The 1153433-nt window shown below is 45.2% G+C and overlaps 15 protein-coding genes and 5 long non-coding RNA genes across 97 annotated transcripts; 8 read left to right on the forward strand and 12 right to left on the reverse strand.

Moving 5' to 3' along the window:
• The first annotated feature begins 44507 nt into the window (after positions 1–44507).
• KIRREL3 (kirre like nephrin family adhesion molecule 3) lies at positions 44508–608009 on the forward strand. Of its 6 annotated transcripts, none has more exons than XM_019710496.2 (18): positions 44508–44805; positions 46924–47329; positions 481943–482020; positions 514367–514516; positions 519043–519192; positions 566839–566996; positions 575362–575512; positions 581945–582050; positions 587204–587352; positions 588561–588688; positions 589752–589878; positions 593942–594042; positions 596104–596302; positions 597772–597807; positions 601206–601388; positions 602788–602897; positions 606031–606117; positions 606719–608009. In XM_019710496.2, the coding sequence occupies exons 2-18, from the start codon at positions 47275–47277 to the stop codon at positions 607160–607162; spliced, it is 2412 nt and encodes an 803-aa protein (XP_019566055.2). In that variant the 5' UTR covers positions 44508–44805; positions 46924–47274; the 3' UTR covers positions 607163–608009. The 6 variants fall into 6 exon arrangements, with proteins under 6 accessions (XP_019566055.2, XP_074177289.1, XP_074177291.1 ...); XM_074321188.1 differs by having other exon boundaries at positions 44508–44698; XM_019710497.2 differs by having other exon boundaries at positions 44510–44805; positions 601206–601313.
• On the reverse strand, positions 562773–574783 carry LOC109433911 (uncharacterized). Of its 3 annotated transcripts, none has more exons than XR_002135745.2 (6): positions 573047–574783; positions 570786–570967; positions 568165–568208; positions 566912–567003; positions 563182–563280; positions 562773–562989 (listed from the first exon to the last, which is right to left on the reverse strand). It is a non-coding gene; the product is annotated as an uncharacterized LOC109433911 (long non-coding RNA). The 3 variants fall into 3 exon arrangements; XR_012492572.1 differs by lacking the exon at positions 570786–570967 and having other exon boundaries at positions 573047–573293; positions 573462–574781; XR_002135747.2 differs by lacking the exon at positions 570786–570967 and having other exon boundaries at positions 573047–574781.
• An 8671-nt stretch (positions 608010–616680) lies between the features above and the next one.
• Positions 616681–652744, reverse strand: ST3GAL4 (ST3 beta-galactoside alpha-2,3-sialyltransferase 4). Of its 30 annotated transcripts, none has more exons than XM_074321192.1 (12): positions 652547–652744; positions 645337–645423; positions 624698–624773; positions 624318–624426; positions 623817–623897; positions 623475–623572; positions 623188–623248; positions 622558–622653; positions 622272–622461; positions 621395–621553; positions 617657–617800; positions 616681–617351 (listed from the first exon to the last, which is right to left on the reverse strand). In XM_074321192.1, exons 3-12 carry the CDS (start codon positions 624711–624713, stop codon positions 617265–617267), a joined length of 1041 nt encoding a protein of 346 aa, XP_074177293.1. In that variant the 5' UTR covers positions 624714–624773; positions 645337–645423; positions 652547–652744; the 3' UTR covers positions 616681–617264. The 30 variants fall into 30 exon arrangements, with proteins under 30 accessions (XP_074177293.1, XP_074177296.1, XP_074177294.1 ...); XM_074321195.1 differs by having other exon boundaries at positions 624318–624402; positions 652547–652741; XM_074321193.1 differs by having other exon boundaries at positions 624330–624426; positions 652547–652739.
• Positions 652745–653023: 279 nt separating this feature from the next.
• On the forward strand, positions 653024–656311 carry LOC141569150 (uncharacterized). The gene is made up of 2 exons (XR_012492573.1): positions 653024–653709; positions 653828–656311. It is a non-coding gene; the product is annotated as an uncharacterized LOC141569150 (long non-coding RNA).
• Positions 656312–656751: 440 nt separating this feature from the next.
• DCPS (decapping enzyme, scavenger) lies at positions 656752–697941 on the reverse strand. 5 transcript variants are annotated; one of them, XM_019710479.2, is made up of 7 exons: positions 697701–697941; positions 696311–696485; positions 675024–675169; positions 668024–668137; positions 662816–662926; positions 658491–658548; positions 656752–658134 (listed from the first exon to the last, which is right to left on the reverse strand). In XM_019710479.2, exons 1-7 carry the CDS (start codon positions 697908–697910, stop codon positions 658022–658024), a joined length of 927 nt encoding a protein of 308 aa, XP_019566038.2. In that variant the 5' UTR covers positions 697911–697941; the 3' UTR covers positions 656752–658021. The 5 variants fall into 5 exon arrangements, with proteins under 5 accessions (XP_019566038.2, XP_019566036.2, XP_019566035.2 ...); XM_019710477.2 differs by having other exon boundaries at positions 656792–658134; positions 658475–658548; XM_019710476.2 differs by having other exon boundaries at positions 656792–658134; positions 658472–658548.
• Positions 697942–704000: 6059 nt separating this feature from the next.
• On the reverse strand, positions 704001–718665 carry TIRAP (TIR domain containing adaptor protein). Of its 5 annotated transcripts, XM_074321288.1 has the most exons (7): positions 718515–718665; positions 711040–711275; positions 710189–710307; positions 709824–709982; positions 708093–708229; positions 707404–708003; positions 704001–706838 (listed from the first exon to the last, which is right to left on the reverse strand). In XM_074321288.1, exons 6-7 carry the CDS (start codon positions 707963–707965, stop codon positions 706819–706821), a joined length of 582 nt encoding a protein of 193 aa, XP_074177389.1. In that variant the 5' UTR covers positions 707966–708003; positions 708093–708229; positions 709824–709982; positions 710189–710307; positions 711040–711275; positions 718515–718665; the 3' UTR covers positions 704001–706818. The 5 variants fall into 5 exon arrangements, with proteins under 5 accessions (XP_074177389.1, XP_019566049.2, XP_019566052.2 ...); XM_019710490.2 differs by lacking the exon at positions 708093–708229 and having other exon boundaries at positions 718515–718663; XM_019710493.2 differs by lacking the exon at positions 708093–708229 and having other exon boundaries at positions 711040–711253; positions 718515–718646.
• A 2230-nt stretch (positions 718666–720895) lies between these two features.
• FOXRED1 (FAD dependent oxidoreductase domain containing 1) lies at positions 720896–728228 on the reverse strand. 3 transcript variants are annotated; one of them, XM_019710489.2, is made up of 11 exons: positions 728050–728213; positions 725937–726157; positions 725097–725207; positions 724720–724838; positions 723566–723660; positions 723162–723263; positions 722729–722805; positions 722386–722546; positions 722131–722260; positions 721803–721907; positions 720896–721575 (listed from the first exon to the last, which is right to left on the reverse strand). In XM_019710489.2, exons 1-11 carry the CDS (start codon positions 728132–728134, stop codon positions 721321–721323), a joined length of 1461 nt encoding a protein of 486 aa, XP_019566048.2. In that variant the 5' UTR covers positions 728135–728213; the 3' UTR covers positions 720896–721320. The 3 variants fall into 3 exon arrangements, with proteins under 3 accessions (XP_019566048.2, XP_074177381.1, XP_074177380.1); XM_074321280.1 differs by having other exon boundaries at positions 723566–723656; positions 728050–728143; XM_074321279.1 differs by lacking the exon at positions 725937–726157 and having other exon boundaries at positions 728050–728228.
• A 129-nt stretch (positions 728229–728357) lies between these two features.
• On the forward strand, positions 728358–742918 carry SRPRA (SRP receptor subunit alpha). 2 transcript variants are annotated; one of them, XM_019710426.2, is made up of 14 exons: positions 728358–728647; positions 729246–729329; positions 729618–729781; positions 729961–730121; positions 730373–730523; positions 730661–730814; positions 731021–731112; positions 731218–731336; positions 731471–731557; positions 731883–732055; positions 732155–732368; positions 732747–732910; positions 732992–733090; positions 733246–734348. In XM_019710426.2, exons 1-14 carry the CDS (start codon positions 728531–728533, stop codon positions 733372–733374), a joined length of 1908 nt encoding a protein of 635 aa, XP_019565985.2. In that variant the 5' UTR covers positions 728358–728530; the 3' UTR covers positions 733375–734348. The 2 variants fall into 2 exon arrangements, with proteins under 2 accessions (XP_019565985.2, XP_074177379.1); XM_074321278.1 differs by lacking the exon at positions 733246–734348 and adding an exon at positions 742897–742918 and having other exon boundaries at positions 728388–728647.
• On the reverse strand, positions 734605–782351 carry FAM118B (family with sequence similarity 118 member B). 8 transcript variants are annotated; one of them, XM_074321284.1, is made up of 8 exons: positions 782233–782351; positions 756240–756332; positions 752331–752583; positions 742883–743110; positions 740144–740272; positions 738654–738939; positions 735397–735453; positions 734605–735135 (listed from the first exon to the last, which is right to left on the reverse strand). In XM_074321284.1, exons 2-8 carry the CDS (start codon positions 756323–756325, stop codon positions 735122–735124), a joined length of 1053 nt encoding a protein of 350 aa, XP_074177385.1. In that variant the 5' UTR covers positions 756326–756332; positions 782233–782351; the 3' UTR covers positions 734605–735121. The 8 variants fall into 8 exon arrangements, with proteins under 8 accessions (XP_074177385.1, XP_074177384.1, XP_019565990.1 ...); XM_074321283.1 differs by lacking the exon at positions 782233–782351 and adding an exon at positions 757313–757425; XM_019710431.2 differs by lacking the exon at positions 782233–782351 and adding an exon at positions 757313–757425 and having other exon boundaries at positions 735397–735456.
• A 14-nt stretch (positions 782352–782365) lies between these two features.
• RPUSD4 (RNA pseudouridine synthase D4) lies at positions 782366–793984 on the forward strand. Of its 2 annotated transcripts, XM_019710528.2 has the most exons (7): positions 782369–782598; positions 782950–783115; positions 784242–784443; positions 787366–787459; positions 787536–787680; positions 789153–789250; positions 789876–793984. In XM_019710528.2, the coding sequence occupies exons 1-7, from the start codon at positions 782410–782412 to the stop codon at positions 790113–790115; spliced, it is 1134 nt and encodes a 377-aa protein (XP_019566087.2). In that variant the 5' UTR covers positions 782369–782409; the 3' UTR covers positions 790116–793984. The 2 variants fall into 2 exon arrangements, with proteins under 2 accessions (XP_074177382.1, XP_019566087.2); XM_074321281.1 differs by lacking the exon at positions 787366–787459 and having other exon boundaries at positions 782366–782598; positions 784242–784358.
• Positions 793985–854667: 60683 nt separating this feature from the next.
• LOC109433884 (uncharacterized) lies at positions 854668–855852 on the forward strand. The gene is made up of 2 exons (XR_002135740.2): positions 854668–854935; positions 855557–855852. It is a non-coding gene; the product is annotated as an uncharacterized LOC109433884 (long non-coding RNA).
• An 11775-nt stretch (positions 855853–867627) lies between these two features.
• Positions 867628–870658, reverse strand: LOC109433888 (uncharacterized). The gene is made up of 3 exons (XR_002135741.2): positions 870546–870658; positions 869062–869141; positions 867628–868871 (listed from the first exon to the last, which is right to left on the reverse strand). It is a non-coding gene; the product is annotated as an uncharacterized LOC109433888 (long non-coding RNA).
• A 12679-nt stretch (positions 870659–883337) lies between these two features.
• LOC141569254 (uncharacterized) lies at positions 883338–884644 on the reverse strand. The gene is made up of 3 exons (XR_012492763.1): positions 884532–884644; positions 883853–883981; positions 883338–883442 (listed from the first exon to the last, which is right to left on the reverse strand). It is a non-coding gene; the product is annotated as an uncharacterized LOC141569254 (long non-coding RNA).
• Positions 884645–915177: 30533 nt separating this feature from the next.
• On the forward strand, positions 915178–1010268 carry CDON (cell adhesion associated, oncogene regulated). 7 transcript variants are annotated; one of them, XR_012492771.1, is made up of 23 exons: positions 915406–915721; positions 948555–948691; positions 950218–950490; positions 951889–952035; positions 952877–953020; positions 953670–953957; positions 955206–955475; positions 961037–961390; positions 967461–967750; positions 969065–969239; positions 971735–971860; positions 974939–975142; positions 976630–976811; positions 977307–977412; positions 982349–982471; positions 986213–986434; positions 988524–988804; positions 991458–991537; positions 999883–1000136; positions 1000230–1000256; positions 1000364–1000635; positions 1003584–1003615; positions 1003703–1003966. XR_012492771.1 is itself a non-coding variant. In XM_074321820.1 (20 exons), exons 2-20 carry the CDS (start codon positions 948616–948618, stop codon positions 1006332–1006334), a joined length of 3777 nt encoding a protein of 1258 aa, XP_074177921.1. In that variant the 5' UTR covers positions 915178–915336; positions 948555–948615; the 3' UTR covers positions 1006335–1010268. The 7 variants fall into 7 exon arrangements, 4 of the variants coding, with proteins under 4 accessions (XP_074177921.1, XP_019566067.2, XP_074177920.1 ...); XR_012492769.1 differs by having other exon boundaries at positions 999883–1000256; XR_012492770.1 differs by lacking the exons at positions 1003584–1003615; positions 1003703–1003966 and adding an exon at positions 1005302–1005439 and having other exon boundaries at positions 999883–1000256.
• Positions 1010269–1010925: 657 nt separating this feature from the next.
• On the reverse strand, positions 1010926–1021155 carry VSIG10L2 (V-set and immunoglobulin domain containing 10 like 2). 3 transcript variants are annotated; one of them, XM_074321823.1, is made up of 13 exons: positions 1021043–1021155; positions 1019218–1019547; positions 1018688–1018963; positions 1016889–1017164; positions 1016099–1016347; positions 1015138–1015398; positions 1013521–1013811; positions 1012780–1013076; positions 1011994–1012116; positions 1011675–1011699; positions 1011529–1011581; positions 1011288–1011399; positions 1010926–1011164 (listed from the first exon to the last, which is right to left on the reverse strand). In XM_074321823.1, exons 1-12 carry the CDS (start codon positions 1021122–1021124, stop codon positions 1011302–1011304), a joined length of 2361 nt encoding a protein of 786 aa, XP_074177924.1. In that variant the 5' UTR covers positions 1021125–1021155; the 3' UTR covers positions 1010926–1011164; positions 1011288–1011301. The 3 variants fall into 3 exon arrangements, with proteins under 3 accessions (XP_074177924.1, XP_074177923.1, XP_019565973.2); XM_074321822.1 differs by having other exon boundaries at positions 1010926–1011173; XM_019710414.2 differs by having other exon boundaries at positions 1010926–1011399.
• A 15983-nt stretch (positions 1021156–1037138) lies between these two features.
• On the reverse strand, positions 1037139–1065275 carry DDX25 (DEAD-box helicase 25). Of its 4 annotated transcripts, none has more exons than XR_002135751.2 (14): positions 1065109–1065263; positions 1064299–1064365; positions 1063997–1064038; positions 1063339–1063474; positions 1062052–1062144; positions 1061836–1061938; positions 1060188–1060302; positions 1059034–1059211; positions 1047918–1048155; positions 1046726–1046888; positions 1044179–1044367; positions 1042749–1042873; positions 1040510–1040659; positions 1037139–1038207 (listed from the first exon to the last, which is right to left on the reverse strand). XR_002135751.2 is itself a non-coding variant. In XM_019710530.2 (12 exons), the coding sequence occupies exons 1-12, from the start codon at positions 1065169–1065171 to the stop codon at positions 1042812–1042814; spliced, it is 1449 nt and encodes a 482-aa protein (XP_019566089.1). In that variant the 5' UTR covers positions 1065172–1065275; the 3' UTR covers positions 1042604–1042811. The 4 variants fall into 4 exon arrangements, 2 of the variants coding, with proteins under 2 accessions (XP_019566089.1, XP_074177509.1); XR_002135752.2 differs by having other exon boundaries at positions 1037142–1037829; XM_019710530.2 differs by lacking the exons at positions 1037139–1038207; positions 1040510–1040659 and having other exon boundaries at positions 1042604–1042873; positions 1065109–1065275.
• A 93-nt stretch (positions 1065276–1065368) lies between these two features.
• PUS3 (pseudouridine synthase 3) lies at positions 1065369–1076237 on the forward strand. 10 transcript variants are annotated; one of them, XM_019710515.2, is made up of 8 exons: positions 1065369–1065598; positions 1066346–1066814; positions 1067894–1068025; positions 1068405–1068538; positions 1073312–1073732; positions 1073845–1074410; positions 1075281–1075471; positions 1075616–1076237. In XM_019710515.2, exons 5-8 carry the CDS (start codon positions 1073358–1073360, stop codon positions 1075897–1075899), a joined length of 1416 nt encoding a protein of 471 aa, XP_019566074.2. In that variant the 5' UTR covers positions 1065369–1065598; positions 1066346–1066814; positions 1067894–1068025; positions 1068405–1068538; positions 1073312–1073357; the 3' UTR covers positions 1075900–1076237. The 10 variants fall into 10 exon arrangements, with proteins under 10 accessions (XP_019566074.2, XP_019566075.2, XP_074177139.1 ...); XM_019710516.2 differs by having other exon boundaries at positions 1065378–1065598; positions 1068405–1068509; XM_074321038.1 differs by having other exon boundaries at positions 1065409–1065734.
• HYLS1 (HYLS1 centriolar and ciliogenesis associated) lies at positions 1068564–1080560 on the reverse strand. 3 transcript variants are annotated; one of them, XM_019710520.2, is made up of 5 exons: positions 1080451–1080535; positions 1079188–1079224; positions 1077914–1077963; positions 1072185–1072300; positions 1068564–1069890 (listed from the first exon to the last, which is right to left on the reverse strand). In XM_019710520.2, exons 4-5 carry the CDS (start codon positions 1072196–1072198, stop codon positions 1068963–1068965), a joined length of 942 nt encoding a protein of 313 aa, XP_019566079.2. In that variant the 5' UTR covers positions 1072199–1072300; positions 1077914–1077963; positions 1079188–1079224; positions 1080451–1080535; the 3' UTR covers positions 1068564–1068962. The 3 variants fall into 3 exon arrangements, with proteins under 3 accessions (XP_019566079.2, XP_019566080.2, XP_074177146.1); XM_019710521.2 differs by lacking the exon at positions 1079188–1079224 and having other exon boundaries at positions 1080451–1080560; XM_074321045.1 differs by lacking the exons at positions 1077914–1077963; positions 1079188–1079224 and having other exon boundaries at positions 1080451–1080528.
• Positions 1080561–1089361: 8801 nt separating this feature from the next.
• On the reverse strand, positions 1089362–1091194 carry LOC109433881 (prostate and testis expressed protein 3). Its single transcript, XM_074321793.1, has 3 exons — positions 1091146–1091194; positions 1090005–1090127; positions 1089362–1089486 (listed from the first exon to the last, which is right to left on the reverse strand). Exons 1-3 carry the CDS (start codon positions 1091192–1091194, stop codon positions 1089362–1089364), a joined length of 297 nt encoding a protein of 98 aa, XP_074177894.1.
• A 19090-nt stretch (positions 1091195–1110284) lies between these two features.
• Positions 1110285–1111796, forward strand: PATE2 (prostate and testis expressed 2). The gene is made up of 3 exons (XM_074321794.1): positions 1110285–1110339; positions 1111174–1111302; positions 1111660–1111796. The coding sequence occupies exons 1-3, from the start codon at positions 1110285–1110287 to the stop codon at positions 1111794–1111796; spliced, it is 321 nt and encodes a 106-aa protein (XP_074177895.1).
• The last annotated feature ends 41637 nt before the right edge of the window (positions 1111797–1153433 follow it).

Below are 1153433 nucleotides of genomic sequence, written 5' to 3' on the forward strand. Positions count from 1 at the left end.
GCTAATTGCTACTGGAGTTTATTGCTTCAAGGCTTTTTCGGTGGACAAACCTGAGTTCAGACTGACTCCTTTAATTCAAATCCAACATTGCAGGATTCTCCCTCATCTTTTCCTGTTCTAAATTTCTAGAACTTTCTTCCTGGTTCCTGTCATCATCAACATATTTACTCCTTTGCTCAGTCCTTCAATATATTCAAAATTATTGGAATTACTGTAACAACACTACTACCCAAAACAAACCTGCCAAGTAAATTCAGAGTGTCTACAGTTCTTTTTATAACTCCCTCAGGATACAGTTGGAACACTGTGCTCAAGAGTTTTTGAATTAATTTTTTTTTTCTGTATGGGTATGTGGTTAGTTTCCTTTGTTTGATTTTCTTATTCAGTTTTTATTTGCTTTTTTTCATTCTTATTGATTTAATTTTATTTTAAAATATGTATATGAAACATTTACATAAGTCAAAACTATATGACAAGGTATACTCAGAAAAGTCTCACTATCATCCTTAATACGCCTGAACTCCCCACCCCTGCCACCCATCCCCACATATCCTCTAAAGGGCAATCATTTTCCTCAGTTTCTGGCTAATGCTTCCTGCATTTCCTTTTGCAAAAACAAGGAAACAAGCATACGTTTTCTTGTTTGTTTCTTATATAAAAGGTAGCATATTATATGTACTCTTTCACACCTTACTTTTTGCTCTTAACGAAATATCCTGGAAATCATTCCATTTCAGTTTGTAGAGAGCGACTTCATTCTTTTTCAGATTGTATGTACTCTCTTGTGTGACTATACCATAGATTATTCAACATATCGTCTATAGAATGGCATTTAAGTTGATTCCAATGTTTTCTTACAATAAATAACACCATAATAAATAACCTTATCACAAGTAGTTCATATTGGTGGAAATGTACCTCAGGTAAATCCCAACAAGAATAATGGCTAGCTCAAAAGGTAAATGCACAGTTTTGCTCAATATGCAAAATTCTCCTCCACAGAGACTGACCATGTTGCTCTCTCACTAGCAATATGAGAGTATGTTTCCCTGCAGCCTCGCTGAAGGTGTGGATTGTCAACCTGCAGAATTCTGCCAATCTGATAGATGAAAAACAATACCAAAGGGTAATTTTATTTTGCATTTCTCTTATTAAGAGTAAGTTTGAGCCATTTCTTATGTGTTTTAAGACCATTTGTATATATTTTTCTGTGGAGTATCTATCATGCTCATGTTTCTTTCAAGTGTTTGGACTTTCATTTCTTGATTTTCAAATGTCTTTATGTATTAGGAGACATTAGCCCTTTATCTATGTTGTATATTGCATATACTTTCTTCAAGTTTGTTGCTTGTCATTTGACTTTGTAATGTTTTGGCCATGCAAAAAATTTGTCATTTTTTTAAATATAGTCAAATTTGTCAATGTTTTCTCTCATTAAATCTGGATTTTGAATAATGATTAGAAAAGCTTTTCATACCCAGATTACAAAGAAATTCAGTCATGTTCTCATCTAGTACTTGCACATTTTTTTTTTTACATTTAAATCTCTGATCCATTTGGAATTTATTTTGGAATATGGTGTGAGCTATGGATCCATTTATAGCTTTTCCTAAATGCCTATCCAGTTGTCCAATCCTTTATCAAGAAGTGCATCTATTTCCCAAAGCTTCTTGAATTTGGAGGGCTTTTATACTACACAAGTCCTACAGTCATTGTTAGGTATGTCAAAACAGAAACCAGCACCTGCAGAATCTTCTTTGTATGTCTGTTCAGTATGATATTGCCAAACCCTGAAAGAAAGAGAAGACACTGAAGGAAAAAAAAAAAAAAAAAAGGAGCAAGAGTGAGGAACTCAGAGTTTCTAAATATACATATTCTGTATAATATTTTTAAGAAATACATGCTGATGACAAAAATTTTGAAAAGTACAAAATGTTGTACAATAAAAAGGAAAATCAAACGCCTATATCAGGTTACAGGTTCTCTAGATGCAGCGACAGATGCCAGTTTCTTACGTATTCATCCATATAATAATAAACCTATGTAGACAGGGATAAAATGAGAGAGAGAGAGAGAGAGAGAGAGAGAGAGAGAGACTGCTCATACCTATTGAAAAGCTCTTACGTGTCAAGCATGCATGGGTTATCACTCTTCGTCATCCAACATTCTTCTAGGTTTTATATTTTCATTCCATTTGACAGGTGAGAAACTGAGTTTCAGAGAGGTCAAGTGACTTGTCTAAAGATCTCAGCTAGCAAGTGAAGGGTCTGGATTAGAATCTACACTGTCCTACCTGTTCCCCAATGGGTGGTCACCACCTATAAATGGCTGTTTGGAACTCATGGAAATCCACTGAGCTCCGTGATGATAGCTCCCAAGAATGACTTGGCAGTTGGAGCAAATGAATACCCAGGTGGTCCCAAGAAATGAACATGTCATGTCAAACTCATGTGCTACTTGACAGGGGGCTTTCCGCGATGGTAAGGGGGATTCATGTATCAGGGCAAAATCTCCCATCCTCAAGCACTTTGAAAATTTTTTGCAAACCCTGCTACCAAGAGAGAAAAAAAGAATCAAAAGCAAAACTGGATTGTTTTAAGAAATGTTAGCAGTGATGACTCAAAGATACACGGAGGGCAGATCTGTTGACTCAGAAGGGTCAGCGTCTTAGGCACTTAGCAGCTTTTACCACACTTTAATCTTTTAGAGAAAGAAAGTGATTTACAAAGTGGGAGGGGGGTGAGGGGGAAGGTAAAAATAAAGGATTGCAACAGAAGGATTTGCTTCACAGCAGCAGTTCGTGGCAGCCTGCAAGGAAAATATAGAGGAGAAAGCACTGTTATTCTATTCCAGAGAGAGGGTTTATGAATACCGAAGTAGATGGGTGTCAATTTCTGTATATTAAAACATTCAAAACACAGCTCTGTTCTCACAGAATTTACCTCTATTGTAGTGGGAATGCATTTTTTCTCATCTTTAGGGATTACAGCTCTGTAGAAGTACACATGCTCAAAGGGGGTGGGGGTCGGGGTTGCTGCTTCCCTGGAAAGTACACAGGCTGGTTTTTGGTTCCCTGGAGATTTTACTGCCTCTGGATTAGCGTCCTTTAACTGCCCCATTCCTTGGGAAACTGGAATGTTTGATTGGAATGGGACAGTCCCATGGGCACTTAATCGGTACATGACAGAGTTCTAGTTCATACTCAATCCTATCTATTCCCACCCTATCCCTTTTCTACTACCCACCACTGTCACCACCACAAGAGTTTGGAGGCACTTGAATTCTGGATTCTGTACCTGACGTAGGCATGTGAACGTTCTATCTTCTTTTTTGTTACCAACTGCAAACCTGCACTTCCCTTGCAAGGATGTTATAGGCCTTGCATAGATGCCTCTCTTTGCACGGTGACCATCTTTGCAGAGATGCCCATTCTTGTATAGATTCCCATCTTTGCATAGATGCCCATTTTCAATGGAAATCCATCCTTGCGTGGATGCTCATTCTTGCACAGGTGTTTAAGCAATCAGCTGTTTGCTCCCGGACAAGCTCCACCCTAACACCTAACCTCTGACCTCTCAGCCTCCATTAATTCTCCTTCTCTCCATTCTTTACTTAATCCCCTTCAAAGTCTCCTCTACTCAGATTCTAGCCAAGGAAATATGCTGTTCTTACTCAAATTTTGCTCATCTCTACAGTCGGGAGTATTTCACATCCCTTCTCATTTACAGATTCTATTAAAAATCCATGATTTACAGCAATTCTCCCTTGAGTTTTTCAAATGTTTCAAATAACTCCATTATCACCCCTTTAGCATCTGTCCGCCCATCCATCAATGAGTGTAATTATTAGACACTTGCTCTGTGCTACACGTTCTGTGCTAATATGAGGGGAAATGACATTTGTATAATGCTGTACAATTTACAAGGCATTTTTACATCTGTTTTCCTCTATGATCCCTACAATAACCCCTAAAGTAGGAAGGGCAAAACTAATGAATAATCCCATATTGCAGATTAGAAAACTAAAGCCCAAAGAGATCAGGTGGCTGTTAGGAAGCGACGAGCCAAAAATTCAAACACAGATTGTATTTGAAAGTTTAGGCACTTTGTATTAACCATGAAGCTTTATGCATATACACGTGCATGCTTCCCTCTCCTCAGCACCCCCTCCCCCCACACACACATAGTCTATCTCATAGTCGTGATTAGTTGTAAGCATGTTTTTCTAATGTGTTTGTTCTGTCTTCCTTTTAGTTGACAAGGTCCCCATAGACTGGAGCCCAGAGTGGATCTCTGAGCTCGGGCTGAAAGGGGAAAAGCAAATCCAATAGATCCACAATTGTTAAGCGTAAACCTGGATAAAAGTTTTGACGTGCATAGACGCTGTCCCACCCCAAATTGCAATGAGAAGTATTCAGAGCCCATGCAGGTGGGCTCCCTGGTGCTTAACCAATTTAATAAGCGTTCGTGTTTTTTGGAGCAATTTCCATTCCACAAGCACAACACTAAAGGAATCAGCTCAGCAATCTCCATCTCAGTCACAGTCCCACCCCTCGACACAAAAGCAGTGTACATGAAAAGCCCCCATAGTAGGCATGTAATCATCAAACCGCAAACCCATTTCTCAAGGATCCTTCCCCATTGCTAGAGACCTGGCTTAATCAGCACGGCTCACAGTGGTTTTTGCATCTCTTAATTTACACGTACTACCAAACACTCCTTCTCTCCTGAGAGGAGATGTTTTGTTACATGTAATTAGACCATGTACGCAATCCTATATGGGACTTGTTATTTTTGCACAGAAGGATTACGGAGCTGTCTCCAGGTGGGGAGTGGTGACATGCTGTAGGAACAAAGGTATGCTGCGTGTTCATTTGCAAACCTCCACCAGAGTGGAGCAGGCTCGGTTGGGGAGATGTTAGGGCTGGAGGCACATGTGGGCTCAGCTCCTCTGACTAATTGTCTGGGGCCCAAAGGTTCAGAAGATAATGGCTGAAGCATATGGTGTCTACTGCTTCTAAGGTTTTCTGCCTCCTGAGAGTGAGGCCAGCATTCGTCACCACGGCGCTGAAAGGCAGTGACTTCAGAGCCCCTTCTTCCAAGGACACAGGCAGGGGACCAGGAAACCTCTATGTAGAGCAGCATCGGAGTTTAGGGAACGGAGAGGTGGCTGGACTTTGGAAAATGAGTGTCTCTGAGAGCCCTGAGCTGCAATCTTGGGCTTCTCCTTGTGAAAGCCTGATCCCCTATTACTCGGCATCACCTGGAAGGACACTCTCGAAACTCTCTATTACACCCGAAGCAAAATGAAAAGACAGCACTGAAGCACCGTCTGGCCTAGTTCAAAAACTCTCCGCTAACCCAGTTGGAACCTCCACTCATCACTCAAATTGTACTAGAAAAAGCTGGTTAGAATTCAAGTCAGTTTGTGAAAAGCACATTACGTGTACTCTTGTCCTCAGCTGTCTGTATTTTCCTGTTACGGATGGAGAAGCAGGGCCTCTTGGAATTACTTAGGGTCAAGTGTTTCACCGAAGCAAGAAACATGCTGGACAGTCAGGAGGGAGATATGGGGCATCAGCCACTAGACCGTGGGTAGGAGGCCCTAGAGTGTGGATATGCTTGGATCAGACCTTCCCGTTTCCCAGCTTCATCCCTTATGAGCTCTGTGACCTTGGGCAACTCATGAGCTCCCTGAGCATCCGTCTCTTCAGACATCAGAGGATGATAACGGCGATAATGGGTGACCAATCTCCCGGTGCTTTAGTAAGGATCAGATGAGATATAATGGACGTGGGGGTTGTAAACCATATTCTGCTATGCAAAGCGAAGTCCTTGTTATTAATAATAATGACTCTTCCCACTGGTAACCGCTATAATCTGGGAGTTGAGGGGGCAGTGGCTCTGCCAGCACTGCAGCTCTGTTCACGTCTTCTGTGAAGGAACCTCACCAGGGAGGACAAGCAGTGCTGTCACTCCCCAGGAGACATCGCAGGGGACTGCAGGCAGAGGTGCTAGAGGAGAGGCGCTGCAGCATCCTGTCCCTCAGGTGTGACACGGCATAATTGTTTTGACATATGGTGAAATTTGTTCTCGCATGGGTGAGAAGAAACCCAATACTGATGTTTTTCATCTAATTTCAATTACAATCATTAAGACCCTTACTCCAGAGTCAAACCTTTCCAAAAAGCCATCAATGACAGTCCATTATAGATGAGTTATTTATAGCGGTGCATGTTAATTTTACAGGACCACAGACGAATGACTCATGGCTTGGCATTTGGGACAGACATCATTCACTAGGCTGAGTGATCCCTGACATAACAAGCACTGCTCTCCGGGGACTATTCAAAGCCTCAGACTTAAGAGGCCAGACCCTGGGCAGAGATGGATAATCTGAGCATCTTGGCGTTGGCTCATTCCACCCAAGGAGACCATCTGTCCTGTGTGGGGAAGCAGGGTACAACCTACCCTGGGACTGAACTGTCATCTATAGGATTTCTGACTGAGATGATACTGGGCCTGAATCAGAGTCTCAGCTTTCCTTCCTTATATTTGCAGCTATTGATATGGGCATTTGCTGCTATTCAATAACTCTGAGTGGATATCTGATACTCACCTGGGCTTGATGGGAAAAGACGGCCCTGGGACCATCCAAAGGCCAGCATCCTTTTATCCAAACGGCTTCAACCTCAGGTTCATAAGTACCACTTTGAGCGATCAATATTGGGCCTCTTGATTCTTGGTCTATTTGCAGCTGAATTTCTCCTCCTTGATTAAAAATTCACCAAGAGGCAGCCTGATGTGACATTTATAGGTTCCTGGAAGTACATAAATGTTGAATGTTAGAAATTAGCACCGAGTTATTTAGACAATAAAAAGCAATAAGCCAGCAAGAGGGCTAATACTCAACACTCCTATAGTTTTGCTGTCTATCTGTAGAACCTCACGGCAAAGCAGAACTAAAGCTTCATACAAAGTACTCCCATGTTTGATGTAAGCTTTGTACCAATCCCTACATCTAACTTAAGCTCCCTCCCTAGTGAAGCTGAGTAGGGCTCAATGAAATGACTACCCTATTTCCTTCCAACTTTGTAACACTTGGAGCATGAGTTTGCTTCCCCATGTTCCCTGCTCTATTTTAATACAGGCCATAATAACAAATAGTGAAATTGGTTACTTTGGTTCTTTATTCATGCAATCCTACCTCTGAAATCATTGGGAGAATAAATTGGTAAAAAATAAATTTGTGACCTCATTATTTTGGAGTTTTCAACCACAGGATTGTTTCATAGTCTATCCATGATTCTTTCTTTCCCACATCCCAGCACTTTTCTGAGCCTCTGTTCCCTTCTTTTAAGTGACCTCTTTAGACTTCCTATAATGTTCACTTTGTAGATGCTTCTGGGCCATTGATCACAGTTCTGGGAGTCTTGCACTATTCCTGGGAGGCCTGGTTGAGTCTAGGCTGGAGTCAGTGAAGAGACAGAGAAGGTTAAATGACTAAAGCTCTAATCAACTAGACTGAGTGCCATTCTGTTTCTTTTACCGCAGTGCCATCCAGACAGCAATTTGTAGATAGAATTTCAATTCTGTCAGGTTGCTGCTACATTTTACAAAATACATTGATACCTTCTTCTTGACTCTTAAATGGGGAAACCTAGAAATGTGCTCTTATGCATGGAAAGTGGAAAGTACACTGGTAAAAGGACAGACTCTAGAGCCAAGTTGTTTGAGTTGACTCCAAGTTTTCCTATTTATTAGGTTTAACCTCTCTATGCATCAATTTTGTCTTCTGGGTAATGGGAGTCGTGATGGTACCTGTCTCCGAAAGTTGTTATCAGACAGTAAATGAGCCAATATTTGAGTGCATTGCCAATCACATAGTAAGTGAGGTATCAGTGTTTGTTAAACAAGAGACTTTTTAATTAAGAAATATTTATGGACTACCCACTGCCCACTTGTAAGACATGGTCCTAAGCAATGTGGGAGTGCACAAAAGGAACAAACTGTCAGCCTTTGAAGACAGTCTCTGGAGTATACTTAACTAACAGAGTGGAGTGTGGAGGTATACTCAACTAACTGAGAGAGTAGGGCTGGTGTGTGCCATACGAAGGTCTCCTCACACAAACGCAACAGGCGTACAGAGCAAGAGGAACCACTCTCACTGGGAGGGAGCCAAGGTTATCAGAGGAGATGAGGTTTAAATTGTTTCTTAAAGGAATAGTTGTATTTCCAAGGGTAGGTAATGTGGAGCTGTTGACAGAAGGCTGTCCCACTTGCACCCAGCACAAAGCCAACTTGCCTCCCTCTATGTTCACCAATCCTGCATGTTTCCTCTGTGCATCTCATCTCCCAGGTTCACGTGCCTTTCTTCCTCTCTTCCCATCCCTTCCTCCACTTGCACATTTCTACTACTGGCCTGCCTTTTCCTCCAGTTACTTTCTTCTTATTTTATCTCTCTTTTAATCTCTAAAGTAATGCAAGCAATCTATAGATAAATCAAATAATATATAAGGGTATAAAAGGACAAGCAAAATCTTCCTCCACTCCTTCTCCCTGGAGGTAATAGTGGTGTGGTGGGTATGAGACATGGCAACAAATTCTTGATGCTTCTCCCTCTGAAAGGGGGAGTTTATATCCACCCCCCTTGAATCTGAATAAGCTTGCAACTACTCCCACCCACAGAGAAGTGCAGAAGTGACAGTATATGCCTCTAAGAGTAACGCACGAAAGGCATTGCAGCATCTATCTGGTTCAGCCAACACTACCTGTGGGAGCCCTGAGCTGCCATATGAGAAACTCAGCCTCCCTGAGACAGCCTTGCCAGGATGCTATATTCCAGCATTCTGGGCAATGGTCTCAGCCGGGTCCAGCCTGTCAGCTTTCTCTAGTACTTACAGATCTCCTCTCTTAGTTAACGCATGCCATTGCACAAATAGGACACAACATATTTAACCACTCTCCAGATGGTCTATTGTAGCTTCCAGTTTTTTGGCAATACAAAAAATCCAGCAGTGAACATGCTTATCCATACATCTCTTTGAGCATCGTATGGGTGTTTCTGCAGGCTAAACTCCTAGAAATAACATTGCTGAACCAAAGAGTATGTGATTAAAAACAAGGGTGTTTTTTTTAATAGATATTACCAAATTGCCCACCAAATAAGCTAATTGACTTTTCCTGTCCGTGTATAAGAGTTTCCCTGTAACCTCACCAACACTGAGTATGATCAAGCTTTTTCACCTTTACCATGCTGATGCCATCTCTGTCTTTGTTATGGTATGTCCTGGCTGTATTCAGTGTAAGTGAGTCATCCCAAGTGTGATTGTCCCAGCATGCAAACCCATAGGACCTAGGTGCTGGGAAGTGGGAAGGGGGCACTCAGGAGGGTAGAGAACAAAGATAATGCACAAGGGCTGGTATAAATAATTCAAGTAGGAGAGAACTAATTTAACATAAAGGTGAGCCACAGATATGCAGAGCAAAGGTGACAGAACATAATAGTGGGGGCAGAGCCCCAGAAAGTAGTTTCCAGGCTCTCGGCCTCACATAGACAGGTGCTGGCTCAGGTAGCAAATAGCCATCAACTGTGATTGCCTGGCCATCAGCTGTGGCTAGTTGGCCATCAGCTGTAACCAGTGAGCCATTGGCCACTAATATAACTGCTGTGGCTAGGCTAGCAGAAAAAAATGGGGGATAGCAAGAAGATGGTGGCTGAGCCTGCAAGCAGCGCAGTGAGGGTTGAGAATTGTGTGGCTCCTGTTTCCTGTGTCTCCAATCCAGCCACCAGTGAGAATATAGTGGTGTGACTCCCCTGCCTATGGCTCCGTGGGTGTTCCTTTTTGGCCTCACCATGTCCTGCATTCTCTTGTGGGGAGCCTGAGCAGAGACCCCGCAGGCCTCCCTGCATGACAATAATGAAATTCAGCTTGATGACATTCTGCTAATGGCAGGTGTTATCTGAAGTCTAGAATGACCCAGGCTGGAAGGAGAGGATTGGGGGATTATGGATGAGGAGGGAGGAAAAAGGAAGTTCTCTCAGCTAATCAAAGTGCTCATTGGACAGCTGGCTATAAATAGAACATTTTTAAATGATTGATTTCAACCTGGATGGTTCCATGGTATAGGTCAAGAATAGTGGTTGCCAAACCTAGCTGCCTAGCAGTATTACCTGGAGTGGTTCTTTTTTTCAGAAAAATATAGATAGTCCATCATCTTCACCATCACCCCCAAACACATAGACAGTCACCATAGATTCTGATTCAGTTGATCTGCCTTTTTAACCAACCCATCAGGTAATTCTGAGGAAGAGCAAGGTTAAGAGAAATGTTTCTGGAGCAGGGGTTCTCAAATCACCCTAGGGCCTTATTAAAACACAGATTGCTAGGCCTTACCACAATGGCTCCAGATTCTGTAAACCTGGGAAGGGCCTTAGAAGTTGCATATCTAACAAGCTGCCAGGTGAGGCTGGTGAAGACCCAAAGCACGGGAACCTCTGCTACAGCTATTCTAGCGCAAGACTGGGGAGCTTGCTGCAAAGGCAGATTCATAAGCCCCAGCTCAGATCTAATGAATTAGTTTTCATTTAACAAGATCCCGCAGTGATCTGTGTGCACACTCACGTTTAGGAAATGCTGCCCTGCGTGTCTTGCCTCTATTGCCTTGCATACTATTCAAGGGGCAGGAGGCCTGCGACAGTGGGAAGCTGCAGGGAAGACCTGGGTTCTAGTTCCAGCACTACTACTGATAGGGTAGGGTTTGTGATAAAATAAATCAATTCCCCTCTGATGGTTTCTAATTCCTTATAAACAAAATGGAGATACTGACCTAAGTAACCTTTTATATCCCTTTCTTTCTTTCCTATAATCTACTTTGGTAATTTACATGTTATTATGGGCTGAATTGTGTTTTCCCCCAAGTACACATGTTGAAGCCCTAATCCCCAGTACCTCAGAATGTGACTGTGTTTGGAGATAGGACCTTTGAAGAGGGAATTAAGGTTAAATGGGATCATTAGGATAGGCTGTCATCCAATATGACTCGTGTCCTACCAAGAAGAGGAGACCAGGACACAAGCATGTACAGAAAGAAGACCATGAGAAGACACAGTGAGAAAATGACCATTTACAAGCCAAGGGGGCCTCAGAAGAAACCAACCCTGCTGACACCTTGATATAGGACTTCCAGCCTCCAGAACTGTGAGGAAATAAACTTTTGTTGTTTAAGCCACCTGGTCTGGGGTACTTTGTTATGGCAGCTCAAGAAAACTGATTCACACACATTGAGCTTTTATAACTAAATCCAGATGAGAGTCTAAATGCAGAAATCTAATTTCAGGGGCCGGCCCGGTGGCTCAGGCGGTTAGAGCTCCGTGCTCCTAAAGCAGAAGGCTGCCGGTTCAATTCCCACATGGGCCAGTGGGCTCTCAACCACAAGGTTGCCAGTTCGATCCCTCAACTCCCACAGGGGATGGTGGGCAGCACCCCCTGAAACTAAAATTGAACATGGCACCTTGAGCTGAGCTGCCGCTGAGCTCCCGGATGGCTCAGTTGGTTGGAATGCGTCCTCTCAACCACAAGGTTGCCGGTTTGACTCCCGCAAGGGATGGTGGGCTGAGCCCCCTGCAACTAGCAACAGCAACTGGACCTGGAGCTGAGCTGTGCCCTCCACAACTAAGACTGAAAGGACAACTTGACTTGGAAAAAAGTCCTGGAAGTACACACTGTTCCCCAATAAAGTCCTGTTCCCCTTCCCCAATAAAACCTTTAAAAAAAAAAGGAAATCTAATTTCATACTAGATCTCATTTCACTATCAGACCGATTAGCTCCTGTATCCAAGTTCTCCAACAAAGCCAGGGCCTTTCCACACTGCAGTCCCTCAAGTTTTCTCGGCAATGCCCAACACTAGTGGCAATTTATTTCCCTGAGCTCCATGTCCAAGAACCACGGAATCCTTGTCTGCTCCTTCACACTCCCCCCACTCCCCCCAGTCTGTCACTACCACAACCTCACCCTCCACTCACTCCCATTCCACCGGGACGTAGCTTTAAATGTTGTTCTCTGGCTTCTGATCTCCTTAATCACCGCTTTTCACAAATCAGCAGATTACCCTTTGTGGGGGCAGAGCCCCAGAAAGTAGTTTCCAGGCTCTCGGCCTCACATAGACAGGTGCTGGCTCAGGTAGTAAATGGCCATCAACTGTGATGGGATGGCCATCAGCTGTGGCTAGTTGGCCGTCAGCTGTAACCAGTGAGCCATTGGCCACTAATATAACTGCTGTGGCTACGCTAGCAGAGAGAAAAGAGAAGAGAGAAAATGGGGGCTAGCAAGAAGATGGCGGCTGGGCTGGTGTGGATGGCGGTTTGCAGACAGTGTGGATCCAGCCTCCAGTGAGAATATACTGGTATGACTCCCCTACCTATGGCTCCGTGGGTGTTCCTTTTTGGCCTCACCATATCCTGCGTTCTTGTATGGGGAGTGGGAACAGAGACCCCGCAGGCCGCCCCACACAACAGACAGTGGCAGCGAGCAGGGTCCCCCGCATGACAGTCCCCCACACGACACCCTTCTACACCCTGGTCCTGGTCGTTTCATAATTCATTTTCTGTTTTCTCAGCTAAAGCAGGGTTCTCTCATCGTGCCAATATAAAGGAGATAGACGATGGGAACATGAACTCTCCAGTGTAGGTGCAGTCAGATCGTTTCCCCACTTCACAAAGTTGCTAGTGCGATGCAGCTAGAAACAAGGATTCTACAGATCCTCTAGTGCAGGGGCGTCCACACTGCGGCGCGCGATCCATTGTTACTTGGCCCGCAGCCAATTCCAAAAATATGTTTACTTTACTTAAATAAACCAGGTGAGGCAATACGTACTTCCCCCCGAGTGAGTGGCCCGGCTGTTTGTGTATTTTACCGCATATGGCCCTTGGTGAAAAACGTTGGAAAAAGTTTGGACACCCCTGTCTAGTCCAATGTAAAGATAGACTCAAGCGCCAAAACGTTAACATAAGAAGTGCCACCGTTTTGAGAGCTCTCCTGGTTAGCCTATTTTTCACAAGCAAAGGATGTAGATACCTTGGGCATTTTTCAGTAGACACACAAAGTAGTCAAATTTCCACCAGAGCAAAAGATTTTCAGACTTTTTCTCAGCAATGGGAAAAACATCAAAACAGTTTTTTTTTTCTTTTCCCCATCAAGGTAGTCTAAAACTGTGTTTCTCAAATATAAATGAGCCTACATGTCACCTGAGGGTCTGGTGAAAGTGTTGATTCTGAATCGGTAGGTCTGGGGTGGGGCCTGAAAATCTGCATTTCCAAAAATCTCCTAGTGGAAGCCCATACATCAAGTTGACTAGACTTTGAATGGCACAGATCTAATGGCAATGAGATTGGGTCTATGGTTTCTGCAGCTTCATCTCCATGTAACTGGAGTTTAACTTCTAAGGTTTTCTTTGGATGGGTATGGCCACCTCACCTTGGCAGGGGTGGGAGTTTGAGAGACACAAAACCCTGACTCCATTCAGTCAGGTTCTTATCATCACCTGAGCTTTGATGAGTCAGTAAGACCAAGAGAAGGCACCCAATTTGTTAACTATTATAATAAATGGGGTGTCCCAGCTCACTCTTCTGCACTGACATAAATAACAGAAAGCAGATGATTGAGGCAACCACGAGTTTAAATTTTAGAGCCTTATAAACCTCCCTTCTTTACTTTTTCAATGTCCATGGAGACACTCTGGTCCTGGTTGTAAAAGCTCAGAAGATTCCCCACCTAGTCCCTGAGGGCACAGGGACCACACTACCATAACCTGCGCTATGCACCAGAAAAGGCAATCATAGACATCCTTTATAGTGCTACATTTCTGGGCAAACCCATAGAGCAGTGCTTTCCAAACTTTGTACATTGCAGTCACCTGGGAAGCTTCGAAAATTGCTGATTCCTGGTATAACCCCAAATACTGTAATTTAATTGGTCTGGGGTATGTCCTGGGCTTTCGAATTTTTTCTAAAAACTCTACCCCCTCACACCCCAAGGTGATTCTAATGTGCAAACAAGTTTGGGAATCACTGCTATAGGGTAGTATATAGATTAAGTGAGGTGAGAGAGAAACTGTAGTTATTCTGAAGAACTCAAGAGAGCTGCCTCTCAGTTGATTGGCAATTAGTTAATTTATTTATGTATTCATTCATTCATGCGTGCATGCATGCATATATGCAACGAATAATTACTGAGAACTGATTTTGTGCCAGTGCTCTGCTGGGTCCTTACAATTCAAAGAGGAAAGGCACAGGCCTTGCCCTCATAGTGTAGAGGAAGAGCTGCAGGTGAGTAAACAGACAACTGAAGTACCGTGTGATAGTTCTGTGGTAGTGCTGTGGGATATAGGAGGGTGACACTCATGACACAGAGCCACCCGTCTCGTGTACAATAATCTGTCTCAGATTCAGGAAACCAGGTAGTAGTTCTGACAAGACGAACATACTGTATGCATTCATTCAACAAATATTTAGTAAGCACGTCTCCTACACCTACCATTGAGTTAGCTGCTGAGTAAATTGCAAATAAAGCAGTAAATTCAATAAACTCAAATGTATGTGCTCCTCTCAGAATTTTGTGATTTCTTACTAGGGTAACTATTTCTTGTCTTTACCCGCTTGTAATTCATTCTCCCTTCTGGTAACAGTACGGAGAACTTCCTTTGAGGAACAACTTCTCCACCGCTCTCAGTCCACGTTGGCTGGGGGGATTCTCCTCTATTTTCGTCAGAGCATCCAACGGGCCTGCCTCTCTGATTTTACCCTTGCACTTAAGCAGGCTGTGTATGTGGACATGGAGCTGTTGGCTGCCATCTTGTGACCAGTGGCTAGAAGCAAAGGAGGAAGCCATGCCTTTATTCCTGCCACACAGGCTAATAAATTCCCTTGGAGGCCTAACCCAGTTTAAGTTATCTTTTTGTTATTGACAACCCAAAGTGTCCTAATTGCTACAACTAAAATGGATTTTTTTCTATAAGTGTTTACTTTTGTGATTAAAAGAATAAATAAACCCATTAATATCTGTTCATGAATGACTCAGGTTCCTGTCTTGTGAAGCTGTGTTTTTCAGAGACTCAATTCTGATATATTTTTAGATGTATACATGGAATCTGTAAAGTCAGTCAGATCATGAACTCCACATGTTCTTCCGAAACGTATTTAAATGGTGCTACACTCAGTAAACAGCTGCCAGGTAAAGGCTCGAGGAGCAGATGGAGAGAAACAGTCCAGGTTGTTCTCCTCGTTTTCTAACAAATGCCTAAGAAACCTTCTAGGTTTGAGAGACCAGGTTGGGAGTTTTCCCGTTCTGGGTAGTATTGCTGTGTTACTGGGAATTAAAAATGAAGAGGAGGCAATGAAATACTGCAAAGGTTGTGAGGTGAGCTGAAGGAAGAGTTTCAAACTAGGGCTACCTCTCACTAAGTATCGTTGGTCCTTCTAAATGTCTCAGATTGACCTCTCGTTTGCAAACATCCTAACACTTTTATTCAAATTTTCATGATCACTAATGCAACAACCTTGTCATTGTTCTTCATGCCTGGAAGAAATAGTATTTCCACCTCCAGACACACCCTCAGCCCATCCTCTAGGCTACTGCCAGGCGATGCATCATACACCTACTTAGAGACCTTCACACTTGTCCCATGACCAACAGAAAACGGTCCAGGATTTCTGCTGAGGTACATTTTGCCTCTGTCTACATATATCCAGGTTCCACATCTATTTCCTAGCATGTGTTAGGCTGTTGCAAGTATTTGTGCCCCTGCTCACTGCCTTCTTTGTGTCTTGAAACCTACTAGGAAAACTCCTCTTCATCCTTCAAATCCAAATTCAGATATTCCCTTCTTCAGGAAGCCTTTCCTAGAACCCTCCCACCTTGGAAACCAATTCCTCCCTCCTCTGTACTATATTTATAATTCCTACTTGCTTTTATCCCCTAACATTCTATTATTATGTTTGCCTTTCTGTCGAAATTTGAGCCCCTTTAAGATAGGGCCAGTTTCTTATTCAACTCCCTATCTTTAATACCAAGTATTGTGCCTGACATACAGTAGGCATTTAGTAAATATTCCATGAATTGAACTGATTGCCCTTGTTTCCAAGTTGGCGTTGTGGGTGATTTAGAGAGAAGCACCCTGATAATCAGGGATAAGATCAGAATTAGGTGGAGACGTGACAGATAATTGCTAAGAATTAGTGATAAAAGCTTATCCGCACATTGATGTCTTCTGGAAAAGATTATCTAATGTAATACGTAAGGCTTACCATGTTTAGCTTTTCCATTAAAAGTAATATACTGTGACTAATATCTGAAAACCACATATTTATAAAGTGTGTAGGTTTGAGTTGAAATCTCTACAGAAATCTCAAACGCAAACACATACTTATATCCAAACACCCTCTAGTTCACTCTGGGAGAAAATAGGATTCTAATTACCTACCTTGAATTAAGTAAAAATGTCTAAGAGGAAATGCAATTCTTTAAAAAAATAATAAATAAAAAAGACATTTTCTAATTATACAGAACTAAAATTAACAAGTTGAGACAATTCAGGCTGAATCCGGAAGGGTCGCAGTAGGCAAAAGGAGAGAGCAAACCCTCGTCACCAGCCAGCTTCCTGACACCAATGACAGGATTCCTGAGCAATGATTTCCAAATAATCCGGCCCAGAGCCAGGGACACACATCAGATGGCCCCTCAATTTTTATTTTCTGAGTCTACATTCACCCTTCTTGGATAAGCCCTGCTGGATATGGGTTGTGTTTATTCCTGGTAACCATGCGAGTTACAGCATCGCTTTAAACTAGCTACATTGAAAGAAGAAAAAAAAACAAGAGAAATTGCATTGCAAAATTGGCAAGGATTTTCACTGTTTTTTTGCTTGGAGCTATTAAATTCAAGGCTAGTTTCCACATTCCAGGAGCCCTGTTTTGTTACTAATTAACACTTAGCAGCAAAGGTAGGGGATTAGGGGGCAATTTTGCCCCATTTTACCTCTTTGTTGAGGTAAATCACAATTTCCTCATTAACCTAATAAGATTACTCTCTCCCTCAGTGGGTGTAGCTTCCTCCAAGCCAAAGCCACCATCATATTCATAAGTACAACATATTCTTTAAAAAAAAAAAATCCAGACATCAAGAGACAAATGTAACAGCCTGGAATTTCTGGATTCTCCACCAATCTAATTTCAAAGGCAGTGAAAGGACATGTACCTAATTAAACTGCCAATCAAGCCAAACTGATACACATCCTGTTTATACAAATGTTTACTCCCGGGCTTAACTGAGCCCCTTGGCAGAGGAGGCATCAACTGGTGATCAAAAAACAAGTGAGATCAGGTGTCTCTGCAAAGTAACTTAGCTTTACTTGCCGGCTACAATATATCCAATCCTTCCTTTTTCTTAAAAAAACCTTGTAATGAAAATACACATATAAATGTGTGGCTTGATCAATTTCCCCATATGGAATACATCCATTTACTGCAGCAATCACAGAACACGGTCAGTACCCCTCTCCTCCCAAGAGTAACCACCGTCCTAGCGTCTATCCACAAAGCTTAGTTTTGCCTGTTTTTGTCCATTGTACAGAGGGTGCCAAAAAAAAAATGTATACACATTTTAAGAAAAGAAAAAATTATTAAAATTGTAATACTCAATATATACCAATAACAAACAATGAATACAAGTCACGTTTGACTTCTGCAATTAGAAGAGGTGCTCAAAGTGGTTACCATCAGCGTCCAGACACTTCTGATTATGGTGAACTACTGCTTGAGCAATATTGACCAAAGTGTCCACTTGTATACATTTTTTAGCACCCCTCCCCCAGTGTGGGGACAGAGCCAGGAGTGCATTTTCCAGGCTCTCGGCCTCACGTGGAAAGGTGCTGGCTCAGGTAGTAAATGGCCATCAACTGTGATTGGATGCCATCAGCTGTGGCTAGTTGGCTGTCAGCTGTAACCAGTGAACCATTGGCCACTAATATAACTGCTGTGGCTACGCTAGCAGAAAAATGGGGGCTAGCAAGAAGATGGTGGCTGGCAAGCGCGGATTGCACTTAGCGAGGGGAGTCGGCCAGTTGGCAGAAAAGCGGACAGCAGGTCGCACGTCCGGTGAACCCAGCCTCCAGTGAGACCATAGTGGTAGGACTTCCCTACCTATGGCTCCGTGAGTGTTCCTTTTGGTTCTGGCCACATCCTGCATTCTTATGTGGGGAGCAGGAGCAGAGAGCCCGCAGGCCGCCCCGCACGACACCCAGTATAAATGGAATCATAGGGAATGTCTTCTTTAAGTACTTCTTACTCACAACACGATGTTATGAGATTCACCCACAGTACTGTGTTTTATATTGTTCTGATTGCTGGGTCACATGACTGTGTGACCGTATGTATATATGGTCACCACAATTTGCTGATCCATTCTACTCTTGGTAGAATGGATCTTGGGAGTTATTTCCTATTTGGGGTTGCCATTAACATTCTAATACATGCTTTTTGGTGAAATATGCTCATAGACCTATTGGGTGCATATGTTTGTAATGCTGAATCCTAGGTTATGCCCATGTTCAGCTTTTGTAGATGCTGCCACAGAATTTTCCAAAACGGTAGTAGCAATTCCCATCCCTACCAGCACTGTGACACTAGCTGCCCCACTTGAATGCTCACCACGTGACCTGGACCAGGCATTATATTACTTAATCCTCACAGCAGCCCCATATGCAGAGGAGGAAACCTAGGTTAAGAGACTTGACAAGATAATACAAAGTTAATAGCTGGGGCTCCAACTGGGTCCTTGTCACCTGAAAGCTGGAGCTCTTATTCTCTGTGGTCATGCATGACCTTGAGATGTTCTGATTTGATGTAAAGTATCAGATGTACCCTATTGTTAATGGAAATCCCAGATGCCTTTCTCCTTTCTCTCATGTCCTGGGGCTTGGCCCTTACCAGTCATGACCATTCTCTGAAGCTTCTAAATCAAGACACAAAAGCTTCACTTGACTTTCAGGGAACCACGTTCTCTTCATTTCCTTTCATTCTCCTTGTTTGCTGTTTCCTTCTAACTCCCTCAACCTCTGAATGCCCCAGTGCCCCAGGGGTCATGCTTTGCCTGCCTTTCCTTCTTCCCCAGGGATTGTGGACACCATGACTGCCCAGGACTCCAGATAAATCAGCCTCTCTGGCTTCCAGGTACATGGTAGGAAGGCGATCACTTCACTTCCTGACACCTCTCAGACTTAAGTGACACTGTGTGGCTACTTCTGGCCAGTGATTGTGAGCAGTAGTGACACGTGTCTCTTCCAAGCCAGAAAGAACATTCTATCACTGATGCAAGCCTTCCCAGAGTTCTCTTTCCCTCTGCCTGCTTTGTTAGCCTGAGTTCTGGAATGAAGAAACATGGAGGAGAATTCACAGATGACCCATAATGGACAAATAACATAAACAGGAAAGAAAAAGTTCAAGTTATGAGCCACTAAGTTTGGGAAAGTGAGCAGTGTTTGTTACCTAGCATAACCAAGCCCATTCTAACTGCTACAATGGAAACGTTTAGTTTTGTGAATTTTGTTATAACCTATATTTTTACAGCTCCAAAATTTTATCTTGTGGCTGATCCTAAGCCCTGAACTCCAGATTCATTTATCCTACCATTTTCTCTAAGTATTCCCTCAGAAAACTAATATACATCTCAAACTAGACATGTCCAAATAGAATTCCTGATCTTCCCTCTCCTTAAACTTGGACCATGCACAATCTTCCATATCTCAATTAATAGCAGCAGTAATATTCCCATGGCTCAGGCCAAAAGCCTTGGGAGTATTCTGGTCCCTTCTCTTTCTTTTAGACTCCACATTGACTCCATCATACCTACTGACCTTACTGTGTTACATATATTATTTTTTCAACTATATCCAGAATCTGACTCTCCTTTGGTTATCTAATTCTAGACAGCATGGCTTTTTCAAAAATATGTTCTTCTAGATATTAGCATTTTTTACCACCTTTTCTTTCAATTTTTTCACCACAATTCTCCCCTCTGACTCTGCTCCCACCTACTTGCCATGACATGATATTGTCCCAGTTCTCCTGTACTTCTTTCTTTCTTTCTAATTTGCTGCCCACTTTCCTCCCCTCACTTTAGCTTCCTGATTTTCTTGCTGGTCTATTTCCACGAGAAAATCAGTGCTTCTTATGACTTTAATTTTCATTTTTATCCATGTTTCACAAAATGTATGTATAACGATGGTATGAGGAATGATGTTAGAAGCTATATGGATGAATACTTTTATTTTAACAGTGACGATTTTATTTTAACGTGTATCAGACAAATTATAATTAGCACTAAAGCCTGAGATTTCACAGATATTGTTGCTTAGATAAAACCAAATAAATCAATTTAAGTCAAATTAAACTATTAAATAAACCATACTATAGGAGGTATGAAATAGGGGGAATGTAAGTCATACATAAATGAAGTTTAGGAAATAAATATGGACCTTCGAACAATAAATGTAGTCGGTCCCATTCAGTTGGTGAATACTTCTGATGGCCACCTGGAGAGTTCCACGTAGATGGTCCACCTGACCCTCAAAATTAATGAATAAATCTCAAATGGATTCTTCCCCTAAAACTAGTTACTTCATTTATTCAATGATGCTATTATTTTAGCAGGGCAAGCCAATACCTGGATGTTATCTTTTATTCAACTCTATTTTGTTCCCTTTATTCACTAAATGTTTAAATCCTGAAATGACTGTCACATTACCCTTTTCGTTTTATTCTCATTAACATCATTCCGAGCCATGACCCAATTACCTCATCCCCAGATCATCGTGACGACCTCCAAACTATTCTCCTGTCTCCGTCTAAATTCAGTTGCATTCTGCTATTGCTTTAAAATCATTGTTCCCATGTTCAAAACCTTCAGTCGCTTCCCCTGAAGGCAATGGCCAGGATTTCCAATGCCATGCTAATCGTGACTAACACTTATTGAATTTTCTGTGCTAAAAGCCATACAGGAAGTTTCTTATTTAATCTACATGACCACCCTATGATGAAGAATTGGGTTCCTCATACTATAGACAAGAAAACTAAAGTTTAGAGGTTAAATGAATGACTTGTCAGGAGCTAATAAGTGGCAGAGCCAGAATTCCATCCCAAGTAGCCCTAATACCAGCATCTTTACTCTAAACCAGGGGTGTCAAAACTGCGGCCCACGGGCCAACTGCGGTCTGCAATCCATTGTTAATTGCCTGCAGCAAATTCCAAAAATATATTTAGTTTACTTAAATAAACCAGGTGAGGCAATACGTACTTCACCTCGAATGAATGGCCCAGCTGTTTGTGTATTTTGCTGTTTGTGCATTTCACTGCATATGGCCCTTGGTAAAAAAACGTTGAAAAAAGTTTGGACTCCCCTGCTCTAAATGGTCATACTACAACTGCCTATTGACAAATTTCACGTTATCATTATTTGTAATTATATGTCATGTTTGTGTCCTCTGTTCTATTTCCTTTCCCCCGTCATTTAGGTGAGTCTCGTTTCTGCATATGTTGGGCCTTTATCCAGATGCCCCTGGGATCTTGATCTTCTACCACCCCCATACAGTGCACACCACCTTCTGATACAATATCAAACTTGTACCTCTCCTTATTGTGTCACTGAAGCCAGAATTACCACGGGAATAAATAGACGGCTGTCCTTCCAGATCTAAAACCTATTTGACCAGGCCCTGAACTGTCCAGCCCCAATCCTATAAACAGGAGATCCCTTTGTCTTGAATTAAGAGCGTTCCCAAGTAATTCAAGTAGAAGCAGTTCAAGGCACTGCTTTTCGAGTTTTTATGTGCATAGGGCTTTTCAGCTCCCCAATCTTTGTGACTAATAGACACTCAGTAATAACAATAACACAAGCTGATTCCAAATGTGCCAGTGTTTCAGAGAACAGTCAGATATGAGTCCTGCCCAGAGAAACCATGGCTGCACTGGGCAGTTGGCCCAGCAGGATATATTTTGCTCGCTGATATTTTTTCAGTTGGTCAGTTCATTCATCCCTTGAGTTGTTGTCCACAGAGAAGTAGGAAAAGAAATAGATTGTAAGCATAAGCTGTCTCTTGTGTTCTTCTTTTTTTCTTCTGTTCTTTTTGTATAATAAAAGGCCACAAAAAGAGACCTTAAAATTAGAAGCAGATTTCATATCATCTGGTCTCATCCCTTCATTTCAGAGATGACAAAAGGAAGGCCCTAGTAGGCAAAATGACCCACAGAGGATCACCTAACTAGTGGCAGGTCTGGGATTGGAACCCGGGACTCTGAGTCCCAGGGCAGCATTAAATCCTGGCTGTTACAGCCTTAAAAACACAGACAAGCCCCTCACTATTTCTGGGATTCAGTTTTCTTAATTCTGCAAGGAGGATAATATTAATGATTGCATCTATTTTGAAGGATTGTTATAAGAATCCAAAAAAGTCAAATGAAATAAGTAGTGAACAAGCATCTAACACATAATCGTTGCTCAAAAGATGTTCATTTATTCACTCAAATGGTTACATCAGCTGACATCCAGGAAGAATCTAAAAGAGACATATTTTAAGAAGATGACTAAATCATTAAATATCTAATCCCACAAACTTTTTGAAAATCTGAGAGCCTTGAAATCAGGGTGGGGAGAAGGGAGGCAGCAGTACAGGGGGAGATGTGCAATGGGAAAGGTGTCTCCGTTGCTTGTTTTTTAAAGTAAAAGGTGTGTGTCAGCTGAGTGACTCATGAAACACTGATTACATTTTTATTCTTTTTATCCTTTTTACATCTTTATATCTTGTTTGTGAAAGAAACAAACCATTTTTAGCAATGTCGAGCTTTCTGGAGACCCAAGAAAACAATTGCCTGAGTCTATCATTAATTGCTTTAAAATCAGTTTTTAAGTTTCAGTTTTGGCTTTGTTTTTCAAGATGTTAAGTGTGTGTTAGAGCCGAGCGGTACGAGTCATACGTGGGGTGCTGACTACTAATCCAGAAGGAATAGAGGCAAAGCTGAGGGGAATTGCTCCGACCCCTTCACACTGTCTGAATTTAAGATCTCAGCCTCCTTGCTGGGTCTCTGTTTAGCTCTGGGTGAGCATTGTGCCACGTCCCAAAGCTACAATGTCACACCCCCGTTCTACCCTTGACTTGCCAGCGGTCCTTGGATGACAGTTTCTCTGAGTGCCTCTTTCTGCCCTTGTCTGTTTGCTCTGGAGATGACAAGGTTTAGACAGGGGCTCTGAGTGCTGATAATAAAGGATAGGATAATTCTGAGCTTGCAAAATGTTTTGAGTTTTTAAGTTATGAAAAATGTATGTGCAGAAAAGTACAGAGAACCATTTAACAATTAGCCATGCCCCATCCAGATTTGATACATGTTGTGTTATTTTTTTTCTGTCTGCTTTAGAAAAACATTTTTTAAACCCAAAATTTATGGATATAATTGAACCTCCATGCCCGTTTCGTCCCTCCTCAAAGGCAATCACCATCTTAAAGTTGGATTTTCCTTTTATATCTATATTGTTTATATTTTTTCCTATTTATGTATTCACAAGCAATGTAATACTAATTTTTCCTTACATTTTATGTAAATGATATCATCATCACATATATTTTTGTAATTAGTCCTTTCACTTGACATCATGTTTTTGAGATTTATATATATATTAATATATTTAAATCCAGTTCATTTTGTTTTAACTACTAGAAAACATTGTTTGTATAAGTGGACTACACATTATCCATTGTTATTGATGGGCATGTAGCTTGTTTCCAAGTTTTTATGATTGCTAATAAGACTACAGTGAATATCTTTGGTCATAAGTGCATGTGTACATGTGTACGATTTCTCTCTGATATACATCTAGAAGTCAGTTCCTGGGTCATAGGGCATATATCGCTTCAACTTTACTAGATATTGACAAATTGTTCTCCAAAGAGGTTGGACTAATTTGTACTCCTATGTTCAGTTTATGACAATTCCTCTTTCTTCTTCAGTTCTTGATATTATGAGACTTTAACATTTTTTCCCCTAATCGGTTAAGTCAAAAAGTGACCTCCATTTTAATACGTATTTTCTTTTTACTGACAAGTTTACACATTTAAAAATGTTTATTGGCTATTTGAATTTTCTGCAGATTTATTGTTCATGTCCTGTGTCAATCTCTCTCTTGCTTTTCTTTAAACACACTTGTTGAACAATAGTCTTAATATTCTGGAAATAATTCCCTTGTTGACTATGCAATATTGATTTCCATGTTCCTGAACACTCAGTTATTTCTATTGCGCAGACTGTAATATGAGACCAGCCATGGAAAAGCCCTGATACACAGAGGTGCCCAGGTGCAGTGTGTATTGGGCAATGACAACAGATCTCTAAAGCAGTAAGGCAGAATGGCTGGAGCACTGGGCTAGAATTTAGAAGCCCTAGTTTCTGGATTCACTTTGACCCTTGATTATTTGAGAATTCTCGGGCCTTTTTTCCTCATCTGTGAAATCACAATATTAACACCAGCCTCCGGGGCTTTTGGGAAAAGCAAATAAGATACATAAAATCACCTTTGAAAATACCATACATATACTCATATAGGATTAGCAACTCAAATACAAGGTCATCGAGATAGTCTGGTAGGCTGCCATAACAGAATATCATACACTGGCTGGTTTAAACAACAGAAATTTATTGTCCCACAGTTGTGGAGGCTAGACGTTTAAGATCAGAGTGCTAGCATGGTTGGCTTCTGGTGAGGTCTTTCTTCCTGACCTGTAGACGGCTGCCTTCTTGATGTGGTGGAGAGAGTGAGCAGTGGTTTCTCCTCCTTTTCTCATAAGAGGCCAGTCCTCTCAAACTAGGGTCCGACACTTATGACCTCATTTAGTCTTTATTACCTCTTCAAGGCCCTGTCTTCAAATACAGTCACACTGGAGGTTAGGGCTTCAACATAAAAATTTGGGGGAGACTCAATTCAGTCCATAGCATTCATGGTACTTTGGTATACATTCTTTAATTTCCAAATGGATCTAAGTTGCTTAATCTTCCATCAGGGCTTGGAGACCTAAATGGGAACACCGTTAATTTTGTGAAGTTATCTCTGCTTGCTCTATTCAAAAGTATTACAGTTTTCAAACCACGGTTTGATCATTTCTGTGACTATCATTCATAAGGGGCAAACCCTTATTGCCAGTCTTGTTCCTATACAGTGTCAGCTTAAAACGAATTGGGTAAAAAGACTCGACCAGCGCTGTCCGATAGAACTTCCTGTGATGCTAGAAATGGTCTATAAAATCTACACTGACTAGTATAGCAGCCATTAGCCACATAGAGCTACTGGGCACCTGACATGTGACTAGTATGACTAAAGAAGTGTATTTTGAATTTTATTTACTTCTAATTAATTCTAGTTTAAAGAGTCACACGGGTACTTCATCAGGCAGTGCAGGTTTAGATCATTTGCGCTGCCTAGTCATGAAATGACTTCCGACAGCTGATTTCACCTCTTTTTGTGTGTGTGGTCTTAGACCCCAGGCTCTGTGCAAGATGGCGCCTGGTGTCTTCCTATTGTCTAACAGGGCTATCTAATGATTTAAAAAGAAGGAAGAAGAGGATGAAGATGAGGAGGAGGAGGAGAAGAAGAATGAATGAAAGTTTGGCGTTCACACCAAAATTCCAAACTGGGGTATGGATGTGAATGGACTGAGGCTTCGGAAGTCAGAGAATGGCATGAATCCGGAGTGGTATGAGGCAAGGAAGGAAAGGATTCTGAGGCGGACACTCCTACCGAAAGGGCAGCGCTGGCCTGTGTTTCTCAAAGGTCAAGCATTTGGAAAACCTCGAGTTTTCAGCTTTCCCAGTTTTCTTTTACTTTCAGGAAATCTGCAAAATAATCCTTGACGATAGAGGGTTTCCAGATTTACGAAGGAGAGGTCCCCTGGCAACCCCTCCAGACTAACACTCAGCAGGCCTGAAATAAGAAGATAAAAAAGCAGCCGCTTGTTACTTCAAACGGTTTCAGCTTTTTAAATTATTTTCCCTGGGTCCCAAATTGGAGCAGTTCACACAAGGGCTCTCAGGGCCTTGACAATTCGCAGCCAGACTGCGAGCCCTGCGGACGCTGGTTCTATTTGTCTCAGGTTTGGTATTCTGCCCCCAGCTCTTATGAGGCGACCCACAGGTAAGTTAACAAACCAAGTTCCCAGAAGTGGGAAAGAAGAACAATTGTTCCAATGAGCAAGCTCCCCTAGGCTCATTGGTAAGAGAACAATATCAAAGATAATTACGGGAAGCCAGGATTCAGAATTATCCCTCAAAGCAGAAGATAGAGGGGTCCAAATCTGCTCTGGAAAAGCAGGCTTGAAAACACCAGCTTTTTGATACAATGTTTAGAATCTTGGAAGCTACTTCTCCAAGCTGCACTTGAACTCCCGCCCGCCCACTGTCTCTTCTCTTTGACCCACCCCTGCCACTCCCACATTCCCAAATTCTGCTTACTGTGTTTGGGATTAGCAAATGCCCTTTGTGTGTCTGACAACATAGGCCTTCAAATTATGCTCAGATCAATGGGCCAAATCCACACTTTCTAGCTCAGAAAAAGCTTTCCATGCCCCCCCCCCCAAATGGCCTTTAACATCTGTGTCAATAACCACTACGCCAGGACTAAACGCCCCAGAGCTTGAGCAGAGGTGGGACAGGAGCCACTGGAACGAGTGCACCTTCACATGACTCACCAGAATCTTAAAGGTTTGCAGGTCCCAGAGGAAACCTCGCTCTCTAAGTCTACACTCCTTCCTGAAGTCACGCATCCACTCCCTCCTTCATTCAGCAAACACCTCTGAGGGCCACCCCTGTCCCTTTCCCTGTGTCTCATGTGTCATCATGGCTTTCCAAGACATGTCAGGATCCAGATTACCATGGTGACACAAGCTGGGCTCACATCAGAGAGGAACAAAGCAGGGGGGAGACCCAATGACTTTTATTTCAAAGTCTGTTCTAATCCTATTACTAGTTGTGCCCAACTGCTATTGTCACTCCTCGTGATGCATCTAGTTTCCTGCCTCAGAATATGAGTAACAAGCAAAGTTTGTAGAATCATCTACAATTAACAACACACTTGGTTGAGAAGGGGTCCCCGCTTGGCCTGGGGATGGCCTGGGGAATCTGGAGAATTCTCCCTCAGCCTCTGTTTCTCTTCCGTACCATGGGGATAGTGGGGTTATTGGGATATTTGAATGAGAATTCTTCAAGGGGCCACCATAGGCGCGAGTGTTTGCGGAATTTGAGACTGTGTCTATAAAAGTTACAGCAGAGTGAGGTCGCATATTTTCTCACCACCTCATCTCTCACCTTCTCTCAATAACAACAAATCATAATAGGTTTAACACTATCCATGGTGCCATTGGGCATGTCTTGCACCTACACATTTGAAAAAGGAAAGAGAAAGTCTCACTTGGGCTGTAACACAGAGAGGGCATGGAAGAGCTCAGGGGGTGCAGTGTCTCCGCTGAGCCCAGTCTGGGTGCCTTCAGCATTTCTCCCTTCCCTAATCCCCTTATTAATTTGCTTTTCAATCTCACCTGCAGGACAGTGTGGCCCCTTCAGAAAGTCAGTCTTGCAGGCCCCAATGCCTTTTCCACGGTTTGCAATGACTCCTGAGCCTTTCCCTAAAATCCAATGTTTCCCAATCTTACCCACAAATCTGCAAGCCAAGAGCCCCTCCAGGCTTTGTCCTCTCGCCCTTGCTCATCTCACAGCAATAAGCAAAGACGGCTGGGGAAGATCGGAATGGCGAGGACTTACTTTTTTTTTTTTAATTTATTTTTTAAATTTATTGGGGTGACAATTGTTAGTAAAATTATATAGATTTCAGGTGTACAATTCTGTATTACATCATCTATAAATCCCATTGTGTGTTCACCACCCAGAGTCAGTTCTCCTTCCATCACCATGTATTTGATCCCTTTACCCTCATCTCCCACCCCCCTTACCCTCTGGTAACCACTAAACTATTGTCTGTGTCTATGAGTTTCTGTTTCTCACTTGTTTGTCTTGTTCTTTTGTTGTTTTTGGTTTATATACCACATGAGGCCTTAATTTTAAAGATCGTGTCCCCGTGGCGGTGAGCAGCTGCAGGACTGATTTTTCTTTGGAAGACTTGGAACTCATCCTTCCCAACTCTGATCACAGGCTATGGGGATCAGCGACCAATGGCTGCTGTGGTAATTCTTCCTGGAGATTCCTAAGATTGTGCAGGGAGGACTAGTGAACCTGCTAAAAATCCTGTCTGTGCTGAGCAGGACTGTGTCCACCTACTGGTGAGAAAGAGGAAGAGACCCTCTGAAAGAGCCCAGCAAGGCAGGGAAACTGCAGGAAACAGTCAAGAAAATCAGTGTAGCTGCTGACTACGGTAGTAACATTATACTACACATTTTGTAACTTGGTGGGGTGATGGGGAAGCTAGACTTACTGTGCTGACCATTTCCTAACGTACACAAATATCTAATTATTATGTTATACACCTAAAACTAATATAATGTTATATGTTAATTATATCTCAATTAAAAAAAGAAAAAAGAGTGTTAACATCACAAAAAGAGAGCGTTATCATAATACCTCTGGATGAAAAAACAAGACACAACCTATATTCTAGCTAAAAGGATGGAACCTGAGTCTGTTCAACCCTATCCTGCTGCCAGTTTGCAGGAAATCCCCAGGAACGTCAAATTGTCCCATGAGTGTGCAAATTGTGGGAACCCTACAGGACAAATGACCAGGTTTTTCAATAGGTAAATGGTAATGAAAAGAAAGCTATTGCGTGGGGCTGGGTGAGGGAGCTGTAGGTTTAAAAAGACTGAAGAACACTTAAGCATTTTTAAATAGGCAAGTCTAAACTGAAGTGTCTAGGAATTTTGCCTCAGTGATAAAAATATTCAGAAACACAAGGAAGTGATTTCTATAAAAGTCAAGATTGGGGTAACTTTGGTGGGAGAAAGGATTTAGATTGGAACAAGATTAGTAAGGATTTGGCAGTGATTGACCATTTCATTTCTTTACCTGGGTGGTAGTTACAAGATGTTTGCTTTATAATGCATTTATTAAGAGATGAGAGAGAGAGAGAGAGAGAGAGAGGAAACCAGCACTAGAATCTTCAGAAGAAAGAGAAAAACAAAGAAAGGTGCACTTTTCAAAGCAAAGATGGTGTATTTGGAGGTAGAATTTGCTTCGAATTATCATTGCACTTCAGAGATTTAGCAGGAATATCTTTTCAAAAGGCCTGAATTTAAAACGTCAGATTCAAATGTAAAACACAAAATGGATGTGGGGAAATCAAGCAGCACAAAATAATCATGGGTTTTAGAAAAACTGATCTTATTGTCTCAGATTTTTTTACTCTAATGAAAATCGGATGTAACTTTGTTTTTATGGAAGAGTCTGGCTGCAGCAATGATTTACGCACCAGTCCAAAGGACCCCGTGAATGTTTATTCCAATCATTCCACACCTACAGCGTCTAGGCAAGGCCCATGCCCAATCACGGGGCTGCCATAGGAGAGAGAGCTATTTTTCCCTCCGTATATGTTTATATGTAGAAAAGAGGACAGCAATACTTGCTGCAAGCTATTGAAGCCTGGTTTCCTGTCAATCTTCCTTTTTTCCCCCCATGAAGCTTTAATTTTTTGCCACAGCACTTTTTACATTTTAGTTTCCTGCAAACCTCAGGAAATAGACTGAAATTAATATCGTCAGATGCTTCTAAAAGTGCTGGCTTGGCGGCATTGCAGAACGCTTGCAGATGCCATTTTGGGATTAAAATATACCAGTTATGCCCCCATTGTTTGTAAGAGAGATCTGTGAAAGGAATTGTGTCTGAGATTGGACCAAATTGAAATGTAGGTTACAAAAAATTGGAAATGGAAACCTGAATTTTCAGCATAGGCAAAGCTGGCCAGTGAGCAAAACTGGAAACGCAAGCTAAGAAGAAACACACGTCCTGGAATCACAGTGCTTTCTCAGCACCCCATCACTGTGCAAAACTGGGGCCAAAACACCTCACTTTTGTTTTCCATGAAGAACTTTCAAGCTTTGGGTAGGATATCCATATTCTAGTGCCTCTAGATCTGACTCCAGAGAGAAATGCAATGTGTCATCAGAAATTAAAAGAAGTAGAGAGCTCATTTATTTGAGTATGCATTCTGGAACTGATGCCGGGGGAAAAGGGGGTTCTTGTATGGTCACTGGAAAGAATTCAAGGATGTACCGAATAGAGCAAGCAATGAATTTATTAAAACAAAGGAAATAGTGCACTCCCAAACTATTGGGAATGGGCAGGCCAGGAGGAGGGCAACTGCACCCAAGAACAAAGAGGCTTAGGATTTTATTAGGATGAGGGTACGAAATATTCAAGTTTTAGGAGTGGAGTTGTTGGTACTTCCAGGTCGGTCCTTGCTGTCCTCACTGACCACTCCATCCTGTATTTGGCCCTTGTTGGAACTGTCAGGGCCACACAGGGGCTGGAGATTTTTTTCCTGCCTGCCATGCTAATAGTATTAGAATCATTACAAGTAGCTATAGCTGCACCTTTTCTTAAGAATGCTCTCATCTCCTTTTTCTTTTGTTTCCCACACTTCATCCTTACCTCCCTTCCTGCTCTCTCTCTGTGGCCCCATTCTTTCTGCCTGTGGTAACAGAACTACTAATGTGTCCTGGGGTGGCAGCACCCAAATCTTGGGTTTTCTCACATCTCCCGGGCACTGAGGAGCCCAGGTCAGCGGGAGGTACACTTAATTCTGAATGCCCGCTCTGCCCTACTCCTGCAGCTGCACTTTTTCCATCAGTCTAATGGGGAGAGATGACATATTCTTCCCTTCTTCACTGTGCAAGGGCATTGCAATGATAAACTTGTAACAACTATACAAACATGCTTTAGTTCTTGAGGGGGAGAGTGTGACATGAATTGCAGTTATTTTTATTATTGTTGGCTTCTGCATCTATGACTTCCTAAGAGTGTTAGATGAGGCCACGCTATTTCAGCATCCCCTTGTAATATTTAAGAATACTCAGTCTTCTTACAGTCTTTGTGTTTTATTCACCTTTGGAATCAGTCGCTACAGCTTCTCCCTCTGTACCACACAGCCTTCATCCAGTCCATCCAGGAGACCTACTGACTGCACAGCCAACTCCTTCTACTGTATCTCTATGCCCCTGATTCAAGCTTTGACTACCTTCTTTCTCTCCAAATCTAAGAACCATGTCACCGGTTTTCCTGCTCTCGGCTCTCCCTTCTGCAAGCAGCCTCCATATTACCTCGTGCCATCTTCCTAATATTTTGCTCTCGTCAGGAAACCATGGAACTCAATGATCCTTTAGAGATCTTCGAAGAAAAGCTCTATTTTATAAATGAGGACACCATTCCCAGAAAAGTGAAGTGAGTCACCCTGAGTCAGCTTGGAAGTCAGGGGTAGAGCTGGACTAGAAGCAGCCAGATCACCAAATACGAGATCTGTACTCTTATCGTGTCCAAGGCTGGAGCTGGACTAGAAGCAAAGTCTCCGAATACTAGGGCCGCACTACTTCTCAGCCTTTGGTGGTTCCACACATCCTATAGAACAGACTCAAGCGCTCAAGCACTAGATGAGTATATGCAGTTTCATATCACAGAAATGTGACTACAGAGGCAGAAAAAATAACAAGTCAGGAGGTAGGCATTTCCAGACAGATGCTGCCATTCCAGGAAGTCATTATGGACTCAGATTCTTTCTCATTCCTTTTCTGCCCTCCCAGGCAGGAGCCCATGCTTCAAGGTCACAAGATGCTGCTCCACCTCGAGGCCTGAAGTTCACATTCTAAACAGGAAGAAAGAGGGAGGAGCAAAGGGCAAAAGGCATGGGCCAGGGGAGTCCCTTTTGGTTGGTCATGCAATAGCTTTCCCAGAAACCTCACCTAGTAGACTTCTATTTACATATTGTAGGTGAGAGTGAGGTCACATGATGCCCCTCTAGCTGCAAGGGAGCTGAGGAGGTTCATGGTTTTAAATGGACATAATGACACTGAAAAAATTGGGATTCTGCTAGAAAGGATAAAGAGGAGATTGAGTATTGAACAGGGAACTGGCAATCTTGCCCCATATACCTTAGTGTTGACATTCAGACATTCTCCAGTTCCACCCAGCTCACTCCTTACTACCCCCTCACCCCAGCCACTGGCTTCATATTCCCGCCGTCTCAGAGCTCTCCATGCCCTCCCAAGCAGCTGTGGTGCTTTTCTGCCTTTCTGCTTTTACCCACCTCCTTGCCCACTATTTCTTTAAGCTCATCTCTTCTTAAAACCCAGCCAAAGCACCACTCTGCTTTTCCGAATGCTCACAGTGAAAATTAACCCCTAACTTTTCTATTCTTCCTAACGTATTGTATTGATCTCTATTAAAGCACCAAAGCACATCTCACTTTGAATTATAATTTGCCATGCATATATCTGCTTCATTCGCAGAATGAAAGTTTCAGAAGATCAAGGACCATATCATGTTTATCTCCGTCTCCAGTGCAAAGCTTAAAACGGTGTATGTCCCACAGTATGTTTGTGACTGAAATGATTTTTTTTTCTATTTTGCCTGCATGACTAATGATGGATAAAAATGAACAGCTCATAAAACTGTGTACCGAAAAAGGTCGTGACCTCCCATCTCCCCGGAATAGTCTGGTACTACCCTCCTTGGAGGCAGGAAGATGAATTGTGGAATTCTCTCGCAGCTTGTGGAGCGTATGATGGCGTTAATACCCAGGGGACCAGGACTCTGCACATGCAGTGAGTGGTGGGTCACCCTGCATCCTTCAAATGCTAAGCACGCCAGGGTGACAGGGACAACAGTTTCTTTGCCCTTTTGATTTGATCCAGAGCTTCATGAAACTTCCACATTTCTCTGCCTTGGCGTGTTTCAGCTTTCAGTCTGAATCTCCATTCAGCTGAAGTGCTGGCTGTTCTCTGGATCCCGCCACCATCACCACCACCGGGATTCCTTCTCTGACCTTCTCCACTTTGCTCTGTTCCCTGAGGTACTGACTCTGTGAATTCATCTCCAGATTCCTTTTCCTTCTGATTCCGAGTTGGGTTCAGCCATTAAGAGCCACCAAACGGAGATGAATGTGCTGAAAGAGAGAGAGAAGTGTTAGTATACACTGGTCCCTTCCCTCGCGGTTTCAGGGCTTAGGGTGGTAATGGCTTAACCACTGTTCTTCCTCCCTGAGTGCCTGAACATCACCTCTTCTCGGCTCCCTTAACCCTGCCCATACCTCTGTGCATAGCCTATGAAATTTCCTTCAGAAACCTATCTAAGTGTACGTTATTTAATGCCAGGGTACAGACTGGCATGGTTGCCAAGGCCCTTGCTCCATGACCTGCATTACACTTTTTCAACACGATGGGGACGAGTCAGAATTTTTAACTGTTCCACAGACATCTCTCTATGCTAGCCTCCAGAGGCCCTGGGTTGTGTATTCCTGCATTCTCCAAGGACTGAGTGAATCTTCACCAAAGCCCCAGGAGTTCTGTTTGTTTCTCCAACTGCGCTACAACTTGCACATTTAAGAATTAATCTCCTTCTCTGATACAAAAATAACACTTATCCTGTCTGATGTGATTGTTAATGTTTGGGGAGGTGGGGAGAGGTGTAGTAGATAAGGGCCCAATGGATATTTAAGTATCTGATTAATTGCCACCACCACAATAAATTAAAGAATGTTTCCCCAAAGTCTTCATCTCTCCAGAGTTGGAAGGGTTGAATGTGGCAACCTGATGTAATGAACCCAACGTGGTCACACTGTAAACTCAGAACAAACCCTTTCTGCTTTGTTTGCGTGCTCCTGGATGAGCAGAGAGAATGGAAGCCTCTAAACTCGCCCTAGAGGGGTCCCTGAGACCTCAGCCTCAGGCCTCTAGGGAGCAGAGACATCTGACTTCTGCCTTTTTCTTTCTGTCTGTCTTCCCTCCTTCCTTCTCTTCCTCCCTCCTTCCTCTCTTCCTCCTTTCCTCCCTCCCACCTTCCTTCCTTCCTTTCTTTCTTCAGAAAAGGGGCAGTGATGGAAAGAATAGCACTAAAACACTTGTATGGTTTTGCACGTAGGAAGTGATGAGTGAATGTGGGCTTGATAGTGATTGATTTGAGATCAGACTATCTTGCTCCCAGAGGCCAGCTGGTTATTGTTGGCATACACGTTTCAGGAGTTAATTTTTGCTCCTGTTTCCAGTCCCTGTATTTGGACCAGATTTAAAAAGCTGGAGATTCAGTGTGGCTCTGATTTTCTTTTGTGCCCTCATCTTTCCTTTCTGCCCCCTCTCCCTGACAGAGATAACAATCACTGCTTCACTGGGAGCCTGGATCAGATACAGGTGAAAGAAGCAAGTCTTCGCTTGGAAAGCAGAGACCAAAAGGAAATGAATGCTTCAATTTCTGTTTCCTTCAGGCATATTAAAGCACACTATTATTGGGAAAATCTATGAGGTATATTGGTAGAATCAAAAAAGTAATTGGAGAATAGCATGTCATGTGCAATTCCATTTGTGCATATGTATATAAAATGCTTGTTCTTATTTATGTGTGTGACCACATAACAAAAGACTAGAATGGTCCATACAAAACTGCTAACACCGGTTGACTCCAGGAGGAAATTTGGGGTGAGGGCTGATGAAAGGTGTTCACATTTGACTCTATATGCTTCTGTAATATTTGATTTTTTTTAAAATGACATTATCTTGTTTAATTTTTGATTACATAAGTAATGCATGGATTCAGTCACCAGTAGTGAATTTGTTAACAATTTTTTAGGTCATTTCTTTCCCTTATGTTCTACAAGGAAGAACCAAATTAATTTTTCGAAAGTTTAAAAAATTGAGATTTTTTTCATTTAAAACATATTCTCTGTCTTTGTGGTGTGTCACTGTGCTTCCTGATCATGATTTAAAATAGATAGTAATGAATCATCTGCCACAGCAAGTTTGACTCAGTCAAGTAAAAATGGTTCAAAAGAAATCAAAATTAGGAATTAATCTCCTCCTCTATTACCACAATAATGCTTCTCCGATTCAGTTTTATTGCTTATGTTCCGGGAGATGGAACATGAAGTGGAGACTAAGGGGGCAATAGGTGTCAGAATCTCTAATTGAACCCCTGTCAGATTTGAACCCAGTCCCTTCTGCTCCAGCTGAAGCCTTTTGTGAAACCTCCCTGCCCAGCCAGCATGTGCACCCCTCCCAGAGTATCTATATCACTGGATCGCTTCCAGCTTATCTCAAAAGCTTATACTGTTGTTCTTCATGTCTCATTAGACCAATAACAGGTTCCTTGAGGACAGAATGTAAATCTTTTTCATCTCTGTGTTGCCAGTCCCTGCATTGAGTGCCTGACACAAAGTAGGCACTCAGTAAATATGAGGTTGGACAATTAAGTTCATGAACTCATCCTAGAAAAACTGCTACATACCTCATTGCTGAATATCACTATGGTCACCTTCGAAGCACTCCCCTAGGGAAGCTATGCACTGATGCCAGCGCCTAATCCACCCTTCAAAGCAGTTTTGGAACTCTTTTTCTGGAATGGCCATCAGAGCTGTCTTGATGTCTTACCCTTGATGTCCTGAATGTCATCAAAATATCTTCCTTTCAATATTTCCTTTATCTTCAGGTAAAGAAAGAAGTCATTGGGGGCCAGATCAGGTGAGTAGGGAGGGTGTTCCAACACAGTTATTTGTTTACTGGCTAAAAACTCCCTCACAGACAGTGCCCTGTGAGCTGGTGCATTGTCATGATGCAAGAGCCATGAATTGTTGGCGAAAAGTTCAGGTCGTCTAACTTTTTCACGCAGCCTTTTCAGCACTTCCAAATAGTAAACTTGGTTAACTGTTTGTCCAGTTGGTACAAATTCATAATGAATAATCCCTCTGATATCAAAAAAGGTTAGCAGCACCATTGCAACGAGTTTGCCAACTTAATTGTTAGATCTTGTATGTGTCTTATGAACATTTGATAAATAAATAAATGGTTGGCTGAATCAAATAACATGTCTATTTTGTGTCTTCAACTGCCTTGGAAGGTGCTTTAGGCCAGGGGCATATGTCTTACATCTTCTGCTTCCTCTCTAGTGCCGTAAGAAAAGTATTCAACAAATATTTCTTGATCGATTCCTCCTATTTCAAAGGATAGTAAAAAATATTCACAGAGATTCATGTCTTGATTTTTTTTCTTTGCCAGCCTATTGACAAACAAGGGAAGGAGAGGCGTATTTTTTCCTTCCTTTTGTAGATAACTCAAATGACGCACAGAAAGGTGAGGAATTTTGAGAAATGAGAATGGAAATTCACCTCCTGACATTTTCAGGATAATTTCTCAGGACTTTTCTGGCCCCCTCAAGAGCCCCAGGTTTTCTTATTGTGTTCTGTTCCCTCCTCTTCAGGGAGAATGCCAAAACTCTGTAGAAAGCCCATAGCTGAGTGATCTCTGAATTTCAGGTAGTTAAAGTAGAAAGTGGCACTTCATAATTAGAAAGTAATAGCATAATTATTCGAAGGCACCTTATAATTACACCCTTCTTCCCCAATCTCCTTTAAATGCTTCAGCTGCTATTTTTGGTCCCTGTCCTCTTCCTGTCCTGTGTCAGTGCAAAGCCACTGGCCCTATATTAAGCACTTATCAGGGATGGCTGTATCTTAACAAGGAAAGATACAATGGGTATCTCCAATGGGTTCTCTCAAAAACACAGAACTCATGGGCGATCGCTGCTACTATGTGGCAAATTCTACTTCAAATCGTTTTGCACATGGTACCAAATAAATGAGAGGAGAGGTTGAGAGATCACTGTGAAGTCACTAAGTCTAGATGCCTCTTCAATACTTATCTTGAAGGGACTCTGTGACCACAGTACGTTATGCTGAGTTTCCCACATCACTGCCATATACAAGTCTTTCTTTTTTGTAACTTCCAGTCCCATGACAAACAGATTTCCTATCAGTCTAGCCTTGAAAGGAAAGAAAAATCACCACCACCACTCTCCACCAAAGAAAAATATCTGTGCTTTTCCTTCCTCTTGGGGTGGAGCCGAGCTCTAACTGACTGCCTCTGAGCAAGCAACACACCCAAGTATAAGGACAGAGCGTGAAAACAATCAGCTCAGGTGGGAATAACAAGGGAACTTTCAGTCAATAGCATACATCACCCACTTTGAAAAATGGCTGACTGAACAAACACCTTGTCTCAAGAAAGGAAGGGCCAAGGGAGTCATTAATGAAAGCAAGAAACTCAGTTTTACATCTCATTCAAAAGATGGATTCACTGTACTCCTCTCGATCCAGGTGGGTGAGTTAGTTTAGTGTGGAATTTGTCTGCCTTCACTGAAAACTCTGGTTAGGCAATGAATTATTCCAAGTAAATTAAGTGTATCGATCGCCTCCCCTTCCTGACACTTTGCAGATAGTGCTATCAAATCATGCCCCATGCAAGTGTCAGTTTTTGCCACAGACATCTGAAGGTGGGGGGGGGCAAATATTCTCTTGAGTTTCTCAGTCTAATAAGCACTCGTGGAGTATAATGGGACTTGAGGGACAACGCAATGGCATAGCCCTCTGATGAGACTGGCTGGTTAACTTAGATGGCTTGCACACTCAGCTGATAAGAACAAGGGGAGAGGTGTGCTCCCTTGCATTTTTCAGGTGATGTCAGATCATGGCATTATCTCTAGTCATGATTGTGTCTTATCTCCAGCCAATTTTCATACAAATGCCAAGTGGACCAGAAAGAAGACCAGAACAAGAATATGGATAAAACTTGTGAATCTATCACAATTCTGGGAAAACAATTAGACCACACACCCTATGAACAGAATGTAGCACAAAACTTCATAAACTATAAGGAGTCAGCTCTTTCAAGATGAAGGTATACATCATTTTGTTTGGGACCTCAGTTGGGGCTTTGATGTTCACTTTTCTTCCTCATTATAATGACCAGGCGCATCCTTTTCTAAATAATAAATTCTTAATCCAAAAAAACAAACAAACAAACAAACAAAAACCTTTGTCTTATCTAGTTGAGCTGTCTTTTTTTTTTTTTAATGAAAATTACCATATTAAGGCTGTGGAGGGTATTCTAAGACTGAATTGTCTAAAGATGAATGGTCTGGGTCAGATATCTAACAAATTATAGCATAAAGTATTATTTTCATCCACATTAAAGGCCCTTATCACATACGGAAATATTTACAGATGAAAGGATATGATGTCTGAATTTGCTTCCAAATAATCCAATGAGATGGAAGGAAACAAAGATGATACATACAACAGGATTACCATGGCTTGATCCTTGTTGAGGCCGGGTGACAGTACATAGGAGGTCTAATAATTGTAATTCTCACACATTAGCATGCATCAGAATTATCTGGAAGGCTGATAAAACACAGGTGACTAGGCCCCACCCCAGACATTCTGATTCAGGAGCCATCTAGAGAGGGGCGTGAAGATTTGTACTTCTAATAAGTTCTCAGGGGATACTAATGCTGCCAGCCTAGAATCCCCTCATTGAGAGCCACTGTATTGTACTATAGTCTCTGTTTTCAAGTGAGGCCTAATTGGGCTGGCACAACAAAGCAAGATGGAGGAGGAGGCGTTTCTACCTCTGCCTGTTCACACCGTCAGACAGACAACAGGAAAAAAAAAAAAAAGACAGATACAACAGAAAAAGCACTGAACCACCAACTTAATTCAAATGGGACTGTTTGGGAAAACTTAGTGTTGATTTTTCTCATTTACTTTGAACCTATGTCCACATAATTATTATGGAGTGTGTGAGCTTCTCAACTGGTTTGCCAATAAGCAATATTAACAAGCAGGATTTCTAACTGTTCTTGTGATACTAGAGCTGGCATTCGGTTGTGATTTATACTGATCGACAGCACCGCTTCCCATATTTTCCTGGGTTCAAAATGTGTAGTCAGAAATCTTTTCCTCGAGTCCATCTAGTTCCAGAAGATGGATATGGAATTTTCTGGATATAGTTAGATTTAAAGGTATCAGATAATGAAGAAAGAAAATTTTCTGCTTGAGATTGGACAGTAACAAGGACACCAGGACTTTGGGGCTAACTTTATCTCATTTAAACTCCATTTAGCACATCATTACTATATGCCAAGCATTGAACAATACTCTCTGGAATGTGCCAAAATAAATTCCACAAAGTTGTCCTTGACCTGGAAGATCTCACATGTAGTTTGGAAGGTAGACATGTAATAAATAAATAAACAACTATAAAACAACATTAATACAGAGGGTGCCCAAAAATGCATGCACATTTTAAGAAAGGAAAACTGTATTAAAATTGTAATACTCAATAAATACTGATAACAAAAGATGAATACAAGTCACGTTTGACTTCTGCAATTACAAGAGGTGCTCAAAGTGGTTACCATCAGGGTCCAGAAAACTTCTGATTATGGCAAACTACTGCTTGAGCAACATTAACCAAAGTGTCCACTTGTGTACATTTTTTTGGCAACCCCGGTAGTTATCTAATAAAAGATGATAAGAACGCTGTGGAAACCTAGATGTACAGCTGTTCATTTGTGACTGAGGGGATGAAGAGGTAAAGCAAATTTCTCATGGGAAGATAGTCCAACTTCTTCTTGAGCAGGGAGCACCTGTTTACCAGGCAACGAGGTGGGGGAAGGGGAGAAGGCATGCCAGGAGCGAAAAATAGCATGAGAAAGGTATGGAAAAGTGAAAGTGGCTGCTACCTCTCATCAATGAAGTATAATCTGAAAGGACTAAAGTGTGAGCTGTGAAAGAGGGGGCTGGTGATGAGACAGAGAAGATACGTTTGTTTGACATGCCCTGTATGTCATGATAAAAAGTTTATACTCCATCTTAGGGACCATCTGTGTTTTAAAGCATAAGGAAGATAGTGCAGAACTGAATTTCAAACAATTTGGTGGAACAGTGGGATAGATAGTGTGGAGGGAGTTTGTTAGTGTGTAGACTAAGCAATGAGTTGAGGAGGCTATGAGTTCAGGCAGAGATGATGAAAACCTGGTCTAGGGCTCAATAGTTCTGAATATTTGGATAGAAGACCCATTGCTAGCATGTTAATGGAAGTTTTGTATGTGTGTGTGTAAAATTTTGTATATACACAAACTTAAATAGCTTTATAAAGATAGATAAATATAAAAGTTACATGTGTAACTCTTATATCAATTTATATATACAGAGGGTGCCAAAAAATGTATGCACATTTTACAAAGGAAAAAAACTATTAAAATTGTAATATTCAATATATACTGATAACAAAAAATGAATACAAGTCACGTTTGACTTCTGCAATTACAAGTGGTGCTCAAAGTGGTTACCATCAGTGTCCAGACACTTCTGATTACGGCGAACTACTGCTTGAGCAATGTTGACCAAAGTGTCCCCTTGTACACTCGTACATTTTTTTGGCACCCCTGGTATATGTTTATTATATGGAGAGAAGGAAGAAAAGAAGAAAGGGAGGAAAAGAGGGAGAAAGGAAGGAAAGAAAAATACTGTAGGTAAAAACCAGAAAAGAAAAAGTAAAGTTTGTCATCCAGGAAGAAAGCTTACAGGGACTTCAAGTGAGATGCAGCCACTCCCTGGGTGCCATAGAGGTTTCCTGATTTATAACAAAGGCCGAGGATGTGTGCATGTTTGTGTGGCGAGGGGGTTATGAAAAGAAAATGGAGGAAAAGAATAAACGCAGTCTAATTTCTAAGACTTTGAACACCACAAATGAGTCATAAACTGGAATTTCACTTGTCTTCCAATATTTTCCACACAATCAGCCTATTCATATACCCAAAAAGAGCACACGGCATATTCCAAATGACATAGGACTGGTTCTGAGCACTGAGTAGGGATGCTGAGACCTGTCTTCCGTGCCATCCCTGGAGCACGGATGAAGGTCCTGGCTTCCAGCCAGTGATGAGACAAGGCATGGGGGGCACAGCTCCCTCCTTTCATAACGTTTTCATATCTTTCCTTCTCTGTAAATTATACACTTTCAGGCTTTTGCTGAGAGAGATAATGCTGCTCCCGTGTGAATTGCATACCCGGTACCCTGCATGCAGGAGAGTGTCAAGGCTAAACAGGTCTATTGTTCTTAAACAGTGCTGCCGTAGAATTGTCTCCTTGTGCAGAATGATGCTGAAGAGATAAAAATATCTTTCATTTCTATACTGCTATGCATCTTAAAGTGTGTTCCACATTTTGCAGACTATATATAGGCTCAATTCATTACCCATCCCCATAAAATACAGCCAGAGCAGTGGCAGGCACATGCCAGATGTTTGACAATGGTTTAATAACAGAGTGAAGAATAAGCTAAATTGGATTCAGAAAACAGGAAATGGGATATGGGGCACTAGGTAAAACATTACCATTCATTCAACATTACATATTGAGTGCCTACTTCCTACCAGGGTAAGAGCTGGGGCACAGCTGTGAACTGGAGACGCATCAAGAAAGATGCACAATCAGACAAATTTAACAATCAAATATGATTCATGTTAAGATTGAGTTAAAATGCAAGGTGCCATGGTCCCTACTGCCTTTAAAGGGAGTCTGTATAATTAGCCACCCTGGGACCAGCATTCCCATACTTTAATAAAAGGTTTGCATCCAATACAATTATGAGTGTATTGTAAGAAGAGCTTACAATGGGAAGAAGAGCTCTTCTGGAACCCAGAATCCAGGCTGGATGTGGGGCATAGTTCTGGGGAAAATAAGGAGAGGAGGGAAATCACAACTTAAGCAAGTTGGGTCAAGGCTGACGGCATTTAGAATAGGATGAATATGAACTGGTTCGGAGAAAAGTCGTAACCAGTGAGAGCAGAGGGGCGATTCAGATTCCAGGACCATCTCTTAATTTCTTCCAGGTGGGGACCATCACTGGCCATAATGGGCCCTAACATTTAGGGCACTGGGGAGGAATTCCAAATCTCTCCAGGCTGAGAGGCGTGCCCTCTGGAAAGGAGACACTAGGAGTTTAGAATGGGTAGGCATTCCAGAGAGCCACTGTCCCAACCAGTCTTTTTTATAGATGAAGAAAGATATGCCCAGTTTCATTAAGTCACTACAAAAATTGGCAGTGTCCAGGCCAGAGCTTATGTGAAAAGGTATCGTGTCCCACACGACAAGGGTTGTGGGGAGCGAGGAGGGTGGCTCAGGGTTAATAAAGACAGTAGCCAAGAACAGAGTGCAAGCGGGACCAAGGGACTCCAGCCTCAAGGACTGGGCCCCAAATCGGCCTACCATTAGCTTTTATTAGTTAGGTGGGGAAGCAAAGGAGATAAAGCTTGTCAATCTCGAGATCTGTGAATCCCACACATCATAATAGGAAACTGATTCAAGCCAATCACCCTTGCCTGCAGGCAGCAGAACCTTAAGTCTCAGGATGTATGTACTTCCCCAAGGGACAAAACCTATATGCATATGAATAGATGGAGAGCTTATCATTGAGTCACTTTCCCTGCAGGTTGTGGGAAGGAATGCAGCCACAGAGACAGAGGCTCTCCTTAGCCCGGGAAGGTGGGGGGCTGTGCCCACCTCTGTGAACCCCGTGGGTTCTCCTGTTGGTCCCCTCACAACTCTGCCTAGCTTGGGTTGGCCCCACCGTGGGGAGTCATACCTGTCATCGGCTGACCAGCCGTCGTTCTGGGGTCAAACAGGGAGACATAGGTGTAAGCACAAAGGTAAAGCAAAGTCCCTGAAAGGATCCGTCTCACAGACTCTCCTTTCTTTGGGGGCAGGTACGAGGAGACAAACCAGTAGGCTGCTGGGTGGTACCAGAAAGGTACACCATGAACTCTCACTCAGGCCTGGCCTGGGGTGAATGGGTGCTCCAGCATCCCTTTGGTGGATGCTTCTGAAAGCTGAATCCTTGGTTTGGGGGGCCCTTCTACACTGACCACAGTGAGCATGGGGTAAGGTCTTATAATCCACTGGCACAGATGTGAGCAAGAAATGTGGTTCATACAAATGAGAAAATAGGCTAGAAGATTGTGACTGCCCAGGTCAGACAGGCTGTCACCTGGGGAGGACCTCTGAAGACTGTTTGGTCTTGGGAAGTGTATGTAGCTCTGTGCCCTTATTAACTTATCCAGGATGGAGAGTCAGATTACCCTGAACTCCCAGGAGGGGCCTGTTCAAAATGTGTTTAAATCCCTGGACAAGGAGATTTTAACCAGCAGTGGCAGGATATATGAAAAAAATGAAAGGAAATGTGGTTTATAATGTATCTGTGCAACAAATGTTGTGATGAGGCATTAAACAGGAAATTCTGTATTTGTGATGACTACCCTCCTCCTTACTTGTGGCAGCAGTCCTTCCTGAATACAGGAAGGCAGTGGGAGGGCACCTGGGCCCCTCCCCTCATGGAAAGTGCTAGAGAAAGCGAGGAGGGCAGGCCAACAGAAACCCTGGACTGAAGGTAGGATCCTGTGCTGCATCTCAAGACTTTCCTGCAAAGCCTCAGGCAAGTGGGCTGAGAAGAACAAACGTAGAAAGGATTCAACCTGACAGATGACCTCCAGGGCAATTTGTCTTATTAAAACGCCAATGAGATGTTTCATAATTTTTTTCATGTATTCACCTGCGTATACTTCTCCCTAACTGGAGGACAAAATTTCCAAGAACAGGAATTGATGTATTCATTCCATATGTCTTTATTAAATACCCCAAACAGGCCTTTGTACAAATCGAGGGAATAATAAATGTTACAGATGACAAACAGCCCAAATGAAGGTCACTGAAATGTAGGAACGATTGGGGTCTGTATGGTCTGTCTGAACTAGGGCCTGCTCAGGTCACCGAAGGACAGTACCCCCAACACTCCTGCACCTGGACCCGGAACCCCCTGCCTCACTGCCCCAGATCTCAGGAAACTCTAGGGGTAAGCCTGCTGCCAGAAGAGCAGGGTTTGGAAGCTATCGGGTGGAGACTTTCCTTTCTGAAACTTCTTGGCCAGCAGGCAGCAGAATCTGGAGCCAACCTTCACTCCATTGGCGACTGGGCTCCTGCTCGCACGGTGGAGTAGTTCAAAGGACAGAGCCCTTGGTACCGAAGGCCTGGAGAGGGAGTCTGGGACCTGATGAACTGGGCCTCCTGGGCTGCACGCCAGGAGAAACGCTAGAGAGGATGCCACCTGCTGGTGAGGGACCTCGGCTTGCAAAGTAGGAGAACCTGGAGCCTGAACGTGCAGAGAACAAGAATTCAGGTGGTTTTCTAAGTTGCTACTTTTCTGCTGTCTCTTTAGGGCTGCCACCTCCACGGACGTGCCTAAAGACCCTGTCCACCGCGCCGTGCTGCGGACGCGGAAGTGCCCACCAAGAGTGGCGGTCTCTCCTCCCCTCCCACCCTTTCCCCTCCCCTCGCAGAACGCTCCCCTCCCCTCCCGGAGTGCTCCTGGGTCTAAGACTCTCCGCTCTTCTCCATCAGGTGGAGCCGTCACCTCCTCGCGCCGCCCTCCTCCCTCCTCGCCGGGAACAGCACAGGCACCTTGCAGCGCCAGGAGGTTAACCGAGCCCCCAGAGGAGGTGAAGCTCAGGAGCAGCAGAGCGGAGGTGGCGGGGCCGCCGTCGGGGCTGGCGCCAGGGCCGGGCCGGCTGCAGGTACTGCAGGCACCGCTGTCGTTCTCACTGCCCACGCGGTGGCTGCAGAAGGTTGCCGTGGTTTTTCCGGTCCTTTTAGAGGCAGGCAGCTCATGACTTAATCCAAGGTACTACCTTTCCGCCAGAGACCGGGGGCTGCAGAGAGGGGTGGAAGGGGTGGAGAAGGGAACAGGCCCAGCTGGCTGAGGATCACGAGGTCAGTCTCCGGGAACAGCGGGACAGTTAGCCAAGGAACTTCCAACCTCGGACTCCCACCAACCCTCTCCTGTCCCAGAGTGAGTGTGTGGGGTGTGCACACGTTGTACCTGATTTCGCGTATTGCACAGTTCACTGGACTCGTGACGGGTTTTGTACTATTTCCTTCCTGGCCGAATTAAGTAAATCTGAGCCCCAGGCCACTTAGGAATTAGCAACCAAAATTAAACAACAGTTTAAAGGATAAATGTTAGAACATCAAATGTTGCTTTGTAAGGTACACTGTACATTCTAATATTAGTCTTCTGCACTACAAAGCTTGACTTCAGGAATTGAACCCAGATCTTAAATTTCTCCCCACCCACCCACCCCATAGATTTAATGGAAGGGACTACTAAAGCTACAGCACTATAAATGCCATATTTTCACTCTTAATATGTTATTTGACGTATGTTGTTTAGAATTAGTCATCTTTTGCATGTGTTTCTGATTTGCCTCTTCTGTTTCATTGCATTGCCTATTCCAACCAGTCAATGGACTAAGGCTGTGCAGACACTGCTTCTGAACCTTGCTTGCTAATTAATTGATTAGGTGCCTCTTTTGGATCCTCTTAGTTTCTGTTGCTCAGTGTCTCTTTTTCCCCCCCCAAAGCTTGCCTACAAATTTCCATTTGATATGTTTAACAGCCTCTAAGGGGTGCAGTTAAATAAACTATTACATTAAGAATAGAAAAGTCAACACAGCCGACAGGTACTAATTTGTAGGCCTTTGATGTGAACCACCAGATGTCAGCTCCTGCCAGCACCTCCCAGGTGCCCCCACTTCTCTCTATCTTGTTCCTAAATACCAAGGGATACATCCACATGGAAACGTGGAGTTGGAATGCTTTGCAATCAGCAAAGTCACCAAAATATGTAATAGTGATGGAAGAAAAGACCTCTCCAAGGTCCAGTGACTGAAGATAATAATGGTTGATTTTGTAATTGAATGGCACAGATGGAGAGAGCATCTTTCATTTTCCTCTCTTTATTCATTACCTCCCCTTCTGTATAATGCTGCATATTTTATACATTGTTTTGTAACTATCCTTACAGTTTCTTATGTGTATACTCTACTTTCACATTAAATCATGAACTCCTGAAGGCATGGTCTGTGCCTATGACTTTATTTGCCCCAATTCCCTGCTTATACCAGACTTATCTAATGTCTATCAAATAAATAGACCTAACTAAATTCACTTTGATATCCTGGAAGAAACAGAGTTTGATTTGAATGTGGGTTTCATGACAGGTGAAAGACGATGGTTCTCAGGAGGCAGTTCCCTATGACCTTGGCCTCTCCTTCCATATAGGAATCACAGCACTTCTTAGAGAAAAGACAGAGGGGTGGAGCGCTTGTGAGAGGAGAGGCTGCAAATGCAAAGACAGGCTTCTCCCCTATCCTTGGTAGGAAATGCACAAACCATAATAATAATAATAATGATAATGATAAACGGGCGTGTGTCACAAATCTACTTGGTTTCCCTCTAGTTCCTTCATTTTGTTTTCTAGGAGTAGCACAAAGCACGCCACGGTCCAACCGTTCAGGTTTTATTACCTACCTACCCCTCCGAGGAAAGTCCCAAAAATGCAAAGCATGCTTGTTTCTTCCCCAACTCTGAGACTCCCGCTGGGTACATTGGCCAGGTCCTTTCTGGGGAAAGATGCATCCTCCCTTGCCTCTCTCTTTCCCCTTTCAGCCCAGTTGCCAGTCCCTTGTGCACGGGAGAGGCGTGCATATTTCAATGTGTGCATATAGTCGTCCTTAACTTCACAACCGTTAAACAACATTACATCGTGTGAACAAAAAAGTCACAGCTCCACTCGCTGTCCAACATGCCTTTTGATCATGCACGGTGACAAAAGCTAAATTTCCCCCTGTTTGGGGACATAAAGAAAGAACAGAGCCTCCCCTTCTCCGTTTTGCGTAGATCTTTTCCAAGTGTTTCCTCTTTAATTATGACCCGTTTCCCCTCCCTCTCCCCTCCCCAGATCCAGTGAAAGGAGCCCTTCTGTCACTGGTCCCTCGCTCGCTCGCTGGCTGGCGGTGGGAGGAGCCGGGAGGAAGCTGTGCGCCGGGGAGGCCGGGAGCGGAGATGGATCTGCTCCGAGAGGGGACGCTGCTGACGACCCCGGCTTCCCGAGGCGGCTAGAGACAGGCCACTTGTGCCGCTGGCTGCGGAGACCCGAGGCGCAAGAGCCGGAGGCCGCCGGGACCGCCGGACAGACGGCTGGTGGGCGACCCCGCGAGGACCGCGGCTCAGGCTGAGCCCCGAGAGCCGAGGAGGAGAAACTCACTGCGAGCCCAAGTTGTCCACCGGCTCGCCCTCGCAGCGCCGAGGAATGAAACCTTCCCAGCTCCACCTGCTCCTCGTCTGCTTCTTCCTTTTCAGTCAAGGTAGGACCCGGGCCGCTGGAGTTGCAGGGAAAGTGGCGGGGCTGCCAGGGCGCGGGAGGCAGAGGGCGGTAGGTGGGAGGCTCCGCAAACTCAGCTGATGGATGCGCCTCTCTTGCCCGGTCGAGATGCTCTGGCATTGCTCCTTTGCCTTTGAAAATGCAACAAAATGGTACTGTGTATTTTCCTTTGGAAGGAAGGGGTATGGGGCTGGGGGTGACTTTTCTCCTCTCACTTGCGGTCAACACCCAGCTCAAACTCTCCAATGCAAATGAGCCCTTTATGGCCCTGATATGTTAATGAGGCAGGATCTGTGTGGCTTTGCCGCCCTGAACTTCTGGGCACCTCCTCTCATTCAGACCCGGCTGGAGAGGGAGCGAGCAGGGAAGGAAAGCTTTGTTTAGGTGGATTTTCAGCTCCAATAGGGTCTGACTTCCATGAGCGTGTTCAAAAGCAAGTGTGTTCAAAAGCGAGTGTGTGCGTCGCACAGTTGCAGAAGGGGCTGCAATTATGGAATGTACCGTGGGGGTAATTTGCAGTGCTTGGGAAAAGCTTGTAAAGAGTTTCATTGAATTTAATCGAGTTCTCTGAATAAGACTGAATTCTGAGTCCTCCACAGCACTAGATTCAGGGTATGAAATGGAATTTCGCCCCTGGTACTGATTGTTTCCTTTCTGCAGCCTAGCAGGGGCAGAGGAGCTGGTGAATGTTCAGAAAAGAACTTTGCCATTCTGGGTTCCCTGCTACTGGGCTGAGTGGGGCTGGGAGTGGCTGACGGAGGGGAGGGGAATTTGGGAGAGGGATTGTGAATGCCTACTTAGCCCAAGGCCTCAAGAGTCACCTGTGGAATTGAGTTCCAAGGGGACAAGTAAATCGGCTGCTTCCCACTGTCTCGGAATGCCAATGCTGCCTCTGCCATCTGAAGCAGCATTTGTGCCAGCCTGCACAGCTCTGACAGGGACAGGACTCTCAGAAAAATCCCCAACAGACCATGTCCATCTGTTGATTAAATGAAGGGTAAAAGTTTACGAGAAAGCAGAGTACTGCCATGGGTGGCTGGCTTTGCAAGCATACAGCATGGCTCCCTTTCTTCCTCTGTCAGGGAGAACCCAATGTAGGCTGCATCCCAGCTGCCTTCCTTACCTCTTCTGTTGGTACTGTGATCGCTGCACATTTCCCCTTATCAAACTTTGCTTATGATCACCCTCATTAAACCCGAGGGGGGTTTCCCCCCATACGAGCATGTTATACCCATGGCTGTATGTAGTTATAATGTACACACACACACACACACACACACACACACACACACACTCTCACTCACTCATGTATTCATGGGGCTGTATGCACCTAACCAGGGCTCCCTACAGCAGCAGGAAGATAAATTGCCTTCCCCAGAGTTTTCAGGCTGAATGAATAAGAACTATCTCAGAACACTGGTATAGAAACAGTTTGGTTATATTACTGTGTGCGAGATTACCCTCTTTCTTGGATGTGTGCGCACTTGTTTATGGGCAAACATCTCTCTCTCTCTGTCTCTCTCTCTGTCTGTCTCTCTCCAGTCAGGAAGTTGCCTGTGGACTCCTGGAAAGGAGGATCCCGCCTTGTCCCCTACACAGAGTTCATGAGACTAGTGAATGTGTCAGTCAGTGTTTCGTGTTCTTTTGTGGCACATCCATGCGATTCTTCCCTAGATTGGCATAAGAAGTCCCTAGGTCTCTAAGTGCCTCTCTGGCTGCCTTAATCATCAGAGCACGCATCTTCTACTTCACTTATTCCTTGCTTAGTACAGAGCTATTTCTTGACTACATCATGTGAATATTTAAATATTTACCTACAGAGGTTAAATGCTCTGTTTCATCTGCCCTTAGCCCTGAGGGCACTAGGAAGAAACCACAGCATCCTGCCATCCATAATTCCTTCTGATTCCTGAGTGCCCTGAGCTTGGCCAGTGTTGCCACCCTGTCAAATGGTAGATGCATAGTTCACGGGACTCCAAATCGGTCTAAAAGAAAACTGAAACCAAAGTGGATGTAGCCCGTCAGAATACCCTAAATCACTGGACCCTGTAGGTACCTGGAATAAGACAGCATCTGACTACAGGAAGTGGGGTTCAAGGGGATTGATGTTTTATGGACTTCATTGCAATTGAATGCATTTTGACTTGATCTGTGGACATTTATTTTAACTTGGATGTTGTTTTGAGTATTGTAAATTCCCCAGAGGAATCTATTTTACTCTCTACACATACACATATGCTTTGTGTATAGGCACATACAGTGCCCAGCCCCTACCTACCTGGTGCCACGTATTTATCAAGTTATTGAATAGAGTGTATCCACTTTCAACGGGTCATGAGAGGTCTGGCCCACAGGCTCTAGATGACTCTGGCTGTCACCCTCCTGGCTGAGGTTGCATACCCCAGCCCCCCAGAGCCACCTGTCTGACCCCAGCCTCCTGGATGCTCTTCTTCATAGGATGCTTTCCAAGGAAATGTGCAAAGACTCAGGGATGGCTCTCCACTCGGAGAAGGCGAATGTCCAGGGTTCTATTTAGGGCCGTATCTGGCACTCCGAGGGTACATCCATCTGCTGCCCAACCTCTCTCACAGTGGGAACCTGCATGTCGTCTTGGAGTTTCTGGAAACACAATTCTCAAGCTTCCTGCTCCCTCCTGGTTGTCTTAGTTCTCATACAGAGGGAGTGTTCCAAACAGTGCTCTGAAACGGGTAGGAAAACCCTTAAAGTCCATTTCAATCATGAGTTCTCTCCCAATTTGTCGAATATTTTATTCACCTTTGTTTTTGTTCATAACCCTTTAGAGGATGAAATTAAGGTATGATTAATTTCAGTGCTATGCTGTGCCCCTATTCTTTTACGGTTTGGGCTTTTCATGGAGATTAAGTATTTATTTATCTTTCCTAAGGTGGCAGCAGAAAGGCCAAATGGCATTCCCCCCTTTTTGTCCCTGCCAGCTTGCCTGGCCTGGCTCCCCAGGAGGAGATGCAGAGCTGCCAGTATACTGCTTGTAGGTTTCCTCTTGCTGGGGATGCCTCCTCCCTCAGCTGTCAGGACTGCATGCTTTGTATGGAGAGGGATAATGTCACAGCACAATTTGCCTCCCGTAGAGAAGAGGCATGTTCTGCCCCGGGGTGAAAAGGAATCGATTCTCTTGTCATCCATAAACTTAGAACTTGCTCTATTTTTTCCCTTTACCATTTCAGTTTGCCCACAACTATTTCTTTCTGTGCCTTCCTTCATCTTCAAGACCCATTTCATCCAGCCTGGACAGCCACATCCTAAGTGGCTTTGGAAGAATCGTGTTCTGGCAGGACTGATGCTCCCACCGGGTCTGGAGTTCCAAGACAGTTTAGGGAATGTGCAGTGGCACGAGCTTAGTGCCTTTTACTTCAGATCCTCTAGGAAATGTGTTCTCTTCCCCGCTCTCTGGCGTTTTGCTCTAGTGTTCCCAGGGTGTCCTGTCCTGCCCAGTAATTTTGTGGGTCTAAAAGTTCTCATTCTGGTGAACCCAGATCTGTTGTCGGGTTTACCCGTGTGCCATGATGCTCCAAGCATGCTGGGGTGAAAATGAGAACATGCATGTCACTGTCAATGAAGTCCTTGAGTTGAAGATTTATCCGGGATGTCATCTACCTATTGGGAAGAATTTAAGCAACGTGCTCTCTTGACTTGCTGGCAGAAATCACCCAAAGGGGCTGTCAGATGTCCACTCTAGGGCCAGAGGTTCATGGTGAGGTGCATCTCCCTGGGAATAGAAGAGCATCCAGAAGACAGAAGGCTAAAATAGAATGTGAAAGGGGGGAGTTAGCCAAGGTGAGGGGAGCCTTAGGGATGACAGGAAGCCTGCAAAGGGAGGAGCAGTGAGAGGGTTACCTTGCAGAAACTCCCTTGGGGAAGGGGGGGGCATCAGAAGATCTCAAGAGCACCTCAGAGGCAGCCAGAAGAACGAGGGGGGTCCTAGGAGGCACAGGCTGAGAAGACACTAGAAAAGGCAATGGGAGTGCCCAGAAACTTTGGAAACATTGATCCTTGCCCAGAAATGTCATATAACAAAAGAAGAGGCAAGAAAGAAGTGTGATGCTCCCCTCACTGGCACCCCAAGTGGTATGACGTGTTGTCTAGAGGAGGAAGAATCGCTGCTTTTATGCCGGGAGGTCAGTGCCTAGCTGCCAAGAGTGTGGAGCCACTTCTTTCGCAAATGTTCTGGGTGAGGGGAACTGGGACACATCTGTTGAGCACGGGGATGGTCGCCGTGTCTGCTGCCCAGCAGGGAGTTAACGTGCCAGCCAGACCAAGTGCAGAGGGAAGAGTAGCTCCCCAGGGGTAGAGGGGCGTGAAGTGGGGTCAACACCTTCATACTACACTTAGAGGACACTGCGGGTCCTCCCTCCTGGGTCACAAAGGAGGATCTCGCTGGGAACATGGCAGCAGTGAGCTAGGCACAGGACCAAGGAGAGGCTCTGCCTGGTGTGCCTGTGTTGGTGGGAGCCAGGGCCAGCAGGAGCCGGGGTGGAGCAGGAGATTCGGCCTGAAGATGCAATTTGTCTTTTTTGTTCAACCCAGTGGGGGTGATTTAGGAGGCATTATATTGCAGACCCAAAAAAAGCACTTGAATAATCCAGAGTGAATTCAAGAAATTTCAATAGCAAAATAGTAACAATACTAATGATACCTTTGATTTGCAGAGTGCTTTTCTTCTAAGGAGATAAAAAGATAAACTGTTTTGGAAACAAGAATGAGGAAAAGAAAATTGCCTGTGATGGAGGAGTGGGGAGGGGGGCCAAGAACATTCATTTTTGGGTCTCAATGTAAGTGTGGGTGGGAAGGGGGTCACGTGGTCAGAGGCATCATTTTTCAGCTACAGCCCTTATCCTTGTAAGATGCTGAGATGACTTTAGGATGAAAAACCAGTGTAGGGATTTTAATCAGGGTCAACCTAGAAACACAGAGGCACTGAATTCCTTCTTCCTGTGCCTGGGAGCAGGGACACACTAATTCAGCAGTGCAGAGGGTCCCCAAGATCCTGAGCAAGTTGGAATCCGAGACTCTGACTTTAATGGTGGTTCTTGCAGCAGAGTGATTGGGGCCCAACCTCCCGTCAAGGACAGTGGACAGCCCGGCATTCACTGAGTGGGACCCACTGGAGCCGCTGCTCTGGCGGTGTCTGTCCTCTCGTGTTTCACAGCCCAACACTGCGATCCACCAGGAAGCAAGGTGCAAAGCCAGCCAGTGTCCTGTGCCCAGATTGTAATGGCTTCACCCTGTATTCCAAACAGAGTGGGATTTTATCTCCAGTTAGGGGCAATGCAGACAGTCTACTACATTGAGACATTACTGCTCCATATGTCATTCATTGCATGTCATTTTCTTCTCCCCAGGGGAAAGCCAGAATCTACCTGGTTAGGTATGCGCGTCAAATAAGAAAATAGATACCTTATAGGTCATTGGAATACTTCTCTCACATTTGTGAAAAGCATGCTCTGTCCTGCTTTCTGCCAGAGCGTTGGGATTAAGCATGGTAGGGCCTAGGACTTCCTTCCACACGCTCTTGGAACCCACACAGTATCTGTAGAATAAAGATCTCTACCACCGCATTTAACAGTAAGTTACATTAACTTTCTGCTTGTAACCCACTGAAGGAGCTCGGGATCAGACATTATGCATTTTTCCTTTGCCTCTTCTCCCAATGGTAAAAATGAGTATTCTGGCTGTATACTTCTGGAAGTCAGTAAATGTCAATATTGGATAAGAGTTTCCTTTATATCACTGCAATTTAGCATAAGCTGCTTGGAAACAAATGTCTTCCATAAGCATACAGTGTTTCTATGAGTACACAGTCACCACCACTATGAGGATTAAATAAATGTCAGCTTTCCCTGGGTACATTGGTAACAAGATAAAGCCATGGAAATAGAGGCCAGCACGGGTGAATCCTGCTCCTTGCAGAGTTTTTCTGAGGTGTGGAGGGTAGGAGGTGGACACTCACCCAGCTCCTTCCTGGAAATAAACACAAGGAAGTAGCCACCTGCCCACATGCCATTGGAAGGTTTTCCTGGCAGTCTGGAAGCCTTACCCTGCCCACTCCAAGCCTCCTCCATCCGTGACTCTACACACACACACACACACACACACACACACACACACACACACACCACTTATTGCTAAAGTGTAGTGATATCCAGAACTTAAAACAAATCACACATCAGCCATTGTCTTCACATAGGAGGTGAGAACTCATTCTAACCTTCAAGCTGGCCTTGGTGGCCTCATAGGAAAAGTGAAGTAGATTTACCTGCAGTGTTGAAACCAACACTGCAATGGCATATGTTTGTCAGTAAGAAGAGGACCTGTGCATATCAGGCTGGATTATCCAGAAGTCTACTTAGCCTGTGTCCATTCGACAGTTGTTGCAAGTTCACGTTCTTTCTAATTTAGGCCTAGAAGACAGGAATGTGAAATCTGACACTGAGAGTTGTGGCAGTGAAAACAGGACATCATTTTCCCCTTTCTCCCCTTTTTCCCCAGGTGTTTCGTAGAGTCTGGTATCTCAAAGGGCCACACTTATACCTACCCCCTTCCTTTGTGATCTAGCAGCATTTTGTGACACCAAAGCTCAGCCCCTGGCCACTCAGGTAGCATTCCTTGTGGGTCTACTGTGTGTGGTAGGCACTGTGCCAAGGGCTTTTGATGAAGAGATGACTGAGACCATATTTCTGCCCCAGGGGAGCTGTAAGTCTGCTCAGGGAGCAGACACTTCAACTCGTGGATACCATCTGATGGGTTCAGAGTTGTCAGAGTGTTCAGAGAGCAGCTGGAATGGCCATGGGTATCAGGAAAGGCTGCACAGAGGAGGTGACTTGATTTTGAAGGACGTCTAAGAGTTCTTCTAATGAAGCATGAAGAGTGTGTCTGACTGTACCTTAGAGTGTGTGTGTGCAAAGATAAGAAGGCAGGACAGAATGCGACATGTTCAAAAGCAATGGGTCCTGTGGGTGGTTGGAATGTTAGTGTGTTGAAAGGAGTAGGAGAGGAAGTTTGGGAAGGGAAGGGTCCGCTTGCAAATACCGTGCTAAACGTTCTGAGGGTGGATTGTCAGAATTAAGTCTAGGCTTTAGAAACATTATTAGTAGCTTATGGGTCTATACTCCTCTCTATACCATGAGTTCCATGGACAGAAAAAAAAAAAAAAAGGAAGGATCAACATGTTACTTATTCTTCTTGGTAATCCTGTGTTTCCCCTGTAGACGTCAATGGAAAAATATACCTGTTCTTTCCAGTTTCTTTTCCTTCATAACTCTTATGTAAAGGATGGGAAAGTGAGCAATAGAGTTAAGTATGAGCAACTGGCCTTGACTGCTGTTCTGCATTCCAGAGGGAAGACAGAGAAAGGTAGTAGGCAGATGTATACTTAGGAGTGATGTGTTGGATAACGAATGTGGAAGGGAACGTGCATCACACAGAAGCAGGCATGGCTGAGTCCATACTGGACGGTTCGTCTGACGGAGTCACTGAGCAATGGGATTTGCCAATGTCTAGGGCCCTGGACGGCTAGCTAGAGATAGACACACTTAGTATTGAAGATGAAAGGTAAACCAGAAAGGGAGAAAGGGCAAGGGTGAGATAAGCAAGAGATGCGTAGGGACATTTTGCTGATGATTTCTTTCCTGTTCTCAAGAGGCAGCTAAGCTACACTGGCTTTGGGGAAAACAAGGCTTCAAGCAAAGTGGTTCTACTCAGATGTTAGACCTGTTTACAAGTCTCCAGTGCCAACTAACCTGTCATTCTACAGTAAACGATGTTGTCATATCTACCCATGTGTGCCACTCTTTGGCCTGTTCTCATTTCCCCATCAAAAAATGGTGGGGACCAGTAGGGCAAGCTCAGTAGTGAAGCAAAAACCTCATCATTCTGCAAGAAATAAAACAGTGACATTTCCAAGACTATCTAACCCTTGTGTCTAAGGCTGGCCCACTGAAAGTTCTCCCACTGCTGAAAAACTAAGAGTGGAATTAGGGCCATCAAGAATGAAAGTGTCAATTCCTAAGAAATGTATTGGAAAGTAGACTAGATGACATCCAAATTCTCTCCAGTACTAAGATTTCCTAAATATTATCTGTTAGCAATAAGCATTCTTTTGGGATAATGAATTCCTAGAAGGTAGAGGATGTGTTATAGATCTCTTTGTCCTGCACGTTTTCTTATAGGTGCTGGACATTTCCTCTTGTGTTTTGCTTGTTGGTGGAAGGGGCAGCAATAATATGTTCTTTAGCATGATGGTCATTAATATCCTACAAAGCTTCACAAGTTACCGAGTGCCTCTCTAAGCACTACTTGATTTCATCACCATGATAGCAATGAGAGGTGGCTGTCATCACTGCTGTACCCTCAGAAAGGTTGTGTCACCTGATCAAAGTCACTCCCAGTCCAGCTCACTCTTTTATGGGCTTTGACACTCCTCACGATGCTGGTAGATCCAGCTGCTGCAAATCAGCAACCCTGAAAAATGAATGAGCAGGTCCTAAGCTGTGGCGTAAGCTGAGTCATGGTCTTAGAATTATGGGAATCCTCAGTGTCTAGGCATAGAAGGGGGTTTTAGGGTTCTGATGAAAATTGGGGAGCTGGCCTTTGAGTAGCATTATGGCTCTATCTCTTCTTGATTCCAGACTCTTTATGAATTGGTTCCTTCGTCTTTCTGGCGTAAGCTTTATCTGGAGGGCACAAGGTTTCCAGGCTACTCCCATCCTGGGGAAATGACAGGGCAGCCTTTTGGGCTGACTAGCAACAAGAACACATTGCTTCGGCAGCTTCTCTTGTGGCTGTTCTGGAAGGAAAAAAAAAAAAAAAGCAAAGGCAGGGATTTTACTTCTCTTAACTGGTTGATTAAAATACCCATTTATTTTGTACCTCCCGGTGACTTGCACACTATTTGGCACACAGGAGGCTATGAATAAATATTGAAATGTTGGAATGAAACATGAGGAATAAAGAAAAAAGGAGAAGACGGCAGTGCTTCTGACCTCACCACGTGCACATGCTGAGAGGGCTCCCACAGGAGAGCAGAGGAAAGAAGCCAACTAGTGAAAGTGTGGTCTTGCTCTGTAGGAAGTTGCTCCTCTCTGAGTAAGGCCTTGAATGACCATTGAGAGACCAGGGACACTGCCAAGAGAAACATCCTCTGACAAGCCACCCGCTCCTTGGTTTCAGCAAGAAACAGTGGCACCCTTCTGTTCTTTAATGCATGTCAGTTCCCATTCCTGTCAGTCACCTGCAGATGTCACAGGTGACTCAGCTCTGGTGCAGTGTGACAGTCCACCTGTCACCCTTGGCAATGCTGGGAGCGATGACAGCTTCAGAGTGACACTGGGTCCTGATTGGCTCATCACACAGGTATTCAGGAGACAGAAACATAGAGCTCTCTCCTGGAGACCCATCCCAGGCACCGCACAAGAAGCGACTGCCTCCCTCCCCTGTCTTGCTGCCCTTTGACAAAGAAAAACTGCCAATGAATGTCCCAGTGGCTTTGTTCCCCATGTCCTAGGACCCGCACTTTTCCACACCTCACTTACGTATGCTGGGGTCTACCCCGCATTCACAGGGAATCCCATTTCATCAGGGAGCTGGACTCTGAAGTCTTTTGTTACATAGGCTGCTGCGCCTGTGTGAGGGGCGACTGGGGAAGGAGGGCCTGGTTTGTTTGTTTGTTTGTTTGTTTCTTGGCACCACATCAAAGCGGAATATTTCTGGTTGTGAAACCAGGTGAGCACTGCAATTCCTACATCTGCCTGATGGTGGCAGCAGCAGCGCTTGCAAAGCCCAGGAGTGAGCTGCTAGCCAGAGGCCCGGGAAGGGAGCTAGGTGCCTGGGCCCTTCTCTGCCCCAGACAGGGAGGCTGGGGCAGCTGAGCATGAGGCAGAGGGCAAGGAAGTGAGGAAGAAGCCTTTCAGATGGCAGCAGCTCCCCCAACAGGCTCGGTTCCTTCTTTCTGATGGCTATGAGGCAAGAGTGTTAAGGGTACCAGTGAAGAGTGCCAAGAGGTAGGTGGGTATGATTTAAAATGCTTCAGGGGCTGGGGAGACCTACAAAGAGAATGAGTGAGAGAATCATGAGTTAGCTGAGTCGGTTTCCCTGCAGCGAGGTGTTTCCCTTCGCTGATGTCTCTCCTGTGGGTGATGATGGAATGTCCTCCCAGGAGGGTGGCTGCCAGCCACAAGCCCCTCTCCTTCCCAGTGACCCACTCCTAGGCCTGGGCCCACTGCCTCTCCCCAGGTGTTTGCCCCTTTAATGATCCAGAGCCAATATTTCTGCTGCAGCTCCGCTCTCGTACTGAAAAAAACAAAACAAATAGATGCTAAAATTACTCCTCATTATTCCTGATCTCTTGGGCAGGCTGAAGAAGTACTTCTCTGTTTTTACCTGTGGACAGAAACAAGTACCATGAAAAAAAATTGCCATGAACCGTGGCTATGTGTTTGAAAGTGAGTCTTTCCAGGCAAAGTATCCAGGTCCTGAGGCAGGCACTGGTACCTGATACCCTGTGGTCTGCAGAAGGGAAGAATCCCTTCCACTTTCCTTTATCCCCTAGGAGGTGGAAGCTCACCCTTTTTCACCCTTGAGAACTACAAGCGAGATGGATCTAAGACCCCACGCTTGATCCCTGTGCAGCATAAACAAAGATAGTGGGACATGGGATGAAGGAAGGCTGAGACCGCCTTGTCTTCTCTGTGTGGTCTGAGTGGCTGGTAGAACTGGCCATTTATTTGGCCTGAAGTCATCAGACATTATTTGACTATTACGTTTTGGTTGCCAGTGCAGTTCAGATAAGGTTTGCTCAAACCCGAGCAGCCTCCTGTACCTGACTCACCATCACAGTCTCCTGCTGCTGTCTCAGGAGCAAGGTGAGCTGCCACCTGCCAATCCATCCGTCCTTACACTGTCTTCCTGTCTTCCTGGTGGGGCTGGAGGTACAGTGGAGCCAGGGAGAAGGTAGAATCGTCTGTCCTTTTTATTAATAGTTCTACTGGTAAATGGGAGGGGACATCTTGAGCAGCTCATGTCAGTGAATAAAGCTCTTTGCATAAGGTTTGAAAAACCTTATTTGAAACTGCAGATGTGTAGCTACACAAATCAGAGAGGAAAAATATCAAACTGCAGAATTTAAGAATTTGTTAAAAATAATACAGCTAGACCTCTTCCGCATATGAAGAGATGGTATATCAATGTGGTCTGTGCCCTTGGCCCTGCTGCCTTCCTGGCCCCTTGATTTGGTCGCCTGCTCTCCTCCTTTCACAAACATGACTTCCTTAATGCTTGGGGATCCCTCAATCGAAAGCTGCCCGGGGAGGAGGGAAATGTGAGAACAGAAAAGAATCAAACCCTAACCTATATTGGTCTCATTGTATTTCTTTCTCCACTCCTGTACCTTGTGGTTGTGGAATTAGAGCCAGCCGTGGGGAGTCATGATTGGGGCCTCTGGCCAAATCCTTTGCTGAGCTTTACGTGTGGTCCCTACTTAATCCTCATAGTGACCGGATAAAACGGGATTGTCATACACATTTGCAGATGAGAACTACTGAGACTTAGATTCCATAACTTGTCCAAAAGTCACACCCCTGGTAACTGATAGAATCGCCACTCAGCCACTTGTATGCAGACCCCATCCCTTCAGGAGGAATTTAGTCACAAGGATGCCTTGGTAGCTGTGTGACTATCAAGAAGCCACAGAAACCTCTGGCCTGGCCTGTGGTCCGCCTTCTTCATAACTTGTAGGGCTTGGAAAGAAGAGCGGATAGAAATGAGAAAAAAAATAAAATCGAACACAAAAGCATGAATAAGAATCTGAGAAGATTTACTACATGGCTAGGGGCTGCTCTTTTTCTCCACAACTCAGCTCGATTTGCCCTTAACATTCCGAAAGCCAAATGCTGATTTCCTAACAAGAATCCATTACCACCTAACTTTCCTTCAGTGGATTAAAAAAAAAAAAGTTAAACCCCATTCTGCTGGAGGAGAGGTTAGCCCGGTGTTAGCTGTGCGCTGTAAGAACAGAGCTACTCTACATGAAAAGGCATTTCAGGACATCAAAACCTTCCTTTTTGTCAAGTCTAGAATAGTAAAAATGTCAGGAGACCACATGGTTCTGAAATGATTAATAATGGTCGTTAGGGAGAAATAAAAAGACTCTTAGAATATAGGAGAGTCTGAATGCCGTTCAGCCTCCGATGCGCCTCATGTTGGCTCCAGCTGGTACATCTTAGCTCGTGTCAGAAATCATTTCTGAAGATGGCACGTACCTACCGAGGCCGTGCTTAAATCATAATATTGCTTTAAGATGGACACTTATGATAAACTAGCAAAACATAAAAGTTCTCTGAAGTTTTCAAAGCTCCTTTAGATAGAATCAGAGGAATACAGAGGAGAACTGCAAGGTAGATAGATCTCTGTGTGGAAGACATAAAATTCCTTCTTTTTATTCCACAGCCTGAGCCCTTGAGTAGAACACACGATCACATCAGCAGTGCATTGTCAGCCATTGCCAGGGCTCCAAATCCTTGTGAATGCCTGTTTCTCTGGGCCTTAGCTTTGCTTTGGGTTTTCTCTTCATCAGCCCAGGGCAGCGGTATTCATGACAGAATCCATACTTTGCAGGTGAAGCAACTGGTTGCTGAGCTGGTTAGAATCAAGACACACCATCCAGAAAAACATATGACTTTCTTCCCCTGTTCTGTTGCTAATAATAAGAGGAAATCTACATTTGCCTTTCGTTTTTAACAGATATTTATTTTCTGAGATCCATATCACTGCACTTGCACTCTTGCCAAGGAGAAAAGTATATATAGACTGCTGTATGTTTTTAAGTTCGTCTTCGTCTTCTTCTGTTGTCTTCCTCAACCATTTACATGGTCAGGGCTGGGATATTTATATCTTTCTTGAGGGCTGTGAACAACCATATGAACTGAAAAAAAGTATTTCCTAATGCAAATATGAATACCCTTTATACCAAGCCATTTTGCTCCTTTAATTGAATAGCATTCATAGTACTTGAATGTGCAGCAGGCAGCAGTGCATAAGGCCTAGAGGTCACGAGTTCCCTCTCAGTAAATATCAAGGTGCTTTAAAATAACTCCTTAGTAGAGATTTGTCCAAAGAAAGATGACAAGCTTCTGGGGGCGCATTTTCTGGCACCGGAGTCTCCTGCATCCGCTCTACACCCTCCCACACCCCATCGTGGCTTCACCGCCATGTGAATACAGTTGACCCTCGAACAACACGAGGTTAGGAGCGCCAACACTTTGCTCAGTCGAAAACCCATTTAACTTTTGACTCCCACGAAACTTAGTTGTCCCTCAGTATCCACACAGGGGACTGTTCCAGGAACCCTCACAGATACCGAAATCCACGGATGCTGAAGTGCCTTGTAGAAAATCATGAAGAACAATGCATAGAGTTGGCTCTCCGCATCTACAGACGCCCAGCTACAGATCAAAAACAGTACAGATCTTTACTGAAAAAAAAAATCCACATATACGTGGACTTGCAGATTTTTAACCCATGTTGTGCAAGGGTGAACTGAACCACTTATATTAACTAGGGCTAGACAAGGGGTCTGAGAGCAGTTTTTAACCAGAGGAGTTAAGATGCACATGGGAGCTGCCACTAAGAGTTTTCATGTCACATTGCCCTAGAGGGACTCGCTCAGAGTGAATGAACTCAGAAATCACCGTGGGTGGTAAGCATAGGAAGCCACACACGTGATAAGGCCAAGAACATGCAGTTTGGAACATGGTGGCTTTGCCAGTGTGTCACTGACATCACTGCCTTCCTCACATCTGAGAAGAACTCTGAGAATCGTTCTTGGCCAGGTGACTCTTCAGCCCTGTCCCACCCCAGGAGAGCCCAGGAAAGCCATGTGGTCATCTGTGCTGTCAGGAAAGGCAGCTAAGAGCAGCCATAGATTTTCTTCTACTGGCTCTTTAGCATGTTTATTTTAAAGTCAACGCTGTACACCAGAGATGCTCGTGTCCAAAAAGAATGGATTTTTCCGCTTTGCACAGTGAAGAGATTCACAATGTACATAGTAATGCATCCGGAGAATTCTTGTTCTAGTTTCAAAAAATCTTCAAGGTCAATACAATCACAGACATTGATATTCATTTCATTGTGAATTGGGACCTGCTGGCTGCTTACTGTCATTTTCCAATTCATAAAAAACATTTTCTCATCACTAGGCCTCTGGGCCTCTTTCTTCAACCCAAACCACCAATGGGAAACCAGCTGCTGGAGCTGATGAAAACGGAGAGAAGGGGAGGAGAGGGGCGGGGAGGGGAAGGGAGAGCTGGAGCCAGCGCCAGATTTAAAGCCACCCTCAACCCACAGTGGCTGCTGTGTACACATTGTGCACGCTCCCAGATGTCTCAATGACAACACTGGTGACAGCAGAAAGGAAGGCGGAGAGAGGCACAGGTGTGTGTGGCTGTCAGGCTAGCAGGGAGAAACAGAAGGACAGAAAGGTTGAACAAGCTGAGATGAGTATGAGAGACAGAAATTTCCGTCTCTCAGAGATTACACTAAGACTAGAGGGTTTAGAACAACAGCTTTAACTCTCCCCAACCCAGACGGGGAACATGAAGGCACACGCATTACGCACCAGGTCTTGAAGTTTCCATTCATCAGTGAAATTCTTGAGTAGCTTCGCCATGAGGATATCCAGATGTGCCGGATTTGGGCACAGAGGTCTCTGTCATTAGATGGTAGTATAGTCCTTGGATGGTATCCTAACACCTACAGGACAAAGATCGTCAGGCTGGAGGTCTGGCCTCTCCTCCCCCGCCCCGCTCACACACGCCCTTCACTCCTGCCAAAGCGAGCTGCCTGCGTCTCTGTGTGTCCTCTGCTCCCTCAAGCCTCCCAGCTCTCTCACCTGACTTCCTTATCCTCTGAAGGACTTCCCCTCCCCACCGTGTCGTTCCAGCTGACTTCCACCATAAGGACTAGCTCTCTTTACCTCCTAGAGGAAGTTTCTTCCTCCTCCCTTCTCACTCACCAGCAAATTTAAATGCCCTTCCCCACTCCTTCCACAGCCCTCTGTGAAAACCCCTTGTAGCGCTTGTCACAATATATTGAAGTGGCTTTTTCCTACCTGCCTTCCCTTCTAGATCTGTGATGTGATTTGTGCAGCTCCTCTGTTGGACATGGGTACGTAGTCAACACATGACCAGTGTTTCTTTTACTGAAAAGAGTATAACGTGTCTGTGACTCAGTGATCCTACCTTGTGTGCCTGGCATTTCTCTTGCCAGTCCACGAACGTGCTTGATCAGAGAATATGCTGAACTAATCATTGTGATTGCCTTCTGCAACTAGAGTGTCTGTGAGCACCAAGTATTCCTTGGGGGAAAGATGATAGTAATTTAATCCCTCCTTGCATTTACGTAGTACTCGGTGGTTTCCAGAACCCTCTCCCATTTATTACAATCAACTCTCATCCTCACTTTAAACAATTAGGAAAATGAGACCATGTTATGTGAAGTGGCCTCTCTCAGGTCACACAGGTAGTAAGAGTGCAAGTCAGGATGAAAACGCAGGAGTTCCAAATCCAAGTGCAGTGGTTCTTCCCCTCCCCCTCTCCACATCTCCTGCCTGGGTTCCTGCGCCTAAGGAGCATCTATTTAGACGTTGTTTGGCTGGCAGAGCAGGCCCGGGGGTGTTTCCTGTGTCATCATGCAGAGCAGGCAGAGCATGATAGGGTCAGTGCGTCCTTTAGATGCGGGTAGCCACTCGTGGGCTTGGGCAAGGCTCCTAGCAATGTGGTGATGACTGGTTCCAGGGGCACAAGGGTCTCCGTGCAGAGGCTGGCGAAAAACTGCTCTTGACTGGGGCTGTCTCTCTTGTAAATAGGGCATAATAAAGACAACATTGTAGCTCCGTCATAGTAAGGACTTACCGGTGCCTGGCAGGGCCTGGAAACTCCTCCTAGAGCCACCCTTCATTGTGCATGTCGGCCACAAGCCTCCCCACAGTGTATCTGCCGTGAAGTGTCAGTCTGTCCGCCTGTCAGCCAGAAAGGACTTATTGAGCATCCAGAGCACCCACCACATGTCACCCTGCAAGCTTGTGACATGGGCCCTAAACTAGAGGCCAGGGGATATTTACTCTGTCCAGCTCCTGTGGCGTGGTTCTGGGTATGGCCCTCATATGCAAAGGGGCCTCAGGCTTCCTTCCTCTCCTTCCTGCCTGAAAGCTGTTCTGCACTGAGGAGTACTTTGAATCATGTTGAAGACGCTGTGCACAGGTGAGGTATCTGCAGCTGTCCAGTTCAGTGTTTCCAGATGTGTCAAGCAGGTGCCTGGTGCCCAAGTTCAGAGTAGATCTGCTCAGTTTCCTTCTGCAAGAAAAGGTGAAGCCACGCAGCCTCTCTCAGCAGTTCATCAGGAGAATTAAACTCAAATGCCTTAAAAGGCATCCATCGTATTAATGAATTAAATTATTTCCTATGCATCTAAAATGGTGCTAGGTATGTGCTATCCTTGGGAGCAGGGCAAAAATAAATTACTCATATTATTCTCTGGGTTCCCTTGTTCAGGTGAGAAACCTCAATTGAGAAAGGCTATATAGCACTCTATTAGTTTCCTATGGCTGACGTACAAATTACCACAAATTTTAGTGGCTTACAATAACATATACCATATTTTGCCATGTATAATGTGCACCCAAGTTTTTGGCCCAAACTTTCAAGGAAAAAAATCTTTTGTTTTAATTTTTTAATTCAAATTTTTATTTGTTTACATTTAGGTATTTGGTTTTTGTATTATACAGGAATTTTAGCATTTATTTTTTAACATATTATGGTACAAGACATTTTATGTAACAAATAATTACAAAACACAATAACAGATACAAGGTACAAGAAATTTTATGCACTGGTGACAAATTTACGCTATTTACCCATCATAGAAGGCCAAGAACTCTTTGTCGTTGCAAGTTTGTCATAAGTTCAACAAAACCAATTATCGTATTCCAGGGTATTATTCTGTATACGATATCATTATTGATGTCTAGAGATACACTTTTAACTCACAAACATAAATAAAAGAATAAAAACATTTATGTAGACACAGAATTAGTACTGCTCATGTATAATGCACATCCTTATTTTTCCCTCACAAATTTGGGCAAAAAAAAGTGTGCATTATACATGGCAAAATATGGTGTGTATTATAGTACAGTTCAGGAGGTCAGAAGTCTAAAATGAGTGTCACTGGGCTGAAATCAAGATGTGAGCATGGCTGGTTCTTTTTGGAGGCTCTACGGGACAGTCTGTTTCCTTGCCTCTTTCGGCTTCCAGGAGCAGGCCACCTGCTTTCCTTGGTTTGTGACCCCTTCCTGGCATCACTCTGACCCCTGGCTTCTGCCATGACATCTACCACTACTGAACCTGCTCCCTCTGCCTCTCCCTTATAAGGATTCTTGTGACGACATCAGGTCCACCCAGATAATCCAGGATAATCCCCCATCTCAGAATTTTTTAACTTTATCACATCTGCAAAGTCCTCTTTGTCTCTTAAGATAACATATTCAAGAATCAGGACATGGACGTCTTCGGGGCTCCTTATTCCACTTGCCACAGGGGCCAGAGACAAAAGGGGGCTGGCAGCCCCTCTTTCCCTTAGTGGAAAATGCAGGCGTTCCCATCCACGTCTCTGTGTGAGCAATTTGTGCCTTAGTCTCCCTATCTATAAATTATAGAGAAGGATCTTCCTCATTTATATTTACAAAGTACTTTGGGATTATAAGTAAAAGGTGCTGAGTATGAAATGGTTATTATAATATTACACTATAACTTGGTATCAATTATGCTTACATTAATCAATGGAGCTACTTACTAGATGCAACTACTATTGGGTCCCATAGGGAAGAAATTAGGGGGAACATCTATTGGCGTCTGTAGTTAAACCTCGCTAAATGATTCTTAATAGCAATTTACTTTGGCTTCATTAGCATGGAGTATGGGAACTCTCCTTTAAAACACCATATAGCTCCGTCTCCTCCTGTCTCTGGCGTAATTGAAATAAAACAGAGATAAACAGCAACAATAGTGTAAAACAAAGGACAGATGGACACTGTGCTTTTCTACATATGATTTGTTGTCAGGTAAGAGGTTTACTGCCTGTGCTGATTTTCTCTCTTTTCCTCTGTCTCTGGTTGAGTTTCTGACCTTTGACTGAGCATCTGGCTAGGAAGGAGACACAGGGGTATAAACAGTATGTGGAAGGAAACGTGGGTTGCAGACTCAAGGATGAGTTTGTGTGTCTTGCCGTGTGCCAAAGCAAAGGAGAGTGTATATAATGATAGCATTAGACCCCACTTCGGACCATTTAGACCTTGAGAGTCTGTTGATACACTTCAAAGGCTTTATGAAGCCTCCTTCAGGTTAGATAAGGTTTAAGAAATTTGGAAGCTTAGCCTCTCTCTGCCTACCCTACTGCCCGATGCATCAAGACTCCATAGAAGGCGTGGGGCTATTAGGTACATGGTGAGGGCCAGAGCAACTGACCCTGTTCCAGACCAGCTCTCGGGCCTCTAGAAGTGGCAAAGTGTGAGGCCCCCAGACAGGCCTCTGAGTCTGCCCCATCCCACACTCTCCCCAAAAATCCACCGCAACTCTGCCTGGGAAGCCCGGTGAGAGACAGAATCAGTAGACAATGATAGCATCTTTAAGTAGGTTTATAAAATGTTCAACGCTGGAAGGGCTCGTGTCCAGGAAAAGTTCTGTTGCTGCTAAACAGTCCCGGGGGAGCATCACAACCAGCTCTGGGCCTTGGGGCTCTGGGGAATTAAAGGAGAGAGACAAGCCCTGAGAGTGATTATAATCCCATTATGCAGAGCTCCCCCTATTCATTTCTTCATATGGATGAATTTGTATATATTTGCATTTTATTCTATTTGATAATATGCATAGAATTCAAATTGAAATGACTTGAATAGATTTGAATATTAATGAGGTGTTTAAAGGCTGCCATCCCTGCCAGAGTTTCCCAGCCAGGGAGTATGTGGTGTAGAAGCTCAGAAATCTCCTCAGGCACCAGCACCACCGGGCACTGCCACCAGAGACGCAGGGCCAGGAGGAGGGACGTCCTCTGGGATGGAGGTAGAGATGTCCCCCACAGCCCCAGGACACCAAGGCTAGAGCCCATTCTATGGAGGGGGTACATTGAAAACAGCTCCCCAAACATGTATGGCTTGAGGTCTCCTCTGACATCCAGACACATAATTTCAACAATGTCATAAAGGGCAAGATGTTTTCGCATATTGAGAAAAGGCTAATTGCCTTTCCCTCATAGAATCGGGTAGCAAGGGGCAGAATCACATTTCAACCAGACAGGTACAAGTGTGTGTAGCTCTTCTGCAGCGATCAAGGAAGGTGCTAGACTACCTTCTTTCTGGAGTCCTTTAGCTATAACGTATATACCCCTCCTGGTTATTTTCCTATAGGATAATGGCAGTTCGTCAATGTGCTCTCAGTGGGCCTCAAGGCCATCAGTCCTTTTCCAGGCTCCAGTCGGAAATTACTGGATACTGGTCACTGGAGCACATCAGCATTGACATCTGCAGCCTGCGTAGGCCCTGGGCTAAACTCTAAGAATAAGTAAGATAGGGTGGCTTGTAAGCATAAGAAAGCCCCCACTGACGTTCAACTGGCCATCTTTCCTCTCTTTGTCTAGAGACCTGAGTAACAGCTTGTCCTAAGAGGTGGGCCTGTGGCACCAGGCTCCGAATATAGAAAACTCAGCATCAAAATGTGTGGGCCTGTCAAATAAGGATAGCACTTTGTGGCAGTTGATATTGGGTTAATGGTAGTTCATTGTATATAGCTCTAAATATACCATTCTTCATTGCTAAATTACTAGGGATTAACATTTCTAAGTGATCCCCAAATTATTTTATTTTGTCCTAACTGAATCTTGGTTAGTTCTAAGTTTGTACTCCTAGTACCCATTCTGGTGGCTAATTATGCAAACAAGTACTAATGAAAATATATTTGTGTATCATTTACGTTCCTACTCCACATGGCTCTTGTGTAAACCCATCGTTGCCTCTAATTCAACAATCTGAAAACTAAATCATTTTATTCCCTATTGTGGTCCTAATTGCAGTGAGGGGTACCCCATATTCCCAATATTTGTTCTGAAAACTGAGTCAGCACCAGCCTCTTTCTCATCACCGGTATCCAGTCATCTCGTCATGACATTTTATCTGCACTGTCTCCCTGTTTTGTCTTCTGTTGCCTTATTTATTTTTTCAATTTTCTCCCAAATTATCAGAGCATCCTACCAAGTTCCTCACTTTGTTCCAAAGTCATCCTTTACCATTTTCATCTTTCAGTACTTGTGTCGTCCTAGGTTGCAAGTCAGATTTACTCTTCCCACCTCAGCCAAGTCCTCTGGCCACCCTTTGCCTATAAAACAGAGCCCAAGCACCTGCAGCTGGTCTAAGATCTACACGGTCCCTCCATATTTAATGTCCTCTGCAACCTGGCATCCACTGTCTTTCCATCATCGTCTTTGCATTCCTCCTTTTTCTCCAAGCTTCAGTCCTCCCCCTCCCCAATTATTTTTGTTGTTGTTCCCTGGATATACTATGCCTTTATGTCTTTGCTTATGTTATTCCATCAGCCTAAAATATTCTTTCCTCATTATTTATTGACGTACTCTCTACATTTTAAGGCTCGGCTCAAGCATCGCCTCTTTCATGAAGTTACTTCTTGTTTCCCACTAAGACTTCCTTCTTTCTCTGTCCTTGACATGATGTATATATTCTATTTTATCATGTGTTCATTCCTGTCCAGCTTGTTGTTTATATGCTATCTTACCAACTCCATTGTAAGTCCCATACAGAGAGAAACTTGAAGTTCTAACAATTTTTATATCCTCTGATCCTCTATGACACTGCTCAACAAATGTTCAATGAGTAAGTGAAATGAACACGTAGAAAAGACAATATAGTTTGGAGCTTGTCCAGTTTTCTGCAGCATCCTTTTCCGCTCTTGCCCCCTCCAGCACCTAGCTGTCTTGAAAAAAACACCGACATTTATTAAGTACCTGCTGCATAAGCCAGGTGCTTTCTCATTATTTCAGTTAATCCTCTCTAAAAAGACAATGATGAAAAGACACTTATGTCCATTTTGCAGACGAGGAAACTGAGTCTCAATGAGGTTAAGAAACCTCAGTTAAGTGCCCCAGATCCTATCTCCAGTGAATCACAGACCACCGTGAAGGCTTCGGCCTTTTGACTCCGATCCTTCCAGTTCCTCAAAGCTGCTTCTCAAATCAGCCAGACTCTCAGCTTCCCCAGACTGTCAGGCTTCATTGCTCGGGGAGAATGAGTTTCCTTCAAATCAATCTTGGATGCAGTTATTATTTTATAGGGATGTTGTAAGTTGATAAGGTAGTTGTTATATGTTAATAGCTATTGTAATGTTGTTCTTAAGGCCTATTACTTGTGCTAGTTTGTATTTTAATGTGTGCAAAGGTGATTACAACTTTAATATGAATGTTAAACAGATTAGCTGATTTATACATAAAATAAATAAATAAATGAAAGGCATACTCTCATTTCTATTCATTTATCTCTCCCTCTCTCTCTTTCTCCTCTGTCCAAAAGCATATATGGTCTATGGACCACTGACAATGGAACACAAAGAGAGTGTTTTCTGCGTTGTAAATAATGGTTATAGATGGGTCTTTTGTCTGGGTGAATTTGGACTCTATGTCTTTAATAGCTGCTTGTCTGAGAGTTTGTGCTCTTGACTGTGTTTGGGAGCTGTGCACTCGCCATTCTCTCCCTGAAATTGTGTCCCCCACCTCTGGTAAGACCCTGCTATTTCCTCAGCACTGACTGTAAAGTGGGCCAAACTGTCAGAAAGGCAAGCAAACCCCTGTGTGCCCTGATGAATCCAGGAACACAAGGCATGGAAGGGAAAACAGGTAAGAAAACTAAAAATTCAAGTGCAGAAAGGTAGGGGCCAGGGACAGGTCTACAGAATTATTTCTGTGGCAGGACACCAGTGGGGCACTGACCCACCTGGTGGGGAGAGTTCTCAGAGAGACTCCTTCCATGAAACAGAGCTCCAAGAATGAGCCCATTGAAGACAATGACCAGGGTGGCATAGGGGACAGGGAGGGAGCTGAGGGGATGGAAAGGGCACTCCAGACAGAGGGAAAGGCATGTGATAAAGCCTGGAGAGAACGTGGTCTACTCAGGGAGCTGCAAGGAGCTCTATGCAGCCAGACCAAGGGGTGTTGAGGCCACTGGTAGCACCAGTGGTTTAATGGACTGTGCATAGAACCAGAAGTCACGGAGCTTCCTGGCCAAGGAGTATAGATATTATGTTGGACAGGAGAAGCAACAATGGGTGGGAGGTTGCCAGGGTGCTTTCCTTTAGGCTATAATTGCTACAAGGGACAGGGAAAAAAATAAAGAATCAGGTTGGTTACAGAGATTCTGTTTATACGGGAGGAGGAAATCTAATCAACAGTGATTTAACTTAAGTTTGAAGAGGAGGATGAAGAACATACATGGTCTGACAATTAAGTTCATGAACATGTTGTTACCCTTTTTTGATATCAGAGGGATTATTCATTATGAATTTGTACCAACTGGACAAACAGTGAACCAAGTTTACTACTTGGAAGTGCTGAAAAGGCTGCGTGAAAAAGTTAGACGAAAATGACCTGAACTTTTCACCAACAATTCATGGCTCTTGCATCATGACAATGCACCAGCTCACACGGCACAGTCTGTGAGGGAGTTTTTAGCCAGTAAACAAAGAACTGTATTGGAACACCCTCCCTACTCACCTGATCTGGCCCCCAATGACTTCTTTCTTTACCCAAATATAAAGGAAATATTGAAAGGAAGACATTTGGTGACATTCAGGACATCAAGGGTAATACAGTGATAGCTCTGATGGCCATTCCAGAAAAAGAGTTCCAAAATTGCTTTGAAGGGTGGACTAGGCTGTGGCATCGGTGCTTCCCAAGGGGAGTACTTCGAAAGTGACCGTAGTGATATTCAGCAATGAAGTATGTAGCACTTTTTCTAGGATATGTTCGCAAACTTAATTGTCTGACCTCATAGTCATCTCAGAGGACAGGTGTGACACAGTAAGAATGTTCGTGGAGGAGGAAGTACATAGTAACCCTTCAAAGAAAATAGTGAAAAAAGAGGGACGGAAGCAATAGTGAAAGAACCATGATTTATTACCTACACATGGTGCATAATAATAAATAAAGATAGCATTAAAATATAATACGCCAGTGTGTTAACAATTATCCCCTGGGCTTGATGTCACACAGTTGGTAGAAGGCACCTGTGAGTGGGTCAGTGTGAGGAGAAAGATAGCTGTCAGCAGACTGGGCAGTATGGCTGTAGTAAAGAAATCTATGCTCTAGGAACAGGAGGCATGATGGGCAGAATGTGAGTGAGGATGAAAAAAAAAAAAATGAAACTGAAGTGATTATTCTGACTGCGTAGTATACTGGATACTGGATAATTTCCTAACACAAATTATAAATTGGCGCAGCTGTAAGTACAGCCATGGCAGGGAACCTCAACTACCTGAACATTGGCTGGAAGGCTAGTCCTGCTAAAAGCAGAGCTCTTGACATAATGTTTAATGGGTGCACAGATAGCTTGACCACAGGCAGCTGGGAAAAAGCAATGAGGGGGTCGGCCGCTCTAGGTTCAAGTCTAACTCAGTTTTACTTTTTCAACAAATAGTTATCAAACACCCAACTGGTGCCAGGCATAGTGCCAATGACGCATAAACCTCTTGATGAAGAAGGCAGGCACATAATAGGCATTCAATGCATGTTTGTTGAAAGAATGCAGGAATGAATACGTGAATGAAGGAAATGGGAACCTTGAAGGAAAACGAAACTAACCTTAGGAATAATAATAAAAATGGGACCCTGGGCATGGTCAGACATCTATCCTAGGATTTAGGACCATCACTGAAATGCACAGAAAAGAAAATATGAAAAGAGGGAGATTGAAAGGAAAGGTGGCTCCAGAAAGATGGAAGCTTCAAAAACAAAACTCACTTGGACAGCATAGAACAAATTACATATCCTGATGAAAAAGGAAAGGGGGCAGCATCTAAAGAACTCATTGTGGCCACACAGACAGCTCTTCGAGGAGCTTGGGTTGTAAAAAGACATGTGGAAAGGATAGAAGGTGGGGCATGTAGCACAGGATGGGGGAAAGAGAGGAAAAGGGGCCTGTAACAAAGGCACCAGGTGACAAAGTCCTCGAACGAGCCAAGCTTGCAGAAATAGAAGAAAGAGAACCACAAGAAATAACAAAAGGGAGATTTTTAGGTTCCAAGACAGAAGGAGAATTAAAAGGACAGTATTCCTTGAGAAATGGGCATGGTATTATTCATTACAGACAATGTCTCATGTGGTACTGTTTTTTCTATAATGCTTTCATGTTTGAGGGAGAATAAACTTGACTGAGAAAGAATGGAAGCCTGAGATAGGTTAGCGCGATGGTAAAAGACTATATGAGGTAGTGGTTTAGAGTCACCGAGATCGAGGATTAAGCCCCATGTCTGTCACTTAATAAACTTGTGCCAGGGGTAACCTCTCCTGGCTCAGCTTACCCTTTTGTAAAAGAGAAATAACAAGTGTGTGTAAGTCATATATTTGTTGATTAAAAGATATACTGCAGTAAAACACTCAATGTCTGAAACCTACAAAAAAAAATAAACAAATGTTGGCTATCATGATGAAGATGATTAGATATTTAAAACAAATCTGGTTCCCAGACGCAGCAGAATTAACCCCTCAGGATAATGAGACAATTTGAAGATATAATCATAGAACCATTCTGGTGAACAATAATCGAGAAATATTGGAAAAAGCAGAATGTGGAAAAAATACCATGATTTTTAAAAGTAGAGAAGCAGAGGTCAGTAACTTCTGGAAACAGTGGACAGGTGGCATTCAAGTACAACTCCAGAAAAAAAATCTGCAAGAGATTAATTTGATGATTTTTAAACACCCAGAAGGTCATTATGGTCACTACCGTGTTTCCCCAAAAATAAGACCGAGCCAGACCATCAGTTCTAATGTGTCTTTTGGAGCAAAAATTAATATAAGACCCAGTATGATATGATATGATATGATATGATATGATATGATATGATATGATATGATATGATATGATATATAATATAATACTGGGTCTCATATTAATTTTTGCTCCAAAAGACGCATTAGAGCTGATGGTCCAGCTAGGTCTTATTTTCAGGGAAACACAATAGAAGCCACCTTGGGCTTGCAAAGTCATGTTAACATTTCATTTAAGAAAAACTGGCATCACAATTTCATAATCTGTCTCTTTTCTGTATTATTCACAAATTTGATAAACAAGTCTTCCTCCATCAGGTATATTCACAGTCTTAATTGAAGGATTTCTATTTATTGAAATCTCAATATGAGCTAACAGTGTAACATACTTACAAATAATGGACTCTGGTTTCCTCAGTAGGAAGCGCTGTGTTCATACTGGGGACCCCAGCAAGCCCCCTGTAGTCTGCTGAGGTGACCTCATCTGAGCGAGTGTGTTCCACCCTGACAGCCACAGCTTAGAGAGCCACAGACAGACAGGGGTGCATATAGAAGGCTAGGAGAGCCAAGAGGGTGAAAAGCCTGGGGATTATGTAATATGAGGAAGGGTGGAGGAAATTAGCATTGCTTAGGCAGGAAAGGTGAGAGTTAGGAATTCTCCAGCTTTATGATGCATGAGAATTACCTGGGGTGCTTGTTTAAATTGCAGATCCCAGTGAGTCCAATCCTTAGATTCATAGAGGAGATTCTGATTCATTAATCCCAGGAGGAGCCCAGGGAAATTGCAACTGAACAGACATGCCAGGTGATTCTCAATCCAGTGGTCCAAGAACCATATTTTAAGAAATGTGACTTAGAAGGAACAAAATAACTGTCCTCAGATAACAAAAGTTAGACTCTCCCATGTGGTTTAGAGGACAGAAGCCTAATCAACAAGTCCTCAACTCCACTGTCAGCCACTGGAAGGCGGAAACCCTAATAGGCTCATTTCTGTAGCTCTAGTTCCGGATCTGGGGTCTGACACACAGTAGGGGGTCAGCAAACACTTGCTTAATGAAATGACAAGGTAGGAGAAAGAACCTTGCAAGTATGAAAGCTTCTTGAAATGAGCAGGTGGCCCTGTTAGACAGCCAGCCTCCCGTCAACAACCATCTTTATGGGAGACTGGATAATAATGCGTGAGAGACGGCATAAAGGATGTTGCTGTATCGGAAGAGAGGTGCGACTAAGGTGACCTCCAGCACTTTCCACACTCTTAAAACTCAGTTGAAGAAATATTATATGTTGAAAAATTATTTGACTGCAGTACAGAGATAAGGGACTGAGCGGTATAGACAGGAAGAGGGTCTATAGACAGGAAGAGGGTGATGAGCTCTACAGGAAAGAGTGAGAAGCAAACCTTTGACACACACAAAGAGGTGATCAACTCTGAAGACGCACCCAACATAAAGCACTGAATGTTTCAGCTGTGGAGATGGCACCTGCAATGTGTTATGTTGTATGTAACTTACTTCAACCTCAAACATTCATTAAGCACCTACTATATACATATAGGAAGCAGAGGTAGAGTCGGTCTCTGCCCTCAAGGAAATCACAGGATAACGCTGGCAGAGATGAGCCCTAGTTCAGCCCCCAGTATCACAGAACATGAATCTAACTCTTCTAGTAGAGAGAGAAAATGTAAATAGCACAGGGAAGGACATTATCTGTCATATAAATAACTATACCCCCAGCACTTACAATGTACCTGGAACACTGGAAACATTTATAAATATTTGTTGAGTGAATCAATGAATCAGTGAATGAATCAATGAATGAATGAAACCGGCATGTATCGAATCCCTTCTTGCCACACAGTGTATTGCATGCTTTGTATATATCATTACTCTTAATCCTTGTTTTATGGACGTTACAATGGAAGTGCTGTTGCGTTACTTGCCCAAGGTCATAAAGCTCATAAACGACAGAGCTGAAGTTCCTGAACTTGAGTGATTTGCCTCCTAAATTTGCACGATTTCTACTACACCAAATTCATCTAGATAACTCTGTTTTCAGACTCAGAGAAGTGAAACGACCTGTGCAGCACCACCCTGATGATTTGTGACAGAACGAGGTCCAGACCTCAGCTCTGAACAAGGACTTCAGCAGAGCCAGAGCTCTTCATTACAGGGCAGCAGCTGACCTCGCTCCACCCCCTGACCCTCAAAGACCCTCAGGGAAGCCTGTGCCTCAGCCAGCTCTCCCTTTGCAACTGAGTGGGGGGCTCCGGAGGCCACCTCAGCGTTGGTTGGGTCACTTTGAAATTGGCAATGTGCGACAGATAATTGTGGTGATACAGAAATCCCGAGAAGACTCTCCCACCATAAAAATGAGCTGATTTTTATGCCACAGGACACCCGGCCTATTATTCAGAGGGCCTGTGACTAACGTGCCCATGCAGTTGGCCTCAGGAGTCAACTTCTGCCTCTTTTTTTTTTTTGCAAAACTTAGAGTTGGCAGTGGAATAAATTATATGCTAAATTGTTCTCCAGTCTCCATGGGTTCAGTTCTGCCCTTAGTTATACAAACATAATTCCCACTGACTTCGGCCAGGCCAGTGTCCTGCTTGAGTGAAAGGAAGGGAAAATTTAAGGCTATCCACTCAATCAGAGCAGTATATTGTTCTTTCTCCTCTTTTACTTTTTATGTAGATGAGGAGGGGCAATGAATAAAGAGCTTTCTTTTCACTCTTCAATTGTTTTCAGCCAGCTGTACCATACACTTTTCAGCTAAGAAAAGAATACGTGGGGAAGGAGAAAGCATGTATGGTGTGGTGTCTGTATACATGTGGCTTGCATGCATGCATACGTGGGCACTCCATCAGGCAGGGGCCTTTGTCGCAAGCCACAGGAGCATCTGGCTCATATAAACAGAAATGAATATTGGGCAGGTCTCAGAATTGCTAGGACTAATGAGCTGGGCTCTGAGGTGGTCTGAATAACACCCCAACCATCTTCAGAGCTCCTGCTCCTGTCAGCAAACACAGCTGACCCCTGCATCGATCTTGCCACAGCTGCCAGCGCTGCTGGAAGGGATGCTCTGCTTAACCTCTTCTCAGCATCGCTAGCTCTGGAGGCTGCGTCAGGGAAGTGGGTCAGGTTGGCAGTGACTAGGTCCTGGGCCTGCAATCCTATTGCAAAGGAGGTTGGGAAAACCAGGATCTGGAATTCTGCAACTTCTCCCTGGAGCAGGAAGGATCCTCTGTTTCCCACCAAGTCTCACAGAGCAGTGATTGCTCCCCCCCCCCACCCCGCCCCAATATAGGAAAGGTTACTATAGCTGGGCAGCCAAAAAGACTAACAAGTATCTACTACAGGCAGACCTGGTGTGGTTCTCAGTCTGACCCTGGGGGAAATACAGCGTATGAAGTAATGTGTGTGCACAGTCCTCTCTCACTACCAGCCCTTTTTTGTCCAATCACAAGGTCAAGGAAATGTGTACAAATTATTATACCTTGTGATATATATATATATATTTTTAATTAAATTTATTGGGGTGACAATTGTTAGTAAAATTACATAGATTTCAGGTGTACAATTCTGTATTACATCATCTATAAATCCCATTGTGTGTTCATCACCCAGAGTCAGTTCTCCTTCCATCACCATATATTCGATCCCCCTTACCCTCATCTCCCACCCCCCACCCCCCACCCCCCTTACCCTCTGGCAACCACTAAACTATTGTCTGTGTCTATGACTTTCTGTTTCTCATTTGTTTGTCTTGTTCTTTTGTTGTTTTTGGTTTATATACCCCTTGTGATATTTTTCAATGCAAAGTGCGATGAGGTGTCCTACCCTCTAATTCATCTGGAGTTCTCAACTTGCCAAACAAGGAACCCAGATGAGCTTCTATGTCACTTCTGCAACAGTGGGTTTATAATCATAAACTAGAGAAGGGGCCGTGTAAATTCTCTGTCATGAATCTGTCTCTCCTCGACTGATTGAATTTCCAGACGCTGCTCTTACCTCGCTGGGTTCAGTTGCTGGTCATCCTGTCTGCACAACGTAGCGAGCCCAAGTCACACAGAACAGGCATATTTGGAAAATCACTGCAAATGCATCATTAGAGTCTTTTAAAATAAATAACAAGGTTTCTCTGCCACTGACCTGTAAACCTTAGAGGATGGGCCATAGGGAAGATGCAGAAGTACTGCCTCCACGCCCTTTGCTAGTTTAGGTTCGAATGTGTTCTTCTGTAACACCTGAGGCTGAGCTCAAAGCAGAGAAACAGACTGATTTTTTTTTTCACTTCCATGGTTCTTTTCAGGCTCTCACTACTGTAAATCCCTCTCTTAGGATTACTGAGCTAAGGTAATGTGATCCTATTTTAATGGGTACAAAAAAGGGTCTCAATGATATGCCAAAGGTCAGTATGGGAAGAGAGAACATAAAAAGCTCATCCGGCTCCCAATGGCTTCTCATTCTCATTTTCACATCTAGCTGTTATCTCTTGAGAATTTCCAAGCAATTTTTAATGATTACAATCTTTTAGATAGAGATTATTGTTCTCAGGTTATAGCTGGGAGAACTGGGGCACTGAGTGAGTTGCCTCTGCAACCCCTGTGCATTCAAGAATCAGATACATGCCTTGATGATTTCTCACTAATGGTTTAACCTCCCAAGTGTTGCCCTTGTCATGGTGTTGATTCAGTTTTGTTTCTGGAATCTATGTCACCAGAAATGTAGATACCACATTCTACTCATAAATAGTCAAAAACCACCTAAACAAGAATCTGCTTCTTAGAGGAAGATGACAGTACAGAGATTAGAAGGAAGGCAAAAACTGTTGTGTTGAGGAATAAATGGTAGATTAAAGGAAAACTGAGAAGCAATATTTAATATTTCAAATCTTAAAACTACCTGAGCCCTTCACAGACACTGTAAGGGAGGTAAGGAAGACTCGAAGTCAAGGTAGAGGCCACAGCCCCCACCGTACCTGTCTCTCCACTGCTGAGTAGACACCGACTAGTGAATGGGTCTCATTAAACACTAACTTGAAAGTGTTTCTACATTTCCTTAGATGTCATTGATTTGAAACTCAGCAACCACTCTTTTTCATAAAAGCAATGTTCTAAATTAAACTGATTTCCTTAGCCAATCCACAAAATTTTACTTAACCAGGAATGTAGTTGAAATGCTATATGTTTGTAATTTTACATATAATGGAAAATGCTCCTGTCACAACATCAGTAAACTTAGCAATTCAGTAATTGAATAAATAAGTACAATCAAAACTATTCTGTAATTTGGTATTTAATAAAAATCAGGTTTCTTTAGATGACAATATATTCGTACAATACACGACTTTCCTGGACCCTCTGAAAAGTTGACAGGGCATTTTGAAGATTGATGGTACTGTTGAGTGGTACTTTATGCCTAATTTTGCTCCAAACCTGTGTTTTTTCTATTTAATTGATAAAGCTATAAATGCTGTTTAATAAAGAGAATGAGAGAATAGAGGAAGAGGAAAAAAAGAGAGAACTTCCTGGAAGACTCAAATTAATTAAAATAAAAAAGAAGACAAAGAGAAAGTGTGTAGCTATGGAAAACAGAGTGCTGGAAGTGGGATTAACTGAGCTGTGAACATACTAGCCCTCAGAGGAAGCGGGTGATGGCAGAGAAGGCTTTGTTCCCCTATTCGACCTCTAGGTGACAGTGTCAACCGAGGGCAGTTTGGCTGTTCTGTGACTTAGATAAAAGAAGGCTAATTTCAGCCAGATTTTCTTTTGTATTGTGTTGTCTTAACTCAGGTAGCATCTTCCATTAATCATATTAACACAAAACATTCTTTGTTTCCCCTCATTGGTTTTGCTGGAACTAAATGCCAACCCTTCAAAGCTATTTTGTGAATGTCCTTGGACCCCATCATGTTGCAGTTTCCAGGCAGTGGATAGGAGGGAAGAGGTAGAGGAGGAGAAGAAAATGTGGAAAGGCAGTGGTTCTCCTGCTGCCTGTTTCCTCCACCCAGCAAGAGAGTCCTGGAAGGAACCAGTCTCCAACTTTGATAGATCCACAAAAGCTAGCCCTATTCAGGGATGACATATCCATTACTAAATTAGCCTTGGTATGAAAGAACATCAAGGTATAAAACAGCATCCAGTTCATCACCATTCACTGAAGGCTCTTTCATGACCACTCTTCCCTTTACTCACGTGGGGACCTTGCTTGTATTCTAATATGGGATTGCTCACATTGCCCTAAACACACCATGCTCCATCATCACCCTACTCACAGCCCTGCAACCCTGAAGATACTCATTCCCTCTGCCCTGGTTCATACCTGCTTCTTCTTCCAGACTCTGCTTGGGTGTCACCTCCTCAGTAGGTTTTTTTTTCACTCTTTCTGTGAGTTCCCATAGCTTCCCTCTAGCCTGGTACTTGCTACACAGTACTGAATTGCCAGTACATTTTCCGTGGTGGACAACCCCTTCTCCCTGGAAGACTGGGGTTCCTATAGATAGAAAATCCACCTTCTCTCTCCAATCCCTGGACACAAAGGAGGCCTCAGCAAGTGTTTATTGACAAGTGAATGAAACGCCTCTCCCTGACCACACTGCCGTCCACTGACCCTTTTGCCCTCAACCTGTTTTTCACAGTTTAGAAGTGGCTTAATTGGCACCCGAGTGCCCTCTTCTGTCCAAGCAGAATTTGCTGTGCTATGAGCCTGGTTCTCTGTGGGTCACAGAGCATTGGTTCTCAGACACAGCCTGAAGTCACTCCCTTCTGAGATCCTTTCAAGGTTAAGGCCGAGGTTTTCTGTATCTGATAAGATTGTCAAAAGCACATCTAGTTGTAACCTGTTAGAGCCAAAGGGACCTCAGAGATCATCCATCCATACCCTGCTTTTTACAGATTAGGGAACTGAGACCCAGAAAGGGTTAGTCCCTGGAATCCCACGGCAAGCTTGCTGACAGGCCCATGACTGGAACATTCACCTTCTACCCCCAGCCTATTTCTATTGCAAAGTCCTGTTGTGTCTAGTCCCTGATTCTTGGGCTCCTGAAATCCCACTTCTGGGATAAAGTGAGCAGAAGGAGTGTAGTCTTATAAGTGGGCTAAATAAATAAATACAACAGCTTACCGTCTTAGGGCAGTGTTATTCAGGAGGAGTTTAATGCTTTTAATAGGGTGCTTGTAACAGGAGCAATTTGAATAGTCTCTCTGGCACACTGTTAACAGTTCTGTGTGCCCCATTTCATCTGTAATCTGCTTTTACAAGGCACTGGTGAGACTTCGATGGCAGCAATGAACGACCCAGACAGCGTCATCCCAAATGTTCAAACCGAGCTGAAAATTTGGGAGAATCTAAGGTACTAATCTCCATAAAAATAAAAAAAATTAAAAAATTAAAAAACAAGCACATTGACTAAAATTGCTCTTCTCCATCCAGATACATGAACTTTTTCTTCTTGTTTCCGTTCTTTCTTTTGCATTTTGCCATTACCATGTTCTGGTTATTGCCCACATCTGGAGCATGACAGCTGTCCTGTAATGTGCAAGCTGCAGTATGTAATTTGGAGAACTTGAATACAAATATCTGTTAATTAAAAAAAAATGCAGAACCATGTTTGTCAGCTTGTAATTATGTAAAGAAGAACACCAACTCCCAAACTAATTTAAACAGCAAAATGAAAATAACTTTTACCAGCGGCTTTACAAAATCCAACAACTCTAGGTTTAGTATCCCAAAGTCCTTTGCAAACACCTACTGAAGTTTCTTTGGGGAAAATACGGGGGTCCAATAGTATAGTCACGGAAGCAGGACTGGGCCCACAGTCCGGCCACTGGGTTCTGTGACTTGACCCCATGTGATAAGTCTAGGGAAGGGTTTTTCAACTTTGGCTGATGTTTTGTGCTGGATCATTCTTTGTTGTGATGGGTTGCTTTTTGTGCACTGTAGGATGTTTAACAGCATCTCTGGCCTCTACTCACTATTCATCCTCTCTCCAGTTGTGACAAACAAAAATGTCTCCAGACATTAACAAATATCCCTGGGGAAAGAGCAGGGAAAAATCGCCCCAATTTGAAAACCACTGTCATTTTTTCATTTGCTGTGTAATATGAAGGAAAGCGCACAGGGCTTGGCCTTGGAGACTTGGGTGTAAGTGGGCATTTCCTTCTTCTAATGAGATGGCCCTGGCCAAATCACCTGGCTTTTCTCTTCACCTGCTTCCTTGTCTCTGAGGTGGGTTGCTGTGAAGGTCAAATGAGATGTGGGAGATTTTCAAATATAGAAAGAGGGCATTACGAACGTACGTTTTATTGTTATTATTGCAAGATAGCTCCTGAAGTGAAAGTTTGCAGGGAGGCCACAGGACAGATTTGCCCCTTGGGAAGCCGTTCCCTTTTAGGACTTTGATGACCACATTAGCATGGAGCTGCCCTGCACTCCAAGTCTTGAAGAGCAGGTAGAACTTGCAGTGTTCTTTGGAGCATCTGTGGGCCCAGAGAAAGATCACTGAGGAAAGTGAAATCACTGAGGCACGGCTAATAGAGATGGAGCAACTTCACACTCACAAGAGGACGTGCTGAGCCTGGGGTTCTGGTCTCCTCTCCGTACCCTCTCTTCTCCCTGTAACAGGTCAAAAGGTGTTTGAGCTACTCCAGCTGCTGTGGGGTTGTGGAAACACTAGGCTCCAGGTCGGAGAAAGTTTCAGAATCTTTTCAAATGGTGTTTTAAAAGGAAAGAGATTGTCAGCTGTCTGGGCTGTTGGGAACACAGTTGGGTAGATGAGATAACTTCTTGAGGGCCCTTCTAGCTCAAGAATTCTAGGATTCTGTGTTTACGGCTGGGTATTCTAAGGATCGCTCTGTGCCAGAAAGTGTGCTGATAGTTGCAATTTATTATCTCATTTCATCTTCCACAGAGTCCCGAAAGGTAGATATCATCCCCATTTTGCAGATGAGGAAGCTGAGGTGTTTATAGGTGTAATAACTTGCCACCGAGCAAGTAAGTGTTGTTAGTAAGAGCAAGTTTGTCAGTGTCTCATCGAACGAAGCTCATGAAGAGAAGGCCTGTGCCATGCCTCTGGCCTCCAGGCACACAGGCACCTGGGTGGGGAAGGAGCCTGTTAGTGTACCCAAGACGAGCGACACTGAACCTCCACTCGTGGACAGAACTCACATGTTCCAGGCACACCCCAGGTCTCCTGCACTGAGCAGTTCATGGCCCTGAAGTTTGAAGGCCAAGCAGATATATGAGGGCTTAGGTGGATGCCTAAAAAATACTAATGTAAAAAATAAAAATAAAAAATAAAGGCAGGAGGGAGAAGCTGACAGCTTGACTGGAACACATACAATCAATACACCCAAGATAACAATTTCTGCAGAACAGCGTCTTCCGTATCCAGACCCCCAGGAGACACAGGATGCTCTGACAATCGGCAGAAATTCTGACTCTCTACGCATCTTTTCATCTCCCGCCTGCTTTTGCCGACTTTTTCATTTTACATCATTAAATATTAAACCAGGTAAACACTTTCATTTGTCTGTACTATATTGTCAGTCAAATTACCCTTTCGTAACAGTATCAAATCATATTGGCATCACTTACTTCCCTAGGCAATTCCAAAATCCTGTTGCAGAGTAAAACAATGATGTTCCTAAACGGCTGGGGGTCAGGACTCCTAAATTCTATTTTCAGATCCTGGCACCAGCTAACCATTTACGATCTCGTCACGTCCAAAGTATTTCCTTTCCAAGTGAACAGAACGGGCATGCTATTAAGCCCCACTCCTTCCCTCCAACAGATTTAAAGTCGATTGATTTTGAAAATTCTAAATTCTGAAAGTTAAGCCCTGTCAATTCAAGTACCTGTCTGTGGATTATACAAGGCACACCATCAAGACTACTGTCTCGATACCCAGAACGTGTCACTTTCTGTCACTTCTCTGGCTGTCCTTTGCTGGTGCTCTGGAATTGCTCATTATTTTCCAATGTTAAATATCCACTGAAGAACATAATGTGGCCCATGTAATATTAGGAAAATCATGTATTCCAAAATCAGAAGGAAATAAGATTGTAGGATTGGCTAATATTTTAGGTTATCTATGTCTCTGTTTCTCCGTGAACAAAGATAACCAAAACTTTATAATATCTAAAATTTAATTTTGAGATAATACAAAAGAAAGGATCATTGGATCCATGCATTTAAATGCCAATTACTTGTGTATTTGTATTTTATGACAATTCTCAGTACCAGCATTTCAGGACCTCACTGTGAAAGCCAAGGAATTCCTGCGAGCTGCCATCTAATGATAACTATTTTGCAAATAGAAGGCTAGACTTTCCCTCCCAGTAACCACCAATGTACTCCCCATTGCCTAAGAGTTGAGTACCAGTATTCAAAAAATGAAGCTTATGATGTATAAACACCCAAAAGTATCACTGTAAATAAGCAATACAGTTGACCAGCTCAAGTAGATTTGTCAACAGCAGGAAATACATTAACTAAATTAAAGTGATTAAATCAAGTGGACTTAAGATTTTACCAGGAACTTTAATTTATGCACTCTCCTGGAGAAAGTCCCCCCAGAGCTCCTAACCCATCTATATCCCTATCCATCCTCCCATTGTTGTGCTGCCTTTTCTGTGTGCTAGGTAAAATTATCTAACCTTTTCTTAGCCATAATGACCCATCTGTTGGGTTGGGAGTACAGCACTCTTATGCATCTGGCAGAGGATGGTATGCTTTAATGAATGTTTGGAAAGTACTTTGAACATGAGTGCTCAGTATTAATATTGCTTTCCAATGCTCTAGACAATCTAATGAAATGGTATCTTAATCTATCTCACAGATAATTCATTTTGGAATTGAGTCTACTGAACACAGATTTCAGTTTGGGGGTCGCTGGAAAGGTTTATTTTTCCTTGGGGCAAATATTGACCTCCTGAGCCTCCATCAATATTTACCTCTTGGGTCAATAAATCTCAGTGTTGACCTTGATAAAAGTCAACATCTCCACAGAACCTCAGGGTCTTTTTCATCTGTGCTGCCTTAGTTTCAAGTCTGTCACTTGATTCTGTTCTAATGAATCCCTATTTGCAGGAGTTAATAACACAAGCTGTTGGTGTTACCTCAGGGATGAAGTTTCTGGGTGTATCCCTGGGCACTTGTGTAGAAATGCTGAGGTGAAACCATCAGAGAGCTTCTAAGAGAATTTCTGATCTTATGTTCATACTTTCTTCTTGCAGGGAGGGACTTTCTAGGAGGGCCTACCCAACATAGAATAAAGTATAGATGAAGCAAACTCCTAACAGAGTCTGTCAAACTGGACAATAGCAGTCACTGAATATTTGAAGGCTTATCTACCTGTTATATTGAGGAGAAGGGGGTGCTGTGTTCATGCACCCCAGTATTGTGTCTGCAGACTTGCACATTGGGCATTAATCTGAATATGCTGACTGTAGTCAATAATGCTCTTCTTGACCAAAGAGACCTTGTAGCTTTCACTCCAGAACATGAACATGCTTGGAATAGTTCATGAGCTGGGCTGAAATCTATTGTTTTATATATGTAGATTTCATCATTGAATAATTGTGTTCGTTGAATATTTTTTGAGATATTACTATGCCAGTTCCTTTGCACAGAAGTCATTGTTCTCGCTCATGACCTACTATTGCCCACCACGTGGTAGGCACTGAGAATACAAAATGCATGAGACAAAAATGCGCTCATACTGGGGGAACTTTATATCATAGTATGGACGAAGTTGAATGGCTTCCTCATTTTATCGATATCCCATCTCTTGCAAATGCTCACACCCAGGCCTCTCCCACTGTGAAGAAGTGCAGACGGGGAAGATGGTGCATGTATAAATCTTTAGCCTTGGGATTAGAGGCTGGTAAGACTGAGGAAGGTCTTCCCTCAAGTGACAGCACTTCTAACCACCTTCTGACATTTTGCCATGATCGTGTCACTTGGCGTCTTCAGGGAATAGTCAGGGACTTTGCCTTGGTTGAAGACATAGGAAACATGTTTCATAAAAGTAGGAGGGTCTGTCTTTTAAGGCCTCTGGAGAAGATGATATACAAGAGGGAGAGGGGCAGTTGGGAAATGCCAAATCAATAGCATGGCCACTGCATTCATCACATTTTGTCTTTGGAGTTTGGATTTAATTGCTTTCCATATAGATTCCAGTAGAGAAAGTGGTTCATCACGAAGTATTTTGTTCAAAAATGTTGCACAGATAAACAGATTTCCAGAATAAATGTATGTAAAACTCAAAATCCTGTTCAACATGTCTTATGATAAATGAGACCTTTTTATGCATTGCCTATTGATTTATCTGCTTTTAATGGGCCCATTTGCAAGCAGCACTGCTTCCAAATTTCCAAGGATATTGTGTGTGTGTGTGTGTGTGTGTGTGTGTGTGTGTGTGTGTTTCTGTTTTGTGAACGATGGTCAGGGACAAGGCTAGCAGTTCATTCATTTCAGAAAGCTAACTGTTGTAAGGCTGTCTCTCCTATAACTGTTCCTTGTTTCTCCATTATTTTGTCAGTCCTATCACTAATTCAGGCTATAGAAGCCTATTTTTTATTTGCTTAGATATTTTCAAATAGTTGAGGAACATAGATCAATGAGAATATGAAAGGGGAGGAGGCTTTAGAATTATTCACAAGTAGGGTTTACGTGGTCTGAATTTTTAGCTTAATCATCAGCTTTCTGTCCCAAATTTTGCTGGGTATCCCAGGCCACATTGCCTCCATCCAGGAGCCAAGTCAGCAGTCTGGTCTCTGGACTGTTATCAGCTTCCTGGAACCACATTTCAAATCAAATCTATCTTGATAAGTTTGATTAATGGAGCCTCAGGAGTTTTGCTCTGTGTTGGTCCTGTGAATCAAATAGATCCCAGGTAGTGTGTGTTGGGAGAACTTTTAAGTATAGCCTAGGGCCTCTTAAAAAGATTGAGATAGCAACAAAAAGGCAAAGAAACAATGGAGACACAGTCCTACCAGAAAACCAAAGATAGAATGATAGGAAATCCTCATATATCAATAATTACCCTAAATGGAAATGGACTGAACTCACCAATAAAAAGGCACAGAGTAGCAAATTGGATCAAAAACCTAAACCCAACCGTATGCTGCCTCCAAGAGACACATCTCAGGTAATAGGGAAAATATAGATTCAAAGTGAAAGGGTGGAAATTGACACTCCAAGTAAATGCTATCCAGAGAAAACCAGGTGTAGCCATACTGATATCAGATGAAACAGATTTCAGGATAAAAAAGGTAACAAGAGACAAAGATGGACATTTCATAATGATAAATGGGACTATACAACAAGCAGATGTAACAGTCATCAATGTTTATGCCCCCAATCAGGGAGCACCGACATATACCAAGCAACTACTAACAGAACTAAAGGGAGAAATTGACCAAAACACAATTATAGTAGGGGATGCAAATACATCATTGACAGCTATGAATAGATCATTCAAACAGAAAATAAATAATGAAATATCAGCCCTTAATGACACATTAGATGAAATGGACATAATTGACATTTATAGAGCACTTCATCCTAGAACATCAGACTATACATTCTTTTCTAGTGTACATGGAACATTCTCAAGGATAGACTCTGATCACAAGGCTTTGAAATTGAATATCAACTGCAAAAGAAAAGCAGGAAAAACCACAAATGTGTGGAGATTAAACAACATACTTTCAAAAACAACTGGGTCAAAGAAGAAGTAAGAGGAGAGATCCATAGAAACAAATGATGCATAGAAAAAAATGAGAATGAAAACGCATCCTACCGAAATTTTTGGAATGCACCAAAAGCAGTTTTAAGAGGGAAATTTATACCATTACAGGCCTATCTCAAGAAAGAAGAAAAATCTGAATACCTTAATGAACTAGACAAAGAAGAACAAATGAAACCCAAAGTCAACAGAAGGAAGGAAATAATAAAAATCAGAGCAGAACTAAATGTAATAGAGAACAAAAAGACAATAGAAAAAATTAATGTGACAAAGAGCTGGTTCTTTGAAAAGGTTAATAAAATTGGCAAAACCTTAGCTAGACTCACTAAGATAAAAAGAGAAAAGACACAAATAGAGTCAGAAATGAAAAAGGGGAAGTTATCATGGACGCCACAGAAATACAAAGGATAATCCAAGAATACTATGTAGGACTATATGCCACCAAATTCAACAACCTAGAAGAAATGGACAAGTTCTTAGAAACATATAGCCTTCCTAAGCTGAATCATGAAGAACTGGAAAATCTAAATAGACCGATCACCAATAAGGAAATTGTATCAGTCATCCAAAACCTTCCCAAAAGCAAAACTCCAGGACCAGATGGCTTCACTAGTGAATTCTACCAAACCTTCAAAGAGGATCTAATATCTATCCTACTCAAACTCTTCCAAAAATTTGAAGAAGAGACAATACTCCCTAACACATTTTATGAGGCCAAAATTACCCTTACCAAAACCTGGTAAGGATAACACAAAAAAAAGAAAATTACAGACCAATATCTCTGATGAATACAGATGCAAAAATCCTAAATAAAATTCTAGCAAATCGAATGCAACAATGCATTAAAAAGATTATACATCACGACCAAGTGGGGTTCATCCCAGGGGCACAAGGATGGTTCAGCATACACAAATCGATCAATGTGATACATCACATAAACAAAATAAAGGATGAAAATCATATGATAATAACAATTGATACAGAAAAGGCATTTGACAAGATACAACATCCATTTATGATTAAAACACTTAATAAAATAGGTATATAAGGAAAATACCTTAGCATAATAAAGGCCATATATGACAAACCCTCAGCTAATATCATAATTAATGGTGAAAACCTGAAGCACTTTGCTCTACGTTCAGGAACATGACAGGGCTGTCCCCTATCACTTTGGCTTTTCAACATAGTGTTGGAAGTCCTTGCCAGAGCAATCAGGCAAGAGAAAGAAATAAAAAGCGTCTAAATTGGGAATGAAGAGTTAAATTGTCACTTTTTGCAGATACATGATGCTATATATAGAAAACCCTAAAAACTAAAGCTATTAGAAACAATAAACGAATACAGTAAAGTTGCCTGCTAAAATCAACATACAAAAGTCCATTGCATTCCTACATACTAACAATGAAAACCCAGAAAAAGAAATTTTTCAAAAAATCCCTTTTGCAATTGCAACAAAAAAAGAATAAAATACTTAGGAATAAACTTAGCAAAGGATATGGAAAACCTGTATACTGAAAACTATGACATTTTTAAAAGATATTGAAGAAGATACAAAGAAATGGAAAGACATTCCATGTTCATGGATTGAAAGAATCAACATAGTTAAAATGGCCATATTACCCAAAGCAATATACAGATTTAATACAATCCCCATCAATATCCCAATGGCATTTTTTAAAGAAATAGAACCAAAAAATCATCAGATTTGTATGAAAGACCCCGAACAGCCAACACAATCCTAAGAAAAAAGAGCAAGGCTGGAGGTATCACTCTCCCTGATTTTAGCTTGTACTACAGGGCAACAATAATCAAAACAGCATGGTATTGGCAGAAAAACAGACACACAGACCAATGGAATAAAATTGAGAATCCAGAAGTAAACCCACATAAATATGGACAGATAATTTTTGACAAAGAAGCCAAAAACATACAATGGAGAAAAGACAGCCTCTTCAATAAATGATACTGGGAGAATTGGATAGCCTTGTGCAAAAGAATGAAACAGGACTGCTATCTATCACCATGTGCCAAAATTAATTTAAAATGAATCAAATACATAAATGTAAGACCCGAAACAATGAACTGCATAGAAGAAAACATAGGTAATAAACCTATGGACCTTGGATTCAAAGAGCATTTTATGAATTTGACTCCAAAGACAAGGGAAGTAAAGGCTAAAATAAATGAATGGGACTATATGAAACTTAAAAGCTTCTGCACAGCAAAAGAAACCATCACCAAAATAAAGAGGCCACCAACCGAATGGGAGAAGACTTTTGCAAACAACGCCTGCAATAAGGGCCTGGTATCCAAAATATATAAGGAACTCATACAACTCAACAACAAAAAAAACAATCCAAGTAAAAAATGGGTGGAGGACCTGAAGAGACGTTTCTCCAAAGAGGACATAGAAATGGCAAATAGACATGAAAAAATGCTCAATATCACTAATCATCATAGAAATGCAAATAAAAACCACAATGAGATATCACCTCACCCCAGTTAGAATGGCTATCATCAAGAAGACAAATAATAAAAAGTGTTGGAGAGGCTGTGGAGAAAAAGGAACCCTCATACACTGTTGGTGGGAATGCAGACTGGTGCAGCCACTATGGAAGGCAGTGTGGAGGTTCCTCAAAAAATGACGAATAGAATTACCATATGATTCAGCAATCCCTCTCCTGGGTATCTACCCACAAAGTCTGAAAACATCCATAATGACATATGTGCTCTAATAATCATTGCAACTTTATTTACGCTTACCAAGTCATGGTAACAACCAAAGTGTCCTTCGATAGATGAATGGATAAAGAAGTTGTGGTGTATATACACAATGAAATACTATTCGTCCATAAGAAAAAATGAAATAGCACCATTTGCAACAACATGGATGGATCTTGAGATTATGATGCTGAGTGAAATAAGTCAGACAGAAAAAGTAGAGAACCATATGATTTCACTGATATGTGGTATATAAAACTGAAAACAACAAAAGAACAAGACACACAAAAAAAGAAGAAACAAAAACTCATAGACAGAGACAATAGTTTAGTGGTTACCAGAAGGTAAAGGGAAGGGGGGTGGTAGATGAGGGTAAAGGGATCAAATATATGGTGATGTAAAGAGAACTGACTCTGAGTGGTGAACACACAATGTTCACCACACAATATATATATATCATATATGCATATATATGATGTATTACAGAATTGTACACCTGAAGTCTATGTAACTTTACTAACAATAGTCACCCCGATAAACTTTAATTTTAAAAAAATTTAAAAATTAAAATAAAAGATTGGGTTTGCCACAGTGTCTGGGGTCCCATTTCTGAAAATAACAAACAAACAAACACACACAAAAAAAAACAAATATAGCCTCTCATAGCAGAGTATGTCCTATCCTATGGCAGCTAGTTTGGATATCTTAGTCTTAAGATAACTGTTGGCTTCCATTTTCCTCAGTTCAAATTTAATCACAGAGTTTGCCTTTTATTTATTTCTGACAAGGAAATTAACTTCTCTTTCGGTTTCTTGTTTCCTGAATCATGCCAAGATCTTATCAGATACTCTGCTTCCCTACTTCCCATGGACTTTCAAGAGAAGTCATTTATTCATTCAACCATTCATTCAGACAATAGCCGTTTATTAAGTATTTGATATTTGCCAAGTACTTTACGAGGAACTGAGGGATAAAAAAAAAAGAAAAAAAAGAAAAGAAAAATGGATCAATCAGTGTTCCTGCCCAGAACGAAGAAGACAGGATCTAGAATAGAAACACAGGCCTAAACAAGCATGTGCAATAAACGCTTAGACAAGATGATGAAAGATGACCTAAAGCAGTGCTAATGGACATAAAAGGGAGGGTTTAGATATGAGGAGAGTCAAGAGGTCAAGTCTACTGTCCTTGAGCATTAGTCGGATTTCGGGGGTGTCAGATGGATGGCCCCAAGGTCCAGTATCAGAGTGGAAGGCGGGGCATTCTCTGAACGAGGAACCAGTGCAGTGGAGGCACATCAAAGTGCTGTCATCATCTTTGGACAGGCTGACTGTGGGGGACTTTGGAGACGTCCATGGCAGGATATAGAGTTAGCAATTGAGTAGGTGATATTGGAGCTTGGAGCTTGGAAGTGACCTGGACTAAAGAGAAAGAGTTGTGATTTTTCAAAATGTGGGTGGTGGTTGGAGCCTTGGAAATCTGTGAGCTTCTCCAAATGGGTACAGCATGTGGAAGGAGAAAAAAAATGCTAAGACAGAGCCTCAGTAAAAACCAATATTTAGGGGTATATTAGTCATGGTTCTCCAGAGAAACAGAACAAATAGGGTGTATATATACATACAGAGAGGAGGTAAAAGAGGTAGGAGAAATAGTCTCATTTGTATGAATAATCCCCCAAACCACCATCATCTCCTTTTACTGGGGAGGTTTTGCATGCGTGTTTGCATTCATGGGCACATACTAACATGATTGAGAGAGAAAGCTACGTGTGAAGGACACTGCGCTAGGTTCTGTAGGAGAATTTATGGGCTAAGATGATTCCTTACCTTCAAATTTAGTGAAAAAGGCAGGCACATCCCTGGGAAAAGTGAAAGAATGAATGAACACACCCATGGGACAGGGATAGGGCTGAAGAAAATGCTGAGTGAGGCTGAATACCAGGTCGACCAGACTCAGGGTCCTGCATGTGGGTCCCTGTTATACCTCGTCACTTACGAGTGGAGGAGGGGTCCCCTGAGCCAGAGGATAGGAGGTGGGCTCAAATGTGGAGCTTCTTATAGACTTTGCTTGCCCAGTGCCTGAAGGAGGCTATCTCCATGGAACATCAGTCCACCTACATTTCATTTCGGATTTGGGCTCCTCTGGGGACATCCCCATGTCCCCATTCTGGCATAGGGCTAGATAAATGGTCACAGCCACACAATTATTCTTTCATATTCACACTCCCAGGTCTCCTTTTATTTTTTAAAATTCTCAACTGCAACAAGTAGAAAAGGTAAATTAACATTGGGTACATGCGAGACACTGCTCTACATACACTGTCTCTTTTGTCTCTTCCAGCAATTCTTTGAAATAGTCTGAAAAACCTAAAACTTCAATCCATTTGAGACCATAAGAAGCTGTAAGGCTTTAGAGACAATAGAGGAGCTCTGCTCTTTATTGTGCTTTGTAAACTGCAAAGTAGCACACGATGGAATAATATTCATACTAAATGATGTGGCAGCCCTCTGTAAGCCCTGTCTGTCTTACAGAGAAGGAGACAAACGTTCCTTGAGACTGATTTGCTGATGAGTGGTAAAGCTGGGAGCAAACCCAGGTATTCAGACATCTAGGTGTGTTGACACCAACCTGATACTTCAGGTCACTCTACGGTCCTTCAGGTTGCCTATGTAGAAAGAGACTTGGCCTCAGATCTCTTTCTCTTGGCCAGGCAGACGTCAGCACTGACTCAACAGCCTGAGACCTACAAACAGGCCAACCCGGCCTCTTGCTTCTTAGAAACTTGTTCCATCCAAGAACTTACTAGATTGCCGTGGTCCAACCTTTCTCTGCTGCAGTGCTGTTTCTTAGACTCCGAAATTGCAGAGCTGGCAATGTTAGTGGCTCTGTTCTTGAGTATGCTGAGCATCAGGTAAGATGGGTCTGCGTTCTCACCTTCCTTTGGCAACCTTTGACAAGCTTTCGCAATAAAAAGAAATTAAATATTAATACTTGACAATTAATCTCTGACTTGAAGGAACCCTATATACCATATGTGTAACCCCTGGACATTTCAATTTTCAATCTGCGCAAGTAAGATAACATCCTGAAAATGACATGGAATCATCAATTAGCAGTTCCTTAGGAGAGACTGATCTGCAGTGGTGAGCGGTTTTCATCATCTCAGCAATGGCTGATGACGAGCAAGAAGCAGGAGCATCTGAGGAAAAAGAGAGATGAGCCTGTGAGCCTTGTGGTAAGTCACAAAGGCTGGGAGGTGGAAGCCCAGCTTCCATGAACACTGGCTAGCTCTGTCCTCACTGGGCTTAGCTCTGTGAATTCATTCCCAGCAGCCATTGGCACCTCCACAGTGGGGTTGATGGGGCACGGAGACATCAAAGAACCAGAAGAAGCGGCCCCTGCTGTGAAGGCTTTGAAATGGTGTTTCATACTCAGATCATATGCACGTGAAGTGGGTTAAGAACACCGCATGAGGGGCACGCACGCAAATGCAAATTAACATAGGGCTTCATAGTCCTGGGCCTGTTTCCTGAGCCTCTGTGTCATCAAGGTTGACAACTAGAATTGCCTGGCAGCAATCGTAAAAAGTGCTTGCAGATCCTTGGTGAGAAGTCATCAGACCAGAGCAGGGCTTTGTGATTTCTTATTATATTTAATGGAAAATTGAAGCACTCGGATATTTTCAAAGTGTAATTTGTTCTGATGGGTAGACCGACAGTGAGTCGGGCTGCTTCACTAGGGAGGAGGCAAAAAATAAATTAAACAAATTAATGACTGTGACGCATTCCAGGGCAAAGAAAATGCAGTGGATAATCCACCCCCACTACCACCCCTAACAAAAATCATCATTTTTATTGCAGTCACATCTCCAGGGGCTGTTCCTGCTTGTGGGTATTTTTAAAGAAAACTTCCCCTCCAGTCGTTTTCTTTAGCCCAATAAGCACAGTTGCTAATTTTCTCTCATTTGGAGATTCCCCCCTGGAACCATATGCCATTAAAATGCTTAGACATGTGGAAATGGACTGAAGAAGATATGAGGAGACAGGGAGTTTCAGACGAGGAGAGACTTTGTCAGATGGAATGAGTCCGACATCAGATCCGCTAACCAAAAGAGAAAGGTCCTGCCATGGGAGGGGAAGAGCGCTGTGCCCAGTCTCTGCAAGGTCCAGAAGGCATCTCATTCCCAGCGCACCGCTCAATGCCTGACCCCTAGCAATTGCTCGTTGGCTGAGTGAGTGACTGTATGACGGACGGAAGGAAGGAAGGAAGGAAGGAAGGAAGGAAGGAAGGAAGGAAGGAAGGAAGAAACGAACGAATGAATGAACAAGACAGATGAGCAACTGAAGCAGCAGGCAGACCGGAGTTTGGGAAGCTGGTCACTGGGATGCAGGACTTGCAAGCAGGTGGGCGTGTGTGTGTGGGCCTCAGCCACACAGGACAGCCCAGAACACAGCATGGAGGCTTTGGCATGTGTCCCTGCTGGCAATATTCATCCACAGTTCCATGTCCCCTTCCTCATAGAACTTTTCACATTTTTTATTTATCTGTATAAGTATTCAATTCATGTTTCTAGGGTAATCTTCAAACTATTTGCGAACTGGTGTATCAATGACACCAAACAGCCAGAGTAGGTACAGTCAGAATGGATGCTGGTTGGAAACCCAGACTGCCATCCAGAATATAGATGCTGAAGGTTCCTCTCTCACCAGCCCTAAGCTTTCTGAGCATGAGTATCATGTTAGTTTTTATGCCGCATTAAAGCCTCAGCACCTAGTTCAAACCTTTGATACAAGGTGTGATCATAAAACATGGTGAATGTTTAAATTTTAAAAAATTATTACTTCGTTCCTGGGTTTCAGCACCAAAACAAAAAACGAAAAACAAAAAAATTATTACAGTAAAAGACACATTGTCATTAATCCCCCTCAAAATACTCTCCCTCGTTTTGAACACACTCATCTCATCGTTCTTGCCACTTTCTGAAGCAGTTCTGGAAGTCCTCTTTCGTGAGTGTCTTTAGTTGCACTGTCGTGGCTGCCTCAATGTCCTGAATCGATTCAAAATGTTTATCTTTCATGATCATTTTGACTTTGGGGAAGAGCCAGAAGTCTCATGGTGCCAGATCCAGTGAATAAGGTGGAGGAGGATACACCGTAATGTTTTTATTTGACAGAAATTGCCGTACTAGAGTGATGCATGACATGGAGCCTTTCTCGTAAATGTAATTCCTCAGTTTAGACACCATGCGTGCTCTGTGTAGAGTAGCTTCTCAATAAATAGCTGTGGGATGAGTGGATGCATTATGTAAGGAACAAATGGATTGGGGCAGAATGGAATGACATTTCCCCAAACTCAGGACAACTTGCCCTTCCTCTGGGGTCCACATAGGACCACCCTGGAGTCTTGACACATAGGCAAGGGAGGGGAAAAGCAGATCCAGACCCACAGGCAACTCAGGCATTTCCTCCAAAGTGCTTTCCCTGGTTTGGGGAAGTACATCTGTTAGTGCTCTCCAACCTCCTCCCCTCTACTGGGGAGCCCAGTGTATTAATTAAAAATTGCAGGCAGCTTTAAGTATCTTTAGAACAAGGATTAAGCCAGCATTCTGTCAATCGTTTTCAAAGCAATTGCTATTTGCTTGAGAAATTTTTTCTTTAGGGGTTAAAGCTCTTGCGTTTCACTTTTCCATCTCCTCCATTACCTCATGCCCCTGCTGGCCCCTTCCCCTAATTCATGCTTTAAACCAACTGCAACAGGAAGACGGCAATGAATGCCATGTGTCGATTGCAGCACCCCTTGGACAACGTGGCTCTCTGGGTGCTCAGGAGATCACAGCAAGGCCGGTGTAGTCAGCCGGTCCAATCCCCCTGCTCCTCCCCTCCTCTCCACTCTGGCTGTTTTAAGGCACCTGTAACATATGTACGTCAACCATGTTAGGGGTGCTGAGGAAGGGCCAAGCCAAAGATGGGGTTCTTTCCTACATACACGTGTCTCAGTGAACTGTTCTCTTATGCGCCCATTACGTAAGAGTTGCTTATTCTATGACAGTGAGCACACCAGGAGAGGCATTTCTGCCTCCTACACGTAGGAGGAAGAACTTTCTGATACAGCTGTTCAAGGGGAGCCACGCTGTCTAAGGGAATGAAACCTACCATGGCAGACACTCAGTATATGACGGTGAAAATGACCTGCCCGTGAGCTTCAACTAGATGGCCTCTCAGCGCCCTTCCTAGGCTGAACCTATAATGTTGTGACTCAAGCTGTCTTATGAGGGGGAAGATGAGTTGAGAAGACTCCTCTATGGACAGTCAAGGTAGGTTCTGGCCCAGCTGCTCCACGTGGCCTGTATAGAGAGGGGCATGGGGATGGGATAGGAGAGCACAAGGAAGACAGGGCAGAATTAAGCCTTTCTGAGCCCCCAATTTGTACTTTGCAGGTATTACATGTTATCAACGATGAATATTAAGTAAATCAGTAAGTTCTCCACTGTAGTGATAAATAATCAGCTATAATAGCACAAAATATGTCTGAACTCAACGCTAATGTGACTATAAAATAAAATGTAAAATCTGAGGCAGGCTTTTTTTTTTCCCAGAGAGAGAGAGCTGATATCAACTTCCCAAATTCCTCTCTAATCCTCACTTGGGTGCAGGCAATGGCCGACTCTATATCCTTAGGTACCTACTATGATGACTTCAGTACCTCAGTCTCCTTCATTTGGAAACCTCGAGGGACTACATAATATAGGAGAGCTATGCAAAGCCCTGGAAAGAAATTAGACTCTGCGTGCGCACAAGCATGCACGCGCACGCACACGGACATGCAAATACACACGTCTGGCAGCCCTGTACCTTATGTGTATGCCACTCAGCAAATTGTGCTGTGAAACCCAGCCTCCGCAGAGAGAGAAAGTGGACAAGAAAAGATTTAAATCAGGATAACGTAAATAAGCCCGTGGCAGGCAGAGAAAAACTCAAACAACTAATAGCACCAGGGAAAAGTCACTGCAGAATTTATATAAAAAACAGTATATTAGAAAAGCTGTTTGAGAGACCTCTGAGAGGCAGAAATCACAAAAACTCTTTCCTGCTAGCCTGTGGTTTAAACGTATAAGAATTACTCTTCTCTGAAAAATTGGTGACCAGTTTGATTATTTTCTGTCAGCAATCAGCCTTTTTGTTTTGTCATCACACTGAGTGGCTTGGTGGGTCTCTCTCTCTCTCTCTCTCTCTCTCTCTCTCTCTCTCTCTCGTGTATTTAACTCACATTGCATCTTTGATCTTTTCTTTAGACTATCAACATGTTCAACTCATAAACAAATAAACAGAATTACAGTTTTTCTTAAATTCTCATTCCTCTATCTTGTGTCTTTTCCAACCTTTTACAGGACAAATATATAGGATAAATATATATTTATTTCGTGTCATCCTGTCTATCTATCTATCTATATGTATATTTATCCTAGATAATTCTGAGCCTTGAGCTCATGATTGGCCTTTTTTTTTTTAAAGCACAGTTTCAGTTCTTCTTTCCCTTTTCATTTGGTCAATTGCTTCTTTCCTCCAGATGAGTTGCTGCAGACTTCAGTAAAGGGGAAAGGATATCCAGGGAGCATTTGGCCAATTCTTCTGTCTCTCTGCAGGATTGAGTGGACTAGTCGATTTGTGGCTCCTGCCTTTCCTTCCTTCATTCATAGGCTTTCTTTTCCTTCTGGTTGCTTTGGTTCCCGTGTCTCATATGCCAACATAATGATTGGCACAGCTGTCTTGACACTCAGGTACAATTAGTCTGTCTATGATGATGAGGAAATAGGCATGTGTTCCTCCTGGGGACCCCAGCCCCAAATCACAGACCCATGATCCAGCAAAATCTTCTTGTTTGGGACTGTCCACAGGCTGAGTCATTCCTAACTAGAATGCACCCCACTTCCAGTAGCAGGCACCCCCATAACTTCTTCCTGTGCCCAGCACTCACATTAGTTTGTAAGGCATTTTGAGCATCTGTATGTCCTGCGATGAGCCAGATTCTATGGGCAAAAACACTGGAAAATAGATGTGGTTTCTGCCTCTCTGAAGCGCATGTTCTAGTTAGAAAAAATCCGAAAATATGAGAGTCCATTATCAAATGCTCAAAGCATTTCTATTCAAAGCATGTACTCCCCTCTCTTTTGAACCTCAGGTCCCTGGATGGTTAGTTAGGCCTTATCTGTTTCTTCTATTTTGTCTTAAAGCATAAAGTATCTGTGGCTCCTTTCTTCCAAGGCTATCCTTAGCATATGTGCTTTATCTCCTCTGATGGGCAGATGATGGCCCCTGAAGATGTCCACGTCCTAAGCCCCAGAGCCCGTGACTATGTTACCTTACGTGTTAAAGTGCCTTTCCCTTTGAGAATTGGTTAAGGAACTTAAAATGGGGACATTGTACTGGATTATGTGGGTGGGCCCACTGTAATCACAAGATTCCTTATACGAGAGGGTCAGAATCAGAGAAGGGGATGGGAAGTAGAGGTTGGAGTGAAATGGGAGCCATAAGCCAAGGGATGCAGGCAGCCTCCAGAAACTGGAAAAATCAAGGCAATAGATCTGACCCTTGAGTTTTCAGAAAGAGCACAGCTCTGCCAACTTATTTTCGACCTCTGACCTGGAGAAGTATAAGCTAATACGTACACTGGTGTTTTCAGCCACTGAGTTTGTGGTCATTTGTTACAGCCGCAATTGGAAACGGACGCACCAACTGTGCCTTCCCTGTCATGATTCGCCTCTTTCATCTTCTTTTCTAGTCTATGCACTGTCTGTCTACGTCATAAACAAATAAACATGTTTAGGTCATAAACAAATAAACAAAACTGCATTTGTTTTTACACCCTCATGGTTCCTCTATCTTCCATCTTTATTCAAACTTTTACAGCCAGATTACTTTAAAAAATAGTCTACAGCATTGATCCTTAAATCTGTCTGTCACCAAAATCACCCGAGGAGTTTTTAAATAATACTTCTGTCCAGGCTTCTCCACTGACCTGCTGAACGCCCCCCACCCCCGACCCCATCCACTTACTGGTCTTTGGCACCTACCATGCTAGTGAAATGATTCTCAAGAAAGTTATAGATGTTACCCCTCCTCCCCTGCTTCTTCATTTTCACTGAATCCATTGGCTTTTCCTCAGTGTGCATGCTCTACAACTGCTGCATTCAGCTGTTGCATTGATCAGCTTCTGTCTGGAGTCTTTCTTGTCTTCTAAATCTCTTCGCTAGTTGGCTCTCCTAATTTCTCCTGAACTGCCCATTTGTTTTCCTTCATAACCTTAAAGGTGAGCCATCGTGTCTATCTATCTATCTATCTATCATCTATCTTTCTCTTTATCTGCAGTATTTTCATTGTTAAATTTCACTATTAATCTCCTCTCTCTCTTTCATGGAACTCAGCTATTCTCATGGCCCTGCAGTGTCACCCCCTCCCCTGTGTGGAAAACCTCTAAAATTGTAGCTTCTGCTCTGACCTGTCTTCCAACTCAAGCATCACTTTCCCAACTGGTTGCTAGACTCTTCTATGTAGTAGCTACCATTTGCTAGATGTTTTTAGTCTTCACAAACACTCCACCGGATCTTTGCCCTGTTTTCACAGATGAGGACACTTCGGCTCATGGAGGTTATGCCATGACCCAGCAGTCATATCGCTCTGTGAACCAGATCCAAAAGGTACCCTCAGCATTCACCAGCATGCTCAATTCTCCTTTTGACAAGTGTTCAGAATCTATCCACATAGGGAACTTCTGTCTGGGGTTCTGAGGACCCTAAGTCCTTACCATGCCTATGTTTCTTATTAAAGCAAAGAGTGACTATAATCAATAAGTACATCTCAGACATGAGCTGTTCAAGAGAAGATTCCAGGTGTTCTCACAGTGAGGCTCTCCCTATTTTTCCATTTGTTTAAAATGTACCCTTCCTTTAGCACTCAGTTGGAACACCTGCAGTCACATGCGGTCTTCCTGATCGTGCTCACACCGCACAAATGGCCACTTTCTGAGCCAGAGGTTTCCAGGTCAGGGACTCCACAGTAAGCATTTTTGTCCACATACCCATCCCAACCCCAGATATTTGGCAGCAAGATTTCAGGGCTTTTCCAAAAAGTAATTTGAATAATGACACACTCTATTGAACTTGGGAACATTTCTAGATGGATTTAACCTATCCAGAAACTGTTTTCTTTCTGAATAGAACACAAATCTTTCAACTTTCTCCTATGTCTATGTCCTTTACCCTCATGGAATAGGAATCTTCACTCTGAACTGGGCTGGTCTTGGAAACGCCTCTTTATTTAGGAGGATCAGTCTTTGTTCCGTAAGAGGAATTTCAGCCCAGATCTACTCCATCACTTTTCCTGTGAAAGAGGTTAGGTGCTCTAAGCCAATGATCCTTCTGGCATCCCATAATTCCAAAGATCAGTATGCAGATGGATGGTTCCCCACCCCCATCTTCACCTGTGTTTAACGTAAGGTAGGAGAGGAGAGGGATCAGCCCAGGTCAGCACCAGCTGGCCCTTAGACAAAGATACATCTTCCTACATGGAAGATAACTGTAGAAGCTTCTTTTGTAATATGTTAAGCATGAGTAGAGACCTGAAGGTAGAAATAAGAATGAGTGATGGGAAAAAGGTGGCTACAGTGAGGAGACCACCCTGGTTGAGCTGAAACATTTACGAGACAGGAAATTAGTTAAGTAAATGGGACCAGATTCTGAAGGGTCTTAAACACTAGCCAGTAGAGATTAGCTTTGTTGTAGGGACATTGGACATCCTGGTATATTTTAAAGCTGGAAAGTGAGCTAATGCTTAGGTTTCCATAAATAACAAACCAAAAAGAAGAAGAAGAAGAGTTGCCAAATGTCTTACGTTCCTTTTGGGCCTATTGCCTGATTTATCTTGGACCCTAAACACACAGACATGTGCAGATTTTCTTGGATTATTTATTTTGGTTTTATTGTACACAGTGGAGAACTCGATGTAAGCTTGGCTGGATGCTTCAGAGAAAAGGGCTGTGTTGTGTATGCATCTGTTGATGCAACTGGTACCCAGACCATCTGTGGGTGGTTCCTGCCATTCTTAGCAGCCCTCTTTCTCTCTTGGAGAATGAAGACTCCTGCACTGAGTCATTGGGTGGCCACTGAATTTTATTTTAGGAATGTGTCCTAACTAGTGCGAGCTTCCCACTCACTATGCAGAAGAGAATGCCCTTTGAGAAGAGGAATCCCATTTGTCTAACAACAGCATACTGCTTAGGCAGTCTCCCTCTCTTTTGTCACAGGCTGAATGAGGAAATGCTCAGCCTTTGATCTCCAAGGGCAAGAGCATCCCGGGAAGACACTAAGCAGCCTATTATGGTTTGAGTCTGAAATACACCTTTATGTTACTGCACGTGAAGATGCATGTGGATCCCCTTTTCAGTGTTCCAGAAAAATCGGTGTCATAAAAGTTAAGAACTGGGAAGGACCCGAGAGTCCACTGCCTACGTATCAGTAAGCTCCTGATACAGTACTTCTAATCAGGAGTCATTCTGCTGCGTCTTGCTTGCTTCTTCCGAAATAAGATTCAACACCACACAAAGATTTCTAATCCATGGTACCCAGTGAGCTCATACACTGCCTACGTACAGCACTTCTAGAGAGATGGAATTGTATGTCCTAACGCTCACCAAAAATCATATCTGCACGCCTGGCAAATTTATACCCAGAAATTGACCTAAGGAAATAAGTGAATAACCCAATATGTGTATAATACACTTCTCAATGCATGGTACTAAGGAGATTATGTAAGTTAAAAACTATGTTGTAGAATAAGAAATATTATTGTAGAAAAAGTAATCTGTGCCAGTTGTAGCTTTTCTGAGAGTTTTACATGTAAGATTTCATTTACACTCAGTGCTGTATGTTTTGTGCTATGTGTGTATACATGAGTGTGTTTTGGAGGCTGGGAGGGTGGGGGATTCTGTGTGAACACTTTAGGGTTTTTGACAACAAGCTTCCGAGGTCTAGTTCTTCACGTCCCCTACCTGGCTGTCCCCACTCCCAGCCATGTGCCTCCCTGGAGTTGAACAACTGTTTCCCCACTTGGCTTACCTTATAGATGGGGCCAGCCACCATTTACTCCAAGACAATCAAGGCAGGTTCCCTGAAAAGGAGGGATTTTAGGAAGGCTTTGAAGAAAAGGGGAACTAGCATTGGGCAAAGCTTTGAAGAAGGAAAACTCAATATCATGGGTCTTTTAGGTGCATATTAATGCTAAACCAAACCATTTTTGAACTTTTGGGAAAGCCTGAAACCCCTTCTGGTTTTCTTGGTCTCTTAACCCTAAGGAAGGACTATACGGTCGGGACACTGGACTGTGAACCAGGGTTCCTGCACGGTAGTTCTAGCACTATTCCACTGTCTTCCTAGCTACAAGCATAAAATTTGACTGTCCTAGACCGTAGTTAATATCACAATGTTTAAAACAGGATCTAGATCCCCTGAGCTCTCAGTTGCAATGAGATCCTTCTGTAAAGGGCAACAGAGTCATGCCAGAGAGTTTTTGTTATGCCGTTCTTGAAACTTGACCAGTTTTTTTTTAATGATCAAGTATAATTTCGATAATATTGAATTGGTTTTTTATTAAATCAAAGGAAAAAGATATCAAGCGTGGTAGGTATTGTACTTTAAGTTGATTACAAAAAGCATTTATCGAGGGTTAACCACTAGGCAATGGATAGAAAATCAATTACACGGTAGTTAAACATTCAATACTATGTGTTTTAATGAACAATTCATATTTAACACCTCTTTTGAAATAATGAGCTGTGTTGGAGTTTCGGGGTAGCCAAGCCACAGCTGGGATATCTCAGTTAACCCCTGAGAAGCCTGACACCCCGGTTTACCAAGCAATGTCTCAACAGCTTCATGGTATATGAGGGCTGGTTCACTTCCCATTCTAGTATCGTGCCTCTTGACAGCTGAAATGACCACACAACTTCTAAGCATGTCCCACCTAGACTGGCATCAAAGACTGTAACTGGCATCAGATTTGTCTGAAACAACAAGTCATTATTTTGAAAAACACATTATTTTGACAAACTCAAGATGATGCTATGCATTATAAAACGAACACATCCAGATTAGTTTAGGTAATGTAAAGAGCCACAGGATCCTTTCTTAGTCCCATCTCAGTCTATGGAGACCCATCTCTCTATTGTGTGCTATATCATATCGTCTCCCATAGGATATGTGAGAACCTGACTTAGAGCTCTTTATCTTCAATGGTGTTTGTATGAACTCTGTGTAACTCACCTCAGTTGGTGTTCATGCTTTTCCCTTTCACTACACTGTCCAATCCAATGTAGTTTCAAGATAAGAAGAGGCCACCCAGTTTCAAAACCTGCCAAGACACCCACACTTCTGGCTTCAATGACAGTTGTTCCGGAATTCTCCTTCTGCTCTGGGTTCTATAATGTGCAGCTAGTATTTTCAAAGGAGTTCGTAGTTTGTACCTCTAGAATCAAACCATGGTAGGGTCCTTCAGTTTAGCCAATTCAGACATATTTTACAGTTATAGGAGAGAGGAAGGAGAGAGCAAAGAGTGGAAGATAAGAAGAAAATTGCATGTTCAGGTGGCAATTGGAAATGAGAACCAGTGAAGTGGGGAGAACATAAAACGGCTATTGCATAGGGTTCTGCTGTGGGGAAGGTTAGCCCAGGAGTGAGAGAAGTTGAATGGGAAAAGGACAATAGGAGTGAGTAAACTATTAACTCAGAAAACACTGGCTTTGGCTGACATTACGAAGATCATCGAACCAAGCTGAGGTAGGTAGGACAGTTAATAGGTAGGAGCTGGGGCTCAGAGCCTGGCAGACCAGACATTCGGTTCTCTCTGCCATGTGGCTGGGAAGCTGTTTAACCCCTCTCCACCTATAGATGCAATACCTGTGTGTGCCAAGTACCTAGTACACGGCCTGCCACATCTTAGTCATACAGAAATTGTCACTTGAACGATGGGTGTGCAATGACATCTACCTTATATGGTTGTTCTGTGCAGATAAATTCAAAAGCCCATGTAGAACATTTAATTCATTGCCTGCTATATAACTAAACATTAGTAATAGCAATCATCATTATTGCACCTATTGTTAGGATTTCAAAGCATTTGATATTCTGTAGCCATTTAATCTTACTATCTAAGTGATGTCCTTCCTGTTATGAATATTGGGACGTATTTTATGAGCTCTTATTGTAGTGATTTATATGAAACATGTTCCCAAGATATATTAAATAAATAAATTGATTTGTAGGATTTTAGAGTAGAAAGCCTAAAACCATTTAGTCTACCCTGTAGATTGTGTAGGCATTGCCTATAAATCCTTTTCTGACCATGTATAAATAAAGAAAGCAGAATAGTACTTAATGAGGAAACTGAGGCTCAGAGAGGTTAGGCAGTTTGGGCTGGGTGACCAAATGAAGACCAAATTAGAATTATAGTCCAGGTCTTGTAATTTTTAGTGTGGTGGCATGTGATAGCAACCAAATCTTCCCTTCCAGGGGTCGAGGGTGGCTGGTCAGTTGCAGAGCCTGGAGGCCACTCTCTGAGGTGTGACTTTTCATTTTGCAATTGCAGGGGCTTCACTGTCATTTCAGGGGAAGAATTTCAATTTGGGTCCTCGCATCTAAACTTAGGGTTCTTGTTCACACCAGGGGATTGAAATGCAGTTGTAGGGCGTTGGGTTCCAGTTCAGAATTCTTGGCAGTTCTGGTTAGGATTCCTGACTCTATCTGAATTTCTAAAACACCCAGCTCAGGATTTGAGATTTTGAGAGGCCCCACTCTGGCAGCAGTCACCCTAGGTTTTGGGAAGAGAGCACAAAGAAGTCTAGGAATGAGATGAAAGAGGTCAGTGCCATTTCTAGAGGGAAGTGGTAGTTCTCAGACAGCACATTCCTACTTTTTATGGCCGATGTGCAGGGTTGATCCAAGGGAATTTGCATGGAAACAGGGACTATGGGGCACGCTAAGGCAGGAAGTGAGGAGGCTGTGTGAGGACCTGCATCCAGGAAGCGTTAGGTCTCATCTCCCCTTCTAGCCTGGTTTACCACAGCCCAGTCCCCTCAAGACTTCAATTCAGGGAACTCTTAGCAAAAGCGCTGACACATGCCAAGTACCCAGTATGTGTTTGAAGAATGAATGAACCCATTGAAAGAACAATTTTAGAGCTGAAAGAAACTTTAATGGACCTCAAGTGATGAATATAACCCATATTGTTACAATTATAAATTTCGGTAAAGCAACTCTTAAAGCACTAATAGAAGCTTGAAAATGCAGCATTTATGGTCATCAATATGCTTGCTGTTGTCACCATCATGATGGTGACCTACCTGGGATGTTTTCCCGTTTTCCAGCTGTTCTAAGGAGATGGGAAGGCTTATGTGTAGGAGCCCAGTGGTAGAGTTGCACATCTGTTACGAGTCTAATGAGGCTGTTAGGGTGGAGATAGGTGAGCAGCTTCCCCTGAAGGCACCAGAGGACCACTGAGAGCTGCTTCCCCACAGCCTGGGGGAACGTATCTGAAGATTTGCTAGACTGCAAGTACAGGTTAAATAGATGTTGAACAGCCCCAGGCCACATTCTTCTAGGGACCTTGTAGAGACTGGAGGGGAGAATTACTTCTTTCAAAAGGAATGGATGTGCTGGCTGGAAGGAGGGTGAAGAAAGTAGGCTCAGAAATTGTTGCAGGTCCCTCTAGGAAGTAGGGGGAGGTGTTCTCCCGCCCCCTCCACAGCCTGTCAGAGCCGAGCTTGTGGCTGAATGTTGCTGCTTTGTAGCTAAAAGGCTGTAGACATCAGGATGCCTAAGAAGGATTGCAATGGTTTTGTCATTACAAAAACCACTCTGGACAGCAGTGAGGGGTTGGGAATGGGGGTCATCAGAGAGCAGGGGCCTGAGAATCTGCAAACATGTCAAAGCAGTTTTGTCACCCAGAAAGCAAACCAAAAGCAAAGCACAATGGAGAATTCTCAGCAGATAGCATCTGTCAGTGAGATTTAATTTGTCTCAGAACCAGAGAGAGTCGCCAGGGCCCCGTTCCTGATCGGAGTGGACAGCAGAGCCGTGGCAGCTTAAAGAGCTGGAGTTATTCATTCCAGATAGGATTCTGGTAAACCAATCAGATAAATCTCTTCATTAGGGTCTTGAATAAAAGGCAAGTGGAAAGAGGGCAGAGCACAGCCTGTAGATTAAATTTGGTCAGAGCCAATATCTGACAATCCCCCATGCTGTTACCCAAATGAAAGCTAATGCAACTATGAATTAGCAGCCCCAGGAGCAACAGAGGAGGGAATTTGATTCTCTCAGACTCAGCTCCAGCCCAGACTGAGGCTGGCGTGGCTTTCTCCAGGCAGGCAGGTGCGGAGAGGAGTTGGCGGGGTGCGGGGAACCCCGCTCATGTCTCAGAGAGTGGGCCCCAATCATGCCTTGTGGAAGCTCCGCCAGCTCATCGAGGCCCACGTGGAGCCCTACCTCTTCTGGAAGGTTTCGGCAGCAAAGGAGCCCCATCCCCTCAGAGAGAGTTTGGTTTCTTTCTCTCGCCTGCCCCCTGCCCACCTTAAGCACCACTCCTTTTTCACAGTGAGCCCTGGACAAAGTTCCCTGGCCTTGATAGCTAAATGAAGAAGTCCTCACCCAGCCTGAATTCAATGATAACACGCCCCCCCCTAAATCTTGAGGCTGGCCACTTTCCCACTTTGTTTTCCCTCCTTCAAAGCAGATGTTAATGAAACCGAGAGGACCAGGGGATGAGGACTGTTATCCTCTCACTTATGAGATTGCTCTTTAATGCTTCCCTTAGAGGAAGCGCCTGCCCTTGACCCCTCACATCAGTCATTCTGGTCCAGTTGACCCTGCAGTCATGCCCTTTTCCCAGCCTTCTGCCCCACATGGCACTTAATGCTCGGAGATGTCTGGGATGTTCATGCATTACTGTTCATTTATCTTTGGTTGTCTGACTTACTCCTGTCCTGGGCTTCTCCTTCATCCGTGCTCTGTGCCGTTGTCTGAATGTGCTGTGCACTCCTAATAGGCAATGTCGGCTGTGTGGGGCAGTTCAGTTTGTGCAATGCAACCTTTAAAGGGGACTTCTTTTGATGATGTGGGTGATAATAAAATCAGATTGTACGGAGAAGGGCCGAGAAAAGCTGTAACTAGTTCCAGGACTGAGGCATTCAGTGGCAGAGATGGAATCTCCACCCATTCCTCCCTGGGACAGGACTTTCACTGGAAGTGAACGGGCGAGAGGAGCAAAAGGATGAAGATGAACGTTTCACCATGAGGGCCACTCAAGGCCCAAAGGCATCTCGAAAGCTAATCCCGAGACCCCCAAGGGAAAGGCCCAGTGGAGTGGCACCAGGGCCTACGGGACTGATGGGAACATTTATCAGAAAGCTGTGCAAATGGGTGCTCCAGAGCACAGGAGGACCCCAAGACATTTGTCTGCAGTGGGTGGGGGCTGGAAGGGGTATGTTAGCATAAAATCTTTTAGTGTTCCTCTCCACAGCAATATGCCTCCTTAATATGACAAATCAGAGCTCCTGCTGTACTTTACTGCCTGCATGTTAATGAGCCGAGCCCGTGTAACAGAGCTGTTTGGTGAGGGGCGTTTACAAACAATTTGTCTTTGAGATATTCAGAAAGAGAGAAGGAAGATGCGGTTGTGTGGAGAGCAGGAAGCCCAGAGAAAGAGGCTGCTGCCTCCCTGTGAGGCTGGGACTCCAGGAGAGTCCCCAGGGAGTGGCCACACAGTGAGAGCCAGGGGAGGTCTCTGAGACTGCATTCCTCTGAAGGACTTCATTGATTAAAATAATACACAAACACCCCTCCAGCACATGTCATAGGATGCCCAGGATGAATGCTGGTCACTGTCCTTGCCTGGCCGCCACTCTGTGGTGCTTGAATGGCCCTCTCCTGATGGCAGAGCAGGGGAGAGTGTGGGACCTGCGCTTTCACAGAATGGGTCACCCTGTTTTCTGAATCCAGGGTTAGGGTTAAGCCCTGATCCTTTGTTCCCAGATTCTTGAGGCCACTTTATTACCTTGACAAGGTGATACAGCGGCCAGTGTGAATTGAGCTCTTTGGAATGTGGGGGATCGTGCCACTGATGACAATAATGATGGTAATGATGACACTGTATAACACGTACTCAGTGCTTACCATGTGCGACGTGTGGCATTAGAGGATTTATATGCATTCATCACTTAATCCTTACTTAACCATGTGCTTGATAATACTATTATTCCATTTTTATTAATGAGTAAACTAAGGATCAAAGATCTTAATAACTTGATCACAATTATAAAAGCTCCTTAGTGAGTAGAGTACAAAAGTATTAAGCATTGGAAGAACATGTACAGAACTCCCCAGGAGTGTGTTATATTACAGATACTTGAACTGGAAGGGAATCTAGGTATCATCTGGCCCGACCGTTCATGTTACTCAGGTGAAAAAGCTGAAGCCTGGAAAAGTGAACTGACTTCCGCAAGGTGAAACCACCAGAAAATGGCAAAGCTGATATTAAAGGCTAGTTCTTCTGAATTCAAGTCTTTTGTTCTTTTCATTTTAGCACACTCATTGTCTTTTAGTATGGACTATTGCAGTATTTTTTAATTTTTAAGTAACTTGCTGATGGCTTGTGGTGAATTAAGTGCACGATAGAACTAAAACATCTAATAATTGGAAAATAACCAAGGGGGAAGGCCTGTGTTGAACTCTACCTGAGTAGGTAGAGTTGCACAGAGATAGCTACCTGGGAAACCCACCGTCTTCCCCAGGGTGTACCACCTGACCTGGGCAGTCACCCCCACCCAGCCCACTCGGGGAAGGCTATGAGAGTTGGAGGTACCTGGTTCTGGTCCTGGGATCCTTGTTCATACAGACTTATAACTGAAGGCTAAAAAAGGAGGAAGAAGAGAGAGTGGGAAAATGTCCACCTGAGTGTGCACAGCCCATGTGCTGGTAGAAATGTCAGTTCACACACCATGCTGTCCTGGCTGCCTAAGAATACCCTGGAGAGTAACTAACAGTCAGATACCTATATCTTACTCCCAGAACGTTTGACTCAATAAGTCTAGGTTGCAATTCATCTATACTCATATATTTTTTAAGTAATTGTGATTATCTACCAGACTTGAAGCCACTACTGAAGGCTGTAGTGTCATTGGGCAAACACAGTGGAGGCTATAGAGATCAAATGACAATGATGACCAGTTAAATGAAAGAAGGTGGTGTAGACTTGTGAATTTTTTCTTTTCTTTTTTTTTTTTTCCCTACTATAACTCCTGGGCTACTGCCAAGAATGACCCTGAGGATGATTCTGACATTGAGAAACAAAAGAAAATGGACGTAAGGCTACGATTCATTATTTTAATGCAGATGAAATTTTCAATAATTACAACTTCTTGTCAAACATGAACACTCCATTGAAATAAAATCATGAATGGTGTCTGAATTTTCTGGATCAGTTCTCTTGTATGTCAATAGATAAAGCTTCCATCGTGCTACATAATTATCTGGATAAGTGAGGCACCTGCTGGTCACAAAACCAACCCCAGAATCATCCAGCCATCAGCGAATTCACAGGAACAATTCAGGCAGGTATAGCTGGAGGAGTGGGGGGACCAGAGCACAGTCCAACGAGTTGCATGACAGTCATGGCCTCATCTGCTGCTGTTGCATGAGAGGACTGAATTACAGCAGCAAAGAGGTGGGGACAAAGCTGAGTTAGAATTCTGTGGTCATCCCTCAGTTTTCCAGCTGGTAGGCTCCAAAGTGAAGTTATGATGAGCCAACACTATGGCAAGTTCAACACTAAGAATGTGGCGTCAGACATAAAATGATTCTCTGGCCACTCTCCGGTGCAGCAGAGGAGAGTGAAAACTCACATGTTTGTATACACACACAACACAGAAATGGGGAAAAGTTACTTCTCTCTGTTGTAAATTTAAATGAAGTCCAGAGAAGTGAAGGCCATTTGTAAGGTCTGCTGAGCTAATGGATTCATAATGACTTTTAAAGCTTCACTCGGGTAAGAAATACTGTTCATTTTTTTAATTGCATATAATTATACTTTTTCATAATCTAGGGCAGCATAGCAAAAGTAAATCTACTGGCTTAATTATAAATCTTTCTATTCTCTGGAACCCTGCTGAAATAAAAGGAAAAAGAAACAACTATTGTTTTTCTAATCTAGAGCAAAGGATTAAAAAAAAAAATACCGTCAATGTTAAATGAGTTACGATGCTTTTGATGGGGGAACACTGGTTTGTTTCACCTCTGATACTCCTTTGAAGGAAGGCTGTTTGCAGAAGTTTCAGGGCATTCTGACCTGCCTGTGGTCCAAATTGCTTTTTGTCCTGGGGGTGGGCATTTGATGGTCTGTTCAATAAGCTAAAAAAGTCTGTTTTTATCCCTAGAGGTGGACTCTGGGAAAATCTTCAATCCTGAAGGGACAGGAGGTTGGGGATGGGGATGGTGAGAATTTGGAGGCAGTGAAGCTCCCAGGAGCATAATCAGATTTTTCTTTCTACTGTGTTTCCCCCAATGATTTTCCCAAAGCCTTCCTATGACCCAGTGGTTCACTCAGAGTGACCCTGGGGAAGAAGGTGCACCTCTGGGGTCATAGGATGCTAGCCGCAAGATTCTTTGCTCTCATGGAGGTAAGATTTGCCATAATCTCAGTTTCTTGTAAAGTAGAAATGCTGAGTCTGTCCTTATAGGGAAACAGCACCACCTGGGAGGGGTGAGGCCAAGGTCGGGCCTGCACGAGGGTGTCTGAGGGAAGGGGAGACTCTGCTCACAGCGGCACAGTGCAGCTCTCCAGTGCGTCTCATCTCACAAATCAGAGAGACGCTGGCAACCTGTCAGAGGCACTGAGCTCTAGGAGGCAGCAATCAGATGCACAGGCCCCGTGAGCCTCGGAGCCTCTGAAAGTGTGGTGACCTCCCAGCGGCCCATCCAAGCTCTTGCTGAGCCGTCCTGAGGGCCTGTCTCTCCCTGGCGCAGGATGTCATGATCCCTTGAAAAGGCATCAATTCTGGGTGCCACGTGTTTAAGTGAATCAATTATCCAGTCATTGTTGGGGAGGCAGAGAACCCAGAAAGAAAAACTAATGAAGCTCTTAAAGGTTGAACCACCCATTGGGGCCTGTGGAGATGAATGATGTTGCAGCCAGTCTCATAAGGGGGGATTACTTCTTGTGAAGAGACAGCCTTTAGCACTTAATATCTCTAAATCCCTCCGGACTACTTTGACCACCCTCCCAATTCCAACCAACATCCCAACATGCACAGACCCCCACGGCTACTCAAGCACAGTACAAACTGCTGATATTATGCCTCGAATAATACTGTGCTTCCCCGAAAATAAGGCTTATTTTCCAGTTAGGTCTTATTTTCGGGGAAACACGGTATCGGTAATGGAGTATGTGCCTGGTGTCGCTAGGAGCTGCTTCTCTGTCTGAGGCCTTTGTTCTGTCAGGCACCTGGGCTGGTCTTCACTTTCCATGTGAAGAACCTCTTCTCTTGCTTATTCTGGGCCGCAGAGACTGCTGACCTTGTGCTTGGTGCTGCCAAAAAGCAGTGTTTTCATTTTTACCCCCTCTCTGGAAAAAAGCAGCATTGCATATCTCCCGTTGAGAGCTCCCTTAATGCCCTCTACATGCTGTAATCAGGGGTGGGTTTCCTGGCAGAGATGGACTTTGAAAGTGTAAAAGTGGTTGTAAACAGTGAAAGACAGTTGTATCCACAAACTTCCTTTATGTTACAATTTAAAGTATGAACAGTGCGACACACTCAAGCATGATGAGTTTTGCTAGCTAACCGGAGTCCTACGTACCCATTTCCTAGTCCAGGAGACTGTTTTTAACCAGTGGAGACCTAAAACAGGCAGTCACTTAGTCCTAGGGAGCATGTGCTGTTCCTTTAAACTGCCCTCGTAGCAGACAAGACACATACAGTTTATGATTCTGGCCCGCCACTTACTAGCTATGTGACCTTGATCAATGTACTTGACCTTTCTTTACCTCATTGTGCTCATTCATGACATGAGGATAATGGTGCCTCATTTGCAGAGTTACACCAGCTACAGAAAATGTAAGTCACGTGCCTAGTAGAGTCAGCGGCCTGGCACCTACTCAGTGCTCAGTAAGTGATTTTCGTTGCCACTGTTATTACTATTATATGAGTTGACCCAGCAGGCGAGGTGCTGGTCCCTGCTCTTCCACTTGCTGGCAGTTTGACCTTGGATAAGTTGTGTAGTTTTTCAAATCCTTAGTTTTGACATCTGTGGAGTGCAGCTAATAATTTCTCCCTCACCAGAGAGCAGTAGTTTGGGCGAAAACCAACCACAGTGGTTTAAACAAGTGGGAACATGTTGGTCTCACTTCACAAGCCTTCCAGGGAGATGTGGCTGGATGGTCCAGGAAGTCCACTGCGTCAGGACCAGCATTTTCCTTCTCCATGGGGTTCTCAGGGCCTTTTCCCCCTGCTCTTCCTTTTGTGGTCTCAGTGTGACTGCTGTCCCTTTAATCCTTGTTCTAGGCATGGAGAAGGAGAAGAGGAAGGGACAGGAGATCTGTCTCCTTGTGAGAAAACCAAAAGTTTTCCCCAAGACCTAGCCAGCAAATTTGGGCTCACACCTCAAAGACTGCAACCAGGATGAGGGTGAGACCAGTCAACTAACCAACAGCATATGCCATGTCTACTAATAGGGTGGCCGTGAGAATAGATAAGCCAACATATGTTAAAGCATCATGTAAGTGCTTTACAAAAGTAAGTGCTTACCTTTACCCTAGCCCTTGGACAAAGGAGAGGCGAGACAACTGGTAAGTGATAACTTACATTGTGCAGGCCTTTTAACCCACACTAAGATAAATGGAGGGCATTTGGAAGGTGATGGTTGTTTTAGCACTAGCCAACAGGTAATAAATATCTTCTTTCTGACCAAGCTGAAGGTTATCTTGTTTCATTCTGCAGGTGAGATCATGTTTGGATTGGGTTTGGTGGCTTCAGTTGTCTCTGCTTAATATAAATATGAGTCTATGTCCTAGATAAATGCAGTGAATTTCTTGTACCAGCAGGAGGTATTCCTGAAAGACCCATTCACCAGTAATCCTGTAATGGTAAGTTAATCATACGTAGTCTCCTTAATGTGTGCCCTCCAATTTATGGACCCTCGTGACATCCTTAATAAGCGTCTGCTATTTTTTAACAGCTTCATTGAGGTATAATTTACATACCGTAAAATTCTCTAAGTGTACAACTGAACTATTTCTAATAAATTTACACAGTTGTGCAACTATTACTACAATCCAGTTTTAGAATAATTCCATCTCCCCACAAAGATCCCTCGTGCCCATTTGCAGATAATCTCCACACCTACCTCCTGCTCCAGACAGTTACTGAGCTACTTTCTATTGCTCGATTTGCCTCTTCTGGACGTTTCATGTCAATGGAATTGTACAATATGTGGTCTTTCGCACCTGGCTTCTTCCATTTACCATGTTGTTGATGTTCATCCATGTTGTAGCATGTATCAGTGGCTAATTGGGTTTTATTGCTGAATAGTGTTTCATGATATGCACGTACAGTTGATGGTGAACATTTAAATTCCCTCCACTTGTTTGCTTATGAAGAATAACGCTTCTGTGAGCATTCATGCACACATCTTTTTTGTGGACTTATACTTTCATTTCTCTTTAGTAGATATCTAGGAATGGGACTGCGGGGTCACATGATAAATTTATGTTTAACATTTTAGGAAACAGCCCAACTGTTTTCCACATTTTGCCAGAGTGGTACATTTGTTACAATCTGCAAACCTACATTGATGTGTCATTAATTGTTACAATCTATACACCTACGTTGATACATCATTTTCACCCAAAGTCCATAGTTTACATTAGGGCTCACTCTTGGTATTGTACATTCTGTGGGTTTGGACAAATGTATAATGACATGTATCCATTATTACAGCGTCACCTGGAATAGTTTCACTACACTAAAAATCCTCTGAATGATTTCAGTTCCACCTACTCATCCCTCCCTGCCACCTCCCTAGCAACCACTGATCTTTTTACTGTCTCCATAGTTTTGCCTTTTCCAGAATGTCATATAGTTGGAATCATGCAATATGTAGCCTTTTCATATTGGCTTCTTTCACTTAGTAATATGGACTTAAGTTTCTTCCTTGGTTTTTTTCATGGCTTCATAGCTCATTTCTCTTTAGCACTGAATAATATTTCATTCTCTGGATGTACCACAGTTTATTCATATACGTTCCTACGGAAGGACATCTTGGTTGCTGCCAAAAATTGCCAGTTAGGAATAAATTTGCTTCTGTAAACATCCATGTGCAAATTTTTTGTGTAGACAAGTTTTCATCTCCTTTAGGTAAAAACTCAGGAGTGTGATTGCTGGATCATATCAAGAGTAAGAGTATGTTTATTTTTCTAAGAAACTAACAAACTGTCTTCCAAAGTGGCTGCACCATTGTGCATTCCCACCAAAAATGAATGGGAGTTCCTGTTGCTCCACGTCCTCACCAGAGTTTCGTATAGTTAGTGTGCTGATTTTAGCCATTCTAATAGGTGTGCAGTGGTATTCATTGTTGTTTTAATTAGAAACTTCCTTAGGACATATGATGTTGAGCATCTTTTCATATGCTTATTCACCAGGTGTACATCTTCTTAAGTAAGGTTCAGTTCTCTTGGCCAGTTGTCCATGTTCTAAATGTGTTTCTTTATGAATTATGTTTTCAGTTTGTTTCAAAAAACTCTTTGCCTAACCCAAGTTTACAATGGTTTTCTATTATGTTTTTTTCTAAAAGTTTTGGCTCTTGCATTTGGGTTTGTATCAATTGGGGTTAATTTGTGGGTGTGGTGTGATACAGGGTCTAAATTCACATTTCTGTATGTGACTATCCAACTGTTCCAGCACTGATTGTCTAAAACATTATTCTTCTGCCATTGAATTGTCCTGGCATCTTTTTAAAAAATCAATTGACCATCAATGTAAGAATTTAGTTCTGGACTCTCAATTCTGTTCTAGTAATCTATTTGTCTATACCTCCTGCCAGCACCACACTGTGTGTGTTACCTGTAGCTTTATAACATATTTTAAAAATCAGGAAATCTAAGTCTTCTAACTGTTCTTTCTCAAAATTGTTTTATCTAGTGTGGGTTTCTTGCATTTCTATGTAAGTCTTGGGATTAAATTGTTAATTTCTAAAGGTGACATCTCATTGTGGCTTTAATTTGCTGATATTTTGATAAGAATTGTGTTGAATCTAAAGATAATTTGGGAAGAATTAACATTTAAAATGTTGAGTCTTTCTATCTGTGATTATGGAATGCCCCTCAATATTTTAGAACTTCATTAATTTCTTTCAACAATGTTTTTTGGTTGGCAGTGAATGAATTTTTCACTTCTTTTGTGAAATTTATTCCTAAGTGTTTTATTTTTTTGATGCTATTGTAAATGAAATTGTTTTCTTAATTTCATATTTGCATTATTTCCAATATATAGAAATAAAATTAATTTATGTATGTCAATCTTGTATCCTGTGACCTTACTGAGCTCATATATTAATTTGTAGACTCTTTAGGAATGTTTACCTACAGGGCCATCTACAAATAAAGACAGTTTTCCTTCCATCTTCCTTTCAGTTTGATTGCCAAGTATCTGTAATTGAATTTGAAATTTTATAAAATACTCAAAAATAGTATAGAGGAGATCTCTAGGGAAGATAATGTGGTGACTTGGAGGATACAGGACTTGCAAATTGGGGCTGCGGTAGAAGGCCCCAGGGAGTCCCTGCAATGAGTTTGGGCTCATTTACTCATTTCCCAAGGTGCTCGGATGAAGGAGCTGCCATGAGAAAGGTGTGCCCATGTTTGATGGTGACACAGAAGATGTATTATTCTTGATCCCCTTTCAGAGAAATTGAACTACTCTAGTGTTTCTACTTTTTTCCATGAAGAAATGGTTTTTTCTCTTCCCATTAATTTGGATGTCCATTTCTGCTAAGCAAGGACTGGATGTACCTTACCCTTTCCAAATGAAGATGGGGAAATAGTGACACAAAGGTAGCCAGTTGAATAGTCAAGAAGACCTTGTATACATGAGTTTGTCTGCCACCACAGCAGTAATTCCCAACTTTAACAATCAGGCTTCCTCCTCTCCAGTGAAATGCCTTTTAAATAATCCCTCATTATTTAACATGCAATGGCTATTACGGTTATGTGAGCTGTTATCTATTTATGTTGACTATTAATAAATTATTAGACCATATTGTACGGGTTTTAATAACTCCAAAGGAAGAGAAGCGTGGCCGGGAGGTGAAATCTCAAGCAATTACAAATTCATAGGTTGAGTTAATTTTTTCTCTAATGCACAAAGGCTGTTCACTTACTAGTAAATTAAATGCACAGGCTATTGCCCTTACTTAGGATTCTGGCCCTACAAAGAGGAGGAACTCACAGCAGGTGCACAGTTCCTGGTGGAAAGAACCTGCAGGGAGCACGCCTTCACCGGGACTGCCCAAGGCAAGAAGCTGATGCTTGTGAGGTTGCTTGCAGTGAGCCTTGCCCTTTGGTGTGGGCTGGAAACCTCCACTAGGACAGGAGTGTTGACAACCACACTCCTATCTGCGTGAGGCTAAGCAGGGCTTTTAAAATGTGTTGTTCCAAAGCAGCCTCGTAAGAGGGCCCCCAAATGGGCCTGCTTGACTGTTGTCCAGATGAGACCTGGGAAGCCACACTGCGCTCCTCAGAGGCACGTCCTTGGTTATTCTAAACAAACAGGCAAGAGGCTATTTGAAAATCAGGATTAGAGTGTCAGCCACGGAGATTCTTGATGAACTCTGCTCTGGAAGGTCAGGCAGAGGCAGAGACAGCACCAGGCTTCAGCCACAAAATGGAAATGGATTCAAATCATTTTCTTGGCAGGCAGGATTTTAAAATCAATACCAGGTCTCCTTGATACATTCTTTTTCTGTTTTCTTCTTTTCTTGCTGTCTGCTGAGGAGGATGATGAATTTCCTTCTCCAGGTAGCTGTGGAAATAAAATTCTTATACTGCCCTTGGTACAAGGGTGCTTTGTCCACACCCATCCAGGTAACAATACAGGGTGTTTTCACGGCACTCCCAAGGTGTCCGTGTGCCTCAGCTCTTTGCATCCTGTGTCACCATCTTTTCTCTTTGCTGTAAAGGGATGGAATGCACCTTTCCTGCTTCACTGCTACCATCTGGAACCTGATGACAGTCTTTCCTAGGATGTTGTAAGGAAGAATGATGGCGGCATGTGACTGCTTCTACTCTGCATTTGAATTATGTATTTAGACAACTAGTACTAAGGGTCCTCACTCTTATACTCGCTGCTAGAAGTAGATCTGGATGTAAAACAAGCTCATTCTTTGGCATGGCTATCCTAGAGGGTTTACTTAAGGAATTACTCAAAAGAGGCGTATGATAAGATTGTCCCAAGCCTGGATCCCATGTCACCCCAGGCTCCTGGGAGAAAGGGGGTTTCTTCTTTGTATCCCCTTTTCTTTCCCACAACCAACAGTGAATGCTTGTGGAACTACTCAGAGGAAAGGAGCAAGACAGTGGGAAAGAGAGGGACGGAAGGAAGATGGACAATAGATTCCAGTCTATCCATTCATCATTGACTCTTTTTTTTTTTTTTTTTTTTGAGATTTTATTGGGGAAGGGGAACAGGACTTTATTGGGGAACAGTGTGTACTTCCAGGACTTTGTAAAAAAATTTTCCAAGTCAAGTTGTTGTTCTTTCAGTCTTAGTTGTGGAGGGCGTGGCATAGCTCAGCTCCAGGTCCAGTTGCCGTTTTCTAGTTGCAGGGGGCGCAGCCCACCATCCCTTGTGGGAGTTGAACCAGCAACCTTGTGGTTGAGAGGATGCGTTCCAACCAACTGAGCCATCTGGGAGCTCAGCTCAAGGTGCCGTGTTCAATCTTAGTTGCAGGGGGCGGAGCCCACCATCCCTTGTGGGAGTCAAGGAATTGAACCGGCAACCTTGTGGTTGAGAGCCCACTGGCCCATGTGGGAATCAAACCGGCAGCCTTCGGAGTTAGGAGCATGGAGCTCTAACCGCCTGAGCCACTGGGCCGGCCCTCATCATTGAATCTTGATTTCAGCGCATACCATTTGCCGGGCACTGCGATAGGTGCTGGAGGTCAGCAGTGCCCAAGAAACGGGCCCTCCCTTCACAGAGCTTATTAAGGAGCTGGTGCGCAAACAACAAATATAAGCAGGCAAACACAGATGGTGCACATAAGTTCTGTGCTGGGCTAAGCACAGGGGGCTGTGGGAGCTCCAAAGTAAGATGTTCAACTCCCCAAAGTTTTCTGAGAGAAGGTAACATCTCCACCTGTGTGGGAGCGGGAGATGGGGGGTGGGGGATAGTTGGGCGGAGGGAACATAATGGATAAAGCCTGGAGAGAAATGACCAGCATAATCCAGCACTTCTGAGTTGTTCAGTGTAGAGGAGGGTGGTGGGCCATCAGGCTAGCGTGGTTCCCAGTCTGCACATCATGAAGTGTCTGGGAAGAGTCTGTGGGAAGCATCTAGGTCACAATCCCGAGAACAAAGGCAGGGGGTGGCAGGGCACTGGGGTTTTGAAGCAGGGGAGTCACAGGAGCAGATAGGACACTGAGTAAGACCCCTCTGACTGCGCTGGGGATGGGACAGGTTAAGGGAGCCTGGCTTAACACAGTGAGATGCTCAGGAGGTGCTTGTGACGGAAGGTGGCCTGGACCCAGGGGTGGCCTGGGAATGGAGAGCACCCAGTGACCCGCCCCTTGTCAGACAGTTATGGCAGAGAAAGGCAGAAGATTTAAACCAAGAAAGTGGATGTGTGCTAGAGAAAGTCTGAGGAGAAAATTTGAGGGAGGAAAGGGAAAGTCCTGCCACGGAGCTCTGCAGAGCTAGGAAAAGTCAGAGAAGGCCTGCACCAACCTCCACAGTGGGGCAGAGAGGGGATGAGCATCAAGCATGGGTTTGGGGACAGCTGGGGGCAGCCCAGTCCCCACGCATTGAACACGGGGCTCCCCAGGCAAGGGAAGATGCAAATATTGCAAAGAGGAGAGGGAGACAAGACTTTGCAGAGCACAATGGGCTTCATTCATAAACTTACCAAGTTGTTCCTGTTACCACAGTAACATTTCAAGGGTTTTGCAGATCTGGGAGAAAAAAAAGAAAAAAGAGAAAAAGAAAGAAAAACCCCGAGTTACAGTACTCAAAGCAAATTAGGTCACTGTTACGAGTTATTAATTTTAATGCATTAAGAAAAGTGTGGAGGGGGGAGTGAAGGGTTCTTTTTAAAAAAACAACACAGTAAATGGGAAACAGCGAAAAGTACAACAATAATTATGCTGAAAGCAAAGTGAAGTGTTCCATAAAATGTAAGAAATGAACAAATTACACACTCCTCCTTCCTCCTCCCTCAAGTATGGTTAGGAGTTGGTGAGAGGGGGTGGGGTGTCTCCCTCTGATGCAATTATGAGCTTGCATTTCATTTCTTTGTATATGTCAAGTGATGTTACTTAAGACAAGCTGAAATTCAGCTATGAAAAGAAAGCACAGAGGGGCATTTTTCTGGGCTGAGTTATGTTTAGTGTGGAATTGCTCTTAGGCAAATGTGCAAATCTGATGAGGGGAAATTGGAAGCCATGAATAGATTCTCCAGGAACTTTCATACCCAAGGGGACTCCAGGCAGGCTGGTTTCTTGGTTTCTGGGCCTGGTTGACTCACTCTGGCAGCCTACGCCCCTGACGGAGCTCTGGGTCTCCTGCCTGCAAAATTGGGTCATGTGCCGCTCCAGCCTGAAGAGGCTTTGTGTGCTTCTGTTCTGTCTTATTTGACTTCCCTTTTGTTGTTGTTGTATTTTAAATGTGTTTGTTTTCTGTCTGTTTGGTTTTGCTTTGCATCTTTTGGAGCAAGTCAGAAAAGCTGCATTTCCAGGTGGTGTCATGTGTGGAATTGGCCTTCTTCATTCTACCCACAAGAGGTCTCCCCCTCACCCTGACACTCCGTCTCTCTTCCTGAACGTACACCCTCATCACCCATGTAACCCACACCTTTCCCCACGTCGCTCCCTGTCTAGGTGGCACTCAGGTCAGCAGGTGCATTTCAGACTTGGGAGGAGAAGCTAGGACTGAACTCTCTACTGTGGCCATATCACGTCACGAGACTTCATGGGGACTGAACACCCTGTTGTCCTTGAAACTCTCTTCTCCTTTGGCTGTAAGATAGTTTCCTCCTGTGCTTTTCTCCTCTCTCTGACCATGCTATACACCCTCCCCACTCTCTGAACCCTGCTCTCTGCCCACATTCATAAAAACTCCTAAAGGATCCATACATCTGAACTTAACAACTCACCCCTTTCCCCTCTCTCCTCTCTCTCTCCCCTCCGCTCCCTCCCTCCCTCTCCCCCCACTTTCTCTGGGTGACTTCATTCATTCTTTCTCATAAATGTACCAATCGGTGATTTGCTCCTGACTCCCAAATCCCTAATTTGGTCTTAAACTTTCACCTAAGCTCAGAGGAACCACCTAGATATCACCACCCATGTAGCTTATAACCACCCCAGAAACATTTATTTTAAAACTAAACTCAATTTTCCCATCTCCTCAGTAACCTCTTCTCTTGCCTTCAGTCTTCCCAAGCCAAACAATAAGACAAAACAAAGCAATATAAGAAAAACAACTCTACTTCTCTTTTATTCCTTATTGACATTAAAACATAATATCCCAGCCAGTCATGCAATGAGGGGCCCTTGAGTTTGCACATGGATAATACTTCTGAAATAGTCCACAGTCCTCTCTCTCCTCCTATTGCCACTGTCACTGCCATGGGCCCAGCCTCTATTCTCAGACGGGTCAGTCTGAAGCGTCTCCTTCTCTAATATATTCTCTACACTGATTTTAGAGTTGTCTTTCTAAAACTCAGACCCGGAGAAGTCATTCCTTGCCTGTGGACCTGGAATAGCTTCCCATTGACTAAAGGATGGAGTAGGAAGCATTGTCAGGCCCCGTGAAATCTGACCCCAGTCAATTTTCCCACCTCATTTCCGGTCACTCTTCCCTACGCCATGATTTAGAACACATCCGCTATTTCCTGCATGCTCTGTGCACTTCCATATATCAGAGCCATTTCTCCTGATCTTCCCTCCGATGGAATCCATCCCATGTCTTCTCTACCAAGCAAACTCCTACTCATCCTCAGGGCCCCTGAAGCCCCTATGCGCAGTGAATCTCCCCGCTCAGGACTCTTGAAAACTACGTTTACTGGAACACTTCCCACAAACTTCATGTTTGTGGATTCTGATTCCCTCATTAAGTTTGAACTCCTCCAGGGGCCCCATCTTTGAATTCTCATCCAACAGGCGAAGTTTTCATCTTTTTATTCTTTATGCCTGTTTTATTCTTTTCCTCAACTAAATTCTCCCCTTATCAATGGAAAAATTCTGAGGTTTCATTATAACCTATTCAAGACTGTAGATCCAAAGGCAGCAAAGCCTAAGTGAATTGAGAAGTAGAGGTCCTGGAAATACTGCTTGAACAGTGTCCTCTGAATGGTAGTCTCTCCAAGGTCACACATTCTGAGAATGGATCCTCTGAAATTCTGAGACATGGGCGTTCCAGGTGGACGACACAGCAAGCTCCTGTACCTGGCTCTCATATGAAGTGTCTGGAGGGTCACAGGGTAGAGGATAGGGAGAGGGTGGGAAAAGCATGTGAAATTCCGCTCTCTTTTTCTATTGTATTGTTAGGTGGCTGTAGAAAATTTCATGTCTGCATTTTCCTATAAAAGTAGTCCAAAGGGAGCGTGGTCAAAGAGAACGTTCATTTATTAAAGTAATGTATTATTTTTATAATAAAGAGAGAAAGAAAAATGTAAATCTAGTAGAAACTCAGAAGTCTGACAGATCTCGCGCCAACATTGCTAAGTAGCAACAAATATAGAATGACGTATATAATTGGACAGAACATATAGATATATGTGTGTACACATGCAATCAGAAATTCAACCACTACTTGTTGAGTAGCCACCGTGTACCAAGGACCATGTGTGTACGCCTGCTGCAGTAGTGAGCTTTTCCTCTCTGCAATTTATATGACTCCATCTCATCTGACTTTAGTACATTCTGGACACTGCAGAGGAAAGCAGATTTTTTTTTTCAGAAGCTAATTTACCTGGTGAATGGAAAGCTCCATTTTAATTGATTGTATCTTTCGAGATCCAAGTAACCTGTAATCTCAGCTCAGTTGTCAATATTTTGCTGGCACCGTCCCTCAGCCTTTCACATGCAGATAGGGCAGGCACAGAGCTGTTGTCACAGCTCAGGATGAAAGGGTAGTAATCTGCTTTTGATTTTTTTCCCCTCACTTTCCCTTACACCCTCTCTCAAATCCACTAAAACAGGGGGAAATCCATAGAGATTAGAAAAACTTCTGACCGAGACATCTTTCTCCCTTTTCTTTCATTTTTTTCCTACCCTCTTTAGTATTCAGAAGCCACCCAAACATCAGAGGTTTCCAGGATGGTTGACTGTGCACAGCATCCCAACCAGGGTGGGAAAAGAAAGGCTCACTGGAGATGTTGCAGTTCCTTTCAGGCTGATGCCAGGTGGCTTTCGTCATATTCCCAAGCATGATTCTGGCAGCAAGTCACTGGGGCAGTGATGGCGACAGTTGAGGACCTCCTACAGAGGCAAAGAGGGCATGCAGAGATATGAATTAAGTGGGGAGCAGCCCCTGGCTGTACCAGCTCCTCGGGGGAGTCTTTCAACAGTCCCTCAGAGGCATGGCTCTACCTTGGCAGAACTGGGGAGGCATGTACGCAGGACTTCAGGACGGCTCTGCAGAGAGCCTCACCATCACCATGTGACGAGGAAATGAACTCCCATCACTGGCTTCACTGAGCTATTGGGTACTGTGTTAGGAATGCTTCATGTGCACTCACATTCTCACAACCCGCTACCTAGATAGTCTTCTCCCCATCCTACAGACAAAAACAAAAAAACAAGCAAACGAAAACACTGAATTGCTTAGCTGAGGTGGCACTGCTGGCAGGTGGTCAGTCCAGGTATCAAATCCTGGCATGCCAGGCTCCCGTCCATTGTCACTGATGGACAGTGAGCACCTCTAGTGTTCATTTACCAGTATCTTCTCTGTTGCTGGAGAGGTGGGCCGGGGCTGCTGTAACATGGGGACAAGTGTCTGAGGCATGGAAACATGGTGGAGGGGAGGAGCATGCAAGATGGGGGTCCTATAAAAGACACTGAGGAAGAGAGCCAGGGCCCCTCAGCCCTGCGAGGGCCTGCACAGTACAGCTTATACTTCTGGATGTGGATGTCCCAGATGCAGCAGTGTCTGTTTTCTGTCAGCCCCCACCTAGCAGAGAGCCTTGCTCTCTGACCGCTCACATTCAGGAGCCTGGGGATACACACGGTGGCTGAAGGGGGAGGAGAAGATGGGCTGGCTCTGTTGGGGATGCTGCTGTGTCACCACCACTGCTTGGGGCCTTCGCCAGGGAGCAGTGGAGAGGGAGGCTGGGAGGGGCAGCCGAGGTGATTTAAATGCTCTCCCTGGTGGCGACTCTGGGATGTTGGCTGTCTTGGGTCCTATGGAGAATGAAGATGGGGGACTGGCGGTCATTGGTAGCAGGATGACATAATGCCAAGGAGGCCAGGGCAGGCTGGGCAAGCTCCCAGTCACTGACATCTGCTCTCCAGCTCAGCCCTCATGCTGTGCTCAGCGCCCCTGACAGCCTCTTCCATTTAATCCGTAAATCCCCCCTGTATGCCTCAGGCCACCTCTGTGATGGCTCCATGCCTGTGTCGTGGGGCAGCCACTGCATTTTCCTGCTCTCTGCCCTATCCCTTCTTCATTCCCAGGCTCCCATCACTGATGTATGTGCTGGAAGGAAGCAGAGGCCTGTGGCTGCCTGGCAGCCTCATCACGCGTGTGCAGCCCCCTGTCACCTGTCAGGACGTGTGCATGTGCGCAGCAGAGCCCAGTGGCATCAACAGCCTAGGACAAGGGCAGGAGAGCCTTCCAGTTAGTAGTGGATTGTGAGGTGTGTGGCAGGTGGAAAGATGGCAGAGGTGCACTGGGCACACCTTGGCAAGGGCTTCTGATTCTGTAAACCTCACTCCCTGTCTTCCTGGTAGAAGGAGGGAGCTGTGAAAAGAGCATAGACCTTTTCAAGAGTGTGTGCACCCCTTCCCCTTTTCCCTGAGAGCACAGCTCCTAGAAGTTTTCTTTTATTCCGTCCCTGTTTCCTCTACCACACTACACTACACACACACACACACACACACACACACACACACACACACACACACAGACCCACAGTCACACTGAATATCCATGCTTCTGGGAAGTGACTCATGCTAATAACAAGTTCCATCCTCAACAGCCAGAGAACGGTGTGCAAACCAGGAGGGGTGGGGAAACGAGGTGATGGTGTTGGTGGGACAGGTCGAGCACACCGCCAGCATCCAGGTCCTCACCATAGTCAAGCAATCGGCGACTGAGGGTGAGCACAGGAGCAGCCACAGTTGCTTGGAGAGAGAGGGGCTTCAATGAAGCAAAGCTGCTCCGTTAACCCTTCTTCCCAATCCCCAAACGCCCCGCCTTTCAATAAATGCCACGCTGGGGTCGGTTTCCGGGAGGGAATGAAAAGACGCTGCAGAGCGGTCTGTGAGTGTGGTAGGGGAAGCCGAATGTGCTCCTCATTGCAAATGGGCAGAGACAATAATGACGTAAAGTGCATGGACTTTGGACTTGCAGGACGCCTGGAAATCCTCTTTGTTTCAGATCTCAACCATTGTTTTCATTGAACAAATATTTTTGGAGCACTTGTTAGGTGCCTGGTGCTATGCTGGGCACTGGAGAGGGCTCTCGGAAGGGAGTAAACAGGGCAGTGGGGAGACCTGATTTGTGTTTTGAAGGATCACTCTGCAGTGAGGAGAATGAGTGAGCTAGAAAAAGAAAGTAGGACAGGAAAACCATCTGGGTGGATTCATCCAGGTGAGAGATGGTGGTGACCTGAACTAGGAAAGTGGGGAAGGAACAGGAGGAAAGAGTCCAGAGATGTCTAATCCTCCAGCCATAAAGCCACTATTCATCAAGTGTCTACTATCCAGAAGGCGCTATGACATATGCCGGGAATGGAGTAATGAGCAATATTTAGGAGTATTCAGTGATTGGTCGGTCTTAGGGGCTGAGGGAAAAGAAGAAGCCATGGACGACTGCCATTCTAGTTCCTGGTTTGAACAAATGGGTTGTGGTTAGGGAGGGAGAGTCACAATAATTTGGACCATGTGAGAAGGACGTTTGGGGGCAAAGCCAGTGAGTTCCATCGTAGACATGGTGAGCGGGAGTTGCTTATGAGGCCCCTAAGTAGAGATGCCCAGTAAATATTTGACTATGTGGGACTGGACCTCACTGGACCTTAGGGGAGAAACCTTCTGTGGGTTTATGGAAAGAATCTGAGCAGAACTCTCAAGGAATACCAGCATTTCTGAAAGGGGCAAAAAAATAAAAAAAATAAGAAAGAAAGAAAAAGAAAAAAGAGGAGTCCATAAGGCAAACTGGGAAGGAACATCCACAAGAATAGGAGGGAAAGCAGGAGACCATGCTGTCACGGAAGCCAAAGCAAGAATATTTCACCGAGAGACAACTGACTCTAGTGACATAAAGACTGACCAGTGGCCATTGCAATCCAGAGCAGCAAGGTCATTAAATCTCAGAGAAAGACATTTATGAGGAAGGGTAGACCTGATGTGGGCTGAGAAATGGTTGGGGTCAGAAATGAGTACAGTGAATGTTGGCAACTCTTTCAACAAGATTGGTAGTAAATTGAGAGGAAAAAATGGGGAAGCAGCTGCAGAACAATACGGGATGAAGGGAGGGTATTGTTGTTGCTGCGTTTTATTTGCTTTTAACATGGGAGAGACGTGCATATAGTTTAATCCTATGGGGAAGAAGGAGAGGGAGTAAAATTGACAGGACAATGTTCCTAGAAGTGGGAAGGAAGAGAATGCCCGGCGTGTAAGTATTAGCCTTACATGGTGTCGTACATGCTTGTCATGTACCAGGAGGGGAGGTGGAAGGAGAACAGATAATGTCAGGATGATGAGTTTGGAGACAAGACACTGAGAAAACACTTATCTGTTGATTTCTTTTCTCTGGGAAGTAGGGAGATTATCTGCAGAGAGTAGGAGCCAGGGAAGGCAGTGGTAAAGTTTAAGAGTGGAGAGGTGTGTTTCAGCTTTTGTGGACAATGGCAGACATATCTGACCACAGAAGAACAGAGGCATTGGAGATGGGATAGAGGGGCAAGTTGAGGACTCAGACTTACATACAAATGGGGCCAATCTGAGTGTTGGAATAATTTGCCTAGCCACTTTCAGCATCCCAGAATTAGGTACAGGAAAGGCGGGTCTTGAAGGGATCTGGGTTTGGGTTTTCTAGGAAGGTAAGCTGTAAGGATGAGGGGGGCAAATGTAATATGTAAGTGCCATTGGCAAAGCGATGGACCATGGGGTCTGAGCTGGACAAGGGAAAAAGTAAGTGTGCAGGTGTCTATAGGATAGAGATAAAGTAAAGGGGCCAGAGAGGCGAGGTTTCAATGATGCCCAAAAACATATCTGTCTTAAAACGTATTCTGAGAAATAGCCAAGCCAGGTCAGGAAAGTTAGGAATCTATGATCAGGAAACAAAGTATATTTATTTTTTCAGAATAAAGGGCCATGGCACTGCTCCATAAGGAAAAAAAAAAATGAGCTCCAGTAGTGTCTCTTCACATGAAGACTTTAACTGGAATCCCAAATCTAGATCAAATAGATGAAATTCCACAGTGAAGTGAAGATTTTTGCATCAAGAGAGATTTAACTTTACCTTTCGTAAGTCAGTACAAGGATTTGGTATTTGATAGCATTGTTATGGTGCTGGGCATTTATTTCCATTTAATCGGTAGCTCTCTTGGGATCTAGAGATGCATCTTATAGTGATTAAAACAATACGTTTTTTAGGTAGAATCAGCAATGGGGATGCAGATCAGACTGTGTAAAGGCAATAAAGCATGGTAGTTAAGAGCATGAATTTGGGGGTCCAATTCCTAACCTAGCCACTGATTGCTAGTTTGACTTTAGGAAAGTTATTGAATTTTTCAGTGCTTTCATCTATACAATAGGGAGAATAAGTACTTCATGGGATGATATCAAGAGTAAATGCTATAATTAAATGATGAAACTCAATGACAAATACATTTAGCATCATGTCAAACTTGTAGTAATTATTCAATGACAATCAATGATAATGGTAGTATTGTTACTGCTTAAAGTGGAAGGATGAGTTAGACTCCAGGTACCTCTCTAGATGTCAGCATCGTACCTGCATTTGCTGTCGCCGACTAAGCTGGTCCCACACATCCTGCTCCAGCTGGTCCCACCTGTCCTCTTAGGAACCTTAAACTCTAAACTGCTCAGTCGCTAAGCTGCAAGTCCTGTACTCCTATTTAGCCCCTATCAGGGAAAGCGTTTTTCTTCCAGATCACAGCTGACTGTGTGAGTTCAAATACCTTCTGCACAACTGGCCTCACTAAACTGAAGCACATCCTCGGCCACTGCAGCTGGAGCCACCAGAAGAGCCCAATCTCAGCTCTGTTATCTACTCCAGCCAGAGACTCAGGTTCGCCTCGGATGTGTTGAGGCCTTGGGTGGTGGCGCCACATCAAGGACCTGGTTATCAATTATTCTCATTGCTATTCCTCACCACGGCCAGAACTGCCAAGGTTTAAAACGCTTTCCATCCTCCGATCCATAAAGTTGCCCTTGGCTTATTGAGCCAACCATACTAGTTTAACAGACATGATTTTAATTACTCAACGGGAACTACAGAGAGAAGGAAGTAAGGGGAGAAAGTGGCTGTGATCCGTGTTTCACCAAAGGGCCTGACACTCTGCTGTCTTAGGGACAAAGACATTACTGGTGGCTACACCCACCACCGTGCTCTCTCTTGCCCACAGCACAGGAGCATCCAATCTGAGGAACTGGCTTATGAAACCCCCAAAGTTCCTTTGCCTCAATTCTGCAAGTTACACATTTATTTACTATTTGGAAGGCGTGGAAAAGTAAGCCGATGCTCTAAAATTATATATCCTTTGGCCTGTAACAATGCCCCCAGCCTCCCTATTTCATGTCATAGAAATGCCTACAAGTCTAGTTCTCCACTCTCTCTAATGAAAACAGACCAGGAAGACCTCGCATACACTTACTGCAATCAGTTGGTAGTGGCTGCCTGGCATTCAATGTAGGAAAAAAAAATGCTGAGCAAGGACACAGTGCTTAATTAGTAATGTCTGCCATTGGTGCAGGAAGGAAGAATGTAAGTACCCTTGCTATGTATTTGCAATCCCTATCGTAAATTTCTAGGAGGAAGGGAATATATCATGATAGTTCTCTGTGTAGATGTACCTAACAAATCTCAGTGAGTTATCATCATCATGATGGCAAAGAATGTTCATGCAGAAATACAATAATTAGTTAGCAAAAATCTGACGATGGCCCTCTACCCCATCAGCTTGTTCATCACCGTGTCAGAGATTAAGCAACTCCATTTACAAAGACTTCGCTCCCTACACGAAGACTGCTTGGACAGCCTAAGCACTGTCATAAATATTAGATACCAAATTGTCAAAAGAAATGAAGGGGAAATTTTTGTGGTACGGCAAATTCTGTTCTTCTACTATTAAATCATGTTTATTTGCTTACTTACAATGCACTGGATGTCCCCAGCATCCAGCTATGTTTGAGGCTCCGCTGGACGCACACAGGGGAGAGAGAACAGTATTATGAGCAAATGAATGACAAATATTCCTTTTTTCCCAGTAACATCCATCTCACTCAAGTCGTGTGTCCTTCAACTGCTGTACCGTGGGCCCGTGTCTTCCCTCTGAGAGGCATGTATATCATTACGTGCTAACCTCATATTTCTCGAATGCACAAAACTGGTTTCCCAGACAGCAATAAACATCTCCGCCAGAGATCAGTGTGGACTCTTACGGAAGCTCAGCTTGGGGAGATGAGTCACAGAATCTAAAATCGTCCCTGTCCCCGTCCACTGTGTAATCACACATCAAGTGAAATAGAGAGTTTAGCCATGACCAGAGGCACAGCCAGGAACATGTACCAGGGCACAGCTGGGTAGGAGGGAGGTCTACACACCCCGCTGCTTCTAGCATCCCATTCTCCAGAAACTTCACCCCGACTCTGAAGTCCATCCCTACGCATCGGAGACAAGTGGAGGGCACAAAAATGGGTGTTTCTTGACAGCAGAAATTGTGGCAACCACCCAAAATCCCATACTGGGAACTATATTGCTCCATTCATCATTACCCATTACCCATAAAACTTACATCTGTAGGGTGACCAACTGTTCCTGCAGGAGCAGCTACAGGAAAAGCCCTGCCTCCCTTTGATTATGGCCTATAGTGAAGCATCACCCATAAGGAGACCCTGGGACACTGAGCCAGGCATAGTTACCTCTCGAAAACTTCACTTTCTTTGTACAGACGTAAAAATGAAAAGGTTGGACCAGGTGATCCCTAATGTCCTTTCCAGCTTCAAAATTTCTATTTATTTAAGACCTAAATTCATAGTCAGTAAAATTCCAGTTAGCATTCATTCTAAGTTGAAATATCTCTAGGCTGGACTCTCCCATCCCATGATCTATATTAGTAAGAGCATTTGTTTTACTTTTTAATTAAGAAGGAAAAAGTCTTCTGCAATTAAACCACACATCCTAGCTTTCTGCACTGATCAGTTGAATTTGATATTCTCGTCACAGTCTCATCCATTCTTGAGGGTTGTCCCAGCCTCAGAAACATCTATCGCTCTCATATGCCTGTTTTGCTCTTGATAAGATATGATCCTAATGAATGTTTCTCCAAGTGTGGTCCCAAGACCAGCAGTATCAACATGACCTAGGAACTTATTAGAAATGCAAATTGTGGTGCCCACCACCCCAGGGATGAATTTACTTGTGTTACCCACTCAGGGTATCAATAGAATAACAGTTCATCAGTAGGTGTGGAAGTGCTGTGGAAGGCTGAAGTGTTTTACATATGATTAGACTTTTATTCATTAATTCATTTAACAAATATTATGTATCATCCATATGTGCCAGACACTGGAGAATGACACATGAAGAAGACAGATGAAGCCCTCGCTGTCATGGAGTCTTCATTCCTTACCGGATCCTTTGTGAAATGTTTTGATATTTGCCAACAGTTATAGACTCTATTTCAAGATTAGGTTCAGATCTCTCAAAAGAATGGAAAAATGTGAAGTGCTTTTACCTAAGAAGAGTAAGATGAGGTTATGTCAGGCATAACAAAGAATGAGTTCACTACAATGGGACTAAAGCATATCAGCCACCAGCACAGACTTGAGGGAGAAGTTTAGTCCTTACCAAGCTGGGCCTTGCCTCGATGGGGTAGGAGACTTGGATGGATGGGACTCTAGGTCTCATCCAGCATATGGTACCACAGCTCTACCCTCTCTGTGTCAATCAATTATCCTGGCTTGTCTTGAGCAAAATTATATATTACACGGACGAAAGCAAAACCTATAATTCCCAAGCTCTTTTCTAGAATCAGAATTGGCTGAATCTCTGCCATCTGAGATTTGGGACCAATGAGAATACACAAATGTTCATCAGATGGAAGGACTCCAGGACAAATTTTTAGAATTGGGGTTTTCATCCTTAGCCACTATCATTGACAAGCAACTGCTTTTTTTTTTCCTTTTTAAATCCAGAGCGAACATTCAATTTCCTAAATTTTATAAAAAGAAATGAAAAATATCCTGGGGGTGGGGAAAAAGTGGCTCAAGAGAGATTTTGGACTTCAAAAACCCTCAAAAATCTTTTAATGATATAAGCGTAAAGGAATCAGAAACATACAGATGAAATTTCCCTTGATATCCACATGGTGCTTATAGATTCTGGAGGGAAGATTCCAGCAATGAAATCTGCTGTTATTTGTCAAACCCAAACCATTCGAGATGCCTGGTGAACTCCAATACGGTGTAATCATACCTTTTCCGTAACTATCTGTTTTCTCCAAAGGCAGAAAAACAAGGAAAGGCCTAATTAAGGAACATTGGTTTTTAAGGTCAGAGTCTTAGGGGAGGTGTCAAGTTATCATATTGCTGAGTTGTTTGTGATGTTTATACTGACCCACAGATGTGCCACGAATATACAAAATGAAAATGTTAATTGTCTAATCTTGTGCTACTTTTCACAAGACTGGTTGCATGTTAAGTTTGAAAACAGTAAATTTCCAAGCTGTCATAATATTGAGGTCTCAGGGGTATTGCTTGCTCTGCATAATTAATTGTAAAGTGATAATTTGTACACTAAGATATTTTCATTCAAACATGAAAGTAAAAGTCTCAGCATCATTGCCTCTGGCAGGCAGAAGGAAAAATGGTGTGTGTTACCCAGGTATTTGTGGTGCCCCTTCTTCCACTGAGGCAAACTCACAAGGTCAGCATAGAATCTTCAGTTGTTCAGGCCTTGGCATCTCCATGTTAGCCCTATCCACTGCCCCCCAAGTCTCATCCATTCTTGAAGGTTGTCCCAGCTAGTGTAATCCCCTCCAGTCTCCCTCCTTCCGAATCCTGGGGGGCCCCTGGGGGCCCCTCTGTGTACACAAGTTATCCTTGAATTTACTACTCTCTATAATTCTTTCTAGTGCTCACTGTGTTGGAAAACTCTCAGAGAACAGAAACCATGACTTCATAATTCTGTGTTTTCCAAATCACTCTGCAGAATCCTAATATATAAGGTCTGACAATTAAGTCGCAAAAAAGTGCTACGTACCTCATTGCTGAATATCACTACAGTCACCTTCGAAGTACTCCCCTTGGGAAGCTATGCACCGATGCCAGCGCCTAGTCCACCCGTCAAAGTAATTTTGGAACTCTTTTTCTGGAATGGCCATCAGAGCTGTCATCATATTACCCTTGATGCCCTGAATGTCATCAAAATGTCTTCCTTTCAATATTCCTTTATCTTCAGGTAAAGAAAGAAGTCATTGGGGGCCAGATCAGGTGAGTAGGGAGGATGTTCCAATACAGTTATTTGTTTACTGGCTAAAAACTCCCTCACAGACAGTGCCGTGTGAGCTGGTGCATTGTCGTGATGCAAGAGCCATGAATTGTTGACGAAAAGTTCAGGTCGTCTAACTTTCATGCAGCCTTTTCAGCACTTCCAAATAGTAAACTTGGTTAACTGTTTGTCCAGTTGGTACAAATTCATAATGAATAATCCCTCTGATATCAAAAAAGGTTAGCAGCATCGGTGCAACAGTTTCACGAACTAAATTGTGACACCTTAGTTGTGCTTGATAGATATTTGTATTAGCTTGGCTGCTGTAACAAACCACCCCAGAATCTCGGCGGCCTGCAACAAGAACCACTTACCTCTCATTCATGTCACAAGTGGGCTCTGGCTCTACTCCACATGACCTTTCCTTTTAGGGCCTTGGTTGAAGGAGTAGCACCTACCTGAGGCATTCCTTTCTCAGGACAGAGAGTAGAGCCACCCTGCATTCAAAGTTTCTGCTCACATATGGCCTCCATTACTTTTACTCATGTTCCATCAACCAAAGCAAAGGCCAATGGAAGCTTGACAAAGGGGTAGGGAAGAAAATTCCACCTAGAAGCAGCACAACAGATCATGTGGCAGTAGGTGGAGGGAGGGACAAAATATAGTCTCCCCTAATCCTGCTGATCCGTTGTACTCCAGGTGGAGAGGGATGACTATTATTCATGACCATGAATTAATGTGCTGCCTGGTAACAAGGTCCCCCTGAAGCATGTACTGAGTACAGAGACCTCTCCTTTTCTCTGCAAACTTCACAGTCCCTGTGCACTGTACTCCACCGTTCCACTTCTAGGTCCTTTCGTCCACTCTAGAGTGATGGCTTCCTCTCAAGCTGACTTGGGAGGAGGTACTCTTTCTTATAGAAAGCATTCTTTGGCTTCAAATTACAGAAATTATTCCAATTGGCTAATGCCGTAACAAATTTTGTTGGTTAACATAGCCAAAAATCCAGAGTTAAGTACTGATGAATGAAGCAACAGGGTCTATTTCTCTATCTCTGTCTTAATCCCTTCCTTCTTTTTTTGGGGGGGGTTGCCTTTCCCCTAAGCTAGCCTCCTTCATGGCACAGGAGAGCTGCCAACAGCAATCTAGGCACCATGCTTCTGGGTTTATATCCCTTGGGAGAGAGTGTTTGTCTTTCTCCCACTCCCAGAGTGAGATAAGTTCCCAAACACCCATCAGCGTCCTCTCTACATCTTATGCATCTTATTGATCTAAATAGGATCACTAGCCCATTTCTGCACTGATGACCTATGAGGGGCTGCACAGCCCTTAGAACAATCAGGCTTATCCAGGGAGCTGGGCATTTCCCTGAATAGCACTGCTGCTATTCAATGGAGGAGAGATAGAATGGATTTGGGGGAATAAACTGTATTCCCCAACCACAGCTGGAAAATCTGGTATCACCTGCAGTCCCCATTGACCCCAGATATCTCATGGAGGACGGCTATGGGAAGATGGGAGAGATGAGCCCAGCCTCCCTCGCCCATGTCACAGGGGTTGGAAGACAGCAACATGCGAATCTCTGGGTGGTTAAACCAGAGGTGCATTCTAAATTCCACCAAGCAAACTACATTTTCCTGGCTGAGAGCCTTTCCAAGGGAGCTGGCGGTTCCCTAAGGTGCTGCCTCTCTTGCCTGCTTTGAAAGATCGGTGGACCCCAGGTGTCATAACTCAGGACCCCCTGAGTGTCATCACGATAAAACAGTATTGGTAGTTGTGATAATGAATGAACCTAGTTCATCACTAGGTTCCAATATCACATCACATCTCTCTTGGCTACGCTTCACCTGCCTTGCCAGTAGGAACAAAGAAAGGGAGGCTGGTAATTAGGTTGACAGCAGGAGGTTTTATGGTGCCTCAAACTAGAAACAAAGACCTGGGAAACATAATGAATGGTGGAGGCAGGAACCCCATAGCTACACAGCATGGCCTCATGGAGCAAGGCAAAGTTCTTCTTTCTTCTTCCGTTCATCAGGGTCTTATTCCAAACTAATAGACAGGATGAGTTATTTCTGTCTCACAGCTCGTGGTGGGTCTCCTGTGTGTATATGTGTGATGTCTTCTTGGATGATGCCTAGCATGAGAGGTGATCAGGGCTGGGGCCACTGAAAATGCTGGAAGCTTTATACAGACTCACTAGCGGAGTTTCGATGGGAAGCGGTAGTGTGGAGAGAAGGGAAGACATGGTCCAGAGAGGTGAAGAGACAGGAGGGAATAGGGAGGGAAGATGAGCCCAGGACCTGCGGGAAGCACCTTTAGGTCAGCGGAGACACTCTGGGCCAGGTGAGCTTGCTTCTTGGACATGCAGACCGTGAATACATCTTCAGGGACAGTGGCCATGCTTCTGACTGCTTGTGCTTTTGTCTTACCTTGTCTTTACGAAAAGAGAGTGGGTCTCCAGACTAAACTTCTGGAAGCCTGACTCACTTCATCCAGGCCTCCTGACTTAGCTTAGCTCTTGCCAGGGTCCTGAACAATGATGTGGGTTTCTGCAGAGGTGCCTGGGGCTAAAAGCAGCTTTGCTGGACTTCTTTCCCAATCTCTACTAAGGCCTACCTGCTGTTCTTTCTGAAACAGCCCACCATCTGCTGAGGGCCAGAAGAGGGAATTCCTTCATAATAGTCTCTCTGCCCCCATTCCCGCCTCCTACCCCTACCACTTCCTGGGAATGTGTCCACATGTCGTATCAGTCCTCTTGCGGTGAGAAGAGAAGGGCAAACAGAAATCTGGGCTGAGTCTTCCCTTCTCTAGCCACCAGTGGCAAGCAAGGCCACGGAGATTATTTAATGGCTGAGCAGTTGTAATACTAGAGTGCCCTTCTCTGTCTCTGCAACAGAGTACACATTGGATTGGGCCATATGGAGACTTTACCACCAGGTGCATTGGCTACTTCCCTCTGTCTGCAAAATCTCCATTAGGTTTTTTTAATTAGACAAATGTCAGTGTTTAATTCGAGGTGAGGAAACTGTTTCCTGAGTTGGACAACAATGCCATTTTCAAAGGAGAATCTCAGCATGGTGACTGCCATTTCTTTGGTTGCCTCCTAGCTTTTTCGTGGCTCCTACTTGGAGAAGAAGAGGGGACCTGGAAATATATAATCATCATTGTCATTCCCAGCATCGCCCTCTCCCTCTGTCATCCCTGGGAGCTCCATGCTTCTTGTTGCTTCCCCTGCCTCTCATCCCCTTCTGCCCCATCCCCTCCTGATCACAGTGACTCTCTCCCCCACAGAAGATAAAATACAAGAAAAGTCTCTGTGGCCCAGGACAGTTGCAGAGGGGACTTATAAAACCCACCGTTTCTTCCACCTGGTAATTGGAACATATATTCTTTCTATCTTGCTCACTGCTAAGCCCAAGGTCTTGGTCCAGAGTCACTGCTGGACTTCAGCTGTTGACATCATCTGATATTGTAAGGATACTTCATCAGAGGCCTTGCCTCTACCAGCTGCATATCTCAGAGGCCTTGCCTCTACCAGCTGCATATCTCAGAGGCCTTGCCTCTACCAGCTGAATGGGGCCTGAAGTGTTGAGAATTTACTCCATTACATCAGAATAAACATACTGTTTCCTGGGAAGAGGGACGTGTGATGGCTAACATGTTCTTGAAGATTGGTTCTTTGGGGCTTGTGCCCTAGCCTAGTTGCCTTGTTAGTCTTGGAGAGGCTGAGAAAGTTGACAATTTCCTCATCCATAAAGTGAGCATTCTATTATTTACCGCATGGCATTGTAATAAGAATCAAATGGGTTAGTTTATGAAAATCCCTTAAAATGGCGTCTTGATCTTAGTAAGCTCTTAGTAAATAGTGGCAAGATTTATAGTTAAAACTACCTACTGACTCATGAGTCTGACCATAGTCCTTCTCAAATCCTTGCGATGCCCCTTGTCCCCATATAAACAACTACAGATTCCCAATCAAGGATTAGAGACCTTTTCTAGTTGCTAGCCACCAACTCCAAAGAGGCGTTAAGATTCCCCAGGGGATCCCTTCTCTCTGGACAAAGTAACAAAGTACTCCTTGTTTGACCTCTTCCTCTTTTTTCAAATGAAAGCCTTTATACCAAGGGCTGTGCATCCAGCACACAGCTGCCTCCTTTTGCTTCTTGAGCTCACAAAGTCCATCTCCTCCAGGAAGATCTAAGATTGGTTTTTTTCAAAGCCTGGGTGCTTCTGAGAGTAGAAGATTGAACAACGTGTCAGTTCCATGGGCGTCGAAACACTGTAAAGAAAAGATATCTAGTGATAGACTCAGGACTGAGCTAGGTTTGTTGCTTTCAGTTCAGATAGACAATTTAGGGTGATTTTAATGACTCTGAAATGTTTTATCTTTTACAACCCCTAGAACGGCTGCTCTGCAACCTTAACAAATTGCCAGCTTTCCATTCCTCACTCCCTGTCATCTTCAGTTAATACAGGGTCCATTAGGAGTTGAGAAACTTATTATTGCAATAAAAAAATATATCCTATCCATATCACAGACCATATATCTGAATCTTGCATAACACCCTCCCAGGGATTAATCCATATTTTAGCCAAGTGTTTTATAATGGCTATTGCTTCAGCCCGTGTACAACCATTTCCATGCATGCTGAGACAATAATAGCAAAAGGTCATCTCTGAGGTCAGGAGAGGGCCTCTTCTGGGTTTATGGAGAACAGAGATCATTTCCCTCTCCCCTGGCAGGCTTCCCAGGAGACTCCTCGCCTACTGACACAGTGGAAGTCATCTCAGAGATGGGTGCTGTTGTGACCCCAGTCAGCAGAGCCCATTCTCGGTTATAAATTACGCAGAGGGTGTATGTTTATGGGGGTGCATATCTAAAATTGGAACACTGTCTTTTCATCAGAGCCACACCTTGTGAGCTGGGGCTTAGCAAGTGCCGAAGGAACAGTACTGCCTTTATTCTGGGGGAACCCCAGTTGCATGATGCACTATGCCAGGCCTTTTGCACAACTATGAAGAGTCTTTCATGACTACAGAGCTCTTGCTCTCTTGCCTGGAAGTAATACCAGGCTAGTGAATAAGTCTACACTCAATGCCATGACCATATACCTATGATATAAAATGCCCTAGGCTGAGACCTGGGTTTCAGTTTCCTAATTCCTTCTTCTCCAACCCCACCCCTTCCCTGCCCTACCGTGGCTAATTTCTACTCAGCTGCATGTCTCAATCTCTAAGGATGCCTTCCCATTTCCTCTCAGCCCCTTAAGTATACAGATTAGGTCCTCTCTCCTTCAAGGCCATTGGGCCTTATGTTTTCATAGCACCCATCGAGATTGTAATTATATATTTGCACGACTGTTTGTTCAACATTCATTTCCCTACTTAGATTACAGATTCCATACAAACAGGAACAATTCTCTTTAGTCTGCTGCAGAATCCCAGTTTCTGGTATATAGGCGCCATTTAAATGTTTGTTGAGTGACTGGATGAATGAATCAATGAATGAATGAATGAGTTTTTGTTTTTGTTTTTTAGCAAATTACTTATCTCTTATGGCCTTCGGTTTTCTTAATAATAGTAATAACAGCCAATGCTTCTGTGATGCTTATACTCTGCCATACCTGTTCTAAGTATTTTATACAATAATTATAATTAAACTTCATAACAACCCTATGAGAGGGTCAGTATTATTTCTCCCAGACTACATATGAGAAAAATTGAAGCATAGACATGAAGTGACTTGCCCAAGTCACAGAGATGGTAAGGGATGGAACCCAGGTTTGAACCCAGGCAGCCTGGCTCCAGAGCCCCTCCTTTGCTTGGACAAAATAATCACAAAGATCTCTTTCGCTCTTGGTATCTATGAATTTAAAAGCTACCACTTGGAATGTCCACCTAAATTTATTTATTTAATAAACACTTATCAAATGTCTATTATGTGTCTGGGAACTAGAGCTACAGCAGGGAACAAAACCCAAATATCCCTGCCTTCATAGAATTTACTTTTTGATGGGAGGAGTCAGGATACTAAACAAAACAAAGAACAGGTTTGGTATGTTATATAATGATAAGTACCTGGAGGACAGGAAGGCAGGGAAGAGGGTTAGGGGGTCTTGTGGTGGTGGTGTCATTTCATCTAAGGTGGTCAAGGAAAGTCTGTTGAAAAGGTAACGCATGAGTCAAGATCCGAAGACAGTGAGGGAGCCAGCCAGGTACCGGGGGGAAGCGCTTCCCAGGCAGAGGGGAGAGCAGGTGCAGAGGGAAGAGACTGGATATGATGAAGAAACTGTTGGGACAGAATGAGCAAGGAGAAGATGGGAAGAAAAGAGGTAAAAGGGTAGCAGCAGCCAGATCCTGCTGGCTCATGTTTATCTCTGTTGCTTTATTCTAATTTGCTGTTTACAAGTCCAGTTCATTGTTCCTTTAGACTAGAGGAAAGGTGCTTTGTGGCTCTAGAGTTTAGCTCTGAGCCTCGTTGTAGCTGGTACTCAGAATGCTTTGTGAGCAAAGCTAGAAGTGTTAGAAGAGCTCCAATTCTATACTTTCTAAAATGTTTTGTGGCCAAAGTTCTCCTATACTTTTCAACCCATCCCTCCAGCAAAAGGTTTCTTGCCTGGCCTGGCATCTGCAAGATGTCTTTTTCTTATATTTCGCACTGTTATGTGCCATTAGAAATGACCTTCCATTTCAATTTCCTCTGTACTGTAGTCATCACAATGTGTTGAGGAAATTATGATATTTTCTGGTGAAAATAATCATAACTGTATTTGACTTGATAATGATTCGATAAATGCCGACCCTTCCCTCTCAGGAGGTGGCACAATGTTCAGGGCAGCTGTAGGGCAGGTGTGGGAGGTTCAGGGAGCTCAAGCTCACTCGCGTATCCAATCAATGACGGAGTTTGGGGAAAGCATTCAAGGGACATTTTCAACTGGCAGAGAGGTAGCTTTCCGCTCTGATCAAGTCTCAGTTTGAAATTCTAGTGCTCCAACAACAGGAAGAGTGACACCATTTACTGATTAATTCAGTGATCGTCTGCCCGGCCCATTTGACATGCATCAGAGAAGTGCCCCCCTTTGAAAAAATAAGGAAAGTGAGGATTCCTTCATGGGTTTGCTTCCCTCTTCTCCTTGGATGTCCAAACCATGAACCATTCCTCGTGCTTGTCCTCTGTGGGATAGAATGACTCAGAAGCAGAAATTTGGGGTTCAGCCAAACCAGTCTGACTATCCTCCACGGCACTAAGGAAGACAGAACAATTCACACTATCCCAGAAGGAAGCCAAAGGAAGCCTCATTCCTGGGGCTACTTAGGAGGGCTTTGGGGTCTGAAGGGATTGTAAACTTTCAGAATCTAATTTGTTTTATAATGTGTGAAGTTCACATCATCTGTTTTTAATACTATTCCTGATTATTAGTGAATGTAATGCTCCCATGCATGCTAAAAACAGTGAGAGGAAATGAGATTTGAAGCAAAAACACTGCTTCCTGTGGCAGGAGAATCCCCAACCACTTATCTGCTGGAAAGAGATTCAAGTTATTGGGCAGGGGCATCAGGGAAATCATTTTTAAGGTTCTTGCTGTCGGGTAGGGTGGGTAATTTGTCTTCTTCAGAGCAATCTTGCTGTTCATACTTTCCTTTTCTGAGCCTCAGTTTCCCTCTATTGATAAAAGACTAAGGATTAGGATTTTCCCCCACACTTTTTACCTTTTAATGCTTCCCTTGAACAAAATCAACACCAACAACAAAAGCACCTCTGCAGCCGTGCAAGGCAGGATAACTTTGATTTCAGAGGCTGGGAGCCCTGTCTTTGAACCCGCTGCCTCTTGAGTGATCAGTGGGCAGGAAGAGGGCCTGTCAGAAAGTCTTCAAAGGAAATGGAGAGCATGGGGAGAAGGAGAGCCTGGCGTCTGCAGCGAGCAAATTTGGAGAGGAGCGGGCTGGGCTGGAGCCTGCTGCAGTGTGATTGGAGCCTGGGGCTCGGCACACCTCCCGGCCTTGAAGTTGGCCTGGCATTTTGTTCTGCCAAGCATCTGGTTTAGCAGATAAAACGATTTTTGACCTGGAGAACTGAACTGACAACTTTGTGGACAAACCCCAAACAGAATCACTCTGCCTGTCAGCCTGCTTCGTTTTCATCATGCCCCCCACACCCCCGCCACCTCCAGTTTGCTCTGCTGCATCAGGCATCTTGCACGGCTGGGTGTGGACAAGAGAACCCCTGGAGCACTTGGGGAGTCACATCCCCAGGGCACTCCTTAGCCGCCCAGCACAGATTGACAGCCAGCACATGGGGCTCTGTTGTCGTGCCACGGAGGTGGGCGATAACTCTATTCCTCATATGTCTCCGGTGTTTTGTTAAGAGTTCACAACCAGACAGGTTAGAGAATGGTGAGATACCTTTTAGCACCTGAATCACATACATATCCAGCATGTGGAATGAGGCATGCCATGAGCTTGCAGGTCACAAGTCCAATAAGACTTAAAAAGACCCTCTTACCCTTGAGCGATGAACAGTGAATTGTCTCCTAGGCTTAGAATCCCAATTAGAAAGGGCATTATGGAAACACCTACCTAATGTGTGCTTCTCAACCAAGTTGATGAATTGCAATTATTTAGGGATGTTTACCCCACGATACCATTTTGCAAATAAGAAAACAAAATGGTTGAAGGTTAAAGGTTTTCTTTTCTTTCTTTTTTTTTTCTTTTACAATTACCATTGACATACAATATTATATTAGTTTCAGGTGTACAGCACAGTGATTAGACATTTATATGTCTTACAAAATGATCACCCCAATAAGCCTAGTACCCATCTGACAACGTACATAGTTATTACAATATTATTGACTATATTCCCTATGCTGTATTTTACATCCCCGTGACTGTTATTATAACTAGCAATTTGTACTTCTTAATCCCTTCACCTTTTCCCCCATCTCCCCAGCTTCTCTCCCATCTGGCAACCATCAATTTGTTCTCTGTAGAGGTTTTCCATTCATCTCACAGGAAGTCTGTATACCTGATTCAGACCCTCAGCTAGCCACCCACTATATGAGCATCTCCTTCACTAAAAAAGCATTAATCACCTCCCACCCCGTGCACAGCAATTTTCTGGGAGTAAACCAAGTCCCAGCTTCAAGGCAAGAACTCTCTGAATCAAGCCTAGTTCCCGCTTTACATACTGAGTTGTGTGGCCTCAGAACCTCCATTGATGACACAACAGTGTCCTGACGACCCTGCATAGACATCAAGCATAATGGTGCTCTTTTTCCCAAACCAGGAAATGATCCAGACTTCCCCAGATGGCTTTCCTGTCTGAAGCATTGCCGCAAATACCCATATGAAGACAGGTATTTATGTTACCTGCTAGTTCTGCGTCATCATCATCATCATCCTCTACCGTCAATTATTTATTAGATACTTAACTATACTTGGAGCTGTCCTAGATTCCTTCATACAACATTTTCACAGTTTCTATTCTCTGGGGTCTTAATGTCTCAGAGGAACAGCATTGATGCTTAGAGACGCAAAGAGAATGTTACAAATAGTGAATGAACGTGGACTAAAAGTAAATAAGGCGCGATTAAATATGTACATGATACCTACCTCCTCCCTTGACCCCTCTTCCCGAAACGATAGCTGTGCTGAGCAGTAGCAGGAAACAGATTTTCTTGGTCCCAGTAGGAACAGTCTTATAAGACAGATTATTTCTTTCCCTGCTGTCACAAACATATATTTAAAGTCATCAGTAGAAAGCCATCAGCAGCTGAGCTACGAAGTTTAAAATAAAAATTATTAGGAATGACCCCTTAGTCATAAAAGATTTTGAGACCAAAAGTCGGCCATGTTGATGTTGGTTCAGACCCAGCCCCTTTTATTAGCTGTAATATTCCTATGAGTAATCATCTTGATTGGAGCCAGAGATGCAGTAAATATCAAGGCACAATTTAACCAGCAACAGCAAAATAGCCGGTAATCACCAGTGCAGGGGCTTTCGCCATAAAAATGCAGATGTGTACCTTGAATGTTGATTTAAGCCACCTAGATTTTCTGCCAAATGAAGCTTGTAATGTATCATCTGAAGTACAGTGTCCAAATGATAAAAATAGTCCTGAAAGCTTAGCTGTTTTGTTAAAATGAGGTTTCAAAGGGTGTTGTCCTCAGAGCCATGTGCTATGCCATCTTTATAACATCACAGCATTTTGAAGTTACAAAGGACCTTATAATCCAGAGTCTTATAACACAGCCTCCTCCCAATGCAGAAATTTCTCCTCAAGAATTACCTCCAGGCCAGCTTTGAAATGTGCCATCTACCCAAGGCAGGCTATTATAGGACCACCTTGAGGAAGGCTGGTTCTGTTCCAGGGTGAACCAAGGGACTGCATTCAATGTTGGGCACCTGAAGCTAATGTGAGCCAACAAAGCAAGGTGCCCAAATAACTCACTGTTCTAGAGGGGCTGGCAGTAGGACTTGTGATACATTGAATTTTCTTTGATTTAGGACCGTCTTCTTATTTTTTCTGCCAGCAATATCCATTGTTATGTTGACCTATTAAGGTGATTACAGAAAGTGTTGGTGGCCCAACAGATCTCATTTTCATCATTGCCAGCCTCCTGCAATTGCAACCTTCTGAACATGTTATAAATCCAATAGACTGAATGGCTCCAGGAGCTCAGCAAAGAGGCTATAGCTTTTTTGTTTCCACTTAGGCCAAGGTTATGAGTAGTAATAAACTCAGCAGTCAAGGCCAGAAATGTGATAATGGGGGGAAATGAGAAAAGGGTTAGAGCAAGAAAAGCAAGCCAGAAAAATATTCAGCTCTCCCTGCTTTGCTGAGTTCCCAAATTCATTAGCAACCTCAATTTTAATCTCTAATTGAACACTGCCACAAGACACTGTAGCTACAGAGGGTAGAATTTAAGAGGGCTCTTCTTAATAATTGTACAACGATGACCCCTGCATTGTTAACCCAGAAAAAAAAAGAGAAAAAGTTTATCAAAAAGAGAGAGAGAAAGAAAAATGTGAGTACCTAAATTTCATACCAAATGGTAATTGCAAATGGATGTTATTTTCCCTCTAAATATAGCAAAGATGACTACAAGACTTCCAGCATTTTTCTATAATAATTTTTTAAATCTAAAGCCTATTCGCTGATAAGAAAGTGCTTTACCATAGCTATTCTTTTTGGAATAATTAGGCAAGCAAGGAAACAAAAGTCAGACATACAGTGTGTTGCTAGGTGAATGATGATACTATTTTTTGGCTTATGTCACAAGGTTGGAGATGGGCTTCCTTTTTAAAAAATTATTCAGATGAGGTAATGAAATAAATATAGGAAAAGACATTGAATGGCAGCATTTTGGTAACCAGATGTCTGTTTATTTAAAGAAATCCTTCCTGAGAAGGCGCATACACATATCCTCCGAAGGAATGTGATTCAGACACAGGTAGAAGGAAAATAGAGTTCAACATTACATCTCTCCTTGATGACAACCATTTCAGAATTTGGTGTTTCCATGCAGAATATTGGGAGTCATGCCCTAGTGCTTGCCCATCATCCTACCCACTTCCTAACACAATACGTTGTAGTTGTCGGTTTTCTCATTCATGTGCCCCAATAGATTGTGGACTCTTGAGGAAAAAGAGTGCACCTTTCACGTCTGTATCCACGGGAATTAGCACCTTGGGTAGCACATAGCAAGTACCTCACAAATGTCTGTTAAACAAATTTGCTGCATTAGCGTGGAAGGTATGAGGGCATTCTTTTGAATTCCCTGTTGTAAAGCCTTCAACTAATTTCCTAAGAAATGTACACTTTACAGTCATGAATGGATATATATTATGTAAATATGTATATGCATGTGTTTGTGTGTGTGTGTGTGTGTATATATATATCACACAAATTTCAAATAGGTTAATTAGTTTGAATCCAAAGAATCAAAGTAAGAGTAAGCTGTAATTTTTAAGCAACGGGTAGGACCTCTTCCTCCATAGTGAAGACACAAAAGCATCTTCCATCTGGCCAGGAACTGGGTCTCTCGTGTCAGTTATCGAGACCCCTCCACACAGTGGATATTTACTTGCCAGTGTCGACCACAGCACCTTTAGGTGGGCCAGTGATTGATCCATGGGCGTGATCCATGATGGTAGTACCAACACCAGAGCAAGACTCTGTGGGTGTTTCTGATGGAAGGGTAATACACAGGGGCCAGGATGTGCTTTTCAGATCTCAGAGGGCTGGGCACTGGGGGTGGTATCTGTTGTCCTGTGGAAAGAGAGAATGGAGCCACAGAGGCTTTGCTCTGCTCTTCAGACATCTCACACTGCAGTGGAGGTGTCCCTGAAAACACGTAGCAACCAGCAGGGGTCACTTTAGCTGTGAACTCTCGGATGGCATCAGTGTCAGGCAAATTTATTGGTTGCCTCTTTACCTAAAGGATAACCAGTTATTGAAGGAGTTTGTACGGGGTACCATCAAGATAAATATATTTTATTGAGACTGGCAAGTGAGAAAAGGCCTTTTGCAATCTCTACCGTCAAGAAGTTTACAGTCATGTAGGGGAGATGAATTAGAATAACAAATCCATGTTTGGGGGTATTTGTCAATTTGTCAGCATCATATTTGATGGCTTTACATCAAGTTGTGACTTAAATTGTGCCATGGTTCAGATAATTGGATGGAGTATCAAGGGCTTTTAGCCTCGTTAAGAGGTTCTCTGCAGGGCCATAATTGTCCCAAGCATCCCCATTCTTTGTCCAGTCAATATCCTATTCCATTGCTAATTGAACGGTCTCTGGGCTCCCTCTGACTCTTGCATTGCCTTCTCAAGAAAATGGGGCTGGAGTTGCTGAGACTGAGAGATTTTTCATAGTAGCAACTAGCAGTTCCACTTCGAAAAGTCCCTGGCTCCCCAAGAGAAAGCAGAAAACTTCTTACCGCAAGGGTGAAGATGACTTCTTTGTCAGCTCTTTCCAAAGAAAAGAAAAATGATGAGAGCTGAACACTGAAAAGAACCTGTAACTTGAAGCAGGTACCATGTGCTAGTTTGAGCCAATACCCCGGAGCCTGGCTATTGGTTCCATATTTCGGTCTTTGCCACTGATTCCTACCTTGGGTCTCCTCCAGGTTCCTTTCTTCTCTCTCCTCCCCTCCTAACTAACTTACCTTCTTTTCCTATAGTTTCCAAGACAAAGCAGTTACTTGACTTAACCTGCAACTGTTTTGAAAGTGTCTTTAAATAAATGCAACGCATTCCCTCCAAAGCATACTCTGAGAAGAGCTCAACAGCCCTGAAGATATACAATCAATACTTTGCTTGAACCATTGATACCCTTGCCCATCACTTAAATATCATTACAGGAAAGATTTCAACAAGATCATGGCACATTATACTTTAAAGTTTGACTTTAAAGGATGCCTGAGCTTTGCTGAAAGGCATTAGTAATGGAATTCTTTATCTCTAAGCTTAATTTATTCTGAGGAGAATAGGGCCATTATCTTAAATCTATTTTTTTTCCCCAACAGAGAAAACAGGCCTCAGAAGTCCAGCACTTATAAAGAAATCATTGTTTAATTACTTTTTTGTTTAACCCTTTGCAGAAGTAAAGGGAGTGGGAGTGCATTATTGGAAAATGAATATGCATTCCTATTGGGTTGCCATCAATAGACTTGCAATATTTCTTTGTCATTTCTATTTCTATGCTTTGCATTTCTCCCATACAAGAACCGTGTAGTCAAGGAAACCTTTGAGTAATTCTGAACCTGAACTGAATTCACTTTCCCATTGATCATTGGTGATGAAGGGGTCTTTGGTTTGAAGAATGCAGGCAACTGGTAACTGAAGGAATCATGTTTTGGTATTAGGCTACTTGCTATAAATTAGGTACATGAGAGCTGTGTGTTTACATACATGGGAACAGACACACTTGAATTTAGTTCCTTGACTCTGGCAGTGTGACCTCACTGTGCAAAACAACTGTTTTAAAGAGTAGAGAAAATGATCTATCAACTGACTACAGCCCTGTGTCATTTAACAACAGGGACACCTTCTGAGAAATGTGTTGTTAGGTGACTTCTTTGTTGTGCAAACATCGTAGAGTGCCCTTACAGAAACCTAGATGGTATAGTCTACCACACACCTAGACTCTATGGTACAACCTGTTGCTCCTGGGCTACAAGCCTATACCGCCTGTTGTGTACTGAATACTGTAAGTGAATGTAACACGATAAGTACATACTGTACATAATTGTATGCACTATAATTTTATATGACTGGCAGTGCAGTAGGTTTGTGTACACCAGCATCACCACAAACACGTGAGGAATGCATAGTGCTACAACATTGTGACAGCTACCACATCACTAGGTGATAGGACTGTTTCAGTTCCATTATAATCTAATGGGACCACTGTCATAGAGGCAATCCATTGTTGACTGAAACATCGTTAGGCAGTCCGAGACTGTATTCCTTTTACAAAATACTAACCACCAAGCAATGAATATGACTATTTGTTGCTTTCCCGACTGGCAAATTTGCTTAACTGAGGAGTAATTATGGGTTTTTAGGAGATTTGAGCTCTAGGAGCCTCTAAGAAGATGACCTCTTCCAGGGCCTCTACTTGCTTATTTTTTCTGTTCTAATATGTAAAACTCAACCACTGGGCCTCCATGATATACTGTGGGCCAGGTTGGAGGATTACGTGTGAACTAAATGGTGTGCTCAAGTGTTACCGGACTTTAGGAACAGCCACTTTGCTAGCCTTGAGCTTCGTCGACCTCCCGCCTCAACCCATTTGCTTGAACCTCAGACCAAGGGTTCGGCCGGTCAGATATGCCAGTGGGTGAGAATGGTGTGATTTTCCAAAGGCTTAGGGATGATCCATCTTTGAGGAAGTTTCTTTAAAAAATATTTATTTATGGAATTTTCAGTTACAGTTGACACAGCTTTGAGGAAGTTTTGTCTTTCAAGACATACTTGCACATTGGTTAAATGGAAGGAGGAAAGCAAGCAGCACTATAGTTCCAGGAACAGGAAGCTCGGGAGCTTATCAGTGTCCACATCTGACTGTCAGCTCCTTCCTTTCCTTTATCAGGATAAGTGACTTTTTTTTTTTTTTTGCTGTTATTATCAGAGATTTTGTGTTTAATGGTTACTGGGTCACATTTTACAAGTGCAAACGACTTTAACGACCTCCATCCACTTCTTCTAACCATCTTCATGTCTACAAGGAGTGAAAGGCTACGAAGCATTCAGACAAGCTCTTATTTGGATCAGCATCTCTGGATGATCATTACGCCCAAGTCAAAAAGTCAATGTACTTCCCAAATTAGAGCCATATATATAAGAAATCTCCATTCTGCACGATTGTAGTGCATCTCTTGGTTTTTTGTGTTTTTTTTCCCATCATGGTGGATCAGTTAGTTTGTAATTTATTCTAATTGACCTTCCACCTCTGTTAGTCTTTATTACCTGCAGTCACAGGAATGAGAAAGGTGAGAAAAGCTGCTTTAGAGTCACCTCATCTTACAGCATCTCTACTAATTATACAAGATGAACAGGTTCAGAGGACAGTTGGAAAAGGGGTCCTGGATAGTAACTGTCAGAATCACCATTTCTTTTGATATTTACTCTGTGTTCTAACTTACATGCTATTTTTTAAACTGAACATAAGCTGCAAAGACTTGGGTTGATCACATTTGTCAGCTTATGGCACATTATAACCTATTTAAGAAGAACTCTCTTTTCTGTATTTTCCACATTTATCCCTGGTCCTCACTCCTAGTTCCCTTCCTCTTCCTCTAGGTAACTACTCTATGGTTGATATATGTCTTTGAACACATATGTAAAATATATAGCCTTTCCTATATGAATAATTTTAATTTACCTAAATGACATTGTGCTACATATATAATTCCATTTCTTCTTCCATCCAACTCTGTTTTTAAGAATTATCCATGCTGCTAGATATTTACCCAGTTATTGTTTCTAATTGATACATTTACAAAGTTGTATCAGGTGGATATACAAAGTTTATACATTCCCTTTTGATGGAGCTCAAGATTGCTTCTAATTTCATTTCTCACTCACATAAACCTGTTTCAAAATTCTGGCCTTCATACCACCAGACAAGATTTCTGGGTCATTGGAGACGTAATTTCATTAAGTAATGCCAAGTGTATTCAAAAATAATTGACCAGCTTATGTTCTTACTACTAGTTCCTAGAGGTTCCAGTCTCCCCACATGGTCCTAACCCTTTTTCTGTACTTTTCTGATTGATACTAACGTAATTGATACAAAGTAGTATTTCATTGTTATTTTTATCTTCCTCATTCCTAATAACTTTGATGCTAAATCTTTAGTCTCAGCTATCCACGAGATAGGAAGGAGTGAAATCAGAGACTAAAACTGAAACCGGAGGCCAAACCGGAGGCTCATGCTGCCTGCGCCACTCAGCCATTAGACCGACACAGGAGTTGGGTCATAGGATCCGCATTTATTGTCAGAGCACCAGTGGTCTGAGAAGGCAGCGGGCTAACATCCCCTAAAACCGTCTTAACATTCTCAGACCAACCTGGTATGTTTCAGGGAAAATCTGCGCGTTCCTCCGGAGGCTACATGATGGTTCTGGGGGTCTGCATGGAGCCTTCCCTCAGGTGATGTGGCTCTCCAACGTGGTCATCCACCCAGGAGCAGTGATGACAGTAACCTGGAAAGAATGCTGGGCCTTAGAGGTTGTGATCAGTAAGCAGAGGATGTCAGTAAGTTTCAGGGTAATTATCTAAAGCAGGGAACTGGGACAGGGGATATTCCAAGCTCAAATCGCAGGGAGGGGTTTTTTAATTGTTAAACTCTAGGCCAGGGAGAGGTGAGGCCAGGGACATTGGAAGGCCTCTTTTGTGAGGGTCCCAACTGGGCCCTGTTTCAATTCCCCTGTCTTATGCTGATTTCATTTCTGTAAAATCAGTAAGGTTAGATTAGAGATTTTTAAATCCAGGGCTATTAGATTTTCAAATCCAAGGATATGAGCAAGGACAGCTCTTGCTACTTCCTACAGAGAGTGGGAGTGTCCCTGCTACAGGCACCAGAATTCTTTGTTTTTCTATTACAGAGGGGAGGGGGCTGTGGAGAAACTACAAGAGAAAAAGCCGGTTTTCTTCGTTAAGGGGCTGCTGGCCTCCTTGTCATCCTCAGGAGGGAGAGTTGGAACCCTGGTGGACAACCATCTGTAGATGAAAACTGTTGTGTCTCAGATGACAGGAACTTGTCTGTTTGAAGCAGAGCTTAAGGTCTTTAATTGGCTCATACATACAGGAGTGACAGTCTTCCTTCTGGGGGAGTCCTGGAGAGACTTAAATGAAATAAGTTTGATTTGAGGGAAGTGAACCCAGCCTTTGACTCTCTGAAGCTCAGCCACAGTTGGGGTGTTTCAGAACACTGTAAATGGTCCCTTCCATTTAGGAGTTAACTGGTCTGTTAGAAACCCCTCCCTTCTAGGCTTTTAACAGTACATGGTCCCCTGGCTTTCAGGGGCTGCAACGTGTAGAGGGGTTGGCCTGGGAGAGGTGCCAGTCCCCCGTATTTCCTAAGTGCCTGCTGAACCTCTCCCAAGTTAACAACATAGGAGACAACAGAATTGAGGTTAGAATCAAAACAAGGAGCAGCAGTTAGAGCAAAGGCTTAGAGGTCTCCTGACAAAACTTCTCCAGAGCCCTTTTTAAGTCTGATTTGCTCGTTTTACATTTCCTCTAAGGTGTAGATCAATAGTGAGGAAAAGGCTGAGTAAAACGAGCCCAAATATAGGGGCTCTCTTTATACCCAAGCAAATTTTAAAGGACGAAATAGGTCTAGAGGGAGTAGTCAAGACAGAATAAATGGCCCCCATATCAATCAGGGAATTAACAGGCTTACCTGCCATGTCAAGGGGTCACCTGCAGTTCCTCCCCTGTGATGAGCATGGCCTCTTTCTTCTCAGGAGCCACTGGGCACTTTAGTTCCCTCAGTCAATTACAGCCATTTGTAGGGAAGGAGTTGGTCCCAGCTCCCTTCAGAACAGGGGACAATCCCTTCTCCAGTGCCCTTTAGTTTGCACAGAGGGCACAGCTGCTTTGCAGGATTAGGACACTTCTTACCCCAGTGGCCTGGGCTTCCACATCTAAAGCAGGCTCGTTTTCTTCTTCTGGGGCTGCTGGGGTGGCCCTGAGGTGGCCCTGAAGTGGTCCTAGCCTTGGTCTGTCTATTGACAGCGGCCAAAAATCTGGTCTGTCTCTGTCCTCGTCCTCTGATCTCACCGTTCCTTTCTTTCCTCGTTTTCCCTGTCTCGGTTGTTAAAGACATTTTAAACAAATTCCCTGCCCTTCTCTAGGATCCAAGCCTCTTTGTCAGGTAGGTAACAGTGGGCCAGAACCATTATAAAGCCCTGCCAGATTAGCGAAAACATCAGGCCACGCTTCTTTACTGGCCTATATCTGACACCGAGGACACGTGAACTCTGACAGTCCTAAAATACAGAAGTTTACATAACTATTCGCAAAACTTAGTTGTCAGATTTAATTTTCTTGAGTAACCAAAGACCTAATTAAGATAATATAAAACATTATTCTGATGACGTAAAATTTTTTTGTTTTTCAGGTAGAAAACTTTTTCATAATATTAGTAGTAGACCAATAGTCTAACAAACTTTGTTTTATTTAACAGAGAGAGAAAACTTAACTAATTTTGTACCAGCTTACTTTTGATATTTAAATTTACATAATAGCATTCGGCTTAAGCATATATAAAATTTCCTCAAGATTTTTCTTCACAAACCTTTTGTAACTTTCCCAGTCCCTCTTAGTTTGTCTCCTCTCACTTGTTCAGAAATAAGCATCCTTAGGACAAACTACTTTCTTCCAGTTCCTTCAAAAATGTATTTCTATACTTCTGCCTTCCTTGAAAACACACCTAATTTCCTTTTATATTAATTAGAATACATAACCTTCAGAACCTTAATTTTTACTGACAACTAAAAGCAAGTATCCAATATTTCTATTGGCAAATCCATAAACACATTTTGCAACCTTTAGAAATAGTTAGCAATATATCTACCAATTTTTTTTTGTTATATTTTAAAGAAAATACAAAACACATTTTCTGACAGATCTTAAGTTATCTTTCAGATTTCCTGTGACAAGAAACCAAAAAGTGGGTGAATTCAGACTCATCCAATAATTAATATTTCAGCATTTTGTTATTTTGAAATACCTAGATATTTAATAATTTTTATCATTTAACACAACTTAGTAAAACTGAAGTTACCAACAGAAGCTGATAAAAGACGTCCAAGCATCCACACTACATAATTATTACTGAAACGTTTCATCTAAAACCTTATTTTAGTTAACATTTTATTAGTTTTTAACTCTATGAGATTTCAAAGGTAATTATTACCCAAGCTATTTTCTTGACAAATTTTATAACAGAGATAACATAATTTTTATAAACCCAGGTAAAACGAAAGATACCATATTTAATGTTTAATAACCTTAAAAGACATATCTATTTAACCAAAAGTTAAACCAGCCTTAATATCAAATATTTTCTTAGATCACATGCTCCTGATAAATACTTGAGTTAGTTTTTTATTATTTAAATTTATAAGTGCTTAATCTTTTTTTTTAAGCCAATCAATTAGAAACTGGCAATACATCTGGAGGCAAAAACATTATATATAAAACGTACAAACACACATATCACAGATAATATACATATGAACAGAATCATTAACAATTGCAGAGAGGTCCTAAGATCTTACAGTTACCCTTAAAATTTCAAAGATGCTGGAACAAAGGGTGGGAGGTCTGGCTTGAGAATTAGCCACTTGGTTTTAAAAGTGTCTTTTTTTGCTTCCGTTACCTCAGCCTCAGCATTCCTGTTCATTAGTGGATTAGGAGATGGGTGGAGTCCCCTTTTCTCTGAACTACCAATTTAGTTCCCTTGTTTTCAGAGTCTACCATAAGGCTTATACATAAGAAATTTCATCCCACTTCCCAGAACTCTAACAGGACAATTCCAGTTGTAAAATAGTATAATAATTCAATGAACTATTGAGCGACCAGCACCCTCCAGAATGTAATATATACATTGGCCAAGCAGTACTGTAATAGAACATTAATTTCATTTTGGTCATGAGCTTATAGCCGTATTATTGTCAATGGCCTAATATTTTACCCAAAGGGCTCCTGGCCTGGATTGAAACCTTAGATCCCATTACTGAGCTGGAACAAATGCAGCTGCTCTTAATACAAACTTACACACACAGACACAGATCCAAGTATTCCCTGGACTGGACAGACAAACAACAGAATAACCAGATTGAGATCCCAACGCCAGATAAACCAGACCTAGCTAGGTGCAGATTTGGACACCACTTCGTCTTACTCCATATACATGGTCCGTTGATAAACAGACAATCAGCCAGTGGGCTAAAACCAGAAACCAGATGTGGCTTTAAGACCACCAGATGCCCAAAGGCTGAAACCAAACATAGTGGCCTCTACAGTGCAGCAGATGGGCCCCACTTCCCGGGGAACATTGTTGCCAACCACAAGCGTGCTTCCAGAACCAGAGCAAGCTTGCAACCAGAGCCCCTTACTGGTGGGGGTATTATGCCTTGCTGAATATTGCAGCCTCACCTATTGGCACCAATGGGTCAGTATGACCCATAGATGGCCCTCAAAGAAAAGCCCCAGATGGTGAGTGCAAAATCCTCTGGCTGCACACGCCGGGGGCCACCCCACTTTCCGAACCAATAATTAGAGGCAGGAAACAGAGCAAACACTTATTGTATCCTAACTGAGCATAAAAGGTGTCTGTGACGGGCGGGCCCTGGCACAAACCCCACCTCAGCGAGCAAAATCACTCGGCAGCTGCTTCCAGAGGTCGGTCCTGCGCCAAGGAATCTGCCCAGTCCCAAGCAGCCCCTGAGATCCTCCGCAAGCCAAAAGACACTGGAGGAACCCTGAGGCTGTCCCATCTGGAGGCCAAACCGGAGGCCAAACGAGTCCAGGACTCATGCTGCCTGCACCGCTCAGCCAATAGATGGACACAGGAGTTGGGCCATAGAATAAGCGTTTATTGTCAGAGCACAGGTGGTCTGAGAAGCCAGCAGGCTAACACCTCCAAACATTGCCTTAACATTCTCAGACCAGCCTGGAATATGTCAGGGAAAATCTGGACATTCCTCCAGAGTCTACGTGATGGTTCTGGGGGTCTGCATGGAGCCTTCCCTCAGGTGATGTGGCTCTCCAACTTAGTCGTCAACCCAGGAGCAGTGATGACAGTAACCTGGAAAGAATGCTGGGCCATAGAGGTTGTGGTCAGTAAGTTTCAGGGTAATTATCTAAAGCAGGGAACTGGGACAGGGGATATTCCAAACTCAGGAACTGGGACAGGGGATGTTCCAAACTCAGGAACTGGGACAGGGGATGTTCCAAACTCAGGAACTGGGACAGGGGATATTCCAAGCTCAAACCGCAGGGAGGGTTTTTTTCAATTCTTAAGCTCTAGGCCAGGGAGAGGTGAGGCCAGGGACATTGGAAGGCGTCTTTTGTGGGGGTCCCAACCTGGCCATTTCAGAACCAGGGTAAACACGACCTAAAAATGCCTGAAATAAAATGTTTGGCTCTATAAGGCAAACATCCCAACCTATGTGAGCTGCCGGCCTCATAATGACCACTCTGATTTTATAGGAATTCAGTGACTCAAAGCCATTGGACTGGCTTAGACAACCCAAGCGTCCACTCCTCCTTCCTGAACAGAGACAGTTACATGTCCTCCCCAGTCCCAGCTGCAACTCTAGGTGTCACACGTCAGTAGATATGTGCAGACTCACTTAGTTTAACATTTCTGTCAAAGGAGCCCACAAGTGCCATCTTATCAGAGGATCAAATTTATATCAGAGGGTCATTAACTTCTTTTTCATGAGAATAAAATGGGCTTTTGCTGCTGCATGTTGTACTACTGCTTGTCTGAAACTGGAGATGAAAGCAAAGTCGAAGAGATTTAACCAAATTATCCATCTTCAGAAAATAAGCTCCACTGCAAATGTATTTTTGATGTGGTATTGTACAACACAGAGAGAGGAGAAATAAGAAATGCCCTGATGGTCCCGTTAGACACAAACAGGGAGGCTGTGAATGTAACCCTCTCTGGAAGCAGGAGTTCACTCTCCTTTCCTGGCAGTGCAGTGGGGAGAGGTGTTGCTTAGGAGTTTGGTAGGTGAATGACAGATGCCTAAAGCTCACGATAGACTGTGCTGAGGTCCAGTTGAATTGCACAATCATTTGTTATTTTTTTTCCCAAAATCGGAGAACACTTGGGGAAGGCTTTTAATTTTCTGTGAAGGTTTGAACACCTTCAGGGGAAGCTTATCCTGAACAGTGAAATCTCCCCTCATATTCAAGACTGACTTCTCTTCCTGAGATCCCACCAAACTGAGAATGCTTGGCGGATTCCACCCCCACCTGGTTCATCTGGTGCCAAATCACTGCTCTTCCTTGTGGGGCCACCTGTGCTCCTTGAATCCAGTGTGGCCAGAGAGCTTGTTTTAGGTGTGGAGTTGTTTGCAGCCCATATTCATGAGATATTTCCTAAGTGGATAACTTGGGTAGTTGCGAGAACAGGGAAGAAAGAGGTCAAGGTCCCATGTTGGGGGAGTTTAGCACAAGAAAGACACTTGGGACCCATTACCTACTACTGCTACTCCCTCACCAATCCTAGTGTCCTGTGACTGCAAAGTCTTAGAGGAACAAATGGAAGGAGCTAGAAGCATCAAACAAAAGCCACAGAAATGCTTATTAAAGTATCCACTGTGTGTGGAATACATGGTTATATGTGACTGTTGGTAAGGGTGTCAACGAGAAAAAGGAAGGAGAAAATGTGCAGATAAGACCTAAGTAGGCAAATAATGATAGAGACAAAACATATGGTGAAAGTGACTACCCAAGTGTCAGAGTGATGCTCTGACCATGCCTCCCCCACCGGATCTCTGAGCAGAGTCAGGGCTCTTGATGGCATTAAACTTTCAGCCAGTTCACTCAGTCTCCCATACTCTGAAAGGCAGCCATGGAAAGCCATGGGTTGGCCCCACATTCTCCACACAATTTTCCAGAGTATCTGTGCCCTTATTCTACCCACTGGGAACACCCTCACATCTGCCTGCTTTTCAGACCTTGATGTTTTTTCCATTCCAGGTAAAAAAAAAAAAAAAAGCAGGAGAGACTTTAAAAGCACGCCTGTCAGTGGTCTGAGAAGGTCATGGGTGCCTGGAGGGAATATAAAGGGGAGCCATGAAGCGAGCCTCAGAGCCCAATGCCTGATGCTGGGAGGACTCGGAGAAGCCTCCTGACCAGCTCCAGTTTGCTCTGAGCCGCTGCCATTTGTCGGGGATCATGTTCCTTCTTGCAGATGAGCAGAGGCAGTTCTGCAGTGGATGGTACGGGGTTAGTTCCTTGGATAACCATCCACCTAGCAGTGGATTAGAGGACTCAGAATGTCCTGGAGAATGACTTCCCTGTGATTAACGGACGCCTTGCCTTTAAGAGGCCCAGCTACATTTTCTATTGGCCATAAGCCATGCATGTGCTCTTCAGCGAAAACAAGAATCAAAAAACTATTTGTAAGATAAGTAAAGAGAAATGTAATCCCTGAGTGGAATGAAGGGTGCTTTGAAACGAACGGGGGATAATCCTTTTGTTGTCTATTACAAATACACTTTATTTCTGCATTATCGGGCTATGAGAATGTGCCATTCGCTCTAGTTACAAAGCCACTGCAGTTTCGTCTCTTTATGGCCTATGAAGTGTGTGCTGTGAGCAGTGTTTACTGCCTGAGGTCTGAGGCAGCCTCCCCAGTGGGGGCGGCTGGGTCGTGTGGCCACTGCGGCTCCTGAGAGAATGAGTTGTGCATCGGGCTCAGGACAGTGGTAAAGGGTGGCTCAGGGAAGTGAGGGAACCGATGTCCAACCCCCACCTGCCCCAGAGGCTGAAAAACCCAGTGCTCTATTCATACAGCCTTTTAGTAACCAGAAGAGTCATAGCTCAGTCCCTTGCTCAGTCTGAGACCTGGGACTAATTGCTCTCTTTTATGATCCGGCTTCAGTTTCCTTAAAGGGACGGCAGGGACATCCCAAGGATTGGTCAGAGAGCATTGCTGCGGCAGTTCCTGCCCCCCCACCCCCTAATTTCTCCGCTCGAGTCCCCTCTCCCTTCTTCCCTCCTTGAGAAGGAAGCCCCTTGTTAGCCGGCAGATCGCATGGAAGCACTAGAAACGGTCACAAGCTGTAGCATCTGAGCATCTCTCTTCCTGAGAGTTCCTTTTTTGAAAGTTCAGTCTTCCCGGTGCTGATGTATCAATTACTGCGGGGAGCTTTGGAGCCCTGCACCCTGCACATTCACACAGGAGCACATTGTGAATGAGCCACTCTTGGTGGGTCAGATGACTCTCTAGAAACTTCAAGAGCTCTTTTCTCATCACTGGTTAAGAAAATACATATCAGGGGGCTAGATTAAATAATCACGTCACTGTCCTGCTTTAAATGCTGCAGAGGCTTCCCATCGCCGAGGGTAACAATGCAGTTCGAGCTCTCTATGCCCCACCTCCAGTGGCATCCTCCTCTCCGTCTTTTAGCTCTTCACTGTTTTCTGCCCTGCAACCCTGACACATGCTACTCTTTCCACCTGGCGTGCCCTTCCCTCCCCATTTGTCTAATAACTTCTATTCATCCCTCAGAGCTCATCTGAAATATCACTAATTCAAGAAATGCCCTGCATCCCACTGAAAAGATGGGGCCAACTCTTTTTCCATAGCACCCTGCACCTCTTTTGTTTTACTTATCATGATTGAAAATAAAGAATCCCTTAGGGAATTAGCTGCTTGCTACGGCGCCCCATACAGGAATGTAAGCTTGGGAGGCTGGGATCATACCCGTTCATCACCATCTTCCCACACTGGGATAAATACTTACCAAGTGCATAAGTAAATTAAGACAAACTAGTTTTCTCTCATTTCATCACTTCCCTTCACTCCCTCACAAGGAAGGCAGGAAGTCTGATTCCCTACGTGTCTCGCAAAACCCCACCATCCTATGAGGTCGCCCCAGACACGATGACTTCGGCATGTCAGCCGTAGAAATATATTTTGTCATGTCTTCCAGCTGCACCAGGGAAGAATTCTTAGATAACCTGAATCTCATCCTTATCATTTTCAGCATCTCACGTTCTAGGGCAGCCATCCAAAAGCCCACATAGGAAACTGAGTCACATATGGATAGACATTTATAGAGACGATCTCACGGGTTTGTATTCTGCCTCCTGAGAGCTTACAGTCTAAGAAATAGAAACTGAATCCAAAATATATCCAGAATATCCTGGCAGCATGATTGAAATATGGAACCATGAATGTTAAAGTATTTGTAACATACATAATTTAATAACATAACGTTTTCCTGAGTGGGAAAGAGCAAGTTTAACTGCACTTGAAGGTAGGCGATGCAGGTTGGCTCGCTGAACCAATTGTCAAAGAGGATGTTAAGCTTCTGAGTCCAGGGAAAAGCAAATGATTATCTCATAATAACCCAGATAGCCAGGCCTTACATAGAGTCGATTCCACTAGAGTCTAAAACTTCTAGCCGTTCAGGTGGCTGGTTCACTGGTTCCATTTAAGGCGTAAGTTCAGCAACAAATTAAGTAAAGTGTCTGTCCCCAATAAATGCTAATAAGCCCCAAGAGAAAATAGGGGCATCTCGTGCATACCAAATGCACTCATTAGCATCCCTGCTATTATGTAGAATAGCAAAATGACCTTGCAATCATTAGAAGCTTAAAATGCTATGACTTAAGTTTAGAGGGACACATATTACATTGTAAAACCTAATTAGTGTTACGGTTGCTAATTGCTGCCTAGCACTGAGCTGGATACAATAACTACATGATGGACGTTCTGGGGCATCAGATATAACCAACTTACATTTTTAAAGGAAGTGAAATTATAGGAGAAGAGCCATTTGAAAGGTGTTTATCTGAAATATTGTGAGTGGTTGAAGGGAAGTGGGGGAAGCATGGGCAGGCAGTGTATTTATTTGTATGAATCCTAAATACTGAAATTTTCTCCTGAGAACAGTGTTCTTCTCCTATACCTGTACTTCTCTAATGTGAATGCAGGCATGCCAAACAATAGGGGAAAATTACTGTGGCACCAACATCCATCCCCAGCATGAAAACAGCTGTGCAGGCACGCACTGAAATCATATCCCACTGGCCATTACAATACGCAGCACCATCCCAGCCCGGACCTGCAGCCAGGATGACAGGCAGCGCTCTGGGTCCAGGAGAAGATGGCCCACTGGATGCGCTCTGCTGGAGTCTCTCATTCCTGATCACTCTCCAGGAGGCCCAGGGTGCAACATGCACACACGGGGATGTAAGGAAACACACAGTTCCTTAAGGTTCTTGGGCCATCATGGTTACAGTGCCAGGGGCACAAAACTCAGGTCAGGTCACAGTCTGTCTTCACCCTGCTACTGCAAACAAAGCCAAAAACACCAAAAAGGGTTGCACCTCCAACCACACCCACCCGCGAGAAACACACACACACACACACACACACACACACACAGCTGTGCCTTGCTTCCAGCTGTGCTCAGCATCCATAATAGGTTGTGGAAGGGAAATAATTTTCTCAGGGTTGTTGGTGTTTTTCTCCTCCTTAAGGATAAATGATAGCTGATATTTTTCAAAAAAAAAAAATTGTCTGTCACTTGTGCGTCTCTCAGGGCTTCTCCTGAGTATGTATCCTAAATGGTGCAGTTTAAAATCAAATCTTAAAATGTTATAGCCAGAAGCAGTTGTAACGCTAGTTTAGAGCTTTGCTTCCGTGTTGGGATCTGAGAAAGGCTAGCAGTCCTCCAAGGTCCTTCAGCCTCTGCTGGGGCCGGAGGGTAGGAAGGGAACAGAGGAAAACCAGAGCAGACAGGGACCTCCTTCTGTGGAGGCAGCCCGCTCGGCTATGTTCAATATTGAGTTTGCATGCAAAATTTCATCTGGAAAAGAAAAGGCTTCCACTGCTAAAAATAGTTGGGAAAATTACCAAAAGGCCACCGAGGAGCAGGGCCTTTTGGTAACTGGCCTCCCTGTGGCCTCCCAGGGCTGCTCCCAGACGCAGGTGAGGCCAGGATTGAATTTAAGGCCTTCTGAGTTCAGGGGCCTGTCTCCAGGTTGCGGTGGAAGGAAAGGAAGGAGCACCACCCACTTCCAAAGTTGGCGATGGCTTAGAACCTATAACAGGCGACTTCCTAAAGGACATCAAGTCCCAACCTTACTTCTGAAGATATTCTTAGGTGACCTTAGATAAGGTTCCTTTCCCTGGGTTAGATTTCCCAAGCACCATGTGCCTCTGTACCTTTCAAGGAGAACAGGGACTTCACTGGGGTGGTTAGATGTTGCCTGTTGTGCAGCCCCCGTGTTACCTTCACCTCTGCCACAGCTTTCGGGAGAGCAGATCTTGGGACCCATTTTTCTTTGACTTCGCTGATCAGGGCTGGGTTTTAGATGCTTGGTGACCTCAGTGTAATTTCTGAAATCTATGCATTTGCGTTGATTGTTAGGCCACGTGGCTTCTGTAGGACAGGCTGTTGCCATGTGCTGCCTGCCAGTGTGAATGCGAGCGTGGCAGAGCAACAGCTGGAGCAGCGCCCACCTGCAGCCCAGGGGTCCCTCCACATAGGAAGGCGGGGACCCTGTCACAGGCAGCCACGACGCAGGGCTTTAATGTCACTGTTACCTCACCTCCCTCCTCCTCCTGTTCTGTCCTTCCTCCCACCTCCCCTGTCCTTTACAATAGCTGAAGATTTTTTTTTAAAAAAAGAGAGAGAGAAATGGAGCTGCTGATAATTAAAGTTAAATCTTTGTTCCACCAATGTCTGAAACTCTGGGAAGTCATTATCAGAGTCAGACAGTGATATTTTGATTTCCCAGAATCCTTTTGATATAAGAAATAAAGTTCTAAGGGAGGAGAAGGTAGAGTGCCGTGCCATTTCCTAATCACCCTTTATAACTTGCAGTATCTTGGGATGCTTCTCAGATGTTTCCACTGTGGCTCATGTACACTTCAAACCCATGTGCGGTTAAATGCAGAAGCTAGGTGCTGAATTAATGAAGGCAGCTTCAAAAGCCCACCTCTTTGGCAGGCTGGAGATCTAAGGGTGGACTCAAAGAGGGTGAAGGGACTTTGAAAATTACTAAGCACAAACAATAAACCTCATTAAAGTCAGTAGAGTGGGCTCAGAAATGCAATAAGGCAAGTGTGGGACAGAGGGGCGAGTCAGCCTGAGCACTGACTCTGTCAGGGAACGGAGGTTGGGTTGAAAGGACTGTGTTATGGAAAACCACGTGATCCAAAGAAGAGCAGTGCTGAGGCAAGTCCTCAAGGGGACACGGCGAGCACAGGGCACAGGCCGGCCACTGCAGGGATGGTGACACGGCGGGCCTCACGTGGGAGAGGGCGCAGCAGGCTGAGGGCCACTCGGAGTTCCACAGTCTGATCCCTGGCTCCCCTTTACTCAGCCCAGCAGCTTTGGTAACATTGAACGAAGGCAGAGTTTTTGAGCAGGGCCTGTAACTGCAGGAGAGAGCTGATGGAAACTGCGTGGCCATCAAAAAGAACTCCCTAAAGCCCTTTGCTAGGATATGCGGTCACTCTGTTGAACAGAGGGTGAGCAGGGACTTCAAGAACACACCTCAGGGTACCCTGCCCACAGCCAGGGAGTAGGAAACTCAGGGCTCAATCACTGCTAACAGGAAAACCTCTTCAGGAGATTCAGTGGAAACACAGCCAGCCCATTGGGCAGTCCTAGTGCCAGGCCTGTGCATGGAGTTTTCAGAGTGAGATTGGGGCTGCTAGATAATACGTGGAGAGGCTACGTTAGCACACAGCAGGGACACATTTGGGTGCCATGCTTTTCCCTCTACAGGTGTCCCACAGGGAGGTTGACGGCACTGGGCATGTGAGGGCCAGAGCAAACCCCTTCTCAGCCACCACTGCGGTTCAGGGCTGCCCATCGTAGTTGCTACGCACTTTCTGAAGGCTTCCAGTGAAGCGACCAGTTCTCTTTCGTGCAGCTGCGAAGCACCACGTATCATTCTCCTCCCACTGCCTCCCCTCGGGTTTCTCCTGTAGCCCTCCCCCATCTAATAATGATATCTTCATTTTAATTCAAGAATCTCACCACAGAGATTACACTGACCCTTTCCCCTAGAATGAAAGCTCCTAGGATCCTCCACCAGGTAGTTATTTGTGATTGTGGCTGTGGGTTTACTTAAACTAATTGTATTATTCACAACGCTGACAATTTATGCAGTGAATGCAATTATAGGCTATGATTGGCTGCCACAGCTAAAGGCTGAAAGTGCCACTTCCTTGGATATGCAAGGAAGAAAGGCGAAGAATGTTAGAAAAATATTCAGTCACAGCAATATTTTTTTATGAAGTAATCCCCCTAAACCTTCATTTAAAAAAAAAGAAAAAGAAAAAAAAGCTGATTTAATTTCCCAAATACCCTGCAAAAGATATCTAATTATCCACTCCTAAATTGCTCTCGTATTTTTTCCAAAGCTCTCCACTGTTTATGCCTTTGTGAGTTCTCCTTGTCTACATGCAAAGAAGCTGTTGTCTTAACGCGCAGCTCCCCATCAAACCGACTCAAGCCGACTCCTCCTGATGCTGTGCTCAGAAGTCCCGATGCAGCAGCCTCCAACTCGTTTGTCCATCCAGTCAGGAAATATCTAAGAGACAACACTCACATTTTCATCATCTACAGTTGTGGGAGGAGTAGAGGAAATTGACCTTTTCTTAAATTTTCCTTTTTTTCCCCCCCCAAAGAAGAGCAGTTAAAAAAACAAACAAACAAACAAAACAAAAAAAACTGTCGGGCATCAAATCAGAACAAATTGTGGTGCATCCATGCAGTGGAATACACCTCAGCAGGAGAAAGTAGAAAGGAATGAACTACAGATATATGCAACAAGGTAGATAAATCTCAAAATAGTTCTGCTAACTGAAGGAAGTCAGCCAAAAAGTAGTATGTGATTCCATTCATATGAAGTACTAGAAAAAGCAGACTCATTTTTAGAAACAGAAAGCAGATCACATAGTTGCCTATGTGGGGGAGGGCAAAGGGGAGACACGACAAAGGGGCTTCCGAAAACTGTCGGTGGGGCTGTGAGGGTGGGTTGGAAATGCTCATTTTCTTGATCATGGTGATGGCTTCATGGATGAGCGCATGTCAAAATTAATCAAATTGTACACTTTAAAGATGTGCAGTTTTATTATATGCTCATTAAACCCCAATGAACCTGTTAAAACAGATACACACCCGTTAGTTAAATTTTGGCTTCACCATTTAGTTAGCAGTGTGTGACCCTCCTCCCTGGATGCGAGCTTACTCATCTGTAACATGGGAATGATAAGGCCTTCTCTGCCTACCCCACAGGGGTGCTATGAACATCAGTATGCGAGAACAAGGTGTACACATACTAATAAATTCACGAATAGACTTCATCCACTTTTTTGTGTGCCTTAAGTCTCATTGTATTTCTTTTGTTTCAGTTGCAGTTGACATTCAATATTATTTTATAGTAGTTACAGGTGTACAGCATAGTGGTTAGACATTTATATAATTTATGCAATGATCCCCCCGAATGGTCTTGTACCCACTGGACACTATACAGAGTTGTTGCAATATTATTGACTATATTCTCTGTGCCGTGTTTTGCATCCCCATCCCCGTGACTATTTTGTTAACTACCAATTGGTACTTCTTAATCCGTTTACCTTTTTCACCCAGCCCACCAACCCCCCCTCCCATCTGGCAACCATCAGTTTGTTCTCTGTATTGATAAGTCTGTTTCTGTTTTGTTTGTTCATTTATTTTGTTCTTTCAATTCCACAAATAAGTGAGATCACATGTTATTTACTTTCTCAGTCTCACATATTTCACTTAGCATAATACCCTCTAGGTCCACCCATATTGTCAGAAATGGCAAGATTTCATGCTTTTTATGGTCAAGTGATTGTATATATGTATCACTCTTCTTTATCCAGTTGTCTATTGGTGGGCATTTAAGTTGTTTCCATATCTTGGCTATTGTAAATAGTGCTGCAGTGAACATACGGGTGCACATATCTTTTTGAATTAGTGTTTTGTGTTTCTTTGGATAAGTGCCCACAAATGGAATTGCTGGGTCATAAGGTAGCTCTATTTTTAATTTTTTGGTGAACCTCAAAATTGTTTTCCTTAGTGGCTGTACCAATTTGCAATCTCACCAACAGTGCATGAGGGCTTCGTTTTCTCCACATCCTCTCTAACACTTGTTATTTGTTGATTTATTAATGATGACCATTCTGACAGGTGTAAGATGATATCTCATTGTGGTGTTAATTTGCATTTTTCTGATGATTAGTGATGTTGAGCACTTTTTCATATATCTATTGGCCATGCACATGTCCTCTTTGGAGAAATGATTATTAGGGTCCTCAATTTTTTAATTGAATTGTTTGTATTTTTGGTGTTGAGTTGTGTGATTCTTAATTTATTTTGAATATTAACCCCTTATCAGACGTACCATTTGTGAATACCTTTTCCCATATAATAGGTTGTTGTCTTTTTGTTTTGTTGATGGTTTTCTTTGTGGGCAAAACTTTTTCGTTTGATACAGTCCCATTTGTTTATTTTCTTTTCTTTCCCTTGCCTGAGGAGATAGATCTAGATCAGAAAAAAATAATACTAAAAAGCAATGTCAGAGAGTTTACTGCCTATGGTTTCTTCTAAGAGTTTTATGGTTTTGGGTCTAAGATTTAAGTATTTAATCCATTTTGAGTTTATTCTTTTGTCTGGTGTAAGAAGATGGTCCTATTTAGTTTTGTTGTTTTTTTTTTACATGTATCTGTCCAGTTTTCCCAACACCATTTATTGAATAGTCTGTTTTTACCCCATTGTACAGTCTTACCTCCTTTGTCATAGATTAAATGACCATATAGGCGTGGGTTTATTTCTGGGCTCTTTATTCTGTTTCATTGATCTATGTGTCTCTTTTTATGCCAGTAACATGCTGTTTTGATTATTATAACCTTGTAGTATTATATAGTGTGATGTCAGATAGTGTATGTAACACCTTCAACTTTGCTCTTCTTTCTCAAAATTGCTGTGGCTATTTGGGTTCTTTTGTGGAGTCATATAAATTTTAAGATTATTTGTTCTAGTTCTGTGAAAATTGCCATTGGTATTTTGACAGGGATTCCATTGAAGCTATATATTGCTTTGTGTAGTATGGACGTTTTTTTTTTTTGTTTGTTTTTGTTTTTTTGTGTTTTTTTTTCTTTTATTAAATTTATTGGGGTGACAATTGTTAGTAAAATTACATAGATTTCAGGTGTACAATTCTGTATTACATCATCTATAAATCCCATTGTGTGTTCATCACCCAGAGTCAGTTCTCCTTCCATCACCATATATTCGATCCCCCTTACCCTCATCTCCCACCCCCCACCCCCCGGATGTTTTAATGATGCTAATTCTTCCTATCCACGAGCATGGCCTGTGCTTCCATTTATTTGTATCTTCTTCAATTTCTTTCTTCAGTGTCTTACAGTTTCCCAAATATAGGTCTTATACTTCCTTGGTTAAATTTATTGCTAAGTATTTTTTTTAATGCAAATGTAAATGAGACTGGTTTTTTTTTTTACTTTTTCTTTCGATAGTTCATTATTGTTGTATAAAAATGCAACGAATTTTGGAATGTTAATTTTGTATCCTGCTACTTTACTGAATTTTTTTATCAGTTCTAGTAAGTTTTTGGTGGAATCTTTATGGTTTTCTATATATAGTGTCATGTCATCTGAAAATAATGATAGTTTTACTTCTTCCTTTCCAATTTGGATGGCCTTTATTTGTTTTTCTTGTCTGATTGCTGTGGCTAGGACTTCCAATACTATGATGAATAAAAGTGGTGAAAATGGACATCATTGTCTTGTTCTTAATCTTAGGTAAAATGCTTTTAGCTTTTCCTTGTTGAGTCTGATGTTAGCGGTGAGTTTGTCATTTATGGCCTTTATTATGTTGAGGTAGATTCCCTCTATTCCCACTTTGCTGAGAGTTTTTATCATAAATGGATGCTGTATTTTGTTAAATGTCTTGTCTGCATCTATTGATATGATCATATGATTTTTATCTTCTATTGTGTTGATGCAGTGTATCACATTAATTGATTTATGGATATTGAACCAACCTTGCATCCCAGGAACAAATCCCACTTGATCATGGTATATGATCTTTTTACTATATATCTGAATTCAGTTTGCTAATATTTTGTTGAGGATTTTTACATCTATGTTCATATATATACCTTTGTCTGGTTTTGGAATCAGGGTAATGGTAGACTCATAAAATAAGCTTGGGAGCTTACCCTCCTCTTGAATTTTTTGGAATGGATTGAGAAGGATAGGTGTTAATTATTTGAATGTTTGGTAAAATTCATTTATGAGGCCATCCAGTTCAGGACTTTTGTTTGTTGGGAGTTTTTTGATTGCTGATTTGATTTTGTTTGTAATAATTGGTCTGTTCAGATTTTCTGTTTCTTCTTGATTCAGTCTTAGAAGATTGTATTTTTCTAGGATTTATCCTTTTGTTCCAGATAGCCCAATTTGTTGCCATATAATTATTCATGATATTTTCTTATAATTCTTTTTATTTCTTTGGTGTCAGTTGTCATTTCTCTTTCATTTCTTATTTTATTTATTTGGGGCCTCTCTCTTTTTTTCTTGATGAGTCTGGTTAAAGGTTTATCAATTTTGTTTATCTTTTCATAGAACCAGCTCTTGGTTTCATTGATGTTTTGTAGTGGGTTTTTTTTAGACTCTATTCCATTTATTTCCACTCTAATCTTATTATTTCCTTCCTTCTACTCACTTTGGGCTTCATTTGCTGTTCTTTTTCTAGTTCCTTTAAGTGTAAGGTTTGATTGTTTATTTGAGATTTTTCTTGTTTCTTGAAGTAGGCCTGTATTGCTATGAATTTCCCTCTTAGGACTGCTTTTGCTGTGTCCCATAGATTTTGGGTCATTTTGTTTTCAGTTTCATTTGTCTGAAGATATCTTTTGATTTCTTCCTTCATGTCTTTGTTGACCCATTCGTTATTTAGCAGCATGTTATTTAGCCTCCATGTGTTTGTGTGTTTTTCAGGGTTTTTTTTTTTTTTCTTTTGTAATTGATTTCTAGTTTCATACCATTGTGTTCAGAGAAGATGCTTGATATGATTTCAGTCTTCTTAAATTTATTGAGACATGTTTTGGGCCTAACATGTGGTCTATCCTGGAAAATGTTCTATGTGCACTTGAAAAGAATGTATTTTCTGCTGCTTTGAGGTAAAATGCTCTAAAAATATCAAATCAGTCTGGTCTACTGTGTCATTTAAGGTCGATGTTTCCTTGTTGATTTTCTGGAAGATCTGTCAATTGGTGTCAATGGATTGTTAAAATCCCCTACTGTGACTGTGTTACTGTTGATCTCTCCCTTTATGTCAGTCCATGTTTACTTTCTATATTTAGGTGCTCCTATGTTGGGGCCATAAAGTTTTACAATGGTTATATCTTCTTGTTGCACTGATCCCTTTATCATATGTAATGTTCCTCTTTATCTCTTATTATAGCCTTTGTTTTAAAGTCTATTTTGTTTGATATAGGTATTGCTACCCCAGATATTTTTTCATTTCCATTCCCATGAAATATCTTTTTTCATCCCTTTACTTTCAGTCTGTGTGTGCCTTTCAATCTAAAATGAGTCTCTTGTAGACAGTATATGTATGGGTCTTGTTTTCTTATCCATTCAGCTACCCTATGTTTTTTGATTGGAGAATTTAATCCATTTACATTTAAAGTGATTACTGATAAATACATAGTTATTGCCATTCTATTATTCACATTTATGTTCTTCTTCCCCCCTTCTTCTTCTTAAAGAAGTCCCTTTCACATTCTTTGTAACACTGGTTTGGTGGTGATGAACTCCTTTAGTTTATTCTCATCTGGCAAGCTGTTTACCTGTATTTCAATTTTAAATGATAGCCTTGCTGGGTAGAGTAGTCTTAGATATAGGTCCTCGCTTTTCATCACTTTGAATATTTCATGCCACTCTTTTCTTACTTGCAAAGTTTCTGTTGAGAAATCATATGGGAGCTCCCTTGTAAGTAACTAGTTGCCTTTGTTTTGCTGCTGTTAGGATTCTCTCTTTGTCTTTAACCTTTGTCATCTTAATTATGATGTGCCTTGGTGTGAGCCTGTTTGGGTTCATCTTGTTTGGGACTCTCTGTTCTTCCAGGATTTGTATGTCTATTTCTTTTGCCAAGTTAGGAAACTTTTCAGTCATTGTTTCTTCAAATAGGTTTTCAATCCCTTGCTTTCTCTCTTCTCCTTCTGGTATCCCTATGATGTAAACATTATGTTTGATGCTATCCGAGAGGTCCCTTCAACTATCCTCACATTTTTATTCTTTTTTTTTTTATTTTTTCTGTTCTGATTGGGTATTTACTGCTACCTTGTCTTCAAGTCACTGATTTGATTCTCTGCTTCATCTAATCTGCTGGTGATTTCTTCTAGTGCATTCTTCATTTTGGTCATTGTATTTTTCATTTCTGACTGCTTCTGTTTTTATGGTTTCTATGTCCTTTTGTATGCTTGCTGTCTCCTTGTTGGAGTTCTCACTTAGTTTCTTCAGCTTCCTTATAACCTTTGTTTTGAACTCTGTATCTTGCTTGCCTTTATTTAATTTAGTTCTTTTTCTGGAGTTTTCTCCTGATCTTTTATTTAGGACATGTTTCTTTGTTTCCTTATTTTGGCTACCTCTCTGTGTTTGTTTCCATGTATTAGGTAGATCTGCTATGTCTCCTAGTCTTGGCCATGTGACCTTATGTAGTAGGTGCCCTGTGGGACCCAGTGGCTCTGCCTCCCTGATCACCTGGCTCAGGTGCTCCAGGATTGTGCTTGTGTGGGTTGTGTGTGCCTTCCTATTGTAGTTGAGCCTTGATTACTATTGACGCATTGTTGGGTTGGATTGACCCTCCAACTGACTGGCAGTGGTGTTTGATCATGTCCACATCTTACAGGCTGCTCTGCATGGGGCATGGGGCTTGCCCCATGGTGTGGGATCTTCCCGAGTGGACACTTGTGCCAACTGAGACCATCCTTTGGGTGTGCCACTTGTGAGCCTAATTGGGTGGTGCTCTGCTATGGTCTGCAGCTGGCCTCCAGACCAGTTCTGGGGCCTCTTGGGAGGGGCTCCAGTGCAGTCCCAGGTCATCTACTGTCTATGACTGTCCAGGGACTACCTGGTAGGAACTATAAAGCAATGTGCAGCTGTTTCCTCCCTGTGCTGGACCTGGAGGTTCATGGGAGAGACCATGGTGCAAACTGAGGATGGCTGCAGATTCTTCTCCAGTATCAGACCTGGAATTATTTTGCCAAAAGCAAAGGGCACCCCGAAGCCTGCTGCAGCCTGCTGGCTTCCTGTAAGGCTCAGCCTCTGATAGAACCTCGGGTGGTATGGGAGTTGGGTGAGGCAGGGTTTCAGGTAGTCACCAGGATATGGTGAGTGGTGTTCACCAGGTTAGTGTAGATTCTGGATTGGCACCAGTGCTGAGCCTGGAGCTACTCAGCAAAAGGTTCAGAGCACACTGAAGCCAGCTGCCCCTTGCCTGGGGCCCACTGACCCCTGAGAGTTGTCCAAGAAAGAGTACAATGTGGGCAAGGCTGGCTGCTGGCCACAAAAGTGCCTCCAGTGGTGTGCAAGTTGAGGCTGTTGTTTGCTGCTGAAAGAGCCATATGGGGTCTACAGGGCAGGGCTGGTGGAAGATCACTGAAATTGCCTCCAGCATTGCACAAGTTAGGTGGGGCAGATTTGGGTTTCAGGGTGAGCAGAGTTCACCAAGCCAATATAGATTCAGATTTGGCCATGTGGGGGAGGGCTCAGCACAGGAAGGATGGCACCTGCCTGCCCACTACACAGTAGGAAGGCTCAATGCAGGGACAATGGCGACTGTCGCTCTAGTCCTTGCTCTGAGGACCCACACACACAGTCTCTCCCTGTATGTCTCTAGTGCCTCCCAAGTTACCATTTCTCCACTGGAGCCCCCAGTGAGTAAGTCTGTGTGTGGGCCCTTTAAGAGGATGTCTGGGTTTTCCCCAGCCTTCCTTCCCACCAGGATGGTTGGAACCCCACTCACTGTTCACCCCAGCCAGAACTTGTGGGAACTCCTCTTTCTGGCACTGATACTTCAGGCTGGGAAGCCCACCATGGAGTTGGGGTCCCTTGTTCTTCTGGGGGGAACCTCTGTGGCTGAGATATCCTTCCTGATTCTCAACTGCCACACGCAGGTGTGGGGCCAGCCTGTGTCACAACTCCACCCCACCTACCAGTCTCAACATGCCTTTACCTTTATATCCTTAGTTATAGGACTTCTGTTCAGCTAGTCTTCAGATGGTTCTCCAAGTTGATTAATCTATAACTTAGTTGTAATTTTAATGTGGTCATGAGAAGAGGCAAACACAGCATTTATCTACTCTGCCATCTTGTTCCCTGCTCCCCCATCAACTTGAATCACTGTGGAAGCAAGAGGGACCAATTCTATTGTCCCAGGGCCCAACCTGTTACCTTGCACATAGGCAGTACTCAATCTTTGTTTAATTGAGGGGAAGGGGGACCTCTGATGTTTAACACTTAGTAAACCTCCATTGGCACCACAGAGTCTAATTATTATTTATTCATTGAAATTCTAATAGGGAATCATAGAATCCTGAAATGGTACATCTTAAAATGGGAGGGAGTCAGAGAGTCTTGGCACCACATCCTAGCTCCAGATGGATGAGACCTAATGAGTCTAGTACCTGATTTACATCCTCTGACCAGACCTTTTAAAAAGGATGCTTAATGAAGGAGAGAGTGGTGCGTAGGTGATCAAGATGAAAGTCCTAGAACTTTTGGTCTGTTCTCCTGCACTTTTTCTACTATGGGAATTGATCTGTAGAGAGCCTCGTAAGAATCTGGTAACAGCCCTTTAAAGTCATAGCACAGCAAAGTGGAATTGAGGTGGGGGAGCTGAAATGAACTCCCTCACTTCAAATACTCTTCTAGGCTCCAGATAGCTCTGAATTGTAAGTTGTCTGATAACAGCCTTTGTGGCTGATGTCTAAATTATCATCCCAAACTCTTAGAATTTTCTTCCTGGCTTCTTGACAATCAATTCAGACCACTTGATCACACACCTGCCTCACTCCAGCCTGTGTTGTGCATGTGTCTCTGTCACCCTTTGCAGATTCCAAGGTACTTCCACATAATTATCACACTTAGTGTTCCCCTTGGTTCTGTGGGTGTATAGGATAGGTCCTATTAGGACTCCTATTTATGGTGAAAGGACTCGATGCCCACGTGCATACAAGATTTGCCCAAGATCCCTCACTGAACAATGTGTGGAGAGAAGAATCAAGCCTCCACCTTCTAATATATGTCCCTGTTCTCTTTCTCCTCAATGCCATCCCCTGGGAGATGGATGATCTCACCTCTGGGTAACTGATTCTGAAAGCAACTCTATGCCTATTCCCATTTTTTTTAGATGCAACAGAGAGCAGTAATGTGATTTACATAAGGTTATACTGTGGCTGAGTAGAGATTAGATCCTGCCAAATGAAGCTGTCTTTCCACTGTACCAATTTCATCTCCAATATTTGGTTCATTTCAAACATTATTTCAGCTGTGTTTATGTCATTCCGTTGCCTTTACATTCCTGGCCAAGGTTGGGGCCCCCTGGTGGGGGTGGGGTGGGAAATGGAAACCTACTCGCTGGACCAGCCCAGATTCCTGCCTCTCCTTCTCCCTCCCTGCAGTGATGGATAGGCTGCAGAATAACATGCCTCAGAGCTCGCTGAGGAAAGAGCAGTGATCCTTTTGACTTTCTGAATTTGGAAAAAGAACAGCACAGAAACTAAATTTGGGCAGATGGAGAATCTTTGGAAAGTACACTGACCGTGACCATAATCTGTAATGCTTCTTACTCCTTAGCCTCCAATCCCCAAAGCATCTCTCCAACGTTCCACTGATAAGACATGCTTGTCTTTTTGTCTTAGAGTGATGAATGCAGGCTCTCTCTAATATTCATGGGCTACATTTAACACTGAACCTGAGCAATTATCAGGAGTTAGACTCATATGTTGCAGATGACATGATACCTCAATTATTCAGAAGCAACAATTTCCAAATTGCCTTCTGTAATTTTGTGTGTAGCTCACCTTGCATGTTCCCATCCACCAATCACCCTCTCTGCCTTTCCCAAATTATTCTGGGAGGTAGTCAAGGTGAAGAAGAATGGGACAGGGAGACTGAGCTCTAACTCATGTGTTAACCTTAGATTTTGACTTTCCCGAGCCTACTTGGAACCATTATCCGCTTTTCTGAATGTTGAAGATTTCTCTTTTCCCCTAAGGAGACATTAATGAAACTGATCACCATTGGAATGTGAATTTTCCTGTCAAAGGTGGGACAGAAAAAAGAATGGGACTATTATTCTCTGCTTATAAAAGAGACCTCCTTCCACTACTGTTCAAAAACAACCCAAACCCTCCAGGCTCTGCGTCACCCTCAGCCTGGCATTGCTCAGTCAAGGACCAGTCCAATGCTCAGTACATGGGACCAAGCTGTCGACGGATGGCAGAGCTTGGCTCTCCAGCCCAACTGTTCAATAATGCTCTAATTAACTACTGCAAACTTCAGAGGACCCAGCTAACTATAATTGAGAGATCAACAGAGGCTGCATGGAGTTAGATGTGCATACTAATTACTGAATTATCCAACACCTGTTTCGGAATGTAGCACTGAAACGTGGCCATGTTTTCAGGCAGAAGGCCATCAGTTTAAGAAAGTTTGTCTTTAGTGATAAAATTGAATCCCACTTCTTGTCTGATGAATAATACCCTTTCATTGGCACTGATAGGTGATAAAGTGGGAGCCGAGGTCGTACAAATGAAGCCAGTAAATGATATATCCATGCACTTAGATATCAGGGACAGATTCTGAACAGGAAGAAAGAGGCTACTTAAAATGAGTATTAATGAGTACATTGAGATCGTGGAGGAAACTCTTAGGATTTGTGTATTTCAGGGCGGTACCCAAACATTGCCTGCAACCTTCGCATCTGGCTCCCTCCCTCAGAACTGGGTTTACACCACCATCTAAATGCTATTTAATGGGACAAACCACTTCGCATCTTCATTAAGATGTGTAGGAGTGCTATGAGGGCAAGCAGTGTCAAAGGAAAGTGTAGAGGAAAGAGTATAAAATGGGTGAGATCTCACGCTGGAGAAGAGCAGAGAGCAAGGACTGAGGGAAGCAAGAACACAGAACTAAGGTGAGAAACAGCTTGGACATGGGAAGAAAGAAAACTCTCAGTCCCATTCCTCATTTTTACTGATTACCTTCAATAACCCACAATCAGTGAATTCAGAGAGTGGTGAAATCATGTTTACCCTGGAATGCTCACAGTGTTTTAGATGAAACATTTGTTGCCAAATAGAAAAATGAAGCCTTTTTTCAAAACCCCAAATACCCTAGAATTAGATGGAACAATGGGGCATGTCTGAGGCATGCAACTTGAGACATCTCAGGAGCCAGCCCACTGCCCTCTGCTGGGCTCTAGTACACTGACACAATCTTATGCAGAAAAGAGGGGTCTCCCAGATGCTGTGGAAGGGTTACCTGCAAGAAAATAATAAGTCAAATTCAGTATCTCTGGCTTTTTCTCAGTTGGGAGAACGTTTGATGAAGATAGTAATGATATTGACAATAATGGTGATAATGATTAATATGATGAGTGCTTTCACAATCAATACAAACAAAAGTCTGAACAATTCTGGGATGTTAGGGTGATCTGTGCTTACGCTGTCTTTCCTAAGAAATTCAATACATTTGATAAGCACATGCCTTAAAATTTCTAAGAATTTCAGGAACACACTCTACATTTTCACGTCTCTGTCCTTTTTCCAGGAAGGTTGTGCTATTAATGAAGCCTACGTGGACATTGAGAAGAGGACACCACACTAAGGTGCCTGTCGTTTCCCACCATGTTATTACTTTAGGACCAGGCACACTTGAAAGTGAATCTTTTCACGCTTGACACACCTCTGCATTTGGGACCTTTCTCACTGCTGAAATGCCTAAATAAATTGATGGTTGTCCAAGACTGAAGAACGTAGTACCCGTGGTCATCTATTGGCATCATATTTCTCTGCCATATTCAAGGCCTTGGCCGTCTTAGTCCTATTTCCTACCACTACCCAATATGAATGAGGGGCTTCTGTATTAACATTGAATCCATGGATGGGTTTTTATATTTAACAACAATATAAGACTTTCTGAACCTGTTGCCCCTTCACCCAACATGTATTCACACAGGGTTATGTTAAATTATCAACTCAAGATGATGTTAAACTTTGCAAACGTTATCATGTTGATTAGACAATTTGAAGATGCCCCATTGCCAAGCAACCACTGGTTGTATTTCTCATATATTTACTGTCCATTCCACCTTGTGCTAAAAGATGTTGTTGTGCTTTTCTAGAGGACCTTTTCTACCTCATTAACCTCTACGGGGAGGTGACATCATGGCTTTTGAGCTTGCCCTTGGCAAATCTCCTTGTCTCATTTCTCTAGGAATAGACCTCAAAAATCTGTCATTTAGTTGATCAGTTAATTAGTTTCCTGGGTTGTGATCCTTGCCTGCTCACTTATTTGTTATTTTGCTCCACGGAGCGCTGTGCTGTCAGGCCTGTACCACTTGTGTGCATGTGTCTGTTATCAGTCTGCCCAGGCTTCCTCAGGACCATCAGGTATGCCTTCCCTGGGACAGGCCTTTCTCCCGACAATCTGCCTTTGTAGACCACCGACACTTCTCTCTGTGCTGGGATGTTGAGCCCAAATTACGAACTTCTTCACACGTAATGTACTGGGAGATACCTGAAGGTCAAGTCGACTTCATGTCAACATAAAGGAAGATTTGTCAAATAACAGAGTTTAGGGTCCATTGACTGGCACCCTCTAGAACCGTGTTTCTCTAATGATAGTCCTGGAACTACTTCCAACAAAATCATCCAGAGTGGTTGTTGGAAATGCAGATTCTCAGTGACCAACTCCACATTACTGAACATAATTTGTGGGAGTGGAGCCCAGGATTTTTAACAAGCTTCATAAGTGAATCTTAGACACACCGAGCACCATGGTACTGGAGGATTTTCTTCTACCTATAGACCTGAACAATTGTTTATTCATCTCTCTAGGCCTAATGTATCATAGACTCCATTGTAAAGTTGGAAAGTATCACAACAATCACTGAGGTCATTTATGCCATCTCCCAAGAAGGCCAGACAACGCCCACTTTAATACTTGCAGAAATCAGAAACCCACGACTTCAGGAGACTTCCACTGCTGAGCTGCTCTGATTTTCAGAAAGTTCTTCGTACCAGTTCAAAGCCTGTATCTTCACCTCTCAGTTCCAGTTTTGACTCTGAACTAATACACAACAGCCCTTCTCTTTTTTTTATACAACATGCTTCCTAATATCAAATCATAAATTCAGATCAACAAGCATTGTTGAGCACCTTTTATGAATCCATAAGCCAACCTGTTAGGCCCTGGAGTTCCAAACCTAAGTTTTAGGCCCTAATGCTTGTCAGTGAGATTTTCATAGTGTGATATGGGGAAGAGAAAACTATATGTGTGGGACAGTGAATGCTGAAATTAAGGTATTATGGGAGTGCTAAATTGAGAGCCATGAATTCTTTGCCATAAAAAAATTTTAAAAATAAATAAATAAAACCCTTCATGAAACTTGAAGAGAGGGTTTGATTTTTTTCCAGTTGGAGAAAATGAGTAGAGGACATTGCAAGCAGAGGTGCCAGCACAAGTAGAGCATGGAAACCGTGATAGTGACTTTGCACTTAGGGAACAGGGCAAAGTCCTATGTGTATAGGAAACTGGTGGACAGGGATACAGGAGAGGAGGTGACAGGAAGTGAGAGTGGAAGCATTTGTTGGGAACAGATGGTAAAGGGCTTTAAATGCTATGCTGTTTGAAGATATCTGTCTTACCATCTCTGGTGACTTGCTTTGCCTTTCCAAGTTGCCTCCCTTTCCCCTAAACTACCACTGGCTTCTCAAGGACTCTCTGCAGCCTGTGATGATTCTGCCATCTCCATCTCCGGGGCCAAGGAGTTAGGCCCAGATTCAGAATCTGACTCAGTCCCTCTTTGGAAGAAAAGAGCAAAATAAATTAAAGTAACAAACTTTATGCATGTTCACGTAAACAAGAGGTTAGTTATTACTTTTAACTAAAACGACATGAGCTCTTATGAGAGAAGCATGCATGCACAAGGCAGTTAGGATGTCAGCAGATGGGCTCAGCGGGCAGACCTTCGGGACTTTCTGACTCTCACCCCTTGTCCAGCAGGTTATATCCAGGAAGTTGAAGGTGTCTGAATCTATGGTTCCTACCCCTAGAAACTCCAAAAGTTTCTTTGTTTGGGTAACTTTTTAAGTTTCGGCAGAATTGGAAATCTGCCATTCAAAATGCACCCATTAATTAATCAGTCTAAGCATGTGATAGAAAATTCTCCACTGGTCATCGTAGTCACAGAAGGGGGCTAAGAGTGGCTCTCTGCCGCCTTTCAGGCAATCAAGAAACAAGAACGTGAAAAATTGGCTGCTGCCATTGTAACATCTGTTGGCATTGCCAGAAAGCATGAAAAATCTTTCATGGAAATAAGATTGCTGAAGAGCAGAGGGCATAGGGACCTCGTTTCTCCCTGCATTCTGCTTTCTGCTGAGATGCCTCCCCTGTTTCTCTGTATTCTGTGACCCAGAGTGTTTGCCTGGTTACAGTCACACACTCACACAAGGGCAGGGTAGACAAGCTGTCCCAGCATTTGGTAACAGCAAAATGCAAGCACATTGGTCTGGTTTGCGGTGCGCGTTCAGGGAACTAGGGAGGTAGATATTGTGACTATAGGGTTAGAGCTATTCCTCCCAGTCTGCCCTATTGTGTGTAAACAACAGGAACTTCTACATGTGCCCCCTCCTGAAAAGAAGGTCTGGAATTACTCATCAAAATAAGAAAGTTTAGGTGTGCACCTGCTCATACATGAACAAGTGGCTGGCAATTTTTAGATACATTTGAAAACATCCTTCAGTGAAAAGTGTTCTCAGAGAATGTCAAGAGGGCCTGAGTCAGGGCGAGCAGAAAGTTTCCAGAACTTAAGTGCTCATTTCCCAGATGCTCCAGCATACAAGGAAATGATATGGAAACTGACCTTATCACGGGCCTATTTAGGACTTGACCCCACCCTCACACCCCAAGAAAGCTCCCGAGTGGGTTTTCTATTCTCCAAGTACTGCTTAGCTTAACCTACTTTTAGGTAAAAGTGATAAATGAAATTTCCCTAGAAGTTTTGGCACTTGTTTTTCAAACCAGGCACTTTTCTTTCTTTCTTATCTGCATGAAGAGCTTTAAGCAAAACCAGCTCAGCCCGTTGCTGAGATAGGTGCTAACCTAAGACTTCCTGTCTTGGTGACCATGAATGAGCAAAGTTTACCAGGGCTTGTTCTTAGTTGATTGAACCAGGCCCCTTGGCTGGGAAGCCTGGTGTACATGGAGTTTTCATAATGCCAGCCTTTAACTGGCATGGGCTCTGCAGGCTTTAACAATGGCACTGCCCTGCAGGAGCATGGAGAAGGGAATCGGGTCAGCTGGCATCAGAGAGAGCCCCCGTTGGCAGAACATGGGGTGAGGGGAGGGGTCCCCACACAAAGTTCAGCCCATTTACGCCACTTGCTTCCACTCTGGCTAATAAAAGATATACTCCTTCTATTAGGTACATTACACGGACACTGTGATTGGTGGAGGGAACAAAATGCTTGTCAGCTGAGTGAGTATTGGCTGTCACCCCTGTTATCAAGCTGCCTGCTTATTTGTGATTTTATTTTCAGATGTGATTGACAGCTGGATGGCTCTGAGATTCTCAGCGAAAACATACAGCCTGTTATTATGCTTGCATTAACATTTTGATAAACACACGGTGCAGCATTGGAAAAGTAATTACATGTCATCACTTCAATGCTTCATCAAAGAAAAGTTTACTATGTAATTGCTCTGTGATTTACCTAGGTAAAATGTGTTGCATGCCACAAAGGCTCTCTCTATTTAATAGTTTACATTTGCTCTTTAAAATACACAAAATCCCTTTCCAGGGGCTTCCTTGGTCTAAAATAAACTTGGCAATATAATTTAGCTTTCCATAAATATTCTTAGATATTACTGTGGAATACTTTTGCATAATAGTTATTTAATGCTAAGTGTAAATATGCATTATATTGGCTGAGCTATCAAAAAAAAAGAACTTTCTGACAACAGGGAAAAATAGGATATTGTTACCTTGGTTTCTGCATTAAGAAAAGGGACTTTTGTTCTTATATTTATATCTGTGCTTTTCACAATGACATCTAATTTTACAATAAAGTGAACTGAGCTGAAGCGCCTAGCCGTAGAATCTAAAATATTGGTTCTTGTTAGCGTTTAAAGAGCTCTTCTGATGTGGCGCTGAAAGAGGTATATTCTAGAGACAAAGCACAAATGATTGCAGGGTACTTGGGAACTGGAGACGAACGGACGATTTGACTGATGTTCACTCAGTGGGATCTGTCTGAACCATTGGATAGCTAGGGAACAAAAGGTGGGGGTGGATGGTCCAAAGCAAAGAGTCGTTGGAAGCCCCCAACAGAATCTCAGAATATAAATTGCTGATATCTGTAGGGCACTTTGTGTTGTCATGTGCTATATAATTATTGATGAGCACATCCTTCCAGTGGCAGCAAGGTCAAGTAGACAAAGCCTTTCTAGGATGCTTAAAGATCATTTGCACTCTAGATTAGCCTCCATCTGAGAAAGGATACGTATGGAGAGGTGACCGAGAAGGTAGGGTGGGCCCTGTTACTTCCACAGGGTCTTTAGCTTTTCCACCTCACAGCTCTTCTTAGGCACAACACTTCTTAATAAATACCATGGCTTCCTTCTTTAAAAACTGAGATGGGGAGTAGAGGGACATTGGCCTATTCTGAGATGCGAGCACAAAAGTGGGCCAGCCACTCAGTAAGGCACGTGGTGTGCCAGGTCTCTGGGGACAGAAGCTTCTAGGTCATGAGATCAATCGAGTCCTTGAGATGCCCTTTACCATTAATCTTAAGTGGTCTCTTTGCCAAAAGATTATTTCCTCAACCATCCATCCGGCTCAGTACCAAGGTTTAACCTCAGTGCCCAGGCTAAATGACTGAATGACAAAAATCTAGGTGAAATGCAAAGCCTTTCAATTCTTGGGCTTTTCTCCGTTCTTTTGGGGAAACTCATGACTGCATGGAAAGTGGCTTGGCAGTGAGAGAAATGGGGAAAAGGGAAGAGATTCCAGCCTAATCTTGAAAATGAAGGTGGGAAACATGTTTAGACAAACAGCAGTGAAAGGATCCGAAGGGAGTGGGGGCCATGGTCTAATCAGAAGAGGCTGTAGCTATCCCAACAGCATGCCATCTATTCAGCTGGGCCTAAAAAGCAATGGCAACTTGATCAGCTGCTTCTCCAGTGCAGCTGGCAGCCACAAAAAGGAAACAGTTGAAACTCGCCTTTCCAGATGTGTGTAACAGTGCAATAATTTCACGTTAGTGTATATTAATCCTCTCTGGAAATTGGCATTAACTCGGCTTTAGCACTAGTCTAAATAAACACATCAGCTCTTAGCGCAGGAGCTTCTTTGCATAACAGCTGCATATAGCATCTGCATCCTGCTGATAGGTTCCCTCTCCATTACCTTGGGAATGAGCTCCACGTTCCCGCTCTACATCTAGCTGGACTCGGAATATTTCCTCCTTTTGCCGTCGGTGATGAGAAGAAAGATGCCATTGTAATTGCCCGTTGGCCTGCAGAGTAATGCCCTGTAATTGACAAAGATTGCTTAGCTGCGAGGAAGGAAGATACACTGATTAGGAGAGATCGTCTTTAATATTGTATTTAACCTGCGCTCTTTTCCCCCCTTTTCTTTTCACCTGAGCCCTGTCAGGGATGTCTCACAGTCTCTGCCTTGCCATTTCTCTTTGAGGGAGAAAAAAGAGAAGCGCAAGGAGGTCCACCAGGGAATACTTGGTTCCTGGGGAGTCATTTCACTGAGTTTGGGAGGCTTAAAGGCTTTAATATGGATATCTGCTGAATTATCCAAAAACCGAATTTGTTCCCCTTCACATTTAATGTATACTTTGACCTGCCAATCCCTGAAGTGTCAAAGGCATTCACCATTTTTTATCCATGCCTCAAATTACTAGGTCAGATCTTTAAATCTTCATTATTCTTGGGTGGTTTTTTTTTTTTCTTCTGAGTTCAGAGTTGTGTTGCTTTTTTTTTTTTTCCTTGAGAATCACATTGACCCTGTTTTTCAGAGAGCTTTAAAAAAAATTGCACTGTTAGAAAAATATATATATATGGGTTAAAATGCATTTTTCATGTCCTTTCGTGCTCTATTGATTTTTTTCTCTCGTTTTTCTTACAAAAGAAAGTTTTAATGCAGTTTTTTTGGGGAAAAAAGATAGTCAGCAGTTGCTCCCTCCCCCAGGAGTAAAAATACTAGACACCTTGCTTAGAAATGCAACATTGTATATCTATATCTATATCAATATCTATATATATAATGGGGGTGGGAGGTGGTGAAACCCCATTAGTCATCTGTAACACAACTCTTCTCACTACATACTACTTTAATAGCTACAAGAGATTTAACTCTCCACAGTTTTTAACTCTGCAGTAAAGTTTAAATGTCCTATAGGGAGTTTTTGATGTACCTACGGGATATTCAATCTGAAGACAGAGTAATTGTATCTAAAAACTAACACTACCTAGAAAATATGTGTTTATCCATCTATCTCCTATCTACACACCTTCCTATCTCTCTCTGAATGAAAGGTCATATATGGTGTGGAAAAGCACTGAGTTAGGAGTCGAGAGTACCCGGGTTTGAATCCTTGCTCTGAGACTTTGGACAAGTCATTTCCACCTCTTTGAGTTACCCGTGAAATGAGAAGCTGGGACTGTATGTCTAAGGAGAAGTCCAGCCTTGACACTGCTACTACTTAGCACCTACTATGTTAATATCTGTTTCTCGTGCATAAAAAATATGAATGGTGAATTCAGAATCTCTCAGTTATTACATACTGCTGTGTGTCGCTTCCTCTGTTACATTTTTTTGTCATCCCTGCGTTTTTGTTCAGTACTTTGTACCCAGAGATACTTTAGCAACAATTCAACCAAGCTCTCTTCCTGTTCAAAGTTATACTTGCACATACATAGATTATGCTAGCCAAATAAAACTGATAAATTGGGATTATTTTCCCCAAAATAATCATTTTTTAAAAATGCTTTTCCCTACATCAATTGATGCTGAAGTTATTTTAGCTCTCAATGTAATTGACTTAATTTTTCTGGGGGAGACATTGTGTGCATGTAGGTGTGTCTGGGGCTTGAGGAGGGAGGTGAGGAAAGGAGAGAGACTTTCCAATGCAGCATCACAGACCTTAACACGTTGCGTATGGATCACGAGAATCTTCGTTTTTTTCTGAGCCATGGATAACAAGAATTCTCGTTTTTACTGTTGACTCTTTTTACTTTGCACATTTTATTGAATTATTTGTGTTTCGTTAATAACAAAGGAAGCTGCTTTCTGCAGTATTACACCAGGAGGGATTACTAACATCATAGGTGAGTAAATCCTAAAAAATTCCATAGAAAAATAATAAATGACATAGAAGCATTTACGCTTTAAAGAGAAGAGTGCATTTTAAAGTAGTTTCTTTTAAAAACCTGCCGGAACAGAGTGGTATGAGGGATTTAAACCCCGCCGTATGCAACTTGTTAACTATAGACTTGCATGGGTTTCCTAGACCAGATGCTCTACTTCCACTGTCTCTTTACTGACCAAACCCTGTCCATTCAGACTTACTATTTTTTAAATTTTTTTTAATTTATTGGGGTGACAATTTTTAGTAAAGTTACATAGATTTCAGGTGTACAATTCTGTATCACATCATGTATAAATCCTATTGTGTGTTCACCACCCAGAGTCAGTTCTCCTTCCATCACCATCTATTTGATCCCCTTTACCCTCATCTCCCACCCCCCACTCCCCTTACCCTCTGGTAACCACTGGTTACCAGACTTACATTTGACTTGAACTTACAGAAGCCACAGGAAGATTTGGAAAGTATGTGTACATATGCAATCTACTCTCCATATCTGAGCCCAGTTCCAGGTGTGATTCAGCTTGGCTGGCTTTCCCAGGAAGAAACCTCTTCCCTCCAGTGGATCAGGGCCACTTGCTATCAGCTAAGAAGCATGACAGCATTCCTTTTCAATCCATGGTCTCTTAATAGAGCTGGACATCTGCTTGACTTCCCCCCTTCCCATTAGGAACATCTGCCAGGCCTCCTTAGCTGCCCAGCAAGGGGTCCCCAGCCCTGCCTTAGCCAAGCACCACAAGTAACTTTTAGGTTTATGCAAATTCAAACAGCTTCCTGCCCATTCTTTATCTGTTGTTCTTTTTCCTTGGTCCTCATTAATACACCTCTTTTTCATCGTTTCAGTGCTAGTCTGTCTTAAAGGTTTCCATGATGTAACATAAGAGTTATCAATGATTAAATATTTTGGCTTAATGAGAAAGCCATTCTTTTTTATCATCATTATTCTTTAGAAACTATTCACTGAGTGTGTACTGTGAGCCAAACACTACGATAGGTGCTGTAGGTACAATAATGAACAACACAACATAATGTGTGCAAACTGACCAACTATGCACTTAGTTTTCCCTGAGTGTAATAGAAACTATCCAGATGTTAGACAAAATGCTTGCTAGTGCTTGACATGACCAATACCATCTTAAAAAGCAAGTAGCTCTCAGTGACCCCAGCCAGTTCACCCCGGAGGGGTGGGCCCTGTATCACCTGAAAGGAATGTTCTTACATAGATAAATAGGCCCATTAAGTTGTTTACTGCTTTGGAATATACGGCTCTTAACAAGCACATATCACTTGGCTAAGGACACCTGTGTTCCTGGAGGATCTATAGCTCTATCTAGTCTCCATCCCTTTTCTATACGGAGATCTACCATTTGTTGCTGCCCAAGACTCTGCTTCTGCACCTAAGTTCCCTTAATAAACTCCTCCTTTGATTCTAGAGTTGTCAGCCTCTTTCTCGGGGCCCTCAGCCCCATTCTCCTTTGGAGGTCAGTTCCGGTGCACCTCGGGAGTCCCAACACCAGATGCTCATCAAGCCTCTTTTTACCACATTGATGCCCCTTCTCTAGTGAATGCCTTTAGCCTGGGAAATTGATTCTAGTGATTCTTTCATCCGGCAGATACATTTCTTCCTGGATGACGCTTCTGTAGGCTAGCTGTAGCAAGTCTTGGCCAATGGCGAGAACTTGCCAATGTTTATTCTTTGGAGAAAAGACCGAGCTTTATCTCAGTGGTCTGGTATTTAGGCCAGAAAGTTCTAAAGGGTAGATAGAACAAATATACTTTGAAGTGACTATTTCCAGCGTGGGGTCACCTAAGCATGCCCCATTCTGGACCCCTCCCATTGCAAACTCAAGCCGTGCCATGCTCTGCCCTTCACCTCTAGGGAATCAGAGATTTAATTTCAGTTTCACCTCCAAGTGTGTGCCTGTTTCTAACATCTTATGATATAGGGACAGGTTCTCCCATGAGATGCCATGTTTTCTCTCAAAGTATTCCATTCATTAATGATTACACTGTGTTGTTATGTTTTCCCTGTACTATTCCATAGATCATTTTCATTACGTAGATACAAACTCTTTGATATTGTAATTGTGAAGTACATATTATGAAGACAAATGTGTTGGGCATAATGAGAATGGATTGCCAATAAAAGTTGAAAAACAATGAACCATTTTTAAAAGCTAACCCTTATCCAGAGCACTGTCACTTTGAATGCTCGGTAGAAAGGCGCTTAGATGGAAGGAGCTTATTTTCAGTCTAATGTTGATAAAGGTTTGACTTTGGTAGCATCTTAATTATCTGATAAAAGCCAGAACCCTCTGCCCTGCTCACCTCTAATGTCTCATGCCTTCTGCTGGCATTAAAATTATTGCCACAACTTCAGAGAGAGAAACGAGAGATAGCAGCATTGGATTTCCGAGATGTGAATTAGAGTTTAAAGAGTCAGTTGGTTTTGTTTAAAAAAATTACAAAAATAATGGGTTGCCCTTAAAAGGTCTGTTTCATATATTGTTATCCTTCACTTGTGACACCCCTGACAGCGCCGTTCCCAATATTCCATCTCCCATTAGTCACTAGGGGAGAATAGTGATTCCTGGGGGTCTCATCTGTGCTTTTTCATTTTGACTCTGATTCTGAAGAACAGAGGGGGGGAAGATGAGGGAAAAGTGAGCCAATGGTTCTATGCCCTAAACATTGGGTCAGATGTGGAGGTGTGCTAAAGAATATAGTGGTTGATGGGTTGCGCAATTGATTGATTGATGATTGATATAAATTCACAACTTCTGAATTCACCCAGGATTGGGAGAAAGTGAAAAGGGGCCAGAAATTGAAATGCGGTCACCTATAGGACAGTGAGTGCCCTAGACATTAGGAGGCTTCTACCGGTTTAGGAGAAGTAAGAAGACAGGATGATATAGACTGAGCTGTTAGCTGTGTGACCTTGCGCAGGTCACTTCACCTCTCTGGACTTCTGTGTCTTAGCTACACAAGGAGGAGGCTGGATTGGGTATTTTCTCAGGGGGCTTCGTTTTTAACATTTCATGAGCCTCTGGGGGCTACGTAGCTATGACTGTAAGCACTGCCAACAGAGAGGCTTAATTCTGAAAACTTCCCCTCTCATAGAGAAAATGTACCCGTTTAAGTATTCAAGGAAACATTCTGTAGGGTTGACCCAAATCCCATATTAAGAAAATAATGCCTAGGCGCATATGGCTAATTCCTTCCCAAACTGTTTGTTTGCCATCATGCAAATCTACCCTGAAAATAAAGTGTCTAGTTGCATTTCAGAATCCAAATGGAGCAGCATGCAAATGAGCAAGAAAACGGTGAAAAGTATACTTACTCTGAACATTCTTTTGGGTGCAGTTCATCAGTGGCAGAGACGCAAGGACTGTGGATTTTAAAATTATGCTGCTTCATGATTCAAACATGTAATTTTTACCTCTGATAAGAGGTGCCTCTTAGTGAATGCCTCTCCCCACTCCATTTTTTAACATTTTTGCTTGGACAGGCACCTAGCCCGGCTCATAAGCATGGGCAGAGATCTGAACTGCAGGCTATTTTGTTGTGTCTCAAAGGAAAAGAGACACATTTGCCCCATTCTAAACCACGGCCTGGGCCCCAGAAGGTGAGGGCAAGTTCCTGAAGACCATGTCACTACTTCATCTCTCTGATGCCAGCTGGGAATAAGCAAACGAGCATGAAACTCATGTTCGGGAAATACTATCAGGCCAGAAGCGTTCATTTAAGTAATGGTTGGTGCGGGTACCCTTGGATCACCTTGGTACATCAGGTATACACAGCACAGTGCGATGCAGAACTGTGGACATTATTGGGTTCATCTTCATGATGCAAACAAGGTTGGAAAGATGAGGTTCTTCAGGGGAATTTTGGGGGGGAGCAGGAGAGAGTGAAAGGTGGTCTGTGTGTCGCAATCTATGGCCTTGCTCGTTGGATTAACCTTCTAATTGCATATCTTGGCGTCCTTTCATACTAGGTAAATGGTTACTGTGTCTTTGCTTGAAAGAACATTTCTGTCCAAGCACGACAGTAGCTAAGTCAGGCTGGACAGGTACTTAGATCCCTCCTCTCCGGGAGACAGCGGGTCTATGAGTACACGGAGGTGTCCTGAAGTCCTTTGTTTTAGATGCTAGTCACTCCTCTCCTGAGCTTTTAGTGCGTTGAAAAACAATTTTCCATGGGCTGGTAATTATATAAAAATTGCTTTTGCTTTAAACAAGAATTATGCTTGAACCTTTTGAGCAAGAAGAAAAATGTGCCGAAGGAATCATTAATTTTGAATAAAAACACGTACTTTCCTGTAGCCAACAAGGGAGGGAAATGTGAAATTGGTGTTTTCTACAAACTGCGCAGCACCTCACCCCAATCCGTTTGCTTGATCTATTATCCAGTCACCTACAAAGTTGAATGCCTTGGTTGGCCTAAATCTGACTTTTATTCTTTTCCCTCTACCTATTTTTTAAGGACTGTGTTATATGCATACCCCAGCCTTCATTTGCATCACATTAAAGTAAAACATGTTAAATTTCTTCACAGCAGAAGTAAATCTGACAGACTTTATGAAGCTATTATACCTGCAGGTATTTTATACTTTTAAAATACATTCTTGTCAAGCTATCTTAATTATATTATTATGTGTACTTTTGAACTTGTATCCGCTATTCCATGATATATTACCCTTTTGACAGAGCCGTCCTAAAAAGCTACAATTTATATAGGAAAGTTTTTTTGCTGCACAAAGATGTATCTGCTATGGATTCTGGAGGAATTTGTTAATATACATGCTAAAGTGTGTAACTGTTGATGGAGCAGGCGGCTTTCATTTTCCATTGGGGTGATTACGGGTGGAGGTGATTGCCATAGTCTTCAGTGTAAGTGGGGGAGGGTCGCTGATCTCCAGCTGCTTGATAAGTCAACTTCAACAGGTGAACCCTGGCCTTCACCTAGACACCCATCACCTAGACACCGATGACCAAAAAGGCCCTGTTCCCTCTAATAGTCTAGATTCTCTCACACCCCGTCGACAAGGTAGCTCAGCTGTACTGATGAAAGACCAGGAGAATGATTATTTTCAGCTTTCTTCAGAAGCCTCCGACCTTCCCTTAGATAAAAGGTCTATTCCCTTCTTTTTCATGGTCTCCCAAACCCTAGGAGATATATCTGTATCTGAGACAGTTGAAGTTTCAGAGAATGTAGTGACTTACCCAAAGTCACAATGCATAATGGAGCATAAAATGACATACACAGCCCAGCTTGCCTGCCATTCATGCCATGGGCCTCCCCCTTGATTTCCTTTGAGATCAGAGGTGGCCCTACGTGTTCCACTCCCACTCACAGAGTTAGAGGAATCTCCTGTTTTTGCTTACCCTTCCTTCTCTAGAACACACGACCTAAAACCGGGCATCAGAGCTGATCGCAGTAAGCTCAGCTCTGCCCAGAAGGGCACAGCTGTTTGAGGGATGGACATTGCTTCTGAGGAGTCAATTTGGACTGTTTTAAGCATCATCTGCTCCCTTTACCAAAGACGTCTCCACAGATGCTCTTGACGTCTGCCCCTGGCTCCAGACCCCACACCCAGGCAGCTTCCAGGTCATAGGCAGACCAGCTTCTTTAAAGAAATTGTTCCATGCCTCTTGAGGCCAAGTAGAACACTTGGGGTCCCATCTCTCAGTGAGGAAGGAAAAAATCCCATGCCCTATACAGAATCCCAGTTGTTACCACACGCATCCTGTGGCCCACGCAGCAACAGGCCTCGAAGCCCTCCTTTGTTCACTGCACAGAGCTTTGCTTTGGGTGGGCAGAGCTCCAAGGCCTCACCTGAGCATGGGCGGTGGAGGGTCTGCACCAGCTCCTGCTCCCAGCTCTCCTCCTCGGTGATAGCAGGTCACCTGCAGTTCCTACACACGTTATTGCTGCTGTCCTTGCAATGGGTAAAAGTGGAAGAAAGCTTGGGGGAGCGTCTGTCTATCCAGTGTGGGGCCTGCCAAGACTGGTACGGTGAGGGTATCGGGGAGCCAGGAGAGCCCACCATGGGGGGTGGGGTAGCACGAGTTAGGCCCTCTAGTGAGCTGCTTGCCTCTCACAGGTGGTGTCTGATTTTTCATGAAGGACCACCCTCCAGGAGACTTGCGTCTCCAGGGCCAGGGAGGAAGCCTCAGGGAGAGCGCTCCACTCTGGTTTAGCCCTTTGGCTCTGACCTAGCAGAGGCAAGCCGGCTCTAAGTGGCCATCACTTCACCGATGGGGCCTCCAGCCAGCCCGGGTCCAGAAGCCAGCCCTTGATAATTATATCCTCAGCAAAGCCAGCCATCCAATGGATCAGATGTCGAGTGATTGGCACTGCAGCCCTGGCATCGCAAAGAGGGTGTGCATTGTGGGCCAAGCTGCCAGGGAGTAGAGGGAGATGCACCCTGCTGCCCTGGCAGAGATGAGGCTGGGGCCGAGAGGGCGTGGGGCTTGGCTTTGGCCCATGGACAGCGCTCTGCCCCAGGACAGCGACCACACACTTGCCAACACTCATTAATCATGGTGCTCTCAGGCCCCAGTTTCAAAACAGGTCCACGTCTGCACGTGAACTGATGAGCTTTACTCAAGATGAGAAGTCTGTTTAGCAGCATTTGAAACTGCTCGAGGAAAGGATGCTTGTGAGACCATTTGAAAGGCCACTTAGGGTGGATACAACAGGATAAATAAAATAATGAACCCATTACGAGTAGCTTTGAGAACTGAACTTTTATCACATTGGAGGCAAGAGAAAGGCACAGGGATTAGCTTGCTTTTGGACAGAGAGGTGTGTTTTTCTGCTTAACACGATCATGTATATTCGCATATATACATGTATAAGCATGTATATTCGCTTACTGCGAAGACTCAATGTGACGCAACCCCTGCTTTCAAAGACTTAATAATCCTAGATGGGAGCGGGGCGAGGTAGCGGGCTGACAGTCAGACACCCGGATGAGTAGACTGTAAGAGAGAGACCGTCAGTCTCTGTGAGCAGCTAAGACACTCAGAGCTAAGCATCTAGATATTATGAATGGGTCGACCTGCTTTCCTGTACTTGAGCAGAACCCATCTGGATGAGGGGGGAGAATTTCTATATTAGTAAATATGCATATTTCTATAATTAATAAAGACTACACAGCCCTACTTTGGGCTGTCCCAAAAATAGACCCTACGATTCCAGTACCTCTAGTCCATCTTGGAGATGATCCCTAGAAACACTGTAGATGAGTAGGAACTGGGGACGAGGAGGCAGCCAGCAGGTCTCCACCGGGCCAGCCAGAGCTTCATTCTGCACAGAATAAACCTCAGAATCATCCCAGCCAAAGGGCGAGAAAGTGGGAGTATTTATCCCTCTGTCCCCATCTGTCTTTAGTTGAGGACAACTTCTGCCTTGTCCTACTAGAAAAAAATCCCTCAGGCAGAGGGTCCCACCCCAAGCGGTGTCTGCGTGTAGAGCTGAATGCTGCTAAGAGGATAGAGTAGGGCACTGGCAGCATCAAAGACAACAGAAAATAATGATTGGACCCTACGTGCATCCAGAACCTCCACTTCTGCACTCTATTCCCATACTTTATCATGCTTGACCCTCATGTCCAACCTATAAGAAAGGCTGAGCAAGCTTGGTAGCTGTCGTGACTAGTGGCAAAGTCCAAACAAATCCCAACCCCACCATTACGTGGTCACTGAGGAGCAAAGGTGGTGAATCAGAGCCAATCTCTTTGCCGTGACCATTCCTCTCCTTTCTCTCCACCTGAGACAGGGTTGCCTGTGCCCAAAGCCTCACTGACCCCACCTTCCTCACAGCACCACCAGCCCCACTTTCTCCTGAGGCTTCCTCCAGCCAGGCTGTTGACCCACAGCGATCCACAGACCCCTTCCGTTTCCTATGCTCTGGATTACACACCAAGCCCTCCCTGCAGGCTGCCCTGCTCTGCTTCCTGCCTGGATTTGCCTTCAGTTTGAGCTTTGCCTCCTTCGTGACATAATTCTCTCCTGTCCTCAGGCCTTAGCATGTGCTAAACAGACATCTAATTAATTAATTTGAAGTAGTCCATTATTAGACTGTCCTAAAGAGAAACTGGCTGTGTTCTCCCACCCACCAGTCTTCCTCGAGCACTGTATTACTTAGGCTTTTTCGTACTGAGAAGAGAGGGACGCACCCAAGTCTGGAAGCTGTCTGGCCAATCAATGAATGATCAAGTTTATATTGAGTGCCTACTGCCTGTCTAGCTCGGAGGTTAGGTGCTGTAGGGGATACAGACATATAAGGCATGCGTATTCTCCTTAGGGAGCCCACAGTTTTATTGCGGAACTAAACTAAAACCTAAAAATCAATTACCTCAGAAGTAATACTGGACTAAGAGGCAGTAAAGGTAGTGGTTAAAGGCTCGTAAAAAAAATAAATAAATAAAAGGCAGAAAGTCCAAGTTCAGATTCTGGCCAATTTACTTTCCTCCTCCTAGCTGAATGTAGCTTTAAATAATTACCTCACAGAGGCTCAGCCTCCATTTCCATCCCCTGGAAATATTAACAGCGCATTCTAACGGGGTTGTTGTGAGAGTGGGAAGAGGCACTGCATGGAAATCACGTGGCACCCAGCAATCGCTCAACAAAGTTTATGAGTATTATTATCTAATAATAGTTTTATCTATTCTCTAATTCGAGTCCCTGCTGGCTCAAAGTGCTATGGAAGCTTAAGCAGGAAGGTTTGGCTTTGTCGTGGAAAGAGTAATGGGTGAAGTGGGTGTTAGGTTGGCCCTTGAGAGAGTTTTAGAAAGGGGAGAGAGGAGGAAGAACATTCCAGGCAGGGAGGACAGCAGATGGAGAACTCTATGGCTGTGGCATGCGGTGTGTGGGCATCTTGAGGCACCGGGACCCACGGGTGTGCAGGGTAAGTGAGCAGGGACAGGAGAGCAGGCAGGGCCCGAAGGCCTGGCACACCTAGCAAAGAAGGATTCAATTTGCCTTGAGAAATGGCTCTAAGTACTTAGGCAGGGGAATAGCGTGATAAGTGGGGTTTCAAGATCATTCTTACAGGGATGTAGGATGGGCCTGAGCAGGAACCTAGGAATGAGGAGAGCACACAGGTGGTGGGGAGAGAGATCCACTCTGCCTGGCCAGGCCAGGCAAGAAGGGCAGCAGATTCTCCCTGCCAGACGTAAACCACGGCCCTCTCATTCTGTTTCTTCCTGAGTGCTAGGTCATCTTTGGCTTCTGCACGGTACTCAGACAAGGAGAAACCTCAGTCTACTGCGCTCCCCTGGTCCGTCAGTCTCCTAGGATTCCAGTCCATATACAGAACAGAAGCATGCATATTTCTCTTTCTTCTCTTTGTGTGCTCCAAAGATGGCCTGACATTGGGAAATCATTGCAGCAGGCTTTAAATGATGTATGAAATGAAAAATCCCTTCCCTGCGTGTTGGGAGCCTCCTGCCTAGCAATGGTTGTCTCTGCTGGGCTGGCTACTATATTATTCAGCTCAGAGGCAGCCAGAAATCCAGTGAAGGGGAGAAGCTTGGGATCACATAAAACAAAGTTAAAATTAAAAACGAAAAAAATATATATGTACTGAAACATATACAATTCTTTCTTCCTGGCTCTCGCCATTTTTTTTTAATGTCTGCTAAGTTTTTTTGGATAGGAAAACTTTTTCTCTACTTCCTTACACATTTCTTTTCCCCATCCATGTCCTTGCCCGTATTTCATTACTTCACCAAAAGGCACAAACACAAAGACTTTGTCAAATGCTTCAGAGTCCTGTACAACTCAGATCATTTCTGTTCCTTCCTCAATGACCATTTTCAGTTTGACCTGCTTCTGTGAGTGGTCAAGGTGGGAGGACCTTCTGTGATGGATCTGCCCTGAGGGATTCCCCACCCCCAGAGCATCCTGTGGCGTGTCCCTGCAAGGTGTGCAGGGATAGTTACTGTGGCAACCTGGGTCTGTTTTGAGAAGCCCTGGAGGGAGTTGTTTACCTAACCTACAGCACAGGAGCCACCGATCCCAGGCTAAACGCATGTATGACCCACTCTGAGCACCATCAGGACAGACAAGCGTTCAGAGCGGCCGCCTCTTGCTTCTCAGACTGAACTACAAATACGCTGAGAGCCCCCTTCATGTGCAGGGAGGGTGAGCTTGATCAATTTGCTTTTTAGCCGATGGAATAATCATTGACGTTTGGATGGACTTCTAATCTTGGCACAGAGCAGTCAAGAGGCATTTTAGCTATAGATGGTAAATGGGTTCATCGCAGGATATATTTAGCAGTGTGGCCTGGGGGCAGAAGAGAACAAGTTCCTCACTGGGCCTGTTTCCTCACCCATAAAATGGGAACAATAACCCCATCTTCTTGACTTCACAAGAGAAATAGATGAGGAAAAGACTTGTAAACTGCATTGTGCTCTCCATTTTGTAATACACATTATCTGGTCAGCCCCTCTCTTCAATCAAGTGTTTAGTTTCAGGCAGGATGCACAGAGAATGAAGAGTAAGAAAGTCAATACCCACTTCACCACCTGTATCACCAGAACCAAACCAGCCATCAGTGGATTAACAATAGTGCCACCAAATGAGAGCCGCCCCCCCAAGGCTTCTTGCTCCTGACCCCCTGGCTCCAGGAAAGCTTTGGCATCCAGTGCAACATGCAGCCTCCCGTTGTGGTGTGAGCTTTCGTGTAAGAGGGATGCAGAGTGAGGAATAGCAGCTACTTGGGGTTCCTGAAAAAGCAGCAAACAGTCTCCTGAAAATCCAACTGGAAGTTTGATTGCAAGGATCTGACTATTCTTCCTCTCCCTGCCACTTCATACACACACACACACACACGCACACGTGCACACACATACACACACATGCACGCACGCACACGCATTCCCCCCTCCATTCACATTGGAGGAACCCTAACAGGCTGAACTCTCTTCCTGGGCAGCTGGGACAGGATGAGAAGGATGGACCCGAGCACAGAACAGCAAGTGAGCAGTCCTCCAAGCTTTTCCCCCAGGTACATTCCAAACCAGCAACCCAGGTGCTGCAGAAATACCTCTGTACTTCCTTCCACACCTCCACATAGGGGAGGAAGGCAGTAGGCCACTCCGCCAGGCATCAGCAGGAGTTGCTGACAGCCTTTCAGACAGAAGAGAGTGAAACAGAAAAGGTGAGGCCAGTCCCTAACCGTCACACTTCCTACGCCTTGAATTAACACCTTGTCACTCACAGCTCTGGTCTCCCAGTACTGGCTGTCATGGCCACCAAGCAGGTGTGATGCCCAAACTCTCCGTGGTCAGAGAGCCACAGCGAGAAGCTGCCAGCAAAATTCCCACTCTGTCTGTTTCTTGAATGCCTGGAAATGTAGACTCACTCTCAAGGGTCTCCCTTGTCAAATGCATCACTCTGGCAAGTGGACTTCTCAATGCCTTCTCTATCACTCGGAATCATGGAATGCAGAACTGGATGGGAACTTTGGTGTTATTGATGAAATAATGAGGTCCAGTGGGGTTAGTGTATCTGGTAGGAGCAGTTGATAGTAACTGGAGACCAGATGTCAGATGCCTGCGTCCTGGTGCAGTGCTCTCTCCATTGCCCCAGCACGGAGACTCTCAGACCTCTTCATCAGGGCTGCTCATAGCCAACAGGGGACAGAGGCCAGAGCCTGCCTGCCAAGTCTGCTGCCTATGTGCCTGTACCTGTTAAACTAGCACACCTGGCGTCTGCTCAGATGGGTTCAGACTTACCCAGTGGAAAAGAAGCAGCTCCCAGGACGAATGGGGTTTTTGTCAATACCCACAGCAGAGAGCTGGCTTGATTTCCAGTAAGAGTCAGTAAAGCTGGGAAAATTACTCATTACAATTTTATTGATATTCACTTTACTCTGCAAATGACGTGGAATGGTTCTGACAGGATGTCTTAATGGGACTGGCTGAAAATCCATTTGGGTGGATGTGGGTTCATGGGGCTAAAGAGACTAAAGGGTTTAACTGCATCAGCCCTGCTCCCAGGCGTCGCCGACGTTATCAGGAGAGAGTGACATAGTATCGTGCCTAGCATGATGCTCTAGGCAGACCTGCTGCTCAGGAAATTCTCAGGTGTTTCCTCTACTCTCTAGCATCCAGCCGCCTCAGAGGGCTGCTAACTGCCAGGAAGGGCCGGGGCTGGAGGGACCCTCTCCAAGCCTGATGCCCACCCCTACGTGTATTAAATTAGTCTGATCCGAATGAGTTAGAAACAGGTGACTAGAGTTTCATCATCTGCAGAAAGACTTCCTACCACCTGGTACAATACAAGTGCTCCCAGACATGTGGCGATCTGTTGGATGGATATGTCCCATGAACTAGCCCCAGGGAAACGCCATCAATCCAGGTCCAGGTGGGGAGAGAATTAATGACTGAATAATTAAATGTAGATTTTCTTTGACTGACAGACAAGACTCCAATATACAAGAATAAATAAGTTCAGAGCGACATTTGGGTAGCTTTCTGTAATTTACAAGGGGCTTTTACACATATTCCATTTGATTCTCACCAATATCCTGTGAGACAAGTAGAGCTAGCGATTTTTTGTGAATTTCTTATACTTTTCGTTTGCCTATTGACATGTTCAGGTCTATTCCCCACCCTTGCCCTGAAAAGTTCACCTCCCAGACCTTCTTCCAACTGGCTTCTGTGTAGGTTCAGTCAATGAGGATCTGTAAGGGGTGAGAAGGTGAGAAGCTATGGCATCTCACCCTTTTATCTCAGCTCTTCGTGGTCTTTAAGATGCTAGTTGTGTCTCCTGGGTGGCCCCAGTTCACACATGCACGGGCCTTCTCCAGCCCTGGTTGGCCACTACTGTAGCAAGCCCTCACTCTCCGCTATTAGACTACGTGGCACGAGCTCTGGTCACCTGGCTTCGGGCTGACTGACACGCTCCCAGAATCAATGAAACCAAGCCCAGGGCAGCACAGCTACCTAGTGCTGTGTCCTTAGTGCAAAACAAGTCTTCACATTCTAGACCCCTGTCCTTCCCGTTTTATGTGAGGGCAAAGAAAAAGAGATTCAAAGTAATCTGTATCTAGGGAACCCAGAGGGAAAAAACACAGGCACGGAGCAGGGGAGCACCAAGGAGGCAGAATTTCTTGGCAGATGGGAGCTTTGTGGAAGAGGTGGCATTTTAAATGGGTAGGGTAAGAAAGAATAGGCCAAAATTCTTACCTGTGGAGGAGGTGCTGTTTCCAAGCTGCAGAGAAGGAGCAAGTGTAGGATCACTCCACTTTCAAACTGTCCATAGTGTTGTCCTGCACTTGTCCCTGTGTCTCCCACCTTGTGACTTCCAAGATTCTCATCCTCTCTCACTTGGACCAACGCAGTGGTCTCCTCACTGGTCAGCCTGTCCATTCTCCAACCACTGTTAGAAGGAATCTCTCTGAAGCACATGTCCCGCCAAACCGGTCTCCAGTCTAGAAAACTTTGATGACTCCCTGATGCCTATAGAATTGGCCCCAACTCCAGAGCCCTGGATCCAAGGCCCTTGGCCATGTGCATCTTCTGCCCCCATACAGCCTGCTGTCTGGCCACACCAAAGCAATCGGCAAGTCTTGAGTAGGTCATACCTTTCTCTTCCTTTGCTAAAACGCTTCCCTCTGCCTGGAATGTCCTTCCTCCCTACGTCAGCAAATTCCTTCCTATCATTTAATGCTCTTCGGTGCTATTACTTCTGTAACTCTCCCTGGCATTTCTGCCTGAAACATAAATAAAGGCACCCTTCTCTGTGCTCCCAGAACCCACTGCCCACCCTTTTATTAACTTTTCTGTATTAAATTGTCATATCATTGTACGTTTCTGTGTCAGTTCATACAACTTAAAGCTGGCGTGCAAGAACATGTCTTCTCCCTTCCCAGCACCAAGCACCCAGCATATCATAAATGTGCGTTAATGGTGTTGCATTAAAGTGACTTCCAGTGTCACCCCTCCTCCTACTCATCTCCTCACTCCTGTCCTGAGTTCACTCTATTTAAACTGTAGGTAAAAATGTCTCTTCCCTTCCAGACTGGGACATCCTCTCTCAGAAGCGTCTGTGGGGCTGGGTGATGACATAAACACAACTCGATTTGGGGGTTGTGCTTTTCAATCAGTGGTACATGATCAGAGTTCAACATAGAACTCTCGAGTTAAGTCATAGCAGGGAAGGATGAAGTTAAGAAGATTCCAATCAAAGAAAGATTTGTTTTCAAATGAGCTGCATGGAGCTAACAAAGGGATAGTATTGGTAAGCGAGAAGAGGTGATGTGCTGTGTGAAGCAGAAGTAGCAAGACTCAGGTTGAGGTTGGTACTATGACAAGCAATCTCTGCCACCCCATGGTCACTTGGTTCACTCTCCCTCCTCTCCTCAGCACTGGTTTGGCTGAAGTCCCTTCCTCTTCCAGTGGGCTGGGCTGAGCATGATGAAGAAACTTCTTCCCACTACTGTGTTCTTTCTCAGGATTGGGCAGTAGTTTTATCTCTAACGACAATTAGATTGATGGATGTTTTAGTCAAAGTTTAAATCATTTCCATGTGTATTTATGCGTATGGTTCCCCATTAGATTATTAATGAGTTTCTCAAGCTGAGAGGGTCTTTTGGGGCAGTCCCTTCCCCACTGCCTCTTGGCATCGCTTCCTCTGTATCCTTTGAGACTGCTCTCTATTGTCCAGTCGAATGGTCCCTTTGATTACACAAAGGTTTATACAGCACCATGGTTAGAATCATGGACTCTGGAACCAGACTGCCATGCTCCATATCCCAGCTCTACTAAATGCAGCTCTCTGGACTTGTGTGAATTCCCATGTCTCAGTTTCCTCATGAGTAAACCAGGGATGATGACAGAAGCTTCCTCATGGGCCCATTATGAGGATTAAATGAGCTGACACATACAAAGTGCTGAGAATACAACCTAACACAAGATAAGCAGTGTGGGACTATTTGCTGTTATGTTGGTGATTATTTTTTGCCTGCAGACAGCCTGTGTTCCTCTCCTCTTCCAGTCTGAGGAGCAGAGCCAAGGAGTTCCTTGTCTTTCGTATTTTATAAAGTCTCCTTCACATGGCTCTGCCTTCAGGGGTAGCTCAACAAAATTCAACAGTGATCCTTGCACAGCTTCTTTAAAAGCACGTTGGTGCCCCAGCAGCTCATCAGGTACATTTGAGGAAAACCAGAATCCCTGTTCAAGCTTGATTCCTCAGTGGCTGAGACCTCTGTCCTAAGAGATTGTGGCCTTCCAGCCAAATCCAGGAGCCCAGCCAGGAGCAGTTGACAGCCTTGTTTAAACCATGCCTCCCTCCTAAATTTCTCCCCAGGAGAAACCACAGTCCCTTCAAGCAGCCTGACATCTAACTGAAGAGTGTCCTGCCTCTCTAGCCATAAATAAAACTATGACTGAGCTGGCTTTAAAGACAGTCTTTCCTTCAGCCTCACTTTGCAGAAGACTGCATATCAGCTGTCTGTACACTGGCCTGTTTGCACATCCTCCAACACAGCCAATCCCGCCCCTCTTCCTTCTCAGAACCCACACAGAGAACAAAACACACACACATACTCATGTTCACACACACACACACGCACGCACACACACACACACACACACACACACACACATTCACTACTGCTGACCTGACCTCCGAGGAAATCAAAGCCAAAATATGAGTATGCCTTGGGGATGACAGGCAAAGGTCACACTTGCTGTGTGTGTTGGGGTGAGGGGGTGGGGGGACATGCTAACCTCTTAGGAATTCAGAACTGAGAGATAACTCTGTCTTCCTGAAGACAAGCATCACCCAGTGGCAAGTAGTATACACCTTGCCACATCATTCCAGCCTTTCTGCCCCTCCCACACCCCTTTCTCAGCATTGATGATGGATCTCTAGTGTATTGAGAAGGAAAATGCATTTGGTAGTGCTAATGTCTGCTGTTTAAGTCCTATTGCTTCATCGACTCAGGACTGGCAGCCTCTTAGAATGGCCAATTGTAGAACAGCCTTCGACAGGATGTGCGTTGTCCTTCAAGGTTAATGAGGGAAAAGCTCCTTTGGATGAGTCTGGTCTATATTTGTGTATTTCACTGCCATGACATGAGAGCTGAAATGGATCAAATTGCTTCCCAGCATGAGCCCACAGTAGTGTTTCTCTGGCTTTTGCACGTGAGCCTCCTGGCCTGTTTGGCTAGGGCCGTTTGCGTGGTAAGTGAAAACCTGGCTGGGTGCCAGCAGGTTAGAGTTGTGTGTCTATTGCTTATTTCATCTTCAGCACGAGCTCTGCGCCCTTTGGCTGTCTGGAGCAGGGCTGGGGCACCCACACACTTAATTTCCCCAGACAGGGTTTTGGGGGCAGGGAGCAGGGTTTCTCTGCATCTCTCTCAGAGCTTTGCACTGCCTACAGCTATCTGCAGTTTGTTTGTTTTTTTAATTTACATCCCAGGCACAGCTAGCAGACCCAGGCTCACCCCTGCAGCCTGGACCACCAGGGCTGTCCAGAGACTCTCCTCCCACACGTATCTGCTGCCTGCTTGGAATCAGGCAAGGGGTTGTGATAGAAAAGTGTCCACTCTGAGGGCTAGGAGATCTCCATTCAAGTCCTGGATGTGCTGCTTATGAGAAGCGTGACCATGGAGAAAATACCTATCTCAGGTCAGATTCCCCAATGTAGTCCCTATGCAAGGACTCCTGGGCAAGTGCTCCCATGAGAAACAGGCAGGAGGAAGGGCAGCAGAATAGAGAGGGGAGGAAGCCACGCAAGAGTGTGATTTCAGGCAGAGCTCGAGTCACGGCTGGTCCTGCACAGACAGAAGCTCTGAAATGTAAATTACACCGTGGACCCTATCTGACTCTAAACAAATCTCTCGCTCCCACCCCAGTCCTTGGCTAAAGGCCTAGAGGAGCATAAATACTCTTAAGCACTTAATTTCCATTCTCTTCAAGTTTGGGCCAACAGTGGGGCAGAGTGTCTTCCTGGTCTGAGAGCAGTAGTGCACAAGAGTTGCAGGGGTGGGCCAGAGGACGCAAAGCCCACAGGTGGGTAGAGATGGGCAGGTGGGACCAGTAGAAGCAATTCAGGAGGTGAGGATGGACCACCACTCATGTCTCCTCCATCCGCAAGCCCACTGAGCTTCATGGCCCTCGGTGTAAAGGGAGGACACCCATAGGTCTATCGTAAAATTGATGTGAGACTAAAAGACGGTCACGGATGCAAATGATTCCACCCCTGTAGGTGCATCAATGTCAGCTCCCTTCTTCTCCACACACCTATCAATATACCTCCTCCCGTCGACAGTTCCACTCAGTTAAGAAGCTGAATGTTCATGATACAATGTTAAGTGGGGAAAAAAATTCAGATATCAATGTGTGTCCCTGGCATGCTTACCATTTTATAAAATTCTAAAAAAAAAAAAAAATGTGTACTTAAAAATATTATTAGAAAACACTCAACATACTAATAGTGAGTCCTGGAATTATGAGTTGTTATTTAACTTTATACTTTCCTGATTTTTCTACCATGTGCAAGTGTTATTTTTCTTTTAAACACATACTTTAAAACACCAAGGCTTTTTACTAACAATTGTCACCCCAATAAATTTAATAAAATAAAATTAAAAAAAAAAAAAGCACCAAGGCTTATAAAGATCAAGTAGTTTAATTAAATATGGTGAGGAAAAAATGAAAGGCCATCTTGTCTTCACTTGTTCCCAACTCCTATGTTTAGATGTAGAGGTAAACTCATAAGGCAGATGGATTTTACCTTTGTTTCTTCTTGGTAGATATTACAGCTTAAATAAACTTGAACAGGTTTCTTTACTGTGGAATTTTCCAGAGACTTCAGTGTATTTAAGTGCATCATGATTCTTCTAGAGATAGATAGCTTACCACAGGTACCCCAAACTTACCTAACACTGGAACCCTTTTTTAAAGGAGTATTTGAGGGGCTTTTATCCCAGGGACAAACTTTGAGAAACACCAGGCTTAAGTCAAAGGGCAGGTGAGGCTCTCAGGTGCCCTTCCAGGAAATGTTTTGAGACAGGGACATCTTTTGGTGCCTCTGAATCTCCCCATGTTGGTACTTGCTGGGTCCATAGGCCCTGCCTCTGCCCACAGCTCTGACCAGGTCCAGGAGAGAACAGAGGCTGATACGTGAGCCATTAGTGCATAGAGATGGTGAGCCCGTAGAGGTGGTGGGAGGGAAGAAAGCATGGCTATCACCCTGAGGTGTGGGCTGGTGGTGTCATGTCTGGATGCTGGACCTCACCCAAAGGCAGGTAGAGAAACCATAGGGGATGAGCCCTCAGGACTGGAAAGGGTGGTGACAGAAGAGCATGAACTCCTCTCTCTCTAAGGTCACCCACAAACTATGGGCACGACGCTGCTTTTTAGAAAGCAGTTCTGAGTCATAAAATAGCAAATTTGGAAAATAAGGTTGCAAGAAGGGCTGCCCTAAGGTCACTTTCTCTGAGAGCCACTGCACCACGTGACGATGTGCCCAGGCTCCTGAACCCGTCTGCCCTGGATGCGTCCTGCCTCCACCAGTCTGAGCCCGTGGGCCAGGACTGCCTTCTCTGCCTCAGACTCATCCATAACATAGGCATTACTTAACGACAAGGATGTATCTTACCTCTCTCTGTAAAGCATGATTTTAATAAGGGCTGTGGCTAGTTATTCCATGTGGAGAGAAAAAGAGGTTGAAATAACTGCAGAGAACAAATTGGAACCCTGTGCATTGCTGGTGGGAGTGTAAAATGATTCATCCACTGTGAAAACAGTATGAAGGGTCCTCAAAATGTTAAACATAGAATTACCATATAATCCAGCAATTCCACTTCTGGGTATACCCTCAAAAGAATTGAAAGCAGGGACTCGAACAGGTATTTGCACACGCATGTTCATAGCAGCGTTTTTCACAATAGCCAAGCGATAGAAGCAACCCAAGTGTCCGTGAACAGGTGATTGGATAAACAAAATGTGATATATCTATACAATGGAATATTATTCAGCCTTAAAAAGAAAGGAAATTCTGATGCATGCTATAACATGGATGAACTTTAAACACATTATGCTAAGTGAATAAGGCTGCCACAAAAGGACAAATATTGTTTGATTCCACTTATATGAGGTACTTAAATAGGCAAATTCATAGAAACAGAAAGTAGATGTGTGTTTGCTAGGTGCTAGGGGTAAGTGGATAAAGGGGAGTTAATGTTTAATGGGCACTGAGTTTCAGTTTGGGAAAATGAAAAAGTTTGGGATATAGGTGGTTATGACGTTTGCACAACACTGTGAATGTACTTAATGCCACTAAACTGTACATTTAAAAATAATTAAAATGGTCGATTTTATCTTGTATATATTTACCACAATAGAAAAGAGAGAAGTATCAACATTACAGATAAAAATAGAATTAAAAAGAAAAAAACTTGACTGCATGAGGAGTCGAGGCGATATGTTGGAAGGAGTCTTTCTTACTAGGAAAAGCTCCCCACTGAGACTGGAGGGCCCTCTCTCCTTAAGTGCTCTCTAAGCAGACTTGTGCAAGACAATTCCTGGGCCTTGTTGATGCAGAAGGTTGAACTAATTGACCTTGGCGATCAATTGCCATGTATTTATTTTCTGCCCCACTATAAATATCTTTAAGTAAATACTGAGAAATAAAATTGTTAATCTCTGACATGTAAAGTCCTGTCATATATCTAGACCAAAACACAGAATCAAGTTTTCTGCAAAACAGGTCTATAGATCTGGAAGGGAGGTCAAGAAAGTGGGGGTTTTTTTGTTGTTGTTGTTCTTTTAGTTCGAGTAAAAAACATTTTGAAAATTATTTTTACAGTATTGTTACTACTCCATTAAAAGCATATGCATCCTGACAAAAATCTGGAAAGCATGGATAAATGTGAAGAGTTGTTTTGGGCTAGAGGAACTGTGGGCGGATGTTTTCATGTTTTAATATCTTTTGTGGTATCAAATATTGTTTTAATAACAAATAAAATTGACAAAATGGTAAAAATAACATTTGAGGAACTGAACACATGAAAAGCGTATTAAGACTGACATCACTTTTTTGCCCATTTAAAAACTCAGAAATGGGGAGTGGGATGAGATAAAAGCAGAATGCTCTGCTTATTATAAATGAAAACAGTCTCCTCATAATAAAGACTCAAATTACAGCCACAAGATAACTCCATGAGATGGCAGTTCACAGAATCAAAACTCCCGTTTGTTTTGAAAGCCAAGTTGCCTATATGCCAAAATACATATTTTGCAAATTGCTTAATTTACATTTGAAAGGACCCAACCTTAATTCTTCAAGAAGCTGAGTGGAAGGATTGAGCGAAAGCATAGAGAAAACCCACAACACAGCAACGTAAGCAACCTTTTTTTCCGTTCTGCAATATTCTTAATTTGATTGAAATTGATAGCATTTGGAAAAGGAATTTTTTTTCCCATTAAAAAAAACAAAACAGCAACAATGCAAAAAACTTTCCAGAGTTCTGTGAAGTTTGTGTTGCAGTGAGCTCTTCCTGATGCTAGGACGGAGACAACACACTCTCCAGGAGGAAAAACAGCCCCGCAGAGGTACCTCCACTGTCCACAGGTGCTCTTGGCAAAGGGTGTAGAAAGAGCTTCTGTCCCCTGAACTTTCTCTGCGGGTGTCTTTGTCCCAGTCCAGCCTAAGGACTTGCTGCTTCTGCTCAGGGAGTCAGTCTGCCTCTCAGAGCTGGACAAGGAACAAAGGGAGCAGAGACAGGGTGCAGAGCCCACCACTGCTTTTGCTGGGGGACCTTCTGCACAGTGCCTTGACTTGCATTCTTCATTTTCTCCTTTGAAAATCAATGCAATAAAAGCACAATAGATATTTTGAGCTCAGAGATAATGTCTTAAGTTTGTATAGGGATTTAGAATAATAAGCTTTCTCTCCTGTCACCATGTCATTGATGCTCCCAATTCATCTTATTAGTGGAGAGAGCTGGTTGACCTTATTTCCAGACGTGAATGTGCTGGCTGTGGCGAGAATTGAGAGGGGAGGGGGGGGAAAAATTATATATATATATATATATATATATATATATATATACTCAATATATATATATAACAAAAAAAATGAATACCAGTCACATTTGACTTCTGCAATTACAAGAGGTGCCCAAAGTGGTTACCATCAGCATCCAGACACTTCTAATTACGACGAACTACTGCTTGAGCAACTTTGACCAAAGTGTCCACTTGTATACATATTTCTGGCACCCCCAGTATCATTTTATTTTGCAGATGGGCTTAAGGGACATGAGATGATTGGTTTCAGGTTGGATAGCCCATAAAGAGCAGAACTGAGGCTAGAACCACAATTTTCTGAATCCAACCAAGCCCAGTGGTTTGTTCTACTCATTTTCTCCTCTCTCTTTTCCCTAAAATTCCTGAAGAGTTGTGCCTCATGGAAGAACGGCAAATGGAAAGCCAGTGAGGTCAGCGAGGAGATGGTGGCTGCCAAGGCCTCCATCAGCCCACCCTCCCCCCACAGAGAAGCTGTGGCCTGCTTTATAGCTGCTTGTGAGTCTCCCAGCCAGTTTACTGGAGACACCTGCCCACATGGACTTTGATGGCCCTGAGGGAGCTCAGAGGAACGATCTGCTTTATGCTAGCCCATCAAAAATGAGCAAATAAATAGCTTGCTTTCCTGCCAGGATGTCTTCATTGCTCTCACTGGGGCCTGAGTCCACAATTCACATCCTGCAGGCCAGAAAAGAGAGAAAACTATACTGGGGAGAAAGAGTGGGTGACCTGAATAAAGGCACCTTGGACTTGGCAGGGCTATGTATACGGTTCCCAGGTTGGATGAGAGGAGGCTGAGAATGTTCTCTCCGGCTGAAACAAACTGTGTGGCCTGAGAGAGTAGATATTACCCAGAGTGACTCCCACAGAATCCCACTCAGAAGTCCCAGCAATAAATCACTTCCCCTGATTGAACTATAAATATTTGTTTGTGTAGCACCAAAGTACTATTGCTGAGAAACTTCCAAGCAGCCATCTAGAGAGGTGCCTCGCCAACATGGACTCAACACATGTGCACCTCGAATGCCTTGAACAACCTTTTCAGGTCCAGTAGTTTATAAGAGACGTCCTGACTCCTGGTCCAGGACTTTTTCCAGTGTTCCACCAGCATGTCATCTGGAGCTCCACAGCCCGATCACCCTCAGACATTTAGGTGGCACTCAGATATCCAAAGCTCAGTTTGTTCATTCAATAAGTCACCTTAAAACACAACACCACAGACACACACGCACACACACACACACACGCTCACCGGCAGTCTGGTCCTAGATGTAATTGGACATGGGCAAAATAATTTGAAATCAAAGTCTGTTCAGAATCCTTCTCCTTCCCAACACTGGGAACTCTTATCCGAGACAGCCCAAGGCCCTGTCACCTTCAGAGAAGGGCACCCAGGAACCCCACAAGGGCTGGCCATATTAGTTATCTGAACTCCCAACAGCTAGTACTGCTCTGCATTTGACTCAGTTGAGGGTAAGGCTTTTCTTTGCAGTGTTTACGTGGCTCGGGTCTGTTTTATTCCCTTATCTTCTGGTCTGACTGCCGCTGTGACCTGACTTAGGATGTGGGGGTCTCCTAGTGAACCAGATGACGCTTTCTCCCAGTCAGAATCCTCCAGGCGCCTCGTCCATCAGCCTCAGCTCCCTGCTTTCCAGCTCTAACATTCAACCTGGAGTTGCATCCTTCCATTCATTTTTTCCTTCCAAGTTTGTTTTATTTTTTCCCCGGTTTTAGTGAGATGTAATTAACAGAATGCACTGTGTAAGTTTAAGGTGTACGGCATGACGTGACTTACATATATTGTGAAATGATTACCACAATAGGTTTAGTTAACATCGGTCATCTCGCATAGATAGAAAAAGAAAAAGAGGGGGAAAAAGTCTTTTTCTTTGTAAGGGGAACTTTTAGGAACTATCCTCTTAACAACTTTCAAATATACCACAAAGCACGGTTACCTATAGTTGCCATGCAATACATAACATCCCTAGTACTTATTTATCTTATAACTGCAGGTTTGTACCTTTTGACCACCTTCATCCTTTGACTTTGGTAATAAACATTGGCTGAAATACTGTCCTCTGAAGTACCTGACTGAAACACGGGAAGATGTTTCTCTGTTGGTAGCAGAAATGGTACCCAGGGCAGCCCTCGCTGTCACCCTTGGACTTTACTAGTTTATAGGTTAACTCATGGAAGGTGCAGGGAACCTGACCCCAAAGCAAGAGGATACAGAGGAGGCAGCAGTTTGGGCAGAGGAGGGTTTGGGAGTGCGCAGGGGGACAGGCCTGGGTTAGCTTGGTCTCCAGCCCGCACCAGAGGGCACCTCTGTTGGTGGTTCATTCCTGACGGGAGGGCAGGCTGCTGAAGACCAGGCTCTCGGCTGCAGAGTGCCACCCCAGCTGTACCCTCTCTCCAACTGCACTTCCTCTTCTCAAAAGTGGAGATAGGAAAATCCTCCTGACAGGGTAGTTGTGTGTCTCCAATGAGATAATGCAGGAAAAATCTCTTTGGAAATTCCAGAGTGCCCTGCAGATGGCGGCTGTTGTAACTATGTCATTTAGCTGTTTAACTCTGACTCCTACAGCCCAGACCCAGGCCAGCCTATCGCAAAGGCCTCACCTTTACTGGTGACTAAAGAAGGATGCACTGTTCCTACCTGACAAAAACAGATTGTTTGTGATTACTATTCACCTCTTATTTCAGAGAGTGAAATGAATAAAACGTATGCAGGTCATGGACACTAAAGAGCCTTTTCATATCTATTTGGGAGGAGTTGTCAGCTTTGATTTATTAAGTAAAGTTCTCAGACAGGCTGCCGGTGTGCTGTCAGTCTCCTGATAATGGATGGGCCTCCCTGCTGACCAACCAGGACAATTGTGCGTCCCAGTCCTGCACTGCTCAAGAGAGGCAGCCACTAAGAAAACAGCACAACATTGAGACGGCCTCACTTCCATCACCCCTCCACCTGTGGTCTCTTCCCTTCTCTATAGTGCCCTCACATACCAGTACGGCTTCCTCAGACCCCCTTCCAGGAAGAGTTTATGACTGGACAGCATGCCTGGGGGGTTCCAAGCCTATCTCCTTCCTCACTTGATTGAGGTGTCCCATCCGTCAGGAGGAACAGGTGGTTAGGAAGACCCCATCTGAGCAGGCTGTCTTGTGACCCCCATGTCTTTGCCAGGCTCCATGGTCTCACTCATAGCAGTCGGCACTCCTGTTGTCAGTTTGCCTCACTTCCGGTTCATAGCACAACTGACAGGACTGTGAAAAACCACTATTGGGTAAGCCTGGGCAGATCCAAATTGAAGGCAGAAATTGGGGGTGGGAGTTGGTCCCTGTTGTAAAAAAACTATAGAGTGAATGTGCTCGCCGACTCCAGCACCTCCCATGAAATCTCTCTCACTGCAAGTATTTCACAAGGACCTTTGCACTTGGAGAGCTTCCAAATTCCCTTTGACTTCTGGGCAAGATCAAATCCTGTCTCTAGGCCTGCACACTTGCCGTTCCTATGGTGGGGATGCAATGTAAGCTGCATCAGTGGGTTTTCCATTAGCGTGTTCTCTTGTTTTCATCTTGCTCAGAAACTGTCTCTTCCTCCCAGAGAGTGGCTCTGCAGCATATCCTACTGCTCTGATCGCGTAGAACATTGTCCGAAAGAGCAGGAGAGAATGAGGGCACTGCTGCCCAGAAGTGAGAACCAGCCCCTCAGCGTGGCTTTGCATTGTATACAATTAGGTAGGGAGTCCGCAGAGCAGATTAACTCAACTCTCAAGTTCCTCATAGCACCAAGTAAAAGCCTTGCTTTTGCAGAAACAGCAACAAGAATCTGTGATGCGTGATGCTTCTGAGCTTGATCCGTATTCTCTCTTGATTCAGAAGCCAGCTCTGAATTTGACTGAGAGGATGTCCCAGTGAGTCAAACTCATGGACGGCCCAGTGTCTGCCTATGACAGGGGACTGTATTTCTGAGTATACAGTCCACTTTCTAAGAATAATTGTGTTTCCTCATCACCAATGGCTTGCCTACACAGCCCCTTAATTGTAGCTCCTTCATCTTTGAGCCACCTATTACGGGATTGAGTTCTTTACCCTTGTTGTACGAACCATCACCTGTAGGCCAGAGCCAGGTCTGACCATGAAGCTCTACAGATTCTTGGACCTGAGCTGGAGGGACCACCGTTTCCACATTGGCACTGTGTCCCAGGATTAGATCCCAGGGGGAGGTGATCGTGAAGGTTATTAGAGGACTTATTCTAGAAAAAAAAAGAAGAGGATGAGACTCATATAATCATGGTCTTTCAGTGGATAAGTATTTATGACAAGAAGGAAGGGGCCCAGATGTCAGGCCTCTCCACTTAGAACAGAGTAGATAGAAAACAGTTTGCATCATAGAATCCTGAGGAATTTACACTTGATACAAGGGCAGTTTCCTCATGACTAAGAGAGTTAGGTCCTGAAACAAGTACATAGAAGTTCTTTAGAAGTCCATACAGAGACAGTCAAGCAGAAGGGTCCACGTGGCAAGGAGCAGACTGGATTCAACATCATGGGCAGGATGTGCTGCCTCAGTCCCTTGTCCTGGAGGCAGAGCCTGGATACAGTGCCTGAGGGAGTGGAGTCTCCGCACAGCAGTCCCATCAGGGCAGCTCAGCTATTCCTGTCCCCCCACCCCCACCCTCTCCTGAGGGCACTCTCTTCTCTCCTTTGTCCTGACTGTTCACTGCGGAACTCAGTGGAACCTGCACACGCCCAAACACTCCTCACCTGCCCCATCCTTCCATGGCCCAGAGCCTACCCATGGAGATACAGGGCTGGGGGAGAAAAAGAGGAATGGAACATAGATCCCTATGACTGCTTCTCAGTCTTCCTCATTTCACCCCAAAGGCCCACCTTGACTGTATATGCAGCCTTCGTCTTTTCCCACAGGACCTAACTAGAAAAAGATAAGTGTCCGTTAGGTACACATACAAGGTCTTTGTCAGATGTTGCTAACCTTTTGTATATATCAGAGGGATTATTCATTGTGAATTTGTACCAGCTGGACAATTAACCAACTTTACTATTTGGAAGTGCTGAAAATGCTACATGAAAAACTGAACTTTTCGCCAACAATTCATGGCTCTTGCATCACGACAATGCTCCAGCTCACACATCACTGTCTGTGAGGGAATTTTTAGCCAGTAAACAAATAAGTGTATTGGAAAACCCTCCCTACTCATCTGATCTGGCCCCCAATGACCTCTTTCTTTAGCTGAAGATAAAGAAAATATTGAAAGGAAGACAATTTGATGACATTCAGGACATCAAGGGAAATATGACAATAGCTCTGATGGCCATTTCAGATAAAGAGTTCCAAAATCGCTTTGAAGGGTGGACTAGGCTCTGGCATCAGTGCATAACTTCCCAAGGGGGAGTCCTTCGAAGGTGACCATAGTGATATTCAGCAATGAGGGATGTAGCACTTTTTCTAGGATGAGTTTGCGAACGTAATTGTCCAACCTCGTATAAAGAAGACCCTTTTGGCCATTTAAGAGACTCAGGAAGACAACTATCAACAACAATTAAAAAGAGGGTGCTCACACACTTAGCATGGCTCTGAGGCGCCAAGATGATATTGTAGGGTACACAGGAGCTAATAAGGTTCAGGTTTATTGCTGCAATTAATTGAGATGTAATGGCTATAACTTCCTTTCCTTCATTAAACAAACTTTTATCAAGTACTTATGGTGCTTGGTCTTGGGAATACAGATCACTAAGGTAGGAATGTGGCCATGTAGGAGACTGGACTCAACATGTGTGCAAATAACGAAGTACCGCAGTCTTACCAGTGCTATGGAGAGACGTACGCAGCAAACAGGGACACCGGTGGTGGGATTTACTTTGAATGTCTTCTACATCCTGGCACTGTGCTGGGGATACATGGCAAAGAAGCAGCTTCAGGCCCTATTCTCATAGGGGCTTACGCTCAGGCACACACCTGCCTGGGGAGCTCAGACAAGGTTCTGGGAAAGGTAGCGTCCGAGTCTGGAAGAAGAAAGCTTCACTTCCCTTGTTCCACGGAACACAAAGCGTATGCGGGCTCTCTACACAGAAGGAGCAGGAAAAGCGTAAGATGTGAAAACACATCTTAAGGAAGTTTGAAAAATTTGCCTATGTGTTATTTTGTCACCCCGGCCCTACAGGCCCTTTCAACTCAGATTCTCGGATTCCTTGAATCATGGGAAATAGGACCATGTTGTTGGGACACAGTCTGAGAAACATTAACTGAGATTCTTAGGCTTGTCTCTGGGCACTGGAGCGTTCTTGAAAATTGTGAGTAGGATGAAGCAGTGGTCATGGCCACAGGGTTCCTACAGAAATCATGTGAGCTGTGAAGACACTGGCCTCGCTTTAAATAAGTTCTAGAGTAGGGGTTTGCATGAGTTGCCTCTTTTCACTAATAGGAAGGATAAAAATAATAACGCTCCCTTCAAAGTCTATGTCTCCAAAATGGTGTGAAAAGGCAGTGATTACCAGAATCAGTAAATGCCCATATAATTTAATCCCCATGTTTTTTTAATGTAAGATGCTTCCAGGGAAGATTTGTCCATGTTCTTGTCGCCAGTGAGAAGTCAGTTTTGTTGTTCTTGCTGTGTGCCATTTCCTTCCTGAAATCAAGACTAGGAAAGCATTCTGTAAGACACGCAGCAGGAAGAGGATTCATTCTTGTCCACTTAAATATTCATGGCAGCTTGCATTTTGGTTCAAAAAGACACTTGTTTATTTAGATAAGATTTAATTTATTCATAATTTACCTAAATGTGCAGGAGCGTGCATGTACATTTTAGCGTATAAGTAGCATAATACATAAAACATCACTGAAGCATGCAAATTGTACAGTGGCAGTCGTGGAACCCACCTGGATGTTTTCAGGTGATAACACATTTCTAGCAGAGCAAAGACCTTAACACAATGGCCTGGGATTGTTTGCCTGTACTATGCTGACTCAGCATTATCTTTTTACCCAAGGCAAGCTTCTCATTAAAAACAAAATGTATATAATATAAAGTGATGTTGAAGCACAGCTTTCTGGGACCAATGTTGTTCTTTCTCCTCTTCTCCCTGGACAGGAGTCACTTCTTTCATTGTTATACAGACAACTGCTTCTCCTCCCCCAATCCTCCAAACAAAACAAAACAAAACATGTCAACACCTTGTACATTTTCAGTTAATTAATGGCAACCTTCCATTTGCATTCATTCATTCATTCAACCAATATTCGTTGTCCGCTTGTTGCCTATAAGGACAATTCTAGACTGTTTCAGCACCCTTGTAGAGTACCTCATCTACAGCTCTATGAAGGCAGGTGCTGTGTATTGCAGTGCCCAGCCCTGATGGTGTATGGTAGGTGATCCACACGTATTGCTAATGATCTTGATTTCAGCAGCATATGGAAATTCTCAGAAATAGACATAAAAAGTAACTTTCCATGCGAACTTTCTCATGGTTTATCACTGGCCGTGAGCCTGACAAGTTCTTCCTCCTGACCCTTACCAAAAAAAAAGGTTCTCGCACAGAACCAGCCAGGCTGGCCGAGGGGCACCTTCTCCTTCCTGGGATGCAGTCTCTCTAGCCAGAGCCTCATTCGTAGGCTTTGGAGGAGGAACTGGAGAGACACAATCTGAAGAGAGCGTAATAAGATTTAAAGGAAGTGGATTTGTTTGGAGTCTATGCTACCTAACAGCATTAAAACTTTATAATGCCAAACAAGTCCCGTTTTTCTTTATTTATGGATCATATATTTACCCCCTTTATTACTGCCATATATTTTTCCAACCTGACAGCTGATAACACCGAAAATTCACTGCTAGCAAAAAATTTCATTTTCCACACTCTCCAAGATAATAATTTTAGAATTAAAGGAAAAAAATACATATACATCTATATGCAAAAATATCCATATTTATTTTTAGCCCCTGAACTCATACCCCACACTGAATATAGATTTGGGGTCTAGAATCACATTTTGATCAAAATTCAGGGGGATTCTTTTAAAAACATAACCCTCACACATCTATTCTTACCTGTTAACTCTTAACTTGAGGAAGAATGTCAGAGCAGGTCATCTTGGTTTCCCCAGAGTTGGTGCAATTTAATTTCAATTTGTCAAATGTGGCACTATGGCAGAGATTTATTTTTCCCCTGATTTATTAAAAATGTTCTAACAGGAGCAGTCTGTCATTCAGGTTATTTCAGCCAATCCTCCTGTTGGAAGTTTCTTTTTCTTTGGCTTACTATCCAAATCCACAGGAAAGAGAAAAACAACCTAAGAGATTAAAAACCACAAGGGGGAAAAAGAGAGAAATCAATGTGTTTTAAACATGATGACAGGATGGGTTGTTTAAATTGCTTCTGCACATTGATTTAAAGCATGCCCAGTAGAAACCTCTATTATATTAACAATCTTTTCCCTTCATTTCAATCATTGTAGTTGCTGTATCTTATTACCTTTCAGACAGATGATGCCCAAATATAATGTTGTGTATGATTGTTTTTATTCTTTTTTTTATTATTAGAGGAATGATGGGCACTGACTTAGAGGTCTAAGGACAGGATTAGTAACATAAATAATGTGAATTCCAGATAAGCCCAAGATAATGGTAAATCAGCTGTGCATTTAACTATAGATTATATCCTAGATGCATTTCTATAAACGGCATTTCTTTCAGGCTCCAGAAGTGTAGAGAGATAGGATGTAATTTTGACCATAGACAGCAAGTTGTTGGAAATGGATAGCAAGTTGTTGTCTTGTGTAAAATAAGTAAAGTGTCCATATGAAAGACTGTGTTGTGTTTTGACAAAATCACCTTTAATGTCAATAATTTGTCATTGGGATACCATTGCCAGACTGCTGACACCTTTTGTAAAATTACTTTTAGTTAGCCTACCTATACTTCAGTTCAGAGGAGGTGAAACCGTTATTCTTCCTGTTTCTTTGATATTTTCACACCAGGGTGATTTCTTGATGATCGTTAGGATTGGTAAGCGTGGGAGAGACCCATGTGCTAGAGGAGATCTGGTGCCCCTGTAATTATTATAGAAGTAACCTAATGAGAGCGAATCCAACCCGCCAAGAAGTTTCTGTTGCTACTCTGAGTCTAGGAGCATCCTTGGATACGAAGATCATAGTTTTTCATGCCGGGTTTTAAAATGTTATCTGAGTTATATTTGGAAGGGTTTTTTTTGTTTTGTTTTGTTTTCAATTTCATTGGGGAACAGTGTGTTTCTCCAGGACTCATCAGCTCCAAGTCGTTGTCCTTCATGCGGGAACTGACTGGCAACCTTGTTGCTGAGAGCCTGCGCTCTAACCACCTGAACCATCTGGCCGCCCCTCCAGAAGCTCAGCAGCAGCTCATTGGAGGGCACAGCTCACTAGCCCATGTGGGAATCGAACAGGCAACCCTGTTGTTCAGAGCTCACGCTCTACCCAACTGAGCCATCTGGCCGCCCCCTCAAAGTTTTGTTTTCTGCATACTGAGCAAATGTTTTCACATGGGTTGTCTCCCTCAGTCTCATGAGGCTGGTTAGATTAAACCCAGTTGAAGAAACTGGGTTTTAGACAGTGTTGTCATTTACCCAAGATCATACACTTGTTAAAGATTGAGAGTAGATTTGAGGGAGCAATTTTCACTCCAAAACTTCTATAGTTTCCTCTATACCACACTACTCTACAGCTGTTGTTTTGTTTATTCATTTATTTAACCTAAAAATAATTATGGAATACCTTCTACATGTCAGACCCATTAATGTCTGAGGTGCTGAAGATACCAAAATAAGGACCCATTGGCCCTGCTATTAAAGATCTCAGGTTTTGTCAGGGGGCAGTACACAGATAAGTTAGCTGTGCTGTTATAAGAGCTACAGCTAAGGCAGGCACAGGGTGCCATGAGAGATGTCTGAGGTCCCCATGACCACTAGGCTCAGGGAGAGCTTCCTGGAGGAGGGGGCCTTTGTCAAAGCTTGCAATGAAACTTGCATGCTTCCTCCCCCTGGACAATGTCCATCGTGTGCATTAGGAGGTCACAACTGATAATTAGGAGGTCTATTGACCCACTGTGTAATGAGGAAGTCAAGGAAAAAATCTCTGAGCATTTTTACTTCCCTTCACAAGTCATATGCACAAAGAGGAAGTTGGCTTCCTCGCTACCTTGTTATTTCATGAAGTTATAAAAAAAAAAGAAGAGAAAAGAAAAACAACTCCATCCACTAGGAGCCTCAGACAGGCATCCTTAGGCAGATTGTCAATACAGTAAAGACTTTGTGAACTATTTGGTTTAGCTTAAGTTCAGTCTGTTCATCTTCCTTATATCTGCTTGGCTCCGATTCTTATCATTTCCCTCAGAATCCTGGTAGGGAGAATCCTGGCTGTTTATGAAGGCTCCATTGGAGTCAGGATTTATACCAGGCTAGATAGTCATACTTAATAGTTATTCTGTAGCACCTTTCTTCTCTGCCGACCAAACTTCCATTCATCCTGTTCAGTCAGAGGGAACGGTCCCCACAAGAGACTACCTCACTTCTGACATCAGCTTCAAGTTCAGGAGAGTTCCCAAACCACCCTCAGGATGGTGATTTTCTAGAAGGACTTACAGAACTCACTAAAGCTATTACACTCATGATTAATGTTTATTACAGGGAAAGATTAAAATCAGTCACAAGAAGAAAAGCACAGGACAAATCTGGGGAAGTACCAATGCAGAGCTCCTACTGTTCTCTTCCCCTGGTGTCAGAATGTGTCACTTTTCCTGGTATAAGAAGACACATAGAGTGTTACCAGTCAGGGATCTCCCCTGCGCCTCCGTGTTCAGAGTTTAAGAAAACCTTTTAATAAGAGCTCCATTACATAGTCATGATTGATTGATTGATTAATTGATGGCTCACATGCTTGAGCTCAGTCTGCAGGAACATTGATATTATGCAACCCAAAGCCCCCACCCTAAATCACATCGTCACACTATTCAATGCGACACAAAGCCGGCAGGCAAACAAAGACACTGGCAAAGGCACTGACCAAGGACAGACCTCTTTTTGGGCAAGGTTGAATTCTTAATGATAACCAGAGCCCAACCCCCTGGTGCCCTCCTCCATGCAGAATCTGCTTTTCTGCTCTGGGCCCTTTGTCCATGCCTCTCTTTGCATTGATTGTATTGTACAGTGAAGTCTTCACTTAGCGTTGTCAATGGGTTTTTGGAACCAGTGACTTTAAGCAAAATGACGTACGCGTATAATGAAACCAATTTTACCATAGGTTAATTGATATCAACAAGAGTTAAGTTCCTATGGCATATTTCTGGTCACACACAAAAAATTACCAAATTTCTAAATAAAGACCCAAAACACTTCTAATATTAAACATTGAAATAAATGGGAGCCATACATACATCTAAGAAAGATTTAAAAGAACATGTAAGATCATTCTTTTCCAACCCACTTATTCCAATGTGGGGTCGTGGATGGCTAAAGCCTCTACCCGCAGCTCTGGGCACAAGGTGGGACCCACCCTGGCCAGAATTCCCTCCATCGCTGGGCACACTCACACACAGCCACACTCACTCAGACTAGACAACTGAGACAGACACTCACCTCACATGTTCATCTTTGAGATGTGGGACAAAAAAGGAGTCCCCAGAGGAAACCCATGCAAACATGGGGGACAACCTGCAAACTCCCCTCAGACAGTGGCCCCAGCCTGGAATTAATTTTTTTCTTATCAACTGTTTTAATGAAACAGTGTTATTCAAGGATCTGCTGTAAACTCTTCAGGGCTGGGGACCACATCTGAACACCGATTCTGCCTCAAACACTCAGCACCTATAGGGTCAAGCACATAATGGGTGTTTAATAAATTTTAGTTGGATTGAATTTTTCTATTTGAATTATTTCTATTCTGTGAAATCCATCTTTGTTTGGATTTGTAAGAAGTTTGGATCTTACTGGCTGCCTTTCTTTTGCTTTCTGGCTAATATTTACTTTTTAAATGTAAGTCTTCCCTCACATCCAAGAGCAGAACAGCACACATATTTGAAGGTTCTACCAACCTGTAAAACTCATGGCCACATCTCAGCTTCCACTTATGGTCAGAGAACCTTCTCAAGCCTGAGCAAGTACCATATACCTTCTTGGGCATATCGATAATGTTTATAGACAAGCATTATTTCCAAAACCTGGTAGGAAGAGTCAAAGGCAGCTATTCCTTGTTTTGTATTATTTTTCATGTGGTGACATTATTAAAGATAAGTCTGCAGGAGGATTCAGGCCACTGAGAATCAATCACAGGATTTTGGTTAGAAAATTCCGCTATGGTAGAAAAAGAAAATTTCAAACAAAATATAATAAGTTGAGAAGCGGCAGGAAAGCCACTGAGAAATGCACAAGTGGGTGCACCTGTTTGTTTTTTCCCTGGTATCTGTTTGTTGTCATGTGGGTGGAGCTGCTGTGCTGTGAACATGATCAGTAGGAGGATGGCTCACAAAAAAAAAAAAAAGCAATGATTTGCTTGCACTGAGCTTCTAATTATGTGCCAGCTGTGGAGTATTCCTAATGTGTCCAGAATGATGGCACAGACTAGGGACCCCTCTGCCAGCTGTGCATGTGAGAGTATCGTTGGCAGTGACACACCGTGCAGCCTGCCACAATGTGCATTAGTGAGGAAGGGCTGCAAGTCAGGGGTTGCTGAAACTCCTGTCATGAGAATTCTTTTCTTTACAAATTGTGATAGGGCAAGACTCTGAGATGGCAGAATTTCAAGCCAACAGCATCTCAAAATAATATTCAGTAATGGCATTCAAATTGCCCCTGAGTGATCTAATTTCTGATTTTTTCTCAATAGTGAGCTGCTGAGATGATCTACGGCATCATTGGTTTGTTCTCTCTCCTGCCACAGGCAGAGTCTGATAGAGAAGATTCTTGGGGCTTCTGAAAAGAAAGCACGTCCACATTGTATCTGTGATGCAGGCTTTTCTCTTAGCCCCAGATTGGATAGAGTGTTAACCGCTATACCAATGCATAGTTTCACTCTAGCTTTCACCGGCTCCCGTGGTTATTGTCATCTGGAAGGTAAACTCTTGAAAGAAAGCAATCCCCACCCAAATTCCAGGGCATGTGAGCTGTGGCAGCCTCAGCACCCAGCTTGTAATAAGAGGTCACTTAACGAGCTCAGGAGGCACTACAGAGTGACGGCAAGAATTGTACGTGATCCAACTTCAAACTACAATTTGAAATTGCCAGAGGGTAAGGGGGGTGGGGGGTGGGGGGTGGGAGATGAGGGTAAGGGGGATCGAATATATGGTGATGGAAGGAGAACTGACTCTGGGTGATGAACACACAATGGGATTTATAGATGATGTAATACAGAATTGTACACCTGAAATCTATGTAATTTTACTAACAATTGTCACCCCAATAAATTTAATAAAATAAAATTTAAAAAAACAAAACAAAACAAAAAAACAAAACAAAAAAAAAGAAATTCTATGTATATCTACAGGGGGTGCAAAAAATGTATACACATTTTAAGAAAGGAAAAAAAAACTATATTAAAATTGTAATGCTCAACATATACCAGTAAGAAAAGCTGAAGACAAGCCATATTTTTTTGGCACCCCTGGTGTATATCGCCACCGATTTAATGGTTGCATTTCAGCTACCCCGGTACAAAATTATAGTATAGAAGAAAATCTTAAAGAGACAGAAAACAAACTTTCTTCCAAACACTCGTATGTTTGGGTGGATGCATTCAGGGGAGCAGATAGTGAGGGCAAGAGAAGTTGAAAGAAAACATATGATGAACCCTGAAGGCTGAGATAAAATGTCGACTTCCAAGGGAATAAAATCCCAGGAAGCAGAGGGTGTTAATTCTTCCTTGCAAGTCTGGAGTCAGATGTCGGCTGAATATCATTTTCAAGGGCATAAGACCTCATCAGACCTGTAAAAACAATGAGCAAAGAGAAATGTGAAACTCAAGAAGATGGGGCGATGTGTGTATGATTTCCAATCAGGGTTTGTTGAACACGGCAGAGAGCTTCATGTGTCAGCAGCCTGTTCATCTACCTGGAGACACACACCGTGCTCAGGGGCTAAAGGTGTGAGGGCACACATTCCTCATACACAGTAACATGTCACCAATGTCTTCACAAAGGAATTCCAATTTGCGAATTTCAGTGTAAGGAGACACTTTTGTGACACAGTCTGTGGTTCTCCCAATGGAATGCTGTGGATACTCAAAACGGTGGTTATGAAGTGGGACCCACGGATGAGTAGATGAGACAAAATTTAGCGAACACAGCAAGTGCTGTGCAGGTAGAGGTCATCAAATACATGTCTTGGTCAACAAGGAAGTGGCTGCACGGCCCTGCAGTAGGCAAACCCATCTCAGGGCCACCCATGAATCCCGCTTCCCATCAATTATTTTAGCTTGCACTTGTGTGTGCCTTTTTGTAATATGTGGGTGTTCCTATTTCTTGCTTTTAAGGGCTCATTACCTCTCTAAGTAAAACACTTAACTGAGAAAAAGGGAAGATTAGGCCCCGCATTAAAGCAAGCTTGCCTCATCCTATGTTTGCAGCAGGAAGGGTGGTGCTGTGGGACAAATCACTTCTGTTTGAAATAGCTGGAGCCAAGCATCGAGGAAACTAGATAAGAGAACCTGAATGATCCTATTATAAGGATAACAGCAGTGAGAAGAGTCTACGGACAGCCGTACATGGGCACATTCAGTTGATTTAAAGGTGGTGTGGCAGCCTGAAACGCGAAATTCTCTGCTTTGGATTGCTTCTGTGCAGACCTCTAACATTATTTTAACATAGCTTGCTTAATCTGTACACCACAGTCGAGTGTACTTGAACAAATCTGTGTTCAAAGTAATGTGCAGTCTGTGCACCAAACAGAATACAAAAGCAAGCACTGTTAGGTCCTTGACGAGTAAGAGTGTGGAGAACGGGTCAGACTGAAAAGGGAGAGATTATCTATTTCCCCATTTGCTGCGTCCTGGACCACACTGACTCTCTCAGAATCTGCTCATTAAGACATTCCCAGCGTGCAAGCCCAGTGCCACCTGAGAAACCCTTTCGGAGCATACATTTGCAAGAGTAATATCAGGGCACCACGGGTTTCTCTCTCGATCTGTTCCTGCCCTAATGAGATATGCACTCTAGCTCTGAGTAGTTGTGAATGTGCAAGGGTGCTGCTGTCTTGAAATAGGCTCCTGCCTCAAGCTTTGCTTAGGAGAATTTCAGGGAGAGGAAGGAGGGTGTCCTTTATGAATATGCTCTTCCAGGAATCTCCGTATAGAAAAAGGCTCATTTTAAAGCAATTATAATTTCCACATGGTCATGTATTTATTTTCTCCGTCACCTTCATCTCCTGAGAGTATAATCATTGCATAAGCTTCACTTTCAAAACAAACATGCCCTGACCCCGAGGCCTTACCTTAGCAGGTGCTGTTTGGTCTCATTTAATGCAGCGCTGAGACAAGGGAGAAGCATCTATCTAACACAGTGGACATACCTATGATGATTCAGAACATGCCATCACACATGTGAATAACTCAACCCTGCCCTCACAGCTGTGGAATCTGGGGCACGTGGTTCATTTTCCTTACATTAGAAGAAAATGCAGAAATATTTGATGGAGAAATACGTTTTGATTTTTCAGATTTTCCAAAGGTTAAGTGGGATAAAACGAATTAAACATAAAGACTTAAGGAATGTATTATTTGTACGATGATAGAAAGAAAGACAGATAGATAGACAGACGCCTTAATATCTGCATGTCAACCAGTTATATGCCATTGAGGCAATTTCTCAGTAATGTTTTACAAATAATAAGGCATTTCAGACACTCGGCCAATAGTGTGAATTTGTCCTCAGTCCTCTACTGTGTCTAACCATCACTTTGAATTATTTCTCTAAACTTACAGCTTGAGGTTATTGCTTTACTAGAAAAGTATTAGGACCCCCTCAGGAAATATTCCAGGCCCAGGACATGTCCAAAAAAAACTCAGAAAAGTCATATTTCTGTTATACGAGTTCGGACCATGACGTTCGTGAACTCATCCTAGAAAAAGTGCTACATACCTCATTGCTGAATATCCTAGGTCACTTTACCTCTGAAGTACTTTCTTTGAGAAGTTATGCACCTATGCCAGCGCCTAGTCCACCCTTTAAAGCAATTTTGGAACTCTTTCTGGAGTGGCCGTCAGAGCTGTCGTCGTATTACCCTTGATGTCCTGAATGCCATCAAAATGTCTTCCTTTCAATATTTGCTTTATCTTCAGATAAAGAAAGAAGTCATTGGGGGCCAGATCAGGTGAGTAGGGAGGGTGTTCCAACACAGTTATTTGTTTACTGGCTAAAAACTCCCTCACAGACAGTGCTGTGTGAGCTGATGCATTGTCGTGATGCAAGAGCCATGAATTGTTGGCGAAAAGTTCAGGTCGTCTAACTTTTTCACGCAGCCTTTTCAGCACTTCCAAATAGTCAACTTGGTTAATCGTTTGTCCAATTACAAATTCATAATGGATAAACCCTCTGATATCAAAAAAGTTTAGCAACATCGTTGCAATGAGTTCACGAACTTAATTGTCACACCTCGTATATTACCCCAACTTACAAATTTGGGGTAAAAATTATTGAGGGACGCATTCACCAATTGCTGAGCCAATTAAGAAGCATTGTATTTGTTGCTTCTAGGATAACTTGGACCCTTATATGTATCTACTTGTTTTTTAAAATATTGTATGTACCTATTTGTTTTTGGGGGGGAAAGTTCCAAGAAAATGTTCTCAGGCTGTGGAGATCATCTGATGGCTTAGATGGCTATTCAGGATAGAAGAAGATGGAGGGAAGGAGGGAGGGATGAATGGGTGAGGAGAGAGACAGAGACAGAGAGAGAGACAGAGAGATTAAACAAGGAATGAACATACCCTCCCAGAAAGCTGTACCCTGTCTTAATTTATTGATCCCAACATTTCTCTAGTCATCTCTCTGCTCCTAAAACATTATCCGGGTGAAGGTTATCTTGCAATTTTGCACCAGTGAGTAGATAGAAAAATGGTGATCTCAAAATTGAGCTTAAGTTAGGAGCTATCACTAAGTATCATGCCAGGTATTTGATCCCTACCCAGCAACCCCAAAGTGAGTATCACTGTCCCTGTGTTATAGATGCAGACAGTGAGACCCGTACAGAATGAACAACTTCCTTAAGACCAGAGAGCTAGCAAGCGGCAGTGCCAGAATTCAACCCCAATTTTGCATGATCCACGATCCATGTTCTTCACTGTAATGCTGAGTTTAGCATCTGTAAAGTCTGGGGATAATAATACCCAGGGTGGTATTATTCACGTATGTGAAGACGTTTATGTATGTACTCTTTGGCCATAAAGCAACATTCCAGTCACTATAATGTGATCTTTCTTCTGATTGCTCCGCTGAAGGACCTGGGTGACAAAATGCATGAAGGCCCCAGGATCCAGTCAGTGGTGACTTAAACAATAATTCCACTCCTTGGCACAGGGAGGTGCACACTGTTTGGAAAGAGATCATTGCAAGAGCTCTCCCACTTCAGCTGCTATGCTAAGTTAGTTTTGCATCCAGGCAGTTAGACGACGAATGCATCTGGCACCAACACCTTTCTAAACGCCTGCCTATCCAATCCCTGCTTAGCTGGCTCTTAACAGCTGCACTAAAATTGAAACACTCAGAAATGACTGTCACTAAGCCACCTGTAGAATCCAGGGATGCAAAAGGATAAGTCCCTCATTTAATTGTAAATGTGAGCTCCTTGCAGTCCAATTCAGAGGGCTGTCACTTAGAAATGTTAATACTATTTATTGTAGCCTGCACGGGATAAGGGCCTTTCTCAACATCTGTTTTCATTTAAAATTTCCAAGTTGCCTTTGTGTTCCATTCTGTGGGTGCCACTTAGTAATGATGCTGTTCCTTCTGAGGAGGAGAGAAAATGGCAAGTGGGAACCCAAACAAAGTATTATTAATGAATATTTGCACCTGCTGGTGGGACCTGGTGAGTAGCTACCGGCGTCGATGACAGAATTCATCTTGTAAAATGTACCTATGATAAATATCAACTAGGAGTGATTAGCAAAGGCTGTTAATTCATGAATGACTTGCAAGCAAAGCAGCAGTTTGATTGCCATCGGTAACAGGACGTGTTTTTTCTTTGCAAGGCAACGGGGGGGGGGGGCGTAAGCTCATAACATGGCCATTATTGCAGCCCTCTTGGCTTTCGTTTTGTACCTTGAGAGGTTTGGTCAGGAAGGAAAAAAAATAAACAAAAGAAGCAGAAGTGTTTACATGTTTAGGGAAACAAATTTGCAAGACCAGGCACATCTTTCAAGGCTCCGGTCCAAATACTTTTTCCCAACAGCGATTTTGGCAATTTCAGCCCTCTGGAACCCCGCCACCCAAGTCCCCACTGCTCTCCTCTGACTCTGTTTCACTCATTCAGCATGTAATCATATTTTGCCTTTTTATGGTAAAGCCTTTTGCTTATGCATTTCTTATCTTCCTATATATACTGCAAGTTCTTAAAGGGTATCCATTTTTACCTCTTTTCCCCCAACTTGATGCCACCACAGCACCCATGCTTGGTCCCTGCACCTGGTAGTTCTCATTAACTATTACTTAAGTAACTGTGTAAATGAACACATGGATAAACAGCCTTCCCAATGCCAGGAGGTGACCTACATGCCAAGGATTTTAAGGAACTCTGGGATGGGTAAGAAAGTATTCGTACCTTGAAGCCTTTGAAATCACACCTTGAAGGCAAATCACTGACCCTCCCTCTGATCTGGATGCTTAATGCCTGTGGAATCTAGTGGATGACTCTTCATCAAAAAGATTGACCAAAATCTTCTCAATCACCTAGGAGTGAATAGCAAAGGCTGTTAATTCATGAGTGCCTTAACACATAAATTTTTTTTTAATTAAATTTATTGGGGTGACAATTGTTAGTAAAATTACATAGATTTCAGGTGTACAATTCTGTATTACATCATCTATAAATCCCATTGTGTGTTAAAGAAGTTGTGGTATATATACACAATGGAATACTATTCGGCAGTAAGAAAAGATGATATAGGAACATTTGTGACAACATGGATGGATCTTGAGAGAGTAATGCTGAGCGAAACAAGTCAGACAGAAAAAGCAGAGAACCATGTGATTTCACTGATATGTGGTATATAAACCAAAAACAATAAATTTTTTTTTAATGTGTCTGTTTGGTGGTTGCCAGAGGGTAAGGGGGGTGGGGGGTGGGGGGTGGGAGATGAGGGTAAGGGGGATTGAATATATGGTGATGGAAGGAGAACTGACTGTGGGTGATGAACACATAAATTTATTTATTTTTACAAATCTGATTGTTCATCTTGTGATTGTTATTCTTTGCCTTTTCTGGGGGTAAAGAACATTCTTTTAACTTCCCGGTGCCCTGTGACACATCCCATCATTCTACCTCTGATTTTAGTCCAGACTGGCCTGGACAGTGCCATGGCCTCTCAGACTCTCCTCAGACCTTCCATCCTACTAGGTGACTATTCAGAATACAGGACTCCTCAGAGCCTTCATCAATACCATGGAGTCTCCTCAGCCTGCATGCAAGTGTGCCTGGAAGTGTCAGGAAGTTACCACTCCTGGGGGCACCCTCCACCAATGGGGCACAGGAGCAGGTGGATAAAGCCTCCAGACACCGTTTGCTTTGGGGACAAATCTGGGAGGCATTCTGCATACTTCCTAGGAGGGCCCAGTACAGTGCTCATAGCACTGACTTCCATAACGCTCTCTGTCCCATCCTGGCTTTTGTTCTTTCCTCATCTCATGTTCCCCACTCCTTCACACCCACTCCCTGGAATGCCCTCCCATAAACCACTCACACTCAAGCCCTGGTCCCAGACGCTACTTTCAGGGGAACCAAACTTCTCAATCTGCCTCAGCTCTGATCTTTAAAAAAAGAAATATAAATAAATTAAAAGTCTCAGAATTTAGGCATCCACATGAAGACGCCTTTCAAAGTCACCACCTTTTAAGGGCTGTAACTCGTGTCACAAGATGCCACTGGCCTAGAATCGCTGTACGAGGGTGCAGTGGTGAGGCACGTAGCATGTCGAATGCAAGTGTGCAGAGGTAGAGTAGGGCGGGCTCCTCAGGTGCCTCCCATTCCTCTCCCTCCTCCTGAGCCAACTGTTTATAGAGCACATTAGACGACCACTCCTAGTGTTAGAATCTCATTTCAGTTTAAACTGTCACATTCTAAGAAATCCACATCCCTTGTGCAATGACTTCTAAGATGACTTTATAGGAGAGCGCAAGGGCAGTTGTGGGGAAAGGTGCCCCACTGAGGCCAGGAGAGCTGTATTTTAGGACTTCTCTCCCAGCCACTGGCGATGCAACCTCAAGCAGGTCATACCTCCTCACTATTCTCAACTCTCGATGGGGAAATAATTTCCACTCTGCAGGGTGGATGTAGGGATGTACTGGGATCCTGTATGGCAAAGCACTCAGTGAACTATAAGTAGTAAACCAGGGTACGTAGTGAAGCAGTGGATGAATTACTGATTTACAAACTCCTGCCTTTTAATGAATGTTTACCATGTGTCATACACTGTACTAAATGCTTCCGGTACTTGATTTCATTCAATCCCCATGACAATCCTTTAAGTTGTGATATGATCCCCATTGTACAGATGAGAAACTAAATCAGAGAAGATAAGTAACGCTACCTCCAAGGTCAAAAGCCAAGTAAGTGTGAACCTAAGTCTGTCAAATTCTAAAGCCCAACACTCTTAACATTGTGTAATTCACTGGGATTTTATCCAGTGGAGAACATATGACAAGGCGATGCCAACTCCTCTTTTGGAGCAGTTCAGGTAAAGATAGGGAGAAAATTGTTCCTCTTGCCACGTGTGACTTGAGGGTCTCCTTCCCACACCTGGTACCCCTTTAACTTCAGGTACAAGTCAAAGACTACACGTACCAAAATATATACACCCCCTTTAAAGCCGTCACTTTGGGATACGCCCTCCTATTTAATGGTGTAGCCACACCCTTACACAGTGGTAGAAATCCTTACGCATCACTTTCAAAAATGATTCAACAAATGAGTATCCGCTAAAGTACATTCCTCACCCCCAGCGGCAGTGCTCTCACCCTTTAAAGTAGTCCAGATCATCCAACTGAAGGAATTTTATGAAGCATCTGAATCTGGGGAGACCTTCAACTCTTTCCTCAAATCAGTTCCTAACGTTTGGGGGCACAAAGGGGCAGATGGCATTTGGTTCTTCTCTATTATTGATCTAAATGCCAAGCCGTCAAACAGGAAAATACCGACAAAACTAAAGGCAGCTTGGGTGAGGAGAATCCCAGAAACAAAGGAAAGGCCATATCCCTACTATATCCTAACAGACTGGGAAAGGAGGGTGAGCCCTGCTTCAACTGCTTCATTTTCAATGTAATAACAAAGAAGCTGTGACAGAAAGTCTGTTCTCTGCAGGGAACGATGCTCCAAGGTCAGAATTAAATGCCCTTGCCAAAAGATGTTTGGGGAAGCACTTTAGGCATCATGATAGGTCTCCATTTGTTCCCTTCTTGTCTCACAGCTACATTCCTGGAGGTGAGTGAACAAGGTGGCTTCAGGTTGAAACCACACAGGCTCCCACCTTTCATAGACCGGAACGCATCGCTTTGGAAGAAAGCCAGCACCTGTGCTGAGTGATATCTTGCAACACTACAAACAGGTCTTTTCCAGGACATCCAAGTTCTGGAAGTTCTAAGTAGAAATAATGTTTGCAAAACTTGGAGGAGATTCAGAGGAGAGAAAGAATGAGGACCCAAAGGCCAGGGAGACAAAAGGACCCATTTGATGCACAGTCATAAAGGAAACTATCTAGTGATTGGTCACATGGCAATGTGGGGGGAGGAGTCAGGTAAGTCACTAGTCAAAGCCAGGAAACAGGTGAGATCTCTAGGATGACTGATTCACTCATTCTCCATTCATTAATTCTGCAAACAGTTACTGAGCATCAATCATTGTGCTAGGCACACAGGTTAAGGGTTGGGATATACTTGTAAAGGTGATCCAAGCCAGGCAGAGTCCCCACTTTATGGCACTTACTATCTAGCAAGAGAAATAGATGTTAACTTAATGATCACAGAAACAGACATTCCTGTGCCATGGTGATAAGTACTGAGAGGAAGAGGCCTTCAGAGCTATGGATGAATGTAATGGATGGTGGTCTATTCAGGGAAGTCTTCTCCGGAGAAGGAGAATCTGAACGATGCCTAGGAGTTCACCAGCCTAGGGAAGGAAAGAGAACTCAAAAACTTGGCAGGAGGGCTGTGACTGGTAAAGAAGAACAGAAAAGACCTTGGGAGGGAGAAAGGGCAGTTGCACCGAGAGGAGGGAGGGGCCGTAGGCGTCCACCCTGCCATTTTCCTCCTGGGCCCCTGCCCTGGTGAACTGGACAGAGGAGAACTAGTAAGGCTCAGACACTGAAATACACCTGTCAGGTTGAACCCAACTGGGGAAAATCCAAAAGGAATATTTCTCTTCAAAGGATATTTCCCAAGAGGGCTGCAGAATCCCCACTGGAAGAAAGGAAGAAAAACTAATGACCCATATCAGCTATAATGACCTTGTGTGACCTTGGATTTAACCTCTCTGTGGCTCAGATTTTTTTTCATCTCTAAAATGGAGATAGGAAAAGAATCTGCCTCATTAAGGTGTTGTGGGGGGTTAAATGTATAAATATACCGTGTCTTCACTGAAAATATGGACCTAGCCAGACAATCAGCTCTAATGTGTCATTTGGAGCAAAAATTAATATACAACCTGGTCTTATATAAGACCCAGTAAATTAGAGCCTTAGAGCTAATTGTCCGGCTAGGTCTTATTTTCGGGAAAACAGGGTATGTAGACTGCTTAGCCTGGGAGAATCCAAGTGGAGTCAATGAACTTGGATGGGGGGGGAAAATCACATTTTATTTTTAATGACTTCTTTTTTTTTTTTAATTAAATTTATTGGGGTGACAATTGTTAGTAAAATTACATAGATTTCAGGTGTGATGTAATACAGAATTTTTAATGACTTCTAACAGGAATTTATTACTCCTTTTAATTATAAATATACACAACAGTCATAGTGGTAACAGCAGTGACCTATGACTTTGTCATCATTAAAATCTGCGATATTTTCATATAATACTGATGTTTTTGCAGAAACCTCAAAATATCATTTACACTCGTCGCTACTTGAAACTACAGTAGTTAGTAGATCTTTGCTTGATCTCGTTATTCATTGTTTTGATGAAGAAGCACATACTTTACTGTACCACAAATTTGGGTTTTGATGTTTTTATAATTGTATTTTAATGTAATTGCTTTCTTTTGTAATCCTATATATTTTGTTTTATATTTGAAAACATTATTCTGAGAAGAGGTCCATAGCAACCCCAGACTGCCAAAGAATTCCTGTTCTAGTCAAATGTTCAGACTCTGAGCATAATTTTGAGGGTATTTCCTACCTGAGAGCCCCATTTGTATTAGTCTGCTGAGAGCCACAGTATATGCAGCTACTGGACGGTGGAAAGCACGCAAGACTAAGAGTCAGAAGGCGCATATTGACACCTGGAAACTTCCCAGGGTTAGATATATGACTTTGGGCAAGTTATTTACCCTCTGAAAAAACGACCCTTATGACAACCTTAGGTAATGTAATACCTGCCTCACAAGGTTATCATGCGTATGAAACGAGATCATTTATGTGAAAGCACCTGGCACAGGTTAGCCCTCCATAAACGTTGTATGAATCTGATCAAGGCTATGGACGCTTCAGTCCGTTTGCATATGCAGACAGCAGCTTGTGGGATGAGAATGCGTTTTGATCGCCCTCCAGCTGGGACTGGGGGCTGCCGGGATGTTCAGGGATGGCTTTGACAGCTCAGTGCCAAGAGGAAACCTGTGTTTCCTTTTCCAGCCCTGTCCCCATGGGCGAACCATGCTGAGCTGAACAGTTCACAAGAATCGGCATGAAAAGGGAAAACAATTTGTTCAGGGGCCCTAGAGTCAGACACTCGACATGCTGGGCTTGTGGGGTTTTTCAGCTTTAATCAGCATCAATGGATCATATTTTGAGAGATGCTAATGAATTTAGAATATCTACAGGTAGCTCCAGCCAGACACCCCTGCTTTCCACCTGCTCCCTGCCCATTCCTCCCTGGCCTCCAGAAGGCTGCTTGGCACTGGGGTGCCAGAACTGCTGTTCTAGACCCAGTTGTCAGCCTTCACCTCCATGCTTCAGCCAGGGGCAGCTGGGGACAGCAGAAATTCTGTTTTCCCTTTCAGGCTTGTCAGATTAGTTGTTTTGTTTCCCCTCCTTTCTCTTCTTTTGTTAAGTTCTTTTTTTCTGAAAATTAATTTATTGTGACTGAAAAGACCACAGACAGAGAACTCTGGAGACTGATTTCCCACTATTTATCCAAGGCACCAGCCTGGTGCTAGCAGTGACAAAGCGTGTTCCCCATTGCAGGGTCCCACCAGTGAGACCAGCCAGCCTCTGGAGTTAAATGGCTTCTGTTCTCTGAGGAACTCAAGCCCTTTAGAAACATGAGCTCATTTGGGGTCCATTCTGACCTGGATTCAAAGTGCCCCAGGATCCTCCCAGGACACAGATGTCTAAGACAGCCTGCATTCCTGCTGAGGCCATTCTGTCTGCCTAGAGTCAGAAAAATGGAGGCACAAAGCCCAAGTTAGATGAGCCTGTAATGAAAAGCAAATGCCCTAGAGGTTAGATGAGCAACTTTCAATCGGCAGTCCATGTCCTCTAGGCTTTGGTTTGTGACTTAGCTGAAGCATAAGGCTTTCTTTTGGAAGGAGCAAAAGAAATCGTGAATATGAAAGCATCTAGCCTAATGCATCCCAAATAGTAGATACTCAGTGAATGGTCATTGAATCCAGAATGTTTAGAGTGATGCAGGCCAATGGGGTCAGTGCTTGTTGTATTGCTCAGGATGGGAAATTTAGTCCCTTACACCCTCCCTCCACTTCTCTTTCCCTGGGTTATCGCTAGTGAATGTTAGACATGTGCAGTGGATTAGAGAGGGCCACAAAGTCCCTCACATTCTGCGCATTGAGAGGTGGGGTCACTGAATCTCAGTGGGACCTCTGACTGCTTTGACCCATGGGGTATGGTGGGTGTAATGCTGTGTATTCCCTGGCCCAGCCCTAAGAGACTACCTCTGCAAACATGCTCTCTGGATGTCCTGCTCTGAAGAAGTCCAAGCTAGCCACCTGAAGTGGTCAGGGAAGAAGCGCGATGCCAGCCAACACTGATCAGTCAAGTCTTTCTCACACTGCATCATTCTCTCATGAACTCCCGGCCTCCCTCTTCACTTAGAAGGACCTTTGTGATGACATTGGGCCACCTGGATAACACAGGGTTATCTCCACATCTCAAAGTCGGCTGATTAGCAGACTTAATTACCCCTTTTATGTATCATAACATATTCACATGTTCCAAGAATTAAGACATGGACATCTTTTTGCAGGGGTTGAGGTGGGGGGGCATTATTCTGTCTACCACACCCAATAAGATGGGAGTGATTATATCTCCACTTTTATAAATGAGGGAGATGAGGAGCATGGTAGTTAAATAATTTTTCCAAGGTCACACACACCAAATGCCACTTCACCTGAAAACTGTTAAGAGTTTCAGACTAAAATGCTAGAGTATTCTGGAAAATAGCCAGATAAGCCCTTCCCGAAAGCAGGGGGGTGTTGTTTGGCAGTGAACTTGAACAACCACTAGGCCTTCCCACCAACCCAAGGAAATATAGTTTTCTACCAGCTTTATAGTGGGGAGAAGCATTACTGGGGTTCCCCCTATCAGCTTCTGCAGCCCTAACAGAAGAGAGAAACCTTGTCTGCGAGAACCCCTCTGAGATTGCTGCTCACTTATCTGTCCCTGAGAATTGGAGAAACAACATTTCTCATATCCAGTAAAGCCTTCTGATAATGAACAATGTGATAAGGGAACTACATTCATTGTGAAGCCACAGATCATTCCAGTGCATCAATCCTTTCAGTCCCAGGAGAGATAAGGAGGGAATGTTTTGGAGCTCTTTAAAAACACTGTGTGTGCCCTGGATGTCTCAGACCTAGAGAGCTCAAGATGTGTCACACAGGCTCAGAACCTCACTCCAGCCAGCTCAGCTGCCCTGCCTTCTCTCCTGCAGGCACCATGACATGGCGGTCACTCACCGAGCCCAGGCATTTGAGATGTATGACCTTTGATCCTCACAAAGACCCCTTGAAGTAGATCTTAACCTCCCTTACCCTTAGTTTCCACATCTGAAAAATGGGGATAAGCTGTCAACGCTAGTAAATGACAAAGGTAGGATTCCAACCCAGGCCTGTTTGGCCCCACCCCATACCCTGGCCACTTAGTGCTGTGCTCCTCCCCTTCCTGATCTGCCTGCTGAGCCTCTGCTCAGTACTTGACCTCCCAGAGGCCTCTCACCACAGCCCCCGTCTATCAGAACCTCCCAGACCCTCCACCCCCAACCCCACCCACCATAAAGTCTGCCCCGGCTGCTCCTACTTTGCTCCCTCCTTTCACCAAAACCCGACACCTCTTACACTGCGGTAGCCCGTAACCATACGAGTCTGTTTTCTTCAGCTCTATTCCTGGGTTTTATTCATTTTCCCAGGATAAACTGTGACCTGTCTGGGACCCACACCTTATACAGTGTCTCCTTGGGGATCATCAGGGAACCCCGTGGGATTAGCGGCACAGTGTGTGTTAGGTGTATCTTGATCTACAGGTTGACTTCCTTTACCTTCAGAGCTGCTTGGTTCTCAGTTTAAGAGACTGACCGTAAAGTTTCATTCAGAAAATTAAGGCGCCATCTAGCTTCCATAGCAAGTTCAGAGCTGAGTGAAACGTGAAACTCGGATGTCCTGACTCATCATTCTGTCTACCCCATGGGCTAGCTGTCACCTTTGTCTTAATGAAAATTACCACGTGAGTAAAATGGGGCAGGCGTTTTTTATGTTCTGTTCATTGCTGCACCCCCAGCACCTAGAACGGTACCTGGCACTGTATTGTATAGTAGGTTCTACATTCATACTGCATGAGTGAACGGAAGTGTTGAAAATATTTTGAATACAAACTTCAGATGAGTGCCTTAATGACCTATGAATTAGACAACCAACTGAATCAGTCCTGAGCCAATGGAACCCAGGTGTTCTATACCCCAATCAAGTGCAGAGTCCAGCTCTGGATGTTTGCGGTGAGGTCTAGATAATGATCTTTGTGATACGCCAAAGTGTAAGGACCACCGCTTTATAGAATTGTTGTTGAACCCGGCCAAAGGCTCTAATTTACATTGATAAATTGTCTGCAGGTAGAATCCTTTTGATAGGCCGAAGGGTTGGCCCAACTGATGCATTCATCCTGTGCTTAGAGAGGCATATGGAGGACGGCATCCTCCCGATGGTCTTCAATCTGACCCACCCACTGACCCCTGCTATTGTAACTGCAGGAGGAGACCCACTGAAGGGCTCCTAATTAGGGCAGCTGCATGTGTCTAATTGGGAGGCTGCCTGAAAGACCCATCTATCAATTCCGCCAGAGACAAACCGCAGGAAGGAGCAGCCTTCCACTCAAGGGGCCTGCCCACCCCTCCTCATCCACACCTCATTATGCCTGAGAAATTTATATTCCTGTTGCTTTGTTGTGACAAGCAGGGTGGAGTTATGTCAGGTAGTTGCTTCCTGTTTCCTTGTCCTCTTTCTTGATGTTGCCTTGAGTAGCACAAGGGGCCGTACCTGTACTCAGGGGAACTGGGTGCTTTCAACGTGGGAGAGAACCGTGCACACAGAGGGGCCCTCACGGGCAAGCCCGAGCCTGGCAGACCAGCCCATCACCCCAGGCTGCCCTGCACACTCGGGACCCCAGATTTCTATGACACCCTTCTGTTGATGTCATCGGCTTGGGACCCTGCCTCTCTCCCCCTCCTTTTTCCTCCTTCCAGTGTGCCGGTGGCGGTCCAGATGCCTAAAGCTGCTCACATGTCTTCACCAGGCACTCTGCATCTTTTTTCTCTAGGTTCAGTTCAGGTCAATAAAAGGTACTGAGTGTTCACCATGGACCAGGCCTGGGGCCAGGGCAGGGATGTCCAGATACGTTCCCTGCCACTGGGGGACTCACAGTCTAATAAATCGCTCATAACTGAGGAAGTTGAATGGCTATGAAAATCCCTGCAGAATTTGGGAACCAGACACCAAGTGATGGACTCGAGGTTGAGGCAGACCTGGAATCAACAATTGCAATAACTTTGTAGAGTCCATATAGTGGGGGGGAATCCTGTCAATCAATAAGGATGTATTTCTCTGTAGTATTTCCATAAGTAAGCTTCCATTTGAGTCTAAAGGACTTCACACACACACACACACACACACACACACACACACACACACAGAACAGTTTCTACTTTAAACAGCTCACATAGTAAAGTGTAGTTAACATTTTATTGAAACCTTATGGTGTTCTAGGTGCTTTGTATACATGCATTTAATATATGCAACAACTCTGTGAAAGAGATGTCATCAGAATTAGGTGGAAGCTGAGGCTCAGAGAGGTTAGGTAACTTGCCCCAAACTACACAGCTAGTAAATGGCAGAGTCAAGATTCAATTGTCTTCTGTCTTACAACAAAGCCAGCTAAGCTTTTCATACTCTGCCACACTGCCTCCCCAAAAACACTTAACTTCTTTCATTGTTCACCTTCCTAAGTCACATTTGCCTTTTTAATGAACCAGAAGCAATTGCAAAGAGCTGGCCTATGTAATCTGTGCCCCCCTCCTTTCCTACTGGAGGCCCTCCCCAACTACCCAACTATGGAAGCACTACATCTGGCACATGGCAGACTGCTCCCCTGGCTGTGCAGTGTTCCTGGCCCTAGACATTTACCCTAACCTCACACTGATCTTTGGCACATGCTCTTGCCCCCGTGAGAGCCCACGTGCCAGTTCTCTGCTGAGTCACAGCATCCTTGAAAGGTCCCCACACTCTCATCAAGATGGATCCACACTTCTGCACAGCATAGTGACTGTCCTCAATCAGCTTGGGTTCTTTTGAGGGTCTCCTGCTGAAGCCACTGATTGGAGAGCTAACTGGCTCACCAGAGGTATTTGTGAAGAGAACCACACCAGAGCCAAGCAGAAGGGGTGCCAAGATCTGGAGTCTGCACACTTGAACTGCTACGGGGGAGCAAGTCAGAGCTTCTCCCCATGGGTGACTGGTGGGTCAAGAAAATGAACCCCTCAGTCCTCAGATCAGGCTGGGGTTGGGGTAGCGAGAGGCCCAGAGAGTCAAATCCAGATGTCAGCCCATCAACTGTTTATTCCATAAAATTATTGTCATTTTCTACATGTATCAGGACAGGAACAGGTTTGGGGAGCTCAAAACGTGTTGCTTGGTGAAACTTCCCAGTCCCTTGGAGACCTGACATTGGGTCTGATTGCTCTTCTGCATGTCATTTCATGAGTGTCACTTTGCTGTCTCTCAGACTAGAAGGATGAGAAAGCAAAGTGTCTCCGTCTTGTTTTGGGGGGCTGGGTGGTAACTGATGCAAGAGTCCCAAAGAAAGGACATCAGACGATTGGTGATATGGTTACCTGACTGTCAGAGGAGTGGGCAGAATTGGTCCATCCCTCCCTCTGGCCCTTCCACTGAGTGGACCAGCAAGCATCATTGCTATCCCGTCTTCATATGCCTCTGGGGGCCAGGAGGCAGAAGCCCATGGTCACCTGCAACACATGGCCAGCAATGGCATCTAAGTCACCATCAGTTTTTGCTAACTGGCTCTGCCATTACCTCCACTCCAGCATGCTGGGTCCTCCCTCCTTGGAAACTCATTCTAACTCAGGCAAATCCTTGTTTCCTTCCCTTTCGGCTGACAGATGCGAAAGTAAACATCCTCAACACAGTGTGAGCTGTTTACCCTCTCGGCCTCCTCCAGTCTTAGATGAGCTGTTTTATACACTTAGCTTTTTTGCTGTATCGATGGTCCAGCAGGTTAATTTCTTCCCTTTTTCCTATTAATTTCAGGAGTGTTGGCGTCTCCCTGTTTGGTCTTTGTCCCCTGCACTTCTACAATTACATGCTCTTTACCTTAGCCCTATTTTTAATGCATCAAGCTCTCCCTTCTATCAAGCAGCATGTTCCCTGTAACTGCTCTTGATTGTGCCCGGTATATCCACCTTTATTGAAGGCAGCTCTGCTCAGCAGCCCCTTAAGTGCTAAGCCTGTGATCAGAAGGAATGCCATGCGCCGGCCACTTCCGGATGTGTTTTCAATAAATCACTGATTTCTCTTCTCTGCGTTTGTTTCCTGGACAATTATTGATTATGGTGAGCCTCCCACTGCTCCCAGAGTGGCTTCGGTCTCTAACAACATGGAGAGCAGGCCTGGGGGCACAGAAGAAACTTAGATTTCCTTTCATGTGGCCGCTGACCTCCCTGGTGGGGTACAGGAGGGAGGCCTGGGGGTGAAAGAAGATTGATGAGCATCCCTAAAACTTGGGAGCTCCCTGGTTTGCAGAGCTGTACTCAGGCTTGACCTTAAAATCTGGCATCAGGGATTATAAATGGAACCATAGCCAGGACTTCCTTTCTCTGACTTTACAATTCTCAGCAGTGCTTACACACTTAATTCAGAACTGAGGCGAAGAAGCCAGACCACAGAGAGATGGAACCTGCCACTGGCCCAGTTTTTTTGTTTTTTTTTAAATGGAAGTTTATTGGGGTGACAAGTGTTAGTAAAGTTACATAGATTTCAGGTGTGCAATTCTGTATTACATCATCTATATATCACATTGTGTGTTCACCACCCAGAGTCAGTTCTCCTTCCATCACCATGTATTTGATCCCTTTTACCCTCGTCTACCACCCCCCACCCCCCTTCCCCTCTGGTAACCACTAAACTATTGTCTGTGTCTATGAGTTTTTGTTTCTTCATTTGTTTGTCTTGATCCTGTGTTGTTTTCAGTTTCATGTAGCACTGTTTATTATAAATTATTTATTATTATAAAATTCTTTTTCATAATAGACAATAAGAAATTATAGCTAAATAAAGATATTGACGCTACATGTTTATTCTGATTTCAGGTTAAATTTGAATAGTCCTGCATTATTTCAGTAGGGTAGCCTGTAAACACATGTGACTAGTAAAATTTAAATTAATTTAAATTACATAAAATTTAAAATTTAGTTCTTCAGTCACATTCGCCCCATTTCAAGTGCAAACTCGCCGGATGTGGCTGGTGGCTACGGTGTTGGACAATGATGGATGATACCCACCATCACAAAACGTTCCACTGGAAAGCGGTGCTGCTATAGACACTACTCTGGATAATTAGTGCTCTCCTCCTAATTTTATCCTTTATAGCATGTTGTTTTTTATTAGTTTGAGGTGCACAAGACAAAGCAATACTTAAACGTTTATCATTTATATCCTCACACTGTGTGAACCCCCCTCCCCCATCCACTACCCCTCTGACATCACACAGAGCCGTTACATTTCCACTGTGTCTATTCCTAATGCTGTACTCTGCTTCTTGTAAGTATATACATATGCATGTATACATACATACATACATATACATACATACATATATATAAACTTGTAGTTGACATTCATTATTGTTCAGCTTCAGGTGTACAGTGCAGAGATCAGGCATCTACATCTTCCCTGAGGTGGTCTCCCAAATGGGACAAGTGTCCATCGGATACCCTACAAAATCTTTATAACATTATTGATTACATTCCCCAAGTTAATTTTCAAAACCCCGTGTCCATCCTGTGGTTACCGACTGTTTTCTAATCCCCTCACCTTCCCCCTTATCCCACCCCCCTCCCATCTAACAACCCTCAGTTTTTTCTCTATGTCTCCAAAACTGTTTCTGATTAATTCATTCACTTATTCTTTTCTTTAGATTCTACATATAAGGGAGATAATATGGTATTTGTCTTTCTCTGTCTGACTTATTTCACTTAACGTAATGTTCTCTAGGTCCATCCATGTCGTTGCAAATGGTAAGATTTCTTTCTTCTTTATGGCTGCATAATACTCCATTGTATAAATGTACCACAGTTTCTTAATCCAGTCATCTACCGATGGGCATTTTGGTTGTTTCCATGTCTTGGTTATTGTGTATAGTGCTGCAATAAACATAGGCGTACATAAAGATTTTTGAATTAGAGGCCACCGGCCCACTTTTGAAGACAGTGGCCATTACCATACTTGTGGCTTGTCAAACAATGGTCTCCTCACTCAACCCCTGGAAACAAACTCAAAAAGAAGTCTTCCCCCAAAGGAGAAAAACAATTTGCCTGTTGTCTGTGCAATTTTAAGATAATTGAGCTGACATACATTTGAATGATAATAAATAAATACGGTTCTTTTTTATTATTTACCTTCTTTCTAATTTTAACAGGTAGCACTAGTGACAATTACCAAATTCTATAGTTATAAAAAAGCTGACTCTTACGAATTCAGTGGAGCAACTATGTCCATAATGTACTGTCAGTGCCAAAAAATGTACACAAATGGACACTTTGGTCAACGTTGCTCAAGCAGCAGTTCACCATAATCAGAAGTGTCTGGACACTGATAGTAACCACTTTCAGCACCTCTTGTAATTGCAGAAGTCAAACGTGACTTGTATTCATTGTTTGTTATTGGTATATATTGAGTATTACAATTTTAATACAGTTTTCCTTTCTTAAAATGTGTATACATTTTTTGGCACCCTCTGTATATGCTGTTTTTCTATAAATTGTTGAAAATTCAGTAATTATCACTAGAACTCGCTGTGGCATTTTGAACACAGATCATAATAGGAAAGAGGTCGCCTATTGATTAATATTCAAAACACACACAAATTCCTCCTCTTCTGTGGTGGATGAGCTCAGCTTTGGGTTTTGTAAGAACTTTACATAAGCCAGTTAAAAACACTGTTATCGTGTGGTTTTTGTTTATTGAGAGTTGATAAGAGCCGTATCAAAGGGAAAATAGAACAGGAAATGCATCTTATAGAAATAATAGCTTCTATTTATTATGTGTCAGGTATTGCGTGATTTCAAAATCTGTCCTCTTCATTCCCTCAGTACCTTTACAAAATAGGCACTATCCTTCCCCCATGTTACAGAGAAGACTATTAAGGGTTCAGAGTAGTTAGTGATGTGCGTGAGATCATCCAATGAGAGGAGTGAGAGCCGTGAGAGCCAAGAAGAGAAGCAGCGTCTGTCTGGTTCCGTGGCCTTGTCTCTTCCACCAGGAATCGAGAGTAGACCCAAGGCATTTCAGTGGCTGAGGTGAAGGCTTGGTGCCTCAGACTTGACTCAATTTGGAAGTGTTGTGTGGTCAAGGGAGTTGTGGAATTGAACTTGCAAGGACCACTTGCTCCTGGTCCTAGAGAAGAATGACGAAGTATAAACCAGAAACTTTAGTTATCTGTTTCAAGTAAGCCAACACCATCAAGTAGATTTTCTTTTTCTTAAAGCTTTAGAGTCAAAAGAAGGGATCAACAGCTTTGGGTGCTTCCGTGTCAGTGATTAACCCTCTAAATTTAGGGTATAGTTGCAGGAAGGTAACCTAAAAGAACGCACTCTGTTTGTTTGTTTGTTTGTTTTGTCTTGCCTTTGTTTTATCAGTTGTAGGTTCTGAATAAGAAGCTTTGAGGTAAGAACCCTATTCACTTATGATTGAGACGGCTTTGCTTAAAACTCATCATATATGTAAACCTCAGTACCAATTATCTATGCTCATGGGTTCTCATGGCAAAAGAGTTCTAATAGCAAAGGGTTAATGTTAGTCAAGATGGTTGTGAAGACATTAAGCTCCAAATGAGCAAGGGAATTCATTCTTCCATCATTCTTTGGGCAGAATTCCCACTCACTGGTGGAAGTCAAGTGGACAAAATTTCAAGGTCATATTTTGGTCCAGAAGGTTTATAGCTTTTTAACCAAAAATATCATCTGTGTGAATGTGTGATAAGGAGATAAATAAGGGACTACCCAATGAGCAGCGGCAACAGAGATCAGAGGGTCTACCATTTTGTATTTATGTATTTGCTTCACACACAGGTGGTGAGCGGGGCTTTGGACTAATGAACTTGTTTTTAATGATTTTAAAGAGAATCCCAGAGCCTTGTTAATGCTCCAGCCACAAAGGGAAACGGGCTGCAAGTGCCTTCATCTTCATGAGTCCTGGTGTCTATAGGCATAGTCCTTGAGTCAAGTTATTTTCAGCTCAAACCCACTGCTGAATTATTTTTGCTAAATTTCTTCTGCCTCCCTAAAGACCTGCCATTATTAAAGGAGAGGCAGATCCTATCTCAATGATGGAAGTCACTTTATGAGTCTGAATTGGGGGAAAAACAGGACCTGACACACAGTGAGCTGCGGCTAATGAAATGGAAAAACGGGCATTATTACCTTGATCTGTTCATTACATTCTGCAGTGAGGTCCCACCTGGCTATGATTCCAATGAGAGCCCCAGCTTCCCGCCAGAGTCTGGGTAAGCTGGCTCCCATAGCCCTCTTTCCCCAGGACCGAGCTGTGGTCTCAGGCAAGTAAATAAAGATTGTTCACACAGGATCTGAGAGACAGCGCCCAGCCCAGAACTTGGATTATGGTGGAGGTTGATTGAAATGCATTGGCTGATTGTTTGAGCCTAGGTCTCAGTAAAACAGTGACACAGCTGCTCATCCCAACAAAAAGACCCTGAATATCCAGGAAGAGGCTCAAAGTCAGAGCAAACTAAGAAGCTTAATTACTGAATATTACTTCTCATCTGCAGTCACACAGCTTGGAGTCTAGTTGCCAAATTGTCGCTGGCATTTGTGAAATGGGTATGGTATACCGGACACCGTGCCGAATACCAGAGATACGGAATTGACTCCTGTGGACGTGTTGCCTTACCTTTCTAGTGGGAAGGGCATTTAGAGAGCATCATTCTATTCACTGGACAGCGTTCATTGTGGAGAGCTAGCAGAGGGCATCAGGAAGTGCTGTCATAGGTGTGAATACATTCTGAAAGGAGCTCTGCTACCTAAACCGGAAGTGATACCCGGGGCAGTATGCCTCATCCCCCCACTCCCTGCCACTATCAACATCGGGGGCATCTCCAAAACAATATTATTGAGGGCCCACTACATACACAGCTCTGTCACAAATGTCCCAAAGTTCCAAAGTAGGGACAGTAAAGGTCTTTGGTCTTCTATTTCTTATGATCGCAATAGAAAGAAGGGGTTAAATGGTAGCAAATGGCAAACTCTTTGCTTAATAGATAGAACCTATTATATCTGGTCATCAGGATAAATGATTCTCATGGAAATCAAGTGAAAAGTTCTCTAATCCTGAAATTGCCTTAACCTTCCCATGTTTACCGATGACAATAGAAGGTCTGCAATGTGTCAATAGCAGTGCTGGAGTAGTAGGAGGGCTGGATTCAGAAATAGTCTCTTGGCTGTAAACTAATGTGTCGCAGGCTTGGTCTGATTTCTTTAATCCTAAGATTAAAGAAGGTCATTGCTGATGTTGAGTGCTGTAAGAAGGCTTAGCTGTAATTGGCACTGTTCCTGTCCAATGCACACTGGTTCCTATTCATTTGTCCATCCATCCATCCATCCATCCATCCATCCATCCATCCATCCCTCCATCCAGTCAGCCAACGACTATTGAGAGTTTTCTCCGTGCCAGGAATTTTGCAAAGTTCTAGGGACACAGCAACAAACTATGCGGACATAGTCCCGCCATCACGTTTACATCAACCACATGGAAAATTCAGACAGGGACCACATGGTTCCATAAGAAAGTTATTTGGTTTCTGGTTCTAAGTTCTCCCTGGAGAAAGAGGATTCTGGAAGGGAGGGGAGGAGTGTGCTGAGGAGTGTGCTAAGGAGCTCCTTCCTGAGAAGAGCAGGTTTCTCAGAACAGGAGAACAGAGGCAATTATAAACTTCCAGGTGCCGAATGGGCCATGGTGGTACACCAGGCATGGAGTTGCTTGCTGGATTCCCAGAGCCTGGCCACAGCAGGAGCTTAGAATGGGGGATTTAAACGCTCCAGATTCAGCCCCTAGCAGGAGGCAGCGCATGCCCAATGCAGGCAGGGCGCCTGGGTGGAGCAGATGGGGTTTGTCAGATGGGCTGTGTGGCTCATTACCGTGCACACACTCCGACATGCACGCAAACACCACAGCTGTTGGGGAAAGAGAGTGGGACTTGGGGGGCCTAAGACAACTTCCAGAACAGCCATAACACTCTCTGGATTGCAGCCAGGACTGCCACAAAAGGTGGAAACTACTTTGTCTTGCTCACCCTCCCTGATTAATTTGGTGTTTCAGACTCAGTAGCCCATGAGGTCTTCATCTCTTGCAGTTACTCCTCCAACAGATGTCCATTTTATGAGCCATTCCTGAGCCTTTCCTTGGAAGCCAATTTCCCCTCCTCCACATTAATGCCTCAGGTTTCAACCAGCCTCCAAAATGCTCATGATGCCCAGGTGTCGGGATGAACACAGAGAAGATCTCTGGGCTTGTTGTTTTCCCCTGTGGTTCCATGCTCCCATTTATGGGATATTTGTAAGCTATTCAACCCAAGGAGAGAAAGCATGTTACAGCTTGGAAACATGGGAAATAGACAATCTAGAGGGACCCTATGGGATTTACACAAAATATTTTTGAAGTGCTGTCCAGGAGGGCCTTGGGAAAGTCCTCACGTGTCTGCAGAAAGCTAATATATGGTAATCAGGCAGTGTGGAATGGTTGTAAGTTTCGACAACATAACAAGGAACTTATCGCTGTTTTCTGCTGTGGCTGCATATTCTGGAATCCTTGCTTGCTGGAGAGGCGTGAATAGAAGATTTATTTTGTATTGTTAGACTGTCAAGGCACTCTAGAGCAACAACTTTCAAATGATAAGTTCCCAAGCTTACAGAAGTTGTGAATTACATGCTTTTAGTCCAGCATGAGTGAGGGGCTGACAGCTCTCCCCCTCCCCACCGTCTTTCCCTTCACCACTCAGAGCTCTTTATGATCAGTGACTCAACATGCTGCCCTTCCCAAACCCAACGGGGCCATTATTAAGAATGACAGAAATCTATTTCTAGCCATGAAACAAGCTGAGGCGACTGACTTGTCATCACAGAAAAAGAACTTTTTCACACGTAGGCCCCCAGAGCCTTAGGAGAACATTCTTTGCCAAAATTCAGTCCATCTCAAGTTAACTAGATGTGAGAAAGGATTTCAAAGTTGGGAAGGGAAGGGCTGTTTTGTCTCTCTCCCATCTTAGGCCACTTACGTCTTGGGGACAGCACAGCTATTCCCTAGCAGCAGGTGTGATTGCAAAGCTTTGTACAAGGCAAAACCCAACACACTTTGTCCTTGACCTCTAAGCAGCTGGAGACCTTGGTGAATCCCCTCACCTTTCCAGTTAGCATAGAAGGATTGAGTTAATTAATGAGTTAATGAACGAATCTCTCAAATGGGATTACTGATAGATTGTCAGTTTAAAGACAAAGGATGGGGCAATTCAATTTTTCCCTCCGACTTCTCCTTCCCTTTGCCTGTGAATCACATTCTTATTACTCCGCCCAGCACTGCAGTTACCCACGTGGCTTTCTTCCCCATCTGCCTGCAGGATTCTAAAATCCTTTGGGGGCATGGTCAGTGCCTTGTTTGTTGTCTTCTGCATCCCCCAACACACACTGCACTCACTCTGCACCTAAATACGTGGTTATTGGTTGCATTAGGGTCCCACTGGATAATAAGGCCCATGACTTTCTAGTAGTCCTTCTTGAGCAGGGAGGAGATCAAATTTTGCTGTCAGCCACCTGCCTAAGGCATGGGAGTCGGGTTTGTGGTGAACCTCGTCTCTCCACTACCCCTTAATGAAGGTTCTGAAGACGCCAAGGGCTCCACGTTGTGAAACTGTTGTATTCGTGTTGCTGATGACGGCTGAGCAACTAGCCATGTATTTGGGTTTATTATTAGAGGCCGACACACAAGGGCTGGCGTCTTGCCTGGTTTTTTTTTTTTTTTTTTTTTCCTAAAGCTGCTGAAAACAAAACAGTTACATTTGTTTTGAGGGGGGGACAAAAAGAGATTTTGTAAACAGTTATGCGAAAAGCTAATTTGGTCCATTTTGGAACTTCCCGACCTTGACAGTGTCCCTCTAATGCTATATAAACATTTGTTTGGGATATTCAATTCAAGCTGCCAGCTGACAAATTGTGGAACTTTTTGAAAGAGCCCCTTATCTTTTCGAGAACCACTGAGATGGCAAAATATATTCTCTGTCTCAACAATTCACTCTATATTTGCATGTGGAAATTGGAAAGCAAGTTGTTTTTCTTCGTTTGCATGACAAAACTCAGCCCCCAAAATACAATTCAGCATTTAATTTGAGCTAGTTAGAGAGTGCAGGAAAGGGCCCAGCCCACTGGCTCTGTTTTACTGTTGTTACAATTAAAATGGATTTATAACACTAAGGACATAACGTACCTCCTTGGGGAGGGTGGCAGTGAACCTGGGGAGCCTACTGCCTCAGGAGAGCACCTCGAAAAACACAACCCCCATGAAAACCTGCCTTTATTGTAAGGCCTTAATAACTCTGTTACAACTTGGCAGAAGCCTCCTCATAGCCCGAGCTGGTGGCCAATCTACCCTGGGACAAGGACAAGAAGAAGCTGCTAGAGTGACCCCTTGGAAGCTGCTCCTGATCACAACTTTCCACAAGCAGATTATGCAAAAGAATTTAGGACACTTAAGTACAGCATTCCCCCCACCCCACCCCACCCTTAGCCATGGTTTCGCTTTCTGCAGTTTGAGTTTCCCATGGTCAACCACGGTCTGAAAATATTAAACGGAAATTTCCAAAAATAAAGAATTCATAAGTATTAAATTAAGCACTGTTCTGAGTAATGTGATGAAAACCTCCCACCATCCCACTCTGTCCCTCCCTGGACGTGAATATCCCTTTGTCCAGCATCTCCGTGCTGTCTATATTCAAGTCATCCTTATTTTACTTAATAATGGCCCAAAGCCATTCACATAACTTTTATTACAGTATGTTGTTATAATTGTTCTATTTTATTGTTAGATGCTGTTAATCTCTCAGTATACCTAATGTATAAGTTAAACTTCATCATAGGAACAAACACAGTATATATAGGGTTTGGTACTATCTGTGGTTTCAGGCATCCACGGTGGGGGTGGGGGCGTGGGGGTGCAGGGTGTTAGAACACATCCCCTGAGGAATAGGGGGGCTACTGTGTTCTCCTTTGCAAATGGCTCCCCCGCGGGGTCATCTTATTATACTGATGTGCTATTCCCTTACCCTCCCAGCCTTAGGAGGGAGTTCCATTCTCCAAATTTCAGGTAGCTGTTCCTCAAGGCAAAGCTGCATGCCTACTGTTTGCATGGTGTGGAGGGCACCGGCACTTGGCAGTGGGTTTTCCTTGCTCACCCTCTTGCCAATCCACCAGTTGGGACACTCATTCCACCTTGTACTGGCTGGGAGCCAAGCACCAGGCCAGGCACTAAGGACACAGATAAAAAGAACACCCTTCATGCCCTTGAGTTCTCATGAGAGAAACCGGCACTTAAATAGGCCCTTAAAACACTAAGCGAGAGTCTATGAAGTGAAACTTCAGAATCAGAAATTCATTCAAATTCTGTCTGACACATAGAAGCTCTGTGCTGGGGTGAGTTCCACACATACCTAATTTCAGTTTCCTTTCATTATCTTCCTCAGAGAGCTGTGATGAGGATTATTTGAGACAATACATGTGAACCATCTAATAGAGCCCCTGGCATTTAGTAAGTACTAAATAAATGGAAGCCATATCCATACCAATAAAGAACCATGGGACCTCATAAAAGGGGTCTTGACCCATATCACAGAGCAGACATGTAGAATAATCTCCAAAGCCTTCTCCAAAGGCCTGAAAAGAATGTTTTGCAAAATCTAGGTGATAGGTGAGGGGAAAAGACATTCCAGGCAAAAGAAGCAACAAGTTCAAAGACATGAGATGGGAAAGAGCACGGCGTCACTAGGAACCTGCAACTGGTTCTGTGTGACCAGGAAAGGGGCAAACCTAACGCTATTTGAGCTCCCTGTCATGGAATTCTACAGTCTTAGGACTGGAAAGGACTTATTCTCCCACCAAACCCCCAGTTTACAGATGGAGATCTGCAGGAATAAGTGTTCCTAGCCCAGGGCCCCAAGGTAACTAGGCGAGGGATTGTATTTGAAGACAATATATTCTTTTTTTGTTATTGTCATCACTATTAGTGCTCATATTGTTGTTGAGTACATGAGGGAGAATATCCTTCATGTTTTTATTATCTCCATGAGGCTCATCAGGCTGAAGAATCAAGACGATAGCTTTCCCTGAAGACCTTGGCGTGGTGTTCCTCTTACTCATTCCCCAGCCTCTCTTTTTGTCTTTTTGCTGCTTGAACTCAAATTGGGGTTCAAGATCTGGATGCTTGTACAACTGCTGGGCTGGTGACTGGTCAGGCATTTAATTTGGCATGTGACAAGTTTGGTGTGGATTTTCAAAATTTGTTGAAATAGTTGAAAAAAGGAGTTGGGGACACAGGCACATTAAAAAGGACAGCCAGCGAGCAAGTGGCACTAGGATACACAACGCACCCACCCCGCTACTGCCCAATGGGTTGGATTTGAGCCTCTGGTCCTGTGGAGGTGGGATGGAGGCTTGGATGGAGACGCTGAGCTGAAAAACTGAAAGATTGAGAATACCAATCACTCCTTCCTTCCTTCCCTCCCTCTTTCCCTACTTCTCTCCTTCCTTCCTTGCTTCCTTCCTCCCTCCCTTCCTCCGTCCCTCCCTCCTTTCCTTTCTTCCTTCTGTCCTTCCTTCCTTCCCTTTTCTTCCTTGTTTCCCTGTGTCTATCTCTCTCCCTTCCTTCCCTCTGTCTTTGTTCCATTTGCATAGTAAACAAAATTTAATGGCTACTATCTACCTTGTACTGTGCAGTCACTCTGCAAATAATTGTTCTTCAGGTGACAAGATGACAGTGTGGGGAAGTATTGTTTAATTTGTTCTTTAATTAATGAATGGCAACTTAGACATGATGGTGTGCAATCACATCCAGGTTTCTTTTCTTTTGCTAGCATACCACACCTGACTAAACATTGGCGTTCAGAGCAAAGCCAGAGGAGGTGGGGCGAGGCTGGTGAGGGAAATTGTCCAAATAGTGCACGAGGACCTTTGAGGAAGATAGGAGAACGTGTGAGTGGTTAGAATCCCTCCCCAAGAAAAGTCCACCAGTCACTAGAATGTGACCCTCAACCTTTCTCGTATCAGCGATCCCTTTGAAAACCTGATTAAATCCCGGAACCCGTTCCCTAGGAAAACACACCCAACACTTGTGGATGGTTTCAGGTGGCCATTCACTCAGAGCTCGATGCCTCCCCAGATTGGGAACCCCTGCTTGGAGGACTTTTCAATGACTTTCCCATTTCTGTTAGTAAATGCCGTTGTAAATGTGATCTGTCTATGACTTGTATTTTTGTTCAGCCTGCAAATGTCATATACCTTTTAAACTAAAAGAAGCGACAAATTAAAGCAGGAGCTATATCTCATTTCACTTTCTCCTTTACTAACGTGTTTTCATCAAAAGGTGTTTACCCATATATCACCTCCTCCTCCTCGTCCTCCCTAACCAGAGACCAGTTTCAGACCTATTTCTGAAGGTGAAGTTCACCAGAGGACTGAGATTCACTTCCTCTGACATCTGCCTATAACCCCCTAAATGGACCACTGTCCTCTGCTTTCCACAAACGAGGGACATTAACCATCGGGGAGCATCTTTCAGTTTATGGACATTTTCCTTCCACCCTTATATGTATTTAAGGGAAAAACCTGTCGTTTATTTGTACAGAGTAAATTGGCTTATGTGCCATAATAGGCTTCTCCACTCTTTCCTCTGCCAGGAAAAGGTCATTCTTGGACTTTCGCACTCCCCAGAACTCAGATTCTTGACAGCAAGTAGAGAAATCACATGCTCCTAAACTGTAATTTCCTTCATGGATTAAGACCTCAGTGGTCACAGGTTTTTGGTTTCAGCAGCTTTATTTCCTAGAGTATTGCTGGCTATTGCCTGTGATGTAAATTGTACCTCATGTGCCCTTATCGAAATACAGCCCGAGTATCTGAAACACACACACACGCACACACTCATACTCACATACACCATCACATACAAACATACATGCGTAGTCCCAAGCAAACATACACACATATATACATACTTACAAACTCACACATACATGCATGCACACAAACAGACACACACAGAGACATAGATACCGCGGTTTTTGCTCTTTTCAGTTTGGATAACTCCTCAATGTACCACTCAGCTATGTCCTATTGGAAAGGGCCCTGTTGCAATTTGATGTTATTAGCCATTGCCTTGGCAACAGATACAGATGTTGTCTGTGTGGCAATATGACCCCTGGTCCCTGTGGAGCTCTTACCCTAGAGTGTATCTAGTTGATGGTTGAGACCAAGTGCAGTTGAACAAGCAGGTTGGAAAAGAAGGCCCCTGGGAGGGAGAGGGGAGCACGGGACAGCCAGCCATTGCCCAAGGCTGTGTGTGGGAAGTTAGCTCCCATCAAACTGGGATGTATGTCTCCATCTGCTCCAGCTTACCTTAACCTCTGGACTTAGTAATTTAAAGGAGAATTTCCTGGTAGCCAAATATTACGATATTTATGTGTTATAAATCCCACTAACAGTGAGATTTAGAGTATATATTCTTCCAGTCCTTCAGGAAAAGGTAGCAGTTTCCTAACCTTCATTTTCTGTTGATGCTCATGGGACTCGCTCCGTCTCCACCACAGAATCAGGAAATTTCAAACTTCTGCGCTTTGGCAGAAACTGTTCCCTCTATTAATAATGCTGTTCCTTTCATTCTGTGCTTGGTGGTCTGGGTTTCTCCTTTTTCCAGGCCCAGCTCAGTTGTGCTTATCTCTGTGAAGCCTTTATACCGTCCTCTAAACAGAACAGGTGTATTACGCTTTCTCACGGTCCCACTGCACTGTGAAATGTGTCACGGTGGGAGCACATTTGCATTTAAGGAGTTAAATCTGGACTCCTCAGACTGGGCGCTTCAGGGGGACCAGGTGTGTCCCTCAGAGTCATCTCTGCTCCTCACAGCACCTGGCATCCTGTCTGGCTGCCACTTCCTTGTCACATACTCAGTGTTTCTGAACTGATGAATGAAGGAATCAATTAGATAATTGTGAAATACTCATTTAGGAAGCTCCCGGGAACACAGCTCCCTTCCACACAGAACCTGTTTCTCCATGCCACGTGAGTGATGAGCTGTAACCCTGATGCTGTCTCCGAGGGGGGTCCTCCTTCCTTTCTGCTCCCACCTGCCTTAACCATGCCCACTCCACATGGAGGACAGTTAACTCCTCACTGGTTAACCTCCCTGGATGAGGCAGGCCCAGGGCAAAGAGAGCAAGAGACACCACAAGCAGATGATCGAGGCAGCAGGTAAAGGGGAGTCGTAAGCGTGAAGCTAAATTTCTGAATATCTACTATCTTTGCTATTCTTTTCCATCACGGCCACAAACCCATGGTGGGTAACTCATTTGCCTGTGCAATAGGAATTCATCAGGTCATAGCCAACCGATCAGAATGTGGGGTGTTTGGTGGCAGTGGAAAGGGATCTTGTTTTATGTTTGCTTCTCTTAGGTTTCAAAATGATTCGACTTTTTATTTTAAACAAATATTAACTAAGAATGTATAGCCTGACAGGCGCTATGCTCGGCATGTGTGTGTTTCTCACTTATTCGTGTCCCACACTGTAGGGTCGGTGTGATGATTACATCTTACAGATGACAACAGGTCAGGGGGACAAAGTGCCAACCCAAGGTCCTGCAGGTGGTGAGTGACAGTGAGGATTTGAACCCAGGGTCTCAGAGTCAGAACTTTATCCTCTTTGTACCTCATCCTAGTGTGGCTCCTATTTGGGGAGAATTGTTCTCTCATCTGACTCCCACATATTAGAGGTTTACCCCACACAGCAAACCCCATGGCTGCACGCTCAGGGGCTCCATCACCCACATCTGTGCTGGTACTCATGGCAGCGTTATTCCAGCGCCTTGCCTGATGTTTGACTTAAAGCGGAAACTCGAGAAACATTTGCATGAATGAACTGATGGAAAATGATGTATTGTCTGATGTCCCTGAAGACTCTGAAATTGTCATTTAAGTTAACTACACTTTCATTCTTAGGATACAAAAGAAAGCAACTCCTTTTTTTTTTTTTTAAGATTGTCTATAAAAATTGAAATTTAAAAGGGTGGAGTTTTTAGTAATCCTCAATTACGCAGAATACAGTTAGTTAACCATAAATCCACCTCTTTTTTTTTTTTTTTTAAGCAGTCAAGTTAATCGAAGTTTTACTAAAACTCAGAAAGCCCGATGAGACTGAAGTTGTGCAAATGTCAGGTATGCATTCACCAGAGGGATTAGGTGCTAAAACAGTGTCGCCCAGTGTCCTCACACCTAAATATCCTTCTCTCTCACCAACCCCAACAGCCGGCAGACATCCTATTAGCTGGAGCTGCCTAAAGCCGTGGCTCAGAAACCAGCCACACCGCTCTACCTCCTGTTATCCCCTGTCACAGCTGCATCCCTCTATAATGATACCTGGCTTCCTGCTTGTTCCCTCGTTGTCCAGGGGTTGACTAGCTCTGTTCAATCAGAGGGCCTGGAGTTCACGTCTGGCTCTCAGAGGTGGCATGTTCGTCTGCTGGGGACAAAGTGCTGCATCTCAGTCACTAATGGAGCTGAAAAGATGCACAGGGCTCATTATTCTTGAGGTAATCCTGAAGGTCACAGTCCCGCAAATGCTGTATGCAGGCAGAAAAGGCAAGAGAAAATAGGTAAGATATTTGAGAAACCTAGTACTTTTTTTTTTTGACACATATACAAGATATAAAGTTTCTGATATTCTACTACAGTTGAATCTCAGTCAAGGGAGAACTCAATCCCCAGTAGCTGAGTACCTGCCATTAGTGCCAGGTACACTAAGACTCTGGTGAGATTGTTTTCTCCAGGCCCCTGAGTACCTCTCATCCACATTATTATAGTGCAAGCCCCTGCTTTCCTGTGAAAACCCACCTGTCCCCAGAATGGACGGTGGAGCAGGCACTGAGTGCTCAAATGAGGACACGGGGATGGGCCAAGGTTCTGACAGACAGAGATGGAGGCCCTTAATCCCACTGGGTCGGATTCTAAATGGTCCAACTTAATTAGTTTTCAGTTGGTCTAGGCCACTTCCCTGAGATCTCCCAGGAAATTCTTAATGATGCAAAACCTGTGTACCCCCGCCCCTTGAAATCTGGTCACAGGTGACCTGGGGCAGTGTAAAGAATAGTACCCAACTCTGGCTCATGTTCAGATCATGGGCAGCTTCAACGTCACTCTGGGGCTTGGAGCCCCACCCACAGAGATTCTGATGAATTGGTCTGGAGTGGGGCCTGGATTGTTATTCATTTTAACTCTGCATGTGATCCAAAAGAAGAGCAGAGTGGGGACCACGGGTCCACAGCCTTCCCCAAGACCTAGCAGCTTGTTTCTCATGTCGGCGCCTGCGTTCCAAGGTGCCAACTGCCTTGTAACTCCCTGGAAGGCAGGCTCAGCTCCCTCGGGTATCCCATAAGAGATCGCCCATCATTCTACTGGAAGTTCATCAATGGCAGGGGCACAAGAGCTTCCAGGATGAGGAAATTTCCTGCCATCTTGCTGGCTGTCTCTGCTCCTCCTGCTCAACCTCTTTCCTTGCTCCTGGCTCCTTCTTTCTCCAGGACAACACCAGACGCTCCCCCAGTTTTCTGCTGAACAGTTAGTCCCTCCTAGGCTTACATTCCTAGGCGTCTCAACTTCCAAGCCCTTATTATCTTGTTTTTCCAACAAAACCATACACACCCAAGAGAAACCCTCAGTACAACTGTGAATATAATAGTGTTTCCTCCTCTCTCTCTCTCTCTCTCTCTCTCTCTCTCTCTCTCTCTTTCTGTCTCTCTATATGCACACACACACACACACACACACACACACACACACACACACCTATTTGCAGTTCAGGGAGTACTTTCATAGAAGTCCCTACAAGTATTCTTCTATGGTAGGCCCTATTGTAATCTTCATTTTACAGATGGAGAAACTGAGGCACAGCATGATTAAAATCACAGAGCCACTGAAGATTTGAACATAGCTTTAGACCTCAGACCCATGCTCTTTCCTCTCACAGTATTTTCCCTCCTCAATCCTAAAGTGTTTCTTAGGCTAATGTTACTCCACACCATGTCTCTAAAGAGATCCCACATCCTAACCCTGAAGATGGACCCACCCATCCAATGAGAACCATAGAAACCAAAAGGACCTATAAGGACTTGGAAGGGCAGGGCCACAGGGAGATATTTAGAGGCTCTACATGTTAAAAAAAAATTATATGAGGCCCCCCTTGAGCCCTAGGCTAACATGGGCTTATAAATAATGCTAATCCACAAAGTCAATGAAAGGAAACTCCTCAGTGCTCTGCTTTTCCTAGTGACGATCTCTTCAGCTCTTTTAATGGAATATCAAACGGTAAATTCCAAGGAAACATTTTCCTGATTCTTTAGTTACCCCTGCTTTTCTGGAACCCAAAGCATCTGTTTCTGCTGCCCACCAGACACTGAGCACTGGGCAGGGCTCGGAGGAGGTTTTCTGGACATCAGTCAGCAGGTTAGGAATCCCAGGAGGCAAGAAGCTACGGTTCTGCCAAAGGAGAAGGCCAGGACAGAAAAGGAAGAATTGGCCTGTTTTAAGAGACAGAGCAGATGTGCGCCTGGGGTGTCAGTATGGGGCCACTGTGGGTCTCACCAGGCCACCCTCGGGGGCTGATGAATTAGGGAAGCAGGAGGGGCCTGCACAGATGCCCGCCCAGGGAAACCTTTCCTCTGCACCTGGCTTCGGTGGGTGCAGTGAGCCATCACTTCCACAGTCATCAGATTCGCACAGGGGGAGCGTGGAAATCCACCTGCCTTCCTCCTTTCCAGGCACACTCAGGAGATGGAAAACACAGGAGCAAATGCATGCATTGCTTTGCAGCGTCCAGGGGCCCTGAGGAAGCGCATGTACAGACAGATGAATTGTTTCAAGCCAGTCGGAATGCAATTATTTCATTTTCCTTCCCATTCCGAGTTGTTGATGTTTAGAAATAAATTGCTCCCGGTGCTTCTGACTTACAACAAAACGTGAATGCAGAGAACAGGTTCAGTGGAGTGATTTGAATTTCCATTACAATTACAGTTCTTTTCAACCATATGATTCTGTGCTTTCTTCATATATATCAGCTCGATGCTGTCTCTGCTTGGAGGCTGAGACTCAAGCTTCCAGAGCCCATCGGCAGCCCCCGCACAGCCCGCTGCCCCAGGGCACCGGGGGGATTAGAACTAAGCTACACAGGAAGCTGCTAATAAAACTGGAGTGTCCATCAGCACTGTGGCTTCTGGGGAGCAGCGTGGAGGAGGATGTGGCTGAGCCTCCTCACGGGTAACAGGGGAACAGGCAGCTCTGCACACAGACGTTGGGGGGACCTGGAAACTGACCAACAGAGTCTTCCTACCCACCACAGCCAGGCCCTCAAAACTGCAGTATTGAATTCTTTAATGTGCCAGACACTGTGCTAAGAGCTTGACATGTTTTATACGCACAGCAGCCCTGTGAAATAAGATGATTATTAGTCTACTTGATGAATGAGAAACTGAGTCTCAGGTTAAATAAGTTTGCAGAGGCAAGAGTGAAATCCAAATTGGTCAGATAGTCAGGCCCAGGCTCGTAGTCACTGCACAAGGCCACATCCCTCAAACACGGTGATACGAGGCTCAGAAAGCCGAAGTGACACCCCAGAGTTCTGGTCTGCTAACTGCAGGTGGTCCTGAATGTGGGCTTCAGGGAGTCTGAATGACGCTTTCCCCTTGCCCCACCCCCACACCCCCAGGCACCATCTCCAACGCCAAATAGTCAGCAGAAGATCTCACAGTGTCAGCCTTTCTGGCCCCAGCCCTGACATGACCCCCCACCCCCCAGAAACGTCACCTTTGGTATCTTTCTCTCTCCCCTCTGTGCTAGTTCACCCCCACTATCAGGCAGTCCTTTTCTGAGTCCCAGGGCTCTGTGACACTCATGCATTCTAAGCTGCAGCTCTGCTTGGGAGCACCGGCCTTCAAAAAGAACAGGAGAAAAGGCAATTCTTAACACAAGAAGGAGTGGGTGCCAACATGTAGGGCCCTGTAACACGCTTCACACAGCAAGAATCTCAGTCTCAGCGGCAGAAACATTGGGGCTTCTCACATCACACCCCTCAGGCAACCTGCTCTGATTCAGGTACAGAGCAGCTCCACTCCCACGATTGTGAAGTCCCCTCCTTCAGCCTCTGGAACTGGCTCCCTTGTGCTCCCTCCTTCCCTCTAGATCCAGTAATGCCCACTCCCACTGCAGCAGGACATACCCAACTGGCAGAAGGAAATCCCTCCATCCAAGAGACTCTGCAACCCCATGCCCTGTCCAGCCTGGGCTGGCACCCCGAAGCCAGGGAGCTGTCGTAACATGGGTTGAGCCCCTCCCTTTGATCCCATTAGCCAGGTCATTGGGGTTTTTCTTCTCCATTTTAGTATGTAATGAGTCAAGGCTTATTTTGTGTCTCGCCTTTTTTTTTTTTTTTCTTCCTTCCGCTGCTCCCCCAGTCACCTCTAGAGACTGAACAGTATCTACAGGATTCCAACTTCATTACAGTAGCAAAAATAAAATAAAACCTATGTCCCCCTATGGATACCAAAGTGTCCCAGTGAAAGGTTACTCTAAATAACAAATTAAATGAAGACATGATAACGGAGTGGCTTATTATTGGCTGTATGAATAGTAACATAACAAGACAAAGTAATTGTTCAGCATGAAGAATGTGCTGTCATTTTTGATTCATGCTTTTCCCAACGCCTGTGTGAGTCTTTACCCAGGGTGGGCTGACATGGGAGAGCTGACATGTTCCCTCCTAAGAGTTCATTCATTCTCTTCTGGTGGGGAATATGAGCCAGTGGTTCAAGCAGATTTGCCACTAGTTTATTTTCCGTTGATAGATTTATTTTCTTAGAGAAGTATTTGGTTTATTTACAATTTTATGGGAAATTTGAACAGAAAGTACAGCTATTTCCATATACTCTCCCCCACTCCATTTCCCCTATCAACATCTTACAGTATATGGTATATTTGTTACCCTGATAATCCAATATTGTTACATCATTATTAATTAAAGTCCTAGTTTACATTAGAGTTCACTCTCTGTGTTGTACATTCTATGGGTTTTAACAAATGCCTGATGTCATGTGTCCACCACTACAGTATCATACAAAATAGTGTCACTGCCCTAAAAATTCCTCATGCTCGACCTAGTCTTCCCTCCAAACCCCCCCACCCCACCCCTGGCAATCACTGATCTTTTTACTGTCTCTATAGTTTTGCTTTTCCCAGAATGTCAATAGTTGCAATTATACCTTTTCAGACTGGCTTGTTTCATTTAATAATGTGCATTTAAGTTTCCACCAGGTCGTTTCATGATTTGATAGCTCATTTCTTTTCAGTGCTGAATAACATTCCATTGTCTGTATGGACCACAGTTTGTTTATCCATCTTGGTTGCTACTGAAGGGCAGCTTGGTTGACTCCAATGTCTGGCAATTATGAAAAAAACACCTGCTATGAACATTTGTGTGCAGGGTTTGGTGGTGCGGACATAATTTTTCAACTCACTTCAGTAAATTGCTGGGTCATATGGTAAGAGTATGTTTAGCTTCATAAGAAATCACCAAAATGTCTTCCAAAGTGGCTGCACCAGTTTACACTCCCACCTCAAGGAACGCGAGTTCGTGTTGTTCCACATCCTCGCTAACATTTGGTTATAATTTACTTTTAGAAAACACCCAGAGTAGAATATTTTTGTAATCGTACAAACCAACAACATTATGTGACATTTTCACTCATATTCTCTCTTTTGAGCTTACCGCCCTGTGAGGAAGCTTTTACCATCTCCGTTTTATAGATGAGGAAACTGAGATTCAAAAAGATTATATGAAAAGCACAATGTCACACACTAAGGGACAAGCACAGGGGCTGGAGTCCATCTTCTGAGCACAAAGTCAATGCCCTCTTGCTGGTTTCCCATTGAACCAGCCAAGGACATGGTACCTAGGAGGGAGCTATGGGCCAAATCAGGCCAGCCAGCTCTACCAGGACTCACTTATCCGGAAGATAGACTGCACATGTCCTAAGGAAACCTCAAACACCTTTTGGATAAAATTTCATATTTAATGTTCAAAAAATTTAACTCCAGCCGTTCTGAGAATATCAGAACATTGTGGGACTTCCTTACCATTATTTTATGTGATAGAATTATTTTTATTTTCAAATAACACAGAAAGGCACACTATAATATTTTCAGTGCTTAGCACCCCTTCAAGGTTTGAATCTTGCCATCATCTCTCCCTGTTCAAAGTATCTCTCAGCCTACCCCACCAGCATTGGAAACTCAACGATTGGAAATGCATTTATTTGGGCCTTTCTGTAACTTTCCAGATTTTCAATAGGTACCTATTAAAGTCCAAGCACTGGCTGATAGTAAAGAGAAGCAACATGTGTATTTGGATTGCAAATTTATCCACATAGAGCTCAGATAGGCAGAGGAACTAGAATTACTCATATCTGCCTATTCCTTATCTGAACCTCACATAAGCAGGCGTTTCATTCACTCCAGTACGCTCAGTCCAATGTAATCATTTACACATTCCCCTTAGTTAATTCTCAGCCTCTTTGAGTGAAATTATGTAGTCTCTCAAATTATTCCCTCTCCCTGCAATTCCTCTCCATCAGTGCTCTTAGGAAGGATTCACCCTGACCTTGCATTGATTCTTCTGTGGGGTCAATGTGGGTGAGCAGTGGTGTCTACCTGGTGCCACCATGAGCATTCTGCTAAGACTCTGGTGCCATCTGGTGTTGGTCTACCTCACTGGAGTCTGTGTCTCCTTCTCTCTCCCTTTCCTTCACCCTCCAGCTGTCTCATCAGGCCTTCATTCGAGTCCAGGGCAATTAAGGGAGGTTTGAAAGGGCAAAGTCAACCCTCCCTCAGCTTCACCTGTGGTCTGATGGCAGGAACACGGAAGGGTGGGCCTGGCTGGGCCAGAACTACACCCTCATCTACCTGGCTCAGAAACTGCTATCAGATCCCTTTGCCTACAAAAAGCTTGGCTCCAGCCTCCTCTCCTCACTCATTTTCATAAATGCCCCAAGAACCCATTTCTTTTGAAAGAAGGTCAAGAAAAGAAAATAGTTCTGCATAATGTATACAATCTTCTGCAAATCCCATTAACGTCAGGAGTGGCCAGCTTTCATTTCCCATGAGATAAGGTCCAAATGAAACTCCTATGAGCAGAAGGCTGGTGAGTTGGTAGCTGACTGCATGGCCGGGGCTAAAGAGAATGGATTGGGGTTTTTATTATAACATTTTACGCCCTCTGTTTAGGATTTCATACTTCAACTATTTCTCATCTCATCAGGTCAACAAATAGCAACCAAATTGTCACCACAGGTCCCCCAAAAGTGTACTCTTTCCTTAGTAAGCAGTTTCCTAAACACAGACCTTTCTTTCACTGCAGACAGACAGTGCTCAGAGGCAATTTCTGATCCTTTGTTCACAAAGATGGTTTCCCCTTACCAATCTAACAGTAGAAAAAAGACATTCTGGGACCTTTTTCCCTCCCAAACCTAACAAGTGACCTCATTTGCATTTGCATTCTCAATTGCAAATCCTCCACACCACCTGATTTAGTCAGTATATCATTTTATTCATAATTCTTAAAAGAACACAGGCTGATACAGTCAATGGTATTGTAACAGCTATATATGATGTCAGACAGGTAGTAGATTGGGGTGGGGTGGGGGGTTATCACTTTGTGAGGGTTGTAAATGCCTAACTATTACGTATTTTGTACACCTGAAACTAATTTTTAAAAATGTATTTTATATGAGAAGATAAAATTAAAAAAAAAAAAAAGCACAGGCCACTTCTAAGCAGAGCACAATAGACATTGTTCTTGTTTATGATGTTTCCATCCATCACCTTCCCCTCTGGGAGAGGGAACAGGGACAGGAGAGAGTGGCAGAGCCTAGGCCAGTGGTGGAGACAGGGACAAAGCCAACTGACCAGCCCCTGACTCACATCCGAGCTGGCACCATTCTCACTACATCTGGGATCAGGGCTGAAATCATTCTTTCCTCTGACTCACTGGCAATGATGTGTGCTCATTATTTATTCATTAGTTCATATGCTGTTTAAGTTTACCTCAGGCTGAGTGTAACATGCCAAAACAGTAAGACAAAGTAATTAATCAAATGGTTGAGTTATTTGTAGTACAGATTTTTTTTAATTAAGCACAAATTGAGCACCAACTGTATGTTTGGTGATATGCTATTGAATCCTGACAATAACCCTGTGAGTTCGGTGTTGCTAGTCTCATTTTATAGACCAAGAAACTGAATCTTAGTGGGATTAAGTTCCACACCCAATGATACAAAACTTATCAGAAGCAAGTCTCTTTCTAGGATTATGAGGCTGCAATTTATGAGTGGACGTCCAAGCGTCTGGGCCTTTCTTTTTATATCCACCCATGCTCTTATCCATTCCTCATCCACCATATATTTACTGAGCCTGTGGACCATCTACTTAATGAATCTGTACCTGCCTAGGACCTAGTATAACTTTTGGCACTCTCAGATTGGGAGAAGAGACACAATGGACAAGAAACCAATGAACAAATCAGGGGTTGGTGAGGGGCCTACTCAAACAGAATGGACAAGAAGAATTAGAAATGACTTGATGCTCAGAATTCTGACTTGGGCAACGAGGTGGACAGAGATTTTAGTTATCACAAGTGGGAAGACGAGAGAAGGATGTGGTCTGGGGAAACAACGAGATTAAAAAGGTTGGTTTGGAACAGGTGCCTGTGAGACATTCAAGAGAGGGTGTCAAGTAGGCAGTTGGAGATCGTGGAAAAGTTTGGACTGGAGATAGATATATATATTTTTAAAGGAATTGTCAACCATAAATGGTGGAATTGATAAGATTATTAGAGTACAACGTAGAAAGATAAAGGTCATGGTCAGGTCTTATGTTTAGGGAATATGAACCTACCAGGGAGATTGAGAAGCTGAGAAATATGTGTAGAAAACCAGAGTCTAAGGCTGAGTAGAAATATAATTGGAGAAGTTGGGAGTAGGCAACTGGTTGGAATTTTTCCTGAAGCTTAAGTAAGGTGGAGACCCTAAGACTTGGCAATTTAAAGGCTGACAATGGTCTTGACAAGAACAAGTTTTTGAAACCATCAGGTATAAACCAGAAAAAGCAGGCAGAAGGGTGAATAGGGGGAAACAAAGTAGACCTAATGTGTGTAAACAAATTTTTCCAGAAGTTTGCCTGAGAAGGATGGGGAGAAATGGAATGATAACAATAATAAATCATGGGGTCTAGCAGAGATTTCAAGACCGTGAGCTCATTGAGTATGGGTTTGCTTGCGTTTGGCCTGATAGAAATGATCCAGGGAAGAGAAAAAGAATTCTGGGATGCAAGAAAGAGAGGAGATAACTTAAGGAGTCTTTGAAATGAAAGGAGGAGATAGACACAGAGCACATGGCGAAGGACTGGCTTTCATCATGAGACACACTAAATATAACAGGATGAAAGAAGGGAAAAATGAATGCACATGTGGTAGGTTTATAGAATTGGTGGTGAAAATATCTCATTTCTCCATAAGTATGAGTATCGTCAACATTCAACAAACTTATATTAAGTACCTACTGTGTGCTTGGACTGCTAGACACTGGGAATGCAAAGGGGATGAAGAGTTGTCTTTGCCCCTAAAGAGCCCATGGTCACATGGGGGAGACAAACGCCTGTATCACGATCTCTCTACATGATAGAGTTATTCACAGAGTATGGAGTGCAGCCCATCATCAGGTCAAGAAAAAGGCTTGGGTTTGGGTTGGCTGGACAGGGTGCCCAGCTTCACACACTAATAGGTGCTTAACAGAGGTAATGTTTTGATGATGATTATGTAGAATTCTGATTTTCTGTAAATGGAGGCCATAATTTGGGAACTGAAATCTACACAACAGCCCATTAATTTTTTCCTCCTTTTCCTATAACACCTGCCTGGATGACTCCAGATTGAACTCTGGCTGCTCCTGATAAAACAATCAGATCAAGACAAATCACTTTGTTGATAGTGATTGTTAGACCTCTGTGGTCAATATTCTGGAGAAATGGTGACAATGGCTTGGATGAGGCTAAGGGTGGCTTTTAACCCAAACAGTATAGAAACTCCAGCATGACCTAGCAGAACATAGGTCCTTTCTACATCCTTAAAGCAGGCGTCTCCATGGCGAGTTTAACACCACAGATTCCCCTCCAGCCCAATACCCCAAGAGGCGGCCATGCTGTTCCCTTGGAACTCTTTGGCAGGAGCATTTGCACTCTGCAGAGCTACTGTGAGGGTATGGACAGGGGAAAGAGACAAGAAAAGGAGCCTAGCCCTGCCTCAGTCTCAAAGCGAAGGGCCGCAGACCCTGCCGAAATGCAGACTGCATGTGTTTACCCTCTCTGAGTCAGTGCAGTGAGAAGAACAATGTCTCAGCCAGTAAAGGTGAAAGCGCAATGAGCCCAAGATGAATGCAGAAGAACTGGGACCTGAGGAACAGTCCTGTAGAAAGAGCAAAGAGATGGTTAGAAACGAGTGCCTTCCAGATGGTGAGGGCACCAACTGTGCATTTCTCATCTCTGTCCCAACCAACACCATACACCCTCTCCCACACCCACAATGTCTAGTGGATGTTAGGTGCTAGAGGAGACAGAGTATTATCATGGCTGAGAGTATGACAATGTTTGTCACCTATCAGCTATGGCAAGTCTTGGCCTCTCAGTGCTTCAGTCTCCCATCTGTAAAGTGAGGATGATGATGATGACGACACCATTAGCTTTATCAGAGGGTTGTTACTATGAGGATAAAATAGAATAGTTCCTGGCACTAGTAGATAGTTAATAAATACAAAGTGGGCGAATGCCGGGAGGAAGCAGGGTAAAGAGTAGATATGTCTGGGTAGACCTGCTTCCATTGTTAGAAGACAGTCCAGGGCAGACAATGCGTCAGGATTGTTCCCTTCTAAGTCCAGCTGTCTCTGCTGGCAGAGGGTACAGGCTGGGAAACAAAGGCCCGGGCAGAGAGCATCTGTGCTTCACTGGGCGGTGAAAGGGAAAAGAAATAACAAGAAGCAAGTCAATTGTATTCCTGAGACTGGCTGTCCAAGCTGTACCATCCCTCCCACCAAACGAAGGAGCTGAAAGAACATTTACATTCATTAAAAATTTATCTTTCCAGGAGAAAAAAAACAGTATTCTTTTCCTCAACTGAAAAACATGAAAAGAAGGTGCCAGAAGTTGGCATGAAAAGTTGTGTCTCCCTTCTTTAGCGTAGGGAGGAAAAACAGGGTAGTGAAAGTTCTGTTGTGTGTTTGTAATGATTGGGTGGGGTTAGTTTAAGTTTGTTGTTCTTAGCATTTGACAAGGATTTAAATTGTGTGAATAATAGACACCATGAGGCCACAGGCCCTGATGATATTATTAATTGCCCAAACTCCCCATGCACAAAGCAGGCTGTTTCCTTGTTGTTCATACATTGCAAATAAAAGAGGACCCCAAGAACAAGGGATGACAAACCCATCCAGCTGGAGGTGCACTGGCACCATCATTTCATCATTCTGTCACTCATTACCTCAGCTGTTCTCTCTGTGAGTCGCCCCCTGACTCAGCTGAAATTAGCTCTTGCCCATCCTTCTACTGATAACTAACTGGCCTCCCGTGGTGGCCCTTTCCATGCTATTCTTTGGGCAGAAGCCCAAAGCCCACCATGCTCCATCAGCTGAGATTTCCTCTAATTACAACAGGGGGATGCAGAGAGGGCTACTGCCTTTCCTTCAGACCCCCACTAGCAAGAGCAGCTGCTATTGATTGTTCCATTCCTGTTGTCCCTTAGTAAGGGTCTTCCATCACTACTGTCCACCTGTCCGGGAACTCCAGTCCAATTAGAAATTCAAACGAGGGCTTCATCCAAGGCGCCCTGCCAGCCACACTAGCCCAAACCGTGCTCCATCCTTCAGCCTGAGCAGCCCTGAGGCAGGCGGTGTTGGCACAGGGTTAGGCAGGGCAGCTCCTTGGCTGCCTACCTGGTAGCAGCACACAAGCCCGGAGTTAGCCAGCTTCCCTCCGTCAGCCTAGCTGGACCGAATGCCAATCACTTTGTAAAGAAATAGGCCCCCAAAACTGATCCTGGAAGAAGTCAGCGTGTCTGGGTTAGGAAATCATTACACCATTCTTTCCCAGGCTGTTTCTTTTTATGTTATTAATTTTTATTAAGGTTCTTTTATTATTGATGACCATTATTATGTTTTCTACAAATACAGTGGAACCCCTTTCTACTATCAATGTGCATTGGGAATAAGATTTGACATGTTTTTTAAATAATTTCTTCCATAAGGATGTAATATTACCACATCACAGAAAATGTAGAAACTAAAGAAAAGAAAAAAGAATGAACTCAAATCCCTCCAGTCTAATACAAACACTGTTAGCATTTGGGTGAATTTCCTTTGAGTCTTTTTCTTATGCATATTTTAACATAGTAGCAATTATCTTTACTTATATTTTTTATCTTCCCTTTTTTCACTTAGCATAGTTATCATATGCAATTTCCATATTACATAATTCTCACAAACAATCATTTTAAGAGTTCCACAATACCCCATCAAGTCTATAAACCATAATTCATTTAACCATTTCTCAACTGTTGAATATTTAGGCTGTTTTTGCTATTACACTTACAGATATCTTTTGGTGTTTAGAATTATTTTCTTAGATTCACAAAAGTGGGTGACTTGAGTCAAAGGATTTAAACATTCTTTTGACTGTTGATTCAACTGCCAAACTTCTTTCTAATCTCTGTTTCAGTCTTTCCATATTCTGTAGGCTTTTTAGTCAGCAGGGTTGTTTTCATGTTTGGGGGGCATATGACCCCTTGCACTGCACATATGATGACAGTCTGGGCTATCTTGCCGCTTAGAAAGAAGACCCTCGAGAAGCCCTTCCCCCCTCCCATGGAGCACGTCACACAGGGCACCTGAAGAACAAGGAAGGAACAAATGAGTCCCCTGGCCATGCTAAGGTGGGGACAGCCTTGGGAAGAAACATATCAGTGCATTTTTTTGTTAGGGTGAAAAACAGAAAATTAATGTCGGATTTGTCATGCATAACTCAAAATGCTTATTTCTGCTGTAATAAGAGATTTCCTTACAGAGAGACACCTGACTAGCTGTCATAGGGCCACATGTAAATAATGAAAATCAAGTCCCTGAGGGCAAAGCTCTGGATGTATTGCTCAACTTTCCATCCCCCTTGCCCACCCCCCCTGCTTTTTACACTTCTTTGCCCCCATGGGTAGTAGAGTTTGATATAAGATCCTCCCCTTATTTTACCTTTATGAGCAAGACGTAACTTGAGAATGCCTTTTCCATAAACACATCATCTCCCTTGACACACTTGGCTTTTCCATCTCCAAACAGATGGAAAACCAGAGCTGCAATTCTCTAGGCTTGGAAGGCAGTGCTTTCTTGAAGATAAATCCATGAACATTGATAGCTCATAAGCTTCCTCCTGGAAACCCATAAGTGATTCTCTGTGGTGCATCCATTTAACTGTCTATTATATCTAGCAGAAATTAGTACTATCTTCAGATGCGGGACAAGCTCAAGGCAAAATGGTGATCGAGGGTAACTGACTTTAGGACTGCCACGCAGGGCTGTGCAGGTTGCACACTGTACAAGAGGACCTGGCCGGTGGGGCTGGGAGTGGGTACAGGGTAAGTTGAGACTGATACCCAGCCCACTAGCCACTACTAATTCATGTACCCTAGCTACGTTCACTTATTACTATTATTCCAGGAATACCGTGTGTTTTTTTAATGAACTTTTGATTTGAGAACAGTTTTAAAATTACAGAAAAGTTGCAAAATAGTTCAGAGAGTTCCCATGTACCCTACAATCAGCGTCTCCTCTTATTAATGTCTTACATTAGTGTGGTGCGTTTGTTACAATTAATGAATCAATAATGATACGTTATTATTAACTAAAGTCCATACATCATTTAGATTTTCTTAGTTTTTACCTTTTATCCTTTTTCTGTCCCAGGATCCCATTCAGGATAATTACATTTTAGTAGTCTTGTCTCTTTGGGCCCTCTTGACTGTGACCGATTCTCAGCTTTTGTTTGTTTCTGATAACCTTGACAGCTTGAAGAGTACTGGTCAGGTATTTTGCAGAATGTCCCTTGATTAGGATTTGTCTGTTCTTCTCTCATGATTAATCTGGGGTTATGGATCTGGGGGAGAACCACAAAGGTAAATTGCCATTTTCAGCACATCATATCAAGGGTACATTCTATCAGCAATGACTTGTTGCTATTGAGGTTAACCTTGATCACCTGGCTGAGGTCATGTTTCTCTTCTCTGAGATTACTCTTTTGTCCCACTTTTCATATTGCTTTGTTGTGCTCCAGCTTCTCAAGGACAGAGAATCTACACCAATTATTTAGAATTCTTTTGTACTGGAGATTTGTCTGTTCTCCTCTATGTTTTTTACTTATTTATTTATTCGATCATTTATTCACAATATGAGTTCATGCTGTATCCACATTTTAGTGTGGACTCATGGATATTTATTTTATACTTTGGGTTTTAATCCAACACCACTTTATTTTTTTTGTTGCTCAAGTCATTCCATTGGAGTCCTTTCTTTGGACATTGGGAGTTCTTTCTGTTGGCTTCTGTCCCTTTGGTATTTGTCTTTGGTCCCTTTATATCCCTTTGTCCCTTTGGCATCCCCAGCATTGGGCATTTTTTTGGACTATGTTACATTGTGTCCCCCCAAACAAAATATGTTGAAGTCCCAAACCTTAATATCTCAGAATGTGACTTTAGTTTGAAATAAGGTTGTTGCAGGTGTAAATACTTACGATGAAGTCATACTGGAATAGGGTGGTCCATTGATCCAATGTGACTAGTGTATTTATAAGAAGAGGAGAGAGACACAGAGGGAGACGATGACCGTATGATGACAGAAGCAGACACTGGAGTGATGTACAAGCCACGGAGCACCAAGGGTTGCTCATAAACACCAGAAAGTGGGCGGAGGCAGGGAAGGATTCTCCTTTCCAGGTTTCATAGGAAGCATGGCCCTGCTGACACCCTGATGTTAGAATTGTGCCTTCCAGAACTGTGAGGGAATAAATTCCTGTTGTTTTAAGCCACCCAACTTATAGTGATTTGCTATGGCAGCACAGGGAAACCAACACAGAGCCCTGCCTTATTTTCTGGCACTACAAGATGCTCGTAGCTCATCTTGTACATGACTTGCCCCAGTCCTAGAATCCGCCATTTCTTCAAGGAGTCCTGCTTCCTTTTGTTAGAGAATGGTTTTAGAAACCAAAATCGGGGTGCTAGATGTGCCTGTTGCTCCTGGAGTGTTGTTGTTCCATTCCCTCTCAGAAGACAGAGCAATAAAATATATATGTGTATACTAATGCTCTCACATACACAAATGTATAAATATTTCCATATGTAGCCATTTGTATCCATATTAAGCTAAACATGCACTCATACTGCTGTCTCCAGCTCCAGTCCATCACATGTGGATCCATTACCACATTCTAGCTGCCTCCTTTTGCTGATCTGTAACCACCCACTCCAAAAGTGAGAAACCTGGCTTCCACCATACACCATCATCTATTTACTTAATTGCTCAACTCCAGTACACATGCATAGCATATCAAAACTGTTAAACTGGAGACACCTTTTGTAGTTCACACAAAAGGTGGTATATGAGCTGGGGGCATCCCTGCATCCCTTCCAAACTGAGTTTCCTCCCAATCAAATTTAAGAGCCTACAACCTCTGTACTTTCCCCCTTGTGTTTTCTAATTCCAAACCTACTCTTTCAAAGGGAATTGTTATCAGTCATTTATACCTTCATATTAGCCAGAAGAAACTAAGCTGCAGGAACAAGTGAATGTCAAAATCTCAACTTCACTTAACACAACAAAGCTTTATTTCTTATTCACATCAGATTCTGATGCAGTTTGAGTAACCCTCCCCCACCTTTAGCTTTATCATCTTGAACTTGTGGCCTCCACAAAGCGGGGACCAGAGAGAGCTGAAAGATCACGCAGGAGTTTTGAATGTCCCAGGCCTGAGAGTCTCTCATATTCCTTCTACCCACATGTCTATGTTCAGAACTGTATCATAGCCTGAAGCTAATTTTAGGAAGGCTGGGCACTGGCAGCCTCCCCGTGAGCACAGGAAGAGGACACCATACGCTCAGCACATTGCATTCTCTCTGCATTCATCTTTATGTGAATTTCGGTCAGTGTGTTAAATTTTCCCAAATCAGTTTTATTTTAATTTTTATCTTAACTAGTAATAAAGGGTCTTATTTTACGATAAAGGAATTGTGACTTTTTGTAACCAGGGAGAAAGGTGTGGTTTAGGAAATTTTTTAGCCCTTCCCCTGAAAATCTATCATACAGGTAGCCCCTTTTTCTACCAAAACATAAGGTCAAACTTCTTGATGATATTTAATTTTCTTAATTAAATTTATTGGGCCTACATTCTTTAATAAGACATAGTTCAAGTATACACTTCTATAATACATGTATATTGTATATTGCATTGTGTGCTCACCACCCAAAGCCTAGTCTTTGTCTCACCATGTATTTGACCCCTTGTATCCTCTTCAACCTCCTTCCACTCCCCTTCCCCTCTGGTACTCACCATACTGTTGTCTGTGTCGATGAGGTTTTTTTGGTTGTTGTTCATTCATTTGTTGCTTTCTGTTTTATATCTCACATATGAGTGAAATCATACGGTTCTTGTCTTTTTCCATCTGACTTATTTTGCTTCACATGATACTTTCAAGATCCATCCATGTTGTTGCAAATGGCAATATTTCATCCTTTCTCATGGTTGACTAGGATTCCATTGTATATATGTACCACATCTTCTCTATATTTTTTAAAAGGCTTCGTCATTTGTGGGTGGCTCATTCAAAGCAGCTCCCCAATTCCCTTTTATTCTCCAGGACTAAGGTGACAAATGACATTGGATGGGTCAGGTGGTCCGTGGAGCCTTTTAATGTCCTCGCATGATGCATGAGCTAAAGGGAATTGAAAGCCACCATGCAAGGGCACCGTCCTCCATATGACGTGGGAGAACCAACGTTTTTGTTAGGAAAGGAGACGATCCCTAGTCTCCATAGAATTTTAGTGTCAGAAGGAACCTTAAATATGAGGTCCAAATAATGTTTTAGTGACACAGAGAGAATGCTTGTGCTCATTTAACAGTAAGGGGGAGAAGAAGCATGATACAAAACTGTATACACAGGATGCGTTCACTCTGCAATACACTATGTACAGAGAAAGCAGAAAACACCAAATTATTGACAATGGTCTTTTTCTAACTTTTGGAATAATAGGTGTTTTTAATTATCTTGTTTATACTCTGGTGTATTTTCCAAGCTTTCTATAATGAGTATACATGACTTTTATAATCTGAACAGGAATGCTAAGAAAACAATTTAAAGATATCCAATACAACTCACCTCCCCATTGTAGAGATGAGGAAAGCAGTGCCCAGAGAGATTAAATGATTTGTGCAACATCACACAGATATTAACTTGAAAGGTCAGGAACCAGAGTGCTAGCACAGAGTGTGTTCTTCTCCACAGCTCCAGTTAGAGTAGAGCAAATGTAGGCTAAGCCCTGGGGAAACATCACCACCCCACTGACACTTATATCACACACACATCCGCACTCCCCACTTTTCACCTTGATCCAAAATATCCAGAGTTAAGTATGGTTCCCAGACCCTCCCTCTGTTTTGCCTGGAGGCTGGGGAGCTCTTGCAATCTCTGGGTATGGGAAAGGAACTTTTATTTAACATCTCAGGTAGGTGGGAATTGTGTTAGAACTGTATTACTCACTTAAACAGTGAGAATGGGAAAGGGAGAGTGGGGAGAAGATGACTAACATTTGAACTCAGCAAACTAAACCAAAAAGTTGCTTCATCCCCATTTTATAGATGAAGAGACTGAGGCACACATGATCAGCAGTGGCAGAGCTGGGAGGCAGACTCACCCCAGGCTTTCTGGTCCAAGGCCCACACCTGAGCACCATTGCACTAAACCTTCCTTCTGTGGCATGTTTCAGGTGCATATTAAAAGCTCCATATATACTTGTGGAATTCACATGCAGACCACAATTGTATCCAATACCTGAGATTTCATCGGGCTCTCAGATCTCACCCTGAAAACACCTGCCAGCCTAGCACAGGTAGCCAGGCCTGTGTCCCAAGGTGATGGATATGTTGCCAGATGAGGGCATCTGGGCACTTCTGGGTGCCCGTTTACCTTTGCACAGGACATTCCCCAAGCTTGATGTCCTGTCAGGAGGCTGCTAGGGGAAGATATATACTGATGAGAAATCTCAGCCCCCAAATTCATTTTTCAAAGAAGCCAAGCAAATCTGGTGATTTATTCTCTGTCACTCTGATCCCAGCATATGTTCCACATCAGGTAAGTGAGATAGAAGGGATGGTTCAGCAAACATTAAGTTAAAAGAAACCCTGTCAGGCTTCCCCATGAATAGCTGGTTTTTATTTAAAGCCACAAAGTAATTAATTACATTGAGTAAAAAGCTAAGGCTCTCTCCTGCACAAGACTTCTCAAGTTCTTTCAGCAGAAGATGCTGTTCTTACGCAACCGCAGTACACACACCCACACGAGCTTGGGTTCCTGTTGCTTCCTCATTTTTTTCCTTCTTGTCTCCCTATTTTCCTGTGAATCTCTCTCTCTCCTTTCTCCTCTCTCTCTCTCTCTCTCCCTATTTATCTATCTCCTTCCTGCCCATCTTCCCTCTCCTAATCTCTTTCTAGCTCCTCCCTCCTCTGTCACTCCTATTTCTGACCTTGGAAGTACCGTCCTCCCTTCCATGCATAACACGGGGCTTCTTGTTGATGCCATGAGGCCAGGCTTAGCCCATCTCCCCCCTCCACTGACCTATGGCTTGTTTTCTCCATCCCTTCCAGCTCTGTCTTTCCTCCTGAAGGTACAGATGGTGGCAGGGCACTTGGTACTCACTCGATTCTGTTTGATGCTAAGAAGGGAGTAATATGGCATGTCACTGGTTCATGAAACCAGCAACACCATCTGGATAAGAAAATGTTATGATGACTCTAGATTGCTACTATATTGACTATTGTGGATGGAGCCCTGTAAATGGACAGATGCATGAAAGGAAAGAAGAAAGGATGGGAAGATATTACCATTTCATTCACACATTCATTCAAGAAGCATTTGTTAAGCACCTACTGTGTGTTAAGCCTGGTGTCAGATGATGAGAATATGGACATAAAGTAAAACGAGGTTCTGATTCTAAATAGTCTAATTGGTGAGACACACATGAACACCATCATTACAATACAATGTGAGACACGTTATAAATAGTGAGTGGGCAAGATTTTCTGGGACTGTAGGAGAGGCTAGCATTGCTTGGGTTGGGTAGACAGAAAAGGCCATTGACAAAGGTTTCCCAGCAGACAATTCTGTACACCACCAAGGTAGGGAAGGAAACAGATGTGCTTCTCGGAGAGAGAATAACCCTGTTCCTAGTCACAGAGGAATAAAGGACCGGATCCTGCTGAGAGACCCATGAGTAGACAGCTTGGCTGGGATGTGGGGGAGTGTGGGAGACCCATAGAAGATGAAACTGCAGGGGCTCAGGGCCAGGTCAGAAGCCTTATGAACCTTACCAGGAGGTCCAGTCTTCAGTGTATGGACGAAGGGAGCAGCTAAAGACACCTAAGCAAGGGAACGCCATGGTCCATCTTGCATTTCTGATACATCACTCTGGCAGGTATGTAGGTTGGCTTATAGGTTTCCAAGACAGGTGGCTGGCGACAACCACCCAGATAAGGGATGATAAATGCTATATATACCCACAGCAGCAGTGATGGCATAGACGGCAGGATTACTTGTTGAGTTTCTGCTGCGTACAAGGCACTGGGCTAGGAGCTTTTATATATATATATATATGACCTTTTGTTTGTGTTCAGAAGCATGGAAACAATGGCATAGCTCATTGTACCGAAACTGAGTACACACATCTGGTAGACTATCAAATACTAAGAATGACAGTTTTTCTATGCTGAAAGGATATATACATGGGTCCTTGAATGGAACCAAAATAGTCTGTCTTGGTGTTTACGTGGAGTACTTGATAGCTTTTGTTCAAAAAGAGCTAACGCAGCTCTCTCCCTACACCGCTAGGGCAACGATACATTGGTATAAACTTTCTGGAGAGCAGCATGGAGATACTCTTCAAAAGCTGTAGAATATGCGACTTTGTTCCAGCAATTTTTATTCTAGAAATACAAACTAAGGAAAATTGTTGTCATCGTGAAAATACAAAAGTAATACAATTTGCAACAATTGAGGACCGATTTAATATATTATGGTTCAACTGTACAGTCGCATTGTTTGCAGCCATTAAACGCCATGGTGTGAGTATATTCATGGGCTTGGAAAGGTGTTCACACCGATTTAGCACCTCTTCAAAGATGCAGTCTAAATAAAAATGGGTGAACACAGCTTAAGATAAATCCCCTGGCCTCCTTTACAGTAGTTTCAATAGATTTTTCAGTGAAGAAGCAAGAAACAGAACGTATATAGGATGATCCCATTTTAATTAAAAAGAAAAATATGTGCATGTGAATTTCATGAATCTATAGCCCTAGAAAGGGTGGCAGGATATCTACTGAAATGTTAAATCTGTTTGTTGCTGGTGGGAATCATAAGGGTTGGGTAATTTTTACTTTATTCCTTTGGATTTTGTACAGTTTTTGTTTTTTATTCTCTTATACAGTGAGCATATATTGCTTATATTTAAAAAAAAAAGGAGAACGGGGAAGGAAACCCATCACAGTCCTTACAGCTGTGCTGTGGGTTGGTCTGCCCTCTCCTATTCCTTCATTTATTTAACCATCATGCTTGACGTACCTTTTATTTTTAAGCATCATGGAAGGTACCAGGGATACAGGGTAATTAAGCAAGGAGCTCACAATCCAGCAGAATTGATTAAGGGATAAATAGTTAGAACATGGTGTGGCAAGTAAAGCAGTGATAGAAATAGTTACAGGATTTTATGGACTCGCAAGTGAGTTGACTTTATCCTGTAGGAGATGCAAAGCGACTTGCATTGGGTTGCTATAGTCCTGCTCTCCATGTACATATTCTTGTCTAACAGAGTGGCTGGGAAAGAGACAGCACGGTAGAGTGGAAAGAGCACGGTGCTGGGAAGTCAGCTCCAGTTTGACCCTTCATCTAACCCAGGAAAACGTTGCTGTCTGTGGAGCAAAACTGTCGTTTGGTATACAAGATCTATCTCTTGTACCAACCTACATATCCAGCCTCACCTCCCACCATTGCCTTCATTAATTCCACATTCCTGCTTCTCACCTGAACTATCACTGAGCTCTATGCCTTCCAGACTCTTGAACATCTCGATGAGTTTAAACACATTGTTTTCTTTACAGTAACCCTGGGTCTCTCCCCCTCGGCAGTATTGACATTTGGGGCCATGGGGATTGCTGTGCTGGTTCCTTGGAGGATGTTTGCAGCATCCCTGGCTTTAACTCACTAGCATCCTCCAGCCGTGACAATCAAAAATGTCTCCTAACATTGACAAATGTCCCCTAGAGGCAAAATTACCCCCAGTCGAGAACCGCTGTAATCGCTGACCAGTAACCTCAGAAAAGTCACTTAACATCTCTGGGCCTGAGTCCTTGTGCAGAAAGTTGGGACCTAGAAATAGAGGGAGTTAATGTCTCTGTGACTCTGATGGTCACAATTCAGATGGTGTTTCCTGGCTCCTTCCATGTGCTCAGCACTGAGCTATGGGTTAAAGAGGCACTGGAATCAACCCTACTCCTGCTCTCTCAAGTCCTGAAACCAAACCTGTACGTAGCAAACAATTAACGTGCAGCAGGCTGTAGCATCTGAGCCAAATCCAGGTCTGAGGCACTGAGCATTCCTGCACAGCAGTGCAGCTGCTTGTGCTGTTCCAGGGCCCTGTGGAAAGGAGAGTTTCTCTCTTGACATTTGAGGTTTAGTGCTGCTCACAGAGGGCAGTGCTCGTATCTCTCAAGAAGCCAGATGGGGCATCGATGGAGGCAGATCCACACTTCCCAAATCTCACAGAGGCCTCACATGGACATGGCTCTCCAGGGCTTCAGGTGGCCTGCTCCAAGCAGTGTCATGACGGCTGGGGCACTGATGGCTGAGGGCACACACCCCATTATCCAGGGCTCATCTGAAAATGCTTCCTCTGGGGAAGAGCAGCAGGCAGATGTTTTGGTAAAAGAAAAAAGCTATTCCACAAAGCAATCCCTCTATTCTCTTTGGATTACCACAAAGATTTAATAGTTGACTTCTGTGACTCCAAAATCCTGGTTTGTCCCAGAGACTTGTTCAACGAAAGCAAGTGTTTTCCCCATACTTAGGAAAGACGTCCTGCGCTGGGTGAAAAGAGGACCTATCACTAGAGAAGGACTCAGTCTCTCCGCGGACCTGGATTAATCCTAGCATTTGCTCACCTGGAATTGACACCCAAGGTAGAGCCGGTCTTGTAGCCCATGCTCTGCAGCCCCATGGCTCTGCTATGTCACTTTTTTATAGCCCTTGTATCATCTCATTTGATTCCAACAAGCACACTGAGAAGTAGGTGCTGATGTCTTTATTCAACCAATGGGAAACTGTGGCTCTGCGAGGTTTCATCACTTGCTGAAGATGCTCAGAGCCAGGACCCAAAACCCAGGTCTTTGACTCTCTCTCCTTGCTGTGTGGCACCTCAGGGAACTCTGACTCTTGTTCCCTTCTCATTGTCCTTCACTCCTCCCTGGGCAGAGTATAAACCAGGGGTGCTCAGACATTTTCAACGTTTTTCACCAAGGGCCATATGCGGTAAAATACACAAATAGCCGGGCCACTCACTCAAGGTGAAGTACGTATTGCCTCACCTGGTTTATTTAAGTAAACTAAATATATTTTTGGAATTTGCTGCAGGCCAATTAACAATGGATTGCGGGCCGCAGTTGGCCCGTGGGCCGCAGTTTGGACACCCCTGGTATAAACGGAGCCTCAGAGAGATCAGAGCTGCCCCTGCAGTGGGCATGGGAGGGAAATCCTCCATAGACAAGGCTGAACAAGCTTCTAGAGGCTGGGGCCCAGCAGAGTTGGCAGAGACTCAGCGAGATCCTGAAGTGAAGGGGACCCCACAAGCCCCAGAGCCAGGCCTAAGTGCCCTCTGGAGGAGCTGCCTCAGGCCCCCATACAGCCTCAGGAGCCTAGCCCCTGACCCCAGGAAGGGCTGTTGGCCATCAATCTCAGGCACCTACCTCCCCCAAGCCACAGAAATCAAGCGTCTTTTGCTGAGTTCTTCAAGTAAAGAAAAACAGGGACATTGCTGGTTTATTGATGTGTGAGAGCCCCAAACTTGGCTTGAGAAGAAGTGAATTCAAACCTCCAATTTGGTTCCCTTATCTATAAAATGCAAATCATAACATTTCCCCCTCCAAAATCTGTGGTTAGGTGTAAAAATAAAAATTAAAAATCACATACCTAAGATATTCCAGTACCTGATACAACAAAGGCATTTTGTTTCACTAGGAAATAGTTCTAGAGCACTTACTATACACCAGGAATGAGACTAGGCCCTGAGGACCCAGGGTAAATACAGTCAGCATGGCACTGCCTCAGTCGTCTGGAGAGCCAGGAAGGAGGAACACGGAAGTGACACTGTCCCAGGACTCATACTTTTCTCCTGGGGAGCTAAGATGGTCACCTTGGTCAAGGAGTTACTGCCACCCGTATCCTCTACACAAAGTTTACTTTACTGGAAGTGTCCATGCTGCTGGGAAATATATGTAACTTGGTGCTTAACTCAGTGGGACTGAGGAGAATTCCATTTTGCTGTCTGGAACCAGCTTCCAACGCATCCATCTGAATTTTTAAATCGATCGACTCCTTAAGTGAGCGCATCTGGCAGACAGCTCCTTCTGCTTGCCTCCCATGGCTTGTATATTCTTTCTAGAACAACTGGGGGTGAATGCAGTGATTTCTATGAACGAGGAGCTGTTCTGGGACCTGGGGCGTGGGGTGTTTGTCATTTGCCCCAACTGCTCAGAAACACTCAAGCCTAGTGGACAACCCGTTATCAATAACAACAGAGAAACTCTGTTATTGTTTTATTAAGATAAACCACATTTAGGAGTTCTGGGGGCCAGCAGGGGTTGCTTCCTTCCTGGGGTGCATTGGGGCAGAGCAGCTTCATAGACAATGTCCAACACTCATTATGGAACAGCCGGGAGCAGGCTAGCACCTTTAAAAATAGTAACTTGGGGGCATAGGAAGCTTTGCAGCAGGCTGTGGGCTATCAGCTTGGTTTCCACTGAGTATCAGATCTGATTGGCTCAGAAGATGGGTCCGCCTCTGCGAGAGAGCCCTGCCCTGGAGTAACCAGCCCAACCCAAGGACTCAGCTGTCCAAAGGACAGTTTCTGCAATGGGAGCTGAAAGAACTTGACCAGGGCCCATTCTGCCTCGCCCTGGGGGAGCCATGGGTCATATAAATGCAGTGTTGGGGTACGGAATGTGCAGCCCAAATCCACTCTCAGCCCTCTATATTCCCACTACACACACACACTGAACGAGATTTGGGTGAGGACACATGTGGTGTCCTGGGTATGGGTAACCCAGAGCTCTGACAACCAAAGCAGAGCTCCACATTTGAAGTCAATCCAGACCACTTCCGAAACCCCCTCCACCTGTGTATCTGAAGGCAAAGCCCATCCCAAAGGCCACGGAGGCCCCATTCTGTGGCCCAGGAGCCCCAGTGTACAGGTTCCAAGTGCTTTCTCCATGCTCCTGCTCAGGAGGTATTCCTCCCTCGGACCTGGTTTCCTGCAGGGTTAGGGTTAGGTCTTCGGACCCTTGCCCCTAACTCTCTCATCTCTGCTTTCTATCCTTTTTGTTTATTGCAAAAAAAAAAAAATAGCTGTACTATCTACTTCTTCACGTTGACATAAAGATTCCATGCAAAGGCCTGTGCACATGTAGGTAGCAGAGTGTCAGCCACAGAGAAGGCATTTGGTACAAAGGGCTTCCCCTCCCCCACTCCCTCCAGGCTTTGGTGTTTACTCTGTTGCACCTGGGATCCCCATGGTTTCTATCTCCAGTCAGAGACCCTACATCCTCTGGGGTGGGGGTGGGGGGAGGCGGATAGGGGAGTAGAGAGTGCAATAGAATGTATCCTGCTGCCTGGAGTTTTGGAAAGTCCCCAAAACTACCAATATATAATTTAGAGTCACAAAAGTCACTCACTCACTAAATACTTACTCTCTGCCAGGTTCAGCGTTAGGGAGTGGGACAATAGAAAATAAGACATGTGTGTCCCAGACTCCAAGGGCTCACAGGAAAACACACACGCACCTGTGCACACACATGCACACATACAGCTTGACACCCTTTCTATGGCAGAAGCTAGCATTCGCTCTATAAGGAGAACTGTGAATTACATTACTTCTACATGTCTGCTATGACGTAGATTCTAGACCCAGCTTAGTTCTTGTATCTTGTTGGGCCTTGAATTCATCAGGGTTCTCCAGAGAAACAGAACCAAAAGATGTGTGTGTGTGTGTGTGTGTGTGTGTATAAATATATATATGTATGTATATGTATATATATATACATATATATACATATACATATACATATACATACATACATACATACATACATACATATATATATATATATATATAGAGAGAGAGAGAGAGAGAGAGAGAGAGAGAGATTTATTTTAAGGTATTAACTCACACGACTATAGAACCTGGCAAGTCCAAAATCTGTGGGGTGGACCAGAATGCTGGAGACCTAGGGAAGAGTTGAAATTCAAGTCCAGAGGCTGTCTGCTGGCAGAATTCCATCTTACTCAGGGAGTCAGTCTTTGTTCTATTCAGGACTCTAGCTGATTGGATGAAGCACACACACAAGTGAGCACGTTGGACAGCGGTCTGCTTTACTTGCAGTTCACCACCTGAATGCTACTCTCATACAAAACACCTTCACAGACACGTCCACAATATGTTTGACCAAATACCTGGACACCGTGGCCCAGCCAAGTTGATGCATGAAATTAACCAACACAGTCCTATAAAATCAAGAGATTGAATGACAGTGATTTTGAAGAGTCCTTCATTTCCAGTTTTTCAGGGGTCCAATAGCTCTAGTAAATGAGACGCATACAGTTCTTTCCCTGTTGGAACTTCTTAGAAAACCAAGCTATGTTTAGCAGTTTGCCCAAGATCAGTGATGCCACCAAGTTGTTCCATAGCACGCTCCCCATCTTACACCAGATGACAAACCTCAGGACATAACTTATCTCAGTAGCCCAGTTCCAATGTTTGTGAGAATCACCTGGGGAGCTTTCAACCAAGCAGGTCCCCAGTCCACCTGAAAAGGTCTTGATTCATTCAGCGTGGCATGGGCGTTGGGGGCCTAGGCCCTAAAACCTAACCAGCAGGCAAGTAGCTAACTGAGACCTGGGAAGAGACATCCCCAGGCAGGAGGAGGGCCCCCAAGGGCTGCTCAATTAAGAAGCCCCAGATGACTTCATCACAGATGCCTATAGATGCACCTTGAGAAATGCTGGTGTGGCCTTTCCAAAGCCTCCCAGACTTAAGCATGAGGGACCAGGATAAGTGCAGAGGAGATAGAGACCATTTGAAAAGCGTCAGTTAGCAACTTGCCACTCCCCTTTCCTTTTCCCTCCCCTCCTGACTGCTCACCTGCCCCTCCCACACTGTCCTGAACCTCTTTCTCAAATTATAAGCCACCTCTGCCTGGGATGGCACTGCTGACCTCCATGTCCCACCTACATGCCTGCTGTTTATTGTTCTCTGTCCCAGAATCGGTCTTAGCAGCTTAGAGTTTGAGGGTGTACTTTGCCAAAATATGACCTGGAAGGAATTTAGTCTTTTTCCTGAACCCCCCTTTACCCCAAGTCTTACCACTGTTTTTTGTTTTAAATTTGTATTGTGCCTTTCCTCCCTCGGACCTATTTTCCTGCTGGGTTAGGGTTAGGTTTTAGGACCCTTATCTCTCTAACTCTCTCATCTCTGCTTCCTATCCTTTTTGTTTATTAGAAAAAAGAGAAAAAAGAAAAGCTGTACTATCTACTTCTTCACATTGACATAAAGATTCCATGCAAAGGCCTGTGCACATGTAGGTAGCAGAGTGTCAGCCACAGAGAAGGCATTTGGCACAAGGGGCTTCCCTTCCCCCACTCCCTCCAGGCTTCCGTGTTTACTCTGGTGCACCTGGGATCCCCATCATTTCTATCTAAACCTCTGACAGGTTTAGGAGTCTAGAAAAGTTAAGAGTTAAGCCATGAATGAGAGCCTGTACTGGTTGTCTGCCCACGGAGTCAGCTAGAGTCTTCTCCCTCCCAGGCAGGTAGAGATGGCGGTTCCCTGAGAGTATCCCCTCCCCACCACCTTAGACAGGAAGTAGGTGGAGAGGAAGGAGTTTAGGGAGGAAGAACTGCTTCTGAGGCTATTAGGATATAGTTAAGGCAAAAGGATGCTGTTTTCCACTGATGCATGCTCAGCCTGTCCACAAAGGAATTGTAGAAATGGGCCTCCGACCTTTGATTCAGGGGTAGATTCCTGCAGGACAAAAGCCATGTCTAGCTGGAGGGTTCGCCTGCACCAAATCTATTGCTTTACATGAAAATGTCTTTTAATAAAGATGTTGACTGACCACTAGATGATGTTGCATTGGTCACTTCTAATGAATCCTGGCCAGAGAGGAAGCCAGCCATTCATTTAGCAACTATTTTTTAACTGCCCACAAGCATCAAGATAGACACTGGCAGTACTACAGTGCTGAATAGGAAGGACAGTGGCGCCCTGCCCTGTGAAAACACAGGCAGGAAAAAAGGCAAACAAATAATTAGACAAATGGATAATGAATAACAGTGTAAATACTGTGCAGGAGAAGTGCAGAGAGTACTGCAGAGTGGAAAAGAGCCTGGGTGCCCTAATCAGGCGCTGCAAAGTTCCACTGTGTCTGCTAAATGGCCTCAGGCAAGTCATTTAACCTCCTCTCCAAACCTGTTTTCTCATCTGTTAAAAGAAATAATAAAATGAGGAGATAAAACTTTTTCACTTGCCAGGTTGGTTGAGGATGGCTGAGATAAGGAGAATAAAAGCAGCTCACCTAAGATTTGGAGTATGACACTTTGTATGATAGTACATGTTAGTTCCTTTTGCTGCCCCTTCCGTCTTCAAATGGAGCTCATTGTCAATTCTCTTTCCTGCCTGGGATGAAATGTGGAGCCCAGGCCAGGGTGTCAGGAAGAAGCCAACATGAGTCTCTTCAAATGCCATCTGTAAGGAAAAGCTTCTAGGATGGCAGATGAAAGTCAAGGGAAGCTCTCGCATTTGGCATGACTGAGTGGAAATAGCAAGTCATTCAAAACCCAGGCATAAGGGGCCACCTCCATCATCACTGGTAACAAGAGGCATGATGATCTTCTTCTTCCCTTTTATAACCATCAAGGCATTTTTTAAAAGGTTCTGTTAATTGCCATTTGCAGACGATTATTATCTATTCAGAATCCCCTGGTGCAAATGAATCACTCCATACGTGGTGTCTGAGCTTTCTCAGCCCATTCACTGACCCCCAAATGCTGCTATAACTGTAGTGACAGGAAGAGAAAGAGACTGACTGGCAGGAAAGGGGCTGAAGTCTTGAGCACCAACCAGAAGACTCTTCCAGGTGTCTACAGGTCAGGGGCAAACCAATTTATGATTTCTCTGGGGCATATTTAAGGCAAGAGAAGGGAAAGGAAGTAGATGGGTGGATTCTGCTCACAACTAGAGATACAAGAGGAGGTGGCCCTGGATGAACCTGCAGCAGGAGGCTCCGTCGCATTGTGCTCACCCAACACAAGCTTTTGGAGACTTGCTCAATCACTGTTCAAGCTGAGCCGCAGTTATTCAGGCTTAGCCTTGGAATTTGGGAATGAAGGAAGCTAGACACATCTAGACAGTCTAACCAAGAGTTTTGAATGGGATCTGCAAATCCTCCCTCAGAGGGAACTGGGAAAACCATAGCTCTGTGTCCAACACTGCCAACTCAACCCTATTAGGTATATATTATTACCCTCATTTTATAAAGGAGGAACCAAGGCTCCAGGAGGTTAAGCCAGTTGTCTGAGAGCAACTTGTCAGAGTCAACATTGAGACCCACGTATTCTGATTCCAGAACCCCAGCCTCTGCCCTGGGAGCTGTAGCACATGAGCTCACCAAAGACAAATGTCTACTTCCTGATCCTTCACGGGGCCTTGCATTGAGCAGGATACTCAGGAGACATTTAATTAAAAGTTGCTAAATGAAGGAAGGAAGAAACTAGAGGATTGAGAAGTCTGTCATGCATTTCAATGTTAAATGGAAATATGCAAAATGCATAAATATCACATCTATCATTCTCATGAACTGCCTGTGTTGGCGTTCTACTGGAGAGGGGAAAGTGTCACAGGATGTTCACTGGGGTGAACGCCCCTTCTTGATGATAACAGCTTTCCAATCATGTTTCATGTTGACTAGAGCAGATATTGCAGGATTTGTGTCACTTTGGCCTCTCTTTGTCACCTATCAAATTCCTATCCATCCTTCAAGATTTCCTTCCATGTAGTCTACCCTGACTACTGGCCCTTGTCAGATCTATTAAGACTCTACCCTGTTTCAGGCCCTTCACTAGGGAAGACACATATAAGCACATAATGGCAATGTATTAGACTTTGTGCAATATTGGAAGTGTGTATGAGGTATGAGACATAGGAGCAAGAAAAAGGAGTGGTTGGCAGGAGACGGGGCCTGCGAGAAGATCGGGGAAAGCTTCACAGAGGAAGAAATACCCTAGTTAGACCTCAAAGGCTTCATGGGAGACTGACAGGTAAACACGTGCAGAAAGGAAATCCCAGGGGACAGGCCATGAAGAGACATGGAAATGTGTATTTTGGAAAATACAAGCAGTGATTGTTTTAAAGGATTTTGAAACACACAGTAGATCACATTATTTCTCTGCTTAAAACACTTCACTGGCTCCCGCACACATAGGAAGAAACCTTGACGCTTTGCCAGAGCTAGCATGGCCTTCCATGCGCTGGCCCCACTTTCTGCTCTGACATCATGCCATGCCACCTTTCCCCCAGGCTCAGCAAGATCCAGCCACAGTAGCCTTCCTCCTACTCCTGAAAGACATCCAACTCGTTCCCGCCTCAGTACCTTCGCACTTGCTGTTCCTTCCACTTGGAACTCTCATTCAGCGGCTCCATACCCCCATCTACCACCATTTTGGGGAGAGGACTCTTATATTCAGGTCTTAGCTCAAATGTCATATCTCCCAAGAGTCCCACGCTGGCACATAATAGGCACTCAGTATCTGTGGGATAAGTGGATGGATGGATGGATGGATGGATGGATGGATGGATGGATGGATGGATGTAATAAGTGAATGAATTATAGTTATTGGAGAAGGCTGATATGAGGCACTATAAAGTTTTAAAAATGGAGAGATGTTCAGGGAGCTTTGGATGTCAGGCAGATTATTTGGACTTAATTCTATAGCTGATGGGGATACTAGGAAATTATCATTCTCACCAGACAGTGTAGCATTTATCTCTTGCCTTGCATTGGCTTCTGAGAGTTTCCTAGGCCTAAACCTTATCTTATCAATCAAATTGCCAGCCACATAGCATTAGCTGATTTTTGCAGAAAATTCTACATAGTCTTTCAATACCCATTATTTTACTGGGTTCTTATGGGCAAGTTTCCTCTCTTAAACCTCTCTAGCACTGGGTTGAACAATTAGTAGGTTCTCAGTAACTGTCTGTTGACTGATTGCATGTCTGGTGTAGTCCTTTAAAAGAGAGAAAAGAATGGAAATAACACTAAATGATGAGTGTTGGTGAGGATATAGAGAAAGAGAAATCTTGTGCACTGTTAGTGGGAATGTAAGTTCATACAGCCACTATCGAAAACAGTATGTAGATTCCTCAAAAAATTAAAAATAGGACAACCATATGATCCAGCAATTCCACTTCTAGGAATTTATCAGCAAGAAACAAAAATACTAAATCAAAAGAATATCTGCCCTCCCATGTTCACTGAAGCATTATTTATAACAGCTAAAGACATGGAAGCTTCCTGAGTGTCCACAGATGGATGAATGGATGAAGAAAATGCATTATGTACACAGTGGAGTATTATTTAGCCATAAAAAAGAAGGAAGTCTTGACATTTGTGACAACATGGGTGGACATTGAGGGCATTATGCTGAGTGAAATAAGTCAGATAGAGAAAGACAAATACCATATGATCTGACTTATAGATGGAATAAAAAATAAAAAACTCGTAGGTACACAGAATAAATTGGTGTTTGCCAGAGGCAGGAATAGGGGGAGGGTGAAATGTGTAAACGAGGTCAAAAGGTACAAACCTCCAGTTTTAAAATAACTAAGACATGGGGATGTAATGTACACGGTGGCTATAGTTCATAACACTGTATTGCATATTTGAAAGTTACTAAGAGCATAGCTCTTAAAAGTTCTCATCACAAGAAAAAAATATATAACAAAGTGTGGTGATGGACGTTAACTAGACTTACTGTGGTGACCATTTCACGACATATACAAATCTTGAATCATTATGTTGTACCCCTGACACTAATATAATATTATATGTTAATTATAGCTTAATTTACAAAAATTATTAATTAGGTTGATTGGTTAAAAACAAAAAGGACAGTAGCATGTATGCAGCATTACGATGTCTGGGCACTGGGCTAGGTGCCTCACATGTGAGTATTCAGTCCCCATAGCATCCCTGTCCTTCCCAGTATGTGTTATTACCCGCATTCCTGGGCAAACTAGGGCATAGAGGGGATAAGCAGCCTGTGCAAGGTCTTACAGCTGGCAAGCAGCGGAGCCGGATTCGAACCTCAGGCTCAGGACTCCTTCTGTTGTCCCACGTTGCCCTGCAGTCAAGTTTCTATCCACATTTTTGGCCTTAGCAGTCCCTGCAAGTGTCTGTCCCAGAAGAAGGCTCAGTGGCTACAACTGAATCAAGAGGTCAGTCAGCAGGGCTCCCTCGGTCCCTGGAGCCTGACCAGTAATAACATGAGTTCTGCCTCTTGCCCCAGAAGGTGCTACCAACCTGCTCCTGTCAGATTTGGTAGAAAATGCCCTTGGTCTTTCAAGAGGTCCTTTGACTCTTGGGCAGGGTGTCTGGGAGAAAAAGCGTAGAGAAGGAGGCTGATTCTAGGCTTGCTGTCTCTTCTGTGTCCTAGTGGGCACCACTGGTCCCTCTGTCTCCCCGTTGGAAACTGACACTCCCTGGACGACCCACCACTTCCACTGGTATGCTTCTAGCATTGTTCCTAAACATCCCCATTCAGCAGGGACCCTGGGGGCACATTTCTTTGTTGCATTAAACCAGCCTGTACATCTCATGCTGAACGTGCCCGTTACCCCACAAGCAGCCACCCCTAACCCCCTCTTCTATACAATGCCTTCCATCTAAGTGCCTGGACCAGTATTTTGTACTGCTCTGTCCTGGACCCCCGATCTCTGTGCCTCAGTTTGCCCAGAGGCCAGGTGGAGCAGTCTCTTTCCCTTACCTCCACAAGGGAGTCCTAGGGACTAATTACTGTTAGCAAATCACTTTAATTATCGTAATTATCAACAGCACTTTATGATCCTTAGTCATAAAGATGATCATTAAGGTCTGGAACACCCCGCTCCCCTGCCCAAGGCAGAAAGTTAATTCTGTAAGTGCCTGTTGAGATTTTGAAACCCCAACCAACAGAGTCCGTGAACATGCCCTGTTTAGGGAAATGATAATGGAATGATGCTGCTAGCTACACCACGAAGCACACTAATCTCCCTTGGACAGTTCCCCAAGACCAAGTGATTCCATCCCCTTCCCTGAAAACTTGGTCGTCAGGTTAAGGATATATGGTTGTGTGCTAGCTTGTCTTTTTAATGGAGTAAAAGATAAGGAAAGAGGAATTACGCCACATCTTGGAGGAGAAAAGAGAAAGAAAGTACAACAGCACAAGGTTTTAACCCTGCCCCCTCTATCCCTAATTTTTCTCTTCTTTTTGTAGGAGTGAGTGTTCTAATTCTGCAGTGCTGTCATTACTGTAATGGGTTTGGCAGGCCCATATTACAGCACCGAGGCTGTCAGGAATGGATGACATGCTGTCTGTTATGGGCTCCTACTGTTCTCAGCCAACCGAGGGCCAGGAAGACAGGGAGGAAGAGAGGGGAGGAGGTGCAGGGAGAGAGACTCCAGTTCGCTCAGGCATCCTAAGAGATGATCGTTTTAACCCACTCACAACATTAGAGATGAAATGATACTCGATGCCACCCCGGAGGGCTGACAAATGCAATGGGAACTGGAAGTAAACAGCAAAACAACAAGGTGAATTTACTCCTCCGAGAGCATCCTTTCAGTGCAGCCAAGCTCAGTCGCTGGTGATGGATTCTGTAACATAAAGTTACAAGGGAAATTATAGAGCACTGCATTATGGGGTTTGGCGGGGGAATGCTTCCTTATCCAGTTAGCAAATTAGAAAAGAAAGAAAACAATTTAACTGGGAAAAGAAATAGTGAACTTGAACTTGGCTGGAGTACCTGACGGTAATCACTCCCTCACCTCTCAGCCAGGCTGCAGGAACCAGGAGTGATTCATTGCCTTAAGGAGGGAGTTACATTTAACCCTCCTGGCCGAGGTCAACTTTGTTGCTGTGTGGCTTCTTCTAAAACTGCCTGACTCCCTTTGCCTGACTTTTGACCTCATTAAAGGGAGACAGTGAAGAAAATTACAGCAGTGCCCTCTTCCTGGAGCCCAGAGGAATAGGGCTTTCTTGAATAAAAATAACTGTAGAAGTAAATAATGGTGACCAGGCAATGATCAGAACATTGTTTATTCCACAGTTAAGTGCTGGAGCCACAAACCCGTTGAGATGCAGCTTTACAAATTCCTATGACGAGGAATCTCACAGCCGTGGCCCTGAGGGCTGGTTAGCAGTCACAGCAGTGGGCTTGCCGGCTTTAAGACACGCCTCCTGGCCCTCAGGGGACTTGGCCGGGTGACACGTTGGCACAGGTCTCGTCTGTGCTCCATGCTGTCCGCTGTTGGGCGCTGCCCTGGAAAGGGAGAAACACTGAGAAGAGAGAGGGAAAGGACACAGCGGCTTAGCTCTGTGGGCTTTTAGTATGAACTTGAGAACAATTGTGTCGAGATTTCAGCCCTAGAAGGTTGTCCATCCTATGGTCTTCACTTTACAGGTGGGAAAACTGATACGTTGTCAGTAAAAGGAGTTTGCAGAGCCATGGAATATGGTCGGACCAGGGTATTTGGTGACTCTCTGGGCTTCTCAATTACCAGTCTGTGGCCACAGAACGCTTGACAATTCTAGATACTTTTTGTTAACCTCTGCTCTTAATGAATGTTTTCCTTCTTCTATCTAGGAAGGCCGTATCCCCTGTGTGCTGTCTCTAAGCTGGTACCTTTTATTTTGTCACCTGTATACTATTTGGTGCACCCCAGAAGTCTTCCTTCAAACTGTATCAGGGACCTCTTGGGCTTGATGAAAGAACTGAGGTACTGATGGGACTAACGCTCAGATGGTTCACTGACTAGGATCCAGGCCAGGAGGTGAGGTGGGGCTCTTAGCCTAAGGCCCAGGTTAAAGGGAAGCAACCGCTATGAGTTCTGAGGTAGGACCATGGAAATAACCACGTTCAGGGGGCCCCTGAGGCTGCTAGATCAAGCCCAAAGCAGCTAAGTGTATGTGCTACTCATGTATGAAATAACTTATAAAGCCAGCATTCAGGGTCTATATTTCCAGAGAGAGAGAGAGAGAAGAGAGAGAGAGAGCAATCTAGCAATGACCACGTAAACTAAGAACTCATAGATGAGTGGGGAAATGTTTTAGGGGTTGACATCCAGTTCTCATTGGCTCACAGAGAGCTGACAGGAACCCCATGAGGCAGGGGAGAGGGGTGGGTATCAGAGATGGATATGAAAGAGGGTCCTCAACACCTCTGAAAAAGCTGCATCTGCAGAGAGCAAATCCGGGGCCACACAGCCAGAATCCACCCTGCCACCTATCTGTGGCACAGAAAATTGTGGCTTCCATTTAAGGCAGAAAAGAGCTCACCACACAGATTTTCTCCTATCTGTATCTAGCTAAGAAAGAGGTGGTGAGTGGCATGACACGTGACAGAACCGATATTTGCCAAGACCATTGGCACTGCGACTGTTGGCCCTTTGACCCGATGCCCTGCTGTCTCATGCCTTTCGTTGAGAAACTGAGTTATGCTTTATTTTGCCCCAGGGTATATGGGTGAGTGGGTTAGACCGGGGGAAAGTTAGCATTTTATTCACTCTGATCTGAGTCTCTTTTAAAACTCAAGTGGCATTCATAATATTCCCCTTCATTAGAGCTTCTGAAATATCACTGGGCATCTGGAGAAACCCACCTTTTCTTGCCCTCTGCAAAGACAATGGTGGAAGAATTTTCAGGGGAGTTGTAGGAAAGAAGATAAAGGAAAAGAGGAAAGATTCAGGGGGCGGAAGGCAAGAGAGTTGGAATGTCAGCTGGAAACTAAGTGGGGTCCTTAACCTGGCTGAAGTTTCAGAGGAGAAAAGGAGTGAGGAGCAGACAGCAGAGGCCTAGCAGTCGTTCAGCACCTACTGTATGCTGCGTGCTTCAGAAACACTCCCGCCCCACTTTCACATGGAGCTGCCTGTCATCCTGATTTTTCAAATGAGGAAACTGAGGCTCAAAGGCTTGGAAACTCACTCAAGGTTATACAGCAAGAATGGAGAAGAGCAGGCTTCAAACCTGTGCTGATGGCACCACTGCTCAGTGCTCGCCCAACCCTGCCTGTGCTTTGGCCCCAAACAGAGGGACATTTCCTGAGTAACTTATTAGGCTGTTCTCACAGATTCTGTGTGTGTCATGTGGTGCCAGGGAGTTTAGAGTCCTCAAGAGAAGGACCACTATTGTCTGTCACCTCTGTACTGCTGGTCATAGAATTGTCACATTATAGAATGCTGAAGTGGGAAGGAATTCTAGAAATCTGCTGGCCTATCTCCCTACTTTGGCTCCAAGAGAAAGAGAGTTGTTTAAGATCACATAGCGCGTTGATGGCCGAGCCAGAATCAGCTCTCAAACACAGCCCAGCACTCTTTCCTCTCTGCCAGGAGGAGAGAAATGCGTTTGGAAGTTGGGATAGTTCTCGTGGGCTCCTGCCCCTCTCCTCCCACTTTGTCTTTCAAACTTGAATCCAGTGAGTCCTGAGTGTGAGTGGCTCTGAGAGTGTGGCTCTAGAGTTGTCAGCCATAGGCTAAGGGGAAACAAACAAAGGGGGAACGCAAGGCCAAGAATGAGTGGGAGAGGACTATTGCAAAGATCGCCCCAAACCCAGTGGAGTTTTGTCCCAGTTCCTACTTAGCTTTTAGCCAGGGAGAGCCTGCCCAACAGGTTAATGAAGATGACCATGGCAGGGGTCCCCATTCTCGGGTCCTCCACTGAAGATCTACAGAGCAGACGTCTCCATTTAGGGCCATGTGGCAAAACTTAACAATGTCGTCTACCAAAAAAGGGTTCATTTCCTCTATCACAGCCAGTCAGGAAATGGGCAATAGATAGCATGACTCTCATCTCTGATCCACCACGGTTGCTCCAGGTCCCACCATCATGCCCAGATTGCAGTCAGTGGAAAGCACTTGTCTCTTTCTTTGAAGGCCCTGTACAGAAGTTGTGCACATCCCTTCTGTTCACATCCCATTGGCCAGGACGTGATCACGTAGCTGCAAGGGAGGCTGGGGAATATAGGGTTTATTCCAGGCAGCCATATTTTCCACTAACATAAAGAATGGAGAATTGGTATTAAAGGAGAGCTAGTAATTTTTGTCTAGTGAACACTACTTCTTACACACATTGCTCATTTACTTTGGCAACCCAACGCAACCCAGTTTCCAGGCAAGGGGTCCTCCTGCAGGACACAGCACTCTCCAGGGCATCCAGAAAATGAAAGGTGAGCAAACCAAGATTAACAGCCAGGAGACCCAGACTAAATTCAATTATGGGAAACTCAGAGCTCGATATCAGAAAATGAGATTGAAAGCAGGGAGCTACCTCTTGGGGAGGCTCCCCCAAGAGATTTTACAGGAAAGAAGATAAAACCAAAAAGAAACAGCATAGATCGCAACTCTGCTCTAGTTTCCAGGGGCTGAGTGGGGTTTCCACTGGTCTATTTCATAAGATCTGCTGATATACAGCAACTACACAGTAATTACATTTCTACAAGATGAGTTAGCATTAAGAGTAACTATGTCCCAAAGTAATAACAGTATACCCATATAATGTGCTCTGTGCGTTAGGTTTGTGTTTACTTTCTAAATCCTCTTCCTATTTACGAATCTTGACACTTACATTGAACTGTCAACTGTAAACCTCCCACTGAAGGGAAAAGGAGCAGGAGGAGGGACTGGGTTTGTCTTGTTCCTGGGAGGAGACAGGAGGAACTGACTCTAGACATTGCCCTCTGCTCGTGACCAGCCGGTGAGTCACTGTACACCGCAGGACTGTGGGTAAGAATCTCTTCTGAGAGGCCAACCCATCACAGTCCCCTCCAGTGAGCCTCGCAGGAGGTTTGGCAATAACCTCTGCTGGGTAGAGTGTGGAGGCCTGACAGGCTGATTCCACCCCTCTTCCTTTAGGCTTTGCAGAGCCCTGAGCCCCTGTCAGCCCCATTTCTGCCCAGAGTTTCCATTCTTCTCCAGCTGGTCAGGTCAGAGATTCCAAGCCCTAGCAGATTCTTCAGATGAAGGTGGGTTGGAGGAAGTGGGCCACATCCCATGGTCCAACATCAAGGAATGTGTAGAGGAAGTAACCTTTGGCTTCTCACTTCCATTTACATTTAAAACTATTGGTCCTAGAGGGTGGAAGTGGACAACAAAATAAAGCCTTCTCTAACCAACCACCCCAAGCCAGAGTGATCGCCCTCCCTTAATAGTAATTCCTAAAATGTGTACAGCACTTTTCAGTGTGCAAGGCATTTGCATACCCATTGTTTCATTTACTCCTCAAGACAGTCCTATCACTAGGTATTATTGTTCCTATTCTATTGATGAGAAAACTGAGACTCAGAAGGCCAAGTAGTTTGCCCAAGGCCACATAGCTAGTAAGTGATGGAGCTAAGACTAGAGTCACGACGGTCTGGCTTCAAGTCCGAGACTTTTCTAGTGTACCTAAATGGCCTCCCAATTCCTGGCAGGTCCTGAATAGAGTGCTAGCACTTACCCAGGTGCTGCCATGGGATAGTGCCCCTCTGTGGCACTAATTCCTCCCACTACGGTGGGATCTCCATGGGAACAGGCACTGATTCTTAGGTGCCTCTTTGGATCACTCCTGCATCAAGCTCAAGACTGAACACTAAGGGGGCTCTCAAAAATGAATGGGATAACTGTGGATGGTTCACAGACATGCAAACTGTAAGAACAAACACACTAGAATGGAACCCTCTGAAGGGTCCAGCTACCAGGAGGAAGGGAGAACAGTGCAGGCAGGCTACACAGAGGAAGCCCCCACTCTCTCTGAGAGTCTTCACCTCTTGTCCTGATGTTAGACCTCTGTTTGAAACACATTTGATGATCCAGATTTCTCAGTAGGGGAGCAATGAACAATAAATAGGAGTCATGAGTTGGCAGCCACTCCAAATTCCAGGATGGAGACCTAGGGGTGACCCCCAGGGAGGACTGTAGAGAGGAAAAGAGACTCTCAGGATTGTGGGAATCATGCCTGGCACATCTTAAACACCCGGTAAATATTTGTGATTGAATGAATGAGGAACACGAGCAGAAGCTATTAGGGGATAAAGAGAAACCTGCTACCTAGAAACCAGTTGCATGGGAAATCTCAGAAGTCTTTCTGTCTATGCAGGGAGTCCTGGGGTAGGGTTGGTGTTGGCGTAGGGTGCCGATGGACTCCAGGTCTATGCTCGGGCTTGCTTAGCTGGAATTATTTCCTGCTACGACTCCATTGTGGCCGTTCTTCTCTGAAAACACCTCATTCTATCTTACTCCAAGTGTATTCCCTACCCCAAAGAGCATTCAGTCTATCACTCTTCACTGTGAGAGACTATACTGATAACTAGTTTTTTAGAAAAGCATATTTCTTTATTGTCTGAATAGAAAGGTATATAAAATGTTAAATATATTTATGTACAATGCTTACAGTGAGACTTCTTTATGTCATAGAAATACCATCTCTAACGGTGTGTTTGTAGTTACAGCTAATGAGCTTTTCCTTCTAGAAAATTCTCTTTAAAAGCAGGCCAGCCTCCTGACCAGCACCACAATATGTGTTGTCTACTAATGATTGCCAAAGATTTTTCTATCACTAACCTTTATCAGTAAAAAATTTTAGCATATACCTAGAATATGTGCATTTCTATGTAAAACATAAACATGCATTAAAAAACATATCCTCCATATAGACAATATAGAATTAAGAGATCAAATGCTTTCTTCCTGCACCTCAAAGAGTCAAATGACTTCCTGGGGTGCCCACAACCTACTTTGGAGGACACTAAGCATTACCCAATGCACTCAAAGTAAATATGATCAAAGAAGCATTGTAAATTGTTTTCTCAGGTAGCTCCTATTTTCCAAATCAGCACTCAAACATCTCATTCTAAAAGGTCCCATTCCGCTTTGTAAGGGTTAAAAAAATTACGACATGCCACACTGCGTATTGGTCAAAGCTTTTTCTGCCACAGAAGCAGTTTTGAGAGAGAAATTGTCTTCTAGCCCCACATTTATGCAGATATGATAGTTACTTTTGACAGTGGTAAATAATAGTTCTGTATGCAGAGACACTGTTTTCTTAACTTATCATTCAAGGTCTCAAGTCATAATTTTGATGTTTGTAAGTGATTAGAATTTTGGAGCTATGGCATGCAATTTGTGCCATGTTTCCCATCCATTTTCTACCTTGAAAAGGTGATCAGCACTTTGGGGGGAGGGGGAGGGAAGATCTAACAAATTGCTTCTCTGATCATGGCAAATCAATCTTTTTGAGGGGATGATTGGCTGACATATGTATACAAGCCATACCCTGGTTTGTCCCATGTTCATGTTAGAATTAATGAAGGCTGCATGTATCACAAATTCATCTGACTTCTCTTCAAATGGTATGAAAATAACTATCCCTCAAAATAGTATTACTACCACTATTTGATGCAGAACAAAAATAGAATGAAAATATACATGTGACACTGTAATACAAGCATAGTGCAGTGATAAAAAATCTTTAAAAGAATGAAAGATAGAATTTCCAGGCCAGTCTAAAAATAGCTAATCGAGAAAGATTCCTTTATGCTAATGCTCTTAATTGCCTGGGCAGCTTTATAGAAAACTCAGCTCCTTACTGGCTAGTACTTTGAGAGTCTTAATAGCCAACGCCAGGAGCCCAGTTAAATAATGTCACAGCAGGAACACTAGTGCCTCCCTGCATGGCTGCACTGGAAGTCTTCCTGGCTAATTAGTGAATCACAGCCATTATGCAAATGAGCTCCTCCTGATTGGCAACAGCTTCTATCTTTCCCCACCACCCATGCAAATGAGGCCAACTGAATGGTTATAGTCCAGTGCAGAATTAGAGAATGATAAAATTTTAGAGCCAATCTCCTTTAGAGATCACATGCTCTAACTTCTCAATTACAGATGATGAAACTGAGTCTTCCAAGGTTGGGATCCTTGTCTAGAGTTCTTTAGTTAGCTAGTGGAAAAGCCAGGCTTAACTCCAGGCTCTTTAACTTCTAATAGATTCTTCTTTTCCTGCCTTTAATTTTTACTTCATCTTGTAAACGTTGGGATTCTGCACACAAAAACTCACGAGACCCTATTATGTTAATAACAGCAGGGAAACCAAGCTTGGTAGGATGACGTATCACTAGGTCAAGGATTCAAGAGACCTGTACTTTGAGGGGACCCTAAAACCACTGGTCTCACTGCCATTGTTTGGTCCTTGAGCCTTTTCTCGTCAGAAAATCCCTGTGTCTTCTCATGCCATCGGGAAAGGATGCGGACATGACTTTCATGAGCCCTTGAAACACCTTCTTCCCATTACTTAGGAAATTCCCAAGGTTTTTCTTTCTTCTGCCAGAGGTCTGAGCCGAGGCCAATAGCTTCAGTCATAGCCAATTTGTGTTATGAAACCTGTGCACTTCTGAATTGTTGGGGCTGGCTTTTTCTGTTCTTTCCTTTTCTTTTTTTTTCTTTTCTTTTTTTTCCAATTCTTTTGTAATCATCTCAAAGCCAAGTGCTCATTTCCACCAGAACTTTAAACATTGTGCCTTTATGTAGCACAGCTTTTAATTTTCCTCCCTAACCGAAGTGATTGTTTATGTTGTAAATGCCACATTAGTCCCCATGAAATGGAGATGGAATTGATTTTCATTTCAGAGATTTCACAGCTTGCCCCAGAACTTTATGCTTGATTGCCAATGCTCAGAAATGCATGGGCTTCTGAGAGGTTCAGAAATGATGTGTGTAACATGGCATATAAAAATGTGAGAATTGGAGCCACATTTGGTGAGAGGCAGACCCCTGTGTCTCGGTAGCTATGTCTGGCCTGGCAGTCAAAGAAACCAATGCCTTGAGTACAGACAGCACCTGCAAGAAACAGACCACAGTCCCACCAACCTTCCTTGCCAGAAAGCTCTGAAAGATGTATTCATTGAGCCCTTCTTTCAGCAACCCTTTCCTGAACTCCTGCCCAGATCTGCGTAGACATTACAGGACTAAAACGAGGAGACGCACACACCTTGAGAAGCTTATAGTCTAATTGGAGAGAGACAACACAGGATGCCACCTGCGAATTTGGCAGGGACCTATGGATGCTTCCCAAACTGAATTCAGAGTACATGCTGCTCAAAGCAAATGAAGGAGAAAGCTGCAGGGGCATGTTGGGAAAGGAAGTGGAATGGAGGGCAGATGTCAGATTGACCCAAAGGGAAGGTTCTATTTTTGCCTTGTCTCCCCTGCCACCTACAGAGCTGCAATGCCCTCCTTCTTGGGGAAATTGTTGCATCTAACTGCTAAAGCCAAGATGACACATCTCTGGAAGAGATGTGAGATAATGCCACTGGCATTCCATGGGCTTGGACTGATACGTCATCTGGCCCGGTCTTGGTAAGCTGTTGTTCTGATCATCCACAGGGCACCGCTTCTCAGGGGTCCACCATACTTTCCTGAAAGCCCCTGCTTCTTCAAGAACTCCTCCAAAACTAGAGTTTTTAAAACACAGTTGACATTCAGTGCAATACATTAAGATACTCACTATCGTTTGACTGACCATGTATTACATTTGACTGATCATTCTAAAGCGTTTTCATTTAAATATGGGGTAAGCAGAAGAACAGCTTTGCAGCACACAATTTTCATGGCAGTGTTGGGGATAAACCGGGCTGCCAGAGGACATCAGGGGGACCTGATTTTGAATGATTATCGATGTAGTTACCATGAACATTCTACTTAATTATGTCTAGCTCCATCAAGTTATAAATATGTATATGTCAATGTTAACAATATGAGTTTTATGGGCCAAAGTTATAATCGGTGATTAAAACAAATCTCCTGATATGTCTAAAACTGCTACCTAAATTAATGATAGAGTGTAAAAGAGCACCAATCCCATTGCTAGTCAATTAACAAAACTTTCCTTTATATCAAGATAACAACTGGATGTGATTTAATATTCCTGAGTGAGGCGCCAACATTGAGTGCTGGGTCATCAAGGCTGGTGAGGCCCTTTCTCTCCCTGTCTGTCCAGCTGTCTGTGCATCTGTCTGTCTGTCTCTCCCCCCACCCCCAAATGGGAGAAGGCAAGCACGCACATGGGGAAGGGGTGAGGGAGCGGAAAAAATTGCAAATAAGGGGCATGGAGAAGAGTGACTTGACGTGTTAGGGAGACACATTCTGATAAGGAGAGCTAGAATTAGCTTCAAGGGCAAGCTTGGGAGCAGCAGGTGGGGTGGGGGTGGGGGCATAAATGTCAGGGAAGACTATCAGTATGCAAACCTTTTACTATTGCCTCTCTCTCTCTCTCTCTCCCCTTTATTTTTAACTTTCTGGTGTGTTACTCTTTTCAAGAGAGCAGGGGAGGAGGTAGCAGCTTTATCAAGTCCAGTTCTCATTTTGCATCAGAGAGTAGTTATTGATTTTCTACCCATGACTGCTGGAAATTAGAATTTCTTCGTGAAGCAGGGTTCTTTTCTGGTTGTGCGCCTTATCTTTTTAAATATGATTACCTGCACTTCAGGGCTTCCTGGGGGAAAATCACAGTGAACTTTGCCATCAGCGCAGTGCACAGGATCAGGCGTCGACCACCTCCAGGTCCATGGCTGTGGCTGTAGGAGGACAGGCAAGGGCCTTGGTCTGGAAGAAATCTTTTCCCTCTGGTTACTTAGAGCCCTATCTTTGGGCCACAGGCTTATTGACGTACTACTAATTTTCTTGTCAGGATAATTCTTCCAATCAAGATTTAAGAAAAAAAACTAGGAGGTTGCTAAAGTGCCGGAGATTAAAGCCTAATGCTTTTTTTATTTGATTAAGATACTCTTATCTGGCTTCTTTGGCCCAATTTAAACTCAGCACACACCTTCCTTAAAGGGACAGGCTTATTTGCTTCAAGCAAAAACTTCCCTTCACATCTGCCTCTCCTGCTATAAATTTGTTCACTAGGAAGAACTAGATTATTCCCACTGCATCAACTTTCAGGCTGCTGCTCCATGCAATTTTTGTCAATGTCTTGCCATGGAACATTTCCTAAATGGTGATTTGGGGTGACCTATATTTTAGGAAACTGTTGGATTCACCATCCATCAGTTCCTCTCCTTCCAACCTGCGGACCGAAAGTTTTCTTAAGAGTACGGCACTTAGAGGAGAGATTATTGAGAAAGGGAGACAACTCAGGAAGAAGACAGCCGTCACGTGACACCACTAAACATGCACACTCCCCATAACCATTTTCATTTATTTCGTATCTGCATTCTTTGCTTCTCAGATGACGTCGATCCCCTTCACCAGGACCTGGTGAGGACATTGTCCAGTTTATAGCCTTGAAACCAAGTAGACTTTGCCCATCCCCTTTTGATATGTTTTGTGCGTGTTAATTAGCACCATCAAAAGAAAGCACTCCACCTACAGCTACATGGTTCAAGTTGAAGATCAGAGAGGGACATCCAGAGAGCATAAAGTTAGAGAGGCAGGTTCTGGGGATGCTGTTTTCAGCACTGAACATCTTTATTTTCCATCAAGTTTTCTTTTAATCTCGCTTTCTATTAAAAGTCTTCTCCAAGTTAATGCAATAAATTTAGATCTGTAGCCAGATGCAAAGCAAAACTTTTGGCAGGGAACACTCTATCAAAAGACATTGCAAATGAAATATACTCTCCCTTGGGGATTATGCTACAGTTTAATTTAATTTGATATTTCAAATTAAATTAATTCAAATGCTTATGCAGTTTCTAGGGAAAACAGACTTCATTTATAATGTTTTGTCACCAAATTGTTTAGCAGCCATCATATATCTTACATTGTTAACTAAGAAAGACAAATAGTGACAAGGTAGGTGCTTCCCCTCATTTCCCAGTTCCAGTTTTAAATGGAGCACAAGCAAATTCTTCCAACACCCTATACTCCCTTATTGGGCAGCATAAATATTTATTAAGATCATTATCGTAAAGACTAATACTATCTGTGGACTCTTCTATCTAATCATTTCCAACCATATAATGAAGATGCATGGAGTCTCCTGAGAGGAACAGATGTTCCCATTCTGTAGACCAGGAGACAGGTGGTGATGGGATTTACCTGGCCTCCTACAGGGAGCCGGGATGAGAGGCAGGAGCTCAGATCTCATGCCCAGTCCTCAGCCCTCTGCCTTCTCAGGTTATGCTCCCAATTTGTAGCCTTTCGCGAGGTCTTAATATAATCTGAACTATGTCTACACTGTCTAAAAATGAGAAAATGAAGCCATTATTGAGTAAATGAATCAATATAGACATTTCATCTGGGAAGCTGAGAGGAGACTCGTATCCCACAGTCATCTTTTATTTAATTTTATTTTTTAAATTGGCATACAGTATCATTTCCTATTTTCTTCCATTGTCTATTTTGTTTGCTATTTTTCCTAAATAATCTAGACTACCAACTTGCTTTGTAACTATGGACAGCCAGGAAGGGGGCCCAGCCTCCCCATGGTGCAGGATGGGGGTTGTGGCTCTTCGGATAACAAAAGGACCCTCTTGTCTGTTTCTGGAAAGACTGTTGAGTACGAGTTGGAGAGAAGGCCCAAAACCCCTCAGAGGCAGAGGGGTGCTTTGGTGCTCTGATGCCAGGTCACTTGGATTTGAGAGGCCTCCTCTAGCATGAAGAGTGGGCAAGCAAACATTTACAAACATATTATGTCCTGGGGAACTGTTTTGCCTGTTCCTCTTTCTTTTATAGAGCAGGTTTGTTGAAAGAAGGCTGTTCTTCAAGTGCACTAACCTCATGTTGCTGAATGTTGGGTTGAGGAGGGCAGAACCATTTGTGGAGGGCTTGCATCTCTGCTCTCGCTTCATACCCACTGGCCACATGAAAACTCCAAAGTTTTTCTGCTAATACAGAATTTAATATTAGCATGAGGGACTCTGGAAGAGCAAAGAAAGCTTGATTTCCTGCAGTCATTGCTACTTCTTTTAACAAAGGGCTCATGTTTTAGAGAAAATAGAGGGTTTATCTCCACCATCTCCTCAGCCTCCAACACCACTCATCCCAGCCCCATTTCCTCCTAAAATACAGAAGGAAGCATGCAGCATCAATTGATTTTTTCATTTGTTTGTTTTTTCATACTCTCCATTTTGGGTGAATTCTCCTTCAAGAGTGCAGCTAGGAGAATCCACAGATTTAGATTCCTTTGTCGGGAGAAATAGAATTTGCATTCCTTTAACGTGTGAATCTTTTTTTTGGGGGGGGAAATAGTGATCATGAGAACAATGATACTTTATACAATACATGCTCATATATATACCCAAACTTGAAGGAGCTCAATGTCCTGTAGTTCTGTGTCCATTTCCAGGTACAACACCCAGTGGGCTTATAAGGATAATGCTATAATGTGATCATTTTTATTAGCACAGTAATGAAAATGTTAGTTCTGCAGCTACTTCATTAACTCACCAGCCAGTTAGCACCTAGGATCCCTTGAACTCATAAATGCCAAACTAATCGTGACATTCTTTAATGCCATCTTTTCCATTCTTGGGGGGAGGAATCTACACACTCCAAAAGTGAGGAGGCTCCTAGAGATGGTTTCATAAGCCAAGACCCGTAGCCAGCCACTTGGTGTGAGAGAATCAGAGCTACAATGTTTTGAACACCTACCATGAGCCTGGGAAATGTCCAAATAGAGCATCTTATTCCATCTTCACAGCTTAGGGGTAAATGTCACTGTCCCTATTTTGCAAAAGAAGAAACTGAGTCGCAAGGAGATGCACCTTGACCAAGGTCACACACGTGGGCAGAGTAGGGATTTGAAACCTGTCCTTTTCCTGCTCTGAAGCCCACCTTCTGACTGACTGTAATCCTCTGCCAACGCTGCTCACAGACAAATACAAACTGATGAGCGTGGACTTTTGTCTCCCTTTTCCATCTATCTTCTTTCATGTACCCTTTCAATTTTTCTTCTCTCTGGCTTTCTTCTTATTGTCTTTAGATAGACACTGGAATTTAGCACTAGTTCTCACTCTTTCCTCTTTTTCACTCAACAAAAACATTTATTAAGGATCCACTTGTGGCAGGTAGTCTAAGAATTACTTTGCACAGCTTTTTAACCCATGGTCACTCTTGCCCTCTAAGAGCTCACATTCCAAAATTATTGTAACTCTCTCATCAAAGGGCTAGGTGTGTAGAAAATGATCTCTCTCTTTGACAAATGCTAAACGAATCAAGTTTATTTAGCCAGTGGAGAAACACTTGAATGGTGTTTTTAAAACAGCTTTCAGGTTCATAACAGAGATATTGAAACCTTCCCAGCTGTTCTCCATTGCTAGCAAGAATGGAACAGAAGGAAAAGTGGTTTGCTCAAAGCAATAGACATTCTGATTATGTATAAGAACTTTCTGGCTGTGAAGAATTGTCAGAAAAGGAGATGGTTTTACTGAGGCAGGTTGTCCTTGAAGACCTTTCTGAATCAGATAGTTTGCTTCCTGGGGCATTTTTAGACTTAGGGTGAGTGGATTGAATCAGCTGAGTAAAAGGGTCATCCAGCCTGAGTTCTCTTGTTCTACAGAATGCATTCAGACAGTTTGTCCACACTGTCAACATGGAGTGGAAGTTTCATCAATTTTCTGGTAAATTTTACAGCACAGACATAAGATAAAATGGGTTTGGTCTAAATGATCCAAATTGATTTCCCTGTCCAAATCACATGTGTGCACATCCATATGGAGAAACTAGACAAGATCATATTAAGATAATAAACTTAATTGGATTTATAAAAATCTATAGATGTTTTCAGATCCTTAGAAATGGGTGCCACGTAAATGAAAGCCATCGCTAGAGCGATAACCACTATGTATTTTATTAGCACACTCATAAAAATGGAAAGAGATGCACTTTGGTCACTTAAGGACCTAGATTCAAATCCTTGCCTTTGCTTACGCGTACAATTCGTATGACGTGTCTGAGCCTCAGCCTCCTTATCTATAAAATAAAAAGCATGACACCTGCTTCCTGGTATGGAGATAAGCAAGTTAAATTCAACAGTGTTTGTAAATCACCCAGCAGAGTACCTGGGTCTTTCCCAGTAACATGTTCCTCCGAACCTCTTCCACTGCAACTTGGGCTGGTGACTCTGGTCCAGCTCTGTAGCTCTCTAAACGGCCCTAACTGCTATACGCACTGGTAAGTTCATACCACATTCCTAAGCCTCTCATAGCCAAACCCCTCCGGTCTGGGCCCTCATTTCCGAGGAGGATAGAGCAGAAGGGCTCCGTTCTGGCTTCCCTCGGTGGAAGCTTCAGGGTGGGTTTTGAGCCCCTACACGTTTGAGCATCAAGCATTTCTGCAGTCAATGTGGCGTAACTGAGAACATTTTCATGGTCACTTCAAGGCATACAAGTGTGTTCAGTGGAATAGGTATTGAGGAGGTACACAGTCGATGCACTGAACCGAGAAATAAAGGACCCAAAGTCTGGCTCCTGAGTGGCCAAGTTGACTTTGGGCAGGTCACTTCACTTCTCTGTGCCTTGGTAACAATTATGACTTATTCTGTGCCTACTCTGTGCCTGGGACCTATTTATTACAGTCATTATTTTCAATTTCCATAATAAGCCCAAGATAGGCAGTATACCCTTCATTTTACAGATGAGGAAACTGAGGCTCAGCAATGTTCATCAAAGGCCCCTGGTAGCCAATAAACAGATGAGCAGACATTAGAACCCAAAGCCCATGACAGATTGGGCACTTGTTCTACTACACCGCCCTGACTTGGTTTCCTCACAGAGAAAATGAAGTTGGACTAAGATGTCTGGGGTCCTCTACGGCCCAGATAGTTGATGAATATAAATCTGGACTTCTTCCCAGGCTCAGCAGCCAGCCTGCACACATCAAGGCTGGAGTTGTAAAAATGATCACAATAGTCAAGTTCCAGTTCCCTCACTCCCTCCCCTTATTTTGTCTCCTTTCCCCTGTAAAGATGATATGGAAGTTCTCTTTTATTTCCTTCTTGGAGAAATAATTGTTGACTTTTTTTTAAAGGACTTCTTGGTAGAGTGGGGAGAATTGAAACAGGGTACTTGCGTAAAGAAGTCACTTGAAAAATGATCCTATTTCTTTTGGAGATGCTGTTGCAATATAATTATGAGCCATCTGTTAACCTCCTCTCCCCTTGCATGATCTTTCTGATTCTCAGCCGCTGGTGTCCCCAAGAGAAAACTGGCAAGAAAACTGGGGCAGGGAAGAGGGTGGGGGATCTGTGAGCCTTTCTCATTGAACATGGAGGGGTGGGCGACCTGAACAGCGCTAGTCAGTGCAGTTTAGAACAGGTGTAGAAAATCTAAGCCAAACATAAATACCAACAAATGTTCTAGGGATTAGCAGATAAGGCGTATCGAGAGAGAGAGAGAGCCAAATTCATATAGTTGAGAAAGAATCTGGCTCCGAGGGAACACAATCACAGTCTATAAATACCTCCACAAAAACAATATAAATGAAGTAAGGGAATTAATCACCGTCTCCAAAGCCGGAAGGACAAAGTGCAACAGCCCTCAGCATGGAGAGGGAGATGGAAAGCACAACAGTTAAAAGTTCAGAGCTGAGAGAAGCAACTGGGGTAGGGCCGGACTCTCTGGGGAAGTGGCCTGGCTCCCCCACAGCCAGGGGACTGAAGGCAGGAGGAGATTAAATGCTAAAGGGAACACAAGTCCAAGGAGGCCCAGGAAGACCACGTGGAGGTCAGATAAAATGACCTAAGTGGTTCCCCCACCTATGATTCACTGATCTGAGGAGTAATTACTTGCTCTTGCAAATCGCTTGGTAAATACACTGGGTAAATCAAAGAAGCCATTCCAACAGCAGAGTAGCACGGAGCCCTGGAGCCAACTGGAGACCGCAGATTGCAAAGAGACCTCATGCAGAGTTGGGTTTGTCAGGGAGACTTTTTATCATGACGTTGGATGGCACACTTGGCCCGGTTTAATCCACATTTATAAACACAGAAAGCAGCTTCCGTTGCCAGACAGCAGGCGCCCAACCAAGGGCCGAATCCCGGGTGGCTTCCCTTACCTGCCCCCTTCTGGAAGAATCCTCTTTGTCCCTCCCCACCACATGCATTTCCTCACCCTCCTGCCTCCCCCTTCAGCAATATTAATGGCTCCTGCTTAAGTACTTGAGCGGAGCCAGGCCTCTCCTCCACAGAACCTGTTTAGAGATGTCCTGAAATGCTGCCGGGAATAATTCTAGCCGTAGGCGAGCTCAAGAATTATTGATGAAATAACCTTTTGGGGCCTGAGTCTGGGGTTTTGCAGATGCAATGGCAAGATTATTGTTTAAGTGGGGACTTGATCAGGCGGTGACCTAGAAAACATTTAGTTCTTTTATTGCTTTCACAGCTTCCTGGGGCTAACATTGTCTTCTGCCACGGAAGCCTGAGCAGCTTATTGGGAAAGGGAGGAAAAGCAAGTGGACAGTGAGACAGCGAGAGTGCACACCCAGAAGGCCAAAAAGTACCCAGGCAACATCTCACCCCAGAATGAGATGGCCCTGGGTCTCCCTTGAGTTGTCAGAACTGGAATGGCATACAACAATTCAGCTTTGCAGGGCTTTCCTGGTTTTGCCTTCAAAGCTCAACCTCCCCAGATTCAAGGGGTAGATCAGTCCGTCATCAAGGAGCTGCTTATTAATGAAACGGTCCTTTACAGGGACCACAGCCCTAGGCATGGTTCAGATGGAGACTAAGACATAGAGCAGAGGAAAGTCATCAGAGAGGGCCACATCCAGGGCCAGAGGGACAGGAAAAGAGGGCAACGCCCTTCTGTAGGGGAGGCTTCAGGCTGGCCACAGATCTCTAGGGAGCAAGGGCCACTGAGAATACCCTCTGCAAAGAATAGCTCTGCAACACATAGAAAGGAGCACCAGGGTCCTTTCTCTACTCTGTGCACATAGTTGTTCCCAGTGAGTTGGGAAGTGATTGCAACACTTGCAATCCTACAGGTTAGAGCTAACGAGGGCCTGAACTTGGGCCGTGATCATGGTAATGTAAAAGGAGGCAGGCCAGATCTTTTGCAGACATACAGTCATCAGGATGTGGTTGGTTGAGGGAGGAAGAGAGAGGTCCAAGATCGTTCTGAGGATTGCAGCTTGGGTGACTGGATGGCTGGCAATGGTGATGCATGGAGGTTGGAGTTTCGTTCTGAAAATCTTGAGTTTGATGTACCTGTAGGATATGCCAGTGGAGGCTGTCAAGTCATTTGAAATTCAAGTGTGATACTCAGAAGAACAGAGGCAGGTCATGGCTAGGGCTATGAATTTGGGAGTCTTGGTTGATGGCCACCTCCTGCATAAAGTTGATTCTGCTGCTCCAGGCAGAGTTAATCACTTTTTCCTCTGCACGTCCATAACACCTCATGTAACACGTATCACACTGTGTTGTGTCTATTTGTTTTATGTACCTGCTCTTCTACCAAACCACAGGCTGATGAAGGGCAAAGACCCATCATTCCTGTTCACATCCCCAAATGCCCCAGCACAGTGTCTGGCACATGTAAGGCTCTGTAAAATTTTGCAGAATAACTGCAAGAGAATAGAGAATGGAAACAAAATGGAGAAAAGTTGTTAGGACCTAACCTTGGCGACCAGCAACATTTACAGGGTGGGTAGAAGAAGACAAGCCTGTAAAGAAACCTAACAAAAAGTGTTAGAATGGGAGGAGGAAAAGCAAAAGAAAACAGCGGCAAGGAGGACAGAGAGAGGGAAAACCTTCAGGAATGTCAGGGGGGCCAAGTTCTGACTGGTTATGGTGAACATTAATTTTGTCACTTTAAAGAGTAAGGCTGCGGCTGCTACAAAGATAAGATCCAACACTAGGTCTGGCATCTGGAACTTTCAGGTGGTTCTCTCCTTGCAAGTCCAAGCAGCCCTTGCATTGTGGGGGTGAGTTGTGAATCCACGAAAGCCCAGATTGTGTCAAGCAATGAGGTGGCCAGAAGAATCCAGAGGCCACTGCAAGCTAAGCCCTCCTGTTAGCCTCCCTCCCACAGGAGTGAAGTTTGGTGGTGAGACCACCTGAGGCTACTAGATAGCTTTTTTGTTATCTCCTTGATCTCTGGTTTTGGCCTTGTAAGCTTACTTTCATGCAGGTGTTTGGGAATTTGCTGGGAGAAACAAAGAACCACTGAAAATGGCCATACCGAGTATATTACGAATTTATTGTAATGCAACCAGTTAAATGGGGTTTTTGTTTGGGTTTTCTTTTTCTTTTTTTTTTTTTTTCTTTGCCTATCTTGGTCTTGTTTCACTGGTCACAGATCACGTGACCACATTGTAAAATTCCATTTTGTCTTTTTTTCAGATATTGAAATGTGAACCAAATGCTGTTTTTAATGAGCTGGGAAATCATTTAGGTTTCTCCTTTTTTTTTCTTCTTCTTTTTTTCTTTTGATGTGCCTCAAAGCTTCAGTTGGAAGTCTGCAATTCCATAGTCATTTTCTCCAGGCAAAAGAGGTCATCCTAAGTCACAGAGTTATCACCACAGCTCAAATTCAAAGAGCCTTTGGCAGAGGAATCAGGATACAAGGAGGTGGGGAAGTAGGAGAGTGACGTTGGAGAAGTTCCATGAGTTTCTCTCAAGTAGATGCCCAGAGGGAGGGCCAATGCCTGGGACAGCAGGCTGCCCACTGGTGACCAGGGGTCTCCCTCTTCAAACTGGACCTCCAGCCCAGCATATTCAACTACCCAGGGGATATTTCCACCAGGACAGAGCCTATCCTCTCAAATGTAGTATATTTTGAACAGAGTCAGTTGCTTTCCTCAGTAAACCAATTAGTTCTCTGTTATTTTGTCACTCTTTAGCATCCTCTATGTGGCAGACACCATTTGAAGTGTTGGGGTCACTGCAGGCAGCAAGACAGACATAGTACCTGCCTCATGAAGCCTACACTCTAGCAGGGAAAGCAGATTTGGGATGATGTTGACATTGCCATGTCCTGTATAACAATAATAGGAGTGATGTCCATTGAGTCCTTACTCTCTAGCAAACACTATTGCCAGCACCATGGGACGTAGGACTGGGAATCCGGACTTAGTCTGGAGGGTCAGAAAAGTCTCTGAGTCTTGCTCCACAGCCCCATTTGGTGGCCTCATTGGTGCCAATATTCTTCCAGATACACACTTTGGAAACAAGGTCTCTGCCTCTTCTTCTCACACCGTCCCTCTAATGAGTCACCAAGGTTTGGCGCTGCTTCTGTTCCTCTTGGGCCCTCTCTCGTCCAGCAGCCTGTTATCCACATTTAGAATATTACGACAGCCCCGGAGTCCCTGCCTCCACCCTCCAGTCCATCCTCTCTGGTCTGCACGTTTCCTCCAGATGAACTTTCCAGAAAGTCTGCTTCCCGCTCAACGTCTCAGTCACTTATTCACAAATATGTACCCAAAGGCTTGCCTCACCCAGAAAACTCAGGTTGTATGTTTCAAAAGATAAACTGATGCCAGTTGTGTCCCTTGACTAGAGATAGTGCAACATTCTTAGCCTGGCACTCAAAGCCTTCTCCACAAATGGCCTGTTCACCATTTCTCCAAGCAAGACTGCTGCCTGCCTGGGCCCTCTGCCCATCTCCATTTCTGCTTATCAAAATTCCACCTGTCATTAGGCCAAATCAAATATCATCTCTCCTGTGAGGCCTTCCCTGACGAGCCAAGCAGAAGTGCAGAAGTCTCTCCCCTCGCGGAATTTATTCTGCAGCACAGAGACACCACACAGATCTGCCTGCATGTGTCTGCCACACTGACATACATGCACACACAGTCCTGAGAACCCCTCAGAAGTCGTGTGTGTACTTGCCGTTGGTGAGCCTTGGCTCTGCTCCGGGGACTGTGCTAAGCAACTGAGCCAGGTTGTCCGTTGTGATCATCACAACGCCCTTATGAAGCAGGCACCGTAATTACATCCCGTATTACAGGTGAGTCAGTGAGGTGAGGTGAACTGCACATATTAGGTCACACAGCTAGTCAGTGGCAAAGTAAAGATTCAAACCCAGTTTCAGTACACGTGTAATGCTACGTAGCCATTCATCAGACAAGTACTCTTCTTTAAACAACTGTGTGCCCCAATTGCCTTCTATACCGCTCTGTAGCCAACATGCATTCATAATTATATCCCCAGTACCTAACACAGAGTCCGGACCATCTCCTGCATGTGCAGTGAATGAATGAATAGGATTGTTGCTGGGCCCCACGACAAACCTTCTGAGTCAGAATGGCTGAAATTAGGCCTGCGAGTCTCTCTGTTAGCAAACAGTCCAGATGATTCCTCTGCAGCCAGCCAGCACCTTTCACAGGCTGACATTACGAAACTAGACCCCCCTCACCCCCGCCATTTTATGGAAAGGTAAACTGAGGCCCACAGTAGTCAATTGACTCGCTCAAGGTTAGCAGGCCTCCCCCCACCCCCAACCCTCTCTTCTGACTGGGGCTTTTATAGCGGCTCTTCTTGCTGTCAGCCTGGCTGTAAGATAAGATACTAACACTGGGAAGAAAAGAAGCATAGCTCCATCGCTGCTGTCTAAGGAGGTCGTAGGTTGGCTTTCCTGACTCTCCCCTCTGAGGGGGTCCTTCCTGAGGGCCCCTGACCTAGAAACTCCAAACCACAGCAAACCAAGTCTTTGACCTGAAAGTGCCTCATGATTGGGTTTTGCTGAATACAGATCCATCATCTTTGCCTCTTCAGAGAGGAGCCACGTTACCCGGCAACCAGTGTGTCAGTGACGTGGCAAAGCTATTGATCAATACAGTCTGGCTCCTAACCTCTCCCTGAGGCTGTGTTTGGCCTATCTGGGTCTAAAAGCCAGGGTCAGCTGATTTCTTAGCCGCTGGGTGATGTATTCAAAGGAAAATAAGATTTAGAGTTAGAAATACCTGGGTTGATGTCCCAATTCAACCACATACTGGCTCTGTGATCTTGGTAAGTCACTTGCCCTCTCTGATCCTCAGTTTCCTCATCCCTATTGTGAGGGGAGTTTAATGGAAAATCTCTGGTTCCTTCCAGTTCTGATATCTGTGTTCTGTGTTCCATGATCTGGGGTGTGAGCTGCTCCTATGATCCAAGTTCAGGCTGATAAAGAGCGTTCGTTCTGTTTCGTGTTGGCCATTCCATGTTATCTGTCCAGCCCACAGAGACACGAAAATAAATCAGAACCACTGAAAGGTTATCCTTCCATGAATACCACCTCCTCCAAACCTCCCAGTTTTGCCTTGATAATAAAACTCCCTTGCATACAGACAGACAGCACGACTCTCTGGGAAATCCTCAAGAAATGTCGTCCATATGTTTTTCAGTCATTTACACTGAACCCATCATAATATTGTTCTTTGAAGATCCATTTACATTTGTTCTAAAGGCTTATTTTAAAGCTTATGCAAATGAACCAGATTAAGGTTGCATTCTGGAAGCTGAAACTGGAAAATGGGAAGTTCATTTTAAAGCTTGGTGTAAATAGAGTTTCACATGTGTTCTAAATAGTTCTCCCTTCTTAGCCTAAGTGTTCTGCCTTCAACCCCCTGGTACCCTCAGACCCACAGAGGTTCTCTAGGAGTGAAATGCTAATTGATGGCAGTTAGGAGTAATGGAATGACAGAGGAATGGTTGTCTCATTCTCCCGCTCCTAACTAGCCTTCTGGCATCGGGTGAGTCACTTTTTCTAGGTTTCCAGTTCTTCATTTGAGACCCACGCAAGACTGCCATGCTTCTCTAATGTCAGCGGCATTAGAACTGCCTGCCAGATTCTGAACTTCTTCCCCTGGCCTACTAATTTATAGTCTCCAAGAGAGAAGCCCCAGAATGTGAATTTTTCACATGTTCCCCAAGTAACTCTGACGTGTGCCCAAGTATGATAACCCTAGACTAGGTAATCTGTAAGGATCTCTCTCCTCTCTACCTATAAGATTCTATGATTTCTTGCTGAAGGACCCCTTTTCAACTCCTATTTCCCTACCTGCCTCCTAAAAATTCTGTTCCCATTCATCATATGACCCCTATTGGGGACTCTTGGATGTCCTCTTTGAAGAGTCTAGATGCAATTGTTGAACTCTGGTTAGAGGTACGACACCATCACTTGTCACCCTCCACACACCTGAGGTTAGAGCTCAGCTTCCAGCCCCTGGAAGAGTCATTGTGTTTGCCCTGCCAAAGCTGGCAGACTAATTAATTGGTGAACAAACACAACTGCCTCAGTAAAATTACATACATAGGAACATCCATGTGCATAGGCAAGTGGTGGGCGAGTAGCACCGTGGGGATCTGAATTAGAGCTTGGACCTGGGATCCAAAGGGCTGATGAAAGTGGAGATGGGGAGAAAAAGTGCAGCAACAAAACTCGGGAAGAGAAAAGAGGCCTGTGCATAGGAAAGGACACCTCGTCTTTGACCTGAATTGTGTCTTCCTACTGTTGCAGAGTGTTGGCCTGGGCAGCATCATGCTGGAGGAACATTTTCCATTCAGTGCCTACAGAAATGAACTCCTCGTGGTAAACCTTCTCCCTGATCTGCCACTTCCCCTATTCTCACACAGCCCCAAAATAAGTGCTGTCTGATGATACTGCCACGAGCCCCGCCACTTGTCATGCCGTGGGGACTCTCATGGAACAATGTACACCTGCTGCTCTATGAGTCTGGCTTTTTCCAGGAAGCATGACCTCATTTTAATGTAAATCTATCAAGGGTTACCTTCTCCCAACAAGAAAAGGATATACCTGAGTCCGGCAAGGCTGATTTAAGAATGTGTCTAAATTTGTCTTTCGGCCCGTTTGTGTGCCCCACACCTTTATCCCCTTCCTTGCCTTGCTGCTCTGTCAAGGCACCAAGTACTCCCGCTATCACCCGCTCCATGTTGGAGTCTCAGTCTAGCTGAGGAGTTATTGTCTTATTTAAGGTCTTCTCTCCCATGATAAAAGAGGATGCTGGGAGAGAGCGATGTTTTACCAGGAATAAACTGCAAATATAAACAAGTGCTTCCCAGGCAGGAGAGAGATCTGTGAGTGGGGCACTTTCGTGTCACACCCAAATCAGAGCACGTTGTGACCACTGAAGGCTGGTCCGGGATATCCAGATGGGCTTTTCTCTAGACAATTTCTAGACACGGCAGCACCAAAAGTAGAACAAAACCATCTCCATTGAATTTAGCCATAGAACAGTTCAGCTTCTTTCAATCCTAGTTATAAAACCATATTTTACACGCCGGCTTCTGTTCAGCCCCATCTGCATTTTCTTCCATTAATCACAGTAACTCCCTACTGTAGCTTTCATTACCTGCTCAAAATGAATGTCGAGAGAAAACATAATTAGATGCCACTTTTAAAAAATAATATCTTGAAATTAGAGCAATGACTTAAATAAAAAAGGAGGGAAGGGGTTGAAAAACACAATTTGAACTAATGAGCCAAATTACCTCAGGTTAAACTGGATTTTTAAATCAGCTTTTTCTTTCTCTCTTTCTTTCTGTCTCTGCCCCCGCCCCTCCAGTGACTCATGACAAATCTCGAGTTCAAGCTGGATGGATGATTAGATTTCCTCTTCTCTGCTGAAACAATGAAATATTTCTATAATATTAAACCCGTCAAAGTGATCAAAGTGCAGTGTCAAAATTCTAAGAGCTCCTTCTTGCCCAATCCCCTCAGCTCTGGCAGAGTAGAGCACATTTTATTTGCTGGCCCTAAACTCCCTGAGGTTTTTAAAATCTGATACATGGGGCCTGATTTGCAGTGTTTGCTATATATTTCTCCTATAGGTGTTTGCCGCTGTGAAACGGGTGGCAGAAGTATTCATGGTGGCCTTGCCACCGCCAAGCACGTCACATACCCTTAACTGTCATTAGCTTCGTCCGGCCTGAAATCCAGACATGACTAGTAAGTTATCATACAAAGCAGCTAAGCCCAGTGAGAAACCCTCCCTGGGAAGAATGGCTTCCTTGACATAAACCCAGGTGCTACCTGACACCTGGCACCCTCACCGGACCGATGACTCCTGCTTAGGAGCTGCTTGCCCTTTCAGATCTCTCAGTGCCTCAGAGCCTCAGTGTCTTTACCTGTAAAATAATGCCCGCTCAGCCTGTGGCGCAAGGCTGTGATGAAGATACAGATGACGATAAAGTGATTTTTGGAGAGGCCCGTAACCATGCCATTATGAGGTCGAATTAATATTAGTACGAGTACCATCGGGTGCTATGTGGGATGTGGGCAAGTCACATGCAGAAGTTAGGCAGCTCACACTGGGGGAAGTCACATGTTAGGCAGCACCATGGAACATGGGGACGTGTTCCGGTCTGGAGCCGGACCAGCCTGGATTTGAGTTCCCGTCTGCCACTTTCTGGCTGCGTGGCCTTGAGCAAGTCCCTCAGGCTTTCAGAAACACAGTTCCTTGGTTTATACAAGGGAGATGAAACATACATGCATTTCAAGATTGCTGAGATGTTATGTGAATGAAATGAAACATATTTTTAAGCACCTCGAGCACAGTAGGCACTCAACAAATGCTAGCTCTATCCCGGAGAGTGCTTTGTTTACTAGACAGTGTGTGAAAGAATAAGGGAACAGGAGATGTCCCACTGCCTTTACGGAGTTTCTTAGGTCATGCTTGGGGGGATGGGGGCCGGTTCTTTTCTCCTTTGTCATAAGCTTTTTTTTCTGGTAACTGCCTCAGTAAACCTCTTTCTGCGTTTCATTTGTTAATATTTTTGTTTTCTTCTGTTTGGGTCTTCTGTTCCTAAAACCTGCTAGGACTGAAACAGGAAAGAATGTTTCTGGGGGGAAAATGGAGGGAAGGAGCCAAACATGGGGTGGCTACAGTGACTTAGTTTCTTAACAAATGAGAAACAAGCTCAAGATTTACAGATTAAGTGCTATTAATTACCACCTAACAAATACTGAACCACAATGCTGCACTCCTAGAAGAACCAGGAGCCAGGAAATAGCCTGAATACTAAAGGTCTCCATTAGTGCTCTGTACAAACTCTGCCTCACATTCATGTGGCGCTGAGGACACCCACTCGCCAGGCCAGCTGCGGCCCGGCCTGCTCCCGGAGGCCCATTTCCATCTGGCGTCTGTGTCTGGGCTCTGTGGGGAGGAGGGCGAGAGTGAGCTTCCTGCGAAAGGAAAGGCAGGGGACCAGATCAGGTGGGGGTGGGGCAGGCTAACAAGGCACTGCTGGAGACTTCTCACCTTGAATAAAGATGCGTTGGGTTTGGTTCCTGGGTTTTGCTATTGGCCTGGCATACTTTGTAACTAGCATACAGGAAGACTTAGGTGTTCTAGTGCATTTAAAGTACCCTGCCCTGACCAACGTTCTGCATACAGAGCCTCCTCTAGCTCCCCATGTCCCAAAAAGCCCTCATCTGCTGGAGGATTCTGAGATGGGAAAGATGCTAGCATGCATTGACGTGTCTGGCGTGTCATCACTGTGCTGTGTTCTTATAAGTGATCTCATTCCATCCACCACTGGTATGAATGCCCTCATTATACTGGGAGGGAAACTGAGACTTCAAGATGCTGAGAACTTGCCCAGGTTCTTCGCCAGGTCCACATGGGACCCAGAAACCCCTGCTGTCTCCCCTCCCCTCCCCTAGGTCCCCTGGAGCATGGAGGCTGCTTAGGTGGTAATACACCAGTGACGGTGATGGGTTATGAGGGAGCTGGGAGGGAGCGCACACCCCACCCTACCCCGTATGGCCAGAGCTGAAAGCAGCCCACACAAGCTCTGCGCTGAAGGGGTCCTCTTTCCTCCTGCTCCTGGGCCCCAGCCCAATGTGCTGAGAGCCACAGCTGTCTCTCAAGTCAGCCCCCAGTCAGGAGAACACACTCTTTCTCTTCTTGGCAAGCACATCCCCGCTCAGCATACTCTCACCCAGATTCTACCGAATCTGCATTAGAAAATTGCCAGACGGAGCAAAGTGGGAAATTTACTACTTGAGAAAACTTTAGCCCTTTTTTTTATTTTCTGAAATCTGCAGGGCACTGCTCCTGAAAATAATGGTTTCTGATGGCACAAATTGCTGGCTCCCTGGATAACTCGATCGTGCCTTTCCTACCATTTTCCCTGACAGCCAGAGGAGATCACATGCTTTGAGTTCTTTCTTCCTGGTCGCACAGGGTGCTGGAAGGACTGCGGAGGAAGTACGGTGGACCCCATGGGCCTCTGCGCCAGTGAAATAAACATGACCTTTAACCCTACCCCCACCTCAATGTTCTCTTCTGGAAAATCAGAAGACCGGTCCAGACCAGGGTTTCTCAACCTCAACACTATTGACATTTCAGGGAGGATAACTCGTTGTTGTGGGAACCAATCCTTAGGATGCTGTGCGGCGTCCCTGGACTCTACCCACTAGATACCAGTAGCACCAGACCCACCCCTCCATCTAGTTATAACAACCAAAAATATCTTCAGACATTGTCAAATGTCCCCTGGGGACAAAATGGCCCGCAGTCGAGAACCACTGGCCTAGAGGATCCCTGACAGTTCTTCCAACTCTCAAGTTCTCTGTTTAGGAGATGATAACAGGAAAAAGCGTGTGGATTGGGTTGGTTGGCTAGTCAAGGCCCGGCTCTAGTACGTGTTCGCTTTTAACTGGTCAAACTGCTTCTCTTCTCTGAGCTTCTGTTTGCTTATCTGCAGATTGGAGATGATAGAACCTATTTCATAGGGTAGATTGGAGGATTAAATGAGAAAATATATGTAAAACTTCTGGCACATAATATATTGGCCAATAAACGGCACCATTATTGCTATGATTATGATTGAAAGTAAACCAGACCATCTGTTTTCTCTAGACAATCCCTCTTGTGACCAAACTCACACAAATTCACACAACGGTAGCTAGCCAGCTGCAACAGTTATGCAAAGAAAGAAACTAATAACATGTATCAAACATTTACTAGATGCTTCGGGTTTCACAAAAATTCTCAAGCTGGATCAGGAATTTAAACAGCACTGAAAACTAATAAATGCAATCATAGCTGATGGACTAACCCAGACCCCTGTCAGACTGCCGATGGCTAGAAGGGCAGAACCTGGAAATAGTAGGGTATTTATTGTGTCCCTTCAGTATCAGGAATAATTCCCCTAACTTTTGCCATGAAATTAAGATCTTCCGTTAATCTGTTACCCATGATAAATGCCATATATGAGAAGGGAAGAAAATGGAAAAGTAATTTTTAGCTGGATTTTTTTTTCACTCACAATGAGTTCATGTCTTCTCTTTGGTTTGGTTCTGCCCAAAGGGCAATTTACTTTGGTTCATACAGAAAGAGACTGGGAAATAATTTGTCCTTAACCCCAAGTTACAGGTTTCGATTTCCCCTTCTCTCATTTCCCATTTTCTGAGGTCTGACAGCTGTCTGTTATCTGCAAAGCCACCTTTGCAGGAAGCCCCAGTTCCCCAAGGCACATTCCTGAGATCACATCCCTGGTCTGGGCTGCCCCACGAGAGGTCTGATCTTCAGTGGAGGTATTGATCTGTCACTGGTTACAGGCCTAGTTTCTATATTAAGTGTGAGCAGAGTAGGCAGAGGAGGCTGGAAACGGGGCCCATGGAAATCCTTCCTTCCTTCCTTCCTTTCTTTCTTTCTCCTGGTTGCTCATCTCTCAGGTCTCCATTGCAACCGGGTCCCGGTGGTGCTTACCCAGCCTTGTTCTTTTCCGTATCTTTGCTGTTATTCACCCCCTGCTCTACTCGTCGAACTCAGATTCCTGTCGAGATCCAGTGTCTTTCACGTGTTCTCTCCCATGTAGCCTTCACCGGAACCCGTTTGACAGATTTTTCAGAGGCAAAGGGCAGTACCACCTCCAAGGCCACCCCGAAGGAATTGGTTGAAACAAGTTTGCATGTCCCTCCCAGCTCTGAGTCCCAGTGCTTGCTACTCGATGCAGCAGCAGCCACGGTCCCGACAGGAAAACTCTGTCTTCCCAGGGACGGGAAAACCTGCTGGGAGCCTCCCTGCTGCAGAGGCTGTGTGCTCCAGACCGTGCATGTCAGCCTTGCCCTTGACCGCACCCAGAAATGGAGCTGGACCGTGCCAGACCACACCCCTGGAATGGAAGACAGTGATGCTCCAGCCATAAACCCGGTCCTGGACATGTACACATCTGTGTCGTTTAGTCATCACTCCCTTGACGGCAATTCACATTATCCTCCCCAAACACCCCTCTCTTCCACCTGTAGAACTCCGAGCCATCCTTCAAGAACCAGCTCAAAAATCAGTCTCATCAGTGAAAGCATCTCTGTCCTCTCCATTCGTCTCCCTGTCTGTGTGTCTTCAGCACACTGCACACATCTCTGTAATAGAGGGTATTACTCCATGTCTTATTTATTACTTTCCATAATTGCTAGCACATAGCAGGACTATGTAAATATTTCTTAAGTAAACAAATGGATGAATGGAAAAATGGGGGGAAATCTTGGGGCAAATAACAAACACAACATTTAAAGTACTTATTTAGAAATGACCCTGAGAATCTGCCATAGAACTTGAAAGTAGAGGTTTTTTGTTTTTGTTTTCTTTTTTTTCTCATGAAAGCCTAGGGAGAAAGAGGCAGAGAAAGGCCTATTTTCTTCTCACTCACTGATTGGTCTTTAGTGCAGTGTCTCTCAACCTTTAATGTGCAACCAATCACCTGCAGATCTTGTTAAGATGCAGATTCTGACTCCGTGGTTCTGGGGTGGGGTCCCCAGGGGGTCCCCAAGCCGCCAGACTACACTTCGAGAAGTGACTGTGATTTCTTTTGGGCTGCATCCTGCTTCATCTGAAGTGGCTGGGCTGTCACTGTGAGCCCCCGGCAGGGCCGAACGTCCTGGCATCCCTGTGCCAGCTTGGTAAAGCAGCTGTCTGCTGGTTTATTTATTCCCTCCCATTACTGCCAGGGGAAGAGACTCCATAGATATGCCACATCTTGTTTACAGAATGCCCCAGAAAGCTTAAAAGTGCAAGTTTTCTAAAAAATTGCATCTGTAGCCCCTTAGAATCACACGTATCAGGGGGAAAAAAGGGCTAAAGGAAATTCATAAAATATTAAATGACGCTATGTCAAGACACAGATAGGCGCAGAACAGTAATTAAAGTAAACAGCGCATCAAAACTCAGGCTAAAGCCCTTATTTAAATTGAAAGTAAATGTAGGAACTGATCATGTAGCCTTGTATAAATGTATTTCCAAGAGCCTTTTAAGAATATTAATGATTATGGAAGTATAATGGCTGAATATCAATGATCATTTTTACAGCGAGTGACAGCTCAGCGGGAGAAGAAAAGAATCTAGATCCTTCCAAAGATGCAAACTGGTTTGATCTCCCCAGCACTGCCTCCCTCCAGAGGGTGGAGGGCGGGCTGGGGAAGATGATTAAGACGTCCGGAGCTTCTGCTGCCGCTTTCCTGAGGCGTGAAGGATGGGGGGCCATTTGGACAGGGCATCTTGGCCATGGCAGTGGTCCTCTTCCTTCTCTCTCGTCCTAGACACCTGCTGAGCTCCAACTGTATTCATGGCCCAATGAGTCCCTTCCATCTCTAAAAATACTTTCCCCCCTTGCTTTCAAGTTTCTGAAAAGTTCTGCAGCCCAGAGGCAAAAATAAGACTGTAAAACACCACCCATAACTGACTTTTCAAAAAAGGTACTAGAAATTTCACACCTGACTTGGAGGGTTGCCTCCTTACTGCAAATGTGAAATGCTCCCAATATCTCAAGCAGCCTCGAGGAACCCAGGGGTGATTTCTTCAACATTCACCATAGGGGCCAACCTGTCTCCTTTGACATTGGATTTCACTAGCACTATCTGTGAATACAGTGGGTAGGCAAGCTGTTTGGGGTCCAAACTGAAAACTTAAGCCCTGTTTTTTACCTTAGGGTTCAGCCCCATGCTGACTTCTGGTTTGCTTGCTTTTCTGGTGGGATGGCGGCTCCGGCTGCTGCCTTTTCTGCCCTGCTGCCCTCTGGGGTCAGGTCCCAACACTCTGAGGAATTCTCCTCAGGCACAGTATCCTGGTGGACACCTTCCCAGCATTGCAAGATGACATGCCTAAAAGTGCGTCCTCTCTCCTCTCCTGTGTTCTCCCATGTGGCAGTGTCCTGGTCCTGCCCCAGGCTTCCCAGACCGACTCCACACCAGAAACTGGAAGGAAATGCTCACTCTCTTATTGTCTCTGTGTCGCTGGCTCCAGCCTTCCTGGGGCTGGTGGTATGTTGGACGGGCCACTGTGGTGAAGCTGTTTAGGCAAAACCTGCTCAGTAGAAGGTATGGTCTTGTCTGGCTGACGGGAGAACTCCAGGCTTTTGAGCCCAAGGCCAGTTAACAACAAAGCATCGCTTTGCTTTCCTCTGTATGCTTGTATTTCTTAGGGTGACCTCGTGAGAAGTGACTATTTCAAGGACAGGACTTGGGCATTCCTGCATCCCTGGGCTCAATATAATAACTGATTGAATTATTGCATTATTATAAATTATGAAATCATTTTATTGTTGATAATGGTCTCATATTAATTACTATTTTATTCTAACCATTGCTTATAATCCTCCTTCCCAAATCTCTGGCTCTGCGTGCCATTCCTATAGGAATCCTTAGTCTCCTAATGGAACAGATTGTAAGGCCCGAGGCAGGGCGCCAGGAGGTGGGATTAATGAGACCCCCGCCCCCCCATTCCTGGCGCTTCCTGGAAACCGGCCCAGCTGGTGAGTGAAACCCCTCCCTCAATGATCTGATTTACCTTCGGGCAGCCACTCTCCCTCACCTCCCTGCTGGGGGCTCAGTCCTCAGTTGCTTCCTCAAAGAGTTGCCTGCATCAAAGTAGCTACTGTTCCCAGCGTCTTTCTTTCACAGTCTTTTTTGTTCTTTGCTTTTGATCTGACATATGCTGGGGGGCCAGCCTTTTGTCTTTCAGCTTGTGAATAAATGGGAACACTTAGGGAGGAGGCAGCAGCCAGCCCCTATTAGTCTCTGGTTCTTCTCTAACTGGGAGCGGGAGGGGTCAAGTGGCTCAGGACCTACAAGTGGCCTCAGGTCTGGTGAGCAAAACATGGCTTGGAGCCCAAGCACCAAGCAGCAGTCCTGCTCCTTCCAGCAACAAGGTGTGTGGAGTTTGGCCAAGCCTGCTTCCTTTCCCCGCTCATTCACCAGGCACAGTGCAGGGCTCTGGGTCTCCAAAGGTCAGTAAAATCATACCTGTGCCCTTGAGATGAATGCAGAAATGTGAGAGATAGACTTGAGAATACACACAAGTGGTGGTGGAGGGGGAATTCGGCAGTCTTAAAGGATTAAATAAGAGTTGGTGGGGCGGGCACTGGGGCAGGTCATTTGAGGCACTGGCAAAGACCTAGAGACATGAAAGAGCATGATTTCCTCAGAGAACTGAAAATTATCTGGTATTGCTGGAGCAGAGTTAGGAGAGAAATGGAAGATGGGTCTGCAGAGATGGTAGGCAGGGGTCAGATCATGGAGAGTTCGCAAACTACCGTGTTTGCCTGAAAATAAGACCTAGCCAGACCATCAGCTCTAATGAGTTTTTTGGAGCAAAAATTAATATAAGACCCGGTATTATATTATATTATATTATATTATTATATTATACCCGGTCTTACATTAATTTTTTGCTCCAAAAGATGCATTAGAGCCAATGGTCCAGCTAGGTCTTATTTTCGGGGAAACATGGTATGCTAAGAAGTTGGGAGATGGAGAAATGCAGGCAGATTTTCTGGTCAGTTAAGAATTCTCTCAGGAGGCAATGAAGACAGGGGTTGAAGGGGGCCCCGATGACAGAGGGACCAGTGAGGAGAATATGGCAGAGTCTCGGCCAGGGCTTCTTTAGCTCTTCTTTGGCATTTTGGACTGCTCATTCATGGTTGGGGGGGGGCTGTCCTGTGCACTGTAGGATGTCTAGCAGCATGCCTGGCCTGCACCCACTAGGTGCCAGCAGCACCACTCACTTCTGACAATCAATACTGTCTCAAGGCAGTGACAAATATGTGCTGCCATTGCTCCCAGAGCCACCTCCCTTAGTGTCTCCTCAGCAACTGGACAGCCCACTGCCTAGCCCAGCCCCACCTCCCCTCCCACCCCTCAAGCCTCAGACAGCACCCTGGCGCTGGCACAGTGTCTGACAGCTGCATGGAGCTCAGGGAATCAGCCTTGTCCTGCCCTGTTTGGATGACCACAGGAGAGGAGAGGGCCCATGGAATCAGCACAGGGGGCAGAAGGGACCGAGGGTGTAGAATCTTTGTCCCAGGGGATCACATCACTTATTGGACCAGGCCTGCCCCCTTCACGGCCCTCACTGCATTGATAAGCACTCAGGCTTCCTTCCCCTGCCTCTCTTCCCCACCCTATAAAAGGTCCAGGTTGTCCAAGGTTTTCAGGGTTTTACATTTTGAGTCCTACAGTCAGCCTAGAAACGACTAACAGTACGCAGCGGGCAGCAAGCAGTCTAACATGTATCATCTCAGCTCAGGTGAACAAACACTGCTGAACTCTGTACAGGCCAGGCAGATGCTTAGCACTGGAATAAAGCAGTAAGACAGACACAACCTGACCCTCTAAGGGCCTGCATTCTAATGCGGAAACATCCCTGACACCTCACTTTAGTGTGGTGGGTAAGAGTGATATGCACAATGGAGGCCTTCACAAGGTGCTACAGGAGGATGTGAATCCATAGAACACCCCTGTACCCATTCTGCAGAGGGGAAAACTGAGGCTCGGGCTTCAAGTGACTCACCCAAGGTCACATAGTTATTCAGAGGTCCTCTGACCCTGCAACTGTGTAGTCCTGTTTATTTCACTGGGGCTGGCCTCCCTGCTGTGCCGGCCACACCTTTTCTACTTGAATGCCCTCCTGCAGCACTGTTACCCCATCGCACCCAGGCTCTCTGACTCTGTCTGTCTCTCTGTGACTCTGATATGCCTGGTCCCATAATGCATTGCCTTTGTCCCACTGCCATGCGGGGTGTTCTGGGAGGCTCTCTGACAGCATTGTCCTGCTTCTCTCAGAGCTGTTGGGTATGGGGGTGCAGGAGACATGCTCACACCTGGGACAACCCCACGTCAAGCTCATGCCACATCACTCTGGGTCTCCTTGTCACCGGAGTTTGGAACCCAGGGTTTCAGATCAGCGATCTGCTCCCTGCAGATGTCTCCACCTAGCACTGGACCAGATTAGGCACAGGTGTGCCGTATGCCGCCTACCCCCGGACGTCGCTAGTTGGGCCCTTCTGTCCTCACAGAGACAGTATTTCAGTAGCAATTGTGAAAATGGATCAAGCTAAGTCAAATCTGATTTTCTTTGGGGACAAAATTGAATTCTCCACTTGTGAGGGAGAGAGATTAGACGAAGAAGGACCAGAAAAACACAGCTGAGCCAGGGTGGGATGGCCAGACATTCTGAGGGGCAGAGGAGGGCGCAGTGCGGAGGGAAATGCCAGCCTGGCAGGGTCGGGCCCTCACAGGGAGCAAGTGGTTCTCAGCCCTTGGGCCTCCTACTGATCACAGAAGACATGTCCTCCAGGGACTCAGCACCAAGCGGGGGGTCCTCTGTCCACTTACTCACTCAGGTTAATTTTAAGACCTGTCAACTCTGAGGCCTTTCTTCTCAGGCTGAGGCAAACCCCGTGTTTCTAGCGGAGAACGCTTTCCGAAGGGGGTGGGAGGTGAAGAAGAAGGGGGCAGCCTGAGCATCTGTGTGTCAGCCTCGTGGTGGTGGGGGGACAGCCGGCCTGCTGCGTACGGGATGGTGTCTAGTCTGGTCTCATGTGGGGGCTGCCCCAGCACTTGCCTCTTCTGGGGAAACATCCAATTCCACACGTGCCTTTACTGTTTTTCTCAGTCATTTCACACACATGTGTGGAGTAGTTTCTATCTGTGAAGCTCAGTGCTGGGCACTGGAATTCAGAGCTAAACCCCTGCTGGCAAGGAGCTCCCAATCGCTGGGGGAGATGGGCTTGTCTAAACGAGCCATGACAGACTATGCTGAGACCTCTGATATAGGCACATTCCAGAGCATAAGGCTCCTCAGAGAAAGAAGCAGCTGACACCCTATGTGAGTAAGTGATAAAGAGATGAAACTGTTCAAGAGAGGGGGCACCTGAGCCAGGCCTTGAAGGATGAGTAGGAGTTCTTCAGGAAGAAGGTGCAAAGGGGTCTTCCTAACACAGGGACTAGCATAAGCAAAGGCATGGAGGCACAGAGCACATGGCATGTTCAGAAATGGTGTGTGCTCCAATACACAGTTCATTGGGAGAAGGGAGATGATAGGAAAGGATGGAAAGGTAGGCTAGAGCCACTAGTAAAGAGGCATCTTGAGAAGTTTGGACTCTTCCGTGAAACCAAAAGTTTATCTCCAGAGAAATCCGAAAAGAAACACAGAGAAATTTTTGAGAAAATTTTCTGAAAATACTAGAAAGCATGTCATAGATCTTTCATAATTTTGTGAAAGAGTTTATACTCAATGACTCCCCTAAAATCACTGAATGTCAGAGCTTTAAGAAACATAAGAGCATTTACATCTGTGGTTGTCAGACCAGGTTCAATGGAGCCCCAGGGTTCCACAGAAGGGACTCAGAGACCCACGGTAGGTAGGGTGTTGGGTTTAGAATGGGAGGGAAGGCGCTCAGAGTGGTGACCTACAGTGACCCCAGGAACAGTGACCACCAGCCCTAAATGTCCATTCCTGGGTCCTCCTGCAAAGACACGGCAGGTGCCGTCAGCCTTGCAGTGATGTGCTGTGACAGTCTGCCCCTGCATCCTCCACACAAGCCTGGCTTCTGAGGAAAGCAGCATAGCGACCAGCAGAAAAAGGGAGGGCCAGCCAACTTGAGGGTGAGCAGGGGCAAATGGACAGGCATGATCATATTTGTTTTTATGGACAGGCAGCAAGGAGATGGAAGGGTATGTTTTCAAAAAGTCAGTACAGTTCCCAAACCATGACAGTTTGCTTTGTGTCTGGAGTCAGAGAGTCAGGCCACTAATGCACAGTGTACTAAAATGAACCCTTTTGTTTTGCTTTGATCACTTCTGATAGCTCACTCTGCCAGAGATATCACATCTTTGATCTCTTGGCACTGATGTTAAGTTTCCACAGCTCAATAACATCTTGAAATTAATTCTTCGTGGCACACTCAGCACTATGCTGTCCTCTCCCATACATGTGTCCCTCTGGCCTGCTGCCTCAGTGGTTACCCACAGGCTTAGGAAATAATCCCATATGTCCTCCCCCCTTCCGACCTCCCCACAGTAATACCCACACTGGTTAAACCCTTGGTAAAGTGAAAAGCCCATTAGGCAGGCCTTTGCCTCTTGAATCAGCTACTGTCCAGGTTAGTAACCTTAGACAGATCCCTCACCTCTCTGAATTTCTGTCTCTTCATCTTAAAACAGGAATGAAAATGCCTACTTCTGTTACTTCTGTACCTAGCACATTGTAAAGGTGCCGTGAATATTCATCAACTGTATGATTAATTGACTGGTTGATCTATGATAAAAAGGAATTCAGGAAAGTTGTTATTAAGATTATTCAAAGTCTAGTAAGAACTCTTGGCACATGAGCAAGTCTTGGTCTTGCTTTCCAACTCAGCATTCAAAAGATGTCTCATTGGAATTGACAAGGGGAAAGAAAGGCCTCAAGAAGGAAGGCAGCTAAAACATACACCTGGATTCAATCTTGGCGTGCCATAGCTACTGAGCAGCTGTAGAGACTGCTCCATCCCTCAGGGAGAGAAAGGTTTTTCTCCAGCTGGAAATTCATAGCGCCCACCCATCTCATTGCAGCCCCTCCCAGATCCAGCCTGAATCTTCAGAGAGGGCTGATAAGAAGTGACATGGCTCAGACCCTCCAGGGTGTGCATCTGCCAGCTCACTCACTCCACATCTTGTCCATAAGAGAAATGAGCTATGACAGAACGTCTGTGTGTCTTGTGTTGTGTGTGTTGTGTGTGTGTGTGTGTGCGCGCGCGCGTGTGACTGGACTAGAGGCCTGTCTTGTGATTTTAGTGTACCACAGCACAGGTGTTTAAGGTCTAGAGAAAATGAACGAGCCTCAATAAGATGGAAAAAAGACATCTGACATAGGAACCGGTCCTCCCCTTGCCATGGCAGAAGAAACCTACCTCTGATGGGTGACAGTACGGTAACGTTCTTCCCCTCACTTGTCTCCCAGGTCATCCATGGGGCCAGTCAAGATTGGGGGTGGTCTCCATCTCTGTCCTCAGCAGAAAGCTTCGTTCTGACAAGAGCCAGGCAAGACACAAGGCTCAAAGTAGACAGCCTTGCCTTTCTCTTTCCATCTTGGTGGTGAATCTGTATACACCTCCTTTAATCATCACGGAGCTTCATGAAAGCCAGCAGGTCAGCAATCTAGTTTTCTGCAACTCTGTTCTTGAATAGAAGGAGCTTTCTAAGAACCCTACATGGAGAGAAAACTATGATACCCCCTCTCTCAATCAATAATGTCTTCTCTTAAACTATTTTGAGTATTTTGTTGGTTGTTGGGCTTATTTCCCAAGTTCCATGTCCCAGCAAGCCTTTATGCTGGTCTCTTTCTTCCTTCTTTCCCTCTTCCTGTCCTTTTTTATACCATATCATGCTATTTATGTAGTTCATCAAAAATTAATCGCGCATCTACTATGTAATCAGACACTAGTCTAGGTACTAAGAATATAAATAAATAATGCACAGTCACTACTGTCAAAAAGCTCACAGTATAGAAGAGTAAAAAATATTATCTTTGCTTTTGTTGCTGTCCTAGGGCCTTTGTTTTAAATGCATGGACAAAGGTCCAGGAAATGCTTTCTTGCCTAAGAAGGTGAGGTGTGAGGTAATGACAGTCCCAAATGCTTAATGAACCCACAGAGCATGTGAGTCAAGAGGCCAAGGAGAATTGGTTTAAAACAAAAAACAAAAGTGACTTCTTCATACCAGAGTGAGAGGAAATAGAGCATATTCCTTGAGTGAGTACCTGTCATGTGCCAGTGCCACAGGCTCGGAAGGAGATGCTGGGACAAAGATGGCTGAACCACAGTCCCTGCCCTCTAGGATCTGAGTCAAGTGGAAGAGTCCTACGTGTCCCAAACATTGCAATGTCATATTCCACGTGCAGCCATGGAAAATTGTCAGAGGAAGAGGAGGTGGATCAATTCTGTCTTGGGAGACAAAGGACAGGTTCTTGATGGAGCTGACTCTGGGAGCTTACTCCTGGGAGGAATGGGACTGTGCAAAATAACTATAATACAAAGTAAAAATAAACCGCTCTGGGAGTAAACAGGAAGGAGAATATATCTGGCTAGATAGAGGAGTACTTCATGAAGAGATGATATTTGAGCTGGAACCTTGGCAATGGGTAGAATTTTCAACGTTCATTCATTCTGCACATATTTACTGAATGCCTATGATGTTATTCTATGTAAGGGGCAATACAATCATTTAGAATATAACAAAATAATTCTTGCCCTTAAAGAGCTTACATTCTAGTCGGGAAGACAAATATGCACAATGTAAACATGCTAGAGCAGGGGTCGGCAAACTTTTTGTGGAAAGAACCAGTTAGTAAATATTTTAGCCTTTGGGGCAATATGGTCTCTGTCACAACTACTCAACTCTGCTCTTATAGCTGAAAAGCAGCCATAGATGATTCATAAATGAAGAGCCGTGACTGTGTTCCAATAAAACTTTATTTACAAAAATGGGGTGGGCTGGATGGGGCTCACGGGCCATAATTTGCCAACCCCTGGTATAGGATGTTAGTCAGAAGTGCTAAAGAGAACACATGAACCAGGAAAGTAAAAGTAAATAAGAAACGTTGGAGGAAGGGGTTGAAATTTTAGTAGCGTGGCCAGAGAAAATATCTTCACAAAGGTGAATGAGACTTCCTATAGGAAGTGAGGGAGCAAGCCACTCAGGTGACCTAAAGAGAGTCTTCTGGACGGAGGGAACAGCGAGTCCAGAGACCTTGAAGCCAAAATAAGGCAGCCAGGTTCAAGTGTCGCACGAGGAAGTAGTGACTGAGAAGAGGGTGTTTTCAGGCAGATAGAATTGATAGAGAGTCTTGCGTGCCATACTCAGGAGTTCTGACTGTATTCATAGGGACGGACTTTTTGGCAAATCCCTCCCTTCTGACCAGAGCATACACAAGCGATTCAGGCAGACAAACAAACTTTGACAGTAAGCCACATCCTGGCGTCAGCCATGTGTAGCTGTCCTAGGTCCGGGACAGTGCTGGTGGCCCAGAGGGCTGAACAGCCATCATCGTCCCTCCTTCAGTGCATAGCCCTCCCCGCCAGACCCTTCAGACTCATCCCCAACTTCTCTCGGCAAGGCCAACATGAAGCCTCAGTCTTCAATCCCACCTTTACCATCTGAAGGAGCAGGCTCGTCTTCTGTTGCCAGAGAAGCACCTATCATGTGCTATGTGTTGCACTGGATGCTTTGCACAGGTTGCCTTATTTGTTTCTCAGAATTCTTTAAGGCAGGTGCTAGCACTCCCATTTTGCAGATGAGAAGACTGAGGCAGAGCACAGTCGTTAAGACCCCCACAATCCAAGTTCATGAGTGCCAGGCTGTGAGACTAAGCATTCTGGACATCATGGTCCTTCCAAATCACCACAATGCTCCTCGTTCAGTTGGCCCCAGACTGCACTTTGGCTCCCAGCCAAAATCGTTCTCATTTCATGACCCCTCCCTTAGCAGTTCAGTTGGTGCCCAACTACCTTCTTCCTTAGGAATCCCAGTTTCTCTCTCCTCTCTCAGGTACATGAAATGGACCCTTTCCCAGACTGTTTCCAGCCCCCGCCCTTTTAATGTGTCAGACCAGATTCCCCCCACACTTCTCTGCCCTTTCCCAGCTGCTCCTCCTCTCCTGGTCCCCTCTCTGGCTCCTCCCTTTTCTCCCAGGTACTTTCTTCAACCCCATCCCTCCAGCATCATCCCCACGCCTACCGGGCCCAGCCACAAGCCAGCCCTTTCCTCTCCCATTAGGGTGATTATACCCAGTTTGTTCAGGACAGTCCTGGCCTGTGCCTCTCATCCCAGCATAATAATGAACAACTCTGCATTCACTCCCCAAAGTGTCTGTGTTTGGGTAAGGAATGTCTTCACCTACACTGGACATAGGCGTGAACACTAACTTAAATCCCTTGAATCTAAGCTTAAACTATTGTTACAACTTTCGGCCCATCTAATGTTTCTATGTCCTTATAGACGTCCTGAAATCTGATATATTTCCTTGGTGTTTGATTTTTAACTGCCATGGTAAAATCCGTCCTGGAGGATGTGGGGCCTCGTTAGCATTTAGAACTTGGTATCACAGGAAACCAGGCAGGCAGTAATCTTCAGCAATGCCCACCGTGCCACATACCCCCACCTGCGTGCAAGCACCACTGTGCCAGTGGGTGGGAGAGGCAAAGCCTCTAGAGTCCCACTGGTTTAAGTTCATCCCCTCAGCAAATCTTTATTGGGCACCTACTATGTGCCTGGTGTTGGGTACTTCCTGTCCCGAGTGCTGGGGATACCGTAGTGGACAAAACAGACCGAGTCCTTGGCCTCAAAGAGCTCACATTTTAGTGGGAGGACACGATTCACAAATAAATATATGATGTCAGGTGATTGGTATATTTATTAAGTTCAATGAAGAAAAGTAAGATAAAGTCAAAATGATAGCAGGCATAAAAAATTAGTAAGGACCAAGATCCTGAGGAGGGGGCCTGCTGGGTGTGTTTGAGAAACAGCAATGAGGGTCGCGTAGCTGACGCACAGTCAGTGAAGGGGAGATGAGTAGGGACCGTGATCAGAGAGGTAAAGGGGCCAAGCCCGGACCCTGAGCCACTGAATGATCTAAACAAAGGAGCAACAGGGTTCTACTTACACCGTACTCAGGGGGCTCTGGCTGCTAGGCTGAGAAGCGACTCTAGGGGACCAGAATGGAAGCAATGCCCTCTCATCCAGGTGCAGGATGATGCTGGCAGGGGCCAGGGTGGCAGCAGCAGAGGTGGCAATAAATTGTCATTTTCTGCATCAAAGATTGAATGTAAAGTACTAGAAAAAGAGATGCCTCAAGGATGCTTCCAAGGCTGTATCCTGAGCAAAAGGAAGAACAAAGTGCCATTTACTGAGATGTAGACGAATTTAAGAGTCTGGGGCCAGTGGGTGTGGAGAGAGCAGGCTGAGAATTAGGAGTTGGTGTTGGATGGGTTACACTTTAGGTTCCACAAGGTGCCCAAATGGAGATGTCAAAGGGATGGATAGCTATCGGCATGGGAGTGGTATTGGAAGCCATGCAACTACATGAGATAACCTAGGGAGTGAATGTGGACAGCAGAGAAGCCCTGAGGTCCTCTGACATTTGGGAGTAATAGAGACGGGAAGATGCAGCAGAGGAGATGGAGAAGGAGCAGCCATGAGGTGGACCAAAGGGATTGTCCTCCCAGAGCCTAAGGGAAGAGAGCATTCAAACAGGAAGAGCTGATCAAGCTGGTCAACTAAGCTTCGACCACTGGATCTGGCAGTAACCTTGAAAAGAACTGTCTCAGTGAGGTGCTAGGAGCAACATCTGAGTGAGTGTGTTCAAGAGAGAATGGATGGAGGGGAAGTGGAGAGGGTGAGAGACAGTCCTTTTGAGTTACAGAAAGAGAACTCGGAAAAAGGAACTAAAGCAGGAGGAAAACAAAGGTCAAGGGAGGTGTCTCCATGTTTTAAAACTTAGAGATATTACATATCAGAGATATTAACACATATTTGTAAGGAGATTAAATAGAAAAAAAGGGGACAAATGTTTGGATCAATGTCCTTGGGTGGGAGACAGCAGCTGGGATTCAGCACCACAAAGGAGGGTTTAGCCTCAGGGGGAAAGACTCACTAAAGCCCTTCTAGGATCACACCAGTGGGGGTGCCTGGCCAGGGTGGTGTTACCCAGAGCCTGAAAGCTCTGTTAGAGCCCCTGGTGAACTTAGCAAATAACTTCTTGTCTAATTCTCAGCTTCCATGTCTTAAATGTTAGCTTACCATGCCCACCTCACATGACCACTGTGAGGAGTGCAGTGTTTATCCCATTGTAGGGGTTTCTTCTACCCTGCCTCCCTTAGTTTGCACTTCAGGGATTCTCTGTGGACTGCTGACTCATCTTGAGAAACTTAGATGTTCCTTCTGCTCCCAATGCTATTTACAGGCCAGCGGGGATGAAAGCAGGAGCAGCCATGAGCTGTGGTTCCCCCAAACACCTCTTCTTTACATTTGTCTCGATCGATTTTTGCCTGTGAGTTTGATGAGTCCTTTTTCTATGGCAATTTTTCATTTCTGCACAGCCTCTTGGATCTGGGTTCTGTAACCTGCACCTACTTGCCGCTAGGATCTTCAAAGAGCTACTTCCCATTGAGTGGAGCCCAGCCAGGGAGCCCCTGCCCTCCCCCAGAGCCCAGTGCAGAAGAGGTGGATGCCTGGCTACAGTTCCAGGTCCGCCCAGCCTGAGATAGAGGCAAAAATATGGCTGCAGTAGATGGATGTCTCCCTCCTGACACAGCCTAAGAAGCCAGGGTGGGAGAGAGGCCTAGACCCAGGCTGCAAGCCCTTCTCTTAGCCTAAGCTCTGTGATGCCCCCTTGCCCATGTAGGAAAGCCATCAATTCCTGACCCAGAAAGTCTGGGCACTTGTCATGAAGAAAGAGATGTTTTAACTTCTATCCACAAACCTCCCGAGGAAAAAATTTAAAGTTCTGTCAAAACAGGTTAGCATATTAGCAATCATGGCTCACTACCATCTGTATTTGTTCCATTTGTGGCGTTTATGACGGTTATCCACATTAATTATTTTGCTGCTAAAGTCCCTTCTAATTTCTGAACGCTGTTATTTCTAAGAAAGATGGATATTAAATATGCCACACATCAGCACAGGGTGGCATTACGGCATGCTATTAAGTTCAGATGCTGAGGCTCGGCAGAAAATAATTTTGCTATTTGTAATCGCAATGAAGTGTTTTATACTGTGGCTCAAAATGAAGGATAGCATTGATGGAAACCGATTTCTTAGTTGTGCAATGACCCTGAAGTTACCAAGAAAGACAGGGGCCACTAGGCTGGGTGATTGGGCAACCTGAGGACAGAGATGAGCGTGGATAGAGGAGTGTGGGAACAGTGATTCCCAAGTGTGATCACACTGCAGACCTGCCTAAGGGGGCTTTTAGAAGCCCCAGTTAACAGAGAAAACTCCTAGAGATTCGAGCTCAAGAGGTCTAGGGTGAGGCATAGCCACCTTCTAGAACATTCTATCACTACTGGCTCATAAGAGAATTTACAGACGGTGAAGAACAGTGGAACCCCAGAGAGCAGTGCTTTTCAAAGTGCCTTAGCTTACCACTTACACTCACACACCCACAGTGTCACCTGGATAACATACAGCCTTAAGAGGGAGCCTTTGTTATTATTGTTACCAGAACAAAACAAAACATAGTCCTCCTCCTAACCTCCAACCTGTTCCCTGGAAAAGACACCAATGGTCTAAACAACACCTGAAATCTATGTAATTTTACTAACAATTGTCACCCCAATAAATTTAATAAAAAATAAAAAATTAAAAAAAAAAGAAAAAAGAAAAAAAGGACAGTCCTGAAGGTGAGGTCCAACATGAAGGTCTATGGAAAACAAAGAAATCGCCCTTTGTGGAGCTCTTTTTTAAAAGTGACGTCTGCGATTCCGAGCTGAGCGGGGTTTGGTGGGATTGACTGCTTCTTCAAGACCCCCTTCCTGCAGGGATGCATCCTCTCCTCTGCACAGTCATTTATCAGAAATGTACCACACAGGTACAGGTTCTGTGCCCCTAGGTCACCAGCACTGAATGAAACAGATGCACACTTGCCTTCCAGGGGAGGCAGACGTCTAGCTACCCAGAGTATGACCACAAGTTGAGCTAAGGAGGCGAAATAGGTATTGGTTGCGAATAGCGGGTAGACCCCATTTTAAGGGGGCCCAGGGTCAAGTGAAAATATGATTTGAATTAGCTTTCTCCGCAGTTGCCCTCCCTAATCACTACCTCATCTCCCAAAAACTCAAGCTAACAAATAACTTCTTTACCTGACATACTAGTTCTTAGATCAATTTGGTTCCTGTTTCTGCTGAGGAGATAGCTCCCCCTGGTGGTTGGAGGCCTAAGTTTTTACATGCTGTAGCACAGTATAGGAATCTTCTCTACAAAATTGGTATAATTCTGAAGTGGAGCCCAGAGATCCATAAAAGCATGTGTTTGCCTGTCGCCCCGTGGGATGGGGCCAATGTCGAATCATCTTAAACTTCCTTTATTCCTATTATTCGAATCCCAACCTCCCTACTTCCTCGGTATTGTGATTTGGGCAGTTATTGCCCAAAGTTATTGCCCCATTTCCTCACCTATAAAAATGAGGGCGATACTGTGAATGCAGTGTTGGTATCAGGATTAAACAAGATGACGATACGACACCTAGCTCAGTGGCATCTAGCAGTTCTCCCATAAATGTTAGCTGTTGTGCTCTTCTTAGTTTAAGATTTCCAAAATCTTTCTTTCCCGCTCCCTCCCTTCCCTTCTCTTCTCCCCGCCTCTCCATCCCAAATTCCCATCCCATCCCTTTTATTCTTTATCTCAGCCCCTTCCCCTCTGTTCCTCCTTCTCTCCCTCCTGTCTTCCTTCCTCTCTCCATCTCCTGTCTCCTTTCCCCTTCTTTCACACCACCTCTTGCATTTCCCCTCACCTTCCCTCTTCCTCTTTTTTCCTCACCTTATCCTCCACCCTTCTCATGCCCACACTTTTGCCAAGAAATCTAAGAACTAATACTGGGCGTGTGGAGGGTACTCTCTGAAGGTAAATTGCATCCTGTGCTAAGTCGGAGAGGAGCCGTTTCTGTTAGTCAATAACACTGCAGATTGCTCTTGCATTCTTCAGAGGGGCACCAAGAGCCTTTCTACACACTTCACCCTGGAACACAAGTCCCTCTGCCACCATCTTCATCTTTGATGATGTTTGAACATGTCCTGTCTTCCTCACTCCTCTGAATGCTCTCTAATGTTTGTATGCTCTGCTTCCTCTCTGTCCCTTTGCCTGCCTGCCCTCTCCCTCTCTTATCTCACCTCGCTTCTCTGTTTTGCATTATTTCATGCACTGCCTTTTCCTCTTGTTTTCGATTTGCAAAATGGCCCCTATTCCCCTATATTCCCGAAGTGCATTTTCTCAAGCAGCCTGCAATCTCTTCACTGTCACTGTAAAAGCTTTTCATCCCCATTTGGAGCCATTTGCCCTGATCATTTCTCTCTGTAAGATCACAGGGATGAGCCATGTGGTCTTTAGCTGTCAACAATCCTCCAGAGAAGAAACCAACTACTTAAAACTTGCATTTTAATTTAGGGACCCGTCAGGGCCTGACCAGTGCAGGGTGGAAGCCCACCAACTGGCCCAAACTGGCCAACAACTCTGCACTGAGGTCTTTGGGAAGGAAACTGAAAAACACTGAATATTTGTGTCTCTTTCCTCCATGAGACAGATGGATGGGGTAAGTTGGCCAAGGTTACCTTTCTCAAGTGATTGTTTCTCTACAGTTTCCTTTAAGGCTGAAGGAAACAGAATTATCAGATGACAAAGCAGAGACTACATCAGTTGTCTGGGCACTTTTCCTGGGGTGGAAGGGCAGTATGCTTGCACAAGGAGCCAATTGTTAGGATTGTAGAGTCCCCGGCAATGTGGTCACACAAAAAGGTGGGGCGTGAGTTTAGAATTAAAAAAAGAAGCAGCCCAATACTTCATTCTGTGGCTTAAGGCCTACAGGGAAATAAATAAATAAATCATATAAATGAAACTCTGCTTGTGATCCAGAAGGCCTCCTTTCTTTGCAATGGGACTTGGTATCCGTGCCCCTGGCCTTGGGCCACTTGGGGCCATTTCATCATCTTGTTTGGGTTCCCCTCAAAGCATATTCTGAGACGAGGATTCAAATGCATGCAGTTTGTTTGAGGGTGGATGTGATCCCAGGAGACACTGGTGCATGGGGCTAGGGAGGTTGAGCAAGAAAGGGACGGAAGAGAGACAATGAAGGGTTTGTTGTCAAGTCAGACACCATTGCATGCAACTGTGCTCAGTCCCACTGGGCAGCTCCGGACACGGCCTTCTCCCCACTGAGAAGTGAGGAGATTGGGATATTTGTCCCTACAAACCCCATCCATCACTTGTTGAGGGACGCTTCGAGGGCAAAATGCCCTAGCACCTCCTACTTGCCCTGTGCACAGACTGAGCATGTCCCCACAGCTAGAAAGCTGCCCCCCACCAGTCCCCTGCAGAGAGGCACAGGTGTTCACACAGGTGCCTCTGCGTGCAGAGTTGAGTGCTAAGGGGAGATGGCAGCTCTCCAACAACATCCATGCTTGGCCTGTGCCACATGCCCCGTCTCATTCTTGCTGCTCTAACCCCTGGGGGCAGCAAAGTTTTTTCTATAAAGAGCCAGAGAGCAAATATTTCAGGCTTTGCAGCCAGAAGGTCTCTGTTGTAGCTACTGAATTCTGCGGCTGTAGTGTGGCAGGTCTGGGAGTGACGTAAGGCAGGTAAGGTGCCCAGGGTGCACGATCGAGTTCTGGCTGCCAGGGCTGGGGCCAGGCACCGTAAGCACCTTCTGAGATGTTGCACTCTGGGGCACCTCGCTTTCCTTACACTAGTCCCGGCCAGGTCAAGCGCAGACTCAGCCACACCCAGCGTGTACACAAGTGGGTGCATCGGTGTTCCCACAAATTCCATGGACAAAACAGGCAGACAGCCTATTTGGCTTGCAGACCACAGTTGACCTGCCCTGCTCTAGCCAAACTGGTCTTCTAGGTCCTCAAAGCCCCGTGCTCCCTCCTGCCTCCACCTTCATACGCTGTTCCCGGTGCCCCACCCGTCACCTCACCTGGATACTCCTATTCGGCCCTTAGGTCAGCATCATGTCCTTGAGGAAGCCTCCCTATGCCCCTGGCCAGAGCGGATCCCCTAATAGGCCCTCACACCCTCCACGCTCCTTCAGAACACTTATCACAGAGGTAATGACATAATTAATTGTGTAATTAGTTTTTAATGTCTGTCTTCCTCTCCAGAATGTGAGCTCCAATCAGTTAGTGGGCCTATTAAGTCTACTTCCTAGGAGTCTGGGTCTTCCCCCTCCCTCCTCATCACCCCCAGCATAGCCCTGGGCCCTGCCCCAGCTCTCTGTAACAGCCTCTGATTGGTCCTCCTGGATGTGTCACTCCTCTGCTAAAAAGCATCGAGTGGCTCCCTGTGTCTTGATGGGAACACCCAAACTTCTGAGAACCTGTCCAGCCCTCATTCCTCTACCAGCCTCAGCCCGCTCCGTTTGCTTCAGTCATTCTGATCTCCAGTTGCCCCTGACATCCCAGATGAGAAGCCTCCCTTTCTGCACGTCCCAATGTCAGCCCAGGCACGGGCTTCCCTGAGCAGCCTTCCCAGACTGTTTGTCCTCACCCCACAGCACCCTCAGTCTCAGTTAGCTCTCAGCATCAGGGACCGCCACAGCTTCCCGATTTCATGTTTCTTATACTGGATAACAACTGACCGTTTACCTGATTGTCACCTTTATTAGAGTAAGAGCTCCCCAAGACCAGAAGCCAAGCACCTGGCACCCAGCACCTAGCACCTAGTACCATGCCAGAGCTGAGGAAGCACTCACTATGTGTCTGGTGAATGACCAAAAACCCTTGGAACACCCAGCCTGTGGTTTCTCCTATGACTGGCAGGAGAACTTGAGTGGTCTCTGGACCACCTGTTATTTGGGAGGCGCCAGGATGAAGAAAAGGGATCTTAACCGAAAAGGTAGCACACTATCTCTACCTGCTTCTTTTTTCTGCTGGCAGCTTTTTTGTCACCAACCTCAGAAAGCCACTCTCCCGAACTCAGGGTCCTATTCCCTTCCCCTCTGTCCCACAGCCCCACGTGGTGACTGGACAGAAGTACGGCGCCTCGTGTCATGGGCGCAAGGCATCCTGCCCAGGCCCGCAGCTGCTCCCTGGCCCCTGCGGCAGAGGTGCCAGCACCAAGAGAATAAGGGAGTCATCATAGGCCTCCATCTCATCTTTCCCTCCGAAATCCCTAGGACACAGAGGGGACAAGCTGAGATTGGACTGAACTCCAAGGGCGAGAGAGGTGGGGTAGGCAGCAGGAGTGGCTCCCTGGCTTGAAGAGGTCCTGGCCTTTGGCTGTCATAGCATCATCCAGACAGAGGGACTTTGAGGGCCTCACTCCTCCCCGCCTTTGCCTCACTCAGAAAGGCCCCCTTAGGAATTGCTGTGATAAGTGAGGACAGCTCCTGCCCCCCAGTGTGCACACACATGCACACACACCCACGCATACTCACACACGCACCCCTCTTAGCTGCAACACACATTTCCAGGCAGCCAGCTGTACTGTCACTTTTATGATTGCAGATAATTCACATTCAAACAAACTCTGACTCACCAGAGACACAGAAAGAAAATGCTACTAGAGTGGGAACACCACAACTCGCTGTTTTGCTTTTCCCTTTCCCATTGGGAGAGGAGCTTGGCCAGCGATGGTGGAAGTTCAGGTACCACTGCACTAAGGAACAGTAGCTCGGTGCCAAGTGGGAATTGTTCTCCCTGGACCCCAAAGGAGGCCCTTCCACTGGAGTATTTGCTCTTTCATGTCCCTGGAATATTACGTTCTTGGGATGTTATTGCTTTCTATAATGAAGGGCTCCATAGATGGTCATGCATCAAAACCATCTGGAGAGGGGGGCATGATGAGGGGGCAGTGGCTCTGTGACTTGATGAAGTCCTGGCCTTTAGCTGGCAAAGCATCATCAGGCAGTAGAGACTGTTGTAGAAATCCCCACCTTACTAAATCAGACCTCTTAGCCCATCCCCACTAAATCCGAATTTCTATGGGACGAGGGGCAGAACTGAGGTCTTCCCTGTTTTTTTTTTCTTTTAATTTACACCGAACATGATACTAGTTCTGCTAACTACATGGGAACTATTGATTTAATAAATTATATCAAGAATTCTCCTTAAACTCAGGTGGTTAACTGCTTACACACCAAGCAGGATGAAGGTCATTATTTTGTAATAACCCCACCCATCTATCACCCACTTGGCCCATGAAGGGATGGAGCAGAGTCTTTTCTCTAAGAATCTAAAAGCACTTTACAATCTCTTGGGGTTAATGTTTGAAACCTGAACACTCAGATTGTTTGAAAATTAAGTGGTAAATTTGACTTGCATAGACCACAGATATTTCTGGGTGGGGAGCTGCAGGTGAACTTGACCAGTCCCCCCCATTATCTGCTGAGCAGAGGCAGCTCTCTCTGCCCCAGAGAGGGGTCCCTGGGAGCGAGGGCTCCCCTTGTCCATTCGCCAACGTGAATCTTCCCTACAGCCTCCGTCCCATTGCATCCTGCTCATTGTGAAGAGACAGATCAGGGTGAGACTGTTGTCAAGCATTCATTAAATTTTCGTTAATTATTAAAATGGTATTTATTGAGATTTAGCAACTCTGAAATAGGACTTTGTGTCTGTGGCAGCTGTTGAACTTTGATAATTCTGTTCTTAATAATCAATCGTGATCTGTTTGACTTGCAATCACTTTCTTATGAAACCTAAACCAAACCCTTATCGAGACACTTAATTATAAGTGAGGCTGATGTGCTTCCCTTCAGGGCACCAGGGACTCTAAGTCAGGATGGGATGACAGCAGAGGGGCGCCCTGCCTGGTGGACATGAAGGGTGATGGTTATTGGTGTACAGACATGTTCCCCCAAGCTCCCATCCGCACGCAGGTTAACTGGAGCTTTGAGGACCGTATCCTCACTTACTAGGAGTGGCTGCGTGCCATGGAGGGCTACTCGAATGATATTGAACTGTCTCGGGAAGCTAAAGCCAGCTCTCCCTTCAGGTGCTTCTGGGGCCGTGCAGAAATCCCTAGGAAGGAGAAGTGTTTCCATGGAAAGTTCACTGAGCTGTTCCTCTTTCCTCAGCTCCGTGAAGTCCTGTGTTTCTGCCCCCTGTGCTGGGTGAGCATAACCTCCTAGCGCAGGCACTGCTCCTAAAGGCCACCTGGTGGTCAGGGCCCTCCCGTCTGTGGACAGGTCTGGGGCCACCTGATGCCAGCCCATCTGTGGGTTGACATGGCAGAGCACAGTAGAATGAGCACAGGCTTCACGGTAAGAGATGGGGGTTCACGTCCCAGAGCTGATGCTCGTTATCTGTGTCTCCTAGGACATTTACAACCACTCCAAGCTTTGGGCCCCTATCTCTAAATGTCTGTGACAATAACTACCTTGCAGGGTACTTGTGAGGACTAGAGATAATGAATGAGAAATGCTTGCATAGCAGCTGGTGCTTGGCGTACAGAAGACGCTCCGTAAAGGTAGTTCTTACTGTCATTACCCGCCCTCATGCCCCAGCCCCACTCCCCTCATTTTCTCAGCTTATATCTATTTGGACCCCGGTATGTGTCTGCTCAGCCTGCCATAACAAAGCACAACAACTGGGGGGGGGGGGGCGTACTCAAAATAGATGTATTTCCTCCCAGTTCTGGAGGCTAGAAGTCTGAGTTCAAGGTGTCAGCAGGTCTGGTTTCTTCTGAGGCCTCTCTCCGTGTGAACACATCTATCTTCTCCCTGGGTCTTCACATCGTCTTCCCTCATGTGTGTCTGTGTGCTCTTCTCATGAAGACACCAGTCATATTGAATTAGAATCCACCCTAATGACCTTATTTTAACTTAATCATTTCTTTAAAAGACCCAGCTCCAAATATAGTCACAATCTGAGGCACTTGGCATTAGGACTTTAACACAGGAATTACACCCATAACCGCTCCCTGTCACCACCACAACCACTCATTAGCAGCTGTTTGTCTGCACTTGCACCAGGTGGGTGAGAACGTGTCTTTCCTGTTTCACTGCCCCTTCTGCCATAGAGCCTCTCTGCCCCTAGAGAAAAAATAGACCTAATTGGAACCAAGTTCATGTTGGAATAGAGTATGATAAGGCCAAATGGTCAAATCAGAGCCATAGTATGGGGACTGTTTTGGATGCTAGGAAAAGGACTTGGAATGACTCTAATAATTTATTGGTCCTTTTGCTTAGGGATAGTAAAACACATCATAAGGTTGAGGAAGGTATTCAATTTAAACAGCACAGAGCATAACACAGTGCCCATGCAATGTAAGCATTCAAATGTTGTTGTCCTTCTCTATATCCGGAGAGATATACTGAACACTGCTATAGAAAGACCCATCTGGCCATGATAACACAGGCAGGACCAGGGCGGGGACAGAAGCCATCGGGTTAACATGGATCCGGGGTAGAGAAGAAGAAACTTTCAGACACCTGAAGGAAGAAACACTGAGTGTTAGGAGCAGCGTGAATGTGAGGAGGGGAAAATAAAAAGAACGGGAGAGATCATAGTTGATCCGGGTCTTAGACCTGGCTTAGTGGGAAATGGTTCATTTGGCAGAAAGGGGAAGCTAGAGGGTGCAGAGAGGGGGTACCGGGGAACTCCGGGGAGGTCGTGCTGAATGTGAAGGGAGGGCGCTGGAGGTACTGGAGGAATGGGAGAGGGGGTCTGGACCCACAGTCAAGGACTAGCTGAGATGGCTGCCCTTGGCTTTTCAGCTCCCTCTTGCCTCTCCTGGGCATTGAACCTCACAACTTCCAGACCACAGGAAGCCCAACTGAAACCTGTACCTTGTTCATTAAGCCATTGTTACTGATGGTAATGACTCCTGTGCCCTGGGCCAGGATTTGAGACCTGAAATAGAGGACTCTATTTCCAGTCCTCCCCTCCAGTCGGTCCCTTTACAAAGAACATATTGTATTCACAGCTGAATTACAGATCTGCTTTCCCATTTTCCAAGATGAAAACAAATTCCTAAGCTGGAGCACTTTTCTGGCTAAATGCCCTTGGTGAGTAGGACGCTGCTATTCCTGTATGGTTGATTTCAGGCTTGCGGGACCTTCTCGGGTGCTTGACTTCACACACTCGTTTTGCCTGCTGTAGAAGCAATATAACATCGTAAACTGCCAAGGAGAAAACGCAAGAAGCACAGGCAGATGAGTTTTCTGGTGGCATGAGTATGTCCTGAATTCCTGACCGGGGATTCCTTTCACATTTGAAAAGGAGGTAGAAGAAGGAAATAGTTTATTTCCTGATCATCAAATGGCACATGGCTCCTCTAGGACCTGTGGTCATCAGCTCCCTCAGGGACACCTGCAAGAGGTCCATTAGTCTCCTGCTTTACTCTCCATTTACTCAACCAAGCTACCTACACAATATCGCAGGAGGGTGACAGGCAAGAGAACTATTTTCCCAGAGGAGGCAAGAAGAGGGAGGTTTTGGACCTGGGTGGAAGGGTTCTCAGGAAAACAAGAAAAGCTAATCCCTGTGATCAAGAGGAAGGGCTTCAGAGCAATTGTTGAAAGGAGTCTTTCCTCTGAGTAAGACTTTCTGAAGAAGTGCTGCGAGGACTTTGTGGAAGAATAGTTTGGGTTAGAGTAGACGGTTACATAGGCATCACATCTGGGGCTGGCAACAAAAGCTCAGGACGCTGGACCCTGGGTCCCAGAGCCACCGACAGTCCCAGAGGATAGGCACGCTAGAACAGCTGTGAGGCGGACTTGAGGTGCTGGCTTCAAATAGCGAGGTCAAGGAAACAAAACAGAGAGCACAGAAATGGGTCCAAATGTATATCTGGGGAGATAGTATCTGATAAAGGGTGTTTCAGAGCAGTGGGGGAAAAAAGCAATTATTCAATAAATGCTATTGGGCAATTGGCTAGACATTTGGGAAGAAAAGAATTAAGCAGGATCCCTCCCTCACTCTTTATACCAAAAGAAATCCCAGCTGGATGGAAGATAGACAAATAAAACAAGAGAAAACGAAAACGTAGTGTGTGTGTGTGTGTGTGTGTGTGTGTGTGTGTGTGTGTGTGTATGTGTACAGTCAGAGGCTAAAAAATAATCTGTGAAAAAATATTTGTAACACAAATGACAAAGGGCTAATTTCTTTCATTTTTTTTTTTTTTATCTGAGAGTTCTTACAATTCAATACAGGAAAAGGAAAAGAGTTCTTAAAATTCAATAAAGAGAGAAGCTCTCATGAGCCAGTAGAAAAATGGACAAAGGACATTCACAGTAAAAGGAAAAATAGCTAATAAACATATCAAAAGATGAACCACTTCAATCATTGAAGAAAAGCAAACTAAAACATGGTTGATTTTTTTTTTAAGCTATTCGACAAGAAAAGATTAAAAGTTTGATTATTTCCCCGTGCCCTTGTGGGCAAGGGCACAGGGAATCAGTCAGATTCGTACACTTTTGGTGAGAGTATAATATGAGGTAGGACACCTTTGAAGGCTAATTTAGCAATTACCATATAAATTTTAAATTTATACATCATTTAATAAGAATTTTGTTTCTAGGAATTTAACCTATTTATTTATACATGTGCACAAATACACACGAACAGGAAGTCCTTTGCTGCACCTCTGCAAGGAACTAGATATGACATAAATGCCCTCTAATATGATAATAGTTTTAGAAAATCACAGTACAACCAATCCCTGAATTACTAGGTAGTTATTAAAACGAATAAAATCGATCCACATGTTTCACTTCTTCTCTCTTTCTGTGTAACATGACACCCCAAAACGTAGGCACTTAAAACAAAAGCTACCATTTACTGTCTTTCATGGTTCTGTGGCTTGGCTGGTTCAGTCTACTGGGTCATGTTCTCTGTCTGGTTTCACCTGGGGCTGCTGCAGGCAGCTGGAGGCACCCTGGGCTGGAGGCCTCAGCTGGTTCACCCTCTGGCTGGCAATTTGTGCTGGCTGTTGACTAGGAGACTAGCGTGAGAGGTTGGCTGACAGCCTCAGTTCTCCTCTGTGGCCTCTCCATGTGACACAGGCTTCTCAGAGCATGGCAGCTGGACTCCACGAGGAAGCATTCCAAGCCTCTAAAAGCGAAAGCAGCATCTCTCCTAAGGTTTTGTCTCGGAAACATCACTTCCTCCACGTTCTATGGCAGAGTGGCCAAGTCTTTGTGGCCATCTGTCACCTTCCACAGTGAGTTTTCCATTTATAGACTTACATGTGTCTACATGTACTTGTGCATACATGCATATACATTCCTGCAGGTACAGAGACACATGTACGATTCCTGGAATGATGCACAAGAAACTGTCTATAATATTAGCATTAGTGGAAAAGGACTGATCTCTTCATACTGTTTTTATTCTTACTGTAACATGTTCTTTTTATGAATTAAAAAAAAAATCTTTTAAGAAAACCAACCCCACTTATTGAGCCAAAGCAAGCTAAATTCAGTGGATAAGCTCTAAATTTACTGCCTGCATATGAAGTTTTGACCCAAGATTCTTCCCATGCTAATTATTCAGTTCTACCCCCAAGGAGTTGACTATTTATAGAGGCAGAAAACTAGCCAGACATAAAGGGTGGAGGCTTTCATCCCAGTGGCGTGGTTTAAGGAGGGGAATATTGCTTCCAGGTGGGTGATAGCCTATTCTGAATCCCGTGCCTTCTTTTGGGAGGACCCCTTACTAGTTTTGTCCCCTTACTGTGGTAAGTAAGCAGACTGTGATCAGTGTAGGTGATGGTGCCGAAAATGCCTTGCTAATGCAGACATGTGGAAGAAGTCACAGAAAGGTGTCACAGAAGTCACAGAAGCGTGTCAGGCAGGACTCAGACCTCCCCACTTAGCCCCAATGTGTGAAAACCAAGACTTCTGAAAACAAAGTGCCCTCTGCGTGTGGAGAGCAAGCCTGAGCCAGACACACATGTGCCTGGGCACAAGCATAGAGCCGGGATGGCCCCCTCGTGGAAGACCGTGCGTGGCTGGATCCCCAAAGCTGGAGTCGCACTCTGCCAAGATCTCTTCTACGGGAGAAGACTGTGGCCCCTAGTCGGCTAGGGCTGGTTCCTACAGTCCTTTCCAAGCCTCTGTCCTGAGAGCACTCACTTCTCCCTGCCCCCTCTCCATTCCCACCCTCACGCACACCTCCTGGCTGCTGCTCTGTGCAGCTGTGCAGGTTTGGTCCTGCAGTGAAATGGGGCAGCTGTACACATGCACGCACGTGGACACATATGTACACAGATGTGTGTGTACTGTGGAGGACATGTCTCTCGGCTGTGTGTGTGCAAAAGGGTGGCTGTGTGGCAGCTTCTTGGACTTGCATATTAAGGAGAAGATGCTAAGTACATGTATATAAAGATGTAAATATAGAATCCTCTGTGTGTGTGTGTGTCTGTGTGTGTAAGAAGAGGGATGACTCTGGTGGCAATCTCTCTGGAAAGATTGGCATTGTGATTCTGAAGAGTTAGTGCAGACAATCTGGCAGACAGCTCTGTTTCTTTTCCCTTACAAAGAGGAGTGAGCATCCATTCCCCCAGCACCACCACAGCTGACACTGGTCCATGAGTAGTGAGCGTCATCTTCTGGGAGGAATCCCAGGCCAAGGATGACAGGGCCACGGGAGAAGGATTCTGCCACACTCTGGAAAGACCCGTTGTTCCCTTTCCTTCCCTGGGAGAGACAGGGCTCTGGCACCGCAGCATGCACCCAGCCAGTCAAAGGGCCCAGACCCCGGAGTCCTGCCTTCCTGCAACCCAGCAGGCTCTGCAGAGTGGGTGGAGATTCGAGGGTGGACTTCGGCATCCACCAGCCCCACATTCGGATCACAGCTCCATCACTCTCTGTCTGATGGACCTTAGACAGGTTTTCTCTCCTGTAAACATGGGATACAATAATAACAGTACCCACCTTGTCGGGTCTCTGGGAAGGTAAAATGTTAAGTGCTTAACACAGAGCCTGACACACAACAGGTGGTCAACAATTGGTAAAGAGGACGACGGTAATTTCATCTGCTTCTCACAAGAGCCCAACGGAGGAAATTGCTGTGCAGTACCGCTCTCTGGGGCATCATTCCTCCACAGTCTGCCACTGCCAACCTTGGCCCTGTGTAGTACATTGCCCTCACAACCACCCATGGTAGCCCAGCCTGTGAAGTAGGCCAGACAAGGTAAACAGAAAGGAAATGGCACAGCTGGAATGAATCCAGGTCTCTTTGCTCCTTGTGGGGCCTCTCACACCACCCGGCTGCCACTGGCCTGACCAGTATTCACAGCTCGGAGAATATGCCATCCATTCGCCCTCCTCGATTTGGTCCACACTCCCCATAAACTATCCTTCCTGCCACCCTGAAAATAAAGAGGTTTCTCATGAGGAAAAGGAAAGTGTGTCCTTTAGGGCCTCCCGCTAGAATGAAAGAGGGCAGCTGGCATGACCCTCCGATGAGCAAGCAGGACTGGGCCTTGTTCCCTGCTGCAGGCTTTCTCCTCCTGGGGCCCAAACGGGCACGCATAACACCCAGTCCCGTCAGTCGTCTTCAGGGGACAACATGCTCCCTGTGAGATGGCACACACACTGCCGAGTGCCCTCCTCTTGGGGTGCATGTGCGTACAGTGTGGACACCAAGAAGGGTTGGGCAGACAGGCAGGGCCGAGTCGGTGCCAGGTCAGGACGAGGCAGGGCTCGGCCAGCCTTTCTCGAGTGCAAGTGTTTCCCATCTGGCAGCCACAGGGTATGTTGTTTTGTTTTGAAAAGAAGGCAGTGTGTCTGCAGAGGCTTTAGGGCACTGCTGTGAGAGGAGCTGATCAGGGCGCAGGGTGGGGTTCTTCCTCTCTCCAGCGCCCCTGATGACAGCCCATCAGAGGAGGCTCCTGTCAGCACATGTGGGCACTGAGGAATGTGGCAAAGCCCACCGCACTTGGACTTCACATGAAGGTGCAACATACGCAATAATGATAACAGTAATCATAATGTCATGTACGTGTGAGTTCCCGTGCACTTTTCAAGGAGATCTGGCTTTCTTTGTTTTTCAGTACAAGCTTGTATAAATACCTGCAGCTACCATCAGTCAGGTATGTTCCATCTGACAGGCCCCGTGCTAAGCATTTTACATTTTACATGCATTGATTTTTAATTCTCACAACAAATCTATGAAGCAGATATCATTCTCCCCATTTGATAGGTGAGCATTGCAATGGGAAAGAGAACCCTTAGCGTCTTTCCCCAGATCAGGTAGCTAGTTTGAGGCAGAGCCCAAATTCGAAGTCAGGTGTCTTTGGCTCCAAGCACACACTCACAGCCATTATACTTTATGCATAAGTTAAATAGGGAAGTATGTTATTACTCTGTTATAAAGAAAGAAATTGAAGTCTAACAGATGTTAAAGAACTTGCCCAAGGCCACACAGCACGTTGACGGCAGGTCTAGAACCCAGGACTTAACCAGCATTGACTAGTCTAAGGGTTTTGACAAAGTAAATTTAAGAAGACCCTAAGAATCTTCATAGGATGTCTGCCTTTCCTCAAGTACAGACCAGAAACAGATAAGTCCAAACTCTCCGGGTAAGGATGGGGGCATGGCTTCTCGCCACGCTGGGAGTGGGCTCCACTGGGGGCCCCAGCTCATCTCTTCGAACTTCTCCTCTTCCGTGTCCTTCCTCCAGCCAACAGGGGTCTGGAGTCCTCTGCTCCCCTTTCCAAGAGTTCCTAAGCATAAGAGGACAGAGGCTACTTTTTTAAATACCTAAACGATGACTTTCCAAGGAGTCTTCAGTTTCAGGATGACGGGCCGCAAGGTGACAGGTTACAAGCTCGAAGCCACAAAGAGAGGGAGCCATTGACTCAGCGCATTTAGGCCCCGCTGCCTCCCTGCCGCATCTCTGAGACGTCCTTCTATAGCAGCGTGAACAGTCCCCACTGTCTCTCCTCCCGTGACTAAGAATCCAGGGGGCCCGGTGTTTCTCAGCACGTCATGTTGATGTTTGGGATTTATTGGATTCATGTTGATGTTTCAGAAATGGGTGCTTAGACCGATCACTTGTGACATCAGCCCATCAGGGAATTCATCATGAAGCGGGTGAGGGGGTGGCCTCACACAGGCACACACCAAACATGCGTTCTGTTTATCATCAAAGGCACTGTGTTACTGAAGAATGAAACTTGCTGTTGGAAAGTGATTGAAATGCATTGAGATAATTTCACTATGGGTCCCTTGTTCAAATGGCCCTTTCATGACAATGCAATGTAGTTTCTGCAGAGACATTCACATATACCCAGGCTTTCACTGGCTATTTTGGGATGAATGGGCTGCTGGGCTGCCTTTTGTGGGTTCCCACTAAATGAAATGAATCTGGAGCCCTTAATTCTGGGCTTTATCTACATGGTCAGACACAAAGCAAGGAGTTGCTAGGAAGGGCTGAGGCAGGAGGTGCGTTTAAAGGGACTGAGCTCATTAGCCCAACACTGCTGAGGAAGGTGTTGGGATGAATGTTGTGCCTGTAAAAATCTCAGAGAGATCTTAGCCCATCACAAATTTAGGCATGTTGGATGTTGTGGGGTGGGGTGTGGGATGCAGGAAAAGAGATTTAATGTACTGAATGGTGGGGTGAACCTCACAGACAGGGAATGCCTGACCCCCGGGGCTCCTGGCTGTTTCTTGGGACCAACTCCCAGCCCTCTGAGAATGGCACCCACCAGGTACACTCAGGGACAGGGTCCAGCCCGGAGAGGGACTCATCCTGGCAAGAGTGCCAGAGCACCCCGGCTCAGATCAGGGACGATGGCAAGAAGTTAGTGAAGGGAAATCATGCCACGTGCAGCACAACGTGGTTACCTTACATAGTTTCCCAGTCCTGCTGCACAGAGGACCTGTGCTGGGTTCTCAAGAAGAAAGGGCTGTAAGAAAGTATAAACAAGCCAAATGGATGCGTCAAGGGGCTAAGGATACAGACCACTCTGGCAGGTGACCTCATAACAACTCAACACAAGTGGAAGGAGTGTGTTTCCCTTGCAACAACTCTCCCTTTTCTGGACTGTAACCATTTTTAAGTTTATTTTAAATACTCTGATGATGCCTGGCGCTGAAAGGGAGGGATTTGAAGGAATCATGACTATGACCCATTTTCCTTAATTATAACCACTGAAGGGTCGGTTTGGAGTCTTGGGTACATAGGTGGTAGGACCTTGGATTCAACATGTCAACTTTGAGCTCAGCCCTCTAGGAGCAATGCCTTTGACACATGGTTCTTTATACCGTTTTTTCATGAATTCTGCTAACATTTCCTGAGTCACTAGCCCGTGTCAGGCACTGTGTTAGAGACGGATGATGCAATGATAAACAAAAGGCATTTTCCCTGCCCTTGAGGAGTTGACAATCTAGGGACAGATATGGACACACACGTTTTATACCATTAAGGTGTTATAATAAAAGAAAGAACGAGGTGCTGTGCCAGTAACTGACTATTGGATAAGAGAGGCTCTAGGAAGTTTTAACAGAAGAGATTCTTGAGCTGGTTTGGAGGATAAAATGGGAGTTGGCAAGGAAGAGAGAGAAGGGAAGACATTTCTGACAAAAGGGTCTAGAGCAGCAGTCAGGCCCATTCGTGGTGGCACTGCTCTCCTGGCATCCACCAAAAAGGAAATGCAGCAACCAGCAAGCAGCCTTTGAATAGCCCTCGGGGTCTGCAAAGGTTCATATACAGGATTTCATCTGCTCCTCAAAACAGTCCTGTGGGTATTAGCCCCATTCTACAGATGAATACTGAGCTTGGGCTTATACACACCTGGGTAGCTGCAGTGCTAATGGGAGGGTGGGCGTGGGGAGCTGCAAGAACCCCCACAGGGGAAGGAAGGGCAGGAGTTAGCCAAGGTATTCTTTCCATTGATCCTAAGAGGAAATGAACACCACCTCATTCCAGATCAATGGCTCCAAATTATTGTCAAGTAAAATGTAAACATTATTTTCTCTTAGGCCCTAGAAACTGTAAGGCAGACAGTGAATATTAAAATGTCAAGGCACCCATCCTCCTGCCTCGAACCATCCTGGAGTTTTGAAAGCCAGCAGTCATCCCTTTCAGCACCACCCTCCTTCTGTTCAAAGCAGCACTTTTCTTCCTGTCATCCAAGCTCAAAACCATGGAAGCCACATTCAACTCCTCTGTGCTTCCTACACCCTGCAAGTCACAGCAGTGGATTTTTAATACCTCATCCCACCCATCCATTCCTTTCCGTTTCCATGCTGCTTTAGACCTCTGATTCACCAACAGGTTCTTCTGCGGCCACCTCTCTCCCTTCTCTCCCATTGCAGCCCACCCACGTGACACCAGGAGATGACGTGATCGAAGGCAAACCTTTGGCCATTTCACTCCGCATTCAAAGGCCTTGTCACACAATGACGTGTGCTCAATAAATGTTGGGTGAATGAAATGGTCTTGAGTGAGTCCACGCTGCCCACTCAGGAAAGTGCAGATCCCTCCGTCTGTATGCAGAGCCTTGTACAACCCGGTCCCAGGTTCCCTTTACAGTCTTCCCTGCAGCTGCTCCCTTATAATGGCCGCTCTACAGACCACTGCGCCATCATTCTTCCCCACATGGAGTCTGCAGTTTACTTTGACCATGGATGTGCTTCCAATGAGACATCTCCTCCCCACTACTCTCTTCCCTCTGTGGCCAAGTGCCTCCCCTCTGTGAAGACCCTAGCCACTTCACTTCTCTGAATCTCATTCTTAGTCACTCATTAAAAAAAATAGTAACAGTAAATAAACTTATGTATAGATTATAAGAACTAAAAACCCTGAACATTTTTGGGGGGAAAAATTGTAATATTGACTGTCCTTCTTTCACAAAAATGCTAAGATCAAAGGAAAGCATGTATGAGAAAGTGTTGAACAAATGACTATCTGGGGTTAAACTGTCATAATCGTTATGTACATTTTATAATTATTACTACACATAGATTTTTCTCTCCTTAACAAGCTCTAGATCTGCGCCATCTAAGACAGTAAGCACATGGGGTCAGAGAGTGCTTGACGTGCGGTTAGCCCAAACTGAGATGTGCTGTGCGTGTAAATATCCGTATCAGACCCTAAGACTTATCAAAAAGTGAAATAGCTAAATCGTAATTTTTACAATGATCACATGATGAATTAAGAATATTTTTGTTATTAAATAAATAAATGAAATAGTGTTAAAACAAATTTCACATGTTTCGTTTTAGTCCTTTAATGTGGCTACCAGGAAATTTTAAATTATATGTGTGACTCGCCTTGTATTTCTATCAGATATCACTGACTAGAGAACTGGAAACTTGTTCTTTTCCGTGGTTTTTTTTTTTTTTTTTTTAGTTTCTTTTTTTTTCTTTTATTAAATTATTGGGGTGACAATTGTTAGTAAAATTACATAGATTTCAGGTGTACAATTCTGTATTATATCATCTATAAATCCCATTGTGTGTTCATCACCCAGAGTCAGTTCTCCTTCCATCACCATATATTTGATCTCCCTTACCTTCATCTCCCACCCCCACTCTCTTTTCCATCTTTGACTGCACCTTGTGGGAATACTCTCAGTGTTGGTTGAATGAACTGTGATGTGAGTAAACTCTTTTCTTCATCCACTCAGCCATTCTGGAGAGGTTTGGTTGTGATACTGGATTGTTCGAGGACGAGCTCCATGGTAACTTCCTCATGAAGTTTCCCAGGCAGGTCTGGATGTGGCTAGAGCTCACACCCCTTTAGGAGGCACTCAGGGTCCTGGTCTCACGTCCCCTTCACCTGTCCTGCCTCTCTCCCGGCTGCCCCTCCCAGTAACTAGTGAGGACCTATTTACTGGAAGAAAAGGGGAGGTGAATTAAGGTGTGATTTTTCACAGGAAAACAAAAGGTACTGATGAATGTGCAGGCATCTCCAGCACATAGTATGAAGATCACGGCCCTCATAAGTCTCTTTCTATGGAGCAAGTGGGTGGGAAGCACTAAGCCTTTTGCACGTAAAGAGGAGGTGACGTGGGAAGGACCTGGAGCCTTTCCTACTGGGCTACGTGCACGGGGCCACCTGTCTTCTCTGGGACTCACTGCGGGAGCAGAAAGAGAAGCCAAAGGTGGTTGGAGTCACTCCGTGAACTGCACTGGGACACCGGGCAGCTCTCCCCAGGGTGGCAGAGCAGAGCTAACAGCATGGCCCACTGACTCTCCCCACCCCTCCCGCTCCAATTCTCCCCTTCCCTTGGGATCCTTCTTTCTCCTCATGGAGCAGAGCCCAGGATTTGACACCCCAGATACACTTACATTTACACTTGCATGCCCTGAACAGACACTGTCACACCTGCCAGCTTCAGGACACATGGTCAGTGTCTCCATGAGGGAAATGTTAGCACCAAGCCCCCTTCTAACCGCGGCCAGAGTCTATGAGGGTTGACCCACCAACACAAGGCGGCAGATGAAAACACCCAAAGTGGGGGACCGTCTGGCCCTGCCTCCTTTGGACTCTATAATAGCATTTGAAGAGATTAGATGACTTCAAAATAGAGTCTTAGCAGGCCTAGGAGAGAGTTTTGTCTCTCCGGAGTGTCATTTCTTCAGGATGTGTGTCAGAAGGATTCTTAAATCTTCAAAAACCCCTCATCTCTCCGTGAGCGTGAGAACGTGGTAGCAGCAAGACGCAGTAAAAAACCTACTGATCGACAGATGGATGGTGTAATTATACGCAGGAGGGAGAGAGGGAGCGTTCGCTGAAATTATCAGTGTGGGCAGACAATTAGAGGCTTTTCCAGAAGATTACACTTTTCCCTCCCATCTGCGCTCCATTTAGGAGTTTTTACATTCACAATGCTATTTCCTCCTCAGCTGTGCCATTTGCCATTTTGCCCAAATTATTATTGTGCTTGACTCTGCGTTTGTTCAGACTTCACCAGCGTCCCCCTCTTCTCTTCCTGGCACTGGCTCTCTCTCTCGGAGCCGACCCACGCCCTCCCTTCTCATCGCTTTCACTCTCTTCTTCCTTCACGCTCCCTTCCTCCTACTGCCCTCGTCCCCCAGCAGAGATTCCAAAATGTCTATCAAGAGCATGGCTGCTTTTTTTGTAAGCTGAGTAGGACGTGATTTGGTAATGAAATAATAGGGGCTCAAAGCAATCGGCAGCACTGCCTTCTGCCCCTCGGACCCACTCTGACGTCACAGAAGAGGCTGAGCCCCAGGGAAACGAGACTGGAGGGACATTGAGAATCCATGGTTTGGGGTTGCAGGAGAAAAACAGTGTTCTCTTCCCATCCAGTTTCCCCTGAGTTCAGGTTATTGCGATTGGTCAGACTAATGATCTCCAATGGGCCCGAGGCTCTGGAAACCAGGGCCTCACTCATAATCCCTATTCATTTCTCCATTCATTCCGCCCAGAGTCATTGAGCATTTACTATGCTCAGTGGCAGAACTGAACACTGGAAAGGTAGAAGAGAAGCAATGTTTGTTCAGTGCCGGCTCTGAGTCAGGGCCTGGGGGTGGTCCGTTGACAAGCAGGAATCATTGTCCTCACCTTCTTGATGGAAAAGAGGTTCCAGAGGTTGAGCTGCTTGCTCACATCAGAGACATAGTGCCAGGTCCTAGGTCTCTGGCTCCAAGGCCAGTGCTGTCTACAATATACCCTTGGTCCTAGGAAAACAGTGAAGTCCCCGCCCTCTAGGGGTCCTGTCATCTCCTGTGTAAACAAACATAATTACAATCAAAGTGAGGAGATCCACCAGCCAGGGAACACAGGCCTTCGGGAGCCAGGAAGAGGAGAGGACTAGGCTTTTCCCAGAGCCAGTGGGGCACATGCTAGAGCAGCAGCCTGACGGGTGAGTAGGAGTGTGCCAGGGAGAGAAGGCAGGGAAGGGCATTCTGTGCAAAGGGAACAGCAGGTGTGTAAGGCAGGAGTTGAAAGGCAGGAGCTACTCTTTTTTAATTCAGCCTTTTTTGTTCAGCCCGTTCTCGTACATTATACCACTTAGTCCTCAGGGCAATCCTTAGGTTCGTCACTATCCCCGCAATACAAATGAAGAAACTGAGACTCGGGAAGGCTGAGTCCCTTGCCTAGGGAGGAATTGGCACAGTGGACCCATGAGCTGAATCCTGATTAGTCTGACTCCTGAGTCTGCTCCTGCCCTCCGTCTCGAGAGCTATATTGTGTTTAGACACTGAGGAATATTAGGCTGCCCTGCACATGGTGCAAGCAGTGTACCCAGGAGGATCATGCGGTTCTGGGATGGGAAGGGGGCCTGGTGTCCCCTCGCCAAGGACCTTAGTCACCACAGGATGGGGTTTGGTCCATCGTCTGGTGATGTGGCACCTTCACAGAGTTCAAGTTGTGATATGTGGGTCAGCAACATCCAGCAGTTGTGTGGAGGACAGTGGGAGGGAGGACCAACCTGGAGAGGAGGAGATGGGTTGGAAGGCAGGTCCAGAAGTCAAGGTAAGAGGTGATGTGCCTGACTGAAGGCTGTGGAGGTAGAGGGAGGATTTTGGATATGATTAGAGGGTGAAGGAACAGCAGGAACTGAGATGAACTTGGAAATTACAGCCTAAGGAATTGAATGGATGGTGTAGACATTAGCCAAGCTAGGGACTCAATGAGGAGAGCGTTCAAGGGAAAAACAGGGAGGACAAATTAATCAATAAGGAAGCTATGGGCCATCAAGGCTTTCTCAGCCAAGGCATCTGAGGAGGCAGCAGTGTCAGGGAGTTGGGGATGTCGCCGTGAATTAGAGATAATCTCACTCCTTCCCCACCAAAAATAAATTGAAAAATAAAGTCTCCCGGGGGTGTGACTCTACACGTGGCCATGCGCTCGCATGTCTCCATGAGAAAAGGAGGATTTTCCAGGACTCTGCGCTCCCTCTGTTTGCTTCCCTCCCCCCTGGCTCTCCGTCCCAGCCCCCACACACACTCCTGGCAGAGCCCTAGAGCCATGAAAACCCACAGATAGGCAGTCACACGTAGACACAGAAAGACTCCACATGAAGGAATTGGTTTGGTGCCTGCCAGCGTTCTCTGACTCTCAACCTAGAGGGTGAGCAGAGGCCGACACAGCTGGCTGATAAAGGGCTCAGGGGCAAGGGGACATCAGTGCTTCTGGAGGAGTTTGCTGAGCTTGGAGAGACAGGGTTCAGTGACAAGGGGTACAGAGGTGGAGCCTTGGGAAGTGTGGAGGGACTGAGGCCAACTACCAGCCCAAGTGTAATTCAGGCTGCAACACGACATGCAGACTTGGGGTGGGGGTGCCCAAAGCTAACCCCAATGGCTTCTAGGTCTCTGTGCAACAGTGCGGTCAAATAACAGAAAACCACTGGGCCAGGAGACCAGTTCTAAGTTAGACACTAACTTTGTTATCTTGCGCAAATCACTTCCTCTCTCTGAGCCTCAGATCCCTTCCAACGCTAACATTTTATAGGTATGATTCCCCTGATCACACAGACAAGAGAACCCCCAGCAAGAGTTGGCAAACATTTTCTCTAAGGAGCCAGAGAGTAAATATTTTCGGTTCTGTGGGTTAGACAGTCTCTTTCACGAGCCTTTGGCAGCACGAAAGCCACCACAGACCAAACACTAACAAATGGGGGTGGCTGTGTTCCGTGTGGCTTTATTTACAAGAACAGACAGCAGCCAGATTTGACCATTGTTTGCTGAACCCTGACACAGAGCATCCTGGGCACAGTGAACCTTGCAGCTAGTCTTCCAATCAAAGCAAAGCAAGGACAGGTGCCGTCATCGGTTAGCGAGTCCGTGGACACCACATAGGTTCAGAGATGAGGACAGGCTGGATGCTGACCTATCTCTTCCAAGTGTCCTTGAAAGGGAATTTCACATTTACTGAGCACTTACCCTATGCCAGGTAAGCACTTTCACATGTACAATAAAGCTCCATCCTCATTTCTTATTATGAACAACTCTGTTACAGATTTAAAACAAGGTGGCTCATCCAGGTTCAGTGTCTGTCCTAAGGTCTCATTGTTTAGAGTGGAGCCTGAATAAAACCATGAAGACTTCGAAAGTCACACTGCCATGCCTAGTCCAAAACAGCAGATTCCTCTTTGTGGGATGTCTGAGTCACGACTGCAGACCTGTCCTCAGAGCAGCTTTCCCTGCACCCCTCCAGAGCTGACAGACCTGAGCGATCGTGCTCCACACTTTCTTTGCTTCCTCTGCAGTATTTTCCTTCCCCACTTTTAAACATCACGGAGCGTGATGCTGACACAATCAGACAGTATCCCCAGTCCAGACAGCCCCACAGCCAGGGGAGACACAACTCCGGCACACGCACACTGGGACACAATGGAGAAGCGCAATTCACTTTAAATAGATTCCCATAAATAAGCAATAAAACAGGAACAGGCATTTGCAGTGAGCATTTCCAAGGTTTGATGAGCTAGGAGTTCGGACTGGGGGGAAACAAAGAGCCTTTTTCATTATTTCACCATCCTTGCAATTTTCTTTTACTGCCTGACGACTTTGAAAGGGAAAAACGAATGTTGCACCTTAGAGATAGAACCTGTGTTCCCATTACCGGCTGCAGCCTGCCAGCCTCAACTTCCCACTTGTCCCTGTGTGACTTTGTGAGCTGTGACTCTGCCCTTCTCTGACCTGCAACTGCCTCCTCCCTGCCCGACCTGCCCTAGTCTCTGTCCCTCGAAAGACGAATGAATAAAGAAGATGTCCTCAAGTTTCAAGTGTCCCAGAAAAGAGGTGGGCAGACAGGGATGGGATCCAGGAAGAGACAGGACTAGGAGATTGAGAGCAAAGAATCTGAGTATTATTCATGTGTATCTGGATGGTAAAGAGGGGTGCAGCCCAGGCCAGGGCCTGGTCAGAAATGTCTCCTGTCTCTCTCTCTCTCTCTCTCTCTCTCTCTCTCTCTCTCTCTCTCTCTCTCTCTCTCTCTCGTCTGACGTGAGGTAACCCTACTTCAATTCAAACTAACAGAGAAGATTACAGAAGCTGTGGACAAATGAGATTTCCCCTTTGTAAACTCACCGGATTTGAAATGCTGCTACTCTGGCTATAGGTGTGTGTGTGTGTGTGTGTGTGTGTGTGTGTGTGTGTGTGTGTGTGTGTGTACGTGCACCTATGAATAAGGGAACATAAACTTACACATTCAGTCTGTTTGGACCCAGGTCCCATGCCATGAGCTACATGGTTCTGTGGCATTCCAGCATGGTCTCTCTTTCTTTCCTTGCTGACATTTAAAGTATTCTTCACCTCCTGATTCAAAGTTTTCCATATTACGACTTTCCACAACCCACCCCATCTTTTTGATCACAGCCTACTGACGACGCCCTCTGATTTTGCTCCTCACCTGGAGTCCCAGCCAAGCTTAAAACCAAAGAATCAGCTATAACCAAGGTCTGGTTTGTCTATTAATACTAAGCCATTCTTTCCATTTCCCTATGCTCACCGCCCTTCTCAAGATTACCCAAGAGTTCCAGCCACGTTGCCACTCTGAAGCTGCCCCATGTTTTATAGATGGGTCATGAAAATTAACATTTGATTATATGTTATCGTGCATTGTTCTCACGTAGTCTCATGGGTGTCAGTCTGTTAAGATCTCAGAAGACAAAAACAAAGTACACACATACACATAGACATTTCTCAATCATTCTCACAGTACCAGTTAGCTATCGCTATGTAAGAAATAATGCCAAATTCAATTGGCGAGAAACAATAAACATTTCTTTTTTTTTTAAATTTTATTAGTTTCAGGTGCACAAGACAAAGCAAAACTTAGACAACAATAAACATTTCTTATTGCCCATCTAGCTATGTATCATCAGCTGGGAAATTTTGCTATTCTGGGCAAGACTCAGCTGCATTTTGCTGGACTCAGTCGCCCACGTGTAGTCACCTGGAGGTGACGAGGGACTGGATGGTCTTGGACGGCCTCACTCACATATCCGGTGGTTGTCTAGCTTTTGACAGTGGTTACAGCCGTGGCTGAGCCATGTGGCTGCCATTCTCCAGCAGGTTATCACAGGCCCGCTCACCCGGTGGCAGCAGGCCTCCAAGGGAGCCCACAGAAGCAGTGAAAGCCTCTGGAGGCCTCAGCACAGAACTAGCACACCCTCACTTCCACCACAGCCTATTGGTCACAAGACCAGCTCAGATGCAAGAGATGAGAAGACAGATTCCAATTCTTGATAGGAAGAGCTGCAAATTCATATTGCAAAGAGTGCAGATCCAGGGAGAGGTGGAGACTTGGGGACATCTTTGCCATCAGTCTGTCATACCCATTAATACGTGGATGCCATATATAACATATACTGACATAAAACTCAAAAGGCAGTTCTGTTGTAACTGTGCCCATTTATACGTTTTCATCCTCCTTTGTACCGAGCGCCGATCTCTTTCAGGTTTGGCCATGGCTTGGTCATCCCAGGACCCAACTGCAGGTCAGGGGGAAGAGGTCTTTGTCACGGCCAAATAGATAATCCAATTGAATAGGATCAAGAGATGAATGTCATCTACTGTTAAAGAGAGACTAATCCATATTGTTCCATGTAGCTATTGTTCATTCATTTTGACTGAAGTTGATTATTTCACTATCTGCCAGTACCACAATGTATTAATCCATTTTTCTGTGAGAGTACGTTTGTATGGTTCCAGCTTTTTGCTTCTTATGGACAGTGCTGGTAGAGTATTCACAATATCCAAGAGGTGGAAGCAACCCACGTGTCCACCAACCAATGAATGGATAAATAAAATGTGGTGTATACATACCATGTAATACTATTCAGCCTTAAAAAGGAAGGAAATTCTGACCTGCTATAACATGGATAAACCTGGAGGACATTATGCTATGTGAAATAAGTCACTCACTAAAGATCAAATACTGCATGATTCCACTTATATGAGGTATGTTAAGTAGTCAAATTCGTAGAATTAGAAAGAAGCATAGCAGTTACCAGGAGCTGGGGTGTGAGGAAAAGGCGGAGTTGTTAACTTAATGGGTACAGAGTTTCAGTTTTGCAAGATGAAAGAGTTTTAGACATCGGTTTCGGAATAACGTGAATGTACGTAACACTACTGAGCTACGCATTTAGAAATAGTTAAGACAGTAAATTTGATTTTTTTATTACTATAATTCAAAACAAAAACATAGGAGCCTCACTATAAGCAGTGACTAAATTACTGCCAAACATTCACGAGAAAGGTCTGTTTCCATTCGGCATTTAAAAAAATATCATACTCAAATCCCTAAACTCCAACATAAGAACCTTGCCCATCCCCTCTGCCCTCCAAAAGAAATACATGACATAGGGGAACAAACACACACACTAAGAAATAAATACAAAGAGCCATTCATGGACTAGAGATGAGAGTGTGTGATTGGTGGTTGCATTCAGTTCAATTGTGTCTCAACTTGGGTCACCGGCACTTATAAAATGGAGTAAGGCCACAGATCAAGAACCTCCCAGATGGCCCTGATCTGGAATGAAGAAAACCTTGGAGTTACACGATAGTGAATCTTTGCATGGAGGAAGGAGACTGGCCAGAGAGCAGAAGCTACAGTCCATTCTAAGTCCCTTTTTGATCCCTGGGCTCTTTGCTGGGCAATGATTAGGGCAGCGTTTTTGACTGAAGATTTGAAAGCGTGTTGATTGCTTATTAAAGGAGGTAATGAAACTTACTGGGTTCATATTTGATTCACTACCATCTTATGAATTCACAGATTGGCTCTTTAACAGTAGATGACATTCATCTCTTGATCCTATTCAATTGGATTATCTATTTGGCCGTGACAAAGACCTCTTCCCCCTGACCTGCAGTTGGGTCCTGGGATGTCTATGCCATGGCCAAACCTGAAAGAGATCGGCGCTAGGTACAAAGGAGGATGAAAACGTGAACTCATCCTAGAAAAAGTGGTACATACCTCATTGCTGAATATCACCTTCAGGGTACTCCCCTTGGGAAGCTATGCACCAAAACTAGCACCTAGTCCACCCTTCAAAGCAATTTTGGAATTCTTTTTCTGGAATGGCGATCAGAGCAGTCATTGTATTGCCCTTGATGTCCTGAATGTCATCCAAATGTCTCCTTTTCAATATTTCCTTTATCTTCAGGTAAAGAAAGAAATCACTGGGGGCCAGATCAGGTGAGTAGGGAGGGTGTTCCAATACAGCCATTTATTTACTGGCTAAAAACTCCCTCACAGACAGTGCTGTGTTAGCTGGTGCATTGTCGTGATGCGAGAGTTATGAATTGTTGGTAAAAATTTCAGGTCATCTAACTTTTTCAGGCAGCCCTTTCAGCACTTGCAAATAGTGAAGTTGGTTAACTGTTTGTTCAGTGGGTACAAATTCACAATGAATAATCCCTCTGATATCAAAAAAGCTTAGTAACATCATTGCAACAAGTTTGTGAACCTAATTGTCAGACCTCGTATGTCTAGAAGTGGGATTGCTGGGTTATAAGGTTTCTGAATGTTCAAACTGTTTCCCAACTGACTGCACCATCTCACACCACCAGCAACGCACAAAAGGTTCTACAGATCCATGTTCTTTCTGTCACTTGACGTTGAACCTTTTTTCACAGTCCAGAGGGTAAGCATGCTGTCTCACTTGCTCTTGATATGCATTTCCCTGATCATTAATGAGGGAGAACATCCCTTCATATGTTTATTGGCCATATGCGTGTCTTTAATCAAATTAGGAACTTCTGTTCATCGAGACACCAGAAACAAAGTGAAAAACAAGTTACAAACCAAGAAGAATTGTTTGCCACACACATAGCTGACAAAAAATTAGTGTGAAGAACATATACAAGAGGAGGAAAACTTACTTTATAGAAAATGGGCAAAAAAAATGGCAGGCATTTCACAGAAAATTGTCTCAGTTGTTACTTTTAACCATAAGGATGTGTTTGTGTTCATAACACTAGCTGGCCATAGAGTGGGGTTTTCTTAACATTAAATGGCAACTTGTTTTCGTGTTGACACAACTTCCTCAGGCTTTGTCTTTAGCCAGTTGAGAGATTAGTCAGAAAAGCCCGCCACTTTCTCCATTGCCAACTGCAGAATTCATTTGAGTCCAGAAAAGGTCTTCATAGGAACAAAAACTTGAAACCAAGATACCCTGACAGGCCTAGAGACACTCATAGATGAGGGTAAACGGGATCAAATACATGGTGATGAAAAGAGAACTGACTCTGGGTGGTGAACACACAATGTGAGATATAGATAATGTATTACAGCATTGTACACCTGAAACCTATGTAACTTTACTAACCATTGTCACCCCAATAAACTTTAATTTAAAAAAAAAAAAAAGATTTCCTAATGAGAAATTTCTTGTTTCCTACTACTAATAATAAAAATAAGGAAATGGATCTAAAGCGAAAAAAAAAAATAAAACCCTCAAACTTACGGCATAAAATGATCATTCTTCCCATGAGAACTGGATAACGTTTTCCCAATCAGGTCCTTTCCAGAGTATTCGCAGGGGAAGTAGGGAAGCGTCCCGTCACTATCCATGTACTGAGGAGAGGGGGGCCATTTATTTTGCCCTCAAACTGCTCTCAGACTAATGACATAAAGAAGTCTACATAGAATTAATTTCTCTCAAATATTCCCCGGAGTCAAAGAAATGGTTAAGTCTTTAGGCTTCGAAGGACTTCCCTGCTGGGGCGTGGGTTTCCAGCGGAGAGAAAAGAGAAGGAATGTAAGAAGTCAGCAAATAAATGATTGAGGGAAATGGACACTAGCTGTCAATAATTTTAAATATTGTCTGCCCTGCAGATAAAGCCAAAATAGGTCCGTTCTGGTGAGCAGCTGAGGCCTCCTTCATGGGCTTCCTCTAGTGGCTTAGGAGAGACTTTGAAAGGGAAGGTCCCCGCTAGAGAAAAGTAGTAAGGCAGAGCGATAAATAGGGACTAAAATAAGAGTCAGCTGTCACACTCCTGTTTCTGTTTCACTAACTAGCTTTCTAAGGTGTTGCCTGCCATTTGCAGTTAATAGCAAATGTCTTCCCATATGTATTAACTTACCTGTCAAGGGTACCTATTCCCTGTGCTGCAGTGTGAAATCTGACTAGCAGATTATGCCTTTGGTGCTAACCTGTCAGTCCTAGGATATCCTCTGCTGAGACCCAGGGCACCACAGAAAAATGACAGGCAGACAGCTAGCTAGTTGCACCTACTCGAAGCAAAACTAACTAAAATCTGGACCCTTGCAATGGAAGCTACCAAAGGAACTGGTTAACAAGATTTCTCCAACCGCCAAGCTGGGTTTGGATGGAATAATTAGACATGTCTAACCGGGGAGTGTCAAGTTAAGACAGAGCTGGGGGACAAGATGGGCAGCTAGAAAATCTGAATGCTTCTCCTCCTTCACAACATAGGAAACAAACTTTTTGGATCTTGAACGGGCTGGAGCAGCCTCGCCTGTGATCTGCACACACATTGGAGGAAGATGTTAAATGATCCCTGAATTCCTGGGTGAAATGGGCAGGTCTGTGGCCTGAGTAGGTTCGTTCTCCAGGTGACTCATTCTCCCCCAAGTGTAGATGGAGCAATTCCTATACCACATATTAATCTCAGAGGCCACTGGCAGAACATACTAGCTCATTTGAAAATCATCTTTTTGAAACTAATTCTAGTATCCTTTCCAGTCACTAAAACAGCACGTCACAGATTGTTGACATTTCAAGCAGGGTCACAGGGTGTCAGTTTATCACCTGGCGAAATTTGGGCAGCTCATGCTCAATACATCCTCTCTCTCTCTCTCTCTCTCTCTCTCTCTCTCTCTCTCTCTCTCTCTCTCTCATTCACACCCACACACATACACTTCTACCTAGCTTCTTTACAGCCAGCCAACAAAAACAAGATTGGGACCAGAAAAAATCCTCCTGTCAAGCATTCTTCTGCTTTTATCTCCTTCCTCACCATCATCCCACTCCTCTAGGTAGTTAGCATTCTATATTATTAAGCCAAAATTTCTTATGACAGCCGCCATGTCAACTCGGAGTCTTTCGGCATTCACAGAGACAAGGACAGAGCTTATAAAATACACACATTTCCTTCCTTACAGGAAACTGGGACAGCAAGAATTTAGAAAATACACACTGTCCTCCTTACAGAAAACTGACACTATATATTCAAAGCAAGTAACAGCAATTCCTTCTTTTATTGTTTAATTATGAGCTGACGCAGCCAAGATAAAGCCCCAACAAATCTAGGGTTCAAAAATGCCAATCATTCTCTGAGGAAAGCCGAGGCTTACTCTCTCCTTTTATTATATTTGTTATGATTTTAGTTTGTTCAGCGGTAAATGCAATATTGACATTTACAACTCCTAGGGAAAAAAAAAGAAAGAAAGAAAGAAAAAGGCAACTAAAACGCCATTAGCTTCAAATATTTCAGCAGTCTCCAACTGGAGGCCATGGGTATTTCCTCACTCTCCTTTTAATTTTATTTCCCCTCCTCCTCTTCCTAACATTTCCACAGAGGCACGTCTTCCAGTCATCAAAGTATTTCCAATCAATATCTCTTATGTACAGCACACATGCAATCATGTTCTAAATGGAAAAGGAAGGTTATTGAATGCACTCATCGAGATAATCTGACTGTGGCCAGAGCTGGGTGAAGAGGTAGCCAGACAGCGGGAAAGGGACAGGTGGGAGAGGCATGCTCTCTGCATTGCTAATTTACAGGATTGGGGATAATGCTGAGGAGCTCAGCTACATCCATCTTAAAGCCCAAATTATTGTAGGCTTCTCCATATTGACATACTAGCCAAGACGGGATTTGTTCTTAAAGATCCGATGCGTCTCCTTCCCCTTGACATTTTCATAAATAAAATTATTTACCTCTCAAATTTGACTCATGCCCAGCATATATTTTATAGGCATCAAACCCTTTATTTTCTTTTCCTGGATGTTTTTTCTTGTTTTCTTGTTTCCTGGATGTTTTCTTGTGGTGGGGTTTCCCCCCGGGCAGAGTGGAGTCTGTGATCCCAGCCTGCGTTGCTAAGGCCTGCTTACATGACCATTATAACTGCTTCTGCCTTTGCCGGCCACTACCCATGGCCTTTACAGCCTGCTCACTAGAATGAGCACTCTGGGAACCGAGGCTCTGTAACATTCATCTTTGTATCCCCAACATCCCAAACAATGCCTGGCACATAGGGACAAGCTAAGTTTGCTGAATCAAGAAATGAAAAAAAAAAACAAAATGCATGAATGAATGAATGAATGAATTTATCAATGAAGTAAGCATGGAAGAGATGATAGCAGGAAACTGACCTGGTGAATTGGAGAACCTGCTTGGAGCTAATAGAAAACTCATTCCCCTCCACCCCATATTGGTTCCAGAACTGGCAGCTCAAATGGGCTAGAAGTTTTGGTTTGTATTCTTGTGGTTTCCCTACATGAGAGCTTCCAACTGTGTGAGACTGCCTTGTTTCCAAGCTTCAATGACACAAAATGAAAATATTTATTAAATAACTTTGGGCTAGGTAAACTCAAGGCTGTTATGTCAGGGGTGTGTGTGTGTGTGTGTGTGTGTGTGTGTGTGTGTGTGTGTGTGTGAATTCTCCCTTGTCTGTGCCAATCCAGAAGGAGACTTTCTGATGCAAATGGTCCCTGATCAGGTCAACTGTGTGAATTAGCTTTGGCAAGAAAGCTAGGAGAGAAAATGATGACCAGTTCATTGCCCGGCACAAAGCAAGACTCAGCAAATGTTTGAGATAACATTGCACAAATTAATTAGCTTCTTCCTGGAGGGGCTCTTTCCTGCACCCGTTCATGAACTTGAGCCCTCTTAGGTATGTCCTGAAGTTAGGCACGCCCTCACTACATCTGCAACCTTGCCTCTTGACCCTCACGCCTTTGAGTCCCACCTCTTCTTGCAATTCCAGGACTGCTATGTCCAGTGGGGCCCACGCTTTGAAATGTGATGCTTCTCTTCTCAATGTGACCTTCCCCCATTATCATCTGCTTGATAACACTTACTTATCTTTCAAAATTTAGCTTAGGATGGCAAGCCTAAGACACTGTCCCTCACCTGCCCTGCCTTGGTCAGTGCCCCTCCGCCCCATGGTGTCATAGCAGCCAGCACTGTCTCCCACGATGCTCAGCACATAGGACTCCCTTTGTCTGTGCACCTTCCTTTCTGTTGGTTGATAAGTTTCACAAGAATAAGATGATGCCTTTTGTCTTAGTAGCCCAGCACCAAGCACAATGCCTAGAATGATCCATAAATGTTTACTAATGATCTGATACCTGGATGAATTAATGGAAGGATGCTAAACACGGTACAAAGTCTGGAGATGACCTTGGAGAAGTTATATAATACACGGAAACCTGCCTGCAAACATGAGCCGTAGTGAGAAAATCTTGGCAGAGAGATGGGCTATGAGGGAGGAGCTCAAAGTGAGACAGAAAGCAAGGACCCCTGCCAACAAGCTTATGGAGTCGGGGGCTGCCTGAGGCAGGCATGACTCAAACCCCAGGCGTAGTGCCCAGGAAGCCAGAGCAGAGAGCCTTTCCTCAGGTCTAGAAGGCATGAGGACGTGCCTTGGCATGGGATGCAGGTAGAGGTAGGGTGGGAACTCTCCCGTGAGGACTGGCTTCAGCTTTGACCAGGCACACAGTACTGAGGGAAGAGGCGAGTGTGCAGGAAAAGGCTCGAGTTATCCCTGACTCCAGTGAGTTTTCCATCCAATCCCAAGGAGTATGAAGGAGTCTGGAAGCCACAGAGTGTGTGGGCAGCTGCTGGGAACAGCCAACATGCTGCCAACGGTGGGGAAACATTCCCTGTCATAAGCAAGAAATCAAAATGAGATGGAAACGACCTGTCACAGCATTTTAATGCAGCCATTGTATTTTGGAATGTTTTAATTAAGGTTTATCTATTAGCTTTATGACTGCAATCCTGAGAAGCGCCAAGCCTGCCCTAGCAGGAAGGAAAGAGAGGAAGAAAGCACATTATAATTAAAATAATTATTAATTTGATCTCATTAAGTATAGATTATTAATTATTGTAGCTATTATTATGCACTGGGGCAGACCCCTTTCCTGAACCAGTCTCATCAGCTTGTGTGGAGGTGGGAAATGCATTATTGCCTGTGAAACCCACCCTCTTACAAGGCAGCTACCCCCATCTCCTTCCCATAGAATTTCTGCCCCCAGCTCTCCTTCAAGAAATTGTCTTGCACAAAATCTGCATTGTGCTGGGTTTGAGAGAGAAGTTCTACGTTTGCTCGTGTGCCGTCCACCCTGCACTCCCCTGTGCAGAGATGAGCTCCTGCCTGAGCTCTGGGGGAGGGGGCCTGAGGACACCACCCCAGTCTTGACTGCACTGGGTTTGTTTGCAAGGCCTGCTCCCCTCTGAGCCCCGAGCTCCTTGAAGAGACGCACCTTCTCCTTCATCTTTGTATTGCCTCCAACGTCTCTTCCCATCCCAATGTCTGCAGGAGTGTGTGTGTAATGCTTCAATATTGGAAGAAGGGAGCGAGGAGGAAGGGAGGAGGAAGAGAGAGAGGAAAGGAGAAGAGGAAGGAGGGCGAGGAAGATACAGGCAGAGAGCCTTGTCCTGCGGAGGAACATTCATGGCCTGGGCCAACAGCTTCCACACATGCGCATACACACGAGCAACCTGCTCCATCTCTCCACTCTTCTTAGGTGTAAATGACTAATGACTATCAAAGCAAAGTGATTGGGTGGCCTTTACAAGCTTCAGTACCTACCAGGATAACTATAAGTCACACTGACATCATAAATGCCTTCTCGGAAAATATAAACAAAAGAGGAGACCTATCCAAAGACGTGAAGTTAATTCTAACGTGTTTTCTCTTCTTTTGATCATCAGTGTGTAAAGTTAGACTTGCCTGATAAGGGATTAAAGCGTTGTGAGCCCAACTCCAATGTGTGTGAGGGTTTTTCCTACACCAACCGTTCTCCCACACCAGCTGCGTGGCCTAAAATTCAGCTCCATTCTGACACTATCTACTGAAGATGGTTTCAGATCTCACAGGTTAAGGGCTCAGTCCCATGAGACTGCTCCACCCCACCCCACTTCAGATGCCAATCACCAGTCGTAAGTGCCCAGGTGACCCACAACTTCTGTCTGACTTGGCAGTTCCCATGACCCCCTCCTTGGGTTTGATTAATTGGCCAGAGTGACTTGCAGAACTCTTCCTGATGCTCACCAGCTTATTAAAGGATATGATAATACACATGAACTGCCCTTCTCCCTTCCTAAGAGAATGGGCTGATCTTTCTGGTGGCTTGGTCTTTCTGGTGACCAGCCCTTCCCCAGAAGTCGCTTCATTAGAACAAAAGACACCCGTATCCCCCAGGAAATTACAAGGGTTTCAGGAGCCCTGTGATAGAAACCAGGGACAGAAACCAATATATATTTTCTATTATTTCACAGGGATATTCACCAAAATACTGAAGGGACACAACTGGTCAGATGAAGTCACAGAATACTGGACGTGATTTACACGGATGGTGTCTCTAACATTCCTCAGCATCCTGAGGTTTCATGGAAGCACTTTAGGACAACGTGGGGTGGGGGGTGAACCAGTTTAACCAGGAAGTTTTGCTTCCATGTGTTTTTATGCAACAGTTCTCTGTTTAGATCTAATTTGTGAAAAGAACTCTGCTGTTTAAAAGAACAGCAACTTTGAAACCCCTGATCTAGTACCACTCCTTCTTTCAGAGCAGAGGCACTAAGTCCCCAAGGTTGGGGGAGTCCCACAGCTGGCTGGGGCAGAGCTGAGCATAGATGCCATGTCTGCCAACTCCAGCTCTGGCTCCTCCCACTGCATCACACACACTTCCTGCCCCTCGGCCCTGCATGGTGAGCATCCTGTTTCAGGGTTCCCAGCATCCTGCCTGAGGGGCTGTCCTGAGATGGTGTGGCTCTGGCCAGGTGTCAGGTGCAGCTCAGCCCACGGCTGTCAGCACACAAGCCACTCCATGCTGACCTGCCTTCAGAATAAAGACGAAGCGACCCAAAGGACCAGAGCTGAGCCCCGGGCTCTGGCTCCCACTACCCTGTGAAGGACCTCTGAGGCCACACCCTTCCACCGTCCCTGAAAGAGGCAAGGCAGGAACCACCTCATGACCCCAATAGACTATGCTAGTCTGGGGCCTGGCCAGAGTTTCAAGAATGAATCTTGTTTGTACTCCATGAGCAAGTTTACCCCCCAAGAGCAAGGAGGCTGCCAGTCCCACTGAAGAGAGTCTAATTGGCGACTTTCACTGCTCATAGACAAAAGGAAAAAGAGGCTGATATCAGCACACTTATTTTTAGCTCCTGGGCTTTAGATCCACATTCCTGAGCGTGCTTTAGATCCACGCTCCATGGCCTCTGTGCTGTGCAGCTCACGCCTTCACTGTGTGTCAGGCAATGTGCTGAGAGCATTACATGCCCAATCTCTTGTTACCCCCTCAACTCCACTTTAAGGCAGTCACCATGTGCTTCCCATATTGCAGAGAAGAAACAGAGGCTTTAAGAGGTCTTGTGACCTGCCAAAGTCACACAGAGACCCTGTATATAAAAAGACTGGGCTCCCACCCACCCACCCAGACCATGGCTCCAAGTGGGATCAGACAGTGGTTTGTGAACTGCAACCATCTGGGGAGACTTTCCTGATGTCACAGAGTCTGTCCCCCTTACAGACCACCAGACCATCCAAATATTCCAGTACTGCAGAATCCCATTTCTATCTCCCAGATTCAGGCTATGCGTTTGGAGGTAGCTCCAAGAACTCTTATCCCAATTTCAAGATCGGGAAATTTCGACCACAGTGCCTATATGCTATATTATAGATCAAAGAGCTTGACACTGATTCTCATCTCTCAAAATACATCATGGAAATACACCTGAAATTTTCTCATGACTTCTATTCCTCTTTTATTTTAATCTGGAACATTAACCCCTCCTACTGTAGTTTCTTAAAATGCCAGTTCCCCTAAAAGGTAACATACCGACTTAATAGCATCATAGGGTGAATCAGTTTACCAGATTTCCTATCCTCTCTGAGAAGAGTGGTGAACTCATCACTCAGAGAAATTGCTCGTTTGTGGGAAAAGAACCTGAAAACAGGAGTCGGAGAAAAAGCAAACATAATTGAACATCTGCTCCATCTCACTAGGCCCTGGGCCAGACACTTTATGCCCGTCTCATTTAATCCTCACAGCAGCTCTGGGAGGGGCTCCCCATTTTACAGATGAGGACTGTGTGACTCAGAGAGGACACAATACCTGCCCAACATCACCAGTCCAAGCTAGAAAGAAGAGAAAGAGACTGTGGGGATGGACAGGAAGGAGCACATTCTAGAGATATTTCAGAAATAGAAGCACATGATTTTGAATCCTGCAGACCCCACAGGCCTACGACACTGAATTGGGCACACACTCCATACTAGATTTGTGACACCCACTCTTCCTTCACCCAGGTCCTACAGGTGTCCTTTTCAGTGGTAAAGTGAGGGAGGAATATTTTATTGCTTTGCCTCAAATAATAGATAACATAGAACTTTAAATCTGGAAACAACTGTGAAGACTTAGTCCAGTCTTGACATCTGGTCTCCTGATTCCCAATCTAATATTTTCTTTCTTCCTACTAGATTGTGTGATGTTTAAAATCTAATGCAGAAGAAAACATTCTGAAAAACCTTTCTGTAGCATGATTTCGTTTATTTAAAATACGTTTGGTTTGCTTGTAATGTATTTCTCGTCTCTCAGGACCTGGGATTCTGAAAGGTAGATTCCTCAGGAATACTGATCCACTGTTATTAGCCTTGCAGTGCCCTGAAACACAAGACAATGGGACTGGGATTAACACTAAGAGAAATTTAATTAAACAAGTATTGATTGAGCACCTACTATGGCGAGGTACCGTGCTTACTCCAGTGACAGACAATTTACAAAACATCGACCTCCAGGTTATAAGGCTAATCTGGTGTGTGTGTGTGTGTGTGTGTGTGTGTGTGTGTGTGTGTGTGTGTGTCTGTGTCTGTGTCTGTGTCTGTACATACATTCCCATGGACACACACGTGGGCAAATTATTGCCCTCTTGGTTCTCCAGTTTTCCTAGGGTGAACTGAAATGACTAAATCCCCATAAACAGCCTCCCTCATGAGCAACCTTAGAAATAAGTCCTATTTACAAATATTTCATCAACCCACCTACCTCAAGCCCCATGTTCCCCTCATGACTGTAGGCAATAACATGAATAAAACTCAGAATAATTTCCTTCGACTTTCCTGGCATCCATCATCACTTTCCTGGGCAGATAGGCATGTGATTCAGTGCCAGGCTGCTCTCGAGGTGTTAGGGGATGTCTGCAAATTCTGAATATAAACATCCACAACCTTTGGGCTTGGACCCTAGTTAGCCTGTCTAGGGAAAGACTGAGCTATTCCCAGGCAGGGAAAACGTGTACCTTTGGTAAGCTCCTGATATTATTTCTCATGTTTTACCACCTGGGAGGGAGTTTCAAGTCCCTTTAGTCATTGCTGCAGGAAAACGTTTTGACGTGCACTCTCATACATCATGACGGAGGTTAGTTACCAAAATGCACACATTTGCCTTAGCCGTTTTCATTTACTACCCTTTAAATTATTTCTCAGCCTTGCAAATCTTGCTGTGACAGACAGAGCGGTGGGGAAACCACTAAGTGTTCATTTTTCATATAATATATTCCAATCCTGTTAGGTCGTGCTGCTGAAGGTAATATTTCTGGCATTCATTTAATGAAATTGACATTGATGAATGGTTAATTATACAAATTACATTCTTATTAAATCCCCTAGAATCAGTGCCTGAAATTTTCCTAGCTATGGGCTTCTTATGGTTGATACCTTTTTTTTTTTTCTCTGAGTATCTCCTCTGTTGGCTGCTATAAGACTCACTCTGCATATTTTTCCTCCTCTAAGAAACTTGCAAAAGCATTAAAAATCCCCTAGTTAAGGCAATTACTGCAGATAAGCTAATCTTCGTGGGATATTTAAACCCCAGTTCTTGCATATGTTTATTCTTATTTTTCCCCCCTTCTCAAGATGGGTTCTGCCCTGGAGGTGGTATAACAGAGGGGAAAAGTCCTGTACTTCCTGCTGAATAATGGCTGATAGGCTGAGAGACAAGAGAGAATCCGCTGTGTGGCCAACTCTCTCCATTGGTTGCTGGCTGTATATATAATGAAGGAGCTGATGTGTGTTGGGATAATGGGAAAGGATCTATAAATGATCCCTCGAATGCTAAGTACCACTGGCTGACATATGTTACCAACGAAGGAACCTGTTTTTTGCCTTTTCATTGGGGGAATAAAAAGATGAATCATATTCATTAAGAGACCATTTTTTTTAATTACCCTGACTGGTCACAAAAGCAACCGATATTTACTGAGCCTCTGCTATGAAGCTGGCACTGAGTAGGCACCTCGGGGAATTGGGAACAGTCTCAAGCAGTTCACACGCTCTTGGGAAATTTGTATCAAAGAACAACTGCAAATTTGGATTGTTACCTCCAACTTGGAGAGGCAACAGAAGTGTTGCTCGGAGAAGCAGACCCTGTTTTCAAAGGCATCGTAATCTTTCTCAGTTTTCAACTGCCATAGAAGAAGCCACTTCGTGCCTCGTCCTCACAAGCTCTGAGGTGGGTTCTGATGGGCTCCACCGGCTCAGCTGGGATCTTCTCATTCTGGGCACTGTTCTCCTTGCATCCTTGCCCCTCTTTGATCATCCAATTGACTAATGCAGGTTAGGTTAGTTTGACTAATTTCAGCCTGTAAATTAACATGGCTTATTTGGACTATTTGTGGTAGGTTGGGGCAAGGGTAATATGCTATGTCAAGTCCCCCGTTAAACTAAAATTCACCTTATTTCAGTGGGTCATATAGAAAAGCCTCTTGATTTACACTGAGTACTGTTCAATCAACCAGACTCTAAGCATCACTCATTCCCATGCCTCAGTACTCAAGTGTGACAGAGTCTAATGGTTAAGTAGTAACTCTCTAGAGTGACAAAGACTTGGGTGCAAATCCAGGCTCTGCTATTTCCTAGCTGTCTGACCTTAACACACTAAAACCCAAATGCCTTTATTTACAAAATGCAGGTAACAATAGCACTTGCTTCAAAGGATGTTGTTAAAAGAAGCTTCAAAATGAACACAAAGCCCTTACCAAAGGCATGCACATGGGGTTCAATAAGTTGGAGTCATTTATATTATTGGGGAATTTCTTTTAGTTGCAAGTTACATAATGCCCTTCTGACTGTGGCTTAAACCAAAGCACATGTATTGTTTGCGTAACAAAAAGCCCCGGGGTAGATGGTCTCAGAGTTGGTCTACCAGCTGAGTAATGTAATCAAGAATCCAGGCTCCCTCTATTTTACTATTCCACCATCCATACCGTGTTACCTTTTTTTAAAAAGATATTGTACTTTGTAAAAATAGATTCTATTTTTTAGAACAGTTTTAGTCTCACAACAAAATTGAATGGAAAGCACAGAGGTTTCCCCAGGACCTCCTGTCCCTGTCCATGCACAGCGTCCCCCATTATCAACATCTGAATGTTCCCTTGTCATCCTCACCCTCACAAGATGGCTGCCAGACGTTCAGGCATCACATCCACATCCAGTGCAGGAAGACGGAGGAAGGGGCAGTGCCAGCAAACCCTCACAGCAGGCCTCTCCATTTTTTCAGAAAGCAAAGTATCTTTCCTGGAAATCCCTTAGCAAATTTCTCCTTATGTCTCACTGGTCAGAACTTGGCCACCTGCCAGAGCTCTTCACCAACAGGTGGGTAAGGAAGCAGGAAGTTGTGAGTGGCTTTTGAGTCACTAGATCATTATTATCATCTAATTCCGCCTCACACCTTCTTGTCTCAGTAAGTGAGGTTAGGCCCAGTTATCTTTCTTTCTACTGATTAGAGGGTGTGTGGCCACCTGTGCAGGCTTTGCCATTCTCCAGCCTGAAGACATGGGAATGAGTAAGACCAGACAAAGGACAGCAGAAGGGTCCTTTCCTCCTTAAATTCATTTTGTTCTGAAAGGTCACTCCCTTAGACGCAGTTCTCGGGTAAGCTGTGAGGGATCTGACTCCGTCGCCCTGACCCAGGAAGAAAAGTTCTTCTCACTTCACCTCTCACCTCCAGATTCCTTACCCATCTGTGTTGGAGTCAGTGCAGGGGATCACGTATTACTAGTTTTAATTGTGTAGCAAGCGGGAAGATGAGTGATATCAATCCAGTGCTGTAAGCTCAAAGACTGAAGGTAATAAATAGACTATTAAGTTAAACAAGTTTTCGGCTTCACTAGTGAAAGCTGCCATCTATCTTGTGTGGTTTTCTGCATGCTTCATTACCACATATAACCATACTGAAAAAATATGCTTTATCCTTTATAATGAGATGATAAGTTCCCTGTGGTGGAGGTGGCAGAGCCTGATTCTAAAGCTCCAGGAAACTAGAGCATCGGGATGGGTGTCTAGCAGTGTCCCAGGGCCTGACACTCAGGCTGATGACAGGTCTTGGTGGGGACAACAGCCTGAAGACTCTGGTCCAGAGCATTCTGCCACTCAGACCACTGCCACTCCCTCCCTCCCTCTCATGGAGAAACAGTAAGAGAGGGAACTTTTCTCCAACCCCTGGGCAAACACCACATTTTTGCTGGAATCAGCCCACCCCACTTGGACCAACAGCTTCTATAGGATTCATTTTGGGAGAGCCCCTCACGCAAGCCACCGGTCAATTGTTTGTCATCTCTTGCCCATCCCAGGCCTCCTGCATCGCTTAGCACGTAACATCTCAGTGAATGTTTGCAGCCAGACAGAGCTGGATGCCCAGCCCAGCAGTATACTGTTCACTGTCTCAGGGGCCTTTGACGAGTCGTTTAATCTCTGTGACTTTGGCTGTCTCATCTGTAAAATAGGGTTAATGAGGCTACCTTTCTGGAGAGATGGAGAGAATTAGATGAGATCATCGAAAAGCACCCAGCACTGTGCTTACTACCAATATCCTTCCTCCAGAGTCAAGATTAAGGTATCAGATGGGATAATGAAACCGTTAAAAGTTACAGTAAACCACCTATTATATGGTTCCATTCATTTGAAATGCCCGGAACAGGAAACTATAGAGACAGAAAGTAAATTAGCGGTTGCCTAGGGCTGGGGGAAAGGGGGTGAGGCTAAGTCAAAAGGAATATGAAGGTGATAAAGAGTGTAGGGTTTCTCTTTGGGGTGATGAAAACGTTCTAAAATTGACTGTGGTGGTGGTCTCATACAGATCTGTGAATATGCCGAAAACCATTGCCTTGTGCACTTTAAATGGGTGAGTTACATGGTGTGAGAGCTGGATCTCAATGCAGCTATTTAAAAAGTCAGCTCTAATAAAAATAAAACATTACTGACCTCAGGCTAGCTTTCGTGTGTTTTTCAAAATAAAATGGTGTCTTGTCTTTTAAAATCAATAAATTTGTTTCCTTGTTACAAAAAAAAAATTAAGAAATTAAAAAATAAAACATGACAGTAGCAAAAATGGTACCATAGGGTGGCACGGGCGCCCTGGGGTATAGATGAGGAGACACAGCTCTGGTCCAGACAGGTCCAGGCAGACACCGAGGTCCAGGGCCACATCAGAGTATCTTGAACTTGGGAACTCAAAGGCCCTCAGAATATGTATCCCAGACTATCAGGGACAGTTCTTTGGAGAACTCTCAACACCTCCCCCATCCCACCAAAAACCAAACAAACAAGAGCAACTACAGAAACACAATCTCTGCAGATGCCAGATTGAAAAATGCTGGTCTGAGAGCAGCAGGGGTGAGGCAATTCTCCAGAGGCAGCCCAGCAGCCTCGGGGACGCAAGAGTCCTCAGGACGGGAGTTCTTCCCATGACTAAGACATGATGGACAGAACAGAATTCACGCCAGGATACTAACAGTATTTCTCAGTCTCCTCCTTTCTGGGGTCTCTTGACCTCTGCCTGCCCCTTAGATGCTGAGCTCCCGATGGTTTTGTGCTTCCTTTTCCAGGTAACTTCACCTGTGCCCATGACATACACCATTACCCTGACGCTGATGGCACCCCCGATTTATATATGCTGTCAGGTCTCCCTCCAGACCTCTAAACCTCTATGGCCAAAGAGTCTACACAATTCTACTTGGATGTCCCCAACCCATCTCAAATCTAGTAGGTCCCAAACTGAATCTGTCATCCTGTCCCTTTCACAAACTTCTTTTCCTACTGATTTCTCATTCTGGTGTTCACGTCAACATCGCAAAACAAAAGCATGGAGTCAATGCCTCCCTCCCCCTCGCTCTCTCAGTCACCAAGTCGGTTCCATTCTGCCTACTAAATAGCTTCTTCTTCTTTGCTTGGATTACTGCTGTGGCTCCTCAGTGCTCTCCAAGCTTCCAATCTCTCCTCATTAGTCCATTACCATATAGCTGCTGCAGTGATCACTTCCCTGCTTCAAATGGCTTCCCATTGCCTACAAAGTCAAGTTCAAACTCCTATGCTTGGCTTACAAAACCTTTCATGAACTGACCCCGTCAGCTCATCTTTTTTTACTCCCTACCTCCACTATGACCAGCTCCCAGTCAGCCAGGAAGTAGGCTCTTTGTTCTAAGGAGTGACAAAGAGAGACAGTAGGCATTGCGATGCCCCCTCATTATATGCTGGGGGTTGACCACTTTGTCCCCACTACCCCCAGGCCCCCAACTAGAGAAAAATTGTCTAATACTGCTGCCCGCAGGCTTCAATCCTATGATATCAAACTCGTCTCTCCACTATGTTACTGCGTTCTTAACCTCCGTGTGAAAGCAGATGTAAGCCAATGCTAAATGGTTTTCACTGGAGCCTAAGTCCAAAATTGTGGGCTTTTAAAATATAGAATTGAGCCATAATTAATAATATGCCCAGTGTATAATCACAGAGCAAAGCAAGGAAGGCCCAGCCCATTAGGTCAAACATGCTGAGTGCTGTGGAATAGCAGAAAATCCATTTCTAAAGACATGAACAATCGCTGGAAACATAAAAGGTCAGATCATTGGCTCAGTTGGACTTGATTAAATGAGGCTAGTGTGTGGATAAAGGCCCCAAAGCTGGGATGGTGTGTTTAAGAGATAGATGAACAAAGCAGGAGAGGGGTGGTGCCGATGTCATTCGCTCAGAGGATCTAAGAGGCCAGCTGGAGTGGGCAGGCAGCAAGCCTGGGGATGAACACCTTCCACAAATGCTGAACTCGGAAGTGACCCAAGACAGTCAGGGGCACTTTCGTCCTCTTGACCCGAGGTAGGACCCTTCATGTGTTTACTGGTTAACATTATCTGCATTACTTCCACTGGTCTACTTTTTCTTGGGTAGAAATGTAACACTATATAACCTTCTCTTCAAACCACCCAAGAGTACAGACAAGAGTGACATGTTTCCATTACGACCCAGTCTAGCTTCTTAGAATTCATTGACTACAACTATGTCTTAAGTAGAAGTTAAAATTCTTAGCCCCCAAGCAAAGCCCTGCCCATCCTTCCCCACTACCCCTTCAAGTATCTTTGCTCTGAAATTTGGACGAGAAACGAAGAGAATGTTATCCTTTTGTGGATCTCCAGGCAGGGTGAGGGCTCAGGTGAATTTCAGATGTAGGGGATAATTAGGAAAAAGGGACACAGTGTACAGGTTCTGAGAGTAGCCGGACAGGCACTTGGGAGCGCCGCGTCACTAAATAGAATGAGCGGTAGCCCTCGTCATACTGTTGACTGCCTGAAGCTGTTCAAGCCCTTCCTTGGTGCCACTGCTTTTTCCAGACCTCTCAGTATGGAATCAGAAGTTGTGAGCACGGGGTCTGGCACATAGTAGGTGCTCAATACGTACTTGTAAAGGCTGTGAAAACCTGGACAAAAATTATTCAGTATGCCGGTGAAATCCCATCCCCTTGAGATGTAAATTAGGGATAAAGCTCACGTAGAGGTAAAAGATAAAGTCTTTGAAGTCCTTTCCAAGCCCCCGAACATTGCTCAGAAAAGAAGTATCACCCTTCCCTTCTATCTCTAACATTCCTGCAGAGCCAGACCCTGCAAGCATTGAAGGTTGGAGTTTGAAAGGGTCCTTATAGTCTTCTCAGGCAAAACCTCTCCATTAACTGGTGAAGACGTGGTGGCCCAGAAAGGGTTAAGGAGCTCACCCAAGGTCACAGAGTTAATGGCAGGGCCATGACCAGCGGTAGCTTCCTTCTCAGAGAAGCCTTCAAAAAAATGAGCACTACTCGTATATCCTAAGCTCTGTTATCCCTCAACCCTTCCAGTAGTTAACTCGTGAAAAATCCTAAATGTAGAGGGAGGAAAATCTGTCCTGCTGTTTAGAGCTTCTTTAAATGCTTCTGTGAGCAGAGCAAGGATTAATACATTTTCCAGTGGCAGAAGATCTTACTGACCTCAACCCAGAATTGTTTCTGGATTGGGAGAATATTTCAAAACCTCTTCACTTTCTGCTCCAGGAAATCTCACATAAGGCACACACGTAAGGGCTGAGGCTCTGTGCTTCCATTTGTTTTTCCCTCCCTGGTCCCTGTGCCAGCCCCAACTGTGGCAATGAGTGAAAACACAGATGAATTTTGGAAGCGTATTAAGAAGCAATTATGGATTCCTTGCTTGTAGACGCTTCCTACTTCCCCTTGAGTCCCAAGAATTAACATAAATTCCTTGATCAGGAGAAGCTATCAAAATACTGTCCATCTGGATCTAATTTCCAGAGCTGCTGGGCTACAAAGTGACCAGAGTTAGAGGTCTATTCATAAATTTTCCTCTCAGTGCCTCCTGCCTGAGCCCTAACTCAGCCTGCAATCCGCCTGTCTTGACTAGATAACAGATGGGACCAGCTTGGATTCTGCACACGCAGCACAGCTCTCACTGACCAACTTCTCGCTCTGCCCTTCCAAGCCAAATGTGGCTGTTTCCTTGAACTTCATTTCTCTGGGTCATCTGTTTTCCTGCACGTATTCGCAGGGGTGGCTACCGAATTAGCTGGATACAACCAAGTGTCCATTATCCAGAGTTGCTTCTCTTTTGACTGTACAATCCCTCCTTCCTGGACTCCAGCTGCACACCTGGAACTATTTCTCTTGTGTCCGAATTGCTTTGTGTTAACCTTTTCTTAAGTCCCAAACATTTTTAAGCCAATTTTTAGTCATCTGTCCTTAATCAAATTATAGAAAGCAGTATAAGAAACAGGCTTGAGTTTCCTCCTCTCCTGCCCTCCCTCACAATGTATATTATATATATCCACACCGCCATTACAGTATCACACAGAACGGTTTCACTGCCTTAAAAATTCCCTGTGCTTCATTTATTCAGCCATCTTCCCTACCAAGCCCCTGGAAACTACTTATTTGTTTACGCTCTACGGAAGGTGCCAAAAAATGTATACACCTGACGGGTATTCATCTTTTGTTATCGGTATATAGTGAGTATTACAATTTTAATACAGTTGGTTTTCCTTTCTTAAAATGTGTATACATTGTTTTAGCACCCTCTGTATAGTTGTGCGTTTTCCAGTGTCACATAAACGAAATCATACTATAGGTAGTTTCAGACTGGCATCTTTCACTTAGCGATATGTAGCTAAGATCCGTCCATGTTGTGGCCTGATATCCCATTTGTTTTTATTGCCGAATAGTATTCCATTAGATGGATTTCCCTAAGTTTGTTTATCTGTTCAGCTATTAGAAGACATCTTGGTTGCTTTTTAGTTTTGATGGGTATGAATAAAGTTGTTATAAGCATTCATATGTTCTTGTGTGCACATAGGTTTTCAAATCAGTTGAGTAAATGCTCAGAAGTGCAATTACTTCATTGTATGGTTAGCATATGTTTAGCTTTGTAAGAAATTCCCAAACCATCTTCCAAAGTGGCTGTGTGAGTTTGCATTCCTACCAACAATGAATGAGAGTTTCTGTTGCTCCACATTTTTGCATTGTCACATCAGCTTTTTTAATTTTAGCCATTCTAATAGCTGTGTGGAAGTATCTCATTGTATTTTTAATTTGCATTTCCCTAATGATGGATGATATTGAGTATATTTTCATACGCTTTCTTCCCATCTGTATATATTCTTTGGTGAAATGTCTGTTCAGATCTTTTGCCCATTTTTTAAAAGATTTGTATTAAAAATATAGTTAGCGTACAATAATGTATTAGTTTCAGGTGTATGCAATAGTTATTAAACAAAAGAAGTGATCACCATGGTAAGTCCAGCAACCATCTGACGCCATACCATGCTATCACAGTATTATTGATTATATTCCCTATGCTGGACATTACATCCCCAGGACCTATTTGTTTCATACATGGAAATTTGGACCTTTTATTGCCCTTCACCTTTCCCCCCCCTTTTTAATTTTTCAGTTACAGTTGACATTCAATATTATTTTATATTAATTTCAGGTGCACAGCCTATGGTTAGACATTTATATATATATATTTTTTAAATTTATTGGGGTGACAATTATTAGTAAAATTACATAGATTTCAGGTGTACAATTCTGTATTACATCATCTTTAAATCCCATTGTGTGTTCACCACCCAGAGTCAGTTCTCCTTCCATCACCATATATTTGATCCCCCTTACCCTCATCTCCCACCCCTCACCCCCTTACCCTCTGGTAACCACTAAACTATTGTCTGTGTACATGGAACATTCTCAAGGATAGACCATAGATTGCGACATTTATATAATTTAGGAAGTGATTCCCCCTGACTAGTCTAGTATCCACCTAACACTATACATAATTATTACCATATCATTGACTATATTCCCTACGCTTTACTTTATATCCCCATGACTATTTTGTAAGGGCCAATTTGTCCTTCTTAATCCCTTCATGGTTTTCAGCCTGCCCTTCAACCCCCCTCCCATCTATCACCCCAATAAATCTAGTATCCATCTGACACCATACTTAGTTATTGCAATATTATTGACTATAATCCTTATGCAATACTCTATATCCCCATGACTACTTTGTAACAACTAATTTGTACTTCTCAATGCCTTTCCCTTTTTCACCCATCCCCTCAACACCCCTCCCATCTGGCAACCATCAAAATGTTCTCTGTATCTATGAGTCTGTTTCTGTTTTGTTTGTTTATTTTGTTCTTTAGATTCCACATATAAGGGAAATCACATTGTTTCTGGCTGACACACTCCACTCAGCACAATGCCCTCCAAGTCCATCCATGCCAACGCAAGTGGCAAGAACCCATTCCCTTCCCTGACAGAGCAATATTCCCATATATATGTGTGTATGTGTGTATATATATATATATATATATATATATATATATATATCACATATACCACCTCCTCTTTATCCATTCTTCTATCAACAGACACCCAGACTGCCTCCACATCTTGGCCACTATAAATAATACTGCAATGAACATATGGATGCACAGGTCCCCTTGATGTAGGATTTTGGGTTTCTTCAGATAAATACCCAGAAGTGGGATTACTGGGTCCTTCTTTGTCTCTTGTTATAGCCTTTGTTTTAAAGTCTATTTTATCTAATATAAGTATTGCTACTTCAGCTTTTTGTTTATTTGTTTCCATTTTTGTGGAATAACTTTCCATTCCTTTACTTTCATTCTGTGGGTGTCTTGCTATCTGAAGTGAGTCTCTTGTAGGCAGCATATGTAAGGGCTTTGTTTTCTTATCCATTCATCCAGACTGTGTTTTTGACTAGAGCACTTAATCCACTTACATTGAAAGCAATTGTTGATAGATATGTAGTTATTGCCATTTTGTTATTCATATTTTTTATCTTTTTTTTCCCCATCTTAAAGAAGTCCCTCTAGCATTCTTTGTAATACTGGTTTTGGTGGTGATGAATCCTTTAGCTTTTTCTTGTCTGAGAAGCTCCGTATCTGTCCTTCGATTTTAAATGATAGTCTTACTGGGTTGTAGGTCCTTTCTTTTCATCACTTTGAATATTTTGTGTCAATCCCTCTAGCCTACAAAATTTCTGTTGAGAAATCAGCTGACAGTCTTATGGGAACTCCCTTATAAGTTACTAGTTGCCTTTCTCTTGCTGCTGTTAGGATTCCCTCTTTGTCTTTACTTTTGCCATTTTAATTAAAATGTGTCTTATGTGGGCCTGTTTGGGTTCATCTTGTGGGGGATTCTGCATTTCCTGGGCTTGTATATCTATTTTCTTTGCCAGGTTAGGGAAGTTTTCAGTCATTATTTCTTCAAATAGATTCTCAACCCCTTGCTTTCTGTCTTCTCCTTCAGATACCCCTATGATGTGAATGTTATTACTCTTGATGTTGTCCCAGAGTTGTCTTAAACTATCCTCACTTTTTTTGGATTCTTTTTGCTTTTTGCTTTTCTGAATGGGTGTTCTCTGCTACCCTGTCTTCCAAATCGCTGATTCAATCCTCTGCTTCATCAATCTGCTGTTGATTCCTTCCAGTGCATTCTGCATTTCAGTTATTGTATTCTTCACTTCTGACTGGTCCTTTCTTATGCTTGCTATCTCTTTGTTGAAGTTCTCACTAAGTTTCTTGAGCATCCTTATAACCATTGTTTTAAACTCTGTCTCTGGTAGGTTGCTTGCCTCTATTTTGTGTAGGTTTTTTTTTTCTGGAGTTTTCTCCTGTTTTTTTCATTTGGTACATATTTGTTTCCTCATTTTGGCTGCCTCTCTGAGCTTGTTTCTTTGTAGTAGGTAGTGCTGCTATGTCTCCCAGTCTTGCCTAGTGGACTTATGTAGTAGGGGGTCTTGTGAGGCCCAGTGGCACAGTCTTCCTGGTCACCTGAGCTGGATGCTCCCGGAGTGTCCCTTGTATGGGTTGTGTGTGCTTTCCTGTTATAGTTGAGCTTTGGTTGCTGTTGGCATGTCCGTGGGTGGTATTGACCCTCAGGCTGACTGGCTGAGGTTTGGCCATATCCACAGCTTATGGGCTGCTGTGCAAGGGACTTACACCATGGACCCAGATTCCCCCCCACAGTGGGTTCTTGTGCCTGTTGAGATAGCCCTTTGTGTGTGTCATTTGTGGAGTTAATTGGGTGGCGCTCTACTGTGTATGAAGCCAACCTCCAAGTATGTTCAATCTGGGGCCTCTTGAGAGGGGTTCCAGTGCAGGCCCAGGTCAGCCCCTGCCTGTGTCTGGTGGTGAGTATATGGTAGGGGCTACAAAGTGATCCATAGTTTATTGCTGCCTATGCTGAACCTGGAGGCACATGGGAGAGGTCACACTGTGAACCAAGGACAGCTGCCACCAGTACTGGGCCTGGGGTAGCTCCACAAAAAGCCAGGATACTCCAAGGCCTGCTGCCACCTGCTGCTTTCTGTAAGGTTCTGCCACTGATAAAGCCTCCTACAGTATGTAAGTTAGGTGAAGCAGGGTTTCAGAGAGTCAGCAGAGTGGAGCAGTGGAGCTCACGAGCTCACCAGACCGATCAGATTTAGATTTGGCCTGTGAGGGTAGGCTCAACACAGGAAAGATGGAGCCCGCCCACCAGCTGCTCAGGAGAAGGGTCCCACACAGGGAAAATTTGTACTATTCCTCTAGTCCTCACCCAGAAGTTACACAACTCAATCTCTTCTTATATGTCTCCAATGCCTCTAGAGTCATTGCCGGAACCCAGGGTGAGTGCCTACATGGGCCCTTTAGGAGGATGTCTGGGTTTCCCACAGCTTTCCATCCCACCCGGGAAGTCAGAATCCCCACTGTTTTTCACAGCCAGAAGTTGTGGGGGCTCCTCTTCCCAGCACCAGTACTCTGGGCTCCTTCGCTCCTTTGTGAGGAACCTTTGTGGCTGAGATATCTCTCCTGATCTGGGCATGGGGCCAGCCCGGTTTTCTGTCTCTGCTCCTCCTACCAGTCTCGACATGGCTTCTTCTTTATATCCTTAGTTATAAAACCTCTATCCAGCTAGACTTCAGATGGTTCTCCAGGTTGGTTGTTCTATAATTTAGTTGTAATTTTTATGTGTTCACTGGATGAGGCAAGCACAGCATTTATCTACTCCACCATCTTGTATCTCCTCTTGCCCATTTTTTAAATTGGACTATTTATTTTCTTGTTCAGTTTGAAGAGTGCTTTGTGTATTTTGGATACAAGTTCTTTATGTGATTTGCAAATATTTTCTCCCAGTCAGTGAATTGTCTTCTCAGTGTCTTAAAAGTATCTTTAGCCCCAATAAATTTAATAAAATAAAATTTAAAAAAAAGTATCTTTAGCAAAGCAACGTATTTAATTTAATCAAATCTAAATACTCATTTTTTCAGTTGTATCTAAAAGCTCATAACCAAACCCAAGATCACATAGATGTTCTCCTATGTTTTTCTAGAAGTTTTAAGTTTTGTATTTTACATTTAGGTCTATGATCCATTTTGAGTTAATTTTTATTAACTCAAAGGTTAGGGTACAAGATGTGTCTAGGTTCTTTTTCACATGAAGGTGGCCATTTGCCTTAGCACCATTTGTTGAAAAGACTATTCTTTCTCCATTGAATTGCCTTTGTGCCTTTGTAGAAAAGAATCAGTTGAATATATTTAGTTGGGTCTATTTCTGGGCTCTCTATTCTGTTCCATTGATCTATATGTCTGTTCTTTCACCAGTCCTATGCTGTCTTGATTACTGTAGCTTTATGGTAAGTCTTGAAATCAGGCAGTATGAGTCTTCCAGCTTTGTTATTTCTTTATAGTATTGTGGTGACTATCCTAGGTCATTTGCTTTTCCATACAAATTTTAGATTCAATTTACCTCTATCCACAAAATAGCTTGCTGGCATTTTTTACTGGGATTGTGTTGAATCTATAGATTAGGTTGGGAAGAATTGGCATCTTAATAATAGTGAATCTTCCAATACAAACATGGAATTTCTCTCCATTTATTTAGATTTTCTTTGATGTCTTTCCTTAGAGTTTTACAGTTTTCCACATACAGAAATATTGTACCTATTTCACTAGGTTCATACCTAAGTACTTCTTTTCTTTGGGTAATATTGTAAATAATATTTTTTTAAATTTCAAACTCTAATTGTTTGTTGCTGGTATATAGGAATGCAGTTCATGTTTTTATTAAAGAAATAATTTTTATTTTCTTCCATTTGGTTGTTGACTTCATTCCATAAAAGCTAAAATGTAATCTTCATGGGTGGGACACAGTAAACAGCTTGCCATGAATCTGACTTCCTATTCAAAGCAGTTAACTTTTGTACATTCACCATGTATTCTGCAACCTTGCTGTACTTGGTTATTAGTTCCAGGAGTTGTTTTTATAGATTCTTTGAGATTGTATACATAGACAATCATGTCATCTGTAAATAAACATAGGTTTAGTTCTTCCTTCCCAAGCTGTAAACGTTTTTTGCTTTTACTTGTCTTATTGCACTAGTTAGGACTTTCAATGCAGTGTTGAATACAAGTAGGGAGAGAGCTAAAGCATTCCGTCACTGACTACCAAGTGTAATGTTAGTTCTGGGTTTTTCTTATCTCATCACATTATGACAATCTCTTCTACTCTTAGTTATTTTATAGCTTTTATTATGAATGGACATCGAATTTTGTCAAATGTTGATTTATCTTTTAAAATATCACTGTGCCTGCTATACAGGATATGGATTTTTAGGGGGTAAGAAAAGAAGCAGAGAGATGAGTTGGGAAGATTAATATAAGGCCCGCCCAAAGGTTGATAGTGGCTTGGACTGGGATGGCTCCAGTGGAGTTAAGTGAACAGATGCTGGGTGTATTTTGGATCAAGAGCCAATAGGACTTGCTGGCATGTCAAATGTGATGGGAGAAGAAAAGGGAGAAAATCAGAGAGACATTTAGATATGAGTCTTGAGCAACTAGGTAGATGGTATTGCAAGGTCCTGATATGCCAAAGACTGGGAGAGAAACAGATTGGGATGGGGGTTAGGGGGGTGCAGGTGTTTTAAATCTGTTTTGGACATGTTACAGTTTTCAATAACATTAGACCTCTAAAATAAGATTCCAAAAGACAGTTGAATATGCAAATCTGGAGTTCAGAGGATAGGTTAGGTCCAAATTTATAATTTTTAAAATCGTTTGTGTATCAATGGTATTTTTAAAGACTCAGAATTTCATACAGTTATCTTGGGAGGAAAAAAATTTAGGAGGGAAAGCCCACAACTGAGCCCAGGAGTCCTTCCATATTTGCTGGCTGGCTGGGTAATCTGACTCCTGGGAGGGCTTGAATGAGTCAACAACAGAGATAGTAAGTATTCAGCAGATGCACTGAGGCTGGTAGCTGCTACTAGAAAAGATGTATTATTTCCAAGCCAGGAGTTAAAAATCTAACCATCCACAATTAACAAAGAAGCCCTTAAATACACATAGCTATTATAAGAATTAACTAAAGATATGGAAATATTGAGGAATATGCTAGTGGGTTAAAAATAGATGGATTCAAGAGGGGAAGTTTCCTGGAGGAGGTAGTCCAAAATCTGAAAGCTAGAGAGGCAAGTGCCCCAGAAAAGGGAAGGATCTTGTAAGCATTTGAAATCGCCTGGGGGAAAGCTTGCCTCAGGCCAGGACTCTAGACCTAGCGGCTCTTTTTACTTTCATCTGTACAGTGGGTCTAGTGACTTCCCACCGTAGCCAAAAAAGGAAATTCCTGCCAAAATAAACAGAGAGGCCCGTATGCTAGAGAAGCAGAACAAAGAGCAGGCAAGCGGGGCGATGGAAATTTCTTTCGTTAACTCCACACTGCAAACCTTTTTGCCAAGAGTTGGAATGGAAAGTCCTAACAGGTGAATAAAGCTTCAGGGCACCACTGGACCCCTCCTTCCTCCAGGACACTCTCACTGCACTCAACCTCGGCCGTGGGCAGGAAGGGGAGGTTGAAATGTTCATTGACTCTATAATAACCAAGCTCCCGTGGGAAGAGAGTCTTAGCTGCGCACTCAGAGCTAGGGGTTGAAAATGCAGCCAAAAGTTATTAAAAGCCCAGGTGAGCCACCCTGGGAGAATTACATTTTTTAAAAAAAACAAAAAAACAAAAACAAGTGGCCTACCAATAGCTCTTTGTAGATTTGAGATGGCAAGTGGCATGTTACAGGCTGACTCTCAGCCATAAAATGAAAACCGAGGAGGGGCCCTTCTGTCATCCTGGGGAGTTGGGGAAAACTAATAAGAAAGACAGGAGGAAAGGTCACCACACTACCCAGGTCCCATTGACAGGGTTTTTCTCCGCGCCCCCCTCACCCCTGGGGAAGCTCCCCAAGCCTGGACAGCGAACCAGATGGTGGGAAAAGGGAAACAGTCTGTAGAGAGAAAAATTCAGCCTCTCTTTATAGCCATGCGTTCTGCTATCGACCCCTCATGAGGTACTGAGGTGGTTCAGACACAAGACTCTTGATATCCATGATCATCGAAGAATGTGACCAAGCAACCCTGACCCCTGCCCTGGAGGAAAGAAGCTACAGGATTTCTATCTAGAATATAGGGGTTCCAGATTTTAACTGCTGTGACCCAAGTCAGGAAACACCAACCTCCCCAGACCAGCCAGATCCAGGCCCCAAGGCCCCTTGTGCAGTGTTCACAGGGGCATTGCACTTTTGCCAAACCGAGTAGGTTTCCCTAAATATCATTGGCCTCACTTGTTCTCTAAAGCAGTGCCTCCACAAAACACACACACACACACACTCTGCTCAGAAATGTTAGCTGTGAATATCCCAAAAGTGTCCCCAAGAGGGGTTTCAGAATCCAGGCGGGGTGACCATTCAGCTGGGCCACCTTCAGCTGAGATTCTGTCTGGGAGCAGAAGCATGGACTCAATTGTTTGTTGAGTCCATCACGGCAAAGTAGACATCATTATCACCATGCCACTCCAGGGAAAAGAGGTTATGAAGGGGCTGCACTTGTCCTTTCTCCCCCAAACTTCCCTCCACCTCGCACATTGGGAATTGAAAAGTTCCTCTTTAAAATGCCGCTGCTTTTCAGGCAATCCCCTTCTGCAAAATTCCATTAAACACATAAGTGACACCCTGAGTGCAAACAGTCCCGCTCTCTCTAAAGCCACATTGTTGTTCCAGCAGCCACTTCTAAGCAGGCAGTCTTGATCCGAAATGTTTGTCAAGCAACTTAATATCCCACCTTGTGCATACAGTACTTCTGAAAGATATTTGCAGCTGGAAATTGTCTAGAATTCAAGGGAATAGAAATGGACTTTCGCTGTGATTGAATTCATTAGAGGTACATTCTCTGGTTTTGTTTTTTTTATTTCCTATAACTGTCAACTTTCAAAGTTATTTCATTGACATGCTTTGTCTGACATCATGGAGTCATCTGGAGCTTTTCCCCTTTGTTTTATTTTAACCCAAAGTGATATCTTTCCCTAAAACAAGTTGGACAAAAAGATACAGAGCTATTGACCAGTGAAATGGCCTTGTTCAACAAGTTTCCTAGTCACTCCAGCATTTCCTAGGATCAACGTTGGGGACCTGAGTCTCATGGGATGGAGGGGGACCCTGATCCTGAGGCAGTCAGTCAGGACCGCTCCCTCCCCAGGAAACTTTCAACAGATTTTTCCTGTTCCAAACCCAAAATGCTAGTGCGGGAGTCAGCATCGTTCATTGATCGATACATAAGCTCTGTGACTGGCTCCTCAAGAATATGGTCTCTGTTTTATTCTTTTGATGAAAGACCTCACAGTCAACACAGTCAAATAAAAATGGGAAAAGCACACCTCACCAGAAAGAAAAAGAGAGCCGTGTTCAGCCAAAGTGTTAATATCACACAGTGAGAAAATAAGCTGAGTGGTAAAGAGACTGATAACCAGGCAGCACAAATCACTGAGATAGTTTTCCTTGTGCCACAGAACTGAGAAAAATGTTTCTTCATTCTTTCTAAGTGAAGGAAATGGGTTATTGTTCAATAAGCTTTGCTGTAACTTTCTTCTCATTAGATTTTTTTCCCATCCTGGTAAACCCTTGAAAGCCTCAGCAGCCCCCAAAGAGCTCTAAGAGCAGTCGGTCCACTATTTCTCAGGAGCTGGTTATGCAGGGGGTGGGTTGTGCATGAGCCTTCCTTTTCCCTTTCCCCGGGTGCTCAAGCACTTCCTCACTCACCCTCATCCCTGCAGGAAAAGGAGCTGGTGCCAGAGAGGAAGTGGGTCCCGAGGCTGTCCACTAGAGCAGGGGTGTCCAAACTGCGGCCCACGGCCCAACCGAGGCTCGCAATCCATTGTTAATTGGCCCGCAGCAAATTCCAAAAATATATTTAGTTTACTTAAATAAACCAGGTGAGGCAATACGTACTTCACCTCGAGCGAGGGGCCCGGCTGTTTGTGTATTTTACCGCATATGGCCCTTGCTGAAAACCGTTGCAAAAAGTTTGGACACCCCTGCCTGAGAGCTACTGCGAGAAGGAAGACGGCAGGGTAGCTTGAAATCATTTGCCTGTGAGAATTGGATTCCAGGAATCCATGCTCCTCCTGGTTAACCAAAATCCCACTGTCCTAATTTATTGTTGATTAATGTTTCCTCCACGTCTATAAAATGTAAGACAAATGGTTCTGAACCAAGGGTACAAATCAGGATCTCTTGAGCAGCCCTTTCAAAATAAAATGCCAAGATCCTCCCAAACCAGGAACTCCAATTAAGTGATAACAACCTAGACAATAGGAGTTTATACTTCCATAGCGCGAGCCTAAACTATTCTAAACCCTTTATATAAGTTACCTCATGTAGTTTATATAACAGCCCTACATGATAGGTTCTATTATGATCCCTATTTTACAAATGAAGAGCTGGACACACACAGAGTTTAAGAAAACTCAGGGTCACTCAGCTGATAAGTGATGGAGACAGGTCCCACACCCATGTAGCATGTTTCCAAACGCTTTGCTTTTCACCAATAGGGTTTGATCATGTTTCTATTAAAATGTCTCCTGAAATGCATGCATGGCTTAGAGCCTCTGTACTAAAACTTATTTTAAATGTTCTCCTAGTAAAATGTTTCTCTCGGAGCAGGTCGCCTCAAGTGGCAAGACACATGTGTGGTACTAGTAGAATGTATCATCCCACCCCACCCCCCACAAGCACCATCTGCAGGCTGTGTTAGCTGGGCTTGGATTTGCTTGTAATACACACTGGCTGGTCTGTCATAAGTGATGGGGCTCACCTCAGAGAGGTGGAGGGACGTTTACAACAATTCAACAGAATTTTACAAGGAACTACTCTGTGACTTTCCCTGCACTTAACATAGAGGATATGAGCTGAATAAGATATGGTCTCTGTTCATAGTGTGAAGGGGAAAAGAGACACACCTCCAAATAATCATAGTATTATATATAACACATGGAAGGCTGTGGAAGCCTAGAGTGAGATCACAGTTCATTCTGCTTGGAGGGGACCAGGCGGCAGCTTTCGAGCTGGACACTGAGAGATGAGCTCCACTGACCTGTGGGTGAAGGAGGAAGTGCATTCCTGTTTAAGTGCGTGAGCATCCATGGACTAGGACCCAGGTTCGTGTGGCTGCAGCTAAGGGTGGAGAGGGATGCTGTCATCCAAGCAGCCTTTGGTGCACCAGTCTCCAAGGTGTCCTGACCTTGGGAACAATAGTGGGTGTCCCTAACAGATGACTGGCCATGAGGATGTCAAAAGGGCCCAGGGGAGCTAGTAGGGATGGAGACGCTCAAGTTAGTTCTGATAGAGAAATGACCTCCAGAGGGTGAGGCCTGAACTCCATCATCCTTTTCAGCATCCCCAACCCCAAGAGACCTGTGCCTCCCCACCTCTGAGATTGCTCCAGTCCAGTCTCACTTAGAATGAGCAGTGGGAGAAGGGAGAAGTTTTTCTAGATGCTGAAAACGTGAAGTCCACTCCATGAGGCCACGCCATACTTCATTCTGCACTCCTGCATGCCTCCTCTTCTATTCATTCCCTGTCTGTCACATCTGACCACGTAAGGCTCTGCGTGATCCTCTTTGTACTTTGCCCGCTATATATAATAGGTGCTGGGGGTGATGATAATGCAAATGGCCCCAGCAAAAGTACTCAGCCTCCCTCTGGTCTTCAGGTTAGTAACAGAAGGTGGAAGGTGCTTTACTGATATTCCCACTCAACTTGCTCTAAACAACTCCAGTATTAATGGAAATTTTAATGAAAAACTAAGCCTTGATTAGGTTGCCGTGCAGAATTCCCACACATGGCAGAGTCTGGTTAATTTCCCTTGTGTCAGGGCACAGGCTGAAATGCACACACACACACACACACACACACACACACACACACACACACACAAGCAAATTCCCTCCAATCACCAGGCCAGTGACCATCACTTTTTCTCTTGCTAGCCTAACCCTGGAGTGTTATAGGATTGTGGTGCAATCCCAATTATAACCCAATCTTATAATCAGAGCAGACTCGGAGGTTAGGGAATGTCAGGGAGCTCTAAAAGGAATGTCCAAGTTCTCTCAGCTCCTTTGTCTGCTCAGATGGAATTGGAGTATAGTTCTGAGGTAGAACTCCAAGAGGCAGGTGCTGTGTGCCCCTCCCTGCAGGGCAGCCCTGGAGGTCACGCCCCCCTTCCCTAGGAACCAGCTTCCTGAGAAACACAGAAGCATTGGCTCCCATGAGGTGCTTTAATTATGACAAGCTGCTTCATCTATTCCTGTGTAGTAGAAACTGGCACCTCCCTGGGGAGAACCAGGAGTTGTAGAGGAGAAGCAGTCAGTGGCTTTGTTTTGTTAAAGACACACACAATATGAAACCTCCTCCACAGCCCATCCCCACCACCGCTCACTCCACACTCGGCGCTTATCCCTCCTAAGGACCTCACTCTTCTTGCTACTCCTCCCTGGGCCTGAGCAGCGCCCCGACTCTGCTCTTCCACAGAATCTCCGCCCAGGAGAGGTCCGTGGATTCCTGGCTCCTGTTCTGAGTAGAAGTAAATGAGGAAGAAGAGGTGAGATGCAATACAGAAAGAAAAACAGGACTTTTGGACTAAAATGCTACCCTCTAGACAGCTAAAGACCCTATTGTTAAGAACACTTTGGAAGCAGAGGATGCACTGGTCTCTGCTTATTGCCCTACCCGGAAGTCCCTTCCCTGTTAGGTCACATGCGCTGCTTGTTCTCCAAGGTGCCTGCCGCTTTCTGGTTTCTTTGGTGGTCAATGAGCAGATTCCCCAAAGTTATTTACAATTGTTACGGTAATGGGATCTTGGTCAGAGCCGTGCATTTTTCCTTTTGTTAGTTCCTACTGCTACTGTTCAGCAGTTGCCCGACTCCTCTGTGATCCAGGATGTAAACACTACATTTTTCTAGGTGATAATACTTTGCAGGGGGGAAGAATGAGCACAGCTTTCACCTTTGAGACATGGTTGCGAAAATATCATTCCGGGAAAATCAATCTTGTTTCTCTCCTCTCAACAGGCTTTTGGCTCTCTTTGTTTCTCCCTTTCCCTCTTTCCTTCCTACCCCCACCTTCTTCCCCCACTGCCATTTATCTCCTGGCATCTTATAAAGAGGAGGAACGCTGTTTCAGAGACTGGGTTTGATCCTCAGCTCTGTGAAGTGAACCAGGGCCTCTGGTTTCACTCATATCACAATAGAGACATTTGCTCAAGCATTCTCAGCCCTGCTTGCACATAGAATCTTTTCAGAATTACCCACATTTGGAGGCCCACCTCCAACCAATTAAATCAGAATCATTGGAGGTGGAGCTTGGGTACCTCCAGGCAATCCTAATGTGCAGCCAGCAGCAAAAACCACTATCTAGCCCGTACTAGACAGCTGCCCTCAGAGCCCTGTGTAATCTTCACGGTTCACGTCCTCTGGCTCTGATAGGGAACAGGAGCAGGAAGTGACCTGGCGGTAACAGAATCAGCAGTCTCTGGCTGATAGAGGACCCACTGCAAAGACCCCATGGGTACACATTAACCCTAGACATAGGCTTTCTGACCTTCCTGGGGAATGTACCACCTCCTTCGATTACCTTTCATCCCAGGTGATTAATTGCTCATTGTTATTTGGGATAGAACAGAGAATTGTAAAAGTTGTTGGGGGCGTTCTGCTTGCACAAGGTAGCTCGTGAACGTGTCTGACAATAGCATCTGTTCTCTTTGTGATAAACAGCATACAACCAAACAATACTTATCAGAAGCCCACATGAGGCATGACCCACTGCTATTCCCTATTTATTCTGAGAGACAGAGTCTGAGCCATTTGGGAGCGTATGTCATAAGAAAAATGACACCATCCAAACATAGTTACCCAGAAGGTAGTTACAACTTTGTGCTGTCTTTATTTTTTCTTTTTTTTTTCTTGGTATGTTTTGGTTTTGAGATCTATTTGGGGTGCTTCACAAGATGTTAAATGACAGAAGAGAGTGGCTGTGACACATAAACATCGGTGCTCTCTTTAGCGTCTGGGTTTCTATGAAGACTTATTCCTTCCAAGCCTTCCGTCTGGTCTCAGTTGATCTCCCCCACTGGCCTCTATCTCATCCTTGTATGTGAAAGTCAAAGCAAAAGCCGTCGTTTACCAAACCTCCATCCCAGATGGTGTTAATATACAGCCAAGGGAAAATCCTATCACATCTTTGATTGGTTCTTGGAATAGCTTCATCCTTTACTAACCAAGCCTCATCTTTCTCAGAGCCCCTGCATGTTCTAGCAGTGGGAAGGTTTTATGGTTACTGCCTGGGCAATCAATGTCACAGGCCAAACAAGATTGCTTTCTCAGGCCTGGGAATGGTCAGACCATATTTTAAAGTTTTCTCCTCCTCCAATGGACATCAGCCTCAAGTTTCTAGACATTTACTTGCCTCTCTTGCAGAGCTCTTATCATCTAGGCACTGGGTTCCCTTCTTGGAAATGGTCCAAGACACACAGCCAGTTCTCAATTAGCCATGCTCATGGTGGCGAGCAGTGGTGCAGATAATCCAAAATAGCAAATTATCTGAAAATCACTTTTAGTGGCTTTGGAACAAATGCAGTGATGCAGTGCATGTAAGAGTGTATGCATGAGTGTGTGCCCCAGCAGGATAGTATTTTCTGTGGATTGTCTGGGTTTTATGTGTATCTGAGTTTGCCGTCTCTGAGGTAACATCATTTGGAAGTGGGAGCAAACATCCAACTGCCTCCTGAGGAGCAGAGGGAGACCAGCATGGAGTTTAAAATGCTCCCTGGGGTATTTCCAGAGGCGACAAAGAGGGCCATGGCCCTCTTTTTCAGTGGGCCCTGTAGGGTTTGTCCCTTCCCACCAGGGGCCCCACTTTTCCCTGATGCCCCCTGGGTTCCCACAATCTGCCCCAGATCCTGGCAGGACTGTGGGGAGGTACCCCCAGGCCCTCTCTCTGCAGGCTGCACAGTCACCCCTTCTAGGTGGCCACCTTAAATTTTCAGTGCCCCTTGCAAAACCAGAATGCCACCTGGGATGTGGAGCCTGTCAAGGGCTCCTGCAGAGTAAGCATCTCTCAACCTCCAGCCTTTATTGGAAGTTCATTGCAAGTTCTGGAGGGAAAGGGACCCACTTGGTGAGAAGTGGTTCTCAAATCTTATTGAACATAACAATCACCCAGGGAGCTTGTTTTAATTGCAAATATCTGGGGCCTACTCACAGAAATTCTATTTCAGATGTCTGGGGTGGGTTCTTTAATTTGCATTGCTGTCAAGCACACAACCCTTTGGGAGACAACTGTTGAGAACCTCTGTTTAGAGAATAGTTTGACTCTGCTTCTCATCTGATTTGGGGCAATCGCTTGAATGAAGATGAACATTGATTGGCATTTTCCTCCACAAACCACTATTGTTAGTCCAAGTCTGACTTTTGATGGGCTAGGAGGGACCATAGATGAGACAACCTTTACCAGGTGGGCTGGGCAAAATGTCCAGACACTTGAGCCAGTGTACCTTCTTCCCAGCCTGACCATGTCCAGAAATGTACGACCAACCCACAAATCACAAAGTCTTCTTAAATGATACAGTAATAATAGCTACTGTTTATTGAGCACTCACTTGGTGGCCAGCATTGTTGTAAGTGTTCCACATGAAGTTTTTCATTGAATTCTCTTAATCCTCTGAGGTGTAATTCTCATTTGAGGAGGAACCACAGAGAATCTGTCTCAGTCTCTGGAGAGCCAATTTTAAAATAAGAGAAAAAAATAAACAAACACAGCATGTTTGAGATTCTTGGAGGAAAGACAGCACGTAAATCACCTAATTATTATTAGCATTCATGTCTGTATCCTTGCAGGCAAGAGGGAAAAAATATGATTTTCTGTATTTCTCTAAGAGGTGGTTCAGACTAGAGCAATTAGCTAACTAATTGGCCAGTAGAAATGGTTTCCTGTGATCTTGATGGATGCCCACTGACCTATTCTCCTTGTGAGATATAAGGGTTAGGTCAATCCAACAGCTGTGACCAACTGCCTAAAATGGGCTTGTCACTCTAGACAATTTCCCATGCTCCAAAGATCAGAGTCAACAAAGTAAGAAGTCCAGTTGTTTATGTGATCATTGACTTTCTGAAATAAGCAGTAGGATTCTTGGTCACATAAAGGACCCTACTCCCAGTAGATTAACCAAATGTCAGTCTTGAGGATCTGATGGAGAAGCAAGAAGTGGAATAAGGCCCTGGGGGCAACAAAACAAGAAAGCTTTTGACATGCAGCCCTAAAGTCAAAGAAATGGTCTTAATGAGATGTAAATCCCATTCAGGACAGCTCTTCGAATCAGTAATTAAAGTATATCCAGGAATGTAGTGCTGGTGAGCTATAAAAGATCAATAGGTTAAATACTTTATGTTGTTTAATCAGATACTTAACACAAATCAAATATTACCTATTGAGGTTATTAGGCTAAATGAGGGCATTGTGATGGTGAATATTCATTACTGAAGCACCAATGGATCATGAAAATTGCAAGGTACATCACTGAGTTACCTCTAGTCCTAAGACGAGAAGTAAGGAGGCCAAAAAGCCTGCACAGGACAAAAGTGGCATCAATGTGTTCTTTTTTTAGGAGTACTTTAGGAAGTTGGGGTTATGAGTTTCTGGAAATGTATGAAAATAACAGTCGCCTTGAAGCTGAGTAGACTTACTGAAACACACTGTGAGGTAGCTAACCTCATTATTCAGGACCATGGAAAGTTCCCTCATTCTTGTAAGACTGTGCCTTCTGATTTTGTGCATTACCATAACAGACATGACAGTGTTAGGGTATTAAAGCTGGGAGTCTTAAAACTACTTATCTGGGAGACGGCATCAAAATGGCGGCGTGAGGTGAGCCTCTGTAAATCTCCCCTGGAATTTACAACTAATCAAACAACTATAACTGCACAAAGGACTCCCTGCACAGCAGACAGGCAAGACGAAGAGGCCCACTACTGAATTCACCTAAAGGTGGGCGAATTGCGCGAGCAGGAGGAGGGAAGGGAGAAGTGCGGAGATGGAGCTGCGCAGGCACAGGACGCAGACCTAGCTCAGTGCTCTGAGCTCGCTGCACCCTGGAACTACCGCAGCTGCGGGAGAGGGAAGAACTCGGACTGCTAGGGCTCCGTGTATGGCCCACAGGACTGAGGGGACAGCATATAACACGATTGAACCCAACGCTCACAGCAGAGACCTCGGAGCAAAGACTGAGGGAAGAAGGCTGAAAATGATGGTTTAAGCCCTCACTGCTGAGCAGAGAACAGAAACCTTAGGCACCGAGACTACCCACCCCCTCCCTACCCTCCCAGTGCTCACCCCGCCCCCACCTGCCCTGTGCTAGAAGTGTGAAAGTAGCAGTGTCAGATCAAAAGAACAGAATATTTGCTGTTCTGGGAACTGTGAACCGCAGACACAGATTCCCAGCCCAACTAGTTCTGGCAAAGGGGAGGGAGCTGTGAAAACAAGACCGCCTGTGGTGGTGGTCTCCACCATTGCTCTGGGCCACCTCTCACAACTCACCCCGCCCCTGTCCCCAACTATCTGGGCGGATCCCTGCAGGAGTAAACAGAACTGCTGAAACATATGGGCTCTGAATCTTGTGCAGGAAGAGCTTTGGAACTTCAAAAGCTCTCCACATACCCACACGGGCACTGCGCCCTGTGACCCAGGCGACCTATTAACAGGGAGAAGCCTGTCTCCCAGGGAATCCCCCCATTGTGTGAGAAGCTGGAATAGTGCAGAGAAAACATAGCACTACCATGTGAGAGAGAAAAAAAGGCTGCAGTTGGAGAAAAAAATAAAACATCCTACCAACAAGTACTGGAAAGCAAAAGAAAGACCTCTTCCTATCAACCTGTTGCAGAAGCGACTCCTGTAGATGTCTAGGAAGAGAAATAATAAATCAGTAATTGCCATGAATAACCAAGGCAACAAGACAGCTCAGAAAGCAAGTGAAAAGTCTCCAGAAAAGGAACTTAAAGATATGGAAATATGTGACTTAAATGACAGAGAATTCAAGATTGCAGTTCTCAAAAACTCAACGAGATGCAAGAAAACACAGAAAGGCAGTTTAATGAACTCAGAAACACAATCAAAGAACAACATGAGCATTTTACGAAAGAGATTGAAATTTTAAAAAAGAACCAAATAGAATTTCTGGAGATTAAGAACTCAATAGAAGAAATTAAGAATGAAATAGCCAGCTTAGGTAGTAGAGTTGACCAGATGGAGGAAAGAATCAGTGACATCAAAGATAGAAACCTGGAAATTACACAGATGGAAGAAGAAAGAGACTTGAGACTTAAAAGAAATGAAAGAACTCTACAAGAACTTTCTGACTCCATCAGAAAGAGCAATATAAGAATAATGGGCATACCAGAAGGAGAAGAAAGAGAGAAGGGAACAGAGAATATATTCAAACAAATTGTCGATGAGAACTTCCCAAACTTGTGGACAGAACTGGACCCTCGAATCCAAGAAGCAAATAGAACACCTAATTACCTCAATCCCAACAGGCCTTCTCCAAGGCACATTGTATTGAAGCTGTCTAAAATCAACGACAAAGAAAGAATCCTCAAGGCAGCCAGGGAAAAGAAGACGGTAACCTACAAAGGAAAGCCCATTAGATTATCATCAGATTTTTCAGCAGAAACTCTACAAGCCAGGAGGAGTGGAACCAAATATTCAAACTATTGAAAGAGAGAAATTATGAGCCAAGAATAATATATCCAGCAAAGATATCCTTTAGATATGAAGGAGGAATAAAGACCTTTCCAGACATACAGAAGCTGAGGGAATTTTCTAATACATGACCTGCACTACAAGAAATACTAAAGGAGGCTATTCGACCACCATCAACAGGGACAATTTGTGGCAACCAAATATAAAAAGGGGAGAGTAAAGGCCTGAACCGAATATGGGAATGGAGAAAGTAAGCGTGCTGAAGAAAATGGAATACTCTAAATATCAAACTTTCTTTTACATAAACTTAAGGGTAACCACTCAAAAAACATCCAGAACTGAAATATATACTGTAAGAAGAAACAGGGAAACATCATAGAATACCACCACACAGAAATAATAGACAACAACAAAAAGGCAAAGAAACAATGGAGACACAGGCTTACCAGAAAACTAAAGATAGAATGACAGGAAATCCTCATATATCAATAATCACCCTAGATGTAAATGGACTCAACTCACCAATAAAAAGGCACAGTGTAGCAGATTGGATCAAAAAATTAACCCAACCATATGCTGTCTCCAAGAGACACATCTCAGCTACAAGGAAAAGCACAGACTCAAAGTGAAAGAGTGGAAATTGACACTCCAAGCAAATGGTACCCAGAGAAAATCAGGCGTAGCCATAATGATATCAGATGAAACAGACTTCAGGGTGAAAAAGATAACAAGAGACAAAGATGGACATTTCATAATGGTAAAGGGGACTATACAACAAGAAGACATAACAGTCATCAATATTTATGCCCCCAATCAGGGAGCACCAAAATATACCAAGCAACTACTAACAGAACTAAAGGGAGAAATTGACCAAAACACAATTATACTAGGGGACTTAAATACATCATTGACAGCTATGGATAGATCATCCAAACAGAAAATAAATAACGAAATAGCAGCCCTAAATGACACATTAGATGAAATGGACATAATTGACATTTATAGAGCACTTCATCCTAAAACATCAGACTATACATTTTTTTCTAGTGTACATGGAACATTCTCAAGGATAGACCATATATTGGGACATAAAATTAGCCTCAGCAAATTTCAGAAGATTGAAATCATACCAAGCACATTCTCTGATCACAGAGCTTTCTATGGAAATCAGTTGCAAAAAGAAAGCAGGAAACAACACAAATACATGGAGATTAAACAACATACTTTTAAAGAATGACCGGGTCAAAGTAGAAATTAGAGGAGAGATCAAAAGATACATAGAAACAAATGACAATGAAAATACATCCTACCAAAATTTTTGGGATGTAGCGAAAGCAGTTTTAAGAGGGAAATTTATATCATTACAGGCCTATCTCAAGAAACAAGAAAAATCCTAAATAAATAACCTCATGTTACACCTTAAAGAACTAGAAAAAGAAGAACAAGTGAAACCCAAGGTCAGCAGAAGAAAGGAAATAACAAAAATCAGAGCAGAACTAAATGAAATAGAGAACAAAAAGACAATAGAAAAATTAATGTGACAAAGAGCTGGTTCTTTGAAAAGATTAACAAAATTGACAAACCCTTGGCTAGACTCACTAAGATAAAAAGAGAGAAGACACTAATTAACAAAATCAGAAATGAAAAAGGCGAAGTTATCATGGACACCACAGAAATACAAAGGATCATCCAAGAATACTATGAAGGACTATATGCCACCAAATTCAATAACCTAGAAGAAATGGACAAGTTCTTAGAAACATATAGCCTTCCAAGGCTGAACCATGAAGAACTGGAAAATCTAAACAGACCGATCACCAGTAACGAAATTGAATCAGTCATCCAAAACCTTCCCAAAAGCAAAAGTCCGGGACCAGATGGCTTCTCTAGTGAATTCTACCAAACCTTCAAAGAGGATCTAATACCAATCCTGCTCAAACTCTTCCAAATATTGAAGAAGAGACAGTACTCCCTAACTCATTTTATTAGGCCAACATTACCCTGATACCAAAACCTGGTAAGGACAACACAAAAAAAGAAAACTACAGACCAATATCTCTGATGAATACAGATGCAAAAATCCTAAACAAAATTCTAGCAAATCGAATACAACAATGCATTAAAAAGATTATTCATCACGACCAAGTGGAGTTCATCCCTGGGGCACAAGGATGGTTCAACATCTGCAAATCCATCAATGTGATACATCACATAAACAAAATAAAGGACAAAAATCATTATATCAAAATGATTATATCAATTGACGCAGAAAAAGCATTTGACAAGATACAATATCCATTTATGATTAAACACTTAATAAAATACGTATAGAAGGAAAATACCTTAAAGTAATAAAGGCCATATATGACAAACCCCCAGCTAATCTCATAATTAATGGTGAAAAACTGAAGCCCTTTGCTCTATGTTCAGGAACACGACAGGGCTGTCCCTTATCACCTCTGCTTTTCAACATAGTGTTGGAAATCCTGGCCAGAGCAATCAGGCAAGAGAAAGAAATAAAAGGCATCCAAATTGGGAATGAAGAAGTTAAATTATCACTCCTTGCAGATGACATGATGCTATATATAGAAAACCTTAAAGACTCCACCAAAAAGCTATTAGAAACAATCAACGAATACAGTAAAGTTGCTGGCTACAAAATCAACGTACAAAAGTCCATTGCATTCCTATATACTAACAATGAAATCTCAGAAAAGAAATACAAAAACAATTCCTTTTGCAATTGCAGCAAAAAGAATAAAATACCTAGGAATAAACTTAACCAAGGATGTGAAAGACCTATATGCTGATAACTATAAGACATTTTTAAAAGAAATTGAAGAAGACACAAAGAAATGGAAAGATATTCCATGCCCATGGATTGGAAGAATCAACATACTTAAAATGGCCATATTACCCAAAGCAATATACATATTTAATGCAATCCCCATCAAAACCCCAATGGAAATTTTTAAAGAAACTGAACAAAAAATCATCATATTTGTTTGGAAACACGAAAGACCCCCAATAGCCAAAGCAATCTTAAGAAAAAGAACAAGACTGGAGGTATCACACTCCATGACTTTAGCTTGTACTACAGGGCTACAATAATCAAAACAGCATGGTATTGGCAGAAAAACAGACACATAGACCATTGGAATAGAATTGAGAACCCAGAAATAAAACCACATAAATATAGACAGATAATTTTTGACAAAGAAGCAAAAAACATGCAATGGAGAAAAGACAGCCTCTTCAATAAATGGTGCTGGCAGAATTGGATAGCCATGTGCAAAAGAATGAAACTGGACTGCTATTTGTCACCATGTACCAAAATTAATTCAAAATGGATCAAAGACTTAAGCATAAGACCTGACACAATAAACTGCATAGAAGAAAACATAGGTACTAAACTTACGGACCTTGGGTTCAAAGAGCATTTTATGAATTTGACTCCAAAGGCAATGGAAGTAAAAGCTAAAATAAACGAATGGGACTATATGAAACTTAAAAGCTTCTGCACAGCAAAAGAAACCATCGACAAAATAAAGAGGCAACCAACTGAATGGGAGAAGATTTTTGCAAACAGTGCCTCCGATAACAGGCTAATATCCAAAATATACAAGGAACTCATGAAACTCAACAACAAAAAACAAACAACCCAATTGAAAAATGGGCAGAGGACCTGAAGAGACATTTCTCCAAAGAGGACATACAAATGGCAAATAGACATATGAAAAAATGCTCAACATCACTAATCATCAGAGAAATGCAAATAAAAACCACAATGAGATATCACCTCACCCCAGTCAGAATGGCTATCATCAACAAGACAAATAGTAACAAGTGTTGGAGAGGCTGTGGAGAAAAAGGAACCCTCATACACTGTTGGTGGGAATGCAGACTGGTGCAGCCACTATGGAAGGCAGTGTGGAGTTTCCTCAAAAAAATTACGAATAGAATTACCGTATGACCCAGCAATCCCTCTCCTGGGTATCTACCCAAAAAATCTGAAAACATTTATCCATAAAGACACATGTGCTCCAATGTTCATTGCAGCTTTGTTTACGGTGCCCAAGACATAGAAACAACCAAAATGTCTTTCGATAGATGAATGGATAAAGAAGTTGTGTTATATATACACAATGGAATACTATTTGGCAGTAAGAAAAGATGATATAGGAACATTTGCGACAACATGGATGGATCTTGAGAGTATAATGCTAAGCGAAATAAGTCAGACAGAAAAAGCAGAGAACCATATGATTTCACTGATGTGTGGTATATAAACCAAAAACAACAAAAGAACAAGACAAACAAATGAGAAACAAAAACTCATAGACACAGACAATAGTTTAGTGGTTACCAGAGGGTAAGGGGGGTGGGGGTGGGAGATGAGGGTAAGGGGGATCAAATATATGGCGATGGAAGGAGAACTGACTTTGGGTGGTGAACACACAATGGGATTTATAGATGATGTAATACAAAATTGTACACCTGAAATCTACGTAATTTTACTAACAATTGTCACCCCAATAAATTAAAAAATAAAAAATAAAAATAAAGTAATTGTAGGTAACAAAAAAAAAAATACTTCTCTGACAAGGGCTCCCATGAGGACAAGGGGCCTGTTAGACTCCTCCAGGAGTGGGAGAGCTGTGGCTGAGCCACAGAGGTTCTGGTGACCCCTGGGCTTGACAAAAACCTGTGATGTGTTTGCTCATGGGCATCCAGGGTGAGCGCTTTGTGGATCATCATTAATTGCGCTCTGCTGGCTTTGCTGGCCTTGATCTGGTCAAATTATTTCCTTGTCTTTTCCGACGGATAGAAGTAAAGCCAGATGGAAATTTTGCTGAAAACTAAGAGGAAGCAAAAGGGAAAAAAGCAATAGAATTAGGAAAGCATTCCCAAAGCAAACACATCACAGGTTTTTGCATCCACACAACCAAGTACACAGCTCCATCCGACCCCATCCACCAGAACCAGCTGATTCTCACTCCTTCCTAGAGTGCACTCACAGTCCTCTGTGGGGTGGGGACAGACTGTCTCTATACCATTGTCTTCACCCCCTTCTTCCACCTCATCCCAACCCATCTGCGGGCTCTGGGTTTCTACAACTCCTGGTCCCACTCTGGGTGAGAAAAGGAAAAAGATGTTGCCTTTTCTTCTAAAGAGCACATTCTGGACGTCAATCCCACCATCAGTTACCTGGTCGACCTGTGTCCTGCCCCCACCCACAGCTTCTCCTGATCCAGTTCTCTCTGGATTGGTTTGCTTGGTTCACTAAAACATGGTAATGAGCTGGATGCTAGTCTGCACTTTCCTTTTTTGGAATCACTCCACTGTTTCTCTAATATTCTAAACCATCAGTTTTCTAATTGGGACCCTCAGAGCCTGGTGGTTCCAAGAAGGTCCAAGCTGCCATGACAGACAATCAACGGGGAGGCTGAGCAGGCAGGGCCCAAGACACAACCCCCGCCTGTCAGCCACTCACTGCCTTATACCTCACTGACACCAAACGTATATGTTGAGATTCCACGTAAAATCTCATCTGAAAAAAAACATTTACTACTTAAGATAAAAAGTTTAGAAGCAATTATGCAAGGTTTTCTAGAGACTCCAATGATAGTATCTTTTATTCTATTTCCTTCCTAAAACATAAAACAATCAAAATAATAACTATCTATGAGTTTTTTTCTTCATTTGTTTGTCTTGTTCTTTTGTTGTTTTCAGTTTTATATACCACATTACAGTGAAATCATATGGTTCTCTACTTTTTCTGTCTGACTTATTTCACTTAGCATTATAATCTCAAAATCCATTCATGTTGTCGCAAATGGTACTATTTCATCTTTTCTTACCGCCGAATAGTATTCCATTGTGTACATATACCACAACTTCTTTATCCATTCATCTATCAAAGGACATTTTGGTTGTTTCCATGTCTAGGCCACCATAACTAAAGCTGCAATGAACATTGGAGTACACTTGTCTTTATGGATAAATGTTTTCAGATTTTTTGGGTAGATACCCAGGAGAGGGATTGCTGGGTCATACGGTAATTCTATTTGTAATTTTTTGAGGAACCTCCACACTGCCTTCCATAACGGCTGCACCAGTCTGCATTCCCACCAACAGTGTATGAGGGTTCCTTTTTCTCCACAGCCTCTCCAACACTTGTTACTATTTGTCTTGTTCAGGATAGCCATTCTGACTGGGGTGAGGTGATATCTCATTGTGGCTTTATTTGCATTTCTCTGATGATTAGCGATGTTGAGCATTTTTTCATACATCTATTGGCCACTTCTGGAGGATTCTAATTAGCTACAAACACCTCTCACCCATTCCCCAGCCCCACCCACCTGTTACAGCCACAGTGTTTCATTATGAAGAAACCTTCGTCAGCAACCAACAGTGTCAGGAACAAAAAAATAAGAATAATAAAAGGAAGTTAATTTTGTCCTCAACATCCAACAAAAGCTGACGTGTGTTGTTGCTGCCGCTAGTGTTGCCTCCACTTGAGTAGAGTGGGTAGGATTTCCATCATGTCATTGCCACATAGAGACCTGAGCCCAGACAAGCCGAGGAGACCAGGCCAGCAGGACTTCCCGCTGGATTCTGCAGTTCACGGAAACGGGCAGGACGTGGGCCGACCGGCTCACCCTGCTCCCGAGACGACAGTTGTGTTGGGAAAACTGCAGGTCCACTTTCTTCTCAAAGTGGCTCCTGGGCCCCAGAGTGATTGCACAGCAGCTTCCTCCCCTGGGTAGGAAGGGAAACAACTTGATAGAAGGAGGAAGGGCTTTTGAGTTGCCAGTGAAGTGGTGTTTTGCCTTCCAAATTCAGTTGTTTGTGGGGGAAGTGAAAGGGTGAAGGAGAAAAGAGGCCGGTGTGAACGCTTCAGCAAGCCAGACTTTTCAGGGAAACAAAGAAGCCATTTGTCAGAGCAGGGAGCTGTGTAAACCCACGGAGAATTCAGGCAGGTATCACCTTGGCAAGCCCCTGCCTTTGACCTAATTTTGAGAGATACTGCTGATGTTGTTTCCCAGATAAAACAAGCAACAGCAAAAGCTCTCCTGGATGAGGCTTTGACATCTAGAAAAATTATAGTGACTCAAGTGACAAATCCTCTTTCTTACCCCTTTTTCCCATAACCCAACTCTGAACCCTTCCCTCTCCCTTTCACAAATCTTTGGCAGAGCTGCCAAATCACAAGCCATCAACACAAACAGACATGCTCCCCCGTCACCTGTCCACTGTGAGCAAGACCCATGTTTCATGTAGTCTTTGCCAGTGGGCAAGCCAAGAACGCCTCTTAATGTCTTCTTCCATCCTAATTAAAATCTAGTAATTTGAGCTGCCTTTTTAAGATCAGGAGAGACCAACGAGTTACCTCTGGTGAGTGAACTACCCTCTGCAGACCCTGGTCTATTACTTAATAGGTTACTAATAATATTTAGGAAGAGGACGCAAAAGCTTTAAAGAAGCAAATCCATAAAGCACCCAAGGTTTAAAATAAAATCGAAAAGCACTGAAGGAGTGTGGGAGAGAAAGCGCATAGAAGTTTAGATACGCAAGATTCCACTGACGTTCAATAGTCCACGATTCTAGGGGGCTCAGACTTCCTACGATGTCAGGCTTGGTGCTATCCAGGTGGAGAGGCCTGGAGGGACGAGTTCCAAGCTAAACGCCCCCTCCAGACAGATGCAGGAGACTGTTTGGGGCCATCACGTTTTTTTAGGTGGGTTGGGGGAGGGCATCAGTTTGAAGCAAGGGAGCGTCCTAGATTACACAGCTCCTCCTCATCTTGAAAAGTTACCCATAGGAAGCTCCGTTCTTAGAGGTCTTCCCAGACAGGCCACGTCTATCTCAATCTTCAGTATTTTCAAGACAGATGCTTGAGAACAGAAAAAAGGACAAATTCACTTAAATTCCTTTCAGTTTAGGGATTGTAGACCCTTGGGGTTGATTCTCCTCCTATCACTGTAATGGTGAACGTCTGGATGCTAAGGACGAAACTCATCATTTAGGAGCTTTTACCAATAAAATCAGTGCCCCCATTAGAGAAGGCGCCTCCTCCCAGATACCGAACGTTGATCCCTTATTCATCAGCCTAATGAAACTGAATGCAGCGATGTGAAAACAGTCAAAGAGATTCTCAAAGTAGAAATTAGTGTGTCAGGGCTCCCCTTGGAACCAGAGGCCCATGGTGGAAAGATTCAAGGACATCGAATTCTAGACCTGAGAGCTGTGGCCTCACTGCGGCTTTGGGCCTGGGGTGCAGGAAAACTATAAAGACATAGAAGATTCGGCCCTTACCCTCGGAGGGTCCCTGTAGGGAGAAGTTGTGGGATCACCGCGTGGATCTACATACAGGCTTTTACAAGGCATTTTTCAACTACTCTTTTTGGCACAACTGAATATGGCTGTAGTAGAACAAGGATGTCATTTCTCATCTGACAGCCCGAGAGTCCAGCGAAACTTCAAGGGTCTTCCTGCCCCTTACTGCTTCTCATTCCAGGGTCACTGTGTCCCCCCCACCCCCACCCCCGTTTAAAGTCAGTGAACCTTCAGGTTCAGGCCTTGTTCTAACCACATCTCGCCCAGCTTCTCCCCCGAGTCAGACGGACTCTGCTCATCGCCCTAGCCAACAACACGTCACCTGCATGTTGCCAGGCCAGAGTTAGGTCTGCGTGATCAGGTGACTTTGAAAAGAACTGAAAGTCTGACACTTGGAGATTTGTGTTTATAAAATGCATGCCTCTGGGGCTGCTTTTTCTCATGCGGCATCTGGCATTTATACTACAACGTACATCTTTCAGAGCAGTTTCAGATCCACGTACTTATTTGAAGTTCATAACAACCCTGTGAGGTATCATTATCTTCACCTTATAGCAAAGAAAGTGAGGCACTGGGGAGTGATTCCCCCCAAGGTCAAACACCAAGTTTCTGACTGAGGCCAAGGGCTTGGTACTTGACTGGGTCCAGCTGATGCCCCTCCTGCCATCCTGTCCCTGTCCATCTTTCAATGAGCAATTCACATTCCGCCTCTTCCAAGAAGCCTTCCTGGACCACAACAGGCCCCAGTGCTGTCTCCTCCATTTGACTGTAGAAAGCTCACTGTCTGCATCTCTCCGCTTCCTGGTTATTCAATCACTTTCTTGTTTACTTAGCTTTTCAGGTGTGTACATATATTCTTCCCAAGAAAATTATAAACAAGGTATCTTGCATAAGCTTTATTATTCCTGCTCCTTTCTCCGTACCCTAACAAAATCCAATTAAGAATATAGGAGACATTTAACAAATACCACTGTTGAATGCATAAATGAATGACTTTTTTAACCAAATATAAATTATGCTGGTGCCACATCCAAAGCAGAACTTCCTTTTGCATTAACCCCTGTGGAGTTCTTTCTAATGACCGTAGGACACCAGTGAGGTAGCTGGTGCTTTTGTTGCTGTTCCACAGAAGAGGACCTCGGGGAGCAAAATCTAAAGGCCTCTGACCTGCTGGATTGTCCTTGGAGTGAAATTTGAGATTAAAATTTACAAAAAAAAAGTAACTCTTCAAAGTTCCCCATTGGGGGCAATATAATAGGAGTAATAATGATGGGGTTATAATAGCAGCATTGATGTTTGGAACAGCAGGGAATAAGTAGGCCATGTTGCATAGTGATTAAGTGTAGAGCTTTAGAATCAGACATCCCCATCGCCCCAGCCTGCTCTTTACTGACTAATGGATGACTGCACACGTTATATGACCTCTTGTCCACAGTGCCCTGACTGTGGAGTGGAAGTAATCATTGTACCTACACCCTAGAGCTGTTATGAGAATGAAATGATAGAATGCATGTAAAGTGTCTAGCATGGCGCCTGACATTCAGAATGAGTCCCAGGTATGGTAGCAATTGCTACCACTCCCATGGCCTCCCTGAGGGAGCTTGGTCCAGGCCTCCTCCTGCCTTGGTTCTTCCTCATGCCGTAAGAAAGAAAGACAGTTTACTGTCCACCAACCCACAGAGACTCCAGCCCAGGCTCATTGGCCAGAGAGTGCCAAGCCTACATAGAGAACAAAAATGGGCCAGAGATACTGGAGCCCCAATCCAAAGAAGCCCTTCCTCCCATTCTGAGGGGCTCAAATCCCAGCTTGCCAGTGACCCCCAGAAGCTTGGGTTCTTTCTACAGGAATTCTCCAGACGGCTCAGAGATCACGTATGCCTGTCTTGCTCTTTGCCCAGAAATAACAAGCCCTCACCGTCCCCTCTTTTCTTCTTTGGTTAGAACAAGGTCGAACTCCCCTTTTTGCCTCATTCTCCAATTGCACAATGTCTTCCTCCACCCTCTTTTAAATATCTGATTTCAGAAGCGTTAATTAGGGACTTCCCACGACTTTATAGAGGTGTCATGATTAGACCTATTATTACCCCCCAAGTGAGAAAATTGAACATCTTCTGCGTTAGGAACCCTTCATCACAATTAATGCTATCTCCCAAGCTTTCCATTTATTGGGTTCTCTGGTGTCATCATTCCTTATATGTGCTTCAAGACCTTGTGCAAGTACAAATAATTTAAACTAATTAGCTTCTTATGTAAAAAAAGAATGAAAATAAATGGCATATGAATGAATTGTGAGGTTTCATATGGAATTAATATCTCCCTAATACCCACAAATTTGGAAAACTCATTATGCATCTATAATCAAACCTGATGAATCCCCTAGATAATTCAGAAGTAATTATGCATGAACTGCTGCCACATATTCTAAAATGCTATCAAAATAGGAGATTTACCCTCCTCAAGATCCAGTTAGGTTCCAAGATAACTAGCACTAACCTGTCATAGCCTGTCAAATTCAGCCAATAGAAATGACACTGACTCTGCATCCCCCTGCCACTGACATCTGTAAAAAGCAGCCACAAGTCTCAGAATGTTCCCTGCCTGAGACGTGGAGTTGAGTTTTCACTGGGGTTTGTTGTGAGAGATTTGGGGAGGATAGAGAAGGCTCCCCAGATGGAACCGACACCAAGGCCCAGTGAAGTGTTGCACATTATATGTGCTCACCAATTCCCAAGAGTCTTTTCTGGTCTAGTTGAAAAATCCTGTAGCAAGGAGCCATTGTGCCTTTTCAACACAGACTGCGGGGGGTTTTCCAATACTCCACTCCTATAGGAAAATCAGGGCTGGGATTTTAGTAGGCTCGTTCAGCCAGGCAAATGAAATGTTCTAACTTCTGAAATACCATAGCTTTTTATTTCTAGCTTTCTTTAAAAAGACCTCGTTCTTTCTTTTCAGATGTAGGTCCTACTTGATTGTATGTTTCTTTTTTTCTCTTTCACTTTTTCTACTAAACTTTTTTTTTTGAGACCATGACAGTGCTATTTATTACACCTAAGATATAGATATACCGGGGGTGCCAAAAAAAGGTATACAAGTGGACACTTTGGTCAACGTTCCTCAAGCAGTAGTTCACCATAATCAAAAGTGTCTGGATTTTGATGGTAACCACTTTGAGCACCTCATGTAATTGCAGAAGTGAAACGTGACTTGTATTCATCTTTTGTTATCGGTATATATTGAGCATTACAATTTTAATACAGTTTTCCTTTCTTAAAATGTGTATACATTTTTGTATATATATATATATATATATATATATATATATCACACACACACACACACACACACATATATATATATATATATATATACACACATATATATGTGTCTATATAACAAATATGTATTAAATGTTTCTGTGCTAGGCACTGATTCTTCAGTAAATAAAACAGACAAATATCTAAGCCTTCATAGAGTTGCCATTCTAATGGGGGAGACATAAAATAAACAAATGAGTAAGATAAATAATAGGTCAGATGGGAATAAGCACACTAGAGAAAAATAAAGCAGGGAAAGGGATGTGGAGAAAGGGATACAGCACGGGAGTGGGTACAAATTTTAAATAAGATAGTCAGTCCCCGAGAAGCTGACAACTGATCAATGTCCTGATGAAGTGAGGGACTGAGCCATGTGGATAATAAGGTCAGAACATCTCAGGCCGACAGAACAGCAAGTGCAAAGCATGCCTGAGGAGCGTGCCTGGTATGTCCAAGGAACAGCAAAGAGGCAGAGTGACTAGAGCAGAGTCAACAGAAGGAAGAATAGGGCATGAAGCTAAAGAGGGAACTAGAAGGCAAGACCATGTAGGGGTCTATAACTCATGACAAGGGTTCTGCCTTTTCCTCTAAGATGGTTTGGGCTGGAGAAAGGACACCAGCTGACTTCAGTTTTAAAAAGCCTCACTCAGACTTCTCTGTTGAGAAGAGAGTGTGGAGAGGCGGGGGCAGAAACAGGGAGACCAATTAGTAGGCTCTGGCAATAAGTGTTGTAATTTGGCCCAGGGCGTCGCTGTGGAGGGTGGTAAACAATCAGATTCTGAATTTACTTTGAAGGAAGAGCCAACAAGATTTGCTGACAGATTACACTTCTTCGTAAACTTTCCAGCTCCCAGAAGAGTACCTTATTCCTAGAAGGTGCCTGATAAATGTTTGCTAAATGAATGGAGTAAACAAATGCATAAATGAAGTATTCGAATCATTTGGACCTCAGTTAGAGGTTGCGTTGAGTTTGATTAGAGGAGAAAGTGCATACCTCATACAACTCAGTCTCTCTCCTGGGGCCAAGTTATTCACCTGGTAGAAACTCATTAAATATTTGTTGAATAAGTGAATAAACAAGTTAATTAAAATAGGTGTGCAAGACCTGGAACCTTGTTCTGACTTCCAACTGAAAGTCCAGCATATAAGCCCTGGGTCTGGGGGAGTTTCTCTCTATAGCCCCTGGCAGAATTGCAGGGATAAACATTGTGAAATGGTGCTGAGGCTGATGTTCCCCTTGGACCTGCCCAAAAAGTGCCTAAAATGATCATCTGGCCTCCTGTTTCTCATGGTGGGAGACAAGAAATACTTTCTAAGTGCTTAAATGTCATCATCATTACTAAATTGCTGTAGGAATAAAAATTCAGTTTATGCTATTGAGGATCATTAAACTCTCTTCTGAATCTGATGCCAAAATTGAAATAATTGGCTCGTCGATGGTACAACATGGAATATAACTACATCAGCTTGTAGGGGAAAGTGTTGTTTCAACATGAAGAATGGAACAGGAACTCGGGTAGGTGGATTGGTTTTGTTGGCAGAGTATGGCTGTGTTGCAATTACAATTGACAGCACAGATCATGATTAAAAATACTTGGAGCACAAATTTAGAGTTACAGGAAAATAAATGGATTTTGCAATTAAACAAGAGTTTTAAGTCCATTGGATTTTCCGAGCCATGGTTAAATTCTGTTTCCAGAGGTCAGCTGCCGATCAGACACACTGATTCTCAGTGTAGGTAGGGAGTATACTAAACAAGAACAAAATAAATAATGATAATAATAGATTGAGCTATAGTCCAAGAACAAAGATTGTTTTAAATGAAAACCATTACTCACAGATGCCGGGGGACAAACCCAAACCCAGTCGGTGCTGACTGTGAGGTAGGAGAAAGACCTACTGGGCAGTCGGATCACTAACCTGCAAATGCCAAGGCTGACCTGTGGGGGGTGGGGCGGGTTAATTAGCTGCCGGTTGTAAAGCATTATTGCTTTGCAGAGTATTATTATTTTAATAAAAAAGGCTCATGAAAATGTCTCTGGTGGTAACTCATGAAGAATCATTTTGAGGACAAGAGTACTCGTACATCATTTTGAGTGCCGCCTATGTATTTGAGTATCAACAAAAAATTTACTGTTTAAACATAAATCTCTGGAAGAAGTTGAAGTTAATTAAAAAGGTTTAACAGCATATGCATTAGTATTAGCCCTGGCCCTCTTTAGCATGGAAGGAAGGAAAGGAAATAAAACAAGGTATGTGAGGAAGCAGTCAGCGTCGGCATTTAATTAAATGTGGTCCAAAGCATAGGCAAAGGAACCTTATCTGCCTTTCCGTGCAAGGAGAGAGAGTGGAAGGCAGGGGGTGTTCCCTGAGGAGCTAGCTATTTGTGTTTTTAATTAACAAAGGCTTTGAGAGTTTTCTTACATTTTTCTCTTTAGAACCCTGGCATTTCACTTTGTGCCATGATGCTTTCTGTTCAGATGTGGCTAAACACTGTAGCCCAGTTTAAATGCATATCCTCCGATTTATGCCCAATTGTTTATTTATTGATTTGTTCATTCACACCACAAATATTAATAGAGCTCTCACTCTGCAAGACACATAGAGCCCTATAGACCAACAGTTGGCCAAGATGGACTGGTCTCTACTCTCCAGTGGCACACAATAGAGTAAAAAAGACTGGCACACCAACCAACAGCACCATATGGTAAATGCTATGAAAGAGATAGGTATTCAGTATTTGGGGATCATAGATGAGGATGTTTGGGGTCCGTGTGAAAACTACATGCTTCAATTGGCTCAAGCCTGTGGTTTTCCTACAGGAAAACCAGTTAGGGGATATTTCCTTGCTTTTGAATTCTCATAACATCAGTCTGCATGCTTCAGTTCTGTGGTCCCACTGTCATGCCCAACTTTGTCCTTCAAAACTCCCAGCCTGCATACCTCTGACACTAGTGTCAGAATATGCCACCTTCATTCCACTTCTGATCACTTATTCTCGTTCCCATTGGTTGGTGTACTTTCCTCCCTTCAGTTCATACCCTACCCTAAGTGTTTACCTCAAGTCCACCTCCTCCGTGACGTGTATCTTGACTCTCCTGGGCTGCAGTGGTGCTTCACAGGACTTGCAATGTTTGCCATTTGTCAAGAGGGCTGATGAAAGGCACCAGACTCAAGCTGTGTATTATGGCCAGTACCACACATTGTATCACTTAAAATACTTGATGTCTTTATAACCTTTCAATTATTGCTTCTTTCATAGATATCCTTTGACCTTCCAACTTAAGACTTTAATTCTTTGGTGCGTTTAGTAGTGAATCAACAAATTCATCCTGTACATTGTTTTCCCCAGACCCACTTCAATTTAAGCTCTTTGTCCCAATAATTCCATCCATTATACCATCTCTTCCTTCTTCTGACCTCATCTACACGTTTCCTGGACATGACCCCAGTTTTCTCTAGGATTTTATCACCAGGCCCTCAGCCCTCACCCTCTCTTTCTCATCATCTCCTGCATCCCTACTGACTTCCGATCCTCCCAGGACCCTCACCTCTTCAGTTTCAAGTTTTCTTCACTCGAGTGACCTCTTCTTCTGCATCTTGCAACTCATGACTCAGAACTACTAAACATCCATATTTTCAATTGTCAAAATCTTTCTCTGTCCTCACTCATGTTCTCACTTCCTCTGGATCTACTGTCTGGTTTTCAGTCTTTTCGTTCTTTCTTATTTTTCCCACTTCCTTTTCTGGTTTCATTTAGTCTCAATCCAATGACCATACATTTTACCTCCACTATTGCTAACACTCTAGAATTCCTCACATTTTTGTCCTTCTACCTACTTGAGTTTCTAGTCCCCTGTTTTCGGGACCTACTATCCACTGGATCCACTTCAAGTCTAGCATGCTAGTCCCATAAACTCTGAGTTATTTTAGCCCCTTCGCAATCACACCATTCCCCACCTTTCAGCCATCACCCATAAGAAGATGGTTCCACATCCTTGGCCCCAGTTCTGGGCTACAGCCTGGCCTTCAGGCACGTAGTTCCAGCTGTATGCTGAACATCTGTACTTGGATTTCCCTCAAGATTCCTAACCTACCATCTAGCGCATAGGCTTACCCTCCTCCAAAAACTTTTGCCTTTTTCTGTGTTCTATAAACCATAGTTGATATCATGATCTTCTCATTTATCTCCTCCTAAAAGCTCAGGGTCGCCTTTGATCCCCTTCACTCTCTATATCCCATTAGTCACCAGCTCCTATTGACTCTCTTTCCCTTTTCGTCATTTCTACAATCACTAGCTTTGTTAAGATTCTCATTTAATCTCACTGAGATTATTGTTGCCTTCAAACTCATCTCCCATCACCAATTAATGTCCAGTATAATCCTCCTCATTTGACTGCCACATTGATCTTCCTAAAACATGGCCACTCCTTTCTCTAAAATCTCTAATGATTCACTTTTGCCCAAGGATCACGTCCAAATTCCTTAGACTGGCAATCAAGGCTTGCCACAATATAGCCTTAACTTACATCTCCAGTCTTATTTCCTACTACTTGCCTCTCCTGGAGTTGTGACGTACTCTTTTCCACTTCAGTGCTCATGCTGTTTCCTCTGTCTGGAATAGCTTTCACTACACCTGTCAAAACCCTCTTCACCCTTCAAGACCATCTCAAATACTGTCCCTCCCAACTACTGATGAGCTCTCTTCTGTGCTTCTCTATTTTTTTAGTGATAATTCATTCAACTAATATTTATTAAGTTATTTATTTCTATGTGCAAAAAATTTTAATATACATTATCTCATTTAGTCCTCACACTGACCCTCTGAGATAGGTACCATTAATATTTGTGTTACATAAGCAAGAAAACTGAAGTAAATGAGCTTAAATTCCCTGCCCAATATCACAGCATGAGTAAGTGGTAGAGGCAGTTTGCAAACCCTATTCCAGTGCCCTTCACGTCAGCCCAGAGTTAACTCTGCTTTAGTATAATCTGTGTTGCATTGGATGGAAAGAAAGAAAAAAGGAGAGAGAGAGACAGAAAGAACAAGAGAGATGTTCAAATGTTTTTTAAAAAAAATTTTTAACTCTACTGGGTTATAGAATTCTTGAACTCAGGAATCATACTTGTTCACCTTTGAATTCTTCAATTAGAGCCTGACACAGAGGAGATGCTTGATAAATGTTCACTTTGTTGGACTGATGTACAGTTTCGAAATTTTTGCAAATCACACACCTAGAAAGGACATAAAGACATTATGTCATCCAGCCCCTGCCTCAGAAAGACATCCTATGTGACTTTCTGGTTCCATTCTATCCTCTTTTGTGTCATTACTCCTTAAAACTCCAATTATCCATAAGTACTTCTTCCTGTCAGATGCTCTTGACTTTTCTGAGGTGTTTTTGTTTGTTCCTAGCCTATTCCCAGATGTTAGCTTGGAAATGGTGGTCACCCAGGGAAATCAGACCTGTTCTTCTTAGACTGAGAGTTTGCTTGGAAAAGGCAGAAGAGAGGGAGGCAATAGAAAGAAGAGGGCAAAGTTCACATTTCTGTGAGTCTAGCTTGAGCTAGGCCACGTGGTAATGTGCTCTCACACAGAGACAATTTCATTCCCCTCCTGTTCCCTGTAGGACTCCTGTAACGAACTCGGTGTTATCTCCCAGTGTTATCTGCCTGGCATGGACATTACCACAGTATTTACAGGGAGACTTGGCACAAACAGAGCCTCTTGCTGGTATCAGAAGAGGAAACAGTGAGAACTAATCACCAACCCCAGTGAGATTGATGCAGGGAGGATTTTGAATTTGGGACTAGAAGGCAGGGAAGCATCTGTCAAAATCTGTTACTTGACATGCTAACAAGATTATTGGCACTCCGTCTCCTCCCATGGGTTATGGAGAGCTACCCTTTCCAGAGGGGCCCATCAGTTGCCCACTGAGACCTGGGCTCCAACTGAAACAGCCAAGGACATCTGCACATTCACAGGGAGGCTCCTCCCCCACTGGACACCTGCCCTTTGTATGATAGAAAGAGGGCCTTGTCCTAACTACCACTTGGAGTCACAGAATCAACACTCTAGCCGTAAGAAACAGTGGCAGTTGGGGATATACATATCCAAGGGGACTTGTGATGAGGAGTTCATTGAGCTCTATGTAGACTTACTCGGAGTTCTCAAATATCCTCTAAATTGATATTTAAATGGCTTACACCATTTAAATATGGTGGGGAGTCTGGAGAGAGGGAGGCAGGGAGGAAAGGGAGGGAGGGAGAGGGAGGTACAGAGAGAGAGAGAGAGAATGAATGAATGAATGAGTGAATGAGAGAGGCTGACTTGTTACGTAATAGGAAAACAGCTAGCTGCAAGGGTGAGTGGAGCATCAGTCTCCTCATAAGAAGCCAAGAGGCTCCCACAGAGTAGAGTTTGTAATGTCTTGAGATATGTCTCAATGGGGGAACTTTCTTTGCTTGTCGTCTAGGAGGGAATAGCGATTTCCTACTTCCCTGTTGTTACTAATCTCAAAGGTATCCCTTTACCTCAGATCTTTGTGGCCAAACCTTGTAAAACTCCACATGAGACCCTGAACCCTGATCTGATGAGAGTCGCAGAGTTTTGCAACCACTGAGAGTCTCCTCTGAGACAAGGCCTGGAGCAGAGGCCCTGCTAAAGCCAGAGCGATGGAGAGACTATATCAGTCTGGGCAAGAAGGATGATGGCTCAGGCCGGGTGGTAGTGGAAGACGTGGTGAGAGGTGATCGGTCTACGTATATGTTTTGAAACAACAGTCTATGTTGAGTGATTGGATATGGGTATGAGAGAAAGAAGAATCTAAGATCACTCCAAGATTTCTGGCCTGAGTACCTGAAAGGATCAAACCGCCACTTAAAAAGACGAGGAAGATGTGAGAGGAGCAGGCCTGTCGGAGAAGACCAGGAGTTGTCTCTGGGACACGTTAAATTTGAGATGCCCAGTAGACATCCAAGTAGAGATGAGGCATACGCCGTTGGATGTATGAGTCTGGGGTTAAGACAAGTGGTCCAGGATATGGATATAAAGCTGATAGACATCAGAGGAGAGTTGGCGTTTAAAGCTCTAAGTCTGAGTGCAGACCAAGGGAAGAGATCCAAGGACTGAGCCCGGGAACGTTGTTGTCAAGGAGAGGAGGAGAAAGCAGCAAGGAGGCGAGGTCTGTGACCTGGGGGGAAAGGACCAGAATGGAGAACCCAGGAATATTATTTCATGCTTGCCTCTCCTGGGCTACTCCTCACACAGAGTAGGCAGAGTCCCAAACACAATGGTCCCCATGGTTCACCCCGAGATTCAGAAAGAACCTATGTGAAACGGCACCAAGTGATATGACAGCATGTACCTTTAAGACTAAGTTGTGTGGTTTATGCTAAGCGCTATGGGGTGCATTTATCTGACTTCTGGACCCTCTTAGCCATACTTTTCAGGTGCAGGCAGCCCAGAAGGAAAAGCTGACTTAATTCAGAGGCCAAATTCTTCCCTCAGATCTATGCATGTAATATATGCAGGCAGCAGATTGGAATGCTTTTGATGTTGCTAATATGAACTGACAGTCTGTTTGCTAGTTCCAGAGGAGGATGCCTTTCAATTCTGTGTGCGTGCTTGCATGCGTGCGTGTGTGTGTGTGTGTGGTGTTCAGTCAGTCTTGACAGCTTCCTTTCCCAAACCAAAGTGGGAACCCAAAACCCCCAGCTCTCCACTATCCGTGGCTATTCCTCAGGGTGGCCCAAACCAAGCTCCACTCTACAAATAACAGGACCACTCCGCAGCTAAAGGGAAGTGATGGTCTCAGAAAATCAGGGAGCTCCTCTGCCTCATTTTTTTAGTACAGTGCAGTGGAAAATAAAACAGCAATGGCTTGGGAAGGTGGAAGATTAATTGTCTTCTCTGGGCACGTTCATTTCATATTCATTGTCACAGTGCTGATCGTAATGAAGTTATTTAGTATTCATGCAGATGTCACATCAAGTTCCTCCATAGATGTTTTACTGTAATTTAGCATAAGTTAATGGATATCTATATTAAAGTGTTCCCAATTAAGCAAGTGGCCTTGCTATTCTACAGGACAGATTGGATTGGACGGCCATGAAGTGTAAGCAAAGTAAGCCTTCTCAGATCCCAGCATCTGAGGTCAAACCTGAAATGAGTTTAGCTCTTTCTTATATCTATTTCACAAGAATCCTAGTGGCTCAAAAATAACTTTGTAATTGACTGATCCAGACAGATGAGTTGGAAAGTGGGTGATTGATGGGCCCAATATATTTAAACAAAATCAACACTGGGGAGAATACTAATTGCACAAGTAAGCCCAGCTAGCAGAGAGGATGTGAGAAGAGAGTCGGGATTAGATAATCAGATCTCCAGCTTGTGGAGCCCTGAGACTTGCCAGCAACTGTCTTGGGATGCAGTTGGTGGTTGTTTAGCATCTGCCTTCTGAACTCTCCTGGATTAGAAGCTGCCACATTGGAAATGGTTTATTGAGCTCACTGGAAGTTATTTTCAAGGCTTAAGGGATTGGGTTCCATTAAAAAAAAATACAAACAACTTTTAAATGAGGTTTGGTCAACCAAAGAAACTATATTTTCCTTTACGCTTACCCAGAAGTAGAAAAAGACCAAAAAATTCAAACAGAAATACAAAGAACTGCACAGACCTTCACTGGAGATAGGACTGATTCAGTCAATATACAAGGTTTCTTTCTTTTTTTTTTTTTTAGTGTTATCAAAAGGTCAAAGCCAGTGGCCTTTGAAGGCAAATCTGATCTGATAGAGGTAGCCTTCCAGAGGTTAAGTCTCCAGATCCATTAGCACTGAAGTGTTTGTTGACTGGGCTTTGGGATGGTTGGAGGCTGGCCAAGTCCCAAAGACACTGCAGATCTTGGCACCACAGCCCAGCGCTGAGAGACACCAGAGAGACAAATGGAGACTCCTCTGATATAACTTGAGAATCTTAATTCATCCAACAAAAAGTTGTAAAACTGCACTTCTCCAGGCCCTGGGAATACAGCAGTGAGCAAAATAGAGCTTACGTATTCTAGAAAAGGAGATGGGGCTCGGAGTGACTGGGTGATGCTCAGTCATCACCTGGTTCTTCAATACTGAAGTTATTTTGTATAGTGGTCCCCCCACAGCAGCAGCCTTCCCACCAAGATTCCCACACAACGTGAATTTCAAGCCCTCAGCTTGGGCTTCCATTCCCCGCGGCTGATCCATGACCAAGTGACTGCAGTTTTGACAAAGTATAGGATAAGGGAGGGGAAATGAAGAAGAGGGAATTCTCCATGGACTGTGGGGCTATCCACCCCCTTCCATCTACAGCAAAACGGCTGCCCTTCACCTGAGAGCTTCTGCTTTCTGTTAATATTGCTCCACATCCATATAGTAATTATTTCTGTCTGTGTACACTTTGTGAGCCCAGGACAGACCCAGTAGAGAATATAGAACAACGCTTGTGGTCTTGAGCTTAGTTGAAAAGGCGGGTTGGTGAAACATGTAGTTTCTTACTCTCCTAAGGAGAAGATTAACTTTAGTTGTAGCCAGAGGACGGACAAGTAAGTTTTATTAATAGGATGTGTTAGAATGAAAGAGGAATGTGGTAGAATTTTGGATTCTTTAAGAACAAAGAAGGCGTTTCCATTCTAATCTCTTTGGCATGTTTTAGTAAAATCCTGTCAAGAAGAAGTGATATTACCTAAATGTTCTGATTTCTCTGATTCTGAGAAGTCAGTGCTAAACTCCAAAACTCAGTTATCATTCCTGTTCTGAACTCCCCATTCCCAGGATATTGCAATTCTCTCTACACATTAGAGTAGGTCCTGTACAGACTTTATAAAGATGCTAATGTTTACTGATCCTGGTACCATACATGTGCCAATGAAAGGGAACTCTGAAAAGCTAAACTCTCCACATTCCTCAGTCTTCAACTCAAGAGAAGGTGTCCCTTTCTGCTCACTGACTCAGATGTCTATCTTCATGCTTCCACTGTCCTCTCAGCATCTATCACACTGTACAGTGATCACTAGTCTACTGTCAGTCTTCCCAACTATTAGCTGTGTGTCCCCAAATGCTGGACTTGGCCCATCATAGACACTCTGTAAATATTTATTGGATGGATGGTGGATGGACAGATGGATAGATGTTGAAGCCACTGACTTACTTTTTTGCTAAGGAAAGTCCTTCTCTTTTTATCCCTTTTTAAGTGACCAACCTTTAGGGGTAGCCAGCCTTAGGGAAAGAAATAGGTCCCCATTCTCTAAATAGAATTTTATCAGCTCAGACAGCACTAAGCCATATTTTTATCAGGATTTAGACATGATTTATTTTCTCTTTTCTTCCAGGATTAGGGATTGAAATAAACACACAGATGGAATTTGCAAGAGAACAGGTTAGCTAAATTTGCCTGCCGGGTTCTGGGCAAACAAGTAGGCAGAGGATTGAACTGGAGAAGAGAAGGGAGGAGGCTGCCCAGAGACTGACCCATAATGCTAAATAGGGAACACGGCATCTGCAGTGGGAACACAAGGGCAAGGGCCAGAGGAGGGTAAGACAATGTTAGCAAAGGCATTCGGAGCATGCAAAGGAGAGAAGAGAGAAGGGGGAAGTTGCAACATGATTCATTAATGCTGCTACTGCTAATTACTGAAATTTCCCAGTTACTCTGAAATCAGCTCATATGGAAATCAAAATTCATCACACCAGTGAGAAAGTTCTGTTCTCCACCCCTGAGAATAGGTCCAGCTGAATATCCTACTTTAGGCTGGACCTAGGTTGTGCAGAGTGCAATGCGGAGATGAGGGTGATGCGGTGAGAGACGGAGAGGAAGGGCTGAGGGGAGGCAACCTCACCACCCCGCCCTCTCCCCCTCCCCTAAGCAGGCTTTGAGACAGGAAGAATTAGAAAAGGAAGAAGGGAGGCATGCTAGTATTTACTAAGTACTTACCCTCTTAGGTGCCTTCGTATGTCATCTCTTCTTATCCCTCAGTAATCCGACGAAATAGGTGTCACTCTCATTGTATTGATGAGGACACAGACTCATCACAGACATTAAGAGACTTGCCTAAATTCCCGCAGTAAGTGGTTAAGCCAGGATTCAAATTCAATCCCAGATCATCTGGATTCCCAGTGTGGTGTTATCCCGTAATCCTCACTCTGAGGAGGCACAAATTACCCAGCCCGTCAGGCCAAGACCATAAACAGCAGTAGAACAAGAGTCTGAGGCAGACACTAAGATCAAGAAGCACTGGTAAGAGGGTACTGGTGAGAAGTGTGGGAGCACAGGAGGCAGTTGTACTGGGTCAGGAGGGCAACACGAAAGATAAGAAGGCAACATGAGAACCGGAGGGCAGCAAGGCCGGGGAGGCAAGATGTGGGGCAGACACTCAGCACTCACTCAGCATGGCGGCCCAGTATGAAGGCAGGGCTTCCAATTATCCCATGGCTCCATACACTTTTCCTGTCAAGGACAAATCCAAGGTTTGGGCATCATGAGCCCCCAAGAGAACAAAGACAGGAAGTGAGAAAGAGGAAGACACTCATTCCTAAGACATCTGTCAGGTGCTGCCTACATGCCTTGTCATTTTATCCTCCCAATTCTTTGAAATGGGTATTTTTTCCATAGTAAGCGAAAATAATTAGCTCAGGAATAAAAATAACCACCACAATAATGGCCCACATTTATTCAGTACTAAGTACTTGCCATGCCTGTATATACCTGGATATCCTTTATCTCATAATTCTGTGGATAGCTAAGCATAGTGCTATTACCATTCCTGTTTTTACAAATGATAAAACTGAAATTTTCAGTTTTATGTGATTCTCTCAAGGTTATAAAAATAACAAGTGGCAGAGCTGAGATGTACTTCCATGTCTGTCACACCAGGGAGCTGGCTTTTGAGAGGAGACTTTGAGTCAGGGACATTTGAGTCTGATAGGAGACACATCACTTCCTTCATTGTCCGTCCCACTGGCTACAGGCCCACTGACCCTTCCTGTGACTTAAAAATAGCCAAGTTATTTCCCAGAATCCTTTATTGTTTCCGCATTGGGAATGAGAATCAAAGGAAGGTGTCTCCGAAGATTAGGCAGGAGCTCCCATCGCCCCTCACACCTGGGCCACACTCTGCTCTTTACAAGGTATTTTTAGACCCACTGGCCTTTCAGACTCTCACAACCTCTTCAGGGAGGTAGAGCAGGTATTCTCATCCCCATTTTACAGATGAGGAAGCTGAGGCCCCAGTAAATTTCCCAACCTGAACAAATATCCAGTTGATGTCAAAGCCATGTCTCCAACCTGGGTGTATGTGACTCCTGACCCCAGACCCCTGCTCTCTCTTATCTGTCCCGGTTCTCATCATGGGGGATAAACAAAGGCCAGCTGAGAAGGAACCCCTGCCTCCAGCATTCTCCATCTTCCCAGTCTCTTCTACAGCCATCTCCTGAACAGGCTTTGGGCCACTGTTCAGCCCCGAGCCCCACTCTCCTGAGGCCCAGGAGCCTGGGGATTCTGAGAGCCTTGAAGCCACCCAACCACCCCAGCCCTTTTAATGAAGAATGTTCTCTGCCCTCTTTAAGCCTAATGTAACCATCAAGTCCAACCTCTGTGGGACAAAGGAGGGAAATGAGACAGTGATTTGCTCTGGACCACAAAGGATATGCCCCTGGGCCTTTGAGATTGAGAACTTCTTTTAAGATGGATCCTTGAAAAGAAAAGGTGTTCTTTGTACTCATTCTCAGACCTTAGCCTTAATCCTGACCTAGGAGAAGTTTAGAGGCAAGTAGGGAGAGTCCAGAAGCTGGACCTGTCCCCACTTCCTGACTAGGTGCAGCAACTAGAACTCTGAGCTGCCTGAGGGGCTGTGCCGGCTTTCTTCCCTGGGTGCATAGACGTTATCCTCTGTGCTCCTTGCAGAGCTATGAGCCCCCCTTAAAGACCAGATAGGCAAGAGACACAATGGAAAGGACACCAGCAGGGGACATTATGACCAAGAGGGGCCAGACCTGTAGCCCAGGACATGAGGGGGCTGTTTTTGGAAATCTGAGTCTTTAGTAAACAGAGAGTGGCTCCAGCTGGATGGAAATGGGTGTGAATAGAGCTGAATGGGGGAGAATTTTGATCCCCAAAACACTTCCTGCCAGGTGTACCCAGGGCAAGGCCAACCAAAGACACCTGGTTCCCTTTGGTATTTTTTTGAGAAGAAAGGTAAACCTTAAACCCTTGGGACACAAGGGTCAAGACTCATTTCCGACACGAACCCCCCAGGCCAAAGGGTTCTTCTCCTCAACTCCATAGAGCTGTTCTGCCATACCTGTGTCCCCACTGTTTGAGCCCATCACCTGTTTCCTCCTGGTTAGGCGTCCCAGGCATCAGGAGTGAGGCCGGACACTCACCCAAGGAGGCCGGCAACTACGGTATTATGATGAGCATAGGGTGTGGAGTCCAGGCTCCTGGCTTTGTCCCTGGCCAGCTCTAAACTGAGGACAAAGGCACCTTCCTCATTCAATTACTGTGAAGATGAAATGGAATAATGGCACAAAGCACCCGCTCCACTGCTAGCTCTCACCACTTGGGCAAGGATAGTAAAGTCAAGTCCGATTGCACCCTACCTATTGACAGAGCAGTACAGACAACACACAGCCCACGTGCAAATAGGCCTTATACACTGCATCACCCCAGAAAAAGAGACTATTTTTCCTTTGAGTGGGAGCTTTGGAGGAAGTTAAACCAGATCATGAAATCAGACCTCCAGAACAAGAGGGATGTGTTCCCATGCGGTCGGGTCTGATTCATGTGGAGTAGATTATACTTCCTGAAGAGGTGGAAGGAGGCTAGAAATGGTGTCTCAACAGGAACATTGCAGCAGGAACATGACTGATCCACGTGAAGCAAAATCTAGATTAGATACATCCATCCTCCCTGTCCTTTCCGTGTCTATGCTGTAGATAAGTTGTCAGCACTCAGGTTCTGCCTAAATAAATATATTTGCTGGTATGAAAGTATGTACTGATGGATAGTAAAATAGGAAGACAAGATATTGTTTAAACTGAATTTTAACAGCTAAGGAGTGATTCTTTTAAAGACGTTTAGCCCCAGTGGCATAGGGAGAGGACTGATGAGGAGTCGTGAATGTATTCCTCACACCGGTAGCCAATACTGTGCAGCTGAGGATGCTGGTAGGAAAACAGAGAGAACGGGGCCCTTACCAGGTGCTGACAACAGCCCAGTGTAGCCCAAGTGCCCAAAGCACCAGGGGACACAAATGGAGAACTCAGATGTTGCCCCAGATGGGCCAGCTGGAGACAGAGGCTAGACTCAGAAGGATTGAGAGTGGATACAAAATAAGGAGACACAGAGACTCCCAGCGTTGGCAGGATGTAAGGACCCGGCCACAACCCTGCAACATAGAGTGTGTGACCAGATCAGCTCACACCTGTCATGAAGCGGACATCCCCTGGGTGGACATACAGGGACTTGGAAGAAATTGAAGATGAGGGAGAAGTACAAGGAACAACGTGAGCAAGAATTGAAGCAGGTCTTACAAGGGCTCCCACCACGCTGGCTGAGGGGCCTGGAAGAGCAGCGCCCCCATGTCTCCTGGGGCCCACTGTCCCTCACCACACAGCCCCCTCCATAGGCCCATGTTGCAGGCAGCACAGAAAGGACGTGAAGCAGCACAGGGAAAGGGGGCTGGCAGCAGGGAGGGGTGAGCGAGAAAGCAGCAGAGACAAGCAAGTAAGTGCTCAGTGCCGAGAGTAGGAGAGGCGAGGGTAAGAAGGTGGTCTGTGTGATTGCCAAGATGTCAGTCACAATTACTCACTTGCGAGAAAAGTAATAAACTGACATTATTCGCACATTACGTGGAACAAGCTATTCAATGCTGCCTTCCTCTCAGCCAAATATTGTGATAATTTTAGAGATCATAACTTAATTGAACAATGAATTAATAATCTCATGTGCAGACGTTTTCCTTTTGTGTGTATGAACCAAAAAGCCTGAGGTTTTCTGTCCTTCTCTGGGCCACACAGCAGCCAGTCAGTGAAGCAAGACACACACAAATTTCTCACCTGAGGGAGACACACACCCACCAGGGTAATTCTCTCTTTGTCTGGAATTTGTTTAGCCCAGAATTGGAGCCCAAGTGAGACGAATCCAACCGAATATCCATAAGCAAATGCTTCATACCAGTGGTTCTCATAATGTGGGGTCCCCCAGACCAGCAGCAGCATCTGGGAACTTGTTAGAAATGCAGATTCTTGAGCCTCCCAGACTCAGGGGTGGAGCCCAGAAATCTGTGTGATTCTGAGGCCCAGTCACATCTGAGAACCACTGCTTTCTGTATTCTAGGCGACCTGACACCCAGGAGCGAGGAGTCTGGGAAGCTAATCCTTCCCCCAAATGGCTCAAAATCAGACCATGATGAATCCAGAAGGGAGGCACACTTCCCAGACTCCAAGGCCAGGGATCAGGGGTGCAGGGTTTCGTCCAGGCTCCCCCACTCAGGACAAGTTACGTAACGTCACTGAGACTGTTCATCGGCAAAGTAAGGCTAACAATTCCTGCCTCTTTGCAAGATTGTTGTGGGGCTAAAATGATCTAATGGATTTGAAAGTGCTTTGAAAATCACAGTGCTACACAAAAGTAAGGGACTGTTATTATGTCAGCACAGAAAAAGGCTGTGACATTGTGCCCTGCTTTCCCTTCTGCCACAGATACCAATCATCCCGGGTGACTTGGCTCTGCCTACGTCTGCCCCACACTTCTCCCTCAGAGTTTTCTCTCCTGCTCTCTCTCCATCTCTCTTTCTGCACCCACAGTTATCCCTGCTCTGAGCAGAGCCAATGGAAGTGTAGCTTAGGGAAGAAGGCAAGATGGAATCTTCTTAGGACCTTCTACTTCTACATAGGAACAATTTCAAATTGTCTGTGAATGGGAACATTGTGCTGAGGTTTTAAAGTTCAAGTTCTAGTGTCATACCTGTTCCAAACCATGGCTCCAACATGTACCAACTGTGTGGCTCTCTGCAAGCCACTTAGTCACTCTTTGACTTAGTTTCCTCCTATGGAAAATGTCAGTAATAATAGAACACAGCTGACAAAGATAGGGGAGGATTAAATGAGATGATCTTTGCATATTCAGGCACCTAGAGGTGGCTCCATAAATAGCAGCAAGAATGAATGAATGAACAGGCGGATGAATATTGACTGGATGCACAGACAACTGAATGAAGAGTGAAAACCAAGTAGCCACTGTGCCACCATATCCAAGAAGAAAGGTTCATTCCATATTTTTGTTTGGGGAATACAGAGCAAGGGTGGCAGCTGACATTTCAGGCAGGACATATCAGGGAGAATGTGCCTCTGTCTCCCAGTCAGTCAGGGACCTCCACTTGGGTGGAGCAGAGTGGAAACATGTATGCTGAGGGATGGTCAGACCTACAGTACATAGCGTCGGGTGAAAGGCAGACTTACTTTGTTGGGTAGTTGTGCTAACTGGAGTCCAGTCCCTGTGGAATTAAGAACACCAATCCAAACCATTGGGCAAAAGGGTTGACACACTTGAGCTGGGTAATCTGGGGAGAGTTCGATAAGGGGACTGTTTGCAAGGCTGTGCTCAGGGAGTAACACAAGGAATAATACAATGTCCTAGGGCTAGAATGCCTACAGGGGTGAGGGGGGAGTGGTTAGAGGGGGAGAATGTGGTTAGAGGGAGTGAGAGAACCAGGAAAGAGAGCATCTGATAGAGTAGCCACCCGAACAAGGAACTGTGAACTCCAGTCGAGAGACAGACTGGCCCCTGATGACCTCACAGAGAAAGAACCAGGGGAATAAATAGTCCAAACTCATCGTCCCACTTCCCTCCGATGTCCCACCAAGGCCTTCTTATTGGCCAGACCCAAGCCAAAGCCCACGGCAAAAAGTCTACTGATGGAGTCCACACAGTCCAGAATCCCAGGGCACAGGCAGGGTGGAGATGGATCTGGAGAAGCAAACGGAAGGTATTCCCCAGCATAACAGTCACTCCACTCACAGAGAAAGCAATGCAAAGCCCTTTTCTCACAGCTGCTTTTGCACCCCACTCCATTTAAGCCATTTGGAAAGAGTATCATGAAAGGCCCAGAAAACACCCCTTTGGCCCAGCAGTCCTTCAGCTGGTGCCCCAGCCCTCACCCCAGAGCTTCGCCCCAGGAAGCTCATGAGGCTGGCAGCTGCCACTCATTCATGAGCCCACTTTGATCCCCGCTGTGCTTCCTGGCATTCGGATATCTGCTTGGCTCTGGGCAGCATACTCCTGCTGTGCCTCCACCCACAGGTGCGTGTCCTGTCAAACCAAGCCCACGCGGTGCGCCCGTGCTAAAGAAGAGATCTAAATCCCCCAGAGAGCAACCTACTCAAAGGAAATGTGAGACAGACACCTTCTGCGCAGGCCTGATCCGGAAGCAAGAAATACGCTTCATGGGTGGGAGGAGGGGAGGGGAGGAAGGGCAAAGGAGAGGAAAGGGGAAAACTAAATTTTAATTAAAATCTTCAGCCTGCATTCCACGGCCAGTCATCCTGGCTCCCTTCATTAGGATATGGCCTAATGTGCTCATTATGAAAGATTTACAAAATTGTGTGGGTTTGTGTCTCTGCTGGCTGGGAAAGCCTGCCTCCCTGCTGTAATCAGACACTTTCGAAGCACCCTCTGATGTTCAGACTTTCCCCAGGACAGACCCTGTACAAGCACAGATAGCCAGGAGCGGGTAACGGAGAGCCCGACTGGCTCCAGGTAGCAGGCTGGACTCAGGGAAGGCGGGGGTGTTCAGTATCACCCTTCCAGCATTACAGGCGGAGAGGATGCAATCAAGTTTCTATTTTCTGGTAGGGACACACAAAGTGGAAACAGATATGTACTGCCCAAAGAGAGATGAGGGTTAGCCCTCAGAAGGGCCTCTATAGAAAAATTGACAATAGAACCAGTTATTGAAAGAAATTGTGAGATCACCCACCATTGTTGTGAGAGCTGAAAGAATGAGATATACTGCTTCTCCTGTTCAACAGACATTTATCAACTACCTACTGTGTGCTCCCAGGGCACAGAGTTTAGACGTGTGCTTAAAATTAAAGGTGGGGTGGGGCGGGGAGAGGCAGAGGGGTGGGCTGAATGTGTCTACACAGTCACTGGGAGGGGGGCTGTTTTCCCCAAACCATGGGCTACAGTCAGGCAGCTGAAGGAATGAGAGCATTTCCTTCTGGGATCTTCTCATGGAGAAGGTGAACCTGGGCTGGCCCTCCAAGGAGAGAGAGTGTTTGGGCAGGATTTGAGAGAGGAGGGCAAGGGTTCGATAAAATGAGTGGTCAGACAATCCAGGCAGGAAGCCCTGGAAAGACAGGCAAGGTCTATTCAGAGAAACACCACAGAACTGTATTGTCTGAGCAAAGAATGCTCCCTGATAGCCCCAAATTAGAATCATGCTTTGGCGTTGTTACTTCATAGTATTTAGAGTTTTTATCTCTCAGAATTTCTACTTTCTCATTAGACCCACTCAACAAGCCTTGAGGTAGGTGGGGCTGGGGTCGTACCCATTTTTCAGATGAGGAGACTGAGCCTTCGTCTTAATCCATTTGAGCTGTTTTAACAACTTAACCATAGACGACATGGCTTAAGCAGCAGACGTGGTTCTGGAGGCCAGAAATCCGAGATTAGAGTCCCGGCATGGTTGGATTCTTGGTGAGCGCCCTTTTCCCACTTATGTTTTAATGTGGCCTTTCCTTGTGTGTGCAGAGAGAGCTGGTCTCTTTCTCTTTTTATAAGGGCACTAATCCCCACACAGGGCCCCACCCTCATGACCTCATCTATACTTAACTAGTCCCAAAATTCCACCTCTTAATACCATCACATTGAGGATTGGGGCTTCAACATATGAATTTGAGGGGGACACTGACCCCTCCTAGGTGGCGGCAGAGTCATCACGAGAATCCTGGCCTCACAATTCCTAGGCACACTGCCGCGCACCTTATCCTGTCACCACACGAAGGAAAAAAGAAGCCCACAGCACTCAGCTGAGTCCTCCGCTGGGCCCTGCAAGTTCTGTGAGCATCTGACATCTCTCTAATCCTGCCAACACCCACCACAAAGAGCATCCCTCTCCCTCCGCCCTGCTGCCAGTGCCATTTCCCTTCTCGAGCTAATGAGGCAGCAGGCCCCATGCAGGGTCCCAGTGACAGCTGCTAGGAGCATGTTTACTGAAGCCAACCGCTGGACCTGACAAGACATGTTAATTACGAGATGATGTACCGTGGTAGGACACATGGACCACATGGCAGCGGAGGGGCAGCACCAGTCACATGGAGCCAGAGAGGATGCCATGACATTCCTAATTAGGGAGACTCTTGTCCCCTCACCATGTGACAGCCCCAGACTTAGGGAAGCCAGTGCCACTGGTTGTCCTAGCAAGGGTCACCCTGAGGCCTGCACAAGCAATAAGGTTTGACTTGAGGGCAGGAACCTGGCAATACTTCCATGTGGCTTTCAAGGCCCTTCCTAATCTGGTCTCAACCTGCTGCTTCTTCCCCATGAGCCCAGCGATTCTAAGCATCATGCAATCACCTTTCCGAAACAGGCCCTTTCACACTTCTGTGAACTCATTCAGTTCCCTGGGCCTGCAATTCCCTTATTTCTACCGCCTTCTCCTTATATTGAAATACAACTGAAAGTTAAAGGTTCACCTCAAATGCTGCGTGCCTACTTATAAAAGCTTTGCCTTACTCTTTTATACACACATATACAAACATGCGTGCACACGCGCACACACACACACACACACACACACACACACACCGCTCCTTTAAGGGTGGGTTCAAAATTTTTTGTTATTTTTTAATGGGACTTATCAACAGAGCAGCATGCGCCAGTACAGCAGTACCAGGGCCAATTGTTAAAATACTGAAATATTTTCATACTGACTGGTAAAGAGCCACTGTTCCAAGCCCCCTCAACCAACATGGTTCTACACCGAGACCCTCCTCCAACATCCCCCTTACTGTCCAGCACCTAAATATCACTGATTATTAGAAAGTAGGGCATCTTACACTCTTGCCATGAAAGCTTGCCGGGCCCTGAGAAGTCAGCCCCTACCTACCCTGTTGTGGAGAATAGGGTGGGTTTTCCACCCTCTTCAACCAGTAGCACTGCATAGCCTTGTTAATAATGAAGCAGAACTCCTCTAATCCTGCCGTAGTAAGGCCTGGGTAACAGTTCCTACCCTGTGTTCTGCTCACTCTGAGCACATTACTACTTTAGCACATGATACCAGTGACTGCTTTCAGAGAGGTTAAGTTTCTTGCTCAAGGTCACACAGCAAATGTTTGGCACAAAGGACAATGCTTCAGCCCTATGGCCTCTGACAATTCTGATTGGTCAATGTACCCATGCCAGTTATTGAACATTTGAATATTCAATAATGTTCATCAGTCTGGTGTCTATCAAAGTAGGGTGTGCGCTTTCCTCCATTCAAATGTCAGCATCTGTTCCCCAAGGGGGCCATGGAGGCACATAGGCTCAGGATCATTGTGTTCAAAGAATTTGTTGGGGAAAAGGCACACCCCTGCAAGATCCCCAACATGCTGCTGAGTTGAGACACTGCTTTTCTGTCTCTAGGTCGCAATCCTATGAGGGTCCATCATGGACCCAGGACTACAGAAATACGTGTTTTCCAGGGCCAATGTGTGTGCCCTAAACCCTACTGATAGCTCCCACCCCAACAGCCTTCTATTCTAGAATACATTTCCCCTATTCACTAAATAAACACACAGAGCATACCTACTGTGTGCCAAGAAGTGGGATATCAAAAGGAAAAAAAGGCACATCCCCTCACCACAGAAATTCAAATTGCAGTGGTAGTAGACAAAAAACAAATAACAGAGTACAAAAGGAAGGCTGTTAGAATAAACATATACTAAAGGATAAGCAATATTCTGTGGGCTCTCAGAGGAGGAAGTGCTCCTAACTCCACACGGGAAAGGCAGGGACGGTGCTGAGGGGCGAGATGAAGGATGGGCTCTTTTTAAGGATGGATAGGAGTTTCCTGGGCAGCAGACGGTGGAAAGATGTTGAAGACACGGGGAATTTCATGTATAATACACACAGAGAGTAAATGGGTGGAGAATGATCAGCTGTGTTCAGAGTGGCTGGCAGCAGAGGGCAGGACATCACACAGAAGACTGGGGTGGGGGCGGAGTGTAAGATTGTAAGGATTGTGCCAAGGCGTGTATCCTGTCAGCAGAGGGGGGCTGATGGGGGCTTTTATTCCAGGAAGTGACAAGATCAGCTGTGTCTTGCAGCAAGGTAATGTAACACTGTGGAGACTGAACTGGAATGTAGGAAAGATTGGGGAGCCTGCAGAATCTGACCAAAATGGGATTTGTTTGTAATTGATTTCTTACGATTACTAAACCTAAGGTTTTCACATAGCCAGTTTGGAAGGAAGTATCATGTGTTTCAGTTCGTATATTCACATAGCTTCTGGAGATTCTACCTAAAGGTGACTGGGCATAGACCGAGGTAAGAAATGCTGAGACCTGGATTCTAGCCCAGTCCATGACTAACTTGCTGTGTGACCTTGAGCAAGAAACTTAACCTCTCTGAAAGCAGTCACTGGTATCATGCACTAAAGTAGTAATGTGCTCAGACAGGATTAGAGGAGTTCTGCTTCATTATTAATAAGACTATGCAGTGTTGCTGGTTGAAAAGGGTGGAAAACCCACCCTATCCTCCACAACAGGGTAGGTAGGGGCTGACTTCTCAGGGCCCGGCAAGCTTTCATGGCAAGAGTGTAAGATGCCCTACTTTCTAATAATCCGCGATCTTTGTCATGAGTCACTAGGAGATGCTATCACAATCACCTCTGTTTCCACTACCACGACCACTTCACCCCACTCCAATTCCCAATGTCCTTATGTAGGTAGGTTTGGAAAAGTATAAGTTACCTCCCCAAGCTCTGGGACTGTGTCCAAGCGCCCTTTCCAGCAGCCCGACCCTCATGGTGGGCCTCAAGTCCTGCATCTTGAGGTCTCCCCACATTATATCATGACAGATGTTATTGATGTTTGGGAATTACTCAGTCCTTTGAAAAATCACAGCCACGATATTTGTCTCCATTAACATCTGTGGCAGCACTTCAGTGAATCAATAGGATACTTAATGCTGAATTACACGACATGCCCAGGCAGCCTGCTTCTGCGGAGTGTAATCTGTCAGGTGAACAACACAGGAGAGTGTTCCAAGCCCACTGTGAAGGCACCCAGGCCGGGAAGGAGCGACCCGGGTGTTTACACCAGTATAAATATGCATTTGTGTATCTGCTAGAAATGAACCACAAATTCTTGATCTTTCTAATTATAATTGCTTTTTAAGCACCTGGTAGTGCTCTCCTCATCTATCTGGTATAAGTAATTCATGCTTCATGGTCTAAGAAAGACCTGGGGTTTTGTTTTGTTTCCCTAGTAGAAATCAGAGAAGAGAAAGAATAATCTGTTTAGTGAGAATAACAGATGATCCCAGCTGGACCAACATCCTGTTCTCTGACCGCCCCACCCCCCCATCTTTTATCTTGGCTTCCCCACCCGCCTCCACCACCGCCCCAGCTGTCCTTGTTCTTCATTCCTATTGATTTGACGCAAAATGGCATTTTCCTTGTTAGTGGCCTGACCTGTCCTCCAGGGATCTCAAAGCTCTAAATCAACATTCATCACCAGTGAGAATGGTCCTTCCGAGGCCACAGGTGGAAAAGCAGTCATTGCAGGTGATGAAGAGACTGGCTCCTCTGGCTCCTCATCTGAGCTTCTGTCTCTTTGATTCTGACGAGTTTGAGCATTATTTATTGAATTCAGACAACTGCTCACGATTACTTTTTCAATGGGCTAAAATATCTACCTGCCGTCCCCTCCTGAACTTGGGAGGAAGAAAAGGCAAAACGTGTATTTCTGGGTTCAACACAGGCCCCAATACATGGTAAAGGGCTTTTTGGGTTGGTTTGTTCATTTTCTTGAGGATCTAGAATTTCACCATACGTCTTTGTCTTCTAGTTTGATATTCAGTCAGTGACTTTCTCCTTACCTCCTTTGGCTGGTCTGTTCTTCTCTTTTCAGAAAGCAAGAGGGAATACCCTGCACACAAACTGGCCCTGGCCACAGGTACCCTCTCTTGCTAACCTATCAACTAATGCCCCTTCCACCTTCCTTCCTACACTTATCTGATTTCTCTTCTTTCATCATCATTCAAGACTTGAACAGGTGCTTTTCTGATCATGCCAGTGGCCACAGAATCTCATCAATCCATCAAGCAGGCAACATCATAAGACACCAACACTGCCCCTTCTTTCAAAGACCTTGGAGTTATAGTGAAGGAGCAACAAACATTAGAGGGGGTGCCCACAAAGATGTGGGAGAACTGCGAGTCCCGCCCCTTCCAGTTACCTACATACAAACCAGATTGAGACCGTTTGCTGCTCTGACGCTGCGTCTCAGGGGGCTTGTCTCATACACCACCAGGGAGGGGACGTGATTTACAGCGAGGCAGATTACACACATGCAGAGACCCTTGGCTTCCTCTCCATATGCCATGTTGGTATGTCTTCCACTGTCTGAGTGTGATTAAGAGAGGGAGAGAGGAAGAAATCTGTCTTGTTTGATTTGGCTGTATCACCATAGACAGATGACCACCTATTTCTGTTCTCTTCTCTCTAAAATGGAACCAAAGGTTGTGAGGAAGATGAAATGGGATAATTCATGGATAATACTTTGTAGGTTATAAATGTGATGCAAATGTGATTAACTAAGAGTCTGGCTTGGAATTCTGCATCTAGCACTCCCTAGCTGTGTGACCTTACGCAGAACACTCAACTTCTCGATGCCTCAGTTTCCTCTTTGTGAAATGGGGCCCAAATAACATCTGCCTTATGAGATCTACTGTAGGATTAAAAAATGAATACAGATAAAGTAGTCAGAGCAGCATCTGACATGTAGTTAGAATCACAAAGAATGTGTTTGTTGTGAGTATTCTCTCTACCCTTTTAGAACCTGAGCTCCTGGGAGTCAAGAATCTAGTCTCCCCTGAAGTGTAATGAAGGTGCCAAGTTCATTGCATTGCGACCTGATAAGAGTGTGTGAGACCTTGCTGTGGCCCCAGGGCCACTGATTTCACCCTGTGGAGGGGTTCTCAGTAGCTGCCCCTCCTCCAGAGAGATCAGTGACGTCATCCCTCCCAAGCCAGAACCAGCGACTCTCCTCCCACCTTCAACAAAACAATTGTCCAGAGAACGGAGACTCCAGGTTCGACATGACATAAAATGTGTCACCATTTTTGACATTTAGAAGGTGCCTTTAAGAAGAGTAATTAAAACAGCACCCAGAGGTGTGATAACATTCTCTAAGAACACCAAGTTGTCCTCTCACTAGTTTAGCAGGTGAACCATTATTGTATACAACATACCTTGAAATACAGTAGGAGCAACAAATCCCAAGAGAGATTAGCAACGATAGCAAAATAGTGACACAAATGACATCCCAGATACATCCTCTAATCTGTGCCAAGGCCCCAATTCCCACACCCTCCAGTGCCCAGCCCACGCAAGGACAATAGCTCAGGGCTGTCTGCTCCAGAAATAACACAACTGACAGGCCCAGGAACCGCAAAGCACTTCCCTCAACTTCAGGTCCCCACTCCGTCAACTGCCAAAAATGAGCATTTCTCACCCACGTTGGGTAAGATAATTATCTTCATACGTTTTGAAAAACATGATACATCTCATGTTATAGAGCACAATAACATTAGAATTTAGTACAAGGCAGTCAAACAAATTTAAAAATATAAGGTAATATAGTAAAATCAATAAGGATTATTAGGAGCAAAGTGTTATATCTGAGGCAATAAAGCCTTGGGAATCCAAGAGAACAATGTTCTAGTAAAACTATAATAAATGACTATGATTTAATCACTTGGTAAATAGCTTGGTATTTCGATGGGTTTTATAGTTTTATGGTATAAAAAAATGCACATTAGGGATTCACCCAAAATGGTTCTCATAAAGGTGTATCCAAGAGTAGTATCGTTTTGGCAATTTAGGCTTTTAAATAATAGTGTGTTATTTTCTACATAGATCTACTCTGTAAGCCTCTCACATGCTTTTAGGATTTCACTTACCATTAGGCTATCACTCTGCAGATTCTCAAGTCTTTGAACACATGAAATTACATTATTCACTGCCTTCTTCCACTTCACAGAATAGGTATACTTGGGAATTCCTAAAGGAACCTGATTTTCTTAACTATTTTTCCTTTAGCTGGGTACTAATTTCAAATGTTGGTTTAGAAAATAGGAAGCCATTTTACTTAAAAGTTCGCATCACCTATTTAAACAACCCAAATCTAAAAGGGTTCTCCCCACCCCCTATGCAGTGCTGTTCTGAATAGTCAAATGAAGATTTAAACTCTTGATTTAAGTAGCTACATCTTAGCAGTAATTAACATGTACATCAAATATTTTTTTTCCTTTGATATGATATAGTACTAGAATTTAAACCCTGATGAAGTTGCCAAAATTAACTGCAATGGGAAATGAATAATAATTTTTTTAGGATGACTTTGCCCTTTGCATCAGCTTGCATTCAAGCCCTTTACCAGACTCTGTGTGCTGCTCTTAAGAAATCTGCAAGTCAGGCACATAGGTCAATTCCAAAGACATATGAGTCCAGGAGAAGAAGGAAAAAAAAACCCTGGGCCCTATGCCCATTTCTCTATATGTTCTCATCCCTGTTAGCTGGACTCAGACTTCCTCACTAGTCTCTTCTCTGAAAAGAAAAGAAAAAAGATTTATAAGAAGCTAGAGAAGAGATCAAGAAACCTGTAAAGATATTTGCAGCAGGCGGGAAGAGAATGACTGTAGGATCAGAGAAAGAAGAAATTGTAGCTTCTATCGAGTGCAAAAAACCCTTGATTTAACTTTCTAGGGCAGCGGTTGTCTATTCTTAAAGTTGATGAAAATGTGAGCCTTGATGAAAGCTATGGACTCTCTCCCCAGAAATGCAGACAGCACACGTGCACATGCATCTCTATAGTGTGTGCTGTATGGAAACCCATCCATGGACCCAGAGGCCACATTAAGAACCCCTGCCCCATAAAGACTTAGTCTAATACTTTTCATTAGTGGATGTCCATGAAATTAACAGTCCCTCTGAATCCTGGGCTGCTCAAAAGTGTGTTTGATACTGAGCAGCACATTTTACTAAGGACATGGACAAACACGAGGTCAGCCAATGAAGAAAGACCAACATGGTAAGTAACGTAGAATCCAAGGATCAATTGAAATAACAGGGGGAGTTTAGAAAGAACTAAAGGGAAATATGATAGCTGATAAGAAAAATTGGAAGAAAAAAGGAGTCTTGTTTTTTATTGTGTTTTGGTTTTTGGTGCAGGAGTCATTACTAAAAGAACGAAGTTTCATCAGTAAGAGAGGGAATAATCTTCTCAACCATTAGAAGGGTCTCCATGCAATTCAATCTCCACAGAACATCTTTTAAAGCTATGAATCAGAGTATGTCACTTTCACAATCAAACCCATCCAGTGGTTTCCTACCACAATTAGGGTAAAATCCAAAAGTCCTCATTACGGCAGGTGGGACCTACATCTTTTGGCTTCCGTCCTCTTCTCGGAGCTCAGCTTTTCCCACCCTCCTCCTACTTGATTTTTCTCCAGGCCATTGGCCTTCTTTAATATGACAAACTCAGTCTCTCCTCAAAGCCTTGCCATTACCTGTTTCTTCTGCTTTAAATGCTCTTTCCTAGATCTTGGAAGATGGGATCCTTTTTATCATTTTAGTATCAGATCAGTTGTCACCTCTTTAGCAAGGACTTCCCTAACTCTTCAATCTAAAGTGGCCCCCATGCCAAGGCATTCTCTGCCACTCCATTTCATTGTCTCTAATGCATCTATCACCACATGACATTTACCTTTTTACTTTCTAATACTTACTCCCCACACTAGAAATCAGGATCCATTGAAAGCTGGGCCCTTGTCTGGCTTGCCAGCTTCTAGAATAGTGCCTGACACATAGTAGGCATTCATTAAATATTCCATGGGTGGACAAGTGAAGGATCAAACAGTGAAACTTCTCCCTCATGTAGTAATTAATGGGTCTTCCATCGGTAGAGGTGGGCGAACCAAGTCTCAGCCCTTATCACGGATGCTTTGCCAAGTTCCCTTGCATTGAGTAGGTAAATTTAGCTGAACTCTAGCTTGAAGTTCTGAGATTTGCAGATTTCACAGCCTCGTGTCACAGAGTGGGGAGAGTGTGTACTTTTAAGTCAGACAGCCCTGGTTTAAATCTTAGTTTTACTACTTACACATGGGAGACTCTGGGCAAATCAGTTATCTTTCTGGACTTCAGTGTACTCCTCTTATTTTAAAAAATGGGAATAAAAACACTTATCTTGCTGCATTGTGGGGCATATTTAAGAAGATAACATGTGTGGTGTACCTAATACAGTGTCACACACCTAGTGGGGACTCCACAATGGCAGCTCTAGTTACACATCATCATTTTCTCTATAATAGACCAACATTTGATAAGAAGGCTACTTGTTGGCAATATATTCAAGCTAGAAGACCTTTTAGAGGGCATCTTCATTCTCTGAGAAAATAATACGCCTCCACAAACTCTTTTTGGAAATAGATACATGTACATTCTGAAAACCAGAAATCAAAATGAACGTCCAGCTTTGTACTTCTGTCCCAATATCAGTTTATCCGTGCCTTAGCTATAGCTCTGAATTTCTCTGCAGTGAATCTAGGGATCTGCCTCCTTCATCATCCCTCCCCTCAGAGTTAAATGAAACAAGGGGCCATGTTTTTTCATGACCCGCCATCTAATTTCATGGCGTGCCCACCAATCCACTTCTGTTTGATAACAAGTGTACCTTTCTAACCTGTGAGTGACCCCGGCTTCTTCTGTCCTGTGGGCTGAGACTATGGCCTCAGCCTGGTCAAGCCAGGAGGACCTCCTCCCAGAATTTACGTAGAAAATCAACAGAGCTGCTTGCCTGTGAAAGCCTCCTCAGAAAGCATTCTCTTAAATCCCCAACTTTAGTCCAGATTGCCCTCATGTAGCTCATCTGGAAGACGGCCTAACACAATGAAATGAACACATAGGTTTACGCATGTTTAGATAAGACTCTCTCATTCTAACTTCTGGCTTAATTTTCAAAAACCCTCTGAGCCTCAGTTTCCTCATCTGTAAAATGGAAATCCCATCACCTATCCTATATGCTTGTTAGCAACAAATGGGATCGTGTATTTTAAGTGCCTGGTTCTCCAATGTTGCTCCCTTCCTTGTCCTTCCCATCTCATCACGACCATTTCCAGTCCCTCCAGAGAAACAGTTTTCTGGGACCCCTCTCTGCCTAACCCATCTAACAGGAGGGTCATCACTGCATTGAACTAAATTCCCTCTTTCTGCTTAAAGCTTGGTTTTGGCCATGTTTAAGAAGAGTGCCACGACCTATAAAGCAGTGCACACCATGTTAAAGAAATTACCAATCCAACCAAATTTTCCTCCCCCTCTTCCTTTTCCAGTCTCTCCTTGCCCCAAGCCAGCCCCCTTTCCCATCCATTCTCCCAAGCCTCCGTTTCACAGTTCTCCTTATAGCCTTCCACTAATTGGCAATGCCATCTCAGGAATACTATTTCTGTGCCTTTAGCTACGCCATCACTTTGATGAAAGACTTCCTTGGAGCACTCCGTCATTCATCAGCTGCTTCCATCCCTCTGCCTTGTACCCTAAGCCATGCGGTAATACAATCACTGTGTCTATGTGAAATGAATACAGAGGCTAACACAATGTTTCATGGCCAGAGCACTCATGCATCCCCACACACATACCCAGGATGCCTCTCTCCATTCTGTCCTGTCGCCAGGGGCTCACAAAGGAGTCTGCTCCCCATGGTCACATGTTTGTGACCATGGGGCTTAATAAGAAATGCAGGTGGGTGGCAGAGGAGGCCATGATACCCACTACCTGGCGATGACCACAGATGCCGAGGGCACAGTTCCATTCTGCAGCCTGTGGGGCCAGAGGTAGTGAGGCTCTGTGTCTGGACCAGGCCAGTATCTTGCTGGTGGGGCCCAGGGTAGGAGGCCAATGGGAGCAGTAACCAGGTGACCTAGGACTTTGAAATCTGCCCGCCCTCTGGCTCCATCACCATCTGGGACTGTCCTAACTCAATCTGTTGGCATTGAGTTATGCAACCATGGCATAACCGGGTCACCTAAATAGTTCCTTCAACCTGAATGCCTCCAGGGTTGGGGAGCCCACACAGCGTCCTGGCAGGCAGTGAGGGGCACAGGTTTTTCGTCAGACAGGCTTGAGTTCACAGGCAGCCTCTGCTATATACTGGATGTGACTTTGCACATTACTTAACCTCCCTAAGCTCTGGCTTCCCTAAATGCAGAATGGGGTAATAATTATACCTACTCCACAAAGCATTGGAAGGGTTAAACGAAATAAAGCCAAGAGAAGTGCTTTGTATAGTGGGTATTAATGACAGTAATTAATAATCACAGAAATGATAATAAACATTTGTTGAGGACTATGTCAGGATCTGGATTAGATGCTAGGAATACAGAGATGAAAAAGATATGGTCTCAAGGTAAAGAAGATGGTCCCAAAAGCAGGCTAAGACAGACGTACATGTGGAATATGGGAGCACAGCTAATATTACAATTCTTCCTTCTAATGCAACAAAATCAGTTCCCCCAACTCTCTCCTCACTGCCCCGAGTTCAGCCCCCTAGAGCATCCAGAATCACTCCAATCCCTCTTCCACATGACAGCCTTTCAGCCTCTTGAAGATCACAAATCACGTCCCCCCTAAGTCCCCTCTTTTCTAAGCTAAACAGTTTCAATTCCATTCTAAAAATAATAAGCCTGCCTTATCTTTCTACATGCCTTTCTCCAAGGAACAAAAGCTATTTTACCAGCCCCAGTTCATCCATCTTCTCAGCACCAAGGGCCCACAAAAAAAGGAAGATTTACCTGCCTAACCCAGACCTGATACCAAGAGAAATTCAATTCCATTCAGGATTTCCCCCAGAGGCCTCCAGCTGAGACACCTCAAACCCCAGTCTAGAATCACGACCCAGTTATGGTGACCCACATCTCATCAACTTTGGCTGATGAGACACCACTGGCCAGGGTAGGAGGGGTGCATAGCACTGGGCAACCATAAGTCCTGAGGAAGCTCTCAGATCATCAGGACCAGGGGTTCTCAGCCCTGGTTTCATGATAAACTCACCTGAGGAGTGTTTCATAAAGACATCAATGTCCAGGCCCATCCACAAGAAATTCTGATTTAATTGTCTAAGGGTCTGGGCATCAATATAGTTTTCAAAGCTCCCCAGGACTTTCTAATCCACAGCCAGGATTAAAAACCCGTCTACCTAGCTCACCATTTCCTATTGCACTTGAGAAAACTGTTCAAAGGGTAGACATGATGTGCCCAAGGTCACAAAGCTGGAGGGGAGCAGGATTAGATGTCCTGGCTTCTGACTTCCAGCCTAGTGTCTTTTTTACTCGCTACCTGGAGATTAACATCCTGACTTCAGAAGAGAGTCCAAGGGGCGTGCCCTTAGATGCTACAGAGAAATAGATAATGGATCTAACTCTTCCAACCCTTAAAGCCACCTTGTTAATCCCTCCCCTCCTTTCTAAATCTTCTCTGCTCCTCCCTCACCTTTGAACCTCAGTCTTAAACCGTGGTGTCAAAGTGCCATCCACAAAGGGAGAGTTCCATTCAGTTTTCAGCCAAAAGAATTACACAGGAAAGAACCTCATCGTAAATCAAGAGTCAAAAGCAATTCCTAAAACCAGATTAAGGTCCTGAGCATTCAGCAATGCCTCTTTACAAATCAAACCTTCAGGTTCACTGCCTTGCTAGATAAAGGCTGTGGGGAGTGGGGGAAGCAACAGTATTAAAATTCCAGAAATGGAATCTGAAATAAATAAGTGATATTTTCTGGCCAAGGTAATGCAAGGGTTTTAGTTCCCAATGTGATGAAGCTACTTTACATTTTAATAAATGCACATTGAGAAAATAATATTATTGCTCTGATATTGGGAGATTATTTGTGAACATAAAATATTAGAACTTGTCAGGAAGGCATTTATTTTTTTTTTCCTTCTTTCTCTGCTGCAATATTCTTTCACCTAATAGAAGATGATTGCAAAAGAATAATTATATCAAACAGTGGCCAACACACACACAATAAATGGGAAAAGAATTAAGGTTATCTGGCATTGGATTGCAAACATCAGAAGGGGAAAAAACAGGGGGAGATAATTGCACATCAATCAGATGATTACAAAGTGGGTGGAAAAAATTACAGCGACTGATTGGCTGCTGAATGTTCGGATCCCAGATGGAAATCAGAACATGGATCAGAAATCATAAATCAGATTATCCATTTCCTATATTCATGTGGAAAAGCCAGAAACGGAGATGAAGCTTTCTGTTTGAGAAAATAATCTAACCTTTAAACGTGGCCATGTCTGAGCCCGTAATCACAAGGCCTTGGGATCCGTAGCCACTTTCTGATGTTTCTTGAGCCCCTGAAATTACGGGTATTCACACATATATGCGATCCCATGTTTTTGATACATTTCGAAAGAAGCTCTTTATCAAAAATAAATGAAAATAAAAATTAGAACCACTAAACTGATTCATCTCCTTCATTTAAAAATAAAATAAATAAAAATAAAACTATCCTCGGGAACCAGGTTAGCAGTTCTGCAAAAAAGTTAAACATAGGTTTACCATATGACTCAGCAACTGTCGCTTCGGTGTCTGCACAGGGGAACAAAAAACATATGTTCATGCAAAAACTTTACACAAATGGTCATAGCAGCTTTATTCACAATGGCCAAAAGGTAGAAACCCAAGTACGTATCTGGTGAACGGGTAAACAAAATGTGGCATAGACATACAATGGAATATTATTCAGCCATAAAAAGGAAGGAAGTACTGATACATACTGCAATGCAGATGAAACTTGAAATCATATGCTAAGTCACAGAAGACAGTTACAAAAGGCCACATGTTGTATGATTCCGTTTACATGAAATGTCCAGAATCGGCAAATCCATAGAGACAGAAGGTAGATTAGTGGTTGCTGGCAGAGGAAGAGGAATGAGGGGTGACTGCTAATAGGTGTGGGGTTTATTTTTAGGGTGAGGAAAATGTTCCAGAATTAGCTAATGGCAATGGTTGCAAAATGTTGTACATGTACTTTAAAAGCCAATGAACTGTAGATTTTTAAAGGGCAAATTTTATGTTATATAAACTGCATCTCATTTTTTAAATGAGTGTGCTTAAGATAAAAACAAAACTATTTCTTATAACTTACACAAAAGTTCACCAGACAGTAGCAGAGCCAGATAATAAGAAAGCATAGTGAGAACAAGTATAAGATAGAAAGAAATTAATCCAAACTGAGGTCATATGTATTTATTCATTTAAATATTGACGCAGCATTTATTATATGCTAAGCATAACTGAGCGCTGCCGACACCATACTGAGCAGACGTAATTCTGTTCTCTTAGACTGAAATTCTAGTGGGAGGGAGACACTCCACCAAACACACCACAAAGTGTATAATTGCAGTAGTGATGAGAGTTGTGAAGGAGAAGCACAGAGCGTGTCCTGGGCTGGACAGGGTCCGAAGAAGGGAGGCTTCCTTGAAGAGGTGAGTCTGAGGGGGAAGAGCACAGTACATTTAAGGAATCGAAGAAAAGCTAGGTGGCCAAAGGCACCAAAGAACAGAGGGATGTAGTGGGTTCTAGAGAGGCAGCCATGGCCTGTAGTCCAGCTAAGTATTTGGGTCTTTAGCGTAAGCTGATGGGTCAAGCCAAGATGTGACCTGGTTCTAAAGCATCAGATTGGCTGGTCTGTGGAGACCGGATTGGAGAGAGGCAGCGTCGATGTATGGAGAGCAGTTGGGAGGCTAGTGTGGTCTTACCTGCCAGAAAAAAGGGCCTGGGGACCAATGTGCCCAACATGCATATGGCCTGGAGAGAAGCCAACTGTGGGATGCCTGTGGGAGGACAGAAGAAAAGCAAAGTTATGCAAATTAATTACAACATCTCTAGCATGTCATTCTGCCTGTCATACCTTCCAGAAGGACATGAGACCTAGAAAACAGTAAAGTGGAAAATGAAGACAATGAAGTGGGAAACATGAAGATGGTCTGGTGTCCTCCAAGTTCAGTCTAAAGCAATGCAGGCTAGAAGGGAACACAGCATCATTATACATGCTCACCAGGGATACCAACAGTGAACATAGACTGTCGAACAGACAGAACAGAGAACCACCCTTGAATTTGAAAGAAGCCTAAATTTACAAAAGATATTGTCCCTCAAAAGTGTTAGCAGTTAAAAGTGTAAATAGGGTGGAGAAGGAAAGTAACGGGGAAGGTTTCGATGGTGGTAGTAACAATATCAGTAGTAACAGCTAGCATTCATTGAGTACTGAGAGCCAAGGACTGAGCTAAGTAGCTTACATGCATTACCTCATTTAATTTCCCCATGACCCTCTGAGGGAGGTCCTAGTGTTATCCCCACCTTGCCTCCACTAAAGAACTTTCCTAGGTCACACAGCTAGGAGGAGTGGAGCCAGACCTAACATGGGCACTCTGCCCCTGCATCTGCCCTCTTAGCCCCTAAGACAGATAGCCTCTCCCTCTGAGTATCTCAATAACAGGTTGCCCAAGGGTGTAAGACAGGTCTGGATGCCTCCTGAATCTGAGAGATCTATGGCCAAAAATCCTGCCTTCAAACCCCTGCCTGAAACAGCAAAAGCCAAGAACATCTTAAGCTCAGGGAGGGACTGATATTCCTGGAGAGACCTCTGTCAGGTGCCCACAAAGGGAACTGCTCCAAGAGAGACAGAGAGCCCAAGTGACCACATGGAAAGCTGTGTTTCCCCAGCAAGTCCCTGTTCCCAGTCACCCATCTATAGTCCAGGCCCCTCCAGACTTGTGGGCACCTTCTCCCATTTGATTACAGTATCAGAACATTACATTTGTGGCCTCCTTTACAGCCCACAGAGCTACATTTTAATACTCTCTCATAGTGAATAGATGATGGTCAGTTCATCCCATTGCCATGATCAAATGATTCTGTTATCCAAGACAGGCCTCTTTCTCCTGGAACCCAAATCATTCATTTCTTAATATGAAGCATTGTTTGGGAAACTGTTTAACAAAATTCTCTTATAGAGGGGACATCAAAATGGCCCTCACCCACTTGCCACCATTTTCATGGGCTTCTGAAGTGGAGTACAATATGGTATGAATGTTTGAGAGTATAGATTTTGGAGTCAGGCTTAGCTTTACAACTGAATAAATGTGTAACATTTAGCCAGTTGATTTCCTCTCCCTAAGTCTCAGTTTCCCCATCTATAAAATAGAAACAATAATAGCATCTTGTAACAACATTGAGATGTTCTGAGGATTTATTGAAACTACATACATAAAATTTTTGTCTCTGTGCCTGTCACATAGTAAGTATTCAATTAATGTTAGCTGCTATTATTAGTAATGATTAACAGAAAAAAATAATCACAACAGGATTGAGCTGGGACAGGATCCTCAAACTTTGCTTCACATAAGAATCACCTAGGGATCTGGTCAAGATGGCAGAGTAGGTAGATGCTGTGCTTATCTCCTCTCACAACCATATCAAAATTACAACTAAACTACATAACAACCATCATTGAGAATCACTGAAGTCTAGTTGAACCAAAGCCCTACAACTAAGGACATACAGAATAAGCCACCTTGATATTGGTAGGAGGGGCAGGGATGTGGAATGGGCTAGTCCCACACTTGCATGTGACCATTAAAAATTGGGAGGGATATCTCTACTTCAGAGGTACCCCCCAGAGGAACAAGAGGTCCCAGCCAGGCTCCCCAACCTAGGGTTTCAGTGCCAAGGAGAGACACACCCCACAACTTCAGGTTGTGAAAACCAGTGGAGATTGTGGCTGTGAGATGAGGTTGGCTGCAGTTCCAGGTGCTCCTCATAAAGGGCCCATGCATGGATTTACTCACTGATGGACTCACTGGCTCTGAGCTCCAGCTCTGGGGCAGCAGCTCCAAAGGTGCTAGGGACATACGGGGAACAGTTGAGTTGTCTGGCTTCATGGCAAGGGTGGAAGGAGCAGCTTTCTCCCGGACAGGGGAGATGGCAGAAGCCATTGTTTCTTTGTTGAGTCCCCCCCCCACCTAGTGCAGATGCAGGCGGCCGCCATATCTCAGACTCCATCAACCTGGCTAACAACCTGGCTAACACCATTTGTTCCTCCTGATTCCTTGAGACCCCACCCCACCCAACTTTCAGGCACACCCAACCCACTTCCAGTTGCATTTCCATATAAATGGCCTACCTTAGTTCATGCTGGAGACTTTCCTAAAATCTCTCAAATGTTCACAAAACCCAAACAAGCAGCATCTGGCTTCAGCATGTCCCATACCACAGGCTGAGCATCCCTAAGCCCAGCACTAGTGACAGCCAGCCTTGGTTCATGGCTTGGCCTCTCCAGACACTCCCAAGCCCAGCTTGGGTGGCAGCCACCTGTGGATTGCTTTATGTCTCATGCCAGGTGGCCCTGGGCAGGCAGAGACTTCAGCTGAACTTGGCCTGTGGTGGGGTCCCTCCCAGGAGGCCACAGGACTAGCATTCCTGGTGGCCAGCTGTGGACCCAGCTGGAGCATCATCCGGACACATCCAGGGATGACACACCCAAATGACACACTGGGAAGGCACCAGAGTCCTGCTAAAGTGAATCCTGCTCTATAGAGTCAGCCCCTGCAAAACAGCTCCTCCACTGTAGTCATGGCCAGTCCTCACAAACAATCAGCCCAAGGATCAATTTTTCCCATTGACATGCAAACAGCAACCAAGGCTCAACTACAACAGGAGGGCACACACAACCCACACAAGGGACACACCTGGAGCACCCAGCTCAGGTGACCAGGAAGAATGCACCACTGAGCCCCACAGCACACCTACTACATAAGTCTACTCTACTAAGACCAAAGACTTAGCAGCCCTACTAATACATAGAAACAAACACTAAGAGACAGCCAAAATGAGGAGACAAAAAAAATATGACCAAAATGAAAGAACAGAACAAAGCTCCAGAAAAAGAACTAAAAATGGAGACAAGCAATCTACCAGGCAGAGTTCAAAACACTGGTTATAAGGATGTTCAGTGATCTCAGGGAGAATGTCAACAAAGACATAAAAAATGGAGATAGAAAACATTAAAAAAGAACAAGTCAGAAACTAAGAACACAATAACTGAAATGAAGAATACATTAGAGGGAATCAACAGTATATGAAATGAAGCAGAGGACTGAATCAGTGATTTAGAAGATATGGTAGCAGAAAATACCCAAACAGAAAAAAAAGAAAAAAAGAATCCCAAAAAATAAGGATAGTTTAAGGGGCCTCTGGGACATCAAGCATAAAAACATTTGCATCATAAGGGGTACCAGGAGAAGAGAAAGAGAAAGGAATTTAAAACCTATTTGAAGAAATAACGATGGAAAACTTCCCTAATCTAGTGAAGGAAATAAATATACAAGCCCAGGAAATGCAGAGTCCCAAGCAAGATGAACCCAAAGAGGCCCACACCAAGACACATCAGGGTCAGTTTGTCCCATTGCCATGATCACATGATTCTGTTATCCAAAGGTTAAAGACAAAGAAAAAAATCTTAAAAGCAGCAAGAGAAAAGGAGTTAGTTACCTACAAGAGAGCTCCCATTAGACTGTCAACTGATTTCTCAACGGAAACTTTGCAGGCCAGAGGGATTGACACGAAATATTCAAAGTGTTGAAAAGCGAGGACCTACAACCAAGATTACTCTACCCAACAAAGCCATCATTTAGAATCAAAGGACAGATAAACAGCTTCCCAGACAAGAAAAAGCTAAAGGAGTTCATCACCACCAAACGAGTATTACAAGGAATCTTAGAGGGAAATCTATGTAATTTTACTAACAATTGTCACCCCAATAAATTTAATTTAAAAAGAAAAAAAAAGAATAAAAAATATGAATAATAAAATGGCAATAACTACACATCTATCAACAATTACTTTCAATGTAAATGGATTAAATTCTCCAGTAAAAAGATAGGGTGGCTGAATGGATAAGAAAAAAAAGACCCTTACATATGCTGCCTACAGAGACTCACTTCAGATAGAAAGACACACACAGACTGAAAGTAAAGGGATGGAGAAAGTTATTTCATGAAAATTGGGGTGGGTGGGAAGGAAGCTGGGGTAGCAGTACTTATACCAGACAAGACAGACTTTAAAACAAAGGCTATAACAAAAGGCAAAGAAGGACCTAGTAATCCCACTTCTGGGTATTTATCCGAAGAAAAACCCAAAACACTACTCTGAGGGGATGTGTGCATCCATATGTTCATTGCAGCATTGTTTACAATGGCCAAGATGTGGAGGCAGCCTGGGTGACCCTGAATGGATGAATGGACAAAGAGGAGGTGGTACATACATACAATGAAATATTACTCAGTCATAAAAAAAGAATGAAATTTTGCCACCTGCAACGATGTGGATGGACCTAGAGGGTATTGAGCTGAGTGTAGTAAGTCAGACAGAGAAAGACAAATGTCATATGATTTCTCTTATAAGTGGAATCTAAAGAATAAAATAAACAAACAAATGAAACAGAAACAAACTCAGAGATACAGAGAATATTTTGATGGTTTCCAGACATGAGGGTTTGGAGGGGCGGTTGAAAAGGGGAAGGGATTTGTCATACAGGGTGGCAGGCGGGGTCTCTGGTCCCACTCCCCACATAAGAACGCAGGACATGGTGAGGCCAAAAAGGAACACCCACGGAGCCATAGATGGGGGAGTCACACCACTATATTCTCGCTGGCGGCTGGGTTAGAGACACAGGAAGCAGGAGCCACACGATCTGCAACCTGCCGCCCGCTTCTCTGCCTACCAACCCCATTTGCTAGCTGTAATCTACGCTTGCAGGCTCAGCCACCATCCTCCTGCTAGCCCCCATTTGCTGCTAGCGTAGCTATAGTAGTTATACTAGTGGCCAATGGCTCACTGGTTATAGCTCACGGCCAACTAGCCACAGCTGATGGCCATCCAATAACAATTGATGGCCATTTACTACCCGAGCCAGCACCTTTCCACGTGAGGCCGAGAGCCTGGAAACTGCACTCCTGGCTCTTTCCCCACAGGATTAAAAAGTACAAATTAGTTGTTACAAAGTTGTTGTGGGGATGTAGGGTACAGCATAAGGATTATAGTCAGCAACATGGTAATAACTATATGGTGTCAGATGGGTACTAGATTTATTGGAGTGATAGAACGCGGGTGGAGGGGCAGGATAAAAACGGTGAAAGGACTAAGAAATACAAATTGATAGTTACAAAATAGTCATGGGAATGCAAAGTAAAGCACAGAGAATATAGTCAATGATATGGTAATAACTATGTATAGTACCAGGTGGATACTAGACTAGTCAGGGAATTACTTCTTAAATTACATAAATGTCTAACCATAGGCTGTACACCTGAAATTAATGTAAAACAATATTGAATGTCAACTGTAATTGAAAAATTTTAAAAGGGGGTAAAACGGTGAAGGGGAGTAAGAGGTTCAAATTTCCAGGTATTACCCAAATAAGTCATGGGGATGTAATGTACAGCATGGGGAGTATAATTGATAATACTGTGACAGCGTGGTACGGTGTCAGATGGTTTCTGGACTTATCATGGTGAGCATTTCAATAACTATGGTATACAACTGTTATATAATATTATATAGCATGTTAGCTGTATTTTAACAAACATCTTTTTAAAAAGAGTCACCTAGGGAGCTTCAAAAGCTTTCAAGACAAGGTCACACCCCATACCGATGACATTTGAAATCCCATGAGGGGTCTAGTCTCAGCATTCGTCAGAGCTTTCTCGGGTGGTTCCAATGCACAGTCAGAGCTAAGAACCCCTGGAACAGGAGAACTCAAGACTTCAGTTCCTTTCCGGCTGCGCCCAGTGACACAAGCGAGCATGCATCTGAAACTCCCCCAGAAAGAGGCTGAGCTAAATGTGGAAAGGTCCCCTTACTCTGGTTTCAGACACAGTCACCCACCTCTCTCTCCCCAGCCCCTGCGTTTCATGAAGCTACTCTTGGCCTCCAAGTCATTTCAGGTCGTTTGAGAGGGAGACCTTCCTCACACCTCTCCCAAGGCAGGAATAACTCTGGTCAGCTAGTCATGGTTGTCACACACACTTGGGACAGACAAAAGGAAATCATAAGTAATAAATGCTACATACACGATGTGCAATTAACCCACACACCAGCCCCTGGGGAAGACACACAGCAGCCCTCTTGGCAAGAGGCTAAGCTGAGACATTAAGAAAGCTGCCTGGAGCTACACAGGTATGTCTGCTAACCCTTCAGAAGCTGCCCCCTCGCTCCCTCTACTTTCCTGGAGTCCCAGCCTGACAAGAGGTGATGTGCACCCAAGGGGGGTGTGCCAATCTAGCACACTTAAATGTGGAGTCAGAGTTAGCAGTAACTTCAGCTCGGTGTTCATGGAAGATTTTTTCAGATCTTCTAAGCTGTTGCATTTCTCCTCCATAACTGGCCTTCTGCCCTGGGTGTTTCTGCCGCCTACCCCACGGTGATCATTTGTTTACAGGGGCTCAGAGGGAACAACCTGACTGCAGAGAGAGCATCCTCAGCCTGGCTCAGGAGCTGCTCGGCCGGCTCCCTCCCTCCTGCCCCAGACCTTGGTCTCCTCGCGGTGCATCCTTATTGCCCACCCTACACCAGAAGCACACTCCCTGCACCACTGCAGTTAGACCCCAGGAAACTGCAAATCCCATGTACTAGTTACGAAGTTGCCATTGTGCCCAGGACTCAGCCTCTGTACCAGCCTCCCCTCCTGCTTGAGTTCCCTGCACAACCCTGACCACCATCGCCTCGGGCAGGGAGGGATGAGAAGGGGCAGCTCCTACTGGAGCCAAAGGGCGGATCTGTTCAGGATGATTACTGGCTCAGGAGGAAGGAGCTTTTTGATTAAGGAAGACGTTTTGTGCAGGGGAGAGGAGGCGCATTCCTAAAACACCTGCCTGGGAACCACTCTAGTAACGCCAGACAGATATGCACCTCCCACAGACAGAGAAAGGTACCGGGGGCTAAATGCAGTGGAAAAGCAAGGTGAGTGAATTTAATGAGGTGATCTTAGGCCGCCTAATTCTGCTTGATAGCCCGGAGCTAGAGGAGGAGCCCCACGCGTGAAGTCAGAAGTTAAGGCTGCACTAATTAGGTTTCACAAATGCTTTGTTACTCAGCCTGCCAGGTGGATGGGAGGCTCCCAAGGGGGCTCTGAGACCACCTGTTCAGTGCCTCCTGCCTTTCCCTCCCACCTGTCCCAGCCCCCCGCCCATTCCCAGCAGTGTTCCTGAAACTGGCACCCAGCTCAGACTCCACATGGGTCTGCAGCACCCTGTGTGGAAGTCTAAAGGGTGTGGGTGAGGTAGTGGCAACCACCCTTCCCTCCAGGTAAGAGACTGGCGTGGCAGGCAAGTGGGGTGGCGAGAAAGTCTCGGGAGAGAGCTAAGTGGCCTATGAAGGCCCTGGTCTCTTTTCCCCAGGCTGGCAGCTACAGCGCCTACCCAAAGGTGACTTTTGACCTTCAGCAAGCGAGGATCCTGCCAAGCCTGTGTTAGGGCCCCTATTAGTTGCAAGCTCTCGAGGGCAGTGCCCCTCTCTCTTCATCTGTGTACCTTATACGGCTGGGACTCAAAGAGGAAGAGGCCCTGACAGGAAGGGAGAGCTGGCCCATCCAGCATGGGTTCAGCACTTAAGCAAGGAGTGGAGGTCTCAGTTTCTCCGTCTGTAAAATGGTGAAGTACAGAAGGTACCTGTGGGACGCAGGGGTGGAGATCCAGGTCTTGCTGCAGTGAAGCCTTGCTGTGGCCTTGCGGTTCGAGTGTTACTACTCTAAGGACACAGGAAGCCACATGATAGTAACAGCAAGCAATTAATAATGGCAATAACAGTTCTCAGGGCATGTGGGAGTCGTGTTCCTGCTCCCCAGAGATGGCCCACCTGCAAAGAGGCTGCTCCCTCCAGTGGAAGGCCAAGGTTATGGGCAGCAATTTCCGGCCTCTTCACCTCTCCTTCCTGATCTCGCCTTAAGCCCTTTCTCTAGCAGCCCACAGTGTTCACATCCACTTCAGAAAACAACCCCGACCATTGCAGACTCACGCTGTCTGATACCAGAATGTGACAAAGCAAGTTGATCGCCTTGCCACTCCAGCCTCAGTTTCCTTTCCTGTAAAAGGAGGAGATGGGCCAATCTCAGCACAGCTACTCCATCGTTCCTTGGGCTGGGGAGCTGGAGCCCCCACCTATCCCTGTGGCCAAGCTCCATCCCACTCCAACGGCCCCTGGTAAGCCCCATGACCAGCCCTGTGGCTGGTTCACTGCTGCCCCAAGCCCTGGAATCGCGGGCTGTGTGTCAGGCAGGGTCTGAAGCTGCTTACCTCAGCTAGAAATTACCTGCTGGCTATGTTGTTCCCTCCCTTATCGAGGCAGTTCAGGGAAGTTTTAAGGACCCTGCAGAGATTGAGGAGAATGTCCCTGGAATGTTAAACATGCCCTGAGTTCCCTCCCTTGCTGCCAACTTTGTACCGAGTCACTTGGCTTAAGACCTTGGACCCGTGAGTAGCAGAGTGGGATGCCTTCCTAAGTCTGCCTGAGTCGACTTGACGATATTACCTCCCAATGCCCCCTCCTAAACGGGACAGTCTGAATGCCTCCTTTCCCTGAGCCGAAGAACGAATGGAAGCATCTCTGGATGATTCTTCCTTCTGCCTGTGTGCTTTTGATTCAACCCTGGAGAAAAGATGCAATGAGAGGAATATCTCTGCTTAGCTCCCAAGGGGAACCTTGCCCTGCCCCACCCCACCCTCCTAGACCCCGCTCTCCACTGAGATGCCCTGTGATTGCCACGGCCCCACCCTTTGCCTTCCCCAGCTCCCAGCATCTCTGCTCACCCCGGGGAAGTATGCACAGCTCCAGGCCCAGCATGACGGATATGTATGGCCAAGAATGGTGATGTATTTATTAACTGAAACCGACAACTTTCATTAACCCAAGTAGACATTATTAAAATGCGCCGGTTGTCTCTGGGAAATGAAGTGCCCAGCACAGGCTTGAGCAGAGCTCCTATTTGCAGCTCTGAGCTGTGAGTGTGAGCTGGGCCTCCCTCCTGGCACCCTGCAGCTCATCCATAATTTCCCTGGAAGTGGGCCCCATCCTGAGCTCCCACATTACCCCCCTTACAGCAGTCACCCCAGGATTCCTCCCTCTGGCATCCTTCTGAGACAGGAATCCCAGACCCAGGTGGTCTAAGGCCCAGAGCCCATGGGTGCTCTATTACTCCCACTGCTTGTACATGAAGACAGAGCTGCCTGCTGGGCCCCTGACTGGCTGCACTAAACCTGGCCAGAATCCTGGCAGTGGCTGAGGAGACACCCCTGGAGATGTGGCTTGGTGGGGTCCCAGCTTTCCAGCCCTCTGGAGTCAGTTACTAGTTAGAATTATCCATAGAGCCCCAGTTGGGGCAGGTGGGATGCAGGAGAAGAAGCAAGAGGATGGGAAGAATCGAGTAGAAAGGGCAGGACCAAGGAAGCAGGAGACAGGGCTGATGGGATGGGACTATCCAGCATTGTACACCCTGTGTGATCATGGGTCTTTGCTGCGGTGCAGGAAACAGTGATAATAATCACATCTGCTATTTTGCAATTTACAACGTGCTTTACATTGACCACCTCATTGCTCCTCCTAAGTCCTGCTGTGAGGGAGACAGCCTCGGCCTGGTTTCCTTTCATAGCAATGATGTGAGGAGGCTCAGGGAGGTGACCAAGTTGGGAAGGGCAGCTCCAGGAGGAGAACCTGTCCTCCAACCCTGCGCCTGACATTGTTGCCCCATTTCACCTCATCCTGCAGTTTTGTTAAGTTCCAAATGCTGATGGCCAGTGAAGGGAGACGCTCTTATTGACAGGGCACCACTCTGTGCAACCTCGGGCCTGCACACCAGGGGTTCAGGTACCCTGGTGTGCATCCCCCTCCACACCTGCCCTTGTGGCCAGGGAAGCAGCACAGAGGGCCATCAGAGCCAGCCAGCAAGGACAGTGCCACCACTGACTCACCAGCCTGACTCCATCTCCTATCTGTACATTGAACGCTCTCCAGGCCTGTGGAGGAGACTAAATGAGATGCTGTGCACACATTATCTAGTGCAGGCCCGGCACACAGTATGTGTTCAACAAACAGTGGCTTTTAATGTTCTTAGCAGCAAAGCTACTAGACAGGAGAGCAGTGCAGCCAGTATTAAGTGAATACTCTGTTTTGTCCTGGCTTAGGAACAGCACGTCTCAGACTTTCAGGGATGTTTCCATGCCTGTTCCCCTATGTCGCTCAGTCTGTCACCTCTGTGTCCTCATGTTCGGTTCAGAAATCCAGCCGTCCTAACATTGGACATCCTAAGAGGACAGCAGAAGGACAGGGGCTGTAGCTTATTCACCTTTTATTTCCACTGCTCAGCATCTTGCCTGATGTGACGGATTATCAAAAAATGGTAATAGATGGATGGGGGGTAGGGATGCCAAATTAAAAAAAGGTGGATGGATGATAAGATTTGTGACATTCTTCGGGTGGCTGGCCATCTCCACAGATTCAGGTTCCTTTTCAGGACAGGACTGTACAGTTGATCCTTGGTCTCGGGACAAGTGGGAGGAGGTATCTATTTGGGGACACGTGTTGGGGAAGTGTGGGTCTTACCCCACGCCCCTGGCCTGCACCACTTTTTCCTTCCCGTCAGCAGGCCTGGCCCATCCAGAGCTGCCAGCCCTCCAGGGCCAGGGAAGGAAACAGCCCCAGCTCACCTGCCAGTGCCCAGAGAGCAATGCAGCCTGTGCTGCCAGCAGCCATTCGGGCATGCTAGCTCTCTGATATCTGGCTCCTGCTCAGCTGCTCAGAGGCCAACACCCATACCCTCCTTCCCTTGCAGCACGTATGTGGCGAGAAGGCGGGCCTCAGGGGGGGTGTCTGCTGAGTTGTCTGTGCTCTCCCTCTTTCATTCTGTGTCCCTCATTGTCAACGCATCCATCCTCAGTACACTTCTGAACTTGGCCCCAGCCCTACGCCTTCCCATGACCTCTGCTTCCCTAGGCTCCAGGGCAGTTTCTACTCCGCTATTTATCAGCAACTAGGACTCTCGCCACAGGGAGAGAGATATTTCTCTCCAAACCAGCTGCTAGGAGATGGTGCCAGGAGCGAACCGGAGCTGCCATGAGCCCCTACCTGCCTGCCCATTGGTATTTGATGTGAATTTATTGTTTTAATCAAAGCACTAAGCAAAACAGGGAGCCCCAGTATCCTCACCCTGTCATGGGGCTCAGCAGCTCTGGAAATCTGTAGGGGATTCTCAGAATTATAGCCCATCCAAAGTAAAATGGATTCCTTCTCAGAGTCTGGCCAGACCCCTCCCCTGTGGGTGGCAGGGAGTGGGGGTGGGGAAGCATGATATAGATTTCTTGGAATCTAAGCTAGTAGAGAAAGTATCTCACTCTGGTCTCTGTGCCCCAACTAGTCAGGCCTCCACTAGTTATTTATTGAAACCCCATGCAGACATCAGTGAAAGAGGCCTGTGCCTCACATGGCCATGATTCCCTGGGCTGACTCTCACCATGGCCTTGAACTTTCCTAGAGCAGCTCCTGTCTTTCCAGGCCCCACAAAGTATCCCAGACAGAACAACAAGCCATGGTTCTAAGGTCCAAGTGAGGGTCGGAAATTGGAACCTCAGCCCAAGAGATTTAGGTCCAATCGAGGCAACTCTTCCACACTAATCACGGAGCCATAGTCCCTCTTTTCTGCCATAAAATGGTGAAGTCAAAAGACTTGGACACAAGTCCCAGTTCTCTCACTTACTAGCTGTGTGACCTCAGGCAGCACACTTGGCCTCTCTGAGCCTGTCCGTCATCTGTTAGGTAAGGATGGTTTCACAGGATCAAATGGTTTCACAGGATCAAATGAGATAATGTACGCGGACATGCTATATAATCCTCAAGGCACTTGACAAAGGCTAGCTGCTATTATTACAGCATCTCTGACCCAAGCCAAAAGTGCAGAGGGCCAGGGGTAAAGCCTTGGGAAGAGGAGTTGGAAGGCATGCTTCCCCCTCAATAACCCCACACACCACCAGCTCCATAACCTCCAGACCTAAAACGTTCCAAGTGCTAAGGTCTCCCAGCTGGAGCCACCGCTGACAGCATACACACACTGAGCGCCTTTCCACAGAGCAGCCAATTCAGCATTCATCAAAAGGCAAACAGAAACGCTGCCAGGCTGACCCCTCTGCCACCACCCTTGAGGAAAGAATCTGTTTTGTGAGGAGGTGGGGAACTATTCCTCGTCTCGGTAAACAAACTTAGCTATTCAATTAGCTCCTGCGTGGTGTTGGCTCCTCGGTGCCTCGCGGTCGCTTCCGTGACTTTGCTGGGAGAATAAAAGAGGCAGCCTCGGGTGACCTGTTCCATCTCAGATGCTCACAGGATCCCTGACTGCTAAAACTCACGCTGTTCTGTGTGCAAAGCTCTCAGGCTGACGTCTACTTTTAATACAGAGTCCGTCAGGAGGGGCCAGATGCCGAGGAAGGAAGGAGGGAGCTAAGAAAGAAGGAATTGGTCACTATTGGGCACCTACTGTGTGTCAGGGTAGATTGGGATAACGAGGGTGTGGATGGGAAGGAGACACCATGTGCTGAGGGAGGAAGTGGGGGCCTCATTCCCTATGCTCTCTTTCCTCTGGGTTCTACATCTCACATCTGCAGCATGAGTGGCCACCATCTTAGAAGATGGGTCACATTTGGAGAGGCAATGGGCTCAGGGGTAACCTCACTCCAAAAAAATAATGAGCTCAGCAGGGAAGTTGTGACTTGGGGGTTAGCAGGAGACAGAGTTCAGGGACATGAAACTACAAACAGGTGTCTAGGAATATGGGTGGGAGAATGAATGGTATTGCAGGATAGTGAAGAAGGATGGACAAGGTGCGGCCCTGACCTGGCGGAGAAGGCGGAGAAGCGTCAGACCCACTTTCCCAGATTCTCTTAGGTGCCGCGGGGAGAAGGACCAGCTGAGTAGTCAAGTAGAAAGCTTCTGTTTACAGCCATCTATCTCCCATAATTAGCCATTTAGGAAGAAAATAGCCTTCAAATTCAAAGGTAAATTGACTTACATCGGGATAATAACGTTTGATTGAGCACGGGAAGTTCATCTTTAGAGTATGAGAGCAAACAAATTGCTTTTCTTCCCCGGTGCTTGGGAAGAAACAAGATGAGATTGCAGGTGCTCCCGGAGCTGTGTGCCCATCGCCTCAGGCCATTAGCAGGCCCCAGGCTCAGCCACCACACTGAAGGTGCCAGTGGCTCAGTCCCTGCCAGTTGTTTTCTGATCCTTATTTTGGAGGGTTTTTAAATTATATTGCATCACATTGATGCAGCAATCAGTTATTATTGTCAACAAGAGCATGAAGAGACATAAATTCCCTCCCTTAGATAGAGGCTGCTTCATAAATACATTTCGTTATTGCTTTCTACATTGGAGAAATTGCTCTGTGCTTTGGCTTCCTGGAACATGGGCAGGGGGCGTGCGAAGGATTTTAAATTTTGTTTTTGACTAAGGTTTTGAAATCCTGGGTGATTTCCTGTGGATATCACTGTATTCTGAATTTCCTGGGGTAGGGGTTCGGTGGAGAGGTGAGCGAGTGAAGAGGGAACATATAAATAATTAAAATATAATGTGATATGTGCTCTGATATAGATATAAACTGATGTGGGACTCAAATAGGGAATAGTCACTCTCACTGGAGACGTCAGATAATTTTTTTCAGAGGGAAAAATTGTGCGTCAGATTATTTTAAAAAGAAAAGAAAACAATGTGTGAGTCAGGCTTTGAAAGGTGAACAATGAAGTGAATTATCAGAGATGTACAAAGCCCCCTCGGGGCCTCCTGGGTCAAGCCCCTTGAGGCACTTTGGGTTCTGGCAGAAATTCAGATTTTACTAAAGTTACTAATAGAAACCAGGAATCACCTCACTAGAGCTTTCTCTCACCTATGTCTCTTTTCCACTTATTGTGATAATGTATTTTTGGAATAGGGGTGAAGGGACTTGGGCAGCCCATAGATTTGAGTGTGTGTGTGTGTGTGTGTGTGTGTGTGTGTGAACACGCACACATCTGTGCACGCACGCACTGAAAGTGGATCATGGTTGTGAAAGATTTAAGTCCTGGAATCTAAATATAGAGAAGCAAAACAAAGAAACAACTCTTTTTAAGCTAAGAAGGACCTGTATTAGTTATCTACTGCTGTGTAACAAATGACCCCCAAATTAGCAGTGTAAGACAATACACATTTATTATCTCAAAGCCTCTGTGGTCAGGAACCTAGACATGGATCCTTGGGAGTATCAAGGTTGCTCCCAAGACTGCAGCTTAGGTGATGTCCAGAGCCGTTGTCACCTCAAGGCTCACCTGGGAAGGATCTGCTTCCGAGCCCACTCACATAGTTGTTGGCCAAATTCAGTTCTTTGCAGGCTGTGGGGCGGAGGGCCTCAGTTCTTCATTGGATACTGGCCAACAGCCACCCTCAGTGTTTGTCACGTGGGCCTCTCTAACTTAGCAGCTTTCTTCTTCAAAGCAAGCAGCCAAGAAACCATGAAAAAGAGTGTGTATGTGTGTCAGTAAGACAGAACACAGAAGTCACAATCACTTATAACTTAATTACAGATGTGACATCTCATCATTCTGGCCATATTCTTCACTAGAAAGAAGTCACTAGGTCCAGCCCACATTCAAGGTAGCGGGGTACCCAAGGGTTTGACAACCGGGAGACAGGGACCATTGAGATGCTGCCTACTGTGGGACATTGGCTATCAAGTCGAACCCCCTGAATTTGCACCAAGACAATGGAAACTCAGCTGGGATTGAGGCCAGGAGTAGAGCCCTGGTCTTCTGGCTCCTCTACCCCTGCCCAGTGCATCTATAACTGCAGAGAAGGTCACACATCAGAAGGGTGGTCAGTGGATGGACTAGAGCCAGTGTCCTGCAGAAGCTGGGCCAGTGCTTATCTAGTCAATGGCTGTAAGCAGGTTCCTGCAGAGGCTCATGGTGACCCCAGGAATCTTCACTAGGCAAGACAGACCCCCTAGAGGTTTTCATTTGAAAGAAAACCAAGTGGGCTCAGTTTCTATGCAGGCCCCTGCGTGCCTGACCCAGATCCAGCCAAATGCCAGGAGAGAAAGGGGTGAAGTAGGAACCACATGGGGTGGTGGGGGATAAACAGTTCAAGAAGAGTGGTCGGTCACCTTTTCACTTTATGAGTTAAAGGCAACAGAGAAGAAGGAAAGAGTCAGGGAGTGAAATAGCAGACACAGCCAAAAGCTCATCTGCCTCAGAGAGAGTCCATTAGGGGCCAAGACACTGAGCAGGAACAATGAGGCTGAGACAATGGGAGAAGCTGAAAAGCCCTGAATATAGGGTGCACAGACTCCTGCTTCTGGGATGTCTTAACAGATTAATAAGGCTTTTGAGGATTTCCAGAAACATTTCTATGAGTCAGAGCCTAAGAGGGGCCAATGTGGGTCTCTTTGAAGCCTCCTTTTCAGCAGCTTGAAACAGCCGACGTCTCTGCACCCAGCAAGGAGGGGCAAGGCCTGAGCGAGCCAGGAAGAGCTATTGTGTCTCTAGAAAATGGGAGCCCACAAGGGGACTTTATAACAGCCCCAAGCAAGCCATTGAAGTTGGAAGGCAGGCACATGCCTGAGTCCCAGACCAATTATCCGGCCCAACCATGGTGGGGAGGCAGACGCAGCTCAGATACAAAAGCCGTATGACCTTCAGACTGAGGGGCAGGGCATTCTTGGAAGCTACGAGTAGACCCTAGTAGACCCTAGAAAGCAGAGGTAACATTTACAAGGCAAAACAAGAGTTATTAGTCCCATTGTAAGGGTGAGGAAACTGAAGCTCAAAGACATCTAATGACTTACCCACAGTCCCCCGGCAGTGCCTGACAGAGCAGGCAATTCATTTGTCAGTTTGGCATTCAATGGTTAGTCGCAGAGTCCAAAGCACCAGTGGCATAAACAAGCTAGGGGTTAACTTTTCTCTCACATACCATGAAGTCTAAAGGGAGGCAAGCAACCCATCCTTACCACTGGCTTCCATGTTCATGCTTAACACGGCCATAAAACAGCTGCTGAAGCTACAGCCATCAGCACCACCTTTCAAGCAAGAGGAAAGAAAAAGAGGAATGTGTTGGCCAGCCCATATCTCCTCTCTGAGATGTGCTGTCTACTCGACTCAAATGAAGAGAAGTCTCTACTGCTCATCGGGCTGTGTAGAACCAGGACAGATATTTGTTTTCGTTGTAGGATCATTATGGGATGTGGCAGGGGAATTAAGTGGCTGTTATGCTCCACTCTGGACAAGAACTGTATTTCCCAGCAACACAATATTGGTCAAGTTATGTAGAAAAGTGTATGCAGGAATAACGGAGCAAGAGGATGGCGATTAGTTGCATATATTTTTAATTCCCCAGAGCTCAGGGGCAAGTTGCCATATTCTGCCCCATTCATACCAACCGTCCCATTTTTCACTGTGCAGCAAACAAAGAGCCCCATAACCAATCGTGAGGGAAGGTCCTTGAGCGAGTAGAGGGAGGCCACTTGCCCTTTGAGACCAAAATAGTGTGGAACTCCAAATGGAAACTGTGAAGCTGATGACAGAACAATGTGACAGGGTCCTGCCCACCAGTTTCCTCTTTCCCCATTTCCAAATTTCTTCCTGTGACATTTCAAGTTACAAGACTCCCATCTCAGAACTTTGACTTTGAATGTCTTTTCATATTGGCCTTAAAGAAGATGGTGTCATCGGTGACCTTTTTAAAAGACCATGGGGGCTTAATTAAAAACTAAACTTGGCCACTTAATTCAGAGGATCCTGTCGACTCCTTGGCACTGATGTGAACTCAGCCTTGTCAGCTTATGGCAGGCTGCTGTTACTGCCCTTTGGTGTCCCCACACTGTGGAGCTGCAGAGCGACAGGCAGGCTCTGACTCAGGCCCCAGCACCACCGATGCGACTCTTGGCGAGAGAAAGACCCCAGCACTGAGAGCCAAGGGGCTCTGGGGGGAGGAGAAGGGCCCATGGGGAGACGGAGGCATCTGCAGGGAAGGGCCCTCAAAAGAAGAGAATGGGGGTGACATAGGTTTCTGGTGATGGTGAGTCTAGAGCAAGGGAACTTCTGTGTCCTAGCTTTCCTGTGACTCAGTGGAGGGACTAGAACATATAATGACCCCAAGCTGCTTTAAAGATTCTAGTAATTGGCAGGTGGATGTGCCGACACGTGTCTCCTGAGCCCTGGAACCCGCAGTCCAGGTTCTGTCTCTCTCTCCCAGATCCCATCATCAGAGGCCATCAACTCATCTGGAAGCCTGGGTCAGAGGATATTTCTGTTCTTTATACTTTATTAGCACTAGCTTTTATTTCCTCCCTCCCCAAAGAGGAAAGCAGAGCTCAAGGTGAGTAGGTCAGCTGTGAAGAGGTGAGTGCCCCTAGGAGGGCATGTGGGGCACTGAGTAGAAGTGTCTTCCCCCCACAGCCAGCGTGCCTGCCGGAGGAAGGCAAGTGAGTTCTCTCCGAGATGAAAACCATCTCTGCTTTACCCAGCCACATCCAATCACTGTAGACTCAGTGCAGCTAAGAAACTTGGAAAGAACTTTTCAGAGGTCAAATCAGCTGCTTGACCCTGGGGCCTAGGTCCTCACATTCCTAATGTCCCCCCTTCAGAAGAAAGAGCCTGTGGTGAAGGGAGACCTCAATCAGCGCTTCTCCCTCCACTAACTGGGTGCGCCACCTTGGGTGTGTTAACCTCATAGGGCCTCAGGTGCCACCTCTGCAGAAGGGAGTAAATAATATTCTGCAGATGACGCTCTTCTAGGTTTTCCTCGCATGTAATTAATTTGTTGGAGAGTTTGCTGAACGTCTCCCACATGCCAGGCACTGCATTCGCTCTGAGCGTGCAGCGGTGAACGGAGCATTCTTGCCTCATGGGCCAGAACGCTGGGCGTCAGCGTCCCTGGGACTTTCTGGCAGATGAACCTTGAAATCAGCAAAGCGCCTCTGGAGACGGCAGTTCAGCCATGAGGTAGGATCCCCAGCCTCGGCTTGTATGGCTTTCCATGCAGTCCACCAGAGCCTAGAGCAGAGAGATTCATCTTGGGAGCTGTTCCTGCTTCCCTCGGGGCTGAGAGTGCCCCTTGGAAACCTCAGCCACTGCCCTTTGCTCCTAAAGAAAGAATCAAATTGCCAGCCTATAACTCTGGCTCTTAAAGCATAATTTATTATAATTTTTTAGGACCACACCCACCCACCCACCCCAACAAAAGCCTTTGAAAAGAAGATGATGCCTGCAGAGCTGCAAAAGGTTCTGGCGAGGAGATCCTGGCCGACTTCTGTAATGGCTTGGCCAACTAAGGCTTTACATGCCAACGGGGCTTGTCATCTCTGGCAATCCCCCATCACTCTGGAGGGGGCAGTGTGCCCTGGGGAAAGGGACTGGTGGGTTGGTGGTGAACTGGTTCTTTCTTGGCAAAGGAATTCTCATTCTAGTCCTGATTGTGCCACTTACTTGCTGTGTGTCCTTAAGCAAAGCACTTAATCTCTCTGAGTCACAGAAGAGTCATCCATAAAATGATGTGCACAGTACATACCTGTGGGTTGTGAAAATTCTTTATGTAACACTTGGTAAACTAAATTCTTTTATGGAAACACTTGGTAAACTAAAGAGGCTCAAATCAAAAACCAGGTGTAACAATTAGGAAGACCCTGATAAGGGGGAAATAGGCCAACAGCGCAGTCATCAGCCACATGGTATAGTCTCCATGCTCCTTGTTGTCTCCAGTCCCCGTCTCCTCCTGCCCAGCATGGCTGGACTCGGTGCTGCCCAGGGTGCTCTGTCAGCTCCCTCCTCCCCTGCCCCCCACCTCTGGAGGGGTCTCTGGAGCCAGGCTAAAGAGGAGCCTCCTTTGTCTGCCCAAAATGGACACACACCCCCTACAGGCCTCCACTCCCTGCTCAAGTGGGTTGAGAGCCTTGGAAAGAGAAGAGGAGGTCGATGAAGTGGGTCTCAAGTACTCTCCAGCCGGGCTGGCAGCCCACAGACCTTGTCACCATCCCCACAGCTGCAGGGGAAACAATGCCATGGCAGCCGAAGGGAACTCTGCGTCCATATTCAGTGCCTGCTTGGGAAGAGGTGCCACAGGCACTACAACTGGGAAAGGCCCCGCTGGGCCCAGTAGCCTGGGGCAGCTGCAGAGGGGCTTTTGCCAGGAAACGCCACTCTTTCCTGGCCCCCCCCGGGGGCCAGATCCCACTGGCACAAAGGGCTGAGAAACACATGGCAAAAGGCTTGCAGAAAACACCATGCAATTCCTCAACACAAGTTCCTGCTGTGTAACTTCAGAAGTTTGTATGATCTTTAGGACAGTGACTTTTTCTGTGTTCCCTTCAGGGTCTGTCTTTCTATGAGGCCCCGTGGCTGGACAGAGAACTGGAATCAGCCAGGCGTGTGTGTTAGAAATCAGAATATTTTAGAGCTGGCAGAGGCCTCAGAGAGTTTCTGTGGCTGCCTCTTTGTACTTTTAACGTCCCACCCATGTGGCCCAGGAGGCCCAGAGTGGTTAAATGGCTGGCCCACTCCCTCGAGCAGGGAGGCCCGGCTGCTTAGGAAGAATGGACTCGCCCTCACCCCAGAGCCAAGCCCTGCCCTTCACCTCCCTACTTAGTTTTTACCAATGCCTCCATCCTTCCTGGCCCACCCCTCCTGTCTTCCTCCTTCTCAAGGTAAATGAATCCTGGGTCCTACTGCAGGTCCTGTACTTCCCAGGACCTGTGACTCGTGTGGGATGGGGTCCCAGGAATGGAAGGGAGGGAGGTACACTGTGCCAGCACAGGATGGAGGGAGGGAGCCAAGAGCTATGAGTTCTTTTCCCAGTCAAGACAAAAAGCAAAGTCAGGAGGTTCTACAAATGTGCAGGCTCCTCTATCTCTCCTGTGATTTGTCAGCCAGTCAGCAAACACCCCCCATTCACAGGGCACAGCTGAGCCGAGCGAGGACCTGGCTTTTTCCTCTGGGAGGAGGACAGTCAGATGGCATCGCCTGACGTCCTGAGTAGCAGGGCAACAAAAACCACAATCCAGTAGGTTAACCCGCTAATGCGGTGGTCTGAGAACGATGACTTCCCTGCTTTTGGGGGCAAGGGGGGTCATAAATCCACTTGAGAATCTGCTAAAAGCTGCAGAAGCTATGAATACTCTATCTCTAAAGCTTATGAGCACATTCACTCGAAATTAAGGAATCGCACAAGCCCTGCGAGTCACCCACTCTGTGCCTACACAGACCCTGATTGAGGATGCTGTTCTAGACCGTCTCATGGATACAGAGCAATGTAACCATGGGGAAATGACCAGCAGGCAAGCACACCTGGCTGAGCAGACAGCAGGGAGCGGACCAGGAGGCTGTTCCATTGCCTGCCCTGTACCCAGAGGGCATGGCTGCTGTGCCCGCATGGCTCATTGCCCTGGTGCCCTCAGTGAGCAGGGAGGGGCTATGGCTGGGGGCTGGGGACTGTGTAACAAGCCTGCTTTCTGCCATCAGCCAGAGAGAATTAGTGGAGTAGAAACCAGCACCCCTGCAGCCTCCCAATAACAGTGCTAAATAAAGGTAATTTTCAAGTCACCAGTTAACAATGGCTGAGCACACAAGCAGTGACCGAAGAGTCAGTCAATGACTGGGAGAGCTGTCGGGGAACTGCTCTGAGAGCCACCAAGCCCATGGTCCGTGTCCACACAAGGATGACCCGCGGAAAACAGTACCCTGGCTCCATGGGAAGCCAAACCCACACATGTGGTACTCCAAAGCCCTGGCATTTTTCCTATTTATGTACCATTCAGACAAGCTACAAGTCTGAGGAAGGGGTCGGCTCCACAGGCTTCTGGCCAAGCAGGCCTCTGTGCAAGCCTCCTCACGTGGCTAGACCATGTGCCTCCTCCCCCTCAGCCCTCCCAGCCCCAGCTGCTCCCAGGCCCCTCACACAAAATCCATGCCAGGCCCTGTGCTGAGGGGGGGAACTTGCTCTTCTGAAGCAGGCCTCTGCCAACTGAGCTGAGATGCTCCAGCTCCAGACCCAGTCCCGCCGTGGCCTCACCCAGCTCAGCCCAGCAACTTTCACTTCCCAGAGCACACATAGCCCAACCTGGGACTAGTTCCAAACTCACTTCCTCCCCAAGGCCTCCTCAGATGGAACGGCTGGGTTCACTACCCTGGCTCTCTTGGCTGTGACCCAAACAAAAGGGTTACTTCCCACCCCAAACACACTGCTCACCAGGCAGTGGGTTTCCGTGAGGCGCCATGTTTTCTTCTCCAGCTTCTTTCCATTTTTGAGGTGCTCTGTCTTCCTCACTGGACCAGACTTCTCAGGAAACTGCCTCTTTGCCACCCCAACCTTCCTGGAGAGGCTACAGCATGAGCGTTGGAATTGATTGAGATTGACAACTTTTGGCTCTCCCGACTTTGTAACTGTGTTTCAAGTCAGCCTCAGTTTTCTCTTCCACATAAAGGGGTAAGGATTAAAACAATAACTGGTGCATACCTAGAATAGGGCTTGAGACATCATTGCCCCCAATATACTTATGTCCCCATCCAAGGGGCCCAACAGAAGGTTCTGGAATTTTATTCTGTGGCCCACCCAGGACTGTAAACAAGCCCTTAGCTCTCTCAGGGACTCGTCTCTGGAGGGTCTAATGTCAAGGAGCTCCCAGCCCTAGCATTGCAGGCCCCCCAAAATCTGTTAGTGCCCTGAGGGGATGGAATGGAGATGGGCCTATTGGCCAGCAAGAGTCTTAGGCTGCTCGGGCTCCAGGAGGGGTGAGCTATGTGACCTCGGGCCGGATGCAGAACTTCTCTGACCTTCCATTTCCTCATCGTAAGGAAAATGTCCACCCTGTCAATCTCAAACGTTATCCTAAGGAGCAGTGAGAGAACTGTAACATGGTGAGGTGCTGGTAATGCCCAGGCAGTATGCCCGGTTAGGGCTTGCCCCGCCCACGCTACCTCCCTGCCAGAACATGGACTGTCTCCCCGGGATTTATGCCCTCAGGTTAATGAATTCTCGGTACAGTATTTAGGCCCTTGGGTGATGGCTGCTTACAAGCATCAAGCCAATTGTTAGACTTCAACACCTTAATACCACACATTAGTGCATTAGATCACTTTCTAATAAGATAATTCCTCAAGGGAATGGGGTACAATGAGACGCACAGGACAAATAAACTGTGGTGAGAGAAGGAGAGAAGAGAACAGGGAAGGAAGACCTAGGTCGGGTGCCCAGCAGGCAGGGGTCCTGAAAAGCCGGGGCATCCAGATACAGAGGTGGGGCGAGGGGACAGTGGAAACAAAAGCTGGAAAGATGAGAGGGCAACAGAGATGGTTTTCCTCCCTTCAAAGTTTTTCTAGGGTTATTTCCTACCTCACTTCATCCCTATCTCACTCCCCTTCCTTCACTTTCACCTACACACTCCCAGGAATGATCAGGAGTTTGCAGTTACCAGGTCAGAAAGCCTCCTCACCCTGATGAACAGGCTCACGCCTCCCCCCTCCCAGGACAGACACTACCATCTGTGTCCCCAGCCTCCTTGAGCCGGGACAGCAGCCCCACAGACACAGCTCAGGCCCTAATTACACCCTCCATCACTTTCCCACTGAGGCTGAAACGGGGACAGATCACTCACCAAGCATTGGCAGTGACCTTCACGGGCCGTTTCACCTGCATCCAGCCCCCTACTTGCTGGAGACCATGTTCTCTTTCATCTGGAGTGTTCGCTGAGTGCCACAGCAGAGCCAAGTGCAGCCATCAGAGACACAGCCTGTGAAGGGGGAGGAAAGCTGGGGCCTCAGCCCTCGGCTGCACGAGAGGGCAACAGAAAGAGGTTTGTTTATCCCCAGGGGCTCATTTCTGGAAGGTCTGGGAACTCAGGACCGGCCAACCTTAGGACTTGGGGACAAAACGTGATTGCAATCCTGGGCTACATTAATCGCAAAATCATGTGCAAAACATAGGGAGGTGACATCCCTTTGGGCTTTGCGTGGTCAGACCACATCTGGAATTTTGCATTCAGTACTAGAAATTAGTTGGAAAAGGGATGTTAACCAAACGAAAGAGAAGAAAAAGAATACCGACGTGGTTATGTGAAAGGATCATATACCATACGAGGAAGAGGCAGGGCACATACAATGGTAATGAATGCAGGTCTCAAGACTCAGTTTCCTGAATTCACATTTGAGACTCAATAAATATTCAACAAATATAAGCCAGAATGATTACTATATTCACATTTGTATCTGTGTTAATATGGGTACCCAAGTGATATCTCTACTGTGGTTGAGCCCTGGCTGGTGTTCAGGGGGAGCGCCCACCCTAAGTGTTAGCACAGTAGAAAGAGGACCTCTCAGGTGGTAACTGAAACAGGACCTCAGCCAGCAGTGGAGGGCACCAGGATGGGACCAGCCCTCGCCCAGCGGGAGTGAGGACGCTGGCAAAGTTAGGCAAGGTGGCAAGACGCAAGTGGGGGAGGGGCAGTGCACATCTCCGAACATTGTAACTGGTACACCAGTTAGGAATCTGAGGCTGAGAGGTAAGGAAGTGTCCACACCACACAAGCCTGAGGGTGCCAGAGAGCACAGGTATACTTTGTGTTCAGAAACATAGGAGTTCTTACCCCAGCACTGCCTCTAACAAGCTGCGTGAACAAGCACAGATCACTCAACCTCCCTGAGTTTCCATTTCCTCATTTGAAACTGATAGTAGCTGTTTCACAGGTCTACTAAGAGGGGGAAGCACGCAGTAGGACACCTGACACACTAGGCCGTGATGGGTGCCAGCACCCTCTCCGTGGTACTTATCAGGTCCCCCAGTGCAGGGGACCCTGAGCCATCGGCAACACAGCTGATGCCAGCTCCTGACTATGGGTAGCTGGGCAGTTGCCATGCCATGCCTCCTTAGCCAGAGTGACACTGATCATGGACAAAGCGGCCACAGCACCCAAGTCCTAGAGGAGTCAGAGGGCAGTGCATGCCCCATGGCATTTGTGTTCCCCACCACGGGGACTCAGCCGCAGCGGCAGCCCAAACTCCTCCAGCTCTGAAGGGCTTGGAGGGCACTACATCTACCGCTGTGTTATTTGTTTTCCCCATTGTCATGAGGAACAGAAGAGAAATATTGTCTCCAGCTAGAGCCTCAGGAGGCAGGCACCTCTGGAGGCAGTGGCTCAGGGCGGCAGTGATTGCTCTGATTGGAAGGCATTTTCAGTGTCAGGTTGCTCGGAAGGACAGGGAAATGCAGCGAGACCACTGGTGACCAGGAACTCAGGGAAAATCCTGACAGCTGTGTCTCCCGTGAAGCATGGGTGCCGGCTTCACATACCAAATTACTGTTATTTCTCTCCCCCTGAAGCAAGCTCCCTGCCAGAGTGACGGATGCCTCGGTTTACCCTGATTTCACCACCATCCCCCCAACGTTACCTCAGTTATTCTCAGGAGACAGAATTCTAGCCTCACTCATAAACCCATTCATTGGACACACATTTCCTGAGTGCCTCCTACTTGCCAATCTGCATTCTAAGTGCTTAGGATTTACCAGGGAACAAAACAGATCCTTGAGCCAGGGGGACAGACTCTAAACAAAAATATAATAAGTAAGTAAATTATAGAGAATGCTGCAATGTGTTAGGTGCTGGGATGGGGCGGGGAGGGCAGAGTAAGGAGGATTGGGGGCTCAGGGCTGGGGCAAAGACTGCACTCCAAAGAAAACTTTCTACAAGGGCTCCTCTTCTTCCCCTCCCCACCCATGGCTCCCTAACACGATTCCTCCAAACCACTCTAGGTTGCTATTTCAGCAAAAGAGCCCCAACCTCCTCCAGACTCCTGTTCCCACCCCTATTAGCCAGTGCTGGCCTCCCAGGTGGCTTACATTTTGCAAAGCACTTTTAATATGGAAAATCCCATTTAATTCTCTCCCCAAGGAGAGCCATGGCCAAGTGCACTTACTCCCATTCTGTGGATTAGGAAAATGGGTGCCATGAGATGCTAAGTAACAAAGGCCAAGGTCATATGGCCCTAATAAGGAGCAGAGCCAGTACATGGCCAGGACTTTGACCGCCATCCAAGCTCTTGAGCCCTCTGCAGTGTTGCTCTCATGTCCCTGACCTCATTCCACCCAAAATGATCCCATGAGCCAGGAATAATAAAGCCCATTTTGCTGATGGGAATGTAAGACTCAGAGAAATTAAGTGACTTGCTGTAAGTCACACAGCTAGCAAATGGCAGAGCCAGGACCTGTATCCCATATCTGCCTCCTGTCCCACTGCTCTCTGCCCGCACCGCAGATCCCACCTCCTCGTATGTCAGCTTCTCCCTCCTCCAAGCCTGCAAAGGCGGACCTCAGCCCTTCTCTACACCCAGACCCTGGCTCTCCGTCAAGTCATTCGTTCTAGCCATTCATTCGTCCCCATGAACACGGACAAGAAGGGGAAAGATAGATGGCAGTGAGAATTTGTTCAACTATCTTACTTAAATCATAATCATTCCTAATCTAAATTTGCAGGAATGTGTTACACAGTCTAATCAGTCACATATATTGTACTGTTTCAGTTTAGTAAAACGTAAAAGCCATTCAGAAAGGCAGAAATATGTTAAATGAACATGATTGTAGTCCTTCAGTTAAAACTCAGCCGGGGATTTTGATTCAGGGGTCAGTGCTGTCTGCTTGGGAATGGGTGCATTTCCGACTCACCCTTCGTGTACAAGACTGAGGGAGTCCAGAGCAAAATGAAGACTCTCCAGGCTATGGGGTTGGGGTGAGGGAAGGGTTGTGGGTTTGGGAGATGTAGTGGCACCATGGGTTCTCTGCTCCTGATGAGAAATTCCCCTAGCTGGGGTGTGCTAACTGTTCTTGGCTTACCTCCCGCCTTACCACTCTCCCTCCAACTCCGTTCAAGTCCAGACTGAATATGCTGTCACTAGAGGTCTTTCTGACCTCCGGGCCTTTGCACATGTCATCTCCTCAGCCTGGAACACTCTGCAGCACCATCTTGATCTGCCTGTTTCCTATTTGTCCCTCAGCTTTCAGCTTGCAGCCCGTGAATGCTCTTGAAGAACTGCCATGTCTGGTTAGTGACTCTCCCTGCACCTCATCAAGGTGCCCTGGACACCTCTCATTACAGCATTCAACACACTGTGTTGTAATTGCCTGTTGACTTGTCTCTCCCATGACAGTACCTCCTCGGGGGCAGGGGCTCTGTCTTGTTTACAGCTGTGTCCCTAAACCTCTCCATCGTGGTGCTCGATACATCTTTATTGGGTGAACCCACGGCCCTGAGCATTTGCACACTGCTTTACCCTTCTCCCGACAAGTTGAGCCCTTGCCACATACCTGCCTCAAATCCTCTCTGAGTTGAGCCAAGTGTTCGCCTTGCTGACCACGTGACCACCAACGAGCCCACCATGTGACCACCCTCAGATCAGTGGCCACACGATGTGAACCCAGGGCCCAGCCGCTGGCCTAGTGCCTGCCCTGCAGCTCCTTGTAATAGCTCCTTCAACGTGGGGAAGGGGCGAGGCTGACGTCCTCATGGCCCAGGAAAGATGGGCCCTGGGGTGAGGGAAGGGTTGTGGGTTTGGGAGATGTAGTGGCACCAGGAAAGATGGGCCATGAGACATCAGAGCAACTGGAGTTGAAGTCAAAAGACCCAAGTTCAGCTCCCTCTTCTGCTACATACCTGTGTGACCCTGAACAAGTTATCTAATTCATCTCTTGGACCCTCAGTTTTCAGGTTTATACAATGGAGAGCCACGATACCTGTTACTTGAATTAAAGTGTGGTTATAAAGGTCAAATGACAAGAAAAGTGGAAGGGGGCATTATATACTTCAAGGAGGCAGTGCCCATGAAAGCAGAGAAGCTACAGGAAACCCTCCAACTCATGGACAGCACCAGCGCTAGGAAAGACAGCTTTGTACTTGACAGTGCACACCCAGCTCCAGCTGGATTGCCCAGTTACCTAGTTACTCCATAATGATTTAGACCAGGGACATGGCAGTGCTGAGCAATGTGATTCTTATTGATTTGGGCTCTGTGTGCCTCGTGAACCGGGACACATGAACGGTGGTGGCCTCTCTAATTCAAGATCCTCAGGTGCCTTTTCCGGGCCAAACGTCTGGCTATGTTTTCCCAAAAGTGCGTTGTAATTTGAGCTCATCACTCACATCCCATCATGGAAATGCAGTGTCCTATTCCCGCCCCCCCTTAGCCACCCGCTTCCCCACCCCCTACCCCAGGGATCCTGCGGCTGAGTAATGCTCACCAATAGAGTTTGTTTTTAAAGAGAGGAAGTAAAGAATAATGTTGCTGTTCTGAGCTGCCGAGGGAATTAGGAAGGCAGACTGGCCATTACTTAGATTGGAGTCCTGCCAGGGTTTATGAGATCATATTTATTTGCCAAAACACCACCTCCCTCCTATCTCTCAGGCAGTGAGGGGATGCAAAAGCCCAATTCCACTCACCTTTCATGTGGAAGGTTTAAGACACACAGACGGAGCTTACTGATAACGGCTGTTTACATTTTCACAGTACCTTTCAGCGAGATGGACCCCCAGAGTTTGACAAGCACCATGGACAGATGAACAGACAGGCGTGAAGCGCTAGGCACAGTTCCATTCCTTCCCGCATTTCTTACAGGCAGCCTCCCTCGAGCCCTCTTTGCCACTTGGCATGAAGGTAGAAAACCAAGCAGTTTCCTACCTGGTCCTCTATTAAAACAAGGAATGCAAGTGCATCGTAATGATAAAATTCCACAGACTGTCTGGTAAAGGTTAATTCTTTCATGATACACTGCAGGGAGCTACACAAATGAAATCCAAATTTGTCTCATAGCTGGCGTTGTTGAGTTAAATGGCCATCATTGGGGTCTGGCCCATTGGTTGTGAGACACGCAGCGTAGTGGCAGCTGACCTGTCACTTTCATGATGTCATAGTGAGGCAGCTTTTCCCAAATCCTAGCGAAACCCTTCCTGCTTCAGTTCCGGTCCAGTGGGATGGAGGGAGAGAAGATGGTCATGCCGACATCTGTTGCTCTGAGCCTCCTGGGACTAGAGGAGGAGGGTTAAGGCCACATGGAAAAGCCACCTTTGCTTTCACTCTGCCTGCCTGGACAGCAAGGCAGAGCCAAGCCCACGGGCCTGGGGCCAAGCCAGAGAAACATGTACAAAGTGGGTTTCAGAGCCGTGAGAGCCACGTATAAAGAAGGGAGGAAGGGGACGATCTAAGAATCCAGCAACTGTCAGAGAGGATGAGCTGTGACAAGTCCCAGGGACCACAGGAAAGGAGGATGTCAACAGGAGTTGGCCAGACCACGGAGAGGTTTTGATGGGACCTAGATCTGGGCAACAAAGAGACGGGAACCACAACACCCTACTTCCTGGCCACCAGCTGTGAACACTCTCCCCAATAGCTGGACCATGCTCCCAGGCCCATGTGGATTATTTATTTCCCTTATTCAAGCATGCAGCCCACACCTGCAAGCGTATGCCATGTGCCCTGATTGCCACCACAATTGTATTTCTCAAATTTCGCTCATGAGGAGGGTTTGGTGGCAGGTACGTCGTCTCATTTTCCTATAGGACTTGAGGGGCAGCCACCAGATTGCACGCGCTGACTGTCAGCTACGTTAAATTAACACCTTCACATCATTGAAAACCCCATTTGCACATAATAAACGTAAGGATAGATGCCACAGAGGAAATAATACAGTATTGATTAAAGCAATGGCCTCTAATGCCTTCTGAAAGGCTGTGGTGGCCAGCAACTGCCTCAGCAGCCCCCACCTCACACACACACACACACACACCAGGCAGCCTCGGCTGTCACTCTGCAAATTGAGAAGGCAGGTGTTTCCAGGCGAGGCAGGAGGGCAGGACGTCCTTTGGCAGCGCCCTCCTGCATGCTGGGCACTGTGTGAAGTGTTTGAGCTCATCCTTCTCCAAGGCAGCTCCGTGAGGTGGGCAGGATGATTGTTTTCATTCACAAAGAAGGGAGCAGGCAGGGAGGGGAATGCAATGTCTGCCTAGGGTTGTACAACTAGTAAGTGGTGGAGCTGGGATTTGAAGCTGGGTCTGTCTTAACTGCACAGCACATACTATGCTCACAATGCTAGACGGCTTCGTGTATTCATTCGGACAGTGAGAAAAACGCATGGGTGTTAGGCCTTGCCTTAGGTGCTGGGCTTCTGGATAGAACTATTATTACTGACGTAGTTGGGGGGTGGGGGTCTGTGAGCAACTCAGCCTTGGCCGTGACGCCAGCTATCATGGGCTGGGAAGAAGGTGTGCAGTTTGGTAAATCTGGAGGGTTCAGAGTGTCAGAAATGGAAAACCTCATTTTAGAAAGGTCACTTATTGCCCCAGATCTGCTGGCAAGCCCAGCGCAGTAGCATGATTTCCCTGTAACCACGCAACGCCCTCGGCTCTGAAGGAGTCCCAGCCAGCTGAGGACAGCATCAGGGCCACAGATCAGAGTAGCAGATGGAGGAGGGGCTCTCGGAGCACACAGTGGGTGGAGGGCCAACGCGTCGCGGGAAGTTCCCATGACAACTGGCTGGTGTGGGGTCTGGGTGAAATGGGGAGGGTCCGACTGTCAAGAACGGGTACCAGTATCCCTTTGTGTGTAATGAGCAGCTCTTCTCTGCTCTGTCATTCAGTGATTGTGTGACCTTACGCAAGTCACACAAGCTGACTGAGTCTCCTATCAAAAATAAGAATAATTCGACTTCTATGGCTTAATAGGAATATGAGTGTGACTGCAGGAAACACTGGCCTGCTGTGGGGTCAGCACTTGACAGAATCTTGATCTGACTGCAGAGGGGAAGACTTGGTCGCCTGCCTCTTCCATCCTTAAGGGCTTTAGTTCTGCGGAGATCCCAGAGGCCTCAGGGAGACTGGAGCTGAGGATGTCCCCCTGCTTCTCAGCCGTCCCTGCCCAGCCTGGGTTTGGAAGGTAAATGGACAGATTTTGCATCTGCCAAAATCCTTGCTGTGTTTCCCTTTCTTCTGGTGTCGCGGAGGATTTCCACTAAAGCCTCCAACCATGTCTGGATTATTGCTCCAGGCAGCATCAGGGGAATGCGTTCTGATACCAACTCTCATGAAACACCGAAGGCAGAAATACAAACCAGAGCTTAGCGAAGCTGGTAGAGGTGCCCACTGGGGCTGCTGGCAACACGTGGCCGCCTAGCAAAGAGCCCGGCCGCAGGACCGGCAGTCATGGGAGAGGGACCCTGGCTGACCTAAGCAGGGGGTCACGTGAGAGCTCACCTCCTCCATGGAGAGATGACAAACTTGAAGCCCAGAGAGGTTCGATGATTTCCTCAAATCACCCAGTAAAGGCCCCAGGAACCACACAGGCAAACTAGAGCCAAATGCAGGGAGGAGCCTGGCTTTGCAACCAGCCCCTCTGCCACTGAGCTGTGTGAGCTTGGGCAGGTTGCTTAACTCCAAAGTGTCTCTGTTTCCCCATCTGTGGAATGGGACAATGAGTAACTATTTCACATGAGCAAGGAGCCAGGTCTAGTGTAGGTTCTCAGTGAATGGCAGGCCCCTTTCCAGCACCCTCCCCCTTCTCCCTTCCAGTATTCCTTTCCCTGCCTCATAAGGACACAAGAGGCTTTCTATGAAGGTGTTAACGTCTTACTCTGGTTCTGAGACCTAATTCTGCCTCAAGAGGAGACTCCTGGATTAGGCCAGAGCCAAGTGTGGGGTCAGAGGTCCCCTCAGACCAGAAGAGTCAGGGCTGGTTCTTCCTTCCTGGACTCAGAGGGGAAGACAGGGCAGAGTGTAGGGCCCCGCTCATCCAGGCTGTGCCAACACGTGCCAGCCCCCTTTCCTGCAGGAGGCTCTCCAGGAGGGCAGTACACGATTGCCTGGAACCACGTGGGGCTAGGGCTGGACAAGCTCTCCATCAAAAAAGGAGAGGAAATTGCAGGCTCCACCCTCCACATTCAAAGCCCTCCAGAATATGCCTCAACCTACCTTTCCAGATTTCCCTGCACAGATCCTGCCTCCCTGCCTCACTCGGTGCTCCCCCTTGCCCATTCCTACCCTGGACCTTGACCTAAGTCATTCCTCTCACCTAAAACGCTCGTCCCCTCTATGGACCAGTCCCCAGCATCTCATATGTCTGTCCCACCTCTATTCCCACTTCTTCCATGAAGACGTCCCTGGTCAGACCAGCCTCGGTGGCTGTTGGTTGCCCCTTGTGTGTACATCCTGTGCCTCCAACGATGGGGCCTCTGGAAAGCTGAAATGGGCCTGGTGCATCTTTATACCGTCAGCTTTCGTTCATTGTCCAGCCCAGTCAGCAAGTGTTAAGCTCCTACTGTGGACCAGGCATGGCAACAAGTGCCAGGTATAAAAAGAGGACATAGCCACTCTTTTTAAGGTCCCTTAAAATCCAAGGAGACAGGCAGACACATGAGCAGATAATTGTAACACACTTGTGAAGAGAGGCAGGGCACCATGGGAGCAGAGAGGGTGTGTGGGGACAAAGGTTACCCGCGGTGGTAAATGCGAGAATTGTCCAGATGCAGGTGCAGACCCAGATGTGGAGAAAGACACAAATGCCATCCTACTCAGAGGGCTCCCCAGACCCCCACCTGCCGCAGGGCCAAAGCCGCATGGGCCTCCTGTGAACATTACCCTGTTTTCTGTGTTTCTCATCCCTCACCCCCTGTCTGGTCACTTCTGCCCTCCTGCTGGCTTCCTGCTTGATCCACAAGTGCCTTGTTCATGAGAGAAGTGACTGGTGAAATGAGAGAGGGGTCCTGGGGGAAGGGAGCACTCTGCTGAGGAAAAGCCCAGTAGAGAGCTAATAAATAAATCAGAGGGATAAAAGCTCAGACAACAAACAGGGGGGATTAGGGAAAGGAGGAACCATAGTCCTGAGTACATGAGGAAGTCATCATTGACAGAACAAGCTGGACTCCCCAGCTCGGACGAAATTTGAGAAATTGGATTTTATACGACGGCTGAGAAGCAAAGCTCCTGAGGACAGAAGGGTCAGGCCACCAAATCTTCCCCTCTGCACTCAGATCAAGATTCCATCGAGTGCTGACTGCACAGCAGGCCAGCGCTTCCCGAGTCACATTCATTTTCCTATGCTCGCCTGTGTTCGGGAACTAACTACCCTCCCACATGATTAAGCCTTAAGGGCTGTTGGTGGAAATCCCTGGAGGCCACACAACCATGATCATGTTTTAGTGTCTATCTGTTCATCCTCCATGGCCAGTGATGGCTAGCAAGAGGGAGACCTCTCAGAGTCACCGGTGAGCTCTGCCACGGAGGCCTTCCCTGGCTATTGCTTCACAGAAGTGGCGTTTGTCGGGGGACAGGCCTTTAGGTCCGACTGCTCCCTAGCTGTGTGTGGCCTCAATCATGCCCTGCCGATCCTCGGAGTTTTCACATGTCAAGTGCAGTCACTTCCTGTCTCTAGGTGTGATAGGATAAAATGAGAAAATGTATGAAAAGCGTCTTGCCGGGTAGAAACTTGCTCATGGATAGGGCTGTCCCTTTCCTTCTCAGAGTCAGTAAGCCCAGACCTATTGCAATATGAGAGGCTGGAATGTTTACAATTCGAAGAACGTGGGCCAGTCTTAGAGACAGAAGAAGCAGGACTCGTGTCAGGTCAGAGGCACAGAAGCCCGTTGGATGGGACAGCTTGGCACCAAGTTCAGAGAGCTATGCAGAGGGGGAAGCACACATGAGTATCAGTATAGCCCCTCCCCAGGGCCCACACGCGTGATCCGCATACAAGGTCTGACAATTAACTTGATACAACAATGTTGCTGACCTTTTATTAATATCAGAGGGATTATTCATTACGAATTTGTGCCAACTGGACAAACAGTTAACCAAGTTTGTCTATTTGGAAGTGCTGAAAAGTCTGCATGAAAAAGTTAGACGACCTGAACTTTTCACCAACAATTCATGGCTCTTGTATCATGACAATGCACCAGCTCACACGGCACTGTCTGTGAGGGAGTTTTTAGCCAGTAAACAATTAACTGTATTGGAACACCCTCCCTACTCACCGGATCTGGCCCCCAGTGACTTCTTTCTTTACCTGAAGATAAAGCAAATATTGAAAGGAAGACATTTTGATGACATTCAGGACATCAAGGGTAATACGACGACAGCTCTGATGGCCATTCCAGAAAAAGTCCCAAAATTGCTTTGAAGGGTGGACTAGGTGCTGGCATTAGTGCATAGCTTCCCAAGGGGAGTGCTTTGAAGGTGACCATACTGATATTCAGCAATGAGGTAGGTAGCACTTTCTCCAGGCTGAGTTCTTGAATTTAATTGTCTGACCTCTTATACATGTGCACACACGCTCGTCCACACGCCCCGCACGCTCACACATGCAAGACACTCGTTGCTCATATCCATTCCACAGGGACCTGCACACCCATCGTCTCACCCCATCCACACGTATGCGAACACACACACCCATTTTATTAGACGACATACTGGGTGTCCATGCCAAGACCCAGATCATTCCTTTCCTAGACACACGAGACAAGGATTCCTCCATGAATCCCCACTTTGCTCTCCTCCTGTTTCAGGAGATGCTGAGGAAGGACCAGCGAATGCAGATAGGGACTTAAAAGAGCAGAGAAGCCAGTGGGCATTTCCTGGGCTGCGTGCAACTCAGGCCCCAAACTCCCAAGGGTTGTCTGTCTTGGAGAAGAGAGGACCATCTGCTAAACTTTGGGAGAGTTGGACGAAAGAGGGATCAGTCTTGTTCTGTTCGGCCCCATGAAGCAGATTCAAGACACATGGATAGAAGTAACAGGTCAGTAGAAGCTAGGGGAGCTCAATACAAAAGACCGTGAACATTATTGCAGCTCTCCAAAAATGAAAAGCGCAGCCTTGCAAAATAATGAGCTCCCCGTCACTAGCAGGATCCAAGGGGAAAGCGTGTGACTACGTCCTAGAGCGGCTGTCACGGGGATCCTGCACTGGGTGTGAGGGTGGAATTGAGTGATCTCGAAGCTCCTGTCTATGAGAAAAATCTAGAACTGGAAAGTTACCCATTAGCTACTCTCCCTGAAGGCAGATACAATTTGAACAGAGGAGGGATGGCCAGTTTCTAAGATGCTGATCTCCAGGTAGGACCCCTCGCCTGGGTTATTAGACCTGCATTGGGCCAACAAGTGCCCCAGACCTTCTGCTTCCCAAAGACCTGGGGTTCCCTGGGCTCTGCCCTCTGCCCCCTGCCGTCAACCTGAGTGCAGAAATCCAGAGGCTAAATTTGTTTCTGGTGACATTTTGATGAACTTAGATCTAAATTCACTCAGCTTATTGATCCTAGAGAAAGTGTTCGTCGTTTAAAGACCACCCACCTACATACTTAATCCATGTGCCACACACTGGGTCGATAGGAAACGCGGCCAAGACAAACACGTTGCTGAGCCCTTTATTGAAAGAGGGCTTTGTGACATTCTAGCTCTCCCTTCCTTCCACGCTGTCAGAGCCTTCCCCACATGTGGGGAAGCACCCCCATCGGCTAAGGGCAATCAGCAGGAAAGGCAGGGGTGCTCAGCCTGCTGTGGGCTGACTAGCTATGGGACTCTGAGCCAGCCCGTTGGCCGCTCCAAGCCTCAGTTTTCTCATCTGAGAAGTGGGAGACTAACCCATTATATGCGTGACATATAAATGACATAACTGCGTGTGTATGATGGTGCTCAGCACATAGTAGCTACTCAGTAAACACTTGTCCCCTGTCCTTAGGGGGACTTAATCTGTGGCTTAGAAGTCCCTTGCTCCTCAGCTAATTAAAAAGTGTCCTTTCAATGTGCTTCAGGAAACAAAGCACTAGGGAAGAGAGGAAGCAAATTAACAAGCTTCTATATGCATGTACACCCACACCCAGAACAGCCCACAGCGCCAGCCCCAGACACAGGCAGGGCCACGGCGAGGCCCCTGACACACTGCCAGCTCCAGGTCAGCTCAAGTGGCAGCATCGTGCACATGGGAGATGGTGAGGCCCAGTAGCTTGTCCCCGTGATGGGGCGCTTTCTACCCCCGAGTGATGCTGCCTAAAACGGAGGCCCAGGAAAGCCAAAGTTGTCTGTATGTCTTACCATGACACCCACAGCAACTAGAACCAACTCACAGTGAGCTCTCGACAAACATGGCATGAGTGATGAGTGAGTGAATGATGAATAGAAAAAAAAAAACCAAAGATGAAAATCTGAATGGCTTGGAACTTAACTGCATGAGGCTGACCCACATCTGAGGCTGACTTACGGCACATTTCCAGAAAAGGAAGGCAAGGGAAGGTAGAAGAGGCAGAGTCCTGTTCACAAACCACCAGCTAAGTTCTCAGACCTGAGCCCTCACCTGGGCCTCCAGAACTGTCCATGCCTCACGTAGAAGGATTGATGGAGTGCCTGCTGTGCGCCAGGATCTGTGCTAAGTAATAGAGATACGAGGCTCAATAGAGATGGTCCCACCTCAGTCTACAAGGAGAGAGCCGAAGATAATAAACCATCCACAAGATGTCTCGTCGCAAAGGTATCTGCAAGGCATAGGGGTGTCCAGAAAAGGAGGTGCCCAATGCATGGATGAGTGAAAGAAGCCGTTTCCTGAGGGTGGGTAGCAGGAACAGCGTGGTCCAAGGCTGCAGCTGGAATCAGCAGGGCACATTCTCAGAGCTACTCAACGTGACTAGCCCTGTGGGCAGGAAACCGGGCTGGGGAGGGTGGCGTGGTGGTGATCACCTTTGCCACTCAGGGTGCTGCCAGGATGGGAAACACACAGCTCTGCCCTTGGTGGCTCTGGACAGATCACTTCCCTCCTCTGAATCCTTAGTTTCCTCCTCTGTCCAAGGTTGAATGGGGTGATTTCTAAGTTCCCTTGTGCTTCTAACATCCTCTGACATTTCTGACTAATGCACAAAATCAAATATGTACACAAGACCAGAGGCGTAAGAAAATACACAAAGAAACGTGGGTTAATCTAGTGCAAACAGAGTAAGAACTGAATACGATGGCTATGCTGGCAACTCTTGAAACACCTGTGGCGCCGTCCCCCGGGGGGCACGTCCCAGCTTCCAGAACCCTGTGGTTCTTCCTCTAGCCCTCAAGTGGAAGGGAAGTCTCTCGCTGTGTGAGCTAAGTGCCCCCAGTTGGGGTTACAGAAAGAAGCAGACAGGAGGGCCTTCATGTTGTGCCAGGGGCTGAAGCTGAAATTGAACCTCATTCCACAAAGCTCCCAACACTCAGAAAGAAATGCTTTGGTCAAAAGTAGTAGGAACCCTTCCAGGGCCCTCAGTTCCCTGCAGTTGGCTTTATTTCTAAGCCACAGTCGTCAAGGAAGAGGAGGCCTTCAGACCCAGCAAACCTTAAAGCTAGAAGGATCTTAGCGATCCTTTTGGTGAGAGCTAATAGTTTGTGGTGGGGGGAGCACCAGCCCCTTTGAGAATACGTGAAAGCCATAGTCTCTCCCTAGAAGAAGGCATACAGACTCAGCTTTCTATGCAAATTCAGAAGAGTGTAAGAACCCCTGACTGGGGTTCCCTAGAAGTCCTCAGACCCCAGGTTAAATGTCTTGCCCTAGTTCAAACTCTCTATTTGCAAGTGAGGAAACTGAGGCCCAGAAAGAGTAGGTGACTCGCCCAAGATCACCCAACTAACTAGAGCAGAGCTGGGTCACCAGGAAATAATGCCAGCATCTGCCCCAAGCAGGAGGCTCACCTGGTACTTGGCCCCTTAGCAGATGCTGTGGCTCAACTCTGGCAGGGAGCACAGAGAGGAGCAGCAAAGGGGCAACCCGGCTGCAGCAGCCACGTGCTCTGCCCCTGGGAATTGGCTGGTCTCCAGAGCTTGCAGCCTCTGCTACCTCTGACACCCACCCTTCCCTGTGGCCCCAGCCAGAAGGGACTTGGGCAATAGCTCCCCAACTCAGCACCCTCTGAGCAGCCGGCAGGCTCCATTCCACTCACCACACAAAATGTTCCTTAGGGAAAATTGGGGGACTGTGTTTCCTCACTGGAACTCTTAGAGTTCCCCACATCATCACACACTCCTGTGAGCAGGAGATTTGGATTTGCAGTGGTGAAACTCTGTCCCTGGGTGGGCAAACGCTTGGGGTTGCAAGGCGGGGTGGGATGGGGGTGGTGCAGGATTTAATAGAACTCAGGCGGTGAAGTCAGACAGGCCCAGACCCAAATCTTGGCTCAGCTACTTTATGGATGAGCTGACATTTGGCACAGTATTTAACCTTTCCAAGCCTCCATTTCTTCATCTGTACAACCAGGCTCATCATGGCACCTCTTCCTAGGAATAGTATAAGAATTCAATAACGTAATTTATATCAAGTGCTAAACACTGCGCCTGGCAATATATTTTAGCTGTTTTTGTCACACTGCCCAGGGAGTCCCCAGGGTTGTAGGGATGAGATTCACCTTCAGAATCTCACACCCAGCTAATTACCGATACCCTGGTAACGATGGACAGGAAGAAATCCCCCCTCTCACTCTTCCAACTATTTGTCAGAGTGTAGCAGGAGGCGTCCACAGAAACACCTGGAAGACCTTGCTGCTGTTAGCAGATGGTGCCCATGGTGAGGGTGTTTTGTGGATTTGCCCCCTCTGGAGATTTTAAAGGCAAGTCAGTCCTGACCTTTCTATAATAATTGAATGGCAGTCCTGCCAGGAGGGTCGGGAGTGAACCCCATGAGCTGTCACAGCCATCACCTGCCTAAACTGGACATGTCCTGAGAGGTTCAGCCAGCGTGCTTCTCTGACTGCACCTCTCCAGCGGTCAGCAAAAACAGGATGAGGCATGGAGGGAGAGTGAGTCACCTGCAATGAAGCAGAACCACAGGTGGGAGCCCTCAGGCACATCTGTGAAAGGCCTCCAAGCCAGAACCAGGGTAAACAGCCCTCTCCTCCACTGTTAGAGCTCGGCTGGTGGTAAACCAGCTGGGGGGGGGGGGGGGGAGTGGCGGGGAAAGAGCCCTGGCTGCAGCTTTTCCACTTCCCTTGGTGTAAATATGCCACTGTGTCTGATTTGAGGCTGCCTGTGTGTGGGGACAGAGTCCCAGAGAGCAGTTTCCAGGCTCTCGGCCTCACGTGGAAAGGTGCTGGTTCGGTTATTAGATGGCCATCAGCTGTAATCAGATGGCCATTCGCTGTGGCTGGGTGGCCATCAGCTGTTACCGGTTAGTCATTAGCCACTAATATAACTGCCGTGGCTACGCTAGAGGGTCGGTCGGTTGGTTGGAAGAGAAGCGGACGGCGGATTGCGGCTAGCAAGTGGGGTTAGCAGGCGTGGAGGGCAGATTAAGGATCATGTGGATCCTACGTCCTGTGTCTCATCCAGCCACCAGCGAGACTGGGGTGCAGGAAGACCCGCTGTTGGGGTACTGGCGGATGTTTGCTTTTGTGTCTCGACCAGCCGCCATCGAGAATATAGTGGTATGACTCCCCTATCTCTGGCTCCACTCATGTTCCTTTTTGGCCTCACCATATCCTGCGTTCTTGTGCGGGGAGTGGGACCAGAGGCCCTGACTGACACTGTGTGACGTCACTGAACACAGAGCTGGGAAGCGATTCACGCAGGTGGCTCTTCCACACTGATGCAGGCCAAGCCAGGGGACTATAATCCCCGGCCTGCAGTGCCCCCTGAGTCCTTGGGAAGAGCAGGCTATGCCCTGGATAGCTTGCCCTGAAGGCGAGATCTTCCTTCTAAGTTGAAACCTACTCCCCTACAAACCCTACCACCTGGTCCGAATTCATTCCCCTACAGCCCTGTGGTCAGTCGTCTCTCTCTCCTACCTACACAAGCCAGTTCCCTCACCTGTGCCTCTTATGGCCACAGTGCCAGATGCTTGCTGGCCTGGCACTCTCCTCTGGGTGCCCCCAGCTTCGCCCATGTGCTACTTAAAGAACGGCTTACACAGCAGGATACCACCCTCCGTATGGTCTGGGCAGTGCCAGGTAGAACATTTCATCACCTGCTTGAACTGGACATGTCATGAGAGGATCTTTATCTGGATCTTCACGTGTTTGTTCTAACTCCTTGACTAATCTACAAGACCCCATGAGTGGGTCTGGACCGTCTGTCTCCCTTCAATGCCTAAAATGTGCCCCGTGCAATTAATAGCTGCTGGCAAGGTTGACAAAGACCATTTTCAGGCCCCTTTGATCTTCTGATTCTGCAAAACACAAACTTTGGAACTATAATGCCATACAAGCCATGGGTAGTAGGCCCCACTAGGACGGCCACGAGCCAGTCCCTCTCCCCGAGAGCTGGCACAGCAGTCCCCAGAGCTGCTGTGGACGTTATCTTTATAACAGTACAGGAGCTCCTGTTCAGAGTCCTCAGGCTAAACCGCATGCTTAGAATATTTTAGTCTTGTCCTAACTTTTAGCACACCCCTGTTCTTTATAGTAATGTATTATGTTGTTCTTTTTCTAACTAATTACCATTTATGGGACACTTATGATGTACCCAGCCTTGGTTCCGAACCTTTGCACAGTTTATAGGAACACATCTCTCCTCACCTCCCAGCTTTTTGCATAAATTATCTCTGATCCTCACCATAGCCCAGGAGGTCTTTATTTCATAGACCGAGGAAACAATGAAGGGGGACCCTCAGATCAAGGGCCAGGAGGCAGTGGAGGGACCACACTACTGTGTGAGGAGTCCCAAGGGCTATGGGATCCATGGCCCAAGCACTCTCTGTCTCAGGAATCAGGAGAGGACCTGGCCACCCCATCTAAAGGAAAGTTCAGGACCTCCTGCTCCCCAGGCCCCTCTGTTTACAGGAACCTCTTGTCTTAGCCCAGGCCACCTGGCTGTGTCCTCTGCCAGAGAACCTTCCCCACATTACCAAAAGGGATAAATCCTCCCATGGTTCAAGCCTGGGCTACCAACCTACTCACACTCACATTGCTTGATATCCTCTGTGGACTGGCCAGAGCCTGAGCCAAGGTCCCTGATGGTTTCTATGAGCAAACAGGTCACAGAAGCACGGGGACACCTACCACCCTTGTGAACTCCATGCTCCAGAACAGAGCAGAAGGGGTCAGCAGGGGCCTGGTCTTTTGTGGTACCACTCATGCCTGCTCCAGGAACTAGTAAACAGCCCACAAACGACCCACCCAGCAGGTTAGTGGGAGCAGGTAGGCAAGGGGGTAGGTGGTAAATAAATAATGTTTTCTCTTCAGGGGAGATTTGTCTAAGGTGTCAGCTGAAGTCTGGAATTCCTTCCCATTCTCCCACCATAATACGTGAGCAGGTGCCTTCTGTCTCCCTCTCATTCCACCCCAGGGTCCTCATCCTCTTCTCAGGAGGGGCTGCCAGGTTGGCTGGCCCCAAATGGGGACACCTCTCTGGGGCTCAGCTGTTAATGTGAGGGTTTCTAGCAGGCCTACTTGCAATCAGCCCATGCTGGACTGGCCTGGTGGTGAGTAAACTTTCATGTTCTGATTAAGTGATGGCTGTTGCTTCAGCATCATTCCTTTGGATCTCTTTGAGGTTGATTCCTTAATCAAAGCTCTCCAGCTCTCCTTTGCACCCTGTCTGCTGAAAGGTTATCATTAAAGAGAAGAAAGGTGTTTTGACTTCTGATGCTGGGCTGCCAGCTTGGATCTGGGGCTCTAGTGGAGATGGGAGCCTTGTATCCCAAGCCTTGTGTTCAAATCCCAGTCCTGCCATTACCAGCTGGGTGACTTTGAGCAAGTTGTGGAACCTCTCTCCTCCTTGGTGACCTCCTCCAGGACCATCTCAGGTGTTGTGAGGTTCAAGGAGAACTTATATTTGATGTGTGCGTCTAAAACTGCAAAGCCCTGCAGGTGTGTTAGCTATTGACACAACCATGTTCTCTGACCCATGTCCCAGTCTTTCAGGATGAGGCCCCTGTCCCTCAGGGGACTTCCATGGAGCTTCCTGGAGCTAGTGGACCCATAAGGCATCGTGGACAAGAACAGGGGGTAGACCCAGCCTATGGAGTGCACCCCAGCCATCTCTCAGAGGCACCCCCAGCCAGGCTCACCCATGGAACCACCTCCCGCCACCCTTGCCTCTCCCCCTCTAGCTCCCTCACACCAAGTAGGAGAGACTGCATCTGTGCTTCTTCTGATTTTAAAGGCAAAAGAAACATGGGCAGGGGCTCCGTGTAGCTACACGGAGCGCTGGATAAATAATTACTAAATAAATAAATAAAAATAAACAAAGAAAGCCTCCAGTGAGCTTGAATTGCTGCCGTGCCGAGAGGTAACTGGCAGATTCAATTTAATTATGAGACGCAGAGTTGTAATGGGGTGTGTGAGGCTCGAGGAGGTTCTCAGTAATGAGAGGACAGCAGGGTTCCCTGCCTTCTCTATCGGCGCTTCTCCTGGCCCCACCACCCACTCACCTCCTCGTCGTGTGGGCGGGGGCAGAAGCCTTGCACTGCCCTGGAGGTCTGGCCAACCCCAGGTCCCTGCTGCTCACTGGCCTCAGCTCCAAAGACTGCCCATGTTATGATGCCCTGGTGGCCAGCTCTGGCTCAGGAAGCGTGTGCAGAGGTGTAGAGCAGGGCGAGGCCACACACTCACTCATATCTGCCTTCCTGCCGCAGGGAAGATGTGCAGTTTCTGGATGGACACGACACACATGCAAAGCAAGGCATGGCTACTGGATGAGAATAAGGCAGCTGGGAGCAAACACATGCCCTCCCCTGGCCACCTGTATGGCTTTGCTACCCGGAAAGTGGAGGGCACCCCCAACGCACTGAGGCTTAGCCGGCCCTTTCCATCCCAAGGATCCTAACAGACCCTAGACCCCCCAGCACAGTTTTTTCCTTCTTTCTCCTTCTTCCCTTGTGCCAGGTGCGAGTAGATGTTCCCCTTCACCCTCCCCTGTGCAGCAGGACGTGGGCGTGAGGGCAAAGGCTGGCCATTCCCACCTGACTCCATGATAAATCATTTAAAGCCAGCTCGTGGTTTTCTTGAGACATTCTTGGTTAATCCTCAGCTTTTATGATTTTATTGGGGCCATAAATGAGATTTTTAAGCACATAACTAACCAGCAGCAGCACTCGTGCTGCCCTCCCACCCAAGTGGGCAGCTTCCTTGCCCTTCCCAACCCCTGCCTCCTGGGGGCCATCTTTCCTCCTCCAGGCATGGACTTACCAGGGGCCTGCCTCCCACGGGGCTTCTCAGTGCCCCAAACCACCTGGTAGCAATACCCATGACTCCATCAGCCACAGCACCCCCAGGGCACACGTGGTCCCCTTCTCACCCACTGGGCTATGTGCACAACAACCAGACTGTATCCTGGCAGACGGCAGAAGTCCCAGTGCTGTGAGCTCAGAAAATCACTCAACTTCCCTGAGCCTCACCTGTGCAATGAGGCTAATAATCCATATCTTCATGAATCTGCATGAAGATTAAATCCACAAATCAACCTTATATTTATAGCCTCTTTTTTGGGCCTTTGCCTCCTCAAAGATCTGGGCCTCAAAAGAGTGCAGGGATGAGGTGGGCATGTGGGCGGGGGGGGGGGGCTTGGCAGGCGTCCTATCCTCTCCATCTTAGTGTTTTTGGCCCTCCTAGAAAAGAGAGAAAAGAGATGGCCTCTTTCTGCTCTGCCTCCCTGCATGACTAACTGGCTGACCAGGTGGGGCCTCCCCAGGGGCTGGGCACACAGCTGTCAAGCATCTGGGCCCCTTCAAACATTAATCACCAACTTCCAACTTTCTTTCAGGAAAAGTCTAAAAGCCTTCTAGGCATATGGCCTTCAGCAGTCCCTGTTCCTCACTGGATAAGTAGATTGATGACAGGCCGGGGGGCGGGAATGGCCTTCGAAGTCCTGCTTCTCTATCATCGTCCCCCACAGAGCTATTAACCCACTGGGAACAGAAATCTTAAATCAGAGATGCTGAGGTAATCTTGTACACGTGATAAAACTCTTTCCCATAAAATTCTTCAACCAACATTATCACACTCCTCCCGACCCCCTGCACCCTCACAGAGATTATACTAGAAGTCCAAGGAACCGCATTTATAATCCGTTTTACTGGCCCCCACATTTACTAGCTGGATGACCTGAGTGAGTGAATATTTGCGTTCTCAGTTTCCTCTTCTATCAGATAGGAATAATAATAGTACTTACCTCGCAGAATTTTTATGATTGAAGTAAATAATGTATGCAAACTGTTTAGCCTGGAGACTAATAAATCCTAAGCAATCAGTAAATGGCAACTTAATTGTGATGGTGAATTAAGTGAGCTTGGCCCCAGGTGGGTGAGCCCTTGGTTCTGCCAGCCAATGGAGGGAGCGAGGCTGGGCTTTGTCCAGCCCCAGGGCGGAGAGCATCCAATGTGTGCAGAGGGGTGTGTAGACTCTGCTGACTGTAGGGCCTGCCTTGATGCCCAGGTGGCCCAGAAGAAAGTCACATTCTGAGTCGGCTGGTGGAATTTGCCATGTTGGAATTCCAAGTAGTTAATCTACTGGGAGAAAGACCCCAGGCAATGTCTCAAGACAGGCACACAGGTATACCAGGTATGGAGTCAGGCACACAGGTGTACTCCAAGTTTTTCCATCACAGCTGAGGGATCCTGGGCAAACCCTTCACCCCTCTAACATGTCCATTTCTTTATAAATAAAGACAGGAATAATAATATATATCTTCATAAGGTCGGGGTGAGGGTGAAACAAAATAAGGAGAATAAAATGCCCACTGCTGCTCGGTACATGCCTGCTGGTTTTTTGTTTTGTTTTGTTTTTTTGTGCCCAAGATGTATAGACTCGGGCCAGGGGAGCAGAGATTTGGAGAAGCCAAAGGATCGATGACCACATGGGCACCCAATTTCCTTCACGCACATGGGATCTGGGTCCAGTAGCAACACAGACAATCATGGACCCCACAGCTGGTGGTGAGGACTTGCCGCCTGCCTTGACCACACTGTGGACAGGGCTATGCCAGCCAGGAAATGGCATGGCTGAGGCAGCTGAGGAAGGCAGGCCTGGCAAAGGGATACTCTCCTGTTAGTCCTTGCCGTTGCTGTAGGAAGCTGCAGGGCACTTATCATCAGGAGTCTGAAGCAGCTTTGCTCCCTGCAGAAGCTCATGAGGATGGGCTGGTGGCCACAGAAACTTTCTGGAACTATCACGATGATTGTCAGTTCTTCCTAAAACAGGATAACTCGACATGAGCTTTTTATGTAATTAGTTAATTTAAAACTTAATTTAAGACCACAGCTGTTTCAGGTTTCTCTTATAAGAATTTAATTGGTATGTAATAGCATAGTTAATTAAATACAAATCAATAACTTAAAACAACTAATTGATACTTAATCTGAATGGGGGAAAACTTAGTTCTAATATAATTAACTCATATTAAATAAGCAATGAAATAGCAATTACATTTCACAACAACATAAAGTTTATAATTCCTTTAATAAACTTACAACTAGCAAGCAATGAGATTCAAAAATTATGAAACAGGTATTATTGGGCTATTAAACATTTATTATTTGTCCTAGAGGGCCAGAGCCATGCACTAGTCAGGATTAATATACCTTTACTCCGCCTCACCCAAGGTGTCTTCCTATAAAGGTTGATCAGAAAGCTGTGGTTTTTGCTGACTTATGTGCAGCATTATTGCCTGGGATGTGAGTAACGATGCTGAACACAGCACCAGGCAGAACCGGTGAAGAAAGCAGGTTAACAGAACCAAAGTGAGGACTTCCCACACGTGAGACTCCAGCATCCTGCCATTGGCAAGGCAGCTCTGGATGCACGCCTGTGAGAGGGGCCGTCAGTTAAGGACACCCAACAAAGCAAAACCCCAGGCCCATCACCAGCCTTCGAGGCCCTTGGTGAGGGCCACCCCACGACCTGAAGCTCCCTTTTCCTCCTCTGGATTCCTACAGCAATTACTACCGTTCATGTGAAAATAACCCATATGCTGCCGCATCTCACGTGTTTTACTGAGCTGTTACTTGTCTTGACTTTTATTTACGTTTTCACAACTATACCTGTATGCGTAACCAACTAGATTAAAATCTCACTGGGAAAGGAAGCTTGCCCTCATATTTTGTCTTGCTCACGGTGCCTAGGGCTTCATAGCCTTTTGATGAGTCTGTGGGTTGGATTTTATGCCTGTCACGTGTTACTAACTAACATGTGCTGGGAGTAGAGGGTGGTACTAACACTAATAACAGAATCCACCCATATTCTCCCACTGCTTTTTGTGTAATTCGTTACATAATGAATTGATGTCCAGACGAAGACATCCACTCTCCAAGGTCAATAAAACTGGTTCAAAATGTATTTCTTCATACCTAAATTCCCGCTCATATAATCATCCCGACACCTTATCTCAGGAACCCCATCATCTCACACACAAAAGTGCACCATTATCACCCCAGGGCCTAATCAGCTCCATTGGTCAGTTTCCCCGTTCTGCCACAGACACCACTCTTCCTCCAATCTTCCCAACTCAAATCCCACCTGGCCCCCTTCCTCGGCTTGAGCCCCTCTGTTACTTAGCCCATTGTCTCTTCTTAGAATGTCTTGCAGCTTCACCGTTTTCTCTCCAGGCCCAGCACCCCTAGTTCCTCAGCCTCGCCCGCTACACCCACTGGCTTCACTCTTCCAATCCATCTGAGTTGTTTCTACCACAGTAACCTTCCCAGAATGTCACCAATCGTTGGTTACATGACCTTGGATGGGTCATTTCACCTCTCTGAGTGTTCCCTTTCACATCTGTAAAAAAGGGGGGAAAGCAAGGGGTGGATTTGTTGATCTCTAAACCTAATCTGATATTTCATTTCTACTTATTGACCTCACCCTTCCTTATCAGGTACTTTATTCGAGGCACTTCTCACCAAGTACTGTCTCATTTGATTTTTGTATGAACTGTGTGAGGAGAGTTTTACTATTAAAGTTTCGAGGAGCCCTGAGGACTGCTCAGCTAAGTGCTGGAGCCAGGCTCCTGCCAGCCTTGGTGGTTTTAAAGCACACGTGGCCTCCCCGTGACTCCAACACGTCCAGCTGCCATCTTCTCCATGCAGCCTCAGGAACTAGCTAAAGAGCTATTTTCAGCCCCTCCACTGCTCTCCTGTGTCAAGGTAGCAAGGATATAGAGACTCTGAATGTCCCCGTGAGGAAGCTCAGGGTCCTTTCTCTTGCTTTTTGATCTTAGGCTGTCTTCACAGAGCTCGAAGAGAGAGCAGATGCCACCAGGAGTATTTCAATAGTCTCTCCACTGCCCTCCCTTGTCAGGCTTCCTTTCCCCCATCTATCATCTGCACCAGTGATAAAATGATCTTCATAAGACGCAAGTCTGGCCTGTCTGTCTTCGACTCAGCACTCTGTAGGAAAAGTCCAGACTCCTAGGCAAGGCCCCTCAGATCCCCGCAGGACCTGGCCCTGGTTATGTCTCCTGCCTTCTGTCATTTCCTCTGCTCCTGAAATCTTTGCTATAGCCACACCCAAACTGCTTCTCAATAACACTCGATTTCTTGTTGATAGGCTTCTGGGGACCTGCTCGAGTCTCATAACTTCGGGCGGGAAAGGGTTAGTGTTCAGCAAGAAGCCCTGAACCTTTGGGATCAGGCAAGTTGAGGACGGGAAGCCCCAAGGGCACTGGACAGCCTCAGAAATGGGGAGGTCACAGGAGCTGGCACACGTCCACTGTCACCAGGTCTACCCACAGTTACTCAGAGCTCAGTAGTTTCTGCCTAGGGTAATAAGTAAGCACTATCCTGATCAACACATTCCTCACACTGGCAGCAGGAATGCTGAAGGAATCCTGATTGCCATCAAGGGCTCCTGAGCATGCAGACATAGGGCCAGCCCTCGCTCCATACCTCCCCTCTTTCCCATCGTCTCTTGTGCCCACCACCCCCACTGTCCCATTGAGCAATCCTACTGGCTATTCTCAGGTCAGTTGGTGTCCTTTGATGAGCCTTGTGAGCAGTCATGTGATACTGTTCTACAAGTCCCTGCAGACAGTTCTGGGACCTACTGGACCAGCTTCCCAGAATCAGGCCAAGGGAAATAGCCAGGCCCTATGAGAAGACAAGCTCCTCTCTACTTCCTGTCTGTATTAGTTTGCTAGGACTGCTGTGACAAAGTACCACAGAGTGAGTGGCTTAAATATCAGAAATGCACTGTCTCCCAGTTCTGGAAGTCCAAAATCAAGATGTCAGCAGGGTTGGTTCCTTCTGTGGACTATGAGGGAAGGATTTCTTCCAAGCCTCTCTTCCTGGTTTGTCAAAGTCTGTCTTTATGTTCATATGGCATTCTCCCTGTATGTGTGTCTATCTCCAATTGTCCTTTTTTATGAGGACACCAGTCATATTAGATTAGAACCTCCCCCAAGGACCATTTTCACTTGATTACCTCTGTCAAGTCCCTATCTCCAAATAAAGTCACATTCTGAGGTGTTGGGCTTAGAACTTCAACTTAGGATTTTGGGGGGACGTAGTCCCACCCCCTGTCCCAGCCAGGACCACTGATCTCTGCTGTCTGTTCTCTGGTGTGTCTTGATTCACAGTATTGGCAGCCCTGGGATCCCAGACCTCACCCTGAGAACTAAGCCAGAAATCAGACCTGGATTCGAGCCTGAGCACTATTACCAACTAGTGCTTTGGCCTTGAAGTGTCATTTTACTTCTCTAAGACTCCAATTCTGAAAACAAAATGAGGGAAATAATTTCTGCCTTGCATACTTCACAGAGCTACTGTGAGCATCTAATGAGATAGTGAATATGACAGCCTCATGAAAAAAATAAGTATTTCACAAACGTGAAGTAATATTACTGTATCATTGTTATTACTAGTCAGAATAAAGGACCCTACGGCTAGAAAAAGTCCCATCCTCACCCTCTGAAACTGAAGGAAAACCGTTCCATTTCTAAGGCTTCTTATTCCTCCCAAGAGGACATCTCATGTCTCCTAGATTCCTGTTCCAATGAATTACAACTTTCATTCATTCTGCAACTATCTTCATCTAACCCAGTCCATTGCGCCACGGTGAAACCCACCTGCTTTTATTCTGATCTGAGTATGGGAAAACTGATCACTACCCAATATTTTTTAGTCAGCCCTTTCAATAAGTCAGCAGACTTTTCCTGAGCACTTGCCATGTGCCAGGCACTGGGCATGGGACCAGGGGTTCAGAGTTTAAGAAAAGAAAAAACAAGGCAGCATCCAGACCTTTTGTTTGCTCACAGTCTAGAGGCCAGGAGTTCCTGGAGTGAAATCTTTCCTTCTCCCTAAGAAACATCCCCTTTCCCAAGACATGTTTCCTTTATTCCCTAAAACTTTGTCTTCTTCAGACGGTGCCCTCCACACCCCCATCTGCACGGGACCCTGGTCTCTTTGCTGTGAACTTTCATTTTAAGCCAGGATGACTTCATTTCACGTTGGTCATTATCCATGGACACCTTTGGTGCATCTGCTAGTTCTGCCACTAAGTGCTCAGCCAAACGCCATAGCCCCCAAGTCTACATAGAGAAGACCCCTTCGTCTTGCTGTTCTAAAATGTGCTTTTGTGACCTGACTCCACCATCCGTCCCAATGCCATGTGACTAGGAAGGTGGCAGTCTAGTAGCTGGTCTTGCTCACAAACTGAAGATTCCTGTTCTTTCTGTCACATTCCATCACTTCGTCCCCAATAGCCAGGTGAGTCTGGTGTGGGGGAGTTTCCCTACACCAAAGCGGTTAGTTCCTGCTTCCCCTGCTTCTCTCTCTGGTCAGTATCTTTGACGATACCCTACCTCCCCACCTGTGTTTCCCGAGTCTCCTCGCCTCCTCACTTTCAGCCCTGCTTGCATGCTTTCTCATTTGGATCTAGTGAGCTCTAATTTAGCTCTGGCAAATCTTTCCAAAACACATCCCAAATTTTCATATATGGCTAGCTAGCTAATTCTCACTTCACTAATCCTCCAACCCGCCTGTTCTTATAAAGATCCCAGAGGCTTCTCCCCACTTCTCAGTAAAGACTCTGTCAGAGAGCCCTCTCGCTTAATAACTTTCTGCAGTGTGCTTATTAGCTCCTTGTAATGTAGCTGCCTAAATAATTAAGACTAACCCACACGTGTCAAATTAAATGAGCCAAATACATTGAGAAATTGTCTCGTCCTCCATTTCTTTTATTAATCTGTTTTTTTAACTTCTTTTCCTGGTCATTTGCAAAAATCAAACATGGTCAGTGAGGCTCTTATTCATAATAACTATATGTGTGGCCTCTTTCCTCTGGCAATCATCCTGGGGAGGAAGGCATCCTATTATGTTGACAACAGACACATGGAGTTGGAGTGGCAGAGACAGCCAACATAGATCGTCTGGACTCAACAGGTTGTCCACACTCTCAAAATCTTTAGGAGAATTATGCCCCCTCCATTTCCCTGGGAATTTAGGGGACTGCCCAGGAAGACCAACAGGAATATTGGCCTAAATTCATCCAGCACTTTTTGCCCCCACACTCCAGGGCTCCCCTGGGCTCAATCCAGGAACCCAAGCTCCCCTTCTCACTAGGAGCCGCTGCTAATGTGCTTTAGATGGACATGAAAAGTCAATGGAAAATGTAATAAGAATCGTCAGAAGTTGTATCATTCTGATGGTGAACAATCCGCATGCAATTATAATGGACTGGCTACCTCTGCCTGTCGTCAGCATGTTGAGATTTCAATACAGTCTCAGGCAAGAGGCTATTGTTCCCGGGAGCTCAGTGCCTCCTCACAGCTTGTACTTCTGCCGGACCCCTCCTGACATGCTGCATTCCTGCCTCTTGAAGATGGTTGTTAGAAAGAATCCACAAATATAGTAAGTAAACATCAAAGGGGCTTTGATCCACTTGGCCCTCGACAGAGCAGGAGCCCCTAAAGAAAGGGCCAGGGCCTTGGATGAGGGAACTTAACATCGTCAATTTGGGTGCCTGAGATGTAAGGCTGTTTGAAGTGAGGGTGGTTTGGCTGAGCCTTCAGATGACTGAGCGTGGAAGGAAAGAAAAAGAAGTAAGTGCCTTTGGATAAGGCACACTAAGATCTGCTTCTCTGCTCTTTACTGATAGTCAATAAACCGCTTTAAAAAATCAAGAGATCAAAGCTAGAGACCTCCCTGGGCCGTGGCATTCTGCTACCACCTGCCACACTGTTTTTCTCTGGGGAAAAAGCCCCTAAGCTTGACTCATGTATCTCTCATGGGCCCTGTGCTCCCTTTCATCCTGCTACTCATGGAGGGTGGACTGGGCAACAAGAGGTGGACGGAGACAGAGGGAGGAGGATCAGCCCATCCTGTCACTCTAACAACGTACTAACACCCAGTGTTGTGGGGGGAGTTGCTGTGACACACTGCTCAGTGGGACACTCTTTCTCCGAGAAACCAATGGAGAGAGCACCTGGGTACCCAGAACGCCTGACAAGGCTTGGAGAAGGCGCAGTCACATTCCATCTTCTAGAAATAATACCCTTTATCCATTTACCCAGTTTAGGTCAGCTGTCACATTTGTTTGACTTCTAAGCAAAGAGGTGGGGGCGGGGAGTCTAAAAGAAAGACGGGAAGCCGTTTAGCATCTTTGAACTTCAATTTTCTCATCTGCATCATGTGAAAAGCGGTGACCATTCTGCCTACTTCATAGGGTTGATGTGGGGGTCAAAGAGAAACGTGGTGTGGAATTACTTCAGAACCCAGAAAGTGCTTACGACTAATCAGGATGAGAGAAACACCAGAGAAGAAAGCTTGCTGCTTGTGAGGCAGATATACTCCAGTCCAACACTCACACACAGTGGGCACTGATCTACAAAATACTGTGGGGGAAAGAAAGAGTCTCTTGCATTTCCTACCTAGAATTGCTCTAACTTGTTTTTCCTATTGGATCAAAGTCTTTGGGACTACAGTCTATGTCGTGTGTCTCTTAGCCATTCCAACCCCTGAGTTCCTCCTCGCTGACTCTACACCTGAGAAGTGCTTGATAATGGTGCTGGATTGTACCTGAATGTAAGAATGCACAAAATCCCCAGCCATCAAAACCTACTCTCTCCCAAAAGGCACGCTCCTATCTTTACCTCGACCCCTGTGTGTTCCCCCAAGTCCACCCATCACTTCCTCATCTTGCTGAGGCGCCCTCTGTGTCTGGTTGCTCTGCTCCATCCTGGACATCACTGGCTGGACTTGTCTTTTCTTTGGCAGGTCTGACCACAATGCCAGAGTTATCATGGCACAGTCCCTAAGCCTGGGCTATATTGGGCCTCATGAACCTATGGGTAGTGGTTTTGAGTGAGCACTGTGGATCCAGACTGCCTCACTTCAAACTTCTGGCTCTGCCACCGACTAGTTCTCGCATGTAAGACAGCTTACTTAATACATCTGTAAAATGGGTAATGGTATGTACCTCATAGGGTTATTATAAGAATCAAATGAGGAACGACTGGCTTAAGATTATGCCTGGACCATAGTAAGTGCCATGTAAATGTTTGTTAAGTAAACAAGTAGCTCTGTCTATAAGAGCAACAAGTATCACACCCCCTGCACATGGAGTTCACTGACCCCAGACCCATTCCTGGCTCATCCACCTATGCTTTTCTTGCAGAGCTGGGCCTCCAGAAGAGAGGATGCTGTCTGGTGCTGGGCTACATGGCCAAAGACAAGTTTCGGAGAATGAATGAAGGTCAGTGAGAACCCGCCCACCCTCTCAGGGTTAATGTGGAAGGAGGGAAGCTATGCCCCACAACTATGGTACCAGGAAAAAGAACCTGAGACATCTCAGAATGGACAGTGGGCAGATGAGTTTGATTTCCATGAAGCCATTCATATAGTAATGTGAGAAGGAGTCGCTAATGTCTGAAACACAGTATGGTGACTCATGAGCATTTTTCCTTATGCTATCTTTCCTCCTCCCTTTGTCTCCCCTCCTTCTCTTCCTCCTGCTTCCCTATGTTTTGTTTCCCACCCACCTAGCCACCACAATTAAATCTGCTTTTATTATCTTTTCTCATCCAGACCTCTCTACCTTTCTCCTCAATCATTCACACTTCTTAAATGCCTGTTGAATAAACAGCACCTGACAGGGAACTTGGGAGAACACTAAAGAAGAATAAGGCAGAGTTTTTAGTCTCAAAGAACTAACACTTGGAAATCTGCCCTCTTTTCCAGCTCCATTGACCCTGTGTCTCCCTCTTCCTCATGGGCCATTCTGCCTTCCTCTTGCACGGAGTCTTTCCTCTGAGACTTGACTGAGTCACACAAAGCTTGGGAAAGGCATTGACATTGACGTGGAGGCTGGGATGTGAAGGAGTGCTGTCACTTATGGGCCCGCTGTAATAAAGAGCCAATCCCCTCATCCCCAGCCATCTGTCTCCGTGCAGCTAATAACCCTTTCCATCAGATGCCACAGATTGTCAGGATTCAAAAGTAGATAAACAATGGCTGGGGATGCCATTTATTCATTAAAGTCAGACAAATGAAGCCCTGGCTTCCCACCAGCCCAGCTTGCAATGAACTGGGGCCCTCCCCTCCCAACGCCCTCACCTGTACCATCTGTATTCCCAGAGTTATACCATAGCATAGTCCCTGTGCCTTTTTCCTATGCTCCTCAGCTGGCTCTCCTCCCAACCCACAGTCCATGACACCCACACCCTCTTGTGCTCCCCAGACTTAATGCCTTGCCAGCTATAAGTTTGTTACCAGCACCCATCATGGTGACAGTTTGACAAGAGGTGGGCCAACACAATTAAGCACAAGTAGTATCACCTCCCCCATTTTGCTGCCTATCTGTGTAAGAAGGCAGCAGCAGCAGCAAGATGCCACTTCTCGTTTGTGGGAGCCCCAGGGCTAAGCACAGCCAGGTTTGGGGGCTGCATTTTCTGCATCCTGACAATCAGTCTCCCTTCCTGACTTTTCTCTTTCTCAGCCTACCCCCTCCACTCCCAATACAGCCTGCATGAGAGTGCGAGGCAGTAACTTCTAATTTGTGGGAACTGACAGGGTGCCTCTGTCCGTGGTGCTGAATAGACACATTCTCTTGCTGGCGATGCTCATTAGAGAAGCTGAAACAAGGTTCACGGGGATTGGGAAAGCCAAAAAGTCAGGAGCTGGGCTGGATTTCAAACCTCAAGCTCCGAGTGGAAGGATACTTACTCTAGATCCTGGGGCCTACAAAGAACCATATCACGTGGCTCATGAACGTGATTTGACTCCCCCCACCTATCACAAGTGGCTAAGAGGTGAAGGGTCATGGTAGTCAGCTCTTGCTGCTATAACAAAACACCACAGTCTGGGGGCTTACACAACAGAAATTTATTTCCTCACAGTTCTGGAGACTGAAAGTTCAAGATCAGGGTGCCAGCATGGTCAGGTTCTTGGGAGACCTGTCTTCCTGGTCTGCACACGGCCACCTTCTCACTGTGTTCTCACATGGCAAAAAGAGGGCAAGCCCTCTGGTGTCTCTTCTTATAAGGATAACAATCCTATTGGATCAGGGCCCTACTCATATGACCTCATTTAACCTTAATTACTTCCGTAAAGCCCCTCTCTCCAAGTACACTGGGGCTTTAACATATGAATTGGTGGGGGGACACAATCCAATCTATAGCAAGGGGTCTGAATGCATTTACCACAGCAGAAAGGTACCATGGTAATACTCGGAACCAGGAATTAGGAAAATGGTAAGAAAAAGAAATTCAGCACCAGGTAGAGAGGCGCTTTTTAGGTATTGTTTAAGTAAAGAAAGAAGGGGGTCAGGGAGGACCAGAAGAGGACTCAGAAACAAGACCAGGACCTGATTACTTCTGAGGACAGTTAGCATTCTTTTGTGCAACAACTAAGCTAAAACAGCTCTTTAAAAGCTTTTTTCGTTTTAAAATAGGAAGATACAAAACAATGTCTATTCTCTCTGAGCTCCCCCTTCAAACATGTACAAGTACAAATCCACACAAATGGGTTATTCCTTTCAACCTATTACGGTTGATTTGGTTAAGAATGATAGATCCCATGTGTCTTACCCCAATTTATACCCTCCCCCTAGTGAAGATTAATGAGAATCAAGCAAGGTGTTCAGAAAGAGGGAGGCAGCAGAGGCCGTCAACAACGGCCCAGAACAGCCAGGGTAAGCGAGCAGTTAACTCCACACTCCTGCCTCCCTCTCTGCATATGGTTCTCAACCCCTCCCAGATGCCCCAACACATACATGCATGCACATACTTACACAACCACACACACACAAAGTAGCTGCTGCTGCTTCTGGGTAAAGAAGGAGGGGAGAGGGTGGTAAACAAGCTAAACCACCATGGGTGAATGGTTACAAATCTCAACTAACAAGGAGGAGACAGAATAGGAGGGGTGAGACAATGAGGCAGAAGGAGAAAAGCAGAAGGGGGGTCAGCTTTGATTCTGGACGGGTAGAAAAGAGGAAGGGACCTGGGGGACGGGGAAGGCTCCTCTGCTCCCCCTCCAGCCAGTCTTGCTTCCCTATACACTTTTTGCCACATTTTTTTCTCTTTCTAAAGCTCACGTGCCCAAACTCCACATGTCTGTAGATAAGAAAAGGCATCAGCAGGCATGGGGAGCTATTTTACGGTTTATAATTATCTTGTAACAATATTCAGAATAATTATAACTTCCACATATTAATAATTGAACTGGAATAGCAGCCATGACATAGCTCAAGAAACAGAAATTTCTGTCCATACTGCACCATACACCTTGGTATAAATTAAACAATTGGTAAAGTATTACAAAATAAAAATAAGAAATAAATTATGTTTCTCCCAGATGCTGGAATTAGTGAGATATTGGAACAATTAGCTGCCTCCTTCATTAAAGATAAGGTGGTGATCATTATATTTCCAATTTAGAATAAGTATAAAAATCTTACTTCTGCTGTATTAAAGCGTATTTGTTCTGTTTAACAGTATCTAATAGGCTGTCTATCACCCGGGAAGAAATGGTTCTCTGTTTCATTTGTTTCCTTATTAGTCTGGTATCTTTTTATTTGCTTCACCCTCCACTCGCCCCCTCCTTGCTACATCCCTCAAAAATAACAGCTTGAGAAGAAGCAAGAGGAAAATAATGAATGAACAGGAGCTTTATAGATCTGGGGTTTATCATAAGCTAGAGTAATCGCAATTGGTGCTGTTAAACTACACAAAGCAATAAAGAGAAAACACTATTCAAAGATTGTTTAAGGAGGCATGTGATAGTCAATGAGAGTTGCTCTATTTGGGAGCGCTTAATAGCTTCTCGGATAGAATTTGCAACATCTGCAGGAATGAAGGTGGTTAGTAATATGTGGTGTGTGTGTGAGTGTGTGTCTGTGTGTGTGTGTGTGTGTGTGTGTGTTCTTTCCTGTTTGAACTCAATACATCTGCAGCACCTAATGGAGATATGAACAAAAATTAATGAAGGGCAGACAAGAAAAGAGGAAATAAAGACAGACTAGGCATAAGCATATCAGATCTGTTTGACATAATAGTCTTCATGTGATTAAGTACATGGTGCTTTAAATGGAAACTGCTGGGAGGAGATCATTTATTTATTCATCAAACATTCATTGAATACCTACCAGAAAAATAAACCAATTTTAGCAGTTCCAGGCATTGTTCTAAGCACTGGGCTATAAAAGTAAGACTAGTCCCAACCCTCAAGGAGCTCACGATAAAAACACACAGGTCCCCCAATATTACTGTCACCTCCATGAAGAGACCTAAATTAAAGACCTCTCTTCCCCCACCATTACGCTTCATTAGGGCCACCAACCTATTTATTCTGTGGCACTTACACTAATTGGTAATTATTCAGACTGTCTGCCCCACCTAAAAAGTTAGCTTCAGGATGGCAAAGAGCCACTCCCTCTTTTCCTTCTCTGGCCCTTAGCCCAGTGTCTCCCACCAGGAAGTACTCAGTCAAGTTTAATTTAAGTAATTAACTAGTGCCATGACGGACAATACAGGAATGCACAAAGTCACCCACAGGTATAAGGTGGGCCTTACGAAGGCGTGCCCTACGCAGGCCAAACTGAGGTACAGCATTCCACGAAATGAGTCTCCACATCCCCAGGAATTCCATAAGTGTTAGCGCTCGGCCTCTCCTCCAAGTCCAGTACTGGACTTGGGTCAGCAGAGCAGGAGGGATAGGACAGGAGGCCCCCAGAAGGAAAGGCCCCCTCCTTCCCACACCAGCTCTCCTCCCTCACCCCATGTACGCTGGGTTACATTCTCAGGGTATCTCTAGGCAAATATGCCCCATCAGATCTTCAAGGGGAACTGTTCCCACTGTCCTCTCACCCCATATCCCCAACACACACACCACCCCCACCACTACCATTCCCTTCCTTCCCCAAGCCCCCTTCTGATTACCCATTTCTCCTGGAGACCCCAGAACCACTCATCTCTTGCACATTGCTTGCGGGGGGCTAATCCTATTCATAGGCAGAGAGAAAGCTTTCACGTGGTATCTGATGAGGGGCTCTGCCTGCATCTCAAAACCCTCCAGTGTTTCTCCAGGTCAGAACTGTAAACAATCCTAGCAATTAAACTGCAAGCCACCAATTCAGGGAGGCCCAGGAGCATCAAGTGACTCGCCCGAGGTCAACAGGAAGTGGCTGGAAGAACCAGGACCACAACCCAGCTCTCCTGACATTCAGTCCAGGACTCTTGGAATTCTGCAAGAGGAGTCTGAGGCCGCGAGCAGAGGGGAAGCCCTTCACACTTTAACTGGTTTGATTTTTCAGGACCGCTGAAAATACAGAGAAAGTGGGTGGGGCCGTGAGAAGTGGTGACAGAACACAGGAGAGTCTGGAGTTGATGGGGAAGAAAATCAGGAAAGACCTGGGGCGAGGGTCATAGGCCAGGGAAGACCATTTCTAAAGAACCAGAAAATTCTATCAGGCCTAGGACTCTTGAGAAGAAAAAAAGCGAAGGAGGATGTCGGAAGCAGGAGCGAGGAGGCTGCAAAGCCCTGGCCTCCCTTCCCTGCCAGCCTGGAGGCCGAGGTGCGCCCGCGCACAGCTCTCCCTCCTCCCACAGGGCGTCCTCTGGGCTGCGCCTCTGGTGTTGTGCCAGGGTCAGCGTCCGGACCCTCAGAATTACAGCGACTGACCGCTTCTCCCAACTCAGGGAAGGGAAAGCAGAGTGCCTCCCAGCGCTGTCGCTTTCATCTTCCCAGGAAGAAACAAACGCAGTGATTAGCGAAGGCGGTTTCTGTTCACCTCAGGGGCTGGAGCGCTGGGAAGAAGGCCGGCTCCACAGATGGCAGACCCCATACAGGCTCTTTCAGGACCCACAGCTCCGGCAGCACCATCCTTCTAGTCCAGGTTTGAGGAGCAGAGCTCCACGGCGGTGCCTGTCCTCACCTCTCAGCCAGGTGGGGAAGACGCAGTCCTGGAAGGGTGAGAATCCGGGCTTCACAGCGGCTCTGACGCTCCTTGTGGTGGCCTAGAGTCTATCCTTGCTTTCTGCACCCCGGTTCCTTCATCGGTAAAAACGAGTCTAAAATTTCCGCTGTTCCTTGCCTATCCCCTAACAGAGATGATAAGGAAGAGAGGGGCCCCTGCCTCCTCCCCCCACCGCCATCACCTTGTGTAGTGGAAGGAACACTTCAGAGTAAGGAGGGAGCTGTGTGACCTTGGGCAAGGCCCTGAACACCCAGATTTCAGCCCTTTCATGTACGAAATTGAATAATGTTGGCTCCCATCACCTATAAGCTTTTAAAATGCAATGATTCAAAATCTATCTTGTCTGTCAACAGCCTGCTCACACCCTATTCTCACCACTCATCCCATAAATTTAAATGCTTGGATCACCAGAGGAACCTGTGCTAGGAAAGTGACTGACTGGATTTGCTCAGTGGCCTCAGAGGCAGATCTTGTTTATTTTTCCTGTCTGTTCTCCAAGTGAATTCAGGCTCCTGGCAGCTCTACCATTGGTGGTAGTGAGGCAGGCGCACAGGCCTACAGGACAAGCTGTACTTTTTTCAGAGCAGAGGGGAAGCAGCAGTAGGGTGGCCTGGACCTTGGCCCAGGGACCCGACCCAGCAGAGAATGGCTCTAATGACACGTGAGCTCCTCCCGTCCGACTGGCAGCCACCGTCGTCTGGCTTATGCTAAGGCCCCACAGTCATTTTCCCGAGACCATTCCTCCACTGCCTGCTCAAGCCCCCAAGATGTTGGCTAATATTGTCATTTTGTTAGCTGGGGCTTTGGGGTGCATTTTTTCTTATTTCATTTTTCTTACTGATGTGTTTTCTTCCACTGGGGCTGCAAAGCTGGTTATTTGTATAATGTCCCTGTTTATTATTTATGGCAAGACTCAGATTTCCAGGGCCCTTTATGATTGTTATTTAATTCACTCGGCATCTTGGAACAAGGGACCCGCCATTTCACTCTCCTGCCACAGTCTGATGGAAGATTCCAGAACTTTTTCCCAGGCCCTTTCCTCCAGCCACCATTCTTACTGGAAGACCCGCTTATATAAGGTGACCTGGGGGCCCCCTATGCCGCAGACCCTGCCAAGCGCCTTTTTAAACTTCCTTTGCCTTCATACCCATATCCAACCATCACCGAAATCTAGAAATGTTACCTCCTAAATGTCTTTTGAATCCTTCTACTTCTGCCCATCTCGTGGTCACCACCTGCATCCCCATCACCACCCTCCCTCACCTGGACTTCAATAGTGTTCTCTTAACTGGTCCCTTGTGTCCATCAGACACAGCCCCCCCCTCCCAGTTCATTTTCCGCACTTCAGCCAGAGCAGTATTTAAAAACGCAGATCTGATGTCAGGTTCCTTTTTAAAATATTCCAGTGACTTTCTATTGCTTTTGGGGAAAATTCCCAAATCCTTGGCATGTTTCATACGGTTTACATAAGCTGGTTCCTACTCACCTCTTTGGCCTCATCTTGCCCCCTTGACACTCTGTGCTTCAGTCACATCAGCCATCTTTCAGCTCCTCGAACAGGGATGCTCCATCTGCCAGAGCAGCTTTGTCTGTCCTGGTCCCTCCTCTTGGATGCTGGCCACACTCGCCATACCCCATCCCTTCACATAGTAGCTGCTGCTCAGCTTAGGTATCGCTTCTCCAGTGCAGCCTTCTCAGACACCCCGGCCACCAGTCTATGCTCCCGTGGAACCATATTCCTTTCCCTTACAGCTCTTAGCTCAGTCTGCACATATACATTCATATTGGTGTTATTTAACCACTCTGTGTGTCCCCTACCAGTCTGTAAGCTCCGCTTGGCCTCCATTATATCCCAGGTGCCTAGCAGAATGTTGGCACAGAGCAGACACTGAATGAAGTTAGTGGCTTGTAAGATGCTGGGACTGGGTGATGTGAGAGTCATAGACTCCTAGAAGAAGCATCGGAAGTCACGTGGAGAAGAGGAAACAAGACTCAGGAAAGTCATGGGACTTGCCCAGAGTAACACAACTAGCAAGCCAGGTTTCTGGTCCTAAGTCCAGTCCTCTTTCCACTGTACTGTGCTAAGTCCTGTAAGTCTGGGAGGGATAAGGCAGAGTGAATCAATCAGGGAAGTGTACCTGCTAAAAATGGGGTTGAAGCCATGTTTTGGAAGACCTCTGGAGGAAAGGAAGGGCAGGCAGTTCTTTGATATAGACATGAAACATACAGAGTAAAGCTATCACCCACTGTGAGCCCAGCACTGTGCCAGGCACAGAAGCTTCAGGGAGGCTGGACACAGCTCTGTCCCCAGGAACAGTGCCCTCCACCTGAGGAGAGTAGATGCATTTCATACCAAGTTTTTCTGGTTGTTTTGGTTTGGGTTTGCTTTATAGCATTGTGGTTAATATGCTTATTGTGTGGCTTGGGAGTCAGAGAAATCTAGATTCAAATCCCAGGCAGAGTGAGAGCAGATTTAGTACTGTATCATCCAACATTCTTGAGGCCAGAAGGTAACAAAGGTCATCTAGTCCACACCTCTTTCTGATGGCTCAAAATCCCTGCCAAGTACCAAGCCATATAAATCCTTTGGAATTTGTGCTCATTTCTTCACCAACCATATGTCTAGTGCTTACTCTGTGCCTTGCACTGTACTAGGTAGGCCTTTAACATGTAAAGACACGGTGCCTGCCCCCGAGGACACCATAGCAATCACAATACAGTGTCATAACCGCTGTTACCAGTTATGTACAAGAGCTATAGGGACAGTCAAACTAGAGGCTAAGTGAGCAGTGCCCAGGCAGCATCCTGGAAAAGGTGATATCTGAGCTGAGCCCTGGGAGCAAATTTTCTCATAAGAGGCCATTGCAACCTACTTGAATCCCTCCAAAGACAGGAAGCTTGCTACCTACCAAGGCCATGGGCAGCTCCTCAGCCAGGCTTTCATAGGACTTTCAAATATAACACCCCTTCAACCCCTACAGTTTTATCATTCTAACTGCACTGATGACAGTGGGACCAAGTGACTTCAGTAGCAGCCACTGGTCAGCTCCCTATGCCAGCGACATCCTGAGGAGGCCTTCTTCTCTCTGCCTCCCATCCTCCATCCTCAGCGAGGCTCAAAGGCTTCATCATTGACAGCGGAGACCTCCCTCCACCCCTCTCGCAGGGTGAAAGTGTCTTGAATAAATGAGGGTGCTTAATGGCCTGCGGTGTCATAAAGTTTTTAGAGCTGTATGCTGCAATGAGCAGGTTCAGGCTGAGATGAATTATCCGGGCTTTTATCAAAGGAGAGTCAATAAAACCCTGATGGAGCTTGCTTCATCTCCACAGAGTGGCCATGTCACATCACTGGGCCCCGTGCTCTGGAAACAGTAATCAGGTGGACACATTTTCTCCCCTACTCCAACTGCTTTCTTCCCTATGCCTCGCCTTCTCAAACGTGTTAGTTTCTATGGAAACTGTGTTGCCACTGGTATGGGAGGAGTTTAATGACATTCAGAAGCACCAAATCAAGTGCATTTATATAATGGTTTGAAATACACATAATGGCCTATGGAATATGGGACACGGTGACAGTTTCAGTAACTGCGTACAGAGTGTGGGATAAATAGAGCAATGGAGTACTCCCTGCCTCCAAGTCAAATGCACCACGAATAACCACTAATCTTAGTCCTAACAGAGCAGCACTTCTCAACCATTGTTCATGAAAGGATCTCAAAACACTACACCAAGCTGCTCTCCTCTCATTGAAGACGAACACTGGCTGGACCATGGGTCCTCCACACCCCAAGGTTTGCCAGATGGGGCAGGTGCAGAGGAGAGGGTGTGACCTCCCAGATGAGGGGAAGGGGCAGCTGTTCTGCCCTGGGCTCTTTGGGCCCCACCCCCTCAGCCAGCTTGCTGTAGGACAATCATTCCTTGTGTCTGTTCCGTCGGCTTGTTTCTGTTTGATTCAGAGAAGATTCATCAGGCACTTACTGATGGGAGACATGGAGAGAACACAAGCAGGATGCCCTTATCTTGTCAGAAGCAGACCCTAAGCAAGGTGCTGCGTGCAGTGGTCCATGTGGGAATGCAGACAGCACCAGATGGAGGGTAGGGGATTGACATGGAAAAGGGAAGGCATGCAATGGGGGTGGGCAGGGGCTGCAGGGATCACCAAGGCTGCTACCACCATGGATGGCTGGACCCTAGTCCCTATGGGAAATTCTGAGAGGTGCTGTGAAATTCACACCTCAACATCAGGCCACCCAAGGCGTGGGGCCTGTTTACTCCAGCTACCATCAGGAATTGGTTGAGGGCTACTTGGGTAGGGGTATTAGTTCCCTGGCATTTCTAGCCTGCTCTTTGTGAAGGCAAAATGGCCTTTGCAGCGTAAGAGAAAGATTTCAGGAGAAGGTTACTGATGCTGGAGATTGGGAGTTGGCCTGCAGTCACTACAGTGATCAGGCCTGAGGGGTGCAAGTGGGGCACTGAGAGAGGGAGCCACAACCCTCAGAGGATTTGCGTCCAAAGGAGTGACAGCCATATAATAAAATAGCAGAAGGCAAGGTGGTGGGAGAGCCGAAGAGGTATATAGGTGACATGGTCTTGGAGCATAGAGATGGGGAAGCCATTCATTCTGAGTAATACCAGGGACTTCCAGAAAGCAGGAGAAGTATGGGGAGGGAGGGGTAACTTGCAAAGGCTCAGAGCTAGGGAGGCAGTTTCACACACAGCACTTAATCCTCCCCTCATCACAAGGTAGATGGTGTTATCTCCATTTTGAGGATGAAAAAACTGAGGCTCAGAGATTTAGTCATCTACCTGAAGGCACACAGCTATTACCTGGTAAAGCTAAGATTCAAGCCCTGGTCTTCTCACTTCCACTCTACCCCCCGGGAGAGCTTTGTGTGTTTGGGAGGTGAGGGTGGGGTAACTCCCCTCATCACCATCAAGAGCAGGTATGACCAAGCGCCTACTGTGTGTCCACGTAGATTTCTCCCCATGGCCACGGAGTACCCTCTCCCCATTCTCCCCACATTGCACTGCCCACAGACCCCATTTGGCCAGTCAGGCGGCCCCTCTCATCCTGCTCCAGATGTAGGCTGGACTGACTGCACCTAATATTGAATGAACTATCTGAAATTCACTGCCCTAGGGGTGCAAGAAAGAGATTAAGCAGCCTGGGGAGGTGACATTTTAGCTCTGATGGGTCCCACAAGCACGCTGTCTACCTCGTCCTCACCCTCTGTGCTCTCCTGCCCCAGCCCTGCTCCAAACCCCACTGCCTCAGAAAATATGACGGAGAAAGGATCACACACACATTTCCCTGGAGCAGCATTTCTGTAGCACATTAATAGGTTTTCTGTGAAATACAGGCTCCCCGGTTAAATAAGGCGGAGGGAAGCTAGGTTAACCCTAATTAAACAGTCTCTGCTACAGAACTTCTATATGCCAAAGGGCATGGTGAGCCCCTAAAGGGGGATATGGTTCACAGAGTTTCCCAAACTTATTTGACCAGAAACATTTTTCCTAGCGTATGTATTAGGAGTAGCGTTCCTTGGAATTCGCTTTGGGAAATAATAGTTTAAGGCCCAGATCTGCCACTAACTCATTATGTGAGCTTTGTCAAATAAGAATAAATCAAGCCTGCCTTGGGAGGACCTAGTAAAATAACAGGGATGAAAACTGTATATAAACTATAAAGAAAATGAGGCCAGTTTTATGTACATGAAACCAATACACTCCTTTTCCCAGAGAACATTTCATTAGGAGTCAAAATAAAAATAATAATAATAATAATTAAAAAAAAAAATAGTAAGTTCTGTTCCTGACTAGGTATATGACCTTGACCTTGGTCTCTCTGGCACTGTTTTCTCCTCTGCAAAATAAATTACCCATGATGCTAGCCCTCTTTTCTCTATGCCTGTGTTACAAAGAGCAAATATGCTTCGTAGTTGTACAGGTGTTTTGAGAAACTATACCATACCATGAAATGCGAGGCATTATTATTAGCGCTCCAGGTTCATACCCTCCATTCAGTCCCACTTTGCTGAGATCAAAATAAGAGGTGTATTGTTGGGGGGAGCAGCTAGTAGGAAAAATAATAGTGACTAATAATTTTCATCCATATTTATGACATTAGGAGCCTTGCATGAGCATGTCGCTGAGGGGAGAAAATGAATATTTCATGAGTAAACGCCAAACGTAGTATTAAGATGAAGTGGACAGAAAGACCCTCGTGAGCCTCTGCCTCCAGGTGCAGCTGAGAAGGTCAGCACAGGCTCTGAGACGGGGCTCCAGGAGCCAGGCAGCAGGTCTGGAGGGAAGAACTCAGCCTCTCAGCAGACGTGGGAGCTGTCCAGCATGACTGGTGGGAGGAATCTGCCCTGGGAGGCGGGAGAGCCCATGCTCCCTGCACCCACCAGCTGGGTAGCCCTGGGCCAGTTCCTGTAACCACCCTGGGGTGACTGTAAATCGGGATGACAAAGTCAGCCTTGCACAGCTCTGCGGTCTCAATCCAAGCTCAGCTGTTTGGAAGAGGGTTTTGTAATGCACACAGGTGGGAAGTGTTATTATTCACTTATTCACTCAACAGGCATTTGTCGAACATCTACTATGTGCCAATCACTGCCACAGCCACTCGTTTGTCGCTTACTATTTGCCAAATACTATGTTCATGCCTTTATAAACATCACCTCGTTTAATCATCACCACAGTCCTGAGAATATCTGCTACGACTCCCGTTTTCCACATAAGGAAATGAAATCTGGAAAAGATAAATCCCTTGCCCAAAGCCATATAGCTAGGAAGAGACAGAGTCCTGAAGCCAAAACCCTTCATTCTACACTACGTGGCCCATCCTTGTTTGTGGTACTTCCGCAGAGCCAGTGGGGCGCTCTGCCTCCAACTGCTGCCTGTTCTCTTCATGCCTTGCTTGCCCTACCACCAGTGTGCCTTCTTCACCCAAAGAGGAAAGCCTCCCCTCTTTTGTCCCTGCACAGTACCTTCCCTTTGTTTTCCATCCCCAACTCTCTTCTCCAAAGTCTCACTGATGGTCTGTTCTCCATGATGCAATCACCCTGAAGTTCTAATTTCCATCCCCAACCATGAGGACCTTAGCCTGCCAAGACCCTGGGAAACCTGTGTCTCTTATCCGGGCCAGCCATTGGGTGGTGTGATGATTGAACACCTCCTACTCCTAGAAGACGGAGCAAGGACAGAGGGGCAGTGCTGGGGTTAAACCCAGCCAAGTCTTCCCGCCTCCTAGTGGATGCCTCTGGAGGTGACTCCTTGGGGTCTCCATCTACCACAGAGCAGGAGGACACAGCCATCTCTGCAAATCTCTTCCCTATAGTGCAGTTTCCTGTTGTCTTGGCTCGTTCCTTCTCCAGAGATAAAGAGATTGTTTTAAACCTGCCGCCCCACCAGCTCTGCTCCTGGCTTCCAATGTCATTAAGTTTCATTATAACAAATAAACACCACAATGACATTTATAAGTTACCACCGAGCACAGAAGCACAAATATGAAGCAGATAAACTGCATTTGATCCAAATCATTACTGCAGGCAATATTGGGCTTAGTCTGAGCTGGCAGCCGGGTACAGAGTAATTTATTAGATTGCGTAAGGCAATGTTGCACGTTGCGTTTTTCATTATGGTGTCTCTTCCCCTCTCTCTGGTCTAAATAGGTTAGAGGAGTTTAGACAGTGCACGGCCAAACAAAGACAGACTTTGCTCAAGCAGATTAAGGCTGGGAACGTCGGCCAAGTGTCCAGGAATGGCTGCTTCCCAACCAATGTGGCACTTGTGAAAAATGAGAGGGTTTAGTATTATCTTGATGATGCCAGCCAAGGACAGTTCCCCATACTCTCCACCCCCTGGCCCAGATACAAAAGAAGGGGGGCCTATGGAGAGAGTAAATGGAAGGGTTGGATGGAGCCCCCAGAACACCAAGGCTTTGTTGCTGTTTCCGGGTTCCTACTGGGTTGCTTTGTGTCCAGCCAAAGACCCTCTGTACCAAAAGGCCCTCCGTAGCCCCAGGCAGCCCCGGGCAGCCCTGGGCAGCCCCAGGTCCCAGTCCCAGACCTCTCCTGTAATAAAGAAAGGAAAGGAAGCATTCTGCCAGCCAACTCTGCAAAACAAAGCAATGAGAGCTGGCTACCAGCAGCCGCCTCCCTGCCAAACCCAAACTCATAAAGTTTGATTCAAGGGGTTACAATACCTCCTATTGAGTCCCTCCTGCCCCATTCTCCCAGCCTTAGTAAATTACCCAATAAGCAGCAAGGACCTGTAGTTATTGTGCAGTTAAATGGTATTTGCCCAGTAAATCCTGAGCAGAGTGCTAACGGTGATATACAGTAACTAATTATGGACATGAATTTTCTCCCCAAGACGCCAAGTGTTACCAAATATTGTTGCCTTTAGGGGAGGAGGCTTGAAAGCGGCTCTGTTCCCTCCAGTGAAGCCATGAGTAACTCTCCTATTAGAGAAGCTATGGGCACACCCAGTAGCACTCGGGCTGGAAAACGGAGATGTCCTGGGGGGCAGGCAGGAATGGGCCTCATCTCCCAAGAAGACTCCCATTTGCTGCCCTCGATCGCATGCCCAGCAGAAGGGCCTAGCCAGGCACCACAGGCTCCTCCCTGGGTCTTCTCTCCACAGATAAGAGAGAGTGCACCACAGTGACTGCTGCAAAGGCCTGTGGAAGTCATTCACCCAGACCAGGACTGAGCTGAGAAAGCTATTGCAGGAGGCAGCCTTTGCAAAGGGCTTCTGAGTGGGGATGCAGGTGGGTAGGGTTCAAAGGTGGCCGTGCCTCTGCCTGGGCCTGAATGACTTTTGCCCTAAAGTGTTGTTCAGGGAGCTGATCTCAGCCCCGGAGTTCCTGGGAGCACCAGACCTTTCTCTGACTAATTGTGGTCTCTAGATGGGGCAGGGTCTATGCCCAGTGGCACAAAGCAGATGTCTTAGCTTCGTATCTGTTTTCGGAACACAGCTGGCGACAACTAGTGGACACAGTCATCAGTCACTGTTCTCAGAAAAGGAAACCACAGGGCTCGCACACCCTCTGTGCGTACCCAGTACTGTTGAATAAACAAAGGCCCATACCTGGAGCCAGATGGATCAAATACCAGCCTCCAGCACACACTATGACCTTGGATGTGTTACATAACCTCTCTGAGTTTTCATTTCCAAATCCATAAAATGGGAGCGATTCTCTGTCTCTCAGGACTGTTGATGTGAAAATAGCCAGCCTGGAGTTAGGCCTAGTCCTGCTTCCGAAGAGCTCTGCGCATGCCAGCTCCATCCTTCCCACCACTAACTCATCTTCTGTGATGCCTGGGCTCAGTGACCCACCTTAAGCCTCCTGGAAAGGAAGGAAACCCCTCATCCCATCCTGGCATCCCCCACACACGCCCTCTCCTTCCTCTCAAAGCACCTCTGGCACAAAATTCTCTTCTTTACCAGCATTTCTACTTTAAACAATCAAAACAAAGACTGGGATAGCAATTGTAAGTTAGTTTTATTTTGTTTTTCTTGCTGCTGCATTCTCCGGGTTGATGCAAATAATCTGAGCCCTTGCCAGGTCCACTGTTGAGTGGTGACAGAAGAGACCAAGTGATGTAGAAATGGGCTGGGATGGGAGGCAGACACGTGCCGTGGGATCTTGGGCCAGTCGTTGCTTTGGGCCTTGGCATTTGAGTCTCTATAGAGCCTTCTCCACAGGGTGTTGTGAAAATGAAGTAAAATAATGTATGTAAAGTGCTTTGTGAAGTAAAAAGTATATACAAAAGACAGTTGTGGTTAATATCCCAAAGAAACCAGAAGACAGAGCCCAGAATCCCAAGGCAGTGAGAAGAAGAATCACTTTTTTAATTAGTACACATATATAGTCGGCTCTCAATTATTTGTTGGCAAATTGTCCCCATTCCTGGAAAATACTATCGCCAAGATTGCTTAATGAAGTCCTCTGTTAACATTTCACAGCTTCTTATTTTGCTCTTATTTGCATGAAACCCAAAGGGAACGAAAGTCCTTTAAAGGCAAAATCAGCTACTGTCTCCGTCCTCTCCTAAAGAAGGTGTGAGCCGTACAATAGCGAGGTGGGGAGAGTGGAGAGCGGCCCAACTCCAGTTACGGGCCAGTACCAGAGGTGATGTGCTCCACTGGCTGAGCAGAAAGCCAAAGGGAGCTCCACCATTAGGGTTTGTTTATTTTAAGCATTAAAAATTCTCAGAACATCAAACACATCCATATTCAGACATGAAGACCAAAATGCATTCCAAAGTTGAAAATGAATGTTACTTGGGACTATTCATTATTTTGGAACGTCCATCATTTTGGATTATTCACCCCCATGCTCCTCTTCATTAACGAAGATAATTGAGTTCATTATATTTGAGCTCCAAGATGGGAGAAATTCAGGACGTGGTACTGAGATGATCTGCTTCCAGTTGGGAATGACTCCAGCAGCCATGAGAATATTCCTCTATAAACATCAGGTCTAACTTGTGGTCCCCAGTCCAGGGTTAGTGAGTGACACAAAGGCACCTCATGCTTCAAAGCCAGCCTCCCTTAGCCACACAGTGCACCCTGGGTCCAGGGCCCGCATTTGGACCTCTCAGTGGGATGCAGCACTATTGCCCTTCAGGGAGTAACTGGAGACTCTCAGAACTGTACAGAACCTTCTGATTCCTTGGGACCTTGCAGTCCACTGCAGGAGGGCTAAAGGGCTGGGCTCGGTCCCTCCAGCTCCATCCCAGCTCTGCCTCCACCCACCTTATACATGAGATTCCACATGAGATTCCATTGACAAAAGGGTTGCATGCACTAAAACAAAAATGTGTGAAAACTAATGACCTCTCATCCAACACCTTCCCTGTGCAGTTGAGAAAACCAAGGCACACCCGGAGAGAAACATCAGCTTGACCAAGGCCACAAGTGACAGAGCCAAAACCAGCAAGACCCTGGTCCCCCTGAGCCCTCCTGTTTGCACACAACAGTGCTTCTCAGAGGGGCACCAGAAATGCCAGCAGCAAGATCACCCGAGAAGCTGTTAAAATGCAGACTCTTTGGCCCAGTTGAGACGCTTAGGAAATCTTAGAATTTCTGGCTTAGAGCCCCAGGTGGTTCTAATGCAGTGGAAGTTTTAGAGCAATTTCCAACTGGCAAGGCCTGTATCAGCATAAAATGATTGTCTTAAAATGTGTATTTTTCACTCCTTTGCTTTTAGATTTTTATTCAATTACAGCTAACATACAGTATTATATTAGTTTCAGGTGTACACCATAGTAATCAACACTTATATACCTAAAGAAGCAATCCCCATAAGTCCACCAACCATCTGACACCATACTGTGCTATCACAGTATTATTGACTATATTCCCTATGCTGTACACTATATCCCCATGACTTATTTATTTTATACCTGGAAATTTAAACCTTTTCCCTTTACCTTCCCCCACCTTTTATAATTTTTCAATTGCAGTTGACATTCAATGTTATTTTATATTAATTTCAGGTGTACAGCATAGTGGTTAGACATTTGTGTAATTTAAGAAGTAATTCCCCTGACTAGTCTAGTACCTACCTGGCACTATACATAGTTATTACCACATTATTGACTATATTCCCTGTGCTTTCCTTTACATCCTCATGACTATTTTGTAACTACCAGTTCGTAGTTCTTAATCCCTTCACCTTTTTCAGCCTGCCCCCAACCCTCGTCCTACGTATCACTCTGATAGATCTAATATCCATCTGACCCCACACATAGTTATTAGAATATTATTGACTACATTCCTTATGCTGTACCCTACATCACCATGACTACTCTGTAACCATCAATTTGTACTTCGTAATCCCTTCCCCTTTTCACCCACCCCCAAACCCCTCCCATCTGGCAACCATCAAAATGTTCTCTGTGTCTATGAGTTTGTTTCTGTTTCATTTGTTTATTTTGTTCTTTAGATTCCACATATAAGGGAAAACATATGACGTATGTCTTTCTCTGACTTACTACACTCAGCTCAATATCTTTTAGGTCCATCCATGTTGTTGCAGATGGCAAGATTTCATTCTCTTTTATGGCTGAGTAATATTCCATCATATATATATATGATGTCCCTGAATGGATGAACTGATAAAGAAGAGATTATATGTATATATATGAGGGATTTATATATATATATATATATATATATATATATATATATATATATATATATTTATGCAGGCAGTCTGCCTCCATGTTCCACATCTTGGCCATTGTAAACAACACTGCAATGAACATATGGATGCAAACATCCCCTCGAAGTAGTGTTTTGGGTTTTTCTTCGGATAAATACCCAGAAGTGGAATTACTAGGTCCTTCTTTGCCTTTTGTTATAGCCTTTATTTCAAAGTCTATTTTGTCTGGTATAAGTATCACTTCCCCAGTTTTTTGTTTGTTTGTTAGTTTCTATTTTCATGAAATATCTTTTCCCATCCCTTTACTTTCAGTCTGTGTGTGTCTTCCCGTCTGAAATGAGTCTGGTGTAGCAGCATACATATGGGTCTTGTTTTCTTATCCATTCAGCCACCTTAAGTCTTTTGATTGGAGCTTTTAATCCATTTACATTGAAAGTAATTGTTAATAGACATGTAGTTATTGCCATTTTATATTCATATCTTTTATTTTATTTTTTTCATTTTAAAGAAGTCCCTCCAGGATTCCTTATAGTACTGGTTTGGTGGTGATGAACTCCTTTAGCTTTTTCTTTTCTGGGAAGCTCTTTATATGTCCTTCAATTCTAAATGGTAGCTTTGCTGTGTAGAGTAATCTTGGTTGTAGTTCCTTGCTTTTCATCACTTTGAATATTTCCTGCCAATCCCTTCTGGCCTGCAAAGTTCCTGTTGAGAAATCAGCTGACAATCTAATGGGAGCTCCCTTGTAGGTTTCTCAGCTTTTCTCTTGCTGCTTTTAAGATTCTTTCCTTGTGTTTAACCTTTGGCATTTTAATTATGATGTTTCTTAGTGTGGGCCTCTTTGCGTTCATCTTGTTTGGGACTCTCTGTGCTTCCTGGGTTTGTATATCTATTTCCTTCAACAGGTCAGGGAAGTTTTTAGTCATTATTTCTTCAAATAGATTTTCAATTCCTTGCTTTCTCTCTTCTCCTTCTAGTACCCCAATAATGTGGATGTTGTTATACTTGATGTTGTTGCAGAGGCCTCTTAAACTCTCCTGATTTTTTGGATTATTTTTGCTGTTCTGTTTGGGTGTTTTCTGCTACTTTTTCTTCTAAATTGCTGGTTCGATCTGCTTCATCGAATCTACTGTTGATCCCCTCTAATGTATTCTTCACTTCAGTTATTGTATTCTTTATTTCTGAGTGGCTCTTTTTTCTGGGGGTTTTTTTATCTCTATTTTTATGTTTTCTTTCTCTTTGTGGAAGTTCTCACTGAGATAATTGAACATCCTTAAAACCAGTGTTTTGAATTTTATGATATTTCTGTTAGATTGTTTGTCTCTCTTTTGTTTAGTTCTTTTTCTGGAGCTTTCTTCTGTTCTTTCATTTGGGACATGTTTCTTTGTCTCCCCATTTTGGCTGCCTCCCTGTGTTTGCTTCTATGTGTTAGGTAGGGCTACTATGTCTCCCAGTCTTAGAAGAGTGGCCTTATGTAGTTGGTGTCTTGTGGGGCCCAGTGGTGTAATCTCCCCAGTCACCAGACCCAAGTGTCCAGGTGTGTCCCTTATGTAGGTTGTGTGTGCCCTCTTGTTGTGGTTGAGCCTTGGTTGCTGTTTGCATGTTAGTGTGAAGGACTGACCCTCAGGCTGATTGGTTGTGTAGACTGGCCATGACTACAGTGGAGTTATGGTGCAGGGGTTGATGCTACAGATCAGCATTCACTTTAGCAGGGCTCTGGTGCCTGCCCAGTGTGCTTTTGGGTGTGTCATTCCCAGACGTGGCTGGGTGATGCTCCATCTAGGTTCAAAGCTGGCCACTGAGCATGCCAGTCCCAGGACCTTCTAGGAGGGGCCCCACTTCAGGCCAAGTTCAGCCACAGCTTGTGCCCTGCCCAGAGCCACCTGGCGTGAGCCACAAAGCAATCCACAGATAGCTGCCACCCATGCTGGTCTTGAAGGCGATTCAAGAGGTCAAGCCATGAACCAAGGCCAGTTGTCACTAGTGCCAGGCTTGGGGCTGCTCAGCCAGAGAAGTATGCCAAAGCCAGATGCTGCTTGTTGGGGTTTTGTGAACCTGTGAGAGATTTTAGGAAAGTCCCCAGCATGAGTCAAGTCAGGCCATTTGTACAGAAAAGCCACTGGAAGTGGCTTGGGAGTGTCTGAAAGTTGGGTGGGGCAGGGTCTCAGAATCACCAGGGCAAGGTGAACAAACAGTGTTAGCCAAATTGATGAAGACTCAGATATGGTGGCTGACAGTGTCTGTTTTCTGAGAGGGAGGAGGGCTCAACAAAGAAACAGTGACTTCCACCATCCCTCTGTCTGGGAGAAAACTTCACCTACAGCCCTCACCCTAAACCCAGACAACTCAGTTTCTCCCAGTATATCCCTGGCACCTTTTGAGCTGCTGCCCCAGTGCTGGAGCTCAGAGCGAGCAATTCTGTCAGGGAGTAAGTCCATGCTCTGGCCCTTTAAGAGGAGGGCCTGTAACTGCAGCTGCCCTCATCTCACTCAGCCACAATCTCCGCTGGTTTTCACAACCAGAAGTTATGGGGACTTCTCTCCCTGGCACTGAAACCCTGGGCTGGGAAACTGGGTGGGGTGCTCGAGCCCCTTGCTCCTCTGGGGAGCACCACTGCTGCCGAGATTTCTCTCCTGATTTTTAAAGGTCACACGGGGGAGTGGGACCAACCCATTCCATGTCTCTGCCCTCCCACCATTCTTGAGGTGGCTTCTTCTGTATGTCTTCAGTTGTAGGACTTCAGTTCAGCTAGAGTTCAGGAAATTCTCCATGATGGTTGTTCTGTAGTTTAGTTGTAATTTTGATGTGGTTGTGGGAAGAGGTAAGCACCGCATTTACCTACTCTGCCATCTTGACCGGAAAATCCTAAAATATTTATTTTTCTTTTTTAAGCGACATTTAGGACATGGATATTCCCCCAAGCAGACCAGTGTCCTTTTCTTTTACTCCTTTGTGCCTCAGTTTTATTCTTTTCAGCCCTAGGGCCCTCCCCCCCAAATAAGATTTTTGGAGCATAGATCATTTGGGCTGGAAGGATGAGATCTAATAGATCAACTGCTGGTCTAAACCCTGCACTTTAGAGATGGGGAATCTGAATCTTAGAGAAGTGAGAAACCAGGTCCAAGGGCACACAGCTAAAAGGTGGCAGAGCAACACCAGATTGGAACCTTCTGGGACTGGGGGTTCATTGGAGGACACAGTTCCCTGTGTCCATACAGTATCTCTTATAAAAAAGAGAACAAGACATGCAGGCCATCATGAGGTCAGACAGTCCATGGCCCTGATCCTAGCCTACCCCAGTGGTTCCCTAGCTGACACACTCTGAGAGGGCTCTGTCTGCCCACAGTGGATGCCTACAGCTGCATCTCGGGCTAGTGACATCATTCTATCACTGCTCTTCAGCACCACTTTCTCCCATGCTGCTTCTATCCTCCCCCATCAATGGTCCAGTGCACTGATGTCCCAAACATGAGAACACGGAAACATGAGATGCAGAGAGAGAAAGAGGCATAGCCTGGGCCCATGGCCAGCCAGCAGAAGGCCTGAGACACTCACTGGGGTCCTAGCCCCCATGGCCTGCCTGCCTGTCTCCCATCTGTACCCTTCCCCAACATCACCCCCCACACTGCTCTGCCCTTCCCGTCTTGTTCAGACTCCAGGATGTCCGCAGACAGGGATGGATGGGCTCTTCACAGGCACTGATGTGCCAATATTTCCAGCAGCACTTATCAGTGTCTTCTTGGCATCCAGAACTTGGTTGAATGGATGGAGGCTTACCTCTTCCTGTCACTAATGAGCACAATGCAGGCACTAGCTGGGGCCACGGGCTGATAATCAGTAAGCAAAGGATTTATAGTGACTTTGGAGTCACCCTGCCTCCGCCAGCCCCATTGCTCTTCATTAAAGACCCATGCTGTCCAGGACAACCTTGGTGGGTTGTGTGTCCTGAGGAGAGACATGTGAGGCTCAGAGAATCACAGGCTACCCTAGCTCAGGCAAGGAACAGGAGAACTTCTGCTCCACATCCAGACCTAGGAAGAGCAGTCAGGCTCTCCTGTGTAAGCACAAACAAAAACCCAGCACAATTTCTGGAACATTCATGATACTGGCAAGTTTCTGCTCACCTGTGTGTCAGAATCAAGTTGCCAATGGCTACAATATTGGGGTTGAAGTGTTTCTAAGTCTCTTTCCCCTCAGATATCTAGGAGAAGCAGACAATGGAGAGAAGGCCCATCTTCCACCCTTGCTTGTTCTTCTGGTTTCCCTGCTGGTATTTCTAGTCCTAACACAGAGGAAGAAGATTGGGTTAGGTAACCTCGTGCCATCCTGACAGGGCTCTAAGCCTGTGCAGACCTTGACAGGAGTTAGGTGTTCCACCCAAGACAGCTGCTCCCAATACTCCCAGCCTGGGGTAACCATGTACCTCTTAGATAGTCACATCAATGTCTGTAACTATCTGTATTTGGAGATGAATTCTCAGGTCAACACCAAATGAGAGAAAACATTGTCAAAACATGTGTTCTCCTACCTGAGCTGCCGTGAGTACTCAGTAAGTGACCTAGTCACACCTTCTTCCTCCAGACCCACAGATGCAACCACATCCAGGACAGCTTCTCCTGAGTGATTCAGGGCCCCAGTCCATCAACGTATTTACAACAGAACACACTGCCCCCTCACACCTGCTTCTCCTCCTGAGGTAGAAATGGCTCCTTTAGTCACCCATTCACCCCATCCTGCATGCCAGGGAGAAGGGGAGGCCTTTACACCTCCATCTTCCTCATCCCCTATCAAGTGCTATCAGTTCTATCTCCACATGGCTTCTAAATCCATATTCTGTTTCCCACTGATTCAGCATTAGCCTGAGCCCCATGAAAGCAAAATCTTCCCAATCCATCTTCTTCCTTCAGAGAACCATCCATCATCCATCCTCCTGACTGCCCATTACAATCCTTCTAAAATTCAGATCTGAGCCTGTGGGCCAAAAATCTTTGATGATTTCGCATTAAGTGCAAACTTCTGAGCACGCATGTAAGGGCCTACACTGTCAGATCTACCACAATTCCCTAATTTGCACCCTGCTAAATACACACACACACACACACACACACACACACACACACACACACACCGTGCACCAGTCAGGCGGGCTTCACAGTGACAGTAACAGCTGCCATTGTAGAGGACACACAGGGATCTGTACACTTTACACAAAATGTCCTATTTAATTCTCACAAGCAACCCAACAAGCACTTACAAGTATCCCTATGGGGAAACTGACGTTCAGAGGGAATTTCCCAGTGGCACAGCTATAATGGCCAAGCCAGAGATCAAGCCTAGATCATGTGGCATCAGTGTCCCCATTCCAGGGATATTCCCTCTGTGTCCTCATCCTGCCTTCCCTTCAAGGCCAGTGCAGAAGCCCCTCTTTCCCCGCCCCACCATTCCCTCTGAAGGAAAATCGTTCTTACTCAGGACTTACTTTATACCTCTCTCTTGGCTGACTGTGTAGTGTCTCTTATCCCATTTCCTTGTATACATATGTGTCTCCTCCAGACTCTGAGCTCCTTGTCATAGAAGATGTATCAGTCCCTCCTCTGTGTCCCCACACCAGACTGCCGGGGTGGGACCTGCCCCCGCCTGTGGTCACGTGGCATTCCTAGAGTTGGTTCCATCACTGCTACCATTACACCCTCCGTAACAGTAAGTTTTATTAGTGAATCAGTGGGCCAGGACATAACCCCCAATGCTGCTCCCCTCAGTAGGTCACAACAGGGCCTTCTAGAAGTTTCCCAAAGCTCATTGTCCTGCATTAGGAGCTGGCCCAGTGCTGAGCAGCGCGCCAACAGCAGAAGCCAAGACTTGGGCTTCCAGGTCAAGTGTCAGTCATCCTTCCTGGGCCCTTCCCACCGCCTGGCATTCTGGTGTCAGTGAGGGGCCTCCGAGGTGGCTGCTTCTCCTGCCCTCCTCCCGTCTGCCTGCTTCTCAGGACCTGGGCAGCTTCCCTCAATCTCATAAGAAATAATTTGCGTGCGCCGGGCTGGGAGCGAGCTGGCGGTAAATATCCCCGTACAAGCATTCCTAAGCCTTCCCCAGTTGGTCACTAATAACAGAGCAGACAGCGACACGTGAGCCTTTTCCGGATGGCTGACCAGGCTGCTCCAGGGGACTGAAGCCAGCCGGGATGGTCTCCATGGCAGAGCTGTGGGAAGGCTCAACGCTCACCTCTCTGATCTGCATGACTCATGGAAGAAGGGGATTCTGATCCGTCCAACTTCTGATTTGCGCGGCCTCCTCTACCAGCTCTGAGCCCATCCCCCATTCCCGTAACAGGTGCTGTTGCGGCACCAGTTTTAACAGTCCTGAGCTTAGGAAAGACTCGTTGAGAGTGATGAAAATGAGAACAGCCCTTATGGAACCCCTACACGAGGTCGCTGATCTTCACTGCAGCTTTGCAGAGGGGGTGAGGAATGTGCCTCAGATGGCACTGCTTGTGACAGGGCCAGTGTTCCTTCCCAGGCTTGCCTGACCTGTGTTTTCCACTGTCAGCCCCAGGCCCTGGCAAGTGACCTGTCAGTTAGACTCAAAACAGGGACCTGAGGTCACTCACCCCTCATGTCTTGCTTGTAGTTTTCCTACCCCAGAATGCTGTCTATCCACCATCACATCCCCCTTATCAGGATTTCTCCACCGGGAATCCTCTCTGTTTCCTCCCCCAACCCCCATGCTTGCAGAAGGCCTTTCTTAAACCCCTGAAGAACTTTATATGACCTCAGAGTCTAGTGCCTTGTGGTCAAGGGTGGCCATCCACAGACGCAAAAAGTTTCGCTGGCTGTCCTGAGATTGAAGCAGGCAGGATTTCAGGCACAGGGGTGACAGTGGGCGCTTCCCCAGGGCACTGGAGAGGTTTCTACTCTGCCTGCTCCTGGACCACTGGACATATTACTCAGCCTATCTGGGCCCCGCTCCCTCCCTTCTAAAGCAGCAGGAAGGGTGGCCAAGCTCGTGTGTTTGCAGAGCACTGGGCTCCTAGAAGCCAGGGCAAGCATTCCAGATGATCCTGACGTTCCTGTCCAAGTCTGACTTGGATTAACCCTAAGGGCAGTGGTCACCCCATACACACACACACACACCTCAAACTGCTGCTGGAGGAGAGGCCTGGCCAAAGTGCCCAGCTCACGATGAGAAGGAGGGGAGGGAGCACGCCGCACACTATCTCTCAACCACCTCCGATCTGACCTCTGAGCATGGATCGGAAAAGGGGGGCTGCAGGGAGAACAGGGATGTCACAACCCCTGCTCCCACATCAGGCTCCAGTGCAGAGTTTGTACCAGGGCTTTCTCTCCTCTGTTACTAACCCCACATCCAACACTCTTTACACAAGTCCCCGCTCACCCTCTCAGCACCACCATGGAACCACCTGACCACCCGGTTGGTGGCTGGGCGAGAGGCACAAACACCTATGCCTGCCTATAGGAGGGGCAACAGACTAGGGACACTAGAGTACCAGAATATGTCCCTAAAAGATTTGGGGCTGACAGTTATGGTAAGTGATCACCATAGCTCCTCTGAGCCTAGCATAGAGGACCCTGCCCACCATGAGCATGGCGCCTCGGGGCCCTCTTCTCACCTGTTACACACACACACACACACACACACACACACACACACACACACAGCCAGGGTCAGGGTCAGGGCACAGCACTAAGGCCTTCTGTGACCTTAAAGACCATCCAGACCACAGTCCCCTCCCAAGATCTACAGGAGGCCCTGACAGCTTAGTCCCAGAAAAGATTTCATCCCCACAATTCTAAACCAGAGGCTTTCAAACATTCTGAGAAGAAAAAGAATTTGTTCAAGCAAAATCTTAAGTGGTTGACAGGAATAGAAGAAGAAAAGGTCTAGCTGGAGAAAGTGTGGGGCCGGGAAGCTAATTCATTCGGACACACACACACACACACACACACACACACACACACACACACACTGACACACACTCACACACACAGAGCCAGGCCCCTGGAGCACTCCTGTAAAACCATCGCTCTGAGTGATTTGGCCCTTATAACCTCAGCCTTCCATAGAAATATGCCTCTTCCCTCCCCAGGAAATAATTGGGAATTGAGGGGTGACCTCAGATCAGAGGCCAGAGGAGTGTGAGCTCACAGAGAATCATGGGGTCTTCAGCATTTTAACGTTTCACTGGAAGACAGAGGGGACCTCCCAGAGCCAGATGGTGATGGTTCAGTCCATGCTAATGTGCAACTGCAAGTCCCCAAAAGGAGACCAAGGTGGGAGGCCATGTGGTCAGGGCTGGGAAGGGGCGGCCCCTTCAGGGAGCCTCCTGGGCTGAGTGAGGGAGGGAGATCTGGGGGCTGGAGGCATTTGAGAAAACAGTCTGGAGAAGTGATGAGGAGAGAGAAGCTGAGCTGCATGCATTGCTCTGAGCAGGGAGAGGACTGGGGAACAGCTGGGAGCAGGACAGGGCAGGACTCCAAGGTGCGCTTGCGCAGGGGGTGGGGGTAGCTCTGCCTCAGGACCAGAGTCCTCTGGGGCCTTCTCAATGCCCCCCTGCCCCTCCCCTCTCTCTGGGCCAGGCTGCACTTGCACCTGTCCCTTTCAGCACCTGCCACCACCGCCCCACTCCTCCTCTGTCACTAATCACCAGCAGCTGCCTTGCCCCTGCCATCCTGACTCTTAGCTCCCCACATGCGGGGCACACGTGGCTCAGTCAGGTGGGGCCCCGCAAAGCCCACCCTCCTCTTTATCCTTCTCAGCCAGAATCAGCCCCTGCTTCCTGCAGTTTGGAGAGAAGTCTCCAAAAGTCCCCACCTACTCAACACTACCACCTCCTGCTCCTCACCTGCTGAGCAGGTAGACCAGAAGGCATTGCACTGAGGGACTCAGAGTCAGACTCTATCCTGACTCAGCCACCACGGACCTTGAGGAGCCCATGTCACCTGTCTGAGTTCAGTGGGGAGGAGCAGCCTCCCCCCCCCGACCCCAAGACGCCGTAAAGTCCACTTGGAGAGTTGGCGAGGTGCTCTCCTGGCCGGCGCATGTCTGGGTGTGCAGGGAGACACATCGGCTGTGGGCAGTCACCTCAGGGGCTCGGAAGCGACTCTGGGACCCCAGTTCTGCAGAGCCCCTTTCTTCCTGGGACAGAACCATCCTCCTGGGAAGCAAACAGGAAAGTTTGCCTGCAGCCACCACACTGAGACCACATTCCACTCTATGTGATCGACAAAATGTGGGAGAGCCTCTGCCAAGTGTGTTTCCACCCGGCCTGCTCCTTTGCGGTTGTGGGCAAGGACAAGCCAGGGGGTGCTCAGGTGGGCTCTGTGAGTTCCCAGGGCCGCGAACCATGCAGTAAAGGAGCTGAGGATGAGGCTCTGGATCAGGACCGCTGGGCCTGATGTCCCTGCTCCATCACTGGATGGTGGGGCTCTGGACAGCCTCACCTTCACATGGGTCTGATACGGTCTCATCTCATAGGCCTGACTGTGGGGACAACTCAATCACATAACCATATAAACATATACATGTTTACACTCAATGAAAGTTAGTTACTACTAACTCTATAATAAAAAAAAAATTATAACATGTACATAGTTATATAATATGGGTATAACAACATAATTATTATTTAACTCATGACTGTCTAATAATAAGTGCCAATAATTATTATACCTCCTTTCTTTTGTACCCCCCATGGTGGTCAGTATCGGACTCCATCCTGAACCCTAACTGGTGGTATTGACCGCCAGCTAGGAAGAAGCTATGTAAACTTAGGGAGGAAATTGCCTTTCACTCCAAAGATCCTCTGCCTCTCTTTAGATGCTTTGAGGGGGCTGCCTAGTTGGCGGGGTGAGTACTTGTTTGAGAATCAAAATCTGGGTTTCAGATTCTTAATTCAATAGCCAACATGGACAATGGCAAGAAAACAGGGTTTGCCATCAGAGAACCTTGGGTTTGAATTACACCCAGGCCCACTTCATGATCTTAAAGTACACCTGGCCCCACTGTGTGACCTTGAATCACACTTGGGCCCACTTCATGACCTTGGAATACCCCTGGGCCCACTGTGTGACCTTGAATCACACTTGGGCCCACTTCGTGACCTTGATCATGTTACTTCATTTCTCGGAGCCTCAGTTCATCTGTAAACTGTGGGGTGTATAATAACAGCTAACTAGCATTGTAGTTACATTCAAAGGCCTGGCTTAAAGTAGGTCTTCGTGAATAACTCAGTTATTTTTATCCTGTAAAGCTTGACACCTTGAGACTGTAACCCCTCCACTTTATTTCTCATTTTATGCCTTCTGTGTGGTGTGCTCAGCACAATATCTGCCTAATCAGTAGTTTACAATGTAAAAACAATTCTCCTACAGTCACCACAGATTTCAGGAGACAAACTAGAATAGGTCAGCTACAGGCCATTAAATAGAGATTCATTCAGTGTTTATACACTGGGCGAGGCACTCAGAATGCAAGATGGAAAAGACATCCGTGGTCCCTGCCCTCAAGGAGTTTACCCTCTATTTCTTATTTACTTTTGTTTCTTTGGCATCTAACGTATACATAGTAGGTGCTCAATAAAAGTTTGTAGAAATTAAGGGAGATGAGAGGAGGAAAACAGGGAGTGGAGAGGAAGAGATAAAGAGAGAAGATGAGGATTTCCTGCTGGCCTCCCAGTGATGGGCAGCGCCTAGAAGTCCAAGCAAAGATCAAGATCAGAGGACAGAGCTGGGCTTTCCGTGAGGTCAGGGCTGGTTGGGGAGGCCTACGGAGAGGGCTGCTTTCCAGGATGGTGGGACAGCCAGGACTCTGCCAGGTGACATCAGTGAACAGCCAGTACGGTGTTGCTACTGAGATGGGAGTCAGATTCTGGAGAAACTTGTAACCCAGGATGGAGAGTCAGGTGCTATCCTGCAGACAGTAGAGGGCCATTAGAGTTTCCACTCCTAGAAAAGGTGGACAACATGAGGAAAGTTGTGATTTAGACAGGAAACTCCAGAGCAGAACCTGAAAGCATTCATACTCTGTTTTAAGAACCCAGGTTGAGACGAGGAGGGCATGGACAGTAGGTTGTACAGTAGGAATAGAGAGGAAAGGGTGGATCTGAGATATTATGGAAGAAGGCTGGGCCAGACTTGGTGATGGAGACAGATTAAAAATAAAACATGAAAAGGGAGGCCACACTGACTTCCGGGCTTCACACCAGTAGAACTTCGTGGGATGAAATGGGAAACTGAGGCAGAAAACCTGGGAGAGATGGTGCTAGGTGTGTTGAGTCTACAATGACAGTAGGACCTTAGTTGATGCAGCACATTCCCTGGGCTCAAGTCAGAGCTGTCTGCGTGGCAGGGGTACAGACGTAAGCTCCTGGAAGGAAGGACCAGGTCCTATTCATCTGTCTCTAACCAGGCAACGCAATACCTGTCTCATTGCAGGTCTCAATCAATGTGTGTTGAATAAACAAATGTTCTCCGGAAGCTTTCTGTCTACTCGATATAATACTCAGGAGGTTATAGAAAACGGTCTTGGGTCACTCACATTTCACTTCTTTGGAGTAGAAAAGATGGGGAATAGGAAACAGGAAGTGAGGGGATGGGTGAGGGCCATTCTCTGGGTAAGGGTGTAACCCCTGGCTTGCACACTGTGTCCCAGGAGCTCCTGACGGAGAAGCCTCAAGGTCTGTCCCATGGGAGAAAAGAAAGTGGGCCCACTCTTCCACCTCCTCTCCATCCGCAGGACCTCAACTTTTATCTACTCTAGAGAGTGACACTTAGCTTACGATTCTGCTTGAAAAAGCATCCCATTGATTTAAAAGAAAAAACAAAGTGTGTTTAGTGTCTTGTATTTAATGTGCAAAAATTAAAATTAGACTGAAAAAGAAAATTGTCAGTTATAGCACTAATCGTTCCCTCCCAAAAAATAATTTGCAAATCACGTCGTTGGTGGATTTTGGAGACTATCCTGTGTGCCCGTCTCCCCCCCAGAAACATTCTTTCCATAGAAAAGCCTAGGGGATCCAAACAGACAAAATGTGAGAGCCAAACCTCTCCCTAAAGTCGTTCAGATGGATGGACTCAGATACTGTCCTCCAGTCAAGTCCCTCTCCTGCTCTTCCTTACATTTCCGGCTCCTCTCTATAGGCCCCAGGTCTTATACGGGGGGCTCTTCTGCCTGCACCAACTCCTGACTCTGAGACACCCTCTAAAGTGAAATACCGATTACTCAGTGTCCACCTCCAAGGCCTGTTTGCTTGGAGCTCTCCTCCGAGCCCTTGACTTCCTCCAGAGCTGTGTTTCCATGGTGACAGCCCTTTTCTCCCTCAGGTCACAGACACTGCCACACTGAGGTATCTCCCAGCCAGTTCAGAACTCACCCTCGCCCCCCCACCCCCCAATCTCTACCTCAGGATGCCTCCTGTACCCAATGCTCCAGTTATGCTCACCGCACCAAGAGAACGCGGGATTTGGGATGGGGGGCCAACGGGACAATTACCCACTGTTAATGGCCTCAGGCACCATTTTGTTTAGTATAACTCCCTCAGGTCCCCACTGACAGCCTGATAATTCTCTACGATAACACAATCTTTGGCAGCTATAGTGGCTGTCTTGACACTGTCCTTCTTGCAAGAAAGATTTGGGGATAAAAGAACGAGCTGAGAAATCATCCTTAGAACTGAGAGAAGAGCCTTTGCAAGGAATGTCCTCTCCCCTACCACATTCTCATTCTCAGCTGCCTCTCCTCCCCTCCCTTCTCCCCTTCCCCTCCTCCCTTCCCTTCCTCCCTTCCCCCTCCTCTCTTCTCCCTGCTTTCTTCCTCTGCCTCTTATTCCTCTTCCTTCCTCTCCATCCCTTCTCTTCTCTCCCTCTCCTCCCCTCACCCTTGCCCTCTTGGCCTTTTTCCAGTCTCTCTCCTCTCCTTTTTCCTCTCTTGTCTCTTCCTTCCTTCTCTCTCTTGTTTTGGTGCCAGAAACAGTCTAATTACAACAGAGAACCTGAAGAGACAGAGAGGAGGGAAAAAAAAAAACCACCACACATAGCTGATTAAAATATCCTATGAAATCTAATTTGTAAAGCTCAAATCAGAATAAAAAGTGTTACTCCCACATTTCAGGGCCAATTTGATTGTTAATGAGATTCCTCAGAGACCCAGCCAAGATCTCATCAGGTAGTAGACTCAGCTACCTGCCCACCTGCCACAGACTCTCTCCTGGGGACTCGGCCTCTCCTCTTGGAGGCCCCCCCAACTCTATGCCACCACCCAGCTCCCCTCAGAGTGACACACCAGTCTCCCCTTTCTTAGGGCCACCTGCTGCTGAGAGCTCAGCCTTATATGTGGACTGAGCCTGGGGCTTTGTCTCTGTGTCCCCAAGATGGGCAACAGCCGTTGTCCAGGCTGACCTGACTCCCTCAGGTCAGGGAGAAACCATGGCTGCAGCCTGCCAGCCAGCTCCAGTTTCCCTGGGTTGTATGTCTATATCCGCAGAGCACAGTGTGGGAAAGAACGAGGGCTCAGAAGTCAGTGGACCTCAGGTCAAACCCCTGCTCCACCACTCATTAGCGGTATGACCTTGGGAGGTTACTTTGCCTCTCTGACCCTGGTTTCTTTGCTGTAACATGGGGATCTTTCTGCCCTGACATGTAATTAAATGGTCTACAAGAGGGAGAGCATGTGAAACACTGACCGCACTGTGGTTGGGAGCTCAGTATATGTCATTGTCCCGTTGTCTATTCAGCTGTACACACTGCAGTTTGTTTACTAACATAACTGACTAGCTTAGATGGTTCAGTGCCATCTCGCTTTGAGGTATACATGGGAGTGGGTCACAGTCGTGACTTTCTCCCAAGTGACAGTGAGGCTGGAGTAGGGTCTGCTGCAGAAAAGAAAGGGACACGGAGGACATGTGAAGACGATGACCTGCTCCCTCAGCCACACCCTCCGCCACGCTGTACCACCGCTCATCCTGCTGAAACAATAAGATTATCTGTTGGAGTCTCAGGATGAACCAAAGCACACCACTCCCCATGCCCCCCACAGAATGCTACCCGCTGGGAGTCCCTGTCATGCTCCTGCCCTATTGTGGAACTGGGAGCCAGCAAGTGGTGTAAAGTAGGAGTTAGCCAAATGGAAGAGAGAGGCATGTCCCAAATGCGGCCAGTGGCCGGCATGGCTTGTTTGGGTGCAGGGGATTGGCTGGACCACAGTGTGTGCGTAGATTAGTTACGGATTGAGGAGGCTGTAGCTGGGAGCCAGCTTCTGGAAGCAAAGGATTAAGCTGGGGGCAGCGAGGAAGCTGCTGCTGAGCCCCCACCAGGATGTGAGGTGCTCTAAGGGAGGCTTGTCCCCTAGGCCAACCTGGGCTCTGCTGCCATAACTTGAGGAGAAGCCCTCCAGGCCCTGCTCCCTGCTCTAACTGACTGCTGTGCTTGTCTCCTTCCTAGGCCAAGTGTACTCCTTCAGCCAGCAGCCCCAAGACCAGGCCGTGGTGTCGGGGCAGCCGGTGACACTGCTGTGTGCCATCCCGGAATATGATGGCTTCGTTCTGTGGATCAAAGACGGCTTGGCTCTGGGTGTGGGCAGGGACCTCTCAAGTGAGTACCTTCAGACCTCCCTGGGAAGGCCTGGAACCCATCCCGGCCTTACCTACCCACCCTCCCGGGAAGCCTCGCCTTCATAGGCATTTGGGGATTAAATCTCCAGGGCTCAGTACAGACCTCACAGGCAGCGTCAGGCGAGGCAAGGCCCAGGGCCAGGATGCAGACGCCTTTGAGGAGTCCTCTGACCACTGGTACTGAACTATGATTAACCCTTTAGCTCTGGTGATCGGTCCTCAACCTAACAGTGTTCTGAACTCAAACAGGATTCATGTAAAGTCGGATTTCCAGAGGCAAAGTGTTCTTATTTCTTGGTCCAAAATGCATTCCTCACTGAAGTCGCAACCAGCTCCCGTCTTCTTCCCAGCTCCCACCCATCAAAGGGAGCCAAATAGATTGACAGCTCACAAAGAAACCTGATGATTTTAGGGGTCACCATGTGAGGGAAAGAAAAGAAGAGAGGTGTTTGAAATAAAATCCAGACCTCGTTCAGCCCACCCGGGCCAGTAGTCATCAGCGATGTACTGGTGGGCTCCTGAGGCTGGCATCTGAGCTCCCTGCTTGGTGCCACGCCCAATCATCTGTGAATTACTGTGCATGTCAACCCTGAAGCCCATAGAGATGTCTTTCCAATCCATCTTCCCCCCCCAGGAGAAAAAAGAATAGAATCCTCCTCCTTCCTCCTAGTCACTCACCATCCACCATTATTATTCTCCCTTGGGGGTCGGGGGGCATATGACTGCTTGCTAGGCTTAGCATACACTGTAAAATTCAGAACAAGGGACCTGGGTGTCCTTGCAATGAGGGAATGACTGAAGGTGGAGGAGGAAAGAAAAATGTGTATTCAACTGAGAAGTAGCTTTGCCTCTCATGGTGTACAGCTGCAGGAAAATAAAAAATCGAAGTGCACTCAGCAACATGATGGTTGGGGGATTAATATTTTAAAATGTGAGTTATGTCTTGCCAAAAATGTATATTGAAACGTTATAGCAATGGTCAATAGCATCACAGGGTTTGAATGCTTGCAGCCCAGCTGAGCGTGGATGAAATACACAATAATATCTCCAAAATATATGGTGCTGCCATAAAATTTAAGTGTTGTGGGAACCAGCCATGTTCAGGGACTCTGAACTCCCTTACCCTAGAGAAACTGGGGGTAGGATATGACCTTCAAAACTAGAATCACTCATACTCTGAATGGCTCTGAGCTTGGCCCAGCATTGCTGCTAGTGAAGGAGCCTCTCGGGGTGCCTGGTCAATGGTCTTCAGCCTTCAGTCAGCAACTGGGGTCTTGTTGAGTCAGTGGCCAAGAGGAGGCCCAAGTCACCATGGATGGTTCATAGACTGGTGGTCACCATATGGATCATTGAGCCTCTGGCATCCACTTCCATGAATGGCTTTCTGGGATCCAGGATTGCGTCCTGCTAAGTGCTGAAGGGCAGCAGCCCTGATGAACTGCAGTCTGCTTCCTCTCCAATTTGACTCCATTTATAGAAAAAAGTTTGGACCTCTCCTTCAGAGTCAGTGAGCTCCAACTCCTGGTAAATTTTTCCTCTGTATTTGATCACCTGCCCCCCAAACAGCATCATGACAATAATGACAGATACTTACAGGTCTAATAAATCCTGATGAGAAAGTGAGAGCAATAGATCTCAATTCAGAAAGTATTTGCAGAGCACTTCATACTGCAACAGTCCTCCTTTGGGGAAGCTGAGGCCCAGTCTTGTGGGACTTCTACCTGCTGTAGCTCTGCCCCCTTCTATTGTACCTGTCTACCAGGAAGGATACCCTAACTGAAGACTTCACTGTCTTTCTGGTCACCACTGCTGGAACAATCAATCAAAGGAAGTGATTTGTAACTCTATTCCTTCATATTGATAGAATACTTTTCTTCCAAGGAACTAGTACTTCTCAGACATTCTCTCATAAACCTACAATGATCCACAGGGAGCAAAACAAGGATTTTCCCCTTTATGTGACAGGTAAATAAAGTCACAGTTGAGAAAGAAATTGATCCAAACATATACCAAAGCCCAGTGCTTGGGACCCCGGCTCTTCATCCCTAAGAGGCCCTGACACCCAGCCGGCTCTTATTTAGCAAGATGCGGACCTCCTCAGTTACCCGACCTCACAGTCACCTTTATTTAAAGCAGTGTTTTTAGACTACCTACTATGTGCCAGGCATCTTACTGAGTTCGTCCTATCTAATCTTCACCAGAACTCTACGAGGTACTAGTACTGTCCCCATTCTACTGACAAGGAAACGGAGGTACAAGGAAGTGAAGGTAACTAACCCAACACAACACATCGAGGAAGTGATAGAGCTGGCATTTGAACCCGGGCAATTTGACTGTAAACCTGGACTCCCCATAATTCCGCCTCCTCTGGGAATAACAAGAGAGAAGGATACTGTTGAAGGAGCTAGAACTTCCTCAGAATCTATGCTTCTAGACCAGTGTTTTCCGAAGAGGCTGCCAGTCCTTGGGAGAACATCACAGCTCGTCGCCTAATTAGGCAAATACAAACCCATCACGGATGTTTTCAGCTGCTCCTGAGAGCGGAATCGTTGTGCTGCAAGACAACAAAAACACAGGCTCCAGCCCAGATGCCTGCAGGAGAGCAGGGACTAATGATAGGAAGCGGGATCCAGAGACTGGGCTGAAGCGGCTGGCACAGGCAGCCAGCTACACTAAGGGTACCAGCATCCGAGGACTGGCTAGAACCCATGCCCAGCCCCTCACCCTGGCCCTGGGGAAAGCCAGCATAACTTCCCTGCACTCCTTCCCCACGCCCAGCAGCAGGCAGGAGGAGAGGTGGTGCTCTCTGGGGGAGGGGGGTATAGCTAATTGCCCCGTGAGCATCTCTGGCCAGGCCTGGACAGCTGTGGAGGGCAGGGCCATTTGATTGCATGATGAGGACACTGCTTAGCCATAAAGACATGAGCCCGATGGATTCAGCCACACAGGGAGCACCCAAGAAGCATAGTGGGAAACCTGGCAGAGGATTGTAGCTACCTCCAGGAACCAGGAATAAGTGCCCCTGCACAGCCCACCCCCACGGAGCCTCGTCCCACCTCGCAAGTCCCTTAGTTCATGGAGGCAGAAGGGGCCTTCGAGCTGCAGTGCTTTAGTCAGGGTAGAAATCTCCTCTGCAGTGTCCCTCACCGGTAATCATACAACCTCTGCTTGAATACAGACAGTGATGGGGGCGCCTCACTGTCACCTCTGGCAGCCTACATCCTTTGTGGACACCTCAAATCATTCATAGTATTCTAAAAGTATTTCCCCATGTTAATTCTGCTCATTGGTGCTGATGCTGCCCTTGGGAGCTACACAAGCACATCTAACCCACACTAAGAGACTTGGAAATATTTGAAGAGGGAGAGCCTGTTGCATGCCCTTCTGTCTGTCTCTGTTTCTGCCTCTCACTTGCTTAAGCCCTAGTCTTCTCTTTAAAAGGTCCAGTCTGCCCCACCCCCTCCTCCTAGGGCACCTTTCTGAGAACTCACACTCTCCTGGTGAGGGTCCTTCTGCAAGGGGAGCCCTTTGGGGCTGCCAGGGAGAGCAGGCAGGCCTCTGAGGAGAGAAGGGGACCGGACAAAGAGGAAGTGCCCTGAAAAGGGGGAAAAGCGGGAAGGGCAGAGCTCAGGTACGGGCATGAATGGGACACAGATCCTGCTGAGAGAAAGTACAGGGATTTAGGGCCGAAGACCCAGGAAACGGAGGATCTGCCCAAGCTGGCCAGCTCTGACTTACGTTTACATTGAACCCTACAGAGCAGGAGGAAAACTGCTTAATGATTTATCACGCTCAAGCTTTGATTTATCTATTATTCATCGCCAGTGGTGTAAGGGGCCCCAAAGTCCCAAGTGCCCTGAGCACCTCCTAAGTGTTTCATCAGGCCCTGGGGCTTGGGGGTGGGTAGAGTGACTAGAAAAGGGCCACTTATGGTTCAAAGGGACCGGAGCTTCCGGGTCACAGGTGGGCGGGCCTAGATTTCTACTTCCTGCAACAAAACCTTTCCCCAAAGTCACTCGTGATCCTTTCCCAAATATTTCTCTTTTCTTCCTTCTCTCTCTCTCTCTCTTACTCTGTCTTCTGTCTGTGGATCTCGGCCTGGGTGTCTCTGTCTCTGTGTGTGTCCTTATCGAAAGGCATGTCTACTTGGTAAACCATGGTGCAGGGCACACCACTTTCCAGAGTAATAACCCCACTGTGTCCATCCCCACTTAGCATTTCCCTCTCGGTTCTCTCCTTTCCTCCATAATAATGGCTTCCCCAACATTCCAAAACTTAAACACCGGCAATTCCCTTATACGCACACACTCGCACAAGCGCCCTAGGAAAGCTCTCATTTCTGTGCTCCTTATGCTGAGGTCAGGACCCTGAGCAGATGCCTGCTCTGGCAGCCCCTAAGACAGACCTGTCCCTGCTCAGGTGTGCCACCACTGTGCCTGTTTGTCATGAATGTCACCTCCATCCCTGGGCCGGCTGGACCCCTTGATATGCCTGCTGTCTCCACAGGTTACCCACAGTACTTGGTGGTAGGGAACCACCTGTCAGGGGAACATCACCTGAAGATCCTGCGGGCAGAGCTGCAAGATGATGCCGTGTACGAGTGCCAGGCCATCCAGGCTGCCATCCGGTCCCGCCCCGCACGCCTCACCGTCCTGGGTAAGAACCGTCCGCACTTGGGGGTGAGGATACTATGGAAAGTACCATGGGCTCAGCTCCAGAAGGTTTCCTCCCAGACAACTGCAGGGGCATCCCACTGGGCAAAGCCTCAGGCGTTGTCCCACAGGGCTCCGGCTACTGGGGCTCCATTGCGTCAGTAACCTCCTCCCCACCAAAAGGGGAAAAGTGAAAATTCCTGCCCTGAAAATCAGAAGGCCAATGCCAACTTACCTATGACCTTGTCCAACCGCAGTGTGTTTGACTCCAGCTTAGGAAGTGAATAAGGGCTCCTGGGTGCTCGTTTATTCAATCAGAAATCATGTCCTGCAAGCATGAGCTGTGTCAGGCCCTGTGCTAGGTGATAGAGATACTGTGTTTCCCCAAAAATAAGACTTAGCCGGACCATCAGCTCTAATGCATCTTTTGGAGCAAAAATTAATATAAGATCCGGTATTATATTACATTATATTATATTATACTATATTATACTGGGTCTTTAATATAATATAATGTAATATAATATAATACCGGGTATAATATAATATAATACCGGGTAGAATAGAATAGAATAGAATAGAATAGAATAGAATAGAATAGAATAGAATAGAATAGAATACCAGGTCTTATATTAATTTTTGCTCCAAAAGACGCATTAGAGCTGATGTTCCGGCTAGGTCTTAGTTTTGGGGAAACATGGTATGGAGAAGAATGTGACACATCTTTGAGTCACTTCTTTCTGGACTGCCCTCCTCCTGGGTTACCATCCAGCCACCTCTCCTATCAGAATCTGCCTGGAGCTTCATTGTCCCTGCGGTTTCAGCATCCACAGGGACTACCGCTGCCGCTGTTCCTTCCCCCCTTCCCTGCTCCTGGGAACCCTAGGCTGCCTATGTCATCCCTAGGAAAACTCACTTCAGGCTCTTATTCCAGATCATACCTTTGCCCTTGCTCCCTCTTCATCTCAGTTTCACAGGAGCCCAGTGTCCCTGGGACATCCTGCCTGAAGAAGTCCCCCTCCCTACTTGGGCAGACCTGACTCCAGATAGGGATGGGCTCTCCACCTCTTAAACTGCCTCACCCTTGTCACCTCCTTCCTCCAACCAGATGTTACTGAGGAGCCAGTCTCCCTGGGAAACCAGCTTTGCACATAAGTTATAATAGCTCAATTTGCATAGCCTGTGACAGCAACTCTCAAAGCACTTTCACTTATACTTCCTCAGCTGTTCTGATGAAAGTCTGTGGGACAGGATTGTTGCCCGAGATGAGAAGCTGAGGTTCAGAGAAGCAAAGAGCCCGGCCCAGGGTCTCCCAGCTAGGGCTCCATGCACCACCCCACTGCCTCCTTAGTGAGTCTCTGCCAGGCCACCTGTGGGATGGAGCTCGGCAGCCAGAAGAGGGGAGTCTGGGTTCTGCCCTGCCCACCTCTTAACAGATGCTGAGAAGCTTTAACAACAGGGTCAGCAGCTGGGGTGCTGCCTCCTCGCCTGATAGATACGGCTCATGGCCACACCGAGATGAAATATTTAAGAGTGTGTCAGGTTATCTTCAGATCTACACGGTCAACACACAAGCAGATTAGCCCGAGCACGGCAGCGGACAGGCCCCAGGGGACCACTTACTAAGCTCGGAGGCTGGCTTCTTGAGACAGAGAGGAGGAACTCAGTGCCAACCTCAGAACCTTCTGCAACCTTTGAGTCTCCTCTGACCCTCCGATGAAAGGGATGAGACAAATAAACCGGGTCAGGCTGGGTAAATAAGCTGGGATGATGTGGTCAGGAAGAGGGCCCTCAGAAAGGTAATCAGGGACATTAAAGGGCAAGGCCGCTGTCTCCATCTCTCCTGAGATGAGGGCTAAAATGGAAATGGGTATCGGGTTTGAGGAAGGAGAGAAGAAGGATTTAGTGCCCAATATATTTTCTCGATTTTGAGGATTGCACGATGACAGGACAGGTATACTAAGCGAAGTTGTAGGGTCTTCATCTTCAGAGGTTATTCAGCCTCCACCCCTGGAAGAATCTGCTTTCTGCTGCATTGTCCGCGCTAGAAAGTACCAAAGAACACTAACATGAGAAGAACCTAAGCAATGCCCACCCGTGACCTCACGCAGGACCTAAAATAGATGGAGATGCACGTCATCCTTAAGCTGTCCTGGTATCAGAGCTTCACCCAGTCATACCCAATAATTTCTGTATTCCTTTCCTTCTAGTATCCCAGTAGTAGACAAAGTACAAGTTATCCCAGATGTTGTACAGGCAAGGAAATCGAGACTCAGAGAGGCAAAGACACTCACAGGAGGTCACACAGCTTAATTATATTCAAAAGAGACCCCAGATTTTACAACTCCAAGCCAAAGCTCTCTGCCCGGCTTCCACGTTGCTAAATGCCATTAGAGTCTCCTTGGTCTGGCTGGTTAAAAGCCAGGCTTCTGAGAGCACAGCCTGGGGGTCTGATCTGAACAGACTCGACTTTGTCTTGGATCACATCTAAATGCCATTCACTCGCCTTTCTCCCTCTCCAGTGCCATGGCCTGGCACTGCCTCTGGGCACAGAGCTGGGTTCATGTGGCAGAGGTGTTTTATTCAAGTCTGGGGATCAGTTGAAGAGGTGGGGGGGGGAATTTTCAGGAGGCCCCAGCAGGATGACCTTGGTGGAATTCCTGAGCCAGAAAGAGAAACCGAGCAGCAATCTTTCAGATTCCACAAAAAACGATTCCTCCTAAACAAACTAACCCCAGGCAAGAAAGAGTTGCCCCAAGCTCTGCCCACAGCCCTCCCTGACTCTTCAGGGCCACCCTAGGTCCCCACCCCTCAGCTGGTCCTGCAGAGCTCTGCCTGAGGTCCCCAGCCTGGCTGAGTTTCTCTGCAGTATACAGCCCCACCTACTGCCCTGGAGGGAAGCCCTGCGTGCAGAAGCTCACCCAGCCTTCTGGAAAGGGAGCCCTGGTCTATTCAGGGTGGTGGATAGACAGAGCGGCTGTTTCAACAGAAGGGAAAAGGCTGTTTCTACCCTGGCCAGCCAGCTTCCAACCAAGACCCCATCTGCTTTGCTGTGACATCTCAGCCTGGGAAAATGTCCAGTTCCCTAAGAGGCAGGGGGTTGAGGGGAGGGGGTGGCAGCCTTCCCTGCGTTCCAGGCGTGAGAGAGCTTCCTAATTTAGCCTGTATTTTCCTGAGATCGATTTTTAATTAAATAAAGTAAGAGGCTGATTAGAACCTGCAGAAGATATGAGAGCAGAATCAGATGGTATTCTGGCAAAATTGCAAAGCAAACACTTTGGCTGGAACAGAGGGAGACCCCCAGGGGTCTTCCATCAAAGCACCAAGTGAGGAGGGCAAATAGGAGAGTTTATATCGCCAACAGATGTGCATTGTGAAAATATGCATCTTCCTGCACCGCTTGGAGAAGCCGGAGGGCCAGCTCACACTGCGCGCTGAGCCCCAGGGAGGGCATGGGGACCCAGGCCCAACAGCCAAGCCTGGAGTTACAGACACATTAATTAGCCTTGTGTTTCCAGCTCTCAGATGCAATCAGGCAAAGAGAAACTTTGAGCTGAGCATTTGCCACACTGAGAGGCAGAGGGAGGGAGGGACCTAGGGGACGAGGAGGGGAAGAGGCGGCAGGGGCTGCGCTTGGTAGGCTGAGCCAGGCAAAGACTGGGGAGCCCAGTCCTGGTTAGCAGGCAAGCTGCATTCCCCCTGGGACCCAGCCAACCAAGGACTATGCTCTGACTCAAGCCAGGTCGAGACATGAGTCTTTCTGCCCCCAGAACATCTGGAAATCGTGGTATCACGGACAGAGCAGCAGCCTTGAAGGCAATAGTCCCGACCCTACCATTAGCCAGCTGTGTGATCTTGGCCCTGTTACTCAACCTCTCTGTGTCTCGGTTGCCTCATCTGTAAAATGACAATAGTGATAAATAAGGTGATCGCTAAGAACTGTGCAGCTTCCAAAAGGCATGATTTCTACAATCAGGATCCGCACGCTGCACCAACTATTTTAGGAAAATGCCCTTCTCTGCACTGGCCCTGGGATTCGTGCAGTGACTGAGTCAGAGAATGCCACTGATTCGATAGCAGCCCACTGTCTAAAACAGGGAAGCCGGAGATGGGATCTCTCAAAGCCTGTCCAGCCCTGGGATTCTGAAACTGGCTGTACACCTTCACCCCCAGTCCTCCTCTGTATCCAGCCTCCACTCATCCTTAGCCATCTCTGCAGAGACACAGCTTAGGTGGCCGTCATGGGACCCCCATGCACCTGTGCAGAGCTGGGGTGCGGGACGCAAAGCCCTGGCTGGGAAGAGGAATCCCTGCATGCAGCTTCCTCACTGTGTGAGCTTGGGCAGGTCCTTAAGGCTGGCACCGGGCCTCTGGTTCAATTGTCTGTAACCAGCACTTAGCATAGGGTAGGTACTCAATAATATTTGAGACTTTTTAATAAATGAGTGAATGAATTAAGGCATAGAGTGAATGAATGAATGGAGTTTCTAGTTCTTCATCTATAAAATGGGGAAAATAAAAACACCAGTCTCCTAGAATTGTGCGCATCAAACTAACACACACACGCGCACACACACGCAGGCACACACACACACACACGCGCGCACACACACGCAGGCACACGTACAGACTGCTCCTTCTCCCTCCTGCAGGAGCCCCAAGGTTGAAAATATCTAAACTGTTCCAGGGCCAGAGCTGTAAGGGGAGTGTTGTACTTGATCTTTCCAACTGCCTGGAAACTTGGGAAGCAAGGAGTTGAGGGACCCAGAGCAGGGAGGAAATGAGTACCAAGGATTTGAACAACAAATATTTACTGAGCACCTATTATGTGCCGAGCAATGCTCTAGGCACTTGAGATTTATCTGTAAACAAAAGAGAAAACCACCCCCCTGCCCTGGTGAAGCATGTGTTCTAGCAGGGAGAGAGGCAGTCATAAATAATAAACAGATTAAACAAGGACGCTGTGTAGTTACGTCAGATGTCAGCTGGAATAAACACTGTGAGAAAGGGAAAGTAGAGCAGGGTAAGGGGGACTGAAAGTGGGTGGGTTAGGTTAATTAGTAAAAAGGGTATTTTCCCAGTCTTCTTTCCCTTCCCCTCTTCTTCCTGGCCTGTTCTAATTTTAACTGCTGTCTTGTGGCTCCCATCAGAAACAAAGCTTCCTAAATCAACATGAATTATTTAACGTGGAGACTAAGTCAATTCAAATAAAGAGGGCATCTTTAAAATGATGTCAGGCCCCAAATATTGCGAGTGGCAAACAGATAAGGTCCAAACGTGCCTTTTTTGAAACCATGGCTCCTTCTGCAACTCTTCCACCAGGGGAACTGCAGGCAGAGGTCTCCTACGTCCACAGCGTTGGCAGCACCCCTGTTTCCCAATCCCCTCATCTTCTGTGGCGGTGGGTCCAGAGAGACAGTGACTAACTCAGGTCATGCAGCAAGGGAAGGCAGAACTGACTCAGAACCCAAGAGCACTGGCTTCTAAAACTGTTCTTCTGGAAGCTGGTAGTGAGAAACCCAGCCACAATCACCCTGTCAGTAAGGGACAATCTGAGCGGTTCTTCAGGGATGAGAAAGCACATCCACAGAACAAAGCTCAAGATCCCTCCATGGCACATGAGACCCTCTAAGGCCTGCCCTCTGCTTTCTCTCCAACCCCAGCTCTGCCACCCCCTTGCTCCGGGGACAACCAGCTTGCAACCCCCTTCACTCCCCACACCTCTGCATCTTCGCTCATGTGTGTTTCTGCCTGGAATGCCCTTACCACCGTTCTCCTTGGCTAACTCTTGCTCACCTGTCAGAATTCATCTTAGACATCACCTCCTCCAGGAAGCCTTCCATGAACTCCACATGGCCTGACTATCCCCCTAGGTGCTCCCTTAGCCTTCCAGCCATACCTCGATCATAATGCTCAACCCAATTATATTGAAAGTAATTGTTCATATGTCTGTCTCCCCCACTGGGTCTGGGAGGGGGAGCACGGGAGGCATCATGCATCCCTCATGCCAAGTACAGCCTGTGAGCATCTATCTATTAGATACTCAGTAAATGTTCTCTTATAACTGTAGTAAAAGGGTTTGGGAGTGAACTGCAGGGAGTACACACTGAACCTCACCACAGGGAGCAGTACCTGGCAGATAGTAAGCCCCAAATGCAAGTGACAATTGTGTTGTATGTTGTGTTTAGAAAGGTGACATGGCTTCATGGTTAAGAGTCCAGACTCTGGAAGCCAGATTGCCTACACTTGAAACCTAGCTGTGTCACTTTCCCAATGGGGTGATCTTGGGCATTTAACCACTCTGTGCCTCAGTTTCCTCATGTGTAAAATGGGGGCATAGTCGTAATAACCTCTCCCTCTTAGGGTTATAAAGAGGATGTAATTAAATAATATATGTAAGGCATTTCAGGCAGCAAGGCGTATCAGCGGTGCCAGTTATCACCATCTCTGTTGTTGGCATTACTATGATTCCCGCAACGTTAGGAGATTCCTGCAATCCCCCTCCTTCCTGGGGATCAGGCTTCGTGTCCTAGAGAAGCAAGAAGACACACTTCCTGCAGCCCCTCCCAGCTCGTGCCCTGGGAAGACAAGCACAATTGATTTCCTTATCTCCTCATTAGGCTTGTTTTGCCCGGCCCCGGCCTGGTCTTGGGTGCCGTATCTCGTTTGCACTGTGTGCCTGTTTCCTGCCGCATTCATTACCCCGCAATCACCCCCAAATAGGGCCGCAAACAAACCAGACATGGGGGAGTGGAACAAACAAAGCATCCTAATCTCCTGAAGTTCCAGCCGGCAGCTGGTTCCTGAGCTCCTGTGGCCTTCGCCCCACCCCCACCCCCACCCCACCCCTGCCGCCAGCTCTTCCCCATTCCCTTCCTGCTACACTTCCTTCCTTGAGGGCTCAGGCCACCCCAGTGTCCCCTAGGCCAGAAGCTGATTCCCCTCCTCCCCTCTCTTTTGGCCACTTCACACCCTTCTTTGCTCTCCTGGTTTAACTCTGTGCTTATCTGCTGGGACAGTTGATAAAGTAAACATGGCTGTGATTCACTGAGTGACCTTCAGCTGACTAATAGTCTCTCTCCTAAGTTGTAGTATAAGCTCCCTGGGGGTAGGCGACCTGGTCTCTAAGGTCCACACCATGGATTCAATGCCATATGCCCCTTGAGTGGCTGCCCATAGCAGTTGTTGATGGAGGGTGACGATGTGAGTTCGCGGGTCTTCTGTAGCCACTGGGTCCAGGTGTGCTGACTTTGGAGCCAGGTCACGCTGGGTCCTCTCATGCTAAGATCATCCCCACCCCCAGTCTCCCTGTCCCTCTAATCTGCCATGTTGCAATGAAAAGGAATAGCCTCTCTGCCTGCGCCCACCCACCTTTTCCCTGTTCATCTCAGCCTCAACGTGACGTCAGACGAGTCCGGTCATCGAGCCAGGGCCCATCTGTCATGGTGGGAGGGAAATAAAGTGGGGAGGGAGACTCACAGATGCTGAAGGACTTCCAGGGCTCCATGGGAGCTGGGGATCCATCAGGGACAGCGGCAAACTCAGCACGTTCCCCTCAGCAGGAACGTAGGTGGCAAGGGGCAGACAGCGTCCTGTCCAAGCAAGGCGAGATCTGATACAAGGGATGCACATTCCCTACCTTACCCCACCCAGCTTCGCCAAGGTCAGTTGGAACAGGCTCGACCAATGGGAGGAGAGCTAACTGGTCTAATTAAGTGGCCTTGCTGGAGTGGCCCGATGCCCAATGCTGCTTTGGGGGGCAGTACTCACCACTTAAAGCTGGGGGCAGTGTCCCAAACAGCCCCCCAGGACCAGCTCCTCCTCTGCCCCTTCCAACATCTCTTGCTCTCAACACAGCACAGGAGAGTGTGTGCAGCAGCCCGCCCAGGATCTGCTGCACACACAAGGTGTCGGCCTCCTGCTCCTGGACCCCACCACCAGCCCTTGCCTCGTTCTGCTGGCCTCCTAGTGTCCCCTCCCCATCACTAAGTGACTTAGGCTCCCCAGGGCAGCCCTGCAGCCCTGAAGTGTGCTTCCACTCTACCCAGGGTGCTGGCACTTCTTCAGGACCAGGGTCCTTGCCTGGGAGTCGGAAGATGTGTGTTCTTGCCTGGGTCCTGCCACCAACCAGCTGTCAAACATGAGCTAAAGATGCTTGACCTCTCAGGACCCACTGTCTCCCTGGTAAAATCTGGAGCTGGAAAAAGGACATGCAAATCCACTCCACAGTTTGACTGTGATTCTCCCTCGTTTGATCGTGGTTTGGGTTGGGGTGGGGCCTGAGGGTCATTGTTCCCTGTGTCCTTGTTCCCTTGCTCCTAAAAGCAAGAATAATATGTCTGTCTGCTGCTTTAACCAAGCGTGACCCTGGGAAAGGCTGAGCAGGCTCCACTGCTCAGCAAAGGGGAGCATGAGCTTGGACCATGGAGATTTGCAAAAGTCAGGGCCTTACTCCTCTGGTGTCAGACATTCGACATGCAACCAGCAGCTCTCGGAAGCCCGTGAAATGCAAGCCACTTTCTATAACTCTCAAGATGCAGTTATCTTAAGAAATCCTCACCCACTCTGCCACCACAGCTTCTTCTGTCTGGGCGTGGATTCCAACATCTCCTCACACCTGAAAAAACACCGACAGGGGCCCACCTGTGTCCAGGGGCCGTACTGGGTCCTCAGTCAGGAACCCACCTGGCCACTGGCCATTACAAGGCTCCCTGCTTATGCATCATCAGTCTTACTCATACATAAACAGACACCTCACCTCAAGGACAAAGCACTGGTGCGCGTGCGCGCGTGCACACACACACACACACACACAAGCACACATAATTCAGAGCATCGCCAAATCATCAGTGCTCCCCGTGGCTAAAAGACACAAGAACACTCAGTCAAGAGAATCAGTCACTGATAGGAAATGGACAAACCTTGGTGACTGGACAGAAGTATTGATCCCCCTTTTGTCAGGTGCAGAAAGAATGGAGTAAGTGGAGCATGATATCCCCAGCACAAGGCCCCACCACTCTGGTGACTCCCCCTAATAAAAATGAAGTGGAGGGAAGAGAGGCACAGGCACCTGAGAGGGAGGGGTGGGGCCAGCCGGTCCCACCGGGACAAGCTGCCCCTCTCCTCGCTCTAGATGCCTGGACACCATGAATGTCACACCCAGGACACTGGCTGGCTGAGGCCCGTCTGGGAAAGCCTAGAGGGAGAACTCTAAGGGTAAAAATAGCTCACTACTTCTCTGCTCTAACCTCAGCTCAGGCTGAGACAAGGGTTTCATGGTAAATTATGGATTTAAAACTAGCAATGAATCTCCATTACAGCATGAAATGAGAAAGGAAAATGCCACTAAATGGAAGCCTTCCCTCAGCAGCCAAAGGGGCAGGGAGGGGTGTAGGGCCCAAGTCACAAAACCCAAGGCTGACTCACAGAGTCCAAAACCAGGAGTGGCCCCCGAGGGAGAAAGCCCTGGAAAAATGGGAAGGCGTCAGGCTTACGGGAGACCACCCGCTGCCCACATGGGACACCACAGTGGCAGAGTAGGCAGTGCCCCCCAGCAGGGGTCAGGACCTAGTCTCGGCTGCGGGCAGTTTTCTCCAGAGGAAAGATGCACAGCTAGCTCAGGAGTGGGGCTGACCAGAGCTTTGTGATTCTGTTGCTGTGCTGGGATGGGACCTGTGTTGTAGGTGCAGCCAGAGAGACACAATTCAGGAACTTGGCCCCCTGCCTGGGTAACCCACACACGTGCCTTTATTCACCTTCTCACCATTTCTGCCGGGTAGGCCCCATGTCTCCTTTCACAGATGAGAAAGATGACACACAAAGAGACCCATTAACTTGCTCAAGATCACACATCAAGAAAGAAAAAGTTAGAATCTGAACTCAGTTCTGGCCCCCAAACCCTCGCCCTAAGTTGGGACCCTCCTTTTTCCAGAATTCTGCTCAGACTTAACTCCTGCTTGACTCCTGCCCCTTCAGACTGTGATGCAGGTCTCTTTCGATCCCGGGGGAACTCCAGGAGGCCTGTCTGAGCACTCACACTGTCCCAGGGCCCCCAGAGTCAGAGCGATGGCCTGCACAATGAACCGAAGCCTTCAGAAAACCCTTCCTCGCAGCCCCTGCTCCCCAGATGTGCCTTGAGAGCCAGGGCCCCAAGACCCACAGCATCCATTTTCCACCCCATTAAGTCTCATCATCGGGGACTGCCCGATGCTTCTTCCCCATCACTCTGGGCCTCTAAATTATTCTGTCCACGTGGAGGAGGTTTTCCTAAGTGGGAGGTTCACAGGCGCCCAGACGCTCACACAGCTGCCTCCAGCTCACAAAAATAAATAGTTGAGCCCCACAGCCCAGGAAGGCTGCCTTCCAAAAGAGTGTCATTTTCACAAGCCCATCAAGGTGTTTGTAAATGTTTACAAAATGGAAGAATTTTCCATATGTAAATATGTCAGGAAAGGTGTTAGCAGCTAAGAAATCACACGGTGCCAAGAACACCACTGAAGCCTCAGTGACAGAAAGCAAGAAATGGGGGAGCAGGTTGGTGGCCATGCAGCCATCCCCCTAGAAGAGGTGGCACTGCTCTACTCCAAACACACTGCTGCCTCCCACCCTCTGAGCACTTCCCTCTCTAGCTACACAGAGATAGACACACACACTGTCACTAGGACGCAGGAGAGAACGCATTTGACAGATGGGTTGACTGAGATCAAAAAGAAAAGGGAATGTGCTGGAGGCTGCAGGATGCCTGGGAAAGGGAAAACCAGTCCTCTCTGACTCTTCAAGAAATAGAAAGCTGGGTTCCAAGCACCGGTCCCCTGGGACTGCCCTGTCTCTCCTCCAACCTCAACCCCAAATATCATCTTGGCCTGAGCAACCGTTCTACAAAGGACCAAAACCTAACCTTGGAAAAGACCCCCAAACCTAACCTTGATTAGAGAATTTTAGAGCTGGAAAGAATTAGCCAGTCAAGAGTTCATTCCATTTTTCAACATGTATGTTTGCACCTTCCAAGGCACCAGACACTGAGAGTATACATCAGTGACCAAAACAGACTAAAATCTCCTGCCTTCCTGGAACTTCCACGAGGTGTGATAAAAAAATACAGTGAATGTTTACATTTTAAAAAATTATTACAGTAAAAGACACATTGCCATTAATCCCCGTCAAAATACTCTCCCTCATTTTAAACACTCTTATCCCATCGTTCTTGCCACTTTCTGAAGCAGTTCTGGAAGTCCTCTTTCATGAGTGTCTTTATACTTCATGACAATGCAACACTCCGTTTCACACATCACTTCTGGTATGGAAATTTCTGTCAAATAAAAATATTACAGTGTGTCTTCATCCATCTTATTCACTGGATCTTCCCCAAAGTTAAAATTACAATGAAAGGTAAACGTTTTGAATTAATTCAGGACATGGAGGCAGCCACAACCGTGCAACTAAAGACACTCACAAAAGAGGACTTCCAGAACTGCTTCAGAAAGTGACAAGAACAATGGGATAAGTGTGTTCAAAGAGCGAGGGGGAGTATTTTGAGGAGGATTAATGGTAATGTGTCTTTTACTGTAATAATTTTCTTTATTTAAACATTTATCATATTATTTGATCACACCTCATATCCTAGCAGAGGATTTGGACAATAACAATAAACACAAGAAGAAAATGTTATAGTTTATTAGAAGGTGTTAAGTGCTATCAAAAAAAACGTAGAGCCGAGTATAAGGGGCTGGGTTTTCTGGGAGAAAGAGCAGGTTGAGCAGTTAGGGTAGACCTCACAGAGGAGGTGACTTTTCAGTCTTTCCCTTTATTTTTTTTAACAGCTTTATGGAGCTATCATTTACATTCCATTAAATTCACCCATTTTAAGTGTACAAGTCAGTTATTTTTTTTTTTTCCTTAGGAAATTTACAGAGTTGTGCAGCTATCACTGTGATCCAGTATTAGGCCATTTGCATCACCCTCAAAAGTTCCCTTGTCAATCTCCACTCCCACACCAGTCCCAGGCGGCCCCTGATCTGCTTTCTGTCTCTATGGATTTGTCTTTTCTGGACATTGTCTATAAATGGGCTCATTCAGTATGTGGCCTTTTATGTCTGGCTCCTTTCACTTAGCGTAATGGTCTTGAGATTTAGCTATGTTGTAGCATGTTATCAATAGTTCATTTCTTTTTCTTGCTGAGTAGCCTCTATCGTATAGATAGACCACATTCTGTTTATCCTTTCATCACTTGATGGACATTTTGGATTGTTTCCAGTTTGAAGCTGTTATGAATAATGGTGCTATGAACATTCATATACAAGTCCACATGTATGTATATGTTTTCATTTTTCACAAGTAGATTCCTAGGAGTGGAATGGCTAGGTCATGTGAAAAGTTTACACTTAACTTTTTAAGAAAGTTGCCAAACTGCTTTCCAGGGTGGCTGTATCATTTTATTCCATGCTCACCAACAATGAATGGGAGTTCCAGTGTCTCCACAATATCACCAACTCTTGTAGTTTGGCTTTTCTATTAATATTATGACCATTCTAATGGGTTTGAAGTGATATTCCATAATAGATGTAATTTGCATTCCCCTAATGACTAAGGATGTTAAGCATTCTTTTTCTTCTCTATCACCTTTTATTATTGTTACTTTAAAATGGCTTTTACAGGAAAAGTTTCATTAAGTAATCTCCATTTTTTTTGTACTGTGAAGTCTTTTTTTCATTTTTTTCTTTTTGTTATTAATTTCATGTGTACAAAACAAAATAGTAAATGTTGAATGTTTCTTGATGTGATAATTATCCATTTTTTACCTTCTTTGGTGAAATGTCTATTCAAATCTTTTGCCCATTTTTAAATTGGATTATTTGTCTTATTATCATGTTGTAAGAGTTCTTTATATATCCTGGATACAAGTCCTTTATCAGATACTTAATTTGCAAATATTTTCTCTCAGTTTGTGGCTTGTCTCTTCATCTCCTTAATGGTATCTTTTGAAACACAAAAGCTTTTCATTTTAATCAAGTCCAATTTAATATCTTTTTTCCTTTTATGGATTGTCCATTTGATATTGTATCTAAGAACTCTAACCCGAGGTCACAGAGATGTACCACTATATTTTTTCTACAAGTTTTACAATTCAAGCTCTTACATTTAGTCCAGTATTTATTTTAAGTTAATTGCTGGGTAACTTGTGAGGTAAGAAACTAAATTCATGATTTTTGCATACAGCTATCCACTTGTCCCAGAATCATGTGTTGAAAAAGACTATCCTTCTCCCCTATTAAATTGCTTTTGTACCTTTTTCAAAATTCAATTAACCAAAAATGTAAAGGTTTATTTCTGGACTCTCAGTAATGATGCATTGATCTATATGTCTATTCTTATGCCAGTAATACACTGTCTTAATTACTATAACTTTATAGGAAATTTTGAAATCAGGAAAAGCAAGTCCTCCAATTTTGTTCTTTTTCAAAATGGTTTTATCTATTTTGGTTCCCTTGTACTTCCATATAAATTTTAGGATCAACTTTTCAATTTCTGCAAAATCGTTGCTGGAATTTTTAAAGGAATCGTATTAAAGCTATAGACCAATTTGAGAATTGCCATCTTATCAACACCGAGTCTTTCAGTCCATGAGCATAGAATGTCTCTTCATTTATTTAGATCTTTTTTTCCTAGCAATGTTTTATAGTTTTCAGTACGTCTTATACTTCTGTTAAATTTATTCCTAAATATTTCATTCTTTTTGACGCTATTGTGAAATGGAATTGTCTTCTTAATTTCATTTTCATATTTTTCATTGCTAATATAACAAACTATTTTTGTATATGGATCTTGGATCCTGTAACCTTGCTGAACTCATTTTTTAGATTTTAATAGGATTTGGGGGAATTCCCTAAGATTTTCTGCATATAGGATCATTTTGCCTAAGAACAAAGATAATCTTACTTCTTCTTTTCCAATCTGATGCCTTTTTTCCTTATTCGACTGTCTAGAACTTCCAGTACAGAGTTGAATAGAAGTGGTGAGAGTAACCATGGCTTATTCCCAGTTTTAGGGGCAAGTATTCAGTCTTTTGCCATAAAGTATAGTGTTAGCTGTAAGTTTTTCACAGATACCTTATATCAGGTTGAGGAAGTTTCCATGGTATTGAACTTTGTGAAAGGCTTTTACTGCATCTATTGAGATGATCATGTGGTTTTTGTTCTTTATTCTATTAATATGGTATGTTACATTAATTGGTTTTCAAATGTCAAACCAGCCTTGAATTCCTGGGGAAAATCCTATTTGGTCATGGCACATAATCTTTTTTGTTCTTTTCTTTCTTTTTTTCTTTTTTTATGTTGCTGGACTCAGTTTGCTAATTTTCTGTTAGGAGATTTTCTTCTATATTCATAATGGACAATGGTCTGTAGTTTTTTGTGCTGTTCTTGTCTGGCCTTAGTATCAGTGATACTGGTCTTGTAGAATGAGGTGGAAAGTGTTCTTCTCCTCCTGTACTTTCTGGAATATTTTGTGAAGGACTGATGTTATTTCTTCTTCAAATATTTCGTAGAAGTCATCAGTGAAGCCATCCAGGCCTGGAGTTGTCTTTATGGGAAGGTTTTATTATAATAATTCAATTTCTTTACTTGAGCTCTAGTCAGATTTTCTCTGTAGAAGGTGGCTTTTGAACAAAGACAACAAGAGTTAAAGGAGTTAGCTGTGAATCTTGGAGCAAAATCCCTAAATGAAGTGAAAAAGCAGTCATTGAAGGGTTCTAAACAGTGGAGTAACATGATTTGACTTACATTTTAGAAGAATCACCCTGGTTGCTGGCTTGAGAACAGACTTAAGGAGGACATGGACAGGAGATTTATTAAGAGGCCCTTGCAGTGATACAGATGAGATGCGAGGGGACTCAGACCAGGATGGTAGCAGTGGAGGTATGACAGCAGGTATAAGAGGAAGACAAGAGTTGAGGATGATTCCAAGATTTTTGGTGAGGGGCTTTTTATCCCTATAAAGTTGGATGCAAAATTCTGAATGCAGAAGTGCATTTCTGGGAAGAGGTTTCACATTCTCAAAGGAGTCAATCAGTAAGCTCCCCAAAATTTAAACATGGCTAATCCCAACCAACCTCTTCATTTTTAAGAAACTATGGCTCTGAAGGGTTGGTTACCGCCCCAAGGCCACCCAGTGAACAGAGTAAAGCTGGGGCTATTCCAGGTGCTTTTCCCACTGCTTCAGGGTGTGTGTGATCAGGACCCTTCCCCCCCCCAACCAAGGAGACCCACTCACCCCAGCCTAGGAGCACCTGGGAGAGAGAGCAGGTTTAGCAAGAAGGTCCTCCTGTGTGTCCAGCGTCTGGTGCCCACCTGCCTGGGGCCAGGGTGCCCCTCCCAGGATCCATATCTGACAGTCACCTGCCCTCCTTTCCCATTGCCTTTGGTCTGCCCGGGATCCACAGGGTCTGAAACTCCCCAGGAAGAACTGAGAGAAAGGCTGTCTGTCATTCACAGCTCCCTTTTTACACAGAATTGCAGAAAACTAAAGCCTATCTGCCTAAGAGAATGAAAGCCCTTGATTTTTATCTGTGAGGGAATCTTATCTAAACAGGTTCAGGTGGCAAGAGCGAGAGAGAAAAATAATTAAGGCAGAGGCAGGTGAAATGTTGATGTTATTATTACTTAAGTGCTGCAAAGCTTTTAGTTCATGTTTTTATGCCAGTGACACCCAGTGAGGGGAAATCAGTTTGGCCCATTATCTGAGCCGCACACCCGCTCACCCCACCTCCCCACCACCTATAAATCTTATTAAACAGGTTCCATTGGCAAGACAAAAAAATAATTAAGGCAAAGGTAGGTGAAATGTTGATGTTATTACCGTAATACAACAGCCTGTTTAGTTTCTACACCAATGAAATGCAACCGAGGGAAATCAGTTTTAAAGATTACCTTTCCGAGATGCAAATCAGAAAGCCGAAAGCTGGGCCGAGAGAAGAAACCTGCATCAAACTAGGAAACATTTCCAAGTCTGTGCCAGTCTCGCAGGGGCTTTTAAGCCCACAATTTACCTTTTGACTGCTTTCTATTTTCTCACAAATCCTTTATTTTCCACTTATTTATTGACTAGAGACACAGCACCAAAAGAAAAAAAAGGAGAGTGATTCTCCCGCCACTGGTCTTAAAAATCCATAGCAGGAAATTGTTCTCCGTAGGGAGGATTGTAGCCCTCACTGTGAACCAGTGCTTAAGTGAATCGCTTTTCCTCCGAGGCAAGCTGACCCAGAGGGGATGGCTTCTTCAGAACTCAACTGGATGGAAGAGCTGCCCCATCTTATCTTCCTGGGGGAGTGAGCTGGGGGGCTGTGGGCAGGGCTCCCAGGACAGGCTTCTCGGGCCTCGCACTCATGAGGGGTCTAGAGCTCTGTCCCTAAAAGATGTATTCATCCAACAAGGTGTGTCACATGCCTGCTCTGTGCTAGGAGTCTGCCAAAGAGAGACCACCAGAGTGAGCAGAGACCATAGGAATCACTGAACCCAGGCTCGAAAGCGGCAGCTGGCAAGTGGTAGGCCAGGCCAGGCACACAGACATGTCTGGTTAGCTCCCAGAGTATCCTTAGAGTTTTTTAATTTGTTGCCAACATGTAAGATTCTGGAGGGCTTTGTGTTGAAAATTCAGATGTCTGGCTTCTCTTGCAAAGATCTGGCAACATTAGGCCCATTTGCTTGCTTGGCAATAATTGTGTCATGGCTGCTCCAGTCGGTGCGATGTGGCCCACCCGTCCCCACTCGCTGTCACTTACCTCAGCCACTTGATACAGTCACGTTACCTGCATTGCCGTCTGCTGCCCCGGATCCCCCAGTCCCAGGAGTAGACCTGCTTCAAGCAGTCACAGTGTCGACCTGGGATAAACCAGAAACAGAAACAGGAAGAGGAGGTAACGGAAGGCAGAAGGCTGGCAGTACCAATGGAGTTTCCAAGGCAGGCTGGCAGGAGGGTTTTAGGTGACGTTTGAAGTGTGAGAAGAATGTGTCCGAGATGAGCAGGCAGCATGTTTCTTCCCTGCTAACAGCTGCTCTATTGTAAGGAGCCCAGAATTTGGTGCCTAACGCTCTCTGCCACTCACTGCCTCGTATGAAAATGCCCCTCACAGGCTGCTCAGAAGGCAGTGAATGGGGTAAAACCACACTCAGTTCCCAACATGGTCAGGAAGTGGCGCTTTCCTGGTGAATGGAGAATAACCAGACCAGCATCCTCCCCACACCGGCGCTGTGAAATACAAGACTGCATTAAAAATACATCTCGCTTTTCAACTGAACTAATGGGGGTCTCCAGAATAACTTGTGACCAGTCTCGTTTGACACAAAATAGGCTTTGGTTCTAGGCCCTTCGTGCTGCCCTGGGTGCTGGGGTCTCTGAAGACTCCCGGTGCAGCCTCTACAGCTGCACTGCCCAATACGACAGCCACTGGCCACAAGTGGCTATTCGATTTTAATTGTGAATTAATTAAAAGGAAATAAAAATAAAACTACAGCTCCTTAGTCACACTAGCCTCACTTCAAGTGCTCAATAGCCAGTCTCCTGTGGCTTTGGGAAGGCTGGTTTAAACAGGATGCCCGTATTCCTGGATCCTCTGGCCAAATTAACAGCATCCAGTCGTGGGAATAGCTGCAAAGGCTTGGACCTGGACAGGGAGAAGGCTTTACCTTAATATCATAATGTGTCAGTGAGTGGAAGCTTTCCATTCATTTATTCCCTCCTTTATTCACCAAACCTCTGTTAAATTCCTACTATGTGTAAAAGCATTGTGTTAGATACGAAGGGGCGATGCAGAAATAGTAAAAGATTGTCTGTGACCTCAAGGAGTTTATTGTCTGTGCCACGGGAGACAGAAAACATATAAACCACTTACTGTCACACAAGACGGAATGAAAGAAGTGTTTGAATATGTAAGTAAATATGTAATAGTATATAATAGTATAAAATATATAATAGTAAAACATTGTTTGTGCCCACAAGGAGTTTATTGTCTGTGCCACAGGAGACAGAAAACATATAAATCACTTACTGTCATACAAGATGGAATGAAAGAGGTGTTTGAATATACAAGCAAAATAGAAAGTGTTCATTTCAATGGAGAAAATCTGGGAAAACTTCACAAGGGAAGTGGCTATTGAACTTTCCCTTGGTAGAATGGGTAGGATTTTAGTAGCTGGAGCATGAAAAAATACTCATGATAACAGAACAGAACACAGAGGGCTCAAAGAACAACCCCCACCCCTCACCCCTCTAATGAAGAGCTGGTACTGGGGCGACCGAGTGGATAAGGAAGCATAGCAGGGGTGCGGCTCAGCGGGAGAGGGCCTTGGGCCATGCTGAAGTGGTCAGCTTGGTTTTGAGCAGTGGCGACAGGTGTCTGAGAAAGTTCACCACCTGATCTGATGGTCCCAGAAAGAGAACCATGCAAGTGGGGTCTGAGGCACAGATCTGAAGGCAGGAAAGTGTTGGTTGGTTAGATCCTGGTTAACAGAAGGTTGTACAAGGAAGAGATGCTGAAGCACTTGCTGGAGACAAAAAAAAAGAAAGAAAGAAAGAAAAGAAAGGAGACATGCTCAAGCTACTAAAGTGGGGGTAGAGAGTCACTCACCCCATTTTTCCTAGCCAGAGGACTCCTATGCAATGCCTTTAATCTCATTCAAGTCAACAGTGATTCTAGCAGCAAATATCCCATGATGCCTAAGCAATGTGCAGTTTCTTGAATGATCCAGGAGTTCCCAGGCCTCAGGGTCCCAAGCCATTTAATAACGGGCATTTGCTGAGGGCCCCCTGCAGGTGGCCCTGTGGAATAGGGACCTCAACCTCAGACACATGTGGGGAAAGTGCTGCCCACAGGAGCCAGGTGACCCAGACGCCCACTCACTCCCTCACCCCTGAGCCACGGGTTGTCTGTGAGTCTCCTTTACTCACTGGAAAGTCAGAGGATGAAAGTCATGGGGTGTGAGTGCAGCTGCTCCTTGCACGCTCCTTCCCCGTGTCTGTGGCACACAATGTGCCCCGGAGACTATTAGCACTTCTCTGGGAATATTTAACTGAAAACACTTTCTAGTCGGGATCTGTTATAATTACTAATTAGATCTGATTATAATTATCTCTCACTGCCATGCCTTACCTGGCACAGGATAGGACGAGCCCTCGTGACAATTAGCAGCGACTCTTCCCTGATACACGGGCTGATTAGGAACAGAATCGCAGGGTCAGGGGAAGAGCCTGGCTTGTTAAAAGTAGGCTGCTGTTTACTGAGCGATATTGTGATCAAATTAGATTAAAATTAATGAGGGGGAAACTCGGAGTGCAGAAATGCACATTTTTTGTCCCAATAATCCCCTTTTTGTCTCAGCTATGCATCATTTGAGGGAAGAAGCTAAACTCCTCCCTGTCCCCTCTATTCCTCCACCTTAGGGTTTCGACCCTTTCAGTCCAGCCTAGAGGGATGCAGTGAACCTGATAAACAGATTTGGGGCAAGTCCCCTGAACTCTCTGAGCCTCGCCTCCTCATCTGTCACACGGGGAGAACACTTACCTCTGAGCCTGACACCTGTCTCAGTTACCCACAGGCCTCTGGAGAGGGTGGGAAAGGCTGTGTGTACAGCAGGGGCCAGAGACCACGGCTTAGTCATCTGGAACTTCTGCTTAGCCCCAGGCTTGGCTCAGAAAGGGCTGGCAACTGAAGGAGGGACCGCACTAAACTCCCACCAGGACCAGTACAGAAACCTCTCTGTCCCTGAGAGCAGCAGGCCCCCTGGAGAAGAAATGCCCACTGAGATGGGCTAACCATCATTGGGTACTCACGTGTGCACTCACCATGGCTTCTGCACCGGGTGAACAAAGTGAGTAACTTCTCCATCAGAGTGGTTCACCATGAGGAGAGGAAACCTGGGAGCCAGCTGTGCAACCTGGGGCAGGTCACCTTCCATCTCTGGGCTCTAGCATCTCCACCTATAAAATGTCCTTCAGACTCCTTGAGCTGATTCTGAAGGGCAGAGGCAAACTCTGACAGTTCCAGCAGGAGTTCCGTGTGGCCAGTGCAGGACCAACCTGGTGGCTGTGGGCTGGGGCACTGGAGAGACCTGGATGATTCGTGTGAACCACCCAGTGTAAGACACGTCTACCTTTGACACACTACACCCTGGTGAGAGCAGAGAGATGCCGGGCATAAAGAAAATGGCCCCACTCTGTCATTTTAGTAGAGAGACACACACACACACACACACACACACACACACAGCCAAACAGGCCCTGAAAGCCCAGGCACACACAGATACACCCACCATGTAAAGTACTCTCATTTACGTACCTGCTCTGGCTAAGTATTTGCCCTGCTATCTGAAAGGATTCTCAGAGGAAACCAGGAATACATTTCCTCTGCCATCACCCAACTCTAAAAGTTGTCCCCTCCACTCTCCACCACTTGGTTCCTCACCAGCTGGGCCCTCCCACTCTCCTGGGCCTCCAAGACGCAGTTGTGGGGAGCCAGCCCAGCCCCCAGGTCCAGAGAGAATTTCCTGGGATTTAGGCTCTATGTCTGTCCCCTTGGATGAGCCCTGCTTCCCCAGCCCTGACTCCCTGCCTAGCACACCTGTCCTTGGGTCCCCACACCTGCCCCCTAACTTTTCTGAGGGCTTCTGTTCAGGGCTCTGGCCTGGGGGAGACAGAAAGCCAGGACTAGCCCTCAATCCCTGGCTATCTACCCTGGACTTACCCTCCTTTGCCAGGAATCACTGTTCCACCTCACTCTCTGGAGGTCTTCCTTCTAATTGTCTCCATAACACCCACTCCTCACTCTGAACTTGGCCAAAAACCTGGGTCGTCGTGGAGTTGAGAAATAAGTTGGAAAGGAGCCATGGTGTGGTAGAGAAGGCACTGGACTTACAATCAGATTCCTAAGCCCTACTTCTATGTGCCCTTGTCCAAATCACTTAGCCTCTCTGACCCTCCATTTCTTCGTCTACAAATACGAATTAAAATTACCTGCCCTACCAGTGTTCAGGTTTATCATAAAAAGAAAGATGAATGTGTAGAGAAAAGCATGTTACAAACAGCACGTGCCTCACAGTGTTCTGGACACAGGTACCTTTGAGAATTGGGGGGCCATTTCTACAAAATCTGTTCCGGTTGCCTGTTGCTGTGTAACCAATCACCCCCAAACTCAGGGGCTTCAAACAACAGTTATCACTTATTAATAAGCTCACACAGTTTCTGCAGGTCAAAAAGCTAAACACAACTGTGCAGGACGGTTCTGGCTCAGGGTGTCTTGTTAAAATCAGATGCAGGAGAGGCTGGGCCATCTCAAAGCATCCTTTACTCGTGAGTCTGATGTCTGGGCTGGGAAGACATGAACAGATAGGTCTGGAGTGCTGGGGCTCCTGGGACATCTCTCTCCTCCAGCACAGTGGCTTCAGGGACGTGAACTTCTTACATAGCTGCTTAGGGTTTCCATGGGGCACCCAGATGAGGGTGGGACCTTGACCATCTGCCCTTCCGTCATCCATCTGCGCATGAGAGCCCTGCCCCACCTCTCTCCCTGACACACAGCCTGCCCTGCTGGCTCCCACCAGCCCTGGTGTCTTGTGGCCGGAATCCATGTGGGGCACCTGCCAACCCCACCCCACCCCCACCCCTGGGGGCTGGGAGGGCAGGGCATGGGCAGCAGATACCTTTTCCGCTTCCACTGGGCTCTGGACTGGCAAACAGGCGGTCAGTTTGCCAAGATCGGAATCCCAATATAGCTTTGACTGACTCTGGCCAGGCGGGCATCTGCCTTATGGCACTGCAGAGTCTCAGTAGCAAATGCGTAGAGACTGAGTTATGGAGCCATGGCCAGTTAAGGCTGGAAAGGCACTGGGGACTAGTCGATGGCAGAACAAAACAGAGGCCTTGTGTGGGAAATGTCTGACTGGAGATTCACCTGCCTCCAGCCTCAGCTGTCCCCACTGCGTGCTCCCATCTCGCTCATCTTCTCTCAAGCATTTGCACACATGATTCTATCTCACCTTCTCTGCCTGGAAGACTCCTCTCACTCTGCCCCCCTCCCCCAGCATGCTGCTCAGGCCCCTTCAGGCCTCAGCCTTCCGAGCCTGCCCAGTGCGGTTTAGGATTCCTTCCAGGTCCCCATGGCATCCTGCACTCACCAAACAGTGCTGCATTCTGTGCGTGTCGCCCCCTCCTGGACTATGCGTCCCCTGTGGTCAGGGCCCAGGCCTCCTTGCTCTCTGCACCCAGCGCCTAGCCCAGGCCCAACAGATAGCAGCACTCTGTCAAGTGGGTGGGACAGATGAGTGACCACCAAGGTCACGTGCAAGCTAAGGCAGCTTCACCTTCAGCAGCAGCTGTCCAGTGTCTTCTGGAGCCTACAACCTGCCCCGATTGATAGAGGAGTAACGAGAGGACTAAATCAGGCAGGGTTTTCATCGCACCTTCCTTGCCCCCAGCTTTGCCGGTCCCGTTTGGCCAGCATTCCCAGCAAGGGCTCATAGCCTCAGCTTTCTCATCTGAATAATGGACATCATAGCTGCATATCTAAAAGAGTTGTTATGAAAATCAGGTGAGCACCACACATGAAAGTGTTTTATAGACTGTAAAGTTCTGAAGAGAAGTTAGAAGGTATCACCCTCGCACAGTGGTGTCTGGAGGCAGCTTGTCCTAGCCCATGAGAGCTGATGGTGCATATCTGTCAACTCTGCCTTCAGTGACAACATGTAGGTAGCTTGAAATTGGCTACAGGGGGAGCATTTACACCATAGACATTGCCAAACACTACAGGTAGGGTTCTGTTTGGGGTTGCATTGTGCCGTGTGCGAAGAGCTGGTTCTCCCACATTCCATTGCCCTAGACCTTCCCCCGACTTAATCTGAGACCTTAGGCATGTCATTGTACCTTTCTGAGTCCGTTTCCCTAACTGTAAAAGAGTAACACATATTTCTCAACGTCCCTGCTGTTCCAAGAGGCTGTTTGAAATGAGCGCAAGCGCCCTGAGCTCTTCAGCCAAACCAGGCTGAGAACCCCCAGTGCAAACCATCATCCCCCGTGATTCGTGTCCTTTATTATCATCATCCTTCATCACAAAATAAGCAAGAGCAGTGACTCACACCTGGCACTGTGCCCAGACTGGAGAGACCAGGGATTCATTCACTTCCCAAGGCTCTGGCATGGGCCTGGGCCTGGGCCGGGCCCCCACAGAGCACCCGTGAATGAGGCCACAGGGTCACCCTGGAGAATTAGAATGACGAGGCTGGGCCCCAGGGGCCCAGGCTCTACCCCTCACGTGTAGGTGACCTGGGACATCTCACTTTACTATTGTGAGCCTCCAGGGACTTCCAAGAAGATGAATGAGATCCTGTATGTGAAAGCTATTGGGAAAGTGTAAAGCGCTAACCTAATGCAAAGTGGGGACCGTGGGGTGCAGAGGGGCCTCCAACCAGAGCATGGGAGCTGGATGTGCCCTAATGGGGTGGAAGTCCAGCCAGCCATGTGCAGATGGGAGAGCTTTGTCCCCTTCATGCAGCTAGTAGGGGCTAAGCTGTTCATATTAAGCACCTACTGTGTACATTGCTGTTCTAGGCACTAAAGTGACAACAGCGAACAAAACAGGAAAAAGCCGCTGTTCTCATCGAACTTCTACCAGTGGAAGGAGACAGACGATAAGCAAACAAATACTGGAATATCATGAGTACCATAAAGCAAAGCAAAGCAGGGTGAGGAGGTGCAGGGTGGAATGCAGAGATGCTATTTTTTATGGATACCAGGGAAGGTCTCTTTGAGTAAGTAATATATAATCAAAGACCTGAAGAAAGCAAGGGAGCAAGCCAAGCAAACAGTTGGAGACAGAGCATTCCAGATAGGAAGACAGCAAGCGCAAAGGCCCTGGGGCAGGAGTGTCCTTGTCATTTTCCAGGAACAGCAAAGAGGCCCGTGTGGCTGACACTGAGGGAATAAAGGAGAGAGCAGTGGAGATGAGGTCAAAGGGAGCAAGGGGCAGATCTGGTAGGCCCTTGTAGACCACAATAGTGACTTCAGATTTTCCTCTGCTTGAAATAGGAAACCACAAGAAGCTTTGAGCAGAGGAGAGATATAATATGAAGAGGGTCACCCTGGCTGCTGTTTTGAGATGAGATCATGGGGAACTGGATAGGGGGCCCAGGAAAATGCAGGAAACCAATCAGGGAGCCTCTGTGGAGTCAGGAGTTCGGTCGTGGTGACTGCCTAGGGCCGCAGCAGTGCAGGTGTGAGAACGGATGAGCTCTGTGTCTATTTCAGTGGTGGAAACACAGCAATTGGGGCGTGAGAGAGCAAAGTCGAGGGCACCCTAAGGTGTAGGGCCTGAACTGCTGGCAGGGTGGAGCTGCCCCTTGCTGAGACCTCAGAATTAGAACTCCAGAGACAGCCCAGGCATGACCCCTGAGCCCTCCTCCTGCCCATTGGTCCTCATTGTGATACTGATAGGGCCCCTCCTCAGGCCGACACCCCTGCCTCCCACCTTCCACATAACTGAGAGCCGCAGGCCTGAGAGCACCCTCAGCGTCACCTCATTCTAAAGGCATGGCTGCCAGCATGGTGCTGGCTCTGAGGAGGAAACCCAGGTATAAGCAGTCACCCAGGCCCTCAGAGACTTCAGAGTCTGCTTCAGGATGCCTCCCAAGCAGACACCTCTTGTACACACAGGCGATGGTTCCATGTGGAAACTAGGCTGCAAGAAAAGTGGAACAGTGAGGGAAGTGGACAATCATGGAGGGCTTCAGGGAGGAGGCAAAACCACTCGGGTCAGCCAGGGAAGGCGGAGAGCCCAGGAGGTGGGGAGCAGAGAGGGGATTCATACGGAGGACCTTGGGTGGGTCAGAAGACAAGAGAGGTGGGGCCCAGCTGACAGAGGGCCTTGAAGTCAAGCTGAGGGTTCAGACTCCATTCTACAGACAAGGCAAAGCCCCTGGAGGTTTCTGAGGAGGCAAAGGAGAGCAAGTTTGCAGGCCCACCCCTAACCTGTCCCCTCCACCTGCTTCACTGCCTCCTGTCTTCCCACAGTCCCTCCAGCCCTCAGCCTAGCCCAGGGTCTAAGCAACAGGGGTGGGGCCTGCCTGGAAGATGGGCTAAGAGGGGACCAGCTAAGTGTGTGGCACCCTCTGGAATTGGTCAGTGTACAGCCTGGTGGCCGTCACTGGAGCTCCTCCCTTCCCGTCATCTTTTCAGAACCCTCAGGAGCCTCTGCTCACTTGGTCCCTCCCTGCCTCCCGCCCACTGAGAACAGGGGCCTCTTGGCCTGATTTAGGTGAGTGTCATCACAGTGGGGACTTGATAGATGACTCTGGGAATGGCTGTCCCTCTCTATCAGCAGGGCCTCCAGAACCCATCTATCTCCCCCTGGCAGCCTGCTCCCACCTCAGTGCTCACTTCCCCTGGGGCGAGTCTAGGCCTGAACACGGCCCCAGAGCTGGACGGGTTGGCCTGCGTTTCGTCCCCGCCAGGGACAGGAAAGAGGAGCACCTTCTCTCCCGGGGACTAGCTGGAGCAAAACCAAGGTTGGGCTGAGGCACAAAATTTTAGGGGCGTCAAAACACCCAGGAATCTAGATAAATACTGTTTAATGCACTATTTTTAAAAATAAAAATTAATCAGAAAATCATTCATTTCCAAACAAAATATCAAAGTAGTAAATAAAGACAGGATCGGTAACAGCACCACCTTGCCGCACTGGAGCCTGAGGCGGGAAGAAAAATGTGTGCGGCTATATACATGAATTTGTATGATTTTTAATGGTTATCTTTCTCTTCAGAACATGAAAGAAAATTGAAACATTTAGAGGTAGGTGTATTAAAATTCAATATTATTTTAACCCTAAAATATTTTATTTATAGCAAAAAAAGAATTTGTTATCCTTTCACTTTCCTGGTTTGATGGAAGCAAATGCACGGTAATAATATTGTGTTTCCCTGAAAATAAGACCTAGCCGGACCATCAGTTCTAATGTGTCTTTTGGAGGAAAAATTAATAAAAGACTCTGTATTATATTATATATTATATTACATTACATTACATTACATTACATTACATTATATTATATTAACCCGGTCTTATATTAAAATAAGACCGGTCTTATATTAATTTTTGCTCCAAAAGACGCATTAGAGCTGATGGTTCAGCTAGGTCTTATTTTCGGGGAAACACAATGATAATCTACTTCTCTTTGTTTATCTCATTTTTAGTTGAGAGAATTGCCACATTTGATCTTTTCTTTTGGCCAAGTGACCATCTTAAATTATTTTTACTTCATTTCAGTTTAACGATCCTGTCTTTATTTAATGTTGTACTATTTTGTTCACCATGGGTATGTTTTGTTAGTTTTGATTTTTTAAATTTTTATTAAAACATTATTTATCTCCATTACTGAGATTTCTGGCGTGCCCTTAAATTTTGTGCCAGGCCCTGGGTTGGACCACCTGCTCTTAGCCTGCACCAGAAAAGGGCTCCAGGACCCAGTACAGAGGGAGGGAGCACGAGGAAGGAGCCAGCTCGGGGTCTGCGATGGTCACCCTGTGTTTTGCCAGGTGGGGCCAGCTGGGCACAGGGAGTGCAGGATGCAGGTGGCTATGGGGCCAGGGTGCTGTGGGAAAACCACTCTGGGCCTGAGGTTCCAGCGCAAATCCCCGCTGTGTGATGTTGGGCAACTCTGATCCCTACTGGGCCCACCCTGCCCTGCCCTGCCCTACCCACCTGCCTCCCTGGGTCATTGTGAGGTTCAAGGTAATAACTGAGGGGAAAATGCTCTTCAACATGCACGGCAAATGACCACTCCTTGCTGGTCAGCCAGAGGCTATTCCACAGCCTCTCTGGTCACTCAACGCAGCGTCAGAAAGTTCTGCTTCATATCTAATATAGTTCCTCCACCTTCACTGCTTGGCCCCTCTTTTCTGGAAGGCCAGCCTCCCTGTCCTGCCTGGAGGTCTCTATTTAGTCCTATGGCCATTGGCTCTTAGCCAGGGCTCTGGGGCTTCCATCTGAATATCCGTCCCTGAGCACCAGAAAGGTGGGCTCAGCAGACTGGGAGCTCAGAGCAAGTAAGATGCCAGAGTCTTCCCCTACACAGGCCACCTCAGAGCCCCCTTCAGCATCTTGATATTTCACCATTAACAGCTGTTGAAGCATAAACCACTTGTAGGAAAGGGCCCTTTCAGAGTCAATTTATCAAAGTTTCATAGAACGCCATAAAAATTGCCTGGTGGTTGTTCCCCATGCAACAGCAGGAGCTGGGCCAGGAGCAAAGACCTGCTGCCAGATAGTGAGCATTAGAAGCTTTGATCTCCCTCTCCCCACCCCAGCCCCGTCCTTCCCTGCGCCTTTAGCTCCTGCACTCTTCTGCTTCCTCCTCTACAAAGAGAAGCACCTCTCAGAGAACTGGACAGGCAAAGGCTAATTGGGAGCAGGGAAGAAACTTCAGGAAAACAGAGTAAGTATGTCAGTGGGCATGAGCTGAGAGGGGTTTTGAGAAGCCATCAGGCCCATCCCCCGTCTCGGGGTCACGTCACCATGCCACCCTCAATTCACCCTGACAGAGAGGGGAGAAAGGCTTTGGAGAAAGAGAGCCCAGACCCTCTCCTCTAGCTGTATCCCTAACAGCTCTTCCTGAAGTCTAACCTCGCTCCCTCATGCTGCAGCTTAGCCCATCTTCCCCTTTCAGTGTGGATGGAGACTACGTATAGACCACTTTCTATATATCAGTGACCTCTTTGTTACTAAATATCCATCTGTAAGTCATTGTTGTAGTTGATAAGCCCTGAGGAAATTGAGGTAAGCAAAGATAGGGCGCATTTGGCTCACTGAAGGCAAGTAAGATGATAAAAGTCTGGATTCTGAAACACTCTTTCAGAGAAACCAAATCCATGTGCAGGACACCCATAAACATGGTAACTTGCTGTGTCACCTTCGGTAGGTCATTCAACTTCTCTGGGCCAGCCCCTTCATCTGTCAAATAAGGGAGGTCCGTGGGATTGGATCATCTCTGAGGGTGCTTCCTTTTCCCTGTTAGAACCAGGAGCGAGGTGAAAAAGAATCCCATTGACCCAGACAGTCAGCAGCCCCAGGCAGAGCCAGCACACACCCCCTTGCACAGCCCTCACCTTTAGTTCTGGCAACTGCAGGGCCCTGGGTTTACGAGACGGCTCGTCCTCACTTGGTTTTCATGGTGCTCTGACTGTATTTACTGTTGTGCCGCTTTACAGATGTGGACACTGAGACTTGGAGAAGGGAAACTTGCCCAAGTTCACACAGCTAGAATGCAGTGGCCCTGAGACTCAGGTCCCATCTTTGGGACCGAAATTTCATGATTATCTGAAGCCGTCCCTCCTCTCCACTCAGAACCCCTGTCCACCATTGGATGGACACAAAATCCAGACAGAGCCCACCCCCATTCTCCAAGGGGACACCAGGCTCTCCTCCTCTCTAAAACCCCTCCCTACCTGGGCATCTGGGCAAGCGGGCTGTGAACTACTCAGCCTTGTACACCTGCTGCTTGTTTAAGAGCAAATAACCATCTCTACCCAACCTCAGGCTCCAGGAGAAAACGGGGGGTGGGGGGTCTTCCTATCTGACCCCAAGGACTACTCCTGGCTTTGTTCGGCCTCCCGGACCCCCAGACTACTGTCTGGCCAGGGATGCAGGAGGCAGCATGATTCTTTGGGAGACAAGGAGGGAGGAGAGAGAAGGAAGGGGATGAGCATTAATAATTTTATTCATAATAAACAATTCCAGGGGGTTTATGTATGCCATCTCATATAATCAGCTCACTAACCCTTAGAGTAAGTATTATTACTCCTCCCATAAGTGATGAAGACACAGGCTTGGAGAGCTAATTAACTCATCCAAGGCTGTGTAGCTAATAAATGGGAGGCCCCAATGGCATGTCACTGAGGCAGCGTCTTAGCCCCGAGGAACTCCGAGCACCTGTGGGATGCAGGCCTGGACATTTCCGATGACCGCCCTCGAGAACAAGTCCAGGCTGAGGACCGCTTAATGATGAGAAAGCTCTGTCCACCTCTCCCAGGGCTGTGTCCAGTGAATGCAAATTAACTCTAATGGAAGTCTAAAATAAATATGCAAAGAGCAAAGCTGCCTTTCCTCCCCCCGATACACACACACACACACACACACACAATGTGTTCCAAAGTCAAATGCAAATGATATTTTCAATTATGCACCAGGTTTAGATTATCCAGGCCTCTGGCCACGAACGTTAATGCCTATCACGGTGAACGGATTGGCTTTACGACATATCTAATACATTTCACTTTCAACCAGCATTGAGCACCTCACCCCGTCCACTCCTCAGAGCAGCTGATGGGCTGCTCCCTAGCGACACGTTTGCATGTGGACCAATATATGCAGCATTTACACCCCCAGATTCCTGCACGGTGACAGTGATGCAGATCTAAGCTGAAACCATGTGTTCTGACTCAGGCTGATCCCAGGACACTCACAGCAACTCCGTGCTGTCTCGTCTCTTTTTATAGAACATCTACCATGACCAGAACACTTTCCAGGTGACTCAATTGCTAATCGAAGGGGAAGGGAAGCCTTGGAGGGGAGACAGCAAAGAGAAGGGAGGTGATTAAGGATACAAGGGTTCTAGGCCTGGCTGGTGGGTCCCAGAAAAAGGGGTGGTTGAGGGTGGAGAGTGGTGAGTGCAGAACATAAGAGACTTGTCCAAGATCTCAGGAAAGCTGGGGGATGCCAGCTGCCTGGGCCCAAGCTCAGTGATCCAATGCCTGTAGCCACCTCCGAACCAGCAAGGCTCTTAGAAGCCCCAGAAACAGCCACTTCCAAAACTGGCCTGTGAATCCAACGTGGTGTGCCAGTACGGCCAGAAGGAAACTTCTGGAACATAGCAATACTTGATACTTCCTAGTGTTTTCAGATCTGGCCAACCTCAAAGCATCCCCATCTGGAAGCTTTGTGTGTCCCACCCACCTCTCTTCCTGTAGGTGTCCCTTCTTACCCTTCGCCCATTTATGCAACTCTTCATTTGTTGAGCCCCAGCACTGCACAAGCTCTCAGCTGGGGCAGGAAGACAGGAGGAATAAGACAGGGCTGCTCCTCCCAGAAGTCACCCCCAGCCAGCCACCCTGAGTCCCATGTAGTGAACGCTGCAGGGGCGAAGCAGAGCATTGGCTGAGGTGCCATGTTGGGCACCGGGACACACAAGTGGACGAGACTAGTCGCTGCCCTCTGATGCTCAGTGAGTCTAGCGGAGGTCAGAGGATGCATCTGAGCAAAGCCTAAATATTGTGCATGTGTCTGCAAGTCAGAAAGGAAAGGATGGACATTCCAGGAAGAGAGAGAGCAGCCCCTCCCCACCCACCTCCTAGGGCAGTCAGGGTAACTACGCACTGAGGTAACTAGAGGGAGAGAACCTAGCACAGGGTTTCACATGGCAGATGTGGAGGTTGGCGGTAATGGAGAGGGCCCACGCTGCCCTCAGTACCTAAATGAGGGCCAGCCTTACCAAGGCTGGCCAAAGGAAAAGGAAACATCCTTCTCTGTCAGAAATGATCACTCAAACTTGGAACAAAAAGAACTGATCTTCCAGTTGAGGTCCAGGCCACACACTAGTAAGTGGGATTTCTCATTCTGGGTGATGACAACACACCGAGGGTCCCATCAGGATCTGCCTTCCCCAGAGGGTGAAGGGGCCAAAGTGGGCCCCAGGGGGTCAGAGTTGGGAGCGTGTGGGGGTCAGCCTCGAAAGACACAAAGTCTTTGTGTCAGAATCAGGGCTAGTGGCCAGCTGGCCCATGAGGCCACCACCTGAGGTGGGGGGCCCTTCACTGTGTGGCTGTGGGTACCCCGAGCCCTCAATCCACACCAGGCTGCCCAGCCTCTACTGGGGAGTAATCAAGTAGAACGGACCTTGTCTTGAAATCAGGAAGGTGAGATTCAACTCTCATTCTTCCACTGAAAAGCTCTGAGGCCGGAGACACTCAGCTTTGATTCCTCATGGAACAGCCCTTCCCCATCCACATCCTAGGGCCATGAGAGTAACTACCCAATGGGGTAACTGTGGGGAGAGAACCCAGCACACTTGGCACCTAGTAGGCTTGTGATCATTTATATTGTGAAGTGGGAGATTAGTATAAACATTAGGAATGGCTGGGGAGCATCCTTCTCCATCCCAGGCCAGTCCCCCAACCAGTGTTGCACCCTGCCACGGCTTGCCTGCCCTGTGTGGCATTCTGGGAAAATCTGATTAAGGTTATGCCTGGCATTGTCACCATGAGACACCATGGCCATTTCCATGTTGCTTACATTGCAAATTAGCACTTGGTTTGAGTTTTCTTTTTTTCCCAGCTTTATTGAAATATAATTGACATATAACACTGTGTATGGTTAAGGTATAAAAGTGTTGATTTGATACACTTTTATATTGCAAAATGATTACCACCATTGCATTAGCTAACACCTCCATCCCATCCCATAATTACCATTTCTTTCTTGTGTGTGTGTGTGTGTGTGTGTGTGTGTGTGTTGAGAACATTTAAGATCTACTCTATTGGCAACATTTGAGTATATAATACAGTATTATTAGCTATAATCACCATGCTATATGTTAGATCCCCAGATCTTATTCATCTTATAACTGGAAGTTTGTACCCTTTGATCAATATCTCATTTCCCCCACTCTCCAGCCCCTGGTCACCACCGTTCCGCTGACTATTTCTCTGAGATTAGCTTTTTTAGATTCCACGTACAAATGATAGCATATGCTATTTGTCCTTCTCTGTCTGACTTATTTCGCTTAACACAATGCCCTCAAGGTCCGTCCAAGTTGTCATAAATGGCAGGATTTCCTTGTTTCTCATAGCAGAATGTATTCCATTGTAGATATGTACCACATCTTCTTTTTCCGTATCCAAAACTTATAAAGAACTCATAAAACTCAGCAAAAAAAAAACCAAAAACTGATTTTTAAATGGGCAGAGGAACTGAATAGACAGTTTTCTAAAAAAGACATATAAATGGCCAGCAGGTACATGAAAAGGTGCTCAATATCACTAATCATTAGAGAAATACACATCAAAACCACAATGAGATACCACCTCACACCCGTTAGAATGGCCATCATCAACAAGACATGGGATAGCAAGAATTGGTGAGGATGTGGAGAAGAAGGAAACCCTTGTGCACTGTTGGTGGGAATGTAAATTGGTGCAGCCACTACAGAAAACAGTATGGAGCCTCCTGAAAAAATTAAAAATAGAACTACCATATGACCCAGCAATCTCACTTCTTGGTATATATCCAAAGGAATTGAAATAAGAATCCTATAGAAATATCTGCACTCCCATTTTCATTGCAGCCTTGTTCATAATAGCCACGATATGGAAACAACCTAAGTATACATCAACAGATGAATGGATAAAGAAGATATATATATATGGTGCCCAAAAAACGTATACACATTTTAAGAAAGGAAAAAACTATTAAAATTGTAATACTCAATATATACCAATAACAAAAGACGAATACAAGTCACTTTTGACTTCTGCAATTACAAGAGGTACTCAAAGTGGTTACCATCAGCATCCAGACACTTCATATTACAGTGAATTACTGCTTGAGCATAGCTAACATCTCTTAAAATGTATATACATTTTTTGGCACCCCCCGTATATACAGAGAGATATAGATATAGGTATAGGTATAGGTATAGATATTGGTATAGATATAGATATAGATATAGATATAGATATAGATATAGATATAGATATAGATGATATAAATTTAGATATAGATGCTATTCCGCTATGAGAAAGAAGATCCTAAAATTTGTATGAAGCCACAAAAGATCCCAAATAGCCAAAGCAATCCTGAAAAAAAAAAAGAACAAAGCCAAAGGCATAACACTGCCTGATTTTAAACTATATTACAAAGGTATAGTAATCAAAACAGTATGATACTGGCATAAAAATAGACACATGGGGGCCGGCCCGGTGGCTCAGGCGGTTAGAGCTCCATGCTCCTAACTCTGAAGGCTGCCGGTTCAATTCCTACATGGGCCAATGGGCTCTCAACCACAAGGTTGCCGGTTCAACTCCTCGAGTCCCACAAGGGATGGTGAGCAGTGCCCCCTGCAACTAAGATTGAACACGGCACCTTGAGCTGAGGTGCCTCCCAGATGGCTCAGTTGGTTGGAGCATGGGCTCTCAACCACAAGGTTGCGTGTTCAATTCCTCGACTCCCGCAAAGGATGGTGGGCAGCGCCCCTGCAACTAAAGATTGAACATGGCACCTTGAGCTGAGCTGCCACTGAGCTCCCAGATGGCTCAGTTGGTTGGAGCGTGTCCTCTCAACCACAAGGTTGCCAGTTCGATTCCTCAAGTCCCGCAAGGGATGGTGGGCTGTGCCCCCTGCAACTAGCAATGGCAACTGGACCTGGAACTGAGCTGTGCCCTCCACAAGTGAGACTGAAAGGTCAACAATTTGAAGCTGAACGCATCCTCCACAACTAAGATTGAAAGGATAAAAACTTGACTTGGAAAAAAGTCCTGGAAGTACATACAGTTCCCCAATAAAGTCCTGTAAAAAAAAAAAAAAAAAAGTAGACACATGGATCAATGGAATGGAATAGAGACCACAAATAAACCCACACATATACAGTCAACTAATATTTGACAAAACAGCCAAGCTATTTCAATGAGGAAAGGACAGGCTCTACAACAAATGGTGTTGGGAAAACTGGATCGCCACATGCAAAAGAATGAAACTGGACCTTCATTTACACTACTCACAAAAAGTAACTCAAAATGGATTAAAGAGTTAAGCATAAGACTTCAAATCCTAAAGCTCCTAGAAGAAAACATAGGAGAACAACCCCTTGACATTAGTCTTGGCAGCGATTTCCTGGATATGACACCAAAAGCACACACCACAAAAGCAAAAAGTCAGCTATTGGGACTACATCAAACTAAAAAGCTTCTGCAGAGCAAAAGAAACAATCGACACAATGAAAAGGCGACCTACGTAATAGGAGGACCTATCTGTAAATCATATATCAGACTTGACCTTTCTTGACACTCTGCCTTAAGCCAGGGGAGCAGCTGATATGACAGGAGCGAAGGCAGGGGGCCCTTCAGGAGCACCCTTCCCCTTAGTGCAGACCCAGCTCGCTGCTACGACGAGGGAGTAACTGCTACGCCTAACACTGTTCAGACGTTCATTCAGTCCTGCACCTGCGAAGCCTGTGTTAGCTCCACTGTACAGATGAGAAGACTGACGCTCAGGAAGGTTTAGAAACTTGTCCACGGTCACCCTGTGAGGTGGTTCCCAGGTCGGTCTGAGAGCAGAGTCTATGCTCTTTCCTCATCCCCCTGACACCCCTGCCCTGGGTCTGGAGATGCAGGGGTTGGGAAGCCCCAAACCCAGGCCCATCAACACAAGCAAACACCAGCTATGGGGATGACCAGAGGCAGAGAGTGAGTCCTTCCCTGCCTCGTTGAATAGGGACCAGAGCACATAGTAGGGCTAGGATCTTCTCCTGGCCAAATACCCACGCTCTTCCCCTAAGGGGTTATATTCTGACATAGAGCATTCTGGCGCCAAAACCATCTCCCTACCTCACCTCAATAGTAATGAGAAAAAAAGGACCTCTGGGAGAGGAGGCCATGAGCACCACCCCAACTGTGGGTGCTGTGTTGTGCCACCCGGATTCCCTTTCAGGACAGGACAGAAAGACACTCCCTCAGTGGCTGGGGTGTTGGAGGCAGCCAGTGCTATGCTGAGTCCCTCTGAGGACTATCTGTGGCTAAAAGGAGGAAGCCCACTTCCAGTGACTGGTCCCCACAGGATATAAAAGCCATCCCCTGTCCCGGAATGGGACATCCCTAAGGCCCATCCCAACTTCACAGCTCCCTGTAGGATCTGCTGAGACCTTCCCAAACCGCCGTCAGGGTTCAGATAGCTTCTCTGTCCAATCCTACTTCCTTCACTACTATCAGGGGTGGTCCTGAGCAGCTGCCCCACTAAATTTCCTCTGATCTCTGTCTCAGAGTCAGCTTGCACAACCCCAACCTGAGACAGCCCCCACCAGAGCCCTCCACAGGCTGCCCGCATTTAATTTCTCTGAGTGATGCCCTCTAGTTGCAAAGAGGCAGCAGCCTTTCTACATCTTCCATTGCAACATCCCAAAAGATTGTAAAGTGGGAATATTCACCTATAAATTATACCCTCTCTATATCAAGTGAAATGCACCAGCTTCTGAGGAGAAATGTGACCTCTCTCTCTCTCTCTCTCTCTCTCTCTCTCTCTCTCTCTCTCTCTCTCTCTCTGCGAAAAAAATGAGGAAGATAGGAGATTTCAAAAATAACTGTAATTCCAAACTATAGATAAATGTTAAAACACTTTTTTCTAATGAATTCCAAAAGCATGCCCTTTTTCAAAGTTAGAGGCTTGTACTTTTTCAAAAAGGTCTCAGATCAGAAAAAGAATTTGATTTTTCCTCTCAGGATTCTGGCAAATAGTGGGCTAGGAAGATTTGCATAAAGTTGAAAGGTACATGTGGAGGTTTTCTGAAATTCCCTGAGATTAATTTTTGTGGCAAGAGGCCTGAGACAGCACTTGCCTTCTTCCTGTCCCTGGCACACTGCCATGGGGGTTCCAATTCTCCCCTTAGAGACACAGATTTTTCTCCCCACACTGGTCTTTGTCCCAGGGGTGACTTGCCCCTCACTTGGCTCTGTCTCTTTTCCTCTTTGCCTGTCTTCCCCTGTGTATTCCCTCCCTGCACTTCTCTCACTCTCACTGCTCTGTCTCCTCCTCCGTCTTCCCTTCTCACCTTCACTCGACTACCATGTGGAACAAATGTACGAGTTCTGAAGAGTAAGTTCACGAACTTATTGCAATGATGTTGTTAAACTTTTTTGATATCAGAGGGATTATTCATTATGAATTTGTCATAATGAGAAGATCCCAAAATTTGTATGAAGCCACAAAAGATCCCAAATAGCCAAAGCAATCCTGAAAAAAAGAACAAAGCCAAAGACATCACACTGCCTGATTTTAAACTATATTACAAAGGTATAGTAATCAAAACAGTATGATATTGGCATAAAAATAGACATATGGGGGTCCAGTTGTCCAACTGGACAGTTAACCAGGTTTACTATTTGGAAGTGCTGAAAAGCCTGCATGAAAAAGTTAGACGACCTGAACTTTTCACCAATAATTCATGGTTTTTACATCACGACAATGCACCAGCTCACACAGCACTGTCTGTGAGGGAGTTTTTAGCCAGTAAACAAATAACTGTATTAGAACACCCTCCCTATTCACCTGATCTGGCCCCCAATGACTTCTTTCTTTACCTGAAGATAAAGGAAGACAGTTTGATGACATTCAGGACATCAAGGGTAATACAACAACAGCTCTGATGGCCATTCCAGAAAAAGAGTTCCAAAATTGCTTTGAAGGGGGGACTAGGTGCTGGTGTCGTCAGTGCATAGCTTCCCAAGGAGAGTACTTCAAAGGTGACTGTAGTGATATTCAGCAATGAGGTATGTAGCACTTTTTCTAAGATAAGTTCGTGAACTTAATTGTTCGACCTCATATGTTTTTATAATGCAAAATAGTAGTGTTCCAATCTTTCATTTTAGAAGCCAATGATTGGAATTTTCTATGTTCATTTTCTAAACCCTTTAATGGGGTGACGCTTTGCCCACAACCCTCAGTTTCTGCATAGATTTCTGAGGCTCCCAGGCACTAGTCGGGAAGGTTTCCCCTGAACTCCTTCCCCTCCCTACCCAAAACCACCAAGCTCCTCCAGGAGGTTCATGGCCAGATGGGGAGCCCATAGTGAAACCAAGCATATCAGTCTGCTTTCTGTTTCTGGGACCAGCCAGACACCCTGAGTCCTGCCGGTCTTCTGCTGGGTCAGGATGGCTGCCTTAGAGCTGGAAAAGTCATACAGGACATGGAGACAGGTTGTCATTGCCATGTGGCCTGTGGCACCGAGGTTAGCAGTGGGCCTGAGCCAGGGGCCTGATTCCACCACTTACGACTTGTGTGATGGGCTTAAGTGGGTTGGCCATTCTATAGCTCAGTTTCCCCATCTGTAAAATAAGGACATCAAGGGCCCACAGCATGAGGTTACTGTGAAGGTAAAATAAGTTAAATGGGGGGGGACGAAATAGGGGAAGGGGATTAAGAGGTACAAAATTGCAGTTATAAAGCAAATAAGTCACAGGGAGGTAATGTACAGCACAGGGAACAGAGTCAATAATATTGTAATAACTTTGTAGGGTGACAGATGGTAACTAGACTTACTGTGGTGATCATTTTGTAATGCATAAAAACATCGACTCACTAGGCTGTACACCTGAAACTAATATAATACTATATGTCAATTATAATTCAATTAAAAAAAGAAGAGAAAAACAAGTAAATGGCAGCCCATGCCACCAGGCTCAGCTTCTCTCCCAGGCCCAGCCACGCTGCTCAGGAGAACCCCAAAATCAAGTCAAGGTCAGAACTAACTGAAGAGATGTGCAAGGCACCGTGAGGCGGGTATGTGCCAGTTACTCCTGCAAACACGCCTAAGAAGCGCTCTCACGCTGTCCTATGGCCATCTGCACAGGAGATGAGCTGGAGGAAGGAGCAAGTCCCTTCCTCAGCAGGACAGCCTACCTCCCAGCTGACCCAGGGGGGCCACCCACACCCTCTGCTTGTCCTCCCCCACCCCTGCCCGCCCTACAGCCCCACACGCTCACGCTCCAAGCTGTTCCTTTTGCTGCTGCTTTACAAGTCCCCCTTTCCCAGATGATTTCTCCCTCTGGCCACCAAAGAGGGGGCTACCTCAGCCCCCCACATGTGCTCTCCACACGCTGGTCACATACCGCCCACCAGCACCCAGAGCCAGGACTCGTGTGGACACACACACAGGCACACAGAGGCATAGAAAGGCATACACACGTGCACAGACACACACACACACACACATTTGCGTGGACTCCGCTGTCGCCCCTCCCTGCCATCACTCTCTCCCTCCCTCCCTCTGCTCTGCATACATCCTGTGATTTATTTGTCTGCTCAGTATTAATGAAACATCCTGCTCCTCACAAACAGCTCCTCACTGATAAGATGGCTCAGACCCTTTCCCAAGCTTTAATCACAAATAAACAGAACGTTTGCCCTTCCTAATTTGAGGGGGAAAACAAGTGACTTTGTTTGACTTTGTCCTTGATAGCATCTGTCCCCTTGTTCCCACCCCACCACCCTGACCCCTCCTCCCTAGAAGGCCCCTGCCCATCCTGCCTCCCCAGCCTCCTCATCATCAGTGCTTTGACACAAGGTGGTGCCATGACATCTGGGGAGGCTGAGGCTGGGCCACAGAACAAGAGACTGAAGCCAGCTACACGTGTAATCTGGTGCTGATTTGCGCAAGTCACTTAACCAATTTATGCCTCAGTTTCCCGATCTCTAAAATACGCATAATAATTATACCTACCTTTTATAGGCTTGTTGTGAGGATTAAATGATGATTTTTATAGTGCTGTAAGTTCTGGAAGTATTATTAGCCCTGTATCAATGTTAGCTATTATTCCAATCACTGTTGTCGTTTTCTTATCACCACGTCCAAGGTAATGTGCTAGGTAGGCAGGCGAAAATGCAAAGAGACATGGGGCCTCCTACTCCAGAACGTGGGGAATCGGAAACAGGCCCACAGAACAGTGCACGTGGACTGTGCGGAAAGGCCCAGCACAGGGCTAGGGGAGCAGGGGGTACTTTGCTTCCAATCCAGTGGATCAGGCAAGACGCCAGGCAACAAATATATATTAAGCCCTCACTGTGGGCCGGACACCATGCTAACTGCTGGGATAGAAAGAAGAACCTAGCAAGGATCAGCCCTCCAGGAACTCATGCGGGTGGAGCAGCCCATGGCAATGGCACCGAGGGCCACATGAGCTCATGGAGGTGGCACAGGGTTTTAGGGCAGAGCAGAGACTGCACAAGGGAAGGGAGGGGCTGAGACTGAAAGAGGGTTTCCTGGAGAAGGTGACAGTCTTAAAGAATGAACAAGAGTTCACAAGGCCAAGTTAGGAAGCGGGGTTGGGGGTTGGGGGATGGGGGAGAAGGTGAAGGGATTAGAAAGTACCAATGTAGTCACAAGATAGTCACGGGGATGTGAAATACAGTATGAGGAATATAACCAATAATGTTGTAAAGGTTATGTAGGGTGCCAGATGGGCACTGGACTTATCGGGGCCTTATATTCATAGATTTTATAGACATCTGACCACTGCACTATATAACTGAAGCTAATGTAGAATAATATTGAATGTCAACTATAAAGATATATATATATATATATATATATATATATATATATATATATATGTATATATATATATCGTCACAGGATGTAAAGTACAGCATAGGGAATATAGTCAATGGTACTGTAATAGCTATATATGATGTCAGATGGGTAATAGACTTGGGGGGGTTACACTTTGGGAAGGGTGTAAATGTCTAATCATTATGTTGTTTCGTACACCAGAAACTAATAAAGAAAAAGATCAGAGGAGAAAATAGAGAGGATGGGATTCCAGCCAGTTAAGACTCGAGGTCAGGAATTCCCCAGCAGAGAGAACTCACGCAAATGCACATAGTTCTAGAAGGGCAGGCTATCCTTGCAGGGAGGTGAACAGATAGGTCCAACTCCAGCATGGGAGAAAGAGCTGGAGAGAGAAGACCTAACTTTAGAGAACCTTGACTGTTCTCCATCCTGAGGAGTTGGGTTTCATCCTGGTGCAGTGAGGAGCCAACGAAATAGTGAGTATCAGAAACTGAGCTTCCAGAATAGTCACCTGGCCATAATGGAGGTAGAAAGGATTGGAGTGGCATGAATAGAGTCGATACTGTGGATGCCGTTCTGAGATTACAGAAGCCCAGCGATTCGGGCAGTCAGCAGACAGTAGGTTATTACTGAGTATATCAGTTTGCTTTTGCTGCATAATAAACTATGCCAAATGTAATGATTCTGAGTCAGCGATTTGGCTGAACTCAGCTGAGATGGCTCATCTCTGCTCCAGGTGGGGTCAGCTGGGCTCATGTGTGCCTCTGCAGTAATGGCCGCCTCACTCTCGTGGACACAGGATATGGGGAGACTGGCAGGAGGAGAAACTAAGCCAGGCAGGGCAGCATGGAATCACCCTTGGGGAGTCTGGGAAGGACAGGACACGGGAAAAGGAGAGAGACTTGTACTTTCCCAAGAAGAAAGAGCACCAGACTTCTAAGCCCCAGACACTCTGCCCATCATCTTTCAAGGGAATGAGCCCCGTCGGCATGGCCAACCAATAGCACCACATCCATACAACACGGGGCCAGTCTTGACATTCTTCAGTTGTGCGCTATGGCCAGTAGGTGGCGCATCTGTATGCGTGAAGGTCCAAGGCTGGAATTCCAGGTGTCCAAGAACTCCGACAACACGCCAAATGCGAGCAAGGACTGGATCTGAACGGCAAACGTCGTTTGTCCACTCTGGTAGCAGACTTCTCTCAAGCACCAACTTTGAGCTAGGCCCATGCTCCATCGCCCTCTGAAACAGGTTGCGGGAGGGAAGTGCGGGTCTGAATGTCCAGGCGTAGACAGAGCCTGTCTCAGTAGGATGTAGGCAGAAGGGGTGATGGAAAGAGCCATTAAGGACTGCTGCAGCGTCTAGGGCATCCTCTGAGCTGCTCAAAGCTGCCATCCTTTGAGCTTCCCTCTAGTGGAACAAATTACAGGGTCAAACAAACCTGTGTTATCTTAGCCAAGTACTTTGCCCTCTCTGAGCCTCAGTTTCCTAATCTATAAAATGGAGATCCCAAGAGTTCCTGTTCTGAAGGAAACTGAGAATAAAACAAGAGGGCCTTTGGCACAGTGCCTTTCCCACAGCAAGAACACTGTCATTCTATTTGTATAGCCCTTGATAAAGTTCTCTCTGCAGTCTTCATATCATAAAAAGTAATTCTCATACTAACACTGCAGGTACCTTTATTACCCCACCTTCCAGATAACAGGGCTGTGGTCGTCATTATATAACTTGCTCACAATCAGACAGCTTGTAAAGTAACGGACTCCAGCCAGGTTTTGCTCAGCAAACATAACACCCAGGTTTTGCTCAGCAAACATAACGCAGGATATCCCTTATGTGGCAGGTGCTACACCAGCTGATAGAGGCCAGGGAAGGTGAGGTTGCAGTCTAGGGTAGAGACAAACATGTGCAAGTCATTGCCATAAAGTAGATTAGCTATTGAGACAGACAACACCCAGAATGCTATGGAATCGGAGACAAAAGTCACTTGGTTTAACAGGAGATTCTGGAAAAGCCTCATGTACTGGGCTAAGTCCTTAGCTAAGTCTTGAAGGCTGGGGAAGAGAGACCCAGGAGAAGGGGAAAGAGAACTCCAGCATTCCTAGGCAAAGAAATGCCCTATGCAAAGGAACCTGTTATACAACAAGATGGCTAACTGCAAACCCAGTATCCGGTGAGCCATCCAGGCCCCTTCTCTAACCTCACCCAGGAAGTCGCAGAGGGATTGGCGCTAACAGAGGGCTGAAGGGCCACCGTATGTGCTCTCATCGTCCAGTGAGCTTTGCAAAGCACTTAGCAGTCTGTAATTATTTCTAAGAACTCTCTAGAGCAGTGCTCCTCACACACTGAGGTAATACAAATTACCTGGGGTCTTTGTTCAATGCCGAGCCTGATTCAGGAGGTCCTGAGGAAGAGCACGAGTGACTGCATTTATAACAAGTTCCCGGGTGATGTGGTACTGCAGGTCCATCCCGTGCACACGCTTGTGTAACAAAGGTCTCCAAGAGGGCAGGCCGAGTCTGGTTTGCCCAACCACCATGTTTTCCCCGAAAATAAGACCTAGCCGGACAATCAGCTTTAATGAGTCTTTTGGAACAAAAATTAATACTTGTTTTATTTTACTATAAGACCAGGTCTTTAATATAATGTAATAAATATAATATAATACCAGGGCTTATATTAATTTTTGCTCCAAAAGACACATTAGAGCTGATTGTCCGGCTAGGTCTTATTTTTGGAGAAACACAGCATTATATGCCCAGACTCTGACATGGAAGAGTCTGAATGAAAGAAGTGGAAGGAGAAGGTCAGGAGGGAAGGAGGGACAGAGGATAGAAAAGCTGGCTGGGCAGGACTGCAGCTGGGACATTGGGATGAAGGAAGCTTCTGAAGGTGTGAGAGGTGCTGGTCAGGATGAGCCAGACGCCCCTGAATGCCCTCCTCCCACTCCAGTCAGCTCTGCACGCCCAACATGAACTCAGCCCACTCCCCAGCCCTGCCCAAATCCCTGGAGCCTGGGGCTGAATGCTGATGCCCAACAGCAAAGAAAAGCAATGCCAGCAGCTATCCTGCTCCTATCACCTCAGCCAGGTATCTCTGATCTGTCATCGTGCTTAGCCTTCTCCCCAGCCTGTGATCCAAACAAATCAGACTGGGGTCCGTTCTCAATCAAGAGGACTGGTGCTACCAAGAAAACGGGCTGAGAAGCACCCTCACCTCTACCACCACACCCGCCTAGCCCAGGCTTCCTCTCTCCAGAAATGGCAGGAAGCAGCCAGTCCCCCAATGTGCACCGTAGAGAGTTCCTACACAGCTGTCCCAGTGAGGGCCAAAAGGTTCCTCCTCCTCTTCGCCCACCTCCACAACACTCATCATCCACCACCCCCACTACACACACACACGCACACACACACACTATGAAAAGTGCTGACCTCAGAGGGAAATGCCCATGAGAAACTGCAATCCAGGGATCTTCCATTTATTCATTTGACAAATATTTATTGAGCACCTGCTGTGTCAGGCACTGACCTAGACACAACAATACCAAAGTGATTAAGACAGACAGGGTCCTCCTGTGCCGTCAGGGAGCCTCCTTTCTAGTAAGGGGAGACAAACAATATGAATTCAGTGACGAAGAAAATAAAGTGGGTAGCGTGATGGAAAGTAGTTGAGGGCTATTACATAGGCCTCACTGAGGATGTGGCATTTAAGCTGTGCCCTCATTGACAGGAAAAAGCCAACAGAAAAGAGCACTGCAGACAAAGCAGAGCCAGGGCAAGGCCCTGTGCCAGGATGGGCTTGGCTTGTTCAGCAAACAGAAAGGCCACGGGTGGGCGAGGTGGTGAGGAATGTGTGGAAGGGACTCGGGTCCAGAGGCAGGTCAGGGCTCGAGGCGCAGGCATTTGCAGTTTAAATTACGTTCTAGGTAATGTTGCAAGGTGTATAGCAGAGCAGTGACACAACCGAATTCATGTTTTTAATAGACCACTCTGGTAGCTTTGTGGAGAATGCATTATGCAGGAGTTGAAGGAGACCCAGTCTTGCCCTGCAAAGAGCTCAGCGTCTGCGAGGAGCTCCACCATGCTTTCTGGGGGCAGGAGAGTGCACCAGCTGGCCTTCTGCCCCTCTCCAGCTGCCAGTGGGCAACATCACCTTCCGTGTCTGATCTGGTGCCCCGACCAGCCATCCGTGGGACCAACCATCTGGGCTGCTGGAGCATCTGAAATGATGTGGAGAAAGCCCCTATGGCACCACCCATATCCTGGCTCCCAGAGAACTTGCCCAGCTTGTTCAGACGGGGTTGGCTGACCGGGCAAAACAGGACCAACAAGTCAATGAGCTTGACACCATGCAGCCAATGGGCACAGAGGCCTTGGGCACGTCCAGAGTAGGATGGAAACCTTCTGACCTCAGCTCAGCTTTGCCGTCTGTCCAGCTGATGTCCTGTGGGAAGGGTAGTCAGATGGTCACCCATAGTATGTGCTCTAGTCCAGAAGGCCTTTTGATCATGGGAGCACCTCTTAGACATAGTGATGGCGCTGAGCAGTGTTTCCATACAGCTGGGAGCCACAGAATCTCTTACTTCCGTACAACAGTATGAAAAACCTTAGTACATAAAACTGATGACGGCTTTACCTCCAGGTGGAGTCAGGGTGTGCTTCCCAGGCCCAGGTCTGTCCTTCTCTGCCCTCACTCATGGTAACGCGGGGCAGCCACTTCTGCTCAGTTTCCTTTCTGTGAATACAGAACTGGACTGTGTCTCCCTGCTCCACCTCTCCAGAGGAGCCCCCTCACCCAAAGCTCAGGGGCTCCCTCCCACACAGGGAGAGACGCTCGTGTGGTGCCCCACGTTGCCCACCCCTGTGAGTGGCGCAGCCCGCAGGACTGATGGGGAGGCAGGGCAGAGCAGGGAAAGAGACCCCCAGCTGCCTGCCCCAATCCTGGATGATGGGAGAGTCAACTGCAAAGAGCCAGCCACGTGGAACCTCAATTTGCATAATCTGTTGCTTTCATAAGCAGTGCCTAGGAGCCAGCCAGGGCTGCACTCTAACATGCGCTGGCCCGTCTGAGGCAGGGTCATGGCCTCCCTTGGCTGACTCCCAGCTCTGGAGATCGGCTCTGCCCAGGATCCACTAAGGTCGCTGCCAGGCCTCAGTCACCCAACAGTTAATGCATTCTTTTCTGACTGATAACAAGCACAGCACCAAAACAGTCAACTAATTTTATCTCCAGATTAATCACAAAAGGCTAAAGCTTCCACCTTCCCTGTGATTAAAAATTAGGAGACCAAACTCTATAGTGGTTCAGGATAATAACCAATCCTGTGAGGGGTGCATGAATAATGCATCTCCAGGCTCGGGCTGCTCCAGACTTTCTCCCCTCCCAGCACACCAGCTCTGGGCCCCAGTCTCAATGGAGAGGTAACGAGTTGCCCCCATCCCTTCCATCGGAGCTGCAGCTGCCAGAGCCACTGTTGATTTCTATTCAGTCTGCGGACCCCAACAAACATCCTCCCTCCTCACCCACCCCACCCCACACACCCCAGCCCCATCCGCACCCCCTCCTACCCCATCTGGTGTGCAACCAGGCGAAGGCCAATCAATAATGCATAGCTCCATGAATAACCGGCATGATAACCACTTATTTGGGAAGATGTAATCAGGACTCATTCTGAGGACGGGTGTGTGTGTGTGTCAGTGAGTGTATGTGTGTGCGCCTGAGTACCCATGCAGCACAGTTTCAAGCCCCTCTCCCTTCATCTCCGCTCCCTTAATCCAGTGTTCCCAACAGCACTAGAAGAGCAGGAAGGAAGGACCCTGCCCCTCACTGTCGTTTTACGCCAAGGCCTCCTCAGTCTCCACACAATGATCACAGGAGTCAGGCACCTGAGCAAAGGCCCAGAGACAGTTGGTTCTCAAACGTGGTCGCCCACTGGAATCCTCTGGGAACTTTAAAAGTTCCTGAGGCCTGGGGTCCATCTCCAGAGATTGGGCTTAGTTCGTCAGTGTGTGGCCTTGATTTTTAAAACCTCCCCCAGAAGATTGTAATATGCAGCCGGGTTGTCCCAGACCCAATGAATGTCAGTGCCGGAGGGAAATTTCCAGATCACCTGTTGAACTTTCATATTTTGTATCTGAGGAAGTAAAAGCAGGAGAAGGGCCTGGGCTGCCTTCCTGGCTTCACCCTCTGACATAGGGCACCTTCCACGATACCACATCACTGGGCTTATTTATTCTGTTCCTGAAGCTTCGAGTGGTTCTTTCCAGTTTTCCTGGCCCTCAGTAAACTCAGCTGGAGCACCTCCATCCCGGACCCCTCATGAGGAGAAAGCTGCCACAGCAAAAGAAAGGGGGCAGGAGCCCCAGCCCCAGCCTTCCCTGCTGGGATAAAATTCCCTCAGCAGCAACGGGCACGCCCACCCCCATTTATGGAAAGCCCTCATTAGCCTCCTTTTTCTCAGGCCACACCAGCACCCAGGAGGCCTCAGGAACTAATGAGGGGGTACAGAGTGGGTGGGGTGGGCGTCCAGCCCACACCCGCCATCTGCCTGCGCCCAACCCCCCACCCCCACCCCAGGAGGCTGGGCAGGGTTGGATGAGGCCGACTTTCTGGGCCAGGGTCACTGGTGGAGTCCTGGGGCTACAGATGTCATCTTGGAATCCCTGAGGGTTTGTTTTTCCTCAGGAAATAGAAACTTGGGGGTTGGCGCTCACTGGGCTGTAGTTCTGAACCAGGCCTCCCAGGGCAGAGCCACTGGCTGAAAGTGTGCTCCAGAGCCTCCTGGCGTTCCCTGAGGAGCCTGATGGCAGGAGGAGAGTCCCAGATGCTGGGAGGCCCTGGGAAGAGGACGGAAGTCAGGCAGGTTGTGGGAGAGGTCCTGGCGGGAGGGGCGGGAAGGCTGGAAGGCAGAGCCTATTTGATGAGGACCGGCCGGGAGCAGTCTGGAGCTGCTGTGGCCATCTTCCCAAACTCACAAGCACAGAAGCTTGCACAGAGCCTGGGTGAAAAGACTTTCTGTGGCAACTGGGCAAAGCAGGCCCTTTGTGCTAGGATTCCAGCTCCTCAGCCAATTACCCCTTCATCATGCGCTGGCAAACACGCAGTCAGCCCACCCCAAGTCTCCAGAACTGACTGACCCAGGCCCTCTGTGGGGGAGGAAGAGCAGGGGTTGCTCAGGTGGTTTCCAGGGAGCCCTGCCCCTTCTGTGGTTTGTCCAGGCAGGAGAGGGAGAGAGCAATAGAGGCGTGACACCCTCCATGTGTCCACAAGCACTAACGTCAGAAGAGGCTCTGTGACTTTGGGTGGTCGCTTACCGTCTCTGGGCCTCTTCTCCAAATGATGGTCATCTATTATCATAACTGCCCACCTCACATCCCATAGTAGTCATGGAAATCAAAGGGGAGACTCCATTGGAGTTGGAAAATGTTTATGGAACTTCCACCAGGCACCAGGCTCTGTGCTGGGTCTGTGGGAGATGCCCCTCTCCTCCTGGCACTCCCCGTCTCTCAGCAGGCGCCACAAGTCTCAGACCATGCTCCCCCAAAATACAGTGGAAGAACCGGGCAGGATTCATTCTGACTCTGGGGTGAGGGAGCTGGAGCCACTCTGGAAGAATTAAGTGCTAAGGAGATGCCAGGGGGTGCACAGCCCTCTGAAATGCTGTCTCAGCCTTGAAGGGTTGCCTGTCACCTGTCCCCTGAGAGGAAAGGGGCCTGGCTTCCAGCCCTGGTTCTGCCACTCACTTGAAGTGTGACCTTGAACAAGTCATTGAACCCTGCTGAGCATCGGTGTCTGGATGTGTGTAATTGTGATAATAATAATGTTTACCTAACAAGATTGTCATGAGGATTAAATCAGACAACAGCTGTGACAGTGCTGTGTTAAAAAAAAGAGGAAGGAGGAGGGAGAAGGCAGAGGGAGGAGGGAGGAAGAAGGAGGAGAAGGAGAAGGGGAAGAGGAAGAGGAAGAGGAAGAGGAAGAAGAAGAAGAGGAAGAAGAAGAAGAAGAAGAAACGACAGACATTGTTTGAGGGCGTGCCCTGCCCCTCACACGCTCCTCGTGACCAGAGGAGAGGAAGATAGAATACCCTCTGCAAATGAACACGCAACGCTCGTGTGCGGGATTATCGCTGTTGTTGCTACTATGGTTATAACACAAAAGGATTATACGTTTTATTAAAGTATGATAATTATTGTTTGTCATCCGCTCCGTAAAATGCACCAGCCCAGCCTGCCCGCCGGGCCAGAGGGACAGGGTGCCCTCAGCCTGAACTCTTTCTTCCTCTCCCCACAGTGCCGCCAGATGACCCCGTCATCCTGGGGGGGCCCGTGATCAGCCTGCGGGCAGGGGACCCCCTCAATCTCACCTGCCATGCAGACAACGCCAAGCCTGCGGCTTCAATCATCTGGTTGAGGAAGGGAGAGGTCATCAATGGGGCCACCTACTCCAAGGTGAGGCCTGGGGACAGAAAGACAGGTGGGGGCAGAAGGAGGGACGGGAGCTGCATGGGAGCCCGGCTCGCCCTAGCGCTCTGCAGCTCTTGCTCTATGCGTGTGTGCTCCTCGGTTGCTTGTTGTGTCACCCTTGTTGTCTCTCTGTCTCTCTGTATCTTTCTCTCTACGTCACTTTTTTTCTCTCATGCAATGGCTCTATCATCCGACCTTTTCTTCCTATGTCTGGCTGTTGCAGCTGTCTCTCTTCCTCTCTCTCTCTCTCTCTTTCCTGGGGTAATTGCTGGGCTTGGTGAAGGCCCTAAGAATAAAGTATGGTCAGAGGAGGGGACTGAGAACAGAGATGGCCAGAGCCCAAGGATGACAGGTAAAATACAGGATACCCAGTTACATTTGAATTTCAGGTAAACAACAAATTAACTTTTCAGTATAAGCACTCATACGTCCCAAATATTGCATGGTGCATACTTACGGGTCATACTTACACTAAGACATTACTCATTGTATATCTGAAATTTAAATTTAACTAAGTGCCCTGTATTTCTATTAAATCTGGCCATCTTTCCAGGACTGTCAGTTAAGGCTGTTTAGGTGCTTCCCTGTCCCAGGTACCTGGCTCAGGGGCCACAGAGGGCTGAAACCTAGCCCACCATCCCTCACCAAGCCCTGTGCCGTGCTCCACCTGTTCACAAGGGCAGTTAATTGGCCGCTGTATCAGTCATGTTGTTTCTTTTCTATATTTTATGGTGCTTTGACATCTTGAGGCCTTGCAGTGTGGAGGGACTGCCCCTCCCAGGTTTAGCTAATTCCTGGAGACATGCAGAGAACACAGCTTTGATACGCAAACCAAACAGTCCTGGGCCCATGTCCTCACCACCACCTTTCTCAGGCTCCTGCAACCCTCAAGCCCTGAATAACCCCAGGGCCAGATACTAGACAACTAGACACCACCCACAGAGTCTAGAGCCTGCAGAAATTATTCAAACTATCCAATCCTAAACCTGTTCAACTGCTTACCTGCCTCGTCCATTCATCCCCATGGAAACCACAACAGAGGCTCGCGTCCATGCTTTCTCCCCTGTTCCCTCCGCCTCCTGACTGGCCCTGGTGCTGCCCCATGTGGCCTTGTGTGGCATGCCGTGCCCCTTCCTCTTGGGTGCTGTACTACCTTTTCAATGGCAGTCGTCTCCTGATCTGTTGGCCTCACCCCACCTGAAAAAAAAACAAAATCCCAGGTACATTTTAAAACAGCGCCCACCAAACGCCACTTAAGGGACCTGTGCAGAGTTGCAGACAGGATCTCTGTACCACAGAGCCTATACCGATGAGCGGGACCTGGGAAGATAGCCAGTCTCACTCGCTGATCTACAGATAGGAAACCGAGGCCTAATGAGGGAGTAACTGCCTTGCTCAGCTGACAACTGGGCAGAAACCGCAGTCTCCTTCCCATGCGCCTCTCTGGCCTCAGACAGAGATGGGCAGCTGCTCAGAGGTTGTATCAGGGCCTGGCGCAAGCCAGCACGCCCAGGCTCTGAAGATAGAGGTTCAGGCCTTCAAAAGCCCATTCTCCTTTCCAGTGGCCTCCTTGGCCTGAGAGAGGGGAGATGCGTGATGTGCTTCACACTCCCAACCCGAAAGAGAAGCGAGGCTTTCACCATCAGTGGAAGGTGTGAGGCAGCCTTTTCCTTCTCTGAGGCTGTATCCTTCCTGTCCAAAGATGACCATCTGCCAAGGAGCCAGTCAGCCTCAGGGCTGCTGATCGAGGCCTGGTCCCTGACCCCTGGTCCCCGGCCCCTGGCCCCAACCCAGAGCCTGGTGCCAGAACCCAGGAAAAATGCCTTCCTTCCAGCACAAGTCCCTGCAAGAGGAAGCTGTCTATTGAGAGATAAGGCCCTTACTCAAGTCCTGGGTGGGACCTCCCTGTTGCACTATGAAATACAAAAATATGACACAGGGAGTGTACCCGCCACACAATGATGAACAGGAAGGAAAGGTGTCTTCCTTCCAGTTTGGGCAGCTGCCCAATCCCTCCCTGAAACTGGGCCAGCCTGGCCCCTGCCAAGGCTTATGTCCCACAGAGGACATGCTCCCATCTGGTGCAGAGAAAGGTCAGAGTCACCTTGCTGGCCCTGTCCAAAGGCCATCTTGCCCCCTGGCCTGACACTATGCTGCTGCAAACCACAGCAGGGAGGTCACACTCCACCCTCTGCCCACCCAACCCTGTTCACGCTTCTACTGGCCTCCGACAGGAATGACAGCAGCAGCTGGGTTCCAGTCCCTGCTCTGGGTAACCCCAGGAAAGTCATTCCCTGGACCTCAGTTTCCTCATATGTAAAACAAAGGGGTTGGATTGGATACCCTGTGTTAGTGGGCTGGGGCTGCCAAAACAAGATACCATACAGACTGGTGGATTAAACAAGAGACATTTACTTTCTCACAGTTCTGGAGGCTGGAAGTCCAAGCTCAAGGTGCCAGCAGGGTTGGTTTGTAGTGAGACCCCTCTTTCTGGCTTGTAGATGGTACCTTCTTACAGTGTCCTCACATGGCCTTTCCCCTATTAGGGCGCCGATCCTTTTGGATAAGGGCCCCGCTCTATGACCTCGTTTAACCTTACCTATCTCTCCCAAGGGCTTATCTCTACTCTACATACACTCACACTGGGGGTCAGGGCTTCACCATATGAATGCTGGGGGGACACAATTCAGTCCATAACAGTTGCCTACCAGCTCTGCCAAGCTCTGTGCCTGACTTAGAGCACATGGAGGAGGGTGGATGGTCTAGCAGGGCTGTCAGAGCCCACCCCTCTGCTGCCCCCTCCTTCCCCTGGACTGCAGGGACCATTCACACAGGCACTTCTGATGTCCCAAAGGCAGAGCAGCCCAGACAGGCCATGCATAAGGAGGGCTGGGCATGCAGCTGAGACAGAGACAGAGCGTGAGAGGACACACAAGCACATACATAGTCAGGGGGCCCAGGTCCCTGGAAAAAACCCTGAAGGGCAGCCCTGACAGCCCCAGGTCTGAAGCCCTCAGTATTGTCACTCGGTGGGTGGTTAAGCCTGTGAGACCGGGAGCGGGGCAGCCTCAGTCTGAATCCAGACTTTGCCACCTTCTGGCTCTGTGGGCAAGTTACCTAACCTTGTTGTGCCTGAGTGTCCCCATTTATATGATTGGAGTAACAACAACACCTGCTTCAAAGGATGATTGTGAGGCTTGAATGAGACGAGTGCCTGGCAGAGTGAGTTCATGACCCACATGGGTGTTAGGATCACTGCCTGTCCCCTCCCTTGATCCTCATGGGCCCCCTTGCCACCCATTTTCGCTAGATGAGAAAGTCAGTGTCTTACAGAACATGGCCTATGGTCCTAATACCTGGGTTCAATCTGAGATCCATCACATATTAAGGTAATTTATGCTCTCAGCCTCAGTTTTCCCAGCTGCAAAATGGGATGATGATAACCACAGACACCTGTTCAGACGGCTATGAGACTTAAAGGGAATTATGCCCCGAAAGCACTCTGTAAAGAGCCTGGCATAGAGTCGGGGCTTCACATATGTTAGCTAGTATTATTGGGTCCCTCATCCCAGAGCCCTGCCTTATCCACCCGAGTTCTCCTTCCCCAGAAGTCACACAGACAGCGGCCCAGGTTTTGTGGAACATTCTTTCTGCTATTTCACTGTGTGGCCAGCAGGGGATGGATGAGCCGATAGGATTGAAGACGGCATCACAGGATTGCCAGGTCCCTTGCCCTGGGAAGACAATCACCCAGCACAGGTGGTGGTGCCTCACCTTAGACACACTGGCACCAGAGCCCTCGTGGCCTGGGTGCTTGGGTAAGCGCCCAAGGATCCCAGCAGGTGTCTGGCTACAGAAGCATGGGAGCCATCGGCAAGGCCTTCCTCCAAGTCCTCTTCCTACATGGGCCATCTTCTCTGGGCCTGGTGCCAGAACGGAGGCCACATGGCATTCATCTGGAGAACCAGCAAATACAGAAACCAGGGGAAGCAGGATAGGCTGAGGCAGAGGAGGGAAGACAGTATGGGCTGAGCCCGAAGAGATATCTTCCCAGAGAGCCAGTGTCCTGCTCCATCTGCTTCCCAGCAGCTGCCACGCTAGGGGGATGAGGACTTGCCCCTGATGTGGGGACAGGTGGAAGGAGTTCTGGGTCTTAGGACACACAGTCCTGTATACGAAGGTCTAACAATTAAGTTCGCGAACTCATCCTAGAAAAGGTGCTACATACCTCATTGCTGAATATCACTACAGTCACCTTTGAAGTACTCCCCTTGGGAAGCTATGCACTGACAACACCAGCACCTAGTCCACCCTTCAAAGCAATTTTGGAACTCTTTTTCTGGAATGGCCATTAGAGCTGTCGTCATATCACCCTTGATGTCCTAAATGTCATCAAAATGTCTTCCTTTCAATATTTCCTTTATCTTTGGGTAAATAAAGAAGTCATTGGGGGCCAGATCAGGTGAGTAGGGAGGCTGTTCCAATACAGTTATTTGTTTATTGGCTAAAACCTCCCTCACAGACAATTCTGTGTGAGCTGGTGCATTGTCATGATGCAAGAGCCATGAATTGTTGGTGAAAAGTTCAGGTCGTCTAACTTTTTCTCACAGCCTTTTCAACACTTCCAAATAACCTCGGTTAACTGCTTGTCCAGTTGGTACGAATTCATAATGAATAATCCCTCTGATATCAAAAAAGGTTAACAACATTGTTGCAACAAGTTCGCAAACTTAATTGTCAGACCTTGAAGCTCTGTACCCTCCAGCCCTACCTTTCTGCTTCTTCCAACTGCAGGCTGCTGCCTGCCCAAGGGCCACCCTCCCAGCAACCGCCAGGACAGTGGACCTCATTGGGCCCATGCTAAGAGGGGTTCTGGAATACTCACTGGGGCCCAGTTCCAACCCACGAGGCCCTCTCCGCTGTGCACGCTCTCCCCACCAGTCATCCTAACACCCCCATCCCATTTTCCATCTTAGAGGCCTGGAGTCTCTGCCCAGTGCAGTGGCTGCGGCCGGTCATTCTGGCCTCTTTTGTGAAAGGCATCACTCCTGGCCCCAGGGCACAAGAGTGGGGATTCCCCCCTGAGGATGCAGGGTCTGTGCAAATGGCACTGTGCAGGTCTCCACCTTCCCTTATGTCCCTACCCAAGTGACTATCCAAGCGACATGACAACAGGCCCCAGTGGATTCCCCAGGCAGCTATAAAAAGGGGAAGCAGAGAGATAATTTTAAACAAAGAAAAAGACAGTGGTTAGGGGAGGTGAGGAGGGGAGAAGGGAGAGGGGGCCTTGTTGCCAGGCAATCAGGTCTCACTCAAAGCCTTTCCAGGCTGTTTGCATATCAATGAGTATCTCCTATTTAGCACCGGACTTGGTGCCCCACCCATTGCATTCCCTCCAAACCTCCTTCCTCCTGTACAGGGGTCCCCATGCAGGCACCACCAGGCCTCTCATCTCTTGGGTTCAGCCTGGCTTTCCGCAGCCCAACTGAGACCCTGGGAGCTTTGGAAACACCCCAGCAGCCACTGCTGCTTGCACTGAACAGCTACACACAGGATACATTCTGTTTCCAGCCAGCCCAGCCTCCAGGACCATGGCCAATTGAATGCCAAGTGCCTACCCTCAGGAGTGGGGTGGTGGGGCACAGACAGGAAGCAGCACCAGGGCAGACAGGGTTTAGAGATGAGCCTCAGGTATCACACAGCCACTGGGACAGTCAGGAAAGCTCCTTGGAAGCAGGTAGTGGACGGAGGCCCACGGACACACACACACACACACACACACACAAGCAGGGATGTGCAAGCCCATCCAAGAAGGCTGCTGCTCTGGCACAGCCACCCTGTGCATGTGTTCTATATACACCCTGCCCTGGTCCATATCTGCACACACAGGTGGGCTGGGTCTTAGTGGATGTACAGGAGCTGTTATCAGGGTCACGTGGGGCTGCCCAGGCTGCGATCTGGCAGCACACTGGGCCACCAAGCTGGAGGGAAGATTACCCCAGGCTTCGAGTGATGGCCCCAAACAAGAGACTCACCATTAATAATCCAATGGATAAGCTGATCTCCGTAATAGTGAAGGCTTCTGAAGCCTGGGTCCGGAGTGGGGCCCAGGCTGTGTCCTCTGAGCCAAGTTCAGTGATGACACGATGGGGGAAGGAGCTGGGAGGAAAAGGGAAGTGGGGCACTGGGAAGAATCAGCAAAGGACAGATTGTTTGACCTAACCTGTACTGTCAAGGCCACAGGGTCCAAAGGCTTCATTTGCATGTGAGAAAAGGAGAGATCTGTAAGAGGAATGAATGAAATGAACAAAAGAGAAAGAAGAAAGGAGAAGTGAGAAGATTAGGAAGGAATGAGGAAAGGAGGAAAACTAGGGTGAGAGAAGACGGAGGCCAAGCGCCGGCTGGAGCAGGCAAGCTACCCAGCCGCCAGCCAACGCCCAGCTTTTTCACCTTTTGGGCTCTGCCAACCTCACTGGCCACGTTCAGCCTTCCTCTGAGGACATCCCATGGCCAGTCCTGCAGACCCCGCCCAGGGTCTAGGGAACCCAGGAGCGGGGAGCCTCCTATGGGAGCCACTGAGACAGGCGCCTGCCCTTCCCTCGCTCTCCCCTTGTTTAATGAACATATCTCCCTTTTTTCTAATTAGGTGGAACAAACAGCTTGAACCAGAATTTTTGTTTCCCAGAAAAGCACATTCCCGGACACAGTAAAGAATTCATTAATCATCATTCGGAGGCAGAGGACACCCGGGGTTCAGGGAGGAGGGAGGCAGTCTGAGAGCCTAATTAGGATCTTGGGCCTCCTGCTCCCCTCCCACCAGCACCCAGACGGCCCCTCCGTGGCCAAGAGCAGATCAGTGCAGGGGCAGCAAGCACGGTCCATTTTAACTAAATACCCGCTGTTAACACAATGAAAAAGCAAAGGGAGGGGTAATAGCAAGGACTTCCCACCCCTCCTCCCCCCATCCCCATTACCTCACCCAGGTCTGCATACCTCACCCAGGTCTTATTTTCATCCAGGAAATTGTTCTGTTATTGCTTGGCTACGGTATTTATAGATGCAGGAGGTCTGCGGCAGAGCCGGGAGCGAGGATGCTCATGTGGGACAGCTCAGTGCCCTCCGCTGGGGCTTGGCCGGGAGCTAAACCACCCCCACCGCACCCCCCAGGTGGTTCCCTGTGTGGACCTCCAGTTCAGCACCCCGGCCCTGAGGCTGATCCCCAGGGACTGGCTTTGTCTATGCAGGAGGCGCTGATCTACACAGAGGCTCGGGTCCTGTTCTAGTGCGGAGGCCACAAGCTTTGTCCCAGCTGAGAAGGCCCACACTGACCTGGGACGCAGGGCGTGGTTCCTGCAGCCTACCTGGTGGTGCTGACTAGCTCAGGGACCTTGGAGGCTACAGAGCGGCTCTACCATCCCCACCTTTAAGTGGAGATCACATTAACTACCTTCCAGCTCTCAAGAAGCTACGGTGGGAGGCTTGTGGCTCAGGGGTCACCATTCTCAAGTACAAATCCCAGCCGTGCCCAGCAAGTTCCTGACTCACTTTGAACTCAGTCATCTCTTCTGCTAAATCGAGATTGCTCCCTTCCTTCCAGGGTCTGGTGAGATTAGAGACAACACCGCTATTGTTATTTTAAGGGAGGTCTTGAGGAAGTAAAGTCTGTTTATCTATTCCCTGGCTCTAACCACTGCAAAATAAGATTGTATCTGGCACTTCTTCTCTCTAGGCAGTTAAATTCCTTCCCAGGATCAAAAGTCTCCAGGACTGAACCGTCCCACCCTGGAAGTGGCCCTCCTGCCCAACACACCTCCCCAGCACATCCCCACCTCAGCGCTGCCCTTATCCCCATGCCCCAAACTGTACCCTCTTCTACAGACTAGTCACTGCCTCAGGGGCCACACCACTGCCTGTCACACACATTTCAGCACTTCCTACAGACCCAGAGGATCCCCAGACACCAAAGACCGACAGATTTCTATTAGGTTGGTCCAAAAGTAATTGTGGTTTTTGCAATTATTTTTAACCTTTTAAACTGTAATTACATTTGCACCAACCTGATACATAGAACCTGCAGCAGCCTGGTTTCCAATGGGCTCAGCCTGGTTTCCTTTATGATTTGCGGTCTGCAAGTCCAGGCTGATTTTCATGCATGATAGGAAGCTTTCTAGTTCCTTTTTCCTTCCGCAGCCCAGCACTCAGCCCGGCTGGGAAGCCGAGGGTAACCCCAGCTCTGCACAGAGACGGGGGGCCCTGGGATCCTGAGCTGCCCCACCTCCATGCACAGGGCTCCCCCTCCAGGCTGCCATCCCAGCCTAGTGATGTGGGGCCTTTTCTCCCTACCCCCCAGACCCTGCTCCGTGATGGCAAGCGTGAGAGCATCGTCAGTACCCTCTTCATCTCCCCCGGAGACGTGGAGAACGGGCAGAGTATCGTGTGCCGAGCCACCAACAAAGCCATCCCTGGAGGCAAGGAGACCTCTGTCACCATTGACATTCAGCGTAAGTATTGACCTGGCCTAGGCCAGGGAGGGAACCACCTGCACCCCTGTCTAGACCGTGGGTTGGGGAAGGGACCAAGCATGGACAGCCAGCTCACCAGAGCCCCACCCCAGCTCCTTCAGGCTCCCTCCGTCCATGACACTGAAGGAAGAAAATGGGACACACAGCTCCATGGATGGGCTGAATTTATATATGTGGGCACCCAAAGGACGAGCTTGTCCTTATTGTCACATGAAGTAAAAACATCTCAGATGAGGGTCCTTGGCAAACGATAGATTTAAGCCACATTTCCACATGTGTCTGTGGTAGAACTTCCACACCAGTGAATACCCTGGTCAGCCCCTGGCCCTGCTGGCCTTGCCAGGTGGTCCTGCACCATCCTTTGGAGGGGAAGCCAGAGCAGAGATGCTGGGAGCTGAAGGGCCCTTGGAGCTCCAGACTTGGCACCATACCCTCTAGAGGATCCAGGGGACCTTCTCATGGGTCAGCCAAGGAGAGAAAAGAAAGCAGTCAGTCAGCCTGCACTCTGCACATATCATCTCATTTAGTCTGTATGACAACCATTTGCAGTAGGTATGACGTGGCCCTATCTGGGCAAACCAAGGCCCCCAAAGGCTGGTTAGCTTGCCCAAGACCACACAGGTTTCAAACAGAGGCAGCCAGCTTTGCAGAGCCCACACTGGTAACCCCCTTCTACACTTCCACACGGTGGGCCCTTGGCAAGTGTCAGCTATTACAATTAATATTAACAACACGATGCTTTGAAGGCCCTCCAGCACCAGGTTGGAGGAGTCACCTGAAGGAGGCTCCTACATGTCTCCTAAAGTTCCCCTAAAGTGCCTGTCAGTCCCAGAGAACAAAGAAGGGCTCAGCAAGGTGCTTCAGTGGCCTTACTCTCAATACTGAACCAGTTTAGGTTTGAACTAGCAGCACCCAAAAACCGACTTTTCTTCTCTTCAACTCCCCCTCTTTGCCAGGGAATGTGATGCCACCACGTGCTGGTGGCTGCTTTAGTCGTAGGCTCTGAATGACAAAGCTAGAGCTGCAGGCTGGCGTTCATTTCCTCCTGACCATTGTATTCATTTTAAATCAAATGCATTTAAAAACACTTCCCAACAGCCCTGCCTCATCTAAGGCTTCTGGAGTCTGCCTCCGCATGGCTCTCCAGAAAGCTGTGTCCTAGGGTTTCTCGAGCCCATCTTGGCAGCCTAAGAGCAGACATTCCCACTCAGTGTCTAGAGTCCTGGCACACGCCATTTACATTCCAGAGGGCAGAAGAAATGGTTGTAACCTCAGCCGGGCTCGCTGTAAATACCAGACACTGCGGCTGAATTCTTGGAGAAGCTTTATCTTCGCTGCTTTCACCAGCTGTGAGCCCTGCTTTCCCCCACCCATGACAAATAGAGGGTCCTTCTTCCATCCCTCACGCAGTGAGAGCCAAGAACAGTGGGCCTCTTGCCAGGCCTAGGACCAGGGTGACGGGAGGGAGGCGCTCGTTCTGAGGGCATGTAAGTTCAGGGTCACCCTGAGAGGATGCCTCCCTGCCCTGGCCCTAGTCTAGACCCTGGTTCTCTACTCCCATCTGCTTCTTCCACGCAGCTGCTATGGCACAGAGCAGTATGCCCAGCTGCAGAGAGCGTGCAAGGTGCTGTGGGCATCAGGTCTACTGAAAAGGCTCCATCACCCATGAGCTGTGCAGGCCTAAGCGTTTTGCTTCATCCTGGGAACTCTAGTTCCTTGTCTAATTGGACTGAATGATACCCAAGGCCCCTTCTTGCCCTAGGATTTACCACGAATCAGAGCTCTCCAGACCCAAGCCAAATCCGGGAGGAATGAGGGTGGGAGTCACAAGATAAACAAACTTCCTACTGCTAAGCTGCCAGCTATGGCCACTGAGCAGATCCTCCCTCCCCCCACGAATCCCCAACCTGGTCAGGAGGCCTGTGCCAGCTACAAATCCTGCACACAGGAAACCACCTGGCTGGCACCCACAGTAGTGGCCTGGGCCCTGGCAGGGAGAGATCCGGAAGAAGCAGTGCTTCTGCTCCAGGCCATTACCCGTCACACCAGGAGAACCTCTCCTGGCAACAAGAAAGTCATCATCAGACAACGGCGACCAACTATTGAAAGACGGTGCTCTAAATGCACTCTAATGAGACGATCAATTTACCAGGGCACACAGATGTCAGTCTGCGTCGGAGGAGGACGCCAGCTTTGCCAGGTCTCTGGGCCTTTCTGGCTTTCTTTCCAAGGACGTCTCAGCCACATAAGGAGGGAGGCATCGGGAATGAGGTCAGAGGGAAGCGGAGAACCCAGGTGCCTGGTTTCCTATACCCGCCCCATCCAAGGCAGTACAGGGTCCTAGTTAAGGCCACAGCATTCTTCCTGGTTTGAATTCTGGCTCTGCTACAGTTGACCTGGTTATTAAACCTCTTTGTGCCTCAGTTTTGTCCTCTGTACATGGAAGTAACAATGCTTACCTCACAGGGGTGTTGTGAGGGTGAAATTAAATCGTCCCTAGCAGAGTGCCTGACACATGGTGGTCACTCTGCACCTGTTACCTGTTGTTAACATGCACAGTCGTGGGGGTGTGGCTGCCCCTCCCCCAGCGTCCCAACAGCCCCAACAGGGAACAGGTCTCCATCCGTTTGTCTCCTCCGAAAGGTGTTTGCACGTGCATGTGCCTGCCGAGCAAAAGCACAGGCTCTTTCCACCCACCCCCTCCCCTTCCTTCCTCCTGCATTTATTCATTTGTTCATTCAATAATCATCCAGACGTTCACCGTGGACACCGTGGGCTGGATCAGAGCTGCCTTTGCAAACTCCCTCATTTTCTCAGTCAACCAAGAGGCATCCACATTCAGCAAAAACACATTTGTTGTTTGTTTCCCTTGGTCTTTATATGTTACCCAACGGAAGACAAAGCCCCCAGATTGAGTAATGGGAGCGAAAGCTTAACACCCCCAAAGTCTCGCTACATCTGGACTCTGCATCCAGCTGCCAAGTTGCAAATGGATGCGCTATAAAATCACTGAGTCATGGAATTTCTCTCTTCCCAACCCCTCCTCCATGTAACACTTCCCAGAATACACACATGCACACACATGTGCACACGCACGCACGCACACACACTAAGGTTGCTGACGGAAACACTAACAGACTCTCAGCTGTGACATTTGCTCAATGTGATCTCGGTTCCACCAGCTACATCAAAGCTGCCCTCTGCTAGTTATGCAGCCGACATCACAAGTGGGATTAAAATCATGTTTAATAGTTGGATATGACATAAACTATGCCTCTGGAGCCTGAAAATTCACATCCTGCACATTCAGAGGAGAGGGATGGAGAGAGGGGCACGGGCACCTGTGGACCAGGGGTGGAAATGCAGGTGAAAGTGGAGAGTGTGAATGCTTCCTAGGGTCCCATTCTCCTGAGGCTCTGCAGGAAAGGCCAGGTACAGAGGATATTGCCAAGAGGCAGGGAAGCTGCATGAGACCTATTTCCACAGGATAAACTGAGCATGGCAGGTATGTGATGGAGGAGGGACTCAGGCAGCGAGAAGGATCCCCAACAGGTGCACACTCCATCTCCCTGCTCCCCAAGACTGTCATTTGACAAAGGACACCCAAGTGGCAATGGGCCTCCTGGAACTGCGCCCCACGTTCTGTGGTGGGTTTCTAGGTTCCACCTAACTGGCACTATCACCTACTCAAACAAGAGAGTGAGCTGCACCCTCAACAACTAGACTGAAGACAATGAGCTGCTGCTGAGCTTCCAGAGGGGCGGCCGGATTGTTCAGTTGGTTAGAGCGGGAGCTCTTAGCAACAAGGTTGCCGGTTCAATTCCCACATGGGATGGTGGGCTGCGCCCCCTGCAACTAAAGATTGAAAACGGCAACTGGATTTGGAGCTGAGCTGCACCCTCCACTACTAGATTGAAGGACAATGACTTGGAGCTGATAGGCTCTGGATAAACACACTGTTCCCCAATATTCCCCAATAAAATTTAAAAAATAATAATAATCATTAAAAAAAAAAAAAGAGTTGGATGGAGGCACTCCCCTCCACCAGTCAGTATTGATTTCATAATGTGAGGACCCTGAGGCAGCCACGCATTCAGATCCAGCTGGCAATTACCACAGGCCTATGCCACAGAACACGCTTCCCCAGCCCTCAGTGAGATACAAGCTCCTCCCTGAGTCTCCACGTCTCTGGGAGCGGTGCCATCAGAGCCGCAGGGTCCCATGGATGCCCAGCTCAACTTGCCAGTCCTGCATGGAAGGAAGCTAGGTGGGTCTCCTGACTAGTCTGGCCCTGGAAGCCGGTGGTCCTTGGCTGGGAATGGCTACAGGGTGCTGGGGGTCGTAGCTGTCCTGGGAGGTGCGAGGAGAGTTCTCGTGGCTAGTTCTTGCCACACGTATCTTTGTGACCACTTGATCTATGCTTTAAAAACTAAGATGGAGATCACTGAAATACCTGTCACTTCTGTGGCAATGCTCCAGGAAAAGGCAGGCAAGCCGGCTGCTCCAGGAGCAGATGCTCCCAGGACTGTGGGCCCATTAGGAACTGGGGGATAATGTGGGAGCACAGGCCCCCAGCACCATCGGACACCTGCTGCGCAGGAATCCGTTTCTCAACCAGCTGTCTGCAGAAGCCAGCACAGCTCCTGTGAGCAGAAGCCAGCACAGCTCCTTTGAGGCATTTCCCAGGCCTCCACCCCCAGGCCCAGCACTAGGCAGGGAGGCTTGGCCCAGCTCGAGCACCAACAGGACAAAGGGGGGGCCAAGTGTTCAAACAGCCCCAACTCTGCTGGGGGGGCTGCACGTATGACTCTCAGAGGAGCTCAAGACCCCACCTGCTATTTCCAGCAGAAGCCAAGCCAGACAGGGGAGTCCTGCTCCCCTCCTGGGGCCCTTCACATGTCCCCAGAGGCGTCAGCATTTTTTCTCAATGGTCTCTGAGAAACTGGCTCCTTTACTTCTTTTTCTAAAAAGGGGCTGAACCCCTAGAAAGTCCTCATGGCCTTCCAGCAATTTGCTCTGCTTATTGATGAAGTCTGGCCAGAAGACGCTGCCCAGGGCCCTGGCCAGGCCGCAGGAACCACACTGCCCTCTGGACTCACCTAGAGTTGAACACTAGCCAAACCTCCACGCATGACAGGAAGGAATGACAGTGTCTGTCATCGCCCCTCCTTGGAGTGTGGACAGCTGAAGTGCAAGGCCTGGGAGCCAGGTGTATGCCCAGGAGCACAGGTGACACTGGCTTCTGGATAAGGTCCCAAGCCAGCTCCCCTGAGCTCAGCTGTCACCCAGTACAGTACCCTTCTCTGGGCTGATTCTCCACCTCTGTCTCTCTGCTGTGGATGGCGCCACCTCTACTTCCATCTCTATATCTCTCAGTGTCTCTTTCTCGCTGTCTCTTTCTTTTCTCTATTCCTTATTATTCTGTTTGGTCCTCCTCCCTAATACCCTGTCATTTTCTGTTTCTGTATGCTTGGTCTCCTTGGTCTTTTTGCTTTTACTCTGAAATCTTTGTCAGATTATGTGTCTCTGTGTATGTCAGTCTCTCTCTGTGTCTCTCCCACCTCTCGGCTTCTCAGGGTTTCTTTTTCTTATCCCTCCTCCGCACTTCTCAGTCTCTCTCCGCCCCCATCCCCCTGTGTCTCTCTCCTACATAGGTGTCTCTCTGCCTGCCTCCCGTCCTTCCTGCACAAATCTCTCTGTGTGTCTCTCTGTCTCTGTCTCCTGTCTCCCTCTCTCCATTCCCTCTCTCCTCCACCTCCCACCATTTTCCACTCAGAGTTCTCATCATGTTGAAGGAGAAAGACGAGCCCAGCCTGAGTTGCTGAGGGCTGGGTGACACCAGTCAGAATGCAGCAGAGATGATTGGGCTGATGAAAGGGTGTAAATGCCACTTGCAAGTTAATGGATACACCAGAACCTTTACACAAAGAGCTATGAAACAGACATTTCAAAGACAGACAGTTTGTATTTAAATGGGGCTCAGTGTCCGTACTCCCCCTCCTGCCCTAGTAACCCCTCATCCCCTTCTCCTTCCTGATGTGTTTTGTTCTCTCTGAAAGCTGGAAGGATGGGCAGCATGATCGTGGGGGCCAGGCAGCCATACTTCCTGGCTGGCTGTTCACTTAAACACCAGGCCTTGAATCCACAGAGGGAGCCCTGCCCTGACCCCATCACCAGGCCTGTCTGAAGACGGCAACTCCAGGGAGTGGAGGAGCCCCCGCTGAGGTCCCCAACTTTCTGGGGACCACTGGAGTGGTGGCCGCTCTGAGGGTCCCCAGGATAATGGATTGTGGAGCCTCTAGCCTTTACCCTCCATGTACCCAGGGGCTCTTCCTCGGTCTCCCTGCCTCGTTCTTTCCCAAAACCATGGACGCAGCTCCAAGTCTTCAAGGGACTCTCTCCTCTCTGCAGATCCCCCGCTTGTCAACCTGTCGGTGGAACCACAGCCAGTACTGGAAGACAATGTCGTCACGTTCCACTGCTCTGCAAAGGCCAACCCAGCTGTCACCCAGTACAGGTAAGAGGCGATGCGGAGGAGGCACAGCCGGGCCGCTGGGCCCTCCACACCCCTGCCCATTACGTGAGCTGTCGCTTGTGGCCCTGGGCACCTCGCACAGTGCTTGGTTCCCTGCGGGAAGTCAGTATCCTTCTCCAGTCCCTGCCACACCCATCCACCCCAGCCAGGTGAGGGCTCCTTTTCTCCCACCGTCTCCCCTCCCCCCTAGCCAGGGGGAATTCCTCTCCTTGACGCACACATACACTCCATTCCCCTGGAGACGTGACCTCTTCTGTCTGAATAGCTCATTGATCCCTTATTTCTGAAAAGAGGGAGACAGTCTCAGGAAAAATGTAGAACAACCAGGAGAACCAGTAAGATCAACATCTAGATTCTAGTCTTATGTCATCAAACTGGTCACCTGGATAGGATGGGATCTCTGGGACAGCGGGTCCTGTCCTGTGGGCACCCGGGACCGTTCACACCCGTGGCCCCCAGGTATCCCTTGCTCACAGCACTGATAAAAGCATCACTATTTCCTTACATGCTTGTCTTTCCCTGTTGACTGAGCTCCTTGAAGACGAGAACTACAGTTTGAGTCACTTATGGCTCTCAGCATGGAGCACAGTGTGTGGCGGGTACTGGCACTCCATCACGCGGGCTGACTAACTGGATAAACGCTCAGAGCTGCTCCTCTGGGCACCTTCCTGCCTGTGCACCGTCACCGCACGAGATTTCCAGAGATGAGTGACCCTAGAGGCACTCAAGGGCAGACTCAGGCCTCACCTCCTAGGGGATCTCGCCATGGCCCTAACTCCACCCGTCCCTTCCCACCGCCCAGACCTAAAGAAGGAGCCCAGAGCGTCACCTCTGCCATGGAGATGGGTTATTAAGCTGCAGCATCAGCCAGTGCCAGGGATGCTAATGGTCCCAGAATAGGAAATAAGCCGGCCTGTGGGGGTGGACGACAGGGAAGACAGAAGCAGTGCAGCCCCAGAGGCAGAATGAGAGGCAATGGGCCAAAGAGGCAGCCAGAGGTTCAGGCTGGACATAAGGCGATGCCCCCTGCAGTGCAGATAATGAAACAACACAGGGACCAGAAACCAGGAGAGGCAGAGTCTTTATCCTTGAGGGTATTTTAAAATAGGATGAAAACCTAGCTGTCCTGTCCAATTTAGCTGTTCACTGGGCTTAAGGCCTCCTGGAATCATGCAGCCCAGGAGGTCCAGGGGCAGGTCTGGTTTGGCTGGGATCCAGTGTCTATCTGGAAGTGATTGAAGACGCAGAAAGAAGCACCCAGAGAAACCCTTTCTCTAGGCTCCCACTCTGCATCTGCCAGGTCCAGCTCCTCTAGACAAGACTGGCTTCTCTCTGCTCTCTGCTCATGACCCCTAAACACCAGACACCAGAAAATGCCCCTAATGCCAGTTTTGCTGGCAGCTCTTCACACCCCCAGACCAACAGGACAGACAGAGCCCACTGTGACCCACACAGCATCCCAGGAATGCCTATGGGACCCCAGAGACCAGAGAAGACACCTTCTCCTTCCCATTTCTCTGCACTGCCAGGCTCCAGGTCATCTGAGGACCTAGTTATGGGAAGCGAGATGGAGGGCAGGGCGTGCTCCAGAACCTAGCCATGTCCCCCACTCCCCACCTGCCCTCCAACCAGCACAGGCCAAGCAAAGACCCAAGAAACCAGGCTGATAGGCCTGAGTCCCAGGGTCAGCTCCCTCCGAAGAGCAGAGCACCAGTGATGGTGAAGGTAATAAGGGGTAAGTGTACATATGGAGAGAGAGTCATGAAGCAGATGTGGCAAGATAGTAGCAACAGGTGAATCTAGTGAAGGGAAGAGGGCAGTTATTTGCATATTCTTGCAACTTTTCTATAATTTCAAAGTTGTTTTTTTGTTTTCTTTTTAACTACAAAGTTAACAAATGAACAAGCTAGCAAATAAGCAGAGGCTCTGGGTCTCCTGTGGGTCCCTCGTCTCCATCCAACCCTGCCCAGAGGAGGAGCTGTGAGGAAGCTCCCCACAGGTGGGCACTCGTGCTTACTTGTCACCTTCCCCGTGGCCTTCTGATTAGCCCAAGACCCTGAGAATGCTTCAGACACGACCAGGCTCCCTCCAGGACTCATGGGTTTTCAGGGAGCCTTTCTGGCCACAGGAAAATGCAGAGTGGAAAGAGTAGGCGGGGGTGCCCGTGCCCACCCATTCCCTCTCAGCCCCGTTGCTTCAGTCAAGTGTCGCCCAGCAGGTCGTTCTAGGTGCGCTGTTGGGATTCAAGAGGAAAGCCTTAAGCAAATCTCATCACATAAGCACATTGATTTTTCCCAACTGACTTTGACAAGATTACAGAGGTCTTTGTGTCTTTACATCCATTCCTCTCGATTGCTTCCTCCCTGCTTTACATAAGAGGCTGTGATCTTGGAAATTAGACATATGCCCTCCTCTGGCCCAGCACCCAGAAAGAGGACACGGGTGGGCATGAGAGCACATCCAGCCAGGCTCAGCTGTCACTTTGGCTGCCCCTGGGGACCAGGAGCCTGGGCGAGGACAGGCTCCAGGGCAGCATGAAGTGCATCTCGCCACCTGCTTCACCTCTGAGGCTCCCTCAGGGACCCCGCAGGTACAGGTTGGGAACCCCTACACACTGTGGAATTCGGGGCTACTTGAGGACAGCCTGTGGGTTGTGACATGCCAGACCCCCTGATTCTGTGATGTAAATAATTCATCCTCTTACATTTGCTCAGGCCAAGTTAGACATCGTTAGGAAAGGCTTAACTTAACTTCTGTTCCGAGGCGCTAGGTGAGGCAGCGGGTAGGCGGGTGGTGGGAGGGTGAGGGGACAAGAGGAGAGAGAAGCAAGAGGAAGCTAAGCCAAGGAACCGAGAGAAGAGCTAAGGGGTTGAGGGGGAGGACGTCTTGCCCTCTGATTCACCTTGATCCTGTGGCCAGCTGCTTGAATGTGAGTTTTGAGGTTCTGGAAGGGATCCCCCCACAAGAGGGGGGGTTTGGGTGTGGGATGGGGGATAAACATGAGTGAGAAGGAGATTGCCTGAGTGAGAGGTGAGCAGGAGATTCTTGGGGTATCCCCGAAAGGCTCAGCCCCCACAGCCAGCTCCTGCGATGGTCCTGGGAGAAGATAGTCTCAGAACTCCTCCTGCTCTTCCCCCTCTGCCTCTAAGATAGAGACAGGCCTGGGGAGCTAAGGGCAGTGGCTGTACAGACGGCCAGGCTCAGACAGCACAGCTCTGCTGGGGACAAGAGAGCTTAGTAGGCCCCTGGCCGTCCCACTGGGCTCCAGGCCTGTGCGAGCCCCAGGGGGTGCAGCTTCCGGCACCCACAACTTACACTGTGTGGGATCCCGGACAGGCATGTTCTCCAGGAACCCCTCCAATGACGGAAGAGGACTGCCCATCAGAAGCAGCTCACGGGCCCACACCCGCCCCCAGCCCCAGCCTCCCCTCTGTCAGCTACCAGGAGCCCCTCTGCCTGAGCAGAGCAGCAGGGGCTGGCCCTCCCTCCCAGCACAGCCAGCTGCCTGGCCTCACACCCCCTGACCCCCTCATTTCAGCCAAATGGAAGGAGTAGATGTTGAACACCGATCCCCAACAGTGCGTCTGGGGCTGAATTCATCTGCCTCAGGCAGGGACTGTGCCTATTAAGTCTGGTCATTAAATTAAAGTTAGAAATTGAAGTGATTCATGAATAACTCATAATGGTTTGTTGGGAAGCTCCTTAAGCTCTCAGGGAGCATGGTTTGCTCTGTTGTTAAACAATAATTGTTATTATTAATCGTGTTCTTAATAATTACGTGATATTAATTCACAATAATAACCACATGGTGCCAGCCTGGGAGCTCCGAGTGGTGCCGAGAGAGAGCCGTCTCTCGGGGCTGGAGGGGTGGCCTCGGCTGGACACTGAGAGAGAAAAGAACAAAAGACAGGCCTCTGGGGTACCAGGAAAGGCTCCGGGAATAAGAGAAAATGGGGGGTGAAGGCAAGGCCAGCGGGGAAGCTGTGGTTACAGGGAGCCGTGGTCACAGCATAATCATTGTGGGGGCCAGGGAACCTCTCCAGTGCTGGTAAAGACATACATCCCAAAATAAGCTTGAACTGTAGGAGGAACCTGGCTGGAAGCTTTGTAATTTCAAAAAGTGAGTGTTGTCCACAATGGGATTAAACCAGGGGGAAGCTGTGAACTCTCTCCTTGGGGACCTGTAAGGAAAGCCCCCACCTGCACACATGCACACACATGCACCCTGGGGGCTGCTAGCACTGTCCCACGGGTAGCAGGCTGCCTGTCATTGGTCCAGTGCAGTCATCACCACCCTAGGGCCAGGACCAGGACAGGCCTGAGGCTTTTCGGTCTCTCCCCTCGATGGGTACTGATCAGATGATTGGCTGAGGAAAGAAGTCAGCACAGCCTTCTTCCTGCCTCCCTGACCAAACCAGGACGGATGGAGCTGAGCCAGAGTGGAAAAGAGCAAGTGCCATCCCTGGGGGTGAGGGGTGAAAGGGCTGTCAGGGAGAGCAGGGGCACCGTGAGGGGACCTGTCCTGGGAGCAGGAGTCGGGACATGAGGTCTGAGAGAGCTGGCCGCGTGGGAGGGGCAGTCGGGACTAACATCTCTCCATCAGATTCTTGCCTTGTCTGGAAGTCAAGCTTCCTGGAGCCTCATTTTCCTGTATGTGTGTGCACGCATGTTCATGCACGTGTGTGCAGGCATGTATATGTGCAAGGCCTCTGAGGTCATGAACTCAGCCTCCTTCTTCTCCAACGTGGCCCAGGACAGGGTCCCTGACAGCTCACAGCAGGACAGCCACACTGTCTGGGCACTGACAGTTGGGTTATCCATCGGCAAGCCAGCCAGATGGGCTGGCCAAACTGAAGAGTCAACACATCTCCCTCCAGAATACACCACTTGTCCAGTGCCACTGACCACCTGGTGACCCTCAGACCAAAGCCCACCACCTCTATTACCTACTGCTCCCCGTCCCTGGAAGCAATCCCTCTGTGGAGATTTCCCCTGAGGGACCTGCCCCATGCTGCCCAGGCCAGGACGATGTCCTGTGGGCTGGATGCATCCAGCTTCCAAAGAGAAGTTCGCCGGGGAGCGAGGGACACCCTTGCCGTCTGAGGTCACACCAGCCCATGGGGCCTGTGTTGCAGGTGGGCCAAGCGGGGCCAGATCATCAAGGAAGCATCTGGAGAAGTGTATCGGACCACTGTGGACTACACGTACTTCTCAGAGCCTGTCTCCTGCGAGGTGACCAATGCCCTGGGCAGCACCAACATCAGTCGCACGGTGGACGTCTACTGTGAGTGCCACTGGCTGAGGGCTTCCCCTGGGGAGCGGGCACCCGGGTGTCTCTGTTGAGGGCGGTGAGAACTGGTGCTGGAGTCACTGCACACAATGTAACAATGCTTCGGAAGCTCATGAAGCTGTGCACTTTGCAAAGAGCCTCCTCATGTGGTGACCCTCAAAACAACACAGGGAGGCAGGAATTGTTCCCATTACCCAGATGAGAGGACAGAGGCTGGAGGTCACACAGTGAGGAAGTGGCAGAATGAGACCTAAGACTAGGCTCTGAGCCAATCCACTGCCTCCCACTCAGGGCTCAGAGACAACCCTCTCCTCCCTGGTGGCCTGGCAGAGACCTCACAGCTAATGATACACATTAGCTCCTCGTCTTCCTTCCCAGCTTTAAAAGCACTTACACACACTTTCTTCACACCTGACCCGCTCCTTGCCCCCAACAGCCTCAGTAGGGAGTACTTTCTACCTCGAGGGACTAATCCAGGCTCCTGACCCCGGATTTCACACTCCTCTGCTCTCTGAGAGCAGCTCTCTGCACAGCCTCCATCCCATGCCTGAAGGTCCACCATCACACTCACTCTGGGGACCAGGCTTGGTCTGCAGGAGGCTCGGGTTCCTGGTGGAGAAAATGGAAGAAAGGCAGAGAGGAGCCTCCATTAACCTCACTAACATAAGCAGGGGCGTGGGAAACAGGTGGGGCTGAAAAAGAGGCTGGGAATAGAGGCCAACCTGAGAGCAGGCAGCTGCCCAGCCTCCTCCACTTCTTACCTCCGAGCCACTAGGAGGGACCTGGGAGGCTCAGGGAGCGGCCAGTCGACTTGAAGACAGACTCATGCAGATTATAGGCCCAAGATTCTGGGGCAGGAGGAAGGGCCCTCTCCCACAAATTGGGATGGGGGCTTCCCAGGACCAGGACAGAGGGAAGGGGATGGGAGAGCCCTGAGGGCATATCCAGGCACAAACAGGGCCAGAGTACCCTTTTCCCAGGACTGGTGTTGCCTACTCCTGCGATGGGCCCGAGGGAGGCTGGGAGAGGGGAGAGGGGTCTCTTCCTTACGGCCTGACCCCAGGCCCAGAAAGGCAAAGGACTGAAATGTAAGGGAATGGGCTGGAGGGGACTGAGGTAGCACAGGTACACAGCCAGGGTGGGGAAGGGGGGCAGCAGCAAAGAGGGTCCCCAGAGCCGTCTCCTGCTTCCTCCCATCGCAGTCGGACCCAGGATGACAACGGAGCCCCAGTCCCTGCTCGTGGATCTGGGCTCCGATGCCGTCTTCAGCTGCGCCTGGACCGGAAACCCATCCCTGACCATTGTCTGGATGAAGCGGGGCTCCGGCGTGGTGAGTCGGCCGCTCAGACGCCAGAAGCCTCTGGCAGAGCTGGGGGGACTGCGGGCCTGGAAGGAACTGCTTGCCAGGGCCCCTCTGGCTCATATTGGGGGTGTCAGCCTCCAGTGAGCTAAAGGAAGGACTCCAGAAAGAAGAGAGGGAACCCCAGGTACCCACATGCACCTCCTCAGCCCTAAACACCTGCAGTCGTTACAGTGTTTGGGTCATGAATTTGATGACAAAACCAGGTGGTCACCAAGACGCGGGGGGTAGGAAGGCTTTTCTACTTTCCCCAGGGTTAAGTGACCCGTTAGCTTTTCGGTTAAGCTTTGCTCTCTTCCTGTGTTCCTCTTTAAAAATGTGCGTGTTCTTTAGTGTGCATGAGAGTTTGTCTCAGGAGGACCAGCGAGAGCCTTGGGCGGGAGGTGGGAGGAGAGGCAGAAGGAAACCACCCTCCACGTGGCCAGCTGGCTCTGTGCCACACACTGCACTACCCTGTGAGCTCGCTGCCCCAGTGTAGGGACAAGGGGGCAGCATCAGAGAAGATACGTAACTGCCCACAGCCACACAGGGAGTCACCGTTGGAGCCAGGATTCCGACTCAGACCTGGCCAATGCCAAAGTCTGTTCTCTTCACCCCAAACCACATCCCAATGGGATGCTGAAGAGGGCTTGGAAAAGGTAGGTCTGGGGAACCCTCAAAGTTCAGCTGTAGGGTCATTTCACCCATGGTCAGCCTGGCCCAGGTGGGTGGGCAGCCCCTCCCTATGAGAACACCTCAGGGCTCAGCCAGGGATCCCCATCCTCTTCCACACTCCTCCCGTGCGTCCCCCCTGAGGGCTGAAGCGGGATGTAGCCTTTCAGGCACCCAGAGTTCCTCCTCGGTGCTGTGGGCTCTTCCACACGTGTGTGCTGTGTAACCAACATCTGCCTCCTACCCCAGCCCTGATTTTTCCTGACATGCTGGAGACAGACCTGTCCCAGTCCAGCAGGCCTGCTTCTCAGACTCTTTGCTTCTGAGAGACAGACAGAGCCCGCACCCACTCTTCATGTCTCATCCTCCCTGATTCTCCTAGGTCCTGAGCAATGAAAAGACCCTGACCCTCAAAGCCGTTCGCCAGGAGGATGCTGGGAAGTATGTGTGCCGAGCGGTGGTGCCCCGGGTGGGAGCCGGGGAGCGAGAGGTGACCCTGACCGTCAATGGTAAGATCCCCACTCATGCAAGGACAGGGGGTGGGAGGGAGGGATGGAGAGGGACCCAAGGCATCTTGGTCCCAGGCAGTGTCCCAAAGGGCTGTCATTGGTCCTGGGCCTTGCTACCACCTCCAACTATGGGTCCCGGGCAATGATGTCCACCTTCTCCAGTTTGTCACAGCTCAACCCTTACATGAGGAAGGACCGGGGTAGTTTTCTCGTCACCTCCCTGCTTCTTTGTTATCTTCTAAGGGGTCTCAGCCCTAAGAGTGGTAGCTTATGAATCTTGTCCTGGCCAAGAAAAAAGGGCCCGAGGGTCACTGGGCAGCCAAAGCCATATCCACCCTTTAACTGTGCCCTCAGCCCTGGTGGGAATTTAAGGAAGCACCTCCGGACTCCTGACTGGCCTCTTCCCACTGCCTTAAAGCAGCTCAACCAGGAAGACCTGTCACCATGCCCACAAGACCAAGCGATCAGAGGGTCCCATTAAGGGAAGGGAAGGTGCCTTACTACATATAATACAAATCATTACAGCAGGAGAGTGTTTTCATATCTCTATAAGAACACAGTGTGAGCTAATACATGACTATTCTAGGAAGCATTTCGGGGTAGGGCTGAGACCAGACCTGGCCGAGGGGATGTAGCGGGTTGTGGAGAAGCTGGGACCCAGCTCAGGTCTGACCCAAGCTGTCTGTGGCACCAGGATAGAGATCCATTGTCCCTGCTGCAATAAGTGCCTGGGCCTCAGTTGGAACGCCCGGTGTTGGTTTGAGAGGGTGAGAAACACTAAGGTCCAGTCCTTCTGCCACTTGCAAACTTCCCCACTTGGCTGGGTTTCTGGTGTCCCGCCTCATGTCTGTCATGCCCATGACCCTTTGCAAGCCCTGCTCCCGACACAGTCTGCCAGAGCCCTAGGGAGGTGCTGAGCCGAGTTCTAGAAATGTGCCCAGTAGGCTCCATCTGGGCCCAGGAAGCCGCCCTTGACAGCCTTTCCTATGCTCCCACTTCTCAGCCATCCCCCTCTGCTGACCCCATAAGCCAGCCCCAGTCCATCTATTTCCTTTCCTCTCCCCTCCCCAAGCGTTGTGGCAGCCCCAGACCCCACAGTATTCACAGGCTACCTGTGCTGGGCAGACACCCTGACTCAGGAGACTTCCTGCCTTTCTTGTGTGTCCCTAGGACGCCACCAATAAATTGGCACTGCAGGGCTAAAAATAACAGCATCTGATCGTGCCTCTGTATATCCATGGCAACACCAGCTGCAGCCTTTTTCTGCCGCTCCGGTGTCTGACACGCAGCTCAGGCGCCAGGCCCTAGTGAAATCAGCCTCTCCCGCTGCCAACTCTGGGAGGGCCCATGACTGCGGCGGCCGCTCCAGTCCGCGCACCCCGTGACCAGCTGGCTGGGGCCTTCAGACTCACATGTGGCCTCCAGGGTACCCGGGCCTGAAGCTTTTAAAGGAACATCCTAATTTCTGAGGAAAACCCAGGCAGATAAAGGAGGGACTGACATTCCATTGTCACTTCAGACATGCAAGCATTTCCCAGCAGAGATTTTAAAGTGGTTTCTTGAGGAGGGAACGCACATCTCAGAGGGACATTTTTCTTGGATGGGGCACCCAGACTGGGCCCTGGCGTCCGCCCAGAGTTTAATCTGCTCCCTCCAGGGTCTGGCTTTCCATCTCCCTCTTCTGCCTCCAATCCTTCCACACAAGCTCCCCTAGTTTGCCAGGAAGAGAAACACCCAAGGGATGGGAGTGAAACAAGGAAGCTGTTTGTTTCTGCTCAGGGTCATCTCACCCTCAGGCAGAGGGGTGAGTTAACGGGCCCAGGGGGAGAAGCCTGCCAGCCTTCCCAGGCATCTGCAGAGTAGGTGAAAGGACAGTGCAGACCTCTGCAACGGGGCCTGGACTAGACTGAGGATCTGACCTTCTGAAAGGATCCGGAATAATGGGGTTCTCATCAAAACAAATCCCAGCCGGTGGGGACTGCTGGCCATTGCCCTGTGGTGGACCAGCGGGCACCGATGTCAGTGCTTTGGCTCACTCCGAGATCTGCACGCAGGAAGGGAAGATGAACCGTTACCGCTATTCTGATTTCTGGTTTCTTTTAAGAAGCACATTTACACAGATGAATCTGGCCTGAGAACTCCCCAGGAGATTCCTAGCTCCTGAGAAGTGATGGGGAAAATGTATTATGGTTCCATCACTTTCAGCCCAGAAGCAGAACGAAGCCCCATCAAGGTCCTGAGACACCCGGTCCTCCTGCCTTTTGGCCAAAGGCTTCTCAGTGCTAAGGGCTCAGCCCACTCATAACCCAGCTGAGTGTGGAAGCCCTTATCCTGAGGGTCCCTGACATCAGCCTCCCCCGGCTCCATGCCATTTGCTCCTAAACTCAGTGGAAGTCACCTGAGTGTCTCCCAGTAGCTTTTTTCCCCGTTGGCTGAGAGCTACTCATAGAAATGCAAATCTGGTTTAATTAAGGTGACTAATAAACAGCAATTATGTTTGCAGGGGTTTTTGTTTTGTTCCCAGCATAATTTTGCCTGTCCTCATTTCCCTTTCTCTGCCTCTCTTCCTTCTGTTTCCTGCCACCTAAGCCCCAGCCTTTACCCCAGGGATTGGGAAGGTGGCACAGGGCCTCCACCCCTTCACCCCTTGCTTCAATCGCCCACACACCCAGGAAATTGGCTCAGCAAATGGCTGAACTAGCCGCTCTTCCACCACCCTCTCACTGCCCGGTGGGCCGCACACAGCAAAGACAGGGTAGATCAAAGGCAGACTGGACTGGAAGCACCACGGGACTTCCGGTGGACTCGCTAGGTTCTGTGCTGCGGTACTTGAGACACAGGTGGGTGGGCAGCCCCTCCCTGTAGGAGAACACCTCAGGGCGCGCGCACGATGGGAAGATGCTGGGGTCAGTTTGGGAGCCGTGGTCTCACTGGGCCATCTGGGATCTCCTGAGACGTGTGAGATAAACGTGCACAGTGCATTCAGCCTGTCGAGGGTGTGATTCCTCCACTAGAAGAGGAAACTCCCCACACACCATTTCTCTCTTCCTCCCTGGAAGCCCCGCCCGGCCCTGCACACCCGGTTTGTTAGGCAAGCGCGCCCTCTACTGGCGATCGGTGAGAATGGCTTGAGATGGAACAGGCTAAGACGGAGGTGCTATCAGTGAGCGCTGTATCCCTTCCTCCCAGGCAGCTCCCCCACTCCCTTCTCAGGTTGACTATCTCCCTCATAAAGCGTCCCCTATCGCCAGGTGGAACTATTCTCTCTCCTCTGAAGCAGGTTAGCACTTCATCTGTACGCTCCTGTGGTCCCAACACTCGCCAACTTTTATCAGTTATTTATGTTTGTGGGGAAAGGGAGACAGACACCCACCTCCCCTCCTCTGGTGCTTTTGGCGGGTTGAATAATCAAATCGACATAAGACAGATTAACAAGAGAAAATAGCCGAGTTTAATTACTAAGTTCATATGGGAACTCCACATACCTGAGAGAGGGACAGAAAGCTAAAATGAGGTGTATATGGCATTCTGAGCTAAGGCTAAGGTGAGGCAACTTGGGGCTTCAGAGGGGAGGAAGGTCAGGGCAGGACAAGAAGAAAAGCAGATGTTCAGTAATCAGCAGCTTTCCCTGCCATATAACTAGATCAAAAAATATATACATAGGTTATTTCTGATAACCTCTTATTATAGGCAAGGCCCCTAATTTAAATTCTTGCAGGTAGTTTTGTAGAGGCAGAAGTTTCTCTTGCGCCCACAGGGTTCAAAATAATCCACATACCACAGAAGAACATGTTGGGGGTGACTCATTCTGAACCCCTGAATGCCCTGTCTTTTGGGCATTCTGATTTAGAAGCATCCACTCAGGACCCCTAAGAGGTTCATGACTGATGCCTGATTTGTCTCCACGGACCCTGCCTTGCACTTCACCTTGCACACACAAGCCTTCAGGAAAATGTCTGCTGAATGACTGAAATAAGGAATAAACTTCTGAACCTGCCCGTGAGGGGCCCAGCCCAGCACCTGCCCTTCCTGAATCCCTGATGTAATGCTGTCTCCCCCACAGGACCCCCCATCATCTCCAGCACGCAGACTCAGCACGCCCTCCACGGAGAGAAGGGCCAGATCAAGTGCTTCATCCGGAGCACACCGCCACCCGACCGAATAGTGAGTGCTCCAGGGCAGGGGCTGGGAGGCCACACTTAGCACTTGGCGGGCCATCTCTGCCCACCTGGAAGTCAGTGCCCACCTTTGCACTTCCTTTCCTCAGTGGGGAAAGTATTCCTCCCTTGCTCTCTTGGAAAGTCATCATGAAGAGACAAAACTCACAGGCAGTCTCCTTTCCCTGGGTTCATCTGCAAGTGAGGGGAGCAGAAGGAAAAGATACACAATTTCTTCTCTTTTCTAAGTTCAAGGCCAGTCCTTGGCAAAAATCCTATTCAGAGTGCAGCTTAGGGTGGGCAAACCCCTTTCTGCACCTCCCACAATCCCCCTCCATCAGCCTCCACTGCTTGCCATCTGTAGCAAACAAACGCTGCCCCATTTATCAAGCTTTTCCCTCTAAAAGTGCTATTCTATTCTCCCTCCCTTCTTCGGAACACTTGTCTCTGCAGTGCAGCTAAAGCCACCTGAGTAGTTCACACTGAGCCCTCCCAGGTATTTGCATTTGTGAAAGAGCATCCTCCACCCCAGTCTCGCTGAAACTGGTGGAAGCACAAAAACTGAGAAAGGTGAACATTTTACAGCACGGGGTGGAGGAGCAGATATTATTTTTCGTAAGCCCCAGTGCCTAGGACAGTCCTGCTAGGAGGCTGCCCCAGGCCAACTCTACAGGGCAGTTCTGCATTTCATGGCCCAGTAGTACCAGGAGCACACGCTCCACAACCATGGGCCGTGCATGCGTGGGGCTGGGACACGGAGGCTGTGCAAACTCCGGGTGCCCTCTTGTACACAAGCTGAGAGCATCGTTGCTGTTACACATTTCTCAGGCATTCACTTCACTCACTGTCTGGAAGAGTTCCACAAAAAGTGCAGGAAGTTACACCTAGACCTAATACCTATGCCTCCCTGTTCCCTTCACTCTTTAATTGTTTTAAATTATAAGTGCAACACAGGCTCACTGTAACATCCCATTTACTCTTGAGCATAGCCATACAGTCTTTCTCCTCACACATATAACTCTAGGCTAGCGATTCTCACCGGGCTGATTTTAGCCCCCATGGGACATTTGGCACTGTCTGGAGACATTTTGGGTTGTCACAACAGGAGGGAAACTACTGGCTCTAGTGAGTAAAGGCCAGGATGCTGCTATACATCCTACGATGCACAGGATAGCCCCCCCAAAAAAACCAAGAATGTCAATAGTGCTGAGTCTGAGAAGCCACCCCCAGTTCCCACGGCCCTCCAAGCACTGACCTACACGCATGGCCACATTTTCACAAACACTGTGAGCAAACAGGATGGGCGGGGAGCCTGCAGTGCACGTGAAACAGCTCTGGGAAAAATTATACTACCATCCTTATAAACTAAGATAGGGTAAGATTACCACAAACACAACTCTCAGAATACAAGCAGACATAAAGGTAACAGAAGTAGACGCCGCCACTCTGGGGCTGGTCCTCTGCCTCCTCTGGCCAGGAGGCAGCGCTGTGCCAGAAGGGTCTGCGGGGAGGGGCTTAGCGGCTGCCACAATCCCCTGATGTCCTGAAAAGATGTTCCTGTGCAGATCCAGAGAAGACCCCTTCTCTATGGAAATGCCGTCCAAGGTGGCCCAACGTGTGTGTGTGTGTGTGTGTGTGTGTGCTTGTTTGTGGTGTGTTGTGTGCACCTGTGTGGACACCTGCTGGTGCTGTGTGTGGAGTGGTGTGTGTATGTGCTGTAACATGTTTACGTATGTACACGTGTTTATGCTGTGGTGTGTGCCCATGTACCCGTATGCACACATGTTGGCGCTCTGTGTGTGGCATGTGCACGTTTGTGGTGTGTTTGGGTGTGTGTACATGTGTGTACGTGTGTGTGGTATGGTGTGTGCATGTGCTGTGATGGGTCTTTACGTGTGTGGTGTGTGTGTGTTCAAGGTATGTTGGGGGGGTGTACACGTGTGTGTACACATGCCAGGGCTGGTGGCATGTGAGCCTGGCAGTGTCAGCCCTGGAGAAGGAGACGGCGTGGTGGTCCCGGTGTGGGTGGCCATGGTGGGGTCTCCTCCTAATTCCGGCACCCCGGCAGGCCTGGTCGTGGAAGGAGAATGTGCTGGAGTCGGGGACATCGGGACGCTACACGGTGGAGACGGTCAGCACGGAGGAGGGTGTCATTTCCACCCTGACCATCAGCAACATCGTGAGGGCTGATTTTCAGACCATCTACAACTGCACGGCCTGGAACAGCTTCGGCTCCGACACAGAGATCATCCGGCTCAAGGAGCAAGGTGGGGGTCAGGGGGCCCCACCGAGGGCCGGGCCCCAGGCAACATCTTCCAGGGTCCTGAGGGGACAGAGTGCCTGTGGAGGCTACCGGTGGGCTGGGGCCCGAGGACGAGTCCCAGAGCTGCTGCTCACTTGCCACCAGCCGTGGCCAGGTCAGCAGAAGCGGCCCTCCTTGGCCCAGCTGCCCCCAGGCAAGGGGCACGAGCTTGCACCCGGAAGAAAGCTACTCGGGAGCTTGCCCTTCAAGGTGACGTTTCAGGGAAAGGGGACCCCAAGAGCGAGCCAAGCTAAAGGCCATGATGAGATGCCAACGCCTTCTAAAGGCTCTGGCTTGCGTGCGGTCAGCATTTCCCTGATGGGCCCTTGTCTGCAACCAAAGTGCCATCAGGGGTGTGTGATCTGCTGAGAAGCGGCCCAGGACCCTGGGTGGGACACTGTGATTCCCCAGGGTAGCCGTGCTGGAGAACCTGGCCCAGCTGTTTAGCATGACAAGTCGGTCCAGCACCCAGAAGTCCCCCAGAGGCACCCAAGCTGAGCTAAAGGGAAGTGATTGAGCTGCCCCAGCACCTGGGCCACGGGACAGGTCTCAGACCCTGTGCAGTTCCCAGGGACATGGGAGGCACATGGACCACTGTGCCCCAAAGGAGACGCCTGGGCGCAGCACCGGACAGAAGAGCTGGGTAGGGGGTGTTGGGAAGGAGGAAGAGGAGGGAGGGGAAAGCTCACCCCACTGTGATTCTGGGTACAGACGGCCTGGCTCCTGCTCATGAACTCCAGGCTCTACTCGAAGCTCTCAAACAGACCAAAGGGTGGGGAGACTGGGACGGGCGTAGAGGGGGATCCAGAGAAGCTGGGGACACCAGCAGTGTACTGGGTCCTAACATGGGCTGCAGACCTTGACATCCTTTGACAGGGCAGACCAGGGGCCCTCAGCCCTGGCACTCTCTGACCCCTCCAAGATGAAGCCACCCAGAGGCTGTCAGGCCCTGCCAAGAGGCTTGGAGCCAAGCAGGTGGTCCCAGCGGGGCCCCTCGGGCCTCAGGACTACCCTGTGGATCACACAGTGTCCCCCAACACCTCTTTCCTAGTAGGTGCTGCTTTGCATAATGCTTTGCACATGACTTGCATAATATCATCCACACATCATCCCAAACCTCCAATCCCCTGTTGCTTACCCTCCATGTCTTCCCCTCAGTGCCTCTACCCCTATGCCCTCCTCTTAGTGTCCTCACCCCGACATCCCAGACCCCCACCAGCCTTGACTTCTCTCTCTGGTCCCTCCCCTCCCTCTGGAGTCCCTAAGTCTCTCCAAGTTCAGTTGGGCTAGCCCGGGTCTGTTGGGTGATCCCAGAGACATGATTGAGGAGGGAGCCCCCACACCCCAGCCTCCTCCAGGTGGCCGTCCCCCCGGTCCCACCCCACCCTGGCCAGCCAGGCCCTGGCTGTGGACGCTTGCTTTATTTCCAAACAGGTTCGGAAATGAAGTCGGGAGCCGGGCTGGAAGCAGGTACGGAAGGAGACATAAGAAACCCCCCTCCCCGGGATGGGGGGAAGGGATCTCGGGGCTAGTGGGGGAGGGAACCCCGAAGGGGGTAGGGAGGCCTGTGCAGGCCACTAACTTCTCTGCCCTCCCCCATCTCAAGGGTTCAGTGCAGTCAGAACAGCAGGGAGAGGGGTTCCCAGCCGGCGTGGGTGTATGAACCCCGGAGACCTGTCTCCTACCTCACTACCACCAGAGCCCACAGGCTCCGTGCAGCTGGCAGTGACTCTGGCTCTTGTTCCTCCTGCTCCGTTCCCTCATCCCTTCCCTTCAGAAGCCCTGGCTCCTCCCCTCTGGGGACAGCGCCCCCGCCCGTCCAGCCCCCGCCTGGCCTCCCTCTAGTCCACACTTTCCCTGACTCCTCCAGCTTCTCAGCATCATCACCAGCTTGGCCATGGCTTCCCAGGGCGGCAGGGCGTCCGGGCACTGCTGCCACCTACATAATCCATGCTAATCCATGCGTTCTCGCTGGCTGCCTCCTCCCCTGCTCCTGCAGTTCCCTACAGCACTGCCATCACCAGGCTGAGCTGCTGGCGGTGCCTCCCTCCCCGGGCACCTGGAAGCAGATGGTCCTCAGGCTCCCTGGGTTGAGCTGCTCTGTCTTAGGCCCCACAGGAGACAATTGCCCCTACCCTCCAAGCAGAAACCAAGAAAAGAGAATCAAGACACTGCAAACTTGACTCCACAAGGCTGACCAAGGCCATTCCAAAGCTGTGGGGTCCTCTGCCCTAGGTCTCCCTCTGCACTGGCCCTGCAGGAGCTAGGGCTGGGCAGTTCCTTCAACAAGCTCCAGTCGGGGCACAGGCAAGCCCACCGAGGCAACAGTTACCAAGCTCCTGCTATATTCTCCCTGAGGCCCCTGAAAGCCTCTCCTAGTGCTCGGGATGGCGTCTCCTGCCTGTCTCCATCTCACGTGTGTCTGTTCACACTCACCCAGAGGTCCCTGACCCCTTCCTCCGTGGCCGAGACTCCTCGTGCCCAGGCCACGTCCTTGCATGGAGAGGAAGCTGAGCAGAAGGGCAGCCCCTCCCTCCAGCCCCTCTCTAGGACGTCCCAGGGCTGCTCTGTCCAGCGAGGAACAACCAGCACACACAGCCTAGGCCAGACCTCAGGAAGCCAGGCAAGGAGAAGCGCACACAGGCGAGCTATAGAAGGAATGCCGCTCCTGGCCCCCCTGGCCCCACCAGACTCTCTCCCCCTGCCCCTACCCACCCGCTCAGGGGCAGTTCTCCAGATAAGATGGTGCCCCCCGGGCCGTTAACAACTCAAGGACATGTGGACTCACAGGGTGCCAGAGGCAAAAGGCACCTTAGAAACCACTTCCTTGATTCTCTAGTTTTACAGGTGCGACCCTGAGGCCCAGAGAGGTTAAGGAACCTTCCATGGTCATCCTTTGGCTCTGAGCTCCGCTGAGATAAGACCAAGTTTTTTACTAGGAATCTGAGGAGAAAGGAAATCAAACCCAAATTAATAAAATGGAAAAACATGGAGCCAACGAGCTTCCAAAGCAGTTTTCCTTGCCTGATGGAATTAAAACCTGGAGACAGAATCATTTATTTGTCAGTGAGGTCAAGTCCATTCACTCCTGACTGTTGAGACCGACCCAAGCACCTCCCACTTTTCATCCCAGAATGTTTGCCTTACCCACATCTTCCCCATCCCCTTCCCCGCCAATCTGACAGTGGTCTCTCAGCCAGCAGTGGGCAGCTCACACATGAGCTGGTGTGCCAGTGCTGGGGTAGCAGGAATGCACCAGCATAACCACCAAAACTGCCAACAAACAAGCACCTGATCCTTCCAGGGGGAGGGGACCCGCTACCTCCTCCCAGCAGCATCTCCAAGCGCCAGGGTTGCAGTTTTCTTCCTCCCTTTAAAGAAAACAATGAGAGGTTAATGCACAGCCCGAGATAAATACATGGACTTCCCACAGTGGTCCACACTGAGGAGTGTGGGCCGCAGGCAGGCAGGCAGGAGGGAGCTCCAGCCCTACAAGGAACTTTCCTATCCTTTAAGATTTAGATCTGCTACAGCCCTCTTTTCCGTACAGAAACAGGAACAGAGGCTGAGTAGGGCTGGGTGCCAGGCTCAGTTCCTAGAACTTTACCTGTCCTCAACTCATCTAAACCCCACAACACCACCCTGGGTAGGTACAGTATGATCCCATTTTACAGATAAGGAAAGTAAAGTAAGTTACTCAGAAGTGATGGAGTCTGGGCTGTACAGAGCATGAGAGATTTGGAAGGTGCCATGTGATAGAGTGGACGGAGCTGGGCAGGATCAGGGTGAGGGCTGGGGAATGGGACCTAAGGAGACCTGGATTTGCCCTGGCTCTACTGCAGAGGTGTGTCCTTGACCAAATCACTTGGCTTCTCTGGACTTCAGTTTTTCCATCCGTAAATGAGAGGTGTGGACTTGGTGGGCCCGAAGTTCTCTGTGCCTCTGCATTCCCTATTTCTATTCCCAAAGGACTATTCAGGGCCCAAAATCATGTGCTCAGTCCCCATATGCAGCCACAGAAGGGCCAGGTCTGTCTGAAAGAGCACTCCCACCCCAGCCCCATCCCCGTCTCTATTGGGCTAGGGCAGGCAGGGGCCACAGAAACTCAGCAGGGAGCGAGGCTTTGCCTAGCTACAGTTGGGGGCCCCTCCCAAGGAGGGGTGCCAGGATGCCCAGAGGACTAGCCTAGGAAGGGCAGGATCAGGCCTGGAGGGGAGGGAGTGTCCAGGAAAAGAGGCGTTTCTCCTTAAAGGGTGCGGGTGGGGTGGGGGGGAGCTGTCATCCTGTTCCCTGGCCTCTAAGACTTGGGCCTCTGGCGCCTACAATTTCTGGTGCCCAGAAGGCCGTGCTGTCTCGACTCTCAGGACTCTAAAAGCTGGTTGTCCATGTCCAGCCTTTTGCACCTGGGAAAGGAAAGAGAGGGAAAGCACAAACCAGACAAGGGCAGTGACCACAGTCAGTTTTCAAAGAAAATCCAGGACTTCAGACTCTCCAGCTACCGCGTGATGGAATATTCCTGGTTTAATGCCCAAGAGAGCTAAATTGTGCTCAGCCTTGCCTCTCATCTCCCGTGTCCGCTCCCTGACCCTTCCTTCCCATGTCTGCTTGCCTCCCTCTCCCACCACCCTTTCTGGTGTCTTCCCCAGGTGCTCCCACCCTCTCGCCCACCCCGTGTTCCACCTGAGCTGACCCTGCTGGATTCTGCCTGTGCCTGCCCCCCACTCCCCCACAGGCACTTCCCAGAAGGGCCCGTGTGCAGTGGTCTGGCCCCAGCTTGGCAGGGGCTGCACCCAAGGGAACTGGGTGAGGCCCTGGGGAAGAGTGAGTTGTCGGACCCCTCGTCAGCTGCGTCTGCTTCTCTCCCACAGAGTCTGTACCCATGGCCGTCATCATCGGGGTGGCCGTAGGAGCTGGTGTGGCCTTCCTCGTCCTTATGGCAACCATCGTGGCCTTCTGCTGTGCCCGCTCCCAGAGAAGTACGGGAGGGAGACCCGGGATCTCAGGGAGGGGGACAGAGAAAAAGGCCAGGCTTAGGCTGCCCCGGAGAGCAAGTAAGCAGCAGTGCAGTGAGCAGGGGCCCTGACGGTGCTGTGAGCTGTGGGGCTGGGATGGGGTCGTATGCATCTCTGTACGAGCAGGGCTTTGCGGGCACCTGGCACATAATGGGCACTCAAATGAGGGTGAACTGGACTAAACTGAACTTCACCCGACAGGGCAGTCAGCCAGCACTTTGGATCAAACACATGTCATTGTATAGAACCCTATAGAAATCGGAGGGAGTGGGGAGGGCGGGGTGTCCAGCCTGGCCCTCCAAGATCTGCTAGTCTAACCAGAAAAGCAGGTCACTCACACATGAGAAACAAAAGCGCATTCAAGGACCCGCTTGGTGCAGATGTTTAAAGGTCTTTAGTCATTAGCAATAAAGTCCTGCTGTTTGTGTACTCTTAAAGTTCGTGTGTGTCCGGAGTTTCCATCCTGGGCGTAGCACCGATGTTATATGTAATAGACACATGCAGACGTGTAAAAATGCGATGACAGGGCAGAGGTGAAAACAATGGAGACACAGTCCTCTAGTCCCACCTCTTCTACCACGTGAGCTTGGGTGGCCACAACTGTTTCCGGCCTCGGTTTCCTCACGTGTAACAGTAACAGGTTGGATGACGTGACTTTTGCGACCCTACCCAACTCTAACATCCTGTGAGCGTAAGGCACAAAAGGAATAATCAGAGTAAGCCTGTTCCCTCCGCCCCGCGGCAGCCTTCACGTATGGAAGGAAGCTGCTCCTCCACCCCAAGCAAAGAGGCCTTGGTGGTCTTGACTGCCCCCAATGGTGTGGTCTCAGGACCTCCCTCGCCACCCTCTCAGTGGAAATTACAGGGGAGCAGATTTCAGCCAGAATTTTCTAACAGCTCTCTAACTATAAATTGGCTGCCTCCTCTAGAAGTTTTAAAGCCTCCCTCACGGAAGTATTGATACAGTGGCTGGACCACCACATACCAGGGATGTTTCTGCTTTGAGCAGGAGATTGACCATTAAGATCCTTTCTAATAGTCAGATGTGTGACTCTCTGAATGGAGAGATCGGAGCCTGGTATAGTAGGTCAGAGAAGACTTCTAGAAGGAGGTGAGAATTTCGCAGGATGACAGGACCTAGCTCTGTAAGGTGGACGAATGGATGAGGACAACCTCTTGAGCCACAGAAGTGGCAGTGACAGGCTGAGGTGCATGCGCCCAAGAGCCAACAGAAAAAGAACTCTGAGGCCTAACGACCCTCCGAACAGTCAGACAGGTGTTCTGTCGGCAGGAGAGGGGTGGTGAAGCTGCTGAGTTCAGGGGCTGGAGGGTCAACTCTGGGGGCGACGGGGGTGGTGGGGGCTTGACATCTCAGGCCCTAATGCTTGAGGATGCAGACTGAATCTGTCACCTACACTTTTCCTCTTTTTACCTCCAGATCTCAAAGGTGTTGTGTCAGCCAAGAATGATATCCGAGTGGAGATTGTCCACAAGGAGCCTGCCTCTGGCCGGGAGGCCGAGGAACACCCCACCATCAAGCAGCTGATGGTGAGAATGCTGTCTTAGCCCCACCCCTCCCCGACCTCTGCACCCTGAAGGTCCTGGACCGAAGGCCTCCCGAAGCCCTAGAGCATCTGTCAAGACACGCTCTTCCCCCTACAATAGGCCAGGCGCCTGCTCTCAGACAACAGAGAATTATTGGGTGTCTGCTGTATTGGACTTGATATTCTAGGGGACTCGAAGCTATCTAAGATGCAGTCCCAGCTTTCAGAGAACCTGACCATTCAGTAGAGAGAAAAGATATGCATGAATAGCCATAATGTGTGGTTATGTAACATATAATTCTACACACATAGATGATACAGATATTCAGTGCATGACCCTACCCCTCCTCCCTGAAAAAAGTCTGCAAGGTACATCTATTCCTCCTCCGGAACTGGCTTGCTTACCATAAGCAAACTCATAACTTCAGCAGCAGGCCTAAGCCCGCTCCTCCTCCTCGTGATCCCCGTTGAACCATAACCCACCCAGCTGTCCAAACAGAAACCTGAAACACTGCTAGAAAACCCTGTGTACACTCTGTCCTGGTTGTGATATGCTGAAGGGGGAAAGAGCAGGGACTGCTCTGTGCCTCAGTCTCCTCATCCGGGAAATGGGGATGCTGCTCTGTGCCTCAGTCTCCTCATCTGGGAAATGGGGATGAAAGTAAGGGCACGCAGGCCGCGGTGAGAGCTAGATAGTAAACCCCTAAAGAGCCTGGAGCTCGTGGAGCACAAGCACTCGAGAGATGTTAGCTGTTTGTGTCACTCACAAATCACCTGTTTCCTTATCTGTTTCCACTAGATGGTGAGCCTTATTCATCCTGTGTCTCCAGAGCCTCCCAGCCCCTGGTAGACGCTCACCAGTTCTTATTGCATTGAACTGCCATTTTCCTTGACTGCTCTTTCTCTAGCCAATTGATTTTCAGGTCCTGCCAATTACTCTTCAAAAGATTCCTCAGATGGGTGCCTTGTCTGTACTCCAGTGTTTCTCCGTTAGCTCAGGGCCTCATCATGGTTCCCTGGACAGTCACAGCAGCTTCCTAAGTGGTCTCACCATTCTGGTTTTTCACCATTTTATTCAGTCCCCCCTCCAGAGTCCCACAAAAAGCGTCCTTCTAAACCATAATCTGACCCTGTGACTATCCTACTTAAAGTCCTTGGTGGCCCCGTGTCTGCTGGATAAAGCCCACGGCCAAGCATGTGGTCAGGTTCTTCACCGCAAGGTGGCTGCTGGCCTTTCCAGCTCCACCTTCCTGCCAAACGCACCGGGCCCTCCAGATGCCCCAACGAACTGCAATTCCCGGCCTTTGAGTCTTCTAGACCTCAGAGGCTTTGCACAGGCTGTCCCTCTGCCTGTCGAATCGGTCAGTTCAATTTCATATTCTCCTATGAGAATCAGCTCAAATGTCATCTCCTCCGTAATTTTCCATGCCTGTCGCCCCGCTGCTGGCAGAGCTATGCACTTCCTGCTCTTCCCAAACACTGTGCATGTCCTTCCTTGACAGTGCATTGCTCTAATTAAAGGTCAGCCTCCCCAGTTATCCCAGAGTTCCTCAAGGGCAAAGGTCATGTTCCAGAATCTGCGTGTGTGTATTTCCCCGGGGCTAACGGAGAGCCTGATGCAGTAGATCATTTAATCTTACAAGGGAGGAAACCGCAGCCTCGACCTGAGAAGGAATGGACATCTCTGTAGATGAGCTTCATCAAGTCTGTGTGTGTGGAAGTACCTGGCCTGGCCTTCGTCCCAAATGGGACCGCGAATTCCCTCCCATTGGGACATTCTGGTTGCCTCGGACTGTCTCCACACTGCCCAATCCAAACCCTCAGGGAAGAGGGGAGGTCACTCCGTAGTCAGTTAAAAGCGGGATGGGAGGGGGGTAACTGGGACAGAGGGACCTGCTCAGGGCTCTGTGGCTGATCCACCCCTTGGGGAGACCATCATTTCTCCACTCCCTTCGACCCCCAACCCAGGCCCTCTACAGCCCCACATCGAGGAGAGCTGAGCTTAGTAGTCGAATCTGGTAGAAAAGAGCTGCAATGCACGTAGAGCCAGATCATTTACTGGGAAATGAAAAAACCAGCATTAGTGAGGAGGTAACAGGGTGGAAGCCTTTACGCTGATTCCGTGGGGCCCCAAAGAGACCCGGAAAGTGAGTTGCGGGAAAGAAAAATATCGCAGCTCGGAGAGTGTGTGGGAACCCGGCCAAGAGCATGTCACGTGCGGAAGGGACACACAGCAAGCAGCTATGTGCCACAGGATAGCTTCACTGTGGTTCTTCAGGTTAATTAACATCCCCACTGCGTGCCAAGTATGCTTTATTTCTCACCTTAAGTCTAATTAGTATTTTAATTCTCAGAAAGTTAGAGTTACGTCACTTCATTCATTCATCCAACACAAACATAACATGTGTAATGGCCCTACTCTAGATCAGGCACTGTGCTAGGCATTGGTGCATCCAAGAATCCCAAAAGAATTTTGGTCAGTGAGCACAATACCCAAAGCACTGTACCAGGTGTGCTGAGGACCCAAAGACAAACAAGAAGCGATCCGTGCCCTTGAGCTCTTTGGTATCTGTTAAGGAAGAAAACTTTAAGTACATCTGACTCATTGCTGAGAATAGCAGGTGTAGCCCAGGTCACTGTGATTCATTGTGATTCCTTCTAAAGGCCTTCATTAAGCCCAGCACTGGGTGATACACTGCCCTGCTAGGACCCCCACCTGAGTCCAGTGGCCAAGGTTCTGTAGTTATTTATCTACAGATCCATCCCCTGAGGAGCACAGCTGTTTCTTAATCTGTGCCTGCCTGTCCCTTAGCTTGGCCTGAAATTCAGTAAATGCTCAATGAATTGAATTGAATTGAATCATCCAAGTGACAACTCTGGAGGTGACTTCCTAGCCCAAGGGAAGTAGGGCCCTGCCCCTCACCCACCACCCGCATCTCCCGCCTCTCTCTGTGTCTCAGGACATACCCCCTCCTGACTCCTTCACCAGGCAGTGGGAGGTTGGGCAAGGGGAAGGGGGTGAGAGGGGAGGCAGACATGGCAAGCTTCTTTCAAATTGGCTTCTCCATCGTTTCCTTGGGGAAAGTGGATGTTCAGCCCACCTCCTGCCCACTGAGCAGCCATTTTTGGGGTTGCAGATGGACCGGGGTGAATTCCAACAAGACTCAGTCCTGAAGCAGCTGGAGGTGCTCAAAGAAGAGGAGAAGGAATTTCAGAACCTGAAGGTAGGAGTAGCCATGGGCTGTGGAATCTGGTCTTCAGCTCGGATGGCCTAACCCCCATGTCCAGACAAACAATGACAGCAAACAGAAAAGAGAGGCCAGAGATGGCCTTGGGGACAAGTGCTTATTCTCTCCCTAAGGTGGGACACTCCCCTGCAAAGGCACCTGCTGTCTCACCCCCACACTAAAGAGAGGAGAGAGTTACAGTTGAGGTCCTACAGTTCTCTCCCACAGCCTTTTCGCAGATAAATTTTAAAACTAAATAGCCATGCTCTGGACAAAAACAAAAACACAGTTAAAGCCTGGTTTTCAAATGACCTTGCATTGTGCTGACAAAACCTGCGTGCCCATCGAGAGCCCTCTGCTTCCCTCCCTTCAGCGCCCTGCCCTCCCCACTGCTGCCTGAATACCTGCCAGCCCCCTCTTCTTGGGTTTCCCACCAGGCTGACCCTTCCAGCCCCTGCCCCTCACACTTCGCCCCGCCGCTCCCTCCTCCTGTCTGTCCTCGTGTCTTCCTGTGTGAGGGAGGACCGGCTCAGCCTAGGGAGTTCAGTGCAGGCTCTGCCCACCTGGTGACACCGCTCGCTCTTGTCCCCCACCCCAGGACCCCACCAATGGCTACTATAGCGTCAACACCTTCAAGGAGCACCATTCGACCCCCACCATCTCCCTGTCCAGCTGCCAGCCGGACCTGCGTCCCACAGGCAAGCAGCGAGTGCCCACGGGCATGTCCTTCACCAACATCTACAGCACCCTGAGTGGCCAGGGCCGCCTCTACGACTACAGCCAGAGGTTCGTGCTGGGCATGGGCAGCTCATCCATTGAGCTCTGCGAGCGCGAGTTCCAGAGGGGCTCCCTCAGCGACAGCAGCTCCTTCCTGGACACGCAGTGTGACAGCAGCGTCAGCAGCAGCGGCAAGCAGGACGGCTACGTGCAGTTTGACAAGGCCAGCAAGGCCTCTGCCTCCTCTTCCCATCACTCCCAGTCCTCTTCCCAGAACTCCGACCCCAGCCGACCCCTGCAGCGGCGGATGCAGACTCACGTCTGAGGAACCCAGACCACGGGCAGGCAGGGACGCAGGGGACAGGGGCCATGGCACATCCTGGCTCTCCAGATACTATGGGTACTTTGCAGAGGCTCCCAGAACCAGCCGCCTCCAGGACAACCCCCCCAGTGCCTCTGCCACCGCCCTCCTCCGAAGCCCTGATCAAGCACAAATCTGGGTCCCCAGCTGCAGTGTGCCAGAGGCGTGGGGTGGGGAAGTGTCAGAGGATGCAGCTGAGTGCTCCGGGCTGGACACTCTGGTCCCCAGCCCTTTCCTGGAGGCCCCTCCCTACCTACTCTTCCCACAGGCACTAGAGGCAGCTATCACTTTGCTTTAATGAAACTGCCGTCCACTCTCCAGTCTCCCCATGAGCTCTACCCAGTGCTGCCCTGCACCTGTGCTCCTGTACAACCCTGGGGATAAGGGGGTGAAGTGCTCCCCATCCCCCACCAACGCACTGAGCTGCCCCAGAGACCCCAGTGCCCTCTGCTGCTCAGAGCCCACACCCGGGAGGCCGAGAAGCCAGAAATGGCACTGGCCACAGGACCATGTCTCACCACACTGGCTGGGAGCCCACCCCCAATTTGTTTGGTGTTTTGTGTCCCATACTCTTGCAGTTCTGTCCTTGGACTGGATGCCTCTGAACTGAGGTGGGAGTGACCCACACAGACTGGTGTCCTAGGATGGGGAGGGAAGGGAAGCAGGGGAAGTGTGAGCACTCGGGGAACACCTCGCCCAACCTGCCCTCGCCAGGCTGTGTGCCTCGGAGCCTCCCCACCCACCCCTGCTTCGTGTACTCCCCTCCACCCCTACAGCACATCAGAGTTAATATACAGAGTGTGAGAGCTTCTCTGGTCATCGGGGAGAGTGATTCCTGGGAGATGTAGGTTGGAGGGACTAGAGGCTGACCTCTTTAAGGTGATGAGACTTGCCTTCTTAGCTGATGAATCTCCAGGGATCTAGATTCACACCAGGAACAGTGGTCCCATCTTCAGTAAGACTCCCCGGGCAAGGGAGGAAGTATACTGACACCTCACCCCTCCTACTCACCACCTAGGAATAAATGTCAGGGCCGTTACTCCAACAAATCCGTTCCTTTTGTTCCTGCAGAGCCACAGGAAGAACCCAACAGCTCAGGGTTTCCTTTGGGAACCCAAGGTTCTTTGCCCTTGTTTGATCCATGTTTCCTAGGTAATGAAGGCTGTTGATAGCTCTGGCTGTGGCGGCTGTAGCACCTAGAGGCAGTTTCCTCTCCTTATGGCTGCGCCCAACCCAGAGGCCATGCCGAAACAGGACTCACCAACCACCCGACTCATGTCATATACAGCTCAGAGGCAAAGTGGTCATACTGGGCACTAGAGGGAGGGGTCATTCTAGGCCTTTTTCTCAGCAACATTCTGCAAGGGAAGCTCCTTTCTTGGGGGTTCCCGGTAAAAGGCCCTCTTCAAAGAGGCTATGGCACCAAACACCATAACACTCTGAGACTCAAATCATGTTCTAAGGATGGCCTTGCTTGGGTGGGAAGCCTGATGTCGTGGTGACAGGTGGAATGGAATGGGTAAACGGGCAAGTTAGAGGGCTAGCTCAGGGAGCAGGATTCAAATGGAATTTTGGAGAACCCAATTTGTCCCTAAAGTTGGAGTTCCTCGTAAGTTTTAGGCCCTTCTCCAACTTCCCCTGTAGTCCTAATCCACCATGGAGCCTTCGTCACAAAAGTCTGTGCTTCTTCCCATACTCTGATTCCTTGAATGGCCCCCTGATTCTTTACGCAGCCTTCTTAGCGCCTCCACATAGAAGGGTGTTCTGCTTCCACCATGTTTCCTGCTGCTTCAAAACCCCCCCAGTGCCCCACATGTCTTCCTTTGCAGCCCCAAGCCCAAGGGGAGAGAAACTGATGTGAAACGGAAGTTTATATCCCAGTCTCACATCCTGCTCCTAGGACCAGTCTGGCCCAGCGCACATGCCAGGGGATTGGCCCCTGAGCGTTTCAGGTTCATCTTGACGAGCCTGCTTCCTTCCCATATACAGAGGATACCAAAATAATGTGGACACATTTTAAGAAAGGAAAATATTAAAATTGGAATACTCAATATATACCGATAACAAAAGATGAATCCAAGTCACATTTGACTTCTGCAATTACAAGAGGTGCTCAAAGTAGTTCCCATCAATGTCCAGATACTTTTGATTATGGCAAACTACTGCTTGAGCAACATTGACCAAAGTGTCTACTTGTATCCATTTTTTTGGCACCCCCGGTATGTGTTGCCTTTGCCAAAAGGGAGTAAGTTTCCAAGACCAGATACAAAATGCCTTGGTATGCTAGAATAAGGAAGAGCATGACTTAGGAGGGTTTGTCCATGAATTTCTCCTGGTTTTCCCCACCTTGGAGGTGAATGGGATATCTCCCTTCTAACCCTCGCCACAGCCTACCTTGTCCCTTGCCCCCTGCCACATACACACATATACACAGTTTTCATAATAGGGGAGAAGCACTCATTCTCTCCTGAAATCCAGGGCTATGACTCAGAACAAGCAGAAGCATAGGGCAGTAAGCTGTTCCATAGAACAGAATGGACTCGTCTCCCTCCTGAGCTTCAGGCACTCCCAGGGTGAGAATGTGAAGTGTCACAGAATCGGCGCAGAGTCAAGACTCTGCCATCCAGTGTCCAACCCTCAAGCACACTCCAATTCACAAATACAGCAAAGGCTGTTGAAGGGATAGGACACAAGTAAGGCCTTGGCGAAAGAGAGTTAACAAAGAGGAAGAAAATTAAAAGCATCTGGTTGTGGGGGGGAACTTCTGGAAGGTTGAGGCATTGAGAAGGAGCCTAACCTGAGCTGTGTGCATCCCTGAATTTTCTCCAGCCCTATTTACTTCTCGCAAAGGAGAGAGGGTTCAAAAAAGCTGGTAAAGGGAGGTGTTAAAAAAAGTTTAAGGCTGTAGGAAGCCCTGAGTTCCCCTGGAGGTGATTTCAAATTAACTGAAACTACATTTGAAATCTTCTTTAATCCTCACATTTCTACAAAGTATTACCATTTTATAGGCGGGGAATGAGGTTTAAAGAAGTCAAAAGACTTGCCCAAGGTCACAGAGCTAACAAGTGGTAAACAGGAGATTTAAACACACATGATTTCCTCCATAAAATCTTTGCATCCTACAGTGTCAACTCAAGGCCACTTTCATTCTAGAATATGATGGAAACAGCTGGCGGTAAAGGCATTTGCTAGCACCCACTCTAGGAGGCTGAGCAGGGACAGGCCGCAGCTCCATTAGGAAGGTGGGACTGACATCCTCCACCTCAAGTCCCCAGATGACCTGGAAAGACCACGGTTTCCTGTGAAACAGAGCTATTCTGTGTATCATATCACCCCCTCCTCTACCAGGGCCAGTGTCCAGTTTTCTGATAGCTTTAAAATTCACTGTTGGCTCCCAGTCCCTGGATGGGAGCCCAGTTTCTAATTCTCAGGCTCGCTATCAGTCTGGAGAGGCCAGGGTTATTTCCACCACCTCTTCAACTTTCCTGGGATAGGAAGTGCTCTCGCTTAAAGAGCTAGAATACCACATCCAATCCGTTTCTGACAGAGCCTATTGACACAAGTGCTATAAAGTAATAGGTCTTGAAGCTGCCTTGGAGCTTTCAGAGTGGAAATGAAAACAAACATGATGCCGTCCTTGGGAGACTTCTCAGAACAGGAATTGCATTTTTCACTTCCTGTATGGGGAAGCGTATATGTGGTGTATTGTGGTTGCTATTAAGGAATCAGAATTGAAATCGCAAGAAACACACTCCACAAGTTCAACGAGCTGGTCCCAGGTATTGTGTGTGGTTTATGATGGCACCAGAAAAAAAGATGAAGGCAGTCCTGCAATTAGTTTCTTTAGGAATTTCCCTACCAAAATAAACTCTTTATTAAAATAAAAGTATAAATATTTAAATAAAAACTATCTTAATTTGCATATATATTTTTATTTAAAATACCACTTGGTGTGCCTATCTAAAGAAACATAACCATTTAGACATAAACCAATCTCAACTAAATCTTGAATTTTACTTCTCCTTTAAAAGAAAAGTTTAGACGCCTCTTACCTATGTTGTTTTTAGGAGATATGACCACAAAATAGCCATTTGCAGCATTTGCACCAAAACTACCAGCAATCTTTGAGAATCACTGATAAAGACCTCTCACCTTAATCTTTACTTCTCATTTCCAGTAAGGCTCCAATCATCTTTTCCCCAACCACTCTATGTTTCAATCTTCCTAACTAGGTCATAAGCTGGAAAAAATGAGAAAATTTCAAGCTCCTCTTCTTTGTAAAAAGAAGGATTTGTTTCCCTGGATGATACACTGTTGCTGTAGGGAGAGGTTTCTTTTCCCTAATTGCTATTCTTCCTGAGTCCCTCTCCCCACTCCTCTCTAATGGCTAGGTCTCTGACATATCCTGAAAGCTTTCATTACCACAGGCCCTGTAGTTTTATTCCTGCCCCAGCCTTTGTGAACACACACCACTCACAAGATACATCATTGACTGTGGAATACATCCCTGGCGCCAATATCCTCCTGCCATGCCGTGTTCCCAGACCTCCTCTCTGGGACAGTCCACTGGGCCCACCCACGGGGCTGGGAGAGCCTCAACCCCTGGGTCAAAAACGCCCCTTGAGCCCACAGATGAGGCAGCTCAGCCATGCAAAGGCATCGATCTCCTTCTGCTGCTTCTTAATCTCATGGCCCTTGGAAATACTGTGGAATGCTATGAGAACATTCCAAGAGTGTTCCTTTAGAGCTGTCTTCTTTGTGGTGAATCTAAAGTATTAATGTTCGAAGGCAAGGTAAGTGAAGTCTCAGGAAACAGGAGTTGGGAGCACTGAGGTCTTACTATGTGGAGCTTCTGTGACATCTGCTCCCAGTGATGCAAGAGGAAAAGTATTACTCAGGACACCGCGTTTCCCGAAAATAAGACTTAGCTGGACCGTCAGCTCTAATGCGTCTTCTGGAGTAAAAGTTAATATAAGACCGGGTATAACAGAACATAATATACTATAATACCAGGTTTATATAAGACCCAAATTTTTGCTCCAAAAGACGCAGTAGAGGTGATGGTCTGGCGGGGTCTTGTCTACGAGCTGAATGTAGGGATTCTTCCCCCTGAAGGTCACCCCCAGAGACAAGTTCAGGTGGACTAAATTAAAGAGACCGCCTCCACCTCCTTGGCAAGAAAATTAAAGGGCCAGGGCCTTGATGCCCAAGGACTAGAAAATGTACGTGTGGTACTAATGGACACTGCACATGAAGAGATACTAAGGAAGAAGGCAGTAGAAATAAAGTGATATAGATAACGATTCAGGACTTCTACAGCAGAATTTTCAGGTAAGAACCTCCGATCTGACTTTAGAGTTTCCGTAGCTCTCCTGCCATGCAGGCCTACACTAGTGGAACATAAATCTACAGAGGAAGAAAACAGAACTGGAGTCTCCCTACCAGATTCTAACTTGTACTCTTGTGATTTTTTTTTTCCTCAAGAAACACATTTTTAAGCAACAGAAGACACTCCTTAAGTGTTAAAGTTGGTGATGTATGTAAGTAGTGTTTTAGGAAGCCTCAGAATGATAGATGGTTCTGGAATAGTTTAGTTCAGTAATTCCAACTTCGGTCTCCTGGGGTGATTTCAACATCCGAGCCTTTTCTCATTCCCTCCACCCAACTCCACCCTCCCAGTCTTGCAAGATTCCTCAGAGGAAGCTGTGCCTCTGTTGAGGCGTGAGTGTACTTTAAACTGTTGGTTTTCCCTAGGAACCTGAAATCTGCCTCCCAAAGTTCATTTTTTCCTAAAACCTTTTGTCAGATCCTGTGTGCTAACCCTCCTAGACAGGACTGTGGTCTCTTCCATCTGCTCCCAGCTCTCTGCAATCCCTTTATATGAAGAAGTGGAGCCTTCCAATACATCTGGGCTTCACCCAAATCAGACATCGAAAGAGACTCCAGGTTCATCTCCCTGCTTCATTTCTCGGGTGCAAGATCCCCAAGATCTCTCACAAGAGAGATAAACTCATTGAAAAAGAACTGGGCAGGAAAACAGGCTGTAACTACACACACACTCACACACTCCTCCTTAAACTTTTAAGTTGGAAAGAATTTCCTGGAGCCATGTCTGGTACAGAACCATGGGAATGCTCAAAACTAACAAATAGTTTTCTGGAGCTATAATTAAGATATCAAAAGCGTCAGAGGGTTTAGAGGAGAGCTTCCCCACTGAGGCTGTACTTCTCAATCTTAGTTTAGCAACTATTGTGGTACGCTGCATGCCATTGAAATGGATAATGTCCCCCAAGAAACCACTTTCTCCAAAGACCCCTAAAGGCGTCGGATTTCAACTTGAAAACCAATGCCAGAGAGCAGTTTGAACTCACTGTTCATTGTTTTGAGTATGCAAAGCCTGCGTCTGACTCAGTTTGCTGATGTCTTACCCTAACTTTGCTTGTGGGTGACTTGAAGACAAAGACTTTTCTGTAACCAGCTATGTTACTCAGTACCCAGGCAAATCCTTGGCCCTCCAGCTGTACCTCACCTGCTTTGTTCGCTTTCCGGTATTTTCAATTATGCAAGGAAGCTTTCCAATCTAATATTTATATCCTACTTCAGTCTATACAATGTTCTTACAACCATATTCCCATTAGAGCCTTAAAACCTCGTTGTGAGGTGGGCATGTATAATCACCACTTAACAGGTGCAGGAGCAGAGGTTTAACGGGCTGATTACATGCCAGCAGGAGTGGACCCCACGATCCATCCCTGCTTAAATGGTGTGCACTCCACCTCACCGCCTCACAGACAGAACGGCTCCAAGAGCACAGTTTTCGTAGGCTAGTCAGTCTGAGAGGATATACCTAGGTCCTTGGAAAGTGTAAATAAAAGCCCCAAAGTGTCCAAAGTGAAGGCACACCACGCGGTGTGAATACAACGCAGAGTATCATGTAAATGTACTCGTGGGCTAGATCACAGCGTAATCTCCATCTCGCCCAGCTCGGTGGCGGAGCCGGGAGTCCCTTCCCCTCTGTGCAGACGCTTCCTTCCGTGGAAGAGGGCAGGACTTGCAGAATCTACACTGGACGGGGTAGGTCTCCTCCTCCCCTCCCTCGCAGTCCAGGTCTGGTCCCCTGTCCCCCGGGGGCGTCCACGGCAAGCCACGCTGTAGGCGAGGCTCGGCCTCCGATGATGCTGGGCGGGGGACAGGCTGGGGTGCGGGGGGACCAGGCTGGGGGCCGGAGAACTCCCTCGGTGGTGACCAAGCCCCACCTGGGGCTCCCACCGCCGCTAGACCGGCCCGCGCCCGCGCGACCGCGCACACGCGCCCGCTGCCCTCTGCGCGCCGGGGGCGGAGCCAGCTGCGCCGGCCGCTCTTCCTGCGCGTGCGCCTGGTCACCGCAGCTCCAGGCACCAGGGGTGGGGTGGGCTTTGTACTCAGACCCTGAGGTTGAGGCCTATGAGGTCATCCTGGAGTCTAGACTGCTGGAGCAGCGGTTGAGTGCTCGTTAAAATTCCGGATTCCTGGGCCCCACCCCCAGCTGCCTGGGTTAGACCCAAGAATCTCCGTTCTTAAATCATCCCCAGATAATTCTAATATGTGGTCCTCAGCGGCTTGATCCACTCTCTTGTTTAAAGGAACTTGGGACGTGTAGAATAGACATGTTGAAATGATTGCACTCTGTAGAATTAAGTGGCAGAGTTTGGTATAGAACCCAGATTTGTCCTGCACTCAAGAGCTTTCCTCTGTTGTTCCCTGGGCCCCTCCTCATGTTCGGGGCATAGTTTAATCATTACTAGGCAGCCTGGCAGGCAGTTCATTCCTATTGTTGGGCTAACTGAACAATGAAATCTCAAAGGAACCTGGAAGAACCCCACCCAACAACTCCACATCAAAAGCTCCACTGGTAGCTTTTGGCCAGCACTGCCTCGATCTGCCTAGGAATGGAAGCGTCCTAGAGAAAGCTGCGCTCACTCCCCAAGGGGACAATGAACGGTCTGGGTGCATACACCCCCTTCCCATACACACTCTTGTCCATATGTGATCACGGGGGACTATCTGCATATGGCATCACAGGCATAACCCAACAAGAATGTAAAATGTTCCCGTGTTTACATGCGTGTGTGTGGAGTCTGGGCGGTCTGACCCATCTGTGTGTACTGATTCTGGCTCAAGTTGAGGTGTGTTCAGTAACAGGCAGTGACCGCAATCCAGGACAGCTGGATCACATGTGCTAACAGCCACTTTCAATGGCTCTAGATGGGGAAATGGACAGTCCTTTGCATACCCTCGCGAGAAGCAGCTGGGGAAGTGTGGGGACAAGCAGAGCTGAGCTCCCCACTCCCACACTCACACCCCTGTAGGAGTCAGCAAGCCCAGCCTCCTCCAAAACCCATGTGGAGGGGAGGGGGCTTGGGGCTGCAGATGCTGGGGCCCCATTTGCTTTCAGAATCCCCCTCTCCCCTGGGAGGAGGGAGGCAGCTAACAAACTAGTTCGCCAGGCTCCTGGGAGCAGGCAATTCCATTCCCTGTGATGGTCCTCAGGACCATTCTACGGGATGACGGTGGGTATTTTCAAGGCCACTCTAACTCTGTTGAGAAGCATGCCATTTTCCTCTGTTCCTCCCAAATCTCTGCCCCTTTTTATCTGTCCTGTCCCAGCCTAGCTTCAAAACCTCAAGGCTGCAACTCTTTCCGAGAAAGCCAGGAACACAGCTGCAGTCCCATTCCCTATGGGGGAGTTCCAGCTCTCCCTCCTGGCTCCAGATGTAAAGGAACAGCTGTGGGGGTGGCAGGAGGCCCAGTTGGCAGCTAAGCAGGGCCTGGAAAGATGGAGAACAAAGAGGGGAGAGACAGACAAATGGCAGGGCTATCAAAATTCTAGAGACCTGGGGGAAAAAGGAATTTCATCCCTTGGCCTGGAGACTGGCTGACAGGCCTTGCCAAACTCCTTAGCTGCTGCCGGAGCCCTGCCCACCCCGATCCTGGCAGCCTGGGCCACTGGCAGGACCTTCTATAAACTCCATTTTATGATTCCCACTTAATCTGAGAAGAGAAACTTGGCTTCCTTTGTCTGACTCCACCCCTGTCCTGAAACAGACACCTCCCAACAAGAGATTTTAGCAACTGAAAGCTGGTGAGGGAGACAAGGGAGGTGGGAGAGGAAGGGAGGTGGGAGAGGGTTCTGCCCTTCTCCTCTGGCATCCTCCTGCCCCTCCCTACGTCTGGGAAGCAAACCAGGATGAAGGATGCCAGGCTGGGTGTCCAGCAGACAAGGCTGCTCTGGGCACTTGTTTTCCTGCTATGCCAAGGTGACAACGTATGACTTGGCACCAAGCACTACTCAATAAATACATTTCTTGAATGACCATGGCCTGCTCTGGGTCCCACTGAGTCTTTCACAAGCCTGTCCACTGCCGGGAGAGGCGCCAACTGCCGTGTCCCACTGCCCATCCATGTCCTCCCCAATCTGAAAGGACACGGGGTATCACAACTGCTTCTGTTTTAGGAAAAATAGTTTAATATGTTTGGAACCTCTTTTCTAGATGAGGTTCCCTTCTCCATGGAACACCCCTACCACTGCTTTTCCCATGCCTGCTGGGAGGAGCAGCTCCTCTCTGAAGGGCATCCAACCACTCCAGACGACCCGCCCTCCTGGGAGGTCTGCTCTGGGTCTAGGTCTTCGTGGGCCCATCACTTTTCTGTTTTTATAAAAAGTGGTCAGAACACAGTATATGCCCCCTTTTCTGGATGCTATGAGACCAGCCCACAGCACTTTCTTCCCCTTAATTAAATAGCCCATTAAATAATCTCCCAGCACTGGCAGACAGGAGATGCTACAGCAAGGCTCGTTCCTTGCCTGAGATCCCAGCACCCGGGGGCCTCCACTCTGACTAGATCTGGCCTCCACGAGAGCAGCCAGGGACATGGCCTCATCTCAGACTTGGCCAGTCCAGGGGCCCCCTCCCACACAGGCGATGGGGAGTCCAAGCTGGTCATGCTGGCACCAGGCACCCCCACATGACTGGGCGTGGCTCAGGCAGCAGAGTGGGCAGACCGATGGGTACAGCTCCTGCCCCAGTCAGAAGTAAGTGAGGTTCTTGACTGCTCCAATTTCCAGCATCCGTTTGATGGCCAGGGCCTCTTGGGAGACGTTGTGGCCTGACCCCTGTGGAGACAGCCAAGGAAGTGAACGGGGATTTCTAGGGATGTCCGTGGCCCAAGACATTCTCGTGGCCCTCCCCACAGCCGCACACTCTGGGAGCACCTTCCCCATGCTGCCTTTGGGAAGGAAGACAGAATCTATGTGGCCAAATACAGAGGACACTGGCCAGGAAGCCCAGATGCCTTGGTGCCAGTCCTGACTCTCTGAATTACCTCACCGTGAGCCACTTCTGGGCCACGGGCACTCTTCATTCACCCAGTGTCCCAGGCTGGTCTGCCCCACCCAGCGTGCAGGCAGGGGCCGCTTACCGCCATGGACTTGAGCGTGATCTGCTCATAGTAGTGAATGGTCTGCTTCCTGTTGTGGGCATCTGGGTAGCCAAAGCCAGCGATGTGTACCATGTCGCAGAGGTGGAGGGCCAGGGTGATGGCCAACAGGCCTGTGGTGGGCTTCTGAGGGACAAGGGGTGGGGAAGGTATTAGAGGGAGCCCTGCTCCTTTCAGCATCTTCTAGGCCAGCATTCTGCAACAGCACTTTCCTCTGTGCTGTCCTGTATGGCAACCACAGCCACAGTGGGTGACTGAGCAAATAAATGGGGCTTGTGTAGCTAAGCACTGAATTTTTTATTTCATTTTATGTTAATTAAAATTTAAGTAGCCTTCTGCGGCTCGTGGCTGTCATACTGCACAGGACAGATGGGGAAATGAGGCTTACAACTGTTAAGCAACTCACTAATGGGTGGAAAGGTTCTGCTTTACACCTTGAAGGACCTCACCTCTTTCAGAAGACCTGGGGACCCCACACTCATGGGCTGTATGCCCCTTTATGAGGTGGGCTCTCCCTTTCTGTACAGTGGAGAATGGCAAGACTTTTCCACTCACCTTCTGGGCTGCTGGAAGGACCTCGCTATCTCCCTCCCAAATTCATCCACAGGGATGGGCAACCGGCTATCCTAAGCTCACAGATCTCACCTTCCTCAGCTCCTGCCTTCCAGACCACTTCTGCTGCCCACTGCCAGTAAGGAGCCCCTCTCTGGACCTTGTCGGGCCTCCTGACACCAGAGTTTTTCCAGTGTGTGTTTCTGAGCTCTGCTATCATTTCATCTATTACTTTCTGCCTGGGCCTTCTGTTTTACTAAAACCCTGTTGCTTTAATTACCACTGTTACCTCATCCAGTTCAGACCTTCGCGGAACCACATTTCCATCGCCTTCTAGCCAGCTCTGCCTGGATACAGGCTCCTTAAACTCACCAAACTCTCCTATTCCCCTGTATTCCCTATGTTAGTTCAACATATTACCGCCCACCCAGTTGTCAAAGCTGGAAACTTAGAACTGTCATAAATCTCTCAATTTCACCTGTAAAGTAAATGTTGTAGCACGAGAATTCTAAGATGACCCCCAGTGACCCTCACCCTTGAGTGTGTGTGGAAACTATGGCTATGATGAGGTACGTTACATCATGTTACACTGCTCTAGACGGCACAGTTGACTGTAAGACAGGGACAGCATCCTAGTGGTGGGCTTTACCTCATTTCATGAGCTTGTCCATCTGGGTCTAGAGCTCAGCAGTGGAAAAAGTCAGAGACGGGAAGCATAAGAAGGATTTATCATGTCAAGGCTAGCCTAAAGATGGAGGGGGCCACATGGCAAGGAATACGGGCAGCCTCTATGAGCTGACGGTGCTCTCTGCTACCCCAGCTGAAAGGCAGCAAGAAAAGGGGACCTCGGTCCTGCAACCAAAAGGAACTGAATTCTTCCAATAAGAATGAGCTTAGAAGTGAACCTCCGTCACTCCACCAGCCTCCAGACAAAACTCATCTGGCTGCCTCCTTGATTCCAGCCTTGCGCAGCTATGCCCCGCGTTTCAAAAAGCTCGTGTTACGCCACTTCATTTTTACGAAAGACCTATTAGGTTGGTACAAAAGTAATTGTAGTTTAAAAGGTTAAAAAGAATTGCAAAAACAGCAATTACTTTTGCACCAACCTAATACATTAGTTCCTGTGTTCGCTAACCAAAAGAAATTCGAAGAAGATTTTCGCTTTTATGAAAAAAGGCAAAAAGTGAACATAGTGTTCAGAGTCTGTTTTGCAGTGAGAGTGGCCACACCAACCTCCTTTCCTGGGAACCACACTCAGCATCTCAGTCTCAAGCCACCAGAGCTTTGAACTGTGTCTGTGAGCTGCTGTGCGTTATCTCAATTTATTCTGTGCATCCATAAGTAAGATGTGTCCTAAGGTATCAGAAAAGCCTAAGAGCACTTGTAAGGGGGTTATGCTCAGCATAAAACTGGACGTAAGTAAGCGTTTCAATTGTGGTGAAAGAAATAAAGACACAGAAATCAATGGTAATTGCTTCTTTGTTTTATACCATTTCATCTTACAAAGGTCTTATAGGAAGGCTCTACTTTCAGGAAACCTGCACACCCTAAGCAGAGAACCCAGACACCCTATGCTGCCGGACTTCTGACCTACGGAACCACGGGGAGAAGCATGGCTGTTGTTTTACGTCATTAAGCTGTGGTTATTTGTTAAGCAATGACAGGAAACTAATACAGATGAAGTCCATCCCTTCTGTTTCCCTTCCCGCCACAGGAGCTGGGTCCTTCCTTTCTCTTGCCTTCCTCTCCAGCCTTTACTTCTGCCTCACGCCCCATCAGGGGCATAAAACGCCTTCTTGCTGTTGCTGCAACTCCACCCACACAAGAACTCAGTGCCGGGGGAGTGTTTGGTCTTGCCATGATACACCTTTTCCCAGTCCTCTGCCTGATGGCCCCATGACCCCTCAAGGCCCAACAGCAGCACCACCTCCTGGGGGGCGCCTCCCCTGAGACAGCCCCCTAGCAGAGGCCTGCCCCTCTTCTGAGAAGCCACAGCACTTGGAACAACTCTGCTGGGGCACTTTGCCACTCCCTGCTACTACTATCTGTGTGTTTATTCTGCTAACTGGAGTGTCCTTAGGGCAAGGAGCACGTCTTACTCCCCGCATGCATTCTTGGGGCCTGGCACTGAGCAGTCACAAAAGCAGCCATATGAATCTCAATCACAGTAGATACTCAGTGGAAAAAAAATCATTTACTCAAAATTGTGCATATATGTATTGAGCGTCCACTGTGTACCAATCTCCATGATAGGCGTGTTACATAATTATCTTTTCAAATCCTGCAATGGCCTTCGGAGGTCGGTGCTAATTTTAGCCCTGGCACACAGATAAGAAAATGGAGGCTCCAAGTGGTTGACTTGCGCCAGGCCACACAGCAAGGGGTATGCGGGTCCTGTCTGTCTGCTGGTTACCTCTGCCCACTCTCCCACACAGTCCCTCTGAGGTTCAAAAGACACGTGTGCAAGTATTTGGGAAGCTACAAGCATTTTAAAGCCCACAGCCAAAGACCACTAGGGTACTGAGAGTTGAAACCAAAACTTTAACTTGCAAAACTGCGCCATGACTCCCCAAATTGACCATGACATGCAAGACAAACTGTAAGCGCAAACGCTGAAGTCATTTGACTAATATGTAAGAAAAAGTGATCTAACAGCAACTGCACAAGCTGAGTAGTTCTAAAGAAAAGAACATGGCTGTCCCTGCAACTCACCAGTTTACTGACCAGCACCTGCCAAAACCATCCCCTAACTCCAGCCCCAAGCCTAGAAGTACGCTCCCATCACTCCCCACTTTGGAGACGTCCCGCGGTTCTCAAGCGTGTGCTCTCCCTGGCTGCTACTGTGTTTCCCCAAAAATAAGACCGGGTCTTATATTAAGGTGTGCTCCAAAAGACGCATTAGGGTTTATGCTCAGGGGATGTCATCGAAATCATGCTAGGGCTTATTTTCCGGTTAGGTCTTATTTTCGGGGAAACACGGTAATAATTTTGATTACACATGTGGCTAAAGGCCGTGGTCCGCGGGCTTTACCTGGTACTCTTCATATGTGAACTGTTATTTCCAATCTCTGTTATTATTCTACCCTCTGATAGGGTCCTCAACGGCTTCCTAAGCCTCTAGGACTGTCCCACCTACTTCCCACCTGGGACCCCAACACTCTGGCTTGCCTGTTGCGCCATCACCTGCTTAATCTTGCGTGGCTGCTGCATGGGCAGGCTCAGCAGTTTGTCAGCTGCAATCTCCATGAAGAAGGGGTTGAGAATCCGAATCTGTTTGGGATTGACGTCCCAGATGAGGGGAGGCTGTTTCCAGAAGCCTTTTCGCACCTAGGAGGATGGGGTTGGAAGGGAGAGATGCAAGTGGGCAAAGACCTATTTCTCAAGGCCAGCCCAGTGGTCCTCAGCCAGGGGACGGGGCCCACGTGATGGCAGAGACCCTCAGGGTGAGAGGGAAGGGAGGTAGAGGCCTGCACCAGAGATAGGAAGGGAGACCAGAGGGAAGCAAGGAGAGAGAAAAGAGACAGCACCTCCCACCCCCAGGGGAGGCCAGGTGACAAGGTGTGTAGAGTATGGGGTCCAAACCATTCCCATTTCCAGGGGTCTCCAAACAGGTGGAGGGGCTTGAGTTTGGGGTTGTGTAAACACTTGGCAAAAACACCAGACTGGACAGTTCAGCATTTGACTGGATGACAAAGAGACACAGTGGCTTTCTGGGGGCCACTGGGGGACCTGCATTTTGACTGTCCTAACCTGCCCCCTGCCTGGAGATAACTACTGACCTGACCGGCTCCTCTGCTCCCAAGTTTCTCACTGGCAAACATAATTTGGCAGCTTTTCTGTCCCAGGCAGCCTTGGGCTTGGGATACCCTTGGCTGCTACCTGACTCCCACAGGGGCTCAGGCCTGGGCTGGCAGGCGGGCCATCGGAAGCCCCACCAAAGACTGAGTTCATGCCTTCCCCTCACCAGCTCTAGGACTGCAGGGCAGACATCATGGAACGGGAGGTCCTGCCTCGGGCCTTGACCCCTCCCCATCCCCCCACTTACCCGCTTCTTATCACTCAAGATGGTCTCAATCCAGTGGAAGTCCATCGCCTTGAAAGCCACCAGCACAAGGAGCGTGTCTGGGTTGTTCTCCACTTTGGGGTTGAAGTGGGCGGATTCTGGGTAGAAGAGACGCATGGTGGTCTTGGAGCCCACGTCGCCTTCGTAGCCAGCCACCGGGGCATTGTTCAATCTGGGAGGCGGGAGGAAGACGCCTATGACCTAGGGGCCCACTGGGCCTGTCTACAGTCGCTCCCAAACAGGAGAGGGGAGGGATGGTCATACAGACCTGATGACCATGTCGTACTTGTCGATGGCATCTCCCAGTGAGCTGTTGCGAAGCCGGTGCCCATTGCCCACCACCACGCAGCGGCGGCACTTGAGGCTGGCATGGGAAGAGGGGGCTCAGATGCAGAAGCAATCCTTGCTCCACTGAACTCTCCTGTGCTGGGTCTGCCCCGGGCCTGGCTCAGGATCCCTCCCCAGGCCCCCTCAGCCCCGGTCCCCATGGACCAGGCATCTCCAAGGAGTCCTGCTAATGGTCCTGCTCACTCTGCAGCCCTGGGCTTCTGCAACAGGAGAGGAACCTGAGCAGAGCATGGAAGAGAGAAGAGGAAAGGAGAGAAGACGCCTGAGGAGTACCAGTAAGAAACCCCGCTTCAGAGCCCCCTCACATGCTGCCCAGGCCTGCCTGTTGCCACAGTGACACCTGCAGCAGTCTGCCTGCTCCGGTAGCAGCCGTCGCCCAGGCTTAGTTGCCGTGGGGACTGCCCCAGAGACGGGCAGACTAGGAAAAAGGGTCAAATTGGCCACAGGAGACCAGAGACAGGAAGGCTCACTGGAGGTGCTGGGCCATGACTATTTCACACTGGGGCAAAAAGGAGCTGCTCAGACTGGGGTAAGAGGACAGTCTCCTTACCTCTGGATACTCTCCGGAATGGAGTAGCTGGTGATGGCTAGAACCCGGAGCAGCAGGTCTTCTACAAAAGAACCGATTGGACGTGGCTGATGACAACAGCCAGCGTTCCAAAGGCTGCCACTCTCCCTCCACTACTCCTCGGAGGCTTGCCTGCCTTCTCCTCCCCTGACCCCGGAATCTAAGACCGGCTGAGAACTTGGGCCCTTGAGACTGAGGACAGCAAAGAACAAGAAGAGTGTGGCCGAAGTCAGCCCACTGTTCCCACAACACCACTGTTCCCTACTTACCACTCCCCTTGGTCCCGTAAGGCAGCTCGTAGGCAGAGGGTGTCTTGACCCAGAAATAATCCTTAAGCCGCAGGAAGACAGGCTGATCTCGCGAGTAGCTGAACGGAAGTGAGAGCAGGGTGGAGATGCGAAAGGAATGACACTTCATGTCAGAATCCAGGTCAGGCCCCTGACTAACATTACATGCCCGTCCAAGGACCTCTCGCTGCCTCACGGGCTTCACCTAACCCATGTCCACCAGCACAGTCCCTCCTTCCGGCCTGCATGGAGACCCTCCCCCTGTGAAACTCCCAGCTCATCCCATGTCCTGCCCCAACACCCTCAGCCTCAAGTAGTACTTACTTGCCAAAGAGCTTAGAGGCCTTCCTCTCTGCCTCACCCTGCAGGCATGGCTCCTTCTTCTCTGGGATGGGAAAATAAAAACTGGGGACAAAAAAGGAGAGGAGGAAGGCACTCTAGTCAGCCTAGGGACCCAGGGGCCCAGGGGCCCCGGGCCGGCATCCCAGGCAGCCTCAACTCTGTCCCACGGCACATCGGTCCCAAGTGCTGGAGAGTGACTTACAGGGTGGAATCATCTCAACCCAAGTTCTACTTTGAAACCAAACCATTGAGGATCCACCTCTTCCTTTTCCTAAAACCCCTGGTGGAGGGCCCAGGGGAGTCAGCCCAGACCCTACCCCCCAAACCCACTACTACCTACCCTCACGGAAGGATTTTGTGCTAAGTTGAAGGGAGAGGCTCTCTGAACCCTCCTGCCCCACTCCCTCCCCACCCCATGACCTCCACGCCACCAAGCCCCGTTCCTGAGAAGAACCAAGGGAAGGACACGGAAGCTAGACTCACAGCTCAATGTACCTGTCTTCTCGGGAGATGGAGTACCATACCATGACGACCAGGACCAGCGCCAGCATGGCCAGGAGCTTCCAGCCTGCAGGGCACATGCACAGAGGAGCTGGAGGCAGAAACAGGCAGGTACAGACCTGGTCCACCTTCTCACGGGCCCCATGTTGGGCCCCTGCCACCCCACCTCCAGCGGACCCAGTCCTGGCCCTAGCCTGGCCGTTGCTTTCCAGCACAGGGCTTGCACCTAAGCATTCCCAATGTCCCTCGAGATGCAGAGAGGGGTTCTGTCCCTCACAACCCCCAGGGCTCCCAGGATGATGCTGAAGACTGCTTCTGGGGGGCCCGTCCTTCAGGGGGGAGAGCTCTTGGACAACACTCACGGGACTTGCTGATCATGTTTCTCAGCAGGTAGCAGGGTTTCTGGGGAGAGCTGGCATCCCGGCTGCCTCGGGCCACCTAGGACATAGGAGTCACAGATGTCTGGTCAGCTCCACACATACTCCCGCCAGACACTGGAGCAGGACACAATCTGCCTCTTCCCACCCCCAGAAAGCACAAAGCTGCTTCAGAGCAGTCATCCACAGAGGGACCTTCACACTCTGGACACCCCCCAGCCCCTCAAAGGCAGCATCAGCGGTCTGGGGGGCAGGGGCGTCCTGTGCCACAGAAAGGAAAACCAAGTCCCACCCCTGAAGCATTAGGTTCCATGCCAGACTGGCCGGCTCCAGCTTCCCTGGCATGGTTCCCCTCACCATCCTCTTCCGCATTGTGACCTGGGAAGGACCAGCTCCAGGAGGTGGGTGGGTACCTCTCCCCATTTTTTACATGAAAGTTAAGCTAACTGTACAAGGGTGTTATTCGTATGTCACGCAACTGAAGTTTGTCTATTTGCCACTATCCAAGGCCTCCTCTTGGTTCTGGCCACTGCCCACCACTCCATCATCAGTCTCCCCCTACTCCAGCCAAAGAGGTCCGCTCACGCCAGACACTGGCCTGAGGGTGTGGCTACGAGATGGTCCACGAGGCCTCCTCCAGTCCTCTGGACTCTGACTAGCTGCAAACAGTATTCAAGCCCTCACCACCCAGGCATGTGGGGAAACACAGTGAAGGCAGGGTGTTTGAATGAGGAGTGCGGGGAGCAGGAGGGTCTGGTTAGTCAAACAGGCAGTGGGAGACCCTTTCGGGTAAGGACGGGCAGTGGAAGTGGGGAGCTGCTACTCGCAGGTAAACAGAGGGGTCCCTAAATCACAAACTCAGTCAGGGCCACACTCCAGAGTCACTGGATAGGACATTTCTGCCGCTTCCACAGCCACACCAAAGGGCACAGGCACCCACCACCAAGCGCCAGTTTCTTCTCTCCAGGCTGGGTCCCCCGGTGATCGGCAGCATGAGACTCACCTGCGCTGCCAACTAACAGCCCAGATTCCAGGGCCCTTCCCTGGGACTGCGTCAGTCGGCCCGGTGGACTGGGACGGGCATTGCCACAAGCAGCCCCCGTGATTCTTTTTAATCAGAAAAAAGAGGGGAGGACTAGTATCTGTATGCTCTCAGGGACAAATGAAACATCTCGAATATTTCTCACGGACAGGAGACGGCATCTGGACAAAGCCTGGTTTTTTTCACCGATCGTAAATCAATGACCCTGAACATCATCCTATGGAGTCCTGCTCTGCTCCCAGGGAGCATTCCCCAGGCTCCACTCAGTCCACAGGCTCCACTCAGAGTCCACGAGCCCCAAAGAATGCGAGTCTTGAGAGTGAGGAGCCAGGTGAGGGCCAGAGTTAGGAGTCCTCAGTAGAATCAGGAGCCCCCGCCCTCTAACCCCAGTGGGAATGAAGGATCGATCGCCCTGTCCAGGAAAGTCCTAAGTGTGTAATTAGAAGACCCCAGTGAAAGTCACGGTTCTAGTAACTTCCCTGACTGCTTTTCCAAACATGCACACCTCCCCTATTTACCCACAGCCACTGCCCACATTCCCTACTCCGTTGCCTCTGTATCGCCTTCACAGCACTTCTGATCGCTAAGTAGTTTAGTGACTTACGTGCTTGCTTTCTGATTCTCCCACTGGAATATAAGCTCTGTGAGGGGAGGAGTGAGGTCTGTCTGGGCCCCAGCTTTAGGCCCCGCATCTAGCCCGCTGCCTGGCACACAGCCAGCACTCGGGGAATACTGAATGAATAACATTGGGCTACACTGGGGGAGTCCCTTCCTCTCTGACCCTCAGTTTCTTTGGCTATACACCTGGGAAGTTGGTCTTAGATGCTTGCAGGTAAAAATATATCTGATCAGCAGCATAGGTCCCTAGGGACCTTATTAAAAAGTCATCATCGCGGTCCATCTCCAGATACACAAAATCAGAATCTGCATTTGAATAAGATCCCCTGATGATTCATACGCACATTCAAGTTTGAGAAGGCTGGTTAAGACAGAGGCATGTACTTCGCGAGGTTGAACAGGAGAACTGCCTGGGGTACTATCTGGCTTGTCCCACACCTAGGAATTCTGAGGCAATTGCTCTGGCTCAGCACTCGGATGCAGTTCTAAGGGTGCGAAGGACTGGTCCGGAGGGTGGTGAAAGCATGCTCCTCAAACTCTCACATGCACGTTCTGACTTGGTGGGTGTCAGAGGGGCCCATCCTAACCAGCTCCCAGGTGGTTCCCTGCTGCTAGGCTGAGACCAGGATCTTCCAGGGCTAACATTTCATGACTTTATGAACTGCATGCTCTCCTACCTGCACTCTCCCCCAATCTTCCTTTCATGACCAGGATTCACTCCGTCTCACCTATCTCCCTTGATAGCAACTATCACATCACAACACTGATTGCAGAAAGCAATCAATCACCTGAGAAGTGTAAAGATAGTCAGCTGCCCTGTAGGCGGCCCTCGATGGAGGAGGCCTTGGCCATCAGAGGTGACCAGCACTGATCTGGTCCTGAGCAACAAGACAACTAGCCCTTCTTTGACCAAGAAAGTTTTGCATGGGTGTGTTGATTCCCAAACTGTGCTGGTGTTGTGCTAGGCAGGCTGGCTAGTCTCAGGGCTTGCTCTAAGATACCCCGTCCGGGATTTCATTATCCCACCCCCTCACCTTGCTGGGCCCAGTCACAAGGATGGTTCAGCAGCCCTCGGACATTCTAAGAGCGTGGATTTCTTGGGCTGGTTGCTGCCAACTGGTAGCAACTGGTAGCCTTCTCCCAGGAGCTCCCCCCACATTACTGACTGAGCCCCTGGGTACAAAAGGACAGGAGAAAAGTCAAAATAGGGTACCTGTGTAGGAGGGCAGGCATTTGATCCACTCATGTCCAAGGTACACCAGCCTCTGCCTGCCAGCAACTCTAAGGGAACCCAGCTCACCCAACCAGCTAGGCAAAGCTGACCCCAGGGCAGGAAGGCTGTGTGCTCTCTTGGAACTCTGCCAGGAACTACAGTGTCCCTGGCTCAAGTGAGGCTGCTGAGCGCTGCCACAGAACTTGCCGAAGGGCAGACAGGGGGTACCAGCTGAAAAAGTAAAGGCACCACAGAAGCAGCACCCATGACTCATGCCGCCCCAACTCACAGCTAACATACAGCAGGTACCCACTGTCCCAAGAGGAATAGGACTATGTGTCCCCCAAGGGCACAGCATGCTGCCAGGCCCCTCAGAGCCACTGGGCCCATCAAGGGATAGGACTTAATGTTCCTGAAAAGGCTGTGATAAGAACAGGGTGGACAGAAGCACAGGTTCCGTTCTTATTGGTTCAGAGACCTGTCCCTCAGTTCTGCAAGGAAAACTGGAGCTGCCCACCTGTCACCTCTAGACTCACCTGCCCCTCCTGCTCCTTCCTCATCCCTACACCTGGACACTGGGTCTCCACCCGCCTTTCCAGCATTATTTCAGGTCAGCGATTCCCCTTGCTTATCCTGACCCTTCCATCTCTCCCTCCTTCTCCACTCCCTTTGACTTAGGAACATACTCACGTCTCCTTCTTCCTACGAAAACAACAGCAGCCCTCTCTGCCTCAGTCTCCTCCTCAAGCAACCCCTGTATCTCCATCCTTGCCTCCAAAGATCAAACGTCCTTATGCGGGCTACATCCTCATTTCCCACTCAACCCCCCACCCCTGGCTCTCACCCTTATTTTTATGCTGAAATCACTCTTGCTGAAGCTCTCAGTGGCCTCCTTCACTCTTCTGGGACGCTGAAGCCTTTGATCCTGTTAGCCGACGCCTCCTTCTTGGCTCCTGGTCCAGACTCTCTCCAGGCTGTCCTCCTACCTCTGTGACCGTCTGCAAGCTGGCTCTACTTCCTCTAAGTGCTGGCAATCTCCAGGGATCTGTCCTTGAACCTCTGCTCTCCCCTGCTTGTTTTCACAGGACAAGTTCATTCGATTCCAGGGGTTTAACGATTGCTTATACCCTGATGATTCAAGCCCTTTATTTTTCAGCCCTTTAATTTCTCTCCTAGATCCCATTCTAATATTTCTCATTTTCTATGGCACATCCTGCCTGGATGACCTTAAACTCTTCAAACTTAGCACGTCTCAAACTGCACCCATCTTTCCCTACCCCCACTCGCCCCTCCACTATCATCATCTCTGTCTTCCAACATCTCCCTCCCCTTCACACCATCCCTACTAAACAGTTACTAAATATTATCGATTCTGCTTCATTTCCCCATTCCAGCAAATGTTTGCTGAACTCCCGCTTGGCACTGGGGGAGGCACAGGGAATATAAAGTCTTATAAAACTCAGCCCCAGTATAAAGGCCACATAGTCTAGAGACTCAGAAATATTCAGAATATAGCCTTCTTTCTCCTCTTCTCAAGCCAGAGATTGATTCTATATCCCACCCCAGTTCATCGGCTTCCTAATGGGTCTCTTTACCACTGGACTTTCCTCTCAAGCCCCTTCTTCCGAACAGCCAACATGGTGTCTTTCTAAGAAACAATTTGGATTGAACCACCCTCCTGCTTCAATTACTCCCCATTCCTTAAATGAAAAGTCAAACTCCTCAGCGGCAATCAGGGTCCTTCAAACGCAGCCCTGCAGCTGCATCTCTGGCCCGACCCTCTTCCAGGCGCACAACAGGAGCCCCGCTTCCTTCCTCCCCTGCCTGTGCCCGAAGGCCCTCCCCACCTGCTCACCTGACAACCCCACTCCTTCTGCAGCATCAGCTCAGTGGCACCTCCTTCACAGTCTTCTCTGACAGTTCTAAGCAACTGCTGTTTCTCTTCCCACAAAATATTGTTTCTATCTTGATTTTAGAGCTTAACAGGTAATTTCATTTCATATTATAGAATTACTGCTTTTCATGCCTTGCCCACTATCCTCTGACCTCTAAACTCAGAAGCTTGTTTACACCAAGAGTCTATCAGAATACCTGGAATATAGGAGATGCTCTATCACATAATTACATTATATATTATAAAAAATTATAATTATATGATTATGTGTTTTCATATTTGTCCGTCAGCCTATGACCTCTGGTCCAGGACTTCTTCATATTGCTAGACAGACTTTACTATAGTGACTAGAACGTAGCAGATACACAAGGTGTGATAAAAAAAATATCGTGAATTTTTAAACTTTAAAAATATGTATTACAGTAAAAGACACATTGTCATTAATCCCCCTCAGAATACTCCCCCTCGCTTTTAACACACTTATCCCATCGTTTTTGCCACTTCCTGAAGCAGTTCTGGAAGTCCTCTTTCGTGAGTGTCTTTAGTTGCCCTGTCATGGCTGCCTCAATGCCCAGAACTGACTCAAAACATTTACCTTTCATTATCATTTTGACTTTGGGGAAGAGCCAGAAGTCGCACGGTGCCACCAGTGAGTAAGGTGGATAAGGATACACTATAATGTTTTTTATTTGACAGAAATTGCCGTACCAGAAGCGATGTGTAACATGGAGCCTTTCCGTTGTGGTCACAAAATATGGTGACTGCTGCTGCCGAGTGCCATCCAAGGAAAGAAAGGGATCTCCAATACGGGAACTGGTGCATCTAACCTCAGTAACAGTGCGTGACAAGTTTCAACTGTTTGGTGCAGTCAGTTGGTTGTAAGCGACGGTTGAGAGAAGGTGTGTTTTAAAGCGTGCTGTAAATCATCCTCCATCATGACAATGCTCTGTGTCACACATCACTTCTGGTACACGGCAATTTCTGTCAAATAAAAACATTATGGTGTGTCCTCATTCACCTTATTCCCTGGATCTGGCACCATGCAACTTCTGGCTCTTCCCCAAAGTCAAAATGATTCAGGAAATCAAGGCAGCCACAACAGCACAACTAAAGACACTCACGAAAGAGGACTTCCAGAACTACTTCAGAAAGTGGCAAGAATGATGGGATAAGTCTGTTCGAAGGGAGGGGGAGTATTTTGAGGAGGATTAATGGCAATGTGTCTTACTGTAATAAACTTTTTTTAAAAATAAATTTTTTAAAAAAAGAGAAACCCCCCAAAAAAAATAAATAAATAAATTTTTTTTATTTAAACATTCACTGTGTTGTTTGATCACACCTCGTAAATGTCTGACACACAAGTAATAGGATTAAAAATGTATTACATCCCTTATTCATAACTGAAATGTACTGTACACTTACTAGGTACAACACTTACTAGGTGGGCCCAGATGAGTCATTGTAGTGGGCACTGTCCTTTACAGCACAGGATGGTGACTTCGACCCACTAGACGCCAGTAGAACCCCCCACTCCCAAGCTGTGACAACCAAAATGTCTCCAGACATTACCAAATGTTGAACACTACTCCGCTAGACACTTTCAAGGGCTGTCCAAGTATGATCTCAACCCTGTGAGTTAAACACTATTATTACCTCCATTGTGGAGATAGGGGACTGAAGTACAAAGAGCATCAGCAACTTGCTCAGGGTCATACAGCTAGTGAGGAGTGAGGCTGGAACTCAGGCCGCTTAGCCCAGAGCCCACACCCCGGACCCCAGCTCTGCTGCCTGTGAGGGAATGGCTCCCTAGACTCCAACATCCCTGGAGTGTCTGCCTACTGCCCTTTGCAGCAACTAGAGGAGGTCAGCCCTCTATCACATCGAAATCCTTCGATGCTTACAACATTTCTAGAAGCCTTCTGCTCCTTCTCAGCCTGGTTTCCTTGTGAGACAGTCTCTAGCCCCACCCCTCCACCCCAGCCTTTGGGCTGTGCTAGAAGCTCTCCAGCACGTTCTCAGTACATGCAGCTGTATTTACAGAATGATTTTTGCCCTCCATCTGGACACCAGATTTCCAGGAGTGCTGGCTACGACTGCATTCACTTTCATGCAATCACGTCCCACCCGTGGCACGGGGCTGAAATCCCTCAGCTAGTAAGCCACATCTTCTGGGCCCTGAACTTGTGTGGCTATCCCTTTGAACTAAAGAGCAGGACTGTATACCTGCTTACATGCATTTTGCCTCGGGAAGGTAGGGCCACATTTCCAGCCTGTCAAGGTGTATGAATGCAAATCTAATTGTGATGGTGTGAGCTAACCCACCAGGGAGTCCTCTCAGCTTAGTGTCTGCTGTCAATATTCCAGAGGGGACTCAAGCTGGGCTGTGAATTTAATGTAATTAACACAACTGCTAGGTAAGGCCATGGGAGTTCTCCTAAGGGTTCTAATCCACTTGAATCAATTACTCGTGGGTACTGATGGTCAACTAATTGCAATTGTGCAGAATGGACCGGTCATCTCCATCACTTCTCTGCTCGAAAACCCGCCACGGGCTCCTCATCACTTAGAGAGAAAGCCCATGACCTTGCTCTGACCTATCAGGATGCACATGACCTACCCGCCAGCACCCCTCTGCCCTCCTTCTGACTCACGCTGGCCCAACCCTTTCTTGACTGGGCAGACACACTCCCTCCTCTGAGCCTTTACACTTGCCCTTTGCGAAGCCTGGAATGCTTATCCCCTGGACATTCAGCTCTTACTCCACCTTCCCACCAAATATTCTGCATATACCCAACATTTTAGATTCCCCTCCGTGCTTGCAGAGATTTTTTTTTTTTCATTTTGTTTGCTGCAGTATCACCAGTGTCTACAATAGTGCCTGGCATACAGTACGCTCTCAATATAGATTTGTGAAATTAATCAGTGGATCTATTCGTGGGGAACTGTCATTGTCACAGTGCAGACGGAGCAAGAGAAGAGGCCATAACAGGTTGAATACCCGCTTCAGGCCCTCTGACGCAGCCCTTGACCTGACACAGCCTGAAGACTCCCCATGCCTGAACAGCACAGTGAGATCACAGCATGCCTGTGGGGAGCTGAGGCTTGACGTGGCTCCAGGCTCATTCCAGGCAGCAAAGTGCAGAGTAATTGACCAATTGCCCCACGGCCCACCAGTGAGCAGATGGGGGCATTTCTCCAGACATCCAACTTCAAGAGACATCCAAATTTGGAGGAAAAGGGGCCTGACAGGCTTCCCACTGCAGTGCAGCAAGGCTCTGTGTTTCCTGCTCTTGGGATCCACAGGCTACCTCCCCACCAGGGGCCCCAAACAGCCCAGCACTGCAGCTTCCGGCCTAGAAACATGGTGTCATCCACTTCATAAGCTGCCAGTCACAAGACACCACGGGGAGCCACTTAAAAATCAAATTTCCGGTGCCTGCTAGGGAGGGGCAAACGCTTTGAATTCCGTTCTCTGTGTGAGGAAGCTAAAGTGGTTTGGCGGGGTGCAATTAATCAGCCATGTGGATGACCAGGAAAAACATGGTGTGGCCCTGGACCTGCCACAGGTTCCTTCCTGCACGTTAAGTTCCCCTCCTCAGACCTCCCACCCAACAGCAAGGATCGAAAGGTAAAAGCACTACTAGAGATGGGGCTTGACCCAGCTCACCAGTATGGCCAGTCCCCTCCCCTCCTCTGGCCTTCAGACGCCTCTCCTGAAAATGGTGGACAGCCCCAGCCCTGCCCTGTCCCATGAGGTGGCCTCTGCTCCATGAGGCTGTGGAGTACTTGCATCGTGGCTGATCCACACTGAGGTGCGCTCTAAGTGGAAAACACACTGGATCTCAAAGACTTAATACTCAAAAAATAAACTGTCACCTTAAAATTATTTACACTGATCACTGAGAGAATATTTTGGCTAAATTGGGTTAAAGTATTAAAACTAATTTGACCTCATTGTTACTTTTTACTAATGTGACTAAATGACCATTAAAAATTTTTTAATTACACTTGTGGTTTGCATGTGTAGTTCCCATTACATTTCTATTAGACAGCGCCAGGCTAGGAAAGCTCCAAGATCCCGCTGGAAGCCCCTGGGGTGCTTATTAAGCTCCACATGCATCCTGGGCTCCACGTCAGGAAGGCTAAATCAGGGGTCTGAGATGCCTGAGGAGAGGCTTTGGTCATTCTGATTCACAGCCACCATGTGTACCACCCCGAGGTCTCTGCACGGCAGCCGAGAAGACCCCTCTCCTTGCCTCCATTTTGCTCCCCCAGCCATCAGGGCTCTGGCTGTGGAGGCACAGTTCAAGGAGACGTTGCCAGCTGGGCCCCCCTCAACCTCTTCCTGACCCTGGCATCTTGCCCAGAGCCTGCACAGGGCTTGTCCTCAGCAATATCTCACATACCACACCTGCCCAGGCCCATACAGACAGTCGTGTCTGAGCTGGCCAACAGGACACATGAATTGCCTCACCACAGCCTTCTCTCTTTCTCTGGCCAAGAAGCTGTGCCTGGGGAACTGGCCACTGCCTCGGCCACTTGCCGGATGTGTGACTTAGGGGAAACTGCTTTGCATCCCTAAGCCTCAGTCTCCCAGTCTGTGGAATGGAGCTAAACGGTGCTCAGTGAAAGGTAACTATTAGTAATACTCCATCTTTGCATACTAAGTAAAATCCAAAAGCTGCAACTGTGAAGAATGGGGAGTGAATTACACTATTATTAAAAAAAGAAAGTAAAGCACTGTTTTTCAGTCAGTCTGTTCTGTGACCAAAAGCACAGAAGTAAAGAACCTTAGACTGCGCACAGCTGACGGTCCACTGAACGGAGAAGGTCCCGAGGCCTCACCAGCACTTCCGAAATACACCTTCCTCTTCCCGAGGGGAAGAAGTTTAGCTCGCATGCCCCCATCTTCTCCCTGGCCCCCTCTGAGAATGGAGGTAAGGTCGAGGCCCAGGTCAGCACCAACAGGTTTACATCCGAATCCTTGTCAGGGCAGGAGTTGACTGCAGTACAAATGGTGGGGGGCATGCAATCATGGTGAGGACCCATGCCCAGACATCCCTTCCCAGCCACCCCTGGTCCTGGCCACTCTCATTCTCCCCAGCACAGGGTCCCAGACCCCAGTCTAGGAGACTCCTTGGCCCCACGGTCTGTCTCACCCCATCACCCTGTTTACTTTCCCTGTAGCAGTCATACCACACTGTCTCCTATACTGAGGAGACTGGACGCCCCAGGGGAGCAGGGACTTCCTTTGGCACCACATTTAATGCCAAACGCATGTCAGGTAATCGACAAATATTTAAATGAATAAATGAATGAGCAAATGAGCAGAATAAGTGTGAACAGAATGTTTCATCAAGTTAAAACATCCTAGACCCTTATTTGCAAATAACTGGGCATAAAAGGTTCAGGGGCTGGCTAGAGGCTCGGCTCAGCAGTTGGCAGAGCTAGGAAGCGCCATATGTTCCGCCAAACACATGTCATGAGCTCACCGGACATCATGATCACCTTTGATTGAGCCTAACCATTATCAGCCCAAGGCTGCTGGCCCACGTCACGAGCTGAGTGCAGCCAACAAACCCTGTATGCTCCCAGGAAAGCAACAGGCTTGCAGACCCCTTCTTACCCAGGAAACCTCCCTTCATCCTTACTTCTCCTCAAGAAGAGCAGCCTGGGCTAAAATGCAGGGCCCAGGCCCCAGACCTCAAAGCACCTTTGGCCTCCTAAAGGCAGAAGAAAGGGATCTGGATTCGGAAAAGGCACATCCACTTCTAAGACAGCTATCTCAAATACACACATTGCCAGCCACTCCACCAGATAAAGAGCCAGCCACCTCCAACTCCCAGGCCCCTTTGTGTTAAGAGATCTTGGTTGATTTCGATAACCATTTGGGCCACTAGGGTTTTGTTCTGGTTTTTTGCCTCTTCTTGTGCCTTAAATTCCCACTCTTACGTTTTAAATTCACCAATAAAGAGTTAAGTCCTTAGGCCTACAACCCTAGGCCTGTACCTTCAACCCCAATTAAAACAGAACCTCAGGCTCATTCTCCCCACCCCCACCACCCAACCTCACTGTGTGGCCCCAGGTGTGCAGTGGGAGTTCCAGGTCCTGCATTTTTCAGACCTTTATTTTTCCAATGTTCCTAATGACTATTGCTGAAGGACATCTTGTAATCATAGGAACCACAAGGCGAGTCCAGCCAAACACTGTTACTGAAAGCCTGAGACCAGTACTCACCTATTCTTTTCTCCCGGCCAATGGGTCTGCTGCACATGCCACATGGGACACACGCTGCCAGGGGACGGTGGAGGGCACTGCCAGCCAGACTCTGCCCTGCACTAAACGCGGATCCCATGGACTGGCCAGACTCAGGGCGCATGCTGGGGTGGGGAGGAGCATAGGGCCAGGAAGAGGGAGGAGGCCACATTGGAGACGCTGTTTTCTCTCTTCCTGGGCGCAGCAGCTCCTAGAGATGGTGCCCAGGCCCCTGTTCAGACCCCTCCCTTGAAGGGTCCCCCGTCTGCAGAAATTATCTCAAAGCTGCTCAGCCACAGGCAGGCACAGTGTCACAGTGGTTAGCAGTCTGGCCTTGGACAAGTCGGACACCATGCATATAAGCAACAGATACTTGTGTATATCCGTACTCCAAATCAATAAAAGACCAAGGAACCAAAGAGAATGAAGCACAGGACAGGAAAAGGAAAATCACAGATTAAACTCAAACACCTAATGGATATAACAAGCCGTTCAAGCTCACTAGTGAGCAGGGAGTGCAGATGAAAATGGAACGGATCATTTCTTGCATGTTGATGGTAGGAGTGCAGACAGAAACGCTTGGAAGGGCAATTCACAGTATCTAGTAAGGCTGAAGTTGTGCACACTTCACAATCCAGTAATTGCACGTTTGGGCACAGCCCAGAGTAAGCCGCCCTGGACGCATGTGCACATCCAGCAAGGGTGTTTCTCCCAGCACCGTGGCCCAGTGAAAGAACGGGGATGTCTTACATGTTCGTGAGTGGAGGGAAGGCTGAAGAAACCGTGCTATATTCATACAACTGAATACTACACAGCCATTTAAACGGAACTAATTACTCTACATGGATCACTTTGGATAAGCCTGAAACATGATGTCAATATTTTAAACAGTGTTGCAAAAAGATACATAAACATGGATCCATTACAGTCTGCGCTGCATAATGACTTTTCAGTCAACATACACAATGGCGGGCCCATAAGATTATAATGATTATAATGAAAACTTCCTATGCCTAGGGACATTGTAGCCATCTAACGTTGGAGCACTATGCATTACTCACGTGTTTGTGGCACTGCCGGTGTCAACAAACCTACTGTGCTGTCAGTCACATAAAAGTATAGCACGTGCAATTACATACAATACATAATACTTGATAATCATAATAAATGACTACTATACTATACTTTTACATCTCAATTTACATCTCTTGACTGTATCATTTTCTCTTGTGCTTGATTTAATCTCGTGTTTTGTACAGTAACATACTGTACAAGTTTGCAGCCCAGGAGCAGTAGGCTCTAGCATATAGCCTGGGTGTGTAGTAGACTATACCATCGAGGTTTGTGTAAGTGCACTCTGATGTTTGCACAATGACGAAGGAGCCTAACCACACATTTCTCAGAATAGATCCCTATTAAGCAGCGTGTAACTATACTTAAAAGTGAAAAACCTACAAAATTATTCTATGAGTGTGTGTGTAGATGGTTGGCACTGTTTTGTGTGTATGTGTACATGTGTAAATACTGTGTGTGCATAAGATAAAATAATAAAATTTAGGGGTACACCCAACGTTTAAGGAAGTACATGCTGGGAAGACGAGAAAGAACAGGGTAGGTTGTAGAGACGAAGTTTTAGTTTTGTTTTTGTTTTTCCCTTTTTTCCGTCTCCCCAGCCCCACTCTGGTTCAAGCCATTGTTTCTCAGTCTAGTTGTGTAGGACACAGCTCCCTGGCCCAGGCTGGTGTTATGAGCCTTGCGCTCCCCCCGGCTGAGGCAGTCGGTCACCGGCAGCCGCTCACTCACAGCAGCTCACGGCAGCTCTCGCTGGCTGCTCGCGCTGGCCATCGGCCTCTCATGGCAGCACACAGCAGCCCACAGCAGCTCACACAACAGCTCACACCAACCTTCTGCTACTCACAGCACCCCAGCTCCAGGGAGAGCCATTGTTCACAATCTTAGCTGTAGAGGGTGCAGCTCACTGGTCCATGTGAGAGTCGAACCGGTGACCTTGGCGTTAGGAGCACCGCACTCCAACCACCTGAGCCACTGGGTCGGCCCAAGCTTTAGTTCTATACTTGCAGTATTTTATTTCTTAAGAAAAACCTGATGTAATATGGGAACATTTGAACATTTGTTAAATGTGGCTGGTTATTGCTGGGGTCTGTGATATTATTTTTCTTGTTTGGAATATGTTCATATTGGGATGGCCAGTTAGCTCAGCTGGTTAGAGCCTGGTGCTAATAACACCAAGGTTGCTGGTTCGATCCCCACATGGGCCACGGCGAGCTGCGCCCTCCTTAAAAAAGAAAAAAAAAAAGAAACATGTTCATATTGAAAGAAAAGGAGTAGAGATTTTTAAGACAAAAATTTAGAGGCTATGAAAGAAAAAATTGATATACTCAGCTACATAAAAATAAACGTGAGTAAAAGGGAGAGAGCGCAGTTAACAAATGAAAAAAAGGGAAAAATATCTGTAATACATGTGTAACAGACTAGATAATTCCCTTAACCTAGAATGTGCAAATCAACAAGAAAAAAAAAAAGAAAGAAAAGAGGGGCAGCCGGTTAGCTCAGTGGTTAGAGCGCGGTGCTCATAACACCAAGGTCTCTGGTTCAAGTCCCACATGGGTCTGTGAGCTGCACCCTCCACAACTAGACTGAAAACAACAACTTGCCTTGGAGCTGATGGGTCCTGGAAAAACACACTGTTCCCTGATAAAATAAAAAATAAAAAAAGAAAGAAACAAAATTCAAAAATTGGCCAAGGACATAAACATACCACTTACAGTAAATGTAACAGGCACATAGGAAAAGATATTCATCTACATTGGAAAATCCGTGTGGTAGACACCATTTTTCACTGATATTAACAGCCAAGCTCCAGAGGTCCGGGAGCCGTGGCTGCTGCTGGAGCTGGACCAGCAGGCCTCTCTCAGATCACCTGCTGGAAGTGAAACCTAGGGCAACCTTTTGGGAGGTGCATTGGCAATTCCTGGGAATTCCACTGCTGGAAGCGTATTCTACAGAAAAGTTTCCTTTAGCATGCACAGTCTTTTCCATCCAGATCTTCACAGCAGCCCTATCTGTTAACAGCGAAAAATGGATACAACTTGACAATCTGTGCAGAGAGCTGTTTGGCTGCATCACAGCACAGACAATGGGACACTGTGAAGCTGTGAAAAAGAGGATGTGAACCCACGCATGCTGTTATCGTCACATGACCTCCAAAGCATATTACTGATTTACTACAAGGTAGGTGGAGAATAGTGTTCTGTGTATCTCCAAATGTGCTCTTAACAAGAGACATATGGGCATACACGGGTATGTCCGTACATCAATAGATTATTTGGAAGCATTCAGAAAAAATTAAGGTGCTTGCCTCTGGGGACCGGGGTCTGGAACGGAAGAGACAATTTCTTCATATACCACTTTATACATTGACAGTTTTATCATATACCCTTGTGCATATTTAACTTTTTCAAGTGGTGAGTACGATACACTTTCAACTAAAAACTTGCTGAAAAGAGAAGGATAAAAAGTCGAGAATATAAACTTCAGCGTCTTGCGCACCTGGGCCTCGATTCCGACGGCCCACTCACTAACTGTGCTGGACAAGTCACGTCTCCAGGTCTCAGGTTTTCTGTTGGGTCAAATGGGGATTAAAAACACGGCACTACCGTGTTTGTTACCCAGTCGCCGTGCTGGGTAAGAGGAGCTCTACGGATCATTATCATGGAGAAGCAGAAGCCTCCCCTGCCCCTCTCACAGACCCAGCAGACACAGGCCACTGCGTCCCTCTTCAGGTCCCACTCCACAGGGCTGCCAGGCAGTTATGCACAGTGTGCACGGCCAGGCCTGGGGGCTGAATGGGGCTGAGTCCCGCCCTCCCTCTGCTTGTCAAACCACTTGCCTTGGTGCAGGGCTGTGTCCAACTGCAGGGGTCATTGATTCTGCTTTTAGGAATGCGCTGGACGGGCTAGCAGCAGTGTCACTGAGAGCAGAGCCATTTAACCCTCCCTCTTCTCCTCGCCAAATTAAAAACCACCCAGTGCAAATATCTGGGTGTGCACAGATGGTGGTTTGCCAGAAGCAGCCTTAGGGAAGTTAGACACAATCAGCCCATCACTATTTGTCTTGCTGTGTGTCATTTCCACTCAACTCACAAAGATATACTTTTTATGCCTTTCTAAAGCAGGTGTGGTTTCTGTGAAACAGACTCCTGCCACCTTTAGCCCAATGGTATTTAAGCTATAAATCTACAGCAGCTGCTCAATGCTCTAAGTGAGGTCACCCTGAGGACTAACCCCATGTGGGTCCAGGAGAACCATAGGAGGCCCCTTCCGCCTCCCCTACGTGCTCCTCAGAAGGGCTCCTTTGGAAGAACAGCCCTGTGCCAAGGAAGGCTGGGGTCCCAAAGTCTCTTGAGACACAGTGAGGCCGGGCAGTCCAGCAGAAGCTAGAGCCGACAGGAACTGTGGGTCTACCGCACGCAGGGCACCCTCTCAGACTGTGTACTACAGCAGCAAACATAGAAACAGGCCTGTGCTCCTGGCATGTATACGACAGACACACGACAAACAAATAGCATCATGTAACAATGATAGAGACTTGAGGCCAAAAAAACAGGACAGTGGCACAGGGAGCGAGCTGGGGGCAGCTATCTCTCTCAGCTCTCTGACCTGAGTGAAAGGTGGCCGTGAAAAGAATGTGAGAAGAGGGGTGGGGAAGAAGGTTCCAGACTGAGAGGAGAGCAAAGACCTGCGATTTGTCGGGTGTGAGGAACAGAAAGAAGTCCAGTGTGACTGGACACAGTGAGGAAGAGCTATAGGTGGCACCAGGGAGGCCACACAGGTGGGCAGTGGAGGATATCACAGGCTACCCCGGAGTCTGGACTTCACCAAGGTTCCACAAGAAGTCACTAGAGGGCATCCACAGAGAAGCAACACTGCAGTCGTTTTTTAAAGACCCCTGAACTGTTCTGTAGCCGTTCGGCAGAATCCCATTTCATTTATAAAACACAGTGGGGTAGTCCCCTTTTTACGCTGATTTACAGAAGAGGAAACTGAGGCACCGAAAGATTGAACTAAAGGTCCCAAGATCAGACAGTTAGAACGTGATAGAGCCAGGAATAAAGGATTCAAGCAATCTGGACTGCTCAGAACCCCTATACTCTGTGCCACCCAGGGACCTGGGGTGAGCTGTCTGAGGTCGCGATGGACTCTGTGACCACAGGCTGGGTAGCCCAATAAGGTCCCACATCTCTTGGAGCCTCAGGTTCTGCATCTGTGGGATGCAGGTAGCAAGAGCAAGTTCTGAGCCTCAAAACACATCCTGGAATTGACAGCCCACAGCCTTAGTACAGACTGTGCCCAGAGCCAGCACTTGGCCCCTGGAAGCTAAAGATGATCCCAGCCTAGGCCTCCCTGAGTGCATGGCAGCCCCTCACCCCTCAAACTCTGCCCACCAGAGCAAAGGGAGGGGTCTGAAACTACAGCTCCCACTTCGCCTACGACCAAAACTGCACTCACCTCTTCTTTTCTCCCGGCCAATGGGCTTGCTGCACATGCCACATGGGACACACGCAGCGGCCAAGGGGTGGGGGGCACTGCCAACCAGACTGCCCTGCACTAAACGCGGATCCCAAGGACTGGCCAGACTCAGGGCGCATGCTGGGGTGGGGAGGAGCATAGGGCCAGGGAGAGGGAGGAGGCCACATCGGAGACGCTGTTTTCTCCCTTCCTGGGCGCAGCACCTCCTAGAGATGGTGCCCAGGCCCCTGGTGGGTTCCACCTGACAGCCATCTCAACGGGGCTTGGCCACAGATCCTCAGGTGGGGCAGAGATATGCCCCCTCTGCTGAGCAGCAACCCCTCCATAGCTTCTGGGGGCTGCCGGGTCCCCTCTGACAGAGCACTCTCTTCCCCTACCCTGTAGAGCAGGGCACTGCCCACCAGGCTCCAGAAGCAGCACCCTCTTCGCTCGAGTAATGCATTACTTCCAGAGTGATGTTCCTTCTGCTAATTATGTCCCCTCTCCAGAGCAGGTACTCTCGAAGTCCCCACGCAGGGAGAGTGGAGGACAATGTTCAGACCTGGACTCCCTACAGAGGTGGATAAAATTCCAGCCCCAGGCCTTGAATGTTGGCTGTTTTGGAGCATCTGGAAGCAACCAGGATTCAGACACAAAAACCTCTCTCCCCTGGTCCCTCGTGCCAACAGGGACCCTCACTTCTACAGACGCAAACCTCCCTCCTTCCGTCACCAGAACATCGAGTCAGCAAACGGGCCTGAAATGGTGGTTCTGAAATAAGGAGATTTCAGGGTATCAGGAGGGAACGGGGTTAGAACTGCTGAGGGTGGGAACAGGGAAAAGAGAAATGCTGTCCTGTTGGTGTGGGAGGGAGGGGGTGGCAGAGCACTGTAACAGAGTCTCTAGAAATGAAAACGTGAAAAAGGAAATCAAGACCTCCATTTCCTGCATCAGCCTGCCCCCTGGGAATAGAGAAGCCAGTAAGAGAAGCCCTTTTCAGCTTGTTTCACATCGGTAAGGCTTTTTCAATGAACCAATTGTATCTAGGACTCTCCTCCCAGTAAAGGTTAAGGATGAGGGAAAGGGAGGGGTGGCTAGCATTCTAGGTGCTGCTGGGGAAGGTGCAGACCTTCCAGGCTGTGCAATGGTCCCTCTAGCCCAGGGCCGAGGGCAGAGAAGGTGGGAATGCTGGCCGGAGGGCTGGCTGATGCTCAGGCTATCAGAGACGACCCAGGGCCACCTCTGTCCCTGGGTTCACCTAGCCCCTCTGCAGCAATGAGAAGACAAATCTGAGCCCCCACAGCTCCATCCATATCCCAGAGCCAGGAGGCACCAGGAAGACATTGAGCCCCTTCTCAGACCAGCCCTGCTCTGGCCCCCTCAGACCCTCCTGTGTCAAAAACCTACAAACACACTGATCCCTGCTCAAATACAGGTGCACAGCCCAAAACAAACACACAGGAATTTGGTGACTTCTGCACACACATGCACAAACACACATGCACTGCTCACTCCTCCTTCACTGTCCCGACCCCAGCCCAACATACAGCTTCTGGGGGCTGCTGGGTCTCCTCTGCCGGGGGGCTCTCTTCCTCCATCCCCAGCGCAGAGCACTGTCTACCAGGCTCCTTCACCAGTAAGCTCCAGCTCCAGCTGAGTTTGTTTGTCAGGTTGAAGGTCCCTGGGGCTACCAGCCGGGGAGCCTAGAGCTTCCAGAAGAGCTGGGAATGGCTGAGCCAGCCCTGCGGGGATCTCCTCACCTCCCAAAGTCGGGTGAAGAGAAGCCCTCTGCTTGGCCAAGCCCAGCTCCCAGGAAGAGCCTGCTCCTGTCCCTCAAAGGAACTTGAGGAGGGGGCTATGGAGGAGGCGGCTATAGGAAAGCAAAGGCAGGAAGACACAGAATCGTAGGGGTGTCCCCAGGGGGCAGGGGAATGTCTTGGGCTGCCTGTGGTCAGGCAGGGGGCAGATGCCGCTGCCCCCGTGGAGGGCATCCCTGCCGCCCAGCACCCTCACAATGCTCACTCACCATCCTCCTTGCCCGTCCTGGCACCTAATCCTGGTCTGGATGATGTGGGTGATTGGGACTGTTCCAAGGCCCATCCCTCACAGATCCAGGAAACTCCTAGGCCCTCCCCCAGCGGCCTCCCTCAGCCTCACACCTTCTGGGCTGAAGTCCTGAGGAGGCTTTGGCAATATCAATCATCCAGGGCCCCAGCCCCAAGGAGGTGGTAGGAGGGCAAGACGGGGCGGGTGAAGGCCTGGGGACTAGAGTCCAGAGTCTAGGGCTTGTTCAGCAGGTTTGGACTCGCCCACAACACATCTCCAGAGAGCAGCACCCGGGCCAACAGTATACACCCTGGGCAGACACCCTAAATCTAATTGACAGTATACCGGGGTCAAGCCAAGTGCCAGAACCCTAGGTTCTCGGTCACTCATGCCCAGGTTCACGTACTGGTCACGAGTGACAGAAACCCAGGGCCTCACCAGCAGCATCTCCTCCCTGCCCTTTACGGAGCCACCCTCGTCCTCAGGTTGGAAGGCTATGACCCCGTCCATCCACTGCAGGCTGGGGACAAGCACTGCCCTTAGGGCCAAATCAAATCCTTTCCAAGGAATCCTGGTGACAGAAAAAGGCTCAGAGAAACTGAAGCACAAAGAAGATGCAGACCCTGAGAAAACCCAGGAGACCAACCGGCCACAGGGGCCCTGGCTCTATCTGAAGGCCCCCCCGCCCCGATCCTCCCGGCCTCTTCTGGGCATCGTTTCTCCCACCCAGGAGCTGACAGTGCCCTGGTACAGGGCATCTCCACCCCAGGAACACATCGAAGCCTGGCCAGCTCACCTGGCCTAACTGGCCTATCAGTCTAGCTGCTCCGGGAAGAGAACATTTTCTTCTCTATTTGGACAGCTGCAGGGATAATGATGGTGAGAAGAGAATGTCTAATTATTGAGAGACAGGAAGGGCAGGAAACAGGACCATAGGGCCTCGAAGCAGGTGGGCTGAGGGTCTGGAACTGGGGGGCGTCTTGGGTGGGAGGATGAGTGGGCTGGGAGGGGCCTTGGGGCCAGCCTGACAGGGTGCAGGGAGAGCGTCACTGCAAAGCACGTAGCCAGAGGGGCCTCTGGAGCCAGGCCTGGGGCGAGGGAGGAGGGAACTGACATCCAGGAACTAAGGAGGGGAATGATTCCCATCTTCATGGAATGTGTTCGGTTACAGGGTAGGGCTAAGGATGGCCTCTCGGGTCCATCCCTACACCCCATGTGGCCTCACTCCCACACAGGTCCAGCAGCCCCCCTCAGCATGTCCAAGCTGGTAGGTGGGACTCAAGGAGAAGACAAGGCATCGACAGGGCAAAGGTCAGAAACCTGGACATCACGTCCTTCCCACCCCAGGAGACAGGAAGTAGACTAGTAGGGTCAAGAGAAACACTTTTTCTCCTCCCTCTTCCAGCTCTTCTTAATGGTCTTTCTCTTTTTCACTCCCCTCCCTTCTCCTCGCAGACCCTGTCCTCTCTCCAGCTACCCCATCCTGGTGTCTCCCTGTCCCCATCTCCACCTCCTCCCGCCTGCCTCCCCCTGCCCCCCCACTCCGGTTATGTAAGGGGCCTGAGAACACACAGAGGGAGCTTTGTTGTCAAACCACATCCATACGGCGCCGGAATCAGCCGGCGCAGCTGTTCCCCATTCCCTCTGCCTTGGCAGGGTTGAGACGCCGGGCAGGAAGCCCCCACACGCCTCCATTTTGGGAGGTGGGGTGGAAAACACTGGCCCCAGGGCCCCAAGGCAGCTGAATGGGTGGCCAGGGATCAGTCACCACTGGATGGGACCACAGCAGGGGACCAGCTGGCCCCCAGGAGAGAACAAAGCCACAGTGCAAAGCCAGGGTCACAGCGACTAGAGAACTCTGGGCTAGGAGCCGGGCTGCATGCTGACAGGCCTGGAGCGGGCACGGACCCACACAGCACACCATGTGCTCGTCCACATGCCCGTGTTCTCTCTCACATGACCCACGTCGTGTGTGCATGCACTCACACAGACACGCATCAGCCCAAGCTCGACACTGCGTCTGCTCACCTGGAAAGCGGCTGAGCAGAAACCTCCTCCCTGCTCTCGCCAGCCTCCTCCATCCCAGCAGGTCCCTCTGGGGAAAGGGCTGGAGTTCTGGAGAGAGGAGGGCAGAGGTCAGAGGCCAGCAAAGCCCCACTGGCCAGCTATTGTTTGGAGACCCTCAGGCTCCAGGACAAGCTCCCGCCTTCCTGTCCAGAAAGATGTGCCAGGAGGTGGGTGAGGGCCCAGGGTGCTCAGCTGCCGATCAAAGTGCTCCATACTTTGGGCAGGCAGTGCCCCTTCACCAAACTCAACCGCTGGAAGAGCCATTTTGCTCGAAAATACTGGAGCTGCCCACAACAGAAGGCGCCCTGAACCTCACAGCCCTGCAGGGCGACCCCCCAAGTCCCACTGCCACTGTCAGGACAACGGGGATGCTGAGGGCTGGGAGCAGGGGGGAGGGACAAGGGGAAAGAAGGAGGCAGACAGGAAGGAAGACGGCTGACTGAATCTAAAGGAGGAAAAGAGAAGGACAGCAGAAGAGAATTAGAAAAAGACAAAAGGACCAAAGAGGGGACAAGAGGGGAAGGACGGAAGTAAGTGTGGAGAGAAGAGCCCACACAGCCTGGGGGGACAGGCCCCCACTTTATGAACGCACCCTCCTATCGGCCCTGGGCTCCCCCTCTCAGCCCCACACACATATGGAGGAGCCGCAGAATAGCAGTCGTCCCAGCCCACGGATCCCCGGTCAACGTGGGCTACGCCCCAGGGGCTTCAGTCTCAACAATCCTGGATCTCTGGGGCCTGGAGAACTGAGAGGCTGAGTGACACCAGGGCCTTGGAGGCAGGAATGAGCTGGACACGGGGGTTGGGATGCAGGGACAGAGAGACCAGGGTCCCTCCTGGTGGGGGAAACACTCTGTGACCTTGAACAGCAAGTTACTTTTCTGAGTCTCAGCTCCTCCGTTTGCAGAAAGAACTAGTGATTGAGTGGCGACTGGGTGCCAGCAGGGTGACAGGTGCTGGGGATACCACCGTGAGGCAGTGATACCTCCCTAGGCTGAGGCCGCTGGGAGCTTGCGAATGTTTATCGCATTTGTGCATCAGAATCTTGTGAGATGGGGCAGATACTAATAGCCCAATTAACAGATGTGCTGCGGTCACACCACTGGGAATAGACGGAGAGGACACAAGGGATGTCCTCAGGAGTGGCTCCTACATGGCCACCTGCCCCTCTCTCCTGGGCCAGAGGGTAGACACTCTCCATTCTCTGCCCTACCCACAAGCACATAAAATACACCAGCCGGCATTTGTGGGGCACTGAGTGCTATGTAAACGCTCTCTCGTTCAGAAGTGTGAAGACACCAGGAAGGGGAAACACGCTATCTACAGGAAGACACTCCTGGCCCCTGCCACCCACAGCACTGCCCCACCCCACATCTGTTTGTGGCTGGTGGTTGGGTTACCACCCCTCTGCAGTGCATCTGGGCTCAGCCGGGGCACAGGGTCCCCTCATGTCACAGGAGTGGGACCTGAGGGAAGTGGAGAGTGCAGGAGGAAGGGACAGTGTGCTGGGTCATCAGGGAGGCTTCAGAGAACAGAGGCTGGGAGCAGAGGCAAGGAGGTAAGAACTCGTGCGTATGCTACTGGGAAAATAAGAACAGTCTCACTGGAACCAGATGGGGGCTTTCAAATACAAACAGTTAAAGCCAAGAAACCCTCTGTCCCGCTTTCAAATGAAATTTCATGTGAAAACCCAATATGTCGAAGGAATAAAAGTGGATTTGTTTGGGTTGAAGCAAGAATAGGGGTGAAAGCCGGCCAGTTAGCTCAGCTGATTAGGACGCGGTGCTCTTAACAACAAGGTTGCTGGTTCGATCCCCACATGAGCCACTGTGAGCTGCGCCCTCCACAACTAGACTGAAACAATTACTTGACTTTGAGCTGATGGGTCCTGGAAAGACACACTTTAAATTTTTTTGAAAAGTTAAAAAAAAAAAAAAAAGAATAGGGGTGAACCCCTCCTCCCAAACCCTTCCTAAGAGAGGGTTCTACCCCCAGGGTGCCTTTCTTGGCTCCAATAAGAAGGAGAGGACTGATGTGGGGGACGTGTGGGGTTAGGACCAGTCTGTGCAAGGACCGGAAGGTTGGACTGAAGAGGGGTGACAGGGGCAGCAATGTGACCAGCTGACCTCGGGCTACAATGGAGGACATGCCCTCATGGGGCAGACTCCTGCCCATCCCCACCTGGAGCTCCTGTCTGCCTCCCCTGTGTCTGAAATAGGGGGGGCCCTTTTCTGGCAAACAGCTCACCTGTCTGAAAGGCAAGCTCTTATCCCTTTGCCCCAAGGAATGCGAAGCAAAGCAGGACTAGAGTGAAGACATAGTCAGAAACCTGAGTTCCATCTTCCATTCATTCATTAAACAAATATTTATTGAGCGCTTAGTACTGGCTAGACACCATTCCGGGCATAAGGAATATAGCAGCGAACATGACAGACAGGTTTCTGGAGCTCACACTAAGACCCTTAAATCGCAGCGAGTAAAACGCCTTAAAAGCTTCCACGGCCATCCCACACCATGAACGTGCCCCTCGGTCCTTGCACTGCCCATGGACCGTCCCTGTCACTCACGGGGCAACACTTGAACGTCTTCAGTGGCAGGGTGCTAGCCCCTCCTCAGGCAGAAGCTCCTGGAATCTCCAGACGGACGCACTGAGGACCCTGCTGCTGTTCCTCCCCAGCCGGCAGAGGCGACAGAGCATTAAATGCACTGTTAGAATGTGCACGTTTTATTTTATATCAAGACAAAATAGGAGCTTCATCTCTAGTTCTGCTGGTTCCGAGTCAACTGCTTGGGACGAAAGGAAAAATTTGGCTCCATTTTCACCTGTCCAAGCTCCTGGATCCCTCAGCCTCTGCCATAGAGAATGCCCTGTTTCACTTCCCTCCCATGACCCTGGAGCAGCCAGTCCCCAGCGCTCCCCTCTGGCCCCACTGCTCTCCTGCTGTCCCTTCCAGCCAGGACTCCTTCCTCCTGATCTGCACGACCTTTAAGGGCAGAAGGGAAGCTCACCACTGGACTGAGAAGCAGGTCTTGGAGGAGCCACTCCGGCTCTGAGCAGCGTGGCAAGGCACAAAGGTGTTCCCACCTGGCAAGAATCTGGGGATACCAGGCACCGGGAGAGGCCACCTCAGCAGGTTCCCGTGTTCAGACCCCACAGGGCCCCTCCCCTTACCCAAGGGTCCCCCTGGTTGCCAGATGAGACCTTGCAGGCTGCCTCCTTTCCAAAGGCAAAGGAGCCTGGGCGGGCCACATGGAAGCAATTACCATCAGGAAAGGGGAGAGGTGGGGACGGGGAGGGGCCAGCAACGGTCGGGATGGGGGGAGGAGGAAGGAGAACCCTGCCCTGCCCAGCTGAGAGGGCTGGACTCAGGGGATGGGGTACCCGGATGGGCAGGCCAAGATGTGGGATTCAGGGCAGCACACAGAGGTCCAGACTGGAAATCAAGAGGGTCTTGGTCCCTTTTGTCACCGAAACACTGGCTTTGAACAAACCCCTTCACACCTGTGAGCCTCCTCATGGATCACAGGACAGGTGAGCTGAGCACAGGGAGCAGTGGAGAACTAGGCTGAAAAGTGCAGGATTTGGAAACAAGCCTGGAAATGAGTCCCAGTTCAGCTGCTTACGAGCTGTGTGACCTTGGCCAAGTACTTTCATCTTCCGGAGCCGCCATTTCTTCATTTACACACGGGCTTAATGGGAAGAGCTGTGTGAGGCTTACCCGAAGTGATGCAAGTAAGTGTACTGCACACCCTTTGTTTTTTTTTGAAGTTTATTGGGCCAGTGCTTGATTGACAAATGGTAACTACTTTTGTCATTTGCTAAGTTCCAAGGACAGGTGTTGACAGACGCTGCAGGGGCAGAAGACCCCAGGCAGGCAGCTCATGGGCACAAGGCACCAATGCTGCAGCTCTTGGGACCCACATCCTGGAGGAGTGTTTGGACCCAAGGCAGAAACAATAGTGTGCTGGCCCAGCACTCTGCAAACTGGCCCCAGTCCTCTCTCTAGCCATCACCATCCTCCCAACCCTCCCCACCCACAGGAAAGCAGATTGAGGAGCCTCTGGCCCACGTGGTCTTTGGAGTGAAGCTGCAGGAAGGAAGAAGGGACTATCTAACAACTACCGTTGATTCTGGGCCTCTGCAGCCAGGCCTCCCTCACACTCAAGGCCTCAGGGGACACTGAGAGCTTCTCCAGCCCGCACGTCTCCTCGGCCCAGCAGCAGCACCCTCCTCCCCGCTGCGCCAGGGGCAGAAGCCAGGGCTTCAGATTCTAGAGCACCCACATCCTCTTTCTGCAGGGCAGCTTTGAGGGGGTGGGTGGGCACAGACGCAGTGACCTGGCTGTAGGTCTCCTGGTCCCAGGCAAGGGGCTGAGACTAAAAGAAAACCTCCAGCTCTGGACACTGATGTCTCTCCTCAACCTGAAAGGCAACCAACCCCAGGGAACCAATCTGAAGCCCCAGGACATGTGGCTGAGGCCCAGGCATCACACACTGCTGCTTTCACTTGTACCTACATTTGACTACTTCCTCCATCTACAGGATAAAGGGTGCCACACACACACACACACATACACACACACAGAATGTGGTAGGGGTCAGGAGTGATTCTGAGGCCAGCGGCAGCCGGCAGCCCTATTGGGGGGTCATACAGAACACTCCTGCAGAAGTGCTAAGCCCCTCTGGTAAGGGGGGTGACAGAGGAGAGAGGGGAACTAACGACGACAGCCACCAAAACCTGCCTACGCTAGTCATTTCCTCAAGGCAACTGAAAAAACTTCAGGCCAAGGCCCTGAGTCTTGGGAAGGAAGGCGGTCCCTGAGAGCCAACTAGCACTGCAGGGAACGGTCTAACCATAGGGCGGCTGAGCGGGTTCTGTTTTTCTGGGGGCCCCACCCTTCACCCCCTGACATCCCTGCTCTCCAGCACCCTGCATCCATCTCTGAGGGCCTGGAAGTTCGGCTGGGCTCTGGTGGCAGCCTGACTAACATTCTGTAGACCTGGCCCTCAGATTCTGGGACACTGATCTGGAAGGTCCCTTTCAGGAGGCTGGAGCTCCCCATCACCGGTGGGCTGGAACTGTTTTTTTGTATTATTCTGAGGGGGTGACCCTTCCCCTGGACGGAGATTGCACACCTCGGAGCCACTCTGAGAGGTAGAATTCACAGCTCCACTGGGGCAGCGTCTCAGAGGAGAGACCCAGAGTTTGTGCCAGATAGGGGCTGGGTGGGCACCCAATGCAGGGTTGATGCCAGGCCTGTGTGGGTTAAATCCAGAATGACCACAGGTTAAGCTGGAGCACAGAAAGGGGGTCTGGCCTCTCCGCTCCTACTGGGGGTGGGGGGGACATTTCCAGAATTTGTTACAATTCCAGAAAGGAGCAGATTCTCAGTTCTACCCAGAAAACTGGATCCTAAGAGTCTAAAAGGGCTGGGAGGGTGGAGGGGCCAAGGGATTGTTTCTGAGGAGTGGGGAGGGAGTCACTGCTTTGGGTCGGGAAGGGGTGAGGAAAGGAAGGGAAGGCAGCCCTGAAGGCTTCCTGGCCCTGGGCCTCCACTCCCAGGAAGGGTGCCCTGTTTGTCCTGAGCAGCAACCCACTCCCCAGCTACTCAGGCCTCTCAGCCCACAATCCAAGCAGGCAACTCTCACTTTCCTCTCCTAACTTCTCCTTTCATTTACACTCCCCTCCTAACCCCTGTCAATGTGGACTCTGGGGAGCTGGCCCCAACTGTGGCTCTCCTCAGCTGCTGGATGGACCCACGGCCCATCGGATAATCTAAGATCTCCCACCCAGCACGTTGAGGCCAAGGGACAGGACACGAAGAACACTGGGAGTGGAGGCAGCAGCAGAGCGGAGAACAGGTCAGAGGGGCCTGCACCACCTCAGCTTAGGCAGGAGGTATTCCCAGCAAAGAGAAAAAGCCCCAGAAGTTAATTTATAGGCCCCAAACGGCTGGCACCTCCCAGGTACCCTCTCTCGAATTATGGGGCAGGTTTGGAGAGAGTGTGTAGGAGAAACATTACTAACAAACACTTACAGATCTCTTCCTCTGTGCAGGCACTTTTCAAAGCACTTAACGCATACCAATTCATTGAAAACTTCCCTGGCACATGCCAGGGCCAGTGCCTGGAGGAGGCAGGTAGCCAAGTACAGCTCAGGAGAGAGGAGCGCTGGTGTGTGCCTCTTGTGACAACCTAGTTCATACTAGGCTCATTCCCAAGGCTCTGCAAAGAATAAGTTGGCTTGAACTTGGCGTCCACACTGGTGCCTCCCTCCAGCGGTGGAAAGCACAGGCTTCCCTGAGTCGGCTGTGGGGGTGCCAGCCTGTGGGTGGCCATGAGTTCAGACATGCACACTGAGAACCCCAACAATGCCTACACCCCAGCCTTCAGGAAGGAGCCCCCAGGGCCAGGCCCTTGGAACTCTGAAACAGAGGAAGCAGCAGCAGCAGCAGATCAGGCCTCCAATGGCCCAGAAGAGCCTCCCCCAAGACTGGGGATGGAGGGGCAGTACTAGTCCTGGCAGACATGTTGGCAGCTCCCAGCTGGCCCTGCCAGCAGGGGCTCCAGGGGAGGGACCCAGAGCAGACAGCTGACACCAGGGATTTTGCCCCCATCAGTACCCCACCATCACCCCAACCCACTGCCCACCACCCAGGGAGCTCTGAGCACAGTGGCCTAGAACCAAAGACCCCTACAACGTGGACCTGGTGTCCTGGGCACAGCCAGACTGCAGCTAGCAACCTCCACCTTTGAACTCTGCTGAGCGACCTTGCAACTCCTGCCCACACACACGGACCCAGCGCAGCCCGTCGTCACCTCCAGCAAAGCTTGCCCACGGACGTCCTGGGCTCGATGGGGCAGTTGTGAGAGAAACCGGGGCTCAGAGGATGCTGAGGGTGAGGCACCTCTTCAGCCTGGGCGCTGGGTGAGGGCTGGAAACTTTCCGGATAAGAGGACCGTCCCGTTTGCTCCCTCCGAGGGAGCGAGAGAAACGGCTTCCCGCGAATATCTGGTCCAGAGAAGGGATCCCAGCCTGCGGCCGCCCTCCCGGCCGGGACCCAGCAGCGCCCACGTGCCGGTCCGACCCCCACCGGACTGCGCGGGATTGGAGACCAGCACCCGGCCCTAGGCTTCCCCCTTCTCCGCGGGCCCGGAGGCGCGTACTCACCCGGGCGGGCGGCTCCGCGCGACTCCGAGATCCGCTAGGCGCGCGGCGGGCGCACGGGCTGGCGCTGCACTCGGCTGGTCCCCGTCCCGGGCGCGGGGCCGGGCTGCGAGCGGGCCAGTCCGCCTGCGGGGAGGCGGGGGCCGCGCCGGGCCGGGCGGGGCGGGATGCGCCGGACACGCGTGCGCACACCACCCGGCGCAGATGGGTAGCCGGCGGGCGGGGCAGGAACGGCGGGAGAAGGAGGAGGAACGGCTTGCGGGTCGCACGGGCGGGGCCGCGGCCGCGGGCGGAGATGGGGGCGCCGAGACCCGGGACGGGGCAGAGGGGGCGATAGGAGAGCTGGGAAGCTGCCTGCAAACCGCGCCAGGATGCGATGTGTCCGCGCAGCCTCCGCACACCCTCCCGGAAACAATGAGCCCCAACAAAGGGTTCTCCGCTCTCCCACGCGGTGAGCCGTGTCCCTCCCTCACTCAGGAAAGTGAGGCTGGAAGAGGGGGCCTTGTTCAGGGAACCCACCTCCTATTGCACAGCGGCCAGGTAGGTGCTCTGCACCAAGACCTAGGCCCTTCCGATGCCCTATTCTGGACCTGCCCCCCAAACTGCTCCTTCTGTATCCCTTTTGCACGCCCTATGTTGGCCTAGAGAAAGTTTCTCAGTTTCTGTTCCTTGCGGAAGGCACCAGGCATCCTGTCTCCAGGGGAAACTCCATCAGGCCCCTGACCCAAGCTCCTTAGGCCCAGACATCCCCCTATCAATCCTGGGAACTACTCAGGCTGAAAGACCACAGCCCAGGAGTCACCCTCTGGGCAATCCACAGTCCCCCACCCCCCACCCCACACACTTTCATAGGTGAACAGTGGTTACTGAGCCCCTGGTGTGAACAACCTGGTGCCGAGGGATCCAGAGGAATGTGTAAGACTCAGTCCTGCCTCCGAAAAGCTTACCATTTAGCAGCGGACAGAAGGGCTGCCATAGACTCCCATTCAAGAAGAAGCAGGGCAGGATGTGACTAAGTGTAACGAGTGAGTAACAGTAAGTGCAAAGGGTAACAGTAAGTGCAAAGTCCTGTACAGTTCAGAGAAGTACCAGCTCAAGACTCACTTCAGGTGAAACTCGGAGGGCTTGTCTGTTAAGAACACATCACTCAGGAAGCTCTACTCCAGGTGAGCAAACTGGGGCGGTGGGCCTTTGAGTTCTTCCACAGAGGACTGTTCCATCCTAAGTCGTACTCTGCATGGTATTTTCTGCACTTCACTAATGTCTAACTTAATTATGTTTCAGTGGTACCTCTGGCTTTGTCGAGCATTCATTCAAACATTTATTGCTGGTGGGGTCTGGAACTAAGCTAGGTACAAAGACTACAGGACTCAAGTCCCAGCCCTTGACAAGTCCAGAAGCAGAGGGAAGATCCTTCCTGCTTTACAGGTGGGAAAACTGGCCCAAAGCAACTAGGTGAGTCTGGCATAGCTGAACTGAGAAATCAGCCCAGCTTCTAAACTCTGCTAACTCTTTGATGAACTAGATCTAAAATGTTGGCAGTTCTTGCTATGAACCACATAAACTTCACTCTGCCAGACAATAGAACTGAAGGGCCAACTTTTGCTCCTGAATACCTGATTTCCAACTCTACCTGTCACTAAATAGCTTTAGTTGTCTTACTAGAAAAAAAAAAAAAAGAGGAAATAACTGTGCTTATTCGAAGGGCTACTGTTGGTATTAAATTAGGCAATGGATATGAATTAGCTCTGAAAGTATAATGTGCTCTAAAAGTGTGAGCTGTTATTACTCCAGTGAATCCCTCCCCTAACAGATAGCTGTATTTAGATCTCCCCCGCCCCTCTCACAACTGCCCTCCCCCCTCCACTCTGCTCTCCCCTCCCCCCCACACACACACTCAGTTTATCCCAAGTCTGGTTACTGGGTGCCCAGAAGCTAACTGTAATTCTGGCTCCTCCCCTTAGGCCACAATGTGTTTACTCATGATCTGTCCCCTCCAGTTTCTTAACAGCACAGCCATATGCTTAGTTAGATGCCCAGCAGCTAACTAATGTCATATATACTCATCTGTGGGGCAGGAGGAAGGAATTCTGGTCTTTTTCAATCCACGCACTGGGTTCTGGAGCCATCTGGAGCCCCACCCAGCTCCATTGCACCCCTTTGGGCTCACTTGCACAATGGGAGCTGCTCAGCAAGAGGCAATGTGATGGGGCAAGCAGGGCTTTTGTTCCTGGGGATTGTTCCTCTCCGAGGTTAGCTGTGCCAAGTGCAGGTCAAGACAACCTGAGGAACAGCTGTGTAGGTCCCAGTCCTGTACAGTTCAAGCCATGTTGCCTCCATTCACCTCTCTGAGTCTGTCTCTCCCGTGGGGGAGGCGGAGGACATTCTCAGGCTTGGGGAAAGCAGAGGGAGGAGACTGGAGCCAAGCGCACAGGAGGGGCAGGTGCATCTAGAGCTAGAAAGACCTGTCCCGAAGGCTCCTCCCGGGCAGGCAGTGGGTGAAGGTAGGAGGCTTGGAGCCACTTGACAAGTGTGCCTTGCAGGCTTTGGCTCCTGTCCCTCACATGTGCCACGTTAGCATCCTGCCCACCGGGAGGAGGGAATAGCAAGATGCCGTTTGAGGAAGAAATAAATCCAATCCAACATCTCAGACGCTTTTAAAAATAGTAACTCCAGGATGGTATTTCAGCTCCTATTTTTATCAGATTTATATGGTTGGACCATGGAGTTGAGCTGTTCCCAGGGTTCTCAATAGCAGGGACATCACTGTTGTAGTCTTAGAAACCTGCCCGTTGGCTGAGGCTAAAACGCATTGCAGGAACCTTTAGGCTGGGAGAGATCCTGAGAAATTGCACACAGCCCTTGGCTCTGTTTAGGGCCATGATCAATCAACCACAGAGAGTTTATGACTTTTTTTTTTTTTTTTTTTTTTTGCCTTGAAGTCTCTTGGTTGCCATGACTCCACTGAGTAATCTAGGATTATGCAGCCTTCCAGTTCTTTTTAATATCTAGCCCAAATATCTCTGGTGACATCCTTTTTGGCCCTTTTCACAGTAGGAAAATAGCAGCTAACATTTACTGTGTGATTACTGTACATTTTCTGTACTGTCTCGACCCGCACTTGGCACAAAATCCTTATTTAATTCTCACAAAAACCGTCAGGGTATGCATGGTTACCACTCCTAGTTTAGGAGCAGTTATGTAACTTGCCCAAGTTCATACTTGGTTATGGTGCAGGTTCTATGCCAGAACCATCAGACCACACTGCCTCTCAGAGGGGAAACAGAACGTTAAGAAATTTCTTGTGAGTGAAGAGGACCAAAGTTTTGTCTTTTGGGATATTGATTTAAAGCTGGTAATTAAGAAACAAGAGACTCAGAAAGAACCTTTGATCCTCCCCCCTTTCTTGCCCAAGAGATTCAGACAGAAAATCCTGCTTCAGGCAGGAAGTATTACCATGCTGCCGTAGCCTAATTTGAATTAAGTATGTTAAATAGGAGGGCTTCAGGCAGGGGCCTGTTAGCTGCCCTGTGTGTCGCATTGTTTCTGAGTTGCCCAGCCAGAATTTGCCTGCCCTGTGTGTCCCCTCTTCCTCAGCTACCTGTAAATCGCCCATTCTCACTTCTGAAATCTAAGACCCTCCACCCCCTCCTTTTCTCTTTTGTCCAGAATGTCACATATACTCAATGTTGCCTCACTGTCTTTGGAATGTTCATGCTTATATGAATTCCCGTGTGCATGGATTAAAATTGGATTTTCTCCTGTTAATATGTCTCTGTTAATTTGATTATTAGTCAGCTAGAAGAACTTAGAAGGGAGGAGGTGTGTGTGTGTGTGTGTGTGTGTGTGTATTTAGCCCCCACATTAGCCTTGACTTTCACGGTCTTGAAGGAAAAACTGGCCAGTGTGCTAAATGTCTGTGTGCCCCATGTTAGAAGCTAAATTCTGGGTCCCAGCCATGCTGAGACAGGTTTCCCTAATTGCTGGGCTTTTACTGTGCTAGGTATTTGGCTATCCAGTTTTAGCCTAGAAGTTAGGCTTCTCTTGGCATAAGCTCCCATAGCCCCCTCTGCTTTTTTCAAGGCACTCACCACTCCTGTAATTACTTTGTAACTAATTAACGCAGATGTTCCTCACGAAATTGTAAGCTCCATGTGAGCTCTAGTCCCCAATTCTTGCTAAAAAAATAAATTGAAAAGTAAGGTAGATATCCAAATTCTGTTTATTGAATTGAAACACTTTAAACAGATTCAGTCCATGCTTATTTTTTAACAGTGGTTAAAACTCGGTAGCTTCAAGTTTATATAGGTTTCAAATCCAATGTAATTTCAATAATAATAATAACAGAACAAACATAGGGTTGCCAACATTTATTTTGCTAAGTAAGGATATCTAAAAAACAGCTACCATTAATTATGACCATCTTCTTATAAAAGAAAGGACATTTTAACATTATGTGGACATGTTTGGTATAAACATTTAGTCCTTTCTGAGAAGGAAGACTTAGCAGACCTACATCAACCTATTTAGAAATAAAATAGATACATTACAATGTTTTGGATATAGAAGTATCACGAGGAGAAATATTTTCAATTACTTTCTATGTAATTGTTTCTTGATTTGTTTCTCAATTTGGAGTTCTGTATTCCACAAGGACATGCAAAGTGGAGCTTAAATGTCCAACTCATTTCGAAACGTTATTTTTCTCAGTTTCATGAAGGAATGTTGACAAATATAGAACACTCAGCAATTTTGCTCTATAAGACAAATTTGGGCAAACTGAGAGGAGCCAAGGAACAATAGCAGTTGTTCCCTTCCTTCTCCAACCAAGCCAATAAGAAACAGGGCCAAGCATTGGGGACTGACAGCCAGTTGTAGAGTGGTCCAGGGTTTATCTGGGAAGGGTGACATCTACCACCGCTCCAGCAGACCAAGGCACGCCCATCGAAGGCACGCGATTAAACACACAAGGCACGCTTTCCAGCCAGAGGACAGATGTATCACACAGCCCGAGAGAGGCCAGCATGTGCTAGTTGGTCAAGGTGGGGCTCGGGCATGCTGGATTTTGCTAGGGAAGCTCTCTCAGGAGAGACAGGATATTAGGTTCTGCTAAGTGATAGGGGGAAGCATCAGGCAGAGGCTAGTGGCTCTTACTCGGCATCCCCTGGACTGAGAACCAGGAGACCTGGATTCAGAGTCAAGTTCCTTTATCTGCAAGTGAAAGCAGTTGCTGCCACCTGGTCCAGGCCCACAATGCCGAAGGTGGAAGGTTGATGGTCGGGGGGAGCTGCTCTTGGACCCCTACAGCCTCTGGGAACAGAGACTCCCCAGAAATGACCGGGAAGTGGAATGTGTGGTCAGAAAGAGAGGAGACCTGCTACGGGCCCTCTGCAAGTTCAGCGGAGGCGTAACAAGGCGACTGGCCTCTTGGCTTGGCCAGTTCTTACCTGTAGCTCTTCAAGATTCCCAGGATTCAGGTCAGATGGCGTTTGCAGCGAAGGAACTTCCAGGTTGTGACAAAGGCCAAGTAGTTATACAACAGAGGGAGAGTCTGCAGGATCCATTCCATGACTCACAATACATTGGAGCCGCTGTTTGATAGAGTAAAAACAAATACTCTTTATGGGCAGGGGTACTGGCCACACCTGGGGTTTCTGGGGGCAGGAGGCTGAACTCCTGAGCTCTTGTCCAGAGCAGTTTCCAGCTTGCAGGGCTGCTCCCTCCCTGGGTCTTGGTTACTGCTGTTGCAGGCACTGGGGCACAACTGAGCCTGGCCCCTCTGAAAGCTGTCAATCCCGGTGCGCCAGCACCATCCCCTTCCTCCCAGCATGAGAGGGGCAAAGCCGCCTCCCTCTGGAACAGCCCTTACCTACTGTCTCACCCTGGGCCCTCCCCTTCCCCTGAGCCATGCGTCTGGAGGGTACTTACTACCTGTTCCCACCATCACCTGTCATGCCAGTGCATGCAAGACTGTTGGTGGAAATCCGAGAGATGGCTGAGTAAACCTGTGAGGAAGGAGGCGAGATAGGACAGATCAGGCTAGGAAGTCAAATCTGGAAGGGCAGGAAATGCCTTCCCAGGGCACAGGTCCCGGGAGATGGAGGCCCATCCCCTGGGAGGCTCCGGCCATCTTCCTTCCGGTTCAGGATGTGTCGCATGTTAGTCTTTTCCAAGCATACAATTCTGTGTGAAGAGAGATGAGACCCCCGCTGACAGAACATGATCGCCCAAGAAGAGGATGCTCCCGGGATTGGGTCCTGTCACTCTGCAAGGAGGGGACTCTGGGTTTGCGTCCCCTCCACTCCTCCACTTGGCATTGATCTTCACAACAGTTCAGAAAGGGTCTCGTCTTCAGGCCTTCCCAGGTGTATTTTTCAAGACAAGCCAGAGTTCCCTTCCAAGCCAGCTGGTTCAGCTGCTATCGTCTCCACCCAGTGGGGGCAGCAGGTGCCCACCCCACTGCCGCCCTCCCCCTCTGACCCCGCCCCGCCGCCCTCAGCCTCACTGCCTTATTCCCCTTAGACCGCCCTGCCGGAGATGGCCTGGGTTGGACAGTGTGCCTGGTACTGTCGGGATCCGAAGCACACAGTGTGTTTCCTAGAGTAACCTTTTACACCAGACTCTCCCGTGTACCTGCTGTCAAGGTACCTGCTCTCAGGAGTTGTCAGTTTTCACTCCGGTGTTTGCCTGTCTGAACCACTAGCCGGAGGGTAAGGGCTTTGCTTTAGTCACCTCTGTGTTCCCAATTCCTAGGCTGCTGTCTGGCGCAAGCCAATCAGCAAGTTCATCGTTTATGATAAGGCTTCATTATCACGCCTGACGCTTACACGGGTTGAGTCGTGGATCCTCACCCCCAGGCCCCGTTACAAAGCAGCAGGCTCAGGACCCTTTGGGTCTTATCCAGTGTTATGTGTGAATGGCAGCTCCAGGAAGAGAGACGTCTGACTGTTTGTTCACCACTCACCAGTATTGGGGTAGTGCCTCGCCTACAGTACGTGTTCAATAAACATTTGACGAATGAATGGATGGAGCTCGGCTCTGAATCACGGTCTCCTGGTTTTCAGCCCAGGGCACGCACAATAAGAGCCACCCTGTCCTCTGCCTTTTCTTCCCTCTTATCACACAGCAGAGCCCAACATCCTGCCTCTAGCGTTTCCTGAGAAAGACCCAGTATCCACTAGCCCCACCTTGACTAACACATGCCAGCCCCGTTGGCTACGTGATACATATCCTTGGTGCTGGAAAGTGTGCCTTACGTGTTTGTGTTCATGCCTGCTGAGCTTGACAGGGGTGTGTCATGCCTGTGTCCCGGCTGTGCTGGAGTAGTGGCAGATGTTACCCTTCCCAGAAAAGCCTCTGATGGCTCCCTACCTGTAGTCAGCTTCTGAAGTCCCTTCCTGGCCTCAAGAGTCTATGAACAGGGACCTATGATGCCGGTCACACCTTGAACCCGAGCCCCTCAGGGCTTCTGTACCCCCACCGCACGCATATCACGTGCCCCTGCTGGTTTAATTTTGTACTTGATCTTCTGGCTGCTCCATGCAAGTTTGTTTGTCTTCTTGCCTAGATAATAAACTCAAGGCCAGGGACTCGCTGACCAAATAATAGAGGCAAAGGCAGGCTCTTTGGGCTTGCATCATCCAATTCTTATGAAAACCCACCCACTTCCATGCGGCAATCCTTTATCCTTGTCAACAAGTTTATCAGCAGGGTTGACTCACCCTGGCAGGGGTGACCTCAATGTTGGGAATAGAAAGAGGAACTGCCATCAAAAAAATGCTATAGATTATTTCCAGAAAGTTATCACATTGGGGTTTTTGGGGGTACTCCCAGACATATGGACCTAGAAAACCTACTCGGGAAAAGGAAGAGGAACGTGGCAGCAAAATCAGAAGGTGTGAAAACAGGGAGAGGTATAGTCAGATTCAGGACACAGAAATCAGCAAGACTGGCTGTGTGGGGGTTGGAGCAAGGCCTGGCACCCCTCCAGGTCAGCTGAAGCCACCCCCACCAGAGCTGGTCCTCTCTTCTCAAGACCTTCCCCAGGGTTCTGCCCTCTCCACTTCCCTCAGCGCCTCCTCCCCGGGCTGCACCATCAGTCAACACTGAATGAGACCAATACTTTATTCACACATTAGGAATAAGCCAGTACAAAATATATTTTTAAAAATTTCGTTTGGTGCTAAAAGATCCCTCCTCCCCACCCAGTCCCACACGTCCATGCTCCTGAGAGCCCTGGGTGGGTGGACTCAGCTTTTGTGGGCCTCCTGCAAGAGCTGGAGCAGGGGCTCGTCCGCCCTGAGGGCAAAGGTGAGCGTACGCCGCTGGTAGTGCTCCGGGTCATGCTCCAGGTTCTCGATCACCTCTGCCAGCAGGTGAGCCCGCTCCACCCCCGAGCCCGGAGCCTCGAAGCCCAGGGCCGTGAAGTGCACGTGCAGGTGGTAGTAGGAGGGCAGGTAGTGCAGGTACACTCGGAGGCGGTCCGCCGGCACCTGGTAGCGCTGCAGGATGGCCTCCTGGGGAGAAGGGCAGCGGCAGGCTCACTGTGCTGCCCACCAACCGGCTCCGCCCTCTTCCTGTCCTAACCCCACTTAGCCTGGGCTCACCTTACACAAACCCTCCGAACAGCCCTCTGCCCACTGTGCTTCCTTTCCAGGGAATCCACAAATACAGGTGACAGCAGCACAGCTGAGGCTCCTTCTCCCAGACGAAGGGGACAGTGGCCTGAATCAGCATCCCCCTCCAACCTGATAAAACATTTCCTTCCTCAAAGGTTGCTGCTGGGAATCTAGGAAGCCCCAGGGCCCAAGGACAGGCCCCACAGACCCAGACTGGGAACGACTTGTGAACACTTAAAGCGCTGCGTGGGTGGAAGGAAGCCTGGTTCTCCCTTAGCTTGGAAACGATGGGGATGGGGCTTGGGGACCGGGCTGAGCTAGGGCCTTGGTGCAAGAGAAAGGCTGGGGGTGGACTCCTGTCGGGGGAAGAAAGTATTGACTCTGGCCCACCCCCACCTTGCTCAGGGGTAGGGATTTTTCTACCAATCTCCAAAGCTTGGAGTTAAGAGGAGACTCTGGTTTCCATTGTGGGTAAATCCCTGAGGAGGTCAGAGGTGACGGGAAAGAGACTAGGGCCTCAGTGGGCTCAGAATACACCCCAGGGATTTCTGCAGCAGGTGAGACCAAGGCCAGAGCACCCAAAGAGCTTCTTGGAATAAGCAGGGCGAGGCCGCCAGAACTGCCAGGGCAGGTGAAAGTGTTGGCCCAGCATCTCCCTGAAAGAAAGACACCACTCTCTGTCACCCAGAGGCTGTTTCAGGAGAAACGAGTCACTCCAAACAGAAAGGCAGCCAGAGAGACAGTGACGTGGGCTGGCAGGAAGAGAGAAGTGGTTAGGGCAGTGGTGGGGAGCTGGGGTCCAGAGGGTAACAAGGAGCGGATCCAGGCAGAACCCTTCCTCTAAGTGCATCCAAGCCTTGGAGCAGCTCCTGTTGAAAGGGACAAGCCTCTCTCCCAGCTGGGCATCTGTGACTCCGGGCCTGGGCATGTGCCGTCAGGGGTATCTTCAAATGTTTCAGAGTGGAAACAAAGGCTGAGAATAACCCCACAGAATGGTGGCTTCAGAAGGATCCTAACAAGATACTGAGGCCCAGAGAGGTGAGGTGAAGTGACCTGCCCAAGGTCAGCCAGGTGGCTAATGTCACAATGTCAGAATCAGGACCACAACCCAGGGTTTGAGACTCTCTTCCCCCACCTTCCCTTGCCCCAAGGCTCCTTTTGCACCCCTATGATTTCATTCGATTCAATCATCACCCCAGATAGACTGTATCCCCGAATGCCAGCTGCTGCAGACGCGGTTGCTGCTCTCAGGCTAAATGAGGGGATTCGTGCATACACACATCAGAGCCGGGGACCCAGCTACCAAAGAACAACGTCTGGTACAATGTGGCTGTCACAAGCAAGGCAGGCAATCCTGGGAGGGCGTCCCAGACGGGATCTGCTGCAGGGAGCCAAAGTGGGAACCTAAGCTGAGGAGGACGAGTGTGGGGTGAGGAAAGGTGGCGGGAAGTCAGGCTGGAGGGTTGGGCAGGACCAGGTGACGGGGCCTTGTGAGACCATCTAAAGAGCCTGCATGTGGCCCCCACACTGGCATCCAAAGAAAAGCCCCTTTCCTAGACAGCCTCCCTGGAAAGGAGAGGAAAGTGGTGCAGGGAACACCCTGGAATGGGTGGGACTCGTCCGGGCTTCGGTGGGATTTGTCCAGGGGACTCACCTGCCCCTCCTGGAGGATGTTCCTGAGCAGCGGAAGGTGCTCTGCAGTGAGGTCCCGAAGCGACCTGATGCCCCGGCGATGGCAGATGGCGATCAGGTACAGGTCATCGAGCTGTAGAGACCAGGGGTAAACAGGCTCAGCAGTGGACAGTCACGGGAGACTGCCAACCTTGGAATTCCCCACGGAAGCCAGGAGGCGCTGCCCCCCAGTCCCGCAGTTCCAGCCAATCCTGGGAACCCCACAGCAGGACCGATCCCCAGACAATGTGGGCGTCCACATGCCCAGGGTGAGTGGGACAGTCTATGGAACAGAACTGCTGTTTATTCCTCCTGCTAAAGAATATCGTATGGGAATATTTATATACTCACACAGCTGATGGGGGCGGGGGACAGGAAGGAGGTTCAAGAAAGCGCCCAGGACAACTCTTCCCCTCTAAGAGGTTATGCTCTAATGGCACATACACACGTAACTGCTATGACACATGAAGTGATAAAAGCACAGGAGGAAGAAGGAAAGACTAGCTAGCTAGGGCCATCCAGAGAGGCTTCGTAGAACACAAGGCACGAGATCTGGGTCTTGAACAAGAGGCAGGTTTGGGAAAAGATATTTAAGTGGAGGGAACAGTGAAAGCAAAGGGTCAGAGGCAAGAAGGTACATGGCACGTAAGCAGGGAGTAGGCAATGCGATCTGTCTGGAGCCTAAAGCATGTGAAGGGGTGCTGAGGGATGTGAAAGGTGGCAAGGGAGTCGGGCCCAGCTCAGCAGTGAGCACCACCAGAGCCTTCACATTTTTCTCTCTTCCCTATCTCCCAGGCCTCACAGGCGGACACGCCTGCTGTCCTTCCTGAAAACAGTGCATGGCTGAAAAAACCTAGAGGTCACAACAGTGCAAAGAACCAGTCAACAAGATCTTGTGCCAGACAGCAAATAAACTCTTCCCCTGTCAGATAACCCCCTACTCCTCCCTGCTCCCCCAAACCCTGACCTTGGCTACTTATCACATCCATGTGCGAGGCAGGCCCCAGACACCAGGGCTCCACGGGGGAGGCATGGGGGAGACTCCAGCAGCACTCAGCCCTGCAGCCTGAGCTGCTAGATTTCTCAAGGCGATAAATCTGGGGACCGTGAGTAACCCAACCAAATCCCTAAGGACCCTGATTCAAAAAGTGAGAATGAGATTTTCCATATGGTACCTGATGTTCAATGTGCTTCTTCGGGCCAACAGCCTCTTCCTGCTACAGACATTCTTCTCTCCCAGAGTTCTAAGAATCTGGGCTCTCTGCCCCAGACCTGCTACGGTTGAGCCCAGTGGGAACCTCCTGACTGATGATAAGGCTGGGCCTACCCAGGTCTCGGCTGTGCCCACAAGTCCCTTCCACATTCTCCCTTCTCATGACACGTGTCTAGGACATTTACTCTCTCACTAGCTAGGGGCCCAAGGAGAAGTCAGGACACAAAACTGTTTGGACCTGGGGTGTGTATGTGTGTGCCTGTGGTCTTCAGCTTTTCCATGTGTTACTGTCACAGGACTCCCAAATAATAGTAGCATTTGTTTTAGATAATGTCTGCTGACAAATCCCGAACATGACATCATGACATTAAATCACACCTCTCTGCTTCCACAGGCATGGAATGAGGCATGAAATCCGGTGCTGGGTGTCAGCTCACGGGCTGGGTGAAGGAGGAAAAACCCATCCTTTGATATCAGACATTACCCCAGATTTGCTGCAAGCATCCAAAGGGCCCCTGGCCCAGAGAAATTACCTGAAAAAAACTAGACAAGGGGCTAGTGAGGGTCTCAGACTGGCACCCCAGAAAGTGGCCCATCAGTCACTCCGGGAGAAGACACCACCAATCTCTTTTTACAAGGCAGGACAGTGAAATCAAAGTAACAGCATCCGGGACAAGACAGAATGGCTGGAGCTTTGGAGAGCCCCCCGCCCCATCTCTGCAGTGACTCAAAGGGAGTTTCCTGGTCTGAGAACCTTAGACCAAAGAATCTAAATCATATGAACTGAAAGTGCACGTGTGTCCATATAAACACACACATATATACTTATGTATACAATATGCAAAGACTATCTCTGGAAGGAGAGACAAAGAAATAACCACCTCTTCTGGGGAAGGGAAATGGAGGCATTTGGGGTGAGGGAATTTACTTCTTTCACTGCACACTCTGTGTACTATTTGTGTGTTTTACCATGTGCATGTATGAATCAGAGATACAATAAAATAAACACATAAAATGTACAGGTGATCTCTTAAGAGAATTGAGGAAGGGATGTTATAACCTCCAGGAAGGCAAACATTAGGGACTTGACAAATATTTGTGGAATGGATGGATGAATGGTCATATGGACAAAGAGTCTCTAATCTCAGGCCATCAGTTGGAGCATTACCTGCATACATATATAGTATATACAGATATGCTTCTGGGAGAGGAGGCAGCAGGATGAGATTCCAAGTGACTAGAAAGGCTCCCCAGGGGCAGACGGGTGGCTCAGTTGGTTAGAGCACGAGCTCTGGGCAACAGGGCTGCTGGTTCGTTTCCCACATGGGCCAGTGAGCTGCGCCCTCTGCAACTAGAATGAAGTCAATGAGCTGCTGCTCAGCTCCCGGGTGGCCAGATGGCTCAGTTGGTTGGAGCGTGAGCTCTCAGCAACAAGGTTGCTGGTTCAATACCTGCATGGGATGGTGGGCTGCACCCCCTGCAACTAAGATTGAACACGGCACCTTGAGCTGAGCTGCCGCTGAGCTCCCAGATGGCTCAGTTGGTTGGAGCGTGTCCTCTCAACCACAAGGTTGCCGGATGAACTCCCGCAAGGGATGGTGGGCTGTGCCCCCTGCAACTAGCAAAGGCAACTGGACCTGGAGCTGAGCTGCGCCCTCCACAACTGAGATTGAAAGGACAACTTGACTTGGAAAAAAGTCCTGGAAGTACACACTGTTCCCCAATAAAGTCCTGTTCCTCTTCCTCAATAAAATCTTTTAAAAAAAATAAATAAAAGGCTTCCCAAAGCTGTGCCAATGCACCTCTCCCCTCCCTGTGCCCTCCCCTGCTGCGAGGACAAAGAACAGAAGTCCTGCCTGGCCAGTCTCCCTGCTGGATTGGATACGGCCTAATGCTCGGGGAGTGGTCGGTGGTAGTGTTCTGTCATAGCTCAAGGATTCGTGACATCACATACGGCACTACCAAGAGACAAATGCAAATTAAGCAAAGGCCAAGGACAATGGCACCTATGTCCCACCAAGGGAAGTCTGACATTTAAGCCCATTCAAAACCCCTGAGGGGGAGCGCAGCCATGTGGCCAGGAGGCCAGTGCAGTTCCTGAAGCCTCTTCTGGCTTCAGTGGAACAGACAGAGGGCAGCTCCACAGGCAGGCCAGGCAGGATGCCTGCCAGCACCAGGTCAGGAGGACGACGACTTCCGTTCTCAGTGCCATGGCTTAAGTGTGTTCAGGGCTTCTTGGCGATGCACAAGGCCATCTTTTGTTGCCCCTGCACGGCCCTCAGACCACCATCCCCCTGCAAAGCACAAGCTCTTCAGTCCTCAACGATCTTGTGAGTCAGAAGTTCCTCCTACCCCACCCCCACCTCTCGTGACCCAGTCTGCAATCCAGGACCTTCAGGCGCAGGGCTGCCGAGGGGACAGACAGGGTTTGCAGGGCTGCACCAAGGCAGCCCCAGAGCTGCCACCAGCATGCCTATGGCCTTGTTCCCACTTCCCCAGCATCTCCTGAGCCGTCCTGGCTTCCTCCATGGAGGCCTGAGGTGGGGATGGGCTGCAGGGGACGGGAGAGTGGGGGCAGGTGTTCTCTCAGCCTCTCTCCGCTGCAACACCCCGCAAGTGCCAGGCCATCTTCTTTGATCTTACCCGGCTGTACCAAATCATCACACAGTGCCCCAAATTTTGGAAACTCCCTTCGAATTTCCTACCACCCCTGGAGCCACGTTCAGGAATTCCCACAGCTTCCTGTAAGAGACAGCTGGCGCTCACTAGCCTGCATGCCTCTGAAGTGAAACGCTGGCCCTCTGCTCCAACCACAGGCTCCCAGCCCCCCGTTTTTGGCAGTGAAGGAGTGTCATGGAAGGTCTAGAAATCACCCAATCAAAACCAAGCAAACTGCAGGTGAGCTCAGTTAGGACCCAAAGACCACAGCTGAGAAAGCAAGAGAGAAGGCATCCATGGTAAGGTGGACAGGGCCTGGACTCCAGAACGCTCTCTGTGTGGGACTCCTATGACCACGTGAGGAACACAGAAACCAGAAGGGCCCACCCAAAGGCAGAACGGAAACCCGAGCTTAGATTACTCAAAGATTCTAGTTAGAGGAGGGGGGCATTTATCTCCCCACGTCCTACCCAGCAGTCCCACATCTGGCTTCCTCGGCCTTCTCCTGGCTCCCCAACCTGCTGCAGGCTCAGTCTGGCCCAATTCCAGTGTGTGGTGGGAACAGCACTTCCTGTAACATGCTGCTCTGCCTGTTCTGTTACTGTCAGGGTATGAAAGTCCCCCCACAGAAGCGATGGCGCATTGTAACTGGTGGTGGGCCGGTGCAGGGGAGTGAGGGCAGGAGGAAAGAAGATGGAGAGGTAGAGAACGAGGGACAGTGCGAGTGAAGGTGGCTCCACTGGAAACCTGCTCCTTAGACGGTGAGGAGAAATGGAGGAGGGCAGATAGCGGGGAGACCAGAAAACAAAGCTGAGAGCCCCAGGTAGAGGCGTGACTGCCAGGAGACCTCCTCTGCACCTAGGGACTAGGGCAGTGACGGGACCCCTGATTGGTCACCATGGTTACTGCCTGCCAGTACTTCAGACCATGGGCCTGCCTGGATCTGTTGGTGTCCAGAGGGACGGAGAGAAGCAAACAGTCCACCTCAGGGCTCCAGAAATTGAAAGTGGCCACCCAAGCCACTTGACTGGTTCAAGAGTGGCTCGTGCTTACACAAACATCACTTCATTCTGCACCCCACCCCCCACACACACACCCGGAGGACTGGAGGAGACAGAAGGGTTTAAACTGACCCATTAAAGCGTAAACATTTGTGTGTGGCAGGTATACACTCAGCACAGAGCTCAGACCTCTCTTTGCTGGTTATTATAATCTGCTTAGAGAGGGTGACCAACGTGAGAAAGCAGGGCAGGTCGGGTGCGCCAGCAACGTGAAGCAGGGTTCTCGGAAAGCGGAGGACCCCAGCAAGGAGTCTTTTACCTGCTGTTGGTTCCACTTGAGGTCGGGGATGAGGACAAAGCCGTCAGAGGGATCCGGGTTCTCGAAAACAATCCGGTCGGCTTCGGCCTTCTTGTCAAGAATGTTGTCCACCCACTGGAAGGCAGGGGCAAGAGACGGTCCCGCATCAGTCACCGCCCCTGGGGAGACTCCCGAGACGGGGCTCGTGAAGCTCTCTGGCCCCTCCAGGAAGGACCACCCCGGAACTCAGGGGATGTATACCCAGGCTGTCCTGTCCTCCAGGATCTGCTCTCGGGGGTCCAGAGGAGATCTCTCCTCTGCTACCACCGCTGACACTTGGCCACCAGCACTCCTCACAGGGGCCACTGCTGTGCACACAGGGCTGGCTCCTGAGGCTCTTCCTGGTCAAAAGCATGCACACTCTGCTGTGGCCTCACAGACCTGGTCTGCGTGAACCCCTCCACTGCCCACAGGACCAGGGGAGAGCTGCCTGCATACGCCCCATCCCACTTTATTTAGGACCATGGCAAAGACCACGGCAAAGAGGCTGGGAGTTCCTTTTGCAGAGAAAGCTGCCTCTATACCTAGGCAGGGAAAGGCTTAGGTTCTAAAAATTAATGTGTGTGGGTTTCCCGCCCTAATGGGATTCTCAGTGGTGGGATGGGCACCTCAGCCCACCTGGAGCCACAGCAGTCTCAGCTGGCACAGCCCCTGTGTCACAAAGCAGACCTGAAGGCCACATAGAGACCTTGCTCATCAACTCAGGGCTTCCCGCCCTCCCTTACACCCTTTGATGCGCCGCTGTCAAGAGCCTTCAGGGAACCCTTCCTTGGGCACTGTGTGGATCCCAAAGGCATCACTTTACAGTTAAGGTCCTGGTGGCCTCTCTGAAGAAGCCTCCTATAGGGAGGTTAAGATAAGGCTCCTGTTGTCACAGATCTCAGACCTCAGCTTTTCTGCACTTCCTCCAAGCTCTGAGGTCCCTTTGCAAACTCGACTTCCTTTCAGGTCAATAACTCTATGCCAGAAATCAAAGAGAGAACCCTGCTGGGAAGCCAGAGAGCGGGAGCAGTGGTTGGGCTCACAATGCTGCCCCTTCCACCTCACAGTCACAATGGGCCTCCAAGTTCATGGAGAGGTTGGCTTGGTCAGGGAACCACCACCACCAGACCAGTGAAGCGCTTCTCAGCACACTCTCAGAAGTGTCAGCGAAAGGCAGGGGCGGGGGCTAGTTAGAGCGGGCACACCTCATCCCAGAAGTCCGCTTCCTTGGCTAGCACAGACAAGGTCAAGTGCAGCTATCTGAGGTAGAGAGGGAGGGAGCAGAGGGTACCTGCCTGGGAATAGCTGGGCCTCCCAGCCCCCTGGGAAGAGCCACAGACAGGTCACATGTGGTCCACCCACAGACAAAGAAAAAAGGTCCACACTTCCTGAGAAGAGCCTGGCTGTGCCACTTCCTGGGAGGGGTCTGGAGGATGAAGGGACCAAAAGTTTTGCCTTTTGGGATGATTTTTAAGGTGGTAATTAAGAAACAAAAGATTCAGAAAGAACCTCTGACTCTTTCTCTTTCTGCCTAAGAGGTTCAGAGGGAAAGACCCACTCCAGGAAGGAAATCTTAGGATGGTCGCCTTAACAGCCTAATTTGAATTGAGTCTGGTGGGTGGGAGGGCATCAAACAGGGGCCTGTCTACTCGATGACCGGTGTCTCATTGTTTCTGGGCTGCCTAGCAAAAATGTACCTGCCACGTGTGTTCCGCTCTTGCTCCATCACCTGTACATCTCCCATCATTCTCGCTTCTGAAGTGTAAGATCTGCGCCCCCTCCTTTCTTCTTTGTGTACAGAGTCATGTATACCCAGTTTTACCTCGTTCTTTGGAATTTTCATGCTTATGTGAATTCCCCATGCACATGGATTAAAATTTGATTTTCTCCTGTTCGTCTGTCTCTGCTAACTGGCTTGTCAGCCCAGCTAGAAGAACTTTGAGGTGGGAGGAAAAGTATTGTATATTTTTTAGCTCCCCCACAGATGCCAGCAGGCTCCGCTGTGCAGCCCTGTGGCCAGAGAACTGCCCAGCCCGCCCCACCATGTTGAGGTCTCCCAGGGAGGCATTTCCTGTCTCACTGGAATGTGCTGCTAGAGAAAAACGCCAGCCAGAACCTGACCTGCAGCACCCCAAAAATAAAGGAGGTGGAGGGGGGCTCCACACAGAGCCCTGCCCACAAGTAGCTGCCCTGGGCCCTGCATTTGTCCACAACTGAGCAGCTGCTGTCTCTGACTGGAAAGCAAGTGTGGTGGTGAGTGAACGGGCTCTGGGGCCCAGTGAGACTGTGCTCATCCCCCAGCTCTCCCCCCTAACTAGCTGTCGCCTTGGGTAAGTGATCTGTTCTCTCTAAGCCTTGGTTCCCCCCTTTGTAAAATGGGGCTAATGATATGTACACATTAGGGTTGAGGTGAGGATTGTAAGTGAGCAAATGCACGTGGAAGCACGCAGCTCAGAGCAGGCATCCTACAAGCAGAGGGCAGAGCACAGATAGCTCCAATGCTGGTACCTGGGATGCGCACAATGGGCAGCGTGCTGGAGGCTACACGCCAACTGGAGAAAGGAAGAGAGACAAAAGGAGCAAAGGAGGTGGTGCTGATCGAAGGGCGAGAGAGAAGTGCGAGAATGGAGTGACAAGTGTGGTGGTGATGGGCGCAGTTTTACTATGTGCCAGGCCCTGCGCTACGCCTCAAGGGGACCGTCCTCACAGGCAGCCTGGGAAGTTGGGCTGTGAGCACCCCATTTTGCAGGTATGGGAAAAGCATGGGTAAGGAAATTCACACAATTCCAAACGCAGAGCCTGGTCCTAGAGCCCATGTCCCAGGCCACGTGGAGAGTAGGAGGGATCTAAATCCACATGAAGTCTCAGGCCAGAACCCCAGATGACAAAGGGAGAAGCAGGGAACAGAACTCACACAGATCCTTGGGGGTTACACAACGGGGAGTGACACCATCTGAAAGAAAGCCCAGGAGACTCGGCCACCGCACAGTGATAGGCCTGTGGGTGGGCTCTGATGGCTTCTGGAATACACCTGGCCTGGCCTCCTGGCAGTGACACTGGCAGCACCCTCCACACACCCTCTCCTCCCTTAGGACATCTTGCTCCCTCTTCACACTCCTGCTTCTCTGCTCACCCACCTGCTTGCCACCCTTTACCTGCCCGCAGCTCCAGGTGTCTCAGCTCCGTACTTTCCTGTCCTGCTCCCCAGTTGTGTGTGCATGAGGGTAGCTACCACTCTGGTGCCCCTTCTGTGCTGAAAATAGCAACAGGCACGTGATACACGGCACTGCTCTCAATTTCCACTGGGACCCTAATCGCATTTTCCAGACAAGGAAACTGGGCCTCAGAAGTGAAGGCCCATGCCACACTGCCCTGAGAAGGCAGCATGAGAACCCAAACCTGGCTGACGCTGAAGCCTTGACTCAGGGACTCACCAATCCGCATTTTTAGGCTGATGACCTCTCCTGTTCCGGACCCAGGCATGGAACTGCAGTTTCACTGGGCGTTTTTGCTGGAAGTTACAAGTACCAAATTTGAGGAGCCAAATAGGGTAGTGGGCTAAGCGCACAGACGCTGGGGCCAGACTGCCTGGCTTCGAATCCCATCCCCAAAAGGGTACTGTGAACATTGGATGAGGTGATGCACGTAAAATGCTTAGGACAGATCCTGGCACCCAGTGAAGGCTCAGTAAGTGCCAAACTGAACTCACTGTGTTCTACATAAATCCTCGCTGTTGTCCACATCCCACATCCTGGTTAACGATCCTACTATCTGTCCCTTCATCACCCAGGCTAGACCGGGAGCCATCCCAGGCTCTTCCCTCACCTCTCTGCATCCCCCAGTTCCTAAGCCCTACCTCTTAATTAACTCACTACTGAAGCCTTCTCCACTGCCTCTGCCTCGGCTCCAACTCACACTGGGCTGTAGTCTTCCTGCTTCCACTGTCACCACACTCCATCTGATTCTTTAAATCTGATCACGTTACCCACATGCTGAAAACTGTTGCGGGGACCCTCATGGCCCACAGCAATCACTGTCAAATCTGAGGACCATTAGAAACAGAGCGATTTTTTAAAAATACGAATTTCCCAGCTCCCTGAACATTCTGACTCAGCAGATATGGAGTAGGCCCCACGCTCTGCATTTAAAAAACTCTCAGCAGGCAATCCTGCCGATCAGCATGAGACTTCCTGGTCTCCTGAACGAGGTGCACACGCTTCCCCCCGGCCCCTGCCGCCCTTGTCCTGCTGTCTCTTGCTGAGCCTCCAGCTCCCCAGCCCTCTGTGCTTCTGGGCTTGCTCTTCCCTCCGCCTGGAATGTCCTATCTGCCTTGTCTACCTGGTAAACTTCTATCTGTCCCGTAAGACCCAACTGGAGGATCCCCTCCTCTGGGAAGCCCCCGACTGTCTGAGTTGATCACTCCCCCTTTGTGTTACCACGGCACCTTGTATGTAAACCACCAAAGTGCTTAACTCATTACATGGCGTTGCCAAACAACATGTCCATCTTCCTATAGGACTACGGGGGCATTGTCAGAGTTTACCTTGGTGACCCTCCAGAGCCTAGAACAGAGCCTGCTACATACACAGTAGATGCTCAATAAATATAATGACTGTGACCAGTTAAGCTGAGTACTTGTAAACCTCCAAGAACTAGCCAAGAAAGGACACACGAGTGTTCATGTCAACCAGGAGTTGGGAGAGCAGCAGAATTTTGTTGTATTATTTTCCAAGGGGATCTGTATAATAGTGTATAAGAAGGTACACATAGTACAAGGTATGATCAAATAATATGGTGAATGTTTAAATAAAAAAAATTCATTACAGTAAAAGACAATGCCATTAACAACCCTCAAAGTACTCCCCCTCGCTTCAAACACTTATCCCATCCTTCTCGCCACTTTCTGAAGCAGTTCTGGAAGTCCTCTTTTCTGAGTGTCTTTAGTTGTGCTGTCGTGGCTGCATCGATGTCCTGAATCATTTCGACTTTGGGGAAGAGCCAGAAGTCGCATAGTGCAAGATCCGGTGAATACGGTGGATGAAGACACACCATCATGTTTTTACTTGACAGAAATTGCGGTATAGCAGAAGCGATGTGTGACATGGAGTGCTGTCATGATGGAGGATGATTTACGGCACACTTTAAATAAAATGCACCTTCTCTTAACCGTAGCTCACACCTGACTGACTGCACCGAACAAGTTGAAACTTGTCACACACTGTTACTGAGGTTTGATGCACCGCTTTCCATATTGAAGATCCCTGCCTTTCCGTTGAAAGGCACTTGGTAGCAGCACTTACCGTATTTTGTGATCACAACAGAAAGGCTCTGTGTCACACATCGCTTCTGGTACAGCAATTTCTGTCAAATAAAAACATTACGGTGTGTCCTCATCCATCTTATTCACCGGATCTGGCACCGTGCGATTTCTGGCTCTTCCCCAAAGTCAAAATGACCATGAAAGGAAAATGTTTTGAATTGATTCAGGACATCAAGGCAGCTATGACAGTGTAATTAAAGACACTCATGAAAGAGGACTTCCAGAACTGCTTCAGAAAGTGGCAGGAACAATGGGATAAGTGTGTTCAAAGTGAGGGGGAGTATTTTGAGGGGGTTTAACAGCAATGTGTCTCTTACTATAATAATTTTTTTAAAATTTAAACATTCACCATATTTTTTTTATCATATCTCGTAAGTTCCAAGAGATTCCTCTAGGATCCTAACAGCAGAAGCTATCTAGGAAGATGGAGACATATCTCCTTTCCACTTAGAAGAGAGAGCAAGTGCTGGAACTTTAAAAAAACACACATACACAAAAAAAACCCAAGCCATCTTGAGCCAGAGGAAGTTGTGCAAATACTGCACAGGGAGACCATGGCTAATAGCCAGGCTGGAAAAGAGGGCTGTGGGCACACAGGGCCTCCCACCCACCCTGCCAACCTCCTTTTCCTTCCTCTTCCCGAGAACAGTCACCCACAGTGCCCCTATACTCAGGGCACCGCCCCTCTTCTGGGCCTGGAGAAATGGCTGTGAGTTTCCACCATTAGAACACCCTCCACTACTGGAACCTGAACCTTGGGAAGAGTAAGTGAAAAATGCTCAAAGAGAACAAGAGTAAGTGATAAAGACATGGAGACAGTGAGAGCCAGTGAGTGAGCAAGAAAACGACTCATCCATCATATTTAACTCGAAGCATTCACATGGGGCCAATTCCAGGCAGAGGCTCTGGTTGGCGGTGGGCCTAGGCCCAAAGAGAAATCGGGATCTCTTAGCTAAATGGCCTGGCAGCTGGTCCAGTGGCTAAAGACACTCAGAAGGCGCTGCCAACCCCCAAACATAGTCCTTGGGAGACGAGGCCTGTACTAAGTCCCCAGGGACGATTGGGATCTGCCCCCTATGAAGTGAATGCAAGGGAGAACAAGAGAAGGGGAAGTTTTTGACTCAGACTTGGCTTCTGGAGGCTGGTTTGCTGCCGGCAAAACCAGGAATAAAAGTCTGGACTGTGGTGAGCCCTACCAGGCATCAGCCTTTACCCATTCAGATCCCTGGAGACAGCACAGCCACTCCGAGACTGTGTGAGGACTGTTAGAGTAGATACAGGTTGCTTTGAGATCCCCTTGGGCATGCCCACGATCAGGGTCAACTCCCTTATCAATGAGCATCCTATGCAAAACAGTGACCACTTCACCCCAGGACTTTCTATGCCACTTTCCTGCTTAGTTTTCTCCATAGCACTCATGGCATTGTTCTCGTATGGCCACTTATATATTTGTGTGCTGTCTTTCTCCTGCAAGGAAGGAAGCTCCATAAAGGCAGGGACTCTACTGTGCTCTCTGCCGTCGCCCCATAACTTGTGCTGTGGAACAGTACTGGCCCCTGATAAGACTGCGACGGATGCTTGAGAAAGAGACACTGGCCATGGGGACAGCACTGCATATCTGACCCTTCTAGGCCAGTCCAAGATGTGGTGGCCCATTACCTGGATGCTGAGGCTCTGGGACACCAAGTAGGGTAAGGTGATATTCCTGTGATCTGCTCCCGTCTCTCGGACCAGGCGCAGGTCCTGGCGCAGGTACTTCTGCAGGTGCTTCTCTGTGACTGGGTAAACCACGGTTGTCTTTATATCTGCAATGACACAACACGACCCGGGACTGCAGAGTTAGGCCCACTCTGCACAGTCCTCACACTCCGGTCCCCACCACGGAAGAGATGACCCCTGCCTGGCCTCTGATTCCCTGACAGAAGGAGCAAAAGGCTGACCCACTCCCACAAAGTGCCTCATGCCACTAAATTCATGAACTGGGCCACACTCAAAATCTAGAAAACTCACCACCCTACCCCTATTTTCTAGGCACAGGAATAAAAGGTTTCTGACTCTTTCTCACATGCCAAATTTCTAGGTACGAGGTTATACAATTAAGTCTGCGAACTCATCCTAGAAAAAGTGCTACACACCTCATTGCTGAATATCACTATGGTCACCTTCAAAGTACTCCCCTTGGGAAGCTATGCACCGACACCAGCACCTAGTCCACCCTTCAAAGTAATTTTGGAATTCTTTTTCTGGAATGGCCATCAGAGCTCCTGTCCTATTACCCTTGATGTCCTGAATGTCATCAAAACGTCTTCCTTTCACTATTTCCTTTATCTTCAGATAAAGAAAGAAGTCATTGGGGGCCAGATCAGGTGAGTAGGGAGGGTGTTCCAACACAGTTATTTGTTTACTGGCTAAAATCTCCCTTACAGACAGTGCCGTGTGAGCTGGTGCATTGTCGTGATGCAAGAGCCATGAATTGTTGGTGAAAAGTTCAGGTCGTCTCACTTTTTCACACAGCCTTTTCAGTACTTGCAAATAGTAAACTTGGTTAACTGTTTGTCCAGTTGGTACAAATTCATAATGAATAATCCCTCTGATATCAAAAAAGGTTAACAACATCGTTGCAACAAGTTCACAAACTTAATTGTCAGCCTTGTATGTGGGTTTCTGGGCCCAAAGCTGAAAATCTGGTTTAAAGCCAAGTTGTCCTATTAATGCAAAGCAGTGCAGGATAGTTCAGTGGTTAAATGCAAGGACTCTAGAGCCCAAATGTCTGAGTTCAAGTCCTGGCTCGGCTCGCTCCTTCCTCGGGACCCAGACCCTGATCCATTTATTTAACCTCCCACGCCCCTACCTCAGCATCTGTCACCTGAGGATAATAATCACTCCTATGTCATAGGTTTGGGACCATTAAGCAGGTTAATACCTGTGAAGAACTTAGAACAATGTCTGACACACAGTAAATACTACGTAAGTGCTGGCTATTTTTAATCCAGGGTTTCTCAATCTTGATACCACCGGCCTTTTGGCCTATGTAATTCTTTGTTGCGGGGGCTGTTCTGTGCATTTCAGGATGTTTAACAGCTTTGCAGGCGTCTACCGGGATGCCAGTGAAACCATCTATCCAGATGTGACGACCAAAAAATGTCTCCAGACATTGGCAAATGTCTCCCAGGGGGTAAAACTGCCCACAGTTGAGAACCAGTTTTCACTAGAAGGAAACTGTGTCGTTTTCCTAAACAGACTCTCTAGGCTAGGGTCCTGGTCCAATACCACCTGGTTTTGGTTAAGTCCTTTTCTCTATTTCTAATAACATCTGCTACAACTGTTAGCACTACTCTAACATTTATATGTAGCGCTTCAACATAGATCTTAAGGGCAGAAAAGGAACATGGGGCTTTAAAATCAGTTGGGATATTTCTCTAAAGACCCATGACATTCCTGACTCCCTAGCTCTAGAGTCAGATGTGCTTGCCCAGGGAAACCGAAAGAGAAGCCCTGCAGGTGTACTGAAAACTGCAGCAAATTCTCACATGCACCTACACACCTTGAGACGAAGCTATTTGGTTTGAGGAAGTCGGTGATTTTAATCCCCATTTCATAGGTGAGTAAAAACTGCTGATGACGATTCGAGACTTATCCAATGTCAGGCTGTGAAATGCAGCAGCAGCAAGCTGGAATCGTGGCATTCTTACCCTAGAGTTGGTGTTCTTTCAACACCCACTCAAAGTCCCAATATTGTCGTCCAACAGCCCAGCGGAGATGTCCACGGGTGCTACCCCAAGCACATGACTTCTGGTGAGGATCAAAGGCCGCGGGTCATGAGCCCCAGCAGGCAAAGCAGTATGGTGGGAAGAAGACACGGGATCTGAGCTGACACGTGGCTCTGCTCTTACTGGCTGTGAGACCTCGGGCGTGTTACTTAACGTCTCAGAGTCTCAGTCTCCTCATCTGTTAAAGGGTCGTCATAAGATTATGCCCCACAGAACTGTTGTTACCATTAAACAATACATGTCGTCTGGACCACTGGAGATGTTAAACATCACCCCACTTCCTAAGAATCTCTGGACTGGACCCTGAAAGGGAAGCAGCGGCAAAAGTAGTTCCTCACTTCTCACTGCCAACACTCTCTACCAGCCCTGCTTCAGAGGCCAGAGGTCAAGCACACCAAGATTTCAAGAAGCAGGAGACTGCCTGAAATAGGTCGAATGGCACTGCTGTGGCCCTGGCAGTGGACTCTAGGAGAATCCCATGCTGTCTGCAGTGCAGCGTTGGGGAGAACAGACATCCTGGAAGCAGTCAGCCTGGGCTCAAATCCTGGCTTTGCACTGAGTAGCTGTGTAACCTTGGGCTGCTGTGAGAAGTCAATGAGCAGGATAGAGGAAGCATTTAGAATGTGACCCTCCGCTCCGCCCACCCCGCCCCAAACAGTGTTCCTCAAATGCCAGCTCTCATTCTTGTTGTGTTCGTTGTTACTCCGGTTGCCTGGGCTGGGCCATGGGGAGAAAGGCCATGAGCAAAGGCACTCCCTGGGTGTGGGGGAGATGGGCTGTGGACAAAGGCAGAGCTGATGCTGGAGAAGGGCCTAGGCCTCCTGGCAATGGACGCAGTCCTGGGATCATAGCCTGGGGCTCCCTGGCTGCTCCAGATCAGAAAGCCGCTGGGCCTCCGAGCATGCCCCTGACTGCCAAGGCTTGTCAAAGACGGCCCAAGCCACCCAGGGTGCTGGGGAAACAGGCACCTCACCGGCAAGCCCCCTCCTGCAGCAGGGAAAAAATAAAAAGGCATTTTCCAACTGTTCACTTCCTGCTATCCTTTTCCCGAGAAAGTCCTGCCTGGATGCAGAAACCCCACTGCTGCACCCAGGGTCCTCAGAGCCAGTCACTCGTGGGGGCTAGCCTGTGGCAGACCACCACTGGACGCCCTGGCCCTGACATCCTGGGGTCAGGGGAAGGGCTTGCAGGATTCCATGTCCTCCTGAGGAGCCGACCCCCTCAAACCTGGACTTCCCACGGACTCCCTAATCATGGTCAACAGGGTCCTCCGTCATCGTGTCTGGACCTCTCCCCAACCTCATTTACCACCGTTCTCCCCCGCAATGTCTCCGGCCCCCCCAACTCACATGGAGCATGTGCCTATCTCTAGGCCTCTCACCAGCTGCTCCTCCGCCTGCACAGCGGGCCTCCCCTGAGTCACGGCTGCTCCCTTGCTACACCAGGGTCTCTGCCCAAAGGTCAGCTCCTCAGAGCTCTCGGACAGCCCTGGCTGAAGGACCCCTGACTTCCTCACTGTTTCCTTCACTCATCACTACCCGACAAGAGACGACAGACTGATTTTGTCTGATTCTCCCCTGCCCCCCATTAGAATGGACCTTCCAGGAAGACAAAGATTTTATTTTGTCTAACTTTTTAAAAATTTTTTTTATCATTTTATCCCCAGCACCTGGAATAGCACAGTAAGCACTCAACAAATTCTTACTGAACAAATGAAAAAATGAATCTGGCCTTTCAGACTTTAAACCCAAAAGAGCATTTTTGTCCCAAACGGAATAAAACCTCTCAGATCCAAATCAATGTATTTCCCAAAGCTAAGTTACTCATTGGCAGCCCGAAACAAACTCTGGTGTCCACCGAAAATGCCAGTAGAGGTGTTGACCTGCAGCTGAACTTCACACGAGGAGCGTGGTGGAGAGTTGGTGTCCAATAAATGTCAACCCACTGGGGAGAAACATGTTGAGAACAGAATATCCACGCACCGTCTCAAAATAGCTCCCCACAGATTACTTACTAATTACACAGGGAAAACGCCAAGTGACCGGAGTTAACATCACTCCTGATGGGACAACTGACACCTTGTGCCCTGGTGTTCTGGCCAGAAATGTACAACATGAATCTAAACACGAGGAAATATCAGCAAACCCCAATACAGGGACATTCGGCAAGCGAGAGGCTTTACAACCCTTCAAAAGTGTCAACATTAGGAAAGAGAAGGTGGGCTCCAGATAAAGGACTGGCCCGGATCCCGGGTGGGGCAGAGGAGTCCTGATTCAAAGACGGTACTGAAACAACTGGTAACATTTAATAATGGTCTCTATGGTATATAATAGTTTTGTACAGGTGTGAAGTCTCCTAAAATTGGTCATTTTACCCTGGCTCCCTGGTTCCTAGGAGATAAACAGTGAAATGCTTAGCAATGAAGGGTTATGTTGTCTGCCATTTACTTTTCAATAAATAATACTAGTAAGAAAATCATTATTATATGCAAACATGGAGCGAGAAAAAGCAAATGTGGCAAAATGTTAAAAGGTGAAGGGCTTTTCGCTCCCATTTTCCATCTCTTACGTCTTTTTAATTCTACTTTTAAGGTAGTTTTCTTCAACTTCATCTACCCTCCTACTGAATTTTTTATTTCTGCTCTATTTTTAATTTCCAAGAGCTTTTTAAAAAGATTCCTTATTGATAGCATCTTGTTCTTATGCATTCAATAGATCATAATTTCTCTGAGATTAACGATAGTTTCTGAAAATTTCTTCTCCCTGAAGTTTCTGTTTCCTCCAAGTTTCTTTCTCTTCCTTCCTTTTTTTTTCTTGTCCTTTGTTTTTCAACTTTACTCAAGAGCTCGGTCATCCTTGCCTGCCCACTTACTCATACTGAAAGGAGAGCACTAAAGAGCTGACGGGCAGCTCTGCGGACACAGATGAGTTCACCCGGGGCTTTATTTCAGGATGATCAGGCTAGTCCTTTGCCTGAGAACCCCCAAGAGTTTAAGTCTTTTCTCTTGGGTTGGCCAGATTCGCCACAGACAACTCTTCCCATTTCATACATGGAGGTATTGATATCTAAGTCTGGCTGACAGCAATCCAAGTGAGGAGAAGTAGCTGGATGGAAGGGCAGGGGTCATCTCAACATTCAGTATGTAAACTTGCACTTAACCGTCCTACATCACAGCACTACAACCCAACCTCAACTGTACCTAGAATCTCTAGACCCTCTGTTTTAACCTCTTCAGAGGCTAATCTCTGGAAGAAACAGTTAGGGGAGTTAAGTGACTGCTGCCCAGCTTTCCCTTCTGCAGGCTCAGGTTTCAGTCTCTCAGATCTGCTAGATCAGGTACTCCCCCGCCCTTTGCTTTCTATCTTAGTATCCTCTCCCTCCCTCTAGAATTTATGGATTAATTTTTAATTTAACGTCATTTTTAGTGAGGGTTTTAAAGGAAGCAGGTGGACAAACTGCCCCCTTTTAACTGGAAACCCATGTCGCTGCCCTTCTCTCTTAAGAGGTCTGACAATTAAGCTCGCGAACTCATCCTAGAAAAAGTGCTCCATATCTCATTGCTGAATATCACTGTGCACCTTCGAAGTACTCCCCTTGGGAAGCTATGCACTGATGCCAGAACCTAGTCCACCCTTCAAAGCAATGTTGGAATTCTTTTTCTGGAATGGACATCAGAGCTGTTTTTGTATTTTACCCTTGATGTCCTGAACGTCATCAAAATGCCTTCCTTTCATTGTTTCCTTTATTTTTGGGTAAAGAAAGAAATCATTGGGGGCCAGATCAGGTGAGTAGGGAGGGTGTAAATACAGTTATTTGTTTACTGGCTAAAAACTCCCTCACAGACAGTGGCATGTGAGCTGGTGCCTTGTCGTGATGCAAGAGCCATGAATTGTTGGCAAAAAGTTCAGGTCATCTAACTTTTTCATGCAGCCTTTTCAGCACTTCCAAATAGTACACTTGGTTAACTGTTTGTCCAGTTGGTACAAATTCATAATGAATAATCCCTCTGGTATCAAAAAAGGTTAGCAACATTGTTTTGACTCTTGATTTGGACGGAACTTTTTTGATCGTGGAGAATTGGCTGACTTCCATTGTGTACTTTGACTCTGTTTCAGGGTCATATTGGTACACCCATGTTTCATCACCAGTGATAACACTGCCCAAAACATCATCTTGCCTCTCCAAAAGGTTTTGGCAAACTTTTACTCTCCTTTGCTTTTGTTCCCTGGGAGCACCTTTGGGACCATTTTTACACACACCTTTCTCATACCAAGATTTTCAGTTAAGATTTTCCTAACTATTTTCTATTGATGTTTACTTGGTCTGCTATGCTTCTCACAGTCAGCCAACGATTTTGATGCACAGTTCAACTAATTTTTGCAATTTCGTCAGTTCTGCTCGTTACTGGCTGCCCTGACCTCTCTTCATCAGTAACGCGTTCTCTCCCCTCAGAAAAACGTTTAATCCATCTGTACACTGCCGTTTTCTTCACGGCATTATCTCCATAAATTTGGACTACCATGTCCCTGATTTCACTTCCACTGTTGCCAAGTTTAACAAGAAATTTAATGTTTGTTCGTTGCTCTAATCCAAGCTCAGGCATTCTTGTGACATCACAGAAAAACACACAATAATGAACACCTCAGCAAGACACCGCAACGCGTTGACACAAACACAGTTGTGAGACACTGATGTACCAAGGTTATGAAACCTCACCGAGCTGTTTGTACAGTGCTGCCAATGTAAGTGCTTGGTGGCAACTTCGCGAACTTAATTGTCAGACCTGATATAATGCTCTATATTTCTTCTTAGCTGTTTACTGCCTCTTGACCTATTTGTTATTTATGGTCCATCTCCTCCAACCGGACATAACTCCTTGAGAGCAGAGACTTTGTTTTATACACTGTGTGTGCAGTGCCTAAAACAGCACCTGACACATACATACTCACAACGTGTCCCTCCCAATACAGTCTATAGAACAGAACGTATATTATTTTTAAGTGTGTGCATGCACAACCACACATAAGCACACACAGGAAAACTCTGAAATTCAGGACACAGTCCAAGATGTCGAGAGGCTATGTACGGGCAGTGGACTTATATGTACTATAATTTTTAATTCGCTTTTTGGGGAATATTACATTTTCTGAAACCAATATGGGTCACTTATGTAACAAAGATATTAAAAACAGAAAAACAAGCCACCCCTTAAAACCAAGCCCCAGAGAGGTTAATTTGCCCAACACAATGGTAGAGCTGAGATTTGAACCCAAGCAGTATGGCTCCTCTATGCAACACTGTTTTGCCAAGGCCACAGGCCATCCTTTTTTAGGCCTTTTCCTAAGACACGATGCTGCGGTCGTGTTCTCCAAAAAGCAATCCTCTCAGATAGGCGAAACGTGATGAGTCCCACCCTCTCCAGAGACACATAAACCACTGTCAGCAAAACCAAAGGGCATAATGAGGTGCCAGAGCGACTGGGGCCGCAGACTGGGAGGTCTGGGAGTAGTCGGAGCGTGCAGAGACTAACAACAGCGATTCCCCAATGCTCGCTGCAGTGCCTCCTGGGGAATGCAGGGAAGTCGGGGCCCCCTCCCTCAGCTGGACGGCTGTCTGAGGAGCAGTGTCAACGGGGTGCACTGCCGCCAAATGCTGGGCTAGAACAGGCTCTGGTGGGGAGCAGAGGGACTGAAGACAACTCTGCTCACAACAGGGAACAATGGCTGTTACAACTTATGTGTGTGGTACCAGCCCCCCACCCTCACCAAATATGACAGTGCTGGATGGTGAAGAAGGAGGACTGGGGTGAGGGGTGGGGGTCCTAGAAGAGGGGGTTTGTGGAGGTATTGCAGCCCGTGGGGCTTGGGGCCAGAGCTCTTTATCTGCAGGGATGTGTTGGCAGCAGGAACGGTCACACAATGCATCTCAGATGAACAGCGGCCCTGCACACACACGTTCCTTCTCTCCGCAGCTCAGACGAGCCGGCTGGCGTGCCCCTGCTAGGACAGCTCTGTCCTGCCCATCAAGACCCTGAAAGTCTCATGAAAGGCTTTCCCCAGTGAATGAAGCCACCTCCTGTTCACCACCTGAACACAAAAGCTCAGCTGCTTTCAGAGGTGGGAGGCAGGGCTATGCAAAGGAACGAGCAGCTGTCTCGCTTGCTCTCTGCCAAAGCTGGCTTAGCCAAATCCCCAGGAAAATGCTGTTGCACATGAAACATGAAAATGCAAACCACAGACAGTCTGCTCTCCTTCCCATACACATGTTCAAACATGACTGCTTTCCAGCCCTTGCTGATGGCTTCCACACGATGAGGTCATTTCCATGGCTCACTCTGTGGCTTTTGCTCTCCCTTTGCTATGATGAGCCAGTCTCCACTTACTTGACCCAGATGTGCAGGCCCAAGAGAACAGGGCAGAGGCAACAGCAAAGCTGGATCTGAGTGTCAAGCCCACCCCCCATCTCCCCTCCACAAGAGCCAAGCAGAGCCACCCAGGTGACAAGCTAGATGACCCAGACTGGGGGGGAGGGGGGGCACTCCATCAAAGGACCCCTAGAGAGGGCTGGCAAGGGAGAGGCTGGTAGAAAGTCTCTCAGGCGGCCTTTCCTTTCCTCCTCTTGGGGCTTTCTCCTGGCTAGGTGACACTCCTCTCCGCCTGGCCTCTGGTGACCAGAGAGAACAGGCCAGAAGCGGGAGAGGAGGCAGCCACGCTCCAGTCACAGGCTGGGGAGGGGTGTTCCCTGTCCCTCCCTGCAAGGATGCTGGGAGAACTCGAGGCCTGAGAAGACCTCCAGAGAGAGGATAAACAGGGCTGAGGGGTGTGGTCAGGATCCTACTGGAAGCTTCAACCACTCCACAGCAAACCTCAAACCGCTAATTACCTGTCTCAACAAAAGCACAGAGATGCTCTCAGAGACAGAGGAGAGGCAGATGCTGATTTTAGCAAGACCCTGGATCTGACCGGCTCCTTCCCCCCTCTCCTCAGTCCTCTGAAGCCCAAGAGGGAGAGGAAGGGGTATGACAGGGGTATGCCCACCAGCAAATCTGGTAACTGAATGCAGCCCTGGCAGTGGTTGGGGTAGCCTTCGTACACCATATAGGAAGTGGTCCTTTAGGAACAGGAAATGCTGCTGTAGTGTGGCTGCGGGGCTTTCCATTTGAACAGAAGGCTCAAGGGCTGATATCTACTGAGATAATGGAGCTGCTGACTGGCGGTCTTGGCCTTAAAGCTGTAAGAATCCCACTCCCCACAGGGAGGAAGAAAACTACTCGGGTTGAGCAGACCAGACTATAAGAGCTATTAGACTGAACACTCAAAAATTCAAAAATATAGCCTCTCTCAACATTCTGTCTAAAGGTATTTCCTTAATTCACTCTGAAAGGAGCACAGGTCCCACGTTTTAGGGCAACGTCAGCGGACACTGCCAGTGTGTGTGTGGTGGGACAGGGACAGAAGGCTAAAGGCACAGGACGCATCCCCTGAGAGGAGGCCAGGACTCCCGGAAGCCTAGGTTACTACTCACTCAGAAGGACGGATCAGGAGTGGACACCAGCCAGGCTGCGCTCAGCCAGAGCCAAGCAGTGACATGGAACCAGCCATCCTGTGGGCAATCTGCCTTCGCCCACTGGTTCTGCGTAAGCTGACTTTTCTGCTGACTCGAGCCTTGAGATTGCCACAGAGTCTTGGGACCTTGCCCCATCTGAGAGAGAGAGAGAGAACACTAGGCTTGTGGTGGTGGCTACAACTCAGTAACTCGGGATCTATTCATTTCTAAATAGGCTCTGACTGCAATGGCTTCTCCCCGCCTCATGGAAGCCCTGAATCTAAAAGGAGAATTGAACAGAGGGGCTGTGCTCTCAGGTGGTGAAGGGAGAAGATGGGGGCACAGAGGAAGCAGCACACAAGGGCTCTGAGGTGAGGTGGCAGGGAAAGGCGTATGGGCCAATCAGACAGTCAAGAAAAAGGCAGAGCTCAGATTCTGGGTCAAGAATTTTACCTAGGTGGTAGGAAACCTTTCCATCTTGAAACTTCTGCTTGTTCTTATTCCACTGTCCTTCCAAGACCAGAGGGGGCTCTGGCTCACTGGTGTCAGAAGCTCTGAAGCACCCCAGGAGAAAAGGAGACTGAAACCTGCTATCTTTAAGTGGCTTCAGTTGATAAAACTAAAGGAGTAAAGAGAGACTCCTGTGGGCTCACTCACCTTTTTGCCGTCCCATTAACAAAGCCCAGGAATGCCAGGTGCCGACTTCATAGCTCTGTCCACACTGTTGCCCTCACAGGGACCACCCTTCTACCTCCCGCCCTCCCACCACCAAGTCCAGCCCATCCCAGGAGGCCATGTCTCAGGTGTGGGAGCAGCCACCTCTGCACACTCCAACCCACCAGGTCCCAGCGGCCACCCTGCCATGGCAAAGTGGATTTCGTTAGCATGTCACAGGTGTGTCTCCGTTAGTAGGCATGAATCATCAGAGTTTGGGGTCCATGTGTCTTGGGGGTATGCAGTGCTTGTCAATGAACTGACAAGCTCCAAATGATGAGGGTTATTCAGGCTGTGAAGTAAGGAAGCAGCCAGGGGCCCCCATCCAGGCTAATATTTTGATCTGCTTCTTTTGTTTGTTTGGTGAGGAGGTTAACATCCTGAAAAAAATCTATCTATCCACGTGTCACATGAATATATTCTCAAATAATTCCAATCCTTTTCATTGAGGTAAACACTGACGACAGTTGCATGTTCGTTATTCCAGTCTTTTTTTTAATGAGTTTGCGTAAGCATGAATATACCTACATATTTTTTTTAAACACAAGTGGGACGATCTTTTATGGGTTATCTGTGACCTCAGAGATCTCCCGTGACAGTCCATACAGACCTTCTTCCTTCTTTGTAATAACTGCACATTAGCCCAGGCGATGCACGCAGCATGCCTTGTTAACTGCCCCCCTGCACCCTGCCGCCAACAGGGGTCACTTAGGTTGTTTTTGCTTTTATTTTTTCCTATCACAAATGATGCTGCACTGAACATTCTAGCACCTCTTTGGGCATGTGTGTGAGTAACTGTCTCGGTCAGATACCTTGAAGTAGAAATGCTAAGTGAAAGGGACACAGGGTTTACAACCTTACAGATCCGGCCATGCCCAGTGTACGCCCACCCACTAAGCATGAACACGGGAGAAACTGAGCTGTCTGTCTTGGCTCGCTAACATCAGCTCTGTGCGGGAGTGGCCTCAGTGGGGTAACTTCTCCATGGTCTAAGCTACTTACAGCTACAGAGCCCCCACGCAGCATAGCTAGGCTTACGTGGAAGGCCCCCAACTGCTATTTTATATTAATGGTGGCTCTCAGACCATTTCAAAACCCAATGCCATGGCAGCAGTGAAGTACAAAAGGGAACAAACCTGTAACAGCGAGGGGAACAAGAGTGGGGAGGCAGCAGAGAGAGAGAGAGATTGCAATTCATTTCCCAAAGTTAGGACGCGGAATGGAGCAGCGTGAGAATGGAGGAGACAATAGGGAAGGAAGCTGCGGCCCAGAGCGTGTGACGAGCTACGTGGAGGTGACTGCCAGCCTCGCCACGGGAACCCAGGAGAGGATCTGGGCTCTGAACAAACAGGTACAGAGGACAGGAAGGGAAATGAAGCTGGAAGTTGGGATCAACTACAGGGCTGTCTAAGGGCCAGCTGCACCACTTGGCTCCATCCACTGCCACCCCCGCCTCCGGGGCAGGCTCCTTATGCCAGGTGAGAGGAGGAAGGCTCCCTCCAAAGATATGGAACCATGGACGAGGGCAGGGGTCGGCAAACTTTTCCATAAAAGTTTGATAGGAAATATTTTAGGTATTGTAGGCCACATACAAGCTCTTTTTCATATTCTTCTTAGTTTTCTTTTCTTTTTTTTTTCAACAACACTGTAAAAATGTAAAAACCACTCTTAGCTCGCAGGCCATACAAAAAAAAGTGGGCCAAATATGACCCACGAGCTATAGTGGACGAGAGAGCACGAGGGCTCCAGAGTGGGCACTGGTGCCTCCCCAGTGCCAGCCATACTGCACACCTAGGCAAGGCCAGCCAGCCAACAAGCCCCACTCCCCACCCAAAAGCTCTGGAGCAGCTACCGATCCAGGAGAGCGGCCTGCTGTGGACACTGACCTACCAACGGATAGTGGACGGAACCCATATCAGGCTGGTTCTTCTAAATACAAATGAGCTAATATTCACCAGACTTCAGGGAAAACCAGCAGCCTAAAAAAAGAATGACCAAAATAAACAACCAGAACCAGAGCCCAGAGGAAACGAGATCACGTAAGGGTCAGGAGATAATTCTTAAAACAATTCTAATTAGTGTGTCAGAGAAAGTAAACCCAATTTGGCCTCTATAAAGCAAGAGCAAGATGCTACGAAAATGAAATAATCAGAGAACCAGAGGGAAGAAAATTAAAAATATGATTGCCAAATTAAAACCTTCACTATAAGGTCTGGAAAACAAAGTTAAGACAACCTACCAGGTTGTAGAAAGATATAGATGGTAAAAGTGAGAATAGAAGAAGCACACAGAATCAACCAAGGAAGTCTAACAACTAAAGGATTTCCAGAAATAAAAGAAAAGGAGGGAAGGAAATTATCAAAGAAATAATAGAAAAAATGTACAGAGAGGAAGAATGACATAAGATTTTAAATCAAAAGGACCTCAAAGTACCCAGCCCAATAAAAAATAAAATCCAACTTAGATACCTTACAAAATTTCAGTACACCAACAATAAACAGAATATACTATAAGCTTCTAGAAAAGGACAGTAACAAAGCAAAAACTATAAAAAAATTGTTAGCTATAAAGAAATGAGAATCAAACTAGCATCAGATATTTTATTAGCGACAATGGATGCCAGAAGTCAACAAATCAATGCCTTTAATGTTTTGAAGGAAAATAAATTTAAATTCTGTATTCAGTCAAACCATCGATCAAAAGTGAGGGCAAAATAAAAGATTTAAAGTTTACCTCTCATGTATTCTTTCTGAAGAAGCAGTTACGAATGTACTTCAGCTAAACAAGAGAGCAGAACATGAAAGAAAGGCAGCGAGCATGCCTAAAGAAGCAACTGTCCAGGCTGGAGCAGCAGGAGACACTGAGGAAAGGAAAAGGAAAAGGAAGGGAGGCGTTTCATGTAATGAATTACCCAACTAAGTGGCTGGTAATTTCAAAAGCAGAGTAAAAGCACAGTATTCTTTTAACCACAATCTAAAAAAAAAAAAAAAAGAAAAAAAAGAGATAAGTATAAACTTTGTGAAAAAATAAAAGTGGATAAAATAATGATTCAAGTATGAAAAAACGAAAAAGCAGCATGATTTGGAGGAACGGTTGGACTATAAGGAAAAGAGAATCTATGTGACCTAGATGTCAGATTCCTTCTCCTCCAAGAGACACGGAGTCCCACACGGGACAGGTGGAGAACCCGTGGCCCTAGCTCTCTGCCTGAGGGTACAGCACACATTAATATGGCCATAACAACGTCGGCACTCTTTACTGTTGTCAATCCAGAGTCACCTCACAGACACAGCATACAAGACTTCATTATAGTCAGACAACAGAACAGACCATGACAGAGTGAAATGCAATACAGCTGACAGGTAAGTTGGGAGACAGCAAAGGACAGCAGAAGGAAAGGCTGGAGGCACTGCGATTCTCACCTGACAGAATGATAAGACCTAACGCAGATTTCAGTTATTTAGGACTCCAAAGGCAATTAAAAAAAACAAAAAAACCTCTAAAAATAATAATATAAACATCAAAAACTGGAAGGAGAAGGGAAGGAGGGTGAAGGAAGTACAAGCGCACCTCCGAGATGCTACGAGGTCAGTCTGGACCATGGCAATAAAGTGAGTATCACAATAAAGCATGTCACACAAATATCTTGGCTTCCCAGTGCATATAAAAGTTATGTTTACACTCTATGGTAGTCTTTAAGTGCAACAGCATTATATCGAAAAAAACAATGTCATACTTTAACTAAAACATACTGTATTGCTAAAAGTAATGCTAACCATCATCTGAGCCCTCAGCGAGCTGTAATCTTTCTTCTGGTGGAGGGTCTTACCTTCAATTTGTAAAAAACTTAGTTATCTGCAAAGCACAGTAAAGTGAAGCACAATGAAACGAGGCATAAAGGAGCTGAACCTTTCAACCTCTACTGTGGGGACTTGATGTCAAAATCTGATAAATTAAGACAGAGTTGCATACGCATATTCTTCAGTGTGGAGGAAACCACCGGCAGCTCTACCCCAGAGATTTTCTTGATACACATAGTAACTGCTTGTGTAGCACAGCCAGATTTGTTAAAATAAGGAAATAAAGGCTTACTTCTTTTTTCAAAACAAGAAATACCAACAACAATAATAGGAAAGAAAGCAGACCTGAGTGGGGCAGAGTGGCCGCAGAGCCTGTCCCTGCCCATATAAGCCCTCTGGGTGCTACTTATTTGATTTTGACAAATGCCCTAACTCAGAGACTCTTACTGAGTAGGCCCAGATTCTGTGTTCAAGAAAGCTCCTTAGCAGTTCTGATGGCTAATGCTAGGTAAGAACCACAGTCCTAAAGAACCTCTAGGTTCCTCTCCAACCTGGGATACTATGATTCTGCGATCTCACAGGACACAGAAGCGCCCTGAGGCAGGATAGCCAGCTATCTGACTTCTCACTCTTCATTCGGAGACACACGGAGTCTCAGAGCAATTCTGGGACATGCCCTGGTGTCCCATGCTGACTGCGCCTGGGGAGTTTCTCGTGTTAGATGATGATGGCACTCTTCAACACCCACTCTGGCTGTGACCTGTCTGGCAAGGTTTTCCCTGTTGGTCACTGTTCAGAGAACTCTTGTCCTTCGGCTCAGCTGCCAGGGGAGGGCTGCAGAGGACACCCCAGGGATGGGGTGAGAGGCTTGTGCCAGCCTGTGCCAGAGCAGGGCCCACAGAGCCTGGTACTGGGCCTTCTCGTCCAGTTGCTGGAGGAGCTCCCCACACTGCCCTGTCCTGCCAGGGCTGGCAGCCTCCTGCAATGCGCTCTAGCACAGCACGACTCCCTCGTCCCTGGAGAGAGAGGGGCAGGCCCACCACTCCTCTGCCCCAGAGAAAAGGTAGGGTGCTGAAACAAAAGTCTGCTAATATCCAAAACCCAGAGGAAGGAGGCCTAAATCAAATACTTGTACTTTCAGCAACAGTGACTAGAAACCAAATTTGAGAATGTGGGCGGAGCCCTATAATTTAGTGGGGAAACAGTCTTAGTTCTCCTAAAGTCCTGCCAATTTTTCTGAACTTCTTTTTTTTTTAACTTTTATTTATTTTAAGTGTGTTTTTCCAGGACCCATCAGCTCCAAGTTAAGTAGTTGTTTCAATCTAGTTGTGGAGGGCGCAGCTCACACGGGCCCATGCGGGAATCGAACCGGCAACCCTGGTGTTACGAGCATCACGCTCTAACCAACTGAGCTAACTGGCCACCCCCAATTTTTCTCAACTTTTAATTGGGAAATGTATTGTACATGTAAACAAAGTGTGTGCGTGTACACATATACATATGTGTATACACATATACATACATAAGTATATACATGTACATATGCGTATGTATATAATACAAAATACGTACTGCTCACGGTGAGAAATAACTAAAATACCTAAAATAAAAGAACATGCATGCATGGAGCACGCAGTCCAAGAAACAGAACATTACCAGGATTTCTGATGTCCTCTCTGCCCCGCCCCACCAGGGATAACCACACCGCTGAATAAGGTGTTAATCGTGTCTTTTTTGTCTTCCTGGCTTCGTCATGTATGTACGTACCCTAAGCAGTGTATTGCTCAGTTCTGCTTTTTTTCAGCTTTCTCTGGAATCACACATTGTATTTTGTGTCTTGCTTTTCTTGTAGTTCATTCATTTTCACTGCAATAAAGAAGCAACACCAGTGTAGGAAACCACCTCAACATATTTATCTATTCTAGTGTGAGGTGATACCCAGATTGTTTCTAGTTTTTTCTATCATGAACAAGGCTGCCAGGGAAACTCTTTACGGGAATGGATAGTCTTTTAAATTGCTCCTCCCAAATAAGTCCTCACTCTAAACTCAGAGGTGTGGGTGTCGCCTCTGCAAAGAGCACAGGGAGGAAAACCCTACCTGTAGCTAAAGTACTGGGAGTTCTCTGCAACCAAAAGATGATGTGATTCCCAGGATCCCTCCGCCCCCTGCCCTGGCCTCACTCACACAGACGCCTTCTCCTCCACTGAACCTGAGATTCCACACCCCTGCTCGACAGCGGGAAAACAATTGGCCTTTTTAGACGCAGTCTGGATTTCTGAGTCACACCCCTCTCCCTAGTATCTCCCCCTTCTTCCCAGGTAAGAAGGAACAGAGATCTCAATGAAAGGGCCCCATTGATAGGCCACAGGAGTGAGAGCGTGAGAGCCGGGGCAGCAGCAGGAGGTGACCCAGGCTATGCCCCGCCTGATGGCAACAAGCAGCAGTAAGGTGCCCGCTGTCTGGCCCCCCAGGCCTCACACTGACCGCATGGCCGCAGGGGCAAGAGAGGAAACCTGCCCGTAGTCAGGGGCAGGCATTTTCCCATGTTACATATATGGCTCCACTGAAGGCTCATATACTTTTAAAGTTAGAAAACAAGAATAGGAAATGACTCACACGTATGGAACACACACTGTACGCCGGCCGCGGGGCTAAGTGTCCTATGCAAACTTCTCTCAAAGGGGCATAACCCACGACAGTGGGATGAAATTAATTTAGGAGATTAAAACCAGCATCAGAAAAAAGGAAACACGACTGGAATTAAGTTAGAAGACCAGAGAGTATCCCACAAAGTAAAAGTAGGATTGTTTTGTGAACCGTTTGTTTCCCTTACATCTATGTGCATTTAGTCACAGGTACTGGGTCACAATGTAAAGTGTATTTCTCACCGTGGGCAGAGGCTAAAACATTGTGTCATCTTTCTTATCTCATTTATTTCATAACTGTCCTAAGGTACATTCAGTTTCTCACCTAATTTAATAAGAAATTAACTGATGTTACTTTCCCAGATTCATCTGTACCACATACCACAGACACCAACTGGCCCTCCAAGCTCCCAACACGACAGCTTCCTTTCCGTTCCTCTTTCCTCCCTCAGAACGCATGCTACTCCCTCCGCCCAGAACATTCTCCTCGACCCCTCACCAGCTCTTTGAACAGCTGGTTCTTTTCCATCCCCGGCTTGGGTGTCATCTCCACAGAGGGCCCTCCTGGATGTCCAGACCACGCAGTCCCTCTCTTGTTCAGGGTCACTGAGACCTTTGTTTTCTGGCTGGCTCCCTGCCTTCCCACTACAACTCCAGAGACAGAGATACGATCTGATGTACTCCTGGTACATACCTAGCATGCAGCCCAGCACCTGGCACACAGCCTGCACTTCGTCTTTGTTAAATGAATACAGAAACGTCCCATGTCCTCACAGTTAAGAAATGGCAAAGCCAGGATTCCAGCCCAGAAGCTTGCTCTGAACCCCTGCACTACACTAAACCTCAAACAGCACAACCACTAGGTAAGTGTTAGAGCTGGGACAGGACGGAAGCATGTCTAACTCTGCTGCCCATGCTCTATTATGTCAGTGACGTGGGGCACAGTCTCTCATGGTCAGCTGAGATTTCGGGAGGATAAATGAGAAGACTGCAAAACCTCTAGGCTAGAAGAAGAAATTTGCCAACGACCAGAGAAATACCAAAAGAAATCAGGAGAGCTGCCAGCTCAGAAATGGGTAGGGGGAGGCTCCCCCAGGCAAGTATTCTGGGAAGGAGGTCTGGAGAAACAGCCGGAAACAGCAGAAAAACTCAAGGGGCAACTGTGCAGGGGGCTCACAGGGCCGAGGCGGTAGGAACCAGGCTTCCAGGCCTCTTCAGGCAGTTTTAAGAGTTGGTGACTCTGAGACTGAGATTGGAGAGGCAGGGCTGAAAAGGCTCTGAAGGCAAAGGAGCCGGCCACACAATACTTTGGCAATGCTGCCACCTCGTGGCTGTGACATGCTTGGCCCACAGGAAAAAATACAGCGGGTCAGCCTGTGACTTTATTTTTTCAGCAGTCATTTATTGAGGACTTTATATGGGTCTGACATGGGTCCAACTTTCAATGACCTCTGTTCCCCACATCCAGGCAGTGACCAAACCCTGTTGAGTTGACTTCGCTCTTTTTATAACAAGACTGTGAGGGCACAGATGGTGTCTTACTCATCTCTGAAGCTCCAGTAGCCAGCAGAGGGCCCAGCACATCAGAATAACAATGCAACTACTATTTAATATGTTTAAGTACTTTTAAATACATTAGCGCCTCTGAGTCTCACATTTTACCTAAGAGACTGCCAAACGGAGGTGTGCAGGAGGCGTGTATTTCCATATGAGCCTGGAGTTCTTGGAAAGGTCAGGGATGAAGAAACAAACATGGGCATCAACCACACACAGGTGGTGTTTAAAGCCCAGTGCCTCTCAAAGTTTAATGTGTATGACTCGACGGGGGATTTTGCTAAAATGCAGATTCTGATTCTGAGGTCTAGGGTGGGGCCTGAGATTCTGCATGTCCAACAAGCTGCCAGGCGATACCACAGACCACACTTTGAGTGGGAAGAAACCTGAATCAGGGGTTGATAAACTGGCCAGAAGGTCAAATCTGGCCCATGAGCTGTTTTTACATACCCTGCAAGCTAAGAGTGCTATTTTCATCTTTAAAGGGGTTGTTAAAAAAAGGAGCACTCTGTGACCGAGATTATTTGTGGCTCATAAACCTTAAAGCATTTACTCTCCGGTCCTTTCTAGAAACAGTTTGCCAACCCCTGCTCTAGAAGCTCATCCCGGGATAGCGTGTATAGCTAAACAAGAGAGAGATGAGGATGGAACTCTGAAGCAAACTGTTATGACTTCCAAATCACCATGCCTCATTTGGGTAGGTGAAATAAAAGTATACCGCAATGTATGCATGTTTGACTTTATGCTAAGAAAACAGCTCTGGACAAGACGAGCTAACATCTGAGGCACCCACATGAGAGTAGGTTGTACTGTAGGAAAATGTAGACAAAAAACGGACAAGGGAGACAGATATTTGGGGTTCTGAATGGGAAAGAGGACCTGTGGTGAGCTGATAACCGACTGGCTCTTTCAGTACTTATCTTAGAAAAAAATGACAAACAGAAAGACAGGGAGGGGCCACGACCACTTGTGTGCAATACCACAGAAGCACTGGAAAAATAAAAGGAAAAGGAAAGGCTCTGAATTCTACAGGGTTGCTCTGTGGAGCAGAACTTTCTGAATTTTGGCTGAGGATGGGGCGGGTGGATAGACGGATGGGGGGAGGCGAGGGAAAGGAGTGGCAGCAGAATACTGGCCCCAGTCTGTCGTCTGGGGGCTGCCCCAAGTGCTATTTGGCTACAGTGCCTTCTGTCACGCTTCTGCCATCCCATGTTGAAGTATACATTTGCTTAAATGTCAATGCCTGAGAAAGTAAATACAGCTGTCCATTTCTGTCAGCTTGAACCAATCAATCTGGTTCTCTTTAATAGAGGACCAGGCTGTTTTGCTTGCAACCGTGAAAGGTTTGCTTGTCTCATATCAAGTATTTACACAAATTTCCAAAGGACAACAATAGCACCCTTTCTTGGGGGTATGGAAAAGACTAAATCTGTAAGAAAGGCTGGGGCAGGATATCCGTAAATGCCTGAGGGTAGGGCAAATAGACAGAAGGATCTGTGCAGACCCCAGAATTTCCTGGTTGGAAGGAACCTTCAAGGTCAACCAGTCTCCCTCACACTTCCAACAAAGCTGCCTACTAAATCTAAGCATCTAAAGGGAAAAGCTCACATCATGCCTGGCTTTTAGCATGGAATATTCCTCTTCTTACTCTTTTTTACTAAATTAAAAAATACTTGTAATCAAAAACAAATCTCTGGGGCAGGCCCGGTGGCTCAGGCGGTTAGAGCTCCATGCTCCTAACTCTGAAGGCTGCCGGTTCGATTCCCACATGGGCCAGTGGGCTCTCAACCACAAAGTTGCCAGTTCAGTCCCTCGAGTCCCGCAAGGGATGGTGGGCAGTGCCCCCTGCAACTAAAATTGAACATGGCACCTTGAGCTGAGCTGCCTCCCAGATGGCTCAGTTGGTTGGAGCACGTCCTCTCAACCACAAGGTTGCCAGTTCAGTCCCTCGAGTCCCGCAAGGGATGGTGGGCTGTGCCCCCTGCAACTAGCAACAGCAACTGGAGCTGGAGCTGAGCTGCGCCCTCCACAACTAAGACTGAAAGGACAACAACTTGAAGCTGAATGGCACCCTCCACAACTAAGATTGAAAGGACAACAACTTGACTTGGAAAAAACAGGCCTGGAAGTACACACTGTTCCCCAATAAAGTCCTGTTCCCCTTCCCCAATAAAATCTTTAAAAAAAAAAAAATCTCTGCCTTTTAACCTACAAGTTCCTGCCCTTCTCAAGTCCGTCCACAGCAATCCCATTGTCTCCCCTACTAGCAAGGGAGTTCCTTCAGGGTAGTGACCTTTGTAGCACCTAGCACTCTCCTGCAGAGCAGACTGCTGAGCAAGTTCTCATCTACTGAAGTTCAGTGTTTCTGTCCCCTACTGGCTGTGTGACCTTAGCCAAGCTATCTAACCTTTCAGAAATCTGTTGCCTCACCTGTGAACTCCTACCACAAGGCTATTTTGAAGATAAAATACGATAATATATGTGGACTACTCAGAACGGTGGCTAGCACAACAGTAAGGGTTTAGTACGTATTATTACTCAGTTAGTAGATGAACCTGTTCTCTCCCATGAAATCACATTCCCTCCTCACAACATACGACACCAGAACAGTTTCTCAACCTCAGCACTAGTGACATTTGTTGTGGGGGCTCAGGTGTATTTTATAGGATATTTAGCAGCATCCCTAGCCTCTACCTTCCAGGTACCAGCAGCAACCCCACCCCCCAAATTCTGACAACCAAAAATTGTCTTCTGAGATTGCCAAATGTTTCTTGGGGGCAAAATCCCCTCTTCCTTCCATTGAGAACTCCTGCACTAGAATATGCAAGTCGGACTATGGAGAGCAGCCTCCACACCCCCTAATTTCCCACCATCCCACCCTTTTCACATGCAGCCACTTCAGCCACCACTTGCTCACCACTCAGTTGCCTTGGAGGGAACATGTGATAGGTGCTGTAGATATCATTGGAGAACTGCAACTGGAGCTCAGGGCTTCCCATCAGGAGCTGAGCCACCTGTTCCACCTGAAATGGCGTCTTCTCCAGGATCACCACAGCATCCTCTCCATTCCCGTCCCCAGAGGCCTCATTCACCTGTAGGCAGAAACACCATCAGTGGGCCCAGGGGTAGAGCCACAGGTGAGGTCTGGAGAACAGAGGCAGAAGCTCCCGGGGCCTCGGAATTCCCAACATATGGGATTTCCTTCCCTGCAGTTTCCCTCTGGGCAAGTCTAGCCAATAGCACTCATGTTTCTCCTCCCAGAGGAGACATCTCATTAACCCAAATGCTTATGGCAGTGCTCACATCTTTCTAAAAGATGCAAAGCTTCTCCGCTGTCTTCCATTTTAGGCTCACAAGAGGCTCTGACAAATTCTCCCCATTTTACAGATGAAGAAACGGAGGTCTAGAGAGATTAAGTGACTTGCCCACAGTCATAGGTACAGTTAGTGTATCTGGCTATCTCAACTAACTCCTAGTGTGAAGGTCTCATGGCTAAAATCTTCAGCAGGAGCTGCAGACTGAAGACAGGTCGGGCTGCAGAGCCTTGTAAAAAAAACAAGAGACACAGAGAGAAGTATGGAAGCTGAGACCCAGGTCCCACGATCCTCCCAAAATGCGAGCTCCTGCTAGGCATTCTGGGGAACCTTAATACCTGACCATCTAATTCCCAGGATGGTCTCCAGTCTCTTCTCAGTCCCTGCGAGAGAACCGAGCACATGGTATTAGAGCCAGCTATGTGTATCTGTCTACCGGGAGGTACTCTGCACTCCCGAAGGTCAGGGATGGTAACTTTCATCTCTATATCCCCAGTACCTAGCTCAATGATGGCCTGTCTGTGCATGGTGTGTGGAACTGAATCACCAATTTAATAAACTGTCTCCTCTGTCGGGGCTGAAATCCTATACAGCAGGGATATCTCCTAGTCTCTTGTCGTTCCCAGGGGCACGTATGCGCAAGACGGTCCCGCAACATTTACTGGGTTTCTAGCACCTTTACAGGTCGAATAAATGAACGGCTTGGAGAATTTAACCCCTGCTTTTTAATATGCAATACACTCTACAAGTGTTAGTAGTTATTTTTAGCAAAGGAGTAATTAGGAAAATCAGCCGTGCGTATGTTAATTTCCCTAATTCCACGGGTGACCGTGTCTCTTCCACGCCTTCTGCCACCAAGCATTCCAGAGGCGCGCTGTTCCCGCCACCCCCCAGGAATGCGATTGGTACTTGCCGGCCGAGCGCTCACAAGATCCGCCTCTCGGCGGTGACTGGTCACAAACCCCCGTCCCCGCCCAGGGCCGCCAGTGGTACCTTCCCGTGTAGGAACAGGATCTTGTCCCGCGCCGACTCCCTTAGCACTTTTTTCACTCTAAAGCCGGAGAAAGGAAAGCGCACAGAGGCAGAGGTGCCATTCCCAATGCCAGCTTCCTTGGTTTCCTTGTCCTCTGTGCCGGCTGCTTCCACCCCCGCGGCGTCCTGCTCTCGCTTTCTCTTGCCCGGCGGTGGGGCCGCGTCCGCCATGTTGCCCGCGAGAGTGTGCGCCTGCGCAGACCCCGGACACGCCCAGCCCACCTGCGCGACGCGCTGCTGCTACAACTCCCGGCGTGCTCAGCGCTTAAGCCTCAGGGCGCTGACCCCCTGCGACCAGCCTCGATGAGCGTTTTTCACCCAAGTTACAGCCAGAGTCCGGTTGTGCGGGTGGGCCAGACTTGAGACCAGCGTTGAGGGAAGAGAAAAGAAAGCCACGAGCCCCTAAACAGGCGGGCTAGCTGTGCTGTGGATGGGAGGGCACCCCAGATGCCGGGGCTAGACTCTGAAGGCTTTGACACCTTGTTTGAATATGGACATTTTAACATGAATTATGCCAACATTGATTTTAGCTCTTGGTCAATTTTTTTTAAAAGGGACCGCTTAAACCATTTCTGTTTGTCACCCATTTACAGTTTACAGAATTTTCACGACGTTCAGGTCTTTCCACCCCACTCTGGCTCATGCCTGTTGTTTCTCAGTCAAGTTGTGTAGGACACAGCTCCCTGGCCCGTGCTGGTATTCTGAGCCTTGCACTCCTGCTGGCTCACGGCTGCTGGCCGTTCACGGCAGCACTCAGTAGCCCGTGGCAGCACTCAGTAGCAGCACTCAGTAGCAGCACTCAGTAGCAGCACTCAGTAGCAGCACTCAGTAGCAGCACTCAGTAGCAGCACTCAGTAGCAGCACTCAGTAGCAGCACTCAGTAGCAGCACTCAGTAGCAGCACTCAGTAGCCCACGGCCAACCTCCTGTTGTTCGTGGCAGCTGGGCTCCAGGGAGAGCGCAGCTCACTGGCCCACGTGGGAATTGAGCCTACGACCTTGGCAATAGGAGCAAGGCGCTCCAACCACCTGAGCCACCGGGCTGGCCCAGCTCTTTTCTTTATAGATTCGGTACTTCTTGCTATAAAGAAAGGTGATTGAACAGGGGCAGAAACACATTTCCATCACCTGCTGCATTTCTTCAGGGCTAAGGACTTCTGTCTCCTCTACCTAGTTTGTTATGTGATCCAGGGATGAGATTTACAGCACGAATATGATTCATCTGTCAGAGTTTTTTTTTTTTTTTTTTGCTTTTTTTTTTTGGCGGCGGGTGGGGGCTTGGAGGATGGCATATAAAATGTTTACTTAGAATGTATGCCCTTTCACGGTTTTTTTTTGTGTCCATTATTTCCAGCTAGTCCCTTTTTCATTGGTGTTATTTGACAGATACAAATTCTGTCACGATTCCAGACAACAAATTTTAGTCAAAAGTTTTATTTTCATCAATGTCAGTTTTGAGTTTTTTCAAACAAAATAGTGAGTGGGCTTTTGCAATTTTCAGTCAGCCAGTAAATTATGAAGTGTACTATATGTCAATTTATGAGTGGGATAAAAGGCTAATTGTTTTATGAAGCAAAGGGCATTGGTAGGGGAAGCTTAGGATCTGGAATAATTATCCTCAACCAGAAACATCTGCTGCTTGTTCACAAGTTTCCTTCTGGGAATATACAGTAGGAGGTTATAAACTGTGTGCAACACTAGAACAAAATGTCCCGGGGTAAAATGCAATAGCAAAAAGCTGCTCAAAACTACAAAGCCCTGATCTTACGAAAATTTCTAGGTGTGCATGCTCTTTCTTCTTCCCTCTTTCCCTTCCTTCCCTTTCCTTCCTTTCTTCCCCCTCTTTCTTTTCTTTCTCTTTCCTTTCTCTTTCTATGCCTTCCCACCATGTTTTTTTCTTTCTTGAAACTGGAAAGAGAATTTGAGCTGAGTAGCTACGTTTTAACCAAAAGAGCCATGAAGTCTGGCCCCAACATTAGCTGTGCAAATTTGGGGACCTCACTTATCCTCTCTAGGCCTCCATTTTTTATATGCCAGACACTGTCAGTCCTGAATAAGACAGAAGAGACCTCTACTTTCATAGAATTCATATTCAAATGGACATAAGGTAAACAAATATAATTTTAGGTAATGATTACTGTTCTATTTATAGAATAAAACAGGACAATGCAATAAAGCCTGGGCATAGGGAGGACTTTAGATAAGGTGGTCATGGATGGCCTTTCAGGAGATGACACTGAGCTAAGACTTGAGTGATAAAAAGAAAGAGCCAGGAATATATTTCAGGCAGAGTAGATGACAGATGCTAAAGACCCTAAAGCAGTAATGAGTTTGACATTTTTTAGAAACAGGAATGGCCCTTACAGCTAGAATGTAGTGAGCAAAGGAGAGAGACAAAATGAAATTGTAGAGAAATTTATTCATTAGTGGCGAATTCATCACCGCAGTTATGAGTCTGACTAAAAGGCCCATAAGGTCGGAATTCTAGTCCTAAGAAGCCCTGGCTCAAGGGAAGGATGAGCTCATAGGAAGCTTCGGCCACCAGAGGGCCTATTAGAATACCAGATGGCAGAGTGCAAAGGACCTTGATCTTCAGCAGCGCTGTAGATCTTCGCTTGGCTTCAGAGGCCTTTGTCTGCTGATGGTTTTTTTCAGTTCAGCTTGTTTGGAAATATCAGAAGTCTCTACACTGTCAAATCCAACAGCCACTATCCACATGTAGCTATTTACATATAAATTAATTAGATAAGATTAAAAATTCAGTTCCTCAGTCATAGAGCCATGTTTCAAGTGCCTGATAGCCATACGGTTAGTGGCTACCGTAATGAACAGCACAGATGTGAATCCTTTCCATCATCACAGAAAGTTCAACTGGGCAGTGTTTGATTGGAAGGTTATTCCTGGAAAGCCCTAGTCCATCCATAAGCACCAATCCTTCAGTCTTCTAGAGGAATCTCAAAACTTCTCCCAAATCTTGTTTTTAGTTTAAAGGAGGACTAGAAACTTCCATTTCAGGTATTATAACACACTATCTATTCTAAAAACATGCCAGCTAAAAACACTGGAACATTCTGGATGCAAGATTGAAAACTCCTTTTGGTCATATTACAGCTCTCTCAAGAAAATAAAATTTTCAGAAATGAAAAATGTGGGAGCACAAATCTATAGAATAATAAGTATATATTGAAGCTGAAGTTCTACGAGTTATTTCTGGTGTCTAGACATCTAGAGCCTTGGGCTTTAAATGTGATATTTAAGGTGCCAGAGACAAGACCTGGCTTGAGCCAGGTAAGGAACTGGAAGAGAGAACTTCCCATAGAACTCAGATCTCTAAAGATCCACCACCTCAATGAAAGAGCCAACTATTGGGGGGTGGGAGATGAGGGTTAGGGGGATCAAATATATGGTGATAGAAGGAGAATTGACTCTGGGTGGTGAACACACAATGGGATTTATAGATGATGTAACACAGAATTGTACACCTGAAATCTATGTAATTTTACTAACAATTGTCACCCCAATAAATTAAAAAAAAAAAAAAGAGCCAACTATTTAAAAAATAAAACAAAAGCTGCCTCACTAAAGGAGACAAGAAATTTAGGAAACTTATCTGTCCTGACATCTGGTGCTGGAGAGAAGGAAAAAATCCCCTGAAAATGCATAACCACAGGCCAATCTTCATGCAGGTTTAGAATTCAGAGTCATACTGCCTACACGAGCCAGGAAGTTCAAACTGGAAAATCTATTTAAGCCAGTCTTGTATTCTTTATTGACTTCTTACTTTATGCCAAATTGACTCCAGAAGAAATAAATAGATCTATAACTCCTTAAGACATTGAAATTGCAGTGTTAAACCTTCCCATAAAGAAAACACTAGGCCCAGTAGATTTACAGATGAGTCTACCAAACATTCAAGGAATTATTAATCTCAAGCTTAAACTCTTCAATGAATAGAAAAAAGGGACCACTCCCCACCTGTTTTATAAAGCTGGTATAGCCTTGGTAACACAGTGTCATGCGGGAGACCCTGCTCGCTGCGCCATTTGTCGTGCCGGGCGACCTGAGGGGTCTCTGGTCCCGCTCCCCACATAACGCAGGATATGGTGAGGCCAAAAAGGAACACGCACGGAGCCATAGGTAGGGGAGTCATACCACTATATTCTCGCTGGAGGCTGGGTTGGAGACACAGGAAACAGGAGCCACACAATTCTCAACCCTCATTGCTCCGCTTGCAGGCTCAGCCACCATCTTCTTGCTAGCCCCCATTTTCTGCTAGCATAGCCACAGCAGTTATATTAGTGGCCAATGGCTCACTGGTTACAGCTGACGGCCAACTAGCCACAGCTGATGGCCATCCCATCACAGTTGATGGCCATTTACTACCTGAGCCAGCACCTGTCTATGTGAGGCCGAGAGCCTGGAAACTGCTTTCTGGGGCTTAGTCCCCACATACATACAGGGATAAGACAAGAAAGGACAATTATGGGCTAATCCTATATATCAGGGGTGTCCAAACTGCAGCCCGCGGGCCAACTGCGGCCCGCAATCCATTTTTAATTGGCCCGCAGCAAATTCCAAAAATATATTTAGTTTACTTAAATAAACCAGGTGAGGCAATACGTACTTCACCTCGAGTGAGTGGCCCGGCTGTTCGTGTATTTTACCGCATATGGCCCTTGCTGAAAAACGCTGAAAAAAGTTTGGACACCCCTGCTATATATGAACATAAATGTAAAATCCTAAAGAAAATGTTAGCAATCTGAATCCTGTGATTCATAACAAAGCTGTCGTGCGGGGAGGCCTGCGGGGTCTCTGGTCCCGCTCCCCATCCAAGAACGCAGGATATGGTGAGGCCAAAAAGGAACACCCACGGAGCCATAGGTAGGGGAGTCATACCAGTATATTCTCTCTGGCGGCACTATACTCTCACTGGAGGCTGGATCCACACTGTCCGCAAACCGCCATCCACACTTGCCAGCCCAGCCGCCATCTTCTTGCTAGCCCCATTCTTTCTCTCTTCTCTCCCTCACTCTCCTCCGTAGCCGCAGCAGTTATATTAGTGGCTAATGGCTCAATGGCTACAGCTGACGACCAATCAGTCACAGCTGATGGCCATCTACTACCCGAGCCAGCACCCCTCCATGTGAGGCCGAGAGCCTGTAAACTGCTTTCTGGGGCTCTGCCCCCACAAAGCTAAAACATCATGGTCAAATTGAGTTAATGTTAAGCCAGCCTTTCATTCATGGTCAAGCCAGGCATGAACGGCTGGCTTAACATTAGAAAATCTAATTTTATTCATGGCATTAACAGATTAAAAAGGGGGAAAAAACACATCACAGTAGATGTGGAAATTTTAAATTAAATTTAAAACTCAAGATAAGTAAAACTCTTAACTAGAAACAGCAGGACCCTTATAACTTGTTAAAAAAAAAATGTACCAAACCAAAACCCACAACAAATACCACGTTTAATGGTGAAATATTTGAAGTATTGTGGGGACAGAGTTCCAGAGAGCAGTTTCCAGGCTCTTGGCCTCTTGTGGAAAGGTGCTGGCTTGGGTAATAGACGGCCATCAGCTGTGAGTGGTTGGCCATCAGATGTAACCAGTTAGCCAATTAGTCACTGATATAACTGCCGTGGCTGCGTTGGTTGGTTGGTTGGCAGGCAGGTAGAAAAGTGGATGGCAGGTTGCTCATCGTGTGGCTACTACTTCCTCTGTGTGTCTTGCCCAGTCGCCAGAGAGACTGGGGTGCAGGAAGACCCCTTGTTGGGGTACTGGCGGATGTTTGCTCCCTGTATCTCCAACCCAGCCGCCAGCGAGAATATAGTGGTATGACTCCCCTATCTATGGCTCCGTGGGTGTTCCTTTTTGGCCTCACCATATCCTGCGTTCTTGTGTGGGGAGCGGGAGCTGACACCCCACATGACACCCTGCATGACAAGTATTCCCTTTAAAATCATGAATGAGACTAAAATTAGACTGCTGTTGTCACTTTCAGCATTTTACCAGCATCCTAGGCAGCACAGAAAGACAAGGAACTAAAACTTCTGTTTTGTAAATCATATGATTGTCTTATAGAAACTCAACAAAATCTATGGTCTTATAGAATAAATAATTTAGCAGGTTACTTAATATTAGATCAGTATGTAAAATAAATTGCAATCCTTTCTACCAGTAATAGATAAATGTAATTTAAAAATAACTTTTACAGTAACAACAGAAAATATGAAGTACTGAGGAATAAATCTAATAAAAGATGTCATTGACCAAAGATTGTACAGCTTTATTGACATACTTTTAAAGCCATCAATAAATGGACACATATCATTTTTATGAAGAGAAAGATTCAGTATCATAAAAACATCTGTTCTTCCCAAACGAATCTCTCAATTCGATTAATGTAAATCCAATAGAAAAAAACAAAACAAAAAACAGGCATTTTCCTGGAAACTGACAAACTGAATGAACAATTTCTATGAAAGAATAAAGGAACAAGAAAAGTGGAAGTGATTTTGATGAGTAGGAGGAGTGGGAAGAACTGACCTACAAGTTATCAAGGCTTATTAAAAACCAGAGTAAGTCAGTGTGCCACTGATACAGGTATAACACAAACACAGAAATGGAGGAAACTGGGAACCCAGGACTAGACCCCTGCATGTAACAAGCAGTGACATCACAGTCAGTGGGGGAAAGTATGGACTAGTCAGTAAATAATGGCTGTTCAAATGGAAAAAAACAAAACAAAACTGGATCTCTGACTTTTAAGCCAAGAGCAACAATAACAAAAACAAACCCAAACAAAATATCCAGATGGATTAAAGACCTACATGTGAAATACTTCCAGGAGAAAATACGGAATTAAGGAAGGACTTCCTAAATAAGACAAAAAACACAGACTACAAAGTACAGGTGAAAGTTTTTATATTAAAAAAATAAAACATCTATTCTTTAAAAGAAATTGTCATATTGTCATATTTTTTAAACTTCTAATAATTTAGAGATACATACTTAAATATAGAGGAATAAAATAATGGCTGGGATTTGCTTCAAAAGATCAGGGAGTGAGGGAATGAGTAGCGTTATTGTTGATGTCAGCTTATCTCTGAGTGGTAATTGAAGTTGGGTGTTGAGTATATGGGATTCATCAAATTTTCATTAAAAAGGTAAAAAGGAAAATGAGAATATTATGAGAACAGGATACCAGTTTTCACCCACCAGATTAGCAACCTTTTAAAATCAGGTAAGTCTAAGTGTTAACAAGAACATCAGAAAGTGGAACTCATACACAAATGGTAGGAACATAAATTGGCACAACCAATTTGGAAGAAAATTTGCTATCTTCTGTCAAAACTCAAGATGTATATTCTTTACTACCCAGCTGTTCCCCATCTAGGCTAAATGCTAGAAAATATTACTCATGGAAACATATACAAAATGTTCATGGGCTCGTTGTTTTTAATAGCAAAAAAACGGGAAATTAAATGTCCATTTGTAAAAAAAAACGTATGACTAAACTGTGGTATATTTACATAATGGAATGAAAGTGCGATTACTGGAGTTACATGCCTCAATAATGGATAAATCTTACAAACACATGGTAAACCAAAAAACAAGACTTTTCAGAATACAAACATAATACTATTTATGTAAAGTATAAAACCACGTAAAAGTAAATATTTTGCCAGGGATACATACATATGTAATACATTTCTAAACAAAAGCTAAGAATGATAAATTCAAAATTCATAGTAGTGGTTATTTCTGGTATGAAGAAGGAGGAGAATAATTAAGGACATAAAGGCAGCACCCTAGGGATTGAAAGGTTTTGCTTCTTAAGCTTGGTGGTAGATACACGAGTGTACATTATAGTATGCTTAGTCCTTTGTATGTAATAAAATAATTCAGTTAAAAATATAAAATTTTTTCACGTTATATACAAATATCGACTTATATACCTGAAATAATGTTATATGCCAGTGTATCTCAGTGAAAAAAATATATATATGTATAAATTGTTTTCAGTAAAAGGAGGGGACATGGTAGGGGGAAGTGAGAGAAGAGGCACGAAAGTACACATTGGAAGAACAAGAAATTCATTTCAGTTCAACAACAAACTTACTGAGAACAGAGGAATGAAAACGTGCCTGTCCTACAAGATACACAGTCATCTGCCAGAAGAAAAATGCTGATTCCTCTCGGTGCAGAGGTAAAGAAGCTACTGTATAGCAAGAGTCCTTGCCAGACCTCTGATGAGGTCCCCATGTGTCAAAATATCCATGGGTGGGTTTTTACTCCCAGGTAAAAGGTCTGAGCTTTCCTTCTCTTCACCCCACCTGCTCCCCGCCCTCTCCTGTCTATTCAGAACGGTTTCTAGGTTTGGTTTTTAATGACATGCATGCAGTAAAAATAAATACAGTTCGGTGCTGAGCGCGTCTTTCATGTAGCTTTCTCAAGTGAACAATGTCACTGGGAAAAAACAGCAGCAGTGTGACTGAAGGACTCGATACCTGTGGCTTTCTCCTGACATCTGTTCCAGGGCTTCCCGGGATAATTGGTAAAACCATCCACGCTGAGGCATGTACTCTAGGCTTCTAGTTCATTCAACAGGTGACAGTCACCTGTTCAGGTGGAATCCATCTCTACACCAGTGTGCAATCCCAGGGGAAGAAGACAGGGAAGAATCCCAGGGGAAGAAGACAAACTCATGTCCAATTAGGCAGGAGGCAAAACATGAGTGGTCATCTTGGTATGAGCACCTACTAGTTTTTGGCTTCCTCATGGCCTTCCTGGGGAGTCCCCAGCTTCCTTGTGTCCTTCCGGGGGGAGTCCCCAGCTCCCTGGGGGAGTCCCCAACTTCTCCACGAACTTCCTGGGGCAGTCCCCAGCTTCCCAGGGCCTCCCTGGGGAGCTCACAGTAAGGGAGCCCTGCTGGGCAATCTGATCCCAGGATCACATACAATGTGCTGCCAACTCTGGCCCTTTAGGCCTCATTACACCTGTTGGATCCAAGGCCCTGGACTCTCTAACTTGATTTCCAGCTTTGTGCCAACTTTCTGGGTCCCATGGTGATATAAGAAGTGTCACCTGAGGGTCTGCAGATCTGAAAGAAGCCAAACAGAATCACAGGGTTTGTCATCCTCCCCAAATCCAGCATCTCTCTTTCCCCCAACAGGTAGCCACCTCTCTACCTTTTCATGTATTTTACTTCTAAACCTGTGCACTATAATGCCCTCCCCTGGATACACTTATCAGAGGCAATTCTTCCCTATTGTTTTAACCATCTTGTCTTACTGAACCAGTGTCTCTCCTGGCATTTTCCCAGCTCTTAGTGGGTATCTCCAACCTGACCTCGGGGAGAGGAACTCATACTATGAATACTAATAATCATAAATAATGACTAAGAGTTATTGAGGACGTGACATGTGCCTGTTACGAGTATATTCCATGTGCCAGGCCTTGCTCTGAACTCTTAGTGAGAGATATGGTATCATTCTCATTTTCCCACTGAGGAAATCCAGGCACAGAAGGGTTAAGTAACTGCCCCACGCACACACAATGCTTTCCAGAGCCCGCATTTTGAACTACTGGGCTACAGGGGCTGTCTCCTGAAAGCCAAAGCAGATCAGACACAGACGCCCTCCTCTTCCCCTCCTAGCATAGCTTACAGCGCTGGACGGCCTCCTTGACTTGGCGGAAGCCGCGTTCAGGACCCTGGCCGTCCACGAAGTACATGAAGCGGAGCTCCGCGGGGTAGGCAGCCCTGGCCAGGCCCGTGAGCAGGGGGATGGTGCGGCCCTCTGCGCCCGGGGCGTGGCTCAGGGCCTGCAGCATCTGGTACCTGCACCACGGGTCGCGCAGGAAGCCGGGCGTGATGAGCAGCACGCGGCAGTGGCTGCTGTCCAGCGCCCGGCACAGCTCGGACACAATGGCGCCACCTGGGGCCGCGTCGCGCAACTGCAGGAAGCAGCGTAGGCCCACAGAGCTGCCCTCCAGGTAGGCGACCAGCTCCTGCGCGGCCACCAGGTCCTCCTCGCTGTGGCACACGCACACATCGTAGTCCCTGCTCCAGCGGCCACCGCTATTGCTGCTGGAGGCGCCCTCGTGTGCGGGCGGCAGATCGGGAGACACCGCTGCTGATGTGGCTGAGCTGAGGCCCGGGGGTGAGGGGCAGTCCTGCGATCTCGGCTGTGGAGTGTCACTGGGGGGGCTTTCTTGGGACACAGGCATCTCCTTGGGCTTCTTCGATAGGGCCTGCCTGAGCCAGTCTGCGGGAGAAACTCTGCTCAGGCCAGAATTCTCATTAGGTCGCCTCCTCCTGGCCACAGAGAGGATCCCAGGCTGGAATCCCACCCACCTTCCTGCAATGGCCAACACCACCTGATTCTCAGATCGGCTGCAGGGCTGTTTGCACATCCCTTAGGACTTGCCACAAATTCTCACTATCTTCAAAGGTTTGGAAAAGACACAAGAACTCTGGCTCTTTTAGAAGTCCTGGGATAAATGAACAGCAAGTGATTATAGTTAATAATACTGTATTGCATATTTGAAAGTTGCTAAGAGAATAAACAGATCTTAAAAGTTCTCAACACAAGGGCTGGCCCAGTGGCTCAGGTGGTTGGAGCTCCGGGCTCCTAACTCCTAAGGCTGCCAGTTCGATTCCCACATGGGCCAGTGGGCTCTCAACCACAAGGTTGCCGGTTCAACTCCTCGAGTCCAGCAAGGGAGGGTGGGCAGCGCCCCCTGCAACTAAGATTGAACGGGGGCACCTTGAGCTGAGCTGCCGCTGAGCTGCTGCTGAGCTTCTAGATGGCTCAGTTGGTTGGAGTGCAGACTCTCAACCACAAGGACGCCAGTTCGATTCCTTGACTCCTGCAAGGGATGGTCGGCTGCGCCCCCTGCAACTAGCAACGGGCGACTGGACCTGGAGCTGAGCTGCGCCCTCCACAACTAAGATTGAAAGGACAACAACTTGACTTGGAAAAAAAAAAAAGTCCTGGAAGTACACACTGTTCCCCTTCCCCAATAAAATCTAAAAAAAAGAAAAAAATTCTCAACGCAAGAAAAAAAGTTCTGTATGGTAACAGATGTTAACTAAACTTGTGGTAATCATTTTTCAAAATATATATAATGTTGTATGTATGTCAATTATACCTCAAAATTTTAAAAAGCCTTGGTATTACTAACAATATGAAAGAAAAAAAAAGAACTGGCTGTTTTACCAACCTGATTGGGAAAGACAGCCCTTGGATTTCCGGCATTCCAGCCTACCCTAACCACAACCTCTGCTAGACCTGACTAGTCCACCACCTGCGAGTCTGTAAGTAGATCCATGTGAAGTTAGTATGGATCAGTCAGTCCCCAAACCCACTTTCAGCACTGAGGGGAGGGGGATTTGGGTTAAGGTGGGCTACCCATTGGTTGGCCCTGAGAAATCCTAGACTGTTGCTAATGGAAGAGGGCTACTGCTCACAACTCCTGGAGAACTTAGAGCTTAGTGGTTCAGGGCCTACACTTTGGAGTCAGGCAGATTTGATTGTGGACCTGCTTTGATTATTGGCATTCTGTATGACCTTAAACAAGTCAATCTGTCTCCATTTCCTCATCTGTAAAATGGGTTCGTTTTAGTTGTCACTCAACTGAGATAATGCAGTGTCTGGTATATTGTCAGTACTGCATAATGATTTCTACTTAGCTTCCCCAGCTTTTGATAGTGGTGTTCTGGAGATTGATTTGTTTTCCTCTCTGCTTGGCTCCTTCCTCTGAGTGGTTCTGGACAATTTAGATGACAAAAGACACAATGTAAGGCCCTCAGCACCATGGTCTCCAGGTAGGAAAATTAACCGAGCACACCCTGAAGACCTGTGAGCCAAAAGGACCGAAGGTTCCACTGATGCATACATACCTCCTCTCCTCACACACCACAAAGTCTGGACACTGAGGCCACAACAGGAGCCCCGTGCACCGTCAGCCTCTCTGCATCTCTCCCCTGTGTATGGACCAGGCAGGCCTCCCACCTCACCAATGGCGATACTGAAGCCTACACTCACAGGGGCAAGAGTGACATTAGGAGTTTGCTTCTACTCACCAGCCATCTTGCCCAAAGGCTTCTTGGACCGGGAGCCAGGAGCTGGGAAGGAGGAGGATGACGCCATAGTGTTGGGTTCAAAACTAACCCCATGAGACCAGGCATTGGTAAAGCAGGAGAAGGGAGGGGACCCAGTATTGATCTCATGGAACAGCCATCCTGCGAGAGACAGAGAAAGAGGATCAGAAAAGCTGTACTTACTTTCCTCTCAGTCCCAGGGGGTGGGCTCCAGTGTTCTTTCTCTCCTAATGCCTGACAGAGGCTCAGTCTCTAAATGGGTCCCTCCGCCCTCATGGGGGAAACACCACTATGATTGGGGCTGGTTTCTAGAAAAACCCAGAACTGTGTGGTGTGGTTAGACTTACAGAGTATGAGCTCAGCATGACCAGTAGAGTGACTGTTCTCTGTTCTACCTGGAGTGCATTTGGGATCTGGGGAAGGGCAGCTGGCGGGCAGCTCTTTACAGAGACTTCCTGTGTAGGTGCTAAAATGGGAGAATGACAATTACTATTTGGACGAATAATTACGTATCTAGGTAAACAGATGCTGAGCAGAAGAGAGAGAACACATGTCAGAAACCTTGAGAAACTTTTCATCTAAGTCTACCTTCCCCTAAGTAACTTGCTCCATCCACCCATCCACCCATCCACCCACCCATCTACCCACCCATCCACCCATCCATCCATCCATCCCTCTATCCTTCCCTCCTTCCCTCAGCTGCCGGCTTAGGGATGTTGTGTCACATAGTGGTGAAGACTGCAGCCAGTGCAGGCCGAGTGCCTGGATTCTCACCTTTTATTAACTGTGGCCTTCGGCAAGCTACTTAATCTTGCTAAGCTTTAGCTACTCCATTTGTGACATGGAAATCATACTAGAACCTGCTTCTCACCAATATTGTGAATATTACATGAGATAATTTATGTTAAGTGCTAATGGTACATGGCATAAAATGCCCAGAAAATAGTGTGTTAGTATGCATTTAAAATCATCTAGATATTAGAGGGACATATTATGTTCATGGTTTAGAAGACTCAATATTGTCTTTTCCCCAAACTAACCTTTAGAGCAATGCTATCCCACATTCCACATTCCAGGTTTTTGTTTTGGCAGGGCAGGGGTGCGGGGGAGTGCGGGGGGGGGGGGGGGGGGGGGAGGAGAAGGAAGGATTGTCAAACTGCTTCTAAATTTATATGGAAATGCAAAGTACCAAGAATACCTCAGATGGGGAAGTCACCATGTTCTCTTCCCACCACAATGACCAGGATGTCCCTGACGGTAGAGGCTCTTTCGGCCTAGGTTTCTGGGCGGACACCCTGTGTAGCAGAGCCTGACCAGATCCAACACAGAGCAGCAAATCATGGGCTGGTGGAGAGCTTGGCTCTAGAGCTGTGGAGCAACGGATGGAGGACTGCTTTCTCACTCTGCGGGATCTGGAGAGTTCAAACACACCCCCTGGGAAGTCATATAGAAACAACTTGTATTATTAGACACACTAAAATAAGGGGTTTCAAAATTTTAAAAATATCCTTCTATGTTGGACAACAATGCTTCATTCACTGCTAAATGCGAAGCACCCGAGCTGATGAATGTAAGATAAGAGATACTGTTGATTCATGAAAATATATCCAGGAGGGGGGGGGGAGAGAGAGAGAGAGACAGAGAGACAGAGAGACAGAGACAGAGAGAAAGAAAACTGCAGTGCAAGTGGGTGGAGGAACCAGAGATATATTTGAAAGAGAAAAGCAGTTAGCTGCTAAGCCAGCCTAAAGCACACAAAAAGGTGAATAATTAGCATGTGTATGTGTTTCTTTTCCTGCTTTCTATTCTCTGGATTTCCGGCAGCCTTAGTGTTGGGCTGAGGTTAAGACACTGCCTGATGATAACCACTGCTAGGTTATGAAATCCTTTTCCTGGTCAGGGGTTGCTGTCTCTCGACATCTTTAGTTCAACATTTCAAGACATCCTTTTTCCCCTCCAATAGGAGACATAATGTCACTTGGTTTTTACAGAATTTAAATATTTTTTCAATTTTGTTTTAATTTTAAAATTCATTATTTGGCCTTGATACACTTACAAACTAGAGAATAATTTGATATTTTTAATGATAGCCTAAAGATTAAAAATTAACATAACACTTGAATCTACTCAACAGATGTAGATTTAAAAGTTTCAGTTTCTCATTTTATGAAATGACTTGTCCTTCTGGCAATATGTGCTGATTTTGGGTAATTGCCTTTTTTCATTGCTTGGTTAATAAATCCAGTTGCCCAACAGCACACTCCACTGGAAGTGGGTTGGTACAGCCCTTGTGACTAATGTTATGGAAAAGTTTTTTGTTTTGTTTTTTAATTTACTGGGGTGACAATTGTTGGTAAAATTACATAGATTTCAGGTGTACAATTCTGTATTACATCATCTATAAATCCCATTGTGTGTTCACCACCCAGAGTCAGTTCTTCTCCCATCACCATATAAGAAAAGTTTAAATACAGGAAATAACGGACAGAGCATAACTGAGCAAGATGGCAGATAAGTCCCATTAGCCATATACACTGTCTACTTCCTAGAGTCTAAAACCCCACAGCACCTTCCTTGTTACGTTTCAGTTTTTGTGCAGCTGAGGCTATAGTGTTGGGCTTAAAACTAACCCCATGAGACCAGGCACTGGAATTACACTATCACACTCAAATATGTTTTAATCTTTACAAGATTTAGTAATGTCATATATGGAGATTTAGGAGACAGTTGTCAAGCAGGTAAGATAATGAACTTAACTCTCCAGCTGGAATGTCTAGTCACCAGCTCTGTCAATTCTCTGATTTGCTGTGTAGACTTTCCCTTGTGATCTTAAAAAATTCACAAAGTAGAATGATATATACCTAAATATCTACTTAGTGGATAATTACAAAGACTTGATAGAAAATTAGTAAAGACCTTCTTCATAAAAAGCAGCAGCATGATACCTTTGGTGTTTTTTAGAACGCTTTTTCAATATCACATAAGAACTTATTATGTGAGGGAAATATTATGAAGTTTCACTATACAAAATCCAAAGTGTATGAAGTACTATCCAATTTCTAAGTGGTCTCCAATATCTATTATACAGGGAATGTACTGAAACCTATGAAGGTATATGATTAGAATATGTACCTTATGTAATTCACATTACATTTATGTTAAACCGTAATCACTATCTGTGGTAGACAGGATAATGGTCCCCCCCAAAGATGTCCACATCCGAACCTTCAGAACCAGTGAATATGCTCCCTTACACGGCAAAAAGGGACTTTGCAGATGTGACTAAGGGTCCTGAGATGAGAAGATTATCCTGGATTATCCAGGGGGGCCCAGTGTAATCACAAGGGTCTTAATATGAGGAAGGCAGGGGATCAGACTGAGAGAAGGAGATGCTACAACAGAAACAGAGGTCTGTAGTCTAGGGCCACAGGGAAGGGATGTGGGGATCCTCTAGAAGCTGGAAAAGGCAAGTACATGGCTTCTTCCCTAGAACTTCCTGAAGGAATACAGCCCTGCTGACTCATGTTAGACTTTTGACCATCACAACAGTAAGACAAAAAATGTGTGTTGTGGGCTGGCCCGGTGGCTCAGGCGATTGGAGCTCCGTGCTCCTAACTCTGAAGGCTGCTGGTTTGATTCCCACATGGGCCAGTGGGCGCTCAACCACAAGGTTGTCGGTTCGACTCCTAGAATCCCGCAAGGGATGGTGGGCTCTGCCCCCTGCAACTAAGATTGAACACGGCATCTTGAGCTGAGCTGCCGCTGAGCTCCTGGATGGCTCAGTTGGTTGGAGCGCGACCTCTAAACCAAAAAGTTGCTGGTTGGACTCCCGCAAGGGATGGTGGGCTATGCCCCCTGCAACTAACAATGGCAACTGGACCTGGAGCCGAGCTGCGCTCTCCACAACTAAGACTGAAAGGACAACATGACTTGGGGGGAAAAAATGTGTGTGTTGTGTTAAGCCACTAAGTTTGTGGTGATTTGTTACAGCAGCAATAGGAAACTAATACACTGTCTTTGACTGTATATCAGGCTAATGAATGGAGAAAACATTGGATGTGAATGCTAAGAAGTGGTCTGTTTATAAAAGTTTAACTTGTTTAAAAGAGTTTTTTACCTCTTTGATGGATAAATGATCATCTATACTTCACTTGATTTTGATTTTAAATTAAGAACACTGGTTTCAAAAGCTAAGTTTTCATCTCAAACACTTGCTAAAACATTTTTGGGGCAACAGTCACTAGGACTTGCAGGGCAATGTCACCTAAAGTGCTGAATTTAATTGTTAATAGCTTGATAGACACAATACAGTGCTTCTAAGTAGTTTTGTGGACTGTGGTGACCTTAGGGCGGCCCCATGTTCACACGTGTGAGTGTGGGCCGGACCTATGACTTCTAACCAATAGAATACGGCAAAGGCTATGGGACGTCACTCATAAGATTACGTTGCACTATATAGATGATGTATGTGTGTGTATATACACTATACATCACATATAGTGACAAATCATGAGTGTATGTATACACATACACTATGCATATTTACTATATGTGTGTATATATAGGATATATATGAATATTGTGTGCATATGTATGTATGTGTAGCATGTGTGCGTGTGTGTGTGTGTGTGTGGGGGTGTATAAGTCCATTTTAGCAGACTGGAGAGACTCCCTAGGTGACTCTGAAGAATTTGCCGTGTCGTGAGAGGGCCAGGTGTCAAGGAGCTGCAGGCAGCTTCTAGAAGCTGAGAGTGGTCTCCAGCTGACAGCCAGCAAAAAAAAGATCTTAGTCCACCAAGTGCATGGAGATGAATTCTGCCAAAACCCACCCGCCTGAGGGAGCTTGGTGGGGGATCTTTCCCCACCTGAGTCTCGGATAGCACTGCAGTCAGGTGAGACTGCAGACAAGCTTTGCCTGGAACCTTGGCCCACAGGAACTATGAGGTAATAAATAGGTGTTGGTTAAGCTGCGAAATTTGTGGTAATATGTTTTGCAGCACAGAAAACGAGGACAGAGACCAACTGCAATGATGGTTTAAAGTGCCAGTTCCTGCGCCCCATCCCAAATCACCTGAATCAAGTCTCTGGACATGAGGCTTGGGAACCTGACTTTTGAACCAAGTACCCCAGGATTCTGATGTCCCTATGGACTGGCCTAGTGGGCCACATAAGTGGTTCTCAAACCAAGCTGCATGTTATCACCTAGAGAGCTTTTTAAAAATATTGATATCCCTGGAGATTTTTACTCCATGGTTCAGAAGTGGGGTCCAAGAATCAGTATTTTTTAAGAGCTCTCCAGGTAATTCTGATACAAGGAACCATTAATCTTGATTTATGTTGTTACTTATATTTATAAGCTGTGAAACAATTGAAAAGTGCCCCACACTTGGGATTGATTTTGTGAAATAAATTCCAAACTACTGATTTTACCATAAAGTCAGACTTAAGATCAAACGCTAGCAGGCAGAAAATAGTCACAGAATTCTGGTTAATTAACTGAAGTCTTTTGACCTGTCTTAAATAAATCATGTTTGCTGAATACACAGCAAGGCACATATGCTTTCAGCACTACATTTTGTAAATTTTGAAGACTTTAAAAAGATGTCAAAAAGTATGTGTGTGTGTGTGTATCCACTATTGTCAATTTTAATTATAAATCAAAAGTATCATTACTTTGGTTATTAAAGTCCAAAACCTTGGCTGTATTTCAGTCATATAGGAGCATATCTAATTGACCAAACACGAATGAGAAGCATTGTAATTAATGTTGCTATATTTTGCAAAAAGTAGCAAATTGATTTTTGGAAAATTTCAGTTTCTTAGGTTTAAAAATTCCTTTTGTTTTGAAATTATATCATCTATGTTCTAAAGGTCATTTTTAACTAAAATGATGTGAGTTTATTTTGTATTTACTTTGCTGTAGGTCTCATGTAAATATGCAGGCATTGAATGTAATATAGATTGTGTCAGCAGTGAATTTATGGATGGATACAGTTTACAAATTATGCCCTTATTATATATATACCCTTATATATTAGTCCCCTTTTGAGCTTACAAAATGACTACTTTTGATATATTTTTGAAAAGGCGGGGGCAGGGGGAGCAGGGCTCTAGAAGAGGGTAAACGGGGTCTAATACATGATGATGGAAAGAGAACTGACTCTGGGTGGTGAACACACAATGTGAGATATAGATAACGTATTATAGAATTGTACACCTGAAATCTATGTAACTTTACTAACAATTGTTGCCCCAATAAACTTTAATTAAAAAGAAAAAGGCTTTGGGGGAGTAGATAAAAATACCTCAGATCAACAACAATGCTGAGGACTTCCGCTACCAGAATAATAAAGACTTATTAGAAAGCAACAGTAATTAAGGCAGCATGATATTGATGTACAAGGATAGACAAACTAATGGAAAAACAGAGTGTCCAGAAACAGACCCACATCTGTACAATCTGATTTATGATAAAGCTGACACTGCACTGCTGTGGGGAAAGAAGGTCTTTTTAATAGAGGGTGCTGGGTCCATTTAGATAGGAAAAAAAAATGAATCTTGACCCATATCTCACACTATATAAAAAAATTAATTGCGAATGGATAGTAGACATGAGTGAGAATAATAATATAGCTTTTAGAGGAAAATATAGAGGATTATCTTCCTGATGTTTTAAAAATTGAGATAGAATTGACATACGACATTATATTAGTTTCAGATGTACAACATAATGATTCGATATATGTATATATTGTGAAATGAACATCATAATTTAAGTCTAGTTAATATCTGTCACCTCACAGTTACATTTTTTTCTTGTGATGAGAACTTTTAAGATCTACTCTCTTAGCAACTTTCAAATATACAATACAGTATTATTACCTCTTGTCACCATGCTGTACGTTATAGACCCATGACTTATTTATTTATAACTGGAAGTTTGTACCTTTTGATCCCCTTCACCCATTTCACCCACCTCCCAACTCCTGGGGTAGACAAACATTTTTTTTTAAATTGGACTTAAATAAACAACCATAGAGAAAAAACCATGAATTGGACAACATTAAAATGAAGAACTTCTGTCCATCAAAAGACATCATAAGGAGAATGAAAAGACAATCTTCTGAGAGAGAAAAAAGGTATTTTAAAGATACATAGCCAATAAATATCTCATATTCAAAATATCTAAGAACTTTTACAAACGAATAAGAAAAAGAGACAATCTACCAGAAAAATGGCCAGAAGAATTGAACAGACACTTTGCAAAAAGGACATCCAAATGACCAGTAGATACATAAAAAGATTCAGAAGTCATTCGTCATCAGAGAAATGCAAATTAAAACCTCAATGCAAAACCACCACACACTCACTGAGCAAAATGGCTACAATGAAAGATACAATATCAAGTATTGGTAAGGGTGTGGAAGAACAGGAACTCACACAGTGCAGGTGGCAGTGTAAATTAGTACAACCAGTTTGAAAAACTGACACCCTATACTAATGCTGAACATATGCTACCGAGCAATTTCACTCTAGTAACAAACCCAACAAAGGTGCTTACATATGTTCACTGAAAGACAATCATGAGAATGCCTTCGCAACACTATTTAAAAAAACACACCCCTAAACTGGAAACCTGTGTCCATCAGTCCAACTGTTCAGCAGCATGTAGAAATAAATGGTGGTCTATCTATCCAGCACAACATTGCAAGTCAATGAGAACAAACAATTTACTGCTAAAAAAAACAGGAGTGAATTTCACATGTTGAGTATAAAATGCCATATACAAAAAGTATATAACGTACAATTCCACGTACCAAAAGCTCAAAACCAAGTAAAAATATTTTATGATGTTGGAAGACAGGGCAGTAGTGATTGGAAGTTGGAGTAAGAGGGTTTTGGGAAAGCTAGCAATGTTTTATTTATTCTCGATGCAGATTGCACAGGAACTGTTCACTGCGTGAAAACTGGGTAAGCTGTACATTTATGATTTGTGAAAATTTTTAAAAAGTTTAGAAAACAACTAGATGTGACTTCCTGTGACAGTCAATCATTCCTGACCCTTGGTGCCCCCGGGGTGAGGTGTGTCAGCTACAGAACTTCCCCTCTTCTGAGTTGCATTTATCAGGGTCCGTTGTGATTCCTAATTCACCCGTCTGTCTCCAGGAGGAGGACGAGGATTGTGTCAGCACTTCTCATGCTGCCCAGCCCATGGTAGTGGTGCAATGACTGTGGAAAGAAAACCTGGCAGGTCATTACCCTAAATAAACCCATGTTCTTCCTGAAATACCGTCACAAAGAAATATCGTCACCATCAGAAGAGCAGAGGGAGAGGCAGCGAGCAGGGCAGGGAAGGACGTGGTAGCCCGTGGGAAAAACAACCCGACCGAGCCAGGCCCTCCCCCCAACTCAAGGAGGGCTCCTAGCACCAGCTGCTTTTTGCGACAAGATGGTGACAGCTGTCTCGAGGCCCTTTTCGTGCTGTTTTCGTGCTCTGGGTGCCCGAGGCATCCGGACAACGGGCAGGAGGGAGGGAGGCGGCGGACGGGCAGGTGTGCCTAGGGCCGAGCGCCAGACGCGAGTCCCGCCCGCGCCGAGGGCCCCTCCCACGCCGGCCCCCGGCCTCGGCCCCTCAGGCCCCACCGCTTCCCCTCGCCTGCTCTCGGCGCTCACCTGCACGGGGGCCCGGCCGGGCCGCGGGGCCGACGGCAAGATGCAGACGAGGGCGCGGGAGTGGCCGCCCAGGCCGAGGGGAAGTGCGGCGCCGGCCCGGGCACTGCCCCCTCCCCGGAAGCGCCCGGCCGCGCCCCGCCTCCTCCTGAGCGCTGCCAGCCGCCCCGGGAGGTGCGGGAGGGGTGCAGCCCTGCCTCCCCGGCCTCTCCGCGGGGAGGGGCCCGTGCCCTCAGGCGGGCTCGCGGGCACCTGGGCAGAAACTCGCAGATGCGCCCTTGTCCCACCGGGAACAGCCCAGCCTCGGGGAGGAGGCTCCGTCCGCCCTTCCGGCTCTGCGCGGCCGTTGTCCCCGCCGCCCACAGTGACCTCTCTTTCCCCAGGTCTGCTCTCAACACCCCGCTTCTGGCAAGGGTCAAGAGGAAAACCTTTCTTAAGCCTCCTTCCGCAAATCTCCGCAGTACCGGGTGTCACTCGGAGCTTGTGCTCACGCGGCTTAGTCCTCGCGTGAGACCGAAGGGACCTACCTTGGGCCCAGACGGAGCAGGTACCCAGGTAAACACCGACTGCGCCGAGGGCAGCACTCGCACTGCAATAGCTCGGTGCTGGCGCAAAGGGGAAGGCTTGGTCCCGGCCCTCGCCGTTTCACAAGGACACACACATGCAGCGGCGAGCTTCCCAGAAGCCTGAATAAAGCCCTGTGGGAACAGAGGAGCCACTAATGCTTCCTTGTTACCTAAGGGCCGCGTTTGTTCTCTCCAAGGAAGTAGCTTCTGGGCGTGGAGCCAGATGAATGCCTGTTTCCTCAGACCCTTAGGTAGGGGTGTCTGTACTGAGGGGCCAGTGCATGTGGGGCGCCTCTGGAGGCCACCTCACAGGGTTAGCACACCCGTGCCCCCTGGCAAGTTCCTTCCTGTCTTTCAGCACCAAATTCAGGTGGTTCTTCCTCTTTTCTGGCTCTTAGCCCCCCACCCCCACCTCTTCTCAGGGGCTTCTGTTACCTCACTGGCAGCACGTCTGTCCTCTCCTCCCTCCCTCCCTCCCCGAGCTGATCCTCAGGGAGGCCCACCTCCATGTTTTGTTTCATTCTTCTCCCCAAAGACTACTTTGGGAGCGGGGGCATTTTACTAGCTATCTACTGCCGTTCACTTCTCTCCGCTGAACAGCTGCCCACACCTCCGACCCCACTAAGGGGCACTTCCTCCCAGAGCAGCTCTCCCTGAGGTCCCCCCCTGGTCTACTTGCGCTGCATCCAGCCCCCACGTGCATTTATACCATTGACCATCCCCCCAGGCTCCTGACCCCGACTCTTCTCCTGCCTTTGGCCACCTCTCCAGCATCCTCTTTGGTTCATCCCTTAGGGGTGGTGGGGTCCCTGCAGCCTCCCCCCTTAGCCCCCTGCTCTTCTACCCTTGCAGTGATGCTGTCCTCTTCCATGCTGTCCACATCTCTACCTCAGCCCAGACCATCCTGAGGCTACAACAAATTCAACCTCATTAGACCTCTACAGGTGTCCTACACGCACCCTTAGCTTAACATGTCCCAAACCATTCCACTCATTTGTCCCTCATTACTCCTCCCCAGCCTTCCTCATCTCTATGAAAGGTATGATGACACCCTTCCTGTTGTCCAAGCTAGAGGTGGGATCCTTCCATGATCCCATTTCTTGTTGCTAATGTAGCCTCTTGGATCCGTACACTTCTCACCATGACAGTACAGGCCACCATTGTGTGGACGATATAGCATTAGCCCTCTGGCCTGCTTTGACATCACAATCTGCTCTCCACATGGCACGCAAGGTGATTTTTCTAAAAGGAACATATGATCATGTCGCTTCCCTATTGAAAACCCTTCAGTGGCCTCTGCCCACAGAATGAAATCTAAGCTCCACAGTGTGGCTCTTCGGCCCCAGGCCCCACTGTACCTCTTCTTTCACTCCAAGATCCAGCCAGAACAAATTACTTGTAGTCCGTTGAATCTTGCTAATTCTTGGTCCTAGGCCTTTGGCTGGTTTTCTGTCAGCCTGGAATTACCCCCTTCCTGCTCTCCTCCCCACTTCCCCCTGCATTCACTTCAAGCTGCTCATCCTTCAGGTTTTGCCTGCTGGTGTATCTCTGTGTAGCCCTGGACCCGGCCTAGAGTTGGAGGTGAATAAATACTGAATAGAGGAATGAACACATTCTTTCCCTCTACAGTCACACCCTTGCAGGAAGTCGTGAAAAGGAGGCACTAGCTTGCCAACAAGATGCCTACCACCTACGATTTAAGGATTCTCCTGGGATGAGGAGGAGGTTGTGCTCCTCCCAGCCTGGTATCAAAGGCTACTGGGGTCCTTCAAAAGCAACTGCCGTGAGGTAACAAGAGGAAGGACAGAAGACTGGAAGGAAGGAATAAATTACATTTATTGATTGATAAGTCTGGGTCAGCCTGGCCCAGAATGCTCCCTGCCTTTTCTGCTGGGGTATGCCAAGAGGGGCAGAGGTGGCCCTTCAGGAGTCAGGACCAGGAAGGCCCGTCGTGGGCATGGTGCTCAACACCCCTGTGGTGTTCTGTCTCGCTGGACTGCCTTGGTGGGTAGTGTCAGCCTGGGCCGGGATCAGTCCTAGGGTCCCACCCCGTCATTCTGTCAGCCTGGGCCTCATGCACAGAACCTCAGCGCCTGCAGTGCACCTGCCTGCCCAGTCACATAGGGGCAGCATGAGAGCATAGAGGAGACTGGCATAGGGCTGGAGAGGAGGATGCGAACATGGGCTAGGATTTGAGCCGGGGTGACAGACAGGGATACGGGGCAAGTGAAGAGCTTGTAGGTTCAAAAGATATTGTGCTCCTTGACCTTCTCTCCCAAGTAAAAGCGGCTGAAGAAGAAGGAGCTCAGGTTGATAGTCTGGAAGTGGCCCTCCAGCACCAACTCAGCCACAGCTCGCCCCACGGCAGGGGCCTGCTGGAGCCCATGGCCACTGAAGCCCGTGGCAAAGTACATGTTGACGACCAGTGGGTGGGGGCCCACCACGCCATTCTGGTCAAAGGTGTTGTAGTCGTAATAGCCAGCCCAGGCGCTCCGAACCTGCAGGCGCACAGGATGCCGGGATTCTCAGGGAGGCTGCTGAACCCCCACCCTCACTGCTGGTCAGGCCTCAGCACTCAGTACCCTCTACCACGACAGAGGGGTTTGAGGGCATGAGTCCTTAGACCAACAGTCCTCAGCAGTTGTGAGATGGAGGGAGAACGGCAGTGGACAGGCTTCCCCAGGGGACCAAGATGCTCCAGTGTCATCTGTCTCCTACTAGTTACCTTCAGATTCTCAAAAGCTGGTACCCTCTGGGCCAAATGGGGCCACACCTTGTCCTGGAAGAAACCGTGGTCCACTTCCAGGTTCCCAGGGTCTGGTTCTTCCTCCTGGGGTGAGAGGTGCGGACAAGGCTTTTATTACCTGAGACACAGGGCAGACCCAGATCTCACTAACTCCTTTAACCAATCCCGTCAGTAGGTGGGGGATGAGGACAAGAGATCCCAATTCAAACCCAATTCAGTAACAGCACTGGGCCCTCCCAAAAGGCCTGACTCTTTAATAACAATTGGTCTGTCTCCTTCCCAGCACCTCTGACCCCATTTAGCATACCTCAGTGGGACTACAGCCCCCCAAGTAGTTGTTTCCTAATCCTTCCCGGCGGAAATAGGCTCCACTGGAGTCTGCAACGAGTGGAGTCTCCAGGCCTGGTCCCTGGGGGCAGTGCCATAAGTACACATACCTGCCATAACCAGTGGAGTTAGGAAGTGGCGGGAAGAGCAACTCCCTCCTTCCCCCACTTAACACTTTTTATATCTTTTCTTTCCTTCTCTCACGAACCTCCTCAGCTGCCCTGGGGGAAGTCACCTTTTCCTTGGCTCCACAGGTAGCTTGGTGCCCTGCAGGGTGCCAGGCGGCCCCTTTCCAATACCAGCCAGCTCTGCGATTTGCCCAGACCAGGCCCCTGCTGCGTTAATCACTATGGCACATTCCACAGGCTGGTACTCCAGGCTGTGGTCCATCTTCACCTGCAGGCACCAGAGGGGGAGGGGTGGGAGATCTTGGCCCACACACTAGCCACCATGAGAGGTACATTTCTTCCTGAGCCTTAGTTTACCCATACTAGAAGTGGGTAGAAGATCAAAATGAGAGTCATTACCTTTCTCATCCCTCCACTTTTGTAAGGAAGATACTTAGGCTGGGAACTTACATGGACCTCATGGATCCTTTTCAAAGTCACCTCTTCCCCACTCATGGTCTCCATGTGGTTAGATGAAGAGACAAAACCTGCAGGAAAAAGAAAAAAAAAGCCCTTGAGGCCTTGCAGAGGAAGGAGATGGGTTCATAAGGCAAGAAAGACGGAAAGCTGGGAGTTTTCCCACCGACATTGAAGCAAACAGAGCTAGGTTAACCGGGATGAACTTGGCCACATTGGACAGGAGAGTGCTGTAATCTTCAAGCAGGTCATGAGTCAGGAAGAAGCCTAACCAGGAGCTGGAGCCAGGATGCCCAGAACCAATCCTTCAGGGGAAGCCCCTTCCCCCACCAACCCCTGCTTGGCCTGTCAGTGACGATAAGACAGTCTAGGCCTGCACTCTGGCTGGCAGAGGAAACAAGCGGTGGGTACAAGGCCTCAGACTCACGTGTCACTTCCCCACGGCAGAAAACAACCCCCATGGACCGGATCTTTCGCTGAAGGCCCTGGAGCAGACACCAGGGGTCAAACCAACCTTCGCCCTCTAACCCTGTGATGAGAAAAAGAGGACTCATGAAGAGGGACTAGAACCCTCCTCTCCTCTCCTATTGTATCTCCTGCCCACACAGTTCTCCCCCTGCCCCGCCTCTTCTTTGGGCTCATAAGCTGGGGAAAGTCAAGTTTACCAACAGCACCAGAGTCAAATCCTGCAGAAGGATACAGAGCTGGCATGCCTGGGGAGGCCCCGCTGGCCAGGAGGGAAGTGTTCTTCTTTGACTCGGCTGTAGGATGCTAAGACTTCGAACCTGAGGTGCCCCACAACCCCTGACCCCCTCTGTAAGCAAGCCTCACCATAAGACGCCAAGGCCACTCCCTCTGTGTTTATCCAGGGAAACTTGTTCTGCAGCTGCTCAGGAGACATCAGACACACTTTGGCTCCTTCCTGCCTGAGAGAAACGGGTGGGTCTGTGTATGTTACAGAGGGTGAGTGTGCTGAGAGGAAGCAGTATGGCTCCAACTCCACAGGTGGAGATTCTACCTCATTCATGTCCCTTCTCTGCCCCTAACTCCCCAATTGTCTCTCCTCGCTGAATCGATGGAGACCAAATCAAGGCTCTTCAGCAGCTGACCCCGCCTTCCTTTCCTACACTCTAGTGTCCCTTTGGCTACAGGAAACTCCTTGTCATCCCGTATTCCACATCCTTTCACAAGAGGGCAGTCACTCTAGTCCCTGCTCTGCCTGGGACAGCCTTCCCTCCCCCTCCTGGCTCAACCCTGTCCACCAGCACAGCCACCTCCCTGGGGACACCATCGTCCAAAGGCAGCAACATAGGTGCTAAAAGAAGCCACTCACAAGCCAGATTGCCCGGTTTGAATTCCCGTGCCACACTTACTAGCTCCTCGTGCCTCAATTTCCCCCCAGATAAAATGGGGGACGTTCTGATGATTAAATGAGTTAATCTCTGTAATGCATTTAGGACGTTACCTGATGTCACTACTGAGTCTCGGAGAAGTGTTTGTTGAAGGCACTCTCTTGACTGACCAATGACTTAGGGCAGGGTTGCCACATCCAGCCTGCTGCCTAGTTTTGTACACGAGCCACACTCATCCATTTATCTTTTTCTCTATCACTGTTTTTCTGCTTCAGTTGTGAGTTGAGAGACTGCATGGCCCACGAAGCCTAAAATACTTACTATCTGGCTCTTACAGGAAATGCATGCAGATTCTCGGGCCCCTCCCTAGAGAGTCTGATTTTTTGGGTCTGGAACATGTCCAACAGTGGTTCTTATCATCTGGCAATTGGGGACAGAATGGCCCACATCTGTATTGCAGTACTCAGCATAGGGTACTGAAGGGCTGCATGTGCCCGCCTTTCATGACCGACTGAGCTCCTAGAGAGTAGGGACCTGTCTTATCAGCGCCATCATCCCCGTCCTGACTTGGTGCAGGAGCTTACTGCGTGCCTGCAGCTGAGAAGCAGCTCCGAGGCCATACCAGGGACCCACCTCTGCACTTTCACGTTGTTCTCCATCAACGCAGCACTCTTTTCTGACGCCAGCAAGAGATAACCAGAGGGGTTGAACTGGACGTCCAGGGGAGGGTCGTCCACTACAGCCAGGTAATCCTGTGTGTGAAAAAAGCTCCTCAAAGATGCTGATTTAAAGGAGGGAGAGCGTTCCTGGCTTTCTCTCCCACAGCTCAGGGCCCTAACCCAGAGAGAAGCCCTCCTCTAGGCACCACCACTGGGCATAAGACCAGGGACTCTGAATCCTACTTGCCAGAACTTCTCCTGCTCTCTGTTCACCCTAGCCAGCTGGGCTGCTCCTCTTTCTGGGCTAAAGGAGGGATCATCATCCCAACCCCCAAATCTCACTGCACGTACGTTGATGTTCCGTAGAAAGTCAACTGAAAAGAGGGAGAGCTGGATGTTTTCGGGCAATGAGAACTGCTGACGAATCCCACCCACGGAAAGTCCGGTGGAGGCCCGGGAATACTGTGGGAAGACAAGGGAAGTTGAGGTAGACCAGTAGTATCCTACCACACGCGAGCAGAACACTGTCATGGAACCTGAGTCATGCACCTAACGTTAAAGGGGAATCCTACTTGCCCGTTTATAACCTAAGAGAAGCTGACACGGATAAACCCAGATGCAAGTCAACTGGCAGCCCAGAGAGGACAATAGTTATTAAAGTCCTCATTAGCAGAAATGCAGAGCAGCGAGGGTCAGCCATCAAGAAAAAGCTGGGCAGTCATACAAAATGGTAATGCCTTGGAAGTCCAAGGGCTGGAGATTAACATTTTATCTATTAATTGGCAAATACAGGGATATGGCCAAAGAGGCAAGACTCGTGGCTTGCTGGTAGTGGTATACAGGAACAGCTAAGAGCAAAACCTCAGAAGTAATGGAACCTAAAACGGGGTGAGATAGCTGTTTGTATTAATTATGACACAATGCAGGCTCTCTTGGCCAGACCTGTGAGATCCCAAAAGATCCAACATAGTGAAATTTGCTTTCCAAAGCAAAAATCTTATTGCCAAGGTCCCTAGTTTGAGAGAGGAAGAATCTGGGACTGTTGTTCAACAAGGTCCAAAGCACAGTCCCTGCCCTTTGGACCTCCAAAGTTTGAGGTCTTTTCTCGCCTCCCTTTCCCTTGTCCCTAGAGTCCTTAGTGAAATCCAAGTCCAAAGCCCACTCATGACTCTGTCCTACCCCAGACCTCACCGTGTGGTCCCGTTCCACCACCAGCACCTGAATGGCACCTCGTTGTTTCTCCAACCTCTTCAGCCAATAGGCCACGGACAGGCCAAGCACCCCACCCCCCACAATCACCACATCTGTGCGTTCGGGGGGCAGGTGGCTGGTGTCGTACAGTGGATTCCAGTCCCCTCCAGGAAGGAGTGACTGGATTTTCTTCTTAATCTCAGGCACCTTTCCAGCCCAGTCTGCGGGACACAGTTGTGGTTAAAGAGAGCCTTACATTTCCTTTCCAGATGGTAGGGTTAGGGGATGTGCACAGGAAAACGTGGGCTACATGGACAGTGAGTTGGCAGTTTCCACTATGATCCCCTCTCATAAGGTCGACTTGCACCCAGCAGTATTCCCCACCTTTGCTGTATGGTCTGTATGCCATTAGTCTCTCTTCCTTTTCACGCATCAAGCCCAGCACCACAAGATTCAACTTCCTCAAAGTAACACTCTATACTCTCTCCCTAGGAGAGATGACTTACACATGTTTATCTCCTGTGCAGACCTCCAAGCCTCAGGCCCATGTAGTGAACTGCATTACTGCAATGTCATCTCCACTTGGATGTCCCAGGCTCCTGGACCAAGAAGTCCAGGCACAGTCCGAGGTGCAGCACCCTCTGAAGCACGGTACCACTGAGAGGCACTTTATCCTGGATATCTGTCATCGCCTATCCATTATCAAGTCCCCATGACCTTGCCTAAATATCTCCAATCTTTCCTTTTTTTTCTATCTCTGCCACCACTGCTCTAGACCAAACCCCCATAATCTCTCACCGAGATTGATGCAAAAGCCTCCTAACTGTCCCCACTAATTCTCCTCTTGCCACCACCCAAATTCTTTTCTACATCATAGCTAAAATCTTTTCAAAACACTAACTTAATCACACACTCTTGCTTAAAATCCTCCAATGGCTTTCCATTGCTCTAAAGATAAAAGTCCAAAATCTTTAACACTGTCCATGAGACAGTCCTTCCTCCCACACTCCAGTCCCAGCCCCTTTGTTTCCTTGATGACACCTTACTTCTTCCCATCGCAGTTGTTTTCTCTGCTTTGAAACTGTCCCCTTCTTTGCTTCCTTTAGATCTCAGGTATCATTTTCTCAAGGAAGCCTCTCCTGACCCCCTAGAATGTCAAATTCTCCTGTCACATTACCTCACAGCTCTGTGAACCTTCTTTTGCAGCATGCAACGCATTTGCAACTCTGAGTTTGTGTCATTGCTTCATACTGTACTGTTTACCTTCTACACCACTGAATTTCCAGCCTTGCACAGTTCCTGGCACACCTCAGTGCCCAATAACTGTCTTGAATAAATGAATCCTTTGTTTTGCACACTTAACTCATAAATCTCCAACTCTTTTCACTGTTTGCAATACAAAGTTGAAACAATTCTCAGCAGCCTTAGAATCTTTGTTGATCTGGGCTTACCTTATCTGTCCACACTACGTTTCAAACAACTACTCAAACTGTCTAAATGCTTTGGTTAGTTCCTTGCACAAAGACAATACTTTACTCCTCCTTAACCTTTGCTCGGTTCTCCAGAACCTGGGACACACACCTTCCTGGCACCAGTAAACATCCTTCAAGGCTGATCTCAGTTCCCACCTGCTCCACATATTTCTACAATGCTAACTTCGGGACCTAGCAGTGCAGGGCATTCTCCAAGTGGGTGCTATCCAGTCTTGAACTAGGCTACTGCAGTCTTCCCTCTCCAGCTTACTCCAGGCACTTCCAGGACATATATTGAACCCTCTCTTTCCCTTCTTTCCTCCTTCACAACCACAACACTAAGCACAGCATTCTGCACGCGAGCAGGGCTTAATGCATATCTGTGCAGCCAATGAATCAGCCTGGCTCTCTGCTATTCTGGTGGTAAGCTGAGGCACAAAGAGACCTAGGATTTGTCACTTGCGAAAGGCAACCCTGGAATCCAGACACCTGTCCAGGCTCTACAAGCTCCAGCAGGCAAGCTTGCCCCCTTCTCCCAGCTGACCCAGTCTTCCCATCGCGGTCCAAAGTCCTCAAGGTGACACAGCCGGAGTTGGGGGGAACCCGAGGACCACGATACCCTCCGGTGCCCTCAACTTTACCCAGAGTCGAGCCTCCTTTGCGTGTGCTTAGCCCCCGGCCCAAGAGACACGGGTCCGCAAGGAACCTCAGAGCCCCTCGAAGCATGGCCTCTCTGAGCACGGGCCCTCTGAACTTGTTCCCTTACTTCCCACGCGACTCTCAGCCGTCACTGCTCCGCGCCGCCAGCCGTTCAGACCGGCGTGCGTATTGGCTAGCGGCCTCTCCTGGTCCCGCCCCTCCGCGCTATAGGCCGCCGTCTCCCCGTGACCCTCCTAGAGCCCCGCCCAGGCCCGCCCCCACCCGCCATTGGCCAGCCTGGGTTTACGTAGGCGCTGAGCGCCTTCGGGCGGCGGTGGGGAACCCGAGGCGCTGAGCGGAAGTGCGGATGAGCCGGTTTCCGGGGCCGCTGGTGTGACGTGTCCCGCGCTTGGCGCAGCAGGAAGCCGCGGCGGTCGCGGCCTCAGTTCCCGGCGCCGGCCCGGCTCCTATACCACTGCCGCCATGCTCGACTTCTTCACCATTTTCTCAAAGGGCGGACTCGTGCTCTGGTGCTTCCAGGGCGTGAGCGACTCCTGTACCGGGCCCGTTAACGCGTTGATTCGTTCCGTGCTGCTGCAGGTACCGCCCCCGCTGGGTCAGAACTCCGGGCTCATTCCCCGTATCCTGTCCGTAGTCCCCCTCGACCTGTCCCGCGCGTCGCTCCCACCCTGTCCGCCCCCTCAGACTGACCGCTCGCTGGCAGCCGGGACTCCCCTTCTTTCTCCCGCCCGTCAGACCGTCCGGCAACTTCGCGGCGCCCCCTCCCGCTCCCCTGTCTGGGATTGTAGCCCTCTTGAGTCTTCCCATCGTTCCCTCCACTCGTCCCTGGCAGCTTGTTTTCCTGTTGTTTCCAAGGTTGGGTGAGATAATGGATGGAAAAACTTCTTTTCAAACTGTAAATAGTACACAGCTGCCAGTAGACCTGTTTATGTGATGACTGCTTCTCTTCTGGTTCCCATGTGTCTTGCCCACCGTCTCCCCCTTTTCCCCTTTGGCCCCCAACTTGGTATCTTTTTCTCCCTGGTGAAATGCTAGAGAGCAAGGCCCCAGCATCCTCTTGTCCTGGGACAGGTCTGACTTTGGAAGACTGTCTTCATCTTTCCCAAAGGTAATCGTGGAGGGGCCCAAGTCTGGGTTTTCTGGGGATAGTCTGAACTGAGACATACTCTCTTTCCAGGAAAGGGGAGGCAACAACTCCTTCACCCATGAGGCGCTCACACTCAAGTATAAACTGGACAACCAGTTTGAGCTGGTGTTTGTGGTAAGTGGGTGTATTTTAAAGGGACCATTACATTCTCAATATAGTTCTGATTAAGAGAACCCTGATTAATTGCACAAGGTGTTATATGATGAAGTAACAGAGAAGCCAAGGAGGGTGAGAGGTAAAGGGAAGAAGCTCCTGGGCCCAGTCAGAGAGCTTGGCTGCCCCTCATGGCGGGGAAACCTGCCAGGTGGCTGAGCCAATCTGCGGAGGCCTGGGTTGAGTTGGCTTTTCTGTTCTGGGCTGGCCTGTAAGCAGATCTGTTGGCTCTGTTTCTCCCCTAAACAGGTTGGTTTTCAGAAGATCCTAACACTGACGTATGTAGACAAATTGATAGATGATGTGCACCGGCTGTTCCGGGACAAGTACCGCACAGAGATCCAACAGCAAAGTGCTTTAAGCCTACTGCATGGCACTTTCGATTTCCAAAATGATTTTCTGCGGCTCCTTCGGTGAGAGGCCTCCCCTTTTCAAAATCAGTTTCCATGATTTGATGAGCTCCCTTCCTGAGGGCGGTTCAAGGGTAGTAAATTGTGTATTGAAAGACGATTCTAAATTTGCAGCCTGGTTCTAAATTGCCCTCTTGGTGAGGGTCCTTTCTCTGGACTTGAACCGTTCTCTTTCTCTATAGTGAAGCGGAGGAGAGCAGTAAGATCCGTGCCCCCACTACCATGAAGAAATTTGAAGATTCTGAAAAGGCCAAGAAACCTGTGAGGTCCATGATTGAGACACGGGGTGAAAAGCCTAAGGAAAAAGCAAAGAACAACAAAAAAAAGGGGGCCAAGAAGGAAGGTGAGTTTGAGCCCCTTGAATATACTGAGGTATTAAAAGTTAATGTGGTATTAAGGACTGAAGTGGTTTTCTGTGCTTTCCTGTCATTCCTTGTCCCCCTCGCCTAAATGCCTGCCACCCTATCAGAACCCCAGTCCTCGTGATCCGCAAGTTGTTTGCTCCTAGTTTCCCCTTTAAGGATTTGGCAGACTTTTCCATTGTTTTTTTTGTTGGAATCTGGCCACCTGCTCCATTGAGTTTTCTCCCAGCAGGTTTTGATGGCCCTTCGGCTACTGGCAAAGCAATCCCCGCAGAAAAGCCAGTGGAGCCTGAGAATGGGGTAGAACTTTCCAAAGAGGAGCTGATACGCAGGAAGCGAGAGGAGTTCATTCAGAAACACGGGAAGGGTATGGACAAGTCCAGGTGAGCATTCTAACCTTCCCCAGAAAAACTGTTCTCTATCCATGTTAGGGGCAAGGGAGTTCTTGTCTCTAGCTCTTGGGTGCACGATTCCTCTCTGGCTTTTTCACCATAACCCGCTATGCTGTAACCATCTGCAGCAAGTCCACGAAGTCAGATGCTCCAAAGGAGAAGGGCAAAAAAGCACCCCGGGTGTGGGCACTGGGTGGCTGTGCTAAGAAGGAAGACTTGGATTATAGCCCTCCTACCACCAATGGAGCCCCCGAGGTTGCCCCACCGGAGGACATCAACTTGGTAAGAGTCAACGGGCCAGAGTGAAGGTACCATTAAAAAGAAGTTGGGAGGAAGAGGAGGGCAGTACCTTTGATTTGCACGAGTGGGTTTGTTATGTTTGGAGCTTCCCAAACCAGAGACAGAGCAATGTAGATGGTAAATCCTGGGCTTTTACCTCAGAGCCTTTGGTATTCCGAATCTCATCTTCCTTTCCCAATCCCCTGCAGATTCGAGGGACTGGACCTGGGGGGCAGCTTCAGGATCTGGACTGCAGCAGCTCAGATGATGAAGGGGCTGTTCAAAACTCCACCAAACCTAGGTAAGGGAACTTCAGGGGGTGGGTGGTATGTGTGGGTCCAGAATGGATGAGACTTGACTCCTGCCTACTGGCTTTATGTATATCCGTAATCTCCTGTGCCTGCAGTGCTACCAAGGGGACTCTGGGTGGCATGTTTGGGATGCTGAAGGGCCTTGTGGGTTCCAAGAGCTTGAGTCGTGAAGACATGGAATCTGTGCTGGACAAGATGCGTGATCATCTCATTGGTGAGTTCTAAGGAACAGGTAGACTTGTTTAGGGGGTAGGAATGATGGAGTACAACAACCTAGAGTTTCTCAGCAGTACCATAAGGGTTGTTGACTGTTGACATTGAACCATGCCTGTCTCCCTCTCTCCTCAGCTAAGAATGTGGCAGCAGACATTGCAGTACAGCTCTGTGAATCTGTGGCCAACAAGTTGGAAGGGAAGGTGATGGGGACATTCAGCAGTGAGTATCTTCCTAAACCAGAAAGTGCTTAGGGCATTATACATTCCAGGAGGTTAAGTGCATCCACCTCCATTCTGAAGTAGGTGCATGACTTTTGGCCGATTCTTTAACCTCCAAATTTCTATTACATAACTTAGACTTTAAGAATTATTAGGAAGATAAATGAGTTAATACTTGGAAAGTGCTTAGGACAGTATCAGATACGGTGTGGATTCCCGGGGCAAGATCCTAATATCGAGATCCTAGTCCCCTAGTTCAGAAAAGGGTTGGGTGTTCTTGGGGTACATTCCTTGGGTTTCATGGATGCTCCTCTTTCCCCTATCAGCGGTGACTTCCACAGTAAAGCAAGCTCTGCAAGAATCCCTGGTGCAGATTCTGCAGCCACAGCGTCGTGTAGACATGCTCCGGGATATCATGGATGCCCAGCGTCATCAGCGCCCTTATGTGGTCACCTTCTGTGGGGTTAACGGCGTGGGGAAGTCTACTAATCTTGCCAAGGTCAGTACAGTTCCCCATCTGTCTCTGACATTTCTTTATTCTCTCCCGTCTTGGCAACTCTGGTTCTAGGTGACAGTTTCCTTTGCTTCTCTTGAACAGATTTCCTTCTGGCTATTAGAGAATGGCTTCAGTGTTCTCATTGCTGCCTGTGACACATTTCGTGCCGGGGCTGTGGAGCAGCTGCGTACACACACTCGACGTTTGAGTGCTCTACACCCCCCCGAGAATCACGGTGGCCGCACCATGGTGCAGTTGTTTGAAAAGGGCTATGGCAAGGATGCTGCTGGTATCGCCATGGAAGCTATTGCCTTTGGTACAGTGCACAGAAAGTGTGGGAGCTTGTCTGGCCCCTTTCCTCCTTGGGTTCCCTTAAAATCTGAGGTAGTAGGGTTACCTACTACCACCTTACTCTCAGTAACAAGTCAGGAGTAGGGACTTACCATGCATTGCTCTGCGTAATAGGTGTATCACAACTGAAGAAACCTATTTGGTTATCTTCACCGAATTGCCATCCTCTTCCTGAATATGCTTATTGGCCAAGCATAGATTGTTTTTCTCATACTACCTTGTAACCAGATCCAGAGCCCAAGAAAGTAAACAGACAGTCTTTTAATATAGCCAGGCTGGGACTGCTTGAGAGGAAGCTGGAAATAAGCATGTTTTGAGTTGATCACTTTTCTCCCCTCTCTAGCACGTAATCAAGGCTTTGACGTGGTGCTGGTGGATACAGCTGGCCGCATGCAAGACAATGCGCCTCTGATGACGGCCCTGGCCAAGCTCATCACTGTCAACACGCCCGACTTGGTGCTGTTTGTGGGGGAGGCCTTAGTAGGCAATGAGGCCGTGGATCAGCTGGTGAGGGCGAGGGCCGAGTTCTTTTCCAACCCCAGCTTGGGCCAATACTTCTTATACTTACATCCCATTTCTCCTTTCCAGGTCAAGTTCAACAGAGCCTTGGCTGACCATTCTATGGCTCAGACACCTCGGCTCATTGATGGCATTGTCCTTACCAAATTTGATACCATTGATGACAAGGTAAATATGAATGACATAGGACACAGTGTGATGGGGGTGGAGGGGGCCATCCTTCACAAGGGACCTGAAGCTACAGTGGCTGCAAAGCTTCCTGTTACTGAGGGAATGAAAAGAAGGGGCCTTGAGTTGATTGGATACCCCTTTCTCTACTTCAGGTGGGAGCTGCTATTTCTATGACCTACATCACAAGCAAACCCATTGTGTTTGTGGGCACTGGTCAGACCTACTGCGACCTACGCAGTCTCAACGCCAAGGCTGTGGTGGCTGCCCTCATGAAGGCTTAACACGGCTCTTGCCCAATACCAAATCACTGCTTCCCCCAAAGCCCCTGTTTCTGTATCAAGAATGTGCTTTAGAGTGTGAGCAGCTTGTCTTCAGTGTAGTACAAAGGCAGAGCGCGGGGAGCGCCTAGGGTGTGCAGCTCCTCCTCACCCCACTTCCTATGGAGCCCGCCTCCATCTGCAAGGAGAGCCTAATCATGTTACAGTCACTGCCCAATTCATCCCCCCCCTCCCCCGCCGTGGTACCCCTCCACCCCACCGGCTTCCTACTCAGGCATCCCCTTCACTCTGCCTCCAGACTCAGTCTCATTACAGATCTGACCAATGGTTGGAAGATCCAACACCAGAACTTGGCTAATTTAAGTGTGGTCATAGGGATGTCTGAGCATAATGAGGATTTTGAAGCCCCAGCACTGGGTCTTGAGTGGCACCTCTCCCTAGGCTACATGGCTTCAGGTTCCTGGGCCCGGATGACACCCACCAACCACACTGTGGCAGTGTACGGCCTATTCTTAATTGCTGCTAATTCTGATGATGACCCTTATCCCTGTTGTTTCCCCAAAGCATCAACTAGGCCAGAGTGATTTGTTACAAATGAGCGAAAGATGAGCCCCGCTTCCCTCAGAAAGAAGGGGAGCTGAGCTGCAGTGCTGCATCGGGCTTCTCAGCCTTTCAGCTCTCCCCAAACCTGAAACCCAGATGGAAGCTTTGCATGTTCTCCTTCTTGGGAGAAAACCACCTGTCAGAAGGGTATCATGTTGCCCGCTCCCTGTTTTCCACCCTGGGCAGAGCCTGGCTTTTCCGCCTCCTCCCTACAGTGCCTGGTGGACAAGTGCTACACTGATGAACACAAACCTCTCGTTGGGACTTGTCCTGTAGCTGGTATTACAGATGTGCTCTTAGTGCAATAAGGTGAAGGCTGTCTGCCCAGAGAAATACGTAATTTATATAAGAATAAATTTCATAAATAAATTGCCTTTTAGTCTTGGAGTTACTTTATAGAAGATTCGAAACTAAAATCCCACATCACACTAACTAGGGTTTAAGGAGGGAAACAGACAGTAGGAATTTATAATGCTCTGAGGAATCTGGTAAAAATAAACGGCTGTCCTGAGAATAAGACCTCCCCTCCCCTAGGTAAAAGAACAGAACTTAAGATTTAAGTTGAGTTACAAAATTAGGCTTGTTATGATTAGATGTTTTCTAAAGTGATTCTAAAAGTAGAACCAGTGCTCTGGGAAGTAAACGAACAGGCTTTTAATACAGCTCAGGTATGTAAAATACTGTACACTGTAAAAGACCTAGAAAACTAGAGCTTCAAGTCTTGTTTTAAAAAAGCCGTTAAGCTTAATTAAAAAACCAAATAGAGAGTACAAAACTGCAACAAGGGCCAAGGCAATGCCATGGCATCTAGAGCCCAAGTCCTTCATGCAAAGCTGCAGGCTGTCAGTGGCTTTCACACGGGCCTGCTCTGTGGACACAGGCGTGTCCAGCCCGGGGGTGGGGAAGGGGCAGCATCTGGGTCCCGCTGTCACTTGGTATTAAACTGGAATAGGCCGCATAAGGTCAAGAACCAGCTGGCATGAAGGATTAAGTTGGAACGTTCCAACCCCTCTCTACCCCCAACCTTCAACCTCTAGGTTTTAGTTCTTCCTAGGAGTTGTGTTGGGTTCTTGTAAGTTTGTTGTTAAACACTGTCCACCGTAGGGCCTCACAGCTTGGTCTAATGGTGGTGACTTCTCTCGCCCTCTCATGTGCTGCCGTCTGTGGAGAGAAAAGGTAGAGAATAAAAGGAAGTTTCACCAAACAAGTTTACACATGTAAAGCTGCAAATACGTAAGTCAAGCTTAACCCTTCAGAAGACAAGACTAAGACGCTAGGAATCTTGGAATAGACTTGATCAGAAAATACAGACTCCTTCTTAGGTAGGAGAGTTAAGTCATTATTCTCCAAGGTCTTAATTAAGTCCTAGGAACACATTTTCTGCTGACAAATTCACAAACAGTAGAACAGGAAATAGTATACCTCTTATTTCACTGTGTGCTGCAGATGAGCCATTTAGTTGACCTTCTCTCACCATCCCTGCTAATAGAATGTACATTAGTATCAGATGTTAGACTGAAAAGCCAAAACTATTAATAGTAGAAAGAAAACCAACCAATCAAAGGGAGATAAAAGCACATGTTCCAACTAAGACTGGCATTATTTAGTATTGATTACATGGAGAACACAAGGTGGTGAAAGGAAACGATTAGTCTTCAGACAGTTGTATGAAATAACAGGAACAATAAGGTCCTTGAGGGCACTAACATTGATTATAAACAAAACATTTTACATGGGCAAAGTGCGTCTGCTGTCTGTAGTCCTGAAGGCCAAGTTTAGGGAAAAGAAATCAGTCTGACCAGAGATGGGGAGCAGCATGCAAGTGAGCAACTTCAACCAAGCAGAAGAGTGCAAAGTAGCAGGTACTCCCACAATGTAAAATGGGTTAGATCTGTGCTGGCCAACAGCATGCCATTAGCCACCTGTGGCTGTTGAGTTTTACAGTACATTAAAAATTCTGTTCCTCTGTCACACTAATTTCAAATACTCAATAGCCACATGTGGCTTGTGGTTACAGTACTGCTCAGCAAAGATAGAATATTTCTATGACCACAGAAAGTTCTATTGAACAGCACGGGTAGATAATGGTGTAGGAAAAAGTATAAAACTGAACACATGGAAGGAAATACGGCCAATTAGAATGTAAATAAATGAAAGAGAGAGCATTCAAACATACAAATTGGTATTTCTTCTTGGAAAGCACTTTAGCAATACTTAATCAACTTCTAAAATGTCCATGCCCTCTGATTTAGTAACTATACTGAGAACTTATCCTAAGGAAATTACTGGCAAAAGGGAAAACTAGGGATGAAGATATCATTCATTGCAACAGTTCTTACAATAGAAAAAAACTAGAAAATATTTGAAATTGCCTAACATAGGGAAATAATTAGGCAAACTATAACATCCACACTAGATTGTAAGTCATTAAAAATAACCATTATTGAAACTGCAGCCATGTGGGAAATTGTATGATGTACCACCGAATAGAGTACCAAGACTGTATATGTATATCTGTTTACAACTATGAAAAATGACTAGGGAAAAATTGTTAATCGGAAATATACCAAAATAACTGCTTGTATTATGGTAATGAATTAGAATTATTTTTCTTTTCCTCATTACTTGATTTTCCTGAAATAAATGTACTAGATCCTACAGACTCTTTTGAACCCAAGTAATTTTTATTATGCAGAAGTGAGTACAAAGCACAATGCCAGGTACATAGCAAATGCTCAGTGTTAAACAAAACACCGAAGACCTCTTACCTTGTTATCAGTGTAAGAGACTGAAAACATAACCAAGGATAGCAGATAAATTTGACTTGTCTTAAAATGAAACAATGTTTTTAACCCAAAATTGCTCTACTAGATTTCAAATCATAAACTCAGCTGACCATACTAATAAAGCCTCCTGGCCATAATGAAAATCCTTGTTTTTTAAAAATTCAAAATACCTAATTAGTGATAACTTTGGAGAAAGCCACCCTGGTAGGAAAGCTACAGATCTAATAAAAGAATTTGTGCCACTCTACAATACCTCAGATGCTTTCTGTTAAGATTTAGTGTAATAGGAAGAGCTGTCCAGAGGGATTTTGTTGCTATTTTTAATTTTAGCATTTTCCCTGGGTAGAAGATCTCAGAATGTAGATAAAACGTAGAGCTTGGGGTCTGTGCCTCTTCTTGAATGAAAACAACGTGCCTGGTAGGAAGGCTGAAAGTCCTAAGTGTGGGTGAACAGCAGATATCAAACACTGCAGAACAGCAGGAAACACATCCCCAAGAAAGAACAGCAAATATTTATCACAAACGAGAAAAACCAAAAGGTTTGTCTTCTGGAGAAAGGGAGACATGCTTTTCGGTATTCAGTTATGGTGATGGTAAGAGTTTGTGGGATTTCTCATTACAGAGAATTGTACTCAAAGCAATCTGATTCATAAAAGACTGCTGGGAATGATTATTAGATTTCGAAAAAGTTCTCTGTTAAATTACCTGTACTTTGATAGGCCCTAGAAGATGCATTTGGGTTGACAATGAAAATCCATATTAACATACAACTTTTCAAGAACATAGTCTATGTACAACGACAAAGTTTCTTTGGAACTGGGTGATGTGTCAGGTTAGCCATACCCTGCCTGGGGCCTGGTTTTATTCAAAGTAAGGTTTCCAAAAGCACTCTGCAATTCAGCTCATACCAAAGTTTTGCATTTTGTAGGATTATTGGGAACTTGCCTGGAGTCATTAATAAACTGAACCTTTTCCCCCCATTTGACTGTCTTGTTAGAACCTAGAGGTAAAATGGAAGAACCTCTGATTTCATACTACGGTAACAGTTTCCAAACAGTATTTTTAAGAGTTTTTTTTATTTTTATAAAGAAAATGCATAATCACTGTAGGAAATGCTAACATAGAAACAAAACATTTAAAAAACCCTTAAATCCTACAGCATAACGATAACCATAATTAATTTAGTAAACATTATTGCAGGTATTTTTCTATACATACGAAAACAATAATCTATAATTTTGGATGAATGGGACTGACCATGGTGTTGTTTTGCAACCTGCTTTTTTCATTTCTTCATCCACAGTATCATGTCTCTGACATCTTTTTAGACAAGAAAAACATACTCCCTTTTATGGCTTCATTGTCATTTATCAAATAAATGGTGTATTTATAGAATTTTGTAACAACAATTTAAGTTGCTTCTAATTTTCTGCCATTATATACAACACTGATTACTTCCCACACCTATTTATCTTTGTGCAACTGTCCAGTTATCTCTTTAGGAGAAATTTCTCCAATAATAAATTGTATCAAATGGGCTTTCTAGGTCAAAGGTTTTTAAATTTTGAACATATTCCAACATGAATATATTTCTTTCCTCAGCCTTAGCCAAAACCCAGTTACCATTCTTTTCTATTTTGAAATCTAAATCCTAATTGCATTCCATTGCTAACTAGGGAAGCTTAATCTGTTTTTTCATTTTTCCTACATTTATACTGAACTGCTGGAATATACCTTTGTCCACTGTCAATCCAAATGGCATTTCAGTCTAACCTGAAGACTAACCATAATCTCCCTTCATAATCTGGTTAAGATGATATTCCTCATTTTGGTAAAAGGCTGAAAGAAGAGCTATAGCTCTTGGATCCCTCTCAGTCTCAAAATGCATCTTACCTGATCTACCCCTTGTGGAGATCTCACAGGTCAGTCGCTTGAAATATTCTGGAAGATCAGCATATTCGTTTCCATAGGAGATGACCTTAATCCCTTTGTCCAGCATGTTTTCTCGAAGCTTCTTGAACTCATCTACATCTCCCCGCCGCACCAGCATGAAATGTTCTAAGTCAGATTTATGCTTGACGGCCTCCAGAAAAAGGGCCTGGAAGGTGGTGTCATCCACAGTCCAGCCACAACCCAGGAAAAGAAATGATTTGTTTTCATAGAGTTTCTGAATCTCTCTCTTGCAGGAAAAGAAACAACATATTAATGACATCGTGAAAAGAGACACAAGGCATGTCTGAAGTAAAAAAAGTCAACAGGGTCATCATAACTGCTACTTTTAGCAGATTGGCGACCATTTAACCAAGATTTAAGAGGGCAGTTAAGTCCCCACATCTGATCTTATTGTTGATTACTGTAACTTGGTGGGTCTAAAATTGATTTTTACCTGGCATTCTCCTATAGGCTCTATTCAGGGTTTCACTGAGTTGGCACTGGTCTACTGACTTTGTAGTTTATTTTTTAGATCTACGTGCCCAGAGACCATAAAGCAATGAGGAGGTCTTATCAATATATCTCACTCTCCATTTTCTAGACCATATTTGCCTTTTTTTTTTGCCTTATAAACTGAACCATGATCACTGAAGATAATTTCATCACCAGATTTTTTTCCCAAAGGAAGTCTGATACTTAGAATATCAATATGAATTTGTATGTATCTATACATATACATAAATATAAAAACATTAGAAATGATTTTGCTTAAGGGCTCATTCTGTCAGTGATGGAGGTCAAGGAAAGAATAGCTGACAGCCAGTATATATACTGTTTTCAGAGTTGGGGACCATTTCCCCCACGCCACTGGCCAGGGAATGTTTTTGGTTTGCACATGTATGTGTGAGCAAGTCTAAAACTTGCATCCTTAAAGATCAACAAGCTTTTTCACAATGAAGAAGACCTTCATTTTATCACTCAATCCAACTGTCAAAAACATTTTTTCCACTCAGCAATAAGTTTGAATAAGTGCAGTAATTCAATATAAACCCATCTCCATTTACACACAATCTCTTTAGAATGTATGTTCTAGCACTGATTGGTCAATAAAAAGCTACATAAATTATTGTTGGCATAGAGAGGGTTACTAATACTATGATGAACCAAACAATGAAAAGGGGCAATACTTATTCTTTGCACGTGAAGATGATGGCAATGACAGTGCCACCCGCTGGCTGTCAATCAACAAAGGAAAACCCTATAGCTCGATACCTAAGAGTACTTTTGCTAAGATGGCATGCACACCCACAAGCTGAGAAACACAGGAAAGAACGTCTGACCTTCCAGTTTTTAATTAACGAAAATAAAATGTTATCCCTCGAAGACCAATGGTACATTTACAGGCTTCTCAGCAAGGCTTTCCCAAGACCCACAAGATGAGCACCACTCACCATAACTTCAGTGTTCCTGAGCACATTCTGATACCCAGCGGGATGAAGGACAATGCCACTTGGGTTGGTGTACACCCCATGGATGTGTAACACGCTCAGCTTCCGCTTTTCCTGAGCCCACTCTAGGACCTGCACAACACAGAGAGAGCTCAGCCAGGCTGGAATGGCTGAGCACTTGCTTCAAGGTCCCCGTGAGCAACACTAGACATAACTCCAGCTTTATGATACCACAGAGCAAGAAAGCAAAACCTGAAGTGGCCTTAGTTTCCATTTCAGGCATGACTGTTAGGACTGATGGCAGCAAGTCTGGTGATTTCTCTTTGAAAGTAACAATCAAAAATTAGAATTTGTCATCATCTGCAGGAACGGTAGGGGCTCTTTCCACTGGTGACATACATGAGAGAGATGGATGACTGTTACAGATGACTATTTAGTAATGATCCCCAAGATAGCAAGACTCCTTGTACCCAGGCCTTTGTGAAGTCCTTTTTCACACTTACTCCAGGCTTGGCCATGTGGCTTGCTTTCGCCAATGGGGCATTAAAAAACATGACACAAGCAGAAGCTTGGAAAATGTGGGCACGAGTCTTATTTCTCTTTTGCTGCTTTTGGAACTCAGCTACCATATGAATAAGCCTGGGCTAGCCTGCTAGAAATGCAGGGTCCAGCCAACTGCCTGTACCAACAAAGAAAAAGAAGCGAGGCCATCTTGTACCACCCGGCTGTAGTCAGGCCAGCAGATGATTGCAGGCACGTGGGGAATCACAAAACCAACAGAAGAACTGCCTGCTGAGCCCAGATCAAATCACTAATTCACATCATCATGGGCAAATAAAATGTACTAAGTCACAAAATTTCAGGGCAGTTTCTTGTGTAGCAATTAATAAGCAATAAAAGAACCCCTTCAGTCACCTCTGAGTTACCTAAAAGGCTACCAATAAAGAACAATCATTTAGATGACAATGGTAACAACAGCCACCTGGATTCCGTGGTTCCATTTTCCCAGGGACTCAAGACAGTATGCATTTATTCTTATAACATTCTACAGAAATAAGGTGTGAATTAGGAAAAATAGTCAAGAGGCACAGAGATTTAGAATTTGCATATTACTAGGCCCCATTCTGACTACCAGTCAATGGTTCTAACAACTAGACTTTGGTATCGCCCCTAATGTGTACTAAAAGGGCAAAGCAAATCTTGAAGCTCCAGGATGAAAGTGAGAAGGAAAATGTCAAGTCTGACAGGTACCCTTAACTTTGAAGAGGCCTGATGTTTCAGATGCTAGTCAGGATCTTTGGAGATGATCAGAGATAGTATGGACACTGTGTCTAGCCATTAATGTCTGAATTTCATTCAATCATTTATTACTTCAAAAAACATTTACTGAGCATCTACTATGCGCCAGGTACCATCTTAGACATTAGGGTAAGAAAAGCTGACATGGTACCTGTCCAGATGGAGTTGCTATTCCAGTGGGCCAAAGAGCCAGAAAACAAACAAACCAAGGTAAACATTGAAAGTTATAGTAGTGCTATGAAGGAAATGGACAAAAAACAAATGTAAGGGTGGGTCCCTTCTTAAATAGGATGATCAGAGAAGGCCTCTCAGAGGAGGTGATATTTGAGATTTACTAGGTGAAGGAGGAGCTGGCCGTACAACGCATGGGGGTAGTGGGTGGAAAACATTTTAGCCAGAGAAAATCAGTCTTCGTGGCATCATTTCTCTGAATTTGATTTCCGGTTAAAACCTGGCTTCAAGGTCAGCACAATTACAAGAGTGGTATCACAGCCACTCCTCTGGCAGAGGCAGTGCTGTGCCAGTGAAAACCAGTGGGTGAATCTCTGGTCTATTCAAACTCTATTTAGTTGGGCTCTACATTGGACAGAGACAGGCTCCTGGGAAAATAAACTAGGAGGAAAGTTACACAAACTATAGAGCAGGACAAATGAGACCTGGTGGTGGTTCACAACCTGCTTTGTTTTCTTTTTGCTCCACTCATGTCTCTGACATCTTTTTATGGCAATGACAACATTTTCCATTTTGTGGCTTCACTGTATTTCATCAATTAAATACATGTTGGTGTAGCTGAAGAATTTCCTATTGGTGCTAGATTTCAAATTACAAACTCACATGACCATGCTAATAAAACCTCACCTCGTTAGTTGACATAGATCAACAACTATAATTCAATATTACGGTAGACAGCTTGGGTATAGTATGGGCTACAATAAAAAAACACGTCTGCTGATGTTTTCACTGAACACTAACCTCAACCCAGCTATTACTTGGCCTGAGAGTTGCTCTTCCAGACATTATGAAGTAGTTTTCATACGTTTCCAGAGAAAATCAGTATTTATGGCACCTTTCTCTATATGGAGTGAACATAAAGAATATATCCTAAGAGAGAATGCTAAATCAGTATTACACCCACCCGGTATTACCGGGTGTTAAAGTGATCTCACAGTTCAAATGACTTCCTTTACCGTTGCTTTAAAACTGGGTGAAATTGTCAAAACTCACAGAACTGAACATTTTTAAGATCTGTGCATATTACTGTATATTGATTTTTATCTCAAAAAATTCAAAAATAAAAAGACAAAAATACAGCCAGAGACAAGACTTTTCCTTTCTAGCTCTACATAAATACCAGTACCTCACAAGGCACCAACTAGAAAACTGTTTTTCTGATGAAGATACAATCCACTAGCCTGAAAAACAGACTAATCCTATACTTTTTACCTTTTTCTCATCAGTAAGGTCAAGGGATTCAAGTTGCTTTCCCTGATCTGCTGCGTACAGCTCCAGGAGATTGTCGAAGTTTGTAGTCAACACCAGGGCTCCGTTTTCCATCAGATGGAGAACTGACTGCAGTAGCTGTTTTCCAGAGTCTTCCATCTTTGACTCCAAGTCATCGAATACTTCATACAAACAGTCCTTGAAAAACGTGGATCGAACATTACTAGTACGCTGGGGAGAAATTGAAAGAGAAAAATTAATGCTAGGTGTTCTGGTAGGTCACTTGTCTTAATTACAGTAATAACAAATTTTTGAAGACTACTTTGTACTTAAAGTAAGGGTAAGTATTTTCTACTTCACAGGGTTATAAGGAAAATAGGATGACACAGGCCAGGGGCTTAGCACAATGCGCAGCACACAGCAAGTGCTCAGCATTATTATGTCACAAGCTCTCTAAATAGGCATTTAAAAAAAAATTACTATTTTTTTTATTGGGGAAGGGGAACAGGACTTTTATTGGGGAACAGTGTATATTTCCAGGACATTTTACAAGTTGTTGTCCTTTCAATCTTAGTTGTGGAGGGCGCAGCTCAGCTCCAGATCCAGTTACCGTTGTTAGTTGTAGGGGGTGCAGCCCACCATCCCTTGTGGGAGTTGAACCAGCAACCTTGTGGTTGAGAGGACGAGCTCCAACCAACTGAGCCGTCTGGGAGCTCAGCGGCAGCTCAGCTCAAGGTGCCGTGTTCAATCTTAGTTGCAGGGGGCGCTGCCCACCATCCCTTGTGGGACTCGACGAGTCGAACTGGCAACCTTGTGGTTGAGAGCCCACTGGCCCATGTGGGAATCGAACCGGCAGCCTTTGGAGTTAGGAGCATGGAGCTCTAACCGCCTGAGCCACCGGGCCGGCCCCTAAATAGGCATTTTTATAGAATGAAGAAAATGGGCATAGCCAGGAAATGTAAGATACTATGAGAACTAAAAGAATCCTGGGTAATAAAGCACAGCACCAATTACCCTCTAATTAGGCCTCAGGCAAGAAGACAACACGTGCTTTCATTAAACTAACTCGGAAATAACTAATAAAAGACACCCCTAAATGTGGCTTAGCATCTCTTTTTCTAATCCTAGATGCTTTTAACAGATGCTTATGGATTTGGATGCTTATGCTATGGATGTTATAGAAAACTGCTTACCTTCCCCCTGCCTGTTTATTCCCTTACATAACTCAGCAATTTGTTTACAGGTTTGCTAGGAAGAATACTTAGCACTTAATAAAGACCATCCAAAACCTGCATTTTGCAACTGTGAAAAATTACCAAACACTAGTCAGTTCTAAATAGACTCCCTATTTCTTAACATATGGTTTATTTAAATAACTCATTTCCCTGGACTCATTTTGAATGTATGTATGTATCTCTGAGGACTAATGAGGACATGCCATACCCACCTCAGGTGGGAAGTTGGCTTATAACTTAAATGACAAAGTGGCTTCTGAGACAAAAGGAACTTGAAAGGGAAAGGAACTGTAATGTGCTATAAAAAGTATCTGCTCCCTGTCCTATTCCTGCAATACCATTTCATTAGACGATATCAGAGCAAGAACTAGTTCTTAAAGGGTCCAATAGTCCCCATTCAAACTCCAAGTAACTGCGAGACAGTAGATAATCAGCAACATCTGTTTTTCTTCAACGTGATCCCCCGCCTTCCTGGTTTCCTCTGCACATCTTTCTAAAAGGGCAATGCTCAGATAAAGATTTGTTACCATGGAACCATGGAAGCAGATTCATAAAACACACTTTAATTTGCCAAATTCTGTTCCTCATTTTTCAAAGTATTTTATAAAATTATCAATTCTTTTTACCTACCAAATGGTAACTATTTTCACAGTAGGAAAATGAGAGCAGAGGTGAAACAGTACCTCTGCCTGAGGGTGACACGCTGTTCCATGCTACATCTGCTACCAGACAGGCCTTCACTGTAACCTGTGGTCAGCGGACTCAAAGATGCTTTTCTAGTGTGAAATAAATAGTACGGCCCATAATTTGTGTGGCTAAGAATGTGGGTCATGTGTTTAAACTTCTGTCCATTCTCTTTACATAAGGGCATAAATAATTCCATCACAAATTAGCAGCCCACGGGCAATCAACGGGGGACTCTAACACTTAATCAGAATGAATAATCTGATCGGAAATCAACAGTGAAGAATTCATAACCTCAATTACTGAATTTTACTACATACTAGTGAATGAATGCCAGGTACTTTTCTAGATTCATTATATAGTGCCTCTTTAATGTCTTTAAAATTATAACCCATTTACCCTACAATTTTAAAATTCCATTCTGGGAATAAATCCCACAGATATAATTGCAAACAAATGAAATGACATATACACAGTTGTCACTGCTCTGTTACCTACCATGTTTCCCCGAAAATAAGACCTAGCCAGACAATCAGCTCTAATCCATCTTTTGGAGCAAAAATTAATATAAGACCCGGTCTTATTTTACTACAACATGAGACCCGGTCTTATATAATGTAAGACCAGGTCTCATAATAATTTTTGCTCCAAAAGACGCATTAGAGCTGATTGTCCAGTTAGGTCTTATTTTTGGGGAAACAGGGTCTAACAGTAAAAGACTGGAAACAAGCCAAGTATCCACATACAGGAGACTGGTATGGAACGACCTCCAGGATATAATGTTAAGACAAACAAACAAGGTGCAAGAACAGTGTGTCTAGAATGCTACCTGTTGACACGGGGGATAATGGTAGTGAGAGAAGAATACATAGAGTCCTATTCGCTTGTTTTTGGTTTTTTGGGGTTTTTTTTGCAAAAAAGAACACTGGAAGGATACTCAAAACGCTATTAAGAGTGGTGACCTATGGGGGTGAGTTTGGGGAGTAGAGGCAGACAAAGATATGAGTGGGAGTGAGAGGTCCATAAACCTTTTCAATGTTCATTTTGATTTCTGCAATGTGTGTAAGCAGCACCTAATCAAAAAAGCAAAACGAAGTTTAAAATTAAATAAAGAATATGGTTATTTTGAGAACGTCCTTTTGTGTTTTATAACTTCCTTCTGATTCATACACAGTTACATAACGCTATATTCCAACATCAGTTTAATCATTACACACAGATTAAAACGCCTGGTATACAATCAGCTAATCATGGGTGTGGAATATGTTTTCTTGCTTCTATTAAGAAAAGACATACAAAAGGGTAAAACCTGGAAATAAATGTCATGAGTCGCTTATTTTAGCTAACTATCTTTCAGTCCTATTTCTTGAAGTTATTACATCTTGCGTGTTAACATAGGAAGGAATGAGGCTTTTATAGCTGGACTGATTTCCTCAGACTTAAAAATGAATGTTTTTCTCTCTTGAAGCAGGTGACCCTAGAACTAAATTTCCCACCAATGGCTTCTCTAAATCAAGGCAAAGGAATGAAAACAAACAAGGAAGTTCCCTGGTCAAAAGGAAATGCCGACCTCCCACACAACTTCAACTGACATTTTCTCATTCATTGCAAACAGTGAACTGAATCCATTGCTACTTCATTTCCTTCTACACTGGAACTCTCATCTTTCTGACTCCAGATACAGTAAAAACAATACCAATCCTGACTTTCACCGAGGTTATTAACATTTATAGCGCGTTTACTATGTGCCAGACACTTTATATACATTGTCTCACTGATTCTTCACAAAACCCCACGAGGTAAGTAGTAGTACTCCAGTTTTACAGGTGCAGAACAGATTCTGAGGCGAAGTGATGTGCCCAGGGTCTCATCAGCACTGCACACACATAAAAGTAACACGAAGAGTGTACGAAAACGACACGCACCCATCGTCAGACTGAACCATGACCACACACGGCCAATCTTGTTTCACTTAAGCTCCTCACCCATCACACTCCTTCCCCCTCTCACTGAATGTTTCTGAAGCAATTCCCAGGCATTTTATCATTTCATTCAGATACTTCAATAGGTTCCCTCAAAGATAAGGACTCCCCCTTACATATAAAAGAAAACATCAGCTGCAACACCACTATCAGACCTTAAAATACGCAGTATTATTAATTCCTTAATATCAAATACTCAGATAATGTTCAAATTTCCCAGATGCCTCTGTCTCTTTTTAAAAGCCTTTGTGTTGCCTGCATAGTTTTCTTACATATCCTCTATTGGAATGTTTTTCAAAACGTGGCCCACGGACCCCCTGGGTCCCTAAGATTCTTTAAGGGGTCTGCAAAGTCAAAATTATGTTCATAATAACATTACGGTAACATTTGTCTTTTAAATTGTGTTTATATTTGCATTGACGATGCAAAGGCAATGATGGGTAAAACTGCTGGTGCCTCATGTGAATGAAAATGGGGCTATGCAATAATACTGACAAGCTCAGGGGGGTCAGGCCTGACAAGCTCAGAAACCAAAAGTAACCACAAAGGATGGTCTGTCTGATCACAAATTCCTAACTGGGCAGGTTACAGCAAGTAGTCATGTCCCAGGCCCATAGCTTCCTTAGCAAAGGTCAATGTTTATCTTAAGTCAGCTGTATCCACTGTTCCTATGCATCTAGGATAACGTATCTTTGAAAGGTCAGAGTAGTTTTCTTTTCCCACCCATCAAAGGCACAACCCAAGGGACCAACCACTGGCACCAGAGCACAAGACCACAGAATCTCACTGTTATCTTGTTCCCTGCATACTATCTGTGTGCTGTAAACGTTAATTATTAACTACCCTGTACCCACCAATGTAAAAGAAGTACGTGTTTCTCTCTCCATTTTGCCTTTTATCCTAGAGATTTTCCTGCTTTGCTTTCTCCCACCTCCTTCATCTACCATCATTGGATTTCATGTACTTTCCTTATGTCTCCTCCTTTGATCCTAATGTATAAAATAAGCTGTAAAATTGCTATTCTCCAGAGCATTTGCGATCGTGCTCCCTGGTATATGTCGTCAGTTTGGCTCAAGTAAACTCATAAAAATTCTCCACAGGTTTGGACATTTCTTAGGTCGACATTAGCATGAGACAGCAAACCAAGCTGTGCCAGTTATTACTGTATTCTTCATTACCAAGACTTTTGGTAAGAAAAAGATGCCAGTTTCACTTAAGAATGTCCTTAATGAAGCAGTACAAATTAATTGTATTAAATCTTGACTCTTGAATACATGTCCTTTTAATATTCTGCGTAAATAAACAGGAAATATGTGAAGCACTTCTGCTGTATCATGAAGTATGGTGGCTGTCTCGAGGCAAAACACTTGTGTGATTATTGGAGTTGTAAGCTGAACTTGCCACCTTTTTCCCACAAACATCATTTTTCCTTGAGTGACTGACAAACTTCGGTTATTCAGATTTGGATATTCTCATGCATTTTCTCAAAAATGAATGAAGGGGGCCGGCCCGGTGGCTCAGGCGGTTAGAGCTCCATGCTCCTAACTCTGAAGGCTGCTGGTTTGATTCCCACATGGGCCAGTGGGCTCTCAACCACAAAGTGTGCTAGTTCAATTCCTCGAGTCCCGCAAGGGATGGTGGGCAGCGCCCCCTGGAACTAAGATTGAACACGGCACCTTGAGCTGAGCTGCCGCTGAGCTCCTGGATGGCTGTTGGTTGGAGCGCATCCTTTCACCCACAAAGGTTGAAGGTTCGACTCTCGCAAGGGATGGTGGGCTGCGCCCCCTGCAACTAGCAACGGCAACTGGACCTTGGACCTGGAGCTGAGCAGCGCCCTCCTCAACTAAGACTGAAAGGACAACAACTTAAAGCTGAACGGCACCCTCCACAACTAATCTTGAAAGGACAACAACTTGACTTGGAAAAAAGTCCTGGAAGTACACACTGTTCCCCAATAAAGTCCTGTTACCCTTCCCCAATAAAATCTTGAAAAAAAAAAAAAAATGAATGAAGCGAGCCTGTCATTTTGAGGAAAACAACAATTGATTGCTGCCAGTTGTCAATGATGAAATCAGAGTTTTCAAGCAAAAATCAACACTTTTTGAAAACTTTTATGAGCTTGACAGCTTCCAAACACCTTTTCGTGATGAGACTGGAAGTGATATTAATGAATGCATTTTTGATTGTGTAGTTAAACGCATCAACACCTGGAACATATGTACGCTCAGTGAACCAGTCTTTTCCAAATGATCAAAACATGATGTCACAAAATCATGCACGAGTAAAAGACTCATTCTAAGTGCAAGATGGATCAATGGAATTTATTTAATACATTAGAATAGGAAAAGTTCAAATTTCATTATTACCATTAATAAGGACAAAATTAGATCTCAGATTCCATATTGCTCTTAATCTTTAGGAAGCCACCACTTCCTGAATTTTTGGTGTAGTATCAACAAAGAATATCTACAATTACCAAAAAAGACTTAAAATACTTCGCTCTTTTTCAACTATGTAACTATGACAACTGATTTTTTTCCATATATTTAAACCAAACCAACACTGATATAACAGACTGACTATAAAAAGCAGATATGAGAATCCAACTGTTTTCTATTAAGCCAGGTATTAAAGAGATTTGCAAAAATGTGAAATACAACCACTCTTCTCAGGAATTTATTTTTGTTTTGGAAAATAGAATTATTTTTCATAAACATTTATGTTAACATATAATAGATTTATTATTGTTGCTTTAAAATAAATATTTTAAAAATTTCTGTTTTAATTTTTAATAGTGAGTACTGATAAATACAACCCACATAAACAAAAGCTGCTTGAGAGTCTCAATCATTTTTTAGATGTAAGGGAGTATGGAGACCAAAAAGTTTAATAATTGCTACTCTATTGGAACTGACATTATTCCACAACTTTCCAGTTAATAATAAATTATCCACAGATAATGTGTGATTCCAGTTTGATGTATTTGGTTGGTACACATTTATTGACACCGACTTTAAACCTTCTCATTACTTTCAATCATAACTAGCCCAAACTAGCAAAGTTATGTTTTCTATTTTCAGGAGACTGTTTGAATGGATTAATGAGGGCCACTGCCAAGGTGACAGGGTGGCACAGCAACACTGCAGTTTGAAACAGGACTTCTTCACCTTCACTAGTCTTCCTGGACTGAGACAGTACTTTTTCCCCACAAGCTCTTTCTTTTCTTTCTTTTTCCCCCCCAGAAAAATAACATTTTTATTAATAAACTGGCTGAAACACCTCTTTAATACTTTTCCCTTACATTTTTTGGCTATATAGTCTTGAATTATCTTTCATATGACAATAATTTTGTAAATTTTTTGGACATTAAAAAAAAGTGTTTTCTTTCCTCCTTGCTCTCAAGTGTACTTTATCAGATATTAAATAGGCCCTCTCACTTTCTATTGATGAGTGTTTGAATCATACACCTTTTCCATCCTTTTAACATTATTTTTAACGGCTTTGAGATATGATGCACTTTAAATATACACAATTCCCCTATTTGATGCGTACAATTCAATGATTATTTGTAGATTCACAGACATGTGCAACTGGCACCACAGTCAATTTAAGAACATTTTTATCATCTCAAAAAGAAACCCCATACCCTTTAACTATCACCCTCTGCCCTCCATTGCTGCTCCAGCCCTAGGCAACTACTTTCTGTCTAACAGATTTCCCTGTCCTGGACATTTCCTACCAATGGGATCATCTAATACGTTGTCTTTTATAACTGGCTTCCACTTAGCATAATGGATTCACTCATGTTGCAGCACGTATCTGTACTTAATTCCTTTTTATTGTCAAGTAATGGTCTATTGTGTGAATGTGCCACATTTTGTTTATCCACTTGACAGCTGATGGACATTTTGGTTATTTCCACCTTTTGGCTATTATGCTATAATGCTATAAACATTCATTTATACGTTTTTGGATGAACACAGGTTTTCATCTCTCTTGGGTATGTATCTAGAAGTGGATGTTGGGTCATATACTAACTCTATACTAATTGTTTGAGGAACTGCCAGACTGTGCGGAAGTTCCTCAAACAATTGTCTGCACTGTTTTGCAGTCCCAGCAGTGTGTGCAGGTTCCAACTTCTCCACGTGTTTGCCAATACTTATTAACTGACTTTTTGAGTTTACTCATCCTAGTGGTATCTCACATGGTTTCTATGTACATTTTTCTAATAACTAACGATGTTGAGCATCTTTTCATGTACTTATTGGCCATTTGTATATCTTCCTTGGAGAAATGTCTATTCAAATCCTTTGCCACTTTTAAATTGGATTATTGGCCTTTTTATTGCAAAGTTGCAACAGTTCTTTATGTAGCCTGGATAATACACCCTTATCAGATTTATGAATTGCTAATATTTTTTCCCATTCTGAAGCTACCTTTTCATTTCTTGGTAGTGTTCTTTGACCCTAACAGGTTTTAACTTTGGTGAAGTGTTTTATCTCTTTTTTCCTTTGTTACATGTGCTTTTGGTGTCATGTTTAAAAAATGACTCCTAGATCCAAGGTCATGAAACTTTAATCCTATGTTTTCTTCTAAGAGTTTTACAGTTTTAGCTCTTATATTTAAGCCTTTAATCCATTTTGAGTTAATTTTTGTATGTGGTGTGAGGTGGAGGCCCCAGGAGCTCTTTAAAGCCTATTAATTCTTTACATTGTTCTAGGTTAGTAACAGTTTATATCAATTAAGAGGAAGTAAAAGGCCCTAAGTTTCTAAAATGAGGCATGAACCAGAAGGAAATTACTTTTAAATACCTATTTTTTAAGGAATAAGAGTTACATATTTTTTTTCAAGTGCATTTGACTTACTAAGATTTAGAATATGCTTTGGCTACTCTATTATTTCCAGATATTTCTTAAGCAAATCCTGATTTTTAAGACATTTTTACGATAAAACAAGACAAGGAGGCCTTTTAGCTATTAGGGAATTGGTATCCAATTCAGTTTGATAAAGCAAGATGGGGAGGAGGGTTATCACTTTGTGAGGGATATAAACGTCTAACTATTACATTGTTTTATACACCTGAAACTAATAATAATAAAAGAAAAGCAAGACAGAATTCCTTATAAATATTTGGAGTGATTGCCTTTAAAAGGAACATTAAAAGCTTGTGTTGCTTCATCCATAAAATGATAAGAATTATCTGTAATCTTTCTGAGGTTCCCTAAAAGGAATGGCTGCCAGTGAACACAGCTTTTATAGTAGTGGGTACAGAATAAAGTAAATTCAAAATGCAATGCTAATGGAACAGTGGTTTCATTTATGTACACATAAAGGCCTCATATCTCTCTCCCCCCTCCACCCTTGCACCCCTCTGTCTCTCTCCCTCTCCCTGAAATGGAGTCAAGATGACTACCCTGAACAGGTCCATAAACAGACATTTTACAGAAGAGGTAAATGCTATGCAAATCTACACGCTACAAATGAATATCCTGATTACATTCAGCATGTATGTGATGGGTTTTAGGAAATTTCAAATGGCAGAGTACTCACAGGAGAGAGTTTCTGGATAAGGTCATGGGCGACGTGGACAAGATTCTTGTCTTCATGGAGACATTTCTGAAATTTTTTGCTCTCCTCATCTTCTAGAAGATCAAACTCAATGGCAGCATCCAGTAAGGCCTGAATTAACCCCTTCCAGGATTTCAGAGCTGGAACCTGAGGTGCGACTGCAGCACTAATGCCTGTTCCAATCACCAGAACCAGTTCCCGAGGCTTCTTAGTTTTTAAGCTTGGAAGCAGCTTCCTGAAAAAGTCCAACAAATGAGAGGATGTGGAACATCCAATGGATATGAGGCACAGGGAGAGATTGTCTAACCATAGTGTTCAGCTATAACTTTTATAGCTGCAAAGATGATAAATGCCAGTTTCTGACACCTCTCCAAAGTAGCTTAATCAAAAAGACCAAAATATTGTGCCAGCGCTTGCTGAAAAACAAAGTAATAAATCTATTTCAGGAATCCTAAAAAGTAATCTTAAAATCAAGTTTTCTCCTTCATGGTCCTCTCAATCTAAGAAAACCCACTAATATTAGGAAAAGGTCCAATTATATCAAGGCTCGGATGACTTTTGCTAACTAAGTTGTATTTGAAACCAAGAACGTGTTTGATTTGGATTCCTGAGAGAATAGAACGCCATACAAATTAAATTGCTATTGCTGAGAAACATAAAGCAGGAGATGAAAGACCAATAAAAAAATGTAAGCTCAAATTTTGTGAACACGATTAAAATAGAGCATGACTAAAATTGAGGGGGAGATAGTCAAACACATGGGAAAAAGTCTGCCTTTGGTTTGTTCCAGATATCCTCAGACCAAAAAGAAACAAAAAGTAGCCAAGAGAATTCTGAAAACACAGGAGCCTCACCAACCTAAATAAACAAAGAAATACATACTCAACAGATATGATGAAAAATGAAAAACATTCCTTTCTTACCAGGACAAACACAGACAGAATTCTGTCCTAAAGCTTCTATGTGAGGGCCCATGAGCACAGGTTTTTGTGTTTTGCTTCCCCACCCCCTTATTCTGGAGACTATATTAAAATCTGTTTGAAACATATTTATTTAATTTTTGCTGCATGTTTTTTCTCAAGAAACTGCCTTTTTCTACCTTTTGTCCAAATAATAAAATGAAGAGAAACAGGACCAGCATTTTGGCGTTAACTCAAGAACGAACAGTACTTTTAGCCGTGGGAAACCTGGCTTTGGGAAAAACCTCTAGAATTGCCTTCCTCATTACCAGCTCCTGCATTCAGTCATTCAACAAATACGAAAAATGTATAAAGTACCAGACACTACAGTTGCTACTAATGATGTATTTATGAACAGAATGGAGTTCCTAATCTCCAAAGTCTAGTCTACTGGAAAAGACTAATAACGGATATTAGAAGCAAATGAAAAATGAGTTTCAGTTCAAGGGAATCAAGATAGTGAAGCATACACAAATATAAACTCAGAAAATGTCCAGAAGGGTTCATAAGAACTGTAAATCATGGTTAACTGTGAGGATTGGGGAGAAAAAGGATTTTTACTTTTCACCTGATTGTGCTGTACTATTTGAATTTTTTACCGCATACATTATAGAGTTGAGGTACAATTTTCCTAATTTAAGACTTCCAGTTAAAAAAGGAAATATTTAACAGTTGTGTTTCATTTCTGGTTCTTCCTAACACCACTAAAATAATAGTAATTTTTTTAGAAGGCATGAGTTCATGAAAAGCACAACAGGAAAAGATGAGGGCCTAGAACAGAGGTCAACACAATTTTAGAAATTGTAAAGTAAGAGCAGATTCTCTCTGCAGGAGCTTGGGATTGTCCAGGTACATCTGAAGGCGGAGGGGCAGGTGGGGCCGAAACAGGGGAATTCACTGCAAGGCTGTACTAAGCAGTCAGAGCTCTCAGACTAGAGGCTTGCCTTCCAGAAAGGGTGAGCCAGAGGGTTCTGAATTTGAGAACACTCTGAACAGCTTGGAGGGCGGGGTAAGTAAAAGTCTGCATATGAAATACAAGACTCTCCCCTCCTCTCTTCCCCCAGAAGAAGACTCCCACACACTGGTAGTCAACCTTATACCTGCACCCCATCCCCCATTCAGTCAGCAGATGAGAAGATTCCTCTTTGGGGAAAATGGCCAGCACCAGAGAGAAGACTCCCAGCTGCTGATCGGTGGGCGTTCCTCAGCTGGAGAGCCTGTCCCACACTTGATACCCACAGTGAAGCCTATCCGCAACCAAGCCCCTTATGCACTTGTCCAATTGGTTTTGTAGGGTATTCTCCTAAATATGAGCAGACAAATAAGGGTCAACTCAAATTAGGGCAAAGCCGCAAACCTGAGAGTGTCACCAAAACAACCAGTAGATAGAATGGAACTTGGGAGGAAATGAGACAATAAAGGAAAGAAAAAAATTGAAAAGAAAACAATGACATCTTCATATAGACTTTTTTTTTTTAAAATGGCATCTATGAAACATGAACAGATGCTATAAAAAGAAATGGGCAAACAAAGATTTCTTGGCAATTGAAAATATGTAACAGAAATTAAAAATTCATGAAATTGGAAGATAAAACTGAAAAAAAATCTCAGAAAGCAGAATTATAAAAACACGACAGAAAAGTATAAGAAAATTAGAGACTTAATCTAGAAAGTCCAATGTCTGAATACCAAGAGTTCTACAAAGACAGAATAGAGAAAAGCTGTAGAAATGTCAGGTTACTGAGAATAAAATAAATCCTTACAAGCTTCTAATGAGAGAAAAATAAGACGTCACGTGATACAAGGGACTGGGAATCAGAATAGAGTGGCTATTATGGCAGGTACACGGCGATGTTAGCAGAGAATGAGCAACGGCTTCAGAATGCTAAGGAAAACGATTTGCTACCTAAAATTCGACACTCAGCCAAATCATCAAATGAATGTAAGTGTATGATGAAGACATCTTCAGGTGGCTCCAAAAGCTTTTCTCCTATGCATCCTCCCTGAAAAAGCTAATGAGGACATTCTTCAGCACAATGAAGGTGTACACCAAAGAAGAAGACCTGAGATCCAGGAAACAGGGGCCAACACAGGAGAGACGTAAAAGGAATTCTCGGGGTGATGGGCAAGGAAAACAGCAAAACCAGCTGAGAGCAACTGTCCAGAGCAGAGTGTCGTCCATAAAACACATGTAACTAGCAAATTGATGTGTGTCAGCATATCAAGGAGACTGACGCTTCTGTCACAGAGTCTGAAGATAAATTGATAGGTACACAGAAAACAAAGCAAACAAACCCCCAAAAAATGAGACAATTTTTAATAACTTGGAGAGAAAAATTGACAAGAAATGTAATAACAACACATACTCATTTCATCTATGAATACTATTTATACAGTCACATAATGTAAATATTAAAAACCGATTTAACCAAAAAATGTGATCTAAAACATATATATGATGTGGAGGGGGAGGAGCAGTGTGGGGGAGGGTCCACGAGAGCAAGCCTAATTCTACCGTCTCTAATTGGAAATACATAAAACCAAAACACTAAAATATAGCAATATATACACAGTACTTAGAAATATGGATGTAAATATTAGAGAAACATATAAAAAGTTGAAAGTGATTGTCTCTGAGGAGCAATGAAGCCATTGCTCATTCTCTGCTAACATCTCCGTGTACCTGCCATAATAGCTACTCTATTCTGATTTCCAGTCCCTTGTATCACGTGACGTCTTATTTTTCTCTCATTAGTACTCTCTTCAAGTACTGACTTTTAAAATTATGTACATTCATGACCTTGATAAAAAATAAAAATAAAATCCAAAATAAAAACAATTTTTATATACAGGTCAATATTAATTAGTGAAAACAACCGGGGTGTAGGGCCAGTTCATTATCTTTTGTTACCTACCACCTTCCCCTGTTTACCTGGGCTTTTTGGTGGGGGGTGCGCCATCACTGAAGAATCCAAAAATCTCGTCTATATCAGAGGCCTGGCTCCCTGTAGAAGCCATCCAGTTTCTAAAATAGATTAAACACCATGGACCACAATTAGATCTGTAAAATGTACCATTCAAAATAGCACATACATTAAACAGTTTTAATAAGCTGTACACTCTAAAAGTGTTCTAGAGGTATCCCCTGCTTAACAGAAATTCATTAATTAATGAGCAACCCGGACTTAAGGAATTAAATTCATCTAACAAAGTAACCTCAAAATTATGACTTTGCTGCTTCATACTGCCATCTTGCTTCTGTTCCTGACGGTTGCCGCCCCTCCAACCCCCTGCCAAAAAACCCCCCACACCAACTCATATCAATTACTGGCCATCATTTTATGGAACCTAAGAAATACCTGTTACTTTCCATGAGACAGGCTTGGGGAAGACTCAGGAGGATAAAACGACTCACAGATAAACGTGCTAATAGCCCCCAATTACCCATTTACTATCAGCTAGAAAAAAAAAAATCACTGGGTCAAGAACAATCAACTCTCATTTACTGATTGTTATACATTCCTTGGTGCTGGGCGATTGTGTCCTCATAGGCAATGAGACATGTCTCTCTACCTAAACACAGAGTGGTCTCAGAGACACTGTGATAAACGGGAAAGGTATCAAGCAGAGATATACGGAATATGACCAATTATGTTCAAGTGATGAGGTAACTAGCAAAAGTAAAAGAACTATTGTGAATTAGAATGAGAACTATAAAGAGAAGTTTTAATTGCTCGAAATTTTAGTAAACTTGCTAAATTTAAGGACCATTAATTCTAAAACAGCAATATTTCAAACAGTATGTGTATACACACAATACAGAAGACAATATGTATGACTAGAGTTTGGGGGATTTTACTATCTTCCATGGTCAAATTTAGAAAGAATGGAATTACTAACAATTATGTGAAGTTTACTGTTTTATTAGAAAGCTTTCTTTACTAAAACATTTTTAAAAGTTTGCTGGTTTAATTTCTCTGGTACATAGAAGGCTCAGTTCCTCACCTCATATGCATCACACACAATGGAATTCTTCTTTAATACCGTAATCATTAGGAATACAGGAGTCACAGAAATGAGTTAGGAAGTAGGCTGTCTTTCTCGTCAAATCTTTGATTCTGTCGGTGAGAAATTTGGGGCTCAGAGAAGACAGCTGAATTATTTAACTCAGTAAACCTTGTCTTAATAATCATCTGAGATACTTGTTAAAAGTGTATGTCCTTAAAAACAGTCCATTAATTTAAAAGACAGTGTATGTTTCTGGGCTCTAATCGAAAATTACTGAACCAGAATCTTCAGGGGATTCTTACGAGGCAAATAGGAAACACCTAAATGAAATCAAACAGCCCAACTCTTTCGCTAAATGTAGGACACAGACTAGGCATACTATATGCTGTCCTCCCTTCCTTTAAGTGTACACATCATTTATTACAGTCTAACAGCTTCCCAGGTTTGCTAATATCAACGGTCAGGAGTTAATCACCATTAAAAGACTGAGTCTTATATTAATTTTTGCTCCAAAAGACGCATTAGAGCTGATGGTCCGGCTAGGTCTTATTTTCGGGGAAACATGTTATGAAGGTTTAATTTCTGTGAAGTAATTTCCTACTCTAAAGTCTATGCTCTCAATTGGAGAAGTAGTGGTAGAAGATGGTTACTTCTACCACATAAAGAACAACCCATCAGTTTGGGAATATTTTTTAAAAGTACACAATGAAAAGTGTGCATGCTTGTGCTCTTTCCTTAAACATGGTTCTATAAACCCATCGTGTGAACAAATTACACCCATGTAAAAACTACTGTGTATTGAGAAAGATGAAAATAAAATATACAGGGAAGTAATTTAATGTTTATTAAGTTTTGGAAACGGACATCTTCAGAATTAAATGCTTAATTCAGCCACTAAACCAGCATTTTATTTAACAAACTCTTTTATAGTGCTTATCACATGCCAGGCACTATTTATAAATATTAACTCATGTAATCACCGTAACTGTATGAAGTGCTTTTATTATCCTATTTTAGAGACGAGAAAACTGAGACACAGAAAGGCTGGGTGTCTCAGAATTCAAACCATGGCGGTCTGCCTCCCAAGTCCATGCTCTCAACTACACTATTACCATCTAAAGACGTTCTTCAAGTATTAGCTTCTCAGCTTTGTTTTTAATCTATAGTTCAAAACTATCAAAAAAGGAAGCTGCTGCATTCTGGAGAGCACATTTACTTGAAATAATTCTGTGTACTGCATAACAGCTGGTACGTGACCAGGCACTCTGCTGATGCAATCACGGAGTCCCTTACGTTCAGAAGCTGAAACACATAGCTTTTCTGGAGACGAGGCTGCTGGCCACTGCCTACCATCACCACTCCTCCACCAGAACCCCACATCGGTCCTACCATTTTCTCCTGGAAAATATGCAAGGTCGTTTTCACTGGTCAATTCTTGGTCTCTACTCCTGAATACTAACTTTCTGATTTTTCTCTTTACAGAGTCAACTGTTCTGAAGGTCCACTTCATCTATATAATTTAAGAGAATTACATATGATCAATAGCTCCTGACAAGTTGTTACTGGAACGTTTTGGGTCCTCTTATTTAGGAACTGAATGAGAAGTAATTCAATATTTTACATAATATCTGATCATATACAGTCACCCGGTTTTCTAACCAGTAACATCTTTTCTTCAGTCTAAAGGATGTTTCATGTGATACAATCTCTTATGCACACCCTGGTGGCTTCTAAGCATCAACCACATCTTATTCCTTCTAGAGTATTGGTTCAGGAAAAAAAAAATCCACCTTAGCGTTTTACCCTAAACAACATGCAGTTACTGCTAAAGAGCTTCCAAGCTAATCGTGAAAATCTTACACGGAATTCCTAACATGTACCAACTACATGACACATTAATTTCTTTAAGTGACCACTATTTGAGTTTTCATTTTAGTGGGGCATGCTATGTATAGCAGAGATGGAAAAAGGTTTTCTGCCACAAGAAAACAAAGGCAATTATCTGTGGCAGTGTCTTCATTACTCTGATTACTGCTAAGCCACTCAGAAATCCTTCAAGGTCAACAGAGTTCAGCAAAATAAGAGTCAGATACTTGGTAAATGCTGAGAAAAGTTAACAGCAACCTCATTAACAAATGTTTGAAGGCCTAAGTCTTCATGTAAGATAGGACAGTTACACTTTGAAACCTATCAGTTTGGCAGGAAATAGAATGCTTGTATCTGGTGGATGAAAAAGGGGAAAAAAATCAAGGCAAGTGTTCTAGGAAAAATCCATTAAGAAACACGGGGGGAAAAAAAGACAGAAAAGAAACTGGTTACACAAATATAATAAGTTTTAGCAAACTAGAGGACTTGTGGATTTGAAACATCGAAGACTCCCAGTAGCCCCTGCTTTCGTGGCATCTTGGTGCCAGCAAAGATGGCAAAATCTGATGCCTTTTTCCTCCTAAGAATCAGTGAGGTCCCACAGCCTGAGTTCCTCATGCTGATCTATGTATCTCTCCGTCTGCTTCCACTGTGTAGTCTTCAGCTCAGACATCTGACAGGCCAGAAGGAACACAGAATTCACACTGGTGTATGTGTGGGTGGAATAAAATGACAAGAGAGTAAGTTCTAATGATGGCATTTTTGCCTGGAAGTAAAAGGCAAAAATGAATAGCTTAAGAAGGAGGTACATTTCTTGCTTCAAAAGCTCCCCCTTCTTCTATTTTAAAAAATAGAACAGTGACTGGAATAAAGACTGCTTACTTCTCCAGCGTAAACACAGAAAAGGGTTAACTTCATTTATTTAAGGGAGAAAGACAGTCACCCTCTGACATGGAAGAAATCAAACCCCTCTAATTGTGGCTTTTGGACTAATTCCAACACATCTAGTTTTTAGCAACGAGGAGGGCAGGGAGGAAGGAAAAGATCGCCAGCACAGGGGACTATATGAGCGCCAAACAAGCTCCCTGACAAGTAACAAATAAAATAAAATAGTTGACTCGGGTAGTTGATGAATTCAGTTCTACAGTGTAGACTGTGGCCATTCCTATCAGAACAAATTTTCCATTTTCTGCCTTCTAATGTGCACAAAAAGATGGAACTGAAAGACAGGAATTACACCTCAACATGCTAGGATCTGATTCCTCTGAGTGTACCCCAGTCCTGAAGTATTTCCTCAACTGCTGGTTAACTCAATCTGCTCTTACTTTTACCCCGAAATTGTATGTGCCTCACACACTCTTACCTTCTGCTGGGTAAGATCTGTATCACATTCATTTCCTGAAAACTTGCTTGAACGTCATCACTGATAAAATGCTACATTGATAACCACATATTCCTGGCATTTTACCAGCAAACAATGACCCACATATGAACGTGACAGTGACCTCACCACAGTAAGGATTGAGAGGCATAACCTCAAGTCCCAGAAAGCCTTTTAACTCAAGTCCCAAAATAAACCACACTGGTATTCCAAGTTCAAGAGCTCAGATGTTGCTTATATTAGTTATTTTTACTTACAAAACCAAAGTAACACATCACGTATAGGGAACTGAACTGTTTCAAGAAGGAATGATGGAACACCCAAATTAAAATCCGATTTGAATTAGAAATTGGTGACAGAAGTTGATGTTTTTACTGTACCAAGAATGAGAACTTTGTCACTGCTTTCCCTCCTGTGAAACTTCTGAGAAGGTATACCCTGAAAACAATGACACATGTTGCTAAGAAAGGAGACTTCAAAAATACTAAAAAATATTTATTTTCCATGTATCAAGTAGTACGATCATACAATTTCATCACAAATGACACAGGTTATTCATTCAAAATGAGATTAAGTAAATTTTCAAGGCCAAGATTTTGTGTTCTAGTGAGTCCTTAAAAACCAAATTCCTCCTATTAAGACAATATGAGTTACGTATGGCGATACCTTCAACTACTTGCTTTTCATGCCAACAGAATACAAAGAATATGCTGTGTACAAATACAGACTCATCCAACTCTGGGCGATCCCAGAAAATGTCATCACTGTAGAGGAGCTCTCTATGAAGTGAAACTTGACAAGTCTTAAAGAAGGGAAGACTTTTGTCATGATAAAAATAAAAATGTTTAGTAAGAATCTCCCTAATTTCCCGCCCTTTTCACTTGCTTGAGGATTTCTGACTTAAACAGTACTGAGTTTACAACTAGAAAAAAAGGTATTTTGACAACACGAAGCTTGGCAAATGTTATGATTAAAAGCTGCGAGTATAGCGAATGGTAATTGTGATTAAGTGAATTCACTGTCAATGCCAGGTGACACATCTCAGAGGTCCCCGAATTGTGGCCATGTACTCCAAACCCCATTAACAGCAAAACGAAGGACAGAATTTAAGAGATATACAAAGATGTTTTACAATTATTCTTAGAGTTAACTAAAAGGAAAATAAATAAAATACTCTGTAAAATTAAGATAAACAAAAATAAATCACTCAAGTCTAATTTATTCATTACTTTCAAGTTCACGTTCAAGTGCACAATACCTTAAACAGATATAACATACAAAATAATTGAATAGATACCCATCTTAGGTTCTTAATTATGTTTCAAACTCAGTTATCAGGATATCCAATAGAGAGGGATTCAAGAATAAGCTTCCTTTTATTTAGTGTATTCAAATTCTTTTTTAATTTTGTCATTCAACATCTATTAAATATCTACTAAATGCTAGGCTCTTGACCTTACCACTGAGCATGGCAATGGAACTGGATTTCCTTTTGAAGAAAAAGGGGGTGGACTACTTAATTTGGGGGTGAGTCATATGCAGTCCTACCTAAAGGAAGAAAAGTCCTGGCAAATTTTTCAAGGGCCCTTCTAACTCACAGTTATATGAGCCATACCATTTTCCTCTTTTATTGTGAGAACAAAGTAGAATGTTTTGCTGAGAAAGTCAAAAGACCCATGCTTCTCAGCATTGTCTTGTGTGATCTTACCCAAGCTTCAACCTCATGGAAAACTACTCTAGAAGAAGCAATGAATAGCAATTCACAGATAGAACTCCAACATGAAACAACCGTGACACATTAGGAAAGGAACAGAGGAGAAAGAAGTTTAAGAAACTACAAGAGGATACTCCATGAAAAATAAAATTCAGAAACAACATGGGAAAAGACTAGTTATGGGCAAGGATAGCTGGAAAGCTCTAGTGATCTCACTGGATAAACTGAGCCTGGTTCCTTATAAAGAGCACTGTGCACCTGCAACCAAGATGATACTGAAGATACAGACCCACACAGTGTGCTCGATATGCACATGACTGGCCATATTCTACTGCGTCTATCAGTCATTGAATAGGGTCTTATGAAAGCAGTGTGCTGGATTTAGATTGGAAACTTAAGAAATACATGCAAAATTTCACCGAGTCAAAGAACAGAAAATGCAGACCACCAATAAAAACGTTAAAAGGATTTAGAGCTACTGAGCTTGAAAGAGCTAAGGGAGGTAACAAAACCTGCTCTTAAAGGACAGTTCACCTGACTGAGCCCAATCTTCACCCATCACCGCTCCTCTTAGAGATGAATGCATTTGGCATCTTGGCCCGTCCTCTGTTGTAAAACAAAACTTGGGAGATCTACAAATTGGAATGGTAAAATTTTCAGTTTTTACTAAATGCGAGATCTTCCAAGCATGCGATCTAGTATCAGTTTATTTATAGAAAAAAGAGATTTTTGCTTGTTTAGCTGCTTTTTGACATGGGTTGAAGAAACTTCTGTGTTACCTGAAATTACCTAATTGAAGTTAAGACAGGAGTCTGTGTGTTCATAGGTAACCATCTGCAGAACATTCATGGGATGGAAATTCTTTGCCTAATTATTCATTTGTTTTGGCTGATGAACTTCCTAAAACTGACTGAGGAGACCATTCCTAGAAAGCTGAGGGACTCCATTCCCCTCCTCTGGACACACTGGCCTCTTCCCTGTCTCTCAGTCAGGCCTCGTCCCCTCTGGTCTTGGGGCCTTTCTTTTTACTGGCTGTTCCTTCTACCCAGCATGCTCTTTCCCCAGGTATCTACACAAGGTTCCCAGCCTTTGCTCAAATCATACCTTCTCAGTGATGCTACCGTGTTTCCCCGCAAATAAGACCTGGCCGGACAATCAGCTCTAATGCGTCTTTTGGAGCAAAAATTAATATAAGACCTGGTATTATATTTATTACTTATATTACACCTGGTCGTATATTATAGTAAAATAAGACCAGGTCTTATATTAATTTTTGCTCCAAAAAAACGCATTAGAGCTGATTGTCCGGCCAGGTCTTATTTGCGGGGAAACTCGGTATTCTGACCACCCTATTTTAAACTGCAACCTCCCCAACACTGCATTAACTGTTTTACTTTTTATTTCATAGCATGTACCATCCTCTAATACACTAATTACATCAGTAATACAATAAAGATACTAATTATGTTTATTATTTGTCACTAGACTCCTCCCACTGCAATGCAAGCTCCTCAAAAGTAGGGATCTTTGTTTAGTTCAGAAGGTATCCTAAGACCCTAGAACAGTGCTTGCACATAACAGGTTTTCAAATATTTATTGAATGAACTAACTCAAATGCAAGATGTTACTCGTGATCGGAATTAAAAGAAATTTAATGTGCAACACAGAAAGCATTTCCTATTAAAAGAAACATACTATCACCACTTTTACCGTAGTAAGGAGCCTAAAAGACCACTTAAAAAAAGTAGAACAAATGGGAAAAGACAAATTCCTGTGCAAGTTGTATACAGAGTAAATCAACATTCAGACTAAAATTTTTCAGATATGCCAACAGTCACAGCAGTGAGTAAAGGTAATCTGATTCCAGCAGGCAGAAGAAGGATTTCAGACTTAAGGTTTCAAGAGTACCCTCTCACACTCACTGAACATTTGTATATATAAATCATTTTATTTTTATAACTCAAGTTTCTGATATCTAAGATGTAAACTGATTTTTAAGGGTGGATTCTTAAGGCAAGAACTCTTTCTGGCAAATGACTCAAGAACATCAGTATTTAAGGCTAAGAAAGTAGTTTCTTGTGTTTTATATATTAAATCTAAAATACAACTAAAAGAAAAGTTTATATAGCAGCAAAAGGGATTTCAGCACACAAATTGGATTAAGTCATGGTTTAAAATCATTCAACGGTTTCTGACTGTGTTTAATAAAATTAAACTCATCATGGCTACAAGAACCAGGCATGATCTGGCATCTTCAAACCACTTTACAACATACCACCCAGAACTCTCCCTCATTCACCAGGCTCTAGAGCCACACAGAACACAACACAAACTTTCCTGGCTGACACACACAATTTGACTTAGAGTGACATATTCTACAAGAGCCTCTCCCCCCATCTCATCCTTGAGGTCTCAGCTTACACGTTACTTTCCGTAGTCTGGTTATCCACCGACATCACCCAAGTGCCGCATTTACATTTTAGCTCCTTGTTTGCATCTCTTAACATTTGCAATTATTAGCATCTCCCATAAGAGTAAGAGCTCTTTTAAAACAAGTAAATGTTTGTCTATTTCAATCATGTCCCCAGCCCCAGCAGTTTCTGTTATACATAAGTGTTGACACAGTGTAGTGAATATTCAAATATCTGCTGACTGAATGAGTGTGTAGCTACCATGAGTTAATTTCAAGTCTAAGACATCAACAGATACTTTCAATTTTATGGTCTGTAAAACAAACAGGATGTGGACTTCCGGTAAAGGTGGTGGAGTAAGTTAACGCTGTGCTCGCCTCCTCCCACAACCACATCAAAATTACAACTAAACTACAGAACCATTATTGAGAACCGCCTTACGACTGCTGAACAGAATTGCTGTAACTAAGGATATAAACAAGAAGCCACGTCAAGACTGGCAGGAGGGATGGAGACTTGAAATGGGCTGGTCCCACACGCACGTGTGGTGGTTAAGAATCAGGAGGGATATCATGGCGGTGGAGGTCCCACCTGAGGAGTGAGCGGTCTCAGCCCCATGCTGGGCCCCCCCAGTCTGAGACACCAGTACCAGGAAGAGGAGTCCCCGTAATATGTGGCTGTGGAAACCAGCGGGGGTTGCATCTGAGTGAGGTGGAGAGCTACTGGAAACCTAGGCACTGCTCTTGAGGGGTCAGTGCATGGCCTCCCTTGCTCAAACTCACTCGCTCTCTGGGCCCCAGTACAGAGGCAGCAGCTCAAAACACACCACGGACATATGAGGAGGAACTGAGTTGACTAGCTTCAGGGCGAGGGCTGGAGGAGTAGGGGTCAAGGCAGCTCTCTCTGGAGACAGAAGTGCTGGCAGGTGCCACTGTTCCTTTGTTGCGTGCTCCTCCCACCAGCTGGCAGGTCCCAAACCTGTGCTCTCCATTAACCTGGATAACACCAATTGATCCGCCCTTGAGAGTTCCTGAAAACCTGCCACACTCAACTCGCACACTACCCCCAACCTCCTCCAGTGGCTTTTCCACACAAGGGGCCTGCATTGGCTCATGCTGAGGACCTTCCTAAAATCTCTCAAAGGTTCACAACACCCAAACAAGCAGCACGTGACCTCGGCATGCCCTGTATCTCTTGCTAAGTAGCCCCAAGCCCGGCACAAGTGGCAACTAGTCTCAACTTGTATTTGACTCCCATCATGTGGCCCCACGGCTGCCATAAGCAGCCACCAGTCTTCGCCTGGAACATAGCTTCAACTAGGCGGCCACAAACCTGGCACAAAGGCGCTGACCCCATCTCACATCCTGGTACCCACCAAAGGGTTCCAAGCCTGGCCTCAATTCGCAGCATAGCCTCTCTCCAGTGCCTCCAAGTCCGGAACAAGTGGCAACCAACTGCAGATCACTTTGTACCTCTCACCAGGCAGCCCAAACCCAGGCACAAGTGGCAGCTGACCTTGGCCTTCACCAGAGGTCCTCCCAAAACCCCAGACCCAACACACCTGGTGGCCAACTTCAGACCACACCAGAGCACCACTCAACCACCTCCATAAATGACAAACCTGAAGGGCAGCAGACTTGGCTGGCACCAGAATCCCATTAGAGTGATTCCTGCTTTTTGAGGTCAGCCCCACACAACAGTTCATCCACTGTAGTCATAGCCAGCCCTCACAATGAGTCAGCTTAAGAGTCAACCCCACCAAATGAAGTGACAACAGTAATCAAGGCTCAACTACAACAGGAGGGCACACACAACTCACACAAGGGACACCCCTGGAGCACCCAGCCAGTTGAACAGGGAGACTGTGCCACTGGGCCCCACAGAACAGCTACTACAGCTACTAATAAGGGCCACTCTGCAAGATTGGGAGACACAGGAGATCTACCGAACACACAGAAAGAATCAGAGGAAGTCAGACAAAGTGAGGAGACAAAGAGACATATCCCAAATGAGAGAACAGGACAAAACGCTAGAAAAAAACCTAACTGAAATAGAGACAAGCAATCGACCACCAAACACGGAGTTCAAAACACTGGTTATAATGATGCTCAATGAACTCAGAAGCACAGATTAACTCAGTGAGAACTTCCACAAGCAGAAAACATTTTTAAGTTTAAAAACATAAAAAAGAATAAGTTAGAAAAAAAAAATACAATAACTGAAATGAAAAATACATAAAAGGGAATCAACAGCAGATTGGATGAAGCAGAGGATCGAATCAGCAACCTGGAAGACCAGGTAGAGAAAAAGACCCCATCAGAACAGCAAAGAGAAAAAATAATTTTTTATTTTTTTATTTTTTTTTAAATGCATTTTTCATTGCCATTGAAAAAATAATTTTAAAAATGAGTTTTTTGTCCCCCCAACCCTTCTTCCATCTCCCTCCTCACTCCGGTTCAGTCTAGTTGTGTAGGACACAGCTCCCTGGCCCATGCTGGTGTTATGAGCCTTACGATCCCCCTGGCTGAGACAGTCAATCACCTGAGATAGTCAATCGCCGGTGGGCCCAGTCGGTTGGCTGCTTACAGCAGCTCACGCTGGCTGCTGGGCACTCACGCTGGCTGCGGGCCGCTCACAGCAGCACATGGTAGCCCACAGCAGCACACAGCAGCCCACAGCCACTCACGGTGGCTGCTGGCCACTCACACTGGTCACCAGCCGCTTCTGGCAGCACATGGCAGCTCATACCAACCTCCGGCTGCTCACGGCAGCCCAGCTCCAGGGACAGCCGTTGTTCACAATCTTAGCTGTAGGGGGCATAGCTCACCGACCAATGTGGGAATCCAACCAGCGACTTGGGCATTAGGAGCAGGGCGCTCCAACCACCTGAGCCACCGGGCAAGCCCCCTAAAAATGAGGATAGTTTAAGGAACCTCTGGGACAACATCAAGCGTAACAACATTCACATCATAAGGGTACCAGAAGGAGAAGAGAGAAAGCAAGGGATTGAGAACCTATTTGAACAAATACTGACAGCAAACTTCCCTAACCTGGTGAAAGAAATACAAATACAAGTCCAGGAAACAAAGCAAGTCCCAAAACAAGATGAAAACAAAAAGGCCCACACCAAGACATATCATAATTACAATACCAAATGTTAAAGACAAAAAGAGAATCTTAAAAGCAGCAAGAAAAGAAAAAAAAAATAAAACAATTTGTTAAGTACAAAGGAGCTCCCATAAGACTGTCAGCTGATTTCTCAACAGAAACTTTGCTGGCCAGAAGGGGCTGGCATGAAATACTGAAAGTGATGAAAAGAAAGGACCTACAACCAAGATTACTCTATGCAGCAAGGCCATTATCTAGAATTGAAGGAGAGATAAAGAGCTTCCCAGACAAGAAAAAGCTAAAGGAGTTCATTACCACCAGGTATAATAAGAAATATTAAAAGGACTTCTTTAAGAAGAATGAAAAATATATATGTATCAAAAGTACAAATAACAAAATGGCAATAACTGCATACCTACCTGTTATTTTAAATGTAAATGGACTAAATGCTCCAAGCAAAAGATATATGGTGGCTGAACAGTTTAAAAAACAAACAAACAAAAAAGATCCATACATGTGCTGCCTATAAGAGACCCACTTCAGATTGAAAAGACACACACAGACTGAAAGTGTCTGTGGCATGGAAAAAGATATTTCATGCAAATGGAAACAAACGAAAAATAAAAGCTAGGGTAGTAATACTAATATCAAACAAAACAGACTTTAAAATAAAGGCTGTAACAGGAGACAAAGAGGGTCATTTCGTAATGATAAAGGGATCAATCCAACGAGAGGATACAACTCTTGTAAACATCTATGCACCCAACACAGGAGCACCTAAATATAAAAAGAAATACTGAATGACAACTATAATTTTATATTAGTATATATATATATGTATGTATGTTTATATATTTGTATATATATTGTTACAGGAAGCAGAGTACAGCATTAGGAATAGAGACAGTGCAAATGTATTGGCTCTGTGCGAGGTCAGAGGGATAGTGGATAGGGGGAGGGAGGTTCACACAGTGTGAGGGATATAAATGATAAACGTCTAAGTTTTGCTTTGTCTTGTGCACCTGAAACTAATAAAATTTAAAAAATAATAATCCTATTAAATAAATAAATAAAAAGAAATGTCGATGGACATAAAGGAAGAGATCAACAGTCACACAGTAATAGTAGGGGACTTGAACACCCCATTGACATCAATGGATAGATCATCCAGACAGAAAATAAACAAGGAAACAGTAGCGTTACATGACACATTAGATAAGATGGATTTAATTGCTATTTTTAAAGACTTTATCCCCAAAGCAGCATAATATACATTCTTTTCAAGTGCACATGGAACATTTTCCAGGACAGACCACATGTTAGACCACAAAACAAAACTTAGTAAACTTAAGAAGACTGAAATCATACCAAGCATCTTCTCTGATCACAATGGTATAAAAATAGAAATCAATTACAAGAATAAAACTGAAAAACACATGGAGGATAAATAACATGCTAGCTACTACACAATGAATGGATTAACAATGAGATCAAGGATGAAATCAAAAGATACCTTGAGACAACTGAAAATTAAAACACAATGACCCCCCCCCAAAAAAAAAAAAAAAATCTATGGCACACAGCCAAAGCAGTTCTAGGAGGGAAATTCATAGCAACACCGGCCTACCTCAAGAAACAAGAAAAATTTCACATAAACAATCTAAACTTACATCTAAAGGAACTAGAAAAAGAACAAAGCCCAAAGTGCGAAGGAAGGAAATAATAAAGATCAGAGTGAAAAATCAATGAAATAGTCTTTAAAAAGTAGAAAAGATTAATGAAAGAAAAATCTGATTCTATGAAAAGATAAACAACATTGATAAACCTTTGGCCAGACTCATGAAGAAAAAGAGAGAGAGGACTCAAATATATAAAATCGGAAATGAAAGAGGAAAACTGACAACTGACACTATGGAAATACAACGGATTGTAAGAAAATACTATGAACAATTATATACCAATAAATCAGACAACTTGGAAGAAATGGATAAATTACTAGAAACATACAAGCTTTCAAGACTGAATTAGGAAGAAAAAGAAAATCTGAACAGACTGACAACTACTAACAAAATTAAATCAGTAATCAAAAAACTCCCAACAAACAAAATCCTGGACCAAATGGCTTCACAGGTTGAATTTTACTAAACATTCAGACAAGAATTAATACTTATCCTTCTCAAACTATTCCAAAACATTGAAGAGGAGGGAAGGCTCCCAAACTCATTTTACAAGGCTAGTATTACCCCAATGCCCAAATCAGACAAATACACTACAAAAAAGGAAAATTATAGGCCAATATCCCCGATGAACATAAGATGCAAAAATCCTCAGCAAAATATTAGAAAACCAAATCCAGCAAATACATTAAAGAGATCATACATCACAATTAAGTGGGATTTATTTCTGGGATGCAAGGTCGGTTCACTAGTTGCAAATCAATTAATATGACACACCACATAAACAAAATGAAGGATAAAAATCATATGATCGTATCAATAGACGCAGAAAGAGCTTTTGGCAAAATCCAACATCCATTTATGATTAAAAAAAAAAACTCTCAGCAAGTGGGACAGAGGGAATATACTTTAATGTAATAAAGGCCATATATAACAAACCCACAGCTAACATCATACTCAACAGTGTTAAGGTGAAAGGTTTTCCTTTAATATCAGAAATATGACAAGGATGTCCACTTTCACCACTTATATTCAACCTAGTACTGGAAGTCCTCGTCACAGCAATACACAAGAAAAAGAAATAAGACATCCAAATTGGAAAGGAAGAAGTAAAACTGCCATTATTTGCAGATGACTTGATGATATATAGAGAGAACGCTAAAGATGCCACAAAAAGGCTATTAGAACTAATAAATGAATTCAGTAAAGTAGCAGGATACAAAATTAATATCCAGAAGTTGGGTGCATTTTCACATACCAGTAACAAAATATCAGAAAGGGAAATTAAGAAAACAATCCCATTTACAATTGCATCAAAAATAATAAAAATACCTAGGAATAAATTTAACCAGGAGGTAAAAGACCTGTATATGGAAAACTATACGACACTGAAGAAAGAAAATTACAAAGACTCAAATAAATGAAATTTTGTGGCTAGGAAAAACTAACATCGTTAGAAATGTCCACACTACCCAAAACAATCTATAGATTCAGTGCAATCCCTATCAAAATACCAATGGCCTTTTTCACATAACTAGATCAAATAATCCTAAAATTTATATGGAACCACAAAAGACCCCGAATAGCCAAAATACTCTTGAGTAAGAACAACAAAGCTGGAGGTATCATGCTACCTGATATCAAATTATACTACAAGGCTATAGTAATCAAAACATCATGGTACTGGCACACAGAACAGAGCCCAGAAATAAACCCATGCCTCTATATGGTCAATTAATCTGTAACAAAGGAGGCAAGAATATGCAATAAAGACAGTCTCTTTAATAAATGGTGTTGGAAAAACTGGACAGATACATGGAAAAAATAAAACTGGACCAATTTCTTAAGCCACATACAAGAGTAAACTCAAAATAGATTAAAGACTTAAATATAAGACCCAAAAACATAAAATATAAGACCTGAAACCATAAAACTCATAGAAAAAAACAGAGGCAGTAAACTCTTTGACTTCGCTCTTAGTAATATTTTTTTGGACGTACCTCCTGGGGCAAGGGAAACAAACAAAAAAATAACCACATGGGACTATATCAAACTAAAAAGCTTTTGCACAGCAAAGGGAACCAACAAAACGAAAAGACAACCTACTGAACGAAGAAGATATTTACCATATCCAATGACATATCCAATAAGGAGTTAATACCCCAAATATACAGGGAACTCATAATTAATCACAAAAAAAAAAAAACACAACCCAATCTGATTTAAAAATGGGCAGAGGACCTGAATAGACATTTCTCCGAAGAGGACGCACAGATGGCCAGCAGACATATGAACAGATGCTTAACATCACTAAACCTCAGGGAAACGCAAATCAAAACCACAATGAGATATCACCTCACACCTGTCAGAATGGTCCTCATCAATAAATCAGCAAACAACACGGGCTGGGGAGGATGTGGAGAAAAGGGAATCCTTGCACACTATTGGTGGGATTGCAAATGGGTGTAGCCACTATGGAAAACAGTAAACAGGTTCCTCAAAAAATTAAAAATAGAACTACCACATGACCCAGAAATTCTACTTCTGGGTATTTATCTGAAGAAATTCAAAACACTAGTTCAAAAACACTATGTTTCCTGCAGCATTATTAACAATAACCAGGATATGGAAGCAACCCAAGTGCCCACTGATAAATGAATGGATAGAAAATGTGGTGCATATACACAATGGACTATTACTCAGCCATAAAAAGAATGAAATCTTGCCATTTGCGACATGGGTAGACCCAGACGGTATTTACTAAGTGAAATATGTCAGACAGAGAAAAACAAATACTGTATGATTTCATTTACATGTGGAATCTAGAGAACAGGATAAATGAACAAACAAAACAGAAATAAACTTTTAGATGCAGAGAACAAAATGGTGGGTGCCAGATGGGAAGGGTGCTGGCGGGATGGGTGAAAAAGGTGAACGGATTAAGAAGTACAAACTGCCAGTTATAAAAACAGTCACAGGATGTAAAGTACAGCATAGGGAACATAGTTGATACTGCTGTAGTAATTATGTATGGTGTCCAATGCGTAGTAGACTTTTTGGGGCAATCACTTATATCTAATCACTATGTCATACACCTGAAACTAATATAATATTTAAGTCAACTGTAATTAAAATTTTTTTCTTAAAAGAGAAGGAAAAACAACCAGGATGAATGGGTAAAGTTGTAGTATTGTTTCTTTTAAGCCAAACAAATACTGTGACTGATAGGCACGACTCACCTGCTTAAGGCTAATGTTTATTCCTACACATAAAAGTTCTCACCTGCTCTGGAGCAGCCTTCTTTATCTTTCGGTTTTCTCCTTCCCAAAAGAAACTAAGATCACAAAGTACTTTGCAAAAAGTCCATAGATTTGTTTTATAAAAGAGAATTACATGCACTTAACTCACTCCACTTCTATTCTGTAGTTTTCCAATGGCCTGGCCATGACTATATTCCACATATGCTTTTAGAGTGAAATGATAGGAATTACATTAGTCACAAGTTGTTGAGTATTCATGTTCAAATATCTGTTAAATGCCAGACACTGAGTCAAGAATATTACTATTACCATGTCCGGCAAACACCATTTATCATTTACAATGAGCCAGGCACTGTTTTCTACACTTTACAAACATTCACTCTTCTCTGAAGTACACATTACTAACACCACGTATCACAGATACCATAGGTAATGGAATCGAAGGACAGAGGCATTAAGTACCTGCTAAAGGTCACATGGCTATTACACATTAGACATAGGACACTGGCTCAAGTCCATATTGTACACATACAATGCAATACTGTCTCACCAAAGATGACTCAGACCATAGGCCATACCCTTAAGGGCCACACCTTTAAAAAAATCTCTACCTTTTAGGGGAAATAGAATTGTAAACAAATGTTTATTATTTCTGTTAAGTTTAATGTGCATGTGTAAGGTACAAAGATTAACAATTGTGCTTGAGGAAGACGAAGGACCGTTTTTTACGGGCGATAGATCCCTTTAAGGCAAAATTCAATGAAATTGTTAGTGCTTATCTTCCTTCACCTGTTGGAAGCACCTGACACAATTCTACCCTCCTCTGGATACTGTGTTTTCCTGGTTTTCCTCCCATCCCTCGAGTGGCAGCTCTTTTTTCTCTGCCCATTAACTAAATGCTGGGGGTCCACAGTCTATGTCGGGCTCTCTAGCCTAGTCACTTTACATATTTCTTCCCCACCCCACCCCATCTCCTCCAACGGTTTAAAATACCAACTAAATGCCAATGACTCCCAAATCTGTATCTTCAGCTCAGATCTCTCCTGTGTTTCAGATCCATGAGATAACACTCAAAAGTTTCAGTTACACAGCCGCTCGCATGCAAAGGTACTTATTTAAGATGGTACTTCAAACTTAAAGGTCAGAAAAACAGCTCAACAACCAGTTCCTTATCATAGGTTGTAGGTTTTTGAAGGGCAGAAATAATCTCTGGGTGAGAGAATTTATCTTTCAAGCACCGAAACTAGTATTTACTGATTTTGAAAGAACTGTCATATACTTGGGGAATGTACTTGTAAGCACAGTCCTTGGATCAATTCCAATAATCCCTTAAAGAACAAGAGAATGACAGGCCAAAGGGAATTCAGGAAAGTGGTTAATCCTGAAACCTTAAACTAGCTTGATATTCTCAGGATATTTTTCCCTAACAAAATTTAACTGAAAAATATTCTCTTTGATCTGTGAGTGAACTGAGAGATGAAAGCATTGTTTAGACCTGAAATGAGAATCCAAAAGCTCAAAAAAAATACGAAGGTATTCTCTGCCACAGATGCCAGAACAACTAGAAAGACAAGATGAGGCTAACTTAGAAGAAACCACTTTTAAAAGCATTGCTTTGCTGAGCAGGGAGCATCAGTCTTAAAAAGTGGCCAGTGAGAATAATTAATGCAAAAAAATAGGTGAGAGAAAAAACGGTGAGGGAGACCTAATAACATACTTTCGGAAAGAATGAAGGAGGTCGGACAAGACCAAGGTGAAATCACAGGAGCAGCAACAGGGGCTGGGCAGCCGGGGCCCAGGGAACAGGTCCAGAGGGGGCAGCGCAGGAAATACCTAAGGGACAGGGACGGAGAAAGAGCCCCAGATGACCACGCTGTAACCCCAACCGGAGAGGACTACCGTGATGTTTCAGGTTATGTGGAGAAAAGCAGTTTGGAAGAAGGGCAAGCAAGCATCCTGGTTTTATGTCCCTACCAATTAAAAAAACTACATTCTTAAGAGGGTGCCCCCGCTTTTACATCATAAATTTTCAGTTTTTAAAAAACGTTTCTTCCCTTATTTACCTTAGTGCCTCAGTAGTATTAACTTTTTAAAATATATCGCTTGTGGATGCACCAGAAGACCAGTAGCACATGTTTCTATAGAATAAAGACAGCAGCAGTACATTTCTAGTGACTGAGGGCAATGGGAAAGTGGGGTGAGTGAGCAGAAGGCTAGACCCTCCCCAGTCCCTGTGGACGTGCCTTACTGGGGTCTATAACACTGCGATGAAGCACGCAGTTCTCACTACAGGCAGGGCCTTGCCATTCTAGAACAGACACTCAAACCCGCTCCAATGTAGAGCAGAAAACTAAAAAACTGTAACGGGCTCTCTCTGAAGTCATCATATCCGTATTAAGAATGGATATTATGAAAAAGGATCAAATAACAAGAAAATATGAGGAGAAAAAAACCCCAGAGAAATACTAGAAGAAAATGTCCCAGACCTGAAGTACACGGAGTTGTAATGACCGAGCCCACTGTGCACCCAGAGAGATAAATGCGGAGAAAGACCCACACTATGGTACATCATCATGAAATTCCACAACACCAAGGACAGAATATCCTCAAAGCTTCCAGGGAGAGGAAAAAGAAAACCAACAAACCAACAAAACAAGGCCACATAAAGAGGCTTTGAATCCCTGTGCCTCCACTGATACCAGAGAGGACAACATTGCCTTCAAAATCCTGAGGGAAAATCATTTCCAACCCAGAGTTCTGTAACATTTCCAAACTACTAAGCAGGTTTGTGGGCAGAATAAAATCATTCAAATACTTCCCAGGAAATACGCACATATGCCAAGAAATGGGACAGACAACATGGTGCCAGCCCAGCAGGAGAGTGAAGGGCAGTTCCTGAATTGTGATATTTGGGTGGTGTTCATAGGAAAGAGTAAAGAGAGGAGGAAGAGGATGCAGGGCTCTAATGAAAAAAAAAGGAAGTGATACATGTGAGCTCATAGAAAATGTGACTGATAAGAATGGACATATAGGTTGAAGAATTTGGAAAAATAGTAAGGGTAGGCATGTGAAAAAACAGGCAAAAGTCAATCTGAACATAAGACGAGCAGAGCTGAGACAGTCATGTGGCTCAATGGTCAATGATATTTGGCAGAGGTATAAACACATAAAAGCTGACTGTTTTAACCAATTATTACAATATAACTAGGGGTGGAAGGTGTGGAAAGGTAGGGAACTGATGGGGTGGAAGAACTAAGTCCTCATCTATCACAGCAGGAAATCAGCAGGGCAAACACTGGGGGAAAGACAACAAGAAATAATAACATACCAAATGATTTAGAAGTATGAAAATACCTGTGGAAAGAGGAACACAATTTAGTGGTTTTCGCTAAGACATGCGACTGAGGTGGGGAGAGTGGAGGGAACGGTGTTTTTTTCCCCCATTGTAAATTCTTTAGTACAATATGACTTTTTAAACTACATACATAAATTTCTTTGATAAAAAAACAAAACAGAAAGGAAAAAATTAGCAACATTTAAAATTTGCCATTTTTCTCTCTACATTTTTAAGTAACCTTACCATTTGTGTGGTATAGTTATAAACAAAAGAACTTTTGGGCCCAGGCCCCTACAGAGCTTGCTGAGCAGGAAGGGGCCAGGAAAATTGATTCCTGGCCCATAACTCAGTACCGTGTTTCCCCGAAAATAAGACTTTACCAGAAAATAAGTGCTAGCATGATTTTTCAGGATGACATCCCCTGAACATAAGCTCTAATGAGTCTTTTGGAGCACAACTTAATATGACACCCGGTCTTATTTTCGGGGAAACACGATATTTACTGATTGAACATTCCTAGAGGACGGATCTGTAGCTTTAAAAGTACCTCAGATGCTTAACACCAAGCAGTTGGGGAAATGCTGACTAGTAGACGGGGATCAGTAAACCCAGTGCAGACGTGGTTTTCCAAATCAGTTAACAATAATGCAGCTCTCCTAACAGCAGCTACTGAAAGTCATTTTCATTAAACTAACAATATCATTAGTCAACAGAGCATGTTCCAATCATTAACAATTAAAACACACACAACAATCCATCTTTAACATATAAATTTTCAAATAATGCAGAGAATAGGTTTAGTCAACGTTAGCAACTATCTGTTGCAAATGCCGTCTTGAATTTCTCTAGGGATCCTGATATCCTCTGGCTTTTATCCACCCACATGGTGAATATCCCTCAATTTTCCATTGTTCATGTTCTGGAAACACGGTCTCCACATTCACCCTTCCAGTGTATATTCCTTTCCCCATCTTCGTTTATATAAATGCCATACAATTCATACCTCTACAGTCTTAAAAATGCTCTAATGTAATGATCTTATTTTAAATTATAACCATGAAATGCTACTAATAATGAGTATTTACTGCACGTTAGGCACCACATATATTCATCTTGTGGCTCTTCACAGCAATCAATCCGTATTACTAATTCCATTGCTCAGCTGTAGAAACCGGCTGAGAGTAAATGCTTGTAAATGACAAGGCCCAATACAGACCCTGGTCTGTTTCCAAAGCTCATGGTCTTTCTAAAATACTGAACTGCCTCGTTTCGTGCAAGCACCGGACTTTTGAAGTCATCTACTTGTTTGCCCCACCCCCATTGTGGGGTGAGAAATTTAAGGTCCAAGACGTTGCAGTGACTCACCGCAGGGGCAGAACTAGACGTAGCTCAGCAGTATTTACTGAGCACTCTGTGCTCGGTTCCATACAAGTGTTTTCACAGGTATGACCCTCCTTACTCCTCACAGTAGTCGTAAGGCAGACGCCATCCACATTTTACAGGATAAGTAAACTAAAGGGAGAGGGAGGTTAACTGGCACGAGGTTACCCAGCTAGCAAGTGGCAGAGCCGGGATCTGACCCCCAGTCTGACTCCCAAGTGCAAGCTCTTAGCCAGTGAACTCTAATATCCTTAAGGTTTACAGTCCACATATCTCTTCTGAATGCACATATGGTTCTATTCTTCTAATTAAAAGCGTGTGTGTGTGTGATTGTGGACCTTTCCTGGATCCTGATTCTAACAAATTAACTGTTAAAAGAAAAAAATGAGACCAACAGGCAAATTTGTACACTGACTGCTTGCTTGGTGATTGTTAAGAAATAAATTTTTTTAGGCGTGATACTGGTATTTTGGTTATGCTAAAAACAAGTCCTATCTTTTACAGATACATACCAAAGTGTTTCGAGATAAAATGCTGTCTGGGATTCAATTCCAAACCAATCTGGGAGGTAAGGGTGGGGTGTTAAACAAAACTGACGCTGTGTTGGTTGGTGATAGTAGCTGCCTGAAGGATACGTGGGGTTCATTACCGTCTTTTCTCTACTTCTATAAATGTTTGAAATTTACAATTAAGAAAACATGCAAGATAAAAAGACTGAGAAAAACCAGGACAATAACAGTATTTGAGAAACAGAACTATGGATGGTTTCTTCCCACTCTATTTTTTGTATCTTTTACATTTTCTGTATTAGTTTTATAACAGAAAACATGAACTAAGCTTTTTTAAAGAAATTCTCTATCTTATCTAAATGGGCCAAGCAAGACTGCCCACACCTAATGAGGTCAAAGCAACATGACAAAAGCATATCCCAGCTCTTGATCAATTAACTACTTCTTACACTTTTAGAAAAGCCCTTTTGTAAGGACCTGAAATACAAACTAACCCAGAGCATAAAGGCACATAAAGGAGAAACAAATTTGCTACAGATTTAATAAAAATAACTCACAATGCAGTTCCTCCCGAGCTAGGCAGAGTTTGGGTCAATGACCTTGAATGTGCAATGCTCATCTCCCTAATGGTCAGAGGGGCCACAGGACAGGGATCTCCCCAGCCTGTGGTGTTGTCAGGTGGGGACTGAAGACAGCCACAGCTTCCAGGCCAGTTGTTGTCTGTGGGCTTCCTCCAGTTTTCCTTCATGAAATAATAATTATTTCTACCTGTGCCACGATATGAAAAAAGTTTGGAAGCACTGGTTTAAGCTAGACCTGCCTTGATCATTACTCAAAAGCTTGATCATTACGATGGAAGTATAATGAGGGGCACTAGTACGATAGAATCTCTTTAAAATGCTGGTATGGAAAAAAGAAACAACACCCATGCTATAGGTCTATACTACTGATTTCTAATATACGTATTTTTTTCTGTCTGCACTTCCTCCTATTCCCCACTTAGGAAATCTTAAGATATATTCCAACACTACTCAATGAAGTAATCTCCAAATACACGTTAGCTCGCTGGCATATGTTTAAATTCTGGGGACAAGAGCAGAATCCTAGTTCTCCGTGCCAATGCTAAATGTATTCAAGATAAGTCTGAAATAAATTCCACTTGGTAACAGAAATACTTAAGGGTCAGTGGAAAATCTTCATAGAATATGAACTCAGAGCTAGCTGTAAGGATCTTCTTTCAAAAGACAAAACAACTGAAGCCCAAATTACTTAAATTCATAAGCAGCTGAACTGGGATTAGTCCCCAGAACTCTCGGCTACTCACACTGCACTTTGCAGGACACCTCCAAAGAGCTCCTTCCTGCTGATTGTTTCTTTGACTCTAAAACCATAAAACAATGTCCAAGTACTTCCTGCTCTTCAGGGAAAATGAACTGCTGGTTAATCTGCAACTAGGAAATCATTGTTTGAAGAGCCAAAATTCAACCTTATCCCACTAATTAAACAAAAATTTGTGTTATTGAAACACACGTTCCTTTATGAGCCAGTCTATAAAAAAGGCAGTGTTGTTTTTGCGTAGATCAAGAAATATCCTTAAAAACGAATTATGAAGTCCTTTGTTATTTTGAGGGCACTCGATATATTATGATATATCAAAATCTATGATGGCTGCCAGAGAAGAAGGGGTTGAGGAGAGGACAATGAGGGTAAAGGGAGGGCAAATATATGGTGACAGAAGGAGACTAGACTTTGGGTGGTGAGCACACAATAGAGTTTACAGATGTCGTTTTAAAAAGTTACACACCTGAAATTTATGTTATTAGCCAATGTTACCCCCAATAAATTGAATTAAGAAAATCTACGTAAATATGCCATGTTTGAACTCTAGAAGAATGACACCACAAACAGAATTTACTTCCTTGTACTGAGCGAACAGTCCAGATGAGAGGAGTCCCCAACCAAAAAGACAATGTGAGATTGGTGCAGAAGTGGAAAAATGAACTGCCTTAGATAGGACCAAACGAATGCGGAAGGAAGGAGAGGGAAGGAGGCAATATAGCATTAAAAAACAAGACCAAGACATCATATTTGCATAAACTCTTGTGTACTTAGTAACTCTACTTTAAATCACCAAATGCCTAGACTCACATGAGAAACCTTAAGAATGTTGTAACTTCTGTACCCACATTGGCTAAGACTGTACCGTGATACCAAGCAAAACAACAAAAACTGAATTCTTCACATCTCTCATGAAGTTTCAAGAGAAACCAAAAAGTTCCTTCTCCAGAAAAAAAGTGCCCAGTGTTTTTATTCTTAGGCACTATAGTGTATACCTTGAGTTAACCTGAAACTCAAGAACACAAGCTCTGTGTCACTAGCAATGACATCTGAGTTGGTTCTTCATTTTGTTTCCTGCCACAGAAGGCCAATTCTTCAAGAACAGGTGTCATTTCTAGAATGCCATTAGGACAGGTTAAGGTAGAAACAGGTTTTCCCAGTTCCCACACAAAACCATAAAAGTACTATACCCAAAACAGGTTTGCGATTAATGTAACGATGTGAATTATGATGTCCAGTCCTTGGGAAAAAAGGGTTCATGTACATAAGTAACATACGATGCGAAATTGTTCAGTGAAAGCAACATGTTTAGTGAAATTAGAAACTGGGTGTGGAGCACATCAGTAAAAGGTAATAATTCTTGTAGCGTGGAACTTCTCAACTTTTCTATACCTATGTCTTACCTGTGAATTTGCTGGGGTGGGGGGAGAGAAGTAGTTTCCCAGTCTCCTTTGGAATTCTTTGCATTTCTATCCCGATCACCTGTCTTATTACAGAAACATACACACACCTTCCCTGCCGCTCTTTACAAATAGTAACTCCTACCTCCATTCTTCAGGTCAAAAAATGACAGAACTAAGACAAATCAAAATGTTCAGACATACCTAACACACGCCTATGATGCACTTCAGACATCTAATGAATATTTGAGAGTATACTCTGTGCCAGATGTAGGGATAAAAAAAATGAATGAGTCCTTAAGGGACTCACAGTTCAACAGCAGCTGCCAATGGTACATCTTGACCTGAACAACTCAAAATCAATTCAAAATCAAAGAACAGTACGGTGTAGGAAAAAAAGACCATTGAATGAAGCATAACCTCATTACTGACCGTGCAGATAGCAGCATCCTAGCAGATTTCCCTGCTATCGAAGTCCTTTTCAATCTGTTCTGCAATCAATTGCCAGATTCATTTCTAGAATTCCCCCTTCAAGAAGTCTCTGTACTGCTCAAAAATCTCCAAAGACTCCTCACTACTTATCGCTTCTATTTCAAACTTTTTCAACTTAAAGTTGGCTATAGGCTAGCTCCTGTTATTTCATGCTCAATATGGGTCCCTTCTGCCAATCCCTTTTGCAGGGGTGGGACACAAACCGAATTCCACTACCTGCTCTAAATCCTCAGGCAGCGTTCATTCTAAGCAGCCATAAAACACAGTTTCCTCTATCGTCAGTCCGGATCCCTTACCTTTCAGGAATTGGCATTAGCTTTCATCCTTACAAATGGCAGGTATGTCGCAAGGTATTTTTAACATTTCCCTCTTAACCAAATGTCCATTTTCCCAGCCACCCTTCGTGAAATCAGAGGCAGTCGCGTGCAGTTTGGGCACGGGAGTCCCAATACTACACTTCGTAAGAGAGGGAGAAGGGGTTTGGGGCAGTTGCAAACTATGGAAGGGAAAATGAAAGAAGCAGAAAGGGGAAAGTGCGTGCTCCGTCCTCAGCCTTTTTCTTCGCAAGGAGCAGGGGGAGAGGAGGCTCCAAGAAATGAATTCTTGATGAAGGACAGGAAAAACTCACAGTGTTCCCTTGATAGAAAATCGGGCGGGGTTCCCCGGACAACGCGAGGGCTCCACATCGTCCCCAGGAGAGAACAGGTTACAACATTAAACAAAGAGGATGGGAGTCGGGAGGTGACAGAGACGCGGGCATCTTCGCAGGAGGGCGGTAAGGAAATGAAGGAGATAGGACACGTCCTCCGGGACGTGGCTGCCAAAATGAATAAGCAGGCGCCTGAGGAGGTTTTGGGGCGAGCGTCTGGGGGCATCGCTCTGCTGGGGCGCGGGGGCGGGCGGGGTTTGGGGTGGGGTCGTCTCCTAAAAGGAGAAACGGCTCCAAGGGCAGTGCTCTCCGATACGCAGACCCTGGGATGCGAAGACTTTAAAGTGCCGATGTGCAGGCATTTCCCAGCCCCGGCCGGGCTTCCCAAACACTCACCGCGTCCGCTCCAAACGCCGCCGCTCCAGCTGCAGCTACCGGCCGGCGCAGGCGCACTCAGCCTGCAAGCCCGCGTGACTCGGCCCAGCCCACTCCCGGCCCCACGTGACCCACAGAGCCCGCCCAATCCTCCTCTCTAATCATGTGGTCTCGGCTCGCCCCACCCATCTCGGCAAGATGGCGGCGCCCAGCTGCAGGGCTCCACGCCTCTGGGTCCAGGTTGCCCGGCAGCGTATGGAGACACCCCTCACTACCGTCTCAAAGCCATTTTGTTCCGCCGCTGCTGCCTCTAGGCCCCTGGATGCCCAGCAATTAGCGGAGAGGCTCCGAGCCCAGAAACAGGAACAAAAGACGAAGAAGGTGCAGGTGAGTCCAGGAGGAAGGACTGTAGCTCCCAAGACGCAGTGCTGTGCGCTCAGTGGTTTCCCAGATGCGGGGTGGGAGGGGAGGGTCCTCTGAGAGAATGCATGTAAACGCGGAGCACGGTGGGGGAAGAATGGGACGAAAGCCGAGGGAGCGGTCAGCAGGTTACGGTGTCTTCCGGTGGGTTGGGTCTTTGCTCCTATCGGGCTGGGTGCTAAGCACCCCGCTCTCAAATGAGCCGGGAAATGCTCGTATCTAATGAAGAGACGGTGATTTCCCTGCCCAGATTCTCACCCAGACTTATTGAAGGTCTTCCCCGCCTCGGATTTCCCATTGCTCTTTCTCTCCCTGTAGGTGCCCACAAACCCTGTCCAGCAGAGAGTGCAAGAACTAGTGCGATTTACACAGCAGCTACAGCGAGTCCACCCTAACGTGCTCGCTAAGGCACTGAGCCGAGGAATTGTCCACCAGGACAGCGACCTTGTGGTAATCAATAAGCCTTACGGTGTCCCGGTGCATGGTAAGGAACACGTGGGGAAGGGAGGGAGGCCGCTGCTGCCTTCTGCTACAATTAGGGGCAACTCTGACACATCACTTGTGGGGTCGTTGGAAGCCTTGCGTTCAAAATAATTAAACTTTTGTGGAGTACTACCCTATAGAAGGCACTACGGAGGACACAGAAATAAACAAGACAGTCCCCACTTTCCAAACATCTGGCAGTCAGCAGTGATTTATGGAATATGCTGTGTGCAGACCTCCACAGAGATTGCTATAGAGAGATAACAAAAGCTGTTTGGTTCTTGTCTTCAGGTTATTTTCCATCAAAACTGGAAAAGAGGAAATAGCATATAAGCAAAATTCACGCGTGCTGTGTGTGTGTGTGGGGTGGTGGTGGAATATACCCAGCAAAACCCAAGGGTGCTTCGAACTTAATGGACACTTAAATATTTTTGAATAAATGTTGAATGTAATTATAATACAGATACTTACATTTTATAGACGAGAAGAAAGTTAGAAAGATTAAGTAACCTATCCTAGGTCAGTGGCTAGTTAGAGTACATAGGGTAAAACCTAGGAATATATCACCCCAAAGCTTCTTAGTTCTTCTGTAATGCCTCAGGAGGGCCTCATAATCTTCCATTTCTCACTAGGGTTTACTTAACAAATGCTCAAGCCTTTGTTTATATAGTGAAATATCAGACCTCCTCGTTTTGATTGCTGATTTTAGTGTGAGTATATGTACATAAGTATTGGATTGATGCAAAAGTAGTTGCGGGTTTTGCAATTTTTTTAAAATCACAATTACTTTTGCATTAATGTGATAGATTATATATATTTGTATATATAGGTACATGTATATGAGGAGAAAGCCGCGTGCACTAGGCCAGTGCTTCTTAAACTTTAATATGTATGTGAGTCACTTGGACATCCTGTTAAAATGTAGATTTTGATTAATAGCTTGGGTTGGGAGCCTGAGATCCCTTTCTAGAAAGCTCCCTGGGCCTACAGATATTGCTAGCCTGGATCACACTTCAATAATAAGGCTCTAGAAAGCATTGACTAATCCAGTAAGGCCTTTTTTCCCAAGTGGAGTGTTGTTGGGATCTTTTCCTCGCCTCTCAAATTTCTGTCTTTTTCTTTCTTAGGCGGCCCTGGGGTCCAGCTCTGCATCAGTGATGTACTGCCTATCTTGGCAAAGATGCTTCATGGCCACAAGGCAGAGCCCCTGCATCTGTGCCACCGGCTAGACAAGGAAACCACAGGTGTAATGGTGTTGGCTCGGGAAAAAGACATGGCACATCAAGTCCAAGAATTGTTTAGAACCCGTCAGGTGACAAAGAAGTACTGGTATGAAGTCTGCTGACAGTGGTAGAGGTGGTAGAAGTGAAGTCATCCCTTTGGTCTATGCGTCCATTCAAATAGCAGCAACTCCTATTAATCGAAAGCACTGTACTAGGTAGGACCTGTGGGCATAGAAAAGGCACAGGAAACAGATTTAGTGCTTAGAATATTAGAGTCTGATAGAATAGTGGTTCCTAACTATGGCTATACATAAACTCATTGCAAGTTAATTATACAAGTGATAACGTGATTTCATTTCTGTGGTAAATAGTCAAACAATGAAGATAAAGCAAAAAAACTCCTGGAGAATCCACCCGCTGTCATTTTTATCCCTTCCCTTAGGGTAGTTTGGTTTTTATTCCTCTGGTCCTTACTCAACATATTTATGTACATACCTAGTATATATAATACACACACATACGTATATATACCAATGTATATATCACATTGTACTACGTACATTGTACTTTCTTTTCCCAGTTAACTGTCTTGAGGATATTTCCATGTTAGTGCATATAGGTTTACCTCGGCTTTTTTAATAGAAGAAAGATACATGAGCATAAATGAAGCCTACTCCTGTCCCCCATCTACTCAGTTTTCCTTCCCCAGAGGCGATCGCTATCACTAGTGTCTTGTATAAGATTCCAGAGCATGTAGAAGCGTGTTATTGTATGGCAGCATGTTTGCACTGCTTTGCATCCTGCTTTTTTCACTTGGGCAGTATATCTTAGAGATCATTTTGTGTTGTACATTTAGAGCTACTGTGTTTCCCCGAAAATAAGACCTAGCTAGACCATCAGCTCTAATGAGTCTTTTGGAGCAAAAATTAATATAAGACCTGGTCTTATTTTAATATAAGACTGGGTATAATATAATATAATATAGTATAATATAATATAATATAATATAATATAATATAATATATAATAAATACCGGGTATAATATAATATAATACAATACCATATAATATCGAGTCGTCTGTTAATTTTTGCTCCAAAAGGCGCATTAGAGCTGATGGTCCGGTTATTTCTAATGACTCTATAGTCTTCCATTGTGTGGATATGTCATAATTTCCTTGTTGGCAGATGTTTAGGTAATTTCCCATTTTTCAAGACCTATTGCAAAACATATGTGAGTATATCTTGAGGGCAAATTCGTAGACATGGAATTGCTGATTGAAGGGTACACACATTTCAATTTTGAATACTTGCTACCCAGATTGCTCTCTAAAGTGGTTATGTCAGTTTTTATTGCCACTAGCAGTGGTGAGTGCCTGCCTTTTATGCCTGACTAATGCCTTTTTAAAAGATTTGCCACTCGGATGAGTAAACAGAACAATTATATTTTTTCAATTTCCCTATTTGTTCGATTTCATGTTGACTGTTTTTCATGTTTATTGGCTGTTTTGAGTTTCCCTTTCTGTGAACAAACTATTTATTTCTTTTGCGCATTTTCTGTTGGGTTGTTTATTATTTTCTATTTGATTTGTAAGTATTCTTTTTGTATTTTGGGTAACACAATGGACGTGAAGTGTTTAACACAGTACCTAGCTCATAGTAAAAGCTGAAAGGTGGAAACCGAGACATTATTAGGTATACAAGTAATCAAAATGTAAGTCTATAAAAAAGTGTTATATTATTTGTGAAAATTGTCCATGGAAGTTCAGAGTCGGTCACCATTCTCCATATCAGGCGGAGTTGAAATCAATGAATTGGGTCTTGATGAATGAATAGGATTTGATTGACAAGATGGCGTGTTCTAGATTGTAGGAATGGCATGCACAAAGGAGTGAGACGTACAGTCCAGCTCAGAGTGGTGGATGGTGGCAGCAAGAGCTGGAAGGTAGGCTGGGAGCTAGTTACTGATGCTCTAAATACCAGGTGCAGAAAGTGGAAGTTACAAGTGGGACATAGTAGTACGAACTGATTAGCTTTTGCTGACTTGCTATGATAGCAGCTTGTATTATAGTTATTTGTTTGAATCTTCTTACTAGACTCTGAATTCCTTCAGAGCAGGGATTTTTTGTATTGTTCATCGACAGAACTAGGACCTATCTAAATTGGTGCCTGTTTACATTCAGTGAATATTCACTGACTGAACATTTTTGCGCAATAGTGTTAGGTCATGAGGAAGGTGATCTTCCAGTTATAGCTCAGTTTAAGTGTGATCAAATATATCAGATAGCAGCCCAAACTGCTCCCAACCTGAAATGGGGTGTCCAGGATGTGAAATGTTATCTCTGACTGGGCTTTTGATCCCTTGTTCAGTGATTCTGTGGTAGGCCACCAAGTATCCAGGAAGACTCCTCCGTGGTTGACCTGGAAAAGGCTTGAACGTAGGACAGATTAAATAGTCTTCTCCCTGTCTGTGACATGACGACAAGACGCCAACAAAAATGATTTGGAACGAGTCACTGAGTTGTGGTTCCTGTGACTTCTCTGAGTACAATTCCTCTCTGTTTTATCTACCTGGCAAATAGGGCAGGAGAGGTCTTGTGAATTTTTCATTCAGTTCATTCTTTATTTTTTTTTCATTCATTTTATATTCAGTCAGAACTTACCATCTTTCATTATTTAAAAAAGAAAAACAGGATACAAAACCAAATTACCCTAATTTTATTTTAAACTATGTTTACTCATTTTGAAAGGCTGCAATGAAAGACCATTTTAGTCATACAATTTTTTTTCTGTTTTTCCCCAAATATTCTACAATTAGCATGTATTTTAGGAGTAAAAAAGGTGTGTTTATAAGGATAGTGTGAAGCTCTCAGGTTAAGCATTATACCAGGAGATCATTGGGGACCCTCCGATCTTAAGAACTGATCACAGTAGTGCAGAAAGTCCACTGTTAAAACCTCTCAGTAGCCAAATCTGAGGAGTGCCTCTCTCACTTTTGTGGCCTAAGCAAGGGTCTGTGTGTCACCCCAGGGCCATCACTGTGCACGTCCCAGTACCCTCGGCAGGCGTCGTGGATGTCCCCATCACTGAGAAGGAGGCGCAAGGCCAGCAGCCGCACCACAAGGTGGGTGGGCCGCCTCCCGGAGGCGCGGGTTTTCTTCTCTTCCTTTACAATCATACATTGGTTTCTTTGGCTTTAGATGGCACTGTCCCCGAGCTACCGCATGGACAATGGGAAAATGGTGAGGGTACGGACGAGCCGGAACGCGCACGTGGCTGTGACTCAGTACCGGGTGCTAAGCAGCACTGTCTCCTCTGCCCTCTTGGAGCTCCAGCCTGTTACTGGTGAGGGTGCCCCTGTTCTGTGGTGGGGGGGTGCCCCCGTTCTGTAGTGGGGGGTGCCCCCGTTCTGTGGGGGGGTGCCCCTGTTCTGCAGTGGGAGGGTGCCCCCGTTCTGTAGTGGGGGGGTGTCCCTGTTGTGCAGTGGGAGGGTGCCCCCGTTCTGCCGTGGGGGAGTGTCCCCGTTGTGCAGTGGGAAGGTGCCCCCGTTCTGTAGTGGGGGGGGGTGTCCCCGTTCTGCAGTGGGAGGGTGCCCCCGTTCTGTAGTGGGGGTGCCCCTGTTCTGCAGTGGGAGCGTGCCCCTGTTCTGCGGTGGGGGGGTGCCCCCGTTCTGCAGTGGGAGGCCACCCCAGTGTTGCTGAGCTTCGTCTTCGGCCTTGGACTGGGCTGTACCCTCTGAGCAGCTGGTATTGTGGAGGCTGGGATTGTAGCTGCCTGGTTAGAGAGTGTGCTTCTGGTGCTACTCTGAGGCTGGGAAATCCAATCGGGATGATTGTTAAAAACAGTAGGTAACAAAAGAACATAAACAGCTTGCTTACATTTATTTAAAAGTTTGCCAAGTGGTTCCTCAAAAAATTAAGCATAGCATAGAATTACCATATGATCCAGCAATTCTACTCCTGGGTATGTACCCCAAAGAATTGAAAACAGGGATTTGAAAAGATACTTGTACACCAATGTTCATTACAGCATTACTTACAATAGCCAAAGGCTGAAAACATCCCAGATGTTCATGGACAGGTGAATGGGTAAACAAAATTTGGTCTATCCGTACAATGGAATATTATTCAGCCTTAAAAAGGAAGGAAATGCTGACACATGCTGCAACAGGGGTGAATCTGAGGACATTATGCTGAGTGAAATATAAGCCAAACGCTAAAGGACGGATATTGTCTGGTTCCATTTATATGAGATACCTAGAGTAGTCATCTTCATAGAGACAGAAAACACTTAGAACACTTGTTACCAGGGACTGGGGGGAGGAGGGAATGGGGAATGAGTGTTTAATGGGGACAGTTTCAGTTTGAGGTGACGCCGAAGTTCCGGAGATGGATGGAGGTGATGGCTGCACATCAGTATGAGTGTACTGACTGCCACTGACTTAAAAACAGTTAATGTGACAAATTTTATGTTATGTATAGTTTGCCACAATAAAAGATAAATGTAAAACTACTGTTTAGTGTTATGTAATAAAATTCTTTTTAAAAATAAACCAGCATAGCAGTGATAGGCACCCGTTGATGACAACGGTTATCTGTGATGGAAGGAGGGAACTGGGGGGAGGGGAAATGCAGGTGTGACAGTATTTACAATGTTGATTTCCTACTAGCTTACAGTTTGTTGTGTTATTCTTCATACTTGATTGTACTTGGGGCTTTGCCAATTTACTGTGCTTTGGTTTAGTACGATTGGAAGCAGATACCGCCGTGGCACCATTTCTGTCGCCACTCATAAGTTTTCTGTCTTTTGTTTGGAAGGAATAAAACACCAGCTTCGAGTCCACCTGTCCTTTGGGTTGGATTGCCCCATCCTTGGGGATCACAAGTACTCAGACTGGAACAGACTGGCCCCCCAGGTAATACGGGTTTGACCCCACATGCAGCCGACGAAGGGGCAGAACTTACGCTTTCCCCCTGTGAAAGCCCTGAAGTGAGTCACAGCAAGATGTACTAACGGTCTTCAGACGCGGCCCCACACTAGTTATGCAGCTTATGGAGAAATTCAGGAGCCGTTAGGGTCTGTCCTCGTGGAGCTGCAGGATCTCTTAGCAAAACCTTCCTGCATCATTTGTTTAGTCTCAGAATTTGATAGGAGGCTGTGGGCAGGGGGAGGAGGCTTTCTGAAGGCTGAAAGCAGCTTTCGTGCTACTGCTGAAGGGCCATGGTGGACACTTTTTTTTAAAATTATTTTTTTGTTTTTTTAATTACAGTTAACATACAACCTTTTTGTCCGTTGAAGTTCCAGCCCATTCCCTTGAAAGGCCAGAGAATTGGCCGATAGAGCTTCCCGGGTGGGGTGGATTTCTCTTGCCTGGGTCCTGAACCCTTCCTAGACGTGCCTCTGAAGCAGCCTACCCTTACTGCGTCTTCCGGGGATGTTAGTGTTGGGTCCCTGTAAGTGCAAGTCTTCTGACCTGCATACCGGTCGAGGGTGAACTGTTGTTGGCCTTGCTCTCAAGAGGCCGTCTTGTCTTTGTACAGAAGCTGTCTGTTGGCACCCTGAAGAAGCTGGGGCTGCCACAGTCGAAGGCTCGCCACATCCCCCTTCACCTGCATGCCCGCCAGCTGATCCTGCCCGCCCTGGGCTCCAGGAAGGAGGAGCTCAGCTTGGTCTGCAAGCTTCCTCGCTACTTTGTACGTTCCCTGAGCCGTCTGGGCTTAAAGATGCCAAGTCAGGATCAAAACCGGGACCACGAAGCCGGGCATCTGGGAGCACAGTGAAGACTGTTGGGCAGTGTAGCCCCCGAATTCTTCGCTTTGTTGAGGGGACTCTGCTAACTTCTCCTCGGGACAGACTCCAGAAGAGCCAAGTGTGTTAAGTTGAAGAAACCCAGCTGCTCGAGGGCTTATACTGGAGACTAAAGTCTATTTCCTGATATTTGGGCCACACTCTGGAAAAGCCTGGGGGAAGTTTCTCGGCTTCAGGGTCTCCTTGCCAGGATGGAAGAGCGCCCAGGACTAGGCAGAGGGGGTCAATAATCGGAAAAAGAGAACTACGGCACAAATTCTGTGAGCAAGAACTGTTTTCATCCAACAATAAAGTTCTTGACCTACCCGGAAGATTCCTGTGGTTGCAAAGAACATGATGGTTATCTACCTTACAGAGAACTTCAGAAGCAGTTGGTTTCTGTCCTCATGGAGCTGCGGAGTTCATGAGCAAGCTGCTTCTCCATTTGTCTCGTCTCTGATTTCTGACACGCCTGTCCTGGGATGCAGGGATTCCCTCCAGCTACAGCATGGGAGCCCTGCTGCCCTCGTGGTCGAGCCTGCAATGCGGTGTTTGACAGCAAGGAAAGCAGATCTCAGTGGCAGGCAGATAACATGCCCGAGTGACGCAGGCAGGACGTGAGGCCATGGTGAGGGGCACACACACTGTCTAAAGAGGGCACTTGTTAGCTCCAGCTGGTGTCACTGTGTGGGAACAGATTCTCTAATTTTTTTCGGAGTCAGGTAATCCAGATATTTGTGTGAAATCTCCCAGTATATTACTAACTAAATCAATATTTTTAAAAATCACTTCGGCAGCCAAGCCAATCATGTTCGCAGGTTGGATTTGGTCTGTAGGCTACGTGCTGGCAATCTGTGGTTAAAGAATGGTGTAGAAGTTTGGGGAAGGTGCTATTTTGAAAGTTCTGATCAGTAGTTGGCATTTAAACTGCATGTAGTGTCTGTCCTTTCTAGACTAGGGGCTAGCTTTGGTTAATCTGTTAGTGTGTGGTTGTGAGGGCGTTGCCATGTTTGAAAGCTTTGTTTTGGAAGCAAGCCTCCTGCCCTTGGGTCTCAGGAAGGAGATGGCCCTACAGATGGAAATGATCCTGGTCTTCCTGCCCAGTTGTCCTGCTGGCTCCCATCTTGTTTCTTGCAACAGTACAATCTTGCAGCTAATACATGTACTTGACTCGGGTCTGAGCTAAGGAAAGTTTGAGGGACCGCAGTTGGGGAAAACCCCAAGAGTGGCCTTTCTGTGCTCTGTGTGCTGATAACACAGCTTTATAAACCCTGTCCCTGTTTCCATGATCCCTGTTACCATGTGTGATGGATTTAACTTCCAAAGCACAGATGAGATCGTATTTGTGTGTGTAAGATTTAAATATCTTGGCTGTTGTTTCTATTTCTAGTAAACCACGCTTCTCAAGATAAAGGCATAAGCATGTGACACTTAGAAAATATTGACGATTGACTTCGATTTAGGGAGACAAATGAAAAGGACCCCTGGTCTTGTGAGTGGAGACACTCCAGGCACCCAGGGAGCCAGCCCAAAGGGACCAGGCAGCAGTATGCCCTCTGTAGTCTGGGCAGACCCTCTGCTTCTGCAGAAATGTGCCACGGTGGGGGAGCAGGGGTGGGGCATGAGGACCCTCTTCTTTTTCCTGTCTGTGTTCTTGGTCTTGCTGAGTATGGCAGCTTTAATCATTGAAAATAATAAGAGGGAACTTTTACCCCAGGCTGGTGCGGGCTGGGGAGCTGGGATTACACAGGGAGGGAGGCTGGAACGTGCCTCAAATGAAATACTGGTTAGAACCAGTGAAAAGGTTAGATTTAGGGTGAAGTCATATAATTAGTATAAGAAAATGATTTTGCATTTTTTCCATTAAAGTTCTACACGCACATGAGTTTTTCAAAACAAGAACTGAAAGGCTTATAATAAAAAACAGTGTTCTTGCCCATCTGGGGCTTTTATTTTTAGCTCTCCCCCAAATGTTGCCTGTGTACCTCTAGGACGTGCTAATTGTGTTTTTCCTTAGGAGGCTGCAGGGCAGGCTGCCCCCGCAGTACCCCCCTGGGGTGGGGGTGGGAGCAGCACACTGCCTAGTCAGCTCCTGGGCTGCTGGTGACCATGTAGGTTATTTCCAGGCCAGGCACGTCCAACCTGAGCTGGGAAAGCTCTTTCTCTGTCCTTATACGGTACCTTGTCTTTAAATTTAACAAGCTGTCTCCTGCTCTGGGCTCCTCACTTGCTCGGATTTCCTTCCAGGCTCCTTGAGGGGCTCCAGCCTTGGTGCTCCGTCTTTGCGTGCTACTTACTCTTCACGCTAGTGACCTGGCTGCAGAGCTGGATCAACTTTGGAGACCTTTGCCTGTAACGCTGATGCCTTGTAAATATCTCTCTAACCTTGATCTCTCCCAGGAGCCCTTGACCTTGTATCCGTCTGCCTGTGGTCCATTGCCCCCTGGCAGTTCTCTGTCCAGTCCTTGGAGTCATAGCCAAACTGCTCATCATCTTTTGTCTCTAGACCTGGTCCTCTCCTATCCCTGCCTTAGTTAAGTGGTGTCACTATTGCTTGGGGACTACTCCTCTCACACCTGTCTCAAAATCCAGGTAGTCACTAAGCCTGCTCTGTTTCACTCTAAACCCTTCTTGACAGTGCACTTCCCTCTTTACCCTTCCTGCACACCAGCTTCACTCTCCTTACCCTCCAACGATGATGGGATAGATGAAGGTGGGTAGAAATAGGACCGGGCAGCCTGCTAGTTCCCACCAGAGAGCACACTTAGAAGTGAGTGTTGAGAGTATCCCTGGGTTCCTAGGGTCAGAGCAGTGGAGGGCTGTTTTAAGTAGGACAGAGACACTCCGAAACACACCCCCAAGTTTTCTCAATATGCTGCCCTTGGTGCTGTCAGCTATGTTTAGCCAGAGTGCCTAGTAGGATGCAGAAAACGGCCTTCTGTCTGCTTGTGCAGAGTATGCCACGTGGATGCAGACACCATTTCCCCCAGTGGGGTGAAAAGTACTGGCTCGGTGCAGTGTAATTCTGACACAAACTCCCCAGATTTAGGCCAGACTTCCCAATGTTAGGGGCACAGTCCTGCATAAGACTCCTCTCCAGACACCAGCTACAAGCTCAGCTTCCCAGCCACCCACGTTTCTGACTAGTGTAGGGGAGGAAAAGGTTTTTCTCAGCCCTCTTAGGATTCCTGGCTGGGTCTGAAAATTAAACAGATCACCAGGAGGAAAGTGGGGGGTTCCAGAACGTGTCACTCCAAGGTGTGCCTCTGTGATATGCAGGTTGCTTTGAGCTGAAGGAACTTTAGCCTCAGGCTCAAGATAAACTTCTGCCCCACCCCTAACTACCTAGAATTTGAATTAGAGGCCTTGCCCATGAGAGATTATCAGAGATAACTTTTGACTTATCGGTAGGGCAGGGCAAACTTCTATTTACTGAAAGTCTCCTCTTCTTATCATCTGGCAGTGACCTTCTGTAGCCACAGTCACCTTACCTCATCCCTAGCTCAGGATATCTTATATACCCGTTTTCCCTTTCTATTTCTGAATCTCTCGTGCATGTGGGATTCCCATACATATGTATGTATTGGTTATTTTCTCTTGTTAATTTGTCTCAGGTCTATTTGATTATTAGACCAGCAAGAAGAACCTTGAGTAGAGGAAAGTTTATCCCTACCCCACAAAAGCATGTAAATGTTTTTAAAAGCATAGAAGTTTTACAAAACATGGGTGTCTTCATAAGGAAATGAAGACCCAAAATGACAGTGTATTTTTCTGCTGGGTTTGATGAAGAGTGAACAGTTATGGAGGAATATGAGAGGGTAATGGGTGTGAAGTAATTGTACTAAACTGGAAGAAACAGCAAGGCCGTGTGTTAGGATTCAGATTCTTCTTGGTGTCCCCTTGTCTTCAGTCGAAGAGGACGCTCCTTTCCTGGGGTGTAGGAAAGGCACCTCTAACCTGAGGGTTTATGATCTGTTTCACTGGAAGGGGGCGAGGAGGTAAGGTCAGAGTGACCTTACTGCTTCTGCCTTTTTCTCAGATTTTTTCAGCTTAAAATAATCAATATGCCAAGGTGCTATATCCTGGAGTAGCAGGTCCTGAACTGCATCACCAACCAGCTGCAAATTCAGGGGTTTCCACTACCCCCTCAGGCTTGATAATTCATTAAAATGCCTCCCAGAACTCAGGAAAACGTGCTGCACTTATGATTACAGCTGTATTACAGCAATAGAAGGATACAAGTCAGGGCCCGCCAAAAGAAGAGACACGTGGGTTGAGGTCCCGGAGGGTCCCAAACATGACTCTACTTGGGGAGTCAGGATATATCACCCTCCGTGTATTACCTACCAAGGAGATCATTTAAGCTTTGGTGTCTGCAGTTTTTATTGGGGTTTCATCATGTAGGCATGATTTATTAGATCACTGGCCACCGATCACTGGGGAACTCACCCAGCCCCCCTCTCATTTGAAAGCCCCTATCCTCTATAATCACGTGGTTGGTCTTCTGACATGGCCAGCCCCCATCCTGAGACCACCGCACAAACTATCAGAGCCCATCATGAATTACAAAGACACTGCTATCTCTTAGGAAATTCCAAAGATATGGAGGCTTCCTCCCAGGAGCCAGGGACCAAGGCCAGGCAAATTCCTTGTTGTACAACGTTCCGTTTCCCCTCTCCACCCCAGTTCCCTTAGTTATCCCTTGATATCCTATCTAGGGATCCCTTCACCTTTCTGCCTCCCAGCAAGTGACCAGCCTTTGTGGTTGTCTGTGTAGATGCCGCCATCAATTGGGTCCTTTTAGGCAAGTGGGTCCTTAGGGTCCTTTTAGGTCAGCAGCCTTGGGATATTTCTGTTCATTTCCCCCCTTACACCCCAGTTAGCGCACTCATACCTGCTAAAATCCACAGCAGTGAGAATGGGATTTAGTCAGGGTGATCACACAGTAGGGTGAAGCTCCTTCCCAGGGTTTTCCCATGCAAGATGTGATGGTGGCTTGTCCACAGTCCAGGTGAGATGTGACGGTGGCTTGCACTAGGCTGGGTCACCCGGGTGGGGGTGGGGTAGGGCAAGTAGACAGGACCCAAATGCAGCTTGGCAGCCAAATGGGTAGAACTGACCGGTGGATTAAATATGGGATGAAGAGGGAGAAGTTAGGATGAATCCCAAGGAGTCTTAGCAGCTCAGTAGATGAGGTGAGTTGGCAGTAAGTGGGGGAGGAACAGGTTTTGGGGGTCACCCTCCCAATCCAATATAAGTGCTAGTACACATTCACACATCCACGGACGGCCAGAATGGTCCTTGATCTGGTGCTTCCATAGCAGCGTGAGCAGGTGCCCATCTTTATCAGTTAGACTTACGACAGCACATCTTAACCATTTCCTGTAATCGTATCTGCCTCCTCCCAGGCTGTGAGCATCTTGTGGGCAGGCACCCAGTCTCTTACCATTGTGTCTGGCCCCAAAGCTCTATACCCTTAAACCCTTGAAAAGTGACAACAGAATAGAATGGCAGACCTACCTGTGGGGAGCTCTCAGGCTCGAGTCAGGTAGGCTTTGGGTTCAAATGATGGCTCTGCAATTTACTCTCAATGACTGGATAATTTATTTAACTTATCTGAGCCTCAGTTCACTCACTTGCAAAATGGGTGTAAGAATAATACTTATATTAGATATTTTAAGGATTAAATTATTTAATTCCTATTAAATTCCCAGAAGAGTCCAATTAATGTAATATAATAGGCTGAAGCCAATTAACTTTGACATTTAAAAAATATCTTTTTTGAGATAAAATTTACATGCCATAAAATTTATCCACTTAAAGTGTTTAATTTAATGGTTTTAGTATGGTCATAGAACTGGACAACTATCACTACAATCTAATTTTAGAATATTTTCATCTTTACAAAAAGAAATCCCATACCACAAGATTGGTTCAATATCCACAAATCAATTAATGTGGTACACCACATTAACAAAATGAAAAATAAAAATCATATGGTCATATCAATAGATGCAGAAAAAGCATTTGACAAAATCCAGCAGCCATTTATGATAACTCTTAGCAAAGTGGGAATAGAGGGATCATATCTCAACATAATAAAGGTCATATATGATAAACCCACAGCTAACATCATACTCAATGGGGAAAAGCTAAAACCATTTCCCTTAAGATCAGGAACAAGACAAGGTTGCCCAATTTCTCCACTTTTGTTCAACATAGTTGTGGAAATTCTAGCTACAGCATCAGACAAGAAAAAATAAAAGGCATCCAAATCAGAAAGGAGGAAGTAAAATTGTCATATGCAGATGACATGATATATATATAGTGAACCCCAAAGACCACAAAAAAACTTTTAGAACTGATCAATAAATTTAGTGAAGTAGCAGGATACAAAATTAGTATTCAGAAATCAGTTGCATTTGCCTACACCAATAAACTATCAGAAGGAGAAAATAAAAAAACAGTCCCATTTACAATTGTTTAAAAAACTATAAAATACTTAGGAATAAATTTGACCAAAGAAGTAAAAGACCTGTACTCAGAAAATTATAAGATACTGAAGAGAAATTAAAGAAGATACAAATAAATGGAAACACATACCATTCTGATGGAGAGGAAGAATTAATATAGTTAAAATGTCCATACTGCCTAAGGCAATATATAGATTCAATGCAATTCCCTATCAAACTACCAAGGACATTTTTCACAGAAATATTACATATAGTCCTAAAATTTATATGGAACCATAAAAGACCCCGGATATCCTCGGCAATCTTGAGAAATAAGAACAAAGTGGGAGGTATCACGATACCTGACATCAAATCATACTATAAAGCTATAGTAATCAAAACAGCATGGTACTGGCATAAAAACAGACACAGGTCAATGGAATAGAATAGAAAGCCCAGAAATAAATCCATATCTATATGGTCATTTAATCTACAACAATGGATGCAAGAATTTACTTCGGGGTAATGACAATCTATTGAATAAATAGTGCTGGGAAATCGGGACAGACACATGCAAAAAAATAAAGCTGGACCACCTCCTTATGCTCTATGCAAGAATAAATTCAAAATGCGTTAAAGACTTAAATGTAAGATCTGAAACCATAAAACTAGAAGAAAATATAGGAAGTAAATTTGCAGACATTACCCTTAGTAATATTTTTATTGATATATCCCCTCGGGCAAGGGAAGTAAGAGAAAAAAATAAACATTGGATTACATCAAACTAAAAGTTTTTCTCAGCAAAGGAAACCATCAATAAACCAAAAAGGCATCCAACTGAAGGGGAGAAGATATTTGTCAGTGACACATCTGATAAGGTTAATATCCAAAATGAATTTAAAAACTCAATACCAAAGAACGAAACCAAACCCAATTAAAAAATGGGCAGAGGACATGAAGAGACATTTTTCTAAAGAGGACCTACAGATGGCCAACAGACATGAAAAAATGCTCAACCTCACTAATCATTAGAGAAATGCAAATACAACCCACAATGAGATACCACCTCACGCTGGTCGGAATGACTATCATCATTTATGGAGGTGGTTGAGTAGAGCTCTGATGTGGTCTGAAGCTGGCCACCGGGTTTGTTGGTTCTGGGGCCTCTTAGGAGGGGCTCTGTTGCAGGCCAACATCAGCTGCTGCATGGGCCTTGCCCAGGGCCACTTGGTGTGAGCTACAAAGTGACCTGCGGATGGTTGCCACTTGCGTTGGGCTTGGAGGTACCTGGGAGAGGCTAAGCTGGGAACTGAGGCTAGTGCCAGGCTTGGGGATGCTTAGCAAGTAGTATAGGACATGCTAAGGTCAGATGCTGCTTGCTTGACAAAATCCAGCAGCCATTTATGATCACTCTTAGCAAACGTTTGAAAGATTTTTGTAAAGTCCATAGCATGAGTCAAGACTGGCCATTTGTATGAAAAACGCACTGGAAGTGGCTAGGGTGTGCCCACAAGTTGGCTGGGGCGGGGTCTCAGGGAATCACCAGGGCAGGACCAACGATTGGTGTTAGGGGTTGAAGGAGACTCAGATATGGTGGTGGCCCACATCTGCACACTGTGTGGGGGAGGGCTAAACAAAGGAACAGCTGAACAGAGCTGCTCCTTCAGCCCTCACCTTGAAGCCAGACAATTCAGTTTCTCCTGGTATGTCCTTGGAGACTTTTGAGCTGCTGCCCCAGCACTGGATCCCAGAGTGAGTGAGTCTGTCAGTAAGTTCATGCCTGGGCCCTTTAAGAGAAACTCCTGGGACTCCAGCTGCCCACAGTCTCCCTCAGCCACAATCTCCACTGTTTTTTACAGCCAGGAGTTGTGGGGACTTCTCTTTCTGGCACTGGAACCCTGGGCTGAGGAGCCTGATGTGGGGCTGGGACCCTTTGCTCCTCAGGGGGAATCTCCACGGTTGAGATAATCCCTCCCAAGTTTTAACCCCCACATCATGTGGGGGCACCAGCTCATCCACATCTCCACCCCCCTACCAGTCTCAATGTGGCTTCTTCTGTATGTCCTTAATTATAGAACTTCTGTTCAGCTAGACTTCAGGTGCTTCTCAATAATGGTTGTTCTGTAGTTTTGATATAATTTTGATGTGGTCATTAGAGGAGGCAAGCACAGCATTTACCTACTCTGCCATCTTGACACATTCCTCTTAAGATTTCTTTATATATTCTGGACACCACTCCCATATCAGATGTATTATTTGCAAACATCGCGCCTTCTGTGCGTTGTCTTCTTTTTATTTTCTTTTTAAAAAATTTTTAATTGGGGAATGTTGGGGAACCTGGAATGTTTCTCCAGGGCCCATCAGCTCCAAGTCAAGTTGTTGTCCTTCAATCTATTTGTGGAGGGTGCAGCTCAGCTCCAAATCCAGGTTTTCAATCTTTAGTTGTAGAGAGCACAGCCCACCATCCCCTGTGGGAACTGAACCAACAACCTTGTTGTTGAGAGCTCACGTTCTAACCAACTGAGCCATCCGGCCACCCCTCCGGCAGCTCAGTGGCAGCTCATTGTCTTCAATCTACTGTGTTTCCCTGAAAATAAGATCTAGCTGGACAATCAGCTCTAAGGAATCTTTTGGAGCAAAAATTAATATAAGATCCAGTCTTATTTTACTATAAGACCGGGTCATGATATGATATGATATGATATGATATGATATGATATGATATTAGTATAATTATAATAATAATATAATACCCGGTCTTATTTTAGTATGAGACTGGGTATAATATAATATAATATAATATAATATAATATAATATAATAGTATAATATGATACCGGGTCTTATATTAATTTTTGCTCCAAAAGAAGCATTAGAGCTGATTGTCCAGCTAGGTCTTATTTTCAGGGAAACACGATAGTTGTGGAGGGCGCAGCTCACTGGCCCATGTGGGAATGGAACTGGCAACTCTGCTGTTAAGAGCTTGTGCTCTAACCAACTGAGCCATCCGGCTGTCCCTCTTTTCACTTTCTTGATTATATTATCTGCAATATGAAAGTTTTTAATTTTGATGTAGTTTAATTTGTTTTTGCTTTTGTCAGCTGTGCTTTTGGTGTCATATATAAGAAGACATTGCTTATCCAGTCATGGAGATTTCCTCCTATACTTTCTTCTAATAGTTTTCTAGTTTTAGCTCTACATTTAGGTCTATGATCCTTTAAAAAAAAATTGTGTATAATGTAAGGAAGGTGTCCAAGTTTGCATGTGGGTGGGTAACCAGTTGTTCCAGCACCATTTGTTGAAAAGATTATTCTTTACCCCATGAAATTGCTTTGGTAAATTGACATTTTTTTAAGGTCACGCCACATCAAATATAGATAATTTCATAGGGTACAATTTAGTTTTATTACAGTATTGAAGTAAAGCAAAACGAAAATTAGCTGCTGTTTCTGATTTGGCCACCAGATGTCAGCAGTATCCCAGATTTTTATCCCTTTCTAGGCTGAGCTACTCCAAAAAGTACCCTCCCTAAATCTTTTTCTGTCTTCCACTAACCTCCTGATAACCTCGATTTTGGCTGCACCAGCATTGTAAATCTGGGTCCCCTACTTCTCTAATAGAAAACGTGGAGTTTTCTGTTCTCTGGTGGAGCGAGGTAGTAGGGGTCCCCGGTCGTGGTTTGGACTCCCCCAGTGAATTTGAAATAGAATTTGATTCACAAATACTCAGTTGTACTACAAGTTCATTACAGGACTGTGGAACATACAATCAAGCTGATCTCAACTACCAAAAAGTCTAATGGAAATACGCATTTACCTACCACGTGGTCGCGCCGCTGAGCTAAAATGTCAGCATGCTGAGCTCTTGGCTGATTCTGTTTTGGCTCAGTGTAGTAAACAACTGCAATCCCTTTGTTGATCAGAAGCATTGAGTGATAGTTATGAATGATTTTGACTAATAGAAACAGGTCGATGAAATATTATTTAATAAATAACGGTGACATTTAATAAATAAAGGGTGACAAGTTTGGAAACCTCTGTTACAACGTATTTTAGGCACATCAAATGTACACATGTGTGCTGGCACCCTTCCCCTTTCCTCCGTCCCTCCTGGGTGTGGGCTTCTTCCGGGCAAGACTTACCTTCTCCTCACAGGATTGTGTTGTTCCCACAGCCCTTCTGACATGGATTTAGGCATAGTGAGGACCTCACCTCTCCCATCCCTCCCACCTGCATCTGTGGGCCTCTGAACCCCTGTTAGAGCTGACTACACACCCCCTGTACTCAACACACACTAACCAGAATGTCCCAGGGGAGCTGTGAGGGTGGGGTGCAGGAAAGGGGGCAGCAGGGAAGGCAGCCTCCGTCATGCAGAAAGCCGGATAAGGGCCAGTGTTGACCATGGAGTCTGTGCTAACCTGACGTCGAGTCTTCTTTCCGCGCTTGGGAGCTGTTACTGTCTGTCCATCAGCAGCTTCAAGGGGACAGGAGAGGTGACCTGGTGTCATTCAGGGAGCAGAGCACGGGGAAGGGGTCCCACTTTGATGTGAGCCGTGAGGTCAGGGCGGGAGCAGGAGATGAGGGCCAGGGGGAGGGCTGCCCAGACAATCTCCTCTCCCATCGCCAGCTTCCATGCGCTGAGACGTCACCTTGTCTACTGCTCCCTTTTATCTCTCCCTTCCTGGGGTGATCTCTCTGGCCAAGCCTCCAGGCTGCTCTGAGCAGCTTGTCCCAAACCTCCAGCCTGTGTCCTGACTATGGCTCCATCACCTGCTCACACACCTCTTCGGAGGGGGAATGAGGGGCTGGGTTGTGGGGGCGGCGGGAGTATTTGGGGACAAGGAGGGCTGGGATGGCAGCACCTGGGATGGGGCCCCAACCATCAACTTCATCTGTACTTGATTCTAAGGCGCCTGTGGTAATTATTTCATGCATGAGAGTCAGAGAAGAGAATTATCTCTTTGGAATCAGGAATCCCAGAGCTGGGAAGGGCCTCAGCGGTCACGGGGCTCTCTGTACCTTCAACTGTATTGTTAACAGGCAGCTGCCAAGCCTGGACCTACACGTATACACTGCAAGGAGCTCCCCATCTCCTGAGTGTTCCCACCTCACAGAGGAACGGGGGGGGGGGGGCGGGGGGGAGAGAAGATGAGAGGAACAGGGAGGGAGGGAGATGGAAGACAGAAGGACAGACAGGGAGGGGAGAGCCACTGGCTCTCATGAACTCCTTGCAGTCATCAGACACACACACCCCAGGGCCTCCTTGAGCCAGGCCTGAAAGGCTGCCAGCTCATCCTGGCCTAGCTGGGGAGTCTGGCCTTTTTCCTGTCTAAAGTTACAGAATTTTCCAGAAGTTTCCCTGGCTTTTATTTTCTGGAGTTATAAACCAGATTTTCCCTGTCCCCCTAATTTTCTGGCCTAGGGGAAAAAAGCCAAGGAGGGAAAGAAAGCAGGACAGGGCCTCAACACACCCAACGCTGACCCTTCCCTTCCTCCCTTCTATGCAGGTGCCAGGAACCTAACAGTAACAGTAACTTCAAAATTCAACATTTGTTGCCTACGCCAAGTCTCTTACAGGTATTAGCTAAGTTAAAGCCCCCAGTCATAGCTTGGTGTGGACTAGACTATTCTTTCTAATTCTCATTTCTGTTTTGCAAATGAGAGCCATGACGCCCAGAGTAAAGCCCGGATTCCTGCGGTCTCATGTGCTTCCACAGCAGAACAAGGTTGTGACCCATCTGTTGACCTGCATTTCCCCAGTGACCCAGTGTCCTACAGGTTAACAGAGAAGTCCTAGGTAGGTGTCCTCTCGCAGCCTTGCCAGATCACACAGAGGCCCCGAGGAGAGCGAGACGTGTACCTGGAACAGGAGGGAGCACCTCACAATGGGAAGGTCCCACTTTTATTCTGCCACGAGCTGGCTGCGGCACGTCTCTGGGCCTCGGTGTACTCACCTGTAAAGTGGGTGGGATGAGACAATGTCTACAGTCTCAGGCTCCAGCCAAGACAATCTGTGAGATCCCTTCTCGTTGCAGACCCCTGAGTCGGATTATGCTGAGATGACTGCTTTGGGAGAAGAAATAACACCCTTGGCCCCTTGCCTGGAGCCCACAGAGTTGGCATCTCAGAAAAGGGCGGTACAGTGACTCGATATTTGGATCCAATCCAGGAGTCTTGCCTGTCATTGGAGGCAGAACCTCCCCGAAGGGTCCTGGGCACCAGGTCCTCACCGTTCTGCCTGCCCAGCACGGGGCGGGGGCAGGGGACAGAAGGGCAGGGCCCTCTCCTGCGGGCGGTGAGTGGTCCCTGCAGCCACTCCTGAGGAGGACCGCTGGGCATAGGACTGCCTCGTGCTCAGCAGTGACGCTGTGTTCTGTCTGTACGATCCTATTAAACTCTCACAGCAGTTCCGCAAAGCAGGTATTTCTGAGACCAGGAAATCAGAGTTCAGCAAATTGCCCCGCCCGACGGCCCACAGCTTGGAAGCGAGGGGCTGAGATTTGAGTGCACATGCTAGCTGCCTTGCCGTGGGGATGCCGTTTGAGATGCAGTCTTCGAGTCCTACCAATTCTACTAGAGAGAAGGCAGGTCTCAGGTTAGGTTCTTTGGGCCATCAGTACATTTTCCCAGAGTGCCTGGGGGGATGAAGGCAACAGTGTGGGGAGAAGCAGGAAAGGGGAGTCAGGTCCTCCCTGCTGTGTGTCAGCCTGCAGTTCTGAGCTGGATGTGTGGTGCCCTTGACCAGGAGTCGCCAGGCAATGCCTAAGCGGCTAGAGCTGTAGGCGTGAATGTGAGGAGACCCACAGGTCGCTCAGGAGATTGCCCGGAGAATAGGGTGGGAACGCAGGTGTTCCCCAGACTGGACTGTCCACCAGAGATGGAGCTGGAGCCCAGGGCTTGGGAGCAAACGATGCACCCAAGGCCCCGGCCTGGAAGTGAGCAGGTATGACAGAGAACACAGCATCACCGACAGCCCTGAGGGGCCCGGGTTCCTTGAGGAGTGCAGGATGGTTTGAAGGTGCTGGGATGAAGCCAGGGCTTTCTGGTTCCTGATTCGAGGGCCAGAAGCCCAGGATACCAGGCTAAGGGAACCCCAAGATCTAGCATCAGTTCTTTTCCAAGTCGCAAAATCAGGGGGGCGAAGGTTGAGGTTGCTCTGTCAAACGCTTTCTTTCCTTCCTGTCCTCCCAAGAGGGTTCACTCAGCACCCAGCATCACTCATCCCGGGCGATTTAGCTGCCACCAATGCTGCTATTTGGTACAGGGAGAGGGGCGAGGGGGGCAGAGCAGAAGGAGAGCAGAGGGGAGAGCCCAGTGGCTTTGTTCCCTGTACCCACCTTTTAGAGAGGGAGGAGGGGTCAATGGTGGCCCCACACCCTATCTGGCAAGCAGCCCTGTGTCTGGGTCAGGGAATTAACCTGTCCTCGCCTCCCCAGCATGAATAAGACCTGAGGGGCTGTGACAAGAGCTGTCAGTGCTGGTATCCTGTCCCAGCCATCGCTGACAAGGCCAGGCAGCTCAGGACACCTGGGAGAGAGAGCACTGGAAGAGCGGGATGCAGGGCCCGCCTGGGGAGGGGGGCCGATGAGAACACAGAGCCTTTGTGTGCATCTGAGCAGGGCTGGTTGTGGGCTGCTTCCTGGCGGGGGCTCTGGCCCTGTCCTGCCTCCCCCACACCTGGACTTTGCACACTGTGTCCCCCCTCTCCTCCTCCCCACCTTCCCCTGCTGTCCTTCACCCCCTGCCCCCACTTAGGGCCAGGCACTGAGCTTCTCCGAAGAGCTTGTCCTGGGGGAATGAGGACACGGATGAACTTCAGTGTGAGGCAGCTGACACTCATTTGGAGTTGGTCTGGTGCTGCCCTCCCTCTTGCCTCTACAGGGCAGGTGCCGACCATCCTGCCAGGGGCTGGAGGCTGATATTGGGAAGGTGTGCAGGGGTAGGATGCCAGGTTTCTCCCAGAGCCCCTCACGGGCCTTTCCTGGGAGGAATCCTTGCTGCGGTGGGAGTTGGGCCCAGCCTGAGAGGAGAGAAAACACCTCAGGCTGCACCCTCCACACCTGCCCAAGTCGTCCTGGGTCCCTGGCCTGACAACCCTCACCATGCAGCAGCCTTACTGGGCTTGAGTTTCTGTCTGGTGAGGAAGTTCTGGAGACCATGGTTCTAGGCCCTGGGCCCAGCCCCACTCATTCCAAAGCTGTAAGACCAGGTAAGGGGCACGTTGGGCGGGCAGGTCACAGGGTGGGTGACAGGGCCACAGCTGCAGGTGCCTGTCACTGGACAGTACGCGGGTACTATCTCAGTGGGAAACACACATTGGAAATGTCTTCTGCCTCTTCCAACTGCCTCAGTATTTTCCAAAGAAAAGTGCCCCCATCACCAGTTCTCTGATTTTGCCCCTCCTTCTGGAATCAACAAAAAGGGGCTCTAAGCCAGGATCTGGGGTACAGGAGGGGGGCATCTCTAAGCTTGCAGTCTCTGCAAAGGGGTAAAGCCCCCAGTGGACATGGCATCTTCCTGGCCCCTGGGAGCTCAGGGTCCTGGGAACAACTCGGAGAATTCAGGTGGGTCCCTTGGGACAACAGCAGGACTCTGACTCCTCTTCCTGTCGACACGTGACTGAGTCTGAGACGACAGAGGCACAGGAGCTCAAGATGCAGGTCCTGCACCCAAGCGGTGTGCAATCTAGTTAGAAAGACAACACTGACGTGGAGCCAATCCAGAGTAACCGGTGAGCTGTGGCTTCCCACCACCACTGTCCCACCCGCCCGCCCACCATCCATTCACTGACACCTGCTGGGCCCAGACTCTGTGCCGGGCAGTGGCAGCTGCGCAGACGAAGCTCAGTCCCGTCCTTGAGCCCATGTTTCAGATATGTCACCAGTGACACCTACAGGGTGTTCGGAGACCATGAGGAAGTGCAGGTGTGCCTGGGCTGGTGGGTTGCCAGGTAGACGGTTCCCTCCAGGAAAGAGCGGTAGCTTTACAGTCGGGTCTCCCAGAAGTTTGTTGTAAGTGGAGCACAGAGCTTGAGGCAGGAAGGAGCAGAGCTGAAGAGGGAGCAGGGCGCTTGGATTCCAAGCTGCAGGTGAGAGCAGGAGAGGGAGAAGCTGGGAAGCCCGTGCTGTGGGCGGAGCAGAGGCTGTTGTGGTCAGAGCTGTGAGAGACCGAGAGCCTGAACTTCATCTGAGGCCCCTTGAGCAGCTTCTTAGCTGGTGACTAAAGGACTCGTTTCCTGAGCTGCTTGTTTTATAGCCATCGTTGCAGCAGCAGCAGCAGGCAAGCCGCTTCTCAATATCAAAACACCCAGAAATTCCCTTGGGCCCGAGGTCCCCACTCAGCCTCATAGTGTCCCAGGCAGGCCTGAAAGGATCCTGGCAAGATGGGTTTGGCTGGCTGTTCTTAGGGTCTTTCTTGTACATCCCAGGGCTCTTGCTCCTGACACTGACAGTCAGCCTCCCCTACCTGCCCTAGTGGCTCTGGGTGGACGCAGACCCAGCAACTCAGCCAGCCTGTCCCAGGGAGTCTGCCAGCAGCTGGGACCTCACAGGTTATGGGAGGCTTGAAGCTGCCTCTGGGGTTCCAGTGAAGGAAGGCATTTGCTGACAGCATACTCCTCAGTCCTGACCCCCAGGATCCAGGTCAAGAAGTCTCATTAACAGAGTCAAGCTCCAAAATGTGAGTGGCTGCCTGTCATCTGTTCTGCCTCTGTCGTTTCTGCTGTAGTGTTTCTTCCTCAGTCTCTGTGACTCTGTCTCTCTCGTAGCCTTTTATGTGTTCAGCCCTCTGCTATCTCCCTATCTTGTGTCTTTTCCTTTCTGTTTAGACTGTAACCTTTCCCCCTCGGTTGCTCTCTCTCTGCCTCTTTCCCTTCCTCCGTGTTTCTCTCTCAGGCTCTTTCCTCTGTGCTCATGCCCCTTCTCTCCTCTGAGTGGCAGCTTCCTCCCAGCGCTCTCTCCAGCCTCCCCTTTCAACGAGAGGCCCGGTGGCAGGCTCACTTGTTCCTGCCCAGGGACACCTTCTCAGAGATGGCAGCGTGAATGGTGGTCTCTTCCCTGGCTCCCCAAACCTGGAGCTTTGTGTTGGGGGGGGGGGGCTTTAGCCCCTGAAAATCTCTACCCATTCCCCCACAAATAAACAACCTAAGTACAAACGTGCTGCTCTGCAAATGTCTGCAGACCAGTCCCCTTGCCCTGCAGACAGGCTGCCTCCCATAAGCCCCTGCCATACGGAAATGCTGATGTCTCCACCACCCAAAGGCTGTCACCAACACTACACTGAGTCCCAAGGTCCCACATCCAGGGTGTCCTGCTGGCAGCGGGGAGTCAGCCCTCTTGGTTGCAGAGAAGTGGGGGAGAAGAGGGGAGCAGAAGGAAGTTTCTGTAAACTGGGGTCCTGGGGACCATCCTGAGGTGACTTTGGGTTGAGTTCCTTTGATGGCTCACAAACTGGGTTGGAGACTCAATAGAGGGAGGGGGCAGATCTGGCCACGTTGTAGCCCGGCTTAAAGCACCTCGCTGCTTCCACTCGCCTCCATACTCTGGAACCTTCCCATGTCCCAGAAGACCTGCTTGCACCCAGCTCCCTCTCGGGCCCTCCCCTTGCCCCCTTCACTCACTGGTCACTCTGCTTTCTTTCTCCCAAGACCTCAAACGGGGCCAGGCCCGTCCCTATACTCAGCTTCCCTCTGCGTGGCTTCTCTCTGCATCCCCATCAGCCCTTGGCCTGGCAAAAGCCCCTCCTTTGGGTCTTGGTTTAAACGTCCTATCTTGGGGTATCACCACCCAACCCTCGCATGACTCTAGGTCCTTCTATGTGGTCTGACCACCTGGGCCTCGTCGTCATGCTGTCGTCAAAACAGGTTAACTCGGTGTGCTGCTAGACGTTGCTGAATGTTTACTGAGAAATCTACAATGCGCCAGTCACGAAACCAGGATCGACTTCACGTCAGTAGCCTTCCTTTTACAGAGTAGGGAACTGAGCGTCAGGAAGGCAAAAGGTCGTCCCAGGGCACACAGCAGATCACGGCATTGCCAGGCCTTCTCCACATCCACCTTCTCAGGACCTGGCCTGCAGGCATTGGCACTGGATTTCCTAGTACAAGTTGTGCTATGGCCGCAGAAATGCCAGTTTTATGCATTTACAAATGCCTGAGTTTAACAAACATTGGTTGAGCATCTTCTCTACGCCAGGTATTGGGCTAGCATGGGGGGGCTGGACTCACCCAAGGGAGTGTGGGTGGGCACCTCCAGGACCTTGTTCTCCAACCAAGTGTCTGTATTGATGCCTGGCCAGGGCTGAAGCCGGGAGGAGCTGGCCTGAGCTTGTGTGGGGCGGCCTGTGGGTGAGGGGTGGGGGTGAAGGGACTGGGTTTAATGAGGTGACTGCCACTTGTAAATGAAACAGAAGGCGGAGCGGCTTGTGTGAACTTTGACCTCTCCTGTCTGTCTGGCCTTTCATCGGGAGCTTTCCAGCAGCTCCCTCACTCAGAAGGGACCCACCGCAGCCTGGGACAGGCAGAGTTGGCTGGGGTGCTCAGCTCCAGAATGGAGAGAAGGAGGGAGGGCCAGGCCGGGGGTTCCTCGGAGCTCTGCACCTCCCCTCTCCCTAACAGGAGCTTTGGAAAATAGAAGCGGGGGGCTGGATTTGAGAGGCGTTCATTGCAAACCTGGAGACTTCTGAAAATGCAAATTTCTGAGCCCTGTCCCCTGAGTTTCTGGTTCAGTAGGTTTGGAGGGCTTGGAAATATGTGTTTTTAGAAAGTTCCCATGGTGATTCTTAAACGCATCCAAATTTAACAACCACTGTCTTGGAACACGTGGCAATGTCGACTGGCAACAGAATCAGCTCACGGAGGACAGACAATTTTCTCAGGGATGATCATTGCTCCACTGACGGAGTGTCCCCACGTGCCAGGTGTCGTGCTGAGTGTTTATAGCCATTGTCCCATTGGCACCTCCCCATAGGCCTGCCAGATGGATGGCATTACCTACATTTCATAAATGGGATGGAAATGAAATAACTTGCTCAAGGGGACACAGAATGGAAACATGCAAAGCTTCTGTTGTTAAGCAGAGTCTGTCCCATCATCTTATGGACCCATGTAAAGGTCACCATTAGCATCAAGGTACCCAGGACGTAGGAACCCAGAAATCATCATCTCATTGCTTTCTGTAGTCCTTGGGCCGGCTTTGGACTTGATGGTGAAAGATAGCCCCAGAGGGCAGAGACACCTGTCCTGTTCATGGCTGTCCCCCATTCTCGCACAGGCCTGGTTCATAGGAAGTGCTTGAAAAACTCTTTTCAGATGGTAGTAAATACAGTTGACCCTTCAACAACGCGGGGGTTAGGGGTGCCAACCGCTATGTAGTTGAATATCCATGGACAACTGCTGAGGAGGGTTGCTGTGGACCCTTCCTGCAGGTGGGGCATGGCTTTGGGACCACTGAAGTGCTTCTCACCCCCAGGAAGCCATGGCCATTACCCCTTTAGGTAAGGTAATGATTAAATAAATGTCTCTTACAAACCAGGATATTGAGAATGAAAGGTCACACTCAATAATCACCCAGGACAACAGGCTTAAACCAAGACTGTCCTCAGGCCATCAGGACTGTGGTCACCCTGCTTTTGGGTCACTCCAACTTAGGAGTTTAGGGCGTGGGAGTCAGGAGTCCCGCTTCCCAGTTCACGGCTAGAGCAAGTGGTATCAGCAGGACCTGGGGCAGCGGTCCTTGGCTGGGGACTCTGAGGAGGGACAGGTGGAGGGATGCCTGGGGGAAGAAAGGAGGTCCCAGAGGGGAAGACACTGGGGAGAGCTCCAAGCATGGGCTGTGGTCAGGGCAGCTGCTGGGGGAGCTGCAGCTAACACGACTTCACACACCACAGAGCAAATATTAAACAACCAGAACTGGGACAGGAATGGGCCCTGAAGGGGGTGGGTGGAGCCGCTCCCCTCCTGTGTCTCTGTGGAAAAGCAAGAGAAAGGGCTTTGCAGGAGATGCTCTCACACCCTCTGCATACAGGTGCCAGGTCAGCCTGAGGGCAGGAATTCTGGCTTCTCATCTTGTCGCTTGGACCTTTGGACAGTCTGGTGAAAGCTGCAGGTGTTCTTAGAGAATGCACACAGGCTCTCCCACAGACGATTTTTTTAAAAATTTATTGGGGTGACAATTGTTAGTAAAATTACATAGATTTCAGGTGTACAATTCTGTATTACATCATCTATAAATCCTATTGTGTGTTCACCACCCAGAGTCAGTTCTCTCCCACAGACGATTTTATGGACCCCAAGTTAAGAATCTCTAGCATAGGAAATGAGGTGCTCCATTTCTCTCTCTCTCTTTCTAACAGCTTTAGTGAGAATTCACATTACCATGAAATTCACCCAATTAAAGTGTGCAATCCGATGGTTTCTAGTATATTCACAGAACTGTGCAATCATCACACATAATTTTAGAACATTTTCAACATCCCCAAAGAACCCTCATACACCCCTTAGTTATCACCCCCAAACCCTCCTTTCCCCCCAGTCCTAAGCAATCACTATTCTACAATCTATCTCTAAAGATGGGCCTATTCTGGACAACTCATACAAATGGAATCATACAACACGTGGTCCTTTTTGACTGGCTTCTTTGCTTAGCGTAAGTAAAATGTTTTCCAGGCTCGTCCTGTTGTAGCATGTGACGGTATTTCATTTTACTGCTGAATAATATTCCATTGTATGGAAATACCAAATTTTGTTTATGTGTTTGTCAGTTGATGGACATTTGGGTTGTTTCCACTTTTTGGCTTTTAAATGTTTCTTTGAACATTTGTGTATACGTTTTTCTGTATGTTTTTATTTCTCATGGGTATATATTCCTGTCAGAAGTGTACGAGTGTTCCAGTTTCTCCATATCCTTGCCAACACTTGTTATTAGGTTGGAGCAAAAGTAATTGTGGTTTAAAAGGTTGAAAATAACTGCAAAGACCACAATTACTTTTACACCAACCTAATATTATTTCTCTTTTGGATTCTAGACGTCCTAGTGGATGTGAAATGGTATCTCATTGTGGTTTTGATTTGAACGTTTATACTGCTAATGACGTTGAGCGTCTTTTCATGTGCTCATTGGCCATTTATATGTCCTCTTTGGAGAAATGTCTATTCAGATCATTGGCTCACTTTAAAATTGGACTATTTGTCTTTTTATTATTGAGTTATAAGAATTCCTTGTATACAAGTCCCCTAGCAGATATATGATTTGTAGAAATTTTATCCCTTTCTGTGGGTTGTCTTTTTTTTTTCCTTTTGAAAGACACCTTTATTGAGGTAAAATGAGGTACAATAAACTGCACATATTTAAAGTGTAGAGTTTGATAAGTCTTTTAAAAAGATTTTTATTAAAAATATTACATTATTTTTAAATATATTAGTTTCAGATGTACACCATAGTTATTCAACATTTATATACCTGAAGAAGTGATCACCATGGTAAGTACAGCAACCATCTGACACTGTATCACACTATTATTGACTATATTCCCCATGCTGTGCATTACCTCCCCATGACTTATTTGTTGTATCCCTGGAAATTTGGACCTCTTATTCGCCTTCCCCTTTCACTCCCCCTTTAAAATTTATCAATTACAGTTGACATTCAATATTAGTTTATATTAATTTCAGGTGTACAGCATAGTGGTTAGATATTTATATAATTTAAGAAGTGATCCCCCTGACTAATCTAGTACCCACCTGGCACTATACATAGTTATTACCATTTTATTGACTATATTCCCTGTGCTTTACATCCCTTTGACTATTTTGCAACTACCAATTTGTACTTTTTAATCCCTCCATCTGTTTCACCCTGCCCCCCAACCCCTCCCATCTATCACCCCAGCAAATCTAGTACCCATCTGACACCATACATAGTTATTACAACATTATTGACTATATTCCTTATGCTATACCCTACATCCCCATAACTACTTTGTAACAACCAATTTGTACTTCTTAATCCCTTCTCCTTCTTTCACACACACTCCCAATCCCCCTTCCATCTGGTAATCATCAAAATATTTTCTGTATCTATAAGTTTGTTTCTGTTTTGTTTTAATTTTGTTCTTAGATTTCACATATAAGCAAAACCACATTGCATCTGTCTTTCACTGTCTGACATACTCCACTCAGCACAAAACCCTCCACATCCATCCATGCCACCGCACATGGCAAAAAGCCATTCCCTTCCCTGGCTCAGCAATATTCCATCGTATATATGTACCACCTCCTCTTTATCCATTCATCTATCGACAGACACCCAGGCTGCCTCCACATCTTGGCCATTGCAAAATTGTAAACAATGCTGCAATGAACATATTGGTGCACAAGTCCCTTCGAAGTAGCATTTTGGGTTTCTTCAGATTAATACCCTGAAGTGGGATTACTGGGTCCTTCATTGTCTCTCCTTTATAGCCTTTGTTTTAGAGCCTGTTTTATCTGGTATAAGTATTGCTACTCCAGATTTTTTTGTTTTTCTCATTTCCATTTTCATGAAATATCTTTTTCCATCCCTTTACTTTCTGTCTGTGTGTGTCTTTCAACCTAAAATGAGTCCCTTGTAGGCAGCATATGTAAAGGTTTTGGTTTCTTATCCATTCAATTCTCCTGTGTCTTTTGATCGGAGCATTTATTTAATCCATTTACATTGAGAGCAATTGTATCCCCCTCTTCTCCGTTTCAAGCCATTGTTTCTTAGTCTATGTATAGGACACAGCTCCCTAGCCCATGCTGGTATTATGAGCCTTGTGCTCCCCCCGGCTGAGGCAGTCGGTTGCCAGTTGTCTGTCGGTCGCTCACAGGAACTCTCTTCAGCTGCCAGCCACTCACACTGGACACCGGCCACTCATGGCAGCACACGGTAGCCCATGGCAGCTCATGCCAACCTCCGGCTGTTCATGGCAGCCCAGCTCCAGGGAGAGCTGTTGTTCATAATCTTAGCTGCAGTAGGCGCAGCTCACTGGTTCATGTGGGAATCGAACCAGTGACCTTGGCGTTAGGAGCACGGTGCTCCAACCACCTGACACACTGGGCCGGCCCGAGAGTAACTGTAAATAGATATGTAGCAATTGCTGTTTTATTATTCATAATTTTGTTCTTTTTTTTTTTTTCCTCCATCTTTAAAGAAGTCCCTCTAACGTTCCTTGTAATACTGTTTTGGTGGTGATAAACTCCTTTAGCTTTTTATTGTCTGGGAAGCTCTTTATCTGTCCTCTAATTTTAAATGATAGCATTGCTGGGTGCAGTAGTCTTAGTTGTAGGTCCTTGCTTTTTATCATGTTAAATATTTTGTGCCAATCTCTTCTGGTCTGCAAAGTTTCTGTTGAGAAATGAGCTACAGTCTTATGGGAGTTCCCTTATAAGTTGCTATTTGCCTTTCTCTTGCTTTTTTTAGATTCTCTCTTTGTCTTTAACTGTTGCCATTTTAATTATAGTGTGTCTAGGTATGGGCCTGTTTGGGTTCATTCTGTTTGGGACTCTGTGCTTCCTGGACTTGTATGTCTATTTTCTTCACCAGGTTAGGAAAGTTTTCAGTAATTATTTCTTCAAACAGGTTCTCAATCTCTTGCTTTTGCTATGAACTGAGGATGGCTGCCACCAGTTCTGGGTCTGGCATAGCTCCACAAAAAGCCAGGACACCCCCAAACCTGCTGCCACCTGCCAGCTCCCTTAAGGTTCGTGTGGTACGTGGCTCATGTGGTACATGATTTGGGTAAGGCAGGGTCTCAGGGAGTCACTATAGTGGGCAGAATTGTGGTCACTAGGTTCATGTAAATTCTGGTTTGGTGCCAGTGCTGAGCCTGAAGTGACACAGCAAAAGTCTCAGAGCAGTTGCCACCCGCCTGGGGCCTGCCAGACTCCAATAGTTTTCCACAAAGAGTGCAATTCGAGTGGGGCTGGTTGCTTGCAGAGAAAGTGCCTTTGGCAGTGAGTGAGTTGGGTGGGGCAGGGTCCCAGTGAGTCAGCAGGATGGAGCAGCAGCCAATCAGATTCAGATTGGGCCAGAGGGGGTGGGCTCAACACAGGAAAGATGGTGCCCACCTGCTGGCTGAGCAAAAGGTGGACCCCTCACCAGAAAAATGCCAACTGTCCTCCAGTTCTTCCTCCGAAGCCACACACCTCAGTCTGTCTGCCCCTCCCAATATGTTTCTGAGGACCCTCCAAGTCACCATCCCTCTGCTGGAGCCCAAAGTGGGTACCTGCGAGCAAGTGACTCTGTGAGTGGGCCATTTAAGAGGACATCTGGGTTTCTCGCAGCATTCTGGCCCACCTGAATTGTCGGAATCCCCACTGGTTTTCACAGCGAGAGGATGTGGGGGCTCTTCTTCTGAGCACAAGTACTCCGGGCTGGGGAGACTGGTGTGGGGGTGCTAAAGTCCCTCACTCTTCCAGGGGAACAAATGCAGCCGAGCTATCCCTCCTGATTTTCAACCACCACACATAGGTATGGGGCCTGTTCCACGTCTCTGCCCCTTGTTCCAGTCTCCACGTGGCTTCTTCTTTATATTTTCAGTTATAGGACTTTTGTGCAGCTAGACTTCGGATGGTTCTCCAGGTTGATTGTTCTATAATTTAGTTGTAATTTTAATGTGTTCATGGAAGAACACGGGCACGGTGTAGATGTACTCTGTCATCTCAGATTTCTCCATCTTTTCACTTTCTTGATGGTGTCCTTGGAAGCACGAGAGTTAGTGCCCAATTTATCTCTTTTTCCTTTTGTTGTTTGTGCTTTGGTGTCATAGCTAAGAAACCACTGTCTAACCCAAAATTGCAAATAGTTATGGTTGTATTTTCTGCTAAGAGTTTTTCTGGTTTTAGTGCTTCCATTTAGGTCTTTGATTTATTTTGAGTTAATTTTTGCACATGGTGTGAGGTAGAGGTCCAATTTCATTCTTTTGCATGTGGATATCCAGTTGTTTGAGCACCATTTGTTGAAAAGCTCCCTTTCTCTTTATACCTTCATTTTCCTCTCCTCTTGCCTTTATCTCCACCCAAGAGCAAGGAATGTGGGGTCATTGATTAGCCATGTGACTTTGGCTAAGTCACCCATGTCTCAGAGTCCTAGTCTTCTCAGCTCTAAAAATTCATAAAACGAATACCTCTGAAACTCCTGTCTTGAAGAATATGTTGTGAGGAGTAGACCATGTGTTAGAAGAAGCTGTGGACAAAATTTTGTGAGCACTTAGTAGGCGCAGCACCCTGTGTCTTATGAAATGGCAGGATTTCTCTTTTCTCTGTCACTTCTCCTCAGGGTTTGGTGTGCACGTCTTTAGCAATTTGGCCCCTCCCATGTTTACTCTTTTGTACCCTTCCTCAGCAATACAACTTTTTTTACACTTTGTCTGGAGTCAGTCAGGCATGAAGGCAAACAAATTTTGCTTACTTTTTTTAGCATCTCCAGTGTGTTGGAATTGTTCTAGGCTCAGGGGAAACTTCAGTGGGCCTGAACATCTTATCTACAAGTGAAAGGGTTGCACTTTATGCAGAGAGACAAGGAGTGGTTAACAGTACAGGTAGAGGCGCCTGCTTTATGTAGTCTTGGCGATTCCTCTGGTCAGGATCCCTCTGCCCACCTTCATCTTCCTCCCCTTCACCTACTCCATCAGTCAATTAATTAATGAGATTATTTTCATCACTTGCTGTGAATTATACAGATAAAGCATATAGTCTCATAGGGGAGCTAAAACTCTCTGGACCTCTGGACTTGTGATGGATTGAAAATGTGATGGCAAGGATGACTCCCAGGTTCCTCACTTGTCACTAAGCAGGTGATCTGGAGCTTCCCTGTCCTTGTCCGAGGAGGTCTGTTGGAAGGTGCAAGGTTGAAAATGGACTTTGGGTCAAGTCCTGGTCCTACCAGCATTTTATTAGCTATGGGCCTTGGCCAAGCCACTTAACCTCTCTGAGCCTCAGTTTCCTGACCTGTAAAACAAGGAACTATGATTAACTTCCTCAGAGGTGGTTGTGAGGATTAATGTGTCTGTAAAGCACTTGGATAATACTTTGGATAAAGTGTTCCAATCAATTGTGGGTAGAATTATTATTTTCTGTTTTTCTGCTATTCATCTGTCTGGATTACTCTTCTTTGAGGCTTTCTTGTGACTATCCATCGAGCTCTGATACAATGATATTACTCATCTGGATGATCTGGTAGGTAGCTCCACACTGAGGCTAGGAATGTGGAGGAAGACAGGGTGGGAGCTGGACTGAGAACTTGGCAGAAGTGGAGAAGGACGGGAAGAAGCCACACTGAGGAAAGGCTCTTCATGCAGAGTGGAGAGCTGGCCTTATTTCTCAGCCTTCTTTACCTCTCAGTAATCCTTCAAAAGCAAGGATGGAACCCCTTCAAGATGCTCCTAAAGGTGACGAGCTAGTGATTGGTTGTAGTCTTAGCTGAACTTGGCCTGTAGGTCATGATGGGACTTGGGAGCAGGACTACAACAAGCCCACATGGCGTTTCCCTGTGGATTTCAGGAGGGTAACGCTCTTCTAGTCCATTGCAGCTGTGAGTCACATTTGCCCCTTAGCTGGTGCCTTTTTGCAGTGCACAACCTGCATGGTAGCAGCTGCCCTACTCAGAGGACAGAGGGAAGCCAGCTTAACACTTCCCAAGGTATTTGTAAGAGCCCATCCTGTGAGTTACAACCACAGCATTGTGCTGTAGGAGCCACTCCTGAGAGGGAAGAGAGTGTTTTATAGCTTTATGATTGCTGAGGCTGCTTGAGGATGGAGTTTCCGAGAAGGCAAAGAATGAAAAGGTTTATTACTCCTCCTGTATCCCACAGGATAGTTTCTTATCTTGACACTCTGGTGGATGTTGGTGGGGCTGATTCCCGGTTGCAGGATGGGAGGGTGGCTCTTGCCTGGAAAAGACATTGGAAGAGGCATCATTCCTTTCTGAACTTTTGTGACAGCCTCATCTGTTTGCTTGGAATGGAGACTAAATATTGTCCCACATTCTCATCATACAGTCACCACCATACACCTGCCTCTGGTCACATCTCTGCTGACACTAGTCCTCTCCCACCATCCACGTGTGCAATGTGGTATCATTGCATCCTAAGATGGCACCACTCTGGCTCTCACCTCCAACACACACAGCTTTGGAGTAAGCTGTTCTGGCTATGACACTCGGTCCCACATTGCTTGCCAGGGCTGATTCAGCCAAAGGCTCAGTGGCTAGTGTTCTCTTTCCGCCTCCTCTCTTGTGGCAGGAAGGCGCGAAGATGACTCCCACTGATCACCATCTCCTGGAGTCCACATCCGTGTGTAGTGCCCTCCCCTTGAGTGTGGGTAGGACTTGCAACCTAACTTCTAACAAATAGAATGTAGCAAAGGTGAGGGGATGCCACTTCCTTGTTTATATTATACAAGATGGTAACTTTCCTCTAGCCAGCAGCCTTTCTACTCTCTTCTTGGCTTGCACAAAAGGAATTGAATCCTGCCAACAATCTTTTCTGGAAGTGAATCTTTCCCCAGTTGAACTTCAGATGAGACCCCAACCCTGGCCAACAACGTGATTGACTCTTGGTGAGAACCCCTGAACCAGAGGATCTGATTAAGCTGTGCCTAAATTCCTGACCCACAGAAACCACGAGATAATAAATGTGTGTTGCTTTAAGTCACGAAGTTTACAGTAACTTATTACATAGCAATGGAATATTAATATATCTCTCATGTTAGTCCTTCCTGATGCTGTGTTGCTCTTGGAAAAAGGATGTTATTCCCAGATAATGGAACTTGTTCTCAGGTGCTAGTAACTATAATGGCTGTCAGCTACCATCTACAGTACACATCTTGGCCTGGGACCACCTGTCTGAGAGACCCTTGTTCTGGCTGAACCACCCAGCCATCCTGGAAAATGCAGCCACCTGGACGGTCCCAGCATAGCGGGTAACACCTAGGAATTGGCAGTTGGCAATAAGAATACAGTAAAGGGCAAGAGAAAACTCACCCATAATTCCCTGTGCCCTACTCAAGTAGAGGCTGTTGCCTATTCTTTGCTAACCCCACAGTCTCTGGCATGTAGATTTGTGATTAGTAGTTATTCAATAAGTGTTTGCTGACTCATTTGATCCAGTCATTCCTGAAGTTAAGTTTGGGGCTTATGAAGATGTGCCAGGATGACTCCATCAAGGGCATCTATTACCTGTTTTAGGACAGTTCATCTGACACAAAGGGTGGGAGCAATGTTGGACATTTGAAGAGGATTTGCGGTGTTGAGAGTGTAGAGGGAGGGGTTTGGGCAAGAGAAACCAGGTGGGAGATGATCCAAGTTAACATCCAAACCTGCACAGAAAAATCTGCCTTCTCATCCGTCTTCACTTTGATCTGGAGGCTGAAGGGAAACACCAGGATGCTTTTGAAGAGACTTCTCACTGATTTCCCTGGGTCCTCCTCTCTTCTTGGAATAAGAGGATTAGAAATTGGAGTGGGGGATTAGCAATCTCAGCCATTGGGCTGTGAGATTCCAGCCATAGTAGCCAACTTTTCTATTTCCTTCCTCAGAAATCGGCATTAGATGGAAGAAGCCTTAGAAGTCCAGAAGCCCAACTGTGTATCTACCATTACATTGATAAAGAAACCAAGACCCAGAGAGGTCAACAGACTCACCCAAGGTCACACAGCCAGTTCGTTGCAAAACTGGTCTGGAACCCAGTGCCCTTTCCATGTCATTTGCATGCCTTGCTGCTCTTTCAAATGGGGCAATTTATAGCCATGGGAGCCAGGACATTTTATGGCTATGGACAAGACCACAGCCAGGGACTTCCCACTCTCGGGTGAAGCCCAGTTGGAAACAAGTATGGGAGTGCCTGGGACAGTGGCCCATCTCCCTGCCTTCCCTGGAGGCAGTAAGAGTTGGGAGTTCATGAGCAGCATGAGACATCTTGTTCATATTTTCTCGGCTGGGCGGTCCTGGCAATAGCTCTTCATTTCCTGTGAAGGAATGAGTTTTTAATCTCTGAGCTCAACCTCATTTAGAAGAGGGTGGCGGTTGGGGCAGGAAAACTGAATCCCCAAAAGTAGAGCCCTTCTCCCTGCCCTGGGGCACTCTGATAGGGGTTGGTGTCCAGCAGCTGAAAACCAGGGGCCCTGTCCATGTGGGCTTCGGGCAGAGAGCCAAGAGGCCTGGAGGGGCAGAGGCGGAGCAGGGCCTCTCCTTTGTGGTCATGTGCTCAGCCTTGGGCTCATGATAAAGATCCTGGGTCTTTCCTCTTCCATTTTGGATTAGTTGGAGTTTAACAATCATTTTCCCTGCCCTGGCCATGCCCCACGTTGGATGTCGTTTCAGACATCCTCTGCTGGAAAGCCTCCTTGACCCCCAAAATTTGGATTAGGTGCCCATCCTAGGAACACCTCACAGTGCCCTGTGCTGCCCCATCCCTAGCCCTGTCAACCATTGCAGTACCTGCGTGCTTGTCTGCAACCACCCACCAGCCAGACCCTGATAGGGAGCCATTCCTGTAAGAAATGAGAATGGTGGGCTCAGGCAGGGAGAAGCCGTCCATTGCGGTTGCAGCTGAGGCCTCATCTGGTCCCACGAGGCTCTCCGGCGCTGGAATGGCTCTTCAGAGTCATCCCAGATGTGGCAAGGAGGCCAGGCCTTTCTGTCCCCACATTAAGCCACCCCTAGTATGAAGCGTGACCGTGGGCAAGGAGGTCCTAGTGAGGGAAAGGGTGTGAGCCCCTGGCATTCCCAGTATGTGGGGGATGGATCTATAAGCGTTGAAGACAGGATCTGGGTTCGCACCACAGTGTATCACCTCAAAGAGGGTGACTTTCTGATCGCCATGGTAACACATAGCACATTACATGACCCTTAGGAAGCATCTCTAAATACGTGAATGTGACAATGAAAGACAGCACTTTGGGGGCTTATTCTTCTCTGGGCTAAAAATGCCTCACGTAACGTGATTTTTCTGTGCTCGCATCACCCTGAATTGTGTCTGCTTTGACTATACGTCTCTTAAAATGTGACACCTACAACTTATGGTAATACTGCACAGCGGTTTGCCCCGCGGAGCAGACCTGCGTTATTACATCCCTTGGTCTACATGCTGCTTTCCCAAGATACAACCTGGGAGTCTCAGCGGCAGCCTGCTGTTGTGCCTACAACTACTAAAATCCAAGTGTTTCTTCCCAATATGTTCTGTTGGCTTCCCTGTCTCAGTCTCACCCTTGTAAAGCTCTCTGTCTCTGTCTCTGTCTCTGTCTCTGTGTATGTGTGTGTGTGTGTGTGTGTGTGTGAGAGAGAGAGAGAGAGAGAGAGAGAGAGAGAGAGAGAGAGAGAGAGAGAGAAAGACAAAGGGCAGGACTTTGCATTTGTTCTTATTAAATTTTATCTTGGCTGATTTGCCCTGTAGATCTAACCCCACTGAAACCTGAATTTTGCTGACCAGAGTGTGTTCAGCTGCTCTCAGCCTCATGCTTGTCTCTGACTCTTTCTCCAAAATAGCTGACATGTACTGTCTCCTTAGCATGTGCCAGTACTAAATTAATCACGACATGGACTTTTTCCTCCTGTAATCTTTACAACGACCTATGAGATAGGCCCTTTTATTAGCCCCATTTTACAGATAAATAAACTGAGGATTAGAGAGATTAATTAATTTTCCCAAGGTTACAAGAATTAATAAATTGTAGAGCAGGAATGTGACCCCATCTATCTGATTCCAGCACATGCTCATAATGACTGCAGTGACATAATCCCTATGGTTTCATCCAAATTATTCATTAAAATGATGAAAAGGACAGAATGCCAAGGAGATAGACATGAAAAAGCTTATGTGAGTAGGGCTATCCCTGTTTCAGAGTGAAAATTCTAGCACCCTCGCATGTGAGGTGAGGTGACATTGTTTACCCCAACTGTTTCTTGCCACATATGCCCATTTGCTAGGGACTTGGGAACCCCATGGAAAAGAACTCACATATCTCTCTATATATGTATATCCATCTGTAAATCTGTAAATGCAAGGAGGCAAAATGGAACTAAAAAAACATCTCTCAAAGCAATGTATTGATCAAGACCTTTGCACACATGGTTTCTTTTACCTGAGCAGCTATTAACACTCCTCCCAGCCTCCCCTCCCCCCACCCCCATAGCCCTGTGCCTAACAAATGCCTATAGGTCCTTTAGTCTCAGCTTAAATCTCACTCTTTCCAGAAAGCCATCCCTGATTACCCAGATAGTTAGGCCGAGTCGATGTGTTCCCGGAGCACCTGACCCTCTCCTACCTGCTCAGACTCATCTCCTGCTCAGGTTTCTTACCTGTCATGGCCTCCATGCTGACCCAGCTCCTAGTCTGGCCCAGAGCAGCCTCTTCTGAGAAAATCAATGAACAAACTTGAAAGCGGTAGGTGGAGGCAGAAGGAAGGAGGTCACTCCCAAGTCTTTCCTAAGCCACCCTACCTCCCCGCTACTCATGTCTTTATACCATCTCTCCCCAACCCTCACCCGCCTTACCCACGCTCCCCTGCTTGGACGCTGCTTGATATTCATTTGAATTGTTTTTCACCATTAACAGATGATAACAGGAAGGGAGGTCCCACAGAGTTCAGGTCAGTACCCACCTGGGCATGGCCCTGCCCGTGGAAACGCAGCAGGACCTTTCTTCTGCTCTGGGGTGTCTCATGCTTTTTGTCAACCCTTGCCAGCTTGGTCTGGCTGTGACTCTGAGATGGTTTGTTTTTTTTCTTTCTCTGCCAGCCCAAGGCAGTGTTGGAAGGATTTTTAAAATGACACTCAAATCACAGCCATTCACCAATGACTCTGAAAGTTAGAATGGGCCTTGGGGAAATAGGGGTGTCATTGCCTTGAGAATAAAGGTGTTTTGGGAGTTACAGCCCAAACTCTGCCTCTCCATGGTGGTTCTTCTCTGATCATAGCACTGAAACAAGAGCCAAGTCTCCTGGGTTCTCCTTCCCTCCCACTGAGGCTGGCTCAATTCCCCCGGCTAGAAGGGAACACAAGAAGCCAGCTCCTCATTTATACACTCATAGAATGTTAAAATTCCTAGTGAGTTTACATTTGTATTGCTCTCAGAGTCAATTAGTGTTGACTATTTGCTATGGGACAGACATTATATTCCATGTCATCGCATGTATCCTTATAACTGTCATAGAGAGAATAAGGATCATTCCATCTTGCCAGTGAGAAAAACGAAAGCTCAGGGAAGGTATGTGGCTTTGCCAGTGGCAAATCGGGACGAGCATCTAGGCCTCCCAGTCTTTGCCAGGTCCAACGCTCTTCCTGCTACACCAGCTGCTAGCTCCAGGAAGGCGTTCCCTACTGCACCAGGCCTGGGGCTGCTGGGTGTGGAGTTTCTTTTTGACGGGAGTAAGATTTAAATCAGGCCAAAGCACCGCTAGGCACGTAACTGATTTGAGGAGCTGGCAGTTTCCTTCCTCAGCCACGTGAAAAATTTCCAAATATGGGGAGCCATCTGTTGACGATGTGAGAATTGGGCGACCTCTACTCTCATCATTAGCTTGGCAGCAATGGAAAGTGAGTCCAGAAGTAGACCTTGTGTATCATAAAGGAAATGTAAGCCGTATGTTTCTCATTCATTTACTCTTAAGTCATCAAAACGTTGGTTTTAAAAGAGGCTTTTGATGTCCAACTTGCTTTCTGTTTTTTTATGGGAGAAAGAGAGAGGAAGTCACGATTCTCTAGCTGTAAATCTCCCAGTTTGGGGAAAGCTGGAGATGATCCAGTACCCCAAACACCGGAAGAATGGAGCTCCAGGAACCCAGACAGGGACATCTCATTCAAAGCAATGTCAGGCATAGTACCAGGTGCCAGGTAAACAAGTCACGATCCTCTTCTGTAAGTATTAGTGGGAAGTGGGAAGACAGACATCTAAGTAAATTACTGTGCTGCTTTCTTGTAGGTGGCTCCGCTGCCCAAAGTCACCTTCTGAGAAGAAACTATGACTTAGAGAAGTCACCTACATAGTGGATATAGGCCTGGAGCCAGGATTTGAATCAAGGCTGTCTTCTCTAGAGCTCATGTTCTTAACCTCTGCTGCCTCTAGGAAGAGGAAGAGGAGGAGGAGTTACCCAGGCAGGGAGAAAGAGAAAGAACTCTCTAGGCGTAGGAAGCACCTCCTTAAGAAGGCCCCAAAGAGGGAAGTGTGCAGCATACAAGGTCTGACAATTAAGTTTGCGAACTTGTTGCAACACTGTTGCTAACCTTTTTTGATATCAGAGGGATTATTCATTATGAATTTGTACCAACTGGACAAACAGTTAACCAAGGTTACTATTTGCAAGTGCTAAAAAGGCTGCATTGAAAAGTTGGACTACCTGAACTGTTTGCCAACAATTCATGGCTCTTGTATCACGACAATGCACCAGCTCACACATACGGTCTGTGGGGGAGTTTTTAGCCAGTAAACAATTAACCATATGAACACCCTCCCTACTCACCTGATCTGGCCCCCAATGACTTCTTTCTTTACCCGAAGATAAAGGAAATATTGAAAGGAACACATGTTGATGACATTCAGGACATCAAGGGTAATATGATGACAGCTCTGATGGCCATTCCAGAAAAAGAGTTCCAAAATTGCTTTGAAGGGTGGACTAGGCACTGGCGTCGGTGCATAGCTTCCCAAGGGGAGTAACTCGAGGGTGACCGTAGTGATACTCAGCAATGAGGGATGTAGCACTTTTCCGAGGATGACTTACTGAACGTAATTATCTGACCTCATATGTGAGGAACAGAAAGATGGTATGGTGAGCATGGGTGACGTGCCCCAGGTGAGGCTGGAGAGGCTAGCGAGGTCCAGACCACCAGGGCCTTGGTGCCAATGCAAGCACGTGGTTTCTAACCTAAGAGCGGAGGGAAACCACTGGAAGGTTGTAAAAGCTCTTCAGGTGATTATAATATGAGAACCACTGGGGCTGAGGTGGTGGCAGCCTAGGCAAGGAAAAGTGACAGAATTGAGAAGGACCTTGAACTTCAATTTATATGATTTGGAGTAGTGCACGGTGAGGAGGGGAAGGGTAGGTATAGAGAATGAAGAGGGAATAGCAAATGATGTTAAGGGCAAATTCGCAGATAAGGGGCCGAGGGACTTCTGATTTTCAGGAGAAACTGCTATGCTGACACTTTTTATTAATATCAGCATTTCTGTCTGGGTCAGTGAGCTTAGCTGTGCCCTCAAGATGGTCCAGGCTTTGAAGTCCAGATCACTTTTGTCCTCAGAACCCTAAGAGCCTAAGTAATATGCATACAATACAATGTGGCACGTGGCACAGCAGAGACATAAATAAAATACTAGAGTTGCTGAGAGAACTGAGTGATTAATTCTGCTGGGGAAAGTCAGGGAACGCCTAACTGAGGAGGTGGCGTTTGTGTTGGGTCTTAAAGGATCAGTGGATGTTCTCAGGTCAAGAGGGTGTCCTGAGATGTGAGAGGGCGCAGGGATGGGAAGGGCCCACTGAGCGTGGGAAGCTGTGGGAAGTTCAGAGTGGCAACAGTGACCAGGATGAGACTGGAGACAGGTGAGGCCAGCGGAGAAGGGCTGTGGAAGGCAAGCGAAGGACTTGGATTGCACCCTTCGCATCACCCCTCTACTTGTAAGTTCTCCTCACCACAGAACTTGGTCTTTTGCCTTTTGTTGGGGGCCCCGGGACACAAGAGAATCCTTGGAGCCAATAGGCCATTGGAAGTTCATCAAATCTACTCTCACGTCCTTAGTGGGGGACTAGATCTAAATTGCCCTGGACATGTGAGACACTTCCCTGTTTCTGAAGCATGTCACAGGAGACCCTACAACCTCACAATGTCACCCATTGGTTGGTCCAGGAGCCCTCATCCTAATTCTTTTCCTCTACAGTTTCAATTTATTTTTATAGATTCTCAAAGGAATGAAAACAGCCTCCGTCTGCTGTAATGAAAGATTCCCACATCTTTAGGCCATCGCCAGTGAAAAACATTGATTGGACTGCTACTATGTGAAAGGTTCTGTGCAGATCAGGACATAAAGAACTAGAAGACACATTCTTTGGCTGCAACTTGCTCATAGTTTGGGAGTAAGGAAATAAAAAAGAAAACCAGTAACAGAAGGCAATATCTGCTATGTGCCAAATAAAATCTTCTTTGATTCCCTTAGGCGGACCCAGATTGTTCTCTGCCTGTGCTCCCATTGTTCCTGGCACATGCATCACTTCCACATAGCAATTATCTCGTGATATTGGAGTTGTTTGTTTCCATTTTGTCTCCCCAGCCAACGGAACTTCTTAAGGCAGAAAAGGCAGAACTGTGCCTCTTTCCTTTTTGTGTGAATCTCTTGTCCCTACCTCAGTATCTGGCTTATATATACTACAGGTTCGATAAATGTTTGATGGATTAATCAATGAATCGTAAAGACAGTATGTTTCTCTTAGGAGTTCAGAGGATGTAGGGATCCCTGTGGACCAGAATGGTCAGGAAAAATCTAACAAAGAGCAAAGCACCTACCATATGCCTGAGTGGTGAGACATGAGAACCCAAACAATGAAGTTAGAAAGCGGTAAGTTGGTAGGAGAAAGGTCTCCCAGAATCAAACTCCAGGTAACATTTTCCGGGTTGTAACCATGGCCTCTAGTTTGAAACACAGTAGATTCTGGGACAATTGACAAGTGGCTTGTTCTAAGCTGTTGTCATGCAGGGTGTCATGCAGGAGACCTGCTCGCTGCGCCATGTGTCATGCAGGGACTCATGTGGGGTGTCAGGTGGGGTCTCTAGTCCCACTCCCCACATAAGAACGCAGGACACGGTGAGGCCAACAAGGAACACCCACGGAGCCATAGATAGTGGATTCACACCACTATATTCTCGCTGGAGGCTGGGTTGGAGACACAGGAAACAGGAGCCACACGATCCGCAACCCTCACTCCGCCGCTTGCAGGCTCAGCCACCATCTTCTTGCTAGCCCCCATTTTTCATAGCCACAGCAGTTATATTAGTGGCCAATGGCTCACTGGTTACAGCCGACGGCCAACTAGCCACAGTTGACGGCCAGCTACTATTCTAGCCAGCATCTTTCCACATGAGGCCGAGAGCCTGGAAACTGCACTCCTGGTTCTGTCCCCACACTCCACCCCTATAGGTCTCACCTCACAATTTACACGACAAGCATCTTCCGCGAGGGGCGCTGTACAAGAAGCCTGGAGGTGAATGCAATATCCTGAACACAGCTAGGCTCTCTGGGCATAGCCAGGGTTTCTCAGGGCACCACCAGTGCTTCTGGGCACAGCCAGACTTTCTGGGCTTCTTAGGGCACTGCCACTCTCTCTGGACTCAGCCAGACCTCTGGACACAGCCAGGGTCTCTCAGGGCACTGCCACTCTCTCTGGGCACAGCCAGACTTCCTGGACACAGCCGGGGCCTCTCAGGGCACTGCCACTCTCTGGGCTCAGCCAGACCTCTGGACACAGCCAGGGTCTCTCAGGGCACTGCCACTCTCTCTGGACACAACCAGATTTCCTGGACTCAGCCAGGGCTCTCAGGGCACTGCCACTCTCTCTGGACACAACCAGACTTCCTGGACTCAGCCAGGGCTCTCAGGGCACTGCCACTCTCTCTGGGCCTCTCAGGGCACCGTGCTGGAACAACAGCGACTCGCAGTCAAGGTGCTTACATATTCTCGATGGCGGTCGGTCAAGACACAAAAGCAAACATCCACCAGTTCCATTACATGGTGGTATGTTCCCAAGCAGTCAAGCGGTCCATTAAATTAGAGATGGAGTCCATTCCCCATAGTCCACAGTCATTCACCAGTGTTGTGCATTAGCCTCACAACGTGTGCCCTCTCCGCAGGGCGAGGGCTCCAAGTCCTCCCCAACCTGGGGGTGAGGGCCTCAGCAAGCACTTCCCAGCCCACAGGGCCGCAACGACCTTTGCTTTCTCCGGCCTATGATGGTTGGAGAACCATCCACGTCTTTCCACCCCTCCACGGGGGTCCAGCTGTCCAGCAGCTGCTCCTCCTGGTCTTCCTGAGACTGAGTGTTCATACACACAAACTGCTCCACTGCCCTTCGGGGAGCTTTGGCCGGCACCGTACCCTGCTCGCTGCGCCATGTGTCATGCGGGGTGTCAGGCGGGGTCTCTGGTCCTGCTCCCCACATAAGAACTCAGGACATGGTGAGGCCAAAAAGGAACACCCACGGAGCCATAGATAGTGGATTCACACCACTATATTCTCGCTGGAGGCTGGGTTGGAGACACAGGAAACAGGAGCCACACGATCCGCAACCCTCACTCCGCCGCTTGCAGGCTCAGCCACCATCTTCTTGCTAGCCCCCATTTTTCATAGCCACAGCACTTATATTAGTGGCCAATGGCTCACTGGTTACAGCTGACGGCCATCTACTACTCTAGCCAGCACTTTCCCACGTGAGGCCGAGAACCTGGAAACTGCTCTCTGGGACTCTGTCCCCACAGCTGTGATCAAGTGTTGAGTCTTGGGGGTCCTGAGTCCCTCCTGGACATCGTCTTGGGTACTGGAGCACCAGATGTTGCTCTGGTTTTCATTGAGTTTCCTGGGATCCCACTGTTTCCACTAGAGACTGTGCCCCCTTATGAGTCAGTCCCTTTCCCTCCTGCTCAAATTAAAACAGCTAATTTTAGACGCTTCCTGATTACTCCTGGCTGGGTCTCATTAGCAGAATTAAAATGGTTGGAACCTCAGCTGGAGAAAGAGCAACTTTCATTGGTCCTGGTCTGTTTCCCATCTCCACATTGCTGTTGATGTTGGCTGCCTTGGAGAAAAGCAAAATGGACTCTCTCCTGAGAGAGTGGACCACAGGCTGTTGGCTGAGTGCCTGAACCAGTGGGTGAGTGGTGAGGGAACACGTGACCAAGAGAATATGACCACCTCTGGTGGCAGGCACATGTTTTGCTCATAATGCATCTCAAAAGTACATAGGCATTCATTTTTTCATTTACATATTCATTCAACATTTAATGATCAGTTAGCATATACCAGACTCTAAACTATCCCATATCCCAGGTTCTTAGGATACAAACGAATGTAATGACTGACTCCTGCTAGCCAAGAACTCATAGTCTGGTAGGTGTGATAGACAAGCACGTGAGTACCAACCTACACGATCCTTGTAGAGGTACGTGAAGGGCACTGTGGTAAAACAATAGTAACAATAACAACTAATCTTTGAGTGTTATGTTCCAAGTTCTGCCTAAGGATTTTACATGAATGAACTCACTTAATTCTCACCCCGTGAGCATCAAGAAGAACCACCTAACTTAGTGGGGAGTGGGAAGAAAGAGCAGGTTCGTGAGGGTAGTGAGGGCATTCCAGGCACATGGAATAGCCCGTGCAAAGGTGTGGAGGCATCGTCCTGAGTGGAGTTTGGGGACCTATACACCTCTTCCTGCAGTTCTTTTTCTCTGTCGTGGAGGAAAAGATTTCTGCAAATCTCTTGTAGTTAGCAATACCCGTTGATTATAAGATGCATTTCAGACATCTCCAGGGCATTTTTATTCCACTAAAAACTATCTCCTGCAGGGCCGGCCCGGTGGCTCAGGGAGTTAGAGCTCCATGCTTCTAACTCCCAAGGCTGCTGGTTCAATTCCCACATAGGCCAGTGGGCTCTCAACCACAAGGTTGCCAGTTCAATTCCTCGACTCCCGCAAGGGATGGTGGGCAGCGCCCCCTGCAACTAAGATTGAACATGGCACCTTGAACTGAGCTGCCGCTGAGCTCCCGGATGGCTCAGTTGGTTGGAGCCCGTCCTCTGAACCACAAGGTTGCCGGTTTGACTTCCACAAGGGATGGTGGGCTGCATCCCCTGCAACTAGCAACGGCAACTGGACCTGGAGCTGAGCTGCGCCCTCCACAACTAAGACTGAAAGAACAACAACTTGAAGCTGAACCGCACCCTCCACAACTAAGACTGAAAGGACAACAACTTGACTTGGAAAAAAGTCCTGGAAGTACACACTGTTCCCCAATAAAGTCCTGTTCCCCTTCCCCAATAAAATCTTAAAAACAAACAAACAAACAAAACTATCTCCTGCAATAGCTATGGTCAGTCTCCTGCTGGATTTGAAACCTTATCTAATAGGACCAGGCCTATTAGTGTGCTCACCCCCACTGTCACCATTTCTCTTGTTTTTGCTCCTCGCCCTGCCTGCTCCCACAGATTGATCCCCAAAGTGTTCTTCTCACTTTTAATCTAGAGCCTCCTAGGATTGCTCTTTTCCCTCCACCAACACTCATTTCCTGATGGAACTGGTTATTAGGGCCTCTGTCATCTCTTCTTTCACAGTCCCAGTTGTCATGGGACGGTCTGGTCCCCAAGCAGGATCAATAGCCAAAAGACTTCAACAAATACAAGATAAATCAGCAGCAGCGGCAGCTGCAGTCAGTGTCCGTCTGCACATGGCCCTTGCTGGACACCAGCGAGGTCAGTGTCCTCTGTCTGACAGTCTGATGCTCCAATCAGTATTTATGTGGAATCTACACCAAAGGACTTATGTGGTACCTAAATCTAGTGTGGGAAGTTATAGAGGGAAGGGAATTACCAGCACAGTTTGGGTCACATAGGAGATACTTCTGGAACAGTGATCCTAGAAAGGCAGGTTGCAAATAGTGATTTTTCCAAGCCCAAGTCCGATAGCCTGAGAATCTCGGTAAGTCTGACCTTCTGCCACTGCTGCTTTTCAAGAACTTGACACTCCTTCTTGGGCTCAAGGCCAAGGAAACATGGCCCCCTCCCTCTCTTCTCCTTTGTTCTAAATCATAGAGAAGTTCGAATCCCCAGCCTGGGACAAGGGAGTCAGGGAACCCCGAACCTGGCCTCAGAGGGGACAGGATGGTGCCTCTCAAGAAAGCCAGCTTTCCTCTGCCTGTGTTTTAACTCTCTGTAACGATCCTCTTCAGAGCACTTGAGGCCCAGAGTCTTTTAAAATAGGAACAAGAGACCCGTAAATCCCCAGCCAGATTCCCTTGGAAGGTCCTGGCTCGGCTCTCGCCTCCTGGGCTCACTGCCAGGGGAGCGTCTCCCAATCTGCTCTTCCTCACAACCCATGGACTTCTTCACACATTGACTTCTGGCTCTGGCGGGGCAGCCTCTGCCCTCCTGGCTGGAGGCCTCAGGCCTGCTCCGGTTATGATGGCTGAGCATCCTTGGGCTGAAGGAAGCCCTCGATTCCTTCTGAAAGTTGAGGTTCCTGCATCCATAGAGGCTGACTAGCATTTTGGGGAAGGTCTGATAGACTGGGCTTTGGAGAGGTCCCAGACAGCCATCAGCCCAACCAGTGGGGGATAACAAAGGAGGAAAACCAGGAAAAATTTAGGTGAAATCTACCTCTAGTTACCTTTCCTTAAGTGAAAGTTCTAGCACCCAGGTAAAGCCATTCCTTCTGTGGCCCCACCCCAGGGTGCTGGTCCTGCCCCCCCACCCCAACCCCCAGTTCCAGCCAGCTGTGCAAGAGTCTGTCTGTCTTCCAGTCTGAAGAAGGGGCTCCAGGCCCCTCCTCTCACCTCTTCCTTTTCCAGTCAACCTTGTCCTTCGTCTAGAGGTCATGAGCAGAGACCTCCAGGTGCAGCCTGTGCTGGGATAAGAAGAGTCAGTCCCACACTGTCAAGCAGATCTGTCAAGAGGGCTTTAGGTTTTATAATTAGGAGGCCAGCTGGGCGCCTTTTGTCTCCCCTCCCCCCTCCCAGCCTGGCTTATAACTCAAGATGGAGCCAAGAATGGAGGGAGAGAGAGAGAGAGAGAGAGGGAGGGAGGGAGGGAGGGAGGACGAACTGCTAAGCCCACCTCCTCCCTATGTTCTAAAAATCACCTTGTTCCAAGTCTTGCTTCTTCTTGAATCCTGGTGTCTTGGCTCTTTAAGAGTCCTCGGGATTTATAAGAGAAAGTTTCCAATGGAGGAAACTGATTCCTGTAAGTTATCAGAGGGGAAGTTTTCTTTCCTTTGTGTTACAGCAGGTCAGCTGTGGGCCTGGGGCTGGAACCCAGGCATCCCCGTGCTCCAGCCTTGATTGGAGCGAACAGGGTGGAAATAACCTGGGGAGTGCCAGGTGCCCTGGGGGCTGGTCAGGCTCAGGCCCTAACTTACAGGGTGGGTGACCTTGACCAAATTTTTCTCCTCTCTGGGTCTCAGTTTCTTCATAGGAATAGGACACTCTGCTTTTGAAGGTACTCCCACAGGAAAAAGGAGTGATTGTTATTTGTAGCAATTTGTGTCATAGATGGGGGGGTCTTTAGAGGTTTTAGTGGCGGAGCTGTACTGTCGTGTACAGCTCGTGTCTTATTTAAACATGGAGAAGATGTTGGCTGGAGGGGGTGGGAGTAAGAGCTGCTGACAGGGACAGGCAGGGAGTCACACAGTCTCAGGTGGGTCCAAGGCGGGTCCAGGCAGGTCTGCAGTCTGTTTTAGAAGATTCAGTTCCTCTGTCAGGCCAGTTCGGAGGAAACCAGAATTTGTGGGCACAGAGTTCTAGAAAAGTGTTTCTTGACCATTAGGACCAATCTGAAGCCCCTGTGGAGGCCCCACTTTCCTGCCCATCTCCCTCCCTGCCTGAGGCTGTCTGCACCTCCTGGGTCTCACTGTCTCTGGGTCTCACTCTCTCTGTGGGAATCTCCCCCTTCAGGACCCAATTACTGAAACCTCCAGGAAAGTTTAATTGAATATTTGTATTGAAAACAGCAGCCAGGGCCCACAGCCCTGATTAGAGGAAGCTGGGGACAAGAGGAGAGCTGTGTTTGCTTTTCATTCAGGATTAGAGACCTTTAATTGTGCTGAGAGCAGAAAGGGGGGGGTGGCGGATAATGAGTCTGAAGTTTGTTTTCTCCCCAAGCTGCCTCTCCCTCTGTCCACTCTCCCCACAGGGAAGCGGGTAGGGTAGCTGGCTTTGGGGACTGTCCCAGCTGCGATCCACTGGGAACTCTGTGCTCTGGGGCCCCAGCTTGGGTCTCAGGAGCTGGGGATGACCGACAGGTATCCCTAGAGGCAGGATGGAGTGTGCAGGTTCGTATGTGCAGGGCACATCGTGGTCATGTGGTGGGGGTGGGGGGGGCAGGTTGGTCATGAGTGCCTCTGGGCACGTGAGAGAGATGCTATCATCAGGACATTGTGACTGGTACAGCACACCTGCCAGGTGGCCAAGCTGGCCTTGTGTATGTGTGATTTATTGAGGCCTGAGAAATGCCATTGATCTCCCTCTCCCTGGAAGGCATAAGATGCCATTCAGGTGAGCCATAGGGGCCTGTAGGTTCTCAGCCTGGCCCACCCTTGGAATAGTTGCCCTGGGAGCCCAGTATCGATGGCTCTAAACTTATCCAGAGTGAAAGCTGTAATGAATCCTAATCCTGGTGTCCCCATTCTCTGAGGCTCCTGTGAACATTTTTGCTTATTACCTGAAAGGCCCTGGTTTCAAGAGGCTGGGGGACTTGCACAGTGTCACACAGACCTTGCTGGCATCAGATGCTCTCATGGGTAGGGTCTCGCTTGGTAAAACAGGTACTACCAGCCATGACTTTATAGCCGAGGACACTTAGATCATATAAGTCACTTTCTTAAGGCCACACAGCCAGCTCCAGGCAGGACTGGGGTTTCAACCCAGGTTTGTCTGCTCCTAGACCTTATGTCTCTCCCAGTGTGGGGGCGTTGGGACTCAGCTAGAAAAGATGAAATTTGGTTCTTCCACCTTTTTTCTGAAGAAAGGTTGACCCTTAGTCACCAGCAGTGTGAAGCCAGAAGCAGCAGTGTCCATCTCAGACCTCCAATTCCCCTCCTCCCGTCCACCCTCTGATGCCTGGCCTGTGTGGATGTATCAACAGCTGTCATCACTGAGCACCTACTGTGTGCCAAGCTCATGCTAAGTGCTTCCTATTGGTAACACATTCCGTCTTGCCACAGCCACAGGAAGGGAGTCCTCATGGGTTTTAAGAAGGAGGCTGAAGCTGGCCAGGCTGAGTACTTGTTCACTCACTGTGCCTCCAGGGTCCTGCACTAACCATCAACAGCTCTGAGGGGACCGCGTCCTGCCAGCTCCATCGCAATCTCTCTCACTCCAAAGGTGCTTTGCAATGGTTGAAGGGAGCAGCAGTGGTAGGGTCACTATTCTCTGGTCCCCAGGGGCAGCACACTTCCCTTAGCCACTGGCAGCCTAGACAGCAGCAGAGGCAAGGGGAGCCCTGCTTTAGGCTGGGAGGGGCCTCCCTCCTGGTGGCGTCTGGGCCTGGTAGCAGCAGGATTCCTGGGCCATCAGCCTCCTTAGCACATCACAATGGGCACTGAGTCTGGCCATCTTGCAGCAACCCCAGGGCGCAGGGCATTTGTAGGGCCCTGGTGATAGTGGGATGTGGAAGGGGCAGATATATGAACTTGCACGGAGGTCACAACACACTGAAGCATAGAGTCCATTCTATGTGGTCCCTTTGCCTGACAGATGATCTCACTGAGTCTGAAACAACTGGCCTCCACTGCTAAGCTCTTTACCCCTCTGTCTGTGTCTGTAAGTGCATGGGATGAGGGACATTGGAGAGAACCCCGGGTCCAGAGGGATGGGGAAACAGAGAAGGAGACTGAATAACAGACCCAGGAGCTGGGGACCCCAACCTGGATGCTTCCCATCCATGGATTGTGCTTTTCTTGCTCTTCTAGACCAGCCAACTGAGCTTAAAACCCACAACCAAAGCCCCGTGGAGCTAGGAGGATGCTGTCTGGCTCCCTTTGCAGTAAACGGTAGTAGGAAAATGCAGCTGTTTGTGTATAAACTAAGGCTTGTTATAGTCCTGGAAGCGTCTGACTCTGGGGCCCACAGGCTAGCAGAGAACATTGTGGGGAGAAAAATCATGTGTGAGCCCTGACTGCTGGGCCCCAAGCGTTCTACTGTCCTCCTCACCCTCCTCCACTCTCTGGACCTGCCCTGCCGCTCCCCACCCCCAAACCCTGCCAGAGCCCAAACACAGCCCAGCTGCAGGACATCAGCCTCTCATTATGTCCTCTCGGCTCCTGCACAAACATAGCAGGTCTGCAGGGGTGAGAGGTCGTCAAGCTGGGATTTGGTTTTTCTCAGGGCGCTGTGAAAACGCTTCTGAGGAGGGGCACAGACACGGGGCAGAGCTCAAGACGGCCATTCAGATCTCTGCCATCCATAGGGATACCCAAAACCGACCCCCATGCTGAGGGAAGCTGGAGTTTAGATGCAGGCTTAAGCCCACTCTGCAGGGTAGAGAAGGTGGAAGCAGCCCTGGGGAGAGAAGGTTGGGGACAGGGCCACTAGGGAAGACAGCAGTGGGGATGGGCAAACTCAGTCTATTTAGGCACTAACTGGTTATGTAAATAAAATGCAAATTGGCCCTTTATTGTGCTTTAGTCAATAGCCAGGCATTTTTTATCTTTGACTGGAGGCTTTGGTCTCCGTAGGTCCCAGCAGGTCACCAGGTGGGAGGGGGCTGTCAGCCTCAGAAAAAGGAAGATGGGGGGGAGGAATCATCACTTTCCTCTGCCCAGTAGCTGTCACACCGAAGGGGCTGCCAGGGGCGATTGGAGGCAGATAGACCCTGGGAATCCCTCCCTGTGGACCCTTTAATGGCAGTGCTGACATTTACAGGCTGGGTGTGGTGGGGCTGGAGGGGAGGGAGGGTAGTGCTGGGCCTGATGGATGGGCCCGGCAGCCGCTCTAGCCACCCTGCTGGGGGTTGGGGGCCCTGGCTCCACAGGGCAAGGTCAGGCTGAGGGCAGAGAGGGCTCCTGGTAGCTGAAATGTCGGGAGGGAGGGTGGCTAAGAGAGGCTGGTGATGGGAGGTGGGTGTCAGACTATTTCTCTGGGGCAAAGGGAGGAAGAAGACATCCCATGTGGGGAGGGGGCTGTTACACTCTGGGGGAACATGGCCAGAGAGTACAGTCTTGAGCTGTATTTCTAGTCTTCCTACAAGACTAAAGTTCCCGTATTTTGTGTGGGTATCAGAGTGCCCACATTGGGAGGAATGGGGTCCAAATATGGTATGCAGGCAAGGCAGATATTGCTTTTCCTGTCAGCATCCTCGCCCTACCCCAAACATATACGAGCACACAAATACATACACCTTTCTTTCGTTAAAATAAAAAAAAAGGAGTCTGATTGCCACTTAAATAACCAAAGTGTCTAAATTTATGTTCTTACATGTATATGTGTCTCCTCTCACCTAGTTCTCCAGTGTCCCAACATGCAATGCTTGAGTTTCCTCCTGCTCAGTCCCAGAAATTCCACCCTCTCCATAGAAGCTTCCCCTCCCCGCTTATATGTCTAAGAATTGCAGGGTGGAATGGGGGAGGGGGCAGCCCTGCCCATTCCTGCCTCATGGTCACAATACCAGGACCCAGTTATCTGTCCTCAGAGGAAGGAGACTACCACAACTGGCACCGTGGCTCCAGGGAGTGTCTAGCTCTAAGGGAAATCTGCTTGTTGTCTGAGTTGGAAGGAGTTGGGAAGTGAGGTAGGTGGTTTTGGACTTTTGTAGGAACCCAGGAAGTAGGTCACTGTCTTCTCCCTTTTCAATCCATCCTATGACCTGTGTCATTATGTGAGCATCATCTCCCAGAAGCTCCCGGGGGGAGGGGCCCTGGAATCCCGGATTTGCCCACTTGTTGGCTGGAATCTCGCTTCATCAGGTGGATGCTCTCCGGGACGGTTGAGGCAGCCCTGTGTTGGAGCAGGGCCAGTGACAGCTGTCAAACTGCTGCCTCCTCACTTCATAAATTCCCTTGCCACTTCCCCTGGATACCTTGCGTTTGACCTCAGTGCAGGGAGCAAAGTCCTTTCTTTGTCTCCTAGTAAACAGCCTCGGGATCGCCGGCCTCCAGCTGTTCTGCGGCCCCTTCAGTCCACCCCCACTCACCCTAACAGCTCTTTCTCCCTGTGAAGTCTCATTAACTGGAGGCTTGGGGCCAAGGCTGGGCTCTTGCAGGCCACCTCTCTCCTTATTAGTGCAATCATTTCTGTTGGGCGATGACCCAGCTTCTCCTGGAAGCCTGTCTGCACAGAGGCCCCTCCGTGGCCACTGGAAAACACTGCCTTGTGCTCTCAGAGTGACCTGAGCATCTCTCACCTGGAGTTGTTAGTGCAAAGCGGCTGTGGGTGCAGGGGGGATTAACCAGGCATTCTCGGTACCCACAGAAGGCAGTTACTGCTGGGTCAGTTGGCAGGCCTCTCCACACCTCCCTAGAGGCCGGCTCTCATGTTTGCAGCTCTCATCCTTTCCTTAGGGCATTTGCCCACCGGAGACCTGGAAACTCAGGTTGCCCGGAAGGTACTTCTCTGTGTGCACAGGTTCTGTTCTTGACGCAGAATCTTCCTCCCAAAGATTCAGTGCAAAACCTGAGGCAGGTGAGAAAAATTTCATGAGGAAATTTGGAATGCTCTTTGCAGGTAGATTTCTCCCTGGACATTTGATTGGAGACTGGATTTTATGCTCAGAGACTTCAGCTTGCAAAATCCAAAGTGCTTTTCTTGTCCTCTTTCTAGAAACAATTGTGTGGTGGTTAAGAGTCAAAGATGTGCAAGCAGATGGGCGTGGGTTCAAATCCTGTGCTTCCACTTAACAGCTGGATGACAGGAAAACAAGTCTGAACTTCTTTGAGCCTCAGTTTCTGTATCTGGAAAACGAGTGTGGGGGGGGAGAGGCAAATGGAAGTAATGCTGACCGCAAGGTTCTATGAGCAGTAGAAGAGAGAATGCATGCCGCGCACACCATGTTAGCTATTATCACCTGGGGACAGCAGTGTGCTGTTTTTATGTGGAGTCCCAGGAGGATTCTACATGGGCCAGGACTTCCGGTCTTTCCCCTCTGCAGGGAAGTCCCAAAACAGCCCAGAAAGTTTGTTTCAGGTGGCAAAGGTATTTCTCTTTCCAAAGAGAACATGTAGTCTTTGAAAGTTCCACAAGGCTCTGGGATTATTGGGAATTCTGGGCACAGCAAGGGGAACTCAATGATGAGATGCAGGGTGAGAGGCATACTTTAAAGCATAGTGTCCTTTCGACTCTTTCGTTCTATGTCTGCATGATATAAAAACGATTTAAAAAAGAACATTAAAATTTAAATGTTAGAAAATCAAAACAAAACAAAAGGATACACACTGGGAGAAAAATTTCCCAAGCTCTCCTAATTTTTGAACCTCAAGGTGTTTGGCTATCAGAGTTAGGCAAAGGGCTAATTGTCAGGGGTTCTCTTCAGAGGACAAAAACTTGTGGGATCTGGGGGTGTCCAATCCAAGGCCATCAGAGGTCATGTGTATCTGTCTGGAGTAATTTCCTCGGCAGGTGATTTTTTTGCCCATGTGCCTTATCCCAGCGCATCTTCTACAAGCCAGACACCATTCGTGTGTGTGTGTGTGTGTGTGTGTGTGGTGAGCACTGCTCTCTGCTGGGTGGGGGAGGCAGGAGGAGGCAGACCCCGCCTCTGGAGGTCCCCTTACTGAACCCTGTCCCCTGCAGGCCTCCCCCACTCGTTAAAAGGCTGTCTTTTCTTCAAGGCTTAGGCTCAAATTTCACCCCACATGAAGCCCTCCCTGCTCCTACCAAATCAAAATTCACCCCACCATCCTGATATGTTTTGCGCCTTCCTCTATCTACTTCTGTCCTGCATCCCATCTTATACTGTTTTCAGTTGTTGGGGTCCCAATCATTGGAAGCCAGTCGAGGACAGTGCGCATGCTCTGTTCTCTCCCAGTGCCCGGAACATAATAAGCTCTCCATCCTTGCTTGTGAATTCATGAGTGAATGAGTGAGTAGTTTTTAGGCCTCAGGATCCCCTAGACAGGCCCTGATTCTTTGAACCTCAGTTTTCCATCTGTGAAGTGGGAACCGTCTTGTGAGAGATCAACTAGCTTGTACTAAGAATCTCAGGTGCATGTCGTGGGTGCCTAATAAATTTGGGCAGTGCTAGCGCTCACATTGAGACCACAGGTGACTATGGACTTCTGATCAGCTCTCCTGTGTCTACCTTTTGCCTTCCCACCAATACCCAGTGGCTTCTTGATGTCACAAGTCATAAACTCAGCCAGCATTCGGCTGGGCCTAACCTGAGCACCCAGTACCCCAGACAGAGTAGTTATCCCAAGAAAGCAGCCCTCGCCCTTCTCCCCCATCACTCTCCAGCAGGGCCTTGAGGCAAAGCTTTCCAACACTTCCCTGCCTGCTGAGGGTGTCAGGGCCAGTGCTTTCTATCCTCTCAGTCATTTCTTCCTGGTCCTCCTAGCTCAGCCCCTAAGAGGACCACTAGAACTAGGGTCTTCCAGCTTCAGTGTAAGCAGAACATTTCTGTGTAATGGAGAACAAGGCCTGAAAATTTATGTCTGCAGGATCCATTAATCCTACCTCAAATGAGATCTTATCCTTTCCTCAGATAGAAGACGTCTTCCCCCATAGTACAGTAGGTAGTCAGGCATCTCGGGGTTGCGGACATGCAGTCAATATCACTAAGGGTGAGACTAAGACCATCATAGGGCTTCTTCTGTCCTCTTCCCAATCACAGAACAAACACACCTATCTCCACAGGGTAGTGGAGACCCAGCAGCAGCATCTGATAAGGTGCTACCTCCTGCACCCACAGCCCTACCCTGGCAGTACCCTTCTTCCTTTGCCTCTGCTGTATCTGGTCTTCAATCCTCAACCCTAGTGGAAGCACCTTCAGATTTATATGGTGCTATTTACTGGCCCTCTGCCAATTAGTGACACTTTGAAATTCCCTTATATGACGCACTGCTGCTCTGACAATAAACAAGTCATTAGCTGGGTCGGAGGGCAGCTTCCAGCTGGTTTTGATTCATTGTTTCTGAACCGGCTCAAGAGGCTCATTAAGCTGCAGGGTCCCCAGCCCAAGGCTCAGGAAACCCCTGAAGCTGGGGGCAGATGGGGCTTCTGTGCACACAGGTACTGGGTCACTGTGTCATCTGCTTTTCCCTCTGATCCCCCCCAGGCTCATCACTCTATCACTGGAGGGGATACTCGTTGTCACCACAGCCTCTACACCCCTTTCCTAAGACACAGACACAGGTCAAAGTCCTCAGCAGGGAGTGGACTTGGAGGAACAGTGGGGTATGTTGAGAGGAAGCTGGATGGAAAGGAAAGGCTTAGGTGCCGAAGGAATAAGATGAGGCGGGCAGCAGGGAAATAGAAACTCCAGTGGGTGATTTGGGGTGGGGGAAATCTGGGGCCACCTGAGAGCCTATTCTTACCTTGCAGGTTCAAAGGCTGTTGGACCTGGAAGGAATCTTGGAGATCACCCAGGACAGCCCATACCTCCGTTTTACAGATGCAAAAAATGACACTCCAGATAGGTAAAGTGACTTTTCCAAGTCCACCCAGCTCATAAGTACCTGAGATCAGTCTAGAACCAGGTCTGACTCTTGGTTCAAATCCCTAATCATGACCTGTACTACCTCCTAGGAAAGAACAGGTAACTTGGAAGAGAACAGGAAGCGTCCTACTCCAGGGTCAGTGCTTCCTTCGGCCATTCCTCCTCCTTTGATCGCCCCGCATGCCCCCCTGGCTTATAGGATTCTGCATAGATGACGGTCATTGTAGATGTCTAAGGTGTTTATATGTTTGAGTGGACAAGCACTATGTTAGGCACTACACGAGAAACAAAGATGAATTAGAGAGATGTTTCAAGAAGTACTTGGCCTATTTGCAAAAACTCATGAGTTAGAATGGAAAGGTAAACTAGCACTTAAAGTCTCAGTGGTAAATTCCACAAGCTAAAGCCATGCCGATGGTGCAATGGGGAATGTCAGATTGGATACAGCCCTTGGTGCGTGGGCCTATGGTTCTGATGCTGACGTGGGGACGGGGATATGATCTCTAGTTCACAACAGCTAAACAGCTAAAATTGAGACCTCTGCAAAATCTGGAATGCTGTAAAGAATGCATCCTCAAAGATATTGGGACTAGAAAACTATCATTCACAGGTTTAGACCAGCAACAACTAAGCTTGTCCTTACTGGGGCTCTGAACAGAAAAAAAGTCTCCAGTGAGAAATAGAAGCTCCAGGTCCAACCCATATGTGACTATAGTGTCTCAATTTCCACTGTTTGGAATTCCCAAGCTGAGAAATTAATGTTAAAACAGGTCCCAGATCAGTCAAACTCATGGGGTTATCAAGAGAAGGAAGTGGAAGACTGTTCTGGAGAAATGTGCCCCAGAGCAACATCATTCTCACTGCAAAACATAATCCCCTTTGAAGTTGTACCAATAATAAAACAAATTACAAATTCCATGAGGCAATGATATGTCATTAGAGAAAATCAGCAAATATATCAAACTAGTTTAACATTCTAATAACATAAAATAATATAACAATGTGAGACTTTAAAACAACTGTTTAAAATGATTAAGAAAATGAAAATGAAATATAAACCGTAAAGAATACAACATTTTGAAAGAGAACCGCCAAATTTATAAAAAGAACCAAATAGAGCTTTCCAGAAATGAAAAATATAGGTGTTGAAATAAAACTCAACGGATGTGTCAAACAGCAGATTAAACAAAGCTGAACAGAGAATTAGTGAATTGAAAAATGGATTAGAGGAAATTATCCCAAATGCAGCATAGAAAAATAAGGAGAGAGAAAAACATGGAAGAAAAGAAGCACAGAAGATAGAATGAGAGGGTCCAAACTACCCCCACAAGAGGTTGCAGAAGGAGAAGAATGGAGAGAATGGGGGAAATGACAATATTCAATTTTCCAGAATTGATGGAAGACATTCATCCTCAGGTTGAAGAAATACTGGGAATTCTGAGGAGGACACATAAAAATAAATCCACACTTAAACATGTTATAGGGAAACTGGATTCAAAGAAACACAACCAGTGTGATGAAGAACTAACAAGAAAAGAGGCATGAATTTTGCCCACGAATGTCTGGGAAAGTTCATGGGTCGCTGAGACTTGCTGGCTGAATATAATTTTAAGAGGCAGAGGATATAATGAGGCTAGTGGTGAGATCTAAGAAATAGAAGAAAAATATGAGACTGCAGCCTACCTTACTAGTTTATGAGTAGGTTTTAACCAAATTTGTTTTGAATTAAGTTACTTAGAGTTTGGATACCTTTCTGTTAACTAAAGGTTTCAGGGGACTCTCCCTGCTCTGTGACTTCACTCAAACCCAGTTTTTGTTCTTCCTTCCCCATCCCTGGCTCTGTCTCTGAGATCCACCGAGTCTCCGCAGCCCTGGGAAGGAACAGGTCACCTGCTCATCTTCCTAAGACCACTCATAACCACATTGCCCTCTGAGGCCTTCGTCTCCTCTAGGGGCAGAGTTGAAATTGGATAATTCAACCTTCCTTCTATCTAGTTGGGGTCCTTTGGGCAAAGAAAGCCCCTGCTCTGAAGTGGACAGCAGGGGCTGCCCTGCTCATCTGTGTCTTGTTAGCAGTGCCGGTGGCTTCAGAGGAACTGAGCAACCTGGCCATGGTAATTGGCTCATGAAAGCTGCACGTAGCTGGAGGGGGAAGGGGTCGGGTCTGGCAAGGAAGGAGATGGGGCTTAATGGGAAGCAAATGCCACAGAGGAGCCTTGTGCAGACCCTCCCCCAGTTCATGGTCATTAGCATTCCACAGACACCTGCAGGCACTTGGCCCTGGCTGGGGATGGGATGTGCTGATTCCTGCCTGCTGGTACACAGAACAGAAAGATGAAGTTTGGTTCCAATTAAGGGGGCAGGGAGCAGAGATGGATGGGAGGCAGGAGACCCCTTTCTTGTATCTTTGAGAGCATGCGGTTTTATTAGGCAGTTGTCAAATTCGACTTCAGCTGACGGCTCTTTATGGTGTCAGGGAAAGAACACTGGGCCGTGGGATCAGATGAACAAGCGTCTGAACCTGGATCCCTTTTCTGGTTTTGCAACCACAGAAGCTCTGAATCTCTGTGGTCCTCGGCCTCCTCCTCTGGAAAAATAATGAGGGGATAATATCTACTCAACAAGGTCACTGTGGCGAACACATAAGGCAGACCATTTGAAAGTACCTACCATGTTTTCCTAAAAATAAGACTGGGCCTGATATTAATGTTTGCTCCAAAAGACGCATTAGGGCGTATTTTCAGGGGATGTCTTATTTTTTCATGTACAACAATCTACATTTATTCAAATACAGTCATATCATCTTCTGGAACATCGTCATAACGTACTAAATGCGTCCATCTGGCTGACGATCTTAACAGGGGCTTATTTTCGGGGTAGGTCTTATTTTCGGGGAAACATGGTAGCAAAGTGCTTATTACAGAATGGATACTCAAAAACTACTGATTTGCTTTATCTCTGGATTATAAATACCTTTAGTGGAAGGATGGTGTGATTCATCTTTGTAACCCCTGAGGTGCCTAATGGCAGTGCCAGGCACACAAAGTGGACTGTTGAGTAAATGAGGATTGAATATCCTCCAATCTGAGCTCCCCAGCCCCTCACACTAGTATGGGTCAAAGGTCATCTCAGAAGCCCAAGGTGCCAGGAAGAAAAGACCGAGTCCCTGAAGAGTCATTAAAATGAATGTGGCGATGAGCTGTTGACCAACCAGTGAAAAGGATTTCCTTGAGGTCACTTGAAGCAATTTCACCCATTAGAACACTGGGAGATTGTAGTCCCTCTTGCAGGGAGGAAACTGTGGTTGGGAAGGAGACCCTGAAAAAGGTCTCAGCCTAGCCCAGGGAGGGATGGCGTCCTTCCTCCACTTCTCCTACGCTGTGCCAGGATCAGGCAATGGGCAGGCTGGCCTGAGGCTGGAGGAGGGTGAATGGTCTCTGGGGCTGGCTCCCCTCCAGTTGTGAAGGCTTCTCTGGCTGGGACTCCTGTCCACCTGCTCTCCAGCTGCTGCCTGGTCAACTGTAGCATCTTCCAGGCATCTTTAATCTGTCGTCCCTCAGTGCCAAACATCTGTAGAGTGGATCTATTGGCCGTTTATTTCTGTTTGTCTTGGGTGTGACACAATCTCCATTCTTCACTTTAATGACTCTTCTCTTTATTATTATTGTCTCAACCACTCTGTTTATTTGCTTCCGCCCCCACCCCCCCACCCCCCGGCCTCAACCACTTTCCCTGTCTTCTTCCAGGTTGGCTGGGGTCCATGCCGGCGCTCTCAGCTTCCCTTCCTCCCCAGCTCTGAGCCCTCTCCTCTGGCATCCCAGGGCCCTGCTGTCCCTGCTGAGAACCTCACTCAGACCAGATGTGGCTTCTTCCTCCTCTTCCTCCTCCTTCCCCTGACTTGCCAAGGGCTGCAAAGGGTAGAGGGCAGGACAGACTCTCCAGAACCCACATCCTGCTTCCCCCGCTCTGCCTCCCTGTCCAGCTCTGCAGCCCATGCCAAAGGAGGACGGGAGAGCAGTGCATGACTGTATGTTTGCTTGGTGCCAGCACTGAGGGTAGGGGTGAGGCTGGGCAGGAATCTTACCATGGGAGCTTAGCTATCAGAGGCCTTGGTCCTCTTGCAACAGGAGAGGTCTGGACACGATCTATGACAGTAAGTATCCCAAAACTCTTTGACCCTGGGTTGTATCAAGCCCCTCTGCTTAAACATTGCCCGACTAGCAATATCTTATAACTGGTTAGTACCTATAGGCTATGAAAGGCCTTTACGTTCACTGTCTCCATCACCCTCTCCACAGCCCTGGGACGCAGGGTTATCAGCAAATCAGGACAGAGGGGTCTCAGGGCCCAGAACCACTCAGCTGGTAAAGGCCAGGCAGAGATTTGAACCCAAGTCTGAATGTGTGAAGAATGACTGATTAGCTTAAAACCTGGGCCTGACTCTCTCCACCTGGCCCCATCTGACCCTGTTCTAACACCTGGAACCAAACTCTTCTGACAAATAGAGTCTGGGTTTGGAGGCATTGGCCACCCTGGGCCACACCTTTCTGCTTCTGGAATCATTTCTACCTCTGGGCTCAAGGGATCATTGGAGTTCAACCTCTGGGATTACCATAGTGATTGCTAGAATTGATGTTATAGCTCTCACCACTGTGCAAAGACATAGGACTCTCTGAGGGATGCGGAATGCAAGAGAAACTGGGCGTCATCAGAGGGGGAGGTGTGACAAAGACGTAAGAGCTTACAACTAGTTCAACCAGGGCCCGGGCCAGGCTTTGTGGGGCCTGGGCTTTTATCATGTGGTGGGGGGGGGGCTCTCTTTAAGTAAAAGAATTCCTAAGTCTGAACGCAAAGTTACCAGGGCTGCTCCCAGTGCCTTGCAAGGAGCCTGTGCGAAAGGTCATGTGCTTCCTGGAAAACCCACCCCCAAACTGAGCTTGGGCAACTTCAAACTAAGCACAAGGCAATTCTCAATGAAAGGTGTAGTTTAGAATGGACAGGACAGTGGTTCTCAAGCCCTACTGGTCCTGATGCACCTGGACACATGTTAAAATGCAGGCCATGCCTTTCCCCTAAAAATTCTGCTTTAGGGATCTGGGGTGGGGACTTCGAGCCTCCATTTTTGACTTTGAGCCCTCCAGAGGATTCTGATTCTGGACATCTGGGGACGGAACCCTAAGAAACGCTGGTCCAGTTCCACACTGTCCTGAGGAAGTGATAGAGGAGAGTGGGAGAGCCCTGCCTCAGTCATAGAGCAAATCAGGGGCTGTGGCAGAGCGGGAATCTGGCTCCTGCATTCCCAGTTCACGTTCTTTCAGTTCACCTTGCTATTTCTGATCAAATTTCACTTCCTGAAGAAGTGGGTTATTAACATGGGGGTAGGGACATGACTGATAAAGCAGGGAGAGGCAGGGATGGTAAGGGAGGTAGGTTTGTGGGGACATGTACAGCTGGGCTGCTTGGGACTCTTGAAAGGTGGGAGTTCCTGGGCCCCAAAGGCGGTGCCAGGTCACTGGGGAGGGGAACTTTAATTGCTGGCAGGTGCATTAGGAGTGGGGCACCACCTCTCCCACAGTGGAATGTCAATGGAGTGGTAGCTCAAAGCCTTTGGAGCACCCCAGGTCAAAGGTCACCATCAAAGGACCAAATGTCAAGACGAAGCTCTTATTAAGCCAAAACACTGACTGGTCTGGAACTTTGTTTGTTAGTTTGTTTTGGCAGAGGTTTAGTCTAAACATGTAAATACCTCTCCTCTGCTAATGGAGCTTCTTGTCCGCAGGAATCGCTTCTGAAGACACATCACCCTAGCGAGGACACCAGAGGTAGGTAATCCACACTGCCCTGAGTGACAGAGGGACAATGGAGAGAAGAATTGGGATGGAGAGGACAGAGAGTGCCCTGGTCTGGTGGGACGCATGGCCCACCGCCTGAGTCTGGGTGGAGCCGTCTGCAGAGGGGTCCTGCTCCTTATTTGCCCACCTGTCAGGCTTGCTCATGCCAGTGGCTTCTCTCTCCTAAGGCCCCGCCATCAACCCCTCCAGACCTGGGCCTGTGGGGCAGGCCGGCTGCCACCCCCCCCCCACACACCCTCCTCCAATGTGGAGGAAGCCAGCACCCTCTTCTGGTTAAAGGGAGGAGGAAATGGCTCGAGGGTTAAAGAGGGCTGAGGAGCCTAATGGGCTTGGCGTGTTAGGATAGGCTGTTCTTGACTGGGACCTCCCGACGTTACAACCCCAGGGACGCCAGGCACACAGTATTCTGGAGCTGAGCAACAAGGGGGCCTGCTCTTGACAGCATGGTTACTTACTCTGCCTGCTCCTAGGAAGAAATGGCAAGGACAGTGGAGAAGGGGGGAAGGGAGGGAGGGATGGAAGGAAGGAAGGAAGGAAGGAAGGAAGGAAGGAAGGAAGGAAGGAAGGAAGGAAGGAAGGAAGGACAGACACAAATCTTCCTTGAAGGCCTACTGCCTGTCAGGCTCTAGGCTGGGATGGTCAGGTGGGCAAGCAGAGAGAGGCCAGAGAGCAGGATGGAGAGCAGGGGTGGGGGGGAGTGGGGGGGAGAGGGAAGCTGCCAGAGGAGGCCAAGCCCCTTGAAAGCTGCTATTGTTTGAGGTCTCTGCTCAGAGAAGCCCTGAGTAAAAAGAGCTTGTTAGAGAGGGCCAGGCTGGAGACAAGCTGCTCTCAGAGAGCCAGTGAACCGTGCGAAATGACTTAAACTAACATCCCTGACTGCACTGGGCCGGGACCCAGGAGTCAGGGCCGCGTGCTCATCAGAAATTCATAGAAGGTGCCCCGCAGCTCAGCTTTCTCTAGCTGCCTTGTTCATTGAGCAGTTTTCTCTTTCCAGTCCCGCGGCTCTGAAAGGGAGACAGGGGCTGCCTGATGGGGAAGATCAAGTGGCCTTTGAAAACCTCTCCCGGAGTTTATTAAACCGGGGCCAGGGCAGGCCAACCTGGAGGCCCAGCCGGGCCTGGCTCCGCCCCCCTGGGCTCCCCATAGGGAACCTGGCCTGTTCTCATGTCCCAAACTTGGCAGGTCTGTATGAAGGGATGAAGGACGATGGAGCAGGAGACGGGTACAGGGAAGCAGGTCCTGGAGGAACAGCAGTGAATATACTCATCTTTGTGAGGGTGGGGGCTTGGGATTGGGTAGAGGCCCTTCACCCCACAAATGACACAGGCCTTCTCTCCCTGGCCCCCACAGGACACCCTCTGCTTCCTGCTAGAACGGCTCTCGCCAACCTCTCCAGAGTGTTTGTACTAAAGGCACACACAGAGGAGAGTGGGGGAGGAGGGGGTGTAGGCACGAACTGAAGGGTCTCTAGGCTGCATCATACCCAGTGACCAAGTAAGGGCAGGAATGAGGCTTCTTAGAGGAAGCCTCGAGTTTCCGGGATCTGGAGCCTCTCAGAGATGGAGAAGTAAGCGATCACACTTGCCCATGCTCAGTTTGCCATCCCCCTCCCACCCACCCCAGGTGGGGGTGGGGGTGGGGGTGGGGGTGGGGTGAGACAGTTCACAGAGGCAGCCAACTTAAGTGAACATTTGTGCAGAAAACTCCCATGAAAGCGCTTTGCAAACTGCAAAGCTCGGAGTCCACATACGGGATCGTCATGGTAGATTCGCTCATTCCATAAATACTCACCGAGGGCCTTCTATGTGCCGGATGCTGTTCTGGCTGCTGGACAGAAGTGGGGAGCAAAGCAGTGGACACATATTGTTAGTGAGGGAGGGGAAGTGTAGGGAGCAGCAGCTCTGTAATCAACTGCGTGTGACTGATAAACCTGGCCGACCACTTACTAGTCAGGTGACCTCAGGCAGTCATTGCACTTGTCTGAGTCTAGGGAGGAAGGAGGAGAGCCATGAGGGAGGCCTGTTCTCCACATCCAACCAAAGCAGCTCCCTTTTACCAGTTTACATCCTGGGGGTTTGAGTCAGATTTCTTTGGAAAACAGTTCTGCTTATTTAAAAAATTGAAAGCCATCAATCTAATCTACCACCACCCCCATTTAAATCTTTTTTTGTCTTGTTTCGTTTACTGTGCCCCCTTCCCAAATCTTTCCGAGGCTCCTTGCTTCCTCCTCCCTCCACCCCATGCCCGACGTGTCCCATAGAAGGAGACTGATCTTTCCCAAGCAGCTTTGGATTTGGGAACAGTTCTGTCTCTGCTCATTTGTATACTTCCCCTTTAAGCAAGTTCAAAGTCCTTTAAAGTTTTCCCTAAGAGTCTTTTTCTCCATAACTGTAGAGAATAAACAGATGGGGACAGTCTGACGATATCAAGCTAGAGTTCAAAGTCATATATACTAACCATCCCTGAACCTTGCCTGTAGAGGGCAAGGTGTAAGAATGGCCATATGTCCCCCAAGGCTGCATATTGTCTCCAATGCCTGGGCAGCTAAGAGGGAAGCTTGAAGGACTTAGCTCCCAAGTCAAGGCCAGCCCTAGTCTCTTGTTGGAAATACGGGTCAGCATGCTGTCCTATGGATCCAGAAGCCAGGAAAGATACGGGGATGGGCAGTGGTGGCAGTGGTTCTTCAGGCTGTACTCTGGGAGTCAGACAACCAAGCAAATCTGGGCTAGCAGAGAGGTTTCAGCTCCTGTACCGGCTCTTCAGGGGGTCACTGCCTGGAGTGCCCTGTTTAGACAGCTCCCAAGACTGTTGTTATTGGTGTTGTTGCTATTATTACCATTCTGAGAGTGCTATTATTGACTTGTGAAGCCTGCCGCAGGCACAGGCTGCGGGGATGGTGTTGTTTCTCGCATTCCTGAACCGAATGAAAAGAGGGGAGAGTTACAAATACTTATGCTGATCCTATTTTTCTGCACAATAACAACAACAGAAATGAGAACAAATGCTCTGACAATGGGCCAGAATATTTGAAGTTGGGAACAGGGCCCAAAAGTTGGTCCATGTGTTCACTGCATGTTCCTTCGTAGAATCACAGTTCTTAAAGCTGGTGGGGACTCCCACCAAGAGAAATGATACCTTAGCGGTTTTCAAGCTATTCTTTTATAGGCTTTCCGTGGCAAGCCTTTCTTTCAAGAAAATTTTGCACAAAAACATAAACAAATTCAGCAGATAATGTTGAGCTGCTCTCGTTGAAATGGGGGGTGGCACTGAGGGACCCACCTGCTGTGAGCTCCCTCCATGTCCCCCCCCACACCGAACCCTTCCTCTCCTGGCTTCCTAGGAGCTCCTTGGAGCCCATCTGGAGCTACTAATCTACCCCTTCTCCTTGCTTTTAGGAGGGCATTTTAAAATACTTTTGAAGATATGCAGGACTTGAGACCCAGGAGTCTGAGTTAAATGAGACTGAGTTAATTGCACAAGTCTCTTGGCAGCTGTGTCACGTTTACACACCTTCGTACACACCACCATTCCCTGACCTGCACTGTCCCCTCTCTCCAGTTCCCTTGCTCCCTAGCAGTGAACAACCGCCTACTTTTTCTCCTCTTAACTGTACTCACCCTGGCTGCTGCTACAGCTTGCCTTGCACACACCCGTATAACAAGGTCACAAGCTCCCTCCCTCTCCGTGCCCTCAGCTCAGTGGGGATTCTAAGTCCTGGTCCCCAGCCTGAGCTGCTTCTCGGGGTCCTTGGCCTCTCCCTTCCCCACCATATGTCCACCTCCACTTGCCCCAGAGGTTCAGAGTGACCTCTAATTCTCTGCCTGTGGGAGGGGGAGGCGCCATGGCAGTCTAGGACGCGAGCCCTGCTGCAGTTCTGGGACAAGCTTCTGGCTCTGTCCTTCTGCACCTCCTCCAGCTCCTAACACGTTCCCCGCCATTTATACAGACTCACTTTCTGAATGCATCACCTGTCTGGTTCTCTCACTCCCCCCCCCTACTCTGTGCTTCTGTCCAGTCCACTCCCTCAATTGCCCTTCTGTCCAAACTTTCCTCCTCCATTTCATTTTCAGGGCCTTTCAGAAGCCAATTTCTTCCCAGGAACCTCCCTGGATTAAAGGGAAGTACAGCTATTTCCCCCCAATATTTCCACCCATTCATCCTTATTTAGCACAAAACCCACCAGCACATGGTGTGGGCATCATGCCAGGGTTAGTTTAGTTTGTTCTTGGGTGCTGAGCTCTGGAGTCTTCCTGATTTATTTTGTGGTCTGTGTGTCCTCCGCTTCTATCCGCCTGAGCTCGGCTCTTTGAGACTCTAGCCACAGGCAGGCGTTTAATAAAGAGAGCACAATGGGAAAAATAAACGGGCTGTGTAAAAAGCTGGATGGCTGTGTGTGCGTTGGCTGGGCTGGGTCTGATGTGGGAGGGGGTGGGAGGAGGGTGAAATGTAGTTCAGGTTCTTTCTCCTCGATGGGGAACTCTGTGCCTGTGTTAGCTGGACTTCCTAGGTCCCCCCAAGTCTCCATGTCCTGGGTTGGGGTCAGGGACCTGGCTTTGCTGACAACCTACTCCTTACTTCCCCACCCCCTTCCTCCCCAAAAGACGGCAAGGGGCTGGCTGCATTTCAGTGCCTGTCAACTAATTCAGTGAGAAGGAAACATTAAACACTCCAGGCACTGCGTATTGGAGCTGGGTAAACTCAGCACACCACAGTTTACTTTGCTGTCAGAAGTCCCCGAGCTTAGCACAGCGCAGAACCCCAGAGGACCGATCCCCGATCCCCGCCATTCCTCTCCTCCTTGTTCCACCCCCCCCAGAGGTGACCCCTCCCTCTCTGCAGCCCGAGACCCTCCTGTCAGTCCCTTTCTGCCCTTCTGCCTCACGCTACCCCCACCTCTTTCTTCCCTGCTGTCTTCCTCCTCCTGTCTCATTCCTTCCAACTTTGGATCCTTCCTAAAACCTCCTCCAGACTTGGAAGAAGGCCAGAGACGCTCACCTTTCAGAGCAGAGAGGTGGGGCAAGGGGCGATGAGGACCAGGCTTTTGTTAAGGGTCAGAGAGAGATCAGGAGTCACCCCTTTCTTCCTCTGCACTCCACGCAGCCCTGGGTTATGAAGCATTGGTTCAGGAGGCCATGGGTTCAGGCAAAGGTATAGAAAAGGGACCAGGGGATCGGAGGAACAGGTAGGCAGCATGAGAGGCAGCTGGACGAGAGCTACAGGCATCGGCCCTGGTTGCTCCATCTCCTGGGTAAGGGGCCTTGAAGAGTTTTGAGAGAATGAGGGTGTCTCATATTTTGGACCTTGCTTTGCATTAACTCAAATGTTCCTCCACATGATAGTTTCGACCTCCCCAATGGCCTCTTCCCAACCCCCACCTCTCCTAAGAAATGCGCAGCCTGAGCCAAGGTTTTCTCTTTGGCTCCACTTGGAAGTGCAAACCTTGTGGGCTTGAGATGAAACATATGTTGCTCTGGAATGTGGCTCTTAGCCAAGGGAATGCTCAGAGGCCCCTGCAGAATTTGCAGCCATCTGCCTGGGGTTGAGTAAGGGGTATATAACAGATCATTTGGGGCTGGGAAGGAGCAATGGAAGCTGAGGGCACCCTACTTCTCTCCACCCACTTAGGACCAGTGCCTCTTTCAACACTTGAGTGGATCTCAATGTACTGTATTTCCTCCCCTGGGGAGACCCCAAAGCCAGGCTCAGCCTCAGATGCCACAGGCCCAAGCCACTGGCTCCAAAGTGAACAGGTGCCGATTAGTGTGGACTTTTGCATATTCTTTGAATGTTATTCATTTCCTGCCAAAAGACACAAGCAATTTCCCCTGGTCCTGCCATCTTCCCCTTGGGACCCACAACATTCTCTGTTCTCCCTCTCCAACCCCATGCCGCTCACTGCCCTTGACCTTCTGAGGCTCTTGCTGACTGCCCTCCTATAGCCTCCCTTGTTCTCATAGGCCCTGGTAGCCCAGCGGGAAAACGCCCAGTTGGACAAGCCCCTGATGCCAGCCTGCTGTCTCTGGTGTTGCCACAGAGCAAGTGCTCAGGCCCTGTCCTCAGCCTCTGAGAAGCTCAGAAATAAATGCACTCCTTGAAGTCGGGATTCCTGGCCCCCACCCCCTGGGAAGGCCTTTCCGGGACGGCCTTGGATGACTGCAGGGCCAGGCTGAGAAGACCCTGGCAGGCCTGATCGCCAGGACCGATGGTTGTCATGGGAGAGAGGTGGCTGGCAGAGACCCCACCAAAGTCATGGGTCCAAGAGCTCTGCTCCGTGTATTTCTGGGAAACTGCTATGGGCAGGGGTGCGAGGGGATAGGCTTAGGGAATTCTCAGAGGTTGAAAAGGTCCTTAGACATTATTTAACTCAACACTGTTTATTATTGTTGTTATTAATTTGTTTAACATATGGACAATCTAAGACCCACAGGATGAAAGCCATCTTCCTGAGGCCATTCTGTGGGTTAGCAACAGAGCTGGAATCAGTAATAAAACTCCTGAATCCTGGTCCAGTGCCATTTTCACCGGGCACTCTCTCCCTGGGCGCTCTTTTGAGAAATTTCACCGTGTCCCCAGAGTGCCATGGAGGTGGCAGGGGCTGCAGTGGTTCTCCCACCTCTCCCGCTTTCGAGCGCCACTCCCAGCCTCTGTGGAGAAGTAGGGAGTCCCTGAGGATGAATGTTATCTGTCCGTTGATGAACCCCAGAACCACATGGGGAGATCAGACACACACTGGGGGGGGTGTGCTTCTCAGAGCATCTGTTTCCCTGTGTTCAGCTACTTTAAACAAGTTTTATACCACATGTTCCACTCTTCGGCCACAGCCCATTCAACCAGGACTAGGTGCCCAAGGCCAGACAGGGTCTTAGCTGGACAACAGTCTTTCAGTTTTTCTCTCTTAAGAGGTTTACATTAAAAAAAAGCACAGACTCTGTACCAACTTAGTTGCAGGGAGCTAAACTAAAACTTCATGTTCAATGAGGACTTAAGTTAGGGATATATGATGAAACCATAGGTAAATCAAAATTATGCAGAGAGAAAAGCTGAGACAGGAGACTCTGTAGCCAAGAGGAGAGAGAAATAAAAGGCCTGGTACTTCATTTATTTGAAGTCTCTTTGCCCCTACCATAGCTGTCCCTGTGTTCACTTTCTACATGTGAATGCGTTTCTACCTCTTGTGACCAAAAGCATTTTGATCAGAAGTGATGAGGGAGGGAGCACCTTAGCATAAAAGTCCCCAAATAAGCCCGACTCAAATAAGGTTGGACTACAGCTGATAGTGGGCAAGGCACATTCCCCCTCTGTCAAGGCAGAGATGGGATTTCAGGGGGTGGAGAATTGGGGCTGCCACTGTCCATTGTGATGTCACTGGGGAGCAGAACTTGGCCATCGGTCACTGCTACGTCCCTCCATCTTCCTTGAGCGAAACGCTCAAATGTTGCTCTTAAGTTGAGAAGCCCTCTTTCTCCTCTTCCACCTCCTCAAGAATGTATTTAAATAAATGTCTAACTATTATGTTGTTTTATACACCTGAAACTAATAAAAAAAAAAGAGGGGTGGCCGAATGACTCAGCTGGTTAGAGCACGAGCTCTGAACAACAAGGTTGCTGGTTTGATTCCCACATGGGCCAGTGAGCTGCACCCTCCACAACTAGATTGAAGACAGCGAGCTGCTGCTGAGATTCCGGAGGGGCAGCCGGATGGCTCAGCTGGTTAGAGCATGAGCTCTGAACAACAAGGTTGCCGGTTCAATTCCCACATGGGACGGTGGGCTGTGCCCCCTGCAACTAAAGATTGAAAATGGCGACTGGACTTGGAACCGAGCTGTGCCCTCCACAACTAGATTGAAGGACAACGACTTGGAGCTGATGGGCCCTGGAGAAACACACTGTTCCCCAATAAAAATTAAAAAAAATATATGTTTAATAGAATGAATGAAACTCTTACCTGGTGGGGAAACATCCACTGCTGTTATGCAATATTCTCTTCCTCTCCCCTAGAAATAACCGTGTGTGTGTGTGTGTGTGTGTGTGTGTGTGTGTGTGTTGGGGTGTACTGGGAGTGGGGAGATGACGGAAGGATGGTCAGCTGATTGCCAGAATGTAGGTTTGAGGGGACACAGACACCACCAGTACAACCTACATTGCCTCAGCGTCTCCAGGGTTTTGGAAGGAGGTGACAGACCTATGAGTACGCCCCACACCAGCTCCAAGCAGAGAGAAACCAGTCCACCTCAGGACTTCCAGGCACCCTCCCATCTGGAAGACAGAACTATATCTTGCAGCAAAGCGACATCTGCCCGCCAGATGAGCGGTACCTGTAAAACTTCCCACATCAAGCTTTGTGGGGCTAATGCCTCTTCCAGAGCCTGCTGACAACAGGAAAAACGATCCCAGAACTGTATTTCCCAAAGGACTTAGAGATTCTTGCCCTTGAGAACAGAGCAGGGAGTCCGATGTCCATGGACATCCCAGGAGGATGGACAAGAATTAGGGAACAAAAGCAGATTCTCGAAAAGAGGTCCCTCTGTCTCTCACAACGAAAATCCCTACCATTCACTGAGCACCGCCAACATGCCAGGCCTCATTCAGACATTACTTCATTTCACTCTCACGACCCTGCAGAATATGTATGCTTTCCCTCATTTTACAATGGAAGAACCCGCAGCTCCGAGAGGAGAGGGTGAGTAGGTTTTCAAAGATCACAGGACGGCCACCCTGCCTGGTGCTTTAATGTCTTAGTGAAACGGAGCCACCTTCCAGACAGCAGGAGACGACTCTGGAGCAATACTGATAAAGCTGAGCTCAAAGACAGCAAGTCAGCTCCAAACCTTGGGCGTGGCCCTCTTGGAACTGACAGTCTAAAGAGAAAGGAAAGGCTATGAGCACAGTTCCTGAGAGTAACACGAGGATTTTTTTTAATAATAATAAACATGCCGATGCTTGACTATCTAAACCATGTGCCAGGCCTGTGAGAGCCGCCCTTGGAGAGCTGTGTGCTCTCAGAGCCGCTGTTGCTCAGACAGTCTGATTCCTCCCTGACAACGGCCTGCAGGGCTGTGGCCTGTTCCTCTGAATAAGTGTCAGTGTCAGTTGTGGGAAGTCTTCCTCTCCATGCCCCGGGAAGATTTGATTTGGGGGCAAGAGCCAGAAGTTATTTCAGATTTGGGTGAGTAGGCAAACTGGGTTGTGTACTCTTGGGGGTCCAAATAAGGTGTGACCCTAATGCAGAAAAGTGCCCAGTGTTGCGGACAACACAGTGGAGCCCTTGGGGTTCGGATGAGGGATGAGACCAGAAGTTCCACGACTGCAACATGGGCGTGGGGAGGCCTTGAAAAGATCTGAAGTTTCTTCACAGGGAGAGACACGATCAAACCCAATCACAGCATAAGTAAAAACACACACGGTCCCATAAAGTGGCCTGGGAAAGATGCCACATTAATAAAAGGGGGAAAATGCAGAGGAATGTGTGAGGAGGGAGCTGTTAAGAAAAGGCAAGTGCCTATAAACTCAGCTCGGCAAATGCCGCCCCTGCCTCCCCCACCAATCATGGCTCCCACTTGCTCTTCATGAGACTCCAGAAAAGCCTTAAAGAAATCAGCCTGTCTGTGGAGGCAGCAGAGGGTGGAACTGAACACTTGGCTCACATCTTGCCTTTGCCGATCCTCTGTGTGTCCCCTGCCCAGTCACTTCTCTTCCACACGTCTCTACGTCTGACTGCCCCTGAGGAAGTGTTCCTCCCAGAAATGTCTTACTAGGCCTGCCGTCTTGACAGGCCAGGGAGGCACGAGGAAGGAGGTGAGAGTGGATCTGGGGGCAGCGAGGACCATTGTTTCCACGCTGGTGTATTCTGAAACCACATTTATGCAATAGGAGTCATTTTCCCTTTCAGATGCCCAAATTGGCCTTGGGGACCAGCCAGTCTATTGGCAGCTGGCCAAAGTCTTATCACGTTTCCAGGCCCCAACCAAACAGGAAATGGGCTTGAGAGGTTAGCTCTCAGGCAGAACTGCCTCAGAGTCAATAATCAGAAAGGCAAGCACCAACAACAGTTCAGAGGGAAGGAGGAGACTTGGTCTGTACCCTGGAGGAGCTCCTGGTTTAAGGAGTAAGTGGGAAAGATGCTGATATGAGCACGAATACAAAACTGAGCGAAAATACCTGCAAAGGTAAGTACATGGGCAAAATTACCAAGTAAGCACTTAGTATTTAGGAAGCTGGAAAGAAGGAAAAAAAAACCATGGAAATGAATAGACTAGGTAGAGTCTCATGGTGTCATTCACAGCAGTTCTGGGGAGCAGCTAAGTCTTGCAGCAAAGATCAGAGGCCAAGAGGACTAGGATTGCTGTGGAAATGGGGTGGGGGATCATTTGAGCTTGGGTGACAGCATTTGCCATGCTGGGTAATGGAGGGGGACAGCTGAGCATGGGAGACAGGCAGTAGGATATGTCTTGCTGAAGTGGAGGGTTCAAATTAGTGCAAATTGTACAAGCAGATTGTGCAAGAAGTGGTTTGATTGTGGGGAGGACAGCTGTCAGGAGACTCCTGTCGGAGTGGTGAAATACTGAAAGAGGTGACTTAGGAGGTCATGAAGATTTCTGAAAACTGAGCTGTACACCTACGTCTGTGGCTGGAAGCAGAGACCCAGGCACACATGATCTGTGGGGTCCCTTCTAGCCTAGGAAGTTTGATTCCCTGATCTCAGATGATGGTGAAATGCTTCCATGCCCCACCCCTGACTTCTGGGGGTTGTGGTCGGATGCAGAGCTGGACTGACTGTCTTTTCTTAGGAATCTGTGCTGATACCCAAGGAGCAGGAAGCAGCTGAGATGCCTCCCGTTAATACTGCAACCCGAATACCCGCGAAAGCAGACTCAGCCAGGACCTGACAGAATCTGCATTGTTCGGCTGGACAGCTGGGAGCAGCTGCAGAGCCCCTGGGTTTCCCTGAGCACAGGGATCATGAACAACCTTCAGCCCAGCTTGCAGACATCCTGTGAGATCAGGGAAGTGCCGGCCTGTCTGGTGTGGTATCAGGATTGGGCAATAATCACTGGTCAATGAGAATCAAGGACAGAGGCCTTTAGGAGCTCCTATTCTTACCTAAAACGGATCAAAAGGAAGCAGCCAGGAGTTAGGGGATCTCTTGGGGGTGGAGTTGGGGCACAGGGTCCTCTTCTCACCTTTGGAGCCGCTAGCAGCTTGCTCTCCACTCCCAGCCCAAGTTCCAGATGGCATTAATGTGCAACAGGCCAAGTCATCTTCCCAAGAGGGAGCCCAATCAGGAACTGAATCAAAGAACCACATAGTTTTAGAGCTAGACGTGGCCTCAACTATCCTCCAATTCACCACTTTCCCATTACAATGCCTAGAAAAGTGTGGTAACCCGGCTCAAAGTTACAGACCTCCTTGGCGTCACAGCCAGGACTTACAACAGATCTCTTGTCTTGAAGGCCAGTGGTCAGGCTATTGTTATTCTGGAGGAAGCCACTCAACCCACCTTCGCAGAGGCGGCCATGGACAAAGGCTAAGGTGGAAGGGGCAGGAATTGGGCAATACAGTGAGTACATTTCAACACAAACTGATCAACATACAATCGAGAGGCAAACTTGGAGGCACACAGGCATTGCAGATTTGGGGGAGTAAGCAGTGGTGGGAAGAGTATGGAATATGAGTCAACAGACCTTGGTTTACGTTTCTATTCTATAATACTACTTGTTCACGATGGAACTGTGAAAACATCACCTTTCTCACCCACAATTTACTCATCTGTTAAATGGGACAAAAAATGCTGTAGGATTCTTGTGAGAAATAGCATATGGAAAATTACTTTGCACACAAGAACGGGCTAGGCAAATATTAGGTGTGGGTATGATTCTGGGGATTGTCAAGGGCTAGGGGGTCAAGTTTTGGAGGCTGGAGTAGTTATAGTTGGGATTCTCCTACTTCTCTGAATTTCTCAGCAGAAGAGGGAAAATCGGTAACTGACGAGAGTTTCAACTTCGGCTTAGACAAGGTCCAGTTCAGTAACAGGAGCTGAATCAGGTGGGGCAAAACCCAAGGCCCACGTGCAAGTGTGGCTATGCAGTGAGGAGCCGTCCTGATGAGGATTCCCAGCCCCCGGTTTGTGCCCCAAGAGTCCTGGTCTTTCCTGAGAGGGCGCCTCGTGCAGAGGGAATGGAGCCTGATCACTCTCAACCTGAGCAGGAGCCCTCTCAGCTGTCTGAGGGCGAGGGGAGGAGGCAGGAGAAGAGGTGAGGAAACGGGGACTGCCAGCCACGAGGCCCACATACTTCAGCCAAAGTCACTTGGAGCCACTTGGACAAAGGCACCCATAGCACCCTCTCTAGCAGGCCTGATGGCACTGCCCTTTTGACTTTTGGTACCAGCCTTGGGTGGGAAGTTCTGGCTCAGGCATCAAACTAAGGGTGCAGGATGGGGGTCCTACAAGGGGAAGAGTTTAAAGAAGGGAGGTCCCTGTTGTGATCCAGCCCAGAGCAGCAGCTTTTCATAGGTAAAAGCCCTGCTGTGCAGGCTGAGGTCATTCCTGGCACGAGCTCCCACTCCTTGCAGACGCCTGCAGGTCTGTTTTAATATCTGCAGCAACCACATTCCTAAGCAGGGTGGGTAAGAGGCTTTCTGGACAAGACTGCTTTCCATCAGAAATTATTCCAATTCACCAGGGTCAGATATTTGAGAGAGAGCTGGGTAGATTTTTTTTTTTTTTTCCTTAAGGAAGAAAATAAAATTCAGAGAGAATGACTAAATGCAGGAACCAGAAGCAGAGCAAGATCCTGAGGACCAGAGAAGGGAGGGTCCTAAGTGAGGGAGAGAAAGGGGTAAAAGATATAAGCAGTGGGGCCTGGGAAAGAATGCGCTTTTGGGGTCCAGCCCGGTCAGACCATTCTCAGACCCTGATGAGTTTCCTAGCTGCCATCAGTCATCCATCCATCCATTCATCCCGCACTTGTCTCCCACTCTGTGCCAAGTGCTGTGCTAGGAAGACAAAACAGTTGTATTAGTTGTCTCTGTCTGGGTAACAAATTACCATAAGATTTAGCGACAGAAAACAACACATGTTTATTGTCTCACGGTTTCTGGGGGCCAGGAGTCTGGGCACAGCTTGGCTGGGCCCTCTGCTCTGGGTCTCAGAGGCTGTAATCAGGGTTTGACCAGGGCTGGGCCTCGTCTGAAGCTCAATTGGGAAAATCTCCTTCTAAGCTCACGCGGTGGCTGGCAGAACTCAGTCCGCCGAGGGCTGTTAGACTGAGGGCTTCGGTTGCTAGCTGGCTGTGAGCCAGAGGCTGCTCTCAGCTCCTTGCCATGTGGCCTCTCCTACATGGGTGCTCGTGCAAGTTGAGAGGCAGCAGAGAAAGTCAGCTAGCAAGCCAGAAGTCACAATTTCATGTAACCTAATGACAGAAGTGACATCGTATTGGTTTTGCCATATTCTATTGGTTAAAAGCAAGTCACAGGTCCCGCCCACTGTCAAGGGGAGGGCAAGACACTGGGCTGTGACTACCAGGACCGGGGACTGTCAGGTACTATCTTAGTCGGCCTGAAGCAAAGTCAAATTATTTCCTGCCCTCAGGTACCTTGGAGTCAACAATAATAACAGACTAATAATGGCAAATCAATGTATTGAATGCTTATTGTGGGTCAGGAATGGTGCTAGATATTTTAATATACACTTTTGCTTTTAATCGCTGTGCAGTGGGTACAATTATCTTCTTTTTCAGGTGAGGAGACAGAGTCTCAGAGATCAGAGTAGTGAGCGATCTAGGAGGTTCTGAACTCAAATTTGTCAGACTTCAAAGACTTTGCTCTTATACCCTTCATCATATGCCTCCCAGGTAAATGGCAATACATCCGGAAAGTGCTATAACAGTTCTTCTGGGGGCACTGGGGCAGGCTTCTCAGAGGTGGTGACAGGGAAGGACCGCTGCACGTGACAGCAGCAGGACCTTAGAGGGAGTCCAGAGAACAGAAGAGACACGATCCTTTGCTCTTGAGGAGCCCTTGAGGCTCAAGTGGGGAACCAGACCCAAGGAGCGGTCTCCGGCCACTTGCTGGAATGGCAGCAAGTGCAAACTGAACAGCTGTTTCAAAGAGCTCTGAAGAGATGTGGAAGCCAGTGGCTGTTTAGATTAGTTTTCTAATTGGCTGAGTGTTAGCAAAGCCTCTTGTGTATACAATGGGAATAGTTAATCTTGTCTATTTGTATATCCACTCATGTTCTGTCACTCCCTGGTCTTCTCAGCTGTCTCTGCCTCTTACTGTAGGTTTTAGGCCAAGAGAGGGTTTAAGTCTCCGGGCTTTTTCTATGCGGGACCCAGTACAGGTGGGCAGTAGGAGGCCAGCGATAAAGAAGATGATTCCACAGCCACCCCCACCTCCAGCCTCATCAGTGCCTGCCTTCCTTGTCCTAACAGCCCCCACCCATGCCCAGCTAGTTGCTCTTCCTGGAGTGTCCATCTCGCCCCTACACCCATTCCAGTCCTCATAACCCATATATTTACAGGAAATGTCCTTACCTGTCATCTCATAGCTTCAGGACAAACATGGAAGTTAGGCTTCATTATTCCAAATGAGAGCTGAGAGAGAGGTTACCTAACTTGCCCCGCGTCACCCACACAGCTAGTCAGTGGCTGAGCCAAGGTTTGAACTTAGGTCCAGTACGCTTTCACGCTCTTGCATTGTCTGCCAGTCTGACGCACCCACATATAGTTTCCTTGCCCAAGAAGCCATCAAGCTTCCCCTTTGCTGACTTGTCAATCTATCCTTATGCTTCTGCTTACCTTTCAGGGTCCTTTGGTTCTCGCCCACCCCCCACCCCTCCACCTCAGCTCTGTTCGGGGTTTCCGCAGTAATGGTGCCAGGTTCCCTGACTCCCAAGTTTGTGGGTTCCCTCTCTAATCGGATTGTAGGTTCTTTTAGATCAGGGACCAAGATGTGAATTTCTCTCACCACACGCCTAACCCAGGTACAAAGCAGACATTTATGACTTGATTGATAATGAAAGAGGGAAAGATGAAGATAAGCCTGGGAGGAGGTCTAAGGATATGAAGGTCCTCGTTCAGTTGCAGAAACGACCCTCTGACTGAGGGGGCTCCAGCCTACATCTCTCCTGCCACTTCCTTCCCTGGAACCCTATCTTAGGCCTCTAGGTGTCTGTTAATACTTTTCTTTCTTTGTGACCTAAGTGTGGTCAAAACTCCTCCTTGTAATTGCTCCAAGCTCAGCCAGTCCGAGGTGCACGTAAACATGTACGTTGAGGGGATGAGGGGGCAGGAGGAGTTCTTTACATACCGTCACGCTCATGGCAAACACTTGGCAAGGAGAAGGGCCCCTCTTCAAAAACCGCTCAACAAATGGGATTGCCATGACCAGATTTGGTTTTGAGGATTGGTGTTCAGAGAATTGTAAAGAGATGACTATAAAATTAGGTAAACAGGAAGTTAGAGAGGTGTTGGCGTCCCCAACCTTTACCAGTCTTATATATGAGTATAACTACAGCTACTATAAATTAAGCACTTTCTGTGTGCCAGACTCTTTATAAGATGCTCTACAAAACAGGTCCTAATTCGTCATCAAAACAGTTCTATAAAGTAGCATTAATATTATCCCCGTTGGAAACTGTGGCTCTCAGAGATCAGGTAGGTTGTTCAAGATTCCACAGTAAAATGTAAGAGCCAGGATGTGAACCCAGGCTGCTTGACGCAAAACTTTTGTCCTTAATTGCTGAGGCCAGAGGATGGCCTCACAGTTTTTTGCTGAGATGGACTTAATAAAAATGCCTGTTCCTCCTCTCAGGCTGGGACTTGTGGTAAGAGGGAGAGAGAGAAAAAAGAAGTTCAAGACTGAGGTTCCTCCTACTTTTCCAGGAAGGGCCCGGGGTCTGGGTTCCTCACCCGACTAGCATAGCCCTTTCCTTTGCAACTCTGCAGAAGTGGGCAGCTGGCAGGACTGCTGCATTTTTGAGGCCCCAGGCTGCCTTCTTATCTCAGAGAGCCTTGATTTACGTTCCTCTATCTTATCTCAGCCCAGGGCCCTGGTGATGGATTTCACCTTCGGCATTTGGAGAGGTTGCTCAGCGCCAAGAGTACTCCCCCGAAGACAGATTGAGGAGACAGCTCTGGGCTCCTCGCTCTTGTATCCACCCTTCACCTCTTGCCTCCCCCAACTCAGGTGGAGAGAGGAGGACGCTGAGCTGTCTGATTGCAAAGGGTGAAGTGGCATTTGCAGCTTAGCCAAGATAAAACTGCCTTTCCCCAGATGTGAGCCAGGCCTGTTCTTACTTGAGATGTGTTGGGGGAACAGGAGGAGGAAAAAGAATAGTAGTATCGATGTAGTACTTTTCTCTTGATTATAATCATTCATATGTTTTTTCAAATTTCATCTTCACAACAACTAAATAACACAGCTTTTGTATTCCCTTTTTATAGATGAGGAAACCGAGGCAGAGCTAGGGTCACACAGACAAGTGAAGAAGGGTGTCCAACACGTACCTTCTGGCTCTAAAGCCTGTGCATCTTTCTGAAAACATCAAGGAGGAGAGAGTTTTGTCTTTTGGAAATACGCGCACATGTCTCCCACCCCTTCCTTTTATTTTTTACTTCTTCAAAACAGAGTTGTAGCTTAGATCAGGGCAGATTCTTTGGCAGTGGTGGGCTCAAAGGGAGGGAGCTTGCCCAGTAAGAAGGAGAGCCAAGGCCTGAGCTCGGCAGACTTGAGGTGGAAAGTCATGCTTAGAAGGGAGAAGGTGAGAATCAAGAAGGAAACAGTTTCTCAACAAACAAGCATTGAAACCCTTCCGTGGGCATCATGCTCTGAGTGACATATAGTCGTACAAGACCAGAACTCAAGAGAAAGGAAGGTGAGTAGCATTTATTGAGGTTCCCTGTGTGCCAGGCATGGAGCTAGGAAATTTACTTGTTTGATTTGAGTCTTATATGGTGAATTTCACCATCTTCAGTCCAGAAGAAGCTGAGCTTAGAAAGATTAGATAATTTGTTTAGGGTCTCATAGCTGGTAAGTTATAGAACTGTAATTCAAATACAGGTTATATGACACTAAATCTGTTAGTAAACTAGAAACCTCTCTTTCACATGCATCCCGGGGTTTCGGGAGGCAGGAGTTCTTGCCTCCAGCCCCACAACAGCTCCTTATAGGTGGCAGCCTAACTTGGTAACCTCTCCTTCCTAACCCATCTCGCATACATCCTGAAGATGTAGGGGAGAAAATAGTGCGGACCTTGAGAAGGAATGGCTGCTAAGAAGAGCTCCTTGCAGTTAATTGGGTCCAAATTCATAACCAGAGTCCAGCAGCCATTGCTGACAGGCCTCTCACGCACACTGCATGTCAGGGAAAAGCCACAGACTGAGCTGCCAAGCTGCCTGCACTCTGCGCTTGCAGTCTGAGTCAATTACTTTAAGGGAGTTCCTGGCATTGTCTTTCGACGAATGGGCGGAGACCTACTCTGTCCAGTTGGAAGTGCTCAGCTATAATTTCATTTGCATCTATACCGACCAATCAGAACTGCTCCATAAGGACCAATTCTGAGGCTGCATTTCCCCGGTTGCAAACTGTTCTCTTGAGGAAGAAGTCTCTCCTCTTCCTGCAGCCCAGATTGGGGACTTCTGTTGACAGGAAGGATAGGTAGCAGCAGGAGTTCTTAAGTTATGGGGTTCAAAACCACAAAAGCTATATGTGCAGACAGGCTCAAAGTACACAAATTCATTAAGCAGAACCCAGGGAAAACTAATGAAGGGACAGGCTCCTTGAGGAAAGAGAAATTGGGCAGTTAGATAGGATCTCGTAGGTGGCTGTTGCAGAAAGTGCATCTGTACTGGGCGTAAGGAGACCTGGGTTCTAGTCCCACCTTTGTCACTCACCAGCTGACGGATCTTGGGCAAGTTGCCTCCTCTGAGCAAGCCTCAGTTTATTCATTTATAAAATACAGGATTGGACCTGTGTTATAAGACTGCTTTCACCTCTAACATACTCTGAGTTTTGAGTCACTAGCGCGCCTTTCCCCACCAAAAAGAGGTTTTTGTGGGGCAAGATAAAGAAGGTTAGAGCGTTTCACCTCCAATCAAGATGAGTTAGGGGCCAACCTACCTGAAAGCTGATGACAACCTAGATGACATTAGCCAGATCTTTTCAAGCCGGGGGAAGTGGCTGATTGTAAAGTGGATATGGCCCCCCATTCGTAACCCTCATCTCTAGAGACAATTCCACTCAGCCCTCGGAGCCACTAGAGAAGCTGTAATGGGCAAAGGCAGCTCACACTGGAGGATGCACAGCAGGGAAGCCACCAGTCTTGTGGGTAATTTCAGCTTCCCAGCGGGCTGGCCATCTCCCACCCAGGCTTAATTTGCACTGCTAATCTGTTATGTCTTTCTTGGTAATTTAGCACTTTCAGACAGTTATGGTTAGATTCTGTTTATTTTTCTAAACCTCACAAAAACCCCATAATACAGCAAAAGAGTAAGCAGAGAAAAAGAGGGGGAGAGGAGAGTTTTTCTAGAAATCGAAACCCCAGGTTCAAATGCTCTTCCCCACCTCCATCTGCAGGACAGCTGTGGTGGCGCCCTGTTCATCCCCAAAGCCCAGCGTTCCCTCTCAAGGATCTCTTGCTGGCTCCCTTCCCATCGTCATTCCTTCGAGAGAATGTGGCCTTGAGATCAAGGAGTGGAGAGCTGCCAGCTACTGCCACCTGACACAAAGCCTCATCACCCTGCCTATCTTTTTTCCCCCTCTCCATCCTTGCTCTGGGGTCAAGAAGTGGGTCATTTCTTCCTTTTATCTGAGGAAAGAACAGGGGAAATGAGAGCTAGAAAATGAGACTCCTCCCTCATACGGCTGAGTAGGAGAAAGTTAGGGTCTGGGTGGGCCAGCCCGAAGCGAAGCGAAGCTAACCTAACCTGGGGTCCCAGGTGGGCTTCTCCTTTTCCTCCCCAGAAGGTTGCAATGTGTCTAATTGCCCACCTCTAGCAGCGTGGTGGAGAGAAATTGGTGTCTGTGAATTTTTGCTGAGTGACTGAACGGGTGAGAGTTTAGAGAACTGACTAAAGTTTATTCAAGAAACAGAAGGACAAGGCCAACGTCGCTTACCTTACCAAACCCCTAGCGCCCTTTGGGAAGGAGAAAGATGAAGATGGAAGAAGCAGAGAAGGATGAGTTCAAATTGAGGCACAAAGGATACAAAACTAGATATAATCAGATCTGAAAAAGCCCTTAGTCATTATCTCATCCGAACCTCATTTTTTCAGGGGAGGGCAACAAAACCCCAAGGGAATAGTGAGTCACCTTGGTGACTTCCTTATGATCACAGAGCCAGAGTGACGACTTGGGTCTCTTGACTACTTTGTCTCCGACAAAATGTTGGTGTTCTCTTCCCCACAGTCACCTCAAACTCATTCATTCCAGAAAAGCATCTGCTGCCTAACCTGGGATCCTCTCTCTTGGGCTTCTTAACGCTAAAGAAATGATCCAAAATTATCTTGAGTTTACTGTCCTTGAGGCCATTTTGTCATTTGCCTGTGGCTTCAAGACTGCCCACACTTAAACAGAAAGGATGGGTGAGCATAGCAGAAGGCAGCCATATTGAGCTGGTTTACCCCAGGCTGGCCCCACGCGTGGTCTGGCTTGGGTTATAACCACTGGGCCAAGTCTTGCCTCCTAGAAGTTTGTCCCGGTGGTCTGCAGTCATCAGAGTTTATGCAATTTCGAGCAGAAGTGTTCAGACCTTGTCTAAGACTGGGACATGAATATGCATTGTACCGCTTTATAATGACTCGCGCATCCCAAACAGGACCCAAGTGCCAGTCAAGGATTTTCTAACCCAGTATATAATTACAGGAAAACGTAATCCACATGTATCTGACTCACTGATCTCTAAAGTATTCTGCAGTTTGATGCTGGGAGTGGTTTGATATATGTATATATATATATATATATATATATATATATATATATATATATTCTGCTTGTTTTTAACTTTTGGAATGGTGAGTTGGCCTAGACAAAATAAGCAGTTATCCCGAGAGATGGAAGGGCGCTTCAGGCAGAGGCATGATCTGTAGGATCTTTCCCAGGCCTACCTTGGGACAGGAGGCTCAGCACAGCCAGGAGCTTGCTCAAACCCAGAAACATAATGTGCAGCTCCCCTTCTGCTTCTACTTCTGGGATGCGGAGGAAAATCACCCTGACCGGAAGATGATGTCCCCACAGATTTGTGGCATCTGACCTCTGTTGCATTCCCAAGAATGCAGCGTGATACCATTGAGTGAGTGCCCAAGGCCATTCCAAACCTCACCCCTCTTCTCAAGACCCCAGACCCACTTTCTCAACCATTTTCTGTTTTGCAGGAAAAAAGAGTCCGTCAGGAAAGAGTTTTCTCTCTACAAACCTATCCGCCTCAGCATCCCTCCTCCTCAATTCAGGCCATTTCTGAAGGGCCAGCCCAGCTCCAGAGCTCGCTGCTGTTCCATCTGCATCATCCTTCCCTGTCTCTCTCTGCCAGGTCTGCTTCCTTTGCTTCTTCTCTCAGCAGGTGTTGTTCCCAAGACTTCTCCTAGTAATTCTCCTACATTGGTCTGGTGCGAAACCAGACCTGTGATAAGAAAGAGTGTTCCAAGCAGAGCGAATGTGCAACTGGGATCCCATTTCATCCTGTGTCCTCTGGGACCTGTTCCACTATCCCCTTTTTTTTCTTGAATTTTCAAACTCCACCTCTCTTTAGCATATAGACTTATTCAAGTCTTTCCCACATTAAAACAAGAAAATTAAACCTTCCTTTCACCTCAAATACCTCTCTAGCTATTACCCCAGATATCTTCGTTTTGGTCGAGCTCCTCAAAGAAAACAACCTGTTTTTACGGTCTGGCATCCACTAACACTGCAATGCCACTCTTGGAAGTCACCACCAGTTGGCGCTTTTCAGTCTTTTTCTTACTTATCAGCAGTGTTGGATACCATTGTCCTTTCTCTCAATCTTGACCTGCTTTGCTTCTTTGGTTTATGTGACCCTGCTCTTTCCTGAATCTCTTTGTACTATGTTGGAGGATTCTATGTAGTCTCTTTTGTGCCCCGCCCCCACTAGGTCTGTAAATGTTGGCTGGGACTTCCCACAGCTGTCCATGGGTACCTGTGCCTTCCCTTCTCCATCAACACACTCCCTGCTCCTGGCTGAGCTACAGCCTTATGCCCATAACCCCAATCTGCACTTCCAGACAAGGTGTTTCTTCTGCACTCCACCTTGAGTGCTCTGAGATAAAGCAGGACTTCTTAGCAGGGCTCTCTCTCTACCTTTGAATCTTCTGAGCTTCCTGAAAACCCTCATCTTGGAGAAGGATGTCAACATTTCCCCAAGCCCCCTGCCTCATACCTAACATCCAATCAGTCACCAAGTCCTGCCAACATGACCCCTTAAGCATCCCATCCGTCTCTCTGCTGTAGCCCCTTGGCAACCACCTTAGTCCAGCTTCTCACTTCTTGGTGGCTGTTGCTACAGTCTCCTAACCGGTTTCCCTTCAGCCAGTCTTGACCATGCTCAATCTTTACTATTCAGAGCAGCAAGATGATATTTTTATAAAACAAATCTCATCCATCACTCCCTTACTTAAAATTCTTCAGTGGCTTCTCATCACTCTCAGGACAAAATCTAAATTCTTCAGCATAGCATGAACAATCCTGTGTGATTTGCTTCCTGTCTCTCAGTCCAGCCTCCTCTTTATGCTACAGCAATACTGAACTTCACTGTTCTAACTCCCAGAACACAGCAGGGTGTCTCATGGCTCTGCATCTTTGCACTTGCTCTTGCCTCTGCCTGTGCTGCCATTTCTTGGCTTGTCTGCCAGGAAAACACCTATTCATCTTTCTAGGTGGCACTCATGCACTGTCTCCTCCTGGAAGCCTTCCCTGATTTCTCAAGGTGAACCTGAGTGCTCTTTCCCTCACCTCCCTCCACCGTACTCCAGACCTGCCTCACTATTGGAATAGTGAGTGATCTTATGTACTACAACTGCTAATGTGAAGTAGAAGCCTCTGCCCACCTTTTTAAGTCTGAACTTCTTCAGAGCAGTGCCATACCGTTTCATCTTTGTATTTCCTATACAAAGTACAAAGCCTAACATAGAATAGGCACTCAATAAATATTTGACTAGCAATCATGCTTAGCTCTTATTGAGCCATAAGGCCAGGCAAAGCGCTTAGCACTTTAGCCTCCTTTATGCCATTGAGCTCACGCAACTACAATGACCCTATGAGGTGGTCCCTATTTTAAAGACGAGAAAACTGAGACTTAGAGAGTGTAGGTGACTCTCTCAAGCACAAGTGGCACTGAAGAGATGTGATCTTAATTAAGCACAAGTGTATGCTGTTCTTTGCAGCTGTTCACGCTGGTACCGTTCAGTGTACGGATGCTGGGTTACCCTTCAGGAGCTGCCTTATGCGCTGTCTGTCATACCCTAACCCACCCAGTACTCGCATGGGCCTCTACCCACTAAGTCGAGCCTTCGGGTCTGCACTTCAGCCAGTCTCTTCTCCCATATCAAAATCCCACAGCCCTGCCCAGACTCTTTCAGATCTGATACCTGGCTTCCTGGTCTCCTGGCTAAGAGTTCTGCTCCCTGACCATGCAGAATTACAGCCAGCAACACTCAACAAGGCTTGGTTTTTCAGACTTGTCTGGCCAGTAGGTCTGTCTTGGGCCTGCCTTCGGGTACCCTGGTGTGCACCCCAAGTCCACACCCTCAGCTCCGGTGTGACCCTTCCGAGTAGACCCAGCATTGTTAGCATGCCAGACCCCACCCGAATGCCCTCCTTGCCTTTATCGGAGTCTCCTTGCCCTGAATTGAGAAATTATTGCCTGCGTATGCTGAGAACAGCTGTATCGACAGGTATTATCGATTGCTGTGCACAGACTTAATTTCAAGGCCCAATACGCAAGACACACCACCACAAGCCGGGATGAAGGGGTTAAAGAGTTTTATTACAAAGTGAAAGTAAGTAAGACAAGACAGAGATTAGGGGGCTATATCATCATACCACTAACAAGCAAGGAGGCAATTCATCATACCACCAGGGCCCAGTCAATTAGAGTCGTAGAAACAGCACCGGCCCTTCATCAGCGTGGGCGAAATCCCAGTCAAGTAAAGTCATCACACGGGCAGAATATCTTGCAGCAGCCGAGGCAGCCGGGGAATAACAATAACAACTGCTTCCCCTGCCTCAGCTTTCTGGGGTTTTGAGGACTTCACTAACAACAGCAGCAAGGAGCCAATAAGCATACGTGTTAACAACACAAGGCACTGGACTCGGATCTGGCTAGGAGCCGGGGCCAGTCCTTGGTATGAGATTAGATGTATCGGAGCTCGGCCCACCTGCACCAAGGCGAAGGCCAGGCTCCACATCCTGTAAATATTTTCTTGGTCCTTGGGAGGGTAGCCAATCCTTCCAAAGCCAAGCACGTACCCCAGCCACTGTGAGAGTTTACATCCCCAAATGTTCCCAGGCAGACCTTCAGATATTCTAGCCCTTACAACAGCTCAGAGATGAGATAGCAGGAGAAGACAGAGAAGCGAGGGAACTCTTAGGAAGGCCTGTGAGTGCCAGTCGGGAATATGCTGAGACTGAGAGGACAGGTGAGTTGTATCTGGTGGTCCTCATCCCCACATCTACTGCTGGAGAGCTCACACCTGAACTTTGGAGCCACAGACCCACTTTTCACACTTCTCGGGCACTGTTGTCTCAGTATGTCCAAATCACAGTGCAAGTTCCAGTAACACGCTCTTGACTCACAGGACTGATATTTTATATGCAGCTATTATTTCTATGGTAATGGTCATTTGAACATGATGTAATGTTTACATTAACCATATGCAGCCCTTGATGAGTAAGACTTGGGAATATACTAAAGCCAGACTGACCAGAACAGACTCAACGAAGCCATTTTCAATGACAATGCCCCAATTCTGTAGGTGATTTTTATTACAGTGCATTTTCACACATATCATCTTGTCTCAGCTTGGTCAACATGGCTTTTCATATAACAAAGGGGAGTAGAGCTCGGACTTCAAATCATGCCGCATTTATCCATCACTGTTGAAAGCAACAGTATCAGTGCTAGAGACTTAATATATAGCATTTGATTCATCTTTACAGCAACCACGAAAGATGGGCATTATCCCCATTTTAGAGATGCAAGAAGTTAGGTGAATTGCCCCGTGTCCACAGCTAATAAGAGAAAAGCCCAAACCAGACACCAGGTATGCTTGATGCTGACACTTACCTGCTTCTGCTATGCCGCACTGCCCGATGCCAGGCCTGGTCTGGGTCTGTGTGGATGTCTCCAGGGGTCTCCCACCTGCTCTGTGTTTCAACACAAGATTAAACAACCCTCCCCCCCACCCCGAGTTGTCTTGATTTTCTTAGGTATTAAACACAACTTCCTGGTGTTACTCTCTGTCCTTTTGGCCTAAGATGCTTTTGCCTTCATTGTTCCCTAATTGGAACACAGGCTCCAGGTAACTGAATTCCCATCCGACTTACTGAGAGGAGGTACCTGGCACTGAATTGTGAGCTGGGTGTCACAGGAAGCCACCCTTCCCAAGAAGATAAAGCGGCTCCAGGAAAACTCCAAGGGAAGGACAAGGCCATGTGGCAGCATGTGAGAGGACTCTTCCTCCATGTCGCCCAGGCCCTGCGGAGAACGTCATGCCAAAACTAGACAGGGGACTTGAATATCTGATTGTCGTTTCTTGAGATTCTGCCATCTGGATGGTGCTTTTCCTCTTTCAACTCTCCTGACCACGAAAGGCTACAACTAGTGAACATAATCCAAAGATTGGCAGGGGAAGGGCCTTTGGTGGGGAAGTAGGAGGAATTCTTGTGAAGCGTTCTGGTTCTGCCTCTATAAAGCTCATTCTCAAGATATCGGGCAAGTCACCTCCTCTCCCATCCAGGGCTTCTGTTTGCTGAACTAGTCACTGGATCATCCTGGAGCTCCCTTATTTCCCGAGTGTTCCAATGGTCCCTCAGGGCTAACCTCATGATACTTAGAAGAGACCGCCCCGCCTGTGCAGGCTTGTGGACTGCAGGAGAAAGCCCCAAGCCTGGCGTCTGGGTCTTCCTACTTCTGAGGTCGCACATTGCCCTGGCACCCTGGCAGGAGGTGGCAATGTCAGTCACAACGTCGACAGCAGCCTGTATGTTTGAGGCTGGGGCCTGGTGGGGGTTCTGTGGACGGCTGGGAGCACCAGTGAGGGCATGTGAGTGAGTGTGTGTAAGCGTGCAGTGTGTGAGTGTTTATTTATTCTAGGAGCGGTTGCTAAGTCGGGGGTGTTTGCCAGCAGAGAGCTGCCTGAGTACTGTGTTTGTTTATTTAGCAGAGTACAGGGAGGGACAAGGGGAGAGACAAGTGCAAGCCACATAGAATTAGCACTGGTCTTGGGAGCCCCTCTGAATGGTCCCATTCTATGGGTACTGCTGGTTCTAGAGAGCTCCCCTCCGGAACACAAGCTTTGATTTGCCTTCCTCACCAGCTATGTATTCCTGACCGTTTCCCAAGGGGGGTAGAATTGTTTGTTCTGCACCAGAGCAGCTGGCCATCTTCCCTTCATGCTGGGGTCCCCTGGCTGCAGGGCCCTGAGAGAAGGTGGAAGAGAAAAAGGAGGGACAGTGGTCTAATGACAGAACAATGGGACTTGAATCTGGGCTCTACTGACCAGTGACTGCATGGCCTTTGGAAAGTCACTTAACCTCACTGGGCCTCACCTGGTTCTTCATCTCTCGCATGAGGTGACTTGAGAGTTCCCTTGCAGCTGTACGGTTGTTTCTTTCAAGAAGACTTGGAGACATGTAGCAGCTCCTTCCGATCCCATTGGCCCTGTCGGCACAGACCCTGCTCCTTTCATTTCAGCCCCACTCCCATCCCTGCCCGACAGCATCCCCAGCCCTTAGCTTAGTCTTGGCCTCCAACAGGAAGCACATCTGTGCAAACATGAAGCCTACTGCCTCCAGGACCCACCCTCTGTTTTCCAGGTGATACGTAGGTTATGTATTCCTTGTCTTCAGGGAAAACAGGAAGAAAGAGTGTGTGAGAGAGAGGAGACAAGCCCACAAGACACCCTCCGGACTCCCTGTCCACCCTCAGACACAGGCCAAGAAGGCGTTTCACCAAGAAGCAGGAGCTGGCCAAAATTCAGGGCCAGCACTTCCCAGCTGGTGGCCCCAGGGACTCCCCCAGAGGCCTCCATCTTTCTCCCCGGCCCTCAGGCCCCAGCAGTGCATCTGCAAGTCTCTGAGGGGGCACTGGTTCCCCAGACACAGGCTGGCTGGCAGCCATGGGTAGTATTCTGGCTCCTGCAGCAGCCAGAAAGGGTGGCAGGAAGGCCCTGTTAATCCCCTGGGAGAAAGCTCCTTGGCAAGCAGAGAAAAGAGGCTGCCTGTACTTAGCCCTACCTCCGAGCCATGGAACGCCATACCCAAAATCTGCCAGGCAGGCTTTGTGCCCCAGTATTCTGCCCACACCTCCAGGGGCTTGGGTGAGGATCCCAGCTGGGCCTATCGGAAAGGGAAGGGAGACTGGGTTCTTCTTGTTCAGGTTATGGCTCTTCCACGATCTACAGCTTATCCCTGTTCTTTCTCAAAACCCTGAGGAATGATGAAGAAAGAGGGTACGTGGCACTTGGCTCCCTCCAGGCTCCAGCCTTCTCTGGCTCCCCACTGGCCCCCGGATGTTCCTGACAGGGTTTGGAGAAGCAGCCAGGACTGCTAGTCTCGGGGCTATTAACTCCTCGTCCTCCTTAGGCCATCACCCCACCACCCACCTCTGCCCCCAACACCCACAAACACACACACACAGTCAGCCGTCTGCCACTGAGGCTGCTTGCTCTGCTGGTGCCACATAGAAACAGATGAAGAGCTGGAAACATCACCCCAGGGCCAAAGAGAATCAGTGTGGAAAAAGCAGGGGAGAGAGTGAAACCAGACACACAAAAGGCAGCCAGCTGGGGAGGTAGTGTTGTGCCCGGCAGACCTTCTCTGGCCTCCTGGGGAACCTAGGCTGGGTGGGATGCCCAGACCCAGTCCCGGTCTGCCTTTCTCCTTGCTCACTCAGCTAGTGTGCCACCTTCAAGGTGCTGCCAGGCCTCTGATTCTCCAGAGGTCTGGCCCCAGTCCTGGATCTGGGAAATGGGATTCCGGCCCCCTTAAGCCAATCCCTCCTCACGTTTGGCTGTTACTGAATGAGTTAGGCTCTAAGGGCCAATTTATCTCGTTTTGTCTCACCTGTCTCTGCCTTGCCTCCATCTACCTCACTTGCAGCACGGTACCAAAGAAAGGCTTTGAACTTGGGATGTGAGTGGGATGGATTTCACTCTTCCCAACAGCAAAGAGGAAGCAAATCCAGTCTCAGTTTGAGAGACCTCTATATTCCCAAGGGAGCTGGTGCCACCCACCTCATTTGGGCCTAGAGGGTCATTTAAGGACTGCTGCCAAGCCTGGCTCAGTGCTCTCAAAGTAGGCAGGGCTGACGTGACAATCCCACGAGACACAGTCAGCAGACAGAACTGTCCCTTTGGTCCCCCCCAGGCCACAACTTGGTTCTGGCACATTGTTCCAAACCAAGCAAGGACCACTGTGTCCAGGTGGATTGTTTCCAAACCCATTTCTCTCACGCATCACTTCCCAGAAACTCTCCAAGATGGGAAATCGCAACTGAAGCTGATTGTTTAGATCGGAAAATCTGGGTATAATGTCATTCCAGAAACCAGAGTCTCCTCACACGAACCTTTGCCTGCAACCTCTCCCTGCTCCCTTGGCCCGTCCACTGCTCCCTGCCTGAGTCACGACAGCAACCCACAACTTGGACACAGAGCCTTACGAAGTGCCAAGTGCTCCCACGTGTCCCGTGACATTTATTCCTACTAACAGAGATAAGTTATTGTTAGCTCCACCCAACGGAGCCGAGAACTGAGGCCCAGGGAGTTGCGGGGCCTGCCCAAGACTGTACAAGCCGTAGGCGGTGGACCTGACTAGGAATCTTGGGTTCTTTCCATGGAATCCTTTCTGCCAGAGACTCAAAAGACATGCAGGGAACCAGAGCCCTCCAGTCGCTGGTGGGCAGGAAGGGACTCACCTGACTGGCTTCCAGCTGGGCCGTTGTGGTGGTTTCAGCCTTCCCAGGCCCTCAGGAGCAGATGGGGCTGGTAAGGGGCTTTCTGAGAGGCACTTCTTTCTTCTGGGACTGCCCCCTGACACCGCCTTCCACTCCCCAGATCTACTACTTCCTGTGTTTCTGCCAGGCCATAGCTTGTCTTCTCTGTCAGGGTCACCTACCCCAAAGAACCCTGTTCCTCCTGTGCTTCTCCACTTCTCCCCTTGGATAGTCTTGCCTTTGCTTTGGGAGTGCGGGCAGGGGTCGCCAGGTGAAGGGACCAGCATCCTCAGGGCACGTGCCTCTGAACGCTGCAACCTGCCCTCAGTTTAGCTTTGGCTTCACTGTGGAACCTGAACTCCATTGGGATGATTTTTAGGCTCATAAAGAACCCCCAGTACCTTCCCCCTGCCCTCAGACTTTCTATATCACCTCAAACAGGAATTCAGACTCTTATGGGCCTTTGAGCAGAAGGATATGGGAGCCCAAATCGAGACTCAGGAAGGCAGAAGTGAGGGGAGAGGCACAAAATGTACCCTTTTATCCCAAGCAGAAATCTGCCTTGGCCCAGGCTGTTCCCTAGGGCAGCTGTTCCTTTCCCCCCATGACCTTAGAAACCCCACCCCAGGCCTCTCAGGGAAGGTGATTGTGCAAAAGCCTAGTTTATCCCAAGTAATGCAATGCATACATTAGAGGGGGTAGGGTGAGAAGGAGGTTTTATCCAAAACACATGTTATTGCCACTATTCTAGTTATCTTGGATATTTCCTGCATGTTTGTCACCATAGCAACTGACTCAGCACGAAACTTTGTTTGCTGGGCCCTGGGGTCCAGCATAGCGGCCATGTGGTGTCAATTTGGGCCTCTCGGTGCTTTTCTGTCTCTCTGTCTGTCTGTCTCCCCCCAGCTCATGTTTCTCTGTCTTTTTCTCTTTGTCTCTGTCAATCCTCAGTCTGTCCCTGGGCCTCTCTTCTTGCAGGAAATAACTGCTTCTTCCAGGAAATAACTGCTCTGGCATCCCTGGGTGACATACTGGGAGATAGTGCACCCCTCCCACCCAATCCTTTGCTCAGTCCCTCCTGACAATCCTTGACTAAGCAGGTCCCAGAACGGATAGGAAAGCACATTGCCCGGGCAACACAGGCGGTTGGCCTTCAGTGGAGAAAGGGCTTAGCTAAGCTCAGGCCATTCATTTGGAATGATCTATGCTGCCTACCTGCTGACAGCCCCACGGGAAGGGTGGTCGTGGGTGCTGGCAGACACGAGTTAGAGGAATGTGACTTTCCCTGTGTGGTGGAGTACGGTCTCCACCTCTCAGAGCCTTTGCTGCCTAGACTTTTGAAGAAGACACAGGTGGAGGAGGGGATGGAGAGCTAAACATCATGTGAGAGAAGCAACGAAAAGGAGAGAAGTTCTCCAGGGAGGGACAGGCCTGGCAACAAAGGGGTAATGAGAGCTCTAGGCGCTCTGGTCTCTTCGGGGCCCTTGCTGTTCCTAGTCCCTTCTCCCAGGGCTGTGGCAGAGCCATCAGGGGTAGTAGTGTCCCTGCATTGGGGCACCAGGCAACAGAGAGGGTGTTGACAACAACAGTATGTGAGGGAGCTGGGCCAGCAGTCTGGAAAAGGCAGTGTGAGCAGACGAAATGTAAACAGGCAGCTCCGGGAGGTGAGGGCGTCTCCTGGCCCCCCTCCACCCCCAGGTCTTGTTTCCCTCCAAGCCCAGGGAAGCCAGGTCTAGACAGTTGCTCTCTATCAAGTTTCCTGCACCCATACCCTGTCCAAGAGGCCTTTCCAGACCACCTTCCCAAGTGCCACATTTGTCCCTGGCCATTTCCTTTCATGCCCAATCCCCACTTCTTGAGCAAAGTAGGCCTGGACGTTGTAATGGGCCCAGATCTCCAGGCAGGGCTGGCACCCCCATAGGACTATTAGAGGAGAGAGGAGGGGTGGCTGGGAACCTGGTGGCTGAGTCAGAAACTGATGCCACTCCTGCAGACTCAGCCTCCAGGGTGATGGGAGCTGGAATGAGAAGGGAGAGGCAGGGGGCTAGGCAGCCACAGGATGGGCCCTGGGAGCAGTGTTCTGCTGCCCCATGGCCAGCCCCACAAGGCTGCAGCGAGACAGCCTTCTTTGGGGCCACTGTCATTCCAAGAAGGTGCAATCCTGTGGATGGGACAGAGCAGCAGGAAAACAGTCAGAAAGGACAGCCGCTTGGCTCTGCGGTCAGCCCATTGGTGCAGGGGTGCGCTGGGCTTTGGGGGCCACAGAGACCAAGGACAAGTCCCAGGGGAAGTGACTGCCAAGAATTTGGTGTGTCCGGGCTCCAGTCATATTGGAAGGGATTCAGGATGAGCTCCAGTCCCAGCGGGGAATTGAAAGTCTCCCAAATGGGAAACTCAGGCAGGGCCAAGAAGGCAGAGGCTTGGGGAGACAGTGGGTTGGCAAGCCTAAGAATGCACAGCGTAGTAGAACAAGCATGAATTATGAAACCAGATAGACATGGCTTGAAGTCTACTGCTCAGTCGTGGCCAATTAAAGAACTCCCTGAACCTCAGTGTTCCCACTTGTAAAATGGAGAAAATACCCATTTTGCAGGTTCTTATAAGGAATAGCAAAGATGTTCTCTGGGAAGTTCCCAGAACAGTGTCTGAGATCACATAGTAGGTGCTTGAGAGTGTTCTTCCTTCCCTGGAAAGGGGGGTTCATTCCATATCCTTCCCCTAATATGCTTCTTGTTTTTCTCAGAATTGGTCCAAAACCCCTCTGGGACTATAGTGGGAGGGGTCATTGCAGAGAGCTGAGAGGAGATGTCAGGATTGTGAACCTAGAGAGCGGGGGGGAAGGGTCACCTGGCGCCTACCCTGGGAACCCAGGGGCAGCTGTAAGTGAGAGTAGTCCTTTGGGGTCCCTGCCAGTGTGCCAGAAACCAAGCCCCCTTCCTCATGGGCCCTGTGCAAGCCTGACTGAGCAGGGCTCCATGGGCTGGCAAGGGAAGAAGAATGCCCTCTCCCAAAGCTATGGGAGATGCTAAAATCCGGGCAAACAGACAACCTGAGGCCCCTGAGTTGGGGAAGAGAGTCCCAAAGGGCCAGGGGCCCAGCATGTGGTGGAGGTAAACCCATGACATAGGCAGCACACACCGGTGGTGTGAAACCAAGGGTGGGGAGAGTGACATGCACATGAGACAATAGCTGAGGCTGGCAGCAGAATTGTGGGGGTCTGGTTTTGCCCTTCTCATGCCTCCAGCTCTGGTTGTGGGGCATCCAGTGCGCTAGGCCAGGCAGACAGACACTAGGCCATTCCCGCCTCTCGGACATTCCCTCTTTCCAGAGCTAAGGGTCCAGCAGCATCTCCAGCTCAACCCAAAATCTAAGGCGGTAGACTGGTCTTCACTCCACTCTATTACCTGAGGTGAGTCAATGGGCCTCTGTTTTCCTGTTGAGCTAATGACTCCAAGAAGGAGGGACCAAGTTCTCCTAGAGAAGGGGGTACGCCCAGGAGACAGAGTGCAGAAGATAGAAGAAGGGCGGTCTGAGGCCGATGCCGGGTTCCAGCTCACCCCACAGCGGTGCTTAAGGGATTCAGATCGAAGGGAGGGACTTTCCACTCCCCCCATCCTCCCAGTCCTCTCCACAGAGACCACAGCTCAAGACCCAACTGTCCCCTCCCAGTGACTCAGGCTTTGGCTGCCCTTCTGCCCACGCCCAAGGCCTGGTCCAGTGCCCCATAACAGGAAGGGCTGTGGTGGGTACAGGGACAGAGGACCACTCCCAGCGTCCCCTCTGCACAGGGCCTTGGTGAGCAAGGAGACGTCTAGGCAGAGGAGTCCTGGCTGTGTCACACTGTGCTGTGTCACGCTGTGCTGCCTCAGGAGCGTGGGTTTGGGCTGTAGTGGGATGGGTCCTCCTCCCTTTGCACTGAGCACAGCAGGCCACTTGTTTCTCATTAGCAGACTGTAGGATGTCACATGGGGTGGGTGTGCATTTTTGTCTATTTGCTGGAGCAGTGGGTAGATAGTGGTAGGGTTATGAGGGCTGAGTCAGGGACAGAGCCTGTGGGACCCAGGGTGGAGGCTGTGGCTACATGCGGTAAAGCCACTCGGAGGCCACAGGAAACCACTGTCCCTGCTGGACCCCAAGGGCAACTATGCAAAGATACTGGAAAAGGGAAAGGAGGAACTGATGGCACGTGATTATAGTTATTATAATATACAGAGGGTGCCAAAAAGACGTATACACATTTTAAAAACTATTAAAATTGTAATACTCAATATATACCCATAATGAAAGATGAATACAAGTCACGTTTGACTTCTGCAATTACAAGAGGAGCTCAAAGTGCATCAGCATCCAGACACTTCTGATTACGGTGAACTACTGCTTGAGCAACGTTGACCAAAGTGTCCCCTTGTATACATTTTTTGGCACTGCCAGTATAATACTATATGATAATCACTGAGGAACCATGAGTACAGTTATTGGTCATAATTGTTGTTAATAATAACAACTAGCATTCATTTATTGAGAACCAGCCTGTGCTAGGTGGTTCACGTATATTATTTCTTTAGTTCTCACCATAACTGTTTTACAGAAGAGGCAACTGAGGCTCAGAAAGGTTAAGTATATGACTTCACTCTCTCAGCAATGAAGCAGTAGAGCTGGGACTTGAACCCAGTTAGCTGATATTCCTGACATGTTTTTCCATTATGCCACATTGCTTCTACCAGGGTCTAACCTTTTCAAACCACAGACACTGTCTGGTAAAGCTGATGGGCCCCTTCCTGGAATAACGTTTTTTTAAAAATACATCAGATTTACAAAGGAAATTTATTACATGGAAATGTAATAGCTGTCAAAACATTAAAAATGTGTGATCTAGTAATATACATGCTTCTTTATTTACACATTACATAACAAGATCTAATAACTCTTAAAATTTCAAAACACCATTTTGTGATATTGGCAAAAATTGCTATGTGTTTTCTACTGGTTACAAATTCACAGGTATTGATAATGCCTATTTCTTAATTGAAGGAAATATTACCTTTCAGTTAGAGGGCAGTGAAATTTTTGTTTTCCACACTGAGCTTCCCAGACCCCCAGAATTCTATCTGTGGATGCCTCAGGGCACTCAACTCCAGGTTAAGAACGCCTGCTCTGGAGGGGTTGTTATAAACAGTGTGGGGGTGTTGGACAGGGTGCCTAGAAACCTTCTCTTTTGCTCTGGTGGCAGAAGATGTGCAGACCACTCCCAGGGCTGGAACTCTGTGCCAGTTGGTAAATCCTGAGTGGCTACTTGGCCCAGCTCCAACCTGGTCTGTCCTTGTGACCTCCCTCGGTGGCTGCATTTAGCAAATGAAAAGACAGAAGGCCCAGTTAAATTTTATTTGCAGATAAACACTGAGTAATTTTTAGTATATGTCCTATGCAATGCTTAGGACATGCTTATTGTATTATTTCTCTGCGGCTGTATAACAAATTACCAGAAAGCTATCAGCTTATGCAACATCATGCATTAGCTCACAGTTCTGTGGGGCAGAAGTCGGGCTGGTGCAGAGTGGCTCCTCTGGGTCCTCAACTTAGCTTACAGACTACAATCACGGTATTGGTGGGGCCGTTTTCCTTTATAGAGGCTCTGGGATGAATCTGCCCCCAGCTCAGTCAGGTTGTTGGCTGAATTCAGTTCCTTGTGGTCATAGGACTGAAGTTGCTGTTTCCTTGCTAGCTCAGCAGTGGAAGGCCTGTCGCGTGTCCCCCACCATCTTCAAGCCAGCACACAATTATGGAATCTTTCTCCTGCTTCAACTCTCCGACCTCCCTTCTGCCACCAGCTGGAGAAAACTCTTTGCTTTTAAAGGGCTCATTGTGATTATGTTATGTTCATCTAGATAACATCTCTTTTTCACATAGTACCACATACATCATCCCAGGAGTAACACCAAGAGACAAAAGTCGTGGGGCCATCATAAACTTCTGCCTACCTCACTTATACTCAACATTTGTTTGTTGTTTCTCTGAACTTACAACTATCCAAGGATGCTGTGTGTTCCCGGCAGCCTAATAGGCCTGCTGTGAACTTTGCCTCAAGACCAGGGTCAACTCCTCTCTTCTTGACCTCACTGTTCCCTCAGAGAACTCAACGTAATTCTTTACGATCCACACGTATGAATAGGCTCCAGCCACCACAGACACAGCAGGCACAAGAGCTGTTCTCTGCCTTGCGGGGTCTCACGTGTAAAGGCGGAGCCTGACATATGTGTAAGTAAAAGACTGGCTGACAAAGTGCCACCGTGGCATTGGTTGGGGCGGAGGGGACCAGCAGAGACGGAGAGACTATTGCTACTAGAGTGGAAGGGACTGAGGGGAAGTGGGAAAGCTCAGGGCTGAGGTGTAATTTGAACAGGACCTTGAGGACTTGAATAGGCAAAAATTGGGAGGATGTTTGGGGCACAGGGGACAGCACAAGAAGAGCCTGATGGGGAGGGTTCCCGGGGCACACTGGGGTGGCACGTGCGGCTGGAGGACAGGACACCTGGTGTTTTGGGCTTGGGGAGAAAGGGAGAAGGGAGGTCTTGAAAGCTGCATTAGCAAGGGGTGTGGGAAGACCCCACGCCCCAGAGAGCTGAGTTGGGAAATGAGCTGCTATGGAAATGGTGCAGCTCACTTGGCTCCAGCAGCAAATAAGGCTGTGAGAGGCCAGTGGGGAGGCAGCCTCACACGGTGGCCAGAGCCTGGGCCTTGCTCTCCTCCCCCAGGTAAGAGGAGTGTGTGTGTGTGTGTGTGTGTGTGTGTGTGTGTGTGTGTGTGTGTTTAGCAGATCACATAGGGAAGACAGCAGAAAGTTCTGAGCATAGCACAGACATGATCTAATTTAAGTATTAAATGACAGCCGGAGCTGCTTGGTGGGGACCCAGTTAGTGCCCTGGGTTGGCAGGCAGCGTGTAGAACCCACGAGCGCTACATTATAAGGTCTTTAGCCACCAAAAATGTACACTCTACTGGGAAGACAATACAAGGCAGTGGGGAGTGGCAGTAAGAGCCAGGGCTTTCAGACAGAAGAATCTGGGTTTAAATCTTTCCGCCAACACTTCTCCGCCTAGAAAGTTACCTAAGGTCTCAGTTACCTCAACAATAACATGGTAATGACCATACCTGCCTGATGGGGTGGTCATAAAAGCTGGCTCACTACAAAGTGCCTGGCACAGAAATAAAAAAAAAATAGAAGCTAGCATTATTATGTAAATAATAGTAGGAGGTAGCACTAAACTCCTCATTGAGGGGTGCAGATGGTATCAGAAGCTGTGAACCTCTAATGACAGGGAAGATGGGCTGGCCTCCAGAGTGGGCAGAAATCAGGACATGCAGTTTGATGGGAAGTTAGAGGATGAGACCTGGGAAAAAGCCAGAGGCAAGACTGGCGGGTGCTTTCTCATCAAAGACACACAGGGTGAGTTCTGCGTGGTATCTCAAATGGAAAGTCCCAGAAGCTGGGGGAGAGGGCAGGACATAGGCAGGTACTGAATCAAGCTGGTGGGAAGGCCAGATTCTGAAAAGCATGAACATCAATTATCTGATTGGAGGAGACAGGGACTAGATTGGGCAGGTGAGAGGGGAGGACCTGGACAGACCTACAACCTGGCTCAGCCCTTCCCCATCTTGGGGCCAGAATCTGGGATGGTGGGTGGGCCTCTCTCGGCAGGTGTCCCAATGTCCAGAATTGCCATACAGGAGGAGGCAGGCCTGTTATCCCTGAAACCCGATCTTTCAGGCAGTTGTCCACTCAGCCTGATGGACCAGGAGAGAGGTTAGGGGACGGAGGGGCTGCTCCTCCCCAAGGGGTCATTTTCACCCGTCTCCCACCAGGGCCTGCTCTCTGCAGCGACAGGAGCTGAATTGGAGAAGGGAGTGGAAATGGCAGAGACTCCACTCCGGTCCTAGGATAGCCCCCGAATGGAAGTGACAAGGTACCACTTCCGGTGGGTGAAGTCCCAACTTTCTTTCTTCCCACCTCAGGGTCTGACTGAGAGGAGAAAGCCAAGGCCCCACCCAGAAAGCCTCTGGGTCCCTTCAGCCTCTTTAGGCTCTAGGCCAGTGATTCCCAACTTGGACACACAAAGTCCCCAAGTGTCCCTGGAGGTAGTAATGGAAGTTGGGAAGATATTTTAGTGTTTATTTTAAAAATCGCATAGGCATCATGTATTTTCTGCAATAAGGCTAACTCCTACTCATCCTTCAGATATCAACTTAAAAGTCAGCTGTTTGGGAAGCTATCCACAACCTTGTATATAAGTCAGGTTCCCAGCAGGAACAGATGGCTCATTCAAACCGGGTAATGGAGGAGAGTTTAAGGAATGACTATTGACAAAACTATTGGCAGTATTAAGGGTCACTAACTAGGGGTGAAACAGTTAGCAACAGCATATCAAGACCTCATCAACCCTAGGCCTAAAGAGACACGGGAAGTGGACCATTAGTGGACCCCCTGCAGGACCTATAGGGCTAGGAAGGGGCTGCCTGTTAGGCACCATGGCCTTCAATAGAGGATCAGACAGCTCACCCACAGTGGCCGATTGGGAAGGGAGTTGCCCTCACCCTCTTTGGTCCAGGCTAGAAGCTGGAGGGCAGAAGGAGGCCCCATTGATATAGTTCTTTGAGTCAGGCCTTGGAGTATAGAGCAGGACAATACAGGTAGAGAGAGGATCTGGAGGGACAGAGGTAGATTACCCTCTTTTGTTAGTCTGCTCTGGCTGCCATAACCAAATACCACACATGGGTGGTATTAGTCAACAGAAATTTAATTCTCTCAGTTCTGGAGGCTGAAAGTCTAAGATCAAGGTGCTGGCTAATTTGGTTCCTGGTGAGGACTTTCCACTTGCTGTGTAGACGGCTACCTTCTCACTATGTCCTCGCACAGCCTTTCCTCAGTGCATGCTCATGGAAAAAGAGAGCTCACTGGTATCTCTTGTTATTAGGGCACCAATGCCATCATGAGGGCCCCACCCTGAGGACCCCCTCAGCTATATGTAACTACCTCCCAAAGGCCCACCTCCAACTGCCACTTGGGACTAGGGCTTCAACATATGCGTTTTGGGGGACACAAACATTCAATCCATAGTACCTTGCAAGGCTGAATTTGATGTCTCCTGAATCTGCCACCCAACCCTGGGGTCCTAGGACAGCATGACATTGTCATACAAGGTCTGCAATTAAGTTTGCGAACATATTGCAGTGATGTTGCTAACCTTTTTTGATATCAGAGGGATTATTCATTATGAATTTATACCAACTGGACAAACAGTTAACCAAGTTTACTATTTGGAAGTGCTGGAAAGGATGCATGAAAAGTTACATGACCTGAACTTTTCTCCAACAATTCATGGTTCTTGCATCATGACAGTGCACCAGCTCACACAGCACTGTCTGTGAGGGAGTCTTTAGCCAGTAAACAAATAACTGTATTGGAACACCTTTCCTACTCACCTGATCTGGCCCCCAATGACCTCTTTCTTTACTTGAAGATAAAGGAAGACATTTTGATGACATTCAGGACATCAAGGGTAATACAATGACAGCTCTGATGGCCATTCCAGAAAAAGTTCCAAAATTGCTTTGAAGGGTGGACTAGGTGCTGGTGTCGGTGCATAGCTTCCCAAGGGGAGTACTTCGAAGGTGACCGTAGTGATACTCAGCAATGAGGTATGTAGCACTTTTTCTAGGATGAGTTCGTGAACTTAATTGTAAGACCTCATACTCTACTGTAACTGGGCATTTCCTTGTCTGCATCTCCTGTAAGACTTACATCTTCTCTAGGGCAGGGACTGTGGTTTATTCATCTGTGCTCAATAAAATGCACTGGGAAAAACAAATAAGACGTTTGCTCAGACTAACTAAAGCATCACCTTTCTTTGCTTTAGCTGGAATTAAATCATCTCAATGTGGTAACAGCAGTTATCTCCTTCAATCAGAAGCTGAGATTACCAGTTTTGTAGGTCTGATTAGTAAAACACAAGGCAACAAAGTTAATTTGTAATTTAATGAATGTCATTGACTTAATAAATAAAAATCCTTCAAAACAATTTATGGGGTGAGAGTAAGAACAACAAAAAGAGTCCTTGGTGCTGAAAATCTCTAAAAATAATCTCTTGTTAGTTATGATGGGTGGGCCATTCCAAGGGCGTTCACATTTCTTGCTTAACTCAGGAAAGAACAAGGCATGCTCCTCCCAGGCCAGTCAGGCCCCTCCATTACAAGTGGCCTTTGTGGAGCAGCCCCTGCCTGTCTGCCTCTCTGCACTGTCCCAGCCATCAATCTCTACCTCTTAGACCACTGTCCACTTCTCCTGGGAGCGACATGGTAAGCCACCCCTTCCTTTCCTATGCCAGGTTACAAGAACGTGGGCTTTGACATCTCACCTGCTTGGTTTGAATCCCGGCTCTGCCACTTACTCGCTGTGTGACTTTGGATGATGTACTTAACTTCTCTGGGCCTCCGTTTCCTCATTTGTAAAACTGGGACAACTGTGAAGATTAACAAAGAGATTGTATCTCCAGCCTGGACTGCTGCTCCAGTAGCTTAACAACTCCCACCATTTTCCGTCCTGGCCGACACCACTGCCTTCTTTTCTCTACACAGTAACACGGGATTATACCATTTCTCTGCTCGAAACCTCACAATGGCTTGTTATTTCTCTTAGAATACAATCTAGGTTCCTTATGGGGCTATGAAGTCCCCCATCCCTCTCACAGCTGCACTTATGCTCTGTGCCAACACTGTTTTCCTCCCACTGGTTCCCTGTCATATTTCAGATCTCAGCTCAAATGTCATTTCTCAGAGGAGCCTTCCCAGAGCCCCCAGAGTCCTCTGTCACAGTCTCGCAATGGCCTATCCTTTTACATCAGAAGAGTCATTGCCACTGGGGTAAACTCACTGCCGTTCATTGCATGATGGATTAGGGCCTGTCTCTTCACTCCTCTGGGAGCCTCATGAGAGCAGGAACCTTGTTGCTTTCTCCACAGCTGAAATCCCAGTGGCCAGCGCAGTTCTCTCCAATACATGCCTGTTGAACAAATAACGAAGTAAAAGGTCTTTCCTGGAATGCCAACAAGCTTGCTGGGGAGACAAAGACTGACATAGAAAACTATTCAGAACAACACAGGATAATTTGTATATAGCTGTCTCTAGATAGCTTGGCCCTCACTCTTGGGGCTGTAGGAATTCAGAGAAAGGAGGAGAGGATATTAATTATCCATGAAGACTCGGCTTGAGGCCACTCATTCCAGGGGGAAGGGAAGCGAGAAAGAAAGGAACAGTTGTCATGTATCTACAACATACCAGAAAACTATCATACAATATCTTTTTTTTAAACTTCACAGTTTTACAAATGAGGAAACTGAGGCCCAGAGAAGTTAGGCACGTCATCCAAAGTCATACAGCGAGTAAGTGGCAGAGCCGGGATTCAAATCAGGCAGGTCAGAAGTCAAAGCCTATGTTCTTGTAACTAGGCATAGGAAAAGAAGGAGAGATAGACAGGGATTTAAATGGGGCTTACGGCAGAAAAGCATCTTATCTATGGTAACTGTGAAAGCTGGGCTTGTTCTGATACTGACCTCAGGTCTCATACGCCACCTAGGTACACATAGTGTGGGCTCTAAGCGGTCTAACAACAAACAGTTGGGTCCACCTCAGAGCAGCTACAAGACCTTGAAGATGGCGAGAAATTGGACAAGCCCTGGAATGAAGGGCTGGGCACTGCACCCAGCACCTATCCTTGAAAGGAAGCAGCAGAACTGGATTCTGGGAGATTTTATTTTTCCTCCACTAAGACTGTTTGCAGCCTATTGTAAAGGTACAGGTAAGGAGCTGGGTGGTGTGGGATACGTGTTGAAGTGGGGGAGGGACAGGAGGGGGTCATTCCTGCTAGGCTGACCTCAGCTGGGTAATGTGATCAGCTTGTCATGCTTCTGAGCCATGATTTGGGAAGAACAAAGAGGCCAGGCCCCTGTGCCTCCTCCAGCCCAGGAATGCAGCTGGGGCCAGGCCGTGACCAATCTGGAATGCAGGTTGGGAGCGCAGCGAATGCACTGTGTACAGCGAGGCTTTCATGCACTGATGGGAGCCGAGTGCACAAAGCCAGGCTGACATGCCCCCGCGCTTCCAGCTTTGATATCCCAGCCCTGCCTTGGGGAAGTTGAGCATCCCCACGCTGTCTGGCCCCGACTGCCCCGCTGTGGCCCTTGAGGTGGTCGTGGGTAGGGAGCGGAGAGTCTAAATCCATACCCGCAGCCAGCCCACCAATGTTCCCAGGTTCCAGCATGTCCTTGTCCATCTCTCTCCATCTCAGGAAGTCTGAGAAATAGACAGGGAGGTGGGGGGAGAGAGAGTTGCTGGTGAGCCCCCTGCCTGCTCTTAGAGCTGGAGAGAGAGGAATGCATAGATAGACAGATGTCCCATGCGAGAGGCTGCCAGGCCTCAGGCAGCTACCGCTGGACCAGGTCACAGAGACCCATTGAGGCCACCCCCTCCAGGGAGATGAATAATGTTGGAGTTGGGGGATCTGACTCCTGGGTAGACAGCTGAACGCTCTCTGCATTCCGAAGCCCCTTGCCTCCCCTTCCAGCCCCTGCTTTCCCAATGACCAATTCTATCAGTGTGGGGTCCTCTGGCCTGCCCTTCTCTGCCCTCCTAATTATCCACTGCTCCCTCCCTTTCTGCCTCCTCTATGTTCCCTGCATTTCCTCTCTTCCTGGGTATTAATACCAGCGTGCTTTACAGTTTACAAACCATATTTACATACACTAAATCATTTGATCCTTAGGAGAACCCTATGAAGTAAATACTTTTACTCTCATTTTATGCAGGAAGGGAAGAAAGAAGGGAAGGGGTGGAGGCTGGAAGTCTAAGGATGTTGGCTGGCATGCTCAGTGGATGCGTCAGTCGCCTCAGACGATGGCCAGAGTGGGGATGGAGAGGAGGTCAGGGCACCAAGAGCTAAAGTGGTCCATGATGTGGGAACCAGGAGTTTGGAAGTACTTATTGGAGGTTCTTATTCAGTGTTTGTGGACTATTTGAGTGTGTCCAGTGTTTTGCTTTTTCTCCCCTGCCTTCTTACTCTCCCCTGTTTACTCTCATGGCAAGACCTGGAAGCTACACTGAGATATAAATGACTGGTGATAGTTTTCAAATGACGCCTCTCAAACCAATTAGTTCTCATGTTACAGATGCAATTTCAATGAGGAGAGACTGGAGAATCTCTACAGTGAGAGGAGCCAAGTGAAAAGGACAGAGGGAGGTCTTTACCAGAGAGACCCCTGATCTTCCAAGGGCTCAGAAGCTCCCAGCTGGGATTTACTGGAAGGAGATTTTGATGGAGTAGAAAGCAAGTGGGGGAGGAGTCCTGGCGTCCCCTCCATAATTACTATCCCAGAGTCACACAATGGTAGATGCAGAGAGAGACCTTAGAAATCATCTAGACCTTTGGTTAAAAAAAAAAAAAAAAAAAAAAAAAAAGGTCTGCTTTATCTCCGCTGTTCTAAGTGCTGGCTTTATTCTCTCCAGCCCTCTGGCAGCTCCTGGGTTTTTGCCATCCCACCTTCCTAACCAAAGAGAAAACAGGGCGTCTCTCTCCTGCATCCAGTGTGAAAGATCCTGGAAGGGACTCTGCATTGGTTCTGCTTGAGGGGTGCTCGACACCCCAGGCCAGATTACAGTTGCCCTGGAAACAAAGCGTATATTTGGAAAACAGATTAAAGATCGCAGAAGGAGGAAACGGTTACCCAAGACAGACATCGCCTCTGTGTGAATCATGAGCTCAGCAATCACTCCATATTGAGTTTACTCCAAAGCAAGTTCATTACAGCATTAGAAACAGCCAATGTGCTTACAATAAGAAAACAGGTGAATAAATCATGGTATCTCTTATGGAATCCTATACAGCTGTTAAAAAGATTGAAGTAGAACTGTATATCTGTATGTGGAAAATATCCATAATACCTTGTTTCCCCGAAAATAAGACCTAGTTGGACCATCAGCTCTAATGTGTCTTTTGAAGCAAAAATTAATATAAGACCCGGTCTTATTTTAATACAATATAAGACCCGGTCTTACAATATAATATAATATAATATAATATAATATAATATAATATAATATAATACTGGGTCTTATAGTAATTTTTGCTCCAAAAGATGCATTAGAGCTGATGGTCCGGCTAGGTCTTATTTGCAGGGAAACACGGTATATTACGTTTTTTAAAAAGTATGTTTTGGAACAGTTTGTATAATATTATGTCATTTATGTAAAACAGAGCAAAACAAAACCTTATGTGTTTATGTATTTTAAATTCACTTGTAAAAAGTTTGAAAAGCTATACACCAAACTGTTAATAGGATGACCTCAATATCATTAAATCTTTTTAAAAATTTTTTACCAAAGGCATATATTGCTTTTGTATTGGAAAATGAATATAAACGGAAAGGAAAAGATCCAATGATCTCACTCTGTAGGAAAGGAATATGCAGTCAAAGAAATTAAATGACATGCACCAGATGACACGCTGGAAAATAAGTAGGGCTTAGCACGCTGATCTGCAAACTGCCCAGGAGGTGAGTTTCTTTAAGTCTGTGTAGTCGAGCTGCAAAGACAGGAGGGTGGTGGGGAAACAAGGGGAACGCAGGTGACAGAGAGAAAGGAGCAAATGCCTGAAGCTGAGGCATGGAGTGGGTACTAATTCTTTCTGTGTTTGCTGAAGCCATGGAGACCTCCCCACTGCTCCCTGCTCTGTAACCGTACACTGGCCCTGTGACACATACATCGGAGGGCCAGGAATGGGTTAAGCCAGAGCCTTTGCTGGGGAAGGAGAGGCCTGTGTCTCCTGGAACATGAAAGGAACTCAGTGGCTCCTGGTGGTAATGAGAAGTGAAGAGGCTCAGGTCCGAATCAATTAGAGTCTCTATCTGAAATGTAAACCAGGTTCTTGACCAAATGCCCTCTTTCCCTCATCCTGGTCCTGGAGTCCCAGAGGAGGAAAAAGAGAACAATTCAGCCTTTGGAGCTCTGCCTTATGGAGGCCACAGCTGCTTGCTCTGTGTGCGCCCTGCCCCATGTGGGGAGTGCTGGCAGCTCAGCCAGTCCTTTTATTGTCCCTGGGTTCTGCTGACACTAACCCCTCAGTAGCCATGATTGCCCATGCTAACTCCTTCTAGCTCTCTAGCGATGGGTAAAGAGATCTGGGGGCTCTGATAGGCATCAGAGGCTTGGGTAATTATGGTAGTAGAAGCCCCCTGGACCAATCCCAAATGGCTGAGATTCTCCCCTTCCCACCGCCATGTTTCCACAATTCACAGCACTCAGATTTAGTGTCCATCCTGCCTAATATGGTTTGATTCCATTATTTTCTCCACCATTCCACTTTTTCAGGGTGCCCTCTGAGTCTCCTCATCATGAACTTCCGACCTAATCCTATCCCTTTATCCAGTCTCACTAGCTCTGAAATCAGACATGAGGGTAATTCCAGTGCCAGCATTTTTCGGCTGTAGGACCTTATAGCACTTCTGACAAGTTCTGTAATAAACCTTTCTGGGTTTGGGTTTCTTGTGATATAAAATGGGGGTCAGAGTGAGGAATAAATGAAGTGATATATGTAGAGCTCAGGCCATGGTACAGCTAAGTGTCAGGTCCCTTTCCCCTGCCCCTCTGTGCCTAATAGTCAATGAGGGGAAATCATGGAACCTGCCAAAGGACAGGGGAGTAGCTGGGGAGAGGAGACCATGGGGAGAAGGCCTTTACTACTAAGAGAAAAGGCAGAAATTCTGGCTCACAACCGTAAGCCAGTTATCCCCAAAGAGGAGGGGGATGCATGGTCTGTGCAGGAGCTCTCCCCACAGATGTGATCAATTTTCTCAGTTGCTAGGCAGTGGGATAGAAGATCACGTGGAGAATATGCACTGGTCTAAAGCATGTGCAATTTACCTAAGACAAGAGCAAGACAAGCGTACACAAAACCGGATTCTAGCTGAAAGGGCAGAGTCATGAGCTCTGCAGTTAGGCCATCAGAGGCCAAACGTGAGGGGAAGGTTCGAGACACCTTGGCTCGGGGGATGGGGCAAGTAGGAGACCAGGGCTCTGCCACGTACCCACTGTGTGACCTGGAGCAGGGGACTTTGTGAACGTCCCTCTGGAGTGTGAGGGAGGCGGTGCTCCAGGGCAGCGTGTTTTGAAGCATGCTCCAAACTTCCACTTCTACAGATGAGACTTGTAAGCCCAATGTGTTTGAAAACCCCACTGAGAGCAAGGAGCAAGGCAAAGTGATGAGACAAGAGGTTTGTGCGTGAGAAGGGCTTGGTGGTGGGAGAGAGGATAATCTGAAAGACAAAAAGTGAGACACTGGGGGACGAGGCCAGGCTGGGTGGGGAGCACAGGCCCTGGGTCAGATCTATTGTGCAGAGTCCTGGTTGCCATTCGTTGACTTTGGGCATGGCACCTCCCTGTACCTCAGTTTCCCTATTTGCAAAGGGAGATGAAAATGCTTCCTACTAGGGCTTCCATGTGGGTTAAATTAGCAAATACACAGAGATACAGTAAGATGTTAACAAATGTGCTGGAAAATTGGAGAGAAGTCTAGTGAAGAAGAAAGGCAGATCCAGAGAAAGACCCAGAGAAATGTCACATCATAGGGACAGGGGAACATACGTGCAGACTTGGGCATCTCAGGGTAGTCCCCAGGGCTTTGAGCGTGAGTTTCCTCCCCCTGCCCAGGTCTGTCTCCAGGACTGTGTTGCCAATGTCACACTCACCCCTGAACACACATACACACACAACTGACTTCTTGTGGGGAGGGTCCTTCTCATCTCTCTATCCTAGTGTGCTCTTTGGTTTTCTGAATGCTCACTCTTCACTAGACACTGTACTGGCTATTTTTTGGTAGGCAGTATAAAACAGTGGCATTTAAATTCAAGCACAGGCTTGAACTTCCAGTTAAAAATGGCAGATTAAACACACTCTTTAACTTCATTCCTCCTGAAACCACTCCATTAAAACAAAAACTAGGGGTAGTTGGATGCTTCAGTTGGTTAGAGCGCGAGCTCTGAACAACAGGGTTGCCGGTTCAATTCCCGCATGGGATGGTGGGCTGCGCCCCCTGCAACTAGATTGAAAACAGGCGACTGGACTTGGAGCTGAGCTGCACCGTCCACAACTAGATTGAAGGACAATGACTTGGAGCTGATGAGCCCTGGAGGAACACTGTTCCCCAATATTCCCCAATAAAATTAAAAAAATAATAAACTAAAAGAAACAAACGAACAAAACAAGGGTATAAACCCACAAAGACATAGAAAAGGAGACAACAGCAACAAAATTTGGGAGGCTGGAGAACACATTTAATAAATACCATGTTAATAAGTGAAAACCATGTGAGCAGGCCTGAGAAAATTAAGCTCTAACTCAGACATGAATATCCCAAATTACATATAAGAACTCCCAAAGACTCAGGAATTAGTGACATAAGATACGTCCAGGAAGGGAAGGGACAAAGTCAGCAATGAAAACAAGCAGATTGGTTTAAAGTTTGTTCAAAAAGTGGGTAGACCCCAGTTCCTCCCCCTACTCCACGCTTCCATTCCTAACAAAGACTAGATCACTCTAGAGGGGAGATCTTCTCTAGAGGAGATAAAACAGTTTCTAGATTGGGGGACATTATGCACAGAAAATATAGGAATTAAGTGCAAGTTTACACATTGAATGTTAAGACCATCAGCCTTCTTCCCTTGAATAGTGAAAACAAGCCTTTTACTCTCCAGTAGGAGACCAGATAAAATTTCTCTGGGAAATGTTATAAAATGACATCAAGTTTCCCAAGGGACTAGCTTAGTCAGATCACCCTACAAGGGAAATCTACAATTAACAAGCCCTAGTCATGCGCTAATAAGCACAATTAACAGCTTTTTAGTGCTCTGTCATAAGCAGTCGGCCAAGAAACACTTGGTTTTTGAAGAAAGCTTCTAATATGAAAAGCAAAGACACAAACAAACAAAAGACCAAAACTTTTGGAGAAAACAGAATACGTGGGGAGAATAAAACTCATATACTTAGAAAGATGTGATATTACATTTAAAAGACAAGAATGGGCTGCTGTAAGAAAAAAGGATTCTCAAAGAACAAAAAAGAGCTCTTGAAAATTAAATATGATAGGAGAAAAAATTTTAAAAAATCAACAGATGATTGAAAAACAATTGAAGAAATTACTCAGAAAGTAGAGGAAAAAATTAAGAGAAAAGGAAAAAAGAATATTAGAAGATGCATTCAAAAGGGTTAACATCCAAATCATAGGAATTCCACAAATATTATAGAGAAAACAGAGGTTAAAAACAATCAAAAGCAGAATTCCAGAGAATTTCCCTAGTCTTAAAGATATGAGTTTCCAGGTTGAAAGAGCCCACTGAGAGCCCAGAACAACCAAAGAAGGAAAAAACCCAAAGACACGTAGGTACATCATCATGAAACTTTAGCATATTAGGGACACAGAGAGGATCTCACACGGTTCCAGAGAGAATAAACAGATTTCATACAGAGAAATCAGAATAGCAGTAGACTTCCCAACACTGGGAGCTAGAAAACAGTTGAGAAAGGCAACTACTTCCAACCTAGAATTTTCTATTCACCTAAACTCTCAATCAAGTGGGAGGGTAGAGTGAAGACATTTTCGAACATGTCTCCAAATGTTATCTTCCACGCGCTCTGAAACTACTGTGAAGGATATGCTCCACCAAAAATAGAGGAGTAAACCAGGAAAGAGGACATGGAGAAAGAGGACCCTGTACAAGAGAGAAAGGAAGGCCCAGTGAGACAATAGGTCCCAAGTCAATAGCTTTGCAGCAGGTATAGGAAGCACCCAGGCTACGCTGGCAAGGCCAGAAGCTTCAGGAAAGATCTGTTCTAGAAAATGAGATGGAGTTGCAGCATTTGAGATGATTGTGAGGTGAGTGGGGAGAGTTAGGGACTAAATTAGTAACAAATATGCAGAAAAATAAACAAGTAAATAAAACCAAAATGATTTTAACTCCAGGAAGAAAATTTAGCAGAAAAAGGGAAGTAATCATTATATGCGTTATGACTTGGCTGTGAACACTGCGTGATAAGATAAATATTGAATGTTGATCTAACCAAAATCATGATTTAATTATACTGGGGGAATGGCAGGTTGAGTGGGGCAGGAAATGCATGTGTGTTCAGGGAGATTTGGCAAAAGACGTGTGTGTGTGTGTGTGTGTGTGTGTGTGTGTGTGTGTGCGTGTTTTATTCTCCTCTTCCATGATGGAGAATAAAACAATGTCTAAATTAAGGAAATTTAAGAAACGCCTAGCATGGAAAATTTAGAAGTAGTAATAAAAGCTTGCTATTTATCAAAGTAATGAATTAGTTACAAAGAGTTGAAGAGGTTACTCTGAGATTTCTTATCTAGCTTTGCAGAACTCTCGGTATCTTTAAACTATGTGCAAGAAAATTTTGATTTGAAAAAACATGATAAAGGACGGGGGATGGGGCAGGAAAAGAAGAGGCAGAGCTCAGAATACTTCAGGAAAGACTGGGCTCTGCTGTTTTAGGGCAAATTATGTAAATTATTACATTGATCTGATTTTCTTCTCCAAAAATTGGGATAATAGTACTTAACTCAAAGTGTTCTTTTTGTCTCTGACATATAGTCACTATAGTTATTGGAACCACAAACTGATCCACCAAAGGATTAACCCTAATTTTTCCTTTTGCATAATACAGATAATCACCTGCCTCATTAAATTGTTGAGAGTGTGAATGAAGTAACTAAGTTAAACCTCAAATTCGTTTGGAACTAGGCAAAATATGACTTCAGGAAAACGTCCGACGTATTGCCCAGTGACTACACTCATGTATAGAGAGTTTACTTGATGCATTCTCTGTGCTAAATGCTTCACATGGTATCGTCCCCATCATAACAGGCAGAATGTTCTCAATTACCCAAACAGCGGCATGTTCCTGGGGACACAAATAACAACCATCGTTATGCACATCAGTCATCACATCTGGACAGTGTAAGAGACCAGAAAGAGCAGAGGAAACACTCCCTGGAGCTGTGCACAGCACCTATTCATACCTTGTCCACTTCCAGGAAAGGTTAGTGATGCTGTAGCAAGAGTAACCCAGGGTTTAAAGACAGAAAGCCTGGCTTCACGTCTCTACTTCACTATTGGCAAGTCATTTCTTGACAGTCTGTCTCCTCACTGGTAAATTGAAGATGATAACAAGAATGGAATTTTAATGATATTGCGTGTGTGTGTGTGTGTGTGTGTATGTGTGTGTGTCTTTGGAGAGGAATTGGATGGCAGTTCAATGTTCAGCTCCCACGTGAGTGACCAGGGCTCTAACTGAAGGGAGACCTTACAGGGTTTTTCTTGTTTCAGCTTTCATCTTACTGTATATTTTTGGTAGCATTTTATGATCTGTTATAGAAATAAAATAACATAAATTGTATTTAATAAAATTGTACACACTTTCTTCTTAGCAAATTGTAGTTTTGTGTTTCCTAGGCCAATATTTTACATGGCGAGCAACTGGGGTGATTTTCAAGCACAGGCATTCCATATTGATCACTTATTCTCTCTCTCTGGTTGTAAAGGAATCTGTCAAAGCCAATATCAAATCTCTTGAAGTTTTCACTAGCTTTCATTGGCCTTGACTCCGTGGACTGGAAATAGACCACATAAGAACAAGATAGAGCCCTAGTTGCTGATGTTTACATAAAACCTGCGTTTTGGTACCACCATGAGAATCAAAGGCCATGGGAATCAGAGCAAAGAACAAGTAAGAACATTCTAAACCAGAACCCCGTTCTGATTCCTTTTTCTTTTCCCTTTTGTCCTTCCCCACCTTTGCAATACTAAATTTAAAAATGTACACCCTAGTCACCTGCTCTAGGATTATCTATACATGGATATTCTTACTTAAGAAATAGAAAGAGAAAGTTCTCTAAATGGAGGTGTGATATGTCTTCTGTCTGACATGATCCAGGAGTATGCTGATGGGACCCAGGGTCCTGGTACCTAGCCATGCTGAGAGAGAGTGGCTTAATATTGTCCTAAACCAGAATTATCTGTGACAAGTATTATTCTCCAAAATTGAATTGATTCAATTTTGATAACAGGGTCATCCCATGGATCAGGTTCATCAATCTAGCAATTTATAAGTACATTTACAATTGATTTTTAGAGCATTGCTCCAAGCTATAATAGATAGTCTAAGGGAGAATTCATGAGATTTTTCTATAGCTGGGTATAGTGGTTGGCTGGCAGCATTCCTCTCTGGACATTGTGAAAGCCCAAATAATTTTGATCCTTTGTTTTGCCTGGGCTTTTCAAATGGAGTTCAAATACCCTGAGGGACATACACAACAGGCCACAGGGGTACATAAAGCCTCAGGATAAATATGGCCCATTTTCTCGGAATATCCTTTTTATTAAAAACTTTTACTGCAAAGTGTAAGTAATTTAACAGCTGATGCTTACATTTTATATTTTAGAGACTATCATAGAGTACAAAAAACGCTCCAATGGAATTTTAAGATAAGATGTGAAAACTTAAGGGGATTTCATGCTAATGGTAAGCTACGTTAGGGACCTGTCTCAGACTCCTCAGTCTACACAAAAGTCTCTCATTATTAGAGGGCATTGACCCTGGAAAATGGTCACTTCAGGAGAATCTATTTAATCGGGGACCAACTATTTCATAGTAAAAATTAGGGAGAAAAGGTGTAAATCAGAATTTTATATTGAAAATTTTAGATATGAAAAAAGTTCATTTTAGGTCATAATGGCAACCGTACAGTATTTCTTTAAAGAACAAATGATGACATAAGTTTGGAGAAGGTTTTTGGCATGGTGCAGTATGCCAAACCTGTGGTACGATACAGCATCTTCCTTCCCCTTTTGAGTTTCACAGCACGATCATAAAGAAGGTTATGCTTGCAAAAATGTTCCAAAGGTCCATCAATGTTCTCAGCGGAGTTAAATCTTTTATTAGTCAAAAAGTCTCTTTCAGGGTACCTATCCAGTCAACAATTGTGTCAACTTTCTCTGCAATTGTTAGTGATCTGTCATTTCCGTACGGGTTTGCACACGTTTCAGTAGTTATCTAACACCACTTTCATTGGCTTCATGAAATCCTGCATTTTGTGCAAGATTTGCCATCGTCTTTGCATTATATGTCAGCTATTCACCGCATCTACTACTCAGAACACCAGGTAGAGACTGACAGGCAATGATGCTGATACAGATGGGGGAATGTAGAGATAAATGCTAGGGTTAAGACAGAGGATGGTTTTATAAGTGGTCCATTCACTAGAGAATATTTTCATGTTAGGATGACATTTTGCTTCCCTACATGTCCTCAGAAACTGCAGGGACTCATACAGAAAAACTTAAATAATGAAGACCCCATTACGCATGGTTTTGCCATGAAGGATGCTTTGGCAGAAAAGGTAAGAAAGCATTCTACGTATAGTGTAGAACTTCAGAATTAATTGACCACTTGTTCCTGGACTATAAGAAAATGAGATCAGTTTCTTAGGAAAAATTCTGTCTTGGCTTGTGGGTAACCTACAGCCTTCCTCTGTGCTGGGTTGAAATGACCCTCTACTCAGGTGAGAGTCCTCGCTAGACACCTTAAAAACAATATCAAAGTTATTACCTGTTCAACTGGTTTCCACATATATGGATCTATTCTCATTTGTCAGCAAAGAATATCAGCCTTTTAGTGTCTCTTTATGGAATATATACTGAATTATCTTTCATCTAGCACCTATCAAAAGTGACATTTATGAAAGATTATCTGAAGAATACAGAATTTATCCATTTTTTCGAATTTTTGAATTTTTATCTTCTTGAAACAGGGGTCCCGGTTCTGGTGTTAACTGTATCTACCATTGTAATTTGAGTCATATCTAAGCAAATTCAGCAAACTTGTGAGGCAAGCCCTTGAGAAGTCTATTTGTGGGAAGGACCAAGGGGCTTCCTAGGAAGTAATCCCAAGGTAAAAGAGAGGGAGGCAGGTGTGACCCAGTAACAAAGCTTGGTGTTGAAGAGGACCAGAGCATAATTCTGAATAGCTTGTTGGAGGGGAGGAATAATTTTATATATACTATTTTGGGGGTTTGTCTCTTGCTTTGTCTGGGCCCAAAGAAGGAAAAGGGTGTGGTTTCATATAAAAATCAAAAGGGGTGTTTTCATTAAAATCTTGGTGCGTGTCCGGACACACGGCTGTCTTGCTTTCGTGGACCTCTAACAGAAAATAATGTAAGTGGAGAGAAAGGCGTTTTCTCTTTTTCAGTTGAAAATACAGTGTGGTATTCTGAGGGCTTCTGAGAGCGCCTTCTCACTCTGAACACTAAGGAAAGGGTGTCAGGATCCAGCACAGGCTATGATGCTACCTGAGTGTTTTTGGGGCCCAGCAGAAAAGGCAGCTGACCTGGGACTTAGGACAAGCTGTGCCCAGAAGAGGTGGCCATGTCCAGTGGATGCCAGCTGACTGGACTGGTTTGTGGGTACATGTAAGACCTCCCCTGGGTTCTCCTAGGAATAACTACGGGAAGACTTTGTAGGGAACTAGAAGCCGTGCATTAGCAGGTCTGAGCCAGAGCACGGAGAATGTGGACTGATACGGTGAGGCTGCTATCATGTGTCCCTGGGCCGATATGACCAGAGCAGGGTGGTGCAGCAGATGCTATCGGCACCCTGCCCACACCTCCGTGACCACATCAGGGCATTCTGGCCCACAGGCCCAGGCCACGGCTGTCTCTGCTCTGGGCCTGCTGTGCCCATATACATGGTGGGCACTGAATGCCCCCCAGGCAGCCCTCAGTCAGTGACTGATGGGAGTTGCTACATCAATGCCTACTCCCAGAATTCCCGATGGGGTAAGCTCTCCTTTCCCTTAGCTGTAACGAGCTTGACAACACACCTGTTGGGGGCTTCTTTTCCTTCCCTGTTTCACTTGCCCGCCCCCCACCAGCGTTTACTGGGATCACATCCCAAGCAAACGACTTACGGATAAATCCTTTCCTTAAAGTCTTTCTGGGGGAAGCCACGCTAAGACAGATGGGTTATCCTTGAAACAAACGAAAGCAACACAAGGCCACTTGGGGGTGGGGGTGGGGGTCTGTTTTATTTTGTATTCTCATTAACCTGTTTTTACCCAAGTTGCATTTTAATGTTAATGCCTTTAGTTTTTGTTGACTACCCCCACAGTCAGCCATAGGAGTATGTTACCTAAGAAGCCAGCTAAAGACTGTCAATTGGCAAATTTCTTCTAAAATTTTAAGCTGGAAATTTTTTTTCTTAGCCTGAGAAGCTGGTGTATTTCCTTTATTCTGGTAAAGCGAATTAGATTCTCTCTCTCTCTCCCCCCCACACACAGAGGAAGCTCAGAAGCCAATTTGGAGTCCAATAACAGCTGTTGGAGGGGAGGAATAATCTTGTTTACAAAATTTTTATTATGTAGAATATATACAGAACTTTATCACTTGCACATATATGCTTCTATTTCCTAGTCTTGATTTCATTTCATGTATGTTTTCTCTGGTAATTTATTCCCATTTATATTTACTTCCATTTTATTACACACATCTCTTTGCAAGCTGCCTCAAACCTTCTGTGGAACTAGTGGGCATATTGTCGGGGTTGGGGAAACTTCCCCCTTCCCCCTTTAGTTCTTCTGGCCAAATAATTCAAATGGCATACAGCAGATTAAGAGGAGAAAATCAAATTTTAATACATGCGCATGGGGAATTCAAGTAAGCATGAACATTCCAAAAACAGGGAGACAGAATGCTACTTTGGATTAAGGAGAGGGAAGTGGGCAATTCACAGGTAGGAGGAGGAGCAAATATTAGGGAAACACATTCTAGCAGGTCATCCAGAAACAATGGGACACAAAACAAAACAGATTTTCGCTGGCGCCCTCCTAGTCAGCCACACTTAATTCTTGGGGCGAAGGTGACTATGCTAAGGTTCCCTTCCTGAAGCAGGTTTTTCTGTCTGAACCTCTTTAGGCAGGAAGGGGGAGGTAACTCCAGCTGAGTTTGTTGGGCTTTAATTGCTTTTGGCTGGAAATAATCTTCGTGCCAGGGTGGCACATCCCAGGTAGCCTCACACCACCCCCACAGCATCAGTAAAGAAGGTGTTTAATCAGCATGCGTTTAACGAATTATGTTTGGATACCAGTTATGCAGAGATTGTTGTGAAAACAGAGATGTATGACTGTCCCTTACAGAGCATCTTATCCCTCCGGTCAGGGCTTTTCACCCTTTCTAGGCTCTGTGATTGTTTCTTCAACTGAAATCTTACAGGGAAGATATATCAAGTACATAAAAAAGAAGCTGCTCTGGTTGAGCTGTGTGGGTGAGAGGACGGGGGACCCTCTCACTCAGCGTGGGCCATCCCTTCCCCATCGCCCATTGGCCCTTGGGCACCACCTCCAAGTCTTCAGTCTCCACAGAGCACAGGTTGACAAACAGCGTTAGAGAACACCCAGTGGGGTGTGAGGCCTCAGTCCCCCAGGCCACGGCTAGGCCACAGCTGCTGCACACCAAGCCAAGCTATTCTGCCGCCACACAGGAGAGAGAGACCATTCCCTCCTGCAGGCCTGTCTACCCACTACCTGAGCTGGCCTCCCCAAGTTTACCTTATCCCAGGGCCGGCCTACAGGTCAAGAAGTGGCCTGAGGGCAGGCCCCTCCCCCATCCACCTGTTGGCCACTTCACATCTGTCTGGGTTCTCTTTTGGCCCACTTGACACTTCAAGTTCCCCTTTAAGTGGTAAGATGGCAGGAGTGGGAATGGGACAGAGGTGAAGGGGCCCAGCGCTAGGGGCTGGGTGTGGAAGGAGGCAGGCCTCTGGCTCAGTTTTCTGAAGTTCCCAGTTCCAAGCTAAGACTCAGATGCATCCACATCCCCTCCCACTGTTTGTCTAATAAGGAAACCTTTTCGACCTAGCCAGTTAAAAGTCCTGGCCCTTCGCCTCATTACTGCCAAGCTCAGAACTAAAGAGATGAAAACTGGCAGCTTTGGGCTGCCTTCAACTTGGCAACTGCCCCTCAGGATCTGTGTCTCAGTCCCAGCCTCTCAATAGGGCTGTGTTTTCAATCCTGGTTAAACAAAGCCCGCGGTCTCCCTCCTGGGCCTTAGCTCTCCATTCTTGGCTTTCTATGGGGGATTAAGAGCTGCTCTCTTGTTTGGGTGTCACTCTCCCTTTGAACCACTGTGGCTTCATCTGGTTTCAGGCTCAGCTTCCTGCCAGGAAGTGGATTTACCTCTGATTTGTTGTTACTCTCTCCACAGGATGATGCCAAGGGGAGTGAGTCCCTTTTTCCTCAGGCACAACCACCTTGCGCTTCCTCCCCTCCCCCATCTCTTTCTTGCCCCATTCCCCCAAATAGCTCCCAGCTACCTCCTCCTCCGCCTGAATTCTCCTGCCACACAGGCAAGGATGGGGAGTATGAAGGTGGAGGGGTTCCCATGCCTGCTCACTCTGGGGGGCACAAAGGCCAGGGAGATGGAGACCAAAAAGCTGGGTGTGCACTGGCCAGGCCGTGGTGGCAGAGTCCTGAGTTGATGGGAGTTTGGCCTCTCCTGGGCTGTAGCCCTGGAGCTATTCTCATTCTCTTCGAGAGTCCCAGAAAATGGGTGAAAGGGACGTTTCTGGCCTGGATGCTAAACATACACTCATGCCAGATATCTTCAGGGCAAATCTAGGGTTGTTTCTACCTTACCACTTTTTACATGCGTACTTTTGCCTTTATTCGCAATAGACGGATTATTATAGATACAGGCCTTCGGGGTAGAAAGTGTGTGTGTGTGTAGGTGAGTGTGTGACATAAGAAACGTCCAAACTGGTAGAGAACTTTAATGAGTTTATTTGAACAAAACTGACGTCAATTGCTGGGAAGCAAAATCTCAACAGATAAAGAAAATGCTCTGGAGAATGGCAGTTTTGCAGCTTATTTTATACATTAGAATCAAAGAAGGAGATGTAAGGAGGGTTACATGAAATACATTGGTGGTAGATTAAGGGGGTGGAGAAAGCAAAGCAGGGAAATCTCTGGGATTGGATAAAAAGTAAAATGGGGAGTCACATATTTCTTTTACATTGGTGGGTCCAGGATAGTTAATAATTAACATTTTATAGCACATAGAGATGGTATTTGGGTAACAAGCTAACAATGAGAGGTTCTGTAGTCTCGAGGTCTGGTGCAGGGCTCGTGCCTTGCGGGGGGGTGGGAGGGGGAAGGGATTATTACTTAGATGCAAAAAGACAATAGACAGGTTCACTTAAAGATTGACATCTGTCAAGGAGGATGTTGCTACCCGCCGTGACCCAATTTTAGTTAGGACTTTTTATGTTCAGACCATCCTATGTGGTTAATTCAGGTCTCTGAGTTTGTAAGGCCTGACATGCGGGCCTCCCCTGAGCTTGTCAGGTTTAGTATGTGGCCCCTTTTTCGTCCACATGTGTGATGTAGGAAGGTGGATGAAGGCCAGTTGATTTTAGGTACACTGACATCTGGGCAAAAGAGAGACTTTTTTTTTTCTGGTGGGGTAGCTATTGTCTTGATTCTAGAAAAGATTTTCTGGAAAAGTTCAAGAAAAATATCAAAGTATAGTGAGGCTGACTTCACTTGTATGTAGGTGATTGTCCGGCAGCCTACAAAATAACTTATATTTTATGAATAATTAGGGAAGGCTGAGCTGTGGCAGAAGAATCCACATTGACTCGTATTTCTAGAAATCCTACTCAGGGGCCCTGGATAGCTTTTTAGATCTCCAGGAAGAAAAGCTAAAGAAAGAGAAAGAGACCACCTCTGGATCAGGGCAAGTGTTCTTTGTGCTTTGTTTTGGTTTTGTTTTATGTGCTCTCCCCCTACACCACCAGTTTAAAAAGAAAATTGCGCTCTAAAACCGGGGGTGCCGAATCTGAGGTGCAGTGAGATGAAAACAGACTCAGGTGTGAGTGTGTGAACGAGAGAAGGAGTGGGGGAGAGAGAGGGGGAGAGGTAGGTGGGTTGGGGTGATAGGAAGAATGTGAAAACCTATTTGGGAGGAGGAGGATAGGGGTGTAAGGCAGCTAAACGCTAAGAGCAAAAGAGCTATAAAGAGAAGTGTACCAGCAGGACACTTAGCAAAGAGAAGCCTGCAAAGGCCATGGCCCAGGCCTGGCCCTGTCTGCTGTTCTCCTCACAAAGCTTGGGTTGTGCTCTTGGCAGGGCTGGGCCTCCCTGTCACTGAGGTCCTGGCTGGGGCCACCTGGCCTCGGAGCCTCCCTTTGCAGTGAGCGGCCCCAGATTTGTCCAAGTGCCAGCACCTAATGAGGAGCTCATTTGAATCCATGAAAGTACCAGGGAGCAAGGAGACATGCTAATTAAAGTGATTGCTGTTCTTTAATTAAGCAATAATTCGCCCAAAGAGGTCATTCTCATGCAAATAGAGGCCTCTTGGGTGAGGTAAGGGCTTTGGGCAACAGCTGAGGTCTGTTTAGAAGGCCTTTAGCATTGGAGGGCAGGGATCCAGAATGCCCCATTGAGCTGGGTGATAGGGTGGGGAAATAATCCAGTGGCCCGCACTGCCTTTTGTCTTTCCAGGCTTTGGCTGCGGATCTGTGGGAGGCAGGGACCCTGTACACTCTGCTGCTTCTGTCCCCTCTTCTCCCTGCGCCTTCTCTCCAAGGGACGCTTTCAGAGCTGTGAAGGGTGGAGAGGTTTGTGGGACAATGTCTACTTTGGCCCTTGGAACAATCCATGTTCCAATTATCAGAGCATTGGCTCAGAAGACTTGCAAAGGGGTGGGAATGGGGGCTTCTGAACATTCATAAACATAGAAGATTCTACAAGAGGATGAGCTTCATTAATCAGCTGCTGTGATATAACAGAAAAAGCACCGAGGTTAGTCATCCACCTGGGTGACTATGGCTGAACCTCTTTCCCTCTCCAAGACTCCGTTTCCTCATCTTTAGAATGGGTTGCTAGTAACAGCCTTACGCAGTTATCGCATGGGTAAGTGGATGTGGACACACCAGGCACAGCGTCTGGCAACTAACCCAGTGGTTCTTGACCTGGGGTGATGTGCACCCAGAGTAAGGCTGCCAGATCAAATATATCTTTATGTTGTATTTGCTAAATTTGATAACCTTACCCCTGGGACACTGGCAATATTTTAGATGATCACAACCGGAGGAGTAGGTGCTCCTGGCATCTGGTGGGGAGAGGCTAGAGATGCCGCTAAATGTCCCACCCTGCACGGCACAGCCTTCACAGCAAAGAATCATCGGGTTCGAAATATCAATTGTGCTCAGGCTGAGAAACTCGGACATAAACAGCTCTCAGATAAGTGGAATTAGATGAAAAACAAGTGAGAAGAAGGCACGTTTTCAGGAGCAGGACCACAGTAATATGGTTGTAAATCACCTCTGGGACCAACTCTTTAAGGTACAGTAGTCCCCCCTTAACCCCAAGACCCCCAGGGGATGCGTGAAATCGGTAATAGTACCGAACCCTATATACACTATGTTTTTTCCTATACATACATACCTATGATAAAGTTTAATTCATAAAATGGGCACAGGAAGAGATGAACAACGACAACAATAAAATAGAACATTTATAACAATATACTGTAATAAAAATTATGTGACTGTGGTCTCTCTCTCCAAATATCTTATTGTACCAGACTCACCCTTCTTGTGGTGATATGAGATGGTTTAAAGCCTACGGGACGAGATGAAGCAAGTGAGTGGCACAGGCCTTGTGAGGTAGCGTTAGGCAACTGTGTTAATTGAACACAGGCACTGCCACACCACTGCGACAGTCGATATGATAAGATAACTGAGATGGCTCCTGAGTGACTCACTGGCGGGAAGCATCTATAGCCATCCAGGTACCCTGAACAAGGGGATGATTTATGTCCTGGGCAGGATGGAGCGGGATGGTGCAAGATTTCATCACGATACTCGGAACACCTCGCAATTTAAAACTTACGAAGTGTTTATTTCTGGAGTTTTTCCATTTAATGTTTTCGTTACGTGGACGACCATGGGTAACTGAAACCATGGATAAGGGTTTTTATCTGCATTTCTCTTTTCTCAAAAGGAAGAGTTGGGACAATAATTGTGTTTTAGATGACTGAAGAGACAGGCTGAGTAGGACAGGCTGGTGCTGGGAGCCCCATGCAAGAAACAGGACCAGAGAAATTGCTGATAAATCCAAGGAGCTTTAGAAACAGTCAGCTCTGATGTGAGAGGAAGGTGAGTCTTCATGAAAAAAGAGCCTTGAAGAGGCGCCCTGGCCCAGCCTTGGGCAGAGTGAGCCACTGGGAGCAGGTGTCAGTGACTCTTGGGTTGTGCAGAAGGAACAAGACTCATACCTTGTATTGAGCTTACTGTTCTAATTCTCACAGCAGTCTAGGGGGTAGTTACTATTATTATCCCCATTTTGCAGATATGGAAATGAAATACCTTGCCCAGGGCCCGTGTCGTGGAAAGAGCCAGGATTTCACCGAGGTGATGTCTGAGGCTAGTGCAGCCAGGAACAAAGTCTGCCCCGAGACATCCTCAGTGGTGACAGATCTTGAGATGTCATCATCTTGCTGCATGAGAATCAGGCCTTCAGCAAAGTGCCCCATGTATCCACCAAGGCTGCTGTGCGGGCCGCAAGCTGCACTTAGGGCTTTGGGTCCCCTGTAAATGCAAGGACGGGGATGGAGTCACCACACCTGGTTTTACCCATCAGAGTCTGTCTGATTTGCGGAAGGCTGGCTCATCCTCTCGCTGCCTCGGCAGTTTTCCTAACTTCTGGGGCCAAGGTGGGGGTGGTTTGCTGCTTCTAGAACTGCCTTTGTAATGGCATATGTCTCAGGTGGAACGCGTGCACTGCTGTGGGGGAGACAAAAAGCAGAAAGTCAACACATCAGGCAGTCCAGCGAGGGAAAGATCAAGCCTCTTGCTCCCAGAAATCTTGGACCCCTTTCAATTTTGTGTTCACTCGCTGCAAAATAAATGTTTTGTGTTACAAGGAGACGGAGATAGTATCTCATCAGCCCTACTAGTTGAGCGCTGTCTCTGCCAACCTCTCACTCCACACTTGGCAGGGGGAAAAGCATGGAGAAAAACAGGACCAGGTTCTGTTTGCAAAACATTTTCATCAGTCAAAAAACTGCCAGGGTTGTGAATATTAAATAAACCCTGACTCATGGAGACGTATACCTTGCTTTGCCTTGCTGATCTGCTGGGGAACAGACAGAGTTACATTACTTTAGAAGTGACAGCTCTAACATTCTGCAGACTTCTCAAAACGGCTCTGGCTTTTTCTGAACAAAGAACAATCCACAAAAACGCCCATGGTTTGCAGTGCATAGGAGTCTGTTTACAGGATCACAGACTCAAGGCCTCTCCTGGGCCAAAAGGGACCCGGTGAGATCACCCATTTACGTACCTTCCACCTCCAGGTGGGGTGGGGTGGCCTGACAATCTTCTGCCAGCAGATTCAGTAAGCGTGTGGCCCAAGTCTCAGGACCTTACAGTGAGTTCCCTAAGGGCCAGCCCCGTTCTTTCCATTGCAGAATTTATAAGTGCGTTTGAAATGAGAGCATAGTGTTGCTTTGCCAGGAACAAAGGTTTTCAGTGTGTTTCAGTCACTAACCTAAGACACCATAATATAAATCAGACTCCCCACTCCCCAACTCTAGCCAGTCTCGAAGTAAAATTTCATCCAAGAACAATAATAGGAACAGCATAGCCAACACTTACACTGAGCTTACGTGCAAAGCATTGTTCGAATCCTCACGAAACCAGGAGGGAGGTACTATTAACATCATCGTTTTGCAGAGAGGAACTTTCCTATTTTCCTTATTCTTAAGTCAGGCAAGGTTCCTAGCTTATCCCTTAGCTTCTCTTTGGATGTCCAGGTTACCCCCCCCCCGCCCCCCGCCCCATCATTCTGCACGTGAACGATGTTTTCTATTAGCCTTGAAACAGTCCAACCCAGCTCTTTCTGTGGACTTTTCTCCCCAAGAACCATTTCTTTCTTACTCTTTAAACCTGTAACCTCAGTCTACACCATAACAAAATAAATGTTTGCCTATATGCTGCTGTGCATGGCTTTTTTATTGTTGTGGAAACACATCTGAAAGACTGCCTAGCACAGGGGTTAAGTGTAGATTCTCGGGCTCACCTGCTCAGAGGTTTGAATCCAGCTCTGTCCTCTCTAGCTGTGTCACCTTGGGAAAGTTACTAAGCCTGTCTGAGCCTTGGTTTCCTCATCTGCATATAAAGTAGGACTACTAATGCCTATCTCACAGGAACATTAAACGAGTGCTCATAGAAAGTGCTTAGAATTCTGTGCCTGGCACTCAATAGGTAGGTACTACGTAAGTGTATGTTTTATCTCACCAAAAAGACTAAGTGTCTCAAGAGCAGGGATGCTATTGCATCCTTCCACAGGTGCCACCCTGGTGATGCACAAATAGAAAAAGCTTGGTCAGCCTTTGTTGACTTGCCTGGTCTTTGGCTACTCAAGAAAATGATGGGAAGATATATACTGACCCCTTCCAGAAAGCAGCAAAGCAGGAGGCAAACACAAAAAAGTACAGAAACATTACATTTTGCTTAATAATATCTTGTGGGTGCTTAGTAAATGTCACTGAATAAATTCATTATACTTAAAAATCAAGAAACCGATTAAAATTGAGGACTATGGCCATTTCAGTATTTAAAGGTAGAGAGAGAAAAACAAAGGAAAAGAGGGAAGAAGAGGGATAGTGCTCTCCTCCACCTTTTTGTGCCATCAGCTCATTCTTCCAGTGCTTAGGTGCAGCACCTCGGAGCTGTCTCTTCGACAGCCTCAGGGTGGAAGTATCCACGGATCCAGGCACTAGAGAAAAACGGGGCTACAGCTCCAAACTGTGGCTGCTAATTTTGCTAGAAAGAGAAGCCAGAGAATAACCATCTTACTGGTGACTTCCCGCTACAGACAGACCACCGGGCTCACGGAATCCAGACGGGTTGAACATCTCAAAGAGGTCCTGAAGTGTTTCCAATGTTAGAGGGCAATAAAGCCCACCTTCTCGGTCTGGAAGGGGTGGTCCAGATTACACGCCTCGTGGTCAGGGGAGTAAGACACTGATGTGTGAGAGAGGAGGGTCAATAAGCGTCTTGCAGAGAGAAGCCACCTGTTTCTGAGCCATTCTCAGGCATAGGGGGAAGGGACTGGACCTATGAGCTTAAGAGGGCACACACTTGTAGAGTGTCCAAAATGAGGGCTCCTGATGGTTGGTAAAAAGAAAAATATCTCACTCTGGAAAAAAGTTCCCGAGTCTCAACATTTTGTGTCCGTTTGCTTTATTTTGGTCTTAACTCATTTCATCTATGGAAAGGCCCCACTGTCCTGTCATTGGGCAGTTGTAAAAAGTGGTCCAGACAGTATCTCCTCAGGCACAGTGCTTTAATCAAGGTAGTAGCCCTTTGGGAAGGGGCCCAAGAGACACCGGGCTTAAGGAGGGGCTAATTGGCTCAGCATTGAGCTTTGGACAAATCTGTGAAATGAATACAACAGAGGAGTGGGAAAGCGGTGTTCCTGAATGCAGATGGGGGTCTGAGAAGGATGGGGGGGCATGTAAATGGGGGCTTCTACAGGTCTTCTCAAGCCCCCTCCCAGTCTGGGACCATTCACACAGGTAGAGGGGGTCACTAATCTCAGTCCCTAAAGCATTGCTACCACTAGGGAGATTACTGGCTTTGGGGCAAACAGAGAAAGTGCACGGGGCCTTGTCCAGGAGGCAAAAATTATCCAATACTCTTCTGACTGGACTAATAACCAAATTAAAAAGAGACAAATTAGCAGAAAAACAAATTAAAGCTTAATACCATGCATACCTCCTGTATACATGGGAGAGACCCAGGAACACTGAGTAATTTGCAAAAATGGCGAAAGCCACCACCTTGAAAACCACCTCAGCTAAAAACAAAAGAAGACGTTGGGGGGTGGGGAGTCTGTTATGAGGAGCAACCAGGAAAGGCACAACACACAAGGGTAAGAGTGTTACACAGATTTAAGTCCCTGCCTTCGCCGTGACAGTGAAGGCAGTGCTGGTACAGCATGCAGAGATCTCCCTTACAAATGGAAATATCCTTTACAAAGGATAACTTCTATGTGGTTTTCAGAGCTTCCCCCAACTCTGCTGTTTCTTACAATTAACCAGCTTAAAATAATCAGTATCCTAAAGTGGCATATTTTGGGGTGATAGACTCTGTTCCCCTTCAGCTGTCAATGTAGACAGGACAAAGAGCCAAGTGTGTGCTGTGATCTGAAAGGTGGAGGAGATAGAAGGTCCCCAAATCCAAAATGTCTGCCTAGGGATCTGCTCCAGAATCTGAAAGTCTGCTCCTGGAGAATGACCTCCTTAGATCCCGGGACAATTAGTTAGAAAGCTGTCATCAGCGATTGACACCTTAGCTTGAATTAGTTTATTCAAGTGTGTTTAGCCTGAAAACATGCTTAAAAGCCCATAGCTTGTTTACATCTCCAACTTGGAGAAAAGCTGTCCCTTTCTGTACTGTGCACCTGTCATCAACTAAAGCAGTCTCTGTTCTTGCAAGGAGGCATGAACACCGAGAAGCGACTTGTAATGGTGCAGTGGCTCATCAGAACGCCATGGTCCCCAATTTAAATTGCCCTGGCTCCCCTCCACCCTCGTACAAACATCCGTCATGTAGGTATCTAGCTCCCAGGTGCTTTCTCCCCACTTGCTTCCCCAACTTTGCTGACATAAATGTGAATGAAAAAGCTGCATCCAAGACAGCTATGAGGAGAGTAGCCCAAGACACGAGCCACTAGCTTCTCTCGTCTCCTACCTCTGCCCCAAGATGCCAGAGTTCCAGGGTCTCTTCTCATGGCATCCTCTCCCTGCCCCTGCCCTGGTCCTGGGTCTCTCTCACCCCCAGGGAAGTGACAATGCTGAGATGTCAATGCAGTCAGTAACAAAGAGTGTCCATTTCTCCCAGGACAGTTGGTACCCACAACCCCCAGGACGGGACGGTGGTTGATGACCTGGTGAAGGACGTGATCAGGGGATAGCATGGGGCACAAAAGAGGGAAAACTGGGAAGTATGGTAGGTAGCACAGGGCATGAGACTGGGAGAAAGGCACAAGGACTTTTAGAGGGCCCAGTTCAGAACCATTGTCGTAACGGGTGTCAGCGTTGACGTCCTTTGTAAGTACTTTTAATTAACCAAGAGAAGGGAAAGCACTTGGTTAGGTAATGTAAAAGCAAGAGTAACCATAACGATTCATTAGATTTCCTTGTCTTTTTATATATGGCTGTGTTAATAAATATGATATAATGCTTACCAAGTGCCAACCTTATCTAATCCTCATAAAAGTCTTCTAAATTTATGACATTTATGGATAAACGTCAATATGTAGAGCAGTAGTATCCTTATTGCTAATGTGTGAAAGATTAGAACACAAACTAATAATTCATGTGTACTCAGTCTTCCATTGCTCCTATACCTAGCACGATAGTTGTAACTAAAACAGAAAACTTTGGTCTGTCAGAGGAGAATTCACAATGATGTTTACCATGATGACGATAAAAATAATGATAGTAGTTAATTTTTTATTATTGATTATATCCTTATCTCTGGGCTAAATTCTTTATATGCAGGATTTCACTTAATCCTGCAACAGTCATAGAAAATAGGTAGTTATTACTGTGTCACAGGTGAGAAAACGGATGCACAAAGCATGTTAAGAAATGTGTCCAAGATGCAAGTTAGTTCCTGTAACATTCTTTACTGCTTATATAAGAATTATTCACAATTGATTTAGGAACAGCGGTTGTCTAAACTACCTGATGAATAATCAGAGCAATTGTGCATGGTATGCCTCCTCTGTGTCGGCCACTATACAAGGGACCTTATACACCTTGAATCCTGGAAACAACCTGGCATCCTATGGGCTATTTATACCTGTTTTGCTTTTAAGGAAACTCACCCAAGTTCATACAGCTTATGGACAACAGGACGAAACAGAAGACCTCCAGCACCTCCAGAGGCTCGCCTCGTCAGAGTTGCCTTAGGTGTTATATGTCCTCAGGGGACATAAAGCCAAATCCTCGAAGCCACAGCTAAGACATTATGTCAACCTATTGTTGTTGTTGTTCTAACCTAGGCTAGAGCTGTGAATGTTGCCAGAATTTGCTCTAACAATGCTAGCCCCATAGAAACCTTCACATACTGTTGCTCATTTTTCCTTTCAGAGGAAGAGAAATTCTACCGTAAACTAGGAAAGTGGCCTAAATTTGCACAACAGACAGGAGAAGAATGAGGGATGTGGGAATAAATTATACTGGACAGGTTTCTCAATCCTCACTTCAGTGCTTTCTCTACGAGACCAGCCAGCCTCAAATGGCTCATTTATTAGCTGCTACCCTTTGCAAATATTTCCAACTCTGCATCATTCTCCTGCAGTCCCTTTGCTTTCTTTCATGTCTCAGATATGGGCTCCTGAATGACAGGGAAGGTGGTATCCGTGTCAGTTTGGCGCTGGCCTCCATTACAGACCTGTCTTTCTCTTTCCTGTAAAATGATCTCCACATTCTTTGCTAGTGTAAAGAAGATGTGTAAAGTCATTTTCTCCTGAACTGGTGTGTGGGTAAATTAACCCAGTCACAGAATTAGATGAGCTGTGTGTAATGGGTTTAGGCAGTGAGTCTCTGGAGCTTAGCCTGTTCAGCATAAAAAAGGCCATAGAAATCTCCCTCTCCGTGAAATCCTCTTGCACACATTCAGGAAATGGACAAGACAGTGAGGATATAGTCAACCTATTGGAATTTCTATTTGAAGAAAATAAATCTTGCAAGAGGAAAGCTGTTGATTACCAACCTTCCAGCTTTGGGAGGACAGTTATCCTGCAGTCGATATATAAAATTCCAAAGGCTTGGAGGAGGGTCAGGTCATTTAATAACATGTCAATATTAAATTACATCATAAATAATCAGAACTTCCTGCATATTTGACGGGCACTTTGTTGTATAAATTTGGAAATCATCCAAATGGAGACAAATGACTTCTGCTATTGTTTAGCCCTCTGGGTCCAATTGATTGTGGGGGTTTAGTTGTTGTTTTGAACTTTGGAACCTGTAGCAGAAAGTAAAAAATGTAAGACCTTAAACCAATTGACTTTTAGATGGTCATTTTCCCTTCCCTTTTTCAGTTTACATTGATTAATGTTTTTTCTTAGTAGATAAGATACAATAAAATCCAAAGCCGTGACCAAAAATAAAACATGTGAAATCACAGTTTAGTGGAAAACCTTCCCATAATGAGCCAGCTTGGTGATGATCCACTTTGACCACCCTCGTTGTTGCTAAAAGGGACACTATTTTTTTTTTTTTTTAAGATTTTATTGTGGAAGGGGAACAGGACTTTATTGGGGAACAGTGTGTACTTCCAGGACTTTTTTTTTCCAAGTCAATTTGTTGTCCTTTCAATCTTAATTGTGGAGGGTGCGGTTCAGCTTCAAGTTGTTGTCCTTTCAGTCTTGGTTGTGGAGGGCGCAGCTCAGCTCCAGGTCCAGTTGCCTTTACTAGTTGCCTTTACTAGTTTCAGGGGGCACAGCCCACCATCCCTTGCGGGAGTCAAATCGGCAACCTTGTGGTTGAGAGGACGCATTCCAACCAACTGAGCCATCTGGGAGCTCAGCGGCAGCTCAGCGGCAGCTCAGCTCAATGTGCTGTGTTCAATCTTAGTTGCAGGGGGCACTGCCCACCATCCCTTGCGGGAATCAAGGAATTGAACTGTCAACCTTGTGGTTGAGAGCCCACTGGTCCATGTGGGAATCGAACCGGCAGCCTTTGGAGTTAGGAGCATGGAGCTCCAACCGCCTGAGCCACCGGGCCGGCCTAAAAGGGACACTATTTGATTGACATTTGTCTATTAGATCATTTGTAGCCCAAGAATATTTCAGAGGCCCATAACATTGGTATCAAATCCAGACAATAAGATTTGAGTTTCTACCATAAATACAATACTTGGCATATAGCAAGTACTATATAAGCATTATTGTTATTATTATTATTATTTCTGACTTTTATTCAGTGTTTGCTATGAGCCAAGTCCTATATTAAGTGCTGGATCTGTATCATCTCAGTTAATCCTCACAGCAACCCAATTAAAGTAGGTCATATTACCATCCCTATAAAGTATTAGTATCATCCCTATTTTACAAATGATGAAATCAAGACTCCAGGAGTTTAAGTAATTTGACAGTCATATGAGGTGAAATCAATTTGATACAGGTCTGTTTGACTCTACTCAGCCTATCATGTTATTCTTGGAGGACCCGTTTTAACGTATGTTTGGTATTATAAAAACACCAATTCAGTCCTAAAATGCATTGAACATACGCCCTTTGTCACTTAGTGTCCCACCTGGTCACTGTGGCCTTGGGCACATGGCTCATGGTTTTTCTCTTACCATCCTCTCAGTCCCTTCAAAGCCTACCCATCTCTCAAGCCGCAGTAGCCCCTAATTCCATAAATTCTGATGACCTTAATCTCTACCCTCCTTCACCCACCAGCATCCACTGGCATGCTAGACCAATTTGTTACCTGGGACTATTCCACTTTGGAAATGATCATCACCAAAGACCTCCGGGCTTCTTCACTCCTCGATCTGTAACAACTGAGCTTTAATCTCACAGAACACTCCTTGTCTTTCACCTGTCATTTGGGTCCAGTCTATCATTCTTTTCCAACTCACAGCCTGGAATCTATAATTGATGATTGAAATCATTGTGTTAACAACACCATGCATTATTCTCCCTCTTGCACACCCCCCATCAAAACTCCAAATTTGGATCAGCGCTATGCTTTTCGTCTTACCCTTGAGTGGTTAAATTTTGATGGAGAAAAATGACATAATCATGCTGACTCCATCATTACAATTTCATGATCTTTAACCTCAGCCACGCCCTCATGATCACTCATCAATCCTGAGACTGATTTTCAACTTTCAACCCTTACTTTTTCCTAATGACCGTTCCCCAAGCATCCTTTTCAAATTCTATACCTTGAGTTCAGTAAACAATCTTCCCTCTAAATTTATCAGGATAACCGAGGTGTTTTATTATTGGAGTTTTAGAGAGCCATCCTTGGCTATAACTTTCTAGGGTTCCATAGTTTTCCTGAAGGATCGCTTCTACTTCTTTGGTATAAGTACTACTCTATGTTGCTGATTTTCAAATCTGTGTCTCTGGCATGGACTGATTTATCTAGTGGACACCTGTACTTGTAGGTTCCACAGGTACCTCAAATTCAAAAGGTTTAACATTGAACACATCACTGTTCCTCTAAAACCTGTATCTCCTGCAAAGCATTACTTTCTTCCCAGGTACTAGGAGGGTAAAAAGTGTGATCACCACCCACTCAAGCTAGAAGGCTGATGTCATCCTTACGTCCTCTCTTTTCTTTACCTTCACATACAATCAGTTTTCAAGTTCAACTCCCTTTTTTTTTTTCTTTTTTCTGGAATTTCCCCTCTCATTTCTGTCCTTACTGCTATTGTCCTAGTTACGTCTCTTGATTCAACTGGACTTCAAGGACTGTTTCAGAAGCTTCCAAACTTTTTGACTTCAGGCTTGGCTCCCTTAAATCTATCCTCAACACTGCTGCTAGGTGATCTTTCTAAACACAAATCTGACCGTACCATACTCCCACTTAAAACTCTGCATTGGCTCTCCACTGCCCACAGGAAAAAGTCACAGCTTCTTGGCACAATATGCATGCCCATCTGTGATCTCACTTCAGCTTCTTTCTGCACTGCCTTCACTTACCAACCCCTGCCTGGCCCCTTACACCTCAATCAGAAAGAAAAACTTGCTTATTTCTTGCCTGTATGTCTTTATTCATAATGTTCCCTCTGCCTAGACCATCCTTTCACTCCTTGACCTTTACCTGGCCAACTCCTACTGTCCTTTAAGGCTTTGTTTATGGACCATTTCCTTTGGGAAGGCTTCCTTGACAAACTGCTCTCCCCAACCCTCAAACTCCAGGCAAGGTTAGAAACACTACCCTTGTGCTCCCACGGCTCCCCATTCTTCGCACAGATGTCTCAGTGCACTTACCCATTGATGTGCCTGTGTCACAATTAGCATGTGGGCTCTTGGAAGCTCGGGACTGTGTCGTATTTCTCTTTGTACCTTTTTGCCTGGCAGTGGCACAGAGCAGGTACTCAACAAATACTTTTAGAGTAAATGTTAAACAAATAAAACGATTTATTAATAAAAAATTATGTTGCACCTGGAAAAAACAAGGCAGAAAGGGAATAATAAATATCAACAAATATTGTGATTATTTCTCAGGTTTGATTATGAATAACAATAGGTATAGTGACACTCAAATGGTATTGTGAGCTTTGGGGGTGCCCAGAGTCAATGGGGCCCTAAGAGAGGAACCTGGAAGTGCCTGTAGCAGCGCTGCTGTGGTAGGGGACTGTTAGGATTCTTCCAGAGTGCCACAAGAAGCCTGCAGGCTTCCCTTCTATTGACACACAACTCTCATTACAGCGAAAACTTCAGTGTTTATAGGATATCTTATTTGCTGAATGAAAAATCATCTTCTATACTTTGTTAAGAACAAACAGATTCTCAGTTTGGATAACTGAAAAGTAGAACAATGGAGAACAAGCTAGAGTAAGAGTTCCTTTTTTCCCTCCTATACTCTTTCTTAGGACCTAATGCTTTCACAAAGACCCTGGATCTACCTAAAGCAGAAAGTTAAACTGTTTGAATGCTACCACACTGTCAAAACATTTCTTTGTGAAAATCAAGTAAAAAGGCAGAGGACATATTTCTCCTGAAGTTCAATACTGAGTGTTTTTGAACTTCAAGTATCAGTAGGGCCCCTTTGGTAGTTAAACTAACAGTAAATAATGATGATTAAAAAAATGAACTGCTGGTGGTGGCTGGTTAGTTCAGTTAGTTAGAGCGCGGTGCTAATAACACCAAGGTTGCTGGTTCAGTCCCCACGTGGGCCACTGTGAGCTGTGCCCTCCTAAAAAAAAAGGGACTGCTAATAGCAATAATTATTGTCACACTCACAGTCCTCGAATGCCCACTTAGTGAGTGGCAGGTGCTTTACACTAAGTATTGAAGGACACCAAAGTTTTGCCACCCCAAAATATATCTTTCGGGATATTGATTTTAAGCTGGTTATTAAGGAAAAAGAAAGAAAGAAAAGACTCAGAATCTTTGACGCTCCCCCTTCTTGCCTAAAGAAATTCACATAGAAAAACCCCCTTCAGGAAAGGAACCTCAGCATGGTCACCATAGCAGATTCACCTTAGCACATATGAATTAAGTGGGGCAGATAGGAAGAAATCGAGCAAAACTTGTTTGTTGAACTTCCTTTTGTGTCCTATTGTTCTGGGTTGTCCAGCAAGAACTTGTTTACCACATGGTGTCCACCTGTGAATTACCAGCTTTCGCTTTGAAATCCCGGACCCCCGCCCCCCTTTTCCTTGGTCCAGAATGGCATATAAACCTCAATTGCCCAATGTGCTACTGGTCTCCTATCTTATGGCACCCCTGCATGTACATCCCTAATAAACTTTGGACATTTCCTTCTGTTAATCTGTCTCTGTTAAACTTGATTATTAGCCCAGTGAGAAGAATTTAGAAGGTGGGAGCAAAGCTTTTTTTTTTTGCGCCTCCACAGTACCATGCATATGCTTCACGACAACCTTTTAAATAGAAATTATTTTTTTCTTTTTTTGTTTAAACTGAAGTTCAGTGAGATCAAATAACTTGGGGCAAGCCCAAAGACACGTTGGTCAGACTCTGGGGCCAAAGGCCACCGTGGTTTCACCAGGACAGAGCCTCCCTCCGTCTCTGAGAAATTTGGCAGCTGGCGTGATTCTGAATGCACGAGAGTGGGTTGGGCAATCAGGTGAAACTGCGCAGGAAACTAAACACCGAAAGCGCTTAAAAAGTAAAGGAACCACAGCGGCAGGAAGCTAAAACCATGAGGTAGACAACAGGTAAGGGATCCTGGGACAGACGGACTGTAGACGCCTCCGAGAACTTGGGGGCGGGGCCTGGGCGGGGCCTGGGCGGGGCACCTGGGGACCTGCGGACCATCGTGGACGGCTAGAATTGCAGCCTCTCCGGGGAAGTTAAGGGGAGGAGAGAGTGAGTGCAGGCCTTGTGGCAACCTCCGTGAGTGCTGAGGCAGCTCCTCCTCACCTGCCCTAAACCAAAGCAAGGACTGCGCTCTGCTTTTCTGGAATGCCTTTCCTGGAGACAACAGGACGGGGACTGGCTCTGCACAGGGTGCCCCCTCGCAGATTGGTACGACCCGTCCCCGCCGCTGATCTGGCGGCTGCGCGCGCACTCTCTGGCGGGGCGGGGAGGCCTCGTGGCGCGCTCCCCTGAGCTCCCTGCTGCTCCGCGTCCCCGCGCCGCCGGGTTACGCGCCCGCGCGCCTGGGCCTGGGCGGGGAGGCACGGCCGCGGGGGCGCGCCCCGTGACTCCGCCCCGCCCCCTCCCCTGAGTCCCGGCTACGCGGCTCGGCGCAAGGAGAGCGGGGACCCGCGCCCCCGCCCCGCCCCCGCCCGGCGCGTGGAGGCCCCTCGGATCACAGCAGCCGCGGTAGCCGCCCGCGCGGGATGACCTGGGGCGGCTCTGGGAGCCGGCTGCCGCAGGAGGTCTGGGGGCTCCGCCGGCCCGCCGAGAGGTGCGGGGTGGTCCCGCCTCGGGGTCGGGGTACGGGCGGTCGGGGCGGGCGGTCGGCGGGCCCGGGGTCGCGGGGTCCGGGGTTCAAGCGAGGTCCGGAGACTCTGGGCCGCCCCGCGGGGGCGGATGGAGAGTCAGTGACAGGGACGCGCTGGGCAGGTGGGACGAGCCTGGCGGGGAGCGGGGGCGCCCGCACGTCCCCAGGGAGTGGGGTCCCCGCCCCTCAGCTTCCACCCGCAGGGCGCCCGCGGGACGGTGATTTATGTGGGGAGAGCAGGAGAAACGTCCTGCACAATGTATCTTTCTCTGCCGTCACAGACGCTCCGACTTCCCAGCCCCAGGGAGTGCATTTTCCTGCTTGAAGCCTTCTGTGGGTTGCATTATCATTTCTAAACACATTGCAGCTCGCTATTTATTTCAGCCTGCAGCTTCCAGACCTTTGTTGTTTTTTTCTTCACATATAGGAATTTCAGTCATAAATCACTGAAGGAGGTAGAGGGACTCTCGCCTTCCCTTCATTGTTCCCCTGAACCCCATCAAGTCAGGTGGAAGGCTCTCCAAAAGGAGCCCTTCTCCGGAATGCTTGCCTTTCCTGGCCAGGACTACAGAGGGTGGCAGGTGCTTGAAGGGCAGGCTGCTTTCCAACTGAGATCTAGAATTGAGGGAAACGTCATTAACAGAAAGGCAGCCTCTGTGTCCTAAATCAGATACCTTGAGAAACAGAAGGCTGGACTAAAAGGTAACATGAAATTTATTCTCAGGTCCCTGGCCAGTAAAGGTGAAAGAGGCCAAATTTTGATTCCACGCCTCACTGATACCATAAACCTCAGACTCCCAACTGACTGACACTTGGCATACCTAATGGACAGTGCCTGGGAGCAGGCGGTGGGAGGGGGCTGGGGAATGAAATGGGTTTATTCTCAGTATAATTCTAAACATTCGATTACATTTTAGAGCTCATGCTGTTTATTTAGAGCTCATATTTTTTTTTTTTTTTGAGTAGTTGATTTTAGCTGAAAATGGGGGGGGGTACTTCAACTTTTGGACAAGATGAAAGGAAACTTACGAAAATTTGTGGAAATTTTAAATTAGTGCTTAACTAGAAAGCATTCTTAAGAACCCAGAGAGGCACCAAATACCGTAGTTTCTGTTATGCACATCTTGACATAAACTGCCTCATACTTAAGTTATACGGGAAGGATGGAGAAAACCTGTTTCATTTTGTAAAGACGTGCCCTGGGTGTGTGTCTGGCAGTGTATAGAGCAGAAACGTTTATATTTCTGTAAGAAACACACAACTGTATATTGTTTAGCTTTCATGCAAAAACTCGGATATCATATTTGGGAAATCTGCCTTTGTTTGAATAGTGTAGTCAACCAGGAACATCAGTTACTAGAGGTACTGTGCTATTGTTTGTGTAGTAACTCACTTGGGATGCTTTGATTGATTGCTATGTTTCTCATCAACCTCCTCTTCTGTGGAAAGTACTTAAACAGCTCTACTCTCAGGCGGGGAGGTACAAAGAGCCCTTAGGACTTGGAACACACTGACCTAGCCTGTGTAGTTTGGCTCCTGCATCAGTCTTACTCCTTGCCTCCTTTGCAGGTGGTTTGACGTTGCTTGAAAGGAATTAAGCACTTTTTAAGATAGGACTCCCCCCACCCCCATCCCAAGTTCAGCAAGGTGTATATATAGGTGAAGGCTTTGTGTAGGAATAGGAATTTCTGTCATAGGGCTTTGCTCTAAAGAGGTCAGGTAAAATTTGTTGACTAGTTCTGGTGCTTTCCTCTTATTTTTCCACTTAGCCCTTATGCTTTCATGACTTCCTAGATGACTTTATGGTTTTGTCAAAATAAAAGTTGAAGTAACATTTTTCTTCTCTAGAAATGTTTCTTTTGCAAACATGTAGACTAAAATTTGGTGATTGTTTCTAAGTAAAATCCTGGGGGAATAATTTCAGGAATTCAACATTATCATAATGAAATCATCCTGGGGATAGGAAATTAAAAATAACTAATTGACAAATTTGTTATTTATAACATGTAATTACAGTAGCTGTTGCCTTGTTATTAGCAGTTTGTACTAAGTAGAAGCGTAGATAAGACAGACACATCAGAAGAGTAGATGAGCTGTCCACCAGGTAGTCTTTAGGTAGATGATGGTCTTACCCCTTACTAGCAACTAACTAGATTAGAAAGAGAATTTGGAGTCTGGTTGCTAAGTAGATTGCTTTGAAGGACTTGAGTTTACAGTTTTTGATTGGTTATTTTTTTCCAAGAAATTTTGTTTACTTGGAATTAGAGAATGTTTTGTTTTTATTTAAAATTTTATATTGTGTTTAAACATTCCATTTATTTGTAAACATTTCATTTATAAATTTTTGTTGTGTATGTGGTATACTAATTCACTGTCAAGAGAATGGAGAGGAGGGCTTTACTTGATTCTTTTCAATTAAAATTAGGTATATGGAGTATACTTAATGTTGCTTTAAAAATATTAGATTACAATTAAATGAAAAACTGGTTTGTTGATTTTCTTTTTTTAATCCTTCAAGTTTTCCCTCATTGTTTGTGCTCTTTCCCTCATTGTCAGGCTTAAAACATACAGTATCATTGTCATCTGTCTCTTGAATAATGGTCCTGAGGTGATATTATTAATGTGGCTTTTTAAAATCAAACTAATTATACTTGCCTAAAAGAGCCACATGTGTGTGATTCTAGCTGCCTGGTGCCTTTTGAGAGCCCTGGAGACAAGCTAGTGAATAGAGCTGAAAATTCATTCTGTATTTGATTAAATGGAACAGACTCGCTGCTCCTTACCCCAGCAGGGGCTATGAGATCTCTTGATCCCCGAAGCGGCTCCAAGACCCTGGGAATTCCATTAGCGAGCACCTGAGGAATTTCTGCCCTGCAGTGCCTTTTTTGTGTGTGTGTATGTGTATGTGTGCAGAGGGAGTGGAGCAGAGTGGTGAGGGGGGAGTAGTGGGAGGGGGGCGGGGAGAGGCTACATTAGAAGACTCCATATGTTAGCAGATCTAAAATCAAGGCATGACTTAACAGCTTATCTTGTAAAAGAAGAGCCCAACCCAAAGGCAGATTGTTAGTCAGGACTTTCTTACAGGCAGGACTGTGGTGGTGTGTTTTTAGTGCTGAAGTGTACGCCGCTGTTAATACAGAAAGTCACTCCTTGCTTTCCCTCCGAAGCACAAGCATATACACGTTACAGACTTGGTAAGTGTTCTCTGAATGATCTTTTGATAAATATGTAAAATTGTGTTACGGTTTGGTCTTGCCTGTAAGGGCTGATGTATTGTTTCAGTACCTTTTTAAACTGAGAGCAAAATCTGACTTTTATGTGAAGCAAATCGTTTTTGCAGAGGTGAAATGCTTGTTTGAAGAGGCATATTTTAGTTTACGCTTTTGTTTTTATATGATTTTATTGTGCTTTTGTTATGTTATTGTAGAATTTAAATTCATTTAGGGTATGTCTCTTTTCTGTTGTCTTTTAAAGAATTCTTTCTATTTTTAGCATTTTTTAAGGCATTGCTTTGCAGACTTGCTAGCAGGCACAAGTAAATGAAAATATATCTACCAAAAATATTCTGTAAAAATCTTCGGAGCAAAATTTTTGAGAAACAATAGTGTATCTTCCTTCCTCTACCTCACATTCCCTGCCCCAAATAATTTTTGGATACGTTTTTCAGAATATTAGCCCTGTTTGTTTCTTGAGTACTTTTCAAGGAAGAGCAGTTCTGAATCGGATGGTGTAGTTAATTGATTTTCATCTTCTGTTAACCATGAATCTGAATTCCAGTGCTTGTAGTTTTCAACCAATGCCGAACGCAGTAGTTTATTTGATGGTTAATTTGATATTTTGTTCCTGATTAAAATCATGTTGTGTATCACAGTTCTTTCCATCCTATAATCATGTAGTCCTCTACCGAATTCTTCGCACAATACAGTGTGTTTAGAAAATAAAGAAGCCTTTTAGAGACTGTGTTTAATTTCTTTCCACCTTAATCCCGGGCATGCCTTCTACTAGTATGGCCAAACTGAAAGGACTTGCGAATGAATTGGAGTAAACACTGAAGTTACCATTGTGCCTGTCTTGGTTCCCAGTTGTTCAGTTGTTTTGCTGTGTGATGTATTTTGATGGCCACAGATAATAAAAAACTGTCCCCAAAGAACATTTTGTTCTATGAATCAGTTGAAATGTGAGTAGGGACTTCAGTTCTTGAGAGCCAGCGATGTATCTTTCAATCATAGAATTAAGGAACGGTGAACTTCCTTACACCTTACTTAGGAGAAAAAAACAACAACAACCAGGTTGTAGTGTTGAACTTACGTTGTATATTATTCTGCTTCTGTTCTGTTGTTTGGAATTGTGTGGTTGGTTTTATTTTTATATTACCCTAATACAAGTAGAATTAAGTTGACCTTTAGCTTGCTCCTCAGCTATTCGTGTTACAGACTGGCTCACCTCTTTTTATTTATGTGAGCTTGGGCAGTGATCTTGACCTAAGCCTTGGTTTTCACCTCTGCAAAATGGGGATAATAGCAGTACTGTATTTCCCTGAAAATAAGACCGGGTCTTATATTAATTTTTGCTCCAAAAGGTGTATTAGGGCTTATGTTCAGGGGATGTCATCCTGAAAAATCATGCTAGGGTTTATTTTCCGGTTAGGTCTTATTTTCGGGGAAACATGGTAGTATCTCTTACCACTGTTGTAGGGGGGGAAATCCAGGGGATAATGGAAGTAAAGCGCTTGGCATATGGTAAGACCTCTGTGAATGTTAGCTGCTGGCATTTTTGGTAACTTCTCCTGTACATTGGTATATTACTTTGATCCAGAAGTGATTTCTTTGAAGTATTAAATAATGAGGAATTCTCAGAAGTTAGTAGTGTGGGCATATGTAACTGTAGTTGTAGTGTGTTACAGTTTTCTTAATTTTGCAATTGAAACTTAAAAGGCACTTGGAAACAATGTGTTGCATTTTTTTTCAGTTGAGGTATAATATAAAAATGTACACAAGGGTACGTTGAATGTACACTAAGTGGACAGCCAGATGAAGTTTCACCTGTGCACATATGTGTGGTCACCATTACCCAGATCAAGATCTAGAACGTTTCCTTCACCTCAGAAGGCTCCCTGTTGCCCCTTCCCAGACAGCCCCACTATGCCCAGCAAGCAGCAACTATTCTGACTATAGACTGCTTTTCACCAGAGATGAGTTTTGCCTGGTTTTGAACTTTATAAAAATGGACTCATCCGGTGTGTACTCTTTTTATATCTGGCTCATTATACCTGTGAGATTCATCATCTGTGTTATCATGTATTATAGTAATTCATGCATTTTAAATTGTTGTGGCATCTTTTGTGTGTGTGTTTTGAAATTCGTAGTAGTTCATTTTATTGGTACACTGGGTACATGGTCATTGGGGAAGAAATAACACCACTTCTTCCTAAATTATTAGAAAATCAGATCCTGGGGTGGCCGGTTAGCTCAGTTGATTAGAGCGCGGTGCTGATAACACCAAGGTTGCCAGTGCCAGTTTGATCCCGCATGGGCCACTGTGAACTGCGCCCTCCTTAAAAAAAAAGAAAGAAAGAAAATCATATCCCAATGGCTAGCTTAGAAAAATAACCTTGACCTTATTTTTATACATAAAAAATGGGTTAAAGGTTAATAACCTTCAGTTACAATTCCATAAACCAAATCCTTTGATAACTGCATTCCTTTTATTTTTTTTGTTTTTAGAGAGGAAGGAAGGGAGCCTCAAAATACAGAAGGACCATCTAAGGTGTCCTTCATTTCTAGGATTTAGTGCAATAATCAATCCTTCTAATTGTACTGAAGTGACCATTACCAGCGTTAGTGTAATATTCTTTTAGAAGAAGAAGAAAACCACAGTGTTATTTTGGGGAAAAAATCCTCCCCAAATGGAAGAAAATGGAGCTAGGATGTTGTTACACTACAAGAAAATTTTAAAGAACTGGACCGCACACTTATGTTGGCTACTAACCTTAACAGTTGCTATCAGGCCAGGCCTATATGTTTATAATTTCTATTTGTATTACTGAAATTTCCTAATATGCTGAATAAAATTTATTTCCCCAAACAATGAAACAAGAACACAGGATGATGTTGATGCACCAGAAGTGTTTGTTTAAATTTTGGAGGCGGCCGTGGTTGAGGTTAATGACATTTCTGTTGTTGGAAATGTTGGTGAAGAATTTTCTGGATGTTCTGCTTGGACACAAGTCACTTGACTCTCCAGAGACATTGTATTTTCAGCATTTGTAATGTTATTAAATCTATTATTCATAGCTCCTTGACACAAGCGCATTCATCACAGAGGGCCACGTGCAGGGGTGGGTTCCCCTGCGCTCCAGAGGGCCACGTTATCCCCTTTTCTTTTTAAATCAGACCACCGGTCGCCAAGATTTCAGTGGGGGAGGGAGACTTGAAATAGTGATATGTGATGCATCTTTTGTTCCAGAGGGGCACTCACAAGATGCAGATTTTGTCTAAACCAAGGAAGAACTGTCTGACAAATAGAGCTGCCTCATGATAGAAAATGTTCTTTTGAAGGGGTGTGAGCTCCTCATTACTAGACATGTTCTAGTGACATTTGCAAAAGATTTTGTGGAAAGGATCTGTCTCTTCCTTGGGCTAAGGAAGGGTACTAAGTACTCCTGGAAATAAGTTTTATGGGGTAGCTATGCTACGTAACTGCTACATACATGATTTTGGAGGGAGAAAATGTGTTAAAAAGTTCCGAACAGCCATGGGATAAATAGATTTTCTCAAACCAACCCTAGTATAAAGTTCACTGATTCTACTTGCCGGCTCTTTCACTTTAAATATAATTCTTAGTTTATCATTGCCAAGTAAATGTAAAAGATTCTTTCTATGTTTTTCCAATATTCTAAGTGTATCGGTATCAGAAATGGTAACACTTTACAAGTATAGTGTTTGTTCGCTTTCTATATAGGTACACATCTGAGAATTTACTTGAAGCCATCTGTTGACCCAGTTATTTATTCACCCCTACAACAAATTATATAGTGAAGTACAAATTAATAAATGCACCTCTTGTCTGTCTACCTTCTCTCCTCATCCAAGCTTTTCTACACTTGAATTTCGAGCGCGAGAAATAACTCATGAGGGGAGAAAGCCTATTATCAGTGACTTATCCAAGCAGTGAAACTGTATTCTGGGGACCACCGTTATTTAACAATGTACATGCACATCTTGTATCTGTAAATATATGTCAATTCATGTTCATTGATATTTAGAATGATTAAAGGGAGTATAGGATCCTGAATCACCAAAACAATATTTTCTCTATTTTACAAAGCAGTTTTCTATTTACGTATACACATATAACCCTCTGTACCCTCCCAGTAACCTATGGGAAGGTTTCTCTTATCTCTTTTCTGTTACTATTACTGTACCCTTCTAGCCTCTTTTTCAAAGTTTGGGAGAGGGGTGAGAGGAGATTGAGAATGTGAGACGAAACAATCTTTGTCACTCCTGCTTCAAGTGTTACTGCCTCATCTCCCTGTCTCCAGTCTTGGTTTTCTCCCTTTCAAATCATCATTTTCCTACATTTTGCCAGAGTCATGATCTTCTTAAAACAGAAATCGGATCATGTAACTGCTCTTAAAATTGATTTATCCAAAGGCCATGAATTGCTCACTGATGAAAGCCCAGGTCTTCAGTAGGGCACACAGGGTACCTGGTGCTTCTGCCATCCTTGACGACACCTGGCCTTCTGTCCCTCAGGCGAGGCTGATACTGTTTACGTGTCTGTCTCAGCCTTAGCTCAGTCCTTAAGGACAACCTGATTTCCACCTAGATGCCATCATTCCTCTCACCCTTTTCCTTGCACTGTGCCTAACAATACGAAACACCCAAATGTCCTGAAGGTATCAGTGCTAAAGCAGTGATTCTCAAATTTTAATGTGCATTTGAATTTCTAGTGGGATGTTAAAACGCAGATACTGATCAGTAGGTCTGGGGTGAATCCCGAGATTCTCCCTTTCTAATAGGTTTCCGGTAATATTAATGACTCTCGGTGGACCACACTGAGTAGCAAAATGCTTCACTGTCTCCTCTAGGTCCGTGGATGATTTCAAAACTCAATTCTCTTAAAAATCCAGTGAAATCAGTGACTCCATGTCAAGTTTAGGTATGCCACAGCTTCAGATAGTGAAGATTAAAGAAATCTATAGATAAAAAAAATAGTTAAATGTTGAAGATACTAGGACATCTGTTGTCACATATTACTGGAATGCTTGGCTAATATTTGAATGATTTTATATATTTAAAATGTGTATTTTTGTTCTGTGCAACATTATCAGGTCTCTAGAGAGCTGATGTCATGTTTTATGTGTTTGTTTTCAAAAACAGTATTGCAGGAGTTCTCCTGGATATATAGGGACTAAAAAGTACGTTCTGGCTTCTGTCTCTTGCCAGGGAAATTTCTGACAGTGGCTTTTTATGGTATCAGACTAAAAGTCATTAGTATTTTCTATTTTACTCTAATTTGATATCTGTTCAGTGAGTAATTGTACACATTGCCTGGTTAGAGGTAAAACTGGCAAGGGGGACGAATGTTTCATGGACAAAATACTACTTTTATCAGGCTATAAAGTTACTGCAGTGACATCAGAACTTGGCAGCCTCTTATATTCCAATAAAAAGAAAAATAGCATCATAAGCTAGGAAGAAGACATTTTTCTTGCCCATTTGTTTTGGCTTATTTTCATGGTTTTGGTCTCAGGGCGTGTGTATAACAAAATAACAACACAGTGACTAACAGGCAGTAAGAATTAGAGAGGGAACGTCGTTTCAGCCAGAGCGGACATACTGCTTATCACTTACCTCCATTTCAGTAATTTAAACTGTTCCTCTCAGATTGGTGACTCTGAGAGTACAAGAGTGAGTATGAAGAATGCTTAGCTATAAAATGGAGTTAAACTTCATCGTTGTGGCTTGATATTACTATGTCTCCCCGAAAATAAGACCTACCCGGACCATCAGCTCTAATGCGCCTTTTGGAGCAAAATTTAATGTAAGACCAGTATTATATTAGACCTGATATTATATTATACTATATTATATTATGTTATAAAGACCCGGTATTGTATTGTATTATATTATATTAGACCTGGTCTTATATTAAAATAAGACCGAGTGATATATTAATTTTTGCTCCAAAAGACGCATTAGAGCTGATGGTCAGGCTAGGTCTTATTTTCGGGGAAACACAGTACTTACCTTGCAATATGTTGAGAAAGTTTGATGATTGACTTATAAGGTGGTCCTGTGAGCGTGAGTGTCTGAATGTAATTATGAATGTGACAGTACAGTTTGGTAGGAAAGCTGCTATTATTCCTCTTTATAAACACCAGTAAAATAACATCGTATTACCAATCAAATCTATTTGACTGAATATAGTGCCTCCTCTTGCCTGTTTTAAATTGTTCACTCTTGTGAAATTAGATTGGTAGATGTTACCGTGATTTAATGGCAGCTCGTCTACCAGGATTTCAGTTTGGTGCCCAGGCATCTGAGCGGTAGTACCAGCAGATTTGGGGACTACTGAATACTGAGAAGATATTTGTATAGTTCTTCATAGGTTACTAAACTCCTGAATAGGACGGCACTGAAGTCTTACTATAATGTTGTTCCCCTGATTTACGTCGTGGGTTCACTTTACTGTGATCATCTTCTTAAACAAGGTCATTTGATCGTTTCTTATGTTAAGTCTTGGCTGTTCATCCAAAATGAAAATTTGTTCTACAGTAAGGAGGATTCTACCTCTGATGGGTTAAAGTATATTTTAAACCTACTTTTAAATATATACTTCGACTTTAAACATTTTTTTCAAGTCATAATCTGATTAGAAAGTTCTGATCTCTTAATTGGTTCTTTTGATTCCTATTTATTGAAAATTGGGCATAAGTCCTTTTTCAGGGCTAAGTCCTTTTTGAAATTAAAGCACAAACACATCAAACTTCCCACCTGAGTTCCCAATTCCAAGCTCTAGTCATCATGTTTTAAATTATTTTGTATTTCAGTTGGGTTTCACTTTTAAAAGAAATTGCAGGGCTCTTGTTTTGACTATAGACCTGTATAGGTCTCTCATATAGTTTTCATCATCCGTTTTAGAGCTAAAGTTGTTTTTTTAATCTCATGGCTAATTGAAGCCAAGTTTGAGTCATTGTAAGACGGGTTGTTAACTGTGGTCTCCTATTAGGCTAGCAAACACAGTTGTCGTTATTTGTTATTTCTTTTGTGTTTGAGGATGCATTTTTAAAGAGCTATTGTCATAGTGGTTAGGCCTTAAAATAATTTCACATTTGTTACTATGACAGCAGCCGCAGTGGGGTTTTTAATCATACAGTACAGCTTGTGCAGAGATTTGATATCAATGTTTTGTGGCATCAAATAAATTTTAGCTCAGGGATTTGACTACATACATCTTACTGGTGTTAACAGGAGTCTTGTAGCTAACTCCCAAAGTGGGATTTTTAAATATGAACCTTGTAAGTCAAGGCTGTGTCCCACCCCACGTGAAAATAACAGTAGAAACTTTTTAAGAAAAATTGTCAGTGTTTTACTTATTTTGGGATTTCTTTTCCAGATAGGTAGATTACTAGGGAAAAGGTAAGGAAATGCTTAGTCCTGGTGAACAAAGACTTCAATGCTTGATCAGATTCATGTTTTCTTAGCTAATTAGCATACAGAATATTTAATTAGTTGTGGTTATAGATGTTAGCTGATCATGGAATCAAGTCAAACTCCCGAGGTCTTCAACATCCAGGAATGAGAAACTGAGTTTTGAGTCTTTTTATTTGTGCAATTAGGGGTTTTTTCCCCCCTTCATGTTGAAATGTGAGTTTTCTGGGGGGAAAAAATCCTTTCACTTGACATTTAATAAGCAAAATCCCTGTTTGCTTATAAAAATTCTTTCTAATTCACTGAGAAATATTAGTAGGTATATTTGGGCAATTTTATAAATAAATAATATGGTGACAAAGAAGTGAAGTATTGCTTTTGCAGAGCAGGGCCCTTGTCTGCGTGCCCTGCGACTTATGGTGCCTCCAGGGCATTGGGAAGAGAGTGCTCTGCCCTCCCTGCGTGTCCTGTGCACCGACAGGAGGTGTCCAGGATGTCACATTCCCTGAGCTTGCTTAGCTCCTTGCTGAGGAGTCATGAGTTCAATTACATCTTCTGTCCCGTGGTTCTTTTCATTCCATATACAGAAGAGTTTTCTCCCTCCCTCTGTTTCTGATGATCATTTCTTAAATAACTTTTATAGAGTCCTTTGTACGCTGCAGTGTTTTACAGGTGTTTTTTGTTTTCTGTTTGCCCTAACTGTATGAGAGTGGAATTTTCATGAGAATGGAAATCATGAAGACAATAAATGATTGAGCATTGGTATCAGATACAAGAGTTTTAATACAGTTCAAAGTAGGTAATCTTTAAAATCTCTCAAAGATTGGAAAAGGAGGCTATTTGAAACTGTAGTCTTTTAGTGTAGTTATAATTGCACATTTGTGCTTAGGAATAGAATAAAATAGTTGAATTCTAAGGTTCCCCCCCTTCCCCCGCCCTTTTTGGTCTTGGACATTTCTAAATCACAAACTACATTCTAGATTCTATTGGCCTAATGGAAGATATTGAAGTGAATTTTGCCCAAGATAAAATTGACCTCCTGGTGTCTTGTATTTTTAATCTCTGAAGAGGTCATTTGATGTTTTTTTTTCCCCCTAGCCACAGGAACCCTTGCTTTTCTAATATGTTTCTTTAGAGCAGATACTTAGATGCTTAGAAATTCTTTAACAGTATATTCCAGCTGAAAATGAAGTTTTAAAGCTCTTTCTAATTATATGTAAAGTTATAAAATTAGCAAAGGGGGATTTTTAGAAGTAAATCTCATTTTACATTTGTGCCTTTAGTTGTGGAATGAATATAAAATCTAAATTGATACGCTCTTTAACAGTTGTTCCATGTTACCCCGTATCCAAAACATGACAGATGATGTTGAAACATAATGTGGTTTTTCATTTATTGGAGATGTTAGAAAATGAATACAAGTTTTGCAGTTTTAAGTGATTCTTTTAGTATTGCTTTTGTCAATTGTTAGCTATTTCTCTTATGTTTTATATTACTGTATAATGTTGGATAAAAAAACAAGTGCCAATGCTGATGCATTTAATGGTAGCTAATTTGTGTTATTTCACTCTAGATTAAAACAATTGTTAACTGTTAAAACAATTGTTAATGAAATAGTTTAAAAATGGTTTGATGACCAGAATGAGAAGGGAAGACAGAAAAATAGATATTCTTAAAGGCAAATTTTGCCCCTCTTCTTTGGTTGGAGTGAAGACTGAGTTGTAATAGCAACTGAGTTGTAATAGCAACAGAGTCCAGCTCCCAGTAAGAGGTGTGAGGCTGTTTATTTTCACTCTGGAGATGTATATACTACAGAAGGAAAACTCTGGCCTTGCTGAACCTAAGCAAATCATTACTTATCTATGATCTGGCAAGCAATTTGATTAAGGCTGACAGAACTCGTATAATATCAGATCCAGGCCCTCTCAATGATTGATGAGCCTTGTCTGTAAGTTTTTTTTTTTAATTTGAAAGAAAAACTGAAGAAGAATGAATACTTCTTCAGACCTCTAATTGCCAATCATAAACCAAGTCTATAATGTAGTTTTATCTATAGTGGTTACTGTGTATTAATTTGTATGCTGCTTTTTAGGTTATAATTAAATGGCTTTAAAGTAATATTTGTGTCAGCAGGTTAATTTGGCTTTTACGTGATTAAATTCTTGAAATTTTAGAGATCTTGTTTCGCATTTTATTATGTTTCTTGGTTTTCTTTGGTGTTCTCTATTTAGTAGAATTTTTAACCTACAAAGAAATTTCATTTTCATTCTCTAATGAAATTGACTTATCTGGAAGTCCTTGGGTGTAAGGCATTTTCAACCCCTTGCTTTTGTCAACCAATGATCTTTGGATGGTCTTTGGCACCGATTCAATGCCAACAGGAATTCCCGATTTGGGGGTCAGTGAAGAAGAAAACTTTCCTCAGTACAAAGATCTCAATTGTGATACAGCAGCTCCACTGTGAGGAGACCCTAAGGCGAGGTGCTTCTCTGGGTAGACAGCTCTGCTCAGCTGTGCTCTGGTCTGTTCCACCTGCTCACTCTGCCCCAGCAAGACATCTCCAGTCTGGAAATACAGTGTGCAGTCTTCAGTGGAAAGGGAAAGGGTGCTCCCTGAGTCACAGGGCACCTGACTTATATAGACAGGAGTTCCAGCTTCTGGTCCCCAATTGGCTGGCCTGTCCTCATGCAAATGAGGACTCCAAATTCTTGCAGTTTGATTGGTCCAAAAACTACTGTCCTGATTGGTCAGAATGGTGTTGCTCTGATTGGTCAGTGAAGATGCTGATGGGAGAACTCCTTTAGAAGGGCTGTCTCAGAGAGCAGAAACAAAGTGCATGCAGGCAGTCCAGTGCAGGCTTCTCTCTGAAGTGTGGTTTGCATGAAGAGGCACCTGGGGAGAAATGGCTGCTAGGCTCTGTTTTTTAAATTTGAGCCCAGTTAGCCACCAGGAACCCTTCTTAGTAGGTATCCTCTTTCTCATGGTCCACACTTTCTAACTACATGAAAATGATTTAGACAATTGTAATAATTTGGGCCATTGAGTGTTGCTGCTGACCACTTCACTGTATTTTTCGTTCCTTATCTCATTTTCAGTACTAGCAGACTGATACTGTGCGTCACTGGAGTGTGCCAAATGTTCTTGGCAACATTTTAAATCATTAGTCACATACAGTGCTGAGTTCAACCAAAGATGACCATTTCTTGTTTTTATTCATACGCTGCTTAGTAGAAATGGGTATAGGACTAGAAGACACTCCCCCCATTTGAACTATATTTAGCATATGGAGTTTCTAGATTAATGAAACGATTGAATTGAGCATGAATTCGTTTTCTGTAAATGGAATTTTGTTAACCTGGAAATTTTCAGGTTATGTATCTTAAGGATTTAAGTGAGGTTAAGCTTTGGAGTCAGTGCCTGGAGTCAAAGCCAACATCATGTTCTAGTGTTGCAGCTTCTCTGCACTTCAGTTTTTGCGTCTGTAGAATGGTGATCCAGACGACTGGAGCCCGGAGTTGTGGAACTGGAACGTGACAAATGGTGGGCTACGGTCTTCCCTTTTCAGCTGACCGCTGCCTCTTTATCCTATAGTTTCCTTCTGTTGTTCACAGTAATAGTAATAATGCTTCAGGAAGGACACGCTTAGTATTTTTTTCTTGTTGTTTTAAATGTTGTTGTTGTTGTTTTTTAGGTATGGGTTGAGAATTCTATCCTTTTATCCCACAATGTGGCCTGTTAGTATATTTTTATCACTGGAATCCAGATTTTCAGGGAAGCACAGTAATTTTTGTAGCGATGTTGAACATGTTTGCAGATGGAAACATCGTGTCACAACTCTACAAATTATCACAACTCTACAAATGCAGATTTGTAAGATGTCCCATCTGGGGCCTATAAAATAGAGGATAAAGCTTGGTGGTGTTGCTTTTGTAGAGTTTTCTTGGGGTGGTGGTCTTGGTGGCTGTGGAGTAGGGTAGCATTTATGAGATTCTTTTAACCTTTTTGATTTTGGGGAATGTGAATCTTGTATTTGGAACTGTAATTCTTGTCCTATCAACCCAACTCATTCTCAACCCAGATTTGAAAGGTGTGTGATCAGAGAAATAGCCATGTTTGTTTAAAGTAATGTCTTACTGAGATGATAATATCCTGTAGTTTGCTAAACGGGAGTTAGTTAGCACTCAAAACTTGACTGTGACTTTTTCAAAGGGAAAAATTCTTATAAACTACTAATGTTGATTAACTAATTTTTATTATTAATCTCAATTATGTACAAAATAAACCAGATGCAAACTTTTAATAAAACAAAAACAGTTTTACAAAGCAAATATTCACAAAACCAATGTAATTCAAAAATTTTAAATAATCTTTAAAAAAATTTTTGGGTTGTGTTGAGTTTAATAGTAGAAAGATACTTTTGCTTATTTTATATTTCGCTTGTCTGTTTGATTTGATTCTTTTGATTTTAAGCATGATTAACATTACTTTTAATAATGAACTTGTTTTTAGTAATGAATTTGTTTTTAATAATGTACTCGTTTTTAATAATGAGCTTATTTTTAAACACTGGTCCAATGTTTTGTGGGTCAATCACTATATAAGTACACCGTGATATGTAATACTGAAAAACTGAAACCATGCAATGAAATGTATTTATGTATTAATGTTTACTTTTTGTTGATGAACCATAGTAATGTGCGGTCTTTGCTATATGTGTGTGCCTAATGCGGTGTTACATCATTTGCTGTGTCACATACTTTTCAAGTTTGGCACACTTGTGCTGCCATGATGTAGAAGGTAATTCACATCTCCTACTTTTCTTTTCACCTGTTTCAAAACTTTCTTTGTACATGTCATTGATATGATCCAAAAGCACAAATGCAAATTGGGCACTGAAATCTTGTGGCATGTTTGTCTAGCTGATGATCTGGAGTAAGCGTACAATAATTTGAGTTTCAGCAGTGCAGAAACACAATGAAATTTAAAAAAAAATTATTTTCCTACCTCCAAAAATCCATCCGCAGAATACAATAGAGAAAAAGAACTAAAACATGGTAGGTTTGAGAATCCTTGCAGAATAAGAGGTGGCTGTGGATTCAAATGAAGTCAAAACACACCTGTAAAACCCGGAAAAAGACCTTTCTTTTGTTTAAGAAGCTGTGTGTAGAATGGGGATTACCCATTCAAATTTCTCCCCAGTCATTTATTAGCTGTGGAGTCTTGGGGATGCCATCGGAGCTGTCTGCATTTTTGTTTCCTAATTTAAAATCGGAAATAATACCTCACTTTAAGATTGTGAGGATCATTTAATAATATATGTGAAATCTTTCACCCATAAATTTAGTAATTGGTAGCTAGCTATTCTTTGGAATAATTAATCTCATAAGACGGGTGTTTGGTAAGATACGTAAATATATATCCATTTCCACACAAGCTATTCCCTCCTTAGTGGAAGCAAGAGGCAAGGGTGGAGTAGAGTATCAGAATGATTTGGGAAGGTTTTTCATACTACATGTAGAGCCCCGCCTCCTCAAATCATGTGCACGTGACCCACGATTGCCACTGTGGATGTGTCATTACTCTCTTGTGCCAAGGCAGAAAGATGGCAGATCTACTGACCAAAACATTTGAATTTTTCTCTGGTAGGTTTGATTTAAATACTTGTACAATATTTTAAGATTTTAATTTTATTATTTTCATAAAGATGAACTTACTTATTTACCCAAATAATTAGCCAACTGATATTGCTTCATACTGACAGGGAATGACTGACCCACCTCATATGTATATATAAATTAGTGTTGTGGCAGTTTGCTTACAAAATATATTTGATTTTCCTTAGATATTTATTTACCAAATTCAAATCTTAAAAAAAAAAAAGTGTTGGCAAGAGGTGGAATAGATTTACTTGATGTTTTAAGGAAATTTATAGACTACCAGTTAATTTGGCCGATAGTCTTTAAATATACTTAAAATTCCTCCTAGAGCATTATCGCCCCATTTAATAATGGCACTATGTGGTAGGATTTGTTTTGACATAGCTTGCTGTTACATGATTTTGACTATACAAAAGTTTAATTCATGTTGCAGGAGACATGACAACATACCATAAAAAAATCTGATATTTCACCTTGTAACGTATCTCTGTCATAAGTGTATGAAGAGTCTGTATTTGTTTTAGCTACAAATCCTTTTAACAGCTCTAAAAAAAGATTTCCATTTACCCACTGTCGGTCCTAGACCTATAGAATGGGTAAACTCATGATGAATGTTTTGCAGACTACTGAGTCATTTCTGTTTGTGAGCAAAGTAATAGTGCTTCTGGTGTTGTCTGTAGTATCTTTTTTTCCCCTTAGGTTTAAAAGGACCTTTTGATAACGTCCATTATTTAAACTTTTCACCTTTGCCTGTGGTTTTTCTGTAATGCTGTATCACTTTGATAGTCACTTGCCTTCAGTATCAAATTCCTAGTTTCGTAGCAAAGTCTAAAAGTTTGGTCTCTTTTGGAGGGGAATGTTCCTAAGAGGAGTAGGCATGGAACCCTGGGTCCAGTTGGGTCTTTTTGAGGGGCAGAAACCCATTAATATGAAAAAGAGTGGAAATGCTGATTTAGGGAGATTTGTTGGTTGACATTCAGGATGAAAGGCCATGGGATATCTGTGTTCAATTCTCCATTAGGGGACACGTGTTAGCCTATTTTATAAGCACGTGTTAGCATTGAGCTGTTATAATCTGATTTAAGAGAGTGAAGACTTATGTCTTCAGTTGTTTCTCAACATTCGTCTTCCAAATAGCCTGGTTTATAATAAAGATTGTATATTTGTCTAGAGTAAAATGAGAACTAACCAACCAAAAGACGTGTAGTGATTGTTTCCGAAAGCTAAATTTATTCTGAAATTATTTTTTGCCTACTGTTTTGTCCTGTTCTAATGAAACAATGAGAGTAGGTGGCAGTTCTTATTTTTGTTGTTGTTGTTAATATTCTTATTTGGCAAATTGTTGGCAATCTTACATGGGCCATATAGGTGTTTTGCTTCATTTTAAAATATTACTGGTTATTGAAATCCAAAAGTCTGGGAACCATTGCCGTAGATTAGATTTAGTAAATTTTCAGTATACAGTTATCCATATTGGAGTATTACGGCTTCTTTGCTGTTTCTCATGCTAGATGTTGGTCCATCTGTAAGATTATGGTGCATCCATATCAAGTAGGGTTCTCTCTGCCGTAGACTTAGTTGGCTTTCCATCCTTCTCCAGCAGGAATGGAAATGCCTCACTTAGTTTAGGTGCATCTCCATTGTTCCACGTACTGAGGTCAGGAGGTGAGCACCTAAAGAGTCTCTATATGAAAGCTGCTTCTTAGATATTTTATTAGTGCTGCTGTTGGTTATTTTAATTAGTAGTATGTTTTATTTGCACCCCGAGGTTGTTCAAGCAAAGAATGTAATTCAGATAAACAACATAATTCTGATGTTTTGGAATACCCACACTGCCATCTGGACCTTTACTCTAAGGTGTTCTTACTTATGCTGGCAGGGAAGCTCGGGAGAGAAAGGGGAGATGATTAAGTGCAGTTATGAAATGTTTTAAGTGTAAATTCTTGGAAAGCCTGATACCTAGTTTTCAAATTGGTGATGCTGTTTTCTTTATAAGCAATGGTTCTTTTTTTATAATAATACTGAGTTTTCATGAGAAGACCTATCTTTTCCATTGTATTATGTGTTTCTAATGGTGTTTCCAGAATTCTGTTAGTACCTTACAGATAATTTGACTAAAATAGGGATGACACTTTCTCAAAGCAAGAAAGTTTGCTAGGGAAATGTCTCTAATTTCTGTATAATATAAAGTAAGGGGGCCTCCTCTCCAAGTTCTTACAATGAAATTGTAAACTAGGCTCCTATTTTTTTTTTCTTTCCTCCTGCCTTTTTTTTTTCAGCGAACACTTACTTTGCTTGCAAACTGAAGTCCTGAACTATATGCTTTTACTTAATTTTTAGAACTAAAATTTTGTTGGTTTTGGATACCTTTGCTGGTTTTCTCCCCCTTTCCTCTTTCATTAGTGCAGTCATTTTTGGAGTATGCCAAAGATGAGGCAAAACTACGGTAAGAGGTGAATACAAGCTTTTACGTTTTTTTTCATTTAAACACAACACTTGTAAAATGTTTGTCATAGAATCCTAAAGTTGGAAAAAATTGTAGTTTTTTTTTTTTTTTTAAACCTCTTGCAGACAGAACCTACCTAAGCCACACTAAATTAGTAAATGTTCCACTTGACATTCTCTGGGAAAAAGAAATATATTAATTTAGACCACCAACTATTAATTTTTAAAAATATTAAAAAATATACTTAAATATTTATTAAATATAATATTTTAAAATATATTTTTTTAAAAATTAAGATCTTTGTCACTTTTAGAAACTTTTACACATCAAAAATATAATATTTTAAAATATATTTTTTAAAAAATTAAGATCTTTGTCACTTTTAGAAACTTTTACACATCAAAAAAGTTTAAAATTCTATTGTGTATATGTAATCCAGGAGTTAAAGATGTTAGAGATTTACAAAATGAGATTTATCTCCCCAACCATCTTTCCCCACAGCTACATTGAATATAAATACTCAATACATTTTTGTTGTATAAATGCATGAGAAACTGCTTTTTCTGTTGTTAGGCTGCAGATTCCAACTCTACTCATAATCTGTCTTAGAAAATGGGTTGAATGAAGAGATGTTAAAAAATTAAGAATACCCACAGTATTCTTATAATTCTAAGACCCAAATTAATCATATGATCTTATATAAAGAATAAAGTTACAACTGTCTTCTAAATCTCACCAAGCAAACAAACAAAATGAAACCCCCACATGTGCATAGAAGCCAGTGATGACAAATCCTTAAAAGGACTCTGGCTATGAGGGTATATAGATGTATCAGCATGTAAAAGTGGATTTTGCAAATCCATTAAGGTATGGCTAGTGTGTACAAAGGAAATACGAGTATAGTGTAATATGAAAAAATTAAGAAATATATCAGGACTTACATATCTAAATAAGAATTGTGTCTTTCAAGAAGTCTGTCACCTTGGGAAGCTGTATAGTTAATTTCACATAGCTGTTATTATTGTGCCAAGAAATTTAGAATTCTTTGGGGATTGTCTTTACTGGTTATGGCACTTAAAAAAAATTGGTGTTCTTGATTTTTTTCAAAATAGCCATTAATGAATAAATAGGGTGATAATGGAGTTAAGACTACATGGGGTTAAAAATCAGGTATAATTATAAAATAATAGAATGATTTTTATGCCTGGTTTATAGATCAACAATGAAAATAATTAACAAAGGATTTTCAGAAGACTTTTGCACAGAGAAGCATCAGTGGAATAACGAACCTCTATGTTGGGTCTATCTCTGCTATGGTTTTCCCATAGAGTATGTATGTATGTAGTGTGTGTGTGTGTGTGTGTGTGTGTGTGTGTGTGTGTGTCTCCTGGATCAGTATGTCCTTGAATTATTTTGGCCATCCTGTTTACTGTGCCCCAAGTAAGAAATATATCAGGACTTACATATCTAAATGAGAATTGTGTCTTTCAAGAAGTCTGTCACAAGAAGTAATGCCACAATGCAGCAGCTGTTGTTTTGTACATATGCTGCCCAGCAGAGTTGTTCCAGTTAGCTTTGTGCATTTGTGGGAGACAGGCTAGACCTAAGGTAAAACTGCTTCTCAGCTTCTCCCAGTTGGACTAAAACTTCATGCTATGTTGTGCTGTGTTTACAAATATACATGATCTTAATTGATTTGTTTTTCTACGCGTATTTTCTAGTTCATCCGGACGTATCTTGATCATTTCTTTGAGTTTAACTGCCTATCAGTTTTCTGGGGTTCAGATTTTCTTCCTACAGGCCATTGTGTGGTTTTAGTTATCTTTAGACTTATCAATCCAATTGTGGTGATTATGTACTGATTGTCCAGTAATCTGTGATTGATTTGTATGTCAACTTATGAATGTGCGTAGAGTCCCATTATCAACGCACAGCCACTGTCCCATGGTGCTCTAGCAGCCTCAAGGAAGCTGGGTCTGACCTAATTCCCATCACCAATTTGAGCAAAGCAGGGGCTCCAACACAATCTAGACTCCTTCACTTATTTTATGCAGCCAAGTTGAAAGATGGAATAAAGTACTTGGAAACTAGTATCACTGTATTTCAGTTCTCTGGGAAACTTACAGCTTAGCGGGTAGCATATATAACATAAAAGTCATTGTGACGGGTGGAGGGGTGGTCCAATGTTCAACGAGCATTGATTCAAGTTTATTTTGCAGCAGAGATTTTTTTTCTTGGATTTCTAATTTTTTCTTATTTTCGTTTCTCCTAAATGTTTGACTGTATACATTAGAATATATTACATGGAAACGAGTTTCTCCTTGCAGTTTTATTTCCTTGTTATTAAAATGAAATCTAAACCAAACCCCATGAGGGTGAGAGTGTTTTGTAATTGCCAGGGAAAATGTGTTTCATTTGGTAAGGTCTGAGCAAAGCACTGGCCTTATTAACAACTGTATTAATTTTAGTACCTAACGCTTATCTAGAGCTTTTTCATATGTTTTCATATTCCTCCTTTTCAATCTCCATCAAAGAAGTTTAGCCAAGTGTGTGCCTGGATTTTGATATTTCTGTTCAAGTTGAGCTAGTTCTTAGCAAACTTAAAAATTTTGCTTTTAGCGTTTGTTTTGTGGTTACCATAACACTTATTTTTTCCCATGAAACCAATTCCAGTGACAAACTGGAAAATCTACTAAGTGTTAGATTTGTGGCAAGTGTTGACTCCATGATGCTTGCAAAGTAATCCCCTTGAAACTTGCTGCATTTTTTTTAATTGCCCCCAAATCCCTTTTTAGACTTGCACTGTTTGTGTGTAGCTGTGCTTTTAAATACTCCTAATGCTGCTGTAGGACTCACTATAGATGCCAGAATTATCTTACTCCACAATTCTTGATTTCCTGTGCTCTAGCAGCAGAAGGAAATAGTCTCCTTGAAAGAGAGCGGAACAGGAACACTTGACTTTTTTTCTATACATACCAGTACTGTAAATGAACCTACCTACCCTCTGCTTGCCCAGACCCTTCTCTTCTGGTGTGTAATTAGGACCACATTGACTCCTATTGCAGCTGGCAGCCCCTCACTGTTGCCTTTTTCTGCTTGTGACCTTTGATCTCAGTGACCTTTCCTGGGGTTTGTCCTAGGCCCTTTTCATTGTGTTGGAGCTGAAGTGGCTCATGTGGAGTTGATTATGTCTCTGCTCACTTGGCCTTTTTGGTGCCATAACTCCCAGTCACTTCCATTTTCTTCTCTACGTTTGACGCTCCACAGCGAAGGGAAGCGCTTTTGCAGGCAGCAGAGTCAGTTTGTATGCTTGGCTGCTCAGACTGACTCGCAGAGGTGGGGGAGGGGTTGGGAAGTCCGTAGGTGTCAACGTTTTTTAAGTTGTTCTGAATGCTGGCTCGATCATTAAGTGCTCATGAAGTGGGTACTGTGAAGAGCTGCATTTCATCATACTGAGGAGTCCGAATTCTGGTAAGAAGAAGAGAGTACCACGGGTTATTGACGTGGACCTGGGTGTTTGATGTCCTGCAGCTCTACTTCTGTAAGATTTCTGTGTTCCTCCTCCTGCCTCCCAGCTAGGAGGCAGGTCAGAGAATGCATCACTGTCAATGCACATGACTGCTTTAAGGGATTCTCTAGTTTCTGAAAGAACCGGGCATACCCCCCCCCCCCCCCACTAACCAGCTAACTATATGATGGTATATTTGTTGCATCTGGATTTATGATAGCACTTTCTTTGCCTCTCCTTTTCTCACCCTCCTCCTGCCCACTCCTCCAGTAAAATCACTGAAGGATGGATGCCAGCTGTTACTCTCATTTTCCAAGACCCCATGTGGACAGCATGAAGACTGTCACTGATCAAAGGCTTTAGTGATCACGAAGGAGTCAACAGTTAAGGAATGTGTCTAATTATCCTAAACTGTGGTACCTTTGAAAGATACAGGAGTGTGAAATCCAGTGACATTTTAAACTCTTTTTAAAAAAATTCTGAGTGTTTGATTCCATCCCTGGAATATAATGTTTTGTCTTTTCCTTTTGTGTTAAAAGTTTTTAAATTTTTCAGTAGTGCTGACTATGGGAATTATTTTGAGTGAGGAGTTGCTACCCCTTCAAATGTGGTGATTTTTTTAGGAATCAGCCTGAGGCTCCCCTCCTCAATGGGGAGCGTCAGGTCCGACTGTCTTGCTGTTGCCTCTCAAATCTCTCTTATGCAATTCAGGCTTCTTTCTGCTTGCCTACAAATATCTTTTCTTAAGAGTTCCACCCACGTCCAACCCAACTCATTAGCTCCACACCACCCTCAAAACAACAACAAACCACAGAATACCCTGCTGCTTCTCATGTATTTTCTATCTTAGTAAATGCACGTCATTCACTCACTCACTTGTCCAAGTCAGAAATATGCAGCCTTATTTCCTTTATTTATGGCCAAAGCAGCGAGGAAACAGAGAAGCAGACAGATAATCGATTCCAAAGGTGTCTAAGAGACGTACTTTCCCAGTGCAAATCATTCAGTATCCAAGTACTATTAAGTCTACCTCTTAAATGTCTTTTAAATATGTCCATGTAAAAAAAAAATTTAATCGTTTTAATGTATCCCCTGCTATTTCTCTAGTACAGGTCCCCATCTTCTTTCACCACAGACTTCTAACCTCTCTACCTACCTCTCTTCAGCCTTCTCCACATTGCAGCTTAAATGATTTTTCAAAAGCACAAGTCTGATCCTGTCCCTTGCCTGCTTAAAAGCCATTAATACTCTCCTCTGAGGATAAAAACCAAGCCCTGTAACCTGGTTGATATTGTTCTTTATGCTCACGCTTCCACTCACCCCTGTGGCCTTACCTCTCACTACTTACTATCGTCCTGTTCCACACTCCGCTCCAGCCCATACTTCCTGCTCCCTCTACCTCTAATTCTGCACACATGCTATTCCTTCTGCTTGAAATACTCCCCTCCCCTTGCTTTCATCCCTCCCTTGCCCCCTGCCCCTACACTTACATTTGATTCACCTAATCATTGTTTCCTCTGAGAAGTCTTCAGCCCTGAGTCTAGGTTCGTGACCCGTCTGTTTTTCCCGGAAGGATCGCTAAACAGTTTCACTGGTAGAAAATAAATCAACTAAGCAATAAAAACAAATTTGTAGGGCCGGCCCGGTGGCTCAGGAGGTTGGAGCTCTGTGCTCCTAACTCCAAAGGCTGCTGGTTCGATTCCCACATGGGCCAGTGGGCTGTCAACCACAAGGTTGCCGGTTCAACTCCCGCAACTAGCAACGGCAACTGGACCTGGAGCTGAGCTGCGCCCTCCACAACTAAGACTGAAAGGATAACAACTTGAAGCTGAACAGCACCCTCCACATCTAAGATTGAAAGGACAACAACTTGACTTAGAAAAAAATACTGGAAGTACACACTGTTCCCCAATAAAGTCCTGTTCACTTTCCCCAATAAAATCTTTAAAAAAACCAAACAAATTTGTATAGGTGATAAGCAATATTTTGAAAGTAAACAAATGCACTTTGTTCCTAAGTATATTGCAGTGAACTTACTGTGCTCAGCAAAGAAGAAAGAAGGCTTGAAGGTGGTGGCTGGTGAAGGAGGGCTGAGGAGGTCCTTCGAAGGTGTGGAGAGGCAGGAAATAGACTTTCAGACAGGAAGTCCTTTTAAGGCACATAGTTACCTTGCCTTCACATTGCACTTAAAAGCAAACTTTCAGTACACAAATACACCTTTATGGCCAAAGAAAAGCTAACCATGGGAGTGTACCACAACGGGTGGAAATGGTGCACACGCACCTCAGAAAATTGGAGAAAATACTGTCCTCCCTCTCACTTGGTACCTGTACTCAAAGCTCCATGTTTTGGGTTCATCCAAATATGGCAGGCTATTCAAATTCTTCATGTTGATATTTTCTGACTAAAATCCATGGTGTCATGGAAACTGGGTGGGTGTGTACCTTTGCCCGAAGCTGTCATGTTAAAGTACAAGTACGACTTTTTAGTTTCTTTATTTTATTTTATTGGGGAAGGGGAATAGGACCTTATTGAGGAACAGTGTGCACTTCCAGGACTTTTTTTTTTCCAAGTCAAGTTGTCCTTTCAATCCCAGCTGTGGAGGGCGCAGCTCAGCTCCAGGTCCAGCCGCCGTTGCCAGCTGCAGGGGGCGCAGCCCACCATTCCCCGCAGGAGTCAAATCGGCGACCTTGTGGTTGAGAGCCCATTGGCCCATGTGGGAATTGAACCGGCAGCTTTCGGAGTTAGGAGCATGGAGCTCCAACCACCTGAGTCACTGGGCCGACCCGACTTTTTAGTTTCTGATTGAAGTTGTTATACTGAATACAAAGCTGTCCAAAGAGTGGACTCATTTTGCAGGCGCCCTTATGGCAAAAAGTTTAGTCATCCTGTTCGATAAGTCTTGTTTGAATGTCGCCTTCCCTCACCTGACTGTAAGCCTCAGGAAGGCAGGTGTACTATCTGATTTGTTGGTGGCTGAGTTCCCAGGATAGCACGGTGCCTGACACATAGTAGGTAAGCACTGAGCACGGTTTGTGGACTAAAAGGTGAATTCCTCTTCTTTTAACTCTTTTAATACTTTTTACCCTCTTATTGTACTTAGGACACTTTATTCTGAAATTATGTTCACACTTCTTTTCTCAATTAGGCTGCAATAGCCTTGAGTTCAGGAATGATGCCTTCCTCAGCTTCCTCATCTTCGTACCCCTCACAGGATCTTGCCCAAAGTTGATGCCCTATGTATAGAATTAATTGATTGAATGAGTATTTCCTGGAAAAAGTAGGTTTCTTGGAGAAGTCTTCAGGAAATGAGGTTAGCTTCTTAGCTAAAGTATTCCAATGTTTAGAATGGAGAAAACTTTGAGGAGATTTAAAGTTGAATGTGATTAAGGTCAAGGTAGTTCAATGAGTTAAAAAGGAACTGTTTTGTATGTTTGACTTCCCTAATTGAAATTGTGCTGAATTAATCAGTACTTAAAATAACAAAATTTTTAAGTAGACATATTTTATTTTTTCTTTAGTTATTACAGAAAACTTTTTCCCCCCCTCATCAGCTGAGAAATAGCATGTTTTGAAATAGATTGAAAATAAAGATTTTTTTTTGTTTTTTTTTTGGCAATAGTTACAAAACAATATAAATGTACTTAATGCCACTTAGGATCAATTTTTTTAAAGAAGAAAATGTTTTGTGCTGAATAAGGTGCCTTTAAAAAAAGAAACGAACTTAAAGAATTTTCTGTTTTGAAGAACAATACTGACCCCAAAGCCAAGTTTTTGTTCACAAATTAATCACAGTTATTCCCTAAGCCTGAAAGAAAACTTTAAGAAAGTTTGATATAGGGTTTAGGGAGGGGATAATTCAGAGAGACAGCTTTGATCATCCTTAGGAAAGCAAAGGCTTGCTTCAAAAACAAAGGAATCAAATCTAGAAATTCAGGAAAAGACTTTTCCCAAAGGATTATTCTGGCAGCATGTTGAAAAGAGGTTATAAAAGCATTAAGTTCACCACCTGAACAATAAGTTAAGTAAATGTTAGGGAAGTATTTCCTTTCTTATTACCTTTAGCTTCCCTTTGCCAACAGAAATGCTCCTGAGGCTGGGATGGCATAAGAGTACAGTTTGTTATACAAGACAAATTGCCTTTTGTGTGGATGTGAAGGGCAGGCTTAAAGAAAGCCCTATAATTTAGGAGACGTCAGCTATTCTTGAGGAACTTCAGGCCAGGACTCAAGGAACAGCACTCACGGCATGCGAAAGTGGGGAGCCGGGGAGCCGTCCAGAGATTTTTTTACAGTGTTGAGGAAAGAGTTATCTCTTGAGTTGTAGCTTTAATGGGGTGCTACACTTAGCTGTTCTGATTTTTTTGTACCCGAGTCTTTTTCCTGGAGAGACTGTACTACCAGTTACTTTCTTGGGAGCAAAGTCACCACTAAGCATCTTCTCAGACACTTACATCAGCCCCTCAGAACTGCAGTGAAAATAAAAGAATCATGTTGGCTCTTAACTTCCTCCGATCTGAACTTCCTCATGGTCATGCTCATTTCTTCTGAGACCAGTGAGTTGGATAAGCCTTGACAGTTCTGTTTTTCATACAGGGCATTGAGCGGGTTGCTGCCCAAGTCCAACAGTAAGTGAAAATCAAACCAATGTAAACCCAGTGCTTTGTGCTATCAGTGCTTTACTACTCCAGTAGTTTAGGGAAGTAGAGGTGTACATGTGCTTTATAGACAAGAAAAACATTAGAGGAGGGGAATTAAAGTTTTGAAATGAATGGTAGTTGACTATTTTGAATGCCAGCAAATGTTGCCAAAAAGTGTCTGTTAGCAGTTTTTGCATACAAATTTTTTTTAGAGAAATACATGCTATAAATTAAAATCACACAGTATAACAGTGACCCCTTAACCTACTTTACAATAAATGTTGGGTAAAAAGCAGAGGTTTTTGTGTCCGTGGTATTTTTTGCAGTTGAACGTTTAGATTGACAAGGTTTGATAAATGTGTCCATTCTTTCATTCTTTTTGCAGTTAACTTTTATGTAAATGTAGAATATTGATAGAAAAATCCTTGGTAGATTAGACAGTGAATGTTGTTTTATGCCCTATCAAATAATTTAATTGCTCAAATTCCTATTTTATATCCATATTTTGCTTAGCACTGTGTAAGGATCTAAACCACTGCTGGTGGGTGGGATTCCCCCCTCGCAGGGCAGATGGTGGTCGTTGGAGATAGGGTGGTACATGCTGCCATCTTTCTGGAAAACAATCGGGCAGTATATATATTGAGAGTCTTAAAAATGTTTATACTTCTGGACCCAATAATTCCACTTCAAAATATCTATCCTGAGGACATAATCAGAGTGGTTAAAGATGTGTGGACAAAAACATCCATAGCATCATTATCTGTAATAGCAAAAAAAGTACACATATATGTGCACATTTATAAAAAAATACAGCGTAACTATCCAAAAGGGAATGGGTAACTAAATTAAAGTACATCCATTCAATAAAGTATCTATAGCTGTTATAAATTATGTTTATGAATAATTTTAGTAAATAAAGAGATCATTAGATAAATGAATAAAGCAGGACTTAAAACTATTGCATATGTTATGATCTCAATTCTGAAAATGTAAACATATATGGAAAGGATTAGGAAATGAATCAAAATATGGATGTGTTATTTAGGTGGTGGAATTTTCATGTTTGCTTTCTTTTTTGTATTTTTATGTATTCCACATTTTCTATACTAAATATGTTTTTTTGTCAGTGAGTATTTGTAGAAACCTCCTGTTAACAATTTTCTGGTTGTGAAAGTAACATTCATTGTAGAATATGTGGAAAAAAACTTGAATATTTTGTTTAAAATATCACCTGGCATTATGTTAACCTCACAGGTGCTTTAAAAAAATTCTAAGTGAGAAAAGCACTACAGTCTAAAAAATGACAGTGTGATTTAAATCAGAATTCTATTCCATCTGATATGATTTAAATTAGAACTGTTTTTAATTTTTGCATGAGAATATTTGAATGTTACGTGTGATAGAATGAAGGTCAAACAGCCTTTGCCAAGTGATGTGCCAAAGTGATGAGTGGTGGAGTGAGCTGGTTTGCTCTTACACGGGACCTTTTTCTCTGCTGGCCACTGCTGCCAGATCAGAAAAGAGGATAAGACAAGGATGGAATGACAACTTTTACACAGAGGAAATTAGGGCTGTTGTCTCCCTTGCCAAGGTAGGGTAAGAAAGCCAACATACAGGTTAAGTCCACTGATCTGTGTGTAAGAAGGTGGCAGCAGCCTCGTTCAGTTGTCGTAAACTTGGCTAAACAAATTGTTCATTTGCTAGAGCAATGCAGGACATACATACTTAGACACACACACACATAAATATACATATATACATTTTATATAATTATGTATTTATATGTAGGTGTTAGAAATATATATGTTAAAATTTATAAATATATGTTTTCCAATAACTTAGTCAAATATGGTTTCCTTTTTTGACAAAGATAGTACTTTTAAAAAAATCACATAGCACTGAACAATTTTCCAGTAGTGCTAATGGATATACCCTGATTTATACATCAGTGAACCTTCCTTGTGGTCAGTGATGTTTATTTGGGAGGTTGGACCTAGGTTGCTCTTGGTAGCTGCTGAATATAATTTCAAACTACCTGACCCATGTAGCAATAGAACCCAGGGCCTTGCTCTCCTTATCCCAGTTCTCTAACAAACTGAGCAAGCTTGCCGTGGATAAATATAAACCAAGTCAACAGAATTTAGTAAATGGCTGTTACGGTCATAAGTTCTTTCCAACCTCGAAAATCAACTGGCAGTGCGTTATGAGTAACCTAATAGAAAGATAGAATTAAGAGATATCCTTGTGTGCTAATATTTAGGTAGCAGTAATGAGCTGTGAAAATTGAAAGGACAGCTGTAAAGTAAGTCAGTAGATCATGTGCTAGGGTTAAAGTTGACTCAGGAATTTGTTTCACTGCTTTTCAATAAATAAATAGTTGAGGAAAGATTTGGCAAAAGGAAGAAACTCCTTGTCCTCATTCTCTCAGGAAAGTGGCTCCTGTTAACAAGTTATTTGAATGTTTACTTTGCTTTGACTGCTTAGCGGTGGTGTGTCAGTTCTTACCCTCGAACCAAGTGAGAATTCAAATAAACCAAAAAAAAAAAAAAAAAAGTTTTCACACAGCTGGCCCCTTCTTCCAACGAGTGGTCCCAAAATATCCTCTCCAGTTTTTAAAAAGAGCTCAGCAGAAAAAGTGTAAAAGGCAGCCCGTGATCTGATAAGTCTGTGATCGAGATAAAGTTGAATTTGCTCTGTGTAGATTTTGGAGTACTTGGCATAGAGAAGTAAGCAGATACTGGGAGGTAATTGTTTGATTTATTCAGAGCCATACATAGGTGCCTTGCTGCGTATCACTACCCACCTCTGTCAGTGGTAGAATTAGCCTTTCTTTGCATACATGAATATGTGCATGAAATTCTCATTTCTGAAATGTTATTGCTATAGCTCTGTCATTACATTTTGTTGTATTCCGTAGTCACAGATTTCTGTGTCCAGCCCTGGCCAAGCAGGAATACGGGGAGAATTTGCAGACATAATGACCACTCTTTGGATCCTGAGCCTAGCATGGTGCCTGGCATATGATAGGCACCTACTATATTGTCTTTTTGGTGAATCTTAAAATCATACATATGAATGAATAAAAAAATATAGCTAGATTATACTGAATCCAGATGAGATGACAGTTCTCATTTTTTGTTTTTTTTAATAAATTTTATTGGGGAATAGTGTGTTGCTCTAGGCCCCATCAGCTCCAAGTTATTGTCCTTCAATCTAGTTGTGGAAGGCACAGCTCAGCTCCAAGTCCAGTTGCTGCAGATGGCACAGCCCACCATCTCATGCGGGAATGTTCTGAACCGGCAACCTTGTTGTTTCAGAGCTCGCACTCTAACCAACTGAGCCATCAGGCTGCCCCAGACAGTTCTCATTAAATACTACTCTTTAAGGTACTTCTGGAAATTGCATTATGTTAAGGTCTTCCTTTCATGTTAAAAAACATCGATTAGGTACCTATTTTTTGCTAGGTGTTAGAATTTACAAAGTTGAATATGTCACTCTTGTCTTCAAAGAGGACATAGTTATATAACCAGATCCACTGCAGAACAGAGTAATGAGTGCAGTGGTAGTTAGCTTTCCAAGGTGTAGAGGGAGCACAGAGAACAAAGAATGAACCTTATCTGGAGGATGGCATGGACGTTAATTTTGCTTTTTCATCTTGTTCATCGTCCCTCTCTTCCACTAGTATGTAAGGTATACATTTTTTTATTTTTTATATATATATATTTTAAATTGCTGTATATCCCCAGCTCATAGAATAATACCTAGCATATAATAAGCATTAAATAAACATTTATTGTCTGAATGATTTTCCTTCCAAAAGGAATTTACCAATTATATTTCCACCAACAATATATCATAGTGATTTTTACTCACATCCTTACCACTGCTGAGCTTTGTGAAATATTTTCAGCTTTGCTAAATTGTTATACTCTATATATTTTTTAAAAACCCACACAAACAAACCTTCCCTTGACTGCCATTCGTCTCTAGTAGCTTCCCCTATTTTTCTGCTGCCTTTGTAGAGCAAAACGCCGCTCTCTTCGCATCCTCCCTTCCTGTTCTGTCATAAACCGATCATCAGTCTCTGTTTGTTCTCCATTGAAACCACTCTTGTCAATATCACCAGTGAACTTCATCATGCTTTTCTGATGGTGTCTCATCTTACTCTACTCCTCAGCCGTGTTCGAGAGAGTTAATGGCACTTCTAGAAATATTTTCCATTTTTCTCTCTGGAATACAACATATCCCTGGATTTCTCCCAGTTTCATTGATGACTTCTTCTCAGTCTCCATTGCTCCTTCCTCCTTCCCTATTCAGTCTCTGAAGGTTGGAGGGTCCAGAGTTCCTACCTGGTCTCTCTTCTCCTCTCTCATTTTCCTTAGAGAGAGCTCAGACAATGCCATGGCTTTGCTAGTCTAACATCTGCACTTCCAGCTCCGACTTCTCCCCACAGCTCCAGACTCCTACATGCAGTTGTTGACTTGGCAGTAGTACTTGGATGGCTAATTGACATTTCAGATTTACCTTGGCCAAAACAGCACTGTTTACCTTCTCTTTAGTGTCTCCCTCTCTTCAGTCTTCCCCGTTTCGGTAAACACGGCTATCATTTATCCTGCTCCACCAAAACTGAACTTATCCTTAACACATCTCTTTATCTCTCAATCTATATTCCAGCCTTCGGCAAATTTTGTTGGTTCTTGCTTTAGAATATGGTCTGAATTGAATTTCTTTTCACCACCTTCACTGTTGACTCACTAGTCTAAGCCAGCACATGCTCAGCTGTCTCCTGAGTGGTTACACTACCTCGACTTGGTCTCCCTCTTCCATTCCCACCCCACGTCAGTGTAGTCCCCACCAGCCAGTAATCTTTTTAAAGCACAAATGAGATTCCATCACTCGCTTTCTCTAAGTCCTCTAAGGACTTGCTATTACATTGAGAATACATTCCAAAATCTTTTTTTTAATTTATTTTTTTTAATTAGAGTGGACATACAGTATTAGTTTAGGTGTGTAACATAGCGATTAGACATTTATATACCTTATGAAGTGAGCACCCCACTAAGTCTAGGACCCACCTGGCACCATACATAGTTATTACACTATTATTGACTATATTCTCTATGCTGCACTTTACATCCCCGTGACTATTTTCATAACGAGCAAGTTGTAGTTCCCTTTCACCTTTTCACCCAATTCCAAAATCTTCAGCATGGCTTTGGAAGCTGGGTAAGATCTGGCCCAGCTTTCCTCTGTGCTCTTTTTCTGGTGCATCCCTCTCTCACCACACAGTGGTCTTTGGATGTTCTGCCCACATGCCAAGCTCTGTCCCAACACAGGCCTGCATTTGGTACTCGCTGTTTGACCAATCCATGAGCCTGCATCCCCCATCTGAAAAAAGGGAAGAAAACCAGTAGTTCCTATCTCACGGGATTGTTGTAAAGATGAAGTTAATATATTAAAAGCGCTGAAATGGTGTCTGGCACATACTAAGCACTATAAATTAGCTATTATTTTGTTGTTTGTGTTACTGTTTCTGTTTTAAGGAATGTGGAGAAAGAATGCATTTTCTGTTGTGTCATAGATGCTTGTAGGATGTACAAACAAATGCACTACAGTCTGTTAAATGTATTCATTTGGAATGATGGATTTGGTTATAAGAGGCATTCTCGTACCTTGGAAGAAGGAGCAAAACTTCTAGCTGTAACTTAGTGTCTAGAGATTAGTTTGAGAATTGGAAAAATACGGATCATTCAGTGCCTTGTGTTTGACGCACTCTGTCAAGACTTTCAGCATAGATGGCAGCCATCACGCGCATAACTCTACTGGCCACTCAGATCAAAGAGTTCCACTGTTTTTGTGATTTAGGTTTTCTTTTCTTTGAATGTCTTTCAGTGAGCTGAGGCCTGGGGTTTGCTCTGGAAGTCTGTCCTGCCCCCTTCTGTAATCTGGCGCTATGCATCCACATCCTGGACCCTTACGGACACGGTTGTATGTGACTCTTTGGATTCTGTGCTCTTCTGTGAGTTCAGGTAAGAGGCGAAGAATAGTCGTGCTTTCGCTGTAGCTTTCCCTCATCTTCGTCTTATAAGAAACAAACTTCGACTTCAGTGTTTTGCGGGTGGTTATGGTTTCTAAAGACGCGTAAGATTGTTTGACCAGCTGAATGATTTTGAAACTGATTAACTTGGGGTCTCTTAGTGCTTCTTGGGCATTAACAGGCTTTCCCATCGTTGTCGTCATAATTTATTCCTTTTGTTGCCTTAAAAATAAATATTTTCTGATGGTGCTTTTTTCAGTAAGATGATGTGTTCCAAATTTCTGAATTTGGAAATTATAACAGGAGTAAAATGCTGACTACATACCACCAAAGAGACATTTTAGAGTCAGCATGTGACAGCACTCAACTTGGAGTGCGAGAACTTGGTTCAAATCCCAGGTCTCTCATGACCTTGCCTAATTTATCATCTAACTCTTTGCGCTACTGAAAAGCTTAAATGTGTTTATTGTTAAATGTGTATATAAGCCTGACCCTAATCCATGGCCCACATGCATTTCTTTTTATTTTAGATTTGGGTAAAAATTTATATATAAGTATATACAAGTACAGTGATGTTTATTCATTAAGTAATATGTATTTATTTTCTCTGTTGAAAATACAGTCTAACTATATTATACTCAGTAAGGGAAGAATTGATTTAATGGCTTTATTTCTCTTTTTGTTTTGCTAAACAACAACCTCAGATTTAGTCAAGCGAGGCACTTCCCTTAATCTTCATTTCTAATAAAATACCTGTAAAAATAGATTTAATAATGTATTGGTTTTTCTGAAAAAGTATTTTATTCTGGCATATTAACAGCATTCCTGTTCTCCGCCCTCTTTTTTGGGTGGAAGTGAGGGCTCTGTTTTGATACTTAAGTGCAAGAACCCTCCTTCCCCAAGTTCCTGGAGGACTTGACATAAGAAATGAAATTATTCCAAACACCAAATAAAAATAGTAAGAGTGATACTCTATTTAGTCTTATATACACAAAAGGACAGACTTTGTAGTTCTGTGTGGCTTTCTAACTTTCTACTTCTGCTTTCTTAAAAGTTGAACATTATTTTGTATTAAAGGGAAGTAGAAGTACCATAGCCTTATTCGTAAAATAACGTGCTCTTAAAGTCAAATCCTGTTGGTACTATGGGAGAGAATTCTTTTTATTTTGAAAGTCATCTCTGCTTTTTCAGATTTTTAACTTCCATTTCTTAAAAGCTACTTCGTTAAGAAGAGCAGTTTGCCATTTCTCATTTGTTTGAGTTATATCATAAGGATTCGCATCTATTCTATCCTAATTGTCAAGTCCCAGGTTAACATGTTGCCTTTTTCTTCCAAAACTGGGCTTATAAGACCTAGAACCTTTGCAAGCCGTAAGAACCATGACATTCATAGATAAAGTAAGGGATTGCATTTAGTCACATAGATTCAGATGAAATGTATTTAATGTACTCTCCTTTGTCTTTCCCCTTCTCTCCCATTCTTCCCGCCCTTGGTACGTGGGAAATGTTCCTTTGTAGACTTGGCACCTTATTTTATTTCTGAGCCACTGTCTGCTGTCCAGAAACTTGGTGGGCCTGTAGTCCTCCATTGTTCTGCTCAACCCGTGACCGCTCATATCACATGGCTGCACAATGGACAGCGATTGGATAGAAACTTGGCGCAGATTAAGGTTCATCAGGGGACTTTGACTATCCTTTCTCTGAACCCCTCCCTCTCGGGTCACTACCAGTGCATTGCCAACAATAGCATCGGTGCAATTGTGAGTAGCCCTGCAACAGTATCCACTGCAGGTGAGTTTAATTGTGTTCTGTTGTTTATGGTTTTCCCTGAAATCACTGTTGGTACTTGCATTTTTGAATAGTGGGAAGAGCATGGGTTTTGGAGGAAGACACACAGAGGTCTCATCCCAGCCTTGACTCTTGCTGTGTGTTTAACTTGGGGAAATGTACTTGAACCTCTGTGCCTAGCCAGGTGCCTTCCTCTCTAATGAGGGTATGGAAGTGATTTTTTTTCACAGTTAGGACAGTTTTCTAATGTGAATTCTGAATTTCTTTGTGAGTATTGGAAAGTCCTTAATATGAGCAGCAACAAAAAAGCTATTGTCTACTTTAACACTCAGTTATTTTATGCAGTTCTTTATCTTTCACATCTAATTGTTTTATTTGCCTTGATTACTGAGTGATATTAATTTATTTAATTGAAACCAGGCTAAAGAAACAGGAAAATAATAACTGACTGTAAAGAAAGGAATGTGGAGCATTGAATTTAGGGGAAATCTGGAATGCGTGGTGTTCTTAGTACGTTTGAGCCATCTGCCTTTCAAATGCTGATGGCTTCCAGTAATGGAAAACGTCTTTGCAAGGGCACCCCTATTTACAGAACAAATCTGGATTCCCCAGCAGTAGTGAGTTTGTCATAACTGAGAAGAGTAAATGTTTTTGTACAGCTGTGACCCATGGACAGCTCCAAAACACACAACTGGAGGGCTGAATTCCTAGCGGCAGGCTGCTGAATGCTTTCAGCTTTGGAGATAATAGAGCCCATCCATGCAGACTCCGTCTGTAGTAAACTTAACCTGAGAGGAACTAAGTTAGTCTAGTCAGATAATTCAAACGATATATGGCTTTGTTTTTCAATGTCCTAGGTTCACTCCTGTAAACCATTTTATTGCAATATGAGTAGCTACACACAGAATGATGATATATAGGGAAAGTCAGTTTTGATGAGGAGCTGGATTGAAAAGGACTGATCTCCACAGAATGGAGGGAGCAATTATGCTTTATACCGTGTTTCCCCAAAAATAAGACTGAGTCTTATATTAATTTTTGCTCCAAAAGATGGATTAGGACTTATGTTCAGGGGATGTCATCCTGAAAAATCTTGCTAGGGCTTATTTTCCGGTTAGGTCTTATTTTCGGGGAAACGCGGTAGTTCTCCCTAATGCTTCAAGAGCAGTTTGCTTTTTTGTAGTCTTCTGGAAAGGGGTGTCATGACTTAGCTCCAGCCCTCTACCGTGCACCTCTACCCTCACTCCTTTCTGAGATAAAAAGATCGTGCTCCGCTATGAGCTGGGATTGGCTGCCACAAACGGCCGTGTTGCAGATGTTGTTTCTAGTTTTTAAATTTCCTTTGGGAAAGAGAGTTCAAATTTACATTTATTTTCTTATCTATTTATTTATTTATTTTAGTTCTTGGTGATTTTGGTTCATCAACAAAGCATGTTATTACAGCAGAAGAAAAAAGTACTGGTTTTATTGGCTGCAAGGTACCAGATAGTAACCCTAAAGCCGAGGTGCGCTATAAAATCCGAGGAAAGTGGCTGAGACATTCCACAGGTGAGAGTTTTTATGAAAAGCCATTGGCACCCACAGGTCAAATGTTCATTAAACAGTCAACTATTAAGCTCTGTGTGCTGGGGACTGTGGATACAAAAATACATAAGATACATTGTCTCCACTCACAGAAGTCAAGTGGAAAAGACTAGAACAAATGGTTACACTGTAGAAATGATATTTCATACTCCCAGGGCTCACCCCCTGGACTCACTCAGGTCTCTACTCAGATGGACCTTCTTCTGAGAAGACTGCCCTCAGGGCCCTTTCTAAAATAATACGCCCTGTTACTGTCTGTCCCTTGTATTCAGCTTCTTGTTTTTTCTTTTTTCCCCCTATAGCATTGTGTTATAAATATTTTTGTTTGCTGGTTTGTTATTTACCCCTTTCTCTGCCACCCCCAGTCTCCGCACTGGAATGTCAGCTGCGTGAGTGTAGGGCCTTTTTCTGCTGTCTTCATTGCTTATCACTTGTTGAGAAAAAAAAAAAAACATGAATGAACAGACATGACTGAATGCTGGGTGACCAGTGCTATAGGTGTGGGTTTGTCCCAGGTGGTAGCTCTGGTTATTGTACCTTTGTCTAAATGTGCTTCTCCGGCTTTCAGTGTACCCAGCCAGTGATCTGTTGTCAATTGTTTCTGAAGGGCTTGATTTTGTTAATCTAGTACGATTGACTTTGTTTGCCTTGACTGTCCCTTTCCTTCGTTTAATGAATTTTCTCCAATTGCTCATTGGCTGCTGGTCTTATGTCTAACTTTAAAGCATAACTATCAGCCTTGATTAGTTTTAATGGGTGTTTTTCATAAAGAGAGAGGCCTAACTGTGTTCCCTTCCTTCCTCAGAGAATTACTTAATCCTTCCATCAGGAAATCTTCAGATTTTGAATGTATCCTTAGAGGACAAGGGATCATATAAATGTGCAGCCTTTAATCCTGTCACACATGAATTAAAAGTCGAACCCATTGGCCGAAAGCTCCTTGTGAGTCGTAAGTATTTGGGAGGATAAAGGTAACTAGGAGACATCCTCACAAGCATTCCTCGTAGGAAGTTGAGAGTTGAGTTTTTTCTAGATCCTTTTTAGCATAAGAAATTAGTATTATAAAAATTAGATACATACATGTATTATAGAATAGTGCTGTACAGGTTTTAATGATTCTTTAGCGGAGAATTTTGGTCAAGATCACAGATTGGAATACATATGGAAAACTGCCCTTTGCTCAAATAAAAAGAAATTATAGAGAAAATATAACTTTATATCAGTGGTGACCAAGTGGGTGGCTAACTGAATTATGAAAAAAGCATGTATCTGTTCTCTTCCAGATTGATAAATTATAAGCTGAGTTTTAGATTATGGTAGTTGAGTCGAGGTGGCACCAATAGACAAAGCTCAATCAAGTAGTAGTTCCTGGTCTTGGTGAGAATTCTCCGTTTCTAAACTGCTAATTCGGATGTAGCCTAAAGGATCACCAACTCATTTAATTTTAATTCTCTACTAAAAATGATTTAGCTGCCCGGTAGGACCTTGTAGTGTAAAGAAGAATAAATGGGAAGGTGGACAAGCTCACAAATTTGCTAAGGAAGCGATTGGACTTGAAAACTTAATGGTAATTTTTTGTTTTCTCTTTTTTCCCCCAGCCCCTTCTTCAGATGATTTTCACATTCTCCACCCCACCCTTTCACAGGCATTAGCTGTGCTTTCTCAGAGCCCTGTAACCCTGGAGTGTGTGGTGAGCGGGGTCCCAGCTTCTCAAGTGCACTGGCTGAAGGATGGTCAGGACGCCATGGCGGGAAGCAGTTGGAGGAGGCTGTATTCTCATCTTGCCACAGATAGCATCGAGCCAGTGGACTCTGGGAACTACTCGTGTATGGTGGGAAGCAAGTCTGGAGACATAAAACACGTCACTTACATGGTTAATGTACTTGGTAAGATGGCACTTAACATGTTGTTTTAAGGTCAGGCTATTTTTCTGGTCTAACTGATGTTTGAATGGAAGATCTGTTTGTGAAGTGTGAACGAAATAAACTAGGGATATCTACACCAGTAGACAGAGCAAGGTTCATTTTCCTAAAGGACTGCTGAATTAGGCAGTATTTCTAGGTGTCGCGGAGCAGTTCACCTGGGACGTTCTTGGGACCCTCACCCCAACCTGGTTATGTAGTGCAGAGCTTGCTTGCTCTTCCTTAAATGACACGGAGGAAAGACTGGAATTCGGTAGAAGATTCCGGGCTGTGTCACGTATAGTATCCAGTAGTAAGTAGTCACTAAGGCAGAATACTGACTAGAAAATATCACCTCAGAAAGAAATCTATTTCTTTGATTTTTTCCTTTTGGAATGCTTTCACTATACCTGGCGCACAAAATCTGCATTATTTTCACATTTCTCTGTATACTCTCTAGCTCCAAGCTGTTCCTTTCTTTTCTTCCAGCTACCTATCTCACTATTGTGTGCAGCGCCAGAAAGTGTTTTCCTTTCTCAAACCAGGTTTTCATGAAAACCAGAATAAAATAGGTAGTAAGTGGTTTCATTGTTAACGCAGTTTTGTAAGCCTGCTTATGTTAATTGCAACAAGGGCCTGATGTAGGTTACACTGGAGTTCATGTAAGTGCATGGCAAGTGGGCTTTAAAGTTTAATGATCATTAGGACTAGATTAATATGCGTAATCATTTAATTTGGGCATATGTTATAAACGTCGATAAAAGATGTGCTTTGTCTAGGGAAAAACTCACTTGATGGATATTAAAGGAAGTTTGCCCAGTATACACATAACCTCAAAACTGACCATAAAAAGAATTTAACTTCTGAATAAGCATTCTTCTGTTTTGGCTCTTGTGTAGTGTGAAATCTGGGAAACTATTACTTTATTTCAAACAAGTAACCTGAAACTAATGCTAAGAGAAGCCCAAGATTAGAAACTCTGTGTGTGTGCATGTGTGTATTTGTGTGTGTATTGAGGGAGTCAAGTGGGTGGGGAGATGTATTAAAAAGAGATTATAACATATTAGTAACATATGGTTTTCCCTATTAGGGGAAAGTTAAAATGCATTTCTAATTTTTTTTGACCATAGCAGATGGGAGAATGTGAGTAAACAATACAATTTGGTTTTAACTAGTTACTGGCAGAGAGAAGATTTTACATGACTCATGTGATAATATATGTTTTGTTTTCAGAACATGCTTCAATTTCTAAAGGACTGCGGGATCAGACAGTGTCGCTGGGTGCCACAGTACAATTTACTTGCGAGGTTCATGGGAACCCAGCCCCCAACTGTACCTGGCTTCATAATGCACAGCCTGTTTCTCCTTCCCCACGACATCTAACTGCAGGAACTGGATTGAAAATCACTGGTGTTACCATAGAAGACTCTGGGCTGTATCAGTGTGTCGCAGATAATGGGATTGGATTTATGCAGTCTACTGGGAGACTTGAAATTGAAAAAGGTAGGCCATGTAATTATAGTAAATTTTAGTTTATAGATAGGCTTTTGTTGTGGCTAAAATTTAAAGGGAATGATCCTCTCACCGTAACAGAACTGTGTTCATGTTTCACGGTCCTTTCTAATTGCAAGTAGGTATGTCCACGAAGAGGCAGCTTTATTTAATCAAGCTCTTTAAATCATTTTGAAAAATATTTTTCAACAAATACAATATAGTTTAAAAGGTACATGGTAAAAGTCTCTCACTTCTATTCCCTAGCCAGCCAGATTTCTCTAGGACTAATGAGTTGTATCAATGTTTTGAATATTCTTGTATGTACATACACAGTTACACACAACATATGTGTATATGTGTTTAATAACAATATCTTTTTTTTTACATCGTGGTAACATTTTTTACCTTGAATTTTTCACTTAGCGTATCTCTTGGATACCTTTACCTATGGCACATTAAAGAGTATTTTCATTCCTTTTTAAAAATGGCTGCTTATTAATATTCCATTATAGAGTTGTAATGATTTGACCAGTACCTTATTGATGGCTGTTTCTAATGTTTTGCTTTTATAAGGAGCTCTACAATGATGTCCTTCTACATAGATTATTTTGCACATGTGTGAATATCTGTAAAATAAATCCCTAGAAATGAACTTGCTTAATAAAAGCATATATGCATTGGTAATTTTGATCACTGAGTTGCTCTCCAAAACTGTTACCAGTTTACATTCCCACCAGCAATGTGTAACTGCCCGTTTCCTCATATCCTCACCAAGGCAGAGTATTGTCAATTTTTTTAAAAATATTTGCTAGTCTGATAAGTTAAAAAAAAAGTACCTTTTGATCTGTATTTTATTATGAGTGATGTTGGGACTCTTTTCATGTGTCTAGGAGCCATTTGAATTTGCTCTCCTGTGTATTCATTGTTCATTGTCTTTTGTCCATTTTAAAAATTAGGTTTGTTCTGTTTTCTTATTGATTGATAGTTCTTTATATAGTAGGGAAATCAATCTTTTGTCTATGAGTTATAAATACTTCAAATTTCAAAGAATCACTATGATACAAATCAGTTCTCTGACCTTTGTGCAATTAATTAAGAAGTTAATAACAAAAATATTTTTTAATCAGCATGTATTTGGAAATTTAAAATTATACTTCTCAATAGCTGGATCAAAAATGTCATACTGGAAATTTAAAATACTTTGAATGATAATGAAGGTGCCACAGATCAAATTGTGTGGGATATAGCAAAAATGGAACTTAGAAGGCAACTTATAGCCTAAATGCTTATAAAAGAAAATTAATAAGACTGAAAATTAGTGAGCTAAGTAAAACAATAGAATAGATTTTAAGAAAGCAGAAGAAAGGATATAATAAAGATCAGGGCAGAAATCAAATAAATAGAAAATGAAGATAAAGTAGAGAGGCTCAGTACAGGCGTGCCTCGTTTTATTGCACTTCGCTTTACTGAACAAATGTTGTGTTTTTTCCACAAATTGAAGGTAAGACCCTCCACCAGGAAAAGATCACGACTTGCTTTATTGTGATACTGGCTTTATTGTGGTGATCTGTGACCGAGCCCACAGTACCTCGGAGGCATGCCTGTCAAGATAAAAGTTGGTTCTTTGTAAAGTCTAATAAAATGGAAAAATCTTTGGCAAAATACAAATAAACAATATTAGGAGTAAAAAGTCCAAGTCTTGTAGAGATTAAAAATAGTAAGACTGTGATAAACTTTATGTCAATAGTTTACATATGTAGACAGAAATGGACAAATTGTTAGGAAAACTATAACTTAGTAAGGCTGACTTAAAGAAATAAAAAGTAACAGACCATTCCAAATATTACACAGACTTTTCCAGAGAAAAGAAAAAAAATGGGAACTCTAATTGGTATAATTTTGATTCCAAAATCACCAAAAAAAAGGTATGAGAAAGGAAAATTGAAAACCAGTCTCATTTATGAACATAGATGCAAAAATCCTAGATAAAATATTAACAAGCAATCAATATATAGAAAAGGAAATACATCTTGACTAAGGAGTTATCCCAGGAATCAACCAGAAAATTTAAAGTGTCATTCATTCTTTTTATTGAATAAAGGAGAAAAACAATGAATATCTCAATAGAAGCAGGGAAACATTTGTCATAATTCAGTATCCATGTTAGACACTTAGAAAAATAGAAATAGAGGGGAACTTTCTTAACTTGATAAAGAGTATCTAACAAAAACTTATAGGAGACATCACTTTTAACATTGAAATGTTAGAAGCATTCCCTTTAAAACCTTCCATTTATCATCATACTGGAGAGTCTAAACCAGCACAGAACAACAAGAAAAAGAAATAAATAAATAAATTTAAAAAAAAAAAAAAAGAAAAAGAAATAAAACAATGTAAGGATAAGAAAAAAAACACCAAATTGTTATTAATTTACAGCTACTATGATTGTCGACATGGATTATAATCTTCAATAGTTTGCTAGCAAATTATCAGAAATAATAAGAGCATTTAGCAAATGGCTGGATGAAGACCAATAAACAAAAATTTGTTGCCTTTCTGTATACCAATGTATTAGCCAGGTTTCTCCAGAGAAATAAAACCAACAGAATGTATAAAATATACATAAGGGAAATTTGGTATAGGAATTGACTCACACAGTTATGGCGGTCATGAAGTTCCAGGGTCTGTCCTCTGTAAACTGGAGGAGGAAAGCCGATGGTGTAATTCAGTTGGGGGGAGGGTGTGCTTATGGTGTAAGTTTTGACCTAAATCCAAAAACCCGAGAACCAGGAGCGCTAATGTCCAATGTCCAAGGACAGGAGAAGACAGATGGCTCAGTTCAAGCAAAGAGAAAATTTGCCCTTCCTCCGCAATTCTGTTCCACTGGGCCCTCAAGAGATTGGATGGTGCCCACCCACTTTGGGGAGGGCCATTGCTATATGCAGTTCGCCAGTTTAAATGCTATCTTTTCCAGGAGCACCCTCACAGACACACCCAGTTACCTGGGTATCACTTACCTAGTCAGGTTGACACATAAATTTAACCATTACAACCAGCAACAAAGTAGAGTTTAAAGGTGACCTTTATATTAGCAACATTAAAAAACCCCAAGTACGTAGAAAAATATACCAGTTCATGGATACCAAAATTTGTTAATATGCTGTTGTCAGATCTTTCGAAAATCTTTCTCTAGATTTATGTAATTTCGATTAAAATTCTATCAAAATATTTTGAGGACCTTGACAGACTGATTCTAAAATTTATATGAATGAGCAAAGGCCTGAGAATAGATAAGACACTCTAAAAGAAGAAATATAATGTGGGGGACATGTGGCCGTGCAGCAGCCTACCCGTCTGTCTCCTTGTACCTGCCCCCAAAGAAAGGAGAGTCTGTGAGACGGATCCTTTCAGGGACCTTGCTTCACCTTTGTGTTTGCACCTCATGTCTCCCTGTTTGGCCCCAAAAAGATGGCTGGTCAGCCAATGATGAGTAAGATTCCCCACGGAGCGGACTGCTCAAGCCAGGCGCAGTCGAGTGGGGACCAGCAGGAGAACCTACGGAGTTCGGAGTTCGTATAGGTGGGCACAGCCCCCCACCTTCCCCCGGCTAAGGAGTGCCTCAGCCTCTGTGGCTGCATTCCTTCCCACAACCTGCAGGGAAAGTGACTCAATGGTGTGCTCTCCATCTATTCATATGCATATAGGTTTTGTCCCTTGGGGAAGTACAAACATCCTGAGACTTACTGTTCTGCTGCCTGCAGGCAAGGGTGATTGGCTTGAATCACTTTCCTATTATGATGTGTAGGACTCACAGATCTTGAGATTGACAAGCTTTATCTCCTTTGCTTCCCCACCTAACTAATAAAAGCTAATGCATAGGCCCGATTTGGGGCATCCAGTCCTTGAGACTGGGGGTCCCTTGGCCCTGTTTATAATCTATTCATGACTACTGTCTTTTTTTAACCCTGCGCTGCCCTCCTCGTTCCCCACAACTCTCCTTGCTTGGGATGCGACAGGGACATACTTTACCAGATACTAGAACATGTACAAAAATTTGTAATCATTAAGGCAGTCTTGTTTTGGTGTAGGAACAAATAGACTCTTAGAACAAGACAGAGACTGCTGAAAGGACATTTGTACTTAACGACTTGACTAAGTGGCATTGCAGATCACCAAGGGAAGGATATCCATGGCAAGTTTGATGTGAGATAATTGGTTATCATGTGGAGAAGAAGAGGAAAGTAAATCTCTAACTCATAATGTATACAAAGACAAATTCCTAGTGGATTAAAGACCTACACAGAAAAGCAAAATGGCAAAGTTTTTGAAGAAAATACAGGAGAATATCTGTATGGTCTGGGTAAAAATTTTTAGTAAGACAGTTTAGGCTAATTTTTAAAAAGATTGATATGACTACACTGAAATTAAAACATCCTCGTTATTAAAAGATACCATTAAAATGAAAAGAAAAACAATAAACTGGGAGAAATACTAGTAACATATATAAGTAACAAAAGAACAGTATCTGGTATACTCGTATACAAAGAACTCTGAACCATTACAAAAAAAGATAAATGATCCAATAGAAAAATGGACAAAAGGCATTTCACAAAGGAGGAAAAATATGAGTGACACATAAACGTGAAAAGATGTTCAACCTTATTAGTACTCAGGGAAATAAATGTAGGTTAGGACCAGTGAAATAGCATTTAACACTTAAGAGATTGGCAAAATTCAGAAATCTGACAATACCAAGTGTTGGTTTGTTTTGTCAAACGTAGGAAGTAGGACTGGAGAAAGAAAAATATGTTGGAGAAAATGTTATTTGTCATCAATATTCCATTGTAGGCATACTTAAAAAAATAGCCCCAGAGAATATCTGGGACCAAAAGCAAAGAGTTAGTTCAGAAACAAAAATGTTGTTCATGTATATGGTAGGAAGTAGGTTTATCAACCTACTCAGGACAGGTTTTTCGCCCAGGAATTTTTATAATCGGATTCCCTCCCCCTGCCCCCAAATCCTCCATCCCCGGAATTGACTATTTTCATGAAGGAATCTTATTTAGTTTTTTACTCCTTTACACCTTTTTCGTGTTAAAGTCTGAAATTTTGGCTTCACATGTTCTATATTTACAGTGGTCAAATGTGTATAGGACACCTATTGGAGAGCTTTCAACAGATTATATACATTCCTTTCTGGAGGACAGAAAGTCTATGTAGGAGAGGTTAGGAGCCCACAGCTATGAACAATTCTACTTTTTATTGACAGTTTTCCTTGGTGCGAGGTGAGAAGGGCACTAACAAGAAGGGAGTTATCTTTGTTCTAATCATTACTATCATGACCATATCACTACTGGCACGTGATTTTGCCAGCACTGCTATGTCAGTGTGTGAGTGTGTTCTCCACAGAGCTGCATGTAAGGCGTTGCTTAGAAACGCATGTATGAAAGATGTTTCTAAGACTGCTACTTGCACATGACATGGCGAACATTTACACAGTGGGATGAAATCATTTTGCCTTGTAGAAACCAATGTTCTTAATTTTCTGTGTGTGAATTACTTTTTAACAGACGGTGGACTCAAGCCAGTTATAGTTACAGCGCCAGCAAGTACCAAGGTGGTAGAAGGAGACTTTGTGACTCTGTCCTGCAATGCCACTGGAGTGCCAGTTCCAGTCATCCGTTGGTATGACAGGCGTGGATTGATAACCAGCCATCCGTCTCAAGTCCTTAGATCTAAATCCCGAAAATCACACTCACCAAGACCTGGGGGCTTTGACCTGGAGCCTGTCTACTTTGTTGTGTCCCGAGCTGGCTCCAGCTCTCTGTACATCCAGGCTGTCACTCCGGAGCATGCCGGGAAGTACACCTGCGAAGCTGCAAGTGAGCATGGCACCGCGAAGTCCGAGGCAGTCCTCACCGTGGGTGAGTTGCCATTCGTTGTTTTTTTTTAGATGAATAGTTTTCTTTGATAATAGGGGCTACAGTGCTTTGAAGTATTATTTTAATGAATCCAGCAATCTCTAAAGATATTTTTTCCCTAATGCAGTGACATGTAGAAGTGTAGGTTTTGGTATTTGGCCTTAATACGAAGGGAACAAACCTTGGTCTCCGTTTCTGATGGATTTGCTAAGCTTGCATTTGTCATAAAAAAGCTCTCATTTGGGAGGAAGCCCAAGGTCTGGCCCCTTTTTTGTAGTTAATGCATTTGGTTTTCTAAGCTACTGAAAATGTTGTTGCAGAGATTTTTCAGGTGAGCCCTTGATAGGTATAGTATCCACAGTGTACAGGGTTGGCTTTCATTGAGGAAGTAAGAGTCACGGTACCATCGAACAATACCTGCGTGTGCATTTCTCCATCTTACTCAATTATTTTTTTAATGGGATGAATAATATTAATCTTGTTTATTTTATTAATTTTTGGTGGTGATGACAAAAACTTTATATAATTTTTGAAGTACTGGCAATATAATAGCAATATTATTAAAATTAATTCAATTTTGACTTAATTCAAATTGAAACCTTACATCAGTGGGCATTTAGAGCAGTATTCCCGTCAAGTAGTCAGTTGAGTAGAGACTGTCACCATATTTGTCATGTGAGAGTCAGTGTCACAGAGCAGTGCCGCCGTTAGTTTTGGTAACTGAGGTCCCTGCCCTGGGCCTCTGCTTTGGAGGGCTTCATGGGGCTCTCTTCTGCGAGGATGTTCAGGTACCACACGTCAGAGTCCATGGGGTCCAGGGACTGTGTTTACCTGGAGCCTGGAACCCAGGTGTCTCCTTCTGTACAACAAGTCCAGGGCTTCAGAAGTCCCTGCTTTAGTTAGTTTACAGTCTGGTTCCACACAGCTCTTTTCCCTGGTTTGTCCTCCAGAGTGTGGGCCCCCCCCAGAGTGCAGGTGCCCTTAAACCAGAGCAGTGGCCAAGGGATGGTCCTTTGCAGAGAAGTGATGGTGAAGTACCCAGAGAGTTGATGTGTGCACTGGTCTTTCCATTTGCATGCACACAAGGACCCTAGCTCTGGATGAGGCTGGAGGTGGGAAGAGAAGACGGGAAGGCCAGGAACTCTTTTTATAGTCTGTGCTACTCCATGAATGCCAGAGGTGGGGGTGCGATGGAGGTTAAACACGTCGGCTGTGTTAGAATCCTGGCTCTGCCACCTAGGAGTTTTGTACCCTGGGGCGACTTACTGAACTTGGTCTGTGCGTGTTTCCCCATCTGTAACAGGTGTAGTGTACATGGTGTGATAAAAAAATACAGTGAATGTTTAAGAAAAATTATTACAGTAAAAGACACAAAGCCATTGTTCCCCCTCAAAATGTTCTCCCTTGCTTTGAGCACACTTATCCCATCATTCTCGCCTCTTTCTGAAGCAGTTCTGGAAGTCCTCTTTCATGAGTATCTTTAGTTGTGCTGTCGTGGCCGCCTCGATGTCCTGAATCGATTTAAAATGTTTTCCTTTTGTGATCATTTGATTTGGGGGAAGAGCCAGAAGTTGCCCGGTGCCAAATCCGGTGAATAAGGTGGGTGAGGACACACTCTAAGGTTTTTATTTGACAGAAGTTGCCATATACCAGAAGCGATGTGTGACACAGAGCCTTTCCATTGTGATCACAGAAATACGGTGACTGCTACACCAGGTGCCATCCAATGGAAAGGCAGGGATCTTCAATATGTGAAGTGGCGCATTGAACCTTAGTAACAGTGTGTGACAAGTTCAACTTGTTCGGTGCAGTTAGTCGGGTAAGAGCTACGGTTGAGAGAAGCTGTGTTTTACAGTGTGCTGTAAATCATCCTCCATCATGACAACACTCTGTGCCACACATCACTTCTGGTATATGGCAATTTCTCACAAATAGAAACATTACAGTGTGTCCTCATTCACTTTATTCACTGGATCTGGCACCGTGCGACTTCTGGCTCTTCCCCAAAGTCAAAATGACCAAGAACGGTAAATGTGTTGAATCAATTCAGGACATCGAGGCAGCCATGACAGGGCAACTAAAAACACTCACGAAAGAGGACTTCCAGGACTGCCTCAGAAAGTGTGAAGAATGATGGGATAAGTGTGTTCGAAGCAAGGGGACGTATTTTGAGGGGGATTAATGGCAATGTGTCTTTTACTGTAATAAATTTTTTATTTAAACATTCACTGTATTATTTGATCGCACTTCGTAGGTGCCCTGTTCATAGGGTTGATGTGAGAATTCAAGGAGTTAATATATGTGAAGTGCTTAGAATGGTATCTGGCAACAGAAACCCTTCAATAAATACTAAGTATTAGGTTATAATTATTACTGTCTAGTTATTATTAAATTGTAATTATCCCATGTAGTGGTTAAGGAAGGAAGAAATAGTTACTGAGTTTAGTAACCCTAAGAATCCTCAAGTAAAGAAGATAACTGAGTGTTGTATGAACTTATACATATATATGAATATGCGTGTGTGTGTGGGTGGGTGTGTTTATATATCTGCCAAGTAAAAGTAAGAGTTGCTCTACACAAAATGGTTTACTGTAAGACAGGTGTAATGCAGGTGCCGTTTGGGTGGCATGTAGCTGAAGTGATTATTTTATGTAAGTGTAGGGTAGAGGGAGCTGTGGAGGGCACAGTCATAACTGACGAAACGCTCACTTTCCATGTGATTCGAAGCCTTTAGAGCAGGGGTGTCCAAACTTTTTTCAACGTTTTTCACCAAGGGCCATATGCGGTAAAATACACAAACAGCCGGGCCACTCATTCGAGGTGTAGTACGTATTGCCTCACCTGGTTTATTTAAGTAAACTAAATATATTTTTGGAATTTGCTGCAGGCCAATTAACAATGGATCGCGGGCCGCAGTTTGGACACCCTGCTTGAGAAGATACATAAGGTACCTTGTGTACATTAGATCTTAGATCTTTAAGATGCTCCCTTCAGGATTTCTTCTGTCTTGAGAAATACTGTTGTTATGCATGGTAACCCCGGCACCTACATCCTACCTAAGTGGTCCTGCGTTGCCGTTTTCACATGCTAGCTAATAATTATTAAGATCCAGCTGGGTTTATTAACGCTCAGAACAGTCCAGAACAACCCGCTTCTTTTCACGGGAATCGGAATCTTGTTAAATTCCAGCATATTGACAGCCACTTACTTTGTTTATTGTGACGTGGGGAGTAGGCACAATCAGAAAGAAAGGTGACTGACCCTCCCCCAGCCCCTATTTTTTCCTTTCCAGAGACCTTGGGTTTGGAGGTCCTTGATGTACAAATATTTGTAGAGTGAGTTTAACTCTTCGAAACCATAATGGGAGTTTGGCCTGGGTTTCCTAAATAGTTTGAGGCGGAGGTTGCTCGTATGAGTGGTCACAGTGGGAATAACTTGGACAGATCTGGTTACATTCCCTGTTTGATTAGTTTCAATTCAGAGCCATTAAGTTCACTGCCACAGTTATAGGACTTAGAAAACCAGAGTTTTATCGATCTCTTTTCCAGCTCAAAAAACATTCTACCTTACAAAATGCTAGATGTCTGTTCTGACCATTTCCCTGAGCTCTTTTGAAGCTAAATTGAAATAATGTATGTGAAAAAAACTTTTGAAAGTACTGTTAAGGCCTTATAAATTGTGTCTACTATCTTGTCAGTGCTTAAATGATATTATTGGCAATAACAGAGGAAGATTAATTGAATCTCCTTTTTAAAAATAGTTATGGAGGCAGCCAGATAGCTCAGTTGGTTAGAGGGCGGTGCTCTTAATTAACAAGGTCGCCGGTTCAATCCCCACATGGGCCACTGTGAGCTGCGCCCTCCACAACTAGACTGAAACAACTACTTGACTTGCAGCTGATAAAAAGTCATGGTGCTTGACAATAAAATTGTAAATAAAATATGATTAGTAAATATGTCAATTTTAAAAGAAGGGGGTCCTTTCCCAGTAGCCTAAGCCCCAGCTAATCACCTCCACTTGCTAGAGAACATCTCCCTGTTAACAGGCACCAGAGCCACCCTTCACATCAGCCCACGCTCTGACTCACTAGGTAAACACGGCTGTTCCAGGAGCAATATTTTGAAGTTGTCTCAGTGAACTTAATTAGTTTTCTTCTATATTATTTTCTCACTAGCTTGTTTTCTTTGATTGAGGATGCTTCTGGGACACCTTTTCTCTCTGTTAAACAAACAAAGAACTGGCCTTACACTGTCAGTCCTGTTTTTTCTTGGTTCTATACTAAAGTGCAGTCTTCTCCTAAAAACACACCCACCTTTTACCAGAAATCTGACTTCATTGTGGAAAAGAAACTCTCACATTGTTTCCTGTGCTCCTTTCCTCCACAAAAGTAGTCAGAAAAGGAGACTTTTTTGTTGCCAGTATTAACAACACTTTAGAGAACCCAGGATGTCAACCCGTGGGTTTTATGCTGCGGTGTGTTTGAGTTCATACATCGCTCTCTCAGTTTTCCACAGCGGCACCACTAACACTCTCCTGCCAGCTGTTGTCACTGATCTCCCAGAACCCTAATTTCTTCATCTGTAACGTGGGAGTGTTACTGCCTAAGAATGTTGTTTTGAGAATTAAATGAGATTATGTTTATTAAATGGCTAGCGCAATGCTTGGCACATAATATGTGCTCAGTAATTCTTTTTTGATATATGCAACCTATTATTTCAGTGCAAATAAATTATTTTTACCTTCCTCTGTGTATTCTGCGTGTTTCTAGTACTGAGTATTAAGGCTGTCTGCCATTTTATCTTTCTTTAGATTGGCAGTTTTGGGGGCTTTTTTTTGAAGAAAGGATTTTTTTTTAACTTTTATTTATTTTAAGTGTGTTTTTCCAGGACCCATCAGTTCCAAGTCAAGTAGTTGTTTCAATCTAGTTGTGGAGGGCGCAGCTCACACTGGCCCATGTGGGGATCAAACCGGCAACCTTCTTGTTAGGAGCACCGCACTCTAACCAACTGAGCTAACCGGCTGCCCCCTAGATTGGCAGTTTCTTAATCCTCCTTTAGTTCTGTCCAGATAACACGGCTTGTTTGGAAATAAGTACATTCTTCTCTTATCGCTGCTAGTCTTGTTTCATGTCTTCCCTTTTCTTGAATGTAGATTGTTTTTTACGTGTATGGTAGGTATTTTAGTTATCTGTTGCTGGGTAACTTCCCCCCAAAGATTAATGGCTCAGAACAGCAGCCCCTTTATTATCTCTTACAATTCTCTGGGTTAACTAGATGCAACTGGGTGCTTTTCTGGCTTTGAGGTTTCCTATGGCATTGTAATCAGATGGCACTGGGGCTGGAACATCCAAAGTGGCTTCACTCCCATGTGTGCCACCTTCTGAGGACCGGAACCACGCCCCACTTCTCTCTCTGTCTCTCCATGGGCTGGCTGGGACATCTGTATGTGGCAGCACAAAACTGGATGTGCCAGGCTTTCTGAAGGCTTAAGGCTGGAAGATCACAGCCTCACTTGTCACCTCCAGTGGTGAGCGCCCATCACAGGGCCAGCCCTCAGTCAGCGAGGGAGGGGACTGCACAAGGGTGTGAATACTGAGAGGTATCTTTGGAGACTAGCCACCCAGTAGGTCATAGCTAACTCCTGATCATATCTTTACAATTTATGTCACCTTGTTCCCAAGGGAAGGCATTGCCCCTTGTGTTTCATTTACCAGCGAGAGTTAAAGCTCAATGTTCTCTAACTTAACATCTTCTGAGGTTAAGCTAGCAAATTGTTGTTGCAAAAGAGGAAATGTTAAAGTAGAACAAGGAAAAAATAACATCCTTTAAACCACTAAACTACTGCATCATATTGATTTTTCAAACAATGAGTTCGATCATTCATGAATAAAAGGTCTCTACTGGAGGTTAGATGTTTCCCTGAATTATAAATTGAAATGTTACCTGTTCCAACTTCTGAGGCTCCAATTGTGCTAACAATATCAGCGTGGGCAGTTAGATCACTGTATAGAGGACACTAAAGTAATAGATTGTTTCAAGCTGTCTCCTCTCTCTTTTTCTCCCTTTCTCTGCAGTTCCTTTTGAAACAAACACAAAAGCAGGACTAGTCACACCTTCTGAAGCCCCTCAGAAAGCTATAAGAGCTGGTTCAGAAACTGGATTATTGAGCCCATTTCCAATCAAGGAACATTCCAGAGCAGTGGAATCACCATCAGAGAAAAATGCTAGTGGTGCCTCTGTCCCTGATGCACCCATCATTCTGAGCCCTCCCCAGACCCACACGCCAGACACGTACAACCTGGTCTGGAGGACAGGGAAGGATGGCGGCCTGCCCGTCAATGCCTATTTTGTGAAGTATCGGAAGGTAATGTCTTCTCATTTATCATGCTTTTCTCATACCGTAACACCGGGTGGATGGGATACACTTACTATCTCCTACTTTTGTGGAGTGGCAGGAAACAGAACAAGATGTTCCAGGAGGACGAGTTTGAGAGAGAGAGCGATCCCAGCTGGATTGACCAGCTTATAAAAACAGAGAAAATGAAGTATAATAATTTCCCCCCAAATTGGGATTCTAAGAACCCAGTAACATCTTAACATTTTTGTTTTATCAAATATTTTAACCTCTTGGGTGTAAAGCTCTATAAATCACTTTTAAAAAGTTACCCCATTCTCTCCCTAAGATAGTAGGATACAGTTTATATACCAAAGAAAGCAGTCTCTTAATAGAAATAACCTTTAGAACAAAGTCCTCTGGAATAATCTCTGACAATTGTTTGCATTTCAAATTGTCTTCTTAATTGTATTAGAATCTTACATCATTTGATGATTTATTATAGTAAACCTTGGTCCTTTCACTTGATTTTTAGATGTTTTCTCTCCAGAGGCTTGTGTTAAAGCAAAATGAAAAAAATCTCCTCTCTATATTTAATGAGACTAGTGAATGAATGAAAGAGATGCATTCATATTTCAAATCATTTTCTCTGTTCAAGACATTTTGGTGTCCATCATTTAATAGTAATATTTTTAATATCTGGAAAAATTAACATATTTGAAAGCTTATTCGTTGTTTCTAACCCCATAATTGTAGATGAAGAAAGTTTCACTAGAATTCTTTATCCACATGAAAACTTCCATGTAATGTTGTCTTTTGTTTTCATTAATGAAGATAGAATGGGTTGTATCTCTTTTTAATTTATTTCATCCAACACATATTGAGCAGTGTCAAGACATGAAGCAAGGATGCTGGAAATATATAATACATAATTACATAATCCATATACATACAAACATATTCTAATTTATCATATATTATGTATATTTTATGTATTATCATTAATACATACTGTTACATACTTATTTTATTCTCCCATTAGCCCAGTAAGAAAGGAGTATTGTTTCCATTACAAGTGAAGGGAACAAACTCTGGGATATCAAATAAAATGCCAGAGGCCGTAAGTTAGTGGTGAAGTAGCGGATCCAGGACTCTTTACAGTGAGAAACCCTACATTTCTGCTACAAGTCTTACATTTCTTATTGTGTCTCTTTTATTTCAAATGGGATATCACTTCCCCAAATTCACCTGAAATTGAATGACTTGGCGTGTTTATCAAATGTGAGTGGAAGCTTTTCCGGCCCTTTTTCTCCTTTCCTTAATGGCCTGTTTTCTCTTGAGTAGCTGGACGACAGTGTTGGTGTGACGGGAAGCTGGCACACGGTTCGCGTCCCAGGAAGTGAACACGAGCTCCACTTAACGGAACTAGAGCCATCTAGTCTCTATGAAGTTTTGATGGTAGCGAGAAATGCGGCAGGTGAAGGACAGCCTGCCATGCTTACTTTCCGAACTAGCAAAGGTGAGTGTGATCCCCCTGAAGAGGAATGATTGGCTGTCTTGATGTCACTTCATTAGTAAGTATCCTTTTGGGTAGTAGAGATTCTTAATTCTACAATTCTACTAATTTACTAGCCTACTAATTCTACTATAGTTTACTAATTCTACAATAAATTCATTAAATAAGCCTATGATAGTACCTTTTTGGGCCACATTTGGATGGTTATAGGATTCCGTTCCACCCAACATTGCATAGATATTTTTGAGAGCTCATGATACGTAAGGCCTTAGGGTAGGTGATGCAGGGCAAACAAAGATGATCAAGACAAGATGTGTCCGAGTGGAGCCTCTGCTTTGCTAAGAAAGGGAAGACAGCTACATAATCCAACTTAAGGCAAAACTGCAGGTCAGCTGATGTTTATTGAATGCCTTCTGTATTCCGGGCAATAAACACAATAGACAAAACTCCTTGTCCTCCTGGAGCTGACATTCTAGGTGCGAGACTTATACCTAAGTTAGAAGTGCATTATTACTAACAACTGTCACCTCAATAAATTTAATAAAAAAAAAAAAAAAAAAAAAAACAGAAAAAAAAAAAAAAAAAAAAAAGAAGTGCATTAGAGGGTGGTGAGTGTTAACCAGAGAAATCAATTAGGGGATGGATACAGGAAGTACATGGGGGGCCGTTGTCACAATTTACAGAAGTGGCTGGAGGACAGCACAGTAAGCAGTCGACAGCAGAGCAGGACATTAAGGAGGCGAAGTGGAAAGCCAGCTGGCTTTCTGGGGAAAGAACATCCCAGGAGAGAGAATAGCCAGTGCAAAGGCCCTGGGGTGGAGTGTGCTGGTGTACCCTCGGAACACTGAGGGGGGTCACTGTGATGGACCAGAACACTGAGGAGAGTATTCAGGGAGGAAGGTGACAGATGTACCCTCGGAACACTGAGAGGGGTCACTGTGATGGACCAGAAAAGTGAGGAGAGTATTCAGGGAGGAAGGTGACAGATGTACCCTCGGAACACTGAGGGGGGTCACTGTGATGGACCAGAACACTGAGGAGAGTATTCAGGGAGGAAGGTGACAGATGTACCCTCGGAACACTGAGGGGGGTCACTGTGATGGACCAGAACACTGAGGAGAGTATTCAGGGAGGAAGGTGACAGATGTACCCTCGGAACACTGAGGGGGGTCACTGTGATGGACCAGAACACTGAGGAGAGTATTCAGGGAGGAAGGTGACAGATGTACCCTCGGAACACTGAGGGGGGTCACTGTGATGGACCAGAACACTGAGGAGAGTATTCAGGGAGGAAGGTGACAGATGTACCCTCGGAACACTGAGGGGGGTCACTGTGATGGACCAGAACACTGAGGAGAATATTCAGGGAGGAAGGTGACAGATGTACCCTCGGAACACTGAGGGGGGTCACTGTGATGGACCAGAACACTGAGGAGAATATTCAGGGAGGAAGGTGACAGATGTACCCTCGGAACACTGAGGGGGGTTACTGTGATGGACAAAAAAGTGAGGAGAATATTCAGGGAGGAAGGTGACAGCGTGGCCAAATCACACAGCGCCTTATCTATGTTGAGTTTGACTCTGAGTGAACTGGAAGCATTGGAGGAATTTGAGCAGAGCTGTGACATGACCTGCTGTATGTTTCAATGGACAGTCTTGGCTGCGGGGTAAGGAGGAGGGCAAGGGAGTAGGCAGAGACCAGAATATGACAACTACTGGGAAAGACTTAACAGAGAAAATGACAGCGGTGCACAGAGAAAATACACTTTTTCAGTGGGTGGCTTGTGAGGGTAGGCTTGATGGAAAAGATGCCATCACAGCTTGACTATAAACGAACAAGAAGACTTCCGTGAGCAGATGCGGCATTATAATCAAAGGAGATGTGATGATTCGGAAGAAATTATCAGTTGGCTTTTGAAAAATGCCCTTTCATCTAGTTACTGAGACTGGCCAGCAAAATAATGAGTATCTCTTACTTGAAATGTATTTTGAGTTATTTTTCATAATTAGTCCTTAGTTGTTTATAGAATTTGATCTATAAATACTGAATAATAAGCATGTGTTTCAGTTTTAAAATAATTTTTGCCTCTTGAAATTTTAAAACTTGCCAATTTTCCAGTGAAGAAACTTAGCACAAGTTCTTTAATTATGAATTGTTGTTTTAGAATTAAAATGTACAGTAAAAAGAAACATGGACGAATAGTTTGAAAACCTTTATTCTAGGCATTGGACTTTTTGACATGTGTTGTTTTCTGTATGTAAATTAAAGTTAACCTGATAAAGAAAGACACATTCTAGTTTTCCCTTTAAGGTACTAGACAAAGACAAAGTAATTTTTAAAGTCAGTTCCTCAGAGTAGCTAAGTATTTACAATGTAGGTCCTAAATTTAGACACTGTAGCAGATAAGTTCATATATTTATATTTATGTGCCAGTTGAGTTCGTAGTATCTTTACATGGGAGTTTTATGTTACAGCATATGTTTTTTAACCTTTCTAGAGAAAACAACGTCCTTGAAAAACGCCCAGGCATCCTCTCCTCCTGTGGGTGTTCCGAAGCGCCCGGTCATTGCAGAGGCTGCAGACCACTTTGGAGTGGTGCTGACAGACTCCAGGCACAGTGGAGGTAAGGAGAAGACGCTTCATGTTTTTCATTTTGTTTGTTTACAAGTGGAACTGACGTGGTTCAGATTATTTGGGGGGTAGAGTGGGATGGGGGCTTGTTTATTATTCCGATTACAGCCTACCATGTCGCTCTTTTAGGCCCTATTTCAACTTTTTTTTTTAATGTCCTGTAGTATTCAAATCTTGGTAACCCAGTATCATGATTGGGATTTAAGATAATACACTCAGATTCAAAATGTTCCGCTGCTAAGTTTTTATAATTCACAAAAAGGATTTTTCTGTCTCTTCTCTGGCAAGGAAACCAAATTTGTATTTTGAACTCTTGAAAGTCTAGCTTATTTTGTCTGTGTGACTTATCAACGTACATGGTGGTACCTATAGTAAGATTTAGATTTTTTGGTTTGTTTTTCTTTAGTTGAATGATGATAAGTCATACTCAGTTTCATTGCTGTAGCTTGTCAGTCTTATGGTTTTTAGATGCTGTAGCAGTAAAATCTTCAAAGGACTTTTTTTTACTATTTAAATTTCACATTTATCAATTCTGTAGTTACAGTAGTGGACACTGTACTAAACGCTGGCACAGCAGAGAGAAAATAAATCTTGCCTTCAAGAAGTTTACTGTCTAGTGGATGACACACAACTAAACCAGTAACAATCTAGTGGGTAATGTGGGCAAATTAACCCATAACAATGAACAATATAGAGGGTGATATGGACAAAAGAACCTGTAACAATGATTTGGATTCATTATGCCTGAGAGTCTACCCATGGTATAGTGAGATCGCAGGAGAACTACCCGAATCACCCATTTGATACAGAGGAGGCCAAGTGGTGGAAAAACGGGCTCCCTGAGCTTCGTCGCAAAGACAAGAAAGCTACAGCTGGAGGAAGAACTCGGAAAAGCGATTCTCGGCAAAGGCAGCTTTTTGTGTAAAGAGACAGATGAAGGACATGTTGTATTTCACTTAGAGATTCTGAGATTGGAGATTTTATTTAGTGTGATTGGTTGCTGTGGGAAGTGACACAAGAGTGAGGGAAGGGGCCGGGTGGGGGGGGGGGTGCCTTGTATAATACACTTAAACAGTTAATCCGTCCCTGAAAGCTATAAAGTACCCTAAAGGATTTTAAAGAGGAGGAAAGAAGGTATGGCAAAAGATGAGGCTAGAGACATGATGAGGATAGTGGTGGTGTGAATGGAGAAGGGGACAGATTACGGGAACTGACACATTGAATGAGAGGGAGAAATGGTGACCTGGGCTTGGGCAACTAGGCCCATCTCCCAAGCTAGGTGGTAAGAATTTTTAGGTGGAGATTATGGATTCAGTTCTGGAAATCATGAGTTTGGAGTTAGCCAAGCAAAGATAACCGTAAGAAGTGATGTATGCGGAAGGTAGCTTATCTGTTTTATAAATTAGGAAACTGAGACTCAAGACGGTTATGAAAATGATCCAGAAAGTGGAGGGACTGCTATGCAAATTCAGACTTTTTAGCTCTACTATAGCGTTCTTTCTTTTATCCGTTAACTGTCACATGCTGTTTCCTTTAGATATTGCAGATATTCTTCTCTGTAGATATTTTTTTCCCTAATAACTTTCTTTTCCTGTTGGTCTGTGGTGTTCTTTGATGAGTTTTAACCCCCATGTGAATCAACACAAGGAAGTTGTTTGGTTATCTGGTATTAAAAAAGAGATTCACTAACAGTTTTATTCATTCTGTTTCCACTGCTTTCTAACTTGAAAGGAATACAGTAAGTACCACTCAAAGTTGCCTGCTTTTAATATATTCCTCCATTAAGCAATTTGTTTCGAAAATGCCACAGTGTTCTTCGTACAAGTACCAAACACAGCACCATTTTGTTCTTTCTCATGCAGGTTGAAGATGTGTTGAGACAGAGGGTGTTGCTTGAGGAGTGTGGCACAGGCTTGATAGAGACAGGGCTCCCTTGGTGACTTCACCAAAGCAATATAACCCCCAAAGCAATATAACCCCCAAAGCAATATCACCAAAGAGTGGGTCGGTCCTCCCTGGTTTGGCTCTAGAAACTCGATGATCAAGATGCCAGAAGAGAGTCGTTGGTCTCTTGAGAGCCAGCTCACTTTTACGAAATTTACAACTTTTTTTTTTACAAAAAGTTGATTAATGTGAAACCAGAATGGCAGCATGCTAATTTGTGATGTAACTGTCATACAGACCAGGTTGAGTCCTTCAGCGTTCTGTCCCTGTAGGAACCACATGGGAAGCCAGTTAGAACCACACGATTGCTTGGTCAGCAAAAAGAGTTAGATGCGTGGTTTGAATGGCTGATGTTTCCACCTGCCGCAGAGTTTAGACCGTCTGATCTGTGGGTTAGGACATGCCCTCCCCTTTCAGTGCGAACTGAAAACTGCTAGACATTAGCTCTCTGACCCCCTTTTTCTCCGTGTTCATGTGGATCGTCTACTTCCTGACAGCATTTCTTTATTTAACTGCATATCCTGACTTCCTGCTTTCCTCCTGAGCAGCATCCTCTCTTCCCGTTATTATCAGTGTTGAATTTATTAATCAAATTTTATCTCTGTTTACCACTTGCAGTCTGTTTTTTTAGAGTAGTATTCCTATAGCTTTGAGATGTGTTAAGATAGGATAGTAATAGCTAATATAATAATCTGTAGATTGTCTGCTGAATGTGTTTTATGTAGCTTGGATTGATAAAGAAAAACATTTAAATAAGAACACAATTTTGAAAATTTACTATAAATTATAAATGCAGTCAGACTTGAAGCACCAAATAATAATTACTTACACACATTTTAGCCATGAATCCAAAATAGCATGATCACAATTATCGTACTCACTGACTTTCAGTTTTTCAGAGAGAATTGTCAAGTTTATAGATTATTTTTACTTTCCTTCCTTTTATTTCCTGTATTTGGCCATTTCATTGTCTTTTAACAGACAGGAAGATAGTCATAATACTATCAACTCTGAGAAAGTTGGAGGAACCTTTAATAAAATGATGTTTGGGAACTTATCCCTTTTAGTTTGAATTATTCTTGTCTCTGACACCATGGGTTATTGAAGTGAATTTTTCTGTTTTTAGTTCCAGAGGCCCCTGATCGGCCTACCATCTCCACTGCATCAGAGACATCCGTCTACGTCACTTGGATCCCTCGGGCCAATGGGGGTTCTCCAATCACTGCCTTCAAGGTCGAATACAAACGAATGAGGACTAGTGATTGGCTTGTGGCAGCTGAAGATATCCCTCCTTCCAAGCTTTCTGTGGAAGTTCGTAATTTAGAGCCAGGTAGTAATATTCAAACTTCCCTTTTTTACCATCCTTGCTGACTTTAGATGCATATTTTTAATAATCATGTAGTCTTCTAATTGTAAAAGTAATGCAAGCTTAATGCATAAAAATTTGAAAATAAAGAAAATATAAAGAAGAGATTAAGTCACCTGAAAACCACCCATCCAGAGATAACCATCGTTTACATTTTGGTGTATCTCTTTCTAACCTTTTTTCTCTTTTTAATACAAACAGGGATTGTGCCATAAATTGTTTTGTGACCCTGTTTTCCTCATACTATATCATGCATTTTCCAGTATCATTAAAAATTCTTCAAAAACTCAACTTTTAATAACTGTGTATCTTCCATATAAATATACCGCAGTTTACTTAACCCACTCTTTATTTCTGGGTTTTAGCTTATTTCTAACAGCAAATGAGTAGAAACAATGTCATGGTGACATCTTGGCGTGTATGTGTGTGTATATGATTTGCTACGAATGAATATTTTAAGAGGAAAATTGCTTGTTATTTGACTACAGTTGTTTGCCGACGATGCATCTCAGCATAGTTATTATACTCAGTGCTTAGACTTACAGAGACAACACTAACACTTTGTTCTGTAAATTTTGTTCAGCAGAGGAACTCTGCCCCACCCCTCTATATATGGGAAAATTAAACCATAAAAGAGAAATGGCAGTGACCACAAATAACACTTTCTTTTACTTGTTTAGGTTTCATGACCAGTTTTGTTTATGAATTCTAAAGGGTGCATTAGTAGCAAATGCCTGTGTTTGTCTAGGAACGTGAGCTAGGTGTAGTTGGTAGAAGGTGGCAGTTTTAAATGTGGGTGAAGCTAAGTGACATTTTACAGACGGAAAACATTGTCTTTAGAAGCCCAGTAGTTATTTTTGAGCTATTAGAAAACTTGCTGTAGGAGTCTGACTTATTCTTTAGATTCAGATTTTCAGAAACTCACAACTCTTTGTGTTTTGGGTTTTTTATTAAGTTCTTAAATCTAATACAAATAAATACTTTCTGCTCCCTCTCTGTATTCTCTTCCTGGAGGAATCACAGTGACATCACCCACATGGCACCTCTTCATAAATGTATTCACCAGGTTAAACCACTTCAGTTGTTTCTTTCAAAGGGAAAAGAATCTGGTTTTGAGCACAGAGACTTCAACTAATACTGTATTTGGTGGGTGTGACATTAGAACAAGATGGTAAAAAGAGCAGATGTGCTTTTTCCTGTTCTCTGCCTGCCCCCTTCTGTGAGAGATCTCATTAACATCTCATGGTATTTAGATCTTGGAATCTTGAGTACAATGCATTGAGCAGCTACTACTAGTTGATAGAAATTGGCAAGTGGGCTGAAGTCTATTTACCATATAGGCTTTAGAGTATGTATTGCTAAGGCACAATTGTCATATTTTGAATATTGTACATTCAGTTGTCTTATGACAGCTTTTTTAAAACTCTGGGTTTTTTTTCTCTCCTCAAAAGGTTCAACATATAAATTTAGGGTCATTGCTATCAACCATTACGGTGAGAGTTTTCGGAGTTCAGCATCTCGTCCTTATCAGGTGGCTGGGTTCCCCAATCGTTTTTCTAACCGTCCAATAACTGGACCTCACATTGCATACACAGAAGCTGTCAGCGATACTCAGATCATGCTAAAGTGGACGGTGAGTAAAACGTCTTCTCTAATGAGAAGATTTTCTGGTTTGGCCATGTTAATCAATTTAATGTGTTCTTGTGATATAATGTGATGAACAGCAAATTTTTAAACTTTTAAGTGAGGGGAAACTGAAGGGCACAGATATAAAAGAACATATGATAAATGGTGCAGGGTTAAAAGAACATATGATAACTGTCGCCTCAGTTCTCATCCAAGTGTTCACTTAATTGCCATTTCGGGATTTATTCATTTTGTACCAAATGTACTTTTATGCCTTTGAACTTTGTGACTAAAATATATTGCACATATATTGCTTTATTTTTGTTTAGTCCTGCAGTAAGCTAAATGTTCTTAAATACCTTTGAATTAAATTAAAAATGGCCATCAAGGATGTTTACAAAATGAATCTGGAGAAATATTACCACACAGATAAATTAATCTTAATGCATTTGAAGGTTAAATTTATTTTTGTCTTTGACAAGTCTTTGCTTCTACTTTTTAGTATATTCCATCAAGTAACAATAACACTCCCATTCAAGGATTTTATATTTATTACCGGCCAACAGATAGTGACAATGACAGTGATTACAAGAGGGATATTGTAGAAGGTAAGTCCCATTGGCGAGTGCGTCCCAATAAAGGAATTTTGGAGGGAGAGGGTTTATAAATATTATGAAAAACATCATCCCAGGTTAGGATAGAGTGAAAAATGAAGTGGCCTATTTACTATTATTTTGAATTTTTCCCAAAGAAAGGTAATTTTTTCAACTTAATATATATAGTAGCTTACATTTTGGTTCTCAGGACCCCAGTTACAAAAGTATGGGGAGACAGGATTTATCAGTAGTTCATTTAAAAAGAATTTTTGTTTTCTGTTTTGTTTAAATGAATAGTGACTTGGGTATAAAAATTAACTGCAACTTCTAGCTATATTTTTTAAAAATAATGACTCAATCCGTAGTCCCACTGAAGTGTGTACTAGAATGATCATATCTTGAGCATGTTATCCACTTTTAGAGATGCTGAGAAGCTGGAATATATAGAGAGGGAAAAACAGCCAAGATGGTGAAACTCCCTTTCTACTGCATTTAAAATGTAATGCAGAATTGTGCATATGGTCTGAAGGCCCCCGCATGATCTGGCTGGCCCCCGCCGATACCTTCAGCCATGTCTCATGCCCCTCGTCCTTTCTCACTGTGTCTTGTGTCACTCACTGGCCTTCTTTCAGTTTCCATGTGTACACCAAGAGCTTTCTTGTCTCAGGATCTTGGCACATGACAATACCTGCTACCTGCTGAGCTCCTCTCCCAAGGCTTTATCTAGGTTCTCCAGATAAAGGAGTGTGTGCTTAAATGTTTTCTCCTCAGACAACCTCCTCCCACTTACCTGAGATACCCTTGTTATGATTTCTAATTGTGCCCTTTATGTTTATTTCATAGACATTGATCATAGTTTAAATGTGTGTGTATGAATGAAATTATTTGCTTAAAGTTTGTCCTCCCACTAAATGTTAGCCCCCTATGGGCAAGGGGCCTTTTCCCCACTGCTGTATCCCCAGTCCGTACAATGGTGAGCTGCTCAGTATTTATTGAATGAATGAATGAATGAATGAACGAAGTCCAAAAAGAACAATGGAATGTCTGCGGATGATCAGGCTGGAAAAAAGACGACTAACAAGCAACATGACAGCTGTCTTTAGGTATTTAAGGACTGTTACGTGGAAGAGGAACTCAGTCAGTTGGAGGAGGGGCAGTTAAAAGGAAATAGTGTGAAGGAAGAACCCTCTAACGCAGCATTTCTAGCAAGTTCTCTCACACAATAATAAACTCCCTAGTTTTGGAGGTACCGTCAGTAATATCTTGGAATGGATTCATGCTTTGTGAGGAAGGCTTCTTCCAAGGTCTTTTTTCACTCCAAGGTTCTGAGGTCTTTGAAATATTAATGTGCTAATGGACCACGTCTGAAAATTGCACTAGGCCAAGGTTATTTTCATATGACTTCTTGACATCAAATACTGCACATAGTTTTTGTTGTAAGTGGTCCTACAATAAAGTACTTTAAATATGCATATCATATTTCTTTAAATAGTGTAGCATTCCTTTTAATGTTTATCCAGTGGAATTACTTTTGTAATATAATGGAAAATTTATCATCTGAGTTTTAATACCTAGCGCATATTAGGTGTTCAGTATGTATTTGTTGAATGAAAGAATGGTTGTTTCTCTTTTCTTAATGTGGAAAAGTAGAAAAGAAATTAGTCCCTAAAATCCTCTTTAAACATAAGGAACTGTGGAAGTGGGGAAAGATAATTATTAATGGCAAAACGATTCTGTGAAGTCCAGATAACAGCTTCTTAAAGGAGAAGTGACTGGAAGAAGCATCAGGGGACCTTTGGGTGCCAGTAATATTCTCTTTCTTGACCTCAGTGTTGGTACCATGTTCAGTTTGTGAACATTCAGTGAGTGGTACAGTCATGGGTACTTTTCCATTTGCATATTTTACTTCATACAAAGGCTATTTAAAAAAAGAAATAGAATTGTTGTGACTGTTAGACATTTTATTTCTATCTAAGCCTTCATTTTAGTTTAGCTGGGTTAGGAGAGTGGGGCTGTCAGATTTTTTTTTTTTTTTTAAAGATTTTATTGGGGAAGGGGAGCAGAACTTTATTGGGGAACAGTGTGTACTTCCAGGACTTTTTTCCAAGTCAAGTTGTTGTCCTTTCAGTCTTAGTTATGGAGGGTGCCATTTAGCTTCAAGTTGTTGTTCTTTCAGTCTTACTTGTGGAGGGCGCAGCTCAGCTCCAGGTCCAGTTGCCGTTGCTAGTTGCAGGGGGCACAGCCCACCATCCCTTGCGGGAGTTGAACCGGCAACCTCGTGGTTGAGAGGACGTGCTCCAACCAACTGAGCCATCTGGGAACTCAGCGGCAACTCAGCTCAAGGTGCCGTGTTCAATCTTAGTTGCAGGGAGCACTGCCCCCCATCCCTTGCGGGACTCAAGGAATCAAACTGGCAACCTTGTGGTTGAGAGCCCACTGGCCCATGTGGGAATCGAACCGGCAGCCTTCGGAGTTAGAAGCACGGAGCTCCAACCGCCACCGGACTGGCCCCCTTAAAATCTTTTGACAGCAGTTAAACATATGTTATAAGATAGTTTTAAACAGGTCAGATGTAAATAAAATGAGCATCCCTCTCTTTTTCTCTCTTTCTCTTCCCCCCACCTCACTCACTCACTCACTCTCCCCTACCCTTCCTAGTTCTCCTCTCTAGAAATATCCACTGGTAAACAGGTTTAAATTATGTTCTCTAGTTAAAGTTTTGAACTTTTACGAGCTTGTGTGATGTGAATATTGAGTGTGGAACTGGGAAATTACTTTAAAGGAGCTTTTGTATCCAGCAGTAAACGTCTGTGAGTGTGAGTTTTGCCTGATGGTTCACAGAGAACTTGTTTATAAACGTAATAGATGGAGCAGTTAGATGTTTAAGTGGGTTTCACTGTGCTGTGTAATTTGCTTATTCCTTATTTTCAAGTTTATGCATTTGAAATTCTTTTTGTGGCAGTTGGAAACTATTGGCCTGTTCTCCCAAACCAACGAACAAAAGTATTTATCTTTTGTATGTAAAGCTGTCCTGAAAGTTTTAGGTTACTTATGTATATTGACTCAAAATTGTTTAAGCTTTTGAAAAAAAAATTGAAACTCAATTACATTGTTAAAGGATACAATAAAAGAAGGACAATTATATTAACTTATCCTATTTCTGAATTAAGTTCCACATTGAGATAAACTGTAAAGTGTTTCTAGCATACCAGTACGCTTGTGCTGAATATTTTTGTCTTGTAAAGTTTAGTTGAGTTTCAAATAAATCAGAGTAATCAGTCATCTGATCGCTTAAGTTTGTGCTTTGGCTTCTTACCTTCTCTAAAATATCCTTTGCGGAAAAAATTGTCTGTTAAGCAAAGGATACATTTTGGTTGACTTTAAACCTAATAATGCACTTAGTTGTCTTATTCATCAATGATCAGTAATAACGCTTTATTTCTGCTAATATTTCCTGTAATTTTAACCATTGGAATAATTACCATAACAATGGAATATTAATCTAACAAGATATGTACTATTTTAACTATTTTCTCTTGTTAGTAACAAGAAACTTAGTTTGATTCCATTTTTACTATTGCTATGAAAGGAAAACTTCAAATCTAGTATAGTAATTATTCAAGAGAATGTTTATAGTTAGGTAAGTGTGGGGCTGGGCCAGAGAAGACCTAAGGATAGAGACAAAAATAGAAGTTTTTAAGAAAGATTTTGGAATTTAGAAATAGGTCTATTCTAGTCTCAACCAGATTTTGAGTCAAGTTTCTTTTAAGGTTCTCTTTACATTTATAAATGAGGCATAGATTTCCTCATTTATTGAGCCTTTCCAGAGACCCTTGATCCTAAAACAAGCAGGTTCTCTATCTTATAAAATCTCTATCTTATAAAATATGGGTCTTTATGAATGAGGGGTTTTGTATTGGTGACCTGGAACAGGGGCTGTGCTTCCGGACTGAAATATTTTTGTCTGTGTTGGATTAGAAAAGAACCTGCTGCTATCGGTCTCGTCAGCCAAATAGATCTGACTTGTATGTGTAGTTTTATTTTGTTTCATTTCCCCCTTTAATTAATTCTTAAGTCAGTTGGTGGTATAGTTGAGTTTCTAAGAAACAGTGGAAACAGTTTGAAGAGGTATTTTCTAAGAGGGATTAAAGGTGCTTGAAGAGTTAATTAAATCTGGCAGAAGTGTCCTGTTTATTAAAGTTTGTCACAGGTCCATGGAAGTAAAAATGGAGAGTGATTTATACTTGAGTGTTCAGTTTAGGAGTGTTTCTAAATGAAATGTTGGCTGTGTGCCTTGGATAACAGAATAATTCTATTAGAGATACTTGTGTGGTTTAGAGACCCTGACCAAAAGAAAAGAAATAGTGGGAGCAAGTAGCCAAGAGTTTTCTGTAGTGGATTTTGCTTTTCGATTATTCTCGACCATTTATTCAGGCATTTATTTCTATGTCCGTTCATGTCACGTTCATTACAACACAACTGAGAGTTTCACTGAGGCTTGTCTTATAAATGGTCACTTGTTCTGGGAAAGGCACCATTTGCTGATCTCACATACAGTATTGCTTTCTGGTGGGTGGACAGAGTGGATTGACTTGCTGCACTGAAATAGAGGATCAACAGACTTGAGGATTGTTTTTTTTTAACCCATGGATAAAATTAACATGTAAGATTCACCACTAATTATTTGTAATGAAACAAAGTATTGCTACCAACACAGGAATAGGTTTAATTCTGTTTATCGCTATCAATCTTTTCATGCCATGTAATAGAAGTGCTATTTATCTGTGGTGCATCACTGACATACTGAATATTAAGTACATTTTTATTGCGCAAACTATATGGTAATGGAGACTGCTCCAACCTTATTCTGGAATTATTAAGTAAGTATATTGACAGTACCATTTAGGTTGTACGGTATGTGAACCTTATCTTTTATTTTCCTTTCTAGGTTCAAAGCAGTGGCACATGATTGGGCATCTGCAGCCAGAAACCTCCTATGACATTAAAATGCAGTGTTTCAACGAAGGAGGGGAAAGCGAGTTTAGTAATGTGATGATCTGTGAAACAAAAGGTAGGACGGGGTGAGAATTTGTGCTTTTTCCCTCAACAGTGCTAGAATTCTAAACTCTGGATCATTCCTCCTGACTATAGGTATATTTACCTATAAATGGTCAGTATCCTGCTTTGGACCGTTTTCTAGGTGCGTACCTTTAGAGTGTCCCAACAGAAAGTACAATATGTTCATTAGAGCATTTGTCTAAAAACTAATTCACATGAGCATCAATCATGTTCATTCATTTCTGTGTCACTCTGAATAAGTCACTGCCCTTCTCTTTTTCTCCATCAAGAGAATAGAAATATTTGCTGACTCATTTCTGAGAATGTCATGAGAAATAAAATACTAAACAAGTATAAGAATTTTAAGGACAAGTGCAACATGTTTAAAATGGTTTCTTGACTGACAAATATGTATAACAGTACGTGTTTAATGAAATATAGTAGTTAAGTTCAGCGTTCGCAGCTGCTAATTGTAAATTGAAGTTCTCAATTCTGCCTACATATATAGATTAACTGAAATATTGGGTTGGTGCAAAAGTAATTGCGGTTTTTGCAATTTCTTTTTTAACCCTTTAAACCGCAATTACTTTTGCACCAACCTAATATTACCATCTTTAAAAACAGAAGATACCACAAGTGAATAATGGAAACAGCTAATGTGGGTATTTACAAAGCAAAAGCACTCGTGTCCAGTCTCAGTTAATCTGACAGAAAAGAGACTCTTTTCCTTGTGTCTATTTTTAAGAACCAGGAAAACTTCCCAGTCCTAGTAGATTCCCCCACCCCCATGTCTCATTGGCCAGAACTCGGTCACATGTGTTGTAGTCACTCCCTGGGATGGGGTGATGGAGCAGGGTCTACTCCAGCATTCTGAGGGGCTCAGTGGATGCCTAAACAAAGCTGTGGCTCTGCTAGCATGAGAGAAGAAGGCTGTTGAATGGGCTACGCGGTCACTGGTCTCTGCTACAGGTGATTTTATTATCCAGATTTAAAATGAGAAAACTGAAACTCAGGAAGATAGAATTATAAAGCCAAGACTTAGTCCCATGTTTTAATTCTATATAATGTGTCTTTCTTCTGCAAAATCCACATATTAAATCAACATTTAAACACATACAAGGTCATACAATTAAGTTTGCAAACTCATCCTAGAAAAAGTACTACATGACTCATTGCTGAATATCACTATGGTCACCTTCGAAGTTCTCCCCTTGGGAAGCTATGCACTGATGCTTGCACCTAGTCCACCCTTCAAAGCAATTTTGGAACTCTTTTTCTGGAATGGCCATCAGAGCTGCCATTGTATTACCCTTGATGACCTGAATGTCATTAAAATGTCTTCCTTTCAATATTTCCTTTATCTTCTGGTAAAGAAGTCATTGGAGGCCAGAACATGTGAGTAGGGAGGGTGTTCCAAAACAGTTATTTGTTTACTGGCTAAAAACTCCCTCATAGACAGTGCTGTGTGAGCCGGTGCATTGTCGTGACACAAGAGCCATGAATTGTTGGTGAAAAGTTCACTTCCAGATAGTAAACTTGGTTAACTGTTTGTCCAGTTGGTACAAATTCATAACGAACAATCCCTCTGATATCAGAAAATGTTAGCGACATCAGTGCAACACGTTTGCAAACTTAACTATCAGACCTTATACATAGACCTGTAGACTTACCTTGATTTTCACTTGGTTAGCACATATTTAAGTGTCTTTTGTACCAGACACTGTGATGTATTAATGGGCATTTCTTACTAGCCTCTAGAGGGCTGTGATACTCAGAGCAAAATTAAATAAAAATGAAATTTATCCTCTCTGTCCCCAAGACATTTAAGAATCTAGCCAGGCAAAACCTAAAACACAAACAGCAATGTTGTCACTGTGTTGTTTAAGTAGTGTTATGGTCTAGCTGTGTCTGTAATAGTATTCTTCATTCATTGACCTTGCTGGGGAAAAAAAGGTTCTACCTACAGACTTTCAGATCAGCGCAGAACAAAGAAACTTCTTTAAAATGTTAACGGTTCATGTTGAATGACCTTCTAAAATGTATTATACGATTCCTTGCCTGTGTACATACAACGTATTAAATACCATTTTTGAAATGACTCAAGGTTCTTGTGAACAGTGACTGTCTTATCTTTAGTATTTCAGGAAGGTTTTCAGGAATGACAGAGGTGCTGAGGCCTGCTATTCCCACTGCCCTCAGAAATTGTAGCCTGTCAGGATTTTTCCTTAGTTCTTTGGCTTCTCTTGATGGTTTTCATGTCACCGTTTCTGTTTCGCACTCTGAGCTGTCTCTTCTCATTGAGAAAATGAGTCTGTCTCACTCACCCTTCACCTCAAGGGTTTTTAACTTTACTGAGAGGTTGGCAACCAGATCATCAAGCTTGGTAGATTGATGAATAAATTAAGAGTAAATAAAGAGTGAATAAACCTGAAGGACTCCCCTATGCGTAATCATGATGTTTGATGTATGACGCGTAACGTCCATTTTGCCTCAGAAGCTTGTTTGTTTTCTTTAGAATTGGCAGGGAACTGAGAATTGTTTAATCCAACATACCACCCGAAGTAGAAATTTCCTTTAGAGTCTCTGCCAAGTATAAATCCAGCTTTCAGTGATGGAGAGCTCTTTCCTTTGAAAGGTGGCCTCTCCATTACAGATTCCCAGCTCTGTTCTGAGTAAAGTTGCTAGAAAAATGAAACCCAATATAATGTTTGTTGAAGTAGATTTTTTTAAAGCCCGCTCTGCTCCTATGGGTTGCGAGGTGCCATAATATATAGTATATAATATATAGTATATAGTATAATTATATAGTATAATAGATAGTATAATAAGTGAAATACAGTATAATAAGTAATAATCATAAGAAAATTGATTGAACACTGCTGGGTACCAGACTCCATTCCAAGTGCTTTACGTGGATTAACTTGTTTACTCTTCATTACAACCTGTGATGGAGCTGTTCGTATTATCCCCATTTTCCACATGCAGAAACTGGTTCATGCAGGTTAAAGCCGTACAGCTAAGGATACATGGCAGAACAGGACATAAACCTAGGCAGTCTGCTTCCAGAGACTGGACTTTCAACTACTATGCCCCACTGCTTTTCTATGACATTTAAAGCAGTAAGAGCTGTTGTTTGGGGACAGAAAAAAATGGCGTTTGAGTCCCATCTTTAGTTATCATTATATAAGTGAACTAGGGGAAAGGACTACATTTAGGTGAACTCCAAAAGTTTTGGGGGTTTGGCATGCTTAATATTTATGTGTGATGTATTTGGACTTGTATGTAATTGTTCTAATAGTCCCAAGTTGTATGTTCTAATATTAAGCACATGGTAGAGGCATAAAATATATAATTCTGAGTCTTATTAAGCCTAAAGTATATCAGACAGAAAGGATTTTTTGTCCCATCCATAAGTTGAAATACTTTTATTTCAACTTTGAAATACTTGTATTTTAACTCATCAGGAGTCTTCTGCCAGCACAATTGAGAGGATAACCACAAAGCCCTTTGGGTTAGAACAAGTGCATGTGCTTCTCTGATCTTATGTTTTCTCTAGAACTTGTGCACTAAAGCTTTGGCACTTCCGATTTTGAAACTTTTGAGCCCTCTTTGTGACTCATCGGTGGTCAGTCATCTGAGTAATAAGTGTAAACAGACTGGCTTGGGTTCTTAACGAGACCGCTTTCAGAGAGTAAACCATTTCACAGAGTCTGTGTTCACTCCGACGTCATGTTCTCCTTGATATTTCAACTAGTGAAACGTGTTCCTGGAGCTTCTGAGCATCCCGTCAGAGACCTGAGTACCCCTCCAAATTCTTCAGGAGGGGGAGGAAATGCTGGGCCTGCAACCAGTCCTGCCAGGAGCAGTGACATGTTGTACCTGATCGTGGGCTGTGTGCTGGGCGTCATGGTCCTCATTCTCATGGCTTTCATTGCCATGTGCCTATGGAAGAACCGCCAGCAGAATACCATACAGAGTAAGTCACTCCTGCATGCTTCCTTCGCTTTTTCCAAACAGATGGATAGAAAAATATTGTCAAAATGAATCTTAATTTCTCACACTTCTGTGTATTAGTGTCATGGCATAAAACACATTAGCTACGATTTATTCAGGGGAGATGACTTTAAAATAGTTTTAGCTTATCAACCAAAGGAAGTGGAGCATCAGATTAAATTGCCCCGGAGAAACAAACAAGAAAGCCAACGCGAAGCCGGTGTCTAAGTAAATAGCTGACTTGGTGCTGGGAAACTTTGGCTTTGTCGGACCACCAAAGAGGTTGAGTACTTGAAGTATGAGCCTTGCAGTTGCTTCAGGAACACCTTCACACTGTACAAATCTTGTCAACAGGGAATAGGAAAGGCGTGATGGCAAGGAAGGTAGCAAAGACTTAAGTTACTGTCTCTGAATTACACAAATTAAGATAACATCGTCCTCCTGTCTCGGTACCTGAGGAACCAAAACTACTTGAGTGGCATCCCCGCCCCCTAAATGTGTCTAGTAATAGGAGTGCTTGGACAGTCAGTGATGGCACTATTAAAACATGTGATTTAGAACCCTTTTCCCTCTTGTTTCCCAAGTTCTCTCCCCACTCACGTTCCTATCTGTCCTGTTCCTCCAGCTGTTATAAAATAGGATCATCAGATCAAGCAGAGACTTTCACCTTTGGTGGGAGGAAGTTTTTTGGTTTCCCCTTTGGCCCCAAAATAAGAGAACGAAAGAAAAGCAAAGGAAGACACCAGCAGTGACAGGCGCTGCCAGCATGTGTCATTCAGTTCCCACGTATGGTCCCTTTGTAGTTAATAACTCAGAGGGGAAAACGTGATTTATTTTTGACTTGGTACCTTCCAGGAGGTAGTTAGGGAGAGAGGTGGTGGTGGTGGTGGTGCCAGGCGGCATGGGTTAGAGATCGTTTAATTGGGTTTTTTCCTAAATGGTTTTAACGTCATTGACTTGAATTGTATGTCTGCGGAATCATTAAAAGTATTCATCTGGTTGCCGGAGCAGAGTAATCTGGTGAAAGTCATGTTTTCTGGTGACTTGATAATGTGTTTAACGATGGAAATTTACAATAGTAACGTTCTTTCGGTCATGCATTCAAAAGGTGCTCATTGACTATCTCCGGTGTGCCTGGCACTGTTGTAGGCAATGGAGATAGAAGGGTAAATAAAGTAAACGTGGCCTCTGCCTTCCCAGTTTGTAGTTTTGTGGAGAAGATAAGCAGGTGGCCTGACAGCACACCTGTGCAAGAAGTTCAGTAAGAGGACACCTAATCCAGTCTTGGTGGGCTCCAATACAGTTGAAGAATTTATCAGAACTGACAACGCATCATCTACAGTTTAGATACTGTGCTTTCTTAAGGGTATTTTACTTTTTCTAAATATTATCTGGTAGGTGTGGCTCTAGAAATCAGAATTTTGAGGTAGCTGTTTAAGTGCTTTTATTATTAGGAAATGGAATAATTAGCTTTTTGCCTTTAGTACCGCACAACTTCCAAATTGGCTATAATAACCAAGGAACTATATGACTAGTCAGTGAATGTAGACATAACTCCTTCCTTTTCCTTCGAAGTGTTGTTCGGTTGGTGCAAAAGTAATTGTGTTCTTTGCAATTATTTTTAACCTTTTAAACTGCAGTTACTTTTGCACCAACCTAATATTTGTTGCTATTTGAAATATGCTACCTATAGTCAGCCTTTTGTTGTTACTTTATACAATTGCTGTCAGCACTTAGAAGTATATGGCAGTTTCGACACTTAGTGTTGCCAGTACGTTGATAGTTTCAGCTTGCACAATTTATTTATTCTCTTTTGAGTAATTGGTCTCTGGTTAATTTCTCTTCCCATTAACAGTCATAATGAACTCAAAGTTACTAGCTGTCTCCACAAGGTAAAGGAAATCACAGCAATCACTTTATTAAAGCATATCTCACAAGGAGGCTTTAACTGAATACTATTAGAGTGTTTTATTTTAGTGTATTTGTAGTTTCTTAGGGCTTTTATTAATAAAACTTCCTAAGCAAGATTGTCCTTTTCAGCATCTTTTTCTTTTTTTTGGTCTTCTTAACAGAATATGACCCGCCAGGATATCTCTACCAAGGTTCAGATATTAATGGGCAGATGGTGGAATACACCACTCTGCCTGGAACAAACCGGATAAATGGAAATGTTCATGGGAGCTTCATAAGCAATGGAAATTTCAGCAATGGCTGCTCCCATCTTCACCATAAGGTCCCGAATGGAGTCAGTGGAATCGTGAATGGCAGCTTAAATGGCGGGCTTTACTCTGCGCACACAAGCTCTCTAACCAGGACACATGTGGATTTTGAACATCCTCGTCATCTAGTGAATGTAAGAGACCTAATTATAAATGAAAGCGTCCCTGTGCCCCACGGTGCCAAGGGACAAGAGCAGGGTGGGCATATGTGGCTGTTTTCAATATGGAAACCTCACTGGTTCACTGGGATGGAATTAGTGTGTATTCCTGGCAACCCCTTGATCCAGAGTAATCTTTGTAAGCCTTCGATGATCCGGTAATAGTTTGGTTTATATTTTCAATTGATTTAGCACTGAAAGTCGAACACTAGTCGCAAACAGACTGGGAGTTATTTTGGAGATGAAACGGAAATACCAGTGGGTGGAGACTGGACCAAATACTTTACATTGGATTTATTTAGAGCAAAGTCTGAAAACTCAGATGCCTAGAGGAGTCAGGCAGATTGTGACACCGAGAGAAGTGCGTTGGGAATGAGAGAAGCACGTTGGGAATGAGAGAAGCAGTGGCAGCCGTAGCAAACCAGAGAGCGCGTGTGCTCCCTGAAAGAAACAGCAGTAATTCAGTTCCCGAAGTTGGCGTGCAGGACCGATGGCCCCGTGTGGCCAGGTTTTCTGCTTTTTCAAAACATCTGTAAGCATAGGTGAAAGTGCCAGTTTTTGAAATAATCTCATAGGCCTTGCAGAACATGTCTGTAGGCTGCCAGACTGACTTCTGATGCATTGTGAGTTTCTTTTGTTCATGTTGCCCAATGTGTGTTGTCGTTGTCGCCTGTAGGATTTCTGCATTTTATATTATTATTCTTCAGCCACAAGGAGTGATAAACCTTTAAAAGCACTGTAATTCGGGGATAACTAGCTGATACAGTTTAATTTTTGAAACGGGAACAGAATGACTAGTGTATTATAGGTTTGTGCTGATTACAGAGGTTCTCTGCAGCAGGAAGTTTGATTTATTACATGGCATGGATACACAGCCACATTATTTTTCAACCAAATAGGTAATTTGTTTACTTGACCAAATTTGAGTTTTTTGTCATTGTGATTACAGATAAATTTCCCATAACCCAGTGTGCTAAAATTTGAAGAAGTTAAGTTTCTTTCATCTTCAACTTTAATAAAAATTTATTAAATATTACATCTAGAGAACAAAACTATAATATGTATTTGTATCTTAAAGCCTGAAATCAAATGGCTTTCATGTGACCTAGCTTTAGTATGTTGTAGAAAAAAAATATTTAATTGGCTTTACTGCATCTCATTACCAAAAGAGAATAATGATTTCATTATTTTGTGTGGAAAGACATGGCTTATAGTCAGACTTTCTAAACTTTTTTTGTCACCATTCCTAGTCCAAACTACTAACATTGTCCAAGAAACTGAAGCAGAGAGCATTAAAGTTTGAAAAGCTCATGCTGTTTCCATAAGAAGAAAAAATAAGTCTGATGTTTGTTTTAGTATTTGAACACAGTACTTTGATTTTTTTTGCACAATGAATTGCTATTTAATTAATAGTCGAGCCATTAGGTGTACAATTTTAGAGGTTATCACCTGTGATGTTAACTCATTAGTTTTCTTATTCTCTTCTGCGTGGGAGGAAATAGGGAAATTTAAAAAATGATGGTCATCATAAAATCATTAATTAACTTTAATATGGTTAGTGACTCAAATTAAGTACATTACCCTGTAGGTTGTTAGCTTCATTTTCTGAAGCTTTGAAGTTTACCCTCATGAGTTGAATATAGCCTCAGAATATTCTTTCTCTCAATGTTTTCTTAAAAATTTCTGTTGCTAGTTGGATCAAGAATGTTGAGAGAAATTTTCAGTACGTTTGGTTTGTGTAGATTCTGGCTGTTGGTGTGAGATGAATGGAAATGGAAAGTGTTCTGGGAAAAACAATGGCCTGAACTTTTCCTAACCTTGAAGGCTTGCTTTGGGTTTGGGTGCAGTGTGACAACCTCTCCCACCTTTATTAAATTCAGTTCTGCTGTGTTTTTTTTTTATCTTAAAGCAGAGTTTTGACTCTGACCATAAGGCTGGTTCAATTCGTAACTTCAGTTTTGAAGAATTCTTGCCATTGTATATGTCCAGTGAACATTTACACTGAGGTATGTGTTAATCTGGGCATTTTTCTTAATTGCCGGGCAGTTTCCGCCAAAAGCAACATCAAAATATTAATACTCCCCTCCAAGTCATTGCTGGCTGAGAATCTACTCCATCTGGAAAAATATCACATGTTTGAAAACTTAGTGTAGTCAAGTGAACAGACCTAATCGAAATAATTACAGGAAAGTGAAGATGAGTTTATCTTATGACATCATTCAGACAGATTTCCACCCTGTTTGTCCAACTGGCATCACATAACCTCCATGACTGCTAGAAAAGTAGAAATGAATAGGAGGTTATAATGTATAGTGTATTTTGGGCCCATTAGATTTCAAACACTGAAGGGAAGTGAATAAACTTTGCCATTTATTTGCTTCTTTCCAGTACAAAAATACATGGAAAACATGGCAGGTAAGTTTTTGGAGTACAGTTTTAATATTGTGCAGGACTCGTTTGTGAATATAGGTAAGTAATGATAAGCATAACATTGCTTAGGGAGTTGGTGAAAATACATCGTGTATCCATTTATTATTGACACGGTTTTATGTTTGAGAGCATGTGGTTGCTGCTGTATAGCACCTTCAGCACTTTCTTTTCTTTTTCCCTTTACTTCCTTCCTGACTAGGGTGGTGGACTGTACACAGCAGTACCTCAGACTGACCCAATGGAATGCGTTACCTGTCGAAATTGTCGGAACAACAATAGGTATGTTGATACGGGTTTGCACAGTTGTTGTTAATAAGATGGATGAATCCTTTCATTTTTTTCCCCCAGCAAAGGAAGTTCTTCAGATTTTACCTAAGATATAAATCTCAGCATGTGGGTCCTTACATTTAAGACTTTTACTCATTTTTTACCCGTGCTTCACAATTTTTATCTTTCTGTGCTTTGGTTTCTTTAGTAATATTGACAGTATTAAAGACTTTGTTTCTGACATATTATTAAAAGGTTTGAGTTTTTGTTATCTTTGAATTATAGTCATTCTCTGTATAGAGACTTTATCTTTCCTCACCTGTTATTTTCTACTGTATGTTATGGAATGTTTTCTACTCCATGTTTGAATGTTAGGGGGAAAATACCTGGGTATATAGTAGTGTTTTTTCACGGTTACATTATTCAATGTTATTTTGAAAAGTCTTAAAAACCGAAAAGATAATTAAATAGCAAAATCTTGCTTTCTTTTAATTTTCTATTTTAAAAAAATTAAAAGTAATACGTATCACGGTATTTCAAACAAGATAGAAATAGGTAGTGTAGCACGTGCTTTTAAATTTTGACAGAATATTCAGAAAGTTTTCATGCTACCTCTTAAATTGCAAAGGCTCATCAAAATTTTTTTTTGTATTCAAGTTGTGTCTGTCAGAAACCTTAGTTCTTTCTTTTATGTAATGATAGTTTTGGTTTACATGGTCTCAAAAGTGCCTCCAAGCTCTAAAACTACAATTTAAAAATTATCTCATAGGGAGTCCATAAAATAAGGAGTATGAACTGGAGTTCGGATATTTTGTTACTGAAATGGGATTTGACCCATATTTTTTAAATGAATGATAAGGTTAAGTGTTGTGTCTGGGAGTTACCAACACCAGAAGTTGAAGCAGGATCTAGTCAACCACAGAATTAAAAGTATATTGTTTCAGCGTATGTTTTGAGAGTTGCAGAACAAAAGCGATAAAGCTTCTTGGAAATTTTTCTTTATCATTTACTTAACCCATCTTACGGTTTCTATATTAGCAAGAACCATCTTCCTATTTTATGTACTAAGGTTTGCTTGTTCCCTTTTTAAATTCTGTGTGCCCCTAGCTAAATGTTTAGATGGCTGTAACACTTGAAGCCACGTTGTTGTCCTGAGCTTGCCTTAGGCTTTATCACAGTTTCTTAGGAACATGCGAAAGAACTGGTAAAGGTGTTTCATACACCTGGTAAGTAGTCAGATGGATTTAATTAAAACAAACGGTATTGCCTAAATATTATACATACCCTGTTTTCCTTTGTGGTTCTTGTGGCCATTAGCAGAACTTGAGTCAACGTAGATCTTAGAGTGATGTTATGAGAGGACCTCTAGTCTAAGAATAAGCAGACGTGGGCTTTGCCACTGCTTAAATCTGTGATCTCGGGAAAGTTACACAATCTGTCGGAGGCCATTTCCTTCTCTGAAAAATGAAAAATTTTCCTAGGTAATGTAAAATCTCCCGCAACATACTCTGTTTATGGATTTTGGTAATTTGCTGCTAATCATGTGTTTAAGTTGAGGTATCATCCTAGTACCAACAATACATCTTGTTTCCTTAATAGAATTTAAATGACCTCTACCGTCTTGCATACATGGCCATTTATGTGTGTGTGTGTGTGTGTGTGTGTGTGTGTGTGTGTGTATGTGTGTTTGTGTCTCTGTGTGTATAGTACTTGGGGTTTTATACGTGTGGTTTTTATATTTCTATTACTTTTCAAGTTCATTTCTTACATTTCATGTTTGGGGGTTTTACTTTTATCTGGAATTCTCTTCAGCCTGGGAAAATTAGCTTCTGTTTCTCCCTGGCTTGTATCTTCTTCCTACAGGAGGGGTTAGGGCACATCTGCTTACCTGCATTGCCTCCAAGGTTAGCCAGTGTCTCACCTGGCTCCCAAGAGCCATTATATGATTTGACACTTAATAACTGGCCAGGTAAATATCATTAAATGTCTACATTCAACTCTGGAAAATTGGAATCATTAAATTCAAAGTGTCTAACTCTTTAAACTTTGAAATTGAAACAGGTATTTCTTCTCAAAGTCCCCCAAAATGGAAAGTTTTGTAATAAACTTCGAATGCTGAGAGGTAGATGATATATGATTTACTTCCAAATGTGCTCAATTTTAATCAATTTACAGTTTTAGAATATCGACATCATTACTAAGAGTACATATGCATTTTCTTATGCCAACTGAAAAGTGTGAACACAAAAAGAGGCATAATTTCAGTTAAGGGCTGTCAAAATGGGCATTTTAGAGTTTTTGGCTATTAAGTAAAAAAAAAAAAAATTATTGAACATTCACTAGATACTGGAATGGGTTCTGAGGTGTTTCCAGGCAGAAGGAATTGCAAGTCATGGAAGGAGGAAGGGTAATGTTTCCGTAAGGGTAAATAGTCTAATTCCGTGGTTATCAAACTTGGGAGTCCACTAGAATCACTTGAAGTGCTTGTAAAAATGCAAATTACGAGGCTCTGTTCTTAGAGTTTCTGATTCAGTAGGTCTAGGGCGGGGCCTGAATATTTGCATTTTAATGAGTTCCCAGTGACGCTGCTGCAGCTGGTCCTGTGACTCCTGGAGTCATTTGGCTGCTAAAGTGCAAGTCGCAGGGTAACAGGATATAAAACTGGAAAACCGGACTAAGTTTATGTCATGGGGGACCCTAAATGACAGGGTTTAGTAGTTTGTTTAATAAACATTTATTGAGTGTCTGTCAGTTGCTCCAGACAGCTCAGTCTAATAGTGATTCATAGACAGAGCCTTGAAATCTAATGAGTAGAGTTTGAAGAAACACACTGAATCTTGTAGTTTTATCTTTAAGGAATGGAAATAATCCCTATTGTTTATGTAATATAAAGTACAGAAGGGATATGAGAATTTTACATGACTCTACAGGGGGGATGTGGGTTACATGTTGAGAAACACTGTGCTAAGAGCTTCATAATTTTTTTGAAGGCTTTCGAGAGGGGGAGCGATCCATTCAGAGATGTGTTTAGACATGATTAATGATCGCTGTACTGAGGTGGGAGGAGACCAATATTTCTGTAATGAAGGTCTTAGCCTTCATGCAAGGAATGGCTGTAGAAAGGAAGGCTGAGTGATTCTAGAGCTGTAATCTTTGGGACGTGGCCATTGACTGATAGGGAGCTGGGAAAAAAGGAAGGTTCAGAATGAACAGAAAGTTTCAAACATGGATGACCTGATAATTGCCATGGTGATAGTCATAGAACTAGGAAACTTAATACAATGATACATTGAGGAAAGGTGATGAATTTGGTTTGAGCATTTAGAGTTTCAAGTGCCAGTTGGATATCTCAGTTAAGGAGACAGATGGAAACTGGTCTTGGGTTCAGGGAGTAGATTGGGACTATGATATATATTTAAGAGTCATTTGTATCAAAGTGGTAAAACTTAAAAATGGATGGGCTCACCAAGAGAGACAATAGGTTTGGCTGATTACTTTTATGTGTTTAAGGCATTTATTTGCTTTATTGCTTAAGTATTTAAAATGATTAGATATTCTTTTCTTAAGACATCTTGTCTTTTTCTATGTTTTGCTTACTGCCTTGATATGTCTTCAGAGATGAGGAAAGGGGGTATGATAAAATAAGAAGAGTGAAAAGGAGAAAGAGGATTCATTGATAGATTTATTCGTTCAACAAGCATTTGTTGAAGGTCAGGAGTAGGCTAAGCGTCAGGCTAGAAGCTAGGTCCTGTGGATACAGTAGTGAGTGAAACAGGCATTGTCCCTGCTCCACTGAGCTGATTATTTGATGGGGAGACATATCTTTTTTTAAAAGGACATCAATAAATCATAAAATGAGTATGTAATTAAAACTGCATGCTTTAAAGGAAAAGTAAAGTAAAGAGTATCTTAGAAAGGAAAGACCTCCTCAAGCAAATGACATTTTGCTCTGAAGCTCTGAAGAATTTGTAAAACTTGGAGAAAAGAACAATGGGTGGGTTTAAAGCTTTCCAGGCAAAAGTAAGGCACCACTCAGGCAAAATCTCTGAAGCAGAATGCTGCCATCCTCACAGAACGTAAGGAAGGTCAATGTGTCAGGAACCTAGTAAGTGAAGGGGTTAGAGGTAAAAGTCAAATCAGATCATACAGAATCCCAGCGAGTCCGTTAAAGATTTTAAGTAGGACAACATTGTGACAGAACACTTTGGGTAGAATTTGGAGAAGCAGATGGATGGGGCGAGGGAGAGGATACAAGGCACCAGTTAGATGGCTGTTGCCGTAGTCCAGATGAGAAATCGTGCACTACGATAGTCGCAGTAGATATGGAGAGAAGTAGATGGGTTGGAGAGATTAAAAAAAAAAAGACACAAGTCATTGGTCGAGGAGGTAGGCTGACAGGGAGGTGTCAAGGATGGTGTCCAGGGACCGGAGCAGTCACTGAGCTAGGAAACGCAGCAGGAGATTGGAAACCTGCAGGAGCTGAAGAGAGACTGTTTACCCCTTAGCATACCTTTGGGGGTCATCCTGTTAGACCCCTGTGGTGCCTCAGTCAACGCACCTTTACCCAGGGTCGCTCTCCCAGTCCACAGCTATCTAAGAGCTGAAGAAGTCTTGCCAAGGGCCTTTTCCATGTGGACTCTTACCTGCACTGGGTCCTGCCCCCCACATTTTTCTTACTCTGCCTCCTTAGGTTAAAACTTGAATGAATTTCTTGGAGTGGGCTTTTAAGAAACAAGTCACTGCCAATTTTAGACCCCTTTATCATCCCTCTATTTTGGTAATAAACTGTCTGGAGAGAAAACTTTGCCTTTATTGTCTGAACTGAAGTATTGATGTAAAAATTTGCTAACAGGTAAGAGAGGAATGTGTGCTGAGGCAATCTGTGGAGTTTTCTTTGACTCCTGGGCTTTTGCAGCATGTCATAAATGACTGCCTCACTGTGTTCAGGTAATGTGAATCCTTTTCAGGTTTTAAGACTAATCTGGAACAGCTCACTGTGAATAACTAGAAAAAAGCATGCTTAATGCAGCTTTTCAGGGGTCCAGCCCCTTACACAAAAGGCTTAATTGAGAAATCCTTATGTCATTTGAGCATTTCAAGAGTTAAACAGACTTTAATTGAATAAATCAAAATGTTTCTATCCTTCTTTCCTGTTCTCCTCAACTCAAAAGGCAGCAGTACAGTTCTGGATATGTAATCAAACGGGGTTTTTAGTTGCTTGGCTAGTTCAATGGGAAGGGATTGACGTTAAATCTGGTCTGTTTACCATCAGCCTTGATAATTTGTAAAAGAATAGAGATGACACTGATGAAATTTACAGATGAACAAACTGAGTGGTCCCATCAGGAAGGAACAAGAAATTAACTTGAAGAGACCTAGAGAGATTGGAAATGGGCAGGAAGTAGCTAACTAAAAATCAGCTTGGAAAAATGTATGTAATCCATCTGGGGAAAACGCACAAGCTACACATGGCTGTTAGTCAAAGGAGAAATAAACTACTGGGAATTGTGCTTTAGAACACACAGATATTACAAATGATCTCCAAGTTTTTGTATAATGATGATCTTAAATGCATTTTCACGAAGGTGAACCTTCCACTGATGTCAGATATACTCTGATAAAAAGTGTGTAGAGATGAATATGAAACATTTCATGATGGTAGTGGGTAGGCCTTGGGGTTTGCTCTCTCCCGTTACTTTGTTGAGTATGAAAACAACTCTGTGTCCACTGCTCCTGAACACTTTTCTCCAGCTTCTAACTTGTTATGAGTCAGTCCTTCTCTTCCCGACCACTTAGCTATGTCACAACCGGCCTCAAAACCAAAAGAAGAAAACACAAAAAAACCAAGATTTCCTTTCTCTTCTATCTATGGTAATCTGCCGAATTCCCTAAGAACAAAAATTCAAAGCATGGTGTCTAATTTTTAAAAATTGATCAGTACCTTCCTTTGGAGGATGTTAAGTACCTCCTACTTCTAAGATGGAGACTGAGGGCCTGTTGTCAGGGAGTCAGGTGCTTGGCTTCGTAGTCTTGGTCTTTTACTTGTAAGATTGTCTGTGAGTTTGCCATGTTCAGTAATGTACTTAATCATTTATTGCCACCTAACATTTATTACCGCGTAATATATGGCAGTCACCAATAAACTAATTCCCCAAAGGAAACCCCCACTCAAAGGCTGGGGTCCTTGCCACATCCAACAAAGAGTGTACAGTGAGAATGGGGGACAGCCACGGCCCTGGAGCAATGTCACCAGAGTTCTGGTCACGGTAACTGATGAACTCCCCAAAATATGGGCTAGGTCAGCAAAATGACAGAGGCACCATGGCAGGAGGCAACAGCAGAGGTGAGCTGAATATTAAATTACTACCAAGATATGACTGTCTCAGAAATCTCGGGAACATATGCATGAAAATAAGTATCAGACAGCCAGAGATTCTTACGGTTAGTCCTGGCCCTCCAGGGATAATCAAAAGAGGAAACAATGCAAAATTCATATAATCATCTAATCAGAGAAATTCTGTACATAATCATGTTTAACGAATATTCAACTGTGGAATCAGAAATTGAATACTTCTCCAGAAAGTATTTCAGAGGTGCTGTGTAGTTTCAATGGAATGTCAAAAATATGTTTAGTCAAATACAAAAGCAACATATTCTTCCAAACTCAATCCGATGCTACTCTTCCAGTCTGTGCTATTCAGATTGGTGGTTAAAGAATATTTTGTTATTTTCATGACACTGTAATAGTCATTTTCCTACCTTATGGGTTGGTCAGACAAGCCTCGCCTGTTCACTGAAAGCTATCTAACTAAAAGTAAGTTAGTCACTAAATGTAAACTAACAGGTCCCAGACCCCCTGGATTCTTGCAAAACAGTGCAGATTTTTGTCTGTGGCAAGATACACCATGTTTTTAAACTGAAGAAGAGTAGTTTTGTTGAGCCAGAGAGAACTCAGTGAAAACTGTCACTCCAGTTGAGGCCACTAGTAACTGTAATCGAAAGATTGTTTGAAAGCCTAAGGTAGTGAAATTATAAACTCTTTGTATTGTATAAACTGTACAATGTGCATTGTCAGAGCATCTTAATGTCATCTATTTGTAGACATAGACATTTGTCCTATTCTCTCACTACCCATAGATGTGGGTCTCTTAAGTTTACATATATACAGATAATATTTTTGTGATTATCTGATTGCTTTAGAAGTTTTAATGAAAGCATTATCAATAAAATTGGTTTTACATACTATACGAGGCCTGACAGTTAAGTTCACGAACTTGTTAACAATGATGTTGCTGACCTTTTTTGATATCAGAGGGATTATTCATTATGAATTTGTACCAACTGGACAAACACTTAACCAAGTTTACTATTTGGAAGTGCTGAAAAGGCTGCGTGAAAAAGTTAGACGACCTGAACTTTTCACCAACAATTCATGGCTCTAGCATCACGACAACGCACCAGCTCACACGGCACTGCCTGTGAGGGAGTTTTTAGCCAGTAAACAAATAACTGTATTGAAACACCCTCCCTACTCACCTTATCTGACCCCCAGTGACTTCTTTCTTTACCCAAAGATAAAGGAAATATTGAAAGGAAGATATTTTGATGACGTTCAGGACATCAAGGGTAATACAGTGGCAGCTCTGATGGCCATTCCATAAAAAGAATTCCAAAACTGCTTTGAAGGGTGTACTAGGCACTGGTGTCGATGCATAGCTTCCCAAGGGGAGTACTTCGAAGGTGACCATAGTGATATTCAGCAATGAAGTATGGAGCACTTTTTCTAGGATGAGTTCGCAAACTTAATTGTCAAACTCGTATAACTAATTATATTCAGAACAGGTATTCTCCTTTTCTATAGACTATTCCTCTATGCTCATTTCTCAGCGTGTAACCCTCAAAGCCATTTTTATGCTGACATCTGGAATTGAACTAAAAGTAATGTGACTGAATTACTTACATTTGTTTATCTAAGTGGTTAATTACTGATGATTCTGAGTTAGGATTTGGTGCAGTAGAAAATTGTACATCATTTTGGTTTATCATGTTGAAATTTGGGTTGTAATTTAACAGTGTGATTCGGATTATGGTCTTACCATCAGGACCACTCTGTTCTTTGAGTCACAGTTCAGAACGAAAGTAGCAAGATATACCATGTTTTTAAACATTTACTTGTTTAAAACATTACTTTTTCAAAAATAATGTTTAAGTGAACACTGCTGTGATTCTCTTTCACTTAGCAGAAAAATATTAATAAATGCTAAAGACTAGGCCGTAGGAAATGGTACTTTTCTCTTGCTAAATACCTGTAATTCTTTTCAAGCATATGTGTATTTAATCCGCTTGTTTACTCTCAGCACATAAAAGCAGGTGACATCAGCACACTCGTTATCCGTGTGGCTGGCCCTTCCATCTCGACCATTCCTTCAGTCCTGCCCCATCCAAATAATCCACCTTCACTACAGTCTCAAAGAAGTGCTTTACACTCAAACTGTTAGACTGCCCTTAGACTTCATTTAAAAATCTCGTTCTTTGCTTTAAATGAAAGAAATGAGCAGAAAAAAGGAAAAAAAGGGAAAGAAACAGAAGAACTGAAGGCATTTATTATCTGGTGAGTCTTCATTATTTTATGTCAGTATTGTGAAATTTCATTCATGTGAGTTTTATAGAAATAAATGATTAATTTGTAATATTTTGTTTTTAGGGAACTGCCCTGGTTTTTCAGATTCTGGCAAGTATTTTTTTTTCCTACAGATTAACTTCTTTTAAATGAAAACTTTTCTTTCTGACCTGATACATTTTGCTTTTAGGTTTCAAATACCTTTGTATTACTTCCAGGTTCCTGCAGAGAAATGGGACATGAAGCCAGAAGCTCACTTAGTTTGTTGTACGGTATCACCGTGGGGGGTTTACTAAGTGCCTGCCTGCGTGGTACGTTTTGCTGTGTTAAGCGTTTTCTCTGACACTGAGGACTATCATTGCCTGTCCTCTGGGAGATTGAAGTTGATGTTAGACAACTATGAAGTCAATCGATACAAGAAAAACCAGACACCAGAATCCATATTGACAATGACAGAAATACCTACCGTTGTGATACAGAAATCAAAAGGGTAAGTGTATCAGTTCATTCTCACTTTAATATACATGTCTTATCTTAGTATTGGCTACGGTCTGTTGTTACAAGGTATTTTGAATAATTAGCTTAATTGTTGCTCTCTAATAATAAATTTACTTGCTTATGAAAAAGGATATAAAATATCAGATGTTCTAATATCTATTACTTATTTATTAAGCATTTTTGAGGTCCTACTGTGTGCCATTTACTGTGTGCTTGGTGCTAGACATTATGCCTTTAATTAGAGTCTATGTTAGTACTTTTACTACTTCCTAGACAATGAAATACTTTGGAACATGTTAACTTTTCTTTTCCTCCAGTGTTTTGTGTTATTTTTGTCACATGTTTTAATTCTACAGATATGTAAAATCCTGTAACACATTACAATGATTGTTTTTTGCAGTCGGCATTTATTCAGGATTCCTGACATTACTGGTTTTTGTTGCTCCTCATTTCTTTCTGTGTTTCTTTTCTTCTGTCTGCTGCTACTTATTTTCCTTCAACTCGAATTCTCTTTAGTGTTTTTTTGTAGCATAGCTCTTAGGGTGACAAGTTCTTCCAGGTTTTGGTCTGAAAATGTCTTCAATTCATCTTCCTCTTTGAAGGATATTTATTACTGTTTATTGAATTCTAGGTTGGCAGTTATTTCCTTTTCGTACTCTAAAAATGTTGTTCCATTATTTTATTGATTCCATCATTTCTGTTGACAAATCATCTGTATGATTATTATTCCCTTTTAAGGAACAATGTCTTTTTCTTCTGGCTGCTTTTATGATTTTCACTTTGTATTTTGTTTCTAGCAGGTTAATTTTATTTATAAGTGTAATTTTCTTTGTATTCTACTTGGTGTTCATAGAACTTCTTGAATCTGTGGCTTCAGTTTTCATCAGTTTTAGAAAATTCTTAGCTTTTATCTCTCCTAATATGGCTCCTGTCCTATTCTCTTTTCTCTTCTCAGAGAGACTTCAAGTATACATATTGTTAAGCTTTTCACTATGCTTCATATGTCTCTTAGCTTCTTTCTATATTTTCCATCTTTTTATGTCTCTGTTTCAGTGTAAATACTGTGTAAAGACATGCTTAATGTTCAGCAAACCTCTGTCCTTCTGTGCCCAATTTGCTCTTAACCCCATGTACTAAGTTCTTAATTTCAGTTATCCTACTTTTTAGTGTAGAAATTCCAAATTACTATTATTAGATTCTAGTTCTCTGTTAAAATTCTCCCTCTTGCTATCTGTTTTCTTAAATACATTCATCTAGTTTTTTTTTTTAAGTCTGTGTCTTCTAACTCAATATCTGTATCACTAGTTTTTCTCTTTTTCCTGTAACCTGATATGCCTGGTAATTTTTTATTGAATTCTGGACTTTGTATAGAAAAACTCACAGGGGCTCTAGAAGATGTTTTCTTCCTCCATAAAGGATTTACTTTTTCTTTTGGCAGGTACTTAGGTAAGGGGCAGATCACTTTAACCAAATCAGGGATTAATTTAATGCTGAGTTTCCGTCTTTGTAAAAGCCTTTCTATTCCTGTTTCACCATTATCTTTACGACATAACCCTTCAGGGGTTCCAGTTAAAACCCTTGGGTGTTTATTGGGCCTTCTCTCTTTGGCGGACTCTGAATTCAAATTTTTTTCTTTCCAGCCTCACAGAACTGCCAAAGTTCTCCTCAGCTTCTTACCTACCACTTTCTACTTGACATCTCAGTGTTTCATCCTCCACTGAATTGGGCATAGGCCTCAAAAAGGAAAATAATGCTGAAACTCAGAGTCACATTTACCTTCTCTCTGGAATCTGAGCCACTCAAATGTTTTGGTAGCTCTCTGATGACTTCAGCAGATTTAAAATAAGATTTTTCTTTTTTAGCTCTTCTTGGCAGGAGAGTTGTTCCCATATAAACTCATCAGTCATAGCCAGAAGCCAGGAATTTAATTTTTAAGAATAATTTCCAAGAAATCATAGTATTCATATAGATTCTCCTGACTATAGATATTTCTGGTTGTTGAAAATCAGAATCCTCCTTATTTTCTAATTCCACAATTGCTATCCGGTGTAATTTCCTTGATTATGAGACAATTGAGTCTGAAATAGAAGAGTATATATTAGTCTCTAGTTGGTAATGTGGGAAGCCACACATCTATATAACCCATCTCCAGTGTCTTTTATATCTTCTTATATAACACTGTATTATAATGTAACTATTTGTTTACTTCTCCATCTCTTCTGTTGGACTGGGGGCTGGAACTCTGCTGTATATACCTTTATATTTTCATTGTCTACAACAGTGTCTAACATTTAGAAGGTACTCAGCAAATGCTTTCAGAATAAAGGGTTCTAGATAAGGTTAATATGGTTATTTATGTAGATGGATAATACCCTTTAACTTCTCATTAGCAGTAGTTTGAATTCAAAAAGGTTATTTTTCTGCCCTGATTTTGCCCACCTTTTGGATGAGTACCCTATTTAAAGTCTGCAGATTCCCATAAATTGAATACACTCAGGGGGACCTTTGGGTTCTCTGGGTATTGAGACAGTGGAAGAGACTAATAATGACACAGTGTAAGATGGGGAGAGACTGGACAGCACGGACATTTCTAAATGACTGTCAGGGGATTCGTGCTCATCTTTGCCAGTATCCATCTCTGAATTTAAGTTCAGAGTTGTAGAAAATGTACAACAGAACAAATAAGGAATGTATGCTCTCCTGGAATCCTGATCCATCCAGCCCTGTGCGCTGGTTCTGGCTCCAGCCAACTTCCTTCTATACCTGGCCTCCTTCACTTTTTATTGGCTTACGACATGCCTGAGGACACTTAGGTTTTGTTTGAATCAGGTATATATTTTTTGCTATATAACTAAAAGTTAAAATTATAGTCATATTAGATAATACTGTATCAGATTATTCGTACAAATGAATACCTCACCTACTTTGCTTTCATTCCAGATGACTGACATCTGAATTCCACTAAATGTGTAGTGAGTATTTTTCTCTATTTGAAATTAAAGTTGGACTTATTTAAATTAAGAATTTGATTTACTGACAGATATCTTACTCTCTTTCAGGTTCAGATCTTTCTTCGTGCTTAGCATTTGGTATTTCCAATAACTAGAACCAACCAAGAGCTGTTAGTAACAGTTGCATGGACTTCCCTTTACTGATTTTCATATGCCCCAGAATTATACCACCCCATGTTTAAACGATGGAAATCCAAAGAATTCTTGTCTTTATTCCCTAACATTGCCTGTCTACAGCATACTACTGGTCAGTTCTACGTGTTTCCTACCTAACATGCCCAAATCAAAGCCAAATAAAATATCTTCTTCAAACTTTTCTGACTCCCAGTTTTAGAAATAAAAAAATATATATCTGAGATTCCAGCTTCTGTTAATGATAGACTAGCTTGATCATCTATAGGCAATAATGATGAAATGTGGACAATTTGAAAGTATTGGAGAGTAACCAAAAGCAAGCAGAAACTGAATAAGCCTAACCTGGAAAGACAATGAATGACATTTGTTTATGGGTTTTATCTGAGTGCATTCTCTAGTCTTGTCAAGGACCCAAACAGAAGGTGTCAGAGGATGGAGTTCAAGGCCAACAGAACAACTAGAAAATTAGAGGGAAAAATCCAGTTAAAAAAAATTACTGTACATGTGAAGAAATAGGAAAATGTGATACTTCCTCAAGGGGAAAAATAAAGTCAATATGAACAGACCCTGAGATGACCCAGATGTCACAATTAGCACAGTGACTAAAGCATCTGTTAAAAATATGTTCAAGGACTTTAAGGAAGATATGCACACAATGAATTCACATATGGGGAATTTCAGCTAAGAAATAGAAACTAAAAAAATGACCAAATGGAAATTCCAAAGCTGAAAAAGAACAATACTGGAATGGAAAATTTACTGAAGGGGCTTAACGTTATATTGGAGACAACAGAAGAAAGTCATTGAACTAGAAGATCAATAGGAATTATCCAATCTGAAGAACGGAGAGAAAAACAATTAAAAGATAACACATATCTTAGGTGAAGGCAGGAAATAAAAGTGTGGCAGAACTGAAGTGAATGCCCAGGGCTCATACTAGCAATTAATTCTGCAAAGAAAAACAAAACAAAACAAAACAACCAAAACCTGGATTTTGAATATCTAATCTTTGCAGTGTTTCTTAAAGGGTGAGAGGGAACCTAGTATTTGATTTCAAAGTACATAGTGTGTTTATCTTGGTTTTCATAAGGTCATTTCTCTTATGTGGACATCAGTTTCTTAGTTTTATGTCCTCTTCCTCTTTTTCCCCTCATTCCTGCCCATGGCTAATGGCCTATTCCTTCTGTGTGCCATATTCAGCAACCAGGTAACTATAAAATAGGAGACAACTTTTGACAGTAGACTAAGGCAAAGGAAGCATGTGGAATGGGTCATCATACAAGGTTCCATTCTTACGTGGCTTGCCTTTTGATGTATTCTCCTGTTGTATTCCACTTTAATTGTAATTTTTTAATTCTTGATATATCAAATCATAGTGAAGCATTTAGTTATTTTTAAGCACTAGTCTCTCTTAAGAATCTGTGAATACCAAATGCCAAATGATATTTCAAAAGAGGTGTATTACTGATCCCTCTAGACAACATTCTGTTTCTTTTGGTTTACACTTTGTAGGTGTTTCACCAAAACTAATGGCACTTTCAGCAGTAGCCCCCTTCCTGTGGTTCCAGTGGTAGCACCTTATCCTCAGGATGGTTTGGAAATGAAGCCCCTCAGTCACATGAAGATGCCTGTATGTCTGGCTTCCACAACCCCCGACTGCGGCCAGTTACCTGAGGAGAGCGTCAAGGATGATGCGGCACCAAGACCTGCTCAACGTACTTGCTGTCAGGACAGTAGGAATGAGATCAACTCTGATTCCACAGATGCAGCAGAGTTCAACAGAGGTACAGGGAGACATAACATTTAAGTTTCAGATAGTCTTCAGTTAGCTAAAGATAAGGGAAGTTGATGCAGATGTGTTCTTTCTGTGATTAATTCACATATTTCTTAAGAGACTGGGTGAGAGTGTTGGATACTTCAGTAAAAGTTGACTAAGTTAAGGATTCTTTGAAATTTTGTTATTATCCACCTCTTTCACCTCAGGCTGTTAATCCCATTACATTTTGGAAAATAAATCCAAATAGGCTTTGATTCAATTTGTACCTGGACAGTGGACTTGCTGGAAGAATGCATTTTGTGGTCACGGGCCTCCTTTTCTTTTGAGTTGATTCTGGAGTTGTAGCCTTTCTTTAAGGTGGTTATTTTGGGGTTTTTAAGGCGTTTGCTTTAACCCTCAGATGAATTGTATAACTGTTCATGAGAGCTCAACTTTATTTTAAACGTTTTATACCTATTGTCTCCCTCAAATTCAAACTAAATATGACTGGGCTCTACTTTTACTCATTATTCTTTCTTTGTTGCTCAAAGTAATGTGTTTAGACTGCTGTATAAAAATCAGCCTTTATCGTTTCATAATGCTCCCAAACCTTTTTGTTTTTCAGGAGACAGCTGTGTCCATTCAGAAACAGAGAACAAAATTTTAAGTTGGAATCCTCTTATTTTGCCATCTGTTTCAAAGGACTGTACTGAAAAGACAACATGGTCTCCTCCTGTTGTTCCATTAGACAGCCCTTCAGGGGCTCTTCAACAACCCCAGGAAAGCTGAGGATGTGCACGTGACTAGTCACATTCCCACTTCAAGCCAGTAACTGCACAAAACAGGCCTGGGGATGGACTGTGTGAAAGACGTTAATTCAAATCAGAGAAAAATCATTATTTATTTTTGTAGTAGTGATGTCATGTGAATGTATCTTAAAATGTGTGCCCTTTTATATTATTTATGCCTTAAAATTTTCCCTCCCTATCCCTTCCTCCCCCCTCAGTAGGAAAACCTAGTTTTACATCGTTTTCAATCACCTGAGAACAATTGGGATCATTCCATGTCTTCCAAGAATCTCAGTGACAATGAGAGCTCCTCCTGCAAGGACCCAGCCTATTGGCTGATTCAGCAAAAAGGGAATGGTGCAGGCCATGCGAGGTTTTCAGATGGAAAGCTGTCTTCAGTATTGTATTATCACACTTTCTGAGAACATATTGAAATCAACCACAGTCATAACCTGCTGTTCATAACAGCAGATCTCTTCTGAATTGTATTAGTGCCTTCCACGAAAGTGATGGCTGACCTGTTGACGCACTCTCCTCTCTGTCTGCACCTGGGTCCAAGTTAAGTTCGGTTTTCCAGGCGCTGACCATACACGGTGTCAGGGACATGGTTGAGGTCAAGGTCTAGTTGGGTTATTGCAGAGAGGGAGCCGAGGCCAGGGAGAAGAAGAAGGCCTTTAAAGTCAAACGGCTTTAAAATTGCATGTGTTTATAAAAGGGTCACCGTGGGCCTATTTTGACTGTGTCTGAGAGTAGGAACAAAATAAGATTTAAAGTGGTGACTTGAAGAGAGATTCGTGTTTTTAGAAGAAAGGGGAGGGTTTCAAGGGAGCCCATCTTGGCAGAAGCTCTGCCATTACTGTTGTGCTCATGGTACCGCACCACCTGAAAATCATTTTCTAACTGCCAACATGGGCAATACCTGGAAAATGTGAGTGTCAGGAAAGACTTAATTTGGAGGGAAAAGGGGGTATGGTTTGAAATTTCCTGACGTTCTTTCAAAATGTCATCACCGTAAATACCATGTTTCCCCGAAAGTAAGACCTAGCCAGACAATTAGCTCTAATGCATCTTTTGGAGCAAAAATTAATACAAGACCTGGTATTATTTTACTATAATATAAGACCAGGTCACTATAATATAAGACCGGTCTTATATTACTTTTTGCTCCAAAAGATGCATTAGAACTGATTGTCTGGCTAGGTCTTAAATTTAACTAAAGCTTTGGTTAGCAGAGCTCATAACTCACAGTTTCTGCTGCGTCTGAGTGACAGAGGGCACTTACTTGCAGCTGTCTCTGGAAGGCTTTTCTTCTCCACATCTAAACAAAAAAAAAAAAACGAAAAACAAAAAAACCCCCACAAATACATTGTAAGTATGCCTAATAGCTGGGGTCCAGCTTCAGTGGATCACTGCTCCTTTTGAGATTGTGCATCCCTTTGGGGAAAGAACCTGAAAATGGTACTCTTTAAAAGAGTCCAGCAGTTCCAGCATAAATGAAAAAAATTTAGTTTCCCGGAAATTGCAGTGAAATAGACTAGAATACTATGTTAATCAATCTTCTATATAAGTGCATCAATATTCCCTTCCATATGTCTATATATGTTATAAATAGAACTGTTAGTGAAATGCGCTGTTGAAGCTGAGTCGCTATGTAAGGGTTCCTGCAAGTAGAATGTCATGAAAATGATTTCATGGTCAGGTATGAGGGGTGCTATAGAATTCATGTTCTCCATTCCAGGTGTCCATGCCTATACTGGATATATTCTTCACGTTGCGTAGATGCAATTAGTTTTGGAGGGGGATGGCTGCATCCCTGACTTCTGTGACTAGCAAAGGACAAAGTCCTCATACACAGAATATGAAAACATACCCCATGCTTGCCAGTCAAGTTACAGCAATGCTGTCACAAAGCAAGTTTTAGAAAACTGGGGAGTCAATGTTTGTAGGCATTTTGATTCAGGAAACAGGTGTCTTAGCATGAGCCTTAGGTCATAAACTGCTTTTAAAGATTGAGTTTCAATGTGGGATTTGTCCACCAGGAAGAGAAAATGACTTTACCGTTAGGGCAATCTCATCGTGGACTGCTTTATTTATATTATTAGTAACGCTGTTTTAAGTGTTATCCCTTTTATTGTATTTTATTTATAAAAATGCCTTTATATATTGAGATATATAAATATAAATATAACTATCTATATAGTTGCCTTTATGTTTAGGAGTTATGAGTTCTCCCTAACCATGAGTTGTGCTGAACTTTGATGCCCCTGCACAGTCACCAAAATCAGTTCTGCCTAAATGGCACTTCACCAGGAAGCCAGGGGAACGTAGTACAGGGCGGGAGGTGTCACCACCATTCGCGGGGTAGCTGCTGTGGACCAGGCACCGCTCAGAGCTCGTTACTGCTGTCTCATTAACCCTCACAACAAACCAGCAGAGTAGGTGTTCAAGCCCCACATCTCACAGCCGCAGAGCCTGCATTTGAACCCAGCTGACGTGGAGCCGGAATCTGAACCCCTTCCATTTTCCATGCTGCTTTCCAAAAGCATTGTGGTTCACTCTTCTCATGGAACCAGTCATGCTCCAGTCCACCCCTGCTGTGAGGATCCTCTGACGCTCTTAACTCTACAGCTAGAGAAGCCGCCCTTCGTCCTCCATGGGCAGAGCTCCGGGCTTGTCCTTGGTCTGCTTGCAGTCCACATTTCTCCCTGTGAGCGCCCCCAACCCCGGAATCTGATCTTCACCTGGCTTAGTGACCTGTAGTTGGCCAGGCCTCTTCATGTTCCTCCTCACCTTAGAAGTCCCTGTGATTCTTTGTTTTAGGTTTAAACTCCCCCCACTCCTGTCATTTCACTATCTCCTGTTTTCCTTCTTTCAGTTGTGCACTGGTGGTCTGGTGATAGGTGATAGTCTGGTGGTGTAGAGGATGTAAGTTAAATTGCAATGTTTTAAACCTTTAGAAGTGGTCTTTTAAAAGCGTTTCTTCCTGGGTTTCGTTTTTGTTGAATGAGTCTGAAGCCCAGTACATCCGTGTTAAGCCAATCATGTCGCAAAGCTCATTCCGGCTGCAGGACTGCCAAGAAGTTCATTTTATGAGGGGATGTCACCTGTGTCACTCTCTTTAAAGCAATGACTTGGAGACGCATGTTCTTGTATCATATTGAAAAGTATGTTTTATTTTCCTTGAAGTTGTAATAGTGTGTTTGACATTGTACATATTTTAAGTGCTGTAGCTTTGACAGGTTTTATTTGGTTGATAGGATTTTCTGTTAAAAGAATGCTGCTTTCATGTAGAGTGGCAGTGAAGGCAGGGGGCTCAGATACGCCCTGTTTGTATAAAGCTGCTTATAGCTTGTGATGGGGTGGGTGTGTATCTCACTCCGAAATTCTTTGGAACCTCCGCCCCTGAAGACCCCCTGTGTGCATCTAAGAGCCAAGCGAGTCAATCCCTTCTGACTGCAGAGATCGAGGCGCTGCAGGAGCAGGACCTAGAACAAGTGTCTTAGGGGGAGGTTGGGAGAACACCTGAGCCTGGAGCTGAGCTGTGTCAACAGGCAGACCCCTGAGGGGCAGTCAGTGTTTCTTTGGAAGGATCGAGGGGGGTGGGAAAGGAGCATAAGGAGAATGTGGAGGTGTGGTCCCTCCTCCCACGGCTCCTGTTTACCATCAACCTAGAGCGACATCTGTATGAGCTCCAGGGTAGAATGTAGCCTCTTCAAGAAGCAGCTTTGTTTCACTGCCCTAAAAAAAAAAAAAAATGTCTGGGCTCCTTTGACTAGAAAGCCAATGGGGTCTTTTGCATGGGGGTGGAGCCTTATGTTTTATTCCCCATATTTAAATGAGGCTTCCATAAGGCTTAGCCCCAGTCCTGAGAGCTCTGAGGGAACTCGAAACCCCTTTTCGAATAAAGTCTAAATCTGTGAGAACCTAAGAAGCAACTTCAGTTTCTGTCAGTTTTCTGTCTCCTTTCAAGGCGCCACTTTCCTTATTCCTGGCAAGACCATCCCTTGGCTCTTGCTGTTTCTCCTCTGAGTCCCCTGTGGAGCCAGCTCTGAGACTTGACTCTTCTAGTCAGTCGAACAAGCATTCATTTGTGTTTCACCCAAACTTCAGACACACACACATACACACTCGGAGCCAGTGAGTCATGCTGGCAGCTGACAGACTGTGACTTTGGAACAGCCCAGGTCCCCTGTCAGCCAGCTCCCCCAGGCCTGGTGGCAGGCTGCATCTGCAGTACCTCTGCCCTGTCTTGTCACAGACTCCTGGAGTCTAGCGACTGCGCCCCTTTCACCACTGCAGACTCGGTGATATTCCTACGCCAAAGGTAGGCGACAAAGACCTGGGATTGGCACCTGGCTCTGCTACCAGCCCTGATTAAGCCTGTCCTATGATAGAGGCATGTGTCCTTGGGGAAGGAATTTGAGACGAGGAAAGTAAAGAACGACAAGACCACGTCTCGTGCTGCAGTGGAACGAAGGGAACACATGCCTACATGTCGTGCTTCCTCGCAGTAGGAGAACCTGGGGCCCACCTGAACCTGTGATCAGGCTCTCCCTGGGGGAGTTGCAATTGAAAAGACCTTCTACTAGTGAAAGCATCAGGTATGATTTATTTAGGAATTACTCAGTTCACAGACTTCGGAAGCAGCTAACTTGCTCATACAGCACCAGCGACTGCACCCAGAACCATCATTCTCACTGGCCCTCGGACTCCCCGCTGGTCTTTTCTCCAAATGTGTGCCTTCCTTGTCTTTCCACCTCAGTCTCCCACAGCTGGGCTTGGACTTGCCTTGTAACCAAGTCTAGATGCACCACAGCTGAGCCTTGCACATCTATAAAGGCTGGGTAGTGAGTGGGGAAGAGGTAGCTGGTGTCGTAGCTACCTTGGTTTTAAAACCAAATATGACAGAGGGGATCTTTCCACCCCCCACCTGTCTCCCTGAGCATATTTGCACCTTCCTCGGGGGGCTCACGGGGTCGCAGTCACTGTAATGGTGACATTTACTGGCACATCCATGGATTCTTGTGCAGGATCTGAACCTGGGATGGTGGATGGTGTTTCGATGCCTAAAAGAAGAGACATGAACAAAGGAGAGAGAGATGCTTTGCGGGTGTACCAGATTGTTCTCAGAGGACGAAAGAGACCGAGCATCATGGATAAAACACGAGTAAACTTTGGGAAAAAGTTGTGCTTACCTGCCTGTGCCTCAGGGCCTTCCATTGAATCGCTATGTGGGTGACTTTGCTCCCTGAGGGCGAAGTGGGAGAGTAAAGTTAGTGACCACAATTCCCTTCCAGTTAGGGGAGTCATGACCCCCCAGCATGACGGGTTCTGTACTCACATGGGAGCAAGCAGTTGACCAAGGCCTGTAGGAAGAAAAGGAAAAGGTGCATTACGTGAACAGCCCAGCCGAGGTCAAAGAAGAAGAGCCCTTCCTTCCTCATCGGCTCCATACGAGAGACGGAATCCAGACGGGGATGGCCCCAGACACCCGAGGTCGGGGTTGGAGCCCCACCCGATGTCTTGCATTGGGGAAATGTCACAGAAGAGCCCAAATTTCCTGCCGGGGGGGGGGGGTCAGTGTCTGCACCTCCTTGGGATAGGTAGTGATGTGACCACCTTGTGGGGTCAAGCAACCCCACCTTCAGCTTCCCACTCACAGGGGAAAGTCTCCGGGTGCCGGGCAGCATACTGGAACACTAGCAAAGAGGCCACCGTTGCCACCACCATTCCTGTGCCTGCTGCACCCAGCACTGCTGGATAAGCGCTGAAGGGGGGGTCCGCTGGGAAGGGAGAGCTCTGGTTGCATGGGGTAGGTTTAGAGCCACAGCTGAACTTGGCAGCAGTGGCTTGTCAGGCAGCGAGCAGGCAATGCCCTGCTCTTCCAGTCCCCCTTCCCCTGACGGGAGGGGTCAAGAGCAAGGCTGCACCCAGAGAACCTGGAGACCAGGTCTCTCCCAAGAAAAGAGGTGCTTTTTGTGCCTGGTGCTCTTGAGATCTGAGTCCCCAGCCAGTCCCCTATTTCTGGCACAGAAGGCAGCAGGCCAGTTATCTGGGCAGCTCAGGGCTGAAGGGACGGATACCATAAATGAGGAATTCCCAGGAGAGAGAGAGCAGCAGGAAGCTGAGAGCCCCCCTGTGCCCCAGGAGAATGAGACTGAGGCACAGAGTTGGGCCCCTACCCTTACTTAATCTCCACCTTCCCTATTTCTCCTGATTCAAGTTCAGCTATGGCTCCTCCACCTAGACCTGAGGCCTCCGAGGGAGGATGGGAAAGAGGAGTGGAGAGTCCCTGAGGAGAAGTTGGAGGAGAGGACCAAGATGAGGAATGGAGGAATCAGTAAGAAGGAAGCAAAGGAATGGAGTAGAGGGTGCCCTGTGACGAGGAAGATGAACCCGGGCTCAGTTTTGTGGAGAAAGAGGTGAACATCGCGTGGCCCCAGCACCTGGTATCTTCACCTCAGAGGGATGTCCAGTTGTGTGGTGATTCAGAGCCAGGACTCGGAAGGCGTAAAGGACCCCTGGGTCCAAGCCCCCCAGCCGCCGGGTCCTACTCTCTGGCTCGATGTCACCAGCAGCTGTCTCCCAAGCCCCAGCTCCTGGGCCTGGGACACTGGCCCTCCGCTGCACCAGGAAGCCTGTCAAGTTCCCGGGGCCTCTGATGGCCCATTGCATCTGCACCTCCCTCCGGTGTCTGCCGTAGGTCAGGCTGCTGATGGTGACGTTGGGAGGAGCTGGATACCCTGGGGGTGAGGGTGGGGACACGTGCAGCTCGTGCACACCCAGCGCCACAGGTACGTGTGCGCTTGTGCGCTCAAGTTAGTTCCAGTTATGTTGAGAAAGAGCTAGGAAAGGCCCTCGACTGGGGTGTGTGGACTTGACCAGTTCTGTGTAGTTTGGGTCTGTGTTACCCTAGACTTCCACTTCTAGGCCTCAGTTTCCTCATCTATAAACCGAGGAAAAGATTATTCTGACCCATGGAGTTCTGTTTGCCTGTACTGAAGGGTACATGCGATTCCCGTTCACTAGCCAATCTAGATTCGTGCCTTTGAGGTCCTGACTGTGCCTGAGGGAACTCACAAGTCCAAGTTCTGGAGCAGGAATTCCAATGCCTTGTTCCTACAGGGCTGTGTCTGCAGGTCTCCCCCCTGGCCACACAAATGCACGCACGCCCCCACCACACTCACTCAGGACCTCCAGCTGGATGCTCTGACTGCTGCTGCCCAAGGTGTTGTGAGCCACACAATGGTAGGTGCCCCCGTGGTGAGCTGGGTCAGCAGCCTGGATTCCAAGGCGGAGCTGGGTGCCCTCGTGGTGCAGCATGAACCCAGAAGGGCCTGGTTCCACCGGCAAGTGCTGGGGTCCCAGCCAGAGGAGCTGGGCAGGCGGCATGCCTCCCAGGAGGGCACACGCCAGCCAGGCCTCTCCCCCCTCCAGCACTGACACCCAGGCCTCAGCCACTGCCAGCTGTGGGGCTTCTGTGGAGACAGAGACAGTAAGGTTGGGAGATGTCCCCTGCACCTGGGCTAGTGGGGAGGCTCGAGGGCAAGGTGCTGGCATCGGCGGAGGGGAGGAGAAAGAACAGACGGGGCTGTGGAGTTGACGATGTAGCTTGTCTCGGGCCAGGCTGCCTCCGCTTTCAGGTTTCCATTCTATGCCCGATTCCTGTCACAACCTGCTCCGAAGCTTAGTGATAATGTTTTCCTCCACGCTCTTCACAGAACTCCAGGCTCAGCTCCTGCTGGTGGGGTCCCCACCAGTGGGGCCCCTGCCTTATTCATCTCAGTGTTGACCTCCTCCCTCCCAGCACATGGCACCGGGCCTCCTTCCCCTGTGGCTACCACCTCCCTCCTTGCCCAGGGCTGGGCCCACAGCAGGTACTTGGTTTTTATGGACTGACTCCTAAAGACCCAGTTTCAGGTGTCAATTGAACACCTTGCGGTGGGATTTCCAGCTCCGAGGCTGAGTAATAAGGGAAGAGCTTCAGGTGGAGGACCTTCTTAGAGCCCCTGAAAACGTGCTGGTCCCCAAGCCTTGGAGACCAAGACAGGACTCATTTTGTGAGAATTGTTATATGTGATGGCTCCTCTACTTTTCTCACATTTTTACTTCGATATTTAATTCATTTTCTTGAATTGTCAATAAATGGGCCTGACAGGGCCAGGGGAAGACAGAGAAAGAAACCAGACGAAAAACAACTAGAGGGAGTGAGAGAGGTAGAGACCGACCTCTGACACCTGAACCATTAATTCAAGTCAGGAATATAATCAGGTGCCTCTTATGCAAATTGACGCAGGTGAAGCAGACAGACAGAGCCCCTCATTGGCCAGTGGGTGTCCCCCCCACATGTGACTGCTGAGCACTTGAAATGTGGCTCGTCTACTCTGAGATGCGCTGTAACTGTAAATATACACCCCAGATTTTGAAGACAGTCGGAGAAAACCAATGTAAAATATCTCATTAATTTTCCATTACCCATTGAAATGATCATATACTGGATATAGCAAGTTGAACAAAATGTTTCACCTTTTTCTTTTTGCTTTTGAAAAATGTGGCTACTAGAACATTTAAAATTGTACATATGGCTCACATGATATTTTCATTGGACAACAGAGACGTAGACTAAACCCCCTTATTTTATGGATCAAAAATCCTTGAGTCCCTGGGAGGTGAGGTGACTCAGTCTCTTGACTCACTTTGCATTCCAGCCCCGCAGAGCCAGCCCCGCAGAGCCCTTCACCCTGATTCCAAAGGGCTGCTCCCCCGACCCCAGCCCCAGGACCCAGTCAGTCACCCCCACTCACCCAGTTGCAGCCGGCAGTGGGGGTCCGGGACCCTGAGTGGGTGAGTGCCCCTGCAGATGAACTCTCTGCCAGCCAGATCTTCCTGGGCCTGCAGGACGTGGACTGCCAGCGAGGGGCTGCTGCTGCCCAGGGGCTGCTGCTGGCCATCCAGCCAGCTCAGCAGGGCAGGGGGCTCACCTCCAGGCCACTCGCAGCTCAGCATGATGAACTGGTCTTCGGTCGTGGCCATGGTCCGGCACGTGGGCCTCCGGAGGGGTTCCCCTGGTCGGGAATAAATGGCTCAGCATGGCCCTGCAGGGGGCGGAGGGGCTCGGCAGGGCTACCGCATCCCTCGCACCTTCATTTATTGCTTCCCTCCCCATTCCTCCATTTACTCAGTCACTCATTTATTTGTTCATTTATCATTTATTGAGAGCTGACCATGTACCAGGGAAAGAGTGGGAACAGACACTAAGCAAACAATTAGAGTATAATTTGATCAGTGCTGGAGCACAGGTAGGAAGACAAGCTCTCTGGGGCTTCGGGGAGGAGGACTTTGAAAACAAGATAACGTTTGAACTTGGTCTTGGTAGGTGGGTAGGAGTTTTCAAGACGGAGAGCAAACTACATTCGAGACCAGCAAGCAATCGAGGAGTAGAAGTAAAGTGTGAGGTGGGTGAGAGCCTGCTGACCCTGCAGGCTGGGGGACAGCTAAGGGAGTGTCCCAGGGCTCCAAGACCAAACTGAGGCAGACAGGTCACGTTGTAGGTGGAGACTAGGGCTGGGTGGAGAGAAGGTGAGACGTGGGGTCTGGCTGAGAACGGCCCACCTCCTTGTTACATGGAGAGTCTCCCAGTCGCGTTGCGGAGTTTGTGGTGTGGGCTCCACCCCCGATCCCAGGGCCCCTCCCATCTCTCCCCTGACCCCTACCCACTCCTCTGCCCAGGAGGTCAGAGCCTTGCTCTTTCCTGTCTCCACTCACACAGGGTGATCCTGCAGAGGGCAAGAAGTGCCAGGGCTGGGTGCTGGCCAGTGCAGGTGAAGACACTGCTGTTGGCCAGCGGGGTGGCTGCGTGACTCCAGGTGACGTTGCTGAGGGCAGCAGGGCCAGTTCCCTGGGGCCCTTCCCACAGCAGCTGGGCAGCGGGAAGGCCCCCAGGCCAGGTGCAGACCAGAGTCACAGCCCCGAAGGTGGGGAGCACTGCACAGGAGGGCTGCCCCTCAGGGGGGTCTGGGAGAGAAGCAGTTTCAGATGGGGCTGGAGCAGCCCCCAGGCCCCGCTGGGAGGCCCTGGGGGCCAGAGGTGTCAAGGTGGGGAAGTAGGGAGAAGTGGGTGAGCAGGGAAAGATTAATCCCTCTGGTGAGCAAAAGGCTGAGCTCTCAGGTCAAGGGGCAGTGGTTTGGGAGGCTGGGCAGGAGGTCAGAGTCCCTGGGGAGTCCCAGAGGCCCCTATGGAAGCCCCCAGCAGGGAAGTGAGCCCATCTGCCATCTGTATCCCGGACACTTTGTTTCACTGTCCTCGCTCTACCCTTCTCTGTGCCTCAGTTCATTCCCTGGGGCTGCAGAAATAATCACTTGAGGGTGGGGTGGGCATGTCTATAGGGTCAGGGGGTGCCCCTCTCTCTGCCCCTCCCCATGTATTTTTAGCCTCTCTCCCTCCTCTGGACCCTATCTGTTCCCAGACCTGCCTCCCCCACCTTCTGCCCCACTTTACACAGTTGCCTGGAGTCTGCCAGAGCAGGGTCTGTAGGGGCCCCTCCCCATCCACTCACAGTAGATGGTAAGCTGGACGGTGGTCTGTGTGCGGGTGTCCAGGCGGCTGTTGTGGGCCAGGCAGGTGTAGAGGCCTGTATGGGCACGGCTGGTGCTGGTGATGGTGTAGGTAGGCCCCGTGTGGACCTGAGTGTGGTCACAGAGCCACACATAGTGACTTGGGGGGTTGGAGGCAGCCAGGCAGCTCAGAGTCACTTCTTCCTTTTCACTGGCCCAAAACCCCTCCTCAGTAAAGTGTGGTGGCTCCACCGTGATCACAGGATCGTCTGGACCATCTGGAGGCAAGGAAGGCCTGTCATACCCACCCAATCTTTATTCCTTCATTCACTCATGTGATTATTGCTCGTCATCTGACAACCACGTATTATGCGCTGACTGTGTCAACCACTACGCTAGGCCCCCCAAGGAACCCAGAGTCCAGGCACAGGCCAATATAGGTGATCAGTGTCCGCGGAGGTGGGCACCAGGCTTTGGGAGCCCTGGAGGTCATCTGTGACTCTGGGACGCTTCCCTGAGGGACCACTGGGTTGGGCTGAGGGCAGGGAACAGGTGCCCACCCTCCCACCTTGCCTGGCATGGAGGGTTTCTCGGGACTGGGACGGTTGGTCCCTCTAGGCTGGAGAGGGAAGAGAACAGGGTGGGACGATGCCAGCAGCCAGCCCTTGACACTTCTTTGGGTCACTTCCTTCCCTTATCTCCCGGGCCGCCTTTCTCCCTGACTCCCGGGGAGGACTGGATTCTCTGCCCTCTTCCATTCTGCTTCTATGTCTTTCCCAGACTGGCTCACCTCTCTCCTGCACAGTCCTCAGTTTACAATTCCCGCAAACTGCCTCCAACAAGACAGACAGGACGCCCTTAGGCCCGGCTCCTTAAGTCCTCTAGGCCAGCACTGCCCAATAGATACATGGCAACCACAGGTGTTTGAAATTTCCTGTAGCCAGATCTTCAAAAGTAAAAATACCCAAACCCAACCAAGCATAAACACCAAAAGGTTTTAATAATTTTGATATTTTTTATTTAACCAAATACTTCGAGAATATTGTCATTTCAGTGTCTAATCGATGTAAAAATTATTGATGAGTTATTTTATATTCTTTCTTTAGACTAAGTCGTCAATCTTACACTCTGAGCACATCTGAGTTTGGTGCAGTCACATCTCGAGTGCTCAAAGCCACACGAGTGGCTTCCATACTGGGCAGTGCTGCTCTAGACCATTGTAGACTTCGTCTTTCACACAAACTTCTGATTTCTTTCAGAAGTTCATTAGCTTTCTGTTCTTGTCTTTACTGAACTAGCTATTCTGGTCTTTTGTCCACTTTTGTATTAGCTTGCCACTTCCTCCTCACTGGCTGTTTTGGAATTCTTTGTATGTTCTGAAAATACTCCTTTGTTTACTATATGTGCTTTAAAGACAAGCTTCTGCTTTCTACCTTCAGGCCCTCCGAAGTCCCTCTTGGGACCAACTTGCTGCCCTCTCTTCCCACTGTGCCCAGGGAGTGGTCTCTGTTTCCTCAGGTTCAGTTGACTCCTGAGAGTCCTTCAGGCAGACTTTCTGGGCCACCCCTGAATTATGGGTAAAATCGTGACTATGAATATATGCACATTTTCCTGAGTAGAGGGGCCCACGACCTTAACAAGGTTTAAAGCTCTTTGTGCTGAAGCCACATTTGGCACCAGTGGGTGCAGTGCCGTGAGGCTGGGTTACTCCTGGGGGCCCTGAGGCTTGTCAGGGGGCCGAGCGTGGGTGGGTAGGTGGATGGGAGTCTTGACCATTCTCCCTACCACCAGTCTGACTCACAGATGACATCCAGGAAAGCTTCATCACTGCTCAGGCGGTTGACAGCGTTGTGGGCACTGCACATGTACCAGCCCAAGTGCATCCGGTTGACTGGGTCCAGCTGGAATAGTCGCTCTGTAACTCCCACCAGGGTCTCCCCAGGGCCTCGGGGTGCCTGGTGCTGCCAAGCAAAGATCACAGGCTCCGTGCCCTCCCGCACTGCGCATGTGGCCACCACGTATGTCCCCTCCACTGGGGACGGCTCACTCAGCCGCACCTGAGGCTTCGATACAGGCACTGGCCAGAGGAAGGAGAGGCCCAATGCTTGTTATTGCAGACCCAGACCATGCCCGTCTGTGTTCGGCAGCCCAGCCCTTTCTAGCTGGAGGCTGGCCTGCCCACTGGCTTGCCGAACACCCCATGTTTCCTCACCCCCTGGAGGCAGGCCCTGTCGAACCTGGGCCCAGCAGGTTATCCCTGGAAGCACATGCAAATAGATGCAAAGCAGCATGCAAAGCAGCTCAAGCCAAGTCCCTGGTTGGGCCCCTCACCTAGTACAGTCAGACTGATGTGGGAGTAGGTGGTGCGCAGCTGGCCTCCAGCCTCGTGCAGGGCCTGGCACAGGAAGTGGCCACGGGCACCCTCCCTTAGCTCCCCCAGCACCAGGCTGCTGTTCCGCAGGCTCACGGTTCCCAGAGCCGAGGCCCCGGCCTCCACCTTGGACTCTGCTCCGTTGGTGACAGCCACAGGTCGGGGAACCAGCGAGCCCAGTGGGGTGAAGCTCCAGAAGACCACCAGGGGTGCAGGCTGGGAGCCACAGGCAAGCTCCACAGAGCTGCCCCTCACTCCCTGGATGGACACCGCGTCCTCATAGGGCTGCCCTGGGGACAGAGTGGCAACTAAGGACATCTGAGCTGTTCTGGGTTATGCTGCACCCCCTCCTTGCCCAGAGCCTCTGTACCTTGTTCTGCAGTCTGAGAGGGTGGGGCAGGGTTTGATTAGACAGCATAAGCACTTTTGGAGTTGGGGGGCAGAGAGTCTCCTGCTTAGCTGTGCGGTAGGAGCGGGCAGGGTGGGGAATCCTTGACTGAGATCAGGGAGTGGACTGGAGCAGACGTTCCCACCCTCATGGGTCAGCAGACCATCTGGAAAGTCTGATGAAAATAGATCCCTGGGCCTCATCCCAGACTAGTGAGTCAGAATCCCCAGGTGGGTCAAGCATCCAGCAATCTGCATTTTTTTTTTTTTTTAACAAGCATCCAGAAGTTAATCTGATGATCAGCCAGATGACACCACAAGAGTCAGGAGATCTGCTGGCAAGTTAGGCTCTGGAGACCTCAGTGTAGGGATTCTAGACCCATCAGCGAAGGGAAGATGACACCAGGCTACCATCAGCCCATCCAGCATTTATTCATCAACTGTTTAATTGATAGTGCCTGCCTAATGCGAAGCACCAGGGTCACAATGAATAATTAGCCACCCCATGGTGGCTCTCATGAAGCTTTCAATTTATCAGCAAGTCAGACGTCCCAGTCATCATGGGGTAAAGCTGTCAACAGGCGTTCTTTTCTGCTGAAGGCCTCGCACAGAACCCAGCGCCTGCCCAAGCACCGTGCTCTCCTGTCCTCGTGGCCAGGTGACTAGAAAGTGCCGACAGCCTCAGCACATGGGGATGAAAATAAGTGCCTCAGAGGACAGCCAAGCCGCAGGATAGGTCACACCAGCTTCCGGTTGCTGAATGCCCCCTGTGGCGAGTGCCAGTCTCGGACTCTGCATATCACTAGCTACTGACCTTAATTGTTACAATAGTAACATCACTTGAAACTCTGAAGCATGAAATCACTTTGTCCAAAAGCACAGTAGGTTGTGGAGTTGTGGCTGGAGCCCCGTCCAACTCCCAGTCTGAGACTCTCCTCACTGCTATCAGCTTCTCCAGAGACAGAAGAGAAGGCAGACATGGAGTTGGAGGGAAGGGATCGAAAGCAAAGTTCTGATGTTCAATTGACCGAGAAGGAAACCACTTAACTCAGAAACTGATTCTTTTCAGTCTCAATAGCTCTCAGGGCCCTGAAGACCATCTGGCCTGGAGGAAACTTTCTGAAACCAGATCTGACCATGTCACTTCCATACTTACAAGGCAACAGTGGCCCTCAGGAGAAACTGCTGCTTTTAGGGTAATGACAGTGCTGTGTTCTGGCCCTGCCTCCCCCATCCGGCACGTCAGTGGTCACTTAGGCTAATGACTAGCAGATGCAGTGGCTACTTCATTCACCAAGTGGCTACACAAGTGCAACAGAAGTCTCCTGAGGAAGAACAATGGGGAGTGAGTGGGGAATGGGCCACCATGGGGGGTGGCTCACCTGAGGTGTCACTCACCTGAGGCCCCCAGGTGCAGAAGGCAGAATGGTGTCAGCAGCAGGAGGCCTGGTGGTCTGCGCAGGGCCCTCTGACCCACCATGGCCCCATCTCCCTGGGTGGCTGCCTGCCTGACGCTCAGGTGCCCTCTCCCCAGAGCAAAGTCCAGCCTTGGAAGGATGGGGGTCTGACTCAGGTTGCCAACCTCAACCCTTCTGACACCTCTCCCCCTGCTCTCCTGTTACCTTCACTGCCCCGATTACGGATGAATTATTTACCAGATGATTCACTCCATCCATAATGCAGAGTTGGGGAGAGCAAGACCTGGCTGGGACGGACCTAGGAGAGCTCCCTGCATTTTTATTTTATGATATGATAAAAATTAGAGAGTCACTGAGATATAGTTGAAAAAGGCCCCAACCTCATCATGTCCAACCACCTCCCCAGTGCAGGATCCCTGCCTGCAGCCCTCCGGACTTTAGGGTCCCTGAGGTTTGTTCAAACACACCTCTAAGTGGCCTTCGTTCCCTCTGTTTTCCTAACGATCTGTTAGGAGAAGCTGATGGAGCCGTGGAAGGAACTCTGGAATCAGACAACTCCAGTTTGGATCTGACTGACAGACTGTGAAACTATGAAATTTCTGAGCCTCTCCAAGCTTTAGTTTCTTCACAGAAAAATGGGGATAATAACCCAACTTTCTTGTAAAGATTATTGTGAATGTTAAATGAAAAAAACTTAAATTAGCATATGGGGGGGCTTCTTCGGTACTAGTAATGTCCTATGTCATATCTTGAGTAGGGATTACAGTTCATCAAGCAGCTCGTTCATTTTTTTAAATATACTTTTACCTATGCTTTATAAAATTCACACACACACACACACACACACACCACCAGCAGGCAGGCAGGGCACCATCCTGCCTGCTCCTGGATAGATATGACCTACAAAGTCGGGACCTCAGAGCTGCAATGGAGACCAGCTTTCCTCTTTCCTTCTGACCAGGGCTCTCTCAGTCCTAGAGCGCTCTCTCTCTCTCTCTCTCTCTCTCTCTCTCTCTCTCTCTCTCTCTCTTTCAACATGTCCTGCTGCCCTAGCTGTGTTTGCATGGCAGCTAGAGATGAGGTCAGAGTTTTTTATCCTCTGGAAGCAGGTTGGCGGGAGGGTGAGAATCCTGGACCCAAGTGAGACATGGAATCTGATGTCTGGTGTCAGGTTCATGGGTGCTTAGCAGGGACAAATGATGTCAGAGCTGAGTGCCAGGCGTGCTCCTCCATGGCCCAGAGATGCTCATCATGACACTCTCGGCCTCTCACTGGCCCTAAGACTGTGGACAGACCTCTGTCCACTCTCATTGAAGATCCAAGGGCCCCTCCATGCCTCTCAGGTCTTAAGCCCCCATTCACTCCTAATTCGGCTTTGAGCAGAATGGTAGATGGTCCCTGGAAGTCAGGCTCCCACGAAGTAGGGCTGACACATGTTTGACTGATTTATTGACCAGTCCGTATGTCCCACTCATTTTGATTCCCCGACGCTAAACTGGGAATGTCTTCAGAACTCTATTAGACATTCCTTTGGGAGCAAAAAAAATGAGGATTAGGCACTGCTGCCTCCCTCAGGGTGTCTAGAGCTTGTCCTGTGAGAATTCAGGCAGGTGAATCAGGAGACCTTCCGGACGCTCCAGCTTGCAGCAAGCGTTTGTGCTGGCCTTGAACTTAGTCCATTCTGCTTGTGGAGTTATCTCCACTGGCTTCTTACCCAGGGCCACCAGGGTCACGGCAGACTTGGGAGGTGCTCCTCAGCCCACTATGTCATTTTTCTTAGCAAGGGAAACCTTGGAAGGAAGAGTCAGGGAAGAAGGTGGATTGGACAGGAAGGTGATTGCTCCAGAGAAACAGAATGGATGGGATGTGTGTCATGCGGGGCGGCCTGCAGGGTCTCTGGTCCCGCTCCTCACCATAGGAACGCAGGACATGGTGAGGACGAAAAGGAACACTCACAGAGCCATAGATGGGGGAGTCATATCACTATATTCTCGCTGGCGGCTGGGTTGGAGACACAGGCAGCAAACATCTGCCAGCACCTCAACAAGGGGTTTTCCTGCACCAGTCTTGCTTGCCAGCCCAGCCACCATCTTCTTGCTAGCCCCCATTTTTTCTGCTAGCGTAGCCACAGCAGTTATATTAGTGGCCAATTGCTCACTGGTTACAGCTGACGGCCAACTAGCCACAGCTGATGGCCATGCAATCACAGTTGATGGCCATTTACTACCCGAGCCAGCACCTTTCCACGTGAGGCCGAGAGCCTGGAAACTGCACTCCTGGCTCTGTCACCACATGTGTGTCTATATAGAAAGAGATGCACGATGACGAGTTGCTCACGTGATTATGGGGTCCGACAAGTCCCACAGTCTGCAGTTAGCAAGCTGGGGACCCAGGAGTGCTAATGGTGGAGGTTCCATTTTGATTGTTGGCAGGCTTAAGACACAAGAAGAGCTGATATTTCCATTCTAGTCCAAAGGCAAGGGGATACCAATGTCCCAGCTCAGAGCAGTCAGGCAGGAGGAATTCCCTCTTATTTGGGGGAAGGTTGACCCTTTTGTTCTGTGCAGGCCTTCAGCTGAGTGGATGAGGCCCACCTACATGGAGGGGGGCAATCTGCTCTACTCAGTCTACTGATTCAGATGTTAATTTCATCCAGAAACACCCTCACAGACACATCCAGAATTACGTTTGACCAAATATCTGGGCCCCTGTGGCCTAGTGAAGTCGACATATAGGTTAACCATCACAGAGATGAGTGTTTCCCTGATCCTGAGACCTGGCTGTCAGGCAGAGCAGAAGCCCCTGTCTGGAAGGGAAGAGGAAGTATGGCTGGAATGGAAGAGCAGGCCCAGGCTTCTGTCTCTGCTGCTGAGGGAGCTCAGGGACCAGGAGAGACACGGGGAGCAGCCGTCAGTTTTGAGAGACAAGAGCACAGTAGTCATAGCACAGCTTTGCCTCCTCGTGACCATGTGATCATAGCATGTTACCCTGAGCTTCAATTTCTTCATTTATAGAATTGCTTTCTTGGGCAGAATAAATAAGGTTATGCCTAGATAGAATCTGCTCTTAAAATTACTTTACCCCTTGACCTGCAATGTCAACTTAATACAACAAACATTTCTTGAGCATCTACTAAGTGCAAGGCACTGTGCTGTATATGGCAGGGCATCTCCCTTTCTCCCGTCCCCTCTTTCCCAAGAAGTATCAGCGGAGCTGGGGCAGCCTGGTACTGCGCTTTGCTCTGCACATGCTCAGTGCCCAGGCCCTGGGGCAGGAGAAGCTGCAGACTCCCCAGGTTTTGATGTCTGCCTCTCATCTTCCCCTCCGGCACAGGCCCTATGTGCTCCTCCATCCACAGCCTACGTGGGTCCTGAGGGCTCACATCAGCACCTGCATTCATTGCTTTGAGGATCCTGGAAAGAGAGAGAAGAGATGGTGCAGAGTCAGGAACAGTAAAGGGTCAACCCTGGAGTGGTCTCTCAGCTAAACTCAGAAAAGAGCAGGTTATAAGGATGGACTTGAGGATCTAGTCTCTTGAGTAGTTTGAGCTGAAATTTTGGAGAATGAGGCTATGGGCTCTGAGTGCATCTGTGGAGCCTCCCTTGTAGCACAGAAGGCCCCTCGGTAGCCTCTGGAGAGATGGCCCTTCAGCCTCTCCCACTGACTGATATTGGTGGGCACTGCGCCAGCTGCATAAACTGGGCAAGCCAGGTCGCCTCTCTGTCTCATCATCTTCATCTTTAAAATAATAGCTCCCTCATCAGGTTATTGGATAGATAAGATGCAACCACACACACCAAGCAACTTGTAGACACCTAGCACAATTACACATTCCACAAACGTGCATGCTTGCCCTCTTTCTGTTTAGGTTGAACAGGACTCTGCTTCCCCGACGCGCCTATTCTTGGGGTTGAGTTCTTCCACTGAAGCTTTGCAAAGTTATTTACATCTCTTTTCCACACGGCAGTCATCCCTTATTTCCAGCAGCATGTCCAGCCCTTCTATTCTCCGCCTAAATAATAATGCATTACCATTCATTGCCAGGAATGTGCTATGTGTGCTAGGTGTGTTCAATGCTCCATGAGACAGTACTGCTATCCACATTTTACAAATGGGTTCAAATTCTCTGTACTGTTTCCCTGATGTCTTGACTTCCCGTATGCCCGTGTTTCTCCCCATCCACCTGAGGCTATGTTCACTCCAGGCTGGCTAGGGGCCTGTAGAATGGCTAAGTCCCTTCTTTCTGATAAGAAGGCTCAAAATTGTTCTGTTGCATGCTGTGTTTGAGTTTTGTTTATCCAACTGGTTAACATGTATTTCCTGGCCACTGGGTACCAGGGCATATGCACTCTGCTGCTTTCCAGGGCCCTCAGCTGGGCCCATGAGGAGGCTGGGCAGACCTCAGTGTTCTGAAAGGAAATGGCGGCCCCAAGGCTTCCAGTGTTTTCACCAGGTAGTGGTGTGGCTGCGACAAGTGCCCAGGTTTCTGGGAACCGTCTGCTTGGCTATGGGCAGCAGTGGGTCAGACACTGACAGTTGTCAGGCTCGGGCCAGGTGACTCATCTCTGGCCTCTTCCTGCCTTACACTCCCATCTCCACTCCCCTGAGCCAACCTGCAGGCCTCCTTTCTTGCTGTGGGGTTTAACCCAGCTCTCCAGCCTGTTGTTACCATTTTGAGTCCTGATTCTGAAACCCAAGGCTTCTGGAGGTGGACGGATAGGGTCAGCTGGGCTAGAGCAGAGGAAGCAGATGCTCCTGGAAAGAAATGGCTTTTCCATATGTGTCCACGTGTGCCCTGTCGGAAGCCAACCATAGGCCCTCGGGAACCCCAGCAGGAGATGAGTCAAGGGCTGGAGAGGAAATGGGCCCGAGGCCGGGCAGCCAACATGGCTCCTGCTGTGCTTTTTCTGAGGGGAGGAGGAAGAGGGCAAGAGGGCCAGAGGGCCTGGCAGGGGTCATCGCTCAGTCACTTTGTAAACCGCTCCTTGGAAACCAGAGAGGAAATGAAGGAGGCCGTAGATAGAGGGGTGAAGAAAAGGAGACCAAATATCAAGAGAGGAAGGAAGGGGAAGCGGGGGATGCTGAGGCAAAATGTGACAGTGGCGGCCAGAGCCCCCCTTGGGGCCGCAGGCAAGGAGGCCTGGTTTCCACACCACATCTGCCTGGTAACTGCCCCCTTCCATCTGCTTTACTGTTCTGGGAGCCCTTTCACAACCAGCTCTTCCCAGGCCACCATGGGCAAGACACTCCATTGCTCTGGGCCTCCAATTCCTGATGGGTTAAAAATGTGATTGTTTTGATAATGCCTGCCCAGCTGCTTCTCAGGGTTGTTGGAAGAGCTGGAGGCGTGGATGCAGGGGGAGAACTGTGTAAAGTATAAAGCAGTGTCCTTGTGGGGAGAGTACACCTTAGCGTCAGGTCAGCGCTCAGATCCTGGCCCATCGCCCAGCAGCAGATTGACAGCAAACAAGTGACTCCCACCAAGTCTCACTTTTTCCCGTGTGAATGGAAATGAATTGTTTATTAGACAACACTAGAAAATTGTTCATGTTCTGTGTGATAATAGTTTTGTGACTCTGTAAGACAATGTTTTTATTTTCAGAAAATGAACACTAAAATGTTCAGAGATGAGATATAATGGTGTCTTTAGTTTACTTTAAAATACTTCTGCAAAAATAAAATAGATGAAGCGTTAGCCAGGTCTTTACTTACTTGTTGCCTCAGGATTTTATAGGGCGGAAGCAAAACCTGCTTGACCAAAGTTAACACTTCCCTATATTTGTAAAAGCCTGAATTCATTGAAAAGTTGTTAGGTATTTCCAGTGGAAGTGGCGAGAAGGAGAAAGGAGAGTGCCTTTGGAGGCAGTTAGAGTGGAGAGGGACAGATTTCTCTGAGTTTGGTGACAGATTGGAGGTCACGGGGTCCTTGGGAGAGCATAAAACTCGAGGCCCGGCCCATGACCCACCGGGGCAGAGAAGTGGAGAGCCGCCCAAAGGCAAAGTCAGCAGCGCCCATGATGAACAGGTGGTCAGAAGCTTCTCCCTGGATGTGGCGCCTCAAAACCCTCCCGGATTCTGGTGCGACCCTGGGAGGGGCAGTGGCCCCGGTAATGGAGACAAACTTATTTGATTTCAATGAAAATAAAGGAACAGATACACACACCTAAGTTTGTGGAGTAAGAGTCATACCCACCTCACTCAATTGTTATCATTAGCGATGCTGTTATTATGATGATGAAATAGCCTGGAGCCTGGGCCACGACACTAGTTTTCAGTGTGTGTTGAACGCTGCTTCAGTGAGAGGAGTGCTTGGGGCTGGGTGAGGTTCCTCCCTCAGTCAAGGTTCCAGGCTCTTCCCTGCTCCAGCTGGCAACGGGGGCTTCTACCATGTGCAGAGTGACAGTGTTAGGACAGTTTTCTGTGGTGGAGGGTCTGGTCGGAGACTCAGCCTTGGCTGGGCCCAGTGGTGTCTGTTTGCATAGGGCTGACAGGAGCCAGGCCGGCACTTGAGATCTGTGGAGGGAGCCGGGGCCCAAGGAAAGCTCTTGCCTCTCTCTGCATCTTCAGGCCTTGTCTGCTTCACTCGCCCCCGCCCCACCTTCGCCCCACCAATGCCCTGCCCCCCAACCTGGCCAGATTCTCCAAGTTCCCTGGCTGAGGAGCAGGAAGGAGCAGGGAGTTTCCAGAATGTCTCCGTAGAGCTCCAGAGGGAGGCTTGGCAACTGGAAATTGTCAGCCGTCTCCTTGACAACCCGCAGCCAAATAATTCTGGGAATGGAGGAGGGAGGCGAGCTCTCTACAGGGCAGCCAAGGGAAGCAGCCCTCAGCCCCCAGAAAGCTTCAGTTTCTCATTACCTATGGCAGTCGGGGTCCGGTGAGGAGACAGAAAACACACCGGTTAATTGAAGAGAGAGAATGTAATATGAAGCATGATCACTAGGGATAAAGTTGTTAATTGGGTAATGGAGGGTGACAGGAGCATGTGTAGACCTCATGGGGGTGGCAACTGCAGGAGCAGAGACCACTCCCCAGGTCTGGGCAAAGCAAAGGAAGAGGGTGCAATGACTCAACTGTAGACATTTGGAGGAAGAGAACCAGAGCCTGGGACACAGACCTCTGAGGAGAAAGCTCTGAGCAAGAAAGAAGGACCCCTGGGACTGTGTCCAGGCCTCTGAGGAAGGGGTACCTGCTGGCTGGTGCTGGGATCTCTGGGGCAGGGGTGTGGGTGGCTGACGGATGATGAAACTGCAAGTGTTGGAGAAACTGAAAACTGGATTCAGCTGCTGCTTCAGGATGGGCCTGCTGATGCAGGGGTGACCCTTACAGGGAACACACGACTCAGACTGGAAGGACGTGTGGACCTTCCTCCTCCAGCCGCCGCCTCCCTCTAGCGGCCCTGTTGGGAGAATCTAATAGGGAACAGCTGGCAAAGCAGAAATGGGGGTTGACTGCATCACAAAGTAGTGTGGAGAGGATAGGCCTGGAGTTGAAAAGCAAGAACCTTAAATTATTAGCCACTGTCTTCAAGCCCCAGCGCTAGCAGAAAGAGCAGTACCAAGCACATAGTAGGTGCTCATCTAATATCATTGTCTGGTTTCTGCCTCGGTTGGTTTCCGAAAGGGCATGTAGACAGGCCTTTCCGAACTTTGTCTTTTCTTGCAGAGTTACCGACATTCCCAAGTCCTTACAGCTGGAAGGAATTTGTATCATGGTAATAATAAAAACAACGGCAGTGAAAAAATATTTAGGTATGAGTGGCCTTATAGTGGCCTATAAATCACTGTGATCTCATCATATATTAAGAGTAAAGGACCAGATAAATAGATCTGTGGGACAGAAATAGAACCAAGTTCAGAAATACATCCCAGTATATTGGATTGTAGTACAGTATAAGATAAAGGTGGGAAAAAAGGATAGTTTATTTAATAAATTGTGTAGGCATGACCGGCTATCTGTCTGAAAAAAACAAAACAAGGTTAAATTCTCTACCTCACAAACTATTAAGAGTAAATTTCAAATAGATGAAAGATTTAAATATATTTAAATTTAAATATTTAAAACAATTTAAATATTGTTTTTTTATATTTAAACAATTTCACAAGGAAATATTTAAAACAGTTTTAAACAATATTTAAAACAATTTAAATATTTAAAATAATTGAATAAAAAAATTTAGGAGAATATTTATACAATCTAGGTTTGAAGATATTTCTCAAACAAAACAGAAAATCCAAATGCCATAGAGGAAAAGATAGACATAAAATATTTAAATTTTAGAAGGATAAAAGGTAACATATACAAAAGCAAAAGACAAATCATAGACTGGAGAAAAGTTTTCAGTATAAGCCACTGATAAAGAGTTAACATCTGTGATACACAAAGTGCTGCTACACACATTAAGAAAGAGAAATAACCTAGTAGAAAAATGGCAAAACCTTTGAATAGGTGACTCCTGCAAGAGAAAATCCAAATGGCCAATACATTTATGGAAAGATGTTCAACCTCACTAATTGTCAAGGAATTGCGGATTTTAAAAGTGTGATACCACTTTTCATTTATCAGAAGAACAACGTTTAAAAGAGTAACGATAGCTAAGGCTGGAGAAGACGTGGGGAAAACAGCACTTTTTATCACAGCTGGTGGATATGTGAATTACCATAGACTTTTGAGAAAGGGATCAGGTAGCATATACGAAAACTAAAAATACGCATTTCTTTGATCCAGCTATATCTTTTCTGGCAATTTATCCTACAGAAAGACAAAAAAAAGAAGATAACGAAAAGAAAAGGCAGTAAATTCCAGTATGCAAGGATATGCACAGAAAAAATTTTATAGCATTTTTTTTGTGGTGGCAAAAATACTAGTAATAGTTGCATAGTGCACATATATCTATATACTGTAATGTGATGCAACTATTAAAAATAATAAATTACAAAAAGACAAATGCTGTATGATTCCACTTGGGATACCTCTAAAGTAGTCAAACTCATAGAAGCAGAAAGAATGCTAGTTGCCAGGCACTGGGGTGAAGGAGAAATGGGAGCTGTTGTTTAATGGATATAGGGTTTCAGTTTTGCAAGATGAAAAAGTTCTATAGGTTGACTGCATAACAGTGGGAATATACTTAACCCTACTGAAATGTACACCTAAAAATGGTTATGGGGCCAGCCCGGTGGCTCAGGCAGTTCGAGCTTCACACTCCTAACTCCGAAGGCTGCTAGTTCGATTCCCACATGGGCCAGTGGGCTCTCAACCACAAGGTTGCCAGTTCAATTCCTCGAGTCCCGCAATGGATTGTGGGCTCTGCCCCCTGCAACTAAGATTGAACACGGCACCTTGAGCTGAGCTGCCACTAAGCTCCCGAATGGCTCAGTTGGTTGGAACGTGTCCTCTCAACCACAAGGTTGCCGGTTCGACTCGTGCAAGGGATGGTGGGCTGCGCCCCTTGCAAATGGCAACGGCAACTGGACCTGGAGCTGAGCTGCGCCCTCCACAACCGAGATTGAAAGGACAACAACTTGACTTGGAAAAAAGTCCTGGAAGTACACACTGCTCCCCAATAAAGTCCTGTTCCCCTTCCCCAATAAAAATCTTTTAAAAAAAAATGGTTACGATTGTAGATTTTACATTATATGTATTTTACCACAATTTAAGAAAAAGAATAAATTAGAGGGACTTACACAATGTTAAGTGAGAAAAGCAACTTGCAGAGAAATCTGTGTGGTATTTGTGATATAAATGACAATAAATATAAATAAATGGCTGTAGGATAATCCAGACCTGCCTGGGCCGTGACCTGAGTCCTCTGATTCCAGAGCGTCCCCCATGTCCTTAGAGCTGAGGGTTCCAGGCAGGAGCTAGCACTGAATTAAGCTCTCTGGCTTTGTCAGCCTTCAGGTAGCAAAGCACCTTTAGACTCCGGCCCTGGTGTTCCCCCATCTCAACCCTCCTCCCCCAAACACGGGGTCCCCACGGACTCTGGCACTACCAGCCAAAGCCTACAGCTGTTTCCAATATTCTGCACAAACTTGATTGAAATGAGAAGCCCCATTTATCATTCCACAGGCCCCAGCTCCTCCTGATTAGGTACATATGACCTGACCTGTCAGCAGGGCCTGAGCCAGCAATCAAAGAGGAGATTGTTCTGAGCTGGGAAATGAGAGGAGGGGGAGCTGACAAGGGCCCAGAGGAGTCTCTAGCCAACTTGGGGCAGATGGGGATATTCTCAAGCTGAGGAGAGAAGGGGAGGGCAGGGCCAAGTAAATTCTTTAAGGGCCCCTGGTCTGCTCATCTCTGGCCGTATCTTCGCTCTCTTCCAAGCCTCCAAGCCTCTTCCAAGAGACATATCCTCCAGTAGAAACACCTCTCCAGCCCCAAGCTCCAGACTCAGACCCAATTTTTCTTTCCTTTCATCTCTCAGCTGTACCAGGAAGCCCCTCTGGAGGCAATTTTAAAAAAAAGGCGTCTCTCCAGAATTCCACTCTTTCTAGAGCTGCAGAATCATCAGAACTCAAATATTGAAAATAGCTTAGCGATCATCTAAGTCTCAACCCCCTCTCAACAACGAAACTCCCTCAAAAGCACCCCTGACCAATGGTCATGCAGTTGATGCTTGAACATTCTAAAATATGTGGTCCAATATGCTAGTCCCTAGCCACATATGGCTACTTAAAAATAAATCCCACATCAGTTGAACCTTGAACAACGCATGGGTTAAGGGTGCTGACTGCCCACACAGCCAAAAACCCATGTATAACTTATGTCGGCCCCCTGCATACAAGATTCCCAACTGCCAGTTGACCCTTGAACTATGTGGTTTGAACTGTGAGGGTCAATTGAAAAAAATTTACATATCAGTGGACCCATGGAATTCAAACCTTTGTTGTTCAATGGTCAACTGTGCATCCAAAGGAAATAAAAGTAGTATCTTGAAGCTATAGCTGCACTGCTATGTTCAATGGAGCACTATTCACAATAGCCAAGATATGGAAACAACCTAAGTGTCCATCAATAAATGAATGGATAAAGAAGATGTGGTATAAATATATAAGGGAATATTATTTAGCCATAAAAGAGGAAATCCTGCCATTTGGGACAACGTGGATAAAACTGGAAGGCATTATGCTAAGTGAAATAAGCCAGACAGAGAAAGACAAATACTGTATGGTACCCCTTATACGTGGAATCTTAAAAATAAACACCTCAAACTCCCAGAAACTGAGAGTAGAATGATGGTTACTGGGGACTGGGGGTGGGGGTTGGGGTAAGGGAAATGGGGGAGCTGTTAGTTAAAAGGTACAAACTTTCAGTTCTAAGATGAGTAAGTTCTGGGGATGTAACGTACAGCACGGTGACCGTAGTTAATAATACTGTATTGTATACTTGAAAGTTCCTAAGAGTAGCTCTTAAGAGGTCTCACCAAAAGGAAAACAAAAAGATAACTATGAAGGTGATGAATATGTTAAATAACTTAATTGTGGTAATTATTCCATAATGTATAATTATCAGATCACCACACTGTATACTTTAAATATGTACAATTTTATTTGTCACTTATACTTCAATGAAACTGAGGAAAAATTAAAACTAAGAATTCAGTTTCTTAGTCATACTAGCCAGATTTCAAGTGCTCAGTAGACACCTGTGCTGGACAATGTATAAGAAATGCAAAGGATCTCAGATTGTACCTTAGTTGCAGTGTCACAATTAATCTTCTGTTTCATGGATTCTGGCAGAAGACATGAAACTCTCAGGTCTGAGACAAAAGACTTCATTATTTGTAGCAATATCAGTGGCCAGAGTCCCAGCAATTTCTTGCTCCAGTTTCCCGAGCTCCAGTTGCAGCAGAGCAATGTGAAGAGGACCAGCTGATACATGCCACGCAGTGGGTTGCAATACAGGAGAGGAAGCCTGGGTTTAGGGACCCTGGATCTTTTATGATGGGCAAGAGGCATGCTGTCCTTGGCTCTGGAGGAACACACTATCTCTACATCCAAACGTCCTTGAAAAGGCCCTGAAAAAAGGCATTTGGTGCCTCTGCTTCGAAAATGTGCAGAAATGCAAGAGACCCATGGAGAACTGTCTCCCAGCACAATGCAGTTGTTGAACTTTTCCATCACTGTAGAAAGTTCTGTTGGACAAGAGTGCTGCTCTAAGCAATGGGGAGCTGGCTGCTTTACTAGGGCCTCTCAGCACGTCTGAATTCTGATCCGAGGAGTCACAGAGAAATGAGCCAGCATTTCTGGTTAAGGGTAAGTTCATACCCATGCACATGCATGTACATTTCAAGGTGTTTGCTTGATGTAGATGTTCTTTCACATCACACTTATCTTTCTCCACTGAGCTGTGAAAGCTGGGTCTGATTTAACATTTGGTGCTTCACCTGGAGTTTTCAGATGCTCAGGATTCATGAGAGCACTCTGAGCACCCAGGGTGGGCAAAGCTGACACAACCAGAACACTTCTGAACACTCCGGTGCCGTGGTTCCCAGACTTCAGCAGATGTCAGAATCACCTGCCGGGTTGAGAAAAGAGCTTTCTGAGCCCCACCGCCAGGGTTTCTGATGCAGGAGATCGGTGCTGGGCCCAGGAATTCACACTGCTAAGACCTTCTCATGTGATGCTGATGCTGCCCGTGTGGGGGCCCCACTGTGACACTGATGCTCTGCCGACAGCAGCACGTGGGGTGCGTGCAACGTGATACATGGATCACAATGTTTCTCTCACTTTTATGCTGTGATGCATGTTGAAAAAATATAACCAGCACAACAGACTATTATATTTTTAAGTAAAAAGAAATTGATTTAAGGATGCGTTTACATATGTATGTAGTATGAAGACTGCCTTTTCCCCTTCGTTTGTACCACCCAAATTTCAATCACTCTTTTGACATCTTTACCATCTTTGCCAAAGAACGAGGATTCAGAGAAGCCTGCAGTCAGGTCCCACCTCCACAGCACAGTGCAAATTACCACCTCTCTGCCCCCCTTTCGCAATTCCTTGGGAGTTTCCCAGGACTTGTGAAACTTCCCTTCCCTCCCCTCCCCTCCCTCCCTCCCTCCCTCCCTCCCTCCCTCCCTCCCTCCCTCCCTCCCTCCCTCCCTCCCTCCTCCTCCCTCCCTCCCTCCCTCCCTCCCTCCCTCCTTCCTTCCTTCCTTCCTTCCTTCAAGAAACAGGCACAATCCCCACACTTAGGCTGCTTACAGTCTAGAGGACATGCTTTGTCACTTTTTTTGTGTGTGTGTGGGGGACCAGGATGGGGTGGGGGTGGGGACGAGGTTTGGGCAGGCTTTCCTTTGTCACCTTTAAATGCTAAGAAATTGTCAGAGCTTATTACAGGCCCAGGTTCTCCACCCTAAGACAGAGACCACTGTGCCCTCCTGCTGAAGCCCGAAGGCTCTGGAAGGAGGAACAAAGTCCTCGCGTAGGGGAGAGTAGAGATTGAGCAGGTGCAGGTGCCGGGCGCTCCAGCTTGTCAGCTTCCCTCTGCTCAGGGCAAGGAGGCACAGTCCTCCCTGCGGGGCAGCTGTCACTTTTCGAATCATGCTGCCTCAGGTAATAACAGCTTCTGGGGGAATCCTGAGCCTGAACCAATCAATGGGAGTGGCCTAGCCCAGGATATCCATCCAGGACAGAATCCATGTTTCTTTTTCTAGAGCAATAAGGTCCTGTCTTAATGGGCCTAGTTTTAATGGTAGTGGGGCAGCAGGAGAGACAAGCTATGACTAACAAGAAAGGAAAACAAATATTCTGTGACCGTGAGCGCGGAGAAACCTGTCTGGAGGAGCCCCTTCGAGGAGCTCATGGTCTTGCACCCATGCGCGGGATGGCTGACTGGTAGAGACAACACTGGGAAAGAGGCTGCCTTTAAGTGAATCCCTGAATCCACGCTTTTGGCTGAGCCCGCCAGACTCCAAGTGGTGTTTCCATCGCACCATTCATTCCACCGGTCTTTCTGCTCCCTGCCCTCCTCGTTTTAATGACCTCAGACAGACATAAAAACGGCTGAGCTCAGCACAAGTGACGGAGACATGAACGTTGCCTCAGGGTCCCCACGGACCCCAGCTGGGTACCATGCTGCCCTCAGTTCCATTTTGACAGGATAAAGTGAACTCATTTATTCAGTTGTTTTAAGTGAGCTCACACTAGGCAGTGCCAGAGAACGGAGACATAAATCTTTCCCAGCACACGGAGTCACTGCCAAACACCTTGGATAAAACTTTCTGCCTGTTCAAGACAGTTTTTCCTCCCCTCTAAAATGAGGAGGGGAAAAGTACTAAAAATCGAAGGGAGTGGGGGGAGGGTGTTAGCAGATTCTGGGAATGACAAACTTGTCAACACTTTGGCCTAATAAAAATTCTTCCAGTAAGAAAGGCAAACTTTTAACTCAGAGATTTTCCTTAGCGCTTTCGGTGGGTGCGGAAGGCGTCCCTGGACATTTGGTCTGGCTGCAGGTGACCCTGGACGAGGAATGGGACGGGGTGGTGTTTGGTTCTCTCATCTCTGAAGGCTGCATCTGCGCCAGAGGTGGGGTCCCTGGTTACATTTCACCTTCAGGGCTGTGGGTACAGCCTCCAGTGCTTCTAAACTAGAGCAAACTCTTCCCAGCCAGAGAGCAACCTTACCTTAGACTGCAGTGTCACTCAGAGAAGGGACAATGAGTTGGGTGGCCATGCTGGCTGTGTGGCTGCAAGATGAAGAACTGCTTCTGCCTTTCCCTTCACTAAGAGATTTCTTTAAAGTGTTTATTCTTTGCGAACACTTGAAAGCAACGAACATGTAGCAGAACGGCACCCACCACCTTACTAGCTCTAGAATGTATCAAATGGTTTTGTGCCACCAAGTTTCTCATCTATACACATACTTTTAAAGCATAAATGTGACCAGGACTCTAGTCGCCCTCCTGGCCCCTCCCTCCCTTATCTTTCAGTCAGGAATTCTCACCTACATCTGTGTTTTAAACCTCTGCTGTTCAAAGTGTGGTCTGTACACTAACAGCCTCTGTGCCACCCAGACCTGCTGCCTTAGAGCTGCAGTTCTATTTGATCCCCAGGTGACCTCTGTTTACAATAAAGCCTGAAACACACTGGCCGAGACAAAACTCTTCCATAAACTGGGGTACACCATTTCTTCCTTCCCTCCCTCTTTCCATGGAACCCCCGTGGGGTGCTAGGCCTGGGTTGGGTGCTGGGACCAGCAGAGGGCAGAGAGCAGAACCAATTAGGAAGGGTCTCTGCCTCCCCCCCGAACCCTTCCAGTGGTCTGTCAGAGGTGAGGCAGAACAGCACTGTGGTGTCTTCCAACGCACGAAGCAGAGGTGAAAAGGATTTTAGACCTGGAAGGGACCTTGGTGGGTGAAGTGACTTTTTCCTGGCACAGAACAGGCGAACAGCACTCTAGGTGGGGCTAGAACCCAGATCTCCTGACCCCCACAGGACACAGCACTCCACCTCAGTCTGGCAGAGGAGTCAGCACGGGGCCTGCAAGGCCCAAGCCAGGAGGCCCAGCCGACAGCCTCGCACCACCACGGGCCTCCCTTTCCCCTCAGCAATCGCAGCCTCAGGCCCAGCCATGCCCACTCCTCCTGGCTTTGCTCCCAGCTTGCCTCCTGACTTTTTTGAGATGGGAAAGACTTATCACGATTAAATGTGATAAATCAATTCCCCACCAATTAATGTATGGACTGAATCAATTATCATTGCCAAATGAATGCAGGCAAATAAAAATCCAGATGATTTTTTTTTAAGTTCATAAAATGAATCTAAAATTAATTTTTGAATAAAACTGGTAAAGATATTTTTCAAAAGTAAGAGAGAATTAAAGTAGCCAAGAGGAGAAACAAGTCCTTAAAACATATTATATAACAATAATACTTAAAACTGTGGTACTTGCAAAAGAATAAACTGGAATTAAGTAGATTACCCAGAATCCTATTATACGTGTATGTGTGTAGGTGTATAGAAATTTAATATGATTAAAAAAGATATCACAAGAAGTTGGAGAATGGTAAGGATAACATTAAGATTTTATAAGGTAACTGGGGAATAAACACCACAGATGTTTTCCAAACAATGACCCATATACCAAAAAAATAAAAATAAAGGGATTCAACCTTGTCTGTATTAAAAGAAATGTAGACCAGAAAAAGCTACCAAGCAATTTTAAAATGGAAACATCCCTTGTTGGTCAGGTGAGGTGAAATTGGTGGGCGATATAAACTGGGGTAGTCAGAGCCTTTTGGAAGCAATTTGGCATTATCCATCAAAAGCCACAAAAATGTTATTTTTTGACTGAGTACTCAAACTTAACGTCTCTAATTCTAAGAAATAATTCAAAATAATGGGCAAGAGAATTTGCTGCACATTATTTATAATTATAATGTTGAAAAACTGGACACCACATAAATGTTCAACAAAGATAATAACATGCATTGTGTTATATTCACCTGATAGAATAATCTGGTCAATTATTATTTGTAATAATTCTAAAGACTATGTAGCAACATGAAAAAACACTCGAATGTTTCAAACAAAAGGACATAATAGCATATATGCACTATGGTTAACTACAAATAGTCATATTAAGATGAAAAAGACTGTATCAAGACAATAATTTTTGTCATGAACTGATATTTTTGATAACTTTTTCCCTACTTTTGTTTGCTGTTCTATTGCTTTTATAATATACATATTAAAGATAATTCACATTCTGCATAAGCTGATGAAGACAGGTATAAAGAGTTGCTCACAGGGGGAAGAAGCCAGTGAACCTGAAAGATAAGAGGATGCAGGTAGGAGTTAATCACTCCATTTTCTTTTCATTTGTGGAAAGGCACCTTCTTCTGTGCAGAGTTCCTAGGGCTCCTGCGCTTGCACGTGTGCAGCTCCGCTGTATCGGGGCACGGAAACATGGCGTTTCAGAACGCGCTGAGTCTCTGAGATCATTTCATTTCAAACCTCCCGGCTAATTCAAGAACCAGAACTACAGCATCCATCGCACGTAACTGTGATGGATGCTTCTGACTGACTGAATATTCCATGGAGGGAGAGCTCACCACCTCACGGAGCAGCCTGTTGAGGCTCTGCCGTCCAAACCCGCCTCTACACTTCACACAAAGCAGGCTTCCCGGTCAATCACTGCCTTCCAACTGGAATTTCAAGCCACAGATCACAGACTAAGGGACTGGAATGAGACTGCATCATTCTTCCTAACAAAAGGAAACTATTAAGCTCAAAATAAGAGATTATCCCCATTCATGAAAAACTACTCTAGAAACAGGAATATAGAAACCCGTTTCTATACCGGCTATTTTGCCGAATAGAAAACAGTAACGGTCAAAGATGAATTCCCAAAGAGAAGTGTTACAGATAGCTGCCCACACTTCTCTTTGAAGACTAAAGACTTTACATCTGCAAAGATTCTCATTTAGAAAATTCCTTCAGTTTTCTGAATACAAGAGGGGAGAGCCACCTTCGGAGCTCATCTTTCTTATCACATTAGAACTTCTGGTTGTCTCGAACCTCCGCAGAAGTGGGAGGCTGATAAGCTGGTGACGGAGGGCTGGCGGCTCACCACGGGCAGTGGGAGCAGGACTCTGTGGGTTTTCAGGACACACCATCACTTGTCTTCATCAAGAATCATACCATTTCAGGCATATTTCCTGTATTTCATTAGAAGAGTCTAAAAGTTTCATGTTTAAAAGTGGGGTGGAAAATCACATTACAAATGGATGCTGGTGCTTCAACCCCATGCAAATTTTAAAATAATAGTTTGCAAAGTGTTATTCAGCGGGAGGGCCACTATGTTTGCCCCCTTCCCTGAATTCATATGTTGAAGCCCTAACCCTCATTGTGATGGTATTTGAAGGTGAGGCTTTGGGGAGGTGATTAGGTTGTAAGAGGGGGCCTTCATGAGGGGTTTACGGGAGTAGAGATGCCAGAGAATAATGTGTGTGGTGTGTGCACGTGGTGTCTGTGTGTGTGTGTGCACGTGTGTGTGTGTGTGTGTGTGTCTCCCTGACTGGTGAGGACACAGTGAGAAGGCAGAAGAGAGTCCTAACCAGAAAATGAACCCTGATGGACCTTGATTTTGGTCTTTCCAGCCTACAGAACAATTCTGTTGTTTAAGCTACCCATTCTGTGGTCTTTTGTTATGGCAGCCAAGCTGACCGAGGCACAAAGCAGTGAGAAAAACCAGGGGAAAAGGGCAGTGTTTAGAGACAATGGCTCTGACAGCCTGCCTCAGGTTGGAGTCTGGCCTAACCATCCCTCCTTAGAGATGCAGGGAGCACAGAGAGCCCCCAGAACCTAGAAACGAAAACTTTAGCTTAGGGAAGTACGGCAGCCCTGAAGGAGCCTGGAGTCAGCCGACAGAAGTGAGGAAGGACAATTCTTAGTCTGCTCTCAGCCATGGTGAACAGTGTATAGAAAATGCTGGGATGAGCTCTTTTTGGACTCTTCCTAGAGCAGAAAGGTGGTGCTCCCTGCAGCATACAGCAAGACTGTGGTGTTTCGTAGTCTGTGGCTTACAGTGCTCGGAGGGTCTTTAAGATACATGATGGTTTCCTCTAAGTGTTGGAGGGTGGGAGCCACACGGGTGCGATCTAAGAGGACCTGACTCTTCTGTCAGTCCCTTGGTAAAACTAATCTGTGCCGAGCTGCTGGGCCACGAGCGCCCCTGGGTCAGCAGGCACAGCAGGCACGGGTTCTCTGCATAACAGCAGGAGGGAGCCCAGAGGGCAAAGTGCAGGCCCCCGGAGTGATCCCTGCTCTGGACCTGCATTGCAGCTTCTATTGCCAACGGCTGTGCTGTCTCCACTTGGGTCCTCTTTCTGATCTGGGCCCCTCGTTGAATCAAAGGGAAGGAGATTGAGCAAAACCAAGGCTGGAAAGACCCCCTCCCTCCCAATCCTCTAAGGTTTTTCCACTATTGAGCACATGTGCACAGACTGCCAGCAGCTTTCATGGGGACCGAGCTTTGCTGAGATGGATCAACACTTTCTCATGACCAAAAGCAATAATGTTTCTTGAGAAGGGCTGTCAGACATTCTACTAGACTAGGACCAACGCATTGCCTTTCCTATTATTCAGAGTCACTGTAGATCCAGCATCTAACATCATAGGAGCCGTGCTCACTCCCAACTCCCATTGGAAATCACAGCCCTGCTCTACGTAATCGTGAATGTCAATATGCTAACAGTGTTAAGCCGGCCAAGACAAACCTAATGGATTTGGTTTAGTGTTTGGTGCCAAGTAATACACAGCTGATTAAGCCAGTGCACAGATGTGCTAAAGTCATCTGGCGGTTCCATGTCTCCATTTACTTCTTCCCCAGGCAGGCATAGACTGAGAGAAAGGACTGGCCAGGCCATGCATGGACATGTGATGGTTACCTGCAATTCTGAGGAAGGAGCTGCACCCTGCAAAATGGACCTTGGATCGGTAACTCACCAAACTGGACAGTTAGTGTTAAGACAGCTGTGACGCACACAGGACAGGATGGCTCTGCTGCCTCCTAGGCGGCGAGTCACAGGGATGTGAGGAGAGGTGCACCGGGCAAGGCGGAAGAATGCCCATTGTTTGCAGACCCTGTGGGAACAGCTGCCAAACAGAAATTACTGAAGACCTTTGTGAGGGTAATTGGTAGAGATTCTATCAGAGATCTGAACTGGAAAGGGAGGGGGTACAGTTTTATTCAACCTCCCCCACCCCGCCCCCAATGCTGAGCTGAGTGTGATGGAAAGTCCAACTCAGTTCTCAAACGGTAACAGAGCAAAATGCTTTGACTACTTCCTGTGCTTATTCGTCCTGTGCCATATAGTTGGGGTTCAACACTAGGATGGAAAACCTCAGGGAAGAATGTCTGTGGATGAAGAAATGGCAAAGCAGTATTTACTCAACAAGAACATTCACTGAGCAGCTACTATGTGCTGCCCCTGGGCTGGGGGCGGGGTATTTCGTGGACAAGAAGACAGATCATGAGCTGATCACAGTCCAGACAGGAAGGCATGGTGTGAGGAGAAGCCAGTGGACAGAGACGGGAGCGGACTTTACAAATTCTGCCTCAGGACTTCTCTTTGCCTCAGCGTCTCTTCCTTCATTACCTGTTGCTTAACCTGTGCTCTCAGCTCCCTCATGGAAGTGTGCATTTCTGGGCTCTACCCTCAGCGAGTCTGGTGTTTTCCGTAAGGGGGAAGGACTATTTTTTTTTTTTCAAGTTCTCTAGGTGATTCCAGTGATGAGCTGGATCTGGAACACTGCCTCAGTGGGCCCACGCTGGAAAACTGCAAGATCGTACCAAGCATGAGAAGGCACTATTACATCCCTATTTCCTTCCTGTGAAAGCAGATGCAGTCTCCTCTGGGAGGCCAGCCCAGGGGGTGGTCAGGGTACTCCACGAGTGACCTGCTCACCTCCCCTTCAGCAGTCTATTCTGGCTGGCTTATTCCCTGTCTCTGCGATTCCACTCGGAATTCTGAGATGACAGTAACATCGAATCTCCCTTTCGCTGGTGGTTAATTAACATAATGGGTAAACAATAAACAGTGTTGTAGAGTGAGGAAGCTGGGTGATTTTCAAGTATTTCTGAGCCCTGCTCATGGGGATAAAACATGCACAGGGCAATATGCACGTGGAATATATCAAAAGGGATATGCCAGAAACACCTTTCATGCCAGGACGATGGGAACATTCACTGAGGCTGCTGGTGGTAGTGTGGTGACACAGCTGGGGGGTGGGGTGGGGGGGCGACTCTGGCTGTAGGCTGTAAAACCTGCTCAAGCTTTCTGGGAGAGTATCACATTCTCCCTGTTTTCTCAGGCTCGCTGGTTCACTTTTTAGTAGCAAATGTGAGAAATGAAAAGCATCTCAATGGGACTTGCAGAAAAACATCGAGGATTCTCAGACACACCTTTAAGTTCTTAAAAGCAAAACCTTTTGGCTCCCTGAAATGTTACTTCTTTAATAGGGTTTTCCCTCCTTCCCCCCATCCCCACCCCCACCTGCCTTTAAGAAATTCCCCATTTTCAGAGACTATTAAGTAACTAATGATGGATTAAATCTTCACTAATTCGAAGACATTAAGAAGCAAAATAGAAAACATTTTGAAATTCTGTACTGGGCACTGGGTTGGGGGCTGGGTATGTCAGCTAAAACATTTAAAAAGCAAAATGTTCTCTCTTCCAAATTGTTTTACTTTGCAAAGGTTTCACCAGGTACTCTCCCCTAAGAATGTGTTTGTGTGCACACAAACACGTGTACACTCAAACATGCATGCCTGGGGGAGGGCGGGGAGGGGAGGGGAGAGGAGGGGAGGGCAGTCACTTAGTACCTGGAAGGTGCAGGCTGTGAGTGAAGTTTAAAGGTGTGGCTTTTCATTTGCCCTACTAGCTCAAATTCCAAAAACAGTAAAGCTCTACTGCCATCTCGTGGCATCACAAGACGTTCACAGGAGGCATGATCTGCTCAGATTCTATGAACTAAATCCAAAAACACCCCAGTAGTCCACACGAAGACGTTTACCAGTGAAAAGATTACAATAAGAAGTACTGTTGCTTTTTTATTCAAAAGGATCATGTGCTGCACAACGATTTCAAAAAGACCTCAGGTCTTCAGGCTAAGGCTACCACGGCATTGATTCTGCCATATGTAACAATTTCACACTGAAACAAATCTTAACGTAAAAAATTACCTTCAAACCCCACTGGGGCATTCTCACATAAACTAGGAAATTTCACAAATGATAGTTCTTTCTTCAATATTCAATCTTTTCAATTTCATCCATGTCTTCAGGGTCGAGTTGCTTAATGTTGCTGTCTGAAAGAACAAAAGAGAATCAGCCAGACTTATCCCAGGGCCCACATGGAATTTCATTCCATCCATCTCTGAATTTCTGAAGACAGTGACATCTTTGAATATGTGTTCCTGTGACACCCCGTATGGAGAGCCTTGAGACAGAACATTCTCTCGATTAGATAAGGAGGGGATGGCATCAAAATAACCAACGAACTAATATGGCATCATTTGCACCAGACAACACCACACACACGACTAGATAGCTTGGCACAGAAATAAGGCCACAGTGCAAGTGACGGGCGAGGAAAGGGTTGAGCTCTGGAGGAGTGAAGTGGGTGTGTGTAGGAGGGGGTGTGGGACAGGCACAGGGAATACGGCTCCTCCACTGAAGTCACTTCCCAAGACAGGTCTTTAGGAGCTTACACAGCAACAGGGATCTTAATGGTCCTTCTCCCCACGCAACCCCCACCCCCCCTTCAGTTATCCTAACCCAAGGTGCTAAATCAGCTTCCCTAAAGGGCCAGGACGTGCTATAGCTGGTCTGCAAACCCTTTACAATTATTAGGTTCGTGCAAAAATAACTGTGGTTTAAAAGGTTAAAAATTGCAAAAACTGCAATTACTTTTGTACCAAGCCAATACATTCCAAGTGGTACACATGTGTCTATGTGCACGTCCCCGGGGAGTGTCCACTGCTGCCCACCAACATTAACATCCACTGTCCTAAAAGGTGAAAGATACATTTGGAGTCACTCAAGCGTCACTCTTCCCCTGCTCCCCAGCCTTATCCCTGGGCTTCGGGGCCTGGGGTAATCTGAGAAGTGAACATCTCAGGTTACCGCCCTCTCGGCTTTCCATCAGAGTACAGCCTGCCAGTCCAGGGGCCCAGCGGATCATTAGATCCTGCCTTGTTTAGATGGGGGCTGGAGGAAGGCGGGCAGACCTCAGAATTCGGGTAGGGTGGGGCAAGAAGAAGGGAAAATGTAAATAAAAGCAGCTGCTGGGGACAGAGCATAATCTTCAAGGATTTTATTACTTTGCTTAGGGTGGTTCTTTCTTCATAGGACACGGAAATCTGCTCCAGTTCTCAGAATGAGCAGTAATTCATATTTGAGCTCCTATCAATTCCACTTGATTTAAAATGTCTTTCCTTACGTACCGTGTGCACATTACTCACTGTCTCATAGTAGGAAGCTGGGCACTGTGAACCAGAAGCCTCCTGTCCCCCTCCTGTTTGTCCCAAGCACTGGGCTCGAGGTCTACGACACGCACCGTCACTGTCAACACGAGCAGGCCCACAGTTCCCACTGTGAACAGTGCTACTTACTAAAGTGATCCTGGATCTTCATGAGCAGGGGCAGCTTATCCACTTCGATCATGTTGAAGGCGAGGCCTTTTTTCCCAAAGCGCCCTGTCCGCCCTATGCGATGGAGGTAGGTCTCATAGTCCGGCTCGCCCGATTGGTTCACAGGGAGGTCGAAGTTCACTACAACTGTGACCTGCTTCACATCAATCCCTAGAAGAGGAAAGACATTGGAGGGTCCTTCCACTTCTTCCTTAGGACACAAGTATTCAAGAACCACACTTGCGGAGGGAATTCTCATTCCACAGACACAGTGTATGAATCAGACCTGGTTTTGCATCATGGAAAGGGGCACGTCAGTCTGCTTGCATAGCACATCTACGATGCTGGATAGGAATCAGGGGAAGCTAACTCTACAGAAGTCTAAATATGCACAGCGTGTGTGTATGTGTGTACACACACACAGTGGGAGGGCTCTTATCAAGCACACAGAACCAATCCCTCCTGTCTGCTCCTGCTGTGCAGAGTCCCCAGCATGCACCTTGGTCTCATGTCCCCTTACCCGTCACAGGGCCCCAGCTCCACTCCATTGCACGGCCACTGTTCTAGTCAGGTCTTTTCATCCTTGCCTCCATGGTTATAACAATTTCCAGACTGGGTTCCCCTCTCTCTTCTCCCACGCCTCTAGTCTCTCCCCACAGCCAGTCACCAGAGCCCAGAGCATTGTGTACGGAACCCAAATGCCCAACTTGTACAGGAGGACAAAGGACAAACAACTCAAGACTTCCAAGCAACCAAAGTCCCATCTCGTCCTCTCCTGACTCGCAAATCCAACACTGCAGGCACAGGCTCCAGCCGTTTCCCAAGCAAATGGCAAATTCTCATCAAATGGAATTCTACCCTTCCTTCAAAACTGTTCACAGCTAACATCACCTAGCAAGACTTGTGTGACCAGCCCCCCCCGCCCCCGCCGTGTCTCTGTCCTGCAACACTAACAAGCAGTCCACGTCACATCCTGTCTTCCCTGCACTGTGGTTGGGCTCTGGGGCTCTGTGTGCCTTCTTTCCTCTGGAGTTCAAAGTTGCGCTGTCCCAATGAGGGTAACGATTAGCCTCACGTGGCTATTTAAGTTTAAGTTAATTGAAATGAGCAATTCCACTCCTCGGTCACACCAGCTACATTTCAAGTGCTCAGCAGCCACATATGGCTCGTGGCTACCAATGGGACAGCACAGACTAGCACATTTCCATCAGTGCAGGAATTTCTGCAGCGCTGGTCTAGAGAGTCGAGTCCAGGCAGTGAGCTTCTGAGGGGCAGGGACCTCGTCCTTTCGCAGGCTACTCTTGCCAAGCTCAGCACTCATGGCAGGTCCTCAGCTCTATATGCTGAACTAAAAATGAATTAGGAAACAGGGTTTGAGGATGAGGTCTCGGCAAAGATACAGGAGGGATGAAGAAAGTAGGAAGGCCATCTCTTGAAAACACAAACATTTTTTTTCAGCAGTCAGTAGTTTCAAAATTAGAAACACCTCAGAGATGAACATCATTAGTCAATTGGAACGCAAGTTAAAAACATGAGCTACCACACACATCTACTAGAAAGGTTCAAATGAAAAAGAGTGATACCACCAAGTGCTGACAAGGATACAGAGCAACTGGAACTCTCCTACGTTGCTGGTGGGAATGAAAAATGGTGCAGCCCCTTTGGAAAACAGTTTTGTAGTTTCTTATAAAGCTAACCTTACCATATGACCCAGAAATCCTACTCCTAGGTATTTACTCAAGAGAAATGAAAACCTATGTCTACACAAGACCTACTCATGAATGTATATTACAGCTTTATTCAAAATGGCCCCAAACTGGAAACCATCCAAATGTCTATTAGCTAGTGAATGGATGAACTAATTGTGGTACGTCCATCCAATGGAATATTACTCAGCAATGAAAAAGAATGAACCACTGATACATGTAAGAACACTGATGAACTAAAAAGCATTATATCAAGTGGAATAATTCAGACACAAAAGCTACTGACTGTATGATTTCATTTATATGGCATCTGGAAGAGACAAAGTATAGAGACAGAAATCTGATCTGCAGTTGCCAGGGACGAGTAGCTGCAGAGACTGACTGCAAAGCACAATTCTGGGGGGAGACGGAAATGTTCTGTATTTTTATTACAGTGATGTTTACATGACTATATATGCTCATCAAAACTCATCATATACTGTATACTTTACATTGTATACTATATACTGAACCACATACTTAAAATAGTGAGTTTTATCAAACATAAATTATACTTCAACAAACTTGACTTTAAATACAGAGGGTGCCAAAAAAATGTGTACACATTTTAAGAAAGGAAAAAACTGTATTAAAATTATGCTGATAACCACTTTAGGCAGCTCTTGACTTGTATTCAAACATGACTTGTATTCATCTTTTATTGGTATATATTGAGTGTTACAATATTGAGTATTATAATTTTAATATTTTTCTTTTTTTGAAATGTGTATACATTTTTTGGCACCCTCTGTACACACACACACACACACACACACACACAAACCTCGAGCACAGACATTGGTTGTTATAAGAACTTTCTCTTTCCCATCCCGAAACCTCTGAATGATGGAAGCTCGCTGATCCACGGTCAGTTCTCCACTTAACAAAGACACTTGGTGGCCATCCTGCACCATCTCCACAGTCAACCACTTGGCATTTCGACGAGTCTACATGAAAACACAAAACCCAGCCCAGGGCCCCGAGTTAAAGCAGACTGGCTGTGTTTGCTGTGCTCACGCGTGCAGGGTGGGAGCCAGGAAGGGTTGTCCTAGAGGAATCCCAGAATGTGGCATGGAATTCTTCCTTCCCCTGTGATTCTAAGTGTGACATCCTCTCAACCTGTCAGAGCTCTGGCTCCTCAGCCATGACACAGAGATAATAAAAAATGCTCTACCTACCTCACATGACGGTATGATGGCAAAATGAGATAATGTAATAATAACATCAGACACTCTAAGAGTGCACCATGTATGCCAGGCATGTTGCTGAAAACTTTACATGCAATAATGTGATGAAGTAACTAATTTCATTAAAAAAAAAACACCAAAACAACAACAACAAAAAAACCCAAAGCTTAAAAGCATTAGTAATTTGCCCAAGGTTACAAAGCTAGTCCAAGGCAGAGTGGAGCTTTCCTTTATTCTAAAAGTATGTTTTTACATGCCGGTGCTATTCTAGAGCAGGGGATGTGAAAGTAAGACCAATGGGATCCTGCTCTTGTGGAGCTCAGTGTTCATGTGGTAGTAGAAAATAAAAACAATAGGTGAACACGAAAAACGTCCAACAGCAAAAACTAAATATGAAAATAAAAACAGTGTGATGTTAACAGTGAGTCACTGAGTGGCTACTTGAGTCACAGTAAGTTGGGAATAGAACATTCTTAACCTGATAAAGTGTATCTGTAAAAACCCTACCATAAACATCAACCTAATGGGAAAGTGTCAGAAGCCATCCCTCTAACATAAGGATGCCCTCTGTTTAACATATTAAAGTCGCATTCCATTACTTAACCTTTCTAAGTTTCACCCGTAAATTACAGATAATTTCTACTCAGAGTTGCTCTGAAGAGTAAATGACGTTAACATACAGAGGGCTGAGCACGGTGCCTGGCTGCATGGCACTTCTGAGTCGTACTGTCCCCCTACCTCGGGCTGCAGGGACGCCTGGGCGTGGCGGAGACGCATCTCAGCAGTTACCTGGCAGAAGATGATGGCCTGGCCAATGGTGATGCCGCCGTAAATGTTGCACAGAGCCTGGTACTTGTCCTTCCTGTCCCCGCACAGCACATAATACTGTCGGATGTTGTTCAGGGTCAGCTCCTCTTTGCGTAACTTGATCACGTTGGGGTCAGGAATGATTCGCTCTGCAAACTGCCACACGGAGTCCTCAAAGGTCGCCGAGAAGAGGAGCATCTGGCACTCGGAGGGCAAAGCTCTGTGACAGGAAAGGGAAGAAGGCTGTCACCCACTGCCACCCCTGCCGCTCTCCTTGGAGGCAGCGTCTAGCACGTCCCGCCTGCTGCCATCCGCTGCTCCTCACACCTGCTCCAGGGGTCAGTGTGCGTGCGGGGTGCGCCTGCGACAAGCTGCCCTTCTGTGAAAAGAGCGACGAGTCCTGCTCCTCCTTGTGACCCAGAATTTGGGAAAATACATACACTGAGTGAGGAGCTCAGGAGCAAAGTTTACATATGTATTCTGGAAGGTGTGAGGTTTTCATGCCAATTTTATGCTGAGGAGAAGCAGCAGAACGGAGCCAAGAGTAAGAATCCAGACGCTCTTTACGGTGATGGTCTCACACAGAGTTCCATGGGGATGAAGGAAACAGAGGCTGCTCATTCCATGGCTGGGGTTCTATTTCTTGGGAGGGAAAGAACAGCTGCCACAACTAACTTTATTTGCAATGGGAAGAACCCAGATATAAATAAAAGGGAGGCAAAAGGAGAAAATGCTACTGCATGTGAAATGTAAACTGAACTCATAATGAATAAATACAGGGCTAATTTATATAAAGTCCAAAAACAGGCAAAATGCACCTACGGAGTTAGCAGTCAGGATAGAGGCCAACCCTGGGGAGGAGAGAGGGGGCTAGTGACAGGAAAGGGGCGTGGGGTGGGGAGGGGCACTTTTGGAGTGCCGGTGAACTCCCATTTCTTGACCTGGGCCACTGTTACACGAGGACAGCCTCTTTATGATAATTCACTCAGCTGTACTCTTATGATTCATGTATTTCTCTGTAGATATTTTCAAAACATCAATAAAAAAGTTAATATTTTAAAACAAAAGGCAAAGCAGAGAGACATCACCACTTCTGAAAAGACAGAGCACCTAGAAGAACAAGCTGTTAGTGCTAAAAGAGAGGGAGGGGGGAAGTCATACAGACCAGTGATTCCCAAACACAACTTTAAGCCTGGGGCCTAGGTCATCTGGGGAGCTTTTCAAACAACGATCTGACTGCCCGTCAACTATGGTGGACTGTCTACAAGTGCTACCTCCTCAGCTTCCCACATCCCCTCAGTATAATTATAAAGAGATAAAAAAGATATGAATCCACAAAAACATGGAGAATAGAAAAGGAGAAACTGGTAGATAAGCTATTTCAATACATTTTTCAAAGATGGAATATGTGGTAAATGAGAAAGTGGATGAAGCTACAATATGAGAGCTACAGACGGAAATGGTGATGAAAAACGCAGTTAAGCTGAAAAGTCTACTGAGAGGCCTGAGACGTGCACACACCAGAGTCCAGAGAATCAGCGGGGAAGGACTGAAAATGGGGGTAGTATGTTAGAACACACTGGGGAAATTCTGCATTAGCATGCTGAGGCCTCTTGGAAATCTGGAAAAAGATGGCACCAGGACTGGTATCTCAAGGCCTGGGCCATTTCATTTCAAAAGAAAGTTTATACACATTAGACAAGGAAAGGAAACATGGGCTATTCTGCAGAACACACTAGGTTTTAAAGACGGAGTATGATAAAAGAATGTAAACTATTTCATGAATAATTTTTATATTGATTGCTTGTTAAAATGCTATTTTTGATAAGTTGAGTTAAATAAAATATATTACAACATAATTTTACCTGTTTCTTTTTTCAAATGTGGCTAGTAAAAAATTTAAAATTACACATGTGGCTGGCATTATTATATTTCTATTGGACAGTACTGATTTCATCTTTTATAAGCAAAAAGAAAGAAAGCTGGACAATGGAGGGATGAACACCAATATAAATGCTCTAATTTACTTAATACTCTCTTGCGCAGAAAGCCTTTTTTGACTATTGAATCTTTCCTGGAGTTCTGAATCTTTTATTTGATGTTCTATATAAACATACAAACTTATTGGTAAAGGATGGCAAGAAGGGAATCTCACTTGGTCTTTGGCCAAAACTGTTTTAAACAGGCTGAAAATATGTACGCGTGCAGGTGGACGCCACCTTACTTTAGGCAACTACGGTACGCGTGAGGACGCCGGAGACAGGAGGTTTCTTCTGTGCAGATTCCAGTTGGGGAAACCAGCCTCAGCAGAAAGTAAGGGTGAAGCACACAGCTGAAAACTGGGGATCTAGTGAAATACACACAGCGAAGGAGGGTCCCGCCCAGGCCAGTGCCCTACACTACTCCCAGAATGCCAGCTACCAAGTATCTTCCCCAGGAATGAGATTAGAGACATTATAACCCTAACGAGCTCCAGAGCATGATCGTCCTAACGTGAAGCTTCCCATGTTACAAGTCCTGCCATAGATGCAGAGCTGTCAACAAGTTTTTAGTTCCTCTCCTTAGATTATGAAAGGATGAGAGGAGGAAAGGTCCAGAGACTGTAGAAACAAATAAAAAAGTAAACAGATAATTCCGACACAATGTTGAGAATAGAAAAACCTTTTAAGTACTATAATTGATATCGTCAGAGATAACCGTAGCATATTGCATCCATAACCCAAAAACAGGAAGCCATGGAAAAGAAACACAGAACAACACCAGCATGGTCCAGACAGGACAGAAAAAAAAGGCTAATGACAGATATTTACAACTGAGGACACAGACAACTGGGTTAAAGAGGTAAATAACAGAAGCAGAGCCTATTGCACCATGGGAAAGGAAGAATTTGGGATCAGGTGTGTGCAGAAGGCGATGTGAAAAGCATATGTGAAAAGCTCACAAGGATGAGACTGGCAATAATACTTATAAATTAAAAGGTTTTTTTGCCTCCTCTAAACACACCAGTGATCAGCTGGAAACAGTGGACACAGAATTAATTTGGCCACATCACACAAAGGGATGTGTATTATTGCATCCTTCCCTCGATATTTCCATCAAACTGAGTAAAGTTACATTTCTTGGTTCAAAGGTTGCAAGAAAAATGTTATATCAAGTGATATGTAAAATCACAGCAACAAAAATACAGAGGGTACCAAAAAAAGGTATACGCATTTTAAGAAAGGAAAAAACTGTACTAAAAATTGTAATACTCTATATTAATAACAAAAGATGAATACAAGTACGTTTGACTTCTGCAATTATAAGAGGTGCTCAAAGTGGTTACCATCAGTGTAATTTTAATAGTTTTTTTTTTTTCTTTCTTAAAATGTGTATACCTTTTTTTGGTGCCCTCTATATATTCCCCCCTATCTCTTAGGTACTTGAATTTGAAAAATCGGAGTTCAAAACTTCTATGAAGTTTTAATAAGACAGAAAATATTTTTAAAAGTCTGTTGATATCATATCCAAATATAAGCTAATCTGCTCAACCATCTGCATGTGCAGCAGTGCGAATGTAAATTCTGACAGATTCCATTTAGTCTATGAACTTCTAAGATTTTATCAGCTAAATGTCCTGCATACTTTGTACACATGTCTAAAAGGTATACAATTTGTTCATCTGTGATATTGAGCTTTTCATTATCAAAGTTCTGGGTCACTTTTCAGTTTCCTCAAAACTTGTAGAAGCACTGAATGAGAATTTTAACTGTATAGAAATGGAAGAAGATGGTCATATTAGACATACACCTAGACGATAACTATCAGTGTTGCCAGCCATCAGAAAGATTTAAAATGTTGGCCTGCCATAAAATCGTACCTTTACAGTTTGAGACAAAAAGAATGTCCTTCTCCAATTTGGAAATACACTGAGGATGAGAACGGAGAAAAGGACTATAGGAAAACAGAAGTGCTGTGCTGTTTCTCCACATGGTCTGATTACCTCTGAACATAGGTACCATCTGTTTAATTAGTCCTATTGTATTTACATCCTTGTAACAAGCTCTATACTTATGTATATCTTAAGAATACATGAAGTGTGACCAAACACCACGGTGAATGTTTAAATAAAAAAATTTATTACATAGACATCATCAAAATGGCAGCATGAGGTGAGCCTCTGTAAAGCTCCCCTGGAATTTACGACTAATTGAACAACTATAACTCCACAAAGGACTCCCTGCACAGCAGACAGGCAAGACGAAGAGGCCCACTATTGAATTCATCTAAAGGTGGGCAAATCGCGCAAGTGGGGTAGGTGGGAAGGGAGAAGTGCAGAGACGGAGCCGCGCGGGCGCAGGATGCAGACCTCGCTCAGTGCGCCGAGCTCGCTGCTTCCCGGAACTACCGCAATGCGGGAGAGGGAAGAACTCGGACTGCTAGGGTTCCGCTTATGGCCCACAGGGCTGCGGGGGCAGCATGTAACACGGCTGAACCCAACGCTCACGGCAGAGACCTCGGATAAAAGACTGAGGGAAGAAGGCTGAAAACAGTGGTTTATGCCCTCACTGCTGAGCAGAGAACAGAAGCCTTAGGCACTGAGACTAGCCACCCCCTCCCTACCCTCCCAGAGCTCGCCCCGCCCCCACCTGCCCGGTGCTAGAAGCAGAACAGTAGCAGTGTTAGATCAAAAGAACAGAATATGTGCTGTTCTAAGAACTGTGGACCGCAGACACAGATTCGCAGCCCAACTAGTTCTAGTTCTGGCAAAGGGAGGGAGCTGTGGAAGCAGGACCGGCTATGGTGGTGGTCGCCGCCATTGCTCTGGGCCACCTCTCACAACTCACCCCGCCCCTGACCCCACCTATCTGGGCGGATCCCTGCAGGAGTAAACAGAACTGCTGAAACATACGGGCTCTGAATCTGGAGCTGGAAGAGCTTTGGAACTTCAAAAGCTCTCCGCATACCCACCGGGACACTGCGCCCTGTGACCCAGGTGAACTACTAACAGAGGAGAAGCCCGTCTCCCAGGGAATCCCCCATTATATGAGAAGCTGGAATAGTGGAGAGAAAACATAGCACTACTGTGTGAGAGAGAGAAAAAAGGCTGCAGTTGGAGAGAAAATAAAACATTCTACCAACAATTACTGGAAAACAAAAGAAAGACCTCTTCCTATCTACCTGTTGCAGAAGCCACTCCTGTACATGTCTAGGAAGAGAAATAATAAATCAGTAATTGCCATGAATAACCAAGGCAACAAGACAGCTCAGAAAGAAAGTGAAAAGTCTCCAGAAAACCAGAAGAGGAACTTAAAGATATGGAAATATGTGACTTAAATGACAGAGAATTCAAGATTGCAGTTCTGAAAAAACTCAACAACATGCAAGAAAACACAGATAGGCAGTTAAATGAACTCAGAAACACAATCAAAGAACAACATGAGCATTTTATGAAAGAGATTGAAATTTTTAAAAAGAACCAAATAGAATTTCTGGAGATTAAGAACTCAACAGAAGAAATTAAGAATGAAATAGCCAACTTAGGTAGTAGAGTTGACCAGATGAAGGAAAGAAGATAGAAACCTGAAATTACACGGATTGGAAGAAGAAAGAGACTTGAGACTTAAAAGAAATGAAAAAACTCTACAAGAACTTTCTGACTTCATCAGAAAGTGCAATATAAGAATAATGGGCATACCAGAAGGAGAAGAAAGAGAGAAGGGAACAGAGAATATATTTAAACAAATTGTCAATGAGAACTTCCCAAACTTGTGGACAGAACTGGATCCTCGAATCCAAGAAGCAAATAGAACACCTAATTACCTCAATCCCAACAGGCCTTCTCCAAGGCACATTGTATTGAAGCTGTCTAAAATCAACGACAAAGAAAGAATCCTCAAGGCAGCCAGGGAAAAGAAGATGGTAACCTACAAAGGAAAGCCCATTAGATTATCATCAGATTTTTCAGCAGAAACTCTACAAGCCAGGAGGGAGTGGAACCAAATATTCAAACTATTGAAAGAGAGAAATTATGAGCCAAGAATAATATATCCAGCAAAGATATCCTTTAGATATGAAGGAGGAATAAAGACCTTTCCAGACATACAGAAGCTGAGGGAATTTTCTAATACACGACCTGCACTACAAGAAATACTAAAGGAGGCTATTCGACCACCATCAACAGGGACAATTTGTGGCAACCAAAACATAAAAAGAGGGAGAGTAAAGGCCTGAACCAGAACATGGGAATGGAGAAAGTAAGCGTGCTAAAGAAAATGGATTACTCTAAATATCAAACTTTCTTTTACATAAACTTAAGGGTAACCACTCAAAAAAAATCCAGAACTGAAATATATATTGTAATAAAAGAAGAAACAGAGGGAAACATCATAGAATATCACCACACAGAAATAATAGATAACAACATAAAGGCAAAGAAAAAATGGAGACACAGCCTTACCAGAAAACTAAGGATAGCATGACAGGAAATCCTCACATATCAATAATCACCCTAAATGTAAATGGACTGAACTCACCAATAAAAAGGCACAGAGTAGCAGATTGGATCAAAAACTAAACCCAACCATACGCTGTCTCCAAGAGACACATCTCAGCTACAAGGACAAGCATAGACTCAAAGTAAAAGGGTGGAAATTGACACTCCAAGCAAATGGTACCCAGAGAAAATCAGGTGCAGCCATAATGATATCAGATGAAACAGACTTCAGGGTGAAAAAGATAACAAGAGACAAAGATGGACATTTCATAGTGGTAAAGGGGACTATACAACAAGGAGACATAACAGTCATCAATATTTATGCCCCCAATCAGAGAGCATCAAAATATACCAAGCAACTACTAACAGAACTAAAGAGAGAAATTGACCAAAACACAATTATACTAGGGGACTTAAATACATCATTGACAGCTATGGATAGATCATCCAAACAGAAAATAAATAACGAAATAGCAGCCCTAAATGACACATTAGATGAAATGGACATAACTGACATATATAGAGCACTTCATCCTAAAACATCAGACTATACATTTTTTTCTAGTGTACATGGAACATTCTCAAGGATAGACCATATATTGGGACATAAAATCAGCCTCAGCAAATTTAAGAAGATTGAAATCATACCAAGCATATTCTCTGATCACAAGGCTTTGAAATTGGATATAAACTTCAAAAAGAAAGCAGGAAAAACCTCAAATACATGGAGATTAAACAACATACTTTTAAAGAACGACCAGATCAAAGAAGAAATTAGAGGAGAGATCAAAAGATACATAGAAACAAATGACAATGAAAATACATCCTACCAAAATTTTTGGGATGCAGCGAAAGCAGTTTTAAGAGGGAAATTTATATGATTATAGGCCTATCTCAAGAAACAAGAAAACTCCCAAATAAATAGCCTCATGTTACACCTTAAAGAACTAGAAAAAGAAGAACAAATGAAACCCAAGGTCAGCAGAAGAAAGGAAATAACAAAAATTAGAGCAGAACTAAATGAAATAGAGAACAAAAAGACAATAGAAAAATTAATGTGACTAAGAGCTGGTTCTTTGGAAAGATTAACAAAATTAACAAACCCTTGGCTAGACTCACTAAGATAAAAAGAGAGAAGACACTAATTAACAAAATCAGAAATGAAAAAGGCGAAGTTATCATGGACACCACAGAAATACAAAGGATCATCCAAGAATACTATTGAAGGGCTATATGCCACCAAATTCAATAATCTAGAAGAAATGGACAAACATATAGCCTTCCTAGGATGAACCATGAAGAACTGGAAAATCTAAACAGACCGATCACCAGTAACAAAATTGAATCAGTCATCCAAAACCTTCCCAAAAGCAAAAGTCCAGGACCAGATGGCTTCACTAGTGAATTCTACCAAACCTTCAAAGAGGAGCTAATACCAATCCTGCTCAAACTCTTCCAAAATATTGAAGAAGAGACAGTACTCCCTAACTCATTTTATGAGGCCAACATTACCCTGATACCAAAACCTGGTAAGGACAACACAAAAAAAGAAAACTACAGACCAATATCTCTGATGAATACAGATGCAAAAATCCTAAACAAAATTCTAGCAAATCGAATACAACAATGCATTAAAAAGATTATTCATCACGACCAAGTGGGGTTCATCCCCGGGGCACAAGGATGGTTCAACATCCGCAAATCCATCAATGTGATACATCACATAAACAAAATAAAGGACAAAAATCATATGATTCTATCAATTGATGCAGAAAAAGCATTTGACAACATACAACATCCATTTATGATTAAAACGCTTAATAAAATAGGTATAGAAGGAAAATACCTTAACATATTAAAGGCCATATATGACAAACCCTCAGCTAAGCACATAATAAATGGTGAAAAACTGAAGCCCTTTGCTCTACGATGTTTAGGAACACGACAGGGCTGTTCCCTATCACCTCTGCTTTTCAACATAGTGTTGGAAGTCCTTGCCAGAGCAATCAGGCAAGAGAAAGAAATAAAAGGCATCCAAATTGGGAATCAAAAAGTTAAATTGTCACTCTTTGCAGATGACATGATGCTATCTATAGAAAATCCTAAAGACTCCACCAAAAAGCTATTAGAAACAATCAACGAATACAGTAAAGTTGCCGTCTACAAAATCAACGTACAAAAGTCCATTGCATTCCTATATACTAACAATGAAATCTAAGAAAAAGAAATACAAAAAACAATTCTTTTGCAATTGCAGCAAAAAGAATAAAATACCTAGGAATAAACTTAACCAAGGATGTGAAAGACCTATATGCTAAAAACTATAAGACATTTTTAAAAGAAATTGAAGAAGACACAAAGAAATGGAAAGACATTCCATGCTCATGGATTGGAAGAATCAACATAGTTAAAATGGCCATATTACCCAAAGCAATATACAGATTTAATGCAATCCCCATCAAAATCCCAATGGCATTTTTTAAAGAAATAGAACAAAAAATCATCAGATTTGTTTGGAACCACAAAAGACCCCGAATAGCCAAAGCAATCTTAAGAAAAAAGAACAATACTGGAGGTATCACACTCCCTGACTTTAGCTTGTACTTCATGGCTACAATAATCAAACAGCATGGTATTGGCAGAAAAACAGACACATAGACCAATGGAATAGAATTGAGAACCCAGAAATAAAACCACATAAATATGGACAGATAATTTTTGACAAAGAAGCTAAAAACATACAATGGAGCAAAGACAGCCTCTTCAATAAATGGTGCTGGGAGAATTGGATAGCCACGTGCAAAAGAATGAAACTGGACTGCTATCTGTCACCATGTACCAAAGTTAATTCAAAATGGATCAAAGACTTAAGCATAAGACCTGACACAATAAACTGCATAGAAGAAAACATAGGTACTAAACTTATGGACCTTGGGTTCAAAGAGCATTTTATGAATTTGACTCCAAAGGCAAGGGAAATAAAAGCTAAAATAAACGAATGGGACTATATGAAACTTAAAAGCTTCTGCACAGCAAAAGAAACCATCGACAAAATAAAGAGGCCACCAACTGAATACGATGAAGACATTTTCAGACAGGCAGGGGCTAGAGAATGAACTTCCTATACATTCTTTTTCAGGAAGTCATCAGAGAACATACTCCAGCACACTGTGTAAACCAACAGTAAACCAAGAAAAAAAGGACCCAGCAAATAGGAGATTCAAAACAGTAAGTGAGGACAGGAAGACCTATAATGAAAAGATATGCAGCCAGTCTGGGGACCAACCAGTCCAGGTCGAAACTGGAGAGACAGAGTCTGGAAAAGCTTCAGGAAAAAAAGAAACCAATGGATTTTTAAAAACCATATTTGATTATTTGGAGATACTGACATATGACACACACTATGAAACAGGTAGAGAAAAACTAAAGATCCCTACACAGTGATACTATCAAAAGAAAATAGGCAATTATTACTTCTAGGGGAAAATGCTGTACAAGAAAAATGTAATTTTAATAATACACTGCTTAGCAGTGAACAATATTGATAATGTCATAATGATATCAATACTGACTGCTAAGGTAACCAAACTTATGCTATGACCACAGAGAGGTGATAGAGGGGACAGGAAAGTGAGAGTGGGTGGTGGTATAAAAAAACCAAATTCCTACCTCCTCTAATGGGAAGTCAGCAGACAAGGACTATATATCAAGAAATAGCAGTACGATGGGTGGATGGGTGGCTCAGTTGGTTAGCGCGTGAGCTCTGGGCAACAGGGCTGCCAGTTGGATTCCCACATGGGCCAGCGAGCTGCACCCTCCACAACTAGAATGAAGTCTGTGAGCCACCGCTGAGCTCCAGGGTGGCCAGATGGCTCAGTTGGTTGGAGTGCGGGCTCTCAACCACAAGGTTGCCGGTTTCACTCCCACAAGGGATGGTGGGCTGCACCCCCTGCAACTAAGATTGAACACGGCACCCTGAGCTGAGCTGCCCCTGAGATCCCGGATGGCCCAGCTGGTTGGAGCACGGGCTCTCAACCACAAGGTTGCCGGTTCAACTCCCACAAGGGATGGTGGGCTGCGCCCCCTGCAACTAACAACGGCAACTGGACCTGGAGCTGAGCTGCGCCCTCCACAAATAAGACTGAAAGGACAACAACTTGACTTGGATGGAGCTGATGAGTCCTGAGAAAACCACACTACTGTTCCCCAATAAAAAGTCCTGGAAATACACACTGTTCCCCAATAAAGTCCTGTTCCTCTTCCCCAATATAATATTTTAAAAAGAAAAGAAATAGCAATATAAGCATATTATTTAAAGACATGAAGACTAATATCACAACAGAGATGTATTTCCTAGGGGAGAGGGCATGGGATTAGTGTTTTTCATTGCAAGTCTTTCAATACTCTTTGAATTTAACACCTATTTAAGTGTATAAACATTTTATTTAAAAATAAGTTATACAGATTCCTCAAGTCCACTCCCAGAAATTCTGAAAATCCAAATTTGTTTTAAGGGTGAAGGAAATGTGGAATTAAGCAGTAAAGACAATGAGGAGCAGCAAACGAATGAAATTTCTCACCTGGACAGAAGATCCAGAAAGAAAGGATAAATGTGAAGATTACCTTTGAATACGAATGCTTTGATCTGAGAATCCTTGTGTGTCAATCATCACATCTGCTTCATCCAGGACAAACACACGAATCTTAGTCAAATCGATTAATTTTCGCTTGAAACACCAATCTAGGACCGTCCCAGGAGTGCCAATTATAATTTGTTTGGTGATGTCACTGCCTCTGGAAACTAGGGAGAAAAGGGTTTGAAGGGCTCCTTCAGATGCAAACAGCCTACAATGCAGGGCAATGCAACAGAACTGTTAAGCAAAAGTGCATTTCCTAATGACTTTCCCACACCCTGAGGATATTGTGGTTTTTTATTTTGCAGTTTTGAAATAAAAACCTGAGTTTCTAGGGTTATGGTCATGACAATATCCTGCATATCTGATTCATTTAAAAAGCCACCCTGCAGCAATTCCACTGTCTTACAGAAATACTGGCATAGTTGTGAAAACTCTATAAACCTTCCCCAAACGGTAAACCACCAAAATGTCTATCAATAGGTTACATTAAATAAATTATGGAATATTATGCAGCTAGTCAAAAGAAATAAGCCACGCTGTATGTACTGACATGGCAAGACGTCCAAAACATGTAAGTTTTTGAACAGTATGAAAAAAATGCTCCCATTTTTGTAAACACTCCAAGGAAACAAATACATATATGTACATTTGTATGTGTATGAGGTCCCCCCAAAAAGCAAAGAACAAAGGACTGTTAACAAAACTGTAATTGTCTTTGGAAGAAGGTTTTTGGAGGACAAGGAAGAACAATTTTCACTTTTACCTCCTGATCTGTGTTTTAAAGATCTTCCCCCGCTATACACATAATACTTTAATGAAAAAGTTACACAGTAAAAGCTGTTCTGCACCAAACAACTGAGCTTCAGAAAAAAAATATATATTTATGTACAAATACACACACACACACACACACACACACACACACACACACACAGAAGCATCCTCTTACAGGATGGGCAGACGATGGAAATAAGGGCCTTTATTATGTACCAGGTGTTGCACACAGGGCTTTATCATTTCATTTCATTTTGATAACAACTCTAGGATACAGCCCCCATTTTAGAGAAAGTGTTATATAACACAATTGGTGGTGGAGTCAGGATTTAAACAATCAGCCAAGACTGGCTTGCTGGTACATACTTCGATTCCCTCGAATGGCATACATCACTTGAACATCCACACAGAACTTTCCCATCCGTTCAACCACACGGCCGGTCTGCAGAGCCAATTCATAAGTAGGAGCCAGGCAGAGGCACTGTGAGACAGAGAAAGAGGGGGGAAGGAAAAAGGTTCATACAAGCCATCACGCAAATTTGAAATACAATTAAAAGTTGTACAGGGAGAGGCAGAGAAGTGAAATTGGAGATTTTGGTTGAGTAAAATATTTTAAATTGAATACAATTTAGCAGCTGACAGACCTGAGGTGAACGGTGAGTATGGGAGGGGAGAAGGGGCATGGAGAACTAGCTACCTTTTATATACTCCTCTCTAAAGGGTTATGAAGACACACAGGTTACTGGTCATGCCTTTTTGGTGGGGGAAGCATGGATATAAAGAGGCTGGTAATCAAAAAGAGAGGGATGCAAGACAAACTGTAGCTGGAGTGTGATCTCCATCACCTCTTGCCGGCTATGAAAAGTCTGCCTGTTTTCAGAATCGGATCCCTGCTTGATCCGATCCACCTTAAACATCTCTGGCAGAATACCCCCTCCAACTCTTTCATCTGTTACTTCCACCCCCGTAACAAATGGTGGTTGCTGATGAATGAAGATGTGGATGGAAGAAACTGGTGACGTTTAATGCATTTATGTGCTTCAATTAAGATTCTGTGAGGGAGAGGACAGGGAAACATAGCTAAAGTGCTAAAAATAGTTTTCACACACATTTCTCAAACACAGCTTTCCCTGAAATATCAAACCCTGAATATACATTTCATTGATCTTGTTTTAAAAAATACAAGATTTCATATGCCTGGCATTAGTCATCCACGTCCCCAGCATATCTTGTTGATCAGAGTGTAAGCTTCCTGACAGGCTCCTTGTTTTCCCCACAGCACTGAGGACACTCGATACTCAGATTCTCAGCTTGTCAAACAAGTGGATGAGTACAGTTTGGAGAAAGGGAACGATTACCAGATATTTTCCATGAGTGGAAGCTAGATTAGGAGCATAGCAAGCACAGTTCCATCCTTGCTCAGTCACTCTCTGACATCTGTGACCTTACGTGAGACATTTCCCTCTCTAAGCCTCAGTTCCTCCTCTGCTAAATGAGGTGGACTGGAGGGTCTTCTATCTTACAGCCATGTGGTACATATGCTCACTTCATACCAAGCACAGTGCTAAAAATGTACACTATTTCATTTAACCTGCATGACAATCCTATGAGGCAAGTATTCATTCCTTCCTTCCTTCATTCCTTCCTTCATTCAGTGTTTAATGAGTGGTTTTTATAAGCCAGGCACTGTGCTGGGTATTAGGATTCAGGGTGAAGAGAACAACTATGATCTATGCCTTTATAGATCTTATCTTTACAGACAAGGAAACAGACTCGGTAAGATTTACTACCTCACCAAAAACATTCAGCTAGTTAAGTAGAAAGGCTGGGATTGGAACTAGTCAAACTATAAAGCCTGTGCTCTCAATAACTGTCCCATACTTCTGCCCAATATGCTATGATTTTATGAAAGAATGTCTATTGTAAATATCACATCACGTGAAGCAATATTGCCTATTACTAAAATATCACTGGCATTGCAAGCAATCCCATCTCTCTCTCAGTCTTTCCTTACCTGTGGGAACAATTCCAAGGCGTTAACTCTGCTTAGCATTGCTAAGACAAAAGCAGCTGTTTTTCCTGTTCCAGACTGGCTCTGGGCTATGAGATTCTGAGGTCTGTAGAAAAGAGGAGACCACTGGGCATAAACTGAATACAAGAGGCTGGATATAAACTGAACATAAGAGACTGAAAATAACCAAGTTGGAATACCACTACCCTGGAAACTCACGGATGTGCCAGCATCATAGGGAGAGCCATCTCTTGGATTTTGGATGGTCTATTAAATCCCATTGCATATATCCCTTTTAGTAACTCTTCTTTTCTGTCAAAAAAAAAAAAAATCAAACACTTGTAGCCTATGATAAGTCACTAACCTCAGAAATAAACTTGAAAGGTACATTTCTAAATTAAGCCACTTTTCAACTGAGCTTCAAAAGTAATATTCAGAAATACGTAATTTATATATCAACTCCCAAACATATACAATCATGCCTGTACAGTTGAACTACTAAAATAATAAGCTATGCTGTAAGCCTAAGTTAAGGAGAATAAGAGCCTAACATTGAATTTTCCGTTGAACCAAGCAAAAAAGGAAAAACTCATCGGATAGAAGTATATCAATTTGGCAGGAAGAGTTTTATTTCCCACATAAGCAGAAAACTAAGTGAGATTTATTACTTATTTTTAATGAATGACAAACTTCGGTGTTTTAACAGCTATTTTTAGAGAACACAGAATTTTATTTAGGTGATTCTCTTATCAGTTCTCCCTAGGAGCAGAAGACAAACTACTACCTCATCCTTCTGAGCCAGTATTTGTAAATGTTTCTTTCCTCACGATAGATGTTAGAAAGAGGATAAAGTGAAGTGGGCTGGAACACTTCCGCCTTCAATGACATGCACATTTTGGGTTTGCTTAATTGGCAGATTAATCGGTAGATTACTGGCAGCCAATTTTTAATCATAGGTAGGCTTCTCCTGCCATTTAGAAAACGTCTGGGCATTGGGATTTTTTATTTTTTCCCCCGTTACATTAAGTCTGTATCAGTAACATACATTTCCTTAATGTCAGTCAATAAATCCCTAGGAAATGTAAACCTATTTGGGAAAGTTATTCATTTTAATGCCATTTGAAACAAAATGTAATTAGGAAGGTAAAAGCTTATAACTTATCTAAAGGGGGTGGAGGAGGATATTTGAGTCATCAATGTCCCTGTTTCTGTATTCTACTATGGAGAGTAGCAATATGGCTGTGTCAAGCTTAGCTATTCCCCCTAGCACAGCAAGATTAAAATATTTTACCATCAAATATGTTCTCAATTTGCTGGACAGTGCAGGTATCCTAGTGTTCCTCTTTGAGCTATATTTTAATTGCACACAAAATGTACACATCTCATTTTAATATTGAGTATTAGAACACAAAATAGATCCTGACGGTTTTTATTATTAGCAGATCAGTTTGTTCTGTGCTATGCTTTTCAGCATTTTCCCCTGCTAAAAAGAGTAAAAGTACTCACAGCCGCAGCTCTTCAAATGTTTTAACTGAGTAGAGTGGAGAGCTGGGATCCTTTTGTAAGACTTCAACTAGGTGACTGGATTCTACCAGGGACTGCCGGATTAACTTGTTTAAGAGTGAATTAGCTGCCAAATCCACTAGAAAAGCAAGAATAAAAAAGGGGTATTGCAGCGCAGAAACTAGGGTCCCTGAATGACACCTAATAAGTTGCTCCCTCCCATTCAGTAGTTGTATATCAAGCAACTGCTCCTACTTTCATTTTTCTTCTAAAGAAGGTTCCAGAAAGAATGACATAGCATTGAGAATTCCTTTTTTTAATTGCGGATCCAATATCTTATGTTCTACTGCTATACCAACCTCTAACTTCGAGCAAGCCTACATCCATCATCATCAGACCTAACTTATCCTTGGCCAGCTGAAATTCTACCCTGCCAGCTGAATTCTTAACCCATTCCTGCATATGCCATTTCAACTTCCTCTAAAGAAATATGCCCTCATTTAGTATTTCTTCTGATATTCACTATATCTTTATCATAAAGAAAAAAGGAGCAAAGACAGTTCTTCTCCAACTGAGACTACATTATTTACTCACATTGTGAAAGTCATGATTAACTGAAGCAGAATGCTAGTAGATACATGCAAATGAATTTATCTCCTACCTACATCTTCTTCATCTTCTTCCGTGTTATTAATAGAACCATCTAAAAGAATAGAAGAGAAACAATAAATGTAAAGATAAATATGGAGCAGAAATATAAGTGTATTATCCCAGTCTCTCTGGCCGACTCTATTATGTGCACTGACAGGGTCAGCCGGTGGAGGAGTGGGTAAAAAGACTGGGAAGGTAGTGGAGGGCCTGGAATGCCAAGAGAGCCAAAGGTATTTCAGTTGCTAAGGACATGAGGAAAGCAATAATCATTAATTAATTGAGGTCAATCTGCTTTACTCTAACAGCACTCACCGAGGTTTGGGACGTTAGTATTCTTAATACCCTCAAGGTTCTTCCGGGGGTGGATGAGGTTTGAAAACTGTTAAAAGACACAAACTTCAACCAATATTAGGAAGCAAGCCTTCAAGAAGCCCAGTACCATCCCTAACAGGGGCCGGAAGGGATGCAGGAAAGACCGCCTGAGTACTGTTTCCTTTGCAATGTTAAGTACCGTGTTTCTCTGAAAATAAGACCTAACCGGAAAATAAGCCCTAGCATGATTTTTCAGGATGACGACCCCTGAACATAAGCCCTAATGCATCTTTTGGAGCGCATCTTAATGTACGACCCAGTCTTATTTTCGGGGAAACACAGTATGTATGGATTCCTTTCAGGAACAGGTCTCCTGTATGAATTATCCTAAAACTGGAGGAGACTTTCTGCTGCCCCTGCACGTGCAGTTCCTCTTTATAGGCCCCTAGGCTAAATGTGGCCGTCCTTGGTGGTCACACACGATCGAGGGATGGTGGATAGGAAAGTGTGCTGGTAGGTAGATGGAAGGAAACTAGCCGATACTCAATGGTCAAATTGGGAGAGTGGAAAACTCAGGGTCTGGTTGCGACTACTAGCTGCTTTCCCTCCCGGGACTTCCAGGTGTCTTCATTTTGTCCTATCAAACCAAAGGTCTTGTCTCTCTCGGGGTGTCCTTTTCCGGGGCCCTCTTCCAAGTCCTTGCCACGCCACATGTCCCCTCCACTACTGGACAACCTCACCCCCTCAGATTTCCCCTGGGAGTGTTGCCCTAGCTCCCGCCCCTCTGCCTTCCCGGTCGGTGGCGGTTACGTGGCTGTTCAGCCGCTCGCTCTCCGCTGCCCCCGGGTCGCCGCCCCAAAGTAACGACGCCATGGCTGCGATCGCTGCTCCGGCCCCAGCACGTGCGTCCAACGCGAGGCAGGTTCGGCTCCACCCAGCAGCCAATGGGCTTCCTCAGGCTGCAGGCTCACGCGCCGCGACTACCGCGGCAGAGCGCAGGCGCGGGGGCTCCGGGGCGGAGGGGGCGGTACCGGGGTCAGGAGGAGAAGGGAGGGCTTGGGGAGTGGGTTGTGTCCGGGGGAGGAGTCAGGGCCGCGCGAGAACTGTACGGATCAGCCAGGTTGCACTTTGGCCAGCCCTCCACGTGCCAGGTGTTGGAAGCCGGGAAGGGGAGCTGTCGCAGTGGACATTTGCCTGCTGCTGACCTCTGCTAAGCCAGCAGCTACTTGGGACTCTGAGCAGTCATAGTCTTCATACTGATTCGAGTCCTACATCCCTTATCCCACCACCCACTCCCCAGGTAATTCTCCAGGTGGTCAGGCTGGACCCCTGCCCCGCTTCTAGCTCGAGCCTGCGTTTCCCCGGAAATTTCCGTTTCTACGTGATAAGAAGTCAGAAAGGCTGCGAATTACTAGGAAAGTGGAGGGTCAAAATGGGTACGTTTCATCTGACAAATGAATTCGAACGCGAAAGATGCGGAGAGGCAGTAAAGTAGTTCAGGTTCTAACTTCTCTCCCTATTCCTAAATGCCTGCGATGCCTCCACAGACCGCCTTATTTTATTTTTAATCCTGATGTGTGCCCCTTGCTAAAGCATCCTGAGAAAACTGCTCCTTGTGGTATAACCTCCACTGTGTAATATGGGATAGATTCCTTTTTCTACTGACTGCTGAATTTGGACAAAAGAACCAGATTTTTTCCACTTGTCTAACTGGAATCTTGAGATGTGGATCAGTCTCTGGAAACACCTACAAAAACCTAATTATCTCTCTCCGTGGTGCTGAAGCCAGACTCCCAGCTGTGTTAGTCACTCAGGCCCCTCAACGTTTGTTTTGAGGTTATCATAATCCTTTTCAGCCCTTACAAGTGGTTTTTAATAGTAAATGCTTTTGTCTCGCAATGCTAACTTTCTACGAATTTAAGGATGTATAAATTCGCGCCAGGTTCTTTAATCTTAGCTTTCGTATAAGGTAGCGGACCTTTGAAAGGTTACTTTTCTATTATTTTAGCGCACTAGAAGTTATCCGTTTATCCTTGTACTAACCCAGGTTTTAGGGGGAGAAACGGTGGCCAGACTGGAAAACACTAGACTGATTTCCGCGTCAAGCCTGCCCCCGGGTTTTAGAACTACATTTCCCACAAAGGTGGACTACAACTCCCATGAGGCCGCGGGCGCGCCCGGGAGACGCAAAGTGACAGCTTCCTGTCTTGTGAAAAGCCGCGTGGCTGACGACCGGAAGTTAAGTATGGGGTTTTGGGGGTAGCTTATTTTCTGGGTTCTACAAAGAGGAACGGGCGAGTGGACAAACAGCTGGACGTTTCCCTGTCTCCTCCGCCCCGTTTCCATACCTTGATCTTTTCAGGAAAGCACCGGTATATGGAAGTGGGACCTCGCCTAAGACCCTGTGATTGTGTCTGGTGCTTCTTGGAACTCCTGGTAGCGACTCGCAGCAAGAGGAGCTGCTTTTTAATTCGATTCTTACAGGGTCCTTGGGCTGTGAAGTCTCTGCGGCCTCGGTGAGAATTCTGTTTGCTCATTAAAGGAAATACTAGTAGAAGTCTGGATCCCACCTAGTTGTAGTGTGGGAGGAAGGCGTGGTGACGCTTTTCAGCTTGAGGATTGCTTTGCAACGTTAGTGATCATAGGCGCGTGTCTCCTGACCCTGTGGGTATTACCTCTTTCCCTCGTCCGTTTAAAACAAAGTTTATCATGGGAATGCTCTTTCTGCTACTCCCCTAGTTACTAACACTTTCGAAACTAAAACCGCTTTTACATTAAAAAAATTGTATTGAAACGCGTTGGCCGTTTTAGTGTTTAGAGTTTCCAGGCGACGCTTAGCGCAAACACGAATTCCGTCTTTGTGGTAATTTAGCGGCCCACAGGTGGTCCATGTCTGCTTGGGAACCACTACTTCTTTGAGGAGGGTAGGTGTGCTGGAGAAAGCACTGTACTGACTCAGGATTCTTGGGCTCGAGTCCACTTCTTGCCACAAATCTTAATTACCGTGCTTAACCCCTTTGGACTGGCTTTTTGATTACGTAAGGGGCTGTACTAGATAATCAGTTTGGAGGCTTTGATTTGGTAATGTTGGTCTTTGGGATACATATAAAGAAGATAAATCACTGGAGTGTTGTTTTTTTTTTTTTTTGCTGTAATTTGCATGTAAAAAAGCCATGTGGCTTTTAACTTTAAAAAAATAGGTGTAAAGAAAATTAAAACTACCTTTAATCCCACTACCCAAAGTTAGGTTTTGATCTTTCCTTGTGCTTTGCATGTGTATATAGGTGTATGACTGAGATCATACTGCATTGTTTGCAACCTATTTGTTTCACTTAATTTGCATTTTCCATTAGCGTCTCATGATTCCCACTGACTTATGTTCTATTTAATCACTATTATTGGATAGTTTGCAGTTTTTACATATTTTCAGTTAATATATCCTACACGTATCTTTGAGTCACTGATTACTTCTTCCCCTGACAAAATGCCTAGCAATGGAACTGGGTGAATGAATGATGCTTAAATACTACCTTAAATATTACGGAGAAATTGTATTTTAGCAGATAGGTCAAGGTTATTAATTTTTGTTATACAGCTGCTTTTTCTTAAACAAGCAAACAGTTTCTACAATCACTCTTCTGGCTTCAAATGTTAAAACTGACAACCTCCAGTTTGTAGATGTTCCTCATTGGATTAGAAGCATGAAAGCAAGGAAATCCAATTTAAGGTGAGCAGAATGAGTGTTCTGGTCCGTGTCCAAATAGGCCAGATACATTCTGATATTTATGTCTGCATCTGGTTCCAAATGTTAACAGTTTGAAGTTCTCTTGCAGAGAGGGAATAGCCTTCAAGTGATGGGCATAATTTCGAAGACAACCTCAGTGGCAAATTATAAAAAGCAGGGTATTCTAGAAGTAACAACTGGAGGGCAATATAGTTAAATAATTCTGAAACAAAACATGGGTTAGAACCCTGTATGTCATATAGTGTTACTGAGCATCTATTAAAAAGCATTTAACACAGTTATCTGGATTTACTATATCTCTTTAGTAATGGAGGATATCTGTGCTGTTACCTGTTATCTGTGCTGTTCTTCTTTCCTTTAGGATTGTGTTGTGTAAAGGCAGGTTTTGTTCCTGCCCTTTGGCTCTCATTATCTGGGTGGTGAGAGTATGATGGGGAGTACAACTGGAACCAGAATCATAACCCAGGTTTGAGATCACCTAACTTTGGGTAGTATGTAAGTAAAAATAAGAGCAAGTCCACAAATTTCCAAAATTCTTTAATGGATAAGCTTAACGCCCAGCAGCTTTAAAAACACACTAATAAAAACAGCAACCCTCATTGGCCAAAGGTAAAAAGATTATAGAACAAAAACAGTGCTACCTGACTTTGCTTACTAAACTGACAAGTAGAGAAAGACCAGGTCTGTTTTTCTCTGGCATGATTTTTCTTGCATTGTTGGATTTGAGTGGTAGTTTGGCAGTTAAGTGGAATCTGATACCAGTGTGATATACCTAGGAGAGACCAAAGACGGGTGAAGTCCTTATTCTATAATGTTACATGGGTTTTCAAGTTAGTTGTTTCTATTTAAATAAAAGGAAAGATATAAAGAACCAGGTTATCCCAAACAATCCTGTGAAAGGAGAGACAGGTAAAAAGACTTAAGAAGGAGAAAGAGGGAAAGGAAGCTTCTTGGGCATGACACCATTTGCAAGGTCACAACGAACACCCCAACGAAGGGCGTATCTTTTCTTCTCAGTTGGTACTAGATAATTGTTTGGAACATATATGTGCTGAGGCTTGGACTGGGGTTCTGCTCGAGAAAGCATCTGCTCTCGGATACCCCAGCGCAGTTCCTTCCTATGATCTTCACCAGGTAACCGTATTGAGTCCCAGTCTCGTTTATACTCAAAATAGCGGGCTACCCGGTCTATCTTGCCCCGGTTTCGATTTAACTGGTCCAGCCTTGGGAGAATAAAGGACTTGGGTCGGCTGGCAACAATCAGGTCTTGTTCATAAGCTGGAGGGTCCATTCCTTCTCTTCGCAGATAGGAAAGGAGCTGATCTTGATAAATTCCTTGATATTCATGTGGTAGATTAAACTTTTCTGAAATGTCAACAGCAGATTCCCTTTCTTCCTCGAACTGCAGATTCATCAACTTTTGTCTTAAGTCCCAAAGATCCATATCACTTTCTGTACCAGACTCTGATTCACTGACAATTGATTCATCCGTCACTAACACTTCCCCATCTGGCTTCCTACGCAGCACCTTTCTCTTCATCACAGGCTTTCGGAGTCTTTGGGAGGCCTCTGAGACTGTTTCTGAAGTGACATTACTTTCCGCATGTGGGTACTGCAGCTGCACAGGAAGAGCAGGTCGCTTTCCTGGGGTTACTGAAGCTTTGCTGTAGGGATCATACTGGGTAGACCGTGCTTCTCGCCTGACATCTCCCTCACCCTGCCCTGCACAGATACGAGTGAAAGCTGTAGCAGCCGCTAACATTCGTCCTTCTGGATCCATAGTGGCCCATTTTTGTTCACCAGGTTCCATGAGTTCCTCCATTGCTTTCCCTACACTGTAGGACCTTCTGCAAGAGAAAGCACTGATCAGTTTTCTGATAATAAGTTCCCAGCTCATAAATTGTTCATTCGCTGCTTTGATAGCAGTCAAATGAAGAAAGAACAGCCAAGGCAATCATAATACAACAGTTATATAATAAAATACAGGTTAGTACAAGGTAGTATGGGAACAGTTTGGAGGGGCATTAATTCAGCTCTCGAGAATCTATTACCTGCTTTCATTTCTATTCTTTTTATTCACTCCCACTTTCTACTGCCTGGTAGTTCTCGCCACCTTTAGTAGCTCCTGGGACAGGATAGGTGAGTTTTGGCATAAGGAAAGCTTGAGACTGCACAATGCGATACCAGGCGTAATGCTTAACTTTAAGTACATTGTGCTTAGAGGGACACTATGTATCCAGCATTGTTCTCTGTGCTTTACATTAATTCATATAATCCTCACGACTATGGAGTAGGTACTCTGATTATTTCTTTTTCACAGATGAGTAACATGAGGCATACAGAGGTGAAATAACTTAGCCCAAGGTTACACAATTCTTAAGTGTGGGGCTGGAATTCGAACTCAGGCAGTCGGCTTCAGAATCCTTGCTTTTAACCATAAGAGTGATTTAATCCCAAAAACCCTCACAAAAGCAGTAACATGCATGCATACATTCTTATGCTTACATAATTTTAGTGCACCTTCAGTGCCAAGCTAAATCTGTCATCCCAGTACACTGTCAATGAAATAACTTTTAGTACCCAAATCAATCAGCCAAATACTCGATGCTAGTTTCCCCATTGGATCTAAGATAGGTATCTACTGCCCACTATTTCCTGTGTCCCTACCATTTTTCTTTTTAAACTGAAAAACAAATACATGCACATGGTTATTTTAAGGATTTCCCCCCATCCTCCCACCAAGTTTCACTCCCAAAGGCAGTTTCTTAAAATTTCTCCAGTAATTTTCCATATTCATATGCACATGTTTTATACCATGAAGGATCATATTATACAACTCTTCTGAGCCTTAAAAATAGTCCTGGTGATCCAGCTACATTAGCACATGCAGACTTCATTTTGTTTAAAGTTGCAAAGGATTCTAATGTATGGATATACTATAATTTTCAGCTAGTCCATGACTGACTTAATTTAGTCTTACAGTCTCTTGTTAGAAAATAAATGTTACAATGAATATCATGTAAATTTCTACATACTTGTGCAAACATATATGTATTTAAATTTCTAGAAATGAAACAGGTGAGTCAAAAGGTATGTGTGCTCAATTTTGATAGCTGTTACCAAATGGCCTCTAAAGAAGTTGTACCAATAGTGTATTACAGAGCTTGTTTCTCCATCCCTTTTCCAAAGTGGTGTACTATCAAACTTTATAGTCTTTGCAGTCAGTTTGGTAAAAAATAGTTTTCATATAAATTAGCATTTATTTAAACAGTAAAATTGAGCATCTTTTCATACATTCATAAGCTTTTGTTCCCCCTTTGTATAAAATGCTTGTTCTTTCTCCACTTAACCTCTCAGGCTGTTGGACTTCTTCTTATGGATCTTTATGTTAAATCTGATTTATATATTCATGAAATACATATATACCATCATTAGCCCTTTACCATCATTAATTTTTTTCTTCTCAGTTTGTTGTTTACCTTCTGCTGATTTTCTCTTTTGCTGGTAGAAACTTGTTTCAGTGGTGTTTGACTTATAAATGCCTTTCCCACACCAAGATTTTAAGAAAGTTATTACATGTTTTCTTCTAGTACTTTTATGGTTTCATGTTTTAAATTTAAACTTTTTTAAAAACTTTTTAATTTAGTTAAGTATGTTTTTCCAGGACCCATCAGCTCCAGGTCAAGTAGTTTCAATCTAGTTGTGGAGGGCGCAGCTCATAGTGGTCCATGCAGGGATCGAACCTGCAACCTTGTTGTTAAGAGCACCGCTTTAACCAAATGAGCCAACCAGTGGCCCCTAAATTTAAACTTATAAAATATCATAGATATAGAAACTCAAAGGGCAAAAAACTAAATGAGCTACTTAGACTTAGATAACATCGTCAGCCTTAGAGCAGATGTGGAGATGATCTTCTATTACTAAAGTAACCATCAGTCATAGATTGTACTGTCCCATAAATGTCTAGTACATTAAGGATATAGTACAGTTGTCCTGAATGTATTGAAATATGTCTGAATTTCAACAGTGACATCTAAATGACATTATCCAAACTGATTCTTCTAGCTGCTAGAGGTACAGAAATCTTTTATCAGAACATGCATTAAATTTGACTTTAAAAAGGATCATGATGCTTAATTACCTTCCTTCTGCCATCAGAACTGCTTAAAGTGGGAAAATCTTGACTCCAGATTCTGCTTCCACTATAATACAATCATTGACAAATTTCTTCAATCAGGCTAGCTTCTATGATACCACCTTTAAGACAGAATTGAGTGTTAGATGACAGAACATACCAGCCACTAATTTTATCTGAAATACTGGAAAGCAACAGAAACTCACAGTAGTTGTATACGTTCCATATAAACAGATCTTATGATTAGAAAGATTGTATACCAAGACATGGAAACAACCAAAATGTCCTTCGATAGATGAATGGATAAAGAAGTTGTAGTATATATACACAATGGAATACTATTTGTCAGTAAGGAAAGATGATATAGGAACATTTGTGACAACATGGATGGATCTTGAGATTATAATGCTAAGCGAAATAAGTCAGATAGAAAAAGCAGAAAACCATATGATTTCATTGATATGTAGAATATGAACAAAAAACAACAAAAAACAAGACAAACAAATGAGAAACAAAAACTCATAGACACACAATAGTATAGTGGTTACCAGAGCGTAAGGGGGTGGGGGGTGGTAGATGAGGGTAAAGGAATCAAATATATGGTGATGGAAAGAGAACTGACTCTGGGTGGTGAACACACAATGGGATTTATAGATGATGTAATACAGAATTGTACACCTGAAATCTATGTAACTTTACTAACAATTGTCACCCCAATAAACTTTAATTAAAAAAAAAAGAATGGACAAATGTAATGAGAAGTCAAAAGGAAATGATTTAGGGAAAAACTATCAGTAACATCAGTCCTTAATCATCTAAGATAATGAAGAGAGATATGAAATCTACAGTCATTTTCCCTAAATTCTGACTACTTAAATCTTAACAATGCTAGCTGAATATATAACTATTTTCCGTTTCCCTGCGAATTGGCCACACGGGATGGAAAAGAATAAATTCTGTGGCTCGTCAACCCATAATAATTAAGCTAATGCTTATATCCCTGGGCAGAAGCAAAAGTCTGTCCTTTAGGCATTAAATTAAATCTTAGATATTATACTAGTTGAACATAAAGGAAAGATACGGACATGTCCAAAGGAATCAGCACTGAAATTGTATATTTTTACTCTCTTCAGGTAGTGTGGACCCATATGATTCGTTTATTTCTGGGGTTGTCTTACCATGGCTGAAAACGACACAGACAGAATCCAGACTGAGAAACTCCTAAAAAGAGTACAAGAACTGGAGCAAGAGGTACAAAGACTTAAAAAAAAACAAGCCAACAGCAAGGACTCAAATGTTAGAGAAAATTCTTCAGGAGCTGGAAAAGCTAAGCGTGCATTTGATTTCAGTGCTCATGGTCGAAGACATGTAGCCCTAAAGATAGCCTATCTGGGCTGGGGATACCAGGGCTTTGCCAGTCAGGAAAACACAAACAATACCATTGAAGAGAAACTGTTTGAGGCTCTAACCAAGACCCGACTAATAGAAAGCAGACAGACATCCAACTATCACCGGTGTGGGCGAACAGATAAAGGAGTTAGCGCCTTTGGACAGGTAAGGGCCCCTACACTACACTGTTTCTCAAAGCAAGCAATATTTTAGATATACATACTGAGGATTCAGATTATTTGTATCTAAAACACAGTATCTTTCTCTGATTCCACAGGTGATTTCTCTTGACCTTCGTTCTCACTTCCCAAAGGGCAGGGATTCAGAGGATTTTAATCTAAAAGATGAAGTCAACAGCGCTGCTAAAGAGATCCGTTATACCCACATTCTCAATCGGGTGCTCCCTCCAGACATCCGGGTACTGGCGTGGGCCCCTGTAGAACCTAGCTTTAGTGCTAGGTTCAGCTGTCTTGAGCGGACTTACCACTATTTTTTCCCTCGGGCTGACTTAGATATTGTAACCATGAACCGTGCAGCTCAGAAGTACATCGGCACACATGATTTTAGGAACTTATGTAAAATGGATGTAGCCAACGGAGTGATTAATTTTCAGAGGACTATTCTGTCTGCTCAAATACAGCTAGTGGGCCAGAGTCTGGCAGAGGAGAGATGGCAAGAACCTTTCCAGTTATGTCAGTTTGAAGTGATTGGCCAGGCGTTCCTTTATCATCAAGTCCGTTGTATGATGGCTATCCTTTTTCTAATTGGCCAAGGAATGGAGAAGCCAGAGATTATCGATGAACTGCTAAACATAGAGAAGAATCCCCAGAAACCTCAATACAGGTAAAATCAAACAAAAACCAAAATAACAAAACAGCTATTGCCCTTAGTTTATTTTAAATTATATTCTAATGTATCTTTCTCTCCCCATAATTGTCTGAGTAAGTAAGTAACTGATTTTGTCTTCATGAAGCTTTTAGTCTAACTTGTAGAATGTTATGAACATGTCGGAGGGAGTGCTATCTTTGAATTTTGTTCTCTCACAATTCTATCTAATAAGAAATAGGTGTTTGGGCCAGGCCGCTTAAATAAAAGCACGTTCATTTCTACATTACCCCCCTTGAATTTATGTTCAGAGGTGTTATTGTTAGGTTCTGCTGAAGTTAAACAGTCAGCATTCAAACTATTCATATTAAATCTTGCTCGCTTTGTATTATGGAGTAATCATACTATACTTTGGAATTTTTCCTAATTTTCAGTTTCTGAAATGGTAGGAAAGGCAGGAAGAAGAGTTGACTTTTCTTTTGCAAGCAGGCTGAAGTCAGATAGACCAATAATTCATTCCGAAGCCGTAAAAATGTAAGTTTTTACTTCATACTATACAAAATTGACAAGTTTGAAAAAAACACCACCAGCTCTTTTTAATTTTATAGCCATATAATGGAGCCAGGTCAACTCACTTTTAGGTGACTTGTTACCACTGATGTTTATCCTGCTGTAGATCAAGCCTAACCAGTTCATCAGTGGTCTTTTTTTTTTAGTTATAATGTTTTGCAAGGTTAGGGATGGTGTTATATTTTCGTCCTAGCTGTAAGATACCTAATATTGACATAAAAGTTTTTCTCCTCCTTTTAACCCAACTAACCCTATTTTTTAAAGAACTGTTGGATGGCTACTGTGTATGCTCATACTCTGTTTCGTCTCTCTTTCTAGTATGGCTGTAGAATTTCCTCTAGTCTTGTATGACTGTAAGTTTGAAAGTATCAAGTGGATCTATGACCGGGAAGTTCATGAGTTCAACGTTACCCACCTACAACAACAGTGGGCTAATCAAGCTGTTAAGACTCACATGTTGTATAGTATGCTGCAAGGACTCGACTCTGTTGCAGGACCCTGTGGGACAGGTATGACAGGGAAATCCACGGATGAAATTATTTACCAGAACCAAAGTTATACAGGGTTACAGGGGGAGGTAGACTTATATAAACTTTGGAGGTGATTCTATTGTGGTAAAGTATATATGTAATGCTTGATTGTATATATTACAGGACCTAAGATGGATGGAGAGATAGACTGGAGAAATGTTAAGCCCTCTGTCATAAAGCAGACAAGTGCCTTTGTAGAAGGAGTGAAAGTACGCACATATAAGCCCCTAATGGATCGTCCGAAATGCCATGGATTAGAATCCCGGATCCAGCATTTTGTACGTAGGGGACGCATCGAACAGCCACATGAGGAACAAACAAAAGCCAAAAGGGACTGTAATGACACACCAGAGGAAGAAAATACTATTTTGGAGAAACCAACAAAGAGAGTCTGTGTTGATACCTAAATGAAAAGCATCGTTTAACCACAGAAAACTTGCCAGGATCAAGGAGGCAACAACGAGCTAATGGTAGATGGTCAGAAAGGAAATACAATATTTACTGCAAGTCCTAGAAATCCAGATGATCAGCTCTTAAAAAAAACCAAAACAAACAAAACCAAAAAGACCATAGGCCCTATTAAGGAAGTTCTTGCTTGAACAAGAGATCAAACATTCTCTCATTCCTGTCCAAAAGGATTTAGAGATGGAAAAAGCAAAAAGCAAATGTGAAATGGAGATGTATTTACATTCACCTGGAAACCTGTGCCTTGTGTTCAAGTTCATTAAAGCCTGCAAACATCTAATTTGTTGTTACTATTTTTTGCAGTTAAATATTTGATAAATTGGTTTAGTGCCAGGTAAAATACTACCTGACGGTGAGCTGAGTAAGGCACAGCATCTCTTAAAAAGCTTATCAGTCTAGTGCTATGCGAGCCACAGATGGTCTCCGCTGCATATATTATTTTTTGTAACAGCCTTTTACACATATGAAAACATTCTTAGCTCATGGGCCATATAAAAAAAGGCCATGCAGATTACCAACCCCTGGCCTAGTGGTTTAAGGAAAGCTCTTATAAAGAGATATCCAAGCTAAATCTTGTACAACAAGTGGGAGCCAGCTGAAGTGGGGACAAGAAACAGAGCTCTGGGTGCTTAAGGCAGAGAAGCAGTTTGTATAAAGGGTTAAAGATTGCTGCATTTGTATTCAGGTAACTATAAATATGGTAGTATGTCTTGAGAGTGACAAGAGCATAGTTTAGAAAGGTAAGCAAAGGTCATTTCTGTACAGCCTTGTAGGCCTTCCTAAAAAAGCTTAGATTTTATCTTGAGGCACCACTGAAAAAAAATTGAAAGCCAGAATTGTAGCAAAAATATTGCTCTGAGTATACTGTGGATTGGAAGAGGGCAAGACAGCGGGACCAATTAGGATGCTGTTGGCGTCGTCAAGGAAATTGATGATGGCCTAGACTTGATTAGTAGTAAAGGGAACAGAAGTAGATGAATTTGAGATTAAGAAAGGAGAAGCAGCGGACTTCGTGAGTAAATGAACGCGTGGTTAAAAAGTAAGGGGACTTTTAGGGTAACTCCTAGGTTTCAGATTTAAAGCACATCTGTGAGACATGGAGACAGGAAAATGAGGTGGGGCTTTGCTTGTTCTCAAAGTCGATAAGTAGCCCTGAAAATATTGCTTACAAACATCAAGACTTATTCAAAAGAGTTCAAAGTTCTCCTAAATAATACATTATCCTTTATAGCAATTAAGATAAACATCAAGTAAATGAAGTCAGATCTTCTGCATCAGTAATAACAATTCTCATCATTGCAGTGTCTTACTTACCCATAATTACGATGTAATTAGACCTATGTTTACAAGATCCAAAGTTTTATTTACCAACCAACAAATCGTTTGTTCCTATGTTGAAAACAGTATATAAATACAGTTTATATCCTCAAACTGCCAGCTGAAATATAACTAACATATGTAACAATTAGAAATAATACTAACATATAAATAGTAAACATGCTGTACAATTATAAGTGCTATAGAAATTTAGTAGTGGGTGGGCTACAGATACAAGACTTCACTGGAAGAGTTCTAGGTTTAGGGTGTAATAGTTTAAGAAAAGTGAAGTGACCTTGTATTGAAGATATGAAGACACTAATAGCCTATACATTATAGCAGAATAGGAACCAGAGAAGATCCCCATTTTAGGTGTGAAATAGTGGTAAAAAATAACTAAGACTTATTCTAAATGACCATTGTAGCATCCAGACCTTCTGGATTTTGAATCACGTCATTGAATTTTGGGACCTGATCTGCCAACATTTCACAATGCCCTGAGTGTTCTTAAAATAGTGCTTTCTTGTTTAATTTTGATGTAAAGACCCTTTTGTTTTTAATGTAACCATTGAGCATAGAATAGCCTCACTTAAACATATAAGGACAAATTAAAGCATTTTATTTTTTTCAACTTCCTACCTTATCTCCATGTATCTTCAATGACATTAGTTTTCGAGTTAAAGAAAAGCCTAGAAAACAACAGATTTAAGAAATCAGTCATTTTTTAAAAAATCAACTCTAAAGAAATGATTCATAGGACGAAAAGCTAAGCTTGGGAGAGTCTATAGAAGCAAATAAGTAGAGGAGCAGGGGCTTAGACATTAAGAAAAATCCTTGCAAGTTTAACTAGATTATACTATCAAATCTAGAATAAGCATTTAGTGACATTATTTTTGGTAGTTACCACAGAAAAAACTCAGGACAATCATCACACATGAAGCAAGTGAGAAATCCCAACTTTGCAAAATTAGTTATCTAAGGTAATGTTTGCATAAATTCCAAAGTCTGACCCATGGTAGGGACTAAATAAATGTTAGAAGTAAAGAAGGGCTTAGATCTTACTTTCTTCATTGAAAAAATTGAATTATTTCAATAGATTGTGAACTTTAAATGTGATTTTATATACATACATATATAGGCATATACATAATATATGTTACATATGTAATATACATAATGTATATGTAACTATATATGTGATGTACAAATCAATATATAAATGGAGCTTTGTGATCAGTATTACACCATTCATTTCTATTTTCATGCAAAACAAACCTACCTATTAAAAAGATGCACATAGAATAAAGTAGGGACAGAGGAGTTCGAACACTAAAGCCCAAAAAGATTCTTTTGTGTAATATATATACTATGTGTACTACACTATACAGTGATTAACATGTTATTTTATTTACATTTAAATTACAGCACATTCCCTTTTTATTTTTTCTTGAACATATGAGGATAGGTGTTTGCAACTAATAAAATCTAAACTTTAGTAAGGTCCACAGGTAACTGTCAGTTCTTTCTTTTTAATACAAAGACCTGATAATCCTTTGTCTTTACTTAGGAGGAAACTTTCATATAGAGGCTAGAACAGCTTATATTTTGTAAATACAGACAGACAATATTAACCAAAATACCCAATAGTACTTCTCTTCAAAAATCTTAAGTGATTCAGTGTCCCAGGTTTAGCTATTTTCAAGTGAAAGGATTCTGAGGGCGGAAGGGGAAGGCTGGTTCAGTAGTTAGATTATGCATGTTACATGGAGGCTACTGCAGTGTTACAACAAATAACTCTACCTCTGGGGAGGTAAACATGCAGTTCAGAGAACCACAATATTAGAACAAAGAAAAAAACACCCTAAAAAAGAGCCATAATCAAAAGAGACAACAAATTTAGGGAAAATACTTACAAAAGGTTCAAAATCACTAATTCAAATTCTTAGAAAGCTATTAAAATAAAAAGGTAAAAATAAATAAATAAATAAATAAATAAATAAATAATAAAAAAATTAAAAGGTACACCAGCAGAATAAGAAGGAAACAAGATGATGGTTACCAAATAATAACTAATAAAAAAGATGTTTAATATCATTATTAATGCAAATAAAAACATTATCCTTTTATACTGGTAAGATTTTTCAATACCCAGTGCTGGTCAGTGTGTAAAGAACTGAGCAAGCTTACACTGTGTGTACAAGGGTAGGGTGGAGAGGAGGTATCAAATTTTCTACAGGGCAGTTTGGCATCATGAATCAATTTAAATTGTACCATAATTTCTAAGCCATCATCCACTTCCTGGAATTATTCCAAGGCGATAAACTGAACAAGAATGCAAACATATATATGTACGAATAACCACTACTACGCTATTCTAAATATTCCTAAAATATGACTGGATAAGGCATAATCTGCTTATTAAATAAATATGCTTTATTATATTCAAAATATACAATTCTATAAAAATAAATACATTTTATTAAGTATAATCATGTGAACATATATTCATAACTGCAGTAAACCCAAATGTGAACTGCGGTGGTGTTTTTTTTCATGGTTATCTGTGTCTGATGGGATTTCGAGTATTTTCTTCCTTAAATTCTTTATACGTACTTAATATTGCTTGGATTTATTTCTAAAAACAATGAAATTGTATAATCTTTATAATCAGAAAAAAAAGGTTTACTTTCATTCTAGGGTAGGGCTGTAGGGTCCTTCAATTTCACACACTATCCTACCTCATCAGGGAAAGAGCTTCTCGCACGGTTACAGCCAGAAGTTCACAAAAGGCGTGACCCGAGAGTAAGACTGTCCCTTTACAAGACCAGCGGCAGCATCATCTGGCCTGAGCGTGGCTGTCGTATGTCTGTGACGCTCGCGGCCTCGGAGGAGGACAGCTCCCTCGCTGCGCCCCCCTCCCCAGATGCGTCCACCTCACTGAGCCGCGGCCACTGTGACCTCCGAGGCTCGGACCTCCCCGGGCCGGAGCATAGTCTACACGCACGCCTGAGGAAGCCGCGAACCCGGGCCGTCGGGAAGTCGGGGCTTGGGACTGCGCGCACCCAGTCCGGGAAACCAGTTCCGCGTACTCAGCCCCGATCTCTCCCCCGCAGCGAGGCGACCCGGGGGACGTCCCTCGGGGACCCGCTCCACCTCTCCCAGCCTGCCCTGCTTACCCGCCACGCCAAGGTCCGCTCGCAGCCAGGCTAGGAGTTCCGCCCCGCAGCCCGACAGACAGACATCCCGCAGCTTGCGCAGGCGCACTGCCCTCCCACTCGACAACAGAGCCTTAACTGTCGGGACGCGGAGGTTTAAACCACGAGAACCAACCGGAGCCTTCGGCCCCTCCCCTAGCCCTTCTATTGGTCCTTGTTGTAAAGGCCTTTCACGTGTGCATTCTGATTGGTTCATATTTTCTCTTGGCCTTTCCCTCCAGCGGGAGGAAGCCCGGGATTTGGGGCGGGGACAGGGAAACGTCGGAACCCAGCGGCGCTCCAGCGCTAACCTGTAACGGTTGCTGAGTAACCAGGCAGACCAGACGCGGAGGGAAGGACTCCCAAGCTTCGGTTAGCGGCGTGGTACCTGGGCGTTTGGAGAGGCTGTCTTAGCGTTCAGTCCCCCGCAAGGAATGTCTCCATTTTCTTGACTCCGGGCCGCTGCAGGCTCGGTGGCGTCGCGAGGGTTCTCGGCGCGGTGGGAGCTTTGATCCCGATCTGCCTCTGCGCGTCAGCCAGTTGGCGCGGGTTTGACACGCGGGTTTTTTGTGAAGGCCAGGACGCGCATGGAGGATTTTCCGAGCCTCGCAGGCTTTCTGATCTGACCAAGCCCCACTGTGTCTCCAGCCCCACTGACGTTACTCTCAAACGGACTTCCTTGCTGGAACATCCACCCAGTTACGGCGTTCCTGCGGAATGCTCCCGTCTACTCCCTTCATTTAGTCTTAAAATATTTGTATATGTACCTGAGAAAAAAGGTCTAGTGTTTTGGAATTGCTGAGAATGAGACCTAAAAAAGAAAAAGGGTAGAGGTCTCCACAACTCGATAGCCTATCCCTTTCTTGAACAACTGTCTTCAAGTCCTCACACAAATACGCAGGTGCTAGTTGACTAATTTATACTGTTTATTAAACACAGGATTTAATGAGAGGGAGAAAATAATGTTTAATGCTTTTCCTCCAAATGCTTTATATTACCTCTTATTCTCCCCCGCCCCCTTGTCTCAGGGCCTTTGCATTACCTCTAAGGTATTTGGGGCTTGTTGGGGGGGAAGAAAAAAGAAATCAACAGTGAAGATGGCAGAAGTTGTAAAAATTTGAATGACCCTGTCCCTAGACCTGCAATATCCCAACAACACGTTAGTGCACACAGTCTTTTCTTTCCTCATGAACAAATATCCCGTGTTCAGGCTTGGTCATCTTATGTCTGCTTGACCTTTTCTTTGGTGTTGAATCTCCAATCGGTTTGTCTTATTAACGAAAGTAAACATACTCATTTTTCTTACCTACTGATTTGGTCATTCAACATATTCCTACCACCCTCCCCATCTGTTTCTTGTTATGCTTTATGTTAAAATTTGATCTTTGAAAACCTTTAATGGGCAACAAAGGATCTATCTCCTGTCATATTTCAAGTGGTATCTTGTGTTCAACTCAGTCCTAGATCTGATTTAATAATCTTCATGGTTCCCTGAAATCCACTAAACCCAGGTCAAGAAGTTTTCATCAAAGTCATCTAAAATACAGTATAGTGGTACCTTGGTTTTCAAACATCTCAGTTGATGAACATTTTGGTTTGCGAATGCCGTAAATTTTACGGATCTATGGTATCATTAGGTAGTAAAATTCATGTTAAATTTGCAGTTTTAGGGGTTGATTTTAAAGGTCTGGAACGGATTACTCCATTTTGCATTACTGTCTATGGGGAAACCATGCCTCAGTTTTCGAACTTTTCAGAACTCGGTCTTCTGGAATGGATTACGTTAGAAAACCTAGGTACCACTGTATACAGAAGAAAATCCTATTCTTGAAAACCAAATTGCTTCTTTAATTTATTAAGGAAAATTGCAAACTTATGAAAAAAATGTATATATTGGAGCTCATGAAGACTCGTGAACTCAATGCCCAGCTCCAACAATTATTAACTCATGACTCATCTTGTTGCTTTTATATCACTATCCACGTACTTCCTCTTGTATTGTTTTGAAGCAAATATTAGACATCTGAAATCTATAAATATTTCAGTATGATTTCTTAAAAAGGATCTTTTAAAAGCAAAACCACAATACAATTATCACACCCAAAAGATATAATGTATTTCATTAATATCATCAAATATTCAGTGTTCAGTTTTCTACTTGTCTCTCTCTTTTTTTTCTTTTTGCTTGTTTGAACCTGGATCCAATCAAGTCCACATGTTGTGAATGGTTGCTATGTCTTTTAAGTTTATTTTATTTTAAAACTTTTTAAAATTTATTTAAGTGTGTTTTTCCAGGACCTATCAGCTCCAAGTCAAGTAGTTGTTTCAATCTAGATGTGGAGGGGGCAGCTCATAGAGGCCATGTGGGGATCGAACCGGCAACCTTGTTGTTTAGAGCACCATGCTCTAACCAACTGAGTTATCTGGCCGCCCCAAGTTTATTCTATTTTATAAGTTACTCCTTCATTTTTTTCCCTTGCAATTTCTTTGTTGAAAGAACCATATTGTTAGTCCTATGAAGTTTCCTTCCCATAATTTGAATTTTGCTGATTATATCTAAGTGATGTAGTTTAACATGGCTTCCTTACCTTTTGGTTGTAACACAACTCTTTTCTATGTAGATGCTTGTCCTAATTAGGTTTAGCTGCTTTACTAAACCCATCAGCATCTTTATCTATGCATTCAAATATTCCTTTCCACTGTTTATACTGTTATGCTTAAGTTAGCCACTCCTTTATGAGATATCTGCCTACCTCAACCCTTTGTTGACATTTTCAAACTCCTTCAACTGTAGTCCTCTCTTAACTGACTAATCCTATTTGTAACATTTTCAATTCTTTCTTTATGTCTTCCTCAAACGGGGAAACAACAACAGCATAAAGAAAAGCAAAATGAAAACAAACACACACAATTGTGCTTGACACTGATGCCCACTCCTGTTAGTCTCTAGTCCAATTTCTCGTCTCTATTATTGCTCAGTTCCTTCAGTCCCTGAGTTCTGGATTCTGCCCTCCGCAGTATATTCAAACTGTTCTTTCAAGGGTCACCAAACTTCTTAGTAGTCAATTCCAGTTGTTTTGCTTAATCCTCATTTCTTTTTTATTTTAAATGGTATTTGATAATTTATTCAGCAAATATTTATTGAATACCACATTAGGTACTGTGCCATGTCTTAGTGATTTGATGAGGAATAAAAAACTACTATCGCTGACCTGAAGCTTCCAATTTGATAGGAGAAATTGACATTGATCAATCAAATTATTGTAAAATTACAATTGTTTTCAGTGTTAAGGAGAGACAAATGCCCCAGTGAAAACATCTAATAATACGGAGATTTGACATAATGTCACTGAACCAAGAGCTAAATTTAGGATAAGTGGGGAAGAGGATGTGAAGGGGAGATATGAGGGTGAAAGGAGTTTTTAGGCAGAGGGAAAAGCATATGGAAAGGCCTATGGGGATGGAAGCTTGGAAGATTCAATAAATTGAAAGAAGACCAACAAATGGAGGGTAGAGATGAGACTGGAGAGGTAGGCAAGGGCCAAATCATGTAGGCCATGTAGGCGAAGGCAAAAGATTTGATCTGTATCCTAAGAATAGTAGAAACTCAAGTGAGAATTGGGATGTGTGGTGTGACATACTCAGGTTTGTGTTTGAAATTTCATTTTGGCTGCATTGAGCAGAATGGATTTGGGGACGGCAAGATTATATTAATACATAAAGTAAAAACGGGAGGTAGTTACAGTATTCCAGGTGGAAGATGGTGGTGGCTTAGGCTAGGATAATAATAGCCAGAGATAGCAAGAAGGGGACAGATTGAGACATTGAGCAAAGGGATGCATACTCGTATATCTTTTCAAATTAGTATTTTGGATTTCTTCAGATAAATACCCAGAACTGTATGTAATTGCAGGGTCATATGGTAGTTTAATTTTTTGAGGAAACTTCAAACCATTTACCATAGTGGCTGCACCAATTTACAGTCCCACCAGCAGTTGCACTACAGTTCTGTTTTCTCCACATCCTCGCCAACACTTGTTGTTTGTTGATTTATTGATAATGACCATTCTGAAAAATTAAGATCTAATCTCTTAGCAATATTGAAGTTTATAATACACTATTGTTGCCTATAATCACTATTTGTGCATTAGATCTCTGGGACTTATATATGTACTGGTTGTCAAGATTTTTTTATGGCCAAGTAATACCCCATTTTATATATATATGAACCACACATAAAAAGATGATACATTGTGACCAAATAGGATTTACTTCTAGGAAGCAAGGATGGTTCAACATATGCACATCAATAAATGTGATATTCCACACTCAAATGCCCATCAAAAGACGATTGGATAAAGGAATGTGGGAATATTACTCAGGCATAAAAAAGAAAGAAATCTTATCATTTCACATAATATGGATGGACCTAGAGGTTATTATGCTAAGTGAAATAAGTCAAACAGAGAAAGACAAATACCATATGATCTCACTTATATGTGGAATCTAAAGAACAAAATAAATGAACAGACAGAACAGAGACAGGCTCATAAATGCAGAGAACAAATTGATGGTTGCCAGATGGGAGGGGTGTTGTGGGGTGAGGTGAAAAAGCTGAAATGATTATGAAGTACAAATTGGTCACAGGGATGTAAAGTACAACCTAGAGAATATAGTCGATAATACAGTAACAACTATGCATCGTGCCAGGTGGGTTCTAGACTAATTGGGAGAATCACGTCATAAATTATATATAGTATTTTGCCATGTATAATGCATACCCACATTTTTGGTCCAAACTTTCAGGGGGAAAAAATCTTTTGTTTTAATTTTTTGATTCAAACTTTTATTTGTTTACATTTAGGTACTTTTGTTATATTGTACAGGAATTTTAGCATTTATTTTTTAACATATTATGGAACAAGAAATTTTATGTAATAAATAATTACAAAACACAAGAACAGATACACGGTACAAGAAATTTTATGTACCGGTAACAAATTTTTGCTAGTTACTCATCATAGAAGGCCAAGAACTCTTTGTTGTTGCAAGTTTGTCGTAAGTTCAACAAAATCAATTATCGTTTTCCAGGGTATTGTTTTGCATATGGATATTGTTATTGATTTCTAGAGTTACATTTTTAACTCATAAGCATAAATAAAATAATTAAAAACATTTCTATAGATACGGAATTAGTGCTACCCATGTATATAATGTGCATCCTTATTTTTCACTCACAAATTTGGGCAAAAAAGTGGCAAAATACATGTCAAAATAGGGTAAATGTCTAACCACTATACTGTACACCTGAAACTAATAATATTGAATGTCAAAAAATTACATAGAATCACATTTATAACATTAAGTGAAGAAGAATTAAAGCAAAAAAATCATATACATACATGTATATATTAGATATATAGAGAGGAAGATATAAATATACAGAGGGTGCCAAAAAAGTGTATACACACTTTAAGAAAGGAAAAAACTATTAAAATTGTAAAACTAAATATATACTGATAACAAAAGATGAATACAAGTCATGTGTATACGTACATTTTTTTTGGCAGCCCCAGGATATGATCACATAATTTAAAATTTACATGGAAACTAACTGAAAAAATAAAAATAAAATGTGTCATTGAATTTGGTTTGCTAATATTTTGCCGAGAAGTTCTGCCTCTATATTTATCAGGGATATTGGTCTATAGTTTTCTGTTCTGTAGTGTCCTTATCTGGCTTTGGTATCAGGGTAAAGCTCATCTTGTAAAATGAGTTTGAAAGTGTTTCTTTCTCTTTAATTTTTTGAAAAATTTGAGAAGGATTGGTGTTAATTCTTCTTTAAAGGTTAGGTACGATTTGCCAGTGAAGCCATCTGGTCCTAGGGTTTTCTGTGTTGGGAGGTTTTTGATTACCAATTTAATCTCCTTACTTATTTTTGGTCTGTGCAGATTTTCTAGTTCTTCCTGATTCAGCCTTGGTAGGTTGTATGTTTTTAGGAATCGATCCATTTCTTCAAGGTTAACCTATTGGTATCTACTTGTTCTTAGTAGCCTCTTGTGAGCCTTATTATTTTTTTGTTATCAGTTGTAACGTCCCCTCTTTTATTTCTGATTTTATTATTTGAATCTTCTCTTTTTTTTCTTAGTTCGTCTAGCTGACGGTTTGTCCATTTTGTTTATTTGAAAATCCAGCTTTTAGTTTCGTTGATTTTTTAAAATTGTTCTTACTGTTTCTATTTATTTCCACTCTGATCTTTGTTGTTTCCTTGCTCCTGCTGTCTTTGGGCTCACTTTGTTCTTCTTTTACTATTTTTTTTTTTGAGGTGCAAATTAGGTTATTTAAGATCTATCTAGTCTCTTAATATAGGCATTTATCACTGTGAGCTTCCTGTCACAACTGCTTTTGCAGCATCCCAGAAATTTTGGTATTTTTTATATCATTATTTACCTTTTTTATATTATGTGTTTTTAAACAAATTATCGTAGCTACAATTATATTTAATGTTTTCTCCTTTGACCTTTATACTACATTTAAATGATTAACACACTATCCTATTAGAGTTCTCTAGTCTGACTATATTTACCTGTATCAATGTATTATATATTTTTGTATGTTTTTATGTCATTGATTGCATCATTTCATTTCATAAATGAGCTTGAATACCTTCTTTAAGCATTTCTTGCACCTCAGTGCTAGTGGTGATAAATTGCCTCAGTATTTGTTTGTCTAGAAAGGCTGTAAGAATTATTTTTATGTTCTGGAAACAAGTTCTATGTAAGATATAAGTATTACAACTAACTTCTGAAAGTCTTTCACTCTCTTAGTAATGTATTAGATGAACAGACATTGTTAATTTAATGAAGTTGAATTCATGATTTTTAAAAATCGTTTTGCTTTTTGATCATGGTTAAGTAACCTTTGCCCATTCCGAAATTATAAATGCACATTATATTTTCTTCTAGAAACATTATTGTTTTACTTTTCACATTAAGCCTACAATCCAGTTTACATTTGTTTTGTGTGTGTGTGTGTGTGTGTGTGTTGTGAGGTAGAGGTAATGGTAGAAAATTTAACTAAGTAGAGAACCCAGAATTAGTGTTAAGAACTAATGGAAATTCAGTGTATTATGAAAGAGCCATCTCAAATTAGTTGAGAAAAATATAAACTTTTAACTAAATATTGTTGGGCTAATTGGATAGCCATATGGAAATAGATTTAATGGGATCAATTTTTTACAAAGATAAATTCCAAATTGAAAATATGAATGGTAATTTTGATGCATATAAACATCAGAAAAAAACATAGATGAATTATTTTCTAACCTGGGGCATAAAAAATGGCTACACTCCATTAATTATCAGGAAAATGCAAGATTCCCTATACAGCCATTTAAATGACTGCTAGTAACTGGTGATGGAAAGTGGTAGAGTCACTGGAACTCTTGTAGAGTACTGGTATGATTATAAATCAGTGCCACCACTGTGGCAAACTATTTGGCAGTTTCATTTAAATTACGTTATGACGCCTACCTTATGACTCCTAAGTTTTGCTTTTAGTTACCTACCCAAGAGAAACGAGGGTGTATGTACACCGAAAGTCTTCCACAAGAATATCCATAGTAGCTTATTCGCAATAGCCCAAACCTGGAAACAACTCAATGTCCCTCAGTAAGAGAATTAATTTAATAAATTGTAGTATATGTATATAGTGGAAAGAAGAATACCTTGGGTATAAGCAAAAGCACGCAAGAATCTTTAAAATATTATGGTGATCGAAACCAGACTCCCAAGAGAGTGCTTTATAATTTTATTTATAATAACTTTAAGAACAGGTAAAATTATTCTACTGTGATAGAAGTTAGAATAATACCTTTGGGGGTGGCTGGTTACATGAAGAAACTGACTAGAGTGATGGAAATGTTCTATATTTTAATTGGAATACCGGTTATATAGATTTATACATTGGTCAAATCACATCAAACTCTATACTTAAAACGTGACAAGAAAAATTCCATCACCTTTACTTGTTGTTCAGTTAAATGTAATAAAGTTTCATTGGCCAGTCTTGCTGTGATTTATAACATACTGGGGCAAATTAGATAAACAGAAATGGTTCATTAGGACAATGTCAAGAAAAGGATCCCTGAAGTGACGGGTATTCAGAAGAGGGAGAATTTGTATAGCAATGGTGTGGGTGCTGGGGAGGTTTATGGCAAAGGAGGGTGGAGTAGAGAAAGATTAGGAGTGGAAAGCGAAAAAAGAAGAGTTGTGATATATATGGAGTGTACATCTTGACAGGCCTAGAAGTGGCCATGTGTAAGCCGTGAATGTTACAGCAGCAGGAAATCCCTTATTTGTTGTTTCCTATTAACATTGTATAGAGATGTTCTTTGTAGTGGACACTGTCCACTGGGGAAAATAACTTTGTGTCCACAGAGGAAAATCTCGAGTCCACCATCCAATGCGTTGCTATTTCTGCTTAATTATAGTAATGATAATGGGAGTGTTATATAAGAATAAATGTTTGTGCATTTTCAGCTGAGGGAGTTCCGTTTACCTCAACTACCTAAGCTAACCACAGGGTCTTGTTTTGAATGTTACTGTACTGGGCCTCTCGGGCAGGCTGCTTGGGGTGTGGATGTGCCAATTCCTACAATGGGAGAAACCTGTTGTTGAGAATCATTATCATCTGCCTGAGACAGAAACCAAGCTGCAGGCACCAGGAAGGATTGCCCGGAATGAGAGAGAGAGAGAGAGAGAGAGAGAGAGAGAGAGAGAGAGAGAGAGAGAGACTTCCAGGATGGAGTGGGCAGGAAACAAGGGCAGGCAGAGTGTGAAGGGGGAGAAACATCAATAACATTCTACAGTGAGACCCCAGGAGGGCAAATATGTTAGATTTTGAAGTTACAGTAATTATGGTTGCAGCATTTGTGAACATAAGTCTGATTGTTGAGATGAAATGTCAAGTCTCTGCAGAATTTCTGACACAGCAAATATGATAACTGGAGAATAGAATCTGTAATAAGAAGAAACCATAGAAAATAAGCCAATGATCTTAGTTCTCTAAAGACAAGTCAAACCTGGCACCAGTCCAGTCATTGAAAATGTAATTAGGCATCAGGGTAGGATTAAGGATGGCTTCCCAGCTCAGACTTCCCAAGAGGACCCAGGCAGGAGGTGTAGAAATCACTGGCCCCTACAGGGGTTGTTTGCCTGAGGGCCCTGACAGCCCTCCACTCTTTGGAGAGCTGCTTCATTTCTTTTCCTGCTAGAAGATGAGCAACTAGTGCATCATGTCTTCCGAGGTAGAGTCAGTTTGATCAGTTTTATTGGGAATATAGAATTCCCACCATCTCCCTCCTGTCTCATCTTCCCAAATACTCTTTTGTCTGCATGTACCGAAACCCATGCCAGAGGCATTCAGCACTTTGGTTCCTCTCCCGGATTGGCCTTCATCTGAGATATGAACTTGCTGCAGTACTCTCCTAAGAATTCACTAAGAATCTCACAGCACCCCCGGGCCCTCTAACTTACCCCTGTAAATCTTTAACATCATGCATGTCTCATTCTCCTGAGCAACACAAACACCAAAGCCTCTTCTACAGCGCTCTGTCTTCGTGAGAAGATGGCACGTGATGCACCTCAGGGGTGTCACTGCTGGAGAGCATAGAGCTGGTGTGAGGTAGGGAACATATGGACTTAGAAGGAGCTGAATGTGTGAGGCCTGGGTGAGGGGTGAGGGGTGAAGGGTGGATGAAGAGCTGGTGGTGGGGTATCAGGTATTAAGCGGTTGGAGCTCTCACCAATTCCACATTCCAGAGAAATGCCACTGTGAGAATAAAAGGATTCTGTCCCAACTTAAGCCCTTTAACCTGGGTAACTGAACAAAGATTTAGCCTCCATGGCATTGATTTTTCCAGCTTAAAAATGGTTTTATTAATATTGGCCTGGCCTACTTGGCAGCACTGTAGATGGACAGGAGTGTGATCATGGGGGGGTGGACGCTTTAAAATATTTTACCAAAGCTAGTGTTACTGTGATGGGATTTCTGACATTTGCTGCTGAGATATTGTTAGGTGACATACTCTATTTTGAATTTCAAACTGACTCTTTGTGGAGGACTCATGTATGATAACATGGTCAGTGACACTGTACGTGGTACTGTGGGGTGAGCTAACCAAAATATAGGTTTAATTTTTTAAAAAAAAACACCTCTCTCTGTGCACCTACATGAGAAAGGAAAGTAACACTTGTTTCAATATAAAGTCCCTGATAAGGGTTTCAGAAGCCCTTGTCCAGCACTAAAATAAGCTACAAAATGATTAATTACAGAGTGACCAGCTGCTTCGGGAAATGGCATACAGATTTATAAGTGGAAAGGGTGTCCCAGGGAAAATCTTGTTAGGATTTTAGATTATGGGGAATGGTAGGGACAGAGTGTAGAAGCAGTGTGAAGGGGCAGCTAGAGTGGCTGGAGCCCCTGACAGGGAACGGCAGAATGCTGAAAGGTCAGAAAGGTTGGCCAGGAAGGCCAAGGGAGAATTCTGAAGGCTAGTGTCCCCTCCCTTATAAACGTAGTCAAGGCCCAATCCTGCATGCGTACCTACTGCCCGTGTGGAGTTTCCTGGGGCTCGCAAGACCTTCTCTCTGGAGCTTACTCAGGAATGTGACTTACCCTCAAAGAAGCAGAGGAGGGAGACGACCAACAAGAGGTATTTGTCCATCTTGACGTACAAGTCCCTTGCACAGGAAGAAAAAAACCAGGAGCTACCAGCACAGGGCTTTCGGCTACACGGAGGAAATCTTCATCACAGGGCAGGGATGCCCTATGGGCATGCCTAAGGGAACCAATCATGCAAGGTTTCCACCCGGAGCTCAAGTTCATTCTCTTGTCCACCCCACAGCCGAGAATAATGATAACTAATAAATGCTGGCGTTTACATTAAGCTAACTTTGTTTTTATATAGTCATCGTAGTAATTATGATTATAGTTGTGATATTATTATTCTTGTTCCAATTTCCCACAGGAGAAACTGGGTCTTGGTGAGGTCCAGTATCTTACCCAAGATCATATATCTAGTGATTGATAGTGTAAGACTTTCTAATTCTAGAGGTCACCCTTTTAACCACCTTGACCCCATGCCTCTTGGAGATTTATTCATACATTGAATAAATATTTATTGAGAGTTTTATGTGCCACACACAGTTTCATGTGTGAGACCAAAGTGATGAATAAATCAGACAATCTCACTTAGTTCCTCGCTTTATGGATGAGAAACAGGAGAGTGAAAGAGATGAAAAGATGTATAATCTCTGACCAAACTGGACCTTCAACCTAGAACTCCTGATTCTCAGCCCGGAACTCTTTCACTTTGCTAGAAATCTGTCCTCCAAGGCCAAGTACTGTTACATTTGTAGGGCTGTGAAATCCCTCCTAGAATTATCACACAACTTGAGCTTTAGCAAATTTATATTGTGAATATGGCCAGTTTTGTCTATGGTTTAGGTATCGATCTCTACAAAACTTAACTCAGTTCAGGTTCACCCTGGGTAAAGCCCTGGGAAACTGTGACCAACCCTGCTATTCGAAATCTCCTAAACCTGTCAGTGGGCTGATGGTACTTGGGCTAGAGACTCTTGGATCTTCTATACTGAACTGATTCAATGACGTGTTCTTTAGTTGTAGAAACAGTATGTTCATTAAAACATATCAAGTCTGACATTTTTAGACAGCGGACATAGATTGTGTGAAATTGGGTCTTACCTGAAATGCCACAAAATTTACAATTTTTTTTTTTTCTATGACCAACCAGAGCATGGAGCCCAGCTTTGCCTGACAGCCAGAAGCCCTAGACATGAGGGAATTGGTTCCTCTGAGAAGAATTGATTCTAGCATGGAGAGCAAGATTATGAAGTCTCTTCTCTACTCTGCCATATTTCCAAAGAAGATGTTAAAAAGTGGATGGAATTTTTCAGGACTTTCCAAAGGCATATCAACAAGGCAATCCCTTGAGCCTTTCATGCTGGGGTTTAAAAGCTATTGGGGTATTTTCATTTGTCACCTGTTTTGTCTGTTTAAAGAGAGTGACCCTAGAATCATAGCCAAAGAAACAGACAGCCTAGGTTAAACTGCAATGGGTTTCCACAGTTTGTATTCTTCCTTTAAGGTTCCCCTTGACTCAGGGGATACTTTCTGAAAGGCCCAATGAGTTTTAAATCTTTTTTCTACTGGATTGTTTCCAGTTAGGATTGTGGAATTTTGCAACTCCACCAAGTATTGGGGTTCTCTGACCCACTCCCCATCCTACCACAGTAACTCATGGATGAAAATTTCTCTTAAAAACAATTTCTTCATTTAGCATGAAGTAGGAGAGAATAGGTATTAGAACCTATTAACAGAGACAGTGTGGTATAATAGAGCATTTTCCTGGGAGTCTGGAGCCCTGTGGTTGATTACTGTGTAACTCATGGAGTTTTTACCAAGCCATTTATCTGTGATGTGAGATTTCCACCATTTTTATGATTGTTTACAACTTTAACATTGTATGGTTCTGTGATGTAAATCATGAGAATGGGTACCAAGTTCTATTATCCTGACCTAGCACTCTGCTTGGCACAGGTGATCTGCTGAACATATGATGACTGCATGAAGGAGTGAATGAATGAATGAAGGAAGGAAGGCATCAATCACACGATACCACTATCCATGATCCCACTGATACGGAGTCAGTGGGGCACAGCAGCCAAACGAATGCACTCCCATGCCCAGAAGGCCATCCACTCTGCCCAGATGCCATCTGCCCCGCTTTGTGGAGATGAAAGCAGAACATTATATCCTTGTGTTCATGGTCTCTCTTGCCTCAAGGGTGGCTGAGATCTTGGTGATACCACAGATGAGCAGTCTCCTTAAACTTCAAATGCTGCCCTTTGTTTTGGGCGAATGACCTTGGCATAGAGTCAGGGATCGGTTTGCTTTGTTCCTGGGTTCTCAGGGGCAGCAATGGGTTTCCAGACTGTATATGGAGATTGGAGTGAGAGACAATGATCCTTTAAAAACTCTGGTGGAGAGGCCCCCACCTACTTGTGGGCACCAGGGAAATCTCCTGGAGCACACATCTTGCCCTTCACACCTCCGATTGCTGGTGGGAAGAGCGGGGAAGGAAAGAACAAAACTAATATTTATTGACTGCTTGCCATGTGCCACACACAGGGCTAGCCACTTCCACTTAGGTCATCTCGTGGAGCCCTCACAACACCCTGGTGCTCACGTGTCCAGCAAGGAGCACAGTGAAGGTTCAAGCACAGATCAATGTCACTAAAATTCAGGCTTCATTCACAATATTGCTATTATTATGATGCTTCAGATGAATGGTCACAATGGATATAAAAATTTCCAATAAACCTTTTTAGGACCGTTTATGGACCGATTTTATGCATATAAGTATCAGATTTTTTTATAGTACCTTACCTTCCTGAGCAACTTTTATTAACTTGGAGCCTAGTGTCCCCTGAGCTTCACGGGGCTCATGAATTCTGATAAAAAGTTATATTTTTCATTATCCTCTAGTTGATATTAATCATTTCCTTCCATATTAAATGTTTGCAATGAACTATAAGACTTTAGTAGCGCCAAAACTTTGTTATCCATAGAAATAAGTGAAAGAACAGGAATTACGTGGTTTCATGTGTGTCTTTGAACTCGCTAGGACACATAGGCCACAGTGGTTTTATTTGTGTGGAAGCATTCTTGTGAATGCAAACAGGAAGTCAGGCAAAATGAAAGTGCATCTCACTCGTCTGTCCTGAAAATGCATCTCAGGATTTGGAATTTTTCCTAGTAAGAAAGCTCCAATTGAAAAACTTGGCACATTTCTAAATGTAAGTGTGCCATTTTACAGAACCCCTTTCTTGAGGCGTCCTTGAGATTTCTCACCATCTTGCTGAATGAAAGAAAGCTCCACTTATTTCGCATAAACTTCAGTAAACCATGCTAGAACTGGTTTGTGGACTGCAACAAAGGGAAAAAATCTATAATACATTTTCCTTGTCAAATAGAATAGTTGATATTTCTTTTAAATATTTGAGGCAGTGACTGAGGAATTGGCACCTTTGTCACACTCATTCATTTCACAAGTGGATGAAATGGAAGGCATCTTTCAATGTAGCCAGTTCCTCCTTTCCTTTTGGTTTTGCTTGTTCTGTGTAGACTGAAGTCATCAAAGAATTCTTACATCATGAGCCTCTTTTGGAAAAAGTCAACAAGTTTTTGGCAATGGTAAAAAGGTGATTTTATCATACAAAACTTTGAGACAAAGATTTCTTTCTCTTTTCACAGATGGAGCTCCTACATTGCATGTTGACCATTTGGTTATGCTACTATAGTGAAATGTCCTCGCATCCTGGCCACATACTGTGTTTCCCCGAAAATAAGACCTAACCGGAAAATAAGCCCTAGCATGATTTCTCAGGATGACATCCCCTGAACATAAGCCCTAATGCATCTTTTGAAGCAAACCTTAATATAAAACTCGGTCTTATTTTCGGGGAAACACGGTACTTGTTTTAAACAAACATGTACTGACAATGAAGTCTCTTCAAACAACCCTAAGTCCTCATGAAAGAGGACTTCCAGAACTGTTTCAGAAAGTGGTAAGAACGATGACATAAGTGTGTTCGAAGAAAGACGGAGTATTTTGAGGGGGATTAACGATAATGTGTCATTTACTGTAATAATTTTTTTAAATTTAAACATCCATCATATTGTTTGATCACACCTTATAATTTTGATGTGGTCATGAGAGGAAGTGAGCTCAGCATTTATCTACTCCACCATCTTGACCATAAGTCCCACCATTAACTTTTGACAATTGTAATATTGTCTTGGAGAAGGTCATTTTGCATCGAGATAATTAGGTGTTCTGTTAGCTTTTTGTCCTTGAATCTCCAGTTCCTACCCTAGGTTTGGGAAGGTCTTATCAATTATTTCTTTGAATAGGCTCTCTGTGTCCTTCTCTCTCTCTTCTCCTTCTGGGATACCCATTATCTTTGTATTGAGCTTTCTAATGGAGTTAGAGAGTTCTTACAGAGTTCTTTCATTAAAAAAAAAAAAAAAAATCTTAGTTCTTTCTCCTTTTTCTCCTGAATCATTTCCAGATTTCTATTTTCAAGCTTGCTAATTCTCTCTTCTATATGGTCTACTCAATTTTCCTGCTTTCTAAAGCATTCTTCATCTCATTTATTGAGTTCTTCAGCTTCAGAATTTCTGTTTTTTTTATAGTTTCAATATTTTTCGTAAAGTACTCCTTCTGTTCAGTAATTTTATTCCTGAGCTCATTGGTTTGTCTTTCTGAGTTTTCTTGTTATATAATTGAACTTTGAATTCTCTATCGTTTCGATCACAGTCTTCCATGACTTTGAGTTTGGTTTCTGGATACTTGTCATTTTCATTCAGTGTTACCATGTTATGTTGGTTATGTATGGTGTTTGATGGGTTGTTCCTCTGTTGCTTCGTTTGAAGTAGTGAACACCTTTCTTATTTAGGTACCATTTTGATTTTAATTCAGCATGTTGATATTTAGAAGTCTTTCTTTGTTTCCCTGTAGATGGTGCTATAGCACAAGTTTTTGTTTCTCTTATCTGCTACTTGCACCTCCGGGGTCGCAGTGGGTGAAACATTGTTGTGGTCATGGGAGTCGCTGTCCAGGGTGGTGGGTGCCCCTGCTGTGTCTGAGTTGCCCAGATCTCAAAGAACTACTACCATGGTGGGAGTATGTGGCAGATGGGAGGGAAGCCAGGTTCATGACCCCACCACACTGATACCTGATTCCCTGTGGCCACTAACACTGGTGGATTCCATAGACATATCTCTGCTGTTGCGACCAGACTTTGAGCATAATCAGGGAAGGAAGGTGGATTCTCAAGTGCCCCTCTTAGGCTCTGCCAGTCCTGGTGTGGGGTCTGCACCCGGATTCCTCCATCACTACTGAGTTTGCTGGTGCTGAGGGCTCAGCCAAAGTGGCTGAGTAGCCATGTCTATGGACAAAGTTCCTGTCCTTCTCCCTGTCCTACCTTCCCTACATGTTCCAATATGCTCACTTTCAATGTACAAATGTGTGGATCTCTCAGGTATCTTAATACTATTGTAGTTGGAAAGATACTTTTGTATTTACTATCTTCTGGGATTTGTTGAGACTCATTTTGTCTCCTAATATGTGCTCAGTCCTAGAAAATATTTTGCGTACATTTGAGAAGAATGTTCTGTTGTTGGGTGGAATGTTCTGTGTATGTTTATTAAGTTCATTTATTCAATCCATAGTGTTGTTCAGATCCATTGTTTCCTAAGTTGATTCTCACCTGACTGATATACCTATTGTTGAGAGTGAGGTATTAGAGTCCCCAATTATTACTGTATTGCTGTTTATTTTTTATTCTGTTTGTATTTGCTTATATGTTTAGGTTCTTCAATGTTGGATGCATACATGTTTATTATTGCAATATCTTCTTGACTTGACCATTATAGCATTATATGTTGACCTTTGTCTCTTATGCCCATTTTCAATTAAAAGTCTATTTTGTCTGATATACGTATAGTTATCTGCCTCTTTGGCATGCCATTTGCTTAGAATATCTTTTTCAATCATTTCACTCTCAGTCTATGTGTGTCCTTAAAGCTAAAGTGAGTTTCCAGTAGGCAGCATATTGTTGGATCTTGTTTTGTTTTGTTTTTTCATTCAGCCATTCTATCTCTTTTGATTGGAGAGTTTAATCTGTATACATTTAAAGTAATTATGTTTTGTGGTTTTTTGCTTTCTTTTTCATTGTCTTCCTTGTGATTTACTGAGTTTTGTAAGGTATGCTTTGACTCCTTTATCATAGACTTTTGTGTATCTACTACAGGTTTTTCCTTTACAGTTACCATGATGCTTACATAAAATATGTTATAATTGTAACGCCCCATTTTAAGTTGATGATTTAACTTTGATAGCATAGAGAAACTTTATGCTTTTATGTATCTATTCCTCACATTTTATATTATTGATTTACAATTTACATATTTTAATACCATCTATCCAATTACAAATTATTGTAGTTATAGTTATTTTCAATATGTGTTTTTTAATTTTTAAACTAGAATTGTGATTTAGTCACCACCATTACAATTTTAGAGAATCTGACTTTGACTATATATTTTCCTTTACTGATAAGTTTTATACACTCATATGGGTTTATGATATTAATTATTAATATCATCCTTTTATTACAGCTTATAAAATGTCCTTTAACAATTCTTGTAAGGCAGGTCTAGTGGTGATGAACTCCCTCAGCTTTTGTTTGTTAGGGAAAGCCTTTATTTCTCCTTCAATTCTGAAGGACAGCTTTGCAGGGTATAATAATTGTTGACAGTTTTTTTCTTTCAATATTTTGAATATATTGTCCCACTTTTGCTTTGCCTGCAAACTTTCTGTTGAGAAATTCGCTGATAGTTATGGGGAGGGTTCCTTGTATATGACATGTTTCCTTTCTTTTGCTTCTTTTAAAATTATCTCTCCCTCCTTCCCTCCCTCCTTCCTTCTCTGACTCTTGACTATTTAATTGTAACGTGTCTTTGTGTAGTCCTTTTTGAATTCAGCGTATTTGGGGTTTTTTGAGCCTAATGAATCTGAATGTCCATTTCTCTCCTCGTGTTTGTAAAGTTTTCATTCATTTTTTTCTCTAAATAGACTTTCTTTCCCTTTCTCTTCTTTCAGGATTCCCATAATGTGTATATTGATTCTTAAGTTGGTGTCTCATAAGTCGTATATGCTTTCTTTACTCTTTTTTGCCCCTCTGACTAAACAATTTCAAATGATCTGTCTTTGAGTTCACTGTTTTCTCATCTAGTTAGTTAAGTCTGCTGATGAAGCACTCTATAGGATTCTTTAGTCATTGTATTCTTCAGCTCTGGGATGTCTGTGTTTTTTATTTGTTGTTGTTGTTTATTTGTTTGTTTTCGGGTGGTTTCTATTTCTTGTTGAACTTCTCACCTTCCTAATTTTGCTTAGCTGTATGTCTTCGTGTTTTTGTAGTTCACTGGACACTTTAAGAAGATCATTCTGAATTATTTGTCATACAGTCCATAGATCTTCATTTCTTTAGGGTCAGTTATTGGAGCTTTATTATTTTCCTTCAGTGGTATCATGTTTATGTGATTTTTTTGTGGTCCTTGTATTCCTTTTTTAAAATTATTTATTTATTTATTTATTTAAAGTTTATTGGGGTGACAATTGTTAGTAAAGTTACATAGATTTCAGGTGTACAATTCTGTATCACATCAGCTATAAATCCCATTGTGTGTTCACCACCCAGAGTCAGTTCTCCTTCCATCACCATATATTTGATGCGGTGTATTCTTGCATTTCTACCTGTACATCTGAGTAAGTGGTCTCCTCTTCCAAACTTTATAGGTTCCTTTTAGCAAAGCAAGACTTTCACCAGTCAGCTCTGCTTGGGGATAGCTGGTAGTGTCAACACATAGGTGGGGCATGCTCTTGGGGTCTTTAGTTGGGTGAGGCTGGTGCCCATGATCTGTGGTGCCACTGGCTGGGTTCTGTGGTTGGGTGGGCCTGCTGGCTGGGCTCCACGTTTAAGTGGGGCTACTAAGTGGGCTCCCTGGTTGGGTGGGGCTACTGGCTGTGTTCTATGGTCAAGTGGGGCCACTATGTGGCCTTTGCAATTACCTCTGATGGGGTAGGGTCATACTGTGTCACTATCAGGGTGGTGCTACTACTGCGTTATACAATAGACCAGGGCTGCAGGCTCTGATCCTCAATTACTCCTAGCCAGGTGGGGCATCACGTTGTGTTCCCCAACCAAATGTTGCTGCTAGCTAGGTTTTGTGTTCAGGTGGGGCCACAGGCTGCGCTTCACGGTCAGACTGGGTCTCAGGCTGTCCTCTGTAATTATACAGGGCTACAGGCTATGCCCAAAAGTTGGGAGGGTCCACAGACTGGGTTTGTGATCAAATGGGCCACTGCATGTGTTTCTGTCTTGGGTAAGGTCACCTGGCCAAATTCTCTGGTCAGGTGGAGCCTTAGCTATACCCCCAAAGTTGCAAGAAGATGGAGACTATGTTCTACATGGGGCCATGGGCTATGCTCTGCAATTGGGCAGGGTCACTGATTAGGCTCCCTTCCTGGATGTGGCCATAGGCTGTCTTCAGAAACTGGGCTGGGCTGTATGATTGACTTTGCTGCTGGGTGGGGTTATAGACTGGCTTTATGGTTGTTTTGCCCAGTTGAAAATGAGTTTTTTAATTTTCTTATTATTGAGGTTTTTTCCTGAATCTATTGAGATGACCATGTGGTTTTTATATTTTCAGTTTGTTAATAGAGTGATTTACATTGATTGATTGATTTTAAATGTAAAACCAATCTTGCATTCCTGGGATAAAACTGACTTGATCACGTTGTATTTTCCTTTTTATGTTAATGACTCATTTTGCTTAAATTTTGTATAGTATATTTGAAACTCTGTGAGATACTGGTCTGCACTCTTTATTTCTTGTAATGTCTTTGTCTGGTTTTGGAGTAATGCTGTTTTCTGAGAATGAGTTGTGAATTATTCTGTCCTCTTCAATGTTATAGGAAATTTTGTGTTGAGTTCCTGTTATTTCCCACTTGAATATTTGGTAGAATTCTCCAGTGAAGCCACCTGGGCCTGGAACTTTCTTTTTGGAAAGTTTTTTAAACTACAAATTCAATTTGTTTAATTAACATAGGACTGTACAGACGATCTATTTCTTTTTGACTGTGCTTTAGTACTGTAAGTCATTTAAGGAATTTGTCTATTTCACCCAAGTAGGTGTATTTATTGGCAATAAGTTGTTCATTCATTGTCTCATTTTCTTTTTACTATTGTAGAATCTATAGAACTTCCACCTCTCTTATTACTGATATTGGCAATTTGTGCTTTCTCTCCCTTTTTTCCAATTAGTCTGACTAGTAGTTTATTAATTTTATTGATATTCTCAAAGAAGTAGCTTCTGGTTTCATTGAGTTTCTCTGTTGTTTTTCTCTTTTCTAGTTCATTGGTTTCTGCTCTCCTTCTTTATTTTTTCTTTTCATCTGCTTATTTAGATTTAATTTGCTCTTCCTTTTCTGGTTCTTAAGGGAAAAAACTGAGATCTTTGATTTGGTACATTTCTTCTTTTCAAATGTAGGCATATAGTGCTATAAATTCCTCTGTTAAGAACTGCTTTAGCAGTATTCCACATATTTGATATGTTTCCATTTAGATTTTTTCAAAATTGTGTTCTAATTTTCCTTTTAATTACTTCTTGATCCATGGCTTTTTAGAAGATTGTTACGTGGTGTTCAAATTATTTCAGAGTTTCCACATATATTTCTATAATTCACTTCTAATTTAATTCCACTTTGTGGAAGGAATATATTTTGAATGACTTGAATATTTTTGTTTATAAAGACTAGTTTTATCGTATAGAATATGGTCTCTCTTGGCAAATGTTGCACACGTATTAGGGTCATTAGGGTAATGGGGCCCCAGAAATGGACAGTGACCACAGCTGGCTGCACAGCTTCCAACACAGCTATGCTGTTTGGACTCCACTGCAAGTTTTCCCCAAACCCTATCATTTGAATTCAGGTGCTTTTTTTTTTTTTAAACAGGAAAATGACCAAGTTGCTTAACACACACACACACACACACACACACACACACACACACGCTCACACACACACTTCTGAGATTACCATAGCTGCAAGGAGACTGTTACTCTCTGGTCACGAGTGTGGAGTATGCAGGGAGGAGAAGCTAGTCTCCAGGGGACAGCTGAAGCAGTAGAAACGTTCTTCATCTTTTGCACCTTATCTCACTATTGGTGCTACCTCCATCACTCCCACATACCTGCAGCATCTGGGAATCTCTCTTTTTGTCTCCACATGTACTATTGCAGCTTTGCCTTACAATTCTTGATGCTTTCAGCCAACATATTTGTTACCTGTTGCTGTGTAGCCAATTTCCCAAACCTTAGTGGTGTGGAACAACAAAATTTATTATCTCAGAGTTTCTGTAGGTCAGGAGTCTGGGTGTGGCTTAGTTGGGTCCTTTGCTTCAGAGCCTTTCACAGATCTCATGAAAGTTCTGGCCAAGCTGTAGTTATTTGGTGGCTATACTAGGAAAGGAGTCACTTGCAAGCTCACTCATATAGTGTTGTCACTGGTTGTTGACTCCAGATGAGAACCACAGCTCTGGAAGACACATTGATTCAAGCCTTAGCAGAGAATCCAGTCACACTGTGCCTTAAATTTGACCTACAGAAAATCGGAGATAATAAATTTGTGTTGTTTTAAGCCACTAAGTTTATGGTAATTTGTTATGCAACAATAGAAAAGTAGTACAAACAGCTAGGACAGTGGGAGTCCATTACCTACCCCCAATTTGGGTGAGGGCACTTGCTACTGGATCCTTGGAAGTCTTCTTTCTCTCTTCATCCTGTCCTGTGGGAGCCTTTGACCTTCATCTTCCAGAAAGCCATGTCTCTGTCACCATCTCATCATCATCTCCCAAACTGTCAAGAACTATGAAGGGTCTGGGATTTTACCCTACTAATAAGCTACCATATTTCCCTGAAAATAAGACCTAGCTGGACAATCAGCTCTAATGCATCTTTTGGAGCAAAAATTAATATAAGACCAGGTATTATATTGTATTATATTATATTATATTATATTATATTATATTATATTATATTATATTATATTATATTATACCTGGTCTCATATTATAGTAAAATAAGACCGGGTCTTATATTAACTTTTGCTCCAAAAAATGCGTCAGAGCTGATTGTCCAGCTAGGTCGTATTTTCAGGGAAACATGGTAACAAGCTAGCTTGTTAATATTTTATGATACTGGTAAAAGAAACAAAGCTCCTGGATCAGAGACAAAGGACTTCACTATGCACAGCAGAAGCCAGAGCTCCATGTTGTTTGCATCAATTCCTCAGTTTCCTTGAGTCCCATGGGCAATATGACTGAAACTCACTCTGGGTTTGTGTCATAACTGAGGAACATTTCACTTTAGGCATCTACCACTTGTATGAGACTAAATGGAATCAAGCTGGTTCTTAATCCTATGGGAGATGTTACTCCATTGTTCATGGTTTCTCACAGCAAACATAACCCTGAAAGATGGTCTAAGTAAAGATGAGTCAGGGCCTTGCATTCTTGGCATACCCAATAAACATATACAATGATGCTCAGGGTCCATGCTGGACTGACGACTCCCCCAACAAAAGTAAAAAAAAAAAAAAAGTGTAAATAGTGAAATATTGACCTAAGAGAAATAGAAAGTGGAAAGAGTAAAGCTTTCTAAATGTAAAAGAAATGAAGAGAATTAAAAACTTTAAAAAATAAAAAAACAAAAAAAACTTTAAAAAGTATCTTTTTTTTTCCAGATAAACAAAAAAGAGTCAATATACAGATAACAGAAACTCCTGAAAAGAACAAATACTGAAAAATGAATAATCATAACAACAGTTTTATGAAATGACTTTAAAAAACTTGAAACTTCACATTGAAATAGTACACTATGTACCTGATGATATCAACTTAGAATGATCAAAACCAAGACATGTTCTTGCAAAATTACTGAACTTCAAAGAAAATGGGAAAACATCTTTTGAACTTTTAGGCACAAAGACCATAACTTATAAGAGACAAAATTGGTTAATCATTAGACTTTTTAAAATGGAGTAATATATTTATGATATATAAGGAAAGAAAATGTGAACCAAGGATCTTGTATTCAGCAAAATGCACATTCAAGTGTAAAGAACATAAGTGTTTCAACATATAGTAATTTCAGAATTATTGTTCCCATAAGTCAAAATCCATTGAAAACAAAAATGCTTCAAATACAGAAAATGACTAGAGAGGCCTGAACATATGGGTTGGTGGTAAAGTTTAAATATAAACTTACTAGTAGAACAAAGATGAAATGAAGATTAAAAACAAGAGAATATAGTATGTAATGGTTATATGATGAAATAATGTATTCTTTTTTTTTTTTTAAAGATTTTATTGGGGAAGGGGAACAGGACTTTGTTGGGGAACAGTGTGTACTTCCAGGACTTCTCTCCAAGTCAAGTTGTTGTCCCCCCAAGCCCAGCCGTAGAGAGTGCCGTTCAGTCTCAAGTTGTTGTTAGTCTTAGTGTGGAGGGCGCAGCTCAGCCCCAGGTCCAGTTGCCATTGCTAGTTGCAGGGGGCGCAGCCCACCATCCCTTGCGGGAGTCCAACCGACAACCTTGTGGTTGAGAGGACGCGCCCCAACCAACTGAGCCATCTGGGAGCTCAGTGGCAGCTCAACTCAAGGTGCCGTGTTCAATCTTAGTTGCAGGGGGCAGAGCCCATCATCCCTCGTGGGACTCGAGGAGTTGAACTGGCAACCTTGTGATTGAGAGCCTGCTGGCTCACACGGGAACAGAACCGGCAGCGTTCGGAGTTAGGAGCATGGAGCTCTAACTGCCTGAACCTCCAGGCCGGCCCATGATCCAATAATGTAGATATAGTACAACCATAAAAACAAACAAACAAATAAAACAGCAACAAAAAATGAGTGATGATTGTTGAGAAAGTAGAGGGCATATGCAAAATTTTAAAACTATACCCTAATTGGTGGTGGTAGTATTAATATTGTTATGTTGAGACTGTTATGTGTCATGTGGGGTAAAGCAAATGATTGTTCATAGGATATTCTAATTCTATTCAATTCTAATTTTATTCTGTTCTGCATATGCCAATATTGTAATTCGTATACACATAATTTTCTGTTATATATACTCTGGTATATAGTATTCCTATTCTATTCTATTCTATTCTATTCTATTCTATTCTATTCTAGTCTAGTCTATTCTATTCTATTCTATTCTATTCTATTCTATTCTATTCTATTCTATTCTAATTCTGTGTCCTTGAGAACCAGAATTCTCAGTGGGAAACAAAAAAAGATACAGTTATAAAATAATTGAAGTTAAGTAAAAACTTTGTAGTGTTATATTTGAATTGGAAATATCAATTGGTACTCACAAGATATTTGTCATCTATTTATCTGTTAAGTTATTCCCTGAAAAATCCTGGGGACAATGCACAATTCAGAGGCAGAAGTTTCTCATTCTGAAATTCCATTTCTGACTACAAGAGAACAGGACTTCTTGAATTTCACATCTGGTGCAAGAAATGTACAAGATGACTGGGACATCTTTTCATACCACATAACAAGGAAGTTATCAAACAGTACCAGGGTCATGTCAAGTAGATTCAGGAGGCAAATTGAAATGACTCCCACAAAGATGTGATCATTTGATCTTCAATAAGATAAGAAATTTAGTATATTGAAACTGATAAAATATGTTTGAATTCATGAGTTCAACATATTTTAAAAATTGGTTATCTTTGGAGGGTAACAAGGTAACCATAGCCATATGAACAGGACCACAGTGTAACCAAATAGTAGATGAGGAAAGTGTCTCTTTATAAAATGATTGCAGCTAACAAATGAAAATGAATTGGTAGATTATTACTACTTTGAAAAGCTGATGAACTGGTGGATCTAACTAATGAGGATAAATGGTTGGTAACATCACAAAGAGAGAAAACCGAACATTATCTGTCCCTTGATTAAAGAACATATCACCTATCATCTTTCCAAAGGGATTGAGTCTGAGCCTGATCAAGCCTCTGGATCCAGTTTTGAATTTTGGAAATACGTGGACATAAGAATGTGTTTAACTAAACCGTAAATATGAATTCATCAAAATAAGACCTGTGGGAAATGTAACGGATCAAACAGCTCTGTTTTTTAAATAGATCAATTTTAAGTAACTGTAATTTAAAAGAGACTTCAAAACATACCAAACCAAAACAAAATACTGGGTGATATTATACTATACTGTCTAATGATACATACATGGGTAACAAAATCATAAAGATACAGAAAGAAGTGATTGCTACAAAATTCAGAATAGTGGGTAATTGTCGTTTGAGAGAAAGAGCTATGACTGGGATGGGCCATGTAGACAGGCTTTGGCGGGTGGGGCTGGCCAAGTTTTATTTCTTAACTTGGATGATGAAACAGGGCTATGCAGTTTCCTTTTGTGGGACAGCTTCAATGAGCTTGCATCATCACCATTGACTAGGAACTGAAGATGAGATAAGCAGTTGTTTGCTTTTTGTTTTTTGCAAAGTTAATTACTATTAGAGAGAAAGAAAGGCCCCAAATTCAAGTGGCAATATTACATTCATCAGTATCCATGACTGGCAGAGCTGGCTCAAAGTTTTCTTACTCCTTTACCAAATTTAGTTAAACATGGGCTTTTGCTCATATCGTGAATGTGCAGAATACTGATCAGAGGAGCAATGTAAAAGCTGATAGTGTTGAGAAGTTACTGTACTTGAACTATATAACAGCAAACTTTTCAAATCAATCTTTATTTTTATATAATAATCTTATAATGATTTTAAAAACAAAATTCCAGCCTTATCTTCTTATAATTTCATTTTATGATGGTTAGATTCAGTTGATTAGAGTGTTGCTTAGTTAGCCAAAAAGGTATATTTAATGTGCTACTAAATTCACTTCAAAAGAAGCTTCTCCATTTTTTTTTTGCTACTTGCATAGTATTCCATTGTGTGGGTATATCATAATTAATTTAGCTATTTCCAACTGATCCATATGAGTTCTTTTCTTTCTTCATCTACATTGTGAAATGATTATCACCACCAAGGAATTAACAGATCCACCACCTTCAATAATTGTGTGTGTGTGTGTGTGTGTGTGTGTGTGTGTGTGGTGACAATGCTTAAGATCTACTTTCTTAGAAAATTTTAAGTATGTAATACAGTATTGTTAACTATAGTCACATGCTATATACTGGATCCTTAGAACTTATTCATTTTATAACTGAAAACTCATACTCTTTGACCAACATCTCATTTCTCCCACCACACCCCCAATCCCTGGTAACTACCATTCTACTCTCTGTTTCTATGAGTTCAACTTTTTTTTTTTGGTTCCACATATAAGTGAGATAGATATGAATTGTTTCCAACCTCGCAGTTACCAAACTGCAACGAGTAACTGTGTGTATTCATCTTTTCACAAATGTGCAAAGATAATTTCATAGAATTACTTAGTTAAGATCATTATATCTTTATAACTTTGACAGCTGTTGTCTGATTTTCCTCCTGACTGATGTATTAACTTGCAGTCCTATCAGCAATGTATGAGAATGCTTGTTTCACTGTAACGTTGCCAGCATAATGGTGTTATCAAATTCGGATTACTGCTAATCTGTAAAGTAAAAATAGTATGTAAGTTTAGTTTCAATGTAAACATCTCAAATTATAAGTAAACTCAACACATTTCACATGTTTAAAAACCATTTTTGTTTCTTCTTCTGTGAACTCATGTTATTATTAACAGCCTTTTGAATTGTGAATCGTTTTCTCATCAATTTCTCGAATTTCTTTACATAATAGGGAGATTTAGCCCCAAATCTTTGATATGAGTTGCAAATTTTTTTTACTGGTTATTTGTTGTTTGGACTTTGCTTATGAATTAGTGGTTGGTTCCTCCACCCAACTGCCCCTGCAGAAGATATTTTTAAATGTAGTCAAACATATGAATTTTTTTATGGTTGTATATTTTAGCCATGTGTAGAAAGGCATGCTTCACCATGAGACTATAAAAACTCTTCCCATTTTATCTTTGACACTTAATGTTTATTTATTTATATTATCCAGGTGGGCAAAGGGCCCAGAATATTCAAATTGGTTTTCATTTATTTTCTTTGTAAATATTCGTAAGTAGCACAACACTTCATGTTGAAATGTAAAAGTACCTGCCACCTATCTTGGAACTCTAGCTGGAATGTAGAAAGAGCCACGTTTTCACCCCCTTATTTTAGTTCCAAAAAATCAATCTGATAAGCTGGTTGCTATGTGGAAAACGGACTGGAAACTTTCAAGAGAGGATGTAGAAAGATCATTATTCATGTGTTCCACAAATATTTATTGGGTGTCTCCAATGTTCCAAGCTTCCAGAGCCTGGGTGTGCAGTGGTAAATAAAACAAAGCCTTTGCTTTGTTCTAGTGGAGGAGTCAATACATGACCAAATAGCTATGTACGGTCAGGTAGTGACAATTGGTATTTAAAAAAGTAAAGGAGTGAAAAGGATGGAGCATGGATGTTGCCATTTTCTAGAGATTTGCCAGGACATGCTGTTCTGAAGAGGTGGCATTTGCATGAGCCAGGAGAATGTGGTTGGAAATGAGATTGGAGAGGTGCTCAGATAGGGGAAGACTTTGCAAGTTACGTGAGAAGCTTTGGATTTCTTTCTAAGTGTGTTGAAAAGTCATTGAAGGGTTTTGAGCAGGAGTGTGGCATCTACTTGTATGACCCATAGAAGTTTCTTTATGTCTTCATTGAGACTGCTTTATGAAGAACTGACTATAAAGCAGCAAGAGTAGAAGCAGGGAGGCAAAAAAATAATAGGGCTATTGCGTGGTCCAGGCAGGAGATGATAGTGGGTTGGATTACAGCAGCAGCAGTGGAGGTAGAGAAAAAATAAGCCTGTGTGAGGAAAAGTTAGACAGAATGGATAAGACTTACCATTACATTCTCTTTGAGGATTGGGTGCAGGGATCAATAAAGAATGATTCCGGGTTTAGTAAGACCCTAAACACTTAAGTAGGAGCAGGTTTAATGGATTAGGAAGATTACAATTTCATTTTGAGACATCTGAGGTTGTGGTACTTGTGAGCCTTCTAAAGTGGAACCAGTATGTGTAGACGTGAATCTGGAACTCAAAATAGAGGTCTGAGGTAGAAATACAAAATTGGGCATCATCATCATATGGGTCATACCTTGAGCTATGAGAATGGGGCCCGATTCTCCCCCATCTCAACTAGTTCCTAGCTGCTTATCTACCCAAGGCAAATTAGACAGATTGTTCTGAATCTGACTTTCTGTCTTCAAAGTCCATCCTAGAAGAGACTGTTATTAACCTTTCCATCTTCTCCGACATCCAAAGCCAAATGGAAACAAGCCTTGGTGAAAGTTAACCCTTGACAGGATGCTCCTGATAGCATCCTCATAGCCAGACTCTTGCCTCTTCAATTCCAAAGTCACAGCTACAGCCTACCCAATTGCCTCTCTAGCCAGGTGCTCTTTCCTCTCTGTGGTTCCTTGTGTCTGAAGTTCCTGATGCCTCCCCTAGCAAAGGGGCCCAGGCTGCTCCTGAAATTCTAAGCACCAACAGGGAGTTAGTGCTTAATAGTTTCAAGGGTCTTCACAATATGAGTTTTCTCCTTTCACAAACTTTAATATAATCCTAATAGCAATCAGGGAAGATACGAAAATCATTCTCAAATCAGTAACTCAACCGAAGTCACTTGGTTGGCAAGCAGGAGATCCAGGATTCGAACCCCTGTGTATAACAAGCATAAGCTTGAGATAAAGGGTTGTGTCCTCTCTAGAGTTCAATATTGGTGTAGAAGAGGGGATATTTTAATATTGTTCCCAACCCTGGGAAAAATGACTCTTTTCATGAACATCTTGCGATTGCTCAATAGTGAGCAAGAAATTTCATCTTACACGCTTGGGATACAGTAATCTGTAATAAGCAACAAGAACAGTGAATTGCCTCCCTGAGCCCCCTTCTTTACCCATATGCCACCACCTCCAACAAGATGCACCTCTGTGCTTTAGTTTCTTGCTCACCCATGTCTCTGTGCTCTCATCACAGTGTGTCACGTTGTTTGATGTCTCCGTACTTTGACATAAGCTGTTCTTTTGGGTGCCTGTTCCTACTCACTTCTTTTAGCTGACACATTGCTAGCCTGCACCATCACCCTCTTTTTAGGGAAGACTTCCCTGTTAGGCAGTCAAATTGGAATGCCCCTCATTTCGTCCCTCATAGCCAGCTGTGTCTGATGTGTTTGTGGTCTCTAAAACTATACTCTAACTTCTGTGCGGCCACGGAGTCATGTCCTGGTTTGTTTGGCTTCTTCTCCTCCTGTGATATTGACATTTGATGTGTTTAGTAATCATTTAACTACAAAATGAATCACCTGAAGGCAAACTAGATAAATTTCACCTCTGCTCATCTTGTTCCTGAAACTTTCCTTCCCTTCAAGACAGAAGGGGCTGTCCAATGCTTCCCCCACATTCAGACTACTCCTGGAATGCCAAGCTTATTTTCTAGTGCCTCAGTCTAGTTGAGACAAAGAAATATCTGATATTATTCTGAGGAAAGAGAGTAGGTTGGTGAAGAGGGCAAAAAGGAACTAGAGTGTCCGACTCCTGTCTTGACATTTCGGAAAGGTTAAAATGTGGGGGAGAAATTTGACTTCACTTGCATAGCTCAAGGCTTAGCTATACAACAATGAATACGTGTATAAACTGGCTCATCACTGAAAATAATTTTAAAGTGGTTACCTTAGGGGTAGTGAGACTCCAGCAGGGTGATTTGGTTCTAGGAACATTGAGGTACTGTCTGTCCCTATGATTATATAATTTAGATAAATAGCCCGAGGACAGAGCATTGAAGGAGATCAATCAACACCTTCCTCAGGAAACTGAACAGAACACAAGTCCCAGGATGTTTGTTCTGTTTCTGCTGGTCTCTCTGGTCTGCATGAATAATGGTAAGTCCTGTAGACAGAGGGGGAGCTGGGTGTTGTTCAAGAGATGGGCAGATGCTGGGGGGAGGGAGGAATTTCCAAAACTGGCTTTGGGAATTTGGCAGATTATGTGAGATAATGACAAAGAAGAATTTTCTTCTTTTCACAGGTGAACTTCAGGGCGCTCTGAGAGGTATGACCACCGCTACTCTAAAGTCCTTGGTAAATAGGTTATTTGTGACATATTTAGAAGTAAACCTCCCCTCATCTGCAGAGAGGGCTGTAATCCATTCTTACTATAGAATTCTGGGAGTTTGCTCTTCTCCCAGACCAATTTAATCCATTTTTTTTAAAGATTTTATTGGGGAAGGGGAACAGGACTTTACTGGGGAACAGTGTGTACTTCTAGGACTTTTTTCCAAGTCAAGTTGTTGTCCTTTCAATCTTAGTTTGGAGGGTGCCATTCAGCTTCAAGTTGTTGTGCTTTCAGTCTTAGTTGTGGAGGGCGCAGCTCAGCTCCAGGTCCAGTTGCCTTGCTAGTTGCAGGGGGCGGAGCCCACCATCCCTTGCGGGACTTGAGGAATTGAACTGGCAACCTTGTCGTTGAGAGCCCACTGGACCATGTGGGAATCGAACCGGCAGCCTTCAGAGTTAGGAGCACGGAGCTCTAACCTCCTGAGCCACCGGGCCGACCCCTTAATCCATTTCTTGGAATAAGGAGGCTAAAATCCTTTTTGTTGCTCCCTTTTTCTCATTATGGGACAAAATCATCTAGATTTTGACTAGACAACAGGTTCATTCCTTGAGGTCCATAGATATACTTTACAGGAACTCAGACCTTTGAAAATCATCTACAGTATTTGATTATGTTTGTACAAGTCGTCTTTCACAAGATTGTCAACAGAATCAATGGCCTTAGAAAGGTGAGGAGCTGCCAAGCAATAGTAAATTCCTGTAGAGAAGCCCCCAGGCCTGGAGAACCTTCTCCAGAGTACATTCTTTAAGCACCTCTTTCTGTGTCTGGCAGAGCCTTCAACTATATGTTATAAATGTAACAGATATCATCTTGGGTCATGCCTTGACACCATGAGTTCCTGCAGCCTGAAGTACCAGCAGTCCTGTGCTACTGAGAACATTTACATTCTTACAAGAAGAGGTAGTGTGGGGTACTGAGTGACTGAGAAATAGCCACCTCCTTCCCTTAGAGACAAGGCTGTTCTTTGCCCTCAGAGTGTGTGGGTGAGTAGGATAGGTAAGGTTAGGGTGGTCTTGTAGAGGGGATGGCAAAGATGGACTTTTCCTTAACACAATATTGAGTGAAGAAGAGGCTGATGTCCCTTATTGGTTAGGGAATGAAGTCTATTCTCTAGATCAGTAATTAACAGACTCAGCCTTGTAGCTCATTTGGGCCTAGAGGAAGGTTAGTGAGGTTCCGAAGAGAGGTTGTTCCTAGGAATATGGTAGGAGGAAACTTAGTCACTACAGTTGTATTCTCTCTATTTCACCTCCTCAGGGCGGAGCATGTACTTTTATTCAAAACTGTCATGTATGGCCAACTGTGAGGACATCAACATCTTGGGTTCTGAAAGAAAGAAAGAGATAATCTGTTGCAAGCGTAGTAATTATTGCAACCTCCCTGAGGGAGTCTAGTTCTGCATCACTCCTGGATTTGGGTCATTTTTCAACTCACCAAATCTATATTTTGCTCTCCTTTTCTAACCAATGGTAGAGAGTGAGAAAAGCCAGCCGGCAGTGAAAAGAGTAGCAGTCATAAAAAGAAACAGTGGAGGGTAGCTGAGTCTCATTAGTGATGGTGCATTAGACTGAATTTTTGCAAATCTCTGTTGCTAGCATCTGGCAGAAGGTTGTTTTCCTATGATGGTGAGGCCATGAGTAGGGCTGGGTTTAGAAATGGTTACTTATTATTTCCTATATGGAAATGCAGGCTTGGGTCAAAATAATCTGAGGCTAGTACTGAGGATTCTGTGAACACAGTTTATTCTCATCTATTCCCAGTCCTCTAGGTTGGGATTCTTTGGATTAGCCCTGACACCTCCTGGCATTCTTTTTGCCCATGGTATATTGAGAAAAATAATGACTAACTCCAGCTTCCCAATCTGCTGGCAGCATGAGCCACATCTTTCTCTGGTTGAGCTCTTTGGGATGAGGTGTGAGGTGGTAATCAGGCTAGAAAACCTGGGCAGACATAGGGATAATGCATCAGGGAAAATTTTAAGGGTATTTCAGTTTATGGAAACTATGATTGGAGACACAATTTGGTGTGGGTGGAATTGTGATGACCCTGACTAGCCAGGTAGCCCTGTAGCACATGATTGAACTAGGTGATTGAATTGGGAATGGAGACCCTGTGCAAGGAAGCCCAGTCAGTTTCTTCTCATGAGATTGAAGAGGAAAAATGTTAATTATAAAGCATGGTAGTTGAAGAGTATAGAATGTATAGAGCTGCCATGACATAGGGTTTAAGTTACAGTGTCCTATATAAGATGAAGTTATGAATAAAGAGAAGGTGTGCGATAGCAGAAGGTAATGGTGGTGGGAAGAGAAACAGGCAGACACTGAGTTAAACATATAGGCAGAGAAGCTGAGTAGCACCTGGTGAAGGAGCTGCACACCTGTGGCCAAGGAGGTGAAGCTTCCTGGATACAAAATAACCCTGGCATTTTTCTGCTTGTGAGGCCGACTGCGGTTCCTGGTCCTGGGTTTCCATGAGTTTTTTTCTCCTTTATTATGTCACATGAAATTCTTCCAATAAACCAATCACCCCTCTACTTGAGTAATTTGGTGCACTCTCTGTCTTTGTATCTGAGAATATAATCCTAAGGAATTCTTAATTGGAATTTTAAAGAGCTAGGATGAAGAAAGATGAAGACAACTTTTTCAAAACAGACAAGCAGATTGGAAAAGCTAATGCAACATGGATATTTTAAATTAGGGAAACAACATATTTTTATTCCTACTTGTATATGGGCTGTCTTACTCATTGAATCATGGGAATGGGAGATGTCAGTCTAGAAAAATAAATAAAAGAGATGATTGAGCTGCCTTGGGTTTCAAAATAGACTTTAAACATATCTGTGAATCAATGTTTAGACAAAGCTTGGCTTTGTTGACAAGAAGAGGTTTCTAGTTATAAAATCTTGCCTTGATGTTTCAAGAGCAAACACTGGTATTCTCAGCATCAGAGCGCTGAATTTTATTTATGTGATGGGTGATTTTGATTGGATTTTTGTGCCCTGCCCAAGTCCTCTTTACTGATCAGTGCATGCCACCCAGCTGCAGTGAGTGTTGGCTGATGACAGCTCACGGCTATTATTCATTTCTCTGGAGAAGTCTCCACCAAATGGGAGCTGCCTTGCCCAGAGGCTAAACTCCCCACCTGACCATAGACCTCAGCCAACAAATGGCTGACTTCTTGCATGGAGGTGAGACTAAGTCTGTGGTGCATTTGTGCTCCGGAACTTTTCCTGGGATCGGACTAATGCCAGTCTCCAGCTGAGACCATGATCTTGTTAACATTTCTCCCCTGACCTCCTTTGCTTCCATAATTCCTCCTCTAAATTTTAAGCCAAGCAAATCAAGGGCTTTCTACTACCATTGGTCAGGAAGTTCTAAAACAAGATGAGCTTAGGTTAGAAAACGAAGTTACATTTTGGCACCTCTGAGTGATACTGTGTTTAGTGTGTACACAAACTCCTCGTGCATGAAGAGAATCGTTCTTACTAGGCTTCCTTGCAGCCTAGATTAAATTGCTCTAATGTTTGGGAGTCTTTTTTTTTGGTTCACCCCATCTTAGTATATTCTTCTCAGTTTCATTTTCCAACTTGAACAAATGAACAGAATAAGAACCAGGTGAAATTTTCTTTACCCACACGGTAACACACCAACAAGCAATCCTCCAATATTCATATGCTCTTCTTTCATATATGCACATAGTTATACAGGAATTGATTTTATTCACATATCTATTTAAAGGCAGCAATTTGGCTACTAATCTAAGTGTTAATTTGGAGTTGACTTGTGCATAACTGATACAACCTTACACATTAAACCAAAATAAGTCTCACATGTATTAAAGGTATAATGTAATAAACAAAAAACCCTTACTTTTTAATATTGTTGTGACTATTACTATTTGACCTTGTCATGCGGGAGACCCTGCTCGCTGCGCCATTTGTCGTGCGGGGCGGCCTGCGGGGTCTCTGCTCCCGCTCCCCATACAAGAACGCAGGATATGGTGAGGCCAAAAAGGAACACCCACGGAGCCATAGGCAGGGGAGTCATACCACTATATTCTCTCTGGCGGCACTATACTCTCACTGGAGGCTGGATCCACACTGTCCGCAAACCACCATCCACGCTTGCCAGCCCAGCCACCATCTTCTTGCTAGCCCCCATTCTTCTTCTCCTTTCCTCTACTCTCCTCCGTAGCCGCAGCAGTTATATTAGCGGCTAATTGGCTAACTGGCTACAGCTGACGGCCGTCTACTACCCGAGCCAGCACTCCTCCACGTGAGGCCGAGAGCCTGTAAACTACTTTCTGGGGCTCTGTCCCCACAGACCTCTTAGTTTTTGGGAAGCAGTTCTTAAGTAGTTTTCATGTGTGTTCTTATTTAATCTTCACAAATTCCTATGAAGCTGCTATTATAAGACAATTTAATAGATGAGAACCTTGAAGAACAAATTGGTTGCACAGATGCTAGTTGGATGACTTGACAAGTATCATACAGTTTTCCAGTTATTATTGCTGTATAAAGAAATTATTTTGTTCACTGGTACTGGTGGGTCAGGAGTTCAGAAAGTAGATAGTATGGATGGCTTGTCTCTGCTTCACGATGTCTGGGACCTCAACTGGAAAGACTCAAAGGCTGAAGGTGATTCACGAGCTGGAGACTGGAACCCTTTGGAGGTGTCTTAACTCACAGGTCTTTGCAGTTGATGCTGGTATAAGTTGTGATGGCACCTGGAGCTGTCAGTCAGAATACCTACACAGGGACTGTCCATGTGACTTGGGCCCCTTCACAGTATGGAGGCACCAGACTTCTTACACAGATGCTTAGGGCTCTGAAGTGTGTATTCTAAGAATGTGGAAGCTGCACCACATTTTATGACATAGACCTTGAAAGTAGTACAAATTGAAGTCAGGGAGTGTGATGCTTCCAGCATTGTTCTTTGTTTTTAGGATTGTTTTGGCTGTTCGGGGTCTTTTGTGATTCCACACAAATCTGATGATTTTTTTGGTTCTATTTCTTTTAAAAATGCCATTGGGATTTTGATGGGGATTGCATTAAATCTGTATATTGGTTCAGGTAATATGGCCATTTTAACTATGTTGATTCTTCCAACCCATGAACATGGAATATCTTTCCATATCTTTGTGTCTTCTTCAATTTCTTTTAATAACGTCATATAGTTTGCAGTGTACAGGTCTTTCACATTCTTTGTCATGTTTATTCTTAGGTATTTTATTTCTTTTTGTTGTTGCAATTGCAAAAGGAATTGTTATTTTCATTTTTCCCCCCTGAAATTTCATTGCTAGTATGTAGGAATGCAATGGAGTTTTGTACATTGATTTTGTATCCTACAACTTTACTGTATTTGTTTATCATTTTTAATAGTGTTTTGGTGGCATCTTTAGGGTTTTCTATATAAAGAATCATAACATCTGCAAAAGGTGACAATTTTACTTCTTGATTCCCAATTTGGATGCCTTTTATTTCTTTCTCTTGACTGATTGCTATGGCTAGAACTTCCAATACTATTTTGAGTAACAGTAGTGAGAGGGGACATCCTGTCTTTTTCAGTTTAAATCACAAAAGACTCTGTATAGCCAAAACAATCCGAAAAAAAAAGAACAAAGCCAGAGGTATCATACGCTCTGACTTCAATTTATACTACAAAGTGACAATAATCAAAACAGCATGGTATTGGCAGAAAAACTGACATTTGCACCAATGGAATAGAATTGAGAACCCACATGGGCAGATAATTTTTGACAAAGGAGCCAAAAACATACAATGGAGAAAAGAAAGCCTATTCAATAAATGGTGCTGGGAAAATTGAAAAGCCACAAGCAAAATAATGAAACTAGAGTGTTATCTGTCACCATATACCAAAAGTAACTCAAAATGGGTCAAGTCTGAAACATAAGTTTAAGACCTGAAACAAGAAATTGCACAGAAAAAAGCATAGATACTAAACTTATGGACCTTGGGTTCAGAGGGAATTTTATGAATTTGACCTCAAAAACAAGGGAAGTGAAAGCAAAAATAAGTAAATGGGACTATATCAAACTAAAAAGCTTTTGCATAGCAAAAGAAACCATCAACAAGACAAAGAGAAGATAACTGCAAACAACACTGCTGATGGGTTAATATCAAAAGTGCATAAAGAATTCATACAACTCAACAACAACAAAACAAACAATCCAATTAAAAAATGGGCAGATGACCTGAACAGACACTTATCCAAAGAAGACATACAAATGGCCAACATATATATGAAAAAGTGCTCAACTTCACCAGCTACTAGAAAAATGCAAATAAAACCCACGATGAGATACCACCTCACACCTGTTAGAATACGTATTATCAATAAGACAAGTCATAACATGTGTTGGAGAGGTTGTGGAGAAAGAGGAACTCTCAAACACTGCTGGTGTGAATATAAATTGGTACAGCTACTATGAAAAACAGTATGGAGGTTCCTCAAAAAATTAAGAATAGATTTACCATATGACCCAGCAATTCCTCTTTTGGGTATCTACCACAAAAATCTGAAAACATTTACCCATAAAGATATATGTACCCTATGTTCATTGCACCATCATTCATGGTGGCCAAGACATGAAAACAACCAAATTGTCCTTCGATGGATGATTGGATAAAGAAGATATGGTACATATATACAATGGAATATTACTCGGTCATAAGAAAAGATGAAATACTGCCCCTTGAGACAACATGGATGTATCTTGAAATTATCATGCTAAGTTAAATAAGTCAGACAGAAAAAGTTGAGAACCATATGACTTCACTTATATGTGGCATATAACACTGAAAGCAACAAATGAACAAGACAAACAAACAAACAAAAACTTACAGACGACAGTGTAGTGGTTACCAATGGGAAAGGTGGGAGGTAGAAGTGGGTAAAGGGGGTCAAGTATATGGTGATTGAAAAAAAACTGACTCTGGGTGGTGAACAGACAATGCAATATATAGATGAGGTAATACAGAATTGTGCACTTGAAACCTATATAATTTTACTAACCAAAGCCACTCCAATAAATCTAATAAAAACTTTAAAAACAGAAGGAACCAGGATGGTAAAAACTGTGACCTCATACTACTCCTCCCACTGATCTGCAGAAGGTTCTCCCTGGCCACACTCAGAGCCTAGAGGCCTTGAGGCCCTGTGATATAATCCATATATCATATGGGTCAGACAACATGATGGATAAGGGTAGGGAATTGATCTAAAAGGGGTAAATGGAAGAAAATCAGCACAAATGCAAATCATTTTTTTACCACTCAGCATCCATTCTCCTTCATGTGGGTGGAACCTTTCCATTCCCAGAACAGGGAATGCAAAAATTCGCATTATAAAATTATTCTTGGGAGGTGAGAGCATTCAGTCGTAATGCACCCAAAACCATGATAGGCACGCCCAGGGCTCTTTCTAGTGGTGGTCCAGGGAGAAATCAAAAGGACTAAGCAACATAAAATATTTGCTACAGTCCCCACTTCTGTAACTGGACATGAGGCCAAGATGGTAGTCGCAGCTATATCCCCACACTTCCGATTCCATGTGCTCTTAGTTCTGCCAGCGTCTCGGCTGGATAGGTTCTTGGCCTGACGGCACACTCCAGCTTTCATTCCTGCAAGATCAGAATCCTTGGGAGTTTTGTCTTTACTGCATTACGACAGTTTTCTATTGAACAAATCAACTGGGTAAAGGACTAATGAAACATGTTCCAGTGCATCTCCTGATTTTCAAACATAGATTTTCTTGCTGCCATTGTGTAGCAGAAATTTGAATTCCCCTTGTAATCAAAATAAATCACCACGGTAATGACAGTGAGCTTTTCCTCTGCCAGATGGCAACAGGCAGTCGAGACACTTTGGTATCGTGCTCCCTGTCCTCTCTCCTTCCAGCCCCTCTTTCTCTCATAGGTGCTACAGTCTGATGGGGGATGGGGCATGCCCTTTATAGCAAAAGAGAATTTTCTGATGTGTCCTCAGGTTCCTTTATAAATGAGAGATAAGGGATTGGAAAACCCTTTCTCAGAATAATTCTCTGGCTCATGAGACTACTGCCATGTTGCACAATCTGTTTTAAAATGTCACACCCTGCACACTACTACATTATTTTTGTTTGTTTTTTTCTATACCAACTCTTGTTTTATTCGGGAACAGAGAGTGTAGTGGGATCAGGTTGGTTCCTGTAGGAGGCAAAGAAAAAAATCACATGAAAGACAAAGCAGCTTTCCCTGGTGCCACTTCTCCCTGTCTCAGGAGCTTCGGCATCGGCCTGCAGGACTTGAGTGGCTAGGCCATATCCACCTTGATGTCTCTCGACAAGGCTGAGCTTGGGTTCAGAATGTCAACGCGCAAGCCTTCTCATTTTTCCTACAAACCAACATAGTGTTCCTTCTATCTTCCTCCTCTTAAATTAACTGTATTAACAGTGAGAATTTCCCAGGAGCTCCTCTTGCATCTCATGAAACCTAAACTCTACAGTAATGCTTCACCGTTAAAAGCTTTAGAAGTCTTCTCCAATGAGTCCTGGATCCCCTGACTATGTTCCTATGTTTTCTAATTGCACTGCCTCAGCAATCATTTCTCTAACCATAATAGAGAAGCAAAGGTATTTTAGTGTTTCTTCTCCTAGGAGTCCAGAAGTTAATGTCCTTTCTCTAATTTTTGTGAAACCAAGTTTCTATTCTCATGCTGCTGCCGACCAGCCATGTACCCTGGGGCAGCGGTGTCTAATGCCAGGCCCAGAGCCTCCCCCACGCTTGGCTGCACCTCTGGCTCAAGGGAGGACAAATCTACATTTCAGTGATTTGATCCAGCAGTAATTCAAAACACTCCTCACCGAGTTCTGTTTCTGTACTTCCTGAAAACTCCCCCTTCAAAGGGCTCCTCTTGCAAACACAGTTGAGAGAAAAGGAGAACAGTCCTACATTCACTCCTAATTCAGTTTAATTCTATGACTGCTTCTCAGTGCAGTTTCATTCCACCATAGAGCCGGTTCATTTGATTCTGTTCACTCTCTAGAACTCCTCGGCTACGGTCCTCCTTGATGTAACAAAATTTATTATAATTATAATTTTAACATGAAATAGGTAGTAAGCACTTGCTTGTGCCGAGTGCTGATCTAAGCCTTTGGTGCACAGTAACTCATTTTATTCTTATTACACCCTTATAAAATACAGGAGGTTAAGTTACTTTCTTAAAGACGCATATGTAGTAAAGCTGTCATTTGAAGGCAGAAGCTGTAGGAGCATTATCTTAAGTTGATACGATGCTGCTACTGTGACGGAGTTAATGTCGGAAGGCCCTGTATGGATATGTCAGATTTTACTGAGCGGCGGGCATAGGTGGAGCAAAAATGCAAACTGCACACTACATATGACTATTTTCACAGTCCAAAAGAAAGAGAAGGAAAGTAAAATCTATCCCAGTTGCCCCTCTCCTGGACATGACCGAGGTCCTAGCTTTTTGTTCTGTCATCCTTAATAAGGAGGTAAACTGAGGCAAACTCAAATCACCAGAAGTGAGTTTATTCAGGAATTGCAATTCCAAGATGCATGTGGTAGATGGCTACAGCTGAGGCCCTGCAAGGTTTGGGGCGGGCTGTGTTTTTGTGCAAGGAGTGCAAGGAGCGGGAAGTCCGGCCAGCCAGAGTCTACGCAGTAAGTTCAGTGGCATGAGGATGGGGAAGGATTCTTGGCAGATGTGTATTGGTCAGGGGGTAAGTCTCGGTCTTCTATAAATCAGGCATTTACGAGACATCAGTCTCTGAGTTCTTAAGCTCCGCTCTCCAAAGCGAGCACTATGAGAGTCCCCATTTCTTATCCTCTGCCTCCAGTTTAGACTGAAATCCTGTCACAGTCCCTCTGTTCCTTGGAATCTTTCTTCAAAGCACCATTTCCCCCCTTGTCTCTTTGGTTCTTAATCATATCCCCAGCAAGTCCAACAATTCCTCAATGTCTAGCAGATGGCAAGCATCCATCCAATACACTTGCTAAAGGAATAAACCCATCAACGAGTTTAGGCCTGCTCACTCCCCAGCATCCAATGGTGGTACTAGGTAACCCATAGAACTTTGTTTCTAAAGTAGTGCATTGGTCAACATTGCTGCAGGCTTAGGATGGACCTTTAGCTCTCCAAATGCAACCAATAAGGAAAGAGGTGGTTCAGCTCTTCAGACCCCCTTCCCTTTAAGACCTCCCCAGTCATACAAGGTAAGGCAGTGCCACCTCAATCATGGGGAATCCAGTTGGAAACAATCTAATCCCAAATGCAAACACTCATTTACAAAGATAAATATCCTACTAAATAAATTATAACCACATGGAATCCCATCCACTATGAGGATAAAAGTTTTATTGATGTGCTCGTGTTACTAGGACCTCTTATTTATCGTCCTGTTTCAAACGTTGCCTAGAAGCTCAGGTGCAGAAAAATGAGGCAGTGGATCCTGTCTTTTCCAGCAATAAAGACTCTACAGACAGCCCATGATTGGCTGCAAAAGTCTGAGCTAAAGTTTTGAATCTACTACTTTGCATTGGGAAGACCATTATTTTAGACAGGGGATTACTACATTGTTATCTATGGTTGAAGGGAGCCAGCGAGAGGACTAAATTTTTTTATATATATATAAGTACACAAAAATCAATATAAAAATAAATTTTATTAGAATTAGAGATTTTGCCCTGAGTCTATGTTTCTTGATTTTAAAATGCATTTTAAATGTAGTCAGAGAATGACCTACAAATACATCTCATTTTTTTTAATGATTCAAGAGAAAAATTTTATAAATCTAGCTGCTTTTAACAATATATGCCTCCTATATATATTTTTTTTTCAACATAGGTATTTTTTTTTTTGCTTTTGATTTTTTTTAAATTAGTTTCAGGTGCACAAGACAAAGCAATACTTAGACGTTTATCATTTATATCCCTCACACTGTGTGAACCCACCTCCCCCATCCACTACCCCTCTGACATCGCACAGAGCCATTACATTTCCACTGTCTCTATTCCTAATGCTGTACTCCGCTTCCTGTAACCAGATACATACACACACACACACACACACACACACACATATAAAATTGTAGTTGACATTCATTATTGTTCAGCTTCAGGTGTACAGTGCAGAGATCAGACATCTGCATCATCCCTGAGGTGGTCTCCCAAATGGGACACATGTCCATCGGATACCCTACAAAATCTTTACAATATTATTGATTACGTTCCCCAAATTAATTTTCAAAACCCCGTGGCCATCTTGTGGTTACCGACTATTTTCTAAACCCCTTACCTTCCCCCTTATCCCCACCCCCCACCTATCTAGCAACTCTCAGTTTTTCCTCTATGTCTCCAAAACTGTTTCTGATTAGTTCATTCACTTATTCTTTTCTTTAGATTCCACATATAAGTGAGATCATATGGTATTTGTCTTTCTCTGTCTTACTGATTTCACTTAGCATAATGTTCTCTAGGTCCATCCATGTTGTTGCAAATGGTAAGATTTCTTTCTTCTTTATGGCTGCGTAATACTCCATTGTATAAATGTACCACAGTTTCTTAATCCAGTCATCTACCGATGGGCATTTGGGTTGTTTCCATGTTTTGGCTACTGTGTATAGTGCTGCAATAAACATAGGAGTGCATAAAGATTTTTGAATTGGAGTTTTGGATTTCTCCAGATAGATACCTAGGAGTGGAATTGCTGGATCATAAGGTAGTTCCATTTTCAGATTTTTGAGATACCTCCATACTGTTTTCCATAGTGGCTGCACCAATCTGCAATCCCACCAACAGTGCACAAGCGTTCCCTTTTCTCCACATCCGCGCCAGCACTTGTTGTTTGTTGATTTATTGATGATAGCCATTTTGACTGGGGTGAGGTGGTATCTCATTGTGGTTTTTATTTGCATTTCTCTGATGGTTAGTGAGGTTGAGCATTTCTTCATATGTCTGTTTGCCATCTGTATGTCCTTTTTAGAAAAATGTCTCTTCATGTCCTCTGCCCATTTTTTAATTGGGTTGTTTGTTTTTTTGGAGTTGAGTTGAGTGAGTTTTTATAAATTTGTGATATTAACCCCTTATCAGATATATCATTGGCAAATATCTTTTCCCATTCAGTAGGATACCTTTTTGTTTTATTGATGGTTTCCTTTGCTGTGAAAAAACTTTTTAGTTTGATGTAATCCCACATGTTTATTTTTCTCTTACTTCCTTTGCCCGAGGATATATCAGTAAAAATCTTACTCGGTAATGTCTGTGAAGTTTCTTCCTATATTTTCTTCTAGGAATTTTATGGTTTCAGATCTTACATTTAAGTCTTTAAGCCATTTTGAATTTATTTTTGTATATGGTGTAAGGAGGTGGTCCAGCTTCATTTTTTGCATGTGTCTGTCCAGGTTTCCCAGCACCATTTATTGAATAGACTGTCTTTACCCCACCGTACATTCTTGCTTCCATTGTTGTAGATTAAATGGCCATATAGGCATGGATTTATTTCTGGACTCTCTATTCTGTTCCATTGATCTATGTGTCTGTTTTTATGCCAGTACCATGCTGTTTTGATTACTGTAGCCTTGTAGTATAATTTGATGTCAGGTATTGTTATACCTCCCACTTTGTTCTTATTTCTCAAAATTGCTGAGGCTATCCGGGGTCTTTTATGGTTCCATGTAAATTTTAGGATTATATGTCCTATTTCTGTGGAAAACGTAATTGGTAGTTTGATAGGAATTGCGTTGAATATGTATACTGCCTTAGGCAGTATGGACATTTTAACTATATTAATTCTTCCTATCCATGAACATGGTATGTGTTTCCATCTATTTGTATCTTCTTTCATTTCTTTCTTCAGTGTCTTATAATTTTCTGAGTACAGATCTTTTACTTCTTTGGTTAAATTTATTCCCAGGTATTTTATAGTCTTTGGAGCAATTGTAAATGGGATTGCTTTTTAATTTCTCCTTCTGATATTTTATTATTGGTATATACAAATGCAACTGATTTCTGAATATTAATTTTGTATCCTGCTACTTTACTAAATTCATCTATCAGCTCTAATAGTTTCTTGGTGGAGTCTTTAGGGTTCTCTATATATAGTATCATGTCATCTGCATATAATGACAATTTTACTTCCTCCTTACCGATTTGGATGCCTTTTATTTCTTTTTCTTGTCTGATTGCTGTGGCTAGAACTTCCAGCACTATGTTGAATAGAAGTGGAGAAAGTGGGCAACCTTGCCTTGTTCCTGATCTTAAGGGGAATGGTTTTAGCTTTTCCCCATTTAGTATGAGGTTATCTGTGGGTTTATCATATATGGCCTTTATTATGTTGAGATATGATCCCTCTATTCCCACTTTCTTAAGGGTTTTTGTCATAAATGGCTGCTGGATTTCATCAAATGCTTTTCTGCGTCTATTGATATGATCATGTGATTTTTATTTTTCATTTTATTAATGTGGTGTATCACATTAACTGATTTGCAGATGTTGAACCACGCTTGCATATCAGGGATGAATCCCACTTGATCATGGTGTATGATCTTTTTAATGTATTGCTGAATTCTGTTCGCTAATATTTTGTTGAGGATTTTTGCATCTATGTTCATTAGCGATATCGGCCTATAGTTTTCTTTTTTTTGTGGTGTCTTTGTCTGATTTTGGGATCAGAGTGATAGTGGCTTTGTAAAAAGTGTTTGGGAGTCTTCCCTCCTTCTGGATTTTTTGGAAGAGCTTGAGGAGAATAGGTGATAATTCTTTTTTGAACGTTTTGTAAAATTCACCTGTAAAGCCATCTGGTCCAGGGCTTTTGTTTGTTGGGAGATTGTTGATTACTGATTCAATTTCCCTGGTGGTAATCAGTCTATTCAGGTTTTCTGTTTCTTCTTGAGTTAGCCTTGGAAGGTTGTATGCCTCTAGAAAATTGTCCATTTCTTCCAGATTGTCAAATTTGTTGGCATATAGTTGCTCATAGTAATTTCTTAAAATTTTTTGTATTTCTGCGGTGTCTGTTGTCACTTCTCCTCTTTCATTTCTGATTTTATTAATTTGGGTCCTCTCTCTTTTTTTAATGAGTCTGGCTAAAGGTTTGTCAATTTTGTTTATCTTCTCTAAGAACCAACTCTTGGATTCATTGATCTTTTGTATTGTTTTTCTGGTTTCTATTTCATTTATTTCTGCTCTGATCTTTATTATCTCCTTCCTTGTACTCCCTTTGGGCTTATTTTGCTGTTCTTTTTCCAGATCCCTTAAGTGTGAAGATAAACTGTTGATTAGTGATGTTTCTTGTTTCTTTAGGTGGGCCTGCAATGCTATGAATTTCCCTCTTAGGACTGCTTTAGCGGCATCCCATAGATTTTTGGGTAGTCATGTTTTCATTTTTGTTTGTCTCAAGATATCTTTTGATTTCTTCCTTGATCTCCTGCTTGACCCATTCATTATTTAGTAACATGTTATTCAGCCTCCATGAATTGGTGTGTCTTCCAGTTTTTTTCCTGTAGTTCATTTCTAATTTCATAGCACTGTGGTCAGAGAAGATAATTGGTATGATTTCAATTTTCTTAAATTTATCAAGACTTGTTTTGTGGCCTAACATATGGTCTATCTTGGAAAATGTTCCATGTGCGCTTGAGAAGAACATGTATTCTGCAGCATTGGGGTGAAATGCTCTGAAAATATCGAATAAATCCAAGTGGTCCAATGTGTCATTTAAGGCCGTTGTTTCCATATTGATTTTCTGTCTGGAAGACCTGTCCCTTGTTGTCAGAGGTGTGTTGAAGTCCCCTACTATGACAGTGTTACTGTTGATCTCTGTCTTTATGTCAGTCAATATCTGCTTTACATATTTAGGTGCTCCTATGTTGGGTGCATAGATGTTTACTAGGGTTCTGTCCTCTTGTCTGATTGATCTCTTTATTATTATATAGTGCCCATCTTTGTCTTTTAATATTTTCTTCATTTTAAAGTCTATTTTGTCAGAAATAAGTATTGCAACTCCAGATTTATTCTCATTTCCATTTGCATGAAATATCTTACTCCAACCCTTCACTTTCAGCCTGTGTGTGTCTTTTGATCTGAGGTGAGTCTCTTCTATACAGCATGTACAAGAGTCTTGCTTTCTTATCCACTCAGCCAGCCTATGTCTCTTGATTGGAGCATTTAATCCATTTACATTTAAAGTGATTATTGATAGGTACATAGTTATTGCCATTTTAAATTTGTAGTTAGATTGTTTTCATCTTTCTTCTATTTACAGAAGTCCTTTTAGTATTTCTTGCAATGCTGGCTTGGTGGTAATAAATTCCTTTAGCTTATTCTTTTCTGGGAAGCTCTTTATCTCTCCATCAACTTTAAATGATAGCCTTGCTGGATAAAGCAATCTAGGTTGTAGGCCTTTGTTTTCCATCACTTTGAGTATCTCCTGCCACTCCCTCCTGGCCTTCAATGTTTCTGTAGAAAAGTCATTTGATAGTCTTATGGGAGTTCCCTTGTATGTAACCCTCTGTCTTTCTCTTGCTGCTTTTAGGATTCTCTCTTTGTCTTTAACCTTTGCCATTTTAACTATAATGTGTCTTGGTGTGGACCTGTTTGGGTTTATCCTGGTTGGAACTCTCTGCACTTCCTGGGCTTGTATGTTGGTTTCCTTCATCAGATTAGGGAAGTTTTCGGACATTATTACTTCAAATATGTTCTCGATCCCTTGCTTCCTCTCTTCACCTTCTGGTATTCCTATGATGCGCATGTTGTTCCTCTTGATGTTACCCAGAGGTCTCTTAAACCATCTTCACTGTTTTTTATTCTTTTTTTCTTTCTGTTGTTCTGTTTGGGTGATCTCTGCTAACTTGTCTTCTAAGTCACTGATTCAATCCTCTGCTTCATCTAACCTGCTGTTAATTCCTTCAAGTGAGTTTTTTATTTCAATTATTGTATTCTTTAGTTCTAACTGGTTGTTTGTTATGATTTCTACATCCTTCTTTATGTCATCTCTAAGCTCCTTAAACATTCTTATCATCAGTGTTCTGAACTCTGTCTCTGATAGGTTGGTTATCTCTGTTTCATTTGGTTCCATTTCCGGAGGTTTCTTCTGTTCTTTTATTTGGGACATGTTTCTTTGTTTCCCCATTTGAGTCAAGGCAACGAGCTGAGTGGCAGAGTCTGCAATTTGATTTCCTGAGGCCAAAGGGCCTGGAAGATTAGAATGAGCTCTAATATGGCCAATATAAAATTTTTCACAGCGCAGCTGAATGGCCCGCTGTATCTGAAGAAACAGATCCTGAATAACAGGATTGTTGGTACTAATAAAAGGTACTGTTTCTAAACTTTGGATAGCACGAACTACATAATGGCTATCAGAAAATAAATTAAAAGACTGGGAAGCAAAATCAAGCAAAACCATATGAACTGCTCGAAGCTCAACTATTTGAGCTGAGGCTGGAGGTGTCTGCACTCTTTTAATGACCTTATCATTGAGTGCATAGACAGCTACACCATTACTAGATCCATCAGTAAATATATTAAGTACAGCAGGAAGAGGAGCGTGTGACACAACTGAAGGAAAAATAGGAGCATGATGCTGAAAAAATTGAAGCAATTTATGCTTAGGATAATGATTATCTAAAGTTCCCACAAAATGAGCCAATGCAACAGGAAAACTGTTAGTAAACTGCATCAGGCCTTGAATCTGTGCTTTTGTAAAAGGAATAACAATAGAATCTGGCTCCTTTCCATAAAATTTTCGAGCTTCCAAGCGGCTCTCCTGAATTAAACTGGCCACAAATTCATAATAAGGTGTAAGATTTTTTTGTGCAGCCACATGGAGGTGTATCCATCTAAGTGGCCCTTCTTGCCACAACACTGCTGTGGGTGTATGCTTGGTGTCTAAAACATACACATATAGAGGTTTAGAATAATCTAAAAAAGAAACATGCTGTTGCTGAATGGCTTCCTCAACCTTAGAAAGAGCCTTCCGTGCAGGCTCAGTAAGAGACCTGAGGTCGGATCAGAATCTCCTTTTAAAATTTCAAACAGTGGTTTAAGATCTCCAGTAGTTAGTCCCAAAGAAGGGCGCAGCCAATTAATATCTCCCAACAGTTTCTGAAAATCATTAAGAGATTTAAGATGATCTTTTCTAAGCTCTATTTTTTGTGGAGTGAAATACTGAGCAAACAACTGAAATCCCAAGTAAGAATAAGGCTCACTTCTCTGTACTTTCTCAGGTGCAATAATAAGACCTGAGGCTAGAAGATTCTTTTTTATATCTGCAAAGCAAGCTAACAACATTCCTTCTTTCTTACAAGCCAATAAGATGTCATCCATATAATGAATGATATACACAGAAGGAAACTGTTTTCTGGTGTTATCAATTGCTTCACTAACAAACTTTTGACATAAAGTGGGGCTGTTTGTCATACCTTGGGGGAGGACTCGCCATTGATATCTTTTTATAGGTTCCTGGAAATTTGGACTAGGAATACTAAAGGCAAATCTCTTACAATCTTGCGGATGAAGGGGAATAGTATAAAAACAATCCTTCAAATCCAAGACTATTTTATAAGTGTCTTTTGGTATGGCAGAGGGATGAGGTAATCCTGGTTGCAAAGCCCCCATAACTTCCATAGTTTCATTCACTTTTCTCAAATCCTGCAACAATCTCCATTTCCCTGATTTTTTCTTAATTACAAAAATGGGTGAATTCCAAGGAGAGGTTGATTCAGTTATGTTGCCTTGTTCAAGCTGCTCCTGTACTAGCGCTTGAGCGGCCAAGATTTTTTCTTTAGTAAGGGGCCATTGATCTATCCACACAGGCGTATCAGATTTCCAAGTAATAGCCTCTGCTGTTTTTTGGTGGAGTACAGGTAAATCTATGACCCCTGGGGAAAATACCCCAAACCTGTCCTCTGTAAATTGGGATTGGGCGATATAGGTTCCTGACGTCCTTGTCCTGCGCTCCCTAAGCCTTTCCCAGGAAGAAACCCCTGATCAAACATCTGCTGAGTAACTTGAACACTCGGGCTGTAAAGATAAACTCCCATATTGCTCATAATATCACGTCCCCACAAATTCACCGGCAAACCGGGAATAATATAAGGCTGAAATGTTCCTTGATGACCATCATCATCCTGCCATGATAACAAATTGCTACTTTGCTGTGGGGCGTGAGACTGACCGATACCTTGCAGGCTTGTACTCGTACTTTGCATCGGCCAATTAGATGGCCAATGTTGCGCAGATATGCAAGACACATCGGCTCCAGTATCTAAAAGCCCCTGAAAATCTTTCCCAGCAATCTTAAGCTGTAAAACAGGTCGATCTTTCTTTATTTCTTGAACCCAATACACATCCGAGGAACCGAAGCCTCGATCTCCTCGTTCTTGGTCTTGTCTACTTTTCCCTATTTTCATCCTAGGCAAAATTATTAATTGAGCAATCCGAGTTCCAGAGGGAATATTGGAAATAGTCAGTGGTGAATGAACCATAATCTTAATTTTTCCGGTAAAATCCTCATCAATAACTCCCGGGGAAACTTGAATTCCCTTCATGGTTGTACTACTTCTCCCTAATAGAAGCCCAACGGTTTTTGGCGGCAGCGGCCCAAAACCCCTGTGGGTAGGGCTTGCATTCCCATTTCAGGAGTTAATACGATGTCGGCGGTGGAACACAAGTCCAATCCTGCGCTGCCTGAGGTGGCCCGGAATAAATCTGTGATGTATTTCTTTTCTGAGGTTCGTTCCCTTTCTGCTCGGGAACCTGCAGAGCCCCATAACATTGCTGATTCGGGGCCTGGGGCTGGCCCTCACCCAGTTTCCCTGAATCGGTTTTCCATCTTTATCTATCCTAGATTTACACTCATTAGCCCAATGCTTTCCTCTCCTACATTTAGGACAGATATCTGGAGGTTTTTAACAGGAGCAGCTACAGTCCCTGTTTTTCCCTTATCGGGGCATTGGGCTGCTCGATGTCCCTTTTCCGCAAGTAAAACATGCTCCAGTACGATTCCCTGTATGAAGTCTTGTCTGTTGATTGAGCACTTCCCTCATAGGCTTTCCCTGTATAGCTGCCGCTATGGCTATGCCCTGGGTAAAGAGGGCCCACATCAGTACACAGGCGAAGGTATTTAGATAAATCTCCTTTCTTCCTAATTGGCCTGATAACGGCTTGACATGCCGAATTGGCATTTTCATAGGCAAGCTGCGTTATAAAGGACTGGGTAGCCATTGACGCCCCAAAAATCCGTCCAGCCGCAGTGGTAAGGCGGGACACAAAATCTTGGAACGGCTCATCCGCTCCCTGTCTTATCTGAGATACATGTTCCTCTTTGCGGGAAGTTTCTGGTAGCATACGCCAGGCTTCCTTTGCAGCGGCAGAAGTCTGAGCATAAGCTCCTGCCACAAAGCCCATTTGGTTTCTTATTTCAGCATAAATGCCTTCACCGGCCAACATCTCAAAAGTAATGGGAACTCGCCTCAAATTGTTCTGATTAGCTTTCTTTTGCAGTTTTCATAAAACTCAGATCTCCATAAGAGATGATCGCCTCCCGAAAGGCAAGCATGAGCAATAAGCTTCCAATCCTCTGGAGGGTGGCTTCAGTAGACAGAATATCCAAAATTGCCAGGGTAAAAGGGCAATAGGTCCATACTGCACACAAGCCTCTTTCAATTCTTTTATCTGCTTCCACTGGAAAGGCCTCCAATCCCTAACCCTACGTCCTGCCTGATCATATCTTTCAAAAATAGGATATACGCCAAACTGCTCTGTAGATTCCCCTTGCTTGTGAGCCTCTTCACAAGCTATTTGAAGAGGGGATAGTACAACAGAGTCCGATCCTGGCTTAACATAACTTGGCGAAGGCTCTGCAGGCATGTCCCAAACCAGGACTGCGGCGGAGGTCTCCACCTACAGGACTCCTCAGGAGGTGGTGCAGAGGGATCAACTATGGGGGATCTTTATTCCAAGGACAATTTCCTCCGTCTACAGCAACTTTAAGTTCTATCAACTGTCCCTGAATCTTTTTTATTTGATCTGCAAGAGAAAGTGCAGTATCTGCAAGTTGCTCGTCCTCCCGAGCCACAGCCACTAAAGGAGGGTTTTTGTCCCTATCATATTTGGCTCCCTCATCTTCTAATTTTTCCTGATCCTGAGGTTTTAAATCTTCCCGGTGTTCGACCGGAGTTTTCTGATAAACAGGCTCTTTATTAACCTTAAGAACTCCCTCTAACAACTTTGCGCTCTCTCCCTCCTCATCACCGGCTTGTTTCACTTTCTCTAATTTGCATTCCTCATGTTTAAGGTTCAAACAGTCTCGGATCAAAGTCCACAGTCCAAATGTTTCAATCGGAACCTGCTGAGGTCCGTGGTCAGTGTAAAAATCCTTTAACTGTTTTCCCACTTTCTGCCAGGTTCCCAGACTGACCGTTCCTTCTTCTGGAAACCACGGACAAACTTCTTTTACAAATTCTAAAAACTTATCTAACTGTTCTCTGCTCACCCGACTGCCATGGGCGGCAAGCAATTTCTTAAGTCCTCTAACATACAGGTCCTTGCTGCTAGCGTGACCCATTCTTTTCCCTAACTCGGTCCTTCTTTCAAACAAAGAAACAATCAGGTGCCCTTCTGGATTGGGGCCCAATCAAGCTCCGTGACAAAAAGTCGTGGAACTATCAATCATTCACACATTCATTCAACCGAGGGGATCGTGTCTCACTCACCGTGCATCCACTGATTCAGCTCTAATGAGCCCGGGCCCTTTCCACGCGGTGTTCCTCACTGTTACCCCGTATTCGAGCCCCACGTTGGGCGCCAAGTGCGACGGGCCAGCCGTCACGAGTCGATGGGTTCCCGAATGGGGAGTGGGAATGAATAAAAGACACTCTCACATATGATGGCGATCGCGGAACTTCAGTGATCCTGAAGACACTAAGTTTATTTTACTGCACCCATATAAGCAGTTTGAGCACGTGCAAGTATGTATTAACATAACAAATGTAAATTCTTTAGCTTTCACATAGAGGATACAAAATTCACCGAAACTCACAAGTAATTATCTTATCAATTGCCCTGATAGGCATCAGCCTTCTGTGTCTGGGAACTGGCCGCTCCCACCAAATTCCTCAGCAGCTTACAAGCTCAAGCTCCCCTCAGGTGCAGGCAGAGACAATTGCCTCAGGGGGAGGAAACAGGTAGCATAAACTGAGCCATTCTGCAAAGCTCAGAGTTTCCTGTAACCATGGCTCCCCACATTTAGGTAGGCCTGCAATGCTATGAATTTCCCTCTTAGGACTGCTTTAGCGGCATCCCATAGATTTTTGGGTAGTCATGTTTTCATTTTGTTTGTCTCAAGATATCTTTTGATTTCTTCCTTGATCTCCTGCTTGACCCATTCATTATTTAGTAACATGTTATTCAGCCTCCATGAATTGGTGTGTCTTCCAGTTTTTTCCCTGTAGTTCATTTCTAATTTCATAGCACTGTGGTCAGAGAAGATAATTGGTATGATTTCAATTTTCTTAAATTTATCAAGACTTGTTTTGTGGCCTAACATAATGGTCTATCTTGGAAAATGTTCCATGTGCGCTTGAGAAGAACATGTATTCTGCAGCATTGGGGTGAAATGCTCTGAAAATATCGAATAAATCCAAGTGGTCCAATGTGTCATTTAAGGCCGTTGCTTCCATATTGATTTTCTGTCTGGAAGACCTGTCCCTTGTTGTCAGAGGTGTGTTGAAGTCCCCTACTATGACAGTGTTACTGTTGATCTCTGTCTTTATATCAGTCAATATCTGCTTTACATATTTAGGTGTTCCTATGTTGGGTGCATAGATGTTTGCTAGGGTTCTGTCCTCTTGTCTGATTGATCTCTTTATTATTATATAGTGCCCATCTTTGTCTTTTAATATTTTCTTCATTTTAAAGTCTATTTTGTCAGAAATAAGTATTGCAACTCCAGCTTTATTCTCATTTCCATTTGCATGAAATATCTTACTCCAACTCTTCACTTTCAGCCTGTGTGTGTCTTTTGATCTGAGGTGAGTCTCTTCTATACAGCATGTACAAGAGTCTTGCTTTCTTATCCACTCAGCCAGCCTATGTCTCTTGATTGGAGCATTTAATCCATTTACATTTAAAGTGATTATTGATAAGTACATAGTTATTGCCATTTTTAAATTTGTAGTTAGATTGTTTTCATCTTTCTTCTATTTACAGAAGTCCTTTTAGTATTTCTTGCAATGCTGGCTTGGTGGTAATAAATTCCTTTAGCTTATTCTTTTCTGGGAAGCTCTTTATCTCTCCATCAACTTTAAATGATAGCCTTGCTGGATAAAGCAATCTAGGTTGTAGGCCTTTGTTTTCCATCACTTTGAGTATCTCCTGCCACTCCTCCTGGCCTTCAATATTTCTGCAGAAAAGTCATTTGATAGTCTTATGGGAGTTCCCTTGTATGTAACCCTCTGTCTTTCTCTTGCTGCTTTTAGGATTCTCTCTTTGTCTTTAACCTTTGCCATTTTAACTATAATGTGTCTTGGTGTGGACCTGTTTGGGTTTATCCTGGTTGGAACTCTCTGCACTTCCTGGGCTTGTGTGTCAGTTTCCTTCACCAGGTGGGAAGTTTTCGGTCATTATTACTTCAAATATGTTCTCAATCCCTTGCTTCCTCTCTTCACCTTCTGGTATTCCTATGATGCACATGTTGTTTTGCTTGATGTTATCCCAGAGGTCTCTTAAACCATCTTCATTGTTTTTTATTCTTTTTTTCTTTCTGTTGTTCTGTTTGGGTGATCTCTGCTAACTTGTCTTCTAAGTCATTGATTCAATCCTCTGCTTCATCTAACCTGCTGTTAATTCCTTCAAGTGAGTTCTTTATTTCAATTATTGTATTCTTTAGTTCTAACTGGTTGTTTGTTATGATTTCTACATCCTTCTTTATGTCATCTCTAAGCTCCTTAAACATTCTTATCATCAGTGTTCTGAACTCTGTCTCTGATAGGTTGGTTATCTCTGTTTCATTTGGTTCCATTTCCGGAGGTTTCTTCTGTTCTTTTATTTGGGACATGTTTCTTTGTTTCCCCATTCTGGCTGACTCTCTGTGTTTGCTTTGATGTATTAGGTAGATCCCCTAGAGTTCTTAGTTCTTGCTGGATTATCTTATGTAGTATGTGTCCTTTATATTTGACTTGCACTACTTCCTTCTTCTCCTCGGCATGTGCTCCAACGGTGACTCTTGTGTTGTGTATATTGTCCTGTTAAAGAAGATCTTTAATTGCTTTTCGCTTGTGAGTAGGTGGGGTTAACTCCTAGGCTGACTAGTTGTGAGAGTTGGCTCTGCCCACCGCAGGGTGCTCTGCTGCGTGAGAGTTGACCACTTAAATGTGGTTTGGCCTCTATGGGCTCTTGTGCCTGTAGAGAATTCCCTCTGGGTATGTCACTTGTAGGTCAAACCCAGTAGTACTCTGGTTTGGTCTGGAGTTGGCCTCTGGGTATGTTGAATCTTGTGCCTTTTAAGTTGGGCTCTGGTAGGGCAATTTCAGAACAAAGCAAATCACCAAGCACAACTACAAAGAAAAAATCAAATACATTCACATGTAAAAACAACCGACAACCCTCACTCAACACAAGCAAAGATATCAAAGATATAAAGACAAAACAAAACAAAACAAAAAGCAGTGCCAGTCTTGGCTTAAGCCCACCAAGTAATCTCTAGGTTGCCCTCTGCTGTACCAAAGAGTCCCCTGTGTATTGTGCAGGCAGAGCTGGTCACCTGGTGCCCAGAGTGACGTTGGGACTGCAGATTTAGACGCGTGGGGCTGAGGGGTCTGGACGGTAGTTTTTACAAAGCCAGTGCAGTTTCTGCCCTTGCCTGCACATATGCGCACTGAGAGTAGCACCACCAACCCTGTGCACAGGTCTCCTGAGTCTTAGGGCAGTTCTTCTGTGTGTGTGTGTGTGTGTGTGTGTGTGTGTGTGTGTGTGTGTGTGGTGAGCAGGAGATTTCTGAGCTGCTGAAAGCCCAGAGCTGCGTCTGCGCCTACTGCTGATCCCTGGGAGTGTCTCCGCAGATGTAATTGCCCCGCCCTAGGCAGGCCAGAGAGGGTGAGGGCTGGGGATGGAGGGGTCTTCTCTCTCCCAGCCCAGCCCTGTCACACTCTTCCTGCAGGCCAGAAAAGGTGGTGGCTGGGGGTGGAGGAGTCCCCTCTCTCCTAGTGCAGCAAAAATCTTTGCACGAGTCTCTTAGCTGTTCTGCATGATGAGCAGAGAGTCCTTTGATGGGTTATAAATGTCCTGTTTCTGATAAGATCCGGAGGAGGACTCACAAAGTGCGCCCGCTGCCGCCATTCCTATGATGTCACCCGAGAGGACTAAATTTTATTGTTATATCGCCAAATGAATCAGGAGTCAGAGAGGTAGTGGCGTTAGTGTTGGCAACTGTGCAGGAGGACAGGGTGGCTGCGTAGGTTGCTCATTTATATACACAGATTTGGTGAAACACCAGGTAATCGGTTCTATGTCATTACTTCATCTGATACATTGAAAATTTCCTAAGAAATCCCTGCTTTACATTCCTATAAGGTAGATTGTCTAAACGAGAGGCTTGTGATCTTAAATAGCCTCTATGAAAATGAAAGAGAAGCCAACTAATCTAGGATGAACATGTTGTTCATACCGTGTTTCCCCGAAAATAAGACTGAACCAGACAATCAGCTCTAATGCGTCTTTTAGAGCAAAAATTAATATAAGACTGGTATTATATTGTACTGTATATTATATTATATTATATTATATTATATTATATTATATTATATTATATTATATTATATTATATTATATTTATTATATATATTATATTATATTATATTATATTATATTATATTATATTTATTATATTTATTATTATATTATATTATATTATATTATATTATATTATATTATATTATACTCGGTCTTATATTGTAGTAAAATAAGACTGGGTCTTACATTAATTTTTGCTCCAAAAGATGCATTAGAGCTGAGTGTCCAGCTAGGTCTTATTTTCAGGGAAACACGGTAGTAGTAGGAGGCTTCACACTTGGCTACAATGTAGAGATAAAGGAACTCTTCTTAGCCAGAACTATCTATCCCCCCAATCAAGATGAATGGGAAGAGTGATGTCAAATGATAAAGCAAAGGCACTGCCAGTAAGACAGGGAAGGAGAGGAGAGGCAGAGAGATTGCCAGAGGCAGCAAGTACAGCACCTCTGTGACTCTGGGAGGGTACGCAGGAGAAACCTTGATGGTAATTTATGAGCAGCAGGAAACTTCCTGTTAGGGGTTACTGCCTTCTCTTCCCTCCCTCAGAGAGTGAAGCTGTCTATTCCTCTCTTGCGGTTCCTGGTTCCCCTCACTAGCTGTAGTATAAATGGGGGAGTTTTGACCTCCCATCTAACAGAGGTTAATATGTGAGTTCATGTGATCTGGGACCTTCAGGAAATAATTGAGTAATTGGTAACGTTCCTGTCACAGTGTTAAAACTTGGGAAATTTTGACGGACTGAGACTTGGGTGGAGAAAAGAATGTCTCCCAAGAATCCTGACCCTCCCTATAGGCTCCCTCCTTCCCTTTCCCTCCAACTACCCCCTCTTGCCTCCCCAGAAACCTAGACATTACTACCTATTCCCAGAGGTTGGAACATCTGGAAGGACTCTTGTGGATTGCCAGCATATCTCCAAGAGGTGGAGACTCAAGAAATAAAGAGGAGACACAAAGAGAATGTCTCTAGACTTTTAATTTGAACTTCCTGGGACCTTTATGTATTCTCTGGATACTTCCCTGGGCTATAGCCACCAGAATTGTAGAGAGTGCCCAGTCTCCCCCAGGTTAAATAACAGAGCTCAGTGAACATTCTTGCTGTTTACACACCACGGAAAACCTGCTGGTCGGCTCTGAACCTGAGCCTCCATCTTCAAAGGTCATTCTAGAGGAAACTGTTCTTGAACTTGCCCACTCCAACACACAAGCCAAATCTAAGCCACGGTGTCAGTTAACCTTTATCAGTTCACTCCTGCATCTACCCTCACTGCCAAGTTCTTCTTCTTCCCATTCCAGAGCTTCAGCTGCAGGCCCACTGTCCTCTCTGGAGAGATGAACTTCCCAGACAGTGGCTCCCAGTGGTGAAAGTTTCTGACATCTATTCTGACTAGGAGGTCTGGGCACTATGGAAAACTAGAAAAACGAAGTGTTCCATGTTCTCACCTCGCTCTCTCACTTAGCTTTCTATTTGGGTAGCCCTGGTGAGGACCCACCTGGGGAGATAGAGATAATAGATCTCATGGTGTCATGTTTGGTGGTATCCAGCTTCCATTCTTCCCACTGCCCTTTTACAGCAAATTTGTGTGAACTTAAGGTCAATGTTGAACTCTCATGGGCATTGTACAGGGGTTTTCTTGGGTAGGAGAGAACAGGGAGAAGTTCCAGCTAGGGAGCAGCATAACCTCCAGTGCCCCTTGTCCAGCATGACTGGTCCATGTCCCTGAAGCCTGTCTTAGGAAGGGCTTGTGACAAGCATATGCTGTGACCGCAGTCATGGAAATTGGTCAAGAACTGCTGTTTAGGGCTTATTTACATGAACCTCCCACCCTGTAGTCATCACTCCCTAATGTGATGGGTTACTATTAGAGCTAGGGACCGGAAGGCAGGAGCTGGGTGATGGAATGGGGCTTGAGGGAACGGCCTCGAGACCAAGCCCTCTCCCCCTTAGAGGCTGAGACTTGGTCTAGGAAAAGCCTCAGGAAAGGGGGTCATGGAGAGACCTGTCGGAGGAGTCCTTGTGAAGAAGTCAGTTATTGTTAGTCCCACCTTCCCACAATTGATCTCCTTTCCACCATGTTAAATGAGTTAAGCTCCTAAGCCGTGCCTGTGGCAGGAGGTGAACTAACGCAGTGGTGACTCAGAATCCATCTCTGATCCCAAATGTGTATTCCTTGCTTCTCTCACTTGTCGGACATGTTCCCTGACCTGATAACCGAGAGGACACGGGTTAGTATCTTCCTCTGCCTTTACCTTGTGGTGCCATATTAATTCAGTCCTGTTCCGTGTACACAAAGTGAAGACGTTGGGCTCCATTGCTTCTGTGCTCAACTCCTGTATTTTATACATATGGTAAATGGTGCCTTCGAGGATATCCTAGTCTAGAAAGTTTGGGGCACAGTTAAAGGAGGGTAAATGGGGCGAGGTCAGGAGCTGACTTGGGTTGGATATAGAGGATATTGAGGAGATGGGTCAGGGTTTCTGGGGTGTGACCCAGGCACGCAGGGCATTGTTCCGGGCTGGATCCAGTCTGCTAGAGGGAGCTTGGGTCTGAGGCAAGTCTAAGCGTCAGGAGAACTAGTTGGCCTGGGAGTGAGGCAGGTTAGATGTCGTGGGAAAGAAATCATCATGGAGAAGAAACGTGAGTTTCCTCTTGCCACACACTTCCTTTCTCCTGCCTGGATGGGGGCTCTAATAGAGCCTGGTAATAAAGTAAGTCTCCATCTTCTCACTGACTCACCTGGGACCAGATTTCCACTCTCAGATCTCCTCCCTGCTGAGCAGGGCCAGGGGTCGTGTTTGCTTGAAGTTGGCAGAAGTGGTTGAAGAGGATAGTGCTGGATGCAGGAAACTTTCTTTGGGGTAATTTTTGTTTTGATGTTATCTTCCCCTGTATCACATGCCCTTTCACTGTTTTCCTGCAGGGGAAACATAAGCTCAACTTTGGGATGGCTATAAAGGACCCTGATTTGACCTCAAAGCCATCACCTTCCCCTCCTTCTGCACAGAGTGGAGATGGGTACAGGTTGTGCCTCTGGGCAGGACAGGACAAGACAGCATGTCCTCTGACCCATGTGTAGGAAAGAGCAGTAACAATGGGAGGGTGTTGGATAGGAGCCGGAGATGGAGGCGAGAAGGTGCTGACTCTGGGTCCTCAGGGGAGGCCTCAGGGGAGGCGAGCAGAGAGTGCAGTTCTGGGGCTCAGGTACAGAGGCCGGGAGGAAAGAACAGGGTGGCCAGCACATTCTCCTGTATCTGTGGGAAGGAGAGACGGCCCCAGGTGTCCAAGGTCTATCTGTGCCCCACACAAATATCCTGGGGTGATGGGGGTTGGAAGACTAAGCAGCTAGCTGAGGCTTCTGGCTGAGTCTGGAAGGCAGACTCGGTTATTAGCCTTTTTGAAGGGTTTCCTTGTAACTAGCTCCTGAACCTCCTGCCAATTCTGGGCCTCACATTCTAGGAGGGACAGTGAGTTACAGTGATAAGAGCACAAATTCCACATGAGGGAAATCAGAATATCACATGTATGATGTCAACTATGAGAGCATTTATTAACATGAACATGTGACACGTGTATAGAAATAATATTATGGGGAGATGTGGCAAACATTCACATTGTTTTCCTCAGGTGCTGGGGCACAAAGAAAATTTCATTTACTTCTTATAAGGCTAGTATATTTCCAAAATTTCTGCTGCTTTTGTTCAGAGAATAATGCCGTTCAAAGTTGCCAGGACAAACACACAAGAAAGACTTGGGTTGCGTGGAGTTTGGGATTCACTCCCAGATGTTCATCACTGGTTGCCCAGGTCAAGTTGAAGGAACGTCTTCCCATTTAGAACAAGGGTCCTTTGCTTAGAGGCACAAGCTGGTGGTGCTCTGAGCTCAGACCCTCTGGGACTTATATCCATGATTGTTACCTGTGTGTCATGTGTTCCAAAGGCAAGTCTCCCAAAAGTAGGCTCTGTCGAAATTCCTTCCAGACAGTGGCACATCAGTCTTAGATCCCAGCCAAGCTGTGGAAACCCCTAGTTTCAGTGGGAGCTTGCTCACGAATGTGGTCTCTGCCAGGAAGAGGGAGTTTTCTTTTTTTTTCTTTCTTTCTTTTTTTTTTTTTAAAGATTTTATTGGGGAAGGGGAACAGTGTGTACTTCCAGGCCTTTTTTCCAAGTCACATTGTTGTCCTTTCAATCCTAGTTGTGGAGGGTTCTGTTCAGCTTCAAGTTGTCCTTTCAGCCTTAGTTGTGGAGGGCGCAGCTCAGCTCCAGGTCCAGTTGCCGTTTTCTAGTTGCAGGGGGCGCAGCCCACCATCCCTTGGAGGGAGTCGAAACCAGCAACCTTGTGGATGAGAGGACGCACTCCAACCAACTGAGCCATCCGGGAGCTCAGCGACAGCTCAGCTCAAGGTGCTGTGTTCAATCTTAGTTGCAGGGGGCGGAGCCCACCATCCCTTGCGGGACTCGAGGAGTTGAACTGGCAACCTTGTGGTTGAGAGCCCACCGGCCCATGTGGGAATCAAACCAACAGCCTTCGGAGTTAGGAGAATGGAGCTCTAACCGCCTGAGCCACCGGGCCAGCCCTCTTTTTTCTTTTTCAATGAAGACATCCCTTTTCCCCCCATTCTCCCTCTCTTCTCATTGTCGTCTGATGATTCAGGATAGAGCCCCCCTAGAGCTCCAGCACTGGGCATTCTTTCAGATTGTCAAGAGAAGGAAACAGCGAAGTGTCGTGCAAAGATAATGGCCCACTAAATCAGATAGATATGCACCTTGTTTGCTGGGGGAAAACGCTTTTTCTCTGAGCACCCCTGGTCTTCAACTGTGAGATGAGGTCAGTTATTTCTATCTATAAAGTGGTTCAGAGAATTCAAACACAATAAGTGCATAACATGCCCAAAGATATTTGATACCAAGTAGAGTCTTACTATTTGTTCTGTTGGCCATGACCCATGTGTGAGTTTATGAAGTCTTGACAACTGTGTCAGATGGACCTCTGATAGTCTTTGTGTTTACTTATGAGTCACAGAGGCACAGAGAAGTTCAGTAATTTGTTTGCGGTCACAGCAGGTAGGTAGCACATGGGGTTTGTACCCAAGGCGTGCAGAATGTGCCCTCATAGTGAAGATTATGTGAGGGACCACACTTGGGTGTGGTGTGTGTCTGGCCCTGGCAATAAGCCCACTCAGATAAGTGACCCCACACTCCCTCTCTCCCTAAGACAGGAGTCTTCTGTTATCACTGCTTGTTTTCCTGTTACTGACCACTACCTGCAAGATTAAGGCCAGGAACGTCATCCTGCAAACTTGGGGTTACGGCTGTCAGTATAGAGGTGCAGTTCCCTTGTGTCTCTCAGGGTAACCATACCAACCACGCCATTCATTTTTTCATCAAAGGTGTTTGGTTATTTAATATGTGCCTGGAATTCTTCTAGGTGCTGTGGAAATAGCAGTGAACAGAACACATGAAACCCTTGCATTTGTGGAGATTTCATCGAGTGAGAGGAGAGAACCAAAATGAACATCAATAAAGGAAAATTATAGAATAAGTTTGGGTTAAGTACTCTGGAGAAAAAAATCAAGCATGAAAGGGACATGGCAAGTGTGGCAAGAGAGTTTTGCATAAATATATACATGAAAAAATATATATGTTTATGCATACTTGCTCTCTCTCTTGTGTGCGTGTGTGTGTGTGTGTGTGTGTGTGTGTGTGTGTGTGTGTTGAAAAGCTCCACTGGTAAGTTAACACTTAATAAAAGAATGACAGGTGACACAAATGTGTGGCACCATTTGGAGGAAGTAGGGCAAAGGCAGGGAACTGATGGAAAAACTCATTTCCAGCACTCCCTCCTTTCCCTCCATGTCCCCTTTCTTGTCACTAATCCAAATATTTCTTTCTCCTTCTCCCCATAACACCTAGTGTAGGCCTCTCACACTGTAATCATTTATGGTCTTTGTCTCTCTTGAAAAAAGTAATGAAACTTGAAGCTGAGATCATCTTCCCCTCCTTACCCGTTTTTCCTGGGCTGTCCCATCCATCCTCAGAGATGGTGCTGCTCTGGGCCAGCAGACCATAGTTGGAGAATGGGCTCTGATCAGGTGACTCACCTTGTGTGGGACATAGTACCACTGGAGGTTATGGTACCTGAAAGGTACTGAGTGACTCATACATGCTCAGTGACCTCAGCTTTCTTGTATCCGAAAGGATGTCACATGGATGTGAAGTGCGGCATGTTCTGTATAGACCAACAAATAAACATAAAACCAAAGTGAAGAGGTACCAGAGAGAGAGAGTCTACACCAACGTTAATTAGTATCTTATGATAGATCTAATAAAATGAATGTGGTGTCTGGGCGGCCTGAATTCCAAGTAGCTGGAGGAATGCACACACAGACAGTATGTACCCTCTCCTGGGAACATTATAGAGAGGATGTTGGTTGTTTGATCTGAAATTTATGATTCTGTGATTCTAGTGGGATGCCTGAGGGCAGGTGATGGGAATAAATAAAGCTGGAACCTCCTACTGGGATCTTCTCAGGATGGACCCTAGGAAGTTCCAGTTGCTTCTGGGCATATCTACAGTGCTCTTCATGGATGAGGGTAAGGCCTGGTGAGAGAGGCAATGAGGGGTTGGGAGACACGTATGGGAAGGAAGGAAGGGGTTTATAAACTTGCCTCTTGGGGCTGCTGTAAAATGGTTCATGGAGAACTTTTCTTTTCTTCACAGGAGACAGAGTCCTGGCCTCAAGATGTATGGTTTGCCATTCTTGGATAAACAATGCTACAACTAGAGGGGATATTCTTGAGTTCTTTACACATTGTCTCTCTGCCCTCCCTGACTCTACTCCACTCTTCTCACCTACTGCTCTAGTGTCTTCTTTCTTCCCCCCGACGTGGGGTGGGGGGATTCTTAATTCCTTGAATGATCATAGCTGTTCCCTATTCAAGGGAGTAAGGACCCCTGACAGATACTAAGAAGGGTGTCAACTTCTTTCTTGTGAGGTTGGCACCACCCCAGTATAAATGTTTATAGGGGGGAGAGATTCGGAATCATTTTCCCTGGAGCTATGCTTTAAAGCTTTTCTGTCTTTCTTTAGGGGTTCTATTTTGCAATAAATGCAATCACTACAATGGATCTACGTGCACAAAAACCATGAAAAGTTGCTGGAAAATTAATATAATAAGGGGTACCAGGAGTTGTCGCACAGATCACTTTTACTTTAGTGATCGCTTTACAGGTAAGTGAGGGTTAGAGAGAGACACAAAATATTACCAAGTGTGCTCACAATCCCTGGACCCTCAAAGAGGGGGACCCTGAGAGAGGGAGGGGAAAGGTGAATTCTCCGTACACAGACCTGCGGTGGAGCCTGCGTGGGAGGCAAATGTCTTTTGCCTGGAAGAGACACAGATGAGATGCAGGCACAGCCTTTGGTTCATTCCAGACTACAGAAAATGGACAAGGTTCTGGAGAGCAATCAATGCTAGAAAGATGGTGAGATTAAGCAAAAGTAATCACATTTGCTTTGCTTCTCTAGGGAGATACCTGTATCGTCATTCAAAACTGTCTTGTGAACCTTGTGAAGAGGGAATGTCCCAGCTATTCCATGACTTACTGAGAGAAACATTTTGCTGCACTCATAGCAATAGGTGTAATGACCCTGATGCAATAATTGATACTACAAAGGAATATGTATCTTTGGACCAAGACAGACATTGAGGCCGGCAACAAATAAAATAATTAAGATTTTTAAACCATCACTCCCAGTAGTCTGTGCCCTTCCCTTACCTGATGCCAACATCATCTTACAGTTTCTCTAAGCTTAGACCCCACTCTCTTCTCTAACGCAATAGATCTACCTGTGAAAGGGCTGTCTTTCCTGTGTCTGTGTTTCCACCAACAGGAAAGGGTAAAACCACAGGCCACAAAACCTCGTCTCTGTCTTCTAGTTGGATTCTGCTGTCTTTGCTACCTGATACCTCCTGACAATTTTTACTTGCCCTTAAGTTCTGATGCTGAATCTGGGCTAAAGTCAGAGTTTTAAAGTTTCTGGCAAAAGGAGCAAAGTATTTTCCTGGTAGAATTTTGAGGTAAGATCAAGAGAAAGCAGACTGGATAGAAATTAGGACAAAAAAGTGCAGGAAATATTAGAAGTATTTTGGAGGACAGTAGAAGAGGTATTTGGTAAGGGCTTGTATTAAGCAAGGGTTGGCAAAATCAATGTGATAATAGAAAACGCTAACTTCTGTGAAAGGAATTGTAAATCTACTAAACATGAGAGGCATGATGTCGGCCACTATTTTGGGAAATTATACCAACCACAGTTGCTTCTGACCATATATCCCTGATCACCATGTTTCTGATCATCTTACCTTGTTCTCATGACCAAAGCCAAGTTTATCAGGATGGGCACTTGGCTGAGTGTGGCCAATTACTTTGTCTCCTGGCTTGTGAGGGATATTCTACCACCCTGTCCTCAAAACTCTTTAAATATTACCTTCCATTCAATGCACTCATTGATAAAAAGCTGTTTTTCAGCTATTGGCATAGCCCTGCAACCAAATGTCAAGAAAAGATAAAAGTTTTACATCTTCACTGCAAGTTGCATAATGAATACAATAAGCTATGACATGCCCATTATTAATCCCTATTTATTATTCACTCACTTTAGATTTAAATGTATTTTTGCCATGTTATCCTTCCTGTGTTAGAATCTACAGACACTATTACATTTATCCTCAGCTATATAACTATATGCACATATATAATATTATCCCAGGTTTAGTAATACTCCTCCTGATATCCAGGCTTGGTGCTTAGTAGTGTCTGCCATGTTACATTTGCACAAATAGACTAAAGTATTTTAAGTTGAGAACCATATGGTTTCACTGATACATGGGAAATAAAACTGAAAGCAACAAATGAGCAAGACAAACAAACAAGCAAAAACTCATAGACACAGACAACAGTCTCGTGGTTACCGGAGGGAAAAGGGGGGAAAAGGAGGTAGGAGAAGATAAAGGGGATCAAATATAAAGTTACGAAAGGAGATTTCACTTGGGTGGTGAACATACAATGCAATATACAAATGATGTATTATAGATTTGCGTATTTGAAACCTATATAATTTTATTAACCAATGTCATCCCAATATGTTTAATAAAAAAATAAAAATGATTTATTTGTCAACATTTTAATGCAGAGAATTTTAGAGAAAACATTTCACGTGCTTTCACAAAAAAAGGAAAATATCTGATAATTCTACGTTGAAATTCTCAAAGAGTTTTAATAAAACTGAAACTTAAAGTTAAAAAAAGAGTTAATTCAGTTGAGAAACACTAATGGATGCTAAAACTAGTTGGTGAAAGTGGAAAAATTATAGAATATTTACATAGTCCCAAGGAACTTCCCCACCACTAGTTATTAATTACAAAGGGAAAATGAGTAACTTATAAAAGAGAAGTCTTTTTGATTACCATCTGTTAATTCCACTAATAAGGAGATAAAACAAAATCATGTATCACTTGATAGGATGCATTGAACAGAACACAGGTCACTTCTGTGATAGTCCTGTTGAAGGTCCATAACTTGAATGTAATCATGAATAAACATCAGGTAGACCTACTCTGAGGGACATCCTACGAATTCTAACATATAATTGTTAAAAGTGCCAAAGTTATGAAAATGAAGAAATGTCTGTGGAATTATTCCAGATTAGAGGAGGCTGAAAAGACATGAAAACTACATGCAATATTATGATCCTGGACTGAATTATTTTGCTATAAAGAACATTATTGGGAAATTGGTATCTTGGATGGAAGTCTGTGATTTCATGATAATGTATCATTGCTAATTTCCTTATTGTGATGGTTGTATTATAGTTATGTGGGGAGATGTCTTTTTTCTTTCTTTCTTTCTTTCTTTCTTTCTTTCTTTCTTTCTTTCTTTCTTTCTTTCTTTCTTTCTTTCTTTCTTTCTTTTTAAGGAAACACACACTAAAAAATTCAGGGATAATGAAGCATCATACCATCAACTTAATCTCAAAAAGTTTAGAAAAAACTATTTCTTGCAGTATTAAAACAGCAATAAGACTTAAACCAAAGTGAGATCAGTCTAAATGACATGATTTAGTCTAGAGTTCAGTTGCATCAAGTATAATTTGAGAAAAAAATATGTTACAAAACTTAGGAATGAGATGGCTAGAAAACAAAAAATGGGATTATACATACAGACGGCCAACCAATATATGTTCAAGAAAGTCTTATAAAAAAACATTTCAGAAATGAATATTGGACTTTTGGCTCTGGTTAGGATGTGAAGAGTTGTTAGAACCAATGTATCCCACTATAACAACTAGCAAAATTTATAAAGTAATAAGAAGCCAAATATTTCTAAATGATTGGAGATTTGTGGATTGAAAAAAAAATTTTTAATTTAAGAAAGAAATGAGCCCTTCCAAGGTGATCAGAGACCAACAGGAACTTTCCATCCTGGAGACACCTGCTGAGCCTTTTCACAGTGATTAGAGGACCAGGGTTGCCTGGACAGAGTGACTTTGTTTGATTAGGAGAAACCCCCATAGTTATTAACAGTCTCTTGCACTGATATGATGGTTTGAAATCTGTGAATCTCAAAATGTAGTTCTATTTCTTGTTGCTCACTGACCATTTTCCAATGAATATTCACTAAGTGCATGACAATGAATTGGCAGCTGTCATCGATACTGGAATGCATAGAGAAATATCTGTAGGTGCAAGTTTCTTATATTTCAAGTTCCTGCTAGATGCTACATGGAGGGTTTTTTTTTCTGCATCTATTCAGATGATTGTGCTTTTTCTTCTTTAATCTGTTGATATAGTGAGCTATATTGGTTGATTTTTGAACCAGCCATGCAATTCTAGGATATATCTCACATATCATGATGTAGTATCCTGGTTATATAATGCTAGATTCAATATGCCAATATTTTGTTCAGGATTTCATCTATTTTCATGAAAGGTACTGGTCTGTAATTTTCAGTTTTTAAATCATGTCTCTGTCTGGCTTTGGTACAGTGTAATGGTGAACTCATACAGTGTATTGGAAAGTATCTTCTGCTCTTTTTTCTGGAAGAGAGAAAGTGGAATAATTTTTTCCAAAGTATTTGACAATTTTCACCAGTAAAGCTATGTGAGCATATGCCTTTCTTTGATGGAAAATTTTAAACTATGGATTAACTTTTGCTGATAAGTTTAAGATTATTCACATGATTTATTCCTTCTTGAGTACATTTTAATTGTCTTTCAAAAAATTTGCCTATATCATTTAGACTTTCAAAATTATAGACATAAAAGTATTCACAGTATTCCCTTATTATCATTTTAGTGGTTGTAAAATCTATAATGATGTCATTTTTCTTATTATTGCTATTAATTGTGTGAATTGTCTATTTCTAAAAATAGAAAAATACATCTTAAAATTCATATAGAGTCTCAAGAGATCCCAAATATCGAAAACAATACTGAAAAAGAATAACAAAGCTAGGGGTCTTGCACTTCCTGATTTACTACATAGCTACAGTAATTGGCAATCTACAGATTTAATGCAAACTGTATCAAAAGCCCAATGGTATTTTTCACAAAAATAGAACAAAAATCATCAACTTTGTATGGAACCACAAAAGACTCTAAATAGCCAAAGCAATCATGAGAAAAAAAGAACAAAGCTGGTGGTAACACACGCCTTGATTTCAAACTATACTACAAGGCTACAGTAATCAAAACAGTATGGTATTGGCAGAAAATGAGACACACAGACCAATGGAACAGAACTGAGAACTACAAAAGGAACCCACACATGTATGGGCAAATATTTTTGACAAAGGAGCCAAGAATATCCAATGGAGAAAGGAAAGCCTTTTCAATAAATGGTGTTGGGAAAATTGGACAGATACATGAAAAGAATGAAACTAGACTACTAGCCTACAACATACACAAAGATTAACTCAAAACGGATTAAAGACTTGAATGTAAGACCTGAAACAATAAAACACATAGAAGAAAACATAGGCACTAAACTTCTGGGCCTTCATCTCAGAGGGGATGCTTTGAACTTTACCACAAATGTAAGGAAAGTAAAAGCAAAAATAAATAAATTGGACTATATTGAACTGGAAAGCTTCCCAGCAAAAGAAACTATCAATAAGACAAAAAGGCAACCAACCGAATTGGAGAAGATATTTATAAATGAGACCCCCAATAAGGGGCTAATATCCAAGACATGTAAAGAACTCACACAGCTCAACAACAATAAAACAAACAATCCAGCTAAAAAAAAGGGGCAGAGGACCTGAATAGATACTTTTCCAAGGAACACATGCAGATGGCCAACAGACACATGAAAAGATGTTCAACATCATTAGTTATTAGAGAAATGCAATCAAAATCACAATGAGATACCAATGCATACCTGTTAGAATGGCTATCATCAATAAGAAAAGAAATAACAAGTGTTGGAGAGGCCATGGAGGGAAAAAACCCTCATCCATTGTTGGTAGGAACGTAAAGTAGTGTAGCCACTATGGAAAACAGTATGGAAGTTTCTCGAAAAAATTAAGAATAGAACTACCATATGATCCAACAATTCCTCTCCTGTGTATTTACCAGAAAAATCTGAAAACACTTATCCTTAAGAATATATGTTCATTGCAGCATTATTTCATTGCAATGAACATATTTCCTATGTTCATTGCAGCATTATTTACAATAACCGAGACTTGGAAACAAATTAAGCATCCATTGATGGATGATTGGATAAAGAAGATGTGGTAGATATATACAATGGAATACTACTCAGCAATAAAAAGATGAAACATTGCTATTTGCGACAACATATATGGATCTCGACAGTATTATGCTAAGTGAAATAAGTCAGACAGAAAAAGCAGAGAACCATGTGATTTCACTGATATGTGGTATATAAACCAACAACAACAAAAGAACAAGACAAACAAATGAGAAACAGAAACTCATAGACACAGATAATAGTTTAGTGGTTGCCAGAGGGAAAGGGAGGTGAGGGGAGGGGGGTGGGAGATGAGGGTAAGGGGGATCGAATATATGGTGATGGAAGGAGAACTGACTCTGGGTGATGAACACACAATGGGATTTATAGATGATGTAATACAGAATTGTACACCTGAAATCTATGTAATTTTACTAACAATTGTCACCCCAATAAACTTAATAATAAAAAAAAAAGAATAGAGTGCAAGCGGAACCAAGGGACTGCAGCCTCAAGGACTGAGCCCCAAATCGGGCCTATGCATTAGCTTTTGTTAGTTAGGTGGGGAAGTAAAGTAGATAAAGCTTGTCAATTTCAAGATTTTTGAATCCTATACATCATAATAGGAAACTGATTCAAGCCAATCACCCTTGCCTGCAGGCAGCAGAACCGTAAGTCTCAGGATGTATGTACTTCCCCAAGGGACAAAACCTTTATGCATATGAATAGATGGAGAGCACACCATTGAGTCACTTCCCCTGCAGGTTGTGGGAAGGTATGCAGCCACAGAGGTTGAGGCTCTCCTTAGCCGGGGGAAGGTGGGGGCTGTGCCCACCTCTATGAACCCCGTGGGTTCTCCTGTTGGTCCCCACTCGTCTGGCCTGGCTTGAATTGTCCCTCTCCCCATGGGGAATCTTACTCGTCATTGGCTGACCAGCCATCTTTCTGGGGCCAAACAGGGAAACATAAGGTGCAAGCACAAAGGTGAAGCAAAGTCCCTAAAAAGATCTCACAGACTCTCCTTGCTTTAGAGGCAGGTACGAGGGGACAGACGGCTAGGCTGCTGCGTGGCAACAGTCCTCTGCTTCATCTAATCTACTGTTGATTCCCTGTTATATATTCTTCATTTCCGTTATTGTATCCTTTATTTTTGACCGGTTCTTTTTAATGGTTTTTGTCTCTCTGTTGAAGTTCTCCCTGAGATCATTGAACATTCTTATAACCAGTGTTTGGAACTCTGCCTCTGATAGATTGTTCATCTCTGTTTTGCTTAGTTCTTTTTCTGGAGCTTTGTTCTGTTCTTTTATTTGGGACACATTTCTTTTTCTCTCCATTTTGGTGCCTCCCTGTGTTTATTTCTATGTATCAGGTAGGGCTGCTATGTCTTCCATACTTAGTAGAGTGGCCTTATGTAGAAGGTGTGCTGTGGGGTTCAGTGGCACAGTCTTTCTGGTCACCTGTATCACGCACTCCAAGTGTGACCCTTGTGAGGGTTGTGTGTGCCCTCCTCTTGTAGTTGAGCCTTGGTTGATAATTGCATATCAACGGGAAGGACTGACCCTTGGGCTCACTGGTTGTGAGGACTAACCTTGACTAGAGTGGAAGAGTTGTTGTGCAGGGGCTGAGCATGCAGAGCAGGATCTGCCTCAGCAGGACTCTGGTGCCTGCCCAATCTGTCCCTTGGGTGTGTCAAACTTGGAGATGGCTGGGTGATGCTCCAGCTCATTTTGAAGCTGGCAGCTGGGGGCGCCAGCCCCAAGATCACCTTGGAGGGGATCCACTGTATGTCTACTTCAACCACAGCCCATGCCCCAACCAGGGCCACCTAGTGGGAGCCAGAAAGAAATCCACAGATGGCTGCCACCCGTACTGTGCTTGGAAGTGCCTTGAAAGGCCAAGCTGCGAACCAAGGCCAGCTGCCACTAGTGCTGGCTTAGGGCTTCTCAGCCAGGGGTACAGGACATGCTCAAGCCAGATGCTGCTTGTCTTGGTTCTGTGAACCTTTGAGAGACCCTAGGAAAGTCTGCAGCTTGAGCCAAAGCATACGGTCTGCACAAAAAAGCCACTGAAAGCAGCCAGGGTGTGCCCGAAAGTTGGGTGGGGCCAGGTCTCAAAGACTCAGATATGGTGGCTGCATGTGTTTCTATGCCAGGAATGAGGAGAGCTCAACGAAAACAATGGCTTCCGCCAGCTCCCCGTCCAGGAGAAAGCTGCCTCTCCAGCCCCTGTCCCAAGCTCATTTCCCCACCATATGTTCCTGCCACCTCTCCAGCTGCTGCCCCAGCGCTGGAGGTCAGAGCGCATGATTCCATTGGTGGGTAAGTCCACAGAGTCCCTTTAACAGGAGGGCCTGTGAGTGCAGCCGCCCTCAGTCTCAGTCACAATCTTAGCTGGTTTTCACAACCAGAAATTATGGGACTTCTCTTCCTGGCACTGGAACCCTGGGCGGGGGTGGGGCTAGGATCTCTTGCTTCTCTAGGGGATAGAGCGGGTACTTCCACAGCCGAAATAGCCTTCCCTATCTTTAATGGTCACAGGCAGGTGTGGGACCAGCCCATAACACATCTCTGACCTTCCTACCAGTCTGGAGGTGGTTTCTTCTGCATGTCCTTAGTTGAAAGGCTTCAGTTTAGCTTGATTTTAGGCAATTCTCAATAATGGTTGTTTTGCAGATTAGTTGTAATTTTGATGTGGTTGTGAGAGAAGGTAAACGCAGCGTTTACTTACTGCGCCATCTTGGTTGTCAAAAATCCTATTGTCAGACAAAATAGATTTTAAAACAAGGGCTATAACAGGAGACAAAGAAGGATCCAGTAATCCCCCTTCTGGGTATCTATCCAAAGAAACCACTACTTCTACTTCGAGAGGATGTGTGCATCCGTATGTTTATTGCAGTATTGTTTACAATGGCCAAGATGTGGAGGTGGCCTGCGTGTCCATCAATGAATGCATAGGTAAAAAGTAGGTGGTACATATATATAATGGACTATTGCTCAGCCGTGGAAGGGAGTGGGTTCTTGCCATCTGCAGTGGCATGGATGGACCCGGAGGGTATTTTGCTGAGTGGAATATGTCAGACAGCGAAAGACAGATGCAATGTGATTTCGCTTATATGTGGAATCTAAGGAACAAAATAAACAAACAAACAAAACAGAAACAAACTCATAGATACAGAGAACATTTTGATGGTTGCCAGATGGGTGGGGGGTTGGGGTGGGTGCAAAAGGGGGAGGGATTAAGAAGTAAAAATCAGTAGTTACACAGTAGTCAGGGAGATGTAGGGTATAGCACAAGGAATATAGTCAATAATATGGTAATAACTACATATAGTTCCAGGTGGGTACTAGACTAGTCAGGGGGAATCACTTGTTAAATTATATAAATGTCTAACCGCTATGCTGTACACCTGAAATTAATATAAAATAATATTGAATATCAACTGTAATTGAAAAATTTTTAAAGGGGGAAAAAGGTGAAAGGGAAACAAGAGGTTCAAATTTCCAGGTATAAAACAAATAAGTCTTGGGGATGTAATGTACAGCATAGAGAATATAGTCAATAATGTTGTGATAGCACAGTACAGTGCCAGATGGTTGCTGGACTTATCATGGTGATCACTTCTTTAAGTATACAAATGTTGAATAACTATGGCGAACACCTGAAACTAATATAATATTGTATGTTAGCTATATTTTAATAAAAATCTTTTTTTAAAGAAAATTATATAATGTTATTAACCAATGTTATCCCAATAAATTTAATTTAAAAAATAAGTAAAAAGAAAAAATTAGCCCAATATAGATCAAAGACCTAAGCATAAGACATAAAACTATAAAACTCTTACAAGAAACAAAGGAAAACATCATGACATTGGATTTGGAAATGATGTCTTGTCTATGACATCAAAAGTATAGGGAACAAAAGAAAAAAATAGATAAATTGGGTTACGTCAAAATTAAAAATAGATAAATTGGGTTGTGTCTATTCATTAAAGGACAGAATCAACAAAGTGAAAAGGCAGCTCATAGAATGAGAAATTATATATCTGATAAAGTATAATATTCAGAATATATAAAGAACTCCTACAACACAACAACAAAACAATGAGTTGATTTAAAAATGGACAAAAGGATTTGAATAGACATTTCTCCAAAGAAGATATACAAATGTCCAATAAGCTCACTGAAAGATGCTCAACCATACTAATCATTAGGGAAATGCAAATAAAAACCACAATGAGATAGTACGTCACACCCATTAAGATGATAATTATCATAAAAACAGAAAATGACAAGTGTTGCTGAGGATGTGGAGAAATTGAAATCTTAGCGCACTCTTGGTAGAAATATAAAATGATGTAGCCACTGTGGAAACAGAATGGCCATTCCTCAAACAATTAAACATAGAATTACCATATGACAGTAATTCTACTTCTGGGTATATACACAGAAGAATTAAAAGCAGAGACTTGAACAGATATTTGTATATCCACATTCATTGCAGCATTATTTGCAATAGTGAAAAGGTGGCAGCAACCCAAGTGTCCATCAATGGATGAGTGGATAAACAAAATGTGACATATACGTGCAATGGAATATTATTTGGCATTAAAAAGAAGGAAAATTCTGGCACATTCTATAACATGGATCTACCTTGAGGACGTTAAGCTCAGCGAAATAAGTCATCACAAAAAGACAAATACTGAATGATTTCACTTATATGAGGACTCTAATGTAGCCAAACTCACAGAAAGAAGGTGGTTACCCAGGGATGGGGAGTATTGTTTGATGGGTACAGAATTTCAGGTTTTTAAGATGAAAAGGGTTCTGAAGATGGATGATGGAAAATTTAAAAATTTTTCAATTACAGTTGATATTCAATATTATTTTATATTAATGTCAGGTGTACAGCACAGTGGTTAGACATTTATGTAATTTAACAAGTGATCCCCCTGACTAGTCTAGTACCCACAACACTGTGAATGTACTTATTGCTACCAAACTGCATACTTAAAAATAGTTAAAATAATAAATTTTATGTGTTTCTGTATTTTGTCATGTATAATGCACACTTTTAATTAGTGAGGGAAAAATAAGGATGAGCATTATACATGGGTAGCACTAATTCCGTATCTATATAAATGTTTTTAATTATTTTATTTATGCTTATGAGTTAAAAGTGTAACTCTAAAAATCAATAATGGTATCTGTATGCAAAATAATATCCTGAAATAGGGTAATCGGTTTTGTTGAACTTACGACGAACTTGCAACAACGAAGAGTTCTTGGCCTTCTATGATTCATAAATATCATAAATTTGTTACTGGTACATAAAATTTCTTGTACCCTGTATCTGTTCTTGTGTTTTGCAATTATTTGTTACATAAAATTTCTTATACCATAATATGCTAAAAAATAAATGCTAAAATTCCTTTATAATACAAAAAACAAGTACCTAAACATAAACAAATAAAAATCTGAATTAA

Source organism: Rhinolophus sinicus, linkage group LG16 (genome assembly GCF_036562045.2).
Source record: "Rhinolophus sinicus isolate RSC01 linkage group LG16, ASM3656204v1, whole genome shotgun sequence".
NCBI lineage: Eukaryota > Metazoa > Chordata > Mammalia > Chiroptera > Rhinolophidae > Rhinolophus > Rhinolophus sinicus.

Coding starts and splice junctions, on each gene's coding strand:
- KIRREL3 (XM_019710496.2), top strand. CDS start 47,275: ATGAAACCTTCCCAGCTCCACCTGCTCCTCGTCTGCTTCTTCCTTTTC. Junction 482,021..514,366: donor GTTTCGGAGAATGAATGAAG/GTCAGTGAGAAC, acceptor TCTCCTTCCTAG/GCCAAGTGTACTCCTTCAGC. Junction 601,389..602,787: donor TAGGCTGCCCCGGAGAGCAA/GTAAGCAGCAGT, acceptor TTTTACCTCCAG/ATCTCAAAGGTGTTGTGTCA.
- ST3GAL4 (XM_019710444.2), bottom strand. CDS start 627,618: ATGAGTGGATCAAATGCCTGCCCTCCTACACAG. Junction 623,573..623,816: donor GCCTCTAAGCTCTTTGGCAA/GTAAGTACTACT, acceptor ACTTCCGTTCAG/CTACTCGCGAGATCAGCCTG. Junction 622,654..623,187: donor ATTCCGGAGAGTATCCAGAG/GTAAGGAGACTG, acceptor TTCCCATGCCAG/CCTCAAGTGCCGCCGCTGCG.
- DCPS (XM_019710475.2), bottom strand. CDS start 697,910: ATGGCGGACGCGGCCCCACCGCCGGGCAAGAGAAAGCGAGAGCAGGAC. Junction 662,927..668,023: donor TCAAGTGGAACCAACAGCAG/GTAAAAGACTCC, acceptor TGGTCTCTACAG/CTCGATGACCTGTACCTGAT. Junction 661,060..662,815: donor ACATCCTCCAGGAGGGGCAG/GTGAGTCCCCTG, acceptor CCTTCTCCCCAG/GAGGCCATCCTGCAGCGCTA.
- TIRAP (XM_019710494.2), bottom strand. CDS start 709,890: ATGGCGTCATCCTCCTCCTTCCCAGCTCCTGGCTCCCGGTCCAAGAAG. Junction 708,004..709,823: donor GCCTTTGGGCAAGATGGCTG/GTGAGTAGAAGC, acceptor TTTCTCCCGCAG/ACTGGCTCAGGCAGGCCCTA. Junction 706,839..707,403: donor CAAGGAGGCCGTCCAGCGCT/GTAAGCTATGCT, acceptor GGCTTCTTTCAG/ATCTGCAGACCCTCAGGTGA.
- FOXRED1 (XM_019710489.2), bottom strand. CDS start 728,134: ATGCTTCGAGGGGCTCTGAGGTTCCTTGCGGACCCGTGTCTCTTGGGC. Junction 725,208..725,936: donor TGGTGGAACGGGACCACACG/GTGAGGTCTGGG, acceptor GTCTTCCCACAG/TATTCCCGGGCCTCCACCGG. Junction 722,261..722,385: donor CCTGTGGAGCCAAGGAAAAG/GTGACTTCCCCC, acceptor TGGTTATGGCAG/GTATGTGTACTTATGGCACT.
- SRPRA (XM_019710426.2), top strand. CDS start 728,531: ATGCTCGACTTCTTCACCATTTTCTCAAAGGGCGGACTCGTGCTCTGG. Junction 730,524..730,660: donor AAGGGTATGGACAAGTCCAG/GTGAGCATTCTA, acceptor AACCATCTGCAG/CAAGTCCACGAAGTCAGATG. Junction 731,558..731,882: donor GGTGATGGGGACATTCAGCA/GTGAGTATCTTC, acceptor TTCCCCTATCAG/CGGTGACTTCCACAGTAAAG.
- FAM118B (XM_074321282.1), bottom strand. Junction 743,111..752,330: donor TTATCCAGAAACTCTCTCCT/GTGAGTACTCTG, acceptor ATTTCTCCCCAG/CGTACTAGTAATGTTCGATC. Junction 738,940..740,143: donor TCAGGAACACTGAAGTTATG/GTGAGTGGTGCT, acceptor TTTTCCTGCAAG/AGAGAGATTCAGAAACTCTA.
- RPUSD4 (XM_019710528.2), top strand. CDS start 782,410: ATGGCGGCGCCCAGCTGCAGGGCTCCACGCCTCTGGGTCCAGGTTGCC. Junction 782,599..782,949: donor AAAAGACGAAGAAGGTGCAG/GTGAGTCCAGGA, acceptor CTCTCCCTGTAG/GTGCCCACAAACCCTGTCCA. Junction 789,251..789,875: donor GGAACAGACTGGCCCCCCAG/GTAATACGGGTT, acceptor GTCTTTGTACAG/AAGCTGTCTGTTGGCACCCT.
- CDON (XM_074321820.1), top strand. CDS start 948,616: ATGCATCCACATCCTGGACCCTTACGGACACGGTTGTATGTGACTCTT. Junction 953,021..953,669: donor CCGAAAGCTCCTTGTGAGTC/GTAAGTATTTGG, acceptor TTTTTCCCCCAG/CCCCTTCTTCAGATGATTTT. Junction 967,751..969,064: donor ATTTTGTGAAGTATCGGAAG/GTAATGTCTTCT, acceptor TCTCTTGAGTAG/CTGGACGACAGTGTTGGTGT.
- VSIG10L2 (XM_074321823.1), bottom strand. CDS start 1,021,124: ATGGTGGGTCAGAGGGCCCTGCGCAGACCACCAGGCCTCCTGCTGCTG. Junction 1,019,548..1,021,042: donor TCTGCACCTGGGGGCCTCAG/GTGAGTGACACC, acceptor CTCTGTCCCCAG/GGCAGCCCTATGAGGACGCG. Junction 1,011,400..1,011,528: donor AGGCCCTGAGGCACAGGCAG/GTAAGCACAACT, acceptor CTCTTCTTTTAG/GCATCGAAACACCATCCACC.
- DDX25 (XM_019710530.2), bottom strand. CDS start 1,065,171: ATGGCGTCGTTACTTTGGGGCGGCGACCCGGGGGCAGCGGAGAGCGAG. Junction 1,064,366..1,065,108: donor GCGAGCGGCTGAACAGCCAC/GTAACCGCCACC, acceptor GTCTTTTAACAG/TTTTCAAACCTCATCCACCC. Junction 1,060,303..1,061,835: donor CCTTGGAATTGTTCCCACAG/GTAAGGAAAGAC, acceptor TCTGTCTCACAG/TGCCTCTGCCTGGCTCCTAC.
- PUS3 (XM_019710515.2), top strand. CDS start 1,073,358: ATGGCTGAAAACGACACAGACAGAATCCAGACTGAGAAACTCCTAAAA. Junction 1,074,411..1,075,280: donor CCCCAGAAACCTCAATACAG/GTAAAATCAAAC, acceptor CTCTCTTTCTAG/TATGGCTGTAGAATTTCCTC. Junction 1,075,472..1,075,615: donor TGCAGGACCCTGTGGGACAG/GTATGACAGGGA, acceptor TATATATTACAG/GACCTAAGATGGATGGAGAG.
- LOC109433881 (XM_074321793.1), bottom strand. CDS start 1,091,194: ATGGACAAATACCTCTTGTTGGTCGTCTCCCTCCTCTGCTTCTTTGAG. Junction 1,090,128..1,091,145: donor CCTCCTCTGCTTCTTTGAGG/GTAAGTCACATT, acceptor TATGCTCTCCAG/CAGTGACACCCCTGAGGTGC. Junction 1,089,487..1,090,004: donor GATGTTAAAGATTTACAGGG/GTAAGTTAGAGG, acceptor TTCTTATTACAG/ATTCTATTCTCCAGTTATCA.
- PATE2 (XM_074321794.1), top strand. CDS start 1,110,285: ATGACAAAGAAGAATTTTCTTCTTTTCACAGGTGAACTTCAGGGCGCT. Junction 1,110,340..1,111,173: donor ACTTCAGGGCGCTCTGAGAG/GTATGACCACCG, acceptor TGTGTCTGGCAG/AGCCTTCAACTATATGTTAT. Junction 1,111,303..1,111,659: donor TTACATTCTTACAAGAAGAG/GTAGTGTGGGGT, acceptor TCACCTCCTCAG/GGCGGAGCATGTACTTTTAT.